At 41.2% G+C, this 940,216-nt stretch overlaps 4 protein-coding genes, 3 long non-coding RNA genes, 2 other non-coding genes and 1 pseudogene across 29 annotated transcripts; 7 read left to right on the top strand and 3 right to left on the bottom strand.

Moving 5' to 3' along the window:
• Positions 1-16,829: 16,829 nt before the first annotated feature.
• On the top strand, positions 16,830-26,041 carry LOC128777727 (uncharacterized). The gene is made up of 2 exons (XR_008423062.1): positions 16,830-17,100; positions 25,217-26,041. It is a non-coding gene; the product is annotated as an uncharacterized LOC128777727 (long non-coding RNA).
• Positions 23,859-32,806, bottom strand: RPP40 (ribonuclease P/MRP subunit p40). The gene is made up of 8 exons (XM_019419856.2): positions 32,684-32,806; positions 30,952-31,096; positions 29,565-29,633; positions 28,648-28,743; positions 27,842-27,967; positions 25,681-25,879; positions 25,412-25,546; positions 23,859-24,079 (listed from the first exon to the last, which is right to left on the bottom strand). The coding sequence occupies exons 1-8, from the start codon at positions 32,804-32,806 to the stop codon at positions 23,881-23,883; spliced, it is 1,092 nt and encodes a 363-aa protein (XP_019275401.2). The 3' UTR covers positions 23,859-23,880.
• Positions 32,807-32,844: 38 nt separating this feature from the next.
• Positions 32,845-38,739, top strand: LOC128777726 (uncharacterized). The gene is made up of 2 exons (XR_008423061.1): positions 32,845-33,455; positions 38,244-38,739. It is a non-coding gene; the product is annotated as an uncharacterized LOC128777726 (long non-coding RNA).
• A 78,856-nt stretch (positions 38,740-117,595) lies between these two features.
• Positions 117,596-120,037, top strand: PPP1R3G (protein phosphatase 1 regulatory subunit 3G). The gene has a single exon (XM_019419855.2). It carries the CDS (start codon positions 118,385-118,387, stop codon positions 119,420-119,422), a length of 1,038 nt encoding a protein of 345 aa, XP_019275400.1. The 5' UTR covers positions 117,596-118,384; the 3' UTR covers positions 119,423-120,037.
• A 16,599-nt stretch (positions 120,038-136,636) lies between these two features.
• LOC128777904 (small nucleolar RNA SNORA70) lies at positions 136,637-136,770 on the top strand. The gene has a single exon (XR_008423208.1). It is a non-coding gene; the product is annotated as a small nucleolar RNA SNORA70 (small nucleolar RNA).
• Positions 136,771-140,184: 3,414 nt separating this feature from the next.
• LYRM4 (LYR motif containing 4) lies at positions 140,185-309,380 on the bottom strand. Of its 5 annotated transcripts, none has more exons than XR_008423059.1 (5): positions 308,833-309,380; positions 264,668-264,788; positions 203,355-203,462; positions 191,984-192,115; positions 140,185-140,506 (listed from the first exon to the last, which is right to left on the bottom strand). XR_008423059.1 is itself a non-coding variant. In XM_053904936.1 (5 exons), the coding sequence occupies exons 2-5, from the start codon at positions 266,623-266,625 to the stop codon at positions 140,438-140,440; spliced, it is 333 nt and encodes a 110-aa protein (XP_053760911.1). In that variant the 5' UTR covers positions 266,626-266,747; positions 308,833-308,926; the 3' UTR covers positions 140,185-140,437. The 5 variants fall into 5 exon arrangements, 3 of the variants coding, with proteins under 3 accessions (XP_053760911.1, XP_053760910.1, XP_053760912.1); XM_053904936.1 differs by lacking the exon at positions 191,984-192,115 and adding an exon at positions 266,591-266,747 and having other exon boundaries at positions 308,833-308,926; XR_008423060.1 differs by lacking the exon at positions 203,355-203,462 and having other exon boundaries at positions 308,833-309,370.
• Positions 255,703-257,620, top strand: LOC109249389 (E3 SUMO-protein ligase PIAS2-like; annotated as a pseudogene).
• A 177-nt stretch (positions 309,381-309,557) lies between the features above and the next one.
• On the top strand, positions 309,558-928,559 carry FARS2 (phenylalanyl-tRNA synthetase 2, mitochondrial). Of its 17 annotated transcripts, none has more exons than XM_019419837.2 (11): positions 309,562-309,821; positions 367,194-367,280; positions 397,577-397,633; positions 407,421-407,455; positions 450,493-451,127; positions 492,802-492,961; positions 515,966-516,097; positions 641,142-641,302; positions 692,389-692,540; positions 718,007-718,074; positions 847,269-847,562. In XM_019419837.2, exons 5-11 carry the CDS (start codon positions 450,516-450,518, stop codon positions 847,484-847,486), a joined length of 1,503 nt encoding a protein of 500 aa, XP_019275382.2. In that variant the 5' UTR covers positions 309,562-309,821; positions 367,194-367,280; positions 397,577-397,633; positions 407,421-407,455; positions 450,493-450,515; the 3' UTR covers positions 847,487-847,562. The 17 variants fall into 17 exon arrangements, 16 of the variants coding, with proteins under 16 accessions (XP_053760905.1, XP_053760908.1, XP_019275382.2 ...); XM_053904927.1 differs by having other exon boundaries at positions 309,562-309,847; XM_053904930.1 differs by lacking the exon at positions 515,966-516,097 and having other exon boundaries at positions 309,558-309,821.
• Positions 753,388-753,578, top strand: LOC128777934 (U2 spliceosomal RNA). The gene has a single exon (XR_008423231.1). It is a non-coding gene; the product is annotated as a U2 spliceosomal RNA (small nuclear RNA).
• LOC109249443 (uncharacterized) lies at positions 894,795-896,384 on the bottom strand. The gene is made up of 2 exons (XR_002072569.2): positions 896,349-896,384; positions 894,795-895,196 (listed from the first exon to the last, which is right to left on the bottom strand). It is a non-coding gene; the product is annotated as an uncharacterized LOC109249443 (long non-coding RNA).
• Positions 928,560-940,216: the final 11,657 nt, after the last annotated feature.

Genomic DNA, 940,216 nt, shown 5'->3' with positions numbered 1-940,216 from the left:
AGAGCAGAAATCAATGCTATCAAAAACAAAAAACCAAAACAAAACAAAACAAAAAAACATTAGAACAGATCAATGAAACCAGAAGCTGGTTCTTTGAAAGAATTAACGAAATTGATAAATCCTTAGCCAGTTTGATCAAAAAGAAAAAGGAAAGGACCCAAATAAATAAAATCAAGAATGAAAGAGGAGAGATCACAACAAACACAGCAGAAATGCAAACAATAACAAGAGAATATTACAAGCAATTATATGCCAATAACATGGGCAATCTGGAAGAAATGGACAAATTCCTCGAAACATATAAACTACCAAAACTGAAACAGGAAGAAATAGAAAATTTGAACAGACCCATAACCAGTAAAGAAATTGAATTAATAATCAAAAGCCTCCCAAAAAACAAGAGTCCAGGGCCAGATAACTTTCCAAGGGAATTCTACCAATCATTTAAAGAAGAGTTAACACCTAATCTTTTGAAGCTGTTCCAAAAAATAGAAATGGAAGGAAAACTTCCAAACTCTTCCTATGAAACCAGCATTACCTTGATTCCAAAACCAAAGACCCCACTAAAAAGGAGAACTATAGACCAATTTCCCTGATGAATATGAATGCAAAAATCCTCAACAAGATATTAGTCAACTGGATCCAACCACGACCAAGTGGGATTTATACCTGGGATGCAGGGCTGGTTCAACATCCACAAAACAATCACTGTGATTCATCACATCAATAAAAGAAAGGACAAGAACCACATGATCCTCTCAATAGATGCAGAGAAATCATTTGATGAAATATAGCATCCTTTCTTGATAAAAACCATCAAGAAAGTAGAGATTAGAAGGATCATACCTCAAGATCATAAAAGCCATATATGAAAGACCAAATGCTAATATCCTCAGTGGGGAAAAACTGAGAGCTTCCCCCCTAAGGTCAGGAACAAGACAGGGATGTCCACTCTCACCACTGTTATTCAGAATAGTATTGGAAGTCTTAGCCTCAGCAATCAGACAACACAAAGAAATAAAAGGCATCCAAATTGGCCAGGAGGAGGTCAAATTTTCACTCTTCATAGATGACATGATTCTCTATATGGAAAACCCAAAAGATTCCACCAAAAGGCTGCTAGAACTGTTTCATGAATTCAGCTAAGTCGCAGGATATAAAATCAATGCCACAGATATCAGTTTCATTCCTATACACCAAAAATGAAGCAACAGAAAGAGAAATCAAGGAATCGATCCCATTTACAATTGCACCAAAAACCATAAAATACCCAGGGATAAATCTAACCAAAGAGGTGAAAAATCTATACACTGAAAACTATAGAAAGCTTATGAATGAAATGGAAGATGACATAGAAAAATGGAAAAATATTCCATGCTCCTGAATAGGAAGAACAAATATTGTTAAAATGTCAATACTACCCAAAGCAATCTACATATTCAATGCAATCCCTATCAAAGTAACACCAGCATTCTTCACAGAGCTAGAACAAATAATCCTAAAATTTGTATGGAACCAGAAAAGACCCTGAATAGCCAAAACAGTCTTGAAAAAGAAAACCAAAGCTGGAAGCATCACAATCCCGGACTTCAAGCTGTATTACAAAGCTGTAATCATCAAGACAGTATGGTACTAGCACAAAAACAGACACTCAGATCAATGGAATAGAATAGAGAACCCAGAAATGGGCCCACAAACATATGGCCAACTACTCTTTGACAAAGCAGAAGAGAATATCCAACGGAATAAAAACAGTCTCTTCAGCAAATGGTGTTGGGAAAACTGGACAGCGACATGCAGAAGAATAAACCTTCTTATACCACTTTCTTACACCATACACAAAAATAAACTCATGGATGAAAGACCTAACCATAAGACAGGAAGCCATCAAAATGCTAGAGGAGAAAGCAGGCAAAAACCTCTTTGACCTCCCAGCAACTTCTTACTCAACATGTCTCTGGAGGCAAAGGACACAAAAGCCAAAATGAACTATTGGAACCTCACTGAGATAAAGCCTTCTGCACAGCAAAGGAAACAATCAGAAAAACCAAAAGGCAACTGACAGAATGGGAGAAGATATTTGCAAATTATAAAGCTGATAAATTAGTATCCAAAATGTATAAAGAACCTACCAAACTCAACACCCAAAAACCAAATAATCCAGTGAAGAAATGGGAAGAGGCCATAAATCGACACTTTTCCAAAGAAGACATCCAGATGGCTAACAGATACATGAAAAATGCTCAACATCACTCATCATCAGGAAAATACAAATTAAAACCACAATGAGATACAACTTCACACCTGTCAAAATGGCTAATATTAACAACTCAGGCAACAACCAATGTTGGCAAGGATGGGGAGAAAGAGGAACCCTTTTGCACTGCTGGTGGGAATGTAAACTGGTGCAGCTACTCTGGAAAACAGTATGGAGGTTCCTTAAAAAGTTAAAAATAGAACTACCCTACCCAGCAATTGCACTACTAGGTATTTATCCAAAGATACAAAAATGCTGATTCAAAGGGCCCATGCATCCCAATGTTTATAGCAGCGCTATCAACAATAATAGCCAAAGTATGGAAAGAGCCTGTATGTCCATTGACTGATGAATGGATAAAGAAGTTGTGGTGTATATATACAGTGGAGTATTACTCGGCAATCAAAAAGAATGAAATCTTGCCATTTGCAACAATGTGGATGGAGTGTATTATTCTAAGTGAAATTAGACAAAGACAAACATCATATGATTTCACTCATATGTGGAATTTGAGATACAAAACAGACGAACATAAGGGAAGGAAGCAAAAATAATATAAAAGACTCTTAAATACTCCATAAAACACTCTTAAATACAGATAACAAACTGAGGGTTGTTGGCAGGTGTTGGGTGGGGGTAAGGGCTAAAGGGGTGGGGGCATTAAGAAGGACACTTGTTGGGATGAGCACTGGGTGTTATATGTAAATGATGAATCACTAACTTCTAGTCCTGAAATTATTATTACACTATATGTTAACTAACTTGGATTTAAATTCAAAAATAAATAATAAAAAAATTTTTCAGAAAGCAAAGAAAAAAAAAAAAAAGAAAAGAAAAGAAATGGATGGTGGTCATGGCTGTACAACACTGTCAATATACTGATACCATGGGATTGTATGCTTTAAAATGGTAAATTCTGGGGCGCCTGGGTGGCTCAGTTGGTTGGGCGTCCGACTTCAGCTCAGGTCATGATCTCACAGTCCATGAGTTCGAGCCTCGCGTCAGCCTCTGTGCTGACAGCTCAGAGCCTGGAGCCTGCTTCAGATTCTGTGTCTCCCTCTCTCTCTGCCCCTCCCCTGCTCATGCTCTGTCTCTCTCTGTCTCAAAAATAAATAAAAACATTAAAAAAAATTTTTAATGGTAAATTTCATGTTATGTATACATCACCATAAATAAAAGGCAGTATAATTGGTTGATTGATTAAAGAAATGAACAGATGCTTCACCAAAAGAAGGAAGGAAGAAGGACATCCAAATGTCCAAAAAGCATATGGGAACCTGGGTGGCTCAATCAAGTGAGCCTCCAGCTCTTGATTTTGGTTCAGGTCATGGGATCTAGCCCCACATAGTACTCTGTGCTCAGCATGGAGCCTGCTTGAGATTCTCTCTCTCCCTCTGCCCCTTCCCAACTCGTGTGTGCACATTCCCTCTCTCTATATATATAATAAAAATAAAAAATAAAAACAATAAAAACAAAAAGCGTATAAAAAATAACCTCATGAGCTCTCTGACAAACAACCCACTGGTTAAGAAACCAGTATACACCTACCAGAGTGGCTAACATGGAAAAGACTGTTAATACCAAGTGTTGGGTAGAATATGAAGTAACTGAAACATCTACTCATCCCCACTCATTCCACAGTGAGAATATAAAATAGCACAACCACCTTGGGAAACTCTGGGAGTATCCACTAATGCTGAGTATACCCATTATCCAGAAATTCCACTCCCAGGCACAGACTCCAAAGAAATGTGTATATATTGTTGCCAGTGATGTGTGCTAGAATGTTCATAGCAGCAATATTCATAATAGCACCAAATGTGCATCAACAGGAGAATGGATAAACACACCTTAATATATCTACAAAAGGAATTCTTATAGAAGTGAAAATGGATTAACAGGTGGATTGCTATTCATAGTTGATAAACCCCACCAACATAATGTTGAGCAAAAGAAGCTATATGCAAAATAATGTATACTACGTGATTCCATTCATCGGAAGTTCAAAAGCAGGTAAAACTAACCCATGGCATTAGAAGTCAGTATAGCAATTACCTTAGTGCTTGGAGAAGGTTCTTTGGCAGGGAAGGTGATTCTGGTAATAATCTGTCTCTCTCTCTCTCTCTCTCTTTTTTTTTTAATGGTTTTTAAAAATCTTTTTTAAATTTTATTTTAGAGAGAGAGAGAGAGCGAGCACATGAGCAGGGCAGAGGGGGGTGAGAGAGAATCCTAAGCAGGCTCCATGCTCAGCACACAGCCCATCATGGGGGCTTGATCCCATGACCCTGGGATCATGACCTGAGCCAAAAATCAAGAGTTGGATGCTCAACCAACTAAGCCACCCAGGTGCCCCAGGTAATATTCTGTCTCTTGATCTAGGGGCTAGTGATACAGTTATGTTCATTTTGTAATAACTCACCAGGCTATATTCTTAGGATTGGTGGCTTTTTATGTATATTATATGTATATCATACATGTATACATACATATATAATATGTATATTGTACTTCCATTTTTTAATTTTATTTAAAAAATGTGTTTTAATGTTTATTCTTTTTTTTTTTTTTTTTTTTTTTTTTTTTTTTTGAGAGACAGAGAGACAGAACAAGCAGGGGAGGGGCAGAGAGAGGAGACACAGAATCCAAAGAAGGCTCCAGGCTCTGAGCTGTCAGCACAGAGCCCAACGTGGGGTTTGAATTCATGAACTGCGAGATCATGATCTAAGATGAAGTGTGACGCTTAACTGACTGAGCCACCCAGGCGCCACTATACTTCCATTTTTTTAAGTTTATTTTAAAAAGCTCCTACTGATAAAGAAGCATTATATTTTCTTTAAACAAATTCTTCTAATTATCATTTGCACTTGGTCTTCATGCCCCATATAAAATAATAAAAAGCTGGAAAGCTTTTATTAGACCGGTTGCCATGTAATAACTATATTTATGCATAAATTCTTTGTGACAATAAAAAAAAAAGAGCACTATGGATTCTGGAATTAATGGATAAAGGGGAAGGGTTAATCTCTAAATTAACAAACTGAACAATGGGTAAAATTGGGAAATGCCAAACAGAAAAGTGGACTGGCTGTATTTTCTTTGGAATCTTTACTTATACTTATGGAATGAAGGTCTTCATTCAGTTAAAGAGATTAGACGCTTGGTAGAGAAGATAGGAAAGATACTTTTTAGGGTGGGAGGGTTTCTTTCTTAGAGCCAGAACTGATCCCTACGGACCCACATACTGAGCACACCCTAAAGCCAGCCTCGGGTAGGGCAGGGGCTGAATTCAAGCCAGGCACCTCGAGGTATCTTGCCTTTGCTGGGCCAGATGACCTAGTAAGATGTTCTGTTCTTTTTTCCTCAGTTCCATATAGCAACTACTCCTTATCAGAAGTTATGCTAAGCCTTAGGGATTCAAAAATAAATTAGATATGGCTCTTATTCTCAAGAGCAAGAAGCTATATAAGCAGATTGCAATTCAAGGTGATGATATGAATGTTATGAATGATGCCATCCATAGATTATGACCCCGAACAAGTTGCTTAACCTCTCTGTTCCTCAGTTTCCTCATCTGTGAACTGGGGGATAAAGATAGTACCCACCTCACAGGGTTGTTGTAAGGATGAAGTGAGATCATGCAGGTAGAGCAGTTAGCCAGGTGCCCAACACACAGTAATTTGACTTTGCTCCATGACTGTGATGATGACGACTAGGCCGTGGTTATATTGATGATGAGGGAACCCAGGATGTGATTGAAGCATCAAGACCCAGACTAGAAATTCAGGGATGCCTTCCTAAAGCACGAAGAGTTTGAGAGGGTATGGTGGGGAAGGGAGAACTGCAGATGGATGGGATGGCCTAGAAAGTCTCAGAGCCATGAGACGGCGTGGTGATTGCGGCAGCCTGTGGTGTTGAGGAGGGGCTGGAGTGAGGCACACGCAGTGGAAGAGAAGGGTCTGGAATGGGGTCTGGGAGGGCCCAAACTAGTGAGATAGCATTTCATCCTGTGACAGGAAACCACAGGAAGGGATTTGAAAAATACCTTCCAAATAAAATAGCAGGACTTGGTGTGTGATTGGTTAGGTTTGAGGGAAAGAGGAGTTTCTGGTTTGCAAAAGGGGAATGGATGCCCCCAGGAATGGAGAACTTCAGGGGGAAACCAGTAAGGGGTGGGGGGAACGTGCATTCTGTTTCTAACAGGTGGAGTTTGAGGTGCCCACGGAGCATCTGTAGCAGGTGCCGGAGCGCCCATCTGGGGCTCAGGGACACTGGACAGGTGTGAGTGCGTGCGGCCAGTGCCAGGACAGCAGGACATCCCAGAGAGGTCCCAGGAATATGATGGGGGACGGTCGCTCAGAGCAGCAGCACCTCAGGGTGAGCAGAGGAAGAGGAACCACCTGGGGGCTTTGGGAGGACACGTGGACACTGGGGACCCACAGCAGGTGGAGTCCAGGGGAGGGCAGACAAGGTTAGGACCATAGAGAGCCTGGCATCCGTCAGCTCCTGTGGCCATAACAAGTACCACAGCCTTGATACTTAAATAACAGGCATTGACTTCTCACAGTTTTGGAGGCTGGAAGTCTGAGATCAAGGTGATAGCAGCATTGGCGTCTCCTGCGGCCTCTCTCCTTGGTTTGCAGATGCCGCCTCTCTCTGTGTCCTCACGCGATCTTCCCTCTGTGTGTGTCTGTATCCTGATCTCCTCTTCTTTTTTTAATTTAAAAAAAATTTTTTTTAACGTTTATTTATTTTTGAGACAGAGAGAGACAGAGCATGAACGGGGGAGGGTCAGAGAGAGGGAGACACAGAATCTGAAACAGGCTCCAGGCTCTGAGCCGTCAGCACAGAGCCCGACTCGGGGCTCGAGCTCATGGACCGTGAAATCATGACCTGAGCCGAAGCCGGCCGCTTAACCGACTGAGCCACCCAGGTGCCCCTTCTTTTTTAATTTTTTTAACATTTATTTATTTTCGAGAGAGAGAGACAGAACGCAAGCAGGGGAAGGGCAGAGAGAGAGAGGGAGACACAGAATCCGAAGCAGGATCCAGGCTCTGAACTGTCAGCACAGAGCCAGACACAGGGCTCAAACTCACAAACTGTGACCTCATGACCTGAGCCAAAGTTGGATGCTTAACTGACTGAGCTGCCCAGGCACCCCTTTTGTTGTTGTTTTTCTGTGTAGAAGCTTTTTAGTTGTAAAATTAAAAAAAAACTTTTTCATCAGCACACCTGGGTGGCTCAGTCGATTTAGTAGTGTCCAACTCTTTTTTTTTTAATTTTTTAAAAATTTTTTTTTTCAACGTTTTTTATTTATTTTTGGGACAGAGAGAGAGACAGAGCATGAACGGGGGAGGGGCAGAGAGAGAGGGAGACACAGAATCGGAAACAGGCTCCAGGCTCCGAGCCATCAGCCCAGAGCCCGACACAGGGCTCGAACTCACGGACCGCGAGATCGTGACCTGGCTGAAGTCAGACGCTTAACCGACTGCGCCACCCAGGCGTCCCAGTAGTGTCCAACTCTTGATCCCGGCTCAGGTCATGATAACTCTTTGTGAGTTTGAGCCCCACCTTGGACTCTGTGCTGACATTCCAGCGCGGAGCCTGCTTGGGATTCTGTCTCTCCTTCTCTCCACCCTGCCCTCACATGTGCATGTGTGTGTTCTCTCTCTCTCCCAAAATAAATTTTAAAAAACTTTAAAAAGTTTTTCATCAGTAAGAGAGTGAAAAAGTCACCAGGCGCCCCTGATCTCCTCTTCTTATAAGGACACCAGCACCCTGGACCAGGGCCCACCCCTACCACTCCATTTTATCTTGACAACCTCTTCACCTCTGTGTCTCTGAACAGTGCTGATCTGAGGGACTCAGGGTTAGGACTCCAGCAGATGAACTTTGAGGGACACAGCTCAGCCCATAGCAGACTTATTGTGTTGGTGAGAGGGACATGGTAGATGAGCTCACAAGAGCCCTGGAAGGCAGGGGAAGTCAGGCTGCAGAGACTGGATGCAGTGAAGTGAGAGGCAGGGGATGGGGCAGCCTGGGGCTGGAGGGGCAGGAGCGGGAGGGGCCACCAGGGTGGAGACTCAGGAGATACCTGAGCATGACAAAGGCTAAATAGAAGCATCCACAGTGGGTGGGAGGCACTGAAAGGTCAGGATCACAGCGTCCCTCAGTGGGTGTGGAGCGGTGGGGGCACTCCAGCTGTGGAACACCTCAAGCAGGGCTGGCCCACAGTGAGCACCCTGAGTCACAGCCCCCTGAGAGGAGGGCATGGGGCCCACTCAGACCTTCAAACCCTGATTCGTCCTGACTCTGGCCCCCTCAGGAATGGTGACCTGCCCCAGATGACCAAAAGAAAAGCTGGTCACCTGGGGAGAGCCCCAGGAGTCTGTCCAGTGATTTAACAGGACAGAAATGTTTTGATTTTGTGAATGAGAAGATTATTTTCTCCTTAGACTCAAGATATTTTCTAAGTTAAAAAAATTTTCTTGTGCACTTATCCTGATGAGCACTGAGTAATGTATAGAATTGTTGAATCACTAGATTGTACACCTGACACCAATATAACACTGTATGTTAACTATGATGGAATTAAAATTAGAAACAAAAAAAAAATTTTTAATATATGAAATTTATTGTCAAATTGGTTTCCATACAACACCCAGTGCTCATCCCAAAAGATGCCCTCTTCAATACCCATCACCCACCCTTCCCTCCCTCCCAACCCCATCAACCCTCAGTTTGTTCTCAGTTTTTAAGAGTCTCTTATGCTTTGGCTCTCTCCCACTCTAACCTCTTTTTCAAAAAAAAATTTTTTAATTTTCTTCTTGGGGGCACCTGGGTGTCTGAGTCAGTTAAGCATCAGACTCTTGGTTTTGGCTCAGGTCATGATCTTGCTGTTTGTGAGTTCAAGCCCAAAGCTGGGTTCTACGCCAACAGCGAGGAGCTTACCTGGGGTTCTCTCACTCCTTTTCTCTCTGCCCCTCCCCCGGTTGCACTCATGCTCACTCTCTCTCTCTCTCTCTCAAAATAATAATAATAACTTAAAAAAAGATTTAAAAAATTTCCTTTCCACTTACATGAGATTGCTGGAGTCATCAGAATCACAGAGACAGAAAGTAGAATGGGGGCTGCCAGGCACTGGGGGAGGGGAGAATGAGGAGTCAGTGTTCAATGGGTACAGGAGTTTCAGCTCAGGAAGATGGCAAAGTTCTAGAAATGGATGGTGGTGGTGTTGGCACAGCAGTGTGAATGCCCTTAATCCTACTCAACTGTACACTCAAAAATGGCTAAGATGGTAAGTTTTTTTATTTTAAGTCCAAGTTGTTAACATATAGTGTAATAATGATTTCAGGAATAGAATTTAGTGGTTCATCACTTACATGTAACACCCAACGCTTATGCCAACAAGTGCCCTCCTTAATGCCCATCAACCATTTTCCAAACCCCTGCCCCATCCACCCCCATCAACCCTCAGTGTGTTCTCTGCATTTAAGTCTTATGGTTTGCCTCCCTCCCTGTTTTTACAGATGGCATGTGTATTTTACCACAATTTAAATAAATAGGATTTTTAAAACATTTTCTATACAGTTTTTTTCCTCCTTGATGTGGATATTTAAATATTGGAGGCAAAATGTCTCTAATGCTCTTGACTAGCAAAAGGTTGTTTTTTCTATAGCATCAGGCAGGAGACTTGCTGGGCACTGAGTCTACCAGGAACAAGTACCAGCCTTTCCAATACATGAAAGGAGAGTTAAGGAGTTTGTACATCAGCAAACCCTCCTTTTCGCCAAGCAGTTCAAGGCAACCACCACTCATTGGGCACCAATTATGTGTTTGTATGATTTGCATCTTTTTGTGCTTTGCTTTTCCATGAATGGCATCTTGTGTGTAGAACAGACAGCTGGGTGTCAGGGAGTGACACAACTTGGGTGCCACCCTGCCCTCTGAGGCACAGGCCCCTTCCCCTGAAGAAGCTGGAAAGGCTCTCCCTGTGGCTCACTGTGTCTGGGGTCTCTTTCCAGTCTGGGAAGCAGATCCGAGTTCCTCCCATGTCCCTACTGCAGAGGGCCAAGTGCCTTGCAAGTCTGAAGACAAAAAAAAAACCCAAAAAACAAAAAACCTGCTGTGGCTGGCCACTGGAATTCCAGAAAATTCTGAATGAAAACAGCAGTTGCAAAATGGAATGGGTTTACAAATTGCAGCTGATTATTCACTGGCTGTCTTGGGTTTTGGCAGGAGCACGGGAAAATCTGCTGCTCAAGGACCCGAAGGCAGCAGAGGAGCAGTGGGGAGGCGCCGGGGTGGGCGGCTGGCTCCCAGCCCATCCCCCACACAACCTCGGGCCCCATTTTGGCTGAGACTGAGGACAGTCAGGCCCCGAAGGCACAGCATGAAGCAGCGGCTGAGGGCAGCCCGGTGTCTGCTGGTTTTGAATCCACGTTATCCTGGGACTCGGGTAAGCTGTCCCATACTCTGAGCCGGAGGTCCTGGGGAGCTCAGGCTGTTTTACAGGCACACCAGAAACGTCTGCGTTATTTCTCAAACAGGTCAGCAGACGGCTGCGGGTGCCAGATCTTTGATGGAATGAATTTTGGATGCAAATCAAATATTTAAATTGATGTTTTCCCTCTCTGGCAGGACCATTCCAACTGGTCCCTTCGTCTTGTTTTTACATAAAATTCAGGCTTCATAAATATGCATTTTTCTTCTGGAAGATGCCTGAGGCAGGACAGTGGCTGCATTTGAAAGCCCAGAGGCTACTGGTCTCCCTAGAGAAGGGGAGCAGGTCCCCTCAGCTAATCCCCCTGCTTGGCTGAAAATGTTCTTGTCAGAAAACCGATTCTTTCGCCTGTTGGTTCCACGTGGTTATATATTGTTTAATCACAGAGGCCTTGGGTTTATCAAGCAGCCACTTGCTGTCTATCTTTCAGGAAAGAAGAAGGAAGACAAATTCATTCACTTCTGTCTCTTTTTCAGTTTCCTGGGCTGCACAAAAGCAAACGGTGTTTATGAACATCCCAAAGTGATGTAAAATATCCATCTTGGTGAAAATATCATGCTTCCTTTTGAAAAACATCTTTCTGAAGAAAGAAAAAATGAAAAACAGCATTTTGTGAAAGGAATCTTTACCTATAAATCTACCTCAGATAATTCTAGATATTTCAAGTGGCTCCCCTTCCTGCCTCCACTACATATAGAGAGAGAGAGAGACTCAAGAAATGTGAAGGTGCTTTCTCCAAAACTTACTCTGGGAGCTAGGATCTGGGTCTGGACCCTGGGTCTCCACATTGGCCAGTTAAAGTGGACAACGAGGGGCGCCTGGGTGGCTCAGTTGGTTAAGCATACAACTTCGACTCAGGTCACGATCTCATGGTCCGTGAGTTCGAGCCCCGCGTTGGGCTCTGGGCTGACGGCTCAGAGCCTGGAGCCTGCTTCCGATTCTGTGTCTCCCTCTCTCTCTGCCCCTCCCCCGTTCATGCTCTGTCTCTCTCTGTCTCAAAAATAAATAAAAACTTAAAAAAAAAATTTTAAGTGGACAACGAGGGCACAGTGGCTGATGGAAGAGAGGCGCGGGTAACCTCGCTCCCAAGGAATCCAAGGAACCCCAGGGCCAGAACCTGTGGCTGCTCTTGGAAAGAGTGGGTGGGTATTTTCCTTCAGCGGTGGGATCCAGAAGGGGGCGAGTGCCCCACCACCACCACCCAGGATGCTCCTCTATTGCCCTGCTGGAGGGCTGGAGCCTTTCCCAAGTAGGACCCAGCCTGCCAGCCCCTCGAGGGACCCTAATCCAAGGGCTCTGACCCCCAACACCTTCCTTAATCCTTCCATCTTCCCACCCATTTTGCAGTCTGTAAGAGTTGAAATTTCCTACTGCCTGCTTTGTTTTTCTTTGCTTCATTCATCCAATGTAGAAGAATACAAAAGCCCGGGGTCCTCTTGATGCACACTCTGCCGTTGGAATATCAGTTGCTAAGTGTGCATGCTTACTATCAGCTAAAGACCAAGCCCTGCTTATGTCCAGAGTGAAGGCTCTGTCTCAGCACAGCCCATCCACATTTCACACACTGAGTCAGGCTCCTCGGAGCACAGTGCACAAAGTGCACCCACCATCCCAGGAAAGAAAAATGATGGAAACCTATGGCCATGAGAATAAAAGTTAAGAGTAGCTCAATGCACAGACTTGCTGATAAGGGATATAGAGCCACTGGGAGAATCAAGGGGGTACAATGCCCACAGGTGCTCAGCACCGCCTGTCACAAGGTGTATTGTTATTTTAATCTCTTTGTCCTTTAGGCACTGGTCAGAATTCAGTCCTTAGGCATCACACGTGGATCTGCACAAGGTACTGATGAAAAACTCCAAGAAGATGTGTCACCTGGGTGAATTCTCAGGTCACCAGTTTCTCCCTTTGAAATCTGAGAAGGAGGGGAAACTGAAAACTGTTCAATGGGTCTAGGGTTTCAGTTTTGCAAGAAGAAAAAGTTCTGGAGATCCATTGCACAACAATGGGAACGTAGTTAACTGCATGGTTCACCTAAAAGTGGTTAAGGTGGTATATTTTATGTTACAGGCAGACCTCGTTTTATTGCACTTCATGGGATTATGCTTTGCAGATATTGTTTGTTTGTTTTTTTTTAATTAAAGGTTTGTCAAGCAAGTCTACTGGCACCATTTTTTCTCAACAGCATTTGCTCACTTCTTGTCTCTGGGTCACATTTTGGTAATTCTCACAATAATTCAAACTTATCCGTGATTACTATATTTTTTATGGTACTCTGTGACCTGTGATCTTTGATATTACTACTGTGATTATTTGGGGTCACCACGAATTGAGTCCACATAACAAGCAAACTTAATAAACGTTGGGTGTGTTCTGTTCTGCCAACCAGGTGTTCTAGTCTGTCTCCCTCTTCTTGGGCTTCCCTATTCTCTGTGACACAGCAGTATTGAAATCAGGCCAATTAATCACCCTACAACAGCCCCTACATTTTCAAGTGAAAGGAAGAGTCACACGTCTCTCACTTTAAATCAAAAGATTGGGGTGCTTGGGTGGCTCAAGCAGTTGAGCCTCTGACTCTTTTTTTTTTTTAATGTTTATTTATTTTTGAGAGAGAGAGAGAGAGAGAGCCAGAGAGCAAGGGAGGGGCAGAGAAGGAGGGAGACACAGAATCCGAAGCAGGTTCCAGGCTCCAAGCTGTCAGCACAGAGCCCGATGCAGCGCTGGAACTCAGGAACTGAGATCATGACCTGAGCCAAAGTCAGACACTTAACAGACTGAGCCACCCAGGCGCCCCGAGCCTCTGACTCGATTTCAGCTTAGGTCATGATCTCACGGTTCCTGATCAGTACGGACACTGACAGCATGGAGCCTACTTGGGATTCTCTGTCTCAGACTCTGCCCCTCCCCTGACCTCATGCGCGTGCACATTCTCTCAAAAATAAACTTATATGTATATATATGTGTGTGTGTGTGAGTGTGTGAGTGTGTGTGTGTGTGTGTGTGCTATAGATGAAGAAAGGTTAAGACCAGGCCCACTAGTTTAACACATCAGCACAATATGAAACAAAGCCTCCAGACTTTTCCTCCTGTGAGCTTCCTCTTCTACTTGATTGCAATTGCTTTTAAAAAATCTTCACCCAGGGCACCTGGCTGGCTCAGTAGGTAGAGCATGTAACTCAATCTCAGGATCATGAGTTCAAGCCCTGCGTTGGACATGGAGCTTACTTTTAAAAAAAAGAAAGAAAGAAAAAGAAACAGCACCCTTCCTTACAAACGTTTAAGTGTCCTGTGTTGCTTACTCCTCAGCTCTCCAGATTTGCATTCAGCACCAGAGGTGGATTGGAGAAGAGGAAGGAGCATGGCTTTGGAGTCCAGCAGTGCCTCAAAACTAGATCTGCTGAGAATCAGGCATGTGACCCAGGCCAAGTTACTTCCACTTCTCATCTGTAAAGTAGAGATCATAAAATAATTGGGGTTTTGTGAATATCAAACAAGGTAATGACTGTGTTAACCAGCTAACTCTCCTTGAAAGCAGACAATATTGGGGCACCTGGGTGGCTCAGTCAGTTAAGCATCCAGCTTTAGCTCAGGTCACAATCTCACGGCTTGTGGGTTCAAGTCCCGCATCAGGCTCTGTGAGCCTGGAGCCTGCTTCAGATTCTCTCTCTCTCTCTCTCTCTCTCTCTCTTCCCCTCCCCTGTTTGCACTCCATCTCTCTCTCTCTCAAAAATAAAACATTAAAAAAGATTTTTTTTAAAAAAGAGAATATTAAACTAGTAAATGAACTTGCAATTATTGATTCATTTAACAGCCTGAATACCACCATTACCACCATTCAAAATTTCAAACTTTATATGTAAATGGATATATATGTAATTTGAAACCCTAATGGGTGAACTTTGGTATTATTAGCCTGAGAGGAAGAGAATAATGCTTCTCAAGTAAATAAAATATTATCACCTAATGTCTGTTACCATTATTTTGGTGGCCCTCAGTGAACCACACCTTCTTAAATTCATGATCTTGTATAGTCTCCCACATTGACTCAGGGTTTGGCCATGAGCCTAACTTTGGCCAATGGGCCATTGGCAAGGATACTAAAAGTGGAACCTTGATAAGCACTTTCACAGGGGTTTGTCTTCTTAGAATGTTCCTTCTTAGAGCACAGTCACCATGCTGTGAGGAAACCCAAGCAGCCACACAGAAGGGCCCTTGTAGGAGACAACTGAGGCCTCTGGCCAACAGCCCCAGTTGATATCTAAGTCAGTAACCACATAACTGCCAGCCATGGGAGTAAGGCCATTTTGGACTGTCCAGCCAACCCACCATCAGGTAAAACGGAAGACCTTCTAGTCAACTGGCAGTGTCATGAGAAATAATAGATTGTTGTTATTTTAAGCCGTTCACTTGTAAGGCTGATTTGTTACCTAACAATGGATAGCTGACACAATTCCTTTTCATCTTCCCAATCTCATTTTTGTAATCACAGAGAAATAAGGAAATTTGTGAGAAGTAGCATGTCTTAATGTTTGAAACTTACAGCTATGCAATCAAGCTTAATTTGTACTCTTGGTTTCGCTGCTTACTTAGCCATGTCGCCTTGGGAAGATTACTTAATTTCTCTAACCTTATCTGCAAAATGTGAGTAACACCTGCTTCAAGTGTCCTTAGTGGGCATTCACCGAAGGAATGTATATAAAATGCTTAGCTTGCCTGAACACACAGTAAGTGGTCAGTAAATGTCAGCTATTATCATGAAATCAAATACACTGGCTTGTACTTTTATTATGAAAACTTTAGAATGAATCCAAAATGAAACAGGGGCAAAGTTTACCAGTTGAGAAACAGACAAGCATTGGAAGTTCAGAAGGCATTATCTGCCCACAACTTTCCCTCAGGAACAAAGATATTGAGACATGTTAGAGGCCTATGAGAAACATCATAAATTCTGTCTGCTTATAGACCCAAGAGACTGCCCTACATTCTCAAGCCCTCCAAATCTTATCTGGGTCTCTCACCCAGAAGAGTATCAGGCAGCCTGGCCTAAAAGCCAAGAGACTTACTAAGATTTACAGAATGCACTGCCTTGAAGCTGCCAATTGTTATCTGAAATAAGAACCAGATGTGAGTTCTTCATAAATGAAAGGGCTCCAACTTACCTCATTAGTTGAGGGAAACAACAGAAGTCTGCAGGAATATACTTTTTTGTGTGTGCCTGTTTTTCCCTCAGAAAGGGCTCACAGATGCTAATAGAATGATAGCCCCGATTTCCAGTCCCTGAATTTCTTTACATTTCCACCTTTCTCACTGAGGATTTCCCTGCTAATGGTGCTCAAGTGATTGTGATGGATTGCGGCGGCAACTTCCTACACTGACACCCCTAATACGGATGTTAAAAGAGAAAGTAAAAAAATCAATCCTACCCCAAGCCCAATTGTCTTTTCCAGGAGTTTTTCCTGTCCTAAAACAAGGGTAGTCACTCTGTAGAAGCAATGCATGAACAGCTATCCCATGAAAGGGGCACCAGGCTGTATTTAAGAAAATGGTTTTTTCTATAAAGTAATGCATTCTCCTGATGTGGCTCCTACCAACCTCTAGCCAAAGAAAGCTGGTGTCCTTTTGAGCGATATCTTCCCAAACTGGCAAGTTGGGGCCCAGGGGGTGAAGGGGTGGGGCTAAAAGAGAGTAGCTCCAAGACCAGGGAGTTCGCAAGTGGATTTCCTCCCCAGGGGAAGAGTCCTAGCTGACCTGAAACTTCATCCCTTCCAGAATATTGATTCAGCTCCTTCAGCGGTAATAGTCCACCATGTTAGCTTGAGTCAAGAGCTAATGAGGTCAAGGTAGAGACAACACTCCTCCTGAATAGCTTTTCTTCAAAAGGAGAAGGAAGGCACACCAACAATTTGACTAACACTACAACAGACTAAAGTAATTCATGAAGGAGTGTGATGGTTAATTTTGTGTCAACTTGACTAGACCATTGCAGTATCTAGATATTTGGCTAAACATTTTTTCTGGGTGTGTCTGGGAGGAAGGTGTCTAAATGAGAGTAGCATTTGAATCAGTGGACTCTGTAAAGCAGATTGCCCTTCTCAATGTGGGTGGTCCTCATCCAATCCCTTGAGAGCCTGAATTGAACAACAAGGCTGAGAAAGGGAGAATTTGCACTCTCTCTGCCTGACTGCTGGGCAAGGACACCTGTCTTTTTCCCCTGGTCTGGGACTTACACCATTGTCTCTCCTAGTCCTCAGGCATTTGAGCTGGAGTGAACCATGCCTTCAGCTCGCCTAGGTTTCCAGCTTGCAGATAGCAGATATGGTGGGACCACTCAGCCTCCATAATTGTAAGTAAATTCATCATAATAAATATTTGTAATATATAACAATATATTTATTTTATAAATATAAATATATATATCCCATTGGTTTCATGTCTCCAAAGAAGCCAGGGAGCTTTGTGGTCAAAATGGCACATGAGTTTAGAGGCAACATGCCAGAAGAAGGAGGAAAATCCCAACTTTGGGCAGTAGGAAAACAAGGCAAATATTTCTTCAATTACAAGAGATGAAAATAATCATCTTCAACCTCTGGTCATTTCCCCAGAAATGGGTGGGTCACACTTGGCTTTCTGCCAAATAATTTAATTTTATTTATTAAGATGAATACAGCAGTAACTTTGCATCCAAAGGGTAACCTTTTCCCCTGATCTGGATTCCTAGGAATATGCTTGCAATAGTCCCTCTGGTCCCCAAGTCCCAGCAAATGACACTAAAAGAATTTGAACATGATCTTAGCTCCTTAAAAGGGATGCTTCTGGCATAGGTTTTTTGGTCGGTTGCTGTGTTACCATGTCCCTGCTCTAAATTTAAGAAAACTGCCTTGGTAATCTGTAGGTCTTTCTTTCCTCCTCTCTTTCTCTCTTCCTTTCTTACAGAAACCTCTTGACACTTGTTCCTTGGAGATCTACAAGTCTATTTTCCTATGCATATAAATTCATCAACTCAGTCTTTAGAAAATCCTTTTATATCAGATTCATTTTAATCTTATATGGAAAGTAGATGATAATGGTATCAACTGGCAGGTACAGTTTGAAAACACTAACCAACCCCAGATTATTCCAAAGAATTAACAGCAATAAATCTTATTTCCAACTTCAATTGACACTTCCTAAATTAACTTCCTTATTACAACACTTCCTCTCAGTTGGCATGCACTCTTACAGATAATAAGAGGGACATACTGAAACAAAAACACCTTCTGACTTCCTGCTTGGGCTGAGGTTTTACATCATGTGGGGGCAGGGAATGGAGCAGCTGGAAACTTTTGGTGATAATATTGTCAAGTTCTAAAGCAGCCCTGGAGGCTATTCTAAGTCCACTGCAGTACAGAGATTTTAGAATCTGCTAGTCAATTTATATATATACACACCCAAAATAGTCTGCTGGGATTTGGATTGGGATTGGGATTATACTGAGTTATACTGAATCTGTATTTTGGAAATATATTTTAACAATACAGAATCTCCTAATCTACAGACAAGGTATATATTATTATTTATTTATGTCTTATTATAGCAATATTTTGTAGTTTTCAATATACAGGTCTATCACATATTTTGTCACATTTATCCCTAAATACATTTTTAAGCTGTTGTAAATGTGGATCTTTAATTTCAATTTCTAATTGTTTGTTGCTACATACACAAACATGATTTAAAAAAAATTTTTTTAATATTTATTTTTGAGAGAAAGAGAGCACGAGGGGGAGAGGGACAGAGAGAGAGGGAGACACAGAATTGGAAGCAGGCTCCAGGCTCTGAGCTGTCAGCACAGAGCCCGATGAGGGGCTCAAACTCACCAACTGTGAGATCACGACCTGAGCTGAAGTCAGATGCTCAACCGACTGAGCCACCCAGGCACCCCAAACATGATTTTTGTACATTGCTTTGTATCTTACAACCTTGATGAAGTCACTTATTGGTTCTAATGCATAGTTTGTGGACTCCATTGTGCATTCTCTACATGACTGAAAATCATGTCCTCTTTTATGTTTTCCAATCTGGATGCCCTTTGTTTCTTGCCCAGTTGTACAGTCTAGAATCTCCTGTATAATGTTGGATAGAGACATCCCAAATTTGTTCCTGATGTTAGGGGGAAATTATTCAGTCTTTCACAATTAAACATGTTAGCTCTATGGTTTCTGTAGATGCCCTTTATCAAATGGGGTAAGTGCCCTTTATTCCTAGTTTGCCTGAGTTTTTCTCAGAAATAGATGATGGTATTTTGTCAGGTGCTTTTTCTGTACTGATTGAGAGGATTGTGTGAACGCTGTATCAGCCCTGCATTCTTAGGATAAATCCTATGAATGTGATATATTATCTTTTTATTACAGAAGATTCAATTTACTAAACTTTTCCTTAGAACTTTTGAATTTATGCTTATGTGGAATATCGCTTTGTAGCTTTTCTTGTAGTATTTCTTGTAGCTTTGTCTGGCTAGGGTATCAGGATAATTTTGGTACTAGAGTTATGTTCATCTCATAGAATGAGTTGGGAAGCATTCTGTCCTTGATTTTTTGGAAGTTTGTGCAGATTTAGTATTATTTCTTCCCTAAGTGTTTGGTAAAACCCATCACTAAAGCCACCTGGACCTGGATTTTTGTTACAGGAAGGTCTTAAAACTGTAATTTTAATTTCTTCTGTAGGGCTGTTCAGGTTATCTGCTCCTTTTTTGGTGAGGTCTGTGAATTTGTGTCTTTCAAGGGATTTGTTGGTTTCATCTAGGATTTTGAATTTATTGGCATAAAGGTGCTCCTAATATTCCTTTTAATATCTGTAGAATCTGTAGGGATGTTACTTCTCTCTTTCCTTATATTGGTAATTTCTCTTCTTTCTTTTTCCCCTCACCAATCTGGCTGGATTTTTTATTGGTCTTTTTTTCCCAAAGAAGAAGCTTTTAGATTCACTGATTGTTCTCTATTGTTCTTTTTGTTTTTTAATGTTTACTTATTTTTGAGAGAGACAGAGTGTAAGCAGGGAAGGGGCAGAGAGAGGGGGAGACACAGAATCTGAAGCAGGCTCCAGGCTCTGGGCTGTCAGCACAGACCCTGACTGGGGGGCCTAAACTCACAAACCACGAGATCATGACCTGAGCCAAGGTTGCTGGATGCCCAACCGATTGAGCCACCCAGGTACCCCATGATTGTTCTATTGTTTTTGTCTTTTATTTAATTGATTTCCACTTTGATCTTTATTATTCCTCTTCTGCTTACTTTGTATTGAATTTGCTCTTATTTTTCTAGTTTCTTAAAGTGGAAATTCAGGTCACTGATTTGAGACCTCTCTAATACAGGTATATACTACTACAAGTTTCCCTAGTAAGTACTGCTTTAGTGGCAACCTACAATTTTTTTCATTCACTTCAAGTTACTAATTCCCCTTTAGATTTCTTTGACTTGTGAGTTAATTTCCAAATATTTGAGGATTTTCAAGGCTCTCTTTTTGATTTTTTTCCTTTTATTGGTTTCTAACATAACTCCTCTATGACCAAATAACATAATTTGTTATGATGAATACTTTCAAATTTATGATTTTTTAATGGGCTACAATGTGGTCTATCTTCATAAATATTCTATGTGCACTTTTGTATTCTGCAGTGTTAGTGTGGAATGTTCTACAAATATCAACTAGGTCTAATAGGCTGATATTGTCATCCAAGTCTGCTATATTTTTATTCTGCCAACTTGTTCTATCAGTTTTAGAAAGGAGTAATAAAATCTTTGATAATTGTGTAATTATCCATTTTTCCTTAGTCTGGTTAGCTTTTGTTTCATGTCTTGAAGCTTTGTTACTAGGTGCAAAAACATTTAGGATTGCTGTCAGTTACATTCATTAACTGACTCCATTATCATAATGAAATAATCCTTAATCCCTGTTAAAATTCTTTGTTCTACAGTCCATTTTGTTATTAATATACCCATTCTAGCTTTCTTTTGACTAGTGTTAGCATGGTGTATCTTTTTCTATCCTTTTATTTTTAACCTATTTTTTATATTTAAAGTACATTTCTTGAAGACATAATATAGGTTTTATTTTTGTTTTTGAGAGAGACAGAGGCAGTACGAGTGGGGAAGGGCAGAGAAAGAGGGAGAGAGAGAAAATCCCAAGCAGGCATTACACTACCGACGCAGAGTCTAATGTGGGGCTTGAACTCATGAAACTGTGACATCATGACCTGAGCCGAAACCAAGAGTCAGACGCTTAACCAACTGAGCCACCCAGATGCCCCTAATGTAGTTTTTAAAAATTCAATCTGACAATCTCTGCCTTTTAATTGGGGAATTTAGACTTTACATTTAATGTGAATATTGGTATGGTTAGGTTGGAGTCTATCACCTTGCTATTTATATATACACATTTTTTTTTTTTTTTTTTTTTTTTTTTTGAGACAGAGAGCACAAGCATGGGAGGGGAAGACAGGAGAGAAAGAATCCCAAGTAGGTTCCACAATGAGCATGGGACCCCAACATGGGGCACAAATCCACAAACCATGAAATCATGACCTGAGCCAAAATCAAGTCAGGCACTTAACCAACTAAACCACCTGGGTGCCCCCCTTGCTATTTATTTTCTATTTATTCCATTTGTTCTCTACTCTTTTACCTCTTATCATTTTTTTTTTTGATTAATCTATTATTTTTTTATTGCATTTCATCTGTTGTTAGTTTCACAGCTATAATCTTTTGGCTATTTTGGTGGTAGCTTTAGGGTTTATAGTATACATCTTTAACTTATCACAGCCTACATTCGAATTATAGTTCTCTCATTTTACATCTAATATAAGACCCTTATAAGTATGCTTATAGTATACATCCCCCCCCCTTGTTTAGCCTTTCTTGTCATCATTTTGCTTTTACATATATTATAAAGTCCATGCTACTTTCCTATAATTGTTTATAATTACCTCTTAAAGAAGCTTTAAAAATAATAAATCATACATTTACTCATACTATTTCCTCTGCTCTTCATCCCTTTGTGACGATCTATATTTCCATCCGGGATTATTTTCCTTCCGTCTGAAGAACACCCTTTCATCTTTCTTGTAGTGAGTATCTGCTGGTGATACAGTCTTTTGCAAGTCCAAAACATCCTTATTTCTTCCTATTATTTTCTCAGTGGTACCTAGTTTGTTGTCATGTTAGTCAATCCACTTAACTTTTAATTATGGTGTTCCTCATTCCTAGATTTCCATTTGGTCCTTTTCCCATCTGCTCCCATGCTCTTTAATCTCTCTTATTTCTTTAAATATAAAACATACTCTTATGTCTGGTTAAGTCTTTTCTTTTGTAAGACAAAGTGTGTGCGCATGCACAAGTGGGGGACAGGCAGAGGGAGAGGGAGAGAATCTCAAGTAGGCTCCACGCTCAGCACAGAGCCCAATGCAGGGCTTGATCTCACAATCTAGAGATCATGACCCGAGCTGAAATCAAGATTTGGATGCTTAACCGACTGAGTCACCCAGGCACCCCATGTCTGGTAAGTCTTAATAGCTTAAGTCTGTAGGCCTGCTTCTTTTGTCCATTGTTTCTGCTGGCTCTTGTCTCTCTTACATGTTTGTGATTTTTGGTTGTGAAATTGCATTCCTTGAAACTATTTCTGAGTTCCTCCAAAGACAATGGTTTGCTTCTGTCACCTGGAAGGCACTAAAAACCTGGTATCACTTTAAATTTCCAGCATGACACTTTTTTAGACTACCCAGGCTGTGCAAACAAATCAGTTTGGGGGCTGAATGTGGCTATATATTTACATATACATATATACATATATGTATACATATATATATACACACACACACATATATACATATCCTCAGGGGAGATGGGATAAGCAATCTTCCTCGCTATCTGTAGGGCGGGGGGGTGGGGGGAGTGAAGGAGGACAAGGGGAGATTGGAGAGGGAGGAAACAGACAGATTTGTTCACCCTTACACTGTCTTTTTTGGGGTCTCAGCCTTGTGAGGTCTCCTATCAGTCCCCCTACCATGGGCAGGACCTAAGTTTTGTCAGCTGTGCTACTGGCCCTTCCCCACCCCAGGTGCTGAAAAACAAAGTTCAATTTGATATTTGGCAAATGTCATAAGGGTGAAAAGTGGCACCAGTATCCTAATTACCTCTTTGTGTTTCTACCTCCATTTAAAATTTTTTGAGAATTCTTGGGGCGCCTGGGTGGCTGTCGGTTGAGTGTCTGACCTTGGCTCAGGTCATGATCTCACGGTTTATGAGTTCAAGCCCTACATTGAGCCTTCCAGCTCAGAGCCTGGAGCCTGCTTTGGATTCTGTGTTTCCCTCTGTCTCTCTGCCCCTCCCCCACTCACACTCTGTCTCTCTCTCTCAAAAATAAACATTAAAAAAAAAGAATATTTAAATTTTTTTGAGAATTCTTAAATTCTTTTGCAGCTCATCAATCCATTTTTAAAAATCGTTCTTGATATGTATTCCAGAAGTTTTAGTTGTTTTCAGCTGGTCCTTATCAGCCACAGCTGGAAAAAAAAATTCTTTTGACTTGTGCTTTACAATATACAGTATCGAAGCACCCCTCCTTGATCCAGAGGCAAGAGTGGAACACACACTTAGGAACCAGCTAACCTGAGGTCAAGTCTCAGATCCACAGCCAGCGTGATCTTGCTCACTTGTTTATACTCTGTGCCACTATTTCCTCCTGGGGTTCATGTGAGAAATAAATGAGGTGATACACAATCAGCACTTAACAACAGGGACTGGCCCTGAGAAGTATAATCTAATTATTATGTGAAAAACCTGTAATCATACGCCTGAGTAATGGCACACATCTTACCCAATGGTCCAACAGCGCCTGTTCCCTGGCCATCCTGCTCTGCTCTACCATGTAGTGACCCACACCTCTGTGCTTATACTGATGCTGACCAGGGGTAGTCAACTATGAGATCTGTACTGGATGTCAGGCCCAGCTGCACTCACAGGATGGGCCCTAAGTCAAGAGTAGAAATGCCATCATCATACAAGCCTGGGTGAACATACAGCCCTTTACCATTAAGAAATCTGAAACCAAACAGAAACATACACAAACGTGATTTAAGGTTTTGTAGTTTTTATGGTGGACAGTCATCGTTCGCCCCAACAGCCATCTGAAGCCAATAGTCTTGATTATTAAAAATCACGAAGTTGTATAAATGTTCTCCTCCTTTTCGAAAACCATGTTCATTTTCTCTCCACGAAACAGGACTGTCTGCAAAGCCTTGAACTGACAATGTAACCCAAGGAGCTAACTTTGGTTCATCAAAGTAGCGACTGAAAAAGAAAGAGAAATCTTAACAAACGGGAGGGCTAGGAACGTTCACATTTATATTTTCACTTATTCAGAATGAGTGGTATTTCTGATGTTCCAATGAAGCTCAGACCTTAGCTTCTATTGATAAAAAATTAAGAGATACAAATTACATTCAAATTACTATGTGGTGAACTCAATAAACGTTAACCAATACAGAATGCACAAAACCAACTTCAGCAGTTCCTACGCTTACTATGGAACAACATGTAAGATGCAAAGAAAAAAAAAACCACAGAAGTGTATAAAAATAGTTTCCCTCCATTTAACAGTGTTGTTCGCTCAACAGTCTGTGTTCATGGCAACACTGCAGAATAATTTACTGCATTTAAATAAAATCCAAGCTTCTTTTTATTATTATTATTATTTTTAATGTTTATTCATTTTTGAGAATGAGAGAGAGAGAGAGAGAGAGCATGAGCAAGGGAGGGGGAGAGAGAGGGAGACACACAATCCAAAGCAGGCTCCAGGCTCTGAGCTGTCAGCACAGAGCCCGACCCCTGCCCAAACTCATGAACCCCGAGACCATGACTTGAGCTGAAGTCAGCCACTCAACCGACTGAGCCACCCAGGTGCCCCTAAAATCCAACCTTCTTATTGAGGAAAATCAAACTACTAAACTAGTAAGTGAAAAGGGGTATTAGACTTAGAAAACCCTCAAGACTTAAATCTTAGACATTTGAAAAGTGAAGACTGCGAAGGCGTTATGTTTACTTCATAGTCTTTTTAATACGGGAATGGAGTTTCCTGACATTAGATACAATGTGGTGTTTTTTCTAGAGAGTACCTTTCCGGACCCCAACCACACACCCCATCCTGCGTGTCCAGTCCCTGGCATGTGAACCCTGCCCTGGGAAGATGTTAAGAGCGGGAACAGATGTTAGACATGATTTGGTTTCAAAGATGGTCAACTTGCTTTCTCACCCCATTTCAAAAAAAAACCTTCGCAGAACTCTAACATTTAAAACAGACCATAACGTGTTCCATAGAGTATCACCATTTTCCTAAGTGGTATTATAACCTTTGGGGCACGACGTGAAAAATGAACAGCTTGTTTTCAAGAAGCCTAATTAAACTCTGCTCTTTGTCTTTTTGTTAAGTATAAACAGAATTTTCCTCTCACCAAGGACAGTCACATCATTTAAGATGATAATGTTACCACACTGTGCACCCAAGTGAGGAAAAAAGAGAAGACGTGTGCAAGAGAGCCCTGCGATTTGGAACAGTAGCCCTGCCCCGGACGTGTCACGCTGGCATGAACAAGCAAGACCTAAAAGGCAAAAAAAAGTTCTCACCACAGCTGTTCCAACAGGAGACGTATCTTCTCTGGAACTATGAACCCAGTGATTGTACACAAGTAAGCTTTTGCCACCACCGTGCTCGGCTGAGGACAACAATAGGTTGATACGAAATTATTCGGCTCATTATTTCTGTAGCACACACACACACAAAAGAGAAAGAAAGAAAATACCTCTGTTATCTCCCACCTGATCATTTTCAAAGTATAAACCCCCATGAAGAACGCGGAGCTGGCCACGCCCCAGCCCGGGCCCCCCGGACGCACAGTTGGGCGTTACTGAAGACGGCGCCCAGCCAGTCCAGGAGCTCAGGGGCGCTGCAAGCCGCCCCCGGGGCTCCCCCGAGCTCGCCGCTCCGCAGCACCGGGCACTGCAGCTCGCTCGCCGTGCTCAGGGCTACTCGCGGCTGCCGCTCCTGAATTCCGTAACTGGAAAAGTACGACATCATCCTTGATTCTTCTGCACCTTAGAACACACCATAAAAGGCCATGTGAGTACTGGAAACAAGTTCGGCGAATCCCTGGAACCACCCCATTCCCTCCCGACAGTTCCGGGGAGCAGGCGGGATGAAGTAAAGCAGAAGGAGGGTGTGCAAAGCTGTATTCAAATTAAAATCATTTAAGTTGCTTTGGGCTCCTTGGTGCCAAAGTTCTGTAAACATTCGCTTTCTTTCACTTTTCCTGGAAACGCGTAACCCTTTCACGTCCAACCCATAGTAGTATCATAGGTGCCCTAATCTGAGAATTTTGATTGACTAAATAAAAAAGCACCACTTGTGTGTAAATAAAATTAGTGAACTCTACAGAGAGGAGCTTATTTGCATAATCTCTCTAAAGGAAGCACAAGACGAACTGAACGATGGCAGCATCTCATCTGAGCTTGTCTTTAAAAACCCAGTAAAATCAATGTATCTTCACGGATTTTCCAACAGCCTTGGGAGACAGCGGTTGTGGCCCCCTTAGTGGGGGGAGCAACAGGCAGGCTTTCTTACTGTCCAGGGCAATAGAAATAATCTGCTCTCCATCTCAACTCCACCTACCCCCATCCCCCACCTCCAGGAGCAAAGGTCAGCAGGCTTACTGGCCAGTATAAGACTGGAGTTCCGGATTCCTCTTCTGTAATGCAGCCCACTCCATGCGCGGGTGTCACCTGGCCCACTGTGTATCACCCTGTAGGTACTGGGACTTGGTGCACTACTGTATATGCTCATAGTCCAGCCACTGACACTATGAATAATTAAATCCTTTGCCTCTGACCTGAGTCTCGTACCTTCTGCCAGCATCCATGAGACTGTGCAGGCTAACTTCTTAGCTTACAAGTGGGGAAAATCTCAGACCTTCCCCAGTTCCTGATAAGCCCTTAGAATAATATGCAGTCTTAGGAACACAGAACTCTCCAGAACCCAATATACAGAAGGTACTCAATGAACACTTCGAGCAACTGAAATGTCAGTCAGTGTCTCTGCCCTCTTGTATCTCTACCATAAGTAGGAGAAGCAGTGAAGCATTCCAGACCCATGCAAGCAACCTACAGCACCCAGTGACCAGAAACTTCCAAGGAAGAGCAGATGGATAGGCGTGATCTCCAAAATGGACCTATGTGTCTCCCTATTCTCCAAAACAGAGTACCACACCATCATAACTAATGATCTGACCCATGACAATCTTGTGATGGACCAAAGATACACTCTAAAAGGACCAAGGCACATGGCAGTTGTAAGCAAATCAACATTGTCTGGGGACCCCTGAACTAAATTTAACGTTCAATCAATTTCAAGTTATGACAAATTTAACCTGACAATGAATGGTCTGCCTGATTATTATCTTGCCATAATCAACAGTTTGTATTTAGAATGTGTGTTATTTAAAAATGTGCAGCCAAGGCTATCTGAGGTAAGCTGCAGGAAGGAAGAGGAGAAACAGATAAGAGTTAGCTGCTCTTGGGGCGCCTGGGTGGCACAGTCGGTGAAGCATCCGACTTCAGCCAGGTCACGATCTCGCGGTCCGTGAGTTCGAGCCCCGCGTCAGGTTCTGGGCTGATGGCTCGGAGCCTGGAGCCTGTTTCCGATTCTGTGTCTCCCTCTCTCTCTGCCCCTCCCCCGTTCATGCTCTGTCTCTCTCTGTCCCAAAAATAAATAAAACACGTTGAAAAAAAAAAAAAAAAAAAAGAGCTGCTCTGAAGCCATCATCTCTGGATCCAAACATACCCCACGGTGATGGAGGCAGATGCCTGTGGGCCTAGATCATCTTGATGTATAGCTTTTGGAGAGGGCAGAGGGCTGCAAGCAGCTTCCTGAATAATGTTTATGCATATATGTATACAATATCCTAGACCATAAGGATGAATCACCTGTTTGAATTCTCTATTACCCCCCTTTAATCAATAATTGGATTTCCAAGTCATTGTATTGTTACATATTTTTCATACCTGTGTGATGCCAAGCCAAGAGAAAATCAAATTTCAAGGGCTTCTTTTCTTTGAAGGACCAAGAAACTCTTTCATACTTCTTAGAATCCAGGTTAAGGGATAAATCCATCAAATCAATGGAAACAACTTAAAAAATGGAAAGAGGAATACATCGTTCATTCACATATACTACAGCCTACACTGGCAAAAGTGTTGTATTAAAAAGCATCAGAATTTTTGGAATTTTGTGAATAGTAAAAATTATTTTGTTCTTCTTGCACTCCTTTGGTTTACCAAATCAAAACTCTGCCTTGTTTTAAATTCATACTTTTTCCTAGGTCAAAGACCAAGAGCAGAGGTCCTTGGGAAGTCAATCCTAAATCTACCAATGGATGTGGCAGCCTCACTTATTCACGTTCAAGCCGGACACTATCAGTAGAACCATCTCTTTTCACTCACAGGTGAATCTCTACCAGTAATCATAAAAATTAGGTGAAAGTAAAGGAAATTCTTTATTAAGAACAAGTTGTAGACTCTTATTGTTGGGTTCATTACTTTGAATTTTTGGCCCAAAACATATATTTAATGGACCATTCCAACTCTGTGATCTGTGTAAGATTCAGCCTACAGCTGCAGAGAAATAGATACAACAGCAATCTTATTCTCTCCAAAGCTCAACCTAGAGCCCCTTGAGTCAGAAGTTTTAAAGACAAGAAAAAGCCATAGTTCTTCTGAACAAAAAGAACAGCAGCAATTCAAACATTTAAACTTCAATAGCTACAGGACGATTACTGACTTGTTGGAAACTGATGGAGCATAATACTTACTAAACTTCATGATTTTTCTGCCAGAATACTGAGATGGACGACCTTGAAGTCCAGTTTCTTCATAAGTATCTTTATCCAGTGATAAAATTAATTTCCCTAAAAATCAAATAATTCCCCCAAAAAAGATGCTAAAATATGACATGTTCTCTGACTGAACAGAGAACACAGCAAATTCAACAGTTAGATATGAGGGTAATAAACTACATACAAGGATCTTCCTTGTGATACAAAGATATTATTTATACATACATCTTACTTATGTAGAAGGATATTTTAATGTATTATACATACACGGATATTACTTATGATAGTGAAAACAGAAATATGTACATTTTTATTAAAGAAATAATAGTTAAATCATGGTATATCTATTCACTGGAATACCTTCAAAATATTAAAAATAGTAAGTCAGAACTATATGCCCTGATATGGAAAGATGTCTATGACATATTGGGGAAAAAAGCAAACTGAGAAACAATGTAATACAATGAAATTTATGTTAAAAAAAAAAAAAAAAAGAACAAGCTTTATGTCTGTTTATAAATTTATAGGAAATGTCAAGAGAAGGGAGCCTGGGTGGCTCAGTCAGTTGGGAGTCCAACTTCAGCTCAGGTCATGATTTCATGGTTCATGAGCTTAAGCCCCATATCAGGCTCTCTGCTGTCAGTACAGAGCCCGCTTCAGATCCTCTCTCTTTGCCCCTCCACTGTTCGCTCTCTCTCTCTCTGTCTCTCAAAAATAAAACATTAAAAAAAATAAAGAAAATGTCAGGAAGAATAAACACCAATAATTCCTAATTGTTAACAATAATTCCTTCTAAGAAGGGGAATGAATCTGGAGTTTTGACTTTTTTTTTTTTTTTTTTTTTTTTTTACAGTATTTCTTCTAAAATCAAAGAAAAGACTGAGTGTTGTTACCATTTGGCAGCAGGGCAACTGTATTATCTTCATCAATATTTGTATGGTATGTTAGTGCATAGCACGAACCTATAAGAGAAAGAGCCCAGACCAGAAATTAAGGAAAAAAAAAAAAAAATCACACCTACAAAAATTTAGCAGATTATCTTTACACTGTAACAAATCTTCCAGGTGATTAAAGGTCAGTATCCACCACTGCTCCAGCTCACTCAATCAACCTCAAACCTGCCAAGGCTGAGCTGGAGGACACAGAGGCCACACTCTAGCTAGTTCATGCCCCCCCCTCCCCCCAGGGCCTATTTGTGCCAGGTGACTGCCATCAAGCAGAAAATGGACTCAGGGTGGAGTGCGTACCCCCGGGGATGCTGGCAGAGGCACAAAGTAGAACACTAGGGAAATGTATACACTTGAGAGGAAGGGTTCCAGGTAAAGTTTCAAAATGCGCCAGGAACTTGTGTGAGGTTAGGAAAGCCACGCAGCCTCTCTGAACCTCAGTTTCCTCACCTGTAAAATGGGGACCATAACCCTAATTTGGAGAGCTGTTGCAAGAGTTCAGATAGTTAAAAGTGCCTGTTGCAGCCAGTGTCCACATTATTAACAAATTAGTACCGAATTTCAGAGCAGATGAAAGGAATAAAGTTGATGGGGCCAGGGACAACATGTCAGTTTCTCGAGCAGTGCCAGCAGCACCTGAAGGAGAGGAACTGCAAGGAACTGGATTCTTCGTAGCTCCATGCAGAGGACAGACACAGGGCCGGCAACAAGATAAGGGGCTTACTCACAGTGATTCATGTAGTGAGGGTGCATTCCCTAAAGACACTGACATACAGTTTCAAACAAGTGGCCCCTACAAAACAACTACAACAGAGAAATCAACCCAGCAGACACGAATGGAAATGGGGTGAGCAGAAGAGGGTCAGAGCCACAAAATCTAAGCAGAAGGCACTGAACCATAAACGGGCACACCGCCTGGTGAACAGCCGCTGTGGCTGCATCAGGAGATGAACCCTTTGAGACTGCTGAGTGGGGACTGAGTGGGAACATAGTGGTCTCTGCAGCCACACACCCAAAAGCAGTGTATCTGAACACACAGATCCCAAGACCTTCCTCTTCCTGAATCCTTGTTTTAAGACGAGAGATACCTTCATCTTATAACATCCCCATGCCACACTTGTGAACAAGTGTAATCAGAAACCACCACCTAAAGAGAGCGCCAGAAAGTGTAGGGTGAGAACACTGAGGGCAGGGGGGCGATGCACGCACTTGACCACACAGACCATCTCCAGAGGCCCTGTTGAAGACAAGGGAAGACCCCTAGTATTGTGATGTGATCTAACTATCCTTTCTCAGCTTGCCACGTTCATAGATATGATCAGGTTTTCCTCACCTTTCTTCACAAAGGTGTTGATGAATTCATGTGTAATTAACTCATGAAGAGGTAAGTTCTTCACAAAGTAATAGGGTCCGGTTTCCATGACCAGGTTTTTCAGTTCTTTTGATAGTATCCCACATTCAGGAATCAGAAATGAAACCTATTGGAATGTGTAATATAAATAAGCCTTATTTTCATGTAGATTAACCCCCAGCTTTTTAGGGATGCTATAACATATGAAGGCTGCTAACTATTCCCCCACAGGTTTCTATAAAACTCTTAAATTAATTTACCAGTCTCAGGAAAAAAGAAATTTGACAATTCATGTTATTTGTGTATTCAAACATTATAGGAAAGCTGAATGAGAAAAAAAAAAATTAATAGAAAGCTCTTGCTTGCATTTCATCTTTTGCAAATAAGCAATATCTTTTATATCCTGTCCACTACTCTAATTTTTAGGGCAATCTAGTACAATGGAATATCCCTAGATTTGTTTATCCTGGTACCAGCTGGAATCAAAGGGACTGTCCTTTAGGGCTTACAGAAATTAGGGACATCAATCATTAACAGGCTCCACGAAAGCATAAGTGCTCCTGGTTATTTCCATTTTCTAGACAGAAGAATTCTACAGATCAGCCCAGGCGGGAGAAGGCACACACCCTGACTGCTGCTGGTGAGCTTTCCATCTAAGGCAGAGATGTTAAGCCTAACCAGTTTCAAATGTGGCCAAAATGCTCCACACCTTGAAAAGTGCTCTCCCAAAGCTCAAACACCAGTCTATTCCTGAGGGACCAAGGTCACCATTTGTGTCTCTGAGAAACTGCCAGTCAGACCTGGGTGGAGATTAGCCTGATCAATTTCAAGTAAAAGTAAAAGGCTTAAACCAGTTTAAGTCGAGTTTTTGGAGGCCTCACCACTTAAATGGGTTGGTGAGAACGGACCATTAGACCCTTGACTAACATTTGGATTATTCTCCTCTTCTCTTGCCAGATGCTGGATGAACCAATAATTAACCTCACTGATGCCTCAATTTCCACATCTGCAGAAAGGCGCCCCATGCGGCTGACATTTTTACAAAGCAAAAGCCAAAGTTACCCCCCCTGTAAAGCTCTTAAATTATGCTTGCAAACAGGGACACCACGACTCATTTCACTCTAAACCTGACAACCTAGCGCGCTCCAGCTGGAGACCACAGAAGGTAACAGGCAAAGTGGAAACTTTTCTCAGAGATAAAATTAGTTCCTCTAAACAGTTTAGAAAAGCATGTGCTTCCTGGGTCTGGACTCGGCAAGATGCTCCCATGAGGTGGGAGAAGGAATCAAGAGGTGGGGAGGGGCGCGAGGCCCCAATTTGGAGCCAGTCCGCGGCTCCACGTGGCATACGTCACAGCCTTTCAACTCCAGAGGCCCGTGCCTGACTTTTCCCTCCGAAGAAAGTGTTCCACCGGGGGCGGGGCCAAAGTAGCCAGCGACGCTTTGGAATCGGCCCAGAGCAAATCGCCCAGCCCCTCCTTGCGAGGACAGGACACTGCCCCTACTCCCGGCCCATCCTGGGAGTTGTAGTCCTGCAGCTCTGCAAACTACCAGCTCGGAGTAGTTTAGAGACTACAGCTCCCAAAGTGCCTAGCGCGGGGCCCCGCCCCTCTTCGCGCTGAGGGCGGGCTCCTCACTGAACGCGACTTTCCTCACATCTCTCCAGCTCCCGGAGACGGGGTACTTCCTGAGTGGCCCACGACGGCCAGACTCACCCTGTAATTATGGTAGTGCGTCTCCACAAGATGCCGGTGGCGCGACTTGTCATGGCCGAAGTTGGATTTCTCGCAGACCAGCAAGTGTCGGGGAACCTCTCGCAGCCTGCGCAGTGTGGCCATGCTCTCTCCGGCGCAAGCCCTGAGCGAGCTCCGGGAGCCCAGTCCCTCCGCTTCGCTCCGCCCCTCCGCCTGGCCCCGCGGGCATGCGCATTGCAGCTGCGCAGTGCCGGTTGAGGCTGCTCGGGCTTGGTGACCGGTTAGGGGTGAGGGCGGGCCTGGGTTTCTTCGGAACCTTGGGTACCTGAAACCGCAAATTCATTGCCTAAAGGGGAAATACCTGGTACCTGGAAACCTGGAACTTGCTTTGTCAAACCCACCTTTCTCGCCAAGACCTCCGTCCCTCCCTGGTGCTGTCTTGCCGTATATCCTCCCTCTGTTCCTTCACAAATGGTTTAGGAGTTTTGTGCAGGAAGATAATACACAATTTCTGTTTTCGGCCCTACAATACGACTCCGTCGGAACCACTTTAAGATCCCTTTTTAAAAATCCCACCTGAACGGCTTTAAAAATTTTGTTACTATTGTTACAATGTAAGAATTCGTTTTTCCATAATTTTTCTGATCAAGTACTATACGTTTCTCAAGCTGGAGTATGCACAGCCCCAATTCTGTGCTGAGAGGATGCAAAACAGCAGACTATCTGGTACAACTGTCTGGAGCATCAATTTTACTGTGAGATTTGGAACAACCGAAGTTACGTAATTTACAAGGTAAGTATTTAAAAATTTTAAACAGACCGGGCCAGTAACGTGTGCCCAAAATGTCAGACTATCTCTGAGAAAACTAAGAAAAACATATTAACCATTATTTTAAACAGGAAAAATTATAAGGAATAGCAGGTTAATTGAAAAATTCTTCCATTTTCCTGAATCACAATATGGCACCTAGCGGTGTTACAAATGTCATATTAGGATATAAAATGCTTAAAACATTACCTCTTAGTCACGTCACAAGTAGCAGTGGCCTCTCTTAGACCACCATCAGACGTGTACACACACCTTTGCTGATAATACAAAATTTGCAAAGTGCTGTAATTTTATGGTCTACCAGTTGTATTTGGAGCCAATGTGAAGGTTTTCTTGCAAGCCATTTAGTTTAAAATATGTTATTAAGTTTTGAAAATTCAATATAAATTATATCAGCTGAAGATTGATAAACAGCCACTATGCCACTCTGGTATTCATAACTCAGTGTTCTTCTAGGGAAATCGTACTTGCAGATATGTTTTATGGGGGTGTGCCTGTATTATGAAATAGAAGGCAAAAATCTCATTTATTTTAAATGTTTATTTATTTTTGAGAGAGAGAGAGCTCAAGCAGGAGAGGGGCAGAGAGACGGAGACACAGAATCTGAAGCAGGCCCCAGGCTTTGAGCTGTCAGCACAGAGCCGGACGCGGGGCTCGAACCTGCAAACCGTGAGGTCATGATCTGAGCCAAAGTCAAATGCTCAGACGACTGAGTCATCCAGGTGCTTCTAAAACTCTCATTTATTTTAAAGACTAAAGCTGAGGGTGCGCCTGGGTGCCTTAGTCGGTTAAGTGTCCAACTTCAGCTCGGGTCATGATCTCGCAGCCTGTGAGTTCGAGCCCTGCGTCTGGCTCTGTGCTGACAGCTTGGAGCCTGGAGCCTGCTTCAGATTCTGTGTCTCCCTCTCTCTCTGCCCCTCCCCCACTCATGCACTGTCTGTCTCTCTGTCAAAAATAAATAAACACTAAAAAAAATAAAAAAGACTAAAGCTATAACTTCAAGTAAGTTTGGGACTGCAGAATCCTTTCATCCTCCCTCCACAGTGTTCTGGAGTTCTGTCTGTAATGACTCATTTCTCCCTGCCTGCTGGGTCATTTCTGTCAGTATACAAATGTGCTTAATGTTGTGCATTAAGTGAAGGCACTTCCTTTGACCCTGAATTCCTCTGCATTCTCACCATTCTGTTTCTCTGCTCCGTAAAAGCCACTTCTCTGCACATTCTCTCCTGAACCCAATATATTTTAGCTTTCCTCCATACTACTTCACTGACCTGGCTTTCATCAAGGTCTTTCCATTTGCCAAATTCAAAGCCAAGTTTCTGTTCTTATCTCAGTCTTTTAGCTGCACTCAACACAGATGATACAATTGAACACTTCTTCCTTGTATTAACTATATTTTCTTATCTTCTTTTTAAAAATTTCTCTGATGCTCTGGATCTGGGGCCTCACTGACTAGGGTGGGACTGCCCCTTTCAGGTTTAGATAACTCCTAAAGATAGCAAATAATTTGTGCAGGGAGCATGTCTTTCATTTGCAAACCAACTAATCCAGAGCTTACACCCTGTCACCTCTTCTGGAAACTGTTAGGCTCACTCCAGGCTAATGTTCCCCTGCCCTAATAACCCCAGGGCCAGGTCCTAGGTAACTGGGGACAGTCCTGATACTCCAGAGCCCACTGAAACTGTTCAGACTAGCCACTCCTAAGCCTACATAGTCTGTCTACCCTGCCTCAGTCATTCCTTCCCATAATAAAAGCTCTGACTGATGCTCTGCCCTCACTTCCCCTGCCTCCTGACCAACCTAGAAGCTTCCTGTTGTGGCTCCGGATTCTAGGGAGCTGTGAGTAAAAACTTCCTTTATGACAGTCATTTCTGTGCATGCTTGCCATCCCTGTCGGAATAAATCTCTGGGTACATTTGAAAACCCTCCTTCTTGGTACACTCCCCTGTGGATTTTTGAGAACCTTTCTTCTGGACCCCCGCTTACCTTACTCTATTTCCTCCTGCCCTTCCTCCTCCACTAGATCTCTAGTGATCCATACCTTCCCCGCTTCTCTTTCCTGCCCTCTCTTCTCAGAGTGATCCCTCGTGATCTCAGCTTTCAGAACCATCTATCTGTACCACCAGGCCTGGGTCCTCATCCCTGGGGTGGGGGTGAGGGACACCCAGGCATCATTCTTGACTCTTCTACACTTCTCACCCCATATCTGTGGCTTGTTGGCTCTGCCTGCAGCATGCATCCTGGTGGCGGCCTCTTCTCACTCACTGCCTCTGTTTCTACAACCAGTTTCAGCCACCTTCCCCTCTCTCAGTTGACTGCTAGACACAGGCTTCTAACCACCTCCCTGGTTCCTGTCTTCTGCGGTCTCTTCTCCCCTCAGTATCCAAACCGATCTCAAAAATGTGAAAAATGTCATACAGACATACCTCATTTTATTGCATTTTACTTTACTATGCTCTGCAGATACTGTTTTTTTTAAAAAAATTTTAATGTCTATTCATTTTTTGAGAGAGAGAGACAGCATGAGTGGGAGAGGGGCAGAGAGAGAGGAAGACACAGAATCTGAAGCAGGCTCCAGGCTCCGACCTGTCAGCACAGAGCCTGATGTGGGGATTGAACCCACAAACCGTGAGATCATGACCTGAGCCAAAGGTGGACGCTTAACCAACTGAGCCACCCAGGGGCTTTGCATATACTGTGTTTTTAACAAACTGAAGGTTTGTAGCAACCCTGTGTTGAGCAAGTCTATTGGTGCCATTTTTACAAAGGCATCTGCTTGCTTTGTGTAACTGTCATATTTTGGTAATTCTTACACTACGAACTGTTTCATTATTATTTGTTACTGTGATCTGTGATCAGTAATTACAACTCTGAAAACTCAGGTGATGGTTAGCATTTTTTTGGCAATAAACAATTTTTTAATCAAGGTATGTATATTTTTTTAAATGTTTATTTATTTTTGAGAGAGAGCACACAAGCAGGGGAGGGGCAGAGAGAGAAGGAGATACAGAATCAGAAGCAGGCTCCAGGCTCTAAGCTGTCAGCACAGAGCCTGACTCAGGGCTCGAACTCACAAGCTGTGAGATCATGACATAAGCTGAAGTTGGACGCTTATATACATTTTTTTAAGACAAAACGCCATTGCACACTTAATAGATTACAGTATAGTGTAAGCATAACTTTTATATGCACTGGGGAACCAGGAAATTTATTTGACTCACTTCACTGCATATTCACTTTATTGTGGTTGGCTGGAACCAAACTGCAGTATATCTGAGGCAGGCCTGTATATGCTACCCACCCCCCCACTTAAACCCTGCCTGGCTTTAACCTGGCTTTTCATTGCAGTAGTATAAAAGCTTAGATAACCTGGCCCCTGCCTACCTCTGCAGCCTCATCTGCTACCCTTGCTGGTTCATACTATTATTTGTCTGAATTTCTGGTATCTAGAGCTGAAAGCAATCTTTTTATTTTATTTTTTAATGTTTATTCATTTTTGAGAGAGAGCAAGTGAGCATGAGCCGAGGAGGGGCAGAGAGGGAGACAGAATCTGAAGCAGGCTCTAGGCTCTGAGCTGTCAGCACAGTGCCCAATGCGGAGCTCAAACCCATGGACCGTGAGTTCATGACCTGAGACAAAGTCAGACACTTAACTGACTGAGCCAGCCAGGTGCCCTGAACTGAAAACAATCTTAATTGACAAATGGATATTAGATCACAGATTCGGGAGCATAGCAAAAGTCTGAGGATAAAGGGCCAGGAATGGCTTAAAAAAAAAAAAAGAAGAAGAAGAAAGAAATAAGAAGCAAAACATAACTGATTTGTATGTATATATCCAAAAGAATATAGTAGCAAATATGAATTTTTAAATGACCACACCAACAGACTTGCAAAAAAAAATTACCTTTGTATTCTAAAAACACAAAAATATACTTAGTAAATATAAAAGGATAACAGTTTTACACATCACATTTTGGGACTATGATACAATAAAATTAGAAGTACAAAAATAATTTAAATATCCTCAACTCAGGGCGCTGGGGTGCCTCCGTCAGTTAAGTGTCCAATTTGATTTCAGCTCAGATCATGATCTCTCAGTTCATGAGACTGAGCTCGGGCTCTGCGCTGACAGCACAGAGCCTGCTTGGGATTCTCTTTCTCTGTTTCTCTGCATCTCGCCCATGCACGCAAATGCGCACGTTCTCTCTCTCTTTCTCTCAAAATGAATAAACATTTAAAAATAGATAAATATGCTCAACTCCGTGAAAACATTAAAATATTATTCTACATAAATTAATGCCTGCATCAGTGTGCAAATTCAAGGCACAAATACATTGCCTATAAATATACAGCTGACCCTTGAACAACACTGAAGTTAGGATGCACACACTCCTTTATCCCCTGCAGTCAAAAATCAGCATATAGCTTTTGACTCCCCCCAAACTTAATTACTGTTGACTGGAAGCCTTACTGTTAATAAATTACCACCTATTTTATATATGTATTATATACTATATTCTTAAAGGAAATGAGAAAAATTGTTAAAATGAAGGAAAATACATTTATAGTACTGTAGTGTAAAAAATCCACATATAAGTAGACCTGCAAACTTCAAACCTGTGTTATTCAATTGTACATGCAAGTGTATTGTATTTATACTGGTGAAAGGAGAGAGCTTTCCATCTCTGAAGCTCCTGGGTATGTTCATCAGTAGGCAGCCAACCTAAAATCTGTTAACATCATCCCATTACAGGTGGGAGCAGCAGGGAAGGTGGTGCTGGGAACTGTAACTATTGAAGACACCAGTAATAAATCAGAGGACTCCATCCTGCCAAGCCTAAACTTGACCTCACAGTCTTTATCAGCACAGGGCTCCAGGCAGCTGCCACGAATGGACGGGTGTTGGGGTACAAGATCAAAACTACCCTATGATGGCAGGCAGCCTGGGAACTGGATCCAGCAGGTACAGTGGAAAAAAATCAGCGGCCCCCAAGAATATATGATGCACTCCAAGTGAGGACTTGAATCCCTGGAGTTTTGGGAAGGCTCAGAGGCAGACTGCTTCATGTCCTCTCCCTCTGACTGGTTGGGAATCGATGGAACATGCAAACATATTAACACTGGCAGCTGTGTGGACTGTGTCAACACATGGAAGTGCACAAATGGAGTATTTTAAAACAGAACACAATGTTATATGTCAATTGTATCTCAATAAATCTGGGGGAGAAAAGCAGAACCCAAAACAGTCACACCGTCTGACTAAAACTCTGTCACATATGTTCATTACAATTTTGGAAGAGGATTTTGAAATGGTTGACATTTTTTATAAAGCTCATTCTTTTGTTTAAAGTGAAAAACATATGTTTAGAAGTAAATTGGTACATAAAAAATTTAAATCTTAGCTATCCAGGGACTTCAGATATCTAGGATGAGGCATTTCTGTTTATCTTGGATTTTACTATAATGTGAAAACTATTAATCCACAATGCAGTTAATGAAATAGTATACATTAACAGAGAAAGGGGCAATCACCATAATTTTATATATAATTATCAATAACTGTATAATAATATATAATATTACATATTCAGTATTGAACACTTATAATGAATCAGGAACTAACTACCGCAAGCACTTTATATTAATTATCTCATAAGAATCCTTTCTGAGGTAGGTTTTAGTAGGTTTTAGTACCTTCAACTTAGAGGCTAATTAATAACGCATAGAATAGAATAAGAAACTTTAAAATGTGAAAGGATCTCAGGGTGCCTGGGTGGCTCAATCAGTTTAAGTGGCTGACTTTGGCTCAGGTCATGGTCTTGCAGCTTGTGAGTTTGAGTCCTGCACTGGGAGTAATATTCAGTAATAATCATATCTTTTTTTTTTTTTTTAATGTTTATTTTTGAGAGGAGCAGAGGAGGGGCAGAGAGAGAGGATGACACAGAATCGGGCACAGGCTCCAGGCTCTGAACTGTCAGCACAGAGCCTGATGTGGGGCTCGAACCCACAGACTGTGAGATCATGACCGCAGCCGAAGTCAGCCACTTAATCAACTGAGCCACCAGGCACCCCTATACCACATCTTAATGCATTCATCAGCTGATGGACATTTGGGCTCTTTCCATAATGTGGCTATTGTTGATAGTGTTGCTATAAACATTGGGGTGCATGTGCTCCTTCAAATCAGCATTTTTGTGTACTTTGGATAAATATCTAGTAGTGCAATTGCTGGGTCATAGGGTAGTTCTATTTTTAATTTTTGAGGAACCTCCAGACTGTTGTCCAGAGGGGCTCCACCAGTTTGCTTTCCCACCAACAATGCAAAAGGCTTTCTCTTTCTCCATATCCTCACCAACATCTGTTGTTTCTTGAGCTATAAATTTTAGCCATTCTGACAGGTGTGAGGTAGTAACTCATTGTGGTTTTGATTTATATTTCCCTGATGATGAGTGATGTTGAGCATCTTTTCATGTGTCTGTTTGTCATCTGGATGTCTTCTTTGGAAAACTGTCTATTCATGTCCTCTGCCCCATTTCTTCACTGGATTGTTCTGTGGGTGTTGAGTTTGGTAAGTTCTTTATAGATTTTGGATCCTAACCCTTCATCCAGTATCATTTGCAAATATCTTCTCCCATTCTGTTGGTTGCCTTTTAGTTTTGTTGATTGTTTCCTTCGCTGTGCAGAAGCTTTTTATCTTGAGGTCCCAGTAGTTCATTTTTGCTTTTGTTTCCCTTGCCTCTGGAGACATGTCTAATAAGTTACTGTGGCTGAGGTCACAGAGGTTGCTACCTGTTTTGTAGGATTTTTATGGTTTCCTGTCTTACATTTAGATCTTTCATCATTTTAAATTTATTTTTGTGTATGGTGTAAGAAAGTGGTCCAGGTTCATTCCTCTGCTTGTTGCTGTTCAGTTTTCCAACACCATTTGCTGAAGAGACTTTTTTCCATTGGATATGCTTTCCTGCTTTGTCAAAGATTAGTTGGCCATACATATGTAGGTCCATTTCTGGGTTCTGTATTTGATTGATCTATGTGTTTGTTTTTGTGTTGGTACCATACTGTATCGATGATTACAGCTTTGTAATACAGCTTGAAGTCTGGAATTGTGATGCCTCAAGGTTTGGTTTTCTTTTTCAACATTATTTAGGTTACTGAGGGTCTTTCCTGGTTCCATACAAATTATGGAATTCTTTGTTCTAGCTCTGTGAATAATGCTGCTGTTATTTTGAGAGGGATTGCATTGAATGTGTAGATTGCTTTGGTTGTATTGACATTTTAACAATATTTTTTCTTCCAATCCATGAGTAAGAAATTGTCTTCTTCAATTTCTTTCATAAGTGTTCTATAGTTTTCAGCAAACAGATCTTTTATCTCTTCAGTTAAGTTTATTTCTAGGTATCTTGTGGTTTTCGGTGCAATTGTAAACAGGATCAATTCTCTTTCTCCTGCTTCATTATTAGTATATAGAAATGCAACAGATTTCTGTACATTGATTTTATATCCTGTGACTTTGCTGAATTCATGTATCAGTTCTAGCAAATTTTGGTGAATCAGGTTTTCCACGTAGAATATCATGTCATCTGCGAAGAGTGAAAGTTTGACTTCTTTTTTGCCAATTTGTTTTTTTGTTTTTTTTTAAATGTTTTTATTTTTGAGAGAGAGAGAGAGAGAGAGAGAGAGAGAGAGATCATGAGTGAGGGAGGGGCAGAGAGAGAGGGAGACACAGAATCTGAAGCAGGCTCCAGGCTCTGAGCTGTCTGCACAGAGCCCAACACGGGGCTCGAACTCACGAGCTGTGAGATCATGACCTGAGCCGAAGTCAGACACTTAACTGACTGAGCCACCCAGGCACCCCTTTTCTTGCCAATTTGTATAACTTTTATTTCTTTTTGTTGTCTGATTGCTGAGGCTAGGACTTCCAGTCCTATGCTGAACAACAGTGGTGAGAGTGGATTACCCTGTCACGTTCCTGACCTTAGGGGGAGGCTCTCAGCTTTTCTCCACTGAGGATGATATTAGCTGTGCAGTTTTTGTATGTGGCCTTTACGATGTTGAGGTACGTTCCTTCTACTCCTATTTTTTTGAGGGTTTTTATCAAGAAAGTTTGCTATATTTGGTCAAATGCTTTTTTCTGCACCTATTGGGAGGATCATATGGTTCTTATCCTTTCTTTTATTAATGTAGTGTATCATGTTGATTGACTTACAAATATTGAACCCATCCTGATGCCCAGGAATAAATTCATGGTGAATAATTCTTTTAATACACTGTTGGATTTAATTTGCTAGGACCTTGTTGAGAATTTTTGCATCCAGGTTCATCAGGGATAGTGGTTTGTAGTTCTCCTTTTTAGTGGGGTACTTTGACTTTGGAATCAAGGTAATGCTGGCTTCATAAAATGAGTTTGGAAGCTTTCCTTCCAGTTATATTTTTTGGGAACAGTTTGAGAAGAATAGGTATTAACTCTTCTTTAAATGTCTGGTAGAATTCCCCTGGAAAGCCATCTGACGCAGTACTCTTATTTTTTGGGAGATTTTTGATTACTGACTCAATTTCTTTGCTGGTTACGGGTCTATTCAAATTTTCTATTTCTTTGAGTTTCAGTTTTGGTAGTTTGTATGTTTCTAGGAATTTGTTTCTTCCAGATTGCCCTGTTTGTTGGCATATAATTTTTCATGGTATTTTCTTACAATTGTTCGTATTTCTGTGGTGTTGGTTGTGATCTTTTCCCTTTCGTTTGTGTTTTATCTATTTGGGTCCTTTCTCTTTTCTTTTTGATAAATCTGGCTTTTTATCAATTTTGTTAATTCTTTCAAAGAGCTGGCTTTCTCATTGATCTGTTCTGGGGTTTTTTTTTTGTTTGTTTGTTTCTATATCATTTATTTCTGCTCTAGTTTTTATTATTTCCCTTCTATTGCTGGCTTTACGCCATATTTGCTGTTCCTTTCCTAGCTCCTTTAGGTGTAAGGTTAGATGGTGTATTGGGGATCTTTCTTGCTTCTTGAGATAGGCCTGTATTACAATATGCTTCACTCTTAGGACTGACTTTGCTGCATCAGAAGGGGTTTGGACTGGCATGTTTTCATTTTCATTGACTTCCATGTATTTTTTTATTTCTTCTTTAATTTCCTGGTTAACTCATTCATTCTTTAGTAGGATGTTCTGTAATCTCCATGTATTTGAGGGCTTTCCAAATGCTTTCTTGTGGTTGACTTCAAGTTTCATAGCATTGTGATCTGAAAATATGCATGGTATATAATCTTTTTGTACCTGTTGAGGGCTGATTTGTGGCCAACTGTGTGATCTATTCTGGGGAATGTTCCACGTGCATTCAAGAAGATGTGTATCCTGCTGTTTTAGGGTGAAATGTTCTGAATGTATCTGTTAAGTCCATCTGGCCCAGTGTCTCATTCAAAGCCATTGGTTCCTGTTGATTTTCTGCTTAGATAATTTGTCCATTGTTGTAAGTGGAGTATTAAAGTCCCCTACTATTATTATTATCAATGGGTTTCTTCATGTTTGTAATTAATTGATTTATGTCTTTGGGTGCTCTCAGGTTGGTGGCATAAATATTTACAATTGTTAGATTTTCTTGACAGATAGACCCCTTAATTATGATATAATGCCCTTCTTCATCTCTTGTTACAGTCTTTATTTTAGAATCTAGTTTGTCTGGGATGCCTGGGTGATTCACTTGGTTAAGCACCTGACTTCAGCTCAGGTCATGATCTCACAGTTTGTGAGTTTGTGCCCAGCATCAGGCTCTCTGCACAGAGCCTGCTTCAGATCCTCTGTCTCCTCTCTTTGCCCCTCCCCCACTAACACACTCTCTCTTTTCCGCTCAAAAATAAATATATTTTTAAAAAAATAAATTCCAGTTTGAGGGTGCCTGGGTGGCTCAGTCAGTTGAGCGTTCAACTTCAGCTCAGGTCATGATCTCACAGTTCATGAGTTCAAGCACCGTGCCAGGCTCTGTGTGGACAGCTTGGAGCCTGGAGCCTGCTTTGGATTCTGTGTCTCCCTCTCTCTCTCTGCCCCTCCCCAGCTTGCACTCTGTCTCTCCCTCTCTCAAAAATAAATAAACATTAAAAAAAATTTTTTTTAAATAAATTCTAGTTTGTCTGATAGCATGGCTATCCTGTCTTTCTTTTGACATCCATTAGCATGATAGATGGTTCTCCATCCCCTCACTTTCAATCTGCAAGTGTCTTTAGGTCTAATGAATCTCATGTAGGCAGTATATAGATGGATCTTTTTTTATCCATTCTGATACCCTGTGTCTTTTGATTGGTGCATTTAGTCCATTTACATTCAGAGTGATTCTTGAAAGATAGGAATTTAGTGCCATTGTGTTACCTGTAGAGTTGGTGTTTCTGGTGATGTTCTTTGGTCCTTTGTAGTTTTTGTTGTTTTGGTCTCCTCTCCTCCTTCTTCTTCTCCTTCTTCTCCTCCTTCTTCTCCTCCTTCTTCTCTTTCTCCTCATCCTCCTCCTCTCCACCCAGAGTCCCCCTTAAAATTTCTTTCAGGACTTTAGTGGTTACTAACTCTTTTAGTTTTTGTCTGGGAAACTCTTTATCTCTCCTATTCTGAATGATAACCTTACTGGATAAAGTATTCTTGGCTGCATATTTTTCCCACTTAGCACGTTGAATATTTCCTGCCACTCCCTTCTGGCGTGCCAAGTTTCAGTGGACAGGTCTGCTGCTAACCTAATGTGTCTACCCTTGTAGGTTAAGAGCCTTTTGTCCCTCACTGCTTTCAGAATTCTCTCTTTATCTTTGTATTTTGCAAGTTTCACTATGATATGTTGTGGTGTTGGCCTGTTTTTCTTGATTTTGAGGGGACTTCTCTGTGCCTCTTGGACTTGAATGTCTGTTTCCTTCCCCAGATGGGAAAGCTCTCAGCTATAATTTGTTCAAATAATCCTTTTCCTGCTCTTCTTCTGGGACACCAATGAAACAGATATTGTTTCATTTTATGGAATCACTAAGTAGCCTAAGTCTCCCTTTGTGCTCTAATAGTTCCCTTTCCCTCTTCTTTTCAGCTTCATTATTTTCTATAATTTTATCTTCTTTCTCACCTATTCTCCCTTCTGCTTCTTCAATCCTCATTGTGACTGTATCCAGTCAGCTTTACACCTCAGTTATAGCATTTTTTATTTCAGTCTGACTAGTTTTTAGGTCTTTGATCTGCAGCAAGGGTTTCTGTGGTGTCTTCTGTGCTTTTTTTCGAGCCTAGCTAGTAGTTTTATGACTGTTCTAAGTTCTTGTTCAAATATATTGCTTAGATCTGTTTTGAGCAAGTCCCTGGCTGTGATTTCTTCTTAACCTTTCTTTTGGGGAGAATTCCTCCATTCTGTCATTTTGGCTAAAGTTTCTGTCTTGTGTGTGTTCTGGAAACCTGTTAATGTTTCCTGCACCTGAGAGTAATGCTATATTAAAAAGGGGTCATACACTGTTGAGGGCCTGGCACTCCAGGAAGTATTTCTGGTGTATGTTGTGTGTACTCTGCTGTTGTGTTTTGGCTGCTCTTTCCCCCAGGTCAGTCCTCTGCAGAACTCCTCCTGCTTGCAGTGGGGAGTGTTTGGACCTTTCACTAAGTGTGCTTTGATTTGTTTGTTAGAATAAGCCAGGGGCAACTGGGTAGCTCAGTTAATTGACTGTTGATCTTAGCTCAGGTCATGATCTCATGGTTTCCTGAGTTAGAGCTCCACATCAGGCTTTGTGCTGACGGTGCACAGAAACTGCTTGGGATTCTCTCTCTCCCTTTCTCTCTGTCCTCCCCTGCTCGCTCTCTCTCTCTCTCTCTCTCTCTCTCTCCCTCTCAAATAAACTTAAAAAAAAAAAAAAGCCTCATACCTGCTACACTCTCTCTCTTCAACCTTGGAGATCCTTCTGCCACTCTGCAGATTGATTTTCTGGGTGTTCCAAGTGACCTGGCCTCAATACACATGTGTTTGAGGGACAAGGAAAGCCCTATTTCTCCACCATCCTAACTCCTCCCCAACAATATACTATTTAGAGATACAGATGTGGCAAAGCTATAATGAAAGTCAAAGGAATAATAATTTTTTTAAACTTCAGATGAATGATTCTCTAGGAGGGGAGGCAAAGCATTGTATTTGGGAAGAACCATGCAGATGGCTTCAAAGGTGGTGGTAAAATTTTATTAAGCAGGTGACACGTACAGAATGTTTATTTGTCTTTATGCTATATATTTTTTGTACATGTAAAATGGTTGATAATTTATAAAAATTTTAAATCATTGAGATGCAGTTCATGTACAATTCACTCATTTAAAGTGTATAATTTAGGGGCTCCTGGGTGACTCAGTCGGTTAAGTGTCAACTTCAGCTCAGGGCATGATCTCACGGTTCATGAGTTCAAGCCCCACATTGGGCTCCATGCGGACAGCTCAGAGCCTGGAGCCTGCTTCAGATTCTGTGTCTCCCTGCCCTGTGTCTCTCTCTGCCCTCCATGCTTCACACTCTGTCTCTCTCTCAAAAATAAACATTAAAAAAAATTTTTTTAAAGCTAAGTGTATAATTTAATGGTTTTTAGTCCATGCAGAGATAGATACAACTAGCATGAGTCAATTTTAGATCATTCTCATCACCTCAAAAGGAAACTCCCTTTAGTTGTCAGCCTCCTACATTCCCACCCACCTTCCCTGACCCTATGCATCCATTAATCTACTTTCTATCCCATATATTTGTCTTTTCTGGACAGTTCATATAAATGGAATCATGTAATATTTAGACTTCTGTGACTGGCTTCTTTCACTCAGCATAATGTTCTCAAGGTTCGTCCAAGTTGTAGCATGGGTCAGTACTTCATCCCTTTTTATGGCTGGCACAGTAGGTAAAAATTGGTTTGTCTAAGGGCCACCTGAGTGGCTCAGTTGGTTAAGCATCCAACTTTGGCTCAGGTCGTGATCTCACAGTTTGTGAGTTCGAGCCCCACGTCGGGCTCTGCTGACAGCTCGGAGACTGGAGCCTGCTTCGGATTCTGTCTCTCCCTCTGCCCTTCCCTCACTCACACTTTGTCTCTCTCTCTCTCTCTCTCAAGAATAAATAAGCATTAAAAAATTTGTTTTTAAAAATTGGCTTGTCTTTAATGCTGGTGCTTGGAGTAAAATAGCTTAATTAGAGGGAAATGAGAAAGATGAAGATTTCTCTGCAGATTCTAAAGGATCTTAAACTACTTCCAGGATCTCTAGAGGTGGATGGCACTGGTTCTCATTCCAGAACATGACTTCCTTTTTCCAAATTTGTGGAATACAAAGCTGTGGGGCAAATGTTTGATTCCCAAGCAAATGTGAATGGGGAGAGTGCAGAAGAGTTATTTCATGAGGAAAAGCAGACAAGATCTGATGGAAGAGACGGGAGGGGTGAGAAGGGAGGCGGAGAGCTATCTGCAGTAGAAGGAACAGAGCTACAAGAATAAGAGGTGGAAGGACAGCTTGGACAGACTAAAGGGAAGGGAGATGGTGATGAGGTGAGGACATTGGATAAGAGAAATCCCTGAATTCTCCCATAGCTGGTGGCATCACCCTGGGGCTGGGGAGTAGGGCATGGCTGAGTCTTACAAAGGGGTGGGTATATAGGTAGCATCAGTGTGCTTCTGGACTTCCAAAACACCACATGTGGAACGTATCTGTATTTGGCCTCTATGTGCATTGGAAGTATTCACTTATTCAATCAACAAGCTCTTAATTAAGCTCCTGCCAGGTGCCAAACACCGTGCTAAGCCCCAGAGAGACTATCTGTCTGCCCCAGCCTGTGGGGGACTTGCCATCTCACGGAAACAATATTTGCTATTTCTTTTCCACCTTCGCACAGTTCCTAGAAGTGTATCTTCATAGAATGGGCAAATTGCAACTATTATTAGTAATTGAGGAAAGGAAGCTTTTTACATTCAGAGTTTTTACAAAAATGCAATATGTAAGATGTTCAACTATATATCTTTGGCTTTGAAGCATACAAACAAAATTAAAAAGTGAAAAACTAATTGTATAGTATTAAAGGTTCACATTGATTTCAGTGGGAATTTTTCTTCTCATAAAGAGTATACTTAGGAACTTGAAAAGTTTACAAAAGGAGGAGCAGGAAAAAACACATAATAAGTGACACATGCTTTTATCATTTTCCTGCATTTCACATTGCTGTGATGATTAACATATACATGGATTTATGGATCTGAAAGTTTTTCAATGACTCATCTGTTTACAATTAAAATGTGGATTTCATCTCCTTTATCCCTCTTTAATTCAGTCATATCCCCAAGCACCCATCAATGCACTGCTGTGTGGAAACTAGGCTTCTCTCCTTGAAGATACTGTTTATTGGAAAAGTAAAAGAAAAAAAGTTGCCTTGCATCAGCTAACGTTGGCCATTATGCTTGCTTTCACTAAAGAGTGTTATTATTTAGTGTTTTTGTGAAGATTTGCTCTCTTCAAGCATCCCAGCCCTGTCTGGATTCAGTGCACAATCCCATTTCAATACCAGCAATGGCAGTGGGAACTGTCGCAGTCGAATGCTCCGTGTGGACTGAGTCCTGGGAACTTACTAGAATTGTTGAAAGTTAGGTCTCTTTTTCACATGTCTGTGAAACTTAGATGCAGCTCCATTCATTATGTTCTTTTCCCCAGCTGTGGCCTGCAATTAGTATTTCTTTCTTCCTTTTTTTAAAATAAAGACTCTGACTCCGTTTTTGTAATGTTTATTTATTTTTGAGAGAGAGAGTGCCAGCGGGGAGGGACAGACACACACACACACACACACACACACACACACACACACACACACACACACAGAATCTAAAGCAGGGTCCAGGCTCTGAGCTGTCAGCACAGAGCCCGACTCATGAACAGCAAGATCATGACCTGAGCCGAGGTCAGACGCTTAACTAACTGAGCCATCCAGGCACCTCACAATTAGTATTTCTGATAGTAGAAACTAAAAATGCTGGTAAGCCACAGAAAGAAAAATCCTTTGGTTTGTGAGAGCTTCAAATTTCATTTCAGTCTCATTCCTTAATCACCCTAGAGGAAGAATATCTATGAAAAATGGAAATATCAGGCCCTAAGCCAATCTGTGAAAAGCTATCTAGTAAAGGTCTGGAGCCAAGGACAGCCTCTTCACAGTGCTTCTGCAACCCCCATGCAAAACAACCCCAAGCACAATGTTGAAATGAATGCATTTTATTTTGAATATTAAATCTTAAATTTAAAGCCTTATTAAATCCTTCATTCACAAATGGAAATAGTAAAATGCCAAATTCTTTTAAAATTTTAGATTTCCTAACCTTCCTGGCCTCTGGTCCTTTGAGGAGGCAGCCTGGGCTTTGAAAAGGAGGCAGTCCTCTAAGGCAGCAATGTCTAGTAGAAGTAGGACGTGAGCCACGTCTACAGTTTTAAGTTTTCTAATCACAGAGAAAATTAGAAAAAAAAAAAAAAACGGGTGAAATTGATGGTAATACTATTAATTTATTTAACCTAAATACATCTCAAATAGTATTTTAATGTGTAATCAATATAAAATTATTAATGAAATTTTTACCTTTTTTGGTACTAAATCTTTGAAGTTCACCCTATTTTACACTTTCAGTACATCATAAACTGGCCACATTCCAGGTGCTGAGTACTCACATGTGTTGAGAGGCAGGCACACTGAGTGCAACAGTGAGGGCTCTGACTCCCCTTGACCTCCAGGAAGTGAAGTGCCACACCCCTCCCTCTCCTCCACCACCAAAGGGGAGAAAAGCACCCTGAGAGGAAGCAGAGGGGCGCAAGCAGGAAGTTTCCCCAAATGGAGCACTGCTTCCCAGCTGCTTCTCGGCGGGGGCCCATCCCTCCTTCTCAGATATCAGACAGCAATGAAAGGAAGATGGGGCCCCAGGAGGAGGGAACTCCATGTCTTCAGACCTGTCCACAGCCTTGACGTCCAGAGTTTAGATTTGGAGGGACTAGATTAAAGGCAAATTTGTTATTTTGCAATTTGGGCTTGAGTCCTACGGTCAGACTCTGGTCGCCTATTTCCTCTTGCAGTGTGGGGCACTATGTGAGCTTAAGCACCAATCACATACATACATGTCCACATGTATTTCTGTTTCACCCAGGAGATCCAGCATTAAATAAGGGAAGAAGTTGGGACACCTGGGTGGCTCAGTCGGCTAAGCAATCGACTTTGGCTCAGGTCATGATCTCACGGCTCGTGGGTTCGAGGCCCCATCAGGCTCTGTGCCTCTGTGCCGACAGCTCAGAGCCTGGAGTCTGCTTCGGATTCTAGGTCTCCCTTTCTCTCTGCCCCTCCCCCACACATGCTGTCTCGCTCTCTCTCAAAAATAAATAAAACTAAAAAAATTTTTTAAATGAGGGAAGAAGGAAATCAGCATCTATAGTATGCCTACTATTTGCTAAGAAACATAATTAATATATCATTGAATCTTGACATCCTGTCTGCAATTGGTGTATTATTAGCCATTGTATAAGAAACCATCCCAATACTTTAGCTCATGATTGAGTTGGTCAGCAGTTTAGCCTGGGCTCATCAGGACCAGTCTGGTCTCTGCTGGGCTCCTTCATGCACTGGTGGTCAGCAGCTGGTTGACCAGGGGACTCTACTTCTGAGGATGAGCTGGCTGTCAACTGGGCACCTTGGTTCTCTTCCTCATGGTACCTCATCCTCCAGCCAGCTAACATGGGCTTGGAGACAGCTGTATTCTGAAAGAAAAAGCAGAAACATCTAAGACCTTTTGAGCCCATGCTCCAAACTGGCACACTGCTGTCATACCCACTGCTTTCTATTGACCAGAGCAAGTAAGACCATGTCTGATGCAAGGTTTGGAGGAAGAGTCTGCCTGTCAGTAGGGGCAGCTATAAAATCACGTTGCAAAGGTTGTGGACCACAAGGAGGAATGAAAAGTCACTGCTGTTTTTACAATCAGTATCCTTATGCTTTTTCTTGCAAATGAGGTTTATGTAACTGTTCCAAGTCAAGAAATTTGTCCAAAGTCCCACAGCTACTAAGTGGCTGGGCTGGGACCCCATATCATCTCCTGACTGCAGAGCCCTCCTGCCTCTACTAGATCACACTGCATGCAGCTTCCCTATCAACCGAGGTTCTGGAAAGTGAGGCTTCTGCAATAGAAACAGAATTCCTTTGAGATCTGCATCCATCTTGTACTCTTCATGTTGGGAATAGTCCAGAGAATACTGAGTGAATTGGAAAGATTTGGAATAAGTTAGGGAAATGGCTGAGGGCTGAGTTTAGGAAATCAAGTCTTCAGCAGTAGAGTTTTACTTTCTAATCATAGGAGAAATTTGAAAACATGTATAATGCACTCCACGTGTTTGCAAATTCTTTTCATCCCTTTTTGGTATCTGTAGGCTATTAATGATTTTCAACACAGACTAAATCAAACTGCTGTGCCCGAAGCAACCTCTTATTCTGAAAGCAAGTGACATAAAGATAGATCTGCTAAGAAGACATTTCCTCCTGTTACAGTTTAGACAAAGAGCTGAGTAATCTGAAGTAGTCCTTTGATTTTAACAGGGCAGAGCTGTTTTCTAAGACCCCAGAGCACACATGGAAATCACTTACAGCATATGCATCCCTGGCCCTGAATCTGTGGCCCTCACCCCGGCTGCACATTAAATCAGCTGGGGGCTTTCGAAATTCACAGAACCCAAATCACAACAGATCAGTTAAATCTGAATCCCTGGAGTGGGGCCAGGGCATCAGCGTTTTTTTTAATAGCTTTCCAGGTGATCATAGTGGGTGGCAAGGCTGAAACCAACATTGTTGGGTGAACTAGCTGCAAATAGTTTACCAAGTAAAGTGTAAAAACATTCACTGCCAAGTGTAGCCTTTCAGTCTTACCTGCCATCACCTGATCACTATCCTGTGCATGAACAGACCTCTGCTACTAGCTTTGTTCCTGTCAACACAGTTCCACGAGTATGTGTATACAAAATGCAAGGTGCTGTGCTAGGTGTCCTGGTGTCAGTACACATCTTTGGAAGGGAGGACTTTCCTGGAAAAAAATTGCATCACAAAAAATCAAAGCCATATGACCTACCAAACTGAAGCAAAAATAGAAAGACCCGGTGCACCTGGGTGGCTCAGTCGGTTGAACATCCGACTTCGGCTCAGGTCATGATCTCACAGCTCGTGAGTTCCAGCCCTGCATCAGGCTCTGTGCTGACAGCTCAGAGCCTGGAGCCTGCTTCAGATTCTGTGTCTCCCTCTCTCTCTGCTCCTCCTCTGCTCACGCTCTATCTCCTTCTCTCTAAAAAAAAAAAAAAAAAAAAAAAAATAGACCCTAGGCAGTCACCCAAGGTTTAGGACATTCATACTTTGTAATATTAAAATCCATCTGATATGCCACGTGCAAACATGTTTACTTTAAAACAAAACCCAACCAAATGCTGCTGTTTATTCTGAGATATTGAGGATTTTTATGAAAATATGTATTTAAATTTTAATTGACATAAACATGCATACAGGAATATATGCAGAAACCATTCACGTAAAGCTCAGTGAATTATTACAGGTTGAATACACTTGTGTAACTAAGCGCTAGAACCAGCTTCTCTCAGGCCCCCTGACAATCTTTCTCTTCCTCCCTCCACAAAGGTAACTGATGTCTTAAATGGCTAACACTGTAGATCACTCCAAAAAGTCTCTCATGCTGCCCTGTGGCAGTCAGCTCCTCCCCTCCCTTATCCCTTGGCAACCACTGATCATTTTTCATCCCTATAATTTTTTCTTTTCTAGAATGTCATTTAAGAGGAATCATGTAATATATAGCTTTTTGAGTCTGACTTCCCTCACTTAGAGAAAAACACTTAAGATACATCCTTGTCCTTGTGTGAATCAGCTGTCTGTTCCTTTTGTTGCCAAGCAGTATCCTATTGTATGGATGTATCTGGGTTATTCATTCACTCACCTGGTGAAGGACACCTCGTTTATTTCCAGGTTCTGGAAATTATGGCTGAAGTGGCTATACATAATCACGCACAAGTTTTTAACATTAGTTTTCAATTCACTTCACTAAATACCTAGGAGTGGAATATCTGGATCATCTAATGTTTAACTTTACAAAAAACTGTTAAATTATTTTCCAAAGTCACCACCATTTTGCATTTCCAGTTCTAGTCATTCCAGATGCTCAAAAGCACTTGCTATTTGCAATTTTTTTTTAGACATTTAAAATTTTTTTCTTAATGTTTATTTTTGAGAGAGAGAGAGAGAGAGAGAATGGGGGAGGAGCAGAGAGAGAGACACACACAGAATCCGAACCAGGCTCCAGAGCCTGACATGGGGCTTGAACCCACTAACTGTGAGATCATGACCTGAGCTGAAGTTGGACCCTTAACCGATGGAGCCACCCAGGCACCCCTAAACATTCTAATAGGTATGTTGCATCTCATTGTGGCTTCTGCTTCATTTTGAAGGAGAGTTTTGCTGAGTGAATGTGGAATCCTTTGTTGACATTGACTTTTCCCCCTGCACTTTAAAGATATCATTTCATTGTCGATTTGTCTCTTACTCTTGATGATGTATCATTTGTCATTCATATTATTATCCCTTGTATGTAATGTGGTGTCCTTCCCTGCCTACTTTCAAGATTTTCTTATCATCTTTGGATTTTTGCAGTTTGACTATGATGTGTTAGGTTTAGTTTGATTTGTATTTTTTTTTTTAACCTTCTTGGATCTAAAAATTTAGGTTTTCTACCAAATTTTAGGCTTTTAATTTTTGACAAGCTCAAAAGTAAATTCCTTTTCCTTTTATCATCTTTCTAACTTTTTATAATTTCCATTTTTCTGCTGAGTTTCCACATCATTTCATTAATTATGAGAACATTTTTCTTTACCCCCAGGAACATATTTATAGTAGCTGATTTTAATTTTTTTAATTTTTAAAAAAAATTTTTTTTTGAGAGACAGAGTGAGCAGGGGAGAGGCAGAGAGAGAGGGAGACACAGAATCCAAAGCAGGGCCCAGGCTGTCAGCACAGAACCCAACACAGGGTTCAAACTTATAAAACCGCAAGATCATGACCTGAGCCAAAGTCAGATGCTTAACTGACTGAGCCCCGTAGTACTGATTTTAAATCCTTGTCTGCTAACTGCAACATTTTGGATATCTGAGGGATAGTTTCCACTGCCTGCTTTTTGTTTTGTATATAGAATACATTTTCCTGTTTCTTCACACATCTCATGATTTTTAAAAATTGCATACTAGACATTATCAGTGATAGTTATAGAAGACTCCGGATTCTGTTTTATTCCTTTGAAGAGTGTTAATTTCCTAGTACAGAGTTAACTTGGCTAGGCTCAAAACTCACTACAGTAGGCACAGCTGAAATCCTCTTTCAGGCTGGGCCCCTTAAAAGATGTTCTGCACATATGTAGTTTAAAGATCTATCCCTTATTTAGGGGAAACCTACATATATATTTTGGAATTTACCCCTTTGTGGCTCCCTCCCTTCCAGAATTTCTCCCCTAACTTTTCAGAAACTCTGCTAGCCCTAAAAATGTCCTTTCTGACACCACAAGTAAGACTGTGGTTTTCTGCCTACATGGGTCATGCACAGATTGTGAAGTACATTGAGGCAAAAAGACTCAAGCTTGCAAATATCTCCTGTCACAATTCCCATCATTCAAGGGTAGATTCCCTTTCTCTTCTGCTTACTTTCTGGAAATATATACACACATATAGCTTATGTGTATTATATATAGGTACATACTTCTCTTTAACAATATGTGATATTTTATCCAGATTTTATTACTGTTATCTGTGAGAGTATTAGTTCACAGGCTACATAACCATTACTGGAAGCCAGAACCTCAGTTTTCCAATTGTTTTTTTTTTTTTAATATTTATTTATTTTTGAGAGACAGAGAGACAGAGTATGAGCAGAGGATGAGCAGAGAGAGAGGGAGACACAGAATCCAAAGCAGGCTCCAGGATCTGAGCTGTCCGCACAGAGCCCAATGCAGGGCTTGAACCCACAAACTGTGAGATCATGGCCTGAGCAGAAGTTAGATGCTTAACCAACTGAGCCACCCAGGTGCCCGTGTTTTTTTTTTTTTTAATATATATAAATTGAATTATACAGTTTATATATTTTTGTATCTGGTTTCTTTGCTGCAACATTATGATGGTGATATTTATCCATGCATTGTATGCAGCCATTTTTAAATACATCATTTATTTTTAAATATTGTGGTGAAATATACACAACATAAAATTTACCACTTTAAGCATTTAAGTGTACAGTTCAGTAGCATTACCTACATTCACGTTTTTATGCAACTATCACCTCCATGCATGCACAGATTTTTTTTTATCTTATAAAGCTAAAACTCGTACCCATTGAACAATCACTTCCCATTCCCACCTCCCTTCAGCCCTGGCAACCACAATTCTTCTTTCTGTCTCTGTGAACTTGACTACTCTAGGAACCTCATATGAGTAGAATCATACAGTATTTGGTTTTTTTCTATTTATTGTAGCATGTGTCCAAATTTCCTCTCTTTTTAAGGCTGAATAATATTCCATTGTATGTATTACCACATTTTATCAATTCATCCATTGATGGACACTTGGGTTTATTCCACCTTTTGGGTATTGGCAATAATGCTGCTATAACCATATGTGTACATATATATCAGTGTCCCTGATTTCAGTTCTATTGGGTTAATACCCAGAAGTGGAATTATTGGATCATATGACAATCCTATTTTTAATATTTTGAGGAATCACCGTACATTTTCTATCTATAGCCAGGTTTTGGTTTCACTGATTTTCTATTCTCTATTTTATTTATCTCTACTCCAGTCTTTATTTCCTTCCCTCTACTAGATTTAACATGTTCTTCTTTTTCTAATCTTTTAAATTGTAATGTTAGGGTATTGATTTGAGATCTCTCTTTGTAATATAAAAATTTATAGATATTAATTTCTCCCATAGCACTGGTTTTGCTGGGCCCATAATTTTGGTATATGGTGTTTTTTGTTTTCATGCATCTCTAAGTATTTTCTAATTTCCCTTATGATTTCTTCTTTGACCCATTGATTAAGAGTGTGTTGTTTAATTTCCACAAATTTGTGAATTTTCTAGTTTTTATTCTGTATTAATTTCTAACTTTATTTTATTGTGGTCAGAGAAGATACTATATATGACAGTTATCTTTTAAAATATATTGAGATTTATCAGTGGCTTAACATTTGTGGCTCATCCTGGAGAATGTCTCACATGTACTTAAGAAGAATGTATATTCTGTTATTGTTGGGTAGAATGTTCCATATATGTCTGTTACACCTAGTTGGCTTATCACTTGTTCAGATCCCGTATTTTCTTACTTATCTTCTGTCTGGTTATTCTATCCATTATTGAGAGTGAGGTATTAAAGTCTTCAATTATCATTGTAGAACTCTCTATTTCTCCTTTCAATTCTATCAATTTTTGCTTCAAATATTTCATTGGTTTGTTGTTATGTACATAAATGTTTGTAATTGTTATGCTGTCTTGCTGTATTGAATCTTTTATTAGTATTTTCCCTACTGATACTCTATTTCAATTGCATTGATTTCTTCTCTAATTTTATTATTTCTTTTTTCCCGTTTACTTTGGATTTAGCTTGCTCTTCTTTTTCTAGTTTCCTAAAATGGAAGTTTACATTATTGATTTTAGATCTTCTTTTCTAATATTTACACATTCAATGATATGAATTTCCCTTAATACTTACACTTTTGATAAGTTGTATTTTCATTTTCATTTAGTTCAATTATTTTTAAATTTCCCTTGATGCTTCTTTGACCCATGTGTTATTTAGAAACATGCTATTTAATCTCCAAGTATTTCGGGATTTTTCCAGCTATCTTTCTGTTGTTTATTTCCACTTTAATTCCACTGTGGCCTGAGAGCATACTTTGTGTGATTTCTATTCTTTAAAATTTGTTAAGGTGTGTTTAATGGCACAGAATGTGGCATATGTTGTTGAATATTTTACGTGAGCTCGAGAAGGATGTATAGTATAAGATCTGCTTTACCTTAAGTAGTCAATTAGAGCTAGTTGATTGATTATGCTGTTCCATAAGTCCTTACTGATTTGTCAATTACTGATTGTTGTTGACGTCTCTAACTACAATCGTGAATTCATCTATTTTTCCTTGCAGTTCTATCAGTTCCTACCTTGCACATTTTTATGCTTCATTATTAGGATTAAGGATTGTTATGTCTTCTTGCAGAACTCATCACTGTGCTATCACCTATGACCCGGCTTGAGAAACATGGCCTCTTACTTGGACACAAAACACTGAGCTAAATGGTGCTGCCAGTGTATAAGCAGCATAACATCTCCTGACCTTATCTCCCTTATTCTCCCTGAATATTCTGGGATATGAAACTGGAAAAAATCTATAGGGCAAGGTGGTGCCTAATCAAGTAGGTCCTAGAGATGTTCAAAGAAGGGAAAAACACAGAAGGAGGAAACTGAGATCTTAATGGATGGATAAGATTTAGTAGAGAAAATAATGGCACCTTAACCAAGGCAGGGCAATGAACATAGTCAATTCAGAGATATTGGTGAATTCATTCAGTTTTACTTTACAAATTCATAATTTTGTACCACAACTCTGATGTTAGGAGAAATTGAACTCAGGTAAGTCATATGATTTATTTTAAAAACTGGTATGCTACGGCAACTTAAAAATATTTCACAAGGCTTTCCACCCATATTACAATAGAATTACCTTCTATCAACTTGTTTGAGTTGGTTAGCCATACTTTTTTTTAATAGAAACAATGTACAGCAGAGTGTTTAGAAATCAGTCAGGCCACATAAGCAGATAAGGCCACAGTAACTAAAATACAGCACTCTAATATCCCTGACTTTATGCACCACATAGAAGAGGACCATTCAGAAATGTATGTTCTGACATCACAGCCCTGATGGCAGCACTAGAGACTTTCCCTCTTGCTAACTTCTCAGCCAGGGCACTTCCTCTGTTCAAAGCCAATGGTAGTGGATTTCACCATGGCTGCCTTCCCCAGCAAAAATTGGCTGCTAAAGGTTTATAAGGTAATATCTGTAGGGAAAGAAGAGCTCTTTAAGCATAAAACAGGCCATCTGCAGTAAGTAAACTTCCCCCTTGTTGTTAGATCCACAGAGCAATGTTCTAGGCCTCAAAGCTGCAGTGGAAAAGATGTTCACCAGGAGAATAGTTTAGAAGTCATTCTTACTATAAAAGGATTCCTAATTCAATATATACCATATCTTAAAAGGCAATGTGCGGCGGGTGGGGGGGGGTGGGTAGCACCAGGACACCATAAATATGCTGGCATCAGTTATACTTCAAAACTATAAATCTGAACAGAGGTATGAAGGACCAGAAGGATCAGCTTAGGAAATTGAGGCAATGGTTGCCCATTGTCACATGGGAGCTCTTAGGACAGAGCACAGCCAGACCTGGATCTCCTGAGTCTCAAGTTGTTAATCTTTCCTGACATGACATTGCCAAAGAGCCTGAGTCAAGGCCCTTCATGTTAGAGAAGAAAGAAAAATGGGGGCCTCCTTCCTTCATATTACTGATGTTCAAAACAGCAATAGGACCGCTCTGCAAAATCACACCCTTCTTCTCTAACCATGTTCTCAAATAACTATGCTCACAATGGATTGGGGAGAAGGGTTGAGAGGGAGAGAGAATGAGCAATCTTCTGCTAAAATTAAAATATTTTCCTATATCCTTCAACAAAAAGAAAGAAAGAAAATAAAGCTAAAATGTAAACTCTTCCCAATTTATTCTCCTATTATTTGGGGGGAGAAGGGTACTTATTAATGCTGGCCTATCCTGAACTCTAGTGTAAATGGATGTCTGACTTAATAAAAATAAATATAAAAGGTATAAATTTAGTTATTTAAGGATCTGTTAAGATCATGCGATATAATTTATGAAACACATATGTTTGGTCATATTTTTCAGATATATTTGGTTTTTTCCACAGTTCCTGAAAATGTTTCAGAGCCACAAATGTGTGTCTTTTTATTAAAGAAGGTGACTTTTTAACCCCACCCAAAGGCAGGGGCCTGGCTGCCAGGAGGACCAACCTTGTGATTAAAGGGTTGGAATTTTTAGTCCCACCTCTGGGGAGGAGAGAAGAGCTACAGATTGAATCAGCCAATGCCTAATGACTTAATCATGTCTATGCAACGACACCTCCATAAAAACCCAAGAGAACAGCTTTTGGGGCCTTTTTTTCTTTTAAAGAATTTCCCCACTTGGGAAACCAGAATGCTTCCATATGTCACCATTCTGGGCCCCAAACTCCACGAGGACAGAAGCTTCCTTTGTTCAGGACCTTGCCCTATGGGTCTCTGCATCTGGCTGTTGGTTTATATCCTTTATCATATCCCTTAATAAAATGATAAATGTCAGTTAGTGTTTCCCTGAGTTTTGTGAGCCGCTCTAGCAAATTAATCGAACCAGAGGAGGGGTCACAGGACCCTCCAATCTGTAGTGGTTGGTGAGAAGCACTGGGAACAGTCTGCGGCTCACGACTGGCATTTGAAGTTAGGGGTGGGAGGCAGTCTTGTACAACTGAATGAACCCTTAACCTATGGAATCTGATGCTATCTTCCGGTAGATAGTGTCAGAATTGCATTGAATTCTCAACGAATTGCTGGAGAATTGTTTGGTTGTATGCATGGGGGACGCACCCACATATTGGAATTGGCTCTGGGAACCCTAAAAGAAATCAGGATTTTAAGAGGACCTGCAAAGAGTAGCATGAATTTCAAGGATCTTTCATCTTCTTTCCTGCCTTATTTCCCAAAATGGCGTAAAACTGGGTGTGTAAAATTTCCCTAAATGCTATTAAAAATCGTCTATACAAACCAGGAGCCAGTATGTTATTTCAGTAAAGCCCAGAATAATGTCAAAGCCCATTGGAACCTACAAAGTGGGAATCAACACAGGCAAGGGGCGGTGCAGCTGTCCCCTGCCCATCCCCCCAATTTTCTATTCTCAAGTGAGCAGACTGCAGGCTGACGCCAGAATGAAAAGTAAGAAAGGAGAAAAGGAGGAAAAGGTCAACTCAGAGCTGAATGGCATGCAGGGATGCAGGCTGCACACTGCAAACCCGACGGGCAATCTTCACCATCCACAACGTGACCTTTTCTGTGTTCTTCTCTTCACCAACCAGCTTCACAAACTATGGAGATTTCATAACAAATAATGGAAAAACTGTGAAATAATAACTGGCACCATCAGCACAGTGCTGATTAAACAAAGATAGTAAAAAACTGTTAAGTTTTTTTCCTTCCTTGTTTTTCCAGGGTGGGGGTTAACTCAGCTGAGCTCTAGAAAGCCATGATCTCCCTTGAGAGTGTTACAAATTTTTAAATGTTTATTATTTACTTTTGAGAGAGACAGAGTGAGAGCGGGGGAGGGGCAGAGAGAGACAGAGACCCAGAATCTGAAGCAGGCTCCAGGCTCTGAGCTGTCAGCACAGAACCTGATGCGGGGCTCGAACTCAAGAACCGTGAGATCATGACCTGAGCCAAAGTCAGACACTTGACCAACTGAGCCATCCAGGTGCCCCTCCCTCAGGAGTGTTAAATGTGCTATCACCCCAACATAAGGAACCAGGCCAAGGAGCAGGTGCATCTGTGAGGGCCCTGGGCTGATTTACCATTCTCACGATTCTGTTTTCACAATCTTGTATTTAAAAGCAGTGGTCAGCTGCACTAACTAGTTGAATCCATAAAAGATGGATAGGGTTGATGACATGTAAATTAACACAAAAGGTCTATCAATAGGTCACTGAAACCAAAATGCTGCCTCTTGGGAAAGAACAGTCCACACCCCAACTGCATGCTCCCCAATTCTGAGCATCCGATGGCACTTGCAGGTGGAGACGCAGTGATGCTCAGAGCAAAAACTGTGCCGTGTGGCTCACTTGGGGTCTCCCATGTGGCTGATATGCTCTGGGCCCAACTTTGTAGAGAGAAAAGAGTAACAAGGCCATTGACTCCAGAACACAAAGCCTTAACAAAGGTGGCAGAAAAGGAGTGAAAAAAGGGAGGAACCTGGCAATTTGCTCAGCAGCCCCAGGCCTGGCCAATCTCTAGTCCCTGTTGGTGCCAGTTAGGAGTGGGGAGAAACCTGACCTGTCCTTGATAAGGACCTCCAGGAGGATCTCAAAGCAGCCATTGGAGCCCTGGGGTCAGCAGCCATGCGGGCAAGGCTTCCTCTGAAGACTCACCAGGATGGTCCTGTGCCAAATGCTAACAATTGAGGGAAATGAAAAGTGTTCCTCCTGACAACATCAGGGCCCCTGCTCTAGAATCTGTGATCATTCTTCCCAGAGCAAAAGAGATGCCCTTTCAGTGACCAGCACAGCAACGTGGGCTTCCACTGGGACCAAGCATGAGTCCTGAGTCCAGTGACTTATACATCAGGCAGAACAGGGGGGCAGAGTAAGCTCTCCACTGATGGTCACATGAAATAAAAATTGCTGTGCTGAACAATCCTGGATGAAGGTAGCCTCCATGTCAAAACCCGTGTGTGCATCTTCTAAATTGCATAATGTATTGGCAGACACCCTTATAAAAACATAGTACCTGTGAACATGGCCACTGATAGCAGGTGAGAAGGCACATTTCCTGCTCTTCTACTCTCTGTCAATGAGTATTTTGGTTTTTTTTTTTTCATCTCTACCATTCTGATGCTTAAAAACTTATGCTTTTTTAAAAAAATTATTTATTATGAGAAAGAGAGAGTGAGGGAGAGGCAGAGAGAGAGGGAGAAAGAGAAAATCCCAAGCAGGTTCCATGCTGTCAGCACGGAGCCCCATATGACCTGAGCTAAAATGAAGAGTCGGCCGCTCAACCAACTGAGCCACCCAGGTGCCCCCAAAATGTATGCTTTTATATTCATTTCTTATTAGTGATGTTTAAAATCTTTTCATATTTCTGGGGCGCCTGGGTGGCTCAGTTGAGTGAATGATTCTTGATTTTGGCTCTGGTCATCATCTCATGGTCAGGATATCGTGGTTATGAAATCAAGTCCCAGGTCGGGCCCCACGCTGAGTGTGGGCCTGACATACTGCATGTGCTCCCCCACTTGCTCTCTCTCTCTCTCTCTCAAAAATAAGTAAATAAATAAAATATTTTCATATTTTTATTAGATTTTTTTTTTCCTTTTTAAAAACTGCCTATTCTCAACACTTTACTACTAGGGCATGGATTGTTTTTTTACTACTTTGTCGGTCACATATACTGCACACGTTGGAAGTATCTGGTCATTTGCTTTCATTTTTGTTTAAAATTAAGTAATCATTTACAAAATTTTATCCCTAAGCATAAATCACGGCATCTTTCTAAACGAATAATTTTTTTATGGCTAGACTGAAAATACACACAAAACATTTCTGACACTTGTTTTTAGGAAACTGTTGCTTAAACTGTAGAAAGATACACCCTACAATAAACCACCAGAAATGCTCGTGGCCCCTGCTTTTCAGAGAGTGATCCTTTGTACTTGATGTTTGGAGGAGGCTGGACACAGATGAAATCGGCCCCCGCACAGGGAGGCAGGCAAAGCAGGTGGGATCATGCCAGTCCCTGACACTGCTGGATGGCACAGGTGGCAGCACTTAGCTACCCATTGAGTGCACCTAGCATCAAGGAGGCACAAATAATGCACCACTCTGGCAAGTTCCTTAGCTGCGATATTCAAGTTAGAAATAGATTGGGTTATGGAGCTGCTGGGTGGCTGAGTCGGTTGAGCCTCTGACTTCAGCTCAGGTCATGATCTCATGGTTTGTGAGTTTGAGCCCTGCATTGGGCTCTCTGCTGTCAGTACAGAACCTGCTTCAGATCCTCTGTCCTCCTTTCTCTCTGCCCCTCCCCTCCTGGTTCTCTCTCTCAAAATAAATCAATACACTTAAAAATGAAATAGGTTTGCTTCAAGTGCCCTGGCACACAGTATGCCAGCAATTCCTCCCCCTTTTTATTGAGAGAAATAAACCATATTTTAAAACATCTGTTAGGTGGGGCACCTGGGTAGTTCAGTCGGTTAAGCGGCCAACTTCGGCTCAGGTCATGATCTCGCAGTCCGTGAGTTCGAGCCCCGCGTCGGGTTCTGTGCTGACAGCTCGGAGCCTGGAGCCTGTTTTCAATTCTGTGTCTCCTTCTCTCTGATCCTCCCCCATTCATGCTCTGTCTCAAAAATAAATAAACATTAAAAAAAGAATTTTTTCAAAAAAATAAAAAAAATAAAATATCTATTAGAGCTGCCAGTTTATAAGGGGAAGAGATATGCAAAGGAACTGATATGCTATGTATCTAGGGAACAGACAAGCAACATAGAAACATTCCTTTTTTAACCTAAAATGACTAACCAAACTGAAATGGAATATTGTGGAAGGTGAAAGCCATATGTAAACAATGCTCAGATTTCTCGAGATCTGCACCTGTGAAGTGCATGGGAGGTATAAGGAACCAGGGGCTTGCTAACAAATACCTTCCTGCAGCAGAATGGCATGTCTCTCCACATGACAGTCTGAGGAGGCAGGAAAGTGACACAGGAAATCTGTCTGTGGTCCATTCTCAGTGGAAAGTCAGTCTGACTCCCTGTCAACGGCACGTGGCAACCTTAGCGCCCGTCCTCCCAGAAGCAGGACTGACTGCACCTCGGGGGCCACGAGCCAAGCCCAGAGAGACAGAGGAAAGGTAGATTCCATCATTCGTCACGCTGACTTGTTAGAGAAACAGCTAGGTTTCCTCTAGCACTGTTTGCACGCAGTGTATCATATACCTATGTTTGGGGTCCCTGAGCGTGCCCTCCTCATACGCTGGTCAATGGAAATTCGCTCCACCAAAATGGCTCAACTGCTCCTTCACCACGTTTGTATGTTCACAAAACGTGCGAGTAGCAGCCCAAGAACTAAGAACGGGAAGGGATGATGTCTGTCTCAGAGGTGAGAGGGCCCGCGTGTTCATACAACAGTGGAGGGAGCTGTAACACACACCTTGGTAGAAAATCCTAGTCTCTTCCCTGTGGTTACCACTAAAAAGAGCAGTGATTGGCAGGTAAGGGAAGAGAAAGTAGAACAGATTATAAATTATTGGCATAGCAAATCCCAGAAGGAAGTTGCCTATTAGTTTCAAGCAGGTAAAATGTATATGCATCATCCCCACTCTTTTCTGAATAATTTCACAGCCCGGTACAATAGGAGCTGCTGTCACTGCAGAACCAGAGTCAGCCGTGCGAAGTCCTCGGTGAGGAGCTTCTTGCCTGCTCCTAAGGCCCAGCAGTAACGAGACCTTCCCCAGCCTGGTCATTCTGCTCTGTCCTCTGGATGACTGGCAGGAAATCCCAGCAAGACTGTGGATGACTGCTGCTCTCCATCCTAGATGTTTATATTTCAATAGAGACTCATGATGAAAAGTCTGTAAGACTTAAGAGCCAAACTCAATTCTTGTGTAACTTGGGGTATAAAAGAAAGCAGTAGGAGGGAGGTCTTTTGAGCATCTCTTAAATTGTAACAGAAAAATAGTCCCATCCTTATGAGGCCAAACCTTGGCACCTCTATTGTACAAAACAGTGTAAGTCCAAGATGGCATGGAAGGTTGTAGAAACATTATCCTGTCCATCAGAACTACACCACTTTAAGGGCGTCTGGCTGGCTCAGTCAGCAGAGTGTATGACTCTTGATCCCCGGGTTGTGAGTTCAAGCCCCATGTTGGGCATAGAGATTACTTAATTAAAAAAAAAAAAAAAAAGATCTATGGCACTTTAAATGACACAGTGGGTGTTTAAAATAAATAATAGAACATAAAGAAAAAAAAACTTTCCTTAAAGGGAAAATGCTACAAATCAGAGGAAAAATTCTAGAATTTTCACACCACATAATAAATTAAATGCCCTATTCTATCCTTATAGGTATACCACCAGTACTTTCATAATACTTTTCATTTTCAGCTCAAAAACACACAGATGTTTTTAAAAACCAAAAACCAAGACTTCAGAAACACAGAACTATTGGGTTTTTTAAGCTGGTAAAAGTAATAACACACCGTTGACTTCCAAGGGGAAAGTTCTCAAACAAAACAATCGTGTTTGGTGGGGCTGGTAGAAGATGGGAGCTATCCCTGCGAATGATGGAACTAATCCAGGACAACTCAAATACTGATTAATAACAAAGCAATTTAATCAAATGCCCAGGAATACTTACTTGGAAATCAAACTCCCACCATCATCCCTGGAAGCATTTCTGGAGCTTTCCCTCTGGACTCAAGTTTTTATCTTGCAAAACCCAAAGCAAAGCAAGACCCACAGCAGACTGTGGAAGGTGAGCCCTGCAGGGGCAGCACTGAGAAGGACTAGGCGCCCGGACCTCACACCTCCAGGGGCCACACTGGATGACAGCTTCCACAAGAACCATTCTTGCCCCACTCAGCAGGAGTCTTCAGTGACATTTAGCTAACTTCCCCCCTCACCATCAAAACCAAACCAAGGCAACCTAGAAAGAATATCAGTTAAGGCTTTAGTTTCTCACTTAAAGCATGTAAAGCATCTAATTGTAAATTCAAACAATGGAAAAACAAATCTACTCGCTTCCTGGCAACAACAAAAAATGGTACTCGTTAATGAGAACATGTTCCAACGCTTCACAAACTCACCAGCAGGGATAACCTCTGTTCACTGTGCTGTGTGTCCATCAGTGGTGAATGGATAGAGAAGATGTGGAATATATACACAATGGAGTATTTTTCAGCCATAACAAAGAATGAAATCTTGCCATTTGCAATGACATGGATGGATCTAGAGTGTGATGCTATATGTCTTTCCCTGACTGGCCTCCTGGTGGCAGCACTGCACAGCAGACACCATCTGGTGGACTTGGCTACAAGCTGCTTTCTCTTTCATGAGGCTCTGAAGCAGTGGGCAACCATCTCTCCTTCACTAGCATATTCCATGGCCAGGTACTGTTTCCTGGGTCTCAATAACATCAAGTACCTTCAGGATATTGGATGGCTCCAGGCCTTCGTGCTTTGACCTTTGAGGAATAGTCTCTGGAGGCTGGAGGAGCTGATCTTGTTAAATGACCTTCATGACTACCTGTCCCAGCCAGGATGTGCCAGACCAACATCTCCTCAGCAAAGCTGATCTGCCTGATGGTCTAAGGGAGCTGGTAATTGTCAATATGGGTTTCCTTGTCAGCAGAAAACAGCCCTGCAGCATGGTGACCTGCTAGCTGTATGAAGGATTACCAACAACCTTAACTGACAACACTAACAATAGTAAGAAACAATACTAACAATGCTAACAAACTAAATTAAAAAAAAAAATGGGAAAAATGTTAAAAATGAGAAAAAGGAAAAAAATTTTAAAAATTTTGTTTTAATGTTTATTCATTTTTAAGAGACAGAGCACGAGCAGGGGAAGGAGCAGAGAGAGAAAGGGAGACACAGAATCTGAAGCAGGCTCCAGGCTCTGAGCTGTCAGCACAGAGCTCGATTCGGGACTCGAACTCACTGACCAAAAGATCATGACCTCAGCTGAAGTCAGATGCTTAACCTACTGAGCCACCCAGGCGCCCCAAAAGGAAAAATTTTTAAATGAGACAAAGAATAATAAAAAGGTTGGAAAATTAAGGAATCAAAGAATAAAAATGCAAACTAAGAAAAGGAGGTAGTAAAAATGAAAGAATAAAGAAACTAAGACTAGAACAAAGAAAAGTGAGGGAATTAAAAAGAAAGAAAAAACCAAAAACTTAAAAAAAAGTAAGAAAAAAGAGAGAAAAAGAGAGCAGGAAAAAATAAAAACAAAGAGGAAAAAAGCTGTGGTCAACATCCTTCAAGTCACTAAAAATCAGCTTTCTGGATAAAAGGACCAAGACCCCTAGGCTCAACCATGGACTTGTGCAGGCATGTGCAGTTGCCTAACAATGGTTCCCTATGAGGTCATAGCAAGAAATGTACCATTCACAACCAGGGATAATTCCTAGTGCTTTTCTCACTTGCTGGCCTCAAGAATACTTTACTCTTAAAGGACAAAGGTGGGGGGGCACGCCAAAGGGCTTCTTGTTTATGTGGTGGATAGCAATCAATATTTACCTTATTAAAAATCAAAACCTATAGGATGCTTCAGTGGCTTTTTCGTTTCTACTTGGAAAAGCTGTAATAATCTTTGGCTTTTAAAAAAGCTCATGTTTACATTTAGTATATTCAATTCTTTTTTCTTTAGGTTCTGAGTGATTGTCTCAAAATGATGCCATGACACTTAACTGGCAGGGTGATATTAGAACAATATGTTCTGTTGCAAAAGACACAATAAGATGCATTATCAACATCTATAAAGCAGAGGAGAAGATGGTTTTCATCATATTTTCAGTTCTTATTTTGTTTTTCCCAGAGTCTTTGGAGGAGACTCCTCTCTTCCATGAGCTAGAGACCTCGCTATGTGCATTTTAGTAACCTGTAAGTGTAGAGGCTGTAGCAATGGGTTGAGAAAGTTACTCTCTTTCTTTAAGCCAAAAAGTCACAAAACTCCATGTCCATATTATTTAGCACAGGTGTGGGCATGGGTGCTGGGTGCCCAGGTATGGCACTGATGCCTCAGGGGAGGGAAGCGAGAAATCCTTGACTTATTCCTTCTCTAGCATTCCTTTCTTTATCTAGATCCAAGTTTCTGACCTGTATCATTTCCCTTTTCTCTAAAGAGCTTCCTTTTACATTTTTGTACCAGGCAGATCTACTGGCAACAAATTCCCTCAATTTTTGTTTGTCTGAGAAAGTCTGTTTCTCCTTTACTTTTGAAGGATAATTTTCCTGGATTCAGAATTCTAGGTTGGTGGGGTTTTCTTGCTAGCATGATTTGCAAGAAGTTTGATGGATCCTTGTCCCTCTATAGGTAAGGCATCTATTTCCTCTGGTTCTTTTCAAGATTTTCTCTTTGTCTTTGATTTTTCTGCACTTTTGTTGTTTTTTTAATTTTTATTTTTGTTTTGTTTTGTTTAGAGAGAGAGAGAGAGAGAGGGTGCAAATGAGCAAGGGGCAGAGAGAGAGAGAGAATCCCAGGAGGGGCAGAGGGAGAGAAAGAGAGAGAGAAGTGGGGCTCACCCAAAGCAGAGCACGAATTCACCCTATGTGGGACTTGAACTCACTAGCCGTGAGATCATGACCTGAGCCAAAGTCAGATGCTGAACAACTCAGCCACCCAGATGCCTTGATTTTTCTGCACTTTGAATATGATACATTTCAGTGTAGTTTTTTGGTATCTTCCCACATGGTGTTCTCTGAGCTTCCTGGATCTGTGGTTTGGTGTTTATCATAAATTTTGAAAAATTCACAGCTCTTCTTACTTCAAATATTGTTTCTATGCCTTTCTCTGTCTCTTTCTTCTCTTTTTTGAGAAAGGTGCATTACGCCTTTTTAAATTGTCCTACAATTGTGTTGGATGTTCTATTCTGTTCTTTTTTCTTTTTCTTTCTTTCTTTCTTTCTTTTTTTTTTTTTTTTTTTTTGAATTCTTGGTTGTCTTTGCTTTCTAGTCTGGGAAGTTTCTATTGATGTATATCCTCAAGTTCATTGGCTTTTTTCTTGGCATGTCCAGGCCACTGATGAGCCCATCAAAGGCATTCTTCATTTCCAGTACAGTGTTTTTGATTCCAGCATTTCCTTTTGATTCTTTCTTAGTTTCTGTCTCTCTGCTTACATTACCCATCTGTTCTTGCATGTTGTCCACTTTTTCTACTACAGCCCTTAGCATATGAACCATAGTTATTTTAAATTCTTCGTCTGATAATTCCAAAAATTCTGCCATATCTGAGTCTGGTTCTGATGCTTGCTCTTCAAGCTGTGTTTTTTCCTTTTAGCATGCTTTGTAATTTACTTGAAAGCTAGACACGATGTACTTGATAAGAAGATCTGAGGTAAATATGCCTTTTGTGTGAGGTTTTATGTTTATCTGGCCAGGGGTTAAGCTGTGTTTACTCTTTGCTGTAGCTGTAGGTGTGTTAGAGGCTAAAATTTCCCTGTGTACCTGGTCTTTCTCCTCTGTTGTCTCTGGGTTTTCCTAAGGACTTGTTCAATACGATCTGAGGCTTGTAGTTCTTTCAATGTAATCTGTTACAGGAACCTTGTACAGGAACCTTGCCGCTATGGTGAGGAGGTGTGGAGGGAGGGGGAATGTTCTTAGACCTAGTCTATTAGACCTCTGTTCTTAATGAGCCTGTGCCCTAGGCTATGACCTTCACAAAGAGTTTCTCAGGCAACCACCACACTCCCCTGCCCTAAGTTAAGACAGGAGAGCTTTGGGGGGCTGGAGTTGGGTATTTGCCATGCCTCAGGTCTGTTAGATTCTGGTAAGTCCCAAGATGGTTAGGCTCTAGCAAAATCGTGTCCCTTGAGGGCAGGCTTTTGTTAAGAACAGAATGCTCTGGGCATATTTTAAAATGGCTACTTCTCTCCTCCCCTGTGGAAGACAGAAGGGAGTTTTTCCTCTGATTTTCACTCTGAAAACCTGGTAGTGTTCCCACCTCCTTGACGTAGGTTCACAAAAGACAGGACTCCTCTTAATTTCTAATTCCCAAGTTGGTCCACCTCTTGGTGGACCTCCAGCAATTTTTCAATTAAAGTTTTAAGTTTTTCTCTCCCAGTACTGGCTCCACTGGTAGGTTTTTTTCCTACTAAGCAAAGAGTTTCGTTACCTGTCTCTCCAATTTGGAGATAGCAGTTTGCCCTGGACTTCACTTCTCTGATGAATCTAAGAAAAATTGCTGATTTTTCAATTTGTTCAGTTTTTATCCTGTTGTAAGGACCAGAGTGACAATTCTAGCTGCAAACCAGAAGTCTCTTTTAGTTTCTTTTTTGTTTGTTTTTCCTATTGCAAAGAATGATGCTATACACATTCTTATACGTGTTATTTGATGCACATGTGCGTGCATTTCTGTTACCCCAGGAGTGAAATACCTGGGACTCAAGATGTGCTAATTTTTAGGTCTATTATACAATGTACTCCCTCTGGCTACAAATAAGACTTACTGGTCCATATCCTTACCAACACTTGGTTTGTTAGTCTTTCTAATTTTAGCTATTCTGGAGGATGTGTGTTAAATATCATTGTGATTTTACTTGAATTTATATAATTATTAAGGAAGTTGAAGACCATTTGGATATCTTCTTTTGTAAATTATGTATTTAGGTCTTCAACCCAGTTTTATATTAAACTTTGTCTTTTACTGATTGATTTATAAGAGTTCATTTTCTATGTGCACATGAGCCCATTGTTAGTTACACATATCTACTCCCACACTGTGACTCTCTCCTTCATTATCTTAATGATATCTTTTAATAAATAGAAATTCTGAATTTGAATTATTCGAATAATAAACAGAAATTCTGGTCATTTGATCTAGATTAGTGGGTCGATGTGGTATTTCATCAGAATCTCAAAATCCTAGGAGAGACAAATGGAGCTCTTGATTGTTTCTATAGAAATAGGGTTCTCAAACTCCCATGGGTCTATGGACATATTATTCATGAGCTAAGATTTCTCAAAAATATTTTTAAATGTCTTATTTTAGATGGTAATCTTAGGAAGTTGACATAAGAATATTCTGGATATTCTAGATGACCTTTATTTTTATAATCAGGTTGTGTAATTTCTATGGCCAAAACGATAATAAAGAAAGCCAGAGAGTGATATGTAAATTTCTTTGTTTCCCTATCAAGTGTCACAGATTCACCAAAACCTATAAGCCTCACTTCACGTGGTTAACATGAAATAACTACTGGATGAGGGAGGGCTTTAAGTTGCCCAGTGTTTTATACATCAGTCTGGTGTAGAGTAACTCAGCAGACTTTAATAATAATTGATACTATTAGTTTTTTTTTTTTTTAATGTGAGGATAGATTACAACAATAATAGTGAACATGCCTTCAGGGGAATCTATTCCAGTATTACAAATTTACTAGTGTGATAAATATTTTCATCTCATTCATGACAAATGTGCTGTCCTGAGACTGACTCTAACAACCCGCCTACCCAAGCAGGCATGAAGCTGCCCAGACACTTCAATGTGCTTATGAGTCAGTCAGTGTGTCCAAGGTTGAACTCTCCAGCAGACAACTGGATGTAAGAGTGGATTCCAGGTGAATCTGACTGCTGGTTCATTTCCAGAGGCAAGGGGTCAGACACATCTTTCTCCCAGTGAAACTGCCCTGTGGTTCAATATCCTGGGGTGCCTACTTTGCTGTTTATGTACTACAGAAATGGTCCAGGGGTCAAGGGCAGGGAGAGCCTGTGGTTGAAGAAGCAGAGTATACAAACTGTCAAATACAGAAGCACAGTTGGGTGCTTCTTTAGCTCAAACGTGTAAATCTGTGTCTCATTTTATTTTATTTTTTAAACTTTTTTAGTGTTGATTTTTGAGAGAGAGAGACAGACAGAGCATGAGCGGGGGAGGGGCAGAGAGAGAGGGAGACACAGAATCTGAAGCAGGCTCCAGGCTCTGAGTGGTCAGTACAGAGCCCGATGCGGGGCTGGAACTCACGAACTGTGAGATCATGACCTGAGCCAAAGTCGGATGCTTAACCTACTAAGCCACACAGGCACCCCTCCATGTCCCATTAGAAATAAAGTGATATGAAAAGCATGTGGAAAATGTTCAGGCACACACCAAGGTTTTACTTTTGGGCTCAGTATCCTTTGTCTTGGGGAATGATGAGGCCATCATCTGTTGGCCCTGACCCGGGGCTCAATGCTCTGGGTAACAGGGTGCCCCTGCAGGAATGTAGTAGGGCTTTATCAGTTCTAAGGGTGAGCAGTAGATGTCAAGTGATATTTGACATGCTTCCGGGAAGTCTGCTGCCGAGCCTCCACAGCCAGTAGTGTGCCCTCCTTGGTGCTGAGAAAAACAACGGGGAAGTGCCCCATTCACAAGCCTGAGCTTTGGGGGTTCTAATGGAACTGTTTTAAGGGAACTGCTTTGTGAGCAATGATGAATCTGCTTCAAAAAAAAGTAAAACAGCACTGGAAGTAGGACAGGGTCTTCCACACTGGCCTGGGGCTGATTAACTCAGATGGACACCAGAGGAGCCAGTAATGAGTCTTTTGTGACGGAAACTGGTGACTGCTCAGGGCCTTAGGACCTGAGTCTCATCATACATCACTGGGTTTATGGAAGTTTATAACCAATCCAATAATTAACATGTCTACTGTTAATTATTTATTAAGGGTTGTTTTTATTAAGAGGAAATGAGAGGGGGAAGGAGGAAAAGGAAGAAAGCCCAGTGGGCAACAAGCCCTCTGATGATTAACAATATCATTGTGGCATTATTCTGACTCACAGCTTGCTTCAGGTTGGAGTTTAATTGCCGTTTTCAAAGTTAAAATTGCTAATTTGGTTGCTTAAGTTCTTTCATAAATGCTTTAATTAGACAATTGTGGTGCAGGACTTCGGGACTTACTTTTGACCTTCCCTCCACCCTTTGCCCTACTCTTCATTGTTCTAAAAAAATGGAAAACCAGTTTGGTTGAATATATACTATTTAAGATCCATGAGAGCAGGGAATACGTCTGTTGTGTTCAATGCTGTATTCCCAGGGCTTAGTATGATGTCTGGCCCACAATTGGTTCTCAATAAATACCAATTAACTAAATACTAGTTTCCATACTGCCTGGCTTCATACTTCTATAACAATACTAATAGGGGCGGCTGAGTGGCTCAGTTGAGCGTCCCCCTTCAACTCAGGTCGTGATCTCACAGTTCATGAGTTAGAGCCCCTTGTTGGGCTCTGCACTGACAACTCAGAGCCTGGAGCCTGCTTCAGATTCTGTGTCTCCCTCTGCCCCTCCCCCGCTCACATTCTGTTTATCTCTCTCTCAAAAATAAACATTAAAAAATTTTAAAAATAAAATAAAACAATACTAATAGCTTCCAAGTAACAGCAACTTCTGTGGAGAACAAAGGCAAAAGAAATGTAGAAAAAAATTAAACTTCCTTACAACTTACAGTTCATTGATAAGTACTTGAAATGGGCAGAGTGACCTTCCTCCAAGAATTCAACTACCTCAAGGTTAATACTTTGCTAAGGGCAAAAGACAACCTAAGCTTGACATTAGCCTGACCTCCAGGATCCTGTAAGTCTTCCTTAACATATGAAAATCCCTTTGGAAACTTCCTTTGTCTCTACCCCCCAGGATGTATGTAAGCATATAGCCCACTGCTATGAATCCCAAGAGTCTCATGACTGAGGGTTTACTAGACAGTAGTAAATGGACTTATCCTAACGACAGCTAGCCCCTCAAGGTCCTGGAAACCTTGTTTCCAAAGTTCTTTACGAATTTACACTATCCCTAATCCCGCTATTCCCTAATCTGCTCCCAACATGAAAGTATATAATTGGCCACTCCTCACAACCCCAGTGCAGCTCTTTCTGCCCACTGGTCCTGTCCCTGTGCTTTGATAAAACCCATCTTTTTTGCACAGAAGACATCTCAAGAATTCTTTATTAACTGTTCACACCCAGACCCCAACATTTCACATCAGTAAGTTTCATACCAGTTTCCCTTGCAGTGTTATTAATTTATTTTCTTTTAATGTTTATTTATTTTTCAGAGAGAGAGAGAGGGAGAGAGAGAGAGAGAGAGAGAGAGAGCATGAACAGGGAAGAGGCAGAGAGAGAGAGAGAGGGAGAGAGAGAAAATCCCAAGCAGACTCCACGCAGTCAGCGCACAGCTCAATGGGGAGCTCGATCTGAGCCCAAATCAAGAGTCAGATGCTTAACTGACTGAGCCACCTGGGCATCCCTACATTTATTTTTAAGGCAATAACTCCTTTATTTAGACTAAGGAAACAAATGAAAAGAATCAATATGCTGTAGGCCCACTTACTCACGTTCAGTCATATCAGACATCCCTCATTTTCAGCCAGAAGTAATTCTGATAAAAGATCCACTGGCAGTATGTTTAGTCCATCCATAAATGAGATGCATGTTAACCAGCCTTGCAGGCTTAACCCAAACATTTAGAGTAATTCAAAAGAAATGAGCCATACAGGCAAGTCTTCTCAAAATCTGGGGGATGACATCCTTCAGAGACCACCACAGTGGACTTTGAAAGGCCCTTCTTTAGAATGACCCACCTAACTTCCAGGCTTCAGTGTCTGCCTCTGTTGATTCAGAGAGGAGTTCCTGAAAGAGAACTTCAGCCACCTGCATTCTGACATCAGTCTGTACTTTCTGATGAGGGAGCATAAGGCAGGTTGTAGGCAAAACACAAGCTAACACACTGCCCCCGCCTCCCCACCCACCACCCCGCCGTGGGACATGTACAATATTCCTTGGATACTCCCAGTGACCCAAGAGCAGGAAAGTACAAACAAATGGTTAAACAGGTAAGAGTCTCCACCAGTTTACAAGAAAAAGGCAACCCCATCAATAGTCTAAGGTCCAGGAACTCGCTACTGTCTTAATGTTAATGCTTTGTTAGAAGGAAAAACAACATTAGCTCGACCACAGCTAGGCCTCCAGTAGTCTGTGAGCATATGAAAATCCCTTTAGGAACTCTCTCTTGACTTTATCTCTGCCAACTCCATAAAATGGTCACCCCCCCACACTTATAGTGCAGCTCTTTCTGCCCACAGGTCCTGTCCCCATGCTTTAATAAAATCACCTTTTTGCACCAAAAATGTCTTAAGAAGTCTTTCTTGGCCATCAGCTCTGAACCCCACCATCACCCCAAAACCTCATCACTTTCTAATTAAGTTCTTTCCAGCTTCTTTCCGAACTCAGATGGGAGACCCTGAGTCCCCTGTGGAAGCCAAAACTACCCCCTCAAGCATCAAGGGCTGCCGGAGCCAGCAAGATCCCTGTGACTAACCCCATGGCCACAATGACTTGACCTTCACGGCCCACCTACACATACCCACCCACCTCTGTCCCACATCCTCCTGACTTAAACCTGGAAGGGTAGTCAGCACTTTGGAGACAGTCTTTGAGACGCTAGTCCACGTCCTCCTGGTGTTGGCCTCATGAAAACAAAATCCTTTCTTGTTTTGCGACCCCTCGTCTCTCTGCCTGTGGATTTTGTCAGCAGTGAGTGGCCAAACCTGGTCTGTTTGGGACCCCCCAGAGCCAGGAGTAGTCCTGGTTGTGTAAGTGGAGTGCAGTCCATACCCACAGGCCTTCTGAGAAAGCTGTGCTTCTGCTTCTCACCATCCTGGTTCAAGGAGGAAGTGCTGGCCCCAAGGGCAGATAATTTATGGGTGGCCTCTGTTGAGGGAGTATAAGGCAAGCTGAGGGCAAAGTACAAGCTAGCACCATCCCACACACAAGGTGGGATATGTGTAATATTCCTCAGGCACTCCTGGCTGCCCAAGAACAAAGGAAAGGACAGAAAACAGATGGTTAAACTGTTAAGAGTCTCCATCAGTTTACAAATATCTTAGTACAATTACAAAAACAGGGCAATCTTATCAATAGCCTAAAGTCCAGAATTCCCTACTGTCTTAAGGTTAATGTTTTGCTAGAGGGAAAAACAACCTTAGCTTGACAATTGCTAGGCCTCCAGTATCCTGTGAGTCTTTAGCATATGAAAGTCTCTTTGGAAACTTCCCTTTTGACTTTACCTCCCCCAAGTCCATGGTATATAACCAGTCTTTATTCATGACCCCAGTGCAGCTCTTTCCGCCCATGGGTCCTGTCCCAATGCTTTAAGAAAATCACCTTTTTGCACCAAAGACGTCCTCAAGAACTCTTTCTTGGCTGTCAGCTCCGAACCCCACCATCACCCCAAAACCTCATCAGCCTCCATCTTAGGAGGTAGACTGCAATGAGATCTCTGCCCAGCAGGAAGGAGAATAACTATCTTAAGCATTCAGATCCTTTTTAGGTGAGGATTTGAATTAAGACTCTTTAGAAACTGGCAGCACTTTCTAGTCAGGGTAGAAGCATAAGACAAGCAAGGAGAATAGCAGCAGAAGTAACGAGTCAGGACAAGCCATGACCAAGCATTGTCTGGAGTAGCCCAGGCTTCAGAACAGCAGCCCCTGCTCCAGAAGGAGCAAATGTCCAATCTCCAAAAGACAGCTGCTGTGGACTCACACAGCTGCTGTCAGATGGCTGGAGCAGAGCTGCCCACAAATGACCTTCCTTCCAAGCCCCACAGCCCCATATGAAGGGCTGTCTGTCTATGGTCTTTCCCCTCCTGTCTCCTTAGTTAACCTGGAAGAGCCTTTTTTTTTTGAGAGAGAGACAGAGAGAGGGTGCAAGTAAGTGAGGGTCAGAACGAGAGAGAGAGAGAGAGAGGGAGAGAGAGAGAGAGAGAGAGAAGCGGGGCTCACCCAGGGCTCGTGTTTTACCCAAAGCAGAGCATGAGCTCACCAACTGTGAGATCGTGACCTGAGCCGATATCAGATGCTTAATGACTGAGCCACCCAGGAGCACTGCAGGAGCCTAATTAACCCATGTATAAATAAGATCTCTCTGGCTCTAAAATTCTAGAATTCTACTGAGCACAGTAAAAACTCATTAATGCAGACCACTTTTTCCAAGTTTCTAATTACTCCACTTGGACTAATCTTATTTGTTCAGCAAAATTTTTTAATTTTTTTTTAAGTTTATTTATTTTTGAGAGAAAGAGAGAGAGCATGAGCATGAGCAGGGGAGGGGCAGAGAGAGAGAGGGAGAGAAAGAATCCCAACAGGCTCTGAACTATCAGCATGGAGCCCAATGTGGGGCTTGAACTCACAAACTGTGAGATCGTGACCCGAGCTGAAATCCAGAGTCCAAACACTTAACCAACTGAGCCACCCAGGCCCCCTGGTCAGCAAAATTTTCTTATATATAGCTCAAGTTAAATAGAGGGTGGAGGAATTATTTAAAATATTTCAAAGAACAGGCTATTAGTTTAATAAGTTAATTTAAAACTATTTTATTTATTTCAACTATATGGCCCAAGGAACTTCAATTAGGTAAAATGAATAAATATTGTTAAACTTTATGCTTTTTTTTTTTCAACAACTATTTACTGATCCTCTCTTTGGGCCAGGCTCTGTGCTAAGCATCAGAACACAGAAACATAGAATCAAATATGGTATAGTGCTGTATGTTAACTTTTAAAATAAAATAAGGGGTGCCTGGGTGGCTCACACTGGGTGTGGAGCCTGTTTAAGATTCTCTCTCTGCGTCTGTCCTTCCCCTGTTGAGTGGCATGGGGGCATGCTCTCTCCCTCTAAACAACAACAACAACAACAAAACCATTGCAAAATAAAATAAAAGTGCAATGTAAGAAATATATCAGAGTGTTGGTTTTTGCTACCCACAAAATATGTATCTATATGTATACACATATCAATAACATACACACACACACATGTTGTGTGTGTATAGATGGAGGAAGGAAAGAAGGAAGGAAGGAAGGAAGGAAGGAAGGAAGGGAGGGAGGAAGGGAGGGAGAACCTTGCCCTCAAGCAGCTTAGAGACTGTTGGGGAGATACATGTACGAAAGACTGCATTGCTGAGATAGAAGTATATGCACAGTATGTTAACAAGCTTAGAAGAGGAGTATCTCAGTCACCCTGGGCTGGGGTCCAGAAACACTTCCTGGGGAAACTGGAAAGAGGTTTAAGGATGAATCTCAATGACCAGCTGGAGAGAAAAAAGAGGGCATCCAGACAACCACAAATAGTGGAGCCCACACGGCAGGAATAGTGGGAAGTGGTCAGTTCTCATTACTCACGGTAATCAGATTCTGTGAACTTAGTGCAGATACCAAACTAGGGAATACAGAACACTGCTCCTAGGAAAATACAGGGTTAGGTTCCTGGGAGCCTCGGTCACAGTTCTGTCAATCAAAACCCCATTTGTCTTATACAGGTTCATTTGCCAACATCCCTGCAAAAGAAGCCTGCTTCATCAGCACTGAAAACCTGCCCTTCCACATAACACCTCTCCTGTATAATGCTTGCATGTGCTTTTGAAATTCTTCCAGAGCCTCCTGATCTGCCTCACCCGCAAGTTTAACACTTTTCACACCGTGTCACCTTTGAAACATGCAAGTGCCTAGATTAGGGGCGCCTGGGTGGCTCAGTTGCTTAAACGTCCAACTTCAGCTCAGGTCATGTCTCACAGTTCATGAGTTCAAGTCCTGCATTGGGCTCTGTGCTGACAGCTCAGAGCCTGGAGCCTGCTTCGGATTCTGTGTCTCCCTCTCTCTCTGTCCCTCCCCTGCTTGCACTCTGTATCTGTCTCTCAAAAATGAATAAACATGAAAAAAAAAAAAACATGCAAGAACCTAGAACCAGCCCTTTCTGAGAAAAGTTTAACCTTTCCCTGACCATAAATTTCTTTGGCTTTCCTCATAACACTGCTCATTATGCTTTTTTTTTTTTTTTTTAACCACCTCATGAATCCACAAGTTTCACTACTTTTCCATCTTTTTCATAACTTCATCACCCACTATCAATGTTCCTTAGCACTTTCTGGAATGGCCTCATGTACACACTGGTGATTTCCTTTTTCTTTTTATGGAGGTGCCGTACCATTGATTCAGTAACAATGAACTCATGGCTGATGGCCCTGTAGCTCATGCTGAATGGGGCTCATCTAACACTTTCCCTTGAAGGCATGTCACAGCCTTCTTGCACTTCGGAACCCCTGACATCACTTCAGCCTATGCTTGGGGGCCATTTTAAAGAGAAATCACTAACAAAAGGCACAAAAGTATGAAAAATGTGGCGCTAGACAGGCCATGGAAAGGACACATGTTTACAGTCTGAGCTGAAATGAAAAGTAGAGAGTGTCAGGTCAACCTCAGCTAGGAATGTGCACCCTGAATGAGTTGGATTTTCCCCCTCCCTGCACATCTGCAAATAACTGCCAATGTGCCAGGAATATCGACTTTGGAATTACAGATACATCATAGAGAGCAAGCAAACTGGCAAATATGGAATCTGTAAATAATGAAGATGGACCGCAATGCGAGCAGAGAGGCCTGCTGTAAGCGAAAAAGCTTGTTCTTGTGCAAGTGCTGTGTGTTTCAAGCAAGAGAGTGACAAGATATCTGCTGTGAAAAAAAAAACAACACTTTTTCTAAGTGTAATATGTGGTTTGAGGGTTAGACTGGAGACAGTGGGGGATGGCCATATCCAGGTGAGGGAGAGGGTGAATGAACTCAGCCATGGTAGAGGTTTGAGGAGCTGATCTGAGAGCCATCTGAGTCCAGGTGCCAGCACTGGGCTGGGCATGAGTGGTGAAGGAGGAACTGGGGACAACCCCCAGGCTCCTGGCTTGGGCTCATGAACGGTGTAGGGCCATGGGTGAGAGCTCCAGTCTCCGACTCAGAGATGCTTGAGTTTCCACCAACTCACTAGCTGTGTAGCCATCTTCACCTCTCCAGGCTTCAGTGTTTTCTTCTCCAGTGTACAGAGTCTATATAATGGGAAAATAACACCTCAGAGTGATTTTGAGATTTAAATAAGTGCCGGTGCTTTTACCTAAATAAAGAAAATAGGGAAAGCAGCAGCTTGTGGGGCTAGGGCAGGAGAGGAGTCCGTTGGACACGTAAGTTGGACATGCCTGTGAACATCTATGTTCAGGACCTAGTGGCTGACTAATTTGTTCTCAGGAGGCCAGAGCAGGGGAGCTGGGGGAGAGACATAACAACTTGGAAGTTATGAGCAGGCAGGTGGTGGCAACAGCCACAAAAAGTGAGTTCCCCAAAAACGAAACCTGAGGAATTCCATAACAGAAGAAGAGGCTGGAAAGGAGATCAAGAAAGAGCAGAAGGAGGAGGAGGAAATGGGATGAGTGCTTGGAGAGCTCTCTCATCCCAGGGGAGTGTGGGATGATGGAGGGCAGGGAAGGAGAATTCCCAGCAGGAAGTGAGCGCAGTTACTGTTCTGAAAGCACAAACTGAAACTCATAGAACTTTTGGCCCAGAAGGACCCAAGAGATCTTTTAATATAATCCTGTTATCTCTTCTGATAATGAAATTGAGATTCAAAGATGTGAAGTGAGTTGCTTGAGGTCACACTATGATTTCATAGCAGGATCCCGGATGCCTAAGGAGTAATAATACACTTTTTCTACAAATATTCTAAAATTCGAAACTGTTTCTATTCAGTCACACTGGCCTTTTTTCCAATGTGATAAATTAGTGACATTTTGTTGATGTATCAGAACAACTGTTAACTTTCCCATGTACCAGGATGCTGTATAGTCAACCAAACTGTGCTGCTTATAGTGTTCATTGAATAAATGACACTCTAATGAATTTAAAAAACTTAAGAATATACAGTCAATTCAGCAATACGCAAAAGAATGAAACTGGACCACTTTCTTACACTATACCCCAAAATAAACTCAAAATGCATACAGACCTAAATTTGAGACCTGAAATCATAAAAATACTAGAAGAGAACACAGGAAGAGAACACAGAAGAAAATAACTTCTTTGACATCAGCCATAGTAACTTCTTTTCAGATATGTCTCCTGAGACAAGGGAAACAAAAGCAAAAATAAACTTTGGCACCACATCAAAATAAAAAGCTTCTGCATAGCAAAGGAAACAATCAACAAAACTAAAAGGCAACCTACTTCATGAGAGACGATGATTGCGAATGACATATCTGATAAAGGGTTAGTATCCAAAATATATAAAGAACTGATATAAGTCAACAACCCAAAAAAGAATAATCCAATTAAAAAGTGGGCAGAAGACATACATAGACATTTTTCCAAAGATGACATACAGATGGCTATCAGACACATGAAACAATGCTCAATGTCACTTGTCAGGGAAATACAAATCCAAACTACAATGAGATATCACCTCATACCTGTCAGAATGGCTAAAATCAATAACACAAGAAACAACAGGTGTTGGTGAGGATGTTGTTGGTGAGGATATGGAGAAAGGAGAACCCCCTTGCACTACTGGAGGGAAAGCAAACTGGTGCAGCCACTGTGGAAAACAGTATGGAAGTTCCTCAAAAAATTAAAAATAGGACTATGCTACAATCCAGTAATTGTGCTACTAAGTATTTACCCAAAGAATACAAAAACACTACTTCAAAGGGATAAATGTACCCAATGTTTATAGCAGCATTATTTACAAAAGCCAAATTATGGAAACAACCCAAGTGTCTATAGATTGATGAATGGATAAAGAAGATATGGTATCTATATATTATTGTATATATGTGTATATATATACAATGGGATATTACTCAGTTATAAAAAAGAATGAAATCTTGCCATTTGCAACGACATGGATGGAGCTAGAAAGTATTATGCTAAGTGAAATACGTCAATCAGATGATTTTCACTCATATATGGAATTTAAGTAACAAAACAAATGAGCAAAGGGGAAAAAGAGAGACAGGAAAACCAAGAAACAGACTCTTAATTATAGAGAACAAATTAATGGTTACCAGAGGGAGGGAGGGGGATGGGTGAAATAGGTGATGGGGATTAAGGAGGGCACTTGTCATGATGAGCACCGGGTGATGTACCAAAGTACTGAATCACTATATTGCACACTTGAAACTAACATTAAACTGTGCGTTAACTAGCCGCAATTTAAATAAAAACTTAAAAAAAAAAGAATATACAGTCAACTAATATTCAACAAGGCAGTCAGGAATGCTCAATGGAGAAAAGACAATCTCTTTAATAAATGGTGCTAAGCTGTTGCGATGAGCATTGGGTGTTGTATGGAGACCAATGTGACAATAAATTTCATATTAAAAAAATAAAATAATAAATAAATAAATAAATGATGTTAAGATAATTGGATGTTCAATTGTAAGAGAATAAAACTGGACCAATATCTTAAACCACTGACAAAAATTAACTGGAAATGGGTTAAAGACTTAAATGTAAGACCTGAAACCATGAAGCTCCTAGAAGAAAATATAGGACCAAACTCCTTAACATGGGTCTTGGTAATAATTTTTTGGATGTGGCACTTAAAGCATAAGCAACAAAATAAAAAATAAAGAAGTGAGATACATTAAACAGAAAGGCTTCTGCACAGCAAAAGAATTCAACAAAGTGAAAAGACAACCTACAGAACGGGAAAAAATATTTGCAAACCATATATCTGATAAGGGGTTAATACCCAAAACATAAACAACTCATACAATTCAACAGCAAAAAATTAAACAAACAAATAAATAGTAAAGGACCTGAATAGATATTTCTCCAAAGATATACAAAAGGCCAATAGGCCCTTGAAAAGATGCTCAACATCACGAATCATTAGAGAAATGCAAATTAAAACCACAATGAGGGGAGCTTGGCTGGCTCAGTCAGTGGCACATGAGACTGTTGATCTCAGGGTTGTGAGTTCGAGCCCCATGTTGAGTGTAGAGATTACTTAAAAATAAAATCTTAAAAAAGACACCCACAATGAGATATCACTTCATGCCTGTTAAAATGGCCATCATCAAAAGATAAGAGATAACAAATGCCAGTGAGGATGTGGATAAAAGGGAACCCTATGCACTATTGGTGAGAGCGTAAATTGGTACAACCACTATGGAAAATATGGGTGTTCCTCCACAAATTAAAAATAGAACTACCATATGATCCAGCAATTCTATTTCTGGGAATATGTCCAAAAGTAGTGAAAACACTAACTTGAAAAGATACTTGCATCCCCATTTTCACAGCAGCATTAATTACAATAGCTTAGACATGGAAATAATCTAAGTGTCCACTGATGGATGAATGGATAAAGCAATGGCTATGATATATGTACATATATGCAATTAGACATGAAAAAAAAAACAAATCTTAAAGAAATCCTCACTGTCAGCACTGTCAGCACAGAGCCCGAAACAGGACTCAAACTCATGAACTGTGAAATCATGACCTGAGCCAAAGTCAGATGCTTAACCGACTGAGCCACCTAGGCACCCCTAAATAAGTTTTTAAACACTCTTCAAACAGTACATTTTAGTTTTAATATATATAAATTATACCTAAATAAAATTTGGTTTGAAAACAGAGAAAATAAAAAAGAAGTTTAAAGTAAAAAGTAATTATTTTCTAAGTTATTTTGTATACAAGGACCTATGGGATAAAAGTATTTAAATATTTGGATATTTGGATCAAATACATGATCCTTTTTATGGCTTTGAGGAAACAACCTGTTCCTTATTCTTTGTTTCCCTCATTGTAAAATAGGTATGATATCATCTTGCAAGATGGCTCATAGTTTATTAATACATGTGAAATTTTTGAAAAAATATTAAATACTTGATAGATATTGCCTGGTAAATATTATCTAACTACATATATAAATCATAGCATTTACAGCCAAGTTAGAATTATAAGTTATAGCCCATTTGAAAATATATACAAATATATGCATATATATACCAGTAGGAAGAGAAAGGTACAATTATTCATGAACAAAGAGAGAAAATATCTCTCATGTAAGATTATTTTGATCAATATAATAAAAATATCTTGTGACTGATCTTTTTTCACTTAATTGTTTAATGTCATTTGGGCTCTGCCTAACTCATATGAAACTGAATACAGCTAGAAACTATAACAATTTCTGGTCTTTTTTCCTAGTTAATTGCGAGAAGCCAAATGATGACATTACCCTGAAGATAAGCCATTTTATTTATTCAACATTTGCCTCTGCTTTAGGAATCCAGGACTAGACAATAATAAAGCTTTGCATTTCTAGATGGAATGTTGCTACAAATCAGAGTTTCTCAATATTAGCACTATTGAGATTTGGGGCAGCTGGATAATCCTTCATTGTGTGTAAGTGTGTGTGGGAGGGCTCTTCTGTGTATTATAGGATGTTTAGTAGTATCCCTGGCCTCTACCCACTAGATGCCAATAGCATTCCCACCCAAGTGTGTCCCAACCAAAACTGTCTCTAGACATTGCCAAATGTCCGCGGGGGGCAAAACTGTCCCCACCACAAACCACTCCTACCATAGTCTTTCTGTACACAAGTGGGCCCCCTTTTACACACTGAGGACACAGGTCCACAGGTGGCAGTAGGTCTGTTGTGTGTTCTAAACTGGCATTTCCCTCTAGTTGGGCAGATATGGCAGCCTCCAGATGCTTTGACACCCCAGTTCCCACCCCCAGGCAGGAGAGGCATAATAGGGGCTGTCTGTATAGCACATTGGAGGACTTGGGGTTACGGGCAAGTCTTGTCTGCTCATGGCACTGCCCAAGTCCTCCCAGGACTCATGACTCATCCTTACACTGCAGTTAGGGTATCCTTTTGTCTTTTTTTCTCAGTTCTCCAAAATACTTACCTAAAAAGTTTCCTTTATCACTAATTATATCACAAACATGTTGACATTTTGTTCAAACAAAAATATCTTTGAGTTTTCTATTGTCATATATTAGAACTTGAAAACAAGGCTAGAGGAAAGAATGTGTAGAAACACATAAAAGAAGTGTTATATTAGGGGCGCCTGGGTGGCTCAGTCAGTTGGGCAACCAACTGTTGATTTTGGCTCAGGTCATGATCCCAGGGTCATGGGTTTAAGCCCTGTGTCAGGCTCTGCGCTGAACACATAGTCTGCTTAAGATTTTTTCTCTCTCCCTTTCTCCCACTTGTACACACTCTCTCTCTAAAATAAATTTTTTTTAAAAAAGATTTGTAAAAAAAAAGAAAGTGATATCTTAAAGCTGTGAGGAGTCTTAGAGCTGAGCTCCCAACAGTCAAACTGACCACATTTCAAGGTCTCAGCTGCCAGGTGGCTAATGGCTGCCATATTGGACGGCACAGCCACAGCACATTTCTGTCACCACCCAAGTTCTATCTGACAGCACTCTCTCAGATAATACCTAGGCCTTATTTTATAGATGAGTAAGTCCTAAAAGTTGTATAAAATAATCCAGCTAAGAAGGGTGCCTGGCTGGCTCAGTCAGAAGTGCTTGCAACCTTAATCTCCAGGTAATGAGTTAGAGCCCCAGGTTGGGTGTAGATTACCAAAAATAAAAAATCAAATCAAATCAAATAAAGAATAAAGAATAATCCAGCTAAGAGAAATAAGAGCTTGCAGCAAAACCAAAACTGAGAACCCGATCAGTAATTCCACACCTGTGCTTTCTCCCACACACCACCTCCTGGTAGGTCCAAGCTTGGAATGCCACAGGGAGTTCTGGCCATTGTAGCTTTAAAACCAGTGTCAGAGGTGGAAAAACAAACTCCAAATAATTAAGATGATGGACCAACTCTATATAAAATTTTAATCCAGTCCAATAACCATGCGTTGTATGCCTGCCACTGCCAGGAACTTGTCTTCACACAGAAGTCCTGTCCTCGTCTGGATACAGACTGAAAACCTTCAATACCATGTAGTCAGAGCAAAGATAAAGGGGAGTCCAGAGTAAAGAAGGTGGGAACAGTGCTCAGCATGCCTAAAACACACAGGAGGAAACAGGATGGGGGCCTGGGACAATCTGGGCTCAGTTCTGCTCACCTGTTAGCAGCAGGGAAATCCCCATCTCAGAGCCAACTGTGTGTGGCCTCCATTCTCTCCACCCCCGCAAGGAAGTCCAGCCTCAAGGCAGCACATCCGGGCTTTTCCAGCTCACACATCTCTTCCAGGTGACGGCTCCCACTCTATCACTGCCCATCCTCTGTACCTGCCCTACTCTGTGGCAGGCCTGTCTGCAGGCAGAACGCTTCTGGGTGCCTGAGAGCCAGCCTCCTCTTTCTCTTTCTCTTTTTCACACCCTCTCTCTCCCTTTCACTTTCTCTCTTTCTCTTTCTCTCTCCCTTCCTCTTCCTTTCTTTCTCTCTTCCTTTCTCTTTCTCATTCCCTTTCAATCTCTTTCTTTCTCTTTCTCTCTCTCACTTTCCCTTTCCCTTTCTTTCCCTTTCTCTCTTTCTCTTTCTCTCTCTCCCTTTCCTTTCTCTCTCCCTTTTCCTTTCTCTTTCCCTTGCCCTTTCTCTTTCTCTCTCCCTCCCTCTTTCTCTTTCTCTCTCATACCCCATGCTCAACCTCTCACCAAATTCTATTCCTTTTCTTGAAAAGTTCTAGAACCTGGGTCACCTAGGTGGCTCAGTCGGTTGAGCGTCTGACCCTTGATTTCTGCTCAGGTCAGGATCCCAGGGTCATGGGTGGAGCCCTGTGTCGGTGTCTGCACTGAGCATGGATCCTGCTTAAGAATCTCTCTCTCTCCCTCTGCTTCTCTCCCCTGCTTGTGCTTTCTCTCTATATACAATACAATACAATACAATACAATACAATACAATACAATACAACAAAATAAAATAAAACAAAATAAAATTCTAGAACCTACTCCGTCCCCATTACCACTTTTGTTCCAGTTCCCACCATCTCTTTTTAAAAATTTATTTTAACTTAATGTAATTTAAATTTAAATTTAATTATTTTTAAGTGTACAATTCACTAGTTTTTAGTTTATTCACAAAGTCGTGCAACCATCACCATTGTCTAATTCTGGAACATGTCACCTCCCCAGAAAGAAGTCCTGCACCCTCAGCAGTGACTCCGCATCCCCCTGCTGGCCTCTCTGGACACCCGCGACTCTACTTCCTGTCTATAGATTTGCCTGTAGCAGACACTTCATATAAATGGAATCACACATCACGTGTTCTTGTATGACTGGCTTCTTTAACTCAACATAATGTTTTCAAGTTCCATCCTTCCTGTAGCACCTGTCAGCATCAGTACCTTATTTCTTTTTGTGGCCAAATAATATCCCACTGTATAGATATCTCATGTTTTGTTTTCCCGTTCATTGGTTGGTGGACTTCAGGGTTGTTTGCATTTTAAGACGATTATGAATAGTACTGCAGTGACCGTTGCCATACATGTTTCTGTGTGGACACAAGGTTTCAATCCTCTTAGGTAATCCCATCATTTGTCAATAACACTAGTGAAAAAACCTTGTGGTTTTCCCTGCCTCCAGGCTTATCTTCTCACCCCCCCTCTCCAAACCAACATTAGACTCTTTCAAACATAGATCTTCTAAGTGTGTAAAATTAGATCATGCTGAGCCTGTATTTAAAATTTTTCAATAACTTTCCATTGTACTAAAGGAAAAAAAAAGCAAAAACCCCAATGTGGCCTACCTCTTCAACCTCGTCTCCAGGGCGATGATGGGCCAGGGCAGTTGGCCCCTCTGTTTCCCCCCAACTCACTTGTAGGTCAATTGGAGCTACAGGAAGGGACACCACAGCATAAGCTATTGTCATTGGTGGTAGTACTGTTTGCTTCTTTCTTGTCCTTTAGTCCTCTGCCCCATGGGGGGAAAAGGCTGTCACACTGCAGAGTCCCTTTCCTCCCCTCAGGCCATTCCTGAAAATCTCAGTCTCAGAATCCCAGACTGCTAGCGCTTAAGCTTCCAGTCTGGTGATTTGTGGACTGTGCTCTGGGAGTCCCAGGGGCTGCAGGGACAGGTGTGAGAGTGGGGGGAATGGAGGGCATGGGACCAAGTGGGCAGGCCTCCATAGGATGTGGTTTTGTTTGAATAAAATTTCAATCAGCTGAAAGTAAAAGGAGATTTGAGAACAAATTTATTTTTTTAATCTATTGTGATTGGTTGATATATCTCTTATATCTCACTTATAGGTTAACCCTTCATCTCTTTTTTCCCCCCATATATATTTTGTTGATACTTGGGTCATTTCCCTTGTGGAGATTCCCTTAGCCTCAATTTTGTATCTTACCTTATTTTAATTTTTTTAAGTTTTATTTATTTATTTTGAGAGAGAGAGGGAGAGAGAGACCATGAGCAGGGAAGGGGCAGACAGAGGGAGAGAGAGAATCTCAACCTGTCAGCATGGAGCCTGATGTGGGGCTCAAACTCATGAATGTGAGATCATGACCCGAGCCAAAATCAAGAGTCTGACGCTTAACTGACTTAGCCACCCAGGTGCCCCAGTTGTTTGTTTATTTTAACATGTTTCTCCTTCCTGCTTGATTCCTGTAAATCCTTCATTAGATCTAGAGGTTTGACAAGATTCAGGTTTGGTTTTGTTTTTGTGGTGGGGCTGGGGGAGGGACAGAGCAACTTCACAGATGGTGGTGTTTCCTTCTACCAGGAAGATCTGAAGTCTGCTGGTCTTGTGATATTAGCAGCCATTAATGTTCACTGCTACCTCTGTGACACATTAGGATTTGCAAATTGAGGATGTTCTAGGTCTATTACTCCTTTTCCATGTATTAGCTGAAATACTTCTGTAACCCTCTTCATTTACAGGCAAGGAAACCGAGGCTATAGCAAGCACAGCTCTTATTTCTGCAAGCCAGAGTTTCTCCTACCCTTGTGAGTGTCCTGCTTCCCCAAGATGCCTGGAGAGGCAGGAGGGTGGTCAGAGTACTTGTGGCACACTGAAGCAGGAAAGGGTTCAGTTAAAGAACAGAAGGATAAGAGGCGCCTGGCTGGCTCATTCTGTTAAGTGTCTGATTCCTGACTTCAGCTCAGGTCATGATCTCACTGTTCATGAGTTTGAGCCCCACATCAGGCTCTGCACTGACAGTGTGGAGCCTGCTTGGGATTCTGTCTCCTTCTCTCTCCCCCTCCCCTACTTGCTCTGTCTCTCAATAAATAAAAATAAACTTAAAAAAACCCAAAAGAATAAATGCTGGAGGAAAAACCAGAGATGGGCTTTAACTCAAAGGTAATAACAGAAGCAGTCTGCCGGTTGGGGCCTGAGGCAGAGGTACAGGAAGAGGAATCCTCTCATTAATGACTTACCAGCCAGCAAGCACAGACAGGAAGTGCCTCCAGAAGTGTCATCACAGATGAGAAGAGGTCTTTTCATAAGACAGTTTGGGGGAGAGGTCCCAGAAACACACTTCAGGGAAGGAAGAGAAGGCTGACGGCAGGAAAGTAAGTGGAGGGGCTTTGCAAGGCGGGAGGCCATGCTGTCATCCTCCGTCTGTCCCTCTGGGCTCCTGACCCAGCCTGAGAGCAGTGGCTGTCGAGATCCAGCTGCAATTTTTCAAACCAATTAAGGACAAGCACTGAGGCCCCAGGAGGGCCTGCTGTCTGCCTCTCCTGAGTCAGCAGGCTCAAACCAGGACCTTAGGGGATGACATCTGAAGGCTCTAATTGATCCTCTCAGAGTTAAAAATAAAAAGTAGCAAGCAGCTAGTCTTTTGACTTTAAACTGCTGTGGGGTGGGGGTGGGGTCTCTTTTTCAACAGAGGTTTTCCATCAGAGATGCCAGAGAGTGGCTTCCCCACTGGCTTAACTATTGGTATATAGGCTCCGCGCATTTTCTTTTTCATTTGCACTGTCTCCTTCAGGAGGCCTGCTGTCCTGAATTTATCAATTAGCCATCCCATTTGCCAGAAGTAAGTTCCATTTGGCATAACAATATTGCCATTCAAAACAAGCACGACTCTCTCAGCTGAGAAAAGTCACGAAGACTTTGTGCTCCATCTTAAACCTGAAACAGTCACTCTTAAGACAACTGAGTGAAAAGAGAGCAGTGGAATATAACAGAGACAGTGGGCCAAACCATCCTTCTTGGTCATTTTACAATCCGTGGACCAAACGGGCTGTCAAGGTTTTACTTTTCCTTCAATTTGTCTGGCATTGTCTAGATGTTTCCTCAGAAAAAAAGGTCCTGTTCACCTCCAAGCTTGAGATCAGAATAGAAAGGTCTAGGCTTGCATAGTTGGGAGGGGAAATGAAATCAGAGCACTCGCCATCCTTAGGGTGATACCCAGACTTCTCTTTTTCCCAACACACAAAAGCCAAAAATGCTTTTTCTGCTTTTCTATAAAATTTGACAGCAGCAAAATCATCTCCGACTACAGTTTATGAAAACACAGCTCAGTACAATATAATCCATATAAACATGGGATCCCAATATGGCCCAGTCCTGGCACAGTGTTCCCTTCCAAGAAATAACAGCCTGACATAAAAGTAGGGTTGAGAGGAGTCCAAATCTGTATTTCGTCTCTAGAGGGAACTTGAAAGAGGAAACAATTTTTAGACACAGCACAACATCTACCAAAGGTTCTATTTCTTCATCTTTCTATCCCCTCGTGCCCACACCTTCTGTCAGAGCTTCCCATGGACTCCGCCTCTGACGCCTAGCCCACCTGGCCCCTCCTCCTCCCCTTATCCTCCCTCTCTGCCCATCTCTTCATTGTAACCATCCACTGAGCTTTTCTGTGTTCTATCATTTTCTTATTTTCTTAGCACCTGGATTCTGTACAAAATAGACCCGAAGAACCAGGAACTGATCTAATAAGAGTGTGGGAGGTGGCAGGAGGAGAGAAGGAGGGAAGGTTGTATATATGCAATCTTGTGCTCTTCCTTTGTTGGGTCTTTGTGAGTCTCTGGCAGGAAGACAGTGTATCTCCCAGAAGGGCTTTGCCTCAGCGCTAATCCCATTGCTGTCTTTTCTCCTTCCAGTTGATCAGGATTCCTGCCCAGAACTTCTAAAGTTTATTATTTTTGAGAGAAAGAGACAGAACATGAGCAGAAGAGGGTCAGAGTGAGAGGGAGACACAGAATCCAAAGCAGGCTCCAGGCTCAGAGCTGTCAGTGCAGAACCCAATACGGGGCTAGAACCCACGAACCGTGAGATCATGACCTGGGCCAAAGACGGATGCATAACCAACTGAGCCACCCAGGCACCCAGTGCCCAGGACTTCTGAAGACACTTTCTGGGCATTTCCAACATTTCTCTTTGCAGACCAGGGAGCAAAGATACTGGTTTAAGGGCTTAATCCCTCCCACCTCCAGGATCCCTGTGTCTAGCAAGATTAAGGAAAGTTGTGCTCATTTCCAGTGGCCTTTGGCCACTAAATGACCCATGCTGCCACACCTAGAGCACACAGGGGGACAGTTCCAACCCCTGAAAGTCTGAGAAGTCTGGAGGTGTCCCTGGATTGGTACCACCATCCTGGGGCCTGGCTCACACATTCCTTCCCATGGAAACCACAACAAAGACTCTTGCCCACAGCTCCCGCTCTCCATCTGCCTCCAGATCAACACTGGTGCTTCCCTTCATGGTGTGTCATGCCCCCTCCTCCTCGGAAGTGTGAGTAGTAAACCATCTTTTCAAAGGCCATTGTCTTCTAATCTGGTGGCTTTAATATACCTCAAATTTTCTATTAATACATTATTGTTTTAAACACCTAGGAAACTTCTTATCCCCACTACCATGTCAGGGGTCCAACTTCAAGAGGGTGAGGCTTACCTGCTTCATTTCAGGATTTCCACATGTACCCTGGTGCCTGGGTCTGACCTCTGTATGTTGGACTTGTTCCAGGACGATGGTCATGGCTCCTTTCCTTTGCTTTCCTCTTTCCTTTCCTTTCCTTTCCTTTCCTTTCCTTTCCTTTCCTTTCCTTTCCTTTCCTTTCCTTTCCTTTCCTATCTTCCTCAGCCCTGATTAACTTTGACAAACGTGGGAACTTAGCCCATTTGGTTTGTGATGAAATCCAGGACTGATTCACAATTCTCAGTTCTCAATTCTCCTGGACTGACCTGACCCAGTTACTTCTGATTTTCTAAGCCCAGCTCTCGTATCATCTGGTGGAGCCTGATTTAGCATCTGTCCAATCTGAATACAAACATGAAGCAGTCTTTCCTGTTTATTTTATCCAACTTCCTTTGCCATTCTAGAACATTTTCTTTATTTCTTGAAAAATTATACGTCCTGTGAGATTATATTAAAAGTCAACTATTAGCTGCTAATATCATAAAGGCATCTTTTAGATTGGTGGCCAACTCATATTTGTGAGTATGCTCTGTATTTATTATTATTATTTTTTTGTATGCTCTGTATTTCTATCATCAGTGCATTTTCCTGGATCTCTTCTGGTTTTAGCACTGAAAAGTCCTTACACATCCTCAGTTTCATGAACTTATATAATGCTAAGAGCTGACTTTCCCAAACCCAAAGCTTGGGTTTGCCTTAAAATTTTGATTCCCATTCTGGTGAAGTCTCCGCATATTCCCTATGTTTTTCTGGTGGTTGTTCCAACCCGTAATGGTTTGTATCTGATCCACTTGTGTCTGGAGCACTATAAATCCAATAATATGGCAGTGAAGATGCATTCTTGGATTGGACTTGCAGTGATTATTTTAATCCAAGATATAGCTGAGCACTGTATCTTAGATCCAAAATCTCATCTGGTAAGCATTAAAAAATGTAACCCATATAAACCTAAAAGTTCACATGACCCATTCTTGGTAAAGGTGTCAAATTCAAAAGGCAATTCAAGTTTTACGTGTGTTCTGAACACTAACATATTGTTCGTTTTTTCCTTGTTATAATAGCATCAAGCATCACAAAGGAAAGAGTTATGGATAGCCTGGAGTCCTGCTGAGTGTTTCTGTGCCCTGGTGAGGGTAGTGAAGTTCTCTCCAACCTGAGGTCTCTGTTAGAGTCTGAAGATTCCTTAAAAATCAGTCAGCCCTGCTCTCCTTCAATACTTTTCTACAATGTATATGCTTAATAAATTCTGATTAATGAATGCCCTTGTTAAACTCAATCTCACTTAGTTTCAACGTCAACTAACACATTTCATTTCCCATTAGAGTTATGAGCATCTGTGTCCTAGGATTTGTATAGAATATTGATGATAGACTGAAATTTTAGTGACAAATCTTGATGATTCTGTAGGAACTTTTGCCTATGATGGCTCTCTTTTTCATGACAATCTAGGCTCAGCAGAATGGCAACATTACATTTAAAGACAGGCTCTATTTTGACAATGTGTGTCCATGAGGGCATTCTGGGCTTTCCATCATGGACCCCTACTTCATCTTGTGATTTTTTTACTGCAGAGCCCCACATGTACAGTGATTCGAGGAGGAAAGCAGCCTAAGGCGGAGGTTGGGTTGGTGTAGCTGAGTAGTGTGTGCCTCAAGGGATGAGAGCAGTAGTTAAAAGAAGGTAAGTAATGGCCTGAAAGGGATAATAAGAAGAGACAGAAAGCTGATAGTCCCTCTGAGCTCATGAAATTGGGGAACAAGTATGGAAGAATTAGCAGAACTTGCTCCAGAGGGCCGCAAGGGAAGAAGTTCCCTCAGGGAGAGCAAGGAGATAGTGCTCCCTTTGGGGAGGCAGTTGTGCAGAGAGCTGAGGACAGTGGGAGTTTCAATTGCAGAGTGAGGGAAATGTGAGAGGGCTCACTGAAAAGGAAGGTTGAAAGAAGAGCCAGCATTGAAAGGAAGAGCAGTGAGGCAATGAAGATCTCATGGGCATCACCACTGTGAGACAGGCCTGATGTTTGTCAGGATAACCAGACTTTCACCGCCATCTCTGGCCCCAGAGGACTCTTGTGTTCCTGAAGGAGGAGGCTGCATTCTCCTCTCCACAGACAACAAGGAGCCCCTGCTGAGCATCTGAGGATAGGCTCTTCTTTCAGGTCCAAAGGCATTGGCAAGTAGGGAGACTGACCTCAGAAAGTGCAATCCATAGGGGCCCAAGCTTCCCACCTAAGTTAGATAATAATGTACACTATTTGCTGTGACTGAGATTGCCTTGTATCCTGCTACACCCACAGAATTATCCCCTGTCCAAAGAACACAGCAGCTGAGATCATCAGTTTTAGACTGTGTGGTGCCTACCACCGAACAGCTGTAGAACCTTCAACGGGAAAGGTATTGGCCATTCTAACTCTCAGTTTCCTCATCTGTAACATGGGAATAATGGCTCATTATGATAATACATGACCTCTTGGATTGAGAGCCTAATTTTGATCTCTTTTTCAAAAGAAAAGTTTTGATAGAAAAGTTTGGAATCTCTTTAAAAAAAAATTGGATGTCAGGAAGATGGTGAAGTAGGAAGCATCCTGAGACCCCCTCCCATGTACAGAACAATTGCAGTGGCAGAGCTATTTTAGAACCAGATAGTCTACTGAAGGCTTGCAACATCTAGAGGAAGGCTTAAATGTAGGTTGTAGTTAATTTTGGTCAACTTCAACTCCTAGCACAGTAGCATCCCCCACCCACCAGGCCCCTGTCAGGCAACCTGAAACAGCTTGCACAGCACTTGCAAGAGCTACAGTGGCTGATAAGGACCCTGCCCTCTGAATAACAGGGATCTGTCTCTGATCACTGATTGATGCTTGTGATTGCAGATGTGCAGACACAGAGATGGTGACATTGTTATAGTCTTCACTGCAATTTTTACAAACCTCACCTCCTCCAGCCAAAGCAGTTTCAGGGGGATTTAAACAGCTGGCACCTGTTTAGGGAGACTTTTTCCCTTCATGTTTTCCTTTTTTTTTTTTTTTTTTTTTCATTTTGGGAGCTAGACATTTAAGGACTAGGACATTCAAAAGCAACCATATACACATTTAACATTTTTTTTTTTTGATGTTTATTTATTCTTAAGAGAGAGAGAGAGAGAATGCGAGCAGAGGAGGGGCAGAGACAGAAGGAGATACAGAATCCCAAGTTGGCTCCAGGCTCTGAGCCATCTGCACAGAGCCTGACTCAGGGCTTGAACTCACAAACCATGAGATCATGACTTGAGTCAAAGTTCGGTGCTCAACCACTTAACCAACTAAGCCATCCAGGTGCCCCAACCACATACACATTTAAAAATATGAATACATATATACTTACACATATGAATTTAAAAGTTACAGCACAGGGGCGCCTGGGTGGCTCAATCAGTTAAGCGCCCGACTTTGGCTCAGGTCACGATCTTGTGGTTCGTGGGTTCGAGTCCTGTGTCAGGCTCTGTGCTGATAGCTCAGAGTCTGGAGCCTGCTTCAGATTCTGTGTGTCTCCCTCTCTCTCTACCCCTTTTCCCACTTGTACTCTGTCTCTTTCTCTCTCTCTCTCTCTCTCTCAAAAATAAATAAACATTTAAAAACAATAAAAAGAAAGTTACAGCACATACCCAGGGAAAGACGCAGGCTCAGAAAAGGCCTGAGAAGACCTTAGGTTTACATCTCAGGCTGATCTCTATAAAAACAAACCCAAAAACCAGCAAGGGGAGAATCTTAACTCCACAGTTAACACATAATAAGATTCAAATGTTCAGCTTTCAACAAAAAGAATCACAAGGCATATATATATATATATATATATATATATATATATATATATATATAAAGAAACAGGAAAGTATGACACATTCAAAGGAAAAAAAAATGAACAGACACCATCCCTGGGAAAGACCAGATGGCAAGTTTACTAGACAAAGACCTTAAAACAATTGTCTTGAAGCTGGTCAAAGAGCTAAAAGAAGATTTAGGCACAGTCAGGAAAAATGATGTATGAACAAGGTATAAATATCAACAAAGAGATAGAAAATATAAAAATCAATCCACAAGCTGAAAACTACAATAACTGAAATGAAAAATGTGTGAAAGAGAATCAGAACAGCTTTGAGCAGGTGGAAGAAGCAATGAACTTGAAGACAGGATCATTGACATTCTCAAGCCTGAGGAATAAAAAGAAAAAGACTAAAGAAAAATGAACTGAGACTACAGGACATGTGGGATGCAGTCAAATGGACCATCATTCATGTTGTGGGAGTCCCAGAAGGAGGAGAGAGAGACAAGGGCAAAGTGATTATTTGAAGAAATAATGGTTGAAAACGTCCTTGATTTGATTAAAGACATGAAAATAAACATCCAAGAAACTCAATGAAACCCAAGTAGGATAAACTCAAAAAGACCCACACCAAGAGATGTTATAATCAAACTATCAAAAGACAAAGAGAGAATCCTGAGAGCTTGCTTCAGCAGCACATATACTGAAACAGGAACAATGTGGACGGTATTACCGTGGCCCCTGTGTAAGGATGAGAGAATCTTGAAAGCAGCAGGGAGAAAGGAATCACCACCTACAAGGAATCAATAGTTGCAGAAAAAAATGGTGATGGAGAACCCAGTTTCCCCATCATCCCACGAGATCGGTGATTGGACAGCTATGCACAAACCAAAACAGTTCTGGGAGACCTCTAAGGTCCATTTAGGAAGTTCAGCGACACAGTGTAACAAAAATAACTGAGAATAATCGGGAATTTTATTTGCTTGTATCATCCCATTCCCCAAGCTGGCACTGTGCATCAAGAAGGAACTTGCCAGCTAGAAGGACTTCCTCTCACCGGGGAAGAGAGCAGGGTGAGTGGCAAATTTTTCCAGCCTCTTGGGGCGTTGTGTAAGTGACTTGCTTCAGTGCCACCCCAACCAGACCGGCAAACCCAAAACTATAGAGCTGGCTAGGAACAAGGAGGAAGAGCAATGGCTCGATTAGCAGACACACAGTGAGATCAAATGCAGTTTAGAGACCCAATCTGCAGACAAATTCCGCAAACTTTGCCATTGCAAAGCCAATGGTCAGCACAGCTGCCTCAGACCCCCTGTAGATTTTGCTAGCTTTTACCCCACAAGTAATCACATTTGTTCCCTGACACTAGCTGCTTAATTCCCTCCTCATTTCCTCCCCACTCTGCCCCTGCCAGAGACAGGAACCACAATGACAGCCATCCGAGGTCTCCATGGCTACAGCTGTGCAAGTGTAAGATACCCAGTCACCCGAATCCCTCCTCATCTCTGCCAGAGCCCTGGGGCCATGCCTGCAACCAGCTTGGGCCTCTGCATGAGTACAAGACACTAGCCTAGAATCCTCTGCTGACAATTTCCTCCGCTAACTGTGCCCATGCTGAGGGCTAGCCCCGCCAGATATGCATCTATATGATACCAGGCTGATGCCTATCACCTTCCCTTATGACAGTGTGCATGCCCTGGGGATGGGGATGGAGATGGGGGAAGAATGTGAAGCCACAGGTGAGCATATAAATAGAGACTGCCCAGTTGCTTGCAGGCCTTCCATCACTGGCCAACAACACTGTGCCTGCTCTTCAGCTGTGTACCTGGATGTCCCCTGCTTGATTCCTGCCACTGGCCTCCATTGCAGTGTGCCTGCTTGGGGGGGGGGGGGGGGCATATGCAGTTGAAGGCCAGCATGCTGATAATCAGGGTCCCCACAGTTTCTAGTGGGCTCATAGCTGGCCCCAGCCCTTAGTATCTGCTCTGGCCCCCATCATTACGTGTGTGGTCTGTGATGCCCCTACCACTACATAGGCACCTGCAGCTGACCCCCACCGCTGAGTGTGTGCACACTTATGGTTCTGGCCACCACCACTGCCCGCTGAGGTCCCTGGTAGCTAGAAGTGCTGCTGAAGACACGAACAGCTCTTGCAGCCACTGTAGACTCCCTGAAGTTCTCACCCAAGACCATAGAGTTGTTAATGTTGGGAATCCCAGTGGCCTGAACCAAAGAGACATCGTGCCCCCTCAGACCCAGTGCTGCCATCTCCCCCAAACTTGGCACCATACACCATTAGACTCAGGGTCATAGCACAATCCAGCATGCCCCCATCCACAGGTGAAAGCTTCCCTTACTGCAATCAGTCTATAAAGTCTAGAAGAAATGACTGCTTCAGACACCTACACAAAGCTACAGGGATCATGAAAAATCAAGGAACATGTCTCCACCAAAGGAATATAGTAAACTTGCAGTAACTGTCACCAAAGAAGCAGAGATGTAGGAATTGCTGAACAAAAAATTCGAAATAATTGTTCTACAGAGGTTCAGACAACTACAAGAAAGCAGAAAAATGATTTAACAATATCAGGAAAACAAAACAAGAACAAAATAAGAAGTTCAACAAAGAAACATTAAAAAGAACCAAATTTTGGTTGTCTGCCCAAACCACTTCCCCAACAACCTGTCCAAGCCCATTGTCTCCATGGGAACAGGATGCTCTAAGGGCACGGTTTTTAATTTACTCCCTATACTCAACCATCGTTCTCCAAACCCCAGCACCAGTGCTAGAGAGAGTGGACCTGGAGGAGCTTCCCTGTCACACACTGGTCCTACCCTCAAGCCTGGACTCCCTCTGTCCTTAATGCCTTTTTCTGCTTCTGGACTTTGCCTGGATGCTGTGCAGTTGGCTCAGCTTCAGGTATCCTTGGAGGGGACCTGTTTCCAGCCTATAGACAGCACAGAGGACTCAGCTTTGCCTCCAGCAGTTATCTTTTCCCTTCCTTTCTTAGTTCCCTGTTATTTTTCCTGTTTTATCAATGTCATATTTGGTCTTACAGCTCTGTATCACCACACTCTTTGAGTATATCAAGTTGCTTCAATGTCTGTTGTTTGCTTTCCATTTTTATCTTTCTACTTTAATTTCCTTTATTTTTAAGGTAAAAATTTCCCGCTTCCAACTTGTTTTCCTTGATTTTTTATTAACTGTCTTTAATTGGAAAAGTAATAAAAGCACATGATGAAAATGGATAAAAGAGTATATAATGAAAATCAAGCAAGACTTCTGGTCTGCTAATCCCTGTCTCCAGAGAAAGCAGTGTTACCAGCATCTCATGTTTCCTTCCAGAAATGGTCTATGCATATAATAAACATACTCTCCCCCTCTATTGACCCAATAGAAGCTTACTTTTCACACAGCTCTGAACCTTTTGTTTTCTTTTTAACCTCGTATCTTGGAGATTGTTTTATATCAGCATGCAAAGAATTACCCCGATATTTGTAAGGGCTGCACCAATAACACAGATTATAGATGTACATAATATATTAGTAATATAAAAATATACTAATATGTTTGAATCTGTCCCCTTTTTATAGAACACGTGGGCTGTTTCTGATTTCTTCTTGTTGCAAATAGCTCTTTGGTAAAATATGTACATACACATGAGAGTATAGGAAAAGTTCTAAAAGTACAGTTCTTAGGCCAAAACTATTTGCTTTGAAAATGTTGATAGAATTTAAGAGTCTCTTATGGTTTGCCTCCTTCCCTCTCTGTAAATTTTTTTTTACCCCATCCCCTCCCCCTTGGTCTTCTGCTAAGTTTCTCAGGATCCACATATGAGTGAAAACATATGGTGTCTGTCTTTCTCTGCCTGACTTATTTCACTTAGCATGATACTCTCCAGTCCCATCCATGCTGCTACAAATGGCCAGATTTCATTCTTTCTCATTGCCAAGTAGTATTCCATTGTATATATGAACCACATCTTCTTTATCCATTTGTCAGTTGATGGACATTTAGAGACTCTTAAATGCTGAGAACAGGGGCGCCTGGGTGGCCCAGTCGGTTAAGCATCCGACTTCGGCTCAGGTCATGATATCGCGGTTTGCGGGTTCGAGCCCGCATTGGGCTCTGCGCTAACAGCTCAGAGCCTGGAGCCTGTGTCGGATTCTGTGTCTCCTCCTCTCTCTGCCCCTCCCCTGCTCATGCTCTGTCTCTCTGTGTCTCTCAATAATAAATAAACGTTTAAAAAAATTAAAAAAAAATACTAAGAACAAAATGAGAGTTGATGGGGGTGGGGGGAGGGGAAAGTGGGTGATGGGCATTCAAGAGGGCACCTGTTGGGATGAGCCCTGGGTGTTGTATGGAAACCAATTTGACAATAAATTATGTCTAATATTAAAAAAAATGAAGTGACATCCTAAAAGCCAAAAAAAAAGAAAAAAGAAAATGTTGATAGATACTGTCACATTGCCCTCCAAGGCATAGGTCAGAGGTGTCATACGTGTTGGAAGTATTGTTCCCTGTATGTTTTCTTTTGATTTTGTTTAATATATATATACATATATATATATACACACACACACACACATATATATATATATATATATATATATATATATTTTTTTTTTTTTTTTTTTTTTTTGCTTTGAAAAAACTGGTAGATTTTTTGCAAGTAAATTTTTTCTTTATGCTTTACAGGTAAACTCATGCATGGTTTTTGATCTGTTTCTTCCTTAATCCAGGTGTTTCCCTGTCTGATTTTCCCCCCCATACTGTGCTTTTTTCTAGTCTCTTTTGCTTTCAATTTTGACATTAAAATTTTAAATTTCTCTGGAACTTAATTTGAGAATTAGAATCAGGGAAGAGCTTTATTTCTTCCCAAATAGCCAACTGGTTTTTACCAGTAGTAGTTTTTAAAATTTTTTTAATGTTTATTTATTTTTGAGAGAGAGAGAGAGAGAAGAGGGGCAGAGAGAGAAGGAGACACAGAATCCGAAGCAGGCCCTAGGCTCTGAGCCAGCAGCACACAGCCCGACACAGGGCTCAAACTCACAAATTGTGAGATCGCGACCTGAGCCCATGTTGGACGTCTACCCGACTAAGCCACCCAGGCACCCCCAGTAGTAGTTAATAATTCGTCTTTTCTCCACTGATGGTAAATATCACCTACACTGCACAGTTCCTATAGCTATTTGCATTTGTTTCTAGGTTCCCTAATCTATTTTAGTGATCTGTCTTCTTATTCACATGGGAGGATCAACCTGTTAAGTAAATAGCTTTAAAATATGCTGTAATATGTGTTAGGACCAACCCCTACTCATTCTTTTTTTTCTTCTTAGAATTTTCCTGGCTATTTTCATATAATTTTAGCATATAGTTCTCCAAAATATTTTTATTCTATCAGGGTCACAGTAGATCTGTGGATTCTCTTTGGAAGAATGAACACCTGTCTTCTATTGTTTCTTCCTATTCAAGGATAGGGCTCTTTTCACTTATGGATGTATTCTTTTGTGTCTCTCAGTAGAAATACACTTTCCTTCACTGTACAGATTTGAGTCTATATATTTCTTAAGTTTATCTGTAGGTATTTTAGACTTTTTGTAGCTTTTTTAAATGGAGTATTTCTTCCACTAAATATTCCATCTTCTTGCCCTAAATTTTTAGTTTCATTATTTAAAACAAAATTAAGTGTCTTTATTTTGTTGGTATTATTTTACTTTTTAACTCTAATATTTGATTCACTCTTCACCCTTCAATCCTTCTATTTTCATGACTTAAACTTATTCCTTGGGCTTTAGCTTTTTGTCTCCTTTATCTCAAACATGATCTATAAGCAGTTTTCTGTTTCATGTACCAACTATTACCCAATGTGTACTTTCTATATTGTCCACCACCATCCACAGACCACCTTTCATGCATGGCAACAAGCTAGCATCTCTGTCTTCCACGTGGGCCTGACTTTCTGTCAACAATTCAATTCTGGCTGAACTTCCACCTCTGCCTGTAGAGCAGTGATTTCTCAACTATGTGAATATTTTATTTCATTTTTGCCCTTTTTCATATAAAAGAATGAACAACTCTAAAATAAAGAAAGTTGATTTTATTATAACATCAATGAGACAAAGAGAAGTATTACTTGTGCCTCGAACTTTTAGCTTACTAGGCTTATGTAGGTTTCTTTTTAAATTTTTTTGTTAATGTTTATTTACTTTGAGAGAGAGAGAGAGAGAGAGAAGAGAGAGAGCGCATAAATGGGGGAGGGGCAGAGAGAGAGGAGACACGGAATCTGAAGTGGGCTCCAGGCTCTGAGCTGTCAGCACAGAGCTGGACGAAGTGCTCAAACCCATGAACCGTGAGATCATGACCTGGGCTGAAGTCAGATGCTTAATTAACTGAGCCACCCAGGCACCCTAGGCTTACATAGATTTAATGTGTGTTCATCAGCAATAGCTAAAGGGTAAGGTGTGTGTGTGTGTGTGTGAGAGAGAGAGAGAGGGAGAGGTGATGAGAATATTCTAAAACTGGCTGTGGTTATGGTTGCATGTATCTGTGAATATACTAAAAAAACACACTGAGTTTTACACTTTAAATAGGTGAATTGTATGGTATATGAAGTATAATTCAATAGAGATATTTTCAAAATAGTAAAAGCAAATGAAAGAAACTGTTAAAAATGTGGGGGGGGGAAAGAACATCAAAGATTTTATCCATAAACCTGGTGTAGGAAAATAAGAAATGGAGAGAACGTGAACATTTTGGGATGACAACTGTCATAAAAAATTTTTTTGATCCAAATGCAAAGAGAGTTTTTAAGAGAGTTTAATAGGCTCCAAAAGCTACTGATAGGGATACAAATAAGTTTTAAAGAGAAGATATTGTTTTCAAGGAAATTAATAGGATACCGTCAGAATCCCCCACTAGGTCTATGCAGACTTACCCAAAACAAATCTACCTCTTCTCTTTGCCCGTGTGACACCAGATTTAAGGTAAGAATCACTTAAAAAAAAAAAAACAAACACCTTTCATTTACATATAATTTACATGCCATGCAACTCACCCATTTCTAGTATATGACTCAGAGGTTTTTAGAACATTCACAGATATATGCAGCCATCACTACAGTCAGTGTTCGAATGTTCCATCATCTCAAAAAGAAACCTTATGCCCTTCAGCTCTCATTCCCTGCCTCTCCAATCCCCCAATCCTAAGCAACCACAAATCTTTCTGTCGCTATAGATTTCCCTACTTTGGATATTTCACATATATGGAATCTTACAATTTGTGGTCCTCTGTGTTTGACTTCTTTTGTTTAGCTTATTTTCAAGGTTCATCCAAGTTGTAGCATGTGTCAGAACTTTCTATGGCTTAATAATATTCTGCTGTGCATATATACCACACTTTATTGATCCATTTATTTATTACTGTATTATCACTTATTCACTTTATTAACCTGTTCATGGACACTTGGGTTTCACCAACGTGGCAGATGAGAATGAGGCCTAGGGTTCCTCTCCTGCTACAAATCCCTGGGTTAATCCTGGATAAAATACACTCATTTCCCTGTCAAATTATGCTTCATACTCATTAAGTTGATTGATTTAAGTTGGAGGAAAAAAAAATAATTCTTTCTTTTTATTACATAACCAAGTTTGAGTGAATGGAATGTAAACTCTTGGTATCAGAAAAACAGAGATGGGGCATCTGGGTGGCTCAGTCCGTTAAGTACCCGACTCTTGATTTTGGCTCAGGTCATGATCTCATCGTTTGTGGGTTTGAGCCCTATATTGGGCTCTGTGCCCGCCGTGTGCAACCGGTTTGGGATTTTGTCTCCCTCGCTCTCTGCCCCTTCCCTGTTCACTCTCTCCCTCTCTCTCAAAATAAATAAACATTTTAAAAAAATTTTTAAAAAGTATAGAGAGAAAAGAACTCAAGCGGTAAGAAGTAGTTGATACAAGAGTTTGGGCTGGATCCCAGCATGAGGCACTGAGGGCTACAGCTAACACCCACGATCTCTGAGATGTGGTGCTCGGAGCCTCAGCCAGAAGTGCTGAGAAAGTGTCCTCTCTCCTAAGCTTTACTGGCAGGGAAAGAAGAACGACAGGTCTGGGCCATGTGTGGGGGTGAGGTGGACAGGGTCTGCACCCAATACCTGCATGGCACAAGAATTGAATCCTGAGAAATTAATACAAAATCAGGCCCGTGACCAGTGAAAGCCCAGAGGTGCTGGCGGAAGGAAACCTCATACTCTTCTGTATTACCACCGAGGGCTCACAGAACTCCCCCAGAAACCCAAGAAAATGAGTTCGCACACAAAGTACCGCAAACCTTTGGGAGACTTGAGTGTGAAGCAGAGCTGCGGCACCCAGAACCTCCATAACTGAGGACGTTGGAATACGGGTAATTCTCTGGAAATGAAGGCCTTTTATACGTGCGTATGGCTCAACTTTTGTATAACTAACTCTAGCACTTTCATATAAAAGTAAGATTTTAGTACTGATATTTTGAGCACAAATTTTGTCTCCCTTCACCTGGATTAAAATACAATTATTCTAATTTCTTGATAATACTGGGTTTTTCTCAATCTCATGACCTGTTTTTCTTCTCCCTTCACAATTTTATTTAATTTATGATCTCTTTTTTAGAAAGGCCTGAGGTAAGTAGGGCCAGAGGTATGGAGCTAACACAAAAAGAAGTTATTCTGTTTATTCTGAGCTGCCCCTGAGCTGCCTGTAGCTTATTCTCTTCCATTGAAAGTTCATCCACTTTAAGGATGATTCTTTAAAAACAAAGCAAAACAGGGGTGCTGTTTTGGGTGGCTCAGTTCGATAAGCATCCGACTTTGGCTCAGGTCATGATATCATGGTCTCTGGGTTCAAGCCCCGCATCAGGCTCTGTACTGCCATCTCAGAGCCTGGAGTCTGCTTCAGATTCTGTGTCTCCCTCTTTTTCTGCCCCTTCCCTGCTCATGCTCTGTCTCTCTCTGTCTCAAAAATAAATAAAAACATTAAAAAAATAAACAAATGTTAAAAAAAAATTTTAAACAAAGCAAAACAAAACAAACAAATAAAACCTTCACTCACCACCTCCTTAGTCCCGGGTGACTCTCAGGACAAAATTTACATCTCTGTGCAAATGAACATGAGTTCCCAGCTCTATCAGTGGATTTCTGATGTTGTGTCCTTATGGAGACATTGCACAGTTTAGAATCTGTGGTTCCTCATGAGTGTGTGACTGTTGGATTGGGGGCACACCAAAGCCCTCCACAGCCAGGAGGGGAAGGGAAAGTGGAAGCCACATGGGAAGGGACCTGGTAGGACCCATGTGGCACCGATGTCCCTGTGGTCAAGGGCACCATGGAGGAGGGTGGTGTGGCCAGCCCACCACCAGGCCTCTGAAACTGTTTGCTTACAAACCAGCCCTCCAACAAACGCATTTCCATCTCTCTGCACCCCTTCTCGAGAGGCACAGGAAGAATCTCTGTGGGCATTTCCTCTTCTATACGAAGCTGTCCTGAGTAGCATTCTTGAAATGGTGTAAGGTGGGCAGCACGCTTAGACTTTTTTTTAGGATGGCACAATCTACAGAGACAGGGAGGTCCATTTCATCTATCAAAGCCTTGGTCCCGTGATGCAACAGTGCAGGGGGAGATGGCCAAGGCTGGGCTTTGCTGGTCTGCTGTACTCCCAGGGAGAGCCAGGTGTTATTCTGGGGAGATTGGAGTCCCTTCTCTGCAACCACATTAACCAACTTTCCATTTCCAGGTCCCATGTCTTCCCTGATCCCCTTGTATCCATCATGGCACCTTCCACTCATTCTATCCTCCCTCCCCCTCCCCCTTACTTTGTTTTCCTCATAGTGAGTATCATCATTCACCATGTAAACATGATCTGAGCCCCCCTAGAATAAATTCTCCAACAGCCCCGGGAATTTGGGCTTGCTCACCTCTGTATCCCAGCACCAGCGCCGTGCTATTTGTGCAGTAAATGAGCAAGAATACTCCTGAAAGTGTGCCATTACCTCCCACCAGATCTCATGTCAGGAACCACTGTGGACCGTGATGGGGGAGCCATCTCCAGAGACTAGATCAATCCTTTTAATGATTGCCCAGCCTCTCTTGGCAACACATTCCCTGGTATACTTCCAACAATAGGAAAGCTGTGCCCCCCAGCTGCCCCATTTTCCCCAGACCCTGAGCAATTCTCTTCATCTCTGTTCACACCAGCACGTTAGTGACCTGGCCCAGGTACTGTCATCTGCTTCCCAGGAATTGGCTGGCCACACATTGCCTCCAAGAAAAGGACTGTGACCTGCCTAGATGGAGCAGTGGTCCAATGGGAGCTGTCTAGTAGCTTGAAGCTCTGCAGAGAGACCTATAAGCCACATTCCTTCAGATCTGGTGGACTCTCCCTGGCCCAGAATCTCCTGGAACATTACAGGAGTCCATTCTCAATCTACTTTTTAGCTTTGGGGGGCAAGTTTTAACAATACATGCCTATAAGGGATCTAGGTTTTGGACTATTCTCCATAAAGTTTTTGAACTTTTATCTGCTGGCTGGAAAAAACAAAACAAACAAACAAAAACAAAAAAACCAAACCATTGATAGAAACAAGAGTGACAGGTGAATCAATCTTCCCACCTTGCTCACGGAAGTTGCTATTCCAGCTGGCCCTGATTGGTGTCTGGCAAACTGGATGTGAGATCTGTGTTGGTATACTTGTTTTTATTCATCTTTTAAAATTTATAGTGTTTTTTAAATAATTAATAGACTTTATATTTTAGAGCAGTTGTAGGTTTATGGAAACATTGAGTGGAAAGTGGAATTAGTTCCCATATATCTGCAGCCCCTCACCCCACTGTTTCCCATATTATTACCATCTGGCACTAATGTAGCACGTTTGTTACAATTGACAAGCCAACATTAATACATTATTATTAACTAAGGGCCATAGTTGACATTAAGGTTCACTCTTGGTGTTGACATTGTATGGGTTGGACAAATGCATAATGACCTGTAGCTGCTGGTATAGTATCATACAGAATAGTTTCACTGCCCTAAAAATCTGGACTATTCTCCATAAAGTTTTTGAACTTTTATCTGCTGGCTGGAAAAAACAAAACAAACAAACAAAAACAAAAAAACCAAACCATTGATAAAACCGAAAAACCAAAAAAACCCCAAAACCAAAAAAACCAAACCACTGCCTTATTCATCCCTCCCCCAAACCCTCAAAACCACTGATCTTACTGTCTCTGTAGTTTTGCCACTTCCATAATGTCATATAGTTGGAATCATACAGTATGTAGCCTTTTCAGATTGACTTATTTCACTCAGCATTTAAGTTTCCTTCACGCCCTTTTGTGGCTTTCAAATTACTGGATAATATTGCATTGTACAGATACACCACAGTTTTACATTCAGCTACTGAAGGACATCTTGATTGCTTTAAAGTTTTGGCTTTAAATTTATTTTTCTACTTATATAACTGAAACATACATATATTCATCTGAAGAAAAAATTAAAGCAACGCAGATAAACATTAATTTCCTTGTTCCACTCCACCTCCTCCAAGTTTAACATGTTGCCATGTGCATCTTTCTAGATGTTTCTTCTGCATTTATAGACACTTATGCACATAGACTACATTATCTATGCTGTGTAACAAAATTACTTCCAATTTAGTATCATAAAACAACAATAAACATTTATTGTTTTACAGATTTCATGCTAGCAGCTTGGGAATGGTTTAGTTGGGTTGTTCTGACTCAGTTTCTCATGAGGCTGCACTGAAGGTATGAGCCAAGGCTACAGTCATCTGAAGGCTTAGATCCACTTCCAAGGAGGCTTGCCCAGAAGACCAGCAAATTGATGTTGATGGTTCCACGGGGCTGTCTGAATGTTCTCACCACTTGGTGGCTGGCTTCCCTAAAGCAAGTGATTCAGGAGAGCAAGGGGAATCCTCAGTGTGTTTTATAACCCAGCAGGGAAGTCATGCATAGTCACTTCCACAATCTGCTGGGTACCACAGTTCAGGATGGGGAGGTGGGGTGGGATTAAATACCAGGAGGCAAGAATCACTCAGGACTATTTTGGAGGCTGATGATCATATCGTGCAATTCATGGATTTGTTTTGTAACTCATGTGGAAAACTTTATATTTGGCAAAAGGAAAAATTACAAATTGTAATCAATTTAGGCTTTACCCATATAAAGTAAGCAGTATTAGAACAAATCCAATGCCAGTTTGGGGCAATTTGTGTTGAGGAATTTTAACCATCATAATAATGGAATAATAAAAGTATGAATGCCTAGTATGAAGATTTAAAATTTGTGTGCACATTAGTTAATGCTTGGCTATGGGAATATGGTAGTAATAAATTGACTTCCATATATTTAAAATCCTCTTACAAGAACACCCTACATTGATCTCAGTGTTGGATATGCTCTAAGTTTAATTTTTTCCCTTAAAAAAAAAATCTGTTCCTCCCACTCTGATTTATTGTAGGCTTGGGCTCATACATTTAATCTTTGCTTATTTACAAAGATGTTTGTCTCCCAATGGTGTTGCCTATTTGCCCACTCATTTTGTGAGGTCCCAGTTGAGGCTCTAGTCTTGAATGGTAACAGCAAATGGCTTGGGGAAGGAGCGGAGAAAAGGCTAACACCCTGAAAGGTTCCTGTAGCAGCAGGCAGGGTGAGCAATTTCCAGGACAGGAGCCACAACTTGGTGACACAAGGGTCAAACAGCCCCCAGCCAGCACCTCCCACACCCTCACCCCACACGGGGGCCAGAGCTGCTGTTTACTGTCCTGACTTTCACAGAGCAGTAACTATCGATCACAACCGAGTGCAAATCAAGAGTAGTACAACAGTGTGCTCATCTGGAAGAAAACCCACGTCAAAACACCTATTGGTGTCTCCCGATGGCAGAGGTACAAATGTTGTATGACCTCTGGCTTGGTTTTTCCATGCTGCAGCCCTGACCAGTCATCTACCTGGGATCCATTGCCGGTCTACACTGCAGGTCTGGAGAGTTTAAACCCCATGTGCGTTATTTAATCCCATGGGAAAGCAGAACTTGGGACAGAAAGTGAGGGAGAATAGGCTAGGGAATAGTAAGTGACTCAGTAAATACATAATATGAGTACCTATGTGTAAAGCTTTATATTTTCCAAAGCACCTATCATGATTAGATACACTGTAAATTTTGTATATTGTCTCCACTCCCAGCCAGATGGTAGAATTTGTGACTGTTTTGTTGACTGTTTTGTCCCCAGCACCTAGAAGACTGTCTGGCACATAATCACATGCAATAAATGTGTGCTGAATTAATGAATGCACTGTGCTAATGATAGGTCATGTTAGAAAATAATTGCTGAAAGCAATTCATATGGATTCTCTTTTTCTTTCCTTCTTTTTTTTTTTAGATACTTGTTTATTTTTGAGAGAGAGACAGACAGAACATGAGCAGGGGAGGGGCAGAAAGAGAGGGAGACACAGAATCTGAAGGAGGGTCCAGGCTCTGAGCTGTCAGCACAGAGCCACACCACCCAATGGGGGGCTTAAACTCCGGAACCACGGGATCATGACCTAAGTCGAAGTCAGAAGATTAACTGTCCAAGCCACCCAGGTTCCCTGGACTTCTTCTTTCTTTTTAAGTAGGCTTCATGCCCAGTGTGGAGCCCAACACTGGGCTTGAACTCAACACCCTTGAGATCAAGACCTGAGCTGAGATCAAGAGTCGGATGCTTAACCGACTGAGCCACCCAGGCGCCCTTGGATTCTCTTAAGTTAGGCACTAACATTATTCCATTTTACAGCTGAGGAAACAGCTCATGGAGATTACATATTTTGCTGACATGGTCTCCCAGGTCCTTATTCAGACCAAACCTCCTATTCCACACTCCAGGAAAATCACAAAGACCAATGAGACACAATCCCTGTTCTCCAAGCAGAGATGCACTCATTGAAGAAAAGATTCGGAAACAAGTCAGACCCAACTGGGATGTAAATGTTAAGAAGCACGCCAGAGAAGCAGGCAATAAACTCTGGGTCTGAGGGAGGGGAAAGGGTCAGATTGAAAAAGATAAACACTAAGATACTAACAAGGTTATTGCTGGATGACATTATGAATATTTATACTTTCTGTTTCCTACTTTACCTATACTTTCTAAGTTTTCCCTAGTGAGTAAGTATTGCTTTTGCATTAAGGGAAAAAATACATTTATCTTAGGAAATGTTCCTTTAAAAATTAAAAAACACATTTTCTAAGGCAAGGCAAGTTTCCCCCTGTCACTTGCCTTCTCCTGTAGCATGCTCTATTAATGGTTTTTGGGATAACTTCTCAATGATACTCTGTGTATGCAGATATGTGACAATATATATATGGTTAAGGTTTAATTTAATATGGTTTTGAAGAAAATTTTAACATACATGTATTTATACATTATACACAAATATAAAAACATACTATGTAAGAATATATATTAAACATTTTTTTTCAAAACCATATTAAATTAAACCTTAACCCAAGGAGTCAGGAAGTACCACTTAGGAAGGAAATGTGTCTTGGGTTACTTTTCAACCACCTCCAATAAGCAGAGTCAGGACCCTGGTGAAGTAAGACAGGCACTGGTTTGGGGCACAAAATTTAAGGGGAGACCAAAAAAACCCCTCAGCAATCAAGATAAATAATATTTTAATTCAATATTTTAAGAATCAAAATTATGCAAGAAATTCCTGAAAAACAAAACATCAACATTTTAAATTAAAGAAAAAAACAGTAAAAAAAAAGGTTGGAGGACAGATCCCAGTGATATGGGGCTGCAATTTACATAATTTCAGGGTGGTGGAGAGGGAAAACTTTGGAAACCCCCCATCAAGTGTCTTTGACACAGCAGCTGTAAAAAATGTGTTATAGGTTTGTGGCTACCAATGCAGGAAGCTAATAAATTCTATTCCACGTAATTACTATAAAAGAAAAACCCTCCTTTCCACATGAGCTTCTTCCTTCAGGACATCTCTCAATGTGGCATCTGGCTTTTTCAGAACATCAGTAAGAGAGAGAGCCAGAGAGTGTCAGCAGAAGACCTAACATGAAAGTGACATATTCAGGAGGAAGAAGGCCCTAGGCTCTACCCACACTCAAGGAAAGGAGATTACACCAGACACTGGAGAGCATCAGAATATGACACCCCAAATATGCCACTTTGGCATGAGGATTATTTTGAACTGAAAAAAATTAAGAAACAGCAGACAGAGAAAAAAAGCTCTCTGCCTTCCCCCTATCTGGCCAGAAGCACAACATAAATTTCCATTTGTAAAGGTGTTTCCCTCTTCTTACCAGGAGATGACTCTAGATTCTTAACCGCTCAGACAGCACTGGAAGAATCTATATAATAAACCTTATTAAAACAGCACTTATCTGCTATGTTTTCCCTATATATTTGCCTTTCCAGGTTTGCCACTTCTAAAAGGATTTATCCCTTTTCCCTTGTCTTGTCGCTTCTCTACAAGTTTATTGTTCTTTGTTATGATGATGTTTAAGCCCAAATTCAAACCACTACCCCTCACCCTGAGTTCCTCATCACACGCACCCTTGTGAATGCGTGCTGCACATGTAAGTAAACTGTTTTCTTTTGTCCTGTTAATCTATCTTTTGTCAGCTTAATTTCCAGGAACTCAGGGGTGAACCTAGTAGTTTAGAAGAAAAGTTTTCTTCTCCCTATAGCCTGAACATCAGGAGGCAGGATCCCTGTGGGATCCGTGTGGTGCTCCGGCAGGAGCCGTGTGGGTGCTGCTTGCCACAGCACCTGAAGGTGGTGCTGTGGATGCTGGCCCTGTACCTTCCCATCACACCACTGGCTGAGTGGACAGAGTGGGCCACAGTAACATCCTGGAAGCCATTCTGACACCAGACATCTAATAGTACCTTAAAGAGACATTGTGAACCGTCTAAACATACTCCATTAAACTGAAAGATGTGTCCCCAACTCATATGCCCCTCATCTGGATCCCAAAATGCTACTGGATGCTCCAACACCACCTCACACAAGTGGTCTTAACTAATTGTGGTTAAAATGCATTACTCCTGAAATTATACGAAAGCATGACTGTGAATACATCAGAGGGATCAAATGACACTTAAGCTTCAGTAGTTTCTCTGCAAATCTGCCTTGGGGCAAAAGTCACCATTATTGACTGGGTTGATCCAAAACAAGGTCATAAAGGAAGTAAAATTTGGAAATTGCCTTAAAGACCAAGTCATTTCAAAAAGTGGAGATAGGGGTAGGATGTTCCAGGCAATGAGAAGAGCACAAGCACTTTTAAGGGAAGAAATTTTGGAAGAATTTTCTCTAGAGCAAATTTCTCTAGAGCAAATTATGGTTTTAAAATATGATGGGAATGACAGTGATGATGATGATGCTGGTGATGGTAATGATGATGGTCATGGTGATGGTGATGATAATGATGTTGAAGATGGTGATGGTAATAATGAGATGATGATAATGATGATAGGGGTGGTGGTGATGGTCATGGTGAAGGTGATGACAGTGATGATGATGGTGATGACGGTGACGATGATAGTGATGACGGTGAAGATGGTAATGGTAATAATGATGGTGATAATGATGATGATGATGATGATAATGATGATAAGGGTGGTGGGATGGTCATGGTGATGGTGATGACAGTGATGATGATGGTGATGATGGTGATGACAGTGACGATGATAGTGATGATGGTGAAGATGGTAATGGTAATAATGATGGTGATAATGATGATGATGATGATAATGATGATAAGGGTGGTGGTGATGGTCATGGTGATGGTGATGACAGTGATGATGATGGTAATGATGGTGAAGCTAGTGATAGTAATAATGATGGTGATGATGATGACGGTGATGATGATAGTGATGATGGTGAAGATGGTAATGGTAATGATGGTGATAATGATGATGATGATGGTGATGATGGTGGTGATGGTGATATTGTTTTGCTGTGGAGTTCTTTGCTGAAACATCATGTTGGGGAATCCCAATATGTAAAATAGGTAAAAGAACAGTTTCTTAGCTAGATGTGGAGCGAAGGGCCTAGGGCTCTGCTGCCTCGTCTTATATCAGCCCAGGGAGCTCCTAGAAGATTTTTGCAGAAAACGACTTCTTAAGATGAATAGAGAGGAGAGGATGGAAAAGTGGTTGGAGGGGCATCTGGGTGGCTTAGTCACTTAAGTGTCCAACTTTGCCTCAGGTCATCATCTCCTGGTTCATGAGTTCTAGCCCTGCATTGGACTCTGGGCTGACAGCTCAGAGCCTGGAGCCTGCTTCAGATTCTGTGTTTCCCTGTCTCTCTGCCCCTTCCCCACTTGTACTCTGTCTCTCTCTCTCAAAAATAATAAACATTTAAAAAAAAAAAGTGGTTGGAGTCAGATTATTTCTGGGTAAGGAGTTTGGACCATAGTTGGGAGATGTATATAGATGGTGTCAAAGCAGGGGTCAGGTAAGATTCCTTCACCAGGGCTGCACCAAAGGACTGGAGGAGGTCATGCTAGGTGAGTAACAATAGTGATACGGAAAAAGAAAGGATGGCTCCACAAAACAAAAGGAAGAATGGGCAGAGGAGTAAGACCAAGCAGCCAAATGTAGCCAGTGAGAGGGAAGAGTCAGGTGAATCCAATTCTTAAATGCTGAATGCTATGAATGCTTCTTTAAAATATTTTTAAGATTATGGCAAACATACGTTAACACAAAATTTATTGACAAGTGCTTTAAAGTTTTTAATGTTTAATACAATGAAAAGATACTTTCAAAAGACAAAGAATTCAAACAGTCCAAAAGGATCTACAATGAGAGTAAGTTTTCCTCACACCTCATAGCCCCAGTCCTTGAGCGCCAGTCCCCAGAGGCAAACCCTGTGACAGGGTCTTCCCAGAAATATGCCACACATAAATAAACAGATACATGTTTTGTATTTATTGATTTTTTTCCACATAAAATTTCTGTCCTTTGTTTCTTTGTTGTGTGAATTTTTCCACTGAACAAACTAACCAGGTTTGTTCCTTTGGAGGAAATTGACGGGAAGGAGAAAATTCAGAATAGTGAAGTTCAGAGTAACTTCTATGTGACTGGAGAGGAAGCAGATAGGGAGGAAGTAGCTAAGCTTTGAAGTCAGATCTGGAGCCACGTGCTGGTTCTGCCACAGCTGGTGGATATCCTTGGGCACATTCCTTGACCTCTTTGAGGCTCAATTTATTCATTCTTCCAAAATTATTATAATAATGCCTTCCTGGGGTGCCTGTCTGACTCTTGATCTTGGGGTCATGAGTTCAAGCCCCACGATGAATGTGGAGATTACTTAAATAAATAAAAAAATTTTTTAAATGCCTTCCTGTTAGGAGACCCTGGGCTGCAACCAGGAGAAAGCTTAATTAAACTGCCCTAATTCAAAAGGCTGTCTTAAAAAAAAAAAAAGTTTATTTATTTATTTTGAGAGAGAGAGAGAGTGTGCGTGCAAGCAGGGGGAGGAGCAGGGGGAGGAGCAGGGGGAGGAGGAGGAGAGAGAATCCTAAGCAGGCTCCTTGCTGTTAGTGCAGAGCCCCACATAGGGCTCGAACTCATGAACTGTGAGATCATGATCTGAGCCAAAACCAAGAATTGGGCACCCAACCAACTGAGCCACCCAGGTGCCCCAAAAGGTTGTATTTTTTTTTTTTTTTTTATTTCACATGGTAAGAGGTCCAAAGACAGAGTGTCATGGTTCTCATTTGGAAACAAAAGGATGGATTTTTTTGGTTGTCTCATTCCTGGGGCTGCTAGAGGCATTTTGAGGGCAGGGCTCATGGATGTTAAAGATCTTAAACTGTTTGCTATAAATGGTCACAGCAAAGACTTGCCAGTTCAAAAAGCGAAAGAGACTTCCCATTGAGAAACATCAACTTAGCAGCTCAGTCACAAAATCACAAAATGGCTGTTCCATTTCCCGTGCTCAGTAAGCACCTCACCTCAAGGTAGTTGCAACTGCTGTGAGTCCAGGGGATTAAACGAGAATGCATCAACTCTGGCTCTCTCTTGGGAAAAAGGAAATGCCCCTCAGATGCTTCCTCTCAGACTTCCCCCTCATATCTTACTGGCTGGGTCACTTGCTCATTCGTGAACCAGTCATGGGCAGGATGGGTGTTCCTCCGAGATCAGACAGATGCTATTCTGGAGGGGAGTATGAGAGAAGTGTGTGTAGGATACCTGCTAGAACAGAGGCAGAGGGGTGTGTGTGGGGCTGGCCAGCCACATGCCCACTACACTCGCTCATAGGCTGTCACAGACCCTATTAGGAGACCAAGTCTCTGTCATTTTATGAGACAGCAAGACACAGGGGTCCTTCCCTGCTCCCTTCAAAGAAAGATGTCAAATCCAGTAGTTTCCCTAACCTTTCAGTTCTGTCTCACACAGAGGAAAAGAAGCAGGGAGGCTCTGGACAAGAAGGTTGAGAGGACTTATGAAGGGCCTCCTCCCAGAAGCTGACAGAGACTCTGGGGAGCCAGGCAGAAGTAATAGATTGATATTAGTCCTGCACTCCCAGAGTTTCGCATGCTCATTAGAATTGTGTCACATATACCAAGAACTGAAGTGTTCACACATTTGTTTATGCTTCTTATCATGATTGGTATTTACAGTCATCCAAAGTCAAATGAGAAAAGTCACTAAATGTAAGTGAAATGACTTACACATTGCAGAAAATTGATATGAGGATAAAAAGTTAACATACTAAAACTTGAAGTGTTGATAGGAGGTTAACTTGATACTAGTGGGCTCTTTAACATGTAATGTTTAAATGACTCTGTTAATTTCAGAAAAAAAAATTGGTTGGGTGTTAGGCCAATCAAGCTCTGGGAAACTTACAAATTACACTTAGAATATATTATGCAAATCATGTTAAAACCTGGATGATCAGAAACATGAGTAAAACTCATTGAAATAGAGAAGCCAAAGAAATTTAGAATAAAAATAGAGAACCCCATCCTTAAGGCTTTCTTATTAACTCCTCATCCCTCTGTTGTGGGAAGCAAGGCCCCTTCTGACTTGGTGACTTTTTTTTTTTTTTTTTTTTTTTTTTAAGCCAAAAGCAACATGACTTACCTCCAGCAGGCTCCCAGAGAGGGCTGCAGCGGGGTTCAGACCGTAGGCTGTGTGAGTCCAAATCTTGGCCCAGCAGATTCTATCCTGGATAACCAGAGCAATTCAGTGAATTGTTGTAGGCCTCCACGTTGCCATACTTGTAGTAACATAACCATCCCATCAGGCTGTGTGAGGTTGTACGATGCTGTGAGCAGTGTTTTAGCACACGATGATTCGAAAGCCCTGGCTATACTAGATATCAATCTGGCGCTCCCTTCTCTGGGTGGCTGAGTGCCTTTGGTTAAGCAGATCATTTGAATCTCACTTGGCTTTATTTTTTCCACTTTTGAAGCAAATCAGTTGTACTCAGACCTCTTAGATTCTGCTAGAAGGTACACATAAGAAAGAAAAATGAACCAGGCAAGCAGGGTAATGCTTTTTTCAAGTTTACTGCAAGTTCATCCCATTGCCATATTTCAGTTGTGCTGAAAAATGCAGGCTAAGGCACTACAGAATTTGATCCTTTTAGATTAGAAGGCATTTTTCTAGGAAGTTTCCATGGCTGCATTTAAGCCCCTGAAAACTCACTGTGACTTTATCTTAATCAACTCAATCCCCTTCAAAAAGCTGAAGAAGAGTTAGGGGACACGTTTCTAAAATGTTTCTGCTCTTTTAAAATACTTTAAAAATTAAGTATTTTTGTAACACTTTAACATATATGGTGTCTCTATCCTCTTAAATTCTGTGTTTGGGCCTAAGAATTAAACTGACAAAAGACAGATTTACAAGAGAGAAACATAAAAAGTTTATTTCTTGTTGGTAGTTTTATGTGTACATGGAGGCTTTCATATTCAGTGTAAGAAACGAAGACCCAAAGAAACGGATAGGCCTGGGAGCTTATGTACCATTTTAACAATGATGGATAAGTCAGGGGACGTGGCAAGACGAAGGAAAAAAGGGTCTGGGCTAAAAGGGTAAAATGTGGGAAAGGGACCCAGAAGTACATGGGGAAACTAGTGGAAGCTAAGGTCTATTTTAGTAGGTTTGTTTGTCCAGATTCAAATTGGTGTCAACTCTGTCTTGATGATAAGAATGTTCTCCTTTTCCTGGTACAAGAAATCTATGCCATGATTTTGGGTAGAAAGGAGAGCCCTTCCTGTATCTGCTGTTTCTCAATTGTCTTCACCTCAAAACAATCAATGTGTCTGCTGTAGTGTACATGTTTGTGTCCCCTCAAAGTTCCTATGTTGAAATCTAACCCCCAATGTGAAGGTTTTAGGAGATTGGGCTTTGGAGGGTAATTGGGTCATGAGGGTGGGGCCCTCATGGATGGGATTAGTGCTCTTATGAAAGAGACTCAAGAAAGACCCCTTGCTTCCTCCGCCATGTGAACTCCTTCCACCCACATTCCCCACACTCCCACCCACACGGGGCCCATACAACTATGGGCTGAAATGTTACCTGCAGGCCTATCTGTTCACTCCCACTCACCTTCCTCCTGGAGGCCTCCCTGGCTAGGTTGCATCCTTCTTAGCATCTGCTAGTGTGGCCAAGCCTGTATTTGCTTTTTGGTTAATGTTGGTCTCCTCCAATATACTGAGAGCTCCCTGAGGGTGAGGTGTTCTAACACTTTCACTAAAAAGAAAAGAGAGTTGCTGGGCCTAGGGCCCTGCATAACCCTGAGTCTGACACCTCCTTGAGTCCTACTCCTTAGGCACCTCACCTCCTGAAGTCCCTTGTCCTGCAGTGGGCACATGGCCCTGATGAGGGCAGTAGCCCAAAGGGTCACCACAACCTCAAAATCTCTTTGAAATCCTATTTTAATCTTCCAAATAATTTTCAAATTTTGTGTTTAACTCCATAATATGTAAATATTTACCTAAATGTAAAAATAATGTCTTCTTCCCCAAATCTTGGAGTTGTTCAGGGAGACACACAGAGTATCACGTGCCTCTTGTAAGCTTCCAAGTTGACATGCAATCATGGAATTCTATATTGGGCACCCAAGGACCTACCACCCTAACAGGAGGATGGCAGAGCCCCTTCCTCAGGAGCATCACACCCCCAGCCCTGGCTTCCTAGTGATGGGAGAACTTTTCCCTCTTAATTGCCCAGGGTTCAAATCCCACCACACCTAGCTGTGAGGCCTGGGCAATGAAAAATCCTTCACACTTCTATGTCCCACTTGTAGAGTAGGGATGATGCTCTGAGAATAAGATCAGGCAAGGAGGATCAGTTCAAACCAACATTTGCTGATGGCTGGGTGCTCAGTCAATATTAGTGATTAATATGACCCTTACTCCCTACTCTCCATCTTATGCCTGCCTCCTCACCAAAATGCCTAAGGTGCTGGCCCCTTTAAATTCTGCCAGACCATAAGGTATTTTAGTTACCATGCCTCAGTTAAATGACCCGGGTAGGTTGGCTTTTCTTTTTTTTTTCTTTTCTTTTCTTTTTTTTTCCCTGAAATACTGTATCTATGTTTCTAGAATCCCTAGCTTTTTACACAAGTAACTCCACACGTCCACACAGGTTTATACGCAGGTCCCCAAAATGCGGTCCCTGGAGCCCAGCATCGGCATGACCTTGTTGGAAATACTTTCAGCAACACTCAATCAGAAACTCCAGGGTGGCGCACGAATGTTTTCACAACCCCTCCAGGTGACGCCGACGCGCGCTGATGTTTGCGAGACACTGACTTTGATCAAGGTAAAGTTAGCCTTAAAAACAGACAAAACCAACAACAAAAACTCACTACCGAAGGTCTCCCCAGTGCCCAGGTTCCACGTTCCACCGGTAGAGCCGCAGGTCGGCCGCTTCGCAGCCCTAGCGCACGCCGAGGCCCCTCGGGGCCTCGGGGAGAGGCAGTGCGCGCGGCGACGGTCCCGCGGGGCCCCGGTCCTCAGGGCCCCGGAGCGCGGCGGGCGGGACAGGGGGAGGAGCGGGGACGTGCTCCCGGGCCCCGAGCTAATGGCCTCCGGCAGTTCTCGGCGCAGAGCCGCGTCCCCGCCCCGGACTCGGCCCCAGCCCCCGGGCGCCGCCACTGCGGGAGCGCCGAGGCCAGCGCGCCGGCGGGAGAGCGGGACTGAAGCCCGGGAGCCCCGAAGTTTGGGAAGGAAGGAAAAGAAAGCGAGGGAGGCGCTCGGCGCTCTCGGTCCGCTTGCCCGCAGGCGAGCTTCCCTAATTGCGCGCCTGCCCCCGGGGACTTCCCCGGCCTCCGCGACACCCGGGAGGAGACGGCTTTGCGACCCTCCAGAGGGCGGACCCGTCCAGACCTGGGGCAACTTGACGCGCCGGAGGAAGGCAGTTCGCGCCCGAGTCCACGAAAGCTGAGCGCCAGTTCACCCGAGGAGCTCCGGAGGCAGGACCGACGCGGGCCCCGCCGGGGTGGGCGGGAGGGAAAAGGGAGCCCCCAACTTCCAGAGAGCCGTCTCCACCTTCTGCCTCAGCCTTCGGGAAGCTCGCCCGCTCGCTCCGGCCCGCGCCGCCCAGCTTCCCGGTGTTCCCACGGCCTGCGCCTCCCCGCCCCGGGCCCTCCCCCGCCGCTGGCAGGTTCAATCCCCAGAGCCGGCCCCACGCCGGCATCCTCCTCCCACTTCGCGCCGGGTCTCCGCCACTAAAACCCGGGGCTACGCAGTGGGACTGTCTTCTCAGCTCCAGCCAGGGGCGGGCTCTGCGCGCCCTTGCAACGACCCAAGGTGTTAAGTCTCCAGGGAGAAGCGATACGGACAGTCCCGGGGCCAGACAGCGTCATGGAGCCCCAGGGGGCGCTAAGTTTGGAGAAACAGGGACCTGCGCTCTTTGGAGAACCCCCGCCAGCCGAGGGGCTGCCCACTCCGGGGGGCGACGGCGGCGGCGCGTCGGAAGCCCCGAGCCCCGACGCTGACCCCTTGTCCGCGGAGGAAGAGGCCGCCTCCCAGGAGCCGGAGGAGCTGCTGGAATGCCGCCGCCGCCTCCCGCGTTCCTTTTCCCTGCCCGCGGACCCGATCTTGCAGGCGGCCAAGCTGCTGCGCCAGCGCCAGCAGCTTGGCCTGGGGCTCGGCCCGGAGGGCGGCGAGGGGGCCGAGGGCTTGCCGCACGGTCCCGGCAGCTGCTGCGCCAAGTGCAAGAAGCGAGTGCAGTTCGCGGACGCGCTGGGGCTAAGCCTGGCCAGCGTGAAGCACTTCAGCGAGGCGGAGGAGCCGCAGGTGCCGCCCGCCGTGCTCTCCCGCCTGCGCAGCTTCCCCATGCGCGCCCAAGACCTGGAGCAGCTCCCCGGCCTGCTGGCCGCGGCGGCCGCGACCGCGGCCCTCTCTGCGCCGCCTCCCCGGCTTCGGCCTCTTTTCGAGCTTCCCGGGCCCAGCGCCGCCGCCGAGAGACTGCGGCGGCAGCGCGTGTGCTTGGAGCGCGTGCAGTGCTCGGCGCCCTCGGGAGCGGAGGTGACGGGCTCCGGCCGGGTGCTGGGCTGCCCCGGGCCGAGAACCGTGGCGGTGCGCTACACCTTCACCGAGTGGCGCTCCTTCCTAGACGTGCCGGCCGAGCTGCAGCCCGAGCCGCCGGCGGAGCCACAGCCACCTGAGGCGCCGTCGGGGGGGCCCGGGGACGCCGAGGAGGAGCCAGGCGCCGAGCGTTTCCACTTCTCGCTGTGCCTGCCCCCCGGCCTGCAGCCCCAGGAGGGGGAAGACGCGGACGAACCGGGCGCCGCGGTCCACTTCGCTGTGTGCTACCGCTGTGCCCAGGGCGAGTACTGGGACAATAACTCGGGGGCCAACTACACGCTGCGCTATGTGCGCCCTTCCGACGCGCTCTGAGCCCAAGGCCGGGCCCCAGGCCGCGCGCCTCCCCAGAGCACCCGGGTGACCTGCGGGGGCGATTTGCTGAGCCCCGTACCTCGGGGAAGGAAAGGAGGGAGCCGTTCACGGCAAACTTTTCACCAGGACGGATCCGGCGAGTGAGCCTTGTGAGCACCGTAACTCCTCGCCCGTTGTCTCCTCGCTTAGGCCTTCCTCCGCTGCTTCTGGGATTCTCGCTCTGCGTCAGAATGGGAAGAAATTCTCAAGACTCTGAGCCATAGCTTCCTCCAAGAAAAAGTCTCCTGACCCTTGTGCCTAATTGTAAGACCTTGGGATTTGTTTAAAACTATAGACAAAAGTGTTTTCGCCGTTGCTGTTTGTTGGAGATGCCTGAGTCTCAGGGAAAGGACAGGCATCCTGCCACATCATGCCAGGAGAATGCACTGGACCCTGGGCGTGAAGGGGAGCCTTCGCACAGGGGCCTGTTTCTCTGAGAAAACCGGGTGGGGCCTGGGCTGGGCCGTCCTTTTCTCTTAACTGGGATGTGGGAGATGTTTGCACAGACTGGACATTACTTACTTGGGCCTATGTGTACGCATGTCCTTTAAAAAAGTAAAGGCAACTTGCACACTCTTTTACGCTGTACTTTATATTTCAGCTCCTGGGGAGTTTGGGAGGTCTTGACAGGTGATCTTCCTCAAATAGTTAACAGTATTTTCAAGTTTCTTTCCTCCAATCCTTGCTCTCTGATGTGGAAAGGCCCAGATTTCCTATTCTGGGCAAAAATGTTCTTTGAAATGTTTTGTAGGAGGGTTCTGTCCCCTGCCAAAATGAGGTGGTTGGTCAATTGATACATTAGAGTAATCCCGTCGACCTGTGTAAGCTGCAGTCACCAGCCCTCAACCCCCTTGTATAGGCGGAGCACATAATAGCTGCTAGACTTCTCTGGGCCTTTAGCAGCCAGAGAAGCTGGACTTTCCAGTGGTTGGGTGATTGGAGGGTGTGTGTGTGTGTGTGTGTGTGTGTGTGTGTGTGTGTGTGTGTGGAATGGACAGGTGTCTTTCTGTCTTTAGTCAGAGCCACAATGGGTAGTGATGACCTGATAGGAGATGAAGCATGCCCAGCAGGTACATGTTGTCAGAACCAGATGGGTGCTGTGCACACTGGCCTTCGTCACTCAGCTGCTGATGCTGTGGATGCCAAGATAAAGTGGCTATGTATGAGCAGGGCAGGTAAGTATCCTGGCTGAGGACCTGATTTTTAACCACACCTTGGTTACCCCTTGGGAATTTGTCTTTCTTTCGTTTTCATTATTTTCCAGCACATGATGAGTACAGTCAGTTCATTTTGTAATGGTAATCTTTAAGAAGGATGGTTTCTACCATTGCTGTATAGGAACCAGGGTAGGCATACCACAGCCCATGGGCCTAATTCAGCCTGAAGCCTGTTCTCGTAGGGCCTGAGAGCTGAGAATGCTTTTACATTTGTAAACAATTGGAAAAACTCAAAAGAAGAATACTGTTTTGTGACACATGAGCATTATATGAAATTTACATTCAGTTTCCATAAATGAGGTTTTACTGGAACACAGCCATGCACATTCATTTACATATAATCTGTGACTGCTTTCCTGCTAAGTAAAGTTGAGTAGATACAACAAAGGCTATATGGCAAAAGATAAAATATTTACTAAGTGGTCTTTTATCTGGGTCTAGAAAAGTAGTATTTTTTAACAGTAGATGCTGAGAGTTACACTTAATAAAGTAGCTAAACTTTCAGTAAGGCTTGCCACTTGAAATGAACCTCTTGTGGGTAGAGGTAAAACTGTTCACATTATTTTCAGTAATCTTGGTTACAATAAACACTAAGACACCAAATGTACAATTATTACTGTGCAAGGGGGAGAATCTACTTGTCCTCTTTCATATAAGAAATAATAATAAATCAGTACGACTGAAATATAGCATCTATCTGAACTGACATCAAGTTACAGAAACTGCCAGATACTTCCATGCCTCAAAATGAGATGTCTTAAGCCATGGAAATATTTAATTTAACCTCTGCTTTGGAGACATTCCTTTTGACTATAGCAGTGGTTGCCAAAGGTAATTGATCATGGGGAAAAGTTTCAAATAATTATTAGCGGAAAGCCATCCGAAGTTCATTATAATTTATGCTTGCAGTAAAGCAGACTAAAAAATAGTCATGTCTATGAAACAATGAATACTTAATTCACATACACTTATAAAAAGTTTTATAACCATAGAAATAAGCAATTTTAACAATTGCATTTTTACAATTTTTTACAATTTTAACAATTGCATCATTTTTCTGTTACTAAATACAAAAATTATCAAGCTTTTTCATGCAACGCCCCATACTGAGTTCTGTATGCCACTTCTTTTTAAAAAATGCATTATTGCATAAGAACACTTAGATAAATATATTTTGTATTTTTCTTATGTGTTTATGAATACATTTTAGTTGAAACATATTGCTAGTGTATATGGCCTATAGCACAGTTTGAAATGCCAATTCATATGATAATTATGCATTATTTTTGGGTTGCTTGGGATTATTTAAAATTAAACAAGGATGAAATTAGGAGCCCAATAACATGATCAAAATAGAGATCCCCTTGTCTGGTATTCTTCAAAAGGGTAACCCTTCAAATATGGAATAAAGTAAGAAATGGATTTTAAAGAGGTATGAAGAGCAAATTTTTTATTTAAAAAAATTATTGACTTTCAAAAGTATATTTTGGAATTCAAGCAATGAATCTTAAAAGTACTTATTTCATAATATAATGAAAGTCAAACCTGGCTTTCAGGTGAGGAAATCTAGCTTTGCTGTCTCACAAATCCTGGAGAATAGTTTTTCTAAGGTTCAGAATTTTGTAAAAGATTTGGAACAGCCCAGTCTTTCTGTACATGGTTATGGCCCTTCATACATTAAGTATTAAGCAATCTTCTAAATGTCAATTTTATAAAGTGCCAACTTTTCATTATAGACTGATAACAAACATTTTGTAAAGAAACATAAGGAAGTTAAATAGGTTTTGTTTTTGAAGAGGTAGTTTCAAAAGAAGGGGCGATACTGGCCAGACCAAGGAAGTGTTTGAGAGTATATTTCCAGAGTGGAATGAAAACTCACATGCTCATCCCCCAAAGCAAAATTCCAACAATTCACTTGTGGGGTTTTTTTCAGGAATATTTACCTTGAGTAGGGGAGTGAGGGGGGAGGCTGTCATTCTAGTTGAAATGCTGAAATGTAATAGCTGAAGTATCTATTAGCTCTAATGATCAAAACTCAGTTCTGCTCAGCTCACTTAATGATGCTGAATTTTACCAGAGAGATTCCAGCATCTTCTTTATGGGCAAGTGGGTCCATGGATCACTGGGTCAGGAAATGTTGAATGAAGTGTGTGTCCTTATCTGAGGTCTCAGAAGCAGTGGCTGGAAAATGTAGCAGTCTGTATGGAACAGAGTTTCCCCTTACAATCCCCAGGTTTATGAAGCAGGGTGATCAGGACGTTCCAAGACTTCCCTCAGGGAGACAAGGATCCTGCTTCAGTGAAGTACTGGATTAGGATCCTGGAAACCCAGCAAGCTCTGGGGGATGCTGACATGCCTCTCTTCATAGGCAGCAGGGCCACAGCTCCAGCAGCTTCCTATAGCACGTGGGGGTGGAGCAGTTGTCATCCACCAACCTTAGCTGCAGGGCCAGGGGAACTTTGTCCGGTTGGGTGCTCAGTGGGCTTTCCACCTGACCATGCCCTCACCTGCTGTGCCTTTCCTCCCTGACCCGGGCTGAGGGCTTCCCTGGTGATGCTGTGGTTCGTGAGTCTGCTCACTCGCAGCAAAGCTGAGCCTTCTGCTCATTTCATTTTTGGAGTTGTAGTGTTGGACTATACATTGTTTCGCGAGTTCCCCATCTTGCTGCTATCTAGCACAGCAGGTGCGCATATTTGAGTATGCCAAGTTTTTTCATTTCCTGACTCAGTCGTGTTTCTTAAGAGCGTGTGGCTTGGAGCCACTTGGAGTATTGTGATTTGTGTCGCATGTGCTTTGTCAGGACTGCAAAGAACAGCCTTCGAGAGGAAATGGGATGCTTTCCTTTTTTGTGGCATCATGGAACTGAATCAAATGTGTATTTTTGATTTAGGCAGTGGAGCACAGGTTTGTGGGTTAAAGACAGCACTGTGACGTGTGGCAACTTAATAAGCAAATCCTGACAAACAGGGAGCTGTTTGCAGTACAGCCTTTGTGCAGCCAATTCCCACAATGCCGGGGCAAGGATAGTCTTCCAGATATCGGGAATGTGCTCGTGGTAGCCACACAAGGGCAAAGGGCTTGGACTAGGGTGGATCCTGACAGCCTGGGCTCAGCCTGGTGACCCCTGCTTTCCTTCTCCAGAGCAGTCCTGGCCCATCCTGCAGATCAGCAGGTGAGTGCCCGAGGCCCGCTGGGAGGGGCTGACCCAGCTCTCTCTTCCCGACTCCGTAATAGACACATTTCACTAGGTGACCTGCTGTGTTTTCATGTTCCTCTCTGGACTCCCTGTAGAGGATTGGGGAGACTACCGGAAAGCAGCCCTAAATGGTCCTTTAATCCTCCAAGGGCTGGTTGTTGGAGTGTTAAATATTTTAACTTTAGACTCATTAGGATTTAAACTTTTTTGAATCTTTTGGGTAGGCTTTGTATTTGCGTTTTGTGGAGTCTAGTTCTTTGACCTTGGCCGCCTCTGAGGGGACAAATATTGGCAAGGAGAGAACAGAGTCACATTTCAGCTGAATATCGATTGTTGAGTTGGCGAAGATCAAGGGTTTACGTTTAAGATGCGCTGGTGAGATTTGCCAGTGAGTCTAATAGAAGAGTAAAAAGTCTATTTAAGTCATGAGTTCAGAGCCAGTTCAACCGGGAAATGTACGTATCTACAAACATCTCTGGCAAAGCAAAGATATTTTAGACTAACTTACATTTAGACCAGTCTAATTTCTCCATGATTGTATTTACTCATCATCCCGTTCTTATAGTTGGCAGCGTTCAGGTCCTTTGAAACTTGTTACCTGAGGTCATTTCCCAAGGAGAGTCAACAGCATCCTAATGCATCCTGAAATGGGAAATTCTGTCTGAAAATCTGAATTGAACGAAGATGGAAAACAGGTAGATTTTTGTGAACTAAGCCTGAAATATTTAATCTCCAAGTTGAAAAATTCATGAGCACATCGCGCAGATGGCTTTTCTGCAAATAGCTATGCACGTGTTATGTTGAGGAAGCATCCACTCCAGCAGATGAGAAATTGATGGTCACGGGAAACGAATAGCCTTTAGTGGGGACACCTCGCAGTGCTCTCTAGAGGATGTATTGCTACATCTCCTCCCTCGAAGTCTTTGGGTAAAACACCCTTGCTTTTAGGAGGCTGTTCTGGGGTAGTGAAAGAGGTTACAATTTCTTGGAGAGGATAAGGGTTTTTGTTTTTTTTTTCCTAATTTTACATTATTTAAAAAGAAAGGTGAGTTTGTGTTCAGAACTCCTTTAAATAGTCCATTTGCATACTCCTGTCTGGTTAAGGGGCCTCTGGTTAAGGAGCAATTGTGTTTTTATGTCCAGATTTCAGGCATGTTGCTTGTGATGTTACATTTTGCAGTCAGAAAACCCCAAAGCCATTGTGTAACCCATTTCACAAATAAGTGCAGACACCAAGATTAGTGAGGTCTATTGTTTTAGGATCATAAATCTATACATTGAATTGAGTTTTGAAGGTCCCTGCGATATCTATAAAATGGATAATTGTGGAAATAAATGGCAAACAAGTGTTTAACAATGAAATACATAACATGTTCTTTTGCAAATAACAGAAAGTAACTTAGTAAACCCTTCATTCCCCATTTCCCCAAATCTGAACTAGAGGTCACTTCTGTCTTTAGATCCTGCATTATTTTGGACTTTGCTATTCACCATAAAGTCATTGAAAATGAATGCTCTGAAAGGTTAGTTGTTCCGGCGGAGGAAACAACACCTTCAAAATGGGTTGTAAAGGGAGCGCCGGGTGGCTCATCGGGTTGAGCGTCCAGCTTCAGCTCAGGTCACGATCTGGAGGTTAGTGAGTTCAAGCCCTGCATCAGGCTCGCAGCTGTCAGCATGGAGTCTTCTGTCCCCCTCTCACTGCCCCTCCCCCACTTGCAAGCGCATGGTATCTCGAAAATAAATAAACATTAAAAAAATGGGTTGTAAAGGCATTGAGTTCTGAGGCTAAGGGGTAAGGGCTGCCCCTGTGCTACCTATCACTGAGTAAAGCCGTGAGAAGGTGGAAGGGGGATGAAACTCCTGTTTTGGGCCTCAGGCCTGGGCCGAGGCTTGTCTGGTCCCATCCCCCACAGGCTCTAGCCTGAGCAGAAGTGTGCTGATGGCTGCTGGGAGGTGGAAGGCGTAGCTTTTTGAGCCTTTGCTGTTGATTCTGCTACCTGCTACATCCAGTTGGTTCACTATCCAGATAAACATGTTATATAGCCAAGGGTTTCCAGAATGATTCAGCAACACTCTCTGTAGGCATAAGCATAAGAAGCAATGGCAGGTTCTGACACCCAAGTCATTTTTCCAGAGTCTAAAATGCAACATAGCTTCACTAGGTGTGTGTCTGGAATCCCTGAGCTTTCTAGGGATACTACCTGTGGAGGGCTCTGACTTGCCCAAGGAAGTAGAGGGTGGTTCTCAGAGCTGGAGCAGAAATGACCATCAACTTTCATCGGCACAGTGTCTGCCCTCCTCAGCTGAAACAAGATGGGGCCAAATGCTCCTTTATCAGCCAGCCAGCAGCAGCAAGAATGGGTCACTATTTCAGACAGTAGATTTTTATGTGATCACATTAGAATGTTTTAACAGTTCTCTCTAATAATGTGAGAGAAAATAACCTTATCAATCTGTGTTTTAAGATTTGCTTGAGAAATGTGCCCAGGAATGTTTGGGATGAGTAACAGATTTCTGTGAATGTGATTTTTGTTAGTGTTTATTTAAACAGAGAACTAGTGTAATCAAAATGCAGCCTTCCTATTTCTCCTTGATTTTTTAAAGGATAATTATATTTTTGTGGTTTGAAAATGTCTTTTAAATCCCGAGGATTAAAAACAAAAACAAAAACTTTGTTGTGGTTGTTTTTCTACATGTGTTATGTCTGAGAGATGCTGAACCCGAAGTTGTATTTTGAATAAAGAATATAAAGCAATTTGGAACTTTATCTTTTTATTTTTTAGAGAAAGAGAGAGACTCTCAAGCAGGCACTATGCTCAGTGTCAGGCCCAACGTGGGGCTCAATCTCATTACCTGAGCCAAAATCAAGAGCCTGACACTAAACCGGCTGAACCACCCAGGCATCCCAGCAATTTGGTATTTTAAAGGCTATTTCTGCATCCGGAAATATTTTTGGTGGTCACAACTGGGGAGGGAGGTGCAAATGGCCAGGGGTGCTGCAAACATCCTACAAAGCACAGGACAGCGTTCGGCCACAAGTAATTGTCTGGCCTAAGTCCTCAGTGAGGATTCATTGAAAAACCCTGATAATAAATAGTCTTGTACCAACATCGACTTCCTGGTTTTGACCAGGTACTATAGTTATGGATGATATTATCGTCAGGGGAAGGTGTGTGAAAGACACACAAGAATTCTCTCTGCTATTCCTGCAATTTCTTGCGAGTTTTAAACCATTTCCAAATAAAAATTCATAATAATAATAATAATAAAATTAAATTAAGAAAAAATACCTTCCATTGAGAAATGTATAAAGCGTTGTCTGGTGCTGTGCTGGTGAAATACACTTAGCTGCCAGGATTAGAGGCGTGACGTGGGGAAGACACTTGGGCTCCAGGTGAGCGAGGCCTGCTGTTGACCCCAGCTCAGCCCTGGCTATCTGTGTGCTTTCAAACAGGACCCTTAACCTGAGTGTGAGTTTTCACACTTGCACAATGGGGGCAGTCATTCCCGCCTAATTAGATTGTTATGAGCACAAAGGGAAATTACTTATAAAGTACCAAGCAGACAGTTGGTTCTAAATATCTTTCTGTTTTCCTTCTGGTCTCTGCAAGGTGGTTTCTACTGATTTCGTTCTGAGAATAAATGTTGTCTATCTTCCTCTGAGTGTAGGAAGAATAAATGAAACTTCCAACTTGGGGGACAAATTATGGTGGCCGCCAATGTGCTAACCAAACTGTTCTTGTTACGTGGGCAGAAAACATGCCATTTGTTTCCTCTTGTTCACATAATGGGTGGTATATTGTGTATACATGTTGTTATAACATAATATATACATGTACACACATTCATCTGACTTCTATCTTCTGAATTCCTTGCAATAGCTTCTTCAAAGATTGTCCGCCCTATCTTAAGAAGCTACTTTTGAGGGGCTTCCTGTTTGCTGACTACTGTGTGATATTGTTGAAAACCCATTCTTTGGGACATGTTTTGATTTTGTGACTGCCCTCTTCTGATTCATCCCCTTTCCCTCCCGGCTGCACCTTGTCAGTTCCTACTGGGAGGGATTCTCCTTGTCTGCCACACAGTCCTCCAGGTATCCACTTTTAACTCTTTGTTCTCTTTTAAAGGTGTTGCAGATTCCACAAGTGGAAGACTCTGTCTAATTCTCTTTTTCTTTTTTAAAGTGGATTCCACGCCCAATGTGGGGCTGAAACTCACAACCCTGAGATTGCATGCTGTAGGGCGCCTGGGTGGCTTAGTTGGTTAAGCTTCTGACTTAAGCTCAGGTCACGATCTCATGGTTTGTGAATTTAAGCCCCGCATCAGGCTCTGTGCTGACAGTTTGGAGCCTGCTTGGGATTCTCGCTGTCTCCCCTGTTCTCTCTCTCAAAATAAATAAATAAATAAATAAATAAATAAATAAATAAATAAATAAATAACTTTAAAAAAATCTATAAAAAAGAGTCACATGCTCTGCCCACTGAGCCAGCCAGGTGCCCCATGTCTAATTCTTTTTATACCCTCTGTGGTGGACCCTTCCCTCAGTCAGCTCATCAGAAATCTATTCATTCTTTCAGCACAGGTCAATGGAGCTCTTCCCAGGTGGGGGCACAGTCATGGCATTGGGATACGTGGGGATGAAGACATACAGGGGACGCGACTTTCAGGGAGCTTGGATTCGGGACACTTGGGCCATTATGTGGACTGGCACATCTGTGCACTCACACTCCCATCGACCTTTCTTTTACAAACCCCAGCCAGCTCCACACACATGAGAAAATGTTTTTCTCAAAAAATCTGGCCCTCAGAATCCCCAGTGTTGGTAGTGTGAGAATCTCTGGTAGTGGGGTGGCTGGTAGACCTTGTGTCTCTGCCTCTGTTCCCCTTAGGCCAGCCTTCCTCATGGCAGAGCGTGGGGGGCTTTGGACAAAGGCTGTTGCCTCCCACAGCAGAGAGCTGCTTCTCAGCCCCTTTTCATTCCCCCTGTTCTCACACTCATATATGTCTAGACATCCCAGAAATGGGAGTGTCACATTGTAAACCTGTTTGGCAGCATCTGCTAGAGCTGAACACATACATACCTCCCCGGCTAGAAATTCCACAGAGGTACTAAAGTGTATACACATGGGCACCAAGAGCATGTACAAGAGTTTATAGCCGCATTGCTTGTAGCAGTAACACCTAGAAACTATACATATTGAAGTCCTGGCCGGCACACAGAGATCTTCACGTCCTGTCTGAAGCAGGGTGAGCAGAACACATGAGAGAGTCACAGATGTACACAACCCATCCCACATCTCCCCGACACATGCATCCATCGAAAGCAGCTGTGGGCAGAAGTTGTCAGTGGTGTCCTAACTTGTCAGTTATGTCTCTTCTTGCTGAAGATAACAGCTGATTTTGATTGGGTTAGATACCCATGGGATGGGATGCCACTTGCCAGGATTATTTCACTCAATCCTGACAACTATCAGTGGGGGGCTGAGGTGGGGAAACACCATTTCTCCACTCCTGGCCACTGAGAGGGTTTTCTCCCTCACCGGTGGGCTCTTGCCCTGCTCTTCCCTGCTGCCCACAGGGACTTGCTGGGTAGGCTGCAGCCATTGATTCACATTTTGAGCTCCTGTCCCAGCTTCTGAGGGTGAGTCTCCTCTCACACCAGGGGAGGCCACAACCTGGGTGGTGCCACAACTCAGTAGACTCACACTTCCCTGGCGTGAAGGGTCTCCTTGGGAGTATGGACTGATTTTGACTCACACACTTAGCGGTGTTGTTCACTGTAGCCTGCACCAACGATAAAGTCATTCTGTTTCCACCAACCTTCATTTTTCATATTTCGTAAGTGTACAAAACTTGGGCTGGGAAGACAGGTGCCCACCACGCCCCCTTAGTGACTCCAACATGACTCTGTGAGAGACATATTGCTCCCATTTTATAGCTAAAGAAACTGAGTCTCAGAGAGGTTGAGCAATGTGCCAGTGAGTAAGAGCCTGAGCTTGGATTTGAATCCAGGACAGTGTGGCCGAGATCCGTTGCTCTTACCCATATATGGTTTCAATAAATACAGAGAAGAAAACATGTCTGGAGTTCATCCATAGGAAAGAAAGGAGTTTTTTCTTGGGTTCCTTCCTTACTATGGTTGCAGTGTAAGACATTTAGACCTCTTAATATTGGGACAAGAGGTCAACATCCCTCTTCTTCCTACTTCTTCTGGGGGACTGTAATGGGGACTAGGTCTCCTTTTCATTGGGGACGTTATCTGTTGAAAAATGTAAACTTCGTGTAGTCCTCAACATGGCCCCATATGTCAGTAGAACACAGTGTTAGTCAAGGTTCCAAACTGCAGGTTACAGAAACTAACTCAAGCCAGCTTGAGCGAACAGGGGAGTTGGTTTGGTGGATACGGGGCTACCATGTGGAATCCAAAGTCAGCCAGGCCTCTGCGGGGTCTGGAGCTACCAGACTCAGGAGGGACTCTCTCTGCTTCAGCTCTGCTCCTTCCTGTTCCATTCGTCTTTCCTGCAGACTAGATAACCCATCTTCTGTCTGCATGACAGATGGAAGGTGTGCCTCCCAAGCCTGTTCCTCGTGAGCTCCAGCAAATAGCCCAGAAAGAAATAGAACTCTCACTCCTGGTGGGGTAAGATTATGATGCAAAATGGTTGTCAAGAGCTCCTGACTCCTGTTGGGGTCTCAGGAGACGGGAAGATAGCCTGAAGTGTCTCTACTGCGAATAAAACACCCAGCAATGTGAACTGTGGACATACAGCAGCGCAGTGAGGTATATGTATATGGATGTGTGTTTGCCTTCAGGGAGATGTATCGTTGCCCTGTATTTTATTTCAGTGAGAGGCAACCCTGCCTTACCAGTTTTTTAGGAGCAAGCATTCAAGTTATCTCTGCATCACTCCCGTTCTTTATTTTACATATCCAGTCTCTCACCAAATCTGTCATTTGCAAATACCTTCTGGATTCGTTCTTGCCTCTACATCCAATCCACACCACTGCCAACCCCAGCCCGGCTTTAGAAATGCTTGCATCTAAGTTACTGCAACAATTTCCTGGCTGTCTCCCCTCAGGGGCATCCTCTGTGTCACTGTCACTATGAAGTTAATCTGCTGTTTTCCACCATTCTCCTGCTTAAGGGCCTCCTTTCCCAACAAATAAAACTCAGACTCCTTAGCCTAGAATTTACAGTTCAGGTAGAAATAATCTCTCCCTCTTTTTGTATCTTACCTCCCTCCTCGCTTGTAGCCCTACTTTACCTGGACCCTCTCAGGTAACTTATCATCTTAGACTTTGTAAAGCTATTTACCTGTCTTGAGTACAGTGCTAAATTTGCTGTCGTTAAGGATAGTAAAGGGAAGAATCCACATCTGGTTCATTTCTGCATCTCCTAATGTGTCTGATATAGTTTCTAAATGAATGATAAAGCACCTTACAGTTATTGCTTGCTTATTCTAGATCAAATACGGTAGAAGAATTTTATGTGCAGGATGCATTTACAATCCTTACAGTAACCCTACCCTGTAAGGTAGGTAGGCAGTTAGACCCATTTCATAGACAGGGAATCAAGTTTAGAGAAGCTACTTACCTGGGATCTCACTGCCAGGAAGAGGCAGAGCTGGAAGAGGGAAGAATGAGGAGCTTTCTGGTTGGTCTACAGGTTGGGGCAACCTTGTGGGCCTGCCTTTCTCATTCCTAAGCCCGTAAGGAACCAAGATTTGCTCCCTTATCCAGTGTGGACTCAGTGTGCCTGCCTCGTGCAGTGCTCCTGTGAGAATGCCCCACCTCTTCCCTGTCCTGACACTGCACTCCCACTCTGAGGCTTATTCAAGCCCTGGGACCCTGGAGTTCCCTCTGGTCCATACTGTTCTCTTGCTCTCATAGCCAGTCTCAGCATTCCGTCATTTTCTAGTTGTTCTACATGTGTTTAGCGGGGGTCCTCAAACAATTCTCAGGGGCAGGAACCCCTGGCTCATGTTGGCCCACAACCTGCCTCTACCCCAAAGCGCTCATTCTTGCTTGAGTATATTCAGAGTTTTGGTTTTTAACCACATGCCTGTTGGGAAAACATGCAAAGCAAAAGTTATTGCTGGGTAAGCAAGAGAAGGATGGCCTCTTTCTTTTTCAGCTGTGTCCAATTTTCCTTTAGCAATCTCAAAAGCCAGAAGCCAGGGAGAAAAGGTATGTATGTATGTATGTATGTATGTATGTATGTATTAAAGTAGGCTCTGAGCCAGCTGGGCATCCTCAAGAAAGTTTTCATTTCAGAAAAAAACTGGAAACCCACTTGTTTGGTCAGACACTGGACTGGAGGCCGGGTTGGATTCTGAGGGGCCAGGACTGCCTCCAGGACTTCTCCGTGCCTTTGCAGAGAGCCCAACTGGCTTCACTGCCCAGTTTAACCCCAAATTCACATTCTCATGGGCCACAGGCTGGGCTAAAAACTATGGCCCACCAAATAGCACCAAACCTCCATCCACCTTGGAGGACTAGTCCTGAAGATATCCTGCTAATTATTTCAAAAGTGAACATTCAGAGGGTCTCTAGGATGGTTTATTTCCTTCCTTTAAATTTAACTGGAATTGCAAGCTTTTACAGCTAAAAATGTTGTTAGGGGTCCTGGGATCTGACTATCCCACATTGCCCAGAAGGAGCCAAGGCCCAAGTTGAGGGGACTTAGGCAACATTGCAAAGTCAGCGGCCCAGTTGGAGGCACAGCCCTTTGTACAGGTGGCATCCTTGGCGCTCAGACTGTCTGGCCCCCGTGGCTGGTTTGTTTCCACCATCCTCATTCCTCCTATTGCTCAGTATTCCTGTCTTCCAATGCTTTTTTGTTTGTTTGTTTATTTTTGTGAAAGAGAGAAAGTGCATACTGGGGAGAGGTAGAGGGGGGGGGGGACAGAGAATCTGAAGCAGGCTCTGTGCTGACCATAGAGAGCTTGATGAGGGGCTCGAACTCACGAACCATGAGATCATGACCTGAGCTGAAGTCAGATGCTTAACTGACTGAGCCATCCAGGTGCCCCTGTCTTCCAATTTTTTTTTTAAAGAATTGTTTTATTTTTTTACAATCTGAGTTACTGATATATCATTTCTCACCTTTGAACAAGCTTCTATTTACAGAGTCCCACAAAGATGTGCTTTTATTAAAAAAATTTTTTTTTAATTGAAAAACATTTTTAAAAGGGTCATCTGGGTGGCTCAGTTGGTTCAGCATCCAACTTCAGTTCAGGTAATGATCTTGTAGTTGGTGACTTCAAGCCCCGAGTCAGGCTCTGTGTTGACACCTCAGAGCCTGGACCCTACTTTGGATTGTGTGTGTGTGTGTGTGTGTGTGTGTGTGAGTGTGTGTGTCTGCCCCTCTCCTGCTCATGCTCTGTCTCTCTCTCTCTCTCAAAAATAAATAAACATTAACAACTTTTTTTTCAAATTTTAAAGTATTTTTAGATTAGAGAGACAGAATGCAAGCTAAGGAGAGGAGCAGTGAGAGAGAGAGAATCTTAAGCAGGTTCCATGCTCAGTGCAGAACCCAATGCAGGACTCAATACCATGATTCTGGGATTATGACCTGAGCTGAAATCAAGAGTTGGATGCTCAACCCATCGAACCACCCAGGCGCCCCAAGATGTGCTTTTAAAGTTAAAATACATGCTAAAATTTGGCAAATTAGTCCTAAATATGTTACATGTTTGAAGCATGAGTGGGAGAGTAAACATGGCAAATCTTGACAAGACACGTGGCATTAACATTGTATTCCTTGATCCTATATCCTATGTGTGCTGTGTATTTCACATAGATGTACCTAAGTTAAATATTCCTTTAAAAACCAAACCAATTAGGGGCGCCTGGGTGTCTCAGTCGGTTGAGCGGCCGACTTCAGCTCAGGTCATGATCTCGCGGTCAGTGAGTTCGAGCCCCGCGTCGGGCTCTGTGCTGACAGCTCGGAGCCTGGAGCCTGTTTCAGATTCTGTGTCTCCCTCTCTCTGACCCTCCCCCGTTCATGCTCTGTCTCTCTCTGTCTCAAAAATAAATAAAAACGTTAAAAATTTAAAAACCAAACCAATTATATTGTTATTAAACTGTCTCTGTGTTCAAGACAGATGAAGTCACATGAAGTCACTTGGTAACTGATGGGAAGTTCTATCAGAATGTTTTAGCGATATTTAATTGACAGCCATTTAAGTGATACTCTCAGACAAAGTAAATAAAGTAACTTTGGGGATGGTGAAAAAAAAGGGTTTAGTACCATTGAACATTCTAAGAACAGTTATCACTGGAGTAGGAAGCTGTCTTCCTGCTGGGCCTCCTGATCCCCAGAAACTCAACTTCTCTGGGAGAAGCAGCCAGAATGTTTAATGATCGACATGGCCACAATGGTCAGCACAGGTGTGTTGAGTCTGAGACCAATCGGTTCAGAAAGACACCAACAAGTGCAATTTCCAGCTTTATTGGTGTCAACGATTGTGTGGTCAAATTTCAAGACGGCAAGATTGCTGTCACCATTGTGGTGTCTGTGGTCCCCCGAGGTAAAGAGCACAGTCAGATTCATTTCTGCAAGTTCTCCTTCTGGGTCTTTGGACTTAAAACTTTGCCCTTGAGCAAGAGCCAGAGTATCTATCTCACTACTCAAATGGGATCTCAACATGAGAAGCAATTTTCATGAATGGTTCTCTGAAGTACAAAGAAGGGCTGCAGAAAGATTGAAAAGCAACAATTTTATTTGTTCTCAGAGGCGAGGTGAGCCACTGTCCATCCAGGCAATGGGCAAACTGTCACAGGAAAAACCTGCTGCAGCACACACAAATCATTGCTTTCTCTACCAAGTTCCAGCTTTTTTCTAGATCCTTTTGTGACAATTAGCAAATACTAGATTATTGTTGAGGCATCTGCTGACCTGGATGTGCAGAGCACATGTTCCTGTGGGCTGTTTCTTTGGTTCATAACAAACATCTGCATGGGCTTCCCCACCCTCACCTGCATGACCTCCCCAGACGTGTCTGTTCCAACGATCTAGAAACTGTGGCCGCCTCTCGTGGCATATGAATCACACACTTGACCACTGAAGCCAACGGCACAGTTTAACGGGTTGAATTGTGAAAATGTTCTTCAGTCCATATGGTTGTCTTCAGTCGAGAATTGGTCATCTGGGTTCTGTATGTTTACCAAAGAACTTCTTGTTTGTGACTGTGGGTAGGTCTGGAAGAAGGGTGGCCAACTCAGAGAACATCATTCTTGGTGTAGGAAATGCTTTCTCCTGTGTTTTGAGTGCTTATCATTTCTTCAGCTGCTGCTATATTTATAGCCTGGCCTCAGTAACTGTGATATCCTTTAATCTAGAAAGCTACTAACAGTTTGTATGAAGTACTTAACAAACAAAAGCACCTTATTCTGTTATGAAATGTATTTGTGTTCTTTCTGTATACTTGCTGATATTTTGCTGTGCACTTTAGTTGCATACTTTTTATTTATTTAAAAAGTTTTTTTTTTACATTTATTTATTTTTGATAGAGAGAGACAGAGCACAAGTGGGGGAGGGGCAGAGAGAGAAGGAGACAGAGAATCCAAAGCAGGCTCCAGGCTCTGAGCTGTCAGCACAGAGCCTGATGCAGGGCTCAAACTCACAGACTGTGAGATCATGCCCTGAGCCGAAGTCAGACGCTCAACCAACTGAGCCACCCAGTTGCCCCTAATTGCCTTTTTAAGTACCATATTCTTAGAATACGTAGACCAACTTTCCTGAGCCTTTTTTTCTTTTGATCTTATATCACCTTTTGCAAAATATAGAAACATTTCTCCCTACTCCTCCTGTCCCCAGTGATAATATTTATCTATAGGCTTTCCTTGTGGAAGGAGTATATTTATTCTACAGAGAGCTATGGATAAAATCTCTTCATTAGGGTCTTTTAAATTGTTTTCTTCCAGTGGATTTTGTTTTGTTTGAAAAAAAAACCCCGAAATAATATTTTCAACCTTTGGAAGTAAAAGATACATTTGTAGTTGCTAGCTTTTTGTTTGAACTTGAAGTTGTTTGAAGCTGGCAGGAGGAGAAAGCTTTAGATAGTGCCCACTCCTGTCTTGTCTTAGCAGGTGTCCAACATCTGTTCAGTCACTCAGGCCCCAAACCTGGGAGCCCTCCTGGACTTCCCTGACACCCTGTCTCCACTTCACATTCAATTACCAAGTCCTGTTGACTCTATTTTCTTTTTTTGGTCTTGTTCTGTTCTTAATGTACACACTGATGGGGTCCAGTAGTTGGGAGACATGACACCTATACTCTGTAGGTACTTGTGGAAATGACTCTACATGGGAGATGCACAGTTTTTACCAAGTTTGTCTACCTACCTTCTGATTTGCTATGTGGCCCTGTTAAAGTGATAAACTATTATACTAGCTAGCTCTCTGTAGTAGTTTGTCATTGCTCCATAACTACCCAAGACGCAGTGCCTTAAACAATAATTTATGTATCACATACCTGAGGGTTGGCTGCAGCTGACTGATCTAAGCGAGACCTGGCTGGGAGGCTCAGCTGGGCGTCTCTGCTCCACGTGTCTCCCACCTCCTTGGGAGAGCAGCTGAGCAGAAGCAAGTTCTTCTTAGAGTGATGTTGACTCTACTTTGCAACTGTCACCGTATCTCTTTCCTGGATTAGTGTTCAATGTAACCCTTCCCCCACCCCCCAAAAAAGTTGGTCTCATTACATCTCTCCCAGTCTAGTCCCCTTATAACAATGTTACCTTTTAGAAATACAAACATCATCTGCAGCCAATTAAGCCGACTGTGCTCTTTCCCCACAGGGGCCCAGTATGCAATGGCCACACGCAGTAGCCTCCTTGGTAGTGTATGAAGCCTGTTGATTGTATGGGTTGCCCTAAGGGGCCTTGGGGACAGCCCTTTCCAGTGGACATTGATGTATGACCTCATGCTATCTCCAATCCAGGCTCCAGACAGGTATGCAGGGTACCTTTGGAAAGGCCCAGGGCACAAAGGCCAGGGCCATCGTTGGCCGAGTCATCATGTCCATGCATAGCAGGTTGCAGAACAAGAAGCACATGATTGAGGCCCTATGTAAGGCCAGGTTCAAGTTCCCTGGCTGCCAGAAAATCCACATTTCCAAGAAGTGGGGCTTTACTAAGTTTAATGTGGATGAATTTGAAGAAATGGTGGCTGAAAAGTGGCTCATCCCAGACAGGGATCATCAAACACATCCCTAATTATGGCCCCTTGGACAAATGGTGGGCTCTGCACTCAAGAGAACCTTGGCACCGCCCATCCCTTTCCATGCCCACCAATAAATCCTACTTCCTGTCCAAAAACACAAATACAAATATCATCCTGCTGAAAAACTTCAGTAGCTTCTTAGAGCCTCAGGCCAAGGCTCCCACGGCCTTCAGCAGAGCGGTTCCTGCCTTTTGACTCATCTTTGCCTGTCAGCCATCCTGGGCTTCCTTTGGTTCCTTGCATAGCACTTTCCTGCCTTGATTCAGGGCTTTGCATGTGCTGTTCCTCCCGCCTAGAGAGCTCCTCTCCACATCCTTTGTCCAGCCAACTCCTCATTTAATCTTAAATTTAAATCCCCCTGACCTCAGGGAGGGCTTTCCAGATACACCCCATCAGCTCCTAGAGTACCTCTATGTCACCCTTTGTAACATTCCTCAGACTGGTCCTTTCTCATTCAATTTGCTCCCTGGACTGCAAGCTCTGTGAGGTCAGGGGCCGTGTCTAGTTCACTGGTCTCCCCCTGGCACCTGCACCGCTGGCTCGCAGGCAGTGCTGAATGAACGAAAAGATCAGCAAAAGGAGTGGGTGGAAAAGGTCTGCCAATGAGCCGGGATGATCGAGATCTTGTTTTTCACACCTGCAGATTTGAGGGTCGGACCAGGTAGGCTCTACCGCCAGCCAACTGTGACACTTTATCTTCTCTGTAGACTCACCCCAGCCTGTTCCCTTTGCTCCTGAATGCCGGATTGCACTACTGGTTGTATTTGGGGCTGGACATGGTGGGTGAGGCTATGAATGAAGGGAGTTAAAAAGGTAACTGCTGTTGGTGGCCGGGCAGAGTAGAAGGTGAAGTCAGCTACGTCAAATCCATGATCTCCTTTTAGTTTCACAGTCCAGAGAATAACAGCCATCAGAACAACATAGCCATGCACTAGGTCATACGAGGTTTCCTGATATTAAAACATGATAGCCAGACCAGCCAAGTGTTCTCTCTGAAGGTCTAGAAAATAGCCGTGTTTGGCCAATGGTTTCACCTCAGGAGAAGTTAACTCATAGTGGCATTTCCCATTTGCTAAATGCAGACACTGGAAAGTGATCTCCAGACCCCAGCCTGAATTCCTCCTTCAGAACAGGTGAGCACACTAGATGTCCGTGAGGCTGAGTGTGATGTGGGACCCAGTCAAGCACGTGGAACGCTGAACTCTTTCAGAGATCACAACCATGGTCATGTCCCTTTAGTCAAAGCTCTAGAGTCAACCCTGGGTCCTCTGATTTGGGGACTGACTAGTATAAGGCTCTGCCTGAAGTACAGGTTCAAGACCCGTCTGTGGATTGTGTGTGACACAATTCTTTCAAGTCTTTCCATATATTCCTAATGCATAGTTAGTATTATCTGAGTTACAAAAATTAGCCCTATTTTTAAGGCTTGGCATGTTCAAAGGCATTCATGAGCTTTAATTAACACAAAAGGGACCTGCTGTTAAGGCCTGTAGAACAAAGTTAAGTTTGCTTGGTCCACTGTGTCTGTGACTAAAATCTGGGGGGAAGTCTCCTATGGAGCTGATACCCTACTGGTAACTTGACACTTCTAGAGGAGAGGTTCAACTCTAGACTTAGGATTCCAAGTAGCAGCTGCTTTAATTAATTAAGTATAAATCAGAGGTGACATCCATTAGCTACCCCCATTGTTGGGTGCAATTGTTGCTGAATGACTATATTTTCTACTGATGCAGAGTGGAAAAACTGATCCAGAGCTGCACATCCCAGGGCTGGGGGACTCTGCTCGAGGACAGTCAGCTGAAGGGGGAAAGGACATTACCCACATCACCTACATTCACCCTCTGCTCCATGCTGCAGCCCTAACACTGCTGGGCCGGTGACAGATCCCAGACCCACCAAGGTGCAGGTGTACAAGACTATCCATGGGCAAAAGCTTTCTGAAGTCACAAGATGTACTGCCCATCAGAACGAGCACACTGTTAATCTATTTTGAATCCACCGTTACCACAAAATCTGCAATTTGTGGGTGAGAAGGGCAGACATGATCTTTTCCCATGCAAGAGGATGTGGATCTAGACTGTTCCTGTTTGACTCACATGACTGTAAGAATTAAAGTGACGGGGCAGTGGGTCAGTGGAAGGGTCAGTGACACCGTCACAGCCATTCTGTGATCCGTAAATATTTATATGAGTCTGTTCCAAACCGAAACACCTAAGTAATGAATTCACTTCGTGTTGTTTACAAAGGTGAAAAATCATTTGGATAGTATCTGGGTCCCCCATAAAATCCCCGGAAATCAAGAAAGTTACTTAATACCTTCCTTTTATGTTTTGAACTGATGTGTTTCCAGGGATAAATGCACACAAATATCTCCATTACCTGCAACATACTCAAAAGGCAGAGTTTCCCCAAACTGGCTAAGAAATGTTAAAAACACTAGGGGATCTTTAAAAATGCAGATATAAATGATCGTGCCTCACCTCTCACTAAGAATCCGAGGGGGAGGGAGATGCCGAGAAATTTTCTGGATGCTTCTGGAAGTCAGCTTTCAGGAGCGGTGCTGCGAGTGGCCCTTCCTCAGCCTCCCTGTGCGCTGGAGGAATCCAGATGTGCTAGATTGAAGATTCTGATTCGGAAGATTTGGGATGGGGCTGGAGATTCTGCATTTGAAACAAGTTCGCAGGTGGGGCTGATGGTGTCTTGTTTGCACGTGTGGGGCCACCTGTGGGCCACCTTTGCTGTTGCATCAGGCCCAAGTAAAAACCGCAGGATGCACCCTCCACCCCTTTGACCCTGTCCTACTCTCTGCTGCCCCCCCAAATCTTGGGTGCTGAGACTTCGACCTTCACTAAGGGAGGGCTCAGCTCAGGTTGGGACCCTCCCTCTGGGTCCCCACTGCCCTCTGCAGGACCTGCCTTGGCAGGAAAAAATGCATTCATCGAGAGGAGTGTATCTGGTGTCAGGTGACTTAGGCAGACAATTCTGTTTATTGTCAACCAAGAAACATAGTGTGGAGGTGCTCTATACAAGCAGGGATGAGATACAAAAAGGGGTGGGCAGAGGAGACACAATAATACACAGCAGTATTGGGAGCGAACTCCAGCTCTTCATTTGAACACTTGAACCAAGGAGACAGCCATCCTTTTTCACTAAAGACTAAAGAAGAATGGAAACCAGACTCAGTTTATCAGCTCCTTACAGGGCGGGCAGAGCAAGAGGCTATTTTAAGCTGATGTAAGAAAGAGGCCACTTGTGGTCTGTTGGGAGCCCGCATCCCAAGCACAAAATGGATGCTGAAGGTGGGGTCCACAGCTGCCAGTGGTGGCTGGTCCTGGCTCCCTAGGTCCTGGGTTTCTCTTGATTTTCAATAATAAGCTTGTCGGTCGAATACAGTTGGCCAATGTGGACCTGAAAGCAAAGAAAGACTCCGTTAGTTGTGAAAAGTCAGAAAGAGCATTTCTAACCTTTTAAATGCCAACGTCTGCCACCAAAGGGCTGTTGCTTGTGGGAAACTGCATCGCGGGGCAAACTGTAGTCACTAGGTTGGCCTTCGCTAATTCCCTGCGTCCTTTGATTCCCACGTCCCTCACTGTGAGAACAAGTCGGAGATCCAGTCATTCGTTCTCACTTTAGAAATGGCACCAGCAGCCGTGGTCTGTTTTTCAGGCTGTCCTGAGCTGGCTGAGACCATCCACCAGGTTCCCTGGCTGGTGGCCAGAGGGAGAGCCACCCAGATGTGTGCACAGCAGCTCCTCACTGAACAGGACCCCCTTCCTTTAGAACCGGTTCTTCCATAAGGAAAGGCTTTCAGCATAACACAGAAATGTGTCTTGTCTTTGTTGGGCTAGAATAGGCGTTGCGTTAAGAGCACTGCCAGCAATATGACCGCCTGTCCCAGACGGGGCTGAGGACCATGGTCTGTGTTCTTTCACCTCTTGTCTCTTGTCTTTCCTGCCCTTTCTAAGTGTCCTCTTAAAGTGAGTGTTTCTGTTAATGCCCAGGTGTTCCCACTGTCCCAGGTAGATGCTGCAGCCGTAACTGGGGGCCACAGCAGATAACTAGTCCTTCCTCTGGAACAAAGGGTTTTCACGAGTTTTCTCCAAAAGCATTTCCTAAGTGATACTTTCTTAGAAAACGGAGAATTGGTGCAGAAGGGATTTTAGAGTGATTGGCCACTATCTATGGGTAATTTGGGGTCTTTGCTCTCTGAGAAAATGAGGGAAACTCTCAATGGCTATAGCAGACACCTACAGCAGTCAGGGGTCAGAAGCTAGACCCTCATGTGGTTTTTTTCATCTTGCTTTAATATTCTATTTTATTTTATTTTTTTGAGTACAGTTGACACACAATCTTGCAGTTTCAAGTGTGCAACATAGTGATTCAACTTCTCTATATCTTATGCTGTGCCCACCACAAGTGTAGCTCCCATCTGTTACCATGCAACACTAATTATATTTCCTACGCTGTGCCTCTTATGCCCATGACTTATTCACTCTGTAATGGGAAGCCCGTATCTCACACTGTCCTTCACACATTCTTCCCATCCCCTCCCCAACCAGCAACCATCTGTTTGTTCTCTGTATTTATAGGTCTGATTATGCTTTTTGTTGGTTTATTCATTTGTTTTGTTGTTGAGGCTCCACATAGAAGTGACATCAGTTGGTATTTGTCCTCCTCAGTCTGACTTATCCAACTCAGCATTATACCTTCTAGGTCCACCCATATTGTTGCGAATGGCAAGATGTCCTCCTTATTTATGGTTAAATACTCTATTGTCATTACTAAGGTACAGTGGTGGTTTCTCATCAATGAAATCCCAACAGACCATCTGAATTTTCACATGCCATTGGTTATGTCTTGTGGAGAGATATCCTGATGGCCTTGGGAGCACCAGTAGCTCACAAGCATTGTGGTGCCAGAGGGAAGTGAAGGAAGATGTCAGAGCAGCCAAATTATTTAAAGAGAAAGCCAAAATATAAGAGTGGAGATTTCGGGGGATGAGGATGATTGTGTAGATATTTTAACTGCAAATGAATTCCTTCAACTGAAAAAAGGGAAAGAGGGGGTGGTGGTGGTGGGGAATGAGTGCTCTGCATAGTTCCTAACAAAAGTCAGTGATGAGCTTTGCTCCTGTGTCTTCAGTCTCCCTTCCTCTTGTCCATATAAAGAACACATATAGCTTCTGATGCAAGAGGAAAGGGTGGGCCTGGGATTCTGTGGACCACACTCTGAATGACGCAGTCAATAAACCATCTTGAGGGGCGAGATTAGCTGGATGGGATTTCATGACGAATGGGGCACAGAGGCTGGTCTGGCCTCTCTTCTTGATGACCTGAGATAGCTGTGGGGTGAGTGGAAGCCATATTTACCCTACTCCAGATGGGAGGTAGAGAGGCATTCTCCACTCTGGCTGCTATATGGTTTTATTTTCATTTGCTAACCTCAACAGACAAATGGGCCACTATCAATGCTTTTTATTTTTATTTTTAAAGTTTATTTTTATTTATTTTGAGAGAGAGAGAACAAGCAGGGAAGGGGCTGAGAGAGAGAGGGAGATAGAATCCTAAGCAGGCTCCTTGCTCTCAGCACAGAGCCTGATGGAGGGCCTGAACTCAAAAACCATGAGATCATGACCTGAGCAAGCAAGGACCTTGACCGAAGTCAAGATTTAGATGGTTAACCAAATGAGCCAGCCAGGTGCCCCTCAATGCTTTTCAGAAGAAAGGCTAAAATACCAATTACTCAAAAAGGAAAAACAAAACAAAACAAAACGTTTTTGGGGAATGTCTAATAAAAATAATTTTATATAACTGCTCAAATGATTCAGTTACCTCGGAACTTGTTTTATATTTAATTGATCTTGGGAGGGTTTACCAGGAACCCCTCTTAGAGAAGTGTCTACAATACCATGTTTCACGAATGCTTGGCTGAGTTTATCAGTGTTTTTTTCAGGGCTCTAGTGGCAGGCAGAAGTTATGATATGGCATAAGGAAGAACTCTTTCACAGAGCTGTCAGAAAATGGAATTGGCTGCCTTGGGAAGTGGTCAATTCTGTACAAGAAGGAGGAGGTGAGGATGGAGAAGGATTTATATGCTGGACAGAGGTGGAACCAGATGGGTTTCTTCCACCTCTCAGCCTCTGTGACTGCCATGCTTGTCTGGGTCTCCAGGACCCATCTCAGAGCTCCTGAGGGGCCCAGTGTTCAGCCATGTGTTCTGGTAACCTGGAAGAAAAGGTGGTCTTCTTGGTGGAGACTGAAGATCCAGGAGGACACTTATCATGCCACAGAATAAACACGTCTTCTCCCACACAACTCACTTTGTGGACACTGTGCTAACAGCCACCTTCTTGATGGATAGGCTATAACACCTGTTGTGTGGCCTTTCTCCTGTGTTCCTAACTAAGCCTCCAGGGACACAGTTAACATAGTATTGGTTCTCCTCGCCCCCCAATCTAAAGGATGGCACCTTTGGGGGACAGGTGTTCTCTTGAAAGAAATGCAGCTGTGGTATGGGGTGGCCTAGTTGTAATCAACTTTGCATAAAAGGCTCCAAAGAAAACTGCAGAATGAAGAGTGACGGGCGATCCAAAGAGCTCAGGTTTTAGGGAACTTGAATCAAAGCAAACCTTCAAATATGTCCCATTTTGAAAGAAGTATGAATTAGATTTTAAAAACTCCATCCATGGGAATGCAAGCTGGTGCAGCCACTCTGGAAAGCAGTATGGAGATTCCTCAAAAAACTAAAAATAGAACTACCCTACGACCCAGCAATTGCACTACCAGGCATTTATCCACAGGATACAGGTGTGCTGTTTCGAAGGGGCACATGCACCTCCATGTTTACAGCAGCACTATCAACGATAGCCAAAGTATGGAAAGAGCCCAAATGTCCATTGATGGATGAATGGATAAAGAAGATGTGGTATATATATACAATGGAGTATTACTCAGCAATCACAAAGAATGAAATCTTGCCATTTGCAACTACGTGGATGGAACTGGAGGGTATTATGCTAAGCGGAATTAGTCAGAGAAAGACAAAAATCATATGACTTCACTCCTATGAGGCCTTTAAGAGACAAAACAGATGAACATAAGGGAAGGGAAACAAAAATAATAGAAAAACAGGGAGGGGGACAAAACAGAAGAGACTCATAAATATGGAGAACAAACTGAGGGTTACTGGAGGGGTTGTGGGAGGGGGAATGGGCTAATGGGTAAGGGGCACTAAGGAATCTACTCCTGAAATCACTGTTGCACTATATGCTAACTAATTTGGAAGTAAATTAAAAAACATAAAAAAAATTAAAAAAAAAAACTCCATCCAGATACAACACTTTCATGGCTTTTGCGGGGGTGGAAGAAAGAAATCAGATCTTATAATCAATGACGTTAAGAAACCATAACAATTAGTATCTTTTCATCTGTCCAGGCTCCCTTGGTCTGAGAGTCACAGTTGTCTGGTATCTGCCCACCTTCCTACGTACCACTGAGCCTCTCATGGACTGCCATGACACTTTGGGTTTTCCAAATCACTTTGGGTCTTTGCTCAGACTCTTCCACCAACAAAGGTTTGTTCCATGTCCACCATACAAAAGCCTACCCCCCACCCCCCCCGCCCCTGCCACACACACACACACTTTGTGCAAATGGTTGAAGCTTTCCTGGGTCCCCTCTGCAGAAGGGGCTCACTCTCTCTCCTGGGAACATTCACTACATGTATCTGTATACCTGTATCAGTTCCTCTGCATGAATATCAATGACTAATGGGGAGAAAGGAGGGTCTGACGTTCTACTTGCTCTGACTTAGCTGCCTTCACAGCATGGTTTAGGACAGTGCGAAGCACGTAGAAGTGCTCGGTAAGTACTCAGCAACTAAAAATACCAATGTCTAGTATCCCTGGTTATAACCAAAGCTCTGCGTCCACCAGTTCTGAAACCCAGATCTGTAAGTAATTATTGCAGTGCTTTGGTGGCGAGCTACCCATGGAATTATGGAACTGATAAAGGCAAGTCAATAAAAATCGCAATAGGATCATTTTATTGTAACAAGAATGCTCTACTCACTGTTAAGCAAAATCAAATGATTTAAATTTGGCCCAGTAGAAACTTTAAAGCTATAATCCAGGGCTATAAGGGATTAACCCAGAGCAATTACAGAAGATGTAAGAGAAATATTCAGTTCACACAGGGAGGAAATATTAAAAAGTTATCTCAATGAGAGCTATAGAGGGGAGGCAATAAATGTTTGTGTAACAGTTCTGTTGTATTTATTTGGGCTACAAAATGTGTTAGCACACATGTGGGGCCAGCCCCCCATGGGATGGATGCTGTGGTGCTAATGACAGAGCATGTCGTTTCTGAGCTGCAGGTGAGAGGAACCGGTCAATGAAGTGAGGAAGTGCAGTTACCAGCTTCAATTTACAGCCCTTCCAGAAGCCCCGATGGGCTCAGCCAGCCACATATGACTATTACCATGCATAAATTGGTCATTAAAGCTGATCACACTTCTATTCTATAAACTTCAGGAGTTGGCATTAGAGTCCATTAGAAAAATACACAGATTACTCAGCTGCAAGTAGATGGGATGGCTGGATGGCCTAGAAACACTTATGAGCTCTGAGACTCATTAGGCAAATAACCTGCTGGGGAGGAAGAAGGAGGATCCAAGAAAAGAAAATTGAGTACAGCGTTTCAGGTCTTCATTGCTTACTCATCTGAAGCAATGCACTGTCTCCCGTGCAACACATCTCAATCTGATTTAGACTCAGAGGAGCTGGGCTCAATCGCCAGGGGTGGGGGCCGTGGGGAGGCTGAAATGGGACCTCTGCTACTTCCTGCCTGTTTCACACAGTTGTTATGAGAATCAAATGGGATACAAGACTTGAAGGAAATGTACCAGTTGTCCCAGATACTTCCTAGGGCCTCAATTATATTAACTGTCTTCATGTTGTTGAGAGGATTAAATAAGAACAGTACCAGGCATGTAGTAAGGGCTTGTAAATGTCACTTACGTGCATGGCCTGTCTGCTGTCGAGAGGAATACCACAGGGTGTCAGATCCTGACCTCAAAGATGTTTTCTCAGAGCCTCCTCACCCTCTGGGTGTAAAAGTCTATGACTCTGTAGTTGTTAAACCCACCCACACTGTGGAGAGGGTGTCAGTGATGTCTGACACCACCTCCTGCTTTTGAACTTGAGCTTCTTGGGCTGGACTTGAGGACTCATTGGTTTTCCTCATCTCTGCTCTGGGGCACAGCTTCCTGACCAGTAGGACCATGATGCTTCCAGCTGGTCAGGGCAGTCTGGTGTGAGAAGGAGGTGCCCTGGGCACTGAAAAGTTTTGGGAGAGATGGTGACACCTGGCTCTGCTGGAGAAGCCAAGGGATGGGCTGTCCCTGCTCTCTTCCCTTTCTGAGGATGGTCAAACCACCCAGGCAGGGATGGTTCCCTGTACAACAGGGGGTCGGGAACAGGGACAAATCTTACCTCTGGCATTGTAGTGACTATACTATTACTACTATTATTATCATCATTTTTAAAATTATTAGTTTTTTAAATGTTTATTTATTTTTGAGACAGAGAGAGTTCTACTGAGTGTTGAGTGGGGAGGGGTCAGAGAGAGAGGGAGACACAGAATCCGAAACAGGCTCTAGGCTGCAAGCTGTCAGCACAGAGCCCGACACGGGGCTTGAACTCACGAACCATGAGATCATGACCTGAGCTGAAGTTGGATGCCCAACCGACTGAGCCACCCAGGCGCCCCTACTACACTATTAGTATTAATGATGATAATGCTATTACTACTAAAAAATAAAAATGATAATGATGATGAGATGTAACAGTCACAATTTAATGAGCATTTACTGTGTGCCATGCACTGTTCTAAGCATTCAATTAATTAAATCAATTAGGAATTCTTCCTATTTCACAACAACTTTATGAGGAAGATGCCATTATTATCATCAATTTACAGGCTTTTTATAGGCAAACGCCATCTTTGGTATTTAATTTCCACATTTGGAAGGAGTATAATTGCTTAGATGGGCACGTCCTTCCATTTCACATATAAAAAGCCAGAATATGATGAGAAAAGACAGTAACAACAGTTACAACAACAAAAATAACACATCTCGACATAACCTTAAAAATAAATGTGTAAGGCTTTAAGAAAGAAAACTATAAAACTTAAAAAATAGAAAATGAGTTTGAATAAAATAAGATATACCATGTTCATGGAAAGACTGAATCATATAATCTTTTGCCAAATTAATTAATGTGTAACATGATAATGAAAATCTCAATGGGGTTTTTTGAGATACATGAGGAAATGACTTTAGTGTTTACTTGAATGAATACATGTCAAGAATAAGAAAGAACATGAGGAAGATATTAAAGCATTTCTGAGAAACAACTGAAACTGTTGGTACTAGCCCAAGGAGAGAGAAATGAACAGAGTAAGAGTTAGAAGCAGGTCCTATCAAATGGAAGTAGTTACTAAATAAAATCATACTCATGGGGTTTTGGGGCTTAGCTTGAAGAGGATGTGGTAACTAAATATTTCTTTTAAGTCCCTTATTGATCTTCATGTAAATGGTGTGTTCTCCTCCATAATGTATTTATGCTCATTTTATAAAAAATGTTTTCCCAAGTTGTCAAATAATGCTGGCCCTTTGAGAAAATGCACTTAACTAACCTTGTGCCTTTGAGTGCCTCCTGACACACCCAGTCGAGAGGCATATTTTTAAGGTACTGAAATTTCCTAAGATAGTTGGAAGGTCCCCCCAAACCTCTGAGCCACCAATATAAATGAATCTTTGGTAGGAGAATTTCAGCTTCTGGTCTCCTGTCAGACCATACGTTCTGCTGACTGTTGCCTGCTTGCCCTGTGGAAGGCGGATAGGACATTTGCACCCCTCCTCTGACCTTTGATGATGTCAGACAGCTTTCCATGCTGCCTGAAACTTGTTCAGCAAATCTCTCTAGTGAGCATGGAGAGTAGCTGCCACAGCTTTGCCACAGTCAAGGCAACTGTGATAACAACCATTTTTCAAATATACCATTTTTATCATACTAGTTTCCTAATAACTTCTTAATGAAGCAAAGTGAAATAGGGATACATGAAATTATAATTTTTTCAGTTTTTTCTGTTTAGCAGTAAGAGGCATTATGAAATCCAAACTTACGAATATAGGTCACATGGTCTTCCTCTAAAAACAGCTCTTTATGCATATGCTTTTTCTTTCTAGAATTCAGCAGCCTAAGATGTTTTTCAAACTGGTTACGTGTAGTATCCTGATATTATTGCTTTTGAATTTGCTATCATTTTTATGAAATGGAAGAATGCCTGAAGAATTCAAACTAGATCTCTGTAAATTCAGTCCACAACTGAATGTACAACAGAGAAAGAAGATTAGTCCAAAAAATCCACAGATGGATCTTCTTGTGTTCCCTCTCTCTCCACCCATGCTCCATCTCCATTCAACTCTGTGAGCCTTGAATTTTAGATACTGGTTATTCCTAATGTGGAGGGTGGTGGTGAGGAACTGACCTTTTATCTTCTCTAATATTCCCAGCAGAGTGGTGAACAAAGTCATATCTCTTCTCTAAATTCCATGTCACAGTTAATGCGTTTCATCCTCGCTTCTGGGGACAAGAGACACCCCAGATGCAGGAGTGTGTCTGCTCATTAGCATGACCAGATGCCCGGCTTATGCGATTTTCCCAGCGTGATTATTAATAGAGCCTTCTTTCACTCTCAAGGGTCTCCATTTGTGATGATGAATTATATGGTCGTCCTATGTCTTATCTATTGTCAGAATTCTAGGCCATCCCATTGTTTTTCTGCATGTCTGATGTTCAGTTAAAAATTTTTTAAAAAGCCCACCAAGGGACAGCCTCTTTCTTTTGTATCCCAGGCCATCAGAATAAAAGAAATCAAACTATTGTAATGGGGCTCAGAAAACTCTGGTCTCAAAGAGCCTGAAGTCATGGGCAGCCAGCAGGGGTTCCCAACTCGACAAGCATGCTGTCCCCTCTGCAGGAGTGAGTCCTTTTTTTGAACAAATATACATGTAAGGCAGTGGTTGCTAACAAGACTGGGCCTCAGATCTACAGGGTTAGCTTTCAAGGATATACAGGGCTGGGTCCCACTCAAGGAGGTTCTCATTAGGGAGGTGGGGGAGGGTTTGTGTATGGCACTGTTCTCTTGCTTCTGATTGGCACCCCTGAGTGAAGAAGAAGCACACATATAAGAGGATTTATTATTAATATTTTTAAATTATCAGTTTTTTTCCCCCTAGTGGGTGAATACTTTTCCAAAAAAACCCCAAAAACCCCGGTTGATATTTACCCACCAGGTGCTCTTTGGGCATAGTCTTTCTAGAAGGTACAGCCATGGACTACAAGACCAGGTGGGGGCAGGGAGGGGTCTTTGTACTTCAGTATCATTCTAGAATGCCACACTTTTTTAAAAAAAATAATCTTTTAATGTTTATTTTTCAGAGAGAGAGAGACAGAGCGCAAGTGGGGGAGGGGCAGAGAGATAGGGAGACACAGAATCAGAAGCAGGCTCTAGGCTCTGAGCTGTCAGCACAGAGCCCAATGTGGGGCTCGAACCCACCAACCGCAAGATTGTGACCTGAGCTGAAGTGGGATGCTTAACCTACTGAGCCATCCAGGTGCCCCTGTTTTTTTTTTTTTTTAATTTTTAAAAAAATGTTTATTTATTTTTGACAGAGAGAGAGAGAAAAAGTGCACGCGAGCGGGTAAGGGGCAGAGAGAGGGAGACACAGAATCTGAAGCAGGCTCTAGGCTCTGGGCTGTCAGCAGCAAATCTGATGCAGGGACCGAACTCATGAACAGTGAGATCATGACCTGAGCTGAAGTTGAACACTTAACCGACTGAGCCACCCAGGCACCCCTAGGATACCACACTGTTAATGAAGGCCAGCGAATCCTTCTACATCTGTTCTTTAGAGGTACTGGGTGTTTGAGGATGATTCCTACCTGCTAGTCTGAACCATTGCATGGGGTGAGCAGATGGTTACAAACAGGAGACAGGTCTATCATATCCAGATATTCGCCCACACCTGCCCCTGCAGCAGAGCTGACCATGTGGGGACACTGGATACAAACGCTCTGCTAGCCGCTGAGGAGTGTTCCAGAGGCGGCGGTGAAGCATTGCACATCTGTGAGATGAAAGCACCCACATGGCAAGCACACCATGTTGCACGTCAGCACCCTGGCAGCCAGTCACCAAGCCCTTCTTGGAACTGGGCAGAACTCAGGACCCAAACATCACGTCAGAGTGAAACCTGGCACTTCCCTGGGATGGTGACAGAGCCCAGGCAAACTGCCAGAGGTGCTGGTCTTCCTGCGTTGAGCTCAGCTGCACCTCAGCCCCCTGAACTCAGTGCTTCAGGTCACCAAAACCATAGCAGCAAGGCCAGTATCCCGGCACCACTTTAATTAGTGACAAGGTGATGCAAGTGACTAGGCTCACAATTCCTGGGACGGTGCTGGGACCAGCAAGTTCTTGACGGTGTGCTTATCACTTGTTTGAGGACTATCCTTGATGCTTTGTGGGGGTGATCAGGTGCTATTTTATCCCTTTGGGGACACCCTTTGTCAGGGGCAGCTTGATTCAATTCTGATTTTACATTTTCTTTAAGCAAATATAACTGAAAAGTGAAGGGTGGCCAAAAAAACAAAAAACAAAAAAAAAGAGAAAAAGACAAATACAGAGTTAGATGATTACCCACCACTTCGGACAATTATTTCTAGAGACTTGTGGATTGACTGTATTTCACTTGGTTTGGCTCTGTCTCGCTCATCGGATGGCTGACGGCATCATACTTGGTCAGCGGTACAGAGCAGGGTCACTCACACAACTTGGTTTGATTTTACAGGTTCTTCTCTTTGTGAGCTTCCAGGTTTGGGGGACAGCATTATTTGAGGCACCTGTCACTGTAAACAGATTCACAATTTCCAGGGCAATGAACACAGAAGATCCAAAGTCGAGGTCATAAAGAAAAGGCACTCAATGCTGAAGTTTCCAGAGTATGAGCCAGAAGGTGCACTTGTTCTTTTTTTAAAATTCAGGCTTGTGAAATGTGTTGATTTACCAGCTTCTTGTAAACACAGGGTAAGTCTGGGGCACCTGGGTGGCTCAGCTGGTTGAGTGTCCAACTTCAGCTCAGGTCGTGATCTCACGGTTGGTAAGTTCTAGCGCCCACGTAGGACTTGCTGCTGTCAATGCAGAGCTGGCTTCAGATCTTCTGCCCTCTCTCTCTGCCCCTCCCCGACTTGTGCGTATGTGTGCTCTCTCTCTCTCAAAAATAAATAAAACTTAAAAACAAAACACAAAAAAAAACCAGGATAAGTTTGATGCCTTTTGGTGTTAAGAAGTCAGGAATGATCAAGTGTCCCCACTGAGACAATGTGCATTCCCTCCCCTGCTGTGCTCATACCTCTCACGGACCCAGGTTTGCCAGAACAGTTTCTCTGCAACAATGCCACCAGCAGCTTCTGATGGAATGCCATGGCAGTTGCCTTACCTCCACCTCATCAACTGAAGCCCGGCTCACACAAGAAATGGTGGGAGACAATAGATACAAACATGAAGTCAAAGTCCACACTTTTTTCTACAACTTGCCTTTTTTCAAGCTTGGCATCATTCCATGTCAGGACACAGATCTACTTCTTTCTTTCAAACAGCTGCTTTGCATTCCTTTGCGCCCATCCCTGTGGGGACGTGCCACATCAGATCCAGGGACATTAGAACACATGGTCAATAGCATCTTACTTTCCCAGGGCTTAGGGACCTTATGGGAATGATATTAAACCTTAAGCAACACTGGGGTCAGACATATATTGATACATTTGCTTAGCTGGCTCTCTTCTGTCTTTTCCCCATCCAGAAGTCAGGTTGAAAAGTGCACCATAACGGACATGAGAGAAAAACACCAGCGTGAACTAAACACCTCAGAGGCAGTGTTGGGTCCAGATGCTCTAAGAAGCTGTGCTTGCCTGGCCTCTAACCCAGCATTCACTCGCTTCCCCATCCACCCCAGCTTCTCCTGAAGCCCAATAGCTGTGCTCCTGGAAGGCCCCTGAAAGCTGGTTGAGGAAAGCTGGGGGTGGGAGGAACTGGGACAAAGGACATCAGCAGTGATGGGTAGTAAGGGATGGGCAGTCAGTGGATGGCACCTCTCTGCTTAATATGGCTCACGTCTACAGATCCTAATCCTGAACCCAGTTACCAGCTTCCACAGGACCCCCAAATTGGTAGGGTTCAGGAGACACGTATACGTCAGGACTCTTGGGCATTCTCAATAGTGTCTGGGGGAGGGGGACTGCTAGGAAACACAGAGTCTCTGTTGGCCAGGGGACAGGGCAAAGCTGATAGTCAGCCAGTATATACCAGACTGGTTAAAATGTTGAATGACTTCTGCACTGTTGGTAAATGACTGCTGCTCAGGGACTCTCCCTCCTCCATGATGTCTGGACCTCACACTTAGAGTCCTCCTTCCCTCCCTCCTCCTACCTCCAGGATGGAATGCTTGGACCTCACACTCAGGGTCCTTGTCTGGCTCGGTGCATTGCTGCCCTGCTCTGGCTTGGGCCAGCTTTCATTATGACAGGTCAAGGCCTATGCCATACTGGCGGTTAAACACTGAATATCACCTATAGGGTAGGGACTTTGGAGAGTAATTTGGACCATTACTGAAAAGGTATGCATAGTAAGCACAGGCCACTTCTGATCATAAGAATCACATTTTCTTGTTTCTTCTTAGCATTCTGCAAGGGAGGAGTGTATCTTCCTCCAGGAAGTTATTCTGGGTGAGGGAGAAAGGGAAGGCCAGAAGCTAGAGCCTGAAATGACATCATGAGACAGGAGGCTGGAGCTTCTCTTTTGGTGTCAGGCCAGTGTGGTGGCTCCTTGGTATTCCTCAGCACTCACAGGGTCAAGGAGAGGACAGGAGGGCTGTGTGTCTTACCAAGCCCACCTCCCCGATCTTTGGGGCTCTAGAAGGACACAGGGGATTTGTCCTCTGCTTACACAGCCTCTGTGCTGTTCCTGAAGCCCAGTTACTGACTGTACCTTCCAATGAAAAACCCAGGAAGCCAAGAATTGACACCAGAAGGGCTCTACCGAGCCTCAAACAGAAGCACCAAGGCCAACATGAGCACATCTTTTCTTTGATCCTGTGGCTGTGCCCACTACTGCTCTCTACCATGTGGCTGACAGTCTAGATTTCTGAGGCTTGCCACAGATGGATGTGCCCTGGTGGAGGAAACAACCAGTCCCTAGATAACCTGTTGAGGGAATCAGCATCAAGAAATCCACTGCAGTTTGTCTCCCCGACAGGGGGAAAGAATCAGGCCTCTGAATCACAAGCTGCAGACACCCTGCCAGCATTCAGTGGTGGCCAGGACACGTGGCTGTCCTGCTCCAGAGCAGGGCAGGCTGCAGTGGCCAGATTTCCTGGGTTTCGGGGAGTCACAGCAAGACCACCCTCTGCCTGCCCCATCTCTGTGCCCTCCTGGCTTCCCTGAGAAAGAGACAACCCAGAGGAGCTCCCTGTAGCCTCCTTCTGCCTACCCAGAGCAAATGGCTGCAGTGGGAGGTTCTGCATGCAAATAGTGGTTTTTTCCCTTTCACGATATGGACTTCCTTTAAATGTGCTCATTGTCCGGACTTCAAGCTGTATTACAAACCTGTAATCATCAAGACAGTATGGTACTGGCACAAGAACAGACACTCAGATCAATGGAACAGAATAGAGAACCCAGAAATGAACCCATAAACATATGGCCAACTAATCTTTGACAAAGCAGGAAAGAATATCTGAAGGAATAAAGACAGTCTCTTCAGCAAGTGGTGCCAGGAAAACTGGACAGCGACATGTGGAAAAATGAACCTGGACCACTTTCTTATACCATACACAAAAATAAACTCAAAATGGATGAAAGACCTAAAGGTAAGACAGGAAGCCATCAAAATCCTCGAGGAGAAAGCAGGCAAAAATCTCTTTGATCTTGCCCGCAGCAACTTCTTACTCAACATGCCTCTGGAGGAAAGGGAAACAAAAGCAAAAATGAACTACTGGGACCTCATCAAAATAAAAAGCTTCTGCACAGTGAAGGAAACAATCAGCAAAACTAAAAGGCAACTGACAGAATGGGAGAAGATATTTGCAAATGACATATCAGATAAACAGTGAGTATAGTGTATAGAGAACTTATCAAACTCAACACCCAAAAAACAAATAATCCAGTGAAGAAATGGGCAAAAGACATGAATAGACACTTCTCCAAAGAAGACATCTGGATGGCCAACCAACACATGAAAAAATGCTCAACATCACTCATCATGAGGGAAATACAAATCAAAACCACAATGAGATACCACCTCACGCCTGTCAGAATGGCTAACATTAACAACTCAGGCAACAACAGATGTTGGTGAGGACGTGGAGAAAGAGGATCACTTTTGCACTGCTGGTGGGAATGCAAACTGGTGCAGCCACTCTGGAAAACAGTATGGAGGTTCCTCAAAAAATTAAAAATAGAACTACCCTACGATCCAGCAATTGCACTACTAGGTATTTATCCAAGGGTTACAGGTGTACTGCTTCGAAGGGGCATATGCACCCCCATGTTTATAGCAGCACTACCAACAACAGCCAAAGTATGGCAAGAGCCCAAATGTTCATCAATGGATGAATGGATAAAGAAGATGTGGTATATATATACAATGGAGTATTACTTGGCAGTCAAATAACAAAATCTTTCCATTCACAACTACATGGATGGAACTAGAGGGGGGTATTATGCTTAGTGAAATTAGAGAAAGACAAATATCATATGACTTCACTCATATGAGGCCTTTAAGAGACAAAACAGATGAACATAAGGGAAGGGAAACAAAAATAATATAAAAACAGGGAGGGGGACAAAAACATAAGAGACTCAAATATGGAGAACAAACAGAGGGTTACTGGAGGGGTTGTGGGAGGAGGATGGGCTAAATGGGTAAGAGGCATTAAGGAATCTACTCCTGAAATCACTATTGCATTATATGCTAACTTAGATGTAAATTAAAAAAAAAATAAATTAAATAAAAACTTTTAAAAAATGTGCTCATTGTCAACTGCTAGGGGGAAAGTGCAGGGAAACTGATCTTCCTGCCCCAACTTTCTGCCACAGCTAATTTGAAAAAGGGCCCGTGACCATTTTCTTTTGTGAGGGCAACTGTGACCCAGTCTTTTCTTCATTTTCACTTTGCTTCAATGAAATCGTACTACGCCGTTTCGTGAAGACTGGGACAGCTTCAGAGGCGCCTGGGTGGCTCAGGCCAGTTGAGCTGACTCAGGTCATGATCTCATGGTTTCATGAGCTCGAGCCCCTCATTGGACTCCGTCCTGATGGTGTGGAGCCTGCTTGGGATTCTCAATCACTCTCTGTCCCTCCCCAACTCGCTCTCTCTCAAAATAAACTAAAAAAAAAAATATTGAAAAAAAAATGAGACAGCCTCAGATGCTGCATGTAATAATTATGGTGACAGCTAATATCTGTCTAGTACTTTACAGTTTGCAAGGTATCTGTACACTTCATTGGCTCGTCTGATCCTCATATATAGAGCAGATGTCATTGTCTCTGTTTTAAAGAGATCCAGGGTTGAAAGGGTAAACCTAATCTACTCAACATCACAGGGTTAATTCTTATTACTCTGAGTTTTACCAAAGCTCTACATTCTAATCCTTTAAATCTCAGTGTATTCCGTGAGTACAGTGTTTTTTTTTAACAGTATTAAATTAAAAAAAAAAAATCAACCATAATCCCACCACCCCAAAATCACCTTTATTTTTATTTCTGCATACCCCTTTTGTCATGTTTATATGTGAAAAACTAAAAGTCACTGTTTCCACACTGTTACAGGAGTATACTGTTTGGAGTTACTACTCCAGAATCTGGACAGCAGACACTTGCCCCTGTGTTTCTACATTGTCTTCACAACTGTGCTTTGTGAACAGTGCATTTCAGCACATCTTGTGTCGGCCTCACTTCCAGTAGCTCAGCTGAAAACATGATCGATTCTAGGATAAAGGTCTTTAACTTCCCCCTACCTCCTTTTTAAAATTTTTGGAGAAACGACTTTTTTCCTAGAAAATATATTATTGCTTTTATGAGTCTTGGGTCTTTTGCCTCTTTTTTGTTCCTACTCTTTCCTCCCCCGACCTGCATCTGATTGGGCTAAAAATAAGACTTTAGAAACGTTCAGAAACATGTGTCCCTCATGGATGGGATCCCTGAGAGAATTCTCTCAGTTCAGGGAAATGGGGATGCACTTTAAATCACTACCATGACTGCCTGAAGACAGTTATTTAGTGAAGAATACACTTTCCCTGGAGGTTGGGATCCCTGTGCCTCCGTGCTCCTCCCTGTCTGCCCCCTCCCCCCGTCCCTGTCCTAGCCCAGCTCCCCCCAACAGAAGGACACGGCCTCCTGTGCTGGCAATGCTTCTCAAACTTGAGTGTGTGTGAGTTTACCAGAGGGCTCTTTGCCAGGCCCCAGAGATTATGAGTGAGCAGATCTGGGATGAGGCTCGGACCATGTTTGGAAAAGTGTTCTGTGGACTCAGGGCCTTCTGTTCTGTCGCAGCACCAGTTACGCTGCACTGCCTTTGTATTTTGTATAGTTTATGTGTTGTTTGTCTCTGACGCAGGGCTGTGTCTGTTTCATGTCCCCTGCACCCCACACTGCTGTGTTACCTTCCTTCCTACCCCCCCCAAGGGAGCTATATTCTCATAAGAGCCTGGAAGCTAGACCTGATCACACGAGGCCTGTGGGATACCTTCCGTGTCCCTGCTGATATGGTTGGCAGAGACACGGAAGAAGTAAGGCTGGGACCCTTGTCCCACTTCAGTCCACCCCATACAGCTGCTAAAATCATCTCTCTCTGATATGAAGGCTTGGTATGCAAACCTCTGTGGTTTCTTTACTCACTCCTGTTGAATCCTCACCCCCTGGCTCAGCTCTAGGACCTCTACCAACTCCTCTCCCTTCAGAGCAACTGAGAGTACCCAATCAGTTGCTTTTGTTGCCTGAACATGGAACCTTGGGTCTCTGCAGGTGGGGTCTGAGCCCACGAACCAGTCTGGGTGTCGGCATCCTCATTAGCCATACCCAGTGCTTAGCAATCTCTATTGAATGAATGAATCCCAGAAGGAGGCGCCTGTCCAAGGTCTCAGGCAAGCCCTGCAGAAGAGAAGAAACTGGTACTAAGTGTGGTCACCAGCAAAAGCCAAGTCTGGCAGAGGAAGCCTTCTTCCTTAGGCAGCCCCTCTTGGGAGCATGTGGTTTATGAATAAGATGTTTCAGTTATATTCATCTCGACTAGAGAAACTTCACCATCTGAGGTAGTCAGTTGTTATTTTAGAAAGAGTATAACTTGAAGGCTTTGGTGATGGTCCAGTGATAAAAGCTGTGCTCCGGATTTTCATTTTAGCCTTGAGTCCCAAACGTGACCTGCTAGAAGTATCTTTTCCTTCGGATTGACTTCTGATTTGCGTTTTGGTTCAAGTACAGTGGATGATGCATTTCTGTCATCAAGATAAAAGGGATCCTGGGGCGCCTGGGTGGCTCAGTCAGTTAAGTGTCCGACTCCCGATTCCAGCTCAGGTCATGGTCTCAAGGTTCATGAGATCGAGCCCCACATCAGTCTCTGAGCTGACAGAGCAGAGCCTGCTTGGGATTCTCTCTCCCTATCTGCCCCTCCCCTGCTTGCATGCTTGTTCTTTCAAAATAAATAAACATGAAATAAAATAAAAGAGCTAACATTAAGAAAAAAGAGATGGAGGGACCCTGACACTGGATTCAACCCTGATGACATGGCCCAGCCAGTGGGACAAGCCTCTCTTTTTGAGTAGTTTGCATGAAGACCTCACCTTTCTTCTTTCCTTTCCACCCAGTGTCTTAGAGTGATGTGTCCCTGTCATTTAGCTTAGGCAATCTATTATAGAAAACTGGAGACTTTATCACAAATTTGACCTTTTCAGATTTCCTTTATTTTTTGATAGAAATACCCCACACTCCTGTAACGAACAATGAAAGAAAACTGAGGGCTGTGAGAACACAAGGAAGAAAGTGATAAAAGCTGACTATGTCCTTAGCCATTTGGTAGTGAACTCGACATAGCTGGGCCACTAGCACTAACTCATTATAATGTTCAGGGTAAATGGAGACAAATCCTCTGAGACCACGGGGAGATTAGCAGTGTAGCTTCTATAAACGCTCAGCTATTTGAAGAATGTAAACAGGCAGATATGGCCAAGGGAAATGTATAAAAAATTAAAGCACAGTGCAGAATGATTTTGTGCAGCAATTCCACTCCTGGGCATATGTGTAAGAAAAATGAGAACATATGTCTACATGAAAAGGTGTACAAGAATGTGTATAGCAGCAGTATTCACAATTGCAAAAAGATGGAGACAACCTATCAACCGATGAACAGATAAACAAAATGTCGTGTATCCAAACAATGGACCTGTGTAATGGGATATTATCTGCCCATAAAAAGGACTAAAGCATTGATACAAGCTGCAACATGGAGGACTCGTGAAAAGATGACACTAAACGAAAGTAGTCAGATACATAAAGCCACATATTCTATGATTCCATATATATGAAACGTCCAGAAGAGGGAACTCCATAGAGACAGAAAGTAGATTAGTGGTTGTCAAGGGCTGGGGGAGAGTGGGTGAACAGGAGAGAATGTAGAGTGACTCCCTGTGGGTATGGGGTTTCTTTTTGGGGTGCTGAAATGTTCTAAATGGGATCATGGTGATGGATGTTTATGTAACTCTTAATATACAAAAACCACTGAATTGTATAGATGAATTCAAATAGGTGAATCACGTGGTATATGAATCTCAATAAATATGTTAAGAGATGTTGAAAAAGACATTAAAGATTTTGTGTTTATAACCTCAATACTGTCTATAGTTGGCCGTGTGGCTATTTAGCACTTGAACTATGGCTACTCCAAACTGAGATGTTCTGTAAGTATGAAACACACACTGTGTTTCAAAGACTTAATAAGGAAAAAAGAACACAAAATATCTTATTAATATTTTTTTATTACATGGTGAAAGGACGATATTCTAGACACACCAAGTTAGAGAAAAATATATTATTAGAATTAATTTTGCCAGGTTATTTTTAGTTTTGTTAATGTGGCTACTAGAAAATTTAAAATTATACATGTGGCTTGAATTTATAGCTTGTATTACATTTCTATAGAATAGTGGTGGTCTATATCATCCTTTAAAAAAAGTTCTATTTATTTGTTTTTAGTGGGCTTAAAAATCATGGTAAAATATATATTATGCTGTGTTAAAATGTATCACTTTAACCTTTTTTATTTTGAATTTTTTAAAATGATTTTTTTTATGCTTATTTATTTATTATTGAGAGACAGAGAACACAAGCTGGGGAGAGGTAGAGAGAGAGAGAGAGGGAGACACAGAATCCAAAGCAGGCTCCAGGCTCTGAGCTGTCAGCACAGAGCCCGACGTGGGGCTCAAACCCACAGACTGTGAGATCATGACCTGGACCAAAGTCAGACACTTAACTGACTAAGCCACCCAGGTGCCCCAAACCCTTTTCATTTTGAAATAAATATATATTCACAGGAAGTTGCAAAAAGAGGGGTGCCTGGGTGACTCAGCTGGTTAAATGTCAGACTCTTAATATCAGCTCAGGTCATGATTTCACAGTTTGTGAGATGGAGCCCCACGTGGAGCCCCACATCTGACAGTGCAGAGCCTGTCTGGGATTGTCTCTCTCCGCCCCCCTCCCCAAGATAAATACGTAAACATTAAAAAGCAAAAGTAGTACAGAGAGGTGCTGTGTACTCTTCATTCTATTTCTCCCAAAGGTAGCATTTTGCTGAACTTCAGCGTAAAACTAAAACCAGGAAACTGACCGTGACACCTTCCATTTAAATTTTTTTGGTGTAAGACTAAATAACCCTTGATGAGGTACACATGCAACAGGAAATGGTATCTTAAAGTTGCTGAGCATCCATAAAATACGCATTACTCCTATTGGAATAAAAAAAAAAAAAGTGGAAATTTAAATTTAGGTTTCTTGCTGTCTGCACAGAAATATTTTATAGAACCTGTCGGTGTGAAGAGAGCCACAGTGATTACATTCATATTCTGGGAACGGGGTGCCGATTGCCATGCTTCCCCTGGTCCTGGTTGACAGTGGGGGTGGCCAACTGCACAGTCACTGAACTTGTTGCAAAATAAGGGCACCTTGTGGCCTTGTCGGTACAAGTTGCTTCTCAACTTCACCAATCACAAGGGGCTAAATTAAGCTGTTGGGCTTGATTGTGGCTGAGCACAGTTCCTTGGGGAAAGTCAAAGTTACCAAGCTGCCTGGCTGACTGACAGCAGATAAAAAGGAGTCACCCTTACCTTTTTCCCTTTTCAGGAAAAAAAATCATACCTGAAGATTTCAGAGGCCGCTTTTCACAAACTGACGGTCACAATAAATATATTTGGAGATTATGCCCCCTCCAATTTCTCCCAATTGTTCTGTGACTTTGTCTTATGGGCCCTCTGTTTTTTTGTTTTCCTCTCTCTATCCACACTTGATGTTCTTACATAGCTTTGGATGTAAAATACTATGTGGGGGGATGACCAAGTTCATCCATCTTGGTTTTTTTTTTACTTACACGTCTGAGGGAGGCCTCATCTCTCCTGTGTGACAAGGTTTATTTTATTTTTTAATTTTTTTAAAGATTTAAAAATTCTTAATTTCTTTTTAACGTTTGATTTTAATTTTTTTAACGTTTATTTAGTTTGGGGGGAGACAGAGAGAGAGAGAGGGAGAGAGACACTGAGTGTGAGTGGGGGAGGGGCAGAGAGAGAAGGAGACACAGAATCTGAAGCAGGCTTCAGGCTCTGAGCTGTCAGCACAGAGCCTGATGTGGGGCTCGAACCCACAGACCCTGAGATCATGACCTGAACTGAAATCAAGGGTTGGACACTTAACCCACTGAGCCACCCAGGTGCCCCTCAAAGAATATATTTTAACAAAACTTAACCACAAAATATTTACAAATATTACTGTTTTATAAACATTTATCAAGGACTTGGCCAAAGAAAAAATCTTTAAAAAAGCTTTCCATTTCTCAGGTGAAATTACTTTTCATTAGATTTTCAAATTAGCTGCCATAGAGTTGGTCACAGCTTTCTCTTATGGCATATCCTTAATATGTAATCATTAGAAGTGACAATATCCAAGAATATACAAGACCTGAAAAATACATGTGAAAGGGAAAAAAAAAGATATAAATCATAATTGAAAGGCAATAATTGTATGTCTTGGCCTCATAACTTTATCCCTAACTTACACCTTTATTTCAAGTAATTATGGATCCCCAACTGATAGATCAGGATTTACCTAAATTGTAACCTGGTTTAACCCTAAGCAAGCTTCCACGATTGTATCCAACTCTTGTGACTTTCGGGACACTCCCACAGTAAAAACAGAAGGCATTTCTGCATCTTGTCCCCTAACCTTCCTGCCTCTCAGGGATTAAAGTTTGACCATCACTTGCTTTACCTACTTAGAAATACATATTTAGGAAAGTAACATTTACTGGGCAGTTGCCAGGCTTACACGCTTTACTTAGTTTCTCACTTAATTTTTACAAATACCCTATACGATACATAATGCCCACATAAATCTTATAGATGAGTACACAGAATCAGAGAAATTCACTAACAAGTCTACATTTTCACAACTGGTAAATGAATTCTAGAGAGCTGCCATATTCCATTCCAGGTCTTCTAACTCAAAATCTATGACCTTCTTTTCTTTTTTTTTTTGAAATATTCACAACTAAGCTTTATTACTTTATTAGAGCTGAACGAGCAAATGAAAGGTCAAGGCATGGAAGGGAAGAAGTAGGGTTGGCTTCTGGGCTGACAAACCTAGAAAGGTTGCTGGTGAGGGGAATTTGGTCCCAAGCCAAATCTATGACCTTTTACAATACATGTCCTCGGAATGAGTGTCTTCTATTCTTTCCAATTAACATCTTAAATGGAAACCCCATGTTGTTCAAACAGAAGAGTCCTTTGGTCACTGAGGCCGGGCTACAAAAGGTTGAGAAAGATGGAGATTTCATTTCCCAGTTTAATTTGTAGTTTTCCTTCAGGGGCACATCTCAGCCACATCGTTTTCAGAAATGAGAGTTTAGGATGTTAACAGAGTAACGCCGAGCAAAGGAAATCACAAGCCATCCATCTCTTGGATCTCTTAAAGAACTTAGCTTTGTGAAGCTCCATGGGGAGCAACAAGCCATTTGCCTAGGGTTGTTGAGTTTATTCAGATTTTGCCAGAAAAGGAAGCTGGCTGAAGCAGAGGACAACTAGAACTCCCGGTCTACATTTAGCCTATTTGCAACTCTGCCAAAGCCGCAGAACAGGCAGCAGCTGTGGCCTGATAGAGCTCACGGGAAGCTGAGGAAATGGCATTTTCCTTTCCGAGGTAGGGAAGCAGGCACTGCTGAGATTCGATAGGACTGAGGGCAGCACGAGCCATCCCTGGATTAGAAGGGTGACAAGAGAAAGTTCACTTCCCTTCCTGAGGCATCAGCGGGGGTTATTTGGCCTCTTGCCCCTCGGTTTTCTCAAGAAGTGGCAAGGACAGCACCCGTTTTGGCAGGGTGTGTGCTGGGAGACCGAAGGGCCACCTTATGGGCCATGCTGAGGTTTCACGGCAGTTACAAATGCAGGGCCTTTTTCCCTCTTATTAAAAAAACAAGGTCGCGGGGTGCCTGGGTGGCTCACTCAGTTAAGCATCTGACTCTTGATTTCAGCTCAGGTCATCATCTCATGGTTTGTGAGTTCGAGCCCTGTGTTGGACTCTGCGCTGACAGTGTGGAGTCTGCTTGGGATTCTCTCTCTGCTCACCCCCTCCTCCAATCTGCCCCTCCCCTGCTCACGCTTTCTCTCAAAATAAATAAATAAACATTAAAAAACAAAAACAAGATTGAATCACTCTTTTGTATACCTGAAACTAATATAACATTGTATGTCAACTATGCTTCAATAGTAAAAGTTAAAACGAAAACCAAAACCCAACCAGGTCAATGCAAGATGATCTTTTTCTTCTCTGGTTTTCCAAAATTTATTTTCTAAAAAAAGAGACAACATTTTGCGTGACTCTAGGCAGCAATTTCTGACAGCATCTGCTGACTATAGGAGCCGAAAAGACATAGCTATTCCCAAGAACAAGTGAGCAGACTGGCACAAACTTAAATATATCACACCTCCACTACCACCTACGAAGAAAGCTTGAAATCCAGCTCCTATCAATGATTCCAAACCTTGGCTGTGCACTGGAATCCCTTGGAGAGCATCAGAATATTCTTTTTTTTTTTTTTTTTAAGTCGGTTTCCTGTCCAGTGTGCAGCCCAGTGCAAAGCCTGAACTCACGACCCTGAGATGAAGACCTGAGCTGAGATCAAGAGTCAGATGCTTTTGTTGGTGGGAATGCAAGCTGGTGCAGCCACTCTGGAAAACAGTATGGAGGTTCCTCAAAAAATTAAAAATAGAATTACCCTACGACCCAGCAATTGCACTACTAGGCATTTATTCACGGGATATAAGCGTGCTCTTTCAAAGGGACACATGCACCCCCATGTTTATAGCAGCACTATCAAGAACAGCCAAAGTATGGCAAGAGCCCAAATGTCCATCGATGGATGAATGGATAAAGAAGACGTGGTATATACACACAATGGAGTATTACTCGGCAATCAAAAAGAATGAAATCTTGCCATTTGCAACTATGTGGATGGAACTGGAGGGTATTATGCTAAGCGGAATTAGTCAGAGAAAGACAAAAATCATATGACTTCACTCCTATGAGGCCTTTAAGAGACAAAACAGATGAACATAAGGGAAGGGAAACAAAAATAATAGAAAAACAGGGAGGGGGACAAAACAGAAGAGACTCATAAATATGGAGAACAAACTGAGGGTTACTGGAGGGGTTGTGGGAGGGGGGATGGGCTAAATGGGTAAGGGGCACTAAGGAATCTACTCCTGAAATCATTGTTGCACTATATGCTAACTAATTTGGATGTAAATTTTAAAAAATTAAAAAAAAAAAAAAAAGAGTCTGATGCTTAACTGACTGAGCCATCCAGGCACCCCAAGCATTAGAATGTTCTGACGTTTGGGTCACACTTAAAGTGATTATAATTTACTCGGCCTGGGGTGTGGCTTACATATCAGAATATAAAAAAATTGTGGTCAAATACATAAAACTCACAATTTAAGCCACTCTGAAGTATACATTAATGACATATACAGTGTTGTACAACCATGACCACTATCCTGCCCCAGAACTTTTTCATTGCCCCATACCCATTAAATAGCCACTCACCATTTCCCCTCCCTTCAGTCCCTGGCAACCGCTAACCTATTTGATGTCTCTATGGATTTCCCTATTCTGGATATTTCATATACATGGAACCATAAGATATATGGCCCTTGTGTCAGACTTCTTTCATTTAACATGTTTTCAACGCTTATCCAGGTTGAAGCATGTATCAGTATTTCATTAATTTTCCATTAATGGAATGGATTCCACTGTATGGATATACCATATTTTGTCTATCCATTCTTCAGTTGAAGACAGCTGGGCTGTTTCCACCTTTTGGCTGTTGTGAATAATGGTGCTTTGAACATTTGTGTAACAGTTTTTGTTTGAACACCTGTTTCAATAATTTTGCTGGATCATATGGGAATTTTATGTTTAACTTATTTAGGAACTGCCAAACTATTTCCACACATGTTAGGATTTTTAAAAGCTCCCCAGGTGAGTCTAATATCTAGTCAAGGTTAAGAACCTAGTTGGTTAAGATCCAACTACCAATTTTTATATGAGATAAGTGACAAATCTAGACTTAAGAACCTGCTTCTTTAGCAAATGAATTACAAGGAAAACAAAGGTGAGGAAAACAAGGATATGGACAGAACCTATACATTAAAGGAAATTTAAGAGATATATCATCCGGGGGTGCCTGGGTGGCTCAGTTGGTTAAGCGTCTGCCTTCAGCTTGGGTCGTGTTCTTGCAGTTCGTGGGTTTGAGACCCGGATGGGGCTCTTTGCCAACAACCTAGAGCCTGCTTCAGATCCTCTGTCCCCTCTCTCTCTGCCCCTCTTGTGCTCTCTCTCTGTTTCTCAAAAATAAATAAACTTAAAAAAAAAAGATATATCATTCAGAGGTGGATATGGATCCTAATTCAAACACACAAGGGTTAAAAGATTATATATATGAGACTGTTCACCATTTAGATACTGTATATTTGATGATATTTAGGAATTGTTAGTTTGTTAGGTATGATAATAGTATTATGATTATGTTAAAAAACCTTTTTTGGATTTTTACTAAAATAGTTTCATATGAAATATAAATTTTCTCAAAATAATATGGGAGGGCCTGGGTGGGCATACAGATAAAATACCATTGGCCATGAGTATAAGATTATTAAAGGTGGGTGAACAGTACATGGAGCTCATTACACTATGTTGTATATTTTTTTATATGTTTGTATTTTTCCATAATAAAAATTTGAAAACAAATTTGTATAACCATTATAACCAAAATATTAAAAATAGAAGTACCAGATCATCCAGCAGTCCCAACTGGGTCTATATCCAAAGGAAATAAAATCATTATCCCAAAGAGAGATCTGTATGCCTATGTTCAATGCAGCATTATTTGACTAGGCAAGACATGGAAACAACCCAAGTGTCCATGAACAGGTAAAGGGATAAAGCGCACACACACACACACACACACACACACACACACACACACACAGACACACACACACACACACACACACACACACACACAATGGAGTATAATTCAGCCATTAAAAGAAGAAAATTCTGCCATTTGCATTTGCAAAAACATGGATGAATCTGGATGACTTTATGCTAAGTGAAACAAACAAGACAAAGGAAGACAAATACTGCATGATCCCACTAAAAGAAGTCAAATTCACAGTAACAGAGAGAATGGTAGTAACCAAAGGCTGCAGGGGTGGAGAAAATGAGGGGTTGGGGGGGGGGGGAAGATATTGCTCAAAGGGTACAAAATTTGAGTTATAAGATGTACACATTCTGGACACCTAATGTACAGTGTGGTGACAAATAGTTAATAAAATGTTCTGAAGAGAGTGATCTCAAGCATTCTCACGACACACACACACACACACACACACACACACACACACAAGGGTAACTATGTACGATGATGGATATTTTAATTCGTTTGACTGTGGTAATCATGTCCCAATTTATATGTATATCAAAAAATCATGGTATACACTTAATTGCATGCAATTTTAATTTGTCCATAAAAGCATAATAAAGCTGGGGGAGAGGGGCTAGTTAAGAAACAAACAGAAAGTCCCAACCATTGCAAACTAATATACAGGAAAGAAAGTAACCAAATGTCTATTTGTTTAAAAAAACCTCATCTTTACTTATTCTCCTCTCTAGGTAACTACAATACTTGGGACTGTGAATGGACTGCTTAGTCACCACAGGTATGGCTTTTAGGGTAATGGGATTAGCTCCCTAGGTGGGGTTTACTCTGGATGCCTTAGACCTGGTCTCCTTATAAGACAAGGATTGTCTTTTAAATTTTCCAGTTGAGGTGGCCTAGTCTGTTAAGCATCTGACTTCAGCTCAGGTCATGATCTCTGTGCTGACAGCATGGAGTGTGCTTGGGATTCTCTCTCATTCTCTCTCCTTCCCTCCCTCAAAAACAAAAACAAAAATACCATTAAAATTTCCAGTTGAATCTACTCAAAAAAGCTCTCCTGTTCTAGAATTTGAAACAAACCTGATACTGTACCGTTTTTCAATTGTGGCAAAATATACACAACATAAAATTTGCCGTTTTGACCACTGTACACGTTAGTGGCATTAAGTACATTCACAATGTTGTACGAACACGGCCATCATCTATCTTAACTTTTTCATCTCCCCAAACTGAAATTCTGTACCCATTAAACACGAACTCTCCATTCCCCCTTACCCTGGCAACCACCGTTCTACTTTCTGTAAGGGTTTCGCATAAATGGAATCATACGATATTTGTCCTTTTTTGCCTGGGTTACTTCACGGAGCATAATGTTCAAGGTTCATCCATGTTGTAGCCTCCGTCAGAATTTCTTTCCTTAATTTAATTTTTATTTAAATTCAAGTTAGTTAACATATGGTGTAATAATGGTTTCAGCAGAGCCCAGTGATTCATCACGTCCATATAACACCCAGTGCTCATCCCAACAAATGCCCTCTTTAATGCCCATCACACATTTGGCCCATCCCCCCACCCACCTCCCCGCCAACAACTCTCAGTTTGTTCTCTGTATTTAAGACTCTCATATGGTTTGCCTCCCTCTCTGGAATTTTCTTCCTTCCTAAGGTGGAAAAACATTCCACTCTATGCAAAGACCATTTCGTTTATCCGTTCATTTTTTAAAAATATATAATTTATTGTCAAGTTAGCTAACATATACAGTGTATAAAATGTACTCTTGGCTTTGGGAGTAGATTCCCGTGATTTATGACTTACATATAACACCCAGTGCTCATCCCCTCAATGCTCAACCCCATCAACTTTTAGTTTGTTCTCTGTATTTAAGAGTCTCTTATGGCTTGCCTCCCTCCTTCTCTGTCCCTATCCCTTCCCCCTATCCCTATAGGGATATCGGTCCTATCCCTTCCCCCACAGTCTTGTGTTAAGTTTCTCAAATTCCACATATGAGTGAAAACGTATATCTGTCTTTCTCTGACTTATTTCACTTAGCATAATACCCGCCAGTTCCATTCACGTTGTTGTAAATGGCAAGATTTCATTCTTTCTCATTGCCAAGTAGTATTCCCCTGTATACAGAAACCAGATCTTCTTTATCCATTCATCACTTGATGGACATTTGAGCTCTTTCCATAATTTGGTTATTGTTAACAGTACTGCTATAAACCTCAGGGTGCATGTGCCCCTATGAATCAGCACTCCTGTATCCTTCAGATAAATTCCTAGTAGTGCTATTGCTGGGTTGTAGGGTAATTCTATTTTTAATTTTTAGAGGAACCTCCACAATGTTTTCCAGAGTGGCTGCACCAGTTTGCATTCCCATCAACAGGGTTAAGAGGGTTCCCATTTCTCCACATCCTTGAAAACATCTGTTGTCTCCTGAGTTGTTAATTTTAACCACTCTGACCGGTATGAGGTGGTATCTCAATGTGGGGTTTTGATTTGTATTTCCCTGATGATGAGTGATGTTGAGCATTTTTTCATGTGTCTGTTGGCCTTCGTATCCACTCATTTGTTGATGGACATTTGGGTGAGTCCACTTTTTGGTGATTATGAATAATGCTGTGAACACTGCTGGACAAATAATCTGTTTGAATCCATGCTCTCAATTTTTTGGGCATATACCCAGAAGCGGAGTTGCAAGATCATTTGGTAATTCTATTCAATACTTTTAAAACCAAGTCATTGTTCTTCTAAATAATAACTTGTCCACAATTTCCTGCTGTCTATTAGAATGAATTGGGATGGGGCTGGAGAGGTGGGAAGGTAGGATAGATAATCACTGTTGAAGATCCTGGACTTTGTCCTAAAACAAACTTAAGTTTCCATCTTTGCTCTGCCAATCACTGGCTCTGAAACCTCGGTTATATTACTTAATCTTGGAGCCTCAGTTTCCTCACCTACAGAATAAGATAATACCAACCTTACATCATTAGTAGTTATACTGTTTTAGCACAATGCTCGGCACATAGCATTCAGTGATCCCAGGTGTTGGCTATGCAAATGGCACTTACAACAAGGTGAGTCCCACAGGCTCTAGTCACAGCCCCTTCTGATGGCTTGCTAAAGTGTTCTGATGTAATGACACCTGTAGGAAGACTGGTCCCACTTTTTTTTCCTTCTTGTTGTATAGGTCTATGTATAGAAAGAACTGGTCTCTTCCTGGAACCTTTTCTTCTTAACAGTTTTATGGAGACATAATTCACATACTGTAGAAGATTTCAAAGTGTACCATTCAGTGGTTTTTAGTATATTGACAGTTGTACACCTATCAGCACGATCAATTTTCATTACCCACAGAAGAAACTATACCTGAGTTGTTACTCCTCAAACCTCCCATCTTCCCCAGCTTCTGGCAACTGCTTATCTCCTGTCTCTATCGATTTGCCTGTTCTGGCTATTTCATAAAAATGAAATCATGTAATATATGCCCTTTCATATATTGGTGTATATCAGTACTTCATTACTTTTTATGACTGAATATATTCCATTGTATGGATATACCATGTTTTGTTTATCCATTCATCAGCTGACGAGCACTGGGCTGTTTCCATTTTTTGGCTATTGTGAAGAGTGCTGCTGTGAACATTCTGGGTATAACCTTTTTGAGTGGACATATGTTCTCATTTCTCTGGGGTACCTGCCTGCGGGCGGATTGCTGGATCATAGTGTTTCTTTATACATACAATGTAGAACTGTTGCTTCCCGGATCTGTCAGGAGGGCACCAGACCAGCAGAAACCAAACTCTGGGGATGGCTCCACTCAGTGACAGCTTTGAAAAGCTGTTCAAGTTTGTACTTTGTAATCTTGATGTGCTGATATATTTTCTTTGCGTAATATTCCATTGTATAGATACACCACATCTTCTCTATCGATGAATAGATTGCTTCCGTATCTTGGCTATTTTAAATAATGCTGCAATAAATATAAGGGTGCATATATTTTTTCTAATTAGTGTTTTTTCCCCCCTTTGGGTAAATACCCAGTAGTGCAATTACCTGATCACATGGTAGTTCTATTTTTAATTCTTTTGAGGAACCTGTCTATTGTTTTCTGTAGTGGCTGTACTAATTTGCATTCCCACCAACACTGCATGAGGGTTTTTTCTCTACATCCTTCCCAATACCTGATATTTCTCGTCTCTTTGATACTAGCCATTCCCTCAAAACATGATTTTGAAGGAAGATACAGGACATTCCTCCTGCAGTTTTGCAAATTCTAACTTCTATTCTGCATCATCTTATATGAGAGGTTCTAATTCATATTAGCTGCATATTAGTCATGTCTTCTGTCCAATATCTGCCCTCTCTCAACCGTGTTACTCACACATTTGAGGTGGTGTTGCCTATGGTCAAAATCTACTGGGTATGGTAGTGGCTCCAGAGGTTACAAAGAGGAAAAACAAGTTTGCTGTCTTCCAGGAGTTGAAAAAGGATTCTAAAGAAGATTACAGTAGATAAGGGGCTCTGAGAAGGTATCACAAGAGTACATTTCATGAAGACAAAAGAGAAATGTCTGCTGAAATTTTATTTATAGAAAAAACGATGTTAAATACTTTCCCTCAGAGAATTTTGAATCAGTAGCCAGTAAGAATGAATGTTCTTTTTAAAAAAAGTTTATTTATTTTTGATGTTTATTTATTTTTACATGTTTAATTTTTTGTGTGCGTGCACACACAAGTGGGGGAGGGGCAGAGAGACGGGGACAGAGGATCCCAAGCATACTCTGTGCTGACGGCAGAGACCCTGATGTGGGGCTCGAGCTCATGAACCATGAGCTCATAACCTGAGATGAAGTTGGGTATTTAACCGACTGAGCCACCCAAGTGCCCCAAGAATAAGTGTTCTTATGAGTGTTTTCCAGACTATGTCACAAAAAAGCTTATATATTTAGACGTTTGTATGTTACACACATCCTAAACTCAAAACCCAGGAAAACAAGCAAGATGCAACAGAAAACAAACCTGGTGACAGATGTGACTTTGGACTGGGGTAAAATAAAAGGAAGTAAGAGAAAGGTAAGAACTAGAGTTAAGAGAAAGGAACAGTTTTTTGGGATTTTAAATAGAAGCAAGTGTTAGAGGTATTTAAGAAAAGTTGAGTGCTAAAAAGGAGATTAATCCTTCAGACACAGAAATGTTGCTCTCCATAATCATGCTAATAATCTAAATAAAGTCTGAAAGAAAGTCTTTTGGCAGTCAAAGAAGGACTCCAAAGTGGTTGTTATGGATAAAGCCTGAGAGAGTTTAATCCCAAAAGAAGAATATTAATGTTCTTTGAGTACCTACTAAGTTCCAGGCACTTACGCAGGGTGTTTTATGGAACTGAATGTCATCCTTGTTATTAAATTCCTAGGAAACAGGCATTAACATCTTTGTTGTAGGGACAGAAGACAGAGGCCTGGAAAGGGTGAGTAGCCTGTTCTATGAGACAAGAGTTGGGAACTAAAGAGCGAGAGTAAGCCAGGTGGCTACCTGATGACCATGGAGAAACAGGGTCAAATTTCAAACCATCGCATCCCCGTGGCTCTATAAACATGGCAAAGCCATTATAATGAGAACTTTGATCCACAATATACTCCGAAGTTAGGCAACAGATTATCAAGTTCAATTCATGACATAGGTCCCACTCTGTTTACAAAAAATATAAACAGGAGTAGGAGATTCAAGAGTGTTACGTAAAAGTAAATGTTTGGTTTTAAAACAGGAGTGGTTTGCTGGTGTTTGACACTTGATATAACTGTGTTTGATATTATGTAAGATATTTTTAAAACATGAAATGTAACTAAAACTTGCCAAAATTGTAAAAATGTTTGGAGGAAGGAGGATTTATTAAGGATATGATGAGAACACCCAAACGACATAGGGCTTTTGCATTCAAAAAGCTCAACAGGTAGGTTTAGACAACTATCATGGGCTGTAAGCATTTTACAATGCAAAAGTTCTCCTGTAAGATTTTACAGGTATTTGCAATTTGTGGCTGGGGACCTTCTCTATGAAGCGTGGAGCTGGGTCTGGAAAAGTTACTTTGGGCTTCAACTTGATTTGTACTTGTGAACAGCTAAGGCCTAACAATTCCTCGCTTATCATTTCTTGGGTTCTTTATCACTCAGTGAGAGCCTGTTAAAAATGTAACACATGTATTTAAAAATGGTTAAGGTGATAAACTTTATTATGTGTAGTAAGATACTACAATTAAAAAAACCCCAAACACCTGGGTTTGGCTCAGTCAAACCTGGGTGACTCAGTCAGTTGATGGTCCAACTTTTGCTCAGGTCATGACCCCCACGATTCGTGAGTTTGAGCCCCACATCGGGCTCTCTGCTGTCAGCACAGAGCCCACTTTGGATCTTCTGTCTCCCCCTCTCTCTGCCCCTTCCCCACTTGTGCTCTCTCTCTCTCAAAAATAAATAAATCATAAAAAAACAAAAACAAAAACCTAAATTTAAACCAGAATGTGGCCCCCTTCCTTTTTCCTACACTGTGAGGTACCAGTATGGTTTTCCTTATGCCACCTACCACCTCCTAAATAATTAATTTAGTAGATTAAAAAGCCTGTCAGCTTGTATTTAAAATACCTAGTTCTACATGTATCCAAACACTGTTGGTCCCCACAGACATCATACCAAGAACCTCCATGCGTGCTCATGACTGCCTCTGGTTAAAATGATTTTGGATTTTTCAGTTTTTTGATGTGGAGTTTTCATGTCTAAAAAATCTGTACCTTTATAAAAAGTAATTGGACATTTGTCACATTTGAGGAACTAAAAAAAAAGATGGCACTGTCACCCAGGGTCCACACAACACTTACATATTTTCGATTAACAGGATGATGTCACACAAATAGAAAGGTACAGTATACTGCCTGGGGTAGTAGGATGTTACCCTACTACCTCTTGGAATTGCCTCTAACCCTGCCCTTTGTGATGGTTAATTTTAGTGCTAATTTGAATGGGCCAAGGGATGTCCAGATTAAACACTATTTCTGGGTGTGTGTGATGAGATTAACCCTTGAGTTGGTGGACTCAGCAATTAGATCGCCCTCCCAGTAATCAGGTTTGTCCTCCCAAGGAAGAATTCACACCTTTCCCCCGATTGAGCTGGGGATGGGATCTTATTTTGGCTTCTGCTGTTTTTAGGCCTTCAGACTCAAGACTGAATCACACCGCCAGCTTTCAGGGTCTCTTGCTTGGACTTAGCTTCCTCTTCATAAATCTCCTTTTATATCCAGTTGGTTTGCTCCTCTGTAGAGCCCTCATATACCCTCTGACCTTGGGCACATCACTTGGCCTCTGTGTGCCTCAGTTTTCTCCATTGTAAAATGGAGAGTTTGACAATTTCCAAATCCAAATCACAAAGCCAGTCTGTGATTCTATTATTCCACACAAAGGAAAACATTGCAAATGGCTTAGGTAGGAACTTACAAACACTGGACTCTTACAGACTCAAGTGTCCATATAGCAAAGCAGAATTAGTGTGGATAAAGGAATCTTAGTTCAAAATAAACACTAAAATCACGCACCTGAAAGCTGACAAAGTCTGAAAGATAATTTAACCATCCATTTGTTTTACAGAGCAGGAAACTAAGACCCAAAGAAGCCAGGCAATGGGTCCAAGGCTTCAATGCTCATGATCAGAGATGGGAAAAATTTTAGAGATCATTTAACTCAGGATTCTCAAGGTGGGGAGGGAAATTAGGGCTTTTAAGGGAGGGGAGGGGGCTTTTCCAAACTTTTATCATCACCCTTTCACTCCAAATTACTTTTGTAGCAAACCTCACTACCATTGAAGCATGTCTATCAGCCTGCTAATAAAGGGAAATAATTACTGATTCAGAGGTCAGTGTTTTTGTTCTCTAGAAGAGGATACTGAGATGCAGAGACACTAAGACCAGGTCAAACTGCAAGTCGGAGAAAGAACCAGAACTAAAGCCAACCAATGACCCACCCATTTATCCACTGCATAGGTATGTCCCATGTTACCTGAGGGCCCACAACATGCCACACTCTGTTGCTGTGCCCATGTAAAGAATGGAGTTACAAGGAATGAGACAGATGTGGCTGAGGTATTTCCCAAATACATGACCTGACACTCACTGAGAGGAGTTCAAGTTCTCTCCCCTCTGATCTGGGCAGGTTGTCTGACTATCTTGACCAATATACCTTTGACAGTGAAAGTCACAGGGCATGGCTTCTGAGGCTAGGTCATAAAGGCACCATATCCCCTGCCTGGCTCTCTCTTTTGGGACTCTTGCCTTGGAACCCAGCCACCATGTTGTGAGGAAGCCCAGTCTACATGGTGAGGCCATGTGAGCACATTCTGGTGACAACTCTTGCCAGGGCCCTGGCTGGCAGGCAGTGTCAACCACCAGACACGGAAGTGAGTAAGATGATTCCAGGCCCCTCCTTCCGAGTCTTCTGGCTGAGGCCTGGTCACCGTGGAACATTCTCATGAAGACAGGCTCAGTCTGAATCCCTGATGCACCTAAGCTGGGAGTGATAATAAATGAAGACTGTTGTCCTAAGGCACTCAATTTTGGAGGTGGTTTATTATGCAGAAACAGATAAGCAATATGTCAAGTTCTTGAGTTTATTGCCTTTGTTAGATTTCTACTACTCTTCCATCCCACATTCCCTTCCATAGTTTATAGCGAAAGTGAAAAGCCATCTGCTTTTGAATTCTCCCCCTAAACTTGAAACATGATTTTCCACCCGTTAACTTAGCCTTTGTGTTAGGAGATAATGTTACCTGACAACATCTTTTTTGGGCTATACCTGTGCCCAGATTTGAAGAGCTCAGTATCCTTTAGCAACTCTGCCTCTTAAGCGCAGTTTCTAGAACACCTTTGCCTAAAAAGAGCACTGTCATTTCCAGGCATGGCCCCTCAGCCTGCCTGTCTGCCACAGATGTCTCACAGAACGTCTGCATCACAGATGCATCGCAGGCATGGCATCCCATGGTTCAGTCAGCACTCTTGTACTCTTGCCCTTCCCTGAATCACCATGTGGCTGCACTTGGGATATTCTCCCTCCAGCCTTTCATGATGCTTCCAGAGCTGAGATGCCAGTGTACTGTTTCTGAGCTGGTAAGACCTCAGCGATGCCATTTCTAGTTCAGAAGGGCTCGTGGCTGCAACTCAGCCATATAATGCTGATAACTCACTTTGCGAATGCTCAGGCGACATCTGTGAGTGCTCCAGGACCCACGGCTACATTGGAGATCTTGTTTGGATTAGAGTCGATGCTACGTTGACGCACCACTGTCATTTAGGATACGATGGCCATTTTGAACTGATGCCAAAAGTCACACAATCATTATTCAACTATGTCTTGCACAGGTGACCAAATTTACCTTCTGGCTCTGGTGTCTCATGGCAACTTCTGGGGTAAGGTTTCTTTTTTTTTGGGGGGGGGGGTGTTAAGGTTTCTGTACTGGGAATCTTGTGAACTCATGCTGATTTGTGGGCATGTTACATTGCTAACATTAATAATTCCTATTCCTTTGGTGTAATATACTGGTGACTGTGATAGAAAGACACTGAGAGGTAGACAGCTATGATAATAGGGCCCGATCTAAAGATAAATTGAGTACTGAGTTCTTGCCCTTGAGATGTAGGCTGGAAGGGGGCCTGAATTCAGGGGGCCTTCCCACAGATGCTAAGGTTTCTGTCCATCCTATTCTCTCTGCTGCCAGAGTTTGAAAGAATACTATGGTTCTCCTTTGCAATCCTCAAAAGCATAAGGCATTTCAGTTTTGGTGGGGGAAAATTTTACCCTGGAAAAACCTGAGTGCCAAGACTATTATAAAGAGGCTGAAGGGAACTGAAAATACCCAGAGGAAGATTTAACAGTGTAATAAAACATTCAGCCAGCAGGTGGCAATAGAGGACTTTGTAAGCGATTCTGGCAGCTGAGTTCGGACGAGCTGGAAGGTAGCTTTTAACAGCTATTGTACAAGTGATTTATGTATTTGGATTCTGCTCAATGTTATATATGCATTACTGAATAAAACATTCACAGTGTATTTCCATAAAGCAGCTGAGCTCCAGGTCCAAGCTTCTGAGTCCTAATTCCCAAGGCTCAAAGGAGCCCCTGACATCAAATTGCTTTCCTTCCAGAATAGCTGCTCCATAACCCAGAAAAAGAAATGCTTAGGGAGAGCCGAGAGAGAGAGAGATCTGATGTGACCACATCATCAGAATGGCTTACCAAGCAGGTGTTAGGAAAAGCAAATGTCTGTCAGATGGTTTCCTCAAGGCAAAGCTGTCCAGGGCTTCCCCGCACTCCCACTGCTGTTCCCTGGATTCCCTCCACCTTGCTCTGCCTTGCTCAGCACCACTGAGCCGACAGGGTAGAAGGGGAGTAAAGGAATGGCCTATTTGTCAGAAATATGTCAAATATATATAAAAAAGTGAAATTCTCATAGAGGGTTATTAAGTCACGGGGTTTTTCTTCCTGTCTTTTCCAGAGAGCCCCAGCTACCCACAGCTATGGGAGTTGGGAAATGTCTTCAGTATCCCAAACAACACTGAGCTAGAACCATCTGGAAACGGAACATCCTCAGGTGTGGGGAGCTTGTTCCGAAGGCTGCTGGGCCATTCCTGGCCAAACCTCTGCAATCCCTTCCCACGTGGTTTTCTGGCCAGGGCTGTGCCGCAGGACTTCTAATGCCTTTGAGGTCTGATGTGCTGTGACGTTTCGATGCACCATCATAAGTGGGAATGAACCACGGAACTGCCAGCATAAAGCCAACGTGTCATTTGCCTTGATGGCACAGGCCCCTGGGAAGGAAGTACTTCTCACAGGGAATGTGCCTGAGAGGCAGAAAGGCAGCCTCTATCACTGCACCTAGAGCTGGGACACGGTTCCACAGAAAGCACAGTGCGATAGGCCAGTCCCTGTGGTACATGCCAACCTACCATTTCTTTATTTTTTTTCCCCCCTTAAAGTTTATTTTGAGAGTGAGAGACAGAATGAGCAGGGGAGGGGCAGAGGAGCGGGGAATAGAAAATCCAAAGCAGGCTCTGTGCCGACAGCAGAGATCCTGATGCAGGGCTCGAACTCATGAACTGTGCAATCATGACCTGAGCGGAAGTTGGACGCTTAACGACTGAGCCACCCAGGCGCCGCCCCCCCCTCCCCCGCCCCAAGTACACACCAACACGTGGGCATTCTGGCTTTCAGTCACTAATACATCATATTAAAGTCTGAGGCAAGCTCTTTCTGCTCCTTCTCATATTTGCCTCCTCTTTTGTCTCTGTATTTGAACAAAGGAAAGGAAATGCGGTTATGATAAGTGGAGATAATATTATTCTCGTTTTGCAGGAGAGGAAAATGAGGTTTATAAAGATTAAGAAAATGTGCTCCATTTCACACAACTAATGTGGTGGGCAGCCAGGACTGAAACGAAGCCAGAACTGAAACCCAGAGATCGTCTGACAATAAAGTCAACGCACCTCATTGCTGTGATGGTGAGGGCTGTGGGTGCGACGTTTCTTTGCCAGAGCTAAGGCCCTCCTGCCCACCGAGTTAAAAAAAAAAAAAAATCCACCTAAAGGGAAAGCAATATGATTCTCATCAGGAGGGAAAAAAATATCACAGGAGAGATGTTGCCAAGCAGGAGAAAAGAACATTTCATTTCTTCATTGCTCATGCATATTGATAGGAAACGGTATAAAACATCAGCAAGGCCACCAATATGTCTTTAATAAATACGACGGTGCCCTCATTTATACCCATGGCTCCATTATCAATGTTCTGAGAGTGCTGACTGTTAAATCTATATTGCTAGACCAGACTATCTCCTGAGCCCCCAACCCAGTATATTCAATCTTGAAATTACCTCTCGAGTTCATCTATCCTTTTCCATTCCCACCTGCCACTCCCTTCCCTCAGCTCTAAATGATCTCTTGCTTAGAGATTAGTTCTACCTGGACACTCTGCCTCCATTATCCACACTCTACAATTAATTTTCTTCATTACTGCAATGCCTCCAGCACATTAATTTGATACTATCACTTCACCGCTTAAAGCACTCTAATACGCTCTCACTGTATATGGTGCTCACACGCTGTACTCACCCCTCCTGCTCTCATTACGCTGTACTCACCCCTGCCTGCCTCCTTACACTGGGAGGTGCTGGAACACTCATTCACTCATGTGCTGTTCCCGTCAGCCCGAATGAACCAATGTCTGTGAGGTAAATGAAATGTGCAAGGCACCAATGGGCCCCTTATTAACACCTTGTCCTTAAAGAGCTTAGACCTAATCAATTGGGAATGAAGGGCGGGACTGTGCATTCACTTTACTTTTCCTGTCATCTTCTTTTTTTTTTTTCCTGTCATCTTCTGAAGGAGACATCATTGTTATTAGTGGGAAAACTGTGATGCAGACATGAGACATGGTGATTTATCTAAGGTAGTGGAGCTGGTAAAGGGAGAGCAGGGGTCAAACTGAAGTGCTTGTCCAGTTGCTACTACTGGGCAATACCTGGAGTACTTGTTAAATGCAGGTTCCTGGGCCCCATGTGTTAAACCTACTGTGGCTGAGACCATTGGCTACCCATCCACAGCTGCCCCTTCTTTGCCTCCTTCCTTCCCAACAAGGCCCCAAACTGTCTAGCCCCCTGTGAGCCTTAGAGAAGGCTGGTCTCTCTCTAGCCCCATGGTGTCCACCTTGACTGATCTAAGGCAGTCACTGTGGTCTCAATCTGTCTGACCAGTGAATGGTTGGAGCACAACCATATAACACACTTCTGGTCAATGTGACTAGAAGGGAGGATGGTTGAGGCCTTGTGGGAAAGGTGTCCCTGCTCTTAAGACAAGGAGACAGGGACTTTCTATTTTTTACTGTTGGACATTGTCAAGCTGGAGCCAGGTCTATGGGCCATTGAATTAACCGATCCAGGACTTGTTGTTATAATACAAAACAGTCCTATCGTATTCTCGGGTCAGAGATTTGGAGAGAGAGAGAGAGAGAGAGAGAGAGAGAGAGAGAGAGACACTACTAGAGGGTCATTTTGGACTTTCACTGGAAAATGGAACAGCGTGTGAGAAGACTGCACAGAGACGGTGCAATAATCTTGCCAACATTTCTCCTTGCAGAGCAGGAGACGAACCCTTATAGCCTATAAGAAGCCATGACCAGGTACTACTGTGTAGGCTGGAGATTTCTACTTTTAATGATGTTCCTAGTTGGGTGACAGGTAAGCTTTGCTGTGATGCTTGTGTTTGAGCCAAACATTTTTTGTTTTAGCAATTTATGTTTATGTTCTATGTGAATTCCTTTTATTACCTTAACAGAACAAGGATATGTGGGATTTTCTTTTCTTTAACCAGGAAGCAAACATTTGTAGTCATAATCTACCTGATGTCCTCACATTTTAAGCTGGATCTGGGGATGGGTAGTTAAAGTGCCTGGTTAGGCTACCAATGAACAATTGCTTCAGGTTTCACCAAAAATGTCAGTGACCATGGGGCGCCTGGGTGGCTTGGTTGATTGGGAGTCCTTGATTTTGGCTCAGGTCACGATCTCGTCCTTAGTGGGTTTTAGCCCAGTGTCAGGCTCCATGCTGACAGCACGGAGCCTGCATGGAATTCTCTCTCTGCCCCTCCCCCATTCACACAAGAGCTCTCTCTCAAAATAAATAAATAAACATTAAAAAAAAAAAATGAGTGACCAGAAGTAGGTAAGTGTCCCTTTCCCTGAGAATTAAGGTTCACGATGAGATTATAATTTAAATTGTGGGTTATCAGTGTCCAGAAAATATACTGTCCCCGATTAAGTAAAAAGAGCCCTTGGGGGCACCTGGGTGGCTCAAGTGGTTGGGTGTTTGACTTTGGCTCAGGTCATGACCTCATGGCTTGTGGGTTCAAGCCCCGCGTCGGGCTCTGTGCTGACAGCTCAGAGCCTGGAGCCTGCTTTGGATTCTCTGTCCGTCTCTCTCTATGCCTCTCCCCCTCTTGTGTTCTCTCTCTCTCTCTCTCTCTAAGAATAAATAAAAACATTAAAAAAAAAGTCCTTGGATTTGCTTAACCAAATTTTATATATGCTCATATGACCAAATATATTTGTTATATTAATATGCATAACGGTAAATAAATATATTTGGCTATCTGTTTTATAAATGGGTCCCTTTTAATCTTTGTTTGAAAAAAAAATTTTAAAAAGGGGTGCCTGGGTGGCTCAGTTGGTTAAGTGTCCGACCTCAGCTCAGGTCATGATCTCAATGTTTGTGAGTTTGGGCCCCTCATCAGATTTGCTGCTGATAGCTTAGAGCCTGGAGCCTGCTTTGGATTCTGTGTCTCCCTCTCTCTCTGCCTCTCCCCTGCTCATGCTCTCTCTCTTTCTCAAAAATAAACATTAGAAAAAATTAAAAAAGGTTAATCTTTGTTCAAAGGAAGACAGTAAACACAGATACAAAATTTCACAATCCTAAAAAAAATTCTATGCAGAGAAATATGGATTATTGACCTTCCATCCCCACTGCTTGGATTGCTTGTGTTAGCAAGCCAAGTTAGGCACGAGTGAACCGGGGGACAAATTATGTCCTGTTTTGCCTCTTGCTTCTCTTGGGGTGCTGCTGACGTGAGTTCTCCTGTAAGCTCTGAAGCTCCAGGTCTCATAAATGAGTGGCGCTGATAGGAGATGGCGGCTGAGGTGGTGGAGACACTCTCTCTTGTGGACAGAGCGGCTTGGAGTGGGGAAGCCAGGGCAAGGGGCTCTTCCTCCACTTCCTGGAATATGCCGTGCTCTGCAGCACTGAGGGTCTCTGCATGGTCTGTCCCCACCTGCAGGACACCTGCCCTTCTCCACCCTCCCTTCACGCACCTCTGCTTATCGCCAGGGCCCAGACCAAGTGTCACTCGGTCTCAAGACATCCTTGATTGGTGTCCCTGGTCATCCTGTCATGTGCCCTCCTTGTCAGCACTTAGTTTGGCTTGTGATAGAGTCACCCGTGCGCTTGTCTGTTTAATGTCTGTTCTCCCAGACTGCCAGCTCCTGAGAGCAGGGGCCGTGTCTGCTCCTCCATGCCTTGCACTGCACTGAGGAGGTGTTTATTGAAAACAGGAGAAGTGAAGGCCTTGACAAGCCCGAGGCTCTTGGATACTTGCAGTATAAGCAGGGGAGGACTGCACAATGTGGGCTGGGACAGTCAGGCTCTGAATCTGAGTCTTGATCAGTGTGTCCATTTGAACTGTGCCTTCTAAATGTTCTCAAGTGCAAAACACAGATGAAAAAGTGTGAAAACCGATTAGTCTTGGAAAATGTTTTTTCAGTGAAAGAAAAATTTTCAGGTTAGTTAGTGGGTAATAACATTTACTTGGTGAAGAGATGAACACACACACACACACACACACACACACACACACACACACACTTTACAGCAATCAAGACGTCAACTCTTCTAAAAGTTTTTTTTTAATTTATTTTTGAGAGAGAGAGAGAGAGAGACAGAGTGAGAGAGAGAGTGTGTGAGTGACAGGGGAAGGGCAGAGAAAGGGAGAAAGAGAGAATCCCAAACTGAATCCCAAGCTGTGAGGTCACGACCTGAGCTGAAATCGAGAGTTGGACGGTTAACCGACCAAGCTAGGTCGGTCATGATCTCAGACCTTAGAAGTAAACTCTTCTAAAACCATGCCAGAAACAATTACTGAAAATGACAGTCTCTGCTCTGGAATCATTTTCCATTTATATGAAAGATATATAAATGAAATAAGTGCTCATGAAACCTATAAATATACATAGGAAGATTACTTTGTCATTTCTGATGCACTTCTAAATGTAAAATTCAATAGAAGTTTTGGATTTCTTTCAGAACTCTAGTTTCATTTCTTATCTATAGCAGCTCCTTTAACAAAATTTCATTTATCAGACGTGCTACTTGTTTGATATTACAAAACTGTACTTTAAGCTTAAAATTTCGTATTACTTACTATTACTATTTTTTAGGATTGTAGGATGATACTTATGTTTCAGATAAATGATTGGGAAAATAAAATTTAGCCAATTTAGCATTGGACATATAGTCCTGAGTGATCATTAGTAATTCACTGAAACTTCATTACGGTGTGTGATATTTTCAGGTTTTTCAAAACTGTAAGTGGAACAGGTTCTACTGCAGTGATATCGAATACTCTCACAGGTATGGATAAATGAGGATAATGAGAGGATGAGGGCCTGAAGGAAGCATGCTATGTGGGAAAAGCCTGCCGGTGGAGACGCAGTGCAACAGGAGGCTGTTCCTCTGAGAGGTCCTTCAATCCAAGTCTCTTTTAGGTTTTTTTTGGCATTAGCTCATTAATTCCCCCACATCTCGAGGACACAGGCATCAAGGATGGTGTCTGGCTCATTATCTCAGACTCTAGAGTGGGGGCTGGGATGGCAGTGGATGGTTTAATCAAGATTATATAGTATGTCACAGAGCCGGGATCCAAGCCTTCCTAGAAAGTCACAGCTCAAACCGCTGGTTTGTCCTTACTGCTTCTCTGGACAGTCTCCAAGTGTTCTTTGTGGATGGACAGGGTGGAAAGAGCCAGAAACTGCAAAGTAACCCTCAGCAGTCAGATTTACCTAATCCATCTGGCTATTAAATATCTCAGGATAACACGATATATCCTAAGGTTGGTGGGAAAAGCAGACTAAAAATCTTGGTATGTCTTATGGAAGAAAAAAAATGTATCCCTGAAGTCTTTCATTGCTGTGGAGATCAGAACATCAGAGGGTTTGTTATATCTTGAATTTAGGTTGAGTGGTCAGAGCTTCAAATAACCCTTCCCTGCTGAGCCATGATTGAAATAGTAATACTATGAGAAAAATGGAAAATTTTGAGCCAGTGTCCCCCTAAAATTAAATATATTTGCAAATGTAACCATCAGATCTACAATTCCATTTACAATCATATGTGTGCGTGCATGCATGCACACGCATACACACGCACACACACACATGGTGTAGAAGCCATTCGAGGATAAGCCATCTTACTGGCTCATCACAGTATTAAGATAGTTACCATTGCAAGTAAAACATTCATCGCTTAAAAATACTGTAGGGTGAATGTAAAGAAGGGCAAAGGTTACATGTCAGACCTTCATGCACAGAAGCAGATGAGCACAGCAGTGTGTCTCTGGCCTCCCTGCATCCTTGCTGACTCTCAGACATTCACCCTTCTTTCAGGCTACAGTAATATGGGGCAGTGAGAGGCACATAACGTGCCACAGTCCATCTGTTCTATTGCGAGTAGGGAAAATTCTAGTACATCAGTTAAGAGCTCAATATGCAAGCTTTGTGGGAGGCAGGTGAATGTTAATGGTGGTGAACCAGCACCTGTCATGCAAAGTCACTCCAGCCCCGACCTTTACTTTCCAAGGATCTAGTGGCCAACTGATAAACAGGAATCAGCTGTCTCCGGTTTTCTTTTTTTGGAGTCTGACTTTCCCCCATCACAGCATCTCTTTTCCTTCTCTCTGTTTAACCAAGTCGGTGGACTTAATGGCCATCAGACCTGTGCCCTAACCCCGGCTTTGTCATTTACTAGTTGGTTTATTTACTTCCCCTTGTCTTAGCTCCTTGCTATGAAAAATGACCCCGCCTCACAGGGACATGCACAGGGACTGAGGTATGCACAACGCTGAGCACAGTGCCTGGTACAAGCAGGCAGTTAATAATTGTTAGCCATTAGCACCGCTATTCTTTCCCTGTGGTCTCTCTTCAGCCACTGCAAATAGCACAGGATGTACCAACTGTGCTTAGTCAACAGTAGAGTGCCAGCTTACTACTTCACCTTGACTCTCTTCCCCCTACAAAAGCGTGACGCCCACGTACTCTGGCTCTGACCACTCTCTGGAGTCCTAGAACTGCTGCTGAAGAAATCGTGTGCATCTCCAGTCTGCCCCTGCTCTTGGGTGTGGTTCCCTGATGACAGCACCTTCATAAGAAGGCCACAGAATGCTCCGCTGTCTCCATTCCCCATGTCTGACCTTTGATCTCGGTCCGGCAGCTCAGTCCTGCATCTTTGCACCCCAGCCAGTCCAGTGGACTCAGATCTCATCTCTCCACACACAAGTACTCATAAGACACAGCCAGATATGACCTCTCACCCAAATCTGGAGTAGCACTGAGATGCCTTTGCAGTAACTGTCGGATCTGCCCCTGCAACCTGCCTCAGCCCTTCCCTGCTCCGTGGCCACGCTTTCACAAGTGTTGCTCACGTGGCAGAGAGTACATGCAGGCAGGGGTTCCTACCAGCCCACTGCTTTTTCCCTCCAGTGTCCTTGCTGGAAATATATATACTCTCCAGCTAACATATGCCACTTCTACCATATTTAAGCCCTTGAGCGAATGGCTCCTCTACCAGAAAGCGCTTATCATGCCCCGCCAAAACTATCTGAGTATCAATTCTCCTAGAATTTTAACCGGAGGTGACATGATCTAATAGAAAAAGTCTGAGTTTGGAATCAGAAAGGCTTGTTTCTGAGTCGTGGCTCAATATACTAGCTGTACAACTAGGGGCAGATTACTTATTCTCTGAATGTTTGCTCCCTCATCTATAACATGGGATAATAATACCTACCCCACAGGATTATCATGATAATTACATTAAATGTATATAAAATATCCAGTAGAGTCCCTAGGGCACACAGAGAGGCTCAAAAACTATGTTTATTTTTCCACATCTTTCTCAACTGATTATTTTTCATTTCACTTTCTGGGAGAACTTTCTGGACATACTTTGATCTCCCAGGCTGGATGGGAGGCTCCAGAAGGGCAGGTCTTTGTGGGACTCATTGCTGCATTCCCCACAGCATCTAGCATAACCCCCTAGACAGAGAAGGTGACACACACATATTTATTTATTAAAAATTAAAAATTTAGTAAAAAAACTAAACATTAATTTTAAACATTTATTTTGGAAGAGAGAGAGAGGGAGGGAGAAAGAGAGAGAGAGACGCAAAAGGAGAGAGAGAGGGAGACACAGAATCCCAAGCAGGTTCCGCACTGTCAACACAGAGCCTGATGTGGGGATTGATCCCACAAACTGCGAGATCATGGCCTGAGCCGAGATCAAGAGTCGGCCGCTTAACCAACTGAGCCACCCAGGCGCCCTGATACACACATATGTAATGAATGAATTACAGTATGATTATAATATTCTTGCCAACATGAGTCACTGGAATCATGGAGTATGGGAATTGGAAATAAATCACTAACTCAATTTCATTTTATTGCCTCCGGGTAGCAGCATGCAAACACTGGCTGCCTCTCAGCTCTGTGCTTCTGCTCCACCATGCCGCTTCCCTGATCAGTGAGATGTTGTTGGCAGGTATGTGATGCCAAGAGCATTTCTTAGGAAAATGTTAGCACCCATATAACTTATGCCGCTTGGGGAAACATCCATCGGAGATAAACAACTTGTAATCTGACAACACATCTGTAGTAAGTAGTTCAGTGCCTGGCATGACATAGTAGATTAGACAAGGAAGCAGAGCTGGCTGTTAGTAACCTTTCATCCTTCTGATCTAAAAAAAAAGTCTACTTCACTGTATCTTTTTTGGTAAAAACGTGCAATCAGAAGGCATGGATGGTGGAGGTAAATGGGCAGGTGGAGGCAAGTCCAGCTACCTCCCTCTGGCTTATACCGTGATTCTGCCTGTCCTTCTGGCTGTCTACCTCTTGCAGGCATCCTTCCTCCTACAGTCCCACCCATCAAAAGGCCATTTCCTCACTGCCTGAGTTGACTACTAGCTAATCTCAACACCCAGCTAAAATGAACATGCTAATGGGAACTGTTCTCAGATAATGAGATATTAACCGTGTCCTTCTGAAGAAAGCCCTCCTCTTTGGGTCTGCTCTGTTAATGACTGGGTAGGGTTTTCAGGCTGGGCCAGAAGGCTAATGTAATTGTGCAGCTGGGCTGACGTTTTACCCCCTTGCCCTCTAATGGTGAACCTGCTGGTGGGTGGAGAATGCTATAAAGGGCTGACTATACAGTAAGAGTACTTACTATTTTATTTACCTACAGATCATATATGTAACAGCCAGTGGTACATCCTTGACACGATACTTAAGGCCGCTGGGCTTTCAGGTCCTTAAACGAGAAGAGTATTCACCTAACTCTGCTTCTCTGTGGTTCCATGATTGTCACAATATACTGTGTTTTTCAGGTTTGTTTCTGCTGAAGCTTTGATAATCTGAAACATGGCTAAGACTTCAGGTTATAACACAGTGGGTCGGTGCAGAAGTTGGACATTGGGGAAAAAAAGCAGATGAAGTGTTACTTTCGGCAGCTCACTTAACCCGAGCCTCAATTGCCTTCTCTGTGAAAGGGGTGGGGGATCATCACTAAGGCTTCTTGTATCTTTCTCATGATGAGTGAAAGTGACAGAAAACCATGTGAATTATAATCTGGCACTTTTGGTAAACCTGTGGTTTTCAATAGGGATGCTCACCAAAATCATCTGTGTGATCTTAAAAAAAAATATGTTGAATGGTTAGCCAGAATTGGGAACCACTGTTATACGGCATTCAACAAACGTAAAGAACTATGGATCTGTCTAGAATCATTCATGGACACTTGAATGAAATGACCACATATTCTGTGAATACTGAAAGATAACAAAAGAAAGATTCCAATAATTCTGAAAAAGAGAACTGCTTGTCCCTTAGAACATCCCACATAAAAATGCGAAATTGCAGGAATAAAGCCTGAGAACACCCTATATAGGGATGCACAGAATGCTCTGATTCTAAATTACTGGTTCTTCCCTAAATCCAGTAAAGAAAATGACCTGCTACATGTCATCGTAAATGCCGGGGCTACATTTTAGATATTCTAAATCTTCAAGCCAATAATTTTAATCAATATTAGTCTGCGAGTTTTAAATGACTTTCTACTCAACCTTCCCACCCCCGTCAAGTAATTATCAGAGATATTGATTTCATTCCATACATTCCATCTTACAAGTTCAAAAAATATTAGCCTATTAACATGAAAAATGTAATTCAGTGGAATTAAGCAGCAGAGGGAATTTCATATAATACCTGGAAATTGGGCCTAAGGAAGATTTTTAATACATCAGTGACACTACCCTTCCCAGTCTCCAGGCTCTGGAGTGGGTGGGTAAGGAGGTTACAAAGGGGATACTATAGTAGACAATGGTGTGTCGGACCTAAGACCATGCTGCACATGGATGAAAACATCAGAAAACAAAATCCCAACACCTCATTTTACAGATTAAAAACAAAAATCAGATTTATAGGGCGCCTGGGTAGCTCAGTCAGTTAAGCATCCCACTCTTGATTTCAGCTCAGGTCACGATCTTATGGTTCCTGAGTTCAAGCCCCGCGTTGAGGCTCTGTGCTGAACGTGGAGTCTGCTTGGGATTTCTCTCTCTCTCTCTTTCTCTCTCTCTCTCTTTCTCTCTGTCTCTCCCCCCCCGCCCCCCGCCCGCCCCGAGCTTGCACTCTTTCGCTCTCTTTCTCTCAAAATAAATAAATAAACTTAAAAAAATCAGATTCACAAATGTACAGTGACTTAACCCAAATTACATACTAAGCATGTATCAGAATTCAGGTCCCTTTATCCCAGGTCTGGGACTTTTTCCAAACGATGTCACTCTAACAGGATGGCTGGTTGAATGGATGGATGTTAGGAAGACGAGTGATTTGGAAACACTGATTCTTTTCTGTACAGAATCACTGACTTTCCCACACTGCCTACCGTTAGACTGACTGCTAACAATACTGAAGACATAGGACAGGTTTTCAGACTCCATCTTTACTAGGCTAATCATTAATTTCTCAGCCGCCAATACCATATACAGAATGGAAAAATTATCGATGCTGGTAAATTCTATCAGTTTTCAATAAATGAGTCGCAACAGGTGTGTGTGTGTGTGTGTGGTTGGCAGGGTGGGGGGGAGCCATGCATGCACACATCATTCAGTGATCGTACACTTTTGTGTCAAGACATTGTGGAATGTATCAGAAAACTGGGATTGTAATAATGGTTCTGTCTGTAGTGTTAGGTCTGTTTTCTCAGCAGCAAAAGGTGGAGATTAGCCTCTCCTAGTTACTTGAAAGATTAAAGTGATAAAGGATGGGAGAGCATTTAGGAAAGTTTAAAGCATTAAACAAAGCAAAGCAAAGATCTCTGGTGGGGTACAGCCTGTATTCACACTATATATACACTCTTGTATGTTACACTTTGTGTGTGTTCCAAAGTATCATACATGTTCCCTGCAAAATAAGTAACAGTTGATGTATATGGCTAAGAAAAAAAGAGCAGAGAGAAAAGTCTTGAGATACCTGTGGAGGCAGGTGGGACAAACCAGACATTCTCATTTCACCTAGAGTTCTCCAGAGGTAACCACACAGATTTATAATCTTGGTCATCCAACAGTGAATTCTTCAATAGGACTCTATCATCTGTCTTCTAGAGTGTTTGCCAAAACAGGAGGCAAAGGTATGAAATGAATACTCCTGTATCGAATCCAAGACAATGAGGCCACATTGCTAGCTCTGAAGAGGAAGACCGTGTCCCAGAGACGCAGCCTAAATGCAAGATGAACCAAGCTGAGGCTCATGGCGCCTTCTCTGTCGAGTGGCAGAGGTGCACGGACCACAGGTACCTGGCCAGACCACAGGAACTCTGCCCATGGAGGGTGGGTGTGCTCCAAACGGAGGGAATTGAAGCAATTGTTTGAAACAGAGTCAGCCAGCCCACCAGTAGCAGAAAGAATAAGCAGCAGGGGTGGGGGTGGGGAAGCAAAGATGCAGCAGCAAAGCAACAGGAAAGGAAAAGGTGAACTTTGGGAGCTGCCGTTCCATCGTGAAGGACCTGTCTATGGTGAGGTAAGACAGGTAAATGGCTGGCAATCTTTGCTGACCTGCCCCATTTCTCCAGGTGTCATTAGAATAAAGCCCCATCTCAGATCTGTTCCAAGCCAACCCACACTTCTGAACCTATTATCTGTTTTTGTGCAAACAGAAATAGCCTAACGCAAGGGGATATTCTGGGTCCCCTCAGGGAGAGGAATCTTGACTGCTGTAAGGCTCCCCAGAAGCAGCCTGGTAGCTGCCTGCAAATCTTCAAGGGTTTCAAATTACAATAAACATCATGGTGAGGTCACAAGACCCTGACCTTCCACTCCAGCTGAGTTCCGAAGATGAAACACCTTCTCAGCATTTTGCCTTGTGAAGCACTTTGCCTTGTGAAGCAATGCCCCTAATCTGGCTATTGTTGATAGCGCTGCTATAAACACTGGGGTGCACGTGCCCCTTTGAATCAGCATTTTTGTGTCCTTTGGATAAACAGAGCGCCACTGCTGGGTTGTAGGGTAGTTCTACTTTTAGTTTCCTGAGGACTCTTCATACTTTTTCCAGTGTGGCCAGCAGTACAAAAGGGTTCCCCTTTCTCCACACCCTCACCAACATCCATTGTTTCCTGAGTTGTTAATTTTAGCCATTCTGACAGGTGTGAAGTAGAGCCCAAACGTCCATCAACTGATGAATGGATAACAAAGATATATACACAAGGCAATATTACTTGGTGATCAAAATAATGAAGTCTTGCCATTTGCAACAATGTGGATGGAACTAGAGTGCTAAGCAAAATTAGTCAGCCAGAGAAAGACTGCTATGTTTTCACTCATGGAATTTGAGAAATTTAACAGAAAACCATGGGGGAAAGGAAGGGGGAAAAATAGTTTCAAACAGACAGAGAGGCAACCATAAGAGAGTCTTAAATACAGAGAACAAACTGAGGGTTGTTGGCGGGGAGGTGGGTGGGGGGATGGGCCAAATGTGTGATGGGCATTAAAGGGGGCATTTGCTGGGATGAGCACTGGGTGTTATACGGACATGATGAATCACTGGGTTCTACTCCTGAAACCATTATTACACCATATGTTAACTAACTTGAATTTAAATAATAATAATAAAAAAGCAATGCTCAGTCAGTCTTTCTTCCAGAAATTTCCCCTTAAACTCAGATAAACAGTACAGGATGACAAGTTCAGAGTGTGTAACTAAGAAAACAGAGAAAAGTATTCTTCCATTCTCTTAAAATCATATTTGCTCATTTATTTTTTTAATGTTTATTTATTTTGAGAGAGAAAGAGAGCACGAGCAGGAGGGGCAGAGAGAGGCAAACACAGAATCTGAAGCAGGCTCCATGCTCTGAGCTGTCAGCATAGTGCCTGATGTGGGGTTCGAACTCACGAACCGTGAGACTGTGACTGGAGCTGAAGTTGGACGCTTAACCAACTGAGCCACCTAGGCGCCCCCCCCATGTTTGCTCATTTATAAACAGATACTGAGTGAAAGCACACGACATGGAAAAGTGTTTTACCCTAAATCACCAAGAATAATTTAGCATGACAAAAGTCACCATTTCATGCCTATGATTTATTTTATGACTGATAATTTCACTTAAAAACAAACATTTAAGTGAATAAAGGCTTAGGTGTCTGCTAAGGACTATGATGCAGTACTCTGATAATTAGTACCTTATTACCAGGCTCAGGCTGCAATTTCTCCAACACGTGAAGGTAGATACACAGCAACTGTTTCTCATGTGATTAGATATTCACAGCCGCTTAATATTATAAAATGTTCCTGGTATGAGCTCTGCAAACAGGAAGCAACTAAATGGTGTCTAAAGTTAAAAAAAGAAAGGAATACTGAAATTTTATATTTACAACATTATGCTTTAACTAAAGAAAAGATCCTGCAGTTTGGTTTAAAATAGAAACAACACTGCAGAATTCCCAGGGGTGGTATTTAGCAGTAAGATTTGGTTTTCATTTCACCTGGCTTCATAATGAAAACATGAAGGATGGCTCCCGATTTCTCCCAGATCAACATATTAATCCATTTAAAGAAATGCCACAGGAGGCTGGGCCTACTTTTCCTTAGAAGGCAGATTTAGTTTGTTCTTGCTTAAAATTGAATATATCTCTCAGTTCTAACAATGCCTGAGCCTGAGCGCTATAACGTGAGCTGGATTTCAATCAAGACCGTGGGCAGAGACTGTGGTGAGAGCACCCGGGACTTCCGTGCAGTCCACAGCCCCTACTGCCAGCCAGGGTGGCTGAAGAAAAGAGAATACAGGACTTTGAAAAAGAGTGTCAGCACTAAACTCCAAGGCAACACCATCACAAAGTATACCCCACTCTGTTGACTTTGGGACAGACTCAGAGAGAAGGGGAAAAAAGAAAAAAGAAAAATGGTCCCCATTCCCCAACAGTTTTATATACATATGTGTATTGGGGCACGTGTGTGAATGTGAATGTGCCCATGTATATATATATGTATGCACACATGCATGTTTTGTATGTATATATGTGCGTGCATGCACAGATGTATTTATATAGAATACATATACATTCGCATTTATATAGAATAGGAGTAATTTATCAGTATTTCTAGCATAAGCAAATACGGGCAGATAAACCTTTGGCAGGTACTCTTGGCAATGAAGACTGACCCTGAACATAACGTCACAAGCCAGCTTTAATAATATTCTTTTCCAAAGCACCTGCCTCAGAGAGAGATAAATTTGTGCTATGGAGGGTTCTTTCCTCTGGTCTACAGCTCTTGAGGTTATGCCTGTGGAGCAGAAATCTAAATAATCACTGCCATTGCCTTTGCTGGGTTGGAAGAGGGTCAACTCTGGAAGAAACAAAGATTTCTAGAGGCATCATGCCCATCTGTTTGAGTGGGAATTTTTTAAAGGTCCATAATTATAGGGGAATGTGGGTGGGGAGAAGGCCTTGGTACACTCATTGTGTAGGTGGGTTCAGAATGTTGACACTCAGCTGGGCCACACTGGGAAGTGGGCAAATGCCACCTCATGGAGAGTCACAGGAGAGTTTTCAACAGGGAGGGTCAGGACCAGATCTATGTCTGGGCAAGAGCTGGGTTGGACAGGGCAAGGTTGACAGCAGGTGCCGTACTCACCCCGGGTGAAACGTCAAGGAGGAAGGCAGATCAGGGTGTAGTCTGGAGAGAAGTGTGGGCCGGAAACATATATTTAGGTGTCACTGCCACTCAGGTCATTTCTGAAGAGGATGAAGATGAGTAGGGCAGACTCTGGTAATGCGGGGAGACAAGGAGATGGGTGAACAAAGGAGCCCACAAAGGGGACTAAATAATGGTAAAAGAGAAGCCAGGACAGTGGGGGTATTTCAAAAACCAGGAGAGAAATAGGTCAACACATGGTTAAAAGTTAAGAGATTATGTAAGATAAAAGGATGAAAATTATTTTTTGTTTTTATTATATTTTATCCATTGTATTTACAATAAAGAGGTTGGTGAGGGCAGCATTTGAACTAAAACACTTTCAATGGTTCTGCACTGCCTCCTAACCCACTGCAAAGTCTCTCTTAAAGCAAAGCTGTTCTCTCATCTCTACCTGGCAATCATACGTTAGGTCTTAGTGTTCCCATCTTGACATTTTGTTCAAGAATTTTCCTTAAAATTCATACCTATCTTTATATCCACCTCAAATCACGCTCTGCTGTGAAGCTTTATGGGATCAGCTCAGTTCAAAAATTCTTGATGCTTCCTTTAACCTAGCAGCACTTATCTTAGCATTTGGAATTGGGCATATATTAAACTAGCCATGCTCATTCAGCATATATGCAAGGTCTTCAAATCTGCTTTTCCTGTTGCTCATCTATTCCCTACATCCTCATTTCCCCCATCTCTTTGGCTTTCTCCTTCTAAGCTATCATCTTTCCCTGGAATGTTTTCCTTCCTTCCTTCCTCCCGTCCGTCCATCCATCCATCCATCCATCCATCCATCCATCCATCCATCTTGTTTATTTTGCCTACTGAAATCTATCTATGTATCTATCTATCTATCTATCTATCTATCTATCTATCTATCTAATCTTGGCCTGCCCAAATCTCCTTTCTTAGACTTTAGCCATGGCAAATCTTCTCAGTGAAAAAGGAGTTCTGCTGACCAGCCATTCAGAAGTGATCTTTTGTTTCTCTGGAACCCTTTAACTTGGTGACTACTCTTTCTGCAACTTCCAGAACAGTAAATGGTACTTTAATTTCAGGTGTGTCCATGTGTGTGTGTAATTTCCCCTCCCTCCTAACTGGATGCTGAATTCCTGGAGAAGTAGCAAATAAGGAATTTCAGCACCTGACAGACCTGGGTCTCACTCTTTTGGGACTGGTTAGTATACTCCCTGAGTCTCCATTTCCTCAACTGAAAATTGGAGGCCAAAGTGCTGGCTTCTCAGGGGTGTGATTCTCAACCAAGTCGAGGTCTGAGTGGCATCCTGCTCAGTGTGTGAATTCAGTGGCTATCACTGACTAGTAGATATATTCCTTCCCTTCCTCTGCCTCCGAACTGACTGGGCCCTAAATTAACAGAGATGAAAATGCTCCCCAAACAAACGGAGCAAAGGATTTAGATCAGAAAAATGGAATTCTAGTAATAGTTGCATCCTGTATTTATAATAGAGAAAGTCACAGTCTAACTTCTCTGGACTTCATTAGACAAATGAAGAATATGATACTACCTACTGGTCCTGTCCAACCTACTGAAAAAGTTGAGCCTCTGCATGGGGTAATATATATGATGTATGCAAAACTAGAAGAAATTGTTAAATCACTGAGTAACCAAAATGTTCCAAATTAAGGTTAATGGTGTACAAATTTAGGTCCTTTATTAAATAACAATATTCTGATCTAGTGAATGAAAAACGTGTTAAGAATAAGAATCAGATTAAGGGTTGGAGATTAAAATTTATCTCCTGTTTGCTCTTTGGTTGGCAGAGGACATGGGTAAAGAATGGAAAAAACTTAAGATATGAAAAAATCTATTAGCTACATAGTAGACTAGTAGGTTTTATCTTTAAAAGTTTTCCTTTATTTACCTTATTTAGACTTTTCTATTGCATGGTCTTCAAACTGTTGTATATAATCTATGTTCCCCCAACATAATACAACCTTAAATCGATTATTAGATGAGTATAAAATAACCTTTGCGGTCAGCATTTGGAATAACTTATGAAATCAATTAAAGCAGTACAAATACAAAATATTAAAATGTAGTACATCAATTATTTTTGGTTACTGAAGGGGAAAGTAAATAAGATATTAATCATGGAAGAAACCAGTTACAAAAGGCTGTATGAATTATGTAAAAATTTTAGTGATTTATTTTCATTACAGTATATCTATATTCACAATGGCATTTAAAAAATAAAAATTTTAACAGCCACTACCACCATGTTTCTCTTTGGAAGGAACTGCCAGGGCTCTGTGCTTTCACGGTATTGAAATACTTGAGTTACAATCATGAATTCTTAATCAGTGTGGTGGGGTGAGAAGGAAGGAGGGAGGATGGCCGGATGTACTAGAAATCTAGATCCTTCTTGTTTGCAGTAGCCTTCTCTGCTGAACTAGCACTGTGTGCACACTATCTGCAGTGAGGTGCTCCTGGGGTAACTAGGAAGGTAGGGGACCCTGTGTAGAACATCTGAGCATATTCCTGAAAAGACAGTTTTACCACTTTCTGTTAGTCATTCCCAGGACTCAGGTCCCTGGAGAAGTACTCTAAAAGAAACAAATATCCCTCCTCCCCAGTCAAACCAAAACACAAATGAGGTAGTCTAACAGGGTGGCTCTTTGGAGCAATCAACGTAGGATTTCAGTTTTAACTGCACCCTGACTTAAGCACCCGCAGGGGTCACAACCTTACCAGCACATCAGAATCACCCACAGAGCTTTTAAAACTCCCAGGGTCCAGGGGCGCATGGTGGCTCAGTTGGTTAAGCATCTGATTCTTGGTTTCAGCTCAGGTCATGGTTTTGAGGTTCATGAGTTCAAGCCTTCCATCGAGCTCTGCACTGATGTGTGTGTGGAGCCTACTTGGGATTCTCTTTCTTTCCCTCTCTATTTACCTCTCCCCTGCTCGTGCTCTCACTCTCTCAAAATAAATAAACTTAAAAAATTAAAAAACAAAACAAAACAAAACCTCCCAGGATCAAACAAATCCTCCAGATTGCACCCAGGATCCCAGGTATCAGCATGTTTTCAGAACCCTCCAGATGATTCTAATTAATAAGTATGTATTAGAGCAGAATGTTTTAACTTGGTCAAGTTTACACCTATTTCATTTCCCTAAAAAAACATTAAATCTTCAGCTTTGAAAAATTTCCAAGCAGAGAACACCACAGGCTTCTGCACTTCATCTATTCCTGCCACTTATGTGTCCTTTCGTTATTTCCATAAAGATGACACTAGTGACCAGCAATAGTGAGCCCGATGTGGCTCTGGGTCAGGGATGAGATGTCCATAGCTCAAAGACTGAACTGTGTGTGTGTGTGTGTGTGTGTGTGTGTGTGTGTGTGTGTGAGAGAGAGAGAGAGAGAGAAAGAGAGAGAGAGAGAGAGAGAGAGAGACAGGGGTGGAGGGGAGGAGAGAGAGAAGGGAGGGGGAGAGGGAAAAGGAGAGAAGCAGGAGGCAGAGGAGATCTGTTTGCTCACATTTCACGGTAATGGAAAAGCTAATTTTTTTTTAGCTTATAAAGTATGTGCGAAACCATCTGGTGTTTCCTGCTGTTGCATGCTTTAGATTCTGCATGTTTATATGTCCATGGCATCAAAACAACATGAACCTAAAACAGTAATATTGAAAGGACATCATGTTTTCATGTAATTATACATATTATTGATGTTTTCTAGGCATACTCTTTTAGAATGGCAGTAGTAAAGAGTAGCTGAATATATACACGACATACATATTCTCTTATTAAAAGTAAGGAGAAAATGAAAAAACATGGCCATCTGGATATCACCTTTTGTGAATGTTCAAAATTTTCACCCATTTTTATTTTAAAAAAATTTTTAATGTTTATTTTTGAGAGAGAGAGAGAGAGAGAGAGAGAGAGAGAGTGAGAGTGGGGGAGGGGCAGAGAGAGCGGGGGAGACACAGAATCTGAAGCAGGTTCCAGGCTCTGAGCTGTCAGCACAGAGCCTAACGCAGGGCTTGAACTCACAAACTGTGAGATCATGACCTGAGCCGCAGCTGGCTGCTTAACCAACTGAGCCACCAAGGCGCCCCTAAATTAATTTTTTTAAGTTGGCTCCATGCCCAACATGGGGCTTGAACCCAGGACCCTGAGGTCAAGAATCACATGCTCTAACCACCGAACTGACCAGGGGTCCCCTGACATCACAATTTTAACATGGCCCAATATATTAATTTTTTATGGTTCATACTTTTTGTGTCCTATTTAAGAAATCTTTGTCTACTCCCAGGTAGTAAGGTTGTTTTCTTTGGTCTTCCTCTGAAAGTACACATATATATTTATTTATTTTTCCCATTTAAATCTACAATCCACTTTTTGCATGAAATGAGGAAGAGGTCAAGATTCTTTTATCTCCAAATAGTTACCCAAATAGCTGAACACCATTTATTGAAAAGGCTATCCTTTTCCCACTGCAATGCAGTGTCATCTCTGCCATAGATCAGATGACAGTATAGAAGTGGACCCGTTTCTGGACTCTAGTCTGTTCCATTGATCTGTTAGCCTTGCCCTGCACCAGTAACACTGTCTTAGTTACCAAAGCTTTAGAAACCTTTCTATGCAATAGTACAAGTATTCTTGCTTTCTCCATTTTCTGTAAGAATTCTTTGGCTATCCTTGGTCCTTTGAATACCCATGTGAATTTTTAAATGAGCTTCTCAGTTTCTGCAAAAATAAAATTGCTAGTAATTTGACTGGGATTGTATTATGTCTATACATCAACTTGAACAACACTGACAACTTTCTAATGGGTATTCCAATCTCTAAACATGAAATATCCCTCCATGTACAAATACATGAAAAGGGGCTCATCTTTGTGAGTTATTAGAAAAATTAAAATTAAAACCACCATATCCCCTAGAGTGGTTAAAATGAAAAAGGACAGAAAATGCCAAGTATTAGAAAGGATGTGGAACAACTAGAATATAAATTGCATGCATCCATGGGGATGCAATTTGGTGCATCTATTTTGGAAAACCGCTTGGCTGAATCTTCTAGAGCTGAATACATGCAAAGTCTATGACCAGGCAGTTCCAGTCCTAGAATGACCATCCACTAAAAGATAAGTACCAAAATATATATATATTGGCACTATTCAGCCCTAAACTCGAAACTACCCAAATACCCATCAGTGGTAAAAAAGGATAGATAAGTTTTGTGGTGTATTAACACAATGAAAAAATATACAGCCCTGAGGACAAACCATCCACACCAGCACAGAATAATATGGATGAATCTCAAATAATATTGAGCAAGAGTAGCCAGATTCCATTTGTGGAAAGTATAAAAACAGGAAAACCAATCTATGTGATAAATCAGGACAGTGGTTATCCTTGGTGGGGTCCTGGGACAAGGAACTACAAGGGGCTTGTGGAGTGCTGATAATGTTCACTTGATTGATTTGGGTCCTGAGTACATGATGTCTTCATTTTACAAAAATACGTTGAGCTGTGCTGTTACAATATTGCACTGTTTACATATTTTAACAAAATGTGTTTTTAAAGAAATTCATTTTTGAGTTTTTTATTTAAAAGCCAATTCACTTTCTATTTTTATTTTCCAGAGAGAGATTGTGAGTGGGGGAGATGGGGGGAGGGAGAGAGAGAGAGAATCTCAAGGAGGCTCCATGCTGAGTGCAAAGCCTGACGTGGGGTTTGATTCCATGATCCTGGGATCACGACCTGTGCCAAAATCAAGTCAGACTGAGCCACCTAGGTGCCCCCCGCCAAACCAATTCACTTTTAAACAATTTTCTCTCCCCATTTGTTCCACCCCCTTCCCAGGGCATTTTTATATGACTAGTAACCTGAAGGGAATTCTCCCACCCCCCCCCCCCCCCCCCCGCTTTTTTTGGTGTGTGTGTGGGTAATTCTTAAAAACAAACAAGAAACTAGAACAAAAAAGGGGAAACTATGCTCTGCAGAAGCTTCCCCAGCTGGAACTTAGTTTAAGAGTTTGAATGCAGTGCTTTTGGGTATCCTATCATCCAGCCAAGCATGCTGAACTCGTTGTAAGCATCTAATTAGAAGTATTTTCTTTACTTTCTTTTAGATGAGAAAATGGAGAAATAAAAGGATAGACGACACTGCTAGTTTCAGTGAATTTGTCTTACTTCCTCATTCAAATCATCACTTATTATTCCTGCCCGTGAGTGATTTAGTAGTAGTTTTAGTGTGGACACAAGTGTATGTCTGTGTTTATTTTTCAGTGAGCAGACTCTTTAATGATCCCTTTAGCCATCTTTTTGTAGCTCTGCTATGCTAACATCCAGTTGTCCTGATTTGTTTTTCTCCAGTTTTGTGTTGATACTACACGAATCAGTGACTATAATTACAGAATCCTAGGAAATTCATTTTTAGATATGACACAACACAATTTTCCCAAAATTTGCAACAAATGCTAGCTTATTTCCTTTTAGTCTATTTCTAGAAAACAGGTTACAGAGATTGAGACTTACATGTCCATAATCTGCTAAAAGGAAGTGTCGAATGAAACTGAGAATCATGGACAAAGCTGAGACTTACAAAATCAGTAAAGTGAAAGGCTAGGAGGGCAATCTTAGTTTTTTAAAAACATTATAAGTATAATTCAAGTTTTACTAAAAGCAACAAAAATTCATATAGTGGGGAAAAACATCTCATTCACTAGAATAGCAAGTGCTATGAAAGAGCCATTTGAGAATATTTTGTTCTGTGTTGGTATTTACTCCAGAGTTGGTAGTACGTACAAAAAAAAAAAAAAATAGAATTTTTAAGGGATACACTACAATAACCACCACCGTACAGACAGAGATTTGTGGTAGTGTTGAAAGCTGCCTGTGGAAAACCTTTTTTTAACCATATTAAATATTAAAAGGTTTCGCTTAAAAAGCTCAGAAGCTACCCGACATCATCATGTAAACAGTGGTGACCTGAGGAAGTGAGAGTTGTTTTAAAAAGCCACACCATGTGATCTTCTGGCCCAGTTTTTATGCTGAATATACTGTGTAGAGGTGCTTCATTTTTTTTTTTTTTTTTTTCAAGGTGTTCTTGCTGCCTTCGTTGATTTTGGGGGGTGAGATAAGAAGTGGAGTAGAGAGTGATGTTTTACCTAAGCCACTTCCCACTTGTCCCTGTTAGTTTCAGCCTGTCAGACAGTAGAGGGGAGTAAAACAAGTCCTTTGACCTCATAAGTAATCCACATCAGGATGAACAACCCATCACCACCACTGGATGAGACTCCAGCACAGGTGAAACAAAACACTGATCTGAGCTTCATATGCTTATTTTTGGACTTAGGAGAAAAGAAATAAGTGGCTTAGAATGAAGAGGAATAAAATACTAGTTTTTAAAAGCCTCCTTGGCTGAATGAATTATTGAAAACTGGGACCATCTGTACTTGAGTAAATACAAATTGAATTTATTTTGACAGTTTGAGAATTTTCCTTGGATTTAATTTGTTATATTCAATGGAGGCAAAAAACAAACAAACAAACAAACAAAAACAACAACAACAAAAACACCACCTCTAACCACCACCCTCCCCCCGCCCAAACATCCAAACCAAAGCAAACTGAGCACAAAAAGCCTATAGTTGTCAACAGTTGGCTTTACAGGGAGAAAGGGAAGGGTCATCCATTTACAGAGTGTGTCATACATGCAGGTTCCTCTCCATTCTTCCCTGTGCATGACTCATCACAGTGAAGTATGAGGTATAAGTGGAATCCACAGTTGAAAGCAGCCCAGTATGTCAGTACAAAACTGATTAAACCACAAAAATCATTTTACTGTGGCATCCTGTCTCCAAAAGCTGTATCATTAGAATTTGACTAGATACATGATCACTGGCACTTAAACCTTTGTGGTAATTAAAAACAAAAACAAAAACAAAAACAAAAAAAAGGTTGTGCCAAAGCCACAGAAGCCAGTTTTTGAGGAGTGCAATTTTAGAAGTCGTAGATCAAAACAAATTGTCCAAAGAATCCATAAATACATCCATGTATGCCTTGATTTATTCAAAAGACATATCCCAATGACTCCACTTTCAAAAATATAAATCAAAGTGTGTTTTAAATAAACTAGATGCAATTAAACTTGATTTTAACTACCACATAGTGACTCTCTTCTGAATAAAGGCAAATAAGCCTTCGGTGTATGTGCAAATTACTTTTTTGCTACATTAGTTCCCCCAAGGCATGCCTACTTTTGTCACAACCTTTCAGTAGTCCCCCATTGTCTGAAAGATCAATTATAACTTTGCTCCCACTACCCAGTCCAACCCATGGCTGGACTTCAAGTTTTTTATTCAGTTGGTATAGACTCCTCGTCCTATTAGGTCATTCATCTTTAATAAGCAAGATCTTAAATCTGTCTCTGTTACTGTAAGAGTAATATATGCACACAAGGACATATAACAAAAAGGCTGCTGCCTTATGTCTTGTTGCTCTGGTCCCCCTCCCCAAAGACAATCACTGCTAACAGCTTCATATGTCAGAAAAAGTCTCGTTTCATGCCTACACAAACCAGAAACACAACCATTGACTCAAACTTCACTTTTGCTCTGAGCTCCTTCACAAGTTCTCCCACATTCTGCTCCATGCTATCTCTTCCCCTATTAATTCCTATAACATTAATAAGTACGCTGTCACGTATTGATCCGTTTCTATTTTTCAACTAGCTTTATCTCCTTTTGCCTTTTTAACAATATATCCTTATAGATCTATAATGGCCTTTAGCATGGTGCTGGGCACACAATGTAAATTATAAAAACACCTGTCCGATGAATGATTTAAACATTCTGAATTGTCAGTACAACTCACTTTCCTTTTTCTGCTGTCATGGAAGAGGCTTTTCACACACAAACAATGCCGAGTCAGATATTTCTTAATGGCCTACTACTCTTTGCTGAGAGGAAGCGACTGTTTATGTGTGTTATTAGTAGCTGGGCTCTGATCCAGAAATCTGTTTCTGGAGAAATACAGTGTATTTTATTTTTAGCTATGAATGGGGTATACATTTTGTTTGCTTCTTTAAAATAGTAGGCTGCGCTGATAAAATATAGTTATGGGTAGAAAACAATATACAATTGTTTCTTTTAACATATTATTGGGAAGAAACAAAGAAAAAAACCCACTTTGTGTCAGAAAACAAGGAGGTGCTCAAAGACTAACTGGGCCATATTAAAGGGGCATAGGAACTGGTTAGAAAAAGCTCCCACTGGCAAATGTGGGACAATGCAAGCATCAAAGAAACAATGATGGTAATGGATTACACTCTGAACCAACAATAAATCTCTAGTGATAAAAAAAATTGGGTGAGAAGGCTAAGAGAGGAAAAGAGCTCTTTTGGATAGAATGTCAGCTATTTGGAAAATCACCTTTTGCAACCACTCATGTAATAATTAATTCAGGCAAGGGTCACTGCCAATGAATGCTAAAACATGGATGAAAAGTTGCTGAAGAACAGGATTTTCACTAGGCCTCAAATATCACTTACTAATTATAGGGAGAAAAGGAGGTAGCGAGCAAATGATCAAACTGAGTATCCCCAATACTGGGGTGCCTCCTGATGTGACAAGATGAGAAGGTACATTACTCATGTAGTATTCTTGCCAGAAATGTTTTACCTGAATCTAAGGGTAATGGGCTAAGTCCAAATGGCAGGACATTATCCATGACAAGCCCTGGACTCTTCAAAACTGAAATCTCACGAAAGACACAAAAAAGGGCGAGGAGAGGGGTGGTCCAGATTTAAGGAGACAGAAGAAACATGGCAGCCAGTGAGTGGACCCTTTATTGGATCCTGGTGGGAGGCGGGAGAGGGAGGAGTATGATGGGGGAGTGTGGAGAAATGTGTGTTGGATTGTATTTTATGCTAACGGATAATACTATTGCATCATTGACAACTGTCCTGGATGTGATGTTGGTATCGTGGCCATGTAAGAGAATGTGCTTGTTCTTAGAGGAGATACCTGCTGAAACACTTAGGAGTAAAGTTTCATGTGTGCAACTTACTGTCAAATGGTTCCGGAAAACATACAGAGGATGACCATGATGGTGACAGAGAAAGAGGGAAGAGAGCAAGAAGATGGGCAAATAAGTAAGAGCAAGCAAATGTGGCAAAGGCTAACAACCGTTCAATAAGGGCAAAGGGTATATGGGTTATTACTGTATTATTGAAAAAAATTTTTTTCTTGTATTTTTGAAAAATTTCAAAATAAATTGCTAGGAAAAAAATCCAGACTGATATATTTTTGGCTCTTTCTTGCTTGAACAACAAATCTCATCACTTAGATGGCAGCAGTTAGATCTGACCAATTAGGGAATCAAAACAGAAATAAAACTGGTCAGTTTTTATTTTATTTTTAAAAAATATTTATTTATTTTGAAAGAGAGAGAGAGAACATGCAAGCAGGGGAGGGAAGTGAGAGGGAGAGAGAGAGAGAATACCAACCAGGCTCTGCACTGTTAGTAATGAGCCTGATATGGGGCTTGATCTCACGAATGGTGAGATCATGACCTGAGCTGAAATCAAGAGTTGGATGCTTCATTGACTGAGCCACCCAGGTGCCCCTAAACAGGACAGTTTTCAATGAGAACACAAGGAGTCAAATGACACCACAAAAGGCATGAGCAAAACTTGTCAGGGCACACGAGAGCATCTTTAAGCAGGCATCTGGGTGGCTCAGTCAGTTAAGTGTCTAGCTTATGAGATCGAGCCTTGCATCAGGCTCGTTGACAGTGAGGAGCCTGCTTGGGATTCTGTCTCCCTCTGTCTGCCCCTTTCCCATTCACACTTTTTCTCACTCTCTCAAAAATAAACAAACTTAAAAAAAAAAACAGAGAATTACAGTGGCACTGTTAATGGCGTGGCCAACAGTAAGATAACCACTGGTGAAGGTACCATGGGTATCAAGTGTGTGAATGCACAAATATGGACTCTGCAAATAATGAGAATCCACTGTATATGAAACATATTCCTATTTTCATTCCTGTATACCACACATATTCTTCCTGTAAGTTAAAACCTTTTTTCAACCTTGAAAGTGTTTCCTGTTTAGGGTTGTGATGTTGATTTATCTTGCCTTTTCCCAACTGTTTCTCTCAGTATTCTGTAAGCCCCATAGGAAAAAACCCAGTTCTACTTTATCCTGTCACCTTGCACTCTTCATTTGTTAGGTGTCTTCTACTAGGTTTGCAGGAAGAAGAGATGACCTGTGTGATGCTTCTGGATGGTATTATCATTTAAATAGGTAGACTGAGTGCTGGAGGAGGTAATCAAGAGGACGTGACTGCCAGTTTACCTGTGAGCTGGACCGTGGCAAGTAGAGGTTCCTCAATGCTGCCCCTGTCCTTGGAATGTGTGTTCTGCCCACTATTCCCACAGCAGGCATTGATTTCAAGGACATAACCTTGAAAGAACAAAGTGTTGTTAAGACCATCTAGATGGTATGTGACTGAACCCAGTTCAGGTCTCTATACAGACTTAAGATTTTGGTGGGCAGGTGCAAAGATCTACTTCTCTTGTGGCCACTCCAGATAAGCCTTGTAAAGAAGTTCCCTTGCTTGTTAAACCTGCCAACTACCAATCTGGGTTGATCTGCCTCTTTTTTTGGTCTCTCCCTGCCCTCCATGTTATGGTGGCCAGTTTACTTCCAACACTGAGTAAAGTAGACCGCCTTCCATAATGTGGGTGGGCCTTACCCAATCAGTTGAAGGACTGAGAAGAATAAAAAAGCTGACCCTCTCCTAAGAAGAATTCTTCCTGCCTGATGGTCTTAAAAGGAGTATCAGCTTTTATCCTGCCTTTGGACTCAAACTGACATAACAGATCTTCCTATGTCTTAAGCCCACTGATCTTTGGACCAGAACTAAACGGTCAGCTCTTCTGGGTCTCCAGCAGACTCACCCTGGAGATCTTGAGACTTGCCAGCCTCCATAATTGTGAGCCAATTCCTCATAACAAATCTCTCTCCCTTTCTCCCTCTCCCTCTCTATACACATATCTATCCTCTTGGTTCTGTTTCTGTGGGGATCCCTGATTAATACATTGGGCAAGGAAAGCTCAAGTTGAGTCTAAAATTCCACCCATGAGTAACTGGAAGAAGAGCAGTGTGATTAACAGACATTTGGATACAATAAGGCAGACATGTTGGGAAAGAAATGATGAGTCTGGCTTTGGTCATGCCAAATGGGACTGTGAGACAATCAACTGGGTAAATCCTACAAGCAGGAAAAATGCATGAACAGATGGGGTAAAGTGAAGCATGTGAACATCACATTCTGTATGTTTAGAATGGTCTCACACAAATGGCTCAAACACATCTTTGGTAACCCTTTGCAATATGTAAGTCTAGAGTAGTAGGGGCAGTCTGTCTTTCTGCAGAAATGATTTCATTCTTGGTTTCAATACTATTTTATAACAGTCCACTGTAAAACAGACTATACATGGAAGAGCATAAAATATTTATTAGACTAGAGCAGAAACAACAAATTAACTTCATTCTTAACTGGTGTGAAAGTGACAATAATTACAAATAAAAAAACTAAGAATAACCTAGAAGTCAAAGACTGAACTGGAGTCCATGGATTAGGTTCAGGAGCAGATGAACCCTTGGCATTGTATATATACATACATCCATTTTTCTAGGGGAGCATTCACAACGGTTTCTAGTCAGATTCACAACGGTTCTGTGACCCAAGAAGCAATTAGATGTGAAACAGCTTTTCTTACTTTATTCCTTTAAATATGGCTATACAAATGACAAGATTTTATCTAATCTCACAGCATAGGAAGAGCACAGTAGAATAGTAAAAACAAACACACACCCTCTCTCCCAAATCGGGCATGTAGAAAATCTCCTTAAACTGGGTGTACTTTTTTTTTTTTTAATGTTTATTTATCTTTGAGAGAGAGAGAGAGAGAGAGAGAGAGAGAGAGAGAGAGAGAGAGAGGGAGGGAGTGGGAGTGAGTGGGGGAGATGCAGAAAGAGGGAGACACAGAACCTGAAGCAGACTCCAGGCTGAGCTGTCAGCACAGAGCCCAATGCAGGGCTCGACCCCAGAAACTGCGAGATTATGACCTGAGCCAAGTCTATTTCCAGTAATCTACCCGAAATGAAGAGCTAGATAAGTGAACAAAGATATCTTACTCACAAGGATGTTCATCATGGCATTGTTTAAAGTCGCACACACCTTCAGCTCTAACAATAAAGGATTAGCAAAACAAATGAAGCAGTGCATTCAGTGGTGCCCTATGTGTCCATTTAAAAATGATGATGCTTGTGTACTTTTACTGACTTGAAAGCTGTTAATTATAATTAGGAAGTCACAAAGTTATGAAGGATTAGAATTCCATTTATTGAAAAATACACATTCTTATGTATCTGCAGAAGTAACATTCTGGAAGGATATACACGAAAATAATAGTGTTTCATGAGTAGAACTATGAATAATTTTTCTCCCCTCAAATATTATTACAGTAACTATAGATTATTCATGTAATAAAAAATGCAATACTTCCCTTGAACCAACCTTCCCAGTGGCAACAAAACCACTGATCATTCATCAACGTCCTATCTGTCTCCAGCTCCTCCCCTCTCTCCTTGTTGGGGAAAACAGGAGAACACTGCTTTTGAGAGCCCTCTACCCCTTCAAGTCCTACATTTACAAGAATAAATCACTGGTGCACAGCTGCATCTAGCACCTGGAGGGCTTACTCCAGTTCACGGCTGACACCTCTCACCTGAGGAAGATACACCAGTGTCACACAGAAATGAACAATGTGTGGGGTGGCGGGGGCCAACGAATGCACAAAGAGAGCCAAGACTTATTTTATAATCAGGAATAAATCTGCAAGTTTAGACTTTCCACAGCCATAATACAGGGATCAATAGCGATTGTTATCATTTTGCTGATGTTTGTTAACCAACCGTATAAACATTTTAACTGTTCAGGAAGGAGGGCAGGGAGAGGGGCGGGAGAGGGAAAAAAAAAAAAAACAAAACCCCAAAAAAACACCCAACATTTTAAGAGCCCAAAGTGATGACAAAGCACCTCTTTCTGTGGTGGAAACTCTGCCAGAGCCAAATGCAGGGATTTTACACCACTGTCACTGGAGGTGATGAGATTTCTCCCCCTCGCTTTTTATCAAACCTGGCAGATTTATATAGGATGTTTAAATGGTTTATTGTTATTATTTTTAGGTTGACAGGATAAGGAAATGGCTATGAACTGGGGAAACCTACTTAGAGGCAATCGGTTTGTAGAAGAGAACACTGTAAATCAGTGCTCCATTGGGATAAAATCCACAAACCTAACTGTGATGCCCACACGATGTGACGCCCACACAGTCGTGTGGGGACAGCAACAGAACCGCTATCTCTGTTTGTAGCTCCAGGTCGTGTGCTTCAGGAAAAGCATCATGAGCGTAGCCAGCTGCCTTAAGAACTCTAGCCCATGTCCAAAAGGGGCTCTGGAGACACACAAACTATGTAATTACAGGCCTGCCTGGAAGCCAACGGTTGGCAGCTGATCTAAAAGGTAACAAGTGAAAACGTGCTACAAGCCCATGCATTCTACCACGCTGGGAAAGCATGCAGAAACACGAGCTGCCTCTGCGTGCAAGAGTTGCTCTCAGGAGCAGCAGTTTCAGAAAGCCCAGAAAGAGAAAGAGCTGGGGAAAGAGTATTTCTGAACAATCTGAGTGAGAGAAAGCCCAAGAACAATGACCACAGGTTCCCGAACACCTCCATCCCTCTGGCTTCCCGGCTAGATTCACACAATTGCCTTAATCCTGTTTTGCACCTTGAGATGTCCTAAGGAAAGCCGCTGTCCCTAAGCACTGACAACCTCCTGATTCTGGCATTCTGGACCTGCAGGGCGGAAAGTTCCACTCCACATGGAGGGGACCATGACAAGCCATTGCACCTGGCCTAAAGCACCTCCATCAGTTCACAGATATTATGCTGTCACACAGACATAAAACGTCCACTGAAATTAGGGCGCATGGTAGGCTCAGTCAGAAGAGCATGTAACTCTTTAAAAACAATTTTTTAAAATGTTTATTTATTTTTGAAAGAGAGAGAGAGAGACAGAGTGCAAGTGGGGGAGGGGCAGAGAGAGAGGGAGACACAGAATCTGAAGCAGGCTCCAGGCTCTGAGCCGTCAGCACAGAGGCTGATTCAGGGCTTGAACTCACGAACCATGAGATCATGACCTGAGCCAAAGTTGTATGCCTAATCTACTGAGCCATCCAGGTTCCCAAGAGCATGTAACTCTTGATCTCAGGGTTGTGAGTTCGAGCCCCACACCAGGTACAGAGATGAGTTAAAAAAAAGAAAAATAATAATAATTAAAAAAATAAAGAAATAAATTTAAAAACATCCACGGAAATCATTCTCATGCTCACAAAGTCCAAACACTGATTTTCGTATTAATTCTAAAAGAATATGTTAAAGAACCTGGTGGATTAAAATCACTCATTCATAATTTACAAACTGGTTATTTGTGGCTTTTTAAAAATGGGCTTTTGGTGATTTTCAGAAATAATAACTTTACCCCTTCCCCATCTCCCGAGATTATACCAATGAAACAATATGGTATTATTTCAGGGACCTACGAGGCTAGCATGTGGTTGGCGTTTTACTCCTCAATGTAAGAAGATAAGAACAACTTCCTAAGTGATGTGGAACAGCTTCTTTACTGTCGATAAATCTATTCTCTAATTACATACAAAGACATGTTTGTCTTTGACCCTGATTACATTAAAAATACCAGAAGTATCATTGCTTTAATGTGCATTACAGAAACACGACTCCCTAAGTGAATCTGATCCATTAATAACATCTCTTTAACTACTAACGATTTTTGCAGACATGGAATAGAACATTTTATGGCCGTTTTCAACCATCTGTCCTTCTTTCTCACTATGAATTTGCCAGAGATGTAGTGAAATTTCCTGTGCTTTGTGTCATTACACATTTGTTAATACCAACGTACCAATTAGACATAATAACCCTGCCACATGCTGTATGTAAGCTATGCCCTGGCACTGCTCTAGGGACTGGAATCTTCTGTTTGCAAGATTCCTTTAGGCTACTCCTTGAGCCAGGTGGGGGTCTAACCTACTGTGTAGCAGCACATATGGACCCAAGATGTGTACAGCTAATGTATCATGAGCTAATCTGTCATAGAATAAGAACATCCAGCTGCATTAACGATGCCACACTTTAAAGAGTTAAATATGAGAGTTAAAATTGCAATTCTTTTCTCATTAATGAATGATAACCTATATTAACATATGTGAAATTCCACTAAATTATAATATTGAAGAGAGCACTTAATGAGTATGAGTGATTAGTAACTCATCATGTCATATTTTAAGGTTTTCTTTTGTTTCCAGACCTACTATTTACTGAGTGCTTATTTTGGGCTAGACACCTCTGGTGGTGGTCCATTCTTCTGAGCATAGGTAGGGCTCACGTATGCAAAAGAGAAGTTCATTTTACAAAGAAGTAAGGTCTTAGGGAAATGAACTGGCTTACAAATTACAGTATCCTGTTGGGAGAGTTGTGTTCACTAGCAAGTTGTCCTAGAGATAAGGTCCGATTCCTGCAGTACCTGGTGTTGGGGACCCAGGAGTCTGTGCATTGATTCTGGAAGGTACAGACTGAAGAGCCTACCCCAAGGCCTTGGGGTAAAGGTCCTGGGGACCATTACTGTCACTTCTGGTCCTGAGCTCCAGAGTTCTGCGAGAAGAGAACTGTGGCCCAGTATGCAGACTGGAGAAAACCACCTTCTGTATAGTCAGATCTGATGCTTCCTGTAGTCCACCCTCTGGAAATATTCTCAGCTGCTGCTGCTGCTTTTTTTTTTTTTTTTTTTTGTCCTTCACGTTAGGGTAAAGGAGGAATAAAGAGGTTCCTACAAGCAGCTGCCTGTGTTTAGATCTAACAATGCATTTTACAAAGAGCAGTGAATGTTCTAGAGAATATGGAAAAATCATTAAAATTTTCACCTTCATAACGCGGCACCTGGGTGGTTCATTCGGTTAAGTATCAGACTTCAGCTCAGGTCATGATCGGGGCTCAGGAGTTCGAGCCCCGTGTCGGGCTCTGTGCTGACAGCTCAGAGTCTGGAATCTGCTTTAGATTCTGTGTCTCCTCTCTCTGCCTCTCCCCCACTTACGCTCTGTGTGTCTCACTCTCTCTCAAAAATAAATAAACATTAAAATTTCATCTTCACCAAGAAAACAACAACTAATTTCACCCTTTCAGGGCATCAGCCATGTTCCTAAGGATAGCATCACTTCTCAAATCAATTATTATAGTTAAAACGAGGAATTTATCCATCTTTCCCAACTCGTGGCTTCATCTAGAGGTGATAATGAATAGAACCTGAGGCATGTATATTGCACAGGGACATTTTCACAAAGACTCAGTTATAAAAAGGAAAATACAGATCATTTGGTGTGCTTGTCCTGTTTGGTGTTGCTATATTTCTTCTCAGAGGAGGGGGTTATTTGTAAACTCAGTTAATGATTAGCACAAGGAGGGCAGGAAGAAAAATAAAGCTTTAGCTTTAGATTTCTTAAATCTCTTCTTGGCCTATTTTACTATACTTCTTTTTGTCTTTACATTTATAATTGGTAATTGTTAAGTCCAGAATATTAAACTGAGGTACATGTATAAATATATATTTTCCCTTTTATTTTAAACAGGTTATCAACCTTGGAAAGTTTAAATTCTAACAAATATTGAGACAAGTTGAGGATATAAAATATAAGCCAGTCCTTCTTTGATTTTATACAGCTAGTCATTAAAGGTCTGTTCCTTAGCTAATTGGGCTTAAAGACATCACACATAAAATTAATGCACTAAAATGTTGCCATTCCTATACTAATTACAGATGGGGGAAGAATGCCTTCCATTTAGTGAGACCCTAGATTCTTTTTTTTTTTTTTTTAAATTTTTATTCATTTTTGAAAGAGAGAGAGACAGAGAGAGAGAGGCAGAGAGAGAAGGAGACACAGAATCTGAATCAGGCTCCAGGGGTGAGCTGTCAGCACAGAGCCCGATGTGGGGCTAGAACTCATGAACTGCAAGATCATTGCCTGAGCTGAAGGTGGACGCTTAACTGACTGAGCCACCCAGGCGCCGGAGACCCTAGATTCTTGAACAGAGGCTCTACAAATAGTATTTAAAGTGAGCAGTATTGAGGGGCACCTGGGTGGCTCAGTTGGTTAAGTGTCCGACTTCAGATCAGGTCATGATCTCACAGTCTGTGAGTTCGAGCCCTGCGTCAGGCTCTGTGCGGACAGCTCAGAGCCTGGAGCCTGCTTCAGATTCTGTGTCTCCCTCTCTCTCTGACCTTCACCCACTCACACTCTGTCTCTGTCTCTCTCTCTCTCAAGAATAAATAAACATTAAAAAAAAAAGTTTTAAGTAAGCAGTATTGAAATGAGGGGCATTCTAGACCCCAGTGCATAGATTTTTGTGAATAGATGTAAATGTGCAATCTTTAGTATTGCTTTGTATTAAGAGTTTTGGACCTTTCTAAGAGGGGTTCAGAACCTGTGCATAGAAACTAGACAAAACTTTATGTTGCTTCCATATCATGGCTATTGTAAATAATGCTGCAATAAACATAGGGGTGCATATATCTTTCCAAATTAGTGTTTTATTTTCCCTTTGGGTAAATAGCCAGCAGTGGAAGTACTGGATCTAGATTTGTCTCTGAAAATGAAGCTTTCATCTTTGAAATCAAGGATAATGTCAGCTGACTGATTACCTATTTCACAGTCTTTCAAGTTTTAGTGAATATGAACCTCAGATTTCTAAAAGTGAGAGAATATCATTTTATCTCCATTGGCATGGAGACAGAGATATTACTTCCAAAACTTCTTGTATGTTTTCCCAAGTTTCTCATCACACAATTACATATAAACATTGTTGTGCTTAGGAATATGCTTGTTTTATGCTCTAAATGACATATTTCATTTTGTTTAGGGTTGTTGGTTCTTTGTAATACCTCCAAAATCCTGTTTCAATGTCATAAATGTGTGTAAAACTTGAGAATGGCAGTATGAAGGAAAAATATGGAAGTGTGTGAATGCAGGGACATCACCAATAACTGAGGGAGGGCTACTGAAGTCTCCCACTTCTCTGTATTTAGGGGAGCTGTGCTCTTGACAGCTGTGACCATTGCTGAAATGTGAGTTTTGGCACAAAAACTTACAGAGGATTTTAGAAATTTCTCAACCTTGTATTTTATTGCTAGTTAGTACAGCTTCTGAAGGCCTTCCTTAAATGTCATAGCTGATGTATTCTTCAGGATCTCAGAAACAAGTTTTCCTGGTAATGCAATGACAGTCAGGAATAATCACATCCTTGCTTGAAATGAAATCTCCTGACCAGAAAACCCTATCCCTGTTCACCAGGATGACTGCTTTTGAAGCACTGACTGCCTCTTTAAGAGCACAATTCAGTGATACACAAGCTCTCTGGTGCCAACACAATTATCATCCAAGTGAAGGATCCTTGTTTAATTTATCTCTAGAGCCAGACTCCCATGTTGTCTTGTTTTGACATGCTGCTTCTGTCCTCCTGCTCTGGCTTGAGGGATATTTTACTGAAGCATTTTCTTCAATCATTTTAGCTATCCTTATCAAATATATCCTTAAAGTGCTAGGTTCTTTCAATGACTTACAAAAATATAACATCCAACGAGAGTCATAAGATGCTCCAACTTATCTTCTTTGAATAGTTTTAGGGGCTAAAGGGCAACACTATAGTGTTCTGCTTTCTATTATTCTAACAAATCAGGTCAAATGCATTGATTATTTATTATTATTTACTACAATTATTAGAAAATGAAGATAGTCTTCAAGAAACATACTAGATCCTGCACCTTCCTTGAGACTGTCATTTTGAGAGATGATAATGTATTCCAAGGATGGTGTCTTTATTCAAAACATTTCTGAAAGCCACTCCTCGCCTTGGGCTCCTGCTATACCCCCATATGCCACCAGTTTTCACTATGGATTTAATTGTTTGAGAATGTCTGTCTTCCCCTAAGACTGTCAGCAGCTGAGGAGTAAGGACTGAAATTGTCTATTCATCTTACATGCCTGTCCTCCCACAGAACACTTGGCAACATAGTAGGTATTCAATATTTATTGAATGAATAACTCAGACATTCTTTTGCATATTGTCTGTGTTGTCAAAGTTTCATCCTGTGAGGGTAGATTTACTTTTCTGAAAGAGTCAAAAGTGATTCAGAGTCAAGTATGAAGAAAGAGGCCATGCTACAACTCAATTTTCTTATGTGCACTGGAAACTAAAACGGATGGCAATTTTGAAAAGGAAGTTTATTGAAGTAAACAGGCAGGCCCTCAAGGCAAATAATTTAAAGAGTAACACTTAGATGGAGAAATTCCCATGTGATTCTTAAAAAATCTTTGTTCAGGTTTTTTTTTTTTTTTTTAAGTCTATTTTGAGATAGGGTGTGTGAGGGGGAGGGACAGAGAGACAGAGGGAGAGAGACAATCTGAGACTCTCAAGCAGGCTCTGCGATGTCAGCACAGAGCCCAATGCGGAGCTCAAACTCACGAACTGTGAGATCATGACTTGAGCCGAAATCAAGAGCTGGACACTTAACCGACTGAGATACCCAGGCGCCCCAGAATCATTGTTCAGGATTCTTAAGTATTAAAAAACAAAACAAACAAAGAAAAAAACCCCAAAGCTTCCGAAAGGGGACTGCTTATTTTCTGTAGACGTGTGTATGTGTAAATGAAACATACAAAATCATCTGTGTCTGCCTTTCTTAAATGGACATGTAAGCATGGATAGACCTCATATTCTAGCAATCTGTGAGGGTGTAAAAGGGGCCCAAAATACATTTAGCCTTTCCATCTTGGCTTCCTGTTCCCATTTCCTTCCCATTTCTCTACATCTCAGCCTGAAACAAGGCCCTGGTATAGGCAGAGCTGGAAAGAGATAACCTTGCGCTGTCTCTGGCTCCCATCTTTCTTGGCAGTGATTGTGTACTGGTGTAAATGATCTTTCCCCTAATGCCTTGGGTGGGCAGAACTTTGGAGAGATGCAACAATGGGGACGGAGTTAAAAGACAACCCAGTTCAACTCAGAAATAAGCAATGTCAACATAAGGTTGGGAGTGAGCTATGTTGAGGGTGGGAGCATCGCTGTGAGTTGGCCAGAAATAGGCAGCCTTGGCCTGGTAACATACCGTTAACTTTGATTCAGGGCTGAGGCTTAGCCTCCTTCTACAACCATAGTTCTTTATTCAATTGCTACAAATGCCAACTTTTTTTTTCAATATATGAAATTTATTGTCAAATTGGTTTCCATACAACGCCCAGTGCTCATCCCAAAAGGCGCCCTCCTCAATACCCATCACCCACCCTCCCCTCCCTCCCACCCCCCATCAACCCTCAGTTTGTTCTCAGTTTTTAACAGTCTCCTATGCTTTGGCTCTCTCCCACTCTAACCTCCTTTTTTTTTTTTTTTTCCTTCCCCTCCCCCATGGGTTTCTGTTAAGTTTCTCAGGATCCACATAAGAGTGAAAACATATGGTATCTGTCTTTCTCTGTATGGCTTATTTCACTTAGCATAACACTCTCCAGTTCCATCCATGTTGCTACAAAGGGCCATATTTCATTCTTTCTCATTGCCACGTAGTACTCCATTGTGCATATAAACCACAATTTCTTTATCCATTCATCAGTTGATGGACATTTAGGCTCTTTCCATAATTTGGCTATTGTTGAGAGTGCTGCTATAAACATTGGGGTACAAGTGCCCCTATTACAAATGCCAACTTTTAATCCAAATGGATGTATTGCAAAGCTGATCTACCTAGAATTTCTTCTTAAAACAAAAACAAAAACAAAACACAACATTCCGACATATAAACTTCTATATAGTAAAGCAGTTACATCATTATTGAATCAAACTGTCTTTGTTATGAGTGCAAGTAATTCCTTTTCCTGGCAACTTCTAAAAGGGAAAAGTGAATGTATTCACTTTTAGCATTAATATTAATCACTTCAAGAATGAGAAAAAAAAAACTAAACAAATTTAAACCCCAACATCATTTTAAAGACTGTCCAAAGAAGGTGAGAATCAGAAAAAAAAAAATTGTGTTTTTTTTTAAACAAAGGATTATGTAGAAAAGAGATTTTATGTATTTCCTGTGAAATGACAGGCCAGAGGAATCAACACTGAGCCCTGCAAAGCTGGCTGCATTCTATGTTTAGCAAACATGGTCCTGAAGGTGTGCTTCACAGCCCGCTTGGTCACCTAGTCTGCCTCTGCCTCTTAACTGTCATGGTTACTGTTTTGGTCCACTCGGGCTGCTTTAACACAACACCATCCACTGGGTGGCTTCGGAAACAACAGGCATGTACTTCTCATGGTTCTGGAAGCTGGGAGTCTGGGATCAGGTGTGAGCATGGTCGGGTTCTAGTGAGGGCCCTTTACTGGGTTGCAGGCTGCTGATTTCTCCTTGTGTCTCATACTGCAGAGCAGAGAGAGGAAGCAAAGTCCATCAGGACTCTTATCAGGGCACTAATCCCATCCACAAGGGCTCCCTCCTTAAGACGTCATCAAATCCTAATAAACTCCCAAAGACCCTAGCTTCTAATGTCATCACATTGGGGGTATAGGGCTTCTACATATGATTTTGGGGGGTCACAATCATTTAGTCCCTGACAGACATAGAGAACCATCTTGCAACTATCATGAAGACGGTCAGTGGTCCAGGCCCGTGTCTCACAGCACCAAAGTGGCTACAGATCTTTGTATGCATGCTCAGCTAATTCTACTTAAACTGTCTGCTGGAGCCACCTTTTCACCATTTTACCTTTTAGGGCTCTGCCAGTCTAATGCTTCCTGAACACTTGTATTTCTCTGTCCTGCTTCACAGGCTCCTGCTGCTGATGCTTACGTAAACACCCCCAAAACACAGAGCCACCAGAACAGCCTCAGATGGGACATGTGTATATACACATGAAGCTTTGTCCTTTTGTCTACACTGGCTCTGTGCTCCTGAAAGCAGAACTGGCAGGTCATTCTTCCCTTCCTTATAACACACACGCACTTCCCAACACTTCCTCCAAACATTCCCCCAACAAGAGCTCAACTAAGAATTTATGACATCAGGGCGCCTGGGTGGCTCAGTTGGTTAAGTGTCTGACTTTGGCTCAGGTAGTGATTTTACGGTTCGTGAGTTCAAGCCCCCCATCAGGCTGTCTGCTCCACAGAGCCCACTTCAGATCCTCTCTCCCCATCTCTCTGTCCCTCCTGTGGTCACGTGCTGTCTCTCTCAAAAATAAGTAAACATTAAGAAAATATTTTTTTAAAAAATACATGAAACTGAAAAAAGAGACAAGATTGTCAGAGTGATTAAGAGGTGCAATTTCCAGTGAAGACTTCCTTTTCAAAGGTTTCCTCCAAATAGAGTGAGGCAGCTGCCTCCCCCCCAATCCTGCTTTGCCTCTCTGGAGGGGTGTCATACCTTGATCCCAGTGGGCAGGCTGGAAGGTGTGCTACCATCGTTTTCATGTCTTACATTTACAGAATGTCATGGTTTTGAAAGACGACTTTCTTATACCTGTATTACCTTTTCTGACCCAGAGAGAAATAGGAGCAGAAATGAATAAAATGGGTGGATTGTAAGAGTTTTCTCTGGTTATACTTCCCTGCTACAGAAGATTAAAATAAAGCGAGTTCTTTTTAAGGAAGAGGGTTTCCTGGCAGTTCAAATTTGCTGTTTCTAAGCTGAGTATAGCATGGATTTGCAGGTGCACACACACACTTGTGTGTACATGGCCACCTACACTTGTAAGATTAGAAAATGATTTATTTTCATCATTGAGAGCATGCTCTTACTGATTTCTTCTCACTGAGAAGTAAATGCACAATTGGAAAAAAAGGGGGAGTAAGCACCCCTCAATAATTCCAAATCTGGAATTGGTATTTTTTTTTAGTTGTGGTACAACACATAAAACATTAAGATTTATCATTTAAACCATTTATTTATAAAAATGTATTCATATATTTTTATAAAATTGTGGTTAATTATACATAAAACTTATCATTTAAACCATTTTTAAGTATACAGTTCTATGGCATGAAACACATTCACACTGTCATGCACCATTACCACCATCTGTCTCTAGAATGTTTTCGACTTCCCAGATTGAAACTCTGAACCCAATAAACAGTAACTCTCCATTCCTCTGGCAACCATCATTCTCCTTTTTCGTGTCTATGAATTTGGATATACTAAATACCTCATATAAGTGGAATCATATGAAATGTGTCCTTTTGTGACTGCCTCATTTCACTTCGCATAACATTTTCAAGGTTCATCTATGTTGTGGCCATGTGCCTGTGCTTCATTCCTTTTTCAGGCTGAATAATATTCCATCGTACATGTAAACCACATTTTGTTTATCCATTTATCCATCAATGGACATTTGGGTTGTTTCTACCTTGTGGCTATTGCAAATCATGCTGCCATGAACACGGGTGTGCAAATATCTCTTTGAGACTCTGCTTTCAATTTTTTTGGGGATATACCCAGAAGTGGAATTGCTAGATCATATGGCAACTCTATGATTTTTTTTTTTTTTTGAGAAACACACATAGAGTTTTGTAACTATATGTTTTGTATGTTTCATACAAAACAGAGTTTTGTAATATCTTGCCCCATCATGCTTATAATACACTTTTGGCTGTGACTCTGCTTACCATTAATTCCTTACTGTGCTTAATCACAGGAGATGTGACTATGTCAGATAGAATCTTATTATGCCAGCCACACAATTTCCTTCACTTCTAGCCACACATCACAGTTTCTTAGAAACCAACAAGCTAAGTCTCATTACAAAACCACAAATGGTGATTCCGCTATGTAAGTAGATTTGTTTACTGGGCTAACCTGAGAATGAAAGCATCTTGCAGGAGATGGTTACTGATGAAATCCGAAGAGCCTATAATCCTAGAGGCCCCTGTAGAGCCTCTGGATTATTCTGAAGTTTATATCACCTGCTTACTCCACTTTCTCTGAGGCTACCGTGTAAGGTGGTGTGGGTGTACCTGCACTTGTTGCCATCCTGACCCTCTTCCCAAACTTGTAGCTATTATCTGCTCATGTCCTTTCTCTGATAACTTCAGTACATAGCTCAGTTTTCCTATCCACTCAGTCCTCTGCCAGCATTTTTAGGTCTCTCAGCATCTACGCTAATGACCTTCCAAACACCCTGCCTTATACCTACAATCCTCAAGTCCAATGATGTTCAGTGCCTTCCTAATGTCACCTACCCTTAGGTATGGACCTCACTGACATAAGCCAAGCCCCAGACCTTGATTCAATCTCCCATCCTTCTCCTTCTGCTCTTCTCAAGTGGTCACCCTGAGCTTGCTCTTCCTCAGTATGGCCTCTAGTTGATTGGTCTCTCCCATTCTCATAGCTCACCTGCCCCTTCCAGCCCCACAGCTGTGCTCTTGGGCATGGTGACTGGTCACTGCAGTGACGCTAGTGTGGGTGCCCTTGCTTTGTCTGACTTCTACTGCTGCATTCTCCTTGCCAATCTCAGCCTGGCAGATGGCACTAACCTCTCTCCCTATCTGCTCCCAAATGTTGCAAACAGGGCTGATTGATCTTGCTGCTAAAGTGCACGTTTGACTTTATCTCTGTCATCTCGTTGCACAATTATCCTTGTAAGCATTGTTAATGCCCCCCCCAGCTTTCTTTACATCTATTCTAACAACCCTTTTCACATTTCTTTGCAAGCAATGCATCTCAACCCCACAACCTGAATTTTATGCAGTTTTGTTCTCTAAATTTTTTCAAAGAATTGAGGCCATGTAAGATGAGTGAATTTTAGTGCCAAGAGAAACAAAACTATAAAAGAAACTGTTGATGCATATATATATATATATATATATATGCATATATCACACACATACATGATATATATGTATATATATATGTATATCTATCATGTATGTGTATATGTAATGTTTATTTTTGAGAGAGAGAGAGAGAGAGAGAGCGCGCGCGAGAGTGGCATGCAAGGGAGGGGTAGAGAAAGAGGGAGACAGAAGATCTGGAGCAGGTTCTGCATTGAGAGTGCAGAGCCCAATACGGGGCTGGAACTCACGAAATGTGAGGTCATGACCTAACCCAAAGTTAGACGCTTAACTGACTGAGCCAGACAGGTGCCCTGAAACTGTTGATATATTTAATTACGTATTTGAAGTCTTTTTAATAGTCCCAAACACAAACCAGCTTGAAAGATGAATGACAAAGTAGGAAAAAGAAAATGTAAGCTTCTTCATTTGACTCAGAATTGTCTTACATGTCTTTTTATCAATTCTATTCTCCTTCTCTTGTCTAAAGGTATTTGAGACTTCTTTAGGAAAACCACTTTCCCCTGGTTGCTCTGGGACCTTTCTCCATTAATTTTTTCCTACTCTTTATTGTGCCTTCAATGATTTCTTTTGCATTAGCTCCTTTCTCTTAGTCAAACAATAAAATCTTTGCACCCTTAAAAAAAAAATCACCTCCCCCCCACACAAATCCCAGATGGACCCATCTACCTATTCCCCTAATTCTCAAACAGTTCTCTGTTCTCTCCTGCTCTTCTCTACCAAGCTGCTCTTCCAAAGCTGGTGCCTCTGCTTCTGGGCCACCAGCTTTGCCCTGCTGATTCTGTTCTCTTCCATTAAGCTGCTCTCAGAAATACAAATGGCTTTTGAACTGCCTCTTCCAGACAGCCTCCTGATGAGCTCTCTATAAGTAATGGACACAGGCAAATATTATGCTTGGGAACTCTGTTCTGAAAGCTCTTCTCGGCCTGTTCTTTCTCTGTGCTCCCTCTAGGCAACACAGCTCAGTCTCAGCGGTTCGCATCCTATCAGATGACTTCCAAACTTAGGTCTCTTGCTTTAAGTGGCTTCCGAGTGCTAGGTCTGCATTTTTGAGGTTTGCTGGACATACCTAGAAGTTATAATGCCGGCATCTTTGACTCAGTATGACTTAAGGAGAACATTTCCTTCCTTCCCATGGGTCCACTGTTCTTGACTGCTAATAGTAGTCCCATTGAACAAAGAAACAAAGCACGTACAGACACACACAGTTGCACTGATTTAACAAATGGACTTTAGCAATAAAAAGGTAGCTCGGATTGGTGATCAGTGCCCTGACAGGAATCAGGTGGTATCTACTTCAGGTACTGAAACCTCAGGTATTCTTTTCCTTTTGTTATTAACATGGAGACAGGTATTAATTAATGTGACATTTCTGAAACCCTAGGATGTTGTGTAGAAATAACAAAAACTTGAATTAAACCAGTAGTGTTAATATTCTGGAATAGGTTTAGGAGTAAGTATAGTAACTGGTTTTGTAATGACTACTTTTGTGTTGTTATAGCTCATCTTTAAGATATTTGGAGAGTTTGAAAGCAGCAGCTAGATTCGATTAGTAACTGCTTTTTAAATTGGTTAAGAAAATAAAATTTAGCTTTTAATCAATGGATAAATGTTTAGCAAAGATCCACTTTAATGTTTCAATTATTGGATATATAACATTAATAAATTGATCATTGAGAATAAATGTATCCATGGCCATAAGCTCCCTGGATATTAAATGGTAATCGATACTTTAGAGGTATATCATATGCGTCTCTTTTTGTCTTAAAATGTTTTAGAGCCAGGGTGCCTGGGTTGCTCAGTCAGTTAAGTGTCCGACTTGGTTTGGGCTCAGGTCATGATCTCACGGTTTTGTGAGTTTGAGCCCCAAGTCAGGCTCTGTGCTGTCAGTGCAGAGTCTGCTTGGGATTTTCTCTCTCCCTGCCTCTCTCTCTGCCCCTCCCCTGCTCATGCTGTCTCTTTCTCAAAATAAATACATAAAAACTTTAAAAAAATGATTTAGAGCCATGGCTTTATCTAGGACAGTCGAGGTGCTCAGAACTGCAAGCTTGGGCATGTGTATTTAAAAAAATTCTTTTTCTTTTCTTTTGTTTTCTTTTGTTTTCTTTTCCTTCTCCCTCCCTCTTTCTTTCTTTCTTTCTTTCTTTCTTTCTTTCTTTCTTTCTTTCTTTCTTCCTTCCTTCCTTCCTTCCTTCCTTCCTTCCTTTCTGAGAGAAAAAGCACAAGCAGGGGGAGTGGCAGAGGGAGAGGGAGAGAGAGAATCCCAAGCAAGCTCCATGCCCAGTATGGAGGCTGATATGGGGCTTGATCTCACAACTGTGAGATCATGACTGGAGCTTAAATCAAGAGTTGGGCACTTAACCAACTGAGCCACCCAGGCACACCAGGAATGTCTATTTTAAAGGGGTGGTTCTGAGATGCAATCACTATTTAGTTCTTCCTTTACTTAGCATAGTAGATAGAGTACAGTCACCAGTTAAATTACTAGTCACTTAAATTACGAGTCAAATCACATTTTATTTGACATAGATGGACCTCCTATACTCTTTAGCTGAGAATGCATTAATTTTCAAAGAGGCCCACAGCCTAAGAGTGGGGGAACATATGTTATAGAGACTTTTTTTTTTTATTACAGAAAGATTTAGTTTGCCTGTGTATTTTATTTTTATAATCTAGTGTTTGCCACATAAAGTTGTAGAAATTACAATAAAAGCATAAATCTTTGATTTCTGGCACACACATACTATTTCGTTACTAAAGGCTGTTCTTCCTCTCTGCCTTCCCTCCTCTTATATAGTTTCCATGTGGAGAAACCTTACCCCACAGCCAATGTGCATTTATTTAGAAAGGCATTTGGGAACGGGGGTTGCTCGCTGGCTAATCCGCAGCTTATGGGCCAATGGCTACAGGAAAGAGAGAATATAAAATATGCTGCTTTGTCATTTCTGCCCTTTCTTGTGATGTATAAATGAAAGGCCCCTTATGCTTTCTATCCCTGCACAGCATTCACCATCTGCTTTGGGGCAGTAGTTTTAAATACTGAAAGGTGGGGATTTTGCAGCTTTGAGTGGCATGCATTGTTCCTTTTTAGCTTCAGTGAAAATATGTTAGTGTCTGGCATATAAGAAACAAAATGAATAGTGGCCACTATTGTATTATTACGATGATTATTATAATCATTATTATATTTGGAACTATTATTTAGTGAAGTAAAGGTTTTCCATCCAAAAGGGATGAACACTCACCAGTACAGTAGTTCTGTGAGATCCTGGTTGTTAGAAAATGTCTGGAGAACGAGCCTACCACGGTGTCAAACTCTGCTAAGCGTATACAATCTCCTACGTAGGTTTCACATCGGACCTCATTTCTCTTATCCCACACCCTACTTTCCCCTCTTCAGATCCACTAAATCAAGTGTATGGTACAAAAGGGGTCATTTCTCATCATTTGACTACATGACTAGAAATAAACAAAATATGCAGGAAAAAGAATTTAACAATGAAATATGAATGCCTGGATCTTATTTAAAGCTCTGCTTGAATTGCTAAGAATAATAAAAATCAAGCCTTATATTCTCTCCTCGTGTATCAAAACCTTTTATGGAAGGGACTAAGGAGGAAATCTAGTCCATTTTCTTCAGACTCATCTTCACTGACGACAAATGATTTTTCATACACACATTATAGGGTCTGTCTATTAGAATAAACAAATTCCAAAACTCTAAAGCAAGATACAAATGGCAACTGGGTGTGTAATTTCACAATAAAGGGGTTCAAAATTATAACTGGGAGTCTCCCTTCCTTCCTCAAAAGAGCTGTCTCTTTAAATGAAAAAAAAAAAAAAAAAAAAAAAAAAAAGAAAAAGCTGTACTTTTTCCCCCCCTTTAGAAGGCAATAGATATTAAACAACCTAGTGTTCACACTTCTATTAAGGCTTGATTTTACTCTGAGGAGATGTTAAAACCCTACAAAAACAAAAGGACTTGCTTATATTTTATAAAGATCAGCCATATTACATTTTAATAAACTAATTTAAGCCATCTGGTGTTTAGAAAATAGGTCTGGCTCTCCAAAGAAAATAAACAAGATATAAAATAACTCCTGAGTTCATGCTTTTTTTTTAAAAAAAAAAAAAAAAAAAAGGAAAAGGAGACTCTTGATCATCTACCCTGCCAACATTCCCTTATTCCCCCACCACCCTGCGGAGCACCTACTGTGGTTCAGGCACTATTCTAGGCTGTCATGTTAAAGAAACAGTCTGCTTTTAAGGCACTTCCAAAGGGCAATCCATAAACAGATGATCCGTGCAGATACCAGCAGAACAACAGGGAGCCGTGTGGAAGCACGAAAGAGCAATGTGATCGTGCTGCACCTCCAAGTAAAACTTGCAGGGTCCTCCTTCCAGATAAAGTCCAGGTATGGGGGGCAAGGTCTGACGGGTCTCCAGCTCTTGTTTATCTCTGCAGCTTTCATAACGCTTGCCTTCCCCTGGCTTACTCCTACTTGCTGCTCGGAAGCCTCACCTCAACTGTCCCCCTTGCTCCCCACCTCTCACCCTGTGTGTTTTGTGGCCTCATTACAACAGTATCCTACTCTAGTGCCTCCAGGCTGAGTCTGTGTCATCACCACTGAACTCATAAAGCCCAGGTGAGTCTTGGCATGAAGGACTGATATTTGTTCAATCAATGAGTGGGTGAACAAATCAATGAGACAAGTTGTGTCTGTTGGTGACTACAGGGTGACTGAATGCCGGTTCCATGCTCGGGGCCATGGGGACAGACGGCTGGCTGAGTCAGGGGGATAGCATGGTGGAGGGAAAGAGCACAGACACTGGAAATGGCTGTAACAGGGACTTTCGTACGAGAACATAGCTTCTCTTTCTGAAAGAGTCTAAGCTTCTGGAGAAAGACTAATGATAATGGGATAGCTAATGGGAAGAGATGGGTTTTGGTTGAGACACAATATTGAAATACAATATTTGAAGTGAATACAAACACACACCTACTTTGTCAAAGATGAGTTGTATAAAGCCCCCAGTTCAGTATCTGACACAGAGCAGGCCCTTAGTACAGCAAAATCAAATCTTGTATAAGATACAATACAAAACGATACCATCGAGTCTCTGTCCATATGAAACCTAGCGTCCGGTAGGAGAGACAGACCCACTTGGAGGCTGAGAGACAGAAAGTGGCTCCCGAACATCACATGGCTGGTAAGTGGCAGGGCAGAGACCTCCAGAAGGCTTGTCTGGTTGCAATGTCTGTGCTTGGGGGAGAGGGGATGACTGGAGAGGGACTTGAGAGTTGTCCTCAAGGGGGACAGATGTGTCATAGTGGTGGGCGTGATCACAGGGAAAGGGAGGGCCAGCAAAGGAGACTGGGACAGGCTTGGTGGTGTGGGAGGCGGGAGTGAGGACACCAGCCATTCAAAGGGGTCAGAACGGTCAGGCACGAATAGGATGTCTACTTGGACGAGGGTATATGCACTGCTTGTGGTCATTAGGAACCGGGTTACATGTACAGGAGCTGGCATATGGTTGGGATGGCAGGGGTTGAGGTGTGAAAGCAAGGCCAGGAAGTGGTACTTGCTGAGCCCAAGTGGCCCTTTAGAAGCAAAAGGAAACAAGCTGGGCAGGGTCACTTGAAATGGGAGCAAAGAAGCCAAAGTGTATCTGTGCACCTGGGAAACGGAGATGTGCTTTAGGGAGGGAGCCGTGGAGCCAGTAGGGAGAGAGGAAAGGTTTTAGGAGAGTGGGCAGCTGAAGAGGATGAGTAGGCTTTCAGAGGTGGAGGTGGTGGGAACTGAGAGGGAAGTAGGACCGCTGAGGTGGGTAAAATTAGGGTATTCTTCGTGAGGTAAACTGGAGGGAACAGAGGATTTTGTGGCCTGGTAAGTTTGATTAGAACAAAAATGTCTACTTAGTTGATAAATGGTAACTAGGACAAGGGGATATGATTTTGGATGAAGTTAACTGTACCCCTACCTCCGTTCTTATACTAAAATAAATTCTATACTCATCAAAAATTGGACATAAAAAAGTACCCCTAAAAGCACCAGAAGGAAACGCAAGAGAATTCTGGAAACTTGGAATGGGAATTTGGCGTGATGCTACATTTAAAGGCAATAAAGTAAAAAGTTAACTGCATAAAAATTAAAATCTCCTGTATACAAACATGTAGTAAGCAAGGCCAAACAATAAATGACAAATGGGGAAAATATATTTGTGGTATGTATGACATGAAATAAAACAGTGAATAAATTAACACAGGAAAGAGACAGAGATAGTAGTATACATAAACTATCCTTAACTTGACCCGTAACTAAAGAGATACCACCTTTTAGAAATTGGATTGGTATAGACAAAGATGTTTGATATTCTGCAGAGTGTGAAGACAGGGTTTTGCTGGATGGTAGCAAGCTGGGCAATGTGGGAATGCTGGTCTCTGTTTTCAATGCCCACATCCTTGACTTAGCTCTTCCTCCTCTAGGCCTTTATTCAACATGAAGACAGGTACCAGAATGTCCACTGCTGTACTGCTCATGATGGCACAGAGCTGAGATCGTTGCAATGTCCATCAGTAACGGGCCAGTTAGTTAAATTACAACAGATCATACTGAGGAATACTATTCAGCCACTAAAAAGGTTGTATGTTCTGATATGGGAGAATATATTATATTTAGTGGGGGGAAAAAGAGACCGTGAAAGAGTATTTTTAGTGTACTGTCCTCTGGTTTAAACAGAAAAGAGTGCACACATATGCACACACACACTACCTTTAAATGCACAGGAAATTTCTGGAAGGCTACATAAGACCCCTTACTATGGGAAAGTGAGATTTACATTTAGGAGAAAGATTGAGAGCAAATTTCTTCTTTTAAGGTTTTTTATATTGAAAATATAATACTTTGACTAAAAAATGATAAGTAAAGAGATGTAAATGTCTGAAAGATCAAGTTGCCCAACCTGCAGGTCACAGGGCATTATTGGTTGTGTTCTGTTCCCATTCATTCTGATATTTGGTAGTGATCGCCACATTAAGTGGAGCTTGATCCACTTGATCCACATCCTTAGGAGCTAGGGCTCACAGTCTAAGTGTGAATCCTGGGTCCCTTACTTATTAGTGAGCAACAGTGGGTACCTAAATAACTGCTTTAAACTTCAGTTTCCTCATCTCATAGTACTGGTTGAAGGACTAAATGAAGACAGTACAGGTAAATCATTTAGCATACGAAGTGTCCAATAAATGTGATCTAGTATCATTATTAATAAAGCTCCTTCATCTTACAGTTTGCTATTACCTTATTACATAGAATTCTTACTTGACTTGTGCTTTGCAGATTCTAAAACATTATTATCCTATCTTAGTTTTCACAGCAGCCAAAGTTTTACTGAGTTTCAGAGAAATTAAGTAGTTAGCCTAAGATCACAATCTAGGATTTAAAAGCATCTCTTTTGACTTCAAGGGTTTTTTTCTCGCCTGATCTTAGCTGTCTGAAGACCAAAAAGCCCACAAGACCCTATATTTTGACATGCATTAATGTTGATTGTGAAATCCTAGGCATTAGTAACCATGGAGCTCTACATTACTTCATATGATACTTTGGACAGAGGAAACCAAAGTGCTGTTTAGAATGCCATTCTGTTGATGCTTATAACTTTCCTTAACAAGATTTAAGTACATCTCTACATGGTTAGTGGTGATAGCACAAGAAGTTAAAAAAGCACAGAAAAGAAAAAAAAAAAAAAAACAAAGATGGCTAAATCACCTGTCCAAAAAAATCAATACATGCTTCATTTGTTCTATGAATCGGATCTCTGTTGTCTGAAATCTAGGCATTTTCGTTTGAGTACTACTGTGTTCAATAATTCTTTATATAACAGAAGTTGATCTGACCCAAAGAATTTTTTTCCTGAACTAGAAAAGTAGGCTGATATTGGCATCTTCATTTAGTAGACAAGACAAAGAGAATTTATGCAATTTTCTCAAGGTCCTTCAGTGAGTTAAGGGCAGAAACATTTGAGTTCAGCTGCTTGCTTTCAAATTTGCCTCAAATACCACACACCAAGATCACACTCTGCCTTGCTTTAATTTTTTTCATAGGACTTTCCCAGAATCAGTTCTGAATTTATTTTAGAAGAATAAAGTATTACACTGAACACACGAAGTAGACAGTACTTGAGTCTCAGTAAATTCTTTAATAGACTCAAAATAATTGATTTCCTTGAGGTTTTTTTTTTTTTTTTTTAAACAGTTTGGCTCAAACTGAGGATGTACATTTTTTAAGTAGCTGTGACTTCTAAGTGCTCTCCTTATGTATAAATGTATTTTAGCACAATGTTTAAGGACAATGCTTAGGAAAAATCCACTTAGAAGAAAGTTCATTTGGTATTCTATAGTAGCACCATCTCTATTCTGAACTATACTAATAAGGAATCAATTAAATATGATGGCTCTAATAAGCTGTACATTGAAAATTAATTTAATGTTATTTATTTATTTGAAATCACCACCCCCCAAACACACACACACGTATGCACGGTATATAATTGACCACTTCTGATGTGACTGAAAACTCAAATCCAGAAAACATCATTTAAATCAGTCATCTTCCTCTGACATCTTTGGAAACATTTTGGGTCAGACTCTTTCTGGGAACATAATGCAATTAGAAATCTCTGTGCTATATCTCAGCTGCCCAAAAATGAGTACTTAGAGGGAAAGAAGCAGACAGTGTAAGTTAAAATTCCTGTGTTTTTAATGGTGATGTGGAAGGACAGCTATTGATGTAAGTGACCTCAAAATCCCAATCTTTTCCCCAGTAAAGGCTGCTGAGAATTCACTGGCATGTCCCATCCTAACTGAAAGAAAGATGAAAACATACCCAGACTGCAATTCCCACTGTGGGCTGTTCCTGGTTTAGAGTCCCAAAGGTCAAAATCGAGGGTCTTTTATCATGGTATATTCTAAGATTTTAAGTGGAAAAGATATATCAGAGCTGTGGACTGGTCAGTCTATGTTCTCGAATTAGTCTTCCATAGTGTTAATACATTAAGTTACAACAACTGAATTGATGTAACTGATCAGGGAAATTCAAACCCAAGTGCCATTCCCCGAAATGGCATAACTAGAGTTACTAGTGTTTTAGCTATGGAGAACAAATGTGAGTTATTGATTATGAGAGGTTAAGTGTTCACCGTGTAAGGGGGATTACAAGAGAAGCTGCAGGAACTAATTATGAATATAAAATACCCCAACTTTACTCTTGAGAGGTGAGAATCTGAGATGTGATCATACATATTTTTTATCAGCAAATAATGGAAAAGCTCCTAACAGTCTCACAACTACTTATCAGAATTAAAGCCAGTGTCTAGAATCATGAAATGGTGTAATCAGAATAGGCCTGAGAGAGCTTCTTGGAGAATGTGGTCTTGGATAATTTCATACCTTAATTTTGCAAACTGGTTTCTGAACCTGAGCCCATAGCTTCAAGAAAACCAGATAGCTTATGCAATACTTTGTCTGTGTATGTATATGTGTACATATTTCTGGGGAAAGGGTAAAGAGCTTTTATCATATATAAGGCATTGTGTTTAAAACCAGCCTCGATACCAGACCGTTGGGAAGATGGTGGAGTAGGAGGGCCCTAAGCTCACCTCCTCCCAGGGATACAACTAGATAACACATTCAGCGTAAATAACCCAGAAGATGACCTGAAGACTGGCAGAGAAAACTCCACAACTAAATGTAGAGAAGAGGTTGAAGAGGGTAGGTAGAGCAGAGATGCGGTGGGGAGCTAAATGCACCTGTTGGGCTCTCTGTGGGAGAAAGGGACTCCAGGGTGCAAAGAGGGGAGAGAAACAGACCCCCACACTGGGAAGGTGAATCCCTATAACATTTGGCTTTGAAAACCAGAGGCGCTGAATATCACAAGTTCTTACAACCAGTGGAAACTTAAAAACATTCAATTTTAAAAATCAGCTGGCTCAGCTCTGGGACAGCTGGGAAGGGAAATGAATCCCTGCCCTTAAAGAGACAGCACAACAAAAAGCCCACAGAGATACTGTATAGAAGCAGCAGTTTGAAAACTGCCTGAGGCTTATAGAAGGGAGAGCTGTCCTGGAGGGAAAGAGATCCTTGGGGGACTCCTCCGGAAACAAAGGAACTAGCAGGTGTCATTTCCCTCCCCTTCTCCACAGCAAAAAAACACAGGCACCTGCAGGAACCAGGTACCTAACCTGCTAACACTGCTTCTCCCCCCACCACTGTACTTTAGTGGATCTACTCCCTCCAGCCAGGCTTGTCTTAGTCCCGCGCTGCAGGTCTGCTCCTCCAGTGGACCTGTGCGCAAACCTTGCACACACTGCTCACCCAGCCTCCGCATGTTGCAGGTCCACTCCCTCCAACAGCTCTTGGCCAGAGCCCACCCAATGTGATGCCACATACCTGGCAGTATGCATGCAGCCCCAACAGGGGTCAGCACCAGTCCAAAGACACTCCGGCCCCTGAGAGAGGGAAAGAGAACTACACACACCTGTGTGGCCCCAGGGGTGGGGTGGGGGCAGACAGTATTCTGACTGCAGGCCCACCCATGAATGAAAGTTTCTCAGGGGACAACACAGGGAAAGCCCCCTGTAGTTCGGTGCTACAACATTTTGCACATGCCTGGTCTGACTCAACTCAAGCCCAAGACAGCCCCAGACTGGCCCACTAATACCAATGGAACCAAACATGCCCACGACAGGTAAAGATAACCACTGAAGATGACTGGACTGAAGGAAAATGCACAGCCAAAACAGCAGGGTGCACAAAACACACACATGAGGCACCCATAAAATGCCAAGTTCCAGTGAAGAGGGGACACTTCAGTGCAGGGCACCACAGGATCTCTTCTCCATCAGGTCACTACTATCAAGAGCAAGAGATGTAGCTGAATTTCCTAACACAGAAACAGAGACAGACAAAATAAGGGGACAGAAGAATATGTGCCAAATGAAAGAACAGAACAGAATCATGGTGAGAGACCTAATCAAAACAGAGATAAGTCTTATGCCTGATAGGGAATTTAAAACTATCATAAAGACTCACTGGACTTGAGAAAAGAGTGGAGAACATTAGTGAGACCCTTAACAAAGAGATAAAAAAGAACCAATCAGAGATGAACGCAATAAGTGAAATTAAAAATATACTAGATGGAATAAATAGTAGACTAGAGGAAGGAGAACGACTCAGTGACCTGGAGGACAAAGTAATGAAAAATAATCAAGATAAGCAGGTGAGAGAAAAAAATTGTAAAAAATGAGAATAGATTTAGGGAACACAGCGACATCATCAAGTATAACAATATACACATTACAGGGATCCCAGAAGGAGAAGAGAGAGACAAGGGGGCAGAAAATTTATTTGAATAAATAATAGCTGAAAACTTTTTGAATCTGGAGAAGGAATAGAAATCCATATCCAAGAGGCACAGGTATCTCCCAAGAAAATCAAGCCAAGCAGATTCACACCAAGACACATAGTAATTAAAATGGCAAAAAGTAGTAATAGAAAAATTTAAAAGTAGCAAGAGAAAATATAATAGTTATATATAAGGAAAACTCCATAATGCTATCAGCTGATTTTTCAGCAGAAACTTTGCAGGCCAGAAGGTAGCGGCATGATATATTTAAAGTGCTGAAAGGAAAACTTCTGCAGCCAAGAAAACTCTATCCTGCAAGTCTATCATTCAGAATAGAAGAAAAGTAAAAGAGTTTCCTGGACAAACAAAAGTTAAAGGAATTCATGACCACTAAGTCAGCCCTACAAGAAATGTTAAAGGAGATTCTTTGAGTGGAAAGAAAAGATCGTTAAGTAAGAGTAAGAAAGTAGGAATCACAAAAGCAGTGAAAATAAATATAGCTATAAAAATCGGTCAATGGACTCACAAAATAAAAGGATGTAGAGTATGACACTATAAACCTAAAATGTGGAGGGGAGAGGAGTAAAGAATGAGTTCAAACTTAAGTGACCAACAACTAAACAGGAGTGCTAGCTATATGCGGAAGATGTTATATGCAAACCTAATGGTAACCACAAATGGTCATAGATATGCAAAATATAAAGAGAAAGGAATCCAGGTAGGTCACTTAAAAAAAGCAAACTTATGGGGAGAGCAAGGGAAGAAAGGAACAGAGAAGATCCACAAAAACAAACACAAACCAATTAAAAAAATCCCAAGAAAACAAGACCCATCTGTATGCTGCCCACAAGAGACTCATTTCACACCTAAAGACATACGCAGACTAAAAACGGGATGGAGAAACATCTATCATGCAAATGGATATGAAAGAAAGTCGAGGTAGCAATACTTATATCAGACAAATGGACTTTGAAACAAAGACTGTAACAAGAGACAAAGAAGAACACTATATGATAATAATGGGGACAATACAATAAGAAAATATAACAATTGCAAATATTTATGCAGCAACATGGGAATACCCAAATGTATAAAGCAGTTAATAACAACCATAAAGGAAGCAATCAATAGTAATGCAAGAATAGTAGGGTACTTAACACCCACTTACATCAAAAGGGACACATTATCTAAACAGAAAATCAAAAAAATAGTGGCTTTGAATGACACACTGGACCAGATGAATTTAACAGATATATTCAGAACATTCCATCCTAAAACAACAGAATACACATTCTTTTCAAGTGCATTTGGAACATTCTCTAGAATAGATCACATATTAGGCCACAAAACTAGTCTCAACAAATTCAAAAAGACTGAAGTCACACTATGTATCCCTTCTGACCACAATGCTATAAAAACTAGAAATCAATCACAAGAAAAAACCTGCAAAGACCGCACATAAATGGAGATTAATGACACGTTACTAAAAAATGAATGGGCCAAAAAAGAAATCAAAGAGGAAATCAGAAAATACATGGAGACACGGGTGCCTGGGTGGCTCAATTAGTTAGGTGTCTGACTCTTGATCTTAGCTCAAGTCTTGATCTCAGGGTCATGAGTTCAAGCCTGGTGCTGGACTCCATGCTGGGCACGAAGTGTACTTAGAAAAACAAAACAGAACATGGAGACAAATATCAATGAAAACACAATGGTCCAAAATCTTTGGGATGAAGCAAAAAATGTTCTAAGAGGGAAGTTTATAGCAATACAGTTCTACCTCAAGAAGCAAGAAAAATCTCAAATAACCAACCTAACCTTACACCTACATGAGCTAGAAAAAGAATAAACAAAACCCCAAACCAGTAGAACGAAGGAAATAATAAAGATTAGAGATAAATGAAATAGAAAACTGAAAAAACAATGGAACAGATCAATAAAACCAGGAGCTGGCTTTGAAAAGATCAACAAAATTGATAAATGTTTAGCCAGACTCACCAAAAAACAAAAATAAAAAGAAAACACACAAAAAAGAGAGGGACTCAAAATCAGAAATGAAAGAGTAGAAATAACAACTGGCATCACAGAAATACAAAGGATTGTAAGAATATTATGAAAAATTATATGCCAATAATTTAGACAACCTAGAAGAAATGGATAATTTCCCAGAAGTATATTACCTACCAAAACTGAAGCAGGAAGAAATAGAAAATTTGAACAGACTGATTATCAGCAGGAAAATTGAATCAGTAATAAAAAAAACTCCCAACAAACAAAAGCCCAGGACCAGATGACTTCACAGGTGAATTCTACCAAACATTTTTATTTTTTACTTTTTTTATTAAAAAAATTTTTAATGTTTTCATTTATTTTTAAGATAGAGAGAGACAGAGCATGAACAGGGGAGGGGCAGAGAGAGAGGGAGACACAGAATCCGAAGCAGGCTCCAGGCTCTGAGCTGTCAGCACAGAGCCTGATGCAGGGCTCAAACTCACGGACTGTGAGATCATGATCTGAGCTGAAGTCGGACGCTTAACCGACTGAGACATCCAGGTACCCTGAATGCTACCAAACATTTAAAGAATAGTCCATACTTATTCTTCTCAAATTATTTCAAGAAACAGAAGAGGAAGGAAAACTTCCAAATTTATTCTGAGGCCAATATTACCCCCATACCAAAGCCAGATAAAGACACTACAAAAAAAAGAGAACTACAGGCTAATATCTCTGATAAACATATATATAAATATTCTCAACAAAATATTAGCAAACGGAATCAACAATACATTAAAAAAAACATTTACCACAATCAACTGGGGCTTACTCCTGGGATGCAAGGATGGCTCAGTATTTGCAAATCAATCAATGTGGTATGTCCCATCAACAAGGAATAAAAACTGTATGATCATTTCAAGAGATGCAGAAAAAGCATTTGACAAAGTACAACATTCGTTCTTGATAAAAATGTTCAACAAAGTAGGTTTTAGAGGGAATATACTTCAACATATTAAAGGCCATATATGAAAAACTCATAGCTAATATCATATTCAATGTTGAAAACTGACAGCTTTTCCCTAGGGTTAAGAGCAAGACAAGAATGTCAACTCTTATCAATTTTATTCAATATAGTACTGGAAGTCCTAGCCACAGCAATCAGACAAGAAAAGGAATAAAAGGCATCCAAACTGGTAAGTAAGAAGTAAAACTTTCACTATTTGCCGATGACATGATACTATATATAGGAAACCCCCAATGACTCCAACAAAAAACTACTAGAACTGATAAACGTTACAGGACACAAAATGAATATACAGAAATCCATTGCATTTATGTACACTAATAATGAAGCAGCAGAAAGATAAATTAATCCCATTTATAATCACACCAAAGAAAATAAAATACATAGGAATAAACTTCACCAAGGAGGTGAAAGACCTATACTCTGAAAACTATAAACCACAGATGAAAGAAATTAAAGATGAAACAAATGGGAAGATATTCCATGCTCAAGGACTGGAAGAACAATATTGTTAAAATGTTCATACTACCCAAAGCAATCTATAGATTTAATACAATCCCTATCAAAATAGTAACAGCATTTTTCACAGAACTAGAACAGTTCTAAAATTTGTAATGAACCACAAAAGTCCCCGAATAGCCAAAGTAATCTGGAAAAAGAAAGGCAAAGCTGGAAGTATCACAATTCCAGATTTCAAATTATATTACAAAGCTGTTGTAATCAAAACAGTATTGTACTGGCACAAAAAGAGACATACAGATCAATGAAATGGAACAGAAAGCCCAGAAATAAACCCATGATTATATGATCAATTAATCTTGCAGGAATATGTAATGGGAAAAAGAGAGTCTCTTCAAAAAAAGGTGCTGGGAAAACTGGCCAACTACAAGAAAAGTATGAAACTGGACCACTTTCTTATCCACACACAAAAATAAACTGAAAATGGATTAAGGATCTAAATGTGAGACCTGAAACCATAAAAATCCTAGAAAAGAACACAGGCAGCAATTTCTCTGACATTGGCCATAGCAACATCTTTCTAGATATGTCTCCTGAGCGAAGGGAAACAAAAACAAAAATAAATTATTGGAGCTATTTCAAAACAAAAAGCTTCTGCACAGCAGAGGAAACAATCAATGAAACCAGAAGACAACTTACTGAATGGGAGAAGACATTTGCAAATGGCCTATCTGGTAAAGGTTTAGTATCCAAAATATATAAATTCTTTATATGACTCAGCAACCAAGTAACAAATAATCCAATTAAGAATGGGCAGAAGACATGAACAGACATTTCTCCAAAGAAGACATACAGATGGCCAACAGATACATGAAAAGATGCTCAACATCACTCATTAGGGCAATGCTAATCAAAACTACAATGAGGTATTCACCTCACACCTGTCAGAATGGCTAAAATCAACAATGCAAAAAACAACAAATGAATGGTGAGGATGTTGAGAAAAGGAACCCTCATGCACTGCTGTTAGGAATATAAACTGGTGCAGCCCCTGTAGAAAACAGTATGGGGGGTTCTTCAAAAAATTAAAAATAGAACTACCCTATGATCTAGTGAGTGCACTAGTGGGCTAGTGGGTATTTACCCAAAGAATACGAAAACACTACTTTGAAAGGATATATGCAGCATTATTTACAATAGTCAAATTATGCAAGCAGCCCAAGTGTCCATCGATAGATGAATGGATAAAGAAGATGTGGCATATTTATGCAATGGAATTTTATTCAGCCATAAAAGAATGAAATCTTGCCATTTCCAACAACATGGATGGATCTAGAGTATAATGCCAAGTGAAATAAATTAGTCAGAAAAAGACAAGTACCATATGATTTCACTCATGTGGAATTTAAGGAACAAAACAAACAAAGGAAAAAAAAAGAAGACAAAAAACCCCACAAACTCCTAACTATAGAGAACAAACTGAAAGTTACCAGAGGGGATGTGGGTGGGGGGAGGGTGAAATAGGTAATGGGATTAAGAGCACACTTTTCACGATGAGCACTGAATACTGAATGGTACAACCAGCATTAGGGGCCTCCTGACATGATGCAAAGGGAGAATATCATGGTACTAAAGGAGTGTTCCTGCCAAAGTGATTATTCTGAGAGTAATAATGGAGAAAGAATCTCACACATTCATATTAGGGAACATTCTAGACTATGTCAATATCATGAAATTTGCCAAAAAAAAGAAAGAGGAACTCTTCTCTGTTAAAGGAGCTTTAAGAAACATGAATACAAAATGCAATGCTTGATCCTCAAATGGATTCCAGATTAGGACAAAAAAGTTAAAAAAAAGGTATTATAGAACATTTGGAAAAATTTGAAAATGGGCTATATATTTGAAGTATGGATTGATGCTCAATCTTGAGGTGTGAAAACAGTACTGTGATAATGCAGAAGAATGCCCTTGTTCTAAGAAGATATATATTGAAGTATATAGAGGTAGTATTATGCCTGCAACCTATTTTCAAACAGTTCAATGAAGAAAGAAAAAAAGAAAGGCAAATAGGAGATAAAGCAAATGTGGCAAAAAAAATTGCCAACATTGGTGGAATTCAGTAAAGGGGAAAATATTCATTCTTTTACATAAACTGTTTAAGTCCAAGTAAAATAGTAATTTTTTTTTAAAGAAGAAAACTAATATAGAGAACAATATGCTACTTTTCATTCCAAAGAAACATGCCTGAGATGCTAGTTTTAGTAGTCAGCCCATAACTATCCTGGGTTCCTACCATAGGCACTGGGGCAATGCGTATGGAGTAGAGCACACATTGGGAAGGGTCAATCATAAGCCTCTCCCAAGTTAAATCTGCAAACCTATATACATGTTATCAGTAAATATCACAGGCATTATAAAATGAAGATGAGGGACACCTGGGTGGCTCAGTTGGTTAAGCATCAGACTTCAACTCAGGTCATGATCTCATGGTTCGTGAGTATGAGCCCCATGTCAGGCTCTGTGCTGACAGCTCAGAGCCTGGACCCTGCTTCATGAAGATTCTGTGTCTCCCTCTCTCTCTGCCCCTCCCCAGCTTGCACTTGGTCTCTCTCTCCTTCAAAAATAAATGAACATTAAAAAAAAAAATAAAATGAAGATGAGAATTTTAACTTACAACAAAATACTGATGCTCACCCCCCATTAATAAGCTAAGAAATAACTTCCAGTCAAAATGCAGAGCTAATGAAAGCCTGAGATTTATAAAAGGCAATGAATGAGTCTATAATCCACTTCTTCAGAGACACAGTCCATTTCCTTGCTGAGTAGTATACTCCCCATAGGACCTTGTGAATGACTTTTAGTGTGTGTCACTTCTGAATGAAGATGATGAGGGGTGGGGGGTGTGGTGGTGGGGGTTGGGTGGAGAGAACTGCTGTGACCAAGGAAGGAGGGATCCAAGAGCAGTGTCTGGCCCTGTCATACAATGACATCCCCACCAGGTGAGCAGGATTAGAAAAGAACAGACTAAGCACACTTTGTCCTCACCTCCCCGAATGTATCCTAGATGTTCTGAAAAAATACTCCTCCTCACACTCTCCCAAATATGACATGTAGGGAGGATCTATTAGAAAAAAAGTTAAGGCAAACGTTAAAAAAAAAGTTCTGAGGTCCTAATAATTATTATACTGTTGGGACGATTAGACCTCTGCGCTTAACAGTTTCCTCTTGTTAGAGAAAAGCACACTGCTTGTGAGGGGCTTGTCCTGGCTTGAGTGGGAATGTGCTTCTGTGGAAAGGGCACTGCTCCTCTGTTCTGTGATCACATCAACTCTTCTCAATTGGTGTGGAGTTAAAAGACATCAAACCCACAACAAGCTATACTTACAATAAGCTACACTCATAATGTATCCAAGTGTGTTTGGGCATAAAAGCTTAATCCCCATTTGTAGTTTGGTAGATACAATAATAAAAAGCATAGAGTCCTATAGGCAAAAATCTAACATGCAAGATCCTTGATCAAGGAAATGAAAGGGCTGATATTATAGAAGAACCTGGAGTGACAGTACGCCTTCTCCTGTTGAGCAATAAGCTCTATTTCAGCATCTCCATATACTACGTGTGATTATTTCCCCATAAAAATACATTTAAAGAATGTCTTGATAGCTTTATTAAAAGCAGTATTTGTGAAGACTATGAAGTTGTAGGTCATTAGCTGCTCCAACTGAAGAAACATGTGATGGAAGGGCAGGGCTCATGGACTCTTTCTAAAGCAGGTAATTTTTACAGAGAGAGTAGAGAAAAATGGCCAGAAAGAGATAAGATAATGTTAGTGGACAGATTCTGTATGTAGCACCTCCGTTCTTCCCATTTTGGTCTTTGAAAAAGAGGCAGCAGGGAATCTTAGAGAAGAGAAACTGTGGAGGGGGAAATAGAGTTTCCCAGCTAGTCAGATGTGCTAAAAATGGCAAATTGAAGTTGTTCTCTAATTATCTAACAATCTAACTAACAAGAGACCTCTGTGTATGGCTGACACAGACAGAAGCAGACAAGGAAAGAAGACCAGAGACCTGACAACCTCCCTAGGCTGAAACTGGGAGTCAATTGGTAAAGGCCCTTAGGAAGTCAGATAATAGGATTATGGGTCCCTTAAAAGGAGCCTACTAATCAAAGTCTGCATATATGGTTTGGTTGACAAAAGTAAGGAAACTAGGAAAATGGACACACAGAATTGAGGTACCTGCAAATTATATCTAAACAAAAACAATAATTGAAATTAATGGCTTAGGTTTGATTTCAGGGGCTTTAACAGAAATATGATCTAATAGTTTAAAAGTATGTTAGGCAGGGCATGAAAACCAACAGAATGTGTCTATGTCTATGTCTATGTGTATATAGTACATGTATATCCATAGGGGGGAGGGAGGGAGGTGGGGGAGGAGGGAGAGAGAAAAAGAGAGAGACAGAGACAGAGACAGAGAGAGATAGATGGATTTATTTTAAGGAACTGGCTCACCTGATTGTGGAGGCTTAGCAAGTAGGGGGCAGTCCACCAGACTGGAGACTCACAGAGAAGAGTTGCAATTGGAGTCCAAAGGCCATCTGCTAGCAGAACTCCTTCTTGCTCAGTTAGGGTACGGTGTGGGGAGGTATCAGCTTTTTGTTCTACTCAGACCTTCGAGTGACTGGATGAGGGCCACTCATATCATAGACAGTAATCTGCTTTACTCAAAGTCCACCCACTTAAATGTTAATCTTATCCAAAAAATATCTTTACAGAAATGCCTGGAATAGTGTTTGACCAAATATCTGGGCACCTTGGCCCAGCCAAATTAACCATCACAAAACCCTATCTTCAGGGCCTGAAAAGTAGTAGTTCTGTCACTTAGGGGTAATAAATCAGATCCAAAGGAATGCTTCTAAGGAAGGAAACAACAAACAAACAAACTAGTTACAAGGGCTAAGATAATAAATCTAAAGTTATGAAATAAGATAAAAACTGTCAGTAAAGTAGGAATAGAGGGGAACTTCCTCAACTTGGTAAAGAATATCTACAAGAAATCCAGCGCTAACATCATACTTAACAGTGAAAAACTAGAAGCTTTCCCAGTGAGATCAGGAACAAGGCAAGGATGCCCCCCTCACCACTCTTTTCACCATCATACTGGAAGTCATAGTTAATGGTATAAGACAAGAAAAAGAAATAAAATATAAACAGATCAAGAAGAAGTTGTGAAGCACTAGATGTGGTTTTCACTCATACCCTTGATCTTTACCAAAAACCAATGAACACAAAAAAAACCTAAGATATGAGATATCTGTAATTTAGTAGGATCACTGATTCTATGTAATAATGGAATAACTAACATTCATAAAGTAATCTTATATTCACAAAGTGTTTTCACATTTATCATCTCATTTGATGATAAACTTTGTATGGTAGATAGAGCTGGTAAGTTCATGATTAGTGGTGCCAGAGTTCAAATTCAAATCCCTTAACTCCAAATCTTGTGCTTTTTACACTATTCTATGTGAATTTCTAGAGTATGTTCTTTTCTCCCAACAAATAATTAGGTATTAAAATACGAACATGGGGCACCTAGGTGGTTTAGTTGGTTAAGTGTCAGACTCCTAATCTCGGCTCAGGTCATGATTTCATGGTTCGTGGGATTGAGCCCCGCATAAGGCTCTGTGCTGACAACAGGAAGTCTGTTTGGGATTTTCTCTCTCTCTCTCTCTCTCTCTCTCTCTCTCTCTCTCTCTGCCCCTCCCCTGTGTGCACGTGTTTTCTCTCAAAATAAGTAAAAAAAAAAAGTTAAAAAAAATATGAGTGCAATTCTTTACTAATGTGAAGTTCTGACTTTTATCTTTTCTACCTTCCAAGCCTATACCTCATAAGTAAACCTACAGAATCCAGAAAATCATAGAATGCTCTAGAACTGTGCTACCCAATATGGTAGCCACTTACTACAAGCAGCAATTTAAATTTAAATTTAAATTTAAATGAATTAAAAGTGAAACTTCAGTTACTTAGTCACAATAGCCACATTTCAAGTGCTGAATCAATAGCCACGTGTGGGTAGTGGCTACTGTGTTAGGCAGAACAGACATACAACATTTTTATCAGCAGAGAAAGTTCACAAGAAGACTCAGGCTAAATCATTCAGTCATCCATTTCAGAGTAGAAAGTACCAAGATCTAGAAGTTATATAACCTATTCAAGATCACACAGCTCAGTAGTGGAAAATATAGGTCTCTGAACTCCAATTCACTGTTTTTCATGCTATACAATAATTTTACTAGATGAAAGTCAACAGATCTACATAAATCTTTATCAACCCATAGTTGGCAGAAAACTAGTTTCTACGTATTTAGAACATACTTCCCAACTTTCCTTTTCAAGCTTCTAAACTCTCTCTGTTCCCTTTCCCCTAAGAACCTTATCCATGAATGGAAGGAACACAGACAGAAATTCACTATTCATTAATTCAACACATATTTAACTATCTACTTTGTGCTGAAATTAGCCAGAGTTGTTTTCTGTTGACTACAACTACGGATCCTGATTGCTGATACACGGGGATGAGGAAGGAGAAAAGACAGAGACTATCTCCCAAACTGACATTTGCCTTTAAATAACAGTCAACTTCAAGCTACCAATTTGGGGATTAGGAAATAAATGTTACCTCCTCTTGTACACTGAAAGCTCCTTTAAGACCTTTTCATTGCACATTCCTAATAAATCTTGTGGAAGGATACATATTTGATAGGGTTTTGCCTTTTGGGTAAGAGCAGAAGATGGCAGCAGTAAAAAATAGCCACAGTCCTTCTTCTAGCAACACGGGAGACTGGACAGTATTCATCTTGACCCATGCTAACAGATACTCCCCTGGTATACTGCTAATAATGAGCATCAGCTTTATAGTCCTTAATTTTAAAATTTCTCTTCCCTGGCAAAATGATGAGGTGCCAAGAGTTCTGGGTATAACCTCTAAAATGCTCTGTTCCCTCATCTGCAAAGTGAGTGTAAGACCTATCTCATGGATAGGTCCCATCCTAATCCTCAAAGGAGGATTAAAAGCAATGAAACCATTAACTTCTATAAAAGCATCAAGTATTATTATGATTGTTTTTTTTTAAACTCTTCAGTAGAGGTGAAAGTATGTCTTAATTTTCCATTCATGTAGAAAGCTACTATCTTTATAGTTGAAAATTATCCGTAAATGACCACATCAGAAATAAGGAAAATATATGTTTACCCATGCAACTTTAATGTGTGTTTACATTGTATTTATATTTACTTGGAAGTTATCTACATGTGCTCCTGTGCTATGAAATTATGCACATTATAAAATATATACAAGAATATACATTTAAAAAATGATAAAAATTATGAGAAGTCCTATATTTTCTTCTTGTACCTCACAGGATTGTCCTGCATAATCCCCCCACCTCACCTTGACGATCCAGAGGATGACAGTTTTAAAGTAAAGCAATGTCTGAATTGATGTTTAAATCACTGGTTGCATTAAATTAACCTTACTTTGCAGAGAGATGTTAATAAAATCCAACAGTGGCAAGCGCCTCTCAAAATGACCTCAGGCAGCCTATGCCTGGATATCTTTAGGATAACAGTGAAAGGGCTGGTGTCACAATGCAAGAAATGGTTCATTCCAGTGCTGAATGGCTGCTTTATTGATTCACATAGTAATTCCCTTTCTCCCTAATACAGATTGTAAGCAGTAGGAGGACAGGGGCAGGGACTAAATCTGTCTTATCTATTGCTGTGTCCCAGTGTCTAGAACAGTGTCTAGTACATAAAGATTTGCAGAATTAATGTATAAATGGTGAGGGGTTTTTTAGAGAACTCTTCCTCCCATCTAGTTCTGGCTTTATAATGTAAAAACACTAACAGTGGCACATACCACACTTACTATGAGCCAAGTACCATCAAAAGCACTTTCCACATATTAACTTACTGAGTCCTCATGACAACCTTAAAAAGTAAGTACTGTCAAAAGTCCTATCTTAGCTGAGGAAAGTGGGACACAAAGTGGTCAACTGACTTGTCCAAGGACAGGGGCTGGGTGAGTGGCTGAGCTGGGATTTGCTGGGGCCCATGTGACTCCTGGGTCCACATCTGTAACTGCCCCACAACATCGCCTCTCACCAGGTCAGAGGGCTGGCTTCACTTCTGCTGTCTGCGTGCACGGAAGACAGTGTCTCATCTCCTTGGGAAGGATCTTCAGGCACAGCAGGACAGAGGACCTGAGCTTTTCACTCATTTTTTTCTGAGCCAAACATTCTAGTGTCTTCAATTGCCTAAGAGATGATGTGGATTCAGTTCTTTGACAACCTGTGGGTCTCCCTCTCCTTTGGGTTTGGTCAAGTTTGTCCCTGAAAGGTAAAAAGTCCACCTGTGGACCCTGAGAGCCCTGGGTTTGAGTCCTGGCCTTGCAAAGTCACTATTTGACTCTCAGCAAATAACCTTAGCTCACGAAGCCTCAGTTTCTGCTACTGAAAAATGAGTTGATAAAGAGTTTTTTCTTTGCATGAGTGCTAACTGTCCTTATGTTCAAATTCCTCTCCCAGGAAGAGGGTTGGCACAGCACATCACTTGCAGGGGAGACGCATTAACATTCATTTGGACAATAATGCTGAACTTTATGGGAATGTATTGTACTGGCTTGGGAAACAGCTTTCTTCTCTTTTCACTGGAATGATTTGGCCCTTTAACTTAATTTTACATGGTGACACTGACTCAATTCTGTTTCCTGCTACACAGTTCTTCCTTTCTCATAGGAAAAAAATCCTCATAAAAACAATTTATAATACATCAAAATATTGACAGAAACTTTAAATCTTAATGTCTGAAGATATCTGTGGGCATGATTTATTGTAGAAGTTCTACTGTTATAACTTGGCAATTAGGAAATATTGATAAATGCAAACACATTATTGATGCCAATTAAAAAAAGCACAAGATTGATGAGCTTCCCAAAGTGCTTTGACACAGCAGTTAGAGAGTAATGCCCATCAATACATATCCAACCACTATAAATGCCAAGGGAAATTAGGCTGCAAGGAAACAAGGGGTGCTTTCACATTAAAGGTGGGATTTTTCAAACAGATGAGCATCTAGTCAACAGGAATACCTAATAGAACCTCAAGTAAAGTCCTACAGAAAAAACCACAATGTTTATTTGTGATTCATGATAAGGTAGGTAAGGAAAGTATTCAAAGAATGTGACACATTGATTTAACTAAAGGGTGGGCCAAGTGCCTGAGTTGGTTAGACCAGATTATATAAATGGTTAGCATACACCAAGCCAGAAGCCAAAGAAAAAGGTAGCTTTTAGGGTAGGTAGTATCTCAGAACATACTCTAATATTCCAGGTACCCTATTTTAGAGGACCTGAAGAGAGTCTCAGATTTATTTTAAATGAATGACATGAGCACTTATGGGCTCCATTCTCTGTGTATAGAGAAGAGGAAGGATTTGAGCCTGGGTTACCAAGACAATGGAAGTACTGGGAATTTGCAAAGGAAAATTAGTTTAAGGGGAAGGTAAGATAAGTCATTAAGTTTTGGTCATGACAGTTTCAAGTCCCGATAAAACACTCAAGTGCAAATATCTACTATACTGAAGCCACCAATTTGCATGAAAGAGAAGTTTCAAGGAATAAACTATTAGATACATAAAGAATAAGGATATAAAAAAGATTGACTGACTTAGCAATACGGAGGTCTATGCTTTTGAGACAGCAACTGAATTTCTGTGAGGAAGATGGTAGAGTTAAAAAAACACCAACCAACACCTACTGTGTGGAAGAACTCTGAGGGACTATGAAAGACAAAGCACATTACCCTGGTCCATCTGGGAAGTTCATTCTCTTCAAACCAAACTCAGGGAGGGCCACATGGGATGGTGAAAGACAGGATTCTCATCCAGAGCTTTAGATCATCTGAATCAACCCCTGGCTACCCAATGCACACTGCCAACCCATACCCAACTCTTATACAAACTGTAAAACCAATGGGGGCTTAAACTGGTTCTCACAGAGAAGCAGGGTTTAGATATACAGAAAGACTGGCCCAAGGTTCGTGTGGACAAAATAAATATATAAAAATTAAACACAGTCTTAACCTTCCCTTGAATGTTCCAAGAGCAACTGTGTTAATATTAGTTTTTCAACCTCAATCTGAGTGTTTTATGTACAAAAGGTATACACTTCTTACCCACTGGGATGGCTATAAGCAAAGGACAGATAATCACAAGTGTTTGCAAGAATGTGGCAAAATTAACCCTTATACACTGCTGATGGTAATGTGCAATGAGCACTTACTTTGGAAAACAGGCTGGAATTCCTCAGAAAATTAAACACAGAGTACCACATGACCCAGCAATTCCACTTCTAGGTATATACCCAAGAGAAATGAAAATGTATGTCTGCACCAAACTTTGCACACAAGTGCTCATACAGCATCACTGATAATAGCAAAAAAGTGGAAATGGCCCAAATGTTCATCAATTGATGAATGGATAGATAAAATGTGGTACAATCATACAATGCTATTAAAAAGAATCAATATATACTATGAATGAATGAAATGTGAAAACATGATGCTAAATGAAAGAAGCCAGTCACAAAAACAAATTCCATTTATGTAAATGTCTAGAATAGGTAAATCCATAGAGATATAAAGCAGATTAGTGGTTTCCAAGTGCTGAGGGAGAGTGGGTTGGGGAGAAATGGGGTCACTGATGATGTGTATGGCATTTCTTTAAGGGGTAATGATAACGTTCTGAACATGATTGTGGTGATTGTCACACAACTCAATATACCAAAAACCACTGGATCGTATAGTTTAAATGGTTGAGTTTTATGGTATGTGAATTATGTCTCAATAAAGGCATAGCTGAATATTCTAGCGAGCTAAGGAACATGCGATCTAGTGAAATCAACATAGTACTGGGCTTCAGTAGAGAAGGACAGATTGAACTGCCAGATTTCATCAGAGAATTCCATCAATGGGCTGAATCTTGATTGGTTCTGGAGTTGAGAAAAATCAGGACAGGAAATTTCCAGACAACTTCCTAAGAAAAATTCAGTGCACTGGAGGGCCAACCCACCCCATTTTAAGCCCTGATATCCAGTTCCTTTGAGTGCTAGAACATTTGGCCCAGTGCATTAGTATTGTCACCGGGCTGGTTCCCAAAAGCTACTGCCCTGTTATGCTTCCACTGGTCTCCTTGCTGTCCCCATGGTGATCTATCTGAGAGTAGATGCTGAGGACAAGTAGCACAGCTGAGGGCTTGCAGACAGCTTCAAAATAGACCAAAGCAGGAAGCACACTCCTATCAATGATCTTGAAAGGCTGAACAAATTTTACAAGAATCTTTCTTGGCACATAGCTCTATTAATCTTCTTTTTTTCCCATATATTCCTCCTTGAAAGGAGAGAAGATGCATGGTTTCCTGAATAATTTCACCTGCACTTGGAACCTGACTTGGGAATGTACCTGCTGTGAAGGTCCAAGACTCTGCAGATATTCTTATTACAAAGGTTTATGGGACAAGCAGAAATGCAGGATGGATGAGCTGCAATTTACAAGAGTAGTAAACCCTCCGTTGCACTAAAAAATACCCCCCCAAAGAACAATAAATAACTTCTCCCTGAGATGAGGGCTGTGTTCCTGAGAAGATGTCTCTGCCATTCTTTTGACATCAAGCCTTGGTATTCTACTTGGTTGTTAAGAATATTGTCTTGTGTGGTGCCTGGTGGCTCAGTCGGTTAAGTGTCAGACTTCGGCTTAGCTCACGATCTCAGTTTGTGAATCTGAGCCCTGCATTGGACTGTCTGCTTTCAGCATGGAGCCCACTTCAGATCCTCTGTCTCCCCACTACTCTCTCTCTGCCCCTCCACTTTTTCTCTTTCTCTCTCAAAAATAAGCATTAAAAGAAAAAAAAAAAGAATATTGTCTGGCAATAGCAGCCCAAAGAGCTTCATCAGGATATGCACTCTTTCTTAATGGGAACACATGAGATTTTCAGTTGTAATAAGAGAGAGTTTCATTGTTTAATATATAAGAGAGCTTGAAGTCTGAATCTCCATGAAAATACAAGAGAATAAAAATTATCCCTGGGCCAAAGGTTAATTTAGAGATATCCAGAGATCAGTAATACAAATATCAAAGACTCTGCCTTCTGGAGAACATGCACTCTGTGCAGGGTGACAGGTTGGAGGTAGCCGTTCAGGGTTATATAAACTGGTTCTCAACCTTTGTTGCATACTGAAATCACCTGGGGAGTTTTAACACTGCTGATGCCTGAGTCCCACCCCCAGAGTCTCTAATTCCGCTGGCTTGGAGGGGCCTGGTCACAGAGATTTGTAAAGGCACTCAGGTGGTTCCCCAGTACAATCAAGGCTGCCCCATTAGCAGAAGGTGCAAAGTCCTGCCTTTGAAGATCCTACTAGAGGCCAGGCAGGCTTTGGTTCCCCTAGTAATACAGTTTAAAATATAAAGCAGAGTTGAACTAAATTCCATGTATACTACAACATATAAGCACAAAACGTGTTAAAATTAAGATTAAAACTTTTCTTTTTCTTGGAGAAACGTATCACGGTTGTTTTGAGGTTATAGTTTTTCTCTCCAAACATTAAAAAGTGCTTAGATAGTAAAAAGCTTCACTTGTGTATGGTTTAAAGTATTTGAGGTGTGCGAGTAACATGTATATTTGATATAGAATGTGCTAGTCTTCATTTACTTTCCTTTTACTGCCAGCAAACCTTGGTACTGTAAGCCTAAAAGGTTCCTCCTATGTGCACAAGTGCATGCACAGGCACATACCCTCCTCCCCTCCTTGACTGGCCAAAAAGTTTGATCCTTGGCCTTGATACCAAAGCCTCAAATGGCCATCAACCAGAGGCCGGGGTTGTGGAGCAGGAAGTTTGATTTGCTCATGCCACAAACTATCCCTTTTCTTTGAGTAAGTCATTTCACTGGCCAGACTTAATTCCCTTTTCAGCCTTCCACTCAGCTCTGGGTCAGGCCTCTGGCTTACCCCTGACATCATGTTTGCTACCTCCGGAGGGAACAATCTGTCTTTCAGATCCCGCCATCAATAAATCTTGAAGAGCTCTGAGGGCTTGGGATCGCTGCACCATATTCCCTCTTGAGAATCAGGACCTGAGGACAAGGGATTCAGGAGTCACAGTCCTGTGGGCACCTTTCCTGGAGACCCACTCCCTGATGTTGAGCACCCACTGGCTTTTAGTTGAAAGGGGTTTCCAAGGCTACAGAGTATATCTAAATCAAATTTTTATAGAATTCATTTATTAAAATACAATGAAAGATCCTACTGTCAGGCACATGGGATGGTGATAAAAGACCTCAGCTCAAACCCTGCCTTCAACCACTACCGGCTAATGAATCTCCCTCTCCGTAACCCCTCTCCCTGTGCCTTGGTTTCCTCACCTGTAAAATAAGGACAGGCTGCAGAGTAGTTGTTAACGAAATGATCCGTGCCTGTAGCATGTAGCATGCAGTAGGAGATAATGAAATGTTAACCCCTGTAGTCTCCACAGTCAGCGAGTAACTATAACCAGAATTAGTTTTTATAAGTGTTCCATCAACCTCTAATTACACTTTCTTGGTACTCTGAATTTTTATAATGGATTTGTCTAAACAAAGAATCCTGGCAAGAACATGACTGCTTTTGACCTTCCTACATTTTTGGGCATGTCTGAATTCACATAAAAAGAGTTCCCCCAAAGGCTAAAGGTGCATAAGTCATAATGTATTTGTCAATAATATCTGTGTTCCAGAAAGCTCTGGAGAACTGACCAGAGAGGCAAGGGGAGCCCAGCTCACGTTGTAGTACTTGGTTCTTATATTTGATTCCCCACCTAGCACAGACAGGCTGATTTCCTCACATATAAAACAGAAGGGATTATGAACCTTATGTCAGCCCAAGAGGCTACCAAAGGAAGATGTAGGAGTGTGCAGACCAACTCAGCACAGTCTTTTTCACTCAGATGTTTGGACAAGAATGAATTGCTCTGAAAGGCCTCTCCAAAGAAGCTTTGGTTCCCACCCCCACTCTCTTTATTTCTCCCCAATTCTCCCAAGAAAATATGAATAGACTGTCATAAGGCTGTATGTATGTCAGGACCACTATCTGCCTCAAAGAGAGCGCTATTATAATCGGTAATGGTTCTAATTACTGCTCCTTGTTATGGATTAAAATTTTGTTAGCTCAGGTAAGCCTTTTTGCTTTGCTGATAAAGGTTATTCCATAAATAGAGTGAATGACACTGAGCCACTACTAAGATATTCAAGCATATATAATTCAGTCCTTTAGAATTAAAGCATATAACTCATTCAGCGATATTTTCTAAGCACTATCAGTGTGTAAGGCACTGTGGTCGAGTGTGGGGATAGATAGTCTCTGCTCTTAAGGAGACAAGGATAAAAACCCCTATTAAACCAATAAGACTCTCATGACTTGTCTACCTCTACGAAGGCATGTGTTCGAACATGTACGCATGAAGTCTGTCAATCAACTGTCATCAGAAGACAAGTTCCTCAAATACTGATCTCTGCCCCTACTTTGGTAACTCATTCCAGCAGACACTTAATACTGCTTATGGATAAATACAGATGGTCTGAGATGAATATTGCAGCAACCTAAGGAAAACTTCACCCACCTGTTAAGACATACCTTGTTGATCAGGCACTGTTTTATGTGTATGAGCGTGGATGAGAAGACCATTGTGAAGCCAAATCTTTCTATCTGTATTGTCTGCTCTGCTTGCCAGGCCCATTAAGGGCTCCTGGTTCTGTCTTCCCGTATTCTGAATTTGAGGATACCTTTATTTATTCAAATGAAGGCACCCCCATTTTTCACTTCCAAAAACCAACTGGCCCTTCCCTACCATTTTTATTTTCCTATAGCCTTTCTTTCATTTCATTGCCCAGCAGTCTGCAATGTGATGGAAACATTTAAAATAAGAAAGTAAGATTATGTGGACTGAATTTCCCTTTTGCCCTCCCAGTTCCATTTGGTGGATATGCTTTTATCAGCATGTGATAAATATTTCATATAGAAACTGTCACTTGGAATTTAATCTTCGCAGTTTCACTGAAACCACTGAAAAGCATTTGGGAAAATCAGACCTACATTACAACAAGTACCATATGCCAAGAGCCTGCAGATTAGCAAAGCCTCAGGAGTCAGCATGGAGGAGACCAGAGAACAGAACTGCCTGGAAGAGGGGCCAGTGGCTGCTCCCTTGCTGCACATGTAGAGATCTGAAACCAAACTGTACCACATCTCCATCATTTCAGCACTTGAGATTTTAAAAGATGTATGGGAAAAAAAAAAAACAAGCCGGAGTGTGGATACAGCTACATTCATTGAACATTGACCATGGGCCGGGCACCATGCTGCATGCTTCACACACACATTTCTTTGTCTTCTCGCATCCCAACAAGGAGGTAACCAGAGAAATGAGTGCCACAGGAAGTCATTTCCCTAAGTTCATAAAGCTAGGGAGCGACAACCAGGATCTGAAACCACTCCTGACTCCCTGGTCCCGTGCCCTCATGTCTCTTTGTGGAGTAAGGAAATGTGAACACACAGTTTAACAGCCTTGTTTCGTACAGTTGGAATTCACCTTATCGGACCAGCTTTTGTTTTCAGCTTAGTCTTGCAGAGCTAATAAATGCGCTAATTTCCAGAAGGAGTTCCTGGCTTCCTTTCTGGTAAAGGAGGTGGCCATGTCCTCAGCCAGAGCAGGATCTTTGAGGGCCCGAGTGCTGGTTACTGAATGGGAACTCGAGCGGCCTTGCTGATTTTCAGAGGGTGTTGGCACGTGTCATCTCCCTTTGTATTCAGAAACGTGCTAACAATTATCAGAAGACTTCCAGTCAGAGGGGCCAAGGCTGCTTGGGCCAGGAGTAAGAGGCACAGCCTGGGCTAGCACCGGTCCTCCTGAGTTTCAGGCTAAAATCATCCTCTGTGTCTTCCTATCAAGCTATCTTGACACTATGAAGCATTAATGGAGTGCTTACTGTATCTATAAGGCCCTGGGAGTATCACAGTGAACAAGAAAACAACCTCGTCTCTTGGGGCGCCTAGGTGGCTCAGTCGGTTGAGCGACCAACTTCGGCTCAGGTAATGATCTGTCGGTTCATGAGTTCAAGCCCCGTGTCAGGCCCTGTGCTGATAGCTCGGAGCCTGGAGTGTGCTTCGGATTCTGTGTCCCCCTCTCTCTCCACCCACCCCTACTTGTGCTCTGTCTCTGTCTTTCAAAAATGAATAAACATAAAAAAAAAAATAAAAAAAGAAAACAACCCCATCTCCCTGGAAGGTCAGAGGCTAAGGGCAGACAAGACTCACTAACATGCCATTGCAATGCCATGCCAATGCTGTGGAGTCACACTTCAGTGCTCTGGTGGCTCAGAGGACAAGATTTGGGCAGGCAAGAAAGAAGGAGGAAGGGTATTCAAGGCCTTCCCGTGGGGAGCTGGTGAACGCAGAAAGGTGTTCACTGGGTATGTGCTGTGTGCCTGTGCAGTGCTGGTCCAACAGCACCCCACCCCCTCAAGGATCCTGCAATTTGGCTTCAGAGAGACTGAGCTGCACAGGCAGGATATAAAGTAGGACTGTCCATGGGACAGGCTCTGGAGGCACAGAAACAGGCAGGAGCAAGCAGTTTTCCTAACAGATCCAGAAACTGCCCAGAATAGAGGAGAGTGGTCAGTGTCTTGTAGGGAAACATGGACTCAGTTTTAAAACACATTTCCAGCAAGAAGAATACTTCAGTGTTATAAAAAACATGGATAGCTATGCAGACAACTGCACACCTTAAACAGCAGCTGAGAGCGGAAAAGCAAAGCAAAACACTGAGCTTGGCAATGCTCAGAACCTAGTTCAAAGCAAGGGGAACATTCCCTTTTGCCTTTTCTCTGGGTGTCCCCTTTCCCATCCCACTCTGGCTTGGAGGACCGTTGGGTCCCAGTGAAGAAAACCTCATTAGTAAGTGAGGTACGTACAGTCTGTGAATGTACAGAACAGCGGGCTCTGTGCACAGTTCACAGGCCTCCTGACGTCACCATGACCCAGGTAACGTTCCTGCCATCACTGGGTATTAAAAGCTTTCACAAAGTACAGCCAAAGGGTTTTCTCGAATCGGCTCCACTGCTGAGGCTGACAACGAAGCACGAACATTACATAACCCAGCATTACGTAACCTAGCTACGCCCCCACACTCAACAAAACATGCTGTCTGTGAGCTCAGGGCAGTTCGGGTTTCTTTTTAAAGTCAATTCAGTAAACAGAGGAGGTCAGTGACATAACTCACCTTTGGTCAAAATCCAACATTCCCAGGGATGTTTCTGGGACCTACCAATCATTAGCAATTAGTTTCAGGATCAGAGAATGTCTGGTGTGAGAGAGGCCTCAGATGGTCATGGAGCACCTCCCTCCTCACTCACAGGGGGAGCTGCCTGCCCACTGACGGTGGGTGGGAGCAGACCCCAGGTCTGCTGGCTCCTGGGCCACCCAGCATTCAGTGACTGAGTTTTCACTGAGCTCCAGAGGCATGTCCAATTGCTCTGTGTAGGCAATTCTGGAATGTACTCACTTATTAGTGAGATGCAATAATCTGCTGAAAGAAACCCCAAGTCCAATCTCGACAAGGCAGTTAAACTTAGGATTCATAGACAAATTCTTATGCTGCTAGAGATCTTGGAAACCAATGTACCCAATTCCTTACTTTTTTACAGATGAGGCCTAAAGGGTCATGGACTTCCTGGTGATGCTACTGCTAATTTCTGAGACTGAGGAGAATCTTTGTGGCCTCTGGTTGGTGCTATTTTCACTGCATTAAGAAGTCGAGATGGGTGGGGAGAAGTATTTCTTAGGCTGTATGAAGGGGAAATGTTCGAGGAAAAGAAAAAGATTTAAAATACTGATTTAATTGTGCACTATCATTACTGAATAAAACTAAGATTATTACAGTGCCACATCTTAGAGAATAGAGTCTTTTGATTATTTACTACAGACCAATTCATGATATGACAGCCTTAATTACCAGACTGGGGAAGAGAGAAAATTTCTGACGTGTTTGGCTTTGGTATTTTATTATTTAAAAAAAAAAAATTTTTTTTTTAACGTTTATTTATTTTTGAGACAGAGAGAGACAGAGCATGAACAGGGGAGGGGCAGAGAGAGAGGGAGACACAGAATCTGAAACAGGCTCCAGGCTCTGAGCTGTCAGCACAGAGCCCGACGCGGGGCTCGAACTCATGGACCGTGAGATCGTGACCTGAGCCGAAGTCGGACGCTTAACCGACTGAGCCACCCAGGCGCCCCGGCTTTGGTATTTTAAAAGCAAAGCAAGTACAAAACTAACATTAACTTCAGAATGGTATTCCTTTGCCTTTAGTAGAAAAATTGAATGATGGTAATATTTTAAGAGAAATTAAATAACATGACCAAGGCCAGAGGGCTAGTGAGTAAGTGTTAGGATTTCAGTTTAGGTGTATGTTACTCAAAACCTCTTCTCTTGGCTACCATTCCTATTACATCTCTGCATAAAACAACAATGGTTTTTAACACTGAGAGATGTATAATGAGGAGGTATCTTTCCAACAGCACCAATGAATCTAGCCTTCATGTATATATACCAGTGAAACACATCAAATTTATAAAAATCCAACTGCAGATATCAAGTGCTCAGAAAGGAGTGCATTTTCTTATCCATACGCTGGGCGTGGGAGCACACTGGCTTCCCGCCACCAGAGAGGATGTGGTATAGAAACACAAACATAAATGGGGTAAATCCCTTGGACCCCCCCTTCCTAGAAGGTGTGAAACTGTTCCTTAGTCATCTTGGGACAAGATCTTCTGCATAAGCATGGCTGAAATTAACTGATTACTTGAAAGGACAACCCGAGCAGCGAGGCATCAAAAGGTTTCCAGTGAAGGGCACTCGAGTGTTACTGCTTGTCAGGAAAAGCACATTTGGAGCTGCAACCTTCAGATCTACGGGGAAATTCTGAGCAAACACTTCTTAAATAAGGTGGCTGAACTTTAACATTTTCAGACTGTGGTTTCTGTATTTTTTTTTTTTTTTCTTTTGAAGGCAGAGAGAGAGAGAGAGAGAGAGAGAGAGAGAGTTTTTTGAGAAATGATAAAGGAGATCAGCTCAGAGGGATAAACTATTCATGAGTCTACAGAAGAGAGACTGTTACCTTCTAATACAAATTCTAAATGAGCAATTAGAAAAGGAAACCTACATCTCGCCTTGTTTTCCCATCTCCCATGTCTTATTTGCTTCTGTAAAGATCAGACCACCCACAGTTTGATCTCTCTTCTAAGAACTGGCCAAAAAAGTGAGAAGACATGTGGGCCCACCATTCTCCTAATTGTGTGTTCTCGGGGAGTTATTCAAACACACTCAGTCTGAATTTCCTCCTCTAACACATGAGGAAAACAGTATCTTTCTCACAAGGCCGCTGTGAGAAACTGAAACATGTTCTAAGGGCTTAGTACGTAGTATCAGTGCCTAAAGAGGACACAATGAACCACACTGACAACAAGCACACCTCATCACCACCACCACCACCACCACCTTCATCAATATTCATAAATAAAATCATCTTTTTACACATATGGTAAATTAGGCCCATAAACAGCTACCCCAAGGTCCCATAGTAAGCTCCTCTCAGAGCTTAGATTGACAACTTCCACTTCTTGCCTAGAACATCAATGTACTTTCTGCTTCAGAGTTGATGGTATCTACTTCCACTTTAGATACTTTAGCAACAAAAATAGTTCTTTAGGGAATTCAAGAGTGAACAGCTCTTGTAGGCTCAACGGGAGAAGGATAATAAAGGTTCTCAAATGAAACCCGTGCAAAGCTTTCTATAAATAGTGTTACTGCTGCCTTCTTCAGGAGCTCTTCTGCACACGCAAATATGAAAAAGAACAATTGCTGTATATGAAAAAATGCAGAGGTGGGATAGGCTTCTTCTAGAAAGAACATGGAATCTTGTTTTATGCATGTCAGCCTTGGAAGACTCAAGCAAATTTGCTGGGCAATCTCCAACAGAGAGGCATTTCTTCCACAGGAATGCTAACTGTGGGAATACTATCGTCCCAGACTCAAGGATGTACTGGAATTTTCAGAAAATGCAGAGAAATTGGTTTCAATCCTTGTATGAAGAAGTCTTTTTTTTATAGCTGTAGAGGAACTATATATTGAACAGGCTGAAGAAAAATGTCACATGTAGGCCAAGCTATAAAAGTAATCATCCCTTCTCATCTGACAGGGGGTTGGGGAATCTTTCATTCACATTGAAATAATTCAGATATCCAAAAGATACAGGGTTCACTCAGGGGGCAATTGACTCATTGTACATAAATTCTTGTTGATTTCCTGAGGATTTTTATTGAAGTCCAAGATAGAGTACTTAAATCTCCTTTGCTTCTGACTGTTTATTAGTTTTTAAATATGTAGATAGATCTTTTGATCTAATCTTAGTTGATCTATATAGACACAGGGGAAAGTATTGCTGGGGTACCCTATCAGAGTCCATATATTTCTGTTCTATTAAATGAACAAATAGGTATGATCTGGATTGAACAGAAAAGGTTTGTCTCCCAAGAATCAAACTGAGAAAGAACTTCTACAAGGTTCTGATGGACTTCAAAATTCCATTCCCAACTCTGCCTCCAAAAAGCTCATAAAGTCAATTCATAATTACATGGCATAGAGTGGGTGCTTGATAAATATCTAGGGAAAGAAACTGTGGGCACAGAATTATAAAATATACAGTGTCATTTGATTTATCTCACAGATTGCGTTTCATGCAGCTGAGAAGCCACCCAGAGAGCAGGGAAAAATCCAATCAAGAAGAAACTAGTATCAACATTAAGGTGGGGCTTGAGGAAAGGATTTTAATCCTTTTCTTGCCTATCAAGTTATCATATTATTGCTCTTGAATTGCTACTTAATTTTCTTTGAAAGAAAATGTTTTGTTCAGAGATATGCTCTAGTACTGGTGATGTATATTCTATCAGAAAGGAAGGCTAAGAGCAGAGGTGCTAGCGACATTAATAAAATAATTCAATTTTCTGACTTTCCTTGTGGCAGAGAGGTTAGACCAAGAGAAGTTTTTGAAATTTATGATGGTATAAATACATAGCTGGCTTACAACTTTGCTTATCTATAGCCTAAACTCTAGTGAGTTAAGATCTTAGCAAAGATTGGTCAAGGAATGCAAAGCATAGAGTAGTTTACTAAAAAAAATATATCAGTAAGTTTCTGCAAATAAAGAAGGGGACAGATATTTATGTGAAATGTTAGACCATGGAATTTTAGAACTGGAAGTAGCCTTAGAAATCGGACTATAATCTTCTGATTTTACAGATAAGAAACTGAAGGCTCACAGATATAAATCCATTGTTCAAGCTTCAGACGACTTAAGCCTCCTATGCTTAAATACTAATGTCTGAAGCATTTAATTTTATTTTTCCCAGTTAAGAAAAAAAATGGATGACTAGCTATAATTCTTTTGTTGGGGGCCGGGGGGTGGGGAGATATTTTTTATTGTTTATGGTAAAAAAAAGCACCATAAAATTAACAATCCTGAACTTTATTTATTTACTTATTTATTTAGTAGGCTTCATGTCTAGCACAGAGCCCAATGCAGGGCTTGAGCTCATGACCCTGAGATCAAGACCTGAGCTGAGATCAAGAGTTAGACGCTCAATAGACTGAGCCACTCAGACGCCCCGAGATATCACTTCTAAGTTAAGTTTTAACTACTACATGGGGCACTAAAACGGATCTTGCAGTGACTGGTGGTGAAAGAAGACAGACATCGTTCATGAACTTCTCATTTCATGACATGCACGCTAAAAATGTTATTGGTGGACATTTCTCTAGAACGGTCATGTAAAGACTAAACCATAAAATAGTAAACAAAAGTAAAAAAAAATTTGGTTGCAGAGACTCTCATCTATCACCACCCAAATGCCAATAAACTGGGCAAATTGCTTTTAGTGACTGACAAAGTAATTAGGTGCAAGCTAAGAAACGGTGAAAATGCTTCCTCTCACATAGAAATGCTGGCTACCAGTAAGATCAACCTCTTTCCTACTATTTCTAATGGCTGTATGGAGTCTGTTCTTAACTGCTTACCACTGAGATTTATTCTTTATGTTTTGAGGAGGGGGGCATGTGAGCGGGAGGAAGGGGCAGAGGGAGAGGGACAGAGAGAGGGAAAATCCTAAGCAGGCTCCATGCCCGGTGCAGAGCCCCATTCTGGGATCATGACCTGATCTGAAATCAAGAGTTGGATGCTCAACCAACTAAGCCACCCAGGCGCCCCTATAACTGCAGTTTCATATATTCATTACTTGAACCATTTTATTATAAAAAGGCCTAGTTTGGTGGGGTGTTGCTCCCCTGCTGGTCAGCTGCATCCCTGTTGCCAGCAGGGTCCAGCTTAGGACGGTGCTGGAGGTATCGTGGGTGCTGGTGGGAGGGGTGCTCTGGCGGTAGCACCCACAGTTGGCAGATTTCGAGTTCAGGAGAGGTGTACCATTTCACTTTCCTACCAGCAACGTATGCAGTGATCTAGTTTCTCTGCATCCTCACCTGCCTCTGGTGTTCTCACTGTTTTTCATTTTAGCCAATCTGAATACGGTTCTAGTTTTAGGGGATCTGAACTACACTTGTTATAAGGCTTTCCTGGACAACATAAAATGGACACAAGCATGGTCTCTTGATACTTGTTTCATTTACAGAAGAGTGGCTGTAGTCTTGTGGCTCAGACTAAAATCCAAAAATTATAGAGATGTGGATACCCACTGTCTCTTGAAGCACTTTCTGGTTTATCTATAATCAAGCCATTGGTTTCAATATGGATGACAGCTCATCCTGTATGTAGAACCTGACTTGGCCATAGCTGGAATCCACTGGTTGCCTTCCACCTCTATGATACCACACCCACAATACCTCTCCTGTTGGTTCCGTGCTGCTTCAAAATACTAAGCTCATGTTTGAGATGCAGCCATCTCCCCCAATTCCTCCTGTCCATCCTGATGTGCATTTAAAAAAAAACTGCCCTTTTATGATGTTCCTGATGTTCTCATCAAGCCCAAGAGTTTAGCTCAAAGCAGTGTTCAACGATTTCAAGACAAGTTTTTATTTTTGTTCTGACACAAGTTAGAGAGAAATGCATATTCAGGGATTTTTTTTTTTTTTTTGCCAGATAATAGGAGAGATTACAAAATACAAGTTTAGCTGTACTGCCTACAGCTGTCTGCCTGGTAGAGAGGAGTTGCTTTCAAGAACAAAATCACCTCAATGGTCTATGTATAAAAGTGAATGGGAAGCCATTTCCTTTGCCTGGCTATGCATGACCACCTAAAAATAGGATTGAACACAAATACATCTTTAGTTGGGTTGTCTTCAGCTGTGCCAAATCAGATTTCCATTCTTGGGCATCAGAAATTGGAAAGAATTGGGGCACCTGGTTGGCTCAGTTAAGCAAGTGTCTGACTTCAGCTCAGGTCATGATCTCATGGTTTGTGAGTTCTGAGCTCCACGTCAGGCTCTGTGCTGACAGCTTGGGGCCTGGAACCTGCTTTGGATTCTGTGTCTCCCTCTCTCTCTGACCCTCCCTAAAGATAAATAAATATTAAAAAAAAAAAGATATTGGAAAGAACTACTCCATGTCTGTATATCTTGTATTACAGCTCACATCGACCATGTCATTATAGAGACTAAAGATGAAAGATACTAGAAACGCTGATCATTTCAGAAAACTAATTAAAGAAAAACTTAACTGCACTCCTGATAGTGAAATTCCTTCAGGTATCCTTGAGGTGCCCTTTAAGGAAAATGAGGCCGACAATCCCATGCCACGCAGTGACTGGTACACATCTATAGTGTTTTGATGGTGCCCTTTATCTGCAAATGAATGAGAAGCCCGCTTGGATTTGTCCTGTGTGTGACAAAAAAGCTGCCCATGAAAGTCTAATTTTAGATGGGCTTTTTATGGGAATTCTCAATGACTGTTCTGATGTGGATGAGATCGGATTCCAAGAAGATGGTTCTTGGTGTCCAATGAGACAGAAGAAAAGAAGTGATGAAAGTATCCAGCAAGCATGTATAAAAATAAAAATTCCAAGTGTTTTCATAAGCCTTGTTCAGTGACTGTAGTCAGTGAGGTAAGCAGGAAGAAGGGGGATGTTACTGACCTAACACTAGAAAGCTTTCCCCAGGAAGAGGAAGCCCCTCTTGCCAACACAAAAGGCATCCTGATGTCAGAAGCACAAAGCAGCCCCAGCAAAGGGGTTCTCATGTCCCAGCCATCTTTTGTACGGGTGCCTAGTGTGACATTGGTTGACGCTGCTGTTATTTCGCCTTCACTAACAGACTGCTCAGTGCTATTCCACCATGTGCCAATATAAAGCATCTCATCAGATCTGCCAGGTCTGGATTTTTCTCCTCTTATTCCACTTGATCCCTAGTATTGTCCTCTTATCTTTTTGGAGAGTCTCACCTCACCTTTAACAGCAAGAGCACATCTGTCACCACCACCAGCCCCCATGAAAGCAATATTCATGTTAGTTCAACCAGCAGCTGACTGACACAGGGGTCATCACCAGCAGTGGAAGGAACATTCCTGATAGCATCTCCTCACTGGACTAAAGGAAGACTCAGCCGATTCCAGGAGCCATTCATTGAAACTGCTCTTTCTTGGGTGGAAGGTTCTGTGGGAATGTGGGAAGCTTTTTTTTTTTTTAAACAATTAACTTCGATATTTACTGAAAACGTCAAATGGATTCTTTTGCTTTTGGAGAGATGAACACAGATGAATGAAGGATTTTTTCTTATTCATGCTGTACTCTAAGCATCAAATACATTCAGCCATAACTGCATCTTCTTGAGAAATGGATTTCAATTTCATAAGTTACTGGATGGATTCTATGAATCAGTTTAAAACTTTTTTGTTGTAAAAACAGCAATGAAGTTATATAAATATTCAGGTAAAGACTTTTTTCTAAAGAAAAAAAGACATAATCAATGTTTCTAAACTGAAAGCAACTCTGTTTAACTGGATGTGAAGGAAAAATATATGTAAAAAAGTTGTTTGTCAAAAACCAAACCAAAGCAAACCAAGCCCCTCCTGCAAAGCCGTCACTGGCTTAAGAATGACTAATGTGGTATAAAATTGTTATCACTGGGGCGTTTGGGTGGCTCAGTTGGATGAACATAGAACTCGATTTTAGCTCAGGTCATGCATGATCTTGGGGTCATGGGATTGAGCCCTGCACCGGGAGAGGGAGAGCTCCACACTCAGCATGGATTCTTTCTATCTCTCTCTTTCTCTCCCTCCACCCCTCTCTCCTGCTTAAGCTCTCTCTAAAATGAAAAAAAAAAAAAAAAAAAAATCCTTCCTTCAGGAAAGTATTAGAAAAAAAAATTGTTGTCACTGAAAAGCTGCTGGCAAGGCTGGTATGACTCCAGAACCTTGTTGTCACCCAGCACGTAAAATTACCTACCACAGCAACAAATACTTCATTGAAATGCTGAAGTTACACTCGAACCTCCTTTTCTGGGATGCATTCCTTATCAGCGCATGTACAACCATCCCTGGTAGGGGAAGCAAACATTTGGATGTAAATTTAGTGCTAAATCTGCTAGCCTAGTTAAGGTGGTGGTTGGGAACCTCTCAACAGGGAATAGTTGTTCCTTTCCTAGAGATTGTGGTTTTACTTGGTTAACTGTGTAAGAAAAGAGTCAATCACAAACGCATGCACACAAACACACACACACACACACACACACCCTTTCTGTTATGTAGGTGTGTTGCTACCCAAGAACATAGAGCCTGGTCTTCATGGTATGCATCATGGGATGCACTCTGATGAACAGTGAGAATGTCGCGTAGCTGGAAACAAACCCAAACTCTGCACTTCACCAGGTTTCAAGAAAAAGTTGCTACACATTTAGGCTGTAGCTAAGAATTCCTAAAGTCACAACCTTAATTTGCATATCCAAGGAAATTTTGTCAACATATACAAAGATTGGTCTGGCCTCCTTGCTGTAGTTATAGTTTCCCACCCTCGGCTGTTTCTTCCATGTCTCCTCTCACAGACATGTGGCTATTTAGCTGGGTATATAACAAAGGCGATAACTCTATTTCAGAATGTTTGGAAAATACTTTCACTATGACGACCACAAATCTCTATGAACTACACAGGGGAAGAGGGCCCCTTGGTGGTAGCAATGCTGCGGGTCTGGAGAGGGGTGACCTCAAGTAGCAAAGGTGTAGAGCATGGAAGCAGTGATACAAAATAAGGCTCTGGTTGTTCAAAATCCAAAGGGGCATGACAAACTATAATGAGTGGGAATGATTAACTGAGGGCTAATTCTAATCAGTGCCTTATCAAAAGGAATACCGTCAGAACAGCAAAATGGAAAAAAAGAACCAAGATGACCTTCTTGTTCTTATTTCTGATATGCAACATCTAAGGGGCCTTTTGTAACCTCTGAGGTAGAAAGTCCTTATGTACTTCTTTGCTGTCCAGATTGTGTGAGACCTTTTTGCCCAACCCTACACATATATAGTCCATCTTTTGGGCATCCTTTTTGGCACCATCTGGCACATACACAGAAGGCCTCTCCAACTTTTTGATCCTGTTTGGGAAGCAGACAGGGAAGCTAGGGTTAGTGGGGGCTAGTCCAGAACCTGCTTTCAGCAGAGAGGAAATACTCATACAAGCTGCCAGGATCAATCTGTCTTTATAGGACCATTTTATATGGAAATAATGGGAATTTAAGAAAGGTAAAAGGATGCCTCTACTAGTTATGGGGTATGAGATGATGCTTGTCTCTGGAAAGAGATTGGGGACTGATAGACTAGATTATAATTTTCAGGGGACAGTTGGTCCAAGAATGTCAAAGAAAGAACAAGTGTACGTCAGGTTTCTATTCAGTGGGCCATAATTATGGAGAGGGAGCAAAAGGAGTCTGACTTGGTCATAATGGAGGAAAAACAATCTGCCATGCCACTTCTTGAAATGAGAGTAATCCTCAGGAGTGGTGTGCAGGACTAATGAGAAATACTGATGCCAACTAGCACCCTCCAGGGTTGCCACAATGAGACGGGATCTCTGAGCGTTAAGGATACGAAAGAAGAAAGACCTCTGAGGAGATGCTAAGCTGGGTTGATGTCCTTAAGTATCTGGGGAACAAAACTGGGGAATGACTTAATCTTTATCCTTTAGTTTTTACTGACTTAGGAGTTCATGTCCTTCAACTTCTGAGTCTGCTCTAAGCTCTAAGGCATCCAGCCTGCACCTTGGTTCTCTACCCAAAAAAGCCAGAAGAAAATCTTTGCTCAGAGACTTCTTTAAAACTTCACAATCGTATCATGAGTACAGCTGTATTGTTAGCATCACAGCTGACTGGAGGGAATGAAGAAGCATTGGCAGAAAGCAAGATCCACTGTAAAGACTGACTGGAAAGCAGGAAGAGGTAAACAGTGTTGAGAGAGGAGAGAAGTTGGATGGAGGGTTCCGCTTTGAGCACTGCCTTTAAGGATGTGTGTATGTAGCAGCTGGGAAGGTGGCCAGGGGCTTTCTTATCCATGGAAAAATGATGCTTAGATGGATATGCATCCTGGTGGATGGTCTTTGGGTCCAAGGATGCAAATGGAAGAGGGACCTGATAGAAGCATATTACTGCTCGTATCAGTTATGTCTCATTAGATTGGAGGTTAAGGGCCTCATTAGGTTTCCACCTCCCCTTTATGGTTCATTCTCTTTGAAGGAAGGTTCTGGGTAGCCAGCAAGACACCATGATTTTTGTGGCATAGACCCCTTGGCTGAGATGTGTGATCCCAGGGGCCAAACTCTTCACATATTCCTTTAGTCCACATAGGATTATTTTTTTATTTTATTTTTTTAAAGTTTATTTATTTATTTTGAGAGAGTATACGAACAGGGGAAGGGGAGAGAGAGAGAGAGAGAGAGAGACAAAGACAGAGAGAGAGAGAGAGAGAGACAGAGAGAGAGACAGAGAGAGAGAGGATCCCAAGCAGGCTCTGCACTGACAGTGCCGGGCTCGAGCCCATGAACCGTGAAACCATGACCTGAGTTGAAATCAAGAGTTGGATGCTTAACTGACTGAGCCACCCAGGCACCCTCCACAGAGGATTATTAAGAGCTTTACTAGATACTCCCGATAACAATAGTACAATATCAAGTATATACTATGTGCCAGTATGTTCCCAAGGGCTTCACATATATTATTTGATGCTCACCATACCCATGAAGTTGAGCCTGTTCTTATCTGAATTTTACATTAGGCACCAAGAGGTTAAATATGTGGTTCAAGATCACATAGTTAGTAGCCTGAGTCAGGACTTGAACACAGGCAGGCTGGACCCAGAGCCTGTGTTCTTGCAATTAGGCATTGGTGACCATGACAGGGGAGATCCCTACCCTCACAGAAGAGGAGGAAACAGACAAGGCAATAAGGAATGTTATTTTCAGGACTGATAGATGCCATAAGGAAAATGAAAGCAGGATAAGGGACAGAATGACAGAAGGAAGGTTATTTTAGACAGTGTGGTCAGGACAGGCTTCTGTGAGAAGGTGAAATTGGAGTAAAAATCTGAGTGAAAAGGGGAATCGAGCAGTGGGAAGGTCTGGGGAGAGAGTATTCCAGGCAGAAGGTACAAAGCCTCTGCAACGGGAACAAGCCGGGGGTGTTTTGGGGACATCAAGATGGAATCTGAAATAGTGTGAGGGAGACGTAGGCAATGGAGGGCTGTGAGGACTTCTTAAGCACTTCAGATTTTATTGCCATGGTGCTATGAAGCCTCTGGAGGGTTTTGAGCAGGGGTACAACCTGCTCTAATTTTCCTTTTAAAAAAAGATCACTCTGGCAGTGTGTGGAGAATAGATCATTCAGGCGAGGGAAATCAGGGAGGCAAGCTAGACGGCTATTATAGCAGCTGGTGTGAAGAAAATACAGACACTGCTTTATTTTGGGCCTTTAGGCCAAGGTCAACTCATATCAGCTTTCAGCAAGGTAGCTAGAGGAGTCAGTAACATTAACATCTCATAAGCTAACCATGGTAAATTCCTGGATTCAGGAATACTCTTGACAAGACAGGGAAGTGAACAGAAACGTTGTTGACTTATAAATGGCTAATGAGTTCTCTAATGGAATAGGAATGCTTTCATTTGTCAGAACCATTCTGAGCATGAGCAGAGTCTTCAGGGATAACATAATTTTAGGCAGCACAACTCCTCCAAGGTCAAGGAAGGTGCACTTGCCAGGCTGTCCTAGGGAGGGCGCCCTGGCCCCAGCACATGTCCCATGACTGCAGAGTTGGAGTCTGTTTTGAGCATGGATTTACTGGGGATGTGTGATAAGAGCTAGTCTAGTCTTTTTGTTCTTGAAAGGTGGTTTTAGCATTTCAAAACAGGAGAAGACACAGACAATTACATAACAGAAGAAATAGTGGCACAGAGTACTTACAGGCACCTTTTCTAAGCAGTTTCTACTCTGTGCAACTTTACACAGAAAGATGAAGCCAGCCTGTTTGGGAGACGCTTGCCAACTTCCACATAAGAAAGTGCCAAAGAATTGAATCTCTCTGAGTTTATGTGAAATAAGGACTCAGGCTGCTTGCTTTTCCAAGTTCCAGTGCTAAAGGATCCCATAAAATTCAGCCACTGATGTCTAGGAAATGCCATTGTCCTAGAGTTTTCAAAATGACAACTCTTTTACCTGTCACTATCAGAGTGCATGCAAATGTGTAGATCAGTTTCTTTTTCTGACTCCTATTATCTTTTCATGCCCTTCCTTAAAGATCATTTCCTAGGCTTGTCCAGATGTGCCCAAGTTATTCTGTTGCTAGATAACTGTAGAACTCATGAAGGGTTATCAGAATCTGAAAGGTTATTCTAGAAGGGACTGTTTCATCAGATTGCAAGACTTTCAAATGTGACATAAAAAGAAAACTACAGTGCATACTATAGCTTCTTCTTTTTTTTCTTTTTTGAATTCTGTTTAGAGTCAAGCATGAAGAAGGGTTAGGGATGTGTATATGTATGTCATATATTGTGATATGACATGCTGTCAGCCAAGCTGGTATTTCCTGATGATGCTAAACAAGTCCTTTCCAACAGAATAGAGGTTCCTCAAAAAATTAAAAACAGGACTATCCTATAACCCAGCAATTGCACTACTAGGTATTTATCCAAAGGATACAAAAATACTGATTTGAAGGGGCACATGCACCCCAGTGTTTATAGCAACACTACTGACAACAGCTACCATTATGGAAAGAGCCCAAATCTCCATCGACTGATGAATGGATAAAGAAAATGTGGTACACACACACACACACACACACACACACACACACACACTGGACTATTACTCGGCAATGAAATAGAATGAAATCTTGCCATTTCCAACAATGTGGATGGAACTGGAGGGTATTATGCTAAGCAAAATTAGTCAGAGAAAGACAAATATCATTTCACTCATATGTGGAATTTAAGAAACAAAACAGATGAACATGGGGGAGGGGAAGGAAAAGTAAGATAAAAAGAGAGGGGGAGACAAACCACCAGAGACTCTTAAATACAGAAAACAGAGGGTTGCTGGTGGGGTGCTGAGTGGGGGATGGGCTAAATCGGCAATGGGCATGAAGGAGGGCACTTGTTGGGATGAGCACTGGGTGTTACATGTTAGTGACAGATCACTGAATTCTACTTCTGAAATCATTATTACACTACATGTTAACTAACTTGGATTTAAATAAACAAAACAAAATAAAACAAAACAAGCCCTTTCCATAACACTAGGCAGAACCTAGGGAAATGATAAGGGGTTTCCCTTCCATACTTTATAAACAAATTTACTGCAAGTAAGACAGATGAACAGAAGCAGAAATGGAACTTATGGTGTGATTATTGTTAAATCAAAGAAAAGTAGTGAAAAGGATGATTTTTTTAGAGAGTGAGAAAACCAACTGATAGGCTGCTTGGCCTTTGGCTCTTTAATTAATTTTGCAGAAAGAGGGACAAATGACACTACCCAGGAGACCATGCTGCTACAGAAGCCCCACTCCACCTCATGAGAAGGAGAAAAGCAAGCACAAATCAGCGTGATCCCTGGCACCTCTACACGATGAAGACAAAAACACCTTCCAGGGTCTGTTATGGGCTCACTAGCTAAGCAGCTGTGCTTTACACCATTTGCACCTGCAGATACACCTTCCATGTGGCAACGACTCACCAGGATGGTGTCTTCAAGAAAAGGGCAACATCACCTTGAATTACGATTTTAAAATACAAGGAAAAGCAGAATATATTTATGTTCTTTGACATATGTCAACGCATAAGTGTGTAAATATATCTTACAAAGAGACAAAATTTTTAAAACGTTTCCCATATTTAAAGGATCAACCTTGAGTGAACTATGAGAACGCAGCTTCCCAGAAGGATGCGTCCCCTGGAAATTCTGGAAAGCTGATATTTTCCTTTAGGTTCTTCTTGAGTTCAGTAATGTGATAGGTCATCTTTCTGTGTCTATATGAGTAAAAAGAACAGAGTTTCATGGCCCTGTGGTATAAATCATAAACACCGAAAGCAGTGATGTCCAATTAGGAAGGAGATGTCAAAGCTTACAGCGCTTAATGAAAGACAGGACATCATTGAACCATCTTACCTGTCGACGAATTATCTCAAGGTCTCTTTTGGCTTTATTCACTAAGGTTTGAATTTCTACAGGATCCTTTACATTCTTATTTTCTCTGAAGGCATCTCTTATCCTCCTGACAGCATAAGTTCTAAATGAATTCAGGGGGAAAAAAAAAGAAAAGGTGTCAGCGGTCTGAAGCTATGCTTTCAAATGAAATCAAAAGCTCTTCCTGATGAATTAACTGTCTGTATTCCCCTGTGGATAATCCACTTAGATCTTTGCTCTTGGGACAGACCCATCTATTACTATTCTGGGATGACTAAGCAAACAGATTAGGGAAATAAATCTAGCGCACACAAATCACATATAAATGGCAAACTGCTACGGAACTGCTCCTTAGATTACCGGGTCTTTAGTTATTCATGTCTGCATTCTCTCCGTTAACGTGGATAATTGAAACTTTAATGCACAGAGACAAAGCAAGAATTAAAAGAGGTGAAATGATGCACTACACATTCATGCACCGAGACAGTTATGACCTATGCTTAACTTGGTTGGGTCAGCTTTCTAATCTTGTCCCCCTGTTTTAGCGGTTTGTTCCTTTCATGGAACATAACATATAAGGATCCACATTGGGACCCTACCACAGTTGAGGGTGGAGAGGACACCAAAATGCTTTCCTCCATCTTTAAAGTGCATAGATATGCATATACATGCACACACAAACACCCTCTCCCCTTCAATATAAATTACATGCAGCACAGGACGGCAGTTCAAAAGCACGGCATTCAAATCACACAAGCTTAACGTAAGCTTGTGTTTCCTCATCTGTCAAATGGGCATAGTACCACCTATTTCTCAGGGCTGCTGGGAGGATTCAGCTTAAATAATTTATGTCTGGAATTTGGCACAGAGATGGGTACATAGGAAGACCCAAAAACTGAAAGCTCTTCTTTTTTTTAAAAGTTTATTTATTTACTTATTTATTTAGCGCAGGGGGAGGGACAGAGAGAGAGGGGGAGAGAGAGAGAGAGAGAAAATCCCAAGTGGGCTCCCCAGTGTCACGATGGAGACTGGTGTGGGGGATCGATCCTACGACCTTGGGATCATGACCTGAGCTGAAATGAAGAGTTGGATGGTTAACTGACTGAGCCACCCAGGCACCCTGAAAATTCTTCTTAATACCTTAATGCATTAGTCTTCTGCTCTCCTCACGTCACAAGCTCACTTTCATCCTGCATCCTCAGAGTCATACCAAGGTGTGTGTACAAAAGGCAGAATGGTCTGGATAATCAAGAGTCCTTAACCTGATGTACCCCACATGCAGATAGTAACGGCCTTAACCCACGTCTGTCTCATCTACAACAGCCTGAAGACAAGAGACTAAGGAGAAAGAGTCCAAGTCAGGCACATCAGATACCATTTTCTCTAGCCTTTTAATGGTATCAGATGGCTTTGCTTTTAACTTTAAACACCAGCTGAAGAATCTATGTGAAACTATTAGTAACATCTGCACATAGAGGCAAAGAAATGAGAGAAGGGACATATTTCTTAGTGCTTTGGGAGATGGATATAATTTACTGGGAAAACTTGTTTTAGAGAAGACTAATATGGTTTTAGATCAACTTTTCTAAAATAAAAAGACATTTTAAATTAAGAATGCAAATATCGGGTTTTAAAAACAAAAGTAAAATGAAATCTTGTAACGTTAAGAATCGTAAAGGCAAGGGGCACCTGGATGGCTCAGTTGATTGAGCATCTGACTCTTGATTTTGGCTCAGGTCATGATCCTAGGATCAAGCCCTGCGTTGGGCTTTGAGCTGACAGTGCAGAGCATGCTAGGTATTCTCTCTCTCCCTCTGTCTCTGCCCTTCCTCCCCTCAAAATAAATAAACTTAAAAAAAAAAAAAAGAATTATAAAGGCAAAAAGCAGACAGTTTAGGAACTTACATTTTTAGGAGGTAAGCCACTGGGGAGACTTTCATCTGAGCCCTTTGCAGACCAGCTGGAATATTTGCAGAGGCCCTCCTGGGTGCTCAGGATCCATCATGGGGCAACAATGGAAATGGAATCCCTGAACTAGCAGACACTACGTAATGAAGGGCTCCTTCACTTGCAAAGGCACAGGAAAGGATTTTTACTAATAGACTATGTTAGATATTCTCCTCCTGTGTAGCTGCTAATCTAACAAAATTTTAGATAGTACGGAGGTAAGCTAAAAGCAATTTCTCGCGCACTGTCTTGCACAGCATGATGGTTATTAACACAACACAACATCACTGATCATCCTCACACCCATACACTCTTCAAAACAGTTTCCTTGTTGTGGTGATGGGACCCGAGTGGACACCACAATTTAATTCTAATATTCTGTTCTATATGTAGAACTGGTTTTAGAACAGGAATTTACCCCAGGGAGTCATCCATTGTTTTAATTCTTCACTCAGGATGCTTCATGGGCTTTTTGGAAAAAATGTAATGGGCAAGAGTAGTCATTACTAAATTCATTTTTCTAAAAGCTAGTGACTAGCCCAGAATAGCTAGCAAAAAAGGAGTATGGCTTGGAATGGAAAGTCTGAAGTTCTTCTTAAGTTTAAAGAAATCAGGAAATAACTTATGGCACTCTACAATTGTATCAATTGGGCTCATGATCTGGTCTTCTACATATTCTGCTGTGCATTCTTGTTGTCTCCCCAAATCCCCAGAGTCCACACTTAATGGAATAAAGTTCTAGAGTTTGAATTAAATGTGTCTAAAGCAATCAAAAGTTGTTCAAAATCTGAATGCACCTTTAACATATACATGGTTCCCTCTTCTTTCCTGTTCTTCCTCTTCCTCCACTGTCTTCCTCTGCCCTAACAGAAGACATTGCACAGGCTTGGAACCATGCAAGTAACATGACTATTACTTCATGAGCAATTTTTCAGTTTTATGAATTATTTCCAATGATCACAACTTTTTGAAGGTGATCACAAATCTGCCTGAATCTTCAAATTTCATAGGAGAGGGCTAACCAACCATCAATTATTTCATTTCTGTCCCTGCCTGGTTTTTATCCTTTGCATTTTTTTCTACCACTATTAAGGTAAACCATTTATCCTTGAACACGTTCTGGCTATTGGCCTCTCAATCACATCACTGAGCAAGAACATTTCAAAGAAAGATGTGCAGACGCTGCTGTGAAAATGGCAGCCAGCTGCTACACAATCCCTTGCCTTAGGATCATCCTAATGGGAGTCAGATGCTGTTTGAAATAAGGCATGAAAAATTAACACATAAAAGGCAACAGAACAGCAAGAGCTATCAACCACGAGAAGGCAGACCACATCCGCGGAAACAGTAAGGCTTTGCTGCTCATATAGTCACCACTCTATCTCTACCCTCCTGAAGCTTGGCAGAGTTCCTTAGGGCTTCTTTGTGAAGGAGATTTCCATTTGGCTTTCCTTTTCTACCCCAGCCTTTGCTCTTTGGTTTCCCAGCAGCCCTTCAAGCTCTCCATCGCAAGGATCAAACTCCTTTGTGAGGGTCTTCCATGCATTGTAATTTCCCAGTCACAAAATAAACAGCCGGCAGTAATGAAAGTTCTGTATGTAGTTCCCAAGGTTTTGGTTTACTTTCTCCCCTTCCAGAACCACTGTCAGCTAAATGCAGGCCATAATAATCATGGCACCTGGAGGCTCACACTGGTTGTAGCATCCAAAATGTGTGATTGGGAAATAAGCTGATAGAATATCCCTCATTTGCACCATCCTTCATAACCCACCCCCGCCAAGCCCCCCATGCTTGTTTCTCTGCTTATCCATCCTGTAAAACCATCAGCTGCTTTTTCCTTCTTTCCCCAACCCCAAGTCAAGTATCCCAGTAACAAAACAACCTGACCCTTCTTGTAGCCTCTCTGGGGCAAACTCCTTCAACTGCTTGGAGGGACATGTCCTCCATCAACTGGCCTTAACTCAAATGTGCCTTGCCCCTGAAGATCTTCCTTTACAGCCATTAGGAGAAAGCTGCTTAAATTTTGCCATGCCTCCAGATTCCATGGGACTGAGAGGAAAGTGCCAGTGTGTTCTTGGATCCTACTGCTGCTTACGGGTCATTGGTTCACCCCGACACAGTTTTGAGGCCATGTTACCTAATGTTAACATTAGGTACCTATGTTAAGGTACCTGGTGTTAAGCTACCTAACAGAGGCATGTTGTATGCCTCCATGACACTGTTATCTGCTGACTTCTTGATATCAAGTCTCAAGATTCATCAGGACTTAATATCTAAATGGCACTCAGTGTACACATAGGCCTCCAGTTTTAGGTGACTTACAAAATGATCATAATTTTTAACAAAAATAAAATCGTTTAAAGTCGATGATTTTTATAATGAGATAGATGACAGCGTTTGCAATCTTTTACTGAGTTATCTACATTTGCTTTACTGATGGAAAGTTCCACAGCTGGCTGGTTTCTTGTCTTGCTCTCTAGATCTACTAGTTATTTCTTCTGAGGCTCCTTTGTGAGCTCATCTTATTTGGCTGCCTCTTCTATGTTACATTCTCTAGGGCATGTATTGGACCTCTTTTCTTTTTCTTTTTTAAAATGCTATTTATTTATTTTTAAATGTTTATTTGAGAGACAGAGGGGCAGTGAGGGTGGGGGGAGAGGGGAAGAGGGAGAGGAGGGAGAAAAGGGAGAGAGACAGAATCCCAAGCAGGCTCCATGCTCAGCGCGGAGCCCAATGTGGGTCTCAATCTCATGACCCTGAGATCATGACCTGAGCCAAAATCAAGAGATGCTTAATCAAATGAGCCACACAGGTGGCCCTGGACCTCTTTTATTATGATAAAATCTCCTCCAATAATTGAATGTGTTGCCTAAGGTCTCATGATCACATTCATACCATTGGCTACCAGGTCTTTTGCTCACCCATGCCTCCTTTCTGAGTCCCAAATCCATATAAACCAATTGCCTTTGGATTTGCCATCAAAAGATACCCACTATACCCACTACAGCTTTTTCCACTGAGCACTTTCAATACTGAAGTCACCTCCCTCTTTCTTTCCTGACCCCAGTGGCCAGTATTTCCTTTGTAGGTAGGTGCATCTTTATATAGCTAACTACCTCAGCCAGATATTTGGAGATTCATCCTAAATTCCCTCCTTTTCCTTAATTCCTTATATTCAAGCAAACACACCTTTTACATCTCTTCTGAATCACCTTCCACTTCTCCAAACCCTCAGACCTCATCTTAGTTCAGGCTCTTATCTCTCACACTAATGCAGTAGACTTGGGATAATTATAGCACATGTGTTGATCAATAAAATGGATACTACCACCAACAGAGAGAAAGCTCAAGGGTCATTTGAAGGTCATAAGTACTCAGGGTGGATAACAGGGTGAGGGACAGATCAAAAAGCTTCCTTCTTAGGAGTCCAAGTTCCTACTAGAATATAAGCCCTGCACAATAGGGTGTTTTGTCTTTTTTTGTTTACCACTGGATCTAAAGTGCTTGGCTCAGAAATTGTACTCAATAAATATTTAGAGAATAAATAAACTTCTCAAAACATCATAGGCAACATTACAAAGATCTTATGGGGTGCTAGGTGGCTCAGTTGGTAATGCATCTGGCTTTTGATTTTGGCTCAGGTCATGATCACACAGTTCATGAGTTCGAGCCTCATCTCAGGTTCTTTGATGACAGGGCATAGCCTGCTTGGGATTCTCTCTCTCTCTCTCTCTCTCTCTCTCTGCCCTTCTAAAGGTCTTTGGGAAAAAGACCAATAATCAATAAGGAAAACATAACAAAGAATAGGAAACTGAAAAGGAAACAGAATGAGAGGGTTTGCAGCATAAAGATGAGAGGCAGTGGTTACAAAATCTGCACTGAGAGTTCACTGAAGAAATTATGTACTGAACACCTATTATGTAAGTGCTCTATGAGGTGCTGGGGCTACAGGGGAGATCAACATGGTTTTGGAGTCAGAGACTATATAGGAAATCTATTAGAATGAGATGAAAGAGAAACTGGAATTCTTGGAAAGTGAACACAGAGGGCTAAGGAGAGTTTTGGGGGGCAATGGAATAGTTCTTATCTTGATTGGGGTGCTGTTTTCATAAGACCATCCATTTGTCAAAACATTGAAATTGTACACTTAAAATAGATGCATTTTATTGTAGGTAAATTATTTCTCACTAGGTTGACTTTAAAGAAAATTGAAAAGATAAATAGTATAGGAGTTATATCACATGTGCCCAATTTTAAGAGAAACAAAAGCAAAAAGATACCACTAACAAAAGACTGCAATATTAGAAGATGATTATATACATGGGTGAAGTAGAAATTAATGCTGTATTATAGAAACCAGGGTGGAGGACAAACTGGAAAATCAAATCTAAAGTAGAAAAATTATGAAAAATGAGAAATACGTATGAAAAAATTAAGCTTTGGAACAGGGCAAAGGTATTAACCTATGAATAATAAGCGTGAACAAACTGAACTGGGTAGATAATTAAAGTTATAATGGAAGAAAATGTGCAAGGAGTGATTATGAAAAATTGAGGAGACTCATTGAGATTTAACAACCAGAGTACAATGCTAAGATGTTTACTTAGAAAACCGTGAACTCCAAGGTCAGAGAAAAAATAGTTTAAGAAAGGATAAAGAGGGGTGTGGCAGGGCTCAGTTGGTTGAATGTCAGACTCTTGATTTCAGCTCAGGTCATGATCTCATGGTCATGGGATTGAGCCCTGTGTTGGGGTCTGCACTGGGTGTGGAGCCTACTTGGGCTCTCTCTCGCTCTCTCTCTCTCTGCCCCTCTGCTAGCTTGCTGGTGCATGCACATGGTCCCTCTCTCTCAAAAACAAAAGAAGGATAAAGAAAAAACTTTATAGTTTTTATAGTAGTTTTATAGTAGGAGAATGGAACATAGGTAAGTATATCCTCAGATTTCTGTTTTCAAAACCACAAACAAAAAGGCTGTTTCCACAGTCATTTGTTGTTTTGAGGGCCCAAAGGGAGAACAAAATATTATCTGTGATTGATGGCACCAAGTACCATGCACAGGGCACTATGCTAAGTACTAGATATACATGATCTCATGTAATCTTTACAAAGCACGGCTCAGAGAGATTCAGAACATTTAGGCCACGATGACATGTCCAGTAAGTGGCAGACTTGGGTTCTGAACCCAGTTGACTACAGTCTGTGATTTTCAACTCCAGGCCATGCCTCCTCCAGAGGTCGATAAACTCCACCCAAATTGTGATAAGCACTTGGTATAAGCCAAGGTGTTATTCATTGGAAAAGGCATTAAAAAAATTGTCTCTGGCATCACAAAGCTTAAAAAGATCATCTGATCTCTCAATGCTGCTTCAGGTGGTCCTACAAATAGTTCAAGTGCCAAGCATGTCTTATGAAAAGACAAGGAGCTGAGAACATTATGAGGAAAAGAGCTATTGATACAAGCAGAAATATGTGAAATAACTGAGATTAGTTGTTTTCAAAAGGAGGACAGTGACCAATAAGAAGGGTTGTGGAGAGAGGAGGTGAAGTTACTATTAGAAAACCTACTTTGGAGACCAAAGCTTCTTAGCTTTGGGGCAGCTGTAAACAAAACCTACTATATACTTCCCTGTTAAAAATCCCCTAATGGCATTTCATAATCTTCAGGATAAGGGTCAAACGCAGGGACAGCAGAGCCCTGCTCATCTCTCACATTCCATCGAGCACCATTTCCAGCATGGACCACCAACCCTAGCCTGGCATTTCTCTATACAAGGAGTGTCCTCCTCCAGCCTGATTTCTTGGCTAACTCCTACTCGTCCTTAAAGAGCTAACCCAGTTAGAAACAAATATGACAAAAGATTAATATCCTTAGCACATAAATAGCACATATAAATCGAGTGGAAAGACATTAGGACCACAGTAAAAATATAAGAGGCCAGAAACAATAATTCACAAGAGAGCACAAACAGTGACTAAATTTAGAGAGATAAATGGACAGAGATACATGAATGTTCCACCTCAGTCATAATCAGAGAAATGCAAATTCAAACAAGGTGGGATTTTCTATCACATCAGCAGTTTTATTTTTTATAAATAAAAAACAAAGGGCCTTTGCATCCTGCTGGTAGGTGTAGGAACTGCACTTCCTCTGGGGGAAAATAGCATAATAATGTGTAAGAATGTTCATAATTGTTTATCCAGGAATTCTTTTGGCAATTCTGCAGAAATAACCTGAAACATGCACAAAGATGCATATTGAACGATGTTCATTATAGAACTATTTATAAGCATTAAAAATAAAAACAACCCTAAACATTCAATAATGGAGAAAGGGGTACATACACTATGAAATTATGCAGCTTTTAAAACTTTTTAAAAATTTTTATTTGAGAGCAGGAGAGAGAGAGAGAGAGAGAGAGAGAGAGAGAGAGAGAGAGAGAGAATCTTAAGCAGGTTCCATGCTCAGCACAGAGCCTGACATGGGACTCAATCCCACAACCCTGGGATCATGACCTGAGTGGAAATCAAGAGCTGGATGCTCAACCAACTGGGCCACCCAGACACCTCAAAATTATGCAGCTTATAAAACAGCTCAGGTCATAACTCAGGTCACAACTCATGGTTCGTGTATTCAAACCCCATGTTGGGCTCCTCGCTGACAGTAGCGGAGCCTGCTTGGGATTCTCTGTCTCTGTCTCTCTCTCTCTCAGCCCCTCCCCTGCTCACTCTCTATCTCTCTCAAAATAAACATTAAAAAAAAAAAACAACAACCCTGAAGTCACAGGTGCAAAAGTCATAGGTATTAAAAAACGTCAGAAAAAAGATCAGTTTCCCTCCCAGTTCTCTCTGGATGCAATTCACAGCTGTTTCTTACTAGCCTTGGAGAGATAGTAGATTCACGTTAAAACCTCTGTACTCAACATACTGTGTAACTTAAAAACTTTAGTTAAAACGTATCAGGGAGCATTTCATATCAATATAAACGGAGTTGACTCAAGTCATAAACAGTTGTGTCCTATTCCACTGTATGGATGAATTAGGATTCACTTAGCCAGGTTGTTTGAAATTTTGCTATTACAAACAATGCTGTAATTAATCAATATCCTTGTTTACAGTAGCATCATGTATGTGTGTGTCTGTGGGATCAATTCCAAGAAATGGAATTTGTAGGGTGAAGCATGTGAATTTACAGCTTTGATAAAATATTGTCCAAATTCTGCGTACAGGTTCCAGCAGCAATGTAGAAGTATGACTATTTCCCAACACCTTTGCCAAAACAACGTGTCATTGAAGTTTCTGATCTTTGCTAATCTAACTGGTGAAAACAGTATCTCATTTTATTACATTTTTTTGTTGAGATATAATTAACACATAACATTGTATTGGTTTCAGGTGAAAAACATAATTTGATATCTGTATACACAGTGAAACGATCACCACAGTAAGTCTAATGAACATCTGTCACCATACAAAGTGAACTTAAGGACCTACTCTCTTGGCAACTTTCAAGTGTGGTCTAGAATATTATGGACTGTAGTCAGCATGCTGCACACATTACATCCCCATGACTTCTTTATGACTGGAAGTTTGTGTCTCTTCACCCTCTTCATCCGTTTTGCCTACTTCCCATTTGGCAATCACCATTCTGTTCTCTGTATCTATGATTTTGGTTTTGTTTGTTCATATGTCATTTTAGGTTCCACATGTAAGTGAAATCACACGATATTTGTATAATATTTCCTTTAGCATAATTTCCTCAAGATTTGTCCATGTTATCGCAAATGGTAAGATTTTTTAAAATTAAAAATTTTTTTAATGTTTATTTATTTTTGAGAGAGACAGAGCATGAGCAGGGGAGGGGCAGAGAGTGAGGGAGACACAGAATCTGAAGCAGGCTCCAGGCTCTGAGCTGTTAACACAGAGCCTGATGTGGGGATCGAACTCACAAACTGTGAGATCATGACCTGAGCCGAAGTGAGATGCTCAGCTGAATGAGCCACCCAGGTGCCCCGCAAATGGTAAGATTTTACTCTTTTTTACAGCTAATATTCCAGTGTGTGTGTGTGTGTGTGTGTGTGTGTGTGTGTGTGTGTGTACATCTTCTTTATCCACTCATCCACTGATGGACACTTAGGTTGTTTCCATACCCTGGTCATTATAATTCTACAGTGAACATAGGTGGGTACATATCTTTTTGAATTAGCGTCTTCATTTTTTTCAGATATATTCTCAGAAGTAAATTCTCTGGATCATATAGCAGTTTTATTTTTAATTTTTTGAGGGACCTCCATACTGTTTTCCACAGTGGCTGCACCAATTCACATTTCCACCAACAGTGCATGATGGTCCCTCTTTCTCCACATCCTCACCAACACTTGTTATTGTTTTATTTTTGATACTAGCCATTCTAACAGGTGTGAGGAGGTCCTTTATTGTGGTTTCGATTTGCCATTTCCCTGATAATTAGTAATGTTGAGCATCTTTTCATGTGTCTGTTGGCCATCTATATGTCTTCTTTGGAAAATGTCTATTAAGATTCTCTACCTATTTTTGAGGAATGAAACTGTCATAAGTTTAAGGCATTTATATTTCTGTTTATATCCTTTACCTTTTCTTAACTGAATGGTTTTTCTTTTTGATTCATTGGTGACATCTATTGTAAGGAGTTGCAATGTTCTTCTTGGTTTGTCATTTGGCTTTAAGATGTTTGTGTGTTTTTGTCATAGAGATGTTTAATTCTCATGTAGTCAAGTGTATCAATTTTTATGTTATAGCTTCAGGGTTAATTATCATATATTCAAAAAGCCTTCTCTATTGCAAAATCACAAGAAAACACTGATCCATGTATTCTTTTTTTTTTTTTTTTTAACGTTTACTCATTTTTGAGAGAGCATGAGCGGGGAAGGGACAGAGAGAGGGAGACACAGAATCTGAAACAGGCTCCAGGCTCTGAGGTGTCAGCACAGAGCCCGACGCGGGGCTTGAACCCACAGACTATGAGATCATGACCTGAGATGAAGTCGGACGCTCAACCGACTGAGCCACCCAGGCGCCCCTGACCCATGTATTCTTGAGAACTTTTATGGATTAATTTTTTGTTTCACTCTTTCTGGAATTTATTTTGGTGGAAGGTGTTGAATATGAATCTTAACTTTACACCATTCACTAAGAGTACGTTTTAAAATTTTTTTTCTAAGTTTATTTATCTTGCGAAAGACAGAGACAGCATGAGTAGGGGAGGAGCACAGAGAGAGGGAGAGAGGGAGAGAGGGAGAGAGGGAGAGAGGGAGAGAGGGAGAGAGGGAGAGAGGCAGAGAGGGAGAGAGGGAGAGAGGGAGAGAGGGAGAGAGGGAGAGAGGGAGAGAGGGAGAGAGAGAGAGAGAAAATCTCAAGCAGGCTCTGCACTGTCAGCACACAGCACAATGAGGGGCTCAAACCCATAACACCATGAGATCATGACCTAAGCCAAAACCGAGGGTCAGATGCTTAAGTGATGGAGCCACTCAGGTGCCCCGAGTATGTTTTTTAAAAGAAGGATGTAACTGTATACTCAGAATGACCTAAATTCTGGAATATGTAGCCATAGAAAATTAGAAGAAAATATAATGGCATATTAACAATAATTGCTTTTGGGTATTGGAGTTTATGCTTTCTAAATTATTACAATCAGAATTATTTCCTCATAAGTTCCTAGTGACAACATAAAATCAGTAATACACTACAATAAAGAAGAATCTGCATTAGAGAAGGCTCAATTTGTGGGAGAAGAGATTGGGTTTTGGATCTCTGGTGAGAAGGTCCAGGCTGGCAATGAACTTGAAAATCCTTGATAAAGAAGAGTGAGGCACAACCATTGGGGGTAGATGTGATTGCTGAGAGGAAAGCAGTAGGATAGGAAGAGAGGCCGGCCCTGGATGGAGCCCTGGAGACACAGTAAATATTTAAGGGCAGGCACAAGGTATCAGAGTAGAGGCAGGAAAGACAGACAGCAAGAAGACATACTTAACAAGTGGAGAGTAAAGAAGACTGTCACAGGTCCTACAAAGGGTAAGACAAAGGCTGAAAAGAGCCCCAATGAAATTAGCAGTTAGGATGTTATTAGCAACTTTAGCAAGAACAACATCAGCATATACTTACTGGACAAAAATTAGTAAATGTATAGAGGAAAAAACCCTAAATTCTTGGAAACACACTCATAAATAATAATTGAGCCTAGAAAAAATTCATGATATAATAAGAATATTTTAAAAATAATGACAAAGATTATGCATAGAATTTTTGGAATGTAGTTAAAACCGTTCTTAGATGAAAATTAATGGCTTACATAGCCCTATTAGTAATAAAATAAAAGCAGAGTTTAATAAATTAACAATGTTTGTTAACATTTTAGAAAGGAAAAACAGTATCACATGAGAAAATAGAGGAGGAAACAAGGTATTTTTAAAACATGTCAAACAAATTAAAAATGAAAAAAAAAATCAGTGGGATTAGTTAACTGATTTTATTCTTTTATGTGATAGCTTCTGGGGTATACATCAGAAAACAAAATTATGAGAAAAAAAAGAGTGAGGAGGATTGGAAGTTTGAGGAGAGGGGTTTAAAAGAATCCTTTCAGAAACTGAGAGCATGCACAGACTCCAGAAGTTGCCAAACAATGTGAAGGGGCCAGCTGAGGCTGGAAATATCCAGAATGCTGGTACCGATTTGCCAAACATGGTGGTTCTTCTCTAGTGTAGTTAGTCCAGGTCTAGTTATGGAAAAGACAGACGTTTGAGGAAATCCATACTTGCAGGTTTGACAGACGAGACTAACAGAAGGGCGAGACAGAGAGCACACAAGAGAAAAACTTTCCACGGATTAAAGGAGGTGGTGCCCGGAATTTCTTCCCCCATGGGATGAACTTCTGAAAATCCCCAGTTCTTAGAACTTAGGCTATCACCCCACTCAGCCCCCTTTGTGGGATTCATCCTAATATAAATGTCCAATAATAAACGAAGAAATTATGGTAAATTAATGGACAATATCTATTAAAATAATAAACATGAAAATTATGTACAAATGAGTAAAAATATATTTAAAAAATCACTTAAAAACATATTCACTTAACTGTAGATTTTAGGTAACTCTCCATAGAGAATTTTTTTTTGAAATTTTACTTATTTATGTAATCTCCACTCCCCACGTGGGACTTACACTCACAACCCCAAGATCAAGAGCCCCATGCTCCTTTGTTTTTTTAAATGTCTATTTATTTTTGAGAGAAAGTGCGCGAGAGGGAGACAGAGCATCCAGCTGGCTCTGTGCTGACAGCAGAGAGCCCCATGTGGGGCTTGAACTCATGAACCATGAGATCATGACCTGAGCCGAAAAGTCTGATGTTTAACCCACTGAGCCACCCAGGTGCCCCACGAGCGCATGCTCTACTGACTGAGCTAGCCAGGTGCCTCTATGGAGAAATTTTTAAATAGTCTCTTTAAAAAAAAACACCTAATAAAATAACAGAAGGAAAGAAAGGCAGCACCATCCTGTAGCAGATGTTCTCCTCAGGCCCTAGAGAAAAACTTTAGAATCGTTCTGTCTAGGTTTCCTTTTTGGTGCTTAAAAACATTTAGTATCTTTAACCTATAATTCATCAAAATTGAACTTGTAATTATCACTTGGATCCTTCCTCACAGCCACTGACATTTTGTTGCAAACAAGATTTTTCAAAACGTAAACCAATTTATCAAAATAAAGGCCACCTATACAACTGTGGTCCAGCTTTCTGCAGTAAGGCATGCAGATCAAGTAAGGGGGAGGTCCTGGCTTCTCTTTTATTTCATTTTAGACATGGCTGTTTAGAAAGTGCAGTCCCCTGCAAGCTAAATCCAAGAGCTGGCAGCTGAGGCTCAGATCCATGGTCCATTCCTCACATACTCGTGGACTGAAAGATGAACAGGTCCTGCAACTACTCTTATTAGGAGAAAAACAAGATAATACTCAAGTATTCATTGTCCTCATATCTACAAATCCTCTTCTTATGGAACTGGCCATATTTCTTTTAAAAGTATCACTGTGACATAAAGGCTCCGTGTGCAGGGATAGGATTTTCTGGCTCTGTTTCTCCCTGCAACTACCAGAAATGAGCTTGACCTAATATCAAAAAAGCAAGTTCAAGTTTTCTTTATGTAATAAGGGATAATAAAAGTCAGGCTCAGAATACAATTAAAAAAATTATTTTAAGTTATAGTGTGAACCAGCCAGCGTGAGACATGACTTCTTTTTTTTTTTGGCAGAGAATGTTTTTTATTTTTTATTTTATTATTTTTTTTAATATGTGAAATTTATTGTCAAATTGGTTTCCATACAACACCCAGTACTCATCCCAAAAGATGCCCTCTTCAATACCCATCAACCCTCAGTTTGTTCTCAGTTTTTAAGAAGGACATGACCTTTAGATGACTTAAAATTTATGGAGAATAATTATCCACAATAGAATATTCAATTAATTAATTCTGAATTTTCCATTTTTGGTGGGGAGGAGAGTAAGCAGGAAAAATGGACAAGTCTTGGTCATAAAACTCAAATGTCTTCATTAAAATTTCCTATCAGTGCTGCTAGAAAAAAAAGCGCCAAATAAAATGGCTTCTGTTTTATTCTTTCCTCCTGCCATCAGTCACCAGCAACAATAAATGAGCAAAGAAGGAAAGACAAGAGGGAACACAGGTAAGTCACATAGCTTGTGCTCAGTGTATTATTAAGGATAATTCACAGGCAAAAAACAGAATGATTCTCCCTCCCCCTTCCTACAATGTAGGAAATAGCAGAATATTTGCTGAGTTATTCGGAAGAAAAATCGACATAAACATATATCAGGTATATAGTACCCATACCCATCCACAAGAAAACTAGAAACCAGGAGATGAACTAAAAAGGTGTCAGGGCCTGGAATCATGGCTGCAAAGTACAGTCAAAATCCTCGTGAGCTTCCCCTGAGTATCTTGGCTTTGGAAAGGATAGGAAGGGACAAGCTGGGTCTCAGTTCCCTCAATCCCTGAATACTGGATTGAATCCAGGGCAAGGGAGCCCATTAGCTTAACTTTACTTTGCTTACTTAGAGTTAAAGAGCTCTGAATGTTATATGTAAATTTATGCAAATGAAAACATTAATCATAGCCCTAGAATTACTGACAAAATCTAGTAGCCCTTTCTCCCTTTGGAGAGCTTTAATTTTGCTTTTCATAGAGAAGAGGCTTCTCTAAAGTCTTGTCTAGTCTAAAATTCTATGAATTTAAAAATGCAATTAACCTCTATGTCTCCTGGGATGTCATAAGCAGCAGGAGGCATGGAATACGAGCACTGTAATAAAGCGATGGCTATTTTGGTCTAGGTACTGTATCGCTTTGAAATAAAGTTTGTTTGCTTGGCCATCTATAATACAAATAACTTGTTATTGTAGCTTTCTTCCAAGTAGGTCAAAATATCTCCATGCATTACATAATTTATTTCCATAACATCTCTGTGAATCATCTAGTAGGTGTTTGTGTTAGGATTTAATTTTATTTTAAAGAACCTGAAGACTGAAGAAAATCGAGTTAACATTTGCATTTCCAAATTTGGTAGCTGTTTTTATTATACTACTTGTTCGTATTAATACTAAGTAATATTAGAATGACACGGCATTTATCGGCCAAAACAACAATGAAAACTAAAATACATGGTAGGTCAAACCACAAATGTAGTCTCAGAATAAATTCTGATGATTTATATAAACCTAATTCTCCTCATTCTGCCGTAGGACTGGCGACAGGCATCTTTAGTTGTGGGCAGACTTCATTTCTTCCTTCAGGGCGTGCTGTGGCTAAAGGAACCTGGCCGCAGGCTGTCCCCGGAAGCTTCCATGTCTTGGTCACTACCTATAGCTCCTGTCCAAGGTCAAGTCTTGGCAATTCTCTTGGGATACAGAGGATTCGCAAAGGTAGTGACACTTTCTGGACAGTTAGTCCACGGTTAAGTACGTGGTTAAGAAGGCATGATATTCTAAGGACAGGCAACTAAATGCCAACACATTGACAGGAGCCAGGACACTTTACAGAAGCATAAAGAAGTGCAGGAGAGGAATGTACTACCTTGCTAATAAAGCCCTTCACTATATGTCACCGGGCATTTTCTTTTGAAATTTGATCTTCTTCTATCTGCTTAGGTCCAAGGTCCTAGCAACTGCTGTTGTGGAAGGATGACCACAACTGTGTAGATACCAGGCCTAACTGGTAAAATATGAAGGGCTTTTCTCCCCACCACTTATATATTTTAGCCCTGAGAACTCAGGGACCAGAAATTTGCAACACACTTTGATTTTGAGTTGCATGAAACTTTTATTACTTGGCCTAAATCGAAGGCCGACTTTTCAATATACATAAATGCTCAGAGCATGAAGGCATTTGGCCTCAGTATTGTTTGCAATTCCACAATCTAATAAGCCTAGCTGAGAATCAACAAACGGCACGTTCACAGTGGGTATCAAGCAATCACTTTAATGTAGGGCATACAAACTTAAATGAGTTCCGTGCTCTTTAACTATCTACTAAAATTTTTAAACTGTCCACCTTGCATTAAAAGCCACACAAGTGTGATAAACTATATTTACAGAGAACCAGCATCAGTGGATGAATAGAACAAGAGGTCTCATCCTCTGAGCCTCTGTTTAATACACTGAGGTTCAGTCAGCCAGCTTGCCTCACTGCAACTTTTTTTTTTTTTTTTTGCAAAACATGTTCCCTAGAAATAAGGAGCTCTCATGTACATGATCAACCATAGCAGGCCCAGAAAATGGGTGATCTGACAGATTTGAGGAGGACCTTCCAATTGCCTAGGTGTGCTTTCAAGAGCCTACAGCAGGTGAAAATCAGATCTGACAGCATTTCCCAGCATGTGTTATGTGAAAAATACCAGTACCCCCTTGAAAAGAGTTACAATGAATATCTGCATATTAAAGCAGTACAGAAACCTGGAAACATAGGAAGACAGAGTTAGGCACCTGGATTCATTCACAATACCTCTTCCCACTCCCAATAATATCCAGGACATTTTGGGAAACGCTGATCTGGACAAAACTTCTACTGAGGCTGCTCCTTTAAGGTTCAAGAGCTGGAGACTGAATGGGCCGGTCCCAGACCCTGTGACAACAGTTACTCTGTGCAAGTCCTGCTCAGTCATTAAAGGCTACTTACAGAGCATCATGACCAACCTCAAACCCTTCTCTCACAACAGCTAACTGGGCCAGCACACTGACTACACTCCAGGCACAGCCCTGTTACTTGTATCTCCTTTAACCACCTAGCCACACAGCCTAAGAAGGGCATCAGCTGACTTTGGGTATGTCAAGTCCATTAGTCGCAGCAGGGATCTTCAACAGAGACCCCCAACCCCTTCTCCCTAGAAGTCCCCTGCCACACACACCTCATGCCAGTCCACAGTTAGATCACAGTAATAAAAGGGGTCAGAACATTCTGCCCCCAAATATGCCACTTTGGCATTTGGTTATTTTGAGTGGCAGGCAATTGAGAAAGAATAGCAGATGCAGGAAGGGTTCTGTCCTTCTTTCTGCCTAAAAAGCAGGGCATACATTTCCCATGAGAAAGATGTCCTCCCAGTACCAGGAGAAAAAGAACATTCTTAACACTGGAGACAAGAGTCTACACCACGATGAGTCTGCACAAACCATACTAAAACGACCTTTATATTCCATCAGTTTCCCCCATGTATTTCCTAGTCACTTTCCTCCAATATACTACCCTTAAAAAACCCCAATCCTTTTCTTTGCCTGGTCACTTCTCCGCAGTTTTATCACCCTTTGTAAAAAAGGCAGAGGAGCCCCAGGTCTAATTGCTTTTTGGGGGGGGCTTCATTTTTCTATGTAGCCCTCCACATGCCCTATAAAAATATCAATTGGAAATAAAATTTGTGTGCTTTGCCTCCTGTTAATCTTCTCACAGTTTAACTTGCATGTTCCAAGCACAGGATGTAAGAGTACTTGTGTTCTTCCTCTGCTACAGCGGTCTGGGGGATGGCTCAGCACCGTGAGCAGTTCTGGCTGGAGATGATGCTGATTCATCTGTGGATGTGGAGCCTGGTCTTGCCTGAGCATCTCTGATCAGGTTGCGATTCTACAGCTCTTTCCCCAGCTTGTCCCTTTACTTCTCTGCTATAACTAACAACGCTGCTTTGCTTAAAAAGAGGTGGTAAAAACTCTCACCACTGTTGTTTAACATAGTGTTGGAAGTGCTAGCTAGCATCAGCAATCAGACAACAAAAGGAAATCAAAGGCATCAAAATTGGCAATGATGATGTCAAGCTTTCACTTTTTGCAGGTGACATGATATTATACATGGAAAACCTGATAGACTCCACCAAAAGTCTGCTAGAACTGATACATGAATTCAGCAAAGTCGCAGGATACAAAATCAACATACAGAAATCAGTTGCATTCTTATACACTAATAATGAAGCAAGCGAAAGACAAATAAAGAAACTGATTCCATTCACAACTGCACCAAGAAGCATTAAATACCTAGGAATGAACCTAACCAAAGATGTAAAAGATCTGTATGCTGAAAACTATAGAAAGCTTATGAAGGTAATTGAAGAAGATTTAAAGAAATGGAAAGACATTCCCTGCTCATGGATTGGAAGAATAAATATTGTCAAAATGTCAATACTACCCAAAGCTATCTACACATTCAATGCAATCCCAATCAAAATTGCACCAGCATTCTTCTCAAAGCTAGAACAAACAATCCTAAAATTTGTATGGAACCACAAAATATCCCGAATAGCCAAAGTAATTTTGAAAAAGAAGACCAAAGCAGGAGGCATCACAATCCCAGATTTTAGCCTCTACTACAAAGTTGTAATCATGAAGACAGCATGGTATTGGCACAAAAACAGACACATAGACCAATGGAATAGAATAGAAACCCCAGAACTAGACCCACAAACGTATGGCCAACTCATCTTTGACAAAGCAGGAAAGAATATCCAATGGAAAAAAGACAGTCTCTTTAACAAATGCTGCTGGGAGAACTGGACAGCAACATGTAGAAGGATGAAACTAGACCACTTTCTCACACCATTCACAAAAATAAACTCAAAATGGATAAAGGACCTGAATGTGAGACAGGAAACCATCAAAATCTCAGAGAAAGCAGGAAAAAACCTCTCTGACCTCAGCCACAGCAATTACTTATGTGACACATCCCCAAAGGCAAGGGAATTAAAAGCAAAAATGAACTATTGGGACCTCATCAAGATAAAAAGCTTCTGCACTGCCAAGGAAACAATCAACAAAACTAAAAGGCAACCAATAGAATGGGAAAAGATATTTGCAAATAACATATTGGACAAAGGGCTAGTATCCAAAATCTATAAAAAGCTCACCAAACTCCACACCCGAAAAACAAATAATCCAGTGAAGAAATGGGCAGAAAACATGAACAGACACTTCTCTAAAGAAGACATCCAGATGGCCAACAGGCACATGAAAAGATGCTCAACGTCGCTCCTCATCAGGGAAATACAAATCAAAACCACACTCAGATACCACCTCACGCCAGTCAGAGTGGCTAAAATGAACAAATCAGGAGTCTATAGATGCTGGCGAGGATGTGGAGAAACAGGAACCCTCTTGCACTGTTGGTGGGAATGCAAACTGGTGCAGCCGCTCTGGAAAACAGTGTGGAGGTTCCTCAAAAAATTAAAAATAAATCTACCCTATGACCCAGCAATAGCACTGATAGGAATTTACCCAAGGGATATAGGAGTGCTGATGCATAGGGGCACTTGTACCCCAATGTTTATAGCAGCACTTTCAACAATAGCCAAATTATGGAAAAAGCCTAAATGTCCATCAACTGACAAATGGATAAAGAAGTTGTGGTTTACATACACAATGGAATACTATGTGGCAATGAGAATGAAATCTGGCCTTTTGTAGCAACGTGGATGGAATTAGAGAGTGTTATGCTAAGTGAAATAAGTCAGAGAGAGAAAGACAGATACCATATGTTTTCACTCTTATGTGGATCCTGAGAAACTTAACAGAAGACCATGGGGGAAGGGAAGGAAAAAAAAAAAAAGGTTAGAGAGGGAGGGAGCCAAAACATAAGAGACTCTTAAAAACTGAGAACTGAGGGTTGATGGGGGGTGAGAAGGAGGGGAGGGTGGGTGATGGGTATTGAGGAGGGCACCTGTGGGAATGAGCACTGGGTGTTGTATGGAAACCAATTTGACAATAAATCTAATATTTAAAAAAAATAATAAATAAAAAAAATAAAAACTTAAAAAAAAAGAGGTGGTAAAAAAATGGGACTCCAATTTCAAGCCTTACTTCTTAAAACTGCCTATACTATATTATCTTTCTATCATGATGTTAAAAAAAAAAAGAACAAAGTAAAAGCTCTCATGGTTATTTAAGATGACTAAATTTAGCACTGCCTTTATATATGAAGTATCAGTTTTTAGGGAATCTTCACCATTATTTAAAAATATTTATTTTGTTTGTAACCAATATCCCTGAGATATAGAGAACAGTACCTTGTGAGATGTATTTACTAGTCAAAAGGAATTTGTTTTGTTCACTCATACACTCATCCATTTAGGCAGCTGGTAGTGTCAGGTACTAAAGGTTCAAATGGAAATAGGCCAAGGCTTTACAAGGCTCATGGTATCAGGGACACACTGCAAATTACTATAATAAGAATATATGTATGCTCTGAGAAGAGAGAGGAAGGAGGGAGTAACTTGGTCTAGGGGTTTGGGAAGTCTGTCTGAGGAGGCTGAAGGATGAAGAGAATTTCACCAAAGTGGACCAGCCATGCCACAAAGGGAGGGCAATGATAAATTTAGAATTCAAAATTCTGTACTTCTATATGACTGGGAAAAAGTATGGAAAAGGAAAGAGGAAAATATGGAAGAAGGAATAGAGAAGTTTTGGAGGGAGAGGGAAAAAGACTACTTTTTTAAAGCACGAGTCTCTGAACAGGAGATGGAATTCTCTGGTAAGATTTAGCTGCTAGATTAAGGGAGAAGGAAAGTACTTTAGCAGTGAAGTTGTAGTTTTAGTATTACATAGCTCGCAAATGAAATTTAGTTTCCACTAGTAAGTACATCCAACCCCCGTGCCCCGCTGCTTCATGGCCGTTCCACTCCCAGTTTCCCTCTCGGCCTCTAACACTTTGTTTCTAGTCCATCTGGGTCCCCCCATTACACTGCCTTATTCCCTCAGGTTTGTGGAGAGTATGTCCACCCCACCAGGTTCTTCATCTTTTCAACACAGGGGCCCTGACCCTATTCATCTTTACTTCCCCGCAGGCCACACTATGCTTTGCTTATGGTAGCTGCTCTAGAACTATTGTTGAATTGGACATTTTTATTTAATTAGAAAACAAAAAACAAAAACTTGCCCAAAAACCTGTGACCCAATGGTAAATGTAAGATTTCTAAACCAATAGGAATAAAAATTCAATTGTATTTAGCCATAATTATATACAGAATAGACTAAACTAATATTATTATTATTTTATTTACTTTTGAGAGAGAGAGTGCAAGTGGGGGAGTAGCAGAGAGGGAGACATGACATAGAATCTGAAGCAGGCTCCAGGCTCTGAGGTGTCAGCACAGAGCCTGACGCGGGGCTTGAACCCACGAACTGTGAGATCATGACCTAAGCCAAAGTTAGACGCTTAACCAACTAAGCCACCTAGGCACCCCATATTTTTTTAACCTAACAAACAATTTTAGATATTATTTTTTATTTCACCTATTAACTACATGTTTATATCTTTTCCTCACTATTATTTAATAATTATTATTGCACATTATCAGTGCTAGAGAGTTCTGGAAATAACTCGCATATATCTCCAATTACTGCACACTACACTTTTAACATTTCCTAAATAAAGTGTAATTTGAACACATCATCACAATTCTCTTCCTGCAACAACATCAAATATGTGTAGTTAAGTTACTTTAGAATACTTTAGACAGAGAAATAATCTGGTTGTGTTAATCTTCAGTGCATGGCTTAAGGCCTGTTCTTTTATTTGTGTGTCCAAGCTTTACTTGGTTACCAAGTAGTTTCATCAGAAAAAAAAATGTGTTTGCTGATTGACTGCCACTGAAAAAATTTGAAAATTTAAAATGTTCTCACTTGTTTAGAGATTAAGAATAGGCAGATTAGTATATTTGGCTTACAGTAAGAAAAAAATATTATCACCATGGTCAATGCTAAACTCTACTCTTCTGAGGGAAACTCTAGGTCAACAAAACCACAACCACTCGAAAATAATGTATGGTGTTCTTTTATCTGCCCCTTATCTGTGGTTTTGCTTTCTGCGTTTTCAGTCACATTTGGTCAACCACAGTCCTGAAGGTGATCCTCCTGATGTATCTTCAGAAGGTCAATAGTAGCTTAACACTACCTTATAAGCCTACGCTATTCACTTCACTTTATCTCCTCATGTAACAGTTTATCATCTCACATCATCACAAGAGAAAGGGGGAGTACAGTATTTTGAGAGAGATACCACATTCACATACCTTTTGTTATGGCATATGGTCATAATTGTTCTATTTTATTATTAGTTGTTGTTGTTAATCTCTTGCTGTGCCTAATGTATAGGTAAAGCTTTATGAAAGGTATGTATGTATAGGAAAAAACTTAATATATATTGACTATAGGGTTCTGCACTGTCTGTGGCTTCAGGCATCCACTGGGGGGTACTGACATATGTCGCCCCACCACAGATAAGGGGGGGACTAAAATATCTCCCTGAGCATGAAGTCATACCTGAATGCAAATAGAGAGGTTTTTTTTTTTTGTTTTTTTTTTTTTTACATTTATTTATTTGGAGAGAGAGAGAGAGAGCGAGCAAGCAAGTGGGGAAGAAGCAGAGAGGGATGGGGAGAGAGAGAATCCCAAGCAGGTTCTGTGCTGTCAGTGCAGGGCTGGATGCGAGGCTCGATCCCACCAACTGTGAAATCATGACCTGAGCTGAGAGGAAATCAAGAGTCAAAACGTTTAACCGACTGAACCATCCAGGCGCCCCTAGATAGAGAGGTTTTAACACACATGGAGAGTGGTCTTAAGAGACAACGGCTTTGAGCTCAAATATTATTTAAAAAAAACAGACTTAGATAAAATTTTCTGAAAACAATGTCTTAATTTTTGGTACATGTTAAGTGGCTTATAAAGCTCAAAATAACCATACAGAATAAACCAATTTAGTTATATAGGGTTTCACTGTATCATGAATTTATTTGCATGTCTCATCTGAAAGTTATTTTGTTTAAAAAAGATGGTCCATCATAAGGTACAGAACTGGAATGGATCCAAAGTTCTTAGAAAAAGTCTTTGGTTTTGTCCATGGCCATTCCCTCAAGATAAAGGTAAAGCTTTCACTTTCTACTCAGTTTAGATTTTGGGTGGGAGTATAATTTTACTCACTGCTGTTCAAAACACATCAAGCCTCCGACTGAAATAGGTACTATTTATGTAGGATTGACTAAAAGGCAAGCCCTCTATTCCTCTGGATACTCAGTTCTATCTGTGGGTTGTGCCAGGGACCTGCAATCTTGGGTCTCTTGCAGATCTGCTGGTCTGGTGCTGTTAGTCCACATTATGAGATGCCAGAAGAGACTGCCCTTTGAAACTGGTTGTATTTCTGCTAAGGATGTTGCCCTTCAAGAGAGCAATCTCTTGAGATTTCGTGTCAGGAGAGTGTATTTCTAAGCAGCTGGCTGCTTATATATCTCAGAACACTGATTGATTCAAGTAACCATTCATGGTCTTCTCTTTGCATAGGCTGCTGGGAAGCTCAGAGCCAGACCTGAGGCTGTGCTCCTGGCTGCCAAATGTCCTGTCTTCTCAGCACGCATTTTGCTTGTTAATAACCTCATTGCAGGTCTCATTTTGGTTTTCCTGTTATTTTCCCCAATTTTCTCACTTAAGACACACATACAATCCTGATTCACTGGTAAAAAAACATACTGAAATGAATTAAGACTAAAATTAAGTGCAGCTTGTTTTCAGTTTATTTGAGAAAAGATGAGGTTGCAAAATTTTTTATTTATCGAGAATTTGGAATAACAATGCTAAAAGATGGTAAAGTTGCCAGGCCAGCCCAAGGAAATTTCATTTAATCACAATACAGCAATATGTAGTAGTATCAAGAGAAGCTACTGTCATTTAAGACGAGTGCTGCAGGGTAACTATATACCCATGTGAAAAAAGAAATTTTTGTTATTAGAAAATTTGAGTGTAAAGACACATCATTCATTGATTAACCAAACTCATATTGGCACAAGGTACATAAGTTAAGTCAGCTAAGAAATTCATAAGCATTTAAATAAGAGAAAGTCCAAGAGCTTATAAATAATCCATATTTTATTCAGTCAGGTTGACTTGTTCTTTTTTCCTTATATAAACAAATAACAAAAGGTAATTTAATTCAGTGAGAGTAGTAAAGTGAATACAGATCTTTGAAGAACAATAAAATGTTAATTTTATGATCCTATTTATTTTGCTAAAGCTTCTTCATGATAGGACACAAATGCAAATTTTGACTGAGGGTCAGTTCTTAATTTTCCAGCAGCAGAAAACGAATCTATTTGAATACCTTAATTTTACAAGCAAATTAGACATATTTCATATAGATAAACATAATAATGTCTTGGACATAGTTATTCATAGTCCTAGACTATGGCTTATATTTACTGGGCTCTCATTCAGAATTTATTCATTGGAAGTCTACCTAGTCAAATTTTCTTGACAAATCTTGGCTTCTAAGGGAAGAATTCTGCTTCTACTAACTCGGTACTACTTTTAAATGCATGACTTCAAAGAGTGGCACAATCAGATTTGGATTTATAAAACTATTCTGGTGAGGGGCACCTCAGTGGCTCAGTCAGTTGAGTGTCTGACTTTTGATTTTGGCAAGTCATGATCTCATGGTTTGTGGGATTGAGCCCCATGTTGGGTTCTGTGATGACAGCACAGAATCACAGCTTGGGATTCTCTTTCTCCCTCTCTCTCTGCCCCTCCTATGCTCATGCTCTGTCTCTCTCTCTCTCTCAAAATAAATAAATAAACATTAGAAAAAACCACACACACACACACACACACACACACACACACACACACACACACACATTCTGGTGACAATATGAAGGATGCCTGGTAGCACTAAGACCTGGAGGTGCAGAGATCAGTGGAAGCCTTTCATAAAATTCACACAAAAAATGTTGAGGACTAACAAAGGAAATCACTGTGGAGGCACAAAATTTCTGCTAGTAAGAGAAATGTGCAATCCACTTGGCAAGAAGACTGACTATGGGTAAAATAAGGAGAAAAAGTGAGTGATTTCTAGCTTGAAAGCTGAACATCTAGACAATGAGAGGGAATGCAGGAGGGACACGTTTGCTGGAAGGGAATGCAGAATTTTGTGTAGACACACTCAATTTGGTATCATACCCAGAAGTTGAAGGAAGGCCTTGGAAAGGATTTGCAGGCTAGGGGAAAGGATAAACCAAATGTGAATCATCAGGATTGAAGCCACAACTGATGAGCACATCTAGGGAGGGTGTGAGAAGGTCAAGATGTGATATAAGGGACCTCTCATACTGAAGGAAGAGAGGTAGAGGAGGACAAGTGTCATAACTGGGGAGGAGATCAGGAGACAGTGGTGATGGTGTCCTGCATGCTGGGGAGGGAGGAAAGTCGATGATCATGGTGAATGGGCCAAAGACAAAAAAGTAACAGGAAGAATTTGCCAAGCCAGACTGCAGTGGAATGAGGAGTAAGTTGAAGGGAACAGTGGAAAGCATGTGTAGACCATTTCTACCATGAGCAGGCTACCAGAGGATTATCTGTACCCCTAACAGCACAAACCACACTGGTGTTTGTTCTACAGGGTTGGCTTCTGGCTCTTTTAAAGTAATAACGTTTTCCTGTCTGTTCTAGAAGGTCCTTTGACATAGGCCCACAGCCACCATTTTGGTTGTCCCCAAAAAGCAACGGATGCAGACGCGGCATAAGACAAGAGCACGAGCAGGCAGAAACATGGAAGGGAAGGCGATGATGGCAGGGGGATGCTCACACTCTACAGCTTGAGTTCTGCACCAATCAGGAGGGAAGCAGGGCCTGTGGTCCAGAACTGTTTCCTTCCATTATGGTAAGTGGGGCCATGTGGCCTTGTGCCAAATGAGACTTACAGCACCATAGATCTTTCTTTCTTTAAAAAAAAAAAAAATTTTTTTTAAAGTTTATTTATTTTGAGAGAGAGAGCAGAGGAGGGGCAGAGAGAGAGAGAGAGAGAGAGAGAGAGAGAGAGAGAGAGAATCTTATGTAGGCTCTGCACTGCCAACACAGAGCCTGAATGGGGCTTAAACCACAAACAGTGAGATCATGACCTGAGCCAAAACCAAGAGTTGGATGCTTAACCGACTGAGCCACCCAGGCAGCCCCACCACAGATCTTTCTTGGAAAGATCCCTTTAGGTAGTACATCCAGCTCTGCCAAAGCTAGCCTGTCTTGTATTCTACTGCTTAGGGCACAGTGACCTTGCCCACTCTTTCTGCTCATCTTGAGTATTGTTTCTTTCCAATAAAATCTTGCCTCCTATCTTCCTTCTCTTTTTTTTTTCTCTCCCAACTACTTGGCAGAAATATTATTTCTCATTACTACTGTTCCTGCCCCTCCACTGATATTTTTAGAATATGGCACGGAACCAAGTGAATTTATTTTCAGTTTATAACACCGTACCTTTTGTGGTAATATTGCCTTAGGGTATACACACACATTATAAATTATTTACTTAAGAACCTAAAACAAATATCAGTTGGGGAGCAACATCTATTAAAACGTCAACTGTGAAATGACAATTTTAAGCATCTGTTTTATCTTCTGTCTTAAAAGGAGCACACAAAGGTCACCAACCTGGGGCTGGAGGGAAGTTCCAAAGTCAAGGAATTCTTGGGGGATTCTCACAGACAGGACTGGAAACCCTCAGGAGCAGTATTCAGTGTGGGTTTTAGCTTGTGAGCAAGGCCAACAGAAAAAAAGGATTGCTAAGAAAATGAAAATAATTATATAGGGAATTAAAATTACTGATCTGTGCTTTGAAGTCAAGGGGCAGTACTACAGAAAGATATCTTCTGTGATGTTGGCAATGGTCCCCAGGAGGGGTTTTCATGAACACCTTACATGCATCTATTTGGCAGGACACCAGAATCCACTGTTGGCTGGCTTAGTTGGTTAAGTGTCTGACTTAGGCTCAGGTCATGATCTCATGGCTAGTGGGTTTGAGCCCCACGTTGGGCTCTGTGCTGACAGCTCAGAGCCTAGATCCTGCTCTGGATTCTGTGTTTCCCTCTCTCTCTGACCCTACCCTGCTCACGCTTTGTCTCTCCCTCTCATTCAAAAATAAATATAACATTAAAAAAAAAAAAAAAAGAAGCCCACTCAAAGATAAAGGTCTGCATCTTCCTGTGGAGACAGGTGGAGGTAGAGAAGGCTTCCTAACCTGAGTCCACATGGAACATGGGGAAGTGTTGGTGTTAAAGGACTTAGGTGTTACCTTCACTCCCTATCAGCTGTATCATTTTAGGTATACTACTTTCTGCTTTAAGCTGCAGCTTCCTCACCTGCAAACTGGGGGAAATTAAAAATCCGCTTCATGGAGTTTCCATGATGGTTAAATGAGATAATCCAAGGAAGAGACTAACATGCATCTGGCCCACAAGAAATGTTAAAGTAAAAAAAAGCTATTTTTATGATTGTAGTTGTAAAATAGAATAACAATGCCTATTTCACAGTGATTCTATGTTGAACAAGAATATGCATATTAAAATATGTAATCTCAGGCATGTGATCAATCAATGTTAATTCACTTTGGAGCCCCCCTTTTTTTCTCTTTCCCCCTAAACACTGGGGGATCTGTGTGAATATGGAACAGATATCCCTGAGGCAGTAAACAGCCTCAGTGGCAAGGACTGATTTTATTAATATTATTTTCATCAGAATTTGAATAAAATCAATTCTCCCAATGCTACTGACCCCTGGAATGCAACTAAGTCTCAGCAGAGTGCAGACTTTGGTACAACAGACATGTGTGAGACTATTCTCTCTCTTGGATGTAGTTATCAAAGGGCTGGAAGGCTTCTGTTACAATACCATCTAACCAGAATGAAAACTCTGTGAATGCAGGATTCTGAATTTTATTCTCTGCTGTATCTCTGGCTCCCAGCAGAACTCCTGGTGTATACTGGAAATTCAATAAATACTTGCTCACTGAATGAACATGCCTCATGAGGATATGTCATATGCCAATGTCTTTGCCAAAAAGTTACTGTCCACAAGGATCAAGGAGGCATGGGAGGCCTGGAGGCAGCTATGGTCTTGGTGGTGGACACGTGACATACTCTAAAATAATGATACATAGCACTGGCCTGACTTAGGAATACTGAGCATCCTAACAGAGCCCTTCATCCATAGCAAGGTCATAAAAGAAGATTATTCAATGTAAGTAAGACAAACTCAAACACTCTTAACCATATTACCACCACCTTAATTTGAATTTTTTTTTTTTAATGTTTATTTATTTTTGAGACAGAGAGAGACAGAGCATGAATGGGGGAGGGGCAGAGAGAGAGGGAGACACAGAATCTGAAGCGGGCTCCAGGCTCTGAGCTGTCAGCACAGAGCCCGACGCGGGGCTCGAACTCACGGACCGTGAGATCATGACCTGAGCCGAAGTCGGATGCTTAACCGACTGAGCCACCCAGGCGCCCCACCACCACCTTAATTTGAAAGTGCTTCACAGATTGGAAGCCTCCACATGTAAATTCTCATTTAATAATTTGCTGGCCTGCTTGTGTTTTTTATAAGAATCTTCATTATAGGCAAAGCTGTGGAAGGGGAGGTTAAAAAACAAACAAACATGAATATAGCAAGATTTCCGTTCTTTAAGGACTCAAAATATAGTAGGAACCAGCAAATCCTTCAAGGGCAAATTCTGTTAACTTCATCTGTCTGCTCCACCCACACTTGAATCAGGTTTTCTGCCTCCACCCCAAGCTTTCTTTTATTCACACTGCTCCATCACGAGCCAGAGACTCAGGACTCCAGAGATATTATGACCCTGGGTGCACAGAATGCTGGTGTTTAACCCTGCTGTCCCTAGCTCCCATTCTCTTGCACAGTGAAAGACTTAGAGAATAGAAATGAACGAGATTCTCTTTTCTCAGGTTCCAGTATTCTGAACACATTTGTTTTCAGGTTGGCAAATAAAAAATATAAAGGAATTGTAAAATGAAAACAGGCTGTGTTGAAAGGTAATAACTTTTTGCTCCATCCTTAAAGAAGAAAAAAATGGAAGATACACTAAAAATAAACACTGGATTTCCTCTTACTCCCTAGGGTTAGAATGATGCCAGGGAAATAATCTTCTGTGATAATAATTATATGCCTGAAATATATGAAGTTTTCCAACTGACTGTGGATTAAAATTAATTATGGTGGAAATAATATTATCTCCAGTAGAAGACTATCTAGGTTAGAAGTAGAGGTTATGAAACTAGAAGTAGTTTTTTGCATTTTGGTTATTTTTAATTAATTAAAACAAAGAGGCTTATTTTTCTCTTATTATCTTATACTGGTTCTTCTGACCTTTAAAAATTCTTCCCAGTGAAACAGATGAAGGCATCTTAAGAAAACACGTCCACAATCACTACCAGTGACAGATTATTTCTGACATGGTCTTTTCTTCCTCTCATACCAATTTTTGTTCATCACCTGAGATGTCTCAATATTTTGGATACTTTTTCCTTGTGTTTTTATGTTTTTAGAAAGAAAAGGAAGTGGCTTTTAAGAAAATATACATCCAACACATCTTGCTTCCTGAATTGAGTCTACTTCTTAACTTTGCTACTGACATGAAATCACTATTAATAGAGCCCCTTCCCCCCTCTCTGTTCGTCCTTTAGAGGACAGACCAAGTCTGAAGGTCCCAGGGCACGGAGAGATGCAAGAGCAGGAGTGTTGGGAAAGGAGAAGAAAGAATCCTGTCTGACTTAGCTCATGAGTTCAGCCAGAAGGTAGAAAGAAATGGTACCAAACCCAAGATCCTCACCCTGTGGTGAGAAGCACTTCTGTCCTAGCTTGGGATAGAAGTTGGGACCTGCTCTCTGTATGTTCACCCAGCTTGAGGTTTTGAGAGGCCTCAGCAGTGGTGGCCACGTGGATGTGGATAGGCAGGCTGGCAGTGGTAGCACACACACGCGAGCATTCAAAACCTAAACGTAGACAGCGAGGCTGTGCTGCCAGCGGGCTGGGGTGGGGAGGCTGACAAGGCTGTCCTCTGGGCTGGGCTCCTGCTGCAGTTGTCACACCGCCTGGTGGTCTTCCCTAGGCTTGGTGAGGCGGCTTGGAAAACAACTGTCCTAGTACTGTGTGATTACTTATTAATAGCTGGCTTGCCTACACATACCTTACGGTGATCCCAAAGAAAAAGAAATCAAGCTTCCTTCATTTGCAGGAAGACCTTTTTAAATATAATAGGTGAATTTCTGGGAAAAGAAAAAGGATATATACATAAATCTGGTTGGGGAAAACCAAGTCTTCTCTTAAAATTCTCTGAGATTTCTCTGTATTTAGATATGTCATGAAGTTAGGAAGGAAAAAAAAATTATGTGGCTGTCTGGGCCCTAAACATGGCCACCCTGATAGTTAATCAAAATCTTTTCACTTACACTTGTTAGTAAGCAGTTACCCATACACACAGCACTCACTCCCACATTTCTCTTGCTTTTATAGTATGTTACCACTGAGGAAGCAAAGTTGATTCAGAGTCTCTATGTCCTGGAATGACAGTTTAGTAAAAAAAGGGACAAGAGTGATAAGGGAATTAACATGGAAGGATTTTGCACAAGCTGTCTGGAAGACAAGGGAGGAGCCATCATAAATATGACCCAACATTTGCCACATACTGATGCACTGGTCCATGCACTGGTGCCACATACTGATGCACCATGCACTGGTGCCTGGCTTGGATGCTGCAGTAATAGTGGTGAGATGCACACAGTCCTTGAGCAATGGTGCTTAATGGAAAGAAGAAACTGGTTTTGAGATGTATTGAGAAATAGAATTAGCTGTTCCTCGTGATTGGTTGAATATGTTGGATTAGAGAGAATGACTTGAGTTTCAGTTAGCAGAATGTAATCGTAAGGAGAAAGACCATTCCAGATGAAGCCTCACATTTCAGGGGCACTGCCTCCTTGGTACAAGGACATTTTCTATAGGTGCCTTTGTGTGCAGTGGTATAGCTTCAGGAGAGTTTCTGGACATTTCAGGCACGCTTTGAAAGCACCTCTTTGGCCCTACATGCTAACTTTTCTTTCTCCGATTAATGTGTCTTTAATATATTAATTTACTTAATTTGCCAGTTATTGTTCATCGATGTTCCATTAGTTCATTGTATCTGTTCTGAGTAATTATTCTTTTTAATAGATGCCTCATTAGATGTCATTAATGCATCTATTACCCTATATTCTTTTGTTTCTAGGGTAATTTTTGGGTGGATTTAGACATCCCCCGGGATTTCCTTCCTTTAGAGTTTCAAATTCAGGGATAAAGCATTAAGTTGCCACTAAACGCTGTGCTTATTATTTCATGTCTCCACAAGTTTAGAGGGCCACCATAACTAAAATCTGTTCATCCTGGGTTCGAGAAGGAAAGAAACAGAGCACTGAACTTGAATACATTGCGAGTGCTCAATACACGTGTTAAATGAGTAAGAGACAATGGGATCAGGTTAGAGGATCAAAGGTTTGTTCTGGCTCCAGTCTGGCTACAAGGAACTACCTTCTCAATTAATTTAGCATTTTGCTTAGTAAAGGGCAATGGTGATTCTAGATAAGAGATGCCTCTGCCTACAGAAATGATTTGTGGTTAAAACAACATCACTGTTAGGGATCAGATGCTGGGGAGCGATAATCATATAGGGAAGATAATTTGTATTTATTCTCAAACTGTGGATATGCAAAAAGAAATGGTATGAGGGTATTAAATGAATAATTATGGTTTAAAACAATATACATTTTTAAAGATTTATTTATTTATTTATTTTGAGAGAGAGAGAGAGAGAGAGAGACAGACAGACAGACAGATGCAGGAGGAACAGAGAGAGGGAGAGAGCATCCCAAGCAGGCTCTAAGCCATCAGTGCAGAGCCTGATGCAGGGCTAGAACTCACAAAACATGAGATCATGACCTGAGCTAAAATCAAGAGTTGGTTGCTTAACTGACTGAGCCACCCAGGAGCCTTGGTATAGAATATTTATAATTGTAATGAATTGATTACATAAATCACTTCAAACTAGGTGAAAGGGGGAAGTCTAACTTCACCCAAAAATTACCCTAGAAACAAAAGAATATAGGGGTAATAGATGCATTAATGACATCTAATGAGGCATCTATTAAAAAGAATAAATAATTACTCTGAGAACAGATACAATGAACTAATGGAACATCGATGAACAATAACTGGCAAATTAAGTAAATTAATATATGAAAGACACATTAATCGGAGAAAGAAAAGTGAGATAAGTGTGTATATATAGTGTTGCACATTAAGTTAGCATGTAGGGCCAAAGAGGTGCTTTCAAAGTGTGCCTGAAATGTCCAGAAACTCTCCTGAAGCTATACCACTGCACACAAAGGCACCTATAGAAAATGTCCTTGTACCAAGGAGGCAGTGCCCCTGAAATGTGAGGCTTCATCTGGAATGGTCTTTCTCCTTACGATTACATTCTGCTAACTGAAACTCAAGTCATTCTCTCTAATCCAACATATTCAACCAATCACGAGGAACAGCTAATTCTATTTCTCAACACATCTCAAAACCAGTTTCTTCTTTCCATTAAGCACCATTGCTCAGTTTGGCCTTCAACATCATCTGACTAAAGTAAACTAATGCCATTACCTCCTCACTGGCATTTGTGTATTGTCTCCTTCATGTTTAGGGTGATCCAGCTAAAGGTGTACCTGGAGTCTGGTTGAAATACCTAAGGGCTTTCTGCTGTCTAGTAACATACCCCAGCAGGCTGGCATGCAGGGTTCTGTCATCTGTGGTCCCACCTCTATGATCTGTCTATTCTTACCCTCGCCTACTGTCATCAGTGGCACCAGACTGCTGGCAGTTTCTCACACCTGGCACCATTTACATTCTTTTTGTTTTTTGTCTTTCCCACACATGTCCCCTCTGCTTCTGCTTTCCCTTCACCAGCAAATCCCTATTGAATCCTCACAGCTCAGACCAACTACCATTGCTTTCTAAACCTCACTCCCCTTTCTGGACAGGCTTCCTTGCACCGTCTGTCTGCTCCCACGATGTGCTGCTCAGTTCTCTATCAGCACACTGCCACCACAGTGTTGTAAAATCCTCAGTGAGTGCATTACTGTATGCATTGAACCGTGAAGCTCCTCTCAGGCAAAGATCATGTTCTGTTTATCTCTGTACCGCCAGCAGGGGCAAAAGGTCTGGCACATAGGTATCCAAAGAATGTTAGCTGAATGAAGGCTCAAACCATCATACCAAAACTATGTATTACCGAATGGGACTCCACAGTTTAACTGAAATGGTTACATGACTGTTCGCTACTACAAATCCCAAAGATTTGGCAGTTGGATAGTCAGTATAAAAGATCACTATGTAGTAGCTAATTAACTTGTATCTGCTGAAACACAGAAGTGATTTTTGGAGTACCTGCTGTATGCCAAACATTCTGCTAGAAAGTTTTGCAATGTCAGCATTCTCAATTTACAGACACTGTACTGGGGAGTAAATAACAATCACAGAGCTAGTAGCTAGTTGACTTCAAATGTGAATACAAGTTTGCTTCTTTTTTTTTTTTTTTAAAGTAATCTCCATATGCAACATGGGGCTCAAACTCATTCATGACCCCAAGAGCAAGTGTGGTATGCTCTACCAACTAAGCCAGCCGAGGTATCCCTGAAATAAGTTTCTTGATTCAAAGGCCAGGAATCTTTCTTTCTTATATATATATTTTTAAGTTTTATTTCTTTATTTTGAGAGAGATAGAGACAGCAGACAGAGTGAGTGGGGGAGGGTCAGAAAGAGAGGGAGAGAGAGAATCCTAAGCAGGCTCTACACTGCCTGCACAGAGTCCAATATGGGGCTTGAACTCATGAAACTTTGATATCATGACTTGAGCTGAAGCCAAGAGTCAGACGCTTAACTGATTGAGTGACCCAGGCGCCCTGCCCAGGAATCTTTCTAAGTCAAGACTGCCTTGCTCATGATTCTCATTCATAATAGTGAAAACAACATTTAAAGCAAATTAGTTCAGGAATGATAACATTAGGGAAAGAAATAAGGGGTAAAAGAAAACAAAGGAGAAGACCTAGGATCAAGTCACTGCAACTTTTGTTTCTCTTTTGTCATGAAAGACATTTCTATGAGCTATTTTTTTTTTTTTTGTTGAAATCTCAAAGTATTCTGAGTGAAAAAAAACTACTATACTTTCAAAGACAATTCCAATAATAAGTGGTGATGAAGCCACATAGATAATCAAGATATCACAGTGATATACATTAATTGTAACTTTGGAAATTCTAAATCTGATTCTCAAAATTGGAGGGGAGAGATCAACTGAAAGAACCCTATTGAAGGCATGCCTATTGCTAATATAAACAAAAGCCAGGAGGACCCATCTTACTTTAGCTGATTCTTGCTAAATCCAGAAATTGAGTTTGATCCATGTAACTGATCTAGTTGTATTACTTAATTTGGTTTCTGAAGGATTTTCCTAAATTGGCTAGGAACCAGTTAATTGAAAACATAAATGCTAAGACATATATAAAAATCTATGATCTGATGAAATGGGATTCAGTGTCAGCAAAGGGGTCATAGAAGACAAGAAACAGGAGATGAAGTACCTTTCACCCAAGGCAAAGTAGTCATAAGGTTACTGATGCAAGTCATTAAGAGGCAGGCAATTTTCTATGGTGCTCATTACAGCAGTTTTCAAACAAAATGTTTTTAAGTACACTTGCATTAAAAAAAAAAGTATACCCTAGTACAACACAATAATTTAAAGATACTTTATGGAAGTCCTATTGACTTATAATTGTATTTGTGTTCTAACTTTACTTTCTTATATGTTCTCTACCTTTATTTTCTCTTTGCCCTGCTTTTCTCATTTATTATTTTTTAATTATAACAATTATTTCATTTTATTGTGTTTTATTATATGTATTCTTCCAAGTTTTAAAAATGCTTTAGGGGCTAAGAGGAAGTATAAATAGAATAAGTGCAATTTGGAAATTCTTATAAACTGCACTAAGTCAACAATGACACATAGATCTAATAATTTTTTAACACTTCTCTCTACTGTTAAGGGTAAAAAATAATACATTATCTCCCTCCCCCATTCAGGCAGGTGAATATCTTAAATATTTTCTTCTCTGAGTTATCTATACAATTTTTACTTATTTTTCAAAATCATGATGACTCAACATGGCAGAACTTAGCAACCATGAAAGAAAAAAAAAATTAAAAAAAATGTTTTTTAACGTTTATTTACTTTTGAGACAGAGAGAGACAGAGCATGAATTGGGGAGGGGCAGAGAGAGAGGGAGACACAGAATCCAAAGCAGGCTCCAGGCTCTGAGCTGGCAGCACAGAGCCCAACGCGGGGCTCGAACTTGTGGACTGCGAGATCATGACCTGAGCTGAAGTCGGACGCTTAACTGACTGAGCCACCCACGCTCCCCGAAAAAAAAATTTTTGTGGGGGATTTCAAGCGTATTCAACAATAATGAATAATCCTTCTTTGAAGAGTCTAAGAAGCTGTTATTCTTTAGCACAAATGAACTGTCTCTAGTTGTTGAGTTGTTGTGGAACTTTATAGAGAGAGAAGGGATCAGGTAAGAACACTTCTAATAAAGTGCTATGAGCTGACTTAGGAGTTCAAATTTAAGACTAAATTTGGGAAGAACTTAGAAAATTTAATAGTTGTCTTTTTCTTTTTTATTGCTCTCCTCCTCTGTAACTTTCATAGCCTGTAATATAATTCACAGAGAGGTATGATTTGTTCAACATTTCTGAGCAAAACTCTCATCTGGCTGTTTATTACAGAATTCTGTGGTTATACATGCATTTCAAGACACAAGAGGCAAAACTTTTTACGGAGGGATGGGGGGAATCCTAACAATCTTGCTAAAAATAGCAAAAAGCAAAATGCAACACTTAATGCTCGCCAACCTGAGGGCTGTCCCAGGTGGCATGAATGCATGGCTCTAAACTGAGTGAGGGAAGAAGAGGTGCAAAAGAACAAGAGTTCCTGGGTAATTTCCCACACATCAGAAACTTCTGGTTAAAGGCAGGTTTTACTTTGAGAGCAAAGTAAAGAATGTTTCAGTGGGGAGGCTAAAATTATCTTTATAAAAATGAAAAACATATTTAAGGATTTAAAGTTTCTACATGAGAACAGATGTACGAAGCTACAGCTGAAGTCAACGGTAGGGCCAGAGAACTGACACAATCACTATAGCGTTATTTTCACAGTATCTGTATGATATAGGAGTCTGGCAAAACATCCATCTGTGTGACAAGTGTCTCATTCAAAGCCACTACGTTTAGCAAATCTCCTGTGTTTGGTCACTGTTTCAATTTGCATTTGTTTCTTCTGTTGAGTTTCTTGAGCTGTCCTATGTGTACATTTCTTAGGCCCAACCATACTATGATCTTATAACTGCAGGGCCACCCTGTGTTTCTATTCTATCTAGCCCGAGGCTCTAGTGCAATAACATATATACTATGAAAGGCCAGGAACTGTTAGAAACAAACTGATTTGTCCAAAGACTATTTGGCAGTAAGGTCTTTAGTAGAGCTGTCTTATCTTAGAAAGGTGTGTTAGAAAGAAAGGTGTTTTAGAAAGGTGCTTAGTGTTAACACTATTCACGTCAGTTAGTATTATTCACCTTACATTCTTGATCAATCAGTAGCACATGGGGCAGAAAAGGTTGTTAATGTGAAAAGATCTGCAACAATGAGTATAGAAACCTGTGAAGTAAACCCTCTACTTGGTTCCTGCTGTGTCCAGAAGCTCCAGGTTCCATGTCCTCAGTTTCTAGTTCAAAGAGAACAGATTACTAAATAGGAATCATTATTTAGTCCATTTGTTAAGACTGCAATCAGGGACTTCAATAATGTTGCCTTCAATTGTGTAGCAGGTAGTACTGGAGACCTGACATTTATCAACAGTTAGCAGTTTATCAGTCACGAAACTAAAGAGTCTATTTAGCTACTTCAGCTGTAAAAGAAACCATGAAAATAAATACCTTTGGATTGATGTTTCTAAAACCTCTGAAGGTCAAGTCAAGGATGCATGGGGTTGTAGGAATTTTCCACAGAAAAGCGTGGAGTCAATAGAAATACCAGTGCACTGGGGGCTGGGAAGCTTTTTAGCTCCTATTCTGTCAGTTACCAGCTGTGAGACCTTAGTCAAGCCGTTTATCCTTTCTGTCTTTACTTTTCTTTTAGACCCATTTTATCACTTGCTGGCTATTTTACTGAGCACTTAAAGTCATCTATGATGGAACTCCAGTCCAATGCTTCAGCCAGTTACCTACCTCTGGTTCTGATGTGCCCTTGTGTTTTACTTCCCCAGTACCTCATCGTCTGTGCCTGGTGTGCTCCTCCACCCATGTCTACATGCCCCCAGCTATGGAAGACACCAAGTGTTGGCTGGCCCAGCAGTCATTCCCAACTCTTTTCTCTTGCTGCCTTCCACTGCAGAGCCTGAAATAGCTACATCCCCATTTTCCAGCCTCATGCTCAGCAAGCGATAAAACTGTAACAGAGTCCTGGTCAGTGCTGTAACCAGAAGTTCACTAGAAAGGTTGCAGGCAAGTTTACCCTTTCCTTGTGAAAAGAAAACTTACTCTTTCCTGTTTGGGATATCCTTCTTTCTTTTTCTTGCCTTGCATAAAGATATGATATTTGGAACCTTGACAGCCATTTACAACCATCAGGCATAAGCATGAGAGGAAAATGAACACTTAGACATCTTATCATCTAGCGGCTAAATCAGTTCAAAGAGGTACATACCTCCAGATCTTCTCTATGTGAGAATAAACCCTTTACTTGAGTACTGTGTAAAGGTTTTCTATTACTTATAGTCAAAAGCATTCTTAATGATATCTATTTTTAAGGTGGTGTTTATGAGGTCAGGCTTTCCTCCTTTGTACTTTACTGATAAACTCCTGATGATACTATGAAAATTAGTGGAGGGAAATCTTATTTAAAATGCAGGTGAGAAGTCCCATAGGGGGACTGCTCACCCAAGAACTTTTGGTCTAGTTCACTTTGCTACTCCAGCAGAAGGAAGGAAGGTTTTCTCCTTGCCCAGCAACAGCCCTGCCAAGGAGAAACTGCCACGACTCAGCCAATAAGAAGCCATAGCCACCCTCCAACAGTCTTTTGTTCCAAGCAGCCCCTACCAACCTCTTCCTTTTTCTCTGTAATGTTCCTCTCCTGAGTTCTCCAGACTGGCTGGCCTATAGTTTGCCACAGCTTGCAAGTCCTGAATCACAATTCCTCCGCTATTCCCAAAGGAACTCATTATGCTGGTAAAATAAAGGGCTCTTTTGTTTTTTAAGGTCAACAGTACTTACCATTTTCGTACCATTAATGGGAGGCTAATTTTGATTTGCAGCTCCTACCACAGTGCTTAGTGTTACAGGAACTATATAATACTCAAAAATTTACCAAAAAAGAAGTTCTGACACTCAGTTTGGTAAGCACATGGGCATTATTTTTGCTTTGTCTCACATTTTAAAATATTTTTTTAATATTTAAAAAATTTTTGAGAGAGAGAGAGAGAGAGAGAGAGAGAGAAAAGCGTGAGTGGGGGAGGGGCAAAGAGAGGGAGATAGAGGATCCAAAGCAGGCTCCACTCTGTGAGCACAGAGCCTGGATGTGGGGCTTGAACTCACAAACTGTGAGATCATGACCTGAGCTGAAATCTAGGGTCGGACGTGTGACCAACTGAGCCACCCAGGTGCCCCACATTTTACAATATTTTTAATGTGTAATAGGAAAATGGCTGATAAAAATTACCTCTGAATACAATTTCCTCTTGCTTTTCAACAAATATTCGTAAGTATATACTAGGCAGTTATTGTGTTAAGCACTAGAAATACAGACATAAGATAGGAACGGAATACAGGCATTCAAAGAACAAATGGTTGAGACAAGTACACCTACAACTACAACAGTATTTGATATGTATCACAATAAATCTGACAACACAGTGCTTCCTCAACATCCACTTACTTTCCAGTTTATCCAGACACTGGCAATCAGGCATGGCATGAATCATGTGAACTTCCCAACCTTCCCACATGGTCACTTCTGTCACCCTAACTGATGAGAAAGTGTTCCCCCTCCAGTCCCAGGACCAACCATGCTGTCAGATACTCTGCCTCTCACCTTTTGTGCGGCCCCGCTCTCGAAGTTAGCCAAACTCCCATATCAGGTTAACCAGACTTCCTGTGGTGGCGGGTTGGTTTACACTCACTGTGGCTGTTTACTTCCTTCTTATTCACTTCTCAAGCCCCATAATCTGGGTTCTGCCTTAGCCACTGGCACTGCTCTGGTAAAGGTCCCTAGAGATCTCCATACTGCCCAAAACAGGGACCACATTTCCATCTTTATTTATTAGACCTTGCTAAAGCAAGTGACCCTGACCACAACCACTTTCCCCAAACATGGGACTATCTTGACTTCTGTGACACTACTCTCTCTGCTTGTTCTCTTCTCCCTTTTAGACATTAGAGTACTTATCCAAGTGTGGCTCAGGGGCCACTGGGGGTCTCTGAGACCTTTCAGCAGCTTCATCAGGAAAAGTATTTTCACAATATCAAGGAGATATTTGCTTGTTTCTTCCTCACTCTCTTATGAGTGTATGGTGAAATTTCCCAGAGGCTAAATGACATGCGATAGATAGAGCAAGAGGCCGAAGGCAGAAACAAATAGAAGAATGTACTCTTCTTTTATTAAGACGAACGTTAAAGAGATTTGCAAAACTGTTGAATAATGTCACTCTTGCCATTAATTTTTAATTTCGAAGAAAAAGTTATTTTTCATAAAAATGTTATTTATGTTTGTGTGTAAGGGGCTTATTATTTCATTTAAAGATAGGTGTTTTAAAATGTTTTAGTTTTAATTTTTAATACGATTTTGATAACTATGCTGCACACAAAAAAGCTCTTGGGGTCCTCAGTTATACATAAGAATGTAAAAGGATCCTGAGACCATTAAATTTGAGGATCATATCCTTAGACTATGTCTTCTTGGTCTCCTTAAGTGGCTCTTCTTGGTCCTTAAGTGGCTCTTCATTGTCTAATTCCTTAAATTTTGATGTTCTCTAGAGCAGCATCCTTAGCCCACTAATTTTCTCACCATATACCAAGATTTCTCAGTCTTAGCATGTTTGACATTTTGGAACAGATAATTTGTTTTTAAAGTTTATTTATTTATTTTTGAGAGAGAGAGAATCCCAAGCAGGCTCCATGCTATCAGCCCAGAGCCTGATGTGGGGCTTGATCTCACAAACCCTGAGATCGTGACCTAGCTAAGACCAACTGGACACTCAACTGACTGAGTCACCCAGGTGGCCCCAGGTAATTCTTTATTATGGGGGGCTTTCTTGTGTTTAGCAGCATCCCTGGCCTCTAGCTATTAGATGCTAGCAGCATCCTCCCACCCAAGCTGTGACAACAAAAATATATGCAGACATTGTCAAATAAAATTGTCCCTGGTTGAGAGCTACTGCCCTAAATACTCTTCCTGGAAATTTCACCTAATACCAAGATTTTAATTCCTCTTAAGATAATAATTCCACTTAGTGGGTACTTACTCTGTGCCAGGCATAATTGTAAGCACTTGACATGTATTAACTCATTTAAACCTCTATCACTGTATGAGAGATAAATCATTATCTCTGTGTTATAGATTAAGAAACTGCAAAACAGAGACGTGAAATGACTTCCCCAGGGTCACACAGCAAATAAGTGATGATAGTAACTCTGGCCCTGTTTGCTCCCCTGAGCTGTAGATGCTTGTGCATAACTGCCTTTGCTGCACATCAGATGACATTTACTCAAGATGTCCTAAGATGTATTTAGGAGTCTTCTTGTCATAAGACCAGCTATTTCTGTAAGTCAGTTAATGGCAGAACTTTACACTTAATATTTCTGTGCCTCCTTTTAACTAGTAGCCTGGTTGTGATTCTAGACTCTGCTTGGATTCTCTTCCTTCTTCCTGAATCCAATCATTCATAGCGTTTTAACAATTTTATCCTATATTAAAATGCCTTTTTTTTCTCTATCATCCACTATTCCTGCCTTCATTAAGACCCTAATCTCTCCTCAGCACTGCTGTAATGAACTTCCATTTGGTGTCCTTGTATCTAGCTCTCAAAATTATCTTCTACACTAACTGCCAGTGATCTCCCTAAAACGTAAATCTGGCCATGTCTCTCTCTGGTTTAAAATGCTTTATTGGTTGCCCGTTAGCTAAGAATAAAGTCCATGTCCAAGGCATGGTGCCTAGGTCCTTCAGTATGTATGTGGCCCTTTCTACCCTTAGTCTCATCCTCTGTGACCTCATGAATCACACTTAACTCTTCAGAAATTAAACAGTCTTCTGCTGTTTGTTGTTATCTGAACATACTATGCTGCTTTATGCCTTTGATCCAATATATTCTTGATTCTATCCCCTGTGCATGCCCATCACAGCACTTAACACAGTTTGCAAAAATGGTTTCTATAACTGTGTCCCACAAAGGTCTGTTAAAAAAGCCACTGATGGGCCTTGCTGAGCCCAAAGCTCTCATCTTTCTATATCTAGGTTTTGGTATGGCAGAGGCAAAGTTTTTGGAAGCACTGAAGTAAAATGACACTTAGGAAAAGGACCTGTTTAGATGGAGGTGGGGTTGTGGATGAGGGAAATTAGGAAAACCTCTGTCCTGAGAAGGTCATGATTGAGCTGAATCTCAAAAGAGGATGAACTCAAGACAAGACTGTTTAAAGAATGTTTAAAGACAATAGAAAGAACTTTACAAGGGGGAAGGGGATGTCTTTGAAATTCACAAGACATAGCCTTAATATACAAGAAGAACATTATTTTGTAAAAAGTACATTTATTACCTTAGACATACTGGTAGGAATCTCAGGTTCTAGGTCCATGATTTCAAGAAAGTGTAAAATGATTACCAGATCCCTACAGTTAATACATTTACATGTATTTAATAAATTTGGTTCAAAAGCATTACTCAAAGTATAATTTGAGCAACTACTTTCTAAATGTCTATTACTTTACAGTGGCTCATACAGAAACTCATTTCCAATTTTCTGCCTATGAGCTTTGAATGATTTTCCTGCAGTTTACTCCTGTTGACTTGGCATTTATTCACTGGATAAAACTTTGCCTCAAGTGTACATTTCACCACCTGGCTTATAAATCATTTCCGAATGGATTTTTAGAAATGTAAGAGTCCTTAGAGATTACCTAGTCCAACAGGCTAATTTTACAAACAAGAAAATTGAAATACTAAGGTTGAGCGACTTGTTGAAGGTTATATATTCTCTGAGGGCTCGTACTTGACTTTTCCACAATGTGCTTTCTCATCTACCCTATCCCTGCTGCTGTCTCTTCAGTGTGTGACCTGTGTGCCTATTCCTAATTCTTGCTTATGCTCAGTAAACTTAAATGACAAAATATCTTCTTCCAGAATGTAATGTAAATAACTGGTTACCATTTATTCACTTGCATATTTTGTGGGTTTCTTCAATAGACTTGGTGAAGTCTTGGTGCTAAGTACTAGGTTAATTGTTAAAAATTCTACCAGTATTCCTGATATTTATAAACCTTACCTTCCAAAGGCAAAGTCATTAAGTAAAACCACGGTCTCTCACGAAATGTTTCTTTCAGCCATTTGACTGGGTAAATTTGGTCTCACTGATATGGTCCAGATGTTCTCAAATTTATAGGATGAATACCTTTACCATGCAGGTATCTAAAAATTAGCCACTGCTTGAGAGGTTTAGTGTTCCATAACCTACATTGTACTGGGTCTACTTATAGGGCCTCACAGCTCATATACTCACTGGGAGGGTGGCGCCTATCTAACCAGATCTTTCCAAGGGTAGGCTCTCTCCTAGGACACTTGGCCTGGCCAATCACCCAAAGTCAGATCTCGCCTAAATATGGCTCATACTCAGACAGGATCAGGTAGTTGGTAGGAAACACCAAATCTGAAAGGACGCAGAGACAGAATCCATAACAGTACCGATGGGTCAGAAGTTATAAGGAAGCAAAAAAGGAAGCAGAGGCTGGGAGGTAGACCAAAAAAATATATGAAGAGTATAAGGAACTCAAGAGCATATATGAGGAAGGGGCAGGCACGGAGAAAGTCGTGCAACACACTGAGGGATGTAAGTTTAGACTCTCATCCTTCTGCTACTAAGATTTTTAAGGCTGTATCCCCATCTTATGAGACCAAGGGAAACGTTTCAGCTCCTGGAAGATTGTGAGACTTTCCTTCCTTTACCGCTACTTGAATTTCCTTTACAAACCCTGCCCTCGCCCTACCCCCTCCGCAAAGCCAGTGCCCTAAGTAGAAGTGATTTGATTCTGATTCTTGCAACCAAGAAAGCTAGTTAAGACACGTAGGCTATTATTAAAGAAGTGGCTAGAGCGAGTCTTCAGCTTGCGGACATGTGCTACTGACTGCTTACTTCCACTATCAACTCTTCCAATCCCGAAGCTCTACACATGCGACAAACGGGTCCTAGCTTGAACCCTTGCAGTTTCCACGTCCACAGAAACACACTAGTAACCACACTCCCAGAGAACCACAGTATTCGATTTGGGGGAAAACTTCACAAGATTTGAACCTATTCTTTAATACAATAAAGGGCAAGCCCCCTGCTCTTCCCTGAAGGTTTCAGAGAGCTACGCTGGTCGACAGGGGCAAGGTTTTCGGCGGCGGAGCCTTTGCATCCCCATTCCAAAGCCTCCGGCGCGGGACAGGAGCTCCCCGCACCCCGGACCTCCCGGCCCTCGCCGCCCACTGGGTCACCTGTAATTGTAGGCGCTGAAATGCTTGCTTTCTCTCAGCATCGCCCGGTACAGATCTAACACTTGTGCGCGGCTGGAGGCTGCCATTTTGAAAGAAAAAAAAAAAAAAAAAAAGGGTCCTTTTTGAGGAGGTCCCGAGTTTAACCTAACCCACAAAACTTCAGTCTGTGCAAAACCTCGAGTGAAATGAAATAAAAGAAAATGCAGTGGGGCTCGGTCTCGCTAGCGGGCCGCACCTCAACCTAGGAGAACACCGACCCGCACCTCGGGGCGCTGGGCGTCGCGCGCCGCTGGGGAGGCGGGCGCAGGCGGGCTTCGGGCAGCTTAAGGGGGAGGTGCCGACAGGGAGGCGTTGCCGTTCTCTGCCCGCGCCTGGGAGGAGGCGTGCAGCAGCTGAGGGGGAAGAAGGGGGACGGCCACAGGGGAAGGTCTGAGCCTGGGGAGGGACGCAGGGCGGAGGCTCTAGCATTGAGTGCGCGTTGCCCGTCAAGGAGCGCCTTCGAGAACTGCCTAGGTCGTGGCGGGCACATTTAGTCTCATATTGCAGCTCCCAGTGCTATCTCTGCAAGGCCCAAAGCCTCGTTGCCACGGTTACCAGGAGCGCGGTGTGTCGACGCCCCGCCTTCGGCCGCAGATGACCCGCCCCTTGCGCTGGGGCCGCCCTCCGCGCTGCCTGAGAGGCCTAGCGGGCTTTCCAGGTTGCCTTTACTTTACGGCTCTCTGTCTGTGGACCTCCTGTACAGGGAACTTTCTGAGCATAGGGATGGGTTGTAGGGGGGCGCTGAGGCGACAGGTGAGGGACTCCCTGGTTCTTAGGCTCTGCTCAGGACGACCGGCTAAGGGCCTTGATAGCAAGGCCCCCTTTCTTGTCAAAATGGCAGCGCCCAGCATGCTGGGGAGGTATCTCTAAGGTGGGGAGGGGGTGCGGCGGGTAAGAGACCTCCCAGGAGAGTAAGCAGCGTACAGCACTTCAGATTTTGAAACACCCAGGTTTGTGTCTCCTGGGCGAGCGGTGGGTGAGTGTTTGCCTCGCTGCAGCGTGATGTGCGACAGGGGCGGTCGGTGGTGGCGGGGAGAGTTATTGGCCGTGGAATTTCCCCCCCTTCCCGGGTGTTCTTTGAGCTTTCGAGGTTTTGCTTTTAAGAGTCCCGCGGACTTTTGTCATCTAATGTGTACGAAAGATGGGGTGGCGTGAGTGGTTAATTGGGAAAACTTAAAGGATTTAAGAACTCTCCTGGGATAATTTCAGACCCAAAACTAGAAGCTGAGCAAGTTTTCTCACGAAGTTCTTCATGGCTAAGTTTTCTCTCTTGGTCTTTCCCTGAAGACATCAGCACTTCAGAATCACTTTGTTACCCTGGTGGATAAATTTAGTTGTTCTGGTTCTTGAACGTAGGACCGGGCGTAGAGAAGCCTGAGCTAGTTCTAGTTAAAACTAGGTGTGTTTGTAAAGCACCTGTCTTATTTTGGGAGTGTTTCTGTCTATATAGACAACGTTAGAAGAGTCACAGTTTTCTTGCTCACATCACAGGTAGGAGTAACTTTAGCGTAAAAAACAAGTTTCCCTCAACATCCATCTTAATTCACCCACTGAGTTGTGGTTGTATTTCATCTCTTTAAGTTTATCTGGTTTTAAAATGACACTTGCTTTATATCAAAACCTCGTATTTTCAGAAACTGTAAGAGATGGAAACACTTTTCTGATCTCGATGCACTTTAGTGTACTTGCAGCCTGGTGTCCTTGCACCCAGATATTCTTGTTAATATTACTTGTTATAATGCAATGGCATTTTAAAAAAAGGCATGGAAGAGAACATACTTCTATTAAAATCTTTTTCAGTTTCCTGTTTGATTTTTTTTTAAAGGTGTCCCACATCTGTGACTATCAAAATAAGGTTTTTTACAGAGTAGTCAAGCTTCTGTCACTCTTGCAGGTTGATCAGGTCATTGGGCAAGTCTTGCCTCAGAATTACTGAAAGGGATTTTAATATTTTGAGTTTATCCTTGGCATTACTGAAAGGATTCAAGACCAAGGTAATTGATTATTACAGAGTAAGATCTAGAGCCATTTTCTCATAATATGGTACATGAGTGCTAATGACATAAAATGGGGCACCTGGGAAAACTACAACGTTCCTGCAAGTTAAAAATAGAGAAAGCTATCAAGGTAAAAGAAAAAAAAAAACCAGAAAAGTTATTTTGGCTTGTTTAAAAATATTGGGAATTGTAGTGTTGCCTGGCTGGTTCAATCAGTGGATCATGTGGCTCTTGATCTCGGGGTTGTGAGTTGGAGGAAGGCCAGTGTAAAGTGTAGAGATTACTTAAATGAATGAACTTTAAAAAATAGTTGGGATTGCATTATATTTTGCTTCCATCTATAAAATAAGGTTGGAATAATTATTACTGTATACAGTTGTTTATGTCTAATTATCAGGTGATTTAATCATTTATACAATTAATGTAGGTCAAGGACTTTAACTTTGTCGTAATCAAAGAAAGCTTTCCAAATAAATATTTAAAGTTTAGTTTGGGTAGCTAGTCATCTGTTAGTACAAAGAATAGTTGAGGTTAGGTCGGTGATAGCTTCCCAGTAGATTCCAAGCCAAGTCCTCACAAAAATATTTTTATTGTATTTGAAATAATTTACCAGCATCTTGGATATTGTTGTCTTGAACAACTAATAAAAAAAATTGCATTCCAAAGCTAAATCTCTATTTTTGTACATCTTTATTGCAGAGATGACTATTTTGAATAGTAGTTCTGTTTGAGGTTGAAAGGAATTAGGCCAGTACATGAGGATTACTTACTCATATGTTCTTTAATATGCATTCTATTCTGGGCTGAGTATTCTCTTAGGTAATGACTATTAGCTAGTGGTACCCATCTACTACCACTTAAGCCTCAAAATGTAAAAATTTACAGTTCTTTAACTACCGATGTAAAATGATGTATGGGACATCTGGGTGGCTCAATCTGTTAAGCATCCGACTTCAGCTCAGGTCACAGTCTCAGGGTTTGTGAGTTTGAGCCCTGCTTCGGACTCTGTGCGGACAGCTCTGAGCCTGGAGCCTAGTTTGGATTCTGTTTCTCTCTGCCCTCTCCTGCTTATGATATGTCTCTCTTTCTCTCTCAAAAATAAATAAACATGAAAAAAAAAGTTTTAATGATGTATTACTTCATATTAAAATTAGGATTGCTGGATTGCTAATGAACGCTTAATCCTTTTTGAAGAGAAATTTCTCTAAACATAGTAACGTAACAGCAATTTATTGTCTTAAGCTTAAATACTAAGTTATTAATTTATTTATGAGGGGGTGAGGGGGAGAGAGAGAGGGGGACAAAGGATCTAAAGTGGGCTCTGCAGTGACAACAGAGAGCGCGATGCAGGGCTTGAACTCACAAACTGTGAGATCATGACCTGAGCCGAAGGCAGGTGCTTAACAGACTGAGCCACCCAGGTTCCCCAGGCTTAAAATGATGTGCAAAGAAAATCTTATATAAATGAGTGACTTGTGATACTATGATTTAGAAATTATTCCACTCCAAACATGGATCTAAGTCTTTATTATATGTAATTTTCACTTTTTTTTTTATTGATCCTTCATTGTAATAGAATGTGAAGCTGGAAGAGACCTTGGATATCAACTCCTTTTTACAGATGAACAAACTGAAGGCCTTTTTGATTTCATTTATTCAATATTGATTGAATGCTTCTTAAGTGCCATACATTATCTAAGATGATGGAGTTACCGTGAACAGAGCCTTTTTGTCCTCCCAGAACTGGACAGGGAACTAGAGAAGCAAAGTATTAATTTGTTTTGTCAGGTGCTATGTTACCAAGTGTCTGGAGAGTACAGAAGAGGGCCATTCAACTAGGATTTTGACCTAAGGGGAGGCTTTCCATCATAGAAGGTGTTTCCCCAATTAGTAACCCAGATGAAGAATGTGGTAAGACGTTGTAGTACATATTCAAAGAATTGGAGCATGAGGGAGCATGACCCATTCAGGGAACTCTGGGAGATGGATGGGAAGGACCATCTGTGAAACCAGACGTGATTAGTCCTGTGCCTGCTTTGTTTTAATGATGTTTCTTCTGTTTTGGGGATAAGTTATTTCTTATACATTGGCTAGTTCACATAAGTAGACTTTAACATCTGTTGAAATATAGGTTAGTTTTTTAGGTGTTGTTAGGTTTTTGTTTTAAACCATACTTTTGAATCCTATATTTTAGGAGTACTGAAATTCTGTTTACCTCTGTGTTTAACATATAGTTGACCAGCCTGTTAGTTCAAGCCACAGTTCCTGTGGATATTTGAGGGCTATCAATCAAATACTGATCTAGGTTTCCAAGAGTTTATAGTTTAAGTACAATTTGTATGTAATTAAAACAAAGTATAAAGTGCTTCAGGAGAAGCATGGAATCTCAGCATGAGAGGTCACTTCCATGGGTAGTGCCTGGGCCACACCTCAGACTGACAAAGTCAGCATGGCCCAGGCTCCAGGAGGATTTTGTTTTTAATTTAATTTTTTTTGTTTTTTATTCCCCAGGTGATTGGATGCAGCCTGGTAGAGAAGCGTTAATCTGTGGGAATTAGGGGGCTTTTGTAGGAGGTAGTGTTCATGTTGGGCTTGAGAGAATTTATGTTTGAGCTGGGTCTTGAAAGGAATCCCAGGGTTTGGTGTGTGGGTGCGATGGTTACTGCAGGATAAAGCTTAACTCTTGGAAAGGGTAGAAGAGAGAGAGTGAGTGACGTCTGGGGAAAGATGATCAAGGCCTACAGACTTGTGACGGGGGAGTTGGAGGGTACTTGAGGGGGAGTGCAGGAGATGCAGCTGGGAAGCCTGGCACAGCAGCTTTCCTGGATGGTGGACACCTGCTCCGTACTTGTATGATCTCAGTTGATTGGAGACCTGATGGGAAAGAAAGCTGTTAACTTCATTTAAGAACAGGGAAGCTGAGAGGTTGGGTTATTGAGTCGGAATGTTCCACAGCTAGGAAGCAGTGAGGGTAGGCATTGGCCTGTTGCATCCACACGACTCCTGAAACAGAATGCTACGGGCACCAGTGACAGTCACAACAAAGTTTATTACAATGAGAGGCAAGGCCGACCGATCGGGACCAACACTCTTGATAAGAGTGCGGCCCCGAACAGCCGGGGGACAGAGTTTTTATAACCGATCACATCGTTTTATCATCACCTGGGAACAGAACAAAGAAACAGGTTCCAGATGAGTTAACAGTTGCCTAATGAGGTGTTTACTTTAGACTTTCTGCCTCTAAGTTGCAACCAGTGGATCTCCTTGACCCTGCCTCTGATGCTCTTTTCTTTGAACTTTTGTTTCCTTAATTGGTGAAGCCTAATTTACAAGGGTATGAGGCATAGTTTACCAGAGCAAAGCAAGGCTGTTATCTCTTAACCTTCAGTGTCAACACAAAGCTGTTATTTTTCAAGCTAAGCATTAGCCCTACACTACAATTTAACCCTTACAGGCCGAGGACCTGATCTGTCTAGCCATGATGCTACAGTGCTTCACAGTCTTCAGTGGAAGCTTCAGGAGTTTGAAGTGTATTAATTTTTCTTGGATAACATGGGTAAATTTCAACCATATCTGAACTTTAATTTAGTTGGATTCCACTTATTTATAAAGCTAACTGGTTAGCTCCTAACAAATATTCAGAAAATCTCAAATATTGATTTTTTTATACTAGCTTTTTATTTAACCTTGTAAGAGAAAAAAAAATTTTTTTCCTATTAATGTGTCTTAGAAAAGACCTCAATCGAATGCCCTTTTTAGGTTGTCTGTTCATGTGTGCAACAGACATTACTTCTTGGGGGATTTCTGAGACTCTCCTTTCTGGAGAGTGTTACCTAAGAAAATCTGTTCTCTAAGAAAGTTAGAAAGCAGCTAGATAGTCTAGCTTCATTGATTGGAGGCTAAAGGTTCCCTTACTTTTGGACAACAACAATAAAACTGACAATTGATTTTGTATAAAGTCGATCAAATGTTACTTCCAGAGCATTTTTTTTTTAAACAAATTCTTTGCCTTCTGAAGGAAAGAAACCATCTTTTCCTACTACAAACTCTTACTAACATGGGAATTCTTTTACAATGTGGTTTATGGTAATGTTTGTTTGTTTAAGAGAGAGAGCACATGGAGTTGAGGAGAGGGACAGAGGTGGAGGAGGGAGGGAGAGGGAGAGGGAGAGGGAGAGAGAGAGAGAGAGAGAGAGAGAGAGAGAGAGAGAGAGAGAGAATCCCAAGCAGGGTCCATGCTCAGCACCAAGCCCAAAGTGGAGCTCAATCCCATGACCTGGGATTATGACCTGAGCTGAAATCAAGACTTGGACGTTGAATCGACTGAGCTACCCAGGCTCCCTTGCCTTTTTTTTTTTTTTTTTTTTAATAGTAATACTCTGCTATAGATCACCTGCATTCTTTTTCATACTAGTTATGAGGGGTGAATTAGAGCAATTATATTTTCTTATTGTTTGTATATTTCAGAATGAATTGTTCATCAACTAGCTCTATGTGATGATAATGCTAGCTCTTATTTATTTAAAGTTTATATTCTTTTCCAAAAGCTTTGCCAGGCAGTTTGCAAACATCTCGTTTCAGTAATTCTTATAAAGACAGGAGCACCTGGGTGGCCCAGCAAGTTAAGTGTCTGACTTTGGTTTAGGTCATGATCTTGCAGTCTGTGGGTTTGAACCCTGTGTCAGGCTCTGTGCTGACAGCTCGGAACCTGGAACCTACTTTGGATTCTGTGTCCTCTCTCTCTCTGCCCCTCCCTGACTTGTGCTTTGTTCCTCTCTCTCAAAAATAATCATAAAAAATTTTTAAAAAATTCTTATAAAGACAGATTTGAAGCCCTGATTGACTTTTTTGAGTGGGGAGTAATAACCACCATCTGTTTGTTCAGATCAGTGGTTGTGTACAGAAAACACTTAGGATTTGCAGCACTTAGGATTGACTCTGTTTAGGAAAAAAGAACACACAGCAGCCTGTGTTTGGCTAGTCACTGACGAAATACTAGGTCAATGTCTCATACAGAAACGGAGTTCTGTGATATATTACTGATATCTTGGAAGGACGGTATATCTTTGTAAAGAAAAATCCTGCAGTTCTTCCCTACTGTGTGTTTCTTTCCTGTGTGTCTCCTTAGCTGTTCAAACAGAACACTTCATTTCTGGTCACCTGATGTGTGGGGATTTTTTTTTACCGACACCAAAGCAGTTCTCTGCGACACCAGCTGGGTATCCGACAGTTCAACTCAATCCTGACACTGCCTGAAGATAGCATCAGATTCCACAGGGTAAAGCTCATTCCCCTAAGACTGCCCTCCCTACCCTCCTATTTCAGATGCCAATTGCAAGTAGTGGATCCCCAGGTTGCCCATGCCATCTGTCGGATTTGGCTGCAAATTGGAGGTTCCTGTGACTCTCTGCTCAGGTTTGAGTAATTTACTAGAGAGGCTCACAAACCTCAAGGAAACATTTACACTCACCAGTTTATTAAAGGCTGTGATGAAGAGCACAGATGAACAGCCAGATGAAGAGATACATTGGGTGAGGTCTGGGAGGGCCCTGAGTGCAGGAGCTTCTGTCCCTGTGGAGTTGGGGTGAACTGCCCCGCCTGTGTGGATGTGTTCACCCACCTGGAATCTTTGCAAACCCCATACTATTGGGATTTTATGGAAGCTTCCTCATGTAGCCATGATCAATTAGCATTTTCAACCCCTCTGTTCACTAGAGAAGTGGGATGGGGGGGATGGGGCTGATAATCCCGAGCATCTAATCCTGGCTTGGTCTTTCTGGTGACCAGTCCCTTCAGGAGCCTTACAGGAGCCCACCCAAGGTCACTTCTTTAGAAATAACAATGCTCTTAGTGCTCTTATCACTTAGGAATTTTCAAGGGTTTTGTGATCCCTGTGTTGATGGGGTCAAAGACCAAATATTAGAACAAGAGATGCTTCTAGGATTCTTATTGGTTAGAAAATTATAAGGGTTCTAGGAGCCAGGAACTGGGGGCAGAGACCAATATACAGATTTTCTATTTCACAATCTTTTTTTTTTTAATGTAATTTATTGTCAAATTGGCTAACATACAGTGTATATAGTGTGTTCTTGGTTTTGAGAATAGATTCCTGTGACTCATGGCTTACATATAACACCCAGTTACCCTCCTCAGTGCTCATACCCACTTTCCCCTCTCCCCCACCTCCCATCAACCCTCAGTTCTCTGTATTTAAGAGTCTCTTTAAAAAAATTTTTTTTAATGTTTTTTTTTATTTTTGAGAGACAGAGACAGCATGAGTGGGAGAGGAACAGAGAGAGAGGGAGACACAGAATCTGAAGCAGGCTCCAGGCTCTCAGCTGTCAGCACAGAGCCCAACACGGGGCTTGAACCCACAAACTGTGAGATCATGACCTGAGCCGAAGTCGGATGCCTAACAGACTGAGCCACCCAGGCGCCCTTGTATTTAAGAGTCTCTTACGGTTTGCCTCCCTCCCTCTCTGTTTGTAACTATTTTTTCCCCTTCCCTCCCCCCATGGTCTTTTGTTAAGTTTCTCAAGATCCACAGATGAGTGAAAACATACGATATCTGTCTATCTCTGACTGACTTATTTCACTTAGCATAATACCTTCCAGTTCCATCCACATTGCTGCAAATAGCATGATTTCATTCTTTCTCATTGCCAAGTAGTATTCCATTGTATATATAAACCACATCTTCTTTATCCATTCATCGCTTGATGGACATTTAGCTCTTTGCATAATTTGGCTATTGTTGAAAGTGCTGCTATAAACATTGGGATATATGTGCCTCTATGAATCAGAACTCCTGTATCCTTTGGATAAATTTCTAGTAGTGCTATTGCTGGGTCGTAGGGTAGTTCTATTTTTAATTTTTTTGAGGAACCTCCACACTGTTTCCCGGAGTGGCTGTACCAGTTTGCATTCCCACCAACAATGCAAGAGGGTTCCTATTTCTCCACATTGGTGTTTACTGAGTTGTTCATTTTAGCCACTCTGACTGGTGTGAGATTGTGTCTCAGTGTGGTTTTGATTTGTATTTCCCTGATGATGAGTGACATTGAGCATCTTTTCATGTGTCTGTTGGCCATCTGGATGACTTCTTTGGAAAAGTGTGTATTCATGTCTTCTGCCCATTTCTTCACTGGATTATTTGTTTTTCGGGTATTGGGTTTGGTAAGTTCTTTGTAGATTTTGGATACTAACCCTTTATCTGATATGTCATTTGCAAATATCTTTTCTCATTCCTTCAGGTGCCTTTTAGTTTTGTTGATTGTTTCCTTTGCAGTGCAGAATTTATCTTGATGAGGTCCTAGTAGTTCATTTTTGCTTTTGTTTCCCTTGCCTTTGGAGATGTGTTGAGCAAGAAATTGCTGTGGCTGAGGTCAAAGAGGTTGTTGCCTGTTTTCTCCTCTAGGGTTTTGATAGTTTCCTGTCTCACATTTAGGTCTTTTATCCATTTTGAGTTTATTTTTGTGTATGGTGTAAGAAAGTGGTCTCGTTTCATTCTTCTGCATGTTGCTGTCTAGTTCTCCCAGCACCATTTGCTAAAGAGACTGTCTTTTTTCCAATGGATATTCTTTCCTGCTTTGTCAAAGATTAGTTGCCTATACATTTGTGGGTCCAATTCTGGGTTTTCTATTCCATTGGTCTGTGTGTCTTTTTAGTGCCAATACTATACTGTCTTGATGATTACAGCTTTGTAGTAGAGGCTAAAGTCTGGGATTGTGATGCCTCCTGCTTTGGTTTTCTTTTTCAATATAACTGTCTATTCAGGGTCTTTTGTGATTCCATACAAATTTTAGGATTGTTTGTTTTAGCTTTGAGAAGAATGCCCGTGCACTTTTGATTGGGATTGCATTGAATGTGTAGATTGCTTTGGGTAGTATTAACATTTTAACAATATTTGTTATTCTCATCCATAAGCATGGAATGTTTTTCCATTTCTTTGTGTCTTCCTCAATTTCCTTCATAAGTTTCCTATAGTTTTCAGCATACAGACATTTTACATCTTTGGTTAGGTTTATTCTTAGGTATTTTATGGTTCTTGGTGCAGTTGTAAATGGGATAGATTTCTTGATTTCACTTTCTGTTGCTTCATTATTGGTGTATAGAAATGCAACTGATTTCTGTACATTGATTATGTATCCTGTGACTTTGCTAGATTCTTGTATCAGTTCTAGCAGTCTTTTGGTGGAGTCTGTCAGGTTTTCTATGTAGAGTATCATATTGTCTGTGAAAAGTGTAAGTTTGACTTCTTTGACAATTTTGATGCCTTTTATTTCATTTTGTTGTCTGATTGCTGATGCTAGGACTTCCAACACTATGTTGAGCAACAGTGGTGAGAGTGGACATCCCTGTTGTATTCTTGGTCTCAGGGGGAAAGTTCTCAGTTTTTCCCCATTGAGGATGATAATAGTTGTGGGCTTTTCATATATGGCTTTTATGATGTTTAGGTATGTTCCTTCTATCCCGATGTTCTTGAGCGTTTTTATTAAGAAAGGATTCTGTATTTTGTCAAATGTTTTTTCTGCATTTATTGACAGGATCAAATGGTTCTTATCCTTTCTTTTATTAATGTGGCGTATCACATTGCTTGATTTGTGAGTATCGAACCAGCCCTGCAGCCCAGGAATGAATCCCACTTGATCTTGGTGAATAATTCTTTTTATATGCTGTTGAATTTGATTTGCTAGTATCTTGTTGAGAATTTTTTGCATTCGTGTTCATCAGGGATATTGGCCTGTAATTCTTTTCTGTGGGGTCTCTATCTGGTTTGGGAATTAAGGTTATGCTGGCTTCATAGAATGAGTCCAGAAACTTTCCTTCCATTTCTATATTTTGGAACAGCTTGAGAAGGATAGGTATTAACTCTGCTCTAAATGTTTGGTAGAATTCCCCTGGGAATCAGTCTGGCCCAGGACTCTTATTTGTTGAGAGATTTTTGATAACTGATTCAGTTTCTTCACTAATTATGGGTCTGTTCAAATTTTCTATTTCTTTCTCTTTGCATTTTGGTAGTGTGTGGGTGTCTAGGAATTTGTCTGTTTCTTCCAGGTTGTCCAGTTTGTTGTAATATAATTTTTCATAGTATTCTCCAATAATTTATTTCTGAGGGGTTGGTCGTGATAAGTCCAATTTAATTCATGATTTTATCTGTTTGGGTCCTCTTTTTTTCTTTTTGAGAAGTCTTGGGTAGGGATTTATCAGTTTTGTTTATTTTTTCAAAAAACAACTCTTAGTTTCATTGATCTGTTCTACTGGTTTTTTTTGGATTCTATATGTTTGTTTCTGCTCTAATCTTTATTATTTTTCTTCTTGTGCTGGCCTTGAAGTTTCTTTGCTGTTCTGCTTCTAGTTCCTTTAGATGTTCTGTTAGGTTTTGTATTTTGTATTTTTCTTGTTTCTTGAGATAGGCCTGGATTTCTTCTTAGGACTGCCCTTTCTGCATCCGAAAGTGTTTGGACTGTCGTGTTTTCATTTTTTGTTGTTGTTGTTTCTTTAAATATTTTTTAATTTCTTCTTTAATTGCCTGGTTTACCCATTCATTATTTAGTTGGATGTTCTTTAACTCCATGCATTTTGAGGTTTTTCCAAACTTTTCCTGTGGTTGATTTCAAGTTTCATAGCGTTGTAATCTGAAAATGTGCATGGTATGATCTTAATTCTTTTACATTTATTGAGGGCTGTTTTGTGACCCAGTGTGTGATCTATCTTGGAGAATGTTCCATGTGCACTCGAGAAGAATGTGTACTCTGCTACTTTTGGATGGAAAGATCTGAATTTATCTGTCAAGGCCATCTGATCCAGTGTATCATTCAGGGCCATTGTTTATTGATTTTCTGCCTAGATGATCTGTCCATTGTTGTAGGTGGAATAATCAAGTCTCCTGCAATTAGCATATTTTTATCAATAAGATTGCTTATGTTTGTGATTCACTGTTTTATGTATTTGGGGCTCCCATATTCGGCACATAAACATTTATAATTATTAGCTCTTCTTGATGGATAGACGCTGTAATTATGATATAATTCCCTTCTCTTGTTACAGGCTTTAGTTTAAAATGTAGTTTGTCTGATATAAGTATGGCTACTCCAGCTTTCTTTTGACTTACAGTAGCATGATAGATGGTTCTTCATCCCCTCACTTTCAATCTGAAGGTGTCCTCTGGTCTAAAATGGGTCTCTTGTAGACAGCAAATAGATGGATCATCCATTCTGATACCCTGTGTCTTTTGACTGGATCATTTAGTCCATTTACATTCAGTGTTATTATTGAAAGATATGGATTTCGTGTCATTGTGTTATCTGTAGTTTTCATGCTTGTAGTGATGTCTCTGGTCCTTTGTGGTCTTTGCAACATCCCACTCACAGAGTCCCCGATAGGATTTCTTGTAGGGCTGGTTTAGTGGTGATGAACTCCTTCAGTTTTTGTTTGGGAAAACCTTTATCTTTCCTTCTATTCTGAATGACAAGCTTGCTAGATAAAGAATTTTTGGCTGCATATTTTTCCTATTCAGCACATCGAAATTTTCCTGCCACTCATTTCTAGCCTGCCAAGTTTCAGTAAATAGGTCTCTTACTACCCTTATGTATCTACCCTTGTAGGTTAAGGCCCGTTTATCCCTAGCTGCTTTCCGAATTCTCTCTTTATCTTTGTATTTTGCTAGTTTCAGTATGATTTGTTGTGCAGAAGTTCGATTCCTGTTACGTCTGAAGGGAGTTCTCTGTGCCTCCTGTATTTCTATGTCTGCTTCCTTCCCCACATTAGGGAAGTTCTCAGCTATGATTTGTTCAAGTACACTTTCAGCCCCTTTCTCTCTCTTTTCTTCTTCTGGAACCCCTATGATACAGATATTATTATGTTTCATTGAATCACTTAGTTCTCTGATTCTCTCCTCGTGGTCTAGAATTTATCTCTCTTTTTCTCAGCTTTATCTTTTTCCACAATTTTATCTTCTATTTCACTTATTCTCCCCTCTGCCTCTTTAATCTTCTCTGTCACAGCCTCTAGTTTATTGTACACCTCATTTACAACATTTTTTAATTCTTCAGGACTATTTTTTAGTTTCTTGATCTTTTCAGCAATAGATTCTTCTGTCTTGTATGCTTTTTTTCAAACCCAGCTATTAATCTTATGACTATTATTCTAAATTCTTGTTCAGTTATATTGTTTATATCTATTTTGATCAATTCTTTAGCTGTCATTTCTTCCTAGAATTTCTTTTGAGAAGAATTCTTCAATTTCATCATTTTGGCTAGTTTTCTGTCCCATATGTGTTTTAAAAGCTTGTCATGTGCCCTGCACTTGCGAGCACTACTATATTGAAGAGGGGTCATACACTGATCAGGGCCTGACCCTTCAGGAGGTGTTTTTTGGAGTGTTACTTGCTCTCTGTTATTGTGACTTTGGTTGCTTTATCTCCCTACTTGTAGTGATGTTTTGGACCCTTCACCAGGTGTGCTTTGAGTTGTTCACTGAAGTAGCCCTAAAAAAAAAAAACAACCCCTGTACCCCCAAAAACCCCCCCGAACAAAGAACACAAAAAACAAAAGAACACACACACACACACGCACACACACACACAAAACAACAAATAACAAAAAACAGCAACAACAAAACCCAATGGGGCGGGGAGGTGTTGGTGGAAGAGGCCTTATGCCATACAGAGAAATGACAGGGGCGGGGAAAAAGAAAAGAAAATTGACCAGGCAGGGAAACTATACTGCTTAATCCAGATAGAGAGAGAGGGGAAAATAAAGAAGGAGATGTAGAACAGGTATAAAGAGAATAGATTAAATATGTCTGCTTAAACAAACCAAGAACCAGAATAACTAGACTAGAGAAGGGAAGAAATAAGGAAAAAAGGAAGAAAAAAAAAAACATGTAATAAGAATTGTCCCAGAATTACGTCTGTAAATACAAAACTATGGGTGCTTTTGAACTGGTGGCAGTACTGGTCTGGAGGAAGGGCTGTCTGGTTCCTCAGTGTCAATTCCGCTCCAGTAGATACGCAGTTACCAGGTGCCAGAAGGGCATGGTTTGGTGTAGGCGGTTCGCCTCCACTGTCTGGGCCCATGTCTGTTCCCTGAAGCTACACCTTGATGGTGACGGGGAGAAAAATGTCAACACCCCAGTCTCTCCTCCCTGTATCGGGTGTCCCAAACCACTCTGTTCAGGCTGACCTCATAGTGCCGCAGTCTCGAATGAGGCGGTTTGTCCCACTCTGCTGACTCCCACACCTCCCTGGCACTTGGCTGGGATTTAAACCCCGATGTCTTAATGGGCCTGCTCCATGTGCCCTGGTTCTGGGGAAGTGCCTCTGCACCACATCGATAAATGGCCTCTGGCTGGTGGGTGCAGGAAGGGACCTTTGTCCTTTGAATGGCTATATACCATCTTCCCACCGCACTCCAGGGAAGGGATTGCTTTCTCCCACTGTGGACTGTGCCTCTGAAGTAGTTACTGAGCTCCGGGCTGGCTCCCCTCCTCCCCAGGTGTGCAAACTGGGTAGCTCGCCCCAGTCTAGAGAAATATCTTAGAATCTTGGATACTTGTCTTAGTCTGTTTGGGCTACTATAACAAAATACCATAAACTGGGGAGCTTATAAACAACAGAAATTTATTCCTAACAGGTCTGGAGGCAAGGAAGTTTAAGATCAAGGCACTGGCAGAATAAATGTCTGGTGAGAGCTTCTGGTTCATAGATGGCTTCTGTTTTGCTGTGTTCTTGCATGGATGGGGCAAGGGATGTCTCTGGGACCTCTGTTACAAGGGCATTGATCCCATTCCTTAGGAATCTTCATGACCCAATCACCTGCAAAGACCCTATCTCCTTATACCATCACCTGGGTTTTTAACTTAAGATTTTAATACGAATTTTGGGATGTATACATAAATCGACTGCAATACTATCCTGGAGAATGTTATTATCAGTGGAAGCTAAATAGAGAATTCATGACTTTTTGCTATTGTAGTGAATACTTTTTTATGATTTAATATTTCATAGCTTTTTAATTTAAAAATTTATTTGCTGAATACAACTAAAGCAATTCACTTTGGCAAACCTGTGTCCTGTATATTGTGTAATGGTGAGTTTGAGTTAACTAATAATATTTAAGAGTAATAAAAGCCTGGCTGTGTGAAATGGATTGCAGTAATATTGGTAGACAGTGATACAGAGTTAGCTTTAGTTAATAAGAATTCATTTATTGGTAGAATTATCTTTATAATACATATATTCTGGAATGCAGGGGAAAGTGAAAATGGCTAAGTCATGAAATACAGGAAAGCTTATCAGGCATACTTTCCTCTCTCCTTCTTGACATTTTAAGGTATGGACAGTGTTATCTAGTTCAAGTCTTTGAGCAGTTTGAAGTAAGTGCATGTGCCTGCGCATTTATGTTAAGCTCTGTTAGAAATCTCATTCATGCCTTGGCTTCCAGGTGCAGTGAGAGCACCTCCAGCTTCCTGAGACCTGGCTGTGATGATAGTTACGGTGCTGCTTTTATTTGTAGACACCTGGTCTTCCAAGAATTGCCTATACCCCCTACTTTTTAAAGCCTCTGGGTAAACCATCCTGGATTAATACATTTCATCACAATAAGGTCAGTTTCACCACAGTGTCCAAGCTGAGTTGGAATGTCCCTCTGTTAAAGATTTTGTAGAGGAGATTCCATGGGTGCCAAGTTACACTGTTTTCTGAAAATCCTTTTCTATGGTCTTGAAAGCTATTTTAACATAAAATGTTCAGTATAGATTAATATGACAGTGATTTATGCTGATCTTCCTTCCCCTCCCTCCCCAAACTCCCTGCATCATTTTTAGAATAAAGTCTAAAAAAGTGTGTAAACTCTCTAACACAGCCAATATGACCCTGAAGGTCTTTGCAAATGCTGATCCAACAGCCTGGAATGGTTTTTCCGCCTTTCCTAATTTGTCCAGTATTAGTGTAAGGGATACTTAACTCAAAGACACCTTCTCAGAGTTTAAGCAGAGCTTCCTCTTTTAAGCCCTCTTAATGTTGTGAGTGTATTTTTTGCTGAGAGTGACTGCAGTTGCAAGTAACAAAACGCAGGTCAAATAAATTTGAACCAACATAATGGCCTTACTGTGTCATGTATCTTGAAAGTTCAGAAGTCAGATAAGCTTTAGGAGTGGTTTATTTGAGTGATGTTGTTAAAGACCTGGCTTTGTCCTGTTTCCACTCTGTCCTGTACAATGGCAGCTTTATCCTCAGGCTGGCATCCTCTCTTAGTTGTGGAAGGCCAGCAACAATTCTGGGGTACTTGTTTCCAGAACATCAGAAGAGTGAATTTGCGGACCAGGAGCGCCCAATAATCCTATCTGTTCAACTCTTGGGTGAGTTGTGTGCTCATCTGTCTTTGAACCAATCACTGTAGTTAGGGCATAGGATTACAATTAGTTTAGGTTTGAGTCACCTGCCTATATCCTAGAGGCAAGAATGGGTCCAGCTGTCCCCAAGATATATAGGCTCTGAAAGCTGGGAATGGGTAGGTAAGCATGTCGGGTACATACAATGACATTGAAGTAGTTACCAAGAGAACAGGGACTGATTTTTTTTGTAAAAGGCAACAAAAGTCATTACAGCGGTCTTGCTTGAGTTCTACATCTCTTTGTGTGATTATTTGATTAATCTTTTTCTCTGTTATCAGGCTGTGTATTCCATGAGGACAGAGACTATGTCTATTTTTTATTACAGTTGTTTGCTTAACGCTTTGCATATACTAGATGATTAATAAAATGCTTAAATATGATTAGAGTGAATGATCATTACTTTGCATACCGTATGTATTCAGTGAATATTGGCTACTTGTTCTTTCGTTTTGTGTTTTGCTAGACTCTCTCTGAACCTGTTCTTTTCAACTGCATTTTTTCTCCCTCTTAGAAATGCTATTCTACAGGTTCTGCAAGTTTAAGATTAGGGATATGAATTTTAAAAGATTCATGGTCCTGTCAGTTAAATCACTTAGAACAGTGATTTCCAGTCCATGTGCTAGTCAACTGTGGAACCACAGAAAGAAAAGGCTTAGGAATCCCTACGCTTCTTTTTATTTTTTTAATTAAAAAAAATTTTTTTTTTTAATTTTAGAGAGAGAGAGAGGGAGAGAGCACATGAGTGGAGGAGAGGGGCAGAGGGAGAAAGAATCCCTAACAGGTTCCGTGCTCAGTGCAGTTCATGACTGGGATCATGACCCGAGCCGAAATTAAGAGTTGGACATTCAACTGACTGAGTCACCTAGAGGTGCCCCATGAATCCCTTTATTTCTAACATGCTTGTCCACTCATTTTTCAAACATATGCACATAGTATAGTGACTGGAAAAATATGCAGTGATAAAAAGCTACTGTGATTATCAATGGTTTTAAATAATTTTGAATTATACAATGGGCATTAAAATGTTGCTAAGAGAGTAGATCTTGAAAGTTCTCATCAAAAGAAAAAAAAATTTGAGATTATGGTGGTGGATTTTAACTAACTATACTTACTGTGGTCATCGGTTTGCAATATCGAATCATTATGTTGTATACCTGAAATTAATATAACGATATATGTCACTTATATCTCAATGAAAAAATAAAAGTACTTCTGTCCCAGGCTGTTGTTATAATGAAAGAAATTAATACATACAAAGCACTTAAAATAGTGCTGGATTTGTAGAAAGTACTGTAGGAAGGTTAGCTATTATTATTACTGATTTTTGGGTTGAGAGCCTGGTTTGATTATGTACTCTGAAGTATAGATTTTCCTTAGGAACTATAACCATCCTTTATCATTGGATAGCCATTCATTCATTAAACATCCATCTTAAAATATATATATATATATATATATGTATATATATATATATATTTCAGCCAATATATAAAATCATATTTACAAAATCATCCAATCTCCACGAGATGAAACATATATATATACACATACATACATACATACACATACATACATACACATACATACGTATATACACATATATGTATATATGTGTATGTATGTATGTATATATATGTGTGTATGTGTATATATATATATATATATATAAATACATATATATATATATATACACATATATGTTTGATCTTGTAGAGATTGGATGATTTTTCCAAGTTAAAATTTATTTTAAGGCTGAAATAGGTTGGGAGCCCCTGGTTAGGCTGTAATAATGCCAGGATGTTTCTACTGTGCTAACCATTATGTTTCCATCTCTTCCATGGCTGCAGAGCACATTCTGAAGCCCTGCACGTGATAGAAACATGTCCTCTTATCGCTCAGTGGACATTTGCTGTCCTAACTCAGGTCATCCTTGGCTTCCACCCCTCTTTGTAAATACAAGCAATCACTCAGTTCTACCTATTTTACTTCTAATTGGCTTCTAAGTTAGATTGTACTTCGCTTAGGATTCAATAAATATTTGCCAATTGAGGTCAGTAATTCAGTGGAGTTTTCTACTAGTGCTGTAGTTTCATGGTGTACTAATTAATGTCCTTGGTTTTCTTCTTTCCCCTCAAATTTTTTTTTTTTTTCCTTGCTGTAGGATTCTTGTGTTTGAAGTTAAATAATATGAATTTTAAACTGTGGATGGCTCTATTCTGGTAGTCGAGTTTCCACCCTCACACTGCTGGTTCCTGGTTCACAGCTCATCAGCTCCCATGGGCATGGAAGGGACTAATTACTCTTTGAGTGCTTATTGTTGGGCTGGCTGTTTTATGGGTTACCTTATCTAATACTCATCACAATCTCGTAGAACGAAGAAACATAAATAGTAAGTGGCCAGCTGGGATTCGTAGTTAAACACATTTTATTGACTGAACTGCCTCCATATTCTCCATTTTAAGCATTTCTCTAACTCTGCTGTTCCCACCTTTCAGCTACCCTTTGCTACCATGGAAGCACAGTTCTTTCTCCTTAATTGGACTTCGAATCTACTGGGCTTTGCACTTTTTTACTGTTCCAGATCTATCTCATATACCTACTTTTCTCCTTACCTAGTCTAGATTTTTGTTGACTGCTTTTTAATATCATCTAATTGGTCTGCTTCAGACTAGTATGAATTTCCCTACTCTGCTTTGTTGATGTGCTTTCGTTAGTGGATTTGACTTACTGCCTGTGGTTTAGGGATACTTCATATGTAACAATATCTTGTACTAGCATGACCTATGGGATGTAGGTCAAACACATTTTTTCCAACTAATACTTCTTTAACATTGTGTTCAGTGAGCTAATCTTCCCCTGCCTCTGGATGAAAACTTACTTCTTCCCTTATCCATTCCTTCTGCAAAGGACACTGTGATGGGAAAAGACGGTGCTGTGTATATATGGCTTTTTATTTTTATTTTCTAAAAGTTTATTTATTTAAATTCAAGTTAGTTAACCTATAGTGTGATAACTGTTTCAGGGGTAGAACTCAATGCTTCATCACTTACATATAACACCCAGTGCTCATCCCAACAAGCCACCTCCTTAATGCCCATCACCCATTTAGCCTATCCCCCCTCCCTCATTCCCCTCAAGCAACCCTCAATTTGTTCTCTGTATTTAAGAGTCTTTTATGGTTTGTGTCCCTCTCTGTTTTTATCTTATTTTTCCTTCCCTTCCCCTATGTTCATCTATTTTGTTTCTTAAATTCCACGTATGAAAATAAGTAAAAACATTAAATAAAATTTGCCATCAAGATCACTGGTGTGCTGGTCGATGTTTAATAAACAGTATTTATGGAGGCGCCTGGGTGACTCAGTCGGTTAAGTATCTGACTCTTGATTTTGACTCAGGTCGCGATCTCATAGTTTGTGAGAATGAACCCTGCGTCGGCTCTGTATAGGCAGTGCAGAGCCTGCTGGAGATTCTCTCTTTCCCTCTCTCTCTGCCCTTCCCCTGCTCATGCATGCACACACATGCTCTCTCTCTCAAAATACATAAATAAACTAAAGACAAAATGTTTATGGGAGCAGTGCCTGATTGTGTTTGGCTGTAGTCAGTGTATTTACACCCAATTTCAGGCCATTGTCAAAAAGCCGCCAAATGCAGAATTGAGAAGAGATGTGCAGTCTCTGATGGTGTTAGCTGTCAACCCCTGGAAATTAACTCTTTGTGAAATCTTTTCTGCTCTTCTTCCATGTAGAGTTAGTCACTTCTTCCATTGCCCTCCATAAGCACATAGTCTGGAATTTTAGTTGGGAACCTATATATCTCTCACTCTGGTTTTCTGGCAGTCTGTGAGTTCCTTGAGGGGTGTGACCAATTTCTTAGTTATAATGCTAAATATACAGCAAGACTTGTAGTCAAATCAGTGTATCAGTGATCTTGGTTGTTATGTTTCAGATGGGAGCCTTAGAAGGATCTTTGTAGATCTGTTGTCTCTAATGAAAAAAAGTCATTGATGATTGTTATGTCATTTTCTTACATACCTCTATTTCATATACTTTTTATTTTGGACATGATAATAATTGCACAAATTGGTCTATTAGTTGCTAGATTTAACATGTATATAAATCAAATGGAAAACTGAGATTATTTTGCTGTTAATTGTAATTATCTTTAAATTTATTAAAAACATTTTTTTGTTTTTTGTTATTGTAAAGAGTGAGAGTGAGAGTGGTGGAGAGGGGCAGAGGAAGAGAAAGAGAGAATCTTAATCAGGCTCCATGCTCAGCACGGAGCCTGATGTGGGGCTCGATCCCATGACCCTGGGATCATGACCTGAGCTGAAATGAAGAGCTGGAAGCTCAACCAACTGAGCCACCTAGGCGCCCCTCTAAATTGATGTTTATATGTTATTTTCTTACACACCTTTTCTCATACTTCTTGTTTTAGTCATAATAATTATACAAAACTGTCTAGAAGTTCCTGGATTTAATAGGTATATAAATCAAGTGGAAAGTTGGCTGAGTTTTTTTTTTTTCCTGTCAGTCAGTTACAATTATTTGTAAATTGATTATACATCTCAGCTTTCCTATCATTTAGGTGTAAAATGTTTGATACAGATTTCCTGTATTAATATTCTAATTTAACACAATTTGTTTGTGCTTAGTAATCAATCATTGAGTCCCCTTTGAGACCTGGTCAGATGATGATGACCCCAAGATTTTAAAGAATGAGAAATAAGCCTATGCTGTTATCATGCTTAGTTACTCTTTTTCCTCAATATATTTCCATTAGTTTTGAGGTTTAGACATTGGGAATTGCATAGGATATGAAGTGAGTATTCAGAAATATTCTGTGTCTCTTCGTCTCTGCCTAGTTTCCCCATTCCCCAAAGGGAACCCACTGTCCAAAAGATACCTTTCTAGTGATTTTTGAATGGTTTGTGAATTTTTGCACGTTAGGTTTGAGAGTTGTTTGATTCATGAGGAGGCAATATTTCAGAGGCATAATTTATCAGAAATTTCATGACCAGAGATCAAAATATAGATAGGGCAAGGGAAATAAAACCTGATTTACTGAACATCCACTTTGTGCTCTGCCCTTTACCTCATTTGCACTTTAGTTTTTATGAGAATTCTGGCTCCGATGGCACTCTTCCCATCTAATTGATGAATAAATTAAAGCTAACAGAGTGTGTGATTTACTGCAATGTTGAAGCTGAAATTTGAACTCAAGGCCATAGGACTCTGGAGCCATGGGGGTATGTTTGTTCTAGGGTTTGGGTTCCTTCTTTGCCCCTCAGCTAAGTATCCCGTTCTTCCCTGGGAGCCGTGCTGAGGTAGTTGAACTGCTCTTTCCTGTTTCAGATCCATCAGTTATGTCTTTGTTATGATTCAGCATCACTGGCAGTTTTGTTTAACAAGTAAGCTATGATCTTCTCCACAAGTTTGCCATGAGAGATCTTTGTTACTGGCTTCAAGAAAATATGGAGTACAAAATATTGTACTACGGCTGTGAAACTTTGAGAAATGAGGTATTGAATGTGTCTTATGTGTGAAGAGATGAGCTACGGGATGCCTCTCTTTATTGCCAAAGGCTCATTTGGATTGCTCAGAGGTTGACACAGCTCTCATTTTTGAATACCTGCTGTACCACTTATTTTACATCAAATTCATGTTAGTCTAGGTAGAACCCTGATGAGATGCAATGGGTGCCAGTTTACATCTGGGAAAACAGGCTGAAAGAATCTTCTCAGTGGACAGGGGCTATCCAGCTAGTGAATGGTGGAATGGGAATTTGAGCCCTTGCCTGCCTATCTGTAAGCTCAAGCTCTTTCCTCTCACACGAGCCACCTCCCCCTCATCCTTCTATCTAGGAGAGAGGCCGGGATTGAGTAGTCTAAACAAGCTCAGAGGTCAGATCTGTCTTTATCTGAACTTGTTCCCCTTAGTTGTTCCAGATCACATTAGCTGACAGATGGATAACCTTTTGGTTTCATTAACCCACTGGTTCCCTGGCCTTCTGTTTCACATCTGAGAACCTTTAAAAACTACCAGTATTCTAGTTCCACTCACATCAAGTCAATTATAAATGCTGGGCATGGGGCCCAGTAATAATGTATTTAAAAAGTGTCAGGGGCTTCTAATGTGCCACCAGGGTGGAGGACCATGGTCATCAGGCCCAAGTCAGACAGCTGTCTGAAAGAGCAGATGGTACCCATCCATGTTCATTGCATCCACACAGGTGTGCTATTGCCATTTCTTACTGGCATTGCTGTGGGGAAGCCCTGAGTTTAGTAGGATGATGCATATATACCCTCCTATCCCCGTGCTCCAGGACCAGGTCACATGACTGTATTCAAAGGTGTATTCAAAGTTTCCTTATGTAAGCCCCTTTTGCAAGAGGAAGAACCTAGTTTTAAGAGGAAATAAATTCTGTGCTTGAATTTTTCCTCCCTTAAGCAGTTTTTAGAATTGATCCTGTCCATAATCTTGAAATAGGTGACAGTTAACATTACACCAAGACTTCTTGCTACCCCCATTTAACCAGTCTTCTTGTGACATATGTGCCTCATTCTTTCAAAACCTAACAGCAAATCAATAAAGCAAAATCTAGTTTTGCATATACAAAGGCCTGAAGTTATATCATACCAGTCTGTCGTTGAACTGGTCTTAACAGAACTTCCTGTAGAAGATGTGAAAGATGTGAAGATAATTTCAGAAGTCTTCTGAAAAAGGCCAGCATTGCTTCTTACTTTTTGGAAAAATAGCATTTTTATTAAATATCATTTTGACTGTTCTCAGTAATTACTTAAAAATGAAATTTTCAGGGGTGCCTGGGTGGCTTAGTCAGTTAAGCCTCCAACTCTTGATTTCAGTTCAGGTCATGATTTAACAGTTCATGAGATCGAGCCCCACCTCTGGCTCCACACTGTCAACTTGGGATTCTTTCTCCCTCTCTCTCTGCCCCTCCCCTGCTTGCACACATTCTCTCTCTCTCTCAAAATAAATAAACATTAAAAAAAAATTTTTATGTGAAGAAATATTTGTAACAAAAATGATTTCATGGGGAAATCAAGATAATTTTAAAATGGTTATCTAAAGGCACATATACTCTTCTCAGGACTACTTGCCAGTTGAAGTTCAGATGACACAAATCATCTTTTATAACCTAAAACAAAAAAAGGAACTCCATGGGTAGAATGCTAGGTATTTTGTGAAACCTCAGGCTGAGTTAAACAACCCTTGACAATTTGAGAACCAGTCTTATATCTGTTGGATTTAGCAGCTGTAGAACCCTACAGCTATCTGAACCGTCTATCTGGAGCAGTGGCTCTTGGTCCTGGCTGTGCATTATAGTCACAGGAGCTTATGAAACGACTAATGTCATGGCTTCTCCCATAGCAGTCAAATACAAATCTCATGACGGTGCCTTGACACATCTTTCTTAGTAGCTTTCCAGGTAATTCTAATGTTCAGTCAAGATTGAAAACCACTGGCCCCTAGTGCTGCCACTAATATGTGTGACTGATGAAGGCACAGTCATTGCCCATCAATGATTTTGGAATTTTGCAAGACTGGCCTTCTGAAATGTTTGAGGGTAGACACTTTCTTATTCTGTTTCCTAGCACTTCTTCCAAGGGCACAGTAAATATTTGCAAATTAGTTTTATTTCTTTTAAAGTGTTGCATATTTCAAGCTATTCTCTAGGTCAAACTGATTTTTGTTTCCTCTAGAGAAACACAGCCCTATATGCACAAATATTAAAAATGAAGACACCCACTCCCCCTCCAAAAAAAAAAAAAAAAAACAACAAAAAACAAAACCAAAAAACCACGCACACACACACAGAAACAACAAAATCCAAAAAAAACCCCAGGAGATTTTAGGAGATTTAAAGCAGGGAGGTCATGAAGGCCTAATGTAGTGGGATTGACTGGCTGGTGGAACAGGAATTATTCCTTCCTCATCAGGAGATGACTGTGTCCATCTGTCCAGAAACTCTTCATGGCATTGGGAAGAACCTTGAAGGATCTCTTGGATCTATCTATTCCTGTCTCTGTAACAGGCAGCACAGGAACAAATACATGTTGTTGTAGTAGTATTTTCAGATAAAATCTGTACTTCTCAAATGCAGGCTCAGTATACTCCTGAGTCACCTTTAGAATACTGTGGAGGAATGAGAAATCATTTATCCTCTTGTGATGTGTAAGCCTAATACATACGGAAGCTACTCTGTAATTAACTTTCCCTTTTTGTTATTCATTGATCAGATGGTGGCTGCAAAGCAGGATAAATGCACAGGTGGTGGATTTGGTTTAATGTTACTCAGAGCTTTTTGCATGTGTACAGGACCTGGTTCACAGTGTTTTCTTTAGATTAATTGGTATCTGTCACATGCAGGTGTTTGATTTTTTTTGAAAGACTTAAAACATTAAATAAAGTTGCACTTAGAATTGCACAGTGGTTTGCTTTTAAAACAAGTGGAATTGACCCATGAGGTTTTAGAATGACTGTACTTTCCAAGTACATTTTTCTTTCTTTCTTTTTTTTAATGTTTATTTATTTTGCGAGAGAGAGAGAAAACATGCACAAGTGGGGGAGGGGAAGAGAGAGAATCCCAAGCAGGCGCCATGCTATCACGCAGAGCCTGATGTGCCGCTCGATCCTATGAACCATGAGATCACGACCTGAGCTGAAGGCAGAGCCACCCAGGTGCCCCTCAGGTACATCTTTCTGGTGTTTTAAAATTTTTTTACTTATTTATTTTTGAAGTATAATTGGCATGCAGTGTTATGCTAGTTTCAGATATACAACATAATAATATAACAATTCAATACATTACTCAGTTGCTCATCAGTTACATTTTTGAGGAGAAGGAAATATATACCCATTCCAAATGGGTGGTTATGGATATAGTAAAATCTTGGTTTGTGAGCATAATTCTTTCCAGAAGCATGCCTGTAATCCAAAACACTCATTTATCAAAGTGAATTTCCCCATAAGAGATAATGGAAATTCAGATGATTTATTCCACAACTCAAAAATATTCATATAAAAATGATTACAATACTGTAATATAATACAAAATAAAGAAAATACAAAATATAAAGAAATAAACAAATTAACTTGCGCTTACCTTTGAAAACCTTCGTGGCTGGTGTGAGGGAGACAAGAGAGAGGAGGGTTTTTGTGTAGGACAACTTTCACTGTCACTAACGGAATCACTGCTATCGGCTCAATGGAATCTCTATGTGGGGGCCATTGTATATGCTCACACAGATGTTGACTATAGTACAGTATTAATACATTCTTGTCATATACTGTATTTAGTGTAACCAGCAATAATGCAGCAGAGCAAAGGGTCTATATCTGCAGGCAGCCTGACCTAGAATGAAGCAAAGCATTCCTAAGCTTCTACAAACTTGTATGGAAAAGCAAAGGTCTGTCCATAGGTGCTTTGAAGTGACAAAATTCACTAACACATTAGTGCCAGTTGTGGGCATCTTCCAATGTTCTGAAAAATCACTCATTTCTGCCAAACACCGTGGTCTGAGACTGAGCATCTGAGCACGGGAGATGATCACCCACAATACCGCAACGAGAGAGAGAGAGAGAGAGAGCGCCACTGGCTCAGTTATGATCATGTGATATTTGGCGTCACGAACTACTCGTATCACAAGAGCTCATTTATCGAGTTAAAATTTATTAGAAATGTTTGCTTGTCTTGTGGAACACTCACAGAACAAGTTACTCACAATCCAATGTTTTAAAGTACTTTTTTTTAATAACAAAATTCCTTTATTTACCAGAAAGCTGCAAACTGGAAAGTAAAGAAAATGTCATATAACTTTAACTGTTAAAGTTAAGGAATACTGATTTCCAAATGTCCTATACATTTGTACTTAAAGTTAGATTACTTCCCAAGTAATCTCCGTAGAGTATAAAAGTTGCTGGCCCTATATTGAAGCTAAAATTTGTTTTTAGGTGGTAGTATATTATCAGAAATGCCATGATTAGAAGAGAATGTATTTAAAATATGAAAGATATGGATGGACTTTTTTTATAGAATCTATGTATTGTAATTTATTCATAATATGGGAGAACACTGGTGTTTTTTCCTTGCTCAGCATTATTTCAGTATTTCTTTCAATAAAATCCCAGCCTCACATTTTAGTTTTTACCCCTAGACCCTCATTTTAAGGAATATCCTTGTGTTCACCCTATTTTGATTATGTCCATATAATAAACGAGGGAAGTTTTGAAGAGAGTAGGTTCTTGTGCGTTGGTATCTTATATCCTGCTTGTTTGGACTAGAACCCTAATCTTTTAAAGTATTTTCTTCTTAAAGTTACACTTCATTTGTAATTAATCTAAATTATAGTTTAAAATAAAGCAGACATCAATTGCTGACAGTTTTCAGCTCTTACAGTCTGATCGTGACGGGGATGAGGTACTGAACAGAGCACTGACAGATCAGAGTTCAGCCGCGCTTTGCCCCAGCTTGTGTGATCTGTGTTCAGGTTACCTTTTTCTGTTTCTCTCTCTTCAGTCCAAAATGGAACTGAAATAATCTGTTCTCTCCCTACCCCTAGGGGCATTGTGAAGATTAAGAACGTATTCTCATTACTCTGTGCCATAAACTGAAAGTTTGTGCCCCCTCTCCCCAATTCACGTGTTGAAATCACGTGAGGTGGAGCCTTTGGGAGATGATTGGGTCATGAGGGTAGAGCCCTCTTGATTGGCATTAGTGTCTCATAAAAGGTTTCCCAGAGAGTTCTGGCCCTTCTATCATGTGTGGACAACACAGTGAAAAGGTGGCTGTTTGAACCAGGAAGTGGGTTCTCATGTGGTACCAAACCTGCCAGCACCTTGACCTTGGACTTCCTAGCCTCCAAAACTATTTGTTGTTTGTAAGCCACCAGGTCTGTAGTATTTTGTTATAGCAGCTCAAACTAAGACATTCTGCTTTGGTTTTCTGTAAAAAAAAAAAGAGGGTGTGGGGGGAGGGCCTTCGTCTTACTGCCATGAGTGAACTAGATCTGGCAGTAGCACAGGCTTTAGTTTTTTTTTTTCTTGTTCTTTTTTTTTTGGATATACTCACATGGTATTGTAACATCTGAAGCTTATGCTGTCTTCAAAATATAGTAAAATGAAGTGTTTTTACAAGGTCTTTTACTAAAAATGATAATGGCATACTTTTTTTGAAAGAACTTTACTGAAATGTGTTTCGGCAGAAATGTCGCTGTGCAATGAATATTATAACGTGTGGATTTAAAGGATGTTCTGTAGCCCGATCTTCTAGAATTATGCAATTTCCCTGGGTTTTTCAGTTTAGTTAGCATTGGGTTTTTCTTCATTAAGGCTAAGAAATCAAAAGCTGATGTCAGAAGCAGAATTTCCATATTTGACTCTTAATTAATTTGGTATGAAAATGCAGGCTTCTTCTTCCCCCACCCCCAATACCAAGCACTTCAGTTCTTACCAGCAACATAGGTTGTATTTTTCCCCTCTCTGAAAGAAATGGGATAGGAAAAAAAATTTGCCTCGATGGTTTGGCTCCCATTAAGTAGAGAGGAAGATAGATGGTGTCTTTCAGCCACCCTTAGGAGGTCTTGTGTGCACAGTGGACAACACACACAGGACAGTGGCTTCAGCGCTTGTTCACGACCTTCCTGCCTCCATTCTGCTCAGAGGTCTTGGGGGTGCTCCGTACAGCTGCTTTGTGCTCCTTGAAGGGGACCTTGGGCATTATCAAACGCAGCCCAAGACCTGGTAGTAAAGAGCCATTTGGGGTGGAAAGGTGATGAAAAAGTTTGAAAAGACAGTAGGATGAGAAGGTGTGTATAAATGGGTGAATGAGTTGCTAGGCAGAGGTGTTCCAAGCACCCACACTTACAGAGGCCCTGGGGGTTTGCTGTTTGGAGTGCCCCTCAGTCCTGGCTTTGGAAAGCTGCCCCACATGGGAGCTGTCAGTGGACAGTGACAGTGCTGTGGGGCTCACTGCATGGCAGCCAACTGTGTCTCCCGGGAAGAGGACCATGCCCCCAGTTAGCTGTCAGACCAGCGGCCAGATGCTGCTGCTCCAAGTCTGTGTGGGTTGTTTGCCCTTGGCAGAGATCACGACAGCTACCCTCAAGTGGAAGCTGCTGCACTTGTGATGGCAGTGTCTTGCTTACCGCGTAAGCAGTGGCTTGGGAGAACACAGCTAGTTAAAATTCACCATAATTCAGAAACCCCACTTAAGCCCATTTTTCCTCTGCTAAGAAGTAACAAAATTAATTGCTCTTTCTGTTCCTGCCCCCTCAGAAGTTGGTACTTCAAGAAATGAAATGACAAAAAAGCAGGTGATTTAGAGGGAGAAGGAGAGCTGCCTCGGATAATGTATGGACTGTTGTCTAACTTCCCCACTGGAATAGATTTGGTGTCAGTGAAATGCTTTGCTTGGTGTTTGAGTTTAATGAGGCAGCTGCAAAATGCACTGAAATCAGTTTCTAGAGCATGCTAAGCCCTTCCTTCCTGAACACTTTGGTTCTTCAGTTCCCTCTGGAAACTGTTTCTTTTTGAATGGCTAATCTTTCTAATCTCGGCCTGAATATTACTTCCTCAGGCAGAACTTCCTTGACTGCTCTTTGTCTAAACATATGGTCTCTACTCATATTTTTTAGGTTTCTATGTATGGCCTACCTAAATTATTAGTTTTACTCATGGCCATGCCTGATAATCAGCACAGTGCCAGTCCTGTAGCAGGAGCTCAGCAGCAAACACATGTTGAGTGAACGAATGAAAGAAAATGCTGTGGTTGCTTTAGAAAAAGGCACTTAGTATCCAGAGGAGATCTGTTCAGTAGACTTTCTGTGGTGATGGAAGTGTTTTCCATCTGTGCTGTGGAGTATGGCAGTCACCACCTGTATGTGGCTCTTGAGCACTTGAGATGTGGCTAGTGCAACCAAGCAACTACATTTTTTTTAAAGTTTATTTAACTTTATATGTATATATGTATGTATAGAGAGAAAGAGAGAGGGAGGGTCAGAGAGAGAGAAGGGGAGAGAGAGAACACCAAGCAGGCTTCACGCTGTCATCATAGAGCCTGACGTGGAGCTTGATTTCCTGAATGTTGAGATCATGACCTGAGCCGAAATCCAGAGTCAGATGCTTAACCAACTGAGCCACCAGGCACCCCCTGAAGAACTACATTTTTAACTTTATTTACTTAATTTAAATTTAGGTAGCCACATGTGATTATTGGAGGGTGTATTAGCACAGTTCTAGATGTGCTTTTATCTGCCTTTGACATTAAGAAAATACATATATTAAAAAATTTTTTTCATGTTTATTTATTTTTGAGAGAGAGAGAAACAAAGCACAAGCAGGGGAGGGGCAGAGAGAGAGGGAGACACAGAATCTGAATTAGGCTCCAGGCTCTGAGTTGTCAGCACAGAGCCTGACGCAGGGCTTGAACTCACAAACCATGATAGCATGACCTGAGCCGAAGTCACATGCTCAACCGACTGAGCACCCAGGTGCTCCTACATTTAAAAATATTAATATTGAATACTATCCCCGTAACCATAGGTAATTGCTGAAGCTGAAAAGGCCTCCTAAAAGCAGTACCATGTGCACAGTTCATTTTACAAAATTTAGTAAGTGTGTTTTATGGTTTACTTGAGATGTAGAAGATCTTATGTCGTCAGTGACATTCTGTGATTTGGTATTAATATTACATTTTCTTCTGTTCTTTATTTCTTATTTTTTATTATTTTAATTGCACTGTATCAATTGACTGGAGCCTCCTGGGCTTTAGTTTGGGAGAGGACTCATCAAGGAATAAGGGTTGGGTTTCTTTGCATTCAAGCCTTCTGCAGGCTCCTTTGCCTGGCTGTCCACTGTCAGCAGCTATATGTAACAGTTGTCTTATGACTACATAGCATGGGTCTGTCTTGGAGGTTAAAGTGAGGAGTAGGATTAAAAAGAGGACGAATAAGAATTAGCGGAGTAAACTTAATACATTAGTACTTTCCAAATGAAGGTAGGATTTAAAAAAGAATTATCAGGATAAACTTTATGATTAATATATTTGAAGCATCAAATTTAATCTGATTAAGCAGTAAGCTGCTTATGTTTTGTTTATATTGTCTTTTTTATTGAAGTACAATTGACATACAATACTATATTAGTTTCAGGTGTGTAGCATAGTGATTCAGCAGTATGTGCATTATGAATTGATCACCACAACAAATCTATCTACCGTCTGTCACCATACAAAGCTTTTACCCATTATTAACAATATTCCCCATGCTGTACATTATATCCTCGTGCCTTATTTATTTCGTAACTAGAAGTTTGTACCTTTTAATCCCCTTCCCTTACTTTGCCCATTCCCCCATCCACCTCCCCTGTGGCAACCACCACATCGTTCTCTTTTCTGAGTCTGTTTCTGTTTAGTTTTGTTCTTTTGTTTTCTAGATTCCATGTATAAGTGGAATTGTGTGGTATTTGTCTTTCTTTGTCCTACTTATTTCACTTAGCATAATACCCTCTAGGTTCATCAGTGTTGTTGCAAATGGCAAGATTTCATTCTTTTTTATGGCTAATATTCCACTATATATTCTAAATCTTCTTTATCCATTCATCTATCAATGGACCTTATCCATTCATCTATTGATGTACCCTTGTTTCTGTAACTTGGCTATTGTAAATAGTGCTGCAGTGAACATAGGGTGCGTATATCTTTTTGAATTAGTGTATTGTTTTTCTTTTTCTTTTCTCTTTTTTTGGTAAATACCCAGAAATGGAATTCCTGGATTGTATTGTAGTTCTACTTTTACTTTTTTGGAGAACCTCCATACTGTTTTCCATAGTGACTGTATCATTTTGCTTTCCTACCAGCAGTGCATGAGAGGTATTTTTCTCTATACCCTCATCAACACTTGGTATTTCGTATCTTTTTGATAATTGCCATTCTGACAGGCATGAGGTGATAATCTCGTTGTAGTTTTGATGGCATTTCCCTGATGATTAGTGATATTGAACATCTTTTTATGTGTGTTGGCCATCTTGTATGTCTTCTTTGGAGAAATGTCTGTTCAGGCCCTCTGTCCATTTTTTAATTGGATTTGTTGTTGTTGTTATTGTTGTTACTGTGTTGTGTGTGTTGTTTAAACATTTTGGATATTAATCCCTCATCAGAATATCATTTGTAGTTACCTTCTATTCAGTAGGTTGCTTTTTCATTTTGTTGATAGTTTCTTTCACTATGTGAAGCTTTTTAGTGTGATGTAGTTCAGTAATTATTGTTTGTGTTGCCCTTGACTGAGGGGTCAGATCTAAAAAATATTGCTCATACAATATTTTTTGTTCAGTAAGTTCAGGAGCTTACTGCCTATCTTTTCTTCTAGGCATTTTATGGTTTATGGTCTTACATTTATGTCTTTAACTAATTTTGAGTTTATTTTTGAGTATGGTATAAGAAAGTGGTCCAATATCATTTTTTTTGCATGCAGTTGTCCTGTTTTTCAATCACTATTTATTGATGAGATCCTCTTTTCCCTATTGTATGTTTTCACCTCCTTTGTCATAGATTAATTAGACCATAAAAGCATGGGTTTATTTCTGGATTCTGTTTTGTTCTATTGGTCCTTATAGTTCCTTTTTTGGTGCCATACCATACTGTTTTGATTATTAGAGTTTTGTGGTATAGTTTAAAATCAAGGAGTGTGAAACCTTTAGCTTTGCTCTTTCTCAGGATTGCTTTGGTTTTGGCGGTCTTTTGTGGTTTCATGGAAATTTTAGGATTCTTTGTCCTAGTTCTGTGAAAGATGCTGTTGGTATTTTGATAGAGATTGTATTGAATCTGTAGATTGCTTTGGGTAGTATAGATATTTTAACAAAATTAATTCTTCTAATTCATGAGCATGACATATGTTTAAAGGTCATGTTTCATGAAAGATTTCTAAAAATTGTAGTTACGTGTATGTATATACATACATACAATAAAATTTATCATTTTAATGATTTTATGTATACAGTTCAGGGGCATTAGTACATTTATATTGTTGTGTAACCATCACGACTGTGCATTCTTTAGAACTTTTTCATCTCCCAAACACTATCCCCATTTAACAATAACTCCCCATTCTCCCTCTCTCTAGCCTCTGGTAACTATTATTCTACTTTCTGTCTATATAAATTTGATGATGAATTTTTAAATTCTTGCTCAAAGTCATTGTCCAAACCAATATATAATACTGATACCTATGTGCCTATAGGGACACATTTTATTTTATTTTTTTAAGTATTTATTTATTTAGAGAGAGCGCAGGAGGAGAAAAAGAGAGAGAGGGGATCCCAAGGAGGCTCTATACTGTCAGCATGGAGCCTGATGTGGGGCTCAAAATCACAAACCGTGAGATCATGACCTGAGGTGAAACCAAGAGTCAGATGCTTAACAGACTGAGCCGCCCAGGTACTCTGGGATCATCCCTTTTAAAATGACCTTGACCGGGGTGCTTGGGTGGTATAGACAGTTAAGTGTCTAACTTCAGCTCAGGTCATGATCTCGGATTTGTGGGTTTGAGTGCTGCATCAGGCTCTGTGCTGACAGCTCGGAGCCTGGAGCCTGCTTCAGATTTGTGTCCCCCTCTCTCTCTGCTCCTCCCCCACCCACATTCTCTCTCTCTCTCTCTCTCTCAAAAATAAACATTAAAAAGTTAAAAAAATAAAATCATCATGACCTAACTAAATTCATTAATTGCCATATATTGGGATGTGGTAGGCACTTCTTGCTAAGGATCTGAATCCATCCGATTTAGCTACTGCCCCTAGCCATCACTAACCTTACTTGCTTGTCCTGGAAAGATAATTTTTTTCTCATTTAAAAAACAATAGCTCTAGAAAATTACTTTTAAGTGACAAGCGGTAAAATTAACTTCTTTGCATTTGTGTTGTCATGTGCTTGGTACTCCAGACTTTTTATCAGTCTCCTTTGAGAAAAGCAAAAAGAAGCAGGGGACAGTTATTTAATGTTTGTAATAGCTACTAACTGAGTATGATACCACTGCGAACACTGGGCAACTGTGTAGAATAAGCACATCCAAACATAGGGATTCAAGATGGCTTTTTAGTCTTTTAATGAGCAATAGGAGTTTGGAGAATTTGAAGGGAAGTGTTGCCTTCACCAAGTGACTTGCTCTTTATTGCTGTGGGCACATCACCATATTCAGAAGACTAAGGAACAAAGCAGAAGATGCAGCTCCAAGGGAGAGGTTTACCACTGGCACAGGTGCTTAGAAAAAATCAGCAGAATGGACATAAAGGACCACCCTAAAAGAAACACACAGTTCTGTTGTCACATCCTGAATGTACTTTAGGAAACATTTCCTGAGACTGGTGGCCTTTGCAGTGGGTGCTGAAGGCCACAAACCATCTTAGCTTGCGCATGTAAGGAGGAGAGATGTGCATGGAATCCAGGTCTTTTGAAGCTTGATAAAGTTGTGCTTTAGAAGGGTAAGTCCAGGCACAGTGCATAAAGTATATCAGAGAAGGTAATCATTTCAGGAGGGAGGTGGTTAAAGGCTGTTTAATTATTTTGGAGGAAGATAACAAGGGTCTCTAAATTATGTTAGTTCTGGCGGCGGTGGATAGGAGGGCCAAACTGGCAGAAATGTGAAGATAGAATTCACAGTCCTTACCAATGGACTGACTGTGGGGAATTAAGCTGAGTAGGAAGGTCGAGAGTGATCATAGAGGCCCTGGATTGTAATGTATTTCATATAAAATTCAAAAGTGTAAATGCATATATTATGAAAAGTAAGCCTCTCTCCTGTGTTTGTCCCTAAGCTCTTACTCCTATATACTTTCTTATATATGTGTGTATTTACATAAGCTATGTTTATATTCCTGTTAAAAATGTTAGCTACCCTGCACAGTAATCAATGTCTTGCTTTTGTCATTCAACAACATATCTTAGAGATATCTTATGGCAATACAGGTAGAGCTGCCTTATTCCTAATTTACTTTGTCCCCAGTTAATAGAATGTATTTCCTGTCTTTGGCTCTTACAAATTGTTTAGGGAATATCTTTTTCATGCATTATTTTGCACACATGCCAACAAATATATCTGTAGATTTAAATTACCACAAGTGGGATTGCTGAATGAAAGGATATGTGTGTCTTAAATGTTGATTATATTGCCAATTGTCTTCCACAGAGTTTTTATCAGCATGCTTGTTTCTTAGACCTTCATAATAGTATGCTATCAAACAATATAAAATTTCCCAATCTGTAGATTAAAAAATATCTAATTGTCATTTTAATTTACATTTCTTTCTGAAGTGAGATTGAGCATCTTTTCATAACTTTCAGATGCATTTGTAATTCCTTTTTGGGGAACTTTCTGTCACTTCCTGATTCCCATTTCTCTATTCAGAAGTTGGGCTTTCATGGAATGCTTATAATGGTTTCTCAAAAATCATAATTCTGGAGTTTTGGTGTATTTATTGGCATGATATTAAGGCAATATTTATCCCCTTTTTTAAGAGTTTGTTTTAATGAAGATTGTCACATGCCATTTGAGTATCTGTGGGGCTGATTATATGATTTTTCTCCTGTGATCATAGGGTGAATTAGAGGACTAGATTTTCTATTTTGATTTATCCTTGAGTCCTGTGCATAACAGGCACCCACCACCCCTTTTGGAACAGTATTTTAGTGGTTTCTGGGTTCTGTTTGCTCATGTTTCATTTGGGATTTTTGCATATATTCCGTACGTATCTTATTCATCAAGAAACAGCTTTGCTGAGATCACTGATAACCTCCTAGTGGTTAAGTTACCCCTCACCTCATGTACAGTCTTGAATCATCTTCACTTTAGTGGTGGCATTTCATACCCTTACCAGTGTTTTCACCTTACCTTCTTAAAATGCTTTCCTTTCCTGGCTTCTGTGATAGTAGGAACTAAGGTCTCCACTCCCTGATGAATTCTCCTCATAGGAGAATCTGTCTGCCCAGAGCCTTCCTCTTTGACCTTCTTTCAAGCGTGACATCAGCACTAATGTGGACTGACCTCTCATATATCACTTAACATGCCCATCTGCACATTTTGCCATCACTACACGCACAGTGTGTCTAACAGAAACTCATTCTTCACCCTCACCCCAAATCAGCTTCTCCACTTGATACACTTTCTTCTGTTTATTGTAACATCTAACATTTTCATTTTTTAAAGTTTATTTATTTTGAGAGAGAGAGAGAGAGAGCGAGCGCACAAGCAGGGGAGGGGCAGAAAGAAAGGGAGGGGAGAGAAGAATCCCAGGCAGGCTCTGCACTGTCAGCACGGGGCCTGACACGGGCTCAAACTCATGAACCACAAGATCATGACCTGAGCCGAACCCAAGAGTTGGACACTTAAACGACTGAGCCACACAGGCATCCCACAACTAACATTTTCATAATGATCCTGGCTCTGGCATATATTGAGCACTGCTGTATGCCAGGCCCTGAGACAGGGAAAGTGGGAACAGGGAGGGCAGGCTCTCATGTAGATTTCTTTTTCTAGAAACTTGATATAATTGAGAAAAAGACATTGTTTGTAAAGGTGAAGGGGTAAAGAAGTTGAGGGAAACCTGGTTTGTTTGAAGTGAGGAAGCAGTCAAGGTGGGAAGCATCAGATGCAAGTATCAAAGAGGTTAATGGGAGCATTGCTTGGGAGATAGCCGATGGAATCGGTAGCCAGAAGGAGAAGAGAAGGAAAGGAAGAGCCATAGAGACTCTGAGAAGAGATACGTTGGGTACAAGAACATGAGGTCTGGGGCGCCTGGGTGGCTCAGTCGGTTAAGCGTCCGACTTCAGCTCAGGTCACGATCTCACCGTCTGTGAGTTCGAGCCCCACGTCGGGCTCTGGGCCGATGGCTCAGAGCCTGGAGCCTGCTTCCGATTCTGTGTCTCCCTCTCTCTCTGCCCCTCCCCCGTTCATGCTCTGTCTCTGTCTCAAAAATAAATAAATGTTAAAAAAAAATTAAAAAAAAAAAAAAACAAGGTCTGGGTTAATGGAAAAGATGGCATTTTGTTCTTGAAGAGAATATTTTTAAGTTCTCTGAAAATTTTTCTTAGTGTGTCTATCTGTATTAGCAAAATCCTGCTTTCAGCTACTTTTGATAGACTCTTGAAGTCTGTAGAGGGCATGAAGGACCATCCAGGGCTAATTTTAGCATGTCGTAGATGCTCACAGTTATTCCTTGAATTTAAGGCTCCATCTGCAAGTACATTTTTGTTGTTGTTCGGGGAAGCCTGCTTTTTTTGTTCTTTTAGCAGTTCGGTTATCTGGAGCTCTGGGGCAGGTAGGGAAGAATTAATGTCTCTCCCAATGCCACTCATAGCATTTAGGCCATGTTTGAATATCTTTCTTAGCAATGGTATCTGTGTGTGGGGGGCAGTAAGCCACCATGCACTCCCGTGAGCAGTCCCCCAGCCTCCTGATGGAGGCTGTCCTCCCCCAGAATTCCTAATGGGCTCAGAGTGCTGCCCCTTTTCCCTCCAGTTGTTTGCCCTGATTAAGAAAGTTCACATATGGGGAATATGGTTCTTACATTTTTCTCTCTTTTCTGTTCCTGCTCTCATTCACCTGCTTAGACCACATCCATTCCTCCTCTTGCATGATAGCATTTCAAGTACTATGAAATTATGTATAAAGCATATATGCTCTGTGTGTGTGTGTGTGCGTGTGTGAGAGAGAGAGAGAGAGTGCACGAGAGAGGGAATAGTTTCTACATGTTAAATAATTGCCAATTTAATTCTGGTACTGCTTGAGAATCTTCCAGAGAGTAATAGACCCCTTCTGGGTACTGTTACACCTGTGAGCCCTGAGTAGGGAAAGCTGTGCTTGTGGGTCTGAGTCTGACTCTCTGGGTCCACCTGGTAAACTCTGACAAGGAGGTGTCTTTATGTAAAGAAACTAACAAATTCCGTCCCTGAAATTAGCCTGGCCTGGCCCTGGTGTAAGCTAACGGATGGGGACATTCAGTTTTCTGTTTCTCTGGGCATTTTCATCTCCTATATATACTTCTTCCAAAAGAATTTTCTAGAGTTGACCTATATTCTGGCAATGCCGTTTTCTTCTTTGGCGGACCTTTATAGTATGCCACAAATTCTATTATCAGAAATAGCTCTGTTTATATGAACCTTCAGCTGGAAACCTCTTCCAGAAGAAACACTGTTAGTACAGATGGCTAATTCTTCAAGACAAGGAGCTTACCCCAGCCTCATGTGGTTCCAGTCCCCTTTCTCGGTAGGTGTTTTATAATCACACTTTTGGAAATTGTGCAGGTATTCACTCTTCTGAGGGCAGGGGACAGGACGAATAGCAATGTGTTCACAGAGCCCTCCATTTATTAGAATGACCCAATTGTGGGTATCTGTTTGGTTCTCCTATAATATTTTCTTTCTATTCTTTTCTTGTTTTCTTTCTTCCTCCTGCACAGCCTTATTCTCAGAGCTCTCCTTGTATTTATCAGGGAGTGTCACCACATCCAACATGTTCTTTCTCCTTGCTTGTTGGCAATGTCATAGTTTTGACTGGGTGACAAAGATTTTCTCCTCTGAGTTTTGCTTTTCCATCTGTGCTGAGCCAGTGATTGTCATATCTTGTCCAACCATCTGTCCTGAGTTTTTGCTATCTTCTTTTGATGTTTCTAGTCAACAGTTTGGAGGAACTTATTATGGTGCCTTATTATTGGCCTATTGAGAGCCAGCCTGACTTTGTCTATTGTGCTCTGAACTCTTCTCACCAATTACATTTGCTGATACTATAGAATTTGATGACAGCCATCCTAAGACACAGCCATGACCTGTGGTTTTGAATATAAGCAGCCTGATTCTCCCATTTGTGCTGTTGGGGGGCACTGTTGACGGTGCTGGCCATATGTGGGTGTGGGGGTGGGGTGGACAAAAGTCCCTGCTCTCCTACAACTTACATTCTCCTCTATGAAGTTTTTAGAACATACTCTTAAAAGACAGAGAGAGAAAAATGGCAGTCTGTTGGATTTTAATACACAGATGAGAGAAAATAGCTACTGGTCAGTCTGTGCTACTGATTTTAAGCAACACAGTTATTGAGTCTGTTTACTCTTTCATCAAAACGGTGCTGATTTTAGGCAATTGTGAGACCAATATATACTTAGCAATTCTTTGAGCTACTTGTAGAAAGCGTTCAAATGAATTAAAGGTTACTGTTATTGTAGCTGTAAATAAACCTCCATATGATATGTATATTCTATTCCACAGTAGATAAAACTATTGAGTAAAGTTGTACAATTTACTTATCTCTCTCTATATATGGCATCTATGTGGAATAATAGTTCTTGTTTCCCTCTCCATTATAATAAATAACTTTTACTAATGGATCTAGGCATTGCACTTACATTTATATATACAAGAGAGATTTTGACAGTGTATGTAATATATAGCCTAAAATAAATAACTGACAGTCACAGGAATATCATCATGTTTAAGTCCCATGGAGGTAGCAAAAGCATCCAAGCCATTTATTCTAAGTTGAAAGTTCTAAGATGTTTAACTCTCGATATTGTGGAGTATATTTACCCCATTTGTGATGTGTCCTTCACAATTGACATGCGCTTAGATGTGAAGAATATTGATGGTTCATTTTAACAGCAATAACTGAGTTATTAAAAACGTAATAAAATTTGAATAAAATATTTTGATGACACATTTAACATATTACACAAACCAAATTCCAGATTTAAGTCAAAGGAGAAGGGATTATGTTTGATTTTAATCCTTAAAAGTTTAAGTATTCCCTAGTTTTTACCATTGCCGTACAGACTGGGAATGATAGACTGCTTGTGTAGTTACCAAATTAGGCACTAGTTTGAATTCTTACACTGGGGAAAATCCAGAGGAGCCAGAATGCTATTCTTTTGTGCTTGGGTCCTTTTTAGAAGCTAGTGAGAAAGTGTAAAGTTTTCAAGATCATTATTAAATACAGTTGACCCTTGAATAACATGGATTTGAACTCTACAAGTCCACTTCTTCATGGATTTCGTACAGTAGTGTAATGTATTTTCTCTTCCTTACGATTGTCTTAACATTTGTGTCTCTAACTTGCTTTATTGTAAGAATACAGTATATGATAACATAGAAACACACAAAATGTGTTAATCTACTATGTTATTGGTAAGGTTTCTGGTCAACGACAGACTATTAGTAAAGTTTTGGGGATATCAAAACTCTTACATGGATTTTCTACTTTGTGGAGGTGGGGGGGTTGGTTGGTGCCACTACATCTCGTGTTGTTCAAGGGGTTAACTAATGGTGTTTTTAATTAATTAATGTACTTACGTATGTATGTATTTATTTATAGGTAACATTTTTTTTTTTTTAATTTACATCCAAGTTAGTTTGCATATAGTGGAATAATGATTTCAGGAATAGATTCTAGTGATTCATCCCCTATGTATAAAACCCAGTGCTCATCCTAACAGGTGTCTTCTTTAATGCCCATTGCCCATTCAGCCCATCCGCACACACACAACCCCTCCAGCAACCCTCAGTTTATTCTCTATATTTGTTCACTATATTATGTTTTGTCCCCCTCTCTGTTTTTATATTATTTTTGTTTCTCTTCCCTATGTTCATCTATTTTGTATCTTAAATTCCAGATATGAGTGAAGTCATATGGTATTTGTCTTTCTCTGACTAATTTCTCTTAGCATAATACCCTCTATTTCCCTCCATGTTGTTGCAAATGGCAAGATTTCATTCTTTTTTAATGCCAAGTAATACTGCCTTGTATATATATACCACATCTTCTTTATTCGCTCATCCATCAATGGACATTTGGGCTCTTTCCATACTTTGGCTACTGTCAGTAGTGCTGCTATAAACATTGGGGTACATATGCCCCTTTGAAACAGCACACCTGTATCCTTGGATAAATACCTAATAGTGCTATTGCTGTGTCGTAGGGTAGTTCTATTTTTAACTTTTTGAGGAACATCCATACTGTTTTCCAGAGTGGCTACACCAGTTTGCATTCACACCAGCAGTGCAAAAGAGATCCATCCTCTTTCTCTTCATCTGCTGTTGCCTGAGTTGTTAATTTTAGCTGTTATGACAGGTGTGAGGTGGTATCTCATTGTGATTTTGATTTGTATTTCCCTGATGATGAGTTCCGTTGAGCATTTTTTCATGTGTCTGTTAGCCATCTGGATGTGTTCTTTGGAGAAGTGTCTATTCATGTCTTTTGCCCATTTCTTCACTGGATTATTTATTTTTTGGGTGTTGAGTTTGATAACTTCTTTATAGATTTTGGATACTAACCCTTTATGTGATATGTCGTTTGCAGATACCTTCTCCCATTCTGTCGGTTGCCTTTCTGTTTTGCTCATTGTTTGCTTTGCTGTGCAGAAGCTTTTTATCTTGATGAGGTCCCATTAATTCATTTTTGCTTTTGTTTCCCTTGTCTCTGGAGCCGTGTTGAGTAAGAAGTTGCTGTGGCTGAGATCAAAAGAGGTTTTGAGGTCCTCCTCTAGGATTTTGATGGCTTCCTCTCTTATATTCAGGTCTTTCATCCATTTTGAGTTTATTTTTGTGTATGGTGTAAGAAAGTGGTCCAGGTTCATTTTTCTGCAAATCACTGTCCAGTTTGACCAACACCGTTTGCTGAAGAGACTGTCTTTTTCCATTGGATATTCTTGTCTGCTTTGTCAAAGATTAGTTGGCCATACATTTGTGGGCCCATTTCTCGGTTCTCTATTCTGTTCCATTGATCTGAGTATCTAGTTTTGTGCCAGTACCATACTGTCTTGATCATGACAGCTTTGTAATACAGCTTGATGTCTGGGATTGTGATGCCTCCAGCTTTTTTTTTTTCCCCCCAGGATTGCTTTGAGTATTCAGGGTCTTATCTGGTTCCAAATATATATGGAAATTTGTATGGTTCCAAATTTGTATGGTTACAAATTTTAGGATTGTTCTAGTTGTGTGAAGAATGCTGGTGTTATTTTAATAGGGATTGCGTTGAATATGTAGATGATCTTGGGTAGTATCGACATTTTAACAATATTTGTTCTTTGAATCCAGGAGCATGGAATATTTTTCCATGATTTTGTGTCTTCTTCAATTTCTTTCATAAGTTTTCTATAGTTTTCAGTGTATAGATTTTTTGCCTGTTTGGTTAGGTTTATTCCTAGAGATATTTTATGGGTTTTGGTGCAGTTGTAAATGGGATCAATTCCTTGACTTCTCTTTCTGTTGCTTCATTATTGGTGTATAGAAATGAATTGATTTTATATTCTGCTACTTCGCTGAATTCATGGGTCAGTTCTAGCAGTTTTTGGTGGAATCTTTTGGGTTTTCCATAGAGTATCATGTCATCTGCGAAGAGTGAAAGTTGACTTTGTCCTTGCCGATTTGGATGCCTTTTATTCCTTTGTGTTGTCTGATTGCTGAGGCTAGGACTTCCAGGACTATTCTGAATAACAGTGGTGAGAGTGGATATCCCTGTTGTGTTACTGATCTTAGGGGGAAAGCTTTCAGTTTTTCCCCATTGAGGATGATATTAGCAGAGGGTCTTTCATGTATGGCTTTTATGATCTCAAGATATCATCCTTCTATTCTTACTTTCTTGAGGGTTTTAATCAAGAAAGGATGCTGTATTTTGTCAAATGCTTTCTGTGCCCCTGTTGAGAGGATCATGTGGTTCTTGTCCTTTCTTTTCTTGATGTGATGTATCACATTGATTATTTTGTGGATATTGAACCAGGTATAGATCCCACTTGGTTGTGGTAAATAATTCTTTTAATGTTTTGTTGGATCTGATTGGCTAGTATCTTAAGAATTTTTGCATCCATGTTCATCAGGGAAACTGGTCTGTAGTTCTCCTTTTTAGTGGGGTCTTTGTCTGGTTTTGGAATCAAGGTAATGCTGACTTCATAGAATGAGTTTAGAAGTTTGCCTCCCATTTATGTTTTTTGGAACAGCTTCAAGAGAATAGGTGTTAATTCTTTATATGTTTGGTAGAATTTCTCTGGAAAACCATCTGGTCCTGGACTCTTGTTTTTTGGGAGATTTTTGATTACTGATTTTATTTCTTTACTGTTTATGGGTCTGTTCAAATTTTCTATTTCTTCCTGTTTCAGTTTTGGTAGTGTATATGTTTCTAGGAATTTGTCCATGTTTTCCAGATTGCCCAAGTTATTGGCAAATAATTGCTCATAATATTTTCTTATCATTGTTTGTATTTCTGCAGCGTTAGTTGTGAGCTTTCCTCTTTCATTCTTGATTTTATTTATTTGGGTCCTTTCGTTTTTCATTTTTATCAAACTGGTAGGGGTTTATCAGTTTTGTTAATTCTTTCAAAGAAGCAGCTCCTGGTTTCATTGATCTGTTCTACTCATGGTTTGTTGTTGTTTTTGTTTTGATAGCTTTGATTTCTGCTCTGATCTTTATTATTTCCTGTCTTCTGCTTATTTGGGGTTTTATTTGCTATTATTTTTCCAGCTCTTTTAAGGTGTAAGGTTAGGTTCTGTATCTGAGACCTTTCTTCCTTCCTTAGGAAAGGTGGATTGCTATATACTTCCCTCTTATGACCGCTTTTGCTGTGTCCTAGAGGTTTTGGGTTGTGGTGTTAATGATTTTCATTGGTTTCCATGTGTTTTTAAATTTTTTCTTTAACTTCTTAATTAACCCATTCATTCTTTAGTAGGATGTTCTTTAGTCTCCAAGTATGTGTTGTCTTTCCAAATTATTTCTTGTGGTTTATTTTGAGTTACATTGTGTTGAGGTCTGAAAATATGCATGATATGATCTTGATCTTTTTGTACTTGTTGAGGGCTTATTTGTGTCCCAGTGTATGATCTTTTCTGGAGAATGTTCCATGTGCGCTCAAGAAGAATGTGTATTCTGCTGCTTTAGGATGAAATGTTCTGAATATATGTGTTAAGTCCATCCGGTCCAGTGAGTCATTCAAAGCCATTGTTTCCTTGTTGATCTTCTGCTTAGATGATCTGTCCATTGTTGTAAGTGGGGTGTGAGGTCCCCTACTATTATGGTATTATTGTCAATGAGTTTCTTCGTGTTTTTGATTAATTGATTTATATAGGTGTGTGCTCTCACATTGGGGGAATAAATGTTTACAATTGCTAGATCTTCTTGGTGTATAGTCCCCTTCATTATGATATAATGCCTTTTGTTATGTCTTGTTACTCTCTTTATTTTAAAATCTAGATTGTTTAAGTATGGCTACCCCAGCTTTTTGTGGCCGTTAACACGATAGATGCTTCTCCATCTCCTTACTTTCAATCTGAAGGTGTCTTTAGGTCTAAACTTGGTCTCTTGTAAACAGCATATAGATGGATCTTGTTTTTTAATCCCTTCTATCGTGTCTTTTGATTGCAGTGTTTATTCTGTTGACATTTAGAGTGAGATCTGAAAGATATGAATTTATTGTCATTGTGTTGCCTGTACAGTTGGAGTTTCTGGTGGTGTTCTCTGGTCCTTTCTAGTCTTTGTTGCCTTTGGTCTTTTCTTTCTTTTTGTCTCCCCTCAGAGAGTCCCCTGTAAAATTTCTTGCAGGGCTGGTTTAGTGGTCACAAACTCCTTTAATTTTTGTTTGGGAAACTCTTTATCTCTCCTTCTATTATGAGTGGCAGCCTTGCTGGATGAAGAATTCTTGGCTGCATATTTTACTGATTCAGCACATTGAATATATCCTGCCACTCCTTTCTGGCTTGCCAAGTTTCTATGGATAAGTCTGCCGTGAACCTGATCTGTCTTCCCTTGTAGGTTAGGGACTTTTTTTCCCTTGCTGCTTTCATGATTCTTTCCTTGCCTGTGTATTTTGTGAATTTGACTATGATATGCCTTGTTGATGGTCGGTTTTTGTTGAATCTAATGGGAGTTCTCTGTGCTTCCTGGATTTTGATGTCTGTGTCTCCTCAGGTTAGGAAAGTTTTCCACTATGATTTGCTCACATAAACCTTCTATGCCTTTATCTCTCTCCATCTTCTGGGACCCCTATATTTTGGATGTTATTCCTTTTTAATGAGTCACTGAGTTCTCTAATTCTTATATTGTGCTCTTTTGTCTTAGTTTCCCTCTTTTTTTCTGCTTCATTATTCTCCGTAAGTTTGTCCTCTATATCACTGATTTGCTGCTCTGCTTCATCCATTCTTGCCAATGTGGCATCTATTGAGATTGCATCTCAGTTATAGCATTATTAATTTTGTCCTGACTAGATTTTACTTCGTTTATCTCTGCAGATAGGGATTCTATGCTTTTTTCAACCATAGCTTGTATTCTTTTTTTTTTTTTTTTTTAATAAATGACTAAAACATTTATTAATCATGGAACATGCTTTAGCTTTAGTATTTTTTCTTTTTTTTTTTTTTTTTTAATATATGAAATTTACTGTCAAATTGGTTTCCATACAACACCCAGTGCTCATCCCAAAAGGTGCCCTCCTCAATACCCATCACCCACCCTGTCCTCCCTCCCACCCCCCATCAACCCTCAGTTTGTTCTCAGTTTTTAACAGTCTCTTATGCTTTGGCTCTCTCCCACTCTAACCTCTTTTTTTTTTTTTTTTTTTTTTTTTTTCTCCTTCCCCTCCCCCATGGGTTTCTGTTATGTTTCTCAGGATCCACATAAGAGTGAAACCATATGGTATCTGTCTTTCTCTGTATGGCTTATTTCACTTAGCATCACACTCTCCAGTTCCATCCATGTTGCTACAAAAGGCCATATTTCATTTTTTCTCATTGCCACGTAGTATTCCATTGTGTATATAAACCACAATTTCTTTATCCATTCATCAGTTGATGGACATTTAGGCTCTTTCCATAATTTGGCTATTGTTGAGAGTGCCGCTATAAACATTGGGGTACAGGTGCCCCTATGCATCAGTACTCCTGTATCCCTTGGATAAATTCCTAGCAGTGCTATTGCTGGGTCATAGGGTAGGTCTATTTTTAATTTTCTGAGGAACCTCCACACTGCTTTCCAGAGCGGCTGCACCAATTTGCATTCCCACCAACAGTGCAAGAGGGTTCCTGTTTCTCCACATCCTCTCCAGCATCTATAGTCTGCTGATTTCTTCATTTTGGCCACTCTGACTGGCGTGAGGTGGTATCTGAGTGTGGTTTTGATTTGTATTTCCCTGATAAGGAGCGACGTTGAACATCTTTTCATGTGCCTGTTGGCCATCCGGATGTCTTCTTTAGAGAAGTGTCTATTCATGTTTTCTGCCCATTTCTTCACTGGGTTATTTGTTTTTCGGGTGTGGAGTTTGATGAGCTCTTTATAGATTTTGGATACTAGCCCTTTGTCCGATGTGTCATTTGCAAATATCTTTTCCCATTCCGTTGGTTGCCTTTTAGTTTTGTTGGTTGTTTCCTTTGCTGTGCAGAAGCTTTTTATCTTCATAAGGTCCCAGTAATTCACTTTTGCTTTTAATTCCCTTGCCTTTGGGGATGTGCCGAGTAAGAGATTGCTACGGCTGAGGTCAGAGAGGTCTTTTCCTGCTTTCTCCTCTAAGGTTTTGATGGTTTCCTGTCTCACATTCAGGTCCTTTATCCATTTTGAGTTTATTTTTGTGAATGGTGTGAGAAAGTGGTCTAGTTTCAACCTTCTGCATGTTGCTGTCCAGTTCTCCCAGCACCATTTGTTAAAGAGACTGTCTTTTTTCCATTGGATGTTCTTTCCTGCTTTGTCAAAGATGAGTTGGCCATACGTTTGTGGGTCTAGTTCTGGGGTTTCTATTCTATTCCATTGGTCTATGTGTCTGTTTTTATGCCAATACCATGCTGTCTTGATGGTGACAGCTTTGTAGTAGAGGCTAAAGTCTGGGATTGTGATGCCTCCTGCTTTGGTCTTCTTCTTCAAAATTACTTTGGCTATTCGGGGCCTTTTGTGGTTCCATATGAATTTTAGGATTGCTTGTTCTAGTTTCGAGAAGAATGCTGGTGCAATTTTGATTGGGATTGCATTGAATGTGTAGATAGCTTTGGGTAGTATTGACATTTTGACAATATTTATTCTTCCAATCCATGAGCAGGGAATGTCTTTCCATTTCTTTATATCTTCTTCAATTACCTGCATAAGCTTTCTATAGTTTTCAGCATACAGATCTTTTACATCTTTGGTTAGATTTATTCCTAGGTATTTGATGCTTCTTGGTGCAATTGTGAATGGGATCAGTTTCTTCATTTGTCTTTCTGTTGCTTCATTGTTAGTGTATAAGAATGCAACTGATTTCTGCACATTGATTTTGTATCCTGCAACTTTGCTGAATTCATGTATCAGTTCTAGCAGACTTTTGGTGGAGTCTATCGGATTTTCCATGTATAATATCATCTGCAAAAAGCGAAAGCTTGACTTCCTCTTTGCCAGTTTTGATGCCTTTGATTTCCTTTTGTTGTCTGATTGCTGATGCTAGAACTTCCAGCACTATATTAAACAGCAGCGGTGACAGTGGGCATCCCTGTCGTGTTCCTGATCTCAGGGAAAAAGCTCTCAGTTTTTCCCCGTTGAGGATGATGTTAGCTGTGGGCTTTTCATAAATGGCCTTTATGATCTTTAAGTATGTTCCTTCTATCCCGACTTTCTCAAGGGTTTTTATTAAGAAAGGGTGCTGGATTTTGTCAAAGGCCTTTTCTGCATCGATTGACAGGATCATATGGTTCTTCTCTTTTTTTTTGTTAATGTGATGTATCACGTTGATCGATTTGCGAATGTTGAACCAGCCCTGCATCCCAGGAATGAATCCCACTTGATCATGGTGAATAATTCTTTTTATATGCTGTTGAATTCGATTTGCTAGTATCTTATTAAGAATTTTTGCATCCATATTCATCAGGGATATTGGCCTGTAGTTCTCTTTTTTTACTGGGTCTCTGTCTGGTTTAGGAATCAAAGTAATACTGGCTTCACAGAATGAGTCTGGAAGTTTTCCTTCCCTTTCTATTTCTTGGAATAGCTTGAGAAGGATAGGTATTATCTCTGCTTTAAATGTCTGGTAGAACTCCCCTGGGAAGCCATCTGGTCCTGGACTCTTATTTGTTGGGAGATTTTTGATAACCGATTCAATTTCTTCGCTGGTTATGGGTCTGTTCAAGCTTTCTATTTCCTCCTGATTGAGTTTTGGAAGAGTGTGGGTGTTTAGAAATTTGTCCATTTCTTCCAGGTTGTCCAATTTGCTGGCATATAATTTTTCATAGTATTCCCTGATAATTGTTTGTATCTCTGAGGGATTGGTTGTAATCATTCCATTTTCATTCATGATTTTATCTATTTGGGTCATCTCCCTTTTCTTTTTGAGAAGCCTGGCTAGAGGTTTGTCAATTTTGTTTATTTTTTCAAAAAACCAACTCTTGGTTTCGTTGATCTGCTCTACAGTTTTTTTAGATTCTATATTGTTTATTTCTGCTCTGATCTTTATGATTTCTCTTCTTCTGCTGGGTTTAGGCTGCCTTTGCTGTTCTGCTTCTATTTCCTTTAGGTGTGCTGTTAGGTTTTGTATTTGGGATTTTTCTTGTTTCTTGAGATAGGCCTGGATTGCAATGTATTTTCCTCTCAGGACTGCCTTCGCTGCATCCCAAAGCGTTTGGATTGTTGTATTTTCATTTTCGTTTGTTTCCATATATGTTTTAATTTCTTCTCTAATTGCCTGGTTGACCCACTCATTCGTTAGTAGGGTGTTCTTTAACCTCCATGCTTTTGGAGGTTTTCCAGACTTTTTCCTGTGGTTGATTTCAAGCTTCATAGCATTGTGGTCTGAAAGTATGCATGGTATAATTTCAATTCTTGTAAACTTATGAAGGGCTGTTTTGTGACCCAGTATATGATCTATCTTGGAGAATGTTCCATGTGCACTCGAGAAGAAAGTATATTCTGTTGCTTTGGGATGCAGAGTTCTAAATATATCTGTCAAGTCCATCTGATCCAATGTATCATTCAGGGCCCTTGTTTCTTTATTGACTGTGTGTCTAGATGATCTATCCATTTCTGTAAGTGGGGTGTTAAAGTCCCCTGCAATGACCACATTCTTATCAATAAGGTTGCTTATGTTTATGAGTAATTGTTTTATATATCTGGGGGCTCGGGTATTTGGTGCATAGACATTTATAATATTTAGCTCTTCCTGGTGGATAGACCCTGTGATTATTATATAATGCCCTTCTTCATCTCTTGTTACAGCCTTTAATTTAAAGTCTAGTTTGTCTGATATAAGTATGGCTACTCCAGCTTTCTTTTGGCTTCCAGGAGCATGATAAATAGTTCTCCATCCCCTCACTCTCAATCTAAAGGTGTCCTCAGATCTAAAATGAGTCTCTTGTAGACAGCAAATAGATGGGTCTTGTTTTTTTATCCATTCTGATACCCTATGTCTTTTAGTTGGCGCATTTAATCCATTTACATTCAGTGTTATTATAGAAAGATATGGGTTTAGAGTCATTGTGATGTCTGTATGTTTTATGCTTGTAGTGATGTCTCTGGTACTTTGTCTCACAGGATCCCCCTTAGGATCTCTTGTAGGGCTGGTTTCGTGGTGACAAATTCCTTCAGTTTTTGTTTGTTTGGGAAGACCTTTATCTCTCCTTCTATTCTAAATGACAGACTTGCTGGATAAAGGATTCTCGGCTGCATATTTCTTCTATTTAGCACACTGTAGATATCGTGCCAAGCCTTTCTGGCCTGCCAAGTTTCAAAGGAGAGATCAGTCACGAGTCTTATAGGTCTCCCTTTATATGTGAGGGCACGTTTATCCCTTGCTGCTTTCAGAATTTTCTCTTTATCCTTGTATTTTGCCAGTTTCACTATGATATGTCGTGCAGAAGATCGATTCAAGTTACGTCTGAAGGGAGTTCTCTGTGCCTCTTGGATTTCAATGCCTTTTTCCTTCCCCAGTTCAGGGAAGTTCTCAGCTATAATTTGTTCAAGTACCCCTTCAGCACCTTTCCCTCTCTCTTCCTCCTCTGGGATACCAATTATGCGTATATTATTTTTTTTTAGTGTATCACTTAGTTCTCTAATTTTCCCCTCATACTCCTGGATTTTTTTATCTCTCTTTCTTTCAGCTTCCTCTTTCTCCATAACTTTATCTTCTAGTTCACCTATTCTCTCCTCTGCCTCTTCAAGCCGAGCCATCGTGGATTCCATTTTGTTTTGCAATTCGTTTAAAGCGTTTTTCAACTCCTGGTGACTGTTCCTTAGTCCCTCGATCTTTGTGGCAAGAGATTCTCTGCTGTCCTGTATACTGTTTTCAAGCCCAGCGATTAATTTTATGACTATTATTCTAAATTCACTTTCTGTTATATTATTTAAATCCTTTTTGATCAGTTCATTAGCTGTTGTTATTTCCTGGAGATTCTTCTGAGGGGAATTCTTCCGTTTGGTCATTTTGGAGAGTCCCTGGCGTGGTGAGGACCTGCAGTGCACTTCCCCTGTGCTGTGGTGTATAACTGGAGTTAGTGGGCGGGGCCGCAGTCCGACCTGATGTCTGCCCCCAACCCACTGCTGGGGCCACAGTCAGACTGGTGTGTGCCTTCTCTTCCCCTCTCCTAGGGGCGGGATTCACTGTGGGGTGGCGTGTCCCGTCTGGGCTACTTGCACACTGCCAGGCTTGTGTTGCTGGGGATCTGGCGTATTAGCTGGGGTGGGTAGGCAAGGTGCACGGGGGCTGGAGGGGCAGGCTTCGCTCGCTTCTCCTTAGGTGATCCACTTCAGGAGGAGCCCTGTGGCAGCGGGAGGGAGTCAGATCCGCTGCCGGAGGTTTGGCTCCGCAGAAGCACAGAGTTGGGTGTTTGCGCGGAGCGAGACAAGTTCCCTGGCAGGAACTGGTTCCCTTTGGGATTTTGGCTGGGGGATGGGCGGGGGAGATGGCGCTGGCGCCTTTGTTCCCCGCCAAGCTGAGCTCTGCCGTCCGGGGGCTCAGCAGCTCTCCCTCCCTTTGTCCTCCAGCCTTCCCGCTTTCCGAGCAGAGCTGTTAACTTATGACCTCCCAGATGCTAAGTCGCGCTTGCTGTCGGAACACAGTCTGTCCGGCCCCTCCGCTTTTGCCAGCCAGACTCGGGGGCTCTGCTTGGCCGGCGAGCCGCCCCTCCGCCCCGGCTCCCTCCCGCCAGTCCGTGGAGCGCGCACCGCCTCGCCGCCCTTCCTACCCTCTTCCGTGGGCCTCTAGTCTGCGCTTGACTCCTGAGACTCCCTTCTGCTAATCCTCTGGCGCTTTTCTGGGTTCTTTAGGCAGGTGTAGGTGGAATCTAAGTGATCGGCAGGACGCGCTGTGAGCCCCGCGTCCTCCTACGCCGCCATCTTCTGGAACCCCTCATAGCTTGTATTCTTATTATCGTGATTCTAAATTCTGGTTCACACATCTTGCTTGTATCTGTGTTGATTAAGTCCCTGGCTGTCATTTCTTCCTGTTCTTTCTTTTGGGGTGTGAATTCCTTCACTTTTGTCATTTTGAAGGAAGAAAAGGAATTAATAATAAAAAAAATTAAAAATTAAGAACAACACAAAAAATAAAATAAAGGATGTGATATCTTAGGTGTGTTTTGGTTTGGTTGTTGCAAGAAGGTTCGTAGAAGAGAGAAAAAGGGAAAGAAAACTTAAAAGTAAAAAAAGTAGAAAAACATTTGAAAATTTACAAAAATGAATACTATAAAATATAATAAAATTTAAATGATTAAAGTAAGAAAAAATTATTCAAAAATAAAAATATAGTAGAAAAAAATTTAAAGAAAAATATTTTTCATAAAACCGAAAATAAAAATAGATTTTTCTCTTTCTGTATTCAAAATAAGAAATGAGAAGAAAAAGGAAAAAAATTGAATAGAAGGACCAGTAAACAGAATGAAATATGATTGAAATTACATCCAGTTTCCCCTAGAAGTCAAACTATGAACCACTTTATAGTGTGCAAACTAAACAGGCCTAGAGACTTGTGGTGTTTCTCTATATCATGGTGCATTTGGACGTGGCTTGGTGTAATGGCACCTTTCTCCCCTAGATGGCATTGTTTAGTTTACTGGTGTGGATTGTTGTGGTTTCTTTATGGTGTACGCACATGCGCGGGAGAGGTGAAAATGGCGCCACCCATCTACCTAGTCTCTAGCATCAGAACTATATGTTCTCCCCGATTGGCAATCAAGCATCACTCTTTGTCTCTGGCTTGTGTCCACTCCCTGCTTCTGCACTGTCTGCAACTAAGTTGTCAGCCTTCCAAGTGGCACCTCCCTCCTGAGTTTTATCTCAGATGGGGCTGTGTTTCCAAACCCCTCACTTTTAACGTTTATTTATTTTTGAGACAGAGAGAGACAGAGCATGAACGGGGGAGGGTCAGAGAGAGAGGGAGACACAGAATCTGAAACAGGCTCCAGGCTCCGAGCAGTCAGCACAGAGCCCGACGCGGGGCTCGAACCCACATACTGCGAGATCGTGACCAGAGCCGAAGTCGGACGCTCAACTGACTGAGCCACCCAGGCGCCCCACCAAACCCCTCACTTTTGAAGGCCCTGTGGCTTTGACCCACGCAAACCCACTTGACCCTCTTGCCGATCAGTGGTTGGGTGCTGGCTCATCCCTAGGAACATTCATATGACTGCAGTGTTTCAGATGCCAAGTGACTGCGGCTAGTTGCCTGCCCCAGAAAAAGTTTGTGCTGTGGTGTAGCAGTAGCGTTTCAGGGATTATGGTAAATCACAATACATATCTGGCATGCAGCTTCACCGCCCCCCCCCCCCCCCCCCATTGTCCTTGTTACAACGACAGCAAACGTGGCTGCTCTCTGGGGTCCACTGGGACCTCTCCCTGTGGGGAGGCCGCACAGCTTCTACCACTTGTTCTCTCAGCAGGGGAATCGCCTCTTTCCCTGGGCCCAAGGACCTCTTGGACCTTGCTCTCTGCTCCTGGGGTTTCACCCTTTCCAGCAGATCCATCAGATATCGAGCTGTGGAGTTTCAGACTCTGTGCCCCCCCCCCCCCCCCCCCCCCCCCCGTTTATAGTGCCCTGATGGTATTTAAACCCTCTCCTTTCTCCTTTTCTTTTTTGGTCCTTTATGGGTGTTTCCACTCTTTCTCTCCAGCTGCTTTTGGGGGGAGTGTTTTTCCTGTACTCTTCGTCCTGTCTCCGTCCTCTCTCCAGAAGAAAAAACAGCTCCCTACTCTCTATGGCTTCTCTCTTCCCCATTTCTCCTCTCCACACCACGTACCTGCTGAGTTCTGTGGCTCAAGTTATGCAGAGTGTTGTGTTAATCTTCAGATCGATTTTTAGGTGTGCAAGTTGGTTTGTTGTTGATCTAGCTGTATTTCAGGTAGGAGAGAAGCAGAAAACTACCATGCTGCTCCACCATGTTGGACCCTCCCCTATAATGGTGTTTATAATGTATGATACTGTTTTGAAAAAAAAATTAGAAATAGCTTGCTAAATGTTACATTTCTTAAAGATACAGGAAAATTGAATTTGGATATATCTATGTCATACTTAGAAATCTGGAACTGTTCAAATCTTTTAACACTGTTTTATCTACTTTTCAGCAAATTATGGCAAATGACTTTGTGCAGGACAGACAGGGGCAGTAATAGTCCATAAGTTATGCTTTCTTGTATATAGGTTTCTGTAGTCAAGTGGACTTTCTATACAAAGTTGGCATGTTCTGTGGACATAAGATGTGGTATGTCACTGATTGCTATTAAGTTATCACTGGGATTGCAAGTTCCATTGGAGAAAAGAGCATCAAAGTCATTTGGATGTCTTTTACTGACAACTGAAAACGCACATGCAGTGTATTTATTTGCAAACATTTAAAGTTTGAAATCAAGGTAGCCTAGATGAAATAAAACAGTTTTTCTTTTTTTTCTTTTCCCTTAAGTTTATTTTATTTTGAGGGAGACAGAGAGAGGACATAAGTGGGGGAGGGGCAGAGGGAGAGGGAGAGAGAGAATCCCAAGCAGGCTCCATGCTCTTAGTGCAGAGTCCAATGTGGAGCTCAAAGTCACAAACCAGAAGTTCATGATCTGACCCGAAATCTAGAGTCAGATACTTAATTGAGTGAGCCACCTAGGTGCTCTGAAATAGGAGTTTTTCAAGCAGAATGTTGCTCATGTTGAATGTAGTTCAGTCCTTTCTACTTGGATGACAAAAACTTTAGGCTGACATGTTTTGGTGACCTGTGATTGGTTAATGAGATCCAACTTAGTTGGTGATATCCCCTTTCATCCCCTGGGGGTCGATTAAAGAAATTCTGGAATGGAAGCACTGTGCTAGTCTTACATGGAACATTTCTTTCCACATGGCTCCTCAAGAGCATATGCAATATGGAAGAATCTGTATCTTTCTTGCTTTTTTACATTCCAGAAACAGGTGTAGAAATCTTCGTGGTGTGGTGTGTGTTCACCATTGGGAAAAGAGCTTGATAAGTATTTCCCTGCCAGGTGCCCAGTTATTTTCATAAGTTCGTTCTTGTTGATGTGATCTGATATAAGGAACTTAGTTTTATCTAGTATAAGAAACTGCTGCTTAACCTTGATTCTTTCTTTTATCTTTGGAATTTTAGTAGCATGTTGCTTTTGAACAAATTGACCATCTTCTAATCTTTGTTTCAAAAGCCAGTGCTGCATAAAGTGCTTCTCTGAAGGCAGTGTGCCGCAGGGCTGGGCGGGAGGTCAGTGATAGTGGTTAGTGGTGCTTCCAGCTCCCCAAACCATTCCATTTGGGGGGAAGAAACCCTTGGACTTTTATAGTTTGTAAGAAAATGAAGTACAAGGTCTCTCATAAAAAATGTCATTTCTTCTGTTGTTCTTAGTGTGCGATTTGCCTTTTATCGTTAGAATCAAATTTTGAAAAATTTATTTGGTGAAAAATAAGCCTTATGAATGAATATTCATTCATTAATTTTGCAAATATGTAGTAGCTGAACATACAAATTTAGTAAGATGCATTTCCTTCTTTCAAAGAGTGCTTAGTTTATTGGGAGAGATAAAGTCAACATCTCCAACAAAAACCAGTGATCTATAGGCACATGGTGCTGTGGCTGCAGAATGGAGGGTTACTTAACCTGGAAAAGTCGAGTCAGAGAATCTTTTCACAAGGAAGTTCTCAGAATGCGCAAGAGTTAATCAGGCAGAGAATGGAAGGGCTTCCCTTGGGTGAGGGAGCTGTGTTTGCATGGATGCGTACTTCTGTCTGGCTGATGCTCTGGGAGAGGTAGTTGATGGCAACACATGGGGTAGGTCAGATATTCAGGAAATAAATTATGAAGATAAAAGACGTCAGATTGTTTGGAAAAGTTTTAGAAGAGTGACCTTATGAGACTTGTATTTTAGATCATTTTGACAGTAGCCTGGAGAGCTGGTCAGAGCCACATGTGTTGATTGGAGACAGAGAACTGCACTTGTGTATTTTGGTAATGAGAGATGATTTATGTGAGAAATTATGGGAAGACCTGGACTAGCAGTAGTGGAAGAGATTGAAGGGGAGACACAAATCCTAGAGATTGGAGTTTAGAAGCCCAGTGACTGCTTGCATATCAGGAATAAAGGACAAGGACTAAAGGATGCCTTCCATTTTTCTGGATTGAATAATCAGGTGGTGGTTGGTAGCATTCACCCATGTAGGAAGAGCATGAGCTTATATTAGATTTTGGATGTGTTGTTTAAGGTGCCTTGGCAACACCCAGGCGGAGAAGTCCTGCATGTGTAAACTGGAGCTCATGAGGGAGACCAGAAATGGAAATACAGAGATCTGACAGAACTTGACACATAATTGGTAACTGAAGTCAGTGGTATTCAAAAGGGACCAAGAATGGTATGTAGTAGATATAGAAGAGAACAGGGCTGAAGATGGGGTCACTGACTAATAGGGATGATTGGAGGATATGAGTCCTTGAAGGAGATTGAGTAGGAGTGTTCAAAGAGGTAGGAGGAAGGTCAGGAGAAAGGCCAAAAAAACTGAGGGAAGGCATGCTTTGGAAGAGGATGTGACCAGTAATGTCAAATGCTACAGAGACCTCAAGTGAGATAAGCACTGAAAAGTAACTGGATTGAATAACTGGAAGGCCATTGGAGACACTACTGAAAATATTTCTATTGCAGTGGGACATAGAACCTATAGTTCATTGGGTTGAGGAAATGAAGATAGTATGGACTTAATGTTTAAGGCTCAGTGCCTTCTTAAGAAATAGGGAGATAGACAATGCCAGAGGGGACTTGTAGCTGGATGGGTTTGTGGGTGCTTGTTGTTGTCATGGAAGAAACTTGAGCATTTTTGTATGTTGAAATTAATAAGCCATAATGCTTTGGCCTACGCAAGCAGAAAGATCCTTTTTCCATTGAAATAGGATACAAGCAAGAAAGATGGATGCCAATGAGGTGAAGATTGAGTGTGCTAGAAGAGAAGGTGAGAACTGGAAAGATTATTACTTGGTCATTCTGTACCTCCCCATAAAGAAAGATAAGTTATTTAAAACCAAAGGAAAGCCATGTGGTTTTTATGATGAAGAAACTAGTTTCACTGCATAGAAACTTGGGTGATTTATAAGTCTTTAAACCCCAGTGGAGGAAAAGTTATTAATAATATCATAGACATTCACTTTTATTTAAAGAATCCTGGTAGAAGACAAACTGGAAACTCCATGTGCTATTTTTTTCTTCTACCAGAGGGTTTACTCAAATTATATTCCTGTCATTGGCATTTTGGAGCTTGAGGACAATAGCACTGTTACAACATGAATTTTTAGAGCCAATTTTGACCACAGTGAAGTGACTTTAAAGGCTGAAGGTCAAGAGTATGATTGATTGGGTGATTACAGTTCCTTTTAAAACAAATTAGAGGTGGCAGGTTTGCCATGGGCGAAAAGTACTGCAAGGAAATGAATCTCATCAGCATTTAAAACTTCTTAGATCATCAAAAAAGAGTTTAACGTTTAAAATATAGATACACACACACACACACACACACACACACACACACACACGGGAATGACTTGCATTAGTAAGTCTAGCCTGATTTTTCTGTTAAATAATATATAGGCACAAGTTGGGTATGTTTTTTATTTTTAATTTAGGGACTGGTACCCTAAATGTTGAATGCATTTATCAGTTCAATTTATTTACCTTCTTTGTCTTTATATTTGGGGTCTTCTCAGTGATTGGATTTGTGGTTAGTCATTTGTGTTTGGGATTCCTGGTTTAGAAGGAGGCAGGGGTACAAGAAGGAATAAGGACTAGCGTTAGGAAACACTTCCTTCCCCAAAGAAGGGACAAAGCATGGAGAAGGATATGTGGGGGTGTCTCTCATCATGGAGCAAGATGAGATGGTGGTTTTGGAGAACGAATCCAATATGTGTTAGACACCAAGCTATGCACTTTCACATGTGCTACATTCTTACAATTATCTTGGCAAGGTAGATATTGAAATTATTTGTAGTTTCAAAGGAAAAAATAAAAGGAGGTGAGAAGATGCCAGAAAAGAACTTTTAAAAGTAACAAGAAGTAGTGATGATGATGATGATGATGATGATGATGATGATGACAGTGATTGTTACAGATGAATATTGCTTCAGTGTAGCCAATTGTGGTGCTTTTATTCTGATATTTTAGAGAGAGAATGTAGAGTCTTTGGCAGAGTGAAAAAGGTTAATGTTGGTTATTAAGCTGGTTATATGAGGGCTAGTTGAACTCTCTACTTTTGTATACTTGGAAGTTTTCATACTGATAGTTTTTTTAAATGATCGAGCAAAGAAGTAAAATAGTCTTGGTTTTGACAGAAAGTGGGAGAACATTTATGAATAGCAGGGAGACTTTCCTTCTTTTTTCTATCAGACATAAGTGACAGCATTAGCCTTTGAACCCATTTTTTGAGGCAGAATTACTGACAATCCATTTAGGAAATGAAGACACTAAAATCAGGGTTTTTTTTGTTTGTTTTGTTTTATTTAAATGTGGTCATCTCAGCTTTATGTGTGAAGACTGTGAAGTTAGGTGGTTTCTTCATCTTTATCTGATTGTGTGAAAGTTTTGTCCCAGGGAAGCAGCATTTCTATTACAAGGAAGGCCTGGACTGGAACTATCTCATTGCAGAAGGTATACAGCTCCAAGGGGGGAGGGGATCAGCATGTAATCAGTGAGCATCTATTTCTGTAGTACACAGTAGTGGGGACTGGAAGGAGCAACAAAAGCAGGAAAATAAGATGGTAGCTAATATTTATGGAGGGTTTACTCTGTGCTGGGCACTCTCTATACACTTTACTTATATTTAATCTTTACAATGTCTCTAGAAAGTAGGGACTATTTATTCTTTCTTATTTACGTTTATTTTTTTATTGTGGCAAAATGTACAAGCCATAAAAATGACTGTCTTAACTATTCTTAAGTGTACAGCTAAGTGGCATTAAGTACATTCACATTGTTGTGTAAACCATCACCCCATCCCTCTCAGAACTTTTTTGTCTTCCTCAGACTGAAACTCTGTACCCATTAAATACTAACTCCTAATTCCTACCTCTGGACCCTCCCCACCCTGCCTCCCCTTCCCTCCTCTGCCAAGCCCCTGGCTACCACCATTCTACTTTCTGTCTCTATCAATTTGACTATTCTAGGGACCTCACATAAGCGGAATCATACAATATGTGTCAATTTGTGACTGGCATATTTCAGCATAACATCCTCAGGGTTCATCCATGTTATAGTCTGTGTCAGTTTCCTTCTTTGTTAAGGCTGAGCTGTATTCCATTGTACGCATGTGCCACATTTTGTGCAATTATATGTCCATGTCCTCTTGGGCTGCTTCTACCTTTTGGCCCATGTGAATATGCTGCTATGAACATGGGTGTAGAAGTATGTTTGAAATCTTGCTTTCAGTTCTTTTGGGCATATAGCCAGAGGTAGAATTGCTGGCTCATATGGTAATTCTATGTTTAATATTTTTAGGGACCGCCATATTACTTTCTACAGTGGCCTCACCAGTTTGCATTTCCGTCAGTGGTGTGCCAGGCTTCCTATTTCTCCAGATCGCAGGTAGGTATTATTCTTATTTTAGTATTACAGAGGAGGAAGAGAAGTGCAAAGGTTGAATGGGCTCACACAGCTAACATGTGCAGATCTGAATTGAACCCTGTAGTCCAACTCAGAACCTTTGTTATCCAGGTAAGATGGGGCCCAGAGAGGCTCAGAGACATGATTAAGGGCACTATGCCTAATAGAGTATCCAAGCCTGGATTCAGACCCAGGCAGTTAAGCACTCTTAGATTTAGTGGTTGGTTTTTCTTTTCTTTTTCCTTGTTTTGTTAAAAATGGTCTTTAAAAAAATTCCACATTTTGTAGAACGATACTAATTTTTGAATATCTCTAAATAGTTTTTTTCTGCCATTCTAAATTTATACTTTAGACTGTTATTTAAAATACCATCTTAAGAGATGTATGTGGTATGTTCTGTTTTCTTTTTATATGGATTTCTTGGGCAATACTTTGCCTTTAAATGTTTTGAATAAATATGAAATGATTTTGGTGGAATTTTTTATACATCTTCACTCTGCCTCCTCCTGCCAGAAAGTTTGCCTTCAAATAAAACCAAGCAAAATTATCTCAAGCCAGATTTAAATTGGGGGAAACGTCGAGGGTATGACAGTGAAATTTCCAGCTTTCTCACCAGAGGAGCTAGGAAGTGTACTTATTTTTTTAATCCCTGTGTGTGTTTTGCTAAGAGGTGTGCATTCTCCCTCAGAGGGTAGTCATCTAAGGGGGTGTTGTGGCATTCTGAAAATAGTGTCCTTCCTTGGTAATGCTGGCTCAGGGTGGCCGATCTCCAGAACCTCTCCTGCCACTGCCAGGGAGGCCTCCTGTGAAAATAACAGATCTAGGGGCCTCTTTGACCCTGTTCATCTAGGCAGGCCATCTGGGTGGGTGACTTCTGTGCTTCATTTTAAGACTGGGTGGCTGGGTGTGTATGGCCTTAAGTGCCCTCCCAGGTTTGGGGGTAATGGATTGTATAGTATAGCATTATACCGGGTGTTGGCTTTAGATAGAGACTCCTGGTCCCCTTGTATCAAGGGTCCACCATTGGCGAAGATGAACATTCTGATCTGGAAGGTATCTTTAGAATAGTCACTAATTCAGTGGTTCCTAACCTTGGTTGTACACTGCACTCCACCTGGGGAGCTTGAAAAAATGATGATGCCTTAAAAAAAAAAAAAAGGAAAAAAAAGAAGAAAAAATGAGGCCTGAGGCCCACCTTCAGAAATTCTGATCTAACTCGTCTGGTGGGTGCCCTGGCCAGTGGGATTTGTAAAAACGCTTTACGGATAATTCTAATGTATGGTTAAAGTATAGGATTGTTGTTCTGATTTCTCTTGAGTACCTGTTTCTTTGGGCTCTAATTAAGATTTCTACCACCACAGAAGATACAGAAGGTCTTTTCTCTGGTTGTCCTTATTAGCAAGGTTTGCTGGAATATATTTCTTATAGACAAAGGGACTCTCTTCTGTTTTGTTTATCTGTGGTTGAAATTTATTTTCATATCCTTATGGAGTATGTATGTTTTCATATTCACACAATGTTGTGCTGGTCGCTGTGGAGGACAGATCTTATTCTGCAGAGGCTTGAGTTTAGGAATAGAGAGGAAAGACGACAATTTGTTTTCCAAGATTTCAACGCAAGCTCCAGGTCACTGAGTTCTAATGGCAGTTTCATTTTGTAAACTGAAGACTGTTGTGACATCGGAGCTGACGTTTCTGCAGTTCTGGAAGTCTTCTCATTTAGACCCTTAGTACCTGTAGTGCCTGCTGGCCTGTGCATTTAGACACTCAGCCGTATCATTACTTTAGGAAATCTGGCTGTATCTGAGTAAACTGCACAGTCTGAGGGCGTCTGGTTTAGAGGAATGCTTTGTCTGAGCCTCTCCTGGGCTGTTTTGAGTTTATTTAAAAAGGCAGTGAAGGATCTGGCACCCTCCTCCCTGTGTTGTACTGTGGCTTTAAGATTATTTGGTTGAAACTTCATCAAAGTCCAGAGATGAGATTTGGGGTTTGGGGAAACCTTGCTTTGCTTTTGTTTTAAAAATGAGTATTTAGATATAAAATTTTCTAACTTCGTCATTGTTTGTATTCTCCTTGCTTTGATTTTGTTTTAAAAATGAGTATTTAGATGTAAAATTTTCTAACTTCGTCATTGTTTGTATTCTGTGTGTTTATGAGAGCTCTGTCAGCGGTTGAAGCAGAAAGGATATATGACCTGTGGTGCTTTTCCTGCTGTGTATCAGAGACCTCACTTAAGGGTAGAAAATGTTTGTGTTACTCCAGTAGTGGAGGACAAGGACTTCCTGACCCACTCCGAAACCTTGCAGATACGGGCAGAGCAGAGAAATCTGTACATGTATATGTGTATGCACTTAGGAATATATGTAGTATAAGCATACATGATGTTATGTTTATTTGTATTCATACATAGCTGCTAATTCAGAGTGATGCAGGAAATTCTCGTAGGGACATCTGTCATTCATCCTCCTTGGTTTTTTCAAAGAGAGGCACATTTGGGTTTGATCTAGCATTCACATTTAGGTAATTTCATAATGGTTGTGGGGGCTGGACTGGGGAGGTGGCTGTCTTCTCCCATTTGTGTGGATTTCTCCTCTTAAGTTCATTACCTTGGTGACAGGTTTGTGTGGAGGGGTGGAGTGAAGGCCTGATGGGTGAGGGGGACTCATTGCTCAGATCAAAGGCAAGGGCGTCTGTTCATTTCTGATGTCTTAGAAAATGAAGGCTGTGCTCCCCTGCAAGGACCTGAAGGGGATCTTGGATCAGTTGGAATGATTTTTTTCTGCTCTGTACTCTCATTTGATTCTCCATCACCTTCCCTCTAATTATTCCCTGGTTGTTGACCTCCAGGGGCTAATTAGTTACACATGTCACTAAGAAAAGGTCAAGGGTTGTAACAATGGGGCACTTAATTTTCTGTCACCTTAACTTAGTTTTTAACATGCCAGATGTTTGAAATGAAAAGGCAGCAAATTCTCTTTAACAACATGTGGAGAAGGATGTTCTTCCGCCCCCTTCTCCTAGTCCCAGTGTCCCCTCAGGGGCTTTCAAAGCCAGGACCATTTCTAAGGGGAGCAGTTCAGAAATGGTTCCCTTCCCTCAATGATAGTTTGTGGCATCTTCATATAGGAAGTGTAGAATCAGATTTTATATTACGGTAGGATGGGAGGGGCCACAAATATAACAGTAAAACCATGGTGTTTTTTTGTAAAACTAACAATCTTCAATCTTATTGAAAATGGGGATTATTAAACAAAAGTAAAGCTAGTGTCAGATGCTTACAGTGAGCCATCACTTCCTCTATGTCAGTCAGTCTCTGTTAAAAAACCAAGTTGAGTAAGACATGGTCCCTCCCCTCTAAGAACTTAGTGAGAAGCTCCTTGTGCCATTTATCTTCTTAGCTGTACACTCTTCCATCGTTACCAATCATGCCCATCTCCCTCCTTGTCCACTTATAAATGCCAAGATGACAGTTTTGTCACATCTTGGTGCCCTTTCTTTTTGGAATGCAGGGCGCTCTTTTCATTGTGGCACCTGCTACTCCCATGTGTGGTCCTAACATAGTGGTTTCAGGTACCTCTCCCCACCTAGATCTGTGTTATCACAAGAACCCAAGGTGACTTGGGCATACAAAATGGTTCTGCTTCAGTTGGGCTAAATGGGTCCTGAGAATCTGCGTTTCTAAGGAATGCCCACGTGATGCCAATGCTTGTCTGTGCACCACACTGGGGATAGCAAGCCTTTACCCTAGAAAGCCTACTTAATCTCCACCAGTGCCAGAGAGAAGCAAAGATGTTTGACTTGTCTGCTAATATGGGATAGCATACATAGCTAACCAAATACCTCTACCTAAATACTCTCATGGGGAGTCAAAGTTAAAAAGTGTACCTGTTTACTAGGTGCTAGATAGAGCTCTCAGAATTTTATTAATATACTTGATACAACAGTTTTGTATCTATTTTATAGATGGGAAAATTGAGGCGCAGAGGGATTAAGTAGCTTGACCAAAGTCACATTAACTAACAGGTGAAGGAACAGGGCTTTGAATGCAGGCAGTATGACCTCACCATCCCAGCTTTGAAAGGATTGCTGTGTGCTTCCTCTTTGTCTAAGGTGTTATATCTGTGGGAAAGTGGAGTCAGATCATGGCTCAGAAATGAGTGTCTCGGTTTGGATAGTAGGGTTCCAGAGGGCAACCTGTTTCCAGGTGTGTGGTTGATATAAGGTATAACCAATAGAGAGTGGGCCATGCTATTCATGTTTAATGGGCAGGAGTAGTGGAGGAAGGGAGACAGGCCAGATGCTAGTAGTTGAGGAACAAGAGGGCATGTGTAGCAAACTTTTATTTTAGCCTTACGATGCATCTGATACTATGGTTTACATTTGTTATTTCTTTTGAAACTTATAATGATCTTATGGTACAGGTACAGATTTTAAAGATAAAGGAACTGAGGTTTGGACAGATTAAGTAATTTTCCCAAGGTCTACAGAGAGGAAGGTAATATAATTTTAAATTTGAAGTCAGTTGCTCTGTGGCCTTCCAGGGCAGGGCCTTAGAGTAGAAATTAAAATATAGAGGGGAGGTTAGAACTTGGTTGTTGACACTGCATTGTAAATGAGGTGCTTGGCCAACAGATAAGTGCAAGAACACAAGAGCTGCAAAGCAGAGAATCTATAAGACTCACTCAGTGTTGGCCCTTTAAAACTGGCCTGGAGTCCCCCAAGATCTCCCAGTGTAGGGCTGGTCCCCAGGCTGGACACAAGGCTGAAGCTGCATGTAGGGTTGGATGGCTCCAAGTTTAAATCCATTTCCATCTGGTTAGGATTAAATACTCTTCCTGACTTCCTGCTTCCTTCATTCCTGAGTCAGCCCAGGAGAGGCCAGTCCTGCTCTTACTTTGACTCCTGTCCCTGGGACACACACCCTCTGCTGCCACACTCTGCTTCCCTACAAGTGACAGATGTTTCTGCTTTCTTCCCCCCGTCTTTCTGATTATTACATTTCTTGCCACAGACATTCCTCATTGCTCCAAATGTGAAAATCCGAGCTTATTTCCTTTAAATGAATTATTGTACAGCCTCATATGACCCCATATAAATCTCTTTAACAGAGAACTAAGCTGACAGCATGTGTGGTGTGCTTGGGGAATTCTCTGCCTCAGGATGCTCATAATGGAGGGAGTGGAATGGGGTTAGCTGGTGGGCACTGCTCATTTTTTTGGTAATTGTTGATAATATGGGACACCTCCAGAAGGTTCTCCATGAAGCTGCTCTGTGCATATGAATTCCAGCCCCTCATGCAGTGTGAAATGCCTCTGGTCCCCTTCCTCTCTGGGTAAGAGAGCAGGCTTTACTCTCTGATGTGGCCCCTTTCCTCTTTATTCTTAAGATTAAAAGCCTGCCTTCCATTTTTTTCAAAAGGATTCTCTCTCTCTCTTTTGTAAATGTTTATTTTGAGAGATGACAGGGATAGAGAAAATCCCAAGCAGACTCCATGCTATCAGTGTAGAGCCCAATGTGAGGCTCGATCTCACGAATCATGAGATGATGACTGAGCTGAAATCGAGTCGGTCACTTAAGGGCACCTGAGGGGCACGTGGGTGACTCAGTTGGTTAAGTGTCCGACTCTTGATTTTGGCTCAGGTCAAAATGATCTCTCTCTCCCTCTCTGTCCCTCCTCCGCCTGCCTGTCTATCTCTCAACATAAATAACATTAAAAAAAGAGTCTGTTGCTTAACTGACTGAGCCACCCAAGCACCCCTAAAAGAATACTATATGACAAAAAGATAAGAAATAAAAAGGGAAAAAAGCACCTCCATTTACCATCCTAAAACAGTGATTATCAGTTTTTAAACTTTTCTGCAATGATTTTTACATATTTGTGCCTGTTGTTTTCTGTCTGCATCCCCCTTTATTGCTACATAATCTACATCATTACCATTTTAATGGTTGCATAATATTCTGTTGTGGTACTGTACCATTAATTATTTAGCTCTGTTGTTGACAAGTACATTGCTCCTACCTTTTCACAATTATTAATAACACCATAAGGTATATCTTTGTGCGTGTAAGTATTTCCATATTTTGAATTAGATTCTTATGAGAGAGTCCCAGGTGTGGCATTACTAGGTCAAAGAGTATGAAGAATTTTATGGCTTCTAAAACATATTGCCAGATTGCTTTCCAGAGGAGTGGAACCAATTTACAATGCCATCACAAAGTCATTTGTTTCCCAGATGGCTAGCCAGGGTTAGGGATGTGGCCTCTCAGAGTAGGAGAGAAGGGTGTGTGTGTGTGTGGGTGTGTGTGCGCGTGTGCACGCAGAACTCATGGATTCCTGTGTGTGTTGATTTAAGCCTCAATGACATTATGCATTATTCTTGTTAATAGGAATATATCAGGTGTCTAATGCCAGTGTAGTAATTGTCCAGTTCAGTGTTTAGTATTGCAGTGTGTTAGACAAGGAATAAAGCAACTTATGTGTATTCCCTGTTTCTCTGGAATTTTGAAAATTTTTAAAAATTGGCAAAGGTTAGTTAACAACCTTTAGCCACTGTGATGAGGTTCTTAGTGGCCCTCTCCTTTCTGAGAATACCTAATGATTTGGAAGTGAAGGTGGAATTTGAAGGAGTTCTAGGACAGGTAGGGGAGGTATCTGGGCATATGCTCAGGAGCAGGCCTACCTGGGCAGCAAAACTTCCCTCACCTGATAACTACAGTCTTTCAGTTGCTAATGGAATGCTTGTGTTGAGGATTTTGAGGTCATACCTAGGCCTCAGCTGGAAAGGTACTTTGCTTCATTAGTAATTTGTTCTAGATCTGTGCCATTACAGTTTCCTCTAATTCTTTGTTTCCCATTGGACTGTAAACATTAAATGCCTTAAAGAGGGACTGTACCTTTTAAAATCGTTACTTTTTATACCTGTCCCCTGGATTGTCTAGCATATTATTTTGTATGTTATGTATGTAGTGGTGGCTTTGTGTCATCTGAATGAATGAATGGGGGAGATGAAGGCTGCATCCTCATGGTCCCAGGAGTTCTACCAAAGCCTTGCAGTGACCTGACAGGATTGCACTGGTCCTGGGTTCTCATGTAAAACCTGCAGCAGATCTCCCAGGGGTAAAGGAGGAGGACGCTTTGGTGGAGAAATTACCTGACAAAGGTAATGCTGGAAAAGACCTCTCACTTGTGTGTTTTACTTCCCACATCATCTCACAGGATCTCCTTGTTCAACAGATGAAGAAACCCAGCCTGGTAAGGCCAAGTGTCTTCCTCAAGATCATACAGATAGTGGATGACGACTGGGAACTCAGACCTGGTCCTTTGGTTCCTGCTCTGGTGTCCCTTCCACTACATGGTGTTGACAGAACTTAGGGCACTTGTTTTGCTACTCCTATCCCCCCATACCCTCACCAGATCTATGTTTGGAGTTTACTTTGCCATATGCCCACATTTCCCCTCTCTTGTAGCTGCACAGATGTGTTAAAGAGATTGTGACCTTGATGCAATAGTCAGATAGGGTCCAGAGCCATAGAGGTCAAGGGATAGCGCGGGATCCAAATTCAGTTTCATACAAAATTACAGCTTTGCGTTATCTCTGGATTTGAATATAAACTTTTTATTTCAGAGGAAGAATGCTCAGTGTTAGTTGTGGTACATGATTTGAGTGTGTATTTGCTGCAGTTGTGACCCTAATAAAACTCTGATTATGATTCATACGTGCGGAGTAGAGATTTAAGGTTGTCAAGGGAGCATTAACTTTGAGTTTCTTGATTTCTCTTGTGTGACTGAAATCTAAACCTCAGTGTTGCATCGTCTGTGTGGTGTTTTTTCTTCCTTCCTGTTTGTAACCTCTCATCCTGAATGTGACAAGCACATTTGTTTGCACAGTTGAAGTTCTAAAGCTAAAGGCTTTAATAGTGAGGGAAGTGCCCGTGGTGAATGCCAAATGGCACCACTGAGGAGACAAAGCAGGAGGGAGAATGAACAGTCTCCGGGTCCTTCTAACAGCCATGTGATGTCTGCCCTGGGATTTGAATGATTTGTGGATGACTACAGCCTGCTCAGTCTGCAATGGCTTGAGGCCTCTCGAAATTGATGTTAACCACATAAGCTGTCAGTAGTTATAGCTACTGGGTAATCGGGTTTGAAATTTATGAGTATTTACATTTCAGAGGGCTTTTACTGTGTTTCTATAACTTTGGGGTAGAAATGTTTGTCCTTGGTATGACTGAATAGCTTATTTTATGCATGGTGCTACTGTTTAAAACTGTCTCAGAGTGTAAACCACTTTTTTCCTGGGAGAGCACAAAGATAATCTTGTTAATCCTATTTGTCGACTAGTGGACAGGATGGTTTCTAGCTCCATACTGCCTTCTGTGCAATAACCAGTAATATGGTTATACAGTAAAAGAAGCTAGAAGATTCTTAACACTGTGGATAAACATTTTGTTACAACTTGCTGAGGTAGGCACTTTTTTACTTTGGTCTCAAAGGGACTAATTTTTTTTTGTTTGTTTGTGATAGGAACTATAAGCTTGTTCTCAAAAATTTAGAAAATGAGGAAAAACTGAAAGAAAAGAGAAAATTAACCCAAGTTCCTTCTAGTTGAATGCAAGCCACTTATAATGTTTCAAAATTGTCTGCCATTCCTTTCCTATATGTAATTTTTATGTGCTTGTAATCAGTCTATTTATGCAAGTGTTTTTTCTTTCTACTTAATGCATGTTTTTCCTTGTTATATAATTTCCTTTACAGATACCTGAATTTTTCATCAGGAGGCAGTTATTAAAATATTTGCTTATTCTGGCAGTGTCTGGACCACAGGCTCAGCCCTTTTTCCTCAGTGGGGTTTTGCACTGCCCCTCAGTCATGGAGACAGACCTGGGTGCAATGTCTGTTCAGTCAGTAGTGATGGGCTCCCTCTTTCTTCTGAGAGAAATTGATTGGCACAGCTCCAGTATTTTCCCAATTACAAATTATCCTCTAGTGAGCTTTTTATGCATGAAGCTTGGTATGTATTTAGGATTAGTTCTTTAGGGTGTTTTCTCAGAGTTAAATTGCTGGTCAAAAAAGATAAAACATTTTGATGTTATAGACACACACACACACAAAACATATACACAGGGTTTTATGTTGTATAATATTGTATATATTGTTTTCCATAAGTTGATACTACGAATGCCAAACATTGGAAACTAACCACACACTGCACATTAATGTTGGTTATTATTGCTGTTTAAGCTTTGTTAACTTGATAAGCAAAATAATAGCATTGAGTTTTTAATTTTTTGCTTGGTTGCCAGTGAGTTTGAACATTCTGGCATATATTTGTTAATTATTTGATTTCCTGTTTTATGAATTACCTCAGTTCAGCTTACAGTTGTGGGTGGTGGTTAGGAAAGGGTGGTGCCTGTGGGAATCTTAAAGGGCGGGTGGTTAGAACACAGAGCTGCCCTGCACACTTGGTTTTGGGAGGACAGGATCCCACATTGTGCTTTATCTTCTGCCTTACCTACACCCTACTCACATTGCTTCAAGATATGAGAATCTTTTAAGACTGAAGTAAAGGAAGGGGTGCCTGGCTGGCTCATTCAGTAGAGTGCGCGACTCTTGGTCTTAGGGTTTTGGGTTCAAGCCCCACACAGGGTATAGAGATTACTTAAAAATAAATCTTTAAAAAAAAAGTCTAAAAGGGAGAGTGTGAAGTTTTTATTTTTATCAAAAAAATGGGGCATGGATGTGAGAATTTTTTTACTTTTTAAATGTAGCCTGCTATAAAATTATTCTTCTTCCATTAATTCTTTTCTCAGTTTATTGAGTATCTACTGGGCCAGGTATTCCTAGCTGAGGGAGCGTGCCATATAATGGCCTCAAGGCAGAAAGACAGTGGTAAATCCTGGGAAGGCAGACAGAGCCCGGCACCCAGATGGTAACAAAACAGATAATGAGTGAGGTCACAGAAGCGGGAAGGAGCCCAGTGATGTGGAGATTTGTAGGTCCTGGAGAATGCTGAAGGTGAGCACTGAAGGATTTGAGCTGCACGGCTGTGGTTCTGTGTTACTCTCTAGAAGGATCACTGTAGAAATGGATTGGAGGTAGGCAAGAGAGGAAGCGGTGAGTCTCATTGGATGCCTACCAGTGTAGTCTAGGCATGAGATACTGGTGGCTTACATGCCCCTGCTTCTTAAACCATCTGTGGCAAAAGATCATAATTTTTTATTTCTATTCTGTTGTTGATTTTTGTAAATTTTGAGAAACGTGAATTATTGGAAGAATGTGGCAGCCTAATTGTTCCAAAAGGATTTTTGTACCTACTGTTTTGTCCTTACCTACCATAGGTTGGCACTAGGCACCTGCAGACCCCCCTTTGTGTAGCCCCCATTGTGACTACTGTTCTAACATGCAGTACTACATCAGGCACTTTGTATGCATGGGGCAGTGGTGCACTGTTAACATTCTGTGCCTGTCACTGTGCTGTGTACAGGATAAACAGACATGAAGTCAGCGGGGTCTCTGCCTTCTCTGATTCTGTAGTCTAGCTGAATTAGGGAAGAAGTAGATGAACCTGGGGTAGATGCATTAGGACTTACTGGTGGATTAGACATGGAAGATTTAAGGAGAAGTAGGAATCCAGGCTGACTGGCAGGAGCAAGGGTTATCTTTAAGACCTGGAGTGCGTGAGATTCATTTTAGCCTTGAGCTTTTCTGTTTAAAGAGAGGACATACTAATTTCTTAACAGCAAAATGATTTACATCTGATGCAGATTTGAAATGATTTCCAGGGAAGAAATCTAGATGGCTGGGGGATAGGGGTGGGAGGGAGCTTTACCTTTTAATTTATATCCCTTTGTATCTTTTTAATTTTGTAGTGTTTCTGTATATTACCTATCCAACAAAATATGTTTAAAACTAGGTTTTTTACAACAGGTGTGGATAAACTTGGAATAAGAAATGTGGAAGAGTTATATGATGAAAACTTTAAAATCAAAGGGCTATGATAGGAGGGTTGAAGAAATGGAAAAAGGAAGAGTTTAGAAAGGAAGGCTCAATATTGAAAGGGGTCAGTTCTCTAGAAATTTGTAAAATTGGTGCTTTCCCAATTCAAAAGAGTTTTGTTGTTTATGGAGGGAGTTGGCAAATGATACAGAATTCATCTGCAAAAATAAAAATGGGAGAAAAACCTGGGAAATTCTGGAAAATGAAGAAGGAGCAGCACCTGGACTTACTGTATGTTAAGATACATTATGAAGCTATCATTACTTAAACGCTGGAACTGGGTAACTTCAACTTCTTGCTACAAAAGAAGAAATAGGCAGACAGATCAACAGAACAAAATAGTATCCAGAAGTAAACCTGAAATGGACCTGAAATTGGATTATGATAATGATGGTTTTCAAACCACTGTAGAAAATAGATTTTCCAATAATTTAAATGTTCGGGGAAACAAGATTAAACAAAATGCATTTTTTTCTCTTTCATTCTTTACACCGAGGTGAATTCCATATAGATCAAAGATTAAAGCATGAAAATACAAAGAAGTAAAACTGTAAGAAAACATGGATGGACTTATTTATAATTTTGGAATGGTGAAGACCTTTCTCTAAGCCGTATATTTGTAACACACGTGGCTAAGAAAGAGTTGCCAATAACTATCTTAATTTTAAAACAATTCTTAATTTTAAAAGAATTCATAATGAAAAATGAAATAATGAAAAACTATTAATCCAATAGTGTGTGTGTGTGTGAGAGAGAGAGAGAGAGAGAATTGGTAGTTTAAGAAAAAATATACAATATACAAAATATACAGGTATGTCAATGAGGTATTATTTTTGACCAGTTAGGCAAAAAAAATAAAAAAAATAAAAAAAATAATAAAATTCTAAGCGCTCATGAGAATTTCGGCAAACAGAAACTCTCACCACAAAAACATAAGATCTACAGACAGCATCAAAGTAGATTGCATATGCTTTTTTCCCTAGGAATCCCACCTTTAAAAAATCACCTTCCTTCTGTACTTACACAGTGATGTGCTAAGTTATGTGGGCAAGGATGCTTATTCCAGCATCATTTGCTGTAGCAAAAACCTGGGAGACCAGAGCATCTCAGTGTGGCACTGGTTAAATAAATCCTGGCACCCCCAAATGGTAGTATGATCTGTAGCTGTCCAAAGAGTGAGGAGTATGTATAATGTGCTGACAGAGGAAAAAATGCCAGTGCATGTTGTTCTTAAATGAAAAGCAAGATGTGGCCTATGACCCTGCTTATAGAAATACTCGAAGAGAATGTTTTATAGATAGATTAAATAAATCTATTAAAGAGATTTAAATCTATTTAAATAGATTAAATAAATCTATTAAATTTAATAGATTAAATAAATCTTTCCAAAATAGGAAACATTAACTGTTGTAAGAAAGGTGACAAAGTAACTGAGGTAGAGATTGAGGGGGGGGTACTGTTGGAATTTTGTGTGTGTGTGTGTGTGTGTGTGTGTGTGTGTGTGTGTGCTTATAGTCTGTTCAATTATTTTTAACTCAACAGGGGTTATCTGAGTATGAGTTTATAGAGTTTTCTTTCTCTGTATTAGAACACTTATATATCTATACTCCTTAACAAATGTTACGTAGAAAAAATTCTGTAAAACTTTCTTGTAGATTGTGGTATGAGACTCAGATCAACTTAATTTGTTCATACTGTCCTCTTTAGATATATGAAGCCCTGTTAAGATTGAGACCTTTTCAGTTTTTGATCTTGGTGGTTTATCTAACTAAGAAGAGGGCCATCAGCCTCTTTTTAAGCTTAAACATGGTGGGGGGGGGGGTTGGTGAGAACGTGAAGGTTTTTATTTTTTAATTAAAAAAAATTTTTTTTGATGTTTTATTTTTGAGACAGAGAGAGAGCATGAGCAGGGGAGGGGCAGAGAGAGAGGGAGACACAGAATCTGAAGCAGGCTCCAGGCTCTGAGCTGTCAGCACAGAGCCCAACGTGGGGCTTGAACCACGAACTGTGAGATCATGACCTGAGCCGAAGTTGGATGCTTAACTGACTGAGCCACCCAGGTGCCCCGAGAACCTGAAGGTTTGTAAGTGATGGAACTAGAGGCTCATGATTGGATCTCGCTGTCAGAATGAGAGACAAAAAGCCACTCACAGACTGCCTTCTTGCATAACTGTAATGCATTTCTGATCCATAGTGGTATAACATCTCCATTGTGGCCCCGTGTGAATTTACCCACTGTAGATTTCTTTGGGGGTAAAGTTAGTTTAAATAATTTTCCATGCATCATAGGATCTTCTGAATGTTAATGGGTTTTATGCAATAAACATATTCATCCACAAACCAAATTTAGGTACATAAAGCTCTTTGACTTCTAATGAGCTTTTTAGATGTGTGCAATGTCTGAAACTGGTAGATAATTTAGAAAAAAGCACATGATTTGGGACCATCTTCTGGAAGCAATTCAGATTATGAATGAAGCTGCAATCCTTGTGAATGTGCCTTTAATTCAAAAGTGATGCAGTTTCATTCATGGCATTCATTTATCCCCAGAAATTAAAGTATAAAAATTTCAGTAAGAATTTCTTTTGGGTTTAGCTTGCTGTTAATCTATAAGTCTCATAACTTACATTTGTATAGTATTTTCTTGTGTTCCAGAAGACTTTTTATTTTATTTTTTTTTGCAATTCTCACTTATTCTTCCTAACAGCCCTGGGAATAGTCTTTATTATTTGAGGACTTATTGTTTGACATTGGAGGGCAATATCACCAACCTGGAAAAGATGTTAACAATGGTACAGAATATTATAGTAAGACAGGAGAAAGAACTGGGAATATCAAAACTTAAAGATTTGGTTCATTTCTGTAGCTGCTGGGAATGTCCTCATTGAAGAGGGTTTTGAAAAGTAGGATAATTTCCAGGATGTGCTAGAAATTATGAGGCACTTTATTCCTGCCTCCTATTCTGGCTGTTCTTTCTTAAAGAGCCATCTCTCAAAATTTCAAGACCCCAGTGGCAAGTATTGATTTATCATTTTTAAGGGATCCAACCTGGACTTGAATAAACAATGGAGTGCCTAGTATGTGCCAGTGCTGGATGTGCTGGAGACAGCTGTTCAAGGGTGAGGGCGCAGTCCCTTTCCTTAGGAGCTTCCATCTGATGCTTCCTTTTGGGGATGTGTGGTCACCAAGGAGGATTTGCCCCTGGCTTCCAGAGAACTTGGGTGTTCAATGGGGTTGCTGTCTGATCAATAGGAAGACCCAACATTGTGTATTCAGTGGTATAATAGGGGAAGCACAAGTTGCCAGAGAACCTATAGGCATGGCCTTTAACTGAGATTTGAGAAGAGAGGGAGAGAGACAGAGACACAGAGAGAGATTTTGCGTGTGTGTGTGTGTGTGTGTGTGTGTGTGTGTGTGTGTGTGTGTGTGTATTTGGAAGGTGGTAGGAGTGCAGAGCAAGCTTACCAGCAAAATACAAACAACCAATACCCTAAAAACAAATCTCAGTGTTATTTAAACAGATAATGGTTAACTAGAGAATCATCTGAATCCCACGTTTGGGGATTCTTGTCTGTGAGGGATATGCCAGACAAATCCCAGGCTAGAACATGCCACAAAATCCTTACCTAGGTCCCAGGTTGTGCACACCCAGACACCCAGAGAGACTGTTGTCAGCTAGTTCTGGTTATGCAGTCACTTATACTTTACTGCTAGTTTTATACTTTCCTTTTTTTTTTTTTTTTTTTTTAGCAAAGTATAAAAATTTATTGGATAAAAGCCGAGTGGTTTAGGGCCATACTTTATTGTCTTAGCTGATTCCCAACTGCATTTACCACTTACACATCACAACTTTCACAGCACAGATCTGTATGTATAGCTGTTTAATATGTGGTTTCCTTGTCAGTGACTTGATTGGGTATTTCCAGAAGGTAATTCATTCTTTCCTTTTGTAAATTTTAATTCCAGTGTAGTTAAGATGCCAAATGTTATATTAGTTTTAGGTGTATATAGTGATTCAACAATTCTATACATTACTCAGTGCTCATCATGATAGTGTACTCTTAATCCCCTTCACCAATTCCCTCTCTCCTGTACCTCCACACCTGGTAGCCATCAGTTTGTTCTCTGCAGGTAAGAGTCTGTTTCTTGTTGTTTTCTTTTTTCCCTTGTTCATTTATTTTGTTTCTTTATTTTACATATGAGTGAAATCATATAGTATTTGTTTTTTTCTGACTGACTTATTTCACTTGGCAGTGTACTCTAGCTCCATCCATTGGATTCAGTGGTTGTTGGAGATGGTAAGATTTCATTCTTTTTTATGGCTGAATAATATTCCTATGTGTGTGTGTACCATACACCACATCTTTATCCATTCATCTGTTGATGGATACTTGGGATGCACCTATAATTTGGCTATTGTAAATAATGCTGTAGTAAACATAGGGGTGCATGTATCCCTTTGAATTGTGTTTTTGTATGTTTTGGGTAAATATCCAGTAGTGCGATTCCCAGATCATATGGCATTTCTATTTTTAATTATTTGAGGAACCTCCGTACTATTTACCACAACGGCTGCACCAGTTTGCATTTTCACCAACAGTGCATGAGGGTTCCTTTTTCTCCACATCCTTGCCAATACTTGCTGTTTCTTGTGTTTTTTATTTATTTTAGCCATTCTGATGGGTGTGAGGTGATATCTCATGGTAGTTTTGCTTGCATTTTCCTGATGATGAGTGACATGGAGCGTCTTTTCATGGGTCTGTTGGCCATCTGTATGTCGTCTTTGGAGAAATGTCTGTTCGTGTTTTCTATCCTTTTTTAATTGGATTAATTTTTGGGTATTGAGTTTTATTAGTTCTTTGTATTTTTCCGATACCGACCCTTTATTGGATATGTCATTTGCAAATATCTTCTCCTATTCAGTAGGTTGCCTTTTAGTTTTGTTGATTGTTTCCCCAGAAAGTAATTTCTGATAGAGAATTCTTTAAGGACTCTGCTAAAATGTACTGGGAGCTCTTTTAGGACATTGATTTGTACAAGTCTTAACTGAGGGAAGAGTGTTCACAGGGAATAGCCTCAGCAAAGCCTTGGATTATTGAAAAACAGAAAATGGGTCAGGTAGGCTAGTTTGTGGCTTGGAGTCAGAGAGTTGTAGGAGGTGAATCTCTAGAGGGAAGCATTGTTTCCCAAAGCTTTGTTGACTTTGGAGTCACTTGGAAATGAAAAAATACTGATACTTGGCTCCTGCCTGCAGGCATTGTGACTTAGTTGGGATGGGGTATGCCAAGACATTGGAAGTTGCAAAGCTTCCCAGATTTCTATGTGTAGCAAAATTTGGGAACATCCAAGCCAATTTATGGAGGTCTGTATAATTATGCTGAGGCATAAAGATTTTATCCACAGAGACATTTTTTGGTATGGAAGAGCCACTAAATGATTTTTCTAGTAGAATGACTTAAAAAAAATTTTTTTTAATGTTTATTTATTTTTGAGAGAGAGAGTGTGAGTGGGGGAGGAGCAGAGAGAGAGGGAGACACAGAATCTGAAGCAGGCTCCAGGCTCTGAGCTGTCAGCACAGAGCCCTACGTGGGGCTCGAACTCATGAGCCATGAGATCATGACCTGAGCTGAAGTTGGTCGCTTAACCAACTGAGCTATCCAGGTGCATCACCAGTAGAGTGACTTGATCAGACCTGTAGTTTGGAAGATATTGCTGGTTGTTTGGGGGAAAATAGATTGAGAAAGCTGAGACTGGACTAAGGGAATGTAGTCAAGGGTCCCTTAGATAAAGGTGGCCTGATGGAGGCAATGACAGTAGGGATGGAAAGAGGAAGATGGATCCCTGAGATATTGAAGAGATGGATTCAGTAGAACTTGTGGTGGGCGGGATGGGGTGTGTGGGGCAGAGCAGAGTTATCACTTGATTGAGGCCAGTGGGAGCAGGGAAAGCAGGGATGATGTGGGGGAAGGGGTAGGTCGTTTCTGTGTTTCGGCAGGGATCACCAGCACTGCTGGATTCTCCTTCCAAGGAATAGCTGAGGAAGTCTCTTGGGTTTCTACTAAGCACTGACCTTATGTGGTGAACTTCCTCTAGTCTGATTTCTCCTCAGTTAGAGCTTATATCTTGTCTGCTGTTTGAATGGATGTTTTTTCTCTAATGATTAATGATCTTGAATATCTTCTATGCATTAAGCCATGGAGTAAGGGGATTGTCCCCATATTTGTGATCCATGGAAGGCCTGTTGGCCCTGTGGGTCAGTGGCATCTAAAAAGCTTATATTTCAGTTTGGGAAATATAAGTTTCATTACTCTTTCATATAATTGAATTGAGAATTTATGTTACTTTTATCTGAAAAGATTCTTGAGAATTTTTGAGGCAACTTTTATATAGCAATCTGGATTTCTTTGAGAAAGAAATACAATCTGTGTAACAAAAGTTCAGTTGTGCTCTATTTCAGGAAAATCTAATATACAAAAATCTGAAATGATAAAGCTGGCAAATTGTGGGTGGAGATAATTGGTGGTTGATGATCTTGCTGATGGATTCTTGGTTTTGAAGAGGTTTAGGAATCTTTCATAACATAAGGTTTCTACGTTCATTTAAATTATTTGGATTTTAGGAATAATCTTTTGGGATAAAGGAATAGTCTGCCTGAATATTAGATAATCAACTAATATTGTTATGAGAATCTTGGACAAACGTTAATAAGGGTTAAGACCTCCATGTAATGATGGACAATGTCAGACAAGGTGAGTATTCCTTTATATGTATGTGTTATCTGACCTTTCCCCATTATCATAGCTTCGTGGATAGTTGTCTCATCTCTTTACATGTTTGCGACACCTGCAGAACCCCGTAGTAAAATCAAACACTGTGTGACATTTTGGTCTGTTGATGTGAATGTGATTCTAAAGTCATAAATTACATGTAATGAATTTCACTGTAGATTTAATGAGGTAAATAAGTTTTGAAGCCAGAAATTACAGTTAGAAGGGAAATTCATTTAATGGTAAGACGAAGGAGCTAAGATAAGTTATGAAAATATAATCTGGAAAAAAAAACATTCCACAGTTTGAGAAATAGTAAGTTCTTAAGTATTTGCGGTGAAGTAATAGCTCTCCCCATCTTCCAAAGAAAGAATGATATACTAGCAACAAAACATGTATTTCCCAAAGCATCAAGATACACCATTGGCAGCATATTATTTTGAAAAGAATGTTTTGTTTCTAAAGAGTAAGATGATTTTTGGAGAAAGGGGGAATAGAGGGCACCCAAACACCTAACACACTTATGATGGGCTGGTTATACATGCATGTTCAGAGGTAAATGACCATGATAAACAACCATATAGGAACCTGCTTCATATGAAATGAAATCATTTGCCTCCTGCCGCCTTGCATGGCATCAACGAATGAGTTGTGCCTTAGAAATAAAGCAGCATATACTGCTGGTGCTCACTCTGTCATCTGCAAGGGCTTCATTATGGAGAGGCATGCTGGTGGCTATCCAGATGCTTAACTGGCAGCCTTCACTGACTAATGGAGCCATATTTGTGTTGGCTAACATCTGGTTTTAGAAGTTATTTATAAAGAAAAGATCGTTGTAATCCAAACAGAGAGATTTTTAAATGTCAGATGTACTGCGCAAGATACATCTAGGTTGAGTGGCACTGTAGGAAGGATTAGCTGCTTTTCTAAACACTCATATGTGCTGAGTGTTTTTTCTGTATGCAAGTAGTATTTCCATATAGCATGTTATAAACAAAATACTTGAAATAAACAGATCTTTGTAGTTTTGAGCATTGTAAATAGGACTATAATATCACCAAAATGACACATTACTAAACCAAACAGTTTCATGGGACATGTGAAGACCTTACAAGTCCACTGTCCTGTCCTCATAGTGAGAAAATAAGATCAACAAACTGAAAATCAACAATTCTTCTCAGATCCATGAGAGAATCGAGGTCACAGAGTAAATTGCTGGCCCAAGAAATGGAAAGAGGAGTGCATAGCACGAATCACGGTTTACCAGAAATAGAAGTCCAAGAGTAGAGCCCTCCCATGCCCAGCCCTTGCTCCCCTCCCCCCCCCCTTCCCCCACCAGGACTGTTAGGAACAGTTAAACTGTAACAGGTGAATTTCTAGAGGCTTGTGGGTGAGAGTTAAAAACTACCAGGGCCCTGTATTGGGGAGAAGGGCTCTGTGCTTTCATGAATTTTACTTCCAGAAGCCCCACCAGAGTCTCAGAAAAGCCCTCTCCTGTTTCTGGCAGTAGGAGGGGAAGATAAACCATTTTGAAATATATCCAGAGCATTCTGTTCTCCTTAACAAAAGCCTGCCATAAAAGATACTATTTTACTAAAGCCTAACAGACCTGGGTTTTACCTAACAGAACCTAACTGACTTGGGGAATGGGAAATACCCAATTCCAGCCCATTCTAGACTTTTGGTTTCACCTTAGGGGGAAGAAGAAAGCTGAGTAACACTTGTGAAAGTCACAGTCCAGGGGCACAGGCTCCCTAAAAGACTGAGACCTAATTATAGCACTATGTACCTTACTACCATATCAGTCATGGTCCTGGATAATAACATGGGATTATCAACAGCAAGGCTCCAACCCTTGTAAGAGAAAGCCTAAGGCATCAGGAAAGACAAAAACAGTGACACTAGAGGAATTTTTAGCCTCTTGCCACCTAAAACCAACAGTAAACGCAGCTTACCTCCTAGCCAGATACACATACAACCTCACACTAAAGGCCTTAGTTCCTTTTACACAATGCATCATATCTGGCTTTCAACAAAAGATTACAAAGCACACTAAAAGGCAAAACACAGTTTGAAGAGCCAAATGAAGCATTAGAAGAACCATAGTCAGATACAGAAGAGATTATTGAATGATCAGACTGAGCATTTAAAATATGTATAATTAATATGCTAAGGGTTCTAATGGAAAAAGTGGGCAAAATTCAAGAACAGATAGATATAAGCAGAGAGGTGGAAACTCTGGAAAGAATCAGAATTAATGCTAGAAATGAAACACTGTAAGAGAAATGAAGAATGCCTTTTGGGTCCCCAGTAGACTAGACTGGGGCCAAGGAAACAGTCAATGAGTTTGCAGATTCTTCAAGAGAAACTTGCCCAACTGAAAAGCAAAGGGAAAAAAAGAAAAAAAAAATTACCAGAACAGAATGTTTAAGAACTATAGGACAATTAAAAACTATAAAATATGTATATTGGGAATACCAAAAGAATAAAGAGGAAAAGAAGAAATATTTGAAGTAATAATGGCTGAGACATTTCCCCAAATTGATGACAGTCATCAAACCACAAATCTAGGAAGCACAGAGAACGCTATGCAGGCAAATTTCAAAAAATGTGTGCTTAGACATAGCATATTAAAACTGCAGAAAAAGACAAAAGAGAAAATCTTGAGTAAATCCAGAAGAGATAAATAGCTTACCTGTATAAGGCTCAAGGGTAAGAATTACACTAGATTTCTATTCAGAAACCACATAAGCAAATCAGAAAAAACAGTTAACCTTGAAGTCTGTACAGGCGTATCTTGTTTTACTGTCCTTTGCTTTACTGAATTTTGCACATTCTGTGTTTTTTGCAAATTGAAGGTTTGTGGCAGTCCTGCATCAAACAAGTATGTTGGTGCCATTTTTCCAACAACAATTTCTCACTTCATGTTTCTGTGTCATATTTTGATAACCCTCACAATATTTCAAACTTTTCCATGATTATTATATTTGGTATGGTGCTCTGTGACCAGTGATCTTTAATGTTCCTCTTGTAATTGTTTTGAGGTGCCACAAGTGTGCCAGGATAAGATGGTGAACTGAATTAATAAATATTGTCTGTATTCTGACTGCTCCACTGACCAGCTGTTCCCCCATTTCTTGGGCCTCCCTATTTCCTGAGACATAGGAATATTGAAATTAAGCCAGTTACCCTATCATGGCTTCTAACTGTTCAAGTGAAAGAAAGAGTTGTACGTCTCTCACTTTAAATTGAAAGCTAGAAATGATGAAGCTTAGTGAGGAAGGCATGTCAAATGCCGAGACAGGCCAGAAGGTAGGCCACTTGCACCAAAAAGCTAGCCAAGTTGTGAATGCAAAGGAAAAGTTCTTGAAGAAAATTAAAACTGCTGCTCCAGGGATCACACGAATGATGAGAAAGCAAAGTAGCTTGTTTACTGATATGTCGAAAGTTTTAGCGGCTTGGATAGAAGATCAAACCAGCTAAAACATTCCCTTAGACCAAATGCTAATCCAGACCAACGCCCTAACTCTCTTCAATTCTGTGAAGGGGAGAGAGACGTGGAAGCTGCTAAAGAAAAGTTTGAAGCTAGAAGGGGTTCACGAAGTATAAGGGAAGAATCCATATTTGTAATGTCAAAGTACAAGGTAAAGCAGCAGGGCTAATGTAGAAACTGTAGCTGGTTATCTAGAAGACATAGCTAGCTAAGATAATTTATGAAGGTGGCTGCATTAAACAGCAGGTGTTAAACGTAGACCAAACAGCCTTCTATTGGAAGATGTCATCTAGGACTTTCATAGTAGGAGAGGAGAAGTCAGTGCCTGACCTCAAAGCTTTAAAGGACAGACTGACTCTCCTGTCAGGGTATAAAGCAGCTGGTGACTTCAAGTTGAAGTCAGTGCTCATTCGCCATTCCAAAATCCTAGGGCCCTTAAGAATTATGTTAAACTATTCTGGCTGTGTCCTGTAAATGGAACAACAAAGCCTGGATGGTAGCACATCTGTTTACAACATGATTTAACTGAATATTTTAAGCACACTGTTGAGACCTACTGCTCAGAAAAAAGAAAAACAAACAAAGATTCCCCTTGAAATATTCCTGCTTGTTGACAGTGCACCTGGTCAGCCAAGACATCAGTTGGAGATGTACAACATGATGTTGTTTTCATGCCTGCTGACACAGCATCCATTCTCCAGCCCGTGGATCAAGGAGTAACTTCAACTTTCAAGTTTTATTATTTAACAAATACATATTGTAAGGCTAGAACTGCCATAAAGAGTGATTCCTCTGATAGTTCTAAGCAAAGTCAATTGAAAACCTTCAGGAACAGATTCACCATTTTCCATGCCATTAAGAAAATTGGTGACTGATGGGAAGAGGTCAAGATACCAACATGAATAGGAGTTTGGAAGAAGTTGATTCTCATCCTTGTGGATGACTTTGAGGGGTTCAGGACTTTATTGGGGCAAGTGACTACAGTTGGGGTGGAAACAGCCAGAGAACTAGAATTAGAAGTGGAGCCTGAGGATGTGACTGCACTGCTGCCATCTTGTGATCAAAGTTGAACGGATGAGGAGCTGCTTGTTACAGACGAGCAAAGAAAGTGGGCTCCCGGTGACGATGCCGTGAAGGCTGTTGGAATGAAACAGAAGATTTAGAATATTACATAACTTAGTTGATAAATGCAGTGCCAGGGTTTGAAAGGATGGTCTCCAATTTGAAAGAAATTCTATTGTGGGTAAAATGCTACCAAACAGCGTTACAAGCCACAGAGAAATTGTTCCTGAGGGGAGGACTCAGTAGGTGTGGCTGACTTCATTGTTGTATTATTTAAGAAATTGCCATAGGGGCGCTTCGGTGGCTCAGTAGGTTGAGTGTCAGACTTCGTCCTAGGTCATGATCTCGTGGTTCATGGGTTCAAGCCCCACGTCGGGAACTGTGCTGACAGTTCAGAGCCTGGAGCCTGCTTCAGATTCTGTGTCTCCTTCTCTCTCTCTCTCTGCCCCTCCCCCGCTCACGCTCTCGCTCTGTCTCTGCCTCTCTCTCAAAAATAAAAATTAAAAATAAAAAAAAGAATTGTCGTAGCCACCCCATCCTTCAGCAACCACCACCCTGATCAGTCAGCAGCCAGCAACATGGAGAAAAGATCCTCCACCAGTAAAGAGATTACAACTTGATGAAAGGTCAGATGATGGTCAACGCTTTTTAGTAATAACGTGTTTTTTAAATAGTTATGCACATTGTTTTTCAGGCATGATGCTATTGCATACCTAATAGACGCCAGTAAATATAGCTTTTATATGCACTAGGAAAAATTAATTTGACTCATTTTATTATGATATTCACTTCATTGTGATGGTCTGGAACTGAACTCACAATATCTTTGAAATAATGCTATAATCTAGTAAAATTATCCTGCAGAAGTGACGGAGAAAAAGAGTTTCTCAAAAATTGAAGGAACTTTTCACTAGTAAATCTGTCTGGCAGGAAGTGTTAAAAAAAGTTCTTCAGAGAGAAGGGAAATGATACAGGTCAGAAACTTGGATCTACATAAAGAAAGGAGGAGTGTCAGAGAAGGAATAAGTCTAGGGGCTTCTTGCTTCCCTCTCCTGAGGCACTGGTGCCATGCCTGGCACCCAGTATCCATGCCCACACCCATGCTGAATAATACAGACATGGAATTTTATGACTTTTTAGTTTTAAAAAGGGTGAATTTCTCAACTTGCAGCTTCAGTCTCTACGCTTAAAAATTACTGAAATGGACATAGCAGGATCTCTGGCTCATGGAAGAGTAGAACCTCCAAAGACTCTGGGCAAAAGTGCAAAGAACAAATAAATACCAAATAAATACCAAAACAAATAAATACCAAAAGTCTTGTTCCCTTCAGCTCTGTGTATGTTAACCATGCACCTTATTGTCTCTTATGTAACAGAAATTTTTGTTATATAGTATCACTCTGCCAGTGGTATCATTTTGAGGTGAATCTCTCAGACCTTAAAGAAAAAGGAATTGAATATACTAAGTGTAGACATACGAGCTCTTTAAAAGACAAATGTTATTGTAGCTTTCCAAACTAGAAATGAAAAGGCCACTGAAGCATCTTATATGTTTTAAATTTTCGTAAGTTACTATTGATGGCTATCAACCACATAAAAAGAATCTCTTGGGGTAATCCCCCTCTCTTTCTTAAAAAAAATTTGTCTTGAGACAAGTGTGAGAAAGCACTGTGGATTATTCCCGGTAGTGAATGGTGCATTTCTTGCTATGACCTCATAAGGAACCATTGTTAGGGAACTTCATGCACCTGTAGGAGTCCATGGTTGGCCCTAAGGTTTTTGGTTCTTTTACCCAGGAAGCTGAGTTTTGGTGACCTAAGGGATGTTGACCACAGTTAGCTTTTTTCCTGTTTGGCTTTTTGTCTTTTTTTGTTTGTTCTTTTTATTTTTTTTCTTTAAAATTATTTCCTTTTTTTAAAAAAAAATTATTTTACTTTCATTTGTCCTCATTCTTTTTTCTTTATTTTTCTTTTATTTTTCAAGTCTCTTATTTTTTTCTTTTTTATGTTTTTCTATGTTTTTCTTTTTTATTGACCATCTGTACTAATGAAGACATTCGTATTGACAGCAGCTTCTTATGACTATTGGCCAGGCAGCTTCACCAAGGTCATGTTGACTCAGCATATTATGGGACAAAGGTGGCTGTGAATATCATTAATAGATTCCGGCAGAGATTTTCTAGCCTCCAGAGACTATTCCTTGAAGTCTGAAACATGAAGGTCTCGAATTATCCTAATAATGTGAAACTGTTTGACATGATCTTGATCCAGGACCATTCTACCTGGTCAGGGTGTCTACTAGTGGAGGAGAGATATTTGATTACTTGGTGGACCATGGCTACATGAGAAAGAGGCTTGTAGCACATTTTCTAGACAGTGTCCATGTACAGTGCTACCACCAGAAGAGTGTTGTCCACAGGGACTTAGAGCCAGAGAACTTGCTTTTTGTTGTTGACCTTAATGTCGAGGTTGTGGACTTTGGCTTTGGTAATGTGTTCACCATCGTGAATGTATAAGCTGAATACCTCTTGTGGCAGACCTCCTTATTCTCTGGAATTTTTTTGGAGTCATAATTATGATGCCCCCTAGGTGGATATTTGGAGCATTGGAATCATCCTTTTTTTATTATGGTCACCAGTTTCCTACATTTTGAGGGATTGGAATTCAAAGACCTGTGGGCTTAGGTATTGGATGGAATATATGACTTTTTAAAATGTCCATAGAGAGTGAAAGCCTGCTTAAGAAATTCCTGATCTACAACCACAGTGACAGAGACATTTTAGAGGAAATTATGAGGGATTCATGGATAGACATGGGCCCTGAAGAGGAACTGAGGTCTTCCATTGAGCCACTCCCTGACTACAAGGATCCCTGGCAGCCTGAGTCGATGCTGTCCATGGGCTACAAGTGGGAAGAGATCCACGACTCAATGATGGGCTTGAGGCATGAAGAATTAAAGACCATCTGCTGGCTTTGGACTACTAAGACACCCCAGCTGGAGGGCACTCTGTCACTGTGAAGTCCCTGCCTACGGCTGATCCCAAGAACAGTGTTGTCTTTTCCCATCCCGTGTGGTGGAGACAAGTGTCTCTGTCAACCTAAGCAGCAGAGTGCTGTCATTCCCACCTTTACTTTGTTCTCTAAGACAGAAAATCAGTGGCATGAGGACCAGGAGCCTGTGTGGAAGGCCAGCAGAACAGCCAAGGTGACTGTAAGTCCCAACCTGGTCAGGAGATGAAGACTACCATTTGAACAAAACTCTCCCACATTGTCCCTCTCGTCTTCTCATTCCCCCTACAATGCCAGCAATGGTGGTGGAGCCCTAGGTGGATCCAACTTTCTCCAGCTGTATGCATGTGGCCTGGCCACCTCAGGGGACTTTGTCCAGTGGAGGATGGAAGTGTGCCAAGTGCTGTGGGGTCTGTCTGTTGGGTTCAAGCTATCTGGCATTTTTAAGGCATTCAAAACCATTGTGGCAAAAATAACTGTGATGCTGCAATTTATGGGATTTCCAGGGGCCCCCTGTGGAGTAAAGAGGCCAGTCTCTCTACTCACACCTGGTGAAACTTCAGAGACTAGACTGTACCTGGAACCTTCCTCCTTTCTCCTTCTCCTCTCCCTCCATTCTTCTGTGTTTGTGGGGAGGGGAGGTGGTTTTGTAAAATAAACACTATTAAATATTAACGGGTAAGCATTTAATACCTTCTTGGTTTGCTTTTGATGATGGACTATGGGAGGTGATTACTGATTTGAACGGATCTCGTGTGTGTTTGTCTTAGTGTAGCATTGTCACTGATTTGAACGGATCTCGTGTGTGTTTGTCTTAGTGTAGCATTGTCACTGCCTTGAGCAGATTGTATAATGGTATTAACACTAAAGTGACAGTAGCATTTACTGTTTTCAAAGACTTTCTCTGCCTTTCTAATTCATTTTAGCTACAGATCCCCATTTAGCTAATTGGCAAGTGAATGCTGAGGGAGGGTAAGCAGCTTGATGATAACGTGGAGCAGGTGAGGGCAGAGATCATGTCCTGAGCTAGTGTTCTCTACTAGGTGCTCTGTGGCTCCCATGGGCCAGATGTGGGGCCAGGAAACTCCCAGGTTTTGACATCCTTTTGAGTTTTGCTATACTTATCTCTTAAATGAATAATTCAGTCATATGAGGGATGAGACAACCAGCCATTTTGTGTAGCACTTTTCAGAGCTTCTTGTGAATTAATTTGTCTGCAGTCCTTGAAGCAGGACATGGTCCTGAGTACAAATTCTTCCTTGAAAATGTGAAAGAAAAATGAAACTGTCCAGAGTGCTAGAAGCACTAAGGGGTGTATAGAACCCAATTTATAGGAGGAATGGTGTCTTGTAGGCCCTTTGGCATGAAGTTGGCCACCTTGGTGTGACAGCTTTTGGAGGGGCCTCATCCAGATCTTCTTCTCTTCTCCTGCCTCACATGAAATCCTTACGAGCTAGAGGGCAAACGTGGACTGATGACTTCAGGCTGAATATCTCTTGTATATTTTAAGTTCACTTGTTGAGTTGGAAGAGCCTCTCTCCCTAGCCCAATCCTTTTCTATTAATGTACTAAGTAATGTATGCAAGTACTTAATGTTTTGACTCCTGAGGGGATGTTAGAAGCCATAATAATATTATCAATAATATTTGTCAAACAAATGTATATATTGGGCAGCTACCATGTGCCCCAATAGTACAGGAGGTAGAGAGGTGAGCTCACATCTCCATGCCCAGGGTTCAGCCACAGTGGCAGACCGTCTGAGCTGCAGTGTGCTTCTGTCCTCTCAGACCATCCCCAGGCATTTAGGGTGGGACCTGAGCTGCTTCTGGTCAGACTGCTTAGTGAGGCCACTGAAGAATTAAGGAAAGTCCCTGGATTGAAAATTTAGTGGTAGGTTTTTGGTGTGTCCTTTTCCTAAGGTGCAATCTTTTTTGGCATGGACCTTCTTGAATATGACTGGCATGGTGCCTGGCACATAACAGCATTCACCAAATAACGTTTTTCTCTTTTCTCTGCAATGTAGATACAAAAAAAAGAAGTCCAGGGTATTTCAGAAGAGAGCTAGAGCACTGTGTATAGCTGAGATGTATCAGGAATGTTTTCCGGATGAGGCTGATATGAGACAAGAATTAAAGCATAGGGTCGTTCATTTATTCACCTGATGCTATAGTCTACCTAGCATATTTCAAGTGTTGCTGTGAAATGAGAATATAACAGTCACAAATTACAAACACAGGTGTTTGCAATCTGGTGAGTCAGACAAATGTTCATTAAATAATCATGTAAATAAACATAAATTTACATGGGAAGCAACCTAAATATCCCATGGGAAAATGATGAAATAAATTGTAATTTGTTTTTTTGACTTAATATAATGTAGCTATTGATATTGTTTCAACAACTTGTAAAATGATTGCAGTAACTTACGTTGGGTATTTAAAAAGGGAGATATAAGATAGTCTCTACTTTTTTTTTTAATGTTTATTTTTGACAGAGAGAGAGAGAGCGCGCGCGCGCGCGCGCATGAGCGGGGGAGGGGCAGAGAGAGAGGGAGACACAGAATCTGAAGCAGGCTCTAGGCTCTGAGCTGTCAGCACAGAGCCCGATGCAGGGCTCGAACTCACAGACCGTGAGATCATGACCTGAGCCTAAGTCAGAGGCTCCACTGACTGAGCCACCCAGTCGCCCCAGTATAGTCCCTACTTTGTAAAAACAGTACACGTTTGCCTATGCATAGGAAAGCTGATTATACAACACATTGAACAGTGGGTATTCCTAGTGATATCATTGTGGAGCATAGAGCATGTTCTCATTAAAAAGGACTGTTGTTGCCAGAAAGTGAGCAGATTGGTTTTTCCATTGTTTGAATTCACAATTAGATGATTTGCATGCTTTAAATGAGGAACTAAAGCTTTAACTGGTATTCTTTCTTGGTTGTTTTGGTTTGGTTTTGACGGTGAGGGGGGAAGTAAGCTAAAATGTCACTGAGGACTCCTGCTGAGTGGGTTTTGGTGGAAACTGTCTTCTAGTGCTTTCCCTGGAGATGTGAGGTCCAGGAACGGAGTCTCTCTCAGTGCTACCCCTGCAGGACTCACCTTCCTTGGTCTGCTGTGGGTCTTGCTTTGCTTTGGGTTTTGTCTCTATTGGAAGATAAAAAAAATTTGTATCCAGAGGGCAAGTCCCAGAAATGCTTCCAGAGATGATGGTGGGAGTTTGATTTCCTTTGTTATTAGTCAGTATTTGGGTTGTTTTGGGTTAATTCCATTATTTTATATGCGAAAGCTTCCATCTTCTCTAATCCCTATCAGAAATTATTATTTTGTTGGAAAGTTGGGGTGTTACTACTTTTATTAGCTTAAGACAACAATAATTCTGTGTTTCTAAATGGGTCTTTTGTTTTGCTTTGTTTTGTTTTTTAAAGCATCTGTGTGTTTTTTAGTTGAAAATTAAAAGTATGATAGAGGTACTGATGATATACTCACAGGATTAGATTATGGCATATAATTTAATTATCATAAGATGTGAAAATTCTAGAAAGTTTTCCTCTGATTTGTAATGTTTTCCTTGTAACGAAATTTTTTCTTTATGTTCTATTACTTATTTCAAACACCTCCTGAGTCATTAAAGTGATGTAGTTCTGATGGATAGAATAGCATTTCTGCAACCTTCCGTGCCATCTTGGATTTGCCCTGCTCTGCACAATAGAGGTACCAAGGCTTGGCCTTATGAGGGTAGAGTTCTTTTTCTATAATGGTTTAAGAGATGGTCAAAAGACCTCCTGCTGCTTTCCTTATAGGCAAAATTACATAAGTAGCAAGTTATACTTTTAAGTCTTACAGACTTTTCATCATGAGTCTCTGTTGAAATATGAACATCTAGGATGGAGAGCAGCGGTCATCCAGAGTCTTGCCGGGATTTCCTGTCAGTCACCCGGAGGACAGAGCGGAATGACCAGGCTGGGGAAGGTCGCGTTACTGCTGGGCCTTAGGGAGGAGCAGGCAAGAAGCTCCTCACCGAGGACTTCGCACGGCTGACTCTGGTTCTGCAGTGACAGCAGCTCCTATTGTACCGGGCTGTGAAATTATTCAGAAAAGAGTAGGGATAATGCATATACATTTTACTTGCTTGAAACTAATAGGCGACTTCCTTCTGGGATTTGCTCTCTATGCCAATTAATTTATAATCTGTTCTACTTTCTCTTCCCTTACCTGCCAATCACTGCTCTTTTTAGTGGTAACCACAGGGAAGAAACTAGGATTTTCTACCAAGGTGTGTGTTACAGCTCCTTTCCACTGTTGTGTGAACACGCGGGCCCTCTCACCTCTCAGACATCATCCCTTCCCGTTCTTAGTTCTCGGGCTGCTACTCGCACGTTTTGTGAACATACTGGTGAAGGAGCAGTTGAGCCATTTTGGTGGAGCAAATTTCCATTGACCAGTGTATGAGGAGGGCACGCTCAGGGACCCCAAACATAGGTATATGATACACTGCGTGCAAACAGTGCTAGAGGAAACCTAGCTGTTTCTCTAACAAGTCAGCGTGACGAATGATGGAATCTACCTTTCCTCTGTCTCTCTGGGCTTGGCTCGTGGCCCCCGAGGTGCAGTCAGTCCTGCTCCTGGGAGGACAGGTGCTAAGGTTGCCACGTGCCGTTGACAGGGAGTCAGACTGACTTTCCACCGAGAATGGACCACAGACAGATTTCCTGTGTCACTTTCCTGCCTCCTCAGACTGTCATGTGGAGAGACATGCCATTCTGCTGCAGGAAGGTATTTGTTAGAAGCCCCTGCAAACATCTGGTTCCTTGTACCTCCCATGCATCCCGCAGGTGCAGATTGTGAGAAATCTGAGCATTGTTCAAAAATGGCTTTTACTTTTAAAATGTTTCTTTTAATTTTGTCTAGTCTTTTTATATTGAAAAGAGTGTTTCTCTGTTGCTTTTCTATTCCCTAGATATATGGCATATCAGTTCCTCTGGCTATTTCATCCCCCTGTAAGCTGGCAGCTCTGGTGGGTATTTTAAAGTCTGTAGGGTTTTTCTTTTTCCTTTTGACAAAGGGGAGAGGAATTGCTGGCATACTGCGTGCCAGAGCGCTGAAGCAAATCTATTTCCAGCTTGAATATAGCAGCTAAAGAAATTTCCAGATTGGTGCATTATTTATTTTTCTTCCCTGATGCTAAGTCTCATAATGGGTATGCCGAGTGCGGTCCTCTTTGTCATTCAGCAGCGGTCAGGGATTGGCATGATTGCACCTGCTTCTTTCTGCCTCCCTGGGCGGGCACCTGTTTCAGCGGTGTCCAGCCTCCAAACTTCAGGAGCAAGGGATCCCTAAGTTGCTGAAGAATAGGAGCCACAAGCATTTCTGGTGGTTTATCAGATGTAGCATAATTTTCCAGCTCAAACAACAGGTTCTTAAAACCAAGTATCAGAAATAGTTTGCATGTACTTGCAGTCTAGCCATGAAAAAATTTCCCACTTGTTTAGGAAGGCAGTATGATTTTTACTCAGTGATCAAATTTTTCAAATGTTTTTTTTTAATCACCATGAAAAAGAATGATTTGTAAATGACTATGTCTAATGCATGCAATGTATGTGATGGACAAATTAGTTATAAAAGAATCATTACTGTAGTATTAAAAATGGCAAGCATTGTCAGTTTAAAAACACAGTAGTTTAATAAGAATATGGGAACCTTTTAAACGCCACTAAAAATAAATGAGTGTAAAAGGATACATTTTGAAGCATTAATTGGGAAATTTGAAAATAACATTCCTAATACCTAATGTTAGGGAGGAAGTGTTGAGGTGCATTCACAGGTACAGTGTTTTTATTAGGCTGTGTGTCTATATGGTTTTACAACGTAGAATATGCATACACATTATTTGCTCTGAAAATTACCTATCTTACTCTTATATGACTGGAGCAACTCCAAAGGTGGTTGGTCAGGCTCCTTTAGTTTGGCATTATTTCAAGTGACCATCAGTGGAGCGTTTACTCTGCCATGTAACTCCCTGTAATCAGGACTTAAGCTGAGCCTCAGGGCAAGCCCAAGTCACTGTAGGGAAATTTATTCTAGACAGAGTGATCACAGATTCTAGGGCAGGGCCCTGACATGTTCTCAGGAGGAACACTTTTCATTTCCCTCAATTGTTAGCATTTGGCACAGGACCATCCTGGTGAGTCTTCAGAGGAAGCCTTGCCCGCATGACTGCTGACCCCAGGGCTCCAATGGCTGCTTTGAGGTCCTCCTGGAGGTCCTTATCAAGGACAGGCCAGGTTTCCCCCCTCTCCTAACTGGCACCAACAGGGACTAGAGATTGGCCAGGCTTGGGGCTGCTGAGCAAATTGCCAGGTTCCTCCCTTTTCACTCCTTTTCTGCCACCTTTGTTAAGGCTTTGTGTTCTGGGGTCAATGGCCTTGTCACTCTTCTCTCTCTAGAAACTTGGGTACAGAACATAGCCGCATGGGAGACCCCAAGTGAGCCACACGGCACAGTGTTTGCTCTGAGCATCACTGCGTCTCCACCTGCAAGTGCCATCGGATGCTCAGAGTTGGGGAGCATGCAGTTGGGGTGTGGACTGTTCTTTCCCAAGAGGCAGTATTTTGTTATCAGCGACTTATTGATAGACCTTTTATGTTAATTTACATGTCAGCCTCATAACTATCTGTAGATACTCTTCTATGAATTTAACTAGTTAGTGCAGCTGGCCACTATGGTAGCCAGACCTGGTATTAAGGGCATTACACACAGGAAATACTGACAAGACTGAAAACAGAGTCATGAAAATGGTAAATCAGCCCAGGCCCCTCACAGATGCACCTGCTCCTTAGCCTGGTTCCTTATGCTGGGGTGATAGTGCATTTAACATTCCTGAGGGAGGGGCACCTGGACAGCTCAGTTGGTCAAGTGTCTGACTTTGGCTCAGGTCATGATCTCACGGTTCTTGAGTTTGAGCCCCGCATCAGGCTCTGTGCTGACAGCTCAGAGCCTGGAGCCTACTTCAGATTCTGGGTCTCTGTCTCTCTCTGCCCCTCCCCTGCTCTCACTCTGTCTCTCTCAAAAGTAAATAATAAACATTTAAAAATTTGTAACACTGTCAAGGGAGATTGTGGCTTTCTAGTGTTCAGCTGAGTTAACCCCCACCCTGGAAAAACAAGGAAGGAAAAAAAAATTTTTTTTACTTTCTTTCTTTTAATCAGCACTGTGCTAATGGTGCCAGTTATTATTTCACAGTTTTTGCATTATTTGATATGAAATCTCCATAGTTTGTGAAGCTGGTTGGTGAAGAGAAGAACACAGAAAAGATCACGTTGTGGACGGTGAAGATCACCCGTAGGGTTTGCAGTGTGCAGCCTGCGTCCCTGCATGCCGTTTAGCTCTGAGTTGACCTTTTCCTCCTTTTCTCCTTTCTTACTTTTCATTCTGGCGTCAGCCTGCAGTCTGCCTCACTTGAGAATAGAAAACTGGGAGGACGGGCAGGGGACAGCTACACCTGCACCACCCCTTGCCTTGTGTTGATTCTCACTTTATGGGCGTTGATACTATTCTGGGCTTTACTGAAACATACTGACTCCTGGTTTGTACATCTGATTTTTAGTAGCAGACTGGGAAATTTTATCCCCTTCAGAGATCAGGCAGGGTATAGAACGGATTTGTTCTTAAATGGTAAAAAGAGTCTTTCAGATTCATGCTGGTCTTTGCAAATCACCTAAAAATAGTGATCTTAGTATTGTTAGATCTTAAAATAACTAAACGTGTAACTTTTATTTTTGTTGCTGGTAAATGAGACTTCCATTTTTACTACATTTCAGGATAGGCCAGAATTAAATATCCCCTTCTCCTCAAGTTATAAGAAAATAAATTGGGAAGAGTCTACCTATCATTATGTAGGAAATTACTTTAATTATAGCAGGAGGCTGCTTAGTCTTTCTCACTTACATCCTTTACCGTCCATCCACTGTGAGCTTAGATATTTGAGAAATTGGTCTAGAGAATAATAGTGTGGTTTTGCAGAGTGGTCCTTTTGCTCTGTTAGTTTTGAGCATGAATGATGTGAAGGTAGGATGCCCCCCTCTTTATCATTAGGATCCCGTGTTAGCCTCTTCATTGGCAATATCATGTTATGAAACATTAACATCTTAGGATTCAGGAGCCCCAGGTTCTGACTGAGCTGTGTTCTGAAGAACTCCCATAGGACTGTGGGGGAATGTCTGCCTCGATTTCCTAAGCCAGGCACTCTGGTCTGTCACATCTCTGTCTACAGGTGTTGATTACTCTTACTTTGTCATTTTGAAGTGTAAATGATGGTAGAATATTTTAGGTGTCTTGGTGCCTTCTATTTTATTCCTTTTGGCTTTTAAGTTACGACATGCATTTTGTTAGGAATTATCTTGTAATAAGAACAACTCAGTAAGTTCTTAGTTGTTGTAAGAACAGCTTCTGAGCCATTTCAGTTGTGAACACCTTACACTGCAGCTCCGAGGCCTAGAATGATGAGCCCAGTTCTGTGTTTTAAACAGCTCTTCTTTCCCCACTACTGTTTCTTTTATAAACCTTACCTCTTGTGGTGGAGGGCAGCCATGGTCAAATTCACCATTCCTGGCCTTGAACTGAGGGAGTGTCTTGTCAGAGAAGTTAGAGGGAGGGAACACCTCTGGTGCTACTTCCTTCAGGGCTGCAAGATCAGAGCACACCTTTGCAAAATGGTCCTGCTTTATGTGTGCGAAGATTGTGGGGTGATAGAGTGCCATGTTTCAGCTACACCATAGCCTCATGGATTTTCACCCACTCTCGTAAACCTTGTTGCTTTAAAACATGTGGGGCTGCCATCCAACTTGTAATGAAGTTGATAGAATGTATTTCTTTTGTAAATTGAAGTCAACCACCTGGTGCAGTATTTTTAAAATTTGATAGCCTATTGATTTCCACAATCATTCATGTGCGTTACGTTATTCAGTTTCTCCACACATTAGAATGATGGTTCAAAATCAAGAATGTGAGTGAACAACAACAAAAAGCAAAAAGAATGTGAGTGAAATCTAGAGTGAACTCACCGTTGTTTCTTGACTGTAATTTTTGTCCTTCCATGTTTGATGTGCCTGTGAGCTGACTTCACTCATAAAATTTTGATACCAAATGTGTCCTTTGCTTGTTCCTCCACCACCCCCCATATTAAACACTTTTCCAGCTCTTCAGATACTGACTGTGTATCCTACAATTAAATTTGGTTCTGTACTAGCTACCCAGATTTAGCTCAGTCCCCACAGGGAGAGGACTCAATCCCACCAGACCCCCACCTCCCCCCAACCCCTGTAGATGCTGGTCACCTTTCCAGGTTGCTACCCATGCTTCTCACCAACCAGCTTGAATCTTAGGTTCCCATTAACCCCCTCCTCAGATTCAATAATTTGCTAGATTGGCTCACAGAACCCAGGAAATCGCCTTACTTACTATTACTGCCTTATTATAAAGGATACAACTGAGGAACAGCTAAATGGAAGAGAAGCATAGTAGAGTGGATGGCGACAGTAGAGTGTTGGGCAGCACATTTCAGAGCGTGCCATCTTCTAACACCTAAGTGTATTCACTAACTTTGAATGTTTTCTGAACCCCACTGTTGGGGATTAAAAAATATTTTTTAATGTTTGTTTATTTTTCATATATATGTGTGTGTGTGTGTGTGTGTGTGTGTGTGTGTGTGTGTGTGTGTGTATGTGTAGAGAGAGAGACAGAGACAGAGACAGCACAAGTGGGGGAAGGGCAGGGAGACAGGGAGGCACAGAATCTGAAGCAGGCTCCAGGCTCTGAGCTGTCAGCACAGACCCTGATGCAGGGCTTGAACCTATGATCCATGAAATCATGACCTGAGCCGAAGTCAGAAGCTTAACCAGTTGAGCCATCTAGGCACCCCTTTTTTAATTTTAATGTTTGTTTATTTTTGAGAGTGAGGGATTTTTTTAGTGGGTGTTTTATTATGTAAGTATAATTACAACAAATATAGGGATATTATGTATTAGGAAAAAAATCAGAAATGTGGCATCAAAGAAATTTCATGTTCATTAACAGACCCTTTTGGATTATGCCTCCAGTCTCCCCTAGAGATATAGTCATTCCTTCTATTCTCTTGGGTAGATTTGGCTGTTTGCTACCAGTATTTATGCAAGTATTTATTTGAACATACCTTGTAACTTCTAGAAGACCTTGCAAATGTTTGCATTATTGTAGTAGACGTTTGGTCAATATTTGTTGATTTATAATCTTATCCCAAATATTTTTTAGACTTCCATCTTACGAACTCTGAAGTTTCTAGGCTTTATACTTAGATAGTCTTCAGATAAAAGATTTCATTATCTCTCTTATTTTGCTTGGCTGAATTCACCATGGTCTTTCTCACTTATGTTTATAGACTAATGAATTTTAGTTTTAAAATGCTTTGTATTTAGATATTCATAATGAGAGATTCACCAGATCCCTGTTTCACATCTTCTAGGAGCATTGAAATGTCACTGCTTCCCCCATGTCTAGCCTGCCGTGTTATACTTGTTATACCTCTTGGGACTCTATGGCCACACGGAAGGGCTCAAAAAATAGTGTTCTGGTGGCTGGGATTTCCTCTTATCTGACCCCAAAGCTTATTCATCTCTATTTCTCTTTGGAATGTTAGGACCAGTAATGGAATATTAAGGGTTAGATACAAGGAAGGAGATAGATATAAAGAGGACTAGGGATTAGCTGGCCTAGGATGCACAGTATGGTTGTTAATGGGTCATAGTAGGGTTGAGTCTAAAGGAACCGTGAGATCAAAATTTACAGAATTGGACCATGAAACCAGATGTGGGAAATATTCTGAAATGATCAAGGCAAATTTCAGAGAATGCTGCTTCTTAGGGCCTAGTACCCATCTGTCTATAATCATTGGTCTTAAGGGAGGTATTACTCTGAATCCATAGTCTGACATTACCTATGTAATTTATGACCTCAGAGAGGATTTGTGTGAGGAGTATCTATGATTTAGTGAAACTAATCTACAATTTTTCCAGCCCTTATGTACCAGCTACTCCGAAATGACTTTAAATACATTACTTCATTTAGTTTTCACAGAAACTCTATGAAATGGATTTCTTCATTCCCATTTTTTATAAAAGACACTAGAACCCTGGGAGGTCACATGATTTGCTCACATTCCAGGTTAGATTTGGAGAGTCCTGGAGCCAGGATTGAAACCCAGGACTGTGTCACTCTGGCGATTTGTGATGGATACTGATCACCTAGTATGTAGCAGGCACTGGGCCAGGTACTGGAAATACAAAGATAAATTCAACTGTGCTCACTTCAAGGAAGACAACATATCATCTACATCAGAATGCTAAGGAGATTCCAAAATGACTTAATTAAAAGCACTGCATAAATGCATGTCATTCTATTAGCTTGGCAATGGTTTCCTGCCAAGATATGAGTGCTGAGAATCAATAGGAAGAAGTATATGGTTATAAAAAAACGAGCAGAGCTATAGAAAGGCTAATTGAAAGCATGGAATGTTAAGAAACTCACAGATTTATTTATGTGAAGTTTGGAAGATGCTATTCTAGCAGTTTCTGGCTAGTTTTGATGATTGATGATATCCCTAAAGTAGCTGAGCTACTCAGATTAACTTAAGTGGCTTTATTTAAAACCCTGCTTTCTCGGAGATCCTTACTTTTAATGCACCCAGAGGTATATACCTGTGTTATGTAGGGTATAAGCTATTTTCGAATCAGAGGAAATGGAGAAAACAAGGTCAATATCACATGGTTTCAACACTGTTCATCAGTATATTACCCATGATATTGTGCCAGTGCAGTTATGAGAATATGGGAAGGGCAAGTGGGGTGAATGCTCATGTGGGAAGATGATTAGACTTAGACAATGGATGAATTACATTAAAAACATATTGGTTCAGTATTAAGGACTATAAAAGAACAGATACTAGGAATTTGCTTTTATTTAGCAAAATGAATAATTCTTAGGTTTATAGATCAAATCAAGAATGTTTTGCTAATACTGACTTTTTTATATGACCTTGGATTTATTCAGAATGCTTTCTTTTTGTATTGGTAATTTCTAAAATGTACCATTCTTCTTTTTGAATTGTCTGGATATTCTTTATCACCATTACTTTTTTTTACTGCTTTCATGGAATTATGTCAGTGAAATTAGAGGAAACTAAAAGATGTGCTTAGGAGCAGTCAGTATTTAAGTGGTTCTATACATTTTGGTTTTACTTGAAATAGGCAAGAAGATAAGAAAAAGAAATGGGTGTAAAGCTCACTCATTGTGTGTGAGACACCCAGCTAGATTCTATGTGTAGATTCTGTGTGTGTGTGTTTGTGTGTGTGTATGTTTAAATATCATCTATACCCATACAGATATATAGATCTCATTTCATAGCATTTATTACCATTTTTTCAGATGAGGTTTTGTGATATTAAATGACTTGCTAGTTAAGGTGGGTGTAGATTTGAACCCAGGACTTTTACTTTCAAAACCCCTGTTTTTGCTGGAGTTTGCTGCTGATTTGAAATGACTGAATTGCCGTTATCAGCAAGATTATAAAACACAGAGTGATGAAGTTATAGCATCAGGTTTGATTTACTTTTATTTTGATCAACATGATCATGTTAAGATATTTTGAAGAGAGTCCTTTAGTGAAATCTGTAAAATGTGTAAGGAAAGTCCTGCCTCACTAGGTTTTGAACCTTGTTTAAAGGATATAATCACCTGGAACCTTTCTTAATTGCTGGTCTCCATTTATTGTTGAATTTTAGAAGTTGTTTTCGGCCAATGTTACTTGTAAAACTGCTGTTTGGCTTTTGTTTGGCTTCCTGTGTCTGACTGGCCTGTTGGTATTTCGAGCAATCCCTAGCCAGATATTAGACCAGTAGCATACAACATTAAGTATTTGTTGTAACTTTGAACTCTGATTTGACTTTTCTTGTATGTATACCATCTGCTGCCTTTTCTCTATACTTTTTTGGCTGTCTGAACTTGACTTATTATGGAATAACCAGTCGGAGTCTCACCTCTTCCACGAATGCATTACCAGGCATTGTCTGCATTTGCTGTTCCTCCTCATGTACATCTGCAGGACCTGATGGCTCTTCTTCTGTTAATCATGTGTTCTTTTATAAGCGTATTTCTGTGTTTCACTGTGAATACTGTGATGTTCCAGCTTCATATATTTTAAACTCTTTGATTTCATGGATGGTGATTTTTTATTTTATTATTTATTTATATTTATTTATTTTTTATATAATTTATTATCAAATTGGTTTCCATACAACACTCAGTGCTCATCCCTACAGGTGCCCTCCTCAATGCTCATCACCCACTTTCCCTTCTCCACCCCCATCAACCCTCAGTTTGTTCTCTGTATTTAAGAGTCTCTTATGGTTTGCCTCCTTTCTTCTCTGTAACTTTTTTCTTTTCCCCCCTTCCATGGTCTTCTGTTAAGCCATGCTTATCCTGTGGTAATGTGGAACCCTTGTCCTTTGCCATCTATCTCTATATTAAGATTAGGGTCTGATATTGCTCTTTTATGATTTTTATGATGATGTAATGATTTCTCTGAAGTCAGTGGACCTAAATTTGGTTTCTAAGTCATGTGACCATTTGTTGCCATTTGACCTGTGAGAACAGTGGTTCCCTGGCATATGTGACTGTACTCTAGTAAGATGTATTTGTCCAAAATTGCTACTTCCAAATCAGTGTCCTCACTTCATGAGTTTTTGCTGTTTTAAGTGACTCATACGTTTATAAGTTCCATTTCCATTTCAATTCTGCCCCCATCTTATCCTTTATTATAACCTAGGCCAGAAAGGGAAACAAGTACTCTCCTAGAAACTGTATAGAGGGCAAGTAGGAATGACAAATCAACAGATGCCAGAGAAAGACCCATAGTTAACCAGCAGGATAATCATGTGCAGGTGTTTTGTGTTGACATTTCTTCTTAAGAGTGTTGAAGCTTTCTGATTTGCTAAACTCTATCTATTTATAAATGTGTTTTTTTTTTCTTTGTGTCTTGACTTACATACTGATGTTTTTTTTTTTTTGACCAGTATTGAAATTTAGAATTGATTTAATTAAATGAACAGATATCATTCAGATAAAAGATTTCAAACTGTTTCTTCTGAGCAAATATTCTTAGGTAAAACTAAACATGTTATGAACAATTGGTGATTATAATGTAAATCCTTTTTAAAAATACTTTAGCAATGGAGAAAAAAATTACTTTAGCAATGCTATTAGGTGAAATAAAATTACATCAAGTGATTCATTGTGTAGAAATATCATGAATGAGTTTTTCACTATTACTTCTACAGGTTAAGTTTGGGAGAAATTGTATGTAATTAGAGAACGTAATATTTATCAAAGTAGAAAGTAAAACAAATTAACATTTGATATGCAAACAATAGCCTTGTTTTTATTTAGTTGTACTGTCAAATAGTAAGCATTAGTGCTTATGTGTACAACAAGCCTAGTAGATAGTGGATATTTGTGCATTCAACTCCATTCTTTTTATAGCCTTGGGGCAGGCATTTTACGTTTTACAGAGACAAGAGGGACGAGATTTTATTGTTCACACTGTGCTGTACCTCAGAGGTGCTACCCCCACTAGTGCAAATTTGGAGAAACACTGCACCTATTTCTTCTGCATAGAGCTCTGGTATGACAATATGAAAAATTACAGAGGCTCAAATGTATTTGAACCATTAATTTTCAACTGTTTTTTCCGATTGTGTTTTATTTTTATTTTTCACATACTGTCTCCTTTGGGATTAAAACAGACTAAAAGGTAAGGTTGCTTTTTGTAAGAAAGCTCAGAGTGGAGGAAAAAAATCTTAGTTCTAAATATATCACTCTAGAGTTTTAAAATAAGACAGTTTTTTCTCTGGAAGAACAAAGACATGGAAGGCTGATGGTTTTTTAAGTCTCAGAGACTTTACTTCATACCGGTGTAACTGAAAGCTGAGTCTTTTCAAGCTCTTCCTAGGATCAAAGATATTTCTTCACATATGTGGGAACTCATAACTCTATGGGCAAATAAACTATTTTCAAAAGCCCAGATTTGTTTTTGAAATAAAATGTATGCTTTTGTTTTCCAGATCTATATTTAAAATGATGTAAACAACTATTTATATGGCATAGAATGTTGAAAAGACCATCAGCATTTCAAAGAGCTTACATTCTGTCCCAGAGCCCTAGTAAATAGTGGCTGGCTGTGTCATTCACTGCAGAGATTTTCCCCATTTTCTTTTTTAAACTTAAATTTTCTGATGGTTACAAACATCAGCAGTCTTAAATTTTCATATGGTCAAACTTATGTGTCTTCCATTCATTTATTTCATTTACTTCTTCTCATAACAGTCATTCTTAACCCCAGATCAGTTAAAAAATTACTAATATTTCTTCTGTTTTTGTTTGTTTTCTTTTGTTTTTAAACATAGAACTCTACAGAACTCTCTACAGTCTGTTTTGGCATATGATGTGAAGATGAGTTCATTTTTCTCCCAAATAGTCAGTTTCTTAACACTATGTCTTATGGAATTTGTTTCTACATTGATTTGTGAGGATGTATATTAAATTTTAAAATTCCTCAGAATCTGTTTGCTATGTCAGGTCTTTTGCCATTTTTAAAAAAATGTTTATTTATTTTGAGAGAGAGCATGAGCAGGGGAGGGCAGAGAGAGAGAATCCCAAGCAGGCTCTGTGCTGGCAGCACAGAGCCCAGTGTGGGGCTCAATCCCATGAACCACAAGATCATGACCTGAGCTGAAATCAAGAGTCAGATGCTCAGCTAACTGAGCCACTCAGGTGCCCCTCTTGCGAGTTTTCATTGTTCCTTTTTTCTTATTTATTTTTCAAAAAATTGCTAGCTTCTGTCACTTGTTTAATTTTTCAAATGAACTTAGGTGGTATTTCAAGACCTCTTTTAAAATTTTTTTTTTTTTTAACGTTTATTCATTTTTGAGAGACAGAGAGAGACTGAGCATGAGCTGGGAAGGGGCAGAGAGAGGGAGACACAGAATCCGAAGCAGGCTTCAGGCTCTGAGCTGTCAGCACAGAGCCGGATGCGGGGCTCAAACCCACGAACTGTGTGAGATCATGACCTGAGCCAAAGTCGGACACCCAACCGACTAAGCTACCCAGGTGCCCCTCAAGTCCTCTTAACTTTCCCCTCACACCCCGGAGAAATTGCTGTTAGAAATTACATCAAAATAATTTGGATAGAGCTGGCATTTTTATATTATTCAATCTTCCCATTCAACATATATCTCTTTCTATTTATTTGATCTTCTTTCATGGCTTTTGGTAAATTTTTGTAATTTGCTTCATATAGGCCTTTTTATATGCAGTAGTTCCTCCCCTAGTTCTGGGGAATTTGGTCTAAGACCCCTGGCAGGCACCTGAAACCACAGAATGTATTGAACTCTATGTATCCTATGTTTTTCCTATATATACATACCTATGATAAAGTTTATAAATTAGACACAGGGAGAGATTAACAATGATAATAAAATAGAACAATTATAACAGTATGCTGTAATGAAAGTTATGTGAATGTGGTATGTCTCTCTCGGAATTTCTTACTGTCCTGTAGTTACTCTTCTTGTGATGATGTGAGGTGATAAAATGCTTGTGTGAAGAGATGAAGCAAGGTGAATGATGTATGCTTGTGATGTTGTGTTAGGCTACTACTGACCTTCTGAAAATATGTCAGAAGGAGGATCATATCCTGGGCCGTGGTTGACTGAGGGTAACCGGAACCGTGGAAAATGAAACTGTTTATAAGGCGGGGGGGGGGGGGGGCTACTTAGTTATTATAAAAGATTTTGTTTTCATTATAACTTTATTTCTTGTTGGTTATTGCTGGGATTGAAAAATACTATTGCTTTTTAGGAATTTTACATTTATTCCCTTGAGCATCCTGTTATTTGTTCTAATAGTTTGTCAATTCATTTGAGATTTCTAGAGAGACAGTTATGTGTGGCCAATAATACTTTGGTTTCTTCCTTCTGGAAGTTATGTTCCATTACCTTCTGGTTTATGTTCTTACATTGGCTAAAGTCCTAAAATGAAAAAAAAAATGATTGGTTGTAAAGTATTTACCCTGTTATAAATGATTTTATAACTTACCTAGAGACTGTACGTTGCTTTCCACCAAGAAGAAAGGTTTTTGGGAAGTTGTCACACTTCCTTGGATATTAATCAATGAAATCTGTTCATATTTTCAGAGGAACAATTATAATTTTATTTTATTTTTTTATTTTTATTTTTTTAAAGTTTATTTATTTATTTTGAGGGAGAGAAAGAGAGAGGTCTGGGGAGGAGTGGAGAGAGGCAGAAAGAGAGAGAGAATCCCAAGCATGCTCTGCCTTGTCCAGTGTGAAGCCCTATGCTGGGCTCAAACTTACAAACCATGAGGTCATGACCTGAGCTGAAACTAAGAGCCGGATGCATAACCAACTGGGCCAACCAAGCACTCCAATAATTATTATTTTAGACAAAATTTATTTAAAAATTGCTTTGAAAATTTATTTAAAGCAGATATTTAAATAAATTATTGTATATTTTTATACTTTTTATGTGTCTAGGTGGGAACTTGATGATATTGGGAAGGAAAAATTCAGAGTCTGAAGGTAATGTGACCTCATTGGTTCCAAAGGAAAATCCAACTTTTATGGATAATTGTTTTCATAACTTTTATGGATAATTGCTTTCTATATTGATTGTATAGAAAAAATAAAAGTTTCAGTGTTTTCATTAGAGACTCAGCAGAATTATCTTTCCTTTTTTTTTTTTTTTTTTTTTTTTTTTTTTTAGTATGCAAACAACTTTTTTACTAATTAACTTATTTTCATGTTGTGCTGTTTTCTGTCTCATGAATTGTCTCCATTCCCAGGAATCTAAAGCTACTTGCTAGATTTGCTTTGGTGTGTTTACAATCTGCCTGGTGTACCTTTAAAATGTGTCTTTCTTTTCTCGTCAGCTGTCTTTTGCATAGCTTGTCACTTGTCCCAAGGTTCTGCATAGAATCCACACAGAACTGGTGGGTGCTGTTCCCTGGATGTTTCTGCAGCAGTGACTTGCCTTTCCCAGTGTTCAAGATGCTGCATTCCATTACACAGGTCCTAATCCTGTCCAGATGGCAGGAATTCTCAGAAGTTTACATCTTTGAGTGGGTTTTTTCTGATCATCTCTGCCAATAGTTCCTGGAGTCCCAGGGCACTGTATGGTAATGTTTATGGTATTTAGCACTCTAGCCCGCTTTCTGTGCATTTGTCTATAGTTTGCCACAGTGTTTCATGGCTAGGTCACATTTCCCAGAAATCCCCAGTGCTTGGCACTACCCCTGTTTGTTGAAGAATGAGTGGGAGCTGTCCATATTTTCATGCTCAGTGCTCTGGAACATGCTTCTTGTAAATTTCCTACATACTTCCCAGATTTGCTAGCCTTTTCTATATATTCTGTTTTTCTCAAAAATACTATATTAATAATGATCATGATACCTGCTTGTTTACTGTTCTTTCCTGAATATATATATTTTCTCAAACATACTATTTTAACAATGTTCATGGCATATAAGTTATAATACATAAATTCTTTCTTGGGCTTCATATGTTGCTATTATAAAAATGAATGGAAACTAAAGATTTTTTTTAAGTTTATTTATTTTGCGAGAGAGAGCATGAGCAGGGGAGAGTCGGGGGGGGGGGGGGGCGGGGAGAGAATCCCAAGCAGGCCCGCAATGTCAGTGAAGAGCCTGATGTGGAGCTCAAACTCAGGAACTGTGACCCAAAATCAAGAGTCAGATGCTCAACCAACTGAGCCACCCAGGCACCTTTTTTTTTTCCCCCCACATTTAATCATTACAGTAACTAAACGCCGATGTTGAATCAGTTTTGCTATTTATTGATGAGACCTCACTCTGTGATAAACTATCTTGCCCTTGTAAAACTAGTCAGTCACCTATGAGATGTCTTTTCATATGACCTCGCTTCTATCAGATGCCCAGGAAAAAGGTTTTGTTTGATGTGGAACAGTGGCATATGTCCCAGGAGAATGACTGCATATCCTAGAAATATTCCAAACTCATTGATTATATTTTATTAGATCAAAGAGCAAATACTAAGGTCTGCTTTGAGTAAAAAGTTAATCCTACCAGCAATGTGGGTGTTTTTATTTTATTTTATTTTATTTTATTTTTATTTATTTTATTTTATTTTATTTTATTTTATTTTATTTTATTTTATTTTATTTTATTTTATTTTATTTTATTTTATTTTATTTTATTTTAATTTTATTCCTAAGTCTTCAGAATGCTTCATGGGAATTCTCCCTTTTCTCCTCTGATCCCCATAATTTTATTTTTAAGTAATCTCTATACCCAACATGGGGCTTGAATTTACAGTCCCCAATTCAAGAGTCACATGCTTCACCGACTGAGCCAACCAGACACCCCTAATCCTCATGATTCTTATGTTAATAAACGAATCCATTTAATTTTAAGCTATTTTCCTTGAAAGTCAAAGTCAGGAATTTGGTGTTTCACAAAATCATGTTTCACGTACATTTCCTAATACTAGAAATTACTAGGGAAGCAATAGTACCATATCCTTAACAGAAAGATGATAGTGGGTCTTGGGAATGGCTACGTGAAACTTCCCTTGTCGGGGGTATTGGGGTCCTTCCCTGGAAGCTGCGTGTCATTTCAGGTCAAGGCTGTGCCATCTTCTGTCTTTCCTGTCTGGAGGCTGTCAATGGTGTGGATTAATTGTATGTCGGCAGAGGAGGAATTACCTGCATGGCGGCTGAGGAGAAAAAGAGGAGACAAAATGGAGACAGAAATGCTTTTTTGGAGTGAACTTCCTATGGCCATGTCATTCCAATTTTGTTTGCCTGCTCTCTGGCTGTACATACAGATTGCATGTCCTGTGATTGTATGTCCTGGGAGAGAAGTTTTGAGGGAAGCTGTGAGAATTTTCCAGGGAGCTGGTGGGTGGAGTTTGGCTGTCTTCCAGCGTGGTGTTCCCATGGGAACAACCCCTGGGATTGCGATGGTATCCCTTTTTATTTTCCGATTCCTGCCTTGAGTGTCTTCTATACTGACATCCAGAAATTCATTTTTATTTTTTGGTGGACTTTATTTCTGTCTTCAAACATTTGACCTGTGTCCAGAATTGTATTTTAGGTACCCCAAAGTAAAAGAATTATTTGAACAAAGGCAAACTAAATATTTAGAAAATTCTAAAAATACATTAGGGAAGTTTTCCCCTGTTATCTAGCCATCACATCACATCTGGCAAAATTATCTGTGCTGATACTTTTTTCTTTTTTTAATCAATTCTCATAGCATTTGTGAAGCAGTTGTTTATTTAGAACACTAAGAATACAATAGGAAAGTAAAATGAAAGAGGCCTAATTCTTTTTTTAATTTTCTTTTGGAATTTGATTTTTACCATCATATACTATTTGATTGAAATGATTGTGCCCCTTTTTTGCCGCCTTATTTTTTAGGATATCAAATCCTGTGAATTGGTGATAAAGTAGTCTTTAGTCAGATTATTAGGAATTTCACTTGTATTAGGAAGCTTGATATGTGTGGCTTTTATTAATTCAAAGCATATAAATGAATGAGAAATGATTTGTTCAACAGTATTTATTGAATATATACCTTCTTGGTACACAGTATTTAACACAAACTTAGTGGCTTAAATCAGCACCCATTTATTGTCTCAGTTTCTGTAGGTAAGAAAGTCTAGCCACAGCTCAGGTGGGTTTTTTCTTCATGGTCTTTCCAGGCTGAAATCAATGTGTTAGTTGAGTTGCATTCTCATCTGGAACTTGGGGTCTTCATCCACACTGATATGGTTTCTGGCAGAATTCACATTATGGTGACCCTTAGCTTCTAGAGGTCTCCCACAGTAAGTACCCTGCCACCTAGCTCCCTCCATAGATAATTCACATTATAGCTCTTTTTTATTTTTATATTAAAAAAATTTTTTTTAATGTTTTTATTTATTTTTGAGACAGAGATGGAGCACGAGCAGGGGAGGGGCAGAGAGAGAGGGAGACACAGAATCCAAAGCAGGCTCCAGGCTCCGAGCTGTCAGCACAGAGCCTGATGCAGGGCTCGAACTCAAGGACTGTGAGATCATGACCTGAGCCTAAGTTGGACGCTTAACTGATTGAGCCACCCAGGCGCCCCTGTAGCTCTTTATTTTTTAAGGCCAGTAGGAAAATCTTTAATGCTTCCAGTCTCTGTGCCTCTGTGAGACCTAAGCCCTTTTGGAAAGGGCTCCCTTGATTGGGCTGGACCCACTTAGAATAGTCACCCCTGTGATAAACTCAAAGTCAACTCATTAGGAGTCATAACTGTGTCTGCAAAACCCTTTCACATTTGCCATGTAAACACAACAGTGTCATGGAACTGATAGCCTTCATATATGCAAGTTCTTCTCATAGTCAAAGGGAGAGGATTATATAAGGATATGGGTGATTCGGGTCATCTTATGTTGGGCAGAGATTTTGGAGCTGAGGATACGGAAAAATTTTAAAGGATTACTCTTTCAACTGTGTGAAAAGTAGGCTGTAGAGGAGTAAGGATGGAAACAGGAAACAAGTGTAAAATTTCAAGTGAGAGCTCTTGGTGGCTTAGTTTGGGGTGGTAACAGTGGAGATAAGTAAGAAAGTTGGAATCAACATATGTTTTAAAGGTAGAGCTAACAAAATTTGTTTATGGATTCAATATGAAGCATGACAAACAGAAATCACGGGTGACTCCAGAGTTTCTGACTTGATCCACTGGGAAGATGACGTGAAGAAGAGCAAATTAGAGGGGGGAGTGCAAAATCAGAAGCTTAGCGTTGGTTGTAATAGGTTGGAAATGGCTATTGGACATCCATGTAGAGATGCTGAGTAGGCAGTAGGTTAGTAGGTTTGGAGTTTAGGGGAGGAGGATTTAGCTAGAGAAGTTTCAGTTTACAGGTGACATTTAAAATTGTGAGATGGACCACGTCACCTAGGAAGTGAGTGTAGTGCAAGAGGCGTGACTTGAGGACTGAGTCTTGGGGCTCATCAGTGTTCCCAGCTGGGTGAGGAGCAGGAATAAGCACATGACTAGTAAGGAAGAGCTGGTGAGAGAAGAGAAGGCCAGGTGGTGAGCTGAACCCTAAGATGAGAATGTTTTAAGAAAAACAAGGGAGCAAGTTTGTCAAATGCTGCTTATTGTTCAAGAAGGATGCACACCAAGCACCAGCTGTTGGGGTTACTAATGCGGGGGTCACTGATGGCCTGGACAGCAGCAATTATGGTGGTGGAATAAATGCCTCCTTGGGCTGAGTCTAGAGCATGGAGCAGAGGAATTAGAGGACATTGGTATATAACACTTTGGAGGTGTTTTGTGGTAAAAGAGTGGAGGTTAATGAGATAGTAGCTGGAGAGGAAGATAGGGTCAAGAGAGGGACCTTTTTTTTTTTTTTTTTTTTTTTTTTAATTTCAGAGAGCGAGCCAGAGTGCATGTGCATGAGTGGGAGAGGGACAGAGAGAGGGAGAGAGAGAAAATTAAGCAGGTTCCACATTCAGCATGGAGCCCAGTGGAGTGTGGAGCCTGATGGGGGACTTGATCCCATGACCCTGGGATCATGACCTGAGCTGAAACAGAGTCAGACATTCAACTGACTGAGCCCCCCAGGTGCCCCGAGAGGGACTTTTTAAATGATAGTTCTTCAAATTTCTATATTTTCTATGTGAATAAAGGCCTAAATAGCTCATTAGAAGAAAATAGTAGAAAAGTCTACCTTCTAGGCACTGAAATTTTTTACTTTTACTTTCTACTGTTAGCCTTGTTATCACTCTCTATGATATTACTGTTTTTATTTTATTTATTTAACCAAATCATTACACATGAGTGGAAATCTAGATAGTCATTCTCTGGCTATCTTGTGATCCTGGTAATCCTGAGTGCCTTTTCCTGGAGGAACAATTGCATCTTCCTACTTCTTTGCCTTCTGTCTTGTAGCTAGGAGCTTGCTTATTTATTTATTTACTTTTTTTTTTTTAAAGTTTATTTATTTTGACAGAGAGAGAGTGCAAGTGGGAGAGGGGCAGAGAGAGAGACAGAGAGAGAGAGAGAATGAATGAATCCATCCCAGGCAGGCTCCACACTGTCAGTGCAGAGAGCCCAATGAGAGGCTCGAACTCACAAACCATGAGATCATGACCTGAGCCAAAGTTAGACACTTAACCAACTGAGCCACCAAGGTGCCCCACAGCTAGGAGCTTGTATGCAAGGCAGAGAGTTGGAGTGGTTTTTGTGGTTTTATTTATTTCCTTCTCTAACCCCTGAATTTTTGCTTATGATCTAGTACTAATTTCCTTGGATGTACTTTATTTAAAAAAAGAACTGAAAGTAAATGTGAATTGCCTTTGACCACATTTTTTCATGGGTTAAGAATAGAGTGGAAGAACATCCACTTGGTAGGTTCTTCATTTATCTCTATCCTGCAGATCTTGGAATTCTCTGCCAATAACCATGAACAATAAACAAGAGTTTGTGCGTAGCCAGAGAAGATGTCACAAAGCCAGTGCAATCGAGTCATGGGAGAGAAGCCTAGCAAAAGAAATGTAAAAGACATACTTCTTCAAGAGACTGGGTTCTAGTGTTTTCTCTGCCACTACGGGCTGCCATCCACTTTACTTCACAATGTACTCCTCAAAAAGTTTTTAAAACTTTCATGTGTAGAAGTTGTACATGTAGTTTTATGTTCTCAGAGAAGTAAAAGATAAATGTGTGTTTTTATGCCAACTCTTATTACAATGTACATGTATTTCTAGAGCATTAAACGTATAGTAAGCTGAAATATTGACAGTTTTACAAACTGTAATTTTGTAGGTCAGATTTTGCTTCTGTCAGTAATAGTACTGTCCATATCAGTGAAATACACTGTTACTACCAATAGAGGTAAGGACTATATCACTGGGTAGAACAGAAACCCGTGATGTTGACTTTAATGCTATCTTGTCCTTTTATCTTTTTAAAAACAATTTTTTTTAATGTTTGTTTATTTTTGAGAGGGAGAGACAGTGCACGTGGGGGAGGGGCAGAGAGAACGGGAGATTCGGAATCAGAACAGACACAGACACAGAAAGACCAGGATTTCCCAACCTCTGCAGCATGACATTTTGGAACAGATAGTTCTTTGTTGTGGAAGCTGTCCTGTGCTCTGTGGGATGTTTAGTGGCATCCTTTGCTCTTACTCACTAGATGCCAGTAGCCCTTCCTCCTGTGCTGTGATAACCAAAAATTTGAGGGACAAGTGGGTCAAAATCCTCCCCCTGCCAGCCGCTCAGTTAAGAATCACTGACTTAGATATAATAGATGCAAAAATTTTCTTTTATGTATCCCAGAGTTATAGACCTGTTCCTATACATAGTTTGGCCTCAGGATTGGCTTCTCTTTAAATCTAATGAGGTATATTGTAAGCCAATTTTTTATTACTATTTCTTTCTCCTAGAAAGAGACAAAATTATTATACCTAAATACTTCTGGTACACAGTTGTTGTGGCTTATTAATAAACTTTCTCTTCATTTTTTTTTTTTAATGTCTGTTTTTGAGAGAGAGAGAGACAGAGCATGAGTGGGGCAGGCGCAGGGAGAGAGGGAGACAGAATCTGATACAGGCTCCAAGTTCTGAGCTGTCAGCACAGAGCCTGATGTGGGCCTTGAACTCATGAACTGTGAGATCATGATCTGAGCTGAAGTCAGACGCTGAACTGACTGAGCCACCCAGGCACCCCAGTGTCCTTTTTTCTTTTTAATAAGGAACTGGATACCCTGATTGTGTAGTAAGGTGTATACCTGGTGAACAGACATTTGAACTCCCCTGCTCTGTATTTGAGTTACTGGAATGTTCTTTTGATGCTAGTTTTCATTTAAGATTTTGTCATCTTTTAAAAATTTTCTATCACTTGCTCTCATCGCTAGGACTCTATTTAGACATTGTGGTCTTGGTATTGGGGATGTCTATACTTTGCTCCCTGTTACCTTTGCATGCTGAGTGGAACAACTTATGTCCTTTAACTGGTCAGTGGATGGCGAGCCGTCAATTTCATACCATTAATTATGTCCATCTTTGTTTCACTTGTATTGTTAGTATCAGCACTTATATTTTTCCATTTCCACTCATTTTCAGAAAATAAGTAAATGTTACACGATCTTTAAATAATTGCACAAGTAAACGTTGCTTGGCAAAGTGTAACTGCTGTAGTGGCATGTGTGTGTCTGTCAGCTAATACATGGCTCGAGAGACATGGTTTGAATATGTCCTCTTTCAACATTTCAAAGCGTCGGTTGCATGCACATCATGCTGTAAAGTTGTGGCATGCCTACAAATAACATTGCAACCTTCGTTAAGTTGAGTGTCTCCTGGGGCATTTTCTCTTCTGCAAGATGACCAAGTTAGTCTTTATGATCTTTAAGATTGTTTCCAATGTGGTTAATGTGATTCTACTTAAACTAATTCAGATCCTTACACAGAAACCGAGCATTCTTATTTAGATATAATTTGAACAACTTTATCTTCTTTTTTTCAGCCCTGTATGGAGAAGAAAGTAAGAATTACTGTGATTTATTTCTTACCTTTCTCTTAAATAATTGAAGGCCGCTTACAAGCAGGATATAAACTTATGATATGGTATAAAAATAAAGAGGACCACGTAAGGAAATGGAGACAAAAGTGGAAAAGAAGAACCACAGAGAAGCTGGGTGTTAGGACCTGCGATGCACAGGGCTGTTGGCAGGCTCCTGACAGGGAAGGGGTGAAATGGGCTACCCAGTATTATCGACCCTGCTGGGGGATATCTGAGGGCTGGGAAAGGACCTTTGTCTCTTCAGTCATCCAACCTACAGACTCTCCTTCCTGTCCTCTTAAGACTGTGGTATCAGTTTTACCCTTTCAGAGTTTCCAAATTTAAAGTGACCTCTCCTGTCCCTTTAAAGGAGAGAAATTGTTTATTAGCTCTCAAACCAAAATGTCACAGTGGTCCGTGTGTATGATGATGGCTAAGAACGAGCGTTGCCCTGTTCTGAAGCGCCCTCAGCCTTCTTTGCTGCCAGCAAGGGCCAGCTCTGCCCTTCGTGCCTCCTTTTAGAGCTCTTGCTGGTTGTTTCTGGGTACGTGGTCACCAAAATGGATCTCAGCCTAGATTTTGGCTCATCAAACTTCACAAAAGCCACTGCGTTGTTGTTTTCATGTGCGAACTTGGAGGTGGGTGGCCTCCAGGTCCAGTTTATCTGTGTCCAGAATCATTATTCAGAAAGGCCACTGTGGCTGCTTCCTTTGGAGAGACTGGCTGTGGCTGTGGCCTTGTTCCCTGTGGGGAGCATTTGCTTCCAGTCCCATCCCTGCACAGGAGAGGGGACGTGGAGATGATGCAGTAAGCCTCACAGGGGACTCCCAGAGATTTGTAACAGATCCAGCTACCTTGAAGGGGGGCCCTGAGGTACATAGCAAATCTCCTTATTACATGCAGGGCAGCCGTGGCCCTTCTCTTTATGTCTTGTGCAACCTGTGGTGTCCTCCTGATATACTCTGCCTCCCTCTTCTGCTCCACCGAAAGGCCACATATTGACAGTTGAGCTGGTGGTTTAGGGAGGAGGTAGCACATTAGAGGAGCGAGTGGTCACGGAGGCAGTGCATCTTCTGGAAACCCCTATCTGGGTTAGAGGATGTGTTGCACCAGATGCTAAATTCTGCTCAATGCCCTGGGTGCAGTGTGATGGGAGTGAGGGGTCTTGATGAGGATAACTAAAGTTTTTCCATCACCCAACTTGATAGAAAAACTGGGCTTTGCGGTTATACCTGGGTTTCTGATTCTTCCCAGTACCCTTTTTGTGTGTGTAACTGGAGCCTCATTTTCCTTTTCTACAAAATAATATAAATCTTGGATTGTGACAGTGACTATGTGAGATAATACATGTGAAGTGCCCAGTTAGTGACTCAAGAGAGAATCATAATGCCATTGTTATTATCCTTCTGCTCTCCTACCAGAACTTTAACAAGAGGGCTAGTAAAAAGATAAGTAGCTTTGAGAGATAGCCTTCTTTGATTCTGCTACAAAGGTGAAAAATCTTAAAGGCAAGCTGTTATTTTGATGTTTGAAAAATATCAGGAAGACCCAGGGCTGCATGGATTATAAAATTGGTAGCTTACCAGGGTATGTTTGACATGTGTTATCAGCTCACCCTCAGTTAAATTAAATTGAGGGGCCTCTTGACTATACTGAAAGGTGAACTCCAGGCCTCCGTTAAATAGCAGTTTACCCACAAGCTTCTCAGACACATGTATAAAAGAGGTCCACACGCTCTTTGTGCAGAACAGGTAATAGAGATTTAGAGAGGAGAGTAATTTTAGCTTAATGTTTGAATTTTGTGTTTGAGAATAGCAGACAATTAAATGCTGTAAAGTGGCACAGAAAAGTGGCTTGAACTTTAAGAACGTTCTTTTTCCTCCATTCTCCCACTTCACTTGGAGATATTCACATTTATATTAATTATCTCCATAGCTTATATTAGGTTATACAATAGAATCTGAATTTCAAATAAATGTCAAAATCAGAAAATAAGCCTATAATCTTTCACAGGCTGTTCTGAAGAAAATGGACTTTCTGCTTTTGAAGCATTTTGTCTTATGAAGCACAGACCTTATTTTTCAAATACCTTGTCTCCAAAATAACTAGAAAATCTCATTAAAGACTCCTCAGGGGTGCTGGGGATCATGGCAGGATGTGGTGTTACAGAAGAGTGAGCAGGAAGGGGACTGGTGACACCTTATGAGCCTGGACCTGGTTCACCCCATACTGTGAGGTGACCTGTCACCTGGAAGTTTCTTTCCTTATCGGACCCAGGTTTCTCATCTGGAAAGTCAAGATAGTAAACCAGTGATCTTCAGTGTTTTTTAAGTATTCCATTTCAATGAGGATATGTATAAGGCACCACTTTGCATATTTTACACAGCCATTCCTGGAGAAGACAGGTGTTTTGTCACTCATGGAGGCCCATGATACTTGTGTGGTGAAAGTTGTCATCAACTTCAGCAGTGATTTCCTGTGTGTGTGTGTGTGTGTGTGTGTGTGTGTGTGTGTGTGTGTTTCTTTGCATCACTGGAACCCTTCAAACTATTTGCATGAAATGCTGCTTTATAAAGTGTATACAAGTAGAGCTGCTGTAGTGTCATTAGGGCCAGAGTCCTTCCTGTCTAATTTTCACCCCCTGAGCCATTTCCATAGAGCCCTAGGGTTTGAAAAGTAGACATTACAGGGGGAGATCCATACTCTTGAGTGTACCATTGTGTGCTTGATCTAATCCCGAATTTACTTTTTCCCATTTTTTCGTTTTATTATTAAAGTTTCAAGCATACAGTACATTTTCAAAGAAGTTTTACACTGAACCTCTGTAAAGCCATCCCTGGATTCTTTTAGTTCATACATTAGTATGCTCATTTTATCACACATCCATCTGTCTATCCTTCTGTCCATCCACCAGTACAATCCATCTTTTTTTTTAAAATAAATTTCAAAGTAATTTGAAGACTTTCTCCAAATACATATGAAAATATAATTTTGTTTTTGAAGGCAAAATTTACATATAGTGAAATGCACAGATTGAGTTCTGACAAATGTATATAAGTGTGTAATTCAAACCCCCATCAAGATACAAAACATTACTTAAGTAATATATCCCAACAAGTCTCCTCATGCCCCTTTTGAACATTAATCTCCTCCCCCACCCTCCAAAGGAAGGCATTGTTTTAATTCTCTTTCCACTATAATTTAGTTTGATTTGTTATATTACCTAACATAAAGGGAATCATATAGTATGTACTCTTTTGTGACTGGTTTCTTTTTTATTCATCATAATGTTTTTGAGATTCATCTGTGTTATTGTGCCTTTAGTAATCTGTGTGTATGTATGTAATGGCATTCCATTGTATGATACCGTTATTTGTTTATCCCTTCTTCTATTGAGGAACATCTGTGCTCTTTCTGTTTTGGGGCTGTTATGAATAAAGTTACCATGAATGTTCTTGTGCAGGTCTTTTTGTAGACATTTTCTCTTGGTTAAATATCTAGGATTAGATGTAAGTCGTCAGTCTTATAATTTTAGTTATTCTACTGCTATAACAATAATTGATAATAGTGGCAATAAATAATAGTAGTATATCACTGGTTTTATTTGCATTTTCTTGCTGACTATTGATGTCAGACACTTTTATATGTGCTTATCAGACCTTTGTATATCTTTTTGAAATGTGTTGAAACATTTTGTTCATTTGTTTTTAACTGGGTTGTTTGTCTTTTTACTATTGAATTATAGGGATTCTTTATACATCATAGCTGCCATATTCATCCTTTGCAAATATTTTCTCCCAGTCCTTGGCTTCCCTATTCAGTTTCTTGAAGATGTCATTTGAAGAACAGAGAATTTTAATTTTCAATTCTATCAATACTTTTACTTTCTTTTATGATTATTGCTTTCTACTTTCTAAGAAGCTTTTGTCTACTCCAGGTTATGCAAATATTTTCATATATTGACTTCTAAAAGCTTCACATTTAGGTCATTATGTTGTATGTTTAGGTTTTTGATGTATCTTGAGTTAATTTATGTATATGCTCTGCCTTTCAGCCACTCCTCAACATAATCTCTGGCTTCTGTACTCTGTCTGGTCATTTTTCTAATGTATATACACTCGTGGCTGTGTACTTGAGCATTCTATTCTTTCTTCTCTCTCTACCACAAGTGTTTATTGAGTGTTTATAGCATGCTAGGTACTAGGTTTAGGATTGGGTATGCACTGTTGAATAAAACGTAAATAATCCACTGTTGAGCTGGTAGTCTAGTAATGATAAATACACATTAAGCAAATAAACACAAATGCATTTATATTTATGTCTGGTAAAGTCTTCTTTATCCTTTAAAATTCATCTTAATCGAGTATTTGAAAACTAGTCATTATAATCTACCGTATCAGCAGACTAAAGAAAATCATGTGATCGTATCAGTTGATATAGAAAAAACATTTGAGAAAACCCAGTACTCATTCAAGATAAAAACTCTCAGCAGACTAGGAATAGAGGGGAACTTCCTCAACTTGATAAAAATCTATAAAAATCCTCCAGTTCATATCATATTTAATGCTAATTCACTCAATGCTTTTTCTCTAAGTTTGGGGACAAAGCAAGGATGTCTTCTCTTAACCTCTATTCAACATTGTATTGGAAGTGTTAGCCACTGCAGTAAGGTAAGAACAAGAAGTCAAAGGCATTCAGATTGGAAAAGAAGAATAAAACTATTCCTATTTACAGATGATCTGATTATCTGTACAGAATATCCCAAAGAATCTACCAAAACCAACCCAAACCAAACCCAACCCAAAGGAAACAGAATGCCCTCCTAACTAAAACTAATAAGTGAATTTTGCAAGGTCACAGGATGTAATATGAACAAATAGAATCCATTTTATTCTATACAATGAACATTCAGGAACCAAAATTACAGACACATAATTAATTATAGTCACTCTTCAGAAAATGAAATACTTAGGAATATATTTAATGAATTCCATCTTGGATCTATATGCTGAAGTTTATAAAATACTGATGAAAGAAGTCAAAGACCTAGATAAATGCAGAGAGATAACTGTGTTCACAGATCAGGAGACTCAACCTAGTGAGGATGTCAGTTCTCCCTAAATTGTTCAATGCAATTATTATGAAAACCCCAACAATGCTTTTTTGTTGTTGTTGTTTTGTTTTCATTTAAAGATGGCCTTGATGAAGTGGTAATTATTATTAATTATACTAAATTTTAATCTTTGAACACTTGTCTTTTTAGAAACATATATAAAAGTTTTTATTTTAGAACAGTTTTAGATTTACAGAAAAATTGGTAAGATAAAGCAAAAAGTTTTCATGTATCCAATACCCAGTTTCCCCAGTTGTTAACATCTTGCATTGGTCTGCTACATTTGTTCCAATTAATGAACCAATATTGATGCATTATTATTAACTAAAGTCCATACTTTATTCAGATTTTCTTATTTTTTTTTACATAATGTTCCATTTGTTTTCCAGAATCTCATCCAGGTTGCCACATTATATGTAGTCATCTTTGTCTTGAGCTGGACAGTTTGTTAGACTTTCCTTGATTTTGATGATCTTGACAGTTTCAAGGAGTATCTGTGGGATATTTTTAGATTGTCTTTCAGTTGGGATTTATGTGCTGTTTTTCTCATGATAAGACTAGGGTTATATGTTTTGGGGGAAAACAACCACAATGGTAATGGCCATTTTCATCACATCATATCATGGGTTCATATGATCAGTGTAACTAATCACTGTCAACGTTGACCTTGATCACCTGGCTGAGGTGGTGTTTGTCAGGCTTCTCCTCTGTAAGGTGAAACACTTATCCCCTCTCTACTGTACTCTTCAGAACCAGCAAGATTTTTACACACTAGCTTCTTTTAAAATTTATGGGCAAAAGCACAAGTCCTATAATACTTAAAAAATCTTCCTGAAAAAGAATGAAGTCAGTGGAATCACACTACTTATTATTAAAACATAATATAGCTAAGGTAAAGTAAAGCTTATGGTGTTGATAGAGGAATAGACCCAGAATAGAAAATCTAGAAAAAAGCAATTTAATGGAAGAAGGATAACGTTAAAAAAAAAAAAAAATAAATGGTGCTGGAACAGTTGGACAATTATTGGCAAAACAATACACCATGGCTTAACCCTCACACCTTATTAACTCAGAATGGGTCATGAATTTAATTTAAAATGCAAGACAATAAATAAATATTTTAGAAAAAAATCAGGAGAATCTTGGGGTCTAGGGTTTAAAAGCCCTAGACTTGACAAGCCAAACCATGATTCATAAGAAAAAGATTGATGAACTGGATCTCATCAAAATTGAGCTCTCACTCTGGTAAAGATCCTGTTAAGAGGATGAAAAAATAAGTTACAAGACTAGAAGAAAATATTTGGAAACTACGTATTTGATAAAGGACCAGCATACAACATATATAAAACTTTTAAAATTTAACAGTAAAAGAAGCAAAATATGCAATTAGAAAATGGACAAAAGCCATGAATTGACATTTTACCCAAGAAGATCTACAGATGACAAATAAGCACACAAAAAGATGTTCACCGTCGGTACCCATTAGGGAAATATAAATTTAAACCACAATGAGCTATCACTACATACCTAGCAGAATGACTAAAATAAAAAGTAGTGACCACCCCAAATGGTTGGCGAGGATGTGAAGAAACTGTATCACTCATACATTGTTGGGCAGGAAGTAAAAGATATAGCAACTCTGGAAAACGGGTTGGCAGTTTCTTATAAAACTGAACACACAACTCCCATGTGACCCAGCAGTTGCACTCTTGGGAATTTATCCCAGAGATATGAAAACGTATGTTCATATCAAAATCTGTACATGCATGTTCATAGTAGCTTTTTTTTTTTTTTTTTTTTTTTTTTGGGTAATAGCCAAAACAGAAACGATCCAGATATCCTTCAAAGGGTGACTCATTCTAGACTGTAGTAAAGCAAACTGGTGTAAAGCAAAAAGTCTCTGTTTTTTTTTTTTTTTTTTTTTTTTTTTCTTTCCTTCATGTTTCCTCATCCTCTTTGCCTGTCTTGTTTGCCTTTACAGAGAATGCTTCTCTTCTGACACTTCTGGTCACTGAACATTCAGAGATTTTTCCCCACATCAGTAAGCAGTTCTCAGACATAAGCTAGGTGTCCCACTATTTAATTCAGTCCTAACAGTGTCTACCCAGAGATAATGTCAGGTGCCATAGCTTAAGGGCTCAGTCCCAAAACACACACCTACACACCTCAGATGCCCATCGCGAGTATCACCCGAGCTTCCGAGCAACTGCTCAGAAATTAGAGGTTCACTCAGCCCCCTCCTCAGTTTCCCCATTAATTTGCTGGAGTGGCTCACAGAATTCAGGAAAACACTTAATTTATGTTTACCAGTCTCTTACAGGATATGGTAAAGGGTACAGATGAACAGCTAGATAGGAGATTACATAGGGTGAGCTCTGGTGGGGGCTCCTGAGTGCAAGAGCTTCCATCTCTGTGGAGTTGGAGTGCACCACCCCTCCTAATGTGGATGTGTTCAACCTGGAAGTTCTCCAAACCTTGTGCTATTAGGATTTTTGGAGGCTGCCTCATATAAGCATGACTAATTATTAATTCCATTTCTAGCCCCTCTCCCCTCCTTGGGGGATGGGAGGTAAGACTGGATATTCCAAGCTTCTACTCAGGGCTTGGTCTTTCTGGTGACCAGCCTCCATCCAGGAGCCCACCTAGAGTTGCCTCATTAGAACAAAAGTTGCCTCCAGTGCTCTTACCGTGTAGGAATTTACAAGGGTTTGAAAAGCCTTGTGTCAGGGATGGAGTCAAAGACTAAATACTAGAACAAGAGATGCTCCTACTGTTCTTATTGCTTAGGAATTTTTAACAGCTTTATCAGCTCTTTGCCAGAAGGCAGGGACAGAGACCCAGTATATTTATTTCTATATATTTTCTGTGATCTCACACATGGGTACTAGTCAATAAAATGGAAGAAAGTCTTGATACAACAGCCTGGATGGCTCCAAGGAATTAAGCCAAATGAAAATACGCAACCCTAAGTGGGCCTGTATTATATGTGCCATTTATATAACATTCTTGAAATTCTAAAAGCATGGAAGTGGAGCACAGACTTACTGGTTACTGTGGGTGATGGACATGGTAGGGGAGAGAGGTGAGCCTGGCTGTGAAAGGGCAGCTCAGGGGCTCCTTTTGGTGTTGGAAATGTTCTGTGTTGAATGTTATCGGTGTCAGCATCCTGGGTTTGATTTTGGTACCATAGTTTTGCATATGTTATCACTGGGGGAAACTGGACCTTGGTTTCTCTCTGTGTTATTTATTCTAACTGTAGGTATGCAAATCAAGAATTATCTCAAGATTAAAAGTTTAATTTAAAAAATCATCATAAAAATAAATTCCTTTGGAGGGCTGGGTTGTCTTCCAGCCTTTTGTATCTTTGACAGTCCTTTATTCATTTGGTAAGTTCTTTCTTTTTGCCAATTCACTGGTTAGGTTCTGAAAATACAGAGTGAAGACAAGTGTGGTTGTAAATATTTGCAATCTAGAAGCATCTAAGTGAGGGGATACTATCCAGGGAGGGGATTGTAGCTTCAGGGAGCATCAGGACCATATTTATTTCACTCTGTTATACTGGATTTCAGACTGTGAGGTTGAGGAGAAGGCTATCATTTATTCATCTTTATATTCCAAGTACTTGCCTTTGTAGCTGGGATATTTGAGACACTAATGCAAATATGCTGGAAGCTTTATTTGACTACATGAATGCAATGGGGTTCAAGATATGCTCACCCCAAAATAAGGCACCTTGGCGTATTGAAGATCTTAAACTGACGAATTTGAAAAAAATGACAGAAGGTCACTGCTTCTCCCCACTGTCTTCTTTGTAGACGGAAATAAATCTCCCATATGAAAGGCACCCTCTCTGTACAAGGAGGAAAGAATGCATTGTTATCACCAGAGATGGGAATTTGGGGCCAAGAAATCTGTCCAAACAAACCTTGTTAGACTAACCCCTACTTTCCTAGTTACTTTATTATTTACTGCCCTCACCCTTCACAAATTGATTGTTTCTCTGTCTGTAAGCTATAAACGCTTCCTGTCTTTGGGCCCTCATTCTCTTGTGAAGGCTCCCACGTACATGTAGACATTTAATAAAATTTGCGTGTGTTTTTCTCCTGTTAGATTAATAGGATTAGCTGTCTTTGTCAGTTTAATTTTCAACTTTGTCATAAACTCTAAGAGGGTTGAGGAAAACTTTTCCTTTCCTTACAAGTGCTGTAGTTTTTATGAAGGAAAGGAAATAAGCTTTATGACCAAACAAAAGAACTGGATAGGGAGATGTGAAATTAATTTTTTTTAGATTGTGGGAACATACCTTTTCACAGTACGATGAACAACTGGTTGGTGGACTTGAAGTTTAGCAAACCCATAAAAATCTATATCTCCAGAAAACACATTCCTGATATATTCCTCATAATAGCTCATGGAGGATTTTCAGGAGTACTTTGACAGAATATTGACAGAGATGAACTGATCCTCCACAAGAAACTACATTACAAAAGCTCAGTGCATAAAAGCAGGGTGGGGGAAATCAGAGGCAGTTAATTTCTTTCTATGTTCATATGGTAGTTTTTCTAGGTTAAGACCTACACACATACGTAAAAAATACGTTATCATGTTATATGTATAATTTTTTAGCTGCTTTATCTGTTTTGTGATCCTTGACCAATGTCAAAAAGTATTTTCAATTAATGTTTTCTCCCACATCATTTGAACTGTTAAAAGATAATCTGATGCATATTAAACATTTTAAGAGTTTGAGCAAATACTGATTTGAATTGGGCAGTGCCAAACCAAAAATGGATAGGAGCACTCCATGGACAGGAGTGTGGGGAGAGGCTTTTATAGAGAAAAGGTGGAAATGAAGTAAGGAAATTATTGATTGGCAATAGCTTAAAGTCTAGTTGGCTGTTTGTGATCAGTTGTCCTTAAGTTTTGATTTTGTAACCTTGAGACTTTTGCGGGTGTAGATTTTGAATTGCTTAGGTAGGCTGCCATAGCCTTAGAGCAACCTCTGTCTAATGACCTCTTTTTAAAATTAGTTTAACAGTGCCAGTACTTTATTTCACCAGCCCCTTAGAGTTGGACACTTAAGCTTTTTCCAAATGTGAATACTCAGTTTCTGGTTTTGTCCTATTCAGTCACTTAGAGGCGGTACACTTTTGTAATCACCATAAAAAGACAGGGACACTGTCTAACAGACTAAATCTCTGGCAGTAAAAATTTGAAAACCACTTTCGTTTTTTCCCATTTATAAGGTAGGTCTTCTATTAGCATGATTTTTTTTGACAGAAACTTTGATTTCTGGGAGGAAGCCTTAAAAAAAAAATGCCCCTCTTTCAAGAAGATTAGCATTGATGTTTCTTTAATTTTTAGTTTTAATTCCAATATAGTTAACATACACTGTTATAATAGTTTTAAGTGTACGATATAGTGATTCAACAATTGTATACATTACTCAGTGCTCAGAAGTGTCTTCTTAATCTCCTTGACCTATTTCACCCATCTCCCCTGCCCACTTCCCTTCTGGTAACTATCAGTTTGTTCTGTATAGTTAACAGTCTGTTTCTTAGTTTGCCTCTCTGTCTCTCTCCTCTCTTTTTCCTTTGTTCCTTTGTATTGTTTCTTAAATTCCACATGTGAGTGAAATCATATGGTCTTTCTCTGACTGACTTACTTCACCTACCATTATACTGTAGTTCCATCCATATTCTTGCAGATGGCAAGTTTTCATTCTTTTTTTATGGCTGACTAATATTCCATCACACACACACACACACACACACACACACACACTCCACATCTTCTTTATCCATTCATCTATCGATGGACACTTGAGCTGCTTCCACAGATTGTCTATTATAAATAATGCTGCAATAAACATAGGGGTGCATGTATCCTTTTGAATTAGTGTTCTTGTATTCTTTGGGTAAATACCCTGTAATGCAATTACTAGACTGTAGGGTACTTTTATTTTTAACTTTTTGAGAAACTTCCATACTGTTTTCTACAGTGGTACACCACTGTGTTTTGCATTCCTACCAAAAGTGCATGACGGTTCTTTTTTCTCTACATCCTTGGCAATACTTGTTTCTTGTGTTTTTGATTTTAGCCATTCCGACAAGTGTAAGGTGATGCCTCATTGTAGTTTTGATTTGCATTTCCCTGATGATGAGTGATGTTGAGCATCTTTTAACGTGTCTGTTGGCCATCTGTATGTCATTTTTGGAGAAATGTCTGTTCATGTCTTCTGCCCATTTTTGAATTGGATTGTTTGTTTTTTGGATGTTGAGTTGTATCAGTTCTTTGTATATTTTGGGTACTAACCCTTTATCATTTTTCATTTGCAATTATCTTCTCCCATTCAGTAGGCTGTCTTTTACTTTTGTTGATTGTTTCCTTTACTGTGCAGAAGCTTTTTATTTTGCTGTAGTCCCAATAGTTTATTTTTGCTTCTATTTTCCTTGCCTCAGGAGATATCTAGAAAGATATTGCTATGGCTCCTGTCAGAGAAATTACTGCGTGTGCTGTCTTCTAGGTTTTTTATATTTTCAGGTCTCACATTTAGGTCTTTCATCCATTTTGAGATTATTTTTGTGTCTAATATAAGGAAGTGGTCCATTTTCATTCTTCTGCACGTAACTCTCCAGTTTTCCCAGCACCATTTGTTGAAGAGACTGTCTTTTTCTCATTGCATATTCTTGCCAGCTTTGTTGAATGAATTGACCACACAATCATGGATTTGTTTCTGGGTTTTCTATCCTGTTCTATTGATTTTTGTGTATATTTTTGTGCCAGTGCCATACTGTTTTGATTACTACAGCTTTGTAGTATAAGTTGAAATCTGGAATTGTGATACTTCCATCTCTGTTTTTCTTCTTCAAGATTATTTTGGCTATTCTAAAATCTAAAATAATTTAAGTATGTAATGCCTACGCTGCTCAAGTGTTTGCTTACCACTCTGTGGGTGCTTGTGCTTTATTTGTGTGGACGAAAATACTGGTGGGACAATGGAAAGAATACTAGGTGACAAGTAAAGGGGAATAGAAGGCCTGGTCTCTGCAGGGAAGGTGTCTTTGGGCCTCAGTTTTCACATCTGTTAAATGCCATACTGGATCTATCTCATCTTTAAGTTCCCCCTGACTTTAAAATTTTAAGTTTCTCTTCAATATAAATAGTTGCTTAACTAGCCAAATGAGAGAACCATCTTTTCTAATGTTGGAAAGGCTGTGGAAGAATGAAGCCCAAGGTAGAACTGGAAACCAGGCTTCTAGAACTCTTTGCAACTGTGTACTTTTTGAAGTGAATTCTTATAACAGTAGTCATAGACATATATTTTAGTCTAAGTGAAAAATATTTCCAAATCTTAATATGGTAACATCTCCATCACCTCTAGAGATTAATATTCTACCCATGTCATTCTTTTGGTGCACGGCCACATCTGGGAATTAAAAGCCTTATAGGAATAAAAAACTTGCCACTTCAATCTTCTTGCACTAACACCAGGCACTTTATGCTTTAGGACTGCACCCAGTCTTATGGATACATAGCATTTAATTCTAATTAGCTTAATTGTTTTGCTTCCCTGATAGTTTACAACAGAGTGAAAGCCTCAAACTCTGAGAGCATCGCAGAGCTATTAGTACTATTATAATTGTGGTAGAGGTTCTGCTGGCCAACTGAAATTGAAAGAGGCAAAAAAGAATTAAACACTAAAAAAACTGCAGAAATAGCAATAGCTTTTCCTAAAGGGTGACTGTTGTCATTGAGAAAAGTTTAAATTTTGTTTATAGCCTTTGTTAAATAGTATAGTAACATTTCAAAATGTTTCTCTACCAGTGGTTCTCCAAGTTTTGCTGACATAGAATCATCCAGAAGCCTTGTTAAGTTACAGACTGCTGGCCCTGCTCCAGAGTCTCTATTTCTTGGGTCTGGGGTAGGGCCTGAGAATCTATTACTCACAGTTTCTTTTTTCTTTTTTCTTTTTCTTTTTTTAATGTTTATTTTTGAGAGAGAGGGAAGGAGGGAGAGAGCGTGTGGGAGAGGGGGATGGGTAGAGAGAGAGAGGGAGACACAGAATCTGAAGCAGGGTACAGGCTCTGAGCTATCAGCACAGAGCCTGACGTGGGGCTTGAGCTCACGGACTGCAAGATCATGACCTGAGCCAAAGTCGGCCGCTTAACCCACTGAGCCACCTGGGTGCCCCTCACAGTTTCTTTTTTGATGTTGATGTTGCTGTTCCTGGGACCATACTTTGAGAACCACTGTCTTATGCAAAAGCATTTTAAATATTGTTTAAAATAATAATACTTGGAAAAAATTAAATTATGTGTAAAGCTCATACTTTACTATATAATTATTTCTAAAATATCTTCATTTTGTATCATACCTCCTGTAGCCCCCTCCTTGTGTGGGAATTGAGAGCTTAAAAAATCATGGGATTTTTTTTTTCTTCCCTCTGTGCTGTTCTCTTAATGAGAGTGTGTTGTCATTTCCAAGCAGAGAAACTCCAAATATTTGTGATTTTCTGTTTTTGAATTTATTTGTTTCTACTTTCATTCTTCCTTATTCCTAATTTTATTTGGTTGTCTTTTTACTATTAGAACCCCAAACTTACTTTTATATTTTTTATATCATTAGTATGTTTCATGCTATTTTCTCTGAGCACAGGTCATAAAATTCTCTTTCTCTGTTTCTCTCTGTCTCTCTCTCTGTCTCTGTCTCTGTCTCTCACACACACACGCGCGCACACACACACACACACACACACACACACACACAGAAAATGCAAGATGTTCTAACACTTTGGTACAAAAGTAAGCCTCCCTGCCCCCATCTCCCAGCCAGCTAGGTTCACTTCCGTGGAGGCATCTGTTATTGTCAAAGCTTGACATTCACGCAGCCCTTATTATTCCTGGATTATTCATGGATTCTGTATTTGTGAATTTGCTTAGTTGCTAACATTTGTTTGTAACCTCAAAATCAATACTTGTAGAGTTTTCATGGTCATTTGAGGATACGTAAAGAGCATCAAAACTTTGATTCACCCATGTTTCCACCTGAGGTCCAATAACACAATGCTCTACCTTCTTGTTTCAGCTCTTTCTATAAATGTGTGTACTTTTTGCCAGCTATTTAGTGCCATGTTTTTCACATTTTTGTGTTGTTGATGATTTTGCTGTTTATAATGGCCCCCAAGAGTAGTGCTCAAGTGCTGTCTTGTGCTCCCAAGCTCAAGAAGGCTGTGATATGCCTTATTGAGAAAATACCTGTGTTAGATAGCTTCATTCAGGCCCTGAGTTATAGCGCCGTTGGTTGTGAATTCAACTTTAGTGAATCTACAGTATATATTAAGTAGAGTATCTTTTAACAGAAACACACATAAAACAAGGTTATGTATTGATTAGTTGACAAAAATGTGAACAGAGGCTCACAGGAAACTAACTCTGTATTTCCCCTAGGAGCAGTGGTTCAGTATTCACTAATCTAGTGTTCTTAGAGATGTTATAGATCATAACTACCGTGAATAATGAGAATGGACTGTGTGTATATTATTTTCATCATTTTTGTTTCATATATGCTTTGCAATTTCAATGAACTGATTTCATGCACTAGCTAATCCTTTAAGTTACATAGTGTACAGAGAAATGCAGAACTTTTTTACAGGGGATTTTATTTATTTATTTATTTATTTTATTTTTGAGAGAGAGAGAGAGAGAGACAGAGTGCGAGTGGGGGAGGGGCAGAGAGACAGGCAGAATCTGAAGCACATTTCAGGCTCTGAGCTGTCAGCACAGAGCCCAATCCGAGGCTCGAACCCATGAACCTTGAGATCATGACCTGAGCCAAAGTTGGCTGCTTAACTGACTGAGCCACCTAGGCACTGCTAGTTTTTATTTATTTTGAGAGAGAGAGTGCACACATGTGCATGCACAAGCAGGGGAGAGGCAGAGAGAGAGGGAGAGAGAGAGAATCCCAAGCAGGCTCTGTGCTGTCAGTGGAAAGCCTGGCAAGGCTCGATCTCCTGAACTGTGAGATCATGACCTGAGCCAAAATAAGAGTCTGATGCTTAACTGACTGAGCCACCCAGTGCCCCTTTACAGGGGAATTTTAACAGAGAGCATAATATGATCTGGACTGATTGAGGCTGATGGAACCTTCATAAGTGGGCCTAAATTTCACTGTTCTGCCCTCCTGTCACTATATTCAGAATATGGTTTAGTGTGCACATAACAACCTTCTCTGAAGCAAGAATTAAAGAATGTTGTTTGATTTCCACGTTTTCAAATGGCTTTCTAAATGACCTTCACTGCTGTACTTTGCTTGTCATCACTTTATAATTACATGTGCTGTGGGGAGAGGGTGGTCCCGTGGAAATGTCACTGTGAGTTCATGAATAGTGTCTTTTCTCAGTAGAACAGTAATACAGAAAGATATAACATGGATATTCTTAGTGGAGTTCACTCCTTTTGGCTTGGGAAAACATTCCTTTTACGGACAAAAACATTGTCCCTGTCCTCCAGTAGCTTAAGCTCTAACAGATGGATTTGCAGCTGCCGGGTGAGCTCAGTGAATGTCTTATGTGCACGTGGGGAAGAGAGAAGAGAGGGCACAGCTGTGTTTGAGGAAAGTAGGAAGGATAAGACATAGTTTAACAGAGATAAAACACCTCTGCAATTACAAAACATTTCAAAGGGAAGGTGTGTTTTCATTTGAAAAGAAAACTGACAAGGAGCTTATCAGGACTGTCCATTGGAAAAAGTGAGGGCAGCAGGTATTTATCAGGAGAGGGCTGATAATGGCAGTGGCAGGACAGACCAGGATCTGGCAAGAGTCAGAAGGCCTGGGCTTGATTCCTGATGCTCCATTCAGGGCTTTCAGTTCTCAGTTGACTTTGGACAAATCCGTTTATGTTTTTTGTTGTGTTGTTGTGAGAACTGAATGAAAAAAATAATATAAAGAAGAAAGGAAACACTTTTGAGAGGAGGTGATTTTATTTTACCATTTGTTGGTAGACACATATTTCAGGCTGATAGCATCTACTTAATAATTGTGGAACTGAGGACTGGCCAAGCCTTTGTGTGCGGTGATTTATTCCTTCCACCACTACAGCCCAGACTCCAGGATTTTATATGCAGCAACTTTATTTGGAGAATCTTAGCTAAAATCAATTTATTTAGAATATTTAGGAGAAAATAATTTTTAACCTGGAGGCTATTTTTCTATGTAACAGTAATATTTCTAATTGCCTAAAATAGTTTTTAATAGGCAGTTTATTGAATTGATTTAAAACAAGTTTTAATTTTATTTGCCATAGCCACTCTGCTTGCTAAATTATTTCTGGGTGAAAACTTTATTCTTTTTCATTAGCTGAGTACTTTTTTAAAATTTTAAGCCTGTTATGTACATGTACTTTAGTAAGATTATTATACATTTATCTTACATGTGGAATTTAGTGGATAATTATTCTGTCATTCTGCAAATGTGGATGGAGAACCACAGTATAGGCCTTTCATTAGAAACAAAATAAGTGATAACTAGTAGTTGATTCACGTTAAGATTAACTAGCAGTTTTGGTATTTCATTCATACTAATGGATACTGGTGACATGATCTTAATTTTAACTGATGATACTTTTCTTAACTGAAAAATAGTGCAAGAGTGATTGGGAATCTCTCTGCAGTTCCAAATATGGCGATATCTTTAAGATACTTATTAACCAATCTTCAAATTCATTTTGCAGCGTCTTTGGTCTGCAGTCATTCCCTTGTGCATTTGTTTAATTACAGATTTTAACCTTTTGACTTAGGGCAACAGAACTGATTTCTCTTGGAACCAAGTGCAGTATTTTTCCATTTGTTTTTATGTCCATCACTAGATAACTTTTCTCTGGAGTACCCTTCTATTCTTGAACAATTAAGAAACTTCCCGTGTGACAGAACATTTTCAAAACTTTCATTCTTGAAAATATGGCATTTATTAGCAAAGAATGATATTGGTAGTCATTTCTCAACTGAATTTATAGTGATGAAAAGACACTTCTTCTGAATGGGAGCATTGTATATTCAGATAATGACTATTTTAAAATTGCTTTTCCAGCTCCTTTCTTCCCCCTTAAGACTTCATTTTAATAAAAGGCATTGTCTACACAAAAGGTAACTCTTACCAAAGAAGACTGAACTGCCAGGGGGTTTCTCAGGCTCTCTGATCCGTGTGCTCTGGCACCATTTCTCATCAGGCTTGCCCTCTGCGAGCAGCTGCCAAGTTTTCTTGCATAATTGTCTTGACAAATGGTATACTCGTTAATATTGCAACTGGACCTTTGCCAATCTGTGGAAGCCATGTGCCCCAGGCGTCAAGTCTGGTGCCAATTTCTTGCTGGTGGCTTTAAGCCATGCCTTAAATATGTTGTTGAAACCAATGATGGATAAATAAATAGTCACTTAAGGTAAGAAGTACTTTCATTTATCCATGCAAGAAGAGAGCATTTTTGAAAGGGAAGGGACTGCTGGTGTTTCCGAGCTGTAGACCCTCTTGTGTGCTGGCACTACAGCTTCCTGCCTTGCAGGCTTCCCTTTTGTCACTTACATGCTCCAGAATCAATCAGAAAAACATATCTCGGTGAATCCTTAGAGAAAAGAGTTTATTCACTTTATTCTCTTCAGTGCTGTTAAAGTGCCCCAGGTAGAAAAGCCAGGTTGTTGCTATTGGTGCCTACAGTAATTTCCAGGAATTAAGCACAGCGATGCTCTGCAAAAGGATAATTGTGTCTAAATGGACAAAAGTCAAGGAAAGAATATGGGATGCTCTCGGTACAACTGTGTGTTAAAAGGTTTCTCCTAGGCATTTCATGTTATTGCAAATCAATGATTTCAAAAACACAGTGTCCGTTTGAGCCTGTATTGGTTGTTTTCTAGTGGGAGAGATATACATGTCCACAGATAGTTACTACTAGATGCATTTGGCATTCAAAGTGTGAATATTTATATTTTAAACATCCAGGTTATTTATATTGACTTCAACTCAACCAGCAGGAGATAAATTTTTGTGGTGCCCTGTTATTTCCAGAATTTGCAAAACCATATCTTCTGATCTTCTGCACAGCCAAGCTGGACTCTTGGTGATTTTATTCTTTGTGTATTGAACAGAACCACTCCCAGAATAACTTTCCTACTTATTCTCCAAGCTACAGCTATCTAGATAATGTGTGGTCTTGTCTCTGATGACTGACTTCATTTGCATATGGTCCTTTTCATGATAGTCTCAGTCTCAGGAGGAAAAACTCTGGCTATGGTGACCAGGACCTGGGTGTATGTAGTTTAATTTGTAAGACCTTTGTCCTATTTGACCAAGTTTCAACTGTGTGTTCTTGGCTTCTCTAACAATTTTGAAGGAGGGGGGGCATTCACATAACGTTTATTAGAGCATACTATTATAATTGTTCTATTTTATTGTTATTAATCTTCTACTGGGTCTCACTTACAAGTTAAATTTTATCACAGGTATGCATAGCAAAAAAGGATTTATAGGGTTCATTACTGTCTTTAGTTTTAGGCATCCACTGTGGGGGGGGGTCTTGGGAGCATATTCCCCATGAATAAGGGGGGATGAGTATACATGCATTTTAGTTAGAAATTATTATTTACAGAAGACAGCAGAGCTAACCAGAGAAGTATTTTCTGAACAGTTTATTACTCCTTTGAATCAGCAGTACAAACTGACTAATGATAAGCTGGACTGGAAGAAAAAAGGAATTTTGTTGTTCCTAGATAACTAGTTTACACAGCCTTACTTTTCAATTTATTGTGAAAAGTAATGTTTTTGACGTCTACCTAACCCAACAATGTGACATCTTTAACGGACACATTTAATAGAGCCTGGTGACCAAAGAATTTTATGCCCCTGATAACTCTAAAAGTAAAAACTGCCAGTTATTTTAGCAGCAAAAGATGGATTTATTTGAGGATAAAAGAGAATTGCAATCCCAGGACAACTGAACTGAGGCAAAACCTCAGGCAAGTCTGGGGAACAAATGAGAGGCAAGCTTTTTCAAGGAGAAAATGAGTAAGTTGGGAAGGCAGTTATGAACTAAAAGTTCCTTGTAGTAAACTCAGAGTTCCAAGTATGGTGGCTTCTCATTGGCTGAGCTGTTACCTGGGGATGAGGAAAGCATCTCTTCCTTCAGCTTCCTTCCATGTGTAAGGTCAAGTCCCAGTAAGGTCAAGTCAGGCTTTTCTTGTTGGGTCTGCAATTGATATTGATAAAGAGTGGAAGGGCATAGAGCTTCCCATCCTGAGACTTCCTGATTTTGTTTTAAGTGAGGTTTCCTGTTAGTAAACATGTTAAAAAAATAAAGGTAATCTGCATGCTTGCTGTAGTTAATAGATTCCTTGGGTTTTACAACTTTCAGTACAAGAACTCAACCTTAAAAATGCTATTGATGCAGTTGCTAGTGCTTGAAATGAGGTTGATCAATCAACACAACAAATGCTTGGTCCTGACTTGGGACTACAATGAGGTTTGAAATTGAACCTGCAAAGGAGACATTGAAGGAAACCATGGCACTAATGAAAAGATTATGTCACACTCTCTTCTTATGCCAGAAGTTGATCACCCAGACTATTAAATAAATTGAATAGATGCTAAATTTGATAATGTTGTGCCTCTTGTACATTCCTTGAATGATGAGGAAATTGCTGGAATTCAGGCCAGCACGAGGACAGTAGTGCTGATGACGGTGACATTATGAATGCAGATGTGCTAATGAGATTTAAATTAAGAAATACATACTTGGTTTAGTCTATGTTCCTAGCATATAGCTCCTAAAACCCTTGTAATTTCTTTCTTTTTAAAAAAAAATTTTATTTTTGAGAGTGTGCAAGTGCACGCAAGTTGGGGAGAGGCAGAGAGAAAGGGGTACAGAAGATCTGAAGCCTGAAGCAGGCTCTGTGCTGATAGCAGAGAGCCCGATGTGGGGCTTGAACCCACGAAATACAAGATCGTGACCTGAGCTGAAGTCGGAAGCTCAACCAACTGAGCCTACCCAGGTGCCCCAGCCCTTGTAATTTCTAATTGTAATTGTAACCCATAGTCGCATTTTTTGTTATAATATTTAGTTTTGTCCCCACTACCAGAAAAAGCTCCAGGGACATAAAGGTAAAATGGGTGTCTTTTGTTGCTCATATAACAAACCCTTCCTAGCACAGCTGAGTTTATATTAATGAAGTGACTTTTGGCAAGCCCCTAGGTTACCTGAGGATGGGGGCTGATTGCCAAGAGAACCAACAAGACCTTTGAGGAGGGGCAGAGGGGCTGGAAATTGAGCCCAGCCACCATGACAACTGATTTAATCAGTCAGATCTATGTAATGAATCCTCCATAAAACCCCAGAAGGATGCGGTGAGAGAGCTTCAGGGTTGCTAGTCATGTGGATGGTGGTGTGCCCAGAGAGTATGGAAGCTCCATCCTCCTTCCCACAAACTTTGCCCTATGTGTCTCTTCTATCTGGATGTTCCTGAGTTATATCTTTTTATCATAAGCCAGTAATATAGTATGTAAACTATTCTCCTGAGTTCCACTCTAGTAAATTGATAAAACCTGAGGAGGGGGAACCTCTGACTTATAGCTGGTCATCATCTAGACTAGTGATTGGCATCTAAAGTGGGGCAAGGGGGCAGTTTTGTGGGACTGAGTTCTTAACCTGCGCTATCTAATGCTATCTCCAGGTAGATAATGTCAGAATTCAGTAAATTGTAGGGCACCCAACTGGTATCTGCAGAGAACTGGAGACGTGCTTGGTGGTGTTGAAAAACACACATCACAGCAGATGTAAAACCCCATAACTGCTGTAGTGAAAAATGTGTCATGAGTTAATTCTTGGCCCTTGAACAGTGAGTGTGCAGTAATAACAGTAAACAAGGGGGAACTGAATTGAGGAGAGCCTGCTAGGCCAGAAACCCATGATAAAGAGATAGACTGGAACAAGCCTTCTTAACTTCCATGTATCAGGGCTGGCCCATCATTAGATGGCCAGATTGAGGCTAATGATTACCATGATGGTAGTAATACTGCCATACTTTTCTGCGATCCTCTGGCAGTCCCATACAATGAGTTGCATATAAAGCATAGGTAGTAGCTTAGTTGAACTAAGTTTTAGTGAGAATTTTCCTTTAGAAAGAAATGTTTGTCTAACCAAAATACAATGTAACATTTTAGCTTTAACATGCATTAAAGACTTCATTAATGGGTATAATTGAGAATCATTTATTTGGTATAGGATCTGGCATTAATTTCCTAGAAAATCTGAATATCTTAGGGAAATAACATTGAGTGATTGGCATGGTGATTGTGACAGTTGATTTATAGCTAGGGAGAGGAAATTGGAAAGGCACAGAAGTTTATACATGCCAAGCATTCTACCTGCATTGTTCTAAAAAAATAATTGCTTAGCGGGTCATTGCTATGGCCATGTTACATTTATACTGGTGGCATGTATTTTTGATGTAGTTATAAGTGGGTTTAGTATAGGCAATTAAGATGGCTAGAGCTCAACTCAACAGATATTTTAAAACAACTTCTTATAATCATAATTCAATATTTCATAATAAAGTTTAATTAAAAATTTAGTATCTGTTTAGAAAGTTTAGAAATATAAAAGTACAAAACAGAAAATAAGGACTGGGGATTATAGCTATTAAATCTTGCTTAGTTCCTAAATATAATATGTGTATATTTATAGGTATAGATATATATTTACATAGTTAAGATCATATCATACATACAATTTTATATCCTATTTATCACTTTATAAGTATATGGTTGTATCATTAAAACTCTTTGAAACCATTATACTTTATGAGTGCATAATATTTTATTGTATGGTTCTATAATTTACTTAATCACTCCCTTGTTGGGGGATGTTTATGTTGTTTCTAATATTTTTGTATTATAAATCATGCTATAATGAAACTTCTTTGTGTTTAACTTCTGTCTTCATTTACATTATTTCCTTGTGATAAATTCCTAGAAAGGTAATTACCCTGTCAAAGGGTATGAACAGTTTTAAATCTCTTGGTATTACTGAATTCCCTTCTAGAAAGGTTGCACCAATAACACTCTCACTAATAATATAGCTGCCTTTTTAGAGACTTTTTTTTTTGGTATTCATACTACTCAGCAGGAGCATAAACGTACTCTTGCTTTGCCCTTTTATGAGTAAAAGTTAACGGAAGTTGGGCATTTCCCCACCATTATTTTAGTGGGGTAAAATGTATAAACTGTGTTGACTGAGCCACGCTTCATATTTCTTGGTAGAAACTGGAGGTTAATGGAATGTGCCTGATCTCTTTTTTTTCTTTTTTTTTGGTATGGTTATGACCATATGTGGGTCATGTTTGCTAACTGTGCTTTGAAGAAATTACCAGTCAGGCAGACTTAATGCGCTGCTTGGTTTCATTTACATACAAGACTTAGAGAGAAATTGAAAGGACCGACTGTTTAAATCGTTACAAAATTCATTCATTCTAACAACAAACATTTGCTTGATTTTTGCTAGTTCTAGTCACTTGTGCTAGATATATAGTGGTAAAGACAGTTTACAGCGTTCTCATGTGGCCTATTGAACAACCAAAAGCATCCAAGTATAATTTGTGACCATGTAACAAGATGCCTCAGATACCTTTTTATTTTTATATATTTATTAAATTCACTTAATTTACTTTTTTAAATAAAAATTGTGTATATTTAAGGTATATAATATAATTTTTTGATACACATATATGAAATGGTTTCTACAATCCAACTAATTCACAATCATTTCCTCACATAGTTACCATTTTTCTATGTTCAATGAGAGTATCTTAAATCTGCTCTCTGTGAATTTCCAGTATTCAATACAGTATTATAAACTATAGTTGATGTCATGCTGCATCTTTGTACCTTTTGACCAACATCTTTTCATTTCCCCCTCCACTCCACCCCTACCTTTCTACTCTTTATGCTTCTGTGTACTTGCTTTTTTAGATTCTACATTATAGGTGAGATCTTAACTAGACTTAAGTTGAAGTAGAAGGAACATTTACCTGGGAATTAGGCCACTATGTTCTCACCTCTGACTGACTCATTGGCTGCACATCCTTGGGGATATAGCTAATCTTTGACTTGGTATCTACAAAATATGACTGTTGGACTTCATGATCTCTGTGATCCTTTCTAGTTTTCTAATTTTTTAAATTCTTCTGAAGATTGAATAGCTCTCCCTATTTATAAGCTGAAATCCATATACTATTTTGGAAGCTAGTTTATATACTAAAAACACAATCTTGGGAATCATTTTTGATCGTTTTGGTTATAGAATCCTCATTTTTCTTATATGGGGGTCTAGATCTGCCCTAATATACCTACTAGTCACATGTGGCCAATTTCAATTAAAATTAAGTAAAATAAAATTAAAAATGAAATCCCTCAGTTGCACTGGCCGCATCTCAAATACTCAATAACCAGATGTGGCTGGTGTCTACCATATTTGACAGTGTGGATATAGGACAGTCCTGTCATTGCAGAAAGTTCTGTTGGATGGCATGGACCATTGGTTTTTGGTCAGAATAAGCTCTGTCTTGTAAATAACAACACCATTTGTCAAGAAGGGCTGCAAAAAAGTGATCCAGTGTCTGTTTAAGGTGTACTGCTTATGGTATGCTAGGACTTCTTTTTTTCTCTCATTTGGTTCCAGTGTCAATTTTTTAAGAAGCATTTTCTGTCCAAGTTGGAACATAGAACTAACTACATTGCTTTTGATACTTGCAGAAGATGAACTTTAGCCTCACTTCCCTTAAGGATTTTACGGTGTTAAAAAGTTTTAAATGTCACTATATAATTTTTCTTTAAAAATAATTGTTTGGGGGCACCTGGGTGGCTCAGTTGGTTGAGCACCTGAGTCTTGATTTCAGCTTGGGTCATGATCTCACAGTTTGTGAGTTCCAGCCCTGCACTGCACTGATAGCACAGAGCCTACTTGGGATTCTCTGTCTCCCCCTCTCTCTGCCCCTCCCCTTCTCTCTCTCTCTCTCTCAAAGTAAATAAATAAACATTTAAAAAAATTGTTTTTACCGGAGTTTCAGTTTGGGATGATAAAAACAGTCCAGGAATAGATGGTGGTGATGTTGCACAACATTGTCAATGTACTAAATGCCACGGAACTGTACACTTAAATTTTATGTGTATTTTAAGTGCAGAGAAAACAATTTGCTCTGATTACAAGGAAAATGAGTGTCAGGGTAGCATCAAAATAAAGCTCAATATATTGTCTTTCTGCTTTAGGAGGAAGAGTAGAGGGTTTAATTCTGTTAAATGTGTCCCAGACTGGGTTTCCCAGGAAGCAAACTCTGAGGTGAAGTTTAGCATGCAGGACACTTATTAATTATGTGGTATTGCTCTTGGCAGCAACACCTATGGGGGACTGAGAAGAAGCTGGATTGGGCGGAGGGAGAAGTTGAGCTTCCGCACAGTCCCAACGAAAATCTCAGCCACCTGCATGGGGGCCTGTCAGCCAGCCTTTCCTGAAACAAACCACCCACCATAATGGATGCAGACTGCTCCTGGAAGGTTGTATGACCCTGGGCAAGGCAGTTTTATTGAGGTGAGGCTGTCTTTAAAAAAGGCTGAAACCTGAGGGGCATCTGGGTGGATGAGTCCTTCTCTCTTGAGGGCGGATTTGGGTAGTGCAGCACAGTTACTCATGGTAGTAATGACATCAAGTCAGAAGTTTGTTTTCTAATAATCCACAGTTTTGGACTATGTAAATAGAGGACCAGAAAGTAAGAGAAGAAGGACTCTTGTGGTGTTAGGTAATTTCTACAACTATCAATACCCAAGAATAAAGAAAAGGCAGGTTCCAGTCAGATTTTTCATTTATTTTCTGGTTTGAATTTATTATTTGTAATTATTTATTTTTTTCTTATAAACACAAAGTTATGTAGTAGCTATAAGTAAATGTCATTTAGAGTACCATAATATTTTTTTTTATGTCCTGTGATCTGTAATTAGTCAAAGTAGCTTAAAATACTGTATGTTTGCAGAACTTGGAATGACCAAAGAAGGAAGGAAAATATGATGGAATGAATTAGCCCATCCTGTACACTGGAAGAGATGACCCCTTATCTTCATTGTTCCCATCATCAACAAACAACACCAGTGAGCACTTTTTATAGGGCTCTGAGGCTCTCACTCAAAAGCCAGCAGAGTGATTTTGCCTTCTGATGTTTATCGGAAAATGTATCAAAAGAAAGTCAGTATGAACTTACCTGAATAGCCTTTTAAAAAGAGTTTTGGCCCATTGCAGACATCTCAAAATGTCCTTGTAAGTAATAAAGTAATAAATGTCCTTGTAAGTAAAATGTCATTGCATTTTTTAGTAGTAGTGACTACCTATAGCATATTTTTTTCAAGTCATGGTAGAGTGAGAAGTACACAGAGTTCCTTATGTAGTCAATGTATGACATTTTTATATTTATTTTATTGCACTAAAACTTTTACCACTGACTAAAGAAACTATCATTTATACCTTTGTTTTTGTTCCTCTTTTGTCTCCATCTTATTTTTCTTCTTTAGTGGCTTAGAGTATATTGGAAAGGTCATGGGATTTTAAAGTTAGAAGACAAGGATTCGAGGCCCCTATTTTCTACTTTTATCCATGGGAATTGAGTTATGTCACTTATGAACTGGTATTTCTTTTTCTGTGAATTGTGATGAATAATTATGTGTACTGCAGGAGGTCTTATTGGAATCAATAATAATAAAATGCATGTGAAACTATTTTATAAAATGTAAACATTCTTGTTATTAATGCATATTTTTTCAAAAGCGATACTGCCTTCTTGATAAGGAGCTGTGCTGTATTCCTATAGGATATTCCTGTAGGATATTCTGACTTACAATGATTGGTTGATCGAAAAGTAGGCCTAACATTCAGTTAAGAAAGCTCTGGGGACCCAAGAGATTGGAGTGAAATGGGTTAAAATTAAGGCTGTGCCAGGAAGACAGGTTATCTGGTACTAAGTAATATTCAGATCAATATCCACCAGCCTCCAGAATCCTTGGTTGGTGACTTTCTTGGATTTGTACAGAATGTATATTAAATATTTATTTATTTATGAAAAATCAGTAATCTTTGGGTCTGTCTAGAAAAATATTCTAGTGATTGCTCTCTGCTGTTAGGTTGTTCCTGGATGACAGGTCACGAATTAACAGGTACTTCTTTTTGGCTGACTCCTGACTTCCTAGTAACCACATCAATCATCCTTGTTTCTCTAGTATTTTCCTACACATTCTGGGCTTATACTTTCTCTAAATCAGTTTCCTTTTACTTTTTCAAATTTTTCATGTTTCTCCTAATTTTTATTTTCTACAAATAACTCTTAAATGGATTCCCCTTAATTTCATGCACAGTGCCCTCCTCTGACCCTGTTTTCTAATATTTATAACTTTTCACTCTAAATTACAGCATTTGTCTTTGAAAAAAAAAATCACATTTATTTGGTGAATTTGAGATCATACACAGTATTTTTATTTATAAATCTACAGCTTTCCTTGAGAGATTAGGACCATCTATTAAAAGTTCCTTCAGCTTCCCTTCCTTGAGTCTCAGAAGTTTTAAATATTTTCATTTATTCTCTCATTGGTATCCTCCTTCATTTTTACATCTTCTGTTCATTTCTTAACCCATTATTGTCACATTGTGACTCTCGGTCTAAATTTCTGTCTTGTCTAGCAAGACAGTGGGATGCAGGATGAAAAGTGAGATATGGCTAATGTCCGGGAAAAGACAAGAGCCCTGAATAAGGGTCCTCGCCCTGTTTTTATTAGGATCAGAAGGCTTGCAAACATGGAGAGGGATGTGCACAAAGAGACAATGAATCTGTGAATATTACCTTGTGGATGTGAGGGAAAGGGGGTCTTGAAGATATCTGGGGTTAGGGGTTTGGGTTAATACAAAGCAAAATCCTAATGCTGGGCAGTTGGGCGGAAGGTTGTTTACAGCAGACATGAGGCAACACTTCTGTTTATCTTAGCTAGCCTAGGGGATGAGTCAGGGGAAATAATCTCAGAGTTAACAAAGCACCTTTCTTTTTGTTGATCATCTCCACTCTGGGCTGTTACACCTGCAGTGCAGTGGTCTGTAGCCCAATTTACCTATTTACCTAACTTGGTCCTTTCCTCCTGTGAAAGCAGCTTTTTGCTATAGTACTAAATTGGGGGTGCTTCCACCCTGAATATCTAATCTTGTTTATTTCATATACCTATGTATTGGGCACCTTTGTACCCATTTCTGGGCCTTTGCCCCTCCCTTTCTATTCTGGGGACTCTGTACCTCCTCTCTATTCTGGGATGCCTTTGCACCTCCCTATTCTTGGTTGCCTTGTCTTGTTTGCCCAAATGCGGGTGTGAGCATCCTATGGCTTTGTATTTCTTTATGCCTTGCTAACCCATTGGTGTAAGCCTGGGGGATTCTTAAGTTTATCCCCCACCCATTATAATCTGATTTCTGTCCTCACTCAGCCATTGAAATATTGAAATTGCCCTGTTGATGATCATCTTGTCAAATAATTCTTTACTTTGCTCCTTGCCTAACCTCTTTGTTATGCTTTATCCTTTGACCAATTTTCTTTCCATCCTTTTCGGTTTTTCTTCTTTTACTTCTTCCCTCCTCTTTTATCCAGTATCAGGGGTAGTGCTAGAGTCTGGGTATACAAAGATTTACATGAGAGAGAGAGAGAGTTAGTTAGTTCTACTCTCAAGAACCACATAGTCTAACAAGAAGACAAATAGTAATAATATAGCACGCTAAGGATTGCACATTCAGTAGCATTAAGGTTCAGAAAACACCTTGGTTTCCATCTAAAACTTCATTGTGCTTAGCTTCTGTGATACTGTACTCTTTGGTTCTCTTCTGGCTTATTCTTTATATACCCTTCCCTTGGAAATATGATAATTTCTAAGAGTTCAGTCTTTTGCCGATTTTTATTTTTGTTCTCACTTGCCCATGGATTCTCATATACCCTTATGATGTTACCTCTTACCTCTATACACATAACTTTCAAGGTCTACATTTCTAGCACTAATCTCTCACTTCATTTTCAAACCCATACTACAGACTGATTCCTAGAAATTACTAACATGACTGTCTTAACCCATTCTTAACTTCAACCTATCCAAAGCTATTTCCTTCTCCAACCACAAATACACATATGAAAATCACTTGAACAGACAAACAAAATTCATCCTGTGTTTCTTCAGTGAATAACTTTATTGTTTTCTCTGTTATCTGGTCTCTAGAAGTCTCTGGGTCATTTCCAACTCTTGATTCAACTCATCTCTTACATATTGGGCATTGGGTTAAGTATATTATGAACAAGATCTAGTTTAATTCTTTTACTATGAGATTGGTATTGTTTTCTAAATTTTTATACATGAGAAACTTGAGAGTCTGAAAGATCAGGCGGTGGTATGTCTGAGGATAATACGCAGTGCCTGACTGGCCAACTTAGGGTCACACCCACGTGGGTGTCTCTGCAAAGTGTGGTCTTTTGCCCATTGTATTGTATTGACTCTTCTCACGGTTGGTCTCACGGTCTCTTCTCTACCAATGTTAGCACATTTAACATCCACATTTGTACTTTTGTTACTTTTTGTGGCTCTATAATCTGCATATATTTGTGACTAGGAAGAGATTCTTAATAGTGTGGAAGAACTTTTCAGTGAATTAAGCTAAAACAGGGCTCAGCAGACTTTTCTGTAAAGAACAAGATAGTAAGTATTTTAGGTCTTTGCTGCTAAAGACCTAGTCTCTGGCAGCTATTCAGCTCTGCCTTAAGAGTAGAGAAGCCACCACAGACAAACTATAAATGAATGGGCATTGCTGCAGTCCAAGAAAGCTATTTACAAAAAACAGAACATGGGCAGGTTTGGTCCTATGGTTCTAGGTTAAATAGTATTTCACTTCCACTATCTAAACTAATGGGTTTTATTTGATGTATTAATTTATTCATTCCTGTATTCATTTGTGCACTTAAAATGCAATTATGTGTAATCATGTTCACATAAGAAAGAAGTTAAGAGAGGTAATTAAAGATGTATGATTTGAATTTAACAGTCTGGCTCTATTGATTGAGAAGTACTTGAGTTGCTCAGAGTTCTGAACTTTGTTCTTGGGAAGATGTAAGAGTTTCTGCAAGTTGCATGATCTGCTTAAGCCTTAGTTTCTTTGTAAAGTGGTAGGAATAGTACTTACCTCACAGTGTTGTTGAAAGCATGAGATAAAAGACCTGCCATATCAATAGAAGTCTGACTGCCATTGGTGGTATTTTCCCATGGCTCCTGTGTTTTCCACATGAACTTTTTTTTTTTTAATGTTTATTTGTTTTGACACACACACATACACACCCACAGCCACAGCCACACACGAGTGAGGGAGGATAGAGAGAGAGGAAGGGAGAGAATCCCAAGCAGGCTCCGTGTTCTTAGCACAGAGCTCCAGGCTGGGCTCTGTCTCAAGAACCATGAGATCATGACCTGAGGCAAAATCCAGAGTCCAGTGCTTAACCAACTGAGTCACCAGGTGCCCCTTGAACTCTTATAGGAAATTTGACAGAGACAAAAGGAAAGGAATCTTGCTGGATGGAACTGGGAATGTTATCATAATCATTATTCTCTCCCTGTAAGAGATGATAATAGAAGAAAGAAACCCAAGTAATTGTTTTAGGTGGGGAGAATACACAGTGGGGAACATAATGCCAGGGCTGAGCAGATTAGATAAAAAGCCTGGAAAAGAAGACAAGATAATTAAACTTTCCTAAGTAAGGTAGAGGTGGGGTGAGGAGAACAAAGAAGGGGCATGAGGATAGGGCACAGATGTGGGAACAGAACCTAGAAGTGCATGTGTGAAGGGCTGGGAATTGAGAAGGAAAAGACAGTCAGCAACCCTTGATTAACTGCACCAATAGCACCTTCCCCAGAAGAATTCTGAACTTTGTGTAACAGCATATGCCTTTGGAGGGAAGAAATGCTTTCTCATGTCTTGCCAAGGGTGCTGAGCTAGGTAGCTAATAACCTAACAGCCTGAGTTTGTGCCAAGATGTATAAGGTGGCACATGCATATTTAAAATTCCTATCTCTTGCATTGACAAGCCCCTGAATACTGTACATAGGAAGACAGATTCCCCCTGAAGCTCACCCAAAAACACTTTTAGAAACAACTGACAAAATAGTGCCGTATTCGAATAAATCCAGGGAGTTCCCGGGTATCTTGTGTCATGACAGTAGTCTCTGGCAAAGGTATAATGCACAGGCTTCTAATAAGCAATCACACACACCCACAATAACTTAACTTGTAGCTAGATATTTTCAGTTGCACTTTTGAACCAGTTACACTCTGCTCCTGGGTACATGCTCAGTATGCTTTTGATGGTCACGTGGAACAATAGAATTCCCTTCTAATGCAGCTTACTATGACGAAGGTATGTACTTTCTTAGTATGATTATAGGGCCATTAAAGTAAAATAACCACTTGGTTGTATGCTTTAAAGTAGCTCAATAGATAAAAACAATTCTAAAAGTTTGAAGGTGATTTCGGTGATTTAATTCATAGTAAATTTTTTTATGAACATAGGGAAATGACATCTAAAGATTTTTATTACTGAGATGCCTGAGTCAGTTTAAAATTTGCTTCTATGACCATACATTAGTGGCCCAGACTCTTCCTCTGTTGTCTTAACTCTTCAGTGCCCTAAAGTTCAGTCAGCTATACCTGGGTCTTTGTCACCTTTTTGTTTGTTTGTTTGTTTGTTTGTTTGTTTGTTTTGAGAGAGAGAGAGCACGTGTGCACATGCACGTGTGCAAGCGGGGGAGGAGCAGAGAGAGACAGGGAGAGAGAGAATCTCAGGCTCCATGCTCTCAGTGCACAACTCATGAACTGTGAGATCATGACTTGAGCCGACATCAAGAGTCAGCCACTTAGCCATCTTAGCCACCTCATCTTTGACATTGAATGGCCTGTGCCAGGTGACTTCTGAAGTGACTTTCTACTGTGAAATTTGATGATGCTTGTCTTAAATTAATTAATTTGGTCTCTTCTTAGATTAAATTCTAGGCATTTTTTGTTTTTTAAAGATTTAGTCAGTGCTTTGTTTTCTGACTGCTCTGTATCCCTAGCCATGTAAGTGTAGCCCTTCTCCTGGTTTATTGTGGGTGTATAGTAGAAACTTGCTCTTTCGCAAAACAAAAATACAATGGTAGGATGCTGCAGTGGTATGACACACATTTAAATGACACGACCAAATGTGAGTACAGAAAAGATTTGCATTTATAAAAATAACTTCAGCTGTCCATTGGTATAGTCTATCACTTTGTATAATATTTCCTGAAGTTGTTTGTTTTTGTTTTTATAAAAGTGAAAACTAAAATAACCACCACCTGAAGTGGTGTATTTTATTTGAAACATCAAAAAAATTTTAATGTGATAACAATTTTGTAACATTACGTAACAACATTTTGTAATATATGGGATAATCCAGAAGTCATGTCTGTCACAGGTAAGCAGAACTTTGTAGTTAGGAGGATAAACAGAAATGTGCAGGATGGCTGTTTCAAATATCATCTGTTTGTTCTGCTGTATGTAATCATGTGTTTCCTTTAATTAATGAGACTTTGCTAGGGTCAGCCAAGCCCTCCCTGTCTTTTAGATGATCCCTCTAAACTTTTTGGTTCTTGAATAGTCCAAATACAAGGAAATTGTCACATTTAAAGTTTTATTCAACATAAGGGATTCAGGACATGACATGATGTGATAAAGGAAGATTTCTTCAAACTCAAGGACAAGGGAAGGACAACTTGAGAGCAGGTGTCTAAAAGTGACGTCCAAGGTTCTTTTGACTTAGAGCGGTGACTATTAAGCCTCTGGCAGCAGATTTCCTTAATTTGATCTGTGTGGAAGAGGTCGTGGGGAGACAGATGTCAGGACAGTGAGGGGTTGGGAGGAGACACAAAGGACATGTTTACTTTTTACAGTGTGAAGCCTGACCTGTGCTTTGCACGTGTGCTCTTTCCAGACTCTGTGAAATAAGTTTCTACAATGATTTGTTCGACACTCAGGAGAGTTGGCCACGTGCATATCTACCTGGTGAGGAAGGCCAGCGGTGTCTCCAAAGGCCATCATCAACAAACTGTGGGCTCAAGACCTGCTGCTTCAGAGTTTGCTGCCCGAGGAGCTTCGGGCAACGTGCTGGAGCTGCTGGGCAAATCCTACCCTCAGGACAACTACAGCAACCTCTCCCGGAAAGTTCTCTCCAGGGTTGGTAGGAATCTGCACAATCAGCAGCATCACCCTCTTTGGCTGATCAAGGAGAGGGTGAAGGAACACTTCTACCAGCAGTATGTGGGCCGCTTTGGGACTCCGCTGTTCTCAGTTTATGATGACCTTTCTCCAGTGGTCACCACCTGGCAGAACTTTGACAGCCTACTCATCCCAGCCGACCACCCCAGCCGGAAGAAGGGAGACAACTATTACGTGAATGGGACTCACATGCTGCGAGCTCACACGTCCGCACACCAGTGGGACCTGCTGCGTGCTGGGCTGGATGCCTTCCTGGTGGTGGGTGATGTCTACCGGCGCGACCAGATCGACTCCCAGCACTACCCAGTGTTCCACCAGCTGGAGGGCGTCCGACTCTTCTCGAAGCATGAGGTGAGTCTTGAGACATTTCTTATCCTTGACAGAAGGCCTGGATGTTCTTGTTGAAGTCCCTAAAGTTTATCTCAATGAAACCACTTGTCCTTGATCTCATTTTGCATTTGTGTATTATACATCCTTGATGATTTCCTTTGTACAGGCCAAGCCTCAATATTTTTGATTGATTTGTTGTGTTGGTACCTACAGAAATTAGTGGGCTTTTGTTTTTGCCTGTCTGACCTTATTCTTTCAATATTGACCTGCTTTTTTCAGAATTTCTTCGTATGAATGAATAGTCAGTGGTTCAGATCTATCCTCAATCCAAAATGAGGAACATACAGTGCTGAAATCTGTGGTCAGATTATTCTAGTTCTCGGTTCATAAGAGTTAATTATGTGTTCATGCTATTAGAGGTTAATGAATTTCTTATACAGTATAGGGGACTGGCAATTTATTGGCTGAGATTGGAAACTGTTATTACCCCAAGCTCTTCCCTTACCCTTCCCTGCTTTACATTTGTAGGTGCTTTACATTTTTTTCTTTGTGAGGTGTCTTAGTTGTTGCTGTTCCTCAAGTGTATGTGTGGATGCTTAGCGCTTTTTGATTGAGAAATCTGATATTCTAGTTATTCTTAAAAGCACCCAGCACCTTGCATTTGTTAGTTGATATCATAATATATTGATTTCCTAAATTTTTTTTGGCAAATTATGAAAATCCCTAAAAGCTTGAGTCTGTTTCCTAAAAACCTGCATTAGCACTAGTCTTTCATTCATTTATTTTTAAGTCTCTATTTTTTTTAAGTTTATTTATTTTGAGAGAGAGAGAGAGTATGAGCAGGGGAGGGGCAGGGAGAGAATCCCAAGCAGGCTCTGTGCTGTCAGTGCGGAGCCCAATGCAGGGCTTGAATTCACGAGCCAGGAGATCCTGACCTGATCTGAAACCAAGAGTCGGACACTTAACCAGTTGAGCCACCCAGGTGCCCCTCTCTGTTTTTTATGTAAGAAACAAATGGACTTAAATGAAGCACAGCAAGTATTTTACTTTTACTCCTTTAGCACTTCTTCCAAATGTGTTCATTGAAATAGGAGGGATGATTATCATCACAAAACTCCCTCCTGTGAACATAAGCTAAATGGGTTGTTGGACATGGAAAGGAATAGTATATGATCCCTAGGCTAATAAGTGACCATTGTTTTCTTGTATTAAATGAGTCGTGTCATACAAGACAACTGTTTGCCTCAGGGTGTGCTGTTTTCCTGTGAGTCTGTGATAATACAGCAGTAGGTTAGCTTTACACAAAAAGGCCACCCAAACTTGATTGCAGAGCTGCTTAAATGAGCACTCTTACTGGTTGGAATAGCTGTCTATTTTCTAAGTCAGACTTAGTACTATTAATAAGGATATGGGTTTATTGGGCAATGAAAAGGAAGTGAACAAAGACAGGTGAAAGTCGAGGAAATAAGACCAAGTGGTAGAATGTCACCTACAGTTAATGTCCTGGAGGAGACGTATGCTAGTAATATGATGTCCAGGTCACAGCAGCGGGCAGGTGCTCAGCCCAGCTTACCTCATTAAAACACCGAGAAAGGAAAGTGCTCACTAATTTGTAAGCCTGAATGCCTTGAAAGTGGCAGGGAAAGCTTCGAGACTTACGCTAGCATTTTAATGGAGGAAAAATCCTTGGAAGGTGGAAAATAGGAAGAGGGGTAGGAAACTGATCTTCATCTTGTTTTCTTATTTGGGGTCCAGTCCAATTTAGTGGGTAGCAAACATGACTAATCTGGACTGATAATGTTACTGTATTTTCTGCTGTATAGTTAAAAAAATTATACACAATACCTACACATATAAAACTAATGATATAGTTTGATAAGAGTTCCTGTTTATTGTTTCGTTCACTCCTCTTGAAAACTTCATGAGATCGATTGTTTACATTTGAACCATGAGGAATCTGAAGTCCCCAAACGTTGCCCCAGGTTACCCATCCAGTTGGTGGTAGGGTTAAAACTTGAACTCAGGTATTTGTAGTTCATTGTCCATTCTTCTATATTCTGTTGCTTTTCAGGGGGCTGCTTTGTAAGTGGAACCTGTTTATGACCCAAGTAAAATGTTAGTTTCAAGAATGGTGTTGGGGAGAGAGAGGGTTTTTTTTTGTTTTTGTTTTTGTTTTTTAATTCTTGGCCTCAACTAAAGTGTTGGTACTAAGTCTGACCTAATCTTAACCCTCAAAAAAAAGTTTTTTCCTTCTTTTAGTTTATTCCCCTAGGAATAGGACTTTTAAGTAACTTTAATCATGTTACTTATGTAATATGTAATTAACAATTATATTATTATCTTTTAATAATACAGAAGTCTGGTTTTTAACAATCTTTGTAATTATTGTTTTAATCGCTATAAGGTATATGTCAACAAGAAGAAAAGTAAATACAGAGGTATGGGTAAAAGAAATAATGATAAGCCTAGAAATGGCTGAATTATGACTCTCTCTCTCTCTCTCTGTCTATATATGTGTGACACACACATATATATTTTAACTATCAATTGTTAAGAAAACCTTTTTATTTAGAAAAAAGTTAAACATATCAGTACTCACAAATCTAAATGGGTTAAATTTACCAATTGAAGACATATATTATCAGGGGTGCCTGGGTGGCTCAGTTAGTTAAGTGTCCGACTTTGGCTCAGGTCATGATCTTGCAGTTCAGGAGTTCGAGCCCCACACCGAGCTCTTTGCTTACAGCTTGGAGCCTTGGAGCCTGCTTTGGATTCTCTGTCTCTCTCTCTCTTTACCCCTTCCCCACTTGCTCTCTGTCTGTCTGTCTCTCTCTCTCAAAAATAAACAGAAAAAAAAGACATACATTATCATAATGGATGTTTTTCAATTAGAGAGGTCCAAAACAAAACGATATTAGAGGCTGAAAATAAAGGGCAGGAAAAAGATATATCAAAAAATACTTACCAAAAGAAAGCTGGTACAGCAATATTAATATTAGACAAAATAGAATTTATGGGAACAATGATAAGTATGAATAAAGAATACATCAACCATGATGCTTTATGAATCAGAAATTTTAATGTGTCCAACATCATAGCCGTAATACATAAACCAAAACTGAAGAAATAAAAGTTAAATTTGATAAATTTATAACCATAGTAGAATTTAAATGACCTGAATCAAAAATCAATGGATTAAGAAGACAAAATGAGTAAATATGCAGACAACCTGAAAACATGATTAACAGGCTTGATTTATGTTTATGTTTAAAATTTTGTAGCTAAACTAAAATCCTGTAACTATACACACACACCGATTCTGTCCCCAGAGTCAAAGGCATACAGTGTGGGCTACTTACAATAACTTGTCCATAGACTAGCGGACAGCTGAAGTCTAAACAATTGTCAAAGAATCAATAACATAGAACTATGCTTGACTGCAATGTAGTTTAGGTAGAAAGCAGGAAGAAAAGAAAATAAAAACTTTTCACATCCTCAGACGTTTAAAAATTCACAGCTATAGTATTCATGGGTTAAAGAGACATATTACAGTAAATTACAAATCACTTACCACTAACCAGCAATGAAAACACTCTTTAGACTGCTCAGATGTGGGGGAAAATAGTCACTTTATTTTGTAGAAACATAAAACAAAATGGGTTGGATATAGCTAAAAAGGTACTTGTAGTACATTTAATTTAAAATATATTTAGGAAAAAATTATTTTTTAAGTTTCTTTGAAAAAAAATTGTTTTTTAATGTGGGGTGTCTGGGTGGCTCAGGCGGTTGGGTGTCCACCTTTGGCTCGGGTCATGATCTGAGTCTGTGAGTTCGAGCCCTGCGTCAGGCTCTGTGCTGACAGCTCGGAGCCTGGAGCCTGCTTCGGATTCTGTGTCTCCCTCTCTGTGAGCCTCCCCTGCTCATGCTCTGTCTTTCTCTGTCTCAAAAATAAATAAACATTAAAAAAAAATAAAAAACATTTTTTTAATGTTTATTCTTGAGGGAGAGAGAGACAGAGCATGAGCAGGGGAGGGGCAGAATCTGAAGCAGGCTCCAGGCTCTGAGCTGTCAGCACAGAGCCCGATGCGGGGTTGAACTCACAAACCGTGTGATCGTGACCCAAGCCGAAGTTGGATGCTTAACCGACTGAGCCACCCAGGTGCCCCAGGAAAAATTTTAAACCCTGAAAAATATCTATCAACTAAGTTCAGTTTAAGATGCTAAAGCAAACAGCATTGTTTTTAAAAAATGGAAGATAGGCGGGTTGAATAGTTTTTAATAGTCACAAATCTTACAAAACAGAGCAACTGGAATAGCAAAGCCCATCTCCAACACAGCTGGGTGACAAGTTCTCCCTCAGATCTTCACAAATGCTGGGAACTCACAACTGACAGCTGGACGATCTGCATTGTGTCAGCAACTGAGGCCATGGAGGGAACCAGTGGTGGCTCAGGAGATCTGAGTCTCTCAGAGAATAAACTTTGGAGAACCAAATTTACTAGCAGGCCTTTGACATTTAGTACTGGTTAATAACATTGTTCACCAATGACCACCAACATCCCAAAAAGAAGGGTCAGGGCCAGCCTTTTGGGTCTCCTGATGGAAGAATACAATGCCAACTCTAAAGTCTTGCCAAAAAATTTGGACCTGAATCTGATCAAATCTCTAGATCCAGCTCCAAATTTATAGAAAGTACAGAGTACAGAGAAACATGTTAAACAACACCATGGAGAATTAATAAGCAAAATCCAGCCTGTGGGAAATGTGACAGCAATGCTACTCAAGATGTTACCTGCATAATGAATAAATAGAAGAATCAAAAGGAAGACCTTAGAAATGTTTAAGGAGCAGTGTTTAGAAATGTTTTAGCCATCATATTCAATTTGTTGAATAGCATATAATAAATTGCTTCTGGTGTTCTTAGATGATCTTGGCGAGTTGCACGTGCTCAGAGTGTTTAGTAGTTGTGCACAGTGGGACTGGGTCTTAGTATAAGACCGACTGGAAATCTAAAACCATCCTTTCAACACAGATAGTTTGAGAAGCCCTGCTCTACAGGATAAATGATTCAGTTTTGTCAAATAAATGGCAAGAACATTAAAGATGAGAAGAAAGATCAAGTAATCACAATCTATCTCTTGATAGATCCTATCAAGAGAAAACATCTTTAAGGGAAGAAATCATTTGAGACCACTGGGAATTTGAGTACTAACTGAATATTTAAATTTAATGAGTTCTTTTATTTTTATTTTTAAAGGTATGATCATTGTATTATATTTTTATAAAGTCATTTTCTTTTAGATATACATATTGAAATACTGTGGGTGAAATGATCAGATGTCTGTGGTTTTCTTCAGAATAATATGGGGATAGGCATTTGGGGATGAATGGAAGAGGATTGGTCATGAATTGTTAATTATCTAAGCTGGATGTTGGATATGTGAGGATTCATTATCCTTTCTACTTTTGCACATATTTGAAATTTTTCTGATAAAAGTTTAAAGAAAAAGACTGAAGGAAAAACACTGGAGTCATTTAATTAGAAAAACATTTGGTGAACACAAACTGGGGTCCAGATCTTTAAGAAGGTTTCAGACAATCATGAGATGCTCCGTGATTTCATGTGGGAAACAATTATTATTATTTCTTTAATGTTTATTTATTTTTGAGAGGATGGGGGGCAGGAGAGACAGACAGACGGATAGACACACATAGGATCTGAAGCAGGCTCAGTGCTGACAGCAGAGTGACAGTGAGATCATGACCTGAGCCAAAGTTGAACACTTAACTGACTGAGCCACCCAGGTGCCCTGGGAGACATTTATTAAGATTAAAAAACAAAGAGGAAGCAGGAGATATTATTATAAGAGAATACATTGCTTTCCATAGAAGACTGAAGCCAATTAAATCTAGGATCATTAGCCTCTCTTCCATCATCCTGAGATGACTGTACATGTTTTTACCAAGTCTGAAAGGCTTGTACATTGTTTCAGAGAATAGAAAGAGAGACCTATCAAACTCATTTCATGTGGTTAGACGTGTTCATATACAAACTAGATGAAAAAGAAAATTTTAGAATTTTCATCTTTATGAACATAGATGATTCTCTAATTTTTATTTATTTTTTTATATGTTGAATTTTATTTATTTATTTATTTATTTAAAATATCAAATTTATTGTCAAATTGGTTTCCATACAAACACCCAGTGCTCATCCCAACAGGTGCCCTCCTCAATACCCATTACCCACCCCCCATCAACCCTCAGTTTCTTCTCAGTTTTTAAGAGTCTCTTATGTTTTGGCTCCGTCCCTCTCTAATGACGATTCTCTATTTAAAAAATTTTTTTTAATATTTTTAATTTTTTTGAGAGGGAGAGAGAGCGAGTGAGCATGAGTGGGGGAGGGGCGGAGAGAGGGAGACACAGAATCCGAAGAAGGCTCCAGGCTCTGAGCCGGCAGCACAGAGCCTGACGTGGGGCTCAAACTCATGAACCGTGAGATCATGACCTAAGCCGAAGTCAGACGCTCAACCAACTGAGCCACCCGGGTGCCCTAGATGATTCTCTATTTTAATGAATAGATACAGAATTTTTAAGTGAAATATTTGCAGATTTAATTCACTGATGTATTGTGTTCTACCACATTATTATTATAAATTTATTCCATTATATTAACTTCTATAAGGAGAAAAAGCATGTGATTGCCTCAAAAGAGGTAGAAAAATAATTTGATGGCATTTAATGTTTTATGACATTAAAGAAGCATTGGATGACATTAATGACTTATACAAACTTTTAGTTAGGAATAGAAGGGAACTTTCTTAACTGACATATTTGTCAAGCAGTCACAGCAAACATCATAATTAGTGGTGACTCATTATAAACATTTCTATCAAAATTAGCAATAATTTGGGATTATTGCCATTACTGGTGCTATTCATCATTGTGTAGAAGTTCTACTTTATGTAGTAAGCCAGAAAGAGAAATGGAAGGAATAAGCATTGGAAGACATGAGATAAAGCTGCTTCATTTGTAAATGATATGATTGTTTTCCTCAAAAATTGAATAGAATATTCAGGTCAATTATTAGAACTAATGAGAGAGTTCAGTAGAGTTGATGGGTATATAAAGACTATAATATAGAGAAAATACATTTCTTATTCATAAGTAATAGCCAATTAGAAAATATAAAGGAGTAAAGATTTCATTCATCGTATCAACTAACACTTTGAAGTGCCCAGTTATAGTTGTTCCAGAAGATGGTCAAGATATTTATGGATAAAATTATCAGATATTATTAAAAGATGTAAAAGAAGAAGAGAAAAAGGAGATATGTCATGATCCCAGATTCGTAGTTAGGAAACAATATCATGACAATAGCAGTTCTTCCAAAATCAATCTATAAATTTGGCACAAATCTAATCAAAATATCCACTGGGTATTTTAGAGAAGTTGAAGGACTGATCTTCAGATTCATAGGAAGAGCAAGTTTATCAATAACCAGAATAATTTTTACAACACAGGTATAAGGTGCATGCCTTACCAGCTGTCAAGACTTCTAATGCTCTAGTTATTAAGATGGTTTATTATTGGCACAAGTTTAGTCAAATAGAGAATTTTGAAATAGCTCTACTCATATTTGTGATTTTATTATCTTACTATAAAATGGAGATGATGTTAAATAAGTGGGGAGATGATGGATTCTACATGAATTGCTCGGAGACAATTATCTGTGTAGGGAAAAAGAATTGATCTTTATCTCACACCTAATTCAAAATGCAGTTCTGGATGGATTGACAATTCATTTGTGAAGAGGTCTTTAAAACTTAAGATGATATGAGAGATTATTATTATTATCACTTTGAAGGTAGATTATAATATTGTAAACTGAGACTCTCTAAACAAGAAAAATCCTAAATAGAAAACATTGTTAAAGAGTCACTACATTAAGGTAAAATTTCTGTCTAATAAAAGCCTTCATAAATGAAGTTGAAAGACAAGTAACAGGCAGGATGGAGGTATTTGCTGTGTGTATAGCTAAGAGATTAATGTTATCAAATAAAAAGGTCTTAGTTTGAAAAAATCCAGTAGGGAAGGTCTGACAATACCAAGTGTTGGCCAATATGTGGAGCCATGGCAATGCTCTGGGGGAGTATGAAATCAGAACACCTGAAATTTCATGCCCACGTATATACTTAGATATGTTCTAAGATTGAGTGCTTATATTAGCAGATAGATGAGAATGTTCATAGTGCTATTAGTATTAACCCAAACTTGGAACAACCCATGTTTCTACCAAGAGTAGAACAGATAAGTAAATTATGGTATATTTATACAGTGGTATGTGAGTGAAAATAAGTGAAATCTGTGAAATATCTGTGAAAATGAGTAAGTCACAAGGATATACATCAATATAACTGAATATAGAAAGTAGTATTAGGCAAGGAAAGAAAGTTACAGAAACTTACATTGTATGATTGTTATTTATGTAGAGTTTAAAAAATGGGAAAAATTAATATGTTACATAGGGGTTCGTGCATATGTGGAAAAATTAAAGAAAGCAAGGGAATAATGAAAAAATTTAGTTGTTACCTCTGTTAGGAGTGGCAAGGGGATTGTGGTCAGGTAGGGGCTTGAAAGGGGCTGCAAAGTTTTTGGTATTGTTTTCTGAAAATGGATATAGGTGGCGAGCACACATGTATGTGCTTTTATTCTTTAAACATGACACACTATACACTATATGAATGATTTATTGTGTAAATTTTTTAAAATTATTCATCTCATCAGCATTAATAGTCTATCAGCTAGTAAACAAGTACTGGTTTTATCCGCAAATAACAAAATGCAAAGTACTAGAACCAAATATTGTTCCAAATCCATTAGACTGGCAAAAATTAATAACCCTGGCCAGTAGCAAGAATCTAGAGGAACCACAAATCTTGGACCTTTCTTTTGGGAGTGTATATAGTTGTCTCCACTTTGTAGAGTTATTTGCTAGTTTTTTTTTTTTCTTTTTTAATTATATGCTCTAATGTGGCATTTTTTTCTTTAAGTATAAAGAAAGTATTGGCTATTTGTACACTGAATACTTTATTTTAGTTAACATAAATAGAGTATGTCTACAAGGATGAGGTTTTAATACAGGGTTGAGAGAAACAAATAAGTTATGAGTGATACCAAACTGCGATGTCTTTTTTAATAGATATTTTAGAATATGCCCAATAACAAGTGTTCTCATTGTATACTTGCTTATGCTTTGTTTTCACTTGTTGTAGCTCTCTTTCCTTCTCTCTCCCCCCATCACGCATACCGTGTTTTTTTGGTTAGATAAATACGTAGGTAGGTGTGAGAAAAATATATGGGAGTGATAAACATCAAAATCAAGACACTGATTACCTGGCAGGTGAAGGGAGTGTGAGTGGTGGCAAGCATCATTATTCTTTGCTAATAATGCCACAAATTATGATTTTTTTTTGAGCATAGAAGGATTTTTGAGATTAAAAAGTTTGAGCATCACTGTTCAATTCCTTCAAAACTGAATTTTTACTAAACATGTGAGGCATTTATTTTGCAAAGAGTAGAAAATCTCATGTGTTTGACAGACCCACCAGAGGGAGCCCATACAAATCCTGTATCTATTTAATCTGATATAAAAAAAAAAATAATAAGTACATACCTGGACCTGTTCAAAGAAGCTATATTTTCCTTTTGTCCCTGGAGATGTCTTGTCCTGTTCCACCAGCTGTGTCCTGTGTACGATTCCTATGAATGCACTCAGTACAGGAACGCATCGAGGAGGCTGTGGAGGAGGTAGGATGCTCTGCAATTTATTCTTCACTGCAGAGTCTTTGTTTCCTCAGAGTGTCTTCATTGTCTTCATTCCCCTTAAATGACTTCCTCTGGGTCAGTTTTATCCAGAGTCTTTCTCTTACATACACACCTATGCAAGCTGTACTTCTGTCTGACTTTAAGATTGTTCATGATGAGCCTTCCTTTCTTCCTATTTCTGTCTTTGTTATTATTAAAAAAAATCTAAATGCTGCTTCTTTTTAATTTTAAGAATGTGTGTATCTATCTTGTTTTTGTCTTCTTGGCTAGTAATTCTCAAACTTGAGTGTAGTAACAAGTCCTCATTCATTCACCTAGTTTTTGTTGATCTTCCAGGAAAATTATAAATATAAGAGCAATGTAGCAGGTTTTATAAATATATATTTGTTCACTTTAAAGGACTCTTCCTTGTCCTGAGATTATTTCCTTGCTACTTTCATTAACTATCCAAATATTCCTTTATGAAGTGATGGTGATAGAATTTTAAAAATATGCCTGTACTTGGCAAAATAAAGCATTGCCAACCTTATCTTCGTTCCTAGAATTTTTTGAAATTTTTACCGGCCTACAGAATACAAAGTAAAGTCTTATATTTCTAAGTAAACACAAGTATGGTGTGATAAATGGAGACATAGTTATATTATGGAGAAGTTGTAAATATTTTATAATTAATATCTAATTTATGAATATCTACATGGAAACAAAGGGGAATGTTTTTATAGAAGAGATGAGTACTAAAGGTATGTAGGGAAGTAAATTTTGACTTAATTTGGACCACAACACATTACTTCATCAAGAGGTTGAAGTTCATATCCCATCCCATCTCAACTGCTTACTCTTTAAAAATAATCACTGTCATTCCCCATTTCTTCTTGTCGGAGTGTGGTTAAGGGGTTTCTTCCATGGCTTGTGCTCCTTCCTGTAATACTCAATCCTACTGGAGTGGATATCCTTCATTTAGAACAACCCTTTTGACATCCTTTGTGGCTCATCCATGTTAGAAAACCACTCTCATTTATCATCAGCAAATTTCATTTTTGCTCCCTTTGATAATCTCTCCCACCTTCCAGATGGTTCATTAGAACCCTCCTGTTCTTGGGCTTCTTTTTCTGAGCTTCCCCACTGTTACTCTTGTGGTGAGCCAAAGGTAGTCTCTTTATTCCTGCTTTCTACCCTGAATCACTTTTCTATCATTTAGTGAATGACAGGGTTTTATTCTCTACCATGTGGTTATTGGGTTTCCTTAATAGCCTCATGTGGAGGGGCTTTATTGAAGGCATTTTTGTTTGGCTTTGATAGATTATAGTCACCATGTTTCCCTAATCTCTTCTTTAAAATCTTTTAGGAAGGACTCCCTCTGCCAAAGACACAGTTAAATTGAAATGGCTTTTCTGATTTTAAATTCTATTTTTCGAGCCGAGTGTTTACTTAGGTATATCGCTTGACAGTGAAGCAAAAGACAACTGGTCACAGCCAGGAGTCCACAATATATTGGATTTGAGTAATAACCCATTATTGGAGGACAAAGTGGGGGTTGGAGAAGCATTTAAAGAGAGACCAGTCTCTGTTTTCTGTGGCACAGGCTTTTGCAGATAATTTGTTCTTGCTATGACAAAATAGAAACTACTAGTGTCTTAGCCTCCTGAGAACCTGTCACTGACCCTTAGTGTTATTGCCCACGACCCTCACTGAGCTTTCAGTACTTCCTGCCTTGAACTTTTAGTTTGTGTATGTCTGGTATCTCCAACTGGTTGGTCACTTCCTTAACAGTGTCTCTAACTCAGGCTCCTGCACAGAGTAGCAGTTGGTAAGTGTGGCACTTGCATGTCTCCCTTATTCTTGTCTGCCAGCTTCTACTCTGCAAAGGATGGCAACTAATATAATTCAGTGCATGGCAGCTCACCAGTCCACCCTTCTGGCCAGGCATTCTCAGAGCTGACTCTCATGCTCCAGCCTTCCAGAGGAGCAGGTCTGTCACTCAGGCCTGGATTGCAGGACAGAAACCACATAGTAATGGGCCAAGGAAAGGTTAATATAAAGAATTATTCACTATAACATAGAAAACTGGGGTAATGAGGGACTGGCTAGTAAGCTGTAAAGAGAACTAGCAGGTAAATGAGCAGGTGATACCCCTAGGATTGACACTGAGTTCTTAACCTCCCCCATACCCCCAGCTGTGGTTCACTAATGGCACAGAGGTGGTAGTGGTTTCATGCTGGTGAAATTGCTGGATGTCCACATTCTGGAATTTGCTGAAAATCTGCTTTTTGAGGTGCCAGGGAAAGCTATGTTGGAGGTGGTGTCTTGTGGGAAGCACTCTGCTATAAAATTGCCTAAAAAGGGTAGTGGAGGAAGCAGCTGACCACTGTGGTGAGCTGAGTGCTGGGTTTACACTGCAGGGCACGTGAGATCCAGCAGGAATCCCTTTGCAATGAATGTCTTTTCAGAGACCTCTACTGACAGAGTTTAACATTGTGCCAGCTGGCAAAGGAAAAACATTTGAAGGGCCCAACTCAGTTTTCACAGAGCGGTCAATGGAGGATTGATTTGTGGGTGAGAGGCAATACATTGGTAACTGGCACAGCCACCTTGCTCATTTTCCTGAGTATCTAGAAGTCTTTAGGGAGATAGGCTGTTATTCACCCAATAAATGGGTTGCTAGAGAAAGTCATATTTAGGGAGGCACAAACATTTGTCCGTGATTCTAATTTAAAATTTCTGAATGTAATTTAGGTTGTGGACAAGCTCTCTAGTTATTGCTTCTTAGTACATGGAATGTATAAAGGACAGAGGATGTTCTGAAGGGTAAACTTGTACTCTTGAACCAAAATAGCTTCCAGAGAAAAACAGATGAATATCCTCTACATCTCATCCCTTGAAGATCTCAGGAAAATCATTATCATTTACATTCTGCCTTTGTTATTGGAGGCCAAGAGGGCCTCATTAGGTTTTTACTTAATCCACATACTTACAATAGGAGTATTTTTTGTACTAGCTGAAGTGATGTGTGAAAGTAGCAAAAATATTTTCACAGTGATATATGCTCTTTTGCAGTAGACTTTACACCTTGCTGGAGACCACATTTCTTTGTGTGGTGCACATTACGGAAACCTACTTGTATGGAAGGGATGGTGTAATTTCACATTTCGACTTGGTAGGTACAGGTGGGAAAGGTAAGGAGAGGGAGTTTTCTTTACCAGCCAGTCTCAGATCCAGCAACTAACCTGTGATAAACATATCTTGTTGAATTGTTGGGTCAGATACCCGAGTCTTCTCTTAGATTTAAAAGATGATGCTCCTGCTGTTTGACTTGTGTCTGCTTTCTGAAGCTTTGTCCTTGAATCTTCTGTCTAATGTCATCCCCCAGACTCATCTGGGGGTAGGTCTCTGAAATTGTAAACTGGTTAATATGAATGAATTTGAAAGATTAAAACAGTTTTCTTAAACCAGATGCATCATTTAAAGACAGTGTTATTTTTCACCAGTATGGAGACTTTAATGTTATATATATGATTGATAGCATTTCATCATAGCAATGATTTCTACTCTTTTTCTTTTACCATTTGGGAATCTGCTGAGAGATTTGGATACTAAACATACATACACACACACACACACACACAGGATTTTGTATATAGCTTAAGCAGTATGATATGTTCCTGGATTAGGTTGTGAAATTAGAAGTCACTGTCGAGGAGATTGTTCAGTCTCCAGGTCAGTAATTCCCAGCCCAAGTCTATAGTAAATTGGAAAAGCTGTTGTTCTTTATTCCCTTAGTAATTCTCTCTTCCCACTTCTGCTGTTTCTTTATAATACCTCTCTTGGATCACATTGAGATCCAAACTGGGACTATGTTTGGTGGTGGATTACATGAATAACAGCAGAAGTTAGGGTTAAGTTAGCTATAGGAAGACATAGAACCACTGCCTAATTTGGGAATGACCAGATGTCAGCTGTTGGGGTGATTGGAGGATCAAGACTGAAGTCAAGTTAAGAGTCAAAGGCTAAGAATAGGAGGGTGACTTAAATGTTCTTGGGGAAGCCAAGGGGACAATTTTTGCCTAAGTTCTTATGTCGTGGCCATTCTAGATCCAAGAAATGGAAATAGTTGTTCTAGGTTTAGAAGCTTGTAAGGTAGAGAGCTACCTTGAGATCAGACTCAGGTACAGAGTTGGGTGGCATGGGTCTTGTGGGGAGCAGATCTTAGTACAAATCCACTAAAGGTGACTCTTGGAGGCCTGGTATGTATTGGGGTTTAGATAATTCATTGTAGGTATCATTTAGGTTTATGACCTAGGCTCAAATCAAAGCAGTAGGGTTTACATTAGACAAGTGGAAAGAATAACTTTCTTACTGTACAGAATTATCAGTGAAAGGCTGTTTTTAAGGGATTTTTGGGTCACCTTATCATTCCAGGTAATGTTTCTCCATATTTTAAGGAGATGGACTCTTAGAAGGTTAAAGACCCTCAGTTCATTTGTCCCAACTCTTTCACCTTTTCAGTGCAGAAACTTGTGATAGCAATGATGTGTCATTTCTTGGGGAATTTGGTGGTGGGACTATGTAGAATATGTATGTTTCTACTTTGGCAATCGTGGTGTAAATGATTCTTCTTTGAACGAAATTGTCAAGTTTAATTTGAAAATCTTTTTAGATGTTGATTCCATCATGCATCGATATATATGATACCATTTATCAAGTAACCCACAACAAACATGTCCATAGTGGTAGGACTAACCATGGTTTATTGTTAAAAATCTCCTCCAGCATTCGAAATCTACATCTGCAGCCAACCTTGGATACTATTGAAGATTAACTGATAGTCTCCTTCTAATGAATTGTGGAGATTCCAACTTTTCCAATGTGGTCCAGGGCTATAGAAGTTTTTTGGTGTTGTCTTTTTGTGTTAGAATTCTCTGGAAACAGAACACTAGTTGTGTGTGTGTGTGATTTATATAAAGCGATTTATTATAAGGAAGTGGCTTACATGATTATGGAGGCTGAGAAGTCAGACCACGGATAGCCAGTAGTATAGTTCCAGTCTGAGTCCAAAGGCTTGAGAAGCAGGAAAGCCAATGGTATAAGTTCCAGTCCAAATCCACAAGTCCAATGGCAAGAGAAGACTGACATTCTACCTCAAAGACAGCCAGGCACAGAGAAAATATTTATTGTTACTCAGCCTTTTATTTTATTCAGGCCTTCAACAGATTAGATAAGGCCCAATCACATCGGAGACTGTAATCTGCTTTACTCAGCCTACATATTCTGATATTAAACTCATCTATAAACACTCTCCTAGACATATCCAGAAATAATGTTTAACCAAATATCTGGCCATTCTGTGACCCAGTCAAGTGGACACATAAAATGAACCATCACACTCTTCTTGAGCAGCCAGAGTTTGTAGTGGAATGCCGAAAGTCCCTGGTCAATTGTAGTAAGTCCTTAATTTTGTTCTGTGGATGGCACATTTTAGTAACTCCTAGTAAACAACGTAGTTAATTACTAGTAAGTAGCTTTTATTTGTGCATAAAAGTGTGAAAGTATGAAATTTTGTATTTTTCACCCTTTAGGATTGAATAAGGAACTTTTGGGTTGTTTGAGCCCATCTGTGGGTCTTGGCATCATAGATGGAAAATGTTTCTGGTAGCGGTGCTTGTTATTCTGCAAATAACACCTGCTTTTGAGCTGGTGTGAGGGGAGTCAAATCCTGGCTCTGCATCTTACTCTCTGGTGACCTTAGATAAATTACTTAACCACTTCAAGCCTCAGGTTCCTTAATTAAAAGAAGTACAACTGTTGAGTTGTGGTTAAAGAATTTAGCATGATTCCTGACAAGTGGGAGCTGCCCAGCAAATGTTTGCTCCCTCCCCATCCCCTTATATTATCTTAAAAATAGATGTCTGCCCTTCTTGTGTTAGTTAAGTGTAGATACAGCTGTGTATTATCAGTATATTATCCACATGAATTGGATACCTTTTGTGTTCTGCTTTTTAGATCTGATCTTTTTCTTTATCTTCCTTCCTTCCTTTGTTCCTTCCTTTGTTCCTTCCTTCCTTCCTTCCTTCCTTCCTTCCTTCCTTCCTTCCTTCCTTCCAAGCCACTGCTGTCTTTTCTGTTGACTGATTAGTAATATGTCTCCTGTCATTTTTCTTTAGAGTAGGTGATAGAATTTAGATGGGGCCTTGGTCCTGTTATATTTCACCCACTGACATTGTGAATGAGCTGGTCAACCACCTGAAGAAGAAAATGGAATCTCTTTCTGTTTTATCTGTCATTATAACCTAGGAATAGGGTGATGAGAGATCACCATTTTAAAGGTGACAGCAGAATGGATGAAGTTTTCTTCTCCTTTAAATGGGGGTTGTCATGAGAACCAGTTCTTACCAGGGTGGGTTTTTTTTTTTTTTTTATTATTATTGCCATCGTTACTTTTTCCCTCCACATATCCAGATATTTAATCTCTCATGTAGTTTGTGTATAGATTCACGTAACTTCCTTACTTTGATGGATTGAAGTTCCTGATGTTGGGTTTTTTTTTTTTGTTTTTTTTTTTTGTTTTTTTTTTTTTTATTCTGTAGGCTAGAGCTTGGCAGAATATTAATCTACTTCCTTTACCCATTGGTACCCTTAGGAGAATCCCTGAGAGAGGAAAAGTGCTAAGAAATAAACTTGTCATGATATGCTAGAGTTAATAAAAGCAGGCAAACAAAACAAAACAAAAACTGACCAGATTTCCAGAATAGCCAGAAGCCTTTGACAATATCTCCAGGGAGAAGAAGGAGGCAGGAGTCACTGTTGATGCCCCACTGACATTGCTGCAGAGCACAGCCTCTGTGTAAGCCAGGAAAACAACTGTGTGGCATCATGTGGGCGCCAACTTGCTCTTTTGAGGATTCCCTGTTCCTGGCTTCTTGAGAAGATGCATTTTGTCACTAAGCAAGGAAATGAATAGCCTCTATGATGCACTTAACTTGAGTTTTCTCTCATGGAGGCTTCACTTTGTGGAGATTTGGAAAGATTGTGTTGTCCAATGGGGACCTATTAGAGTTTGCAAATGAAGGTCCAGTGTTGGGGGGGTGGTCCCTGAGAAAGCACAGGAACCTGTCCATTTGAAAGCTGGAGCTTCTTGTTTCACAGAGCACCCTTGACAGCCAGTATTTTGTTCAGCTGCCTGGCAGAAGTTTCTTTTCAACTACTAGTGATTTTTGTAGCATCTTTCGCCACGAACACTGACTGCTTCAAATCTCTTCCCATTACTCCACTGGCACAAAGTTCTATATAGCAAGAAGAGGAAATGAGACAAGCAGGAGGGAGAGAAAATAAAGTCTGCTTTTGCAGTGCAGACCTTTAATGCATTCCCTCCCCTGTGCTAATCTCTGTAACTTGATTAATTGGCATGTGATGCGTTACAAAAAATCCAGGGAATGACAAAACTGATTCAATATCAATTAGCTAAAACAGGAATGGACTTCCCACAGAGACCCCAGGACGGAGTTGTGTTTAACTGGGCCCTTTCAACCACAAGTCTTCCCAAATGATGAGCAGTAGAAGATCTCACTTAGGGCCCAGTTGTTTAAAGAAATTAAAAACTGTGGAAATTAGCGGCTGAAATCCTCTTGGATGAGTCTGCTATCCCTTTAATACGTCTGTCTATTCATCTCACTAAGACATCCCAATCCTTCCTCCAAAGTGATTTGAATACTTAATATTTGCTGAAATGCTTTAGTTGGATTTGAATAACGTAATTGAATTTGCTTGCTGCATTCTGGGGGAATGAAGGCTTGGGAGTTCCTGTGGTAAGATATGTGGACGTGCTTCTTTTTAGAAGTGATTCTTACTTCTTTCTCTGTCTGTGCACCAAGAATTAATAAGCAGTGGGCCTGCCAAATGTATGAGGCTGTATTCATCGGAATTATAGGCTTTATCTGTCAGTCTCTAGGTGACTGACTTGTCCCTGGGGATCAGAGGCGATCTGCCTGGTGACAGGTATTTGTTGAGCTGAGTTAGATATAGATTGCCTTTGTGTTTGGATGCTGTGTGTTCTTAGCAACCACCTCAAAACAGGATTGTTGTAAAATAAGATCCTGACTAAGTGCACTTCCTTTTGTTTATAGCCAAGGAAGGAGATAGATAAATAAACTGGAAGCTCAACCCAACACAGTTAGCTCAGTGAAAGAGACATGATGAAGGCACAGAAGAAGGAAATGTTTATACCTGGGGTAATAATAGAAGGCTTAGTAGAGAATCTTAAAGAGACATTTGAAGTTATCCTGGCAGGGAAGGGGTGTTCTGTTCAGGTTGTGGTAGTAGTATATTTGAAGGCAAGAGAAAACAAGAGAGTGATGAATCCCTAGAAAATGTATTGTGGGGTGGCTGGAGCATGGGGAAGTCATAGGAGACGAAGTTAGTGAGAGAGGTATAAACTGCTTTGTGAAGGGCCTTCTATGTAACTTTTTGGAATTTGACCTTTAAAAATACTAATAAAAAAAAGTATCAGGAAGTCTTTAATAATTCTTTTTTTTTTTTCAATGTTTTTTATTTATTTTTGGGACAGAGAGAGACAGAGCATGAACGGGGGAGGGGCAGAGAGAGAGGGAGACACAGAATCAGAAACAGGCTCCAGGCTCCGAGCCATCAGCCCAGAGCCTGACGCGGGGCTCGAACTCACAGACCGCGAGATCGTGACCTGCCTGAAGTCGGACGCTTAACCGACTGCGCCACCCAGGCGCCCCATGGAAGTCTTTAATAATTCTTAAGTAGAAGAGTGAGGCAATCAGATTGGCATTTTAGAAAAAGAATTCTGCAAGAGTAGCCCATGGGATGGAGCAGTGTAGGCAAGGTTGGACATGAGGAGACTGTTAGAAGATTATTTATAATCTGAAAACCAGTTAAGGCCAAGCCAAAGAAACAATAAGGATTACAGATATGGAAGAATGGACTTGAAAGATGTTAAGGAGGTAGAATTTACTGGATCTGGTGGCTATACATGGGGGAGTGAGGGAAAGGGGAAAGTATTTGAAAATAACTGTTGGTCAGCTTTCTTGGTCCCATTCCCAGAGTTGGAGATGACAGGAGGAGAAGTAGGTTTTGGGGTTGCGATCAGGGGAGCTAGTTGAGTTTGGGATGTGTCTGGGTAGAGGATTTACAGATGGCAGTGTTCATGTTCATGCAGGTGCAGGTATGTGTCTGGGCCCTGGCACAGTTGTCGAGGACAGAGGTGGATATTTATGATCTCTGAGCACAGCTGCGGCTAGGAGTTTAGCTGCAGTCATCTACGGGAGCAGAAGTGGAGTCACGAGTGTACAAAGCTGAAAACGAGGGCTAAATACAAATATTTAGTGTCAGGAATGAAGGAAAAGGCAACTGAAGAAGACCAAGAAAGAGTGACCAACTTACTTGGGAAGAGGAGAGTGGGTTGTAGTAGCATGAATGAGAGGGAGCTTTGTGTCTTTTGTAGGCTATTGGTTAAAGGGAAGAGTTGAATATTTTTACTGAGGACAAAGAGCCAGAAAAGGGAATAAAGGAGGAGGAGACATGGGATGATTTCTAAGTCAGAACTTTGGGGAGACAGAAAGTGGTGGGTTTAAAGTATATTCAAGTCACTGGGAGAAGTGTTGGTAGGGTCTAGAGCCCCATCAGAGGGAGTCTCCCTCCCTCCCTCCCTTCCTTTCTTCCTTCCTTTTTTAAACAAAGGTGGGCGCAAAGGACTGAAGGATGACTGCAAAGGCATACACATTGATAAGTGGAAGCGGGAAGCTAGAATTTGGGGAGTTTCCTGATGACTTTTATTTTTCACTATGAAGGAAAAGCCAATTTTTTAGTTTCTTGGCAAATAGTGTAGCTGAGACAGACATCTTTAAGGAGTAACATACCTGATTAGTCTCTGAAGTTGACTGGAGAGATCAGCTAATACTTTCTCCAGATTTGGTTGTTGACTCAGCACATGCCTTATAGAGGCAATTCTAAATTAATCAGGTAGTTAAGAAGGCATGCATGAGCATCTATTCTGTTCAAGGCATTGTGATGGTGCCTTTATTCATTCATTCATTCATTCATTCATTCATTCATTCATTCATCCTTGAGGCCAGGTCTGTCACATGGACCACAGTTGGTTTTCCTGTTGCTTCTCAGCTGGTTACAAATCGTGGTCGCCTGTCTTCTCTCACATTAAGAGTTTGGTATGTTGCTCTTTGGGCTTTAGTTTCTCTTTATCATGCTGACCTCACTCAGAGGAGCATGTAGTCCCTATATTCAATTTTGTAGTCAGCTTTATTTTAGAATGTTCTAGATTTTACAGAAAAATTGCAGAGGCAGTACACAGTTCTGTGTACCCCACACCTAGTTTCCTCTTACATCTTATATTAGTATGGTGTATTTGTCACCATAATTGAACTAATTTTTATATATTATGACCTAAATTTATTTTTATTTATTTCCAAACCTTCTTGCTGTGGCCTTTTTAATTACCTTTGGCAGTGGGAGGAATACTTGTCTAGTGATAATTCAGAATCTTTGAGTTGAATAAGTAGTTTTGTGTCTTTGGGACTGCCTTATCTTAAACCCTACTTCTTATCTCTTTAAAAAGTCATACAATTGAGGGGAAAATGTTTAGAAAGAAAAATAAATAGCAACTGGTGTCAATTATGTGTCTCTTATTTATTTTTTAAGTTTATTTATTTTGAGAGAGAGAGAGAGGGAATGAATATGAGCACAAGCAGAGGGAGGGGCAGAGAGAGAGCGGAGACAAAATCCCGCAGGCTCCGCACTGTCAGTGTGAGCCCATTGTGGGGCTTGATCTCACGAATTGTGAGATCATGACCTGAGCTGACATCAAGAGTTGGACACATAACTAATTGAGCCACCCAGGTGCCCATAAGTGTCTCTAATTTAAAAAGTATTATTATCTAGTAAATGCAATTTGCTAGACAAAAATCTTTTAAAAAATGGGTTCATGGGGGATAACGAAAAGAGTGGGTTTTTTGTTGAAGAGATTGTGCACTATCGCCATTGATAACAGTTCCATATCTTCTTTGCCTCTAGATGGCACTGGTTTTATACTGGCCTTTGTTTTTAAGCTATACAATTTGAAATAAAAAAGTCTCTCTGGTTAATGTTATGTCTGTGTTCATTCTGTTTTCACCTCCTGCTCAGCAGAACACAGAACTAGGAACCTCTCTTAGTTCCTATAAAAGGCCAGTGATAACAAAGTCATTATGAGTGATGAGGGATTTGCCGATAATTTCGTGAGTAAAAAGAATTTGTGTCATGTAATCTGCAGTGCAGTCATTCTGAAAAATTTCTGAATGAGCCTAACTCTTCTCCCCAAGTCCCTTTTTCTGTTGTCAGTGGGGAGTTGTTCTGAATTGTTCCTCTTTGTAGAACTTAGTTCTCTGGCACCCATCTCCCAGCTCTGGGACATTTCAAAATCTATCAAAAAGAAATCCTCTTGATCATGCAGAGCTACGTAACAACTATATTGTATTCCGTGAGCACCTTTGAGTTTTCACTTCCCACCTTTCTTATTGTCCCCCACAACTTACCCCCGTCCCCCGCCAGTGCTCCCAACTGCCAAAGAATTCTCTTGTTACTCAAAGACTATTGTTTTTAATTTTTTTCCCATCTAATAAAGCTGGTAATCTTTTGAATCACATCATTTCTAATAGAGTTATACAGCTAAATGAAACATTAAAAAATAGTGTCAGCTTGCAGAAATCTTTTTTGACTGTAGGCAAAGCATCATTCTAAAACAGAGCACATCAGTAGACTAAAATGTCACTTGGACACTATTGTTGAGATTTGAAAGCTCCTCCCCCTCTTCTCTTCCTTGTCTTTCATCTCTTTCTCCTCTTTTTCTTTCGCCTTCTCCTTTCACTTCCTCCCTTTTCCTTTATTAAAATGCTAGTTTGCTTAACCTGAATTCATAGTTATCACCTCATTTCTTTCTTGTACTCAACATTTCTGCTTGAACTATTTTATTTGGCTGTATCACTCGGCAATATTTTCCTATTAATACGATCTCGGATTATAGCTTTACCACTCATGTTTCTTGTGCCTGCATTTGATATTGTGCAGAGCAAGCATGCTGTCCCACAAGGCGTTAGACTTCTGCTCTGTTACCTCAGACCACGATTGGCTTTAGGAACCTAGACTTAACGGAGTTGGTGACATAGTCGTGGCCTGAGTGGTGTGCCAGCTGGTTAAAATTTCATATGCTGTTGAAGTGACCTTACCATACTTGTTTTAATTTTATAATGCAGACATGCTTTGCAACTTGCAAACATTCTATCTGTTTCAAATGTATTTTTCTAAATGCCATCTGGACACTGCTAATACTGTTTCTTGTTCCAGTACTTCCTTAGTTTGTTTAGGTTTTTCAGAAAGCAAGCCTAATTTTGTCTTTCACCATGAGATCAGGCTAGGCTTCATACTTCAGGCAGGAAAGGTGGAATTAGCAGCATTAACATGAAGTTAAAATACAGTGAACACGTGCTGTTCATCGCACATGCATAACGTATCCTTGCTGGATCCCTCTGAGGGACCTTGCCTTTGCGAGACCCCATCACCTCAGGGTCTGTTTGAACTAAGGTTTTATTTTGATTATTTCCTATGCTATTTCAACCTCCAGGGATTTATACACTGAGCAGCAGTATCATAAATCTGTGTCTTTTCTGGAGGGTTTCTTCTGAACCACTTTTGGATTTGAGCACATTTCTTCTGCTTTCTCACCTTTATGAAGATTATTTATTTGCTCAACTCTGCATGAGGATCATTTATTTACTTCAGTTCCACATTTCTACCGCTCTTTTCCTTTGGTTCTGCTCCTTCCTTTAGTGCAGAAGGAAAGAGTTGAGGTAACCTGCATCAAGCACTGGTGTCGTAATAGGTGCCACAGGAATGTCAGCCTCTGGGAGCTCAATATTGCCTCTTGAAGTACACATGGCCTCTGCCACATGCTGCCCTCCTGTCGATGAGACAGAACATTATGCAGCTCCCATTTTATTTCAGAGCAGTCTTCCTCCAATAACTGTCCACATTGATGTACTTACACATTATTAATACATTTGAAAGCCAAACCTTAATTATATTTTGAGAGATTTAGTGGACCTCGTACAATAACAGTGATTTAATTAAGGTAAACTGCCACTATTTCATATAAGGTGCCTAAAGCAGTATCGTTGTGTGAAAAATTGTGGCAGCTCATCTCTGTTCATGTTTTGTATTCAGTTCCTAGTCCTGTCCATCCGGCTCTGTAAATCCTTGCTACACCGAAGACAAAGAGATGATAATATACATGTTGTCGTGGAAATGGCCATAGGAAACTGGAGGATGAGTCCGTGAGTCATATTTTGGTTTGAATTCAGACTCCACCACTTACTGTGTAAGTGGCAAGTTGTTTAACTTTTCTAAGCCTCAGGTTTCTTATCTGAGATATAGGAAAATACTAAGGATTGTGAGGATTAAGTGGAGGCATAGAGTAAGTGAGATAAGCACTCAATAAGGAGCAAATACAGTAAATGATCCAGAACTGTTAGCCAGTGGTAGTGCAAGCAACAGCAGTGGCAAAATTTGTTACAGGGTCATGTGTCTTTCACAGGAACCCAGAGGCATGGTGTGTCTTTAGCATGACTATTAAAGGCAGACTGTATAGATTAAACCAGTGACCAATGGGCATCTTTAAATGGCTGAAGAGAAAAACTGTTTTAGCAACCACAGACCAGTCCTAAATAACTCTGTCCTGGTATCATCTAAGCCACTTTTACACTTGGCCACTCATGATTTTGCATAGATATGTATTATTCTTCTGATCATTTGCTTTTTTATTTGCTTTTTAAATGTGTGTTTAAAAATCTGGGGCATTTTGAAAAATCCCTTTGACTTTCTAAATTTTAAATTTAATTGGCTTTTGCAATCCACTTTTAGTTTTACACCCGATTAGAATTAATTTCTCACATTCATTCTTTTCTCATTTGTGAACCACTTGCCCTGGCTTTTGTAAGCAATTTCAGTAGGGGTGGAATTTGTGTTATTGGTCATTGGGGTTTGTGCAAGGACACTTAAGAAAATGTCAGAGAAATAGAAGAAATCTTGGTTAGAAAAACAAATGGCATAGCCTATTGTGTGCAGTTAATGGAAATCAAGTTTAATTTCATCAATGGTGGATGTCTCTCAGACATAAAGCTCAGAGGCAGCCACTTTAAAGGTCCCTGGAATCAGGAGTGAGCTGAGTATTTTAGTCCCAGTGTGATGGCTAATTGGCTCAGTAGTCTTAGCCTTTATGGATCTTCCCCTCTCTGGATTTCATTTCCTTATTTGGAGTTGATATTGTTGATCTGTAAAGTCCCTTCCAGTTCCAGTATTATATTTGCTCTTGGAATAATAGCTGATTTGTTCACATGGTCTTATTCTTTGTGTTGTAGTGTGCACATGGCCTTACAAATTACTGCTTTTCTTCCTGTGAGAGTTTTTCAATCTTGAGTCTTTAGTGTATATTACAAGTAATTTTTGGTTATTCCTCTATATTGCATATACTATTAGATGCTTATAATTTTTGAAAAATAGTCTTAAACTGACTGAATTCTCTTACTTAGCTCTGTCCTAAGCTCTACAATCTCTGAAATTATGGGTTTCATATGGGTGTGACATATTTATTTAGTATACAATTAAATTAATACATAACTATTAAAATAATGTATTTACTTGTGTACCTTCCTAAATCTTAATAGAATGTGTGCTGCTTTTGGGGAAACATTGGTGGTTTTGGGTTTATTACATCATCCATCCCTATCATACTCCTCCAGAAGTTTTGTTATGTTTTCTGCATCTGCACAGACGTGGCAGTGCTTCTGATTGATCTATTAAAACTAGATTGGCCACAATGAATAATTGAAGCATGTAGTGCACAAATGGACTCCCTGAGTTATGCTGAGAAAGGTTGGGCAAGACACACACTCTGAGAGACTTATATTCCACCTGTGTAAAGTACTCATAGTAGGAGTGGGAGGGTTTGAGGGTAATGGTGGGGAGGTTCTATGACAGACGGAAAGAAATAATGTATCAAGAAACTACTCTTTGAAAAATAATAATACACCTTACAAATATGAGATATGATTAGTATTTTCAGCAAGAACATAACAGTTGGAGAAGGGCATTCTCTTCCTTTGTGAGCACACATGCTAGGGCTATCATCTTGTGTAAGACTAGAGAACCATCATGGTGCTTGTCTTTCACCTGTTGTGTGTTTAGTGTGGGTTATGGAAGGAGCATGATTGATGAGACATCCTTAACCTTTGTGCTCTGGTATTTGTTTAGTTTTCATTTCTCTCAGTTTTGACCCATGAAAATCAGGAGAATCACCACATTGGACTAAATGTCTGATTTTAGGCTCTGAATTCCTAAATGTTCAAGTATCTCTCATTTGTTTGAGTGGAAATTTGAGAGAGGATTCCATTTTTTTCCTGGTAACAATGACATTGGTGTCAAAAAGACTATTTAAGCCCCAGAATGAGTGGAACATAAAGCCAATTTAATCCATGTATACCTATTTACATAATGTTACAACAAAATCATATGGATATTATTGTTCACACATGGTTTTAGAACCTTAGTATCCAATTAGGAAATATCTAATTGGATGGCATTTGATGAGAAATATGCTGTTTTTCTGTACCTTTTGTAAGTGATATGGAGCAAGGGCCATTTGTTTTTACCTCCAAGTGTTACTTTGAAATACCCATATTGATCATACAAAAATCAGTTTAAAAAAAAAAAATGCACTCAGGGTCCTTAAGTAACAGCAGTATAAACATATTCTTTCTTTTAGTGTTCAGTAACTTTTTACATGACACTCAGTTGGACATTTGGAGTGGTACAGGAACAAGATTATATCTTCTGAAAAGGGTCATCTTCATCTGGTGCCCTGGTTTTTATGGCTGCCATCCAGAGAACACATCATTTGGTACCTGGCTCTTGTGGCCAGGAGGACTTGTGTTCATGAAAGAAATAATTCTTAATTGGCTGTCTTCCTGTCTCCCAGTTGTCCCTTGAAAGTATATTTGCATACTTTGAAAGCTGCTGCCTTACAGTCTGGCTTCTAATCAGCATATATCTAGGTGCTGACTGGGATCCTCTCCTTTGAGACAGTGACAGGTCTTGCAACACCCTCAACTACTGGGAGTCACTAAGAACAAAGGACAATCACTGAGATTTTAGAAACAAGCAAGAGCTGGGGCAGGGTTGAATGGTAAGATTCACTTCCTTCACAAGCTATTCCATGAGCAGTGGGAAAGGGGCATATTTTATCAAATGCACAGAAGCCAACATGGAGAGTTAAGGAAAATGAAAAAACAGAGGAATATGTTCTAAATGAAAAAACAAGATGAAACCTTGGAAAAGACCTTAATGAAACAGAGGTAAATGATTTACTTGATAAAGAGTTTAAAATAATGACCATAAAGATGCTCACAAAGTTAGGAGAACAATGCATAAATAAAGTGAAAATTTTAACAAAGAGGTAGAAAATATAAGAAAGTACCAAAAAGAAATACCAGAGTTGAAGAATATAACTGCACACAAAAGTTCAGTAAAGGGTTCAACAGCAGACTAGATGAAGCAGAAGAAAGGATTAGGGAACATGAACACAGGGCAATGGAATTCATCCAGTAGGAGGAGCAAAAAGGAAAAAAGAGTGAGAGTAAAGATAACTTGAGATACTTATGAGACACCATCAAGACGAATATTTGTATTATAGGGGTCCCAGAAGAAGACAGAGAGAAAAGGGTTTATTTGAAGAAATAATGACTGAAGACTTCCCTAATCTGGGAAAAGAAATAGCCATCTAGATCTCAGAAGCGCAAGGAGTTCAAAATAAGATGAATACTAAGACACTTTATAATTAAATTGCCAAAAGTTAAAAGTAAGGAGAGAATCTTTATTTTTTAAATTTTTTTTATTTTTTCAATATATGAAGTTTATTGTCAAATTGGTTTCCATACAACACCCAGTGCTCATCCCAAAAGGTGCCCTCCTCAATACTCATCACCCACCCTCCCCTCCCTCCCACCCCCCCATCAACCCTCAGTTTGTTCTCAGTTTTTAACAGTCTCTTATGCTTTGGCTCTTTTCCACTCTAACCTCTTTTTTTTTTTTTTTTTTTCCTTCCCCTCCCCCATGGGTTTCTGTTACATTTCTCAGGATCCACATAAGAGTGAAACCATATGGTATCTGTCTTTCTCTGTATGGCTTATTTCACTTAGCATCACACTCTCCAGTTCCATCCACGTTGCTACAAAGGGCCATATTTCATTCTTTCTCATTGCCATGTAGTACTCCATTGTGTATATAAACCACAATTTCTTTATCCATTTATCAGTTGATGGACATTTAGGCTCTTTCCTTAATTTGGCTATTGTTGAGAGTGCTGCTATAAACATTGGGGTACTAGTGCCCCTATGCATCAGTACTCCTGTATCCCTTGGGTAAATTCCTAGCAGTGCTATTGCTGGTCATAGGGTAGGTCTGTTTATAATTTTTTGAGGAACCTCCACACTGTTTTCCAGAGTGGCTGCACCAATTTGCATTCCCACCAACAGTGCAAGAGGGTTCCTGTTTCTCCACATCCAAGGAGAGAATCTTTATAAAAATATTTTTTTTTTCACCCAGGAAGTAGAAACTGTTTATTTTAAATCATTAACAATCTATAGCAAACCTTGTACAAACTACAGTTTGAGGACCACCACACTAGAGCAAATACAGGAAAAAAAATCAAAGTCTGTATGCAAACGTGGGCATTATCAAATAATCCATCTTTCAGATAACTCAATTTCCAGAGGTAGAAGAGGAATGAACAAAAATGCTGACGTTCCTGCTTATTGCCATTTGCTGTATTCTATTTTAATATTAATATTCAGTTATCAGAATGCATATTATAGATCTGTTTGTTACAAGGAGTAATTTAAGTATTGGGTTTGTTTCCAATAATGGGGATCTAGTGTACATGCTGTTCTAAGACTGTTTAAAAATGAAATGTCTTTAACTGAGAGACCAGGCTCAGAGGGGAAGGGGCTTCCAAAAGATCATATAGTGGTCATGGAGAGCCCTTATCCTCCAACCTCCAGGCCGGCTGTCCTGCTAAAGCAGGTCTATTCCATAACTGTGAATCACTAAGCTGACAGGTTTCAAACTTTAATGGAATTGTTTGCTATACAATTGACTGGGAGCATCACTGGTCATAGTTATTACACATTTGTAAAAAAATTTTTTTAAATTTTAATTTAAGTATAATTATATTGTGTTATATTAGTTTTAAGTATACAATATAATGATTTAACAATTCTATACATTACTCAGTGCTCATAAATGATAAGTATACTCCTATTCACCTATTTCACCTGTCCCCCCTACCCACCTGCCTTCTGGCATCCATCAGTTGTTCTCTGTATTTAGGAGTCTATGTTTTTGTTTGTCTTTGTTTTGTTTCTCTTTTTTTTAATGTTTATTTTTATTTTTGAAGGAGAGAGAGACAGAGTGTGAGTGGGGGCGGGGCAGAGAGAGAGAGGGAGACAGATCTGAAGCAGGCTCCAGGCTCTGGGCTGTCAGCACAGAAACCGACGTGGAGCTCAAACTCATGAACTGTGAGGTTATGACTTAAGCTGAAGTCTGACACTTACCTGACTGAGCCACTGAGGCACCCCTGTTTGTTTTGTTTCTTTTTTTTTTTTTTAAACGTTTATTTATTTTTGAGACAGAGAGAGACAGAGCATGAACGGGGGAGGGTCAGAGAGAGGGAGACACAGAATCTGAAACAGGCTCCAGGCTCTGAGCTGTCAGCACAGAGCCGACGTGGGGCTCGAACTCACGGACCGTGAGATCATGACCTGAGCCGAAGTCGGCCGCTTAACCGACTGAGCCACCCAGGCACCCCTGTTTTGTTTCTTAAGTTCCAGACACGAGTGTATCTTAAAAGCAACAACAGCAACAAAAAAAAACCTTGTGATGTGCAAGAGAACTCCCACACACCCTCCCACCCCTTAAGACTATTAGCAAAATTTGCAAGAGTGGCATGCTATATCCATAGTGCCAAAAGAAAAAGCTGCTCAACCAAGAATACTGTACTTAGCAAAGCTGTCCTTCAGAATTAAAGAAAAGGTAGAGTTTAACAGGCAAGAAACATCTGAAGGAGTTAATCTAGAGTGGTCTTAATTGTTAAAGGGATTTCCTTAAGCCGAAATAAAAGGGTGCTAATTAGTAACAGGAAAACATAAAGTATAAATCTCAAGGATAGAGTTAGTTATGTAGTTAAAATCAGAATAACCTAATGTTTTAGTGCTGGTGGGTTAATCACTTATAACTCTATTATGCAGGTTAAAAGACAAAAGTATTAGAAAATAACTATAACTATAATAATTTGTTAATGGATGCATGAGATAAAAAGATGTAAATCGTGACATTAGAAATGTAAATGGGGGGTATAAAATGTAGAACTTTAGGATGTGTTCAAACTTAAGATGTTATCAACTTAAAATAAATTGTTACAACCTTACTGTATTTTATATAAACCTCATGGTAACCACACAACAAAAACCTATAGTAGATACACAAAAGAGAAAGAGAAAGGAACCTAAGTATACCACTTCAGAAAATCATCAAATCACAAAGGAAGAGAGCAAGACAAAAAAGGAATGAAGAAATTACAAAACCACTAGAAAACAGCTAACAAAATGTTAATTAGTACATACCTATCAATAATTATTTTAAATGTAAATGGAAGTCTTCCAATCAAAAGACATAAAGTGGCTAAATGGATTTAAAAAACAACACTCAACTATATGTTACTTGTAAGAGACTCATAAATAAACTCATTGCAGAGTTAAGGACACAAATAGACCAAAAGTGAAGGAATGGAAAAAGATATTGCATGCACATAGAAATCCAGTAAAAGCTGGGATATCATACTTATATAAGACAAAATAGACTTTAAGAAAAGACTAATAAGAGACAAAGAAGATCATTATGTAATGGTAAAGGGGGTCGATCCAACAAGAGGATATTTAAAATTCATAAATGTTTATACACCCTACATAAAAGCACCTAAATATATCAGACAAAGATTAACCCACCTAAAGGGAGAAATAGACAACTATACAGTAATAGTAGGGGACTTCAGTATCCTACTCTCATTAATAGATAGATCATGCAGACAGAAAAAAAATAAGGAAACATAGGACTTAAAACTCTATATTAGACCAGATGTACTTACCAGACATTTATAGAACATTCCATCCAAATAGAAGCACAATACCCATTCTTCTTGAACACTGATGAACTTTCCCCAGGATAGGCCATGTCTATGTTAGGCCCCAGAAGAAATCTTAATAAAGTAATATCAAACATCTTTTCTGGTCACAATGGTATAAAACTAGAAATAAATAAAAGATGAAAGCTAGAAAATTCATAAATATTGGAGATTAAACAACATGCTACTTAACAGCCAGTAAGTCAAAGAAGAAATCAAAAGAGAAATAAAAAAATGTCACGAGACAAATTAAAATGGAAATACAATGTAGTAAAACTTATGGGATGCAGCAAAAGCAGTTCTAACAGGGAAGTTCATAGTGATAAACATCTAAAATTAAGGATGAAAAAATATTTCCTATCAACAGCCTAAGTTTACAACTCAAGGAACCAGAAAAAGAAAAATAAATGAAGCCCAAAGTTAGTAGAAGAAAGGAAGTAACAAAGATAGAGTGGAAATAACCAAGATAGAGGCTGAAAAGACAAATAGAAAAAAAAAAAACAATGAAATTAAGAGTTGTATTTTTGGAAAGGTTAACAAAATAGATAAAACCTTAGCTAGAGTTAGCAAGAAAAAAAAGCAAGAAGCCTCAATATAAATAAAATCAGAAATAAAAGATGAGACATTACAACTGACACTACAGCAATATAAATGATAAGACTACTATAGACAATTGCATGTGAATTGGACAGCTTGGAAGTGGATAAATTCCTGGAAACATAATCTACCAACATTGAATTATGAAGAAATAGAAAATCTGAACAGACCAATAATGAATAAGGAGATAGAAACAGTAATCAAGAACTTCCTTATAAACAAAAGCACAGGACCAGATTGCTTCACTACTGAATTCCTCCAAACGATTAAAGAAGAATTGATACCAATCCTTCTCAAACTTTTCCAAAAAACAGAAGAGGAGGGAGCACTTTTAAACTTATTTTACCCTGTTGCCCTGTTTGCAGACAAAGACAATATAATGAAGGAAATTACAGGCATTCTTTGGAGATATTTCAAGTTCAGTTCCAGGCCACCACAATAAAGTGAATATCTTGGTAAAATGAATCTAATGAATTTTTTGGATTCCCAGTGCATATAAAATTTATGTTTACACTATACTGTAGTCTATTAAGTATGCAATAACATTATGTCTAAAAAACAATGTACATACCCTAATTAAAAATTCTTTATTGCTAAAAAATGCTAACCATTTTCTGAGCTTTCAATGAGTTGTAATCTTTTTGCTGATGGAGGGTCTTGTCTTAACGTTGATGGCTGCTGATTGATCAGGCTGGTGGTTGCTGAAGGTTGGAGTGGCTGTGGCATTTTCTTAAGACAGCGATGAAGTTTGCAGCATCAGTTGACTCTTCCTTTCACAGTTGATTTCTCTGTGACATGCTATGCTGTTTGATAGCATTTTATCCACAGTAGAACAACTTTCAGAATTGGAGTACATCTTCTCAAACCTGCTTGCTTTACCAACTAAATTTATGTAATATAAATCCTGTTATCACTTCAGTAGTCATCACAGAATCGTCACCAGAGTAGATGCCATCTCCAGAAACTGCTTTCTTTGCTCATCCATAAGAAGCAACTCCACATCTGTTAAAGTTTTATCATAAGATGGCAGCAGTTCAGTCACATCCTCAGGCTCCACTTCTTTTTTTATTAATGTTTATTTTTGAGAGAGAGAGAGAGAGAGAGTGCGTGCATGCACGTGCAAGTGGGGGAGGGGCAGAGAAAGAGGAGAGGGGGACCGAGGATTCAAAGTGGGCTCTGTGCTGACAGCAGTGAGCCTGATGTTGGGCTTGAACCTACAATTGGAAGATCATGACCTGAGCCAAAGTTGGATGTTCAACTGACTGAGCCACCCAGGTGCCCCACCAATTCTAATTCTAGTTCTCTTGCTATTTTCACCACACGTTACTTCCTCCAATGAAGTTTTGAATCCTTAATTTGTAAACAATGCAATTTCTGTGATGTGCAAGAAAGTGAACACAATAACATGAGGTATGACTATAGTAGAGGCCAATACCCCGATGATCATAGACGCAAAAATTCCCAACTAGTATTAACACAGGTATTAGCAAACTGAATTCAACAGTACATTCAAAAGTTCATACCATGTCCAAGTGAAATTTATTGCAGGAATTCAGGGATGCTTCAGTGTCTGCAAATCAATGTGAGATACCATATCACTGTAATGAAGGATAAAAATCATATCCCAATGGATGCAGAAAAAGCATTTGACAGAGATCAGTATCCATTTATGGTAAAAACTCAACAAAATGTGTACAGAGGGAATCCACCTCAACATAATAAAGGCCATATATGACAAGCCCACACCTAACATCATACTCAGTGAGAAACACTGAAAGGTTTTTTTTTTCCCCCAAGATCAGGAACTAGACAAGTATGCCACTTCTTGTCACTTTTATTCAACATAGTACTGGAAGTACTATCCAAAGCAATAAGGCCCAAAAAAAGAATCCACATTGGAAAGCAAGCAGTAAAACTATCTTTATTTGCAGATGACATAATATTATATGTAGTAAACCATAAAGAACCAACCAAAAAACTGCTAGAACTAATTCAGTGAAGTTGCCAGTTGAAAGATCAATATACAAAAGTCTGTTTTGTTTCTAAACACTAATAACGCACTATCAGAAAGAGAAATATTAATTTGGGTTTTGTAACCAAAATATATGAAGAACCAATAAGAGTCAATAAACAATTTCAATTAAAAATGGGAAGAGGAACTGAATAGAAAATTTCCCAAAGAAGATATGCCAACAGACACATTAATCAACATGATTAATCATGATATGTTAATCAACATCACTTCTCATCAGGGAATTACAAACCAAAGCCACAATGAGATATCCCCTCATACCTGTTAGAATGGTTTTTATCAAAAAGACAAGAAGTAACAAGTGTTGGTGAGGATGTGGAAAAAAGTGATTCCTTGTGCACTCTTGGTGGGAATACAAATTTGTGCAGCCAGTATGGAAAACAGCATGGAGGTTCCTCAAAAAAATTAGAAATAGAACTTCCACGTGATCCAGCAATCCCACTTCCGGGTATTGTACCAAAGGAAAGGAGATCACTATCTTGAAATATATCTGCACCCCCATGTTCATTGCAGCATTATTTATAATAGCCAAGATATGGAATCAACCTAAGTGTCTATTGATGATGAATGCATAAAGAAAATGTGGTACTCACACATACACACACACACACACACACAAATATTTTTCAGCCACAAAAATGAAGGAAATTGTGCTATTTCTTACAACATGTATGGACCTTGAGGGTTTTCGATGCTTAGTGGAATGTCAGAAAAAGGCAAATATGTATGATCTCACTTATATGTGAAATCTAAAATCCCCTGAACTCATAGAGAAAAAGTTCTTGGTTGCCAGAGGCAGCAGGTTAGGAGGTAGGCAAAATGGGTGAAGGTGGTCAAAAGTTACAACTTCCAGTTATGAGATAAGTAAGTCCTGGTGATGTAATATACAGCCTGGTGGCAGTAGACTATAATACTGTATTGTATATTTGAAACTTGCTAAGAGAGTAAATCTTAAAATTTCTCATCATTAAAACAAGAATTTGTAACTGTGTGTGATGATAAGTGTTAAAAGTTATTTTGGTTATCATTTCACAGTGTATACATACCTGAAGTCATAATGTTGTCTACAAATCATATAATGTTCTGTGTCATTTTTATCTCATTAAGTAAATAAAAATAAAAAGGCTAATCTTCATCTTTTGGAGTGGACACAGAGCAGGGCTGTCACCCTGTGGGCCTTTTTTCATGTATTTTGTTAGTTACGCCAGAGTTACTCTGCAAGACCCAACTCCAGTTTCCTTCTCCAGTTGAATAACTTGGCATTGTTAGCACAGTGTATTTTTTTAATGTATGATTATGAGTAAATGTTTCTTTTTTATTATCCAGCTAGATCCTGTAATAGGATTTTTACTTTTAATGGATTATAAAAGGTATCTTTTGGAACCTGGGGCTTTTACCCCATTTGGGGGGGTAATAACACCTTATACCTGGATATGCATTTTGACTAAGAGCACCTCATTCTTTTTTTCTCTGTACCATTACTAATGAAATATTTTCTTCCATTTCATCTTACTAGTTCAGCTCTCCTCCTTTTTTCTGATTAATGTATCCTTGGAGTAGTTCTTATTCCTAGGGAAAAATGCTTTATTTTTATCCGTAGGAATACTTGACACTCCTCGCTGATTTTTTGTGTAATTATTTTGGGGACAGTAACTGTATTTACATAATATTATATATATGTACTATTATATACATATTATGTAATATTATATGCATTATATATATTATAAGTTGTGCTCTTATAATACTATATATGTAATATTATATTATTATATATATTATAAGTTATTTGTGCCCTTATTTGTGTATTAAATTAAAAGGCACATGGTGTCATTATGTATAATTTTTAATTTTGATCACTTGGTAAATATGGCATCTGTTAGATTTCTGCACAATAAAGTAATTATCCTTCCCTTTGCAATTAATAAGTTTCTTGTGGGAGAATACTTTGAAGCTATATATAAATATCCTCTTTTTCAATATATTTATCCCCACTAACTTTAGAATTCATCGAGAATTATTGCCTGAAATGATTACTACTTTGGTGTTTGCCAAATGGTCATTTTTTTTTAATCCATCATTTCTTCTAAAGTTATTGTTTAGAATTTTGTTATTAGAAAGGCCAGCCTTTACCTTCTTTTATATGTATTTATTCACCTATTTATATCAGTATGATTTTGTGGGTATTTATTTATTTTGTGGGTTATAGTTCCTTACTAGAATGATTTATTTGGCTTTTCAGTTGACCCCAATTTGACCACTGGGAGCACCTTCAAACAGTCTCCTATTTCTTTTGACACATTTTCATCCTTCCTTGGCTCCACATTATATCTCAGGTTCATGGTGTGTTCTCTCTGCCTCAGCCCTGGAATCATTCATTTCTTTAAGGAGCGCTGCTTTTTCATTAAAAAATGGTGTTTAGAAACCCAGGCTTGAGTGCCATTATTGCTAGTGGAAGGTCATTGTTTCTAGGTCCCCTCAATGGACAATACATACATGTAAGTGTATGTACATGTACTTTTTGTTTTGTTTTTTCCCTGAGAGAGACCTTGAGCAGGGGAGGGGTAGAGGGAAAGGGAGAGAGAGGGAGAATCCCCAGCAGGCTCCGTGCCTAGTGAGGTGCTTGGTGAGGGGCACGGGGCTTGATCTCATGGCTATGGGATTATGACCTGAACTGAAATCAAGAGTTGGACACTTAACTGAGCCACCCAGCTGCCCCTACATGCACTTTTATTTTTCTTTTTTTATCTGTATATGTGTAAAAAATATGAATTCATATTGATACCTCCAATTCCAGTCATTATCACATAAGTCTTTCTAGTCTTCCTGCTCATTTTTTTTTTTTTTGATAGTTAGTTAATTGCCTGGTTCTCCTTACCCACAATGTATTTGCTTACTTGATCAGTTCTAGAATGAACATCAGATAGTTTCAGAAACGTTGGCACATACAATATTTGCTGTAATAATTTTGTGTCTAACAAAATAGTTAAAATTTAATTTTTCACATTTACTTTGGTTGGTTCTTTTCTACCCTCTTCAGTGTGGCAGTGTCATTTAGTAAGAATAGAATTAGTGCTGTTATTATTTCAGTTTGAGTTCTCACCACATCTGGGTGGGTTTTAATTATTACTTTAAATTTTTTGAGTAGACAAAATATTACCGTGATTCTAAATGTCAGAACTATACAAAAAAGTTTACTTAAGAAAGTCTTACTTCTGTCTCATCCCCCGACTCCTACTACCTCCTTCTCTTGACTCCATTTCCATTCACTGATTCTTCCCAGTCTGCAGTGTTACCACCTCCTTTCCTTTATGAAATTCATCTCTTTAGTTTTCAATTCATCCTTTTGATGCTGTTTGCTCAGTTTTATTTTATACAAATGAACAGATTTGTGTATATTTTTTATTATTTTCCTTTTTTTTTACATGAAAAGCCACAAAATCGATTTTTTTTTTAAAGTAGCATATGATAAATGCTTTTTTGGTCCTTTGCTTTTTCACTTAACAGTGTATCTTGGTAATCATTGTGTATTAGTTCAGAGATTTTCATTCTTTGTTGTATCTGCAAAGTACTCCATTGTATGGATAGACCATAGTTTATTTAACTTTTTTCTTATGTATGGACATTTCTTTGTTTCCAGTGCTCTGTAGTTACAAATAATGTTACAACAAAAACAATGAACATAAGTATTGGTTCCGGAGGTTTATCTTCAGGGTAAATAGAAGTAGAATGATTGGGTCAGGAGGTGAACACGAATGTAATTTTTGTTAGATATTGCCAAATTTGCCTTCAAATGGGTTCTTCCAGTTTCTGTTTCTATCAACAGTCTGTGTGAATACAAGTTTTCCCAAGCCTCACGAAAAGAATATGTTTTGCTTTTTCATTTCCACCGGTGTCATAGATTAGAAATAATATGTCAGTGTTTTAATTGGCATTTCTCTTTTGAATAGGTTTCATATGTTAAGGGTCATTTTCATTTCTTTCTTTTCTTTTTTTTTTAGTGAATTGTATATTCCTGTATTTTTTCCCATTTTTCTAGTGATGTTTTACCCCTTTGTCAACTTCTAAAAAGTTTCTTATGTATTTGGATATTGTCCCTTTGTCCCATTGTTGCCTGAAAGATTTTTTTTCCTTTTCTTTTCTTTCAGTTTCCATGTAGAAGGGCCTGTGTGTTCTCTTCGTTTTTTGGTAATGACTTTTAGCTTATAGTATTGTAGTCAGAATGGAGCTTATTATTTCTTATAATGGGACATACTTCGTATTTCTTCTTTATGGAGAGTACTTATGTTTTGCCGAGTTTTTAAGAAGAAAATGTATTTTATATTGTCAGGGGAGATATGTGTATATGGCTATCAACTTTCCTTTATTAGTTATGTTGTTTAGCTCTTCTATCTTCTTAAGTTGATTTTGTTTACTTGATTTTATTGTAAGAATGGTATATTAAATTCTTATATTATTTGTGTTTCTAAGTGTGTTTGTGTTTCATCTCCTATGGATTTTAGTTTTTTTCCCTTTCTTCCTCTCCTTCCCCCCCCCCCCCCCGCCCCCGCCGGATATTTAGAGTTTATTTTCCATGTGGTGCAGCGCACATGATTATAGTGTGTCAGGAAGGCTTGTGTGTGTCTTGGATAGCGAAGAGTGGGGTTCTCTCAACTTCCTTTTAAATGTTTTGCTGTTTTGATATGAAAGAACCCAATTGCTTCTGCTTGCTGCATCCTGCCTGGTCTACAGGGAGGGTAATGGTGGGACTCTGATGAGCCTAGCACCTCCTGAAGACTGGTGATGACCACTCAGGATCGGGGTCTGGTGTGCCTTTGCCAGGTTGACCACTAGGCTGCTTGCTCATAATAGCTTCCAGAGCCATGTCAAAGATGATCATGCTGCTGGAGGCCCGGGGAGATTCCAAAGATTCTAGGGACTCCCAACACAGTAGCCATGAACTGGAAAATGGACTTCTTCTATGGATTTTTTCTGAATAAGTGTGATTTCTGTCTTATTTGATTTGTAAACATTGGTTAGTACTGTGTATTCATAATGACTTGCAAACTTGATAATTAATATGTCTTTTCCATGTTTAGTGGGTTTTTTTTTTTTTTTTGGTTGAATTTTACCTTTTCTAATTTCGTAATTACTGTGCTTAATTTTTTGTTTCTGCCTGTTATACTCTACTTTGTTCCTTTATTTTTAACATTATTTAAGGTGTGTTTCTTGTAAACAGCATGTAGTTAGTTGGGTCCTACTTTGTGATCATATTTAATGTTTTTGTTCTTTTTTTCTTTTAAGAGGTGAATCAAATCCATTCACGTGTATTGATAATGCCTGATATGTTTGGTCTCAACTCCACAATTGTATTTTGTAGTTATGGTTATTTTATATTCAGCTTATTTCTTTGTCCACCAGATATATTTTGTTTTATTGTTTTTCCTTTTGAATTAATTTTTTGCCTTTTAGAAAGATTCATATTTTTGTTTTAATAGTAACTTTTATTTTTACATCTTTTTAAATGTTCTTATTTCACTGTTTTCTTATTTAACTTGCTAGTTTGTTTTAAAGTGTTCTTTAACCATTACTTATCATGTATACAGTAACCAATGTGTATATGTTCCACTTGCCACTTCTACTCCCTCTCCTTCCATTTCTTGTTCTGTTATTTCTACTTTTGTTTAGTGTCAAATCTACAATTTTATATATTAATGTGTTATTCATCATTAATGTGGTAGTTTTTCTTTTTTAGTTGAATATTTCCCAATTATGCTGTGCTTGAATAAAGTTTATTCTTTGCTGAATTCTTCAAAATACTCATTAATGTGAAATCCCCTGTGTTCTTGTATGTTTACAACTTTTTATGTAGACCTGATGCTCAAAGGCCAGTGTTGCTGGATATAAAATTCTTGGTCCATACTTAAAAAAAAATTTTTTTATTATTGAGTTGTCTGAAAATGTGGTTGCATTGTTGCCCTGTTTTGTATGTTGTTTTCAAGAGTCTGATTTGAATCTAATTGCTTTGCCCTTCTAACTTATTTGGTCATTTTGCCTGGAGGCCTAAGAGATTTTTCCTCTTTATCTTTGAAGTCTGGTAGAGTTTTTCCCATGATATGTCTTGTGTTTTGTCCTCCTAGGTGCATTTTCTCAGATGCTTATTTTATCTGGTGCCCATTAGTCCTGTTCCAGTGTTTTGTTTCTCCTCTTTTAGGGACTTCCAATTATATATATGTTATTCCTTCTTTGCATGGCTTCTATTTCCACCACTTTCTCTCAGATTTTTCTTTCTTCACCTCATTGTTCTTATCTTGGTTGTCTTCCTGCTTTTATTTAATGCCCCTTATTAAATCCTCATTGAGGCTGTTACCTCCTGCATACTTTGCAATTTAGACTTCCATTCTGAGATTGTTTTCTTCTATTTCCTTCCTGAATTCAGTCAACTCTCTTTTCATTTCTTCCTGCTTTTCATACAGTTTTGTTCTTAATTTTTGAGTTTCTGACTCAAGCAATTATTTGTACTCCAAATGCTTGGTTTAGTGTATTAAATTTGCTTTTCAAGTAGTATGTTACCTTCTTCTTTTTCTTCTGCTTCTGCTTCTTGACTTTTTTTTTTGGGAGGGGGGAAAGGATTAGATTTTCATCTATTGATCTGTTTTGAATGGTTTTCTGATTTTCTGGGGTAGGGGGTAGTAATAATTCTCTGTAGCTTTATTTCATTTTTTTCTGTTACTTTTTGTGGGTTTGGGTTGTTTAGAAGAATTTATAGTTGTCTGGTGCCCTCTTCTGTTAGTGTGGCGAAGTGTAGTCTTTAGTGGAATTTTTTGTTTTGGGTTTTTTGTTTGTTTTTTGGTAAAGTGGGTTGGGAATAGTTTTATAAATCCTCTTAAGTTTTTAGATTTGCTTTATTTTATGGAGTCCTAAGTTTTCTCTTTTGCCTCTTTTACTCTTCCCCCCTCAGTTGTCAAAGAATATCTTTCATTGTTTTCACCTTTTTCTCTTCCATTGTAACCATGCCTTTGGAAGAGTGTCACTTTGACCTGGGCTTGCTTTTCAGTCCTTTTCTTGTGGTCCCTAGTCACATCCCCTAGAATAGTCATAGCAGTTTCACACTTAAGGTCACTTCCTCTTTCTGGTGGCTATTTTAGATCAAACTTAGTACCTCACTACTTCCCCTGTTCTCTCTTTCCCTCAATTTTTCTCCCCCTTACCTTTTTAACTTACAATCATTTTGAAAGTTGGGCATTGTCTGTTTTGTGATGAAAGCATGGTGTTTAATAGTTTTATTTGTTCTTTTTGTTGTTCTAAGTTACTGTTAAAGTAAGTGTTGAAAGACAGACTTTGGCAGCTGCACTGTCTTCAGCTCTCATAGGACTAATTTGAGTTATAGGATAGTAGAATCTTTTTCTGAGATTTTCATTTGATTTTGCTGGCACTTAGAGGAGCTACCAGTCTGTAATTGCCTTAGTCCATTTTCACAGCCTGAGGTTCTCTGTCTTGCCCAGGTAAATGTGAGCCTTGACTATAAGTTTGACAAGAACTGGTTTACTATTGTATTCATCCTTATCATGAGGGAAGTGCTTTAGGGCTGTTTATTTGATAACCCAACTTGGTCAGATACTGTGGCTTTTCACTTTAACCTTACTTGTCATGGTAAGCTGTCATGACCAATGTTCACCTTTTCAGTTGATACTTGGAGATGCAGATATTCTCAGTGTTTCTCTCTGGCTTATGCTGGGTTTTGTTTTCTGGTTTTGTGCTTTCTTGTAGAATTTTAAGTAATTCCTCTCTATTGTGTTACTTCTATACTTTTAAGAATTTTTGTATGTTTTAGTAGAAATATGAGGAGGTTTGGTTCTAATTATTCACCCCAATGTTACTAGAAACAGCAGTTGACTCAGTTTTTTAAATTAAAACATTAAAAAAAATTATTTCATGGGACATTAGGTGGAAAGAATAATAGATTCATTTGCTCAGTTCTCCATCTTTAGTCCTCTCCTAGCAGGTGAAGATCTATTTTGTTAAAGATGGGGACACTTTATTTTGTGGTAAAGCAGCTTATGACTAATAATAGCTGTGATTAATAATGATGATTGTCTCATATGGTTTGCCTCCCTTCTTTTCTGTAACTTTATTTTTTTCCTTGGGTACTGAGAACAAACTGAGGGTTGATAGGGAGTGGGGGAGAGGGGAAAGTGGGTGATGGGCATTGAGGAGGGCTTTTGTTGGGATGAGCACTGGGTGTTGTATGCAAACCAATTTGTCAATAAATTATAATAAAAAATGATGATTGTGATGATAATCACATTTTTTTTTTAGGCATTGCAATGTGCCAGGTACTCTATGCTTTTCATGTATTATTTTAATTATCACAAAGTATCTTAATTTAGTATTATTATTTCTACTTCACAAATCATTACCCAAGATTTCTTTACCATAACACTTGCCTGTGTTTACCTGGATAGTAAATGGCAAAATTATGTCCTGGGTTTTGGTGATAACAAGGTTAAGCAAAGCCCGGCATACTTCCTGACTTCATGAACATTACAGAATTTAATTTTTGGATTATACTTTCTTACCTAGTCTCAGGTCACACTGTAAGGACACTGTAGGATGTAGGGATATAATTTTAGAGTCTGAAAACCTGATTCAGTGGTAGTTGTATTAGCACTGAGGATAAGGTCTGTTTTGAGGAAATGACTATAAATTAAGCCAAACTGAAATGAAGAGATGAGAAAAGATCATAACAGTGTTTTTTAATTCCCTGAAGACTCTCCATAACATGTGGCATAGTGCTTTGTTCAGAGTTGGTACCAAATGAATGTTAATTCCAGTATGTTGACTGGCTAGAAGACTTAATGGATTTTATTCTCATATTATGTTTTTTTCATGTAGACTGACCAGGATACTGTTATTTATTTATTTATTTATTTTACTTTATTTATCTTATTCCTCTTGATTTGCAGTTATTTACTGGCATAAAGGATGGAGAAAGCCTGCAGCTCTTTGAACAGAGTTCTCGTTCTGCCTATAAACAGGAGACACATACCATGGAGGCCACAAAGCTCCTTGAATTTGACCTTAAGCAAACGCTTACCAGGCTTGTGACACATCTTTTTGGAGATGGTAGGTACTCATCTGCCTTTGTCTTCTGGGAGCTTAAATATTTAACAGTTACCATCTTTCTGAAATCATTAAGGCTAGTTGTGTTGGCGTGCCTGGCCAGCTTCGTCTGTAGAGCATGTGAGTCTTAATTTCAGGGTCATAAGTTTAAGACCCATGTTGGACATGGAGTCTACTTTAAAAAAAAAAAAAGCTAGTTGTGTTTAGATTTTTTGGTCTAAGTTGTGGTTTAGTGGTTCTGTTCCTCAGTGAAGTAGAACTTACAGATTTGCTGGTTCATTTCACTTGTGGAGCCAGAGGACATGAAAATGGAATTAGCTTGAGAAGGAAAAATGATTACAACCTTTGATAAGAATGAGAATGGATTAAGATCAGTGCAGAGAAAGTGTATAGGTTGATTAGTGTTATTCTTTTACCATACTATCATTAGGTCAGACTTGGATTGATGGGGCAAGATTCTCAACCATGTGAGTGGGCCCAGTGGAAAATTTTGTATGTTGACATACAGATTACTACTATCAATAGCAAACAGGTTAACAGTGAATTTCCTGGATTTCCTGGAGGAAGAACAGTCTTTTTAAGACCTGGATTCTCACTTCAGTCCTTGCTCTCCATTATATCTCCAGGATAACCTTTTGTCTATGATGCCCCCAATCCCTCTCACTATTTCTAATTTACTTGAGATATTATTTTGCTTATTTTTAGAAAGATGTAAAAAGAAGGTTAGGGGAATTTAAAAATTTTTGACCTGTATTGGAAAAGATGTTTAGAAGACAGAAGCCTAGCATGGTTAGGATTCTGTTTTATTCTCCTACTATTCTTTTTTTAAATTTATTTTTATTTTTTATTTTTTAAAATTTACATCCAAATTAGTTAGCATATACTGAAACAATGATTTCAGGAGTACATTCCTTAATGCCCCTTACCCATTAGCCCATCCCCCCTCCCATAACCCTTCCAGCAACCCTCAGTTTGTTCTCCATATTTGAGTCTCTTCTGTTTTGTCCCGCTCCCTGTTTTTATATTATTTTTGTTTCCCTTCCCTTATGTTCATCTGTTTTGTCTCTTAAAGGCCTCATAGGGGTGAAGTCATATGATTTTTGTCTTTCTCTGGCTGACTAATTTCACTTAGCATAATACCCTCCAGGTTTATCCACGTAGTTGCAAATGGCAAGATTTCATTCTTTTTGATTGCCGAGTAATACTCCATTGTATATATACCACATTTTCTTTATCCATCCATTCATCCATTGATGGACATTTGGACTCTTTCCATACTTTGGCTATTGTTGATAGTGCTGCTATAACCATGGGGGTGCATGTGTCTCTTTGAAACAGCACACCTGTATCCTGTGAATAAATGCCTAGTAGTGCAATTGCTGTCGTAGGGTTGTTCTATTTTTAGTTTTTTGAGGAACCTCCATACTTTTTTCCAGAGTGGCTGCACCAGCTTGTATTGCCACCAACAATGCAAAAGTGATCCTCTTTCTCCACATCCTCGCTAACATCTATTGTTGCCTGAGTTGTTAATGTTAGCCATTCTGACAGGTGTGAGGTGGTATCTCATTATGGTTTTGATTTGTATTTCCCTCATGATGAGTGATGTTGAGTATTTTTTCATGTGTCAGTTGGCTATCCGGATGTCTTCCTTGGAGAAGTGTCTATTCATGTCTTTTGCCCATTTCTTCACTGGATTATTTGATTTTTGGGTGTTTAGTTTGATAAGTTCTTTACAGATTTTGGCTACTCACCATTTATCTGATATGTCATTTGCAAATATCTTCTCCCATTCTGTCAGTTGCCTTTTAGTTTTGCTGATTGTTTCCTTTGCTGTGCGGAAGCTTTTTATTTTGATGAGGTCCCAGTAGTTCATTTTTGCTTTTGTTTCTCTTGCCTCCGGAGACGTGTTGAGTAAGAAGTTGCTGCGGGCAAGATCAAAGAGGATTTTGCCTGATTTCTCCTCGAGGATTTTGATGGCTTCCTGTCTTACATTGAGGTCTTTCATCCATTTTGAGTTTATTTTTGTGTATGGTGTAAGAAAGTGGTCCAGGTTCATTCTTCTGCATGTCGCTGTCCAGTTTTCCCACCACCACTTGCTGAAGAGACTGTCTTTATTTCATTGGATATTCTTTCCTGCTTTGTCAAAGATTAGTTGGCCATATGTTTGTGGGTCCATTTCTGGGTTCTCTATTCTGTTCCGTTGATCTGAGTGTCTGTTCTTGTGCCAGTTCCATACTGTCTTGATGATTATAGCTTTGTAGTATAGCTTGAAGTCTGGGATTGTGATGCCTCCTGCTTTCGTTTTCTTTTTCAAGATTGCTTTGGCTATTTGGGGTCTTTTCTGGTTCCATACAAATTTTAGGATTATTTGTTCTAGTTCTGTGAAGAATGCTGGTATTACTTTGATAGGGATTGCACTGAATATGTAGATTGCTTTGGGTAGTTATTGACATTTTAACAATATTTGTTCTTTCTATCCAGGAGCATGGAATCTTTTTCCATTTTTTTGTGTCTTCTTCAATTTCTTTCATAAGCTTTCTATAGTTTTCAGTGTATAGATTTTTCACCTCTTTGGTTAGGTTTATTCCTAGGTGTTTTATGGTTTTTTGTGCAACTGTAAATGGGATTGATTCCTTGATTTCTCTTTCTGTTGCTTCATTCTTGGTGAATAAGAATGCAACGGATTTCTGTGCATTGATTTTATATCCTGCAACTTTGCTGAATTCATGAATCAGTTCTAGGAATTTTTTGGTGGAATCTTTTGGTTTTTCCATATAGAGTATCATGTCATCTGTGAAGAGTGAAAGTTTGACCTCCTCCTGGCCAGTTTGGATGCCTTTTATTTCTTTGTGTTGTCTGATTCCAGAGGCTAAGACTTCCAATACTATGTTGAATAACAGTGGTGAGAGTGGACATCCCTGTCTTGTTCCTGACCTTAGGGGGCTCAGTTTTTTCCCACTGAGGATGATATTAGCATTATTCTCCTACTATTACTACAAAATTTTAAGGAACAGCTTTATTGAGTTATAATTGATATAAAATAAACTATACATGTTTAAAGTATACAGGCTAAGTTGACATACAGTAAAGTAAACATATTTACACACTCTCATCAATTTTGATGTATGTATATACTCATGAAACCACCATCACAGTTGAGGTAATGAACATGTTCATCACTCCCAAATTTTCCTTCTGTACCTTGGTAATCTCTCCTTCTTGCCCTTCCTCACATTTCCTCACCCTAGGTAATCATTTTTCTACTTTCTGTCACTATTGATTAATTTATACCTTCTAGATTTTTATAAATGGAATGCTATGATGTGTACCCTGTTTTTTTTTTCCCCTCTTTTTGGCCTGGCTTGTTTCAGTTACCATAATTATTTTAAGAGCATCCATGGTGGAGTGTATATTAATAGTTCATTTTTTTTTTTATGTAGCAGTATTCCATTCAATAGTTTATTTATTCATCTACCCGTTGATTGAGATTTGGATCATTTCCAGTGTTTTGCTATTATAGGTAAAGCTCTATGCAAAAGCTTTGTATATTCATGTACAAGTCTTTGTAAGGATGTATGCTTTTATTTTGCTTTGGTAAAAGCAGTGGAATGGCTACACCATGTGGTAGTTGTCTTCTAACTTTCTAGGAAGCCACTAAACTATTCTCTGATGTGGTTGTACCATTTTATATTCCTTTCAATAGTGTATGAAACTTCCAGTTGCTCTGTGTCTTCAATGATAGTTGATGTGGTCAATCATTTTTATTTTAGACATTATAATAAGAGTACAGTGGCATGTCAAGTAAGCATTCAGCATATATAAGGAGGTCCTCCAAATAAATAAGCCAAAGTCAACCTAAGGGAGAAATGGGTGAACATTTCGTGAAGGTGACAAACGGTGTAGCTAGAATGACAAATGAACATATGAAAAGACATTCACCCTTATTAGTACCAAAGAAAAGCAAATGAAAGCCACCAGTTGTTCATTGTCATTTTTCATGTGTAAAACCTAAAATTCTAACATTTGTAAGTGTTTGCGATGACATAGAAAAACAGATTGTAATACAAAGTGCACGCCTTATGTGGGAGTCTTAGTTACCATTCCCCCAGCTGGAACTTGACTGCTCCCTTACGACTTTTAATTGACCTCTATGTTTTTGCACCTCCAGATTTCCCTACCTATGTGCGAGTTCAAATTATATTTATAGAGATTCTTGTTATAATTCATTAAGCCTCTGCTGCCCTATTTTAGCAAGGTTTGTTAGAATATCTCAATTGCTGGATGCATAGTTCATGTAATATTTAAGAAACCACTAAATAATCCTATATATTCTTCATATATATATGTATTTTTAAAAAGAGAACATCAACTTCATGCTAATGTCTTTTTCTAGGAGGTGAAAAATCATATAGGGAGGAGGTACAAACCAGGCTTCCAAGTGTGTTCATAATGTTTCATTAAAATTAAAAAGATACGAAGTTAAATATTACAAAATGTTTTGATTTCATAAAACTGAATGGTGGGTACATGGATATTTGCTATTTTCTATTTCTGTTGCTTGCTATGCAATATTTTGTATTTAAATGAAATAATGTAGTAGTGAAACAAGTTTCAGAGTGAGATTGTTGATAAGAAAATCCTATTATAGCCAGCTTCTCTTTACTTCCATGATAAAATAAAGGACTTATGACATTTTTAGCAGTAATATTATCTATTTAACACTGGAACGCAGGAGAGATGGGCTGTGTTGTTTAGGCCATTTTCAAGGCAAGTTAGGGTAGAAGGGATTGTAGTATTTGAGGGAGATCATAATCCTTCTCTAGTCGCTTTACAGAAAGGTTCATGGTCATCTGACTTTTCCCATTGTCAAACTATGGAAAGAATCATTTTTAGAACCCTCTTTATTTGTGCCTTGTGACACATTTATCTCATCAAAGGATTTGCTGTTGGTGAGGTTCAGAAACTGCCTCCTGGTTAGATAACTGAGTGGTTCTAAACAGGCAGGTAGCCTCCTTTCTTAAATGCCAGTATTTGTGTTTCTCCTACTTTGTTATTTTTTATTCTTGTCTTCCCCCCTCACCTTGTTTAGGCCTCCCAGCCCCTTCACCCTTCAACTGGATAATTCTTATTTATCCTCTAGTGTTTACTCATGTGGCCTCCCATCAGGAAGCTTTCTGGTGCACAGGCTGAGTCCCGAAGCAGACGCTCTTCTGTGTGCTCATCTAAACTCTCTTTGGGGCTGGGTTTTTATTTTTCTGAGCAGGGAGGACTCTTGGATTTCCAGCACATTTCAGGCATCACAGTTCTAAATGAGTTAGACATAATCTCTGCTTTCATGGAGCCATGAATCTTGACCCCTCTCACAGGGAAACGCAAAGTGTCATGAGAGCACATAGGAGAGGGACCTCCCCTGAGATTGAGCATGTGCTCCAGGAGAGCTTCCTGGTTGGAGGACATCAGGGCTGACTCTAGTCATTGAGAGTAAGCAGATAGCGGTTATGGCACTAAGGCATGAAAAATGCACAAGAAAGGAAGAAAAATGGTTAACTGAGAAATCTCATGTCCACTGAGAAATGGTAGTGTGCAGAAAAATTAAACTTAAGTTCTCTTTCATCCACTTTAAAATCTTAAACAGGTCATTTAGTGCTTTAGGCCCCAGTGTTCTAATTCTTAAAAGCCAACATAATAATACTTGTTTCCCATGAGAATAAAATAAAATAACATATGTGAAAGGTGCCTTGTAAGAAGAAAATGTTAAATAAATGTGTAAATATGAAAAATAATGAAGGACTAAGGAAAGGGAGAAAAATTAAAACAAGGCAGTAAAAACAGGGATTTTTATGAGGAAATATTATACAATCAAAGAACAGTAGTTATGGTTGATTTGTCTTTATTTTGTCTAATGAAATGAGATGTGATTTTATACCAGACTGACATAACAGTCGTATTGGGGTTGATGGAAGCCTTAATGTCCTCTCTGAACACCAGCAAATATTTTAAAAAGAAAAAAATGTTCTAGACCCTCTGTAGATTATAAAACCTTCCCAGGGACCTTGGAACTTTGCATCCAGTGCCGGATTTCCTTTATGTTTTTATTTTTAATATTTGTATTTGAATGCCACTCAAAATTGTGCTTTGAGGCAAAAGTTTCCAGGTAGCAATTTTCCTCATAAAAAACCACTTCTGAAGTGTATGACTTTTCTGAATATTAGAATAAGAATATTAACTTTTGAAACAGCAGTTAAGTTGTTACTTCTCTATTTCAGGCAAACATTTTCTTTATTTTTAAAAACCTATTGGCCTTGACTTTTAGGTTTTAGATTTCATTACAGATCAGAGGTACTGTTTTATAAATCTTCAAATTTACTTTTTGTTTATAAGACTGAGTTGACAGAATTGTGGAATGGCATTGAAGTAAAAAATCCACCTGCTTGGAGAATATATGTTGTTCAGTGCACTAAAGTCTATCTGATAAAAGCCTTTTATTTTTTCTTTCCTTCCAGCTATGAGATCATTTTTAACCCCATTCACCCAGTAGCCAAATACCCTGAAAATCCTTAAAGATGCATCTTACCTAGCCCCGGTGTATCTTTGCCATGCGTATTGCCAAGGGAGCTGTCTCCGGGAGTGAGTTTGTCCCCAGGTGTGTTTGTATGATTATAACATCTGCTAAGATTCTTCTCAGGGTAGATGTTAAGCAGGGTGGGAAGGTGAGCCAAATCCAGACCCATTTTATGAACTACAAGGGCGAGGGGTATGTATAAGAGAAAACAGGTGCTGTGTGCTCTCCTGGTGTTCACACTGAATCTTAACTACTCCCTCAAGACTCTTGGCTGTTTCTTCTGCACTCTGAACAGAAGTGCCATGTTATTACACTGGGCATTTCAGAGGGTCATTTAATTTTTGGGGGGGAGGTCTGCTAGTTTCTGAAAAATACCTTGGTAAACCATACAGGTACAAACAACCTGGGTGTCATTTAGATTACTAATAGTTTTAATTATGATAAGTGACAGTGATCGAGATAATAATTAACAGTGTCAAATTCTGCACAAGGATCTTTTTGTTTTGACCCACATCTATGATTATAATCTCTGTTCTTTTTAGACAAGGGAACCTAGACACAGAGAAATGCATTACCATGAAGTTCACATAGTTGGAAATGTTTTGAGCCTGGGTTTTAGCCTAATCAGCCTGACTTCCAAGCCCATGTTAGAGGTAGGCTCTTTTGAAAAGATAATATTTCTGAGACTGAATATTTCTGAGCCTTACTCTGGCTCTTATTGCTAGCTCAGGGTAGAGCCCTATTTGCCACATCAGACTCAGTTCCATTATAGACACCAAAGATCATTTAAAAACTTCAAATTCCATCTTTCTTTAATTAGTTAATGAGTAGTTACTACCTTGGCGCCCCTCAGAATTATTTAGTGACTTTTTATGTTTGTGCTTATGGTCTAAGCTTGCGTTCCCCCTTTTTTGATGTTGTTATTAATATCATATTCCTTTGTTCTTGAAAAGCAAAATTAAAAATTAGAACATACTATTTCCTTGTGGCAATTTGTTGTTATTACAGCTGCTTTAGTTCAGGTTTTTTCCCCCCGCCTCTCCAGAGCAGTTTATTATTTTCTGTTAACATTTCAATTGTGCCAGCATCCTAAGGCTAAGAGAGGTTTCCAGTTTAGAATTAGAAAGGAATAAAATAACCCTTTAGATTATTTTCATGCTTGTGGCATTTGCTGTCATTTTAAACATTTCTAAATTGTTTCTCCAATATTTTGTAGCCTATTTGGCCAATCATTTCTTTCAGAGCAGCTGAGGTGGGGGTTTAGGATAACTAACGTTTTGGTTTCACCCTCTGTTTCATAGGATTTACAGGCCTTCTTTGGTACAGTCTTGCTAAACATTGGATTTTCCCTTTAGAAACCATTGGACTGTAGCACAAGTTAGATTAACTAGTCTGAAGAAGAAACAGATTGTGTCCTTTGCTGTTGACTAGATATGTTGCCGTGGGCAAGTAATTTCTCTTATCTTTTGTTTAAGATAAAAAAGACCTGTGATGGTCATTGAGATACGTGTCTTAGGATCCCCTCCAAGGATGCTCCTGATGAGAGTGCAGATGGCCTCCAGCTGTCAGCTCCTTTGGGGACTGCCTCAGCTTATAGGCAGACTCGTTGCCCCAGGAGATGCCTTTCCCAGGGCTGCCCACATCCAAAGACTGGTTGTGGCAGAAATAAAAAGGCCCAGCATTTTGACCCACGACCCCACTATCCCACTATAGGGCAGTCTTGATGGGCTAAGCACCAGAGCTATGTAAGGCTTTGTTGGGCCTGACTGCAGCTCATTGACTTCTTCTGTTCCAACCTGTTGCCACCTTCTTCTTCCATAGGTATTGATACCCCCAAAATAACCTGCTTGTCAACCCAACGTACATGTTGTCCCATCCAACCAAAACATCCTAGGGCTCTGTATCGTGTATGTTGACTTAGTCAAGAGTGAAGTCACTTGTAATGGTAATGAGGATCCCATATCTTCCATATCTTTTCACATTTTTCTCTATCCATGAATCTCTGTTAATATAACTGAAGTGAAAGCGATTGAGAATAGTAATTAGGTTTATAGTGGTTAGTTCTACTTTGTTCCTAAAATTGAATCAAATTAAAAAATTAAAAAAAAATTAATGTTTATTCTTGAGAGAGAGAGAGACAGAGACAGAGACAGAGCACGAGTAGGGGAGGGGCAGAGAGAGAGGGAGACACAGAATCCAAAGCAGGCTCTAGGCTCTGAGCTGTCAGCACAGAGCCCAATGTGGGGCTGGCTCTTATTGCTAGCTCAGGGTAGAGCCCTATTTGCTCGAAATCACAGGCTGTGAGATCATGACCTTTTTCACTGAGCATAATTATTTTGAGATACTTCCATGTTGCAGCATGTATTAATGCTTCATCCTTTTTTACTGCTGAATTGTGTTATATTGTACAGACAGCTCACAATATGTTTATCCATCTAGGTGGATGGACATTTGGGTTATTTCTAGGTTTTGACTGTTACAAATAAAACTGCTATAAATATTTGTGTTTAGCTCTTTGTTCTTCTTCTTTTTTAAAATGTTTGTTTATTTATTTTGAGTGGGAGAGGGGCAGAGAAAGAGAGGGAGAGAGAGAATCCCAAGCAGACTCCTCGCTGTTAGCAAAGAGCCCAGTGCGGGGCTCGATCTCATGATGTGAGATCATGACCCACACTGAAATTAATAGTTGGCTGTTTAACTTACTGAGCCGCCCAGGTTTAGGTCTTTGTATGGGCATATATTTTTATTTCTCCTGTGTAAATATGTAGGAATGGAATGGATGAATAGGAGGTATACATTTAAGTTTAGAAGAAACTGCCAAACTGTTTTTCAAAGTGGTTGAACCATTTTTTATTTCTGTTAGTAGTATATGATAGAAGTTGCTTCCCATCTTTGGCAATACTAGGTATGGTCAGTCATTTTAATTTTAGCCATTCTAATAGGTATATAGTCATACCTGATTGGGATTTTAATTTGCATTTTCTTAATGACTACTGGTGCTGAGCATCATGTGTTTATTTGCTATCCATTTATGTATTCTTGGGTGAAGTTTCCAAACCTTTTTCCCAATAAAATTTTTTAAATTGATTTTCAAAGCTTCTTTATGTATTCTGCAGACAAGTCTTTTATCAGATATGTGATTTGAAGATACCCGCCCCCCCCCTCCCATTCTGTGCTTGTCTTTTCATTCTTTTAACAGTGACCCTCAAAGAGCAGAGGTTCTTAATTTTGATGAAATTTAATTATTTTTTTTCTTTTATGGAATATGTTTTTCATGTAGTTTCTGAGAAATCTTAACTAACCCAAGGTCATAAAGATTTTTCTACTCTGTTTTCTTCTAGAAGTTTTATACTTTTTGGTTTTATTTTTAGGCTTGTCATTATTTTGAAAAATTTTACATATGGTGTGATCTATGGATTATATATTTTTTGCATATGGATATCCAGCACTATTTGTTGAAGTAACCATGCCTTCCTACCTTTGTCTAAAATCAATTGAATGTATATGTTTGGATCTATTTCTGGATTCTATATTCTGTTCCATTCATCTATTATTGTCTATCTTGATTCAATGTTACACTTTTTTCATTATAGTAGCTACATCACAAGCCTTGAATTTAACCTTCCAACTTTGTTCTTCTTGTTCAAAGTTGTTTTTTCTTTAATTTTTAATGTTATTTATTTATTTTTGAGAGACAGAGTGCAAGCAGAGGAGGGGCAGAGAGAGAGGGAGATGGAGAATCTGAAGCAGTCCCCAGGCTTTGACCTGTCAGCACAGAGCCTGTTGTGGGGTTCAAACTCATGAACTGCAAGATCATGCCCTGAGCTAAGTTGGACACTTAACTGAATGAATCACTCAGGCACCCCTCCAAGTTGTTTTAATGAGATTATTTGCATCAATGTGATTATCTGTGTGGTTGAGTTTAAATGATCATTTTGCTATTCGTTTTCTATTTGTCACATTTGTTCTTGGTTCTTTATTTTTTCAGCTTTGCTTTCTTTGGATTAATTGTGGAGTTTTTACTATTTCATTTTATCTGTTTTGTTTGACTTAGTAGCTATAACTTTTTGTGTTATTCTAGCAATTACTTTATGGTTGATAATATATACCTTTAAGTTTGCATAGTCTATCTTCAAGTGATACTATACTACTCATGTATAGTATAAAACCCTTGCAACAGTAGACTTTCATTTCTCCCTTTCTGGACTTTGTGCTATTGTTGTTAATGTATTTTACTTATATCTGTGTTATCAACTGCTAAATACATTGTGGTTATTTTTGTTTAAACAGTTGATTAGCTTTTAAGGATATTTAAAGAAAAAAAGAAAAAAAAAGTCTTATATTAACCCAACTAGTTACAGTGTGCATTGCTCCTTCTCTAGTTTCTACCTGGTATCATTTTCCTTCAGCTTGAAGGACTGTCATTAATATATTTCATAGTCTGGATCTGCTAGCAGTGAATTCCTTTAGCTTTTGTCTGTCTGAAAAGTGTCTACCTTGTCTTTGTTTTTGAGATATTGTCATTGAGTAAAGGATTCTAGATTGACAGTTTTGTTGTTTTGGTTTTTTAAAAATATTGTTTCTCTCTCTTCTCATGTGTGTTTCTTGTAAGAGATCTGCTGTGATTTTTGCTTTTGCCTTTGTTCTTCTATATATAATGTGTCTTCTCTTTGTTTTTGAAATTTTTTCTTTGTCATTAGATTTAAGCAATGTGGTTATGATTTGCATAGCTGTAGTTTTCTTTAAATTTTTTTGTGCCTGAGTTGGTTGAGCTGGGATTGATGGGTTTATATTTTTCGTCCACTCTGAGAAATGTTGGTAAATTTTATTCTTCACATATTTTCTCTATCACTTTCTTCCTTTGTGGACTCCAATAACATCTATATTTGGCCACTTTAAACTTTTTCAGAATTCATTGGTGTTCTTTTCACTTTTCTTTCTATTTTGTTCCTTTTTTTCTCCTTCTGTGTTTCCTTTTGGATACTTTCCATTGCTTTATCTTCAAGTTCACCAATTATTTTTTTCTGCAATATCTAATCTGCTGTGAATTCCAGCCAGTGTTTCTTTCTTATTCACCCCATTCATTTGTTTCAGTGAGTGCCTTCTTTTGTATTTTCTTTGTCTCTACTTAACATTTTCAGGCTTTCCTGGAACTTATTGAATATATTGAATACTATCATACATACTTTAGTATTTTTTTTCTGCTACTTCTATCGTCTGTGTCAGTTGTTGATGATTTATTTTTTCCTGCTGTTTTCTTCTTTTTTGCATAATAATTTTCTAGAAAATGCCAGGCATTGTTAATTTTACCTTGTAATGCTTTCAGTATTTTTGTATTCCTCATAGTATTCCTGAAGTTTGTTCTGAGATTACTTACAAATACCTTAATCCTTTTTGTTCTTCCTGTTAAATCTTGTTACACAGGGTCTGGGTTAGTTTTTTTCCCCACAACCAACATAAGACCCTTCTTAGTACTGTAACTGATAACCTATTGATTATTGTTTTCCACTTGGCTGTTGGGAATTGGCAGTATTCTTGGTACTTGTGAGTTCCCAGCATTATTCCCTCTAATGTTTTTGTGTTATTTGTTCCCTGGCCTTGTGTAGATTTAAGTACTGATAGTATTCAATTTAATACTAAAATTGTGGGTTTTTTTTCAGATCTTTAGAGTTCTCTATGCAGCCCTCTTCTGTCTACTCTGTTCAATGAATTCTACTTAACCCTGACTTGTACAGATTCCCACTCTGTCTCCTTAGCTTGGGAAGTCTTCTGGGCTCTTTCTGTGTTCTTCTCTCCAAGGACAGTATTAGGGCTCCCCTCTCACTGATCAGTGTCCTTGGTTACCTGATGTCCAATGTCTTATGTGGCATTGTTTTTTATTTGTTTTTAGTTTTTCATGTGGAAAGGTAAAACTGATTTATCATTATTCCACCTTGTCCAGACATGGAGATCATTCTTTTTCATTTGACACTTTGACTTCTCCTTTTAGATATATATATTCTTTGACTTATGATGGGTTTACATCCTGATAAGCTCATTGTTAGTTGAAAATATCCTAAGTAGAATATGCATTTAATTCACCTACCCTGCCAAACATCATAGCGTAGCCTCACCTACTTTAAATGTGTTCAGAACACTTACATTAGCCTACAGTTGGGCAAAATCAGCTAGCACAAAGCCTATCTGATTAAAAAAAGTCTTGAGTATCTCATGTAATTTGTTGAATACTGTACTGAAGGCGAAACACTGAACGGTATACATGTACAGAATGGTTGGAAGTGTATGGGCTGTTACCCTTGTGATCACATGGCTGACTGGGAGCTGCGGCTTGTTGCTGCCACTGCCCAGTAGCACCAGAGCCTGGGAAAAGATTGAACTTCAAAATTCAAAGTACAGTGTCTAGTGAACGCATGTCATTTTCAGTCTGTCGTAAAGTTAAAAAATCATTAGTCAAGGACTGTCTGTACTTTCTTCTCCATTTTTTCCTTCACACCTCACTGTCTTCATCTTTCTTTTTTTAAATTTTTCTTATTCCTCACTCATCACTTAATCTGTTTTTCTAAGGCTTTTTTCTGTTGCTGCTTACTGTTTGTGACAGGAATTCTTTGAAATCAGGACTGGTGTTTTGCTTCTCAAAGCAAAATTTGATAGGGAGATAGATAAAATCTTACAGTTGCATTGTTCAGATCTGGTTTACAAAAAGATTGCCTTATGATTTTTTTTAGAACAAATCTGTAAATTGTGCTTTATTGTATTTCTTGGGATATCTGAAACACACTTGTTTTAATTTTTTTTAGTATTTATTTATTTTTGAGAGAGAGACAGAGAGACAGAGCTTGAGCAGGAGAGGGGCAGAGAGAGAAGGAGACACAGAACCCGAAGCAGTCTCCAGGTTCTGAGCTGTCAGCACAGAGGCCAACACAGGAATTGAACTAAAAATAGAATTACCCTACGACCCAGCAATTGCACTACTAGGCATTTATCCACGGGATACAGGTGTGCTGTTTCGAAGGGACACATGCATCCCCATGTTTATAGCAGCACTATCAATAATAGCCAAAGTATGGAAAGAGCCCAAATGTCCATCAATGGATGAATGGATAAAGAAAATGTGGTATATATATACCATGGAGTATTACTCAGCAATCACAAAGAATGAAATCTTGCCATTTGCAACTATGTGGATAGACCTGGAGGGTATTATGCTAAGTGAAATTAGTCAGAGAAAGACAAAAATCATATGACTTCACTCCTATGAGGCCTTTAAGAGACAAAACAGATGAACATAAGGGAAGGGAAACAAAAATAATATAAAAACAGGGAGGGGGACAAAACAGAAGAGACTCATAAATATGGAGAACAAACTGAGGGTTACTGGAGGGGTTGTGGGAGGGGGGATGGGCTAATGGGTAAGGGGCACTAAGGAATCTACTCCTGAAATCATTGTTGCACTATATGCTAACTAATTTGGATGTAAATTTTAAAAATTAAAAAATAAAATAAAAATAAAAATAAGATTTTAGGTTGCTTTAGAAAATTAATTTCATCTGGAGTGAATTCTTGTTTGATGGTTGGTTTTGTTAGCTGGCTTACTTAGCATTAGATTTATTCATGTACTTTGGAATTTTGGTTTACAGGTTCATATTCAGTGGAGCATTTTTGTTTTCATTTTTTTCCTTTTCTCTCTTTTCCTCCCTCCTGTTCTTTCCTGCTTTGCTTGTTTCTCCCCTATGTGTCTTTGCAGTTGGTTCCACCTAGCTGTCTAGGCTTGAAATCCAGAACAGACTCATAGGGATCTGTTCGATTTACTGTCCAGCTCTGATTTAAGGGATATGGAAGCTCCAAGGCCTATGGCTAGGATCTCTCAGGCAACAGCTCTTTAGAGCTCTTGCCCCAGGCTGGATTTGGTGAGTTTTTGTTACCCTTCTTTTATGAGCTTGGAGCATATTCCATTCTTGCAACTGACTTTAAGCTTTTAGCTTCCCTCAGATCCTGAACCAGTAGTACATCATCCTGCTGACGGCAAGCTCTTAGTACCTCTTCCTGAGTATGGACCCTGAGCCCAGAAGCACTGTGCTTTCTCCTCTCTCACTGTGTTCCATTTCTGTTCTGTTTTTAGCCTGTGGAGGTATTTCTCTTATCTTTGAATGTAGACTATACCTTTTTGGTTTTCTCTTTGTTGTCATACCTGTCATAATGTGTTAGAAAAACATGTGTCACATGTGTCTGATGTCATCTTGGTCTTATAAAGCCACTTTGCGTGGAAAGCCAAGTTAGTGTAGTTTTTCATGATCTGTTCCAGTGGAGGGCAGCATAGGGCTTTATTGTCTGATACCTGGTTTTGAATTCTGATCTTGACATTTACTGTGTAAACTGAGATAAGATATGTAAGCTGTCGTAACCACAGTTCCTTCATCTATAAGATGTGGACAGTAGGAGTCATTGAGCAGTGTTTATATCGGTGCAAAGATTAAAGAGGGCATGCAAAGTGTTCAGCACAGCGCCACATTAAATGAGTAGCAAATGTTGATTACCTTAAGAATGCAACTTGGAAAATTTTTTTTCATGTTTTTATAAGAAGATGAAAGATATTTTATATTATGGTCTGAATTTCAATGACATTCAATTCAAAAATCACTCATTTGGTATTTAGGTTCTTTACATACTTTTTCTTACTGAATTGTTACCACAACTCTGTGAGGTAAGTATTCTTATTTTAAACAAAATTGAGGCAGTGAGAGGGTAAGGAACTTGCTAAATGGTGGAGCTGGGATTTGATCCTAGATCTATGATTGCTCTTTCCATACATTATGACTGGCCTACCTACGTCTTCTTTGATCAGATTTGTTGGGGTGGAGTGTTAGGCTTCTGTCTATAAGGTTTGTGTGCCATCCTGTGGGAATGGTGGGCAAGGAAGATTGAGGACCAGCCTGTTGCTGTGGCCCACCCCAGGCGAGGTTGTTGTTACACTGTCTCCTTTGCTCCCTACATAGCCCAAGAGCAGTCAGTTATCCTAGTGACTCTGACCTCATGGCCAGGTTTGGAATGAGGTGCCATTAATTTGTGCTGTACTCCATTTCTCACCCCATTGTGAGGTAGAGAGATGATAGTATCATTTTAAGATCCAAGCCCTAATCAAAGGATTCCTGTGTATAGCAGTTTATGGCAAGAGCCTGAAACAGCACTTACCACCCCAGTCTTTCCACCAGGCAGAAGACTGTGTGATAAACAGAAGACTGTGATAATAGATATGTGATCAGTTGCACTATCACCGTTGGTGGTAGAAAATGCTAACCTTTTCTTTTCCCCCTATTACTTTGTATACGTCTTAGTAGAGGGCATCGTTGTGGCTGAAATAGTGCTGATAGCTTCTGCTATGTGCTATGGAGGTTCCACACGAGAGTATTTTATTATCCTCTTTCCCTCTCCAAGAGGGAAAAGGTAGTCTTTAATGTTAACTTTGTAGTTGGAATGATTTTATTCCTCTTAGCTGTCTGTAGTCCTGGATTCAAGAGTATGTGGCTGTGTGGACATAATAGGATATATATGGCGTGCTAAAGAGTCACATTGATGGCATTGCCAGGTTTGTAAGGTCCTAGGTGGGGAATTAATGATAAGTTGTGAATGACTTTGTTCTGCTTGTGGGATGGGTTTTGGAAATGGAATCAATTTCATATTCCCACATGGATGCTTCAAGCCTTACCTGTGCTTCCTCTTCCTCATTACTGCCAGCCATGTGGTTATTTGGTCCAGAGCATACTCTTTTCCTTTGCTAGGGTGAGACAGGATATGCAAATAGACAACAAGGGCAAGGAACTCAGTAGGAACCTGGGAATCTTGTCCATGGTGTCCAGCTTCTGCACTGGCTACATTAGAGGTGCTCAGGGGGGTCAACCTGGGTGGTCTTGTCTCAGTACACCCAGCAGATACCCTGAATGTTCAGCCTGGATAGGAGTTCCAGTTTGACTCTTGTACTAATTAGTTGTGTGGCCTTGGTGCCCTTGAAAAGTATTGAGCTGATGGGAGTGCAAAATTGTTACAACTCTTGTAGAGGGAAATATTAAAACTATAAAACCATTTACTCTTTGTCCAACAGAGTAGGTTGGTGTAGCACTATTGTTCATAGCAGAATAATGGATATAGTTCAAGTATAGGGGTCTTCTTACATAAATGTAGCGTAGCTACTTGCTGGAACACTGTGAAGGAGCAGGGAAAGGAATGAGGAGGTTGGTGCCTCCAGAACATATCATTAAGTGATAAAAGCATGGTGTAGAATAATGTGCAAGAATGTTGTCTTTTATATAAAAAAGGAAGGAAAATAGAGGTACATGTCCATATTTGCTTACATCTGGTGATGAAAAGGAAACCCTAGTAGTTCACCCATAAGGATTCAGGAGGAGGGGATAGGACAGGGACAAGGATGCAGTGAGACTTTAACTGATGACATATTTTTCCCCAGGTTTATTGACATATAATTGATATACAGTGTTGTATTAGTATAAGGTATACAACATAATGACTTGATGTGTGTACATATTGTGAAGTGATTACCACAATAAATTAGCTAACATCAGTCACCTCAGATAATTACAAAACTTTTGTTCCTTGTGATGTCACTGATGCTTTGTTACATAGTAGAATATATCCTCTTACAGTATATTGATTTTGAACCCTGTGAACATATTACCTATTAAAATGACTTTTTAAAGAAAGCTATTAGAGTAGAGCAATATTGAGAAACCTGGAAAAATGCCTGTATGCCACTTGCTGTATATTCAGTTTAAAGAGCTGTGGGTCTTTAATTCAATTAAATGGAAACAGAAAAAGATGGAATTGTCAGGTACCTTTGACATGGCATCCGGATAATTTCCCTAGTTAGATGGTAATCATCTAAGATGATCATAGTTTTTCTAAGAATTTATTTTTAGCCTTTCACCCTTTTTCTGCCTACCTCACTTTCCTTCCTGATGCCTGCTATATCCTGTGCAGAAAGTGTGAATAGCCACCCTGGTATCAGAGCACTGCATTCTGTTTCCCTGCTACCAGCCGAGGGAAAACCTGTTGAAAAATTAATGCCCAGTAGCAGTTATTAATTGCATATTTGTATAGTCAATTTAAACAATTATCTGCTTCAGTGGAGGGTAGCCATGGTAGGATATATAAAATCACTGGTACATGCTCTAGTTTGGGCCATCAACCTTTTAAAATCTAGATTCTCACACCTCTGGGAGGTGGTTCCGATAGCAAAGTCTCATCTTTAAATATACAGGGTATGGATGAGAAACAGAGGAAGAATCCCTCAGTGAGCCAATAAGTCAGGGCAATTAAACATGTTGTAGGAGATCTGTGGTGAAGGTGGGTTGGGGGGTGAGGTGGAATGACACCTATTTAATATTTACAACATGTCACCGTGGTTAGGCATTGCAACACTGCATAGGAGACAGGGCTTGGTGGGAGGAGACCCTCACACTGGCCCCCTTCATTGTATCCCCGATCGGTTTTCCAAGGGTCCAGCAGTCGTGAAGCTGGTACACAGAGCAGATGACATGCAGTGCTGCCTTTCCATGTCCCTGGTTCCCCGTGGCAGGTAGGGGCAGGTCATATCTCACCAGAGTTGGGAGAATTAGATTTCTAGCTACATGCATTTGGGCTCACGTCACTATGCCGAAGGAATTTTCACTAATCATTTCTGCGGTCCCATTTGAGGGGATGCTTTTAGACTTTGGGCTGTCTTCATTCTTGAACAAAGCCGGCATCCTCATTTAGGAGAAAAGGCAGAGTGAGTGCCCAGATCTCCAAAAGGGATCTCTCTGTCTTTGAGAAAACCTGGGCTCCTACATATAAGTTCTTTACTCATGACCACTCTTGAAATAGATGTCGTTACACACAGTGAGGAGAAGAGGCATCTGGGGCTCAGAGAGATTAATTAACCTGCCCACTGTTTCACAGAAATAGGTAGAAATCTGAGACTCAAATCATATTTTGTTTATTCTAAGGTATTCTTTCTTTTATTTGACTCTCAGCTCAAAAGTATGGTATGTAATTTTTGACAGTTGCTCTAGTCTCACAGAGTTCTAAGGCAATTTTTAAAAAGCTCTGAGCTTCATTTATAAATATGGTTTAGTGAATTGTGGTCCAAACCAAGCAACCAACCAACTAAGCAAAACAAAAAACAAACAAACAAACAAAAAAAAACAAAGGTAAGAAAAATATTTGCAATTATTTTCTATTAGATATATAATACATGTGTGCATAATTTCTTCTGTCATCCCAAGAAGAGATTGGTCTAATGCATAATTAATCCATATGATTTGGACATGTTTACAAAACGTTTTTCTCCATTAATATGTAACACAAAATATATAGGTTTTCGTGGATTTTTTTTCTGACTCCTGATACTTGGGCATGTGAAATAAGCCATACTCTGTAAGTTTTTAGCCCGTTATTCACTACCACATCTTTTAATATAAGCTGTATTTCCAGATGCTTTTTCAACCCGATATTATAATCCTGACTATAATTTTTTCTTTTTTTTAAAATGTTTATTTATTTTGAGAAGGATAGTGTGTGGGACAGGCAGAGAGAAAGAGAGGGAAAGGGAGAGAATCCCTAGTGCAGAGTCTGATGTGGGGCTCAAACTCATGAATTGCGAGATCATGACCTGAACCAAAACTACAAGTTGGATGCTTGACTGAGCCATGTAGGCACCCCAACCTTGCTATAATTTTGAGGTTATGGGGAGAAAACCAGAAGAAGGTGTATTTTTAAATGATTCCACTATGAGTGGTTGAAAAACAAAAAAGTACTGTTAATGTGTCAATATAATTGGGATTTAAATTGTTAGAATATATAAAAGGGAGCGCCTGGGTGACTCAGTCAGTTAAGCTTCCGACTTTGGCTCGGGTTATGATCTCACAGTTTGTGAAATTTGAGCCCCACATTGGGCTTTGTGCTGCCAGCGCAGAGCCTGCTTTGGATCTTCTGTCTCCCTCTCTCTCTGCTCCCCCTTTAGAAATAAACGTTTAAAAAAAATATATGTATATATATATATCTATATATAGATATAGATATAGATATATATATATAGATAAAAGAATATGGTGTTTTGGCAAAAATTACACATTAAATAATAGAATTTACTTTCAAATAAGGACCATTTTTGTTTGAAGCAGAGATGCAGGTTTCTCAAAACTGGGGTTTCATAGATTTTGGCTTTTGCCTGTTGATGTGAAAGAAGTAGAATTTAAACTGAAGTCTTTAAAGTAATGGAACAAAGGGGGTGAATGGTTTATGGATTTGGCATTCTTTGCATGATCATATAGATTCAGAAAGGAAACTTTTAACAGGATCTGAGGAGTTGAAAAGGATTAAAAATGCTCTAGGTCCATTGGACATAACTTTTGCCAATCTATGTTTTCTTAGTTTCTGTGATACTGTTATCAATGGATTCTGCTCCACAAATTATTAATATTAATCATCTTCATGTATTCTGAAGAACTTTGGCCAGCTTCCCTGCCTTTTCTGCTTTGCCAAGTGTGGTTTTCAGAGTGGAGCGATTACCGTGGTTGCTCCTGACGGACACCTGTAGGATGACTGAGCAAGAAGAAACCCAGAGCCAGGGTGACTGAAGTCATCAACAAAAAAAGAGCAAGGGTTGATACAACCAACATGTGGACATTTTATCTTAAGAATTTATTCAACACTAAAAAAATTTCAATCCACAGTTGTAATTTTTTTTACTTCTAGAAGTGGCCAAAGCCCTTCAGTAACAGCAAGTTCCTAGACAAGGGGTGAGATCCTTACATCACTTTTCAGTTCAGTCTTTGTGCTCTGTTGACACCACTCATACCAACAGCTCAGAGGGTGTGTGTAGAGTCCTGTCTATGCAGGCTGAGCTTCCCATAGACATTATGCAGTAGCGATTTAGTCTGGGCTTCGTAAAAATTGATAGTAGAATTACTTGAATCAACATTTGTGATTGTTTTCAGGGCTCAGTAATGTCTTATATATTCTTTCTCTCTGACTGGGGGTGGGGAATGTAAGGTTTTATAGGTGTGAGCTATAAAGATGTATAAACTAAATTCTATGCATTTAGCTTGTCCAAAGGAATAAAGTAAGGACACACAAGAAAAATTAATTTGTGTAGACCTCACCTAACTTTGCTCCAGGTGATGTTTAACTGTGTAATGGTAGAATCATGTTAACCCTGAGTACTCATCTTGCTTTTGGTAAAATTTGATTCAAGCCATGTAAACAAAATTTGTTTTTCTAAGTTGTTTTCACTAGGTGATTTGTGCTTATCTGTCAGGAGTTACAAAAAAAGAATGATAAAAATTGTTTCTCTGCTCGTCTGTCTGCTCTCGGTTATATATCCCAGTGCTTCACACGTCTCTGTTTGCCAGTGGGACTGCGTCTGCAGCTTTTCAGTAAAAGTGTGGTAGGGGATTGTTGGTCCCAAAGCTGGACAAACACACAGGTATACCGATACCTTCTTCTGAGAACATAGTGGCGAATAAACACCTGCTCTGCATGTAGGAGCTTCCATCCAGAGAAGTCTGAACTACTCAGGGGACCTGAGGACACTTCTCCAGTGGCCTGCAACAGGACCAGCTTTTTTTCCTGGTTAGAAAAACTGTTGGTGAAATCTACTCAGTGATAAGAAGGAAGGAACTGTTGATAGGTACAACATGGGTGAATCTTAAAATCATTCTTCTGAGTGCAAGAAGACATATGAAAAAAAAAGTACATGACATATGATTCCATTGTTATAAAATTCTAGGAAAGGCAAACTATTTTGTAGGGACAGAAAGGAGATCTTCAGTTGCCTGGGGACATGTGGGGTGAAGACAAGAGGTAAGGGGCAACAGGCAGAGGGGTAGGATTACAAAAGGGCACTAGGAAACTTTTGGGGTTGATGCACATGTTCATTATATTGATCGTGGTGACAGTTTCATAGATGTAGACATTGTCAACATATGTCAAATTGTGCACTATATATATGGGCAGTGTAACATTTATCTGTTATACTATGTGTATAGCAAGAGCGAGGATTATTGTGTTACTGGTGTAACAGAAATCATTTGTCACTTGCCATAGACATCAGGTAGATAGGAAAATAAAGGCAACTAAAACAAAACATAAAAGAAAAGCCTACTTTGCCCTTTGTTGTCTGGGGTATAGGGAAGGTCCCCATGTTTCATAATGCTGTTCCCATCTGCTTTTTGATTCTTGAAATATCTTTTATTGATGGGCAGGGAATTATATTTTAATTGTCAAGAGCGGCAGTTTTGGAGTTGGGAAGGCCTAGATTTGGCCTAGTCATCTGCTAGCTGTGTGCCTTTGGGCAGACACTTGACCTTTCTGATAGTTTGTTTTCCCTACATGTGAGGTGGGATGACAGAGGCATAGTAAGTCCTCAATAAATGGAAGCAGTTTTTGTTATTACTTTTATTCATTTCACATTCTGATTTCCACAAGGTTTAAAATACAGATAGTCTTGAGTGAGAAAAGACAGTGTTTTCAGTTCACAGGAGGTCATGTTACTGTGGAGAAATGGAATCAGAAACGTTGCTTAGAGAAGAGAAAGATCATTACACGAAGGGAAGGGAGCCTAGGCAGGAGACCATAGATGATTTGCCTGATGCCCACTTTTCTGTTTTCCTCATGGCGGCCATTTAGCTACCAGATGACCTTCTCATCTGGTTTTTCTGGTGTAGTGGCTTCTGCTCTTTGCAGGGTTTGTTTTTAATTCATTAGTCTTTTCTTTTGTTAATTAATAATGTCATTGTTTATGAGTGCCATGTTCATGATTGCTTATTGAAAAATTTATTCTGGCATTTAGCCTGTACTTGTTTGTTTAGATGTATGAGTATTTGTACTCCTCTGTAGAAATAAATGTTTTGACTTTCTAGATGTTTTGCTTAAATTTAGCTGAGAGATCTTATTTAACTTTTTATTAGTTCTTATAAACTTAATTTAAAAAATTAATATATATACTTATGGAAGTGAAAGTTGATTAGTTTATCCAAAATTGGTCATACTGTTGATAAGTAAGTTTTCAGGATATATAGTAAAACGTTTTTTTTTTCTTTACCTCTGAAAAGATATCATTTTCACTTATAGAACTAGACGAATTACCTGCTTTCCCCTGATCTTGACCTAATTTTTTTCCCTCTGCCAGGTGTTTGCAGGGATTTGACAAGTGATTGATTTGGTTTTAGAGGGTCCTGGAACTGCACAAAGTGTTTTTAATATTGGAAAAGACATGCCCAGTTTTTCACAAGTTTTAAGATTTATTGTCTCCCCCTAACATGCTGCAAATGAGTTTGTTTCCTATTTATTTTACTCAGAATGTAGTAATTGTTGTCATTAGCTGAAGGGCAGTCTTGATCATAAGGAAGGATAGACTGCCTTTTAACACTATCTGTTTTTATTTGGCATCTTTGCAGGACTGGACATTAGGTGGGTAGACTGCTACTTCCCTTTTACTCATCCTTCCTTCGAGATGGAGATCAACTTCCACGGAGAATGGCTAGAAGTTCTTGGCTGTGGGGTGATGGAACAGCAACTAGTAAATTCAGGTAGAAAAGAATCCAACATTTTATTTGTAGGCTCTCTTGAAAAAGACTCTCTCTCCTTTCACTTCATTTGCATACTTATTTTCATATGCATTTATATGCCCCTGTAGGGGTAGCCTCACAATCTCTGTCTCCTCCTGTTGCCCACGTACTTGTCCCTTAACTCTCCATACTTAACTCTGGAAGAACTTCATTTCTCATATTTTGCACAGACTTTTTGTTTCTGGAGATCTTCCTTGTTAGCACTTAAGTATTGGATTTGTACTTCATAATTTCGTATTTGTTGATATGTTGCTTTGCAGTTGCCTCTAAGCATTTGATGCATACCACATGAGTCCAGTTTGTCTTCCAAACTGTTTAAGAACAAGGCCAATATATAATACTTTTTTGTTCTTATTTCATTTATAAGTAAGTTATATCTGTGGATACAGCTCTTCTCTGCAGGACCATTGCTTAATAAAAATGATTATTTTTAAACTTAATTTCAGAGCTGTTTTTTTTTTTTAAATCACTATATGAACGTAATTAAAAAATATTTTTTCAGAGTATAAATCCTCCATGAGAAGTCGGTGGGATTGGGCATTTGAGCAGGAACTCTGTGTAAGCAGTTAAGTGGAGGGGAACTGATGAAGATTGCATTCTGCCCCTCTCCCCTTCCCGTAGTAGGGCATTTACTCTGTGGCCTTGGAGGGCAGTGGCTCTGGTTCAGGTTTGGTCACAGGGCCTCGGGCAGCAGAATGGAGAAGAGCAGGCCCTCTTGGTGGCTAAGAAATGTAGAGAGACCACAGGTAAGGTCATGGGGTTAGAGAATAAGGATGGTGTGAGACAGAAGAGATGAGGTGGCAGTCAAGTGCAAGATTTGTGGTAATCCAGCTTGGGAGACTGGAGGCCTAGCCTTCCCTTCTTACTCCCAGGTAACCTTTGTCTGCAGGGGCCTGGACTCAGCTCACAGATTCCTCTCCTTTCTGCCAAGGAAGGCTTGGGGGAAAGCCCAGAACAGTGCCAAATGCTTCTTGGATAGTTTTCAATAATTTGAAGAGCTGACCTAGAGAAGGACAGAGAGGTCGGATGTTAAGGGCTGTGTATAAAAGTTGTGAGGCTTGGGCCTGGGTGTCTGTCTATCTTAGGTTTTCTGTCAGTTGACAGCTGTGTGTCTTCAGGCAAGTTGCTTAAACCCCTGTGAGTCTTAGTTTTCTCATAATTAAAATGGGCACAATGATACCTTGCTCAAAGTTTCATTATGAGCATTCATCAAGGTGATGTATGTAACGTGCTTATTAGCACTGGGTCTGGCACGCTGACTAAAATTAATTGCTGATTTTGTTTTTAAATTGTTTTTCAAATGGTTAGAGCCATTTATCAACAGAGCCCCCTTAAAAAGGAAATATTTGAACAGAGGCTGTCCTGTACATCACAGAAATGATTTCTCATTAATTGGAATTAGATTACCTCTTTGATCTTAGTCACTTCAGTATCCATGATTCTAGTCTGAGGGATTTTAGAGGGAAAAAGACAATTAACCAATAGTAAGAGACACCGGAAAATCAGCCTGATACGTATATATCCATCTTAGTAGAAAACACAAAAAATTGGAAGCAAATATGTAAGATTTAATCTCTTCTTGAGTAGGAGCTAACTTCAAATACTTCTGGGATGTTTTTGTTTTTTTTTCTTAGAAGATTTGAAGGAATCCCAGGCTTCATCCCAGAAACATGTGTTATCAAGGGCCAGGACTGAGAAAGCCGGTCAGGGGATGGTCAGCTTAACATGTCAGTTGTTGCTGGGAATAGTGCTTCCTTGTATCTTTTCCAGTGTCCTTGATGGGTTTTTATGAGGTTTATTCACACAGTAATTGGCCAAATACAGTTATCTGAAACAGGTTTCCAAGTCATTATTGCACATTAATGGGACTGCTGTTCCACAATTAGATCAGCCATGTCAAGTGTTCTTGAGGGAAGTGGCAAAGTGAAAGAAAAGGAAAAAAAAAAAAACAAAAAAAAAACAGAACGTATGAGATGCAAATATATTTGAGAGGTTCACAGTTGTGGTAAGATGTAGTTTTAGTTGGTGGGAAATTGTGCAGATAAATTTTAAATGAAATATCTTGCGAGGGAGACTACTGAAAAGAAAGAAGAGATGATTTTGTAAAAGAAATTCTGTGTAGGCTGTGCTATTTGAACTTTAAGTTATTGTGACAAAGTTCTGCTCTGTGTTCTCAGACTGGGATGTGTTTTGACATCTGTAGTTAAAATCTTTAAACTGTGTGCCTGGCAATCATCAACCGCAGGCTTTATTTGTAAGAACAGCTAATTTTCTGTCTGCTGAGCTCCGTGGTCTAGAGAAAGGCTGACTGTGCATGCTCCAGCCCTCTAGTTCCATTTTGCCGTTCCTTCCATCTTCTCTCCTACGTTTCCTTCCCTCCCTTCCACTCCCCTGCCTTTTAAATAGAGCTTCCAAGAAACACTAACATGTGGCTGTAGATCTTCTTCTTTAAGGGTCTCATAGCGGCACAGGTAAGTGCTAAAGTAACTGGACACCAAAGAAGCCGGAACTAGATGGTGAAATTAGCAGCCACACTTAAGCCCTTCCTGTGGGCCAGGATCTCACCTCATCTCACCAATGCTTCTGAGCCTTTCTTTCATTTAGCCTTGATAACAAGGCTCTCATGTAGATGCTCATATGATCCCCATTGACAGAGCCTGAGGAAGGTACCATGCTGCACTATCCAGATAGTAAATTGCATGATTATGAAGTGGCTAGAAATCCATTGCAAATAAATTATTCTGTCTCACCTAGAATGAAAAACAGAAACCAAATGAAACAAACAACAGCAAACAGAGCTCTCTTTGGCTGGTAGTTATTTGTTACCCCTAAAGAAGGGCTAGGCCATCATGTATGTTGTCTCCTATGATAGAGTGCATTTAATTAAAAGCGGGGAATTAGATTGCTAATATGAACAGTCTGTGAAAACGCTATTACACATTTAAGTTGACTATGGCATATATGTGGATTTTTTTCCCCTGGAGTAAGATAAGGGTCTTCCACATAGCTTATAGAATTTTACTTTATTTCTTCTTTAATTTATAATGTTTTTGCCATTGCTTTCAGATTTCTTAGATTTACTAATCATGATGTGGGTGATGACAGTTATTATGATGATTTTATTGGTTTTTCCTTCAGGAGATGTTTTGAGGACAGTACTGAGTCATGTCCCCGAATACCACACCCTCACTTCCCATTGGGCTGACTCAGGTTGCTAATGTCTTTTCAAGTAATATATGGAGCACAAACATCTAAAATCATCACCAGGGTGACTGTAGGCTGTGATTGTACCAGAAAGGAATTTACCATTTATTTGAGCCCCTTGAAATTTAGAAGATTGTAATGGAAAAAGCTCTATGGTGGAATATAACATTTAAAAGATGAAATCTCTTTCTTTACCTCTTTGTTAAAATTTAAAAGTGTGATCTTTTGGGAAAACCTTGTAAATATATACATGAACAGTTTCCAGTTTTTTTTTGTTTTTTTTGTTTTTTTAAGTTTATTTTTGACAGTGAGAGAGAGAGGGTGCGCATGAACAGGAGAGGGTGAGAGAGAGGGAGAGAGAGAATCCCAAGCAGGCTCTGCACTGTCATCTCAGAGCCCAATGTAGGGCTGGAACTCATGAACAGTGAGATCATCTGAACTGATAACAAGAGTTGGATGCTTAACCGACTGAGCCACCCAGGCACCCAGTTGCCATTGTTAACAATCATTCTTTGTTCTTGTTCATTTGTCAAATTTCTCTTGAATTCCTTTTAAGGCTGTAGAAAAGTGAAATAAGCATTGTTCTTGCCTTTGGGAATAGCATAGCATACACAGACATACAAATGATTACAATACCATGTGATAAGTATTTGTAACAGAGGTATTGTGGCCAGAATGGGGAGAAAGAAGAGATTGAAGAAGATTGTGCCAAGACCTTGTCCTGATTACATTCAGGATAGAATGCTAGAAGTATGGGTATTTGAAATGTATGTCCCAGAATAAGTCAGGTTTCTGTTTGCAAGGAGTTGTGTACTTTATGAACTTTGCTTGGATGGCCAGGTAGGATACCCAGTGCTTCTTTTCCCATGTGAATAAATATCTATTTCCAGTCTATTACTGTCTTTAGTAGCCAGTCTCTGCAGCCTCTACACACACTTGTGACATTCAGTGTTATTAATCTCAGCTGGGGAACTTCTAGAGGCAACAACCAAGATATGTGCCTGTACTGGGCGTAGTATTATATACAGGCAGACCTACCATTAATCTACTTAGCATCTTTTGTGTGTAAGGGACTGTGCTAGCCAAAGAGGAGGACACAGACACCATAAGATGTGACCTCTCCCTCTAAAGTTTACCATGTAGTAGGGAAGATGAGATTATATAATTAGAGCATGGTAACATAAGTGCCACTCATGACATGGAGCTTTGGGAGGTGTGAAGAGGGGACTATGTTCATCAGTTAGATTTGTGGAAGCATCAGAGAGGAGGTGGTATTTGAATTGGTCCTGGGTTTAACCAGTGGTTAAGTGTGTGCCTGGTAACTGCCTGGAGAGCCTGGTAATCATCTGGAGAGCCTATGTAAAATGTTCATATCAGGATATGTAGGTCTGGGATGAGGACTGAGATGTGCATTTAAAAATTTTTTTTAATGTTTATTTTTGAGAGAGAGAGAGACAACACAAGCAAGGGAGGGCAGGGAGAGAGGAGACACAGAATCTGAAGCAGGATCCAGGCTCTGAGCTATCAGCACAGAGCCTGACGCGAGGCTCAAACTCATTAACCGTGAGATCATGACCTGAGCTGAAGTCGGACTCTCAACCGACTGAGCCACCCAGTCACCCCTGAGATGTGCATTTTAAATAAATAGCCTAGATAATTCTTATGAATGACCCACATTCAGACCATGCTTTGAAAATCCTACTTTTAGGTTGAATATTTTCCCCAGTTTTATTGGTGTATAATTGAAAGATGATGAACTATGAATATTGAAACTGTATAGTTTGATCTATTTTTGACATATGTGTATACCCATGAAACTGTCACCACTGTCAAGATAATAAACATTTTCATCACCAGCCAAAGTTGCCTTGTGCCCTTTTGGTAATCTATCCCTCCTGCCACCCTGTCACTAGGCAACCACCGATCTACCTCTGTCACTATGGATGAGTTTGGATTTTCTAGAGGTTTATATAAGTGGAATCATACAGTATATTCTTTATGTTTTGCTTCTCTCCCTCAGCATAATGATTTTGAAATTAATCCGTGTTGTGTATATTGATCAGTGTTGTATATGTCATTCATTCCTTATTGTTTTAAGTATTGTTTCATTGTATAGACATACCCAATTAGATTATCCATGCACTTTTTGGTGGACATTTAGTTTGTTCCCAGTTTTGGCTATTAGAAATAAAGCTGCTGTAGATATTTGTATAAAATCCTTTGTGTGCCTGTATGTTTCCATTTCCCTTGAGAAAAAACCTAGGCGCGGAATGTTCTATAAATGTTAAATAGATCAATGTAATTGAATAGTGTTCAGCTCTTTTATGTTTACTGATTTATTTTTTTTTTTTGGTCTTAGTATCCTATCAGTTTCCCAGCAAAGATTATTAAAATTTTCTACTATGATTATGGGCTTGTCTATCTGCTCTTTTATCCTATTAATTTTTCTTCATGTTTTTTTAAAGTTATATTATTAGATATATATGCTTTTATAACTCTTATGTCTTCTTCATGAGTTGCCCCTTTTATCATTATGAAATATCATCTTTATCTCTGGTACTTCTCTTTTTCTTGAAGTCTGTTTTATTTATATTAAAATAAGCATTCTAGCCTTACCCCTGTTCTCAGTTAGTTTTATGTTGTTATAGTTACATGTGTTGTGTCTACATACATTGAAAACCTCACCACTCAGTGTTAAACTTTTTTGCTTTAAGAAGTCATATGCATTTTAAAGAACTTAAGAGACCATAGTTTTCTATTTACCTAGCTCTTACAATTCTCTTGCTCTTCCTTTATTCCCTAAGATGCTTGTTTCCCTCTGGTATTTTTTCCCTTTGGTATGGAAAACTTCCCTTACCATGTCTGTTGGTGATGAATTTCTTAGTACTCCTTTATCTGAGAATGTTTTTATTTACCCCTTATCATGAAGAATATTTTTACTGAGAATAGAATTCTGAATTCATCTTTTTTCTTAACAATTTAAAGATGTTGTTCCATTGTCTTCTGCCTCTATAGTTTCTGTAGAGAACCACAGAATCATTTCAGTCATTATTCACCCAAAAGTAATATGTTGTCTTTCTTTAGCTACTTTCAAGATTGTTTTCTTTACCTTTGGTTTTCATCAGTGTGATTTTGATGCATTGAGGTGTGGTTTTCTTGGACTCTGTTTTGAGATTCACTGAGCTTGAGTCCATGAATTTATGTTTTTCACATATTTTGAGAATTTTCTGGTCACTATTTCTTCAGATAATTTTTTCTATCTCAGTCTCTTCCTCCTCCCCTTCTAGAGCTCAAATTGTACCCATGTTAGATCTTTCGATTTTATCTCAGAAGATCCCAATACTCTGCTCACTTTTGTCTATCTTTTGCTGTTTTTCATACTAATTTCTGTTCCATGTTCATGTTCCTGTATCACCTTCACAGAACTGCCTTGATCATCAAATATATTTTTTTATTTCAGATTTTTTTTTAGTTTTAAATTTTGTATGTGTTTTTTGAATTTATTTACTTGTTCCTATTTCTCTTCTGAGAATTCCTATATTTTCATTCCTATCAATTGTGTTTTTCTTTACCTCATGGAACATAGTTACAGTAATTGCTTTAAAATATCTGTCTGATAGTTCCAACATCTGGGTCGCATCAAGAATGAATTCTGTTTAGAATTCATCATATTTTCTTGGTTCTTTGTCAAATGACTTTGTGTGTTGGAAGTTGTGAATGGTAAGTTGTGTGCACGCTGTCCTATTTTAAATTTGTGTTAACTGTTGATATTTTAGTAGATGGTCACTTGGTGAAGTTTAGACCTTGGTTCTGACTTGTTTCCCATGGGCAGTCATTCAGATCTCAGTATAAGTCTTAGTGATACTGATCTCTGTCCTTCCCGCACATATGTACTTGAGGGGTTAGTCAGAAACTCGTGTGAATGGTTCACATCTCAGTTCAGTTTTCTCAGCTTTTGCTATGCTAGCTTGAGTCTGTGGTGTGCATGTGTAGTCATGGGTTAGGCTGATGCTTATGCAGGTAGAATTAGGGCATCTTCTCTGGGCTCTTCTCCACTCCAACTCACAGAGCCATTTCCCTGAATATAGAAGGAGAGATTTCTCTTGGAGTCTTAGCTGCCATTGATGCTGTGCAGCTCTGCAGCTGGGGCCCACCTTCAGGGCAAAAACATGGGAGAAGCAAACAAACATGAAATTCCTCCTATGGAGGTTGTTTCTCCAGGTTTTGACTTTCAATCAAAATTTGTCTATTTACTTTTCATAGTGCTCTTTTAGTGATTTTGTGTATGTATCCTTGTCCAGGGATTTAAATTGCAATCAGAGTGAGTGATAGAGGGCTCATACCCCCATAGTGAGATCAAACTCTAGGTTGGGTTGTGAGGGCACCCCAGGTAAAAGGATAATTGCATGGACATATCTATGTGGTGCCAGAAAACTGTGGATATACTGGGTCTACCTGTGTATTTAATCTATCGATTTCATTATTTTTTTTTTTAATTTTTAATGTTTATTTATTTTTGAGAGAGAGGGAGTGTGAACAGGGGAGGGGCAGAGAGAGAGGGAGACACAAAATCCGAAGCAGGTTCCAGGCTCGAGCTGTCAGCACAGAGCCCGATATGGGGCTCGAACCCACGAGCCATGAAATCATGATCTGAGCTGAAGTCGGACGCTCAACTGACTGAGCTACCCAGACACCCCTAATCTATTGACTTTATTAATTAAAATTAAATATAGTGCATTTTTAGGTAAAACACTGAGTTGAGACTAAGATCTGCATACTCTGATTTCTTCCTTTCCTTCCCGTGTCACTCCCCAATCTTTCTCTTCTTCCTTCCTTTCCTTTAGCCGTCTAACTTTCCTCCCTTCCCTTAAGTCAGTCTTGGCCCTGTTAGTGCCCTTTCAGAAAAGCAAACAAATATGTGTCAGCCCCATGTGTACGTGTGGCTTTGTAGTTCCTCCTAGTGACACATTTTCAAGCTGTCAGAGTAGAGATGTCTTTTCAAATATTTACTTAGCCTTTGTCCTTTTTCTCTTTTCAAAATGGGTAAGATGGTGAGATTTTTTTTTCTGACATAAAAAAATCTGTAATCATTGGAAAAATTTTAAAAATAAAGTATAAAAAAGAAAATAAAAGCAATTCCATTGTTACCTAGGTAAAACTTTTAAAACATGCATATATATAATTAGCCATATCCGTATGAAAAACTTGTATATATTTTAGAAAAATATAATCATCCTTTGATTATTTTTTTGTATTATGCTTTTTCACAACAAATTTGACATGAGTGTCTTTTCATGTTACCAAATATTTACCTACATCATCATTGTTAATGGTTGTATAGACATCGTGGGGGAGTCTTTTTGGCCATTTATGTATTGTTGACAGTAAACAGTCTTTATACAGACATTTGGGCTATTTCCATATTTTGGCTATTGTGTATAATGCTGCTGTGAGCATGCATGTACATGTATTTGAGTCATTGTTTTCAGTTTATTTGGGTGCATAACTTAGGAGTGGAATTGCTGCATCATATAATAACTCTGTGTTTACTTTTGAGGAAGTACCAAATTATCTCCCACAATGGCTAAACCATTTTACCTTCCCACCAGCAATATATGAGACTTCTATTTCTCCACTTCCTTGCCATTGCTTATTATTTTCTGTTTGCCTGGTATTGTTTTGTTTTGCTTTACAGCCATCATAGTAGGTATGAAGTAGTCCCTCTCTGTGGTTTTGATTTTTATTTCTCTAATGGCTTATAATGTTAAACATATTTTCATATACTGTTTGTATATCTTCTTTAAAAACATGTCTATTCAATTTCTTTGCTCATTTTAAAGAGTTTTTTTTAATGCTTATTTATTTTTGAGAGACAGAGAGAGACAGAACGAGCAGGGGAGGGGCAGACAGAGAGGGAGACACAGAATCCCAAACAGGCTCCAGGCTCTGAGCTGTCAACACAGAAGCCCTATGTGGAGCTCTAACTCAAGAACCATGAGATCATGACCTGAGCTGAAGTTGGACGCTTAACTGACTGAGCCACCCACGTGTTCCTTTGCTCATTTTAAAAATTGGATTGTCTTTTTGTTGCTGAGTTGTAAGAGGTCTTTATATATTCTGGGTATTAGACCTTTATCAGATGTATGATTTGTAAATATTTTCTCCAAATCTGTAGGTTTTCTTTTTATATCTTGATAATGTATGTCCTTTGAAGCACAAAATTTTTAGATTTTAATGAAGTCTAATTTGTCTGTTCTTCTTCTTCTCTTGCACCTGCTTTTGCTGTCATATCTAAGAATCTATGGTCAAACTTAAGGTCAACTAGATTTACCCCTGTGTTTTTATCTAAGAGTTTTGTGGTTTGGGCTCTTCTATTTAGGTCATTGATCCATTTTGTGTTAATTTTTGTACATGATATGAGGTAGAGGTCCAAATTTATTCTTTTGCGTGCAGGCATCCAGTTGTTCCAGTACCATTTGTTGAAGAAACTATTCCTTCCCCATTGAAAGCTCTTGGCACCTCTGTCAAAAATCAGTTGACCATAGATGTATGGGTTTATTTCTGAACTCTTAGTTCTATTCCAGTGTTCTATGTTTCTGTCCTCACACAAGTACCGCATGTTTTGAGTAGTGTAGCTTTGCAGTAAGTTTTAGAATTGGTAAGTGTGAGTCTTCCAATTTAGTTATTCTTCCATTCATTCTTTACTTTTTACTGTAAACCTACTGAAGTCTCTGTAACTTTTTAAGGGTTATTTTTTCTTAAAATTGTTTTCCTTGAGATACTTTATTCTTATACTTTGTCTGCTCATCTGTCTGTATCTCTCTGTATTCCAATGCTTTATTTTATCTATCAGTCCACTATCCACCACCTAGCTTAAGAGACAAAGGACATTATACAGCCGAACCTCCCTGCCCCCACTGTATATATCCTTTTTGTTGGTATCTTCCCACTTTGCCTCCATCCTATGAGAATCACTGTTTTGAATTTTGTGTTGTTATCTTGATTTTCATTGTAGAGTTACTATGTATATTATAAAACAGTTAACATTCATGGGCTTTTATATTTTTGCAAATGGAATTATGCCATCCTTTTATGACTTTACTTTTCCATGTAGCATTGTGAAGTTCATCTGTGCTGTCATATGTAGAGTTTTAGTTCAGTCATTTTTCACTACTTAAATTCTATTGGAAGAATATGCCATAGTTTATTCATCTATTGGATATTTGACTATTTCTAGTTTTTTCTTTTCTCTTTTCCTATTACAAATGCTATTGCTGAACATTCTTGTACATCCTATGTGTATAGGTGTAAGCGTTTCTCTAAGGTATATTTTATTTAGCAGTGGATTTCACAAAGTTAGTTTTTGTGGACTTCTTTAGCTTTATTGGCCATCACAAGTTTGTTTCCCAGAGTGGTTGGTCCAATTTACACTGCCTTGTGCATTTGTATGAAAGTTCTTGTTGCTCTGTATCCTCTTCTACACTTGACCTGTTCAAATTATTTTGCTGATCTGGTGGGTTTAAAATAGTATCTTACTATCATTTCATTTCTACTCACCTGATTATATTAAGGTCAAACACATTTTTTATATGTTTATTTGAAATCTATAGTTTTTCTTTTGTTCCTTTCCAGATGGGGCTCATTTATCTGTCTTTGTTTGTTTGTTTGTTTGTTTTTAGTGATTGGTAGGAATTCTTTATTTTGAATGCTAGTCATTTGTCATTTTTATTATAATAGTATTGTCTAGGTGGCTTTTTTCCCCCAGTTGCTTTTTCATAAATGGGATATATGTATTTCTTACTTGAGTAACTTTAGATTTCTTTATATAATGCCATTCTCCAAAAAAAGTCACTTTATCAGGGAATGTGAGTGGGTGTAAGTTGACAGGTTCCATAAAGATAACCCTTCTGCTTGTCATGCTTGATTCTGGTGGTTTAAGTCTCTGATGTTATTGCCATATCATTCATATTTTCAGCATGGGGATTCTAAATATTTAATGATTTTCAAACATCTACCTTCTCTTTCCTAATCTTCTGTCAGATTTGGTCCCACCCCCTATGACAGTTTCTCTAGCTGGGAAGGTATGCTGTAGGATGCACTTGTTTGACTAGGAAATGTAGCTTGGAGCTTGCTTGGGGATTCCAGTTACAGTATTTGTACAGAATTTGATTTGTTTCCTGGTATATTTTTTAGTTCTGTCTAGCTCTACTTAGGCTCCATGTCACTCCTTCATATTTCCATTATTCCAATGAAAATAACATTTTCGTAGGTTGATTTCAAGTTGTGGTATGAGTACCTTTCTGATTTTTTTTTTAATGTTTATTTATTCACTTTGAGATGGAGAGAGTAAGTAGGGGAGGGGTAGAGAGAGAGGGAGAAAGAGAATTCCAAGCAGGTTCCGCATTGTTAGCACAGCACCTGAAGCAGGTCTTGATCTCACAAACCATGACATCATGACCTGAACCAAGATCAAGAATCAGATACTTAACCAACTGAGGCACCCAAGTGCCCTATTTTCTGATGTTTTTGCAGCTGTGGTAGTATGTATTTCATACTGTCTGTGGCATACTTTCTCTATGTAGGAAACTTCTGGATAGCAGAGAATCTGCCCAGTATTGTATTTTCAGTGTGTTAGGACTTCTATATTTGGCAAATATAAAGCAATTGTCATCTAATTTCCCCAGTCCTTCTTCCACCAATATGGACTTAATTTTCCCTTTTCAACTATTTGTATTTTTTTCTGTTGTCTCCCCCATTCCTGAAACAGTAACCTCAATAACACAATCCAACCATTATCTTTTAAAGTTGATGGAGTAGCTTATGAGTTTCCAGATAAGGGGTTTGGATTAGAAAGAAATGAAATTTGGCAAGTTTGGATTGTTGCAAAATGCTGTTTCTTTCATTAGACCCCACTGTTGTTCCCAGTTTGTATGCCCTCCCCGTATCCATGCACTTTGTCCCATGACCTTGAAGCACTTGCCACAGTGTGAGGAGTGGATTTTTCTGCCCTGCTGATTTTTTGGCTTGGCCATGTGACTGTTTTGGCTAACAGGATATTAGCAGATGTGATATGAGGAGAAGCTTGAAATGTACTTGACAGTTAGTTTTGCCCTTTTTTGCTTCTTCCTTCCTTTTAATGAGATGGATAGGTATAGCCTGCATGTTCTAGAACAGTAGGAAGCACGCGGAATGGATCCAAAACCAACCTGGAGCTGAAGCCCAGCCCAGTCTGGACTCCCTGAGCCCCATTCAAGCCCCAGCCCCATAGGCATGTGCTTGTGGTTTTACACCACTGAGATCATGTACTGCTTTGTCCATCTGCAGTAGCTGGTTATAAACCGGCTGGTTGCCCTGTGTATTTTTTCTCAGTTTGCCCTGTGTATTTTTTCTCAGTTTATGCAGGGCTCATAGGTACTTAAGATTCTCTCTTCCAATATCATTTCATAAGATTGACTTACTTCTTTCAAGTTTTCCTTATCACTTCCCTTACTATCTTAGTAAGAAGGATGGTTGAAAAGCTTGACTTTTTCTACCCACCCCACTGCCCCTGAGAAGCCATTGAAATTGCTTCCTAGTATTTTAGTGTGTGTTGTGGTTGTTCCCTAAACCAGGCAGTGATTCAGGATGGGATTTATCTGGAAAGTTCTCCCCATGGGAGTTTTATGAAATGCTACTGACATGGAGGATCGTGTGTGTGTGTGTGTGTGTGTGTGTGTGTGTGTGTGCACCCATGTACATGTACGCATTCTCATTATAACCTTTTTTAATGTTTATTTATTTTTGAGAGAGAGCATGGGTGGGGGAGGGCTGGGGGGGGGGGCAGAGAGAGAATCCCCTAACGTGGGGCTCGATCTCACGAATCATGAGATCATGACCTGAGCTGAAATCAAGAGTCAGACATTTAACCGACTGAGCCACCCAGGTGCCCCTCAGTATAACCTTTTCAATGCTTTAGTTCTAGGTTTCTGACTTCAGTCAGTCTCAGGAAGAAGTGAAGTTCATTTGTAATTTCATTTTTGGGCAAAAGGGAAATGCTAATAAAGTTAATACAAGTTAAAAAAAAAAAAAAGAATGTAAGCTTTGTGATAGTAGGGAATATTTTGGTTTTGACCACCATTGTATTCCCAGTTCCTAGAGCAATGGCTTGCACATAGTAGGCATTCAGTATACATATTATAACATTAACAATGGGTATTGAGTGGGTGGACCCCTTCTTCCTCATCCTGATGTTAACTGTTCTTTCTCCATCCAGGCTTATTGGAACAATAAAGTGTGGAGGGAAACCACCTAGTTTCCCAGCCTGACCCCTGGTCTATTTATTCTCAGCTGCTAACACAAAAAGATGTGGTGGGAAGTGCAGGGCCTCAGAGGGAAGATCTGCCTATAGTCAGTCCTGGCCACTCCTTGCTGCAGACATTTTGGGTAGGTCATGAGTGTCTCATTTTCTTTATCTGTAAAATACAGGGCATAGATGATATAAACTCCAGATTTCTTTTTAGCTCTCAGATCTTATGATTTGGCCTCTTAAACAAGCTAGAGATTTTTAATATTAATAAAACCCACAGGGGATTGTGTTTTGTTTTATAGCACCACATGGAAAATTGCATAACAGCAGGACTTTGGTGTATATGGTTGGTTAATCAGGTTTCTTCCCCACACCTCCTTAAAGAAACTCTCAGAATTAAAAAAAAAAAAAAAAAGAGTGCTCATATAATTGAATTTTATTTAAACTATTTATGAAACTCTTGCTTCATGGGATTACTGCAGCTTTGCAGGCAGGTAGCAATGTGCTCCTCAATGGCTCAATTTTATTTTCTCCCTCGCAAAAAGGCAATTTAGAAGTTTAGGAATTATTTATGGTACTGTGGGGATAAACACAATCTGGTAAGTTATTTTTCTTTTATCTTCTTTTTTTTTTTTTTTTAAGGTTTGTTTCTGTATTTTAGGTTGGAAACAGTGTCTTCATGAAATGGTCCTCTTATGTCCATAGATAAAATGAAGTAATGTCACTAGGTAAAATTTATACCAGATTCTCAAAATTTTTTTTCGTTGACATAATTCAGGATTTGGTCAAGTATAACATTTCTCAAAGTGTATGGCTTGGAGCACCTGGGTACTATTGGATGTTTCACACAAGAGAAGATTTGATATTCAACTAAGTGTGGAAATTAATGAGTTGACAAAGTCCTAAAACTCTCTTTAGCAGAGAGCATCTCTGAGTTAGGAAGACCTATCACTGTGCAAGGGATCGAGAGGGCAGTATTTTCAAACATAAGAAAAGATCTCTTTTGTGGAGCCTATTCCAGGAAGAACACATAGGAAAATGCTTTTCCCTTGTTTGCCTGGGCTTGACTGCGAACTAGGAGACTAGTAAAAACGTGTTTTAGAGAAGTAATGACAAAGTATAGTAAGATAGTCTTTTAAAATTTTATCTTAAGGAATGCCTTGAATATGAAGGAAAGCAGCTGATGTTAACATACATGATTTCGGACATTCATTTGGCATTTTAGACTCTCTGTGGAGCCCTGGAAATTGAGGGGTTTGGGGCTTTGAAGGCATTAGGAAGGAAAAGCTCTTGAAATCCATTATTTCATGCTTCCATTTATTAGAATCAGCCTTCCTTCCCTCTGTCCATTCCTTTAACAAGCATTTATTAAGTATCTGTGTGGCAGCCACCATGATGGGTGCTGCATACAGATGTCATTTCTGCCTTTGAGGGACTTAAAATCCAGTGGTAGGGACGGAGGCATCTACCGTTTCCATGACGCTGTGGTAATAGTTGAAGGAAGACACCCTTCCTCAAGAGACTAGGCAAGGCTTCACCAAGGTTGTATTGCTTGAAGTGAGCAATAAAGTTGACCAGGTTGCATGATAGTAGTAGAATGAAGAGATCTTTCTAGGCAAAGAGAGTAGCTTTTGCAGAGATGTGTAGGGTAGGAGGCAGCACCATGTGTTCTGGAAAGACTGGTTAGTATGGGGTACTGGTCAGACCAAAGGCATAGGAATCAAGTAGAGGAGGCAGAAGACCTCCTTGGTCGTAGTCAGTTTGGAAGGGCTTGGAGGGGATCTAAAAGAGCTTACATCTCATCCTTCTGGTAGTAGCAAGAGATTGGGAGATTTTGAAGTAGGAGAAAGATTTGATCAGGTTTGTGTTTTAGAAAGTGGCATTACTGAGGAGAGTGAGTTGAAGAAATGCAGGTCCAAAGGAAAGGAGACCAGGTGAACAGTCTAGACTCTAAATGATGAGAGCACTAGCTGAAGCGGTGGCAGGAGAGAGAGAAGCACACCAGACTGGAGTGAATCTGAAGAGTTTTTGCCAGGCTTTTTGTGCCTGGGGGCCGCATTCTGGGCATGCTGAAGGGATCAGGTAGTCCTGGTTGCAGCGCTTCTAGGCATAAGTGATACTCAGAACGTTGGGCATGCTTTGCCACTATATGCCCTCCAGAGAATTATAAGTGAATTCCATGGCCCCTACCCTCTACCCTGTATACTATCAGTTTCCTGAGCCATAAGTAACTAGCATTACTTCTTTCTTATCACTGAGGCAGTTTTTAAGAGAGAGGAGGCAATCAGGGCCAGATCTCCTCTGAAATGAAAGAAGTAAGTTATAGAGAGCTCTTCTGAATTGGATAGGCTTTGAGCCCTACCAAACGTGGATTCACTCCTGGATGAAATGCATGTAGTGAGTTGGCTTTTATTATCTCATCTAGAAGATTATTATGACTCTCCTTGATAGGCTCTCTCTGTATCTAGTCTAAGTCCAAGTGTATTTGCTTCCTGGAGAGTAACTGTATCAACCAGTAGTCTACACTGGTTGATTGGTACAGGGAATATGTCTCTACCTGAGGAGGCCTGAAAGAGTCTTTGAATAGCTCCGTTTCTTTGGTATGGGACTTTGAAATTGACTTGCTTAATAAATCAGTTTTCTTTCCCTTGTCCATGGCTGGTTATTTCTCTGTTAGCCATTTATGGGGCTTCCTGTTGGGGCATTCTTTGTCAGTATCTTGGTGGTGCATGGAATAGTAGACATGGGGAGAAGATGTGGACAAGAAAGGACAGTATCTTATAGGACTTGCTTATTCTAGTACTTACTAGTTACTGCTGACTGGTTTCCTCAACCATCATAGGATAGATATACTTGTGTCTGTAGAAAATATTGGGGGATTTAGGCCAGAAAGGTATACTTTCATTCACAAACACATTTATTACTTAACATCCCTGAATTCAAGTACCTCATCTATAAAATGAGACTGATAATAGGCACTTTTTTTTGGTTTGGCTTGAAAAATAAATGAAATAATGCATATAATGTGCTTTGTGGAGTATTTGGTGCATCAAAAAGTGTTAGATCCTTTCTCTTCTTACTTTAACCCTTCCATCCTTTGGGGAGTAAAAGTTGGAACCTTCAGCTTTCATTAACTCTGAATCCCCTGAAAGTACAGGCCAACTTTTGCATCTGTTTATGAAGGGATGTTTTAGGGCAAGGTGTATGGTGGGGAGAGTAATTGTAGTTTTCATTAGATTCTCAAAGGGTTCTGTGGCTTTAAAGAGTTAAGAAACACTGATTACCCTTCTTTTACATATGAGGAGTTAGAATTGTTTAATGGGAAGATTTTAGGTATGAGATTTAGGTATGAGATTTAGGTATGAGAAGATTTTAGGTATGGTAGAGAATCAAATGCAGGTATGATTTGAGGGTCACTGAACAGTTTGTGACTAATAATGTTTTCTGCCTTAAGGACCTTATTCAGACAAGTACAATTTGTTACTTGAAGGTGTTTATTACCCAGAAGGGCAAAACATTCATCAGATGAGGAAAGGGTAAGGAAGGCAGGTAGCATTTGACGGAAAGGTAGATGCCTGGTGAGAGATGAATAAGGCAGAGTTCCTGACCTCAAAGAACTAATGGTCTAATAAAGGAAACAGTCCCACACAGAGCCTCAGAAACAAAGTTGTCATGCCAGGTAGCAAGTGGGTTCAGAGAGGATTCAGGGAAGTTGTCCCAGAAGAGTTGCTGTTGAAGAGGTGTTCTTTCACTTTGGTCTTAAAGAATGGATAGGACCTTGCCCCAAGAGCAAGAGAAAATGTAGGGCCTTCTAGGTAGAGGGGGCAGCATGTTCAAAGATACAGACTACTAAAAGATTTGGGATGTTTGAGGGCAGAGAATTTGTATATGATTGGAGCAGTATGTGTTGGGAGATGGATCTAGGGGGCCTGTAGTGTGATGGGTTTTTTGGCAAAATTACGTAGTTTGGGCTTAATACTATAGTATTACAGCCAGTAGGGATTTATTTGGAGGAAGGGGAAAGGGATAGCAGAGTAGAAGAAGGAGACCTGTCCATTTACTATGTAGGTTTTATTTTCTAGGTTTTATTTTCTATATTCATTTGGGGTTTATGTGGTGTGTGTGTTGGGGGGGAGGTGTGTGTGTGTGTGTGTGTGTGTGTGTGTGTGTGTGTACACACTTTTCCTTCCACTGCTTTTGCTTCTGATTTTTCTTCATTTTGTAGTCATGTAGCTTTTAAATGCAACTCACATATGTATTCTTTTTTTTCCTTCTTGAAAACAAATAGTGTACTGTATTATTTTACATCTTTTTTCACTTACAGTGTGCTTTAGAGATCTTTGTATGTTAGAAAGCATACTCATTTATATTCACAGCTGCCTGGTTTTCCATTGCGTGTATGAGCCATAATGTATTTAACTAGTGCTGAGTTGGTAGGCGTTTTGTATGGTTTCCAATCTTTTTCTATTAAAAACAGTCTTTCAGTGAATTACTCTGTACACATGTCACATTTCATAGCAAGTATCTCTATGAGATTTGTTCCCTGAAATGGAATTGCTAGGTCAAACAGTATATTCAGTATAAAAAAATTTATAATTTTGTGTATATATGTATATTTAATCTTAATTCCAGTATAATTAACATACAGTGTTCTGTTAGTTTCAGGTGTACAATATAGTGATTTCAACAATTCCATATGTCAGTTGGTGCTCATTGTGACAAGTGTACTCTTAATCCCCTTCACCTATTTTACCACCTGTCCCTCTCCCCCCGCCCAGCATTTATAATTTTTATAGCCCTCATGCCTGTCAAGTACACTTGATAGATAACCACATCAAGCTGCCTGTTTCTATTCCCACCTGTGATGTGTGAGAGTTCTTACTTCCTCACACCCCTAACAACATGTGTGTGATCAAGCATTGGGATTTTGCTAATCTGACAAATGAAAACTGTGGATCAAGGTCATTTTAATTTGTATTTCAGTGAGGGCTAAGCATCTTTTCATATATAAAAAGAGACATTTTTATTTTATTTTCTATGAACAGCCCTTAAATCTCTTGCTCATTTTTTTTCCCATTAGAGATTTTTTTAAGTGGTGAAATAATGTGACCAGGTTTAGGTTGGGGTTTTTTGGTTTTTGTTTTTGTTTTTTTTTGGTGGGAGAATTTCAGAACAGTGAAAATTGGTGATAGGAAGAGTAAATAGAACCTGTTAATCCATGTGAGAAAATGATGGCCTGCATTTCAGCAGTGACAATTGAGAGAAGAAGAGAAGGTGGATTTCAAGGTATTTCTGGGGTAAAGCAGCCATATCTGGTATATGGATTGGAAGGGGGTGAGCAAGAGGGAGATGTTGAAGGTGATGCCAAGTTAAGTCTTAGTGACTCATAATGCCACTTCACAAGCTGAAGACAAAGAAGGATATGGAGATTGCACCCAAGCTTTGGACCTTCTAAGTCTAAAGTGCCTGTAAGACATCTAGGTAGAAATATCTCAGAGATACTTGGACATAAAAGATATGAAAGTGTAAGTGAGCTTCATAAGAGATTTTGGAGTCATCAGTGTTGTTAAAAGTCATGAAATTAAGATAATGTAAGAAAATTATCATAGAGAAAGGCGAAAAAAGCCAAGGGTGATAACACTGCAAAAAAATAAACATTATCTGGGGTTTCTTTATCTTTTGAATTCAGTAGCAAGTTCTCATTTGGTTCAGGTCTCCATTAATTTGTTCATCATGCATTCATTCATTCATTCATTCATTCAGTATTTACTGCATATCAACTAGGGATAGATATACAGCTAGAGATGGTCCTTGCTCTTATGGAACTTGCAGTCAGGTGGGGGACATGGACAGGTAAACATACAGTTGCAGTGGGGCATGATGCCTGTGCATTGTGCTACGAGAACAAAAGGAGGCAGCGTCCAGTGTGACTTAGGGGACGGCTTCGAAAAGGCCTTCCAGTGTGGGCCGTGAAGAACCAGGGAGTTAGGGGTGAAAGGCGGTAGAGAAGGGGAAGCATGTGAGGTCAGAAGTCAGCAAACTTGTTTTGTGATGCACCAGATGCCAAACATTTTAGGCTTGGCTGGCTGTCCCATCTCTGTTGCAGTGATTCGACTGTGCCATTATAGCATGAGAACAGCCACAGACATTGGTAAACAAGTGTGGCTGTGTTCCAGTAGAATTTTACTTATGGGCACTGAAAATCTCATGTAGTTTCCATATGTCATGAAACAGAATTCTTCCTTTGATACTTCTCAACCATTTAAAAACATAAAAGTCATTCTTATCTTGCAGGCCACACAAAAACAAAGGGAGTGGGGCCCAGCTTTGGCCTGCAGGTTGTAGTATGCTGACTTCTGTTCTAGGCTAGAGCAGCTGCATATCCAGAGGTTGAGAGGCAAGAGAATGCACACTGGGTTTTATTAAAAAAAAAAAAAAAAAAAAAAAGGTGGGGGGTGGCAGGCATCCGGCCGGCTCAGTTGGTAGAGCATCCAATAACTCTTGATATCAGGGTCCTGAGTTCAAGTCCCATGTTGGGTGTGGAGCCTAGAAAGGAAGCAAGCAAGCAAGCAAGCATGAACACTAGGGCTTTTGTAGTAGCCTTTTTTTCTGCTGGCCTCTTGGGTCTTTTTCCTCTAATCTGCGCCACATGCTATTGCTAGATATATCGTAGACACCTCTTTCATAATTTCTCTGCTTTTCTGAAAAACTTGCAGTGATTTCCCACGAAGGTAATTAAGGTCCTCCCCCTCATTGTCTGCTTTGTTTGCATGAATGTCCCTTCAGGAAGAATTTGGGGAAGGTTTTGCTCCACTGACTGTATAATGTAGTATTTTAGGTATGATTGGAAGTGCTATAAACACCCCAGGGCTTTCTAGGTCACTGCTCATTCCTGTAGATGCATATAGAGCTTACTTTCATTCTGAGCTTTTTGCATATTTTCTGGAAAAGTTACTTTTGGATTAATTTACATATTAAAGTCCTATATTTTCATCTCATTTTTATCCTGCCACTTCAGGTATAGGGAAATAAATGAAAAAGTCTTCAAATGTTGACTTCTAAGACTTTATTACTACAGACAGCTTCATTATGTTGGTGGAAATCTAGTGTGCTTTGAGGGAATTAATCTAGCCTTACTTGCAATCTGTATATGTTTACATAGAATGAACAAACATTGCATTACGTTTCATGAAAATCCAATTATTCCTGTCTCCAGGAAACATGTTCTGCTTAGTATTTAATTCTCAAGTAAGTCCGTATTTTGGCTCTTGAACTGTCATAAGAATTTGGGATTTTGTGCTCACTGCTCACTTTGATAATTCATGGGGAAATGGCTAGTGGAGACTTTATTCCTGTAGCCCTGACCCTATATCTGGGGCTATGGGCAGCATCTGTCCCAGTGGTATGGGGCTAATATAAGCTACTATTCCTGCTAGATTTTTCTTAGAATTAAGAGAAGTAAAGCTAACAATAATGCTGTGCATGGCTAATATTTTATCTTGGAGTCTCTTTTGGATAGAATCTCTTTGTAATCTCTATGGTAGTTACTCAGCTTACCATCTTCTTCCACAAGACTGTAACCTCCCTGAAGGTAGGAATCATACTTAATTCATACTTGTTAGTGGTTGCCAGATTATAAAATATTGAGGAGATGGTAAATAAGGTTCTCAGCAGGCAGAGATGGGTGAGGTGGGCTGGAACATTCTGTGGCCCCAGAACAACGACTGGAAGCAGGCCAAGGGCCTCATTGCTCTGAGTCTTGGAGAAGTGAGGTATAGTTGGGTGTGGCACAGGACTAGGAGTTGAGAATAGATCACAAAGGGAGATTGGGGACTTACTTGGAGCTGGGAATGGGGGACCACTGGAAGTTTCTAAATAGAAATTGTGTATTAAGATCAGCATAGCAAGTCAGTCCTTTTTGACCTGGCCTTGGCCTGCCCCTGCAGCTTTCTCTTCCTCTTTCACCTGTAGATACTCCATGCTCTGCACAGCTCTTGGATGTGCCGTGTGTACTCGTCATGGTTATTTCCCGACAGGACACTAGGCAGGCTGTACACTTATCATACTGTAGTGTCGTTTGTTTATGGCTCTGCCTCTGCTCTTTTCATGAGCTATTGAAGAGAGATCAGGTTTCTTTATTTCTTTGCCACCAATGCCTCACACACGCCTAACCTTTAGTAGGTACTCAGTAGATATTTATCAAATGCGTGAATGGGTGAATGGATTTTGGCACAAACCCTCCACTTCTGGACTGAAAGATAGATTGGATGGAGCAGAGACGGGAGGCCGTGAGAGTGGCTTGGAGCATCATACAGCCTGGGAAAGAAATGTTGAGAGCTTGAATTATATCTGTGGCAGTAGAAATTCAAGCGAGGAAATAGGTTCTGGAGACCCGAGGAAGTAGACCTGACAGGCCCCAGTGATCAACAGAGACAATAGGAACTGTGAAGAGCCAGGGAACAGAAAAGTAAAGCTAGGCACCTGAAATAATACACCTGATCATGTCACTCCCTGGATATTTTGTTGGGGGACAAGGGAGTCATTCTGGGTAGGTCTGATTGGGAAATCAGCTTAACAGAGGATTAATTGCCTTGTTTAAAAATTATTTTCCTAAAGGATGCACAATAGAGTGAATCGTGGAGCACTAACGCATCCTTTGCTTAGTAATTTATTCAGATTTATTCAAAACACATTTCTACAAAGGCTATGAGATAGTGACATCTATAGATAACAGATACAGCTGGAGAAGACAAAAATTGAGGGGCAAAAGGTAAAGGTAAAATAAGCATAGGAAAATACAAAGCTGACTTAAGGTGGTAACAGCAAAGTGCACATTTATATCGGTTGCCATAAGGAGATGTAGATTTGGCTGTAGCTGCCAAATGGTAAAAAGGAAAGAGGGAAGCATAATTAATATTATCCACAGTGTCTACAAGATAAAAACATGCCCGTTCTTGCAGGGAAAGCACAATGTTCTTGACACAGAGAGCTGAGAGGAAAACCCCCCCTCATCTGGGAGGCACTGTGTCTTTAAAACAATTGAATTTTATAATGTTCTTTTTTTTTTTTTTACGTTCCTTAGTCTTTTCTTACTAGTGTGATAGGATTTGATTTGCTCTGTTTAATGTATAATGAAGTTAATTGTGGAAGATCTCTATAACCCAAATCCGCAGATTATTTCCAAATCCCATTTTCTGTCTTTTGCTAATTGCTCACTTGATGAGTCAGTGCTTGCCGCTCCCATGTGCCTGGCATGTTGCCAGGTGTCCTGGTTGGTACAAAAGTGTGTGGGAATTTCTTAAGGAGTTCACAGTCCCTATGGGTACTCTGGCCATCAACACAGGCAAAGTGTGTTAAATGTAAGAGTTGGCTAGTAAGGTAACCATCCAAGACAGCCAGCAAAGCAGTGCCTGACCCACTGCTATCTGTTTGCCAAGACGTTAGATGATGTCTGTGAATGTAGATGTAGGCTGGAGGGGCCGAGGGAGCTTTGAGAAGGAGGAATGATCTTTTTTTTTTCTTTTGTAATGAAAGCCTCAGTATTTTTATTATTTAGTTTATACACTAAATTGAAAATGGAGTCATTAGTTTATTCTTTTAACAAATTTTGAATTTTAGTACAGTCTTTAGAAACATCATGTTCCCTAATTTTTGTTTTCTTTTTTATTTTCCACAGAAATGTGCCTATTATTTTTTATCAGTGCCACTGGGGGTTGCTAACCATGCCCTGCATTTCGTGGATCCACGAACATGTTTTTCTGCTGTCGCTCTTAAATGCGGAACTCACAGTCCTTATGTACTAATTTACATTATTTTGTTAACGTGGTTTGTACTGTGCTGAAAACATAAACACTTGTTTTTCAAAGGATGATCTTTTAACCATCAAGTCTCTGTCATTATAATCTCCTTATATAATCTTTGGATTCTCAAAGGGTGAAGTTCAAAACCCTTAGTTGCAGTGCTCTTGGGCCCAGTGCCTGCTGTGGGTCTGGTCCTGACTGCCTCTCTAGCCGCGCCAAGTCCCCTCCACCTGGCACCAGGCACTCCAGCCACCCAGGCCTTTTCAGATCTTCCTTCCTGCTTAGGCTGTGCACAGGCCTTTCCTTATGCTGGGACTGCCCTGGCCCGGCAGAGGACCCCATGGGACACTCTCCAGCACCTGCACACCCCTCATGGTAAGTATTGCCATTGCAATGAACTGCTTGTGATTGTGTCTTTGTTAAATGTCTCTGATTCTAGCTGCCAACGCCCCCCCCACCCTCTTCTCACCACTCCCACCTTGTCCCACTTTGAGGACAAGGACCCCTGTTGAATGTTCACAGCTGACTCCCAGCATCTTGCAGTGCCCGGCGCAGAGCTAGTGATCACAAATCCTGATTTTTGAACAATGATGTCATTGTGAGGTTCCCTTCTCTGGTCTTCATTCAAAACTGGCTTGGTTATCCCTCACCTATATTTGTTTCTGACCCTGCGGTTGGTTACCAAGCAGCTTTTTTATTTTAAATCTTTGCAGAAGGTTCCAAAAAGCTACTCCAAAGATGACACAAGCTGCTATTTGTTTTCTTTCAAAATAGATACACTTTTAGTGCCAGGGGATGATGTTTGAAGCTTGGGTATGTGTTGGTCTCTGGGGAACCAGCGGGGAAGGGCCGATTGTGAGAGTGTTAGTCGAGTAATGTCTGATGTAGTTTACCAAGCAGTTTCAAAGCAGAGTAATGGAGGTAACCTCAGAAATGCTAAGCAGCAGAGTTGTAAAAGCACGGAGAGAGTGTTGCTTTTATTTCACTGACCTGAAATCAGAATGTTTCTCCCATCCTGCTCACGATTGGTTTTTACTACCTTAATACTCTGTGTCATGGAGGTTCTGAACAGTTTTAGAATAAAACTCTTTGGAGATGTAGAAACTTCTGCTTTCTAATTTCATCACTCTTAATTATAGGGCATTGAAAATGCAAAAACCAGGGGGTAATGTGGGACATTGGAAGGAGCCTTAGACTCAGCACCAGGAGACCTGGATGATAGTTGTTGTTTTGCACCTAAATGATTAACTCCCTGGCTGACTGTGAATGGAGGGGATCCTTTGACACCATCAAGCCTCTGTTTCCTCATCTGTAAAAAGAAAAGATTAAAGATGACATTGAAGATTGTTTATGGTCTCTGTTTATACTTACCTGCATGCCTTGAACTTTGTTCATTTAACAGATACTCATTGCACGCCTACACTGCCCACTACTCTTCTAGATGCTTTAGACACAGCAGAGCACAAACCTTGCCCTGCTGGAGCTCGTGTTCTAGGAGCATTTGCAGGGTTTAACAGTGTTTAGCTAGTAACAGTTTATTATGGTTCTGTCTGACGGAAGGTGTGTTTGGAGGATCTGGTCAGGGAAGAGATGGCAAAGGCGGAACTTGCAAGGTCCTTTTCGTCCTACTTTGGCTGGTGGAAACCCACCCCTCCGCTCCCCCAGGCATTTCTCAGAGTGCTTGATGGAAGCAACAACAGGAAGGACAGAATGTTCCTAGTCCCTGTCCCTGCTTATCCCCATTTCCTGGCAAGAGTACTACTCCACAACAGCCAGGAAAGGGAGGCTGACAGTAGCCCACTGGCCTTGGGCAGAGGCTTACGTGCTATTTTGACTTAAATTCCAGTTGTGACACTCCAAAGCTCAGTGATCCTCTACTGTCTGCAAGACAAACCATAAATACCTGCTTTTCCAAGGAGGCTTCCAGCCACCCTCCTCACCTTCCCCTACACGTGCTCTTGGCAGCACAGAGGTGGGTGCCCTCCAGTCTCGAGGCTGCCATGCCATTCTCTCGGGCTCACAGCACCATCTCTCTGTCTCTGCTGGCCAGCGTCACCTCTGCTGTCAGAAAGCATGCCATTGGTAGCTGCACTGTCAGAGCTTGCTTGACTCCTGTCACTGGATGCTGGATCACTAGGACCAGAGGCTACTTCTCCCTCCCAGACCCTCTGCTGCACCCCGAAGGGAAGGGCCGGCTGACTTGTATTGATCTTCTTTCCTTCTGTGCCTGATGCAAGGCCAGCACATACCAGAGCCACAGAAGTTGTTTGTTGAGCCATCTGTTGGCAGCTTCTCCTACGATATTTACCATAGTTTACCTTTTGGTATGGTTATTTAAGGATTTTTTAAACCTGGTAGATCTGAGCTTCTTGACAGCAGGGCATGTGATTCTTTTATTTATTTATTTTTAATCCCCTGAAATACCTGGTTCCTGGACTCACTGAATATTTAATGGCCTGAAATAAACAGAAATGAATATCTTAGTTGAATTTGAGAGGTAGAAATAAGCATATGGTTCTATTTCCTGTTTCTCTGGGGGGAAACTGAGTCAAGGAAAAATAAATAACTCATGAGTTGATGTCTCAGCCAAGGCTAAAAATTGGGAGGGTATAGCTGAGAGATCAGAAATTAAGCAGTAAAAGAGCATTATAATTTTAAAAGCTTCCAAATCTCTCTCTTTAGAAGTGTTTCCTACTTTTCACACTCAGATGTGTTATACAAAATATGCTTTGTTTGCTGGAAAAGCCTCCAGATACCAAGTGGATTGGCTCTGGCATCAGCGAAGTCCCTGATCGAAGGTGGAGATGAGACATGGATTCCTCTGGCATGACTTCCTTGTGACTGTCATGGGTCCTCTGCCCATCACTCTGCCGTGTGGGTTGTGATCAGCTCCAGGGTGCAGCTTGTGCGTCTGCTCCTGCTGCCAATGCCCCTGGCTGCCTTCCCCTTGGCTCTGACTGGCCCCACTCTGCCTTCTGCTCCTTAGGTCTGTCTACATTTAGTCCCTTGCTGTCATTTAGAGTGAGAGCTGCCCATGGCTGGAAATGCAGTACTAGCTTGGCAAGAAAGGGGTTTGAGCAGGAACTAGCTGAATGGCATTTAAAGTACCCGAGGCCCTGTTGTGGCTAGGGATGTAAGAAGTCTGGACTGGCAAAGTTGGCCTTCTTGCCCAGAGCCATGAAGCACTATTCTCTGTAAAGAGGAGTACCTCTAGCTCTTTGGCCAGCCAGACCAAGGCCCTCCGTAGTCTAAAATGTCACATGAATCTACCATTGGAAAGGCCTGGAGGTGACCTGGGTGTCCCTTCATCCTCCTACCCTCCCCACCTGCAAATAATGGCTAATAACAGTGAATTAATACCATAAAATCATGATCTTGCTTTCCATGTACAGATTAGACCCATTACCCCTGGACAGTTGCATAACCTGCCCAGTATTCATGGATAATGCTGAGGCTGGCAATTCAAACCAGAAGCCTGCTAAGTGAGGACATTTTTATTGTTTCTTCTACCTAGTCAAAATGTCTGTTGTTTCTTATTCCTAAGAATGGCAGGGAGTAAAGGATTATTTATTTCCCTTGATATTTTTCATTTCAAGAATCAACATGGGCAGATTTATAGTGTTCACAAGCATGCTGGTAGCAATTTGATTGCAGGAAGAATGAAATTTCGCTTAGGCAAGTGCAAATTTATCTGTTGTGGGGAGAAGGGCCATGCCTATATAAATGGTACAATTCTACTCTGAAGATAAATTTTAACAGAGATGGTGGTAGTGGTTTTTATGCTTTTGTTCTCTCAGACGCATTAGATTAAAAATTAAAGAATGAAATGTATTAATTTGGCCACATGCAGTCTTTCAGCTGCATGTGTTTTGTAAAACTTTTGCATTGACTCACCACCCACCCATACGGTTTAGCAGAACTGGTGAAACCTGGTCCGGGTGGACAGCACTGAAGGAAACAGGAGTCCTTTGAGAATAGTAGTCAGTGGATCTGTTTTCATAGACCCACACTACTTCCAAGAAAAAAAAAAATGAATTAGTTTTATATATTCCTGGAAATCATGACTCTTGGATACTTGAGAAGAAAATTTGAATTTAGGCACTCTAATTAACCTTTAACTCAAAATGTTGGTATTTCAATAACTCTTTAAGATAGAGACAGTTGCTAGTGGTTGGCTCAAACTCATTTCAGAGACTTTATCTCTGAAAAGCAATCTATGATCTTTTATTTTATCCCCCAGTATCCCGAGACATTGCTTTTGCATCTGATCTTCTATCGCTTTAGCCACAGTTTCACTTGAGCTTCTTTCCTCTTTTGTGCTCTTGGCTCACCATGACCCAGCACCTTTCCAGATGAGAGTGGGAAGCACACAAGTTGAGTGCCACCTATGCTGGCATGCTCAGAGCCACTGCTCACAGGGCCCAGAGCTGGAGGGACATCCCATCTGTCCCCAGAGGGCTTCGGCCTTGGGATGATGGGGGTGGGGCCCTTGACACTTCCTTTACTTTTTACTTTTTACACTTCCTTAAAGTGTATTGACCCCATAGTTTAAAGATGTTTAAATAATAGTTGTACACATTTTAGTACACAGCCCCCCACCCCCACGTGCATTTCCTCTACCTACCCCTGCATGCCAATTGCCTCTGCCCTAGAGGCAGTGTTTCAGCTCTCAGAGCCTCTTCTTATTGATGTTTCTGTCTGTACGTAACATGCTCACACTGCTGCTGCTTGATTCTTTTCAGTTTAAACCTTCTCTTTTAACTACTCAATATGAAATATGGGGATGTAGTCATTTCTTATCCACCCTAACACTAAAATAGGTGCTCTTTGCATCTCCTAAACTCGTCTGTGGTTAGAATATAATTTGGAATAGGTCAGTACTCTGTGTTAGGTTATTTTGATTACCTAAATTCTGTCCACAGGTGAAATAGTGAAATGTGATTATCTTAAAAAAACAAAAAAAACCAAAAAAAAACCTTTGCCACCCATTTCTTCCCCCCACCCCTCACCCCAATCCCTTGCCTCAGGCAACTACCAATTGTCCTCTGTTCTCTGTATCTATGAGCTTATTTTTTGGGGTTTTGTGTTTTTGATTTCACATATAATAAGAGATTATATGGTGTTTGCCCTTCTCTGTCTGATTCATTTAGCATAATGCCCTCAAGTTCCCTTCATTTTGTCACAAATGACAAGATTTCATTCTTTTTTACAGATGAATAATATTCCTGTGTGTGTGTGTGTATATGTGTGTATACACACATACTATAATTTCCTTATCCATCGATGGGCACTTAGGTTGTTTCCAATATCTGGACAGGTCGATTTCTTTTTCTTTTTTTTTTTTAATTATTTTAATGTTTATTTATTTTTGAGAGGAGAGACAGAGTGCAAGCAGGGGATGGGCAGAGAAAGAGGGAAAGAATCCAAAGCAGGCTCCAGGCAGGCTCTGAGCTGTCAGCATAGAGCCCGATGTGGGGCTGGAACCCACAAACTGTGTGATCATGACCTGAGCTGAAGTCGGCTGCTTAACCAACTAGCCACCCAGGTGCCCCTGGATGGGTTGATTTCTAACGTTGGTATTCTGCAGTCACCTTGCTGTCTCTCTTTGCCATATTCTTGGAAATGCCCTTTACCTCTCTTTTGTATGGGATATACTGCCTCCTGTGTCTACCTGAGTATTATATTACTCAGGGGTTCAGCTGGAGGAGACAGAACCACACTAGCTAATTAAACAAAAAAAGGAAATAAATGCCTTCCAAATCATTGGAAGTATTAGAGGAGTGGGCTTCAGGCTGGGCTTCCAGGAATGCCCCAGAACCACACAGGTGCCCTTACTGCCAAAGGTACTGCATCTTCTGCCATTTTAGGATGAGGGGGGAGTCAGGAGGCTACCCCTGGGACTGTGCACTTCAGGAATCTTCTGCTGTAGCTGCAGTCTAAAGATCAGAACCTGTCACAGCTACTGTCTCTTGATATCTGTGAAGCTGAAGATAGCTACATATTGGAACACTTGTAGAAAAATCCACCAGTCCCACTGCCATGCTGGCCAGTACAGAGAGCCAAAGCTGCAGAAGGATCACCTCCATTTCCACAGCCCATCTAATTGACCGCATCTAATTGGAGGAACCTAATGACTCAACCCAACAGCAAGGAAGGCCAAGAAGTGTAGTGTTTAGCTTTCAGCCTCTGCCATACAAAAAAAAGTACATGGAAGTAGATAGACTGCTGAATGCCATTCTATACTAAACACCACACCGGGGCCGTGTGTGTGTGTGTGTGTGTGTGTGTGTGTGTGTGTGTGTATACACATATGTGCACACACGCATGTGTATGTTTGCTGTCTTGTTTTAACGGACCTTATCTTCCAGTACCTTTCTGAGAAAGGATACATGGGAAGCAATTTCCCTGAGTCCTTGCATGTCTGAAAGTCATTTACTCTGTTTTTGCTCATTTGTAGTCATTTGTCAGGGTATAACATTTTTGTTAGAATGATAAAGAATGTCTTACAGATTCCCTTGTTCTGTTTACAATTCTGAAGACATTTTAATTCCTGATCATTTATTTGTGACCATTTTTTTTCTCCCTGGAGTTAAATTTTTTTTTTTTTAAGTTTTATTTATTTATTTATTTATTTTAGCATTGATTTTTGAGAGAGAACACGAGCGGGGGAAGGACAGGGAGAGAGGGGGATACAGAATCCGAACCGGGCTCCAGGCTCTGAGTTGTCAGCACAGAGCCCAACGCAGGGCTCGAACTCACAAACCGTGAGATTATGACCTGAGCCGAAGTCGGACACTTAACTAACTGAGCCACCCAGGTGTCCTTTTTTTAAGTTTTATTGAGAAATAATTTACATGATGTAAAATTTCCCACTGCAAGTATACAATTCAAGGATTTGTTTAGTAAGTTTATAGAGTTTTGCATCCCTCACTACAATTTGCTTTTAGCACATTTCCATCATCCCAAAAAGTTTCCTCACGCCTCCTACCCCCCTAGCCCCAGGCAACCACTGTTCTACTTTCTGTTTCTATAGATTTGTTTTTTCTAGACATCTCATATAAATGGAATCATGTAGCCCTTTGCATGTGGCTTCTTTCGCTCAGCATGTTTTACAGTTCATCTTGTTGGGGCGTTTCAGTGGTTTGTTCCTTAGTGTTTTTGCTTAGTATTGTGTGCGTTTGGTTTCTCTGCTCACCAGTTGGTGGACATTTAGATTATTTTTGATTTGGGGTTGTTATGAATAAAGCTTCTGTGACCTTTCATGTACAAGTCTTTATGGGGATATATTACTTCATTTCTTTTCAGTAGATACTCTGGAGTAGAATTGCTGGGTTGTATGTGAGCTTACAATTTACTTTTGAAGAAACTGCCGAACTGGCTTCCAGAGTGACAGTGCCATTTTATGTCTTTACCAGGAGTGTGTGAAGATTGTGGTTTTCCTGCATCCTCACCAACATTTTGTATTGTCTGTCTTCTTGATAATAGCTGTTTCAATGAGTATGTAAAGGGACCTCATTATAGTTTTAATTTATATTTTTCTCATGAATAATGATATTTAGCATCCTTTAACCGTGTGTATGAGCCATTTATATATCTTCTGTGGTGAAATGTTTATTGCAATATTTTGCCCATTTTTAATTGGGTTGTTTGCCTTATTATTTAGTTGTTAAAGTTCTTTATATAGTCTGGATATAAGATCTTTATCATGGGGCGCTGGGTGGCTCAGTCAGTTGAGCGTCTGACTTCGGCTCGGGTCATGATCTCGCAGTTGACGAGTTCGAGCCCTGCATTGGGCTCTGTGCTGACAGCTCAGAGCCTGGAGTCTGCTTCAGATTCTGTGTCTCCCTCTCTCTCTGCTCCTTCCGTGCTCATGCTCTGTCTCTCTCTATCTCAAAAATAAATAAACATTAAAAAATTAAAAAAATATTACAACTCCCATTAAAAAAGGGATCTTTATCATATATATGATTTACGTATATTTTTTCCTAGTCTGTGACTTTTTTTATTTTCTTAGTATCTTTTGAAGCAGGATAGTTTTTAATTTTAGTAAAATCCAGTTTATCATTTGTTTTCTCTTGTGGATCGTGCTTTTGTTGTGTAACCTAAAAGTTCTTTGACTACTCCAACTATGAAGATTTTCTCTTGTATTTTCTTCTAGAAGTTCATTGTTTATTTTTTCATCTAGGTGTATGATCTAATTTCATATAAAGTTTATATATGATGTAAGGAAAGATTCTAAATTCATCTCTTTGAATCCATTATCTATTTGATTGTGATTATCCATTTGTTCCAGAACTGTTTGTGGAGAAGACTATTCCTGCTTTACTGAATTGCCTTCATAATTGTGTTGAAAATCTGTATACAGAAACGTGCAGTCTTGACTATTGTGGCTATATAGCATGTTTGAAATTGGATAGTATAAGGTCTCAAACTTCGTTCCTTTTTTTTTTTTTAACATTATTTTTGCCATTCTAACTCCTAAATTTTAGAATCCGCTTGTCAATTGTACACAAAAAAAGCCTGGTGGGATTTTGATAGGAATTGCACTGAATCTGTAGATCATTTTGAAGAAAATTGCTATGTTAACAGTATTGTGTTAGCATGGAATATCTCTCCATTTATTTAGGTCAGAGATTGCCAAACTTTTTCTTAAAGGAGCAGATAGGAAGTAGATTCTTCCTGTGGGCCATTCAGACTCTGTCACATCTACTCAACTTTGCCATTATAATGTGGGAAATTAGCATGGACAGTGAGCTGTAGCTATGTTCCAATAACACTTTATTTACAAAAACAGGAGACTGGACTGTGGCCAATAGGTTGTGGACCTATGACTTGATCATGTTCAATTTCTCTCAGCAGTGTTTTATAGTTTTCAGTGGATAATCTTATACTTATTTTATGAAATTTATTTCTAAATATTTTTTTCCTAAAGGTATTATGAATGGTCTTGCTTTCTTAATTTCTTTCTCAGATTATTTATTGCTGGTAAATAGAAATATGATTGATTTTTGCATATTTATCTTGTATTCTTTAACATTGCTAAACTTGTTTATTTGTTCTAAAAGGTTTTGTGGATTCCTGGGATTTTTAGGAACCTCTTTTTGTCCCCATGTTCTGAAATTTCATATTATATATGTTGGGCTGGGTCCACTTATAGCCATTGTGTTGAACTGCCTTTCCTGTCATCTGTAAAAAAAAGTAACAGGAATTCCTTGCTTGAGTTTAGAGTGTTTATTTTGTTTCTTGTCTTTTTAAGGAAAAATAAAAGCACAGTTACATTATTATGTCTCTGCTGAAAATATCATAGGAAAATTTACAACAATAATAGACGTGATAAAACTTCAATAATACAGATTATCTGTAGATTCATTTCTTGTGCCTGTGGCATAAATACACAAATAGCATTTGCAAAGTATGGTTGCTTAGGTATGTGCTATTTATGAGCAGATTTGTTTTCTAAAAAAAAAAAAAATCTGGATTAAAGCATATCACACATGCCATTTTTCTGTTGCTTCTGTACATGAAAACTGCTTTCCGGATTCTGTGTGGTAGAGTCCCCTGACAACGTGCCTCAACCTTAGATTGCTTTCATTTTTCTTTTGGTTTACATTACCAATTTCCTTCTTCTACTCCCTGTAATAATATCAAATTGGAAAAGGCCTTTTTGAAGGAAAGGGATAGAGAAGGCTTTAATAAGGTTTAAATTCACACAGCCACATTACTATATTAAGGTAAAGGAGAAGGAGGTTTTATAAGGTGTTCTGCTGTGGAGAATTCATGCTGGGCACTGTGGAGGGGCTGAAGATGACTTCTCTGACCTGAAGTATACGCATCTGGTTGCTGTCCCCCATCTAATGTGAAAGAGTGTGATAGTAAATGCAGCTGTGTGTGTCTCTTGGGGGCTGATGTGAGCTATTGTTCATTTGTTCATTCATTAATTTATTAACCAGTTTACTAACTTATTTAGCAACACTTGTTGAGCATCTGCTACGTGCTATTTCCTAATGCAAGGAAAAGCTAGCTGTGTCACGAGGTCAGGGTTCCATTTGGGACAAGGTAGAAATAGTTTCTTACACTGCCACCCTACCAGGCTTGAGAAATGGGCTGTGACTCAGCAGAGCGGCTGGGTCAGCAGCAGCTGGTTCCACCATATGTGCCAGCCCCTTACTCTGCAGATGCGTAGTCATGACCTTGACCGTGGCTCAGGCGGAGGTCTTCAAGTCCATCAGGGCAGTCTGGGTGGAGTCATTGGGAATCCTGGACTGTCTTCCAGCTTATCCCTAAATCTCACTCATTAGGGGTATATTGTGGTGGAAAGAGCCTCCTTTGTCCAGCATTGCTGAACGTAACCGTTTTGATTTGTCACTTTGTCCCTTGTCCATTTCAAACCTCCCTGCTCTACTTTATTTAATTGTCATTGATGAGAACATTCTTCATAGCGCTCAGCTTTTTCTCAACCTATTAAGTATCTGTTTTTCTCCTTTGATTCGCAAGCTCTAGTAATACTGGGATCATATGTGGTACTTTCAAGTAACTATGAAATGGCATCTCCTAGCTTTTCACAATGCTTGAAATTTTTCAAAATGCACAGCAACCCGAAGCCACAGAAAAGTACCTCTCCTGTAGATTCAAAACAAATAAAAAGGAAACAAACAACAACAAAAAAATACAACTTTGTTTCAGAGAGATTAGTGACCTAATCATGTGTTTACATAATTTAGCCTGAAAAACTAAAAATAGTAAAATGGCCATTTTTCTTTAAGGAAGGTGACAGATCTTTTCTAGAGTCCTTGAAGGTACAGCTAGTGGAATCCCCACAGACTTGAGTGTGAAGGCTTTAGGTTACACACAGAGGTCCCCCTTATCACAGTTTTGCTTTCTGCGGTTTCAGCTACCTGTGGTCACCCGGGGTCTGGAGGCAGATGGTCCTCCTTCTGACACATTGTCACTAGTAGCCTAACACTACATCCTTGTGCCTGTGTCACTCACCTCACTTCATCTTGTACATGTAAGCATTTTATCATCTCATATCATTACAAAAAGAAGGGTGAGTACAGTATAAGAAGATATTTTGAGAGAGACCATAAATTCACATAACTTTTATCACAGAAAATTGTTATAACTGTTCTATTTTATTATTAGTTATTGTTGTCACTCTCTTACTATACCTCATTTATAAATTAAAGTTTGTCATAGGCCTGTATGTATAGGACATATAAAGAAGTAGTATATATAGGGTAGGATGCTATCCACATTTTCAGTGATCCACTGGGGGTCTTGGAGTGTATCTCTTGCAAATAAGGGGAGACTATTGTCTAAGCAGAGCTCTAGCCCATGGAGATTGGTAAAGACTGAACTCAGTTACTAGGGGGATATATAGCTTTTTAACTTCAGTAGATCTCCTCTTCCCAGGGACATTTTAAATATAGCCCTCCTGAAAGGAATAGATTTTTATAACATCCTCTGAAGAGACAATTCTAACCCCAAATCTATTTATGTAAAAGCAAAAAGAGGTGGGGGTTGGGGATCAGGATTTAACTGCTTAGTTTTTTTTTGTAGTTGTGTTAGGATGGAAATTGAACATACGTTCTACATCTTCAGTGACTATCTCAGGCCTCTGTCTTTTGAAAAAGTAGAAGCAATGAGAAGCATTTCTGAGAGAATGGAATTAGAAAGGTGGTTGGTATGTGGGGTGTGTGTGTGTGTGTGTGTGTGTGTGTGTGTGTGTGATTTGTTTATTTTGTCATTTTATGTTAACTGTCATTCATTTAAAGTTAACTTAGTTTGGGCAACCTTCCAGTCTTATCTGTGGGCTATAGTTTATTTTACAGTTTTGCTCCTTGACTTCAAACCCAAACCAGACCAGCTCAGCACCTTGACTCTGTATCAGAGCTATTGTACTGGCTTCAGACTACATCCTCAATTGATTTTCTGTTCTTACTTGTGACTTTTTAAAGACCCCTGCTAAGTCTTTCCATTTATGTATTTCATCCCCATTAACTCTGCCCAGATGGACACACCTCGGATTCTCAATCTGCTGGTCCCTTTTGTAGACATTTCAGTGTAAGTACTCCTAAGAAAACCAGTCCTTCAATCTTTCATATTTGTTGGAAAGTACTTGACAAGTCCTAGGAAACATTCCCCCCTTTTTTCCTCTTATATTGGAAGTTTTATAGTGTAAGCATCATTGATATTTTTAGTTTTTCAGTTTTAACTTAAATAAAGTTTTTCAGTTATAACTTCACAGCCATATTCTTTTTTTAAAAAATAGTATTTTTTAAAGGTTATTTATTTATTTGTGAGAGAGAACAAGAGAGAGCAAGCAGGGGAGGGGCAGAGAGAGAGGGAGAGAGAGAATCCCAAGCAGGCTCTATGACAGCATGGAACCTGACATGGGGCTTGAACTCAGAACTTTGAGATCATGTCCTGAGCCAAAATCAAGAGTCAGGTGCTTAACTTACTGATCCACCCAGGTGCACCAGAGAAGGCTCATTTCTTATGCTCAACTCCTATGTAGCTCATTCCTTTCAAAGATAATGGGTAATATGTTGCTCCCTAAATGCTTCTTCTCTGTTTTCCTCTATAACTTCACACATGCCATTCCTTCTGCCATTAGTCCCCTTTCCCTTTCCCACTTTCTCCCTTTAATTTTGGCTCATCTTTAAAGATCTAATATCAGTCCCTCATTTAACTCATTTGCAAAGTCTTCAGAGTCTGTGTCTGTCCCTTCATTTCCATTTCTGTCTCCACCCTGGCCAAGATGGGGCCTTTCTTTGTATTTCTCAAATGCCTTGTATATATCTCTCTAATGCCATCGCCATACTTCCGTGCTTTCTGAGTTTCTTTCTGTATCCCCCTAGATTTTGAGCTCCTTAAAGGCAAAAACTGTCTTATTAGTCAACTTTGTGCCTGCAGACTTAACTCTGAAAACATAATCAAGTTTCAGATCAACCCAGACGATGTTAGCCTTCATAATGGCCCGATAACACGTACGCATCCAGTGAGAGCTCTTTCCCAGGCTGCTGGCAAAACAGCTCAGCTGTTAGTACAACACTTCTCAAATCTGGGAGTCGGATACAAATGCAGGTCCCCTGAGATTTTGACGCAGGCCATGTGTAGGGTGTCCAGGGTTGCATTCTGAAGTACTGTCCGTGGTAATTCTGGTGCTGGGAATTGTTAGCCACCTTCTGAGAAGCACTGGGGTCAGAAATGGCTCCTCCCAGCTCTTGTCTGGATTCCCCGCTGCCCATGAGGACATGACACTTCAGCCGTGTGCTGCAGTGGCTTCTCTCCTCATGGACGTGGCCTGAAACCTTCTTGGTAGGAATGGTCAGAGGCACATGTTTCTCAGTTCCTGCAAAAGATATGTCTCTGAAAAGTTGAATACAAATTAACATTTTGTAAAAGGAAAACAGGATACTAGTACTGAATTCTTTTATAAGTTAGTCACTCCCTAATTCATTAGTTGTTAAGGCATATGTTTCTAATAATTAGTTTATTTAAATTAAATGGGATGTTTCTGTATGTGGCTCAAGTTTTTTGACTGTATAAATTTAATAATGATTCTTTTCCCAAGTGGTTACCTATTATTAACCGGTCCTTAAATGGATACTTTGAGATTTACGTAAATTTTATTGCTGTTGAAGAATTACTTTTGAAGCTTCAGAAGCCCTAATTTAGGGGCCATTCCATTTCTGAGAAGTTCTTTGTGATCACTGCTGAAGAAGTTTCTCATTATAATACCTGAGAGTCCTTGAAATCACCCCTACCTGCTTGTGAGCTAATCACATTTATCCATGAGGGCTTTTTAGATGCTGAAGATACAGTAGATATGAGATGGTAATAAAATGTTCCTCAGTGATCTATTTTCTCAATCTTCTTTGCTAGATCCACTTCCTTCACCAGTTCATCAAAACATAAGTTTCTAGTATTGATAGTCTTATTTTTTTGCCCCACATGCTACATGCTGTAGTTGAACAACCTAATTTTTTTCTGGTAGTTTCTCCTCTCCCCCCTGCAGATTCCTAGCAAATCACTTAACTACCTCATAACCACCTCATGGCCAAGTTTTCTCATTTTTTTAGGATGATGAGAGTGAGGTTTGCCATCTACTTTTAGTTTGCGGGTTGTGAATCTTCACATGGTGTTCGGGTCTCTTCCAATGTGATAGAATACCAGAAGGAAAAAAGTAACTTCATTGTATCTAAGATAGTAGCTATCATTAAGTAAATGTTTAGTTTAATCTTTCTGCCTTCCTGCCTGCCAGTAGGTGCATGCCACCAGATTGCCATCAGTGAATTGTTTGATAAGCACGGTAGCTTTTGAGGCCCAAATGGTCATGGGCAGTTCTGTTTTCAAGATTGTGTCTGGTTTTTAGAGTCTACTTCTCAGTGCAGAGTTAGCATCTGTACTTGTAGCATTTTTCTCCGGACTCCCGTCCTTGGGTGGGTTTCATCTCAGCTCCTCATTCAGAAGGCCATGTCTTCATTCTCTAGGTACCTCTAGCACCTAGCACAGGGAAGGTCCTAAAAATATGGGCATGGTAATCCTGAAGTATACACTTTGTTTTACCTTGGTTAATACTATGAATGTACTTGTAGGTACAGTTTATTTGAGAAGCTGTGGTTTTTCATGGTTTCATGGGTAAAGAGTAAGGCTGTAGAGGCAAACTGCTCTGTCCTCCTCTTGCTCTGTCCTGGCCATCTGGATAAACCTAGACCCCTGAGATAGCCTCTTTGTGCCCTAATTTCCGTATTTGGAAAGCTCGGCATGGTAATACTAATGTATTGCCATGTATTACCATGTATTACCAATAGATTACTAATGTAATCTTTTAGGATTCAAGATTAAAAGCAGATTATATGTAGAAAACACTTAGAGTAGTTTGGGCACATAATTCCCTTTTGGTACATGTTAGTTTGAAAATGATAATAGTAGTGGTAGTAGTATTGTTATTATTAGTATACTTCTCCAGACTTCTCAGTTTCCTGATCAGTGAAATAAATGGGGTTGCACTACAAGATTATTTCTAAGATTCCTTATGCCTTTATCTTTTATAGTTCTGTGATTTTAGATCTGCATTTTGATGGTTGTAAGTGTTCGTTACCTTAAGAAAGTTATCAGAAGGGAATAATAAGCCATGTTTCAAAACATTTGTTTTCTTAATATTATGATTTACTTCAGGCTTCCATTAAATAGAATATATACTGGTACAATGTTTTTTGCCCATTTTCTTTATTGAGAGACTGAGGCCAGTAGTAAAAACCTACAGTCACCAAATATCAAGGCTGAAAGGGCCCTGAGAGAGCGTCACATCCATCCTCTGCAGGAAGTCTGTGATGTCCTCATCTCAATATTTCTGGTCACGTGTTATATGCATCAAATTAAAGTCTTTTAAGAGCTGTAACCCTCAGAAGTACTGATGCATAGGGGCACTTGTACCCCAATGTTTATAGCAGCACTCTCAACAATAGCCAAATTATGGAAAGAGCCTAAATGTCCATCAACTGATGAATGGATAAAGAAATTGTGGTTTATATACACAATGGAGTACTACGTGGCAATGAGAAAGAATGACATATGGCCCTTTGTAGCAACATGGATGGAACTGGAGAGTGTTATGCTAAGTGTAATAAGCCATACAGAGAAAGACAGATACCATATGGTTTCACTCTTATGTGGATCCTGAGAAACTTAACAGAAACCCATGGGGGAGGGGAAGAAAAAAAAGAGGTTAGAGTGGAAGAGAGCCAAAGCATAAGAGACTCTTAAAAACTGAGAACAAACTGAGGGTTGATGGGGTGGGAGGGAGGGGAGGGTGGGTGATGGGTATTGAGGAGGGCACCTTTTGGGATGAGCACTGGGTGTTGTATGGAAACCAATTTGACAATAAACTTCATATATTGAAAAAAAACTAAAGAAAAAAAAATAAAGATCCACTATAATAGGCATAAAAAAAAAAAAAAAAAGAGCTGTAACCCTTAGTGTCAGTAACATCAAAGCCAGTGATTTCCTAAGTGGTATTTCTCATCTTGCAATGCATTGAATAATAGTATTCTTAAGCACTGAAAGATTGTACATCTGTTTTCAAAGTTAGGTTAATATTTCAAAGCATGCCAATTAGATATCTCCCCCTCCCCCTGACTGGTAATAGAAAAAAGAATTTTTTAGCTATATAATGAAAGAATTTGTGTGATGCCGAAGGAATCTTATATCTTGTTGTAATAAGTGACTTCCTTTTGTATTCTGACCAAGCTTGCTTATTTATTTATTTGTTATTTTTAAATTTTAGTTATTTTTGAGAGAGAGAGAGAGAGAGAGCGAGCATGCACATGTGCGGGGGGGGGGGGGGGCGGGGGCAGGCAGAGAGTGGGGAGGGGACAGATGACCTGAGGCAGGCTCAGTGCTGACAGCAGAGAGCCTGATGTGGGGCTCAAACTCACAAACCATGACCTGAGCCAAACCGGGACGCTCAACCAACTGGCTGAGCCACCCAGGCGCCCCATCAAGCATTTTGTATTTAAAGAAAGAACTATTTAAGGATAATACATAATGTTATAGAAAGAAACTAACTTTCTAAAATCTAGTTTGACCAGAAAGCTTTAAATTTGTGTCAAAGGGGGCCATTTCGTTCATGAAGTGGAATGACGTTACTTTGAGGGCTAGAGTATGATCTTTGCTCTTTTTCCCATGTCTGCAGAATAGATCATAATCTGTAAATCATTTCACTTCCTAACAATTAGCAAATTATTTGCACTTCAGAGAAGCACTGTATGCCTGGGACGCTGCAGGCTGTTCCTGTTCTTACACAAATGGCTTGGAAAGTAATAGTGAGATAAGAAAGAAAAGATAACGCTATATTTGTCTTTCTAGGGTACCCTGTGGGAGCTTGCGGGGTCCATCCCTGGTTCAGAATGATGAAAGTTCAGGATTTCTGTATCTGGAATTTGTCTCTGTAGATACAAATATAGATGTGCCTTTGGCTTGGCATCCCACTTCCCTCTTCCAGCTACTGTAGGACAGGAAAATTTTGAAATTATGTCTTCCTGACAGTCTCACTTTGCTGGACTCTGGTCATTTCAAGTCTGATGGGATTCATGTCCTTGAAAAGAGCCAGAGAGCCGTGTGAGCCCCTTACACAAATGACTTGACAGAACCCTGTCTTTAGCTCTTTCTTGCTCCTTCCACTCTATTCCCGGGGTGGGGGGGGGGGGGGACACTCAGTGGCGGCCCTGGGGTCAGCTGCCCACCCAGCAGCTGTTTTGCTTCCCCACCTGGGTCATCACCACATACTGTCCCATTGAGGCTCCTTCCTGTGCATATCTGTGCTCTGTCAGAGTCCACTCTGTTGGTACCGACTTCCCCGCCCTACCACTCCTCCCTATCTCTCTGAGCCTCATGCACACTTCAGACTCTTCCTCTGCTCCGTGTCCCTCCTGGCATCAGCTGAAGAGACTCGGGTGGGGGTGATGAGTAGCTAATCCTGCCACTGGATACTTTGTCTTTCTCCCTAGACAGCTGCTCAGGGCTGAGAAAACCCCTTGTCCTCGCTCAGCAACTCACTGTTAATTGCCGCCGTGGCAGCTCCCAGACCATCTGCTGGCTCTGAAATTTGGGCATGTAACGTGTTCTGGACACTGGCCCTGATGTGCCTTACCAGAGCTGGGTTTCTGTCAGTGACACCGATTCAGTTCCAGAGTAAACTGATGATGTACCATTAAAAAATTAAAGGTGATACAAAAACATGTGGTCTTTGCTTCTACAAAGATGAGGATTGGGTTTGGAGGTGGAAATATTTAAGATAAAAAGAGCTTTCATAATTTTAATTTTTCTTTAAGGACCTAGATTCCATAATCAACAGCTTTTTTGAGTTCAGTCTTCTCAGAATTTGATTCTACCCAGTGTTCTTCACTATGGCCTAAGGGTTAATTTGGGGGGTGGTTAGCATTCCTATGGCTTGGATTTGAATTCTGGTGTTGTGACTTGTTTGTGTGACCTTACACAAGGTACTTATTCACTGTATCTCGTTCTCCTCAACTCAAAAATGGGAATAATATTGGTGCTGACTTTGAGAAGTTCTAAAAATTAAAGAATGTTGCAGGGAGAGCACTTAGAACTGTTTCTGATGCAGAAAAACAATTCAGTGAATATTAGACTTTAACATATTATTAATTTTTATTACCAACACCTTTCCAGAAGGAGTTAACTTTGAATAAAGAAGCAGAATTTCTTCCGAATGTTGTCCAATTTCAGCTGTCAGCTGAACTTATATTTGTAGTTGTTTAAATGTTGTTTAAGGGTTATTTACATAATGGAGAAAAGGATAAAATTGTTTTCCTTTCTCATCTGTATAAATTTTAGGCTATTATGATAACTAATAAGTAAATCTAGGCTCAAGAATGGACTTGTTCTGTGCAGTGTTATGGAGTATGGGTCTGAGTTTGTTCAAATTAACCTCAGAAATGAAGTTGGGAACTAGTGCCATGAATGTTAAAAATTCCAAGAAACATGAGGCTTTCTTTTTTACATGACTTATCTAAAAACAGAACAATTAATTAAGATCCTATTGATAGCCTGCTCTCCGCACCCCACCCCCCACCTTCTTGTCCTGGAAGAATGTGAGCAGAAAATAAGGTATTCCTTTGTTTATCCTTTTAATGTTTGCTAATGAAGCAAAGTTGGGCATGGTGAATTTTCCCAGACCTTTGTCACTCTGCTGTAAATAAGCTTAGATCCCTTTGAGTCATCTTGGTGTAACTCAGTTCCATTTATAGCAGCCAGCCTATTGTTTTCTCTGTTTTCTCTTCTTCCTCCCTTGCACTTTTCTTCCTGCTCTTTCTTATCAGTAAATGCCTTCTAAGTCAAAGTGTAAGAATACTTGTTAACAATAAATGAACCCGAAAGACAGGACTTCAGATGCTAAGAGATTGACCTCGAAGCAGCAGTAGAGGGCGCTAGGCCCCTCGTTTCATAATAATGGAGCTTGCACCAAACATCTTTCATCTGAGGAACTAAAAATGAATTGCACATATTAATTAAGTCTTGCCGAGACCTTGTTCAGTGATCCAGTGCTAAGTGCCTAAAATAAGTAGATCTTATTTTAATCTTGGGAAAACTGGGTATAAGAGGGAATTTCCTAAGATTCCGTAGGAAGAGTCAGAATTTCAGTAATAATCCAGGAATCTTTCTCTTGCTTTTCCCTACTGTGACAGTATCCCAAATGTTCCTTCATTTAGGAAGAGCCAAAGGGAAAATCCAGGAGTTTGAATTTTCTCTTGAGTATTTCCTTTAATGCAAGATATATGAGATGCATGCATTAAATAAATCAGTTACCCACAACACTGTACCACCAGGGATTTCAATATTAATCCTTTTTGTAAGATAGTTATTCTAGTGGCTCTTTGCTTTTACCCAACAAAGACCCTCAAAAAATGGAGAATGAAAAATAAATAGCATTCCTGGAATCTGTGCAGGCAGATCATATTCCGTGTGATCTTGTTCGCTCATATTGTGTGGTGATTAGAGCAGGACTTCAATCAGCTGGAGGATTCCCCAAGGCAAGGTCTCGTCCCACCAGCGCGCATGGCGTGCCCTGTCTGACACCAGGGCGACTTGAGAATTGAGCCCAGGGAAGCTGCAGTGTGGTGCAGCAGATGAGCACCAGTGGTTGCCATGGAGATCACTAATACTGCTGAAACTCAAAGAAAGGGCACTTGCCGCAGCTCAGGAGCCTGCCTGAAAATGAATGAGAAGCAAGCAGAATTTAGAACAGGCCCTCAGCTACTTGTCCCACATGGAGTTTTAATTTCCTTTTCTCTCCTCTACCTTTTCCTTTTTCAAAGAATAGATTGAAAGCAAGGCCCTGTTATAAAGCATGCTCAGGCCCCTCTGACCTCATCACAGCCTGGCATAGCCTTGGAAAAGATGTATATTAATGATGGTGCATGACTAATAGGATTGGGGATGGGGGCTGGGGCCAGGCGTGTGCCGGCCCTTCTGGAGCCTGTGTGCCGCTTGTCACTGGGGTTTAGTGGACACCTTGGGATTTGTCTGCAGCATATGCGCTGCTGTTAATGATTGAAAAATTACCACAACAATTAGTCACGGATCGCTAAAGGCAGGGCCCCCAAATGTGATGGACAATGTGATTAAATCCATGTATGTGACAATTAACTCTCCTGCAGGTTTATCCACCGAGGAGGGTGCCCCAGGGGTGAGAGCAAAGGGGAATGAGAAGGACGAAAAAAGAGGTAACAAAAAGGAGCAGGAGAGAATAACGCTGCAGAATGGATCTGATACAGCTGGCACTATTGGTTTTAATCTGATCCTGAATTAATCACAGTTTGATTAATCCTGGTTTTATTGCACCTTTCTATTGCCCATTTATTTATATCTCCCTTAATTTATGGAGGCATGACTGATTAAATTCTGACCATTCCATGTTTTTTAAATTTTAAAATCAGGTCTCTCCATTTAATGTGATGTTCTAGGTGATCCAAGGTGCAATTATCTCGTAAAAGCTAAGCAGGCACCAGACATAGCATGTCATGAATCCCCTTATGTATCACAGCTGAGTAACCCAGAATAAATATTTGTTTGCTCAATATTCTGCCTAAGCAAAAAAGAAGCCTTGTGATGTCAATCTGCTTGTTTATTTGGGTGGAAGAAATAAGAAGACGCACACACACACACACACACACACACAACTTTGTTAAATAAGAGGAGCACAAATGCAGTATATGTCACATAAAATTTTGTGTGCAAGAAAAAACAATGTTAGTATTTGGATGAATTGTCTCCAAATATATATTCATAGCATAAAAGGGTATTTGTGGTCCATGGATATGTTCATCTGTGAGGCTATTTTAAACCAGTATGTAATAAAGTAATAATACAATATTCTTATTTTGAATACATGTTGCATGTTATTTTTGAAGTTATTCATATTTTTATACCAAACCTTGCATTTAAATAATGCCAAGGAGGTGTGACACAAACCAGCTTTAGCAGAGCCTCACACTCTATAACTCATGAACCTTTTATGCATGTGTGAGTTAAGAATATGCCACTCCTAATTCATGAAAGGGCGTGTAAAGCTTTAGAAAACACTGAGTTAGATATAAATACATGGTTTTTCTTTTTTCAGTTTTCCTTAGGTTTATTCCATTGTTCTTGTTTATTCTTTGTTTCTGTTGTTCTTGTTTAAAGTGAATTTGGTAAAAGGCTCAGTTTTTTAAATATGTACATTAAAGTGAATTATCTTTGTTACCTGCATTTTCACCTGATCTACATAGGCATATAAAGATAGAAGATCTTTAATGGGGCAGCAGTGTCTTTCAACATAGTAGTAAAAGCAGATAAGCAGTAAAGCAAACATCTTACTGCATTGGTGACACAGTACAGATCCTGCCCTGCTAGATAGCCCTAGAAACTCACATCCCTAATCACTAATACCACCACATTATTAGAGCACCAACCAGGAAATCCAGTCCAATTGTGGATATTTTGGGAATTTCAGGCCACCCCCTGTTGCCAGATTTGTGCTCTGTAGGTCAGCCTCCCAGAACCCGGTCCTTGAGTTCTGCCAGGAATTGACATGAAGGTAGGAAAACACTTCATTTATGAAATAGCCTTCATACCTTCCAAACTAAGGTCACTGCATACTTCTTGAGCCAGCAGCTCATTTCTGTATTCTCTAATGGCACATGCCACTTCCTACCTGTGTTTATCTCCTCTGGAGCTTCAATGATCAGGACCAGCCAGCACTGTTTGTTCATTTGTTTATTTATTTAGCAATTCGTATATTCGTTATTTACCAAACAAGTGACATTCCAGTCAACTCCAGGCATTCCAGTACTGGAAGTGGAGATGAAGGTAGAAGAGGGGGGCATTCACAAACACATTTATGCTGATAGTGTTATAAAGATAAGATATATTCTGAAAGAACCACATGCAAGGTAATTGGCAATCTCCCACAAGAGGAAGGCTAGAGGAAGAGACGTGATTGTTTTAAGATGGGAAAGATGACTTTTCCTAGAGTGTTGGAAGGTTTTGCAGCATTTGACTTGGTCTTTGAAGAGGTTCCCAATGCACTCATAGCCAGTGGTCAAAGACTAGATTTTTGGGGTAGTTTCTTAAAAGTGTGGAGGTGGATGTGTAGGCTTGAAGAGAAGTATAATCTAGGTATGTGCAAGAATGTGTGTGTAGCACTACTTAGGATATAATAAGGGAACAGAGTATTTTTGAGTGTATGATGTAGAAGCTGTTGCAGCCAGATCATAGAGGACTGTAAATGCTCAGCCAAGGAGTTTGTGGTTCATATTTTCTAGTCTGTGAATTGAGTCATAGTCAAAGAGGGTGGGTGACAGGACATTTCAGGAAGCATGTGCGTTTCAGATCAGGTCATTCTCCCAACTACCTTCTAAAAGCTTCCTGCAGGTAGAATGGCACCTCCCATCTAAGGCCTTGAGACCTTGCGTGTCTAGCCCCTGCCCATCACTCTGGCTTCACCAGCCACTGTCTCATTCCCATACTCTACTGTGGTCACACTGTTTTCTGTTTTCTGAACAGGCTGACCTTCCTTTTGTCTGAGTCTCTGCTCTTACTGAATTGTCATCAGAAACGCTCTTTCCCGCAGGCTTTTTATCACTACTTCTTTCTCATCATTCAGGTTGCAGCCTGGAGAGTCCCTCTTTCACTGTTTGCCTATTTCCCAACCTGCAGTTCCCATCTGTACAGCCTAACACCAAATGGCTTGCCACAGTGGACACTGAAAAATTGCTTCCTTTTTATTTTCTCCTCTGATTTTGCTCACATAGCCATTTTGACCCTTGGGGGAAGGTGCTCCTATCCCTTCTCCAAGGGTAGATCCTGACTGGTCTAATCTTCTTCATTGTAATCTTCTTATCAGTGATTGGTTTAGTCTTGGGCACATGACTCAGGGCTGGATGAATGAGCTACAGGGGGCTTCTGGGAAAACTGTTCTCTCTGCCAAGAAAGCTCACAGGAAGAGATGGTTTCCTCTTCATCCCCTTGAAGTTGAATAAACAATAGTGATATAGAGGTCTGCTGCCTCAGAATAAAACCAATAGCCAGCGGAAGACAGTGCCAGAACTATAAAGAGCCAGAATCCTGATGGAACATGCCCAGAACCCTCTCCACTCTAGCCTTGTTTCCTGAGGTGTTATTCCTTTTTTAAGGTCCTCTGAGTTGGGTTTTCTGTTACCTGAGTCAGAGACATTCTAATTGATATGCTTTCTTTTATATCATCCAGCTTTATTTTCTTCATGGCATTTATCACTCAGAATTTTTATTTATTTACATGTTTGTTATCTGCCTTCTTTTTTTTTTAATGTTTATTTATTTTTGAAGGAGAGAGAGAGACAGAGTGTGAGTGGGGATGGGGCAGAGAGAGAGGGAGACACAGAATCTGAAGCAGGCTCCAGGCTCTGAGCTGTCAGCACAGAGACTGATGTGGGGCTCGAACTCACAAACCCTGATATCATGACCTGAGCCGAAGTTGGATGCTCAACTGACTGAGCCACCCAAGCGCCCCTGTTATCTGTCGTCTTTACCAGAATTTAAACTCCATTTGGGCATGTACTTATCTGTCTTGTGACTATTGACTCCATAACTCCTAGAACAGAGTGAGGTGTGTTGATGGGTGATCAGTAAATATTTATTGGCTGAATGAATGGAATGAGGGAGGGAATGAATGAATGTGGCCTTGTATGAAATATCATGGAGAAGTGTTATACATGACTGGTGGAAACCTTTCGCTGTTGCTTTTGTAGAGAATTTCTATACAAAAGGCAATGAAAGCCTACCCTTGATTGTGGTGGTGTAGTGGAGGCCGGGCCAGAGCAGAAGGATATGACAGACCTAAGAGGACTGGACAACTGACTGAGGGCTGAGATTTTATCCCAAGACTGATACTCAGGGTTATTGGGAAGAATAGGGGATGTAGGAGACAGAGCAGTTGCAGTGCAGGAGAACAGGTGAAATTTAGAAATATAGAATACTTAGTGCCAGTTAGGCATCAGCATGAGGCTCTCTCTAGCTGGTAGTTCAAAATCAGGAATGGAGATAGACTTTTTTACAATCAGAAGAAAATATCCTCATCTTTCTTTCTAAAGATAATTAGGTTTGGCATTTGATTCTCTTTCCTAGTTAAAATGTATGACTTGAAAGCAGGGTCCATATCCAACTCAACTTTATATGTCCAAACTCCTTTGTGTGTGTACCTATCACAATACTCTGCACATAATCCTTTAATTGAGACAAAAACAAAAATAAAAACAAATGGAAGCCTTGATTGTGCTTGGTTCTAAGAGGGCCAAGCAGAACTAGTCTTAAGATTAGCTTGGTGGTCTGAGATGTATAGAAACTGTTTTCTGAGCAGAGTATCAGCCCATAAGCAGACCTCCTTCAGATACTGTCTATCCCATTGCTCTTATTTTCTTCTTAATACTCCCCCTTTCGTGAAAACCCTTTTATTTGTTTGTTTGACTCAGGAGAACAAGTCTCATTGCAGGACATATAGCAACAGTTATTGGGAATATGGGTTCTGGATTCAGATTGCTCGAGGTTGAATCCTGTCTTCACCAGCTGGGTGACCGTGGGCAAATTCGTTAACCTCTCTAAGCCTTAATAACTATACTATAGATTAATTTATGTGTGTGTATTATATATTCCATGTATATTGTATATATTTTGTATAAATTACACATATAATTTACATATTTATGCAATTTACATATATATTTATACCTACATGCAAAATTTAATACCTTGGGGTTTAAATGAATTAATTCATATGATTAGACAGTGCTTGGCCTACATAAAGTGCTATGTGAGTATTAGCCTGGCACATGAAGGCACTCATGTGCTGTCTTAGAGGCCACAGCTAACGTAATCAATGGGGAAAACTGAAAGTTTTTCTTCTAAGATAACAGTATAAGGCAAGGATGCCCACTCTTGTCACTTTTATTCAACCTAGGACTGATTGTTAGAGCAGTCCGACAAGGAAAATAAATAAAAGGCATCCAATCTGTAAGGGAAGATATAAAATTATCTATGTTTTGCAGGTGATGTGATCATATATTTAGAAAATCCTAAAAGGTGCCTTTACCTGCCAGGTTAACACTGACATAGCACTTAGGAATAATCTTAACCAAAGATGTGGAAGACTTATATACTGAAAGTTATAAGGAAGAAAAAAAGATGAATAAAAGTAAGGAAGACACAGGTAAATGGAAATACATCCGTTGTTTATGGATTGAAATAATTAATATTGTTAAAATGCCCATACTATCCAAAGTGAACCACAGATTCAATGCAATCCCTGTCAAAATCCAATGGCATTCTTTACAGAAATAGGAAAAAAAAAGTCCTGAAATTCAAATGAACCACAAAGACCCTAAATGGTTACAGCAGTTTTGAGTGAGAAGAAAAAAGCTGGAGGCATTACACTTCCTGATTTCAAACTTTATTATAAAGCTACAATAATTAAAATAATATGATATTGGCATAAAAACAAACAAACAAAGCTATAGTAATTAAAACAATATGGTATTGGCCTAAAAACAAACAAGCAAGACCAATGGAACAGAATAGAGAGTCCAGATAACACCATGTATCTGCAGTTGACTAATCTTTATCAAGGGTGTCAAGGACACACAGTGTGGGAGGGATAGTCTCTTTAATAAATGGTGTTGGGAAAAGTGGATATCTATATGCAGAAGAATGAAATTGGACCTTTATCTCACACCATATCCAATCAACCCAAAATGGATTAAAGAGTTAAACATAAGACCTGAAACTGTAAAACTATTAGAAGAAAACATAGGGGAAAAGCTCTTTGACATTGTTCTGGGGAATGATTTTTTTGAATATGAAAACAAAAGCACATGCAACGAAAGCAAAAATAGACAATTGGAGCTACATCAAAGTAAAAAGTTTCTGTACAGCAAAGGAAATGAAAGAATGAAAAGGCCACCTATGGAAAGGGAGGAAATACTTGCGAACCACATTTCTGATAAAGGATTAGTATCCAAAGTATGTAAGGAACACATACAACACAATAGCAAAAAACAAAACAAAACAAAACAAAAGAAAAAACAAAAAAAAAAAAAATGGATTAAAAAGTGACCAAAGGACTTGAACAGACATTTCTCAAAAGAAGACACAATGGTCAACAAATGTGCAGAAGGGTACTCAACATTACTAATCATCAGGGGAATACAAATGAAAACCACAATGAGATCTCACCTCATTCTTATTAGAATGGGTATTATTAAAGAAAAAAAGAGAAGGTAAGTATTGGTGACAATGTAAGAAAAGGGAACCCTTGTGCATTGTTGGTGGGAATGTAAATTGGTGTAGTCACTATGGAAAACAGTCTAGAGGTTCCCTAAAAAAATTAAAAACCAAACTACCATGGGATCCAGCCTTTCCAATTCAGGGTGTATATCTGAAGGAAATTAAATCAGTATTCCCATGTTCATTGCAGCATTATTCTCAGTAGCCAAAATTTGGAAACAACCTAGGTGTCCATGAATTGGTCAATGAATTGGTAAAATGTGATATGTGTAAGTACAATGGAATAGTATACAGGCTTTAAAAAGAAAGAAATCCTGACATTTGGGGCAACATGCTAAGTGCAATAAGCCAGACACAGAAAGACAAATACTGCCTCTTTTCACTTATATTTAGAATTTAAAATAGATTCATAGAAGCAAAGAATAGAACAATGGTTGCCAGAGAATGAAGGGAGAGGAAAATGGGGAGATGTTGGTCAAGGAGTACAAAGTTTTAATTATACAAGATGAATAATTTCAGGGGATCTAATATTTAGCATGGTAATATAGTTAACAGTACATATTGTATACTTGAAATTTTCTGGGAGAATAAATCTTATTAAGTGTTCTCACTACACACACACACACACACACACACACACACACACACGCAAAGAAAATGGTAACTGTGAGATGATGGGTATGTTAATTAGCTGCATTGTGGTGATCATTTCACAATGTATGCATGTATCAAAATCCTATTATACACCTTGAATATATATAATTTTTGTTTGTCAATTTTACCACATTAAACATGGGAGAGAAAAATAAAAAAGAAAACATGAAAAAAATGTGTGGAAATCTAATTGCAAGAACACAGATTATTGTGGTAGCAACAGAGGCTTCAGATAATTTCATTATCCTATTCTGTGACCAGATAGTATTTAACCTGTCTGTCCATTGGTAGCTTTTTCCTATTGTATTTAAAATTCTAGAATGTGAGAGATAGAAGTAATTTTCTAGCTGATGACAACATCTTTCTCTTGTATGCTGCGTTTACAGATTATTTTCTTACTTTCTGATCTCAGTCTTTATTGGGAAGAGGCGGTGGATATCATTCCCATTTTCTGAGGGAAGAAGCCTAGGGATAGCGTGGTTAAATGTCCTAGTAATGAGTAGCCAAAGCCTGAGTACAGCTTGAGCCTTCTGTTTCCTAGCCCCTGGCTGGGGCTGCTCGTCTGTTAATCCGTCTGTGCTACCAATGCCAAGTAGAAAGAATAAACAGAGGCTGAGGCTGGATAAAAGTGTTCAGGCCTCCATATTTCTCTCAAGTTGACTGAGAGTCCCCCACCTGCAGATGGAAAACAACCGCGTCACCACAAAAATGGTTGGTTTTTGGTGGCCGGTATATTCGTTCATTTGGGTAGCTTTCCCACCTTCCCCCAAAGTTGGTACTGCTTTGGGCTGTCTCATGACCTGCTCTCAGCAACTGTGAATGGCCAGCTGATTGCAATTTGGCCATTTACTCTTGGTGGCCGTGTGGCATTTCTTCCCAGAATTGTCCCCATTCTCAGTGGAGGAGAGGGTGCTCAGTCCCATGGCTGGGTAAGATAAAGTCCCAATGCTTGTTCCAAGTATAAATATTTTTCAAAGCCTCCCGTCTTTTCTTGACAATAAAATATACAGATTGTTGGCACCATCATGTATTCTTATTTTAATATATAAAATCACTTAACAGTATGTGTCATATAGTGAAATGGTGGCTTTTAAAAATTCCAGTGTGCTTAACCTGTGATCCTACATTTCCTGGACACACTTGGAGATGCCTCTCACCCATGTTAACTCTGGGCTTATGTTGGCTCCTGTATGCAGATGTTTTCACTTGTGATTCCTTTGTTCAGAGGTCCCTATTGTAGTCCACCATGGGGTCAGTAGTTAGCATGTTGCCTACAAAATGTGTTAGGTTTGTCTGTTCTTTCTTGTTGGTATACCTGTATTCTACTCATTCTGTTGAAAATAGATCATCTTCTGTTCAAGTGGGTACCACCATCAGAGAGGCAACATGATGTGGAATATGTTTTAGGAGTCTGAACCGGGGATTGAGTTATTCTTTCCTCTGGTGCCACTGGGCAGTCTTTTCTCAAAAACCCAGGAACGGGAAGGTCTCCACATATTCGTCTAGATTTGTCTCCTAGCAGCATAAAACCACTTCTAATATGCAGTTGTTTATCTTTTAAATTTTATTCATTTTCTGATTCCTAATCTCTACTTTTGCATAATATATCTATAAAAGTTATAGCATCTTGGAACAAATGCTGTTACAGCTCAGACCTCTGCATAATAAAACAATTTCCAAAGCTCTGTGCAATGACCCAGTTTAGGTGGTATTGTATATATAATAAAATTCCAGAATAGTTTTAAAAACACATTCTGATTTGAAGTAATAGTATTGACCACCTTACAACTTAATTTCAAAGGTTAACTAGCAATTAATTTCAAAGGTTAACTGGCAACTTGAAAGCAGTTAAGCCAAAACCTACACAGCCACACCTGAGCACCTGAGTTTACCAGTCTCAGACAGACATCAGCTGGACAGCTTGATGCACAACGTCCTAGTGCAGCTTTCCATTCCCAAGGAACAGGAGGAAGGAAGGACGATTGGCAGAATTGGGAACTGGCAGTCTGTCCTCTCAAATCTGTGTCTGTGGCTCCTACACCTCCCCACTGTAGTAAGCATCAGACACACAAGGTACGTATGCGCATGTACACATCCCATGTACACATGCCACACACACACACACACACACACACACACGTGCACACACACATACGATGTTGCCTTTTCTTATCCCTGGCAGGTTAGACCCAGTTCCCCAAAGTGAAAAAGGGACCAGGGTGCACAAGGGCAAGTGAAGGTTTGTGCAGGGTTGAAGAGGGCCGGTAGCTGGGAGACTTCTAGCACAGCTCCTTCTCTTTACAGATAAAGTGATTGAAATACTGGAGGACAAATGATATAGCCAGGGGACAGAGCGTCTTCTGGCGGCTCTAGGTCTAAGTCTTCTGAGACCCAGTTCAGTGCCCCTTCCAGTATAGCAGCTCAGACACATGGGAAAAAAGACATTGCTAGGGGCTTGTATTTATTTGATGCTTTCACTGTTTGAGGGAGGTGTTGTTTTTTTTTTGTTTTGTTTTTTTAGTTAATTTCAGGTTTTGCCTTTAATTTGTCTTTGTCCTGATGATGAAATCTCAGGTTTTTAACCCACCAGTATGCAAACCTCTGGTAAATGGAACACGTAAGCCATCAGATTAACATTCCCTGATGTGGAAGATGAAATTCTGAGTAAAAAGAAAGTTATGCTGATTAACTACCTCCTTGGGGCTGGGGAGGTGCCTTGGCAGTTGTGACTAGGTTGACAGAGTGCCGACAATACTTGTCTGAAACTCCTCTGTCCCCTCCCTCCCGTCTCCCTTTCCACTAGGCTCAGTACCTAAATTTATCTGAGAGCAGATAGAAACCATGTAGTATATTGTGGATCTGGATATTCATGAGGCATTTGAGAAAATATCCCCAGAGGCCCTGTGAGTAACATGGAGAAATGTGGGCTGGGCAGAAGAATAGTGCCTTTGTATTTATTTAGACAGACCTTTCCAGAGTGTGGATTATCAGTTTAATATTAAGCTGCAGGAATATTTATAGTGGAGCCGTGCAGAGCTCTGCCCTCCGACTTGTCTTGCTCATAATTTTTATCAATGATGGTGATGAAGACACGTTTATCAAATTGGCAGTTGACACAAGGCTGGGAGGGACAGCTAATATGATTAGTGACTTGATCTTGAGTCAAGCAAATCTTGATAATCTAAAATGATGAGCCAGAAATAAGAGGGTAAAAAAATAGTAAAGATAAATATAAAATCTTTAAATTAGGTTTAAAAAATTAATTACACAACTCCAGGGTGGGGAGAAGTGGAGGAGGTAATTTGTCACAAATTCAATATGAGTTTATGTATGCTAAGGCAGCTGAAAAACGTAGATGATATTATCGAAGCAGAGTGCAGTCCAAGGGAAGTATTATCGTTGAGCAGACCACATCAGGTTATTGTACTGAATAATGCCCCCCTACCTGAGATACACTAGGATTCAAATATTACCAACTGATATGTCCATTTTCATATGTTAAGCAAAAATACTTAATTGCCAAATGAGATATATAACTTTTGGTAAACTATTTGAAACAGACAAATGAATGTTTCAAAACCCAGCTTGGGAAATGTTAAAAATCTAGAGAAGGCCCTGCCCTTTGCTATCTCCTTCCTGGCTCTCTGCCATCCCACTCCCACCATAAAATTAAAACGTCCACCACCACTGTTACTTAAAGCAGAGGTACCATCTAGGCATCTTCTTTATTCACTGAAATGTCTATGTCCCCAACCCTACCCTGCCCGTGTTTAACTGTATGGTGGATTTGAAGTGTTTTAGTGGTTCTCTCTGTAAAATCAGCTTCTGCAGGCTGTATAGAGGACTTGAAAAATGAAAAACAACATCGCGTGCATGCACATGCTAGTCTGTTGGTTGAATCCATTTTGCAAAATTAAAAATGAAAGCACCCTTTAAAAAATGCCCCTTTGCAGTTAGCCTGCAGCACAGTGTTTACTGGCAGCAGGAAAAGGCAGTCAGTCCTTTCTACATGTCTTACACCTCCCTTTCAATTCACGGCTCTTCACCCTGGAAAGAGAAATATTCTGGCACAAGCATCTTTTTGTCATCTCTGTTTAGAACGGGTACCACCTGCCTCCAGAGCCCAGGGGAGCCCTCCGTGTGTTCCTGCCCAGGCGCACCACATGGTAACGTGGACACTGTGCCAGGCCTACTTGCTAATAGGCTAGGGAGAGGGGGAGAGCCCGCATGGGGGAGGGGAAGTGCTGGTGCATCACAAAGCATTGAGCCTCAGTCACCTGTTCATTAGCTGGTTCAGGCCCTTCGGAAGGGAGGAGAAAAGGCATGGGGCATATTGCAAGCTGTCAGTTGGACATGGAGTGCGAGCTGTAATTACTTCCACAGCTTCTTTTCCTTCTTCCTCTTCTTGGGTCCCCCCACGTTCATTATTCTTAAGTTTGGGGAATGAGGAAGGTGACTACCCATTTGGCATCAGTAGCCCAGTATCTGTACCCATTCACTTGACTCTTCAAAAGAAAACAAAACTGTGACGTCGTTTCCTACCACCAGTTCCGCTGTCTGTCAAAATCAGTGGTGTCAAAAATCAAATTCTTGGCTGCTTGCTTTAACCATGCATAAGAACTTCCTTTTACATTCCTCACTTACTTCAGCATATGTAATCTTTTTTCCCTGGGAATGTGGAACTTCTGCATTGATACATATTCTGACAGGGATGCTTAGGTTTTCATGTAGGGGTGCAGCCCTCAGTTACCGTTTCTTGCTCCTCTGTTTCAAGTGTAAGGAGTCCAGGTATACACAGTTATCTCTGGAAGGCTGTCCTTGTAAGTTCCTTGTCAGCATGAATGAGTTCATCTAAGGGTGTCTTGAGCAGAGTGAGGGGTGGGCATCATGAAATGGACCAGGACGAAAACCAAGGAAACGCCAGCGGTCTTCCTTAGAATCTTCGATATTTATTTTTTATTGGTAAAATGCAAATAATAATATCTGTCTCTTAGGCTTGCCAAGTTAGACCTTTTTTGGAATCGGATGGGAAATAAATAAATATCACATTTGAAAAATTCCAGGAAGAAAAAGCTTCTTTCTCCCACGTTTTTGTATTTCTGAAGTCAGTACTTGTCTTACCAATCAGTTCATCTTTCATTTATTTGGCAGTATTTTTTCTTTCCTGATGGCACATCAGATAATGCAGCATCTTCTAATCAGTGATGTCTCAGGTCTGATGAAATACAGTTTAACTGACCAGGGCTGTTGCTGGAGTAAACGAAGTAACATGAAGTACAAAGTTCTACAAATTCCTATTTGATTTTGTTGGGCCCGGGCCCTTTATCATTGACGGTGAGCATGAAGATGGATAGAGATTTGGAATCCTCTCTTCCTATTTGATGTCTGGGGGTGCCCATTTCCTCCTTTCCTGCCTTCCACTCACTGAGTACACAGGTACTGAGTTCTGGTGTGCCTGGCAGTATGCGAGGAGCGCCATTCCTAAAGGTGATGGACAGACCGTTTTTTGCCATGGGGGAGTTAAGAGTCTAGTGGAGAGAGAGCGAGCGAGTGCACACTTTTGCAAGTGATGGTGGTGAGTGCAGCAGGGTGCTGGGGGAGCCCTGAGAAAAAGCATCCAGCTCAGTTGGCGGTTGGCAGAGCTGCAAGAGCTTCAAGGAGGAAACTACTCTGGCTGAGTCCCAAAGGATGAAGAAGAGTTTTGCAAGGGAAGTTACTGGTTGATATTACAGTAAGGGAAATAATGCTTGTTCTCATTTTCAGAGAAGCCTGCCCTGGGCGGCTGCCTCACCACCTCTCAGCCCAGCCCTGGGTTCAGCCACAACTGCAGGGGAAAAAATCATGCAAGCTGGGACCCACCTATACTTCCAGGGCCCACCTTCTTTTTTTACTTTCTGCATCCAGTGCTGCAGGCACTCACTAGACCCCTGCCTGAGAGCTTCCTCAAAGTACAGTTCTCAGCTAAGGGTTTGGGAGCTGGTGGATAGGTAAATACCCTATGCTGATGATTTCTACAAGTCTTCCACATGGTGGCTTTGAGATCCTACGCGTACCCTAGCACCTACATAGCACACGTGTGTTTAGCTTTTCTCCATTCATCAGTCACTCTAGCCTCACTCCAGCCTCCCGGGATCAACCCCCGGCCACCACACCCACCTGCAAGAAGTCCTTGCCTCAGGCTCTGCTTTTGGAGCAACCCAAATTGATTCCCCACTGAAATTATTTCCATAGTAATTACTTAAAGCTTGCATTGAGGAGTCAAGGAAGGCTAGTAGACAAAGGTAACAGAAAACTAATCAGATGGGAGGTAAGTACACACACGCATTTCTAAGCCTTTACTGATTTACACAGTAATATACAATGTCAGTAGTTCCACATGCCCCATCAAGGCTAAAATACCCCAGATGAGAAAGGAGATTTGGAAGTTTAAATTGCCAAGCAAAACGTTCAGGCAAACACATTAATAAATAATGTAATTGTCCCATGGGCAAAGGGGAGTGTGTGGAGGGAAGCATTCAAAAATAGTGAGTGATTTGAATTTGTGGTGCTGTGAAGGACTTCTGTTAGTAATTACTGGAAGTATTTTGGTAGTGGTTGTGTGGCATTGGTGTATTACAAATCAGAAGTTAGAACAAAAACGTTATCACTCATGTATGTGCATCTAATGATACTTGTGTGAATATTGGGGTTTGGATTGCAGCACAGTCTAGTGTAGCTTTTTGTGGTGATGGAAATGTTCTGTATCATCTCTAATATGGTAGCCTCTAACCACACGTAGCTGTTGAGCTCAAGTTGTACATAAATGCAACCAAGGAACTAGATTTTTAATGTTTAGTTTTAATTCACTTAAGTTGAAATAGCCCCATGGAGCTATTGGCTCTTACTGGACAGCGCTGTGTCAAGTCTAAGAAAAGAATCACAATAACCAAAGGCTCATATGTACCTACAGGAAAATCTGGAGACTGTCAGTGGGCCCAGGACAGAAAAAGCATAGTTTGCCACATGCTGTAAATCCTAGAGGTACCTCAGGTCCCAGAAATCACAGGACTGCCATGCGGGATGTCAGAGAGACCTGCCAGCTCTATAGAAGGGTATAGTGAATTTCCAAAGTGTCTCAGTTATTGCCAAAAGAGTGGTGTCCTTCTTAATGCATGTGCTCACCTGACAGCCAGGTCGAAGAGGGCAAAGCTGCTCAGACTTTTGAGAGGGCCTGACTCTTAAGAGTTGTGCTCCTGTTGATTTTTAGCCTCCCCACTCCCTGCAAAACAGCCACTCTGTCCGTCAGAGACTGTTTCCGTTCTAGGAATGAGACACAGCCCTGGAGGAGCCCTGTCCCCACCTCTCCCTCTGCATTCACTTACCTGGTGGGAGAACAGAGGCTCTTTCTCCCACAGAGGGAGGAAACCTGTGGCCTTAGCTGTTCTGAATCAGTTGAAGATGTGGGATGCTCGTTCTTGTACTGTTTTCTTCAGCGTCTACAGAAATCTTATTTCATAGGTAAGCCAGTGGGCTTGGAGAGACCACTTCTTCCATGCAGCATTGAGCCCTAGTGTGTCTCAGTTTTCTCCTTTGTGAAATGGACATCTCCGCTCATGAGGTCGTTTTAAATAAAACATGAGATAATGAATGCAAAAGCAGTTTGTAAATGTGAAGTGTTATTTTAGTGGCTGACTGTACAGAAGAACTTAATTAGGGCATATCTTAGTCAGCATTTCTTTTCTTTTTTTTTTTTTTTTTTGGCCTTTGCTCAGGCTTGAGTCTCTTCAATACTATAATGGAAAACACAAAAACGCTCACATGGCAAGATGTTTAATATCATCCTCATACTGTTAAGATTTAAACTGGGAGATTGGGTTTGAAATCTCTTTTCCCACGGGCAGTGATTTTGGTGGTGAAGAGGACAGCTGTAGGGCAAGGGGCCATGGACTTTTTTTCTATGAAATACAAGATAGTAAATATGTTAGGCTTTGTGGGCCATATGCTATCTCCACTGCTGCTGCTGCTGCTGCTTCTGTAACGCCTTTTAAAGACATAAAACACATTCTTAGCTCATGGTCATGCTTGAACAGGCTGCTGGCCAGGTTTGGTCTACAGCCTACAGGTTGATGATCACAGCTCTAGAGCCTTTCTGTCTAGTCCAGTGTTTTAGCCACTAGCCACTCTTGTTCCCTAGTCACAGTAGCCATATTTCAAGTGCCTAGGAGCCACATGTAGCCAGTGGCTCTGAATTGGACAGCTTACATCCAGAGCATGTCTCACACATAGTTCTACTGGGCAGCCCTACCCTAGAGTTAGGTAGAATCCTAACTCTGCCACTAACTAGCCTCGTGTATTTAAACTAGTTATTTATTCTTTCTAAGATTCTGTTTGCACAACTGTAAAGTGGAAACTATAGCATTCCCTCTCTCAAGGATATGGTAGAGATTTAATGAATATAAAGTACTTAGCACGGGGCCTGGCCACACTCAGTAAATGTAAACTATTAATATTATAGAAGCAGATGTGTTTCTGTTAAACTGGTAATTTTAATAAAGCTTAACTTTTTAAAATGTTATATTTGGAAAAGGAATTATCATCCTTTTTTATAGGACATTTGTAAAGTACAAGATTACATTGGTTTTGGTTTTAGTAGTTGCCCAGTGCAAAAGAATGCTTACCTAAGTCCTGAACCACGTTTCCACACAGGACACGTGCTGTCCATCTACCTATTTGTCTTTTTATTTTATTTTATTTTATTTTATTTTATTTTATTTTATTTTATTTTATTTATTTTATTTCTTTTTAACTCAAGTATAGTTGACATGTAATATTAAGTTAGTTTCAAGTGTACAACATAATGATTTAACAATTATATATGAAACGCTCACTGTTGTAAGTGTATTACAGTATTATTGACCATATTTCCTAACAGGTGTCTTCTTGTCTGTTATTTCTGTGATTTGTTTTCAATTTAACCTTCGATTCAGGTTAGTACTCACCCTATAGTAATTTCGTGAAAAAAATCCATGATAAATATTTGTTCAGCTTAGTGGTGTGGTAGACACAAAGGTTAGCTCACAGGGGAGAATGCTCTGCAATCAGAATTTCAGAGTAAATTATTGTTTTACTTTTGCTTATGAAGGAGTTCTAGCCAACACTGTATTGATTCGTTTCTCAATGCCAGCATATTACTTGTTGCTGAGCAACAAGACTTCTTTTATATGTTGTAATGAGCCAAATGTGATGTCAGGAGGGCAGCTTGTGGGGTCATGTGCTTCTTAAAGTTGGCATTGCTTTCTTTCATTCCCCCGTGGGCAGCTGTCAGCCATATTTACATCAAGTGAATGTATGAACAAGCCACTAAGAGCTGACCTGTTTGCCTTTCCATGCAAAATGATCTACCTCTATCCTTGCTGAAGAGAGATCGTGATCTTTACATGCTAATATTATCAGCTGACAGTGGTAATATTATTAGTAATTCGAAATGAAACTTTGATCAATTGAATTATATGATTTATATACTCAGTCATTTGTTTTCGTGCTCTGTATACTTCATACCATTAGAATCCCAGAGGGACCCATCACTGACAGAAATGAAGGTGAATGGATATTGGTTGCTCATGTTCAGGGGTATTGCTGATTATTACGAAGAAGTTACAAAGTGAGGTATATATAAAAAGATAATACTCAGCTGAAATGGCCATGCTTATACAGGGAAGGAATTTTTGGTTATTTGTTTTTCAATTTGCACATCAAGGCATTTGTGGTTCCCCCCTGAGATGTGCAGTCCTATTTGTGTGCCTGGGCCTCTGGGTCCGCTGCCTGGATGGATTCCTCTTCATCATGAGCAAGCTGCTGGCATGACTGAGAGCCCCAGTCCCCGCCTTGGGCCAATCCTCGCCTCAAGGGACAGGTTTTGCATCCTGCCTTGTGAGCATAGTGTGGAGGGGTGCTGATGGTTGACAGGTGAGAGCCTCTGGTGCAAGCCGCTTGAGAAGTCAGGGACTGGCACTTAGGTAGGCTGCTGAAATTTTGGAAACAAGCTATCTAGACCAACAGCTCATGAAGCAAGTTAAACACAGTCACTGAGTGAGTCTAAATCCCAGAACAGAGTTCGACAACCGATCTCAAATACTCAGCGGATAAAACAGAATCAGAGTAGTGACAATACCAGCCAGCATAATTGCGAACATAGACTGGACATTCAGCAGCTCTACGCCAGGTACCCAGGTAGTAACATGCCCCAGTTATCTCCTTTAATATTCACAACAGTGCTGTACGCTTGACGCTGTTGTTGCCATTCCCTTTCACTGCTGACCAAGTGGGGATTTACAGAAGGTAACTTGGCCAAAGTCACACGTCTTAATTGGTGGAGAGCAGCATTCAACCCTGGCTAGTCCTGCAGCAGATCCTGTGCTCTGTCTCCTTGCTCTGCCCTATACTGACGGAGGCCAGTGCATGCACGCGGCTCTACCTCTCCGGGCCTCATTTCCTCCCCTGGAGCGTGAGCGGTTTGACAAAACTGTTCTAAAGTCCCTGTGGGCATTGACAGTCCTGGGTGATTTTAGGAGGCTAGTGTTTTCTCCATTAGGCTCCTGGGGCATGTGATTGTTTTAAGTCTTGGAATGACCAGTCTTCCCTCAGCACCTTTACTCATATACGTGAGTTGAGCTCCGTGACATTACGTGCCTTGTCTGTCTGGCACATGGTAAGGCTCTGTAAAAACTCTTATTATTCCACGTTGGTGGGGACATGGGAGCTGGCCACCAGGGGCAGTGCTAGATTCTGTAGAATATGCTTTCCTTGAGGCAGTATCCATCATGCCTGGGGATAATTTCTTCAGCACTTTCTTCTTCATTAGGAACTAGGTGTTAGAGTCAGCTGTGTCCTGGGACAAATATGTTTTTTCCTATCCCTGGAGTCAATTGTTAGCTTTTGTGTTAGGCCCTGACTATTTCTTTAACTGTCTCTGAATCCTGTCTCCATCTTCACTCAACCTTGCCCAAAACAATGGTGGTTGAATCACTCAAGCTTCAAGAACAAAAGTGCAGCCATACATTTGTGATGATATTCACTTTACTCAGGCTGTCATTCTGTTTCTTCTGAAAAACATTTTCAGTGGTTCTGGAGTTATTAAGTACTCAGACTTCTATTGGTCTTTCAGGGCTTAAAGAGTTAGTATGGTTGATGTCTACTGTTGCACTGCCTAAATATTTCTACTGACCTTATGAGCTTATGTTTGGTTCTGTGGACAGAATTGTTTATTCTGTTAATGATATCTGATGATACACAAAGTCACCATTACAAAGTGTGCATTATGTCCATAGTTAGACAAACACTTTTACAGCACAGTGAAGTACAGTGCAGAAGATAGTATTTCAGATATTTGTTTGTGTGCCTTAGAATCCTTTGTTGAAAGATAGCAAGTTTAGTGGAGCATAAGAGTTTAGTTGTGGACTCGAATTTGAGGTGCCTGTTAGAGATCTCATATTTTTGCAGAGCTTCAGTCATTATCTTTGGGAAAATCACCAACTGTGACTTCTCCCACAGCAGCTCTGGTCCTTCTTTAGCTGTTAAATACCTCACATTCTGCATGTCTGAATCCAAATCTATCAATTCTTCCTTATCTCCTCAAACACAATACATGCACACCCATTAATTTTCCTGATTTTTAAAATCTCTTTTAATCTTTTCATTCAATTCATTCAGTAAATATTTCTTGAGCTCTTATGTAGCAAGTACCTTTCTAGGCATTGGGTATACGGTGGTGAATAGAACAGGACAAAACTATATCTTTCTGAAGCGTAGAGTCTGGTTGGAGTAGATCAACAACAAGGTGAGTGAGTGAAATACATTATCTTAGTGTCATAAGATCATGAATGATGTTAGTGAAAAATGAAGCTGGGAAGGAGGATAGGAGGTTCAGATTAGAGGGGTGGGTGAGGTTATTTCATTTTAAAATAGGACAATCAGCAGATGCCTCACCGGGAAGGTGGCATTCGACATTTTAATGGTATCATGATCCTCCCAGTTGCCCAATATTTGAATGTCTCCTTTGATTCTCCTTTACCTCCAATCACTTGACAGATTCAGTCAGTTCAGCCTATGCAATGTGGCTTCCATCTCTTGCCTTTCCTCTATTCATGACACCATTACTTTTAGTTCTGGGCTTTTCCTTCCTCTCTTGCACAGTTGTATTACTTTCCAGATAAGCCTACCAGTCACTGGTCTCCTTTAAGTGTGATTTTCTGATTAGCCGTGTTGGCATATTAAGTGTTTTTACATTTTATGTATAGTAACGTATCTTCAGAGTGAGAAGCATACAGTAATATCATGCACATAATAATATTCTTATTAAGGTATTTATGTAAAATAAAACCTCCATTTCAAGCTGCAGTTTGATGAATTTTGGTAAATATATACAATTGTGTAGCCACCTCAGTCAAAATATAGAAAAGGCTCACCTTAAAAGGCTTCCTTGTGGTCCTTTGCAATTGTTCTCTCTCCCCCACACCAGCTGTAAGCCATCACTGATATATTGTTTTCTGTCATTATAGTCTGCCTTGTCTAGAATTTCATATGGAAATGATTCAAAGTGCATAGACTTTTGTGTTTGCTTTTGTCACTTACAAAGTGTTTGAGATTCATCCATGTTGAATATATTAATATTTTATTCTTTATAATTGTTGAGTAGTATTTCATAAAGTGGATATATCACAATTTGTTTATCCATTCATCAGCTGATGAACATAGGAATTGCTTTCAGTTTGGGAGTATCATATGTAATGATATTATGTGAACACCCAAGTACACATCTTTGTGTGGATACATGTGTTCATTTCTCTTGAGTGAATGAGATTGGAAATGAAAGAAGGGTCATTTGGTAACTATTTGTAAGATACTGTTATATTATTTTCCAAGGTGATTTACCATTTTGTATTCCTACCAACAATGTATAACTGTGGTAGCCACCTTGTAAGATGATCCACAGTGATCCCTGCTTTCTGAGATTCCTACCTGTACAGTGTGTCCTCCCACACTGTATCAGGATTAGTTTGGGTGATCAGTAGAATATAGCAGAAATGATGGTGTATTACTTCTGAGCTTAGGTTCTAAAATGCACTGCAACTGTCATCTTGACTGATTGCTTGCTGTCTTTTGAATCACTCACTTTGTGAGAAGCCAGTTGGTATGTTGTAAGCAGCCCTATGCAGAGACCCACATGACGAGGCCAACAGCCTGTTAGAAACTGATACCTCCTGGGGGCACCTGGGTGGCTCAGTCAGTTAAGCGTCTAACTCTTGATTTTTGGGCTCAGGCCATGATCTCTCTGTTTGTAAGATCAAGGCCCACATTGGGCTCTGTGCTAACACCATGGAGCCTGCTTGGGATCCTCTCTCTCCCTCTCTCTCTGCCCCTCCCCCGCTCACACATGCTCTCTCTCAAAGTAAACATTTTCAAAACATTAAAAAAGAAAAGAGACTGATACCTCCTACTAATAGCTAGCTATATGAGTGAGCTTGGAAGCAGATATTCCAGCCAGTTCTATCTCTAGATGCCTTCAGCCTTGAGGACATCATGATCCCAACCTCATGGGAAACTCAGAGTCAGAACCACTCAGCTAAGCTGCTCTTGGATTCCTGACCATCAGAAATTGTGATAGAACTACTGTTTGTTGTTTTAGACTTATAAGTTTTTAATAATTTGTTACACAGCAATGGGTAATAAATACAATGAGAATTCTAGTTTCTCTAATTCCTCAACAACCTTTGACATTGACAGTCTTTTTAACATTAATGATTCTAGTATATTTGTACTGGTATCATTGTGTTTTTAATTTGCATTTCTCTGGTGACTAGTGATGTTAAATATCTATTCATGTTTTAAATTGCCATTCATATATCTTTTGTGCAGTGTCTGTTCTTATTCTTGCCCATTTTTAAATTGGCTTGCCTTTTTTTTTTTTTTTTTTTTTTTTAATCTACACTGAAAATCTGTTGTACCATCTCCATGGGAGATAAGAATCCTTTCTAGTCACGGCCTCTGGAATTGTTGCTGAGCAGAATCAAGTGGGCCTTGCAATAGCATTTCTCAGCAGCATTTTGACCATACTTAGCCTAAAGCTCTCAATCTCCTTGCCTTTTCCTGGAGTCACATCAGGTTAATAATCATGCACCATTGAAGCAAATTCTCTAGCTACCACTCAGAAGCTTTTCCATATCCTTGATCACTTCTTGTCTCTTGCCAATTATTGAGAGTTGCATAAATACGGAGCATTTCCCAGGTTGCCTGATGCCTTCTCTGCCCTTAGAATTTTCTCTCCTAGCATCTGCTTCATTCCATACATATGTGCAGCATTCATCATTTTCACACCTGATTCGCATGTTACAGTCATCCCTAATTTTTATTTCCACCATGAGCTCACCTTTTTCACTACTCCCCGAAACACTTGCTGCTGTTTGTACTTTTCAGATGTCATGAGACTAATCTTATTCTTCTGATACCTTAAAATTAAGTACAAGTAACAGGGAATGCTAGCAGAATGGTCTTCAGTCAGATTAGCAGCTTTTTATTAACATCTACCCCATGAAGCTACTGGAAAGATAATAAGATAGTGTATATCTTGACTTTCCTAACTTAAGAGATGAGTTAAAGCATAGACTCCCAAGAACGTAAAATGCATTCTGTAAGCATTAATATACTACTACTATTTACGGCTGGCCTTGTTTAAATGGACATTTCCTCATAGCTTTATGTCAAGCAGAGATTTTAAATTCTACCAGCAATAGAATCATACCAGCAAATATTTTTCAGATATCTGCAGTGTGTTAAGCATTGTACTACATCTGTAAATGCCAAATAGCACTTGGCATATTGTCTATGAATTTTAATTTATTTGCTATTCAACCAGTAATTATTAAGCCCATGTTCTGGGCACAGTGTTAAAACAGTGCTAGGTAGTAGACATATGAAAATGAATAAGTCAACAATCTTATAGTCCAGGAGCCCTCAGATAAGCAGACATGGAGGCTGGCAGTCCCCATGAGGCAATGTTGAATGCAGCAGGAAATGCCTTTACAGAGCTCAGAGGCAGCTGTCTAGGAGTACGAGGTCAACGAGGTCAGTTGTGCCTGAGTTTGCCAGAAAGGCTTCCTGAGGAGTAACCTTGGGTCTTAATTTTGAAGGCCAGCAGGAGTTCACCAAATGGCAAGAGTCAGGAAAGGTTGTTCTAGACTATGTAGGATAAGACAATACACAGAAGTGTCTTTGAGAACAGTATCACAAAACATTTCCGTATGTTCTTATGTCCTTATTGTGGAAGACGGGTGCTGTCTGCATCAAAAATTGACAAGGTTTTAGGGACAGGATTGTATCTGCTATCATTTTATTTTATTTTTGTGACTCATTTTTCTTTATCTCAGCATTGACCTAAGTTATTTATATTAACTTTTTTAGTGCATTTGCATCTTCCTCTCCTTTTTTGGTGATTATTAAATGCATTTGAGGCTAGGTAATTTGATTATTTCAGTGTGTTTATTGTATAATTGGAGCCCAAATTAATGTCGCCTCAAAAGATACTTTCTTCTAACGTGATAAATCCTGTAATGCTAAGCCAATTTGTTGTTTCTCCTTGCAACCTTTTGCTTATGTAATTTGCTTAGTGACTGTCACCAGGAAGCACTGCACTAGACTCAGCAAACCACACTCCTGTCCTGTCACCACCAGTTTAAGTGTTTCAGCTTTATAAGTGTGCCTTTGTGGACTAAGTCTACTGTCTGCCTCTCTTCTCTCTCAGTGTGGTTTCCATGGTTTACAAAGCTACCTACCAATTCCTTTTTTTTTTTTTTTTTTTTTTTTTTTTTTGGCCTTTTTCTGTTGTGGACTTGTATTCTATATATTCCTCATTTAGAAATGAACCACATATTGCACTATCTTGCTGTCTGATTATTAAATTATTGGATGGTTGCTTTTAATTCTCATTTGCTTCATTTGTTTCTCATTTCTCCAGTAAGATTTTCATATTCTTGAAAGGAGGGAATCATCGTATCTTTTAGCATAGTGCCTAGGACAGAATAGCATCTAAGAACTTTTTAAAATGAAACAAGGGGCTGACAAGATAGTGATAGAATAAATGTCTTTTGTCATGTGACTCCATCATGACTGAATTACATTGACCTTTGAGGTGATGAGTAGGCAAGATCATGTTCTCCAGGGATCGTGTTGTGTCTCCAGCAGATTGCTACGCCAGGACTTGGGGGTCTGACTTCCGGCTGCACTGCTGGCAGGTTCTGCAGCATTGGACACGTCCCCTCATATCTCTCAGTTTAGCTTTCTCAGCCATTAAATGCAGACAAGGGTATTACTTATTCCTAGTGGTGTTCTGAGGATTAAAAGAAATAATGCACAGAAATTGGCATGAGTGTCTCTCCCATAACACTTAGAACATTATTTACAACATTTTTGTTGTAAAGCACTAGAGATGTAACTCTTGTGTAATTAAATTACTTTATAAGGTACAAAGTTATGCCAGTATTTTACTTGCTTTCATTTTGTCTGTGGCATCAGTGACATACCCTCTATATTATGGAAGTACTATTTCCATTTGAAGATACAGTGAGCAGTGCCATCTGTGACCAGGACAGTGTCTGGAAGGCCTTTAGGCATGGGGGGCAGTTGTTGGAACTCCTGTCAAAAGCTGATCTTGGTCCATGGTTGGGAGCATCTCAGTCCTCCCTTGTATTGCTTGTTTTCTATAGGTCTTGTTTTCAGTCCCACTCCCACACTCCCCTGTACCCCCTTTTTTCTGTGGTATAAGTAGCTTCGTGGGGATAGTTTAAAGTTTGGGGTATATACTCAAAGTCTCAGTAGTTAGTGATTAGTATTTGAGTCAAAGTTGGTTTTAAAAAGTAAAATTCTCAGGGCGCCTGGATGGGTCAGTCGGTTAAGCGTCCAACTTGGGCTCAGGTCATGATCTCTCAGTCTATGAGTTTGAGCCCCGCGTCGGGCCCTGTGCTGACAGCTTGGAGCCTGGAGCCTGCTTCAGATTCTGTGTCTCCCTCTCTCTCTGCCCCACGCTCACTCACACTCTTGTTTCCCTCTCTCTCAAAATAATAAACATTAAAATTTTTTTTAAAAAGATAATAAAAAGTAAAATTCTAGATTTTAGAACTATAACATTTTTAAAAGAAGAAAGCTTACTGATCATACAGTTCAGCCATTCTGAATCCCACAGATGAGGCTCAGAAATTTCTAGAAGCATGCCTGAGCTTGCACAGTTATAGGACTGAAATCCTGTCTGTTTTCTGGCACTCTACACTCACCTTCTTTGCTTCTAAGCAAGCATCACACATTGCTACCCCTGCTCTATTTCGATGTCTTTGGCATGCTCTCATTCCCTTTGTGTCTTCCCATTAATAGTGTGACCAAACTAGTGTAGCTTGCACTGTAGAGATTTACTTCATATGTTTGGGGAAGGCGGTCCTCTAGCAGATGGGCGCACCATTGAGTGGGTTCATGCCTGCTACTCCTCTTCTCTCTCTTCCCTCTACCTGTCCTTTTGATTTGGGGTGTTTCCTCTGTTGTATCTTTTGCATTTTACATCTCTTTACTTTTCAAGTTGCCTCCTTTGCCATATTGCCTGCCTGACTTCACATGTTTGATGACTGAAATTTCAAACATACTGTATACAAAGAGGTTATATTCTTTTCCTTTTTCTCTCCCCCTCCCTCCTTTTCCCCTAGAGCTGGCAAGTTCAAGGTATCCAAATTGTCTACAATGTCAAAAGAAAACCAGGCAAAGAAAGAGCAATGGAAAATAACTCTATTAGATGCTTCCTTATAGTTCAGATTAATCTTTTTCTTCTTTTTGACCCTTTTAAACAAACGAACATGTTGGCCCATTTAAGAAGTAATTGCTCTTCTCTTGGAAACACACTTCCTAAAATGACTGGCTCTGTGAGGTTATGCTTCCTGGGTGACAAAGGTTGGCAGGAGTGAACTTTGTAGTTTTCCCTCCCATGGCCTTTGTTCTACCCTCTCAAATAATAAAAACTTTTTTTTCCAACTATAGAAACTGTAGAGGTCAAAAATGTGACTCAGGTTAAACCCAGTGAAAATTGTACCCACCTTAAATTAGAACGTACATTTTTAGCTTTTGATCCAAGGTAGTGTGCCAGCTGGAAGATGTAGATTTGTCATCATTTTCTGCCTGTGTTTTATCTTCTCTTTTCTTTTCTGCATTGTCATAATTCTCTAACTTCGTTATTTTTCTCAGTTGTTCTCTCCCCTTGGTAAACCTTGGTGCTCCCTGTGGAACCAGAAGAAATTGTACATGGGGTTTTGATATTTTGCCAACTGTTTTCTATAATTAAAAGTGAATTGGAAATGTGAACACTGCCTCTGTTCTGCCATTGCTTCTGGGGTCTAGTCTAATAGAAACACAAGAAGGTGCAAAAAAAAAAAAAAAAAAAAAAAAAGAATCTGGGGGTAGAAAGAGAAAATGGAAGCATGCTATTCTGGTTAAAGGGTTCCTAATGGAACATGAATCCTTAAGCTTTTGGGTTATCTATTCTAAATTTGCTCTGTTATTTGGGTCAGAAGATCATCAGTTAAGTTTTATCCAAAATTAAACCAGTAATAGTGAAGTGGTGGTTTGTGCTGCTCAGGATTGGCTTGATCCACACGAATTACCTTCCCAGGTGAAGTCATCAAGAGCAGAAACTTACACAGAGCTGTTTGGAACTAGGAAAGATTTGTATTCAAATGTTCATGCTCTAAGCAAGAATAGTAAGTAGAACCTATTTCTTGTCTCAGCCCTAATGGACTGGTTTCCCAGAGTGCAGGCCTGAGGAGGGCTGTGAGGACTAGACTGGAGAGTCCATGGCAAGATTGCAGCGTTGCTAGGTCCTGTCTGAGCAACTCACCAGCCCTTCACTTTGATATCACTTTTCCCTAAACTCTGACAGGACTGCATTGCACACAAAGGAGACTTTAAGCACTGCAAGGCCAAGGGGCAGGACTATCTTTTCACCATTACATCTTTATCACTTAGATTTGTGCCTGACCCATTGTAAAGACTCAATAGGTGTTTGATGAATGAATGAATGAAATGAGAACATGTGAAACATTCCAATTTTATTCTTTTGACTTTATTCAGCAAGTTCTAGAGTTAGATACTTGGCATGCCTCTATATGGAAATGGGCTGGACATAAAATTGATTTAATACTAAAACCATGAGACACTTAGCCTACAGGAGGAGGAGCCAGGGATACCACCAAGAGATGACATAAATAGGTCTGTAAGTATCAGCCCGATGCTCATTCTCCAGTAGCTTTGTTCAAATCAGATTAACGGTTAGTAGATTTTTTTAGATAAACAATTCTCAAGTCTCTTCTAAATTTCACATTTATCTATAATTTCACCTTTTTAAAATTCAATTTAATTATTTTATTTTTTAAATATTTTTAAAGTTTTTATTTATTTTGAGAGATAAGAGAAAGAGAGTGAGCCAGAGAGAGGATCCCAAGCAGGCTTTGCCTGTGCTGTCAACTCAGAGCCTAATGCAGGTCTCAAACTCATGAACTGTGCGATCATGACCTGAGCCGAAACCAAGAGTTGGATGCCCAACTGACTGAGCCACCCCGGTGTCCCTAGTTTTGCCTTGTTCATCTCCTGCCTACTCTTTTTTGTTTTAAAAGTATACTTATGGGGCGCCTGGGTGGCGCAGTCGGTTGAGCGTCCGACTTCAGCCAGGTCACGATCTGGCGATCCGTGAGTTCGAGCCCCGCGTCGGGCTCTGGGCTGATGGCTCGGAGCCTGGAGCCTGTTTCCGATTCTGTGTCTCCCTCTCTCTCTGCCCCTCCCCCGTTCATGCTCTGTCTCTCTCTGTCCCAAAAATAAATAAAAAACGTTGAAAAAAAAAATTAAAAAAAAAAAAAAAAGTATACTTATTTATTTCAAGAGAGTTAGTGCATGGGAGAGGCAGAGAGAGTGAGACAGAGAAAGAATGCAAGCAGGCTCTGCACTATCAGCATGGAGCCTGATGTGGGGTTGGAACCTATGAACCCTGAGATCATGACCTGAGCCCAGATCAGGAGTTGGATGCTTAACTGACTGAGCCACCCAGGAGCCCCATCTCCTGCTTCCTCTCTTTTTTTAAAACATATTTATTTATTTTGAGAGAGAGAGAGAGAGAGAGAGAACAAGAACGAGCAGGGAAGGGGTAGAGAGAGGGAGACACAGAATTGGAAGCAGACTCCAGGCTCTGAGCTGTCAGCACAGAGCCCGATGTGGGGCTCGAACCCACAGTCTGCGAGATCATGACCGGAGCTGAAGTCGGAGGCTTAACTGACTGTGCCACTCAGTTGCCCTTCTCCTGCCTCCTTTTAAGTGGATGCTATAGAACAGCAAAATAGCCTCAAAATTACAGCAAAGGAGAAAAGAATGCTTTTTGTTTAGTGAAATGTCAACTGGAATCAGGTGAAAATACATGTAAAGAAGGAGTTTGTCCACTGGACTTTCTGGGACATGTTGAGAAGCTTCCAGAATAGTTAGCTCTTTCACTGACAGCATGTCCTTTGTTTGTTTCACTTAGCACAGTGATACAGAGCATGGAGTCTTCTGTGTTTCTCTCAATCACGTCTTTGCTTTAAGAACAAAGATGTTTTGAAATGGTGGCATTTTTTTGGCCTGATTTTCAGTTCTTTTCATTCATGTCTGCACATGGGAGAAAACTCATTTCTTAAAATCAGCAGTACCCCTCACTTCCCAAATTACCATCCTCATGCTGACCCCCCTCCCCTACCAACTAATTCCTCTGCTGACTTTCTTCCCAATTACTCTGGCCACACCACATAAAACTATATATTTCTTTTCTTTCTTATCTTTTTTTTTTTTTTTCTTTTTGGAGCAGGAGTTTTTCATTTCATTCTATTTACTATTCAGGTTTTGAATCTGTTGCATGATTTCCTGACTGCTCTGTAGCAGAGTATGTTGTTCAAGTGACAAGTGGGTCATTCATCACTTAGGTGTTTTTAGATGTTGACTTTGGTGTTGGTATTATAGGAGTCAAAGATTATTAAAAGTAAAACCTTATGAGATGTTTGGTATTCAGACTGTTTTGTCAGCAGAGGAAGAGTTTTGTGAATTAGTGTATTAGCCTCTATGTTGGCTTATAGATGCCCCCTTCTCTCTGTATCTTCCTGTGGCCTTCTGTCTGTGCCTACCTGTGTCCTGACATCTTCTTATAAGGACACCAGCCCTGTTGGATTGGGGCTCACCTCAATAACCTCATTTTACCTAATTATCTCTTTAAAGATCCTTTCTCCAAATACACTCACATTCTGAGGTATCAGGGGTTAGGACTTCCACATACGAATGGGGAGGTTGTACAGTTTGGCCCTAAGCAGCGGTAGGTAAGCTCTAATCCCTTGCCTGAATGGTATGAATGGAAATCCAAAACTAAGGATAACTCCCTTACAGGATGACACTGAGAGTAAATGAAATCTTGTGACAAAGATTTGGAAAACTCCAAATCCTTACTAGTATGGGTGGCAGTGTCATTATCATTGTATATAATGTATGACAGTAAATATAATGTGATTATTATAATATAAAATGATTGTTATTTGAAACGTTATTTGAATCCATGTGAGAAATTAAAGAATTTGGATTGATGTTACACCTCCCAGAGTTCCAGAGAAACTAGTGCAAGTAGAAGAGGAAATACGAATTTGGGGATAGGAGCAGTCAGTCTGCATCATTGCCACTCTGCTGAGTTTTGAGCAGTTATAGCGTGGATCTCTTTGCCAGGCTTCTTGAGAATGAAATTCATAATGTCAGATGAAGGACAAACTAAACAGTACCTGAAATGATTGACTGTCATGGATTAAATGTCAGAAAAAAAATGAGTAAAAAGGAACATTGTGTTCCTTTCTTAATAATGGAAATCAAAATGTTCCACCAAACGTTATTCACACCTTCCGTTAAAAGCCTGTGTTAACTATTACTGTAGTAAGTAAGGTATTAACATTGACAGTGAATACCAGTAGTGTCCTTCAAACTTCTTACAGTTTTCTAACTATATTTTTAAAAATATTTCCTCAGTGTTGTTCTGATCAAGAGCTATAGATGTGGCTGATTTTATTACTCTTAGCTTCATTTTAAGTGGGATTTTAAAAACTGTCTGTTTTAAAAATGTAATCCCTTAATTTATTCTCCTTTACCCCCAGAGGTTAATCTCCCTTAATCTCTCATCATAATAGGATCTGGGGCATTGGAAGCCAATGAAGTGTTTCACATTATTGTTCATTGTGAATAAACAAATAATTTTCAGTCCTCTTCCCTCAAATTGCCATAATTTAAGGATCAGATAGCTAATTCTATAACTCTGGGGCCAATTTTGAGAGGGATAAAAACCTCTTCCAATCACATCTGCTTTAGCCGTCTCTACTGGGGACTTCTAGGGGTAGGGAGCTGCCCTGGAAGTGTGTAGGACACAAATATTTATTTGTTGCTTAGGCATCTTGATGCTACTGGTCATTCCACTGAACGATCTAGGACAAATCCGAAAGGTTAAGAAATGATTAAAAAAATTTTTTTTCCATACTTCATAGTTCTAAATTGGAAATCTGACTTCCTCTGATAATAAGTCAGTTCTAGGTCATATGTTTAGAAGATATGTTTTCTGGAGTCATAGAGATTGAAGGGTCTATTTTCTTCTTGTCCTTGTCACCAGGCTTTTGACTATTTCATTTTTCAAAGTCAGTGCTCAAGAGCACCAACAGGAGAAAAGAAATGCCAGGATGGAAGTCAGTTCAGCCAAATTTAACTATTTGACACCAAGAAGTCTGGTTTTCGCATAAAGCCAAAGGTGTTGTGATCTTTGGACTTGTGCATTTCTTCTCTAGAATTTAGTGTTCCTTGAAGGAAGATCCTGTTCTTCCTGTGTCTCTAACAACAGAGTGACATACCCACACCAGGCACTCAGTAGATGTTGTCTGAGTTGATTGTTGAATTAGATGTTCTATCTGCATACTCTTTGTTGTTTTCACTTCCTGCAAAGAACAAAGTTGGATTTGTCTTGCCTACAAGTTGTCTAGCCCTCCACAAAGCAGCACTTGCTGTAGCTATCCCCAGCCCATCAGCCGTTTTTCAGGGTGAGTCCCTGTCAGTTAAAGTTCACCTGGGGATAGTAGCATGAAGATGAGGTTGAGATTGCTGAGTTAAGAGTGCCTGGGTGGCTTAGTTGGTTAAGCATCTGCCTTCAGCTCAGGTCATGATCTCACCATTTGGGCTCCAACGTTGGGTGAACTCAAGCTGCTTCAGGCCAACATGAGCCCTGCTTTGGGTGAACACAAGCCCTGCTTCTCTCTCTCTCTCTCTGCCCTTTGTGGGATCCTCTCTCTCTCTGTCTCTCTCTCTCCCTCATGGGATTCTCTCTCTCTCAGCCCCTTGCTCACTTGAGTACTCTCGCTCGCTTTCTCAAAAAAAAAAAAAAAAAAAAAAGATTGTTGAGTTAAGCAGAGGAACATCTCAGTTACACTGGGAGAATCTGGAACGCAGAAGAACCAGGATGCTGGAAACCCACAAGTAGCAGTTGCATTTCCACGGAGGCAAGTGGTGCCTTTCTCTTGTTGGAGGAGGCTTGCGTGAGGCATGTGTTGATCATGGCTGCACCCCGCTTGGCACTGGCAGTTCTGTAACCTGGTTCTGGCCCAAGTGAAAGCCAAGGAATCTGAGAGGTTGGAGTAAATATGGTTTTTCAGAGTGAAGTGTTTTGGGAGTAAGTGGAGGTGCAACAGGCAGTGTGGGGAAGTTCCCTGGTGGTTTTCTTAGGGAGCGCTGGCTGGGTCTTCCCTTCAGGAGATGAAAACTGCACTGGAGTCCTTCAGACTTAACTCGTGTGAACCGGAGCAATGTGGTGAAGAGGAATGACTGGTGAAGAATGGATTTAGAAGGCTTGATTTCTAATCTCAGATCTATTACTAATTGGGTCTGTGACCTTAGACCAAGTCATTTACTGTCTCTGGGCCTCAACATGCTCATCCACAATTAAGTGCATTGATGGCTAATGATGCTGTTCTCTGAAGCTCCTCCAGTGTGCTCAGTGTTTGCTGGAGCTTAAACTTTGGGGTCACCTTCTCCCACTTTGGTTCCCTTTGGCTTGATGATGTCATTGTGTGCAGAAATAGAAAACTGGTACAAAGCCATTTATCCAGTACTGTGCGCCAGAATATCTTTGATGAGATCATATGTTGCTCTTTTACTTTGAAAAACCAATTCTGACTCAAATAGTAGTCACTAACTACTTAAACACTGGGTGCAGTAATGGCCTATATTTCCTGTTCATTTCGTGTTGGTTTTCTGCTTCCTTCTCAGTGTCTTCTCTCTTTCCTCCACAGAAATGATTGTAAGGGGCATCTGGGATTTGGGCAGAAGCAAATGCCAGTTGGTCCAAGCTGAGGCAGCAATTCTAGGGGCAGCGTCCTTTGCAAATGTGTTGTTTTATGAAGATAGACCTTTCACACGATTCTTCGTGTCAGCCGTTTTGCCACTTAATGTCGTTGAAAAGCCTATTGAGTATCTGATCCAGTTCTCTGTTATTCAACTCTGCTGCCCTTTTCCTCCCTCCTCTCCTCCAGCTTGGAAAAATGTGTGTGGTACAGTGAGAAATTCTGGCCACTCGGGTACTGCATTTTCTTCAGTGTCTTGCGAAAGAGGCTGATGTGGAGGCTGGAAAGTATTCATAGAAACGCTGTTTTTCACAAGACTGCTAACAGCTGCCTGTGATTTTGTTGAAGCAGAATGCAGACTAAATAAGATTTGAGGAGGAAGATAGCACATTAAAAAGTATCTTTCCCGGACAACCCCTGGGAAATGAAGTTCCAGCCAGGAGTAGAGCAGACACAGGTGCTGCAGGTAGAGGCTTTCCAAGAAGAGGTCCGTGCTGTTTCCTTCCAGTGTGTTCCCCCTGTAGCACAGCCGAGTGTGGGTTCATCTGGCATGAGGTGGTGGCCAAGGAAGATCCCGGGCTACTGTGGTGAAGAGCACAGCACGGACTCCAGAGTCAGACAGACCTGGATTTCATTTTTGAGGGGTCGACGTGCTTTGGTTGTAAACTATAGAAACCAGTTCTTGCTAACTTTGATTTAAAAGGGAGGGGAAACGCCACGGAGTCATTCACAGAACTGGTGAGGTCTCACACAGGGAACCCTCAAAAAGGGGAGGAACAAGGTAGCTGTAGTATCTAGGACAGCCTCTCCAAGGCAGTGCCAGTGGAATGACTTGAAATAAAACATTTTCTGTCATTCAGGAACCAGATCCTTAAGAGACAGAGGCAGATGATTGGTCCTGCCTTGCTTTTTTGGGAGGGTGGGTGGGTGGGTGGCTAGGGAGACATAGTGATTAACATAAACAAAGTTGGTTCACCCAAAGAAGATTGGGCCACCCTTTTCAAAAGAAGCAGCTAGGGTTGTTATGCAGACTAAACCAACACGTGGGTATGATGTAAGTGACTCCTGCCGCTCAGTGTTTCACTGTCTGAATCTTGGGTAAAATCTCAGACTTGGGTAATGCTGAAGAAATGATACCTACTTTATAGATATACTTATTGGAACATTAAAAAAAGTAATACCTATGAAGCACTTAGCATATACCTTGTGGTTAGTAAGTAGTAGATAATTAGTTTTAGCTATGTTAATCGTGTTTTCTTTGCAGAGTCGTTAATTGATGGGGTGATCCAAGCACATCTCAGTTTGCTCAGGGAAGGCCCAGTTTGTGCCTTCATACCCCCCAAATTAGCATTGTCTCAGATTTCTAATGTTTAAAATAAACTGTCATGGGGCACTGTGAGTTTTATTTTAAGTCGGTTGAGCGGCTGACTTCGGCTCAGGTTGTGATCTCGCAGTTCCTGAGTTTGAGCCCCACATTGGGCTTGTGGCTGTGGGCACAGAGCCTGGTTCAGATCCTCTGCCCCACCCCCCTCAAAAATAAATATTTAAAAAATAAAATAAACTGTCATTATTACTGGTTGCATTAAAATAAACCAGGATGGGCTTGATAAATCTTTGCTTTGTACTTCCAGCTCTGCTCTGCTGTACCTCAGTAGTATGTGAGAAGCATGTGCAGTGAACAGGGTTCTCAGTGAAATCTGAATCTGACCAGCCATAACCTCTCTTTTCCCAAGCCTTTCAGATGCAGCTTAAACAACACCGCCCTTTAAGGATATTGTGCACTATGCTCTCAAGCAAACAGTGCACTGAGACATGAGGGTCTGGGTTGGGGCAGTTAATGCCTCCTACTCCAGCGTGGTGGTGGGAGAAGTGCTGGGTACTTACTGCTACCCCTGCCAGCCATGTGGTATATCAGCCAGGTGTACCAGGGTCCAATCCACAGCTTCTAGGAGGCACGAGCCACTGGTGCTCCTGGTGAGAATTTCTCGGTGAGCTTTCTCGGTGAGAATTGTAACAAATTACAGGTCGAAATATATGGGGGAAGGGCTTGTGAGCAGTTGGGCGGCAGAGCCTAGAGATAAGGAGAGTCTGCATGCTCTTGCTGCAGGGGTTTGTCACATTGTGTAGGGTATAAATCCGCAACTATTCCTTTGTTTCACTTTTTGGTAATGTTTTTTATCTTTCTGTAAACGCTTTTAGTAGCAATTATTCCTCATAAATACAAAGAACAAACTGGTAGTTGCCAGAAGAGAGAGGGGTGGGGGGAAGAGCAAAATAGATGAAGGGAATTAAGAGGTATAAACTTCCAGCTATAAAATGAATAAGTCATGAGGACAAAAAGTACAGCACCCCTGTATAAGTGCCAACACACCAAATAAGTACCCTTTTAAAAGGGAAAATGAATTGCCAGATTTCCATTTTTCAAGAAAGTTGATACTGAATATGTAACCTGTCAATATTTACCATTCACATGAAGGCCATAAAAATATCAGTGATCATAAGAAAACACAAGGGAATCAATCTGTTGAAAAAGCATTAACAACTAGCCTAAAAATTCCAAAGGTGAGAATTTAACAGATGCAGCGCTTTTACATTATTATTTCATTTAGATCAAATAACCATTTCTCTAAGTTAATTTCACTCATTTTTGAGTTCAAGTTTCCTTGTACACACATTACAAGTATAGTTGTAGGGGCACCTGGCTGGCTCAGTTGGTTGAGCATCCGACTTCGGCTCAGGTCATGATCTCACAGTTCCTGTGTTCAAGCCCCACATCTGGTTCGCTGCTGTGAGCACAGAGCCCACTTTGTATCCTCTGTCCTCCTCTCTCTGCCCCTCCCCTGCTTGCACTCTCAAAAAATAAACATTTTTTAGAAAGTATAGTTGTAGCCGTTAATATCTTGGCTCCCCTAGCAAAAGAACTTTGTAAACAATTAAGAGATCATGCCATAGTTTTTTTGTTATATTAGTTTCAGGTGTACCACATAGTGATTCAACAATTCTGTACATTATGCATAGCTTACCGCGGTAGATGTGGTTACCATCTGTCACCACACAACGTTATTACAATATTATTGACTGTATTCCCTATGCTGTACTTTTCATCCTCATGACTTATTCATTTTATAGCTGGAAGTTTATACCTCTTAATTCCCTTCGTCTATTTTGCCCTTCCCCCCACCCCTCTCTCCTCTGGCAACTACCAGTTTGTTCCTTGTATTTATGATTTTCTTCGTTTGTTTTCTTATTTAGATTTCAGTTAGCACAATACCCTCTAGGTGCATCCATGTTGCAAATGGTGACATTTCATCCATTTTCTTTTTTTAATAACTGAGAGTAACATTCCATTGTGTGTGTGTGTATGTGTGACATTTTCATTATCCATAAATCTATTAACGGATGCTTAGGTTGCTTCCATAATTTGGGTGTTGTAAATAATGCCGCAGTGAAAGTAGAGGTGCATATATCTTTTCAACTTAGTGTTTTCATTTCCTTTGGATAAGTACTCAGTAGTAGAACTACTGGATTGCATGGTAATTCTATTTTTAATTTTTTGAGGAACTTTTATACTCTTTCCCACAACAGCTACACCAATTTACATTCCTACCAACAGTGCATGAGAGTTCTTTTACTCCACATGCTCGCCAATGCTTATTTCTTATCTTTTTGATAACAGCCATTCTGCCAGGTGTGAGATGATATCTGATTGTGGTTTTGATTTGCATTTTCCTGATGACTAGTGATGTTGATCGTGCCAATTTTATATCAGTATCATCTCATCAGATACTTTAAGTAGGAAATTAGTTAAATTGATTCCAATAAATTTTCCATTTTTTTAAATCCAATTCATGAGATCAAAGGAAAGTTTTTGGTAGTTCATACTGTTCAAAGAAACACATCTGACATTATTGTACTTGTGATTGCAAATCCAGTCCCAAAGTTCAACATTTATGAACAAATTATTTAGTTTTGCAATGATAACATATTAAAATTTTGTAGAGTATGGTGTTTTAATAAAAACAATTTTCTAAATTTAGAAAAGTGGATCCAAAATATACTTGGAATTGATTGTGAGATATATATCACTGTAATTTTTTTTCAACAAAGTTGAAGTTAAATATGAAAAACACCTCAGTTTTCCAAGAACCGTCCTACTTGCTGTCTCTGCTACCTGTTGTCAGTTGAATTTTAGCAGTGGCTCAGCCTTTGAAAAACTAGTTTGTATCTCCCCTCACTATTGTACAGTGTTATTGAATGTATGAGTCCTTTACATTTTGGCTATATTTCTTTCCCCAAAATCCATTGGAAATCTTAAAGCATTCAGTTAATGGAACACCAAAAACATCAGCATTTGAAGCTTTTAGAGAATTGCAGTTATTAAAAACAAGGCCTGAAATCTAGAAGATACTGGACTATATCCTCACAAAAGGAAAGCAGGTACTGAAAAATTACATGATGAGGACCCAGTGGTATATAAACTCTAATTTGAAATTCAGTAATTTTGATTTAGCATAACTGTACTATGGAAAGTATTTTTTAAATGTAACTTCTGTATTTAATTGGATACATTTTTATGCTGTAGCACAATGGAATGAAATTGAGATGACGTAATATTGCATCATTTAAATTTGGCAAAACATTCAACAGAATCATAAATAGAGACGATTTATATGAAGAGCTTGCTCTTGTTAATGTAGAAGCAGAAAGGCATTTCCTTTGAAAGTATTGTGGCTGAAATATTTATGCACTCCAATAAAAAAATAGAATCGAGAAATATTCTCCATTTGGTAAGACTTGCTCTGAGCATATCACACACCCTCAGGATGTTTTCAAAAATCAAACTTGGGTAGTCTTCACAGAAGAGTCCATTGAAGGTGTCAACAATCTCAACTTGCACAGGATGCAACTTCAAAGAAGATTTCAGGCAATTTCATGACACAAAATTAAAATACCAAGGTCATATTGAAAACATGTGCTTTTAGAAAAATATCAGAGATAGAATTTAAAAGTGTTGCGAAACTGATCAAGGTTTATGAATATATGCCAAGACCAATTATCATTTATACTGCTTTTAGAAATTCATAAAATTAATATAAAGAAGTTTTTTATTTTGCTTTAATATTCATGAACATATTTTTTTCTAGAAAAAATTTGTTTTTGGAAATAGTTTCTGAATAAAGTGATTCTGTAGATCCATTAATATAAGAAAACTAGTTTGTCAGTAACTAAATCCTTCAAAAAACAATATAATTTTAATTATTTGCTACATCCATTTTTACTCCCAAAAATGTCTTATAATAAATTATGTGGGTCTTTCATTCACTAATGGCTTGGTGAATCTTTAGGATTGAAACATGGCAGAATTAAGAATATTCAGACCAGGTTGTAAAAGGTTTGCTATCCCAGAAACTCATTCCCTTGGGGTTTCCTTCACCCATCCAGTTTGGTATACACAGTCTAGTTGTACTTTAGCTGTTCTGCCTTACCACACCTTCTTCCTTAATTGATTAGCTCCACTCCATTTAGATGGTTGGCGGGAGTGGGCCCCTGGCCCAGGCTGGAACATTCACAATTTTGGCCCAGGAACTGTGGATTGAAGACAACAAATAATACAGTCTCTTTTAAGTGCCTAAAGTTATAAGATGTGAAGCTGGGGAGCATTGGGCGGCCATATATCCCATACTTTGGACTTGAGATCAGCAGAAATTAAAAGAAGAAAGGAGATATAGAATGAGAGGCAGGATACTATTTAATTTCCCAGGTGGAGTTTTTCCTGATATTCCCCCTTAGGTTTCACCAGTCACCTGAATATTTTTATAATAAATTAACTTTTTGCTATTGTAAATTGAAGTTTAATTGCTGTCAATTGCAACCATAAGAGTCATTTCTTCCTCTCCTGAGTTTAAAGCAAATTAAGAGTAAGACATCTAAGCAGATGGAGGAAACAGAATGTCAACTCGATTTTTCCTAAGCTGATTGGATAACCTGGCTTTCCATGGCTTTCCAAGGGACCCACTTCCTTCCCACCACTCCCACCCCTCCTCTCCAGCTCACCTGACAGGATGGTGAGCCTGACATTAACTGGCACCAAGTCTCTCGCCTGGCTGGGGTGGAAGCATAGGAAAAAAGCAAATTTCTACTGTTTGAGGTCTTTTAATAGATCAACTCCACCCCATTCAGAAAGGTGGATCAATCAGGGAACTTACTTCTTCAACAGGGACTCAGTAACAGGCAGAGTGAGAGATCAGAACAGTTGCTCTACTAGAAATTTCTCCACAGATGGAAACTCAAGGCTGACAGAAAGGAGGACAACCCACCACAAGTCTGAACTAACACCTGAATTTAAACTCTCAAGATGAATGAACACCAGTGTTCAGGAGGTCAGCTAGAGAGTGTGGGCCTGGGGCATGGCTGGGGGCCAGACTATCCAGCCAGCCTTTAGTGTGCCTGCTGTCTTCACAGCCTGTTATTTTCTATTTACTACTCTGCGAGCACCCTCCCTGTGTTTTCTGTTGGTATCAGTGAATAAGCTTTTCTAGCTTGTCTCTAGCACCTCCCACCATTGCCTGAAGATTCCCAATGTGTATCAGTCTGCTGAAGACCAGCATTTACAAATGACAGGCTAGAATCATTAATACTTGTTGATAATATGACTGATGATGCTTTGGACCGGGGAAGGATCTGCTTTGGGGGAACAGAGCAGATTTAGCTAATAGATGTGACTATGGGTGAGAAAAGCCATCTGCTGCAGTGGTTGATCATTTAGGCATTTGTGAAAACAGCTAGATGTAAAATCACTGTGAAAGTTCATGAACAATAAGATAGGGGAAATCTGACGGTTTCTCTGGCAATCCAGAGTTTTCCACAGAGAGAGGCTAAAAGGCTAACTATATATTTAAAGACTGCCCCCCCCCTTTCCTGGATGTGTGTCTACTGCAAATGGCTTTGATATTTCAACCCAGGATTGCTTTCTTTCAGTTTTGCACATTCGAGTGCATGCACACTGCTGTTTCAGGTTTCAGATCTTTCTAAAAACTGATTCACACAGACACCTAACCTCTCCAACCCCTTTCTACCACCTACCTTCTCTGTGAATACAGGGCTCACAGCCTTTCAAAGAGAAAGGTTTCAGAATTTGGCAGCAAAAATTGATGGCACCTAGCAAATTAGCGGTGTGGTTGACAATAGTGGTTACTTACCCCTGCCCTGCCTGACCAGCTTTCCCATTGTTTAGTGTGGTCACGCTGGCTAACATTGACTTAGAAACTGGCACACAACTTAAATGTTTGTGTTTAAAACCCATTTGGGGTTTGAGGTATCATCTCCTACATTTGTTGTACCAATTCATAAAAAGGAAGCTCTTTTTTTTTTTTTTTAAGGCTGACATTTAGCACCTTTTGACCTATAATGACTAAAAGTGAATTTGAAGCATATTCTTTTTCATCTCTTCTTTCAGCTGTTAATTTTTAGTACTTTCATTGCTGTTTGATAAAGCAGTTAGAAGTGCAAGTTCCCAGGCAACAGTGAGTGATTGGTGTGCTGGGGTAGAAGACTGGGGGTCTGCAATAATTTTAAGAGAATAATGAAAATAGCTTTCAAGAGAGGCAGGAATTGTCATTTGAGATTATGTTGTACATTAAGATCAGTTTCTAGTGGCCCAGTTTGGCAGTCAGTGACCTCTGGGCTAGTGGGTCAGATAATGAGGGTGATGCTGGAGCCTCATGGGGCAATGGAGAGAAGACTAAAGAGAGAGCAGAGGAACAAAGAAAAAGCAGGAAGCAAGGGAGGAAAACTCCAGTCTCTCTTTCTTAAGGATTTTATAGCAAGGTTATATTATTTTGTTGAAAGTACAAGAGTTCCCAGAACAGTATATTTAGAAATATTCAGCCTGTTAAAGACCTAGCCATTCAAATGAGTATCTGAGACCAGAGCATACGCCCTGTTGGAGGGGTTTCCTTTTCTTCCCAAATTCATGATATCTGGTAAGCATGTGATAAAGAGTTCTGGCTTTTCATATGCAGGTATGGAGAGCAAACAAGTCTTGAGGTTTTAAAGCCAGCTATAGTGCTGTCTCACAGTTTTTAAGTTCCTCTACTTATTACCAAGCCCTGCAAGCTATATCCCATATCTCAACTGGTATTTATGCACTCTGAGAGGAGATAAAAGGCAAAAATGTGAAATAACCTTGAAAACAGTTAAGTATGTGACATAAACTATAAGTGTAATGTGCCAAAGAGTAGGTGGTCTGCACATTGAGATCTGGTCCAGTTTTGGAAACCACATCCAGGAGAGGACCATCCACCAGATGAATTCCTCTCAGCAGAATCTCTATTGTAGTCTTTGTCTTGATAAATTAATGGTTTTTTTTTTCACCATCAGAATCTGCAAGGTGAGCAGATAATTCAGCAGGAAGTGAACTGGGAGTGAGTGAATACTTGGCAGCATGAGTTAAACAAAAGAGCAGAATGTGGAGTGGCCAGCAGGGCATCAGCGGACCATCGGGAGGAGACCCACAGAAGGAAATAGGAGCAGTGCTGGGTCTGGGAGCCTGGGCAGAGGAAGCAACAGAAGCTTGTAGGGGAGGAACAGTAGGGGAGGAAACAGGAGTACAACAGTAGGAGAGGAAGGCTTGCAGTGTGCAAGCAGCAGGGAGGGCACCAGCCAAACAGGGCAGAGGTAAGATTTGGGGGCCCTTAGGAAATTGGCTTTGGTGGCAGTTAAGAGCATGTAAGTCTTTGAGTGTGGGCTAAGAGGATTCATAGTGAAGATCAGCCTGGCAGCAATGTTGAGGATGGGTATAGGAGAGGGAAAATACCTCAAACCTTGAAGTGGAGAGAGTATGAACCATAGTGGTCATTGGAAATGGGGGTATTATGAAATTGAGAAGCTTTTTGGAGGGAAGAAATGTCAGTGATATTCAGTGATATTAGGAGGTGATTATGTATAGTGAAAAATCTAAAGTGGCAGACTTTTTCTGTAGAGGGCAAGAGAGTAAATATTTTCAGCTGTGTGGGCCAGTCTCCAGAAAATACAGACATGAATGGACATGGCTGAATTTGGCCCAAGGGCCACATATAGTTTGCCAACCCTTTCATATAAAGGATGGGGGAAAAATAGCCTTAGGAAACAGAAATGAACATTAGGTATATACACTGGTAATCTTGTGACCAAGATTTTGTTTTTCTGAACCAAAACTGTTATGAACACTTTCTTCCCAGATACTAAACATCCAACATTACCCACATCTATGCACTTCAGCCTTCCGTAGCCTGGAACTCCAAGATGACCCACTGCTTCAGCTACACTTTGTCTGGTAAATGGTTCCTTGCATACATTATGTAGTGGATGAAATGTCATAAAGAAATTCCAGTGAGCATATTGCCTAAGTGAGCTGATCGTAGTAGAATAGAACTGGCCCAGGTTTTTACACTTGAGCTCAGAGAATGAGGGTCAGTCTCTCAGGACGCAGGTCCCAGAAAGGTGGGTTCTTAAGGATAAGGCAAGGCGTCCTTGTAATGTCTAAGTGACTGGCTTTTCCAGGCAGTAGATGATGAGTGAGAAAAAGATGTCAAGAGTGTAATAAGTCAAGCTTGATGTGGAGCTGGAATGCAGTGGGGCAGAAGGTGGGTGGGCAGAGCATTAGGACTGTTCTTGGAATGTGGGTGGTTTCTTTATGTGGACACCTGCTGTAGTGCACTGTTTTTTAAAAAACAGGTTAGTGGGAAGAGCATTATCCACAATACAACATCTATATATACCAACACATAACATATGTATACTCCTTTATGTGTTTATATATACACATCATTTCGACTTTATTTTCTTTTTACTCAAAATACATTATGTCTCCCAATTTTGTTTTCTAATTTAATGCGGTGCTCTGTTTGGTGGTGTTAACTATAATTTTAGCTTTACATTTTGTGAGGCCTGCCAGTGTGGGGTTGGGGATTACAGAGATTGTTTTATAGATAGATGGCAGGGAAGAGCAGCAACCACAAGTTTTGCTAGGGAGGAGAGGATAGGTTGTTTGGGGTTTTTTTCCTCCCTTTTTTTTAACAAAGATTTTGCCTCATTTCTTTTTTCTTTTTCTTTTTCTTTTTCTTTTCTTCCAATTCAGCAAGTCTTTGATTATCTAAAAAGTGAAACATTACTGTTCTGTTCTCAGGGATGGCAGAGGTGCATGTGATCACTTAAGGGAGATTCCAGTTGGTCCCTGTGGGTTACCATCCCGTCTTGCTTCCTTCCATTAAGCCCTCTGTAAACCCTCTCTGCTAAAGCAGTTTCTCCTTGTTCAGGCTTCAGAGAGCACTTTCTCTAAAGCTTTCTTTGACCACAGCAGAGTCTATCTTTCTTCCTAGTCTTTAAGCTTCCCAAGTCCCCCAGAGCAATGTGTACAGGGCCTTGCACTTTGTAGGTATGCAGCATTTGTTGCAAGAATGAGAGGACCTGGAGGGGTTGGAGCACAGAACCTGTGTCTTACTAACCTTTGCAATCCCTATGCTTAGTAGGGAGCCTCCTGCATTAATCACTGTTTGCTGAATGAGTAGATAAATACATGGATGATGAAATAAAGTTATGAGCTTGACCACATAGGTAGTAGAACGGGTTCTGAGCCTTGTTCCCATGTCCTGCCACCATCCTCGTGTCCTCTTAGGGATTCACCGCCAGAGGAGCTGAGCTCACAAAAATAATGTCCAGATGAAAAATGAGCTACTGTTTATTAATGTCTAGGCAAATTTCCAGGAAGCACCCCCCAAACCCACCCAGCATATGTGGAGGGCTTTTTTAATACTCATGTTTGTGGTTAGAATCTGAAATGAGTTCCATGCCCGCCCCTCATCAGGTCCAGTGTAGTTCCCTGCACCCTCCCCTGAGCTCAGAGAGGACAGAAGTTCCCTTCACTCTAAAGACACAATGAGCACGAGACCTGGGATGAAAGTGTTTTTTACATGGCCACCCCAAACTAGCTGGATTTGATGGCCAAAACTAGTATTTAATTTTTTTTAAGTTTATTTATCTATTTTGAGAGGGGCAGAGTGAAGAAGAAGAAGAGAGAATCTCAAGCAGGCTCGTGCTGATGGAACTTACAAACTGTGAGATTGTGACCTGAGCCACCCAGGAGCCCCCCAAAACCAGTAAACAAGAGGAAAGCTAGAGGGATGGAAGTTGTAACAAGAAAGAATAATGGAAGGTGGAATGAATAGTTTTTATAGAAGGGATTTAAGAAATCTTGAGACTTTCTTGCAGATGAAAATGAGAGGGCTAAAAGCTATTGTGCTGGTGAGAAGTAACCTATAAATTATGCTTAAATAACTTTTCAAATCAATATAAATCACGAGGTAACATAAAATCATTTTGATTTCATTATGTTAACGTTAATACATTTTAATTTTCAGGTGCATATGCCTGAAGGCCTCAAGGCTCTTAAATACAAAATAATCAAAAAGCTAATTAATCATAAATGGGCAACTTTCCCAAATAACTCTAAGAACAGTTACAATTAAGAAAAAAAAAATCATACCCTATCTATAAAGGAGAATAAAAATGCACAGACAAGAAACGTAATTACAAGCCATAAAAACCAAAAAGAAAAGCAGAGAGTCTCATTTCCTAGGCTAGGTAAATTCTCCAAATGAATTTGGGGAAAAACTGAAGATAAGGGTTATTTCGGAGACGTATGGCCCTACATGGGCCTTTTCTCTGTTTTCCTTATTAAACCCATTCTCTTGGGCCTCTTTAGGCTATTGAATCTTGACTCATATATCTACTGTATTAACTGTTTCTCTCCGCCTCGAGAGACCTAGAAGTCTGATAAGCGTGTCTTTCATTCCTCCAGGTGCCTGCTGAGCACCCTAAGTAGGATACTGGTGGGTTCAGGGAGCCTGTAAAATGATACCAGCAGACTCTCTCCATGTACGTTGGTTAATCAGAACATTTTGCATATATTGGTTCAACAGGTTTCAGATCATCTAAGTATACAGTTGAGCCCTCTTTTCTCTTTCGCAAGGATATTTTAAGAGACTTTAATCAAGTGCTTTGCTATAATCCAAACGTGCCTCATCTGTGGCATTTTTTGGCTTATCCACACAGTGATGCAACCACAATAGACAATGAGGATGGGCTATTAGCACTGTTAGTTTTAAGAGTCAGGAGTCCAACTACAGCAGAAAAAGGGATTTCAGTTGCTTACATAAATAGGAGGTCCACAGGGTGGGCTGGCTTCTGATACAGCTGGATCCAGGTCACGCAGCTAATTAGAGGTAGAGGCAGTGTTAGAATTTACCTCCGGTCCTCTGACTCCCAGGGCAATTGTGTTTCCATTACATGGTGCTACCTTCATAGTACCTCAATCAATATCAGCTGAATTAAAAGAAAAATGAAACAAGAAGGGAATATGTCCTCCCTGGAGTCACTCTAATAGGTTATTCTGATTTTACCTCTCAAGACCTGCATAGTTCATGTTCCTGAAGGAAACTAGCAAAGGCTCTTGGGCTTCTTTATGAAGGAGAAAATCATTGCTCTCTACTTGCTTGTATTACACTCTGTGTCCTAGGCGAAGGTAGATCATTTGTCCAGCAATCATTTGTCCTTACATTTATTCTGCAAGCATTATTTAGCATTTCCTAGGTTACAGGTGTTGTGCTAGGCATTTGGGATGCAAATGTGATGAAGGCATTGGCAACTGGAGACCAAGGACAATTCATGCAGATTCTTTCAATCAACATGTAAGTATTAAACATGTAGTAGGTGTCAGGGAACCATGTTAGATGTCACTGGTGGGCACAAAATAGTAGAACATAGGTGGGAAAGTACAAATAGATGGCAGCAGCACAGGGTACCTGAGAGAAGATATGGGAACCAAGGGAAATTACCAGTGTCAAATCTCTTGGTTTCTAGAGAAACCCTAGACAGGTTTGCTCCAGTTGTAGGAGCTGGAGTTGTGGGAGCCCCAGTTATATGTGTGTACCTTGGGTTGGAGAGGATGGGGGTTGGGGGCTGTGGGAATAGATCCCAGGGGAGAGGACAGATAGTTGTGCTTGGCAGTCATGGTTGGGATAGGAATAAGCTAGATTCAAGAGAGAATCCAGAGGTCAAACCCAGTAAGCCTTAGTGACTCATTTAAATGTGAGGAGGAGGCAGTGAACAGGGTCAATAGAGATTTTGGGCATCTGGGTGAATGGTGAGATCATTAGGAGATTGGAACTCTGGGAAAAGGAGCAGAATTTTGTTCACGTTGCATTCGTATTACCTGGAACAAGTGCCTGGAACATAGTAAGTAAGGGTTCAGTAAATATTTCTTGAATGAATACTTGAATATAACAAAAGTATAATACAAAGTTTTGTGGAAGCATTGGAACGGGAATTTGTCCTAATCCAGAAGGTCATTTAGAAGGCCCCCTGGAAGAAGTGATATTTAGCCTAAGGTCGAAGGATGGATGGCAGTTAGCCAGGGAAGAGGGAGGAGAACTTTATAATACATGGTGTACGTGACCCTGAAATTCCATCTGGGGTTCACCTGTCTTTCTGTTCTGGGTGCTTCTTTAGTCCCCTCTCCATTCCTGGCTTTACCTGTTAGCCTCTTCTGTCTGTCTAGGCTGCTGGGAGGTTGGCCAGGGTGAGAAGAATAGTAATGATTGCGACAGTGGAAACTACTGTGGAGCAGTTTTCTTGTCCCAGTCCAGAACAGCCTAGAATCTGAACACAGTGTTTAGGGCTTATCACTGTCTAACTTATCACTTAGGCCCTGGTCAGTGTCCCTTCAGATGCCTAGGGTGGGGAAGGCTTTATAAACCATTACAAATTCGAGAGTCAAGAACTCTTTTTATATTCTGAAACAAATACATTGATAGGTCAGATGTGATATTTTATCTCTTTATTTGGTTATCTATGTACCTCCATGTTACACAGAGGTATGAGGATGCTTACAGGAAAACACACAATGTAGTTATCAAATAGGAAAAAATAAAAGTGAGGAATAGGGAAAAATATAAGATAAAGTGAATCTAGGAATGTCCCAGATGTGTTTTGATTTTAAGAAAAGTCTGTGTATTGCAAATTCACGAGTATTCAGCCAAATTCTTAAATGAAGCACAAGTAATCTGCCAACCATCTAGTTAAAACAAGTTGTGTGAATTATAATGAAATCCTTTCCAACCAAGTACACATTTTTAATGTAAGGAAATGTACTTCAGACTAACATTAAAAAGACAAAAATCTTTTTTTTAACTGTTTTGAAGTATATAGTGGCACTTTTTATTGAAGTATAATTGAAATACAATATTATATTAGTTTTACATGTACAATACAGAAATTTGACATTTGTATACATTGCAAACTAACCACCATGGTAAGTCTGGTCACTGTCTGTCACTCTACAAAATTAATGCAGTATTATGGACTATATTCCCCATGCTGCACTTTTCATCCCTATGACTTTTTTATAACTGGAAGTTTGTACTTCTGATTCCCTTCATACATTTCCACCCCCATCCTCCAACCTCTTCCACCTCTAGCAACCACCACTCTGTTCTCTGTATCTCAGCATTTTAGTTTAGTTTTGTTTTGTTTTTTACATTTGTTATAAGTGAAATCATGCACTATTGTTTTACTGTCTGACTTATTTCACTTAACATTATCACCATCTAGGTCTGTCTTCATTATTGGCAATGGCAGGATTTCATTCTTTTTTTTTTTTTTTTTTAAGGATTTCTTATTTATGGCTGAATAGTATTACATTGTATGTATGTGTAGATATATATCTATGTCTATATCTATATCTATATCTATATCTATATCTACACACATACATACACACACACCACATCTTCTTTATCCATTCATCCATTGATGGACACTTATGTTGTTTCTGTATCTTGGCTGTTGTAAATAATGCTGTAATGACCATAGGAGCACATATATGTTTTTTATTTTATTTTTAATTTTTAAAAAATGTTTATTTTTGAGAGATAGAGAGCATGTGAGAGCAGGGGAGAGGCAGAGAGAGAGGGGGACACAGAATCTGAAGCGGATCCTGCACTGACAGCAGAGAGAGCAATGTGGAACTCAAACTCACGAACACAAGTTCATGACCTGAGCTGAAGTCAGATGCTTAACTGAATGAGCCAGCCACCCAGGCACCCCCACATATATCTTTTTGAATTAGTGTTTTCATTTTCTTGGGGTAGATACCTAGAATTGGAATTGCTGGGTCATGCAGTAGTTCTAGTTTTAATTCTTTTGAGAAAGCTCCATACTGTTTTCCATGGTGGTTGCACAAATTTGCATTCCCACCAGCAGTGTCCTAGAGTTCCCTTTTCTCCACATTCCAAGCAACACTTGATAGATCTTATCTTTTTGATAATAGCCATTATGACAAATAATCCTATTTGTATGGAACCACAAAAAGCCCTGAATAGTCTAAGTAATCTTGAGAAAGAACAAAGCCAGAGGTGTCAGGCTCCCTGATTTCATACTACCCCACAAAGCTGTAGTAATCAAACAGTTGGTATTGGCCCATAAACAGTCACATAGATCAATGGGACAGATTAGAGAGCTCAGAAATAAACGTGTACAAAAAGATCAATTAAGTAATTGTTAATTTATTAATTTGACAACGGAGGAGAGCACATACAATGGGGAAGGATAGTCTCTTCAATAAATGGTGCAGGGAAAACTGGTCAGCCACATGCAAAAGAGTGAAACTAGACCACCATTCACAAAAACTAACTCAAAATGGATTAAAGACTTTGAATATGAGACCTGAAACCATAAAACTCCTAGAAGAAAACATAGGCAGTAAGCTCCTTGGCATCAGTCTCAGTGATATTTATTTGGAAAAAGACAAAAATATCGATCATCTCAGAGATATGGGTAGCCTCGCCTTGCATAGTTATTCTATAATAGTAATTGGGAATTACCTAGTTTAATTCATTATTTAGAAAGGCTTGGCAGCATTTAAAAGTGTAAGCATCTATGAAATCTGTTCTAAATGTCTAAAAGTTTTTCAGTATGAATTTAAAATTCAGACATTCAGAGAATTCACCCCACAATTGGCTGAAACACAAGGTAATCATGCTTTCAGTTTGCAAAATAACTATTGCTGTGAGCCACTCTGCCTGGCGAAGAGGATCTACGCTAAAATTGATGCCAGCGCCAACTCAAACTCTTTCCAAATGTTTCAATACAATCTTATAGTGACAGCCCTATATGTACAGTCAGGAGATGCATATTGTACATCATTAATCCTCCCTCAAATGGCATCTGTGGCTTTTAATTACAGATAAATTGAATATATGTGTAGGGAGGGAAGTAATTGCAACTAGTAAAATTTAAAGAGGTATAGCTGACTATAAAAATAACAAGTGTTTTTTTTGTACTTGCAGAAGTAAGGTGATGTTAGTAATGCTACTCAAGGATGATGAATGGAGCCTACTTGAAGTTCCATGATAATTTTGTCAGTAGGAATTCCTCACGGAATGATATCTTACGTGAAAAGAAAACTACAGGTCCTAGACTCACAATGACCTTCACTGATACAGCCACTTTGTGAGGATACTGCCAGTTTTGGAAAACTTACCAGTGCTAAAATCTTGTTCAGGATTTGATTTTTGTCTGTGTGTTTTCAATATTGATGATTTTATAAGTCTTTAACCAGACATTACACCTGATACATCTGAAGTTTAATGTATAGTTTATTATGCCATTTTTAAAATGGGAAAAGTAGCAGAAAATATCTTAAAGTGGATCTGTATTTAGTAATTTAGGGTAGTTTTTTTTTTTTTAATGTTTATTTGTTTTTGAAAGAGAGACAGACCTTGAGCAGGGGAGGGAGACAGAGAGGGAGACACAGAATCCAAAGCAGGCTCCAGGCTCTGAGCTATCAGCACAGAGCCCTATGCGGGGCTTGAACTCGTGAACCACGAGATCATGACCTGAGCCAAAGTCGGGCGGTTAACTGACTGAGCCACCCAGGCGCCCTGGGTAATTTAGTGTAATATTAATTACATTGCTACAGTACTCAATTTCAAGATACACGTCCTTAGAAATGTAATTTAGTTTTCTGTCGGTTATTACTCAGGGTAATTAAACATGAGCTGCTGCCACCAAAATATAACCTCAAACTCTCACTAACTTAGCATGACTCAAGTTTGTTTCTTGCTCCTGTGGGAACTGACCCCTGCACTTGGTAATTCGGCACAGCAGGCCTCTTAGAGCCGGCAGGTGCCAATGCAGCACTGGACCTAGGGACAGGGAAGAGGAATGTGGAGGAGACACACCAGCTCTGCAATGCCTCATCGCAGAGGTGACATGTGCCACTTACAGTTGTTTTGTTGGCTAGAATGTGTCTGTGGCCCCAAGGAACTGTAGAAGGACCAGAAGGAGGAGCATAAGGAATATTAGTGCATTATCTGCCATGCCGTCTAGAAAAGAATCGACACCAGTCATAACCAGAAGACTTTCAATTATACAATTTTCTCCAATTTTAAGTGGATTTTAAGTGCAACATGTATTTGCTTAATGTGCGTCGTTGACACAGCCTCATGTGCAGTTTGGTGTAATGGAAAATTCTAGGGACCTGGGCACATGGTTATGGCACTAGTTCCACATTAGCTACTTTTGTAGTTTGTATTTGTCATTTAAACTCTTGCAGCTATTTTCTCTTTCTTCCTGAAGTACCCGGATCATATCCAAGATCTTTTATAACTTCATATTTTAAATTTCTGTATTATACCCAAGTTACACCATAGTTACAATTTTTTATAAGTAGGCTCTGCATGGGAAGAGAACCTATACAAGGATTGTGTGTATTTGCAATATATCTTTACAATTTTTTATTAATTAAGGATATGTAGTTGACCCTTGGACAAGACGAATATGTATGGCACAGGTACACTTCCATGAGGATTTTCTTCAATAAGTACAATACAGTACTGTAACAGTAGTTTCTCTTCCTTATGGTTTTGTTAATAATATTTTCTTTTCTCTAGCTTACTTTACTGTAAGAGTACAATATGCAATACACATAGTGTACAAAATATGTGTAAATAAGGCTGGTGAACTGTAGGCTATTAGTAGTTAAATTTTGGGAGAGTCAAAGTTGTCCACGTGGCCCTAACCTCTGCATTGTTCAAAGATTAACTGTAAAATGTTCACTCAGGAACCAGAACGTAAACGTATAACTCTGATTTTAGTGGTATACACACTACTCTGAATCTTTTTAATTCAAGAAAAATTTAATTGCTACTGTGTACAATCATTTTGTAAGGTACTTGGGATATAAATGAGTAGATCTGGTAGGATTTTGTCTCCCAGACAAAATCTAGCATTGGAGACACACATGTAGATAGATGAATTCAGTGTGCTTTTGGAAGTGCTGTGATGGTGGTGTGCACAAGAACTCATGAAATATGAGTCTGTACTTAGTTCAGTGTGGGAGGTAGGAAGGGCTGGCTGAGCTAAATCTCAAAAAATGAAATGAGAAAGTTTGGAAAAAGAACAACAAAGGCATGAAAAATCATGGTAAATAGGGAAATGAATCACGCATCTTGTCAGTGCTAGAACCGTACTGTCCAATATGGTAGCCACTGACCACATGTGGCTATTGCACATGCAAGATGTGGCTAGCTCAAATTCAGATTTGCTTTAACAGTAAAATATATACCAGGTTTCAAATACTTAGTTCATAAAAGGAATATAAACTATGTCATTACTCCTTTTTAAAATATGATTACATGGTGAAATGAACACTTTAGATGTACTAGATTAAATAAAATATATTAATATAATTAATTTTACCTGTTTCTTTTTCCTTTTTTTTTCATGTGGCTACTGGAAAATTTATACTGCATATGTAGCTTGCTTTATATTTCTATTGGTGGGGCTGTTCTGGGCATAACTTGTAAAGGAAGATGTGGCAGGAGTTGGTGATATAGAGGGTGGCGGGAATCAGGGAGGGAAGAGTCTTGGATGCTGTTATCTAAGCAGCTTAGTTTTTAACTATTTAAACTAGAAATTTTTAAATAGTAGAGTCACAACGTCATGTTTGCATTTTAGTTAGCTCTGGGCAATACTGATGATGGTGTGCCCGGCTCTAGAATGGAGACTGGGATACTGGCCAAAAGGTTGTTGCACTATCCAGGGGGACAAATATGAGGGTTGCATAAGAGCAGTAGCAATGAGTATAGAAATTGGGAATTGGAGTTTCAGAACAAGGAGTTGAGGGTGACTCTTGGGATTCCGGTGTGGGTGACTGATGGGCAGTTGTGTCACAAACTAAGATTTTGAATCTGGGAGAAGTAGGCTATGCATCAGTGAGTTCAGTTTTGAAAATGTTGATGTGACTTGATTATGGCTCATTCACAAGGTGCTTGGGTAGATGAATCTAAACTCTGGAAGAAGGGCTGGGCTAGAGAAATAGATTTGAGAGTGATCAGGTGGTGGATAAAACAATGGTTTTCTATATAACTACCTAGAGAAAATGTAGACTGAGAAGTACGGGAGGCAGAAATATTTGCCTGAGGAACACTGACATGTAAGCATGGGCCAGAGGAAAATATGGGAACAGAGAAGACTCTAACTGATTCTATAATACGTGAAGATATATGCTCATAATTGATTTCTTAAAGGATCACCAATTTTTATTATAATAAATGTTAAAGTGTGGCATTTCTATTAATAGTAGAATCAAGGTTGGCATCAGGCAAGAAATATATATTTTGATGACTATTTGATAATTTTTACAGTCATCTAATATCTAAAACTAATAACCCCTAATCAAATCAGTTGTAATTTTATTAATATTAGTAACAAAGCAAGTTCTTAATAAAATCTAAGAATTCTGAAACAAGTAAGAGCTTTGTAGTGGTTCCAGTATGAGGACTTGCAGTTTTTCTGCATGGTTAGAAGATGTTCAGATTCATGTGAACTGATGTAATGCTTGCAGTATATTAGAAACCTTTTTGCACAAAATAAGAGTGATTAAGGTTAAATTTTGCCCACAAAATGTTGATATAATAACACTTGGCATAGCACATAACATACAGAATTCTGTAGCAGATGAAAAGCATCATGGGGAAATTTGTCCAGAAGCTACGAATAGGTGGTAACCAGGCCATAGCCATGAAGAAGCAAGATGTTGGCTGGCACATTCACGTTGGGTGTATGAGCTGACTTGTCTGTGCAGAACCTCAGAAAGCATCCATTGCAAGGGGCGGATGTGCAGCATTTCAAAAAGAAGGATGTCATGTGGCAGATTTGCTATGAGATTGGTGTTATGGACTGAATGTTTGTATTTCCCAAAATTCTTATGCTGAAATCCTAATACCCCATGTGATGGTATTAGGAGGTGTAGCCCTTGAGAAGTGATTAGGCTTTACCCTAATCAATGGCATTAGGCCCTAAAAAAAGAGACCCCAGAGTACTTCCCTTTGCCCCTTCTATGCGAGGGGCATTGAAGGAAAAGATAGTCCATGAAGCAGGAAGCAGGCCCTCACGAGATACTGAATTTGCCGATACTTGATCTTGGACTTCTCAGCTTCCAGAACTGTGAGAGATTAATTTTTGTTGTTTATGAACCATGTAGAGAATGGTAGTTTTGCTATAAAAGCCTGAACTAAGGCAGTTGGCTGTAGGAAGTGGCTTTGAATTTGGCAGATAGAGGATCTTGTCAATGTTTGTGAAAGTAATCTTAATGGAATGGTGCAGTAGAAACCAGAACTCAGTTAATCTTGATTGCCCCAAAAAGTAAGTGGGAGTTGAGGATGTGGAAACAGTGGGTGTAGACTATCCTTTCAAGAAGCTTGTCCAGAAGGGAAGGAGTCAAATAAAAGAAGAAGTAAAACAAGGTAGAAGCAGGTCAAGGAGGGTTTTGATGGGAGAATTTTAACCATGTTGATTGGCTGGAGAAAGGGGTCATGATTTTGAACACTATTTGCTGGGTGAGGCTTGGGTGTAGAACAAAAACAATGCTGTTAATTTCTCCATCAATCTTGCACCTCCATAAGGCCAAGGAAGGAGATATATCTAATAGAAGAGCCACTGTATTCCGAGTGTCCATTTCTTCCCCAGTATACTCTTAACAACAATATGACTCTGTGAGCCCAGTCCCCTATGTAATTTTTTTGCAAGAATAAAATAAGGGCCCCATTGTGTTATCAAACTTAGTTGTCTGGTGGGGCGCCTGGGTGGCTCAGTCAGTTAAGCTCCTGACTTCAGCTCAGGTCGTGATCTCACAGTCCATGAGTTTGAGCCCTGCGTGGGGCTCGGTGCTGACAGCTGAGAGCCTGGGGCCTGCTTTGGATTCTGTGTCTCCCTCTCTCTCTGCCCCTTCCCTGCTCATGCTCTGTCTCTCTCTGTCTCAAAAATAAATAAAAACATTAAAAAAAATTTTTTTTTTTTTGAATTTAGTTGTCTGGTTGTCGATACCATCACAGTGTTTTTTCCTCACACTCACAGATATGGTCTTAATGTTGTTGAGCTGTGTTGAGAAAGGGGATGATTTATCTATTCATAGTTGTATTGTGTTGCTTTGAATAGGCAGATGAGACTAGAAGTGATAATTCAAGCAGAGAAGCTTAGCTATAAGGTTAGGTGACTTCCTTAAAATTCAGTTTGCTTCTTGCCAAAGAGAGTGACTAAGATTGGGTTCTCCCTGCCACACAGTCCTGACCAATTAATTCCCCACAATGCCAAGCTATTAGCAGACTTCAGGGGAGGTGGACAGCGGTACTTCTTCTTGACTAAAAATAGAAACGTGCCAGAGGATCCTGTTGTACCTGAGGCTGAGGAAAACTGAAGATCACACGTTTTGTTCAAAGATGAAGCATCATGTTGGATTGGTTGTTATTGTTTTAAAGAATGGTTGTATTCCTGGATTTGTGAGGCCTGAATGCAGGTCTTTAAGCAGAAGTTGTGATTGCAGCTGGTGTCCATACTTCCTGTCTGGGTTCTGGCTCTTGCTGGGAGTAGCCACATCCAGTTCCAAGCTGCCCAGTTAGAAAAGTACTTGTGTCTCTTGCTTTCTTAGACTAAACTTGCATAGTTATTTCTTTGTTCTCGACAGTGTGTGAAAGAAGTGACCTCTTCTTCCCTGCCCTTGGAGGACACATTCTAAAAATTATTACTAAGGGAAAATTCAAGCATTCCACAAAGTACAGAGAATAATATAATAGACACTCTGTTCAAATTAACAGCTCATGAAATGAGACATTATAGATACAGCTGAAGCCCCTGTATCCTGCCTTGCCTCTGGCAGCAATGTAGGACCGTCCTGTTTGTGTACTCTTTTGCCAGCACCATTCATTGTCAGACTGAAATGTTTGCCAATTTGATGAGTGAAAAACGACGAAGCCGTATTTTTCAAATTATCCTTGGGGTTTCTATAAATTTAATAAATTTATTAAAATTGAAAATGAGAAAATGTCGACAAAAATATATCAACATAGATATGTTGATATGTATATGTCAACATATATTTGTTTGCCTTTCTCTCCTTTCTCTCTCTTTTTTTACTTTGAACATAAAAACTTCTAAAATGACTAGATCCTGGAGGCTTGAAGAAGATCCTAATGATTTCTTTTCAGCTTTTATCTAAGGTTTGGGTTTGGGTGATAATGGGCAGTGGGAAATTTTTTGTGCATTGACATTTAGTAACATTCAGTATTCAGAGTAACAGTTAACATTTGACACTGAAGTTGAGAAGCAATGTTCAACATATGGTGTTGATCTTCTCCTACCAAAAATGTGTGGGGTAGTTTATAAAGCTGTTGGATTACGAACTTATGAAGGGAGAGGCAGGGTCTCTTCCACTCCCCATTCCATCCCTTGTACTGTGTGGCATGGGCAAGCACCTAGGCAGTACTCACTAAATAGTTGTTAGATGAATGCACACCAGAGTTTGCTTTGTTTTCTTTCTGTAATAGAAAGCCCCCTCCTGAACAAAATTTATAAAGCCAGAAAAGCCCTTCTGGATATTCTAACCAAGACCTGAGGCTCTAGCAAGGCAAGAAACTGAATGAAAGTCTGACACAGGCCACTGGGCGATGGTCAGTCTTAATTATAAAGACTTTCAGAACTCATGATTGCACAACCACTCTGGGTAACCTGTTTTAGTGCTTCGTTGTATAGACATTCAAAAACTCTTTTTCTTATATTTTAGCCAAATTCTTGCTTGCTGAACCTTTGCACGGTAGAGGAACATTATTTTCTTTATAACAGTATGTAAATGGTTAACTCTCCAAATCTCCTTATATGAAATGTTTATACTGAGTTAGCAAAATTATTTTTATAGGACAAGGAAAAGTGGTGTTGATTCTAGGATTGGTACCAATTAGGTTATGCAACTCTTCAGTAAGTCCAGATTCCTCCAACATATGAGAATGTTAGGGCTGATTTATAGTCGGAATAGGCTAGGTCAGGCTGTACTAACAGAGAAATCCTCTGAAATCTCAGTATCTTAATCCATTGAAAATCCACAGTCCACTGACAATGAATCTGAGATTGACCAACGTGGAGTCATCCATCCACAGGGACAGCATGGGAACATGTGACTGCCAAGGTCCCCGCAGCAGGGGAAGAGAGACCTGGGAGGGTCTCCCAGGGCCAGACTGAGAAGAAGCTCATGTCCTGTCTGCCTAGATTCTGTTAGGAAGAGCACAAGTCTGCATAACCCTCTGTTTGTCAGCAAGGAGGATAGGGACACATACTTGCCTTCATTTCCAGAAAGATGAGAATAAAGCAGGGTTTTGGTTTTCACGTAGCATTTTCTCCCACACAGATTATTCTTACTGGCCTAGATGTGAATTGACAGAGTTTGCTGATGAAAGGGACAATCTGTACCATTGTTCCAAGATAAACTCTGCCAATTTGGTCTGTCTGATTAACACATCATGTTACACAAATTTCATGCGCTTAGACCCGTGGAATTGTGTTTTTAGCTTTGCCAACCAATATCTTATTTTTATCCAGCTCTGTTCTCATGTCCTTTTAAGTTACCCTCCATCTGTTTTATCTCTTATATTCCATAGTCATGGCTAAAAAATGCATTGGGCTTGCTTGGAAAGAGTGAGCAATTTTGACTAAGTGGATGATTTGGCGGCAAGATTTAGGACTAAGAATGAAAAAAAATTGGTTACATTTAATCCATGTTCTTATATTTTCTTTTTCAATTCCTCATCATTTTTACTCAGTTTAACATTTTATGCTATTCTAATTTGGGTCAAGAGTAAAATATTTAGATATTTCAACTATGTATTTGTTAACCTCGAGGCATAAGAAGGCAAGAGCAGGTATGAGACAGTGAGAAGCACAAAAAAGAGAGAATTTTTTTGAGGCACTTAGGATGAGGGGAGTGGAGAGGGAACATTAAAGCAAAATCTTTTTATAACATTGCATTCAGTGAGCCGGACTCACTACAGATAAACTTCTAAAATAGTTTTATGTTTCACACCATGACCTTCATTCAACAAATTCTAACCGTTCTTCCTCATCCAGAGTGAAATTTCAAGCAGATCCCATAGATCCCATAGCTTTTTTTTTTTTTTTGTCATTTTCAAGTACAGTCCAGGCTAATAGCAAAGTTTCCATCTTTCATCTACTTAAAGATTTTTCTCCTCCCTCAGGTCAGAACAGGGGCACAGGTGTAGAAGCACGAAGAGTGGTAATGGAGGAGCAGGGAGCAAGGGGAGAAGAGGATGGGGCAGGGAAGACAGAAGTGAGGCTTTTTTTACAGTTAGATTTGGAATCTGGCATCAGTGACTTCTGGGTGTGACCTCTATGGGGATGCTAATAACTTCTTCTCATGGGGGTGCATTTGTGGATTCCTTAGCGATTCCCACTAGTGACTTTTGACTGAAGAACCCCATATGGGTCATGTCATATCTGACTGATGGCTGGATCCCACCCCAGGGTCTCTGTGTACTTATAGACTTCTTCTGCTGAGGTCAACTCATCCACTGTAGGCTACCCATGGATGGGGTGCTTTTCAAGTTTGCTTATAGCCAGCTCCTTTCGGCTTGAGTGCCTCTCCAGGCTACAGAAAACTCAGAGTTCTCCCCCTGTTGTCTAGCACAGACTTGTTTTTCTGCTCCATGACTACAAGCTTTTCCATTCAGTCTTCTGCCTTCAGAGCTTTTCAAGTGTGGGTGAGGGGCAGTCTCTGGGTCCCCCAAATCCAGGGAGATATTTGCCAGGTTCTCTACATGGTTCATTAAATCCCCCTACTTCCTTGACGGGGAATCACTCCCTGACTTCCCTGACGAAGAGAAAGGCAGCTATCCAATGGTAACTCTCCAAAAGAGGGCATTTCTCCAGTAACACAGTGAATTCTTAGCTTTTACTAATGTATCGCGGAGGTGGATGATGAGCAAGCTTATCTCACTGTCTCAGAGTATATGGAGTATCTATCTTTCTTAGCCTTTGGAACCCCCACTGACAACAGGAAATATTCCATTTAACCTATTTCATATGCATATCTAGTGAGACAGCCGTGATTCTCATGTTCGCATGAGAGGATGTATTCCTATCTGGTATGAACTGCTTGTTCACAGGGTTGGTGCAAGTCACAAGTTCAAAGTGGAACAAGTGCAATGCTCCCCTCTGTGTTGATGTCTCCACAGAACTATGTGATGATCATTACAGACTCTCAGAGAGCCCTTTCTTTGTTCGGGTGCTTATCTGAGCCCTTCACCTCAATAACCTGTTTAAGCCTCAAAGTGGCTCCATAGTGTAGATACTCTTAATTGTCTTCATTTTACAGATGGGAAAGTTGACTCAGAGAGAGGTTAAAGAGCCTGCCTGAGGTTACTGCCTGCCTAGTAAATGATGCAGCCAGGACTAGTCTGGATCCACAGTCAGTGCTCTTAGCCTATCTGTTTGGATAGCAGTATGTGATTATGCTAACTGAAGGAGAAGATTGCGACTTACTTAGGGCCCAGTTTTCCTCTGAGGAAGAAAACAAGCCCATGTTAGTTGGCAGCAACTTTCTTCCCCTGGCCTGACATCTCCATGCACTACCAAAGAGCGGGGTCTGCTTCTGAGGGGGTTGGGGAGAGCCTCTGAGCAGGGAATGGGCAATCAACCTTTGTGGCATACCGAAGGGCCAGCAGTCCTTCCTGTGGGCACACACTCTCACTGGGAATTTGTAGAAAAGGAATACCCGGCCTTCCTTACTGAGAGATTTATCTCTGCTCAGCTTCCATGTAATTCCCCGCAAGTAGAACCCCCCACAAGGCAACCTCTTGCCTATTTGTACACAGATGCTGCCCTGACCCAGGAAATAGGTCTGTTCCATGTCTGTCCCTTCTTCTCTGTCAAGTTCTCAGGTTCTAGAAATGTCCAGAAAAAGAAAGGGGATGGGCAAGAGCAGATTCCCCAAGGGAACTCAGATTTACATTGATAAAAAGGGCATAGAAAATATCTTTATCCAGGGATCCAATCAATACTATTTATCACATTTAGAAGTAGTCGTTTGTTAATAATGCATCTTGGTATTGAAGGAATATTTGCATGTGACTGAGTAGGTTATTGGAGAAGGGAAGACAGGATAAAGAATGAGAGCAGAAAGAAGTTGCAGAATGGTGCTCTGACATCCCTCTGCCGGGTGTGTTTCCAGGGTGCTGGGGAGGATTTCCCAAGCATGTTGACTTGTAGGAACTGTAGACGACCTTGTTTGGAAGGCTTTTACAAGACTACCATGGAAGGGGAGGTCAGGATTTGGCTTTTCACAAACGTGTAGAGCTGCACTTGCCTTTCTTTTTAATGATTTTTGGGGAATAATTGTAGATTCGTATGCAGTTGTAAAAACATTTTATCCCATTTCCATCAGTGGTAGCATTTTGCCAAAATATAGCACAGTATTACACCAGGTTATTGATACTGACACTCCATTGATCTTATACAGATTTTTCCAGTTTTCCCTTATTTGTTTGTATGCATTTTCAGTTCTATACAGTTTTATCGTGTATAGATTTGTGTATTCACCACAAAAATGAAGGTACAAAGTAGTTCCATTACCACAGGGATCCTTCATGTTGTCCTTTTACAACCGTACCCACCCCCACCTCTATCTGCTGTCCTTAGCGTTCACTAATCTGTTCTCCATTTCTAAAATTGTGTATTTAAAATGCTGTAGAAATGGAATCATACAACATATAACCTTTTGGAATTGACTCTCCCAGAGTATAATTCCCTGTAGATTCATCCAGATTGTCGCCTCTATCAGTAGTCCATTCCTTTGTATCACATGAATTAGCATTACATGGCATGTGGATGTCTCACCATTCATTTAACCATCCACCTGCTGAAGGACATCTGGTATACTCACTTTTTGACCTGTTGGGTCTTGATGGATTGGCCTTCCAGTGGTTGTTTTTACTTTATCTCATATTTCTTACCATGCACAGACCGAATACATCTGGATTAATGTGAAAAAAAAATTCATCTAGTGTATTTTTCATACTGTTACAGACTTATTATTATGACAGTTGAATTACCATTGTCCCTGACAAACCAGTAACACCATCAGCTGTGTATGCATTTCCTTATGGTGTGAATGAACAGTGCCTCTTTAGGACTGTATTAAGACTTGATCTATGTTTTTTCAGAGTTTGTAATAATTGGTTTCACACAACTGGGAGGGTCAGGCCGTAAAGAATTCCAGTGTGGACATTAGTTCCATGCCTCCAATCAATCCCTGATAACTTTGGCTTCAGAAGGGTTGTGCCCACCCTCTGGTCGCAAATACTCTGTTAGTTGGGAGAGTTACGTCATATAAAGAAAACTGTGGGAGGTGCAAGAGGGGAACAGAAAATGGGGAATTAAGGTTTAAAAATACAAAGGAAAAAATGGTTCAAAGAGCTTGCCAAGAAAGTTTTTGTTCATTTGTCCTTAAGATATTTGGGGAGAGATTGAATCAAGCTGTTTGACTTTTGCTCAGAAAGGCTCTTGTGTATGATAATTAACTTGGCTTCAGCCAAGAGGTTATATATAACCTTGTGTATTTGGGCTAACGTGAAAGGATGTCTTTTCTGTGAGTGTAGATAGTTGGAAGAGTACATGGTCTAAAACCGTAAAGACCACAGATAATGTAACTTAATAAATTTTAGACTATTGGAGCAAACTGAGAAAGAAAACAGAAGTCTTTATAAGATTACTCATATTGATTTGTTTTCTTTTTGGAAAGGTCAAAGAATATTTCCACAGCAGTGAAACAACCCAATTAATATCTATCCAATAACAGTCAATGATAAACTCATCCTGTTTTTCATGTATTGATGGGAGATTGACACTCCAGGCTGACAGATGCAGTGCAAAAGGTAGAAGTTAGAAGTAAGGGTTTCTCTGGGAATACATGTCAACTCTCAGTGGAGGTAAAGAGGTGCTTCTCAGTTGCCTTTCCTTTGGGGGTGGGATGTAGTTTGATTTTTTTGTTTGTTTTAAATGTCATCTTTTAATTATATTTTGGATAATGATGAAGAGAGATGTAATTTGGTTATGAGAGTAAATCTTAAAAGGCTCAGTGGCTCCTTTATCTACTGCTTAAAACAACTCCCACTAGTAAAGAGTGTTTCATTAATCGTCGTTACTTGGGAATTACGGAATTAGAACAGCTGACATTTCTTTTATCATTCATATATTTAAGTGACAGTGGCATTACTTACTCTAAATTAAATTCCTTTCATGGTTAAAAAATTATAACAGTGTGGCAAGAAATAGAGCACTACTAACTTTTATTTTGGAAAGCGATTTTTCTAATATAGATATGAAAGCACACTTTTTCAGACTACAAGGCAGACAAGTATTACTCCTTGGTTCTATAACAGAAAGAATAGGTAAGCACATGTAACTTAAGACTTCAGGAATTTTAGCAATGGGTTAAAATGCTTAAAAGGTGCATCAGCAGGTTTTCATGTTCTCCACACTAAGAAGAAAGCATTCTTCTCTGGTGCTTATGTAAATATTGTAGCTAAGCTGTGTTCTCTTTTGGTATCAAGGAGCTGGGCCAAGTTATTCTCAAGTTGGAGCTGACCCTTATAAGTCTGTGTTTCATGGAAATTGGAATCAGAGTGAGAAAGGGCCAGTGGTGTCTGTTGGAAGGACTTTGTTGACCCTGCCATCCAAAGGTCTGTTCCCTAGGACCACAGTGTGGGGGATTTACAGACTCACTTTCCATTTCTGCTCCTTTCTTCCTCGAAGACTTCGCAATTCTAGTTGGCTTTTTCACTTGTGGCCCAGTTTTGATAACTCTTGTTAATAAGGAAACTTAATGGTACATTTGAAGTAAGTAACAGCATATCCCACCTAACAACTCTGTATAGTGTTCGATGGTGTTCCCTCAAACACCTATTATGGACGTGACTAACCTTATAAAAATTGATGTATAATGAATCCACATTTAGTTGAAAGTGATTTTTTAATTAATGACCATCTTGATGCACCTAAAATGTGATTCTGTTTTTAAAAAGTCTCATCTGCTGATTTTGGGAATACATTGTTACCTACAGCTCTGTATGTAACTTAAGCAATTATAAATAAAACACAACAAAAAAAAAATTGAACAAAAGCAACTTCTATATCAAAAATAGAAAATGTTGAAGACTAGTAAACTGTTAGGAAGGCTAATGTTTGCTGAATGAAACTTTTGTTTGTGATTTACTGTGGAGCAAGCAGTACTTAATTCTCTTGAGTTCTAGAATCTTAGATTGAAACGGGAGGGAAAGGGGTAAAAGGTATGAATACTGTATTTTAGCAGCTAGTCAAAGGGAGGTATAAGAGGTGGGATGTGAATCCTTGGTTCATTATATTTGAGTCAATATATTTCACTTTTAACTCTTAATAAATGCTAAGTAAGGCATGACTATTCCCTTTACATTTTCAGATGGTTCTGAATTACCCTGTAGTGTTGTCAATTTGGCCAACTCAATTTCATTTCATGTTTCTGCCTCCATATGTTTGATTTTAGCTTTCCCCCTAATTGGAAGATCTTTATCTTCTTAAACTCTACTTGTCATTTAAGATCATACTCATCTAACCCTTCCAAAACATTCTTGTTCAGCTCACCTTAAAGTAGACCCCCTCTCCTTCCTCTGTGATTCCATAGAGGAGGAGAACCTAGCTTCTCCTACTCATTGGACCTATCATATATGTGTTCATAGGTTTTTCTGTCTCTAATTTGAGAGTACTCATCCTTCGAGAGCATAAACTGTGGAATGATACATGCCTGTGTTCACATTCTTGATCTAGCACTTACTTGGTTGGCTGACCCAATGCCATTCCCAGCCCCATGCTTCCTTGGACACACCCCAGTTTAGAGTTTAAGAAACCAAACACTCATTTTCCTTGTACCCCTTACATGTAGTGGTGGCTAAGTGACACAGTTGTAGGCAATGCAATGTAAGGAGAAGTTTAAGGGCTTTTGGGGTTAGCTTTTGCTTCCCCATAAAGCAGCAAACCTGAGAGCAGTGCCCATTAGAACTGCCCCTGCCTTTTTCTTCTTCTTCTTCTTTTTTTTTTTTTTTTTAAGATTTTATTTTTAAGTATCTCTACACCCAACGTGGGGCTCAAACTCACAACTCCCAAGGTCAAGGGTAGCATGCTCCACCAACGGAGCCAGCCATGTGCCCCCTGTTTTCTTCTTGTATGAAATATGATGACTACAAATGGGCAAGCCATTTTGCAGTCATGACAGCAGTATAATAAGTATGAAAACCAAACCAAGGATGGTGGAGCAAAAAGACAGAGCAAGCGTCCTTCAGGACATCCTTGAGCTCTGTACTGAACCTAGAAATGCCTACCTCGAGAATCCTAGTTAGAGAAATGAAAAGTTTAATTATTTAAGTCACTAAAAATAAATGGCCCAAATAATTCTGTGACTTGCAGCCAGAAGCTTTTCTGGATAGCTGTGTAATCTGGCACAAATTAGTTAACTCTCTACACTTTGGTTTTCTTATCTATAAAATAGAGCTAATAATAGCAACATAACAGAGTTGATGTGAGGATTAAAAGAGATAATGTTTTCTGAAACATGATAAGCAGATAATTTTCTTTTGGCTCCTTCCTTCATACAACACTGTTCATCAGAAAACATGTTTTTGTACAAATATAAGCCACAATAAATATCTGATGAGTGAATTAAATGACTATTAAAGCAGCTGAGCAGACTTTGCAAGACAGGCTACTATAGTGGCTTCCCACAGACTTGTTAATAGCTGAGTAGACAGTGGAGAAGGAATTCACCTAATAATTGGGGTATAGGTAGGAGAGGGAAGGTTTTGGAAAATAGTTCTGAAAAACACAACCAATCTCTCACTACAATAGGGTAAAAAATGGCCACAAATTCTAACCTTCCTATTAGTTCTTTCTCTACTCCTGTGTAACTTGGCCATGTGATTTGCTTTGGCCTATAGTGATAGTAGCAAACATGATTCAAACAGAAGGTTGGTAAGTGTTTGCACATTGAGACTTGCCTTCCTACTGCAAGTAGGTCCCTGCAAGCCACCATGTACATGAGCCTGAGCTGGCTTGTTGCATGGTAAGAGGGAACCAAGGAGTCCTAGCTGACAGGCAGCCAACACCAGACATGTGAGTGCTAAACCCTGGAAAACAGAAAGGTTTCTTCCTGAGCTCAAAGTGCCAACCGATATTAAGCTAAATGAATAGTTTTCTTAAACCACTAAGTTTTTGTAGCAAAAAATAAGTGACATGTGGATGGTCTTAGGAACCCCTGATACGGGGTAGCTGGATGCCATATGTCCGAAGATGAATGCCTAGGAAAAGAGAGAAGGGCACCGTATCACTGTCATAGTACTCCATCTGGGTTCCAGGACCTTAATCTAATCATGAAGAAACATCAGAAAACATCAACTTGTGGGACATTCTATAAAATAATTGGTCAGGATTCTCTACAATGTCAGTGTCTTTCAGGACCAAGGAAGTTCAAGTAGCTGCTCCAGATTAAAGGAGACTAAAGAGACATGGTACCTAATGCATTATGTAATCCTAGACTGGATCTTGTACTAAGGGAGAAAAGGCTACAAGGACATTCCTGGGGAAACTGACAAAATTTAAATATGAGCTACAGATTAGATAAGAGTGTTACATTGATGTGAAATTTCCTAAATTTGTTAACTCTGCTATGGATATATAAGATAATATCTTTGGTCTTAGGAAATAGGCATGGAAGTAGTAGGGATGAAGGAACACGATATAAGGAGCCTACTCTCAAATTGCTAAATAAATTATGTATAATACATATGTTTATATAATTATCAATATGTAAATAAATATAAAAATAATAACTGATATAGCTACTGCCATACTTTTTTGACTGAGGAAAGTTTTAGCAAGTGTCTTTAAGTTTTTAGGGAGTGTGCTCACTTTTCCATAGATTGTACCTTTTGCTATGCTCGGATCAAGTGAGTATAACATGTGAGCGCCATGCAGCTTGTAAGAGCAAACCGAAATCACGGTCGCTAAGGGGTGATATCAAGGTGGTGTGTGTGCTCTTTTCTCCTTTAGCGTAGTTACCAATGCGAGTTCAGAGTTCCTGTACTCTGACTTTTGACTGAAGATCTACAGTGACCAGTATGTACCTCTTACTTGTCAACACCATTAGTTTCTTGTGCCCTCTCATTGGAGCACTTGGACTGAGACATACTGGTCAGTTCCCTTCCATAAGAAGTTTATTACTAGGCACTGCTGTGTTAACATCCTTTGTGACTCAGGTATAATACTAACTCTGCATAAAGAGATGTGTATGTTATTGCATATAGGCTTGACTACTGCACTTCCTACCTGTTGGACCTATTGAAGAAATAGCTGAAGAGAGTTATCTGGCTGTCTTCTCAGCGCCATTTTCCCTGCTTTGATAAAAGTTGAAGTCCTACTTCTCTATCAGTAGTTGTATGACAGTATATCTTAGTCTTTCTGTATTTGGGGGATGGATCTCTTAGGGCAGCTTTTTGTTTCATTTGTCTTGAATTTTCATATGGTTCTTGTTCCACCATCAGTGGTCATTTAGTATGTTCATAACCTTACTAAGATCCCAATTTCCATGTTCATGCCATTGTGACTGGTACCCTGGTCTGCATGTCTCCCACTAATGCATGATGGCTAGGCTTTAGAGAAGGCAGCCTGAGACCCAGATAAAAACTGAAATTTGTTGTTTGTCTTGAGTCCTGAGACAGGCTTCAAAAAGACCAGATTTCATGCATTAAAATTACCATTGTCTTCCCAACAGGACCTGTCTTACAAATAGCTCTGTATGGTCCTCTCCCTGTTCTTTGGTATGTCAGGTTTTAAGTATCTGTCGGCAAGAAGCAGAAACCATAGATAACAGTAGTTTAAGTAATACAGACTTTTATAATTCATTTTAAAGATTAATAAGTCCTAATGTATAGGTTGCAGGGCTGGTTTTGAAAGGTCCAGGCTTTTTACACTCACCCTCATTTCCCTCCTCAGCACACTGGCTTTCATCTGCCAGCTTGTTGCCCTCTGGTCACATGTTGGCTGCTGCAGCTTCAGGCATCATATTCTCATGTGGCAGTATTCAGTGCAGGAAGGGAGACAGGAAGAGTTTGAAGGACCTTTATCTTGCCCTTGAGCATCCTAGCAGATTTCCCGATCTATCTCATTAGCCATGTCTTCCCCTAGATGAGTCATTGGAAAACAGGGATCCTTCTCTCCCCTGGGGGTAGGTACATTGCCCCCCATACTCCAAAGAAGACACGATGGCTGATGGGGGAGGGGGGCAACTAATACGATCTACCACACCCAGATTAAAGGCACAAGGAGCAGAAGGATGCCGATTCCTGGGACACAAGCCCTCAAAGGAAGCTGGAAACATCCGTGAGGAAGATTCTCAGGGGACAAGACCATTGGGAATTGCTTCATGTACTATTGATTGGTACCTGAACCAGAAACTGTTTTCTCCTTCATTAAACTACAGAAAACTGAAATCTAGAACACAAGAAGGAAAGGCCATGGTCCAATCCTTCAACACCCCTGGGTGTTGAAGGATTTGTTGTTTTAAGTTTATTCACATGCAGCCTAGCTCAGATTGTATTAAGGACCACTGTCTTTACAGCTCATAGAATCTGATCCCCAGTCTGCTTCACACCATCGAAAGGTTCTTTTAAAAGAGGTCTGCCTTTGGATTGTGTGAAGGACTTATTGACAGAATTGTGTGGGGCCAAGGATATATACAACTAGAGAAATTTTTCAGGCAGGAGATCGATCTTTGGGCACAGCTTGAAAAGTCAATCATCTAGTAGTAAGTCTCTGAAGAATTCAAGAGTTGTAGCTAGAAAGCAGGGGATCAAGGACTAACTCAGTGGTGAAAAGAGAAGAAATCAGAATTTATGTACCCGTACTGGCTTTTCTAGACCTGCTTTTGGGTGTGCAGTATACGGGGCTTTCATTCTTGTGTGACTGCCAGGGTACCTAATGATCAAGGGAGGGGGAAGCTTTTGTCCAATACCACTGCTAAATACTAGCCCTGTCATCTCACTCAGGGTTTCTGTATATGTTAGTCAAATTCAGGATTAAAAGCATTATTTGGTGTGGTGGAAAAAACCCACATTTTACTTATTCAGAAAAATCTGATATATTTGAGCACTTACTTATACAAATCATTTTACTAGCTTTCATGGAGTAACGATGAAGTCAATCAGGAAGCTGGCAGTTAGTTAGAAGGTAGAAGGCATACAGTAGAAGTGGAATTTTTGATGGCTTCAAATACTTTGAACATAGCTCCTTTACAATAATGTTTGAAAGTGAATCTAGGGAAGCATTCGTTGGATACATACTTGAAGTGAAAAAACATATTTGAGTCCCATTGTCTGTGATTTTGCTTAAATGGTGTTTATTTTTTAAATATAGATGATAATACCAGTCCTGGCATTCCCCTTAGGATAATTGTGAGAGTCAAAATCAAGATAATATTGATGAAATGTTTTGTAATTGGTTAACTTCTATAAAATATGAATGTTAATTGCTGGGTTGTTTCAGTATTACTTGTGGCAATTATTGTGGGAAAGCGTCAATTCATTAAGTCAAAGGACGCCTAGAAATTAGCCCCTATTGACAAGGAAGGAAAAATATACTTAATATAATTTAAAAAATGTTTTCCAGCAAAATAGTTTAAAGTTTTAATTTGATCCTTGGCTTTGCAACAAAACATTTTGAGAGGGAACCTCAGGGTACAGGGGCTCTTTACATTTTAGCAGTTCAGTCACCGAGGAACAAAATAAAATAGACAAAATACTGGCACAGAAGCAGTGCTGAAGTCCCAGACTTCAAGGAGCTAGTGCCCAGTGCCAGCTACCTTCTATAGAGTAAGCTCAGTGAATGGCCATGAAGGGTGGGATGAGTGATTAGAATATTCATTTTTTTCCTCTTATGTTTTTGTGTTCCAACTCTCTGCTTTCTGAGCTTTTTCAGAAATGACATTTCTGATATCACCCCTGTTAAAATATCACCTCATAATATGATGGATAAAATCTCTCACAGACACATTAGAGAAAGTCACTGCTCATACTGAAGACTTCATTTTAAGTCTGAAATTCTTCATAATACTACCCATTTATATGAAACAAGTAACTTAAAAAGTAGAAAATTCTCAGCACTTCTCCTTCCATGCCATTCACTCACATTGCAAATACCCAAGCACTTGCTACATGCCCCACACTGTTCTAGCCACTTGAGATGTATTAGTGATGAAAGCCAGCAAAGATCCTGCCCTCGCAGATTACAGGCTAGCAGCAGTCTGACAGTAAACAATAAATAGAAAAAATAGGAAAGGTTGTAGTATCTTAGAAGATGATATTCTCTGATGAAAACAGGGCAGAATAAGGGGTTTGGAAGTGTGGATTGGTGGAGAAGTATATAGTTTTAAAGTGGATGGTCAGGAAGGCCGCCTTGAGAAGGTGACATTTGAACAGAGACCTGGATCAGGTGAAGGAAAAGACCATTCCCAGTGGACACAGTTGTCCAAGCAAAGGGTGCAAAGTCAAGTGTACCTGCATGTCTGAGGGGTAGAAGGTGACCAGATGGCCAGAGGAGAGAGCAGTTGGCAGTTACCTTTGTTATGCTGTTAAATATTAATCAAATTATTTTTGCAGTACTTTGTATTTATTTTGATGAAAGCTTCTTTAGGGGCACCTGGGTGTCTCAGTCACTTAAGCGTCTGATTCTTGATTTAGGCTCAGGTCATGACCTCATGGTTCGTGAAATCGAGCCCCATGTTGCTATGAGTGCAGAGTCCTCTTGGGATTCTCTCTCTCTCTCTCTCTCTCTCTCTCTCTCTCTCCCTCTCTCTTGCTGCCCCTTCCTCTCCCTCTCCTTCTCTCTCCTCAAAATAAATAAATGAACAACAACAACAAAAAGAAAGCTTCTTTAGAACTTAGTTAACTACCTCTAAACTGAGCCGCATCCTAGACTTTTAAGAGCTGAAAGGAACTTGAGATGCTGTATTACTGCTGTTCTTTCATTTTATGGGAGAAGCAGCCCAGATCTACTGAAATAATTGGCCGCATAATGGCTCAGTTGGTAAATCTCAGTGTTTTTGGAGATGGATGTGGTAATGAGAAAAAAAAAAAAGAAAGTGAAGAACACACAGAAATTTTTTTCAAAGTTTGTAAATGTTTAGCCCCTTTGAAATCTTACATTTATTTGGTAAAATGTACAATATAAAATTTGCCTTTTTAACTATTTTTAGCCATTTTTAGGTATACAATTCACTGACATTAATTAGATTCACAGTGTTGTTCAACCATTAGCACTATCGATTTCCAAAACATTTTCATCACCTCAAGCAGAAGCTTTGTATTCATTAAACAGTAACTCCCCATTCCCCCCTCTTTCTAGCCCCTTAGTAACCTCTAATCTTGCTGTCTCCATGAATTTACTTATTCTAGATATTTCGCATAGGTGAAATCAGATAGTATGTGTCCTTTTGTCTGGCTTGTTTCACTTAGCGTATCTTTTCAATGTTCACTCATCCTATAGCATGTATAAGAACTTCATTTCCTTTTAGGGCTGAATAATATCCCATTTTATATATGTACCGCATTTTGTTTATTCATTCTCAGATACTGAGTTTTGTTGTTGTTGTTTTTTGTTTTTTCCTTTTGTCATTTGTGAATAATGCTGGTGTGAACATTAGTGTACAGTTATCTTGAGTCCCTTTTTTCAATTTTCGGATATACATATATTCATCTATATATCCATATATGTCTATAACTATATTGTGTGTATGCATGTGCATGCATACCTGCATATAGCTAGCAATAGGTAGGTAGGTAGGTAGGTAGGTAGGTAGGTAGGTAGGTAGGCAGGTAGACTGAAAGAGAAAGGGAGGGAGAGAGAGAGAGAGAGAGAAGAATGGCTAGGTCATACAGTAATTCTATGTTCAACATTTTGAAGAATGACCAAACTGTTGTCCACAGCAGCTGTGTCATGGTACATTCCAGCAGCAATGTACAAGGGATCCAGTTCATTTACATCCCTGTTGATGCTTGTTTTATGAGTTTTTTGTTTGTTTGTATTATAGCCAGCCTAGTAGATATGAAGTGGTATCTCACTGTGGTTTTGGTTTATATTTCCCGAATGACTAATGATGTGGAACATATTTTCATGTGCCTGTGGGCTATTTGTATAACTTCTCTGGGGAAATATCTCTGTAAATCTTTTGCCCATTTTTTTCTTTTTTTCTTTTTAACGTTTATTTATTTTTGAGAGAGAGAGTGCACAAGCAGGGGAGGGGCAGAAAGAGAGGGAGAGAGTCCTAAGTAGGCTCTGTGCTGTTAGTTCAGAGCACAACATGGGATTCTTTCCCACAAACTGTGGGACTTAATGAGCTGAAATCAAGAGTCAGACACTTAACCGACTGAGCCATCCAGGTGCCCCTCTTTTACACATTTTTCAACTGGGTTTTGTATCTGTTGTTGAGTTGTAGGAGTTCCTTAGATATCCTGGATAATAGACCCTTAACATATATAATTTGCAAGTCCTTTCTCTAATTCAGTGAGTTGTCTTTCCACTCTCCCCTCTTTTTAATTTTAATTTTTTTTAAAAAATTAATTTTTTGAGATGTTTTAGGTTCACAGCAAACTTGAGAGTAAGGTACAGAGATTTACCATATACCCTCTGCCCCCTCACATGCACAGCCTCCCCAATTATCAACATGTGCCACCAGAGTGCTACATTTTTTACAACTGATGAACCTACAATTACACATTATTATCACCCCAAATTCATTGTTTACTTTAGGGTTCACTCTTGGGGTTGTACATTCGTGGGTTTGGAAAAATGTATAATGACGTGTATCCATCATTATAGTGTCATATAAAGTATTTTCATTGCCCTAAAAGTTCTCTCTACTTCTTGCCCGCCCCCCCCCCACCAAATTCTCCCAAATTCCTTATCTTCTGGCATTGTCTGACAAAAGTCTAATTATATTATGTAACCTTCTTTATGTGGCTCCATACTAGCGATGAAGGTACATGGGCTTCACTTGTCTTAGTGCAGCTTAAATACTGTGTGTGTACAGATCTGTGTCACAGTCAACAACTGCCCATTCTCAGCCTTTTCTCAGGTTGGTGATACAACCTTTTCTGTGTGGCACAGTGATTTTTCTAAGGACTTTGGGGATGGAGGTTTGAGTGGTATCTCCACCCACCCCACCCCCAATGCCTTCCACAGATAGCACAGATGTCCTACGCCTTCAGAGGCATGGTGTTGAGCAATAGCAGCCAGTTTTAATCTTCCCTCAGTGCTCTTTGTTTCCCATCCTGATGCATGGCTAGCGTAGCCGCTGTCTTCCCTGACATGCTTCATGCTCACAGGGGCTTTGCTTTGGAGGGGCCAGACCAGAGGCTGTGTGTGGAGGCTTGTGCACTGCTCTGGTTCCTCTCTTACTAGTGCTTCTCTTTCTGCGGCTGTTGAGGCAGAGCCTGGAGGGCCATCTGCTGTAGAAGGGACAGTGTATGGGATTAGGTGCTTTTAGGTTCTAAGGTCCACTTGGTTTCTCCATGTTCACACTGATGACTTCTTACTGCCCTCTTCTCAGTTGCCGTTCTACTCCTCCTCATCTTTTCCTTTCCCTCCTTTTAACTTCCCCATCTTTGGGCTCCTGTCTCATGTTATTTTGCTTCTATATATAGGCTGACCTTCTTAGAATGATTTTCAGCACCGACAACAAAAACAAAATCTTTTCCTGTGTGGGTTGCTCCATTCAGCACAAAGTCGTGTTAATCAGAACACCTAATTCCTTCCCATTCTGAATATTCTGTTTAAGTGAGGATGTTTCCCTACAGTCAGCTTTCTGCTTTGGGGGCTCTAGTTTACTGGAACTCTCTAGTATTAGAATAGGGAAAAAAATATACTGTCTTAAAACCCTGTCAGCCCTTGAGCACCTGGCAACAAATTATAGCTGGGGAGTGCCAAAGACCTGAAAATTAGACCTGCCTTGGCTGACAGTATCTTTAAGTATCTAGTTATTTATGGCTCACTTCCTTCCATAAAGAATTTGAAGTACCATATAAAAGTATGTACAAGAGGAGAAAATAAATAGTTGAGATAATCAGGACAAAGAGGAAATAAGACTAAGGAGATAAAACTGGGCCAAGAGTCACACAGAGAAATGTACCCTGAACACTTGTACAGTTGTGGAGGTGACCTGCAAGGTTGGTTCTAAGCATCTGTGGGGCCAAAGTAAGGAGAGAATTATGGTCAATTATGTAACTCATGGTATCCTTAAAATGAAAAACAACCCAGTTGTTCAGGGGAAAGAAGTGTTTGCCATTTCCATCTTCTTAGATCTGAGGTCAGTTCATTTAATGATGTCTCCTAGGGCAGACTATGTGGTACAGAGATCAGCATCCTGGACAGGTATGCCTGGTGCCTTACTAATGGCATTGCCAGCTAGCCCAATTCAGGGGACAATTCAAAAGAAGCTGTTCTAGGTGGGACCAAAACTAAGTGTTTCAAAGGTACAATTTGGTACAGCTCTGCAAAGAGATGCCACATCCTTTCTTGCAGCACTCCACAGTGATGGTCACAAGTAGTCTTTTCGATAAGAATGATTACGAGACTCAAAGTGCAGCAGAAGGAAGCTGGAGGCCAGCTGCTCCCTGTTACTAATGACACTCTAGCCCTCGACCAAGGTGCTTGGGATTGCGGGTGCTTGATGTCATGGCTTCCTCACTGGCCTGTGCATTGGGTCTTCTCAGTAGAGCCAGTCTCCTGTGTTCAGGAGAGGTTCTGCACTTGTCCCCACTGACAGCCAGGTGGAACAGATGCCCCTAAGACCATCACACTGCAGATTTTTGTATATCATCATCTTCCTGAATTCACGCAGCAATAACCTTTGAAATATTTTCCTTAGGTGTTTTTATGTAGACAGTCATGCCATCTCCAAATAAAGACAATCTGTTCATCTGTTTTTGCTCCCCCTACCCTTCCCTCACCCCCCACCATTTCCCCACTAGCTTAGAACTCAGGTTAGTAGAAACAAATAGAAAGAGTGGACATACCTGTCTATCTTCAAGCTGACCCTGAGGGCAAAGCAACTGGTCTTTCATCACTGTGAGTTATATTAGCTGTGGTTCTTGTATTGTGTCATTCATCAGATTAAAGAAATGCCCTGTGTTCTTCATTTCCTGAGAATTTTTATAATGAATGGATGTTGAATTTTTTTCAACTGCTTTTTCTGCATCTACTTTTGCATCTACGATTGCTTTTTCTAATTGTGTGTTGGGTTTTATTTTTTAATCTGCTTATATGATGAATTACATTGATTGATGTTCATATGTTGAGCTAACCTTACATTCCTGGGATAAATCCAGTCCTGACATAGTGTCCCTTGTATGCATTGCTGGATTTAATTTGTTAATATTTTGTAAAAGGTGGTTTGTTTGTTTTCTCATGATGCATATTGGTTTAAAGTTGTCTTTTTTTTGTAATGTCTTTGTCTGGTTTGGTATAAGGGCAATCCTGGTCTCATAAAATTTCCTTATTCTCTATTTCCTGGTAGTGTTTTATAGATTTAGTATTATTTCTTTCTTAACATTGTGATAGAATTCACTTAGTGAAGCCATCTGGCCCCAGAATTTTCTTTGCAAGAAGGTTTTTCTTTTCTTTTCTTTTTTTAATGTTTTATTTATTTTTGAGAGAGAGAGCACGAGCTGAGGAGGGACACAGAGAGAGGGGTACAGCAGATCCAAACTGGGCTCTGCACTGACAACAGCAAGCCCGATGCGGGGCTTGAACTCGCGAACTGCAAGATCATGGCTTGAGCCAAAGTCAGACACTTAACCGACTGAGCCACCCAGGTGCCCGTGGGAAGGTTCTCAATTATATATTCAGTATTTTAATTGATATAGGTTATTTGTTCTTCTTAATGGGCTTTGGTAGTTTGGGTTTTTTTTTGGGGGGGGAATAATCTGTCCATTTTGTATGGATTGTTGAATAGTTGTTGAATTCACCTGCATAAAGTTATTTTATAATATTCTTTCATTATCCTTTTATTACCACTAGGATCTGTCTTTAGTGAGGTCCTATCTTTAATTCCTGACATTGGTAATTTGTACTTTCTCTTTTTCATGTTTTTTCCTAATTTGTCTGGCTAGCAATTTATCCATTTTATTGATATTTCAAAAAAAAAAAAAAAACCGCTCAGCTTTTGGTACACATACATATACAAAGGAACATTATTCAGTCATAAAAAAGAATAAGACCTTGCCATTTGTGACAACATGGATGGGCCCAGAAGGTATTATGCTAAGTGAAATCAGTCAAACAGAGAAAGCTTTTTCTTTTATACAATGACTGAGTAATGTTCCATTGTGTATGTATACCACCTGTTCTTTGTCCATTCATCTATTGATGGATACTTCGGTTGTTTCCTTATCTTGGCTACTGTAAATAATGCTGCAATAAACATACAGATGCTATATATCTTTAATTTTTTGAGGACCCTCCTTACTATACTGTTTCCCACAGTGGCTTCACCGGTTTACATTCCCACCAACAGTGCACAAAGCTTCCTTTTTTTCACATCCTCATCAAAACTTACTGTTTCTTTTTTGATTCTAGAGAATACCATATGATTTCACTTACATATGAAAACTAAAAAATCAAACAAACAAACAAAAGGTTGAAACATACCCATAAATACAGAGAACAAGCCAACAGTTGCCAGAGAGGAGGGTGGTGGAAGGATGGGCAAAACAGGCAAGAGGAAGTGGGAGATACAGCCTTCCAGTTCTGGAATAAGTCACAGGGTTAAAGGTACAGCATAGGGAATATAGTCAATGGTATTATAATAGCATTGTATGGTGACATATGGTAGCTACCACAACATACAGAGTGGTGAGCATACCACAAAGTATGGAGTTGTCGAATCGCTATGTTGTACATCTGAAACTAACCTAACATTGTGTGTCAACTGTCCTTCAATTTAAAAAAATTTATTTTAAACCAGTTTTTGGTGTTCATCAATTTTCTCTATTGTTTTTCTTTCCTTTTTTTTTTTTATTTTATCACTTGCACTCCTATATTTAGTTTTTCCTTTGTTTGGCTTAGTTTGTTCTTAATTTTATTTTTCTACATTTGTAAGGTAGTAGTTCATTGATTTGACACCTTTCCCCTCTCACATAAGCATTTAATGCTATAGGCTTCTTTTGAATTACAGCTTTAGATTCATTCCATACATTATTTTGTGTTGCATCTTAATTTGTATTCATTTGAATGCATTTTCTAATTTTTCTTGTGATTTTTTTTTTCTTTGACTTGGGTTATTTAAAAGTATGTTGTATAATTTCCCAGTATTTGGGAATGTCTTTAGATATTTGTATACTCTTGACTTCTGATTTATTTTCTCTTTGGACATAGGACATTCCTTAAATTTAACTCCTTTTAAGTATTTTGAAATTTGTTTTGTGTCTCAGAAAATCATTTATGTTGATGAATGACCCATCTTCTTGAAAAGAATGTGAATTCTGTTGTATGGTGTGCATAATTTTATATTTGACAAAATTAACAACCTGTGATATATTGGAAATTTTTTAGAAAGTTCTTCACTAAAGATCAGGGCTTTGTTTGTTTGTTTGTTTGTTTTGAGAGAGAGGGGATGCAAGTGATCAAGGGGCAGAGAGAGAGGAAGAGGAGAGAATCCCAGGAGGGGCAGAAAGGGAGAGAGAGAGAAGTGGGGCTTGAGCTCACCCAAAGCAGGGCTCAACCTCACGAACCATGAGATCATAGCCTGAGCTGAAGTCCGATGCTTAACTGACTGAGCCACCCAGCACCCCTAGACCAGTGCTTCTTAATCTCTATGTATCTTATAGCTAAATATTTGTTTTCCCATTTGTCATTATGATTGCCTTGATACCAAGTGATAAACAGAGATGTTAGTATTTAACTTATTATGAAGCATTTTTCCAGCTGGACCTTGCATATCTAATCTTGAAGTTCCATGAATATTCAAGTTCAGCTAGAGTGAATGGGAATCTGTGGAACAATTTTAAGAGTTTTTTTTTATGGTTTAGAAAGACACTGAAAAATAAAAATAAGAACACATATGGCTGTCTTGGAGATGAGTCATTCATTGTCCTATCCTTACACATATCTACTGTGACAATGTCCAGATTTATGTTTTAGAAAGAGACTTGGCAGCACTATCACAGATGGACCAAATAGGGAGACAGACGGTGACTACTTGGGAGTTTCTTGGAATAGTCCAGGTGGGAGATGTTTGTTGAAGGGACAAATCTATAGCTACAATTGGACTAGAATGAAGGGATGGTTTTGAGAGAAATTTTGAGATATAATTTAAAGGTCTATATCTGAAATGAGGTAGTGTTTTAAGTTAGTTTACTCCCAGGTTTCTTCCTTGAGTAACTAGATGGATGATGACCCCATTCATCATGAGGTGGAAAAATAAGATGAAAAGCAGTAGTTGGTTTGGAGAGGGTATTGGATCGCTTTGGCTTAGGACTGTTTTGTTTATATGTTGGATGGGCAATGTGATGAATGATGTGGGGTGGCATGGGCTTTGGATAAGATGTGATATTAGGACATAATTAATATTCTGGTGTATATGATGTGCTATAGTATAGTGGATTCATCTTATTTTAAGCTTAATTCCTGATCTATGTGAAACCCTATCTAGTTGCTATTCACATCATTCTTATATCTCAGACAAATGAACTTACATCAGCAGTTCAGTTAACCTTAGATTACCCATGTGGGAAATGTTTGCAATAGAAAGCACAACCCAGATGATTTAACAAGGGCAATGTCTGGTTATCTCTTGTTGAATAATAAACCACTCCAAACTTAATAGCCTAAGAAAGCCGCCATTTTATTATTCTGTGGTCACAAATTTGGACAGCACACAGTGGAGATAGTTTGTCTCTCATCCGCAATGGCTGGAGCCTTGGGAAGATTAAACAGCTGAGGTGATTTAGAGGGCTAGGGCTGGCACCCTCTTGAGTCTTCTTTACTGACATACCTGCTGTCAGTACCAGGATGGCTTGAAAGCTAGATTCACCTGGGACTGTCCACTAGAGCACCTACACATGATCTTTCTGTGTTACTTCCTTCTCAGAGCATGGCAGCTAGGTTCCAAGAGAGAATGTTCTAGAGAAAGAATTGTGAGAGAGGGTGTGTGGAGAGTGAGCATTCCAAGAAAACCAAGTGTTAGTTGTGTGGCTATTTTGATGTGACCTTGGAAGTCACATAGTATCACTTCCCCCATACTCAATTGATTGAAGCCATTACAACCCACTGAGATTGAAGAGGAAGGGTAGAAGAAATTTGTGGTTGTTTTTGAAATCCCTACAGATGATAACACTTATTTTCCAACCTTGGAAATGTATTGCCTCTTACAGAATGAAAGAGACCAATTCTGGCTCTAAAAAGAGGACATAGAGATCCATTTTTACTACTCATGATTTTCCTGAAAGTTTGGTCCCAGTGCAACCAAAGAGGAATACTTTGTGCTTCTTATAACCTCTTAAAAATAAACAGAAAACAAATTCCTATATTTTATCTAGTAACAAAAATCTCTATCAGTCTTTATATAAAAAGGCATGTACTATAAAGACTTCCTACCTTTGTCCTCCATTTGCACAGTTCTTTCCTACCTACCCCTGAATTAAAAATAAATAAATAAAAACACTTAGCATAACACTCTCCAGTTCCATCCACGTTGCCACAAATGGCCAGATTTCATTCTTTCTCATTGCCAAGTAGTATTCCATTGTGTATATAAACCACAACTTCTTTATCCATTCATCAGTTGATGGACATTTAGGCTCTTTCCATAATTTGGCTATGTTGAAAGTGCTGCTATAAACATTGGGGTACAAGTGCCCCTATGCAACAGCACTCCTGTATCCCTCAGGTAAATTCCTACCAGTGGTATTTCTGGGTCATAGGGTAGATCTATTTTTAATTTTTTGAGGAACCTCCACACTGTTTTCCAGAATGGCTGCACCAGTTTGGATTCCCACCAACAGTGCAAGAGGGTTCCCGTTTCTCCACATCCTCGCCAGCATCTATAGTCTCCTGATTTGTTCGTTTTAGACACTCTGACTGACGTGAGGTGGTATCTGAGTGTGGTTTTGATTTGTATTTCCCTGATGAGGAGTGACATTGAGCATCTTTTTGTGTGCCTGTTGGCCATCTGGATGTCTTCTTTAGAGGAGTGTCTCTTCATGTTTTCTGCCCATTTCTTCACTGGATTATTTGTTTTCCGGGTGTGGAGTTTGGTGAGTTCTTTATAGATTTTGGATACTAGCCCTTTGTCCGATATGTCATTTGCAAATATCTTTTCCCATTCCGTTGGTTGCCTTTTAGTTTTGTTGATTGTTTCCTTTGCAGTGCAGAAGGTTTTTATCTTGATGAGGTCCCAATAGTTCATTTTTGCTTTTAATTCCCTTGCCTTTGGAGATGTGTCAAGTAAGAAATTGCTGCGGCTGAGGTCAGACAGAGAGAGACAGATACCATATGTTTTCACTCTTACGTGGATCCTGAGAAACTTAACAGAAGACCATGGGGGAGGAGAAGGAAAAAAAAGTTAGAGAGGGAGAGAGGCAAACCATATGAGACTCTTAAAAACTGAGAATAAACTGAGGGTTGAGGGGGGTGGGAGGGAGAGGAGGGTGGGTGATGGGCATTGAGGAGGGCACCTGTTGGGATGAGCACTGGGTGTTGTTTGGAAACCAGTTTGACAATAAGTTTAATATTAAAAATAATAATAATAATAAAATAATAAAAAAAATAAAAACAGCTGCTGCTTTGAGTTTTTGAAATTGGTTGGAGCCTTTTTATAATAATATTTCATTGTACAGACATAGCATAGTTTATTTAATCATTTCTCTAGTGATGAATATTTGGGTTATTTACAGTCTTTTGCTTTTATAAACAATACTCCAGGAAGTGGTCTTATACAGTCCTAATTTCCTGTAAGGAGGATACTTTCTAGTAGTTAAAGTAACAAGGTGGTACGTGCATCTGTAATTCTGATAGCTACTGGTATACTATGCTCCTTAGGTCAATAGCTTAAAGACTCAATTGTGAACCTACCAGCAATATAGAGAGTGCTTGTTTTCCCTTGGCTTTGCTCTCAAGTATGGAATCAGATGTATTTATTTTTGCCAATCTGGTATATAAAATATGATAACTTTGTGCATTTTCATCTTTTATTTTTCTTAAGCTTTCATTTGCTTAAGGGTAATTTTTCTTTCCTTTCTGTGAATGTCTTCATATTCTTGGTCCATTTAAAAAATTAGAGGGGGCGCCTGGGTGGCTCAGTCACTTGAACATCTGACTTTGGCTCAGGTCATGATCTTGCAGTTCATGAGTTCAAGCCCTGCATCAGGCTCTGTGCTGACAGGTTGGAGCCTGCTTTGGATTCTGTGTCTCCCTTCTCTCTCTCTGCCCTTCCCCTCCTCATACTCTGTCTCTCTCTCAAATATAAATTAATTTTTTTTAACTTTAAAAATTAGATTGTTGCTCATTTTCTTACCTACTTTTAGGGGCTCTATTCGTGTTTTTGCTTTAGAAAAAGTTTCAGGGGATGGGGAACTGAGAGTAACAGATGAAAGGAGCATAACACCCTAAAAAAATTACTAGATATTAAATAAAGTCAAATACCCTAAATAAGCAGTAGTTACTGTATAGTAAGAAATATCTGTTACTCCTTATTCAGTTACAGATATTAGGCTCTAGGTGGTTGGTTATATCTAAAAGAATGATAATAAAATTGAAAAGATTAAAGAAAAAGCCTCAGTCACAAAGCAGCATTAACCTTGCTACCTATATTTATTATTTTTTTTTACTTGAAACAACTAACAATTATAGGAAAATGTTTTGAAGTTTTAAAACTATTACCCATTATAATTCTTGAACATCATGTTTTGTTTTTTGTTTTTTCACATTACAACCCTCACTTGGACCTATATTAAATAGTGGTATCACAGTACATATTCATGTTATCATAAATATTTTTCATACTTTCTTATAGTCTGTCACTTAATAAATCTGTATTTTATAATTACAATTTTTAATGATTTCATTAAAATGCAGTATATTTTGTAAGCCATTCCCTAATTTGGGCCACTTAGGTTGTTTCCATGTTTTTGCTCTTATAAAGTAATACTGCTGAATATCTTCTTTCATTTATATTTTTCTTTTGTTGAATTATTTCTTTAGGATCAATTCCTGAGTAGAATCATAATAATAACGAGTATGAACATTCTTAAGGATCTTTACATGTATATGTTGTTTCCAAATTGTAAGAATACCTAGTGTAACCCCCCAGTGAATGAGGACAGTGGAACCACACGATGCAGAATGTGCTGGAACCACATCAGCAGGACTGCCATTTTTTCTTTCATTTTAAAAAAATAAAAATTCTTGGGGCGCCTGAGTGGCTCGGTTGATTGAACATCTGACTCCTGATTTAGGCTCAGGTCATGATCTCACAGTTCATGAGTTCAAGCCCTGTATCAGACTCTGCACTGACAGTGTGATGCCTCCTTGGGACTCTCTCTCTCTCCTTCCTCTGCTCATGCTCGCTCTCTCTCTCTCTCTGTCTCTCAAAATAAATAAATAAAAACTTAAGGAAATAAAAATTCTTCTTTAAGTAGATTTTAAAAGTCTATCATGGTTATATTAAATTTCATGTCTTTAATTAGTCACCAACCTATTTTTCAAGTCTCATGAATCAGTATGAATTATTCTAAACTATTTTGCCTCACTCTTCAATTGCTCTCTTAGGCATGTGACCACTGGGTCAGGGGTTGTGCATAATGTTCATGATCCCACTGTCTGTGAGATTGAATACCCCACTTCCCTCTACCTCACCTGAGTGTTCATTTTTGTTCAGGAACAGGTGTACTCAGCGAAGCACTGGCTTTTCTTTCTCATACATCTTCCCTTTCGCTACTGATCCATTTTCTCTCTTAGTATCTTTTTCTTTTGTGATCTCATTTTGATTATTTTAATTCATTCAGCTTTTAAACAAACCATTTGAAAAGGCTCATACTTCTGCCTGGCTTCTTTTACACATTTATCCTTGTTGTTTTATTTATAAATGATGGTGGTGGGAGCACCTAGCCAGAAATGGATCCTTTCTGCAATGTCCTATCTGCCTCAAACCTTCTGTGTTTCCATAATGCACTCCTAACGCTTCTGTGCTACACTGCTACCCCTCTGCTATTTGAAGACGTTCCTTCAGTCTGGAATTTTCTTTTACCTTTCTCCACATTTTGGATGTGTATTAGTTTTGTGGGGTTTTTTGTTGTTATTGTTTGCTTGTTTTTTTTATTTTTTGCCTGGTAACAAATTAATGTCATACTTATTAGATTAAAACCACACAAATTTATTATGTCAGTTTCCTTGCATCAGAAGTCCAGGCACAGGTTGGCTGGGGCCTCTGCTCAGTGTCTTCACAGGTAGAAATCAAGGGGTCAGCACGGCTATGTGCTCTTCTGGAGTTCTGGTCCTCCTCTCAGCCCATTCACCTTGTTGGGAGAATTCATTTCCTTATGATTGTAGGAATTAGGGCCCCACTTATTGCTGACAGCCAGGGCTTCCCCCAACTTTTAGAGGCCTCCCTCAGGTCCTAGCCACGTGGCCCTCTCGCTGTGTGTCAGCTCACTTTTTCCTGGGCCAGCAGGAGAGTCTCTCTGGTTTGCTCAGATGAACTTCAATATAAAGTAACTAATCACAGGGCTGAAATCCCATTCTGTTCCCAGGGCCACCACACTCAAAGGGAGAGATTTACACAGGGCATGTATGACGGGAGTAAAATCTTGAGGCCATTGCAGCCTGCCCAGGATCCAGACACCCTTAGTGTCCAGTTGAAATTATGTTCCTTTCATGAGCCCTTTCCGTAAGCTTTTCAAGTAGTATGACTTGCTCTCTTGCCTTCTTCACACAGCAGGTCTATGTCTTTGGTCTTAGTCTGCTTCAGGTAAGTGAAATAAACCCTTTGAGTTCATAGCATTGCTGTACTGTGAACAATACACTTTACCTTTGGAGTGAGTGGTACTAAATAAATGTTCCACCTTGGCTTGCTTGATCTCCATCCATTATTGAGGTAGCTCTTACTAAGGGTAAAAGTTGTTTTAACAAAATTGAGGGATTTTTCTGAATATTAACAGTCCGTTATGGCACACTTCCAACATACCCACCCATTTAGTAAGCCACATAGGGACAGAGACCATCTTTTTTCTCTCTCTCTACACATAGTAGGCTAAATTTGAATCAGGGCAAATAAAGATTACAGGAAAATTGTTTTTCAGAGGCAGGAAGGCGGGCTTAAAGTGCTTGGAATATAATAAAAAATGAAAGGCAACATTAGAGGCAGTGTGACTCCAGAGTGCCTCAGGGAGGGAAGTGAGGAATGTGGGGAGTGCAAGAAACGTAAAACTTATGGATGGGCTTATGGATGTCTCTCCCCAGTGCCTTACCTGCTAGTAGGCTCACAACCAGTGTTACTGGTTATTTACCCACAAGTAGGAAAGTAGGATGCACCTGTGAAGTCTTTATATATTTAAAAAAAATGTTTTGTTTGTTTGTTTGTTTGTTTTAGAGATAGATAGTTCGTGAGCAGGGGAACGGGGCAGAGGGAGAGATCTTACGTAGGCTCCATGCTCAGCATGAAGCTTGATGCGGGACTTGACCCCACAACCACAAGACAGTGACCTGAGCCGAAACCAAGAGTTGGACACTCAACCGACTGAACCACCCAGGCACCCTGTAGTCTTCATATTTTTTAAATCAGTTGTGTTTTGCTTTCCTAATTGTAGCTGGTGCTCAAGATCAGATCGGTTGGGCTTTTGGCCTGGGATTGGAAAGACTGGCCATGATCCTCTATGACATCCCTGATATCCGCCTCTTCTGGAGTGAGGATGAGCGTTTCCTGAAGCAGTTCCGCGTGTCAGATATCAACCAGAAGGTGAAATTTCAGGTAACATGACTTGTAAGAATCAATTATTAATTATAATAATGATTTTCAAGAATTGAAGGGGTCATGCACTTGAAAAGAAACTTGTTGAATTTAAAAATAATGTGAATTTGTGGGGCGCCTGGGTAGCCCAGTCGGTTGAGCGTCCGACTTTGGCTCAGGTCATGATCTCACAGTTCGTGAGTTCAAGCCCCACATCGGGCTCTGTGCTGACAGCTCAGAGCCTGGAGCCTGCTTCGGATTTTGTGTCTCCTTCTCTCTGCCCCTTCCCCGCTCATGCTCTGTCTCTCTCTGTCTCTCAAAAATGAATAAACATTAAAAAAAATTAAAAAAAAAATAATGTGCATTTGAAAAGAAGTTTTAAATAGAGGTCCATAAACACAGGAATTCATAAACCATCGGAAGCTGTATACGGAAGAAAAAAAAGATTTACGAAGCTTTTAGTCTGAGCACAGAACCAACTTTGGGCTTTGTTAATGACCATTTTAATCATTATGAAATAGCCATCTTAAAGTTTAGTTTTTCTGATACTAGTATAGACACACTGGCTTTCTTGTGATTAGTGTTTGTCATGTGTGTCTTTTTCATCCTTGTATTTTCACTCTATGTTCTTAAAAGTGTCTCTTGAACGTTGTGTAGAACTGGGCCTTTTTATTTCATTGGAGTGTTGAATACATCTTACATTTACTATAATTACATGGGATATTCTTGGGCTTAATTCTGTCATTTTTTATTTCTTCCCTCATTTCCCCCTTCTTTTCTTCATTTCTTTATTTGGAAACTGAGAGTTTGTGTTTTTTGGTTTGTTTGTTTTTACATTCCATTTTATTACTCCTGTTACTATTTAGTTTCACCATTTTGTATTATTTTTAAGTGGCTGTTCTAGATTACGATATACATAATTAATGCATCACCCTTTACCATCAGTAGCTATTACACAACTTCATGAGACATTAAATATCCTTCAACAGTGTCATTTTTTTACTCCCCTGATTTTTATATTATTATTGTTATTTTATTTCTCCATGTATTATAATCCCACAGTAGTTGCTCTATTTGCTTCAAATAGCCAGTTGTCTTTTTAAAGAGATTTAAAATGATGTTGTTTTATATCTCCCTTGATACTTACCCCACTGATCATTCCTTTCTGCCGATCTTGGTTTTTCTCTGTGATCATTTCCCTTCGGCCTGGAGAACTTCCTTAAATATTTTCCTGTAATGCAGCATGAATGTGTTCAGTTTGGTTGTTTGGAAATGCCTTTATTTCATTTTTACTTTTTAGGAATATTTTCTTTGATTATAGGTGTCTAGGTTGCCAGTTTGTATGCACACGTGCATGCGCACGCGTGTGGGTGTTTGCATGTGTTTTCCTTTCAGCTCTTGAAACAGGTCATTTCATTGTCTTATCCTTTTACTCTGGTTTGCAGTGGTTTGCCCTGTATATGATTTTCTGTTTTACAGCTTAGAGTTTCACTGTGTTGGATTTAATGTCTTTTCAACCATCTTTGAAACCCTCATCTAATATCTTTTCCAACAATTATACTCTGTTCTTTCTTTTCCTTTCAGGCTGCAACTACATGTGTGTCAGACCGTTTGAAGTTATGCCTTAGTACTTTGATTCTCAGGGTGTGTTTTTTATTATTGGGTTTTTTTCACTCTGTGCTTTATTTTGGATAGTTTTTATTCCCTTATCTTTGGATTTACCAGCCTTTTCTATCTTGTCCACTTAACCATTAAGCCCCTCCAATGAATTCATATTGTACTTACCAGTTCTACAATTTCTATTTGCTTCTTTTTTAGAGTTTTTATTACTCTGGAGGATTCTTCGTCTTCTCACCCATTTTGTACATTTTACCTTAAATTCTTTAGCATCGTCATGTAGTAGTTATTTTTGTCTTTTTAATTCCAACCATTTTGTTACCTGTTGTTCTCCTTTTATTTTTTTTTTTTCTTCTTAGTTATGGGTCACATTTTTCCTGCTTTTTCATGTGTCTCACTTTTATATTGTATATAAAAGAACAAAGAAACCGAAATAGGTAGTATATGTCCTCAGCAAGCCTTGTCCTTTCCCCTGTCAGGCAGCTAAGGTGTGTAGGCCAGATCTCTTCGTTCTAATCAGGAGTTGAACCGGATTTCACATCTGCCATCCCCTTGGTGGTGAGATCTGGCCCTGCAGCAGACTTTGGGATCTATGCACATGAGATGTGATCTCTCTACTTTCCACGAGTTGCCAGCTTCTACCCACCAGTAGCTGCCAAGCAAAAGTATTATGAATGAGGATTGGCTGGCAGTGAGAGCTAGCTAGCCATTCCCCCACTTTCCAGTCTGCCACACCCACCAATGCTTGGCTGAGAGGAGTTTGGCTCATTATTCCTTATTCCAGCAAGGTTTTTTTACCAAAAGCAGGCTAGTTCTGCCCACTCATGCACCAGTAGGGAAAGTATCCATCAATGTCTGTCCCCCAGACAGTAGGACAGTAGAAGGCAGTCTGTTCGATTAGACTTGTGTCCAGATCTCCTCAATATCTTGTATGACAAATAAGATCTCTAAAGTTATTGTTTTCTCATCGCTATAGTGGGGCCGATGGTTTTCTGTGACCTTTTGCCTCCTAACCAGAACTGGAAAATCTCCTATAATTTATTTACATTTTGACTCCATCTTTAATGGCTTTTTTAAAAAATCCTATTTTTTTTTTTTTATTAAAAAAATTTTTTTTTTCAACGTTTATTTTATTTTTTGGGACAGAGAGAGACAGAGCATGAACGGGGGAGGGACAGAGAGAGAGGGAGACACAGAATCGGAAACAGGCTCCAGGCTCTGAGCCATCAGCCCAGAGCCTGACGCGGGGCTCGAACTCACGGACCGTGAGATCGTGACCTGGCTGAAGTCGGACGCTTAACCGACTGCGCCACCCAGGCGCCCCTAAAAAAAATCCTATTTTTTTTTTTAAGGAAGCTGTTTTTTTGTTTTTTTGTTTTTTGGTTTTTTTTTTTTTTTATTTTTTATTCTAGCACCAAGTCCTTCTAGGTTAATTTGGAATAAAGCTCCATCTGAATGATCAAAAGTAAAACCTGGCTAAGGGTGTAAGTTTTTCTCATTCATATTTTCATTTTTTCAGTCATTTATTTAATTGGCAAATATTGATGGAACACCAGCCAACACTGTACAGAGCAGTGTGCCCAACACTGGAGGGACGCACACAGGTGACTAACACAGATGCTACCATAAGTGAGTGGTTTAGGTCCAATCTTAAGTGCACTTTAACTGTCATCTGTTAGGAGACACCAAGATATCCAGGAATAGACTATGGGTTTCTTGTATTACATGTCATTTTTTGTAATTTCTTTTGCTTTCAGATTTTAAAATCAATGTATGCATACTTGCACTATTATATAACCTAAATGGCTGTCTTTGTGTAATAAACTTAAGAATTTCTGATGAGCAGCTAGGATTTGATCACTGAAAAATATAAAATACTTTGTAAATTATAGATCACAGAGAGCTGTTTCCTAATTATTCACTTATAATTAGTATTTATTGATTATATTCTGTGTTAGCTCCCTATTGCTGTCACAATGAATTACCACAAATCTAGCAGCTTAAAACAGTGTCCTTTCTTAGTTCCAGAGGTCAGAAATGCAGAACCAGTCTGAGATTGGGCTGAAACAAAGGTGTCAGTGGGGCTGGTTCCTTCTGGTGGCTCAAGGTGGGAGGGAATCTGTTTCCTTGCCTGTGAAAGTTTATAGGGCTGTTCTTATTCTTGGATCATGGTTTCCTCCCACATTGCCTTTTCCCCTCTCCTTCCCTCTCTGGTCACATCACCTCTGAAATTTTGTCTTCCTCTTACAAGAAAAGAAAAGGACCCTTGTGATTACATGGAGTCTACCAAGATCATTTAAGATAATTTCCACACCCCAAGATCCTTTCTTAATCACATCTGTAAAGTTCTTTTTTTTTTTTTTTCATGTTTGTTTATTTATTTTGAGAGAGAGAGAAACAGAGCATGCACAGGGGAAGGACAGACAGGGGGAGAAAGAGAATCCCAAACACGTTCTGCCCTGTCAGCACAGAGCCCGATGTGGGGCTCGAACCCCCAAACTGTGAGATCATGACCTGAACCGACATCAAGAGTCAGATGTTTATTTATTTATTTATTTTTCCAATATATAAAATTTATTGTCAAATTGGTTTCCATACAACACCCAGTGCTCATCCCAAAAGGTACCCTCCTCAATACCCATCACCCACCCTCCCCTCCCTCCCACCCCCCATCAACCCTCAGTTTGTTCTCAGTTTTTAAGAGTCTCTTATGCTTGAGAGTCAGATGTTTAATTGACTGAGCCACCCAGGAGCCCCTGTAAAGTTCTTTTTGAATGTAAGGTAACATGTTCCCGGGTTCCAGGGATTGGGACGTGGGCATCTTTGAGGAGCCATTATTCAACTTACCATGTATACCTTTATGTATCCCATTTTCATCATGGAAGGTATAATAGAGCAGATTTTGTGTTTAGATAAGTGTGATGCAGACAGTACCTGAGTGTTAGCAGTTTTTACCTATTGGTGTGGAACAGTCATGTTCATATATATGCAAGGAATGAGACTCATTTTGTCACTTAATATTTTTGGTCTGTCTTCAGAAGAATATTTAACATGATCATAATACTGTGCAAGACTCTTCTCCGAGGGGAGGGGAGGAATGTGGCGGGGGAAGGTCTGCTGGCAGCTATTGAGTACGTGGCTTCTCTGGCTGGGAAACCTGGGAGCCATTTGGGAATTGTATTGTGGAGGGCTGGAAGGCGACAGAAATTCCTTTTCTTTCATCTCCCTTGAGGCCATCCAAGATTATGTTTTAGGCTCTCAGCTTCTCTGGCATCTTCCTCTGCATAGTCTTATAAATCCATCTATCCATCTCACCATGATGGCTCTCTTCTAGGGACTAACAACGGTCTGATTTGTATCACCCCAAGACCCCCTCTATGCCACTCTTTCCTGAATACCTTCACACCATTGTGTGTGTCTACTAAGTAAGAAACGCGGGTTATAATGTGATTTTGATTTTTGGTTTCCATTTTACGTGGTTTGAGTTACCTGCTTTGTCTGTTGCGGCTCTCTTTCCCCAACCTGGATCGGTGCTTGAAATAACGTGGATGAACAAGCTGGTGGTTTTATCATACAAGTGTCGTCTCATTCTGCACAAGAGATCTCTGTCCCACACTCCAGCTCCCCTTGCTGGGCTGACTCTGGCATCTGGGCACTGGTTGTGTGTACACCTGCCAATGCCTCTAGGTGAAATTTGCCACTTCAGTGCACTGAGTGGAAAAGTCAGCAAGCCAAGTTTCAGCAATGTTGGTTGTCATGTTTTCACCCCATTAAGGAGTTTTATTGGCTCTCTTTTGTGGGCACAGGCTATACTTATTCGTAATCCTGAATAGTACTTCATACACGTGTCATTGCAGCCGGAACAGGTGAGAATCATGGGCTGCGGTGTGCAAGCCTACTGCACTACACCCTATGTACCCTATGTAAGAGCTAACAACAGTCACACTCCATTGTGTGGCTTAACAGTCATTGAGGCCTTACTCTGTGTCTGTTATTCTAAAGACTTAACATGCCTTCCTTTAGTCCTCTTAATAACCTTCTGAGTTTAGGTACTGTTGTTCTTTCCACTTGACAGATGAGGAAACAGTAGCCAAGTGGTCACTGTGTGTTATGTGTTAGCACATGTTTATTCAGGGCTTCGAAGAGCCATTTCCCAAAGTTCTATCCTGAGTGTAAAATCCATAGGTTGATTCTTCACAGCTAAAAGATTTAAATTTTTCTAACAGATCCAAAGATTGGTGTATAGTTTATAGAAAAATAAAGCATTGAGTAAATCATCCAGGTTATTAACTTACTAGTAACTTACTAGTAACACAAGCTGCTTGTGTTAATGCTTCTCAAACTTCAATGTTCAGATGAATCACCCAAGGAACTTATTAAAGCGCAGATTCTGATTTAGTATGGCTAACATGGAGCCTGAGAGTCTGCATTTCTAGCAAATTACCAGACGATGCCGATGCTGTTGATCCATGGACCACATTCTGCAGCTGCGTAATGATGGGCAAAGTCATCTTACTTGTCAGAGCCTCAGCTGCCTCATCAGTAAAATGAGATAATAAAGTAAGATAGTCTGACCAGGTGATTAAACTCACTTCCTCCTCTGATGCATTCTAAATTTCTGTTTAGTATAACTATTACAACAAATTATGATTCCTTTGCACAAAACTTGAAACTCTTCTTCTTGCCTTTGATTTTGTTACCATAAATTTCAGGTGCAGTACTGTAACACTTTTGTTTTTATGACCTGCCAGAGGTCTTCCTGCCTTCTTCTTTGCCTTCTTTTTTCTTCTCTTCCTTCCTTCCTACCTCCCTTCCCTCCCCTTCCCTTCCTTTCTTTTTTCTCTTCCCTTCTGTCTTTCCTCCCTCCTTTCTTCCTTTCTATCTCCTCTCATTCATTCATTCATTCATTCATTGTATTTGTCAATGAGAGGAGACTGTATAAATAATCTCACATGGTTTAAATGTGTATTTAAACCATGCTCTAGTCAGAGATGTGTTTGTGTACTTTAAGTAATTTATGAAGAGAAGCTGTCAGTACTTAAATTAGAAAACATACAATCCAAGATGTGAAGGATGAGGCTGGATGTACACAAAATGTGGTGCAGGCATCAGCAGGACCTTGACTGTGAAGGTCATCTGTGAGGTCAATCATGGATAGACACCTGAAGGAAAGTGTGTCACAGTTTGTCCTTGCTCTCCCTGTAGTGCCAAGCATCAGCAGGGGATGCTGGGTTATATGAAGACTGGTAGTTTCTAAAGGCTAGGGTTGGCCATTTTCCCTTATTGATGTCTTCCAGCAATCATAGTTCAGTGGCCCACATGTTGTACATTAATTCGTTAAATAGCTTATAATACTTGCCATTTGTTGAGTGCTGTGTACAGGCCACTGGACTAAATATTTTGCTGATATTATAACTTTCATTAATACAATCTAATGGGGTGAGTACTATAAACTGATTTTATAGGTGATGAAACTGAGGCTTGGAACCACCAAGTAACTCAACCATAAGGACTCTAGTAGTAAGTGACTGAGCTAGGATTTTGTCTGCAGTGGACTCCAGCGAGCTCCTGATACTGAACTAGTGAACTCTGTTGTCCCTAGACCAAAACACTATTCTGGAATCAGTAAGATGAAATTGACAGTTTCTGACATCAAGTTGTTTATAGTCTGGAAGAAGAGACAGAATTATCAAAGATAATAATAAAATAATATAGAAGTACTATAATGGAACATGTAGAATTTTGCTGACACTGACCAATGCATGTGGAGGCTAAAATTTTCTTCTTCCTTTTTTTTTTTTTTAATCCTTTTTTCCTAGTTTAATTCTTGAAATCCCTCCATGTCTCTCCAGAATTGTATTAGGACTTGAGCCTGTGATTACATGCTAATCTCCATGGCTTGGACTAGCTCCTAGATCTAGTTCTGCTGTCATTATCATAAATGTTGTCTATAGAGACTTAATGCAGGAAGATGCAGACTTTCTTCATTCTGTCCCCAAATAAATCCAGCTGTAAGAATCCCATCAGCTTTGTTGTGCTGTGGTGATATTAATGGATCTCACAGTTTTTCACTATTTCCATGTGCATTTTTTCCTATCTCACATGTATACAGAAAACACATAACTATTGTTCTTTTTCTAAAAAAGGGATATTTATCCCAGAAGAAACTGCAGGCATATCTCACTTCTTGTGCTGCATTTTATTGCAAATCACAGGTATGGAGTATTTTACAAAATAAAGTTCTGTGGCAACCCTGTGTCGAACAAGTCTATTGACTCCATTTTTCCAGTAACATTTGCTCACTTTGTGTCTCTGTGTCACATATGGGTAATTCTTGCAGTATTTCAAACTTTTTCATTATCATTATATTCCTTAGGTGATCTGTGATCAATGATCTTTGATGTTACTGATGTAAATGTTTTGGGGCACCACCAACCACGCCCGTATAAGACAGTGAACTTAATAAAAAAAAGTGTGTGTTCTGACTGCTCCACCAACCAGCTGGTTCCCATCTCCCTTTCCTTGGGCCTCCTTATTTCCTGAGATACAACAATATTGAAATCAGACCAATTAATCACCCTATAGTGGTCTCTGTGTGTTCAAGTAAAAAGAAGAGTTACATGTCTCTCACTTTAAATCAAGCTACAAATGATGAAGCTTAGTGAGGAAGGCATGTCGAATGCTGAGACAGGCCAAATGCTAGCCCTCTAGCCCCAAACAGTTAGCCAAGTTGTGAATGCAAAGAAAAGTTCTTGAAAGAAATTAAAAGTGCTACTCCAGTGAACACATGAATAAGAAACAAAAGCCACCCGATTGCTGATATGAAGAAAGTTTTAGTAATCCAGATGAAAGGTAACCAGCCACAACAGTCCCTGAAGCCAAAGCTGAATCCAGGGCATCCAGACTCTCTTCAGTTCTGTGAAGGCTGAGCCAGGTGAGGAAGCTGCAGAAGAAAGATTTGAAGCTAGCAGAGATTTAAGGAAAGAAACCATCTCCATAACATCAAAGTGCAAACTGTAAAGCAGCAAGTGCTAACATAGAGGCTGTAGCAAGCTATCCAGAGAATCTAGCTAAGATCATTAATGAAGGTGGATGCACTACACAACAGATTTTCAGTGTAGACCAAACAGCCTTCTGTTGGAGAAAGATGCCATCTAGGACTTGAATAGCTAGAGAGGAGAAGTCAGTGCCTGCCTTCAAAGCTTCAAAATACAAGCTGACTTTCTTGTTACAGGCTAATGCAGCTGGTGACTTGAAGTTGAAGCCGATGCTCATTTACTGTTCCAAAAACCCAGAGCCTGGATGATAGCACATCTGTTTACGACATGGTTTACTGAATATTTTAAGACCTCTCTTGAGACCTACTGTTCAGAAAATCTTTTTCAAAATATTCCTGTTCATTGACAATGTACCTGGTCACCCAACAGCTGTGATGGAGATATATGATGAGATTAATGTTATCTTCATGCCTCCTAACACAGCATCCATTCTGCAACTCATGGGTCAAGGGTTAATTTTGACTTTCAAGTCTTGTTATTTAAGAAATACATTTTGTGGGGCACTTGGGTGCCTCAGTTGGTTAAGCGTCCAACTTCAGCTCAGGTCATGATCTCACAGTTCGTGAGTTCAAGCCCTGCCATCAGGCTCTTGGCTGTCAGCACAGAACCTGCTTCAGATCCTCTGTCCCCCTCTCTCTCTGCTCCTTTCCAACTTGCTCTCTCTCTCTCTCTCTCTCTCTCTCTCTCTCTCTCTCAAAAATAAATTAAAAAAAAAATACATTTAGTAAGGCTGTAGCTGCAACAGTGATTCCTCTGATGGATCTGAGCAAACTGTATTAAAAGTGTTCTGGAAAGGATTCACCTTCCCAGATGCCATTAAGAGCATGCATGATTCATGGGAAAAGATCAAAGCATCAACATGAACAAAACATTGGGAGAAGCTGATTCCCACCCCTATAGATAACTTTGGAGGGGTTTAGTACTTCAGTGGAAGACATAACTGTAGATGGGGTGGAAAGAGCCAGAGAACTGGAATTAGAAGGGGAGCCTGAAGATGTGCCTGAATTGTTGCAATCTTGTTTTCAAACTTGAACAGGTGAGGAGTTCCTTCTTATGGATGAACAAAGAAAATAGTTTCTTGAGATGGCATCTACTCCTGGTCAAGCTGCTGTGGGGACTGTTGAAATGACAACAAAGGATTCAGAATATTATATAAACTTAGTTGATAAAACAGTTGATAAAACAGGGTTTAATAAGATGGACTCCACAGAAAGAAGTTCTGTGTGTAAAATGCTATTATATAGCATCACAAGCTACAGAGAAACTGTTGTGAAAGGAAGAGTCAATCAATGTGGCCAACTTCACTGATGTCTTATTTTAAGAAATTGCCACAGCCACCCACCTTCAGCAACCACCACTCTGTTCAATCAGCAGCCATCAACATGAAGGCAAGACCCTCCACCAGCAAAAAGATTACAATTCATGGAAAGCTCAGATGATGGTTAGCAATAAAATATTTTTTAATTAGGCATATACATTGTTTTTTAAGACCTAATGCTATTGCACATTTAATAGGCTACAGTATAGCATAAACATAACTTTTGTAGGTACTGGGAAACCAAAAAGTTCATTTGACTTGCTTTATTGTGATACTTGCTTTATTATGGGCACCCTGAACTGAACCTGTAATATCTGGGAGCTATGCCTATAATAGAGGTAGATGAAGAAGTGGGGGACCTGACCATCTATAGAACCTTTTATATGTGCTCTGTAATCATCGTTGACTGCAAAATGAGGAGAGATGCAGTGAGCAAGAGAATGGACAAGTTTGTTTTGGGAATATAGTGCTTATACGTAAAGCATTTATATCAGAGTCTATCACATAGTAAGTGTTTCATCCAGGTTAACTATTATTCATATTTTTACCACCAACAACATTATCACCACCACTACCGTAACTACTACGAAACACTATTCTCAGCGCAGCGGCTGTAGTCCTTGTGATTCCTGACCCTTCCTGCCCATAGTTCCCATCTTTAGCTTGCTTTGGCAACATTAGTGTTATATAACCCTACTCGTGGGATGTGAGGATGTTTCATTGACCTGCAGTCTATGGAATCCTCTGGACTGTGGCCCCATGTTTGTATTGGAGCCTCTATCATCAGAGGCCTATGGATTTTTGACTGTTTTTTTGCTATCGTTAAGGCAGGGGTCTTGTGATGCACTTACATATTTCAAAAATTGCTACCACAGTTTTTTTTGTTTGTTTGTTTGTTTGAGGCACTTAAAAAAAAAAAAGAATGAGCCCATCAGTGTCTTCTTCCACAGCTTTCTCATAGCGTAGATTAGAAGGATGTGTGTTATGTGACCTTTATATGTACACACATTCAATATCCATATTACATTTTCTTGGCTATTAACCTTGGAAATGTACAAGAACTTCCTATTTATAGACAGCACATTAGACTTTAAATCTTGCCAACATCCATAAAATCTGACAAATTATGTGCAATATATTTTGGGAATTAACTGACTAGAGGAGGTTTTGGTATTTCTGTCTCTGGAAACTGAAGGGTACATTAGTACTAAACAGAATCATCTAAACTGAATACTAATCGTTGATGGATCATAAAGTTAAAAGTTACAGTTTTACTAAATATTTCATTATATATATATAAACATAAATATATAAATTAAAAATTTCATTATATATATATAAATCATATATATATTTCAAACCATCACATTGTGTACCTTAATTATATATAATTTTGGTTTGTCAATTATACCTTCATAAAGCTGGGGCGAAAAATGTATAGTTTTAAGAGGAAATCATCAGAATAGAGACCAGAAACAAATACAGTTTTGAAGGAATTGTCATAGAAAGAAAGAACATGTCAATTAAACAAGGATGAGTCGGTCAATGGGTTTTTTGTCTCAGGTCTGAATATAGGGAGTGATTGTTACAAGATTGAATTAGCGATGCTTCTGGCTTCAACCAAGAAAAACCCAACTCAGGGTAGTTAAAATAAGAACAACAGCAGGCATCCCTCAGTGATGCCAGGGCTCTAGAACCTTGAATGCTTTTTCCCCCTTAGACTTGAAGGATGGTGGCAGGAGCATGGAGCCTCCCCTCATACAACAAGGTCCAGAAGCAGAAAACAGAACACTTTTGTTTCCTTTTAAGTGTGAGGAAAAGTCTTCCAGAAGTCCTTAGCAGAGTCTTGTCACCTCATTTTCAAGGCAGTTGGAGTGGTCTGTGATGGCAACTTGTTGTTTTCTGATATTTATACTGAGCTCATGTCAATAAGGCTTATTTTTCTGCATTACTTCACTAACTGTGATACCAGATGTGTACAATTAGGCCCCGTAGGCAATGCTGTCTCTTATTACCACAGGCATTTCTATGAATAAACAGTCACTTATAAAATGGGATGATAAGGCAGCTAGAAAAGCTATTCCAGCCTATAGCCTACCTTAAGCTGGCTAATGCTTGAAATCATCCCTTAGAGTTTGATCCCAAGTCAAATGTGAAATGTTCCTTTTGCCTAGAACGTGCTGTGCCTACTTTTCATAGAACAACTGGATGGGGCTCATGGGCATGTGTGGCTGTATTTCAGATTGAGCATAGAAAATCAGGGTCACCATGGCATATCCAACTATGTTAACTATCTTGGCCTAAGGGGAAAAGGGCTGAAATACTAACCTCAAAGCCACTCAACCTAGGAATGAGATCCTGAGAGTTATCAGAAACATAACAAGTGTTGATTAGAGCCAATTCAAATGGAAAACCCAAGATATATATTAATGTTCTGGGAACCAAATTAAATCCAAGCAGTTTACCTTATCGAATTCTTAGTCGAGGAAGGTAAGTGAGGTTGTTCTGTGTCTTTAATTTATTTCATCCTGCGCAATAGGAAAAACAGGTCACTTCACTGATGCAATTAGAGGTGGGCTCTGCTCCTTTACTCAAAGGGTTAGAGGAACATTTGGGTTCATCTGAAATGTTAGGACTTACAGTCAGCCTGTGTTTAAATAGAGAATTGAGAATTACTTTGTGATCACATTACTGCACAGCTTTTCAAACTTTGTGCCTTTATGTTGGCATTTTGTTATGTGTAATCTTGTGATCTTGGAAATGAAGAATGGTTAAAGTAAGCAGTAATTTATATAGTAGATAGCTTAATTATTCTTTCTCTCACTTGGATGAGGAATGAATCAAATGTTTTCTTTCAGTATGAGGGAAGAATTTATTTTCTAAAGGGCCTCCCTGTGAGAGTTATAAATTACAATTATAGGCCGTGATTCACTATGAAAGATACTGAATGATAAATACATGACCCCTGTAGAGCCCATTTGGCAGATTTTGAACTCCAGGTTAACTGCTTTTTGAGAACCAAGTAAGTGTATTATATTTATTTTTATTTATTTTTAAAAAGACAAAATATTCTAAACATACATCTATTTCTTGATTTGATTTGCTAGTAACGTGACTGTGTACCCTCTTCCCAGCTAAGCTGCAGCCTTCCTCCCTCAAAAACGCTAAGGTTTTACCACAGATTCTTTTAGAGAATGAAAGCATCAGAAATGCAGTTGATAACACCTAGCCCTCCCCGATGACATTCTCCTTCCTGCTCTCCTCCCCAGAGGTGACCCCTGACTTCAGTTTGAGATTTACCATTCTCATGTTACATGTGTATATTCAAAAACAGTTTGTAGGGTTGTTTCAAAATGCATACTAAGTGACCAAAATAGTTAAAAAGTAGAAATTCAGAGAGATTTTATGAGAAATTTGATGAGTAGATTCTAAAAGGTATATAGAAATAGAGGACCAGGAATGGCCAGATAACCAAAGTGGAAGCCTTTGCTTAATCTGATGTCAAGTTCTTTTATTTTTTTATTTTTATTTTTTTTAATATGAAATTTATTGTCAAATTGGTTTCCATACAACACCCAGTGCTCATCCCAACAGGTGACCTCCTCGGTACCCATCACCCACCCTCCCTTCCCTCCCACCCCCATCAACCCTCACTTTGTTGTAAGTTTCTAACAGTCTGTTATGTTTTGGCTCCCTTCCTCTCTAACCTTTTTTGTTTTTTCCTTCCCCTCCCCCTTGGTCTTCTGTTAAGTTTCTCAGGATCCACATAAAAGTGAAAACATATGGTATCTGTCTTTCTCTGTATGACTTATTTCACTTAGCATAACGCTCTCCAGTTCCATCCACGTTGCTACAGAAGGCCATATTTCATTCTTTCTCATTGCCACTTAGTATTCCATTGTGTATATAAACCACAATTTCTTTATCCATTCATCAGTTGATGGACATTGATGTCAAGTTCTTTTAAAAGCTGCAGTAATTGAGAGGGTAGCACTCAGGCAGGGTGGACACAGAGGCCCCCAGAATGCAGTGATGAGCCCAGAAACACACGTGCCCTGTGGGAAAGACAGACCAGAGAAGCCTTTTGTGCAAAGTGGAACAGAGAAAATTGAGTGTCCATATGGAAAAAATGGAACTTGACCCCAGGTTCCTAATTATCAAAAAGTGAATTCCAGGGGATTTGTAAATCTAAATGCAAAAAGCAGTTTGCTAGCTGACGGACTTTGAAACAGTCATTTTAGCAGGAGTGATTCTTTGTTTCTTACTGGAGTAGACTGAACTGGGAAGATTGAGCTAAATGAACTATGGTAATGTAAAACTAAAACCAAATCCAATGTATGATCTCAAAAGTTTTGAAATGTATATTTATTTAAAGTGGTCTGCTTAGTTTTTTTGTAAACCCTTTTATGAAATAAAAGAGGTTTCCTCCCATTTCGAGTTTGCTAAGAGCTTTTATCATAAATGACTACAAATTTATCAATAAATGGGATATATATATATATATATATATATATATATTTCAAATGTTTAGAATTATGTAAATTTATATTTTACCCATATATTGAAAAGCAATCTCATAATATTTTGGCTTTATTCTGTTAATATAGTGACATATAGTGATTGTGTTTTTCCATGTTAAAGCCTTCTAGTCCTGAAATGAATATGGTTGGAATATGTGGTCTTTTTAATAGATTTCTGGATTTGATTTTCAAATATTTGTTAAGGATTCTAAATTTGTGTTGAGGGATGAAATAGATTTCAGTTTTCGTTCTTACCAGGTTTTGGTGTTAAAATTATGCTATCCTCATGAAACTAATTTGGAAGTGTTTTGTTTTGTGTTTGTTTGTTTGTTTTTTTTCTATTCTCTGAGAGAATATTTTGAAGATTGACATTATTTCTTTCTTACGTGTCTGATCCAGTTTATCAGTGAAGTTATCCGGGCCTGGAGTTTTCTTTGTGGGAAGTTTTTAACCGCAGATTAAATTTCTTAACAATTCTTACGCTATTCAGATTTTGTTTTATTTTGTGTCAGTTTTGATAAATTGTATTTTTTTCTAGAAATTTGTTTCATCTAACTTCAAATGTATTGGCATAAAGTCCTTTGTAATATTTTCTGCGGGATCTCTCCTGATCGGATGGGGGCCACCAAATGTAGGGTGCCCCGATCCAGCGGAAGCCAGCAGTGTGGTTGGTGAAAGAATTCACCCTAAGCACCACAAAACAGATGGAAGTTTATTGAATACACCACAAGGAAGTGGTGGGCAGGACAAAAAGCAGAGACTGTCTGCCACTGGGTAGTGGCTGGGAGCTATAGTTAAAGGGGGAAAGTGAGCAGGTGTGGGAAATGGAATTTTCCTTTTTTGGTACCTGTGGCCAGTGTAAGTAACCCACTAGTCACCTAGGGCTTATGGATATTTTGAGGTGGGTCACCTAATGGGACTGTTTATATTCAGCCAGGGGGCTGAAGTCAGTCACTGTGGCCTTTCTACCTTACTCAGGTTTCCATTGTTCAAGTTGGTTCCCAAAAGTGGCCTCTACATTTTCTTATTATCTTGACTTAAAAAAAAAAAAAAACAAAAAACTATTTTTAATAATACTCAGGTCACAATGGGTGTGCACATCATTACCAAGTGAGATGAATTTGGTAAGCAAGCACCGGGGTTGGCACTGGGGAATTGGCTCAGGACAGAATGCGAAGGCCAGCAAATCCACAGGTGAAGAAGCTTCTTCCTTCAGGCCAGAGGACTACATTAACAGAGGCAGGACAGGGACAGAAGAGGGCCTGCTGGGGCATATGGACAGTTCTCCTGCTTCAGGCTCATGAACCTTTGCTTAGGGCAGTGACAGAAATGTTCATATCATGGAAGGTCAGCATAAAATTATTACATACACACAAAGAAAAAAAATTACGGTGGTTTTCAGCTTTTGGAGACTTCTGTAATATTTCTCTATGGTAAGCAGAAAATATTTTTTTCTTGACCAAAGATTGAAAAGGAAAAGGAAATTAGAATCAAATATTCTAATAAATTCCATCTACATTTGAATTACTTGGGAGATCTCTGTAATGTGTTTATTTTGTTGGAAATGTGAGGACATGAGAAGAGAGGAGATCTAAAGTTGGCTTGCATTGTTCGTTTAAAGCTTCAGCAATCTGGAATATTATGGTATACCCTCTGAATTTCGGTGGAATGATTAAAACCCTAGCATCTCCTTTTTCCTTTTGTGGACTTTAGTTTGCTTCTTTAGCAATGTGTTACCATAACTTTTGCATCTTTTAAAGGTAATTCAGTTGCCCTCTTCCCAGATACTGAGGATTTCTAGTGTTAGGGTTTTTTTGTCCTTCTCACCCAATTGCCCAATTATTACCTTGTTAGCTGCACACGTGCCACACAGAAAATTGTCCTGTGCCACTTAACCTTTTAAAAGAGAAAAGATAGAATGGAGAATACACTTTGTTAATTTTGGGTAATTCGGCGTCAGAGAAAGTGGTCTCGGTATGGAGCCTCAACGTGGTTGCTGAAGGGGAGAACCTGCTTGTTTAATAGATTCTAGAACTAGGATAAGAAAGGCTGTTGACAGGCTCCTGGAATCGGGGAGCACATTTGCACCGTCCCTGGCAGCTGGGCCTTTCCAATTCCAATCCACAGAGATCAAGCCTCATAGATAAACTGTTCTTTGCACCAGTTTCTGCACATTTCTTTTTTTTTTTTTTTTTTTTTTAACGTTTATTTATTTTTGAGACAGAGACAGAGCATGAACAGGGGAGGGGTAGAGAGAGAGGGAGACACAGAATCTGAAACAGGCTCCAGGCTCTGAGCAGTCAGCACAGAGCCCAACACGGGGCTCGAACTCACAGACCGTGAGATCATGACCTGAGCCGAAGTCGGACGCTTAACCGACCAAGCCACCCAGGCGCCCCTCTGCACATTTCTTTATGGAAGAGTCACCTTCATTGCTATGCCACTCTGAAATAATTCTCATTTATCATCTCATCCAGTGATTAGCTTTAGTTCATAATATAGAAGAAATAAATAGATTCACTGTCTGTTTGATTTTTCAGATTTCTCATGAAGATGTGCTAACTTTACACTTAAACAGTTATTCATTTATTATACTTACTTTCACATACTGTATCTATTAAAGGCAAGTATGCAGCCATTAGTATGTAAATTGAACTTGGACACTGAACAAATGAGGTAGAGCCTCCAACATTATTTATTGACTAATTAGTTTTATTGTAATCAGAGGGAAGCCTATAAGAGTGCGTAAAACTACCTGTGGTAGGCCTGCATTAATATAAACATGTCGATTTCATTTTGGTCTGATTTAATTCATGCCTGCTTTGTGACATGTGGGTACAATACCTTTATTTCAAAATGGTTTAGGTGCTTACATAACTATTAAATAATAATAGGTAATATATGGGAAAGACTGTTGAGTCATATAGGAAAGCATGTAGGGAATCCTGCTCTCAAAGCCTCAGAAGTTAACAAGAGGGCACCTTGAGACCCTGATTCGAATTCCCTGCTCAGCACTTTCAGAGGTGGCTGAATCTGGAGCCCTCGGGTAATAACACCCTTCCCACTCCCCTTGCCATCATCTGACTGCCCTCCCAATCAACTGGTGGTTCCAACCCCCACCCGAGTTTTTCTCTCCGTCATCATAGGAGCAATGCTTGCATGCCACAGTCACTTGGCCTTCTATGAATCACGTAAAAAGCACTTCCGCCTCAGATTTACTTCACAGCCACACCCGGGTCATCCAGCTGCTGGGCTTTTCTGTGCACCTCCTCTCTTGCCTCGATCCTCTGTCCTTCTGCCCTTCTGCCCCCTGAATTTCTACCAGCAACCCCCCTCTTTGGCCTTCTCTCTACCCTGCAACTCTTGCCCAGTCTGCCATTCTGCCTGCATCCCCCAGGCCTCACTTCTTGCCCCTCCATGCCCAGATGGAGCCTGAGGTCAGTCAGCTGCCTCCACTGTTCTCTCACCGATACCCCCTCATTTCTGCCAACCCATATAGGCAGACCCTTATTCTATGTTAAGCCCCAGATTCACCTGTTTCCTGCTTGAACATTGTTCCCATGTGGAATGTGCCTTACAAAACATTAGCAGAGCAGAACTGATTAACCCCTCTGCAAATGTCCAGTCCAGTCTTTTACTGGGAGTCCTGGATCTGTGTCACAGCCTCTTTCACCCCTTGCCTTTAACAAATAACCTTATTTTATCACTGGAAAAAGTAAGGCCATCTTACACGGAATCCCACATCTTCCTTCTTCACTATTTCTGTTTTGTTTTTGTTTTTGTTTTTTAATAGCCCTCTATCGCTCCTAGATCTACCTAGTCAGAATCTTTCAGAACAGAATCTAGAAATCTGCTTTTTAACATGCTCCCAGTGATTCTCATGTGCCTAACCCTATGAGAACCTCTAGCCAACATTCCTGGGTTGTTTCCCATGGCTCTGGGTTCTTCCCCTTCCCAACCATCATCCATGTATCGTGATGTTACTGTCTTGTTTTAACACTTTCACTGGTTCCCCATTGCTTAGAGATTGGATCTGAACTCTTTACATGATGTCCAATCTGTTCATGAATTGTCCCTTCCTATCCTGTCTCCTGCCCCTGCCTCCCTCCTGCCCTCTTTCCGATGTCACATAGGACTTCTGTTTTCTGAAGTCAGTCATTCTTTAGTTCATTGATTCCACAACTCCTTGTTGAGTCTGTTTTGACCACACTCTGCATTTAGCCACTGGGTTTATGACCAAGACAGTCCCTGCCCTCACTGAGATTACAGTCATACTTTATTCTACTGCTTCTCTTTGAAAGGCCCCTGCCCTCCCCCATTTCTCTTGCTGGAAACAATAGGTAGCTTTTATTGAGTGCTGACCTTGGGCTGTCTTTCAGTTTGTGTAATTTTATGAAATCCCAGCCATCTGGCATAGATGCTGTTATCTTGATATCCCCATATTGTAGTGAAGGTGTTTGAAGTTTAGAGAGTCTTAGAGCTGATAAAACTAGACTCTACATTTGGCACCCTGGCCTTCTGACTCTAGAGCTTGAACTTTCCCTTTATGCTCTACTGCTCCCCCTTTAGGCCGTGATTGACATTACACCCACTCTGTTCTCCCTTCCCTACACCTTCCCTCCTCTCCTTTATTTTAGTTTTCCACTAAGCACTTTGTTTATTCAGTAACCATTCAACAAAATGTGAGTGTCTTCCCCATACTGGGCTTAATTATAGCATTTTCCACTTTTGCAATAGTTGTCCTGCCTTCTCCTTGCCTCTGGGCTTAGAAGACCCCTAAGTGCAGTGGGTCAAGTCATACTCCTTTTATCTTCAGTACCCAGTGCAGGTTTTCTCTTGGACACTAGCACAATTTGCAGGCCAACAGCAGCATCCAGTAATGTTCCATGAGTGATGCAAGGGAAGAGGAGCATTTCCAGTTAAAGTGTGCTTTCTGTAATCTGTGACTAAAAGTAGCTGCCAGCTAAAATAATAGACAGTAGAAGAAATGTTACATAGTAAAGGTGGACAAGCTTTTCCCTGCGGCGCCTCAACGGCAGCATTTGTATGTCAGTAGTGCATCTACTGACTGCACGTGCTTATCAGCTACCTTATTAAAATCATAAGGACAATATCTTCCAAAAAATAGGTGTAATGTGTGGAGCAATGATATTTGTAATAGAAGGCTGAGGACAACCTACACCTCCATCTAGAAGAGACTGGTTACATGACTTATGGACTGTTTGTGAAAGAAATACTATGCTGCAACGAAAAAGAATAGGGTAGCTCTGTATAAAAATGAGAAACACCGGCACCTCGGTGGCTCAGTCGGTTGAGGGTCGGACTTCAGCTCAGGTCATGATATCACAGTCCATGAGTTCAAGCCCCGCGTCAGGCTCTGTGCTGACAGCTCAGAGCCTGGAGCCTGCTTCCGATTCTGTGTCTCCCTCTCTCTCTGCCCCTCCCCAATTCGCACTCTGTCTCTCTCTTTCTCTCTCTCTCTCAAAATAATTAATAAACAATTTTTTTAAAAAAAAAAGGAAAAGCAGTAGCTATAGCATGTTCCCATGTGGATTTTGAAAATAAAAATATATGCCATGTGAATATTCCCAAAAAAGCCCTAGAGGAATACAGAAACTTTTTTTCAGTTTTTGTTTGTTTGTTCATTTTGTCCTGTCTATTTTTGTTTTGTTTTGTTTTGTTTTGTTTTGTTTTGTTTTGTTTTTTAGAGAGGGAGCACAAGAGTGGGAGAGGGGCAGAGAATGGCTCTATCCCAGGACTGTGGGATCATGAGCTGAAGTCAAGAATTGACCTGAGCTGAAACCAACTGTGCCACCCAGGCAGCCTGAATACATAAACTCCTAAGAGTGAATGAATTTGGGGAGAGGAAGGGACTCGAGGTCTAGGTTGGGAGGGAGACTTCATTTTTATTAAATGCCCTTTTATAACATTTGACTTACTTGCTATGTGCATGTATTACATTTTTGGCAGTTTTATACCTGATGTGATTTTTTGGTGACTTTTAATTTTCATATGAATTCAAATTTAAAGAAGAGTTACAAGAATAGTATAAAAAACACTCTAAGACCCTGTACAGAGACCAACTGTATGTGTATGTACAGTTGATTCTCATTATTTGTGGTAGGCATGTTCTGTAAACTCACCTTGAACACCAAATAGCAAACTGCAGTTCTTGGGAGAATAGAGGATTAGATTCCTACCAGCCTCTGGTCACAACACTGTCATCAATTTATCAGTGGGTGACCTTGCTTTATCTGCATTTCTGCTTTAGATACCTTATTTAATATATAGCTGTTTTATAAACATTGAACTCACTCATGAGCGCTGTCCTCATGCCTCAACGAAGCTTAGCTAGCGCATGTATTTTTACCATAAGACACATCACAGCCTTCTTGCACTTAGGTACTTAGTGCATTTTAGCCTTGCACTTGGGGGCTATTTTAAACAGCAAAAACACCCACAAAAAACACAAAAATAGCAAAAATGTGGCACTAAATAAACTTTCAAAGGGACACTTGTTTACACTATGAGAGCTGGACCAGGACAGCAGTGTAGTTTTTGTTCAGCCTCAGCTGGGAACGGGCGCATGGGCACCACTCTGCTCCTATCTGCAAATGGCCATGAAAATGCTGCAGGTATTGCAAATACATGGTAGAGAGTAGCACATTGGCAGAAGCAGAACCTGAATAATGAGCAAATGTATATATGTATCTTTTATGAGATACATAATGAGGATTGAATAGATAGTGTTTATGTGTATACAAGTGTGTATATGTACACACACATATCTACTCCCTCTGGTTTGAGATCAAGTAGCCCACACATGCCCTTTCCTCCTAAATGTATTAACCTGAATTTTCTAAGAACAAGAACTTTTTCATACATGATCACAGTATAGTTAATATAAGTCAGGAAATTTCACATTGATTCAACCTGTAACCCACAACCCATATTCAGATTTTGTCAGCCTTCCCAATAATGTTTTTTATGGCTGTTTTCTTCCTGGTCCAGGATCCGATACAATTAATAGTTGCATTTAGTTGTCAAATCTCTTTGGTCACCTTAAATCAGGAATAATTTCTCAGCCTTTGTTTATGTTTCTTGACCTTGACATTCTTTGAAAAGTAAAATAAGTTGCGTAGTAGAACAGGCTTCAGTTTGAATTGTCCAAAGTTTCCTCACGATTGGATTCAGGTTGTGTGTTTTTCACAGGAAGACCGCAACCAACATGTTTGGTCCTTCTCAGTGTGTGGTATCAGGAGAAGCAGGATCTCCATTTGACCTCATATTAGTGGTGATCTCTGATTGCTAGGTTAAGGTAATACCTGCCATGTTTCTCTAACCAGAAAGGTACTGTTTTTCCCTTTGTAAGTAGTAAGAAAGTTATTTATGGGGTGATACTCTGAATCTCTTGTGTCTCATCAGAATTTCACTCCTTCCTTCCTTCCTTCAGTTATGCATATAAAAAGGACTTGTTTATTTTATCCAGTGAGTTGCAATCCTTTACTTAATTTTTTTTGAACCTCTCATTTCTCAGATTTGGCACCTCAGTCTGCTTTCTATGTCCTTTTGGTGTGTCCCTGTGATTCTTAGACAACTTTTGTATTACCTGGAGTGATTAGAAGTGTCCTATATCTTGATAGCTGGCTCTAAGGATGTACATTTACAACTTATACATTTCACTGTATGTATATTTTACCAAAGAAAAAGGCTGAAAAAATATTCAACTCTACTCAGTGGGGTCTTTTTTTAATCTATAACACTATGGGTGAGTAATTCTGAAACTCACTTCTTTTCTAGCTTGAGCAAAGAGGTCAGTAATACTCAGGATAATGAGAGTCAGGTTTCTCATTGTTGAAGAAAGGAAGAATAGATATGAGGAAAGGAAAGACAACAGTGAACCCTGGTTGCTAAATTCAAATTAGAGGTATTGGTATCAACTCATGGTTTTTTAGCTAGTTAACATAAGTTGTGTGTGTGTGCGTGTGTGCATGTGTGTGTGTGTGTGTGTGTACATGCACACATTTCCCTTCTCTAGCTCTGCCTACTGTGAGGGCCTAGAAGCAGTGATATAGCAGTAGCAGTGAGCAGGCCTGGTACTCAGATTTTACTTTCTAAATACCATTCTACCCTAAAAGGAAGCAGCGTTCTTTGTAGAAAAAAACTGAATCCATGGTCAGAGCAGGGAGAATATGAAATGACCCTGGAATATGTCTTTGAACTTGATGAGTTTTTATTATATATTTTTTTCTTCGCAGTCATTTGTGAAAGACTGAATTACATTCACTTTTTCCATTAAACTGCTTCCTCAGTCTATAGGAAAGCAAAACTGTGGAGCCTTTGTTAAGCGTAAATCCAGAAAGCAGAATCCACTAATTAATATCTTGCAGTAGCTTTGCAGGAAAAGATAATGTGCACTGTATCTTTCATGGAATCCTCTTGCAGCAATTAATCTTAGTTGCTGTTTCCTGAAATCTGATAACATCCATTCCATTTGTAGGCATCAATAGTGTTAACTCCTCTGGTGACTGCCCGGCATCTTCTTCCTCAGCACGTTTGGTCTGGTGTCCAAGAGCAAGTATTCAGCCAGGACCCCAGTATGCCTCCTCTCCAGTGTATCAACAGCACCCCGGGCAGTGGCCGGTTCTCACTGGGCAGGGTGTCCACCACCCTGGGGAGGCTACTCTGGACGGTGGGGAGACTGCGCTCAAACAAAAACCTGCCTTTCACTCCATGTGCACATGGCTGTAAAGAAACCTGCGTGCACAGTGTGGGGAGAAGTGACTTCGTTACCTTTTCAATGTAAAAAAGGTATTTGGAAGTGAGATACAAAGATAAAACGTAGCAAGACATGACCTCTGGAGCCAGACTCCCAGATAAGTCCCAATTCTCCTACATACTAGTAGGTGTGTATACATACATACATATATAGATACATGTATACACAAAGATGTACATACAAAGATTGTTCTGGGCTTCTCACCTATAAAATGGGAATAATATCAATTTCCATCTATAGGGTAATGTTGTTGTTGAGGATCAATCAGTTTAAATATATGTAAAATCCTTAGCACAATGCCTGACGTAGTGTTATGTAAATCTTAACTATTAGAACTGTAAAGGTCCATGTTAGCATATTAAATAATGTATTTTTTAAAATGTTTATTTATTTTTGAGACAGAGAGAGAGAGGAAACAGGGGAGGGGCAGAGAGGATCTGAAGCGAGCTCTGTGCTAGCAGCAGCAAGCCCAGTGCAGGGCTCAGAACTCATGAGGGTATGTAAGGTAAGAGCAAATAAAAGTTTTTTTTAATGTTTATTTATTTTTGAGAGAGAGACAGAGACAGAGTGCAAGCAGCGGAGGGGCAGAGAGAGAGGGAGACACAGAATCTGAAGCAGTTTTCAGGCTCCATGCTGTCAGCACAGAGCCTGACCCGGGGCTCAAACCCACGAACTGTGAGATCATGACCTGAGCCAAAGTCAGATGCTTAACCAACTGAGCCACCCAGGTGCCCTGAAAAAAACATTTTTTTTGAGAGCTCTTACTTTTTACCAGAATGACTTTACCCAAAAAAAAGGAAAAGTAATGAGATTTTAATGGCTTTTCTCTGGATTCAGCAGAAGGCCCAAGTTGTTTTTCCCCCCGAAGCCATTGCTTTTATTTTGCCCATTCGGACATTCTTTACATCCTGTGTGGAGGGGGTGTGTGCACCCGATAGGCTGAGAACAGCACCGTGTGTCTTGTTGAGTCACTGATGACTTCTCTGTGGTTATTTCTTTTCTGCAAACAGATAAGTAATCACCATGACAGCATTGTCACTCACTGATGATGAAAGTAAGACTTACATATACCTGCAAATCTACTTAGAAATAAAATAGCATTTTTTAAAAATATTGCTCTCCCATTTGAGATCAAGTACTCATCCTTTCTCTATATATCTTTGGTTTTTGTTTTTGGTTTTTGTTTTTTTTTTCCTTGAGCCCTTGGTTTCATCTTCTTTTTCTTTGCCAGAACATAGGGCCCTTGGGAAGAAAGGGTGGAATTTCAGTTTAAGACACTTTCATTTTCTGGATTGTGTTACCCCCATTTTTCTTCTGACAAAACTGAGGCTGCGAGGTGTTTCTATTCTGTTGTGGTCCAGGAAGACAACCACACAGAAACTAAGTAGCCCTGTCCTAGTAGCTTCACCTATCAAAAGCTTAGATACCCAAATGTCCGGTAACATTTGTCCACAGTGGAGCCCTGCACCACATACATAAGCTTTCTAAACCTCAGTTGCTTCTGTGAAATGGGCATGATATCAGCACCCCCCCCCCCCACCCACACACACACACCTTACATGAAAGGAGTAGTTGAGACCTTGCATGCGAAATACCTTTGTGTGCTGGAGTGGTATTGGATAGTGCTATAAAGATGTAAATTATCTGTATGCTTCTGTAGACTGTAGACCATTTTGCATGATGTGCAAATTGAGAAAACTATTTTCCGGGAGAGGACTTCACCCTCAGGGTTCTAGGTAGTCCTCTTCACTTCCAGAAAGAGGACTGGTTTCTATCTCTGTTAAGATTCATAGGTATATTCAGTATCTGCCAATATGTGCACTTAATGGAGGACACAGGTTGCCAAAAACCACATTTGTTTAGTATAAAGGATAAACAGAACCATTGGGAAAGTTGTCTGTTCACTGGTTCTGGAAAGTTCTCTCTCACTGTGCATAAAATTATTAAGTCAAGTCTTTGGAATCACAGCAGCATGGCAGAGTTTATAGGACGCCACAAACGAACACGGGTTTTGTATTGAAGCTTCGCAGCCTAAAAGTGTGAAGGATGACAGAGGGGAGGATCCATTTTCACACTGGATTTGCAACATCAATTATTCACCAGGGATTTATTGAGAGGCTGGTATATGCCCAGCAATGGAGATGGCTTCTGCCTTAGAAAGCACCCAGTGTAGCTGGGGAGAGAAAACCAATGCACAGGAAGCAATTTCATGAACATGTGAATGCTCTCGTGACTAAGAATGCAAAAGGAAGTTAAAACAAACAAAAAACAAGGAGTAATGAGGGTGGACTGTAGTCAGCAGAAAAGTGGATCTCAGAAAGCTTTTATATGGGTTCTGTTTTGCTTTTTATTAGAAAAACAGAAGTCAGTCATCTGCCTGGTCTGCTAGCGCTGCTGCCGAAGCGGCAGCGTTTTGTTGCTGAACAGTGTCCCACAGGGCGCCATCTCTCAGCATGGCGCACAGGCAGTTGCCCAGTCAGGTGTGTGCGAGAGGTTGGGCGTGCTTATTTGCTCTAGGCTCTGGCACCTTCCCGCAGCTGACAGCTGCTTTGTGAAAATTGCCGCTGCCGTTAATGCGTAATAGGGACAGAGAAGAAAGAAGGACGTGGTTAGAAGTCCCGCTTGTGCTCGTGGGGGCATGGGGTGGTTTCTGCTGAAGTTGCTGGGTGCTTACTTCCTGAGGCACTTTACATGATTCCAGTAGGTACTTCCAGTTCAGATTGACCCCAGGAAGGCCACATCAGAACCAGAACCAGAGGCTGATATTATTACTACGAATAATGAATAACCTTTAGTAAGCATTTTTTTTTTTTTTTTCCAACGTTTTTTATTTATTTTTGGGACAGAGAGAGACAGAGCATGAACGGGGGAGGGGCAGAGAGAGAGGGAGACACAGAATCGGAAGCAGGCTCCAGGCTCCGAGCCATCAGCCCAGCGCCTGACGCGGGGCTCAGAGCCTGACGCGGGGCTCGAACTCACGGACCGTGAGATCGTGACCTGGCTGAAGTCGGACGCTTAACCGACTGCGCCACCCAGGCGCCCCCTTTAGTAAGCATTAATGTGCCCACCGTGACTATGCTAAGTACTTTTCGTATATTTTATATAATCTTTATGAAAGCACCTCAAAGTACTAAGAGTATCCCCACTTTATAGATGAGGAAACTGACATTTACAGAATGTTGAAACCTGTCCTAAGTAACACAACTATCAGATTGAACCCTATGAAATTGCTTTTAGGAGAGTCAAGACCCTCAATCATTAGCAATTTCACACGGCTCAGTATGATCATTTGTGTCAGAGCCTCTGCTGCCAGGTAGCTCTAAGTATGTGTGTGTATAATGATGGAGAACTCCAGAGCTGGGCTAACTTTTAATCAGATTTCGGTCACTTGGGAAAAAATGACCTTTACCAAAGTCACAATAAAAAACATTTTTGCATTGTCTTTCAGCAAAGTTGGATGGTCCTTTGTGTGAAAAGTGTGAGTTATAGAATAATGAAGTTTATGATGTCATTGCTGACATAATAGTGTTCATTCAGCCTTGCAGATTCTGTGATATAGTATATCAGTTTCTTTTGAGTGGCTTGAATTTTTTCAAAGCAGAGTATCCAGTGAAGCTCACATACAGATTAAAAGACAGCCTAGCCAAGGCCTGATGGGGTTTAGGAAATAAATTGCTGCAGTGTCTGGTGTTTTACAGCCCTCACTCATTCATCATTAGCCCAGTGACACTCTTTACACAAACATCTTACCAATGAATGAATGTTCCTCATACCCAGCACAAAATTTCCCGTGCTTAAAAAAAAGTCACTGTAAAAATGAAACGGTTCAGTATGCCAAATTTATCACTGTTCTTCCTCAACAATTAAAATCTGTAAAAGGCATGAAATTAAAGAATATTTCTAGCTCTGTTACATTTCCAGTTAGGTCTCAGACCTCAGGAAATTCAGTTCAGGCCACCAGTGTGTGTTAAACACCTGCCATGGATATAGCCACACGAGAAGGACTTGGCAGGACATGCAGAAGAATCATATATGTTTAAGTATGTCCCCTTGGTGCCTCAGTTTCCCCGCTTGTAAAATGAATGAAGATAGTTCTACTTCCAAGGATTTCATTTGAATGACAACTTAAACACTTCCAGTGAAATGTGGATGTCATTTAAATTGTTAATAAATCGTTCAGTAACAGAAACCAGCTGGCTCACTATCTCCTATATTTACAATTAGAGTTAGTTATTTGTTTAACAGATCCTTATATCATACTTCCAGGTGCCAGTCTAGGCCCCTCATGTTTACATATTTTAAACAGATACTGTTAATATCCCCATTTTACAGATGAGGAAACTGAGACCCCGAAAGGTCATAAAATAGGGCAATAGCCACATACTCTGACAGTAAGTAGCGGAGCCGGGTTTGAATGCGGGCAGTCTGGTTCATGCACTTAATGAGTACATGTGATAACCCTGCAGTTCGGTCTGATCTAGCACAGGCAAGTAGCCATTTCACCAGGGAAGCCTGTGTTGAATGGATTCTCTATTATGTCCCTAAATGTGGGGCATTTTGAGGAAATTACTGCTGCCTCAAGGTTAAATGCTTTTTTCTTCCAATTTGTGGTGAAATTCAAAAGCAGAAAAGTTGGATTTTTGCAGGAAACATCTCCATTTGTGTTTTGGAACAGCTGTCAGGTATAGACCTCCCCTCCTTCATGGCCTCCCTTCCCCCCACCTGGCTTGAGTGCTCAGGTGAGGGTGCTGGGACCCGCCTGAAATTCTGCCTGCCTAGGTGGGAAGTTAGACGCGCGGAGTCAGGACCTCCTCTCTGACTGTTTATGCCACCCCCTTATCAGAGTTCTACTTCCCCCCTTCCTCACACTTTCCTCAACCCATTCATCCAAGCTGTGGGACAGAAATAGCAGAATTCAACAGACTCTCAAAGAGAATGGGGCAGTTTTTGCAACACCATTGTCTCCTCCCCTCTCTTCCACTAGCCAAACACACCAGCCAACAAGCAGCCACCCATTTTCCAGCCATATCTTTAAGTGCTTATTACTCTCTGCATAGGAATTTTGGATATTTTAAAAGAGTCTTTAAAGGCCTTTTCATAGTAAACTTCTTCCTCCCTGGGGTGTGTGTGTGTGTAGTATTTTAAGTGTGTCCTTTGGAGAGAGACTGTCTTAGGTTCTGTCAGCAACATTTCCTTGATGGTTATTTTATCGGCATGTTTTTTTCAAACCTTCCATAGATATGTATCTGCCCCCAAATAGCATTTAATGAGGAGGTCTTTGAAATAAATCTCTAAAAACAAAAGCTACTTTATTCATCATCTGCAAGGAGAGCAGCCAGGGAAGCTCATCTGTAAAATGCATAATTAGAAACCAGAGGAGTGTGTTTGTGCATGTGCCTGAGCGTGGGTAGATATCGATGGTGTTAATAAAATCCTGGTTTCCAGTTCCTTCTCCTCTGATCAGAATAAGAATTAGGTTACATGGAAACTAAATGACAAGAGGCAGCAGAGAGAAGAAAAATGCATTATTTTTTTATTATTGTAATACCCTTCTTCCCATATTCTTTCTCATGGCAAAACATCGGTGCTAGAGATCTTTAGATTTGTGGGGAAAATAAATATTTACTTTTTTGTAAAATAAAAATAACCGTCCACATTGCTTTCTTACAGGCTATTGGTCTTTAGTTTTGACTTCTTCGTATATTAAAGTCCTAGTAGTCACAATATGACTAAACCGCATTATTTAGAAGCCTCATTATAATATATTCTCTGTAAACCACCATGGTTGAGGAATGGAGTTAATCAAAATGTGTGGCTAACTGGGAACTGTATGACCTAACTAGATGAGTAATGTCAAAATGTTAAATAAGAAAACAAAATACATTTGGCATAAAAACCTAATTAATGTTTGAGTACACTGACATCGGGCAGTACTTTGTGATGTCCATCACAAAGTGGAAGAATAGGTTAACAAGCACTTACTTGATAGCTTTTTGACTATTGTCAATTCATTTAACCTCTTTGGGCTTCATTTTCTTCATCTTTAAAATGGGAATGCAATGAAGTGTCAAAATATCCTGTATGTGTAAGATTATTTTTTATTACCTTCCTGTTACAGATGTGTTAGAATGGGTTTTAATAGACATGCAGATTAATAGAACAAAAACAACAAGATATATTTCAATGGAGGAGATCTCAGGTTAGCAAGGAAAAGGTGAGTTTATAAGCTAAAGACTTCTATAAATGAAATATTGTTTTCAAAAATATAAGCTGTGCAAAACATTTGACTGGTTCAGAAAATCTGTACTGTTCAACCCAGTTTTATCAGGTTTCATTCATGTGACTCCAGAACATATCCTGTCCACGACAGCATACTCTGTATTGTGTTTCTCACAAAAGAAGGTTTCACAAGTACACTTGGGGACATGGCTTCCCTTACTTGGAGGTTCACAAAGCCTGTTAGTGTTTTAAAGGTTCTGAGAAGTCTTATAGGAAGAAACCCGAAGCTACCATTTCCCAAATTTATTTGACCATGGAACCGTTTTAAGAAACACATCTATTAGCATTCTTCTAATGCCCAGACTCCTTTACATTCCTGAGCTTTGGAGTCAGACTGCCCATGTTCAAACCTCAGTTATGTGACCTTGAGCTAATTACTTAACTCTCAAAGCCTCAATATTCTCATTTTTTAAAAAGGAGCAATATTATTTATCTCATAGGTTGTTAAATGAGAACATGTTTTTAATACACACTATTAAATGAGGTATTGCATGTGAATCATGAACTAACACATCTATAGACATGTAAAACTCTGCTTTTGGAGATGGTGTGGTGGGGTGCCGGCTGAAATGACTTTCTGGCCAGTTGTCATCCTCTCTGTTCTTTTATTCTCCCATTAAGACAACTGCCAGGTCTCTGCATGATTAAGTCTCCCCTTCCCGTGAAGTGTGGCCCTGAATTCTTCCCAGAGCAGTCTTCTCACCTCCTGTTCTTGATATCCAAACTGCAGGTCAGCAAGTCACATGTGCACAGGGGCTCGGTGGGGACATAGGCAAGGTAGGGGACCCCGTGTAAAGAAGTGGTTGCGGACAACAGGGCAATGACAACCTCTTCTAAAGGGGGTCGCTGCTGTGGTCATATGGAGGGAGGTTCAAGCCTGGCATTGCCACATCTTCTCATTTTTAAGAGATAAGTGAGAAATCCAGATGATGTAGGATTTCCTGATTTTGTAAAATAGACAAAGTATTCAGATTAAAAATACAAACAGAGGTGCCTGGGTGGCTCAGTCAGTTAAGCGTCCAACTTCGGCCCAGATCATGATCTCACTGTTTGTGGGTTCAAGCCCCACGTCAGGCTCTGTGCTGACAGCTCAGAGCCTGGAGCCTGCTTCGGATTCTGTCTCCCTCTTTCTCTGCCTTCCCCCACTCATACCCCGTCTCTCAAAAATAAATAGATGTTAAAAAAAAATACAAACAGCATATATTTGGTCCTTGAGTTCCCAGTTTTGCAACCTCTGCATCAAAAGCAAACTTGCTGGTGCTGCCTTCTTTCTCCCCTGACATCTTTCCCACCTTAAGATTTGCCCTGACATCTGTCCTTCTCGTTACTAAGAAAAAAGAACCCTTTTTTTTTTTTTTTTTTTTTTCAGTTAAACTAATGGGTCTCCTTGGTTCTGCCTACTGATTCTCTCCTCATCATAGGACCTACTTTCCTCTGAATTCTCCCTGCCCGGTAATCACCATTCATTCATGATTACCCACTGGATGCCAGGCTCGGGAGACCCAGCTGCCTACACGGTGAGCCCTTCAGCAGCTTGGAAAGGCCCTCAGGTCAGAGCCATGTCCTAAGGTCATTCCCTCTTCTTACTCTCTGCCTTCCTCCATATTCACTCCTTTGGCATGGCTTATCAGCTCCTGACCATTCTCTAGGAGTTCTTACTCTCATCAGACTGAAACTTACTTGATAATTTCTCTTGACAGTTTGAGGTTAGTCTTCAAAGTGCTACTCCTTTACACTTACCTGGGAAACTGGCTCTCGCCATCCTATCTCCCACTGGTGTGCTTCTCTACCTGCAGAAGTGCTGTATCATAACTTCTGTGCCTGTCACGGTGCCTGATACATAGGAAGCGGGTGGTAACGAACCAAAGAATGGGAGCTAGCATGCCTGGTTCCCAGCTCTTCTGCTCGCTAACTATAGTTCGAGAGTTGTGTAGAGAGCAGAGTTAGATACTAGTTATGCCCAAGCAGATATAATCTTGGGCAGACTTCTTACCCTCTCTGTGCCTCAGTCCTCTCATCTATAATGAGGAGTTGGTGTGACGATTCATGGAAAGCACTAGGGCAGTATCTGGCACACAGAGCTCCATAAATACTGACTCTTATTAATAGTGGGATTACTGTTCATCTGGCAGGAGTGCGATACGTGCTGATCAGAGGAATGAACTCAGAAGACTAGTTTGGCTTTAGCAGGAGTCTTCTCTAGAACAGTGTAAGGATCATCTTTTATTTTGAAAACAGTGAAAATCCTGTAGCTTTGCTCAGCAGCGTCAACATTTTTCCAAGCCTGCTCAGTCACCTCTGCAGATGGGCTGGACTGCAGCAGCGCACTGCAGTGACTCCTGAGGTGTCAGATGAAGCACACTGGAACTTGCCATCTCTGGGAACACGAGTAGTATCCTGTTAAGATTCCAGACACCAAGGTTAGATGCACATCATCAGCAAAATGTTCTATGAAAATAGATGCTGAATATATATCCTTTCAGTAAATCACTTCCAAGTAGATATTTTATTTTTCTCTATTTTATGGAGAAATATGTATCAAATAGTCTTTTGTATGTAGATGCAGAACACATTTTAAAAACTGAATGTCTCATACATATAAATGAGCGGGTATATCTTAGTGATTAGAAGCGCACACTTTGATGCCAAGCAGATAAGATTCAAGTCTGACTCCACTCTGAATAGCTATATGTGACTTTGAGCAGGTCACTTAACTTCTGTTAAGTTACAGTTTCTCCATCTGTAAACTGGGAAGCCAGTAGTGCTTACCTCCCAAGGTTGTTTTTGAAGATTAAATATCAAAATGTATGCAAGGTCCTCAGCTCAGTACCTAGCAAGTGCTGGCACATAGTAAGTGCTCAGCAAATGTTGGATAATACATATGTTTACGGTTGACAGAGCTATTGATTTGGGTCTCAGTGTGGGCAGATGGAATAGTGAAGAGTGGCTCATGTATGACCAGTATCCTTTTGCAGAGTGAGAGAAGCAGTGAACGAGACTATGGCAGTGGCTCCCAGTACTCTGTCTGCATTGGAGCCCTCTGGGGAGCTCTTGGAAAAGACCCATGCCAGGCCAGCCCCCCAGAAGTGTGGATTCTGTTAGTTAGAGGCTCAGGCACATGGGCCAGAGCATGTGCTCCACGGGTAAAGAGATCATGGCCAGTGTCCACCCGGGCATTCCTTGCCACGAATTGTACCTCGGTGTCACCTGGCACAGGGATGTGCATTGGTTGATAAGGAACAGGCTGGAGTACCAGTATTCATTCATCTCCATCCCCACCTCTGAGATGATATTCCCAGCATATAATATGTTGGTAGGAATTTAGGCTGGAGAGGGAACTAACACACCACTCACATTCCTCTTTTCCTGCTAAACCCCACATATGTAGCATCTGTTCCATCAGATTATAGTAGTCTGTGGAAGTATAGCTTTGTAAATTGTACCAACCTGGTCAGCACTTCCGTTTTTTGAGGTGGGGGTGGGTAGATTTTGCTTCACTTTTTCACATAGCCTAGAATGTCTGTTTTGAACATTTCTGGGCTTTCTCTTGCACTGAATTTTAAGCTCCTTTGAAGAGTATCTATGTCTTATTCATTTTAAATTTCTTAACAACTGCCTTGCATGTTGTAGGCATAGAATGAAATTCCTGGGGAATTGGATTAGCCATGAGAAATTAGTAACCAGTCATCAAGATCAGCTTCGAAAATGTATTCTGGGCTCATTAAATTATCCAAATCAGCCACATGTTAAAAAAATAAAGAGATCTAAGAGAACAAGTACAAATAGAACATTATAATTTCACAGTAAAGCCAGACTTCTGCTTATGGAAACTTTGGGAATGGATGAGGCATAACTGGTGTTAATGCCATTGAAACTTGGATAAAGAAAACTTCACTGTCTTATCTTTTCAAACCAAACTGTACATTAATTTCCTGAGATTTCAGGGAAATACCATACTTAAATGAAATTTAGATATCTAAAAGTCACAGAGAGACCTAAGGTCAAACAGCAATAGTGTTGCAGGACTTCTTTTTTTTTTTTACCTCAATACTCAGGGTTTGTTGTCTCACCACTTCAAAGAATGAAGAAGTGGGCACAAAATGAGCAGCAGGGAGAGTTTATTAGTATATAAGATCAGAAAGTAAGAATATAGGAGAGCTGTCTTTACAGAGAGGGGACATTTGAAAGTGAATGCCCAAGGACTATAGGCAAAGGCCCTTGTTTTATAAGGTTCTGGTTGTCCACCCCCCCCTTCCCATTTGCTCCTTCTCAGGTTCTACCTTTATTGGCTTGATAGCTCTGTGTGCTGGGTTGTCCATTCCTGATTGGCTCGTTTCCATTGTATGAAGGGTAGTCTGTGGCCATACCGTTCCTGTGGGTCATAGGTTTTATGGTCTAATTATATTTAGTCAGGTCTTTTGTCAAATTCCTGGGCCAGAGGAGGTTTGCTATGGTCAGGCACTGTCAGCATTGTTCCAAAATGTATGTTTTTCCCCACCCAGGGACCTCAGGTCCTAATCTTTCCCTCTCTGCCTACTGAATCCTGTCTTTTCCTATCATAATAGGAAGGAGTTAAGCCCAGGGACTGAGTGACCCTAGACTAAGCAGTCAATTTCTTGGCATTAGAGAGTGGTTGAATATGACAAGAAATCGTACGTTATGTCTACAAGTCACATCAACTTCTCTGAGCAACTACTCTGTTAGAAACTAGGGGGGAGGATCACAAAAACATGAGACTTGCCTTCTGCTCTCGTGAAGCTTCTACTCTTCCTCTTGACAGGCAGGCCACTTGCCCACTAGCCCTGTCCACATGGCTATCCTGATTGAGTTTCAGGTTCAACATACCAAATGTAGTTCATCTATTTTTCAGCCTTTGGAACTCAAAAGAACCTCAGATATTATCTCCTGGATGTTGCTGGTAAAATATCTTTGCTGAAGACATTTTTCTTGTACCCTGAAGATCCCTTGCTCTCTCCCACACATACCACTTTCCAGTCCTCAGGCTCAGATAGCCCCTCCCTTCAAGAACATCCCAGCTGACAGTGATGGCTCATTGGATTCCTATGTGTTGGTACCTCATTCCTGAAACTCACTTCCCTGAGATTTAAGTTAAATATTTATAGTAACCCATACTGACCACGCCTATCAGCTTGCAAATTTCCTGGGAAAAAGAATATGTTCCCCATCTTAATGTCTGTTGTGTGCCTTTCATGTTTCTTACACATAATATTCATGAAATATTTGTTGAATGAATGAATGAAGAAAAAAAAAGAAAGACTGACAAAAGGTGGGTTGATCAGTGCCCAAGTGTTTGCAGACAGTGTATTCTGTAGACATTTGTGTTCTTGTGTCCCTTTTCTAGCCTTTCTGAAATGTGCCATTTTGTTTTGATTGTCTTAAATCTTTAAGAGATCCAACCTCTACTCTTACTTATAATATTTTTAAAATGGTTGAAAACAGTGGTGAGATCTAGCAGTGGAAAATTCACCAACCTGCCAGCCCTAAAATAGACTCGGCCTCCACACAGACTCTCTTTATTGGATTTATCTAGTGTCTCTGCTTTAGGACCGAGAGGGCGTTTGTCAGTCACCTGAAGGGATCCCATATTTCAACCACCCACAATCAATAGCCAAAAAGAATGTCCCTGATGTTGACATATCCTGCTTTGTGTCTTGCCTCACTTCTGTCCACTCCCAGTCAGCACTCCCTGCTTTGCAGTGGGAGGAGCCCAGAAAGGAGACAAGGCAGGTTCTGGACAGACAGCTTGAGGGACCCTGTGTGACACTGGCCCAGTGCTGCGCCCCAGCTCACAGCACTGCTCATGTCCCAGCCTCTTCAGTGATCACAGGCTCTTCCCTGTTCTGCCTCAGCCCCCAGATCCTCTGTCCAGCCTTTTCCCTCCTCCCATCTCTGCTTTCTGCCTTATCTCCTTGTCACAATCAGAGAAAGGGTGAGCCAATCAAAGCCTTCCCAAGCACTGACAGGGTTCTGGTTCATTAGCAGCACACAGAACAAGTAAGGAGGGGGCAGACAGCATGGACAGAATCCCCCCTGACAGAGAGCAAGTAACAAGTGTATCAGCTCAAGGGAAGTTCAAGGTTTTACAGCTCATTCTTCTGCCGTTTCTCTTGGAAGGCTCACCACTTATAGCACCTCTAGGCAGGAGACACGCCTCCTGCCCTCCCCGGCTTCTGCTAACATCCTCCCAAACACAGGGCCTTGTGCCCAGCTACATAGTTATCACCATCTTTCAGGGGTAACACGACCCTCCAACTGAAATGAGGAGCCAGTATTCTTCCCTTACCCTCACCTTTTTCAGCTTTTCTCTCAAAAAAATAAGCAGATAAAGAAATTCAGAACCTTGAAAAACTCTGCCTCGAGGAAATTACCTCCTATCTGGTGTGTCAAATTCAGGTTCTTCACACTTTCCATAGGAACAAAGACGGTCTCCCTATTACCTATTGTCAAGTGAGGGTAACACTAAAGCACGGTAAAGGCTTTGAATGAAACACCATTACTGATGGCCCCTCAGGGTACTAGGTGGCTGGACAAGCTGTGGCTAAACTCCTGGCTGATGACCCTGGAAAGGAGTCACTGCTACAAGCCAGACACACAGTGGCATGTCCCTCCAGCCTTGTTCCATCTGCCCGGAGTCATTAAACCCCTCCGGGTGTTTGTTCCATGTCTTCTCCCCAGCCCCCCACCCCACCCCCACCTTGCCAGGTTCACTTCTCACACCACTGAGTTGTATTTGACAAAGGAAGGAGAAGAAACGTGAAGGATCATAGGTCTGGTGTCTTTTGTCTTTGCAGGGATGGAGTGCTTCAATCTGGGGTGTGGTACCTGGAGAGGGTGTCTTTGTCGATTCTTAGAAAAGAAGGAGATACGGTTGGTACCTTTGACGTGTCCCTAAATGAACAGAGGATTGGTGCTCGAGGAAGCAGCTTTGTTGTTCTGTGAGCAACTTTCAGTACCTTCTTTGGTTTTCATTTCTTTGTTTAGACTTACATTGCAAATTGGTTATTCCGGCTCTTATTTCTAAGTTTATTTGAATCTGACGTGATATTGGGGACCACAGGTTTCTTGGTAAATCTCTTTCTCCCTTTCTTCCTTGGTATTATCAGTCAGGGTGTAAGCAGTTGACAGAAACCACACCAGTTCATTTACTTTTTTTTATTATTATAAAGAATTTAATCTAAAGAAATGGACCTGTGAGGGAGGTAACTAAAAAGTCAGACGGACAACACTGAGGTTTCACAGATGTAGCAATTGCAGGAAGCAGCTCCCCCCTCTAAGGCTGAGAGAACAAAAGAAGTTGGAAATAATAAGATGTACAAGCTTGATCCTTCAAAGCTGAGACCCGGGCCTCCGAAGAGGAGGAAGAGCAACTGTCTCTGAGTCCAGAGGAGGGACTGGGACCCACAGCTGGGGAGGGTCCCATGAAGCTGGCTCTGCAGGCATTAGAAAAGCGGCTGCTGCCAGGGTCAAAGTGGCGCCACGGTGGTGCCCAAGCAGTGCTGCTGGGGCGCTGACAGCACGAAGCCAGCAGGGGGAACCACGCCCTCCTCCTGCCTCCCTCCTCCCTCCTGCAGCCTCCCTCCAGAGAAGCGGTTTGCAGAGCCCAGCCCATCCTCTTGGGGCAGAGCAGGGAGGTGGGTCCAGAGCTGGAAGGCAGGAGCTGGGTACCCAGGAACGTATGCTGCTCCGTTAGCCTAAGAGGGTCTTCCTCCCTCATCACTCCAAGCCTTAATAAAATGCAAAAGTCTTGAGCATCCCATTCTTTTCTCCTCTCCACTCCACTCCACGTTTGACCCTTTAGCTCTCCAGAACAAAAGTCTGAAAAGGCCCTCCGTGTTTCTGTTTTCAGTCTATTAACCCTCTCTTCCCTCCACTAAAAGGGATCTGTCCCTTGATCTTTGATGCACTTCCCTGAGGGGAAATGATGTCTCAGCTCCACCTCCCGAGCATTTGTCCTTTTCCTCTGTCAGCGTTTCTTGCACCGCCCTTCTCCCCCTTTTCCTGTTTCCCTACCCCAGGAACCACCTACCCTGGGACCACAGGCAGATCAAGGCTGGCAAACCAGTAATCATGGCAGCGAGCCTTGTGGCTTTTTAATTCAATCCCACATGCGTTAGTTATTAACATTGTGTGCCAGGCACCACGTTAACATAAAGAGGGAGAAAACATGGTCCCTGCCCTTTGAGACACTTTTAATCACATAACCCATAGAGATATGTCAACTCTTCCCGGATTACAGACGTTGGTAAGTGCCACAGCACAAAGAGGTAGAAACAGCAGGATCTGAAACCTGGTTGGGCCATGTACAAATGAAGGAGAGATGAGGCACTAAACACTTAGGTAGTTACTATGCGCTTTACGTATACTGATGCCTTCAATCCTCACAGCACCCTGAGGGGCCCCTGGCCGGGTCCTCGTCTTGCACATGGGGAATTGAGAGATAAAGGAACTGCCCAGCCTTACAAAAACTAGTAAGTGGCGTAGCTGGGTTGTACCAGCAGTGGTATAAAGTCCCACAGACACTTAATTTGCAGGGGAAGTGAGGTAACGGTGCCTGGTATATGTACTAAATGGCAGCCATTATTGTGTCATTAGTCTGATGATTTTTTTTAAAAAAAGCTTACAAAACACAAAGGAAGGGATAATTAATCATACCTTACCTTATATGGTGTTTTGTTATTTATAAGGGTTTTTAATATATATTAGCCCATTTAATCTTCATAATAATTCGGCAAGGTAAGAATATCATTCCTATTTTACCAAGGAGTCTGCTGAGGCTGAGGGGTGTGCCCTAGCTCAAAAAGGACAAGGTGAGTCCTAAGAGATGAAGGCAAGGGGCAGCATGACCTTTGTCCTCCATATGCCCGGTGGCCTTCAGGAGGAGGGCCCTTCCCTGGCTGTGCTGTGACTTCCTGGATGAATAGGAGACTTGGGAGCTACCTGCAGCTATGTTGAGACATCCCCCCTCGACTCCCTCAGGACCCTCTCTCTACTCCCTCAGGACCCCCTCTCCACTCCCTCAGGACCCCCTCTCCACTCCCTCAGGACCCCCCCCTCCACTCCCTCAGGACCCCCCCTCTCCACTCCCTCAGGACTCCCCCCTCTCCACTCCCTCAGGACCCCCCCCTCCACTCCCTCAGGACCCAGTCTCCACTCCCTCAGGACCCCCCCCTCCACTACCTCAGGACCCCCCCCTCCACTCCCTCAGGACTCCCCCCTCTCCACTCCCTCAGGACCCCCCCTCTCCACTCCCTCAGGACCCCCCCCTCCACTCCCTCAGGACCCAGTCTCCACTCCCTCAGGACCCCCCCCCTCCACTACCTCAGGACTCCCCCCTCCACTCCCTCAGGACCCCCCCTCCACTCCCTCAGGACCCAGTCTCCACTCCCTCATTACCCGTGTGCACCCTTGAGTGCTACAGCCTCTGCTCTTCCATTTCCCCATCTGCACAACCCGGACCGCACTCTGTGCCTTAACCCGCTGTGAGGGTGGGTACAGGAGAATGAAAAACCTCATGTCCCATACAGGTAATCAGCAGATATGATTTTTTTGGAGAAAAAGCAGTGACAGTTTTGCTTGCTTGTAGCCTCAGCAACATGGCATAAGGTTTATTTGATAGAAGTCTGAAAAGCTTATTTTTCCAGCTCTAAAAGTTTGTTTAAAGTGGCAAGAAACCCAGGGTCACTTCGAGGAGTTGTGATTCCAATGGAGATGACACAGAGCCATCCTAGAAGTCAGGACACAGATGTTTTTGGCAAATGCCGCTGCCACTTTTCTGGCCAGGGGTGTGGCTCGCATGATCAGTGGCATCAAAAATTTGGGTTGCACTTGGTCCATTTAGTTTACAATTTAGGAAGACCTAGCCCTCTGACGAGGAGGAAGGGCAGGTTTCCCTGCAGAACGTGGTGAAACCCAGCATTTCTCGGATGCACTTGACAATGGCCCAGGTTCTTCAGGGTGCCTCCTGTGGCATCACATGCGACAGTTTTAATAGACAACAGTGTATGAGGTGCTAAGTTCTTTCTTTTTCAGATGAGGAAATCTGGGCCCAGAGAGCTTGGCAGCTTATTCACAGTCAGAGAGGAGCACAGTCTGAAACTACCACCTCTGTGCAGAGGATGTCCTATTATGGCTGCATCTGCTCCAGAAAGTAGTCATTTGTCACCTTTGTCTCCCTGTCAAGTTTGGATTTTGATGTGACAAATGGCCCCAAACTTCTTCATATACACTCCATGTTTTAGTATTTTATTTTATTTTATTTTATTTTATTTAAAAAAATTTTTTTAATGTTTATTTGTCTTTGAGAGAGAGAGAGAGGGGGGCAGAGTGTGAGTGGGGGAAGGGCAGAGAGAGGGAGACACAGATTCTGAAGCAGGCTCCAGGCTCTGAGCTGTCAGCACAGAGCCTGACGTGGGGCTCGAACTCATGGACCGCGAGATCATGACCTGAGCCAAAGTCACACGCTCAACCAACTGAGCCACCCAGGCACCCCTTTTTTTATTTTTTACTTTCTATTTTTAATTACAATGTATGTTTATTTGTGAGACAGAGAGAAACAGAGTACCAGGAAGGGAGGGACACAGAGAGAGACAGAATTTGAAGCAGGCTCCAAGCTCTGAGCTGCCAGCACAGAGCCCAACGTGGGGCTCAAACTCATGAACTGTAAGATCATGACCTGAGCTGAAGTCAGAGGCTTAAAGGACTGAGCCACCCAGGTGCCCCCATGGTTTAGTTACTTTAATGAACTTAACTTTTCTTTAATGAATGGAAGATGCATTTTTCTCTGAGGAGTGGGGGAGGTAATGTAAGGGTCCCCATTCAGGCTTTTAGCCGGATTTACAAAGATGCCTGAGTCTCCTTCTGCACCACAAGGGAGTCTTCCCTCCGCTCCAGTGCACAAACCACATTTTGTGCACACCGCTTCTTATGGTTTTCTTCTCTAGTCTGTGAGCTCCTCGGTGGCAGGGACAGTGTCTGAGCAGTCACATAGTAGGTGCCTGGTGAATTTCTCTCGTTCTGTCTCCAGTGATGCGTAAATTCTTCTGCTATCACCTGAGTGGAGGTCTCTCGATTGGAACCCCACATTCACATTCCCTTTACTTTCAGCTAAGGTGTCACATCTGCCCTCTGTGAACTTTTTGTTGTAGGTTTTGTTAGACTGGTTTGGATTTGGTGCAGAAGAAAATAATGCTTCACGTCTGTCCCTAATGTGCAGAAGCCGAACTCATTGTTTTCTTTGTTGAAATAGAATCCAATAGTAACAGCTGGAATTTTATTTTTAAATATGGGAAAAAACGATTTCTTTTTAACATGGGAATGCATAATCTGTGGCCAGTGTTCCCCTCCATTATGCAATCTCTCCAGGTATGACTAAGCATTTATACCCTTTTAGCCCTTTAATTTCTTTAATCTAATATTTGATACTTGAAAAATGATATGTTTAAGTTGTGAAGTATACTAATACAGTGGATACCTGTGAAGCCACCACCCCACCGTGGTGAATATCACCAGTACCTTGTACCTCATGTTTTCCTCGCGTTCCATCTCCTGTGTCCCCTCTCCTTGCCTGGAGCAGCTATGATGTTTTCTTCTAAAAATTTAGATGGCCACAACTTTTTATTCCCCTATCCATTGCTATGCTATGGCTGAGAGTTGGTATTAGATTATATTCTAGGAAAAACAAATCAGTAACTGTTTCTTGGAAGTAATTAGCCTAACCCGCCTCCCCCAGACTTTTCTTTTACCGAAAGGGATGAAGAACAGAATGTTAGACACAGGATGAGTATCTGCTTACTGGTGTTAATTCTTTGGCTTTATGGGAGTCAGGAAGAAGTATTAAAATATGTAGTATCAAGGGAGCTTGATGGCCTAAGACACCTAAAAGGATCTGGCCTAAAAGGACCAGCAGACAGTAGTGTGGGGGGAAGAATGTGGAGTGAGAAACAAAGGCAGAAGGTCAAATCCAAGAGAGTCTGCTCTATAAAATACCTTTTTTGTCTGTGAGAGTCTGAAGTTTGATCTTTACTCCAGTTTTGAACAAGCCATTGAAATTCGATATCTTAAGTTCTTGAGGTTAAATTTTGTTTTGCCTATTTTCCTCTGAACCCTGGAATAGTCAGAAGGCCAGCCCTGTATAAACTCAGGCAAGTTCAAGTTATGTTTTCTAGCTGGCCCTGGGTTTTACCTCCTGGCATGTGTAGTCCCTAACAGAATGGGAGCAACATTGCATAGACTGAGGCAAAAAATGAACAAGAAACTGTGATCCCCTCACAGAGTTCCTGCTCTTAGCATGTACCATTTTGAGGTTAAATTTGGGATTGGAGATTAAGAAACCTAGTTTCCTATTTTGTATTTTTTCAGGAGAGGCAAGAGAATGAGATGGGATGAATTGGGGCCTCCATTCACTTCCTTGAGGCATAAGGGAAATAAATACTTGTCTCCCAGTGAACATGATTAACTGGGAAAAATTATGATCATGAAGGCAAATGTGACCTCACTTCAACTATTGTGATTGTACAAGGCTGTAAAGATCCAGACCAGACAGTTAATGGGAGATGTAAACAATTGGGCAAAACTTTTACAAATATTTTACCTCGGAGAGGAAAACACAGAATGCAGAAGTAATGCCGGCTTCAGAAAGGTTTAATGATCTAACCTGAAACGATGAGTATAAGAGATGAAGTCTTTGCTAAGTTCGGAAGATGAAGTAAAGAGACTAAATACAAAATTGCAGCTCTCCATTTCCAGAACCCTTATTTTTTTGACCAAGAGGCTTATTCATGTATTGCTTTTAAAACTGAGATTTGAGCCACATAAGTGCACAGTTCACCCACTGAAATTGCGTGATCCTGTGGTCTTTAGTATATTCACAGAGATGCGCGACCCTCTGCACAATCGATTTGAGAACGTTTTCATCACCCTCCAAAAGAGACTCTTGTATTTTTCACGTTAGTATTCTGTGCGTGGCACTCTGCCAGTGCTCTGAGGGGTGGTCTGGACCGCAGGCCCCCATTCTCTCTGCGATTCCTTCTTTAACTAGAAACACACATGATACTTTATTTGAACAGAGATTTCTGAGGATTACTTTTTTCTTTTGTTTCTTAAGTTAGAAACTATTGCAGGCAGGGCCCTGACACCCTGCTGTGGATCCCTAGGGTCCCACAGAGAATGTAGGGCCACCACTCTCCACTTCCGCCCTCTTCATTAACTGGAGTAGCAAACACATCTTTGTTTCTCACATGCATATGATTTGTTTTAAATAACTAAGAGGTCTAGAGCTTTGAAGTAAATTTGAGAGGATTCAAAAAGATTTGAAATTTTGTTTCTGCTCTTAAGGAGTTCAGTAAATAGTTGAGGGGGGACCATGCCATAGAAACTTGGAAAGTTCATTCATTAAGCAGGCTGCCAAAATGATTGTCCCACACTATTTCGTTATGGAAATTCTTGATTTCCTGTGAATCTTCAACCAGAACTGGAATTCTGTCAAAAAATTAAGCACAAATATGAGAAACTGGAAGTTTGAAAGAATGCTTCAAATGTGCTGGTTCTCCTGTGGTTTCTGGGCGAAGTAACAGAACAGAAGCTGCCTGAGCAGGAGCCGTGCTTACCTCTGACCAACACGCCATGCTCCCAGCACTGAGCGAAATTAAGTAAGGATAAAAACAGAACATTGGAACAAAGTGAGAAATCTGTAAACACCAAGGCAGCATGGAATCATGAGTTAGAACAACCTGAATTTGTGAAGTACCGAACCTGCCAGCCCAATTTGATAAACAGCTTTTTTATTACAAAATGAAGAGATGGAATTAAAAGTAAGGGAGCTCTGAAACATTGGGATATAAAGCGAGGTAATCGATAGTGCACACTGTTTTCATAGGTAAGACTGATTTTTAAGTTAATTTAGATAAGAACACAATCACACAGACTGTAAACAGTCTAGAGATACTTATAAATCAAGATAATTAATCTAAAAGTTCAATGAATCATTCGAAAAGGAAATGTCATGGAAGGCACCATAGGGATAAATGTTAGATTTGTTCTTATTTACATAATTATTAATTAGGCTGGAGAGACTACTTCTGGAAACAGTACTAGAAACTGAGCCATTTTCTGGGAGCCCTTGGTTTCAAATGGGAGGCCTTAAAGCATGAGTATTAAGAGCACCACCTGGCCCTGCATTTGATCTTGGCTCTGCCACTTCCCGGCTGTTTGACCTTGGGCAAATGAGCTAAGGTCTGCAAGCCACAGTTTCTTCATGGGCACGGTGGGAAGAGGAATCATGTTCATCTCATGGGATTGTGCTGCACAGTAATGAGCTGATGCACAGAAAGTGCTGGCACAGGGGCACCTGGGTGGATCAGTTGGTTGAGTGTCGACTCTTGATTTCAGCTTAGGTCATGATCTCAGAGTTCATTAGTTTGAGCCCCGCACCGGGCCTGTGCTGACAGTGCTGAGCCTGCTTGAGATCCTCTTTCTCCTTTTCTCTCTCTGCCTCTCCCCACTTGTGGTCTCTTTCTCTCAAAATAAATAAATAAATAAATACACATTAAAAAAAAAAAAAAAAGGAACGTGTGAGCACATTCTTTGGCACACAGCATCCCACGAATGGTAATCATTAATAATATAATTTTAGTAATAAACCAAGGGCCATGTGTTTTGAACTAGAAAGAGAAGCAGTGCCTAAGAGAGCTGCAAAGTAGTCCTTTGCCAAAACTTGGCCTTGGTTAAAAGCTGACTAAAAGTCACCTTGACAGTTTTAGAACTCTGTGGAGAACTCGTCAAAGAAGTACCCTGTTAAAGGGACTATCAAAATAATTAGTAGACCAGAAAAGGAAAACAAAAACAAAAACATAACAGCTTTGCCTAAAGGAAAGAAGACAGAGGTGGAGGTAATAATTGAGCAACGAGTACAGAAAATATGCATAGTGGAGAACGATGATCTGTTCTCCTGCCTTAGTATCCTTACACAAGAAGAGAACATTTAAGAGGAAGATTTTGATGTCAAAACACAGGGAACTGGAATAAAAGTACTCGTTTGTGTTACCAACTGGAGGTTAAGATTATCTTCCTTGAGAATATTTATGAACAGGTACAGAGGGTCTAAAGTGCTTTGATTTTATCATGGAGTGATAAGAAGGGAGCCTTTGAGGGAAGGTGCATGGGGACATTTGTAGTTTAAATATGGAGGTGAGTCTGGAGCAAGGGGCCAGTTAGGATAGACTAGTATTGGTAAACCCAGATCTCACTGTTCAGACCACTGTTCACACCTCAGTCACTTTGGCAACTTATAACCGGGTGTCATGGGCAACTGTCAAAATTGTGTATTTGTTGAACTGTCCAAGTCAATGTTTTGGCTTGAAAATGACTAAGCATATGCTTTATGAACATTCCTTCGTGTCCTCTTCACTACAGATGGCTAAATAGGTGCTGTCTCCATGTTATAGGCAGAGAAACTGTGATGTAAGTTTTCTCAGGCCTGTGAACACACCAGGAAAGGCCAAGGCCTGCTGATTTGGCTGGTGAAGCTACAGGGAGCCACCTGGGGATTGGGACAGTTTGTTTCTGCCGCAGACTGCCAGCTCCCTGTGGTCCTCCTCCCACACACCATAAAAGGGTGACACTGAAACATAAGGGTCTCTATTGGTTTCGCAGTGCTGCCATAACAGGGTGCTGCAAACCAGGCAGCTTCTCCTTCGTCACAATCCTAGAGCCTAGACATCTGAGATTCAGGTGCCCACAGGGTTGGTTCCTCCTGAGGGCTGTGAAGAAGAATCTGTTCCAGCCTCCCCCTAGCTTCTGTGGTTTGCTGGCAGTCCTTGGCATTCCTTATCTTGTGGAAGCATCCTCCCTATCTCTGGATTCATCCTCACATGGCGACTTTCCTGCGTCTGTCTCTGTGCCCAAAATTCCCCTTTAGATTAGGACACCAGTCTTATTGGATTAGGACCCACCCTAATGACCTCATTTTAAACTTGATTATCTCTGTAAAGGCTCTTTCTCCCAAGAAGGTTACATTCTGACGTATTGGACTTTAGGACTCAAACATAATTCAGTCTGTTAACAGAGTGGATGATTATAACACAAGTTATACCCTGACTGTGAAGTACACAGTTCTAGATGGCAGCCAAGAGGTTTTATATCCTGGGATTCTTTTGAGAGGACGGCAAGGTAGGAAGCCTCATAGCTCTTCAGAACCCAGGAGGTGATGAGAAGCTGCCTCATGACAACCTCGTAGGGGAAAGCAGGGTGAGCAGGAGATAGCCTCCTAGCGGTCTTGTCCATGAGGATCACAAGGCAGCCTGCCAAATGCAGGTGGGGCTGTGGTTCAGGTCTTCCCCTGTGGGGCCTGTGTAATATATGCCAGTCTGCCAGGGCACCACAGTGGAGCCATTTCCCTCTAGCATATAGCTGGCAGTGGGGCCCACACTCCAATCCAGATGTGCCTCACTCTAAGTGTATGTTCCTTGATGCTTAGCGTCCCCCTAAATGCACTAAATTTTTTGTCAGCTGGTTTTGCTGATGTCTCAGAGTCACAGGTCAGGTTCCCCCACAAAGCAGACTCTAAGATGAAGGTTAGCAAGCTGGAAGCTTATTATCAGGTTCTGTCAGGATCAACCCCTGTGGACGGGAAGGGACGGAAGCTGGACTGGACAGAGGGAGAAGGTAGGCTATGATGCATTTGCCACAAAGACCTCTGCCTACCCATAGGCAGCTCTGGAATGAGGGGGGCCCTTCAGAGCTGTCCTGAGTTGCAATAAGGAGCTTCTTAGTCCAGTCCATAAAAAGCAGACTTTTTTATTTATATAAATGTGACTGCATTTCTAGTAGCTACCATAAGACAATGATGACTTCATGTATGGTTTTATTATCATAAAATACACATTCCTTAAATGTATATGAATGCAAACTGCATACTTATGTGTATATATCATATGGTAGTAAGAACAATTTTGGTATTTTTTAATTCCCTTCACACAGTAGTTTCAGTTGTCTGTATTTGAACTCATGACACGGTTTTGAGTACGGGTCCTTATCTGACCCTTTGAATGACTTTTACTGGGTTTGTGAACCCAGAAGTCCCATGTAGAAATCTGTGTTTGTGAAAATATGTTCTAGAACAAGGATTTGAAGCTTCACGTTGTCAGGGAGGTCTCTGTCCTCTCCCAGACAAAGTTAAGAACCGTTGTGTAAGGAGATACAGAGTCAAGTCAATGTTGCTCTGTAGGCCTCTCTCTACCTGCTTCACACACACAGCAGTGAGAGATAACAGTCTAAAAAGAGAACATGAAAAAGACAGAACCATGCCTTCGCTTTTCCCCCTACAAAAGATCTATATCTGTGGACAAGACCAACACGAAGTTGAGAGCGGGAATGAAGACACTGTGCATTCTGGATTCATAAGCAGGGAAGGGAAACCAGAGGTTTGGCTCTGGCAGAATGTTGGAACTAAAAGAGCTCTGAATCATGCACTGTGCCAAAGTGTTCACTCAAGTACAAGTACAGGAACCACGAAACTCTTAGAAATAGGGCCAGGTGGTGGTTGTGCTCTGTAAACTCTAGAAAGGAGGCAATAATTACTGCTACAAATTGCTGCCACCATGACCTCTGGCTTAAGTGAAGCTTTGATCCTAGGGACAGAGCAGGACAGAGACATGGCCTCTTTTTTAAAATTTTATTTTAATTCCGGTACAGTTAAATACAATGTTACATTAGTTTTAGGGGTGCCTGGGTGGCTCAGTCAGTTAAGCATCCGACTTTGGCTCAGGTCATGATCTCACCATTCATGGATTCGAGCCCCGCATCAGGCTCTGTGCTGACAGCTCAGAGCCTGGAGCCTGCTTGGGATTCTGTGTCTCCCTCTCTCTCTGCCCCTTTCTTTGCCCCTTTTTGGTTCCTGCTCTCGCTCTCTCAAAAATAAATAAACGTTAATTTTTTTTTAATGTTACATTAGTTTCAGATGTACAACATAGGGATTCAACAATTGTATACATTACTCAGTGCTCATAAGTGTCCTCTTTTTTTTTTTTTTAGTTTATTTATTTTTAGAGAGAGAGTGAGCAGGGGAGGGGCAGAGAGAGAGGGAGAGAAAGAATCCCAAGCAGGCTCCATCTTAGGAACCATGAGATCATGACCTGAGCCAAAATCAAGAGTCCGATGCTCAATGGACTGAGCCACCTAGGTGCCCCATCTGAATCCATCAAGGTGTCCTCTTAATCCCCATCACCTTTTTCATCCATCCTCCAACCCACCTCCCCTCTGGTAACCGTGAGTTTGTTCTCCATAGTTAATAGTCTGGTTTTTTTCTTATTGTCTCTTAAATTACACATATGAGTGAAATCATATGGTATTTACCTTTCTTTGACTTATTTCACTTAGCATTATATTCTCTAGATCCATTCATGCATTTACAAATGGCAAGATCTCATCATTTTACATGGCTGAATAATACTCCATTGTGTATATATACAGCATCATCTTTGTCCATTCATCAATTGATGGACCCTGTTTTGGCTATTGTGAATAATGCTGCAATAAACACAGGGGTGCACATATATTTTTGAATTAGTGTTTTCATAATCTTTGGGTAAATAGCTGGTAGTGGAATTATTGGATCATATGGTAATTCTATTTTTAATTATTTGAGAAACCTCCATACTCTTTTCCACAGTGGCTGCACCAGTTTGCATTCCCACCAACAGTGCACGAGGGTTCCTTTTTCTCCACATCTTCGCCACCACTTGTTTCTTGTATTTTTTATTTTAGCCATTCTCACAGGTATGAGGTGATATCTCATTGTGGTTTTGATTTTCATTTTCTCTGATGATGAGTGATGTTGAGTATCTTCACGTGTCTGTTAGCAATTTGTATGTCTTCTTTGGAGAAATGTCTGTTCACGTCTTCTGCTCATTTTTTAATTGGATTATTTGGTTTTGCAATATTGAGTTATATGAGTTCTTTATATATATTTAGATCTTTTGTCATCCTCCTGCCAGGGTACTTACTGCTTAGACTCTGGCTGGACTGCCTTCTCTGCATACTCCTCCCTGTTGATATAGCCTGCCCCAAGCTCTCAGTGGACTCACCTGCAACATGCATTTTCTGAATTGCAATTCCTCTGCTATTCCCGAATAAACTCAGTTTCTGGTCATTCAAGCTTGCCTCAATCTACCTCTTTATTTAGGTTAACAGGTTTTTTCCAATTCTAAAATTATCTGGTTCTGTGATTGTGGATTATCAAGTCCTTACCAAATCACTTTGCCTGTCCACCTCTTCTGTGTCATCCCACATGATCACTATCTCTTCATGGCAGCATAGCCAGGGATAGAGGCAAGTCTCTATGCTTTATTGACCTTATGCACCCATTAGCTGGTCTGGCTACAGAAGAAAGAACATCTAATTGATTCACTGTAATGTAGCCATTGCTCACACTAAGTAGTGTTGTAATCTGCTGTTAATGAATACCTACAATGTCATGGGGACTATGCAAGGTAATAGAGATTTGGAGGTATAAAAAGATACACACCCCACCCTCAAAAATTGTAATATAGGCTGCCATGACAAAGGACTAATGGAGTCTGCGAGGGTTAGAATTGAATGTGGTAATGCAGGATCAGAAATAGGGTAGGGAGGGCAGGAAACAGTATATGGAGGAAGTAACTTAGTGTGTTCAAGAAACTGAATAACCAGGCTGGTGTGAGAGCCTGGAGAACAACAGAAAGAACTAGAACTTTTCAAGAATTGGGGACTTTACCCTAAGAGCAGTGGGAAGCCCCTGGTTAGTTTTTAACACCACCTCTGACTCAGGATCAGAAAGCCTACATTCCAGTGACCATAGATCCATAATCTTATTTTCAAAACAGAATTTTATTTTCCCCCTCAAAAAAGCATAAGTCATTAGTAGGTATCCCACATCTGACATATACCAATTAATATAGTGAATGCTTCCTTTAGATAAACCATTACTTTAAACTTGTCATATATAATTTGTTAGCTTAAACTAGTTTGCAGTATAACAGTCTGGGCTTTTCTCCCTAATTTTTAAAAGTGTAATTTACTGTAAGATATATTTTTTTAATGTTTTGGGGGCCTATATCCTGGCTGACAGCATTATTATGTTACTATCATGTTTCTTGTTGTCACTGGGTTGCTGACACTAATGCTCAGTTGGACACCTCCCATTTCTGTCATCAGGGCTCAATGGTATCTCAGCTCAGATCAGCTGAAGAGGACATTTTGTGCTAATTCCTGTCAATCCCAGCCTTTTATCTAATCTCCCTAAACTTTCGTGTTCCTAAAGTGGCAGGAGGATGTTGTCCAAAGGAAGAGCAACTTGTGTAACCACCAAACTCCTGTTGTGTTGTTACATTAACCCAGGGATGATTTATCACAGGATCCTGACTTTATTATAGGAGAGAAAACCAAGGATGTTTTTCAGGAGCCTTGCTATTTTGTCAAAAGCACCTTGATGGTAGCTGTATAACGTTCATTTGAAATGTGTGTGTTCTGAACTGATGCATTTGTCTGACAACTTTATTGATATTTCAAGTTGTATAATCATTTTTCGTTTGAGTATTTGATTCTTCAGAGGTCTTGCCATTTAAAAAGTTATACTTTTCCTGATCAGTGATTCACTAAAGGGTTTATAGTGATATCAGGCTTGCTGTAAACCAGTGTATAAACTTGCTCTTCTAACAGATTTATACTTTAGCACATATTCCCTTAGGACTTCATAGTTTTATAACAAAACATTTTTTATCGTGGCAGTAACTTATAGACCCACATATATATGTGGGACCCACACTGATTATATATATATAATTATATATATATATATATATATATATATATATATATATGCCACATAAACAAATGCAGTGACTCATAAAAGCATCTAATTTTAAACACCTGTCCAGTATAATAATGAGCTCAAATAAACTGGAAAAAAATGGGATAAAATGGGGGAAATGACTACATTTGTGTTTATTCTTGGAATCATAATTTGAAAAATAACTCCCCAAATGACTACTTATCATCCCAGTCTTTTATTTTAATAACTAGAAATACTAACAAATAATGACATTACTAATTGAAATATCAATTTTGACAAGCCTTTACTTATTTCTCTATTAAAATGATTTCCTGAAATATCACAGGAAATTAATGAATCACTTGTTAATTAAATGTGAACTTTTCTACTCTAGTATTCAAATGGGAAAAAAAAGCCCTGAAATATGATATATTCAAATTGCTTTATACTAAATTGAACATTAATGGTTATATAAATATAATATATGATAATGTTACAAATGAATGTGATAAGAATCCATAACATTCATAATGGAATTTGCTAATTTTGAACATTGGCTTTATCTTTCTCTTCACTCTGTCCCTGAAAATCCAAGTGCTGAAATAATGCTTTACCAGCATTTTCTAATTAGCCAAGTGTAACTTTCCATGAAAAATTTAAACATTCTCATCCAACTAACAAATCAATCTCTTTTCTTCTCTTGTTTTGTTAGCCTCTTAGCAAATATCCTGCTGTGATAAATGACATCTCATTCTGGTTACCCTCTGAGAATTATACAGAAAACGATTTCTATGACTTAGTACGAACAATTGGAGGAGACCTGGTGGAAAAAGTTGAACTGATAGACAAGTTTGAACATCCAAAGTAAGTAAAAAAAAAAACAAAAAAACCAACTTTCTGATTTTATCCTTTGTTGTTTCTCTGTGAAAAATGGCTATGGAAACACATAATGAAATTTTGCTGGAACTCAATGCATATGATACAAAACGTCTCTAGAATTTATAGTGAATGTATCGTTTATCAGAAAAGACTTTTATACCAGTCCTTTCTGAAAATGTTTCTAAAATGTGTATTTAATCTTTTCTGCCTTCGTAAAGAAAAATATGTGAAACAATGTTTTAAGGATCTTGGAGTTTTTCCGTATTGCTTTTAGAAATAATTTCTTACCATATCACATCCCAGGAACAGAGGAATTTGTGGGAAAAAAAGCTGTTTGGTTAGTCTCTCAGTGAATATTTATGAAGTGTTTGCCACATGCCAAAAGCTGTGTTGGGTCCTAGGATAAAGTTTACTAACTGTCTGAGGCCTGTTCACCCTGGGGTGTGTGTGTGTGTGTGTGTGTGTGTGTGTGTGAGAGAGAGAGAGAGAGAGAGAGAGAGAGATAGTCTTATGCTGATCAGATTTGACTCTGCTTTGGCTTTAGAAAAGCTTTCTTGAGTTATATCGTTAAGGATTTGCTCGGATCCATCATTCTATTCTGTTTCATTCTGTAGGGATTCCAGTTATACATGAGTAGGCTCTTCTTTGTCTGACTTCTCTACTTGTCAGCTTTCTGTGTAATGTTTTAAAATTCTTTATTTCCACTTCATTTTGAATGCTTTTCTCATTGCTACCTTCTCTGTCCCTTACTGTTTTCTGCAATCTCTTCTTCCCTGCTCACATTCCATTTCCGTCTTTGATTACTTTGTTTTCCCCACCTTTTCTGAGTTCTGTGAGCTCACATTTCTGTTCCTTCTGTTTTCTTGCCGTCTACTTTCTATTTCTGCTTTGTAATTTTGCTTCACAGAGAAATTGCTTCATTTGGTTTTTAAAATTTATTGCAGGATATTTCGCCAGCAAGTTCTTATGATCCAGTGGCAACATTTTTTTTCTGTGACTTCGTTAGTGAGTTTTTCTGCCATCTTCATTATTTTTTCCCTGATTTTTAAATTGATGTATCTGTGGTGTGCACATGATTGCTTTTTTGTTACTTGTATTTGAACAGCACTGGATTTTCTGAGCCAGCTATTTGCATAAAGTTGAGGTGTGAGGTTGGGGGCTGACTTGGCAGAGAGGGGCTAGGGTGATCATCCAGGCTAGTTGTTTTCACAACACATAGTTTTCTTCCTCTCCAGTACCAAGAAATCAACTCTTTCTTTAAATATGGCTCATTCATCTCATTGATTCTTTACGTAGTTCTGCCTCCCGTCCCAAATCCTCTCTTATTACAAACAAAAGATTCACCTTTTGTTTACCTCAGTGATAAATTTTGAACTTCACGTCGTAGCCCTCAGCTCTGAGAAATGTATCTTTGCTTGTGTTTTCTGAGAAATGCCACTGTGTGTGTGTTTCTTTTCTTCACATCCTCTCATTGGCTTCTACTTGATTTCACCTGCTTTTGGCAGCCTTGAAATCTACTTTGGAGTTTGTAGATGATATCTGCCCTTTAGCTTTACAGAAAATAGAATGTATGGAGCAGCCTGGGGTTTTGACACAATGGAATACGCATTCAGCCTGGGACTTTTATGTGAGAGAGAAATTTCCAGGAATTTACGTGTTAATACTGAAATTCTGATTACTCACTTTTGAGAAGGAGGAAAAGTACGGGAATAAGACTGATTGCTAAGTAATACCTGATATGCCAGAAGCACATGACTTGTTAATTTTTTCCCCAGTGTTGTTTGATATGTAGAAGTCCTTTGGAATCAAGGATTCAGAATTTGTTCTTAAATTTTTACTTCTTAAGCTTTTGCTTCTTGCTATTGCCTTAGCTCTGTAGCTCTGCCTCTCATATCACCAGTGTCAAAGTTAGATGAGTTGCCCTTTGTGGTTAATATCATCAGATCTTAAAGGTTATAAAGCAATGTTATGGTCTGGATGTGGGAGTAAGTGTGGTTTGGGGTAGGGAGCAAATATTGGGTTTTCCTGACTTGTAGATGATTTGCAGTAGTTAGGGTAAATGTAGAATGGGCATGTTAATTGGAGACATTACAGTGAGATTGAGGTAGCATCAGGGTCCTGTGGACCACAGACAGACCAGGCAGACAGATACTCCATTAAAAACAAAACAAAACAACAACAACAGAAAAACACATCACTGGGGTGCCTGGGTGACTCAGTTGGTTAAGTGTTTGACTTCGGCTCAGGTCATGATCTCATGGTTTGTGAGTTCGAGCCCCACATCGGGCTCTGTGCTGATATCTCAGAGCCTGAAGTCTGTTTCAGATTCTGTGTCTCCCTCTCTCTCTGTCCCTCCCCCACTCACATTGTCGTGCTCTCTCAAAAATAAGTTAAAAAACATTTTTATAAATAAAATTAAATTTTAAAAAATCACTGGACTGTCTAGGAGTACTCTGTTGATGCCAGTCTATACACACAACCACATACTACCTGGAAGAAGAATTTGTCCAGTTTCTTCTGAAGGAGACAGTACTTTTGACTGGAAATTTGGAAGAAACCATCTAACCCAAAAATATGTCTTATTGGCATTGATCTTACCATCTTTTAAATAAATGTTAAACAAATATTTAAGGCCTGTTATTCCGGAGCTCTGCCAAATGACTAGCCTGCCCAGAGTGTGCACCGATCTTAAAAAGGGACTTGGTGTGGCAGAGATTGCTAATTATCTCTCAATATCCAATCTCCCATTTAAAAAATAATGTCACCTTGGGCACCTGGGTGACTCAGTCCGTTAAGCGTCCGACTTTGGCTTGGGTGATGATCTGATCCTTTGTGAGTTCAAACCCCACGTTGGGCTCTGTACTGACAGCTCAGAGCCTGGAGTCTGCTTCAGATTCTGTGTCTCCCTTTCTCTCTCTGTCCCTCTCCTGTTTGTGCATGTGCTTCTCCCTCTCTCAGAAATAATAAATGAATAAACTTTAAATATATATATAAAAAAATAATGTAACCTTGATTTTTTATCTAAGCAGCTTGCCAGCCAACTAAAAGTCTACACGTCTGAGCCTCCACTATAAGTTAAGTGTATCTATGTGGCCGAGTTTAGCCAATAATTTATAAGTAGAAGTGTTTAATGGTATTTCTACAAGTTTTCCTGAAAAGTTGGGTTGAGGCTGTCCTTTTTTCTTCCTGCTACTTCAATGTGAATGTGATGGCTGGTACTTTGGCAGCCATTATGGCCCATGTTATGACCTTTGCAATGGAAGTTGTGTTGCATACAGCCTGGGTCTCCGACGCTAGAGTCCATTCAGCCCTGGACTTTTATGTGAGACAAGTATCTTGTTGAAGCCACTAGTTTTTGGATCTTTGTTACTGGCCACCAAAGGTAAACTTTGCTATTATAGCCCTGAGTAAAAGGACATACTTACAGAAAAGGACACGTTATTTAGTAATAGCAGCTCACTGAGTAAATTCTCAGCAAGTATCTAAGGCAGGAGGGTAGCAACCTTTTTCCATTAAGGGCCAGATAGTAAATATTTTTGACTTTTGAGGTGACATCTGCTCACCTCTGCTGTTACAAAAGCAGCTATAGACAAAATGAAATCAAACAGACATGGCTGTGTTCCAACAAAGCTTTAACTAGAAAAACAGGTGGTGGGCTAGATTTGACCTGATATAGGGGAGGGAGCCACTCACATATTCTAAAATCCTCCTCTCATAGGTCTTTTTACCTGAGGCACCCTACACCCCTCCCGTTGTCCTCCCATTAAGAGTTCCTGACTTGGGTGGTGGCATGTGGAGGGTCCCCTGACCTTGCACTCATCAATGCATATCTTGAACTCAAGACTTAACTTTATTTTCTAAACACATAAATTAAATATTGCTAGACAGTCCAAAGAGCTGTGACCCTTTCTTCTCCTAACATCAAAAACTGAGAAATGCTAGTAATGAGTGAATGACTCTTTGAAATAAACAAGTAGTTGAACAAATCATGTGTTATTTTTTCAACAAATTAGGTTTCATTTTGTGAACAAAAGCAGATCCTAAGATATTTCAGGGAGACATAAACTGCTGACTATGAACCTAATTTCATAATGTTAGACAAATGGGCAGATATTTTCTGGGTTACAAATAACAGTTTGCGCCCTGAAGGACGTAGCTGTTCATATTAGAAGATGACATTTTGTTCTAGTCTGCCATTCGGAACCTTCTCCCAGAGCATCTTTGCCACTTAATCTGTAGGCCCCTTAACATGCAGTAGAGTTCTTATAGTTCCAAATTTCATGTAACAAAAAGTAGAGTAGTGATTACTTTGGAGAGGAGAACTACGGTCACCACATGCACTCTGATGCCTTTGCAATATTGTGCTATATGCATGCACTGAATAATGAGAAAACTTAGGAAAATATGTACGTCAACATACAAACTTGGATATCTGTTGCCCGACACATTTCTGAGTACACTGGTCATGGCCCATGCAACTGAAGGAATTATGGTGAACAGTGTTTATTTTCTCCTGTAACACAGTTGCTTAAAATATTTCTTAGCCCAGGGTAGGAGAGAGAGCAAAGAAAGGCAGAAGGAAACTTATCCAGTGTCTTCAGCTACTAACACCTCATTTGGGAATGCCACCAATTATTTGTGAACTGTAGAAATGGACTGTAAAGTGGGCTCAAATAGGACAGATTTGGCTTAAGCTCAAGGCAGAGGTTTTTGGGAGTTAGAACTTGAGAATTTAAAAAGAGTTACTTGATTTTACTGCAAGGAGTGGGGCGTGGTGGGGAAAGTGCCCAGGTGTCTGCAGCAGGCACTGCCCAGCAATGTCCCCAAACCAGAGCCTCCCATAGACTTCTACCCTGTTCCTGAGGCTGCTGCTTACTCTGCACAGCCTGCTCACACAGTCATGGTCATGCTTTCCTGAATCCATGAACCCATAGTCAGGGTCTAGTTGGGGCTGAGATGCTAAAAGGGAGCATACCTTGAGCTTTGGGCACCAAAGGTGAGTCCCAGCTCTCTTCAGCCCGACTTGATACAATAATGGTTCTGTCCTTTATGGCTGACCACTTGTAGTTTGAACTAATTTGGCATAGGTAGGGATACTGGAGCATTTGTCAGCACTTTTAACAGAATGCTCAAGAGGTAATTCACCAGGAGAGGCACCTTCTCAACGTGGCTAGCCCCACCTCTCAGTGGGTATGAGTCATGGGCATCACTTGCCCATAACTGGCCATGATGTGGCAGTGGGAGCACCTAAAGATGAGGCAGTTGGAGTGACTTCTCCTTCCTCCAATCTTTCCCTCCCTTCTTTCTTTTCCTGGTATGTTTGTTTTTGCTTTGTCAAACTGTATCCAATAAAAACATGAAAGTTTAAAAATAAAAAGGTAGAGATTCACTCACCATCTCAACACCCTAACACCAATTCTTAATATTGTTACATTTTCCCTGTCTTGACTTTCTCTATACATGTGTATCAGGTGATGTTTGATCTTTGAATGATTTCTGTATTATCAGCCCCTTGGTCTAGAGTGGGGTTCTTCAGCCTCTGCACTACTGATATTTGGGGCCAAATAATTCTTTGTTTTGGGGGCTATTCAGTGCATTGTAATTTGTCAGCAATACCTGTGGCCTCCGCTACCATCCCCATTTATAATAAAAAATGCCCCCAGACATTGCCAAATGCCCCCTGTTGGGCAAAATCACCCCCAGTTGAGAACCACTGGGATATCATTTAGTACAGAATTTCTTATGTCTTCTGAAAAATATTTCTTAAAATCATGCTTTAGTTTTATGTTCTGGCCAGCAGGGAGAAGGAAGAGAAGGACCTCACAAGAGGGAGGTGTATCAGGTGGGGGGTTTCTTGTGTTTCCAAGAAACATACTTGGTGGAACATAGGAAAAGCTGGGCACACCAACTAGGCTTCAGAAAGAGCAGGAGCTCTTTCTGGGGTGTGTGTACCAGTTTCTACTTCTCTACTGCATTTTATTTCCGCACACTCACTCTGGCTCTCCACCCCCTGCCCTTCTACTTTCCGCCATGTAGCTCAGGCTCTGTCTGTATCTTGCAGAGTTCTGAATACCCTGCCCAGCCCCTGAGTCTAAATGACTGTCAGGTGTCAGCTGTCAGCACCAGTTGCTAGCACGTTGCCCAATTCTGACACTTTCGACAAAGGAATCTCCCTGGCCCCACTCAACTTTTCTGGCCAAGTCAGAGGTCACTGAGCAGCTGGTGGACAGGCTTCACTTGAGTCACATGCCTCCCCTTGCTCTAATTAGTCACATGAGTCAAATGGCCTCTGACGTTGTTTTACAAGTTAGTAGGTTCACTGTTTATACATATCTTTCTTTGTTTTCTTTTTAACCTGAACTCAGTAGCTTCTGACTCCAGCGCTACCATTTTCAGACTTCCTTGAACTTCAGGCAGAGAGGCATGTTGTAAAAACATTAATTAATTGATTCTTGAGTTCCTGTGTCCTAGGAGACATTAGGACCACAAGGATATTAAGGCAAGATCCTAATTTTTATGGAGCCAAATAACACAGGAAAAGTGAACAGCAATAAAAAGTAGAAGGTGATAGATATAAGGTGGGTTAAGCCTAGTAAATGGCATGCACGGTTACTTGCACGTAACTGATGCTCAGTAAACTTTCATGGACTTAAAACAAGGGGCACATGTCTAGGGTTATGGATTCAAAGGAAAGAAGCCATTGGGATGGGAAGATTTCCCAGGAGACAGGATAGCAAGTTCTGCACATCTGTCTCCCTTCTGATACCTTGTGAATGAGATATACACAATTCTGACTCTAATTACTGTCAGTAAGTGCTTTTCAGTAGAAACCTTCAGTTCCTATAAAAAGAATTCTGGGTTGTTATGTTATTTTGTTGCTGGGACAAATTCATTCATGGTAGCCACTTTAAGACATAGGGGATGCATTTAAGGGTACACCTGATTCAGAACAGGAAACCTGTTTGGAACCAAGATGGGTCTAGAGGCCAGAGACCTTCTTCAGCTTGGTGCCTCTGGCTCTATCCCTCTGCTCACTCCTCATAGCCAGTGTCTGTGTCTTCCCCCAGCCCCCCTCCCTGCTACTTACACAAACACGGACATCTCCACCTGTTTCTGCATTGGCCAAAGTCTTTTCTGGCCAGTCCACTCCATTATCAAAGTGCAAACTGGAAGGAATTAATCCAACTGACTGGTCAAACTGCCAGTACCCCTTTTAGGGAGAGCTCTTTGTACCAAGCTGCCTTCTGAGGTTCCAGGCAATCTGTGGATGGACCACTCTTGGATCAAGACCTTATTGCTGATCTGGCCAGGGACCACTAATAAGACATCTCAGCCCTGCTTTCCAGAACAAAGAGCCAACTGTCTGAACATTTTCAACCAAAAGGTTCACAGGATGTTTTTTCAGAATAGAACAAGCACCCGAATACTGCCCTCTTTTCCCCGTCACCCACTAGTCTACCCCACATATAGGGCTCTAGGTAACCGCTCCTAATCACTGGCTCATTCCTATCTTGTGTTCCTTATTTGCATTTAAACTTTTCTAGGCTATTGCACTTGATGGAAACTCTGTAAGGCACGATGGCATAGTTGCTCACTTGTATCTTCCCATAATGTTTATATTAGTGGAAGGAGGCTGCCTCACTGTGTGACACTTGATGGATAGCTCATTGATCCTTCTTCACTCCTTAGAGGAGCTTTTGTTAAATGACTGGAAGTATTTTATGACATAAAAAGTAGAGGCAAGAAAGAGCTCAGAATCCAGAGTCAGAAGCCATCAGCTGAGTCTTGGCCCTGCACGTCCTAGATGTCTGAAATTGGGACTGTCTGAGCCCAGTTCCCTCATCTGCCAACCAAGGGCGCTAACATCATCTTTAATGGGTATAACTGCAAAAATTAGATGAGCCCGTATATGTAAAATTCTTTCAAAATGACACAGAGGTTTGTTTGGGTTTTTTTTAATGGCTAGCTATTACAGTAAATACTAGTAACTTTCACAATCAACGCATCTTGTTTATTAAAATAAAGAATAACCTCAGCACAGCTAGGAGCCTTGGACTTGGCAGCCAAATACATACGAATAGGAAGTTCTGGTACTAAAGGGAAGCAGAACAGACTTCATATAAAAGTATCATTCTGAAATGATACATGTTCTTCCTGCAACTTAAGGAGCAAATTTTTAATCACAAAGATGCTGACCGGCCAAGCTGTGTAGTTAATATGGCGGCTCTCTGGGTTGTGTGTTGAGAAAAGGCTATGGACAGTGACCGGTGGGATGACATCCCTGGTTTACAAATCACTCCCTGGTCTGGTTTCTTGTGACAGAGCCAAGTAAGTGCAGTTATCTGGACTTAAAGCTTGGCCAGCAATGAAACGCCAGCTACAGCTAATCTTGAGAGAGCTTGTCAGAAGTTGTGTCCCCTTGAAGCTGACAGCATGCAGTCCCAGGGAGGTGGCTCGAGGTGGCCAGGCCTGCTTTAGAACCCTCCTGGCTTCTTTCCCTTTCTTCGCTTTTATTGCAATGCCGGTGGCGTGAGTGTAAGAACTTTTATTGTTGTGGTTCAGACAGCCCAGAAAGCAATTCTAAGAATACTATTTTTAGCTTGGATATTTGTTTTTTTTCCCTGCCTCCCATCCTTTCCCTCCTTCTCCCAAAGGCTTCTTTTTAAAGCAGCCCACGAGGGGTGCCTTTCCTCACCATCACACAGCAGCCCTGTTTGCCACCAGTGCTAGACAAATTAAAACACAATTAGTTCAGTCCCCGAACACCTTGTTCTGCCTTGTGCCCCAGCACTTCACCATTTGCTGAAGGATTCTTTGGGATTACCTTCAGCACTGACCTGGCAGGGCCCCAGGAACAGCATCTCCGCACAGGGCAGAGAAGGAGCAGAGAGATTGCTTGATGACAGCCAGGCAAGGAGAGAGGCCAGGCACTTAATGAGCTGTATCTTCAGTGATGTGCTGTGTTATAGCACACCTTTGTGAGAATTAGCCATGGAGCCGCTCTTCCCTCTTTAACTTTCAATTAGCAGTTTTCAAGGAATTCTTTGGATGTTATCCTCACTTGGCAACTTGTGCACCTTTTTGTAGCGTGGAGATTGAATGCTCTCTTTCCATGATGTGAGGCTCAAAAGTAACATCACTTGATGTTTCCCTGTCTCACCCCCAACAGTATTGATCAGATTAAAGCAAGTTAAAATGCACACCAAGGACAACCTGTCACAGAATTGCTGGCAGAAATGTGACAGGAAAGGGCAGCCCCACCCCATCATTTGGGGCAATTATGAGCAATGCTCTAAATCATTTTGGATCTTTAAATCTGTTATCCCAGGTCACAAGGTCACTTCAACTAAGCTACCACCCAAATTGATACCCAGAGCCAGCCCTGGGAGGCTGCCCCTCCCTCCCAGCCCTCCCCCCCCCTCACTCCCCTCCCCCACGGCACTGTCTGCACTGTGTCAGTTAGTTACCTTGTCCTTCACACCCCACAGAGGCTTGACCTTGAATGTGCTACAGCCCTCACAGTTAACGATGATATCTTAGTAACCAAGACATTTATGAATCCACGTACAGCCTCAGAATCATATATAAGATAACCAAACAGTTATCCTGAGTACAGATTTCAGAGTTGAGGCTCGAAAGATGGGCCTATGATTTGTAAGAAAGTCTCTGAGACCTCTTTGAATCATTCTAGAAAATTCGTATTTCTCAATAGCAGAGATGGACTTAGCAGACTTGTCAATCCCTCTGGCTCCAGCATCACACAGGCCGGGGCTACAAGGCACACAGTGTGTGAGCTGGGGTGGTGCCATTTGGTCACCTGAATGTCTCTTGGGCTAGTTATCTTCCTTAACTTGGTCATAACCGAGACGCAAGCAGTTGATGTACAAAAGGTGGCAGCAGGCAGGTACCTCTCGGGATGAGAGGTCAGCTCCAGGGGAAGGGACCTGTAGTGCCCACAGATGGTCCAAATGGTACCCATGAGCTAGGGCATCTTTCTTATTGGGGACCTTTGGTAGGGGGCCATGCAGTCAGCAAGCACAGTGGAAGCAGGTGACAGAGCAGACGAGCAGTCACAGGGCAGCCAGGCTTAGGGGCAGCCATCTGCCTGGACACTCCACTGGTTGGCTGAAGACCCAAGGCTCCTGATTGTCCCCTACTTAGACTTGGGATTGGCTTTGGAGTCCAGATGTGGGAGTGGGGGGGGGGGGGTGGGGGTGGGGTGTGGTTAAGTTAGAAAATCCAGGAGACCAACAGGAGCTTCAGTTTTGGTTTTTGTTGTTGTTGTTTTGGTTTGGTTTTTTGTTTGTTTTGTTTTTTGTTGTTTGTTTTGTTTTGAATACCTATACCTTCACTGGTGGGGAAAGGAGGGTCTGTTTATTCATGTGTAGTTTGGAGCCAGAGAAAGTATTACTATGATGGGAATTTAATCATGTGTCTAGTGAGGACAGAGTAAGATAGAATGTTCCATGAGATTTACATGAAGAAGAGGACACCTCAAGGCAATGTGGTGTAAGTTAGGGAGTCCCGTCTCCATAGAGCCACTTGGCAGTCAGAGCACTAGTCAGACACTTAAGAAATGAATTCAGGACCTTATATTCAGATATCCCCAGCATGTCACCACCACGTGCCCACAGGGACCTCAGCCTCCTGCAGAGTTACTCTCAAGTATGTCTGGAGATCCCAAAAGTTGTCCCCCATTTGCTTACAAGCTTCCTGTGAACATGCTGGTGACTCTCCTGGGGCCCTCGGGTTTCCTCCTGCATATCACCGGCCCTGCTGCTGCTTCCCCTGGCTGGCTGGCACACCTGTAGGACTCTGGGGTCTTTATGGTGTCTTGTGCTATTTCAGGTTTGGGTGTCCCTGTGCTTTCCCCCTCTGGTGTCACACCTGTCCCCTGCGACTTCAGCAACTCTGCTTTGAGCCCATCTTCTTTCCTACCTTGCAGAGCTCTCCCCCCACCCCCCACCAGGCTTCCCGCATGCGCTCCCCTCCCCCCCCCCCCGCCCCCCACCAAACCCATGCAAATGAAGGCTTGGGGATTCCAGTGGAGACCTGACTCCATCTCAGCTTAGACTAAAATCTTTTCCATGGAAGCACAGCTCAGAAATGAGGACAAATTCAACAAAATGGCAGTCACCTCATCTTTTGTCAACATAATTTTTTTTGTATGATGTCTTATTTAATATTTCTTAGAGGAGAAAGAATACCCCATGAAAGTTTTTAGATTCTCTATTTGGCGTATCTGTCTAACTTCTCCTGAAAGAAAGTACAATAGTAAGATGAGAAGAGAGGAAACCAGCAGTGAAAATTAAGCAGGTGAAGTATTTGTTCGAGAGAGGACTGCTGTGGTCTCAACATTTATACAGAATTTTACTGGAATAATCACTTATCTTATCCCAGCATTTATTAAATATGGTAATCTCTCCTAGATGATCGTCTGTCCAGCAACACACACGGTGTGCACTTTTTGGAATTCTGTAGTGATGGTGGAATAAGCATTTCTAACACATTCTTTTTGGCAGTTGCCACATTGCATTGTATTTATACAGTTCCCACTACTGCACTGCCAGTTACTGCCAGACACTGGGTCTGTAACTTTCTACTCTACTTGAGATATAAAACATAGCAACTACTCAATAAACATTTTTTTTTATGAATGAATGATAAAAAGGAAGAAAAGCCAGCAACAACATACTTCTGTCATGTTTTCTGCAGATAAAACTGGCATCCCTTTCTATGTAGAGGAGACCCCATTTGGTAACATTTTGCACCTGGGTGACCAGAAGCCTTTACAACCCATATCCATTATGATGGTTTCTTACTGAGGAAAAACAGAGTGGAGAGGAGAATTGCTCCTTAGGAACAGAAATTAGGTCATAGCAAGTTAGATTCTGAGTAAACTGCTGGGTTAAAAATAATGTTTTTGAGACCAGTGTTCAAATAGAGAAAAGGAAAAAAAGTAAAAGGAAAAAAAAATGCCTTTTAAGAAGATTGGTTGTATCCTCTGTAAAATATATTTTAAAGCTCTGAGCATCCAGGATCAGAAAAGTGTGGGGTGTTGGAAGTATGCAAATTATTCATGATTACCTAGGAAACCCTTTTCTGACTGGAAGAGGGGCAATTGCAAGGTGGGATAGAAATTCAGAGAGTCAAATCATGACATGCTTGTGTGTATGTTTGTTTGCCACAAGATGAGGAACAAGGGAAATTTTTGAAGGAACATAACATGAAAGGAAGAAAAAAGCTGTCTGTACAGGGAAGGCAGAAAAACCTTAGCTGTCTTGAATGTGGACTTTCCAAGCCACCTGTGTACCTAAGGCATGCCATTTGGCATAATAGGAATAGTGGACCCCTGACATGGCTGCCAACATCCTTTTCTAGAAGCATCTTCTTCCCCAATATGCATGGTTAATAGGAGAGCATCTACACTGGTCCAGTGGGACTCTGCCCCTTGGACTAAGTGATTGATCCAGGGGTGAGCACCTGATAAAGCTGGGCCAGTAAGGCCTATTCTCCATAATGTTTGGATAGAAGACCAAAGAGAGCTTAAGCTGTGAGTGACATACCTAGGAACCATCTCTGGCCATGTGTCCCATGCAGGGAGAATATGGTAAGCAGAGAGGGAGAAGGAAGCAGCAGAACAGAGATGCAAGATGGAGAGAAGATGCTGGTATGGTTGAGTCCCAGGTTCCATTGTATTCTGGGGCCCAGCCGCACCCTGCCCTTTCCACAGCTTGGTTGTCCAATCCTTGGTCAGATTCCCTAAGCAAGTGTGACTCCCTTGTTGTTTCATTTGAGTTTTCATTATTTGAGATCAAGTGATTTCTAAGACTCATAATTGCAGACTTTTGGCACTGGAAGAGGGCAGGAAGTAAGAGGGTGACAGGCAGAAGTCATCAGCTTCCTTTCCGGAGAACTCTGGAGAACTGCAGAGACGAGGCTGCAGAGGGCCCTTGAGCTCCAAATGTTTCTATTCAGTATAATTTTGAATGGTCCTTTCCTCTTAGCTAGAATAGCTAAAAATTCATGTGTCTCAAGTTGTGACTCATTCATTCTAGTGAATATGTATTTGAACATTACCATGGGTGAGGCACCGTGATATCTATGATATTTATGGTCAGGAGATATACAAATGACTTTTTAGGGGCACCTGGGTGGCTCAGTCAGTTAAGTGTCAGACTTCAGCTCAGGTGATGATCTCATGGTTTGTGGGTTCAAGCCCTACATTGGGCTCTGGGCTGACAGCTCAGAACCCGGAGCCTGCTTTCGATTCTGTGTCTCCCTCTCTCTCTCTGCCCCTCCCCCACTGTTTCTCTCAAAGCTAAACACTTAAAAAAATTTTTAAATGATTTTTTAAATGAGTCCTTGTCCTCAAGGAGCTCACAATCTGATAGGAGGTCAGTGCACATAGATATTTGCAACTTAATATGAGAAGTGTCAGGTGAGAGACGGCGCCACCATGGCTTCAAGGAAGAGCATCATGTCACTTTGCCTTAAATGCCCAAGAAATGTTTACAGATTATGTTTCAGCTGACAAATAAGAATTAGGTATGGAATGGGCCAAGAAATTCCAGGCAGAGTAGACAGCAGGCACAGAGACAGGAACACAGAGATATGAACATAATTGAGTGTACCTAGCATACAGGAAGCTTGACAGAGCTGGGAGGGCAGGGAGGAAGGGAAGGGAATAAAGCTGGAGAGTTTGGGAGGGGCCAGACCTTAAAGGCCTGGTATTTCCTTATAAACATATGGTCCTCTTTGGTAGAATATGTGGGTACTCATTGAGCTAATTCAGCTGTTTTCAAGTTTGTAAGTGATTATCTGTCTTGAGACTGTGCTGGCCATGGGGTAAGGTTGGAGGTAGGTAAGGTATGGAAGCACATCTGAATGAGAGGAGATAATTGTCTGAGCTGAGACCATGGCTGAAGCCTTGTGGGAAAACCTGACTGATGGAAAGGAAATTCAGTAAAAATCCACAGGAAATGTGGACCCATTTGGGAGAGACAACCTAGATGAAGGGACCAAATACCACTCCCCAGTCCTGAGTGTTATGACTACGAGGATGGGGGCTGACCTTGAGGCAGGGGTTAAGTAGAGGGAGCAGTCGTTTGGAGGAGGTGATTTTAATTACTTCTGGTCTTCTTCTGTTTTGTTTTTTTTTTTTTTTCAAGTCTATTTGAGAGAGAGAGAGAGAGAGAGAGAGAGAGAGAGAGAGAGAGAGAGAGATTGCATGCACACAAGGTGGGGAGGGGCAAAAAGAGATGGGAGAGAATCCTAAACAGGCTCTGCACTGTCAGCATGGAGCCCGATGCAGGGCTCAGACTCAAGAACTGTGAGATCATGACCTGAGCTGAAATCAAGAGTAGGACACTTAACCGACTGAGCCACCCAAGCGCCCCACTTCTTCAGTTTTAGGTAGGCCACGTGGGAATGCTGACCTAAGAGCACATGAGCGAGAAGCCAAGATTAGGATATACAGTTGGCAGCTCTAGATAGGAGGTGCCCAGGACATGTCTGGAACAGGAAAAGGGTAAGATAAGGAAAGAACAAACCCCAAGGAAGTCTTAAGGGACGGAAAAGAGAAAGACTGAGTGAAGGAATTAGGAAGTGCAATCCAGGAGGTCCACGTAGAGGAGCAGAGGCTGGGGGACAGAAGCCATGGAAGGTTCTGTCTTGCAGGAGCGAGATTATAGAATGCCGTCAGATAGATCTGCCAAGACTACATGGATTTGGCCAATAGGAGGCCTTCAGTAGGAAATTCAATGATAGAAAATACTTTGGTTAATCATATTTCTTCTCATTTCCCCCCTGTTGTGCCTTCATGAATATTTATTCCACAAATGCTAGTAATTAGAGAATACTTGATTTAATGGGTAGATACAGAGGGTTGATGTGTTACGGAGCAAACAAAATGTCCTTACTCTAGCACTTAAACCTGCCTCTTCAGGGTTATGTGCTTGGTAATTTTCATTTACAATAATGTTGTAGGGAAGTTTCACTTTTCAGACACTTACCTGTTTTATTTTCCCTTCCTGCATAGCTCATTTAAGGGGTAGATAGAGCAGGTGAAGGATATCCATTAGCCCTTTCTGAGAAGCAGGGATTATACTGGAGTGACAGAGATTACTCCCCAGCACCAATTAAATTAATTAAATTCACTTGGGCCTGTATATAGCCACTGTATTTAACTTAAGAAAGGATATGGGATGCAAATGAAGACCTGAAAATATGAATGGAATTTGGAATTTGAACAATACTTTGATCAGCATTTCCTAAAATGGCACATGGGGAAGAAAAAACTCCTTAAGGTTGCATATGCTTCCCTTTACTTCTGACAGGGGAACCTAGGCACCTGCTGTGCAGCTCTGCCTCCTCCAGAAGATAAAGCCACCCCTTGGGAACAGAAGTGCAGTATAATACAAAGTACACACAGCTCCTGAAATTAGACTTGACCTCCACTCGCCTCTGGAGCCAAAAACAGCCTCCCCAAAATGAGAGAAAGAAAGCTAGGAAAAGAAGGTGTGAGGAGCATATCGCAAGGAGAACCAAGAAGAGCTGGTTTTGATTATATTTAGAATGTTATATTTTTTTTAACCTGGATTGAATCAATGAATACCTGCACATTGAACTTCTTTTCAGGATTCCTACTGCCAGGAAATCTGTTTCAATATGAATTCCAAATAATGTTATATCACGTCTGATACAGGAATATACCTGGCAATATTAAACAGATCAAATTCTTGAGAAGACTAGTCTGAATAGAAGCTATTCTTAGCATAGTTAAAGTAAAGGAGATCAGTATAGGTATTCAAGATGAAAAATCCTAATAGTTAATAGAAAACCAAAATTCAAGGTCCTGCCAACCTTCAGAGCAGAGTGGTTTCAAGTGCATCTCAGAAAACATGTGTTTTAGAGATTTTAGCCGGGGTGGGGAGCAACACATTTTCATGTCTTTTTCTGGGGTGCCCTTCCTCCCTGCCTTTAAATCATCTGATGTCTCCAGTAGTGCCTGCCCTGCCCCTTAGACAGCTTTGTTCGGCCAATGGCTGGACCAGGTGGAGATCGAAATTGGATCCCATAACATATGACTGGATTTACACATCGTAATGACACCATTTAATTATTTTAAATAATGCTTTTACTTAGGTTTCCTACTTATGGTACTACAAGGAGGATTTTTATTCTTCTAGCTCAGGCCGTAATATAAAAATGGCACGACAGTTATTGTATTCCTAATTACAAATTTGTTTAATTAAAATTACATTCAGTCATTCTGACATACATACTTTCAAGCAACTGTGAAATAGAGCTATTATCATCTTTTGGTATGCTGCCTTGAGTGGCTAATAATTTTAGTTAGGTGGTAGTTTTAGGTCCTTATCATCAGTAAATATGAAAAATAAAGCTAGAATAAAACAGTAGCAGTAATTTCAAAATTTATGTTTGTTTATCAATTGGGCCTTTGCATTATGTTTTTAAAACCAGTTCCTTGGGGTGCCTGGGTGGTTCAGTGGGTTAAGCGTTCGACTTTGGCTCAAGTCATGATCTCACAGTTCGTGGGTTCAAGCCCCGCATTGGGCTCTGTGCTGACAGCTCAGAGACTGGAGCCTGCTTCCGATTCTGTATCTGCCTCTCTCTCTGCCCCTCTCCTGCTCATATTCTGTCTCTCTCTCAACAATAAATGAACATTAAAAAAATAAAAAAAAACAGTTTCCCACCTGAGGCCTCCAATAAAAATCAAGAAATCATATGTGTTAAAATATCTGCTGGATGTATTCTGTGGAAAAATAGATCCAAACAATCCATAGCAGATGTGAGGAGGAGGAGATCTCTACTGCATTTTATCCCTGAATCTAAGTCTCCGATTCATGGATGTCTGACAAATCTGTTTTAAATTGGTGGCCATGTAGATGGTGTCCCCATGGAAAGGCTACTCTCAACTTATTTTTCTATTGTCGTTTTTAGTGAGGTGAAATTTACATGAGTGAGCAATTCAGTGACATTTAATACATTCACAGTATTGTGTAACTACCACATCTCTCTGCTTATCTAGATCCAAGACGTTTTCATCACCCCAAAGAAACCCCACACCCTGCTTCCCTTTCCCCACTCCTTCCATCCCTCAGCCCCTAACTGCCACCAGTCTGCATTCTGTCTCGGTGGGTCTCCCTATTCTGAATATGTCATATACACTGTATGTTAGCCAACTTGACATTACATTACATTTTAAAAAATGGAGTTATGACCCAGCAATAGCACTGCTAGGAATTTACCCAAGGGATACAGGAGTACTGATGCATAGGGGCACTTGTACCCCAATGTTTATAGCAGCACTCTCAACAATAGCCAAATTATGGAAAGAGCCTAAATGTCCATCAACTGATGAATGGATAAAGAAATTGTGGTTTATATACACAATGGAATACTACTTGGCAATGAGAAAGAATGAAATATGGCCTTTTGTAGCAACGTGGATGGAACTGGAGAGTGTGATGCTAAGTGAAATAAGCCATACAGAGAAAGACAGATACCATATGGTTTCACTCTTATGTGGATCCTGAGAAACTTAACAGAAACCCATGGGGGAGGGGAAGGAAAAAAAAAAAAAAAAAAAAAGAGGTTAGAGTGGGAGAGAGCCAAAGCATAGGAGACTGTTAAAAACTGAGAACAAACTGAGGGTTGATGGGGGGGGGTGGGAGGGAGGGGAGGGTGGGTGATGGGTATTGAGGAGGGCACCTTTTGGGATGAGCACTGGGTGTTGTATGGAAACCAATTTTACAATAAATTTCATATACTGAAAAAAAAATAAAAAATAAAAAATGGAGTTATATAGTATGTGACCTTTTGTGTCTGGCTTCTTTCACTTAGCATGTTTTTGAGGTCCATCTACCTTATACCGTGTAGCAATACTTCATTCATTTTTATGGCTGAGTAATTTTCCATTGTATGTAGAAACATATATTTTATTTATCCATTCCTTTCCTGGTGGGTATTTAGGTTGTTTCCACATTTTGGCAACTGCAAATAATGCAGGTATGAACATGTATGCAAAAGCATTTGAGTTCCCATTCTCAATTCTTTTGGGGATATACATAGGAATAGAGTTGCTGAGTCATTTGGTAATTCTGTTTAACTTTTTGGGGAACTGTCGAACTGTTTTCTATGGTAGCTAAATCATTTTACATTCCCACCAGCAATGTACATGGGTTTCAGTTTCTCTGCATACTCTCTGACACTTGTTCCTTCCTCCATCTCCCCCTCCCTTCCATCCATCCATCCATCCATCCATCCATCCATCCATCATTTGGTTTCGATTTATATTTCCTTAGCAACTAACTGATCTTTTCATAAAGTCCTTTGTTGAGCTGTAAGAGTTCTTTATATGTTCTGGGCACTTATTACACCAAACTTTTTATTGCCTCTTAACCTTTTGAAAGTTACAAATTATTTCCTTCTTTCCCCTTCCTTCTTTCCTTTCTTCCTCTCTCCCTCCTTTTTTTTATACCATTTGTTATTATTTAAATTTTAGTTAACATACAGTGCAATATTGGTTTCAGAAGTAGAATTCAGTGATTCATCACGTACATGCAGCTCATCACAAGTACCCTCTTTACTACCCATCTAGCTCATCTCCTACCCACCTCCTTCCATCAACCATTTGTTTTCTATTGTTAAGAGTCTCTTGTTTCCCTCTCTTCTCTTCCCCCCTCTTCCCATATGTTCATCTGTTTTATTTCTTAAATTACACATTTGAGTGAAATCATATGGTATTTGTCTTTCTCCAACTGACTTATTTCACTTAGCATGATACATTCTAGCACCATCCATTCTTTTCTTTCTTATATATTAAAAATATTAGATTTGGGTATTAGATATAATGGATCTTTATTTTAAGAAAAGAAAGATAATTTAAATTCCCTATAATTCAACCACTCACAGATGAGCACTGTTTTCATTTTTATGTCCTTCTTCTAGTCTTTTTTTTTTAATATATAGAATGAACATGCATACATATATATTCAGAAAATTCTGCTTTCATCGTGTACTATTTAAATTTTTTAATGCTTTTTTGATGTGGAAAAGTTACACTTATTTACATATAATTATCAGAGCACTTCGTTGTTTCAGTGACTGGTGGACTAAAATCTTTCCGTGTGCTTGTTAATCATTTGAATACTTCTCATAAGAGTTGGGGTTTTATAAACAATAAAACCTGTCAGATCAACTTGTATAAGCTATTTATATACCCAGAATCCTAGTCCACTTTCTCTCATGGTTGTTATGATTTTTTTTCAGATTGTTATCTATCTGCCTTTTATTCTGTGTGGTGTTTGGGACATAGCAATATTTTATCTTCTTTCGTATTGTCATATCTAATGTTTTTTTCACTGATTCCTTCAATTGTCTTAAAAAGTCCTTATCTAACACGTAAAGGATTATATAAATATTTGCTTACATTTTCTCTTTTTCTTTTATTTTTTTTTTATTTTTGAGAGAGCACAAGCAGGGGGGCAGACAGAGAGGGGGACAGAGAATCTGAAGTGGACTCTGTGCTGACAACAGCGAGCCTGATTTGGGGCTTGAACTCACGAACCCTTAGATCATGACCTGAGCTGAAGTGGGATGCACAACTGACTGAGCCACCCGGGCACCCCTACTCACATTTTCTCTTAAGTTGTTTATTTAAATTGTATTTCTGGATCCATCTGGAACTTACGATGGTATTGCGAGATGAGAGGGTCACACTTTTATTTTCCTAAATAGCTAACTGTCTTTCCTGATACCATATACAAGATCAATAATTTGCAATAATAGAATCTGTTACCAAAGACATGAAACCAATTACTTTACTCATTTTTTTTTTTTTTAAAGGACACTTATACACTGGCATATATATGAACTGGGTCATCTATGTCTTGGTTTACATGTATTCCTATTCTCACTAAATGAGTAGCCACACTGTCATGTCAGACCAGAATAGCCATGTGGCCACCCCAAGTCTCTCTTCTGGAGGCTGCATTGTCGTCTGAGGACACTGGGAAGCAAAGCCTTTGCATGTCCTTTGTCCCAGGCAAATGCTTATGTGTCAGATTGATCAGGTTCCTGAGATTGGGCTAGATTGTGGTTTCTGGGGTTCAGTTAACCTTCAGTAGCTACACAATGTAGTTGTTGCCATATTCTGTCTTATTTCATGTTATATCCTGGAAGGAATAGAGCATGTCATTGCCCAGAGCGGGGAAGCCTTTGTGGGGTAGTGGCTGCAGCATGGGCTCTGGAGTTGCCTTCAGTTCAGCTCCTATCTTTGTCACTTGTTGGCCTGTGGGACTTTAAGCAGCTGGCTTTATCTTTCTAAGCCTCAGTTTCTTTATCTTTAAAATGGACTTAACATTAGGACCTACTTTATAAGGCTATTTTGCAGTGCCTGGCACATAAGTATACAATAAATGTTAATACTGTTGTTGATAGTGATGTTAATATCCTAGCGGTGAATTTCTCCTGGGAGAAACTAACTTTAATTAAATGCAAGCACTAAACACACACCAAGAACAGCAAAGCATCTACGTTGGAAAGCTTTATATGTTGTATTTACTATAGTTAAGCTCATACTCAAATTAAGCATCCAGTTGCTCAACGATTGTTTGTTGCAAGCAATAAAGTTGCTTTCTCAAGGTCTTAATTATATTGGATTAAAAGACAGAAAAAGAAGGTTGAGTATATGACAAGAGAAGAAAAGTATGGTAGGGTTAAGATATGAGAAAGGGATTTTTTTAGCATCTTAAGAAAACATTAATTATAATTAATTATACTGGGGGGGTGGGGCGGGGTAAGTGCTGTATATGCTGCTGGTAGAAAAGTGGGACAAAGGAGAGGAGAAGGACGCCCCATGCCAGGAAATGATGCCAGCACATCTGTTCACAGGGTGGTATCTGATGAGACTTCCACTCTGGACAGGTCCTATGTCTTTGTATCTCAGGGTTTTGATTCAGGCCTGATGTCTACACCACAGAGTCTGAATACCAGAGGGATCCTGCACAAGGCAGACAGCACTTTGTATTCTGATTTGGAATTCAGCAAGAGGTTCATTCAGTGATGTAAGTGAATACCAACTAGTTACTGTCAGTGTTCATGAAACAAGGGATAGCAATCATTTTTAGGAGCTATCACTATTTTGCCATCATCTAGTGGTATTTTTTTTAATGTTTATTTTTGAGAGGGAAAGACAGAGTGAGTGGGGGAGGGGCAGAAAGAGGAGAACACAGAACTCGAAGCGGGCTCCAGCCCTCTGTCAGCACAGAGCCCAACATGGGGATTGAACTCACCAACCACGAGATCATGACCTGAGCCAAAGTTGGACTCTTAACCGACTAGGCCTCCCAGGCACCCCTCTATTGTTATTTTTATGTCTATTTCATGGTAAAATAATTTTCAAAGCACATCAACTATTAGACATCTAGTTTTAAATAGCATAGTTATATTGACTTACAAAAAGCAATTGCATTTCTTTTTGAGTTTTAAAGACATGTGATAGGTTTGTTTGGCTGTTTTGTGTTAATCAGCATTTCTGTTTGAAGATGTGTAATGAGCATTCCAAACTTCAAAATCATATATGCATTTATAACACTGGATGTACCTAAGAAAATGGCCACACTTAAGTGGAAGACTAGAAGTATAAATCTCTATGAGGAAGTGTAGTTCTTGTATATGGATGTGGGTTTGAGCTTGACTATAGAACCCCGAGCTTTTGCAGCTAAGGCTTGAGAGCATAGTGGTTACCTTTTGGGGTATCTGCATAGCTACTAGTGATTTCCCCTCCTCTGTGAACACCTCCTCTCTCCCTCTCCAGAGCAGCGGGCCCTGGCAGCCATGTTGTGCAGTGAGGCTTCCTCTCTACACCACCCTACCCCTAGTCCCAGTCTCAGATGATTGGACCCAGACAGATGCTTGACCCATGAGAATTTACAGCTGGGGATGACAGGGATTAAGTCATTCTTCGACAGAGGTACCTTCCATGTTGTCTTTTTGCCTTAAGGAGCAGAGAGGCAAAGAATGGCAGTTTACAGAGAAGAAAACCAAGCAGATATACAGACAGAAGTAGAGACAGAAGGCCAAGATGAAATCCACAGGGCAGTCAGGTCCCTTATTCCTATGCTTTCCTGGGGCTGGAAGGCCTTCCTCTCCCAGGCTCTTTGGCTCCTGAAACAAATTCCCCTTTCTTATGGAGCCAGCAGGACGAAAAGTAGATTTCCTTAACTTGCCCCAGGCATCCAGCTGAGGTACCCTGGAAGTACAGTGGTATCCTGTTTCTGTCCCCTGAGAGCCTCTTTGTTAGCCTAAGTGCCTAAGTACGTTCGCTGGCAATTAGGAGCTTTGCTGCCTAAGTGTCTACTTCAATCCGTCAGTTACACTTTCTGACCCACTGCATAGGCACAGCAGCTCCCATGTCAGGGAGTGGGCAGAGAGTGCCTCCCAAATCGAGAAAAGCCACTCCAGGCACCAGATGGCAAGGAGAATTTCATAGAACATATTGATAAGAAGTAAAGCCTCTTTGCTAATACTTTCCCTAAACACTGTCAGTTGAAGGGAGCTTCAGGCAGGCGTACAGGGAGACAAATAAATGCACACAGCCATCCATCCCGGCATGAGGTCCACAAGACATTCCCAGGAGTGTGGCAAACTCAAGAGGAAGGAGAATAATCCAGAGCAGAACAAGGAACAACTGATTGCCAGGTCAGACTGAGCTGTTCCTGGTGAAGACTAGGGCCTCAGAGTCTGCATCCTCGACACATCCCATACAATCAGCTGTGTCTGAATTAACTGTGAGAATAAAAGCAAACCTTTGTTGAGGACTGTGTCCACTGGCTGCGGCTCAGCACTAAGTCTTTATTCGCCGGACCTCATTACACCTTTACCACCCCCCTTGAAACATGCAGGGTTTTGCGCTTCCTTTTAGATACCAGGCACCTTAGGTGAAGCATCTCACCCAAAGAGACATGGCCTCTAGTGGCGGAGCCAGGATTCAACCCCAGTGGTGTGAGCCCCGGACACGTTCCTACCAAATCACTCTACTGCTTCCAGCATGTGGCTTGAAATTGCTCGCCGGCCCCTTTGGTGTTGTGCTAGAGACCCAACATTAAGGCTTCTACATTCCTTTGCTGGGGCCACCATGATAAACACCACAGACTGGGTTGCTGAAACAAAGGAATTTTATTGTCTCCCTGGCCTGGAGGCTAGAAGTTCAAGATCAAGGTGTCAGCAGGATTGACTCCTTCTGAGGCATCTCTCCTTGACTCAGATGCCGCATTCTCCCCACGTCCTCACATAGTCTTTCTTCTGTGTATGTCTGTGTTCTGATATCTTCCTGTAGGATTGGGGCCCACTACATGACCTCATTTTATGTTAATTACCTCCGTAAAGACCCTGTCTCCAAGTTAGGTCATATTCTGAGGTACTGAGAGTAAAGACTTCAACATATGAATTTGGGGGGACAAATTCAGCCCACAACAGCTCCTAAAGGAATTTTATGGATAGTTCTGGGTTTCTGTCCCCAGTCTGATATCTAAGGTGGGCAGTGAAAACAAGGAGCACCCTTTTAGAGCAGTCTCTCCTGCTGGGGTTGCTGTACCATATACAGGGAGATGCTACTGTCTGATCACTCTCCGATCCCATATTCTAGCACAGGACTGTAAAAAGATAACATGCTTTGCTTTTGCTTTTGCTTTGTATCATTGCTTTTCACAATGAAATGAGCTACTTTAGGCACTGAAGCTTGCTCTGGGGATGTGCAACCGGTAGGGAAGACACAAAATCCACCCAGTCTCAGAGCAGGCCTCCCTGAGAACTGACCTTTCTCAGGATTGGGTGCCTTGCTAGCTAGCACCCAGGAAGTTTGTCTCATGCCCCTGTTATGTGCTTCCCACAACAGGGCTTGACCATGGTGGTGCCTGGGCACCCAATGGTGCCCATTTCACAGCTCCTAATGACTCTTTTTCTCTAGTGACACGTCCAGCTTCCCCACAAGGGAAGATCTGATTGGTCCGTAGAGTCACTGCCATGAGGGGGGCCTCTGCTGGATAGAGCTCAAGACACTCATCGCTGCCTGCCCAACCCCCATCCCCAGTCCAGTCATCAGAGGCCTGCAGATGCGGTCATGTAACCTGAGCATGGATTGATATAGGAGAAAGAGCTCTGCATTCTACCAGCCTCTGTCCTGTTTTGGGACAGGTCACTTAGCTTCTCTGAGCCACTGGTTCATCATTCTGAAAAAACTGATATAATAACCCTACCTTAAAATCAGTATTATAAGTCTAAAATGAGATGAAGTTCTTAAAAATACATCCAAATGTTTTAAAGCAAAGTGATTGAATTTTTAATTTTAACATGTGTTTCTTCAGCCTTCTGTTTGACTGCTGATGTATTCCCAGTGCCTGTTACTGAACCTTTGTATCTCATGTCCTGTCAGGGGAGTTTTTTAACCAGAAGCCATATTGGTCTCAGTGATTATGTGAAATTTGCATATGAAATGTTCTAATGTTTGTACCCTGCACTTAAAGAACTTCTGAAGACTTATGTTCATCAGGGAATCTTGTCGGACATATTCGGAATATTTGGGGGAATTTTCAGAAATGAGAAGTAGCTGCTTCTTGCTTAAGTATGGTTCACAGTTGAGCAGGCCATTTGCATAAATAGCCCATGGGGAGCCATGGTGTCTTGGAAGGGCCACATTTTGTGAACTGGGGAATCAGACCTATCTTCCTCTCTTCTTTAATCAGAGTTTGGCTCTTGCTCTGCAAACAGGTCAGTGAGATGAGAGCAGGTGCCAGTGATGGCTCTGGAGGTGTAGGGCCTTGTAAGGATCCGTGACATCCTTGTAGTATTCCAGTGGCAAGTGAGGTCCCCTGCAGAACGAATCTGTCACTCACCAAGAGAGATGTGGCCAGTACCCATCACGGGGGTAGGTCCTGGGCATCTGACTAGAACATGCAGTTCTTGGAAGGGTCACCTACTTTCCTTGCTTCAGGGCTTCAGTGCCCGAGGGTCACATACTTTCCCTATGGTGAGTTGTCTCTTTAATCAACTCTCTACTCATCTGGTGGGTTTCTGAATAACTTGTTTTAATTACACTCCATTTTACTAATAATATGCTTCACTATTGGACAGAGGTTTTAAAGGTTGTGTCCTTAAAGAACATTTAACTTTTTTGTCGGGGTGTGTCTTTGAGGTCTCTTTTTCCTGGAATCCCATGTGGGTACTTTTCTTAGGGTGTATGTGTCTGTGTGTATGCGTATGCTATTGTGCACCAGGTCTGTATAAGGTACTGTATTATGTAGTGATACAGTGGGAAGACTGAGGCTCAGAAGTCTAATTCACCCTCCTGATGTTACACAGCTATTCAGTAATCATGCAGGTCTTAAAAGCGACACAGTGGCTCTGACTTTTTGCTTTTTACGCAGAACAACCAAATTAAATCTGGGAGCTGGCCGTTGCTCCTACTTGGAGCACCAGGATTTTACTTTTCCAGGTCAGTGTCCCAGACTCAAGTCCTGACTTAAGCAGTTTCATGCAGAGGTCTCTGGCAGACCAGGCTTTAGGACAGAGCCCCCACTGCTCTGTTCCCAGTGCAGGCTGGAGACAGGCCAACCCCTCTTCCTGTTGGGGCAGTGCCATGAGGGCAGTGGACAGCTATTTTGGAAGATGGTCCTTATTTTCAAAACACTATTCATTTCCCTTGGACTTTTCCTACTCAAAGTGGTGTGTCATTGCAGGATCGCAGAGCCGAGAGGCATCCCGGCCCATTCTGTTCCACGGGTGTCTCGTACACTGTCCATTATATTTTGTGTGTCAATGGTCCTAGGGACAGCATGCTCCCAGACTGCATTCCCTTGGTGCCAAGTGCAGGTAATGAAACTCAGGGTTAATTTTAGCCCAGGAAACTGTACAGAAGATGCTTGCTTATCCAGAATGCTTATCTGTGAGTTACTGCACATACCAAGTGTGGGTTACTGGATATCAAAGTTCAAACGCTGAGGCCACCGGGCAACCTTAATAGTACAACTCAAGGACTCCTTTCCTTGGGAAACCTCTCATGATACCCCTGTCCTCCAGGGAAAGTTGTTCATGTTGGTTTTCACTATGCCCATATGTACATCCATCAGAAAGCCACTAACATTTCATCGTACTTCACATTTTCATGTGTCTCCCACTAGACTGGGAACTCAAGGGTAGGAATTTTATCTTATTGATCTATTTTTCTCAGGGCTTGCCATAATGATGGGCAATTAGTAAATATTTACTAAATGAATAAAATCTTCTTAGCCATAGACTTACAGCAGTCCCCCCTTATCCACAGGAGGTACGTTCCAGGGCCCCCAGAGGATGCCTGAAACTGCAGAGAGTGCCAAACCCTGTGTATGCTATGTTTTTCCTCTACATAACATATCACACCTGTGATAAAGCTTAATTTATAAATGAGGTACAGAAAGAGATTAACAACAATAATATAATAGAACTATATAACAATGTACTGTAATAAAAGTTATGTGAATGTGGTCTCTCTCTCTCTCTCTCTGTCTTTCTCTCTCTGTCTCTCTCAAAACACCTTTACTGTGTTTTGATGTACTATATCATCCTTCTTATGATGTGAGATGACAAAATGCATACATGATGAGATGAAGTGAGGTGAGTGATATAGACATTAGGCTAACTACCGACCTGCTGATAATAGGTCAGAAGGAGGACTGGTTGCTTCCAACTGCAGTAGACCATGGGTAGCTGGAACCCTGGAAAGGAAAGCTGTAGACAAGCAGGGGAAGTCTGCTCATACTATACACATATGTACATATGTGTATGTGTAATGTGTATATGTATATGGACTGTAACACACTTATATATGTGTACACATATATATATTATATAAGACCTATTTCAGATACCGGTAGCTTCTCATTTTCAGGGGACAAGTTCATTGCTATGGAGAACTATAAATGTAGAACATTAAAGGCTTAACCATGAGCTATGCTGATCCAGGACAATCCATGTATAGTGCTCTTCTAAATATTCTGAATCCAAGATGTGTCTCTTTTCTTTTACGTCACTTGACCATTGTTTAAGCTTTCTGATTATTTGGATTAAGGGCTAATGATGGTTTACTCCAAGCTAAAACCGTTACTTTGAAAATATAAACTCTTAATTTTAAAACCTTTTGGAATATCTCAACTTCTTCTTTCCCCTTTTAAAACTGTAATTGAGAGTTGACATTCTAGTGTATCCTGTCTTTGCCCTGCTTGTAGAATCTAACCCAGCACCTCAGGAAGAAGAATGGAAGAGGATTTTTTTAAATGTCAAAAAATAAAAATAGAACTTCCTCCTGTGCATCTCACTCTAGCTTCTGTGGCAGACCTCGGATGCCTGCTTTCTAGGATTAGATAAGAAAGTCATTTGCACAGCTGTAAACAACTTAAAAGAAGGGCAAATTTGAAATGCACTGTGTTCATGATTTGAATCCAATGTGCCAGTAGGGCAGGCACAGAAGGATGGGGCCTCCAAGTGAACTCACTAGGCGCATCAGACCCTCCACAGCCCAGTCTTTGCCTTCAGAGCTCCCTCTGCGTCCTCATGACATTCCAGGGCCACATCCTCCATGAGCATGTTTCCTCTGGCCCTGGCTGGGCCTGACCCTGCAGTGCCCACCATCTTGACATAAACATGGCCCCATCCCAGAGAGATGGGACTGAAGGAGTGACACTAAGAGCTTGAAACATGAGTCTCAGGAAGAAACTTGATTAGCCGCTTTTTAAAGAAATGGTTTTTTAGATTAAGGAAATAAAAAGTTCCACTCTAAGAAAAACTCTATCTACACACACACACACACAAATTTTCTTCCTGGAGGAGGAAGCAAATGTATGTGGGTGAAACAAGGAACTGAAATAATAATCCAGCTTTGATCAAAACTCCTTGTTATAGTGTTCCCTCTGAAAATGATTTCTAATCAATGAGCGCTACCACAGAGCACCAAGGAGTAATTACCTTACATGTGTTTCACTCTGAGCTGTGATTAGAAACAAGATGTGAGATCAGAGGGGCATAAAACGAATGTAAGAAGGAAAAAAATCTCAGATAAGAGCTGAAATGCACAGGCTGTGGGATATTTAATAAGTTGGAGGCTTGTTCCAGGTAGTGATGTCGACATTCATTCATTTACTTGGTTAACATTTCCCTGCTGCACTGACGATAGCAGCAGGGTGTTCAGGTGACTTCTCACATTCTGCCCTTATATGTAACGACAGGGCAAGCAGCTGGCTCCCATTGAAGTATGAGCATTAGTTCACAGGTGTTCAGGTAGCAGAGAGGGATTTGGGCTCCTAACCCTGCACCTGCACATTTCCCAGTGGTTAGGAGCCAGTTTTCAGCATGGACTGCTTGGTTCATGCTCCAGCCTGAGCAGTAGTGGAACCCGGGCCTTATGAGCCCAAGATGAGAGGCAGGGGCCTGGGAAAGGGACTCATACACTTGGAACAGTTCTACCAGTGAAAGAAAAACTTGAGACGCTAAGGGCAAGTGTGTGGTGGTATTATTGAGAAGGTGAAGACCCCTTGGTCTGTTGAGGAGAGAGGAGGTCTTTGGCCCAAAGTGTTTGCTGGGCATTTACTGAACCCATGAGAAAGACTTTCTTTTTATTTTTTCTTTTTGAATTAGTGTTTTTCTTTTTTTTTTCTTTTATTCAAAACCAAGTTAGTTACCATATAGTGTAATAATGATTTCAGGAGTAGAATTTAGCGATTCATCACTTACATTTAACACCCAGTGCTCGTCCCAACAAGTGCCCTCCTTAATGCCCATTGCCTATTTAGCCCATCCTCCCTCCCCCAATACCCTGCCAGCAACCATCAGTTTGTTCTCTGTATTAAGGAGTCTCTTATGGTTTGTCTCCCTCTATCTTTTTATATTATTTTGCTGCCCTTCCCATATGTTCATCTGGTTTGTTTCTTAAATTCCACATAAGAGTGAAATCATATTTGTCTTTCTCTAACTTATTTCGCTTAGCATAATGAACTCTAGTTCGATCCACATTGTTACAAATGGTAAGATTTCATTGTTTTTGATGGCTGAGTAATATTCCAGTGTGTATGTGTGTATACATACCACATCTTCTTTATCCATTTGTCAGTTGATGGACATTGGGCTCTTTCCATACTTTGGCTATTGTTGATAGTGCTGCTATACACATTGGGGTGCATGTGCCCCTTCAAATCAGCACTCCTGTATCCTTTGGATAAATACCTAGTAGTGCTATTGCTGAGTCATAGGGTAGTTCTGTTTTTTTAATTATTGTCCAGAGTGGCTGCACCAGTTTGCATTCCCACCAGCAGTGCAAAAGGGTTCTTCTTTCTCTGTATCCTTGCCAACATCTGTTGTTGCCTGAGTTGTTAATTTTGGGCATTTTGACAGGTGTGAGGCATCTCATTGTGGTTTTGATTTATATTTCCCTGATGATTAGTGGTGTTGAGCATCTTTTCATGGATGAAGTGATGAAATCCAGCCATCTGGATGTCTTCTTTGGAAAAGTGTCTATTCATGTATTTTGCCCATTCTTCACTGGATTTTTTTTTTTTTTTGAGTGTTGAGTTTGATAAGTTCCTTATAGATTTTGGATGACTCTGTATCTGATATGTCATTTGCAAATATCTCCTCCCATTATGCTGTTTGCTTTTTAGTTTTGCTGATTGTTTCCTTCACTGTGCAGAAGCTTTTTATCCTGATGAGGTTCCAATAGTTTATTTTTGCTTTTGTTTCCCTTGCCTCCAGAGACATGTCAAGTAAGAAGTTGCTGTAGCCAAAGTCAAAGAGGTCGTTGCCTGTTTTTTTCTTGAGGATTTTGATGGTTCCCTGAGGAAGAGTTTCTGAACTCCTAAGACTATATGGTGAACATATAATGAAAACACCTGCACACCAAGAAGCAGAAGTGTTCACTCTGATGACCATCCTGCAGTAGGGCAATGCTCAGGCACAGAATGTTACTTTCATTTGTCAGTAAGACAGAGGATCCCTCCACAACGTGATCACTATTCAGCCACAGCACAGACCTGCTCCTTCCTTTCCTTGAGAGGTGCCAGTTGTGTGCACTGATTCCTTTTAACCCTTGTCTCCAAAGAACTGAAAGAATATCAGCATTTTTACACACGTGATCTTGAATAGCCTCTCAGCATGTTTAGCGTATGATTTCCTTAAAAGCATTCTTACTAGGTGATACTCTTCCCAGAGAAAAGCTTGGAGGTCCAAGGTTTGATCTACCAGTTTTAAACTCATTATCAGTGGCTCACTTATCTTATGATGTTCCTAAGGTTTCAACCTGCATCCCTACTCCCAGTAGGTGATAATATAGTTTTTAAAATTCTTATCCTTTGCCAAAGGATGGAAAGAAGCTAGAATGAGTGACAGGTTTACTGTAGTGTCATTCCCTGAATATGTTTACAAATGGGAATAGCTACAAATGCAGGATCATCGAGGGCTCGCCTTAATGTAACTTAGAAAATGGACCAAATAAACTCCCACCCCATAGTTGACCCAGGTCTTGTGATTCTGAAGAAGTGACATTTAGCACAGTATAGGACCTTACCGAATTTCTTTGCTTTAAAAACGTACCAGTTGACTTGGGTAAGACATTCTTTACACCTTCAGGGATACTTAAACACTTCCTATGTTATTCTGGAAACCTTTTACCCAGCAGTAAATATTATCAACCTCTGAAACAGTGAATGACAGTCAGCCTGCCACTGGTGTGAAATCAGGGACCAGAACAGAGCACCTTTCCCTGATGCAGTCAGAATTAAGACAGCCAGAATGTGCCTTAAGTATCTAAGAAAAACTTGACCAAAGCGCAGGGCCACTGCGTCTGTTGTTATTTTAGATTTATTCAATTAGAGTCCCAAGCAAAGTAAATTGAGCTGTGTGGCTGATTTGAATATTACCTTGGAAGAGAGTATAAAGAGATTAACAAACCCTAAGGGACTAGGAAGGAGAGTGCCAGGCTCCTCCTTCTGTCCCCACACTTGGGCCGCCTTTTACAGATTTGTTTACGAAGGACCAGAATCAAAGCAGGAGAGCAGACGTGCCTTTTGTTCAGTGCCTCACAGTCCTTTCTCTGCTTCATCATCGTCAGAAATTTCCTCCGTGTGTGTGTGTGTGTGTGTGTGTGTGTGTGTGTGTGTGTGTCTGAGAGACAGAGGGTATGTGTGTGAACTACAGCAAAATCAAAGCTGGCATGTGTGGAAGCTTTCAAGTTGAGGAAGGAGGCCCATCCTGAGAACAGGGGACATTTGGTCCTGTTGAATTGTGCCTTTGTCTTGGCATTTGTGTTGTCTGGCACAGTCGGCTGCATTAAATTGACCTGGTGCCACAAAAAAATTGGCACATGAGAAATATTAAAATTAACTGCACAGGACTCACATTTTCTTAGGCTGTAGGGTAAGTTAACTATGCGTTTCAACAGAGAGCTTCCTCCGTTCTACCGTCTTCAGTGCCATGTGGCGATTGGTTGTCTCCCACTTCATTCAAAGACTGAGGCATTTTTACATGCGTTTTACTCATGATTTAACAGAGGTACGGGAATAGGATGATGCCAGGGAGGCCATCCTGTTTTCAGGATGCAAGCGGTGTTTTTAAATCAAGTCTTTCATGCTTTGGCAGATTGAGATGGCAGTGAGTTTTCGAGTAGAGTAGGAAGCTGGACTGAGGACAGAGAGGGAGCGGTAGGGGGAAACACCGAGGACAATGGAGAGGCCTTCTTGGGGATTACTTTTCACTCTTAATCATGACTTTTCAATGTCTTTCTTATTCCCTTGGGTCCTCACTGTTTTCAGGGTATGTCCAATGCTGCTTAACAAATAAAGTCTACAGTATTAGATTAGGAAAGAATATATCTAGGCTGCAGGGGCTCTGCCACTAACCAGCTATTGACCTTGGACTTATCTCTGAGAACCCACTTCCCATCTGTAAGATGAGGGAGGGGCTGGGGTCATGCCATTCTCTCTGTCTATTCCAGAGCTCCCCATCCGTGGTCTGCATCTCATGGCCTTGGATTCCCATCTGTGGCTCCTCTTCTCCAAAGCAGAAGAAAAATTGCCTAATGGGGTTTGTATGAGCAATGCATTTATTAAAACTGTTATGGTTCTCCTAGCTCCTTGTAAGTATTTTTATCAGAGAATACCTAGGGAGGGGAGATGAAACCCATCACTCCTTTACTTGTTATTAGCACTGATGAGTTTGAGATTTAGGAGGAGAATGAAAACAGTGGCCCAGATGTGTCTTTGGTTTAGTTTTGTTTGCTGTGTTCCTCCCCCACAGTTAGTAAGGGCATGACTGTTCTTTTACCACTTTATTCCATCCCGAGCAGGGAGTTTGACTTTGGGCTGGCCTCCCTTTTCCTGCCTCCTCTTTCCCTTCCTTCCTGGCAGGCACCAATGTCTTATTTATCTTTGTACCCTAAGCATAGTATTTGGCACATAACAGATGATCCAAATGTATTTGTCAACTGCCTTGGTTCAAAAAGTAGACCAAGAATATGAGAAGGAATACTTGGAATTAACACTGGAAATTAATGTGATCAACCATGTCCTAAAAATAAAATGAAATTAACATTATAAGCTAGGAAAGACAGAGCATGCACACATTTGCCAGCCTGGACTTGAATAAATGTTGGCAAGAGTTATCGAAAAAAGCTTGGGGATGGATCGATCACTTCTTATTTCTGTAGCATCTTGGAAAATTTGTAGCTTGCTCTATCAAACACTCTGCAATCACTGCTTTCTTCATTCAGAAAGTTAGAGAAGCTCATCCCTTACACCTTGAGAACAACAGAGCAAAAACCAGGTTCAAAATAAAGCATGACCTCTTGGGTTAGGCTTATTCCTAAGATATCTTACAGCTTTTGGTGCAAATGTAAATGGGATTGATTCCTTGATCTCTCTTTCCGCTGCTTCATTTTTGGTGTATAGAAATGCAACCAATTTCTGTATGTTGATTTTATATCCTGCGACTTTGCTAAATTCACATATCGGTTCTAGCGGTTTTTTGGTAGTCTTTCGGGTTTTCCACATAGAGTATCATGCTTCGTGTGGAATTTAAGAAATAAAACAGATGCACATAAGGGAAGGGAACCAAAAATAAGATAAAAACAGAGAGGGAGACAAACCATAAGATACTCTTAAATACAGGGAACAAACTAAGGGTTGCTGGGGGGAGGCACTAAATGGGTGATGGGCATTAAGGAGGGCACTTGTTGGGATGAGCACTGAGTGTTATATGTAAGTGATGAATCAGTAAATTCTACTCCTGAAACTGCTACACTGTATGTTAAGTAACTTGAATTTAAATAAATAAATTAGAAAATAATAAAGCATGGCATCTACTGTAGAAGAGTCACATGGTGAAATGACTAGAATTAAAAGGTAAAATACCAACATGTGCTTTAACATCCACAGAATAATCAATGAGTGATACCACCACACCTCCAGTTTCTAGATTCTCCCCCATTTTGCAACTCCTGCCATTAGCTTGTAACCTTAGGATTAACAGCAGGAAATCTGGGACCAGACTGCCTGGGTTCTAATGATAGCTCTGCACTCACTTGCTGTTATTTTAATCTCTCTACCTCAGTTTCCTGATCTGTAAAATGGGGGTAATAATAATTCCAACTACATCCGGAGCGTTGTGAGAAATGAATGAATCAATACATGTAAAGTGCCAGGCACGCTGCCTCCTGGTCTCAGTGACAACTGTTTCTCACTGAAAACAATTACTGTATACCATTGTTTGGTTTATAAGTAGTCTGAGAGACATGGGATAATTTCAGAGAAATTCTCATTGAAAATCTCATGTATGCTGAACCAGGGTGGATTCATTAAATTAAATGCCAAACCTGACATTTCTTAGCACCCAGCCAGCCTCTTTTGCCAACTCACTAAATGTGTGTGCCTCATTCAGACTTCAGAAAAGGGACCGGCTTCCTGAGTGGCGCCCCCAGTCCCTGCTGTCATTTGCTGGCAAGAATATGAGACATCCCCAAATCTCCGGGCTGTCTGTACCCCAGCCTTAGTTTCTAGTCCAATGTCCCATCCAGCTATCCTGGGCCTGTCCCTCTCCCTGCCTGGGTGCTACACGACAGGGCTATGTGTGCCTGCAGTGGGAGCCATTGCTTGCCTCCCTCTCCCTGTGCCTGGGGACCCACTCACACTAAGTTGGAGGGGGGGAGGGAGGGAAGAAACAAGGGTTTTTTGGAACCACGATCTCTGGTGAATTTCCTTCCTCGGATCCTATATAATGAGCTCTGGAACTCCTTTGCTTCCTTTGTGATTTCTTTTGTCATCTTTACCTTCTCCTTCTTTTTTTTTTTTTTTTTTTTACTGTTTGTCTGCCTTTACCCTTCAAAGAATTCAAATCCTAAAACTAGTTGTTGTTTTTTTTTTAAACCAACTCTCTTTATTTGAGGAATATCATTCGAGTCCACTAGCCTTCTTTATTTTCTTTATAGCTTTTTTTAATGCTGTAAAAATATTATTTATTGATATGTTTAATGTCTGCCAACAAACACCCCCCCCCCCCCCCCGTAGGGACAAGAACCTTTTCTGTATTGCTTATGCTATATCCTCAGGTTCCAGACAATCCCTGGCACTTAATAGGTACTCAGTTAGTTATTGAGTGCATTAATGTTACATAAAACAACATGGTCATCTATGTGTATATTGTCTGTGGGCTAATAGCCAAGGATTGGACTTAGGAGCTCCTCATTACTGTTTTGACAGTCTTGTTACAAAATGTCTTAAAAAATAACTGAAGCACACCATGCCCCAGTTTGTCAGAGGGTTAATTTCTATAATTACAGTGGTCGGTAAATCTTCCTTGATGAGTCTTATAGAATTATGGGTGATGTGAAAAGGTATATAGTTAGCATGTGTTTGTGCTGCGCATATATCTCTCATCCATGCTGTATGTATATTTTAAGGAACATTTCTTTGATGCTGCGTTTTTTTCTATTTATGTCTTCACCATAAAAATATAAATAGATCGTTTATCTCCGGTATCCTTCACGTAGCTTGCATCATTTCACTTTTTTAAACTTTTACATAACCGAAGTTCTATCCCCAGAATACATTGTTTGGAAGATCTGAGTGGCTGGGAGCAACCCTGGAGACACTGGGGCCAGCTTCTAGTGACCCCCAAGGCTTATTGCAGGGCCAGGAACTGTGGGCACTGGCTGCTGGGTAATCCGTTCCCAATAACATCATGCGGGACACCTGCTGTGTTCGCCCTGCCTGGCACCAGACCACAAGCCATTTAAAGGTAGAGCTGATTTTTGTTCATTTTTGTATCCTCCACAAAGTATAATCCAACTCTTTGAACATAGTAGATATTTTGGTCTCCAGTGAATTTGTAACATAAACATTTTGTCTTTTCAATTGAGATGTAACTGACATGTAACATTATGTCAGTTTCAAGTGTACAACATAATGATTTGACATTTGTATATGTTGTGAAATTATCACCACAATTAAGTCGAGCTAGCATTTGTCAGTATACAGTTACAAAGTTTTTTTTTGTGTATATACATAAACATTTCTTTTTTTACATTTGTTTATTTATTTATTTTGAGAGAGAGAGAGAGACAGAGAGCAAGCTAGGGAGGGGCAGAGAGAGAGAGGGAGAAATACTCAGCAGGCTCTACACTGTCAGTGCAGAGCCTGACATGGGGCTTTAACCCACAAACTGGGAGATCATGACCTGAGCCAAAACCAGGAGTTGGACGCTTAACCAGCTGAGCCACCCACATGCCCCTGCATAAACATTTCTTGAATGTGGTGATAACAAGAAAAATAAAATATCACTTAGAATTTATTTACCATGGACCACTAGATATTATGCTTAATATACAATATCTCACTTAAACTGATCGCAGCTCGATGAAGTGACTGCTATGACCCTTGTCATTTTATAGCAGAGAAGATCAAGGCTTAGAGAACTTATGTAGCTTTCTCATAGTCCACATGAGTAGTACGTGACAAAGCTGGGATCCGAACCCAAGCCTGTGTGATTCTAGAGCTGTACTCTGATACTCTAGCTGTGCAGAAAAGACTAATGCTGATGGGGACCCACAGGACAAGTTTCTCATATGGAGTCCAGGGTTCATCATGAGGAGATAACCATGACCATTGATGAGTGAGACCTAGAAGTACCTCTCTCTTTGACTTTTTGATAGAAAGACCTCAGACATTTTCTGAGAAGGCTTTGTTTTGTTTTGTTTTTTAATTTCCTGGGAGTCTTTTGATCACTGAAAAAGGTAACAGTTGGCATTCACAATACTGGGCAAGGAACTTTCTGTTGGAGGCATTCCCTTCCCTTCTAGAAACCCTTTCAAACTGAGGTCAGAGGGCTAAGCCAGGGCTTTGGGTAGAATTCATGGAGCAAAAGTGTAATATTTACAACAAGGTGTGGAGTGGGGCCTTCTGGCGACATTAGGCTGAGAGACATCACCTGAATCTTCAAGGTCTAATGGTATTTATCTTGGTACTGATTTTAAAGTAGAACACACTCTGGTAGGTGACTCCTGTTGGAAGAGGAGTGTGCTCTCGTGGAAGGGGTGAGGTTTTAGGATCAGGTAGACCTGAGTTCAGGTTCTGATTTCATTTCTTACTGATTTTTATGAGCTTCGACAAATTACACACCTTCTCCTGGTACCTCCAATTGCCTTACCTAAGAAGTGTGGTTAACAGACTTCTGAATAAAGAAGCATTAACCTCAGTTACCTCTCAAGATACCATTACTGTAACAGTAAAGTTTTGCTTATTTATTTATTGTGGCATAACTTAATTAAAGATTAAGTGAATAGGAGACATCAGCTACATAATTGTGGAAGCTGAGAAGCAGTTGGAGAAGTGGTAGCTATTTAAGGAGACCCTGAAAGGTGAAATCCAAGTTAGCAGTGGGGAAATCCAAGAAGCAACCCAACCTAAACTCCAGTATCCATTAGTAGTACTGGTCCCTCTGGAGTGAGGGGTCAGGGGTGGGCGGTAAAGACAGGGCTAAAACAGGAAGCAGAGCTCCAGATTTTCTCCCCAGTTCTGTGTAATATGTACTGCTACAACCCAGTAACTGACAAGCTTTTATCTTGATAGAAGGCTAAATATTTATCTCTGGAGAGGATGAAGCAGAGGATCTGTGGTTTGGTGGATGAAGTAAAAGTTTACTAGCTGGATACTGAGACCTCCAGCTTCTTCACCCACTCATCTCCCTGAGTCTTAGCCACTTGTGTTACCATCCCCACCCTTACCCCACTAGGGGATTGGAATAGCCATTCTGGGAATCTTACCAGCCTGTGAGAAAAGAGCTTAATATACTGACAGGGGTTCTCCAAGAAACAGAGCATACGAATTATTCTTCAGTGAAGTCCCTCTCCTGATACCTCAGTTACCTTACCTAAGAAGTACGGTTAATAGGCTTCTGATTAAAGATGGCGGATTAAAACAAGCATTAACTTCAGTTACCTGTCAAGATGCTATTACACTAACAGCACAGATTTACATGTGTCTTGCACGAGACACATGCAAAAACACACAGGGCTCCCAGCAGCTCACCCTGAAATATGAACACATATCCAAGAAGTACCAGGCATTTGCAAAGTAGGACCAAAGCAAAAATGAAAACAAGTGCAGCTTGAAGGATCCATAAGAAAACGTGCATTTCCACATTGAAAGGACAGACTAAGTACCCGGGGCAATGAACAAAATGGGAGTCACATCAAGACTCTCAGGGCCTGACAGAGTGATGGAGACAAAAGAGAAGATGCTCAAACCTGAGAGAGAGACAGAATATGAATCAGGAGTTAGAATGACATCATATGTCTTGGCAGTAGCTCTAGAAACCAGAAGAACAATGCCTTCAAAAGCTTAACAAAAATAATTTTCAACCCAGCATCTGATGCTTGGCCATACCATCCATCAAACCTCAAGGTAGAAGGGTACTTTCAGACTACCAGAGGACGTTCCACCAAAGTGAGAAGCCAAGACAAGACTCATGAGGAAGAAGACCCAACATCAGAGAAAGGCAAAGGGCGTCCCCAGGATGCTGGAGAATGACCATCCCAAAGCCCTAGCTATGGTGCAGTCTTCCAGAGGGTGATCCATCCAATTGGAGCAGATCACAAGGCTCCAGGGGAGGCTTTAGCAGGATAAAATGATTGAATACTTAACAGCAGCCATCATCACTTATACTTACTGCAAAGTCACTGTATATCGGATACAATTTAGTTGAATCTGAAGAGTAGCAGTTATTAGATGATCATTATTATCTTCCTTGTACAAATGAGGCACTCAGTGCCTTAATAATTAGTCTAAAGTTACACAGCTAGTTAGTGGCAAAGTGAGATTTGAACCCAAGGCAGTGCACACTCATAACCACTGCACCATGTCTTCCACCCCCTGCACAACAGGAGAAGAGCATGGAAATGCACACATTTGTAGAAACAACACAGATGAAAATCAACATGGTTATTAAAGCCAGGGAGAACAAAAAGTTGCACAGAAAAAAGAAAAGTAATCATAGTCTCTGCATTCACTGAATGGTGAGCTAACTAAAGTCTCAACGTGCTTTTATTGGGATGACAGTGGGACATACGCACGTGCAGAATGGTGGTGTGGGAGGAATGGGGTGTGGAGGAGCTCAGTGCCTTTCTTCTGGTATGCAGAGCTAATATATAATGCTGAAAACGAAAAATAAACAAAACTCCCAACAAGACATAGCAATAACAGTCTGTTATTTAAAGATCCAGAGAGAAATACCAAGCGCATCCCCTGGAAGAGGTGAACGCAGGTTGCCACTGGGAAGCTGACTATGGCAGGATTGGGCTGGGGGCTGCAGTCTTTGGGAATAAGCCCTTAGAATGATTCGGCTCTCCAAATATGTGCAAATATAACTTTTCTAAAATTTAGTTTTCATTTTTATCAAGGAATAATTGGCAGGACTGTTCAAGAATAAATCTGCTTTATCTTCCTACAAAGCCGATAAATATTAATTGTCCTCCCTCTTTCTTTCAAAGCACCAATTTCCCATCACATGTAGAAATCAAAAGACTGGCATGTGTTTGTGCTGCCTGACCACTTTCCATGGCACAGCTACCCTTCGGCCCTTTCATTTTTCAGTCACTAATGTTCACCGAAGAAGAGAAAAGTAGGGAATTCTATTGACAGAGTCTTTTGATCAGCGCTTATTAGCATCTGCAGCCCCTGTTGGGTACCTGGCTCCAGGCACAGCAAATGGTGAGACCTAAGGTGTAGCTAATGTGGTTAGAGAACCCTCCAGCTTTGATGGGAAGGAGCTTCAAAAGTATCTCACGGTGTTCTGAGGAACAAGCATCCAGTGCATTTCCTGACCAGTGGTAACAGACAAGCCTCCCCCCAGACGGCCTGTAAGGAAATGATAGCATCAGAGATCCCAAAGCTTTCTGTTTAGGTACCTCAAAGTAGGGCAAGGGGCCAGTATCTTGAAAGACAGAGTTTGGGGTTTGTGTGTGTGAGGGAGACAGAGACAAAAACGTATATATTTATAAAGCATGCCATATGCTATTTGTTCAATGCAATCTGCATTTTATTTTTATCTCCTCTTACTTCAAAGATAGGGAAAGCCTATTAGTAAATCTAGTCCTATGTATATGCATATATATCTATATTAATATCAAGGTTTTTGTATTGAGAAATTGACTTAAAAATGCTTATCACTTCTGGCAAAACCTCAGATATTGATAAATCTGGATCTTCTTATTGGAGGATCCCTTCTTATTTTACATTAGTTCTTTCTTTTATATGGTAATTATGAGCTTGGGAAAAAAAAAGAGTGTATTGATTTACTACAATCTACTGTGATCCAAGTGACCCTCTCTCCAGGAAAAGTGAAGAAAAGATGCTGTACTGATTCACATCTCTTGGCATTTACTGGGCACCTACTTCATGGAAGGCATTGGACTGGCTGCAGCAGATACAATGATGGATAAGGCAGGCTCAACCCTTAGCCGTTTTCAGTTTCTTTTGGAGAGGAAACTCGGAAGAACTTAGTGACAACAGCACAAGTCTGAGGAGAAGAACGTATGAGAGCCCTCTTGTGGGGGCTCAAAGGGGCACAGATCTCATTTCAGGTACCAGGAAGAGCTCCAGTGAGTTAAGTCTGAAGGATTTGTCATATTGTAATTCTAAAAAAACACATCCCAGCCTCTTTTCATTCATTCATTTGCTCATTCCACAAACGTGAGTGCCTGCCCTGTGTCAGGTGGCTCTCTGGGCACTGAGGATGTATCAGTGAACAAAACAAAGCCCCCTTCATTGAGCACATAGCCCAGCTGGAACGCCTTCCATCACAGCAGCTACTTGGGCAAAAATTTGCAAAGGATAGCTTGCATCTCCTCTGCTCTGACTCAAACTTGTGTTCAGTGACCATTCAGAAGTTTCCTGTTACATGTGACATTAGCCTTCAGCAGGGCTGGGCAGTTCTTGGTGGTCTCAGGTGTGCCTGACCTGGGTGCCATATGTAAGTACAGTGTCAATGGTGCCCTAGGCTCTTGGGTAGCATCGATGACATCACTAACAGAATGAGCGATGCCCATCGATGGCCCTTTGGCCATGGAATCAGAGTCCACTTAGGGTCCTCAGGCTTTCTGGGAGAGGCAGGAGCAGGCTCACTGAAAAAGCAGAGCTGCCCCAGCCCAGCTGGGACATGGGAGGGGAAGGATCTCTGATGGGTCATCACAACCTTTCCTGAACCTCTGCCACGTCCAAGTGTTTCCTCTTGGTAGATCATAGGTCAGCCAGCCCTTTCTCAATCCTTCTCTGCAGTGTTAGCTGATAATTTCAGGAAGATTAAATCAGAATTTTAAAATGTTTTCCTGGAGTTGCTATTTAAAATATTTATCCTTCAAAGAAAGATGTTGTCAGACCGATACATCTTTGTGAATAATGGCTTGGACTGCATTAGTTGCCCCTGGGGTTGGGATAGTGCCTTTCCCCTTAGGAGTAACTGAAGGTTTGGTGAGGAAAATCATAAGACCAGAAGTCTTTTAAGACCTAAATATCTGAAGCTCCTGAGGGTGGAACCCAGCCATGAGAAAGATTGTGGAGAACAGATTTACATGTTCCCTACACTACTCAGTATGTTGGAAGCCTCCTTCTCCACAGTGCTTGAGTCCAGGCAGTGGGTCTACTCAGGCACCTGTCCTTCAAATTCCATGCTTTTCTCTCACTATGTCTTTCTAGCCAAATTTTTCTTCCTTAAGCCTAGTAAAGTTTGAGTTTCTGCTGTGTGATCTGAGAAAGCCCTGTTTCCTTACTGTTTCTGTAATATTCCTTTCAAATGATTCTTCTCATTTATTTTTGTGCCCGGAATCCCTCCTTTCACTCTGTAGTAGCTGTATTACTTTCTTATTACTGCACTAACCAATTACCACAAACTCAGTGGCTTAAGACAATACAGATTTATTACTACCTTACAGCTATGCAGGTCAAGCAAGGTCTGAAATCAGAACTGGGCTGAAGTCAAGGCATTGCCAGGGGCTATTTCCTTCTGCTGGAGGCTCTAATATAGAAAAGTCCCCTACCTTTCCTGGCTTTTAAAGGTAGCCTGCTTTCCTTGGTCTGTGGCCCCTTCCTCACGTAACCCTGACTTCTACCTCTTGCATCTCATCTCCTCACACTCTGACCCTCCTCCCTCCCTCCGTTAGGATTCTTGTGATCACCTTGAGCCCACCCAAATAATTGACATCCCCCATCTCACAATCCTTAACTGAATCCCAATTGCAAAGTCTCCTCTCCCACGTTCTAGGGATGAGGATGCAGACATCTGTGGGGGACCATTCTTTTGCCCATCATTGAATAGGAGGAGATAAGCTGAGTGAATGAGATGCTTGAGCAGTCTCCTCTGTCATTCTAATCCTTGCCCACCTGCCAGAGCAGTGAGTGACACTTTGAAACAAAGCCTAGGCCAATAGCATGTTTGTCCTTAAATTTGTTCTCTGGTACAGCCGTTTTAAGCATCCATGTGGTGTTTCCTAGTGAGAATGGAAAACCTGTGAATGGTTACCCATATTCTGTGCATCTTGATCAACCAGCAAGTGTCACCTGACTGGCTTTGACAGATACTGTAATATTCTATCAATACACTACAGGCACCAAAATGTTACACATTTCACATCTTACTATGTAATACGTATAACATATAATGCATGCACATTATACATTGTGGGTATATGTATATTACATGCATTATATGTATAGGTGTGTATACATTTATTATGTATATAATAATGTAGAAAAATGTATAATACGTAAAAGCCTTGAAATTTCCTTTCAGCTTTTATCCCCTAGCCCTCTTTTTATGGGTGTATATTTCCCCCCATAAGAGGAAGTGCCCTTTATTATTGTTCAGCTACCAGCTCTGCCTCAGCTTAGAAGCCTGACTCCTATACCTTTTTAGGGAGAAGACTTATCTAAATGGGGGCCTCAGAGCTTAAATCTTTCTGGCCAAGCTCAGATTCAGGATCACTTGGTGCAGTGAAGGCGTCTCTTCCACTTTGCTGCACTGATCAGATTGTCCAATCAAGCTTAGCAGAGGAAATGACATGGAACACCAGATGTGGGAAATCACTTAAATATGTGCCCTCCTGTCAGATCACTGAAGTCCGCTTAATTTGGGACACTCAGGTTTTTACCGTTAAGATGCGGGAAGGTGGCAACAGTAAAACTGGTTCTGGAGTCCTTTGCCCTTGTGCATGAGGTTCTGGCTTCAAAGGGGTTTTGGTTATTAGTGCTGCACTGGGATTTCTATGCATTTAGCTGCATGAAGCCTGAATTGCATTAATGGTTTTTAAAAGCAGAGAATACGGAAAGGGAACACAGAGTCATTTTCAAAAATTGATGTTCAAAATTGTAACTCTGTTTTCACTAGAAGTTTACATTATATTATGGCCAGTAGTTTATAAAGGCCTGGTATCACATTGTCGTTAAGAGTGTGGGCTTTGAGGCAGGCTGCTTACTTGGGTTCAAATACTGGCTTCACCACTTACTTACCATGTTGCCTTAGGCAAGTTATTTAACTTCTCTGTGCCTCAATGTCCACATCCGTGAGATGGGGAATTATAAGAAATAGTGCCTTCCTCAGAGTTGCTTTGAGGATTATATAAATGAGCATATAAAGGCACTGAGGACTGTCTGGCACAAAGTAAGTACTCAATAAACATTGGTGGTTACTACTAAGTTATTATGGTTATTACTCTGCAGAGTTTGGAAACAACACATTTTTGAAAGATTTTCATCCCCAATTGTTAAGACCAAGAAAAAACTGTAGATGCTTCAAGGAAGTGAATGTTGAGCTGTGCAGATGTATCCTTCTGGGGTCTCAGGCTGTTGTTTAACCACATTTAACTATAAGTAATTATCTACTTGTACACTTGCTTCCTTAAGAAATACACTTTGTACAGCACGTTACTGAGACCAAGAAAAAACACGTAGATGCTTCAAGGAAGTGAATGTTGAGCTATGCAGATGTATCCTTCTGGGGTCTGAGACTGTTGTTTAACCACATTTAACTATAAGTAATTATCTACTTGTACACTTGCTTCCTTGAGAAATCCATGTTGCACAGCACATTATTGTCGTAGCCATGGTGGCATTTACATTGTATAAACTGGAGGGAAGTTGCCAAGAATTTTCCATTAATGAACTGATTTTTCCAGAAGGAGGTAGATACATTGTTAGCAAAATATATGACTGGCATGTTTGTCAGAAATCTTCAGGGAGATGAATTTTAGGAGAAACTAAGCATTTTCTCCTCCAAGGTAAAACCAAGTTATTAGATAATTTCAAATTCATGTCAAATTACTTAATCATCCTTTCCATAGATGCTGCTGGTAAAAATAGTTTATATAAGCTCATATCATATTTCAGACTGGGTCATTTTTTTATTTGAATTACTGTCTTCCTGAACTACCAGGTTCCCTGGCACCGACGTTCACCCCTGTTTTATAATTGTTCCCCATAACATTTTGCAATATATTAAGAGACTTTTATGCAAATTGCCAATATTATACTAGTTGCTCCTTTATCGTGATCCTTGTTAGCAATACCTGTTAGGATGAACATTATGGAAGATTTCTTAAAGTCCCATTTGACTTATTGGAATTCACACAATTACTTCCTCCTTGGCTGTCCCCAGCTTTTCTCTCCTTGTTCAGATGTTTAATTATATATTCATCAAATGTTAGACCTGAGAGAAAGATCTTGGAGAGCATATTGTCCTACTGTATCACTTTACCATCAGGATTCTTACCCAGAGAGACAAGACTTCTAGACAACACTAACCTGCTAGTCAGTTCAAGAGCTACAACTAGATTTTGATTCATTTGGTAACTATATTAAAGGGATTGAGAAGAGAATCACATTTACCCCGCGCAAAGACAAAAAAAAAAAAAAAAAAAAAAAAAAAAAAGCCTGCCATCTCTTAAGGAAGTCACAGTTTAAAGAGGTGACAATCAGGTGAATAGATAATTACAGAATTGTCTTCTGATTTCCAGCCCGTTGCTCATTCCCCTACACTAGAGTGCCCTGTATCAGGGTGATATAATTATTTGGTATATACCGTTTTAGTCCATCTGCACAATGGTAAACTAGGCAGCTTTGTTTTTTATGCCTACCTTTACATTTATCCAATTCCTTGTTTTTCTATCTGACCTTCACCAAAAAACACTCATGAGTGCCCAAGCTATGCCAGACACCAGTGTCGCTTCAATGCTACATAGCAGGGAAAGAAAATCACAGTCCTTGGCTTCAAGTAATTTATAGTCCAGTTGAAGGAGATAGGCATATAGAGAACATAGTACAAAGATGTGTTAAAAAGAACTGTAATATAAATGACAAGGTGCATTGAAGACGGTTTCAGTGTTGCTAAATCCTCCTAAGGCTTTCACAGATATTTCATGTGTTAGTTAATGGAATGAACTTTAAAATGTACCTTCTCAGGGGCATTTACATTTTAAAGGAGGTTGGAAATCTTGCTTTACTATCTTCCCTCCTCTCCCTCTTTCCCTTTCCTTTCTCTTAAGGGAGGCATGGTAAACATGGCCAGAATGTGTTGTTTCTGAAAGAGGCCTTGCTGGTAGACCTCACTCTCGCTCCAGACTGGAGCAGCCACCTTCCTTTACCCCACTCTACAAAGAGAAGCCATTTACCAATCCTGCACTCTCTCTATCACAGTCTGGTTACCACCTTCATTCATTAGTCCATTCATTCATTTGTTTGTTCAACTGAATGTCCGCTGTGTGTAGTTACGCTGTGTGTAGTTACAGTGGAAAGCAAAGACAGACACGGCTCTATTTGAAAAGAGCTTATAGTCTAGACTAGATGGAAAAACTAAATTTAATCAATATAAATGTGAAATGACAACTGGGTTAAGTTATTAACGTGGTGTTTTAAGAATAGCTGAACACTGGAATCAAGGTTGAGTGCAAGGTGGGAGAGAGATGAACATTCAAAGCTGAGGAAGCACAAACAAGGATCTGGCAGGAAAAACTTGATGCATGGTGGACCCAGTAAGAAGGCCAATGTAGGTGAACAAAAGGGAGAATGTGGCGACCAGGCTGAAGAGGTGGGCAAGGCCTGACCATGCTGGGCCTTATAGGCTGGGTAAGGACATCTTATTTTATCAATAGCAATAGGAAGCCCCCAAAATGCTTAAGCAAAGCATGTTGCATGACTAGATTTGGTTTCCAAAAAGACGTATTTTGGCTGTTTTGTGGAGAATAGATTGGAAGGGGAAAGTGGGGCTACAGGGCCAAGAGATGGCTATTACAATAGCTACACTGGAGATAATGGTAGCCAGGGCTGAGGTTATGGCCAAGGTGATGAGGGAAGTGAACAGATACTAACATTAATAAATACTAAAATTTCCAGAACTTGCTACTTATTTGACTATGAGGTGATGATGGATGACCCCAAGTGTCTGACTTGTGGAACTGGATGGATGGTGTTGCCATTTATTGATAAAAAGGACATAGGTAGTTGAGATTTAGGTTTGAACACATTGACCTTGAGGCTTACCTGAGATGCTGAGGTAAACATGTTGCACAGGCAATTCAAAATAGTCTGGGGCTTACGGGAGATATGGGGACTAGAATATACATTTGTGGGTAATCTTCATTTAGGATATATTTGAAACTGAGGGTATGGAGAAGATCAACTAGAAGAATGGAATGAGAACCAAGGGATTTGGGGTGAGTCTTGAGGAACTCAGGCATTTAGTGACCAGGGGAAGGATAATAAACCAGCATGGAATAGGCAGAGCTGGACAAGTGAGAGAGAGCCAGGGTGTGGGAGTTATAGAAGCCAAGGAATATGCATACTTCAAGACACTAAGTGTAGCCAACATATCACACAGCACATCACAAAAGTAATGACTTTGTTAATGACTAACAAAGAGCCATTGTTATTTAGGCTACATAAGAGTCATTGGCGACCTTATTGAGAAATGAGCATTTTGGGGAGGCAGAGGTGAGGTTTAAAGTGGATTGAGAAAAAAGTGGGAGGAAATAGAGACAGTGAGGAGAGACAACTCAAGGGAAGGAGAGAGACCAAGTGGTAGTTGGAGGGGATGTGCGAGTCAAGGAAAGTTTTATAAAAAAAGTAGTAGACTTCTGTGTATTTCCAAGTCAACAAAAAACACCAAGGATGAACCCCAATGTAAAGTATGGATGTAGGTGATGATTATGTGTCTGTGTACGTTCACCAAGTTGTAACAAATCCCCTTTGGCAGGAGATGTTGATAATGAGGGAGGCTATGCATGTGTGTAGGAGGGAGGTATATGGGAAATGTCTGTGCCTACTTCCCATTTTTGCTGTGAACCAAAAATTCCTCTAAGAAATAAAGTCTATTAAAAAGTCAATAAAAGGATCCAGTAGAGAAGGAGAGATTGACTACATGAGTGAGGGAGAGAGGGCATACCCAGTGGTGCATTGTTCTTGAAAGAAGACGGGACATCATGGTACCCAAAGCTGAAGGAGGTGAATAGCATTGACCTCAGAATGGAGAGACAGATAACTATAGGTTTCTCAGTTCAGCGACTGGAAATTGATGGAGCCCCCACCTGAGTGGCTTCTCTCTGCTCTGTGAAGTACATGGGAGGGCTTTCTTGAGGATGAATGAGGGAGAGGTCAGGTCAGGGTGGTTTGAGGATAATGGAGAACATTTGAAATAGTATGATGGAGTGGGGAAGCAGGCTGAGCAGAGAAGCCAGGCCTTTGTGTGGTGGGTGCTGTGAATGAGGATGAGGCTGTCCCCCTGTGGTTCGACTTAGGCACAGATCCTTTCTGGGGGTCTCATACTGCCAAAGCACACCAGCCTCCTTCCTTCATTGGGAAACCTTTTATTGAACTAATCTCTCCAGAAGTTACTGTGTTCAACTGGACAAAAAGATATTTTACATTGAATGAAAAAAAAAAAAAAGGAAAAATGTTTTTATTGTTTTGCTTAGATTTTCTACTTGGGCTTATCTTTGACATGGATCCAGGCCACTGTAATTTTTTATTAACTTCTTACCATGAGTTATTCTGTCTCAACATGTTTTTAAATTCACAACATGTTTTTTTCACAGTATTCGTTTCTTCTCTCAGCTCTTTTATTACAGACTGTATTTTTCATTTGTTATATGTCCCCATCCTTACAATGCATTGCTTACAATATTATTACTGCTGTTCTGTATGCATATTATTGCTTTAGTTTTGCAGGGACTTCCCTGTGAATAGCAGAATGTAATTTATGAAATATGACAATCATTGTCGTAACACCTCTGTGCTATATGTTACACTTGCTCCAACAGCAATGTGGAAGTCGTTACCCATACTGCCAGCTTCCAAAGCTTCATGTAACCCCTTGTGTGCAGAAGGAGCCTCCCAGGATTCCTCTCAGGATGTAGTCAGAGAGAGAAGTATTGTCTACTGAGGCCATTCCCATTTCTGGCATTTGCCATTTCAACTAATTCAGGAACAAGTGTTACCTAGATTAGTTGAAATGTGTGTAAAGACCGCATAATACTATCAGTAATTAACCAAAATTATAAGTATCTAAGAAAATGATGCTAACTAGCTATTTTTCAGGTTCTTTCATGAGAAGCTAGCAATGTATAATAGCACTGGTCAAAAGGGAAGGTGCTCGGGGAAGGCTGCCTGGGTTTGAATGCCGGACCTGCCATTTGCCGGCCATGTGTGACCTTGGACAGGTTAGAACTTCTTTGTGCCCCTTTTTCCTTCTGTATAAACTAGACCTAATACTACCTAATCTCATATGATTATTCTAACCATTGAAAGAGTTAACTCACAGGGCACCTGGGTGGCCCAGTCAGTTAAGCATCCGACTTTGGCTCAGGTTGTGATCTTGCAGTTCATGAGTTTGAGGCCTGTGTCGGGCTCTGTGCTGACAGCTCAGAGCCTGGAGCCTGCTTCGGATTCTGTGTCTCCCTCTCTCTCTGCCCCTCCCCCACTCATGTTCTGTCTCTCTCTCTTTCTCAAAAATAAATAAACATTTTTTTAAAAAAGAAAAAAAGAGTTAATATAAAACTCTTAGAACAATAGCTGGCACATACTAAGCACTTAACAGAGTCTAGCTATTTTAGATACTAGAATGGGCTTCAGAAGTCTGTCTTCCTGCCTCCTTTTGTTGGAGGTTTCATTTAGGAGACACCTCGTCTTCATCACATGCAACTTTAAAAGTAGGTTATTGTATGTCCAGTTTTTCACAGTGTCTAAATTCATATGATCTATAGTAATAAGATTTTATATTATATGAATGTTGATTTATCATTTTCCATATATGCAATAAGCAGTATTTATTCCCTTTGCATTAAAAACACTACCCCCACCCCACCCACCCAGGAGGAACAGCATGACTCTCAGAGACACAGAATACCTTCCTCCAGCTTGGTGCACATAAATAACATTATTTTTTAGCTCTTTTAGACTATTTAGCCGTGGAATCAGATGATTGAACTTCCCAGAAAACAGTCTTCCTAAATCTGTTTGGATGGAATCATTTGCTGTAAAGATCCAGTGTTATTCAGAGCCACTCTGTGCTCCCTTAATTGAAAAGCTCTGACAGTGACATTGAAGAGAGATTGCCTTTGGGGCCACCAGCAGACAGCTTTCCATAGCATCTTATATTGTTAATGATTCAGAGAATGTTTTCCGATGAGATCAGAAGCAATCCACTAATGAAAAAGTGGAAAGAACTTAAGAGCTTAAAAGAGAGGAGAGGAGGGTCGTGAGAAAACCTAAAAAAAGACAAAAGTTGGTGAGGAAGAAGAGGTGGGGCCAGTTCCATGGCAAATTTGTCATTTGTCCCAGCCTAGCTACTCAGAATCTTTTTTTCCAGTAGGAAGAGGAAGGAGAGTGAAGAAGCCTTTGAAATGATGTGAGGGAAGTCAGAGACAGACAGGAGTGAATTTGGACCAGGTTCTGCCCTATATATCTTGAGACAAGATTTGGTCAGCACTATTGTTCGCTCCTGGGCCGTTATCAGTGTGTCTACTAGAGGCTCCAAGGATGGACTGTCCACAGCTGCCCAGTGCCATGCCCTGCAGGTGCTTAGGTGTCCCCATGGATAGATGACTCTGTTCACAGCCCACAGCTGCTATCTTCCTCCACTTTCTTCAGCCTTCCTCAGCACTGCTCCACTGTTGACAGAGCAACAGTGGAAGTGCAGGCTAACACAAATTAAGTGGCAGTCTTGGGATTTTAAAGAAAAAAGGTAACTTTTTCATTTTAGAAATGAAAAACGTAATGTCTGCTGTGTCAATTCACTATATATCCCCTGAAATGGCTTCATCTCTATGCTAATTTTATGCTGAAGATAGAAACTCTCCTGCACTAGAAGAGGAGAGAAAGGGCCAGAAATCAAAGATATCTGAGTGGCTAAGAGCCAAGTAGACCCCTTCAACTCAATCCCACTTAGAAAATGTCCTCTGAGCTGGCCTGGCCCTCAAGACAGCTGGCATTGCCATTAGGGCCATGTTAGGGAAGGGCATCACCTCCCACCCAGGAAATCAACCCCCAAGTCCTGGGCATGGATTCATGACCAAGAGAGTCTACATATCTCTCCTTGGTCTTGCATCAGTGATTTCCCTGGTATATCCATATCCCAAAATTGACTTCCTTTGATTTCCTCGACTTCTATTTTAGATGAATAATTAATTCATAAAGTGTCATCTCAAAAGCACAAAGTAACCCATAACTCCATGACTGTAAATGTTTTGAATAATGGACATTGTATTGTGTTTAGATCTGGATTTGTCTATTTCTCATGGTAGAACATGAGATATTGAGGACAGGAACCTCATCTCTTCACCTAGCACTCACATGAGACCTTCCTCAGAGTAGGCACTTATTACGTACTTGTCAAATTTTATAACTGTTGCTCTCCAGCGATTTCTCTGGGTCTGTCCCCTCATAGTTCAAAGACAGTTGGACAAAGAAGAGATTGGAAGGGTCCTGTTTTCACTGCTTCTTCATCACACAGAAGCTTCTCTTTATCAGTTTGATCCAGTCCTCTTCACCTAGTTTTCTCTATTCCTCCATACCCAATAATGCTGGCTTTTTGTTTACTTTATGTTGTTTTAAAGAGACAATTTCATGATGAAAATGGAATATACTCTTTCAGGCGCAGGACTAAGACCAGTAGGAGAAAATTATAAGAGGTTGACCTCAGCTCATACAAAGAGCTTTCTAACAATGGAGTATTTGTTAAGCAGAATCTGGGTGGTCACATAAGACTATTGTCCTGACAGAGCCTAAACTGAGGCTCAGCTGGCCAAGGTGCTGACTGGTGGCTTTCCTTGGGGACCCTCTAATATCCCTAAAGCCTGAAACCTCAGCTGGCTGATGGCAATGGAGGAGATGCAGCAGGTGGGTAGGAGGCCATGTTCCTTAGGCCCACTCTAGGGACAATGCTAGGGCTGGCGGTCTACTGTGTTTCTTGAGCCCATGGGGCACAGCTTTGAGAATGCGCAGAGAATGCTGACTAGACAGGCATAATGCAGGCCATAATGCAGCTTGTCTTCAAAACAGAAAGAATTTCTTGGAGATTTAGTACTCACACACTCCTGAGGGATTGGAGATGAGAATGTCAAGGAGACACAGAGGCATGAGTGTGTGTATATGAGGTGGTTTCTATCTGCTTGATAATAAGACTGTATGCTTTATGTTTCTATTGTATTCATTTTCCCCTCATATGAGGATGTCTGAGCCAGAAACACATAGCCCAGGGCAGGCATTTCAGTGACCTAGAATAGAGAAAAGTACATTATAAACAGTTTTTGGAAACATAAGGGGCTGAAATGCATTTAGCCATTTGGAAAGATAATGGAAATTGTGCTTCTTTCTTTTAACTATTTCCTTTGAAGTTTAACTACGTAGTATTGCCTTTTTAATTCTTTCACAAAACAGACCCTGGAAGAATTCAAGTGGGTAAACCAAAAGCTAGCCACAAGCCAGCTACAGGGTGACATCGCAGCAGAAGGTGAGAGCCTCCTGCTTTCTCTCTACGGCAGTTGCACTCTTCTGAATAGAACGAGTTGGTGATCTGGCAAGAGTATCATGAGGGAAAAGAGGTGGCTATAATTGTAGAGGCATTGACATTGAAGAGACCTAAAGAGGGGAGGTGCATCTAGCCCCATGGTAGGATCCCGAAGTAGGAAAGGAGGGTTCCTAGCCATAGAAGATCTAGGGTACTGTGCTTGAAAAGACTATGGTGTTTATTAAATCACTGAACTCTGTTAACCCCAAAATATTGAGTTCCTCCTATGTGTAATGCCCTGAAATAGGAGTGGTGAACTATACAAAGAAAAATCCAACTCCCTCAACTAACTTAGAATATATTTATTTCTTACCTAAAAGAAACAGAAGTAAGGGGCACCATTTTTTTTTTTTTTTTTTTTTTTTTTTTTTTTTTTTTTTTTTTTAGAGAGAGAGGGAGCAAAGCACATTAAAGCAAGCTCAGTAAACACTTGCTGATTAACAGCCACTGCAGGTCCCAGAATGTGCTTTGAGTTGGAAGAGGTGCCAATCTAGATGCTCCATGAGTGACTCTTGATAACAAGAGGGCAGCCAGCCTCATTGTGCAAGAACTGTATTGAGTCTTCTCCTGTTCAGTACCGGGAGCTCCAAGAGGCTTGCCAGTTGAAAGGAGAGACAAAAATTTAATCAATATTTAGTGCATGATGAAGATTTGCCATGTACCGTGCATATGCAGTGCTAGACACTAGAGATACAAAAATAGACAAAATGATCAAAATGTGATTAAGATCATGACCAACAAAACCAAAATCTGGGGAGAAAAAAGAAGTATCATTTGATATTAAAGATAGCCCCTTAAAAAAAAAATCAATACCAGTCATAGAGCCAGTGGCTGAATTCATAGAATTATAGAATGTCAGACCCAGATGAGCCCTTAGCTCTGTTCAAAGCTCTTAGTTTGCAAATGGAGAAATGGAGACAGAGCAAAGAGAGGTGAAAACATCAACCACATTTAGTTAGTTTACATTTCTTTTTCTCTGAGTTTCCAGTAGGTAAACACACCTTGAGTGGGTTGATGAAGACAGATGCTCTCTCTTCTTAAACTGTGTTGGCTGCTGGTGACCACCTCTTAGAGCAAAAGAAGCACTTTCTGACATTGATGAGAAATTATGCCTGTGGTGTGTGTGCTTCCTGAGCTGCTGAGTTTTGTCTCCAACCCCCTGCTTTATTGTTTCCTGGCACACACTGCTTTCATGCCCGTCATCAGAGAGTTTCTCTCAGCTGTTCCTCAGCTCGACTCCTTCAGAAGTCTCTGTACGCTGACAATAAATAGTTGGTCTGAAAACAGATGAGAGGTTTTAAAATATGGCTTTTTCCCCCAAGGGATGATTTAGGGTTCAGTAGCTTCAGTTATGTTGAATTTTACTTATAAATGGGGGTGACTTGTATATAATGTGAGTTTTATTTGTCTTTTATACACAGCCACATTAACAAATATTTATGTTTGCTCTTGTACTGCTGGACAGCGACAGCAAATATAAATGATATTGCACCAGTTTAAGTGTGGGACTGACTTACCCAAATGTCTGTATGACAGTGAAATAGCCAGCCAATTGATCATTTTGGTCAGATCATCAGAGAAATCAGTGGGAAAAGAACCCCTAAAACCTAACTAAATGAATTGATTTTTAGGTGGTTTTTACAGCTTGATTCAGGCAAATATTTCAAAAAGAATATTATAAATATATATATTTATATAAATATAAAGAATATTATAATAAAGAATATTATTTAGAAACAGCTGAAGCAAAAAGGTGTGGCTTTGAAGACATATCCAAGCTGGAATCCTGGTTTTACCTTTTGGTTGCTGTATGCCTTGATCAAGTTACTTCTTTGGGTCTCCGTATGCTCACTTGTAAAAATGAGGATAGTAATACTTACTGGGTAGTGTTTTCAAGAGAGTTGTGTTTAAATAATAAATCTGGAGTACCTAGCGCATACCTGAAACAAACAAATGTTAATTCCCATCCTGCTGTGGGAATCATTTTATAACACCGTGTCCACATTGTTATTCGGGCCTTCACGGAGAGAAGCTTGAGCAGCTTGTACTCGGCGTTCATCATCAGGTCCTGTAAGAAACAGCCATATGCAATGTGTTACCGAATGTCCAACAGGAAGATTGCTGAGGATCTTATCCATTATTATCCTTCAGCACCCCCTCTATAAAACCTTCTGTGAGAAATGTCTTAAGAGTTAACTGCCAAGAAAAACCTGGCTTGCCTTAAGGTGCAGGTAAATTTAATCTTAAGAATTATGTTACTCACCACTTTCCCTTTCACTCTGGTGGGGAAGAGGCTCAGGGCTGGGGATGAAGGTCATCCGGCTCCACGCAGAAGCCTTCAGAGCTTGCTGTTTGCATTGCCCTCTTTCCTGATCTCTGCAGGCCTACTCTTCCTGAAATTTCCCCTCCCCACACTGTTCTGTCAGGAGAGAGGTGCCACTAGATGGATTTCAGCCACAAGTCTGGACTTGCTGAATCCTGCCCTATGAGCCTCTCCTGCCCCCTGTGGGCTCTTGAGAGAATCAGCTGAGAAGGCAGCCTAACAGAGGGGATGCTGGGCTAGCACCTTGTCAGCTTCAAAAACACCCAGCACCCCAGTCCAGAGCTGGTGAAGGACAAGAGGGTCTGAGTTGGCCAAAGCACCCTTGTACCTCATTCTCAACCCACACCTGCAGGTCTCTCTTTGTATTTGCTCATATGGCTCATGGCCTCTGGAGGGGAACAGGGAGGGAGTGGGCTGAAATGAGTCTGGCTTGAAAAGGCGTCAGTGGAATACTACGTGGCAATGAGAAAGAATGAAATATGGCCTTTTGTAGCAACGTGGATGGAACTGGAGAGTGTGATGCTAAGTGAAATAAGCCATACAGAGAAAGACAGATACCATATGGTTTCACTCTTATGTGGATCCTGAGAAACTTAACAGAAACCCATGGGGGAGGGGAAGGAAAAAAAAAAAAAAAAGAGGTTAGAGTGGGAGAGAGCCAAAGCATAAGAGACTGTTAAAAACTGAGAACAAACTGAGGGTTGATGGGGGGTGGGAGGGAGGGTAGGGTGGGTGATGGGTATTGAGGAGGGCACCTTTTGGGATGAGCACTGGGTGTTGTATGGAAATCAATTTGACAATAAATTTCATATATTAAAAAAAAAAAAAGAAAAGAAAAGGCGTCAGTAACATACCACCCCTCATATTTATTCTTCATTTTCATTCATATCTAAACGTTTTTTATTATATATTTTCTCTTGTAAGCCTCTTTAAGGCAAGAAGTGAAAACATGAAGCTTCACAGATCACATATACCAATTAAATGTAGCATGTTAATGACATATGCACTTAAATATGGGTGATTCTGCCCTAAAGGCACATGTATACAAAGGGTATGCAGTGGCCAGGGCCAGCCCGAGGCAGTTTGGCTATTCGTCAAGTCATAGTTAGGTTCTGCTTCTTGAATCCCATAAATCAATACCAAACAAATTAACTTTCATTGAACAGGCAGTATACCTCACTAATCATTGCAGATATCACACTGCAGGAAGTCATCTGTTTACAGGGCTGTGTCTCCTACTCAGCTCTTAGCTTCTAGAAAGCAGAGACCAAGTCTTATTGTTCTTTACATTTATAGTACTCAGCCCACAACTGATGCATAATAAATGCACAAGGGATGAGTGAATAAGTGAGAATTTTTCAAATGGGGAGATTATTCAGAACAAATGAAGTATAGAATATCAGAATATTTTATGAGGAATGGCAGTTTAAGTTGTTATTACTTGTAGGTACTTTGAGAAACACAGACTGTTCCCCTAACCAAATGCTACTGAGTAAGATCCTGCTTTAATGGATAGATAAACATGATTTCTCATTAGCATGCATAGCACTGAAGCCCAATTTTATGTTGTTGTTGTTGTTTTTAAATAAATACACTTTATAAGTGTTTCCATGTATCTTTTCTCTCAAAAAGCTTATCATCTGACCTACAGTGTTCAATTTCTTAGCCGGCCCTGTTCTACTGACAATATAAAAGTTTCAACTGGGACTCTCCAAAATTATTACTAATTGTTAATGAAGATGAAGTTAGGTGGTTCTACCGGATTTATATTTGCCTGAAACATTTTTATTTTTGGTGTCCCTATTGCGTCCATCCGAGACTACACATTCAGCAGCCTACAGTCTATGCCTGACTATACAAAAGACTCGAATGTTCACACACTATAATAAATAGTGAGTGTCAGTGAACTTGTTATGGTAAATGCTTAGGTAATTACTTTCTGCCTTAGTTAGGGGACGTATGGTGGCATAAGCTAAAATTATTCCATCTCGAGACAAACCCTGAGGTGGCTGTTAGAGTTAAATATAATTCATTTGCAGCATGTTTATTATAGTTAAATTTAACTAATTTAGGGCCTGCTGCTGGCCAACAGCTGAGGAGGAGGAAGTTTCAGCGTCCATGAGTTCCTCAGAAAGAAAAAATGAGGCTCCACGACTGAGCTTTCAGAACATGACGTAGGAGCTACTCCCACTCTGTCTCCGCTCTTCCTGTCCCCAGAGTTGGACGGCTTTGTTGCTCAAAGTGGTTGGTTAATGAGCTGTTCAGGCATTGAATTGTGTGGTGTGGCAACAGGAAATCTCAGCATTAAACTGGGGTTCTGTGCAGTTCTCTGTTTCTATTCAGAACTTCCTGAAGTTCCAGAAAGAACCCTTATATCCAGCATCATTGTGATAACAGATTTCTCTGTAGATTATTAGCCCCCTCCTTTCATTAACCACTTCCTCTCAGAGTCATAGGGCCAGTTTGGTTATTATTTCTCCCTAGGCCTTCCAACCTAAAAAAGTGTTTACTCTGGAAAAAAATAGAAAAGAAGGACTTCCTCAAAGAACCAAAAACATGTCTACAGAGGGTCATTTACCTTTTAAAAATGTTTCCATCAAAGGAACACTTTTTAGAGTAGAATTTGTGTCACGAGAGATCTCCAAAGCTAGATGGCTTACTCTACCAACGGCGGTGAGGGGACATGCACAGGAGAAACCACACGAGTGTGGAGAGGTGAACACCTATGAGCCTTCCACTTTTGTCCAAGAATTAAAGTTAAGACTCGCTGTAGGTGGGCTGTTCCCCTGAAGATAGGGACGGTGCCAGGAGAGGAAACAAAATTCCAATCATCGTGAGGAATGAGGATTTGAGGAAAACACTGTCCTAGTTTTCAACAAAAATATCATGTATCTACTTTGGAAACATGTGTGCTGTTCTGATCACTCAAGAGAAGGTGGCATTTGGAGAAACTCCAGAGAAGGATGAGTGGATGAACACAGGAGTCAGTAGGTGGCTATGTGAGAGTTAGGAAATAGCAGAGCCCCTTCAGTGGGAAGATAAGAGCACAAAGACAGCATCGAAGTATGTGGAGTCTCAGGCAGGTTCACTGGGGTCAGGACAGTCTCCTTCACCAGATCCAAAGTACAAAGCCAGCAGGGCAGACCACACTCACCCACACCCGCAGTCCCCAAGACTCCCCCCAGCACACCTGGCCCAGCCTCACTAACCGGTCACTCCAAATGTCACTATTAAGCGTACCAAGGCCAGGCTTTCTGATTCTCAGGCTGGCGTTCTTTCCACTGTGCACCACAGTTGCTTTCCTTGGACCCAGACTCTTCTGAAAACTTCCCTCTTCCATTTTGATCAGATCAATTTTGGTCATGAGAATGATTTGTGACTTCAATGGGCAAACTATGATATAAAAAGTAAACTGTGTAAGTTACATAATTTTGGGGGCAGTTAACTTTTCCTGAAGATTTAGTTTAGGCTATTAAAATTCAGGAAAACATAATATAGCTTCTCTGTACCTCCCCTACCCCCCCCCCCCCCTCCTTAAAAATAGCATCTGAGTCTCAATGTAGCTGAGTCACTACTTGGTGTGATCCAGGGCTAGGTTGCAACTGGACCTGTCAGAATGAGGCCACAGTGATTCATGACAGAAACGAAGTTTGGTTGCCACTGACGACATGTGTTCCTTTCTGTTTTTGGAATTTGGCAACACCGTGTTTTGCCTTTGGAGTAGAAACACCTTTGCATGGTGATAGTAATGGGATGACACAAGCCACTGCCATGAATGCACCCTCTGTGCCCTCCCGCTGTGACATACAGAATCCCTAGCCACTTAGGGCAAAACATGGGTAATTAGCATAACTAAAGACCTATGGAGACTATAACTGGGCAGGAAGTTTATCACATCTACCACTGCAGCTCAATACTAAGTCAGTCTACCAGCCAAGTGTTCCAGCACCTTCTTTGTGCCCCAAACTGTGCTTCCCATTGAGAAGAGACAACATAGACTGAATAGATGTGTCCCTACCCTAAAGGAACTTGAGGAAACATAAACCAGTGACAGCAGCAGCTTGTACTTCCCATGTTGATTCTAACAATATATGTGTCTGCTTCAAACCAGCTTTGTACATTGAGGGCGAAAGCCTCATCTTGTGCTCGTGCATGGTGCCTGGCATGAGGTCAGTCATGCTTGAGGAACTGAAGTGCACGGGTACTACCTATAGTACCTGCTTGCCTCCCTCTGTGCTCAGGACTCAGCACACCATTCCTCCATGCCCATCTCAGGACACAGATTTGGGCCCGTCCACCCTGGTGTAATGTCCAGAGGAGGGAGAGGAGAGACATGTCAGTAAGGACACAGTCACAATGGCTTTATTTAAAAAAATTTTTTGTAACATTTATTCATTTTTTGAGAGTGGGAGAGACAGAGCATCAGCAGGGGAGGGGCAGAGAGAGAGGAAGACACAGAATCAGAAGCAGGCTCCAGGCTCCAAGCTGTCAGCACAGAACCCAACGTGGGGCTCGAACTCACGGAGCGCGAGATCATGACCTGAGCTGAAGTCGGACGCTTAACTGACTGAGCCACCCAGGTGCCTCAACAATGGCTTTATTCTAAAAGTGGGACTTGGACAGTAAAGAATTCTGTGCTCTCCAACACTGGTGTAGAATTTAGCCAAATTTATGCTAACTGGACTTGTGCCAGCTCTTTTGAAGTGAGGGGCAGATATAATAATCGTGAGTGCTTTCCAAGAAATCAAGCTACTGCTTCGCTGCAGTGCTGACGATGCTGGTTTCAGACAATGTCAAATTTATGGAGAGTGTAGAGCAAAGCTTCCGAAATGGGGTGCCTTGGGACACAGATGTACACACACACAGGTGTGCCAACATCGTCATCTCCAGAGCTCTTTGGACACCTAGATATGCCTGCAGGATGGCATGGATTTATAGATGAATATAAATACAGACATAATGTGTATAATGTGTGTATACATTGCAGAAGACTAGAAGACTATACAAGATGTCAACTGCTTATGTCTGGATGGTAGGATTATAGTATCCTTTAATTTTGCTTACATATTTATTTATCTTCATTTTTATATAATTTATATGAATTAACCATATAACTTTTTAAGTCAACCAAATGCTAACCAAAATGTTGAAGACTTGCCAAGTTTTTTGGCCCAGCCAAAGATTCATGTATATATTATATTCCAGCACTGACTTAGAAACTGTTTGTCCTCTTTTTTTTTTTTTTTTTTTTGTCATTTTAAAAATGACTATTTTCAGTTGGTGCATACTCTTCAAAAAAAAAAATAAAAGAAAGAAATGGGAAAGCCGGTGTCACAAATCAGAGAAATGTTGCATGTTGACAGATTCACACCACTTATTTTCTTTGTATCTACTGGCCCAAACTGGTAACAGCCCAAACTTTCTCCATTTGTAAATATTCTCCTAAAGGCCACTTCCTTTTGTGTTTGATATCTGGATTAAGAGAAGACCCTGATGGTCAGATGTTAGTTCCAATTGGCCCAACTACAGGGGACACTGATGCTTGGCCCCTGGAGGATGTTCAAATACCCTGAAGCAATAGGCTGGGAAGTCTTGTTTCTATCCTCATCCTCCACTTATCGAGCAACTATAGACAAGGGGTACTGATTTGACTGTTATATTTTATGGCACGTGAAATTTATGAAATGTTTACAGTCATTCATACTTGTTTTGTTCAACAGTTCTGTGAATGCCCAATTTCTTTTTGCCTGGGCTCAGATTCTTAAGCAGGGGTTAGAAGCACGATATTTGCCTTTTTCTCACATTGGAATGCTTGTAACCTAAATAAGATCAATGTCGTTGTTCTTCTGGGAGAAGCACTATTTTAGCCCGTTTTCAACGTTATAAAGTATAAAATACTTCCATATTTGGAACTCTGACATTTTGTACTCAGGGAGATTTTTTTAAAGATTGTCTGGTCCTGTTCCTTCATTATACAAATGAAAAAGTTAAGACCAACACAGTCAGAGGGAAATGTCCAAAGTCCCAAGAAGTAGGTAGTGGCAGGGCTAAGGCCAGAGCTTAGTTTTCTTTTTACTACTTCTATTCTGTACTTTTTACCTAATATTTCCCAATTATTATGGGTAACTAAAATATTTTCTAATCTGCATTTTTTAAGGGAGAAACGAAATAAAAAGCACAGTATCTGGCACAACATGGTCAATAAATATTTGGTGAAGAAGGTATGGATAAGCTTGCATATATTCACCTATTGAGTCAGTAAAAACTATAGCACGTTTGCAGACACAAACACATAGATTAGTAGGTGGGTAGGTAGGTAGATGGGTGGATGAATAGATGACATGTAGTGGGTAATAAGTAACTGGTAATGGCACGTGTGTTCTCAGCACAAGGATTTAGTCACCATGTGTCCCCAGTCTACATGGCTCTCTTCAAAGGAAGAGGTTCTGGAGAGGAATGACATGAGATTCTAGGAAACAGAGAAAATATACTCCTTTTCATTGAAAACCTAGCAGAATTGCTAAAGTCATAAAGCCATATGCAACCTGTGTGCATGTGTCTTGTTATCTGTATAATATTGTCTACAGTAACTGTTTAGTCACAAAATATGTCACCTGCCATTCCACTTGTACCACGTATAATGTTGAAGAGACCTATTAAATTAGGGTAAGTCATAGGGGAAGTGTAGTAAGAACATCACCCTGTAATTAAACAGTATATCTTGATTTTGGAGTTGTGCTTCCAAGTTTCGTTTATTTTACAAGAGTAACTTAGAAACGTTAGAAAGAGTAACTTAGAAAATTAGAAAACATTACAAGAAGAGCTAATCTTCACCAAAACAGAGTGAACAGTTTAGAGATAAAGAACACAATCACTTCTCGGCCTTTTGACTAAAATCAAGTGTAGTATCTGTTCTTATAAGTTTACAGATAAAGAACACAAACCAGGACAAATACATAAATACCCTACAGAAGAACATTGTTTTCCTCATGTTTTCCATTGGTTAACATATCCGGCAGGAAGTTAAATTTCATTTTCTTTTCTGTGTCACAGAACATGTTTTCTTAATCACCTTCTCCACATATTGAACAACATCTTGATGATAATTGTGGCATATGCTACATTGAAACTATGGCAAAAATCATCCTTTTTCTCCCACCTAAGGGAAATTTCACTTTTTTTATTGAATGAAGAAGGCATTTAAAGTATAAATTAAAATAAAGTCTATTCAATTTGGTTAGGCTCATATAAAACTAATAAAAGCAGTCCAAACAACCTGACTGAAGTTTGCTACAGAAAAGTTTAATTAACACACTCCATTTAAGTATGTAGGAAGATTTTCTAAATGATACGTAAAGATGCTAGCCTCACTAATCAAGGAAAGTCGCTTGAATGGAACATTAGTTGAATGAGGGGTGTCTATACTCGTCTATTATTGATGAGTTCTTTATTTGATTCGGCTTTTTCTCTCCTTCATTCTCCTATTAGGCCCTCATTAATTCAACTGGACTTTGTATTTGTTAAATACAAATGTAATATCATACACATTAGGCCAGCTATATATCCAGAAATACGCATTTATATAATCTTCCATTTTTAAATCATGAGACTAACAGTATATTTTATTGCACATGAATCTGGTGTCCTAGTTTAGGATCTGCTTAAATTCTCAATAACATCCTCATAAAAGGATTCAGGGAGCACAGCTAGCCATAAGGACATTTATGGTGTCACATTAAGGTAGGATGTATGCCATGTGCCTTGTGATAATACATTAAATGATTCAAATAGGATTTTATACAAAGATCAAAGCAGTTTAGAAAATTGTAGATGGAGCCATATTTCTGCATGCAAAAGTCTCATTTTGTTTATATCTATTAAACTCTCCCAAACTTAATAGGACTTAGTCTGTGCTTTTATACTATATTAGTGAGAAAAAATCCTTATGGTCAACTTTCTGTGAATGTATGCTTCATCTTGCCTTGGTGGTAATGACTGCAAGATTCCCTCTCTCACCCTTGTATTGTCCCATGATATTTGCTGCTTCCTGAAGTCAATATAGACAGACTCGAGCCAACTTAAATGTTGTCTCAATATTTGCCTAGTACAAAGAAAATTCCATTTGAGAAATCCACAGAGCATAGTCATTCCTGGAACAACCAAGAGGTGGTTATTACTGTTGGAAAGAATTACTTTGCCCTGCTTTACTTTAACAGTGACCAAAATAGATCTTTAAAAATCTATCTCAAATTCAGAGGCATATGTATATTTAAAGTGCCCACACGTCAAGATTGTTGCTCATTAGTTTCATGAGCGGATATTCTTTTAGTTAAAAAAAACATTTGAAATGCATAACCGAAGATGATTAATTTCATATAATTTATATTTGTGAATCAAAAGATACTCTTATCAAACCATGTATCTTTTTTTTTTTTTTATGAACATGGTGCAAACGCTGATAATCAAAGTCACCATAACTAAAAAGGACTGGTCCGTAAGACAGTCGTAAAGTAGCTAACATTTGTGTTCAGCTTTCTTACATTTCCTTCTTCTAACTCTCTTTCAACAAGTTCTTTCTTCCCACCTTTGCCCCTTTACACCATAGTATCTGTTAAGAACTTGGTAATGGGCCAACATAATAAAATTCCATTAGCCAGACTTCTCTAACAACAGAGTAGTTAGGTGATATATTCCAAAGACTTTCTAACAATTAGAGCCACAGCAAAAAGACACAGGCAGGTGCCTTTAATAATCAGTCCATGTGTGTGTGAGGAAGTCCTGCAGGTGCTAGATGAATCCCTGTTAGGAATATTGGCCTGGCAACACTGCTTTGGGAAATTAACCTGGCTTCAGTGAGTAGGACAGAGAAGAGTAGGCACCCACCTCTGGAAGAGGGACAAGCAAGGGACTGTCGCCAAAGCCCAGGGTCATTGTTCCTTCTCCCGTGTGCTTGTGTATGATTGTGTATTCTTTTTTTTTTAATGTTTATTTATTTATTTGTTTTGAGAGAGAGATAGAGAGCAAGTTGGGGAGGGACAGAGAGCAGGAGACAGAGAATCCCAAGCAGGCTCTGCACTGTCAGCACAGAGCCCAGTGTCGGGCTTGAACTCACAAACTGCAAGATCATGACCAGAGCCAAAAGCAAGAGTTGGACGCTTAACCGACTGAGCCATCAGGTGCCCTGAGTGTGTATATACATTTCTAACACTTCTGGTTTTGCTTTGCACTTGTTTGAAATGTCTACGTGTCTGTTTCATCCACTTGGTGGTGAAATTCCTGAAGGCAAGAATTCTATCTTGTGCCCAACACAAAAGAGGCACTTAGAAAATGGGTGTAGAATGAATGAGTGAATGAATCAGTCTGTCAAGCAAACAGTTCATTCAAGAGACACCAATGAGAATATGGGTTCAACTGATAATAATGAAAATTGCAAACAATGGATGGATGTGAAATACATAGAGGTAGAAATAAGAAAAATAAGTGGTCGATGCCTCTAGGGCTTGGGCTGAACAAAAGGGAGAACAAGAGTGGCAATGGGTTAAATGGGGAACTCTACAAGAGAAATTTCATGAGGGAAGTTGACAATATCCTTTCAGACAAGTTGAATAAAAATTGACAAACTGGGTATCAAAAATCTTTTCCTCAAAGAAACAGTCCCTAAGTGTGCCTCTGACACCTGTCTTACATACCCAACCCAATTTCTTGGAGATCTAAGATAGATTACTTACCAACAGAAAGAAACTATTTTGTAGATATGGTAGATGTATATGGTTTAAAGAATACTTCCATCAATTCTTTAAAAAAATTTTTAATGTTTATTTTTGAGAGAGAGAGATACAGAGCATGAGCTGGGAAGGTGCAGAAAGAGAGAGGGAGACACAGAATCCAAAGTAGGCTCCAGGCTCTGAGCTGTCAGCACAGAGCCCAAGGCAGGGCTCAAGCCCACATACCACAAGATCATGACCTGAGCCAAAGTCAGACAATCAACTGAGCCACCCAGGTGCCCCAAGAACACTTCCATCAATTCTTGAAGGTCACCATCCTTTGTAGACTTGGGGGCAGGTAAGGGATCTAGAAAAGCTGAGACTGATGCCTTGAGAAGGTTCTCACAACCCGATAGAAGCCCATCCTATAGTAAGGTAACTGCTGGCAGGGGTCAGCCACCTAGGACTTATGTCCTTTAAAGGTACTAAATCCACATCAGAGAAGACACTTATACTTACAATCTCTATGCTATAGATTGTGTGCCCTGAGCCACCACTGGAGATAGCCTCTTAATATCTAAATAAATAATGTTCGAGGGAGGAGATTCACCTCATTTCATACCCAGCCATCCTTTAGTAGCTCGAGGGCTTCTTGGGCACTGTTTCTGCTGTCTGATAGCCTCTGGAGCCCCAAACATGTCTCATTCCTACATCCTCTAGAAATGCCAAAGAAGGGTCTACCTTAGCTAGGTGATATGTAAGCTAGGAGGAATGTATCCTGATATGTGCACATTAAAGTCTGTGAGTTACAAAGAGGATATTTTAAATAATTCATTTTCAGTTTTCAGCCCCTCATTCCTCAAAGTTTTAGAGTGAGCCCTCTAAATTTCCCAAGGACTCCCCTGAAAGTTCTAGCAGAGGACAGGATGCAAAGGTATCTGCTGTGTGTTTTCTTGAATTTTGTCCATTGTCTCTCTGATATCCTAATGAATTAGCCTGCAATCTTGTCTTGACCCAAAAGTGGTGCCCCTTGGATCAGAAGGAATGTCTAAAACACATTGATCTGTGGTTGGAATATTAAACTAAGCTCCAGGAACATCCTGCCAGAGGCCTGTCCTTAGGAAATTGTCTCAGATTTTCTTGCTGGTGAAGGATGATATGCTGCACCTGACCTTCTGTTGAAAGCCAGAAAACAAAGAGGAGAAAGCAAGCCTTTTACTTTCTAACATTTCCTTCAGGCTATACTTTCTTAGGGTTGATACCCTCTATATCTTTAGAGACCATATCTGCAAGACATTAAAACTAGGTCCTCAAAATGAGTGATCACCAGCCTCTGGTTATAACCAAATATGTCCTCAGGTCGCAAGCCTTCTCTTACCCTTTCCTTTAAAATCCAAACAAAAATATTCAGCTGTATGCAACCATCATGCCCTGTGGAGTTTCTGCAGATCTCATGGGGATAATCATGCCCTCCTCTAGCTCTTGTTTCTGGCTCTTTTCTCCAGCACCCCTACGGTCTTGGCAACACTCCACAGGTTGTTGGCTTCATGACATTGATCACTGCACCTCCTTTTAAGTCCTCAGGATACCCTAAGTGGTGCAGTGACTTATAAGAGATTGGAAATAATGGAGAGGAAACTAAAACTGAATTTCTGCATCACAGTTGTGACAGTCAATCAGTGATTTGTCACCACAGTGAATCACTTACTGGCCATCTCTTGTCTCGTTTCTGGAGTAACACCAGGAAGCAGCTGTCTCTTTAGAGGAAATTTATTATTTCCTGGCTTCTCCCTACTGTCTGCTCTTTCCTAAACTCCCATCTCTTTGGCCTGACCCAAGGAAGCTTCCACAAATCGGTTTCTTTCATTACAACCCCTTATGTGGATATCTTTTTACTTAACTACTAGAGTGGTTTAGCTTCCTCTGTTTCATCTTCCCTGTTCTTGATGATGATAATAATAATAATAATATGAATAATAATAAGTTGATTAAAGTGTTTTCCCAAACTACAGGCTTCTTCTCCCTCTGTAGCAGAATTTTATCTTTAAACCCAATGTGGAAATAGCTGCATCTGGGTGTAAGTTAACAGCAATTGTATCTTTCTGCTACTTAATGAAATTTTGATTTCAACCAAGTCCAGTGGCTACCATTACAGTGTAGCTCAGATGCTGAGACTGAATGAGGTCATGAGAAACAGCTGCATGGTCAGCACACTTGCGTGCTCTTGGACATGGCGTAAATGTAGGCAAAGTTGTATTTCAGTCCACAACCTTGAGAAAAGGTGCCCTTCCAACAGGAAGACTCATAACCAGGCAAACAAGACTGTAATTCTAATGGTAAAAGTAGCCATGGGTTATGTAGTCATCCAAACCACTAGCAGGTCCAGTTATCCCCCACCGTTGTTTATCCACAGTGTCACAGAGAGAAGGATTTAGGGTAGATATCTCTATCAACAATAGAGGTAAGACCTAATGAAAGTGGTAAATGAGAATTATGGTAAACCAGAGTTAAAAACCAAAGCAGTACTTCCTGTATTTCTCACATAGCTACTCTCTGGTTCATTTCCCTGTCCCGTCTTTCTGCCATCACCACCACAGACAGCTGGTGTGGAAGATGATTGATTGTTGTCTTTTTATTATACTTCTTCTAGAAAATTCAGCAGGTACTCATAGATCCACCTGAAACTAATGTAACATTGTATTAACTATACTTCAGTTTAAAAAGAACCAAAACCAAACAAAATAAAAAAAAAAAAAAACTGCCCTAAGGAATTTATTTGAGAAGAATTCAAAGAGTTCTGCATTATTATTTATAAGAAAATTTGGGAACAACCTGTATGTTACCCACGGAGAAACAAATCAATTCTGCTTTCCTCATCTGAACACAAAGAACTATTTTGCACATATTCAACACTGTGTTACTTTAAATAATTGTTAGAGACATTGAACAAAAGGTTCACAATATAGTAGGTTTAAAGGTAAAGAGTAGGCTAGGTGTTGTAATTCTACTTTTATGTAGATTGATGTATCCCTAAGGGAGAGCACAACAAGCACATGTGTCACAGTGGCCAGTCCAGCTCACAGGACTACAGGGGATTTTTACTTTCTTCTTCATACTTTCCCATGTTCCCCAAGTTCTTGCCAATGACTATTTCGCCTATACACCAAGAGGGGGAAATGTTTAAAGAAGAAAAAGAAGAAAACCGCATAACTTTACAGCCACTTATCGAGCATTTTAACAATAATCCTCAAGATATACAAGCCCTTTCTTCCCCCTCTGACTCTGACTGATTCATCCCCTAACAAACTGCTGACTGTTTTCTCAAGAGAGCAGAGGAATAAAATAGGCTCTGACTGGCGCCTGTATTAAAGTCTTTCCAGCTCCCTTACAGCTGCTGCCTCTTCCGTCCTCTTCCTCCTCTGGTGCCTTTTCCTGAGTCTGGCTACACTTGGCCAATGGTTGAAGTCATTCTTTCATAAATAATTTGTGCAGTGATTTGGAGCTTTCTGACGACAATCTACAGTTTGTTCCAATAAACTGATGCAATAGAGAGAATTTGGGCTGCTCTGTGACAGACATCATGCAGTTGGGTTGATTCTCTGCCCTGGTCAGAATGTGGGTTTGGTTCTGCTGAACTTCTGATCCTACCTCAATTTATGTGGTGTTTTTACTTTCAGTGAACTCAGTGGCCAAATGCCCCAAAGAGGCGAGGTGAGTTATATAGCACGGCACCTTGATGGAATATTACATAGTTGTTAAAAATTACAAAGACTGGGTTGCAACATCAAAAAAGTGTTAAAAAATGTAAAATAGGAAACAAATCAATACCTATATGTGGTTACGACAATGTAAAAGTATATACTTGTATTTTGAAAGGGATAGAGGAAACATGAGGAAATGAAAATAATTAATTTGATGGCAGATGATAGAAATTTTTAAAATTCAGCAATGTGTGTTTACTGGGCACCCACCATATGCCTGACACCATGCTAGCCATGTCTATTTTTATTTTAATATTTACTTATTTTGAGACAGAGAGAGCAGGGGAGGGGCAGAGAGAGAGAGAGAATCCCAAGCAGACTAAGCACTGTCAGCGCAGAGCCCGATGCGAGGTTCTAACCCATGAACCGTGAGATCTTGACCTGAACTGAAATCACGAGTCAGACACTCAACTGACTGAGCCACCCAGGTGTCCTGTCCTGTCTATTGTTAAAATTTAGTTCTATAATATTTAATAATATAATATGGTATAATATAATATAATATAATATAATATAATATAATATAATATAATATATTAATGTAATGCAGTTTCTAAAGAAATGTAAAGTAGTGTGGTGGAATTCATCTTTGTAGATGTTACTGTGGGCACTATTGATTGCATAAAGGGTACCCTTAATATACTATTCTTTTCCACACTGGATCCAGGAAAAGCTTATGCTGCTGGACTATAATATATCTGTTGAGTCCTCAGGGAGCCAGATATGGCCTTTCTCCCATCTGCTGCATGTTATTCTTTCACACACACACTCAGCGGATGGGTGCCAGGTTCTGTTCAGGTGTGGGCAATACACAGGGACCAAGACAACAGGGCTCTGTCCTCAAGGGGCTTCTGGGCTATTGGGAAGGACAGGAAATAAGTTCATTGGCAGTGTGATTTCAAGTAGTGATATGTACAGTGAATGACAGTAGAGTACAGAGACAGTGAAGCAGAAAGCAGTAGCTTATTTTCAGGAGAGTCAGGGAAGATCCCCCTGAGAAAACAGGGAAGTGAAAGAGCAGCCAGGCAAAGTCTGGAGGAGGTGGAGGGAAAAGGTTAGGGAAAGGCCCTGAGACAGGAACTAGGTTGGTATGTTTGTGAGATGCAGTGAGTCAGAGAAGCTGGTGAGCCTGGGAACTCTGTGAGCCACAACATGGAAACTTTTCTAAGTATGATGGCAAGTTTTAAGGAGTGTTAGCATGGTTTCTACTTGGGTAGAGAATGGACTGTCAGGTGGAGGAGAAACAGAGGACGAGCTGCTGGTGGGTTAGCAGTCCAGATGAAAGGTGAAGGAAGTTTGGCATGGGAGGCTGGCATAGGCATGGAGGGAAGGCCTGTTATGAAGGCAGAGCACATGGGACACGAGGAAGAGTCAGGACACAAGGATGTCTCCTAGGTTTAGGATTGAGTCACCAGGTGAATGGTGATGATGTGCTAGGAGGGAGGAACAGTAGGGTCTGTTATTTTTTTTTTTATGTTTATATATTTTTGACAGAGAGAGAGAGAGAGAGAGAGCGAGCGCACAAGCAGGGGAGGGGCAGAGAGAGAGGAAGACATAGAATCCAAAGCAGGCTCCAGGCTCTGAGCTGTCAGCAGAGAGCCTGACGTGGGGCTTGAACCCACAAACCATGAGATCATGACCTGAGCTGAAGTCGGACACTTAACCAACTGAGCCACCCAGGCACCCCAATTTCTGTTATTTCCTAGTGAAAAGATTACTTAGATCTGATCTAGGTCAGTCTGGAATATGCTGCTAATTCCCAGAGTTCTATGGCTGTATCTTCAAGGGTAGGAAAAGGGTTTCATGGACCAATGGAGAGACTTCCAGCTTAGGAGCCCAGAAACCTGAGTTTGGTCTGCCTCTGCTATAAAACAGAAGTTTCATCTAGGACACATCATTTCACTTCTCAGAATTACAGTTTTCTGTATATCTGCCTTTCAGAGTTTTGTAAACTAAAGTCCGATACAGATACATAATGGTGTCTTTCTTGTTACCTACACACTTGTATATATTAGCATTCCTGTTTAGAATCATGACCCAGAGCATGCATGAAAGCACAGGTCAACAGAGGATTGCCCCTGATTTGCTGACTCTTAAAAAAGCCCACTGATTCACCCCTGGCCTGTCGCCCAGCACCTGCTGAACCCCCATCACATGCAAACACTGTGCACTCGTCCTCAAAACAAATGACTTAGCAAGATCCGCTTCAAGAGTGAAACAAAAGCATATTCTAATGTATCCCTGAGTAAAAAATTAAATTTACATTCTGTTCTCTGAGGACTCTTGCTAACTGAGGTAGTTGGTTGCTTTTCATTCTCACGACCCACCTGTGTTTGTTTCCAAGGGCCATTTCCAGGAGCCTTACCCTAGATTAAGCCAGCCATATAAATGAGAAGCCACAACAAGAAGCTGACTTCTCCCCTCCAAGCACTGCTTAATGGTCCTAATCAGCAAACTACTTTCTCCCTCTTAAGTAGCATCTTGAGAAGTCCCAGTACCTGTCACTTCAAGATGGCATCTTCTACAGTGAATGGAGAGGTGGAATAGGTTTTGAAAGGACAATTGAGGGAGCTAATCTAAACCATTAGGTGTTTTCTTGCTAACAGGAGCCTGATTCTATTACGTCTGTTAAAGGCTCTAATAATAAGACAGGTTTCTTGGGGCACCTGGGTGGCTCAGTCAGTTAGGCGTCTGACTCTTGATTTTGGTTCAGGTCATGGTCTCATCATTCATGGGATTGAGCCCTTCAGTGGGCTCCACACTGTGCAGAGCCTGCTTGGGAGTCTCTCTCTTCCATCTCTCGCTCTCTGCCCCTCCCCCTCCCCTCTCAAGTAAATAAAAGCTTTAAAACAAAAAAGACAGGTTTCTTTGACTCCTAGTATTCTGTTTAAACTTAGCTCTAAAGTCACTCGAATTGCACGCTCACCAGCTAGGGGGGAAATGTTAAGCAAATAAAAAAAAAGTAAGCAGAGCCAGAGAACAATTTCCTTTTATAATTTCTCTTCTTGAAGTGTTGAAACTCAGAATCCTTCACCTGAAACACTGTGGGGTTCACGGAGACTGATGACGGTGAGGAGCTCAATTCAAATGACATTAAGTGTGCGCAGAAGCATGGGGGACAGTCCTTGGAGGTCAGGAGCTGGCTAGCTCAGGAGGCACCTCACAGCCAGCTGAGGACAAAGGCAGAGCCATCCAGAATGTGGGCTGAAAGCAAAGGGGAAATGATCCTATTGTTTGGGGACAAAACCAATCAATAGTTTTTTTTTCACTTCTGCCATTTCAAGGAAAGTTTTTTTTCCTCGTATATGTAATTGCTTTTGCATAAAAGATTCATTATTTGTGAGCCAGGTACAGAAGCTGAGTTCCCCCTCGGTTTCCTGTGAGCCTCTCCGGTTCTGTGCCCCAGACCGTAGTATTGAACTGATATGGATTTATACACCCAACAGCTGGCTTCAGAACTTTCTGTCCAACCTTTCCAAGCAGCCCAGATTGTAAAACTAGAGGTAAACAGGCAGGCCTGTTTGAGACATCCTGAAAGCCACTATTGTAACGGGGTAGCTTTAATCTGGAGGTAGCTGACCTTGATGTGTGAGTACTGCGTGAAGAATGACATTTCCAGTAGCCTGACTCTCCCGTACAGAAAGCAGGGAGAATTTAGTTTGGGGGAGCGATTTAAGCTGGAGAGACTCTCTGGACTGGAAAGGGCATTTTAGATTCTGCCTGTCGTGAATAAAGCATCAGAGATTTCGGTTATGGCACACATGAGGATGAGAGGAGCTCACGGACTGGCCTCTCTAGGTCATGCTTGGGATCACCATGAGGTCATGTTCAAAGGCTTCCCAGGTGAGGCTTATCGTGGGTCTCTTATATCCTGTAGAAGTCTCATTGCCTTGACAGTATTTTCCCATATTTTCAGGTGTGAAAACCTTCTTCGGTTTTCTTAAGAATAGAGAAGCATAGAGACTATATTTTTAAATGCTATTAACTAGATTTAAGAACTTTAGAATACACTTCCTATGGCACCACTCAATACATATTAAGATCACTTTCTACGAGCTCAGGACTCCCCTGGAAAATGGTGAAAATGACACCTGAGCTGAATTTATAGCACCTGGAAGCCTGCCTAAGGAAGACTGGGAGGAACAGGGAGGTTATTCTGTTTGTCTTATGTCACCGAGCATAGCTCCTGGGCTGTCATGGATGCTCAGAAGATGTCCACAGAAATTAGGCAAGTTTCATATTGTTGATGATAACAGGCTTTGTTTCCATGAACCTTTTATGCTGTTGAAAATTGATCTCAGCTTCATCTTTTAAAATAATAACCAGCCATTGGTATGCCCTTTGGCAAGCCATGTAAACTCTTTTGGCCTCAAGTTTTTTTCTTCTTTCCATTGAAAGCTTAGCTAAACACTCTTCACCACACCCCGAGCTGGGCACTGAAGTCTTGTTCAGAATCTACCTTGATAATTAGATTTTTTTTAAACCTTAGATGGAAGTAAAATAGATATGCAGAAGCTAGCAGGCTTAAAAAAATATAATGCTTAATGGTTAGAAAGTTTAATCTGTTTACTGCTAACCATCAGTAGGCAGGGGAATGCTAAATTATATATAACGTAATCCCCAAAATCTACTGTAATGGATGCTAATGTGAAAATGTATGTATACCAATATGTTGAGTTTATGCCGTATGAACATGTGGGGTGGGATGTGTCTGTGGCTATTTTGCATTCTTGCCTTGTATGATGGTCCAGTTGTTTAAACATGTCATAAACACCAAGTCAGTGGTACTGTCACCAGGTCTACCAATTGCTACCAACCATGCCAGGTTTCACGGGGATGAAGCTCTTTATTCTACCTTCCCCGATTTTTTGCCACCTGCAGAGGATCCTTATAAATTCAGGTTAATCAATACTGTATTTCCTGTTTCCCATCCAGAGTTTATTTTATACCCTGGATCAGAGAATTCATATTTCATCTACTTTGCAAAATAAATATTAATAATAACAATGTTATTAATGTGTTCTTTGGACACGATACCATCCTATGAGTTTACTTTTACATATATCAGATCCACTCTGGCATTCGTCTTTATGTTCTCAGGATAAATGTTTTTCGGCTTAAACAGCCACAGAAGCAGCTGTCAACTGTTGTCAGCTGGAACCGATGAAAGAGAAAAATGCAGCATCTGAAGAGCAACTTGCAAGATGGTCTAAATATTTTATTTTCATTTTGGAAGACCCTCTCCAGATTTACCCCTTCACCACTAATCTTAGAGCAGCCTGATGACTTATGGGGAATCCATCGTTTGGCTTTTACGTGGAGAGTAACAGATGAATGACTGCTTCCTGACACAGGGCTGTTTAGCAGGATATTAATGGGCAGGGTGGCTAATCTGTTCACATTGTTCCTGCAGAAGTTTTGCAGTGCTTTGGGGAATCATTTATCCTCAGCAGTTGCAAGATAGCCTGTTTTCAAGTAAACCTAGGATAAAGATCTAGTTATTTATTGCTGTGTAACAAACTGCCCCAAAACTTTGTGGCACTGACTGTATTAAGTGCACAAATCCTTGTCTCTGTGCTGCAATCCTTTGAAGGTTCAAAGACTGGGAGTGGCTTGATGGCAGGGTGGAATCCTCGAGACTGGCAGCAGGCCTTGGCTAGGACTTGATGGGATTTGGGCTGGAGAACACCTGGCCCTCTCCACATGGCCTGAGCTTCCTCACCATTGTCATCTCTGGACCTTTAAACTCCTTATATATGATAGCTGTTTTTGTGACCTAGCCTCAGAAGTCACATAGGCTCACTTCTGCTGGCCTCTGTTAGTGGAAACGGTCATAGAATCCATTTGTTTCCAAGAGGAGAGAACACAGCTTGCACCTCTCAAAGAAAGAACTATCAAGGTCACATTGAAGGAAGCACATGTAGCATGGACGATATCATTGCTGCCACCTTTGAGAAAATGATGGTGCTATATTCCGTGCACAGATTTCTGTAAAAAATGAATAATGGAGTTCTCTGGCTAAAATGTGTTTATAGAATGTGACTAATCCTGGAGTTCTTATTGCAGATGCTAAGATCAGTGTTGGTGGGCCTGGTACTAGAACAGTAGCTCTGAGTGCTCAGTTAACAATAGATACCCAACACATGTATTTTCTAGATACTTAAAACTTAAAATTGAGCCAAAAGAGCAACTGCCACTCTGAACAATTAGGTCATGACAACTAGGTTCGCTTCTTGCTTGAATAACCCTGATGTTACAGTGCTTGGAGTGTGTAGGAAAAATAAATTCCTTCTAATAAAAATTGCTTGGGATTTGATATTCATTTAAGTGAGAAGTTTATTAAATAATTGAGTTCTCTGAAGAAATATTTGGTCTTCTTGATCTATGTAGCCATAATAAATAAAATCAGATAAGAGGCCGAGTGTGAAGGTGCAGAATAGACTGTCAATTAGATGTACATACGTGTCTCTCTTCCTATTGTAAAGAGGACTGTCAACCTGTGTGGTGCTTATGAATTCTCCTTTAATGAAAGAAGAGAATGGGAAATGCCATGTAAGTTTTTATACTTTTTAATTTCTTGTTTCAATTCTGTTCTTTGCTCTGGAGCAATTTCCTCCCTTCATTCTCATGAAAAGTAAGGTAAAGACGTCACTCTTACTCAAAAGCTGTGTAACTGTGTAGTCATCACTGGGGTTTGTGTGCCCCCGCAGTCGTCACTGGCATTTGTGTGCCCTGAGCCATTTTGGTGAGCATAGATCCCAAAAATAATCAAAAGCTTTTAGATCCCAGGGTGCTCTAAGAACCGTGCTAAGAATGTATCGTGCATTACCACAGCAAACCAGGAGCTGAGCTCCTGGTTGGTGTGCTGGGATTCCCAGAGAAATGTGAATTCACCACTGAACTAGCTAGCACTCACGCCCTGGAGCTAAGTGATGGCAGTGTCTGAAATCTGGGGGAAGCAAGGCTACTATACTCCCTGTGTGCAGTGCACTGAGTCACAACTTACATTGTTTTATTTGGTCTTCACAATCATCCATGAAGGTAGTGGCTTTTCTAATTTTACCGATGAGGAAATTGAAATTCTTGGAGAATGAGTAATTTGCAGAAGGTTGCACTGTATGTTAGTAATAGAGCCAGCCTCTTCAGCTACTTTCAGTGGTTTATACAGGTTAAATTAGAATCATTCCTTCCTTTCTTAGAAAAATAAACCTACTAGAAAACTCAGAAGCCATAAAGGAAAAGAGCAATGAATTTATCCACATAAAAATGTAAAACTTCTCAACAAGTGGATCAAGAACATATAACAAGAGGATGGGTGGGGAGGGAGAATTGACACACCGTGATAAAAGACCACTTTTCTTAATGTAAGAAAGAGCCCTTGTCAGTCAGTGAGAGTAAGAAATACAGACTGCTAGTAAACATAGGAAAGTGTGCTCAGCCTCACTCATGGTTGGAGAAATATACAAATTAATAATTATGACTAACACTTTTTCAGTAGTTAGATTGGTAAAGATCCTAAAAGTTGATAATACTCAGTGCTGTCAAATGTATTGAATAACAGGTTCTATCCATCTACATTATTTGTGGAAGTACAGATACGTATAATTCTTCTGGAAGGCAGTTTTCATGATAAGTACCAGTATTGAAAATACACTCAGTCTTTAACCCAGAATTTACTCATCCCATAAATATCTTAATAGTGGTATTTAAAGATGTGTGGGCCAGTATGTTCATTGCACTGCTTGATATAATGACCAAAACTGTTCCTCAATTGAAGACTGAGTAAATAAATTTTAGAATGTTCATACTACAGAACACTAGTTGTTATTATAAACAATTATATCCAACAATAAGAAAAGATGAATAAGACATGTTGAAAGAGCATTGTATAGGAGATTTCATTTTCTGTTTTTTGTGCATAGATAATATCTAAAAAGACACAAAGGAGATTGTTAACAATCGTTACCTCCACAGCAGGGGACTAGAATTGGGGATATCTTTATCTCTTCAGTTCATACCACCTTCTGTATAATTCAGAATTTTTACTATTAGCATATATTATTTTTATGATAAAACAATAATTTTTAAAAATCCAGTATGGAAGACATTCATTTATTAGGCCCTATTTGCAAGATGCAGCCCATATAAGTGGATCATCCTGGATTGACAGATAAAACTTACCCAACCATAGAGAACAGATATCAATGATTTAATAAACAAAAGGTAATAAAAATTTCAGCAAAACCAACTAGACTCTCTTGGGAACAAGTCTCTCCGGCTAGATGCTTTTTCAGTTTAGCAGAAATAGGAAAAAATAATTTTGGGGAAAGCACAGCTTCTGAGATGTCATCCAATTTCATGTATTTTAATGCCTTTTCTCCTGTTTACCAAAGTAACACGTTCATTGTCAGAATTTGGAAAATACCAAGAAACTCAAAGAAAACAAATTAAAACCTCACTAGGGCTTTATTTTTAATGGGCTGTAAAGGTAGACACAGATGACTATGTGATTATGTCTAAGCAGAAAGAGATGTTTGGGTGAAATGACCAATTACAATGAGTTTTGAAATTTCTTTTGAACTGCATTGTATGAGAGGTAAAGGAAAGACTGAGGGGTAGAGAATAGGAGGCTGTCTGAGAGTCTCAGAGAACTAAAAGCCTTCTTTGATTTCCAGCCAAGATAAGTTCACATCTGCCACTGAAGGGAATCCTAACCCAGCATGGCAGAAAACTATAGAGATGAAAAGACATCTAACTCCGTTGCACAAATGAGAAATTTGGGTCCAGTTTATTCAGTAAATTTAAAAATATTTATCAAGTACACAATGCAGTGCTCTTTCCACTTCGTGATAAGTGAGGCAAGAATATTTTCTGAGGACTCTGCTCATTATCCATTTGAGAAATAAGTATGACTTTGAATAAACAAAGACAAAATGATGAGATACCACTAAAGTTGATGACTCGCCTTCGAAGTGGTTTCAGGTCATCCTTTTAATACTGTGCTCACACCCAACGTGTTTTACATTCATTTGCAGACTTCAAATATCTAATTTCAGGGTGAGGTTTAGCTGAGTGACATTAGAGCCCCCTGAACCTTCTCTGGTTTGGTGTGAAAAGTGAGAAGTCTGAAACGAATATCAAGCTACATCTTCAACTTAAAAGCAGCAGTTATTTATTTTTAATTTAAAAAAAATCACCCAATATAATTTGAATCTTAACAATAGGTTTGTGTCATGCTCTTTAGTTAAGACTCTGGATGTAGAAAGCTGGCTTTGAGAGAGTTGAATTAAAGTAGAGACCAGAGGTTAAAGCCAAATAATGATGCCTGGTTCTTGCTACCCATGATATGGAGGAACAAGGGAAAAAAGAAATAAACACTGTGGCCAAGAATACTTTAGAACTATCTTACTTACAAGAAGGAAAGCTTCAGGAGCTTAGGAAACCCCTCTGACATGAGGCCTTGTGAAGTTTCCCCACTGGGCCTGTGGGTTACATGAGTCATTAGTACTAGGATCTTTCAGAAACACCCCCCCACCCTTGGTCATTAAGGAGGGCACTTGTTGGGATGAGCACTGGGTGTTATAAGTAAGTGATGAATCACCGAGTTCTATTCCTGAACCAATACTACATGATATGTTAACTAACTTGAATTTAAAGAAATTAAAAAAATATACATCTATAACCTCTTCCAACAAAATGAATAATGGGAAAAAAATAAAAACAATGAATAAAAATCATATTTACTTTAAATCATTTTAAAAAGTTCATAAGGAAGAGAAAATACATTTATAGTACTGTATTGTACTTGTTAAAACATTTGTATGTAAATGGACTCATGTAGTTCAAACCTATGTTGTTCAAGAGTTAGCTGTAATTCAAAAATTAAATTGCTTAAAAATTATTTTTAGTGAGCTCAACTTTTAATTTTTGCTTGATATGAGAAAATAACTTTTAAATAACTGCTAGATATTCATTTGGATATTGTCAACATTTTTTTTTCTTTTCAGCACTTGATGTAATAGATTGAATAACTTTTATAGAATTCAATATCACAAACTGTTAAACAAACAAGCAAACAAAAGGAATATCCCCCATTCTAAATAGAATTTGGACAGTTCATCAGCAGGCTCACCAGGCCACCAGGAGCCTCAGATCACCCCTGCCTGGTTGCTGGGGCTGACCCACACAGAGTGAAGCCACTTGATCAGAGTATCCATCAGTAGAGATTGGCCAGTCTAATGTTTTGGTAACAAATAACCTGAAGGTCTCTGCCACATAACCCGACAAAAGCGTATTTCTTACACTGAGAGCTGGGATTTCCCCTCTGGGCCGCTACTGGGACAGCCAGGGAGGGAAGAGTGGGCATGATTGCCAGCTTGGCTCACCCCACCTGCTCAGATTGTTACAGGGCCCTCTCAACTGCAAGGAGCAGACAGGAGGAAGTCCCCCATGTGCCTCCAAAGAAAGGAGAAGTGATTGATAGGTGAACAAGGAGTCTTTTCCACAAGGAGAATTCAAAGGCACTGGCATTCACACCCCTGTTGTGCTTTTCAATTACTCTAACTGCCCAGAAGGACCATGTACCAAAGTAGACTGCAGTTTTATACGGTCTTTGAGATGCTTCTAGGGCCTTGTACAAGTGCACCCGTTAGCAAGCATTAATGGGTGGCATTGAAGAAGGTAGGGTTACTTCCCCTAAGTGAGTCTGCTACCAGGATTCCTTGAGACTCCCCTGTGCCCCTCTCTTGGTCTCTGTCAGTAGCTTCCTCACTGGTCTCCTATCCCATTCCCTCGCCTTGAAATCTACTGAACTAAAGCATGCTTGATTCATCTTTAGAAAGCTCAGCTTTGATTATATCACCCCCTCACAGAGGTATTTGGTGGTTTACCATTGTCTATGGTTTTGCTACTGAAACTAGTCCATGGGCCAGCGGCATTCCCTGGGGTCTTGTTAAAACACAGAGTCTCAGGCCCCACTCTAGACCTACTGAATCAGAATCCGTGTCTTAACAAGATCCAGGGATTCATGTGCACATTCAACTTTGAAAAGCACTTATCTGGGGCACCTGGGTCAGTTAAGCATCTGACACTTGATTTCAGCTCAGGTTATCATCTCACAGTTCATGGGTTTGAGCCCTGCATTGGGGTCCATGCTGACAGTGCAGACTCTGCTTGGGATTCTCTCTCTTCATTTCTTGCTGCCCCTCTCCCGCTCGTGTGTGTGTGTGCGTGCGCATGCTCTCTAAGTAAATGAATAAACATTTTAAACAATAAATAAAAAATAAAAAGCACTTATCCATAACACTGGTTCTCAGACATTAGCACATTCGAACTACTTGGAGGCTTTTAAAAATTGCTAACACCCAGTTTGCAGGTCTGGAGTGAGGCCTTGCACCAAGATTTTAAAAAGCTCCCAGGTGATTCTATCATGTAGCAGAATTTGAGAACCACTGCTATACAGGGACCCAAGTGACATTCACAGCCACCATTAGTGTGTTCCACAGAACCTTCCCAGTGCCATTTCACTGTATTTTGGACTGGACTCCGATCCTCCAATGCATTCTACACTTTTATAGAATGTGCAATTCCGGTCTGTTATCAGAATTCACCAGGCATTATCTGTGTCTTCCCTAATGACTGCAGAGGGCTTAGGGCCACCACATCTAAATTTAAAATGCCATAACTACAAGTCATGGAAATCCAAATACGTTAATTTACTAAATTGTCCATTTTAAGTATTTTCCTGATGGATAGAATTTAAAACTCAATTTCCCCTGATGACAGCAAGAGGTTACCTTATTATGTTACCATGTAACATAACGGGTTTTATTCTCTGTTGAACATCAAAAATATGGTAGATAATGAGATGGATGTGTTTACTTTTAAATAACTTTGAGGGTTATATACAGAGGGATCTTTTTTCAAAACATGTAGCAATAGCTGTGATAATCTGCTTTTAATTATTCTCACTCCTTCAACTTACTGAACTTGTGATTGGTGACACATGTGTGAGAGACACCTGGCTTTGGGGACAGAATCAAATAAAGACCCTCTTTGTTACCTTTCCTATTGAACTGAGGGTGTCAGACATACAGACATCTACAAGGGGTTTTTTCCTGCCAGGCCCACAGTTCACATAACAGAGCCCCCACTTTTGTGGGGAACACACTCCTGTCACCCCAGTGCTGACATAGAACCCTGCTCATAGGTAGATCGTGTTCCTTCCCGAATGGCCTCCAAAGAGAGAAATACCTTTCTTTCTGCTTTTATATGAGCAAGGTGTTAATTTTCACCAAGACTTTTACGGGCACAGCAAGCAGTAGTTGCCTTTCCGTGTGAACATTAAATAAGATTCAGGGTTTGAAAAGCCTACCTCAGAGGCTCAGAGGATCTATGGGATTTGCTGGGCCGTGGCAGACAAATGGACTGCCCATCTGTGACAAGCTTGCAATCGCGGTGGGCCCTGGTGTCGGGAGGGACGGGATCCTCTAATTCATCGGGATTACCTGGGCTCTGCTCCTGGCAGCCTTTGGAGAGTTAGAGCCTCGCGTGTGCCTGTCTCTGGAAAGGCCGTTGGTGACACATGGGGAATCCTGATATTAGCAGCGTCTGCCTCTGGCTGCCGGGCACATTGCCCTCAGCATGGGGCCCTGCACAGCCTGGAGGCGGGCGCTTGTCCGTTACAGAAGCCTGCAGGTGAAACTGACGTTATTGGTGAATACGAATGGCTGCAGTTGGGCCTTCATATTGGCTTTTACCAGACGAGGGACACACACAACAACTTTGGACAGGGGCAGAATAGAGGACTCCGGTGACATTTCAGAAACTTCAGAATCCAGAGCAACATTGCCGATGTCAGGAACTGACAGTCACAGCGCTGGCAGTACCTTTGCTTTGCTTTTTTCTCTGGCTTCATCCCTAAAAGAATAATAGAAATGGAGAAGAATTAGTCATTAAATGGAGTAAATTAAAAGCAGGGAGCCGTTAACTTTATGTCAACTTTAAGATAACATCGGTAAATAAAAGGGCTAATTGAAATTCTTGGTATATTCTAATAAGAACTTTTTTATTAAGTTATTTTGCGCTTTAGCGGTTACTCGTGGCATGTGGTTGAGTGCAGCGCTCTTCATTACTCATTTTTATTAACGCACAGTAAATATTAAAACAGATCTTGGGAGCAATAATGAGGTGAGAAATAGATGTGACTTGTCAAATATAAAATAAAGCAGTTCGTAATATGTGTGCTCTTATCCCATTTCCAGATTCGTACTGGCTACTTCTTAACCTAGTGTAGCCTTTCTCTGACTTCTGTTTTATTATATTGTTGTTCTTGACATCTTGCCAAATTAGAACTTTGTGCTAACTTATAAAATGTACCCCGAAATCTGGGACTTTCGAAAGCTCATGGTACATATCCCTCTTAAGTGTTTCATTAAGAGTAAGCAGTGGTGCCTGGGGGTGCTCTGTCGGTTAAGCGTTCGACCTCAGCTCAGGTCATGATCTCACGGTTTGTGAGTTCAAGCCCTACGTCGGGCTCTGTGCTGACAGCTCAGAGCCTGGAGCTGCTTCAGATTCTGTGTCTCCCCTCTCTCTCTTCTCTCTCTGCCCCTCCCCTGCTTGTGCTCTGTCTCTCTCTGTCTCTCAAAAATAAATAAATAATATAAAAGAGTAAGCAAATCAACAACAAAAAACTTTTAACATTTTTCTCCCTGTTGGAAATTATGTTTAAAAAGCATAAAGCTTTTTAATTGTGATCTCAGAAATATTTTAAAGTGTTCTTTTAGCAAAATACATGCTCAACCAGATTTCCAGTAATATTTTCTTTAATATTGAAAAAAGTGGCAAACTTTTTGAGGAGACAGTACCTGCAGAGATAATGACATCTATTTTGATCAACCTTAATTAATTGGAATGTTCTATGAAGTGTATGTTCTGATTAGTTCAATATTTTTTGTAATGAGAATTAACACAGAAAACCCTTTTAGTTTCTGTTCGTATTTATCTTTCTATGGTGACGTGTGTACCTTCTGCCTTAGTAAGTAGATAAAATTTAGCTTTAACCTTTCTTTGATAATTGAAATGTTTTTCTGATGGGCTACGATCACAGGTATTTCTAGAACTTGTGGAAAGGCAATTCACTAATTTCATGAATTAATTTAAGTCAGCTTTTATTGTAAAATTTTAGAAGGCTAGGAATTTGGGGCTAAGGTTGGACTGTCCCTAAGCCATATTTAAGGACTTTTTATTTGTTTAAAAACAAATGCTCAGTCTACCATCTTCTAAAAGTGAAATAAGACAGCAAAATAAAGCTTGTCTGAGGATTCTGGTTCCTTGGATTTTACTTAATTAAGACTTTTGATGACAAATGTTTTGGTTTTCCCTTTCCTTCAGTATACTGCCATGTCCCCAGAGACTGGGGACTGAGATAGTGAGAGGTAGGAGGCCTAAGCTGGATGGCTCCCATGGTGAGTCCTGAAAGGGACTGGTGGTTCAGGAAGGCCCGGCTGGGCTCCTTTCTTGTGTACCCTCTGGTTGTCACTGTCCCCACAGTTGCCCCTTGGGAACACCAGAGAATTTTACAGAGCGGGACTTTGGCAGAACTTTCATACCTGTTGGTCTGGTTTAACGGATATTGGTTTTTCAAGATTTTTGACATCCTTCTGCTTCAAAACAAAATGAGGTCTTCTCAGGCTTGAAAACTTCCACAGGCAAAATTTAAAGGAGGGAAGGGAAGAAGGGAAGGAAATTACATAGGGACATATTATTTTCCTTTAAATTCCCATTTAATAAGATTCAGACAATGGTTAAAAACAAACCATTTAGCTGTCAGGTCTTGTGGCTTGTATGTCGTGGTTCCAAAGAATGATGAACCTCCGGTAGGCCCCTGCAGTGGCAGGTTTTCATCGTGGGTTATGATTCTAAAGGCATAGATTTAACTCTAATCAAATAACATCAGTTCAGCTCAACACATTTTTGTCGTGTGCTTCCTGTCTGCTAGGTGCTAAAAGGTCCCCACTCTCTGGTGCTCAAGATCAAGTACACTGCTTTGTAAAATAAGTTTCGTGGATCCCTGGGGGTCTCTGGCAGGCATACTAGTGGGTCTGTTGGCAGTTGACAATTTTAGAGGAAATGTAAAATATAAGATAATTGAGATTTTTGCAGGTTCCCATTGTATTCTTACTAATGAGTCTATAGCAGGTATATGTTTTATCCCACAGCTCTGGATATGAGACATGACACCTTCCTTTATTTGTCAAAATATGATTTTATCAGTCTCCTACTCCTACCTCTACCCCACCCCACCACCACGCCTGCCTCTTCCACACACATACACCATATCACCTGAAGGCCTTGCAAATTTGGGAAGGAGCACTCTGCAGCCACAGCACACGGGTCATAGCTGTGATGTGTTCTGTGTCCAAGCCTGGATCTCTTGAAGGCAGACAGGTCCTTCTCTGCTTCTGTGCAGAGCTGGGCATGAGGATCTTTCCCAGGACTCCAGAAACTTCAGCTTTTGCTGTTGAGTCCACACTGCATCCCTGAGCTCTCCCAGGGGTCCTGCCACCCCCTGGGAGGTGCTATCCTGACATGGACCACTGGCTTCCCTTTCTCTCAGGACCCTCCAAACCTGCTGCACTTTCATTGTCTGTGCCCCTTATTCTGCCTCAGACCCAGCCGCCTCCCTCCCCTCCACCCGCAGCCTTCCCTGGGAAATCCTGTGTCACCTCCCTTCAGTTAGAAACATGGTGCTGGGCTCTCCTTTCTATGACTGATAGGGATGATTAGAGGGTTTAGTTTTTCTTAATTTTAACACTGGTCAGATTTTTTTTTCTTAATACATCATGGTGATAAAGGGTATTAAATATTTAACATACACTCCAAGGACTGTCTTATTTACTTCTCAACTATCTACAAATGTATTTTTGTCTCATTTACAAGTTAATATTTACATATACTAAATTTGCCCTTTTCTTTAGTGGTTGGATCTTGGGTTCAGAATGACTCATTGAAGTACAAAAAAAGGGGGGGGGAGGATAATATGAATCCTAGAAATCAAATCAACATGCAAATGGTAATAGTCCACAGGTTTATAATGTGAGCATGGATGGTCAGTCTGCAAGTCGGATGATTTCCCAAAAGCTGCCAAAAAAAGAAACATACAAATAGGAAGTATGATAATGAATATCTAAAATTTTGAACTTATTTGCACTGGGAGCAATTCAGCCCCAGCTTTGGTAATTATCATGGAATCCTGGTAAATAGTTTCCTTCTCTTTAAATGCAGATGATAATGGAACTTACCTCAGAGTTGTTGTAACGAATAAACGAGTTAATATATATGGAATGCTTATGTACACACTTATGTGCTGTCTGTTATTGTTATTGCGATTTTTATCAATGTTATTAACATGAGGCAGGCATAGTGATCTCTATAAGCTTCTTGCGTTTTTCCGAACAAATGAAAATATTGATGCTATTGGCACACAAGTGGTAAATGTCATTAGAGATGAAGACGTGGGGGCGCCTAGGGGGCTCAGTCAGTTGAGCTCTGACTTCAGCTGAGGTCATGATCTCGCAGTCTGTGAGTTCAAGCCCCGTGTCGAGCTCTGTGCTGACAGCTCAGCTCAGAGCCTGGAGCCTGCTTTGGATTCTGTGTCTCCCTCTCTCTCTGCCCCTCCCCTGCTTATCTCTCTCTCTCTCTCTCTCTCTCTCTCTCTCTCTCTCTCTCTCTCTCCCTCTCTTTCTCTCTCTCTCTCCCTCTCTCTCTCTCCCTCTCTCTCCCTCTCTCTCTCCCTCTCTCTCCCTCTCTCTCCCTCTCTCTCCCTCTCTCTCCCTCTCTCTCCCTCTCTCTCCCTCTCCCTCTCCCTCTCCCTCTCCCTCTCTCTCTTTCCCTCTCAAAAATAAATAAACATTCAAACATTTTTTTTTTTAAATGATGAAGAAGTGACCAGAATTGTAGCAGTTTCACTCAAGAGTTGTAAAAGTTTGTGCAAGTTACAATCTGGTCAAATAAACCATATAGTAAACATAGCAAATGTGTCAAAACTCTGAAATTTTCAAAACGTGAAATTATCACTTTTTTTAAGTCTGCAACGTTAAGTATTTGAAGATCCATATATTTCAGCTTAACATGCTCAGAGGAAAAGCAGAGTGAGCTGCTGACACAAAGTCCTCTGCTGAGTGACAGTGCAGGCACCACACTCTCTTGGTTGTGTATACTGTGAAGGGCAGTTCTGCTCCATGAGTGTGTCAGCTTCCTGCTGGGGCCACTGATGTTCCTCCCCACACAGGGGCGGGGTCCAGGGTGAAGAGGAGGATGGTGGGGATGGGGCAGGTGGATGAAATACTGGGTAGCTTTCTCTTGTATCTGTCCCCTCAAACTCAAGCCATGAAGTGATGTCCATTATTTAATGATTATTCCAGGCATGCTATAGATTGGAAAGAGTACTTACTTTCATTACTGATCCACCACGACCTGACCAGAAGGAAGGGGCTTCTATCCAAGAAAGAAACTGCACCCAAATGCCGGGGCGACACGCTGGCAAGCCCTGGCAGAGCATTGACCACATGCTTCTTGTGTCCTGTGTGCACACAAGCCCCCCCGCCCCAAGAAAGTATGACAGTGGGAGAGAGACCGTGGGTACTGTACTTCCCTGCTCTATCCTGAGGCCAGTTTTTAAAGAAAAGGGTGCTTGCAAAGAATTTTTCACTTATGTCAAAATTTTTATTGAGATATAATTTATATCCTACAAAATGAACTAATCTTAATTGTTCACATCTTTGAGTTTTGGCAGTTGTATATACCATGTATCCACCATCGAAAATAAAACATAGGACATTTCCATCACCCTAGAAAGTTCCCTCCTGTCCCTTCCCACTACTCACCCCTCTCCTCCGAGACAGCCACTCTAACTTCAGTCACTGTAGGGGAGTTTCTTCTGCTTTTGCACTTCGTAGAAATGGAATTTGATTCATTAGCTTCATGAGTTTTGAAGTAAGAGTTCAGGTAGAAGGATTTCCTGGTGACAGGGAGCATGCTGGCAGAAAGCCTTTCTGTGATTTCAAACACTTAACAAAATCATGGAGACATATTCAGCATTTTGAATAGCCTGAACCTGTCACTGAAATATTACACTTTTTAACTCTGAAGGTAGGATAATAGAATTCATTAAAAACAAAAACAAAATCAGAAAGGAACTGCAGTGCAAATGGCTTCTTATCTAAAAGTTTACATCTTTCCCTGTGTTTCTTTCTCTGTAGTCATGGGAAAAGGAAATCTGGAAGCACTGAAGGCCAGAGTTGCTAACTACATCCAAATGCTACTATAGGAAGTACTTTGTAGAAAGAAAAGCAATCAAAGGATAGATTAGGAATTGGCCCACTGTCTTCTTCCTCCTGAATCAGACACATTTAACCTTCTAGTTCCTGACTGTTTTCTGCTCATGGATTTAAGATCTGACTGATTCGGAGATAGTTTCCAATGAGGAAATTCACAGTGACCTGTGGATTGATCCCCATGCCTGCCGCTAACAAAGCTTCCAAACACTTGCCCTTGGGCCAAGCCACAGTAATTGGTCTCCAGGATTTTTATTCTGGTAGAAATAAAGAGTACTATTACACAATCAGGGTAATGGTTATAGTTAACATTTCTGAGACTCTGTGGCAGATAATTTCTCAGAGCATCACTTCCTATAATGCTCCCCATGTGTCAGCTTGCTGTCCCCAGCATACATCGAGGGAACGGAGGGGCTTAGTGAGCAGCATGGCAGAGCCATGGCATGCACTGTGGCAGGGACCCCAGGGTTTGTGGCTGTGAATTCCCGCTCGTGAACACAGACACCAGAGAGGGGGCTGTGGCACGGTCTCACCATCCCTGCACTAAGCAGGTACCTTGCTGAGAGGGTTCGTGCTGACAGCAGCCAAAAATAATATTTACTTTAAAAATAGTTTCAGTTTTGTTAGCCAGCGTTTCTTCAACCTTTGAAAAAAATAACCAAATAATCCTGCCCATCTATGTGATAAATGCCCTTAAAGTGGCCCTTGGATGCCAGGAAACCTTGGTCCACCAGAGAAGTTAAGGGTTGATGTAGCTGGGCCTGGCAGGTAGGAAGAGCAGGAGTTGTTTCAGTCCTGTGAAAATGGAAGTGCCAAGGGTCTTAGTCTTTAAAAACTGGGGAATCTCCCTCCCTCTGCTACTCTCCTTGTGGCTTCCCTTGGTTTTTATGTAATCTCTCCCCATCTAGGCCAAAGGCATCACTTGGGATAAGAACAGGGAAGTATGTTTAGGGAACCCCTCTTTTTTTGTTTGTTTGTTTGTTTGTTTGTTTGTTTTGAGAGAGACTGCGCAAGTGAGGGAAGGACAGAGAGACAGGGAGAGAGAATCCCAAGCAGGTTCTGCACTGTTGGCACAGAGCCCGACACAGGGCTTGAACTCATGAAACCGCAAGATCATGACCTGAGCCTAAACCAAGAGTCAGACGCTTAACCAACTGAGCCACCCGGGCACCCCGGGAACCCCTCTTTCATAAGTTCCTCTGCTGCCTTCTGGGTGTGCTGGCCAGACTCACACAGCACCCCTGCTGCTTTGGCTGGCTCTCCAGTTTCTGATTCCTCTTCTGCCATCCCCTGATGTGAGGCTTCTCTCCCTCCTGCTTACCCACTCCTCCAGCATCAGTAGCGACCCTCTTCCGACAGCTCCTCACTCTGCTTCCACAGCAGGCTTGTCTGCAGAGCCTCAGCCCCACATCTCCAGCTGTCTGCACCGTGGGTTGAACATACATAAATGGGGCTCATTTTGGCCTTCTGACCTCTTACCCTTCTAAATGGCTTCAGCCTTCTCTGCGTCACCTGGGCCTGGGACCTCATCCTCACCTACCCCCCCCCCCCTGCCCCCGCCTCCTCCCATCTGCCTTCCTTTCTCTGCTCAGTTTCATCCCTGCCTTTTCCTCCTTCCACCTGGATTGTCAGCTCAGGGCACTCACGTTCTTGTTACCTTCTGTTACAGCTACTACTTCGGCAGCCTCCAACTTGCTTCCCTTTGCCTGTATCCTGACCTTCCTAATTCATCCTAAACATCGCTGTCCAACTAATCTTCCTAGAAGACAGACCTGGAAACCTCCCTGCTAAGAAATGCATGGTGGTTCTCCAGTGTCTCTACCAAAACCCAAGTGGCTTATTCTAATGCCTAGGGCCCTTTCGAGCCCACCTAGCTTAGTCAGCTTGTGTTGCTATAAGAATACCATAGACTCAAGGCTGAAACAACAGACTTTTATTTCTCACGGTTCTGGAAACTCAAAGTCCAAATCAGAATGCCAGTATGGTTGTGTTCTGGTGAGGGCTCTGTTCCTGGCTTCCTCACATGGCAGAGAGAGAGAGAGTCTCATCCCCTTATTTCCTTATAGGGGCACTAATCTCATCATGGCAGCTCCACCCTCATGACCTCATGTAACCCTAATCTAACCTCCCAAAGGCCCCATCTCCAGATACCGTCACATTGGGGTTGATAGTACAACATATGATACAGACATTCAAAGCATAGCACCGTCATATTCTCAGTGTTATTTCCTTTTGTTTTCCCACTTATGTAGCCTCTGCTCCATCCCTGGGATTGTTCCTGCTTAAACACGGGCGAGCACCTCACCTGTTGCTCATGACTGTCATTCTGCATCAACCCCTCTCTGCCTGTTGAGCTCTTTCTTGCCTTTCACTAACCATCGTGAATGCTTATTTCCCAGTCTCTTGTGCTCTCTCCCTCCTCTGAACCTCAATCACATTTTGCAATTGATTCCTTGTTGATGATCATTATCTTAGCCTTCCCTATGCAACAGTGACAGGATTATCTTCCTCCCTCCATTAGATGGCAAGCTTTCCAAGGGCAGAGGCTGTGTCTGGGTCACTGTCACATCCCTTGCATATCCCTTAATTCAAGGGCAATAGCTCTTGAATTAAATGTGGCCAGTGCTGCCCCCATTAGTTCAGATACCCTCCCCCCATTCCACCATAGTGATGCTCACTTCCAAGAGCCTTGCAGGTCACTGGGCGTGGCTGACAGCCTGTGCTGCTTACCTGCCATGAATGAGCCCTGAGAGTAGCCAGTGAGGCAGCTCTTTTAAACCCAGAGCTCTGTCAACTGTTGGGTTTCCAACAAGGAAGACCATATTTAACTTGCCTTTGAATGAGAGCTTTGGCTACTATGCTTTTGTAGTAAGGAAGCCATTTGCTAATACTGGCCACCTTTTACCTTCCCTGTGTGGTTCCTTATTGTTTACGACTGAGAACTGCATTCAGCATACTCTCGCCATCACTCTTCCACTATTCATTCTCTTACTACTTCTTCAGCCTTGAGATTTGCCAGATGTTGCTGGACGAGATGATCGGAAAAGCAGTTAGAGCTTTTGTGAGACTTTGAGGCAGTGGGGGAAATGGCAGTCTTTCCATCCATTTATGAAGCTCCCATTGTTTCCATCACTGCAGTCAGGAAGCCTGTAATAAGGACTCAGCAGATACAGCCTTGCTTTCTCCAAAGTGCCTTGACGAACCAAAATGTTCTGCTTTAACAAAGGCACAATTAGCCCAGGACCTTGTAAGTGCTTGTTCTTATTCACTTTTATTCCTTTGTGTGTCCTTTCCCGCTTTCTTTTATTAGGGACGTGCTTGATATCATCGCCCTGTTGCCATATTTGCTGAAAGAAACTAATGTGTCCGCGTGGTCTCCCGTGGACCTGTCTGCGGCTAGCAGCGTGGGCTGACCCCACGCAGTGCTGGCAACATGGGTTTCACTCCTAAAAGCAGCTTCTCATTAACAGTTGGGGAACAGCCATTATTCCAATAGTACATGGATTTGAAAAACAAATTCAGCATCTGAGAGTGAAGCGAAGTCAGAAGTTCGCTCTAAAACAGCGCCAGGACCTCTGACAACACATTAAGAATCAGAAAACCTTGATGCCAGTACTGGTTTCACCTCCTCCACATGTATGACCTTACAGGAGGCTTAGCTGCTTATGGTCAGATTACAGACCATTGAGATCATCTCCTCCAGCCCAGGCGCACAGACGTGCTCAAAGTCACACAGAACATTCTGCAGGATAGTCAAGACTAGAACCTCAGTCTTTTTAGGTCTAATCCAGGCATTTCCTGCTCATGAAACCTTTTGAAACACAAATGTCTTCCTTAAGAGTAGATGGTGAGGAGCACCTCCCCCACTTCCCGAGGTAGAAAAGGGCAAATGAGAGCGCATGTGTAAATCCACCATGAAGATCCTGAAGCACTGTACTTTTCCTTTACAGGAGCTCATTTCCCTGCTTTCGTGCACCCAGCCTCCCAGTGCACATCTCACACAGGCTCCGCCATGTCCCAGGCACTTTTTTAGGCTCAGGGGGCCCCAGAGATGAACAAGGCTCAGTCCCTGCCCTCAAGTGCCCCACATTCCAAAGCAGAAGGCAAACATTTTTTGGGTAATCGCGGTGCAGAGGATACCTGCTCTAATTAAGGGATGCATTAAGCACTGTGCAGCACAGAGACGGAATGCATTGGTTATTAATTCCTTATTGTCAGGATATTGTCAGGATATGTGCCTAACAAGGAAGGTGACATTTGAGTTAAACCTTAAAGAATGTGCAAGAATTCACCACGTGGAGCACATGGAGACGATGTTGTGGGTAGAATGAAAACTCACAAGCCTGGAAGTTTACGGTGTGTTTGCAGAGCAGTGAACAGTCTGGTGTGGTGGCAGAATGCCCGGGCAGAAAGGTTTTGTACATGGTCTTCTAACTAACAAGCAGTCATTGTGGAAAATACCACCCGTGTTTTTGTTAGAAACTTCCATTCCTTAGATTGGCCCAGGAATATGGAATTTCCTTATGGTTCAAGCCTAAATCTATATATCTATATTCAGATTGATTCTGTCCTTCTTTGGCTTTTTTTTTTTTTTTTTGGCCTAATTTCACTCTATCTGTATTTGAGATCAGAGGAGCTCTGCTAGCCAGCCTCGGTCATTTCTCAGTAGATTCCTACATAGTCAGTTAGCTTCAGCTTGTCCCTTGGTCTGCCAGGACACAGGAATTCACAGGCAGGACCCCAGGCAGTTATCCTGAAGGGAATAGGGTGAAACAAGGAGCCACCATTTGAAGTACTTCAGTGTAACTTAGCAGAGATCATGGTGCGCCCACTGAATGCAAAAGTTCTGCAACAAACAGTTGCCGAAAGTGAACTCTGGGTGCTGCTCCTTGGCAACTTTTCTACTCTAGGTGCTACTTCCCCACCCCTGGTTGAAGGAGGACAGAAAATGTGGTCGCATTAACTGGCGTAGAGAGGAGTCGGTGGTTCTGGGTTGCAAGTTACAGGTAGATCTACCATTTGGGGGAGGCCGATGTGCACCATGAAAAGAAAATTCCCTTTGCAGTATTTCTGATTGACAGTGAATGACACACTTACATCTGAAACATATCCTTTCCTTTGGTGGAAGTCTCCTAAATTTTAAAAATTTGTTTGCAAGTCGTTAACACCTGTGTCACAGTTTTGGGAATAAGGCTGCTAAGGCCTGAAGGCAATGGAATTGAGACCCAGAAGAAAATGATGGTTTCCTATTTATGTTCCATAAGGATGTATACTGTGTGTGTGTGTGTGTGTGTGTGTGTGTGTGTACACACGTGCAATGTGTCACTCCCTCTGATATAGTTGAGATGTAGGGAAGACTCCGAGTAGAGCCCCAGGGGGGCATTTTCAGCCATGATTTTCCACCATCTTCCCTTGTTAGCTGAGTGAGTTTCTCAGCTATTGGTGAGTGCTCATATTAACCAGCACTTCTCAGCTTGCCTAGGATGAAGGGAAAATCGTATGAAATCAACTGTTCTCCTGTGGGCTGTTAAAGCTGCTTTGACATGTGCACATCACTCAGGTGGGCTGTTTTCATTTAAAATCCTTGGTCATCGCTGGCTGACATAGGCCCTTGGCTCCTGAGGTGTGCCTGGTGAGGCAGCCCTCTCCCCAGCAGCTGTCTGATCATCCTGTAGCTGTGCAGGAAGGCATTTTGGATTTCTCAGCCTCCCAGCTTCATACTAGTTAGGTTTGACACCTCCAGCACCCTCATATGTGATGTAGACAGGTTCGCCCTGCTCATATGATGCCATGTGGCCCAAGCTGTGTTCCTCACTTGTCAAGGAGGTGACTCACTGCACATCACTGTGATAACACTATTGAGTATCCCAGGAAAGTCAATCACAAATGGTTCTAAATGGGACCCTTTATATATAGTGAACTTCAGAACTTCGGCTCAGGCCAAGATAGGGTAACAGAGAGTGAATTTACCTTCCCAACTCAGAAGACTAAAAATCTAGACATAATATACAAAACAGTGGTTTGCAGACATTGGACCCAAGGTAGTACGGGGTCCCTGAGTGGAAACACCAGGGTAGGCCCTACAGTCCTCCCAGCTTGCTGCTGGAGGGGGGTCCGAGGCCACAACACAGGTAAGAGGACCCAGACAGAGCCCAGGAGTCTCTACTCTCAAGAGACAGAGTTAGGGAATCAGAGGCCAAGGCAGCTGGAATTCTCTAGGTAGAGTCCAAGAGGGAGCTGAGCTTCCCAGAGGTGAGCTTTGGGGGTCTGCAGAGGCTTTCCCTTTGGTCCTCAGCAGGTACTGCTCAGCACTTGGTGTGAGGAAGCTACCAGCAACTGAGGAAAGAACCACAGGAAAGGAACAGACAGAACAATCTCTGAGGTCCTACAGGGCAGGGAATGGTTTGTGTTCCCACCAGCCAGAGTAGGAAAACCATGGTGATGGTAGTCAGAAGGGTAATCCCTCAGTGTTGGGGGAAAAGGATCCCTAGACTAAAGGCTGCCCTGGTCCTGACCAACAAAGCTTGAAAGCAAGCTTACAGGCTCCTTGGAGAGATGACAGATTCTAGGACTGCGGCAGGAAATACATAAGATGAGCCTGAAGTATCCTGTAGTGCCAGAAAAAGAAGGAAGTGCTCAAAAAAAGCCATGGAATTCACTGTTCCAGTCACACCTCTAGAAAGTAGCAGAGCCATGGTTCAAACTAAGGGATACCTGCCTATGAAGGCCATAGTCTTCCCACTGCAGTGCCTGCCTCTCCCTCCAGCCCCCTGCCACCTGTCCCCTCCCTGCTCTGTACTCCTGAGCCAGTTGGCGAGGCTGGGGAGAGCTCCTTCACCAATGTTGCCAAATGGCTGCTCCTTCTGCCAAATGGCTGCTCCACACGCACGTGTCCGGCGTGCACTAAGGAAGCTGTGACTAGTCGTGCTTGGTCCCAAAGCTCACGCTGCAGACAACACATGCCTGTACCATTCCAATACCTCTCCCTAAAATGGAGCATGCAGGAGGTATAGCTCTAGAACTGTCACTGTCACCAATATGAAGTGTCCATTCCAATAAGCTTTCTGAAAGGAAGAGAAAGTCAAGGGACAATGTATGACCTGCTTCCTAGCTTAGGCTGACCTCCAGTGCGTGACCACAGGACCTTTGGGGTCATGGCAGTGTGACACTATGGTGGCACTGCTGGGTTGGGACTTATTTGTTTGTTTGTTTCCACTTATTCTCTTTACCTTTCCCTGGGAATGGACAACATTGACAAGAAGGTGGCGAGTTGTGTACCTGTAGGCGAGGATGCACTGTGTTCCCAGAGGTAGCAGTGTTTTGGTCATAACACATCAACACATTTCTGTTTCAGTTACCCAGCCAGAAGAAGCCAAAGAGGTTATGCAAGTAAACTAGAAGAACACTACTCATTTTAGCAAACGTTAAAAATTTGTAAATTCTGGATATTATAACAATAACATCGAGTTTATTTTAGGTTCATTCTTTGGTAGGACATACTTGCTCACCTTACAAATGGAATGGAGGTCTGGAAAGATGAACACTTTGGAAGATAAAGTGAATTACCACATTGATTTTCTAAAGTACGTGACGATCTTACACATCCATAGCATATCAAATGCCCGTACCATTCAACATTTCTGATTGTCTTGCTGCACGTTGGTGGGCCCAGGGGGACGAGCAGTTTTCAAGTGGCGAGAGTGCTGAGTATCACAGCTCTACGTCAGCTTTCACAGGAGCCTTTGCATGTTTGGACCGGCCACTGCAGATGTGGGAGAGGCACTTTGACCCTATGGCCCCAGGGGGAATCTGGCACGAGCATGGAGCACCTGCCCAGCCAAATGGCAGTCCATAGCGCAGAGCAGAAGGGCATACATAACACGGTCTTGCTCTACCATGTTTTTCAAAGCCATGAAATTCAGTCCATATGTTTAAATCTCTCCTTGGCTGATTGCCTTGTGCAGTTGATATGTACAGTACAACAAAATAAAAATAAAAAATCTGTTTTGGAGCAAACTTGAATGAGAGAGAATGCCGGAGTTCTGTGTGGAAAGCGTGTGTGAGCATATAAATCCCATTGTGTGTGTGTGTGTGTGTGTGTGTGTGTGTGCGTGTGTGTACACACGCGCACACACACTCAAGCTGTGCTTTCGGAGTGCCATTTATAAAATATTTATCATGGTTTTACTGATTTAGGTTCATGTAGAGCCTTTGTTATTGAAAAGGAGCCACAGCACTTTGCTAATTTAAGATGCTAAGTGGGGGTATAAGAGTGAGAACCACAGATGACTGCGTTTGAATCCAGAGGGAAAGCTGGCAGTCCCATTAACATTAGCAACAAAATGCGGCCATCTCTGGGTTGAGCCAGTCTTATTCAAAGGCATCACCGAAGGAAAGGGGTCTAGAAGGATCATCTGTGGGCTTTATTCTTTTTTGTCCCAGCACTTGTGGCCTTTGGGGGCTCAGCCAGACTTTCTTCTGGCATGAAGCTGATTACTGCGGCTATAGTTGGTCTCCTTATATCTCACTGCTCCTCCCAAATCCCCATCTGTAGCCTGAAACCAAAAAGAAAACTCACTCACTCACTCACTCACTCACTCACAGAATACAGAAACTTTGAAGGATAATACCTCATATTAAGGAGAATCCTAACAATTGAGAAACACAAAGCCAACAAAACATCAGGAAGTGTCAGGAAGCTTTTATTGAGCATCTACTACTTGTTCATAATTACTGTGATTTCTGAGGGAGATACTGAAGAAATGGATGCTCCTGAAGGAGCTGATATAAGAAAACAAAAACAATTGAGAATAATAATACGTAACTGTTTACTGAGCATTTCATACATGCCAAACACTATTCCACATGCTTTAAATGTATCAACCTCAGGGTGCCTGGGTGGCCTAGTCAGTTAAGCGGTCAGGCTCTGGATTTCGGCTCAGGTCATTATCTCGCAGTTCCTGGGATTGAGCCTCGTGTCCGGCTCTGCGCTGATGGCATGGCACCTGCTTGGGATTCCCTCCCAGTCTCTCTGCCCCCACCCCGCCCTTGCTTGCCCTCTCAAAAATATATTAAAAAAAACTTAAAAAATAAATAAATAAAAACAAATGGATCAACCTCATTTAGCCCATATATACCTAGGTTCATGTAGAGTCTTTGTTATCCCCTATATTGTCCCCATTTTCCACCAGGAAGCTGAGATTCAAAGACATTAAATGCCTTGCCCAAGGTTACACAGCCAGTAACTGACAGAGCCAGGATTTGACCCAAAGGATCTATGATGGAGCCTACACATGTAAAAAATTTACAACACATGATCTGTTATCACCTGTATCCTTACCTACTCCCTCCCCAACATGAGTTCTTTTTTTTTTAAGTGTAAAATTACGTGGCTTTTAGTGTATTCTACAGAGTTGTGCATCTGTCAATTTTAGAATATTTTTATAACCCCAAAAAGAAAGCCATCAACCCCCATCCCCCAGTATTGTAACCCTCCCCACCCCAGCCCTAAGCAACCACTGATCTGCTTCTTATTTCTGTAGATTTCCCTATTCTGGGCATTTCATGTACATGGAATCATGTAATGTGTGGTCCCTAGTGACTGTTTTCTTTCACTTAGCATAAAGCTTTCAAGATTGATCCATGTTGTAGCATGTGTCAGTACTTTGTTTCTTCTTATTGCTGAATGATGATAATAATAGGGCGAATAAATGTGGAGCATCTTTTCACACACTTATTTCTCCACTTATTCTTTTGGAGCTAATCCCATTTCATCCATAAACACCCATGTATGTACCTATAACAAAAAAGCAAAAAAGCGTTCTTCAAAAACCGTAACCACAGTATTTTTATCACTCCCTTAAAAAATATTTAATTATCAAATATATAGTCAGTGTTCAAATTTTCCTGTTTTCCCTGTTTGTTTCATACTTTCTTCTTTCAGTGGTTTGTTGAATTCATATCTAAACAAGGCCCATGCTTGCATTTGGTTGATACATCTCTTAGGCCCCTTTTTGTCTATGGTTCGTTTCTTCCTCTTTTCTTGGTAATTTTTGTTGCTGAAGAAGTTAGGTGGTTTGCCCTATACAGTTTCCTACATTCTAAAACTTTGCCAGTTGCATCCCTGTGGTGTCATTTAACAGGTTCTTCTAGCCTCTGTATTTCCTATAGTAGTTGGATATAGAGACTTCATCAGATTTAAATTTGACTGTTTTGTGGGGAGGCAAGACTACTTCACGGGTGGTGATCTGTACTTCTGTAAGTCTCTCTCTTTGTACTGAGCACTGGACTGTACTGAGCTCACTGTACTGAGCACTGTCAGCTTAGTGATAAAGTTCCCCCATTGGCTTTTTTAACTAATGTGTTTGGCAACCATTGGTGAGCATGGCTTAGATCCATTATTCATCAGGGGAGCTTACGTTCCTAATCACACATGTCAAGCGCCTCCCAGGAAGGCAACAGTACGCTTTCTACTATACCCTATTTTCCTTATATTGCAGAAGTGTTGAAGGCAGGGAGGTATCAGTAATTAAGATGGCATTTTACTTTCAATATTAGCTGTGTAAAAATTTATTCACCTCTTCTGTGCTAGACTTCCTGAGGGCAAGAGCTAGTGCTGGGTTCTTAATGTCCACCTCCCCTAAGCCAGGCGCATGGTAAGAGCTTACTAAGTAGATGTTGAGTGAGTGAGTGAATATCCCGTGCTCCTTGCTATGTACCCTCTTCAGAAGATTTCCTGTGATGGCCAAGGTTGGTCACATTTTTGCGGATATGTGTTTAGTGTCTTCCTGGTTTTCAGATAATGCTACTGTTGAACAGTGAATCAGATGAAACAGGCTGTAACTCTGAGTGTATAATGGGGGACATTTAGAATATCAAATTCAAGGATGACCATTCACAATTCAAGCTGAATTTTTTCTTTTAACCAAACCTCTTTTATTTAACTGAACCAAAAAATATGTGGTCTTTTCCACCCTCATTTTGTGGCCCCAGGTGTCTCATAACTGAATAGTTAATGAAAGCTTGAGCCTGTTCCTCCTGAGCCTGTGAAATCTGTCAGCCCAAAGCAGTGTGGCTCCTTTTTGGATTGGAAAGTAAAATGTTTGTATTAAATTCTGGTTTATTAATTTTGTTAGGTGTGTTGTAAAAACAGGGACATTTTATTTAAAATTTTTTAATGTTTATTTATTTTTGAGAGAAAGAGCACGAGCTGGGGAGGGGCAGAGAGAGAGGGAGACACAGAATCCACAGCAGGCTCCAGGCTCTGAGCTGTCAGCACAGAGCCCGATGGGGCTCAAACTCATGAACCATGGGATCATGACCTGAGCCAAAGTTGGATGTTTAACCAACTGAGCCATCCAGGTGCCCTGGGAAATTTTATTTAGAATCTTCTTGTTCATATTGAATCTTTGGTTCTCCTAAACCAGTGTATGTCCCCGGTCTTCCTATGGAAGCTTTCAGGAGTGTTTCCAACCCCACTTGGAACCTTACCACTTGCAACTTGTGCAGAGCACATTGTTTACACAACATAGTCAGGATCTGAGATTTGTCTCCTGCCTCCCTGCACCCGTTTTACCTGCTGATTCAGTTATACTTGTCTGAAGAAGAACACTTAGATGCTAACATGAGATTTTGAAAGCAGAAGACCATTATTTGGAAAATCTGGGCATGGCAGTTGTGAGGGTACAATCAGTGCCCTTGTGTGTGGACATTCTCTTAGGCCTCAACACAAAGAACTTTATGTGGATTCTTTTGTGGCCAGCCAAATGCTGTGGCTGTCACTAGTTTGTCATTGATGTGACACTAAGAGGAGAGAGCATACACCTTTATAATAAAATTCCAAGGGCAGGTTCTGCAACATCATTTGGCTTATCTATAAAGCTGTAGCACAGTATATTTACTTTTACATGAGACAGCTTCCAAATGTGACTTCTTTTAGTGTGATGCAAGCCATCTGTGAACTTTCTCTGTCATGCCACAGAAATTGCCACAGCCACAATGTCATCTGTCTCCCAGAAGACTGAGAGTCACTTTCAAAATAACTCATGTGCTTTCCTATTAAAAAGTGATGTTTAGGGGCACCTGGGTGGCCCCAGTTGGTTGAGCATCTGACTCTTGGTTCTGGCTCTGGTCATGATCCTAGGGCCGTGGGATTGAGCCTCGCATCAGGCTCTGTGCTGAGCATGGAGCCTGCTTGGGATTCTCTCTCTCTCCTTCTGCCCATCTCTCCCACTCTCTCTCTCTCTCTCTCTCTCTCTCCTTCTGCCCCCTCTCCCACTCTCTCTCTCTCCTTCTGCCCCTCTCTCCCACTCTCTCTCTCTCTCCTTCTGCCCCTCTCTCCCACTCTCTCTCTCTCCTTCTGCCCCTCTCTCCCACTCTCTCTCTCTCTCCTTCTGCCCCTCTCTCCCACTCTCTCTCTCTTCTTCTCTCTAAAATTAAAAAAAAAAAAAGTGATTTTTAAATGGCAGTTAGGCTCCTCTTGAGCATGCAGTGTGGTGAGATCACCTGCATGTTCAATGTGCAACAGCAAAAAAAAGAAAGAAAAAAACCAATATTACAGCAATACCAGTAGTTAAAATTAAAGCAATCATAGTAAACATACTTAGAACCAGTTTTAAATTTTGTATCTGATGTAAGCACTTAAGAAAAGGGAAAGGATAAAAAAAATGGTTGGAGATACATATGGTGATTCTGAGGGAAACTTCTGAGTTCTGCAGGGACTTATATGCTCCTGTCACTGGGTCCTCATATCGCTGGCCTTACTCTAATACTTTGAGCCACTGAGAAAGCTTTGTGGAACATTTTGAAAGAGCAGGGAGGACAGATACAAAGTAAAGAGAATATGTCTTTAGCATGTTCATTTAACAACATTTATCAAGTACCCAGCATATGCTAGCCACTAGAGTGGAGATTCACAAACTTTTGAGTCTGAAGATCCCCTTTACACTCTTAAAAATATTGAAGCGGGGGCGGGGGGTATATATCTATTGATGTTGACCATATTGAAATTTTAAAATGTGATATTTAAAAATATTTTATTAACTCATATAAAGGTAATAAGGAAGCTATTGCATGTTAACATAAATATACTTTTATAAAAAAACAAAATTGTAATGAAAGAGTGGCATTGATTTATATTTTTCAGATCTCATTAATGTCTGGCTTAATAGAAAACAGCTGGTGTCTTATATCTGCTTCTACATTCAATTTGGTATTCTAAGTTGTTTTAATTGAAGTATCTGAAGAAAATCCGACCTTGCCATATGTTGCTGAAAAAGCGAGAGTGTCTTAATAGCCTTGTGAGAAAATTGTAGATATTCTTTTTTGGTATTACACCAAAACTCAGCAAGTAGTAGTTTCTTAAAAGTTAGCTGCACTTGAACTTGTTGTTAGTTAAGTTAAAATCTATTAGTCTATCATACAATTTGAATGGATTTTTTACAAAGGCATGTTTTTGTGACATTTCGCATTAGTCGGTTGGAAGATATTGGTTGACTGAGTTATGCAGCTCTTTCAAATGTTGACACATTTCATTATCTAAGGTTAAAAAATCACATTTATTAATATCACCGCCATTCTTATCAGAAACGCCTTAAATATCAGGAAGCATTGGCCGATACAAGTTTTCCAAAATGCAGATTTTCACTTGAAAGCTTGATTTTTATCCTTGCCAAAAATTACTATCAGGCCACGTCATTCACTTTTGAGAAAATTTCTGCCATAATCTGTCAGTAGTTGATGGTGTTCCATGAAGAAAGTTGCTAGTTCGTCTCACAACTCAAATGATCACAGACGTGCTTTTCACCCCCATACCACAGTATGGAACAGACAGGCATCCCATTTAGTCACACAGATTATCAAAAAGATATGTACTCCAAGGTCAAGATGTAACAAAGGCAAATCATTTTTACTGCTCTTTCAAGGCATTCTTAAGTGAAATGGATTGTTGTTTTTCCCTGTAAGTATGAAATGGTAAAAACATTCAATGGCCACTAGTCACATGTCGGTGCCACTGCCACCATGATCAGCATTAGGGGCTCATGGATTTTATCCACCTTTGCTTTTTCACCAACATTACAAATATCAACACGGTGAAAAGTGCAAACAAGGCTTTATTCTTATGAAATTGTTTTGACCTTATAAACCCCTAAAAGGGTCTTGGGGGCCCGCAAAGGGTCTACAGTAGATATTCAGGATGACCTATACAAGACTTTCTTCTTATAGAGGGGCAAGAGAGAGAATTTTGTTCAAAATGCATAGGATCCTATAACCAAACTAAAGCAGGGCTATGCATCAGAGGGGCTATTTTAGGTTGGGTGGTCATGAAAGGCTCCTCAGAGAAGGTAGCATTTCAGGTGAAACTTAAGAGCAGGTAGAACAGGACAGCTAGTCAGGCTCTGAAGCAAGAATGGCTGAAGAACAGAAAGAGGACCATGTCACTAAACGTAGTGACTGAGGAGGACATAGTGTGAGGGAAGGTCAGCGAGAAAGTCCAGGTCCACACTGGATTGGGCCTTAGAAACCAAGGTAAGGAGCTGGCTTTTATTCTAAGTTTGATGAAGACTTGGAGGGGATTGAGCCAGAGTGAAAGGTGACAGCCACCTCGTACTACCCCCAGGAAGTGTGTTTTCACCCATCTTCATACCTCCTTTCTTCTGCAGATGACTATAGCTGGCCTTGAAATTCCAACTGCTGGCTATAAAGGTATGAATGTGGGGCACCTGGGTGGCTCAGTCGGTTAAGCAACCAACCCTTGATTTCAGCTCAGGTCGTGATCTCACAGTTTGTGAGATCAAGCCCCACTTCAGGCTCAGCCCTGCCCCCACTTGCATGTGTTCTCTCTCTCCCTCTCTCTCTCTCTCTCTCTCAAAATAAACTTAAAAAAATAAAGTTGTGACTGTAAGTGGAAAAATCCAAGCGATTACATATAGCATGATACTTTTTATACAATAAAAATAAATTCTAAAAATATTATAGTTGTGATAAGGCTATATAAAAAGGAAACCAAGAGGACAGTAAACAGAAATTCAAAGTTGCGATGACCTCAGATAGGGGAGTCAGGGGGACCAGTTCAGGGAAGACCACACAGAGAGATATAGCTCCTTGTCAAAGTTCCAGTTCAGATGTTGAGTCGTGGTTTTGTGGGTGTTGATTATTTTACCTTATTAAGAACAGATGAGTGAGTGAAAGCAGGCAGGCCACGAATGGGCCAGTCATAAGAGTCCATCAGGAGGCACAGATAATGACTAACTCAAGTGTGCGCATACGGGTTTAATATAAAAAGAGAGTAAGAGTTGAGAAGAAACAAATCTAACACCTTTTTCATTTCTTCACAAACCAAAAGGCAACTTCCTAGCCCATTCTGACCATAGCTGTGTAAATATCAACTGTAGCATCTGGTTAAGAGCTTGGACCTTGGGGTAAAAGTGCTTGGATTCAAATCTTTGCCTTATGCCCTACGAACTGTGCAACCTGGACACAGTACTGATCCTTCCAGCCTCGGTGTTTTCATCTGTAAGGTGGGGTAATAGCAGAATCCCTGACCTCGGGTTGTTGGGAAGATGTACTAGGATCATGTCCATAAAGTGCTTGTTACAAAGTTTCTTGGTCATGTGTGAGGGGCAGGTGAAAATTCTTGTTCCCATAAATACTCTCTGCTTCTTTCCATTTTTTCTTTCTGTAATCGGGGGAAACCAAGAATGAGGCAGGTTTGTTTGTTGTTGAATCTACTCTTAAGAATGTTTGAATTAAATTCTCTTGCCTGAGGATGATATTTTTATTTTATATGATTGTTCTTTGAACAAGCAGTAAAAAACAAAATGAAACTGGAAGGTTCAATGCTTTCTTCCTGAAAAGAGGCTTCAGGGCTTTAGGCCAAAATGTGGCTCGGAGTGAATTTTAGAAGCAGCCACAGCAGGAGGTCTCAGTTGTGAGGGGCCCTGCTGGTGACAGGCACACTCCCCCAGGACAGTGGAAACCCCCAGCAGAGCCCTCACTGGGCTGCCCACTGGGTTACTCACCTGCGGCAGGAAGAGAGTGCGCTAGGTCAGAAGGGAAGGGCTCCCCCTGGGTTCCACGGGAGCCCAAGCCAGGCAAGTGTTGTAAATTTCAGCACACTTTTCCCTGAACTGCCTGATTTAAGTTCTGTTTTACAGCGTTTTGGAATCTGCCAGACCTGAGACCCTTTAGCCGACCCTACCTCCCACTCTCAGCCAGTAGCACCCACTGATCTATTTTCTAACCCTACGCATTTGCCTTTGCCAGAATGTCATAGCAATGGAATCATGCAGTATGTAACTTCTTGAATCTGGTTCCTTTCATTTAGCATAATGCCCTTGAGGTCTTTCCATGTTGTTGTATGTGAGTAGTTTTTTTTTCCTTTTTATTGCTGAGTAGTATTCCATTGTATTAATGAACCACAGTTTGTTTCTTCATTTTCCAGGTGAGAGCCATTTAGATTGTTTCCAGTTTGGGGCAAATGTAAATAAAACTGCTGTAAATATTCACATGCAGGTGTTTGTGTGAACATAAGTTATCATTTCACTTTGGTAAATACCCAAGAGTGGGTGGGATTTCTGGGTCATATGGCAAATGTATGTCTAACTTTGTAAGAAACTGCCCTGTTTCCTAAAGTGGCTGTACCATTTCTCATTCCCACCAGCAACGTATGACACTTCTAGTTCCTTAGAATCCTCACCAGCACTCGGTATTGTCAGATCGTTTGTTTTTTAACCTAATAGATACAGTGATAAATTATTGTTTTTAATTTGCATTTTGTTAATATCAAATGACGTTGAGTGTCATGTGCTCATTTGCCACTTGTATATCTTTGATGAATTGTCTCTTCGTATCTTTTGTTCATTTTGTTACTTAAGTTGTTTTCTTCTTATTAAGATTCAGTTTATCAATATTTTCTTTTACGAATCATATGTTTGGCATTGTATCTAAGAAATCTTTACCTAATCCAAGACAACAAAGATTATCTTCTAGATGCTTTGTGGTTTTAGATTTACACTTAAGTTAATTTGAGTTAATTTTTGCAGAATGTGCAAGATGTGAATTGAGGTTCCTTTTTTACTTTTTTTTGCTTATGGATATCCAATAGTTTCAGCACTCTCCTTTCTCCTTGTTTTTCTCCTGTTTTGAGAAATCAATTGACCACATATATAGGTCTATTTGGGTTTTCTATTCTGGTTATTTTTCTTTGTCCTTTATTTAATACAACCCTGGCTTGATTACTATTGCTTTATAGGACATCTTGAAATCAAGTAGTGCAGTCCTCTAATTTTGTTTTTTTACAAAACTGTTTGGGGTATTCCTTTGCTTTCCATATAAAATTTAAAATCAGCTTGTTGATTTCTACAAACACTTGTGCTCAGAATCAGATTAGAATTGTGTTGAATATATATATAGTAGTCTGGGAAAAATTAACATCAAAATATTTTATGTTTCAATCCATGATCATGGTATATGTACCTCATCATTTATTTAGATCTTTGATTTATTTTTCCAGTGTTTATATTTTTAATCACACATATCTAGTACTTATTTTCTCATATTTGTGCTTACGTATTTCAATGTGTTTTCATGCTACTGCAAATGGCATCATTTTTATTATTTTGGTTTTCAGTTGTTGACTGCTAGTTTATAGAAATATAGATTTTTTTTAAGATTGATTTTGTGTTTTGTGACCTTACTAAGTTCTAATAGTTTTTTTAATAGATTATTTTGGGTTATCATTGTAGCCAAATCATGACATCTGTAAGTAAGAGAATTTTATCTCTTCCTTTTCAATCCATGCCTTTTATTTCGTTTTCTTGCCTTATTTCACTCACTAGGATCTCTAATAAATTTATTATTGTTTATTACTAATTCTTCATGAGTTTATCATATTGGTCCTCTTGGAAAAAGCTATTCATTCATTCATCAAACATTTGTTGAATATCAAGTGGCAGGTTTTCTACAAGGTACTATGTGGGATATAAAAATAGCTTACCTCTAAAAAGCTTAGGTCCATGTAGGCAATGTAAGATATTTTCCCAAATAAGAATAACACTAGGTAAGAAGTGTGGGTCATGCCATACTCCCTTGGGGTCAGGTTCTAAGTGGGTGGAGCCCTGGTGGGGTTGAGAGAGAAGTCAGCAGTTTTCCTATCCCTGCTCAGAGGTGTGCTCAGCTCCCTTCTTAGAGCAGAGATCGCCCCTGATTGTTCCCAATGTTACAGGTTAGCTTACATGCTAGCCCAGCAGATGGGGTAGGTTTAATAATAAATAAGGCCTGACCAGCCCTAAGGGAGGTAGAAATATGCACCTGTGTGTTATGATTCTGGCTGGAAGGACAATTTCTAACGAACTGTACCTAAGAGAAAAAGTACTCAGTCAACATACTTTTCTTCCTTCAAAAACTCAGAAACCCTAGAAGGAAGCAGCAGGAAGAATGCCCTCCAAAACCCACTTCTTCCAGACCTTGAAGGTCAGTCGGAAATATGGGATGGACTTGAACTCAAAGGGAAGGGAAAATGTGAAGTGGGGGCAGTGGGGTGGGATGCAGGGACTAATGAGGAGAGAGAGTATCATGTACAGCTGTTTGTTATGCCTCATAAGCCCTCTTCTCCTTCCCTGCATGGAGTTCAGTGTCCAGGTTGAAAGGAGGTATCACAGTACATGGTTCCTAGAGCTCAGACAAGGAATTGCTGAGCAGTATGGGAAGAGAAAGCTCCTGGAGCAGAAAAACGGGTAAGATTTGGATATGTGGAAACAGGGGATATTCTAGGCCAACACAGGGAAGAGAGACTAAGGATTACTAGCTGAGAACAGTCATACTTTGGACCCCATGCTCATGCTTTGTACCTCACGTGTGGAATGGAGAAGTGTGAAGGGGAATTATGGGAAGAAAGCTAGAAAGGGACTTTGGAGGCAGGCTGTGTGGGGCCTTGAATGCCAGCCGAATGGGTTGGAACTGAATTTGATAATCAGTGGGAGATGAGAAAAGAATTTTGAGCAGGGAAGGAATTGAAATCTGAGTTTTGAGGCAGCTATTATGAAATGATTCCAAGCATGGACTCTCCAGCCTGGCTGCCTGGGTTCAAATCCTTGCCACCAGCTGTGGGAAGACCTACCTATTCCTCTTGGTGCCTCAGTTTCCACACCTGTAAAACAGGAAAAAATAGTAGATACTTATAAAGATTGAATGAGCTGATACATGTGAAGCTCTTGGAACAGCACGTGGCATGTGACAAAGTGCTGTGAAAGTGTCATCTTGTATTATGCTTATCAGCATTGTCATTGTTGCTATTTTAGGAACTTTAATTGGAAGGAAGGTGGGTGAATCTGAGCGGTTAAGTGACTGCACAGTGGAGCACACCAGCCTTGGGAGGCTTGACTTTAAAAGTCTGGCTGTGCTACCCTTCCCCCCACCCCCACCAAGGCACCAGCTCCAGATTCTCTCCTCTTCTTCCACCCCTGCGGCTGAAACACAAATAGAAACCTTGCCCTTTTTTTCTCTTTCAAATCTTTTTTTTTTTTTTCATCCTCACTTGGGTCAATCTGGAACCCCTTCGCCAGAGTGTTTAATGCACATGTGCACGTTCAGGGATGTACTTCCCACATGTAGATTTGGGGAGTGAATTTCAAGTGCCTCACTCTGGAGCCAGCAGGCCCCTGTGCGGGGGATGCAAATTTGATGTCTGGAACCCACCATCAAGATGATAATTATGAAGACTGTAGCAAATAGGAAAATATTTAGACAATAATGTTACATAAAACAAAACCTAAAATTGTGTGTGCATCCCGTAACTGTGTGAAAATAGGGATACATGTTGGCAAGGACTGTAAAGAAATGCAGACATGTGACAACATTTGTGTTAAGATGAGAAGGGACATGAGCACATTAATTGCTTTTCTTTTAGCGTTTCTGTGATTGTTTTAAGAATATGCGAAAAGCAGTAAAAAGAAAGGAGGGAGCATGAGGCCCCCCCGGTGCCTAAGAGACCCCCACTGCCCAGCAGGCATTGTTCTGGAAGAGCATGGAGGCTGTGGAAGGGTAGAGGGCATCAGTAGTTAACGAGACTACAGTCCCCAGAGCCAGGGCTCCCTCTCCCCGCTCTCGCCCCAGAATTCACCCGTCTTCTCTACTTTTGGAAGTTCCTAATCAGTGGCTCCCGCACTGGTTCTCAGCAGCAGTGGGCCCCTGTTCTGCACCCACATCACTCCCCAGGAACCAAGGCCCTTCCAGAGTGACATGGAATGAACATGTAACATCCTCCGGCCATCACAGTGATGATCTCAGCTAAACAAACATGATTCAGATTCCAGCTTTATCATTATTGTGTGCAAATGGTGTGACCTTAGCCTCTTTGAGCCTTGCTTTTACCATCTGTAAAATGGGGTTTTCCCGTGGGCTGTTGCTAATAGGAAGAGCATGAATACAGTGCTTGGCACCCAGAGAATTACTCAGTAAATAGTAGTGGCTGCTCTGTGGGGTGGGGGGTTGGGGTTGTTATTAATCATTATTAGTTGATTGGAGAGAACCATCATTCAATGGCTAGCTCAAATGCCACTGCCTTCATGAGGTCAGACCCTGTTCCTCTGCCAAGAGCTTTCTGTCTCTCTACTGGTCTCCTGGAACATTCTGTTTATACCTGTTTCATAGCATCTGCTACTTTCTCTATGGTAGCGGTGTCATTTGTATTCATTATCACTTTTCAGAGGTCACGGCATGGTGCTGAGTGGCCAGAATGGAGGAAAGGCCAGGTCAGGGACTTCCTGTTTAAGATCAGAAATGCTACCCTGGTGGGCCTCAGGTAACTGTGAAGCAAGTGCATTCAGGGCACCGTCTGGTGTCCGTCTTTGTGATTCAGGATGCACTTGAGTCTAGGACACGCAGCGAAGGGGAGTCGTTTGAAATGGGGAGGACCTTTCCATGTCCCTCAATCCTTCATGGTCCCCAACTCCACTTACGTGGAGGTGACCCCATATCTGGGTGATCAGAACTTGGCTGTGAACCCACAACACTGCTCAGCCCTCCACAGCAGCTGTGACATTGCTATGCTTTTACCTGTCTCATCTTATGTATCCTCCACCCTCTGAGACAGTGCTTCTTGGAACATTATTGTAGGCACGTGGTAAATATTTAAAGATGTCTGAGTTAATTAATCAAGTCAGACAAAGTGGGTCTGAAGGATTCACAGATTGAGGTACCACAAGGATCTCATTTTCAGGTATGTTTTCCTCCAGTGCACTGGGACAGCCTGGAAAAGTTCCTCGAGCTTCTGTCATATCTGCACACTGCCCTGTGTCCTCAGCACTTGGAGATGTAATGCAAGGGGTGCCCATAGAGAATGATTTCTAAATGAGCTTCCTGCCTTAAGGCAAAGGTCGATTCGCTGTGCAGTTAGAAGGGCCACCAGGTGAATGAAGCTGTTAGTGGGGAGGTAATGTGGATGAAAGGTCATGGGAGCTTGGCCTACTGTGGGCGCTTAATGGATGCTAAATAATTGAAAGAATAAAGAGAGATGGGTGAGTGTTGCATTGATGAACCCATGATGAACGAAGGGGGTCTTAGAACATTTGCAAATTGGTCATTAATGTTTCATCGACAGTGTCTGCATCCTTTGTTAATTTTGAATGGTAGCCGGAGTTTGCAATCACAGGGTTGCAGCTCCATGAGAAACTCAAATAGAGGAATTATGCCTGGCTTGCAATCATTTGGGTTTATTTCAAAGTAGTCTAATAGCTGGCAATGGCCTACTGTCCCTTACTAATGTGCTTAGAAGGGACTCGGGTGCTTTCACATTGTGACATTTGGAGGCGAATTATGGATTTTAGAGCATTACAGCTTTATCGGGTGTTTTTCTTTCTTTTGTGTGTGTGTGTGTGCTTTGCCTATTTTTGAAGCGAGGTTTGCTAAAGCTGAAATGACTGTTTATTCATGATGGGGAGGGGACAAGGAAGTATAGGGAATAATAATTCTATTCATCTAGAAAGAATGCCTTCTTCAAAATGATTTTTGCTGTTGGCAAAACTGAGAACATACTCACATGATTCTCTCCCTGCAGTAAGTGACAGGAAAAACACATCGTGCGCTGTGGAGAGCTATAACTGGCAGTGAATTGGTCTAAATCATAAAGAAAGCCTCCGTTTGCACAGCTCACTGTACTTCAGGAGAACCTGGCTGGAGGAAGGAAATGGAGGCTTGTTTTAGAATACGAGAGCTATCAGGCCCAGTTGTGAGCCTCCTGTACTTGGGCTTTTCCAGGAAACAACCAGGTAGTTGCCCAGTGTGAACTATATTTTTTGGTAAAATTCTCTGCTCTCTGCTGCCCTGCCTTCCATCAAGGGACCCTGCTGTGTTGAAGCTGTCCGCCCTGAAGCCACCTGAAACCTTGCCTGAGCTCTCCAGTCCTTCTCTCGTGGACTTTTGAAGGTCCCCCTTGTCTCCAGCACTGGGCAGCATGCTTTTGACCATGGCCCAGGCTGCAGTCTGTACCCAGGAAGCGGATGGTAGGTTCTGAGGACTCTCAGCACTGCAGTGCTCACTCATCCTGCAGATGGCTATTATTTCCATTTCTCACAACTTAACTGAAAGGGGCACTTAAGCAAAGCAAGCATTCAGTCCCAGGGAGAATCAATCTTGCTGCTGCAGGAAGGAGCCAAGGCCCATGCAGCCACTACATAGAGTTGATTTTGAGTGTATGTTGACTCAACTTCCTCTCAAGGTAACTAAAATGAGTAGCTTGTGCTAATGAGTGAGGTGGATGCAGAGTCCCATCAACCCCTGGCAGGGCTCATGAGGGCCTGTTGAGTGTCCTTGGCCGTCCCAAAGGTAGAGCCAAGGGCCAGGCACCCCGGCTGGCCAACACCAGCTTTGGGTTGAGCCAAAGCTCCAGCCCAGCCACGGGAGTCTCAGAGCCTGCCCCTCGACCTGACATGGACTGCACAGGGAGCACAACACTGGGGAAACTGGGGCAGGAATATCAAAGAGATGGGGACAAGAAAGCAGGGGTAGGCACACAGTCTTAGAACAGAGAGGGTTGTTCAGAAAAGGCAACACACATCCACCTGCATGTGTTTTTGAAAGGTGAGTATGTACTCATTTTATTTTTCTCTTGGAAACGTTTAGGATATATGGCAATGCTCTGCACTCCTCTGTACTGAGTTCTGTTTCCATCCTCGGCTCCTCTCTCTCTTTCCCCTCAAGGGGTGGGCCCTTATCCTTTTAAGCACAAGCCATCCACGCTTTGGTTTTGTTTTCTGTTTGCTTATTTTTGAAGCACAGATTTCCAAGTATAAAATTACTCATCATATTCCTTCACTTACCCTCAGAAAACTTGCCTATTTCCCAAGGGATTGACCTAAATCACTTTTTTTTTTAGTTAGATATAATTTATTGTCAAGTTGGTTTCCATACAACACCCAGTGCTCATCCCAACAGGTACCCTCCTCAATGCCCATCACCCACTTTCCCCTCTCCCCACCTCCCCATCAACCCTTAGTTTGTTCTCAGTATTTGAGTCTCTTATGATTTGCCTCCCTCCCTCTCTGTAGCTGTTTTTTCCCCCTTCCTTTCCCCCATGGTCTTCTGTTAAGTTTCTCAAGATCCACATATGAGTGAAAACATATAGTATCTGTCTTTCTCTGACTGACTTATTTCACTTAGCATAATACCCGCCAATCCCATCCACATTGCTACAAATGGAATACTACTTGGCACTGAATCACTCTTAAGCAGGGTTTGTCAAGCTTGGCACTGTTGACATTTCAAATCGGATAAGTCTTTGCTGTGGGCGCTGTCCTGAGCTTTGCAGGATGTTTACGGCCTCCCTGGCCTCTACCTACCATATGCCGTGAGCAACATGCCCCCCACACACGCCAGTTGTGACAACTGAAAATGTCCCCAAATCTTGCCAAATGTCCCCTGAGGAGCAAAACTTACCCTGTTAAGAACCACTGCTCTACAGGAATTATGCCAAGGCTGCCCTCCCATTTTAAACATATGCCAGTCCACTTGGTGGGATGGGTTGTTCTTAGTTACCAAACTCTGCTTATTATTTCTTCATTTATTCACCTCTTTACCCATTGACCCATCCATCTGTCTATCCAGCTCACCAGCCAACAATCCATCCATGGAACAATAGTGCCTTTGGAGCTAGACATTCTTGAATTTAAATTTTGGCTCTCCTACTTACTGACCTTAGACTGAACTTCCGTGAACCTCACTCTCTCCATCTGTATGTAGGAAAGGAGAAAGCAGTGCCCAACTCATGAGACACAGAGCAGGACCGGGATTAGACTGGGCTTTGTGGAGATGATGATGGCTTGGAGTTGGGGAAAAACAGATGGTGGAGATTCTGAGTGGAAGGCAAAGGCAAAAAGCTGTTGAGGAGAGACTGAATTGGGATGTGTTTAATGAGCACTGAGAAGAGGAGGTATGCATCTGAGATTGCAGGATTGATAAGATTTAGAAGTGGAGGCCAGAGAAAGTGAAGAGTCTAAGGTGATCCCAAGTCTTTGAGAGTATCTGGGTGCCTGGGAGAATGATGGGCCATGATCAGAGTGATGGCACCCAGGGAGATGCACAGGCATGGAAGGAGGGGGTGACTCAGTTTGGACTAGCTTGAGACTGAGCCCCATAGACATACAGTTAGCTGGAGGTGCTGAGCAGGTGTTGGGGAATGTGGGCTTGCAGGAGAGGTCAGCACCCAGGTTCTCTACATAGAGGTGGTCACTTGAACCATGTGCTTGGACAAAGTGAAGGGCAGAGAAGAGAAAAGTGCCAAGGATAGGTCCTTTGGGAGCACCCGCATCAAGGTAAGGCAGGCCGTATATGGGAGCAGGTGAGGAGGTTGTAAGAGAGCGCAAATCCAGAGCCCAAGAAGGAACAGTCAGAAGCTTACTAAGGTTTCCAGGAACACAGGGTCATGGGAGGCTGAGAGAAGTTTCAGAGGGAAAGATAGGGTTGACTTTGACATGCTCAAAAAGGTCTAGATGAGTGAAGATGGAGTTACAGGACTCTCTCGTGGACACTGAAGGTCACCAGAGACTTAAATACATAGTTATAGGAGAATGGTGTTAATGGAGCCCCCATACTTAGGAACTGAGGGTAGAGGCAAGAAGTATATTACATTTCAATAACTTTTTCAGTGAAAACAAGCACTGTAAAAGAGTTTCCTTTAAAAAAAATTTTTTGAGAGAAATATGAGCCTTTTTCAGGGAGAAAGAGAGATTGAAGATAGATGAGACGATTAATGAGGAAACAGCAGGAGATCGAAGGCACTAAATGTTTGGGAGAAGATGCTTGGGAGGAGGATATAGATGCTTCTGTTTTTGAGAACCAGGGGGAAGGGAGACTGGAAAAGAGAGACACATATGGGTCAGTCCTTAGGAAGATGATTTCAACCAACCCCAGGCCTAGATCAGTCTATAAAGAATGAGGATTTACAGGATCAAAGGGATCTTTGTCCAACTAGAACTGTTTTCCTTGGATTTATTTACCCAAGATATGTCATAGGGCAGTAATTCATTATCATCGGTTTGTATGCCCGAGCACAAGGCCGGGAGAGAGAAATTAAGACTCCTTCTAAGAACTCCTGTACAACTGACAAAACTGTTCTTCACAAAGGATGGATTATACTATGAGCTGGTGATCTTTCAGAGGTCATGAGCTAAGTCTTCACTTAGTCACTCTTATTAAATGGTTCTTCTGTTAATAGTAAACTTGCCTCCCCAAATCATTGCTATTAATAACTTTATTATGTGCTTCTTATAGTCTAAGAGCTTCACATGGGTTAACTCAATTAGTCACTCAGCCCTAGAAGGTACATTAAAGATGAGGAAACTGAAGCACAGCAAGGTTAAGTAACTTGCTTCATGTCTCACAGCAACTAAGAGGTAGAGCTGGTATACCGACCCAAGCAGTCTCTGCAAGCACGGACTCTGAGGCTACATGCTCATTGTGTGGGGAAAACACTGAGACCTGGACGCAAGTGTGACTACCCTACCCCCGCCCCAGGTAGACCAATAACTCTTGGAAATTCAGCTGACCTGAGAAGGTGACAGACTTTGGGCATTTAAAAGAATTGGGGCATAGGGGTTTTTAAAAAGGTATGAAGAAGCTGGGAAATGAGACAGACCCCAGGGACCACCACTCAGAGGAAAACACCTCTCCTCCCACTTTCCCTTCCTCCTTCTCCTGCCCTCCTCCTTTCCCTTCTTTCTCTTTTTCTTTGTGGGTCCTCCCTCTCTCCATACAGCCCACAAAACTTTCCCCTTTCTCTGCTGGGAGTAGGACCCCAGATCCTCAATACCCCATGCCCCAGATCCTGCCCAGTGCTCTCCCCAGCACACTCAGGCCATCAGCCCCTGCCCCCTGGAGTAGGAGCCATAGATCCTATGTGATGGAGCATTTTTCACAGGCAGGGGTGTGGTTTCTAGTGAGAAGTTTTACTTAGTCCTGCCCTTTGATGTTCTGCACATTCTTCTGTGGGTAGTGTCCTGTCCAAGGGGCAGAAGTTGGGCTGTGTTGTCTACTGGAGCTCAAAGTCCCTCTGCACCGAAATTCCATTAGAAGTCTATGCGGCCATCATGTTGGGGCACACTGTTTGATCTCCGTCTTCTCAGACATCCTTTCCCATTAAAAATTGAAGATCATAAAAATAGGGCCCCTTGGTCCCTCTCAGGTCCTCAACATTTGTTAGCCACAGCTGGGAACCTTTATCTGCTCGATGGCCCACAGTGATTTATCACATCATGTGTCGTCTGGACCGCACCGAGACCCTGCCTCATGTCACCCACATGAGGAGAACCTGCCTTCCCACAATCGCTGCCTCCTCTGCTGCTGTCCTCTTCAGGGGTCCTGCTGACCCCATGGCTGTGACAGGCTTGCAGAGCTGCCCCTCAACCCGCAAGGTTCCAAGTGTGTGTCACTGGCCCAGGCCCCTGCCTGCACTCTGCCCCTCTGGAACTGTGTGTACAATTTTGCATTGCTTCCTAATGTGCTTCTTTCCCCGTTGGATTTAAGAGCCACTTAAGTAACACAGCAAACATTATATAGCACCTGTCATGTACCAGCCAGTGTGCTAGGTGTTGGGGACACAAAAGTGAATGAGCAGTCTTTAGAAGTGACAGACATGTCAACAAATGGTTCTGGTGACACCAGACACAAGTATAACGAGGGGTGCATGTGGGATGCTGTAGTGATGAAGCATGCAAGCCCCCCTTGGGGAGCAGGGATCACCTGGCATTTAGCCCCCTGGGGAGCCGTGAGGCTGAGAGGTTAATGCTTGAAACCGCGTGCAGGTGTCCCTGGTGCCTAGTGGGTACTCCACACATGTTAGCAACTATTATTCTTATCCATTCCCTTCCAGCCAAAGTTCAATATCAGGCCACACATAGGGTACTCAGAAGTGGTTTTTAATTACAATGAAACAAATGAAGAAGTGAGAGTTGGGCCCATCACTGGAGAGAAGATGGATGTTATTGGTGGTGCAATTGGGAGGGAAGAGTCTGGGAAGAAGACACCGGATCCCATGGGCACATCAGACTTTCCTCCCAGATCAGCCTCACTCCTCAGTCCTGGTCACTAGTCCCCTGAGGGCCCCTAGTGAATCTCCTCATTGCTTCTCTCCTTTTTTTCCTCCAGAAATAGGATCTTTTCATACACAGAACTTTAAAAACAAAAGTCAGGAATGCTTCAGAGCTCAGTCCTCCATTCACTCTTCTTTCAACTCAGATCACTTTTGCAATCATTTATCGACTTCTTCCCATGAGCCAGATACCATGTGAGCCCTCAAACAGAGAGGAAGGCAAACCATAAGAGACTCTTAAATACAGAGAACAACCTGAGGGTTGATGGGGGTGGGGGGAATGGGTGATAGGGCAGCAAGAAGGCCACTTGTTGGGTGAGCACTGGGTGTCGTATGTAAGCGATGAATCAAACTGAGAGCACACTGTATACACTGTATGTTAGCTAACTTGACAATAAATTATATTTAGAGAAATAAAATAAATTACAGCCATGGAAGAGATGGTCCTGCCCCTCCCTCACAGATCAAGGTCCAGAGGGACAGACAAGGAATGCCACAGGGTCTGGCTACCCTGCCCCAGCTCAATCCCATACCACCTCTAACAATAAGGCAGGTAAAGTGAAGGGTCAGGCTCGCATTCCCTTTTCCCAGGATGAGGTTTTGTGTGATTTTAACTTATTTGCAGACAATTAACCTTAGGGTCAAAAAATCACACCCTCCTGCCTCTGTGGAGATTGAAAGCAGATTTTTGAAGAGAAGCAATTGCTGTATAGAATTAAAAGCTTCTTGATGAATAATGCTGTCGTTACGCAGGGAGGAAATTACAGTAGCGCTTTCTGCTATGTAATTAAAAAACCAAAAAAGCAAAGATGAATGAAATGCCCACAAGTGAAAATGGGATTTGGTTTTCAACAGAGGAAATTGAAGCTATGTGGGTCACATGCTTATCATTTCCCGATCTAAGTGAAGTGTGTCCTGAATCATTGCAAATTAGAGCAGGAAATCTCATGGCACATTTTCTTTAAAACTTTTGTAATACCATGGTCTAAAAAAAAGGAGATTTTTACTCTAAAAAGATGGTTGTTGTTGTTTTTTCCATCCTAACCATTGACTCTCTTTCTAAAATATCAAAAACATTTCGTAGAGCCAGTTGGGTTTATAATCTGTTTTATTTCTCCTCCTTGCCACTGCCACACCCTGATTTTCATAGTCACACTGATTGTCCCACTTTTTAATCTAACCACCTTTGCCCAAGAATATATAAGAATAGTAACCCAGAGTGCCTGGGTGGCTCAGTTAAACATCTGACCTTGGCTCAAGTCATGATCTCATGGTTTGTGAGCTGGAGTCCTGCATCCAGTGAGTTTGAGCCCTGCTTCTCTCTCTCTCTCCCTCCCTTTCTCTGCCCCTCTGTCACTTGTACCCTCTCTCTCAAAAAGAAGAAAGAAAGAAAGAAAGAAAGAAAGAAAGAAAGAAAGAAAGAAAGAAGAAAAAGAAAAAGAAAAGAATAGTATCCCAGATGGGGATCCTGGGTGGCTCAGTCAGTTAAGCAGTCCAACTCTTGGTTTCGACTCAGGTCATGATCTCATGGTTCGTGAGTTACAGCCCCACCACGGGCTCTGTACTGGTGGTGAGGAACCTGTTTAGGATTCTCTCTCCTCTCTCTCTGCCCATCCCCAGCTCACTCACTTACTCTATAAATGAATGAATGAATGAATGAATGAATGAATGAAAAGATTAGTAGCCCAAAGCAGAACTTTTGTCAAAACCTTGGAGTCTATACTTTACTTTTCGATGTGATTTTTTTCTCAGTGTTGTGTAATCAAGCCTGAGAGCCTGTAGCTGCTATACATTGATAGACCCCCACAGCAGTGGGGACCACTGGTTCTGAAGTCAGAGAGACCCGGGTTCTGTTCCCAGCCTAGTTACTTGATATGTAACCTGTGAAATCAGTAACCTTCTTGAGCTCTGTTTCCTACATGTATGAAATAGGGATTGTAGTAGCCTCTTCATCAGAGTTGTAAGAATTAAATGAATTGATAGATATATGAATGTCTAGCACATAGTAAATCCACAAGAAATACCAGCTATTATAATCATTGTTGCTGTTGTATAACCATGGGATTCAAAAGTGCTACATTGGTGTTATAGCTAAGGGGTTTGGGATTACCAACACTGAATGTAGACGGTAGCTGCAAGTTCCATCAGCAGATTTGAACATGATGAGCAATGGAGAATGTAGTCTGACAGATTTTTCTGGGTATTCTGGAAAGCTGGGCTGGAGCAGGAGGCCTATCCTAGAGGCCTAAGAGACCTATTTCACCCCCCCAAACTAGATTTAAGATTTGTTGTACTACTGGAGGACAAGAGAGTGGGGTCCTGAATGCATGTTCTCCTGAGAAAAGAAGATGTGGCCAGCTCTCCTCCCAAGCAGGAAAAAAGAGTTGGTCTTCTTTAGGACTCTAAGTACATGGAATTAGGGAGTAGGCCTTGGGCCTTTGATCTTCTTTGCACTGTGAGATAGCACGAGGAGGGCATCAGGGAGAGCCATGTCCCTGAGGTGCCATTTTCACTCTGCAGTTTTGTCACTCAGGCTGTGTCCTGTAATCTGACCCATCAGATTGGAGTCTCTCTCCTTAGACGATGGTGCTGATGATGACCATGACAATAGGGAGCATTTCCACAGCACTTAATATGGCCAGACAATACTTCAAATGCTTTATATAAATTATTTCAATCTTCATAATAATCCTTTGATATATATATTGGTGTTATACTCACCTTATACATAGGGAGATTCACCAAAAAAATGAGGATAAGTAATTAGTGCCTAGAGAGTTCCTCCACAAAAGGAGGGATGGATGGATGGATGGATGGATGGATGGATGGATGGATGGACGGACGGACAGACAGATGGACAGTTGAATGGATAGGATACTGTGTCTTTCTATAGATAGATAATTCCTCTCTTCCTCTACTTCATGACTGTTGGCCTCTAAAATGACCATCACAATAAAGTGTGCAGCCTTTCAGAAGATTAAGTCCAGACACATCTCCTGGCTATTTTGCAGGTTATATTAAAATGCAAAAAGGATTATTAGTTATTAGTTTTGAAACAAAAGCTAGAAATATATATTCAGTTTAGCCTCAGGGGTTTTGTTTTTATTTTTGTTTTACTATCTGTACCCCTGGCTATTCATTATAGAATTGTTCATTCTTCATGAAAGACTCAGAAAGGTTAAGTGACTTACTCGAGGTCACTGAGCTAATAAGTGGCAGAACTGTAATCTTCCTACTTCTCTGATTCTGTCTACTGCCATTCCCATGTCTTCCTTCCATTACCCTGTACTTTCTGTGGGTGGCTCACAAGATCACATTGGTGGGCTGAACCAGGGAAAATGTGGGGAGTTTAGTGATTAAAGGAATAGGGCTTCATAGTAAGAAAGCTCCTGGCCCAAATTGTGGTTCCATCACTTCGTGCCCTCAAATTACTTGTCCTCACTGGACATCCATTTCTCCTTGGATTGTTGGGAGGATTAGGTGAAATAATGGTGTAAAGTATCAGTGCATAAGTGATAATTGTGGTTATAATTGATAGGACATCATATATCCTTGGCTCTTTTCTCTCAGGAATTCTTTGCCTACTCGTAGAGCCGTGCAAAGTCTAAAAGGCCATTGTAAGCCTCTGAATATTGTTACTTTAAGGATTGTAGTAAATAGGATATTATCTATGTTCTAAACCTCTAGATTCACTCTTTGGCAAGTTGTGTTCACCCCCTGCCTGTTGAACACACCCTGCAGGTCTGGCCCTGTCTGTGACACCGTGCTCTATAGTGTGTCATGTTAACTTTCCAAAATAGTGAGGAAGGTTGGGTGTCACAATGACCATTGATGTTCCCCCTTTTAGGAAGCTATTCTCAAGATGATTGCAAAGCTGGTTTGAACCATTCAGAACCATTCAGAAGGTTAGTAGATCAGTTATCTATTGCTGCATAATGAATTACTCCCAAAACAGTGTGGCTGAACACAACAAATGTTTTATTCTCTTACAGTTTCTATGGCCAGGAATTAGAGAGTGAGTGTCTTGACTGGGTGATATTGGCTCCGGTTCTGTCATGAGATTGTAGTGAAGATGTTGAGGTGGGGGTGGGGGTTCGTACTGTATCATCTAAAGGCTTGACGGCGGCTAGAGGATCCCCTTCCAAGCTCACTCTCTTGGCTGTGCCAGGAGACCTTGGTTCCTCCAAGCCGTTGGTCAGAAGTCATATGTTCCTTGGCATGTGGCCTTCTCCACAGGGCAGCATGGCAGCTGGTGTCCATAAGTGAGTGACTAGAGGGAACAGGAGCCATGATGTGTTTCATAGCCTGCCCTTGGACGTAACATATCATCACTTCTGTCGTAGTGTGTGCCACACAGACCACCCCTGGTCCAGGTGGCAGGGAGACCACACAGAGTGTGAATGGCAGGAGGTGGGGATCACTGGGGGCCCCTCAGAGACTGGCTACCACAGGTAGTACATTCACATCTCTGAAGAACTGACATAATCGCGCTCTTTACAACTCTTAAGATCTAGAAAGACCAACACAATGGGGTGAGAGGAAATTTTTAGTCCACATTTATTCCAGGACACGCCTGCTAATTATTTTGTGGATTATATTAAAATGCGAAAAGCCCAGTGATCATGATAGTTTTGAAACAAAAGTGAGAAACGTATTTTCAGTTTAACCCCAAGGGACTTTTTAAACTATATGTACCCCTGGCTATTTATTATAGAAGTGGCGACAGAACTTTTCAATGCAGACCGGCATGAATTCAACTCTTATAAATTTGAAACCATCATAATTGCTAGAACACTTCTTTTTCAGCCCAGAGGTGAGAGTTACCTAAGAGTGGTGGTTAAATACATAGGAAACCAATTTACTGTTTCCACATCTGTAGTGTAGAATAATTTGCATACCCTCTGTCTCATCTCTTTTCTATCCCTACAATACCCATTCGTGCCTGAGACTGGACCCTCCCTCCTTCCACTCTAAGCCAGATGATTTGGGGGTAAAGACATTTATTTAAACTTACTCTACTTTCACTTTGCCCTGTGAACTAACATAAGGGCATGAAATCACAGTTCATAGGTTCTATACATGAGCCACACAGTCAGGCTCACAAGAAGGAATATCGCGCAGTTAGTTCTTGTAAAGGTAAAGCTGAGCAACCAAGACCTCACATATGTACACTCAGAACCACTCACAGGCATCTTAAAAGGCAGTGGGGGAAGCTAAGGCCCTTCAGAAATAAGATCCTATAAGAAAACAGGCTCATCCCTCCTTCCTCTCTGCAGTAGTGTGAGCAGAAGACGGTATTGGTTGGCTGACCTAACCTCATCCATGACTCTCTTATCCCAGGCTTAGAGGTGGCTGTGCAACCCAACTCTGGCCAAAGAATAAGGAGAAGTTTCTGGATGAGGTTTCCTAAAAGGCTTTTTGCCTAGGACATCCCTTTGGCCTTTTTCCAGGCAACTCTTCTCCTGTCTATCCGCAGAGCTGATGGGAGGCCTGGAGAAGGGGCAGCCATCTCGTAGCCATTAGGGAATGCACATAAAGACAGCGGCCTGCTAGCTAAGGATGGTGGGACAGAAAGAAGAAAGAGGCCAGATTCCCCCTGCCATCACTCACAGCTGCTTTGGTCTGCACGCCTCCAAGAAGTTTTTTAATGTGTTTAAGCCAGGTCAGCTCTTTTGGCTCCATTCAGCTAAACTCATCAGAACCAACACACAGTATGGCTCAGAGCTCTGAAGATAGAGAATATGTTGTTCTGTTGCAAACAGTCAAAGGAAACAGGATCCTAGAGGATACATGAATAGAACAGGAGCCTTAAATGTATGTCCCTGCAGTCTAATAAGAGGTCAGTGAATGAGAGATTCAGGAAATGTCTAAGAATGAATGACACAAATGGATTGCATCATTTTCACTTAGAGATAAAGTGGCAAGGTCAGCAGAGTTTTTCCTGTTTACCACATGCAAAGTTATCTACCTCATTATAAGGAGTGTTTTTATTGCCAGGAACATCTAACTTTTATAAAAGCTTAAAGTAATTTTTTATCATTATTTCTGCAAAATGTTTTTATTAAAGGAAACACCATATGGTAACAGCAAGAAGAGTTAGTTACAAGTCACGAAGCTAGTCACAGATTTCTTTCCAGCAGTTAAATTCGAAATACTTATCACAAACCCTACATTTAGAAAAAAAAATTGCAAGTTGCAAGACTCCTAAAAGTATAAAACTTTCATCGAAGGGTTGTGCATTTATTTCATTGTGTTGTTGTTCTTGTTGTTTTTATTCTGTGGGATACAAGACCTAGGAGTCATGAGTTGCATTCAAAATATTTAACCACCAGTGCACAGAGCCTGAGCATCGGCAGAACAGACATTCACCATGGCGAGAGGTTCAAAGTCACAGAGTGTCAGCCCTTGGGAAACCTCAGGGCGGGGACATCAGGTGTGTGCGTGTGTGAGTGCATGCGTGTGTGTGTGTGAGAGAGAGAGAGAGGGTGGGGGGGATACTGAAACATATTGCATCATACAGATCCTCTTTGGTGATCATTTACCATCTAGTCACCACTGAATTGGCAGAATGCTAACACACCAGGCAGTGAGTTGTAACATGTGGTTTCCTTCTCTGCAGTGGTTTGGTTTGGTTTTTAAAACACCGTGATGCCTCGATTTTAGATACAGTGAAAGATGGCGTCCCCCCATCGCACCCCCCAAAAAAATTACAATGACAAAACAAGAATCCTGACCTCTAACTTAGTAATTTCCAACTTTGAAAAAGTTAGGACACTGGCCTGTTGCTTGAATGCTAACTGTGTCATAACTCCTGCAAAGCAAAGCAGTGGGTTGCTCACGTGTGCATGCGCACAGGTGCACAGCTCTGTCTTGTTATACCGTATGTGTGGATTTGCGTGACTGCCACTGGCATCTGATACAGAATGATCCTATTGTAAAAAGATCTCCCTCATGCTTCCTTCGAGTGTCTCCCCTCGAGTGTCTTCCCCCCCAACCCTTAGCCTCTACTCTGTTTTCCATCTTTATAATTTTGTCATTTTAAGAATATTATATAAATGGGGATGCAGGGCTGCTTCAATATCTGCAAAACAATGTGATTCATCATATCAATAAAAGAAATGACAAGAAACATATGATCCTCTCAATAGATGCAGAGAAAGCATTTGACAAAATACAGTATCCTTTCTTGATAAAAACCCTCAAGAAAGTAGGGATAGAAGGATCATACCTCGAGATCATAAAAGCCGTATATGAAAGACCTACCGCTAATATCCTCAACAGGGAAAAACTGAGAGCTTTCCCTTTAAGGTCAGGAACAAGACAGGGATGTCCACTCTCACCACTGTTATTCAACATAGTATTGGAAGTCTTAGCCTCTGCAATCAGACAACACAAAGAAATAAAAGGCATCCAAATCGGCCGGGAGGAGGTGAAACTTTCACTCTTCGCAGATGACATGATACTCTATATAGAAAACCCAAAAGATTCCACCAAAAAACTGCTAAAACTGATTCATGAATTCAGCAAAGTTGCAGGATATAAAATCAATGAACAGAAATCAGTTGCATTCCTATTCACCAACAATGAAGCAACAGAAGAGAAATCAAGGAATCAATCCCATTTACAATTGCACAAAAAACCATAAAATACGTAGGAATAGATCTAACCAAAGAGGTGAAAAATCTATACACTGGAAACTATAGAAAGATTATGAAAGAAATTGAAGAAGACACAAAAAATTAGAAAAAGATTCCATGCTCCTGGATAGGAAGAACAAATATTGTTAAAATGTCGATACTACCCAAAGCAATCTACATAATGCAATCCCTATCAAAGTAACACCAGCATTCTTCACAGAGCTAGAACAAATAATCCTAAAATTTGTATGGAACCAGAAAAGACCCCAAATAGCCAAAGCAATCTTGAAAAAGAAAACGAAAGCAGGAGGCATCACAATCCTGGACTTTAAGCTATACTACAAAACTGTAATCATCAAGACAGTATGGTACTGGCACAAGAACAGACACTCAGATCAATGGAACAGAATAGAGAACCCAGAAATGGACCCACAAATGTGTACCCAACTAATATTTGACAAAGCAGTAAAGAATATCCAATGTAATAAAGACAATCTCTCAGCAAGTGGTGCTGGGAAAACTGGACAGTGACATGCAGAAGAATGAACCTGGACCACTTTCTTACACCATACACAAAAATAAACTCAAAATGGATGAAAGACCTAAACGTAAGACAGGAAGCCATCAAAATCCTTGAGGAGAAATCAGGCAAAAACCTCTCTGATCTTGGCCGAAGCAACTTCTTACTCAACACATTGCCAGAGGCAAGGGAAACAAAAGCAAAAATGAACTGCTGGGACCTCATCAACATAAAAACCTTCTGCACAGTGAAGGAAACGATAAGCAAAACTAAAAGGCAACAGACGGAATGAGAGAAGGTATTTGCAAATGACATATCAGATAAAGGGCTAGTATCCAAAATCTATAAAGAACTTATCAAACTCAACATCCAAAAAAACAAATAATCCAGTGAAGAAATGGGCAAAAGACATGAATAGACACTTCTCCAAAGAAGACATCCAGATGGCCAACAGTCACATGAAAAAATGCTCAACATCACTCATCATCAGGGAAATACAAATCAAAACCACGATGAGATACCACCTGACATCTGTCAGAATGGCTAACATTAGCAACTCAGGCAACAATAGATGTTGGCGAGGATGCGGAGAAAGAGGATCTCTTTTTGCACTGTTGGTGGGAATGCAAGCTGGTGCAGGCACTCTGGAAAACAGTATGTAGGTTCCTCAAAAAATTAAAAATACAACTATCCTACAACCCAGCAATTGTACTACTAGGTATTTACCCAAGGGATACAAGTGTGCTGTTTTGAAGGGACATATGCACCCCAATGTTTATAGCAGCACTATCAACAATAGCCAAAGTATGGAAAGAGCCCCAATGTCCATCAATGGAAGAATGGATAAAGAAGATGTGGTGTGTGTGTGTGTGTGTGTGTGTGTATCTATATCTATATCTATATCTGTATCTATATCTATATATCTATATCTATATCTATATATCTATATCTATATCTATATATAGATATATATAATGGAGTATTACTTGGCAATCAAAAAGAATGAAATCTTGCCATTTGCAACTACGTGGATGGAACTGGAGGATATTATGCTAAGCGAAATTAGTCAGAGAAAGATAAATATCATATGACTTTACTCATATGAGGCCTTTAAGAGACAAAACAGATGAACCTAAGGGAAGGGAAACAAAAATAATATAAAAACAGGGAGGGGAACAAAACATATGAGAATCTTAAGTATGGAGAACAAACAGAAGGTTACTGGACGGATTGTGGGAGGGGGGATGGGCTAAATGGGTAAGAGGCATTAAGGAATCTACTTCTGAAATCATTGTTGCACTATATGCTAACTAATTTAGATGTAAATATAAAAAAATAAAATTAAAAAAAAGAATATTATATAAATGGAATCATAGAGTATGTGACTTTTTGAGATTTTTTTTTCAGTCTAATGCCCTTGAGATCCATACAAGTTGTTGCATGTGTCAAGAAAACAAGACTCCTAACTAACTCCTAACTCAGCCATTTCCAACTTTGGCCAAGTTGGTACCATGGCTTGTTGTTTGACCCATACCCCCTGAGAGGAGTGATTCAAACCAAAGCAGTTGGTTATTTTTTACACTTAGAGCAAAATAAAAATTGCTTAGGAGGAGGAACTGTGACCTTAGGCCCTCAGGGTCCCTGGGAGCCTGTGCGGAGGAGGTGGGCTGACTCCCTGAGAAACATCTACAACATGGACACATGTTTCCCAGGCTAGTATTGACCACTTCACTTCTCATGGCAAAATTCTGGACTATTAGTGAAAAACAACTACCCTTCTAGGCCTCCATCTGTAATCCTTGTCCAGGAGGGCTCCCCATGCTGCCACATGTATACGTGGCATTTTGGAGCAAAGGAAAGGAGGGGAGCTTGATCTCAATCCAGATCTCCCAGTCCTTGGGGCCTCTAGAGCGAGTCCTAGCCACTCCACTGGAAGCACCACTTGCAGTGTTTCGTCAGTCCTTTCAACAGCTCTACAGGATAGATACTGTTACTGACCCCATTTCACAGGTAAAGCAGTTGAGGCTTAGGAAATTTAACACCCTTCCGCCCAAGACCATAGAGCAAAACGCGGGACTGGGACCAGGGTTTAAAGGACCCCAGACTCCTTGCTTTTAACCACCAAGTTGTTTTAGTCCAGAGCAGAAAGCAGGCCGAAGGGCCTATGTACACTGGCATGTTCCACCTTGTCCTGGGAGAGACCATATACCTCGTGGCGCCAGAAGCCTTGATGTCTGCCCTTCAAACCCTCTCCATCTGAGGTGTGACAAAATATGCACGTGCAAGTGTAAATGGCTCTTTAAATAGAAACTGAGAACTAAGGGGGGCTTATGGTGTGGCAGCCTCGGGGATTTTCAAACACCAGGGACCTTTGGGGCCATTTTAGTTTGTCCCAATGAACTAAGTCAGGGATAGAGATTTCTTAAGTCTGTAGAAGCAGAAGCCTGCACCATTCTAATCAAAAGTAAGTACCAGATGAGTTTGTTGGTACCTTTAGAAATCAGTGACTTTGGTGCAAAGCAAAGCATTAAGAAAAAAAATTTTTTAAATCTCAGTTTCTTCTTTTTTCTCTGTCACTTGCTTTTTTGAGAAAGCCAAATCCTTGGGCTTGGTTTAAGCACCCGTATTAAGGATATTCACAGACCCCCACAGAGCCTCAAAGGACCCGCACTTCTGGATGCTGTTCCCCCATATCTCAGCGCCCACCTGCTGTAAGAAAGGGCACATCACCATGCCTCACCTAGGCAGAGGCTTGCCTGTTATCCCTACTGAGCAAATAGACCCTCCATCTGGGAAATGAAAGGAGGGGAATGTCACACTGGTCTCTGACCTTGGGGAGTAGCTCTCCAGAAGACCTGCATTAAGGTGTGTTGTGTGTCACTCACCAGTTCCATCTTTTGTAGGCAGCACATCTGAGAAAATAAATGTCTCTGCCCTCTGCTCCCTGTTCTCCTCAGGAGCCTTGCTGAGGCAGAATATGCACAACAACCTGCTGAACTAATTGACTAGAGGTGCTTGGCTGGCTTAGTCCATTAGGCGTCCGACTTTGGCTCAGGTCATGATCTCGCAGTTTGTGAGTTCGAGCTCTGCGTCAGGCTCTGTGCTGACAGCTCGGAGGCTAGAGCCTGCTTTGGATTCTGTGTGTCCTTCTCTCTGCCTCTCCCCCGCTCATGCTCTGTCTCTCTCTGTCTCTCTCAAAAGTAAATAAACATGAAAAAAATTTTTTTAAGTAAAGAAACAGACTAGCTTCCGGCCACCACATCCTTTGATCGGTCAGTCCTACAGCAGCACCCTGCCGGCTACTCAAGAAATGGCTGCCCTCCCCTGACACTGGCCTCTCAGTGTCTCCCAAGAGCATCTGCGTGTTCATTCCTCATTCTCAGGACACAAGTTCACCTTAGAGGCGAAGGAGGACACAAGTTCGCTTTAGAGGTTAGAGGAGGAAGAATTTCACCAAACCCTGACAGGACCACATTCCCATTTTCAACTTTCCCCTTCCCAGCTGTCTCTGTACACAAGGCCCCCCACTGCAGGTGCCATGAGCTGACCGCACGTGTGGACACCGTGGAGTGCAGCGGATTCGTGGCATGGCAGCCTTGGCTCTGACACTGTTTCCCCACCCTGATACAGGTCTGCTGCTATTCCCCGGTTTCCTGTTGATTCTTCCAAAACTGTGCGTAGCATTAGCTTGCCAAGCAGGTGTGGGACATTTCTCCAGGGCTACAGGGGCATGCCAGCACTCCTGAACCATGGCTTAGTTGACACCCTCCAGCTGATGTCACCAGTGCCCACACTCACTCCGGCAGCTACACTTCACCTCCTGACCATCGGTTTCCAACCACCCCAGCTGAACGCTGCCAGCCAGCCAGCCAGCCAGCCCCACCCAACGGCTTCTGGCCTGGCCCCACTGAGTGACTTCCCCTTAGTGACAGGTGCCTCCATGTTCCACAGGTTCCTGGGATATTTCCCAAGCATCTGGTTCTGAACTCGGTCTCAGCCTCCAGGTTTTTATTCTGCCTGTGAGGAAAGTTTCAGTGTGGGTTTGGCCTGGGGAAAGACAGGCTTGACTCTTCAGTTCTAAGATTAACAAGTATCTCGAAGCCAGCTTTGTTTCTGGAGTTGACTCGCAATTCCAGGTTTGCTTGCTCCCAAATCTTCACTTGTTATTTGTTGGCAAGATGCTCACAGTGCAGGAGGGCACATGGGGCATTTCCTGGTGCCTCATTCTTCCCGGATCCAATTTGGGGACAATTTTTCACCCTCCCACAACATTTCCTGTCATCGTCATCCCATCTCTTAGTTTGACCCTTCTTTCTGCATCACTGCTCTTCCCAGATTTCTTATCCCTTTGATTCCAAACATAGTTTCCTCAAAAGAAACAAGTCAGTCAGTCCGATGGATAAGGGTGGCGAGAAGGGTGATAATTCTCAATTCTAGCAGGTTGTTTTTTTATTAAGCATATTTTATTTTTTCCTGTTATTTGTATAATCTTCTAAGTATTAACTTCAAGGAGAACTTTGCTGTGGAAAGCCTTTAGAAGAGTTGGAGACTTTTCCTTTGGTCTGTGCAAAATTTCCTCTTATTTTTTGGTCTGTGCAAAATTTCCTCTTACTTTTATTTTTCTTTTGTTGTTTTGTTTTGTGGCTTGTTTGGTTGGATGGTTGATTTTTCTTACCCTCACATGACCCTCGCCCCCACCTCCCCTTCTTTACTTGCCTTGTGCTTCTTGAGTGTCTGCAAAGAAAAGGATACATTCGTGGGTATTAAAAATAAGGCAGAGGAATCTGGTAATAGTATTCTAAACAGGTAAACTTTTTATCCCATAAGGGTTTCTTTAAGAAGAACAAAAGAAGTCATCCATAATCTTTGAAAGAATTAGATATACATGGACAAAAACAGAAGTGCACAGCCCTGCTGAGAGAAATGATGCTTTTGCCTGATGGCCAGTGAGTTGCTCACAGGTGCTTAAGTGTTTGTGTGGGGATGGGACTGAGGGTATATGTAAGGATGATGGAGCAGGAGTAGGATATATATCCAGCAGGTCAATAACATTATCAGTATCCTGCCTTGTAAGTTCTGTCTAGTTATTTGAGTTTTAAGAATTCCCCTGGCTATAACCCAGCCCTCTTGAGAACTTTGAGAAAAGTCCTTTAGGATTCCAATATCTTACTAAGTGGCACCTTGCATCCCCTTTAGAAACTTTCACTTCTCCCATCTCTAAAATTCCCTTGATGGGGGTAACGTTCACCCTTCAAACTGATCTGTAACATTGGAAACCACAAAGCCTTCCTTTTGTCCACCCGGCAAGACTGAAATCCACAGCAACAGTCCCTGTTGTGGAGACTTTGACCACAAGCATCTGGGCAACAGATGAGGCCAAGATCATACATTACCTTTCTTATAGTGTCTGAGAGGCTACAGTGTTCGTATTGATTTACAGAAGCACTTAATCAATGCTCCTAGTTTTGTAGTCTCTTTGCAACTGTACAAAACAGCTTGAATATTAGAAGGTGAAAGCCATGATCCCTAATAACCTAATGAAAGTTTCATGGTAAGCATTTGATCAGTAACAAGCCTGGCTTAGAACAAAACCATGTTTCTAATGCTGTTGTTGAAGGCTCTCACATGCACTGAAATTGTTTTCATGTGAGAGAGGCTTTGTAAGGGAGATCTTTGTGGGTATATACCATGCTCTAGAGGAGTTGGAAGAGAGGAGATAAGGGCTAGGAAAGCATATTCACAGAAGCATGCTGACTTTAGATTTGGGGGGGGGGGGTGGGGGCATGGAGAGAGAGACTGTGGGATGTGGGGAAAGGGGCAGAGAGACGGAGAGAATCCTAAGCAGGCTCCATGCTTAGTGCAGAGCTTGACATGGGGCTTGATCCCACAACCCTGGGATCATGATCTGAGCCGAAATCATCGAACACTCTACCAACTGAGTGACCCAGGCACTCCAGAAGCAATGCTGAGTTTAAAGTTAGCTGTTTCACTCTCCTTTGAGAAAGTAAAAAACAAATGTATTATATATCAACAGGCATTTAATAAATGTCCTACCTACACAACTACCACAATAATAGTTTCCATTCACTGAGGGCTAATTACATGCTAGGAGCATCTTATGTATGTATAACACTCAATGTGCATTTCTCCTCAACATTTCTACCCTTGACCACTGCCCGCCCCCAGCTCCAGGGCAGACCCCTAACTAATCTCTGGTAATGGTGCTCATTTCATTTCTTCCACCCAGTTCTAAGCCAATCAGTACATGGTATTTCCTCCATGACAAGGATTGGCCTAGGAATGGGCCCTAACCCAACGGGGACCATTGATTTGTGAGGGGAAGATCTGAGACATCCAAGGGCTTCAAGGAGCCTCACACTTGAGAGAGAACCTCAGGGAGGATGTTTTCCTGTGTGGGTAACAAGCCTGGACCTTTTAGCAAAAGTCTGGGGATGGAGCTAGTTGGGGAAATGGCAGAGAAGCCAAACCAAAGCCACTGCCATAGGACAGCCCTCTCACCTGCCCTACTCTTAACAAGACAAATTCGGTCCAACACACTTCTGCATTCCTTGCACCTGTTTGAATTGGGAACTCTGTTACCCCCAGCCATCAGCATCCTGACTGAAACAGTATGTTAACAAATTACCCATTACAACAATTCTCTGAGATAGATACTATGATGGTCTCTGTTCACGGATTAGGAAGCAGAGGCTGTGGGGGGCAGCTTCCCCAGGTCACACAGCTAGTAAGTAACAGAACTGCAGTGCAAACCTACTTCCATCTGATTCCTCGGCCTGCGCTCACCTGCCCACCAGTTTCCACCCATTCCCGTATCCTGACCAGCTTTTCATAAGGAAGGGGGGGGGGGTGGGCAGAAGGAAGCTTTAGAACCCAAGTGAATAAATGAAGTCCAGAGCACAGGGCAAATGCCTAGTGACCCCTGCAATGCACCTCAGAGCTCAGAGGCAGTCCCGTACTTTAAGCATGGAAAATACCATAAGCCTCCTCTTGGCAGGCAACACATTAAACTGCTTTACCTTTTTATTGCCAAATACAACACATAAGCAGAAAAGTGCGTTAAAACGTAAATATACGATGTAATGAACAATCATAAAGAAAATACCCCCGTCAAGGTCTGTTTGGATTTGGCAATTAGGTTTTGGTGGCAAAGGAAATAGTTATGATCATCTCAGTCATTCTCCCCAACCTAGTCACATCATTAACTTTATCTGTAGCATTTGATGCTCTTTAGGAAAAGAAATGGTGTTTATGCCATAGCCTCTAACGTTTATGCCAAAATTAACATCTACAAATATACCCACAAAATGGTTTAATGGCTCCTAGAAAAGAGCCATTAAAAAAAAATGAAAGTGAGTTTCTGAATAAGGATGAGAGCAGCAATGAAGTTATTATTAGCCCTGTTCTACTTTCTGGCTCTTTGTAGCGCCAAATTCTCAGGGAAAAGTGGCCTCTCAAGAGATTTCCTGGAAATCTGGAGTATGGAGTGGTTCCCAGGGCTCTTGAGAAGAGGGGACAACTGCCCCCCACGGCCTCAGCCTTGGCTCTTTTTGTCCTGTGGGTGAGGAATGAGCCTCTCGTTTGAGAGCGGGGCACACTCACACATTTCATGGTGGACAGTCTTCAGTAGATACACTTCATCGTGTGTGCCTGTGGTTTAATGATCCTTTTATTTCTCAGCAGATATCCCGCATAGATAAATACCAATTTCTGTTTGTGTGTATCCCTTGTAATTGATTCTTTATTAGCTCTTTTCAAAGACAGTAGAATAAAAAGGTCTGTTTGAGGAAAGTACAAAATGTCCATGGCTGCAAACGAAAGAATAAATAAATAAATGGGCTGCAACAGCCACTTTTTATCCCAAAGTAAGCCCTCTGTGACCCTGTATGGTTCAGAGTCAGAGGAGGGCACCAAGAAAAGCTGACCAGTGAAATGAACCCCAAAGGCCTCTGATGTGGAGACAAGCCCCCAACTGACATGCCCTGTAATTATCAGATGGATTAATCAGGACTTCCTCTCCCATTCATATTTTCACCCTTATTTAGAGTCTTCAATTAAAAACACACAAAAAAAAAATATCTTCCAGCCCTGATAACTCCTTTCATTATTTTAATTACTAAAGTAATCTATTTGATACCATATATTCCCAGGCAGCCAGCAGATAATTATCTTTTTATACCGTGGAGACGAGCTCAAAGCTGGGCAAGCTTTCTTCTAGAAGTCAGAGCCTACCCTAGTGAACAAAGACAGTGGTCCTTAGATGGTGCATGGAAGAGGATGCACACTCACATACACACTCACACACAGTTAGTCTTCCATACCATTAGTCTGTTTTTGTGTTGACAGTGGCAGATTCTTGTCTGCTTGCCATATATTCATTTATTTGCACTCTGAGCATAATCCAGATGGTGGCATTCTGGGCCCCTTGTCAGTGAGCTTCTGCCACTCAGAACCCCCCAGCCAAGTAAGATGGCAGAGGGCTCTTAGTTCTTTCAGACCCTAGTTCTTTGCAAACAGCACCTACTCAGGCCTGGGGCTTCCATGATTAGTGGCCCAGCCTCTGGGCAGCAGCCAAATCTGGCTGGTGAGATGGGGGCTTGGTCAGGAGGAAGCTGGAGTGTGGAGGGAGAAGGGATATACTTTCTTAGGACAGGGTCAGATCTTATTCATCCTTGTCCCCTCAGTGCCTGAGCCTATGCATATCTCCTGATAGTAACCAGTGTCAATATCAGTTGATATGTATTAAGCCCCTGCTGTTTGCCAGGCTCAGAGACTTCAGCAATGAACAAAATTGAAGAGAAAGCAGTGTCCACGCACAGCTTATGTTCTGTGGGGACAGATAATAAAATAAGTGAGTAACATACATAGTGTTTTATGGATTATGACAAGTGCTGTGGATAAAAAGCAGGGAAGTGAGATAGGTTCTGAGGCAGGTACAAACCTCAAGTTTGAGGAATAGAACAGCAAGCGTGATGGGCATCGTAGGAGAAAATTGGAAGTAACACTGGGGTCTGGTCACACGGGATCTTGTAGGCCATTGACAGGACATGGGCTTTAACTCTGAATGCAGTGAGAAGGTTCTAGAAGGTTTTGGGGGCACCTAGGTGGCTCAGTCAGTTAAGCGTCTGACTTCGACTCAGGTCATGATTTTATAATTCGTGAGTTCGAGCCCCACATTGGGCTCTGCTTCATATCCTCTGTCTCCCTCTCTCTCTGCCCTTCCCCCCCAAAGATAAACATTAACCCCCCCACCAAAAAGATAAGAATTTTAAAAAATTTGAAAAAAAAAAAGGTTTTGAGCAGAGGTGACATGATGTGACTTAATGTTTTAACAGCATTATTTTGGCTGCTCTAAGGAGGCAAGGGGAGAGACAGGGAGACCAGTTAGACTATTAGAGTAATTCAGACAGAGAGGGTGCTGATTTGGATGGTAGTTGGGAAGGTGGTGAGAAGCACCCAGTTCTTGGTGTGCTTTGAAGCCACAGCCTGCAGGGTTTGCTTATGGATTGTTATGGGGTATAAAAGTAACATACTGTAGTGTCTGCCACATTCTCTTGGTCACACAGGTATGTGTGGAATATGGTATGACGTGAGAGGGAATTACGTGGAAGCATGAATATAGGTGGCAGGGATCATTGGAGACTATGATACCACAGACTAGACAGCACAATGTGGGAAGGGGAGTGGATGCTAGTGTCGGCTGCAATGAGGCTCGGAGGAGTTAAGTCACTTGCCAACACCACACACATGATCTTGAGAGTCAGATGACAGAAGTGACTGGCAGTCATCTATCAGCCTTCACCTTGTTGTTAAGCAACCTTTTTCTTATCACTGAAGTATATTGAGTTACCAGCCCATTTGCCTCTTTTTCAATTATTGAATTTAGAGATTGTTCTTAAAATCTTTAGCTAAACCTTCCATTTTCTCCAGTTCCAAGCTCATTCCCTTTACTATTCTGTGCTTTATCCTGGACTGTTTCTTAAGATCAAGAGTTTATCTGAAATGACTTTTTTTTTTAATTTTTTTTTTAACGTTTATTTATTTTTGAGACAGAGAGAGACAGAGCATGAATGGGGGAGGGTCAGAGAGAGAGGGAGACACAGACTCTGAAACAGGCTCCAGGCTCTGAGCGGTCAGCACAGAGCCCGACGCGGGGCTCGAACTCACGGACTGCGAGATCGTGACCTGAGCCGAAGTCGGCCGCTTAACTGACTGAGCCACCCAGGCGCCCCGAGAAATGACTTTAACATTGTCATTCAAAATCTGCCCCCCAACCCAGTTCCGTTCCCACCTCAAGAAAACTCTCCCAATGTAGCTCCTCTCTCCCTTACCCCACCTCCCTTCTACCCACCCCTGCCTCTGTCTTCCCAGCATGGGTGCCAGAATTAATGCCTCCCGGAACTTTGCTTTCTCCCCTCAAACCTTTCCCATTGACATTCTGGAGGCTCTTTTCTCATAGCTGACCAAGGGAGAAAATGACACCTCCCATTTTGAGCAAAAGGGAAAAATAAGTATGTCTCAGGGACTCGTTTCTAGTGAAAAGAACAGTATGTTTGGTACAAAGGGCACTGCCAGATAAATGCAGGAAACAAAGAGAAAATAATCTTGAGAGCTTCGGGAATCACAGCCCTCGTGGCTAATGTGCTGTAAGAACTTGACCCTTTTCCTTACCAAGAATGGTGAGGGGCAGGAGAAGGCCAGCACCAGGCATCATAGCCGCAGGCAAGAATCAGGGGTTAAGAGTAAAACTGAAAATAAAAATAACCAGTCTTCATTATTAATGTATGCCAGCTAAGTGTACTACATACAATATATCATTTTGTCTTAATAATATGACTGAGGCTCAGAGAGGTTGAACAACTTGTTACAGGACACACCACTCGTCATTGACAAAGTCTGGAACAGTAATGAAAAATAAGTTGGTTCAACTACTGCCCACCATTACTGAATACTTTTCATTCACCCATTCAGCAAATACAAATTCGGCGCTGCCTATAGGTGAACACTGGATCCTTGCTACTTTGCTTTTTGACTTGCATGCTATTAGCCTGAAACAGTAACAGATTGGGTTTGTTGACATTTTGAGGAGGACCAATAAATGACATCCCTCTTCTTCATTGAATTGAGATATAAATAAGAAGTAGATACAGGAATCAAGTGAAGATCAAAATACAGTTTTAATATTGGTATATGGTTGGGCTCCCGAAATTACCATCCCTGAAATCCACTCCCTACTTCCGTGAATGGGCAGATATGCGGAGGTTGGGCTGGTGCAAAAGGGGGAGCCCTGCATGGACTGAGACCTTCAGGCCCCGCTCTCTTCCTTTCCTCCCCTTCAGGCTAATCCCTCTCCTGAGGGAAGGGCCCCAGGCCAGGGGGTTGCACGTGAGGTACTCCTAGAAGAACCAGTGAGAAGATTGTGTGACTTCACCTGCGGACCCATCCCCGCACGTGGTGAGCACAACACAAGCTGGACCTCAGCCCCTCAACCGTCTTGATCAGACAAGACCATAGTGCACTGGGAAATGAGTAGCAAGAGAATGTGGAGGCATTTAGATAGACATTTGCAGTAAGCTTGGCTCTGGCAGAGAGGCAAGAAATAAAAGAGAATCAGAGGAGACATCTTGGAAAGAGTTTCTCTAAGATGGACTTAGGCTTCTCTAAATACTGGTGGGAGGGCAGGGGAAGGCCCAGAGAGAAGAGGGCTGCAGATACCAGAGGGAGAAAGTATCGTTGGTAGACAAGGCCCCCCAGAATTTGGAGACTGTAGAATACACATCACCATGCTGGGGTCCAGGCTTCGGGAGGAGGCAAGACAGTAGACGAAAGTTGAAGGGGTTTCTTGTGACTTCTTATTTCTGCCTGGGAAAGAAGGCACGATCATTTAAAAAAAAGATCACTATTCAAGGGCACCTGGGTGGCTCAGGCAGTTAAGCGTCTGAATTCGGCTCAGGTCATGATCTCGTGGTCCATGAGTTTGAGCCCCGTGTCAGGCTCCGGGCTGAAAGCTCAGATTCGGATTCTGTATCTCCCTCTCTGCCCCACCCTCTCTCTCTCTCTCTCTCTGTCTCTCTTTCTCTCTCTCTCTCTATCTCTCTCTCCCCCTCCTTCTCTCAAAATAATAAATAAACATTTAAAAATTTTTAAATTAAAAAAAATAAAAGATGACTATTCAAGGGCTCTTTCAACTTTCCAACTGATCGATCCCTAAGCATCTCTCTTGATGAACCCATTTTTATAGGATTTCAAAGTCTTCACCATGTTGGATATTGCTTTGCTAGGCACCCTATTAATTCAACCTAGAAATGTTTCCTTCCTTTTTCATGCTGAGGAAGCCTCATAAGCATAGTAAGTTAGGTGGATTCTGAGAGGCTAGGCTGGAATCCTAATACCTCTCCAGTGTTGCTTCTGGGTGTCGAACATGTATTCTGGGTACAAACTCACTGTCTTCTAAATGGTATTTGGAACATAACTCTCCATAACGGATCCCACCCACCCCCCTTTAGTGATTTTAACTATTTGGGGGAAATTATAGAAGTTGAGCCTCCTGGGTGTGTCGGTGGAGGGAAGAAAGTCAGGAGTAGCCAGTGAAGTGACTTAGGCCAATAGACTTTCAGCCTCTAGTTTATCAGACAAATGGCATCTTGCAGCCCAGGGATCAGGTGCTGCTGTCCTGGACACTTGATGGTTGATGAATAATAAAAATGCAGCAGTTCCCAGCATGCAACTGACAACTTTTTCCTTTTGAGCAAAGCAAGCTAAAGAATGATCCATTATGTGAACTGCCTTCAGTTCTGTCTTCACCAGCATTCATTCCAGTGAGAAATCCTTTAAAAGGGAGTCAGTAAATCTAATTCCAATCATGGATCCTTCTGAAGCTTCTAAAGGGGAACATCTTCCCTCATGCCAGCTCCAAATTACAAAGCAGAGGCGTAAATGCTTCTCCCTTGCCTGTTTCTGGCTTGAGGGGTGAGCCTGGTGGAAGCCTGTGATGGCATGCAGTGTCTCCCACCCCAGGCTGCACTCAGGAAGACAGTCACATCCAAGGACCCCCCACTCCTCGCACCCTTGTTCGATGGCCCCACTCAGGCACCTTAAACACGCCGTGCACAAAGTTACTGCTTGTTTGCAGTAAGCCATTAGTAGCACAAAAGAGAAATCTCTCTGAATCTCTTCCATTTAAAAATGACTTCTCCCACCCCGGGTTGTGCCACAGTGCCCTAACAAATGTTTATTTTCCATGGCATAATGGTAAATTTCTCCCACTTATCACCCTATCAATTCTGGAAGATTAAAAAGTCCTTCCACCAGCTCTGCCCAGTGGTGGTTTTGTGAAGGGCCAGGCACATTTCATCTCTTTTTTGTGATGTGCAAAGATTCCCCAGAAAGGAAAGATCAGTGGTTTATATGAAATACTTGAGCTTCTTCTCACTACCCTCTTTCTCCAAGAAGATGTCATCACCAGTCCATCAGGGCCCTGACCTCTGTGTGTTCCTCTCCCCTGTCCGCACCAGAAATCTGTGTTGAATTAGAGCTAAATCATGGGACATATTTAATTAAAAGACAAATGGCAAAATAAGGTTGTGGTGGAGGCTTTCTAATTGTGGCCTGTTAGATTTTAATTACTCGTCGTAAATTGTGAAAGCCAATCCCCTGCACGTCTTCTCGCACTCCTGTTCTTTTTAATCACAAAGAAAATGTTCTCAGCTGCTGACAGGATGGGCCTCATCAAATGTGCAGAGCAACTTGATCTTACCCAATGGTGACTCAGCAACTCGCCGAATCCAATTAGCAGTTTTGTAGCTACTTACTCAAAAGGACCGTAGTAAAGCTTCATACACCGCCAGCCGCTGGAACTCCCAGCCAAATGCTTGTTTGTAAGCAACAGTTTTCATGGCCAGGGTGAAGTAGGACAGATGCTGGGTGCCAAGGTGACTTAGAGACATGCTTCCTCCTGGGTCCCGGTTTTTCGTCCGTCCTGACCTGCTGTGGATACATAAGCAGTTAGAGACCCCGAGTGAAGAGGCCAGAGATCTCAGTGACCATCTAGTCCACATGAAGGAAGTGAGACCCAGAGATGTTAGCTGCTTGCTCAGGATTACCTGGGTGGTTAGGGGAAAGACTAACAGCATGGCAAACCAAACTTCCTCACACCCCACATGTTGCTGTTTCCCAGTGCCCCCCACTTCTCTCACCCAGAGCCGTGTCTTAGGAAAGGGGTAGCGGGGTGTCCTGGAGAGGGCCCCGCAGACTCTGCCCCAACTAGCACAGCAGGTGAGGTGGGCAAGTCACACAACCCCTCTGGCTCTCAGTGTCCTTATTGTTCCCATGGGAGTAATGCTATATAAGAGAGTTTTGAGAAGTATGCAAGATAGTATACTCATAGTATATTAGAAAAGTATATTATAGTATATTACAAAAGTACTTAGCACTTTTTAAATAAACGTGCCCAAAACAAAGTAGCAACTCAGCACCCAGAAGTCCCTTGGATCTTGATCTGGGGGCACTGAGATGGAGGGAAAGAGAGAAGGGCAGAGAGAGTACATGTGTTGCATGGAAACATTATGAATCAAAGTCACTTCTGCAAACACTGAAACAAGCAGGTGGCCAGAGGGGTTTCTGCTTTGGACATCAGTTTATTTGGTCAGTAACAAGGAGAAAGGGTGCCCCCTCTGGCATGTTTGCTTGAAGGCCCAGGATTTATCCCTGTAGCTCTATTCCAGCTGTAGAGCTTTCCACTCAGGGTCCACCAACAAGACATTAGATCCCTCTGCAGCACTTCTCCTTGGACACGTGTCTGTTTTGTGAGTTGCTGTTTTGCTTATTGGAATAGAGATGAAGGTGAATGAGGTCTTTTAATGAACTGTAAAAATAATTGGCTGTGGCACAGAGCTGTCAATAATCCAGGCCCTTTCTTTTGCCACACCCCCCATGTTAACATGCATGCAGATTTCATGGCTTTGTCCTGTATGTTGAAAAGAGAGCAGCAGATCTGTCTTTTCTCTCCGCTCTATTTTGATTTTTCCTGTGGCCAGAGGTAACTGCAGAAAGTGGTTTTAAAAAACAAAACCAGGGCACCTGGGCAGCTTAGTCGGTTAAGCATCTGATTTCAGCTCAGTTCATGATCTCACCATTCGTGAGGTTGAGCCCTGCATCGGGCTCTGTGCTGACAGCTCAGACCCTGGAGCCCACTTTGGATTCTGTGTCTCCCTCTCTCTCTGCCCCTCCCCCACTCACGCTCTGTCTCTTTCTCTCAAAAATAAACATTAAAAAGAAATTTTTTTTTATAAACAAAACCAACCAGGATGTATCTTCCAAATCAAGTACAGTCAACAACACAGTGTTTCTGAGAAAGACTTGCCAGCCGCTTCCCTACAGTTTTAATTCAGCCAGCACCAGGGTGATGCTATCAGAGGACCTGCTTAGATGTCATGCAGTCAGAGGTGCTCAAAGACCAGAAGTAGTGTGGTGGAGAGTGTATAGTACTTAGCACCTGGTGCCTGATAAATTTCTGTTGATATTAATACTCTTGTTCATTTTTCTTTTTTCTGAAAAATATGGGGACACATCACTTTTTTGTGAACCTAAATAAATGTATGTACTGTTCATTAAACTAATTAGCAATGGTCATGATGCTAATACTAATTATATACTGACTGCTATCTCTTACTATTTATTTTGTGCCAGGCACTGTGTTTGGATCTCCATGCACATATCTATAAAGTATGTTATTAGCCCCACTTTTACAGAGATTCAGCAACTTTCCAGAAAGAAATCACACCTAGCATGTGCTGAAAGCCGGTGTATGTGACCAGAGCGGGAGCCCTCAGTTATGCCGTGTGGCTTCACAGTGCGTTTCTGCAAGTAGTTGGCTTCTGTGGGAGGCCTAGGACTGAGGGTAATGCCCAGAGCAGGAGATTGGCTTTCCTGAGAGCTTACTCCAAGTTGAAGCAATTCTGGGAATACCATCTAAGAGGGGGACTATCCCTGAAAACTGGGACATCGCAGACCTAGCTTTCACCTGGTTGTGATCTAAGCCATCATATTATTGTTGCTGGCTTCTCACATCCACTTTCTTTTTGAATTCAGTTTCCTTCCTAAAGTATACTTTCTGTAGGTCTTTCATGAAGGTATTGAGTGGTAAACTTTCTCATCATGTTCCACTTTGTGTGAGAGTGTTTTTATTTTGCCATTATTCTAGAATAATAGCTTAGCTGAGTACAATTAATAGGAGTTGACATTTTGTTGGTATTATTCCATTACCTCCTGACCCCTTCGTAGCTATTGAGAAGTCGCCTATTTCTTTCACTGTTCTTTTGTAAATTCTGTATTTTTCCTCTCTAGTTGTTTCCAAGGTCATCTCATTGTCTTAGGTGTTCTGCATGTGTCTGATGTAGACTTTCCTTTTATCCCATTCAGAATTTACTGTGCTTCCAGAGTGTGAGGATTTCATCAATTCTGGAAGTCTCTTGCTGTTATCTTTTCAGATATTGCCTCTCCTTCTTCTCTCTATATTCTTCTGGCACTCGTATTCTATCCTATGTTTCTTACCCTCTCTCCTGTCTTCCATTTCTGTACTTCTTTCTCTCTACTGCATTCTAAGCAGCTCCTCAGATCTGTCTTCCAGGTTACTAATTCTTCATTCAGCTGTGTCTAATCTGTTGTTTTAACCTTTCCACCCATTTTCAAATTATAACTGTGTTTTTATTTCTCTACATTTTTATGTAGGTCTATTTCAGACCTGCTATTCTCTTTTCATAATGTTCTTTCATATGGTTATTTTAAGTCTTTAAGTATTTGGGGCATTTTTAAATGTTTGAATCCATTTTTAAGCATTTTAAACACTTTTTAGGTTGTTCTTATATCTGAAATTCTTGGGGGTACTGATCCTTCTGCGTTTTTTATCTAATGACTCGGGCATATAATGGGTTATTTCCTCATGTGTTCTGTAATTTTTGACTATGAGGTTATGTTCCTTGGAGCTTTTCCTGGAGTGATCCCATGTAGCTAACCTTCTCTCCAGAGCTGCTCTTCATGTTCTTCTGCCAGGCATCCTGGGGTTAGCACCATTTCAGGACCAATTTTATGTTGACTTCTCAGCTTGAGGATCTAAGGCACTGTATATTTTGGATCCAAAAGCCTCTTGTGACACAGGCCTGGGATTTTGATTCTCAGGGTAGACTCCTTTGCATTGTTCTCAGAATCTAGGCAGAGACAAAATTGTTTTGCCCCTCTTTGTGCCAAGCGTATATTTTTTCTTAGTCTACTGTTTTATTAAGGATGCAGTCCTTTAGGGTACCAGCTTTGTGCAGGAATCCAGCTGCTTACCTAGTTCCAACTCCTTGCTTCATGTGGACCAAAGACTTCACCCCTATTCCCAGGTGGACATCAAAATATAAACTCTAGGTTACAGTAACTGATATTTCTCTCTACTCTAGACAGCTGAAGCATTAGGGAGATTTTCCCTTGCTTTCATGTTATCTATTTAGCTATTTTTTTAAAGCCAATGTTCTTATATGTTATTCAACACATCTGGGAGTATATAGCAGTAGGATTTTTATTTTATTCTGTCATCATTCTGGAACCTTCCTCCTTCACTGCTTTCTTATTCTGAGCTAATTGTCATGCATGGAAGAGACAGACATACTCTTTGGTCACCTGTCCCAGCAATCTGTCCAAAGCACACACTGCCCAACTCTGCACACTCAGTCCTTTGCCCAGAAAAAAAAAAAGAAATCAGCATGAAGTAAGGGAACCTAAAGATGTTGGACCACACTAGTTGTTTCTTCAAGGCATGACAGTGTGTCACATTGCCCCATGAGCCCACAATTGAGGTGTCTTGATACTTTGCCCTTGAAATTAACCCATGGGCACTCATCAAATCTTGCCGAATTATTTATAATGGATAGAATTCAACTTAGGAAGACTGATTATGTGTCTCTCCAGTATACCAGAAATATAAGCTTGGTAACATTATTTTGAAGTAAGAAAATATTTATTTTCACTGAATTTGAAAACAAACAACTGTAATTCAATAATATTTTGAAATGGCTTATTGACTTTGACTCTTATTTTATTAGTAGCTTTTTTCCAAGTTGCTGACAATGCTTTACTCACATGACTTCAGTTTTTTCCTAACTGAGGGACTAGTCAGGAGCAAATAGCATTGCTTCTGTCTTATTGAGACCTGAAGAGGTCAATGGATTTATCCAAGTAGGAAAGATATCTGGACCCCCCAAAAAGCTGTGTTGTACTGACCCCCCCTCCCTTGCCTGAAGCAAAATTGTTTTTTCATGGAAGTACATTTTAGGACTATTCCCTCAAGTTTCATCAAGGAAACAGCCTGATGAAACTCAGCTACTGCCTTGAAATAGTGATATGGTTGAGACATTGGCCACTAATATCAGACAATATTCCCAGCCCAGGATTAAAAGCATAGCTTTGGAGGCCTTTGGACACCCAAATTATAATCCTGCGTCTGTTACCTACTATTTGAGCGACCTGGGCAAGTCACTTTTAACCTCTCTGAGCTATAGTTTTCTTGTCTGAAAAATAGGAGAAATAATTCCCATTATGATAGGACTGGCTAAGAATTAAATGAGGTAATGCATGTAGACATACTTAGTGATCCATAAATCATAGTCGTTATTAATTTGAAGTTCCCTGTGTGGAGCCCCACCTGAGAAATTTCTTTTAGAGTATTATGTTGGGGTAAATTTTGCTTTCTTAAAGAAGTGTGGTCTTTTCTCCTCTCAGACAGTACAAACCATGGAATTGATAAGGCTTTCTTTTCATTTTGTTTGCACATTCTAAAAACAAGTGTATTGTCTCCACTAGTTTAACTCACAACCTGCAGATCTGGGTTCTGTGTTCTCTAGGTTTGACTGTGTCTTCATCAGTCTCATACTCTCCCTTATTCTGGCATGTTTGTTTTTATTTTTTTGTTGTTGTTTTATTTTTTTTCCTCCACATTTTCTATTAATGATGAGAATAAAGTGAAACATTATGGTGAGTGGCACTGAGTACATAATAGATCATTCTTCCCTTTAAAATATTTTTTTTTCTTGTTTCACCCTTTCTTTATACTTCCTCCACTTTCTCTGCTAAGTAATATTTACTAAGGAATATCTTTTTTCCTCTTTTGTGACAAAGTCCTAGTCCTGTTTCTGAAAGCATCCTGTAATTTTATTGGTTACTGTGATATCCCTGTTTAAAAGTTGCTAATGGTGACATTAACAGGCTGAACAGTGTGCCTAGGACAAAAAGATGAGCAGACCTGCTCAAGAAGGAAGCAAGTCCCCACATATTCTAGCTGTGACCCTCACTAAGCCCCTTCATCTTCCTGGGCCCATTCCTGGCTCTGCAGAAGGAAGTGACAGTGTCTGCCTGTCAGGATTGCCACGTAGATCTCAACCAATAAGATTGTGTGGGTCCAAGGCTTTGGAAGCTGCATCACTTTATAATTAACTTTTCTTACTGTTGCTACTATGATTAGTAACAAAGTATCTTCAATTTTACAAAGACTATGTGATGGCAAAGCCCAGAGCTTTCTTTAATTTTATCGATATGTGGAATTTAAGTACTGTTTTCATATAGATGTTACCGGTTTCTGTCAGTGTGGTTTCCTCATGTTAGCTTTCCGGGGGAATAGATGGTCTGAGATAGTTGTGTCTTTCTCTAGATGGTAAAAATAGATCCATTAGGAACATCCATGACTGTGGTATGACTATAATGTAGTACACCCAGCCAGTCCAGCAGCTTGACTTCAAGTAACACTAACCTGCCAAGTGGTCTGTGTTAAAGGCTATATGATGCTGTTTTGTTCTCCAAAGTTGTTTGGAACTCTTTTTTTTTTTTTTTTTTTTTTTTTTTTAGGAATTTTTATAGGAAAAGCCGTAGGCCATATCAGAAAATGTATCTTGTTTACTATATCACTGTGCTTTCTTTTAACACGAAATATTCAATTAGATTACCGTTTCTCCCCAAGTTTAGCACTAAATATTGTTTGGCCATTTGCAGGGATGAAATTTCCCTTTTATTATGGTATATTTAAATAGTCACTTGTTTGCAAAGCACTTTAAAAACCTACTATTTGTAACACTGTAAGACAGCTGTAATCCCTTCTATAAAATAGGGAAACTGAGGCTCAGAGCTGTTAAAGGACCTGTTAAGTCACTTGTCTTAGTGATAAGCTTTCAGATAAGAATCCAGGTTTCTAACTTCTGCAGCCTATCTGCTCTCTGCTGTGTCTTCCTGAATTTATACTGAATGGAAGCAAAGATTTCTCTTTATATAGAAGAATATGTTCCCCCAAATGAGCTTCAATTGTATTGTAAGCAAATTTCACTGTGATTTGTAAATTTTGAGATGAGTTCAGGCAAACCATTCATTGCCTCTCTGAGTTTTGCTTCTTATTGTAGAATCTGGGATGTTTTGTTTTTTAAGTTTATTTATTTATTTTTGAGTGAGAGGTAGTGGAGGAGGGGCAGAGAGACATGGGGGGAGAGAATCCCAGGCAGGCTCTGAACTATCAGTGCAGAGCCCAATGCAGGGCTCAAACTCAAAACCCATGAGATTATGACCTGAGCTGAAGTCAGACACTTAACCAACTGAGCCATTCATGTGCCCCTGGGGTGGTTTTTAAATTGCCCTCCTTGGAGCTTTGGGGATTCTGATGAGCCTCTGGGGAAGGAGGCTGCTGTGGGCAGGAAGCAGAGGCCGAGTGCATGAGATCCTCAAGCCCACTTTAACTAAAGTAGCTTTGCTTTAAGCTGTACTCTATATACCATGTAATTATAGGGAACAAAATTGAAGGGCATCACATGGGAGAGAGATTGGGGTTCTGTTGCTTAAGAAAAAAGGCCTGAACTATGGGACTCTCAGATGATGGTGCTCATAGTAATGAACCTGGACTGAGCCCATGAAGGCTTCATCTGCATTACATGCAGGATTGTTTTCTCCATGTTATCATGAAAACTGAGACTTGGAGAAGGTCAGAAATCTGACCGAGATCACATAGCTCAGAGGAGGAGCAGTTAGGATCTGAACTCAGACCATAGGGCCTGTATACTTGTCAGCCCCTCTACCAGAAACTCCTCTGATCACCACCCCTCACCTTCATTCTCCTGGTTAGTTCCTACCCTCCGTAGGATCTCAGCTCACTAACACTTGCACAAGGAACCTTCTCTGACCCACCCATCTGAGTCAATTGCCCTTTTTTGTAGCCTCACATACCTCTTCTTCAAACCCAGTAGTGTAGTTGCGATTTACATTTCTTCATAATTCTTTGATTAATGCCTGTGTCTTATGCTAGACTGTGAGCTTCATGAGGTCAGGTTTGTTTTGTTTTGTTTTTTGTTCCATCATTTGGTCCTCAATACTTGGCAGAATACATGACATATATTGGATATTCCCTTCATCTGTTGGATGGATAAATGAAATGGATGGATGGATGGATGGATGGATGGATGGATGGATGGATGGGTAGGCAGATGCATAGACAGACAGACATTTAACCTTAGAGACAGTGATGTTAAACATTACATGTGCTGCCTCCAACTCTGACTATCAGTGATCCTAGGAGTCCCTCACTAGGGCTGTCATGGAGCAGAACTGAGGACCAATGAGGACAAACATAGGAAGCACTTGTCAGCTCATTGTAAAGGGGATCTTGCTCTCAGCCTGTGCTGGGGAAGCCTGGAATGGTCTGCCCCAGAAGTACACCAACATAAGGCTTTATAGAAAGAGCTCAATCATGGGCCAGAAAATCTTTAAGGCCTATATGTCTTGGATTCTATGATTCCATAAAATATGTTGCTTGTACAATGAATCCTTAATCAAGATATCACTGCTATATTCCAGCCTAGAATGCGATGAATAGTGGGAGCTCATCCTGCCAACCAAGTCTCTATTTTGTCATTCTCTCCCTCAATCTTCCACTCACTATTTGTCAAGAGATGGTGCTATTAATTAGACTGAGAGAGTCCCTCCTCAAAAACATTTGCAAAATAACCATAAGTCATTTGAAATGTATATAAATTTCTCTTTCCTAATACTTCCTTCATAATTATCTAGACACTGAGTCTTTCTTAAAGCAATCAGCACATTTGATCCATTACTTGCTAAAGAAATATAAGTTATACAACATAACACAATTATGGGTAATTCTACTCATAATAATGGGATTGAGGATAGATCTATAGGATATTCCTTGGTTGGGTGGTTATTAATATCAGATCAGGGGGCACCTGGGTAACTCAGTCAGTTGTGTGTCCAACTCTTGATTTCGGCTCAGGCTGTGATCCCAGAGTCATGGGATTGAGCCCTGCATTGGACTCTGTACTGAGCATGGAGCCTACTTAAGATACTCTCTTTCTCTTTCTCCCGCTCCCCACCCTCCTGCCCCCCACCCCTCTCCCCTGCTCACACTATCTCTCCCTTAAAAAAATTTTTTTTACCAGATTGGTGACATAATATACCATAATATCTGAGTAATCCTCTGTTGTTTGTGGGGAGTGAGACCTGAAGTTCACTGAGGACCAGACTCTAGATGCAATAAAACTGTCCAGAGCAGTTATAAGATACTGTAGAGACAAGATCCTGGACTCTGTTGTTTGGTTGATTGCTTAATGATGGATTTTTGTTTGAGGCTTCTTAGGAACATAAGAACCTCCTCTATAATCTCTACCCACCCTGCAGCCTCCTACCCTACCAGTTCTGTACTGTCTACACCCAGACCAGCCACTCTGAACTACTCACGTCTCCTCAACCTGTCCATTGCATGTTCATGATTCTGTCTGTGCCTTTGCAGAAATGACCCTTCCCTCTTACAGGGTCAATCACTTCCTGTACATGCTGTGACCAAAGCTGGCGTCCTGCTGTGGTTGTATACAGCCCTCTCCCAGCAAGCAGATCGTGCATCCTCTGGATACCTCTTCACTGGACCATTTATACCTGTAACATACACTCACCAACTCAGCGTTGAAATGGAAGAGGCAAAAAGATATAAGGAATGCCCCTCAGCCAGTCCTTGTGTCATTTTGCCAGCTAGATGCACCCCTTGACCTTCACCTGCAAAAATCCTAATCATACTTTAAGATCTAAATCTAATCTCTTCTCCCCTGCTAATGTTTCTCAGTACTAAGTTATTTACAATCTATGTCGTTCATTTAACATTTAGTGTGAACTGCTTTGTCCTGTTGGTATCCTTTCATATATAAATGTCTTAAGCCCCAAGTAGATGGTTATCTAGCCAGTCCTTCTTTATATTATTTTGGGATACTTGTTCCCCCTCACACCACCACTGAGCTGTGCACAGAACAGCCACTCTGTGAATATTTGTGTGTTGATCAAGCAACTCGTATCTTGTATCTTCCACAATGTCTGCCTCATCACAGGATAAATAATTGCTAATCAATTGATTGAGTTGGAAATGTAGCACTTCACCCACCACAAATCTTCTGTTTTGTAACGTGAGTCATCCACCAAAGTGTCAACACGTTTGGGAAGCTGCCATGTAACAGTAGAAGAGTTAAAGTTAGCTCTGTTGACTCTGGCTTGGCAGACGAAGCCAGGGAGAAAAATAAAACCTCTTCCAAATTTTCCATGCAACCAAAAAGCACAGAGCTTTGGAAATCTGTGCAAAATGAACCATTACTCCAAGTTTGTTAGAAATGTATGAGGATAACTTGGAAGATCATGGAATCATGGAAAAGAATTGTTCAAGTATGGTTAAATTCTCTGTTATAGCATTACGAGCAGGGCATCGTAAAAATTCATTTGTATGAAATGCAGGGCAGCTTAGGAGACAGGTTAATGAAGTCAAAGTGAGCCATCTGGGGAGGACGGGAAGCAGTCACGTCATACCCTCCAACAGTCTGCCACATGGGTGTCAGTGATCTGGTCGGGTTTTCGTTGTTGTCTTTTGTTTGTTTGTTCTAAATATAAATGTGAGTTGCCAACCTCCATTCCTAGTTATAGTCAACTAGGTTATCTGGGCCAACTCTCCTCGTCAATTTTTTTTTTATTTTAATAAAATATACATAACGTAAAATTTACCATGTTCACCACTTTTAAATGTATGGTTCTGTGGCATTAAGTACCTTCATACTGTTTTGCAGCCATCACGCCATCTGCCGCCAGGTCTTTTTCATCTTCCCAGACCGAAACTCTGTCCCCATTAAACACTAACTCCCCCTCCTCCCTTTCCCCAGCCCTTCGCAACCACCCTTCTACTTTCTGCCTCTGACTTCACTACTCTAGGAACTTCGTATAAGTGGACTTACATGTTTGACCTTATGTGTCTGGCTTATTTCACCTGATATAATGCCCCCAAGTTTCTTCTGTGTTGTAGTATGTATCATATTAGGGATCCGTTTTTACAAATGAGAAGTAGAAACTCTGATAATTCATCTAAGGTCACTTTCTGTGTGGCCCAAAGTAGAGGCTATTTAATACTTAGGTACATAATTAATAATACTAATTGTTAACTATAAGCCTGAACTATGCTAAACACCTAACATATATTATTTTCATGCAGTTTCTTCAAAAAACCCTATGAGTTCATTATCTGTGTCTTAGAATGAGAACCTAGATCAGAAATGAAGAACTGGCCCAAGGTTAAGGTCCTCTAGCTAGGCCCTCGTGGCACTGGCTAGTCTAGATCTTGTGCCCCTCCATAAGAGATTCTATTAGATGATTTCCCCAAAACAATTTTCATATGTATATACATGCATGTGGGGGGCAGGAACATGGGCCATGCTCCCCAGGAGGCGAGAGCATGAACACTGTCCCTCCTGAGGAGCTTAGCATGAGACACTCATTGGGAAGTACCAGGAGAAGTTACAGGGATTGATGGAAATAAAACCCTGGGGGTGTTTGGAAACTTCCCTGAGGACTTGACAAGTGTTTGATGTGAAAAAGCATTTCTTGCCTGCAAAACGTGCGTCTCTGAGGAGCTCTTAAGTTGCCACCACGCAAGATGACTGGGAACTGGGGAGGGGGGCGGGGGAGGCAGGTTTGAAAGTAGCTCTACTCAAGCTGCACCCAGCAAGTTCCTTTTTCCCTGGCTCTGACTCTCCCTCCATCAAGGCCTGGATTGGAGTTGTCTTTCCCAAGGCAGTAACTGTCAGAGGCACCATCTGGTTTGGTTTCTTGTGACTGACTCCCAGGAACAGAAATCCCTCTGGGAAGAAATCGTAACCACAGCAGTGGCAGTGACAGGCACTGCTGATGCTGGCTAGCTAGGAACTGGGGTGGGGAGGTACCTCACTTAGAACGGCCCACCAGGGAGCGTTGAGCCTACAACCTACCATTCTGAGAATAAGAAAAGCAGACCTCTTAGTTCTGGAAAGTGTGGGGGTAAGGGATGCAGGGCTAGAAAAGCGTAGTTGATGGAGAGGGGCTGTAAGTTGTCCAGAGTGTCTGTTATAAGTCGAGGTCCACCTTCTACAAGAAGACTTTCTCAGTGGGCTCTACCAAGCCGTAATCCAACCTCATGAAGCCAATTCCCTTCCTTCTTGCTTTGATCATGAATATTACTAATGCATCTTGTGTTCATGCATTAGCCTGTCAAGAAATTGCCCGCCAGATCAGGGCCCCTTTCTCTTTCATTCCATGCAGCTTGCAAATGCTGCTTGCTGGCTGGCTGGCTCCTTTCCTCTGCATGTGCATTTGCTTTAGAAACTTTTCTGTCCTCTGAAGTAACTGGTGGACTGTTAGAGCTGGAAGGGGGCCTCGAGCCCATTCAGTCCAGCCATCTCACTGGGGAGGCCACACAGATGTTGCTGGGGCTTGGACTAGGACCCGGGTCTCCTGCCTCCCACGCCTATATTCTTTCTTTACATTAAACCAGTGATATCTCTTTCAGAGAAAACCCCAGAGCAGTTCATTAGGAAAGTGATATAGAATCACTGTATGCTGTCTTATAATCAGATTTTATTTTCTCCTCTTTTTTAGTGTATATACATATACTACATATATACTATATATAGTATATTATATATTTTTATGAAATATGTATGTATATATGAAATATTGTATATATTTATATATGAAATATATTTCATATATATATTTCATATATACATATATATATGAAAGGTAGAGAAGAAAAAATAATTTACTTAATTTCCAGATGACTTATTTAAATGGTGCCTGATTCTGAGTGATAATTCATCACTCTCCCTGACCTGTCCTCCTCACTGAACTTTCCCAGCCACAGCTAACCAATGTGCTCATGCTACCCTTGGCCACAGGTCAGATTCCAGGCCCACAAAAGGAGATTTCAAAGAAGGATGTAAGAAATACAGGTCGTCCTCCCCGTAGTGCCGTTACTCTCCTGATGCATCCTGGGAATAGGAGAAGGAGATGGGACAGACTAGGGGTTGAGCTCTCAGGGCAGCAGCCTCCATCCTAGCAGGCTCCAGACATGCCCTACTCAGCCGGCACAACCCCAGGAGTAGGGTGGTGACCCTCACTTCACAAGGGGTTAAGTAAACTGCCCCAAGTCACACAGAAAGCAACGGGCAGAGTAGGGACTACAACTCAGGTCTCTAGGTGCAAATTCTGGGCTCCTCTGCATTCCACCAGGCCCCTTTTCATTCTGTATTTTCAGGAGCAGCCTTGAACAGATACTTCCTTCCATTCTCCTTTTCCCATCATCCTGTTCCCTTGCCTGAGCCAACCCCCACCCCCACCCGGTGAAAGCACTCTGCACCCTCCTGATGGTGCGCGGGACATTGCCTTGTGGGGCTTCCCACTGACCTTCTGCATGATACATGCAGGAGACACGTTAAAAGTGAACAGGGGAATCCCTGTTTTCTTTACTCAGAAAATGGAACCCACCCCATGGCAGCACCTGGGGCAGGAATTTAGAAAAAGACAGTGACCTGAGTAGAAGAGAGTATACATAACCTACACCCATATCCTCTGTGCTGTGTATAGGACAAGAGAGATACGCATTATACATGTGACATCGCACATAACCCATGATACTGGAAACAGGGAAACATCAGGTAGTTGTGTATCCTCAGAAGTGAATGAAAGGATCCAGTGTGAGTCTGACCCGTGTGACAGACCAAATGGACATTATTGTGTTGAGTAGTCCCAGCACGCATAGGTGGCATCTGCAGTAACTGCTGGTGGTAAACGATCTACTCCAGGATGTGTCCAGTGGCCAAGAACATGAAGTAGCTGCTCTTGTCACAGATGGAAAAGCCAACCACTGTGGGTGTTGCAGGAGCTGAGCTTTGGCTGCATCCCATGGAAGGGTTTTATTTCACATTTGGAACCTGTCTAGTTGCCAGAGTAAACCAAGTGGTTGTGTAATAGAAGTAATCCAACCCTCGCTAGCACTCAGACCCCTTATCCCTTCTTTCCAGCGATGCTTGGTTAGCCCCACGTTCTTTCAGAGTCTATTGCTGGCACCCTGGGAACTGGAGCACAGCCAGTCACCTAGCAGTACTTTTGATACTTGTTAATTTTATCACTTATTTGGTCAGGAAGAAAAGAAAGAGCTAGGGCAGGATTCCTCTTAAACATGTCTGATTTCAACACTCCTCTACTAATCCAGACTCGATCATGCGCAGCACCCAAACATCCCCTTCCATAGGTTTAAGGTTAGTGCTTCGGGAGAAGGAGGCCTGAAAATACAGCCTCCCTGCCCACAGGTACGCCCACCATGCAGCCCAGCGCTGCCACCTGCCCACAGGGGGCTGCCCCTCAGTTCCTGGGAGGGGGGCGGGCAGCCGGACACATAGGACAGCAGAGTTCGGTGCACCTTGGCAATCACACCGGAGCAGGGAACAGGACCCAAGGAGAAGTAAGTTTCAGAAAAAGTTCTGAGCCATGTTTCCAGCTTCATGAGCCAGGTTGGATCTCTGAGAATGAGAACTGAAGGGAGGCCAGGTAGGAAAACACAAAAGGTGGGAGGCTGGTTAGAGCAGCGAACCACAGCATCGTTCAGCTCCTCTGTGCGCGGGCAAGCATGGGCCGTCCTGTGTCCTTTTTCTCACCAGAGGTAAGCCCCTGAGTAGGCAGGATGATCTGGATCCCTTTCACAGGCCCTGGAGAGCCCAGCCTCGTGTTACATGAGTAGTCCCACATAGATGCTCACGGGGAAGCACCAGAGGAAAGAGTCATTTGCTGAAGGAGGATGTGAGGTGGGAGTGCCGCATGGCTGATTTCAATGCAGCACCAGCCCCATCACGGAGATAAGGGGAACAGTCCTCCACTCGGGCTCCTCCCGGGTTCCTGCAGGACCTCTGCAGACCTCTGGTCCCCAGATGTGAACCTGTTGGGTCGGGACTCCCCTCACTCGCTTACCTCTGTCCAGCTCGGTGCCTGGAACGCGCTGTCTGTTCAAGAACTGAATCAGTCCTTGAGTTAGACAAGTGATAAGCCCTTGAAGCTCAAACATTCTCAGGTTCTCAATCCAAAGTCTCTGTTAAAAATCCAAGCTCCAACCAGTGACCAACTCGTTTCCGCCAATATCCTAATGCAGTGAAATTCCAGCACCAAAAGAAATGTTTAGACTCTTCTTCAGACTTACTGTAAGGAAATTTGCCCTCACAAACTCCATAAGGGATTCTCATTTCTTCTGCCTATGACTAGAAGCTGTCAGGTACAGAAGAGAGAATTGTCAATGTAGTCTCTTCTCTCTTTCCGGGAAGGTTTCTTGTCTGAAGGCTGTGCCCACGTGAGTCTGGGGGGAAGGCTTTGGCAGCTTCACTCTGCCCAGCCAACTGTGGGTGGACAGGAGCTGCGACTGCACCCCTCCCCAACCCCCCTTTTATGCTCTCCCTGCAAGCCCTCTTGATTTCCCACCAGCTGTTTGGCTTTGCAACACGCCTTTTAATGGCCCCATAAACAGGAAAGACCTTTTTTTAAATTTTTTTTTATTTTTATTGTTTTTAATTTTATTTTTTATTTTTTAAAATTTACATCCAAATTAGTTAGCATATAGTGAAACAATGATTTCAGGAGTAGATTCCTTAATGCCCCTTACCCATTTAGCCCACGCCCCCCTCCCACAACCCCTCCAGTAACCCTCTGTTTGTTATCCATATTTAAGTCTCTTATGTTTTGTTCCCCTTCCTGTTTTTATATTATTTTTGCCTTCCTTCCCTTACATTCATCTGTTTTGTCTCTTAAAGTCCTCATATGAGTGAAGTCATATGATATTTGTCTTTCTCTAATTTTGCTTAGCATAATACCCTCTAGTTCCATCCACAGAGTTGCAAATGACAAGATTTCAGTCTTTTTGACTGTCAAGTAATACTCCATTGTATATATGGGAAAGACCTCTTAAAAAGCATCCATGTTCCAGGGATTCCCACTCTATGTCACAGTTATGCCTCATGTCTGGCTTGTTAGTCAAAGAGCAGAGCTAGAAAGGAACATGGGCTTACTCCATCTCTTGAATAGAAGGATTAAAGGCAATTCCCTTCTCAGTAGCTTGCAAGCCTTGTCACTTCTTAGGAAAAGTTAGGGTAGAAGGAAGAGGCTGGAGAAGGGAAAAGAAGACAAGGAGGAGTGTGGTGGAGTGCTCAGGCATGGTAGCTAATATTGGGCTCTGAAACCAAACTGCCTAGTTTCCTTGTGTGTATTTGTAATGAGGTGAAAATTAACCATTTTTGGGGCGCCTGAGTGGCTCAGTTGGTTAAGCGTCCGACTTCGGCTCAGGTCATGATCTCATGGTTCGTGGGTTCGAGCCCCATGTCGGGCTCTGTGCTGACAGCTCAGAGCGTGGGGCCTGCTTCGGATTCTGTGTCTCCCTCTCTCTCTGCCCCTCCCCCACTCATGCTCTGCCTCTGTCTCTCAAAAATAAGTAAACATTGAAAATTAACCATTTTTGAAGTGGGCGGGTCATTGGCAGTTAGGACATTCTCGATGTTAGGCAGCCACACTACCTACCTAGTTCCAAAGCATTTTCTTCACCCCAAAAGAAAACCTTGTGCCTAATGTTAACCTTCACACTGCCAGTTATCTTACCAGCAAAAGATGCGCTTATTTGGAAATGACAAGAATTACAATATGGAACAAGCCAGCTACAGCACAATCATAAGCAAATCCAACAAACACAAGTGAAGAATATTATTTTATAGAGAAGGAGGAAGTTGAGAGGGGTTGTTTTGGACAAAAGTTCATTGGAGAGAAGCAGGAGTTCAGGGTGATGGTGGTTTCTCACTGGCTGTGTTGCAGGAGTGGCTGATCTCCTGTAGGAGATGCAGTGTCATCCTTCCCTGTTGGGACCTGTAATTGACAATTGCTTCCTGTTGAGACTATTCTGTTGAGGTCTGTAACTGACACTTCCGTTGGAGTCTGTAGTTGACAATTCTTCTTGTAATTGACATTGAGTGGAAGGGCTCTCCCTTGTAGGCTCCCCTTCTAGCATCCCAGTCCCCTTTATTAATTTTCACACCATTAAGCGGTTTCTACCTGTACCTCCTTCCCCCACCCTCTGGCAACCGCCAGTCTGCTTTCTATCATGTGGATTTCCCTATTCTGGATATATCATGTGAATGAAATCATGCAGTATGTGATCTGCTGTGTCTAGCTTCTTTCACTTAGCATGTTTTGGGGGTTTATCCACATTGCAGCATGTATCATTAATTCATTCCTTCAATGATGAAATAATATTCCGTTGTACAGGTCCACCATATGGCTATACCATATTTTGTTTATCTATTAATCCATTGACGGCCATATCCACTGTTTGGCTATGAAAATTTTCGTACAGGTCTTTGTTTGAATACATGCTTTCAGTTCTTTTGGGTGTATATACCTAGGAGTAGAATGGCTGGCTCATATGGTAATTCCATGTTTAACTCTTTGAGGACCCACCAAGCTGTTTTCCACAGTGGCTGCACGATTGCATTCCCTCCAGATTGCCTGGTTTCAAATCCAGCCCTGCCACTTAGTAGCTGTGTGAACTTGGGCAAGTTATTTTGCTCTCTCTGCCTCAGTTTCCTTATTTTTATAACCAGGACAAGAGTGCTAGGAATTCAGTGGGGTTTTGATGCTTACATGAGTTAATGCCTGCAAAGGGCTTACGGTGGTTCCTGGTACATAAGAAGCACTATATCAACGCTGCTCTCATTGAGTGACAGTGAGGGTCATGGCAGATAAAAGGTTGAGAAGCTTTTTGACCACAAAAAGGCCACATTGGGTGGTATAAAAGAATCAAAAGAGCTCTAATTCAGATACTTGGAGTTGGGCACTGAGGGCATCCCTCCTCTTGAGAAATCCATTGTCTTAACCTGGTCAGTGACGAGCCATGAGACCCTTCAGGTCTGTGACCCTGTAGTTCTTGGGGACAACCCACTCCTCAAGGATGAGGAGACTCATGACCAATTGCCAGCTCCACTGCTTTCAGTCCTCCCAACAAGCAAATGAGGACAGGAGTATGTCCTACCAACTAAAATCTTCAAAAAGAAGTTTCTAGAAAACAAAACTAAATCTTCTTTCTCTCCCCAGTGATGTTAGGAAAAGGCAAAGCTGGTTGATTTTCAGTTGAAGCTACTGAATTATCACCAAATATTCTGCCAAATTTTATTTCTCTCAAATTATAAAATTAATCCATATGTTTATGATTCATTTACACCTCACTCATCAAAATGTTTTATAAAAGCTGTTTGAATCCCGGGAATCCTTCTAGGGGCCTTCTGGGAAGCATATAGAGACAAGTTGATAAATTTTTCCCATTCATCTTTGGTTGGGCATCCCAGCATGCAGAGTGGCCATATTACAAACTCTTCAGCTAAGTAAAAGATGCCTGAGTGAACCAACGAAAGCACATACCAACAGTTGCCACAAGGATACTTTTGCCTCACACTCATATAGTTCTTCATAATTTGCAGAGCCCTGTCCCTTTCTGACTAGGTCTTTGCAACAGATTGGAAAGGTTGATGGTGTAAGTGCTATGCTGTTAATCTCTTTCAATAGAGGAGAAACTGAGACCCAGAAAGGTGTGTCGTGGCCCAGCTGCCACTGACTTGCAGGGGGCCTCTGTCTCCCTCACTGGCACAGGGAATTAGGAAGCTAGTGGAGGTGTCCCCTGCAGTGGGCGTAACTTGACATGGCTGTGCCCCCCACCCGCAGGAAACCATCACACCCTTGCACCATCACCAGGTCACTGACAACCTGGGCCCCCAGATCCTATCACCACACTTGTTCTAGTAAATGTTGGCATCATCTTCAAGCATCTATGATTCCTATGCCCTCCTTCTCACTCCTTAACTAATTTTTCCTCCTCTAGAATCTTCCATCTCTCAGAAACTCAGGATGTTGCAGCCTCCTTCCTTGATGATGTCAAATTGAAAAAAAGGCCTGTCTTCTGCACCTGGGGGAGGCAGTGTGGAGTCTTTCCAGTGGCCACAAGAGGCCCAGTGCCACTGGGCACAGTTGGGCTGTACTTTCACAGTGGAACGCTTCTTAAGGACCCCAGCAGGGCAGGCCTTGCCTTTCCAGCAGCAACGGAAGGCCTGTCCAGTATACCTGAAACACACAGGCACACCTGTGGAGAAGCACGTTCACAGAGCAGCCGCACCAGGAGCTGTGGCTTCACGTGTCTCTGTGAAGACTAAGTTCTGCAAAAGGCCCCCCACTACCTGGAACTCGGAAGCATGTCTGTATGGCACAATTGTCTCTATGCTTTCCATGGCCTGTTAGAGGTGCAAACAGAGTGATACCCCTCAGCCTTTTAGGTGGCTAGAGCCCCCAGAGCCAATCCCGGCCTTGTGACTGCAGTGTGCCTTCCAAATATGTTTTCTGTGACATGAGAAAGGTGGAGGCTTGCTGGCCTTGGCTCCTGACCATCTCTGCTTGGCAGAGTCCCCTGAGGAACCGATAAAAAGCCCAGAAACCCAGAGCCCACATCCCACCTATCCAGGGCTTGGCCCAGGAAAGCAGACTTGTAAGAAACGTCCTGCCCAGGGAACTTGAATGCAGCTAGTTCAGTGGGAACCAGCATTCTTGATTATTCAAGTCAGTGGTGTCCCAACCACCACCTCTCAGGAAGCCTGTAAGAGGTGCAGGCTGTTAGTGATGGTGATGTCTCTGTCATACCATGCCAGTAGGCCCCGGATCCCATCCTATTCTCCTCTGGGGTTGATCTGGTCAGAGCTGGCAACACCGTTCCTACAGGCGGCAGGCACGTCTGTCCCTCACTTACCTGCCTTTCTCTTCCATTCTCCAGGACACACAAGACAAGCCACTGCTACCGAATCACCTACCGCCACATGGAGAGGACCTTGTCCCAGAGAGAGGTCAGGCGTGTCCACCAGGCTGTGCAGGAGGCTGCCGTGCAGCTGCTGGGTGTGGAGGGCAGATTTTGATGGCACTGCTTGGACCAGGCTGCAGCCTCTCGGGACTTCAGGATTTGTGAGGGAGAAAAGGATATTGTTTGTAGGCTGAGGCATCAGTCATGTTTTGATAAATGGGTCAGTTTTAGGACTTTCAGAAAATAAAAGATCACTCTTGAGAGACTGTTGACATAGCATCTGTCTTTTATTTGGGAAAAGAGGAGGGAAATGGAACGATAATATAAGAGTTCCCTCCTATTCCTTTAAGAAATGCTTTGCCCGTTGGCACTTAGTGTGGTTAATTGGTCCCTGGGTTCCATTAAAGTGTAAACACCAGGCATGATTTCTTGCCTGACAGGCTCTTCCACCCATGTAATAAGTGAAGCCACACAAAGGGATATCACAAACTCAAGATACCAGAAGATTGTTTGAATCAGCCTCCGTACTTACTTTCTTCTCTTCATTTTCTCCTTTGCAAAGGGCAGGCTTCAAACAGGGCACTAATGAAATGCCAGGACCCCCCTCAAAAGTGAAGGCAGTCACATGTCTGCATGGGGCAGCGTATTTCTTGCTTTTCATAAACCCGTGGCTCAGAGTCAAGCTCTGGCTTCACTCCCTTCTGGCCCACTGGCGAGAAAAGAAAGGAGCAAGAGGCTGGGAAGCACGCAGGGGCCAGGTCCTTGAATCCCTGCGAGTTTGATTGCCTAACAGGAGGCCTCTGCTTCCGGAGACGACCTTTAAGGAAGAATACGGGGCTTTGATGTTCCCCCCTTTCCATCCCAAGCACTTTGTAGTCTGCCTGCCTCGCTCCTGACCATTTTTAATAATCAGATTCCATCCCTGGCATGATGCTGGAGGCTGATGGACGACCACAAGGGCTGGAATAAATATTTGATGAGGGGTGGCCATTATCGGCTAGCAGCATGGGGGGTGGGCAGCTGCTCTCCAAAGGGGCCTTAATGTCATTTTACAGTGTTATTCATTTGTACTTTTCCTTTGGATTTTCAAGGGAATTAAGGGAGCAGTGCCCCAACTCCTGCACCCATGCATGGCATCAAACTGCTGTCCAGGGTCCTGAGGCCCCCTCGATGCAGTTACTAAAGCGGATAGATCTTGTGTGGAATGCACACCATGATTAGTAATATCTTCTTCAGGAGCGTTTGCCAGCAGACCGTTTCCGACTAGCCTTAGGCTGTGTTTCAGAGAGCCATCTTCTCCCCAAGACCAGTTAGGCATTTATTAATATTCTGTAACAACCCAAGTTAGGTGGATAACACCCAGAAAATCATGGTGCCACCCCATGGCCCACAAATATTTGTCCAATACTGTGCTTGTGCCAAACCTTATACTCGGGCCTGGGGTAGGAGTGACATTCAGGAAGGTTCACAGAGGAGTTTTCTGAATGTTTCCTCTCAATACTCTATAATGTATATCCATTATCTAACATTTTACTAATGAGGTACTAAGGCCTAAAGATGTCACAGGACTAGACCAGGAACAATACCCTCACACTCAGGCCTGCCGCCTCCAAATTAGCACCTTCTGCCTACATAGACATTGGTTGGTGGTCGGGTCTGTGCCTCCCTCCTGCTCCTTGGGCCTCTGTTCTGTTCTAAGAACTCCAGTTGCATGAGCTTGTGCTGACCCCCTCTTTCTAATCTAGTAGGCTGACACTCACACCAAAGCAGACCCGCCCCATCCAGCTCTTGACTTTTTTCATGGTTCCCATAGGAAAATAAGTAATGAGAAAGGAAACAATGGGAAAGGTAATTTAATCCATAAGACGAACAGCACCTTGCAATTCAAAAACAGACAATTCTGTATAACGTAGAGCATGGTGACTAACACCAGCACCGTCACTGTGACCCTCCAGAATGCTCGGTTCCCTCCTTCATAAAATGGGAGTAATAATAACACCTACTACAGAGGTTGATTGTGAGGACCCAATGAGACCTCTCATGTGCTATACTTGGCATAGAACCTGGAACCTAACAAGCCAGCAGTAAATGATACCTGCTCTGATCATGATTCAGGTGGGAAACAGTAGAACCGTGGAATATTGCAACTGGAACAGCTCCTAGGAGCAGCCACATCTGCCCCTAACTGAGTGTCTACACATGAGGACCCTGGAGTCCGGAGGGGCAAGATGGCTTCCCTGAGGGCATAACTAGTTACTGTAGAGCTGTGCCCAGAACTGGGCTTTCTGGAGCCGTTTTCCACAACACCACACTGAGTCAGGCATCCTGAGCATGACTTTACGTGAGAGGCAGGAAGGCTCAGGCTAGGGTTGCAGCCATGTCCTGGAGTTGAAGGCCAAGTATGCTTCAGGCCCATGCATCACTTATCCATGTCAACAGGCCTCTCAAGACGCCAGGCAGCCAGAGGTCAGCAGACACTGGCTACTCTGAAGGTCATGGTGATAAACTCTGTGACCAACTGCAGCTCAAGGGTGGAGCCATTTACCCCTTTGTCCCCTCCTTGCTTTTCCCTCTTCCGGATGAGTGACACCGTGCTGAACTGATTCCCCTGTGCTGTACCCTGTGACTTATCATTCCTGGAACCAGCCAGTCACCACAACACTGGCCCAGTGCTCCCAGCCATTGGCTGGTGGCCCGGTAGTCAAGAAAAGAAAAAGGAAACCCTTCGACACTGGATGTTCTTTTATTTTTTAAATTCATTTTCATGCATCAGAGGAAACGAGTGAACTCAAAGAATTTACGGCAGCCTCCAAATGCCCACACGTGGACTCTACTTACTGAGACACCCCAGTGGGCACATTGTGTCCTCCATTCTCATGCTAGGAGTCTTCCAGTCTTCACAGTGACTACTGTCACTCAGCACTTACAGGCTACGAGCCAGGGCCATCTGCCTCCACCCATCTGTAGGCCACGTAAGTATTTGCCTGGTAGTGGAAGCGTCACATGACAGTGACATTGATGTGGCTGATATCGTGGTGTTTTGGGCACAGTACTCCACCTTCATTCAGCTGTTTAGAGTGGGGACCGCTGTTCTACACAACTGATGGAGCCATGGAGTCATAGAAAGACCAAGTCCAGCCCTCATGGAGTTTATATGCCTCCTCTTATTCAAACCTCACAAGCCCCTAGAGCTGGTCCCATTATCTCCCATTTCCAGGTGCAAGATTAAGGTGCACAGGGAAATGTTACAAAACCAGCAGCACTGGAGAAGGTCCTTCTAACCCCCAGGCCTGTGCTCTTAACATTGCCTCCCACTCCTCCCTGTGCACCTGCCCAGGCACTGAGACAACAGTAGTCAGGGCTGGAGTTCATTCTGGACCACGGAAGAGGTGATGGACCACATAGTGGTGGAGACCTCACCTGCAGGAGCTTCAAGTTTCAGGATAGTGACAGAAGCTACAGACAAGCCACAGGACCTCTCAGTGAGATGCTAGGTCATCTGATGTAGGCTCTGGGGGCCAGCTTTGGGTTCTATGTCAAAACCACTAGAAGCCGCTTTTTATCTTCTGATGCTCAAAACCTTCAATAGATTTATACATGTAGCCATTGCTGCTTCTGGACAGAAAGTCAGATTCAAGGTCACTTTCAGAGTCAAAAAGGTCAGCTCCTGAGTGACAGGGGAGAACCAAAACTGAGCAATCTAGGACCCTGTAAGGGCAATCGGTGCTCCCAGGAAAGTGTCCCAGCACCGGGATAGGGAGGAAATGTGGTTATTCCTGACCTCAGCAATTACTCAAGGTCGTGTTGACTCTGAGATTTCTGGGTGGCTTCTGTACCCAGAAATGCCTTACTGCTTTGAAAGCAGTCAAGAGAAAACAAATTACTGGTACTTTTTTCCTCCCATCCCTGAGCCCTGTGGCCATTCTCAGGAGGGGAGCGGTGCAGGGATGTTCCACTGGGCACAGGGCCAAGCCTGAGGCTGAGACCCAGGTCTAAACCCAGCTCTGCTCCAGGTGGGTCATCTAGCATCCCTAAGGCTTAATTTCCTCCACACTAAAACAAAGGTGGTAATCCCTGCCCTTCTTACTGCAGAGTACGAAATGAATGGCTCAGCAAGCACTAAGAAAGCTGTGCGTAAAACTCTCAAGTATTTCATGTTAACCTCACAACAACTCTGAAAGTAATCACAGTATGTCTGCTTAGGGGTTGAACACATCAAGCCCAAGGCCAGGACCAGGCTTCTCTAGTCAGTGGGTAATAGAGCTAGAATTTAAGGCCATGTGTCCGTAAGACTAAAAAGCCTATGGCCTTCCACCATGCCACATCTGCCACATGTCTGCCACGCACGGAAGAGGGATGAAAACACCATCACAGCACATTGCCCTCTGCAGCCGCAGCAATAAAACAAGGAACTCCCCCCTGTAGCCTTCTCTCTCAAAATGAAGGCTAGGGTGTGTGTGTGTGTGTGTGTGTGTGTGCACGCCTAATGTGGACACAAGCCTCATAGAGGGCTTGGTGTTCTCACCAAGAATCAAACAATGGAGGGGACGCCAGACCACACTGAGTTAACAGCAGAAATCAAGGAGGCCACTTGAGACTGGTTACACAATAAGGATCCATCCAGAAAGAGAATCAGTGTGCTACACCCCAAAGCAGCACTTCCCAGCCCATGTTCCCTGCCACACCCTCAGCTACTGGCCATTCCTGGGCAGGGTGAAGGTGCACCTGGGGCTGTGTACAGGTCATGGCTGGCCAGCCAGACAGCAGCACCTCGTCTTTCCCAGTCAAGAAAGGATTTTGGAAGACAATGTGTGGACTTGCCATTTTACAGGGAAAACTTTAAAGTCTATTTTTAACATCTTTTCACCTATCAAGAGTGAATTATTTGGGGTGTCTGGGTGGGTGGCTCAGTCAATCTTCCAACTCTTGGTTTCGGCTCAGGTCATGATCTCAGGGTTTGTGAGTTTGAGCCCCACATTGGGCTCTGTGCTAACCGTGCAGAGCTTGCTTGGGATTCTCTCTGTCCCTTTCTCTCTGCCCCTCTCTCCCTCGCTCTCTCTGTCTCTCTCAAAACAAATAAACTTTAAAAAAAAATGAATTATTTGAAGTCATCTATACTTTATTATTAATAAGAAATAACTAGGGTGCTGAAGCAACTCCATGGAAAAAAGAAAGTCTTTTCAACAAACGGTTCTGTAACTACTGGTTATCCGCGTAAGAAAGAAAGAAAGAAAAGAATCTTGACCCTACTCCACACTTCACACAAAGAATAATTTGAGATGGAGCATAGAGCTAAATACAAAAGCCATAACTTGTAAGGCTTCAGGAAAAAAACATAAGGGACTATCTTTGTGACCTTGAATAAACAAAGATTTCTTAGCGAGGACACAAAAAAAACTAGTAAAGAAAAAAGTGATAAATTGGACTTTTTCAAGATTTAGAACTTCTATTCTTTGAAACACATCATTAAGAAAATGAATAGGCAAACCATAGATTGGGAGAAAATATTTGCAACCTGTATTTCACAAGGATTTATATCCAGAATGCACAAACAGTTCCTACGATTCAATGGTAATTTAAAAACAAAACAAAACAAAACAAAACACCCTTTGAACAGAATGAGTGAATATTTGAACAAACACTTCACAAAAAGATTTATAAATGGCCAATAAGATGAAAAGATGCTCAGCCCTATTAGCCATCAGGAAACACATTTATGAAGTGATCGAGCAGATGGAACTAATCTACAGTGGCAAACGCAGATAGATCAGAGGTTGCTTGGGCCTGGGAAGTGATTGACTGAAAGGGGCACATGGGGCATTTTTAGGTGATGGAAACGTTCCATATTTTGAGAGGAGGGCAGTTACGTGGACAAATGCATTTGTCAAAACTCATCAAACCATACACTTGAAGATCTGTGCCTTTCACTGCATGTAAATTATGTATGTACAGTAACAGAAAAATTGCCAAGCTGCTCTCACAGCCAAATGAATGCTACAACTCCAAAGCAGAGAAAGCTTCTCAGCTGTGTGGAAGCAAGGATTCTGGAAGACATGGGTAGAGAAGTGTCCAGAAGGATGCTGGGGGTGCACCTTGAGGTGCAACCATCTCCAGGAGAGGGGCAACACATGCTGGGGAAACTGGGTGAAGGTGGAGGAGTGAGGGTGCAAGACCACCCCACACAGGACACAGGCGAGAAGTGATGGAGCCCTCAATGCTGTCCTTGGAGCTGGGGTACGTTGGGCGACTGGCTGGCTGACTCAATGGCACAGAGAAGAGAAGGAGGGGCCCCAAGGGTTGCTGATAGAGCCTCTGGTTTAGCCATATAGCTTCTCCCCAAAGTCCTTCTGAGCTAGAGCAGCACGGTGACAGTAGCCATACTCCCCTGCTCCAGCTGGGGCATCAAGCTTACAACAAAGCACGTCCTGTGTCCATCTTCCACCCGGTGGGAAGCACCCAGGCATCACAGTGAAGCCCAGCAGCTGCTGATGGCTTCCGGGATCCACAGAGCAGCTCCCTCCCACCTAGGGGAGGTTCATACTGTGGCCGGATTGAGAAATCAGACTCCCGTGACATTCTCCCTCTTGCTCTCAAGCCACCAGGCCTGACTATAGTCAGCGGTACTCCTTCCCTGGGTCAGAAGCTGGGAGGACCTGAAGGCTTGACCAAGGGGTCAAGATGCATGCTTTAGATAGATGTGAGCGGGGGCCCTGCCACTGACTGGCTGGGTGAACTTGAGGAGTTCCTGAGCCTCCTGACTCAGTTTCCCCATTTTACAAACGGGGGCACTAATCATACTCATTGTGATGGAGGTTAGGTGAGCTAAACCATGGGAAGCTTTTAGCACAATGAGCTGTTACAAGTGTAGCAGTATTTTTCTGAAGCCCATGCTGAGAAAATGTTCTGGAACTGGTTGTGGGGGATGGATGCTCAACCATGTGAATGTATTAAAGTCCACGGAATTGTATGATTTGAAAGAGTGAATTTCAAGGTATGTGAATTATAATCCCAATAAAACTGATATTTTGGGGGTGCCTGGGTGGCTCAGTCAGTTAAGCGTCCCACTCTTGATTTCAGCTCAGGTCATGATCTCACAGTTTGTGAGTTCGAGCCCTACATCAGGTTCTCTGCTATCAGCTCAGAGCCCCCTTTGGATCCTCTGTCTCCCTCTCTCTCTGACCCTCACCTGCTCCCCCCCCCTCAAAAATAAATAAGCATTAAAAAAATAATAATAATAAATAAAACTTATTTTTAAAGCATTAAGAATATTGACATTTAATAGTAATAAAATGTTATAAATATATATTTATCATATGACCCAGCAATTCCATTCCTAAAGTATTTCCCAAGAGAGATTTTAAAAAAGGATCTTCCTGAATTAGGACTGATGTGGATGTGATGTGCCTTCTCTGAAACTGGCAGCCAAGTCTGTCTTCCACTCCTTCCCTGGGATCTGGCCGCACCGAGGATTCAGCCAGCAGCTCCCACACAAGACTTGGAGCATATTCGACCACACACTTACCAGGGATGCTGTTTTCTGGTGATTAAAATGGAGTGTTCTACTTTCTGCCTTCTAGCACATGGACCTGGCAGCCTTCTACCCCTCCCCAGGGCTGGAGGGGAGGGCACTTGACCTCAGAATGGCTCAGTGGGACAGCTACTTACTGTGTGATATGGGGTTCCTGAAGTGTGAGCGTCACCCAAGAGCTTATTAGGAATGCAGAGTCCCAGGCCCCTCCCCAGAATGCAATCAGAATCTGCATTTAATAAGATCCCTGATGATTGGCGTGCACTAGATCTAAAGAAGCTTTGGGCTAGAGCAATGAGCACCTTCCAGAGCATAGAGGATTGAATTGCTCATCATTAAGGCTTAACCGGGCTGCAGAGAGAATGAGGAAGAAAATTCCACCCCTCAGATCCTTGTCCCCTGTTAGGAGCTGAACTGCATCTACCCAAAAAAGAGCTGTGGAAGTCCTAACCCCCACTTACTGCAGTGTGATCTTATTTGGAGACAGGGTCTTTGACAATGTAATTCGTTAAGATGAGATCACCCTGGAGTGAGCCCTGGTTCAGAAGGCCCAGTGTCCCTGAAGGAAGACGGCCACATGAGGACAGAGATGCACACAGAGGGAACGCCATGTGACATGTGATGATACAGGCAGAGATTGGAGTTATGTAGCTCCAAGCCAAGAATCACCAAAGATCGCCAATAAACCACCAGTCACCAGGAAGAGGCAAGAGAGGATTCCAGAGGCAACAGAGTCCTGCCGACACCTTGAATTTGGACTTCTGGTCTCTGGAACTGTGACAGAGTGAACTTCTGGTGTTTAAGCTCCCCTAAGTGGCACGTACTTAGGGCAACCCTAAGAAACTAATATAAGCCCCAAGCCAGAGGGACCGGCCCTCCTTCTCATTAGGACTCTGAAAAGAGGGTCACCTCACAGTTGCCCCTCCTCGCGGAATCTGCCTGGGAGTGAGCTGGGAAGCTGGAGCTGTGGTGTGTTTAGGTGGAGAGAGGCCTTCAAGTCTCACTTTCCCAAGAGACACTGGGTTTCTCTGGCCTTGAAGGAGCATCTCATGGGCCCCTTCAGGGAAACACTGAGAGGATAGCTGACTTGAGGGCCAGTAGGTGGGCCTCAGGGACCAGAACCCATGGGGGTGCTCCAGCCAGATAGCCCTGAAATGAGCCAGAGAAGGAGGGCCTGTTCACACAGAGAGTGCCAAGGCCGCGGGTGCTACCAGGCAGTGACCTTGGTGCCCGAGGCTGTCAGGGTGTGAGAGACAGAGGGGCCGTGGACTGCCTGTGACAAGAGGAAGAGCGAGTCTCCAATGCTTTTCACACACTAGGTGAGTCTTCTGGATCCTCCAGGAGTCCGCCCTGCACTGGGAAGGGAGTGACAAGAATCTGAGAATCTGCCTCCTGCTCCAGCCCCTGGTGGCAGGTAGTTGGGTGTGGCTCTGGGAGGGCGCTTTCACTGTGGCCCCAGCCAGTGCCAGTGACCACTTACTCCCCCAGGTCTGCCTAGGCACAGGGTGTTCTGTTTCAGAGGCATTCAAGGCATCACATGTAATATCTTTAATCCTAGTTCCATTTGCTCCTCCCTGCAAACCATTCCTTTCAGGCAGCTGGACAGAACTCCGTCCCCACTTTCCTCCACCCCTGCTTCTCTTCCTTCTTTTTCTTTGTCTCCTCCCTCCCTCCTCTCCTCTTCCTTCCTCCCCAATCCCCTTGCCGCCCCCCCCCCCCCCAAGCTCAGCCCTCCTAGAGAACGCAGCTCTGGCCTGGATTAACTTAGCTCTGGATGATGGGAATGCAGCCTCAGCTCCGGCCAGATGGAAGGACACTGGCCTGCTCACCTGCTCACCCCCTTTGATGAGGGAAACAGCACCTGGCAAATTGCCACTCCCTGGTGAGGGCAGCCACTAATTCTCCTGTCACTGCCCATTAATCACCTCATGTCCAGGCTGGGCACAGGCAGCAAAGCCTCTTAATAGCACGGGGAGAAACAGCTCATTGAGCTTCTCCATCCCTGTCTGGACGAGCCACCCCCCAGAACCCAGAGGAGGGGATGCTAAGCAGTGTTGGCCTCCCTGCATCACGCCTCGGGGCTGGCTGGCTCAGATGCAGTTACGCTGTGCTATTCCAGTCAGGGCCCAGGCCCCAGGTTACCTGTGTTTGCTGGGCCAGCCCCCCCACCGCCAGAAGGCTCTGAATGGTGTTTGCCAGTGACTCCACTTGGGACGGGCTAGTCTAATTCCTGGAGTTTAATGCTGTGGGGGGGCCTCAGGGCTTGAAAAATACTGCTTAATAGGGTCACTTAAAGCTCATTCTCAAGATAATGAAGATAACACAGACAGTTCACCAAGGTGGTTAGGAGCTTGGGCTTTGGAATCAGGCAGATGCAAGTTGAAATGTGGGATCCTTGAGCACAATGCCTCTTACTTAGCCTCACAGACCCACAGCTGTAGGATGAGATGTGAAATTGTCATAAGGATTAAGTGACACATTGCATGGAAAAGCAGCTAGCATTGGAGCTGGTAAGCAGGCACAGAAAGAAAAAGAAGAAAAAAAGGAAGAAAGAAAGAAAGAAAGAAAGAGAAAAAGAAAGAAAAAAGAAAGAAAGAAGAAAGAAAGAAAGAAAGAAAGAAAGAAAGAAAGAAAGAAAAAGAAAGGAAATCTGGGTGTAGTTTCAGAGAGGACCACAATCCCAACTGAAGGGATTGTGAGGTCTGGGAAGTTTCTGGGGGAAAAAATATGGCACTTGGAGGTATCCAGGAAAATCTAGATCCAAAGAACCCTTAGTGATCATTTGTCCAGTAGCCCCATTTTAGAGATGAATTGCTGAGACCCAGAGAAGTAAAATGACTTGCTGTATTATATGGATGATTTCAACTATCAGATATCAGAATACCCAATCTAGACTGGCTTACACAATTATCTCAGAGAACGAGAAGCCTGCAGGAGACAGCTGATTCAGTGCTCTGATGCTGTCACTGAGACCTCAAGCTCTTCTCATCTTTGTGCTCTACCAACTGCAGCATGTGGACCATGTCTTCCCCTCATGGTTGCAATATGGCTGCAAGCGCATCAACAAACATGTCTCCATACAACCTCCAAAAGCAAGAATGAAGATGGCAAAGCATCTTAGTTTCTCTTCACAAATTTATTTTTATCATAGAGAAAGTATTTCTTAGCCTTCCTTCAAACCTCATCAGCCAGGATTAGTTCACATGCCCACACTCCAGCATCTCAAGGCAAGTGGAAAGGAAGTATCTAGCATTTCCAGCCTCTGTTGTAGGAAAAAGGCTCTGCCAGAAAAAATAAGTGGAGTGGGGAATGTTATTTTATAGGAAGCCAACAGTGTCTCACAGACTGGCCCAATGTCATGCAGCTACTTGGCAGTCAGAAACTACAGGGACTAGTTAAGCTGAAACTTGGGAGTCCAAACTGAACAGAGTGTGTAGAGGCTAGTCCAGGCAGGATGAGGCTGTGGAGAGCAGCCTGGGTGTGCTAGATACTGAAGCCACTCGACAACTCCACTTCCCACAGGGCTCACCCCTCATGACCTTTCTGCCGGTGTGTTTGGTGTTTTTTTTTTTTTTTAATTTTTTTTTAACCTTTATTTACTTTCTTGGCACAGACAACGGATGGGAGAGAGTCAGACAGAGCGGCAGGCACGGAATCCGAAACAGGCTCCGATCAATGGGCACGGAGCCTGACGTGGGGCTCGAACTCGCAGGTCGCGAGACTTCGACCTGAGATGCAGTCAGACGCTTAACCAACTGAGCCACCCAGGCGCCCCTCTGCCGGGGTGTTTGTCAGTGAGGGTGGCCAACATCCCTTTGTGGATTAATCAGTCAAGGACGTCAGTATTCATGACATGAAAGATGGCCCTCCAGAGCTGACGCTTTATGAAGTGTGTTTACTCACAGCCCATGCCTTTTCTTCTAGCGCTTTTAAGCTCTTTACAAATGTTCATTTATTTATGTCCATAACTCATGGTGAGGTAGATGGCAAATATTCTTTCCAGTGATGAGAGCATTCAGTATGGAGACAAAGTGGAAGAACTTGTTCAAAACCACAGAGAAACCAGTGTTCTGATTCACAGGGGCTTACCGTATTTGTTGTCAGGGACTGCATATCACCAGAAATCAAAATGCTAAACCCTTGGTCACTTTCTGAGGTTTAATGTCCAGATTGCAATTGTGGTTGATCCAAAGGCTTGGAGGTGGGAAGCAGCTGGGCCCAGGTGGGGGGCTTCATGTGGCTTTTGGTGGCAGGGCCCCGGGTTTTTTTAAAAATATATTTTATTGTCAAATTGGCTTCCATAAACACCCAATGCTCATCCCAACAAGTGCCCTCCTCAATGCCCATCACCCACTTTCCCCTCTTCCCCACCCCCAATCAACCCTCAGTTTGTTCTCAGTTTTTAAGAGTCTCTTATGGTTTGCCTCCCTCCCTCTCTGTTTGTAACTTTTTTCCCCCTTCCCTGCCCCCATGGACTTCTGTTAAGTTTCTCAAGATCCACATATGAGTGAAAACATATGGTATCTGTCTTTCTCTGACCGACTTATTTCACTTAGCATAATACCCTCCAGTTCCATCCACGTTGCTTGCAAATGGCCAGAGTTCATTCTTTCTCATTGCCAAGTAGTATTTCATTGTATATATAAACTACATCTTCTTTATCCATTAATCTGTTGATGGACATTTAGGCTCTCTCCATAATTTGGCTATTATTGAAAGTGCTGCTATAAACATTGGGGTACATGTGCCCCTATGCATCAGCACTCCTGTATCCCTTGGGTAGATTCCTAGCAGTGCGATTGCTGGGTCATAGGGTAGATATATTTTTAATTTTTTGAGGAACTTCCACACTGTTTTCCAGAGTGGCTGCACCAGTTTGCATTCCCACCAACAGTGCAAGAGGGTTCCCGTTTCTCCACATCCTCGCCAGCATCTATAGTCTCCTGATTTGTTCATTTTAGCCACTCTGACTGGCATGAGGTGGTATCTGAGTGTGGTTTTGATTTGTATTTCCCTGATGAGGAGTGATGTTGAGCATCTTCTCATGTGTCTGTTGACCATCCGGATGTCTTCTTTAGAGAAGTGTCTATTCATGTTTTCTGCCCATTTCATCACTGGATTATTTGTTTTTCAGGTGTGGAGTTTGATGAGTTTTTTATAGCTTTTGGGTACTAGCCCTTTGTTATGTCATTTGCAAATATCTTCTCCCATTCCATAGGTTGCCTTTTAGTTTTGTTGATTGTTTCCTTTGCAGTGCAGAAGCTTTTTATCTTGATGAGGTCCCAATAGTTTATTTCTGGTTTTAATTTCCTTGCCTTTGGAGGGCCGCGGTTTTAAGAAGGATGGTGAGAGATGCACTGGAGAGCTCTGGTGACATGACTGCAGGCTAAGAGCAAGAGAACACATCCATGACCTGGGAAGATGGCCAGGGAAGCAGGTGGGGCATGGCCACAAGGAGCCAGGCAGTGATTCCTGTGGGACACAGCAGAGGGGTGGAGAGGGTTGACATAGAAGGGAGATGGGAAAGAGAGATAAAGTCCCTGGGCTGAGAACAGTGGGGAGGATACTACAGGAGAGGGGTCTGGAGAGAGACGGTGGTGTCCTTTGCCTGCAGGTTTTCTCTGCTGGATCTATTGTCTATGACCACACTGAGATCCTGGGGGAAGCTGAGCTCCATGTCTGGCTTCTTTGGGAGGCCAGACCATGCTGTGGCACCTAGAAGAAATGAACTCTCTCACTCTTCATTGCCTCATTCCTTGTCAAGGTCAGAACCACGGTAGCACAGCAAGCCTCTCCTTACGGTAGAGAGTCGGAAACTGAAGTCTTCATAGATTCCGTCACTTCCATGAGGCCTGACTATTGGTGGTACAACGGAGGCCAAATCCAGAGCTACAGGCCTAGCCTCAGATGTCTTCCTACCAGGCCAATGCTTTCACCATTTTTTTTTTTTTTACTACCAAGAAACTCATTTGTGACTTTTTTCCCCCCAGGACCCCATGTTTTAAGAAATTTTTATCTACCAAACAACTGCATTTATCAAGTAATAATTTATTCATTTTCCCATTTTTAAAGTAATCAAAAATATGCATAACTGCCAGCCAGAGTCTGCTGATCAGCAGGAGATAACCCTTATTACCACCCTACGTTGATTTAATTCCTTCCAAAAGCAAAGAAACTTGACATTTTAGCCTGAATAGCCTCATTGTGGGAATGTGGAGTTTTCCATTAAGCTTTGTGAAATATTCAGAACAGCTCCTAGACTCCTGCCACTAAATCATGGAGACCCTGACCTCCAGGGACCCCCCCTAGTGGGAACCACTGCACCATATCATGCAGGAAGTAAGACACAAAGGGAATCTCATTGTCCCAGAGTCTTGCCACTACACTGTTACAGGGTTTGTGGCCTGGATCAAGCACCTACCAGCCAGGAGCCTGGACAGATGACTCAATCTCCCTGAGCCTCAGTTTTCCCATCAGTGAGATGGGAATGAGGCATTAGTCAGAGTTCTTAGTCACAAGCAGCAGAAAAAAAACCCATGTTCATATCAAGGAGGGGAAAAAAAGGGTATTAAAAAGATGCTGAGGGAAAAAGTGGGACTGCTCCCCTGTAAGTTAAAACCATATGACCCAGCAATTCCATTCCCAGGTATAAACTCCAAAGAACTGAACACAGGTGTTCAAACACTTCTACATGACTATTCACAACAGCTCTACTCACAACAGCCAAAAATTAGAAACAATCTAAATGTCTATCCGTGGATGAATGAATAAACAAACATACAACAGAATATTATTCAGCCATAAAAAGGAATGAAGTTCTGATAACACGCTACAACATGGGTGAACCCTGAAAGCATTGTGTTTATTGACAGAAGCCAGACATGAAAGATCACATAACAATTCCATTCATGTGAAGTATCCAATGGGCAGATCCATAGGGACAGAATTCAGATTAGCGGTTGCCAGGGGCTGGGGTGTGGACAGGTGAGGAGTGGAAAGAAATTGCTTAATGGGTATAGGGTTTCCATCAGAGGCGATAAAGAAATTCTAGAACTAGATGGTGGTGATGGTTGTATAACACCGAGAAAGAGATTGATGCCACTACAATTGAAAATGGTTTTGGGGCGCCTGGGTGGCTTAGTCGGTTGAGCGTCCGACTTCGGTTCAGGTCACGATCTCACGGTTCGTGAGTTTGAGCCCCTCATCGGGCTCTGGGCTGATGGCTCAGAGCCTGGAGCCTGCTTCCGATTCTGTGTCTCCCTCTCTCTCTGCCCCTCCCCCGTTCATGCTCTGTCTCTCTCTGTCCCAAAAATAAATAAACGTTAAAAAAAAAAAACTAAAAAAAAAAAAAAAGAAAATGGTTTTGGGTGATTGGGTGGCTCAGCTGGTTAAGCGTCTGACTCTTGATTTTGGTTCAGGTAATGACCTCACGTTTGTGAGATCCTCGCTGGGCATGGGGTCTGCTTAAGATTCTCTCTCCCTCTGCTCTTACTCTGCTTATGAACTCTCTTTCTTTTTCTCAAAAAAAAAATGGTTTTGATAGTAAACTTTGTATTGTGTGTATTTTACCACAATAAAAAAAGAGTACATACAGAGGTGTGACAGGGGTGGGGGGAGGTGCTGGGTGAAAGGCAAAGAGTGTGGGAGCCACACCTCTAACCTCACTGTGAGGACGCCACCACCACACAGACATTGCCCTTTTGCCCAGGGTCTCTGTCTCCTGCAGCCACTCTGGCCTCGGGTCCCTGAGACTCCAGGCTGGTGCATCTGACTGGGGGACTGGGTCACAGTCCCCATGACACTGCAAGGAAGACTGAGGTAGACAGGTTCTGGCATCCTCACATTCTCTTGTGGGACGAGTCAGCCCACATAGACACAACAGGGGGAACTTCTCCCAGACATGGGAAAGCAGTGAAAGGTGGTTCAGAAGGACAAGTGCACAGAGCTCTTGTCTACTTCAGAGGCAACAGAGCTTATAGAGCCTGGCGTGTGGGGAATGCGCCAGAAATGCTGGCCCTCCTTTCTTCCCTCCTGTGAGATACGGGCTAAAGCAACCTTTCCCTTCCCTCTTCATCCTTCTCTGAATACTCTCTCACACCCCACCACCCACAAATTCATTATTCAGACACAATTGTTCTTCACCTTTCCTATCTAGAGGTTTCTACCCTTTGAACAATATGACAATAGCTGCTGGTCATTTATCTAGTGGACACTAATCCCTGCTGCTGGCTTTCTGTGATTAGCTTTGCAGTTGAACACAGGGGCCTGGCTACTTAAAAGCCAAACAACAGTGAGCTGGTGCCTGGAAGTGGGGCCGGCTGAGGGCAACCAGATGCTGGGAGACAAAACCCTTGCCTGCTGTTTGGGCACAGTCCCAACCTTGCCGATTCCCCGCTCAAGTAGGGAAGAAACAACACATGTGATGGAAAGGCTTGCCTCAGATGTCTAATACAGACTTTTCAAGAGGGAAATGGAAGCAAAAGAGATGGATAGGATCAGAATTAGGTTTTTAAATGTTTTTCTATTGATATAATTTTAAACTTCCATAAAAGTTGCAAAAATAGTACAAGGAACTCCTGTATACCTTTCCTCAGATTTACTACTTGTTCCCATGGATCCCATTGGCTTTATCCTCCTCTCTCCCCCATACGGTTCCGTCTTGCTATAAATATCCAGCAGATATTTCTCAAGAACAGGGACCATCTTTTGTATAACCACAGCCTAATTGTACAAATCTGGAAATTCCACATGGATAAATATTATTGCCTAATCTGTCCATATTCAAAATTCATCAATTGTGCCAATAAGGTCCATTGAAGCTATTTGGGGATTTTCAAAATGTTGGTTTCTAGATTAATTCCACTGTAGTTGGAAGAACATGCTCCCCAAGAGCTCAACTTTTGACACCTCCTAAGTCTTCTTTTTTAAAAACTTTAATTACAGTATAGTTAACATACAATGTATACTGAGTTTAGGTGTATAATATATTGATTCAACAATTCTGTACATCACTCAGTGCTCATCATGGGAAATGTATTCTTTTTTTTTTTTTTCCTTCTCCCCCACCCCGGGAAATGTACTCTTAATCCCCTTAACCTATTTCATCCAGTTTGTTTTCTACAGTTAAGAGTCTATTTTTTTGGTTTGTCTCTTTTTTTTCTTTGTTAGTTTGTTTTATTTCTTAAATTCCACCTTTATGTGAAATCATACAGTATTTGTCTTTCTCTAATTGACTTAGCATTATACCCTCTATCCATGTCATTGCAAATGGCAAGATTTCATTCTTTTTATGGCTAATATTCCATTGTGTATATATTTCTCTGTGTGTGTGTGTGTGTGTGTGTGTGTGTGTATCATATACCACACTTCTTCATCCATTCATCTATTGATAGACACTTGGGCTGTTTCCATAATTTGGCTGTGGTAAAAATAATGCTGCAATAAACATGGGGGTGCATATAACTTTTCAGATTAGTATTTTCACAGTCTTTGGGGAGGTACCCAGTAGTGGAATTACCGGATGATACGGTAGTTCTATTTTTAATTTTTTGAGGAACCTCCATACTGTTTTCCACATTGGCTGCACCATCCTGTCTTCTCCTTTATGCCCGCCCTTCCCTACCCCCACCCTATACTCCACGCCTCCTCCTCCCAGGTTCTCTGGATTCTTTTCCATGCAAGCTCAGTTCAGAGGACAGCCATGGACCTGGGGGCAGTTTATATGCAGATGTCAGGGTTCCCCTCACTGGCTTCCTCATATCTGGCATTTCTCCCTTTGTTTTCTAGCAGCTCAGGCAGCCCTTCTCCCTGCTCTGAGGGAGTAGGCAATAAGACTGGGTTTTCTGCCTCGGCTCCAGCTATTCTTCCTGCCAACCAGGGAGTGTCCTGCTGAGAGCCAGACAAATGCCCATTCTACCCAGAGGCAGTGCCCTTCCAGTTTCTGCCTGTTTCTATCCACTCTCCAGCATGTTCACATAGTTGGGTTTTTTTTAAATCTTTCCAGAGTTTATACATAAGTACACACACACACACACACACGCACGCACTGTTAGTAATACATCTCGTTTATGCCATTCCATATGTATACTATCACTCTGAATGGGACAAACTTGACCCCAACATGATGACTTCCAATGTCAGTGGGGCTTCATCTGATTTACTTATTTACTTACCTGATGAAATGATTTTAATCTTTCCTTAACATTAGATGAAGAACTCATTTTGGGACTTAATGTAAATAACGAAAGAATTCAGTGAGGCAAAAGTAAACACATATGAAATAAACTGGATGTCGTATGCTTAAACCTACAAAGACATGGGCCAGTAATTCACTTACATCTAAGTGTGCAAAGGAGGAGACACTGCTGAAACATTTCAGCTTGTATTTCATAAAAACAGTTTTGAAATATTTGACATAGTTAGGTAATCTTCTAGAAGACAGTCCACCTAGTTTGGATGGTATATTAGTTTTCACAGGTGGCTAGGACAGAGTACCATAGACTGGGTGGCTAAAATAAGAGTTCTGGAGGCTGGTTGGTTCCTTCTGAGGCCTCTCTCCCTGGCTTGTACATGGTCGTCTTCTCCCTGTGTCTTCAAACAATCTTCCCTCAGTGTGGGTATGTGTCAGCATTCTGATCCCCTCTTCTTATGAAGACACCAGTCAGATTGGATTAGGGCCCATCCCAATGACCTCATTTTACCTTCATTACCTCTTTAGAGACCCTATCTCCACATATGGTCAGCTGAGGTACTAAAGGTTAGGATTCATATTAATTTGGGGGGGGGGGGGGATACAATTCAGTCCCTGTCAGATAGAAAGTCTCCTGAGCCTCCTACCTTTGGTGTATTGACTCATATTTTACTTCAGAAAGAGTGAAGAGTGGACTTGATCTTAAGAAGAGTGGGATCCAGGCCCTAGAGAGCCAGATACACTCTGGCAATAAACCCATTCAGAGGCCCAGGAGACCCTAGAGTGGGCCCCTCAATCCTTGTGTCGGTGATACTTGTACCCCAAGGAGGAGAGAGATGGGACCAGCACCTGACAGAAGTGGAGGTTGGACTGGAGATCGCCTCAGTACGTACCTCCCTGGACTGACTCGTTCTTAATCTGACTGACATCTACTTTACTCTTTTCTTTTCTAATTAAGAAATATTAGCAATTATGGACACGGTAACTAATCGAATGGCACAAAAAAAACTTACAGTGGAAACACCCCATATTCCATTATTTTAATCACTCACTGACAAATATTTATAACTTGGTTGCCCTCCCTGTCTTCATCACACTTGCTTGGCAAAACCCCTCGCCTGCTCGTCGGCATCTCTCCACCTATTCTGTACACACGCCCAAACAACTTTCTGTTCCTGGAAGAAAAGGCCAACCAGTACAGACAAGCATCACTCGAAATTCATGACCATAGACCTCATGCACCCCTCAGCACTGCCAGATTCTACTACACATTGTCAGTCAGCATTCTTCCCTATCCTACATAGTCATTTCACATAGTCATAGTCATTGTCTCTCCTGAAGCCTCCAACACCCCCTTCCCCCTACATGCACTCGGGACCTAACCTCAATTCCCAATTAACTTGGAACGTGGAAACAACAAGAAGAGAGTATCTTCAAGCTCCCAGTGCCTTGTCTGCCCCCCATGCATGTCAGCACCCATACCCCTGTTAGTTGTGTAGACCAGTTGTGCACACGACTACCCAAGGACTTTGCCTATTCAAAGACCTCACCCAGCCCTTGTCCCCTCTGTCCTGTTATCTGTTGAATAAGCTTGATGTAACCACATTTGAAACTGTTTAACCTGAAAAGAGCAAGGCCATGCTTTGAAGCCATGAGAATTTCTTGAGGATATCTCTCCCCACTTCTGGTGAGGTATGCTAGGGAATCCCAGAGATGAGCAGGGGATCCCAGAGACCAGACATCCATAAAACAACCACTTTCAGCAAAATCTATTGCCTACCTGCAAAGCCTTTTAGTTACAAGCTGGAGAAAAAAAAAGAATTTTTTATGCTTAATTTTATTCCTACTGACCTTTCTCAATGGAAATAAAATATAGAAATTCTTTGCAGTTGGACTGAAGATATATAAAATTCCTCAAATATCACTTTGGATGCATTTCTTTTTTTTAAGAATCATTTTTTAAGTTTATTTATTTAAGAGAGAGAAGTAGGGGTAGGGGCAGAGAGAGAGGGAGGAGAGAATCCTAAGCAGGATCCACACTGTCAGCACCGAGCCCGATGTGGGCCTCGAACTCACTAACTATGAGATCCTGATCTGAGCTGAAACCAAGAGTCAGATGCTCAACTGACTGAGCCATCCAGGTGCTCCACTTTGGATGCATTTCAAGTTCTCAGAACTCATGGTTTACAGTGGACTATGGAACAAGGTCACCTGCCCACAGCCCACACAATGTCAATGTCATGTGACCCCCCCCCTTCCCACTTTGTGACACAGAATATAAGGACATTCAGTCCTACTTTCAGGCTAACATAAAAGATATGTGTTTCTCTGCTACAAACCAGCCTGCATTTGGCTGTGGCAAGGTGGACACACAGGAGCTGTTTGGAGCAGACGAGACCCTGGGACCCATCAGGAAGACTAGGCTCTTGGTTTGTACATGAGTGTCATGTGGAATAGGTGACTAAAGGGGTTCTCTGAAAGTCAATTTCAACCCAAGGTTAAATTAGGTCATTTAACAAATTGTGGTTGAGAGTGAACACAAGCCAGGCATGGTCATAGGTATGTAAAGATGACAGCAAACAAGAATGACATGGCTCTACCCTCACGGCACTTACATTCTAGTGGGAAGGAAACACAAAGACAGATCGGCAGACACGTAAATATATAACAATCAGATGAGGCCAAGAAGGGGGGCTTGGGCTAATCTCATAAGGCTTTGCAGTCAGGTGAGGAGCCTGGTTTACAATCTCACAGAAATGAAAAGCTCTTCGAAGGTCTGAGCAGGAGAGAGCCATGATCTCATTTATCCTATAAGAAGTTTGCTTTTGCTGCCTTGTATAGAATGGATTTCAGGGAGCCAAACTAGAATTGGGAGACCAGCTAGAGGTTTCAGGTGTATAGGCTGGAGATCATAGTACCTGGGACTAGGGTAGGGAGAGAGGGAGAGAGAGAGAGGGAGAGAGAAGGGATTCAAGATGGATTGCTTGGATGCAAAGAACAGGGGGAGGGGTGGCATCAGGGATGGCCCCTGGGTTTCATGGCTCAAGCAGCTGGGTGGCTGGTAGAGAAAACCGGAAGTATACATGTTTGGGGAGTATTGGAGGTGTCCAAGAGAAACTGTACCGGACAGACTTAAACAAGCAGGGGAACTTTATTCAAGACTATTGCAATGGTGGAGAGGGGTTAAATTCAACTCCAATACAATAGGGTAACTGGTGATTTACATCTGATAAACAGGGCAAGGGGGTCAGTTTGTAGAAAATTATTAAGAGGAACTTGATTAGGTGTCAAGGGTAGGAGGATTCTTGCTGAATGAGTTGGAAAACTTCTTGCTATTCTGGGCTCACAAACCAAGGGCAACCAGCCAAGGCCAAGGAAGTTGAGAAGAAAGTTCAGAGAAGCCTAACTACAATTTGGTAAAGGAGGGGATCCTTGTCAGTGGGAAGGACTAAGTGTTCTGTTTGACCTGTGTCAAGTTTAAGATGTCCAAGAAGAGATGTCAGGTGTGTAGCCCAGTAGGTAAATCTAGAGGTCACAGCAGAGGTCTAGGCTGGTTATGGAAATTCCATCACCATAAAGCCACAACCCTCACTGAGCTCTCAGATCTGTGATGTAGAGTCTGATAGGCCAATCCCAGCTGGCACTTCTAAACCCTGCATGGGATAGTTAAGCACTGAACAGGTCTTAGTGTCCCCACTCCAGAGGGAACAGGACCCAGTTATTCTCCTCCCTTGCACTCAGGGTCCTTATCACTTGAAGACAGGGGAAGGCTTAATGAGGACTTGCCCCTCATAAAGAAAAAAAGAAAGAAAACATTCATGCTCCCCAGTGTTGACTGAAAATATTTCTATTGTAATAACACTTAAATATGTATAACATAAAACTAAATAGAAATGCTTTATGCTTATAGCACAAATATGCTTATAGCATATTATATAGTGATCAACGCAGAGTAAACTGAAGAAGTGAAAACAGGGTCCTCTCTCTCTCCTCCCACAATTGACCCCAGTTTGAGGAACACTAGGGAAATGAATTCTAACATCCCTTCTGTCTTAACATGCAATGGTTTTTGGAGCCTGCAGTTGAGGAAACAGGGGCCATCACTGATGTGACAATAGAGGTCCAAAGGTAGCATGAGAGACAGTGTTAAATAAAATGAATAGATAAGAAAAATAAGCATTTTGCCTAAAAAAAAACAGAAACAAAACAGGAATAAGGAGAATAACAGATTTATTGCTCAGGTGAAAAGAGATCTTCTTGCAAATTTGAAAAAGTTCAGCTTTTAATCTTTCTTGACTTACTTGGCCCCATACCTAACAGGTTTAGTTTAAAAAAAAAAAAAAACTGGTGAGAGGCCTTTTAAAATAACTATGATACTGGTTTATATTTGGAGAAGTTAAGAATGCTATTCATTTTATTAATTACGAAAGCGAGGGAAAATCATGCCTGAAGTCACCCATCTAAAACAACAACAAATACTCTTGTGCATTCTTTTCTAGTCCTTTGTCCTGTGCATATATCTATATCTATATCTATATCTATATCTATATCTATAGATATAACCAACTAATGTATAATGTTGTAGTCTTTTCAAGTTTAGGATTGTGAGATGTATTTTATCCTGTTGCCACATAGTTATAATTTGTTGACTGCATAATTGCATATTTCTCATATATATACTACAAGGTATATAATCCCCCTCCTATTCTGTATATGTAAGTTGCTATCTGTCACTCTTATAAAAAATGCTGCAGTGAACATCTTCAGGCATACAGCCTTTTCCATCTTGTGGATTAGTTCATTTCACTAGATTCTGGGTCAAAGGGTACTATTTTACATCAAAAAATATTTCTGATGATCTAAACAGAGACTTGAGAATAACATAGGGGAAAAAAAGGCAGATTTGCCACCGACACTAATGAGCGAAGTTGAAATCCTGAGGGAGAAGCAGGGGCTGTGTCGCCAGGCAGAGATGGTCCTCTGAACATGGGGGTGTTTGGTGCTCATCTTTCTAAACCTTGCTTGATGCCTCCAGGCAAAGAGGGCAAGAGCTGAGCAGCAAGATCAATTCAGACTCTGTTCCGATCTGCCAGGGGCAGGAGCTACAGACTGCACAGGCGCTAGTTACCAAGGCGACCTCCACATGTCCCCTCTTTTCCAGGTTAACAGTTCTGAATCTGTGCTGGATGGTTGGATAGAATTAGTTCAAAAAAAGAGAGAAAAAAGAAAGTGGCTTTAAAAGACAGTCTGTTAACCCGAAGAACCAGCGCCAAGCACAACGCAGAGAACCTTCTGGTCCGTTCCTTTTTCTGTATGACTTCATGGTTTGATCTTTCCTCTGAGGTGAATTTATTTCCATTTTTCTTTAATAAAATAGAACCACCAGCGTGTTCCATTGCATCTAATTACATTCAGCCTGTGGAGTTTCAAATGTCCCTGCCACACGAACTCACAGGGGTCCCAACAGGAAACACCCTGGAGGCATAATAGTATGATTATCATGGTCATGGAGAAACTGAAGGGTCTCAAACACACATGCCCGATCCCCCGCAAGACCCCACTGCTGCCTGACTCATTACTTGTGGGGATTCTCAGGGCCTGAGAATATGTTGCTCCTGGCTGTTCATGGAAAGCTCTAGAGCCTCTACCACCCTGCTCCTCACTGGATTTTCCACGTCCCCACTGGCTTTTCACAGCCTGAAAAGCCTCGCAGAGCCTGAGAGCTGGATCTCTAGGTGGGTCACTACTGGTCCTTGGGTGTGAGTTTGCAGGATGGGAATTCGGGGCTCTGCTGCTTTCCCCCAGGTGACTTGTCTACATCTTGCAGCCACAAACCAGCCACAGCCTTAGTTATGGCTCTGGACTAATGACACACAGAATGACAGGATTCACCACTTAACAAGGTGTGGCAAGTGTGACTCGTGGCCCACAGCCTGAGTGTGCAAAAATATATATCACGTCACATTTTCTATGGTGCATTCCTAATTCTGAATCTCCACTCAGGCAGCTGAAAAGTGTAACTGGGCTTGTTCCCAGGGCCTCTCCCCTCCCCGGCTTCAGGGTTGAGCAAAATGCTGACTGGCCCAGGGGTGTCTGTCTGGCACCCGGGGGCCTGCACGCCCAGGCTGCTGTGGACAGGACAATGGACAGCATCTGGCTGCTGCTGGTCCTGTGCCATGCCAGGGGCAAAGAAACCCCGTGCGTCTCTCTATGGGCCTATCGGGCTGGACACCCACTGTGGCTCTTCCCTTTCTGGGGTTTATTCTCCTCTCTGAGATGCACGCCTGGCTTTGTCAATAGCAGATGTGCCAAGGGCATTTCTTTTAATCCTGCGTGGTTCTTTCTACCTTGGCATTTCTTCAGGGTGCTCTGAATTCCCTTTCCCCAAGTAATTAGGGTTTCCCACAAAATAATAAAAATCAGAAGGGAGTTCCTCTGGTGGTGGACACTACTGCACGCTCCCCCTACAGCATGAAGCACAATTGTTGCCAATTTGTTTAAAGAGGGGAGAGTAAAAGAGGCAGACCCTGGAAGCCCACTCCCCTCCCCCTCCCCCAGTTTCTCAAAATAGACTCCACTACATTAGCTCCCTTGCAAGTCCCTATGTCCTCAGAAAGAAAACGTACTTATTGAAGTGTTCTGTCATCTCTCAGTGAGATGGGATGTGTCTCTTTTACAGGTTGAGTCCCCCAGCATTAACAACCTCTACCTGCCAAGCAGCACCTGGCCATGTAGGTGACACTTTCTCCAGCTGCCCTGGAGGTGGCGAGGTGAGTGTAGTAGACACCAGGTGGGATTTTGCAGCAAATGGCCTAGAGACTCAGTGAAGGGACAGGAGGAGAGGCAGGTACCCTGGCAATGGACCCAGCTGGGAGGAGAGGGACCTCGATGTGGCAGCTGTCATTTTACTCTGTTCCCAAACTAGAGAATGAACATCAGCCAGGGGCCTGGAGCAGAGTGGAGCATGTCTCTGAGGAGGAGGCGTGCACCGTGGGAGGTGTGGTTGGAACAGTCCCGAAGGAGTTGGTTATACTGTGCTCCCCTCCCCAAATTATACAAGGCTCTTGGAGGATTATCCTGACCCTGGGAACGGCCACCTGGCACCTGCAACCGCAGGCATCTGTGTTAAAGTTTCAAACCAAATCCAGTGATCTATAAAAATAAAAATACATTGTAACCAAGTTGCGTTTCACCTAAGAATCCAAAGATGGTTTCACATTAAAAAATTTTCTTGGATAATGCACCACACTGAAATAGAAGAGAAGGTTTATTCTAGAATGTTCATAGCAGCATTCTTTGAATTCCAAAACAACCAAACCAAACCAAAAAAAAAAAAAAAAAACAAAACAAAACCCAAAACGAGTCATTTACAATGCTCATCAGCAGAACAATGGGTATATCAGTTGTGATATAATTATATAAGGAAGTACTAGGCATTAGTGAAAATGCATGAGCTGGTGTTCTATATATTAACATGCCTGAATATAAAAAAATGTAATGTTGAGTTCAGAAAAGCAAGTGCATAAGAATACAGGTATGGAGATTCATTTACAATAAAGATGACATGAAAAAAACAATACCATGTGGCATGTAGAGATGCATGCATATGTAGTAACAGTGTAAAGAAAAGTGTGGTGATGGGGCGTCTGGGTGGCTCAGTTGGTTGAGTGTCTGACTTCGGCTCAGGTCATGATCTCACGGTTTGTGAGTTCAAGCCCTGCATCAGGCTCTGTGCTGACAGCTCAGAGCCTGGAACCTGCTTCAGATTCTGTGTCTCCCTCTCTCTCTGCTCCTCCCCTGCTCACATGCTGTCTCTCTCTCTCAAAAATAAAGATTAAAAAAAATGAAAAAAAAAAAAAAAAGAAAAGTGTGGTGATTATAAGGTCTGACTTCATGGTAGTATTTTCCTGTTAAAGATTTCACAATATTTTCAGAGTGCCTCGGTGGCTGAATAGATTTCGGCTGAGGGCTTGATCTCATGGTTCATGGGATGGAGCTCTGCACTGGGCTCTGTGTTGGCAGTGCAGAGCCTGCTTGAGATTCTCACTCTCTCCCTTTCTCTCTGCCCCTCCCCTGCTTGAGTTCTCTCTCTCTCTCTCTCTCTCAAAATAAATAAATAAACATTAAAAATTTTCACAATATTTTCACATAAATTTTGAATTAGCCATGCAATGAAAAGCAAAAAGGAAGCATTAAGGGGAGCTCCTATCTGAATTAACTTTTGATCTTAGAAGAATCAGTAGGAGTCTTGGTAGAAAGGAGAATGCCATCAGAGAATTCTTAGGGCTGAACATATACATTAGACTTCAGGGGGAAAGAAAAGCATATAAAAATATGTAAGAATTATATATAAGGATATATAAAAATATGTTAAAAAGAAGGAATACATGAAGAATTACATTGAGAAGATCAAATTTAAACTCTTAATAGTCAAATCCAAGGGGAGTAAAACCCATCCATCCAGCCCACACACAGTCCCTCCCAAGGCCACAGAAGACATCCCTGTTGACCCTAAGGGGATCTGGGCTGAGCTCAGATTTTACAAGGCTCTTTCCAGAAGATGGAGGCAGGGTCATTGTCAAAAGAGGTTGAAAAAAAAAAAAGCAGAACCTATAGGGATATAGGGAAAGAAGCCCAGAGGAAGCTGACAATTGGGAAAAGCTGGAGCCCCAGAAGTCCCTGCAGAGTAGAGAGACACAGTGAAGCCCCAGATGCCTGCTTAGAGATGCTGAGGGGTCCGCTTACTTCTGGTGGGGCCTGGGGAGAAACTCTAGTACGACAGGGAGCAGAGACTTTTGGGTGCCTGCCAGAGAGAATATAGGACCAGGGAACAGCTTTCAGGGGATTCAGACATCAGGCCAGGTGACTGAGTCAGAGGCACATATCACAGACCACTGTCATCTCCATAACTGGGGACCAAGAGGCAGGCAAGCTCGTGGCTGGTAAGTGTCATTGCATTTCAGAAAAGGGAGGGAAAAGGATTTCAGAATCTTAGAGAAATTTCCTGCAGAACCCATCCTCCCTCCCACCTTTTCTTTTTCTTCTTCTTTTTTAAAAATAGGGTTTATTTTTTAAGAACAGTTTTAGGTTCACAGCAAAGTCGAAAGGAAAGTACAGAGATTTCCTGTATACCCCCTCCCCCCACATACATGCAGCCTTCCCCACCATCAACACCCCCACCAGAGTGGGACATTTGTTACAATCGATGAATCTACACTGACACGTGAAAACCACCCGAAGTCCATAGTTTCCCTTAGATAAAGGTTTATTCTTGGAATTGTACCTTCTGTGGGTTTCCACAAATTGCCATCATTGCAGTGTCCTACAGAGTATTTCCACTGCCCTAAAACTCCCTTGTGTTCCACCTGTTCATCCTCCTCTCCTCGAAACCCATGGCAACCACCCACCTTTTTACTCTCTCCATTGTTTTGCCTCTTCCAGGATCTCACAGAGTTGGAATCATCCAGTGTGTAGTCTTTCCAGATTGGCTTCTTTCACTTAGTGATATGCATTTGGTTTCCTTTGTGTCTTTTTGTGGCTTGATAGCTCATTTCTTTTTAGCACTGAATAATATCCCATTGTCTGCATATACCAGAATTCATTTATCCATTCAGTTACTGAAGGACGTCTCGACTGCTTCCAAGTTTTGTCACTTACAAATAAAGCTGCTATAAACATCTATGTGCAGATTTTGGTATGGACATCAGTTTTACACTCTCCTGGGTATATTAAGGATTCCTGTGCTCTCTTTTCCCTCCTTCCTCCCCTCCCCCCCCCCCCCTTTTATTAGTGCTTCCTGGATCTAGAAAACCATGGGGACTGACTGTGCCCCTCTGTGCTTTCCTCTCATTGCCTTGCATTGTTAGTTGGATTCCATACAACACATCTTGACTCCCTCACTGCAGATCAGGTGTTACTTCTCCTCATATCCCAGTGTCTAGAATAGTACTAGTCATGAAATACTGTTTCAGAATACTTGTTAAATGAATGAACGAATAAATGAATGAATAAACAATTCTTCAGGGGAAAATGCTGCCCATGCTCCCTGAGGTTCATCATGACGAACCGCATAATCAGGACTGAGACCAGCCTTCCTTTGTGTTCTGAGCCCTGTGGAGGTGCCTGGGTGTGGGGAGCTGGAGGCTGTGACTTATATTAAGTGTTCTCCACCAAGGAGTGCAAGCCACATTGTAGGTCAGATCCAGTGGAAGAAGGCCTCCCAAGCCGTCAGAGTACATGGCCCAGGAGTGCAATTTCATCCCAAGAGGACGCCACAAACAGATCTCAGCCAAATGCATACCACTTCAGAAAGACAGCAAAGGTGGCAGTGTGGGGACAAGATTGGAGGAAACACTGAAGACCTGAGGCCACACAGGCAGTGGCCAAAACTCAGGCAAGTGATGGCTTGCCAAAGAAGGCTGGCACCGTGAACATGAGAGGTGGAGATGCACTCGAGAGGTGCTTTAGGGGCGGGGCTGTGGGGCGTGGTGCTGAGCGACGTGGAGTCAGAGTGACAGGTGGGACATGGCGCTGGTTTGGGCAGCGTGCCGGGGTGGGGGTCGGGGGGCGGTACTGAGGTCAGTTCTGGACATTTTAGGCTCTGGTTTGGGCAGCGTGCCGGGGTGGGGGGGGGGGTCGGGGGGCGGTATCGAGGTTAGTTCTGGACATTTTAGGCGCTGGTTTGGGTAGCGTGCCGGGGTGGGGGTCGGGGGACGGTATCGAGGTCAGTTCTGGACATTTTAGGCGCTGGTTTGGGCAGCGTGCTGGGGTGGGGGGCGGTATCGAGGTCAGTTCTGGACATTTTAGGCTCTGGTTTGGGCAGCGTGCCGGGATGGGGGTCGGGGGGCGGTATCAAGGTCAGTTCTGGACATTTTAGGTGCTGGTTTGGGCAGCGTGCTGGGGTGGGGGGCGGTATCGAGGTCAGTTCTGGACATTTTAGGCGCTGGTTTGGGCAGCGTGCTGGGTCAGGGGGCGGTATCGAGGTCAGTTCTGGACATTTTAAGCTCTATGGGTCTGTAGGACATTAACAGAGTGTAGTTAATTTTGTGTGGGGGGTCTGCTTGACTGGGCCATGGGATATCCAGATCTTGGGTCTAACATCATTCTGGGTGTGTCTGAGGGTGTTTCTGGATAGAATTAACCTATGAATGATATAGTAGACCGAGTAAATAGATTACTCTTCTTTTTTTTTTTTTTTAATTTTTTTTTTAACGTTTATTTATTTTTGAGACAGAGAGAGACAGAGCATGAACGGGGGAGGAGCAGAGAGAGTGGGAGACACAGAATCGGAAGCAGGCTCCAGGCTCTGGGCCATCAGCCCAGAGCCCCGTGGGGCTCGAACTCACGGACGGTGAGATCATGACCTGAGCTGAAGTCAGACGCTTAACCGACTGAGCCACCCAGGCGCCCCTAGATTACTCTTCTTAACGTGGGTGGGCTTCATCCAATCCACTGAAGACCTGAATAGAGCAAAAAGGCTGAATAAGAGGTCAAGCTCCTGCCTGACTGACTGAGCTGGAGCATCAGTCTTCTCCTGTCTTCCAAGCAAAAATCCTACCACTGGCTCTCTCCTGTCTCCACCCTGCCAGCTACAGATCTTGGGACTTCTCCACGGCAATTATTGTGTAAGCCAACTCATTATAATCCCTCTCTCTCTCTCCCTCCCTATACACACACACACACACACACACACACAGAGAGAGAGAGAGAGAGAGAGAGAGAGAGAGATACAATAGAGAGATATTTTATATATATGTATATATAGGCTAGGTGGAGTAGTGGGCAGGCCAAAGGGCACTTCAGGCAGAAGGATGGGCATTTGCAAAAGAGGCCAAGGAGGAGCCTGGTATGCTGGAAGAATTGGAGCCCAGGAAGATGGCCAAGGTGTGGCTGGGGAGGTGGTAGGGGTGGGACCAACCATGCAGTATCTGCTATAGTATTGGCACTTAATGTCCCCCCTTAAATGGTAACAGAATTGATAAAAGGTGAAGGTGATGATGGGATGTCTCCATGGATGACCACAGAAGCATAATCTTTCTGGATTTCTATCTAGAAAGGGAGTTAGCCTGGATATAGTTTATATTTTTTAACATGTTAACATTATTATATCTTTTTGGCTATCCAGCATTCAAAGCAGACCTCTGCCCTGATGGGTCCTCAGGAGCTTCAGTGCATTCACTCTCTTTCATTTTCTTTTCTTTTTTGCGAGAGACAGATTGAGACAGAGAGAGAGCACACATGCGCATGTGTATGAGGGGAGGGGCAGAGAGATAATCTTAAGCAGGCTCCACGCTGAGCACAGAGCCCAATGCAGGGCTCAATCTCACCACTATGAGATCATTACCTGAGCCAAAATCAAGAGTTGAAGCCACCCAGGCACCCCAACTGTCTTTCATTTTCTATATTCTGACGTTTTGACATCTTCGGGATGTGCTGACCCTGGAGGAACTGCCCCTCCCAGGGTTAGTTAACTCCTGGAGATAGCACTCCCCCTTCAGGGTTCACCTTTCAAATACAAACAAACCAATCCAGGAACACCCCAACGACACCCTCCATGGACTTTTTCACTGCCGGCCACTGTCCACCTGCCCTAATCACCCCAGAGCCAAGTACCAGACTACTAGGGAGAGCCCATATGTCCCAGAGCTGAATTATTTAAAATAGCCAATCTGAAGCCTGCCCACCTTGATTTGCCAGTTCTAGCCCAAGGAAACCACAATAAAGACTCTGGCCCATACTTTTCTCCCATTTGTTCTGCTTCCTGACCAATGCTGGTGCTTCCCATGTGGCCCTGCCTGGGGCGCAGAGGAAGGAGTTGCATGTGTATGAGGGGAGGGGCAGAGAGATAATCTTAAGCAGGCTCCACGCTGAGCACAGAGCGTGAGTCTACTGCCCATGAGTCTGAGCTCACCCACCTCCCCACCTAGAAACCTAGGGGCAGGGTCTTCACTGGGGCAGAGCTGGTGGGGTACCCTACCTTTGTTACACAGACCCAAGTTCATCCTTTAGGTCATGTTCTCTCCCTGTCTTCAGACAGGCAGACAGACACATAGATTGTTTAATAGAACAGATTTATTCATTCACTCACTGAATATAACAGATTTATTCATTCACTCACTCTGTCATTCATTCATTCATCCACACATCCATTCGATGTATTTATTCATCAATCATTATAATAAAAAGTCAAGGGGAAATGTATAGAGGCTTTGCCACTTTCACTACCTCAGAAAATTTCCTTAACTTTCTAGCTTATTCTACTCATCTGCTTAAAAACTATATTAATATCTGTAAGAAGATCTATATAAAGTAACTGACACTTGGTAGATGCCCCATGAATGGTTGTTATTAATATTGGTGTTTAGGTGCCAGACCCAGGAATACATAGATGGATTAACCCCACACTTTATTCTCAGGAAACTTATGTTCTGTTAAGTCTCATGTCTCTCTCCAGCAGAAATCGTGGGAAAAGGTGGGTCTTAGAGAGAGGAGTAATGGGATCTTCCTGGAGTCCAGCACTCCCGGAGCTGCCCGTGAACTTACCATACAAAGCACCCAAGTCCTGAAAGCACTGGGCCAGGGTGAGTGGGGGGTGAACCCAGACCCAGGGTTCAGCCCAATCCACTCAGACACCTGTTCCTCCCAGGCAGTACCCCCAGCTCTTCCCACCCTGGGGAGACCTGGGCTAGCATCCTAGGGCTGGGAGAGAGCACTGAGTTTGGCCACTGGTCAAACAGCCATGGGCTGGTGACTGGTGCCTGCAGAAAGCAGACCCTAATGCATGCCAGGGAGATGCTTGAACCATGTCTGGAAGCCCATGGAACTGAGATAGATGAGAATGCAGGCATCGCTGCTTGCCGTGCTCTAAATGAGCAAATGTTTGGGAACGAGGGTGCCAGAACAAAACTGCCTGCACTGTTGTCCCAGCCCCTTTTCAGCTCAAGTCACACATGTGCTAAGAGGCTTTTGGCTCCAGGCGGCTGGTAGACATCGCTGACAGATTTGGGATCTGATAAGAGACTGTTGATTTCATTCGTGTGTGCGATGTCGGAGATGAATTTTAACAGTTAAAACGGGGAAAGGAAAAAAAAAAGAGAGAGAGAGGGAGAGAGAGAGAGAAAGCCCAAGAGCGTTTGCCAGGATTGCAACACTGGCTGTTTCTTCCATTGGATTTCTTGAAACTGCTAACTCCCCAAGTCGGGGGAGCCTATTTATAAGGGCATTAGTGTTGTGTGCCTTCTGGGGAGCCAAGAGGTGTTTGTAGAGCAGAGGCAAAGGGAGCTGTCTGTGGGGATGGCTGGTCCTCTGGCACTGTGAGCGCCCCTCCCCTGTGGGTCACTCTCTCCTCCTGCTCATGCACTCAGTCTCCTGGGCAGACCAGGGACAGTCAAGGCCAGCACAACTCCCTTCTGAGGGTGGCAGCCTCAGACAATTCTTTAGGGCTTGCAACACCATGGGATTCTACCACAATGGTCTACTCCAGAATAATAGTTTTAAAATTATTATTAATATTCCTTTGCAAAAAGAAACAAAGTTCCCTTTCTCAGGGAACTCCAATGAGAAATTAATTTTCTTTAATTTAACATCAAAGGATTAGTTGTTTTGGAAGCTACTAAAACAGGCATCATGCAACCCAAAAGAATGATTGCATCTGTGACGTGAGTGATGGACACAAATGGCCTGTATAACCAATTGCTCTGTGTCTTGACTTCTCTGTAAGCTGCATTTTGTTGAACACTAACCCCATTTTCCCCCAAAGGGCCAGTGGCCCATCAGGCAGATAACCATCACCTATACTCATAAAGAGCAATAAGATTTCAAAGGTTTTCACCCCACTTGATCCTTACAACCTTCCAGGATGGTAGGCACCACAGACATTTGCACTGGCTTAGAGATGGAGAAATTAAAATCTAAGGAAATAAAAGCACAGGGTGGTAAATGGAAGGTCTCTTGACTCCAGGCCTGAAGCTCTTTCCCACTATATCCCAATGTTATCCCCGCGGTGGGAAACAGCCCAGGTTTCCTTCAAGAGTGAATGTCACTTCCACACATGCTGTGGCCTATATCCCAGTGCCCTGCTGGCGTCTCAAAGGACATTGGTGACAGCTGGACTGGGAAACATCCCAGAACTCCTTGCCCTGTGCCCTATGTAGGGGCCCTAGACTGAAGCATGCTGTGTATAGAATTCATACCCGCAAGGCACATCATCCTGGGCCTGTGAGGTGGGTCACTCCCTCTTGGGACACAGCCACTGGGCTGATAAGAGAGTGGCCACAGTGCCTCAGTGCCCACATGCCCAACCTCTCTTCCAGAGGTGGGCGCTGGTGCCGGTCTGGCCGTAATAGGCAGGACCTACCAAGCCTCCTGCACACTGGCAGAAGCTGGGTCAGCTGGAGACCACTGGCCATCCCTACCTCAAGCCCCTTTTGCAGAGCTGCCCCCTGAAACAGTCATGGAGGAGGGGATGGAGGGGAAGGGCCCCCTGCTCAACCCTGGGCTCCTCACTCTTCCCTTTACCTACTCTGTCTTATCAAATCCTGTTCCCAGGAAGAGGTATAAAAAGCTGTGATGGGTGCCTAGCTATTCATATTTTGTACATAGACATTCCCAGAAACTCCTGGGAGGAGAGGGTGAATTTCTGGGTGCAGAATTCTAGATAATACTGATGTGGGGGTGGCTAATTTAACTGAGGTATTCTCAATGTCTTTGAAACTTCTCAGAAGTCTATGCTGAGGGCTGGTCGTGAGCCTGATCTTAAGGATTAGCTGGGGGAAATTGTACCTCAGCACTTCCCTCAAAAGACATGTCAGCCAAGGATGGACATTTCGTTTCTGTCAATACATACCTGACTCAAATCTTTAAAACTTTATCACTCTTGGGACACCTGAGTGGCTCAGTCAGCTAAACACCTAACTCTTAGTTTCATCTCAGGTCCTGATCCCAGGGTCGTGGGATCGAGCCCTGTGTCCAGCTCCGCACTGAGCATAGAGCCTGCTTGAGTTTCTCTCTCTCTCCCTCTTTCTCTGCCCCTCCCCTCATTCTCTCTCTAAAAATAAAAAAAATTAAAAAAATGTATCACTCTTCTGTTTTACTAATGAAAATTTCAATATGGTGAATCATGTGTGTGAGAAGACTTGCCCATGTTAAATTAGGCAATTTTTAAGAAAGATTTAATTTTTTAAGAGACATTTTAGGTGTATAGCAAAGTTGAGTGATGAAGAGTACAGAGATTTCCTGTAAACCCCCTGGTCCACACATGCATAGCCTCCCCCATCATCAACATCTCCTCCAGAGTGAGACATTTGTTACAATGGATGAACCCACACTGACACATCATAATCACCCAAAGTGTATAGTTTACACTAGGGTTCACTCCTGGTGTTGTACATTCTGTGGGGTTGGACAAATGTATGACATGTTTCCATCATTATGGTATCACACAGTGTAGTTTCACTGCCCTAAAACTCCTCTGTGCTCTGCCTTTTCAGTCCTCTGTCCTCCAAGCCCTAATAACCATAGTTCTTTTTTATTGTCTCCATAGATTATGGACAGTGGTTTTGCTTTCTCTAGAGTGTCAGAGAGTTGGAGTCGTACAGCTGTAGCCTGTTAAGATCGCTTCTTTCACTTAGAAATATGCATTTAAGATTCCTCTGTGTCTTTTCATGACATGATAGCTTATTTCCTTTTAATGCTGGGTAATATTCCATTGTCTGGACGTACCAGAGTTATTTACACATTCACCTCCTGAAGATACTGAGGGTCATCTTGGTTGTTTCCAAATTTTGGCACTTATGAATAAAGTTGTTGCAAATATCCACATGCAGGTTTTTGCTTAGACATAAGCTTTCAACTCCTTTGGGTAAGTACCAAGGTGTGAGATTGGTGGAAGTTGTGCTATTGTTGTTTTGGGTAAGTGGCCCTCAACCTTGGTTGCCCATCATGATTATCTGGTTAGCATTTAAAAAACATTTTCTAAATTGTAGTATGAACACTAAACATGAGACCTACCATTAACAAATCTCTAAGTGTATAGTACAGCACTGTTGACTGTAGATAAGATGTACAGACAATCTCTAGAGCTTATTAATCTTGCTTAACTGAAAACTTTATGCCTGTTGATTAATAACTCCTCATTTCCCCCTCCCCAGCCCCTGGCAGCCACCCTTCCACTCTTTGTTTCTGTGAACTTAACTATTTTAGATACCTCATGTATGTAGAATCATGCAGTCTTTGTCTTTCTGTGACCAGCCCATTCACTGAGCATAATGTTCTCAAGGTTCACCCATGTGGCAACATATTATAGGATTTCCTTCTTTCTTAAGGCTGAATAGTAGACCATTGTGAGTACAGACCACATTTTCTTTATCCATTCACCTATCAGTGAACATTTAAGTTGTTTCCACATCTAGGCTATTGTGCATAATACTGCTGTGAACATGGGAGTACTAATAATGCTGAGATCCTGATTTATCTTGAATTCTTTTGGAAAAATACCCAGAAATGAGACTTCTAAATCATATGATAGCTTTATATTTATGTGTTTGTTTGTTTGTTTGTTTGTTTATATTTTTTAGGGAGAGAGAGAGAGAGCACAAGTGGGGGAAAAGGGCAAAAGGAGAGAGAGAGAATCTCAAATAGGTTCCATGCTCAGCACAGAGCCTGATGTGGGGCTTGGTCCCACCACCCTGCATTCATGACCTGAGCTAAAATCAAGAGTTGGACGCTCAAATGACTAAGCCACCCAGGTACCCCAATAGTTTTATTTTTAATGTTTGGAGAAACCCCTATACTGTTTCCCACAGTGGCCATACCATTTTGCGTTCCCACCAGCATTGCATGAGGGTTCCCTTTTCTCCACATCCTCACCAACACTGTTGTCTTTTGTTTTTGATAATAGCCATCCTGACCGATATAAGGTAATAAAATCCCTACACCCACCCTCACCCAGGCCATTTAAATCAGACTTGGTGAGCGTGGGGCTTGAACAACAGAATTAAACAAAACCATCAGGTCGTCACAGTATGTAGCCGGGGTTGAGAGTCACTAATTCAGATGCTGACACCAGACTCCTGGGTTTGTGTGATTTTCAGTCAGCCTCTCCACCTATGCACATGTGGGCTTTGAGCACACAAGGGAAATGGTTTTTAAAAAACCAACTGTTAGTTATGTTTTGTGAAATATTTCTACTTTGGGTCTCCATTTGACCCCAAATAAGTTTCATTTTTTATAAAATCTCTCATGTGAGGTTAAAAGCTGCCCCCTTTCACTTCCTTAGATTGACACCAGGTCCAGAAATTCTCACTTTATCAAATTCCAGCATTCCTGGGGACGTTGGACTCTGCTAACCATTTCCAACTTCTGGGAACAACCATTCCTGGTGTGACAACCACACTTGCTCAGTTGGGCAGGGGATGTGGGCCAACTGCCTCTTCTTTGCAGCCACCTTATGCCTGGCCAGCTTCTTGTGGCTAACAGGGATGGGGGCACCGATCACTGTCTGTCTGGGGCAGTGTGGGACCATGAGATGTCCCAGGTGGAAGGGTTGTTAGAGGGTCTCCAGGCCAGTAATTTACACCATCATGTTTAAGCAGGAGAACTTCCTTCCAATACATACATATAGAACAGACAGAAGCTGAGGCACTCTCCTTTGGATAGTGGGCTGGAAAGTCCACCCACCCATGAAGCGCCCCGTCCTCCACAACCTGGAGAGATTTATAATGTTCCAGAGGCCACACCCTGAGTCCTTATTTTCCACAGAAAAGTGAGGGTGGGGATGGGTGGGTGGCAAGTCAAGAGGAGAGGGGGTGTTGCTGCTGTAGAAACCCCCTATTTCATAGATTGGTGAGGCCAGCCTTGGTGATGTGATGGGCATTCTTTAAGCATGTCATAGACACTGGGTGCTGTGCTAATTGCTCTTCAAATAACACTCTGTATTCATGAACACTTTCTCCCCCTCCTCCACAGCCCACCTCTGCCTACCATTGTTTCTCTTTCCAGTGTTTCCCTCCTTTCCCTCCTGCTTCCGTCACCCTGTCCCCCACTCCCTACCTGGCTCCCTGGGCTTGTTCTGAAGGACAGATGTCTTCCCCTATGATGGCAGAGCTAACCTACAAATATGTCAGATTTCTTCAATGTTAGGAGAAAACTTTTTCCTTGAAAGTCAGACCCTGACCCAGGCTTCCCTCTGCCTTAGTACAGCTTGGCTCCATGAAATCCAGACCTGAGTGAGAAGCTGGTCCACTTCTCCTAAGCAAACAAGTGTGAGGTTGGGGCTCCTCCCCTGAATGGGAGCAGAGGACAGAGGGAAAGTCTTCCTACCCTTTTCCATCTTTGTTCTTTTCTCCCCTGACTTCTCTCCCTTCTGTGGCACTGACTCCCCCGGGGCTTCCCTGGAGCTGGAAAGCAGAAACCTGTGGGGAATAAGGTGAAGCTGTCAGGGAAGGCTGTGGGATCAGCACCCAGCTTGGTGTGTGGCTCAGAGTAGAAGCCCAGCAAATGTGCTGGCACAGAACACAATGGGATCTGGAAGGTGAGTACTTACACACTTCTCATAGTAGCAATAATGGACTGAAAGAATACTTTTGGTCCACATTTCCTTTCTCCTTGCCCTTGAGCTTCCCTGAAGTGCATGTGGTGCTGAATCTTTGAAGCTGTAATGAAATGTTTGGCTTTGACCTGGGAAAATGTGATACAGGAGCTCTGTGGAAACTTCCCAGAAGTCATCAGTGGAGAGTGCTCCTGGGACCCAAGGTCAGCAAGGCCCAGGCACCAGTAGGAAGGGGAAGGTCACAAAAACAATGCATCACACATTCTGCCTAAGGGGAGCCATGGTGTCCCCAAACCTGAAAATGCTCCTGTGCTTCTTACTACTGCCTGCAAAAAAAGAGACTGGAGATGGCTCCCAAGAGGGCAGGTAGGTGGATCCTGATGAAGGAGATGTGATTGGGGAGACCAGACTCCAAAGAACAATTAAAGGTGTGTGTGTCTGAATATCACTCGGGTTCATTCATAGCAAAGGTGCCTGCCTCAAAAGCTCCAGAACAAGCTGAACTCCTGTAACTCAACAACAAAAATACATACACTTATTGAGACACCTGCTGAAAAATGGGCAAAGAACTTGAAGAGACATTTCTCCAGTGTCCAAAAAGGACATGAAATGAGGCTTGACATCCCTAATCATTAGGGTAATGTGAATTAAACCACAGTGAGACCATTTCACACCCATTATGATGGTGAGTAGTAAAACAAAAACAAAAACAAAAACAACAGGAAATAACAAGTATTGTTAAGAATGTGGGAAAATTGGAACTTTGTGCACTGCTGGTGGGAATGTAAAATGGTGCAGCCACTGTGGAAAACAGTATGGCCATTTCTCAAAAAAAACTAAGCATAGAATTACCATGCAGTCCAGCAATTCCACTTCTGGGTATGTATGCCAAGGTCAAAGCAGAGACTCAAACAGATATTAGTATCCTCTCATTCCTAGCAGCATTCCACACATTAGCCAAAAGGTATAAGCAAGGTACGCGTCCGTTGATGGGTGAATGGATGAAACAAAACGTCTATACATACAGTGGAATATTATTCAGCTTTAGAAAGGAAGGAAATTCTGGCACATGCTACAACATGGAGGAAGGTTGAACACATCAAGCCCAGTGAAATAACAGCCAAACCAGTCACAACAGGACAAATACGGACAAATACTATATGATTCCACATACGTGAGGTTCCTAGATCAGCCTACTTCTTAGAGACACACAGTGGAAGGGTGGGTGCCAGGGGCAGAGGGAGGGAAGGGGGAGTTAGTATTTAAAGGGACAGAATTTCAGGTTTGCAAAATGGGAAAGTTCTGGAGATGGCGATGGTTGCAGGACATTGTGAATATACTTAATATCACAGGACCATACACTTTAAAATGATTAAGATGGTACTTTTTATGTTATGTGTGCATTTTACCACAGTTAAGAAAAAAAATAGGCAGAGAAGGTGGTGAGCACTGTGGGCAGGGGAGTTAAATTTGTGTCCCAGAAACTGGAACAGATGAGGCTAGAAAGAGAACTTGCAGAAGAGGACTCCCACGAGCTGGCCTTGCAGAGGCTTGTCCCACTGAGACTAGGTGTGGAGAGGTCCAGGCTCTTCGAGGCTGGTATGAGCCCACCTGGAAGGCTGGCCCTGCAGAATCAGAGCAGGCCAGGATTCCAGAAAATGTCCCCAGGGGCAGGAGGTTGAGGGTACACCCTAAGTCCATGGTCTTGTTTTTAATGTTTATTTATTTTTGAGACAGAGTGTGGGTGGGGGAGGTGCAGAGAGAGAGGGGGACAGAGGATCCAAAGCAGGCTCTGTGCTGACAACAGAGAGCCCAACGAGGGCTGTGAGATCACGACCTGAGCCGAAGTCAGATGCTCAACTGAGCCCAGGTCTCTGGTCTTATAAGTCAAAGTACTTAGATAGGAATATTAGATAGTTCCTGGGCATCAGGGGCTTCTGGAATGAGCACTGAGTCTTGGGCCAGCTTCCTCCTCAGACTGAAAAGAAGGCTGGAAGTTCTGTCAGAGTCCTGAACTCATGGAGGCAGCTTGGGGAATTCAGGGGCAGGGAAGAGTGTCTCTATGGGTAGCCTCTGGCCCACTGTCTACACTGGCATGACTGATGGTTGTGGGAGACATGGTTCTGGAACTCAGTAGCACCCATCAAGCCAGTATCTATGATGTAGGCAGGGTTTGGAGAAGGGGCTAAAAGCAGTAAAAGCAATGCAATCACAGAGGCTGACATTATCCCACATTCATGCTTTTAGCTGGCCTGACTCCCTTGGGCCCCACAGTAGAGACCACTGCAAAGGAGCATCTAAGTGTTCCTGACTATTGGCTGGACGCGTCTGTGCTTAGTCCTGCTTGGCTCTCTGCTTCTGGTTCCTGGTTCCTGCAGAAGTCCCACCATTTCTAACCTTCTTGGCCTTGTCTTCTGTCTTCCCTGAACTCTTTCCTGGGACTCCCTGGCACAATTTGATCTCCCCAGTTTTGATCCTGTCTGGTTCTTCCTGTCCTTGGTGCCTCTTTCACCTGGCTCTGGCCCCTGGGAGTGCACATCTGCCTAGGCCCTGTGCCTTGAGAGAGGAGCGTGGAGAAAAGTGGACCATGGGGAGCCAGGCATTCAGGCCTGTCTGCAGTGAGCGGCTTCCCAGGCATCTGCCCCCATTTCCCTGCAGTCCGGGGATGGCTTGGAAAGGGGATGCCACGGTGACCCATAGTAGGCTGGGTGCAGAGGCATCACAGAGGGCATACACCCTTTTATCAAAACTCGGGAGACTGTACAGTTGGGGCTGGTAGAGAGTGACACTGGTGCTTATATTCTTATGGGAGGCAGAAGGGAAACAAGCCCAGAGCCCGGGGGAATTTCCCCAAGTCTCCCCCCAGGCCAGTGCTCAGTATCTGCTAGCAGCTGGGCTTCTGAGCCCCCAGGTCCCCTCTCCCAGTGTTGCTGCCTCACCTGGAGGAGCAGCAGACCCCATCCACCCCCACTGCTCTGCCTCTTCCTAGAGCAAGACTCAAAGAGCCCTGAATAAACGTTCACTAATTGAGCCTTAAAACGCTTTTAGGAAATACAAGAGGGAAGTTGTGTTTGGCTGAGTCCTGGGGGAAAGGTGAGCCTGAGACTAGTTTTCTACACTTCATGCACATGAATCCACCTTGCTGCTCCCCCTTGCTCAGGACTCCTCCCTCTTGCCCTTAGACAGCTCCTTTTATAGCTCAATGTCCTTTCCCTCAAGTTCCAGTGAAGGGCCCTCGCCAGAGCCAGCCCTCGCCACAGAGTCCACACGTGCTTCCAGAAGCAGCTGGCAGCCAGGAGCCAGGCAGCCCTGGCAGCCAGGAGGAACAAGCCCTTCTTTTAAAATAAAAGAAAAGGGGCACCTGGGTGGCTCAGTCGGTTAAGCGTCTGACTCTTGGTTTCTGCTCAGGTCATTTATCTCATGGTTTGTGAGTTCAAGCGTAAAGCCTGCTTGGGGTTCTTTCTCTCTCTCCCTCTCTCTCTGCCTCTCCCCTGCTTGCATTCTTTCTCTCTCAAAATAAGTGAATAAAACATTTAAAAAAATAAAATAAAATAAAATAAAATAAAATAACGTGGATATGATTTCATCTAGATAAACACAGGAAATCTGAGAACAAACCAGCACCAGCAACCACCATGTGAGCACATCCCAGGGCAGCACAGGCTCACTTCCTCCCTCTCTGACCCTGAGGGTCGGGCCATGTCTCCACTGAACCATGAGGGACCTGAAGCTGAGCCAGCACCTTGCAAAACCAGGATGGAAAGCCCAGCGTCCTCCCAGGCCACCATCCAAGGGGACACAGAGAGGCAGCAGGGCCCTGAGCTGGACAGATGCCTCAGGCGGAGGCCAGCCCGACCTCTAGGAAAGGAAGATGAGGCACGGGGGATAGATGTCAGGATCTGAAAGCAAAGCCAGTGAAGCTGCCCTTTGAGGTTGGGGAATGAAGAAAGCTTCATGCCAGGTAAATGGAGGCTGCAGAAGGAAGAGGGAGAAAAGCTCTGCTTCTCTGACAGGACAACGGGAGTTTGGCGAGGGGTGGATTAGGCCAAGTGTTATCCTCCATGATGAAACGCAGCAGCCGGTGGTAATGAAATATTTATGAATGGGGAGGCGATGCTGCATTCTGCAGTGCAGCACAGGGGAGAGCGAAGTTTCAAGAATACTGTAATAGCAAAACCCTCCATTAATTATCGGAAGCAAGCTGTAACACCAGTTCCTATGGCAACAGGGTCCCCAATGGATTTTGTCCTTTTTTTTTTTTTTAAGCTGCTCCCATTTACTGTGGTACATTGCATTTGTTTCCCACCAGAGGCTTGTGCTTGTCCTTTGCAAATGAATTCGTCCTGTCCTCACAGTGGCTGCAGCAGAGACTGGCAGGCCAGGGCGCAGGGAAAGTGAAAGATTATGCAACTTTGCTCTAAGGATGGTGATAGGTATTGTGAGTATCTTCACTTTGAAGGGGATGGAAGGGCAAAAGGCACTGAAGGTAACTAGTAAAGAGTGTGGGGTTATTAGGGAGGATGTATCCAGGTCACCCTGTCCTCCCCGCCACCACCCCCCCCCCCCCCTCAGCCACTGTGTTTGTGATCCAGGACTGCACCAGGGATGTGTCCTTGCAGCCCAGCTGAACTCTCCATCAACATGCCCACTGCAGCCGCAGTGGAATCTAATACCCGCTCATAAAGCTCGGATGTGAGTGCTCCGGGGTAGGATGTATGAGAGACAGGGCTGTGGTTCCCAGGGAAGCCAGAGCAGCTGCCCCCTCTGCCTGTGGCCAGTTCTCCCCATGTTCCACCTTTACCCACCACTTCCCTTCCCTGCCCAAATGCAAGTTTAATTTGGCAGCAGTGTGAAAGTGGTTCTTTCAGGGGGAGACATATTGGGATGGACTGGCCCTGGACTGCTATCCCCTGAAACACCCTGTCCCAGGCCACAGGAGCTACCCTGGGGCATGGTCAGTGGCTTCACACATCCTGCTAATGATAGGGCCCCCAGCTCATTCAGGAGCCTCCTGAGAATGATGTGGGTCCTGCTAAATAAATGGCCTGGGGCAGCGGAGTGGGTGGGGGTCAAGTCTCTGCTTTGACTCGGAGAGAGTGTCGGTCTCATATCACGAAGCTGTTCCAGGTCAAAAATAAATTTCTACTTCTCCAGAATTCTTTTTCTGGTTTTACTCTGCTTTCTAAGTTGCCAAAGGGACGTGCAAGCTTTTGCGAACAAAACTGGGAAGATGCCAGAAGAAGGATTAAACCGAACTTATGAATGTGTGCGTTTCTGTTGGTGGAGTTCTACCTGGAGTGACACTGGTGTGGTTTCCCCGTGGAGGCCCACCCAGCTTAGGGGAGGGGATGAGCTCAAGAGCAGAGGGGGTCCTTGGTCCTTGGACTTCTCTCCTGTTCCATCAGTCCCTCCTAACTTAGACCTCATCCTTGGGACTGATATCTAGGTACCCAGGCCACTTCAGTACCTCCCCAGTGCTAGGCCCCATGGTTGTCACCTTATCAACTCTGCACAACAGGGTTGTCTGCCTCATTTCAGCAGTGAGGAAACAGAGACTCCAAGGAGGAAGGTCAATTCCTAGGCCACATATCTCCTCAGAGGCAGAGGTGGGCTCCAAACCCACTCCCTCCAAAGCCTGTGCTTCCAAAGGCCTCACTAAACAGCCTCCTGAAGCCTAAGCCCTGCCAGGGCCCCAGCCGGCTCTCTACCAAGGTCTAAAAGCAGTGGCTCCCAGGCCAGAGGGGCCACACCATGGGGGACCTGTCATACGTGCAGGGAGAAAGCATCAGAAATTCTAATTAGGGTTTCGTATTATCCCCTTGTAATATCAATATTGGTGTCTGCTTTGGGATGCCTTCACTAGCTCAGTGGCACATTAATAGAATTTGCAAATCAATAAACATTCCCATATTGGATGTATGCCCCAAATTATGTTACCAATATTGGAAGCGAACAAAAAGATGGGGTCTAATGTTGGAGATAATGACAAGGGCCCCCCCCCCGGGTCTCTCAGGGGCCAGAGAGGATGGCTTGCCATAGGCCTCAGCTTTCACCTGCAGTTATGTCTGTTCCTCAGGATCCTTCTAGACACTGCTCAACACCAATCTTTTCAGTGGCGCTGTGCCTGGCTGTCTAGGAAAGATGACTTCCACCACAACCAGAGTGCAGGATACCCTTGCATCACCAGAGGCTGGATGTATGGCTTCCAGCTGTTTCCCATACCTGCTAGCATTCCAGTCTTCCCAGGGTTTACTGGGGACATAGGGAGGAGGAGATGGGGAAGCATCCAGGAGTGGGGAGCACAGCATTTTGGTCCCCCTGGCGACCCACAAAAGCAGCAGCCCTTTCTGACCCATGCCTTCACTCTGTTGAGAAGCCAGGGCCTCGAAAGCCTTCCCTAACTGATCTGTGGGATTTGGGGGGTGGGCAGGAGTAAGTGGGACGAACAGAACTCATCTCCATCTCGTCCTCAGGTGGGAATCGGGGTTGTCCACACATTCCCTAAAAAGCAGAAAGGAACCCTCTCCTTCCTTGTTAACAAGCTTTGGAGTCTAATTAAATGCTCTGGACCTCAGTTTCCTTGTCTGTAACATAAGAAAATAAACAATCAGACTTTCTTCACAGGGTAGTTATGAGAAGTCAAGAAAATTCCAACATCCCCCAAAGCTTCCCTGCAGATCAGCGACAACAGAAGCTTGAAATAATCACAGCGCTTGGCATAGAGTAAGTGCTCATAAATGCTGGTTTTCTTCCACTGTCTGCCACTTGCTAGCTGTGTGTGACTTAACTCTGCAATGCCTCGCTTTCTTCATTTTGAAAATAAAAAACAATGCATGTCCTATTTCATGGCATAACTGAAGAACTCTGTGTGGTATGGATGCGGGAAGGTCCACAGACTTGGAAACAGCAGGTGCGCTCATTCAGTTAAAGGTTGTTAAAGGAACAACCACCACTTAAGTGATTGTGTGATAATGGCGGAAGAGAAAGGTAGATATCCAATGACTTTGGCTTCTTATGACTTACTGTCTGCATACACATGTGCAGTGATTCTGGAAAGCCCACTTAGCCTTTTGGAGTCTTAGTCTTCCCATCTACAAAATGGGGATAGTAATAATACATACCTCATTTGATTTTTAGGATGACTATGTGGGACAGTTAATATTTTTTTTCAATTTTTTAATGTAAATTCTAGTTAGTTAACATACAGTGAAATATTGGTTTCAGGAGTGGAATTCAGTGTATGTAATTCACCACTTACATACACCCGGTGCTCAGCGTAACAAGTGACTTCCTTCGTACTTAACACCCAACTAGCCCATCCCCCACCCACCTCCCTCCACCAACCCTCAGTTTGTTCTCTATCATTAAAGGACTTTTATGGTTTGTTTCCTTCTCTCCTCTTTTTGTCCCTCTTCCCATATGTTCATCTGTTTTGTTTCTTAAATTCCACATATGAGTGAAATCATATGGTGTTTGTCTTTCTCTGATTGATTGATTTCATTTAGCATAATACATTCTAGCTCCATCCACATCATTGCAAATGACAAAATTTACACTCTTTTTGATGGCTGAGTAATATACCATTGTATATGTATTCCACATCTTCTTTATCCATTCATCAGTTGATGGACATTGGGTTCTCTCCATAGTTTGGTTATTGTTGATAATGCTGCTATAAACATTGGGGTGCATCTGCCACTTTTTGTATCCTTTGTATTTTTGTATCCTTTGGGTAAATATCTAGTAGTGCAATTGCTGGGTCATAGGGTAGTTCTATTCTTAACTTTCTGAAGAACCCCCACACTGTTCAGAGTGGCTCTACCAGTGTGCATTTCCACCAACAGTGCAAAAGGGCTTCCCTTTCTCTGCATCTGGTCAACACCTGTTGTTTCTTATGTTGTTAATTTTAGCCATTCTGATAGGCAAGAGGTGGCATCTCATCATGGTTTTGATTGGTATTTGGGACAGTTAATATGAATGCTTAGCACAGAGCTTGGTCTGCAGTCAGTGCTGAGAAAATGTGAGTTGTAGGCAGTAATAAACTACCATCATTATGATGCTGACATTTCTAGGCTTCTATTAAGATTCTCATTTAATTTTCACACTAGCCCTGCAGAATTGACACTCTTGTCCCCAATGCACGGGTGAAGAAATTGAGGCTTGGAGAGGCTGAGACTTGCCCAAGTTTACATGGAGTATATCAATGGAACCAGGTCTCTCTGTTGCCCAAGCCTATGATCGCACTCCTACACCAAGAACCTTGCCCCACACTTCCTGGGCCTGGACTGGCTGAGCTGCTGCTGCTTTGTCATCCTCCTCAAGCACCAGCAGCAAGAGGCTGTGGAAAGCATAAAACTGGGCTCTCCAAATGGTGTGGCTCTCTGGCTGCCTTGGGGCACCTGGGATCCCTTAGATCACAGAACTCAATCACTCTTTCTCTCCACTCTGTTGGTGAGTCTGGCAGGAGCAGACCAGACAGTAGGAAGAGAGGGAACCATCACTTATCCCAGACACATTACTTCACAAAAGTCAGTCCTCCAAACATCGGACCAGAATTCCACCCCAGGCACTCAAGGTTGGAAAACGATAGCCTTCTCAGGGTTTTCTTCAATGTGCTTTGATTTTCTGCTCTGAAGGAAAGACCAGACCTTGGCTAGAGTGACCCCAGACAGACCAGAGCAGCCTCCAACAGCTGCGTGGCCTCCTGTGGCATCAGGGAAGCTCCTGAAATGGGATAACACCTTCCTATGTGTGTGTGGCTTCAGGAGCCGGGCTGGCTGACTTGAGCCACACTTGGGTTCAGTGGCCCAGCCTTCCCACAGGGTCTTGACCCTCAAGACCCCTTCTCTTGCTGTCTCACCCCCAAGCCCTGGGATAGACTGTGCGTGAACAAGGAAATTACAGCATTCATGTCTCTAAGTGCACATGTATATGCAGGCTGATGCAAGAGTTCAGCTGCACCAAAGCCCAAGAAGGGCAACTCAGAGCCATCAAATTACAGGGAAGAAGAGAACGACAGCCTTAAAGCCCATTGCCTAGAGAAGAGAAGAGACCTTAAATCTATGTGACCTTATCATTTGATTCAGCCTCTCTGAGCCTCAGCTTCTCTCCCTAAGGTGGGAATCAGTAAGATGAGACTCATAATTGTATGCAGAGCTGGTGGCTCCTGGTCTGCCTCTCCTTTCACCCCACATTTATTGAGGTATAATTGATAAATAAAAATTGTATATATTCAAGGTATACGGTTTGAAGTTTTCTTTCTTTTTTTAAGTTTATTTTTTAAAGAGAGAACATAAGCAGGGGAGGGGCAGAAAGAGAGAGGAGAGACAGAACCCAAAGCAGGCTCCAGGCTCTGAGCTGCCAGTGCAGACCCTGATATAGGACTCGAACTCACAAGCTGTGAGATCATGACCTGAGCCGACTGAGCCACCCAGGCGCCCCCAGTTTGATGTTTTCATATACGCATACATTGTGAAAGAAGCACCTCAAACTAATTAACCTATCTATCACCTTGATTAATTATCATTTTCTTTCTTCCTTTTTTTTCTTTTGGTGAGAACACTTAAGATCTACCCTCTTAGCAAATAATACATATTCTTAACCAGAGTCACCATGTTGTACTTTATTTTTTAAAAATATTTATTTATTTATTTATTTTGAGAGAGAGAGAGAGAGTGAGAGAGAGCTGGAGAGGAGAAGAGAGAGAGAATCCCAAGCAGGCTCCATGCTCAGTACAGAGACTGACATGGGGCTCGATCCCATGAACTATGAGATCATGACCCAAGCTGAAATCAAGAGTTGGATGCTTAACTGAATATGCCACCCAGGCACCCCACCATGTTGTACTTTAAATCCCCAGAACTAGCTCCTCTTGTATAACTGTAATTTTGTATTTGGCTATGACCAATATCTTCCCATGTGCCCCTATCCCCCAGCCCCTGGAAACCACCATTCTACTCTCCATTCCTATGAGTTTGACTATTTTAGATTCCACATACATTAAAGTATCATGCAGGATTTCTCTTTCTGTGTCTGTCTTACTTCAGTTAGTACAATGTCCTCCAGGTTCTTCTATGTTTTCTCAAAGGGTAGGATTTCCTTTTTTTTAAAGGTTGAGTTATGTTCCATTGTACGTATAGACCACATTTTCATTATCCATTCATCTCTTGAAGGACACTTGGGTTGTTCCCATATGTTGGCTTCATAAATAATGCTGCAATGAACAGGGAGGTGCAGATATCTCTTTGAGAACTTGATTTTGTTTCCCTCGATACATATCTAGAAGTGGGATTGATGAATCTCATGGTAGCTCTATTTTGAATTTTTTGAGGACCTGCCATACTGTTTTCCATGCTCCTCTCTTACTCAGGGAGGGGAGGCTGCAGGTGCCAGCAGCTGTGAAGCCATATGAAGTCTATGGGGTCAGTACCCTGCTCCAGAGAGCTCCTCACTGCCGGGACTCGAAGCTCCCTCACTGGAGATGAATTTCCTTGAGTCTTGCAGGCTAGATGGAGAGTGCTGCCATGCAATCATGTATTCAGGCCCCAGAACCAAGAGAATCTGGGCTCAAATCCTCAGAATCCAGCAGTGTGACTTCAGGGGACATGACTGAGCTTCTCTGGGCCTCAGTTCTTCTGTAAACTGTCAATGAAATTGACAGCTGGAATTGAGCCTGCGGAAGTCTGTCACATATAGTCTTAGAGTGGGGCCCTGCAGTAATGGAACCAGAGAGAAGAGCCTGTAGCTGGAAGACAAGTAAGGGGTTGAGGGTCAGGGGCACGGGGAGACTGGGAAAATGGGGGACAGGCCAAGACTCCCCTTTTCCAGCCTCTAGCTCTGCCTCAGTCAGGCCACAGGGCCTTCATATGGGGAGGAAGGGAGGCAGCCAGGACTTCTCTCCTGATTTTGCAGTGAAAGACCACAGTCAATTTTTCAAATCATCCACTACGTCTGTTAGGCTCAGCCCCACCTGGATCACAGCTTCCCCTGAGACAGGTCTTGAAAGACACGCCTCTTCAGACTTTTGTCTAGTGGAAGGCCAGGGAAGACCTGGAAATGCATTCTTTACATCAGCCATGTCTCATTAGCAAGGAGAGACCTCAGAGGGCAGGCTGCCCCCTCTCCAGGCCCCTGTGTGCCTGCCAGTCCCCCTGCACCAAGAATGGAGTGTTCACAAAGCTGCTAACATGATTAGCCACCTTCTCTGTGCTCCTAAGAAGGCCACCCACCTTGGGGGGAAGCCCCTCCAGGATGATTTCTTTAGGGTAAGTCACCTGTCAGGCATTTGCTGTCTAGAGGTTGCTTATTAGCCAAATGGAATCATTTATGTACTCAGGATATAATTTTAGGACAGGACTGGGAAATGATCTGTTGGTTGTGAGTTGTTGGCAGAGGGGAAGGGGGGTTAGCGCATGGAGGTGGAAGGGGCCAGGGAGAGGAAGGGAAGAGAATCACCTGAGGTTTTGGCTGTGCAGCATTTAACGGGAAAATGAGATATTTCCCAAGCAATTGCTTTTAAGTGACTATTGAAATTAATGCCTTGTTCCAGTATCTCACATCTTTGTTAGAACATTTGCCTCTCAGAGGGAGCCAAAAAAAAAAAAAAAAATGAGATAAACTTAAAGACTTGGAATGAGCACAGCTGATCTGCTGAAACAGCTGAGGACAGTGGGCTACAGGATACTTGGTGGTCAAATGGGCTCTCAGGTCACACCCAGAGGCCTCATCGTGCCCACTGTTTGGGAGGGACTCCCCACCAGGGCCCAACTTTCCCTGCCATCCCCAAGCACTTACAGAGAGCTGAGGGACAGGGCAGCTCAGGACGCACAGACGGGCAGCTCAGGACGCACAGACGGGCCTGAGCTGCTGTTGTGCTCAGACCTGCCAGATCCCTGGGCTTCCGAGCCTGGCAGCAGTGAGGTTCTAGGCCCAAATGTTGCTTCAGTCATAGCCCTGTTTCCCCATGCACAGTGTTGGCTCACAGGGATGTCAGAGGCCCCCTGTGGGGTCATAATAACAGCTTGGAATTTTGAGCTCTTCCTGACTGTGAGGCCCAACCTGGGGGGGCGGGCTGTGGAAAGGGACAAGAGCTGAGGAGGGTCCTGGGGGGAGCATTGTGAGCCTGTTTGAAGGCTGTGACTGGATTTCTCTGAGACAAGGCACGTGCTTTGCTTCACTTGAAGCCTGAAAATATTTGTGTTTCCTTCCTAAAAACTGGAGTTGGACCCCTAAGTAGCCCTAACATTGTGGAAGGCAGGGCCAACCACCCTCTCTTCATCCAGCCTTGAATATTATCCCAAGAAGAAAACCCTCTAAAGGGTTGCTGCCCACTTGCCTTCCTCCCCTCTGAGGCCAGGACATGTGCTGGCCAGGAATAAGCTCTCTGGACTGGGTTTAATAAAGATGAACATCAAACACCTGTGAATGTGAACTCCATCCCCGCCCAGATGCTGCTCCTTCAGGAGTTGTGTTCTCTGATGGCATCTACTCAACTGTCCTTGCAACCTGAGAGTGAAGTCAGCACAGCAGACACAGATGGCAGATGAGGGGAACTGGCTGTGCTTCTGGCCCCACTGGAGCCATGAGGGAAGGTCAGGCTTTGCCCCCTGCAGAAGTGACTTTTGGGCTCATTGTCCCTGCAGATTGGTGGTAGCTCACTGGGCTGTGTGCCCCCCAGGATGCGCTGGGTCCCTGGTCTCACCTGCTCTGCTATGGCCCTCTCTGGGGCCTCTTCCTAACCCCAGGCCTACTGGGTGGAGTTGACAGACACATTTTGGCCTGAGCAGAGGAACAGCCACTGGACAACTGCAGCTACGTGGAAGATAGGAGCAAAGTGTGACCCCGGAATCCCACCAACTTGGAATAGGGTGCGAGGGGGCTGGGTCAGGCATTGCTCAGGAGGGCCTTCTTGTGCCCAGAAGGTCCTGGACTACAAGACCCCTGAGTTCCCTCTCCAGGATCTGTGAATGGGCAAAGTAAGGACAACCTAGATCGAACCTTGAATCAGGAGAAGGGACAGCATCTCCGGGCACAGAGATGGAGGTGGGAGTGAGGGGAGAATAAGCTGTGTGACCCCCAGGTATGCCACTCAACATCTCTGGGCCTTAACTTCTTCATCTATAAAATTAATCATGAGGGCAAACCCTGAGGAATGTCAGACACACAGATTTTACTCTGGGATTCTTGCATGCAGTCAGGACTGTGTGAGCAATGAGAACCCACTCTGCATTTTCCAAACCTCCCAACGAGTGGCGGATAGCCCATCAGAAACAGAGACACCGAGGAGGTAGCATTGGGAGGTGTCCACAGACCCTGAAACCTCTGCGTCTAGATGAGTCACTTCTTGGAGTTCCATTTATGCATCTATCATTTTGATGCTAGAATATGCCCTACCTGCTTCATAAATGATGAGGACATGTGAACATGTTACATTTATTGGGATAACACTGGGCTGAGCACTTCCCATGCATCATCTCACTCAGTCCTTCAAACAAACCATGTGGTTGACTTTATCAACCCCATAATACAGATGGGGACACTGAGGATTGGAGGGCAGGCTGTGAAGATGGGGCAAAGCTGGAGCTCAGGTCTGTGCTGCCTGAATTCAGAGCACAAACATAATAAGACAAGAACATTTTTTAAAAAAGTAATAGCACCATCCTCATGGGAGGCATGGTTGCTCTTGCTTAAAAAGACCCAGAGCTTCAGATGTGGAAACAGAGGCCCACGGAGGCATGGAGACTGGCCCGGACTTGGCACATCGATGTAGATTTGCGAAGTTATCCAAGGATAGGCAAACTGTGAAAATCACTAGCCACCACGGCCATCCTTCTGAATCGGCCCAATTCTCTAGCCAGTTACCTCATAGGCAGGTCCTTCAGAAAGTGGGACACAGGCCTGGAAAGTCTAGATGGGGTGGAGAGGGAGAGGGGGAAAACTGGCCCAAGGCAGGGAACAGGAAGTTGGGGATGGGAAGAGAGGAGAGAAATCCAGCCATTGTGCGACCCTCCTCTGATCATCTCTGAATATACTGGAGGTGACCAACCTGATGCCTGCCTTCACTGCCTCAGATGTCCTCCATGCCAACCCTCCTGGAGGGTGATGCATTTTCGGTTTCAACTGATGCAGTGAACAGAGCACAAGAATTACCTGACAGTCACTGGTCCGGCTGTCAATATTGCCAGGGGAGGCAGGCATTTGCTGCCCCTCCTGGGACATTCGGATGCTTGAGGGCAGCTGACACTGAATTGGTGCACACACCACGTGTTCCCTCACTGTTCCCTGCTGTGGCCCAAACAATGCTCACCTTCTGCCTACTTTTCTGTGAGCCACCTGGGCCCTGGGGTGTGCTCTCCTTTAGCACTGTCATCCCTGGTGGGTCCCCTCACAAATCTCTCTGGACTCCCCAAAGGAAAACAATCATCTCTAGGCTCTCCTGAATCTGTAGCCCAAAACTGTGCAGGGCTTAGAGGAGTCCCTTAAGTAAAGAAAGAAAAACAGCCTGGAATGCTGTGGGGGAGGGGGAGGTGATCATCAAATCAGAAGGCCTGGATTCTTTTCATACAACTTCTACCTGCACGGCTGTGTGACCTTGGGCAAGTCAGTTAACTTCTCTGGACTTGTTTTCTCACTGGTAAAAGGAGCACTGGATGGCCTCTAAAGTCCTGGCCACATTGCAACTCCGTCACTCTTGCTGGGATCATGCAGCGATTTCTCTGCCAAGGGTGAGGGAGGCATAAAGTGCAGAAAATGGTCCTTGGAGGTTGGCCAAAGATTGGAGTTTGGGGACCCTGAGCACAGAGATAATGGGTGTGCATGCTCTCCATCAAGATGTGCTGGTTTAGACCCTGCCCTTGAGGCTGCCTTTACTGATTTCCATGGCAGCACCAGAGCACTGAGGAGTGGTCAATTTGCTATCCCTGAGTCTGCGCCAAGCAAGCCTGGGGAAAATTCCACTGAGGAAGAAAAGGCTGCTGGGCTGAGCTCAAGACCAGAGGCTCATTTCCCTGAGCTGAGTTGTAATCGCCATGCCGGGTAGCGCTGTGCCTTCCCCAGCAGATTACAGAGCGGCTTTCTGTCTGCAGTGGTAAGCCAGTGTGATCAATACAGATGGAGAGTTCCACACAGCCGGGCTGGGAGGTGAAGCGTGCAGTCAGGCTGCCTGGGGAAAATTTGGGCGCCCGGCCATTGTCTATAAATGGGCAGCCCTGACAGCATCTGCAGGGCCCGTGCACCCGAAGCAGACTCACCCAGGTACTGATCAGGCAGGAGCAGCTTCCATGTCCGCCACAGAGAAGCCAGCAAAATTCTGGGGTCTTCCTTCCTCTCCTGCAGAGAAAGAATAGGCAGGCTCAGAGTGGGGTGACCTTGTCTCGGGCCCCATTGGGACCTGCGAAGAACCAGAGCCTCTAATAGGGGAGTTCTGATTGTCTCCAGGCCCTGGGGCGGAATGAAGGGACATCAAAACTCACGGCCGGTCAGGGATGGCCAGCCAGCCCAGGTTGTTACTTGCAGAAAGAAGGTGGCTGCTTTTGGAAACTAAAATTGCAGAGTGAGCCTTCTCTAAAAAACACCAGGCAGTATGGTGTGGTCATGGAGCCAACTGAATCCTGTGACCAGCTCGTCACTTCTGAAGGATGTTGCCTTTTGAGTGATACTTCCCAGTTTTCTCCTCCGTAAAATGGGCATAGGTTTGAGAATGTGAAGGTAAACTGAGGTAATTACAGGTACATAATAAATTCTTGCTTCATAAAAGAAAGGCATCCTATCTCAGAGCTTTTTCTGTGACAGAGTTAGAGAAGTAAGGAATCCTCTCCAGCCTGAAACTATGTCCTCTGAAGAATCCTTAGGGCAGCTGGGCATTGAGGAAGAGATGGAGTGGGAAGACAAAAGAGAATGAAAAATGGTCTCTGTCCTCTGGGCCTCGATTGGAGTGCAGGAACATAGGGTATTTAGAGAATACCAAAAACACATGATCCAATGCCATGCATGTAGAAGTTAGTCCCTAAATCCTAACTCAGTTCCCTAGCCTTCCAGAATTAGTAAGCTAGTAAAGACACTAGGGAGGGAAAATACTTAATCCAATTGAACATTGGTGGTATGTTTCATTCTGGATAGCAAATATAATTCTAGAAAGTTCTATTGTGGCATGAAAAATTTATAAATTTCATCGTACTTAAAAAACCTTTTTTTAATTGAAGTTTAATACACACACTGGAAAGTGCACATGTCACAACCTGGACACATCTATGTAACCAGGATCCAGATCAAGAAATAAAACATTATAAAAACTCTAGAGGGCCCTCCCCATGTTTCCCTCCAATCTCTTACCCCCTTAGGATAATCACTATTCTGATTTCCAAGAACATAGCTTAATTTTACCAGGTTTTACTTTATTTAAAGTGATACACTCTTGTGTCTATCTTTTGCTTAACATTGTGTTCATCAATTTCATCCACATTGTTGCATGTAGTGTCTATCTGTTCTCATCACTGAAGAATATTCTGTTGTGTGACTATATCACAGTTTATTTATATCTATTCTACCATTGATTAACATTTGCATAATTACCAGACATATTCTACAACAAATGATGCTGGTCAGCACATTCTACTACCTGTGTGTTGGTGGATATATATGTGTATTTCCATTGGGTACATACCTGAGAGTGGAATCTGTGAGTCAGGGCTTATGTGTATATTCAGTTTTATAAATATTGTCAAACATGTACCAATTTCACTAGCAGTGTATATGAATCTAGTTCCTCCACACCCTTGCTAACACTTATTATTTTCTATGTTTTTCATTTACCAGAATGTTTGGCCATTCTGGTGGGTGTCTATTGGTATTAATTTGGTTTTAATTTGCATTTGCCTGATTAATGCAATTGAGCATAGTTTTCTATGTTAACAGCCATTTGGATAAACTTTGAAAGGAAAGGCTTGTTCAAGCATTTTGTTCATTTTTTTTATTTGGTTAACTTATTCTTATTGATTTGTAGGAGTCTAAGGACAAGTCTTTTGAAGATGGGAAAATCCTTTTGTGGTGTGAATAGTGTTTGAATCTACATTTAGAAATCCAAATATTGGACTTTCTTAAAAGTAAGTCACACAAGGGGACAGCTGTCTGGCTCAGTCAGTAGAGCATGTGACTCTTTTTTTTTTCTGTTTATTTATTTATCTATTTTTGAGAGAAAAGAAAGTGTGAGCAGGGGTGGGGCAGAGAGAGGGAAACAGAGAATTCCAGGCAGGCTCCACACTGAGCCCAATGTGAGGCTCAAATTCATGAACCATGAGACTGCGACCTGAGCCGAAGTCAAACACTTAACTGATTGAGCCACCCAGCTGTCCCAAGCATGCGACTCCTGATCTTGTGGTAGTGAATTCAAGCCCCACATTGGATATAGAGATTACTTAAAAATAAAATCTTAAAAAAGAAAAGAAAAAGAAAAAGTAAGTCACAAGAGTACTTACAAATTTCAACAGGGAGGCAAATCTGAGCATGGGGAAATTCAGTCTCAAACTTTCCCAGCTACAAAGCACCTCTTGAAAAATAAGAAGACTGTTGCCTTTTTTCCAAGCCAATTTCACACTTGTTGACCAAGTGGGGATGGCAGGTCATTCCACAGGGGGAGGGGAATGAGGACAGTGAGTGAAGTGGCTGTTGGGGACAATGGGGAAGGACAAAATGGGGCACCAAGGAGGACCTGTAGTCCTGTAATTGGACTTGCTATGTAATTGGGCACATTGCCAGGCTCAGCAAGGACTCGTGGGATGAAACTCCATCTGACAGGGGCTTGTTGAGAAATGGAAAATCAGTCATGGAGGCCTTATGAGTTAGATGGACAGGTATCTGGAGAATCAGTGTCAGTTCAGCTAAGAAAAATGCTTGTGCTTCATTTGGGGACAATCCCAAAAGCCAAAACATAGAACAAATGCACCTCAGGCAGCTCCTACCCTCCAGATTAGTGAAGATTGTCACTGAGTATGCTTTAAGACTCTGTTACTGTATTCCCAGGTGTGTGAGGCACATGGACCCACACTTGTCCTAAGCCCACATTTCAGAGACCAGCCCAGCTGCCAGCTGTGTTCCACCAGCCACTCTGACATAGACAGCACATTCTGCAGGCCTTCAATACTACTATTAAAGGACTTTGCCTTTTAATTTTCATTTTGCACAGTGCTATACATACTTGTCCCTTCTTAAATTAAAATGAGACCCAGGAAAAATTTTCCTGGCTTTCATTCATTCAATAAACTTATACTGAGCACCTATTGTATGCCAACAATCTTGCTAGAAGATAAAGAAATAACACAAGGTCTTGCCCTCAAGAACCTCACAATGTTGTGGAGGAAATAAAATATTAAATGATTAACGTCAAATAATGTAGTAGTTGTGAGACAGAGGTTTGCAAAGTGTTAATGGGACAGGGGGCTTAGCCAGTGGTTGAGGAAGGGAACAAGCAGGGGTGAGAAATCTCAGAAAAGGCTTCCTGAAAGAGTTAAAACCTTCAAGTCTATTTCTTCCTGAATCTGCAAAGGTGATATGTTAGAGAGAAGTTAGGAATTCACAAAAACCCACCATGCATCAGAGCAGAAGGAAAAGATTTCCAATTTTCTAACCTGTTTAAATACCCCATACTGTTATACCTAAGGTCCTCATGACTTATTTTAATGAACATATTTTTTTTCCCATTTTGAACATGAACTCAATGAAAGTTAATTAAAATGATGTAAAATGTGACCTTATGTGAATTAATCAATGTTAGAAAAAATGAGCTTCTTTTCCTTCCTATTACTCACCTATGGAAACCCAAGAAAACAGTCACCATCTTTTACAAAAAATTGCCAGGACTCGTGGTGTTCAACATCTTTCTCCTGCTTGCAGCAATGAGAACGGGCAGCTGGGAAACTGGGTGGAAACTTGAGGATTTGTTGTGCAGTAATTCACGGGATGCTCCTTCTGAAGGGCAGTGGAGCTAAGATGAGTGGAGTCATGAGTAAGTGAAATGTGGAAGGATTTATTCTAAGTCAGATTTATTCTAATTCATGGGTGGAAGCTAAGATCCTATCAAGAAAGCCAACTGAGCCACTAAGCATTGTGGGAGCCACTAAGCTCTTCTTGTGCTCTCCCTCCTAGAGCATATGGCAACGTTATCAGTTGAATCCATTGGGATGCTTTCGGTTGCAAGTAATAGAAACCCTAATCCATCATGATGTGAACAATTAAGCAGTTTATTATCTCACATAATAAGTCCAGAGGGGCAGAAATTCCAGTTTTGGTTAATTCACAAGTTCACCAATGTCTTAAAGACTCAGGTTATTTCTGTCTTACTACTCTGCCATCCTAAATCTTTGGCTTATCCTCATAGACTATTCTCCTAATGGACCCATGATGACTGTTTTGGTTTCAGGAACAACATACACATCCAAGCCCCAAGACAGAAAAGCAAACATTTTTATCTTTTTTTTTTTTTAAAGGAGGGCCTTCCCAGAAACCTCATCAGCAGACTTTCTGCTTAGGTCCATTGACCAGAACTACATCCCATGCCCATGCCTAAGCCAATAATCTGACAAGGAAGTCACTCCATCATACATATTTAGCTTAGGCCATCAACTCTCACTCCTGGCTAGAGGAATGGCTTAGACTTCCCCAAAGGATATGGTAACTTGGAAAATCAGATTTATTAAGAAGGAAATGGGTAAGTGGCAAAACAGAAAGCAAGCAAGATGTCTACATGATACAAGAGGTTCTCTGCTTCTGCTTGGAGTTGAGGGGCACAGCCTTGAGAATTTAAGTTGGACACTTAAATCACCTCATTTCTTTTCTTCACTAGCATGTAGTCATTAGAATCACACAAGACAAATGAGCATACTGTAGTGAAGAAACAACTTCATTACAGTGAGGATATTAAGGGAAGACCATATGTGAGCAGGTGGGGAAGCCCTTAGCAAAATTGCAGAGTGTCTAAAGCTTGGCTTCTGATGTGGAGAGCCTTTATTTTCTGTGTCCTACCTCCCCATTCCATATCCCACCCAAGAGACCCCAGGTTTCTATATTCTCCTCTGTGTCCCATCAAAGCTGACATGTGGGAAAGCATCAAACATAGTCACACTAGGCTTTACATGACAGTGAACACAGGCTGGGATTAAAGATAAACTTTGAGTTCCACCTCTGCCATTGCTAGCCTTTTAACCATTTTGATCCTCAATTTCCTCACCTACAAAAGGAAAATCATGATACTACATGACAGGTTGTTGTTTCTGTGGTTATTGCCGTTAAATGTAACAGAGCAAGCTAACAGCTCACAGCTTGAAGATCTTCATGGCTTAGCAAAACTTTATTTCCCACTAACACAGGGTCCAGTATGGATAATTGTGGTCAGGTGGCTCTCCTGTGACCCAGGGACTCAAGAATGCTGCCCTTCCATTTTGTGGAATCACTATCTCCAGCATGTGGACTTTAAGGTTTCTGAAGGAAATTCACGCCTGCTTTTACTGCCTTGACCTGGAAGCAATGACATTATTGAGAATGGATCCAAGGGTACTAGACCCAATCTACCTAGACCCAAGGGTGCTTGAATGGAAAGATTTGCTATATTCCAGGAAGAGAAAATAGGTGTGGTGAGCATAGTCTCAGCCACATTATTGTTGTATTTGTTGCTATGATCATTATGAATACAGTGCATTGAAAAGCCAGTCATTTTCCAGATGCAACTATGGCCCCTAACATTCACGGATGCTCGCTGCCATCATCCCAGGAAGCCATATCTGAACAGTGAGGAAACTTAAGCCTGGCTTGAAATGTTGAGGGAACAGACATCTGTTACTGATGGGAGCCATGGAGTCTGGGGACTTCTGTCTTCTCCACAATAGGCAGCATGGTCTTGGACACAGTGGTGCTGACTCCATAACCTTGGAACTTCTTCCTGGCAATTGTGGTGTCCATTCCGCTCTGTATCCTCAGGTTCCCTTCCTATTTCCATGCCCCTCAGTTCACAGTTTGCTTTTTCTCCCAATATCTAGACTCCATTCTTTGTCAGAGGGCTACTTCTGGAAGGTGCTTTGCCTAAGCACATGGAGACTGGGAATTGCCAGCCAATGTCCATCCCTCTGACAAGTGAGTAGAGGGGCTCATGGTCCACAGACCTCCTGTGTGGTATGAGGCAGTCACCTTTCAAGCATGGGGCTTTGTTGGCTTTGCATTTTGCTTGGCTTCCTTCTCCCTATCCTGCTTCCTTATTCCCCTCCATGGAACACTGCCCAGTAAACCACTTTATTTCAGAATTTCAAAAATCCCAGGCCCCATTGAACCAAATAGCAGAGAGCATATTTGGATACATTATCATTTGCCTCCTGCCTCAGTTTTTACATTCACAATCCCAAATATCACACAAGCAGACTTTAGTAGAATATAGAATCCCTGAATGATGTAGGGACTCAAAGATGTTCTATATTGCAGTTCATCAGTCCATGTTTAGGGCTTCCAAGTGTTCTGAGAGATGAGTCTCAGCCCACTGCCAGCCAGGTCATGTGAAAACAGAATTTGAATCAGCAGAGAGGGTCTCTATCGATTGACTTAGACTTGCTTTTCTCAATAAGGTATTATATCGTGAACTTGTAGACTCTGGATCTCAGAGTATGAACTTCCCAAGATTTGGGCTTAGGGTTATACAGTTTGCCATAAGTGAGATGATTTCAGCCCCATATTGGCCGTTTTTAAAGCCACTCCTTTCTCTTTTACCCCAATGAATGATGTTCTTTGGCTTTGATTAGGCCTTCCCTTGCCTCTGAACTTATGATTTCCCCACAATTTGGAGATATGTTTAGTAATGACCTCAGACCAGGTAAGTACAAGGAACAGTAAGATATACACAAGGCTGCATCTCAAGCCACTGGAGGGGCTTCTGTGACTTCAATCACTGTGCTGATCTTTGTAATGTGCCACCCTTCAATAAGGACTTGCTATTCCGGCAATGGGGAGTGCTACCCAAATCTAATGACTGAAGAATGAAAGTACATAACAGTCTGGTCATTCCATCCCCCATGGGGTTGACCAAGGCTGTCATCGGGTTTGGTTCTACTTCTTTCTCTGCTTGATCCTTCTTCCCCACCGCCCCCCACTCCTTCATTGTTGACTCCTTAATCAACATTCTGCAAGAAAAACTCCATCTCAGGGCCTGCTTTCAAGGGCACCCAATCTGCAATGGTCACATTTCTCTCCCCTCACAGCCATGACCCTCCCTGAGGCACCAGGGATGACAAACATAATGGCCACATTCAGTGATGGACTCAGCTCTCACCTCTTCTTTTCAAGCCCTCTAGGTCAAGAGCAAGGAGAAGAGAAAACCTCAAAAGGTGCAGTTTGGGGATTGTACAAGGGGTTGTACAACTCATTTTGATGCACACAGAGGGTAAAGGGGCTTCCGTGGTCTATGCAGGGAGCAGTTCTGTGTTTGTTCTAGAAATCATCCCTGAGTGCCCTCTCTCCTTCATCCTCACATTCAAACCCTTAGCAAGTTAGAAAGTCTTGCAGAATCCTCATTAAAATATATTTTGAATACATCTACTCTTCTCTTTCTGCTCTGCCCCCATCCTAGCCAAAGCCACTGTCATCCCTTACTGGATTCTATCTGTCTTGCCTCCTTGTATTCATTCTCCACACTACAGTCAGAATAATTTTTGCATAATTATATTTTTCATTTCTAAGATCTCTCATTAGTTCTCTTCATAATTGCCAGGCTCTTGAGTCATACCCATCTTTTCTCTTGATATATGTGATATATACATCTTCCCTTATCTCTCTGAAGATATTAAATGCATGGATCTAAAACCTTCTGTTCTGATACGCTAGTAACTCAGTTTCCCCAGTTGCAAGCTCTTTGTTTTGTTGAATTTGTTGATGCTTTTTTTATGAGGCTGGTCACCTTCAAATGCTTAATGTGTATCGATTGTGTGAAAATCTCTGTATTTGTACATTTTATTAACCTATGACTTGATGTTTGGCAGGCCACTGGGGGCACAGGTGGGAGCTGTTGCCTTGGCTTGCGCTGTGGAGAAGGTCAACACCTCCCACCAGGCAGGGGCGTCTCACTGTCCCATCTGCATGTGGGGGCTGCTCATTATTTCTGGGTGTTGTCAGTCACTGAAGGCTCTGCCTGGCCCTGTCCTCAGCTTTCACACTGACCAGGTCCTCGTTAGAGGCAGGAGCATCCCTTCCCAGGAAATCCATCCTGACAAATCAACCTAAACCCATCCCCGCTTTCTTTTCCTTCATTGCATTGATCATAAGTGTCCATAAAATATTTGTTTATGTGTGGTCTCACTCACTAAACCACGTGCTCTGAAGGCAGGGAGAAGGTCTATTTGGATCATCAGTGCGTAGCAAGTTCTCAACACTGCACCCGATAGACATTTATTTCAAGAAATAATTATTGAATACTTGTTTACACTTTCATGTTAGATTGCATTTACAGACAGGACTCTTAGGTAAACATGGTTTGGAAACAACTGCAAGAAAGGGCACCATATCAAATGAGGAGCAAAGGCTGATCCTTCTCTTTCTATTTAGATTCTGCAGGGCAGAGGAATGAGTGAGAGTTCCCCTGTATGGGCCCTGCACAGGCCTTGTGTCCAGGGGAAACTGTGGCTCTACCACTGTCCTGGGTTGACTCTGGAGCCTGATTTCACCTTCCCAAGAGCCAGGAGCTCATTTTCCCTCTGAACTCACAGCCTGCTGCCAGCAGAGAGAGGCCGAGCCTGCAGGAGCTGCTGCAGGACCATTATGGGAACTGGAGGAGACTATTACATGAGCTACAGTGTCCTGGGGGGCTCAGCAGGTAGAAAGCAGAGAGATGGTGGAGGGGGGGACGGGGAGGGCTGTGTGCTGCACCGTTCTGAGTCAGCCCAGGGTGCTAGCAGCCTCACCCCACCCTCATGAGGATCACTGTGCCACCTGCACCTGCCTACCCCGTTCCTGTTTACAGTGGTAACACCTGCAGTTGGTAAGGGACCTTCCAGAAAGGAAGATGTTATTACACTTGAGAAGGAGGGGGCTTTAAGGATCATAGCTACTCTCCCCACTTCCTTTTATAGAAAAGTGAACTAGCCCAGATCAGAGATGCCTGGCCCAAGGTCACACAGGCAGGAAGAAGGTGAGCTGGAGCCAGAATGCAAAGCTCCTAATCCCCAGGGCACCAGTACTACATCAAGCCGCCATCTTTTTCCTCCCGCTCTTCAACTTTTACCTTGTCTCTGCTCCATCTTGTCCTCAGCCTCTTCTTACCACTTCAGCCCCGAGCCTCAGTGCACCAGCAACTCCCATGCCTCTGCCCTACCGCCATGCAACGTGCTTAACCCCGCTTGGGACGAAGAGGCTTGCTGGCCTCTGACCACGTGGCTATCACCTGACAGAAGTTCCCTCTCTGGTATCAGACACAATCTGGGAGCTGCAGTAGGAAAACCAGGCATGGGCTTGGCCAGAGCACACACCAGCCCAGGCTCACTGACCCTCTGCACAGGCACTAGGCCTGCTTTTAACTTGGAGTGCACTGGTGAGCTTAGGCCTTGTCCCATAAGTCTGGTTCTCAGACCTGGTTTCCTGGGATGCGAACACTTTGAAGGACGCTGAACTGCGTAGAGGTTTCATTTGACCACCTCAGGCACTGACTTCTGTCTTTAGCCTCTTATATCCCCTTTCTCCCTGGTGCCCCGTCCCACTGTCCCCTCCAAAATAGAGCGATCACTCCCTTCCTCAGAGCCACGACCATATGTGGTATGACTTCCAGTCTTGCACCCAGCACACGGTATTGCAGTGACTTGCTTAGTTCTCTGCCTTGGGTCCTCCCAGGGAGCACCCTGAGTGCAGAATCCATCTCTAGCACTCAAGGATGCTGGTGTTGAGAAGGGCCTCAGTCATTGCTGGCCGCCTGGCATCCACAGCTGGGTGCAAAGGGGGACATAGGAGGGAGAGTAAGGCTCTCCCAGCACCAGACTTCTCACCTCCACCTCCCACCCCAACTTGGGGCCACGAGTGACCCTGGGCTGCTGCTCATGACTTATTAAGCCACAAGGCTCCAACTAAGCAGAGCCTGGCAAGGGCAGACCCCAAGGTGGGTGTGGAGGCCAGATAACAGCCCAGGGAGGGGCCCTGGGAGGATGACTTCCTGAAGAGCTGGGATTTCCGGAGTGACTTACTCGCTAGCGGAGCATCTTCTAGAGCGTGTCCAGTGGAATATGGTCTGCGAGTAAAAGACTCTGAGATCAACCAGGTTTAGGAAATGCTACTCACTTACAGACTTATCCCTGTTGAAGCTTCACGGAGCCCTTTGGTGTGTTAAAAGCCCTGAGCAACCGTACAGTAAGAAACATGAATTGTAAAACTGTGAAAACAAAAATAAATATCAGGGGAGAGAAATCTCTTCCTGTGCCTGGGTGGGAGAGCCCAGCCTCCCCAAGGCCTGTGAGGGGCTTGGGGGCTTGTCACAGCTTCTGTCCTCACAGACGACACAGCACTTCAGGGGCGTGTTCTTCCACCCATCTGGGCTCAGCGCTGCTCCTCTGTATCTTGTTTATGCCTAGTTGCGACTTCTGGTGGGGGGGGGGGGGGTGAGGTAGGGGTGGGGGGAATGAAAAAATAGTTTGAGCCCAGAAAGAGAGCTGGCCAATGAAATGCCGAGCTGGAGCATTACAACATCAGCGAGGCCGCCCATTGGCTGGCTTGCCCTGAGGAGATGGAAGCAATCCCACGGCCCCTCCCTCACTCACCGGCCTCCCCCGACCCCTGGTCTCTGTGAAGACTGAATCAGTGCTGGAAGGGTCGCCATGCCCTTGGCCGTGGGTCCCATTAGCCATCAGCCTGTCCATCCTCGGCTGGCAGTGCTGCCTGCCAGCCTGTTGCAGAGTGAGCCTGCCTTCCAGCACTGGCCTCACACTCTGCCGATCCTGGGCTGAGCAGCCCGCCCCCCCCCCCCCCCCCCCAGTGTCATGCTGCTCACAGTAGTGTTTATGCGCACCCTGGGACAAGCTTGCGGGGATGTTCTCCTGCTTGAGAGAATTAACCCTTCCTTCAAAAGTAGCCTAGGTCCCCTTTCCATCATAGAGCCCTCTCTGCCTGCCCCTGCCCAAGTTAATCTCTTAATTTCTAAATAATTCATTCCTGTTGGCACCCACTTAAGCTGGTACTTGTAGCAAATGTATTGTGGTGCAATGCCATATCCACCCCTCCTTTCTATGATTATATAAAACCTTCTGATTTTAGCTGGGCACACATATTCTGGAATAAAGACTACATTCCCAGTTTCCTTGCAACTAGATGTGACCAAATTCTGGCTAACGAGATGTTCATGTTCAATTTACAGAACGTATCTCTGAAAGGAAGAGGTGTTCTCTTTTATGTCCCTTCCTCTCTCCTGCTGGCTGGAATAGAGACGTGATATCTGGAGCTCAAGCAGCCAGATAGGACCATGAGATAGCACACTAAGTATCAAGATGGAAGTAGCCTGGGCCCCTGGTGATTTTGGAAACACCATACCAACCCTTGACTGCCTACCTCTGTATTTACATTTTTATGTGTTTTCAGGTATCTTTTGGGGTATGTGGTTAGGGCTGGTCAGGGTTCTTTAGAGAAATAGAACCAAAAATATATGTGTACATATATCAAGAGAGATTTGTTTAAAAAATTTTTTTTAATGTTTATTTTTGAGAAAGAGAGACAGACAGAGAACAAGCCAGGGAGGGCTAGACAGAGGGGGAGACACAGAATCCGAAGCAGTCTCCAGGCTCTGAATTGTCAGCACAAAGCCTGATGCAGGGCTCAAACTCACTGACTGTGAGATCATCAACTGTGCCGAAGTTGGATGCTTAACCAACTGAGTCACCCAGGTGCCCCAAGAGAGATTTGCTTTAAGGAATTGTCCCACACAATTATTGGGGCTGGAAAGTCTGAAATCCCAGAGCTGGGGAAGAATTGATATGATTGGCTCTAAGCCAAAGGCAGCCCGGAGGCAGAATGCTCTTTTCCTCAGGGGACCTCAGTCTTTTCTCTAAAGGCCTTCAACTGATTGGATGAGGCCAACCCATGTTATGGAACGTTACCTGCTTTACCTAAAGACCATTGATTTAAATTTTAATCACATCTAAAAAATACCGTCACAGCAACATCTAAACTGGTGTTTGACCCCCAAACTGGACACTATCGCTGTTATGGGCTGAATGATGTCCCTTTCAAATCCATATGTTGAAGTCTTAACCTCCTGTACCTTGGAATATGACTGCATTTGATGATAGGACCCTTGATGAGGTGTTGAAGTTAAACTGAGCCTGTTAGGGTGGGCTTTTATCCAGTATGACTGATGTCCTTATGAAAAGAGGAGATTAGGACACACAGAGAGGAAAAAGCAGGGGTACATGAGGACACAGTGAGAAGGTGGCTGTCTGTTAGTCAAGGAGAGAGGCCTCGGGAGAAGCCAATCCTTCTGGCACCTTGATCTTGGACTTCCAGCCTCCACAACCACAAGGAAATACTTTTCTGCTGTTTAAGCCACCCAGCCTGTGGTATCTTACATGGCAGCCCAAGCCAACTAGTATGTCTGACCAAGGTGACACATAAAATGAACCCTCTCAGTGGCACTTATTTAACCTAGATGGGAGGCACTTTGGAGGCAAGCCCAATTTGTCCATCTATGGAGATCATGCAAGTTTTCAGAGTCTGCTAAGAGGCTTGGACTCTAGAGTGTGCAATGCTGGTGAGTGATGGAAGCTGATAAGTAGGGGAGTGCCATGATCAAATTAGGATTTTAGAACAATGTCTCTGGAACCACTGATGGGCACAGGAGGGTAAGACTACAACTGGGGAGGCTGGTCTAGAAGCTCGAGTATGAGAATGGAAGAAAGATGCCACAGGTCAGTGAGACTGTGAAGGAGAGACTCTGGCAGGACGCAGCCTGCTGGATCAGTGAGGGAGTGCTGACGCATATCCCAAGTGTCTAGTTTGAGAGGCTGGGTGGACGACAATGATACCTCCAACCCAAGCAGAGAAGGCAGGCCATGTTCCCGTTGGTGGCAGTGGGCATGGGGGTGGGTGTAGGCAGCAACCAATCATTCATTTGACTTCAGGTATGATGAGTTGTATGTGCCCATGGTGCATCTGCATGGAGTGTCAGGAAGAAGTTTCATATGCTAGAGTCTGGAACTCAAGAAGTCTGGTTGGAAATCCAGATTCCTGTCATTTCTACCCAGTAATCAAATTTCTGGGAGCAATTTCTAGGACTCTTCCCACTGTGCTTATATATCCTAATCCCAAATGTCCCAAACATGCATGGCGACTTGGTTTTTGTTCTTTTGGTTTTCACTGTACTCACCGTAAGGTAAATTCCAGAAAGGAAGCAGGCACTGACCCCGTGCTTTCATAGGAAAGCCCAGTTTCATAGCAGATATAACTCACATTTTATTGGCCTGGGGGTCTTTCACTCCCTTTTTCTTTTAAATTCAGAATCTTTGACTCTCTCCTCTGAATATCTGAGACTACCTTAAATGTTCAGAGGGATCTCCCCTTGGGCTGCATGGAGATATGGCTGCTCCTGTAAAAGCAGATTCCTCTAGAAAAAGCTTTATTTTCTCCATCTGGAAGTTTTTCCCAGAAGCCAAAACCCATTCCTGATGAAGGCCTCCTAGTCTCCTGCCCTGAGCAAGCAGGTAGGGAGAGAGCAAAGTGGGGTCAGGAGTGGCCTGGACCTTTAGAATCTGCATTTGAATCTTTTCTGCTGACTGTGACCCTGGGCAGGTCTCCGTTAATCTCTCATTACTGACTACCTGCTCAGTGCCAGGTCCCTGAGCTTTCAGGTTATATCTGGGCCTCTGCTTCCTCATTTAACAACAACAAAAAGGTAAATATACTGGCTAGGCAGGATTATTGTGATGCACAAAATGAAATAATGAATGTGGAAGGGTCTCTCACAGTGCTTGCCTCAGAGTAGAAACTCCATAAATATTAAGGCATTCTGCATCTGGAAACCTCACCTCTAATTACTCTCTTTCCTTTCCCAATTAAGCAAAACAGCAGCAGCAACGGCAGGCGCAAAATGCACTCTATGGTCTTTCTTTCTAACCATTTCCTGCTGGAGAAATGTTTGCATCCTCGGTTAGTTACAAATTCCGTATTTCCGGAGCTTCAGTTGGAGCCCTGTGCTGCCTGATTAGCTTGAACCTGTCCTTGTGTGTCCTGCTCTGAGGGGCTTTGCTCCTGGCCCTGTGGGGAATTCACGTGATCATGCACATGCAGAAGGGTCTCACCCCCCAATCTATTGGGCATGATGGCCAGCTAGCAAGAAGTAGGGTTGTGTTAACTCTTTGCTGCCCGGTGGGGACCTCTAGCACCCAAAGATCTATGAAACGGTGACCTCCCCTATAGGTGAGAGGGCTCCTTTTTGGGGAGGGCTCTGTTCTTTCTGGCTTCCCAGGGGAAATGCAGAAATCTCAGGGAACCGCTGTGGAGTCCTTTTGCCTTGCTCTCTGGAAAACCAGTATGTCTGAGATCAAACCCTGTCCCTATTCCATGTTGTGCCAGGCGATGAAGCAAACCTCCTTGGGAACATCTGCCTGCAAATGACTCTCCTGAGGTCAGGTACCAGGCATCTGATGAGGACACTACAATTTGGATATATATATTTTTTTAAGTTTATTTATTTTGAGAGAGACAGAGATAGGGTGAGTGGGGGAGGGACAGAGAGAGAGAGGGAGAGAGAGAGAATCCCTAGCAGGCTCCACACTGTCAGTAGAGAGCCCAATGTGGGGCTTGAACTCATGAAACCATGAGATCATGACTTGAGCTGAAACCAAGACTTGGATGCTTAACCAACTGAGTCACCCAGGCACCCCTACAGTTTGGATATTTCTTTTTACAAACACTGATGACATCTAATAAGCATGTCTGCTTAGGGAACCTTCATGAACTAGTGTGTGGTCAAAGGTTCTCCTCCATGTTGGTAGACCTACATGGGCTGGTTCCCTCTCTGCCAGTAGAGTCCTGAGCTGTTTTCCCGCACAATCCTCCAGAAGACAGGGGTCATGATGATGGTGCTAACGATGACTGTAATCTCCACAGTAGCTCCCATGTGCTGTCCTATCGGGCTTGTAAGGTTTGGCAGATCTCCAGTGCCTCTCCCTCTTTATACTTAATATTGGCCAGAGACAAGCTGGGTGCCTTGCATGCATTGTAATCCTTCTCTGAACAATCCCGGATGTGGGCACCATTACCATCCTGCCTTAGAAAGGAGGAACCTGGAGCTCAAAGAGGTGAAGAGCTTGCCGAAGGCCATACAGGCAAAAGTAGCACAGCCAGCCCTTGTACCTGGGCTTCTCTGTGCAAAGCTGGCACTTATAACCCACACGCCGCACTGTGTCTCATGTGGGCGGTGGGATCATCCCTGTTGGTGGCCCTCTGCCACAACCAGCTGGACCCCACTGCCTGTTCATCCTCTGTACCCAGCCAGCCGCTCTTCCTGCCAGGGCTCCTGTGGGCAGGGCTGGGAGGAAGGGGAAGCCAGCTCCCGGCTCTGTGGGGCCTGGAGGACAGAGCTAGGAGGCGGGCTATTGATTGACTGAAATTGGATTTGTTGACACAAACTGCCAGCATTTCACAGTGAGGGAAGGCTTGCCCACCGGCCTCATAACAAGCAGAGATTTCCCTGAGGGCCACCGGAGCCTCTGGTGTGGTTCTTTGTGAGAAGAAAGCAATTAGGAGAATGGGTGAGGTTATTAGGTCTTATTGCTTCCCCCAGCTCCTACCTACCCTGCGTGCAGCTTGGCTCGGGATTTCGGGCTCCCTGGTCTACGTGCTGTGTGCTCTGCTTCCACTGCATAAAGTCAGTCGAGGGACAAACACAGCTCATTGTGTGCGGACTCCAAAGCATATGGAGAATGCACACATGTATTTGGGTCACCAAAAGAAACCAGCAGGTGGAACCAGCTTTAGGCAGACTTGAAAAATAACATCGTTGGATTATAAACACAAATCCATGAATGCACAATGCACACACATCTCTACTTTTCTTTCTCCATCCCTTTTCACGTTTTGTCACATTAAAAATGTTCAGGGGCGTCTGGGTGGCTCAGTCGGTTGGGCTTCCGACTTTGGCTCAGGTCGTGACCTTGCAGCCCATGAGTTTGAGCCCCATGTCAGACTCTGCGCTGACAGCTGAGAGGCTGGAGCCTTCTTCGGATCCTGTGTCTCCCTCTCTCTCTGCCCTTCCCCCACTCGTACTCTGTCTCTCTCTCTCAAAAATAAATAAACATTAAAAAAAAACTTTTAAAAATGTTCAGACTGCTATAGTTTATGAGACATCGTCAGGTAAGATGGTTAGCTACACACGTCTGCAGGTGGGCTGGGAAAGAAAAGGACAGGAAGATGTATGTGCCTGGGCAACTCTGCACTATTTATTGGGATCTGGAATATGAGCAGAAAAATGGTGAGGAGGTAATAGGATATCAGGAAACCGTCACCTTAAAGTTGTACAAATGTTATAGCTACCAGAGCACTTCTACTCACATTGCTTGATTTTTTGTTGTTGTTGCAGGAAGGTATATGTAATATAAAATGTACCATGTTAACCATTTTAAGTGGAAGGTTCTGTGGCATAAGCACCTTCACGTTGTTCTGCGACCATCACCGCCATCCATCCCTGGAAGTTTTCCATCTTCCCAGACTGAAAGTCTGTCCCCATTAAACACTAACTCCTGCTCGACCCTTTAGCCCCTGGCAACCATCTTTCTCCTTTATGTCTCTATAAGCCTGACTGTTCAGGACCCTCATATATGCAATCATAAAATATTCATCTTTGGTGACTGGCTCATTTCACTTGGCATAGTAGCCTTAAGGTTCACACACTTTGTAGCATGTTCCAGAATTTCTTTCCTTGTTAAGACTGTGTCTCTGGTGGGCGGTGGGACCATCCCTGTTGGTGGCCCCAATATTCCATTGTATGAGTATACCACAGTTTGTTTATCCATTCATCTGTTGATGGTCCCTTGGGTTGCTTTACCTTTTGGCTGTAGTGAATAGTGCAGCTGTGAACGTGGGTGTTGAAGTCCCTGTTTTCCCTTTGGGCATATACCCAGAAGTGGAATTGCTGGATGATACGGTAATTCTCTGTTTAATTGTTTGAAGAATCATCATACTGTTTTCCCCAACAGTGGCACCATCTTACATTCCCACTGGCAGTGCACAGGTGTTCCAATTTTTCCACATCCTTGCCAACACTTGTAATTTTCTGTTTTTCTTTTTATAATAGCCATCCCAGTGGACATGAAGTAGTACCTCATTTTCCTAATGAGTGATGTTGAGTATCTCTTCATGTGCTTTTTTTGTCATTTGTATGTCTTATTTGGAGAAATGTCTATTGAAGACCTCTGCCCATTTTTTTTTTTTTGATTGAGTAGTTTGTTTTTGTTGATGTGTTGCTTTGTTTTGATTTTTAACAGTGGCTATGGCTAGAGTTTGGATGAACCCCATTTTACAGAGAGGGAAATGAGATCACAGATGTCCAGAAAATCACTCAGGATTTCCCAGCCAGAGGCTAGAATGGAAGCAAGGCCCCTTGGCTCCCAGTTCCGGGCCTTTCTGCTCTGCCACGCTGCCTCTCTCAGGGGGTGAGACGTGGTCCATGCCTTTCTGGACTTTACATTTCACTTATGGAAGAGTACACGATGGCACAAAAGCTATGTAAACATGAAGGTTACAGATGATAAGTATTTTGGGCATTTAGGAAAGGAGGCAGAGGACTGGGTCATTTGGGGAAGACCCAAGTGGCAAGGGGAGGCCATAACTGAACATTAAAGAATAGTGTGGTAGGCAGAATAATGCTCCCCAGAGATATTTGCACTCTGATACCTGGAGCTGCCATGACAAAAGGTTTTGTGGCAAGAGGGGATTAGGTTGCAGCTGGAATAAATGTTGCTAATGAGCTGAGTTGAGATGGGGGAGATTATCCTGGATTATCCAGGTGGGCCAAGGAAATCTTAAGGGAGGAAGCAGAGATGTGACAACAGACTCAGAGAGGCCGACTGACCCAATTTGAGAAAGACTCCACCAGCCATTGCTGGCTGGCTTTCAAGATGGAGGAGGGGGCTGTGAGCTAAGGACTGTAGGCAGCATCAAGAAGCTAGAAAGGTCAGGGCAACAATTCTTCCCTAGAGTCCCCAGAAGAAACAGAACCCTGCTAACACCTTGATTTTGGCCCACTGTGACAAGTTTCGGCCTTCTGCACTCCAGAAGGCACATATAATAAGTGTGTGTGTTTTAAGCCATCACATTTGAGTTTGTGGCAATTTGTTACAACAGCAGTAGGAAACTAATAGAAATAGCCAGAACTTGGTTAACCTGAGAATCTAGATGCAAGGTATGAAGAGGGGATGAGCACAGGCGGGAGAGAAGTCTCCACAGAGCAGTGTTTGCCTTGGGAAGAGATCGTGGCTGACATGCATAGAGTGCTTTCCTTGTTCTGGCCTGGTTCATGCATGCATGCATGGATTTTCAGGAATCCTGTGAGTTTGGTGTATTATTATCCCCACAAACAGGGGATAATAAGCACTGCGGTGTTACCTGATGAGGCAGTCAGAGGTAGAACACAGATGAGTGTGGCTACAGTGCTAATGTGGAGGACCCTAAAGTGCTGTCATGGTCCCTCTCTAGCTGATGAGGGGCAATGCTGGGCTCTGTGGGCTCACATGGAGGGTGGCCAGCTGTCCTCTGAGCCTGGACATCTCTGTGGAAGTCAGAAGGTAGCCTTGTGGAGTACAGCCCCTGGCATCTTTGATCTGCTTGTTGCCTAGTGGATAGTAAATCAAAGTGAAAGAATCATCACTGCTGTCCCCAAATCCCAAAACTGGGCTGGTCTTGTGTCTGGCTTAGCCCACTGGTAACAATAACTGTGACCTCTGGGTCCAAAGCCTTTGCCCTGACCATGGCCCGCCATTGCTTCCTCCATTGCTTCCTCCATTGCTCCCTCCATAGCATGGGGGGGAAATGAAGGGCACTCCAGTTGTGAAGGGCCAAGCCCCTGGAAGTGTCAGAACAATAAACTGATCTGCTCTCCCATGTTTGTCAAAGATCAGGCTGGCAGCAAGATACGGGGAGAACTAATGGGGGATTGTACATGAGTGTTCATACGGCATTATTCATAATAGCCAAAAGGTGGAAAGAATCCAAATGCTTATCAGCTGATGAGTGGATATGTCCGTACAATGGAATATTACTTAGCCCTAAAAAGGAAGGGATACATGCTATATGAAGAACCATGGAAATATCATGCTAAGTGAAAGAAGCTAGTCACAGAAGACCACATATTATATAACCCCATTCATAGGAAGTGTTCAAAATAGGGAGATCTATAGAGACCTATTAGTGACCTAGGGCTGTGGGGGAGGGGAAAAGGGGGTGGTAACTAAAGGGTGTGGGGTTTCTTTTACAGGTTGTGAAAAGTTTCTAAAATGAGCTGTGGTGATATTTGCACGTTATCTGTAAATATAGCAAAATCCATTGAATCATACTCTAAAAAGGAAGTTGTATGGTATGTGGATCATAAGTTGGTAAAGCTGACATTCTTTAAATAACTTTTTAAATGTTTATTTATTATTTTTGAGAGATAGAGACAGAAAGAGTGCAAGTGGGGGAGGACAGAAAGAGAGGGAGACACAGAATCCAAAACAGGCTTCAGACTCTGAGCTGTCAGCACAGAGCCTCATGTGGGGCTTGAACCCATGTACTGTGAGATCATGACCTGAGCCAAAGTTGGACGCTTAATTGACTGAACCACCTAGGCACTCCCGTAAAGCTGACATTCTTTAACAAAAAAGAATCCGTAGAGGAGGAACTCAAAGCCAGCTGACCACTCTGGGCCACACCTAGATGGAACATCCAGGGACAAGAAGTTTGGAACTGTCAGCCAAGGCCAAGAGCTCGGGCAGCAGGCTGGCACCAAGCTGTCACAGAAGTAGCAGACAAATGGGCAGGCAGTGGGTCCTTAGAGCCAGCCATCATGGTAGGCACCAGTTCAGACCAAACAGGCCTCTGCCATCAATTTCTTCAGTCAAAAAACATGAGGTCGGGGTGCCTGGGATCCAGTTGGTTGAGCATCTGACTCTTGATTTTGGCTCAAGTCATGATCCCAGGGTTGTAGCATTGAGTCCCAAGTTGGGCTCTGTGCTGAGCATGAAGCTTGCTTAAGACTTTCTCTCTCTCTGTCTTCCTCTCTCATCCTCTCTTTCTCCCTCTCCCCTGCTTGCTCTCTCTCTCTCTCAAATAAAATTTTTTTATAAAAGCATAGAATCAGATGTCAGTGTTCCCAACCTAAGTTACACTGAAGACCTTTAGAAATCCCTGAGGGGATTCCACCCTAGAGCTCAGGATTAAGGGCAAAGGCAGGGAGAGGGGAGGAGAGAACCAGAGACCCATACACTCTGGCTAAGAAAGAAGGGGAAGAGGCCTTCAGCAGGTGCCCGCAGGAGGGGCCACCAGATCAGGCAGATTCTAAACCTTCCCTAGCTTGAATGTTGCTTCTACTGGTGGCAGGTACAGACACAACACCCGGGCTGCTCCCTTTCTCCAGTAGCTTTTCTTTCTTACTGGAGCCTTTCTCCAGTAGCTTCTGGAACTGGTGACAAGGTTCCAGGAAAAGGAAATTACCGGCCACACCTGCAGGTGCCAACAGGTAAGAAGTGCCTGCCATACAAGAGGTGAGGGGGACTGGGGCTGGTGTGGGAGGGAGAGGAACCAAGACAAGGGATGCAATTTACTTTATGGTATTTATGCAATCCACAAACACTGACTCAGTGCCAGGCGTTGTTGCAGGCCCTGAGAAGAGAGAAGTGGACAAGGAGCACAAGCCCTCTGAGCCCTGGAGCTTATTATATTTTAGAGCTGTGCTGCTCTTGGAGCCACTGAGCCCTTGAAACAGGCGAGTCTCGATGAGAAGTGCTGGGAGAACATGTGCACCCGAACTCAAAACAGAGAACAAAAAGTGGAAAGGATTCCATTAATCTTTCTTTTTTTTTTTTTTTTTTGCATTGGCTATACATTGAAATGATAATACACTGGATGTTTTGAGCAAAATAAAATATATGATTAAAATTAATGTCACTTGCTTCTTTTCTCGCTTTTAACGTGTGGCTACCATAAGATGTGAAATTACATACAGGGCTCGTGTTGTATTTCTTTCCTTTCTTTTAAAGTTTATTTCTTTATTTTTGAGAGAGAGAGTGAGCACGAATGGGGAGGGGCAGAGAGAGAAAGGGAGACAGAGAATCTGAAGCAGGCTGCAGGCACAGAGCATGATGTGGAGCTTGAACCACAAACTATGAGATCATCACCTGAGCCAGAGTCAGGTGATGAACTGACTCAGCCAACCAGGCACCCCTCATGTTGTATTTCTATTGAATGGCACTGTTCCAGGGAGAGATGGGGACAGTCAGTAAATAAGCAAATAAATAGATACTGCCATATCAGGTAAGGATAAACACCGTGAAGAAGAAAGTGAGCTTAGGGGTTGGAAGGGCTAAGGGAAGGTGCTATATCCGCCACGGTGGCATCTGGGAGATGCTGTCTGAGCTTCTGCTCAGAAGGCAGGGATGAGGACAGAGGAGCATCAGGACAGTATGACTGGAGTTAGGTGAGCTTGGAGAGGGGTATCCCAACCAGCAGGCCAGATCCCTGGTTTGTTGTGGTGTACGTGAACTCACAGGCCTTTGTGACTGACATGGGGCCCAAGAAATGAGTGAGCGAGTGGGAACATATTCGCCGAGATGTGCTGAGCCTGGGAGACTAGGTGGATGTTAGGGGCAGTGGGTGTGCCCAGTTTGGGATGGAGAGGGGCCCGTGATAAGTTTAGGATTCACATCTGCCTGCTGAGTCTGAGGGGCTGCTGTAAAATTCAAACAGACCTGCGTGGTTCACATGTGGAGATAAGCAAGGTAGTGGGGGTGGGGGCTGGGTGCCTGGGTGGCTCAGTCAGTTAAATGTCCAAGTCTTCATCTTGGCTCAGGCTATGATCTCATGGGTTTGTGAGTTTGATCCTTCATTGGACTCGGCACACTGTCAGTGTGGAGCCTACTTGGGATTCTCTCTCTCCCTCTCTCTCTCTGCTCCTTCCCTTGCTTGTGTTCTCTCTGTCAAAATAAATGCATAAACTTAAATAATTTTTAAAAAGAAGCATGCACATTGAGAGAACATCTGGGAGGTCACTGAGGGCCTGCAGGTACTGAGTGGAATGATCACTGGTCACTTCTGGTTTGAGTCCTGGCTCTGCTGGTCCCTACGATCCTGTGCTTCTTCCCCAGTGTGTTGGGTCATAGACAGCCACAGAGGCTTTCTCTGTCTCTCCTTTACCCTCTCCCCAAATGCGCACTGGCCCTGGGACCAGCCTGACCAGAGCGGTAAAGAGGAACTGCTCTGCCAGCTGCTAGCCTAGACCTGAGAGGAGGAGTGACATCTGCCTCACCTCTTGGAGCCCTGAGCCCTGCCTAACAGGTTCACCCATCCCAAGGCCACCATGATGTGAGGAAGCCCACCCTTGGAGGCTGGATAGAGAGACCAAGAGGGACACCTGAACAGCCTTCAGCCATTCAAGACACTCCAGCTGAGGCCCCAGGCATCACGGAGAAGAGATAAGCTCTCCTTGCTCTGCCCTGTCCAAATTTCTGACCCACAGACAGGTGAGCTAGGAGAATAATACATGGCTATTTTAAGCTGCTACTAAGTTTTGTAGTGGTTTGCTATTTAGCCATAGATAAACAGAACAATTTATTTGGTTGTTGGGAGGATTATTATGAAACACTAAGCATCATTTCTGGCACTAGATAGGTACTAAGCCAATATTCCTTTTCTTTCCCGTAAAGTCAAACTCTGTCTTGTCTTAGTTCAGCCTTGTGGAATGACACGGAATAAGCTGAAGTCCTATTTCATTTCATATGTATTCCCTTAAATGTATGGCAATGGATCACATGTAGTCATAAGCTACATCTCCTGTGCTAGATTGCACATCTAGTTACCCTGGTTTCCAGTCACATTATCCTGGTCACTTTGCCTAGAGTTTGTTTTACTGTAAAATTCCCATTTGCATATGTTGCCCCCGAAGGACCACGCAGGTGCGGTAAGTACAGCACTGGGCATGGTGAACACATCCTGTCTCTCTATCTGGACACATCACCCCTAACCGGGCTGGCTAATTGGAGCCACTCTGCAGGTTTTTGGATTCTGATTCTGTTATTCAGCATATTTACTATCACTCCTACTTTCATGATAACATACATTTGGTTGATTACACTACCCCTCTTTTGTCCAAATCATTTATAAAAATGTTGGACAAGACTGGGATGAGGGTAGAGCCAATAGAGATCTCACGATATGCTGACATTTGTTCATTAATCTGCTCTGCTGGGTATGTTAGTTCAACCAGTTATGTGTGAATCACCCAATGCCCTGTCATCTAGCCCACATTTTCCCCCATCTGTCTATGGGAATAGTCCATCTAGCTCTTTTGCATATATTATCTACTTGTGTTCTGTATGATAGATGGTGTTGCTTGCCTAATGGTGGGCAGGGGCCACCTCTTTCTCTTGTTGACCCCTATGCTGATAAGTGCTCAGTGAGATCTTAGATGACTGGATCTTTCAGCCATACTGCTCAATCAATATGCCTGTTTTCTCATCAATCGATATGCCTGTTCTGACCCCATAACATATATTTGTTCATACTTATTTAATATGTAGGCTGTATAAAAAACTCAATTTGATTTAAATTCTTTTTTTAAGCAAATCAACAACATTTAACCCGGGCTAAATCCTTAAGAGGGGGATTATAGAGAATCATATAAGGCAGGGAAGACAAGGTTTGCTTTGTGCCCCTTTACGAGAGTTGCTCTGTAAAGACAGGAGATAAGATATGGTTCCAAAAAGTAAAGCTGCTTGCTGAAGATAGGCTGGAGCCCAGGAGAGGCTGGCCATGCTGAGAAGCAAGACACAATCAGACCAGGTGGACCTGGAGAGTTCACAGGAACTTGGTGAGTAGCAAACTTTTGTTAATGTGCTGCTTAGCCACTGACAGCAGAGACAGGAAAGCAGATTCAACAAGGCCAAATTAAGAAGAGACCATTTTTGTGGTGATACACCTTTGTTTATTTTGCTCTATTTTTTAAAACTTTGTGTTTTTTAATGTTTATTTATTTTGAGAGAGAGAAAGAGATAGCATGTGATCATGAGCAAGGGTAGGGGCAGAAAGAGAGGGACACAGAGAATCCCAAGCAGGTTCTGCACTGTCAGCACAGAGCCCGACATGGGGCTTGAACTCATGAACCATGAGATCATGACCTGAATTTTGCTCTATTTTTAAAAATGTTTATTTATTTTTGAGAGAGAGAGAAAGCATGAGGGAGTGGGGGAGGGTAGCGGTGGGACAGAAGATCTGAAGAAGGCTCCATGCTGACAGCAGAGAGCCTGATGCAAGGCTCAAACCCACAAAATGCAAGATCATGACCTGAGCTGAAGTCGGACACTTAACTGACTGAGCCACCCAGGTGCCTCTACCAATTTTGTATTTTATACTGCATTATTTATACCTTTTTTCTTGTCTTATTACACAGTGTAGAACCTTGAGTAAAATGTTCACTGGAGCTGAAAATAGCAAGCCTCCTTATCTGATTTGATTTTAAAGAGAATATTTTTAATATTTCACCATTTAGCATGATGTAGGCTATGTATTTTTATAGTGTTTTAAAAATCATTTTAGGAAATTTTCTATTTCCAGTTTGCTAAGAGTATTTTTAAAAATCATGAGCAATTAATTCAATTTCTAACTTAGAGCTGTTTTAAAAGGTTTAGAATTTTTTTGGATTATTTCCCTTTTCTTTTCTCCTTAAAGCCTGGAATATTGTTTTCAAAATTAGCTGCCAAGATAATATTCATACTCACTCATTCACCATTAAAACTTCATTAAATGCCTACAAACTGTGAGGTACAGAGAGAACACAAAAGTCTACTAAGATAAAAAATATATTGGCAATTAATAGAAATTTTCCACCAGCACTTCCTGATTCCTTCAGAGTATGGCATCACTCTTCAGACCCAAGGAGCCAGGGAAGGAGCCAGCCAAAGAAATGACATTCTAAAATGACCATGAGATAATAGAAGGGAGAAAGGTTTACTGCCCTATGGAGAGGTCTCTGGCAAACACCAAAAAAATAATGAACCCTGGGAACCGAGTAGAACTTATTCGTAAAGTCATGGGCAGTTGGAGCTAGAACCAAATGGTACCCTTGGTACCATTGAACTTGGCACCATTGAACTGACCCCAGAGCCATTTGCTTGAACCAAATGGTACCCTTTAGGACAACTCTCCATTCACTGTTTGGATACTTCCAGTCAAGGGTGGAAAGTTCTACAGGACACCCTGACCATTGTTTGCCTGCTAGAATTGTTAAAATACCTTCTCTTACATTGAAAGGAAATTTTCTTCCTGGTGTTCTTTTCCAATGATCTCACTATGTCCTGTGCATTCACCGGAAAATTTCTCCTGCCTCTTTGTATGGTGGCTCTCCACATCATAGAAAGCATGTTCCCTTTCAGAACCTGGGCACCTTGGAGAGACACATAAGTGTCATTATGCATAAAAATGACCCAGAAGAACATCCATCCATTTTTCTAGAGGGAGAATGTGTTGGAATAGGTAACTACCCCAATGCTCAGGAGAACAGTTCTTTATGGTGCTAAGATATTAAGGAATTTCTCCCCATAGTCCCAGGCAAGCAGTGTAGCACATAACAGAGTAACTCTTTACAATAAATAAAATAATGAATTTCTGTGAAATGCAAATGTGAAAGATGTATGTCAAAATATGTTACCAGCATGGCTGTGGAGTCTTGGCTGAGTCTCCCACTTACCCAGTCCTTTTTCTTCTTCAATTCACTCAGTTTCCTCTCCAACTGAAAAACAGATGTGGCGGTAATAATCACTTGCAAATGGACCTCCCAGGGAGAGATACACATGTTGGACCTTTGTACACTGTGGCTTGCTATGCAAATGCATGGCATCATTGTCACAGTGCATGTGGTTTTGGCGGATAGCAAAATAACATTTGTCAAAATAACAAAATCCAACTCAGGTATCTACCACCTTTGCGTTCTTATATTGCTCCAAATGATTCTGTCCAGTATTTTTAGAGAGAGAATGCTCTGGAGGCCATTATGACTCTCAGAACAATCTGCTGAATGTTGTCTTAGTTCTCACTGGTTTTCATCAAGTATGGTTACCTTATGGCCTGCCTGGAGCTTACATCTAATTTCCTATTTGGAAATGAACATCATTTTTATCAATTATTCCATTAGTTGCTCATCCCCCAACTTGTGACCTTTCTCTCATAGATGAGAACACGTTGATACTATAGGTGACAGACATTTCCCCCAAACCCAGGCTCTTCCCTGAGGTCCCAGCTCCTGCATTGATCTCTGGTCCCCGCTGCCTCCTACTACGGGGCTCTCTGCATCAGCACACATTAGCTTCTGACTCCACAAGAAGAAGAAATGGTACATATGCAGCCAGGGAAGACAATAATTTCTAATGTGGATCCATCCAAAAGGGCCCTAAAAGGAACATCTTAGCCTTTAGAGGGTCATAAATAATGAAGATAATTTTCTCATGTTTTATGCAAGTATAATTTTTTGGTTGTAAACAGTGAGATGATATATATGTATATTTCCTATCCCAAACTGTACACAATTAGCATTTGGAAGATTGTAATTATAGCCTGGTTGGGCTTTTTGTAGGTGCTAAAATTGATTTCTTGGCTGAATTATTTTGCAATAGACTTATACCACTAATTGTACACCTAAACGAAATTGAGTGTGAACAAATCGAATAACTTTAATTTTACCTTGGATAATAATTTATTGATGCAAATAAAACTCCTTAATTAAATCTGGCATAGCCAGGCCTGTAGAGGCCCACATAAAGGCATTCTGTCACCCAGCTTTAGTGATTATTTTAATTTTAGAATAATGCTCTGCTATTCTTAGAGAGAATTGGGCATCCATTAAGGACTATGGCAGTAGTGCGTTGTTTGAATTCAGTATCTCCTTGAATCCCAGATGGATTTAGGGTAGCTCTTTTTGGAAGGAGTGTTACTCATTTTTACATTATAATTAAAGACATCCAAAATTGAAACTTTCATTACTATTTCTGAAAATAGCCTCCTCATTCAGAAGCTTCCAAAGTCTCTCAAAGCAGGAGGAGATGAGTGAAATGTGGAGACACACTTTCATCCAGATCAATACAGGTTAGATACTTGATCAAAGAGAAACCATTTATAAAATTATATTGTTTCCTCAGGCTGCCATAACAAGCACCACAAACCAGGTGTCTTTGAAATAAGAGAACTGTATTATCTCACAGTTCTTGATGCCAAAAGTCCAAATTCAAGGTGTCAGTGAGTCCATGCTCTTCCTGAAAACTTTAGGCGAATCCTTGCTTGCTTCCTCTAGCTTCTGGTGCTTTGTTGGCAACCTTTGGCCTTCTGTGGGGTGCGACTGAATAATTTCAGTCTCTGCCTTTGTCGCCCCGTGGACTTCTGCTGTGTGAGTCTCCACATGGCTGTCTTATAGGGACACCAGCCCTGGTGTGGGACCAGGGCCCACTCTACTCCACCGTGACCTCATCTTACTTAATTACATCTGCAATGACCCTATTGTCAAGTAAAGACACATTCTAATGTATTGGAGGTTAAGACTTCAACCTATTTGGGTAGGTGGGGGTATAGTTCAACTCATTACAATAAGAAATAATTATGGTAGCACAGTTCCAGATGTCTACTCAAGAAGGCAAGCACAAATGCAATGAATAACTCACTGCAAACAAGAATGGCTTTGTACATTCTCAGCACCCTTTAATTCCAATTAAACATGGGCTCCATCCAATGTAAAAACTATTAACTATCATGAGGTATGTAAAAGGATATCATTAAATGATGGCAACCTCTTACTGTTTCCATAGATTAGGACAAGAAGGATGAGGATTTAACTATAGTGGGAAAGTGTTAAGGCAGAACATTTGTGTCAAAATGGTACAGCACTGCAATTCCCTAGTAGAGAATTCTGCACTGGTCTTCTCTGGGATGTTTGGCAAAGCAGAATGTTCCTATTTGCTAGAGATGGATTGAGAGGAGAAATTTCTAGAAGAAAAGGGATGGGTTGGCCCAAGTTTTCTCCTCCTTCTCCTTCTCCTTCTCTTCCTCCTCCTCCTCCCCCTTCTCCCACTCCCCCTCCCCCCTCCTCCTCCTCCTCCCCCTCCCCCTCCCCCCTCCTCCTTCTCCTCCCTCTCCTCCTCCCCCTCCTCTTTCTTCTTCTTCTTCTTCTTCTTCTTCTTCTTCTTCTTCTTCTTCTTCTTCTTCCTCCTACTTTGGAAACATCTACTAGAGCCAAAACATGTGCATAACCTACTATCAAGCAATCCCAATTCTAGACAAATTGTCATGTGTGCACAATGAGACATAATAGCAAAAATCTGAAAACCACTAAAGTGTCTGTCAGGAGGAAAACAGGTAAATAAGTTAAAGGAATACTATGAAATGGTTTATATAAGTAAGTGTATGATTCCACCTGTATAAACTTCGAAGATACAACATTGAATGAAAACAGCAGGCAGGAGAATGGTATGATGGTATGTGTTGTTTGAGTCCTGCCTGTGCATGTTTAAAACACACATGGTGTATTTTGTTTATAGATACATGTGTGTGGTGTGGTGTAGAATTATAAAAACCTAGATCCTCACCAGATTCACCACTGGGGTTGCCTGTTGGGAATAATCATGGGCAATAGGACCCCATGCAAATGTGACAAAATGTTAACATTTTTCATTTTGAGTGGTAGACACATGAATATCTGTTATCCTTTTGTACTTCTCCAGAAATACAAGCAGAAGAGAGACATGTTTCCTGCTGGACAAGGCTTGTATTTAGCCACCCTCATAGCCTGGACCCACTGAGGCAAGAGTGGCAGGAACCTGGAACGTCAAAGGCCCTGCAGCTATTGCCTGGCCTTGAGTGGCTAACTCTCAGTTTCCTCAGCTGTAAAGCAGTGACCAAGGTAGTTCTGGATGTTGGGGAAACTCTGCCCTCCCAGTCCTGCCTCATTTCTCTGGTTCATTGCTGCAGCTTTCTTGCCTTTGCTCACCTTTTCCTCTTGCTTAGAACTCCGTTTCCATTTTTTGGCTGAAAGCCTGGGCATATTCATATTTTAAAATATTTTAAAAATAGACTTATACCATTTTCACCAATTTACTCCTAACCCTTTCCTTCCACCTTTGGTAAACACCAATCTGTTGTCTGTTTCTATGAGCCTTTTTCTTCCTTTTTTAAACTCCACATATAAGAGAGATCATACGATTTGTCTTTCTCTGTCAAACTTATTTCACTTAGCATAATGCCCTCAGAGTTCATCCATGTTGTCACAAATGGCAAGATTTCACTGTTGTTTTTTTTTTTTTTATGACCAACTGATGTTCCACTCTCTCCATATACCATAATTTCTTTGTCCATCCGTCCATTAATAGATCGCTTCCATGTCTTAGCTATTGTAAATAATGCTGCAATGAATATGGGGGTGCAGATATCTTTTTGACTTAGTATTTTTGTTTTCTTTGGATAAATATCCAGGGGGTACCTGGATGGCTCAGTTGCTTAAGTATCTGACTCTTGATCTCAGCTTAGGTCTTGATCTCAGGGTCGTGCTTAGACTCCATGCTGGCTGTGAAACAAACAAACAAACAAACACCCTCCCTAATTATCTGGATAAATATCCAGAAGTGACATTCCTGGATCATATGGTAGTTCTCTTTTAACTGTTTTTCCATGGGTGTTGGTGGTTTCTTCTGATGTAAAGAAGGTTTTAATATGATGTAGTCTCACAAAATGAAAAGAAAACCTACCAAATGGGGAAAAAGTTTTGCAAAGCATACCTGATAAGACATTAATATACAAAATATATAAAGAACTCATACAAACTAATAACAAAAAACCCCCAAACAATCTGATTTAAAAAAGTGCAGAAGATCACAATATACATTTTCCCAAAGAAGAGAAACAGGCAACCAACAGTTACATGAAAAGATAGTCTACATCATTAATCATCAGTGAAATGCAAACCAGAACCACAATGAGATGTCACTTTGCACCTCTTAGAATGGCTACTATCAAAAAGACAAGAGGTAACAGGTGTTGTTAAGGATGTGGAGAAAGGGAACCCTGTGCACTGTTGGGGGAAATATACATTGGTGCAGCCACAGTGGAAAACAGTATGGAGATTCCTCAAAAAATTAAAAATCAAACTACCATAAGATTCAGCAATTCCACTGCTTAATATTTATGCAAAGAAAATTAAAATACTAGAACATTTATCTGGAGCCCCATGTTCATTGCAGCATTATTTACAATAGTCAAGACATGAAAACAACTTAAGTGTCCACTGATGGATAAAAGGATAAAGAAATTGTGGTAGATATACACAATGGAATATTATTCAACCAAGGAAATCTTGCCATTTGCAACAATACAGAGAGACCTTGAGGGCATCATGCTGAGATAAGTCAGTCAGAGGAAGACAAATACCATGTGATCTCACTCAGATGTGGCATCTATGGGAAAAAAAAGGAAACACCACTTACCAAGCCCATAGACACAGAGAACAGAATGGTAGCTGCCAGAGGTTAGGATTGGGAGGGCATGGCGAAATGGGTGAAAAGGGGTCAAAAGTCATAGACTTCCAGTTATAAATCAGACAAGTCCTGAGGATTATAATGTACAGCAAGGGGACTATAGTTAGTAATTCTGTATTGCATACATAAAAGTTGTTCACTTAGTAGGTCTTGGAAGTTCTCATCTCAAGTAAAAACCATTTTGTAACTATCTTTCGTGATGGATGTTAACCAGACTAATTGTGATCATTTTGCAATATATACAAGTATCAAATCATTATGGTGTATGCCTGAAACTAATATCATGTTACATGTCAATTATACCTCAATTTAAAAGAGAGAGAACCTGGGCCAGATCTTAGATTTTTGTCTCTAAGCCACTAGTGTTTATAAGCTGTAATGAAATGTACACATATATATCTGTAAATCTATGCGTTCTCAATGGATCTGTTTCCAAATTCCACATTAAACAGTCTTATTCAGTCTAGCATAATTATATGGGCTTTGACACTAGACAAAATTGTTTGCATCCTCTCTCTGCTGTTAACCATTTCCACGTCCCTGAACAAACTGCTGAACCTGTTTATGTCTCTGTTTTCTTGTCTGTCAAATGAAAATAATAATAACTATCATGTAGGATTAAATGACATAACGTGTTAATCAGTGGATCCCTTCATGCATTCTGAAACTACGTATTGAGTCCCTACTGTGTTCTAGGTGCTTTCCTAGGCACTGGGGGATAATTCATTCATTCTTCACTAAATATTTATTGAGTACCCACACTGTACTAGTAATTGGGAACCACACTGTATGAAACAGTCATGGAGATTGCATTGTAGGGGAGGGAGACAGACATTGAGCAAGATTCAATAAATAATATTTAGTAAGTTAGGTTGTGACAGGTGCTTTGGGAAAGTACCAGAGGAGGGAAGAGGGTAGAGAGATGTGTGAGGGCAGGGGGCAGGAGGGATATTGCAACCTTCCCACGATGGGGTTCTTGACATTGGTGTCTGCCGTCAAGGAGCACACAGCTGAGTGCTCTTCTTCAGTACACAGCAGGCACAACTTGACACTCCAGGGGTTGCATCTGTTGTGGTTGTTGATGATGCTTTTGTATTGAAGGAAAAACATCTGAACTCAATGCCATGTGAGCCTGGGTCACACATGTATGGTCACTGATCACTGACTCAGTTTACCAGCTGGCTCCTCATTGATTCATGACCCCTTTTGGAGTTTCCCTGGGTGAAATCTGAAACTGGCCACCATACTCAGAGGGCAGGGAGAGACTGAAGAAAGACTCAGGCCGCTCTATGTTGGTAGGTGGCTGTTTTATTGAGCAAAGGGAATTTACATACAAGGTTTATTTTGCTCAGCAGCAAGATGAATGGATCCCCACACCTGCCCACCACATCTTAAAGCCTTAACTGGTTTCAGTCACACATGTCATGCAGGTGCTCTCAACACCACATCATTATCTCAAGGCTTTGTCCTTGGAGCATCTTCTGGGAGGAGGAGGAGCAAGAATAACCCATATTTCAAGGACAGGGAAAGGGTTGATGACCCTCCCATTGACTGGGTCCAGCTTACAGGTCTGCTGGTGGTCACTCTTCTCCATGACTTCCCCCAACCGTCTCAGACACACGCACCTACACAGACTCACCTCCTCCAGATCTTCCAGTCTTGCACCAGCATTTTCTTTCCACAGTGAAGGCAGTGGAAAAGACTGAATATTTTCAGAATAGCAGAGAATTGCTTTCATGCCTGCTTCCAAACCTGCACAATTTGAGAACTTGGGTCAATCCAGACCCAGAGCGTATAAAATGCTCATTTTATGACTGTCATAGGAGTACAGACTTTCTAGAAAAGGAAAGAAATCCATTATCTCCCCTAATGGATGTTATAGGTAGCTTCTACTAAATATTGAATAAAACAAACTTAGAACAATCCTCTGTGCTGAGTTTATGATGCAGTCTATGGCTCCCATAAGGGAATAAATGATAATGGAGAGAGAAATATTTACCCAAACCAAAAGTGGGAGTCATTTACTTAGTCATTAACTGTGATACTGGCACAATGTTCAAATTATTGTGCTAAAATAATTCATTTCTTAAACACATAAATATCATCAAGCACATAATTTAAAACTTTCCATCTTAACTGTTCATTTAAAAGAAGAAAAAGATTAGTTAAATAATCCTAACTCAAATAGAGGTTCCTTTCAGGGAGATGGAAAACTTTCCATGGACAAAGTGACTGTGTGGACAAGTGCCAGAAGTAATAGGCCCTCATGTGAAGAGGCTATTTAAGCATTGCTACAGGGCTTTCTCTGGGGAAGATGTCACTGATTGAGTAACAAGCCCTTTACTTAATCTGGGCTCTCCTCCTTTGTTCCCTGTGCCTACCCTCATCCTCCCCTTCTCTTTCTCTGGGACTGGGGTCAGCTTCCACAACCTCCAGGAAGAAGTCCCTGTATGCTCCAGCACACTGCTTCATCTTCTTTCCACCCATCTGTAAGGCTGATGGTCTGAGCTGCACCATGTTTTCCCCCATTTTCCCACACATGCATGTCTTGCTGTCCTCAGAAAGCAAGAGACAGAGCCTCCACAGCAAGGCGGTCACACTTCCAATAGGTGTCCCCAGTCATTCTTGATACCATTATGGGCATCTTTTTGTGTTGCATAATTTGGTATGAATCAAAAACCCACACATTACTGTACTGTATTTTGCCACAAACTTTCCCAAGAATCTGTCTACTCACATCACAAGGCACAGACAGTCCCGCCCTTCTACCTGAGATTGCTTCTGGGAAAGAATACAAGGATTTCTAAATATTTGCTGTCGTCTCTCTTTGAAACTACATAATGTCTTAAGTAGCTATAATTCACATCAGGAAAACAGAGGAAACCCTGAAGTTATCTGGAAGAGGGTCCTGTATTGACTGACCCAGTTTTAGGAGGATGGAGAGGAGGGTCAGGTTAAAATGACTTATTCTATTTTTTGTGGTTAAAAAACAATGTGTTTTCATGCTGGGAAAGTAGACATTAAAAACAGGCAAAAGAAGAAAATAAAAACTACCAGCAATCCTGCTCCTAAGGTAACCACTTCTCACAGTTCAGTTGATATCCTTCAAGTCTTTGTGTACTCGCATATATCTGTATTTTCTTTTCCAATAATAGAGTAATTTTTAACAACATTGTTTTATAACCTGATTCAATTAGAAATATATTCAGAATATTTTCTGTTATTGGATTTCCTTCTGCATAGGATTCAGAATGACCGTTCTTCTTGGCTTCTGCCTTTTGGCCATACCCTGTGTCCAAATATGGTAGCAAATTCTGTTGGCTCTGCCTTCACAACAGATCCAGAATTTTGCTACGGCGTTACCCCTGGTGCAAGGTACCCTTGGAATATTGCAACATCTTCCTAATAGACCCTCCCCTTTTGACTTGTTCCCTTATGCTTGTCTTAAACACAGCAGCCAGAGTGATTACTTAAAAACCTGAGTCGGATCACGTTGCTCCTCTGCCCAAGCCCTCTATAGGCTCCTCCTTCCACGGACTAAAATTCAAAGTTCTTACTGTGATCAGTAAGGCCCTATACCGTATGCCTCACCTTATTTACTTCTTTCCCTCCTGCTCACTCCACTTCAGCCACAGTGACTTCCTTGCTGTTTCTTGAATATGCTCCAGCCTTAGGGCCATGCATTTTCTGTTCTTCCTTTCTAGAATACTCTAGAACATTCTCTACCCCCATATCTGCACAACTTGTTCCCTTGCCTCTTCCAACTTTACTTAGATATCATCTTCTCAATGAGACCTTCCCCAACTAGCCTATTTAATATTTTCTAACTCCTACCCAAACCTTTCCTCCATACACTCTCCATCTTCCTGCCCTGTTGGATTTTTCTCCACAGTCAACATCAATCTCCAACATACCAAGTATTGTACTTTTGTGAAAAATGTGTTACATTTGTTGCCTTTACCCACCCTCCCCAACCCAGCATGCAGGCTCCACAAGGCCAGACTTTCTGTCTGTGTCGTTCATACATTTCTCTCCTATGGAACCATGCCTGGTACAGAATGAAGAAAAAGCATGTCACCTGTGGGTAGATCGTGGTATGTTTAAGCAGTCTCTATTGTTGGGCATCTCATTGTAGCAATTTCCTCTCCTCTTATAGATAATGCAGAGATCCATAAAACTAAGTGCTTTTGCTCATACACTATTTCTTTAGAACAAATTCTCAGAATTAGGTATACATTTTTGTTTTACAGCTTTCAATGCGTGGTGACAATTTACTTTCCAAAATGTCTACATCAAAGAACTCTCATACCAGCAGCGGTCCAAGTCAGTGACCATTTGTCCACACCCATGTCAACTCTGGGTGGTACCAGGAATCTCCATGTGTGTGTGTCTTCCCAATCCAATCAACAGCTTCTCAGGAAATACAATGAGGGGTTTAAGTACTTTGACACTGGGGTGAACGGAACTCATTGGACCAAAATTTTCCAACGGCTGGGACTCTAGAGAATAAGTGAGGTGGTAAAAGAGGAGGAGCATTGGCAGGGAGAGGGACTGTCTTGGGCTGACCACATGAGGATGTAGCAGTGCCACCTGACCCTGCTATTGTCAGGCAACACTGAGACCATGATGTCATGCAGATGCTTGTCTGCATAGTTTTTCTTCTTCTTTTTTTAATGTTTATTTATTTATTTGAGAAAGAGAGAGAGAGTGAGAGAGAGAGAGAGAGAGAGAGAAAGAACAAGTGGGGGAGGGCCATAGAGAGAGGGAGACACAGAATTCAAAGCAGGTTCCAGGCTCTCAGCTGTCAGCACAGAGCTCGACGCAGGGCTCAAACGCCCAGACTGCAAGATCATGACCTGAGCCAAAGTTGGATGCTTAACTGACTGAACCATCGAGGCGACCTGCATGGTTTTTCTTTTTTAACAGATTCTTGTAGAACACCTATTCTGTACAAAGCTCTGTGCCTGCCCCGTGCTGTTTGGACACCAAATGCATGCTGGTCCCTGCCCCAGAGAGAGCAGCAACCCAGCCAGAGAAAGAAGACACACTTAAATAACTCCAGAGTTATTCATCTGGCACTGCTCATCCCACACCTGACTGGTACATTTGTTACAATGAATGAACCCACACTGACACATCATTATCACCCAGAGTCCATAGTTTACATTAGGGTTGACTCTTGGTGTGATCCCTACAGCCTTGGCAAATATAAGTGACATGCGTTCACTGTCATAATGATGAAGTTTTGGGGTGATGGGGATTCATAGGGTCTGGAGCCAACAGCCAAGAAAGAATTCTTGAAGATGTCTTTGGTGCAAAAAGGCGATTTTATTAAAGCATGGGGACAGGACCCATGGGCAGGAAGAGCTGCATTGTAAGTGTGTGTGGGGGAGGGTGTTATGGAGTCAGAGAGCGGAGAGGGAGTTTCTAAAGAGACTTTCACATGCTAAAGACTTACTGGAGGCCTAGCTATTGTCAAACTAAGGTTGTTTTTCCCCCTAACAAAGCATTACCATTAAGACAGTTCCTGGACTTTAGGCTATGATGGGATTGTCCTTTCTGGTAAACTGGTGGAGACTCTTATTAGTTTAACCATTTGTTTTTTTGTCCTTCCCTGTTTTTGGGTAGCCTGGAGTGTCCAAGGAATATCAGACTTGTTGGGGTTGGTGGGGGTGGGGAGGGGTACTGTTAGCCTGCACTTTGCCCTCAGCTTGCCCCATGCTCCCTCATCAATAGTATCATGCAGAAAGACTTCACTGCCTCCCAGATGTGCTACATCTATTCATCCCTCTTTTCCTCTTAACCTTTCCCAACCTCTGATCTTCTTATTGTCCCCAAAATTCTGCCTGGAAAAGATGTCGTAGAGTTAGAATCATACAGTATGTAGACTTTTCAGATTGGCTTCTTTCACTTAGTAATGTGCATTGAAGTTTCCTCCATGTGTTTTCATGACTTGGTAGCTCATAGTGCTGAATAATATTATGCTGTCTGGATGTAACAAAATTTATCTATCCATTCACCTACTTAAGGACATCTTGGTTGCCTCCAAGTTTTGGCAGTTATGAATAATGTGGTTATAAACATTCTTGTGCAGGTTTTTGTGTGAACATAAAATTTCAACTCCTTTGAGTAAATATCAAGGAGATCAATTGCCGGATTGTATGGTAAGAGTATGTTTAGTCTTGTGAGAAACCGCCCAACTGGCTTTCAGAGTGGCTCACCATTTTGCATTCTCACTAGCAATGAGTGAGAGTTCCTGTTACTTTCAGCCAGTTTTCAAAACTGTCACATTTCACAAAGAACATGAAGCTTGAGAAGGACCTTGAGCTATGGGTAAATGAGATTCGTGAATGGACAAAAGAGAAGAGAAGAGATTGTGGTCTGGAATCATGTTCTGGGAAGCTATGCAGCCCAGAAAAGACTTAGGCATGAAGAGGAATGATAAACAGATAATCCACTGACTACTCCCATGGGGACATATCATTTTCCCTTGAAACTTGGATGCTACTGCTTAGACCTCTCTGTCCTCAGCAAACTTCCCAGGCAAAGCTACTGGGAGTGCTCCTTTGGGACAGGTGTAGTAAGGAATTTGGCTTCACCCAGAGAGATCTCACTTTTATCCCTGGCTCCTGGAAAGTAACCATTAAACCCTTGGAACTCCCTGAGTGATAGGACAGTCTTTGCTATCCAAGTGAGCCCCTTGGACCACAGATAGCTTATGCTAATGGGTGGCTCAGGATGGGCCCCTCAGGCTATGTGATAGCAGTCCAAATTCCTTAGAGAGGGAGATGGAATTGAGTTCAGACCAATGGGCAATCAATCAATCAGTCGTGCCTATGTAATGAAGCCCCAATAACATCTCTGGACACCAAAGCATGGGTGGGTTTCCCTGGTTGGCAATACTCCTTGTGTATCCTCACACACTCATGCTGAGAGGGTGTCACCTCCTGAGGGAATGGAAGTCTTGTGTTTGGAAACCCCTGGACTCTGTCCTCTGTGTGTCTTCCTTTGGTTGGTTCTAATCCTTTCCCTGTAATAAACTGTAGCCATGAGTATAACAGCCTTCAGTGAGTTCTGTGAGCCCTTTCAGTGAACTGTTGAAACTGGAGGTAGTTTTGGAAAGTCCCTGAATTTACAGATGATGTCAGAATCAAGGGTAGCCTTGGGAACTGTTCCTTCAGACTCTACAGCTTGACTGGCTCCAGGTAAGGCCCCCCTCTGCCTCTGTGCCTCCTCTAGACAGCAAACAACTTTGAATTGTTCTCTATTTCTATTGTTCCACTGGAATCCCAAGAAATGGCCACATGCTGTTGTTGTTTATTGCAGATTTCAGAAATGGGTCTTAGAGGAAATAACAAAGTTCTTATCTTTAGTAGTATCCCTAACAGTCCATATATCATCATAATGTGGAATATACATGCCATATATATATATATATATATAGAGAGAGAGAGAGAGAGAGAGAGAGAGGGAGAGAGAGAGAATCTGGCAATGTGTGACCTGCATTTTGTATGGTGTGGAAATGACACTTCCTAAAATAGGAAGGGCCTCTTTCCCTTGTGTTCCACATGGCAAGGTCATTCTGTGCATGAATGCAGGTGGAGTCTTTATAAAATAAAGCCCAACTCTCTTGTTTGTGCTTCCTCTGGCCTTTCAGACTAAACAAATCCTTTACATTGGCAAAGGGCCGGACAAGCATTTAGTATTAATTAATTCTTGGAAGTCTCTGGGGAGAAGGTAAGTATTCTTGGGAACTGACAAAACGGACTTTTCATTAAGCAGGTGAAGCATTTCCCTGAGGCCTGAGCTTTTCCACCTCAGGAGTCCCCCTTGCATGGGGCTGGCCCAGGGGCATCCTGCCACCCCAGTGCCTGGGGGCCTTATGGACGAGGGCACCAATGTGCCATGTGTGTGTGTGTGTGTGTGTGTGTGTGTGTGTGTCTTAACTTTTACTTTCACTGACAGTCTCATACCAGGCTTTTCAATTCTGGTGTTTTTCCCACTTAGAACATGAATCTGACCAGTTATATTTGGATGTTCAAAAGGAGAGCCTACTGGTATCTGTTGCTGACATAGTGTAAAATTTGCTTGGGTTAAATGTCTGTCCTTGGCGACTTTCTACTGTGTTCCAGGTAAGTCTTTTATCATTTTTGAAATGTACATGATGACTTTTGCCTGCTGGAAGCTGTGTTTGCTTTCTTCTCTTTTGCCCTTCTCACCTCATCCCCTGCAGACCCATATTCCTCAATCTAGAAATAGGCTGGAGGCACTGAGGGGGTGGGGAGAATCCTGTGTCAGAATTGCACTGTCCATTGAGTGTGTAAATAGAGCAGTGATCCTGCTATCCCTTCCATGTGTTGTGTATTTATCACACTTAGATCCAATCACAGAGTTTGCAGCTAAAGGGACTGTAGATGCCACACTACCCACTACTCACTTATCACAGTGATTTTGCATCCACTTTTTGTTGAGGCACATCTGTCTCATCCACTATGAGACAGAGGCTTCCTGTTAGTCCCAAATAGGGCTCTGCACATTCTAATGTTCAATGTGGTGCATAGTTCTCTGATTTACCAATATTCAGTTCTCTGCTAATTTTGGATTACAATTTTCCACACTTTTGAATTTAGGGATGACAAAGTGATGAGCTCCAGACAGACATGAGAAGAGAAGTGAGGTGTGTCCCTTCTGGGCTAAGACATTTAGTTGCCAGAGTTTACCTTATTGCCCGCCCCCTCTCTTGTGGGGAATAGTGAAGCCTCACATAGAGGTGCAGGTGTCCTAAAATGGTGTATAGTAAATTTTTGGAGAAAAACCTCCTTGCCACCAGCATCCATCTTGGACACGTAGCGTGAAGGGGAAATAACCTTTCAGTGTGTGCAGCCTCTGAGATTTTGGTGGTTTTGTTAGTATAACCTAGCCTAGTTTATGGGTTGGCAAACTACTGCCTACGGGCCAAATCTGGCCCCCCCACCTGTTTATAAATAAGTTTTATTAGAACATAGCTACACCCATTCATAAACATTCATTATGGGTATACATACAGCTGCTTTCATGATGCAGCAACAGTGATGAATAGGTGTAACACAGACAGCATGGCCTGGAAAGCAGAAAATATTTACTATTTGGCCCTGTAAAGACAAGGCTAGCTGATACCTGCCTATCCTGATTGAAATACTCAGTAAAAGCTTTTAAACAATCCAATCGACACTATAAAAGTTGGAAGCCCAAAATTGATTCTAAAATCATGTCAAATTATTTTGCATGATAATCAGAGCAACTTAATTGGCAAGTATGTATCGAGTACCGTTATGTGTCAGGTTTGGGGAGAATACTTTCTCCTTGGGGCCCTCTATGTTCAGAGGTGGGGGAATGTGCTTCCCTTCTTTGTAAATTTGGGAAATAAGGACTGACGCTGGGAAGGAGGCTGTGACAAGAGAAAAAAAAAAAAAAAACTCAAGGACTCGGCATGGACCAAGGGATTTCTCACCACTATCTCCACTAAAATTCATTCATTGATTCATTCATTACACATGTTATAAGCTGATGCCATTGATTGAGTCCAGAACAGAATAGATGACACTAAGAAATCTTGAGGCAATTACAATAAATACACCATGGTTAAGTGTTAGGATGGGAGGGGCACAAGTTGCCCAGGGAAGGTTCCTCCTTATTCCTATCCCTATTCCTACCCTTGACCCAGCCAAAGTGGTAACTGCTGAAACTCCCTGAAACTGAAGCCGGGCAAAGGCTAAGAATTGGTGACCCACTAGCTACAGTACTTAGGAATTTCCTTCCCTCTGGAGAAACTCTGGAGCAATCTTTTCACTACCAGATCGGATGGATGGCGGATCACGTAGCAATTTCTAGATCCTTACTTTAGCCAGAACCCCGCCACTAAGGCTTGTAACACAAAAG

Source organism: Panthera pardus, unplaced genomic scaffold (assembly GCF_024362965.1).
Source record: "Panthera pardus isolate Hobbes unplaced genomic scaffold, ASM2436296v1 HiC_scaffold_17, whole genome shotgun sequence".
Taxonomy (NCBI): Eukaryota; Metazoa; Chordata; class Mammalia; order Carnivora; family Felidae; genus Panthera; species Panthera pardus.
Note: the sequence above shows the minus strand (reverse complement) of the source record. Positions and strands in the feature narration are given on the sequence as shown.

Excerpts from the sequence above, each read along its gene's own strand:
- RPP40 (XM_019419856.2), bottom strand. The coding sequence starts at position 32,806 with ATGGCCACACTGCGCAGGCTGCGAGAGGTTCCCCGACACTTGCTGGTC. Across the intron at positions 31,097-32,683 it reads CGCACTACCATAATTACAGG|GTTTCATTTCTGATTCCTGA; the intron begins GTGAGTCTGGCC and ends ACATTCCAATAG. Across the intron at positions 29,634-30,951 it reads CAACACCTTTGTGAAGAAAG|GTTCGTGCTATGCACTAACA; the intron begins GTGAGGAAAACC and ends TTTCTCTTATAG.
- PPP1R3G (XM_019419855.2), top strand. The coding sequence starts at position 118,385 with ATGGAGCCCCAGGGGGCGCTAAGTTTGGAGAAACAGGGACCTGCGCTC.
- LYRM4 (XM_053904935.1), bottom strand. The coding sequence starts at position 308,918 with ATGGCAGCCTCCAGCCGCGCACAAGTGTTAGATCTGTACCGGGCGATG. Across the intron at positions 203,463-264,667 it reads TTGAGATAATTCGTCGACAG|GTTATGTCCTTGAAATCAAT; the intron begins GTAAGATGGTTC and ends TGTTCTTTCAAG. Across the intron at positions 140,507-203,354 it reads TGCCACGGTCCAGCTCACAG|GTCCACATTGGCCAACTGTA; the intron begins GTAAACTGGCAG and ends CTTTGCTTTCAG.
- FARS2 (XM_019419839.2), top strand. The coding sequence starts at position 450,516 with ATGATTTGTTCGACACTCAGGAGAGTTGGCCACGTGCATATCTACCTG. Across the intron at positions 492,962-515,965 it reads GACACATCTTTTTGGAGATG|GACTGGACATTAGGTGGGTA; the intron begins GTAGGTACTCAT and ends GCATCTTTGCAG. Across the intron at positions 692,541-718,006 it reads GACAAGTTTGAACATCCAAA|AACAACCAAATTAAATCTGG; the intron begins GTAAGTAAAAAA and ends CTTTTTACGCAG.